This window comes from Hyla sarda, chromosome 2, assembly GCF_029499605.1.
Source record: "Hyla sarda isolate aHylSar1 chromosome 2, aHylSar1.hap1, whole genome shotgun sequence".
NCBI lineage: Eukaryota > Metazoa > Chordata > Amphibia > Anura > Hylidae > Hyla > Hyla sarda.
In genome coordinates, this window is record NC_079190.1 from 422,231,445 (window position 1) to 423,384,877 (window position 1,153,433).

The following is a 1,153,433-nucleotide window of genomic DNA, read 5'->3' on the forward strand; positions in this document are numbered from 1 at the left end:
TCCCTATGGGAGCTATAACACTGCAAAAAAAAGTGAAAAAAAAAGGGAATAAAGATCATTTAAGCCCTTCCCTATTAAAAGTTTGAATCACCCCCCTTTTCCCATTAAAAAAACACAGTGTAAATAAAAATAAAAATATATGGTATCGCCGCATGCGGAAATGTCCGAATTATAAAAATATATCGTTAATCAAACTGCACGGCCAATGGTGTACGCGCAAAAAAATTCTAAAGTCCAAAACAGTGCATTTTTGGTCACTTTTTATATCATAAAAAATGAATAAAAAGCGATCAATAAGTCCTATTGATGCAAAACTGGTACCGCTAAAAACTTCAGATCATGGCGCAAAAAATGAGTCCTCATACTGCCCCATATGCACAAAAATGAAAAAGTTATAAGGGTCAGTAGATGACAATTTTAAACGTATTAATTTTCCTGCATTTTTTCCAGAAGTACTACAAAATCAAACCTATATAAGTAGGGTATCATTTTAATCATATGGGCCTACAGAATAAAGATAAGTTGTCATTTTTACCGAAAAATGTACTACGTAGAAACGGAAGCCCCCAAAATTTACAAAACAGCGTTTTTTTTTTTCAATTTTGTCTCACAAGGATTTTTTTTTTTCATTTCGCTGTAGATTTTTGGGCAAAATGACTGATGTCATTACAAAGTAGAATTGGTGGCGCAAAAAATAAGCCATCATATGGATTTTTAAGTGCAAAATTGAAAGAGTTAAGATTTTTTAAAGGCAAGGAGGAAAAAATGAAAATGCAAAAACGGAAAAACCCTCGGTCCTTAAGGGGTTAATGATTTAAATGGGAAAAAACTAAATTGCAAGCCACGTGAAGCCACGGGTGCAATTTTTACCTGAAGCACCAAATGTGTTTTTATTTATGGTTCCAAAATAGTTTTCTATAACTCACACACAGTTCCATTGCAAAACATTTCAGACATACACAACAACATAATCACAATTGATGGTTCGTGTATAATAGTGTGATGTCCCACTACGGGATGTGCTCCTACAGTCCTGTCAGGTTGAGTCCCTGTAAGTCCTCAGGGCTCGGTTATGTACTAAGGGTAAAGGACCTTTGATATGGTCACATGGTTGTTAGTCACATGATAATTGTTGTCACATGTTAAAGTCATATGTTTTGTTACCCAGAGGGCACCAGGTGACCCGCAGCTAGCCTATGGGCTCCTTACTCAGCCCCCCTTTATAAGAGGGGGAGGTACTACAATCTTTCACTTTCACCACACTTTCAGCTGAGGTCAAGTCCAGTCCAGACGTCTGAGAGCCAGTGTCCAGCACATCTGGAGGCCTCAAGCCTAAATCGCAGCCACAAGTCAGTAAGTCAAGTCATTTTTATCTGCTGTCATCATCTTCAGTCAAGTCAAGTCAATTGTAGTCAGCGTGGCCATCACCTATTGTCTCTCAAATCACTGCAAGTCCCAGCAAGCTGCGAGGTCCCCTGTGTTACTGGTCACTTCTCTGGGATCCTGGCTGAACTGTAAAGACTGTAACACCTGTCTAACCTCAGTAAAAGTTACCGTAAACCTTAACCTGGCCTTGGACTATTATTTACCCCTGCCTAACATAGGACTATCGATATTACCTTCGGGTGGTTACATAGGCAAACCACGCCCTTGCATCACGAACATTAAGGGGTTAACACCATCTGCCCCTTACACCTCACATCACATGCCCGACACCACAATAGGGTCCTGTTTTTGAGAAATATATTGTTTATTACAGTAAATGGTTTACTAAAAAAGTCCTACAGGTTAGCACCCACTTTAACAAAAATATGCTTAGCTTATACCTGAAGGGATTTGAGCGCAACCACAGTTTTGGAGATGTTAAATAGAGACCACCCCGGTCACCTAACAGCTTAGTTTTAGAATGTCCACTCCTCTAATCTTTCTTCAATGTTAAATTTCACAGTACATCTTTGATGTATGAGATCTAAGACATCTTCTCAACTTCTCATGTAAATTAATTAATGTCTGGGCTTTGAGCTATATTGAATAACAAATGTCTCTGCAACAGTATGTGCTACACAGGTCTTGCAGTAAGTCTGTGACTGCAATAATTGTTCCTTGTACCAAGATGGCACTGCAGCTATATAATGATTGCTAAGAAGTACGTACCACAAAAATGTACCACAAAATGGGTTCTGCAAACTACACTCTCTTTTTGATATTTACTATAGCATGAACATTCTACAATATGGGGCTTCATTTTCCAATAGCAAATATGTAAATGGTTTTTCAGGATCAAAAAAACAGAGCTGATGTTGTAGGGAAAATGATCCAATTAACTGCCGGTATCATGTAGCACCTTAGCTCATGGGCACTGCTGCTTGTGAAGACCACTAGCACCAACCTTAATAGTGGAGGCAATGAGAACCCATGAACCATGAGTAGCAAGGTAACTTATAAGAACCATGACAGATGAGGAAAAAAATACATTTTTAAATCAATTGGTGCCAGAAAGTTATACAGATTTGTAAATTATTTCTATTTATACATCTTAAGCCTTCCAGTACTTATCAGTACAGAGGAAGTTGTTACGGAGCTGGATGTGCATCCTCTAACCTGTGTGGCCGATGACTTGGACCATATCGGGTCTTAAGGATGGGCTTGCTGCGGCTGGCGACACCCAGGTTGCTACCCGCAACACGGCTCAACCACACAGGTAGCTGGGCAAGGCGAGGTACCAAAGGATAAGGCAGTAGCATAGTCAAATGTAGACGAATGTCAAGGCAGGCAACAAAGGTGCGAAGTTAAATAACGTAGCGGGAAGGTCTGGATACACAGGTAAGGCAAACAGGCAATATGGAATGGTTAATCTCAGGCTAGGGGCACTGAAGATCTGGCAGGGAAGTGTGGGAGGTGCAGGTACTTGTATAATGTAGTGTCAGGTGCAACAATTAATTATTGGCGCACTGGCACTTTAAATTTCAGAACTCCTGCATGCGCGCCCTAGAAGACTGGGACGCACGCGCCAGAGCTGAGACACAGAGGAGGAGGCAGCAGTGGAGCGTGGTGAGTGAGGGGCTAGGATTCGAATGCGGGAGCGTCCTGCAATGCGAATCCCAACCCCGCCAGCAGATGGGGACACAGGGACACTGCGCTCACGGCTGGAGCTTGCGGCCGGAGTGCAGAGTGTAACAGTACCCTCCCCCCTTTGGTCTCCCCCTCCTCTTGTGGTTCAGAATTTTTTTGAGAAGGTCCTGGTCCAAGATATTGTCCTGTGGCTCCCAAGACATCTCTCCGGACCGAATCCTTCCCAATCCACAAGAAAGAAGTGTTTTCCTCTGACCACCTTGGAATCCAGGATTTCCTTAACAGCAAAAACATCAAAGGTACCAGAGATGGAGGAAAGTGAGATGTGGATGACAGGCTTCAAGAGGGAGACATGGAAGGAATTCGGGATCCGGAGAGAGGAGGGCAGATTTTTTTACTTTATTGGGACCCAAAAAGCGTGGACCCAGTTTATAAGTGGGTACTTTAAAGCGGATATATTTGGAGGATAACCACACTTTGTCCCCAGGAGAGAACTCAGGAGGAGGTCGTCTTTTCCTGTCCGCTTGCGACTTCATACGGGTCGTTGCATGAAGAAGGCAGTGACGAATCTTCTGTCAGATGGAGGCAAAATTCTGCACCAGTTCATCAGTCATAGGTACTCTGGAAGAAGAAGACAAGGGAAGAGGAGGACGAGGATGAAGCCCATAGACCTCAAAGAATGGGTGAAGTCCCAGTGCATTCAGAATCCCTATGGTTTTAAGAAAATTCGGTCCAGGGTAGTAAATCGGCCCAGTCGTGTTGGTGAGCAGAGACAAAATGGCGAAGATAGTCCCCAAGGATCTGGTTCACCCTTTTGACCTGACCATTGGATTGAGGGTGGTAAGCTGTTGAGAAGTCCAATTTAACATGGAGACGACAGCAGAAAGCGCTCCTGAACTTGGACACGAACTGGACTCCCCGGTCGGAGACAATATGAGTAGGCATTCCATGGAGATGGAAGAAATGACCAAGGAATAGCTTGGCAAGCTGCGGTGCAGATGGTAAACCTGGCAAGGGCTCAAAATGAGCCATTTTAGAAAATTGGTCCACAACAACTGAGATGATGATATTGCCGCCAGAAGAAGGAAGGTCAGTAATAAAGTCCATTGCTATGTCGGTCCAGGGCAGCTCAAGAACTGGCAAAGGACCAGCAGGCTTAGCACGAGAGGTTTTGTCCCGGGCACAGACTGCACAGGAACGAACAAAGTCAATGACATCTTTTTTTAGAGTTGGCCACCAATACTGTCGGGAGATGAGTTGCAAGGACTTACGAATACCGACATGACCGGTCAACAGAGAGGAATGACCCCATTTCAAGGCTCGAAGTCTTAGGCAGGGAGAAATGTAGGTCTTCCCTGGAGGAAGGTGCTGAAGACTTTCTGGTGCTGAAGACTTGCTGGTGCTGTGGAAATGAGACAATTAGGAGGTACAACATGTTGAGGGTGAGATTCCTGGTCTTGTACTTCAGAGGATCTAGATTCTTCTCTGCTGGACGGAAGTGAAAAAAAGAGTCAAATCTGGAGAAGAACAGAGACCAGCGAGCCTGTCGAGGGTTGTATAGCAAGTTCTTGTGGTCAGTATAAATAGTAAGCAGATGTACAGAGCCCTCCAAAATATGACACCATTCTTCCAAGGCCAATTTAATAGCCAAAAGCTTGTGATCTCCAATTGTATAATTTCTCTCCGCAGGAGAGAAAGTCTTAGAGAAGAAACCGCAGGTTACAGTTCTTCCTTTGGATGATTTTTGTGTCAAAACTGCACCTGCACCAACTGAAGAAGCATCCACTTCCAAAATAAATGGCTTGCCCGGATCTGGTCTTGACAACACAGGAGCAGAAGCGAAGGCGGATTTTAACTGTTTGAATGCTTGTTCAGCCTCAGGAGTCCAGACCTTCGGATTAGCAGTTTTCTTGGTAAGAGAGACGATGGGGGCAACCAAGGTGAAGTAGTGTGGAATAAATTGCCGATAATAATTGGCAAAGCTGAGGAAGCGCTGAATCGCTTTCAAGCCAGAAGGTCGAGGTCAATCCAGTACAGTGGGCAACTTGTTGGGATCCATTTGTAGACCTTGACTGGTAACAATATACTCCAGAAATGGAAGGCTGGTCTTTTCAAAAGTACACTTTTCAAGTTTTGCATAGAGATGATTGTCTCGGAGGCGCTGTAAAACTTGGCGGAGGTGAGAACGATGAGTGTGGAGATTGGGCGAGTAGATGAGGATGTCATCCAAATAGACAACAACACAGTTGTTGAGTATAGGAGGTCATGAAAAATGTCATTGAAAAACTCCTGGAAGACTGCCATAGCATTACAGAGTCCAAATGGCATACCCAGATACTCGAAATGTCTGTCATGAGTATTAAACGCAGTCTTCCACTCGTCCCCTTCTCTTATACAAATCAAATTATAGGCCCCACGAAGGTCTAGTTTAGAGAAGATCCTGGCACTCCGCAGGCAATCAAATAATTCAGAGATTAAAGAAAGTGGGTAGTGGTTCTGTATTGTAATTTTATTTAAGCCTCGGTAGTTGATGCAAGGTCACAAAGACCCATCTTTCTTTTCCATGAAGAAGAACCCGGCTCCAGTAGGGGAAGAGGACTTTCTGATAAATCCCTTGAAGATTCTCCTGGATGTAATTAGACATAGCTTGAGTTTCAGGGACCAACAAAGGGTAGATTCTGCCCGGGGAGGTGTGAAGTCCTGAAGGAAAGAAAGCAAACCGGGCGGAGGACAAGAAGATGATTACAACTTAGCCAAACATATTTGAATACAGTGGTTGTTGCAATGCGGTCCCCAATGAAGAACTTCTCCAGTTTTCCAATCCAACTGCGGGGCATGGAGTTGTAACCATGGTAGGCCAAGCAAGAGAGAAGTACAATGAGAGAGTACATAAAAAGTCAAGTTCTCCTTATGCAAGGCTCAGACCTGCATAGACAACCGTTCAGTGCAGTATAACACAGTACAGTCCAGTCTTTCCCCATTGACTGTAGAGATGTACAAGGGCTTTAACAGGCTAGATACAGGAAGATGATACCTATGTACAAGGGAGGCATCAATAACATTTCCTGCGGAACCAGAGTCCAAGAAAGCAAGAACAGAGACAATCTCTTTGGAGGGTAGAAAAAGCTAGACCGTCGAATATAAGCATGGAGAGGTGGTATTCACACCTAGGGAGGCTTATCCCTCAAACCCTAGGTGAAAGCGTTTCCCTGTGGATGTGGACATAGAGGAAAATCTTTTAGGAAATGATCTGCACTGGCGCAGTAAAGGCATAGATTCTCAGTTCGTCGGCGAGTTCTTTCCTGCAGGGTCAGACGAGACCGATCCGCCTGCATATCCTCCATTGCGGGAGGGTAGAAGATTGTGGTGGTTGCTGGAAGACAGGTGCCAGACAAGGAAAGCGCCGAGGTTGTGCAGATTCCCTTTCTTGGTGAAGTTCCTCACGTCGCTCAGGGAAACGAATATCAATCCGGGATGCAAAGTGTATAAGTTCATTCAAGTTAGATGGCAATTCCCGGGCAGCAAGGGCATCCTTGATATGACTAGATAATCCTCTCTTGAAAGTGGCGCAAAAAGCTTCATTGTTCCATGATAACTCCGATGCCAGGGTACGAAACTGAATGTCATACTCGCCCACAGAGGAGTTGCCCTGCGAAAGACTCATCAATGCCGTCTTAGCGGAGACACCCCAAAATTCCGTCAAGGAAGCCTGGAGATGGTTGTGAGAGCATCACTGCGATCCCAAAGCAGAGTTGCCCAGGCCAAAGCCCTTCCAGTTAAGAGACTGATGACGAAGGACACCTTTGCTCGTTCTGTAGGGAACTGTTCCGCCATGAGTTCAATGTGCATGGAGCACTGTGTCACAAAACCATGACAGGACTTGGGATCCCCCTCATATTTCTAAGGAAGAGACAAACGTAGTTTCGTTCCAGAGGAGACTACAGCAGCGGGAGGCAGCACTGGAACAGGAGGAGACTGTGGTTGTGGTGGTTGCTGCTGAGCAATTAGCAACTGCTGCATTATGGCGGATAACTGGCTCAACTGCTGTGCCTGCAGGGCCAACTGCTGTGACTGGAGCGCCACGATTGAAGTGAGATCCGGATTATCTGGCAGAGGAACCCCAGTGGGATCCATGGCCGGATCTTGCTGTTACGGAGCTGGATGTGGATCCTCTAACCTGTGTGGCTGATGACTCGGACCGTATCGGGGAGCGGTGCCGCTGGTCTTCACCAGAGTCTGCCGCAAGGCAGGATAGGCTTGCTGCAGCAGGTGACACCCAGGTCGCTACCCCCAACACGGCTCGACCACACAGGTAGCTGGACAAGGCGAGGTACCGAGGGAAGGCAGTAGCGTAGTCAAACGTAGCAGAAGGTCAAGGCAGGCGGCAAATGTGCGAAGTCAAATAATGTAATAGGAAGGTCTGGATACACGGGAAAGGCAAACAGGCAATATGGAATACTTAATCTCAGGCTAGTGGCACTGAAGATCCGGCAGGGAAGTGTGGGAGGTGCAGGAACTTTATAATGTAGTGTCAGGTGCAATAACTAATTATGGGTGCACTGGCCCTTTAAATTTGAGAGCTTCGAAGCGCGCACCCTAGGAGACGGGGACGCACGCGCCAGAGCTGAGACACAGAGGAGGAGGCGGAGGCAGAGCGTGATGAGTAATGGGCTGGGATTCGAATGCGGGAGCGTCCCGTGATGCCATTCCCACCCCCGCTGGCAGACAGGAAACAGGGACACTGCACTCACAGACGGAGCTCGTGGCCAGAGCGCAGAGTGTAGCAGAAGTTGTGTAGTTTTTTGATTGTCTGTCTACAGTGCTCTCTACTGCCACCTCTGTCCGTGTCAGGAACTGTCCAGAGAAGGAGCGGATCCCATAGCAAACCTCTTCTACTCTGGACAGTTCTTGACATGGACAGAGGAGTCATCAGAGAGCACTGTGGTCAGACTGACAAAAAAAACTTCTAAACTTTCTCTGTAATATACAGCAGCTAATAAGTGGGAAACTTAAGTTTTTAAATAGAAGTAATTTACAAAAGTGTATAAGTTTCTGACACCAGTTGATTTGAAAACATGTTTTTCCTCTGGAGTACACCTTTAAGCCAAATTCCATTATTAAAGAGAACCTGTCACACTGAACATGCAGTCCAGTCTGGGACCGCATGTTATAGAGCAGGACAAACTGAGCAGACTGATACATAGTTTAGTGGGTAAAGTCCAAGGATAACTTGCCATCTATTCATGTAAATCTGTGCTCCTTTTGGTACTACCATCCTCTTGACTACTTATCCAGAATGAGTAAAGTAGTCAAGTGGCTGGTCTTACTCAGTGATCGGCAGCTTTGTCTACATCCAGACTCATACACGCATGAATGACCCACAATAAGAAGACCTTTACCTGAATAAAAAGTTTTCCTAAAACCATTCCGACAAAACTATAGATCAATCTGTTTAACTCTTTCTGCACTATGACTTGCTGCCTGCAGGATGGACTGCATTTTAAGCTTGACAAGTTAACTTTAAAACAAATGAAAATCTTAAAAAATCTGTAAAAAAAAAACTGATTACCTTTTCTAGGGTTGTTATTGTAACTTCCTTTTCCTGCTGGTGTTTAAAGTGTTATTTCAGTTTCATTATGATGTCTTTTGTTAATGAAAATTGTACCATTGCTCCTCAGCGATAGATTGCAAGCTGTCAATTAGGAGTAGTGTACCCTGATGAAGTCATTGTTTAAAAGTCGCTTGTAAATGAGCTGCATTATTTGTGGCAAATATGTATGAAAATATAGAATTCGTTCAGCTGCTCCTTACAGATAAGACATCATATGTTTTTTCTTGGAAACCTAATAAAGAAGGGCATCAACATAGGGCAGCACGGGGGCTCAGTGGTTAGAACTGTTGCCTTACAGCGGTAATGTCCTATTTTCAAATGAGAATGTGGAGCAATTTATGTTTAGCTACACATGTTATCACATGTGGTGTGAGAAATGTGGCACATGTGTGGGATAGCTGCTTCTGTGAAGTTGTGGAAAGAAGGTTTTGTAGGTGAAAAGTTGACTGTTATTGATTTGGGAAATTTGGAGCGCTCTGCAACAAAATTTACAACATTTGGAGAAAAATAACATAACATAATAAATTCACACTCACTGCAAAGTCAAAGGCCCAGATTTATCAAACTGTGTGAGAGAAAAAATGGAGAGATTTTTCCACAGCAACCAATCACAGCTCAGCTAACGAGTCAGGTAAAGTGAAAGCTGAGCTGTGATTGGTTGCTGTGGGGAAATCACTCCACTTTTTCTCTCACACAGTTTGATAAATCTGGGCCAAAGTGCGAAATCATTCTAGTAAGCAAGTTTGGCAAAAATCACTTCAGGACAAAAAGGCTCACAAAAAGTTGCAAAACAATTGATGCAGCAAATTCACGTCTTATTTGGACACTGAAAAGTCTACAAAGCTTGATAAATTCCTCTAACATCTGCAAAGTTGTTTGTATGTTCTCCTCGTGTTTACATGGGTTTCCTCTGGATACTCTGGTTTCCTCCTAGATAACAAAACAGACTGATTTGGATTGTGAATTTAGATTGGGGGCTCCATAGGGGACAGGGACCAATTTCAGTGTACAACGCTGCGGAATTTGTGTGCATTATTTAAAAATAAGGAGTTATTAACCACCCAGATGTTTTAAATATACAGGATATTATCATCCCAGACAATTATATTTTATGTTATTTTTCAAATGGTTACATGCAGCGTTCACAATATATATCTCACATTAGAAGCCCGCAGTCTCATCGGTGGTTGTGACCTTGAACAAATGAATTTTTTTTCAAGGAGAAACCAGTACCAATGATTTCACAAACTGATTTCTATTTCCTATTGTAATTTCACATAATCAGATTGTGAATGAGAACATTCTGATGAGACAAAAAGGGAATGCGGATTGTGACATGGTTTAGAATTGCATTTCAACAACACATATGGAAAAAATTACATTTTAATGGAAGTGCAAGAGTAAATCCCTTTATCAACAGAACACAATAGCGTACTCAATCTACTAGCCATCCTTGAACCTGGCGGGTTGGACTGCACATCCTGGTTGTATCTACAAACAGAGGAAACATGTATTGGAATACTATTAATTATTCTGATGATACAATACAAGTGAATGAGAGAAAAGTTCCAGGAATTGTGAGAGCTGGGTCTGTAACCTAGTGCATCCAGCATCATCTTTTTGAATATCTTCTATGTGCATGTTAAAACATGAGCATTTTATAGATTCATTTATTTATTTATTTATTGGGATTTTAAGGATCATACCTTATTGAAAAAGAAACAAAACACTAAATATATATTGAAATAAAGTTGTTGTTTTTCAAATTGTTCACTAGTGGTACTTTTTGCTTTTTAAAGAAGAGGTTCTAGACAACATCTCTTGTTCAATTATGTTATGGAAATAGCAATATTACATGTGAGTGCCGCTAAGTTTAGTTTCAACAGGAATGCCCGAAAACCCCTTGTAACAAAACGTGACCAGCAGCACTATAGGTGGGCATGTACTGGCACAGTACCTTATACTATAATACATTTTACATAGTAATGTAATCAATTTATAGGTCCTAGACAGTTTGATGTCATGCAGAGGTCCACGGCCATTAAATAGAACACACTTTTAAAGTACATGACATAAACACAAACGCATACATGGTAGGGTGATCACCACAGAGGATGATATTCTAATATTACAAAGGGATCTGGGGAAGCTGGAAGCTTGGACACAGACATGGCAAATTAAGTTTAATGTAGAGAAATGTAAGGTTCTGCACTTGGGCCATAAAAACAAAATGTACAATTCTGTGCTAAATACTAAGACATTGGGTAAATCTTCTTACGAAAAAGATGCAGCAGAAATGAGGACATTTTGGGGCCTTGTGCTGCACATGGGCCTGGTCAAAAAGCCCAGTGTCAGACAGTACTGGAGCGGGGACATCCTATACCAGACCTTGATTTACAGTATGGTCATGACACGGAAGCGGTTCGAGGCCATTCAAAAATGCCTCCATTACTCTGATAATGCGGCATGTCCCCCCTGAGGTGATCCCACCTATGACCGGCTTTACAAAGTGAGGCCAGTCATAGATCACTTCGGGACCAATTTTTTGGAGGCCTACGTACTGCTCAGGGAGCTCTTGGTAGATGAGTCTTATCAGTTTTAAGGGGAGACTCATCTTCTGCCAGTACGTTCCCTCGAAGCGGGCGCGATATGATGTGAAGCTCTACAAACTTTGTGAGAGTACATCCAGGTAGACTTACAAGTTTAGAGTATATGAGGGACGAGATTCCCGTATTGAACCCCCAGAATGTTTCCCCACTCTGGGTGTTAGCGGGAAAATGGTTTGGGACCTTGTGCACGTGTACGTGGACAATTTTTATGCCACCATCCTTCTGTTCACATCCCTTGCCGCCAGATCCACGTCCGCTTGTGGGACCATGCGGAAAAACCAGAGAGGCCTCCCTCTAAATTTGATCCAGACACCTATGACCAAGGGTGAGTCCTGTGCCCTTACACATAAAAACAACTTGCTGGTCATGTATAAGGATAAGAGGGAAGTCCTCATGCTGACCACAATTCATGGTAACGGCAGCTCACCTGTCCCTGTGCGAGGAACCATAATACCGGTCCTCAAGCCCGATTGTATTCTCGACTACAATCGGTATATGGGGGGAGTTGAACTCTTTGATCAAGTCCTCAAGCCATACATGGCCATGCGCAAAACACAGGTATGGTACAAAAAAGTTGCGGTCTACTTGGTACAGGTTGCCATGTACAACTCTTTTGTACTGTCTCAGTATGCTGGCAACACAGGGACATACTTTCAGTTCCAAGAAGAAGTCCTAAAGGTCCTGATCTTTGGCGACCGGGAAAGAGCAGACCAGAGTTCCCAAGGAACTGAAGTTATAGGTGCCAGGATTATAGGTGCCAGGACAACACTTTCCAGGTGAAGCCCCCTAAAAACCCCTTCAGCAAAATTTGCTTTCCAAAAGCCAAATGTGACTCCTCTTCTGAGCATTGTAGTTTGCCCGCAGAGCACTTGACATCCACACATGGGGTAATTCCATACTCAGAAGAGATGGGGTTTCAAATGTTGGGGGGCATTTTCTCCTATTACCCCTTGTAAAAATGTAAAATTTGGGGGAAAACCAGCATTTTAGTGGAAAAAATAATAATTTACACATCCAACTTTAACGAAAAGTCATCAAACACCTGTGGGGTGTTAAGGCTCACTGTACCCCTTGTTACGTTCCTTGAGGGGTGTAGTTTCCAAAATAGTATGCCATGTGTGTGTTTTTTTTTTTTGTTTGTTTTTTTGCTGTCCTTGCACCATAGGGGCTTTCTAAATTGGACATGCCCCACAAAAAAAACATTTCAGCAAAATTTGCTTTCCAAAACCCAAATGTGACTCCTGTTCTGAGCATTGTAGTGCGCTAGCAGAGCACTTGACGTCCACACATGGGGTATTTCCATACTCAGAAGAGATGGGGTTACACATTTTGGGGGGCATTTTCTCCTATTACCCCTTGTAAAAATTTAAAATGTGGGGAAAAACTAGCATTTTAGTGAAAAAAAAATCATTTACACATCCAACTTTAACGAAAAGTCTTAAAAAATCTGCGGGATGTTAAGGCTCACTGTACGCCTTGTTACGTTCCTTGAGGGGTGTAGTTTCAAAAATAGTATGCCATGTGTGTTTTTTTTTTTTTTTTCTGTTCTTGCACCATAGGGGCTACTTAAATGTGACATGCCCCTAAAAAACCATTTCAGAAAAACTCACTCTCCAAAATCCCACTGGCGCTCCTTCCCTTCTGAGCCCTCTAGGGCACCCACAGAGCACTTGACATACACATATAAGGTATTTCCTTACTCAAGAGAAATTGGGTTACACATTTTAGGGTGATAACTCTCCTTTTACCCCTTATAAAAATTCAAAAACTGGGTCTACAAGAACATGCCAGTGTAAAAAATGAAGATTTTGAATGTTCTTCTTCAATTTGCTGCTATTCCTGTGAAACACCTAAAGGGTTAAAAAAAAACTTTGAATGTCATTTTGAATACTTTTAGGGGTGCAGTTTTTATAATGAGGTCATTTATGGGGTATTTCTAATAAGAAGGCCCTTCAAATCCACTTCAAAACTGAACTGATCCCTGACAAATTTCGATTTTGAAAATTTTGTGAAAAATTGGAAAACTGCTGCTATACTTTGAAGCCCTCTGATGTCTTCCAAAAGTAAAAACATGTCAACTTTATGATGCCAACATAAAGTAGTCATATTGTATATGTGAATCAATATATAATTTATTTGGAATATTCATTTTCCTTATAAGTAGAGAGCTTCAAAGTAAAAAAAAAAATCCAAAATTTTCTATTTTTTTAATCAAATTTTGGAATTTTTCACCAAGAAATGATGCAAGTATTGACAAAATGTTACCACTAAAATAAAATAGAATATGTCACGAAAAAAACAATCTCAGAATCAGAATGAAAAGTAAAGGGATCCCAAAAAGCATCCCAGTGGTCAGATGTGTCAGTAAAAGCATCCCAGTGGTCAGATGTGCAAAAAATGGCCGGGTCCTACAGTGAAAATTGGATGGGTCCCTAAGGGGTTAAAGAGGCACTGTCATTATGAAAAACGTTTTATAACTTGTAGTATTATTGATAAGATGACTTCTTTAAATATGCATTTATTTTAAAAAAATTAAAATTTGACAAAAAATGTTTTAAATGAAAATAGCCACCACTAGGGGTCATCTACTTTTTTTTGCAGACAGACTACTCTGTATTTTGCAGCATACTGAATACTGGCCATAAAGTGTGTTGGTATCCAGTATAGGAGATCAACATTGCACCACTACAGCCTTCAACTGTTCGTAAACTATAATTGTAGTTTTGCAACAGCTGGGGGTACAATCTTTGTAAAACTCTGTTTTAGAGCTGTGTATTTTCCAGCTGTGTGCCTCCAGCTCTTGAGAAACTACAGACAAAGGATGTGTAGGCATGCTGGGAGTTGTAGTTTTGCAACAGCTAAAGGCAGCAGCACTGCTCTAACACAGTGCTTTACAAACACTGCAGCTCCAGCTGTTGCAAAACTACAACTCCCAGCATGCTTGAACAGCCAAAGCTTTCTCTGACTCCTGAATGACAAAGAAGCTGATCAGACATTCATGAGTCTGTGGAAGCTGAATGACACACATAGTGTCAGCTATGTTAATTAGCATCCAGCTTTACTAGGAAAAGATCGAAAATGTATGCATAAAAACTACTGTGCAGTGGTTTGTAGACTGCCAAGCTGCTCCCAGACTCTCAGACTTCTTGCCTTGTGGAAATGCCCCCTCCACAAGGCAAGAAGATTAAGCAAGTGAGCAAGATATAAATGCTATTTGCTAGGGATATATAGGTAGTAGACACATAAAAATAACATGTATATGATCAGGATTAGGTACTGAGTAACATATCACTTTTTATTTAATTTTTTTGACACAATGACAAGTATGCTTTAAATGGGTATTCCAGCACCTAAAAACTTACATATAGATGATAGGGGATAAGCGTCTAATTGTGATATCCAGGATGGGGCCCCGACTCTCTCCGCTGCATAGAGGGGTAGGTCAATACCCACTCAATGCACATTCAATAGGAGCACTAGAGATATCCGAGTACATCCCACGGGGGTCTGAACTCTGAGACCGAGCAAAGAAATACTATTTGTCATGATAGGGGGGCAGGGAACAGGAAGTTATTGAGCCCTAACTGTCCCTATTACCACTGTCCCTTCCTATTGCCCATCCACGCTATATAACGGATCGACAACAACAAAAACTGACCCTATATTGTGCTAAAGTGCATGGGCGTCAGAGTCAAACAAAACCGTAAATGTCGGGGAACAAGTCAGGAACATAACGGAAATACTTCAAAGCAACAAACAGATCTACCAGGCAGGATACAGCATACTTACATACAGTACAAAAACCAGGATCAAGATAACGGCAGATATGATAATATGAACAAGACTAGATATGAGGATAAGTATACAGCAGACAAAAAACAGGAGATGCAGGAGATGAACAGGTTAGCTCAATGTCAGAACACTAAACAGGTCAGGATAACAAGAGCACTGTTCATACTGGACTCAGAACAAGGAACTCAATGGTCACCCCACTCCAAACACGGAGGGACAATAATACTAAAGCCAAATAGGCTTCTATCCAGCGGGCACTCTCCATCGAGTGATCAGGATACTGGCCTAGGAGAAAACAAAAATCCAAAATAGAAACAAACATGGGTACAGACACAAGACTAATTCACTCCTAGATAGATGGATTAGCACAAGGCTCAAAACAGGACTGACAAAACGCACAGTGTGAATATGGACTCAGGAAACACAAAGCACATGCAGAACGAACACTACAAGAATACTAAAACCAGACAAAGGTACTAAAACAAGGCAAGCTAAAATCTAGATATGAGACAGGACATATAACCATGGTTAAAATTCAGGATACATGTGCTCAGACATAGTGAACATAATGCGAACATGGTCAGAGTAACATGTGTACTTACCAGCCCAGGACAGCACCTGAAGAGGCCTTAAATACCCTTCAACTGCAGAAGGATGGAAGAATTAACTCTTCCCAAACCAGGGAGAATAAACACAGAAACTGTTCAGACAAACATAATGTCTGAACAGGACCCAAAGCAGAAAAATGCAAAATACAGATAAATGGACATAACACTTATCTCCTATCCTGTATGTATGGGATAAGATTTAGGGGGCTGGGCACTTTAGTTTAAATAAACCTGTGTTATGTTGTAGAGACATGTCAAATGTTATGATCAATCAGACCCTGACCAGTCGATCAGTAAAAGAGCCAGGAAAAGTGTGATCTTAGCATGTTTTCTCCCATCTCTGTGTCACATGACTGAGATGGTTTGTTAATGTAGTGCTGCAGGATGATCTCGGTCACACAGATACACAGAGTGATGATAGTGAAGAGTGCGGTTGTGCGCTTTTCTCCTTACTTGTTCTAGTTTTCAGTCCGGGTCTGAACACTCGGACCCCAACTGATCAAAACTTTTGACATGCCCCGAGTCAATTTTTTTTAAAGAGACAGGTACATGTAAAATCTGTTAGGGACTAGAGATTGTATAAGCCATCTTTATATAAAAAAAAAAAAAGTAGCAACAACCATAAAGCAATAGCCAGTCACTCACTCTAGATAAGGGAGGGTAATCATAAAAGAAGGATAGGAGAATGTCATAGGACTTCCAATAAAGATTTGTTTTTAGGGCATGTTTAAAATGGTGGATCTTGGAAAACTGAGAAAACTGACAGTGGTATCACCAGCACTAATATACATGCAGGTTAAAAGTGTGGAGGATGCTGTTTAAAATGCATTTTACCTGGAGAAATCTATTGTGCTATTCATGAGCAATCTGTATTTATCCAAATTTCATTTCTAAGCAATTTTCTAAGTTTAAGCTAATTTTGGCTTCCTGACCAACTCCAGCAGCTGCAAAGCAGGCTCAAAGGGGCCGGGGACCCTTAATTTGAAGATAGGTGTGGGTCCCAGAGGTGAGAGGGGGCATTATGGCATTATTGTATCAATAAAAGCACTTCATGTCTTCTGTCTCAACGCCACTCCTTGTAGTCTGTAAGCTCTCAAGAGCAGGGCCTTCAATCCTCCTGTTTGAATAGTTAGTGTGTAATATTGTTATGTCTGATACTTGTCTTTATTTGTACCCTAAAAATTGTAAAGTGCTGTGAAATTTGTTGGTGCTATCTAAATAAAATTATTATAATAATGATAAAAATAATAATAATCATAATTATTGTCTTGTATCAAAAGAGGCATGGACTCGCGGGACAGGGACATAATACTGCTTAGTCTTAAGAAAAGATGTACAGGGTGGGCCATTTATATGGATACACCTTAATAAAATGGGAATGGTTGGTGATATTAACTTACTGTTTGTGGCACATTAGTATATGTGAGGGGGAAACTTTTCAAGATGGGAGGTGACCATGGTGGCCGTTTTGAAGTCGGCCATTTTGAATCCAACTTTTGTTTTTTCAATAGGAAGAGGGTCATGTGACACATCAAACTTATTGGGAATTTCACAAGAAAAACAATTATGTGCTTGGTTTTAACGTAACTTTATTCTTTCATGAGTTATTTAAAAGTTTCTGACCACTTATAAAATGTGTTCAATGTGCTGCCCATTGTGTTGGATTGTCAATGCATCCCTCTTCTCCCACTCTTCACACACTGATAGCAACACCGCAGGAGAAATGCTAGCACAGGCTTCCAGTATCCGTAGTTTCAGGTGCTACACATCTCGTATCTTCACAGCATAGACAATTGCCTTCAGATGACCCCAAAGATAAAAGTCTAATGGGGTCAGATCGGGAGACCTTGGGGCCCATTCAACTGGCCCACAATGACCAATCCACTTTCCAGGAAACTGTTCATCTAGGAATGCTCGGACCTGACACCCATAATGTGGTGGTGCACCATCTTCCTAGAGCATTCCTAGATGAACAGTTTCCTGGAAAGTGGATTGGTCATCGTGGGCCAGTTGAATGGCCCCCAAGGTCTCCCGATCTGACCCCTTAGACTTTTATTTTTGGGGTCATCTGAAGGCAATTGTCTATGCTGTGAAGATACGAGATGTGCAGCACCTGAAACTACGGATACTGGAAGCCTGTGCTAGCATTTCTCCTGTGGTGTTGCTATCAGTGTGTGAAGGGTGGGAGAGGAGGGTTGCATTGACAATCCAACACAATAGGCAGCACATTGAACACATTTTATAAGTGGTCAAAACTTGTAAATAAATCATGAAAGAATAAAGTTACATTAAAACCAAGCACATCATTGTTTTTCTTGTGAAATTCCCAATAAGTTTGATGTGTCACATGACCCTCTTCCTATTGAAAAAACAAAAGTTGGATTCAAAATGGCCAACTTCAAAATGGCCGCCATGGTCACCACCTATCTTGAAAAGTCCCCCCCCCCCCCCTCCCCTCACATATACTAATGTGCCACAAACAGGAAGTTAATATCACCAACCATTTACATTTTATTAAGGTGAATCCACATAAATGGCACATCCTGTATAAAGAGGATATGATTAATTTATTTATGTACATCAGTAGGCCATACAAAAAATATAGGGAAAAACTATTTCAGGGGGGAAAAAAAAAACTCAAAAACAAGGAAGCATTCCGTCCATTTGGAAAAAACAAAAGTTTGGTCTCCAGGGGTGTCAAGCCTTGTGAACTGTTAATTTGTGGAACAGCTCTGAAACTGGTCTGAGCAAAAACAGTTGATGGCTGCAAGATACATTCTTAGAACAAAATAACATTAATACATATATAAGAATCAGATCCCCTCCCCTTTGCTCACTCATACCCCTTCCTTCATGCATCTTCTCACCTTGGTTAAACATGATGAAAATGTGTCTTTTTCCAACCATTCTATGAAAACCGTATAAGCGTCAGCTCAGATAGTTGCACCCGTTTGTTTCTGTTTGCCACTGCTAGGTTCTGCTCAGAGAGTAGAACAAACAGTGTATGGATTTGTTAAAAGACCATAGACTTTCTACGTCAGTGTACAGGTTTATAAAAAGAATATAGCCTCTTCTTCTTATTTCCCTACATCAGCAAGCAATATGACAATATATAAATTGAGAAAGAATTACGATCTTCACCAGGGATGCTTTTCTAGGCCTTAAACAATAGAAATTATAACTAAAACTTAGATCTAATATTCCTTAAGTAAGGAAGGAAATTAGGAGTATTAATTTTCTCTAGGTTGTTAGACATAAGAATTCTTAGGTGTTCAAAAGCCACCTGGTCATAGTAAATTGTTATTTTGGGGAAGTGGGAAGTGCGAATAAATGCAGTCTTGCAACAAAAGGGTTTTACCCCATTTTATGCTGATGTCCATAAATGAGCCATATTGAATTATGAGGATGTGTTTCTGAACTGGAAAGAACAGGACAGCATTCATACAGATAGATTTTATTTATCTCAACCTGAAAACCAAAATCATTAAATTTAATATCTTTCTAACTGGTGGTTCAAGGGCAAATATGACATAAAGGATACCCTTTCTTTAACATCTTCCCTCCCCAGGACTTATGGGTACATTCTGGGAAGGAGGGAGCAGTTACGGAGCAGGATTGTGATGTCATACCGCTTTGTACCGTGCGGTCCCCGGCTGGAATCAACAGCCAGGGGCCGCAGCTATTATCCTGTGATCGGGACCACCACAGGGCAATTGTGCAATCCTGATCACCCTAACTGATGGCCAGAGGATCCCTACCTTCTTCTGTGCCATCAGATCTTCTTTGTGTTGCTCTAGCCTGCTTTGGCAGGCTAGAGCAACAGACGGCAGAAAACACTGATCAATGCTGTGTAATAGCCCAGTATTATTCAGTGTTAAGAATTGATAGATTCCATGTAAAAGTCCCCTATGGTTACTGAAAAGAGATGTAAAAAAAATGTAAGTAATAAATGTGTATAACCCCTCCCCCTAATTATAATTTGAACTACCCCCTTTTCCCATTTTTATAAAAAAAAAAAATAAACATATGGTGTATCACCACATGTGTAAATGTTCGAATTGTTAAAATATAATGTTAATTAAACTACACGGTAAATGGCGAAAACGGGGAAAAAATATCAAATTCTATAATTGCAAATTTTTGCCCACTTTATATAGCAGAAAAAATCCATAAAAAGTGATCAAAAAGTCCATTAAAAACAAAAATAGTACCGTTAAAAACTACAGATCATATTGAAAAAAAATTAGCCCTCATGCAGTCTCATATGCAGAAAAATAAAGAAGTTATAGGGGTCAGAAAGGGACCGTTTTAAGCCTACTAATCTTCTTAGAAAAAGTTATGTATTTTTTTTCACTAGCAAAATAAAACAAAACCTATATAAATTGGGCATTGCTGTAATCGTATGGACCTACAGAATAAAGATAAGATGTCTTTTTTATCGAAAAGTGTAATATGTAGGAACGCAACCCTCTAAAATTTGCCTAATGCCATTTTTTTCCTATTTTGACCAACACATTTTTTTTATTAGGCTTCACAATAGACTTTGTGGTGAAATTAGTAATGTAATTACAAAGTACAATAAGTCCCGCAAACGACGAGCCATATAGATGAAAAATTTATGAAAAATTGGAAGAGCTATGGATTTTAAAAGATGTGGAGAAAAAAATGAAAACGCAGAAAAAAGGAAAAATTGCTGAGTCATTAAGGGGTTAAAATATAAGATTTGATATAGGTTGTTGGTCTCTCAACTGAATCCACCTAACAAAATTTTATCTCAGCCCTAACTTATCTAAGGTTTAACAGAAGAACTCTCCCTCCCCCCTGTCGTATGCCTTAGTGACATCAAGAGGCAGAATGGAGTGTAGTTTTATTCACCAATTTTTCTCTTTTTGTTCAGGTAGCAGCTTAATTTTCTCATCCTCATTTTGTTCCAAAGCTTTATTTAATAAATTCATTTCTGTATATCAAATGCTTCTTAAGAAGGCAATAGCACAGTCTTATATTGTCCATATAGAATATAGAGGCGGTTAACCACTGGTGCGGCGGTACTTCGGGCAACAGGACGTACATTTATGTCCTATACATGACCGCGAGCATTGGAGCATGCGCAGCAGGTCCCGGGTGCTGATAGCAGCCAGGGACCCGCCGGTAATGGCCGTCATAGGCGATTGCGTGGATGTCCGCCATTAACCCCTCAGATGCCATGATCAATATAGATCACGGCATCTGTGGCAGTGTGGCTACAGTTTCGGCTGATCTGATGGCCCGTGACACGGTCGCAGGGATCAGAACAGCTAACATGGCGGACGGAGGTTCCCCCACCTGCTCCGCCACCTTCCCGACATTTTCTGCACTGATCTGCCTTCCAACAGACCAGAGCAGAAGATCTCTGATAATATTGATCAGTGCTATGACCTAGGCATAGCATGGAACAGTATTAGCAATCAAGTGATTGCTATAAATAGTCCACTATGGGGACATAAAAAGTGTAAAAAATTTGAAAAATACCCTCCCCAATAAAAATTTAAATTGTCCCTTTTTCCCATTTTACCCCCAAAAAGTGTAAAAAAAAAAATTAACAAAGATATTTGGTATCGTCGCATGCATATATGTTCGAACTATTAAAATATAATGTTGGCCGTATCCTTGATTTAAGGAGCCGGTAAGTGCTAAGACTATATAACTGATGATAGTTCTTGTCAGATATACCAAAAATTAATTAAACCTAATTGTCCATGGATTTAATAACACCTAAAGCAGAAAACCGGATGATGACAAAGAAATTTGAAAAAATACTGAGTTATTTGCAATAGGATCTGACCCGGTTTCTGTGCCCTACAACAATAGTGACATCACTAAGTAGCGCCCAGGCAATACCGCAACACGATCCGTTGTTCAGCGCGCCACACTGGTGAGACGCTATCCGGCCGGAGCGACCCTCACGGTGTGTGTAATCGCTCCAAAAAAAACCCGTATTGAAGGGAGCTCTCTGCGGCTCCTCGGAACCATAGCGGACATCGATTCCAATCATCAACCACCATGGATATCTATTTCAGTTTACGTTCCTACCTGGATCATAAGTGGGAAACAACCTCCGGGCCACAGCTCTAACACGAGCGCTGTATGCTTACAGGTACTGGTTCATTTTTTATGAAATACTTGGCCCTTGCCACATTTGTGTCAGAGACTGTAGTCATTGTATTCACATCGGAAACATTATCGCAGCATTTGTAACGGGATGCTGTGATCGCAAGTCAGTTGCAAATAACTCAGTATTTTTTCAAATTTCTTTGTCATCATCCGGTTTTCTGCTTTAGGTGTTATTAAATCCATGGACAATTAGGTTTAATAAATTTTTGGTATATCTGACAATAACTATCATCAGTTATATAGTCTTAGTACTTACCGGCTCCTTATATCAATATATACCTTATACCAGCCAACCTTAGCTAATTTAAACATACCTTTTTATTGTTTCTGTGCGCCGATACGCTAATACTATATTAAGTTTTAAATTCATTATCCATGTGAGGAGTGGTCAGGACCCTCTCAGCGTTATCTTGGCAGCCGGTAACATACCATTCCAGCGCTAGTGATACCTATACAATTTTTATTAAAATATAATGTTAATCATCCCGTCCGGAAAAAAAAATTCCAAAGTTGCTGCTTTTTTTAATTTTTTTTTAATCACATTTTATTCCAAAATTAAATTTATAAAAAAAATATATTAAAAGTTTTGTATACACAAATGTGCCATCAATAAAAAGTACAGATCATGGCTCAGAAAATGAGCACTCAAACTTGCAGCCGGATACTTACTGTAATCCTCCGCCCATGTGAGTATACCCTGTACATTCACATTGGGGCAGGGGGGGGGGGGGGGGGGGGTGGGAGAAATATCCAGCTGTTGCAAAACTAAAACTTCCAGCATGTACGGTCTATCAGTGCATGCTGGGAGTTGTAGTTTTGCAACAGCTGGAGGCACACTGGCTGTGAAACACAGAGTTTGGTAACAAACTCAGTGTTTTGCAACCAGTGTGCCTTCAGCTGTTGCAAAAGCTTCAACCCCCAGCATGTACGAACAGCAGAAGGGCATGCTGGGACTTGTAGTTATGCAACAGCTGGAGGCATACTACTTTGGCTGGGGATTGTAGTTATGCAACAGCGGGAGACACACTGGTTTGCTACTTAACTCAGTGTTTCACAACCAGTGTGCCTTCAGCTGTTGCAAAACTACAACTTTCAGCAGTCACCAACAGCCAACGGGCATGCTGGGAGTTGTAGTTATGCAACCAGCAGATGCACCACTACAACTCCCAGCATGCACTTTAGCTGATTGTGCAAGCTGGGAGTTGTAGTTATACAACAGCTGAAGGTACACTTTTCCATAGAAAAAAATGTGCCTCCAGCTGTTACAAAACTATAAGTTCCAGCATGCCCATAAGGGAATGCTGAGAGTTGTGGTGGTCTGCCTCCTGCTGTTGCATAACTACAGCTCCCATCATGCCCTTTTTGCATGCTGGGAGCCGTTGCTAAGCAGCAGCAGGAGGCTGTCACTCAGCTCCAACTCCTGAACCACGCTGCAGGTCAGTCCCTCGCCGCCGCTGCCGCTCCTGGAGCCCCGATCCCAACATTGACGCCGGGGATCGGGGTCCCCAGCTCCCAGGGTCTTCTTCCCGCACCCGCTCACGTCCTCCGGAAGAGGGGCGGAGCGGGTTGCGGGAGTGACACCCGCAGCAGGTGCCATGACTGGTCGGCCGGTAAAACGGCTGACGAATCAGGGTGATCGTGAGGTGACACCAGTGCCACCACACCCCTGCTGGCTATGGCTGTTCGGGGCCTTCAGAGACGGCCCAGATCAGCCAGTAATTCCGGGTCACCGGGTCATTGGAGAACCGATTGACCCGGAATCCGCCCCCTGAATTGTTCAACGATCTGCGGCCATCGCCGACCTGGGCGATATGCCGCGATGCATGCTGAACAATTTCAGCAGGCATCGGGCACTGGCTCCCCTCCGGCTAGCGGCGGGGGGCCGGGAATGGACAGGACGCACTCCTACGTCCTCGGTCCGTAAGGACTCGGAAACGGGGGCACAGGAGTACGTCTATTGTCCTTAAGGGGTTAAATCAAAGATATCTATCTAAATCAGAAAAAAAAATTAACATTTTAGATAAGTAAGGGGAAAGGAATATAGAAAAAAGCTATAACAAACAACAGATGAGGAATTGTTGTTGAAATAAAATATTCTACCACACCAGCAATGGGGATACATTATTCAAATAAACTGGTGCCAGAAAGTCAAACAGATTTGTAAATTACTTCTATTAAAAAATCTTAATCCTTCGATGCCTTATTCTCCACAGGAAGTTCTTTTCTTTTTGAATTTATTTTCTGTCTGACCACAATGCTCTCTGCTGACACCTCTGTCCATGTCAGGAACTGTCAATAGCAAACATAGCATCCCCATAGCAAACCTATGCTGACACAGACAGTTCCTGACATGGACAAAGGCGTCAGCAGAGAGCACTGTGGTCAGACTGGAAAGAATCTTCCTCTGTAGCATACAGCAGCTGAAAAGTACTGGGAGGATTAAGATTTTTATTCAGAAGTACTTTCTGGCTCCAGTTGATTTAAAAAAAACATATTAATTAACCCCTTCCCGACCTATGACATACCTGTACGTCATGCGTGGGAAGGTGTTCCCAACCCATGACGTACCAGGTACGTCATGAACATTTTTGCCGCTACTCGCGGCATCCCGCAGCGCCCGGTAAGATGGTGGCTATCACTGATAGCCAGCCATCTTACCATGCGACCACGGGGGGTTTCATCCCCCACCCCCCCCAGCGATCGCTGCTATCAGCTAGTCAAATCTGACTACCTGATAGCAGCGTTTCGCTATCAGAATACTTAGCAGCGCGGTGTGTGAGTCCCGATCACGGGGATCGGGACACACACCGCTCTGCTAAGTGTCCCTGACCCGTCCCCCGGCGTCACTTACCCGGCCATGCGGTGTCCCGAGCGGTCCCGGCGCGAGCGACGTCCTCCAGGCGGTCCCGGCGGTCCCGGCGGTGAGTTTCCGGCAGCAGGGCGGCATCTTCATTGGCAGCAGTGAGATCGCCGTAAAGCGATCTCACTGCTGCCTCTGGGAGTTTCAAAACTGCAACTCCCAGCATGCCCAGACAGCCTTTGGCTTTCGGTGCATGCTGGGAGTAGCAGTTTTGCAACATCTGGAGGTTCACAGTTTGGAGATCACTGTATAATGGTCTCCAATCTGTGCTCTTCCAGATGTTGCAAAACTACAAATCTCAGCATGCTCAGTCTGTCCAGGCATGCTGGGAGTTGTAGTTCTGTAACATCTGGAAGAGCACAGATTGGAGACCATTATACAGTGGTCTCCAATCTGTGGACCTCCAGATGTTGCAAAACTACAACTCCCAGGATACCAGACTGCCCAAGCATGCTGGAAGTTGTAGTTCGGCAACATCTGATCCTTCAGATATTGACGAACTACAACTTCCAGCATGCCTGGGCAGTCTGGGCATGCTGGGAGTTGTAGTTTTGCAACAACTGGAGGCACACTAGTTGGGAAACATTGTCCGTTTCCTACCTCAGTGCCTCCAACTGTTGCAATTGTTGCAAAACTATAACTCCCAGCATGCACTGACAGACCATGCATGCTGGGAGTTGTAGTTTTGCAACAGCTGGAGGCACACTGGTTTGGAAACACTAAGTTTGGTTGCAAAACACTTGAAAGTTTATTACTTAACTTAGTGTTTCCAAACCAGTGTGCCTCCAGCTGTTGCAAAACTACAACTACCAGCATGCACGGACAGCCAAAGGGCATGCTTGGAGTTTGCAACAGCTGGATGTTTGCCCCCTCCCCCCAATGTGAATGTACAGGGTACACTCACATGGGCGGAGGTTTAAAGTGAGTGCTGCAAGTTTGAGATGGCGCAAATTTTGCGCTGCAGCTCAAACTCCCAGCGGCAAACTTGCTGTGAACCCCGCCCATGTGACTGTACCCTAAAAACACTACACTACACTTACACTAACCTAATATAAAAAGTAAAAAACACTACATATACACATACCCCTACACAGCCCCCCTCCCCCAAAAAAATGAAAAACGTCTGGTACGCTACTGTTTCCAAAACGGAGCCTCCTGCTGTTGCAAAACAACAACTCCCGGTATTGCCGGACAGCCATTGACTGTCCAGGCATGCTGGGAGTTTTGCAACAGCTGGAGGCACCCTGTTTGGGAATCATTGGCATAGAATACCCCTATGCAAATCCCAAATCCCTCAAATGCGCATGGCGCTCTCTCACTTTGGAGCCCTGTCGTATTTCAGGGCAACAGTTTTGGGACACATATGGGGTATCTCCGTACTCAGGAGAAATTGCCTTACAAATTTTGGGGGGCTTTTTCTTCTTTAACCCCTTATGAAAAGGTGAAGTTGGGGTCTACACCAACATGTTAGTGTATAAAAATTAAATTTTTTACACTGACATGCTGGTGTTGCCCTATACTTTTCATTTTCACAAGAGGTAAAAGGGGAAAAAGACCCTCAAAATTTGTAATGCAATTTCTCCCAACTATGGAGATACCCCATATGTGGGCGCAAAGTGCTCTGGGGGTACACAACAAGGCCCAGAAGGGAGAGTGCACCATGTACATTTGAGGTGATTTGCACAGGGGTGGCTGATTGTTACAGCGGTTCTGACATAAACGCAAAACAATAAATATCCATATGTGACCCCATTTTGGAAACTACACCCCTCATGTAATTTAATAAGGGGTGCAGTGAGCATTTACACCACACTGGTGTATGATAGATTTTTGGAACAGTGGTTTGTGAAAATGGAAAATACAATTTTTCATTTGCACAGTCCATTGTTTCAAATATCTGTCAAACGCCAGTGGGGTGTAAATGCTCACTGCACCCCTTATTAAATTACATGAAGGGTGTAGTTTCCAAAATGGGGTCACATGTGGGGGGGGGGGGTCCACTATTCTGGCACCATAGGGGCTTCCTAAATGGGACATGCCCCCCAAAAACCCTTTCAGAAAAACTCACTCTCCAAAATCCCATTGTCGCTCCTTCCCTTCTGAGCCCTCTACTGCGCCCGCCGAACACTTGACATATGAGGTATTTCCTTACTCGAGAGAAATTGGGTTACAAATTTTAGGGTGATTTCTCTCCTTTTACCCCTTGTAAAAATTCAAAAATTGGGTCTACAAGAACATGCGAGTGTAAAAAATGAAGATTTTGAATTTTGCTGCTATTCCTGTGAAACACCTAAAGGGTTAAAACACTTACTGAATGTCATTTTGAATACTTTGGGGGGTGCAGTTTTTATAATGGGGTAATTTATATGGTATTTCTAATATGAAGACCCTTAAAATCCACTTCCAACCTGAACTGGTCCCTGAAAAAGTACGATTTTGACAATCTTGAGAAAAATTGGAAAATTGCTGCGGAACTTTGAAGCCCTCTGGTGTCTTCCAAAAGTAAAAACTTGTCAATTTTTTGATGCAAACATAAAGTAGACATATTGTATATGTGAATCAATATGTAATTTATTTGGAATATCTATTTTCCTTACAAGCAGAGACTTTCAAAGTTAGAAAAATGCTAAATTTTCAAAATTTTCATGAAATTTTTAGATTTTTTTACCAAGAAAGGATGCAAATATCAGTGAAATTTTACCAATAATATAAAGTAGAATATGTCACGAAAAAACTATCTCGGAATCAGAATGATAAGTAAAAGGATCCCAGAGTTATTAATGTTTAAAATAACAGTGGTCAGATTTTCAAAAAATGCCCAGGTCCTGAAGGTGAAAATGGGCTGGGTCATGAAGGGGTTAAACATATAAAATGAATTTAAAAAATATATAAACATAAAAAAAAGTTCATGTTCATCCTTTTTTCAGGCTGAATCCTTAATATCTGTAGAATCAGTATTCAAGAGTAATCTTTGCTCTAAATTACTGATCAAGGCTTCCCTAATGCTTCACATGATTCTCTCTCCTCTTTTTTAAGACGGCTCTCCCAGCGTTTCACAAAAATAAAAATTCTAAAACTTATCATTTAAAAAATCTATTGAATTTGTGTTACTAAACGTACTTAATATTAGCTTATTAAATCTGCAAATACATAAAAAATTCAGATATTGTTAAACATTTCTTTCCCACTATTTTATTTCAATTTTCCTTCCAGGAAATTGTATAAATATTAGTTTTTTTGATGAATTTGATATGGGACATTATGATGAGACTACTTGAGGCAGTAAATATGTTAAAGCACAAAATAATATTAAAATGCATAGTTTATTAGGGGAGTGAAGAAATTATGCAAATAACACATACAGAGCCAGCTAAATTTTCTCACTTAAACATAAATGCTTTCTAGAACTATCACAGTTGATAAAATAAACAAAAAGTTTACACCAAAGGTATTCCCTGGCCATAACAATATCATCCCAGTGCAAGACGTGGAAAAATTGAAAAGCATAAATTCACACACCACATTTTAGCACAAACTGTGAAAAATAACACAACACCTTTTTAATGACTTCTGGTTAACAAATCATTGCAGGAATGCACAATCTCTTACCAGTAAAGTTTCCAATAAAGCAAAAAACATTAAAGAATTAAGATGACTCAAGGGAAAACTGGAGAATATATACACTATGAGTAAGTCATCTAAGCCCATTGTGGACATATTTGGTTCACTTCATATAAGCATTGTGAAAATTGACATACCGGTACTTTACGCATTCACTGCGTCTTGGTAAATTACCATATATACTCAAGTATAAGCCAAGTTTTTCAGCATGATTTTTCGTGCTGAATATGCCCCCCTCGGCTTATACTCGAGTGAACTCTCCGCCTGTCAATCCCTTCTCAGTGGTCTTCAACCTGCGGACCTCCAGATGTTGCAAAGCTACAACTCCTAGCATACCCAGACAGCCATCGGCTGTCCGGGCATGCTGGGAGTTGTAGTTTTGAAACATCTGGAGGTCCGCAGGTTGAAGACCACTCCAGTCTTCGTCATCATCCAGACCCCCCCTTTAGTTTTCTACTCACCTCCCCTTGGTGGGAAGGAAGGGTGAGCTGGTCCGGGCCATCTATGCTGCATGGACCGTCTGGTGAGGAGGGTTAGTCGTTCCGGGCTGTCCATCTTCACCAGGAGGCCCTCTTCTCCGCTCTGGACCGGCCCCGGACTAGTGATGTTGCCTTGACGACGATGCACAGGGACGTCCGTCCCTGTGCATGAACGTCCCTGTGTGTTGTCGTCAAGGCAACCTCACTAATCCGGGGCCGGCCCGGAGCGGAGAAGAGGGCCTCCCGGTGAAGATGGACAGCCCGGAACGACTAATCCTCCCCACCGGACGGTCCCTGCAGCATAGATGGCCCGGACCAGCTCACCCTTCCTTCCCACTGAGGGCAGGTGAGTAGAAAACTAATGGGGGGGGGGTCTGGATGATGACGCAGGCGGCAGTGGTCTTCAACCTGCGGACCTCCAGATGTTTCAAAACTACAACTCCCAGCATGCCCGGACAGCCATCAGCTGTCCGGGCATGCTGGGAGTTGTAGTTTTGCAACATCTGGAGGTCCGTCAGTTGAAGACCACTGTGACAGGCGGTGATGATGAAGGTGGGGGGATGGTGACAGGCGGTGATGATGACAGGCGGTGATGATGACAGGCGGTGATGATGACAAGCGGTGAGGATGATGACAGGGTGATGATGAAGGGGGGGATGATGACAGGGTGATGATGACAGGCGGTGATGATGAAGGGGGGGATGATGAAGGGGGGATGATGACAGGGTGATGATGACGGGGGTGTTAATGACGGGGGTCTGGATGATGACGGAGGGATGATGACATGGGGGGAATTATGTATTTCCCACCCTAGGCTTATAGTCGAGTCAAGGGTGGGAAATACATAATTCCCCCCATGTGAAATTAGGGGCCTCGGCTTATATTCGGGTCGGCTAATACTCGAGTATATACGGTAGCATAAAAACAATAAAACTTCCCTGTATTGCATCCTACCACCAAGGACACTTCATTCTGAGAGCTCTTGTTGTTGTCATTAACCTATTTATTACGGAAATTCATAGAAGCTTCATTTATTGATACTTTAATATTATAGGAGATGTCTCATACAAAAAATATTAGGCCATTATGCCTGCACACCCAGAATATAAAAAAACAATGGGGACTTACCTGCCGCTGCTTTCTCAATGCCCCTGTATCGCTCTCCAGTTCTCCGGTGGTGTCTTCTTTCACATTGCCCATGGTCAACACGTCACATTTACTGGTCAGCAAAACCCGGCAGCAGACAGCAGGTGACCAATTATGGTCCTCTATGCATCACACTGGCACTCAGACTATTGCCTGCAGGTGGCACTGAGGTAGCATGGAATAAAGCAGAAATCATGATTCTAATGTTCCTAATATAATGCTTGCAAAAAGAATTCCAAATCTGTTGTCTTAGATTTTTCCCAGGTTGCAATGCGGCCGAGACCTGACCTCACTAGTCAGCTGATGACAGTTAGCCTGTTTGCTTCAATGGGTGGAGTGATCGCTTGGTGGGAGAGAGATCAATCAGCAACTAATGCAACAGCTTTAGGCACCCTGATTGAAAACCACAGGTCTTTTGAATGGATGCAGCTTATTTATGTTTCAGTGGGTGGAGTGGCTGATGTGTGGGAGGGAGGAAAATGGAATTCTGGGATTTGTAGGCAAAAGAAGAAAACTCAAACAGGAAATACCAGTTCACAAAAAGCTAGCCACAGTGTTATGGTAATCTCATGATATAGCCATTTAGCCCCAAGACAAGCGCAAATCCTTCCTAAGCATGTCCATTACTGTCTGCCAGGTACGTACTAAAATCCGTTTATGGTGATTAACTCCTTTAAATGCCAAAATAATTGCTAAAATGTTTCATTAATAACTTCATTAATGCTTGTTGGCAGAGGAGCAGGAAGATGCTATTTAAGGTTCCACAGATTTTTGTCTTCTGTAAATTAAACACACAATACAAATGTTCTACTGTCATCTATGAATGTACAACACTCCTTTGATATATTTTTATGCCCATAATTAAACAATGATTTTCTTGACTTATGAGGTACAATCACAGAAACAAGATTTTTGGTTACAAGTTCCTTTCTTTAAAATTCCCAACAGCTGAGCAGTGTACAGCCTAAAACAAAATATATGAAACATATCTATTTATCCTCTTCTTGGTTTCCAGCCAGGTTCTTAGTGCATCCTACCTGGAGTAATATAATGTCTGTTCTGATTTACACATTAAATATGATACATTTACTCTTATATGCCAGTAGGCAACATTTTCCTTCACCGGAGACTGGTACCCACTGATATAAAAGTAGCAGCTATTTCAGACTAACTGCTAATGTCAAAGGGTTAACTTATCAGCTTTGCAAGCCAAGAAAATCCGTAACAAATAATAATACAGATTTCAAGCTCAGCTGGAACGGTAATTAACCCAGAGCAGAAAGGCTATTCTCCTAGAGACACAATTAGTCCAGATACAATTTTGGATTATGTGAAGGATAGCAAAAAGCCCATACCTCCATCCGCATTTCCCTATGCGTACGACAGTATAAGTTCCAGAGGATCAGAGCCCTGCAGAACTCATTAACGTTTTCTTTATTATATATTAACATAGTTGACTGCCATTGTACAACAGGTGTATAATGTAAGTGGGCAACCAAGACCCAGAATTGCTGAATTATATCCCATTTAATGATAGGTTATATCAATGACTTCAATGAATTAACAAAAAAATTAGGAATATTGATAAACATAGCAAGTAAGGTATGAGAGCAAGGGCAGGCCTTAGGGTGCTCATGGCTTCTGTTATATAGGTGACTCCAAAGGCTTGGAGCAATCTGTGTCTTCTATGCATGTCAGCGTTCCCTGAAAACCTGTGCTCCTATTGTATAAAATAATTATTACATACTGTAGAGTACCGTAAATTGATTTTTTTTTTAAATAAACGAATCTTGTATTCCACATGTACAAAATGTAGACATTCAACATGACAAATTCAACTTCTGAGCATGTATCATAGTCTCTGATCACACACATGACATATACATGTGCCATGTATTGTGAAGCGGTAAGAGATTTAACATAGATTAAACACACGTACATACACATAACTGTGCACATTACATAGGTATATACATATGCAGGTACATTACACACATACTGTACAAATGAGTGCACATTATACATACAGATTAAATACCCACAAATATGAACATTACATACATACATCAAATACAGCTATCAAAACAGTCGAAAGTATGCTACACCCAAGACAGAACAAAGCCGGCAGCTCACTGACCTGCCACTTAAGAGGCAGCCAGGACTTGCGGTGCAATGCTTCCTGCAGGGGAAATGATGGAAAAGGGGGGCAATTTTGTTTTCATTGGGCTTATTATATGAGATCAGTGTGAGGACCTAATACTACATGGGGCAGTATTGGGGTCTAATAGTATATGGTGTCAGTGTGAGAGCCAAACTACTATATGGGGGCCTTCTATTATAAGGGGGCACAAATGAGGCCTAACTAGTATACGTGAAAAAATGTAGTAAATCCCTATGAGAACATACCCTAAATGCTTTCAACTTTGAGAGAGAAAAAGAAAATCAACCCTCATTTCAGATATGAAAAACATATGCTTTTGGCCAGTCATGTACTGTGAGATGTCACCATGAGTCTGAAAGGTCTGCGTAAGACAGGAGTCCTCAAACTACGGCCCGCGGGCCACATGCCGCCCGCCGAGGAGATTTATCCAGCCCGCCGGGTGTTTTTGCCGCAGCTCCCTAAGGACATCCCTGTGTCCTGAAAGATGTTTTCGGGACACATGGATGCCCCTGTTAACTCTCTGCTGCCCTGCGTTTACTTTAAAAATGCAAGGACTGCAAGGAGGTAGCGCACGCAGGGACGTCACTGACATCCCGTGCGCTGGCCAGCTTGATAAGTGTTACCAGCGGCACGTCAGCTTCGGTGCTCCGACCCCCGCTCCTCCCGTCCCGGGACCTACTGCTATGGCCGGACCAGAGGAGTGGTGGTCGGAGCACTGAAGTGGGGCAGTACAAACAGGCATACAGCCTCCAGACATACACTGTATGGCTGGAGGCTGTATGTCTGTGGGGGAACTATACTGCACCTAATGTGGGGGAACTATACTGCACCTAGTGTTGGGGGAACTATACTGCACCTACTGTGGGGGGAACTATACTGCACCTAATGTGGGGGAACTATACTGCACCTAATGTGGGGGAACTATACTGCACCTAATGTGGGGGAACTATACTACACCTAATGTGGGGGAACTATACTGCACCTAATGTGGGGGAATTATACTGCACCTAATGTGGGGGAACTATACTGCCCCTAATGTGGGGGGAACTATACTGCACCTAATGTGGGGGAACTATACTGCACCTAATGTGGGTGAACTATACTGAACCTAATGTGGGGGAACTATACTGCACCTAATGTGGGGGAACTATACTGCACCTAATGTGGAGGAACTATACTGCACCTAATGTGGGGGAACTATACTGCTAGCCTAATGTAGGGGAACTATACTGCCAGCCTAATGTAGGGGAACTATACTGCCAGCCTAATGTGTGGGAAACTACACTGCCAACTAAATGTGGAGGGAACTATACTGCCAACTAAATGTGGGGGAACTATACTGCCAACCTAATGTGGGGGAACTACAACCTAATGTGGGGGGAACTATACTGCACCTAATGTGGGGGAACTATACTGAACCTAATGTGGGGGAACTATACTGCACCCAATGTGGGGGAACTATACTGCACCTAATGTGGGGGAACTATACTGCTAGCCTAATGTAGGGGAACTATACTGCCAGCCTAATGTAGGGGAACTATACTGCCAGCCTAATGTGGGGGAAACTACACTGCAAACTAAATGTGGAGGGAACTATACTGCCAACCTAATGTGGGGGGACTACAACCTAATGTGGGGGGAACTATACTGCCAACCTTAGGGGGAACTACAACCTAATGTGGGGGGAACTATACTGCCAACCTAATGTGGGGGAACTACAACCTAATGTAGGGGAACTATACTGCCAACCTAATGTGGGGGAACTACAACCTAATGTGGGGAAACTATACTTCCAACTTAATGTAGGGGGAACTATACTGCCAGCCTAATGAGGGGGAATGATACTGCCAACTAAATGTGGGGGAACTATACTGCCAACCTAATGTGGGGGAACTACAACCTATTGTGGGGGGAACTATACTGCCAACCTAATGTGGGGGAACTATACTGCCAACCTAATGTGGGGAAACTACGACCTAATGTGGGGGGAACTATACTGCCAACCTAATGTGGGGGAACTACAACCTAATGTGGGGGAACTATACTGTCAACCCTAATGAGGGGGAACACAACCTAAAGTGGGGGGAACTATACTGCCAACCTAATGTAGGGGAACTGTGCTGCGTACTTAAAGGGGTAGTCCACTAATAAGATATGTAAGTGTGCATAGGAATTTGTTCATAGTTTTTTTTTTTTAACTATAGTCTGGCCCTCCAGCAGTCTGAGGGACAGTGAACTGGCCCCCTGTTTAGAAAGTTTGAAAACCCCTGGTGTAAGGTCTGCATAGATACCACAACCAATGCCATTGCATTTCATGGACTTTCAACAGCTTGTCATATGATCAATGTTTTCATTATTTTACATAATTCTAAAATGAATTTCATGATGACTATACTAGTGCTCTCTGCTGCGGTAATATAAGCATGTTCAGCCTTGAAATATTTCTGACTACCTAGCTCACCCCAGCCCTCGTCTGCCTCCATCCATCTTCCTTCTAATATCCTGTGGCTAATGCCTTACTAATTGCAATGTTTCACGTCTGCCGGTAACAATTCATTGTTAAACAAAATTACACTTCACAGTTCTGCTTTTTTTTTTCTTTCCTCCTTGGGTCGGTTTACAAAGCTTATAAAGTCTTAATGTTCGATCGTTCTGTAGACTTTAGTATGCCAAGTAAAAAGATGTACGTGACAAGGTAAGTGAATGCTCGAACAGCTTGTAATCACTTACCATCTTTATATACTGTAGTTCTCATGTAGCAGCCACATTTTAATTAATTCTGTAGACATTTAAATGGGGCTACAATATTGAAAATACTAATAAATCAATAAAGATTATTGTCATATATATATATATATATATATATATATATATATATATATATATATATATATTTATTTTGAATGCCGTGCTGCGAAAACAGTACTGTCTCATAAAGACATGGAACCCACAAAACCACTGGAGGCAATTTGTATTCCAATTCTGATTAGTTGGAGTCTTAGTGGTGAGACCCATACCTATCTCTAGATATCAAAACCTACAAAACTAGCTACAGTGCCAAAATCAATCATGAACCTAAAAATACTGACACCAAGACAAATAAATAATCCAAAATGATTTATTATGTATCAAAAACATGAACAGCCCTCCCACTTAAAATCACCCACGCTTAAAAAACTTTTTTCAAATCAACTGGTGCTAGAAAGTTAAACAGATTTCTAAATTACTTCTATTAAAAAAATATTAATCCTTCCAGCACTTATCAGCTGCTGTATGCAACAGGGGAAGTTGAGTTGTTCTTTTTAATCTGACCACAGTGCTGTCTGCTGACACCTCTTTCCATGTCAGGAACTGCCCATGTCACTATGGGGATTTGACTTTGCTGACACCTTTGTCTATGTCAGGAACTTTCCAGAGCAGAGAGCACTGTGGTCAGAAAGAAGTGAACAACTCAACTTCCTTTGTACTATACAGCAGCTGATAAGTACCTGAAGAATTAAGATTTTTTAATAGAAGTAATTTACAAATCTGTTTAACTTTCTGGAGCCAGTTGATATAAAAAAAATTGGGCGGATCTGCCTGAATAGATGCCGCCACGGGTATTTCGTTTTTGACATTGCCAAGTCTGAGCGCCTGCATCCAAAATATTAACAGAGCTTGGGTGCAGTTTAGCCTTAATGATACAGCCAATTTTCATTTTCTTCCTCTCATTGTAAGTCTATGTTCACACAGTGGAATGTCCCAACAGAAAATTTCTTTGCAGACAATCCACTGACAGCAGATCGCCGGCAGAACATGCTGGGGCTAGGACAGCTCGAAAATGCGTCATCTTATAAATGGCAATGCAGTTTCATGCGGAATCCGCAGAAAGAATAGACATGTTTTATGCAGGACCAATTCTACTTTGTAATGACATCATTCATTTTACCCCAATATCTACAGTAAAACAAAAAAAATTATTTGTGGGTTGAAAATACAAAAATACACTTAAAATCTCCCTATTCATACCCTATAACTTGTTTATTTTTCTTTCTTTAACCTCTTAAGGACGCAGGGCGTATCCATACGCCCGTGGGAATTCCGGTCCCCACCGCTAGCCGGTTGGGGACCGGAGCCGGATGCCTGCTGAAATCGTTCAGCAGGCATCCCGGCATATCGCCCAGGGGGGTCATTATGCCCCCCCATGTCGGCGATCGCCGCAGATCGCTGGACAATTCAGTCCAGCGATCTGCGGCGATTCCGGGTCAATCGGGTCTCCAGTGACCCGGTGACCCGGAATAACTGGCTGTTCGGGGCCGTCTCTGACGGCCCCGAACAGCCAGAACCTGCAGGGGTGAGGTGGCACACTCAGGGTACACTGCAGGGTACAGGGTACACTCACATGGGCGGAGGATTACAGTAAGTATCGGGCTGCAAGTTTGAGCTGCAGCAAATTTTCTGCAACAGCTCAAACTGCCAGCGAGAAACTACTGTGAACCCCCGCCCGTGCGACTGTACCCTAAAAACACTACACTACCACAAAAAAATAAAATAAAAAGTAAAAAACACTACGTATACACATACCCCTACACAGCCCCCCTCCCCAATAAAAATGAAAAACGTCTGGTACGCCACGGTTTCCAAAACGGAGCCTCCAGCTGTTGCAAAACAACAACTCCCGGTATTGTCGGACAGCCGTTGACTGTCCAGGCATGCTGGGAGTTTTGCAACAGCTGGAGGCACCCTGTTTGGGAATCACTGGCGTAGAATACCCCTATGTCCACCCCTATGCAATCCCTAATTTAGGCCTCAAATGCGCATGGCGCTCTCACTTTGGAGCCCTGTCGTATTTCAAGGCAACAGTTAAGGGTCACATATGGGGTATCGCCGTACTCGGGAGAAATTGGGCTTCAAATTTTGGGGGGTATTTTCTGCTTTAACCCTTTGTATAAATGTAAATTTTTTGGGAAACCAAGCATTTTAGGTAAATTTTTTTATTTTTTTTTACATATGCAAAAGTCGTGAAACACCTGTAGGGTATTAAGGTTCACTTAACCCCTTGTTACATTCCCCGAGGGCTCTAGTTTCCAAAATGGTATGCCATGTGTTTTTTTTTTGCGGTCCTGGCACCATAGGGGCTTCCTAAATGCGGCATGCCCCCAGAGCAAAATTTGCTTTCAAAAAGCCAAATGTGACTCCTTCTCTTCTGAGACCTGTAGTGCGCCAACAGAGCGCTTTTCACCCCCATATGGGGTGTTTTCTGAATCGGGAGAAATTGGGCTTCAAATTTTGGGGGGTATTTTCTGCTTTAACCCTTTGTATAAATGTAAATTTTTTGGGAAACCAAGCATTTTAGGTAAATTTTTTTATTTTTTTTTACATATGCAAAAGTCGTGAAACACCTGTAGGGTATTAAGGTTCACTTAACCCCTTGTTACATTCCCCGAGGGCTCTAGTTTCCAAAATGGTATGCCATGTGGGTTTTTTTTTGCGGTCCTGGCACCATAGGGGCTTCCTAAATGCGGCATGCCCCCAGAGCAAAATTTGCTTTCAAAAAGCCAAATGTGACTCCTTCTCTTCTGAGACCTGTAGTGCGCCAACAGAGCGCTTTTCACCCCCATATGGGGTGTTTTCTGAATCGGGAGAAATTGGGCTTCAAATTTTGTGGGGTATTTTCTGCTATTACCCTTTTTAAAAATGTAAAACTTTAGGGAAACCAAGCATTTTAGGTAAAAAAAATATATATTTTTTTTACATATGCAAAAGTCGTGAATCACCTGTGGGGTATTAAGGTTCACATTACCCCTTGTTACGTTCCCCGAGGGGTCTAGTTTCCAAAATGGTATGCCATGTGTTTTTATTTTGCTGTTCTGGCACCATAGGGGCTTCCTAAAGGTGACATGCCCCCCAAAAACCATTTGACACTCCTTCCCTTCTGAGCCCTCTACTGCGCCCGCCGAACAATTAACATAGACATATGAGGTATGTGCTTACTCGAGAGAAATTGGGTTTCAAATACAAGTAAAAATTTTCTCCTTTTTACCCCTTGCAAAAATTCTAAAATTGGGTCTACAAGAACATGCGAGTGTAAAAAATGAAGATTGTGAATTTTCTCCTTCACTTTGCTGCTATTCCTGTGAAACCCGTAAAGGGTTAAAACGCTTACTGAATGTCATTTTGAATACTTTCGGGGGTGCAGTTTTTATAATGGGGTCATTTATGGGGTATTTCTAATATGAAGACCCTTCAAATCCACTTCAAACCTGAACTGGTCCCTGAAAAAAAGCGAGTTTCAAAATTTTGTGAAAAATTGGAAAATTGCTGCGGAACTTTGAAGCCCTCTGGTGTCTTCCAAAAGTAAAAACTCATACATTTTATGATGCAAATATAAAGTAGACATATTGTATATGTGAATTAAAAAAATTTTTTGGGAATATCCATTTTCCTTACAAGCAGAGAGCTTCAAAGTTAGAAAAATGCAAAATTTTCACATTTTTCATCAAATTTTGGGATTTTTCACCAAGAAAGGGTGCAAGTTACCAAAAAATTTTACCACTACGTTAAAGTAGAATATGTCACGAAAAAACAATCTCGGAATCAGAATGATAACTAAAAGCATTCCAGAGTTATTAATGTTTAAAGTGACAGTGGTCAGATTTGCAAAAAATGGCCGAGTCCTTAAGGTGAAAAAGGGCTCAGTCCTTAAGGGGTTAAAACTGTGCGAGGGCTCATTTGTTTTTATCAGATTAGACTTTTTGATCACCCAGGATTGCAGAAACCCGACATACATTATTATACTGCAGTTAAAGGGATACTCCACTGCCCCAATGTTCGGAAAATTTAGTTCCGAACTCTGGGTGTGGGCTGCAGGGGTAGTGACGTCCCGGCCACGCCCCTCGTGACATCACCCCACGCTCCTTCAATGCAAGTCTATGGGAGGGGGCTTGGCAGTGGAGTACCACTTTAATGGAACCATCTTGAGCTGTTGGTTCCTATCATGTGACCTCTCTGCCAGAGGAACTTGTCATAGTGAATACAATAGAAACTGTTCAAAAGGGGTCTGGATATCTTTCTTGAGTCTAAAAAGATTTCTAGTTATGGTAACTAGATTCTTAAGCAGGATTCTTGACCAAAGGATTTATTTTAATTGCCAGATTTGTAGTAGACTAATCATATTAACTTTTGCTTTCTTGTGTTTTAAACACTTATTCTCGTAAATGATCCTCATAAATGTTTTCAAGGGCCTGTACACCTGCCTGCATGTGGTGGATATGCACAGTATTGCAGTTTTCTCCCATTTTTCCTGAATGGGATAAGGTTGCAATATGTTCTCATCCATTAGGATTTGCACTGGTACAGATCCAAGTAAACAAAGATGAGAATGTAGTGCCCACCCAAGTGCGTGCAGGCCCTTAAAACAACTGATTAGCACAGTCACTGAGAGCTGCCCCCCACCAACGCCACCAATCTGATATTGATGATGTATCCTGAGGATATGCCATCAATATTGGGATTTTGGTAAACCCCTTTAAATATGGCAATTACATTTCAGAAAAGTAACGCTCTGTTTAGAAAAAAGTTGCTTAAATTAGCCTTTTGATCTCGAAATGGGGCACACCTGTTCCCTTGGTATATCTACAATATTTTTGTATGTGAACAAGCTGTTAGATTTGGGAAATTATAAGTTACTATAAACCACCATGGAAATCTGCAGCCCTTAAAGTATATACATGGGTGTCCTTGGTGTAATTCCAGCTGGGAGAGCAGGTCTGTGATAAAATAAAGTGTTTTCTATTGTTGTTCAGTATTGCCTCCAATTAAGAAGTGTTCATCAAAAACCAGCACTAGCAACTTATTTTTGCCTAGGATTCACACCAGGGACACCCACACACAGCAGGTTTGCAAACTATACCGTATCCCATGGGATATTGGCTATATGTAGATGAATAGGTTTGAAACCTTTACCAATATATTGGGAAACACTTTCATAAATCAACTGTTTTAGGTACATATGAGCTTACTATGTGTTATTTAAATAGTGCCATATGGGAAATGCTCAAATTATTAGTAGTGGAGCCTCTAAGTTTTATAATGCTGTGTGTTTATGTCATAGTGATGAACGTGATAGAATTTGTTATACCTGTATGTCTGTATTGTCTAGAGCCCTTTCCAGGATATTATGTGATTTTTTTTTTTTTAAACAATTTTTATTATTTTCTCAAATATAACAAGTTATGTAAGAAATACAGTGTACAAGAAATGACATTGTGACCTGAGAAGGCATACAACATCTTGACAGAGTGCCACGAACTACTACAATCATCGGTCCGTGTACCAGGCTAACATACCAGCTAGGCTCTACACAGGCTAAGGAACCGAATATTCCTGATAGTTAAACAATAGAATAAGACAAAGTAACAATACAAGCAAAGAAACAGACAAACAGACAGACAGACAGACACCGCACCAGTCTCCTAGTAACTTTGTAGACTCCCGGAGGCTCTGTTTTAAAAAATCATGGAAGGTTCAGGGAAATAAAAAAACAAAAACCTGCGCCTCTACACAACACCATTCAAGGGATTTTCAATGCCCCCAATGAACCTGCCACTGATTCCATTGCATACCATTGTGTACTGGCAAAGGGGCGCATTATGGAAACCCTCTCTGCTAGATCATAATGATGAGTAAGAAATAGCTTCTCTACAATGTGATTTTACAGTTACACTGAAACCTCTACAAAGACCACCTTTTTTAGAGGGCCACCCCCTTATCTAGCTTTCCTGTGACTGATATTCATTTCCACGGCCATTGTCTTCTTAAATGGGTATTCCAGGAATTTGTTTTATTTGACTATGCTACAGGGGCTGTGCGGTTAGTGTAGTTCATAATATAGTGTCTGTACCTGTGTCTGATGGTTGGTCTCGCATTCTTATGTGATCTTTGCTCTAGATGATTATTTTTAACAGCATACGAAATTACTCCTGTCTCAGGTATACCCAAGATGCAGTGTGGCCGAGACACTACCTCATTAGTCAGGTGATGACAGGGAGCCTGTTCTTCTTCAATGGGTGAAGCGACCACAGGGAATTTGCAACAGTTGAAGGCATCCTGGTTACAAAGCACTTGGATTTTGCATGGAATTCAGCTCATTTGTGGTTCAATGGGTGTTGGGTGCTAATACTACCAAAAGGTGACTACTAATACTACAACTACTACCAAAGATGACTACTAATACTACAACTACTACCTAAAGAGGGCTACTACTGCCACCTAAAGGGGGGCTTATACTTACTTACTTATCTGTCCACTCTACTGTGTGAAACACTACGGGGGTTATTATTACTGTATGGAGCGCTATAGGTGCTTGAAAAGTGCCGAGTCTTAAATGTTTGTTTGGCAAGTTCTGTAAAGGCAAGTTGTGGCTGGAAGAAATTGACGTGACGGTCTGGGTCAGAGGGAGAAGAAAAAGGAAAGTGATCAACTCCAATTAGAGATGACGTCACCTAATGTAATTGTATGTAATCACTTATATGGTCTGCAGAGCCTGTGTCAAGCCATGGTCATCACCGACTGTGTAGAGTGGTTTGTATTCAGCGTCATTATGTTGGTAATATCCCATCACTATGTGGGGGTAATGTGTAGTCATGATGTTGTACAATTATTTGTCCCTTGTATAGTGGTGTTGGTGATATTGATCTATGTAGAGTGGTTTTATTCAGTATCAGTATGATAGTATTATCCCATCACTATGTGGTAGTAATAGTAGAGGTCATCAAAAAAAAAAAATACAATATGCCCTCCCTGCACAACACCCCATGTCCCCTTTGCACAACAACCCCTGCCCCCCCCCCCTGCACAAGACCCCATGCCCACCTTACACAAGACCCCATGCCCCCCCTGTACAACACCTCATGCCCCCTGCGCAAGACCCCCTGCCCAAGATCCCATGCCCCACTGCACAACACCTCATGACCCCCTTCACAAGACCCCATGCCCCTCTTATTCCCACTTTACCTCACCAGCAATGGTGAAAATTGGCCACTATATACCCGGTGTCCCACCTGCGATGCCCAAACAACAGAAAAGCCAAGCAGCCGTCACAACTTTCTTTGCTAAACGCTCCGACCGGTCTCCTGCATGAGCACTCAAGATGGCGCCTGATCCCACCACACGCTGTAACTCTGAAGAAGAAGGAGGCCAGGATAGCGATTCGGAAGGCGGAGGAGTGGCCTTCTTCAAATCATTCATGAAGAAGGCACTAACACAAGCCCTGAAGCCAGTGAGAGCGGACCTGGCGGAAATCAAATCGGAGGTTCGGGCCATCGGCTTTCGCACGGAGGCCCTCGAGTCGGCATGCACGGAGCTCACTACACACTCTGTTGCACTTGCCTCCAGAACTGAAGCCATGGAGACACATGTCAATAATGCCCTTACCTTGATCGAAGACCAAGAAAACCGCAGCAGACGGAAAAATATTCGCTTTAAAGGACTTCCGGAATCCTAGGCGCCTGATGCACTACCCAAAATTGCCCGTGAAATTTTTGCTGGTCTGCTGGGGGACGAGCGCGCTGGCTCCATCGTCATAGAGCGCATTCACAGGGCCCTTCGGCCTAAACCGAAGCCAGCTGAACCCCCCAGGGATGTTATCTGTGGTCTCTTGTCGTTTGTGGATACTGCTGCCATCTTGAAAGCTGCGAGAGAAAAGAGACCCATCCACTACGGAGCAGATGAAATTTCCCTATACCAGGACATTGCTCCTACTACGCTGATGAAGAGACGCATCATGCGCCCTCTCCTAGAAAAACTCAGGGAGAAAAACCTGACGTACGCCTGGCTGTTTCCGTTCGGGCTTTCGATTCTAAAAGGAGGGAAGAGGATCACCATTAGGACCCCCGATGACCTGCGGAACGCCTGTCGGGTCCTGGACATCCCCCCTGTTGAGGTACCATCGTGGATGCCGCTATCAGATCATGTGCCACTCCCGCAGCTGCCGAACTTGGGAGAGGGGAGGATGGTCGCTCGCTCCAAGTCTCCGAAGCAGAAGAAGACCCCGGTGAAGACGCCTGCCCCGGAAGGCTGAGATAAGTAACCACTTCTGACTTTTTGCTGGCCCACTTTTCCTGCCTGTGTGGATGGCTGACCAGTGACCTTTCCCGATTGATGCGGTGGCTAGAACACTCCTGCCTTTTGTTTTGTCCTCCCTGCCTCTGCGTGGGGGATAGAGAGACCTTTAGTGCCCGGGACTGCAGCATGGATCCGAGGACTTAACCCTGTCTCCTCACCCCCCCCCCTGCCTCTCCTGCCCCCTCCCGCTTACCTAGACTGCATTGATCGAGAGGTACCGGGCAGGTCCCCGAGTGCAGCGCCGTGACTTTCCTTACATGCACTGGCATTCCGAAGAGCCTCCGGTGGAATCCCACGGATGGGCAACAGTACCATTGATATCTCCTTTATCTTGACCGAGACTTTCCTAGCCCTGAGATTTGGCATGGTGACCCAGTTACTGTTTGGCCCTTTCACTGTTGGAGGTCAACCGGGCTTACACTTGGTCTCCTTTATGAGTTATATCTGTACCTATTTTATTACCACTATCCCCTATTCATCTCGCTTTTCATCATCCATGTATGACTCGTCACCTTTCTTCTCTTCCACCCCTTGCCCACTTAATTCTACCTCTACTCCCCCCCCTTCTTCTTCTTACCCCTCTTCCCATCCTTTCTGATAGCTGCACCATTCCTTTTCCTCCTTATTCCATCACTCTTACATTCCCATTCTCCTTACTCAATTCCTCCTACCCCCCCCCTCCCTATCTCCTTCTCCTCTCACCTCCCCCCTCTTGCTCCCCCCCTTTTTTCTCTCTTTCCCCCCTCCTGTCCATACTCGCTGCCTGTCTCCCACCTCCATCATCTAGTTCTCGGTCCACTGCTCTTGCTTCTCTCCTACTTCTTCCTCCCCCTCTGGCTCCACCCGCTACTACTCACCTCCTCTGAAATGGCCTGGTGTGTGTTTCCCCCCTCCCCCTTTTGTACCTGGATCTTACACTTCTCTTCTCCTCATCCTCCCTGCCTACCTCAGCCCTACTCGCTTTCCCTCTCCTGGACGCCGCTAGCTACTAATATATATGGGTTATACTTCGCAGATTATTGGCTGACCACCAGGGTCCAGGACCCTAAATTGACTGCTGTATTTGTTATAGTTAATGCTTTATTGTCACTTGATTTCGTTTATGTTCATAGAATGTAAGGTACCTTACATCAAGGGCGTGTTGGAGGTGCCCACAGGCCAGACTGAACACCGCTCCCACCCCCTGACACAGTTTTCCTAGTTAGACTTCCCAAATCTGTTAATTAACAGCACTCCTAGCCTGCTTGGTCCCCAACGACTGGGCCTAGTAGCAGGTTCTACTCGCTCCCCAACCCCTACCCCAAGAGTACCCTATCTCCATCCCCACCGATCCCCCCCTACCCCTCCCTCCCCTCCCCCCCCTCTCTGGTTTCCCCGTCCCCTATACACATCCTCTCCCCCTAGCCACTCCCTGCCCCCCCTTGCAACCCCGCCTACTCCCCTCTCTCATACTCTTTTCAACCCCCCCCACCCACCCTTTCCTCTACCTCTTTGACTCTCCAACCCCCTCCCTTTCCCTCACACCCTCAGCTCTCTCTGCCACAGTTTCTCCCTTGATTCCACACGCGCTCCCTCCCCCTGAGCTCCTGATTCTACCCTACCCTACCCACCTACGCACTCTGCTGCCGCAACCATGTCCTCACTCTCTTGTGTCTCCTTTAATGTTAGAGGGATGCTTACCCCTAATAAGAGAAATCATATACTCGCTGTGACTAAACGCCTCAACCCTATGATCTTATTCCTGCAGGAAACTCATTTTAAACAAGACAAAATCCCTAAACTGCCCACAAGACCCTACTCCTCCTGGTTCCACTCCTGCCATCCTGCCTCTGCGTCCAAGGGTGTTTCAATAGCCCTGCATAGCAAATTACCAGTGAAAGTACTCCAGCAGCATTCTTTTTTTTTTAAACTTTATTTATAAATTTTCATATAACACAAACCAGTACAGTTATGCACCTAATAAAGGAGCACAAACAACAGAACAACAGTAAGGTCCTCAATATACAAAGTATAAAACAAGGAATGAGAGACCACCAATACAATCATAATCATAATACACATATCAGAGTGAGATACATCGTGCATACACAATTAGCTAATCTATGACCCTAACTGGGGTCGAACAACTGTCCGTCCACTGGGACAGAGTAGCTATACGGCTATTAGAAGCCCCACACCTCTTCGCTATCAATCCCTCCAACACGAGGTTACTATGAACCTCCGCCAGAATGGCAGGAAGACCCGGCACCTCAGTCGACTTCCACCTCCGAGCAATGTGAGCCCTCACAACTGTCAGAATATGATATAAAATGGTCATATAATGTGGGGGAACTTGTTCTAAGGACAGGAATAGTAGCGCACTCTCTGGGCCCCATGAGAAGGGGCAATCCACTAGGTTGTCCAATAACTTTTTAATTTTGGTCCAAAGAGGTGCAATTAACGGGCAAGTCCACCACACGTGTAGCAAGGTACCACTTTCCCGGTTACATCGCCAACACACCGGGGAGGCGGTAGGGTATATTTTAGCCAGACGAACCGGCGTGTAGTACCATCGGTATAGGAGCTTCCTGGAAGCTTCGAAATGGTTAACACATTTAGAATATTTTTTGTGCATGTTAAAGACAAAGCTCCACTGCTCAGCCGTGAATCTGCGTGCCAGGTCCTCCTCCCATCTGGACTTAAACGTACTGATCATTTCCCCCTCCGCCTCAGTCAAAGCTACATAAGCAAGGGAGATACCCCTAGTAAAGGAGTCCCTGCACAGGAAATGATGTTCATACGCAGTGCGAGGCCGAGAGCTATCCCAAGGGAGAGACCTCAGAAAATGTCTAAGCCTCAAATATTTGTAAAAGTCTTACTGTGATATAGAGAACATGCGTACAATATCAGCGAAAGGCATCAACCCATTAGCATCGCTAATCAATGCCACAGTGAGGATGCCCGCATCTATCCAGGGCTTAAAATCTATATCTAGAAGATAGTCTCCTATAGCAGCTAAAGGGATATCCTTCACTCTAGGTGGACAAAGATTTTTAATCCGCGCCACCCTACTCCACAACCTGATAGCAGCCGCAATAGTGGAGAAAGGAGAAGAGGGAGCAAAGGTAGGGTTAAAGCGCAATTCCCAGAGAAAGTTATTAAAATTAGAGACATTGAGGACAGCAGCTTTAATATCTACCCACAGGGGGGGAGCGTCCTGCCACCACCATTTTTTAAGCTGATCGAGTAGAACAGCGTGATAGTACAATTTAAGGTTGGGCACCCCCATATCCCCCTCATGCACAGGGCGATACAATATATTCGCACCAACCCTAGGGTGCTTGTCATCCCAAATAAATCGTAAGAGCATTCTCTGTAGTTGTGAGAGGAAGGAGGCGGGCATTATCATCGGCAGGCATCTAAAAAAATATAAAATTTTAGGGAGCAACATCATCTTAGCAGTGGCAACACGTCCCGCCCATGAGACAGGAAGCTTGGAGAAGTTATCAATTTCTTTGGTAAGCTGGGACCGCACAACAGCAAAATTAGAAGCAATTGTCTTATCAGGCAACGCAGTAAGGACTATGCCCAGGTAAGGAATCTGGTCAGTGACCCATTGAAAGGGATATTTAGCTTGTAGCACTCTCTGTTGCTCAGTGGGTATCTGCAATGGTAAGATACACGACTTTGTGGGATTAATCTTATAAAAGCTAACTCGGCTAAAGGCATCAATAATGTCCATAACTGGGCCTAAAGAGCTCAGGGGGTTGGAGAGACTAATGATAACATCGTCGGCAAACAAGCCAATCCTGTGGTCTACTTTTCCTATTTGAATGCCCGCAATGTCTGGGGAGTCCCTGATGGATTGAGCAAGCGGCTCCATAACTAAGGTAAATATAAGAGGGGATAGTGGGCACCCCTGTCTTGTCCCATTGCTAAGTGAGAAACTATTAGAAAGGGTACCCATCGTGTAAATTCTAGCAGATGGGAACGTATATAGTGCCATAATGGCGGATTCCAAAGAGTGGGGAAAACCAAACTTACGCAGCACACTTCGCAAATATCCCCAGTGCACTCGATCGAACGCCTTCTCCGCATCAAGGGATAGCAAGAGAGAAGGCGTCCGATCGGAATGCGCTTTTGTGATGATGTCGAGAAAGCGTCTCGTACCATCCACCGTTTGACGACCCTTGACGAAGCCAACCTGGTCTCTGTGAATTAGGTCCGGCAAAACCCTATTCAACCTAGCAGCTAGGGCCAGGGCATACAATTTAATATCACTATTTAGGAGAGATATTGGTCTGTAATTTAGGGTAGAGTCCAGTGGCTTACCAGGTTTAGGTATGGTAACGACCAGAGCATCCAACATCTCTTTAGGGGGCACACCGTTCTCCTTAATATGGTTAAAGGCTCTGGTCAAAAAGGGAGCTACGGAAGGGCCAAATCGCTTATAGAATTCATTTGTAATACCATCAGGGCCAGGTGACTTCGAGGGCTTGAGGGAACGCACACATTCAAGAATTTCTTCTGTGGAGAAGGGAGAGCAAAGATCAGATGCTTGGTCCGAGGACAGAGAGGGGAGGGACATAGAGGACAGAAAAGAAGAGATAACTGCTTCATCAGGCTGTGGAGTAGCAATGTCATGTTGAAGATTGTATAATTTGCTATAAAAATCTGCAAAACAATTAGCTATACTTTGAGGGTCAGTAACTATAGAACCATCAGATTTAGTAAGGAAGGGAATTCTCCCCTTATCCTGACGTTTTTTAAGTTGTTTAGCCAGTATAGAGCCAGATCTATTACCCTGCCAATACCATGTCATTTTGAGCCTTCTCAGTGCCAGCTCATAGCTGTGTAAAGAGAGGGAGTTTAGGGTAGCACTAACCTGTGAAATTTCTTCTACTAGTGATGGAGAGTACGAGGTCTTATTGCGCCTATGTAATTCTGCAAGGCGCTGTTGGAGTTCTAGTGTTTTGGTCTGGCGGAGCTTCCTGTCATAGGCTGTTTGGCTAATAAAGTGGCCCCTAGCTCCAGCAGCATTCTGACGCGAATGGGAGAGCGCTCTATTTGAGAGTGCTGATCCACAATTCCAAATACCAATTCCTGACGAACATTTATGCGCCTAATCATGCACAAGTTTCTTGGCTGCTGAGCACCCTGGAAAACCTGAGACTGTTTGCGGATGGTCTGATCATACTGGGAGGTGACCTTAATGTTACTCTAACCCCTTCTTTAGATACCTCGGCCACAAGACCCACCATCTCAAATCGTGCTATTGCTTGCTTGCATACTAAATTATCTGATTTGTCCCTTGTAGATGCCTGGCGGACTCTGAACCCCACGGTCAGAGACTACTCTCACTTTTCGGCTGCTCATGATTCCTTCCAACGGCTGCACTACATCTTCATCCATTCATCTCTTCTCCCCTCCCTCACGACCACAGGTATCGATGTTATTACTATCTCTGACCATGCTCCGGTCTACCTGTCTCTCTACCTCTCTGGCCCTACGCCCTCCAAGATACGCTGGCGCCTAAAGGAACACATACTGGAAAACAGCGCAGCTAGGGAGGACATTAGAAACCATCTAGTGTCCTACTTTGACCTTAATGGTCGGTCAGGACTGCCCACCCCTATAGTCTGGGAGGCCCATAAAGCCTACATCAGGGGGATCTTCATCGCCTGGGGCTCAAAATTGAAAAAGACATACCAGAAAGAGATAGACACTCTCCTACATAAAATAGCTAACTTGGAGAGAATACACAAGACCGCACGCACTGGCCCCATCCAGGATGACCTTCGCTCACTTAGGGAACAGTTATTGTCACACCTAAACTATAAATCCTCTAAGGCATATCTCAACTTTAGACACCGCTTGTACGCTCATGGTAACAAAGGGGGCAAGATCATGTTGTCCCTGCTTAAGAAAGCCAAGGCGAAACAGCATATCCACCAAGTTAGGGACGAAAAAGGCAACTCTTGCACTACAACTCAGGCTATCGCGGTGACCTTGCAGAAGTTTTACTCTAAATTGTACAACTTAGACGCCACGGTAGATTCCCCTACACCTTCAACGAAGACCTCACTCATCGAGGACTTCTTACAACACCTCTCCCTGCCTCGTGTGGAGGGGGGGATGGCCGAGGGTCTGTTAGCCCCCATCACTGATGATGAGGTTGGGCGTGTTCTGACCTCTTTCCCTCCAGGCAAGAGCCCGGGCCCTGACGGCCTTCCCCTCCTGTACTATACGAGGTACCGGGACGTATTGACCCCCCATTTGACTGAATGGTGCACCTCGCTGTTTGAGGGCTCCCAATTACGTAGGTAATCCATAGAGGCACACATCACCCTACTGGCCAAAGAGGGGAAGGATCCGAGTGATTGTGGCAGCTTTCACCCGATTTCACTGTTAAATATGGATCTTAAGCTGTGGGCAAAACTCCTTTCCCTCCGCATCAAAAAATTACTCCCCCACCTAATAGGCGAGGAGCAGGCCGGCTTCGTGCCAGGTAGAGAAGGCCGTACCAACACTGAAAGGCTCTTGCAGGCTATCTCTCAGCCTCTGGCCCTTCTTGGAGTAGACGCCGAGAAGGCCTTTGACAGAGTTGATTGGCAATTCATGGTGGCGACCCTAAGGAAGTTTCAGTTTCCAGACCAGTTTATATTTGCAATCATGTCCCTATACTCTTCCCCCTCCACTTCCCTACTGGTAAATGACTCCATCTCGCCCCCTTCCACATAAAAAATGGCACCAGGCAGGGCTGTCCCCTGTCCCCAACTTTGTTCATTCTCGTGATGGAGGCATTGTTACAGAGGGTACGCCAGTGGTCAAGTCTCAGGGGATTCCACACGCCGAGCGGCGAACTGAAAGTACTGGCATTTGCTGACGACCTCTTGTTCCTACTGGCGAGCCCTCTGGAAGACCTGTCCCCCCTGGTTCAACTATTTGACGACTTTGGTGCAGTTTCCAATTTCAAGGTGAATGTATCGAAGTCGGAGCTACTGAACATTACCTTGCCCCCTAGGACATCCCAGCTGCTCCACTCTCAATCTGATTTTAAATGGTCGGACACGCATATTAAATACCTGGGAGTACATATCACCACACAAACTACCTCTTTATACGACGCCAACTTTGCCCCATTGTTGACAGACATCAAAAATATTCTAGAGGAATATGACTTGCCCCTGATCTCTTGGTTAGGTAGATGTAATGTCATCCAATGTTATGTTCTCCCCAAAATCACATGCAAACTCACTATGGTACCCATTGCACTTCCTGATTGCTTTTTCATCGCAATTAGAAGGCTTTTTTCCGGATTCGTATGGAAACAAAAAATGCCCCGCATGTCACATACACTGCTCACCCGCCTGAGGTCGGAGGGGGGCATTGGACTGCCAGATGTCCGCAACCTTTACAGGGAAATTCAACTCCAGCGATGGGTATGGCACATGCGCCGTGTGGTTTGGCTCTCCCCCAGGCGCCTGCTGATGCTGACCCACTAGCGGATATCTGGTTGCCCCCTGCATCCCGCGCCAAATATAATGCAAAAAGCAAGCACTTATTAATTGAGGGCATTATCTCCTCCTGGTCCTGTCTCTCGCCTTTCCTCTCCCCTGGAATTTCTCCTCTTCTTCCTTCACATCTTATACCTGTGGTCGTGGGGATGGATTCATCCACCTTTACTCCTTTGTGGAGGAGGTTATCAAAGGTTCCAGTCTCACAGTTGTTCTCTGGCGGTGGGGTCCCGGCTGAAGCGGATATATGCCAACTGTTCCCTGAGGTAAATCTGACCTTCCTGCACCTAAACCATATCGTCTCATGCTGTACTGCTTTTGCCAAAAAACATTTGCCCCTCAGAGCGCTTACTGAATTTGAAAGCTCCTTGCTTTCCATTGGGGATAGACCATGGAGGCTTACTGACTCGAAATCAGCCTGGGGACGGGCGAGGCCTAGGGGGCAGGCCGGGTTACCTGGCCTCTTGGGAGACCAAGCTTAAACGCTCCCTGAGTGACATGGAGGTGGAACGTATTCTCTCCTTCACGCTGGGCCCATCCAGATGTGTCCGTCTGCAAGAAAATCACTTTAAGATCCTCTCCCGCTGGTACAAGGTGCCTGAGTTCCTACATGCCCACGGTCTCGCTCCCTCCAACTTACGCTGGAGATGCAGAGCCCCGGTAGGCACACGCTCACATATCTGGTGGCATTGCCCCAACATTACTTTGTTCTGGAGGGAGGTGGAAACTAAGTTGGCCGCCATTACAGGAACCACTATCCAACTCACACCGGAGTCGGTCCTACTGGGGTGTCCCTCCATCTCCTATGCCCCCGCATCCGACACTCTGACCTCCCAACTTCTGGCAGCTGCTAAATCACTGATCCCCTCACACTGGTTGCAAACTTCGCTCCCCTCAATGCAGGATTGGAACACCAAAATCTCCCAGATCTGCAGGTTTGAGGAAATGTCCAGTCGTGTAAATAGATCCCATGACTCATTCCTCAAGGTCTGGCAGCCTTGGCTAGACTCCCCCTATTCCTCATGAGACTCCATGGCTGCGGAGGCCCGCCCTCTCCCCTCCCCGCCCACCCCCCCTTCGACTCTTGGCCCTTATCCCCCCGCCCTACTCACGTCACCCTCATTTTCCTCTTTTTCCTTCTCTCCACCCTGACCCTCTACTCTTTCTCTCTCGCTTACCTTCTTCTCTTCATTCACCTACAGGCCCCCCTCTCCCCCCCCCTCATTCAGCCGCCGCTTACTACCCCATCCCCCCATTTACCCAACCCTTCTGCCCACTTATCCCCACCTGGAATTGATTGCCGCTCATAGTGGCACTATGCCAGCCTCTCCCCCCCCCCCCACTCCACTTAGCCTACTCACTCATCACATATATTCCCCTCCCCCTCCCTCCCCCCAAGCTATTGGGCTACCCCCCCCTCCCTCTCCCTTTCATGCCGCCCCTACCTCCCCCCCCTGTGTCAGGTCAACAAGTATCGTGTATACTATTTCTCATTCGTTGTTCTCTTATGTTTTGTATTGGAAAAACTGAGCATACTACAAATGCTCCACCTGCGAGTGGACTTCATTTCCTTCTGTCTTTATCGCTCAATAAAAATCATAGTTGAAAAAAAAAAATTTTTGTGATCAGATAGTTTAAGTTTTCAATTCGTTTTTTTTTTTTTTTGTATGACTGGTTAAGAAGATGTTTATATATTTTAAATCAGTGCTAAATTTTTACTGAACATTGCATGAAGTGTGGAAAATGTGGAACTTTTGCAGGACTTTCCAGCACAACTTATATGCACACTCACATGCCCCTAAACATTACAAGACAATGGCCTTCATTTACTAAAAGTGAAGGGCTTTTTCCTCATTTATTCAGTATTCTTTTTGTGTTTGTGTAGTTTTTTTTAGTGCACACTGGATCTTCTGTCTCACAAGGAACAGTAAAAATTCTAAATTGCATTCCAAAAAATTTAATTGTACATAAATTTTAACTATGGAACCTAGTACCAAACAAAATTCCCAAGGTTTAAACGTGAAAGGATTGGGTAATGTGGTTTTGTAGGGTTATTTTCTGACCATCTTTGTTTTTGGCAGAAATATTCTCCACAGAACTCTCTTGTTTTAGTCGGAAATCTTAATATATATTTAGGTTTCTTATGCTGGGTTTTCTTTGAGTTTAGTTGGCTTTGTGGATTTCCTGGTGCATTATGTCGCATGCTGGCGAACGATGGCACAGACATGTCACAAACAACATGCGCAAATAAAAAAAAAACATGCTTGGTAAATGAGGGACAATGTCAAGAATTTCAATGGTTTCACTTATATTGCCAGCAAACTATTGGGAGAGAAAATACTAAGGCTGCTTCACACTATATAATTCCTCCGTTTTAAAGACCCGTTATAATGTTCCATTAAGGAAACCCTTAGAACCGGCCGTTAAATGGCCGTTGCAAAATCCCATACGGCCATTACAAAATCCCAGTCAAGTCTATGGGATTTTGTGATTAGCCGTTATGACCCGTTAATGCCCGTTATGAATAACGGATGTTATTTTGTGACTGGAGAAAAAACGGTACATGCACTAATTTTCTCCCATCACAAAATAATGTCCGTTATTCAAAACGGGCATTAATGGGTCATAACGGCTTTAATCCCATGAACTTGACTGGGATTTTGTAATTGTAGTATGGGATTTTGTAATGGTCATTTAATGGCCGGTTTTAAGGGTTTCCTCAACGGAACATTATAACATGTCTTTAAAACGGAGAAATTATATAGTGTGAAAGCAGCCTTATTGCGTTCACACTCTGTAGTGTGAACATACCCTGAATGTCAACATGTACTGTGACATACTGAAACAAAGTGTTATCCCCTCCCTTCAGAGACTGTACAGGGCAGTATTCCAACATGATAACAACCCCCAAACACCTCCAAGATGACCACTGCATCGCTAAACAAGCTGAGGGTAAAGGTGATGGCATATGTGGGACATCTTCAAATGGAAGGTGGGGAAGAACAAAGTTTTTAATATCCACCAGCTCTGTGATGTCATCATTGAGGAGTGGAATAGGACTCCAGTGGCAACCTGTGAAGCTCTGGTGAACTTTATGCCCAAGAGGCTTAAAGGGGTACTCCACCACTGGACATGTTATAACAAGCCTGATCGCGGGGGTCTGGCTGCTGGGCACCCCAGTCATCTGGTGCACGGAGCGAACTCTGCACTGTTCCGGATGACTGGTGATCGCAGCTGCCACGTCCCCTCCATTTATCTCTATAAAGAGGAGGCAAGACGGCTAGTACACAGCTGTTGCGCCTCCTCCCATAGACATGAATGGAGAGAGCCTGGCGTGATGTCACGATCATGGAAGCCCAAGGCTTAACGTCCATCTGCGGCTATCGAGGTATGACGCGGGCTCAGCAGGTGAGCGCGCATAATACCCTATGGATCCCGGTTGCTATAAGCAACCAGGACCCACGGCTAATGCCGGACATCACCGATTGGGCTGATCGCGGCGATCAAACTTGATCGTCGCATCTAGAGTGAAAGTAAACATTGCCGGTTAGCTCAGTGGTGCTGTTTGGGACCGCCACCGTGAAACCGTGGTGTCCTGAACAGCACGTAGGACACAAGGAGGATCCCTACCTGCCTCCTTGCTGCTCGATTGCCGAATCACTGCTCCGTGCCTGAGATCCAAGCGGCAGAAACACTGGTTAATGCTATGCTATGGAATAGCATTGAACAGTATGAAAGATCAATGTAATGCATGTTATAGTCCCCTATGGGAGCTATAACATTGAAAAATAAAGTGAAAAAAAAGTTAATAAAGATCATTTAACCCCTCCCCTAATTAAAGTTTGAATCACCCCCCTTTTCCCATTTAAAAAAAACTGTATAAATAAAAATAAACATATGTGGTATCGCTGCGTAGGTTTCTTTGTAGGTTTTAATTCCCTACAATTTATTTTCCACGGTATTAAGGTTTCCCTACATTTTCTACATTCCCTACATTTTGCTTTTTTTTTACACATGCTCTGATCTGTAAGGTTTTCCTCAGCAGAAATCTAACACATTTTATGTGGAAACCTTAGTAAATATGTTGGGTTTTTGTGAAAATGTCGGGAACATGCCCCTTTTCGGTGACCACGCCCCCTTTTCCTGGCGGCCGTGCCCCCTTTTCAGGTCTTCTTAGCAAAATGGAGAGTTAGGCCCTCATTTACTAAGAGTGGAGTGTAGGTTTGTTTGTGGGTTTTAATTCCCTACAATTTTTTTTCCACAGTATTTACTAAGCTTTCTCTACATTTTCCACTTTCCCTACACTTTGCTTTTTTTACACATGCTCTGATCTGTAGGGTTTTCCTCAGCAGAAATCCACCACATTTTCTGTGGAAACCTTAGTAAATATGTTGGGTGTTTGTGAAAATGTCGGGAACACGCCCCTTTTCGGAGACCACATCCCCTTTTTCTTGTTTTCTTAGCAAAATGAAGAGTTAGTCTGTTTTTTTTCAATTCTGGCGAAAATTCTGCTGCAGACAGAATTTCTGGTGCGTTGGACAGAATCTGGCGCACAACCCAACAAAACATGTCAGGTTTGCAATAGTAAATGAGGGCCTTAGTCGGGTTTTTTCAATTCTGGCGCAAATTCTGGAGCAGACAGAATTTCTGGCGCAATGCGACAGAATCTGGCACACAACCCGACAAAACATGTTGGGTTTGTAATTGTAAATGAGGGCCAAGGTGTTATCTTTACTGAAAAATGGACTGCGTAGAAACAAAAGCCCCCAAAAGTTCAATTTTTTATTTTTTATTTTGTTGCACAATGATTTTTTTTGTTTTGGTTTCGCTGTAGATTTTTGGGTAAAATGACTGATGTCATTACAAAGTAGAATTGGTGGTGCAAAAAATAAGCCATCATATGGATTTTCAGGTGCAAAATTGAAAGGGTTATGATTTTTAAAAGGTAAGGAGGAAAAAATGAAAGTGCAAAAATGGAAAAACGCTCAGTCCTTAAGGGGTTAAACATGTTATATAGGCTGTGCACTCGATACTTTACATTGTGCCAGAGAGTTATTCCTTCAGTGGTGACACATGAAAATATAAAAAAACAAATTCACAAAAATGTTAGGGGTGGACTCACAATTAAAAACCAACTAATGACTTATATTTACATGAATATATACAAATATTATTATGGACCTATGCAAAAATACATAAATAGACATGTTTCTATATTTAACCCTCTAGAAAGCTATGTTAGAGTTTAATAAAATGTCGAGATGTGTTTTTTGATTTAAATATAATTTATTACATTTCCCCCAGACTTAAACAAGTTGAGAATTGTCCTGACACAAAATCTGATAAGTCATAAATCAAAGCCTTTGCTATAATAAATGAGGATTTTGGCCATTATAAGTTAATACAGTTATAAATAGCACCCATCTCGTATGGAATATAGAGGTGACGTGTGGAGGATATTTCAGGAAATAAGGGCAGTGATCAGTAAGTCCTGCCTTTTTGACTTCTAAGGACCTTGTTAGCCCTGTCTGTCATTTAAAAAGTTGCTATCAAGCACTGTACATGCAGAAAAATTGACAGGTTGTAACAAATAATACCTAGAATCACCAACTTCCCGTATTATAAATTTACGGGTGTTGGATCACCTCACATTTTATATTTAACCCCTATGCGTCACTCCATCACTGCCCAGGCTCATTTGGCTCATTCTTAATTGCTGTTTAGTTTATTATGATATTTTAGAATTTGTAGCATATTGGATTTGCAGTTTAAAGAAAAGGGTTTACCAAAATCTACCCCTATGTGGACTAAAACTTTCCTTGCTTAATTGCAAGCACATTTTCCAGGAATAGAACACCACTTTCAAAAGTAAACTTAGAGAATTTGTCAAATTTATTGTTAGATATGTTAAAATGCTCTGTATTATACCTTGTTGACCCTTTATATGTTCCATGGAATTTTTTTTAACCCTGGTGGGATTTTGATGTTAGTGTTCTTATTTCTTGTAATATCAGTAGTGGTCTAAAGCTTTTTAATGCCTTATGGACTCCGTGTGTGCTGGACAGGATTGACACTCCATCAAGGAGCATTGCTGTCTGCCCGCATTATGCACATACAGGGGGAGATTTATCAAAACCTGTCAAGAAGAAGTTGCCCATAGCAACCAGTCAACCCCCTCCCATAGACTTGCATTGAGGGGGCGGAGTAACGAGGGGGTATGATGTCACGATACTCCGGCCCCGTGGTCGTGAGGCTTCAGACACGGAGCAATCATCGCTTCTAGCAGCTGAGACAGGGGGGTGCTGCATGAGAGATTGCGGCAATTCCCAGTGGCAGGATCCTCGCGATCAGACATCTTATCCCCTATCCTTTGGATAGGGGATAAGATGTCTTAGGCCCAGAGTACCCCTTTAAGGCAAACATTATGAGATACAATACTTACAATACAATATATGTGTATTAAATTGATCTGTTCAATCAGCAATCTACTTGTAAAAAAAGACACCTCCTTTACCCAAACCTAAAACTGAAATAAAAGAGACAAAATAAAAATAAATGATAAAAAGAAGTGAGGCTTATTTTGGGGAGGTAAATGAGCCAGTAGGCTTTTGGGTTTAGGTTTGCCCACTGTTGGTGTAGGAAGTGGAGGATAATTAAACAAAACAAAAAAACAATAAAGCTGGGCACCAGCATTGGGCAGTGTAAGAGGACTCCCCCTACAGCAGTAAAATTAATGGGGTGGAGCTGGACATGACTCTAGGCTTAGGAAACATAGGAGGGTTATCAGTCAAAGGTTGTTGATTAGATCCCAGAGTTTGAGCATGTGGTTGGCAGTGGATTGGACTTAAAGACTGCTGCCGTGACATGCACAAATGCAGATCACATCAGCACTGTCCTTAGATGAAGGACATAGTTTCACTTTCCACCTCTAAATGCCTTTCTTTTGCTTAGAGGCTTCTTCAACTTTGCTCAAGGGTGGAAGCATTGACATGTAGGAGGGGAAGGACATTGGGCTGGGGTGACCATTGGAGTAGAAAAAGCAACAGTTGTTGTGGCAGCTACAGCAGCAGCTGTTAGGGCTCATTCACACTACAGAGTAGTGGACACTGGCACTAGGACCCATCGGAAATGTGCCGTCTACATAGATGGCAATGCTTTTCAGAGAGGATTCTGTCAAAAAATAATCATGTTCATTCTTTCCGTTAAGTCTGGGGTCCAGAATTTCTGCAGAGGAAATTCCATAGTGTGAATGGTGCAACAGATTTCCATTGAAAGCAATGGGAGGCAGCTACATTGTATTTTCTGCAGCAGAACTCTGGAGAAGAATTCTGCCTGGAAAATACATAGTGTGAATGGGCCTTATAGTAGCTGTTGTTGAACTTTCTGCTCATGTGATTGCAGCTTTTGCTTCCTCTGCCGGCAGTTATGACTTTGGCTCAAAAACTGCAACAGCAGTTTTGCAAAAAAAAAAAAACACCAGACAAAAGCCCTGTGTGGAAACCTAGCATTAGGGTGCGTTCACACTGTCTGCCGTTGAAATTCTACAGCATGAACGGGTCTCGCGGAAGACCCATTCACACGTCTTTTATAGTGGATTTCTCCAAAATGGCGCCCGGCAGGAAGGACACTATCGGTGCAGCCCCGACTTCCAGTCCCTCCAGAAATGACTCCTGTATCTCTGAGTTCCCTTTCGGCTGCGACACTGCAACTTGGTGGCCACGCCCAGCGGTGGGGCGTGGCACAGCGCAGGCTTTCTTTGCGCGCTTCTCCGGCAGCAGTTCGGCTCCGCCTGTGCCGACCAGACCAAAGGATCGCAGCATGAACTCATTGCGCAGTTTACACATCTTAGTTGTAACAGAATTTTCGCCTCCCCCCTTACTTTTCTCTTGGCCCCCTTGTATGGTGCACCACAAGCACCGTTCTTGAACACAGCAACACGATTTACAGCACATGAATAAAGTTCCTTTTCTGGGGGAAGCACACTTTCACTAATGGTGACTGTAGTAGGCACACACCCGTATCCTGTTCGTGCAACGCCAAAAAGGCTTTGTGGTAGCCCTTGGGGGGTGTTGGTAGTGGGGGTATTGCTTCGGTAAATGAGGGGCTAATGTTAACCCTATATTTTGTGACGCCAGGCTGAGGGCTAGTATGCTGAGGTAATTCTCTGGCCTATCACCGCACTTCCCAGTAACGATAGGTGCATGTAATAAAATGATTGAAGATCCACAAAGTAGTTGAACTTTAACTTGAAGAACTTTACTTAGATGTTTGCGGTACACCCAATGAACAATAATAGTCTCAGGCAAACAGTCTCTATATATCTCAATGACTGACAATTGTTGCGGACCTTGAATTAAATTAAAGTCTCTTAATTTAGGGTAATTATTGCAGATCCGTCCGGATTTAGGGGATAGATAAGGTCCGGTGATCCTGCAGAGTGCTTAGGGATTGATGCACTCGCGATCCTGAATATATCAGCCGTTGCCGCAAGGCTCAGGCCTAACTCACTGCGATAGACAGCTGCGCAGATCCTGCTCGTTTGACAGCCCGGGAACAAGAGAGTGAACAATGGCTGCCGCTACCTTATATGGGCAGGGGCGGGGTGAATCTGATTGGTCCGAACATCCGTCATTCACTGTTACACAGTGTGATGGGATTGACTACGTCACAGGGACCTCCAAAGGTCCTTAAGCAGAAATACCATAGAGTTCACCTGACCACGTGACCCGAAGGTCCTGCTACGCTATAGACAGGTAATTAACTATTTATAGACATTGATATCATATTTACATGCTTCCTAAATAAACTATTAGTGCAATAACTATCTGGATGAGAGGTGACCAGGGGTGAACTAGACAATGGGGACCCCGACATCCTAGGGACTCTGGGTAAGGGGACTCACACATGCAGGTACCAGATAGGATACGGTACTGGGACACCACACATATGATTGTGATCAGCCATACACTAAGACCTCTATTCAGTAGATGCCAGTAAAACATTAGACATAAACTGTATTAATCTACTTCTCTCTTATCTCCTGCTGTTTCAGACAAACAAGCAGCCACCCTGCTTAAATGCAGAAACCCATGGCTTACATTAATAATAGTGCAGATGTAAAGGCCGAGACCGCGTGCAGTTGATTTATAGCCTGTGGTCTTAACAGGTTAAAAAATAAATTTTCATGTTAGTTCAAATATATTTTGGACAGCAATAGGTCAGCATGTGGAACACCCAAAGTGTAATCACCTTAAGATAAAGTGGCGATAATGACTATCATCAACACGTGTAGATTCAGAAGGAAATGTTAATGAAACCGAAATGTGACAACCCAATAATTATACATAGAAGGGGTTACTTCTTCATACTATGAGAATCTTTTCAAATTATTTAGTATGACATACCAGCTTTCCATCACACATGCAGGGACTTGCTACCTAATTGTAATGCACCCCTGAGCCATTGTGAAAAAAAGCTCTATTGGCAAAAAGTTATCATTATGCATAGAAAATATCTGCCATTTCCTGTAAATTCCACTTTGAAATATAAAACAACTGCATGTTGTAATGTTATTTCTTACCTCCATGATTTAAATGAGGTGTATTTTTCAAAACTGGAGTGTATGCAGCTCTTCATCTAAATTGATCCCTTTGGCTATCATTGCATGCATATTTTTAAAAAAGCCTCCTTGTACTTTCCTTCAAATGACTTTTTCTGGGGAAGGAAATTAACTTGATACTTTTAACAAATCTGCAAGAAAAGTCACCAAAATTTACGATAATTGCATTTGTTTTTATCCAAATAAGGTTTTATCCGCTGGTAAAAGTGCATTACAGTACAGAATTGCAAGATCATGATCAAAGGGTGGGTAGTTATCCCTCTGATCATGATCTGGCTAATTCTGTAATGCTATCCTAGGCTAATTTATTACATTTAAGTTGTGAAAGTTTCATTTGGAACTTTGGGTAAAATAAACTACCGTATTTTTCGCCGTATAACTTTTCTTCCCCAAAACTGTGGGGGGGAAGTTGGTGCATCTTATAAGGCGAATACACACCTATCGCGGCGGTCCCAGCGGCCATCAACGGCCGGGGCCCACGGCTAATACAGGACATCACCGATCATGGTGATGCCCTGTATTAACCCTTCAGACACGGCGATCAAAGCTGACCGCCGCGTCTGAAGCAAAAATAACACTAACCCGGCTGTTCAGTTAGGCTGTTCGGGACCGCCATGGTGAAATTGCGGCGTCCCGAACAGCTTACAGGACACCAGGAGGGACCTTACCTGCCTCCTCGGTGTCTGCTCAGTGTCGGGATCCCCTGCATGGCTGGCGCTCTACTTCATCGTCATCACGTCCTTGCACACGCTGTCCCGTCATCCAATAGGAGCGGCATGGCGGCGACGGAGAGCGAGGATACCGTGCAGCAGAGACGTTCTGGAGCGACGGGGACATGGCGACAGCGATAGAGGGCGACATCCAGGGCAGCGGTGACGGGCGCTGATGGGTCCGGAGCGGCGGGGACATGTATTACCTCCTACACCAGTGGTCTTCAACCTGCAGACCTCCAGATGTTGCAAAACTACAACTCCCAGCATGCCCAGACAGCCAACGGCTGTCCGGGCATGCTGGGAGTTGTAGTTTTGCAACATCTGAAGGTCCGCAGGTTGAAGATCACTGTCCTATACTTTACATTGTATTTGGTTCAGAATCTTTATTTTCTAGATTTTTATCCTATAAAATTAGGTGCGTCTTATATGCCGGAGCTTCTTATATAACGAAAAATACGGTAAGTGCACACCTTTTTTTTTGCAGGCATATTATTTATTTGTAAAAATGCGTCTGCATGAATAAGACACATTTAACTTATTTATGCGGCTGCAAAAATGTGTCCACATTTTTTACATTGTGTACAGACAACCATTATCCTACAGAAGTTTCTGAGAAAGTTTGGATCGAAATCACCCTGAAAACATGTTTCTAACACTGTCTTAGTGTTTAGGCAAATTTCATTCATAAAAATGTGTCGGCTTTTTCCAAACATTCCATTCATTTGCCCTTATTGCAACAGGATTGGTGACATGTCTCAAAATAATAGAGAAGAAATAGCTTTTGTAAACACAGAATTTTTGAATAGTTGAAAAATCATGAAAAGTTTTCCCTTTAGGCTGGGTTCACACAATATACATTTTTTTGGCGCAACAATTCTCTCAGAAAATGCAGCCGCATTTTATGTTGCAACAGCGTTTTGAAAAAGTGCTTTGAATGTAAACCCAGCCTTATGAGAACAAACTTCTCATAATAGTGAAAAAGAAATAGCTTTTGGGAAAATTGAAAAATATCATCAAATCCCTTTTTGGGAGCTGCAAGTGTCTCATAAAGAAATAGCTTTTCTAAACATTGAATAGGTTGAAAAAAATGTTATTCCTTTTTTTTTTTTTGGATCATAGGGCGTTGTGTATTTGTAGGCCTGGCTGGTAGTTGAAATACCCAATGTAAAAACTTCATCATCATGTACTCCAGCGTGAAGATGCTGCTGACTCTTGCAGGAGTAGTGCAGTCAGAGGGAGTGAAGCCCCATTCGGCAGGTGTTTGCTATTGGAAAGCGATGGCAATGATTGGCTAACCTGGGGTCATGTGATCTTGCTGCAGTAGTAGTAGTAAACAACCCTGAAGTCATTTTCGTGTTACTTGTTCATGCTATCATGCGTTCAGACACCAAAATGCCATGTGTTCCTCATCCTTTCTATAATAGCTCCGTTGTCCTGGTAGAGTTCAAATATTCAACAAGCTTTTATTTCTCAAAAGAGTGAGACCTAATTCGCCTGGCTCGGCTCACTCCTCTCTAGTCTAGAAGTACCCCAGATTTTTAACAGTAGTTCAGGATGTTTGAAAATCTGGCACATCCATAAAACATCAGGCATGTTTTGCTAAGCCCTGCTCCTTGTCAAGTGTCGCTCAAAGCGCCACATTTCCTGCGCCGTCGCTGAGATCCAGCTCCCGGGGAACCGGACCCCTTCACGCTATAGTCTCCGCTGAGCGGTGAGTGCACCTACGTTTTGTCTTTTTGTACCAAATTTTTTTTAAATTTGTTTTAAAGATCTGTTTAATAACACATGCACCAGTTTTTTGACAGAAAATGCACACTTTATATTAATCTTTGTGTCTACCATTTTGTTTGAGGGAAAGGTATAACATTTATGTAATTTTTTATATGAAAAATGAGGACTAGCAGCGATAAAAAAAAAAAAAAAAACATTAGCTAGTAACTATGTTAAGCATTAAGGTACATCTGATAGGTAAGTGGTCAACCCAAACAATTTAAGGTCCGTGGCTATGAAAAGGTGGGAGCACCTCTCAGTGTATCTGATGACCAGTGAATCTGATCACCAAATCAATAATAACAGTCCCTTCACAGTTGTGCATTGTTTTGTGGTTTTTTTGCAGTTAGGATAGGCACAACTCCACGGAGTGCTAAAATTGTAAAATCCACTGCTGCACCCACAGGAACAATCCATAGCAAGGATGAAAAGAAAGGAATTTATTTTGGCAGTCAAGTCCTTTGACATTTTTTAGAATCTGCCAAAAGGAATCACGTGTCGATTCCAAAAAATGGGGCAAAAGCCCTTTTGGAATTTACTCTATACAGCGCATGTTCCATACATGTGAATGGACATTGATCTTTACAGTGAAAAAATCTTAAAAAAAATATTTCAGTAGCTTTCTATTCTCTTTGTTCCCACACATTGCGATTGCAAATTCCTTCTAAGCGTATTAATATTTTAACCTGCAAAGACAATCAAAATTCAACTTCCCTTAATAAAGATTCTGCCACATTTTCTAATGTGTGTCTGTTAATATGAAGTTATGTACTATGAAATGTTTTTTTTTTCCCCACCCTATGGTTCACTTTATATTGCTGGCAACTTGGAGCTTTGGGAGAGAAAAAAATTAATAAAAACACTTGTAAGAATAAATATCTAAATCAGATTGTGCTTTGTCATGTTTCGGACCCCTGACACCTTTCGTAATGGTGTGCATCAATCTTTGTTATTATTTAGATGTCATTTGCTTCATTAATTATTGGTCTTTGCTGCCACTTTTATTCTCCTTAGTGTTTCTTATCCAGTTTAATTACATTATTCAATATAATAAAGCTATTATTTCATTCAAGCCACTAATCTTTTTAAAGAGCATGTAACAGATTCATTTTCTTGTAAGCATCTCAGATGTATATCAATAATACTTTAATTTATCTGCCTACTTCTAGCCTAATTGTATGTGTGACTGTGGCTTATAAGCCCAGTTCTTTAGAGCTCAGTGGTTTTAGGAGGAGTTTATTACTTTTGTAAATTTACTGTACATATATTGATTTATAATCACGATAATTCTTTATCAATTTGATGCTAAACTGTAGCTATTTACATAAAAAGCCGAAGCCTTCAAAATCCTTCCTGCCACTTATTGCCTTTTATTAAAGCCAAAGGCTTAATCATGAGTTTCGGAGATAAATTATAGCTAATGTAAAACTGTCAGTCCCTTGCTTTCAATTTTGGCAGCTTAAAAATTCTTTGAAATAAGAACACAAATGTATTCCTTTAGCCAGGAGAGTACAGGGAGTGAGGGAACTCAATAGCAAAAAATTACATGGAGCTGGCTCTCAGTTCATGCCCCCGCTCCAGCAGTTTTCCCACACTCTCTTTCTCAGGAGTTATTGACAGTACGAAGTCGCTGGACTGGGGTCACATTGCTTTGGAGTTTACATCCCACTGGTTTCTATTTTAATGTTTTTTATTTTTGCCATATAGAATAGGAGAGTAGTGTGCACGAAAGTGACCAGCAAAAAAGTAATCATTGCAATGCATTCTATTTTTTTTAAAGTCAATGGGACATGGGTTCTGCTCTATACATCAGAGTCTGTTTTTAGCATTTGTTTAATATATACAATTTTTTCTATTTATAAAATATATATATATATATATATATATATATATATATATATATATATATATACACACACATTTATTTATTCTTCAAATTACCACATTTTATCCCCTATATCTTTTTTTCTTTTTCTGTCATGTTTCTATAGTTTTGATCTATATCACTTTTGGAGTAGATAAGGTCTTTTGGTTTCTATTTATTTTTTGTATAGATATATCATGTGACTAAAAATATGCAATTTTGGTGCTGGTAAATAACATTATACACTGCTCAAAAAAATAAAGGGAACACTAACATAACACATCCTAGATCTGAATGAATGAACTAATCTTATGAAATACATTCACACAAAAATTATCAACGGAAATCAAATTTATCAACCCATGGATGTCTGGATATGGAGTCACGCTCAAAGTAAAAGTGGAAAAACCACACTACAGGCTCATCCAACTCTGATGTAATGTCCTTAAAACAAGTCAAAATGAGGCTCAGTAGTGTGTATGGCCTCCACGTGCCGTATGACCTCCCTACAACTCCGGGGCATGCTCCGGATAAGGTGGCAGATGGTTTCCTGAGGGATGTCCTCCCAGACCTGGACTAAAGAATCTACCAACTCCTGGACAGTCTGTGGTGCAACGTGGCGTTGGTGGATGGAGTGAGACATGATGTCCCAGATGTGCTCAATTGGATACAGGTCTGGCGAACGGGCAGGCAAGTCCATAGCATCAATGCCTTCCTCTTTCTGGAACTGCTGACACACTCCAGCCACATGAGGTCTAGCATTGTTTTGCATTAGGAGGAACCTAGGGCCAACCGCACCAGCATATGGTCTCACAAGGGGTCTGAGGATCTCATCTCGATACCTAATGGCAGTCAGGCTACCTCTGGCAAGCACACGGAGGGCTGTGCGGCCCCTCCAAAGAAATGGCACACCCCACCATTACTGACCCACCGCCAAATCAGTCATGCTGGAGTATGTTGCAGGCAGCAGAATGTTCTCCATGGCGTCTCCAGACTCTGTCACATCTGTCACATGTGCTCAGTGTGAACCTGCTTTCATCTGTGAAGAGCACAGGATGCCAGAGACAAATTTGCCAATCTTGGTGTTCTCTGTCAAATGCTAAACGTCCTGCACGGTGTAGGGCTGTAAGCACAACCCCCACCCGTGGACGTCAGGCTCTCATACCACCCTCAAGGAGTCTGTTTCTGACCGTTTGAGTGGACACATGCACATTTGTGGCCTGCTGGAGGTCATTTTGCAGGGCTCTGGCAGTGCTTCTCCTGTTCCTCCTTGCACAAAGGCGGAGGTAGCAGTCCTGCTGCTGGGTTGTTGCCCTCCTACGGCTTCCTCCACATCTCCAGATGTACTGGTCTGTCTCTTGGTAGCGTTTCCATGCTCTGGACACTACACCGACATACACAGCAAACCTTCTTGCCACAGCTTGCATTGATGTGCCATCCTGCATGAGCTGCACTACCTGAGCCACTTGTCTCATGCTACCACTAGAGTGAAAGCACCACCAGCATTCAAAAGTGACTGAAACATCAGGCAGGAAGCATAGCAACTGAAAAGTGGTCTGTGGTCACCACCTGCAGAACCACTCCTTCATTGGGGGTGTCTTGCTAATTGCATATAATTTCCACCTGTTGTCTGTTCCATTTGAACAACAGCATGTGAAATTGATTGTCAATCAGTGTTTTTTCCTGAGTGGACAGTGTGATTTCACAGAAGTGTGATTGACTTGGAGTATTCCCTTTATTTTTTTTGAGCAGTGTATTTTAAAAGTACTGAAATTCCACATGCAGCAGTACCATCTATTTTAATATTTAAACTTTTTTTTGTGTACATAAAAAAATGGAAAAGGGGTGATTAGAATTGACAGGGCTTTTAATGTAAATATGTTTAATATTTATCTTTATTTTACACTTTTTCAGTCTCTCTAGGGGATTTCTACAAGTAATTGATACATTGCTTACACAATCGATAAAATGGTAGTATATTACATTGATTATTGCAAGCGGCGATCTGCTAGTCGGGCAGGCTTTATTAGCAGATGTAGTATGGCAGGTGACCAATCATCACCCTATGATTATCGCGCACCTGACTGGTGTGGAACCTGTCAAGTACCCTTTTAAATGCTGTGATGGCTATTAATTACAGCATTTAAAGGAGTACTCCGGCGCGCACTTTTTTCCTTTTATCCCGTCCGGGCTGCAAAATAAAAGGCTGAAAACACACTTTCTCTTACCTGCCAACGAGAGGTACACTCCGGTACAGGTGTTCGGTCCCGGGCTGTAGTCTTCTTACTTCCTGTTAGCCCGGCATGTCACACGGAGCTTCAGCCTATCACCGGCCGCAGCGATGTCCTGCCTCGGCCGGTGATAGGCTGAAGCTCCGTGTGACGTGCCGGGCTAACAGGAAGTAAGAAGAATACAGCCCGGGGACCGAACACCTGTACCGGAGTGTACCAGAGCTCCGGGGGCTCGTTGGCAGGTAAGAGAAAGTGTGTTTTCTTTTATTTCGCAGCCTGGAAGGGATAAAATGAAAAAAGTGCACGCCGGAGTACTCCTTTAAGCCAGCCATTTTTTGAAAATCTGACCTCTTTCAGTTTAAGCATTAATAACTTTGGGATGCTTTAACTTGATGAATTTGATTCTGAAATAGTTTTTTTCGTGGCATATTCTGCTTTATGTTAGTGGTAAATTTTCATCAATACTTGCATAATTTCTTGGTAAAAAAAATTCCACAATTTCATAAAAAATTTGAAAATTTTCGTTTTTCATTTTCACGAATCACTGTTCCAAAAATCTGTCAGACACCTGTGTTGAGTAAATGCTCACTGTACCCCTTGTTACATGAGGGGTTAGCTTCCGAAACGGGGTCACATGTGGGGAGGATCAACTGTCCTGGCAGCATGGGGACTTTGTAAACGAACATGGCCTTCAATTCCAGCCAAATCCTCTCTCCAAAAGCCCAAAGGCACTCATTCTCTTCTGGACCCTGTAGTGCGCCCGCAGAGCACTTTACATCCACATATTGAGAATTTTGGGGGACTTTTTTCCTATTACCCATTGTGAAAATGAAAACTTTGGAGTAACACCAGCATTTTAGTGAAAAAAAATTAAAATTTTCATTTTCATGTCCAACGAAAATTTATCAAACACCTGTGAGGTGTTAAGGATCACTTTACTCCTTGTTACATTCCATGAGTGGTGTAGTTTTCAAAATAGGGGTCACGTGTTTTTTTTTGTTGTTTGTTTTTTTCCGTTTATGTCAGAACCGCTGTAACCAACAGCCACCCCTGTGCAAATCACCAGCTTAGGTCTAAATTTACATGGTGTGCTCTCACTCCTGAGCCCTGTTGTGCGCCCACAGAGCACTTTACATCCACATATAGGGTATTTCCGAACTCAGGAGAAATTGCGTTACAAATTTTGGGGTTCCTTTCTTCCTTTTACCTCTTATGAAACCGAAAAGTATGGGGCAACACCAGCATGTTAGTGTAAAAATGTTTTACACTAACATGCTGTATGTGGCCCAAAACTCTTGCCTTGAAATACGACAGGGCTCCGGAGTGAGAGAGCTTTATGTGCATTTGAGGCCTTTAATTAGGGATTTTCATAGGGGTGGACACGGATGCAAGCATGGCGCTTGCCTCCTCCACCAAAAATACACAACGGCAGTGCTCTCCAAACAGGGTGCCTCTAGTTGTTGCAAACCTCCCAACATGCATGGACAGTCAATGGCTGTCCGGTAATACTGGGGGTTGTTATTTTGCAACAGCTGGAGGTTCCGTTTTGAAAACAGTGCCGTACGAGACATTTTTTATTTTTATTAGGAGTGGAGGGGACATGACAGTGTAAGGGTGTGTGGTGTTTTACTCTTTATTATGTGTTAGTGTTGTGTAGTGTAGTGTTTTTAGGGTACAGTCACATGGGCAGGGATTCACAGCGAGTTTCCCACTAGGAGTTTGAGCTGCAGCGGAAAATTTGCCACAGCTCAAACTTAAAGTGGGAAACTCGCTGTAAACCCCTGCCCCTGTGTGAATGTACCTTTCACATGGTACTTTCCCAACCAGTGTGCCTCCAATTGTTGCAAAACTACAACTTCCAGCATGCCCGGACAGCCAAAGGGCATGCTGGGAGTTGTAGTTATGAAACAACTGGAGAACAGTTTGGGCACCACTATGTAGTGGTCTTCAAACTGTGGAAGATGTTACAAAACTTCAACTGCAAGCATGCTCAGACTGCCCAGGCATGCTGGGAGTTGTAGTTCGGCAACATCTGAAGGGCCAGATGTTGCAGAACTACAACTCCCAGCATGCCTGGGCAGTCTGGGCATGCTTGCAGTTGAAAATTTTGCAACATCTGGAGGGTTACAATTTGGACACCACTGTATAGTGGTCTCCAAACTGTGCCCTTCCAGATGTTTCAAAACTACAACTTCCAGCATGGCAAGACTGTCCAGGCATGCTGGGAGTTTCTGGCATGCTGAGAGTTGTAGTTTTGCAACATCTGGAAGGGCACAGTTTGGAGACCACTGCACAGTGGTCTCCAAACTTTGGCCCTCCAGATGTTGCAAAACTACAAATCCTAGCTTGCCCAGATAGCCATAGGCTGTCTCGGCATGCTGGGAGTTGTAGTTTTGCAACCCCTAGCAGCATACTCACAGCGATTGCCACGGGACAGGAGCCGCCACCGCACAGGAGCCCTCTGCCGCCCGCCGCACAGTATCGCCACCCGGTAACCTCCGCCTACTGCCCGCCGATCGCTGCCCGGTAATCGCCGCCTGCTGCCCGCCGATCGCCGCCCGGTAACCACCGCCTGCTGCCCGCCGATCGCTGCCCGCCACCCGCAAATCCCCCCTGCTCTGCCCACCTTTGGTAGTCCGGGCAGAACGGGGGATTAACTGTTAACCCCCCGCCCCCCATCTGCCATTGGTCGGTAAGTCCTGATTGACCAATGGCAGGGGATAGGAGGAGGTGGCACCCCTGCCACCTCACTCCTATCCTTCAGGGTGATTGACTCTGTCTCGGACACTGCCAATCACTAGAGATGAGCAAATCAAAGCTGACAAACACAAATTCGTTACGAATTTCAGGAAATATTCGATTCACAACGAATGTGAATATCGCCGCTATTCTATCGCGCGAATCGCTTCATTATACTCAATTTTACAGTGTTCCAGGCTCCAGAGCATCTAAAATGTGGATCCACATGTCAGTACATGGGGCAAGGGACACTGGGAAGGCGGGAAGGCAAGGCGGGAAGTAGGTGGAATGACCCTGAATCACATACAGGATGCAGCCTATCAGCAGCCAACCACCCCTGTGATGTCACAGCCCTATATAATCGGCAGCCATATTGCGGCCAGCCACTTCATTCATTACACTGCAGAGATATAGGATGGACACCCTCTGTGTGTGTGTGTGTTACAGCAGAGTAAAGCGCATTTCAGCAGCATTTAACATCCTCCTAGACACATCAGCGTTCTTGTGGATGGAGAGCATTGTTTTTTTCACTGAAAAGGATTTTTACTGCAGCTGCAGGCATAAACCTCCCAGTCACTTTCTTCGGCATAGTATTACAGAGAGGGGCACATAGCTGGGTGTTGCCTCATACATTTCAACAAGCTGCATCAACTTCATAAACCTTAGCAGAGGAAGCAGGAATAATTTTTCAGCGCAATTCAGTGTCTTTGTTCCACAAAAAATCATCTACTGATTATACTAGTCTATAGATGGTCTAATAACCAGCAGATAACTTGAAAGAAGAGATCGCAGACGGCACTCACGGAAACAGCAAGAAGTTTTTATTCGGGATCGCTGGTCAGCACAACAAGAACGCCAGGTAAGTCGACTAGTTTCGCGCTACGCAGAGCGCTTACACGTGACCTCTGACATCAATTAACCCTTCCCCCCTTAAATACATACACCAGGTAATACAAAAATAGAAAAATAGACATTACAGGGTTAAAAGCACAAATATTGTGTATAATGTAGGGAGACTAGCATTAGTATTTACTAAATAGCTATAACAGCGCCTGATATCATGTAACACAAACAGGGATTATGCATTATACTAATAACGCTAGGTGTGAACATAGATCCTATGCTAACAACTTACACCTGCACTATGGAAATACATAACAACCAGCAGTCCATTCCTAATAGTCTGTGACAGAGTGCAATTTTGTGTTTAGTACACAGCTTTTTTTGGCTGCAGCACTGTTAAGGGTACTGTAGCGCATTTTTCTGCCCTCATCAGTGCATACTGCATACGTACATCTAAGTAGTGTACTATTTTGTACCTGCTAATCTGTCAAGGGCAACATACTGTGAAAAGACAGACAAAAGTAATCCCCTGCTGGTGTTTTACAAAAATACAGAGTTTTTAGGCACATTGTAAGGCATTTTTCTGCCCTCATCAGTACATACTGCATACGTACATCTAAGTAGTGTACTATTTTGTACCTGTTAATCTGTCAAGGGCCTAAATACTGTGAAAGGACAGACAAAATTAATCACCGGCTGGTGTTTTACAAAAATACAGAGTTTTTAGGTGCATTGTAGCGCATTTTTCTGCCCCCATAAGTGCATACCGCATATGTATATCTAAGCACTGTACTATTTTTTACTTGTTAATCTGTCAAGGGCCTACATACTGTGAAAGTCCAGGCAAAAGTACTCATCGGCTGGTGTTGTACTCAGATCATTTTTTAAGTGTACTGTAGAGTATTTTTCTGCCCTCATCAGTGCATTCCACATACCTACATCTAAGTAGTGTACTATTTTGTTCCTGTTAATCTGTCAAGGGCCTAGATACTGTGAAAGGACAGCCAAAAGTGCACACCTGCTGCTGTTCTAGACAAATACTGTTTTAAACGTAGTGAAGTGTATTGTACTCCCCTCATATACGCACTAAGTATGTCAGGCAAAGAAGTGCCAGGATGTGCACAGAGGAGTGGCAGAGGCCTAAATCCTTCAGTCAGAGGTCACAGCAGACTAGGGGAGAGTGGCAGCAGGAGTCGCAGCAAGAGGCCTGAGCTCCCGTTATCAGTTAGCGGTCGTGTCTCGACCAGCAACCCATCTGCCATCGTTGATTGGTTAACACAGTCTTCCACTTCATCACAAGTGACATCTGACACCCCCAGTCAACAGTTGGTGGGTTCCTCAGACACAACCCTCAGTTGGCATGGCCCGGGAGCAGTCCCTGTCCTCCCATTGCCTCTGTCCTATGCTGTTCCCTCTCCTACAGAAGTATCCTCAGCTGTGGGATGATCTAATAGAGGACAGTCAGCAGCTACTGCCCAGCCAAAAAGTGGAGGAGACATCCGCCGCTTCCTCCGCTAGGCGGGCAAGTAGTGATGAGGAGAGTGATGTGGGAGGTGGTGTTGCCAGAATTCAGGGTCCTGAAGAAGACACTGTTGAGGAACCTGAGGAGGACAACAGTGACATGCAGACACTTGTTGATGATGATGAAGCAGATCGCAATTGGGAGCCGGGTGCAAGAGGGGGTTTCATCATCATCAGGAGAAGAGAGTTGCAGGTTGCCCTTGAGGCAGCAGCTGTGCCAGCAAGGCGGTAGCATGGTTGGCAGTCAGCGTGCTGGCAGAAGTGGAAATTCTGGAGCCAAATGTGCCCGGGGGAGACCACCTGCTTCACAGCAGCCTACCTTCCTGGGAGGTAGTGTAACAGGGGTTCCTGGAGACGGCGGCAGTAGCAATCAATTAGTGCGGACAGTTGGTGGGAAAATCAGCTACTCGGTGGTGTGGAAGTTTTTCATCAAGCATCCGGAGGAGGTTCACATAGCCACATGCAAGATATGTCAGCAGAAGGTTAAGCTTGGCCAGGGTCCCAATGTTGGCACCACTGCCCGCGTCAACACATGCTTCGCCACCATAAAGCGGCCTTGGAGAACCGTGGCTGTGATGTAGTGGACCAGTCTGCTGCATCACCCAGTGGCACACCGCTCCCTCTTTCAGCCAGCCAAGGCTCCACCACCTCAGCCGAAGGGAGCTGTGTGTCATACCCTCCTTCTGTCGCTACAGATGCTCCTGCTTCTCCCACTTTTAGTCAGCCATTCCGCCAACGATCCATCCACAAAGCCATGTCCAAGAGACAACAGAATGCACCCACTCATCCAACGGCGCAGAAGGTGAATGTGCTCCTGTCTAAGTTGCTGGTGCAGCAGTCCCTCCCTATTCAAGTTGTGGACTCTGCACGTTTCAGAGAACTGATGGCTTGTGCCAAGACGAGGTGGAGAGTGCCAAGCTGTCATTTCTTTGCGAAGAAGGCTGTACCAGCCCTGCACAATTTTGTGCAAGAGAAGGTGGGCCAGTCCTTGAGCCTGCCGGTGTGTACCAAAGTGTACGGCAGCGCCAACGTCTGGAGCTGTAACTACCATCAGGGACAATACATGTCCTTTATGGCTCACTGGGTGAATGTGGTTCCTGCACAGCCACAACCCCAACTTGGACAGGTCACTCCGCTTCCTCCTCCACGCTGTCAGCCCTTTGGTCCTGTGACAGTGTGTTACTCTGCCTCCTCAGCCTCCACTGCCCGGACAAGTCTCAGTGGCCCTTCAGCATACCATGTGTGCAGGGCACGGTGGTGTCAGACTGTTCTTCACATGGGTTGCCTTGGCGAAAAGAGTCACACAGGGGAGGAACTGCTAAAAGTCATTTGTAAAGAAATCTGAGCATGGCTTACTCCATGAAAACTGGAAATAGGAACCATGGTGACTGACAACAGGAAAAACATCATGGCCGCGCTGCGACAAGGAAGGGTGAGCCATGCGCCCTGCATGGCACACGTGTTAAATCTGGTTGTCAAGCAGTTCCTGAAGTGTTCCCCCCATTTGCAAGACATCCTAACAAAGGGAAGGAAACTTTGTATGCACTTCAGCCACTTGTACACCGCAAAGTACACCCTCCTTCAGCTGCAGCGTCAGAATGGTATCCCCCAACATAGTCTGATTTGTGACGTTGCCACAGGTTGGAATTCCTCCCTCCATATGTTGGACCGACTGTACGAACACTCTCCTGTGTAACTTCAATGTGAACCAGTGGCAGCACATACGTGACACCTGCCGTTTGCTCAGGCCCTTTAAGGAAGCCACATTATATGTAAGTCGCCAGAATTACGGGATGAACGACGTCATTCCACTGCTTCATTTCCTACAACAAATGTTGGAAACAATGGCTGGTCAGGGCAATGGAGACGTTGTGCCTACATCTCACGGCCACATGAGCCCTGCTGGGGCTGAGCTGGAGGAGGAGGAGTATGAGGGGCACAGTGGAGCACAGTTTAGGTTTCATTAGATGGGTGGCTTTTCTAGTCATCTGACAGGAGAGGAGGAGCATGATAAACTAGAGGAGCTAGAGGGTTATGAGGAAGGCGAGACAAAGGACCCAGACACACCGTGGCAGTATGCAGTGGAGATGGAGGCAGGGAGTCACTTGCACAAATGGCACGATGCATGTGCATGCTCAGTTGTTTGCGTAGTGACCGCCGAATTGTTAACATTTGGCAGCGGGATGACTTCTGGCTCTCCACCTTATTGGACCCTCGCTACCGGCACAAAATGGGGGCCTTTTTTACACCCACTGAGAGGGAGGACAAACTGACCTACTACAGAGAGATCCTACGTAGTCAGTTGGCTGATGCCTATCGGCGCCATCGTCCATCCACTAGCAGGTCTTATTCGGGGGGCCCTCTGCGCTCTCACCTTCCACTGCTATGGCTGCTGGGGAGGGGTGGGGTGGCAGGAGCAGTACTGGCTCCATCAGCAGCAGCCTGAGTCTACAGTCACTGATGAGTAGCTTTCTTCAGCCACATAGTGAAGCAACTCATCAGCAGCAGGTAGACATGGAGCAGGACCTAAACCAGCAGGTGGTGGCATACCTTGACATGGTCATGCCAACAAACCTTGAAGATCCGCTGGACTTCTGGGCAGCCAAACTTAATTTATGGCCGCAACTAGCAGAGTTTGCCCTGGAAAAGCTGTCCTGCCCGGCCAGTAGTGTGCCATCAGAGTGGGTGTTTAGTGCGACGGGGGCCATAGTCACCCCAAGGAGAACTCGTCTGTCCATGAAAAATGTGGAGAGACTGACTTTTGTGAAGATGAATCAGGGAGGGATCAGCCAGGATTTCCACCCACCAATGCTAGATGCATCAGAGTAGATTGACCATGGTGCTACACCAACACTTCACAAATATTGATAGTGCCAAACAGATTTAAGGCACTGCTCCCCAGTTTCAAACATTACAGCCACCTTAATCACCGGGTACTGGTATTGCCACCACCGCACCATTCTGTCACCTGGTCACTTTCAGGACTCCTGATGCTTCTGCCACCTCCAGGCTGTTTCATTCAACCACTATTTTGTCTCCTTATGCTTCTGCCAACTCCAGGCTGTGCCATTCAGCCACTATATGGTCTCCTCATGCTTCGGTCACCTCCAGACTGTACCATTCAGACACTGTATGGGCTCCTTATGCTTTCCCCACCTCCAGGCTGTGTCAGTCAGCCAATATATTGTTTTCTGATGCTGCTGGGACTGTCTTGGATATTACCTAAAATTATTTTATGGTAGCACTAGCAAACATACATGCTCAATAGAGATTTCAACATTGATCTTTTAATGTTAGGGGTTGTGAAGCCCTCTTACGTACGCATCCTGCTGCCTGATCCAGGCTGTGTGTTTCAGGAACTACTTGGCTTACTGATGCTGCTGGGCCTGTGCCTAAACATTTTTCATGTTAGCACTAGCTAACATACATCTTCAATACATATTTCAACATTAACATTTTAATGTTAGGGGTTGTGAAGCCCTCTTGTAAACTCATGCTGATGCCTGCTCCAGGCTGTGTGTTTACGGAACTACTGTGCTTAGTGATGCTGCTGGGCTTGGGCCTTAAATTCTTTGATGATAACATGAGGTAACACACTTCTCCAATAGAGATTTCAACATTGATCTTTCAATCTCAGGGTTTATACAATCCTCTTGAGTACTGCTGCTGCCTTCTCCTGACGGTGTCTTTCAGGAACTACTTGGCTTACTGATGCTGCTGGGCTTGGGCCCAAAATTTTGGGATGTTAGCACTAGCTTACATACATGCTTAATTGAGATTTCAACATTGATCTTTCAATCAATAGGGGTTATGAAACCCTCTTGTGTACTCCTGCTGCTGACTGCTCCTGTCTGTGTCAATCAGCAACTACATGGTTTAGTGATACTGCTGGGCTTGGGCCTTAAATTTTTAGATGGTAGCACTAGCTAACATGCATCTTCAATAGATATTTCAACATTCACTTTTTAATGTTAGGGGTTGTGAACCCCTCTTGTGTACCCATGCTGCTGCCTTCTCCTGTCTGTGTCATTCAGCAACTACATGGTTTAGTGATGCTGTTGGGCCTAGGACATTACCTATATATGTTTATGGTAGCACTAGGTACCATACATCTTCAATGGAAATTTCAAAATTCATCTTTTATTCTAAGAGATTGTGAGGCCCTATTGTCACCTCCTCTGCTACCAACTCCAGGCTGTGCCATTCAGACACTACATGGTCTCCTCATGCTTCAGCCAACTCCAAGCTGTGCCATTCAGCCACTGGTCTACTCCTACTGATGCCACCTCCAGGCTCTGTCATTGTGCTGCCATGTGACTCCTTGTTAGATTTAATCCGTTAACTCAGGAGTTAAAAGTTCTATTTCAAAATCTTCAATTTCAATTTTAAAATCTTAAATTTCTGTTTAAAATTCATATATTTCAATGGTCTCCTCCTCCTTTTGCCAACTCCAGGCTGTCATTCAGGCAATATATGGCTTACTGATGCTGCTGGGCCTGGGAATAAAATGTTTTGGTATGGTAGCACTAGCTACCCAAAATCTTCGGTGTAAATTTAAAACTTCGTCTTTTTTTCTTAGGGATAGTGAAGCCCTGGTGTATACTCATGCTGCTGCCAACTCCTGGCTGCACCATTCAGACACTATATGATATCCTCATGCTTCAGCCAACTCCAGGCTGTGTCATACAGGCAATATATGGTTTACTGATTCTGCTGGGCCTGGGTCCAAAATAAAAATGTTGTTGTGGTAGCACTAGCTAACCAAAATCTTTGGTTTAAATTTCAGAATTCATTTTATGATCTTAGGGATTGTGAAGGCCTTGTGTCTACTCATGCTGCCAACTCCAGGCTGTGCCATTCAGACAATATATGGTCTCCTCATGCTTAAGCCAACTCCAGGCTGTGTCATTCAGGCAAAATATGGTTTACTGATGCTGCTGGGCCTGGATCTGGGAATAAAAAATTTTGCTATGGAAGCACTAGCTACCCAAAATCTTTGGTGTAAATTTAAAACTTCGTCTTTTTTTCTTAGGGATAGTACAGCCCTGGTGTATACTCATGCTGCTGCCAACTCCTGGCTGCGCCATTCAGACACTATATGATCTCCTCATGCTTCAGCCAACTCCAGGCTGTGTCATACAGGCAATATATGGTTTACTGATTCTGCCAGGCCTGGGTCCAAAATAAAAATGTTGTTGTGGTAGCACTAGCTAACCAAAATCTTTGGTTTAAATTTCAGAATTCATTTTATAATCTTAGGGATTGTGAAGGCCTAGTTTCTACTCATGCTGCTGCCAACTCCAGGCTGTGCCATTCAGACACTATATGGTCTCCTCACGCTTCAGCCAACTCCAGGCTGTGTCATTCAGGCAATATATGGTTTACTGATGGGCCTGGGTCTGGGAATACATTTTTTTTTTTATGGAAGCACTGGCTACCCAAAATCCTTGGTTAAAAATTCAAACTTCGTCTTTTTTTCTTAGCGATTGTGAAGGCCTGGGGTCTCCTCATGCTTCAGCCAACTCCAGGCTGTATCATTTAGGCAATATATGGTACTGATACTGCTGGGCCTGGGTCTGGGAAGAAAAATTTTGTTATGGTAGCACTAGCTACCCAAAATCTTCGGTTTAAATTTCAGAATTCATTTTATAATCGTAGGAATTGTGAAGGCCTAGTGTCTGCTGCCAACACCTCCACGCTGTGTCATTCAGCCACTATATGGTCTCCTCATGCTACCAACACCTCCACGCTGTGTCATTCAGCCACTATATGGTCTCCTCATGCTTCAGCCTCATCCAAGCTGTGTCATTCAGCCACTATATGGTCTCCTCATTCTGCCAACACCTCCACGCTGTGTCATTCAGCAACTATATGGTATCCTCATGCACCCAACACCTCCACGCTGTGTCATTCAGCCACTATATGGTCTCCTCATACGGCCAACACCTCCACACTGGGTCATTCAGCCACTAGATGGTTTTCTCATATTGATACCACCTCCAGGCTCTGTCATTCAGCCACTATATGGTCTCCTCATACTGATACCACCTCCAGGCTCTGTCATTCAGCCACTATATGGTCTCCTCATACTGATACCACCTCCAGGCTCTGTCATTGTGCCGCTCTGCGACAGTGATTCTAAAAGTGATGCCGGTAATCTACATATCATTCAGAATAACAGTATTATTTCACTACCCCAGCACACTCCATATCCGTGTTAGAACACAGCAAAGTGTTCTACACCCCTATAGAGGCTTTCTGTAGGCCAGAAATAGACATTTTTTATATAGATTCGTCACAAATAAATTTGGATCAAAGCTAATTTTTGCGAAAAATTTGGTGAATCGGCCGAATCGAATCTATACCAATCACCCTGATTTTCCGTGCCATTGGGTCACCCGGAAATGCTGTGATTCGCCGGTCTGATCTGACCCCCCTGGACGATATGCCAGGATGGTTGCTGTTAGATGTCAGCAGTCATCCCAACCTGTTCACCTCTTCTGGAGATGCGGAACGCAGCGCCGCAAATATACGGCGTTGTGCACCTATAACTTTCCTTAATTGGCCTCAACATATCCTCAACATATCCCCACACCTCTTGTTTGAATAGTTATTGTGTAATATTATGTCTGATACTTGTCTTTGTTTGTACCCCATAATTGTGAGCGCAGCGGAATCTGCAAGCGCTATATAAATAAATAAATAATAAGTGCAGCTTAGCAGTGCTGTATATTTACGGCGTTCGTCCTTAAGGGGTTAAAGGGGTACGCCGGTGGAAAACTTTTTGTTTTTTGTTTTAAATCAACTGGTGCCAGAAAGTTAAAGAGATTTGTAAATTACTTCTATTTAAAAATCTTAATCCTTCCAGTACCTATCAGCTGCTGTTTGCTCCAGAGGTAGTTGTATTTCTTTCTGGAGTTCTTTTCTGTCTGACCACAGTGCTTTCTGCTGATACCTCTGTGCAGGTCAGAAACTCTCCATAGAAGGAGAGGTTTGCTATAGGGATTTGCTCGTACCCTGGACAGTTCCTGACATGGACAGAGGTGTCAGCAGAGACCACTATGGTCAGACTGAAAAGAACTCCACAAAGAAATACAACTTCCTCTGGAGCATATAGCAGTTGATAAGTATTGGAAGAATTAAGATTTGTAAATAGAAGTAATTCATAAACCTTTCTAACTTTCTGGCACCAGTTGAATTTAAACAGCACTGCACTAATGTTGGTCATTAGTGGTGAGGTCTGGCTGCTGGTATTCATTGGGTATGAGGTTTGCTCTGCTCAAGAAGGCATTTTATACACCTCTGTGATGTGGATGTTAACAGGGTCCACATCTCACACAAGCACTGGGCAATGACGCAGGGGCATGTCAAACCTTTTGATTGGTTCAGAACTTCACATATCTCTAGATACAGGCAGGGAAAGTGCACCGTTAAGTGCTGTACTCCCTGGTTCTTTGCAGTCTCCATCTCTCTGCACAAGATGAGCCCCATAGACTTATAATGGACTTGGTCTTGTGCAGGGAGATCACTGGGAGCCAGGGAATGAAGTGCTCAGTTGTGTGCTTCCCCCAGGTATACATAAATATTGTTGGGGGGGGGGGGGTGTGGGTTGAACACTCAGACCCAAACAAATCAAAACTTTTAACATAATCCCACAACTTTTTTTTTTTTTTTTTTTTAAATAGAAGAGAAACTTGAAGCATGACAGTTGTGGATGAAAACCAAGCCATAAAGGAAGCAATTTGATAAAATTGACACTGAAGAGTAGGAAGCGCCTTGAAGGGTATTGTAAAGAATGCAAGTTACAGAAGAAAAATGCAAACATGTTTTTTCCTCAAAATAAATGGAAAAATTCATTCAAAGGTATCCATAGTCTTTAAAGGGGGACTCTGGTGCAAAACAATTTATTTCCAATCAACTGGTACTGGAAAGTTAAATAGATTTGTAAATTACTTCTATAAAAACAAATGTTATCCTTCCAGTACTTATCAGCTGCTGTATGCTACAGATGAAATTGTGTAGTTCTTTTATGTCTGACCATAGTACTCTCTGCTTACACCTCATTCTGTGTCAAGAACTGTCTAGAGCAGGAGAGGTTTGCTATGGGGATTTGCTACTACTCTGGACAGTTCCTGACACGGACAGAGGTGTCAGCAGAGAGCACTATGGTCAGATAAAAAAGAACTATACAACTTATTCTGGAGCATACAGCAGCTGATAAGTACTAGAAGGATTAAGATTTTTAAGTAGAAGTAGTTTACAAATCTGTTTAACTTTTTGGCACCAGTTGATTTAAAAATATATTTTGTTCCACCAGAGTACCCCTTCAAGGATGAATACCTTGGCTTTTTATACCCCAAGTGTATTCTGGACCAGCTCGATTACACCTCAGAGAATTCATTTATTGGTTCATTGCACAAGGCTTGTACTTTTGGATATGACCTCTGAATAAGTGTTAACCACACTAGCAAACTGTTAGATATATGCACAAATGGAGGTAGGAAGGGAATAAAACCCCTTTATGGATGTCCTTCAAGTGTGTTCCTATAAAAAAAAAAAAAACTCTTCATATTACAATACCTTTGGGAAAAGTCATGTCCTGCTTCTTGTCTTATCTGGTGACCGAACATTACTCACACCTGACTGAAGTTGAAGACTATATTTTATAGTAAGACAGTAGATTTAACATGATAGTACTTGTATCCCCATAAGGCTAAGTTTCCACTTGGTTTTGTGCACTGCGTTTTTTTGCGTGAAGTCATCAGAAAGCAGTTAGACAGAAAACAGCAACTCAACTTCAGAAGCTAATAACTATTGGAAGGATTAAGATTTTTTTAATAGAGGTAATTTACAAATCTGTTTATCTTTCCGGAGCCAGTTGATATATAAAAAAAAGTTTTTGCCTGGAATACCCCTTTAAACCCGCCCTGTCTGATTCATTTTTGGCTTTTTTGTGTTTTTTAAGGCATTCTTTATTCCGGATGTCTGCTCCCTAAGGAAGATTGGCCCCCAAGGATGCTGAAAATTGTTTGCTGTTGCTTTTGGCACGCAGGATCCAGTTGATGCGTTGGTTTTGTGTGTTTTATATGTTTTTTGCGGTGTGAAATGTAAATAAATGACTTGGTTTTATGTGCAGTTTTTTGTAGTCTATTTCTTGTAGGAGACACAGATATTGGGTCCATCCTTTACATTGGCAGTGTCTTATGAAGGCACTTTATCCGTTTGGTACTGGACTTTGAGAAGGTATATCCTTTTTTATTTTCATATATTATTTTTTTGTTTTACATTTTTTTGATATCAAGAAAAAGACATTAAACACTGGACACTATTTATAAATAAAATAAAGACCAAACTGGTCAATAATTTTGCAAAGAATGGCCTAAATTACCAAAAACTAAAACATACAAACACACAGAACATAAAGTGTGTAGCACCTCAAACTCTTAAATTTAGACACAACTAGTCCTGTGTGGACCCAAGGGAAGCAGTGAAGTCAGAGTAACCTTCACTGTGTTGCTGTTGAGGAGGTTGGGTTGATAGTATAGTTGTGGTGCTTGATGTATAGGAGGATATGGACCATACATCTGAGCTTCATTACAACTACCATAATGGGTAGCATCTGAAGAATAAAAACTAGGTGGTCTATTATGGGGGAACACAGTTTTCTCCACATGATGCCACTGGGTTGAGTATCAGAGTCCCTGTGTGTGGGTTCTTCTGCTCTCCTGTTACGGTCTGATGGAGTGCACTGGGACATCATCTAATGCAGTAAGGTTGGTGCTGAGGGGGATGGTATGGTGGAGAAAAATACTCTGTGCAGTCTAGTATGAAAGTCATGCAGCGTGCTCTGTTTGGTGGCTCAATTTCCCGTAATCTCTGGGCTAGTGCCCTACCGAACACATTACAATCATCCTCCGAACGCTGACAGTGGACCAGAGCTATTATTTCATTATTCAACTCCTGGTCAAGATGGAGTCTGCTATACACACTTTGACGTTGGTATGGCCTTCTGTTTGCAGGTAAACTAACACAACCAATAGGGGTTGTTGACCTGGGCCTTGTATTCCACTGGGCCCTGCAACCTCACCATCATCCCTAACATCTGTGGATTCCCCCACAGCTGGTTCTGGCCTGGGTTCACTTTGGACTAAATTGAGGGATTATTGGTCTTCCTCAGCACTTAACTATCCTTCATCGGTTGCTGTTTGTGTGCCAAGTTCATCCTGGCTTTTTTGTGTGGCAGCCAACCCCTCTTCCTCATACGCATTGTCCATGTTGCTCTCAGTTCTACAATTAAAAAAAAATAATTGTCAAATTAGTTTAAAAATTTTAGACACTGACAAATTTATTTTGTATTATTAATGTAAATTTTTTTATCTTTTTTTCTTTCAGGGATTATGAACCAAGGATTGACTGTTACTTATTCTCTGAGTTCTCTGCCCGGGGCCAGAAACAACAGCTGATGGAAATATTTGTATTGTTTCTGCGTTGTTGCTCCTCCCACTAACTCCATGCTTGTTAAATTCGTTCTGGAATCAGACACGCAGGGACCGCCATCTTTTAGACACAGCTTCCTCTACAAAGAGAACCAAAATATGGACATGTTTTGGGAATATTCAATAAATGCCAATTTTGAAATCAAGTGATAAAAAAATACACTATATGTCTCATCGATGAAAAAGGAATAACAAGGCATAATTGACATTTCTTGTCCCTGGTCTGTAATGGATTTTTCTAGAAAAAAAATCGGCATCATCATTGGCCCCATGCCTGGACCAGGAGTGTACATAATCCTCGGACAGTGTTGGTTAACTGTACTCACATGTATAACACTCTAGACACCACATATGTTATTCCAATTTAAATTTTGTGAATTTGGAACAATGTCAAGTGAAATGGATCTTTTTTTTGTAAATAATTTTGAAAATTTCTAAATTTGTAAAAATGTATTTAAAAAAAATTGTAATTAACTAAGTTTGGTTAAATTTTTCATTCCGAAAATAATTTCTCACATTCACTATTCAAACTAGTGTCATAACCATAAAAATTTTAATTTAAAAATATGTGTATGTATAGGACATAAATAATGTAATAAAGTCAGACACAATCAGATTAATTCATTATGGAGAGACAATATTACAAATAAATAAAATAAGCAAGGTAATTGGTTGTTAGGGGAAACTGGGATAACAATGTTTGACAATATACTGTTTGACTGAAAATGTAAAAAGGGGACAAATCTAACCTATTGCCCCTTGCTCCCGGGCATTTTTGCTGTCCCATGTGGGAAACAGCCCCCTGAAGACCTCCATCCACGCCTGCTCCTTCAACATCCTATCTTTATTTTCCTCCAGGGACCTGTCCCATAATATGGAATGTGCTTCCACCGATAATTTTTTTAAAGTAAGCATATTTCAAATTCACAAAACAACGCAATAATTCTGAGAAGCAAACAACACATTTGCAACATCGCTTTCTGTCATGACCCCCACAAAACAAACATAACTGTAATGTTCGTACAGTATAAAAATTACCCACACGCCCACAAAAGCCCAAAACACAAAACCCCACATAAAATCACCTAAACATACAATATTTGGCATAAAGAACACACACACACACACACACACATACAGCAAGAAGTATACTTACAAGCTGAATCAGCTTGTCTACATTAAATGAAATGCGGGGTGTCATGCTGCTCACAACTGTACACCTAGCAGCAAGGTCCAGCCTCTGAATAAACTTTTTGGCTGACTACAGAGAAAATGGCTGCTGTTCCTCTTCCTGGGAACAGGCCCTTTTTTTACAGGTGAAAAAACACCAAAGAAAAACGCCAAATGCAAAACCCACATGACGTTTTTAACCCCTTGCCCCAAATGGACGTTGATTAACGTCCATATGCGGCTCCCGAGGTATGACGTGCGCTCAGCTGGTGAGCGCGCATCATACCTGGTGGGGCCAGGTTGCTATAGGCAACCAGGACCCACGGCTAATGCCGGACATTGCCAATCGGGCTTATATACATTGCCGGTTAGTTCAGTGGTGCTGTTCGGGACTGTGGCGATGAAATCGCAGTGTCCTGAACAGCTTGCAGGATGCTAGGAGGATCCCTACCTGCCTCCTCGCCGCCCGATCACCGAATGACTGCTCCGTGCCTGAGATCCAGGCAGGAGCAGTCGAGCGGCGATAACGCTGATCAGTGCCATGCTATTGCATGGCAGTGATCAGTGTAGGAAATCAGTGTGTGCAGTGTTATAGTCCCCTATGGGGGCTATAACATTTCAAAAAAAAAAGTGAAAATAAAGTGTTAATAAATGTGATTTAACCCCTTCCCTAATAAAAGTTTGAATCACCCCCCTTTTCAAATAAAAAAAAACAGTGTAAATAAAAATAAACATATGTGGTATCGCCGCGTGCGTAAATGTCAAACTATAAAAATATATTGTTAATTAAACCGCACAGTCAAAGGCGTACACGAAAAATAATTCCAAAGTCCAAAATAGGGTATTTTTTGTCACTTTTTATACCATAAAAAATTTATAAAAAGTGATCAAAAAGTCAGATCATCACAAAAGTGGTACCGATAAAATCTTCAGATCACAGCACAAAATATAAAAAAAGTTATAGGGGTCAGAAGAGGACATTTTTCAACGTATAAATTGTGGTGCATGTAGTTATAATTTTTTTGTAGTAAAATAAAATCAAACCTATAGAAATTGGGTATCCTTCTAACCATATGGACCTACAGAATAAATATAAGGTGCAATTTGTGCCTAAAACTGCACTGCGTAGAAACGGAAGCCTCTAAAAATTACAAAATGGCTTTTTTTTTTATTCAATTTTGCCCCACAAATTTTTTTTTCTGGTTTTGCCATATATTTTGTAGTGAAATTATTAATGGTATTACAAAGTAAAATTGTTGGCACAAAGAAAAAGCCCTAATTTTTAGGTGGAAAATTGAAAGTGTCATGATTTTTAGAAGGTGAGGAGGAAAAAACAAAAGTGCAAAAATGAAAAATCGGCAGAGATGGAAGAGGTTAATGGTGTTTTTTCACTCCCATAGACTCTTATGGGAGAAAAACGCCATGCTTTTGACTACAAAAATGCCATAGGCTCAACATAAGCTGCGACTTTGCAAAACCGCCAAGGAGTTGAACAACACCAAAAAAAGAGTGAAAAAGGCCAAACGGATTTAAAATAATGCCAAACTGAAAAACACCAAGTGGAAAAAGAAATTTGTGATTTCTCATTGATTTACAGCTAACATCTGGCCAGTGTTTTTTTGCCTGAAAAAACACCATGCGGCAGAATTGGCATTTTAAATGGTGTTTCCCCCCCCCTAATAAAAAGTGGAAACTAAGCCTAAGTGATACTATACTTTGGTCACATTGAAAAGCACAATTCAATTGAACACTAAAATGTATATGCTTTCAAACATTGATTTGAGATTATTTGATTGAAGATTTATTTTTCTTTTTTTTGTTAATGCTACACTATAAAAAAGAAGACACACATGGAAAATACTATGATCTACAGGGCAAGGCAAAGGAAAGAACATAATTGAGGACATGTTCAAAGCCAAAAATGCATTGGGGTCATACAATATGTGAGTGTTCCTGTGTTTTCACTCAGAAAACAGAAATCACATTTATTCTCCTGTGAAGCTGGATTCTTTCTTTTGTTTTTACAGCCCGTTCCTCTGGCAACATCACAAATTGTTCATAAAGAAGATTTTTGGCTATATTGAATTTTAAAATTACAAAAAATTCCTGCTACCCAATAACATACAGACACCAAACCCTCATCAATGGAATAGTGCAGAATAAAAAACTTTTTATATGTTGTACATCTTGGCCAAGCATAAACCTTTCTAATATACTTCATAACAAAATGTTATCTCCTTTTTATGGAATAAATGGCTTATTTAAAAAAATAAAAGAAAAAGAAAAAAAAAGACCATTAGGGTCCCCATACTGTCCAGAGCATAATCCTGTCTGGCTGCAGATAGTGACTCTGGTCGGCTCATTTTTGCCCTGTATCCGGCTTTGTGACTGGACCTAAAACCGTGGTGTACTATGGTTTTAGGTCCGGTTACAAAACCGGACACGGGGCAAAAATAGGCCAACCGGAGTCACTGTATGACTCCGGTCAGCAAACTAAAGTGAATGCGTTTCTGCGCCAGTCCGGCTGGGATACGAGAGCTCCTGGTTTTGAAATTTGTGCACCTTTCCTTTTTTCCCGCCTCACCTTCTAAAAATCATGACTATTTCAATTTTCTACCTACAGACCCACATGAGGGCTTGTTTTTTGCTCCACCAATTTTACTTTAAAAAAGCAACTCAGGAAAATAGCCAGCACAACTACCTAATACACAGGTGCACACTGCTGTGGCAAATACCAAGTATAAAAATAGAAGTACAGTATAAGGTAAAAAAAAATGTGCTCAGCTCACCACCCACTAAGGAAACGTAGTGCAAGAACTTCGGCTGTGTAGAAGCAACTGGAGCTCGGACTGTGCAGGCCGTTTTCCGTATGTAGAGACCACAGGGAGAGAGGGGATCCAGCTCACAAAAATAAAAGTAAAATAAATAATAAGTAAAACGTAGCTTTTACTAAGTCATGTTAAAATATAGGTGAACAAAAAAAAGGTCACCCGGGTGATATTAAAAGCAGCACGCCGACGTGTTTCGTGCTACAGGAGAGCTCTTAATCATGGCGTGCTGCTTTTAACTCATCTGATTGACCGTTTTTTTGTTCAACTATGTTTTACCTAGTATCTCGTAAAAGCTACGTTTTACTTCTATTTTTGTGAGTTGGATCCCCTATATGTGAGTCCCTAGATGTAATTTTATGGCTACGTTCAAACGTGCGTATTTTCTTCTGCAGATTTGTTTTAGTAGATTTTGCTGCCCACTGCTGCAAAATCTGCTACAGCAAATCTCCAGTTGAAAATACACAGGTGTGAATGTACCCTTAATCACTTATGGAGTCCAACTCCAAGGTTTCGATGTTTAAATCAGGGCTGAAGATTTATTGCACCATATAACATAAAGTGCTTTGTTTTATGGTGCAATAAATCTTTAACCCTGATTTGAACACTGAAACCTTGGAGTTGTGCTGTGTACAGCTGGCATCTACTTCTATATGGTCCTGTATATAATCACTTATATGGTATACAGATCCTGTGTGCAGCTGGTATATACCACTTTAATGGTCCTGTATATAATCACTTACATGGTATACAGATCCTGTGTATAGCTAGTATATACTTCTATATGGTCCTGTACATAATCACTTACATAGTATACAGATCCTGTGTACAGCTGGTATCTACCTCTGTATGGTGAATGCATTTGGGAATATGATCTTTTATATAGTTTATTTAATTCAATAACAAATATAGTGTGATTAGTCAGTGATAATGGTGGTGATGGTCATGGTATGGCGGTATTATTTGTTTCTACTGGTAACACACAAAACTAGCAGTGTGCACCTGTGCATTTGTTTCATTTTGTTTGGAGATGCCAATCATTTTTGTTTTTTTGTACTGGTATTATTGGTAATATTGGTCTTAGTTTTGGTTAAATATGGTTACTAACAGTCTGACGCTAATATGTATGGTAATAATATTTCTCCTTGTATACTGGTATACTGTGCACGATTGGGTGTGAATGAGGGTGTTGTTAGGAGTGTGACTGGGGTGTGGTTAAGGCATAACTGTGTGTGGTTAGGGGCTTGTCTTGGGCTATGGGCTCTAGCCCCCCGGTCTTTTGCAGACCTAGCATTGCCCCTGGAGGGATGTAATAAAAATAAAAAGCTCCACCAAAAAAGGTTTTTAAAAAAATCTATATTCAAAGGTTAGGGAGCCCTTGAAAAGAAATGTAACAGAAAAGAGACAGTTTTTTTATTTTTTTTATTTACAGTATATTTGATGGTCACGTTAATCCCAGGACTTGGCAGCATCCTCCGTCCTGTATTTTGATCTTAGCAGCAGAGACGTGATCTAGTTACCCGGTGACCTATGTGATCTTCTCAGGAGCTCAAATCACACCATTTAATCACCAGCCTCTCTGAAGAAGAGCTTTATGACACTTGTTCTGATGTGACATCTGTCTCCCGCTTCAATGCTAAGATTGGGAACTGTCCAGAGTTTATTCTCTCTTGTGTTATTTACATTTGCGTCTGCTGGAAATTAATCTTTGCTTTCACCTTGTATTCTCCTCTTTCAGATGACTTGGCTTTGTTTAGTCTGCCATTGTAGCTATATGCAGTATGCTCTAAATTAAAGGGGTTAACCACCATAAGGTGATTTTAGTATTTACCTGCCAGACAGTACTGGACATGCATAGGAAGATTTGTGCTTGTCTTGGGGCTTAATGACTATGTTGTGAGAATACCATAAAGCTGTGGCTATCTTTTTGTGAAGTGGCTATTTCCTGTTGGAGTTTGTCCCCTTAAACTACAAATCCATTACTTCCTTGTTTGTAAGTGTGAGATCACTTTTCTCCCTCCCACACATCAGACACTCCTCCCCCCTCCCCAACTGAAACACACCTGTGATCTCTTCAATGCAATTGACCAGTGTTTTCTGACCAGGATACCTACAGCTTTTGCAAAAAACAGAATGATCTTCCTCCCACTCAACGGTCGCTCCACCCATTAAAGCAAAGACAGGCTCCCTCTAAACACATTGCTATTGATGTAATGCCTCAAGTCGCACTGCAACCTGGGAAAACCTTAGACAACCCTCATTTTGTATTCTGTTAAAAATAAACTTTAGTCCAAAAATCCCAGAAGAATTGCCAGACCACCATAAAACACAGCTACAGACACTATATTATGAACTACACTAACTTTACAGTCCCTGTAGCATAGTCAAATAAATAAAAATCCTGAGTGGTTGGACCCCCACGTTTAGACATCTTATCCCCTATACTGTGTCTAGTACCCCTTAAAAAAAATTCTACTTGTTTTCTCTTCCATGCACCAGTGTTTCCCTATCAGGGTGCCTCCAAATGTTGCAAAACTACAACTACCAGCATGCCTGGACAGCTGAAGGCTGTCTGGGCAAGCTGGAGGCTGTAGTTTTGCAACGGTGGGAGGCACCCTGGTTGGGAAACACTTCTATACACATTTAAAAAAAAATTTAATATGTTTTAAATAATACATAAAATAACTAATTGACTAAACGGAGATTCATCAAAGCCCCACTAGGTAACCAATGACTGTCTACTAAAGTTCCAGGTCAAAAGAAGTGGAAACTGGATCATTAAATCTTCAGGCTGTGAATACTGCACTAGTAAATCACCAAGGAGTGCAAACTGCTTCACTGGAAAAAGATGGACTTGAGACAATATCACTGGGACCCTTAAGTTTGGCTATAAGGTTAATAGAGAGATACTGCTACACTGCATGACAATAAAGGACTGGGCATTGTGCCAAGGAGCCAATGAAATGTGCATACTGATACTGGTAACCAGGGACTGGGATAAAGCAGGGCACTAGGTCATCAGGATTTAGGTTTTTATGTTAGTAGATACCGTGGATAGGGAAAAATGCAACTAGGTCAGTATACTATATAAACAATTTTTTTCATCCATTACATAGCCAAAGGCGCTGCAGCCTTCTCGCCAGTATGAAATGGCTCCTTACAAGTAACAACATATTTGCATTCAACTGCACGGCAAAGTGCTGCAATGGAGAATTATACAGGGTATTCTGGCATTTAGAAATGTATCCTTTTTCTACAGGATAGAGAATACATGTCTGATCACGATGGTTCTGACCACTGGGTACCGACCCCTCCAACCACCCCAAACCCCCCCCCCCCCTGTGATGTTTAGGATGGGGACAGCACATGCTTTATGAATTGTCAAGGGTAGTGAGCGAGTGCCGACCCTGTTCTTGATGCAACAGGGAGATTTGGGGCCCCATTCTGAAGACTTGTGGATAGGGAATGAGTTAAAGCTGGAATACTCCTTTGATGTCTCTTTGTATTGCCCCCTATGCCTCCAATTTAGTATGGAAACATACATATTCAGTGCAATTTGTAATATAAGAACATACAGACATAGATAACTAGACCCAAGAACAAGAAGTCCTATCAAGTCCTGGGCTGAGTTGAGCTTTAAGGGTAGGGTTACATGTGCCATATTTGCTGCTGCGTATTTTCCTACCCATTGAAGTTAAAGTATACCTGTTGTTAACTTTTTATATAGTGTAGATAATACTATTATATGTATATTTGTAATATGCATTGGTTAAAAAATGTGTATCTTTTTGTCCCTGCAGGTGTTGCCTGTGCATCTCTGTGAGGAGTCCAAATACAGGAAGTATGTATGGACAAGCAGGGCTCTAAGGACAAGTTTGTCCTGCTCGTCCTGCCCTCACTTCCTGTATTTGGACTCCCCCCCCCAAAAAAAATGTAATCAATGTATATTACAAATGTACATATAATGGTATTATCACAGACACACAGGCATTAGCAGCATTTCTTTTACCCCCCCCCCCCCCCCCCAAAAAAAAAAAAATGTAATCAATGTATATTACAAATGTACATATAATGGTATTATCTTCATTATATCAAAAGTCTTTGTTAACAACAGGTACACTTTAATGGGTAGGAAAATACACAGTATCAAAGGCTCAGCAAAATAATACATGTGTGATCCTACCCTTGAGGGTATAAAAGGACTTACTATAACTTTACAGGTAGATGAATAGTTGAAAACTGCAAAATATGTATAGGAAGCTTTTAGAAACAAGAAAACAGGACAGACATTTGTGTTACCATGGGAAATTATAAGGGACATCATTAAATATTTGGACACATATTATACTAATACATAACGGAACTCTGTGACAATTTGTACTACTACCGGGCATCATCATTATATAATTATATGGTTACCAGTGGTTATTAACCTTGAATATTGACATTGAACTAGAACTCTTTTGTGGTTGCTACTGGTTACGGCCATTTGAACTGGAAGTTGCTGTATTTGCATACATTTTTGGAGAGAAGAGAGATAATTGTGGATGAACTTGTACTCTCCTACAAAGATATTCCTCCTTGTACAATTAGAGACTTTATGATAATTATATGGTGGTCTTACATTTTATTTTGATATAATTTTATATATTTTATATATTATTTGTTGAAATATTTTAATTATTAATAGGTGGTGCTGCACCTTCACAAGGGCCCTGTGAGACGCAGAAGTCACTATTCTACTATATTATCTACATTTCAATTCAATAAATATATTTCTATATACCATACACCTTGTCCTATTTGTCCGAAACCCTGAGCCCCAATTTACATTTTATTTATTAGTTTACTTATATGACACCTTGGGTATAGGTGTCAAAATTGGGTAGCCCAGGTTATTTTGGTGGTTTGATTGACAAGAGCCTCTCCAACTCTTTTACTAATTTACAAATCTGTTTAACTTTCTGGCATCAGTTGAATGAATAAAAATTTTTTTTCCCACTGGAGTACCCCCTTTAAATCTGTGGCCAGGGAGAGTAATGGAAGCAGCACAGCATTCTCATAGCAGACAGAAGGGATGAGATGGATTTATGTTAGTTTGGGAACTATTGCTCACTGCCCTTTATTTCAGGGACAATATATATATATATATATATATATATATATATATATATATATACACTCAATCAATGGTGCAGCACACCAATTCAAGAAAAATGAGAGTTTATTCCGTCATAACAAGTCAAGCAACGTTTCTGCTCTCTATGGAGCCATTATCACAATATCATGCACTTTATGCACAATTAACACTATATATTCACATAATATATTGAATGTATTTAGGAACTGTATATTGTGAATTATGAATGTACACCGGATTGGCACTTTTATTCATTTGACTTGTTATGATGGATTCAATTCATGCTTTTCTTGTAATTGGAGTGCTGCACCATTGATCGATTTCTATCTGGATGAACTTTGATTGGGGTTCTGGGAGCTGGCACTACCCACATACGGATTGAGTACTGCTGCAAATGTTCAGAAACAGAATAAAGGCATAGAGGAAAGGCTTATATTAAAGTGGTAATTACATTTTGGCCTTTTTCAAAGATAGGCCCTTGATATTAGATATAAGGAAATCCTGGAACTGTTAGGTGTGTAACAGAGGAACCACGGCTGTTTTCAATACCCAACCTACAATACCGGCTTTAGAAAGGCAGTCATCTTTTCCTTGCAGGGGAATACCTTGTAAAGGGCCATAAAACATGACCAGGGATTATATGCCTAACCAGAATATCTACCAAAAGTAGGAGTACTCATTTGTAAACAGTTTTTTTTTTTTGTGTGTGTGTTCTAACCTTTCCTCAGTACAGAGCAAGCTGGCTAGCTGGAAGTGATACCTTGGACGTAGCTCTAAGGGGGTAATGTGTTAAGTTTGGTGGTATCTCCAAAGACACATATTACCTGCTCAGATCCACATTAAAAAGCTTTATTTCCAGCCAGCCAATACCCAACTTTTTACTGATGAGGGGGCAAAGCATTGAATCAGCTGTTTACATATAATATACACATAAGTTTGGTTGGCTATTGTGGTTTGGACGATAATTCCTAGTTATATTTAAAGGGGTACTCCGCCCCCTAGACATGTTATCCCCTATCCAATGGATAGGGGATAAGATGTCTGATCGCAGGGGTCCGACCGCTGGTACTCTCTGTGATCTCAGGGACGGCGCTGTGGCATTATAGACATGGAAGCCTGGGGCTTCTGTGATTGTGATGTCAAGCCACTCCCCCTTTATTCATGTCTCTGGGAGGGGGCGTGATGGCTAGTACACAGCCATCACGCCCACTCCCATAGACATAACATGTTTGAACAGACATGTTATCCCCTATCATTTAGATAGGGGATAACATGTCTAGGGGTGGAGCACCCCTTTAAAGAAGACCTGTGGTCACTCTAAAAAAAAATTATGTTCAGTCCCCTTTGCTGAGTTGTATGGCTTTGTACTTCGCTCTGACTGATTCAGTTAAGCAGTGAGGTGAGTGGGACTTTAATTTCATATGGACTGTGTTAGGCTAAGTTTTGCATGTTGACTGTACAGGGGTGGGCATATTTAATAAAGGGGGAGTGGCCTCATGCCAAAGAGCCTCCCCCAGCTATCCACTGGTTACTACCACTTATTTAAAGACCATAGGTCCTCTTTAAGGGGTCGAGCATGGACATACAAAAACACTTTCTTTAATAGGTGGCATTAGAGAGCAAGATAATTTCATTATGGAAAAGAGATACTTTGCATACTTTTTCCCAGAGAGCAATACATGGGCTATAGTACTCCCTACATCAGCTTGGCAGTCTCCCCAAGAAGACGCATTACCCCCTCAGACCCAAGTACCAAAGGAGATATTCTAGCCATACCACCTACAAAGTTAGATGCATTGGTTTTAAGAACTGTCTTAAAGGGTACTTCGGCCCTAAGACATCTTATCCCCTATCCAAAGGATGGGGCATAAGATGTCTGATCGCCGCTGGGGACCCCCGCAATCTCTCATGCAGCACCCACCTGTGTGAGCTGCACGCCAGCGCTGGAGGCTCCAAGTCTGAAGCCTCACGACAACGGTGCCAGAGTATCGTGACATCACAACTCAGCCCCCATGTGATGTCACGCCCCAACCCCTCAATGCAAGTCTGTGGGAGGGGGTGTGATAGCATGGGTGCTGCATGAGAGATTGTGGGGGTCCCCAGCTGCGGGACCCCTACGATCAGACATCTTATCCCCTATCCTTTGGATGGGGTTAAGATGTCTTAGGGCCGGAGTACCCCTTTCATTTCCTCAATGTTTTTGCTTCAAAGTGTGGAGGTCTATTCAAAGATTTGCTTGTCCCTGTGACATCTTACAAAACATATATAGACCTATTAATATAAAAGCTGAAGCATTTCATTTTATAGATTATTGTCTAAAGGGGAGTTAGAAAAGTTAAAGCTTCAACATGAAAAGAGGTGTTAGCACAGACAGAGCGCGTGGCATTGTTCCATGTGGAACCACTGGCATGATAATAATCAGCTTAGTACAGGTTGAAAAAGAGTTGTCCTTGTAGGACTAAAACAACAATAGAAGCCTTTGAGTTATAAAAAAAAAAAAACATAAACTAGGCAGAGACACTGGGGCTTCGTTTTGGTCCTTATAACTTTGTAAGTAATGAGCTACAGTTTGCCCCTGAAAACAGGACGTGTAAATTAGAAAATTAATGATGTGCAAAGATGCAGAACAGTATAGGAGCCGTGTTTATTTAACGCTGACATCTCGTGTTCAAAGACAAATTCCTATAAGAGAATAATTGACTGACAAAGATCTTGAAATGTGATAAAACGTATGGGAGCCAGGTGACACATTGAGTGCAGTTTCAGCATGTTCTCAATGAATCCCAGTGCAACTGAGATCATTTCTGTCTCTATTTTTTATTGTTGTTGCATGCACCATTGAAAGTGAACACTGCTTTTCTGCTTATAAAGTTAGATGAGCCTGTTAGTCTCTTTGGGACATTAGTTGCTTTCTTTGTGGAACTGATTTGTCATACATAGATAAATAGTGCATATGATGCATATGGGGGAGATTTATAAAATAACAAAACTGTGCAGAGGAAGAATGGTGCAGTTGCCCATGGCAACCAATCAGATAACTTCTGTCATTTTTAACCTCTTAAGGAAGCAGGGCGTACCTGTACTCCCTGCGCCTGGTCCCGGTATATCACGTGGGGTCACGCCGTCATACCGGGTCGGCCCCGGTGGCTAATGATAGCCGGGACCCTGGGCTAATAGCGTGCGGCACCGATCGCTGTGCCACGCACTATTAACCCTTTAGACACGGCAATCAAAGTTGATCGCCGCGTCTAAAATTAAAGCTTCCCGGCAGCTCAGTCGGGCTGATCCGGACCATCACGATAAAATCGCAATGTCCCGATCAGCTAGGACGCAATCGGAGGTCCCCTTACCTGCCTCTGTCGCATCCGATCTCCCTATAGGAGCTATAACACTGCAAAGAAAAAATGTTTAAAAAAAAAGTTAATAAAGGTCATTTAACCCCTTCCCTAATAAAAGTTTGAATCACCTTAAGGAATCAGCAAATTTTCGTTTTTGCATTTTCGCTTTTTCCTCCTTCCTTTCTAAAAATCATAACCCTGTAAATCTTGAACCTACAGACCCATGTAAGGGCTTGTTTTTTGCGTCACCAATTGTACTTTGCAATTACATCACTTATTTTAGAATATAACCTGCGGCGAAACCAAATAAAATTTATTTGTGGGGTGAAATAAAATAAAAAACACCATTTTGTAACTTTTGGGGGCTCCTGTTTCTACACAGTGCAATATTTGGTCAAAATGACCCCTTATCTTTATTCTGTAGATCTATAAGGTTACAAGGATACCCAATTTATGTATGTTTTATTTTATGTTAATACTTAAAAAAAATTATAAAGTACATGCACCAAAATTAGTATGTTTAAAATTGGCATCTTATGACCTCTATAACTTTTTTATTTTTCCATGTACAGGGCGGTATGAGGGCTCATTTGCGCTGTCATCATCATAGTTTTTATCAGTTTCATTTTTGTTTTGATGGGACTTTTTGATCGCTTTTTATTAATATTTTTATGGTACAATTTTTATGCACAATTTTAGACTTTGGTATTTTTTTACATGTATGCCATCGACCATGTGGTTTAGCTTACCTAATATTTTAATAGTTCGGACATTTACTCACGCGACGGTACCACATATGATTATTTTTATTCTTTATTACATTATTTTATTTAAAAAATTGGAAAAGGGGGGGTGGATTTAAACTTTTAATAAAAAAATTTTTGCACTTTTTTTTTTATCCCCCATAGGGGCTAAAACATGCAATCTTCTGATTGCATTTACTGATCAGTGCTCTGCCATTGCAAAGCACTGATCAGTGTAACCGACCCTCTGCTGCTCCTGCCTGCTGCGTAGGCATGGAGCAATAGATTGGCAATCAGACAAAAGAGAGGTAGGTGAGGACACTCCTGTCGTCCGGTAAGCTGATCGGAACATCGCGATTTTGTCGCGATAGTCCCAATCAGCTCCCCTGAGCTGCCGGGATTCTTTTGCTTTCGTTTTAGACGTGCCCGGCATTAGCCGTGGGTCCTGGCTCCCCATAGCAACCCACCGGGTTTAACCTGTTCTCTGCTGGTGAGAACGGTTTAAACCCGATAAAGGGGACCAGGTACGCCCTGAGTCCTTAAGGATCAGTGATGCAGGGCGTATACATACGCCCTGCGTCCCCAAGAGGTTAAAAAAAAAACTGTGTAAATAAAAATAAACATATGTGGTATCGCCGCGTGCAGAAATGTCCGAATTATAAAAATATATCATTAATTAAACCGCACAGTAAAAAAATTCAAAATTCTAAAATAGCGTATTTTTGTTCACTTTTTATATCATGGAAAAATGAATAAAAAGCGATCAAAAAGTCCGATCAATACAGAAATGATACCGCTAAAAACTTCAGATCCCAGCGCAAAAAATGAGCTCTCATACCACCCCATATGCAGAAAAATAATAAAGTTATAGGGGTCAGAACAATTTTAAACGTATACATTTTCCTGCATGTAGTTAGGATTTTCCTGCATGTAGTTAGGATTTCCAGAAGTACGACAAAATCAAACCTATATAAATAGGCCATAATTTTAATCGTATGGACCTACAGAAAAAAGATAAGGTGTTCTTTTTACCGAAATATGCACTGCGCAGAAACGGAAGCCCCCAAAAGTCACAAAATTGCTTTTTTTTTTCTTCAATTTTGTCACACAATGAATTTTTTTCCCTTTCGCCGTGGATATTTTGGTAAAATGAGTAACGTCACTGCAAAGTAGAATTGGTGGCGCAAAAAATAAGCCATCAAATGGAATTTTAGGTGCAAAATTGAAAGAGTTATTATTTTTAGAAGGGGATGAGGAAAAAAATGAAAATGCAAAAACGGAAAAACCCTGCATCCTTAAGGGGTTAAAGAGACCTATGAAAAATGAAAGAAGCTCTCTGATTGGTTGCCATGGGCAAATGCATCACTCTTCCTCTGCACAGTTTTTGATAAATCTCCCCCATGATGACCAACACATTCCATTATTTAGTAATTCCTCAGTCAATCCATTGCTCTGATCAGGGAATAAAGGACATAGCAGACGTATGAAGTGTGGTCAAAAGTGTTCAACTAGAGGAATAGAAGAAGTGGCTGGTTTGGAGTACCAAAAGAGACTCACAAATGTTGCATTATATACTTTATTTTGGAGACAAAATATCTTAGAGGTGGCATAAATGCTATATATACAGCCAATACAGTCAATTAAAAGATATACTTATCTCATGATATGCATGTCAGTAATCATAACAAGAAGGCATCCACAATGTTAAAGGGGTACTCTGGTGGAAAAGCTCTTTTTTTTTTTTTTTATCAACTGATGCCAGAAAGTAAAACAGATTTGTAAATTACTTCTTTTAAAAATTCTTAATCCTTCCAGTACTTATTAGCAGCTGTATACTACAGGGGAAGTTATTTTCTTTTTTTATTTCTTTTCTGTCACAACCACAGTGCTCTCTGCTGACACTTCTATCCATGTCAGGAACTGTCCAGAGCAGGAGAAAATCCCCATAGCAAACATATGCTGCTCTGGAAAGTTCCTAAAATGGACAGAGGTGTCAGCAGAGAGCACTGTTGTCGTGAGAGAAAAGAAATCCCAAAAGAAAATAATTCCCTCTGTAGTATACAGCCGCTAAAAAGTACTGGAAAGATTAAGAATTTTTTATAGAAGTAGTTTACAAATCTAACTTGCTGGAGTACCCCTTTAAGAAAGAAGAAAAAAGGTGTCATATCAATGATGGTGTTTTTTTTTTCACAGAACTTTACCACAGGGTACAAGTGAGGTCAATATACCTGGTTAATTCAGTAAAGGGGTACTCTCATTTTAAGATGTTATTCTGTATTCATGTAAGTTGGCCCCATAGAGAATATATAGGGAGACCTCAATATGGGAATGGCCCATTTAACTCAATTTAAAAATTGTTCCATTGCCTCAAAAATTTTAAATGGTCACAACTGTTTCATATTTGATAATCATTTACCAAAAATGACTCCTTGCCACAGAAAAAAGCCTAAACGTCTTGGCCACTGGGTGTCTCCCTTTTCTGCAAACTGCTGATTACTCTCTGTTGTTAGGGGAATATTGTTTCTAGCAGAAGAGACCAAGACAAAACACAGGGGGTGGGGACAGGGCTTAGCTTGTTTTGTGTGCATGAGATTGCCTGAACAGTGTGGAAGCAAGCTGAGTGAGTCTGCCTCCTCCACTTTTGCTGTACAATTGATTCCTTACTCTAAGCCCCTCCCTCTAGCTTGTCATCGTCGTCATCATCATTATCAGACATTCCCTATCTGAGCTGCTTTTGTGATGTAACTCTTTCCATGCTGTTGCTGTGATCCATTCTGCTTACTTAGCCCCTTGCAATGTAATGTATCAATTCTCCCACTACACATGTCATCTATAGTAATGTACTGAAAATCATCCCCCAGCACAGGGAGTCTGCTCATTCCAGTGCATTATTTTCCAGCTCTGTGACATGGCATGGCAGAGAGAAGTAGGTGCAGTCCTGTAATTAGCCAGACAGGTAAGGGAATGGAATCCCACCCCCTAAAATGGAGAGAATGAGAAAAATCTGCAACTCTCAGATATGTTAAAGGCATATTCCAGGATTTTTTTTTATTTGGCTATGCTACAAGGACTGTAAAGTTAGTGTAGTTTATAATATAGTGTCTGTACCTGTGTGATGATTTTCTCACTAATCTTCTGTGATTTTCACCCCAATATTTATTTTCAACAGTATACAAAATGACTCAGGTCTCGGGATTTCCCAGATTGCAGCATTATGGTAATCTCAAAAAATAGCAATTTAGCCCCAAGACAAGCGCAGATCCTTCCTAAGCATGAACATTACTGTCTGGCAGGTATCACCTTATGGTGGATAACCCCTCTAATAATAGCAGTGAGAGCACTAAAATCGCCTTGTCACTGTCAGATACTTACTTTTCCCAGCTTTTAAGCCTCCTCTTTGCGACAGCTTTCTTCGTTGTCAGGTGACATAGTCCATAGGCATATCAGGAGGTGAGGGCAGCCAGTAATTGTCTAAGCAGGCATTTCCTGCATGGTTGACATGTCAGAAAAAGTGAGGAGCATAAGTGAGCAGCAGGGATCAGGCACTGTCAGAACAGTAACTGTGAGGGACTGAGGATGGTGAGTATGCTATAACTGTTATAAATATTTGTAAAGCACCCTCCTAAAAAAAACAATAATAATTTTATATATATATATATATATTATCATCATAGGTATACACATTTAAGCTTACAGATCTGTTTTAAACTCCAAACTACAATCTGTTGTTTTTTCTAGTTATCTCTGGGACCAAGATAATTTCATACGCTGTATGCATTGATATAGTCTAACATTAAAACCAAATCACCTGCATAGTATTGTGTAGGTCTGCTTTGTGCTGCCAGCTCTGTCCAGGCAAGGTATGGATTCCAAAAGACCTCTGTGGTGACACAGGGGTGCAATATATACTTGTCAAATCATGACACCAGGGCACCGTTAACCTACATGGTCCGAGGTGGCAATAGCTTCTCCTGGGCCAGGCACAGGGCAATAAACACACCAATGCCAAGTTACGGATAATTGTCTTTTTACTGAGGCAGGAACAGATGGTACAATACTCATAGTACCAAGAGGAGTAGAAGGGATGCAGTGTAACCCGTGGGAGCCCTGCGGCCTTGCTAGGACTTATGGTGCTTGTCACCTACTTGAATTGACTTGCCATTAGATATGATAGACTTAAGACTTGAAGATATCCTATGCTTACTAGGGTTCTGCTAAGGTCTGATTTCACTGACACCTCAAGGGTATGAATTCACCAACTCCTGTGCAGGGAACACTTGCAGAATGGTTGATTTGATAAGATATTTTTGTTAGGCTTCCCTTGGAATCACCTCCCAATTCCTACGACTCCTTTCCACACTGCAGCTCACATGGAGCTCTACACACAGTCGCAGCACTCACTTAGAGCGAGCACTGACTGAAGACTGAATAGCTAACCCCCCCTACACTATATACAGAGCAATTTGGGGGGTTCCCATTGGGCAATCAGGATCACATGGGTACTCTGCATCATACCTCCTCATAGATATCCAGAACATTCCTTAAAGGTACAGTGCAACATAATATAAATTAACAGAACAAATATTACAATAAATATTACACGATCACCTGAGCAGCAGGGCCTAGGTCAGGTACCTGAAGCAATTTTAACCTGACAGGGAGCACTCCGGTACTGGGTCACCACACCTCTAAATATGTCCAGTGGTATCTGGCACCAGGACAGTACATTCTTAAAATGTGAGAGATCTGGAATTTTTAAAACCAGGTTGACATCTTGGACTCTTTATCATGTTTCTTAAATCATTCCTGAATAATTTTTCCAGAGTAACAGGGAACATACTGTATATCCTGCCAAATGAGGACTCTGCCATGATAGGTTCTCATAAAGGCATTATTCTTGGACAGCAGGTGGTACATGTCAAAGTAGAATCCATATGAAAGTCAGGACCCAAAGTCTACCAGTGGAACATTGGCTAGAGCATCACATTACCTACGCTAGCTTACCTTCTTCTTATAGTCCATCCTTGTCCAATCGTTTCCACAGGCACGCAATGCAACCAATGCAATTTACATGATAGAAATCATGGCAGGTACTTTCAGCAGTGGATAGGGGTCAGCAAGGGCACTCTGACAACAATGCAATGTGGGAGATCTTCCAAGATGTTTAAACTTTCATTTAAAAAAATGTGTTCTACAGTACATTTGTTCTGTGGGATAAAACCAGTGGAATAAGCCTCCACTCCCCACAGGTATAAATGAGTATTGGTAGCCCATGACCATGTCACCAGTTCACAAGTTGTGCTAGCTTTTGTAATACACAGGAACATTTGCAACACAGGTCAGCTGGGGGTAGTAGCACTTCAAGTGTTATGTCACATGGAAGTGTGATATAGTTTACTGTACTCCAATAAGCCCACCCATCTTCTGCACATGCATAAATCTTCACTCTCACATCCTAATGACATGAGAGCCCCTGACCATGTGATGGCTCTGCTATAGGCATCTGTATGATTGATGCCTGTGAAGGATACCATCACCCATAGGGCGCCACTCAAACATTTCCGTTTATTGGAAAAAATTTCCATTTAATACATATTGCTTTTACTTCATTCTGCACAAGACATATATTAATCTACTACACTATTTAATCTTTTTATTTTTTATACTGGTGTGTACTGTCCAGATGAAGGCCAAAGGAACAGGCAATTTAACCCTAGGGACACACTTACCTAGGAACTTTCATCATCAGGCTCAGCACCATACATTTTATACAAAGCATAAAACTGAATATTATCATTTCAGTTCTTAATAGACTACCAATTGTTAATAAAGGATTAATAAAATGATGCCCCTCACCATTACATTACACTGTTATGCATTCCACACTTTATAATTTATTCCTAAGATGTAATTTTCACAAAAAGCATTAACTGTTCTGTTTTACACATAACTTATCTCAGCCTTTGTTTCACATTTTAATTATAATCGTCCCCACATTAGTTTAAGATTTTGAAGACAATCTATTGTGGTTTTTAATTTAAAGGGGTTCTCCACCATAAGGTGATTTTAGTACGTGATTTTAGTACTGGCAGGCAGTAATGGACATGCTTAGGAAGGATCTGCGCTTGTCTTGGGGCTAAATGGCTATGTTGTAAGATTACCATAACACTGTGGCTAGCTTTTTGTGAACTTGTATTTCCTGTTTGACTTTTCTTTTTTTGACTACAAATCCCACAATTCCATTTTCCTCCCTCCCACACATCAGCCACCCCACCCATTGAAACATAAATGAGCTGCATCCATCAAAAGACCTGTGGTTTTCAATCAGGGTGCCTACAGCTGTTGCATTAGTTGCAGATTGATCTCTCTCCCACCAAGCGATCCCTCCACCCATTGAAGCAGACAGGCTCCCTGTCATCAGCTGACTAGTGAGTCAGGTCTCGGCCGCATTGCAAGCTGGGAAAAATCCGAGACCACAGTAATTTTGTATGCTGTTAAAAATAAATAGTGGGGTGAAAATCACATAAGAATTGTGAGAAAACCGTTACACACAGGTACAGACACTATATTATGAACTACATTAACTTTACATCCCCTGTAGCATAGTCAAATAAACAAAATTCCTCTGAGAGATCATCTGAGGAAGGGGAATTTACCCCGAAACGCGTCATGATCCTTTTGTTGTTTTGTGTTCAATAAAATTGCTTGATTAAGAACACTTACCTGCATCCTGTGTATACCTGGATAGAGCAGCGCCTGGATCCATTGGTCTTTTTTCTCACAAGTATTCCGGACAGTTCCTGACATGGACAGAGGTGTCAGCAGAGAGCACTGTGGTCAGACTGGAAAGAACTACACAACTTTCTCTGTAGCATACAGCTGCTGATAAGTACTGGAAGGAACAATATTTTTAAATAGAAGTAAATTACAATTCTGTTAAACTTTTTGGCACCAGTTGATTTAAAAAAAAAAAAAATTCCACTGGAATACCCTTTTAATATCCATGACACTGTCATTTTTAAAAGATTAAGAACACACAAGGTATCTATATATCATAATATTTACACAGGTAGATAAGTTTTATGCATGTAGTTCAGGTAGATAATTTGTATACATGTAGTTCAGTGCATAATAAGTCCCTACTCGTGGCTAGTGTTGCTCGCGAATATTCGCAATTCGAATATTATTATTATTATTATATTATTATTCGAATTTCGCGAATATAGCGCTATATATTCGTAATTACGAATATTCGTTTTTTTTTTTTGTTTTTTTTCTTCACAGTACACATCACAGTGATCATCCCTCTCTGCTTCCAGCTTGTGTGGTGTAAAGAAGGCTGTAATACTACTGTGTGAGACTGGCGTGCGAAAATTCGCATATGCGAAAATTAGCATATGCTAATTTTCGCATATGCGAATTTACGCACGCGTTAACTTTGTATATGCCAATATTCATTTATGTTAATTTTCGCATATGCGAAAATAAAACGAGAATATAACGAATATGCGAATATTCGCGAATATATGACGAATATTCGTCCATATATTCGCGAATATTCGCGAATTCGAATATGGCCTATGCCGCTCAACACTACTCGTGGCCAACAGATGCATTGTGAGCCCCTACTCGTAGCCAATTCCTACAGATAAAGGTAAGTATATCCAACATCTCCCAAAAGAACCCCATATGAATAATATACACCACATGCACTACTCCTCTTAAATTCATAGGGGCATAAAAAAAAAAGTTAAAAAAATACAACAGCTTAACATACATATATTAGATTGTTAGGGAAATTTAAACCTAAGGTAACCCTGGCATTCATTCTGAAGATCCAAAAGTCTTTCCTAGTGCACAATACATGATCCCAATCCCTTCTACCTCTAGGGGAATGATCTCTTTCTATGCCCTGTTGTACAGTAATCAAGTTGTGACTGCTTGCCTCTACCATAGAAATATGTTTGGTGAGTCCAGACATAGAACAATGTCAGAATTCAGTAGGACACCTAAAGTGTTCTATTATACAGCATTGGAGTTTTCGGATAGTGCATCCGATATAGTGTACATTGCATTCAATGCAAGTTGCACAATATGTGTAGTATTGCAATAAATAAAGGACTTTATAAGGTCACTATGCCCAGTGATCATGATACGGTTCATTTGATAACAGACGTGCTTATACAGATCGCAGTAATGAATATTACTCTGCCCTATTACTCTTAAACCCTGCCCTCTTATACCCAATAGTTCTTTTTTTTTTTTTTTGTGTGGCATAGGTACAGCGATACATTATTTCCAAATATGTTTTACATTTCAAATTAAATGACAGCATATATTATATTCAATGAAGGAAGTAACATAATAGAAAATCATATAATCACAGTCCACACAGTCACAAGATCTCATCCCACAAAACATTTCATTGGAGCAAGTGAATCAAGCTGTGAATATTCTACATTGAGCCATTTTGACATACTACCCCTTAAAGGGGTACTCCACTAGTAAACATTTTTTTTTTAAATCAGCTGTTGCCAGAAAGTTAAACAGATAAATTACTTCTATTTAAAAATCTTAATCCTTCCAGTACTTATCAGATGCCAAATGCTCCACAAGAAGTTATTTTCTTTTTGAATTTCCTTTCTATTTAAACACAGTGCTCTCTGCTGACACCTCTGTCCCTTTTAGGAACTGCGCAGAGCAGGATAGGTTTGCTATGGGGATTTGCTCCTACTCTGGACATTCCTAAAATGGACAGAGGCATCAGCAGAGAGCACTGTGGTCAGACTGAAAAGAAATTCAAATAGAAAATAACTTTCTGTGGCGCCTACAGCATCTGATAAGTACTAGAAGGATTGATACTTTTAAATAGGAGTAATTTACAAATATGTTTAACTTTCTGGCACCAGTTAATTTAAAAAAAAAAACAAATGTTTCCCCTTTTGTTCAACAAAATAGAGGATTTTTATAGAAATACAGACTGGCATTGTCGAAAAATCTAGTGTGTGCTTTGGGACACATTTTTTATGGCCATATATGACTTTTGTTATGTTTCATTTTTATAAGGCCCAGTGTGGTCATTCAATTTGCCCCTATAGGTAGCTCCAGATATTTAAAAACTTCTGCATATACTGTATGTTCTAGATAACTGTACTCAGGAGGGGTGTATTAAATTTTTAAAGTCCTCTTCAACTTTAAAATATCAAGTGAGGTTGCATCTCCCATTGAAAGGCTGAATTCTTGCAACACCAAGAATACAGTGGGTATTACTTTCCCCTGCACTAAAGTGAGTTGTGAAACAACAAAAAGACTCTAGCAACAATGCATCTAGTCGAGCCATAACAAAGCATTATAGCACATGGCAAACATTTGAAGCTTTAGTCCCTTTCAGCCATTTCAATAATTGTGTCCTCTCACATAAACCACTAAAACATTTTACAGACAGCTTGTGCAATTTATTTCTTTATCTATCCATATGTACACTATAGGGGAGATTGATCAAAACCTGTCCAGAGGAAAAGTTGCTAAGTTGCCCATAGCAACCAATCAGATTGCTTCTTTCCTTTTTTAACCCCTTAAGGACGCAGGACGTAAATGTACGTCCTGGTGAGGTGGTACTTAACGCACCAGGACGTACATTTACGTCCTATGCATAACCGCGGGCATCGGAGCGATGCCCGTGTCATGCGCGGCTGATCCCGGCTGCTGATCGCAGCCAGGGACCCGCCGGCAATGGCCGACGCCCGCGATCTCGCGGGCGTCCGCCATTAACCCCTCAGGTGCCGGGATCAATACAGATCCCGGCATCTGCGGCAGTTCGCGATTTAAATGAACGATCGGATCGCCCGCAGCGCTGCTTCGGGGATCCGATCATTCATAACGCCGGACGGAGGTCCCCTCACCTTCCTCCGTGCGGCTCCCGGCGTCTCCTGCTCTGGTCTGTGATCGAGCAGACCAGAGCAGAAGATCACCGATAACACTGATCTGTTCTATGTCCTATACATAGAACAGATCAGTATTAGCAATCATGGTATTGCTATGAATAGTCCCCTATGGGGACTATTCAAGTGTAAAAAAAAAAATGTAAAAAAATGTAAAAGTAAAAGTTAAAAAAAAGTGAAAAATCCCCTCCCCCAATAAAAAAGTAAAACGTCCGTTTTTTCCTATTTTACCCCCAAAAAGCGTAAAAAACATTTTTTATAGACATATTTGGTATCGCCGCGTGCGTAAATGTCCGAACTATTAAAATAAAATGTTAATGATCCCGTACGGTGAACGGCGTGAACGAAAAAAAATAAAAAAAGTCCAAAATTCCTACTTTTTTAATACATTTTATTAAAAAAAAAATTATAAAAAATGTATTAAAAGTTTTTTATATGCAAATGTGGTATAAAAAAAAGTACAGATCATGGCGCAAAAAATGAGCCCCCATACCGCCACTTATACGGAAAAATAAAAAAGTTAGAGGTCATCAAAATAAAGGGATTATAAACGTACTAATTTGGTTAAAAAGTTTGTGATTTTTTTTAAGCGCAACAATAATAGAAAAGTATATAATAATGGGTATCATTTTAATCGTATTGACCCTCAGAATAAAGAACAAACATCATTTTTACCATAAATTGTACGGCGTGAAAACAAAACCTTCCAAAATTAGCAAAATTGCGTTTTTCGTTTTAATTTCCCCACAAAAATAGTGTTTTTTGGTTGCGCCATACATTTTATGATATAATGAGTGATGTCATTACAAAGGACAACTGGTCGCGCAAAAAACAAGCCCTCATACTAGTCTGTGGATGAAAATATAAAAGAGATATGATTTTTAGAAGGCGAGGAGGAAAAAATGAAAACGTAAAAATTAAATTGTCTGAGTCCTTAAGGCCAAAATGGGCTGAGTCCTTAAGGGGTTAAAAGGCCTCTGAAAAAGGAAATAAGTGATCTGATTGGTTGCTATGGGCAACTCAGCAACTTATCCTCTGGACAGGGTTTGATAAATCTCCTCCTATGTCCCATAAGTGAGTCCACCCTTTACATTTTTGTAAATATTTTATTTTATTTTTTCATGTGATAACAAAAAAGAAATGACACTCTACTACAATATAAAGCAGTGAGTGCACAGCCTGGTGGGCAAGACCATACAGCAGTTTATCAGGATAGGTTCCACTAGGAACAGGCTTAACCATGGTTGACCAAAGAATTTGAGTGCACATGCTCAGCATCATATTTAGAGGTTTTCTTTGGAAAATAGATGGATGAGTGCTGTGCTGCTGGGGGGGGGGGGGGGGGGTGTCAGTCAGTCAGTGAGTCAGTTGCCACGCCATACAACGCACAATGCATCAAATTGGTCTGCAAGGTTGTCGTCCCGGAAGGAAGCCTCTGCTAAAGATAAAGCACAAGAAAGACTGAAAACTGTTTGCTAAAGACAAGTTGGCTAAGGACATAGATTACTGGAACCATGTCTTCAGGATCAATGTGACCAAAATATACTTATTTGGTAACAACCTGTGAAGATCTGGATGAACTCCATGCCCCAGACACTTAAGACCTTAATTGGAAATAATGCTGTCCACACAAGATATTGACACTTTGGGCCCAATTTGGACATTTCCACCAAGGGTTGTACTCACTTTTGTTGTCAAGGTTTAGACATTAACCCCTTAGGGACTCAGCCCATTTTCACCTTAAGGACACAGCTAATTTTTATTTTTGCATTTTTGTTTTTTCCTCCTTCCCTTCTAAAAATCTTAACACTTTCAATTTTGAACCTACAGACCCATATAAGGTCTTGTTTTTTGCATTACCAATTGTACTTTGTAATGACATCACTTATATATATATATATATATATATATATATATATATATATATATATATATATATATATATATAAAACTCAACGTGTGTGTGTATGTTCCACAAAAACTTTCAAACAGCTAAAGATATTAACATGAAACTTGGCACACATGTTACTTATATGTCAACAACAAACATAGGATAGGTAATTTAACCCTTACTCACCCCCATTTGCCAGGGGCAGGGCTTATGTTTAAAGTCCCATGCAAGTCAATGGGAAATGTATGTTACCGCATAACTTCCAAACGGCTTGAGATATTTCGATAATACTTGGTCACATGTTACTTATATGTCCACTTAAAATATAGGATAGTTAATTTAACCCTTAACTACCCCCATTTGTGAGGGTCGGGGTTTTTGTTTAAAGTCCCATGCAAATCAATAAGAAATGTATGTTCCCATAGAATTTCCATATGGCTGGAGCTATTTAAATACCTGGTACACATATTACGGGTCGGGATATGAGGACGGGATGGGAGGTCGGGATAGGAGGTCGAGATAGGAGGTCGGGATAGGAGGTCGGGTAGGAGGTTGGGATAGGAGGACGGGATAGGAGGACGGGATAGTAGGTCTGGATAGGAGGTTGGGATAGGAGGTCGAGATAGGAGGACGGGATAGGAGGTCGAGATATGAGGATGGGAAAGGAGGACGGGATAGGAGGTCTGGATAGGAGGTCGAGATAGGAGGATGGGATAGAAGGTCGGGATAGAAGGTCGGGATAGGAGGTCGGGATAGGAGGTCGGGATAGGAGGTCAGGATAGGAGGTCGAGATTGGAGGACGGGATAGGAGGTCGGGATAGGATTTAGAGATAGGAGGACGGGATAGGAGGAGGGATCGACCGATTATCGGTTTGGCCGATATTATCGGCCGATAATCACGATTTTGGGCATTATCGGTATCGGCAATTACCTTGCCGATATGCCGATAATGCCCCGCACCGCCCCCACTGCACAGCGACCGCCCTGCCACCGACCCGCCGCACCCCCCACCGCACCGCCCTGGCCCCATTACCTTCCCCATCCCCGTCCTGCGTTACGCTGTGTGCAATGAGAGTGACGTGACGTCACTGTCAGTGCGCACAGTGACAGCTCAGGAGGACGCCACCGGAGCCCGATGTAGAGTGAACCCAGGGAACAGGTAATTATAAAACCGGGGATGGGGGAGGCAATGGGGCCGGGGCCGGGGCGGTGCCGTGGGGGGGGCGATGCAGTGCGGTAGGGGCGCGGAGCGGTGCGGTGGTGGGGAGAGCAGTGTGGCAGTGTGGGGGAAGCAGTGCGGCGGTGGCGGTGATAGGACTCAGGACTCCCGGACAGGCAGGGGGAGAGAAGCGGGGTGGCGGCGGCGGTCTATGGCACCACAAAATCCGCTGCAATTCATTGATTTAAAGCGCCCGCTTTAAACAATGATCTGCAGCGGTGTGTGTGTGTTTGTGTGTGGGGGGGGTAAATAGCCGATAACTTATACCGGAATATCGGTATAAGTTATCGTCTATCGGCCCAAACCTCCACAGATTATCGGTATTGGCCCTAAAAAAAACGATATCAGTCGATCCCTAGATAGGAGGTCGAGATAGGGGGATGGATAGGAGGATGGGATAGGAGGACGGGATAGGATGACGGGATAGGATGACGGGATAGGAGATCGGCATAGGAGGACGGTATAGGAGGTCGGGATGTGGGGTTGGGATATGACAACAATATATGAGGACTGCATATGAAGTCAAAAGCTTCCTCCTTTGTTTATTTTCCTCCCCAACAAGGATTAGGAAGGAAAAACCGGGCAACGCCGGGTACTCAGCTAGTATTATAATATAATCTGCGGCAAAACAAAAAAAATTATTTGTGGTGTGAAATTTAAAAAAAATTCCTGTGATGACTGGTTCTGCCAGAACCCATAGGGTTAATTATTTCTAGCTCTGTTGTTTGTTTTAGTTGCTGGGATGATGCCTCTGTGCTCCTGGGTGTGGTTAAGCTTGCTGAGCCAATAAGAGTCCTCCTGGTTGCAGCTCAGGCATATATAAGGAGGCCCTTTTCAGTCATTCTCTACTTGTGATAGTTCTTAGTGACTTACCTAGCAATCTCTGTGCTCATTCTGTTTATTCTGGTTTTGGGACTTTTGGCTTGGCTTTTGACTTCCCTTTGATACTCTGGTACTGTACATCGTGCTCTCCAGGTTTAGACTTGGCCCTCTGACTACGTATTTTTGTGTGTGTGTGTTCAAAGAGTAGTCCAGTGGTGACCCAGTGGTGAACAACTTATCCCATTTCCTAAGGATAGGGAATAAGTTGCAGATCGCGGGGGGTAAGACCGCTTGGGCCCCCTGCGATCTCCTGTACAGAGCCCCGACAGCCCGCGGGAAGGGGGCGTGTTGACCTCTGCACGAAGCGGAGGTCGACACGCCCCCTCAACACAACTCTATGGCAGAGCCGAAGCGCTGCCTTCGGCAATCTCTGGCTCTGCCATTGAGATGTATTGAGGGGGCGTGTCGGCCGCCGCTTCGTGCGGGGGTCGACACCAGCTATCTGGCTGGAGATCCTTGCCCCCGTACAGAGAGATCGCAGGGGGCTCCAGCGGTCGGACCCCCCGCGATCTAAAACTTATCCCCTATTCTTAGGATAGGGGATAAGTTTTTCACCACTGGACTACCCCTTTCAGGTTTGCTTTCTGTTAGTCGTGTACCCCCAGCCTTTCCCGACCTTTTGTCAGTTTTGTAGTTTATTGTTTTGACTTTTTGACTGTCCCTCACTTATTTAGTAAGGGACTGTCACCGTGGTTACGAACCGCTCGTCTAGGGCAGGTACGTAAGTAGGCAGGGACAGGGGAGTGGGCGAGAATAGTGTGAACTCCTTCCCTGCCCAGACCTGATAATTCCATTTTGTAACTTTTGGGGGCTTCCGTTTCTACGCAGTGCACTTTTTGGTAAAAATTATTAGGTATGCCTTGTTTAACCAACAGGGAGACTAGAACTAAAGCCTGGACACGTTTCAGAGTCTTGCTCAACTCCTTTTTCATCAACGATGTGGTTGAAAAAGGAGTTGAGCAAGATTACAAAATGCATCCAGCCTTTAGCTCGTCTCCCTGTTGGTTAAACAAGGCATACCTAACAGAGGATCGTGACCACACATTGCCACTTTCTACACAGATATACTCTGCAATATTGAACCCTCCATCATCTCCCGATGCAGCAAGTGTCTGCAGGGGAATCACTTTGAAGTTAAGACTAACAAAGACCTGCAACTCAGCCGATCCAAGGATCTCCTTTTGAAGTACGCATGCACAGACTGCAAACGATTGAGACAGCCGCACTTCAATGTCAGAGAACACTAAGAGAGGGAGCGAGACGTCGCCCCTGGGCTCTGGAAGCAGCGGTGAGTACGATCTCGCTTGGAAGCGCAAACACATCAGAAGGTAACTGCCGCATTTTGCACTTTATGGATTATATGAAGCATTAGAGGAACATTTAGTTTATTGACCACAGATATTCTGGGACTGCTGGATTACTAGCAATTGCTGGATTACGATCAGCTGCCCACTGAATTGGATCTGATCAACAGGGCTTTAAACAGCCACTTTAGGAGGGGGCGTGGCCTGGACGCATGTTGAACTAGCTCCGCTCTGAACCGTGTTGTTTAGCATCCTGTTTTCATCCTGGACCTCAGAACTTTGCCTCAGAGACTTCGGAACCGCAGTGGATCGGTGGGGTCCATCATGCCAGCTAATAAGAGCGGTGTGGCGGCAGCTGCGAAGTTGCAGGGTTTCGCGCGCGGCCAAGACCAAGATGGCGCCGGGCCTTCCTCCTCCGCTCCTGCTGAGCCGGTCGCTGACTCCCGCCCGGAGATTCCCTCTACACTGGCCGCTGCCCCGGGAGAGATGACCCTAAGCGAGGTATCTGCGCAACTTCTGTCTGCCATTACTATGTGCAAAACTTCCCTGACGAGTATGCTGGAGGAGGTGAAGATTGATATAGGCCTAATCAGGCAGGACCTGCACAATCTCCGAGATAGGGTGAGACAGGCTGAAGCTCGTATCTCCTCAGTCGAGGACTCGGTGGCGCCCTTACCTGCAGCGATTTCAGACCTTGAGCGCACTGCGTCGCAATGGAAAGAGAAGGCAGACGATCTGGAGAACCGGTTGCGGAGGAACAACCTCCGAATTGTTGGCCTGCCGGAGCACTCTGAGGGACAGGACCCCGGCTCCTTTGTCGAAAAATGGCTGCGTGAGCTGTTGCCTGATGCCCCGTTCACTACCACCTTCGCGGTGGAGAGGGCACACCGGGTCCCGACTCGCCCCCTCCCGCCGGGGGCCCCGCCGAGGCCGCTTCTAGCCAGAATGCTGAACTGCAACGACCGGGACATCGCCTTACGACTGCTCCGTCGCCTGCCAGAACTCACCTTCAATGGGTCTCCTGTGTCGATATTCCCTGACTTCTCCCAGGACCTGCAGAAGAAGCGTGCCACCTTCCAAGCAGTGAAGCGGAAGCTGAGGGACATGGCGATACCCTATTCTATGGTGTACCCAGCCCGACTGAGGGTTGTGGACGGTGAGAGAGCCATCTTCTTCATTACCCCGCAGGAGGCTGACGAGTGGGCCTCAAGGAGGCGCAATGTGAGGCGCTGAGGTCCTGAACGCCATTTGGGCCTGGCTGGGCCTTGCTGTTTATCGCACTGTCTGGTGCTCCCGGACTGCCGGTGGACTGTGAGTACTGCTGTCTACAGTGACCTGCTTTTGGGCCCCCTGGTGTACCCCTGTACCCATCTCCCGGTCCCCTCATGGCCTACTCCCCCTTGAGCATATACACTCTGGGAAGCACCCAACTGCCACCTTCACCCGTGGACTTTTACTCTCCGTACCTGCATACCCCACCTGGATACCCCACCCGACCTTGCTGTCTTACCCCCCCCCCCCCTCCCCCCCCCCGTGGACTGCCCCTCAGTAACTGTATGCTCCCTCTCATGCCGGACCCATGCAGACCCCTTCCTCATGCTGCCCTGTACCCAACGGACCCTGCATCCTCCCTGTACCGTTTATCCCTTTTCCCTATGCTGGACTTCCCCGCAGGGGACCCGGTAATACACTGGTGAATGCTGCCATACACCCGAGACTGCAGCAGTTCTGATGACCCGCTACCACTCTGCTGGCGGGACTTGAAGCCCGGTTGCTACCTCGGGACTGCATGTTAATCTGACCTGCTCATACTCGATACACTGTGCGGCATATTGCCCGGATTATGGCCCACCCGTATTTCCCCTTGTTTATGTACCCTAGTTAATTGATGGTGCTGCTGTTTGTCCCTGGTGGCAGGTTGTGAGGTCTCGTTTCCCTGCGACCTCGATTTACACGGTTCCCCCCGTATTATACATCTTCTCTGGGCCCTAGGCCGTTGGCCTTTTGCTTGTTGCATCTGTTTATGACCCTCTTGTTTTGTCTTTGTCTGGTGTTTTGTGTCTGTTTCGTTTTATGTACGTCCCGGTCGGGCTGCCTGCCCTTTTTCCCTCTTCCCTGCGTTCCTTCTCTGTGGTTTCCCTGCTCCTCCACTCCCTTCTGTCGCCCCCCTACTTGCCCCCTCTTCTACTTTCACGTCATGTACTCGTTTTACCCCTGCTCTTCTTCCCTCACCATCCCTTTCATTTCAGCTTCACTCTCTCTACATGGCGAACGTTAGGTATCTTTCGTGGAATGTGAGGGGTCTTGGCTGTCCTCGTAAGCGATCTCTGGTGTATGCCACTATACGTAAGTACCAACCTACTGTGGTTTGTTTGCAGGAGACGCACTTAATTGCCCCTAACACTCGGTGGTTGTCTAGGCCCTGGGTGCAATGGACGATACACTCTTGCCACACCTCACATTCCAGGGGAGTCTCTTTTATGGTACACAAATCCCTGAGATGGGAGGCGAGGCACACTCGGGTTGACTCTGAGGGCAGGTTTGTTTTCATTTTTTCACTTATTGACAATTCCCCCTATGTCCTCTTGGGTATTTATGTCCCTCCTCCTGGTGCCCTGGAGGTTCTCCACCAAGCTGCAGTTTTCGCTGCCTCTTTTCCAGGGGCTAGAGTTCTCTGCATGGGTGACTTTAATAATGTGTTGGACCCGGCTCTGGATAGGAGAGGGGTTGGCATTGTTCCTTCTTCTTCCCCGACTCCGCTAAGCGCCCTGGTTCAGGAGCTAGGTTGGAGGGACACTTTTCGACATTTGCATCCCCATGCCCGCGTATATTCTTGTCAGGCCGCTAGCGGCAATTCCCTTTCGCGCATAGATATGATGTTGGGTAACCCACTTGTACTCCCTATGGTTCAGGCTGTGGCGTATGTTACTAGGGGGGTCTCCGATCACTCCCCTCTCCTACTGACCCTACAGACCCCTGGCCCTTCTAATATTCGAAGCTGGAAATTAAATCCTTATTGGCTGTCCTTATTTGGCCCTCATGATGGTATACCTGTACAACTATCCATGTTCTTCGTGGATCATAATGGGGTTGACGACCCCATTTTAGTATGGGAAACCGCTAAAGCATTCCTACGGGGGTGTTTACAATCGGCCATATCTTATATTAAGAGGGAGGCGATGAGGGAGGAGTCTGAGCTGGGGGACCGCTGTGCTGACCTGGAAAGGACCTACATCACTGACCCGACCGATGACAATAAAACTGTATGGCTGCACGCGGGGCGACAGTATCTACATTGTTTGCAGGAGAAAGCGGCTCGTAAGCTTTTTTTTACCCAACAGAAGGCCTTTGAGATGGGAAATCAGTCCAGTAGATTACTAGCCCACCTTATACACCAGAACGCCCAGTCTCCGACGGTACTACAGGTCCGTTCGGTGGATGGGACTGTATTGACCACTACTTCCCAGATATCTGACAGATTTGTCTCCTTCTACTCTGATTTATACACCTCTCAGGCCACATACTCCTCACGGGAACTGTCTGACTACCTAGATGACATCACATTCCCTCGACTGTCCGCTGTCAGTGCCTCCTCTCTGGAGTCGGAGCTGACTATAGAAGAACTGGAGAATGCCTTGGGTGCCCTGGCGAGAGGTAAGTCGCCGGGCCCCGATGGCATTCCAGTGGAAGTTTACCAGCAATACAAGGAGCAGCTGGCTCCGGTGTTGCTGGCCATGTATAACTGTGCGTTTGCCTCTGACGTACTGCCTGAGTCCTTTTATGATGCTACTATAGTGGTCATTTTGAAGCCGGATAAGGACCCTCTGGAATGTTCTTCGTATAGGCCCATTTCCCTCCTCAATTTAGATTATAAGTTGCTCGCTAAAATACTCTCCCTCCGGCTGAATCGGGTTATTTTGGAAATCATTCATGCAGATCAATCAGGCTTTATGCCTGGGAGGTCCACATCTGATAACATCAGGAGGGTCCAGACACTCACCCAATTAGGGGCTACTGGGGGGAGGGATTGGGCGCTGGCCTCTTTAGACACGGCTAAGGCTTTTGACTCCGTTGAGTGGTCCTTCCTGCTGGAAACTCTTCGGAGATTTGGATTCGGGCCTAACTTTATAAAATGGATTTCCCTTTTATATAGATCCCCAAGGGCGCGTATGTCCATCAACGGTGCTCTTTCTCCTTATTTTTCCCTGGGCAGGGGCACGCGACAGGGGTGCCCTATCTCTCCCCTATTATTTGCTATTGCTATTGAACCTTTGGCCCTCCGGATCCGTCAGCATCCGGGATACGCTGGTATAAGCATTGGCTCGAGGGAGGATAGGGTAGGCCTGTATGCTGACGACATGATCTTATTCATGTCTGATCCTGCGTGCACTCTGGCTTTGGGGATTGGCCTTATTGACAAATTTGGGGTTTACTCGGGTCTTAGGATCAACTGGAGCAAGTCGGTGTATATGCCCATCAGAGATTCTCCGGTTGGGAGTTGTTTACATGGCCTACGGGTTGTAGATCAGTTCAAATATTTAGGCATCATTATCAACAGGCGGTTTGGGGAGGATCACCAGACGAACATTCTACCTCTTCTATCCTATGTCCGTGCCAAATTCCGGACTTGGGCTGCCCTGCCCCTTTCTGTTGCGGGCCGCATTAATCTCATCAAAATGGTGGTTCTCCCCAAGTGTCTTTATCTGTTAGAACATGCGTCAGCCATAGTACCAGTCTCCTTTTTTAGACAGCTGCATTCTCTCTTTCCCCCGTTTATTTGGGGCTCTAATAGATCCAAGCTGAAACTGACCACATTGCAGCGACCTAGAACTCAGGGAGGTATGTCACTACCCGATCTACAGCTATACTACATGGCTGGCCAGCTCAGGTATCTTAGACACTGGGTTTCCTTGCAGCCCCTCCCCAATAGTGAGCATCACCTTGCCCACAGTCTACACCTCTCTCACCTGTGGCCCGTCTTAGAGGGTAGGGTTGGTCTGGGGGGCCCTTGGCTTCCTCTGCATAGACTGGCCCTGAAACTCTGGACCTATGCTAAACGTTTATTTGCCTTTACGGACAACCTGCTGGACAGACAACTGTGGCATGATCCTACGTTGCCGCACTTCTCTGACCAACTGGATCCGCACTTTTGGAGGTCCCATGGTGTGATCTCCGTTGGTGATGTCTATGATGGCAGTGCCTTTAGGGACTTCCAGTACTTTATTGACGTTAAATCTGTCCCCAGACGATCGTTTTACCGATACCTCCAGCTCAGACACGCCTTCCAAGTACAATTCCCTGGGTCTAGTGCTCCATTCTCTCACTTCCCGATTATTGGGGTGTTCACCACTCAGGGGCCCCGGGGACTTATATCGGCTCTATATACTGCCCTTTTGAATGCTAAGATGGGGGGGGAGCCGCTGTCGGTCGAGGCGCGCTGGAGGAGCTGTGTAGCTGACATGACTGATGAGGAGTGGGATGATGCCCTCTCCTCACATCTGCACGTCTCACCCTCTATCAACAACAGACTGATTCAGCTGTACATGTTCCACCAGTCGTACCTCACCCCGATACGCTTGGCTAAAATGGGTAGGCGCCCAGACTCATCTTGCCACCGTTGTGGACATCCTGACTCTGACTTTATGCATATGATGTGGTCCTGCCATTATATAGCATCATTCTGGTCCGAGGTGACACAGTTTCTTACTTCCTTAACTCGACGGCCGGTGCCGATGCTCCCGAGGCACTGCCTTTTGGGTCTTTTTGATGAGGAACTGTGGTCGCCAACTGAGATCATCTTCCTCAGGGAGGTCCTCTTCCTTGCACGCAAGGCCATAGCATTGCGTTGGATGGACTCTAGGACTCCCACGGTTGCTGGTTGGAAGGCCCTCGTGAACACCTCAGTGAACTATGAGTATCTGGTTTACAAACATCGTAAGAACCCTGCCAAGTTCTATAAAATATGGGCGTCCTGGTGTGCCTCCCCCCATGCTCAATACACGGTATCCAGGTTCTTGGCAGCAAGAGACATCATTCTATCACAGTCTTCTTCCCCGGCTACTTGATTTCTCTTTTCTCGTCTGACCTAGGCTGATATTTCCCCCCTTCTTTGTTTCTCTTCCTCCTTTTCCCCTTACTTTCTCTTCCCCCCCCCCCCCTCCCTCTTTCTCTCTCCTTCTCATCTCCCTCTTCCTCTTCCCTGACCTGGACGGATTTGTGTGATGTTTTTGCGTTTGTAGTGTCTCGTCTTTGTGTTTGTCTTTGTTTCCCTCTCCATAGTTCTTGAGTTCCCACCAAACGGTGGTTGGTTTTAATGTTTTCTGTGTTTTAGTTGATTCATTGCTGATGTAACTGCTCGTGTCATGCTGATGAATGATCATCCTTTTTCCGGCACGGTGTCGGATGATACCTGTATTTCTCACCGCCAGCTTTTGATACTTTTCGTATGTATTTATTGTGTTGAGCACTTACATTGCAATAAAAACAGTTTAAAAAAAAAACAGCCACTTTAGTTTTATTTTATTTTGACACTTATTTTAATTATTTTTATTTCCCTTTCTATATATCTGTCCCATCTCTCACTGTACTAGTGCACTTTAAACTTGTAAAACTTTTATGAAGCAATAAATAAATATATTTCTATTTGAAACCTGTACATGTGGAATACATATTTGGGCTACAGATAAGTTACAAACATCCATTTAAAAATGTATATCTCCTCATATTTTGAGCTATTCATTTAAATATACAATACTGACATGTTACTGCACGTAAAGTTTCGTGCACTCAATCACTACAGCTGTTTCCTAATTTCTAGAGTTAAATAGCTAACAAACCATGACAAGTCTGATTGTGCAGCCTTGTGGAGCTAACCCCTCTTTTTCTATATATATATTTCCATATCAGTATTGTTAGGTGGTACTACGAGCTCACACTCAGCAACAGTGTGAGTGAGCCGCTATTGTCTATTACCTGTATTTCTCTCTAGATATAATAAAATATTTACAAAAATGTAAAGGCTGTTCTCACTTATGTGAGATACTGTATCTATCCATATGCATCTTTCTATCCTTATTTATGTATCTATCTGCCTGTGCAAATCATATGTATATATTATCTGTCAGTCTATCTGACAGATGATACAATTTCTGCAACCCTGTTCAGGTACATAAAAAAATAGATGTGGATTTTGGCACTGGCGCAAAAAAAAGATCTCTGAAAATAGATAACAATACCTATTTCTAGGGATTCCACATAAAAAAGATCTATGGCAGAAAAGCACATTGGATTTTAAAGTGCAACTGTCATGAAATTTTAGTGTAATAACCTGCACACAGCCTTTGTACTGTGTGCAGGTGTTGTGTACAACAATTATTTTACCTCATATTTGCATGCTTTCGTGACGATTAAAAAGTGCTTTTAATCAAAGCCACTGACGGTCAGATAGGCGTGGTGCGAGGTACGCGATGCCCCCGCCACGCCCACCCACACGCCCACTTTGCATCCCAGTGCTGGGACCGCTGTGTGATTGACACACAGGTCCCAGCGCATGCGCCCTAATGTAACGCCCTAATGCGCAACTAATGTAACGTGCGCGCTGCTGTGTGTCATGCAGCAAGCGCTCGCTCCTCGTCCTCCTCAGTGCGCCTAGGGCTAGGTGCAGAGAGCACGGGAGCGAGCGCTCGCTGGAGGAGCAGCAGTGCGCACGTTACATTAGTTGAAGGGCGCATGCGCTGGGACCTGTGTGTCAATCACACAGAGGTCCCAGAGCTGAGATACAAAGTGGGCGTGTGGGTGGGCATGGCGGCGGCGGGGCATCGCGTACCTCGCACTACGCCTATCCAACCATCAGTGGCTTTGATTAAAGGGGTACTCCGGTGCTTAAACATCTTATCCCCTATCCAAAGGATAGGGGATAAGATGCCTGATCGCGGGAGTCCCGCCCCTGGGGACCCCCAGGATCATGCACGCAGCACCCCGTTTGTAATCAGTGCCCGGAGCATGTTCGCTCCGGGACTGATTACCGGCGACCGCTGGGCCGGCGGCGTGTGACGTCACGCCTCCGCCCCCGTGTGACGTCATGTCTCCGCCCCTCAATGCAAGCTTACGGGAGTGGGCGGGATAGCTCCAGGTCTGATTACAAACGGGGTGCCGCGTGCATGATCCCGGGGGTCCCCAGCTGCGGGACTCCCGCGATCAGGCATCTTATCCCCTATCCTTTGGATAGGGGATAAGATGTTTAAGCACCGGAGTACGCCTTTAAAAGCACTTTTTTTGCGTCACAAAAGCCTGCAAATATGAGGTAAAATAATTGTTGTACACAACACCCGCACACAGTACAAAGGCTGTGTGCAGGTTATTACACTAACATTTCATGAGAGTTGCGCTTTAATCCAGTGTGTGAACATAGTCTTATGGACAGTCAGACTATTCTGCAGTACATAGATGTGTACTTGTTTGGCTCCCTGCAGGAGCACCGTCTTGTAACAACATGTGGTGCCATCTAATCTGACATTAGGATCCTTGGCTTCTTCAGTTGTCCATGGAATAAGTATTAGAAAAAACAGAGCTTTGGCCACTATAAGGATATATTGATGTAAAAATCTTAGTAAAAACTACATTTTCCAAAAATTGTTACCTGAATACCACCAATCAAAAGATCCCTTACTGTCCTCTACTGGGTTGTACCTAAAATGTTTGATGACCACTGGCTGATGCCACCTGGAATGCTACATAGAGAATACTTCTTGTATATCCTATGCTATATACTGAGTGGCTTATGTCAGTACAGCTTAATGTAAAAATGGCCATAATCAGCAAAAGCAGGAGGTGCCGCCCAGTAGGTGACTGTTGGACATTGAAAATGACCGAATTCAAGAATTTTTTTTTATTTTTACCTGTGTTTTAGGCTGTATAACACTCATAAAGTAGCAGATTTACAGCTCAAAAAACGTGTGTCAGTGCAAACACATTCATTTTAGGCAAAATTACAAATTTACATTAAATTAAGCAACGTCATTTACTACAGTAAATTTTTATCCATTTTTTTTGTTTTTAACCCTTTTGGTATTTTCTATAACATTTTCATGTCTATATTTTAATAGGACCAACAAAGGTTTACTAGTTTAGAGCTAGTGCCCCAAGTCGGTTTATACCCTGAGGGGTTTGCGTGTTGTCATACAGTACTCTGCCCCTTATTTTTAGGTTCAAACACAGGTATTTCAGATGTTTTTTTTTTTTTTTTTTGCTTCTGGTCTTTTTCTTACACCTAAAAAAAAAAAAAAAATCAACTACCGGTATGTATGAAATACCAAATGCTGTGTATGAACATAGCCTAAGGCAAATTAGATAGCTAAAAAACCTTCCTTAATTTCTAATTAAAAGACATGACATTAATAAAGCCATTGTAAAGGTGCATTTTTGTCCATTTAAATATGATTTTTTCCACACACATATACATAACAATAAATGATAAAACAATAATAATCTTTGTTAACTTTCCTCTTCCAAGACCCCATGTATCCTATCTAAACTGCATGCTCCAATGCATATAAAAATTACATTCTGAATTCCGTTGTCCTTTAATAGTGAGTATATAATCAACATTGAGTCCATCAATAACTTGTTCAGCTGGAGACAAAATGATACAGAACTTAGGTCTATTAAAAAATGACCACTCGTGTGGTTTTTTGGCATACCTCTCATCTCCACAATTTTGAAATTGCTCTTCCAGCCTTTTGAAAGATTGATATGAATTAATAACAGGTTGCTATGAAAAGCAGTAGGGATTGCTTATTCTGAGAAATTCTGCTATTGTGCTCTTTTGGTTTATGCAGCCATTAGCAATTACAGGTTGTATGGCATTCTGAAGGGGAATCTATCATCAGAAGACTTATAATTTCATCTATCTTTAAACCTAGTCTGGAGTAGTACAGTAAACTTTGCTGTTCTATTCTTATAGTTGTTGCCATATAATTCCTAATCTGTGAATACAGTGCTATCATTATCGTTCCAAAGCTGCTGGTATAGTGGGAAAATTCCTGCTGGAAACAATCTCACTTGTGCTCCAAACTTTTAAAAACTGTGGACAGGTCTCAATTTATTGCATTGAGGCCAATGCCTTTCTGCATGATATTTTATAGTAGATCTTCTAAGTAAGCTGATGCCTCTTGAGCGGCTGTGGCGATGCCTGGGCCAATCGGGGGGCTTGGATGAGGAAATAACTACCTCTGGTTTTAGCATCCATGCCCCTTCTCAGGTGTCCACACCCTTCTCCTGTGTATTTTGACTCTTGGATAAGTGACCCGACCATTCTTCTGTTTTTGTCTGATTACTCTTTACTGTTTGCTTGTTTATTCTGTGTTTTGTTTCTTGTGCTATGCCTGTTAACCTATTGTGTTCTGACCTGCTTCGCTGCTTTTGTACAGTGTTTGTTTATTGTATTGGGGCCATCCTATTAAGAAGGTGGACACCCCCAAAAGGCAGGGACAGTGAGCGCAGGCCTGCACTTTTCCCTGCCTAATGTGACAGTTACACTAGCCTAAATATTGCATCTGCTGTGCTCCAATTAGCCTGCCTCCCCCATCCCCCCCTGTCATGTGATTAGTGATACAAGGTCTCAAGTGTAAATGAGGAGCTCGGCTGAAGCACAGTGGGCATGACCTTACAGCCATTTTACAGGACAGGTTTCACTCAGAATAGTTCTCACCATCGTGAACCAAAGAAGTTGAGTGAACTTGCTCAGCGTCATATCCAGAGGTTGTCTTAGGTAATCATAGACAAGTGCTGCCAGCGTTGTTGCTGAGGTTAAATGGGTGAGGGGTCTGCCTGTCAGTGCTCAGAACAAACGCCACACACTTTATTTACATGGTCTGTATAGCTGTCGACCCGGAAGGAAGCCTTTTATAAAGAGAATGCACCAGAAAGCCCACAAACAGTTTGCTGAAGACAGGCAGACTATGGAGCTGGATTACTGGAACTATGTCCTGTGGTCTGAGACCAAGATAAACTTATTTCATTCATATGGTGTCAAGTGTGTGTGGTGGCAGCTAGGTAAGGAGTACAAAGAAAAGTGTGTCTTGCGTACAGTCAAGCATGGTGGTGGGAGTATCATGGTCTGGGCCTGCATGAGTATGGATGGCACTGGGGAGTTACCGTTCATTGAAGGAACCATAAATGCCAACACGTACTGTGACAAAGCATAATCCTCTCCCTTTAGAGACTGGGCTGCATGGCAGTATTCCAACATGATAGCAACCCCAAACACATCTCCAAGATGACCACTGCCTTGGTAAAGAAGCTGAGCGTAAAGGTGATGGACTGGCCAGGTATTTCTCTAGAACTAAATACTATAGAGCATCTATGGGGCATCCTCAAATGGAAGGTGGGGGAGCGCAAGGCCTCTAATATCCACCAGCTCTGTGATGTTGTCATGGAATAGTGGAGGATGACTCCAGTGGCAACTTGTGAAGATCTGGTGAACTCTAAGCCCAAGTGGGTTAAGGCCTTGCTGAAAAAATAATGGTGGCCACATAAAATATTGACACTTTGGGCCCAATTTGTACATTTCCACTTAAGGGTGTAATCACTTTTTGCCAAGGTTTAGACATTAATGTCTGTGTGTTATTTTGAGGGGACACAACATTAACACTGTTATGCAGGCTGTGCACTCACTACTTTACATTGTAGAAGTCTAATTTCTTCAGTTTTATCACATGAAAATAGATAATAAAATGTTTACAAATATGTGAGAGGTGGACTCAAGTATGTGAGATACTGGACCGATCACTTTTCTGATGATCGGAAGGTGTTCATGGTCTTACATGAGAGTTGCAATTTGTGTTTTCAAATAAGGCCACAATCTGCCATTTTGGAGCCAATCCCTAAATGAAGCTCTCCTTCTTCAGTCAGTTCGTGGTATGGACAGAGGTGGCAGCAGAGAGCACTGAGGTCAGACTGGTGTATGGCACCAGTTGATTTAATTTTTTTCTTCCCTCTGGAGTATCCCTTCAAATCAATTTATTCCATTATCCATTACAGAAGTGTTTATTTCAAGATGTGGCTCTATTATGATGATGTGATAACAGTGTCTGCCTTTATTTCTAATCTAAATTCTATTGAGACAGTGTCACAATAGAGACTGCTTCTAATTCAAGGCATTATTGCAATGTGGTGATGTCATAGTAGTATTTTTGTCCTTTTGTTATGCAGAGTTTCATAGTGTAATCTCACAATAGTTTTGTACCTTCCTGTCCTAGAAAAAAAATCTACTGTGATGTCATAATTCTAATAGGAGTTGAAATATATTCCTCTTTTTGTAGGTAAGTAATATGATGATGTCAAAATACTAATACCGGTACCCTTTTGTTCTAGACAGAACTCCAAAATAATTTTGTTTTTGTTTTCCAAAGATAGGGTTCTATTGTGGTACTATCACAATAGTGATTTCCTTTTGTCCAGGGCATAATTTTAATGTGGTAATGTCGCAATAATGTCACAACACAGTTTGTATTTTGTCAAGAAAATTCTATTGATCATGATAATGTTACAAGTAGTGTGTTAATTTGATGATGTCACAATATTATTTGCAAAGACTTGAATTTGTTGTAAAAATGGCACAGTATACTTTTGGGGGGGAGGGGGGGGGGATTTACCAATACTTGCTTTTCATATGCCAGTCTTAAAGGGTTTATGAAAAACAAAAAAAGTGGACCTATCCAGCACTCATTTTCTGCTTTGATCCTCTTTCTGATTTTTGTGGTCGATGTGTCAGACTGCCGCTCAGCTAATCATTGGCCATAGTAGTGTCCTTCCTCAGCCAGTGATTGCCTGAGCACCAATGTGATGTATTGAGCACCAACCCTGGTCTCCTTCCAATACATCACACTGCTGTCTAGCCAATCACTGGCTGAGGTGGGACATTTTTGAGCAACACTTCGACCTAAAGAAGCAGTAAAAGGATTGCTGTGGGGGAACAGAGCTGGTACTGGAGGCAGCTGGGCAGGAAAAACAAAAAAAAAGTTTAATGCCACATAACATCTTCAAGTAAATTCCCACCATTGCACGATGCTCTGGATATAGTGAGGGATGCATGCTTATTAATAAATCTGGGCAAATCAGTGGCTGCACCTTGTGCCTTTCTGAAGTCTACACCAGCTATGAGAAGGCATACATTTTAGATGCAACTTATGTCAATTTTCTGGTTGCAATAAATCTGCCGGGTTTGGGAGGCCATGCCCCTTTTGTGCCAAGCCCTACTCTCTTTTTGCAGCCTCCGTGTTGGAGACGTCACACCACACCCCTTCCATTTATGTCTATCGGAGGGGGCATGACGTCTAGTACATAGCCATCATGCTTCCTCTTATAGAAGTGAATGGAGGGGGCATGGTGGCTTGAATTGCCAGTCATTGGACACGGAGCAGAGTTCGCTCCATGCATTAAATGACAAGGTTCCGCAGCAGAGATCGCAGGGATAAGATGTTTCCAATGGAGTAACCCTTTAACCTGTTAAGGACCAAGAGTGTACAGGTACGCCTTTGCTCACTGGTACTTAACCCCTTAAGGACCAGAGCGTTTTTTGCAAATCTGACCACTGTCAATTTAAACATTAATAACTCTGTAATGCTTTTACTTATCATTCTGATACCAAGATTGTTTTTTCGTGACATATTCTACTTTAACATAGTGGTACATTTTTGTGGTAACTTGCATCCTTTCTTGGTTAAAAATCCCCAAATTTGATGAAAAAAATGAAAATTTTGCATTTTTCTAACTTTAAAGCTCTCTGCTTGTAAGGGAAATGGATATTCCAATTTTTTTTCTGGTTCACATATACAATATGTCTACTTTATGTTATGCATCATAAAATTGACATGTTTTTACTTTTGGAAGACACCAGAGGGCTTCAAAGTTCAGCAGCAATTTTGAAATTTTTCACAAAATTTTCAAACTCACTATTTTTCAGTGACCAGTTCAGCTTTGAAGTGGATTTGAAGGGTCTTCATCTTAGAAATACCCCACAAATGACCCCATTATAAAAACTGCACCCCCCAAAGTATTCAAAATGACATTCAGTAAGTGTTTTAACCCTTTAGGTGTTTCACAGGAATAGCAGCAAAGTGAAGGATAAAATTCAAAATCTTCATTTTTTACACTCGCATGTTCTTGTAGACCCAATTTTTGAATTTTTGCAAGGGGTAAAAAGGAGAAAATGTTTACTTGTATTTGAAACCCAATTTCTCTTGAGTAAGCACATACCTCATATGTCTATGTAAAGTGTTCGGCGGGCGCAGTAGACGGCTCAGAAGGGAAGGAGCAACAAATGGTTTTTGGGGGCATGTCACCTTTAGGAAGCCCCTATGGTGCCAGGACAGCAAAAAAAAACACATGGCATACCATTTTGGAAACTAGACCCCTCGGGGAACATAACAAGGGGTAAAGTGAACCTTAATACCCCACAGGTGATTCACGACTTTTGCATATGTAAAAAAAAAAAAAAAAAAATTTTTACCTAAAATGCTTGGTTTCCCAAAAATGTTACATTTTTAAAAAGGGTAATAGCAGAAAATACCACCCAAAATTTGAAGCCCAATTTCTCCCGATTCAGAAAACACCCCATATGGGGGTGAAAAGTGCTCTGCTGCCGCACTACAGGTCTCAGAAGAGAAGGAGTCACATTTGGCTTTTTGAAAGCAAATTTTGCTCTGGGGGTATGCCGCATTTAGGAAGCCCCTATGGTGCCAGGACAGCAAAAAAAAAAACACATGGCATACCATTTTGGAAACTAGACCCCTCGAGGAACGTAACAAGGGGTAATGTGAACCTTTATACCCCACAAGTGTTTCACGACTTTTGCATATGTAAAAAATATATATTTTTTTTACCTAAAATGCTTGGTTTCCACAAAATTTTACATTTTTAAAAAGGGTAATAGCAAAAAATACCCTCCAAAATTTGTAACACAATTTCTCCCGAGTACGGCGATACCCCATATGTGACCCTAAACTGTTGCCTTGAAATAAGACAGGGCTCCAAAGCGAAAGAGCGCCATGCGCATTTGAGGCCTAAATTAGGGATTTGCATAGGGGTGGACATAGTGGTATTCTACACCAGTGATTCCCAAACAGGGTGCCTCCAGCTGTTGTAAAACTCCCAGCATGCCTGGACAGTCAGTGGCTATCTGGCAATACTGGGAGTAGTTGTTTTGCAACAGCTGGAGGCTCCGTTTTGGAAACAGTGGTGTACCAGACGTTTTTCATTTTTATTGGGGAGAGGAGGGGGGCTGTGTAGGGGTATGTGTATATGTAGTGTTTTTTACTTTTTATTTTGTGTTAGTGTAGTGTAGTGTAGTGTTTTTAGGGTACAGTCACACGGGCAGGGGTTCACAGTAGTTTCTCGCTGGCAGTTTGAGCTGCGGCAGAAAATTTGCCGCAGCTCAAACTTGCAGGCAGATACTTACTGTAAACTTCCGCCCATGTGAGTGTACCCTGTGCATTCACATTGGGGGGGGGGGGGGGGAGAAACATCCAGCTGTTGCAAAACTACAACTCCCAGCATGTACGGTCTATCAGTACATGCTGGGAGTTGTAGTTTTGCAACAGCTGGAGGCACACTGGTTGTAAAAAAACGAGTTTGGTAACAAACTCAGTGTTTTGCAACCAGTGTGCCTTCAGCTGTGGCAAAAGCTACAACCCCCAGCATGTACGGACAGCGGAAGGGCATGCTGGGACTTGTAGTTATGCAACAGCTGGAGGCATACTACTTTGGCTGGGGATTGTAGTTATGCAACAGCTGGAGACACACTGGTTTGCTACTTAACTCAGTGTTTCACAACCAGTGTGCCTTCAGCTGTTGCAAAACTACAACTCTCAGCAGTCACCGACAGCCAACGGGCATGCTGGGAGTTGTAATTATGCAACCAGCAGATGCCCCACTACAACTCCCAGCATGCACTTTAGCTGATTGTGCAAGCTGGGAGTTGTAGTTATACAACAGCTGAAGGTACACTTTTCCATAGAAAAAATGTGCCTCCAGCTGTTGCAAAACTATAAGTCCCAGCATGCCCATAAGGGAATGCTGGGAGTTGTGGTGGTCTGCCTCCTGCTGTTGCATAACTACAGCTCCCAGCATGCCCTTTTTGCATGCTGGGAGCTGTTGCTAAGCAACAGCAGGAGGCTGTCAATCACCTCCAACTGCTGCTCCGCTGCAGGTCAGTCCCTCGCCACCGCCGCCGCTCCTGGGGCCCCGATCCCAACATTGACGCCGGGGATCGGGGTTCCCAGCTCCCGGGGTCTTCTTCCCGGACCCGCTCACGTCCTCCGGAAGAGGGGCGGAGCGGGTTGCGGGAGTGACACCCGCAGCAGGTGCCCTTTACCGGTAAACCGGCCAACGAATCAGGGTGATCGTGAGGTGGCACCAGTGACACCTCACCCCTGCTGGCTATGGCTGTTCGGGGCCTTCAGAGACGGCCTCGATCAGCCAATAATTCAGGGTCACCGGGTTTACTGGAGACCCGATTGACCCGGAATCCGCCACAGATCGCTGGGCTGAATTGTCCAACGATCTGCGGCCATCGCCTACATGGGGGGGTCATCATGACCCCCCTGGGCGATATGCCGCGATGCCTGCTGAACGATTTCAGCAGGCTTCGGGCAAACGGCTCCCCTCCGGCTAGCGGCGGGGGGCCGGGAATGGACAGGTCGTACTCATACGTCCTCGGTCCTTAAGGACTCGGAAACGGGGGCGTAGGAGTACGTCCATTGTCCTTAAGGGGTTGACCTGTACGCCCGTGGGAATTTCGGTCCCCACCGCGCGCCGGGCGGGTACCGGACGGGGGTGACTGCTGATATCGATCAGCAGGCACCCCACGCAAATGCCCAGGGGGGTAATCAGACCCCCCATGTAGGCGACCGCAGAAAATCGCAAGTGAATTCACACTTGCGATTTTCGGCTATTCCGGTGATGCGGGTCATGTGACCCGCTGACCCGGAGATACATGGCGATTGGGGGTGTAAGATACACCCCCTATCACCCACTGTATCTATGGGGAGGTGAAAATTTCGTCAACCCCCCCCCCCCCCCCCCGGATCGCTGCTATTGGCCGTACGATTGTCCAACCAATAGTAGCCGGCAGGGGAGGGGTTAACGGCATCCTCCTGCAGCTCCCGCCGCTGGCTGGGTTCAGTCAGCGGTCAGAGATCCTGGAGAAAGCCAGGGGCCCCCCCCTCTGCAAGATCGGAGCCCCCTGAGGTCCGAAGATCCCCCTTAGAGCAGGGACAGATTAACCCCAGGGACAGGTAGGTGTTAAAAATTTATAAAAGTAAAAAATGAGTAAAAAAAATAAATCCCCCCCTAATAGGTCCCCAAGGGTCCTCTGCAGTTTTTCAGTGTGAGCCGGGCCCTATTAGGGGTTCAGGGTGCTGCATTTGGCCCCCCCATTTTTTTTGGCCCGCAGCGCTTTTTTTCACCATATAACGGTATAAAGCACACAACACTACATACTCTACCCCCTCCCCCCCCCCCCCCCCCTAGAAAAAAGGCAATGGCTTGCCAGGCATTTTCGGCAGCAGAGGCATACGCTTTTCTTGCCTCCGACTCTGAATCTGTCAGTGAGGACGATGAAGATCCTACGTGCCGCTCGTACTAGGAGTCCGACCCCCCAGACAAGTTTTTCCGGAGCCCCCTTCCGGTGAACCTGACTGGAGATCCCCAGAGGATTATCAGCCACGGATTCGGGAGTTTGTTGGCGACTCCAGAATCCGGATTGACAATTCTGGATTCACTGAAATTGACTATTTCAGTGATTTTTTTCAGTGACAGTTTTGTCAATCTGATGATGGAGCAGATGAATCTGTACGCCAGGCAGTTTATCGCCCACCACCCTGATTCCGTTTTGGCAAGGCCCAATGAATGGTACGCCATTGATGCAGCAGAAATGAGGACATTTTGGGGCCTCTTGCTGCATATGGGCCTGGTCAAAAACCCAGTGTCAGACAGTACTGGAGCGGGGGCGTCCTATCGAAGACCCCGCTTTACAGTAAGGTCATGACACGCAGGCGGTTCGAGGCCATTCGGAAATGCCTGCTGATAATGCGGCATGTAGCCACCCCCCCCCCCCCCCCCCCGAAGTTATCCCACCTATGACCAGCTTTACAAAGTGAGGCCGCTCATCGACCACTTTGGGGCCAAATTTTTGGAGGCCTACGTACCCCTCAGGGAGCTCTCGGTCGATGAGTCCCTTATCAGTTTTAAGGGGAGACTCATCTTCCGCCAGTATATTCCCTTGAAGCGGGTGCGGTATGGCGTGAAGCTCTATAAACTTTGTGAGAGTACCTCTGGGTACACTCTAAAGTTTAGGGTGTATGAGGGACAAGATTCCTGTATTGAACCCCCAGATTGTTCCCCCACTCTGGGTGTTAGCGGGAAAATCGTTTGGGAGCTTGTGCACCCATTGCTGGATAAGGGTTACCACGTGTACGTGGACAACTTTTATACCAGCATCCCTCTGTTCACATCCCTTGCCGCCAGATCCACGTCCGCTTGTGGGACCGTGCGGAAAAACCAGAGAGGCCTCCCTCTAAATTTGATCCAGACACCAATACCCAAGGGTGAGTCCAGTGCCCTTACCCATGAAAACCTGTTGCTGGTCAGGTATAAGGATAAGAGGGATGTCCTTATGCTGACCACTATTCATGGTAACGGCAGCTCACACCTGTCCCTGTGCAAGGTACCACAACACCGGTCCTCAAGCCCGATTGTATTCTGGACTACAATCGGTATATGGGGGGAGTTGATCTTTCTGATCAAGTCCTCAAGCCATACATGGCCATGCGCAAAACATGGGTATGGTACAAGAAAGTTGTGGTCTACATGGTGCAGGTTGCCATGTACAACTCTTTTGCACTGCCCCAGTACGCTGGCAACACAGGGACATTCCTCCAGTTCCAAGAAGAAGTCCTAAAGGTCCTGATCTTTGGTGACCAGGAAAGAGAAGGCCGGACTTCCCAAGGAACTGAAGTAATAGGTGCCAGGATCGTCCCAGCCCAACACTTTCCAGGTGAAGTCCCCCACACTGGAAAGAAGGGACGATCCCAGAAAAAATGCAGAGTGTGTAACAGGAGGGGGATTCGGAAGGACACAACCTATCAATGTGACACTTGCCCCGATCATCCGGGCCTCTGCATTAAAAACTGCTTCAGGGAGTATCACACTTCCATGCAGTACTAAATTTTCCCTTTTCATTTTAATTTTCCATAATTTGACCCCAATGTACCAAGTCCAGAGTACATTGCAAATGTTAACACAATAAAACCACTAAATTGCCCAAAAAACTCTTATACAAAAAAAACTGATAAGACCTCTGGGGGTATTTTTCTCCGTGGGTCATGGGTCACTGAGTCACTATCATCGGGGACTTTTTATGTTGCCTCAAATGCGCAGCGCTCTCTCTCCACCTGAGCGGGGTGCGCATTTGAGGCAACAGGTTAGGGACGGCCACACACATCACATTCCCAGAATGATGATTCAGAGCATAGGGTTTGGGGCGGGCATATTTTTTAGTTTTGGCTATGCTCTGGGTCATCATTCTGGGAACATAATCTGTTTTATAATGTTATGTCCCACTGTACCCCATTTTAGTTATTTAGTGTAGCCCAGTTATTTACCCCATGTAATGCCCCTTGAGGGGGGGGGGGGGGCACTGTTCTGGCTCCATAGGAGAAAGCCAAAGCTCAAGGACCCTGACTGATCTCCGGCACCTCTGAGACCGGTGTGCATGCTGTTTACGCCCAGACATGAGGTGTGTCCTTACTCCAAAGAAATGTATTTACACATTTACAATGACATTTTCTCATTTTACCACTTGTGAAAATGAAAAATTTGGAGTAACCCCAGCATTTTAGTGTAAAAAAATTAAATTTTTCATTTTCACATCCCACTTCATGAATACTCATGAAACACCTGTGGGGTGTTAACCCCTTAAGGACTCAGGGTTTTTCAGTTTTTGCACTTTCGTTTTTTCCTCCTTACCTTTTAAAAATCATAACCCTTTCAATTTCCCACCTAAAAATCCATATTATGGCTTATTTTTTGCGTCACCAATTCTAATTTGCAGTGACATTTTACCCAAAAATTCACGACGAAACGGAAGAAAAATCATTGTGCGACAAAACTGAAGAAAAAATGCAATTTTGTAACTTTTGGGGGCTTCCGTTTCTACGCAGTGCATATTTCGGTAAAAATGGAGCCTTATCTTTATTCTGTAGGTCCATACGGTTAAAATGGTACCCAACTTATATAGGTTTGAAAAAATTTCATTTACACATCCAACTTTAACAAAAAGTCGTCAAACACCTGTGGGGTGTTAAGGCTCAGCGGACCCCTTGTTACGTTCCTTGAGGTGTGTAGTTTCCAAAACAGTATGCCATGTGTGTGTGGGGGGGGGGGTTTGCTGTCCTGGCTCCATAGGGGCTTCCTAATTGGGACATGCCCTCCAAAAACCATTTCAGAAAGACTCACTCTCCAAAATCCCACTGTCGCTCCTTCCCTTCTGAGCCCTCTACTGCGCCCACCGAACACTTGACATACACATATGAGGTATTTCCTTACTTGAGAGAAATTGGGTTACAAATTTTAGGAAGATTTCTCTCCTTTTACCCCTTCTAATAATGCAAAAGTGTAAAAAGGGTTAACACACTTACTGAATGTCATTTTGAATACTTTGGGGGGTGCAGTTTTTATAATGGGGTCATTTGTGGGGTATTTCTAATAAGAAGGCCCTTCAAATCCGCTTCAAAACTGAACTGGTCCCTGAAAAATTCCGCTTTTGAAAAATTTGTAAAAAATTGGAAAATTGCTGCTATACTTTGAAGCCCTCTGATGTCTTCCAAAAGTAAAAACATATCAACTTTATGATGCAAATATAAAGTAGACATATTGTATATGTGAATCAATATATAATTTATTTGGAATATTCATTTTCCTTACAAGCAGAGAGCTTCAAAGTTAGAAAAATGCTAAATTTTAAATTTTTTCATCAAATTTTGGAATTTTTCACCATGAAATGATGCAAGTATCGACAAAAATTTACCACTAACATAAAGTAGAATATGTCAAGAAAAAACAATCTCAGAATCAGAATGAAAGGTAAAAGCATCCCAGAGTTATTAATGCTTAAAGTGAAAGTGGTCAGATGTGCAAAAAACGCTCTGGTCCTACAGTGGAAATTGGCCTGGTCCTTAAGGGGTTAATGATATCAAGACTTTTTTTTATGTTTGCATAAGGTAGTTATGTTTATGTTTTAACGTGGAAAATGGAATGGGATTTTTGTATGCACATTTTTTGCTGGGCAGATGTCTGTCTTGATTTAAAAAAATTTAGTTATTTGATACCTATTGGCCAAGTTCTATTTTGATTATGTCAAAATCATGTTTGTTTGTTTTTTTAAGAAAGATTTTATTTAATGTTGTCATAATAGTATTAGTGTTTATTTGTTTCTGCAAGAAAGAGTTCTATTGTGATGAAGTCACCATACTGTTTGTCTTTTCCAGAATTCTAATGTGAGGTCACTATAGTGCTTAGTCTTTCTGCCTAGATAGATTTACATTGTCGTGGTGTCAAAAACTTTTTTTGTCTCTATTATTCTATAGTAACTTGTGGCTATAGTGGTTGCCTCTTGCATTGTGATTATACAGTAATGTTCGTCTTCTTTCTGAGGCAGAATTCATTTGTAATAATTCAACAATAGCATTGATCTTTTCTAGACCAAGAACTATTGTTATACGGCAGTGCTTCTCAATTATTTTCTGTCATGCCCCCTAGGAAGAAGAAGACATTTCGCGCCCCCCGCGCGACTGTAAATAGTATCATTTGTCTATAAAATTGTTTTAAGTACACCTCTGCATAACACTGTATCCTTAACATATATAAGCCTCTGTACACTGACAACAAGCAGGGCTCTGTACACTGACAACAAGCAGGGCTCTGTACACTGACAACAAGCAGGGCTCTGTACACTGACAACAAGTGGGGCTCTGTACACTGACAACAAGCAGGGCTCTGTGCACTGACAACAAGCGGGGCTCTGTGCACTGACAACAAGCGGGCTCTGTACACTGACAACAAGCGGGGCTCTGTACACTGACAATAAGCAGGGCTCTGTACACTGACAACAAGCGGGGCTCTGTACACTGACAACAAGCAGGGCTCTGTACACTGACAACAAGCAGGGCTCTGTACACTGACAACAAGCGGGGCTCTGTACACTGACAACAAGCGGGGCTCTGTACACTGACAACAAGCGGGGCTCTGTACACTGACAACAAGCAGGGCTCTGTACACTGACAACAAGCAGGGATCTGTACACTGACAACAAGCTGGGCTCTGTACACTGACAACAAGCAGGGCTCTTTACATGGAGGACAAGCAGGGATCTGTACCTGAGGACAAGCAGGGCCTGTACGAGAGAAAGCAGGGCGGCGGGCGCACTGCTCGGTGGCACAGTGAACTCCGACATGGTGGGCTGCTGCGCTTAGACGTGAGGTCACGTCACCTCGGTGACGTGACCTCACGTCTGAACGTAGCAGCGCACCACGCCGGAGTTCAAAGCGCCTCTCCCAGGCAGCCACACTGACAACCCAGGGCCGTAAGTAAGAGCCAGCCTTAGAGTTGCTAGGCAACCGACGCCGTGTGGGACTCCGCTTGCGAGTGAGTTGGGCCCCCCTTTACGGAGCCTGGCACCTTACTATTTGAGAAGCACTGTTATAAGGTAACAATAGTGACTGCCTTTTGTCATAGACAGAATTCCATTTCAGTAATGTTACAATGGTGTCTTTCTTTTCCTGTAGGCAGAATGCCATTTTGAAGATATGTTTGTCTTTTTTGAAGTTATGCCAATATATTGGCCAATAGCCAGAACAGACTTTTCTGCACAATAACTTTATTCACTGTTTTACCCTATTAGCAAAAAAAATATTCATTTTAGCCAACTGGCAATATAAAACTTAAAGGGGTACTATGCCCCTAGACATCTTATCCCCTATCCAAAGGATAGGGGATAAGATGTCAGATTGCCGCGGTCCCGCTGCCAGGGACCCCGGGGATCGCCGCTGCGGCAGCCCGCTGTCATTACAGCACAGAGCGAGTTCGCTCTGCACATAATGACGGGCAATACAGGGGCTGGAACATCGTTACATCACAGCTCCGCCCCTCGTGATGTCACAGCCCGCCCCTTTCAATACAAGTCTATGGGAGGAGGCGTGGCGGTCATCACACCCCCGGCCATAGACTTGCATTAAGGGGACGGGCCGTGATGTCACGAGGGGCGGAGCCATGACGTCACGCTGTTCCATACCCTGTATCGCCCGTCATTACGCACAGAGCGAACTCGCTCTGTGCTGTAATGACAGCGGGCTGCCGCAGTGGAGATCCCCGGGGTCCCTGGCAGCGGGACCGTGGCGATCTGACATCTTATCCCCCTATCCTTTGGATGGGGAATAAGATGTCTAGGGGTGTAGTACCCCTTTAACTTTTATTGATCATACTAGCTGAGTACCCGGCGTTGCCCGGTTTTTCCTTCCTTATCCTTGTTGGGGAGGAAAATAAACAAAGGAGGAAGCTTTTGACTTCATATGCAGTCCTCATATATTGTTGTCATATCCCAACCCCACATCCCGACCTCCTATCCCGACCTCCTATCCCGTCCTCCTGTCCCGACCTCCTATACCATCCTCCTATCCTGACCTCCTAACCCGACCTCCTATCCCGACCTCCTATCCCGTCCTCCTTTCTCGACCTCCTATCCCGTCCTCCTATCCCGTCCTCCTATCCCATCCTCCTATCCCGACCTCCTATCCCGACCTCCTATCCCGACCTCCTATCCCGACCACCTATCCCGACCACCTATCCCTACCTCCTATCCCGACCTCCCATCCCGACTTCCCATCCCGTTCTCATATCCCTACCCGTAATATGTGTACCAGGTATTGAAATAGCCGTACGAAAATTATATGGGAACATACATTTCCCATTGATTTGCTCGGTTTTTCCTTCCTAATCCTTGTTGGGGAGGAAAATCAACAGAGGAGGAAGCTTTTGACTTCATATCCCATCCCCATATATTGTTATCATATCCCAACCAATATCCCATCCTCCTGTCCCGACCTCCTATCCCGACATCCTATCCCGTCCTCCTATCCCGACCTCTTATCCAGTCTTCCTATCTCCACCTCATATCCTGACCTCCTATCCCCTCCTCATATCTCGACCTCCTATCCCGTCCTCCTATCCCGACCTCCCATCCCGTCCTCATATCCCGACTCGTAATATGTGTACCACGTATTGAAATATCTCCAGCCGTATGGAAATTATATGGGAACATACATTTCCCATTGATTTGTATGGGACCTTAAACAAAAACCCTGACACTCACAAATGGGGGTAGTTAAGGGTTAAATTAACTATCCTATATTGTAAGTGGACATATAAGTAACATGTGACCAAGTATTATCGAAATATCTCCAGCCGTTTGGAAGTTATGCAGTAACATATATGACTTTAAACATAAACCCCGCCCCTGGCAAATGGGGGTGAGTAAGGGTTAAATTACCTATCCTATGTTTGTTGTTGACATATAAGTAACATGTGTGCCAAGTTTCATGTTAATATCTTTAGCCGTTTGGAAGTTTTTGTGGAACATACACACATACATATACACACACACACATACATACACACATACATATACACACATACATACACACATACATATACACACATACACGTTGAGTTTATACAGTATATATAGATTTATGTGAGCACTTCTGGCCTGATCCCAGAGAAGAGCTACCTGGGATAATCTTTAACATGCAAACAACAATTACCCCTACCTTTTCTTGTCTAGTATTATCTTCATCCCATTCACCTAATATATATTATCGAGACATAAATATGGATTACGGGTATTGACATCTCCCCTAAGATATACTTAAACAAATATAGTATGAAATGTCATACCATATTTTTGTATTCTTGATGATCAGGTGTCTAAGGGTGCATTCACATCACGATTTTGTCCTACTGTTCCCATATATGGTATCAAAAACGTTGGCTGCCGTAGTAGACTACGGTTTGCAGTCCAGGAAAAAACGTACAATCACAAAACCGTATACAACCAGATGCATTTTGTTGTGTACGATTTTGTATGGAAAGTAAATGTATATGGTTTCTGATACAGAATCCACACACTAAGATGCATCCAGTTGTATACGGTTTTGAGCTTGTACGTTTTTTACCGAACAGCAAACCGTAGTCTACTATGGCGTTGTATCATGTTTCAAAACTGCATATGCACTGTATCCGTTTTTTGTTAAAATTGAAGTCAATGGAAACCGTATGTGTCAGCAGTGGCATATGGTTTTTAGTATATGGTTTTGTCTTGCACATGCTTAGTAGAAGTGTTGACCCTTCTGAAAAGTACTAGAACTTGCTACTTCCCTTGGAATTTAAACAAAACGATGGAATCTTTGTTTGAATAAAAACATTTTTATAAAAAATGTATACTTTTTATTATAAAAACTGATGCAACTGGACTTTTGTTAGTTTTTGAAGAATACGTTTTCCTATAAAAAAAAACTGATTCAAAATAGTATGGCAAAATTGTGATATGACTCTGTTCTTCAAACTTCAACTTTCCAGTTCATTTGACAAAACTTACTTAATGGTTGCTGAGGAGAGGAGAACCCTTCATTAAATCCTTAACAACCATGGACACAAATGTACGTCCTGGTCCGGTGGTACTTAGCGCACCAGGATGTACATTTTCATCTTGTACATGACTGCGAGCATTGGAGCGGTGCTTGTGTCATGCACGGCAGGTCCCGTCCGGTAATGGCGGACATCAGCGATCGCGCTGATGTTCGCCATTAACCCCGTAGATGCTGTGATGAATACAGATCACCGCATCTGTGGCAGTGCGGGTATTGTAATAGCTGATCCCGTAACCTGCCTCCGCCACTCTCCCTGGGTCTTCTGCACTGATCTGCAGTTCAGAGTAGAAGATTGCCGATAATACTGATCAGTGATATGCCTATGCATAGCACTGAACAGTATTAGCAATCTAATGATTGCTATAGATAGCTCCCTATGGGGACATAGTAGGTTAAAAATAAAAGTAAAAAAAATAATAATTATTTAACATATTTGGTGTTGCCACGTGCGTAAATGTCCGATCTATCAAAATATAATGTTAATGACCCTGTACGTTGAACAGCATAAACGTTAAAAAAAAGTCCAAAATTGCTGCTTTTTGGTCACATTCCATTCACAATTTTTTTTTAAGAAAAAGTGATCAAATAGTCACATGTACACAAAAACTACAAAAAAAAACTACGCATCCCTCACACATCCCTGTATATGGTGAAATGAAAAAGTTATAGGTTGTCAAAATATGGCGATTTTAACTTCTTAAGGACTCAGGGCGTACCTGTACGCACTGCGCCCACGATATAACGAGGGGTCATGGGCTGACTCCATGTTATATCGGGTCAGTCCCGGCACCTAGTAACTGCTGGGACCCGGGGCTAATACCGGACATCACCGATCGTGGTGATGTCCGTTATTAACCCCTTAGATGTGGCGATGAAAGTTGATAGCCGTGTCTAAAATATAAAAAAATACAACCCGGCAGCTCAGTTGGGCTGATCGGGACCACAGTCGTGAAACCGCGGTGTCCCAATCAGCTGAGGACACACGAGGAGGGTGCTTACCTTCCTCCTCGGCATCCGATCGGCGATTGATTGCTCCAAGCCTGAGATCCAGGCAGGAGCAATCGAGCCCCTAAAACACTGATCAATTCAATACTATGGCATCGCATTGATCAGTGTATGCAATCAATGTACTGCATGTTATAGTCCCCTGCTGGGGCTATAACAGTGTAAAGAAAAAAAAAGGGTAAAAAAAAAGTTAATAAATGTAATTTAACTCTTTCCCTAATAAAAGTTTTAATCACCACCCTTTTCCCAAAACTCCAAAGTCCAAAATAGTGTATTTTTGGTCACTTTAATTCCATAAAAATGTAATAATAAGCTATCAAAAAGTCCAATCAAAACAAAAATGGTTCTGATAAAAAGGAAATTTTTAAACATATTAATTTTTGTGCATGTAGTTATGATTTTTTTCAAGAAGTAAAACAAAATCAAATGTATATAAGTAGGGTATCATTTTAATTGCATGGACCTACAGAATAAAGATAAGGTGTTATTTTTACCGAATATTGTTTGGTAAAATGACTGATATCATTACAAAGTACAATTGGTGGCACATAAAACAAGCCCTCATATGGTTCTGTAGGTGGATAATTGAAAGGGTTATGATTTTTGAAAGGTAAGGAGGAAAAAACTAATTTACAAAAATGGAAAAACGCTCCGTCCTTAAAGGGGTACTCCGGTCAAAAACATTTTTTTTTTTAAATCAACTGGTGCCAGAAAGTTAAACAGATTTGTAAGTTACTTCTATTTAAAAATCTTAACCCCTTAAGGACTGAGCGGTTTTCCGTTTTTGCACTTTCGTTTTTTCCTCCTTACCTTTAAAAAATCATAACCCTTTCAATTGTGCACCTAAAAATCCATATGATGACTTCTTTTCTGCACCACCAATTCTACTTTGTAATGACATCAGTCATTTTACCCAAAAATCTACGGCGAAATGGGAAAAAAAAATCCTTGTGCACCAAAATTGAAGAAAAAATGCCATTTTGTAAATTTTGGGGGCTTCTGTTTCTACGCAGTACATTTTTCAATAAAAATGACACCTTATCCTACTTATATACCGTATTTTTCGCCATATAGTACGCTCCGGAATATAAGACGCACCCAATTTTAAAGGAGGGAAATCTAGAATACAATGTAAAGTATAGGACAGTGATCTTCAACCAGCGGACCTCCAAATGTTGCAACCATTGGCTGTCCGGGCATGCCAGGAATTGTAGTTTTGCAACATCTGGAGGTCCGCAGGTTGAAGACAACTGGTATAGGAGGTAATACTCACGTGTCTCCGCCGCTCTGGACCCGTCACCGCTGCCCTGGATGTCGCCCTCCATCGCTGTCGCCACGTCCCGAGGGTGTCCCCGTCGCTCCAGAACGTCTCTGCTGCCTGGTATCGTCGCTAAACACGCCGCAACGCACGCCGCTCCTATTGGATGATGGGACGGTGTGCGCAACGATGTGATGACGACGAAGGAGAGCGCCGGCCTTGCAGGGGATCCTGGCACGGAGCAGACACCGAGGAGGCAGGTAAGGTCCCTCCCGGTGCAGCCGGGTTAGTGTCACTTTCGCTTCAGACGCGGCGGTCAGCTTTGATCGCCGCGTCTGAAGGGTTAATACAGGGCATCACCGCGATCGGTCATGTCCTTTATTAGCCGCGGGTCCCGGCCATTGATGGCCGCAGGGACCGCCGCGATAGGACAGGGTTTTAATGTGTATTCGACGCATAAGACGCACCAACTTTTCTTGGGGAAGAAAAAGTGCGTCTTATACGGTAGGTTTGATTTTGTCATACTTCTGGAAAAATTTACGCTGCTGTGAGTAAAATCTATTTGCTGCCAGAAGATGCTCTTCTCCCGCTCTCCGCGCCTAGCCAAACCTGAAAGGCTGAAATCTTCTGAGACCGTTGTGTGGAGTGCAGGAGAAGAGCGGGGCTGACAGGCGCTAGGAGCCTCATGTCACTTCCCAGAAACCACTGCTGTTTTAAAACAGTGGTGGCAATAGGAAAAAAAGCAGCCAGAGACCTGGGACTATGGACCTGAGTCCCAGGGCTACAGCCCCATTAGCCCCTTTCCTAGCAACGCCCCTAGTGTGGAGCCACAATTCTTGCCATCAGGCTTAGTAGAAGTGGGTCATAGTGTTCTATTGTGACTTGTAATAGTAATCGACTTATATGCCTGCCAGATTTACATCAATGATGTCCCAATAGTGTTTATCTGTTTTTAAAGACATACATCTATTGTAATGATCTCACAATAGTATTTATCCTTTTCCCTAGGCAGAGTTCTGTACTGATGATCTTATACAACATAAAATAGAGTTTGTCTTGTTTCTCCATAATCCCTCTGGCAAAAAATATATAATCACCACAATTACCTCACAGGAAATGCACGAATCATAGATCGGTATCACACAAACAATACTGAACTGCTGAACTTTCTGGCTTTTTTGAAATGTACCAAAAACAAAAAAAAAGTACAATTATTTTTATTAATGGCATATCTTTTACAAATTAGATATAGAAAAAATGGAATTACTCAGTGCTGAGAAAAAAGTATAGAATCAGTAACATAAAAAGTCCCATTTAGTCCATTTTTACTTGGCTTTTGATGGATTAAATTCGTTGGGGCATGGGTTTAAGATTTAGATGTTTGCTGGTTATGTCAACAACTTTGAAAGAAAAAGAAAGAAAAGCTTTAACCATCTTTTGCTCTGTAGTTAGATGCATTATAAACCCTTATAAAATTACTGCTTCATCATCAAAAATATTATCGTTATTATTGTGCCTGGGCACACCCTAATCAAGCCCAGGGGGGGATCCGCGGCCACCACTGAGCAGCCCACAGGGGTTCCCCATCACATTCGGGACATCCCTGTGTCCCAAAAGTTCTTTTCGGGACACAAGGATGTCCCCATTACCTTTCAGCAGTGGCCCCACGTTAACTTTAAAAACGCAGTGGCTGCCAGGAGGTAGCGCAGGCAGGGACGTCATTGACTTCCCGTGCATGCGCCCATAGGAACAGCGGAGCAGAGCATCGAGGAGGAGGACGACCGCCGGTATGGTACGTCACCAGCTGGCAGCACGTCATCTTCAGTGTTCCGACCACCGCTCCTCCGGTCCCGGGACTTACTGCTATGGCCCATAGGCCATAGCAGTAGATCGTGACCCCGGACCGAAGGAGAGGTGGTCGGAACACTGAAGTGGGGCAGTACACAGGCATACAGCCTCCAGCCATACACTGTATATGGCTGAAGGCTGTATGTCTGTGGGGGAACTATACTGCACCTAATGTGAGGGAACTGTACTGCACCTAATGTGGGAGAACTGTACTGCACCTAATGTGGGGGAACTGTACTGCACCTAATGTGGGAGAATACATAGTATAGTTCCCCCACTTTAGGTGCAGTATAGTTCCCCCACATTAGGTGCAGTACAGTTCCTCCAAATTAGGTGCAGTTTAGTTCCCCCACATTAGGTGGCACCTAATGTGGGGGAACTGTACTGCCAACCTAATGTGGGGGAACTGTGCTGCCAACCTAATGTGCGGGGACTTATACTGCACCTAATGTGGGGGAACTATACTGCACCTAATTTGGGGGAACTATACTGCACCTAATGTGGGGGAACTATGCTGCCAACCTAATGTGGGGAACTATACTGTCTACCTAATGTGGGGGGAACAATACTACCAACCTAATGTGGGAAACTATACTGTCAACCTAATGTGGGGAACTATACTGCCAACCTAATGTGGGGGGACTACAACCTAATGTGGAGGAACTACAACATAATGTGGGGGAACTATACTGCCAACCTAATGTGGGGAACTGTACTGCCAACTTAATGTGTGGGGAACTATACTGCCAACCTAATGTGGGTAACTATACTGTCAACCTAATGTGGGGGGGACTACAACCTAATGTGGGGAAACTACAACCTAATGTGGGAGAACTGTACTGCCAATCTAATGTGCAGGGAACTATACTGCCAACCTAATGTGCGGGGAACTTTACTGCCAACCTAATGTGGGGGATCTATACTGCCTACCTAATGTGGGGAACTATACTGCCAACCTAATGTGGGGAACTGTACTGCCAACCTAATGTGGGGAACTATACTGTCAACCTAATGTGGGGGAACTACACTGCCATCCTAATGTGGGGGACTTATACTGCCAACCTAATGTGGGGAACTATACTGCCAACCTAATGTGGGGGGAACTATACTGCCAACCTAATGTGCGGGAACTACAACCTAATGTGGGGAAACTACAACCTAATGCGGGGGAACTATACTGCCAACCTAATGTGGGGGAACTACAGCCTAATGTGGGGGAACTATACTGCTAATCTAATGCAGGGAAACTATACTGCAAACCTAATGTGCAGGGACTTATACTGCACCTAATGTGGGGAAACCATACTGCACCTAATGTGGGGGAACTATACTGCACCTAATGTGGGGAACTATACTGCCAACCTAATGTGGGGGGACTACAACCTAATTTGGGGGAACTATAACCTAATGCGGGGGAACTATACTGCCAGCCTAATGTGGGGAACTGTACTGCCAACCTAATGTGGGGAACTGTACTGCAACCTAATGTGGGTAACTATACTGTCAACCTAATGTGGGGAACTATACTGCCAATCTAATGTGTGGAATTGTACTGCCAACCTAATGTGGGGAACTATACTGCCAACCTAATGTGGGGAACTATACTGCCAACCTAATGTGGAGGAACTATACTGCCAACATAATGTGGGGAACTATACTGCCAACCTAATGTGGGGGAACTCTGCTGCCAACCTAATGTGGGGGAACTATACTGACAACCTAATGTGGGGGAACTACAATCTAATGCGGGGGAACTATACTGCCAACCTAATGTGCGGGAACTACAACCTAATGTGGGGGAATTACAACCTAATGCGGGGGAACTATACTGCCAATCTAATGCAGGGAAACTATACTGCCAACTTAATGTGGGGGAACTATACTGGCAACCATGAGCAAATTAGCAATGCGTTGTTAGTTACTTAGACAAGTGTCCTTTTAATGCAGTTTATCCTGCCTGACTACTATTAACTAATTTATGCACATAACTGTTACAGTTTTTCATTTTGTTTGTATTGATATTTATATGAGTGCAGGTCTGTTTATGTATGTGTGCATGCAAGCAAGAATGTATTTGTGTGTGTGTGGATATGTGTATATGTGTGTGTGCATGTATTTATATATAAATATATATGTATGTGTGTGTGTGTATATATATATATATATATATATACATGCATGCATGCGGCGTGAGTTTGTGCTCTAGGGTGCACACCCTAATGCAATAGGCTGTGCATGCCTATGTTTATTAGACAGATTGCAGGAAAAATTAACATAAAGCAGGGACAAAACAAAACCCTAGACTGTATGATCAATAACTAAACACATCAGCATGCCCTGACTAACAACTGGTGAGCTTTTCTCGGCCAGTTAAACTTATGCCTCCTGCAACCTTCCATTCACAGTTCACACCACTCTTTGGGGCCACTCACAGCTCAGGCTGTGTGATCCTAAGCAGGACCCCTGTCTCTCCCCTACAGCCAGCTTGCTGTTTCCTAGGGAGAGCCATGACTACACTGTTTATTTTCCTTATAAGCACACCTCCCGTCTCTGCTGCCTCATTAGCTAGGCAACATGTGGAGGTTTCTCAAGGGTAAGCCAGGGAAATAAACCCTTTCTTTCCCACAGTATCACATATAATCCCCCCCCCCCCCCTTTGCTCAGGCCACCGGGAAGGAGCACTTGAATTCAAAAGGTAAAGTCCATCTGCCTTTTCTTTTCCCTGGACAACTCCGTCCCACAGGTTCTGAAGTCCTTGGCTTCCTTCATCAGCAGAGTTCACCTGCACCACTCCAACAGCACACCCCTCTTTCATACGCACTCTCACCAGCCACCAAGCAAAAGTCTCTTGGTCACCTTTAACAAATTCCCTCCCAAAGGTTCCACTCAGGTCACACCTCTCCAATGCCAAGTTATTCACCTTGGTCTGTGCAGGGCTCTTGACACTAGGTGCGGACAAGGCAGGTGCTCCAGGCCTTTGTCTTCTGTCACTGGTATGACCATCGCCCAAACTTTGCTAATGGCCAACCAAGCCTGCATCACCAGTTTGCAGGACTTCTGCAGTTACGTTAGGTTTAGCTTCTGCCTCAGAGAACTTCTCTGCTTCAGAGGACCTCCCATCAGTCTCAGCTTCAGAGGACTTCCCACATGGTTTCACCTCATTCTCAGCTTCAGAGGACTTCTCACATGGCTTCTACTCATGGTATTCAGACTCTTATAGAGAAAGCATATTTGTCTCCAAAAGCTTTTGCCCCACAAGCAGCCTTTCTTCTTCTACACGGACGGCTGTGGCTTTGGCCTCAGTTTCCATCTGAGACACTTTTAGCTTCTCTTTAGCCAGTTCTGCTATAGCTTGGTCTCTGCTCTCTTCTAGGACCTTCATGTCTCCTTCCATCTTTACATATTGAGCTTAGCAGAGTTCATCTCACTTTCCAGCAACTCTGTCAAGTTTTTGACAGTATCCTCCAGGGACAGCAGTTGTTCTCTCAACTGCTCATTGGGGGAGATTTATCAAAGTTGTCTATGTCCCGCATCAATATAGACCAAACTACAGAGGGTTAGTCTGGTCTATTGTGCACCTAATTTATCAAATGGCGCACAGCTCTTGATAAATTCTGTGCACAGACTGCATGATCTATGCTTTAGTCTATATTTAAACCTGCTCCAACATGGTCTGACATTTCGGCGTACTTTCAGCCTATGCGACTTGTCGCTGAAAAGTCGCACTTGATAAATTCAGCACCAATGCATTTTTCAATGCATTTCAGTCTAAAATAGACTTGCATGCATCATGTTCTAAAAATCCTCTAGAGCAAAAGTCGCAGAAAAGTCGCACAGATTTAGACTGCGACTTTCTGTGCGACAAATTTAGACAAGAAAAACCAGTCTAAATCCTTTGATAAATCTCCCCCATTGTCTTTTAGCAGAGCCTCTTGTTCGGAGAGCTGTGTTCCCAGCAAATCCAAGGTAGCTGTGTTTCGTTCTGTGCCTCTAGGCTCTGCACCTTATGAGCCATTATCACTTTCTCTTTCTCCAGCTCTTCCATGGCTACCAACCTAGCCTTGTGATCACTCCGTAGAGCCGGATATGCCCCACACAGAACATTCTCTTCTTTGAATGAGATCTGCTTGGCCAGACTCTCCAATTCACTCTCCTTGCTGGTCACAAGACCTTGGGAGCGGGACAGTTCATCCTGCAGAGCCACAAACTCACTTTTGTGGTGCTCCATATTTTTTTCAGCTGAATCTTCGCTTCCTGCTCTTTCTTCAAGTATGCAAGCGTTTTTTCCTTCTCCTCTGTCAGGAGACGTACCTCTTCTTCTTATTGAGCCAAATTAGCAGAAAGCATCTGTAAGGATTCTTCCAGACTCAGGGTCTGCTCCCGTTTCTTACCAAGACCAGCTAGTTTTTTTTACAGCAGTCTCCTCACTCTCACTGTTGGACCTTGAGGCATTCTCTTGTCCTCTGACAGTCACCTGTCCTTGGCCTGTCTCTTCCTTCAAACCAACTCATTCTAACTCTTCTCCTTCTTTAGGAGAAGTCTCCCCTTTTAAGGGGTCTTGACCACTTGGGCCTTTGGGTAGCTCCCGAACAGTTTCTCTGGACTGTCTCTCTGCTCACTGGCAGACTTTTCTTTCACCTTAACACAGTCTCTCCCTGGCCCAGCAGACATGACTAGGGCTCCTGGGTCTGCAACAAAATCTGGTCCAGTGGTTCGACCTTCCTGGTCATGATCCCTCTCTGGTCCAGACGCCACATCTCCTTCACTCAGGACTCGTCTGTGACAGTAAGCGCAGCACCCAGCTCCACATGTACTCTCTTCAGTAGTTCTGTATTATCCACAGACATCTCTGTAGCTTCTTTTCCAGTCACATATTGGACTTGACTCACGGACTGTTCTTCAGCTCCCCTAGTGGTCTGGCAGACTCCTATCTGATCTATATCTATTGTCTGCTGACACTCCCCCGTCCTCAGCCTCTGCTGAGTAACTTTTAACTAGTGTGTGGTGCAAGTCAAGTGTTTTGAGCCTATCAAGTGTTCCTGCTCTAGTCACCTGACAGTTTTCCCATATTTGCTGGAAAAAAATGTAAAATCTGTCCCTAGTACTACATCATACTCCAAGGAGGCCTCTATTGCAACCTTGTGACTTACAGTACCATATGGAGTAGACATACAGACATTAACAGTTTTATAACCCCAAATACCAGCCTGCAGAGACACTATTTAAGGCTGGGTTCACACTACGTTTTGTCCCATACGGGAGCGCATATGGCAGGGGGGAGCTAAAAGCTCGCGCTCCCGTATGTGACCGTATGCGCTCCCGTATGTCATTCATTTCAATGAGCCGACCGGAGTGAAACGTTCGGTCCGGTCGGCTCATTTTTGCGCCGTATGCGCTTTTACAACCGGACCTAAAACCGTGGTTGACAACAGTTTTAGGTCCGGTTGTAAAAGCGCATACGGCACAAAAATGAGCCGACCGGACCGAACGTTTCACTCCGGTCGGCTCATTGAAATGAATGACATACGGGAGCGCATACGGTCACATACGGGAGCGCGAGCTTTTAGCTCCCCCCTGCCGTATGCGCTCCCGTATGGGACAAAACGTAGTGTGAACCCAGCCTAACAGGGTCTGGCTTTCTGCAACTGGCCTTTACCAGACTTATTATACACCTAGGATCTAACAAAGCAATCATCTTTTTACCTCCTACTACCAGCTCACACAGGTTTTATTTTGTCCTGTCAGAGTTGGCGGCAGTACACTTTACTTCTGAACACATAAGCATGAGTTTTTCCCAAAAAACATCAGCCTGCATAGGTTCACAATTTATAGCACAGCTCACACAGCCAAGTAGTGACACACCAGCCTTCATTAACTCAGGAACCTTTGTGTGCGGTTTCTCTGGTGCACTCATCCCACAACTGCCAAAAATATGGAAAGTCTGTGCCCAGTATAATTTCTACCTGAAGCTCGGCACACACCTCCATAACATGGCTCACTGTTCCAAAACAGGTTTCACAGTCAATTTGAACAGCCTTACCAGGCTCTGGTCGGGACTTCACGAACGGAATAATGTCTGGCATGATTCTGAAAACAGCCTGGCGACAGTCCAGTCCCACAAGCAGTGGGATTCCACCCACCAGTAACTTACAGTTAATTACCTCTGTCTTGGCGACCACCGGTTGTGGCCCATGTCGGTTGCTCCTAGCAACGGCCTTTTGACGTCGACCCATTTGCTTGACGCGATCCATTGCCCCTAGCAACGTTTTCACCACAGGCTCAGCCCTGCACTTTACGGCTTTACTGCAACTCAACCATTGGTTGCCCTTAGCAATGTGTTGCCCACATCCTCCACCAAATGTAAGGATTCCTCCCTGGGGATAGCTCTGGGATCGTCCTTGACACTGCCACGGGACATGTTTCCTCTCAATAAACCGGCAAACAACAGTTCTTGATGCAAGACTTGCACCTTGCCAGCTTTATTAGACAGGTTGCAGGAAAAATAAACATAAAGCAGGAACAAAACAAAACCCTAGACTGTCTGGTCACTAACTAAACACATAAGCATGCCCTGACTAACAACTGGTGAGCTTTTCTCGGCCAGTTAAACTTATGCCTCCTGCAACCTTCTACTCACAGTTCACACCACTCTTTGGGGCCACTCACAGCTCGGGCTGTGTGTTCCTCAGCAGGACCCCTGTCTCTCCCCTACAGCCAGTTTGCTGTCTCCTAGGGAGAGCCAAGACTGCACTGTTTATTTTCCTTATGAGCACACCTTCCTTCTCTGCTGCCTCATTAACTTGGCCACAGTTGGAGGTTTCTGTTACGCTGAGCGCTCCGGGTCCCTGCTCCTCCCCGGAGCGCTCACAGCATTCTCTTATTCGCAGCGCCCCGGTCAGACCTGCCGACCGGGTGTGCTGCAATAATGCTCCCAGCCGGGATGCGATTCGCGATGCAGGACGCGCCCGCTCGCGATGCGCATCCCGACTCGCTTACCAGACCCGTTCCCCGTCTGTGCTGACCCAGCGCATGCGGCCCCGCTCCTTAGTGCGCGCACGCGCCGGGTCCTTGCGATTTAAAGGGCCGGTGCGCCACTGATTGGCGCATGAGGTTTTAATCAGTACTTTCACCTGTGCACTTCCCTACTTATACCTCACTTCCCCTGCACTCCCTCGACGGATCTTGTTGCCATTGTGCCAGTGAAAGCGTTTCCTTGTGTGTTCCTAGCCTGTGTTCCAGACCTCCTGCCGTTGCCCCTGACTACGATCCTTGCTGCCTGCCCTGACCTTCTGCTATGTCCGACCTTGCTCTTGTCTACTCCCTTGTACCGCGCTTATCTCAGCAGTCAGAGATGTTGAGCCGTTGCCGGTGGATACGACCTGGTTGCTACCGCCGCTGCAAGACCGTCCCGCTTTGCGGCGGGCTCTGGTGAATACCAGTAGCAACTTAGAACCGGTCCACCGACATGGTCCACGCCAATCCCTCTCTGGCACAGAGGATCCACCTCCAGCCAGCCGAATCGTGACAGTTTCTCCAGGGTGAGCCAGGGAAATACACCCTTTCCTTGCCACAGTATCACAATATGTATATTGACTATTGAGGTAATGATTGTCATTTTACCTGGTTCATTAAATGACATTCAACCACATATTATAAATAATAAGGAATTATATTTTCAGGCAGTTAGCTTTATAGATTTCCTTAGAACACCAGATAAAGGTATGATAAAGGTATATATATTTTTTCACTTTAGGGGTTTGTGGTTCAACTCAAAGATGAGTGAGCCAAATATGAGAAACCCAGATTCGACCAGAACTTTAGGATTTTTCCGGCTCTGCGTACACTCAAGCTTTCACCGGTTCAGTTCGCATTAAAAAGCACAAAAATCATGAAAGCATGTTTTTTTTGGCAGACAGAAGAAACAGGGTGGGCAGGTGGCAGTGGGATGATGTAAGGAAAGCAGCAGCTCACATGATAACCCAGGTCTGTCATGTGATTTGCATTCTAAGCGTTGGGAACTTCTGCAGAGAGCCAGACATAGGGACAGTTAGTGGTAAGAAAGATAAATACTGAGATACAGATTACAAAGAGAGGAGAAATATGGACAGTTAGTGAATAGAAAGAGAGAGAGATAAAGATCTGAAAGAGAGACCTTGTGTGTGTGTGTGTGTGTACGGTGTCCATATTAGGACATCATCAGGCGTCAGCCAAATAGCCATCATTCCTCCTCCTCCCTCATTCTCAAAATCTGTCTTCCATCAGAGTAATCTCGCCTCCTCCTCAGCCAAATCTCTCTCCTCCTTCAGACATAAACAAAATCCTCCCACATTCTTACACCCTCAACTTAGCCTCCCTTCTTCCTCAGACAAACCTCGGTCATACCTCAGACAAACCTCCATCACACCTTAGAAAAACTTCCATCACACCTCAGACAAACCTCCCTCCGCCCTCTGTCATGCCTCAGACGTCAGCCGAACAGCCGTTGATGTAAAGTTTCCTCGATTTATAGAAAACTGAGAGCACATGTGCAGCACTCCGCCGACAGCGTAAGGCTAAAGTTGGCATGGTTAGGAGAGTAGCGTAGCCCTGCACATGCGCAGTTGTCTGTACTGCTCAGAGCGCATGCCCTGCTTTCCTCCACTACGCAGTTAGCGTGGGAAGGCTGGAAAACTTTAACGGCTGTTCGACAGACGTCTGAGGCATGAACAAGGTTTGGCTGAGAGCTGAGGGAGGTTTTTCTGAAGTGTGACGGAGGTTTGTCTGAGGTATGACCGATTTTTGTCTGAGGTTTGAGGGAGGTTAAGCTGAGGGTGTAAGAATGTGGGAGGATGTTGTTTATGTCTGAAGGACGAGAGAGATTTGGTTGAGGGATGACAGAGGTTAACATGATGCACAACGGAGGAGGCGAGATTACTCTGATGGAGGATGGATTTTGAGTATGAGGGAGGAGGAATGATGGCTATTTGGCTGATGCCTGATGATGTCCTGATGATGTCCTAATCATTCAATCCTCATACGAGAAGAATCCTATAGGGGCTCCTATACAACAAAACAGCATATAACGAGGTGACATCTTAATCACAGCCTCTGAAGGGCTCATCTTTTGCTACCACAAATCTGCAGCCTTTTTCAAGGCTCATACATGCATATATCTGAATTTAATAGTGTTCCTGACCTGGCTCTAGTGAGGCCCATTGATCTGTGCCACCCACCCACAAAGCATATTCAAGTGGCACCTATATACCAATAGAGCCTGTCAACACAGCAGTGAATATAACAGATTTCCACAAACACCTTCAGCATGCATTGTGCTGTCATCCCTGCCACCCAAAAAAGCATTTTTAAGTTACACGTATCTAGCCTGTAGTGTTATACGGTTCTGGTGCATTTAATATTGTTCTGCAAACACCTTCAGTACTCGTTGTGCTGTTTCCTCTGCCACCCAAAAAGCGTGTTGAAGTTACATGTATCTAGTCTGTAGTGTTAATACAGGTCTGTTGCATTTCATATTGTTCCGCAAAATACCTGCAGTACTCATTGTGCTGTCGTCCCAGCCAGTCAAAAAGCATGTTGAAGTTACAGTTACACGTATGTAGCCTGTAGTATTAATACAGATCTGTTGCATTTTGTATTGCTCCGCAAACACCGTCAGTACTTATTGTGCTGTCATCTCTGCCAGTCAAAAAGCATGTTGAAGTTACACGTATGTAGCCAGTACTGTTAATACAGGTCTGTTGCCTTTCATATTGTTCCGAAAAACACCTTCAGTACTTATTGTGCTGTCATCTCTGGCACGCAAAAGTGTGTTACTCTGACACATATCTTACTTGTTAACATAGTTCTGTTAAATTTCATATTTTCCGCAAACACACCTTAAATCTTTCTAGTTGTGTACACCTAAACATGCATTATACTAAAAAGCCTGTGCATTCCAAACACATTAGACTTCTAATCGATTGCACTTTTAAATTTTGGTTCTATTAAACTTGCCCTATACGCACCATATTTGAACAACAAGAAAAAAACATGGTTTCAAATGGCAGGAAATGCTTAACCCCAAATGCAGTTGTGCATTCATGCTGGAGGAGCAGATCCTGCGCTTGTGCTCCATTGCTAAGGGCAATCTCCAGCATAAAATGCATACAATGAGGAATGCCTGCAGCAGACTACAAGTGCCACAATGGCATCCTACACGCGATGAAAAGTGTGGATGTGTAACATATAGAATAATACATATATTTCGGTGCACTACTGTGGTATATGAAAACAGTAACATATGACTAACACTCAAAATTATGTTAAAATTGAGACATTAGCCAGTATATCCTTATGTGAAGGACATACCTGAGCCCGCCCACCAACACCAAGGTTTCTCAATTGGCACGGCACCTAACACTAAACCTACCTGTGCCGTATAGGCAATACCAGAAGCCAGTGGGCAATTACAGTGGCATTAGGTCCAGTGTGGCTAAGCACACATACAGTGGGAGGAAGGCTATGAGCCCCACCCAAGTAGGCTGATATGTTGCCAGCCTCACAGGTGCACCAAAATGCTCCCTATAATAGTGATTGAGGCACATTAAAATGTGGAGTTTATACACCCCCAAGTACAAGATTTGAACAATAAGAAAAAAACGGTATTGGTATTGCCCATACGGCACAGGTAGGTTTAGTGTTAGGTCCCGTGCCACTTTGAGAAACCTTGGCGTTGGTGTGCGGGCTCAGGTATGTCCTTCATATAAGGATATACTGGATAATGTTTCAATTTTAACATCATTTTGAGGGTTAGTTATTTGTTACTGTTTACATCCTCCACAGTAGTGCACCCATTGTGGCACTTGTAGTTTGCTGCAGGCATCCCCCATTGTATGCATTTTATGCTGGGGATTGCCCTTAGCAGTGGACCAAAAGCGCAGGATCTGCTCCCCTAGCATAAATGCACAACTGCATTTGGGGGATGAGCATTTCCTGCCATTTGAAACCACTTTTTTTTCTTGTTGTTCAAATCTTGTATTTGGAGGTGTATAAACTCCAAATTTAATGTGCCTTAATCACTATTATAGGCAGCATTTTGGTGCACATGTGAGGCCAGCAACATATCAGCCTACTTGGGTTGGGCTCATAGCCTTCCTCCCTCCTCCCACTGTATGTGTGCTTAGCCACACTGGAGTGAACTGGAAGCAGGCTGTGAGTTGGACCTCATGCAGCTGCAATTGCCCACTGGCCACTGGTATTGTCAATACGGCACAGGTACGGCACAGGTAGGTTTAGTGTTAGGTCCCGTGGCACTTGAGAAACCTTGGCATTGGTGTGCGGGCTCAGGTATGTCCTTCATATAAGGATATACTGGCTAATGTCTCAATTTTAATGTTATGATAGTCATACAGTATGTTACTGTCTACGTCTACCACAGTAATGCACCTAAATTTATGTATATCCTATACGTACCTTGTTGTAAGATAAACACAGTTCAATGCATTAAAATCTGAAGTTAACAAGTAGGTTGGTGAAAAATCACAGAAAAAAGATAAAACAATCCTGAAAAAAATATGTCTGAAAAGGAATTGTCCATCCTAGAGGGTCTGTTTCCTCATCTCTGTCTTTGCTTCCCCACCCCTTCTGCTAAGCAAAAGGATAGCACTAGCCACATGGAGGAGTTGGGTCACAGTCAGCCTTTGGAGTGTGTTGCTGAGGTGGGGGAAGGGGCTGCAGTGGACGAGCATAGCCATAGTGGGACTGGTGGTAGTCGTGGTGAGGATTCTGGAAGGCATAATGGTGGATGGATGTAGTGCAGGGGAACAAGGAGGTTACGATGACACATCAGAAGTCCCAACTGAGAGAAGTGATGGGGATGATGAAGAGGAGTTTAAAGGGAACCAATCATCAGATTTTACCCTATATAATGCTTGGCAAAGCGTTATATAGGGTAAAATTGTTGTCCTCACCATCCCCGGGGGACGCTCCTGCCCCCAGGGATGGTGAAAATATGAAGTTATAAACTAGTCACCGCCCCGCCGTAAGTAGTCACCTGGGCGGGGAGCTCTTCTCATCTACTCCCGTTCTTCGGCTGGGAGCGACGCCCCCTCCGCTTGATTGATGGGCCGCGTCATTGTTCCGCTCACTGAACAGACGGAGCAGAGTGATGACGCGGCCCATCAATCAAGCGGAGGGGTCGTCGCTCCCGGCCGAAGAACTGGAGTAGATGAGAAGAGCTCCCTGCCCAGGTGACTACTTACGGCGGCGGTGGTGACTAGTTTATAACTTCATATCTTCACCATCCCTGGGGGCAGGAGCATCCCCCGGGAATGGTGAAAATAAAGATTTTACCCTATATAACGCTTTGCCAAGCGTTATATAGGGTAAAATCTGATGATTGGTTCCCTTTAAAGAGGAGGATGTCAGCGAGCCTTCTTGTCCAAGCAGCTCAGGAACAAGTTATGGTGACACTGGTGCTGGATCTGAAGGCTTGAGAAAAAAACATTCTAGAACCTGGGCACAGTTGGGTTTTGATGTACCTAGCTATTTATGGTATCCTGCCGTGTGGAAATTCTTTACTATGTTACCAGATGCAGGAAAGCAGGCATGGTGCCGTCTCTACTGAGAGAAAGTGAGGCACAGGCAGGGTCCAAATTTAGGAATTAGGCCTCTACGTCAGCACCTCATGTATCACAAAGCCTGGGTAGAAGTATACCAAGTCCACCAATGCCTGCTGTCTGCTGGCTACAGATAACTCTATCTCACCACCATCTGCTGTACACTGGTTACTCCTCGTGACACCAGTGTACACCATTTCCTCTGTAGTATACAGCCGCTAATAAGTACTGGAAGGATTGGGACTGGTCTGAGTGGCATTGGGGACATATTTTTGTTGATTTACTTGGTCTGCACTCTACCCCTTCCCCTCAGCCCAGCCCTATATAAATTAGCAGGAAGCTGCACAGGGCCCCTTCATTTCTGGCAGCCTCCCAGTCTGACTGGGAGCATATGGTAAGTGAGCTTTTACACCTTGTTCACACTGGTGTGGTGCTGTGTGGCGTCTGTTGCTGCCGTGGCACCGTGCCTATGGGGAGGTGCAGCCCTGTGACCGGTCTGAGTGGCATTGGGGCTGCACTGCCAGTGGGTCGTTCCCCCTTGGGCACTGGTGTTGCGGTGGTGATGGTCGCCACCCAGTGCTATACCATTTTATGCTAGGGACATTAGGGACCCATTCTAAATAGGTGGCCTTGACATGGCGAGTGGGCTTTTACTTTTTGATCAAAATGTATACTAACAACCTGTTTGTTTTTAAATTTATGCTGAGAAGCAAGTAGATAAAAATACAAATTGTAGATGTGCGACCATGTCTGTTTTCTCTATTTGAATTCACATTGTAATTTACAAATCTACTTCACTTTCTGGCATCAGGTGATTTAAAAAAATAAAGTTTTCCACGGGAGTACCCCTTTAAGCCACAATATTCAGCTATATAAACAAACATTGTACCTGCAATATCTGTATTTTTTTTTTGCTTATAACAAAGTAAAAATGGAACACAGAGAGAACACCCTGTAAGTCTAGTGATTTTTGCCAGGGATTGTAGATAAAATTCCTTTTCATGATGTCAAAATAGTATTAGTTGTTTTTGCTAAAGCAGTAGTTGGGATGATGTAACAATAGAGTCTGATTATATTACAAGGCAGAACTGTACTGTTATATGTTTAAATATTGTTTTTCTTTCTACTTGGCACTATTCTTTAGTTATGATGTCACAAGAGTGAACCCTGTTTGGGGTTTTTTCTTGGTAGAATTTTATTATTTGGGTACATTATATGGAGGGTTTGCTTATGCGCCGAGTGGGAATATTTATGTATAGCAGTGTTATTTGTACACTATGGTTGCAGTATGCATGTAAACAGTTTAGTTACACTAGTTGTGTGTACAGTATTGCAGCATTGTCTATGTACACTGTATGGCGACATTATTAGGTTTTAAAAGGGTGTCTATCAAACACTTGTGCATTGGTTTGTGTTCTAAGTAAGTAACCTTACTAGCGAACCCCCTCGCTAAAGTCCTGTGTTGACGCCTGGATGGAGGACTTTAATTTCCTTATATTTAACTGCAGAACCTCACAGGAGAAATATAGTTCCATTTATGGCAGCCTGTATTCTGCAAGTATTCTGTTCCTGCAGAAAATGGCCAGAGAATATGATTTCCACCACATTGCCCTCTTCTGTTATCACCAGTACTCTCAGTTCTTGTAATTACTATTGTCATTCTGATAATAAAACTGGATTAGCAATTCCCACATACAGTGCAAAGTGGCTCCATAGTTGCAGGATTTAAAAATTCATGAGGCACTTCAGTTTACTTACCACAATCTATTCTAACACATACAATAAAATGATACCTGCCTCCAGTTTCATAGAAAATCCTTTTCAGATATGTTGCCGTCACTTCAGGCCATTTCCTACAACCGATTGATCCTCTAAGTAGCCCTTGCATTCAGTGTTCAGTGCTCCGTTTTTAGGATGTAAGTAGTAATAATCATGTGACCTGTGTAATTACCAGACAGATAGAGATGATGTATTTGCTTAGAATGTTCTGCATTTTGCCTCATCAGACTAGAGTTGCATCATTAATCCCCTCCGCGTGCTTAGTAATGATGAAGTTATATGAATCATTAAGCCACCACTCCGCACAGTGTCACCATGAGACGATATATCTCATTAGATGAATGTGCTTCAATCTCATGCAATTTGCATTACAACACTTACACGGACACCTTGCGATGATGCCTCATATTGTAATGTGTAGAAGTTCAGTCCTACATTCACATATGTGGGTGGTCAGTCATAAGAATTTACCATATCACAGACTATCAGAGATTATGCAATATACAGTATATCCCCAACCATAAAAAAGATGGTATTGTACAGTGAGATTACAGCAGCATTGGTGTGGCTTGTTGTGGGTGGGGTTTGGGAGGGTGTGGTTTGTCACAGGGTGTGTGTTTTTTTACAGAATTGTCCCTATATATTGTCCCTGTAAGGACCTTACAGTGTGAACAACCATTTTAACTCCGAACTGTATAATACAGACCCCAGAATCTGTCCCCACTACAATACAGACCCCAGAATAAGTCCCCACCACAAAACAGACCCCAGAATTAGTCCCCACCATTATACAGACCCCAGAATCACCACCCATTATAATACAGACCCCAGAATCAGACCCCACCATAATACAAACCCCAGAATCATTCCCCACCATAATACAGACCCCAGAATCATTCCCCACCATAATATAGACCCCAGAATCAAACCCCACCATAATACAGACCCCAGAATCATTCCCCACCATAATACAGACCCCAGAATCAGACCCTGCCATATACAGACCCCAGAATCAGTCCTCATCATATACAGACCCCTCCATAATACAGACCCCAGAATCAGTCCCCACCAAAATACAGACTCCAGAATCAGACCCTTACATAATACTGACCCTAGAATCAGACCCCTCCATAATACAGACCCCAGAATCAGACCCTGCCATATACAGACCCCAGAATCAGTCCTCATCATATACAGACCCCTCCATAATACTGACCCTAGAATCAGACCCCTCCATAATACAGACCCCAGAATCATTCCCCACCTTAATACAGAGCCCAGAATCAGACCCCACCACAATACAGACCTCAGACTCAGTCCTCATCATATTCAGACCCCTCCATAATACAGACCCCAGAATAAGTCCCCATCATAATACAGACCCCAGAATCACCACCCACTATTATACAGACCCCAGAATCCCCACGCACCATAATACAGAAACCAGAATCAGACCCCTCCATAAAACAGACCCCAGAATCACCACCCACCATAATACAGATGCCAGAATCAATCCCCACCATAATACATACCCCAGAATCAGTCTGCACCATAACACAGACTCCAGAATCAGACCCCTCCATAATACAGACCCTAGAATCAGACCCCTCCATAATACAGACCCCAGAATGAGTCCCCACCATAATACAGACCCCAGAATCACCACCCACCATAATACAGACCCCAGAATCAGACCCTGCCATATACAGACCACAGAATCAGTCCTCATCATTTAAACTTTTAAACACTTATAGTGCAGGCAGGGATCTCCTGGGCCGTTCTTCTCCCACTACAGTGCAGGTGCCGATGAGTGATGTAATCGGAGCCTACGCTGCGTGCAGCCAGAGGTCACAGGTCTCCTCTCTGTGAAGCCGCAGGTCCTGCAGCTCACATTGAGAGGAAGCTTTAACTGTGCATGCGTGTGCGGGCACAGCTTAAAGTGGCGCTCGCTCGCCTGGGGATCCAGATCCCCATTAGCAGAGCGAGCGCTTCTCCGACCGGAGCCAACCCTGTGTGCCACTCAAAAGCACCTGCGTGCCACTCATCCTATGTTCCCCTGCCCTATCCTACGTTCTATAAGTAGGCTGACCATATTTCCTTGAGACGAAAACAGGTCATTGGTATAGCAAAAAAAAGGGGATGGGGTTATATATAGTTGTAGGCCCCTATACTGTCCCCATATATAGTTGTAGGTTCCCATACTGCCCCATGTATAGTTGTAGGCCCCCATACTGCCCCCATACATTGTTATAGGCCCCCATACTGCTCTCATCTGTAGTTGTAGACCCTAATACTGCCCCCATAAATTGCTGTAGGCCTCAATATTGCTTCCATTTATAGTTGTAGGTTCCTATACTGTCCCCATATATAGGAATGTCTCCATACTGCCCCTATATATATTTATAGACCCCCTATACTGCCATCATATATAGTTGTAAGCCCATATACTACCCCCATAAATAGTTATAGGTCACATCTTTGCCCCCATATAGTTTAGGTCCCCTCTCCTCTATGCCCTCATATAAATAGTAGTGGGTAGATAACCCCAACAGGCATACTGCTGCTTCGAAGGAAAAAACAATACTGAGAAATACTGCCTTTGTGTAAACATAGCTTTAAAGCACAACTGTCATGAAGTTTGGGGCATATAAACTAACCACAATCTGTGTATTGTGTGTAGACTATTAATCCAGCATTACTTTTACCTTCTTTATTCCAGTTGTAATTACCACAAAAAACACTTTTCTTTGCAGTCACTGGCAGTCGGATAGGTGTGGCCACGGGTTCGCTATGCCCCAAGGCTGCCATGCCTATCCCCTATACCTCAGCGTTGAGGCTGCTCTGTGATTGACACACAGGTCCTAGCGCATGCGCCGACCCACAGGAATTTACACAGCAAGCGCTGGCTCCCCTGGCCATCACTCCCTCCTGCTGTCTGACATCACTGCCGGTACAATGCTAGAGGCAGGGAGCGAGTGAGCTCTCCGCCTCTAGTGGATGCAGGCACACAAAGAGGAGAACAGGCACTACTATCACTTCCCCACCAAGCGCTCGCTCCCGCTGTTTCACATCTCCATGCGCCTGTGCAATGCTAGAGAGCTCACTCGCTCCCTGCCTCTAGCATTGTACCGGCAGCGATGTCAGACAGCAGGAGCGAGTGCTGGCCGGGGGAGCCAGCGCTTGCTGTGTAAATTCCTGACGGTCAGCGCACACATAAAAATCAAAGGGGGCACATGAGCTGGGACCTATGTCAATCACACAGCAGTCCCAGCGCTGAGATATAGGGGATAGGCATGGTGGCTGTGGAGCATAGCGAACCCCTGGCCACGCCTATCCGACTGTCAGTGACTGCAAAGAAAAGTGTTTTTTGTGGTAAATACAACTGGAATAAAGAAGATAAAAGTAATGCTGGATTAATAGTCTACACACAATACACAGACTGTGGTTAGTTTATATGCCCCAGACTTCATGACTGTTGCACTTTAAGGTGAAAAAATTGTTTTTTTTATTACAATTAGTAAAAACCAACAGATTTACATCCATGAAGCTTACAAGCACAATGGGGGACATTTGCTAAAACTGGAGCTATGGCACGTGGGGTACCTTTATCTATTTTCTACAGTTTGCAGCATATTCATGATCTTGGGCTCCTCCAAGTATCTGGCCCTGGGTGCAGCCAAATCCCCTATAGCCAATGTAAGCAAGAGGGAAAACTCAATTCCCATACATTAAACCTATCCATATGCTATTATTAACCTGACGGAGGCCAATAGGGTATATAGCTAATATATAGAGTATTTAGAATATCGTATTTACTGTATTTGATTATAGAGTTAAGGTAATGTCCTGTAGTGTGCTACACCATGAGCAAGTAAAAAACTTGGTGGTAACTATTTGAATCCAACTCCTGTTTCATAGGTGACCATCCAAAATTCTATTGAAAAGTCAACACCAAAGGATATAATTGGTTATTTCCACGTTACATTGTTTGAAATTGAAATTATAGGTGGAATGTTACAGGTTTTTATTATAGCTAACCACAAGGGCCCTGTGATTTGGCTATTATTAGCTTATTGTGTGTTTTATTACATGTAAACTTTATGCTTATATTTTTTTCCTTAGCAATATATATATATATATATATATATATATATATTTTCAGATCTCTCACCTATAGATACATATTACATTGGTTATGCATAGTCGGCATAATTTATGACCTGATACCATTATGCATTAGATCTCATGATCTAATGATCTACTGAACATCCTTTCATATTTATCTATAGCAGTCCTCTGTGCAGCACACCATACCAAAATTTGTCATCCCTGAAGTTGCATCGGCATAGCAGTGAATAACCTGACTCACTCCATACTACGCCGCATCTGGCGACGTTGCGTAAAACACAATGCCCATATAGTGCTATGCGTTCCATGGCATACTTGTGGCTTTTCCTGATAAACACTCTGGCTACCACAGTGATACAAACTCATATAGATCAGCCAACATATAGCAATTGCTAATACATTATCAACCCCCAAACAAAGTACAATTATCATTATAGCAATATAGTCATTCAATGTAATTCATATTTTAACCCCTTAACGGCACAGGAAGTAAATGTACGTCCTGGTGAGGTGGTACTTAACGCTCCAGGACTTACATTTACATCCTGTACATGACCAGGAGCATCGGAGCGATGCTCGAGTCATGCGCGGCAGTTCCCGGCTGCTGATAGCAGCCAGGGACCCGCCAGTAATGGCCGGGTTCTGCGACTGCGCGGATGTCCGCTATTAACCCTTCGGATGCCGTGATCAATACAGATCACGGCATCTGCTGCAGTGCGGTCACTAAAATGGATGAACGGATCGCCCGCAGCGCTGCCGCAGGGATCTGATCCTCCAAAATGTTGGACAGAGGTCCCCTCACCCGCCTCCGTCTGTCTCCCGGCGTCTTCTGTTCTGTCTGAGATTGAGCAGACCAGAGCAGTAGATAGCAGGAAAATTTATACGTTTAAAAATGTCATCTTCTGACCCCTATAACTTTTTTATTTTTTCACGTACAGGGCGGTATGAGGACTCATTTTTTGCGCCGTGATCTGAAGTTTTTATCGGTATGATTTTTGTTTTGATCAGACTTTTTGATCACTTTTTATTCATTTTTTAATGGTATAAAAAGTGACCAAAATGCACTTTTTTTGACTTTGGAATTTTTTTGCGCGTACGCCATTGACAGTGCGGTTTAATTAATGATATATTTTTATAGTTCGGACATTTACGCACGCGGCGATACCACATATGTTTATTTTTATTTACACTGTTTTATTTTTTTTATGGGAAAAGGGGGGTGATTCAAACTTTTATTAGGGAAGGGGTTAAATGACCTTTATTAACACTTTTTTTTAACTTTTTTTTTGCAGTGTTATTGCAGTGTTATAGGTCCCACAGATACCCAGATCACAGGTGTGTATTAACACGCCTGTGATCAGCGTTATCGGCGCTTGACTGCTCCTGCCTTGATCTCAGGCACTGAGCAGTCATTCGCCGATCGGACACCGAGGAGGCAGGTAAGGGCCCTCCCGGTGTCCTGCAAGCTGTTTGGGACGCCGCGATTTCACCGTGGCGGTCCCGAACAGCCCGACTGAGTAGCCGGGTCACTTTCACTTTCACTTTAGAAGCGGCGGTCAGCTTTGACCGCCGCTTCTAAAGGGTTAATACCGCACATCGCCGCGATCGGCGATGTGTGGTATTAGCCGCGGGTCCCGGCCATTGACGAGCACCGGGACCAACGCGATATGATGCGGGATCGCGGCGCTAAGGGGTTAACCGTACTAATTTGGTTAAAAACATTATGAATTTTTTTTTTTTTTAAAGCGGTACAATAATAGAAAATAATGTACTCATGGGTATCATTTTAATCGTATTGACCCACAGAATAAAGAAACATGTCTATTTTTAGCATAAAGTGTACAGCGTGAAAACGAAACCTTCCAAAATTAGCAAAATTGCGGTTTTCTTATCAATTTCCCCACACAAATAGTATTTTTTTGGTTGCGCCATACATTTTATGGTAAAATTAGTGATGTTATTACAAAGAACAATTGGTCGTACAAAAAAACAAGCCCTGATACTAGTCTGTGGATTAAAATATTAAAGAGTTATGATTTTTAGAAGACGAAGAGGAAAAAACAAAAACGTAAAAATAAAATTTAAGGTCCTTAAAGGAGATATCCAATGGTGAAAAACGTACCCCCTATCCTAAGGAAGGGGGCATGTTGACCACCGCATGAAGCGGCGGTTGACACGCCCCCTGAATACAACTCTATGGCAGAGGCGGAGCTCTGCCTTCGGCAATCTCTGGCTCTGCCATAGAAATGTATTTAGGGGGCGTGTCAGCCGCCACTTCGTGCGGTGGTCAACACCCGCTATCTGACCAGCGAGCTGGGGCCTGTACAGGAGATCGCGGAGGGCCCCAGTGGTCGAACCTCCCGCGATCTGAAACTTATCCCCTATCCTTAGTATAGGGAATACGTTTTTCACCACTGGACTACCCCTTTAAGGGGTTAATATATATGTCATTAAAACAAATCATGGATAGCCAATGCCACAATATAACCCCATAAAAGCCAAACAGTAATATGAACAAGGAAGCAACATATTTTCATTAATAACTCTATATGAAGAAAGAAAAAGCTATACCAGTATATGAGTGTGCGGAGAGGGGGGGACCCCTCTACCTCCATTAAGATGTTCATTGGCAGACTTCAGACAGGCCTGTACATGTGCTTTCTTGAGCAGGGGGACCTTGCAACTTGTGCACACTGTTAGATTTCAGTTGTTCATGGTGTAGTGTGTTTCCAATAGTTTTCTTTGTGACTATGGGGGAGATTTATCAAAACCTGTAGAGGAAAAGTTGACTAGATGCTCATAGCAACCAATCAGATCGCTTCTTTTATTTTTCAGAGGCATTTACAAAAATGAAAGAAGTGATCTGATTGGTTGCTATGGGCAATAGGTCAACTTTTTCTCTCCACAGGTTTTGATAAATCTCCGCCTATGTTCTCAACTGTCTTGAGATTATTGACAAGATCCTCCTGAGTAGTTCTGGGCTGTGTACTCTCTATTCTCATAATCATTGAAACCTCATAAAGTGAGATATTGCTGCTTGGTGATGGTCTTGTATCTGCTTTCAGCCTTGTGTAGGTCTACAATCCTGTCCCTGACATCCTTGGCCAGCTCTTTGGGTCTTGGCCATGGTGGAGAGTTTGCAATCTGATTGTTTGATTGCCTCTATGGGCAGGTGTCTTTTATACAGGTAACAAGCTGAGATTGGTCACATTCCCTTTAAAGAGGTACTCTGCCCCTAGAAAAGATGTCTGATCGCAGGGGTCCGGCCTCTGGGACCCCCCCCATTCCCCCCCCCCCCCGTGATCTCCGTGCTGCACCACACCCCTTGTGACGTTACACCACGTCCCCTCCATTCATGTCTAGAGGAGGGGTTTTGGATAGGGGATAAGATATCTATGGAAGGATTAGCACTTTAAGAGAGTGCTCCTAATCTCATCTCATCTGTAAAAAAGAAACCTGGGTAAATTGTGAATTCAAAACATACACTGGGTTCCCTTTCCAATGTCATTCCTTCAAAGGGGAAGATATGGTGCCCCATGCCCACAGAACAGAGATTTGCACAGATTTCCAATGTAGTTCACATATGTTCTCTACCACCAACATGGATATATTTAAATAGTGGCTTGAGAAAGCGGGCTGAACCACGAAAGGAGCGCTGCCTCGCCTCGGCCGGTCAGTCAGCTTATGCTGACCATCATCTAATAAAGAGGACTTTTAACAGCTCCACTGGGTGAGTGCAATCTACTTTCTTCTCTGCACGTATTGTTTATACTATACCTGGACATTTTGATTAGCACCCCCGGGAGCATTTTGGATATCTCTGCGCCATTCCATTCCACACGTTGGTCTATTAGCCCCTACCAGCCCTGCAGTAGTGCCTGCCTGTCTTTCTCAGCCACAGTTCATGGATATATTTATGTACATCGCTACACAGACCACACATGAAATATTGTGTATAATTTTGGGCACCTGTGTATAACAAGGCCATGGCTGAACTGGAGAGGGTGCAGGGGAAGGCAATAAAGATAACTAATGTTATGGGAGGGGGGGGGGGGGGGGTATTACAGGACCAAGACAAGTTATCAAGATGGGGGTTATTTAGTTTGGAGAAAAAAAAAAGATATGAATAAACAGTTCAGAGATCTTTTTAGTGATCTTTTTTTTTTTTTTTTACAAGGGAGCATCCTCTACGTCTAGGGTAAATAGGTTTCACCATCATCACAGACAGAGATTCTTTACTGTAAGTGCAGTGAGACTATAGAACATGTTGTGATGTCTTACTCAATAAACAAGTTCAATTAGAGCCCAGGTTTATTTCTGGAAACATTTTATATTACAGGTTATGGATATGGGGGGGGGGGGGGGGGGGTTGCCTTCCTCTGGATCAACACAGTAGGATTATAGGTTGTACTTGATAGACTCTGGGCTTTTTTCAACCTTAACTATATAACTAGCGTAATATTGATACTATGTTATTAAAAAAAAAAAAAGACACAGTCAGCAGCAGTGAGTAAATAGTCACACTTAGGATTCATGCCCAGACCCGTTATTGGGCAGCTTCTGCAGCAATGCACATGCAAAACACTGGAGATCTGATGACTGCCAAGCCGAAACAGGTCCAAGAAGGAAGAAAAAATTAACAAGAATGAAGTAAAAATTTTCCCGAATTTCCCCGAATGGCACAACACTTACCCCTAACCCCCCACCCACACACACACCCACACTCCTCCCCATTAAACCATAAGAGCTGCCTCTGGGCACCTTACACCCTGTCCCAAATTTTGAAGCAAATTATATTTTCCAAAAATATTAAATATTTAGTTTTTCAGTTTAACTCATGGATGGCATTGTGTCTCAAGGCTCTTTTGATCACTGAAAACAATCTCGGACACCTGTGGTAATTAGATTGCCAGGTGAGCCCAATTTAAGGAAAAACTACTAAAGGTTGGTGTTCCACATTATTAACCACTTAAGGACCAAGGACATCCTGGAACGTCCCCGCACCCTGGGCTTTAAGGACCAAGGATGTTCCAGAACGTCCTGGTGTTTCTCCGGTCCCTGCCGCGCGCCGGGCGGAGATCGGAAGCGGATCCCTGCTTAAATCCTTCAGCAGGGATCCTGGGCAAACGCCGAGGGGGGCCATATCGGCCCCCCATGACGGCGATCGCCAGCGATTTGCGGCGATACCGGGCTGATCGGGTCTCTGGGACCCGACCGCCCGGTAATTTTGCATGATCCCGGTTGTCACAGACAGCCAGGACCATGCTGGGGTATAGGAGCAAGGTGGCAAGCCTGCCACCTCCTCCTATCCCCTGCGATCCATCGGTTAGCTAACTGACCAATCGCAGGGGGGGGGGGCGGTTACTTCCTCCCGCCCTGCCCAGCCCCTGGAAGTCCGGAGAGAAAGGGAGGAAGACCGGAGGACACGGCGGGGGACGGGGGAGTGCTGGGGCCCGGCCCCGGTACTTACCTCGTCTCTGAAGACCCGGATCCCGGCGATGAAGACGGCAGGGGCGACAGGTTAGTTCCTCTTTGCGATCGGGCCCTTTACAGCAATGCACGTCGCCATAAAGCGACATTCATTGCTGTAATGGGACCCTGTATACTACAACTCCCAGCATGTCCAGACAGCCCTTGGCGTCTGGGCATGCTGGGAGTTGTAGTTTTGCAACATCTGGAGGTCCACAGTTTGGAGACCACTGTGCCCTTCAGATGTTGCAGAACTACAACTCCCAGCATGCCTGGACAGTTTTGGCATACTGGTAGTTGTAGTTTTGCAACATCTGGAGGGCTACAGCTTGGACACCACTACACAGTGGTTCCCAAACTGTTCTCCTCCAGCTGTTGCGTAAACACTACTCCCAATATGCCCATCGGCTGTCTGGGCATGCTGGGAGTTGTGGTTTTGCAACAACTGGAGGCACACTGGTTGGGAAACATTGTCTGTTTCCTAACTCAGTGTTTCCCAACCCGTGTGCCTCCAGCTGTTGCAAAACTATAACTACCAGCATGCACTGATAGACTGTGCATGCTGGGAGTTGTAGTTGGCTGTCCAAGCATGCTGGGTGTTTTGCAACAGCTGGAGGCACCCTGTTTGGGAATCACTGGCGTAGAATACCCCTATGTCCACCCCTATGCAAATCCCTAATTCAGGCCTCAAATGCACATGGCGCTCTCAATTTGGAGCCCTGTCGTATTTCAAGGCAACAGTTTAGGGTCACATATGGGGTATCGCCATACTCGGGAGAAAATGCCTTACAAATTTTGTGGGGCTTTTTCTCCTTTCACCCCTTATGAAAAGGTGAAGTTGGGGTCTACACCAGCATGTTAGTGTAAAAAAAAAATTTTTTTACACTAACATGTAACATGCTGGTGTTGCCTTTTCATTTTGACAAGAGGTAAAAGGGAAAAAAGCCCCCCCAAAATTTGTAATGCAATTTCTCCTGAGTACGGAGATACCCCATATGTGGGCGCAAAGTGCTCTGGGGGCGCACAACAAGGCCCAGAAGGAAGAGTGCACCATGTACATTTGAGGTGATTTGCACAGGGGTGGCTGATTGTTACAGCGGTTTTGACAAACGCAAAAAAAACAAAACCCCACATGTGACCCCATTTCGGAAACTACACCCATCAAGGAATGTAATGAGGGGTGCAGTGAGAATTTACACCCCACTGGTGTCTGACAGATCTTTGGAACAGTGGGCTGTGCAAAAATGTTGTACAGCCCACTGTTCCAAAGATCTGACAGACACCAGTGGGGGGTAAATGCTCACTGTACCCCTTGTTACATTCCTCAAGGGGTCTAGTTTCCAAAATGGTATGCTATGTGGGGGTTATTTTGCTGTCCTGGCACCATAGGGGCTTCCTAAATGCGACATGTCCCCCCCATTTCAGCAAAGTTTGCAAATGTAACTTCTTCTCTTCTGAGCATTGTGGCGCCCCTGCAGTGCACTTGACGTCCACTTATGGGGTACCTCCATACTCAGAAGAGATGGGGTTACCAATTTTGGGGGGTCTTTTCTGCTATTAACCCTTGCAAAAATGTGAAATTTGAGGGGGGGGGACACACATTTTAGTGTTTTTTTTTTTTTTTTACATATGCCAAAGTCATGAAACACCTGTGGGGTATTAAGGCTCACTTAATTCCTTGTTACGTTCCCCAAGGGGTCTAGTTCCCAAACTGGTATGCCATGTGTTTTTTTTTTTCTGTTTTGCCACTCTAGGGGCTTCCTAAAGGTGACTTCTAGGGGCTTCCTAAAATGTTCTCTCCAAAATCCCCTTGTCGCTCCTTCTCTCTACTGCGCCCGCCGAACACTTTACATAGACATATGAGGTATGTGCTTACTCGAAAGAGATTGGGCTACAAATACAAGTAAACATGTTCTCTTTTACCCCTTGCAAAAATTCAAAAATTGGGTCTACAAGAACATGCGAGTGTAAAAAATGAAGATTTTGAATTTTCTCCTTCACTTTGCTGCTATTCCTGTGAAACACCTAAAGGGTTAAAACACTTACTGAATGTCATTTTGAATACTTTGGGGGTGCAGTTTTTATAACGGGGTCATTTATGGGGTATTTCTAATATGAAGACCCTTCAAATCCACTTCAAAACTGAACTGGTCACTGAAAAATAGTGAGTTTGAAAATTTTGTGAAAAATTTGAAAATTGAAGCTGAATTTTGAAGCCCTCTGGTGTCTTCCAAAAGTAAAAACACGTCAATTTTATGATGCAAACATAAAGTAGACATATTGTATATGTGATCCAAAAAATTTTTTATTTTGAATATCCATTTTCCTTACAAGCAGAGAGCTTCAAAGTTAGAAAAATGCAAAATGTTCATTTTTTTCATAAAATTTTGGGATTTTTCACCATGAAAGGATGCAAGCTACCACAAAATTTTACCACCATGTTAAAGTAGAATATGTCACGGAAAAACAGTCTCGGAATCAGAATGATAACTAAAAGCATTCCAGAGTTATTAATGTTTAAAGTGACAGTGGTCAGATGTGCAAAAAACGCTCTGGTCCTAATGTGTAAAATGGCCTGGTCCTTAAGGGGTTAAGCAGACACCATTTTCATGTAATATGGGGAAGAAAAAGGATCTCTCTGCTGCCCAAAAGAGTGAAATAGTTCAATGCCTTAAAAGAGGAATGAAAACATTAGATATTTGAAAAACTTAACTCCTTAAGGACCAAGTCAATTTTCACCTTAAAGGGGTACACCGGTGGTTAAGATTATTTGGAATATTGCATCTTCTTTTAATGTTCATGTTTTTTGCAACTGACATGTATTAAATGTTTGTGTAGCATGTGTCTTTTTTTCTTACCTGTTTGTGGGCCAGGAAGTTCTGTAGTTCTCAAAGCTGAGCCACGCGGCTAAAAGTGAAAGTGAAAGTTGCCGGTTAGCTCACGGAGCTGTTCAGGATCACCGCGGTATAATCGCGGCATCCCGAACAGCTGGACTACAGGAGGAAGGTCTCTTACCTTCCTTCCTGCAGTCCGATCGCTGATTGAATGCTTCAAGCCTGAGTTCCAGGCTTAAGCAATCAATCGCCGAAAACCCTGATCAATGTATCCCTATGGAGATACATTGAACACAGTTAAAGATCAGTAAATGTAATGTTATAGCCCCCTAAGGGGGCTATAATATTGCAAAAGAAAAGTGTTAAATCATTAACCCTTTGAATTATCCCTTCCTCTAATAAAAGTTTGAATCACCCGGCATTTCCAATAATAAAAAAAAAAAACTGTGTAAATAAAAACAAAAATAAATATATGTGGTATCGCCGCATGCGGAAATGTCCGATTTTAAAAAATATACCACTAATTAAACCGCACGGTCAATGGCGTACGCGCAAAAAAATTCTAAATTCCAAAATAGAGTATTTTTGGTCACTTTTTATATCATGAAAAGATGAATAAAAAGGGATCAAAAAGTCAGATCAATGCAAAAATGCTACCAACAAAAACTTCAGATCACGGCGCAAAAAAATGAACCCTCATAGTGCCCTGAACATGGAAAAATAAAAAAGTTATAGGGGTCAGAAGATGACAATTTTAAACATATACATTTTCCTGCATGTAGTTATGATTTTTTTCTGAAGCAATACAAAATCAAACCTATATAAGTAGGGTATCATTTTAACCGTATGGACCTACAGAATAAAGATAAGGTATCATTTTTACTGAAAAATTTACTACGTAGAAACGGAAGCCCCCAAAAGTTACAAAATGGCTGTATTTTTTCAATTTTGTCGCACAATGATTTTGTTTCCCATTTTGCCGTAGATTTTTGGGTAAAATGACTGATATCATTATAAAGTAGAATTAGTGGCGCAAAAAATAAGCCATAATACAGATTTTTAGGTGCAAAAGTTTAAGAGTTATGGTTTTTTAAAGGTAAGGAGGAAAAAACGAAAGAGCAAAAACCGAAAAACGCCCGGTCCTTAACCCCTTAACGACGCAGGACGTATATTTACGTCCTGCGCCGGCTCCCGCGATATGAAGCGGGATCGCGCCGCGATCCCGCATCATATCGCGTGGGTCCCGGCGCTAATCAACGGCCGGGACCCGCGGCTAATACCACACATCGCCGATCGCGGCGATGTGCGGTATTAACCCTTTAGAAGCGGCGGTCAAAGCTGACCGCCGCTTCTAAAGTGAAAGTGAAAGTGACCCGGCTGCTCAGTCGGGCTGTTCGGGACCGCCGCGGTGAAATCGCGGCGTCCCGAACAGCTGATCGGACACCGGGAGGGCTCTTACCTGCCTCCCCGGTGTCCGATCGACGAATGACTGCTCCGTGCCTGAGATCCAGGCAGGAGCAGTCAAGCACCGATAATGCTGATCACAGGCGTGTTAATGCACGCCAGTGATCAGCATTAGAGATCAGTGTGTGCAGTGTTATAGGTCCCTATGGGACCTATAACACTGCAAAAAAAATGTAAAAAAAAAGTGTTAATAAAGGTCATTTAACCCCTTCCCTAATAAAAGTTTAAATCACCCCCCTTTTCCCATAAAAAAAATAAAACAGTGTAAAAAAAATAAAAAATAAACATATGTGGTATCGCCGCGTGCGTAAATGTCCGAACTATAAAAATATATCATTAATTAAGCCGTACGGTCAATGGCGTACGCGCAAAAAAATTCCAAAGTCCAAAAAAGCGTATTTTGGTCACTTTTTATATCATTAAAAAATGAATAAAAAGTGATCAAAAAGTCCGATCAAAACAAAAATCATACCGATAAAAACTTCAGATCACGGCGCAAAAAATGAGTCCTCATACCACCCCATACATGGAAAAATAAAAAAGTTATAGGGGTCAGAAGATGACATTTTTAAACGTATAAATTTTCCTGCATGTAGTTATGATTTTTTCCAGAAGTGCGACAAAATCAAACCTATATAAGTAGGGTATCATTTTAACCGTATGGACCTACAGAATAATGATAAGGTGTAATTTTTACCGAAATATGCACTGCGTAGAAACAAAAGCCCCCAAAAGTTACAAAATGGCGTTTTTTTTTCGATTTTGTCGCACAATGATTTTTTTTTCCGTTTCGCCGTGCATTTTTGGGTAAAATGACTAATGTCACTGCAAAGTAGAATTGGCGACGCAAAAAATAAGCCATAATATGGATTTTTAGGTGGAAAATTGAAAGGGTTATGATTTTTAAAAGGTAAGGAGGAAAAAACGAAAGTGCAAAAACGGAAAAACCCTGAGTCCTTAAGGGGTTAAGGGGTTAAAGGGGTACTCCCGTGGAAAGTTAAACAGATTTGTAAATTACTTCTATTAAAAAATCTTAATTCTTCCAATACATTTTATGGGCTGTAAACTACAGAGGAAATGCTTTTCTTTTTGGATTTCTCTGTTGTCACGACCACAGTGCTCTCTGCTGACCTCTGCTGTCCATTTTTGGAACTGTCCAGAGCAGCATATATTTGCTATGGGGATTTTCTCCTGCTCTGAACCGTTCCAAAAATGGACAGCAGAGGTCAGCAGAGAGCACTGTGGTTGTGACATCAGAGAAATCCAAAAAGAAAAGTATTTCTTCTGTAGAATATAGCCCCTAAAAAGTACTGGAAGGATTAAGACTTTTTAATAGAAGTAATTTACAAATCTGTTTAACTTTCTGGCCCCAGTTGAAAAAGTTTTCCATGGGAGTACCCCTTTAATGAAGCGGTTCGCGCAATAGAATTGCGGCGATATTTGCATTCGTTGTGAATCGAATATTTCATGAAATACGTAATGAATTCGGGTTCGTCAGCTTCGGTTTGCTCATCTCTAAAGGTTACGGCTGATAGTGATCAAACTTTGTTTTCAGCTCTCTGTGACATCAGAGACAATTGAGGAGAACAGTGTTGAAATGCTTTTCTCCGGACCTGTGAGGTCCGAGGGCCAGTGTGTGAGGCCCCAGGGACCTGATATGTTTCCTTTAAGCAAACTATAGCAACATCTCCATGCTTACACAGGACAGAGATATTACAGATAAACTAAAAGCATTGTCCAGCAGTAGTGGTGATGGTTCCTGTCACATTGCCATCTTATTATATGCATACCTGCCGACACAAAATGTTGCTCTCATATTTTTACAACCAAGCTAGTGATAAAAAATACCAGTGAGGTGTATCACATAAAGTAATACAAGTACAATTAGAATACAGCATTATTCTGAAAATTTTATTACAACTCCATCTTACCTAATACTCTGTTTTAATCCCCCCACTGTCACTAATGTTACATTCCGTAGTAGCTGTGAATTGATTATAATAATTAGTTCCCGGAACAATTAAGCCTCGTAAAATTGCTACTTCCAGAATGGTTTCCCTTAAATAAGTTGTGGGCAGCTAGAAAATCAAAGATATCAAGAGTGAACAAGTCACCCACCCAAGGGAGGTATTTGTTTTAATGAAACTGGCACAGCTACTTTAAAGTAAGTGTAATTTACAATGGCTGTGCTTATTATCGAGACAGACAAGCGGCGTTAATGCCTCGGCAATTATAAAATCTCTCATTTGAACAAGCATGTAAGCCCATTTCCCATGTGGTTTGAGAAATAAAACAAGACACTATAGGTTACATCTTTTTTGCAAGAAAAATACTTTAAAACTTGGAGGTGAGTGGATATGGATATCATTTTTAGATGTAAGAGCCCGGTTATGCAATGATACTTTGATTAACATGCAGCCGGTGACTTTGCAGTTTGCACATTAGGTGTAACACATTGGTAACTATGTATTTATAGTTATCTATAATGTAAACATATGGCATGAGATTGAAATTTCCTTTGTGCAGTCAGGCGTGAATATGACTTCATTGATTGCCTTCAGCAGCTTGTGATTATTCAAGTGTCACTCGGACATTGATGATGCAAAGAAACAATTGTAAATCATTCACAAGGGGCATACAAACCGTAAATCTTAGGGGGGGGGGGGGAAGCTATGTAATAAGTGGGCTTGTGTTTTACAGGATTGGAGTTACATAAATTGGAGTTTACAATGTGATGCTGCTCTTGTTCCTACACTAACTCAAATTGGAAGACCTAATAAGTAAGCATGTTTTTCTTGTAAAACTGCTGCCTAAATCATGTATCCCTTAATCAATTTAAAAACATTAATGTGCTATAAAACTGCAGATCAACACATGTTTTGGTCGCTATGAGTGGACTTACCCCCAGGGTAGGTTTCTACATAGGTTAGACAGAGTGGTTAGATAATGTATTGCTATTTCCACAATGAGATCGCAGGGTGCCAATTGATTGCCATCTAGCAGCCAGAAGTTTAACAATAACTCCCAGATCTGCAATGTACAGAAGCCTATTAGGCCCCACCCAGTAGACTGTCAGTTTTTTGAGTAAATTCACATTGCTGTTTGCAGTGTACATCGAGGGGAATTTGCCCAAAGGAATGCTTTTGCTGGATTCCACTGGATACCATACAGTGGCATCTGTCACCCATAGGCAAACAAGTACTCTGCATACTACATTATATTATGTTGAGCTATAAAACATACATTTTATGGCCCAAAAAACAGGGCAAAAAAACATATGAATATAGTCTCTTAGGTAGAAATATAGCTACATAGAATCATTATTTTCTAACAATAATTTTTTTCATTAAAGGGGTTTTCCGGGGAACTAAAACCCTAGCCCATCCTTTCCCTCTCACCACCTATTTATTTGTCTAAATATTATTTATTAGCTATATAGAGCAGTTTCCCTCTTTCAACTGTCACTTACATGCAGAGAGTGAGAAAATGATGTCATCATCAGATCCACCTTGTCACTTAGCCCCCACTTAGACTAGCCCCCACCCTCCTGGAAGACAAACACCACGTGATATATGTCTTGTCTAGGGCTCTGGCTTCACAGCCACACCTCCCCTCCCCCTCCCTGTGTATGGATCTTGCCGGGAGAGAAACAGCCCAGTGTCTTCTGTGAAGATTCTCAGTCACAACCCAGCACATAACACTGCACTATGCCTGCTGTAGATCTAATCACTGACTTCTGCCATTCAGAGCATAGCATAATTTATTGCTGGGGTGAAGGATAGTTTGAAAGAAAAGACATGTACAGCATGCACTCATATAGTAAGAGAAATTGTCTGGCAGCCATTACACCAAGCCACACTAACTGCTGGGAGATGTAGTCTGGGCTGCAAGCAAAGAAAAAGAATATTCAGGAAACAACAGGGTTGACAATGACATACGTCCACCAAGTTCAACCAAGGAATTGAAGGGAAGGGGTATGGTGGGATGAAGGGTTAGGGATGTTCCAGCTGTTCCTGCTGTGACCAGTTCCTGAGGTAGACTGTTCAATAAATTCACAGTTCTTATGGTAAAGAAGAAGAGTCCCCCCTTGAGACCAAACCTTTTCTTCTCCAGATGGAATGAGAACAATTTTTCCCCATATTTTTGTATGGGCCAGTTATATACTTATATACGTTGATCATATCCGCCCTTAAACATCTCTTCTCAATACTAAACAAATGTAATTCTTTTAATCTTTCCTTGTAGTTAAGATGTTCCATGCCCCATATTGGTTTAGTCGCGTGTCTTTGCACCTTCCCCAGCTTAGATCTGCAAAAATCTATTGATAAATTTGCCCAGAACAGCATCAAACATACTCAATTCAAACCTTTAACCCCCTTATACATAGACATCACGCCTAGTCCACTGTGGTATAACAAGTATGAAAAAAACCTATACTAAGTGTCACGTAGGGCAGGGAAAAGGTGAAGCTCTGCACTCAACCTCTTTGCCTTCCTATTACGTATCTGCCCTAGATGACAGACCCACAACCGCAAAGACTGCCTATCTATGTGCTAGGCCTTCAGAGTCAAAACAACAAACTAGAGAGATATTCAGTTACAGGTCAGGGATTGTCAGGAGTACCATAAGGGGAGACACACATGAACAATACAGGGGAAGACAAACAAATAAACAGATAAACCAATGTCAGCAGGTTGAAGTCAGAACCTAGAGGACCAGATAGATACCAAATCAGAGAGCAAGGGAAGAATCCAGAAATACAGAGCCATCATTAAATACCAGCTCTTTCACTGGCAAGGTCTACAAGCACACTGCAGGTTTATATTGCAAGCAAAACGGGTGTATACTCAGAGAGAACACGGCATTGGCCAGCTGTCCACAGCTCCAGAATGGCCAGGCCACATCAACCAAGCCAAGCCAGAACCTCGGAAAGTTTAACCCCTCGTACCAGACTGGGAAGAGTCATTATACAAAGGAGGGATATATGTGTGGTGCTGTTAGGACAAAGAATAGGTAAAAATTAACAATTACCTTACATTTTAACAGCAGTGCAGATGGGGATTAAGCAAACAGAAGAAGACTCATAGGAGGGTACTCCTGCATAGCAGAACTAAGGATAGCTTGCCCAAAAAAAGAGAACTCAGAGGACCAAGTGTAGAGGAACCGATCTCCTCTCAGCATAGAAAGTGCCCACAGCCCTAATAGAATGGGTCTTGACAAAATCCGGAGACTTTAACACCTGAGGAAAAAAAGATCCTCTAATAGCCTCTGTGATCTATCTTCTGATGGTAGGCTTAGAAGCTTTATGGCCTTTGCGAGCAATGGCAAAAAGAATAGGCAGGTTCTCATCCAATTAGTAATCCTTGGATCCATCCACATAAATTTGAAGACTTTGTGACATCAAGAGAATGAAGTACCTTTGCTTGCAAGGAGAAGGGATGAGGAGCCAGAACCGGAAGAACAAAATCCCCTGGTTGATATTCTTGAACAAAGTAAATTTCAGAGAAAATGTTGATAGATATCTTAGAACATGATCCTAATGAAACTTGAGTTACAAATCCAAGGGAGCTCCCCCCCCCCCTTTATTAGGCAGAAGTTAAAGAGTACCTGTCACATCCTACAAAAAAAAAAATTTTATATGTTACTAAGTACCTAATCCTGATCATGTACATGTATTTATTTTTATGTGTCTAGCATCTATATTTCTCTCCCAAATACCTTCTTTCTCTTGATCACTTGGTATGTCATTCTGTGCTCTGTAGGGGCCGTGTACTCACTCTGCATGAGTCCTCTTCCTCCATGAGTGCTGAGTCTCTTCATCCAATAACTGCAGGCTTCTCTGTAACACTGTCTTCTCTGTTTTAATGCTGCAGTCTGATAGGACAGCCTTTAGTACAGAGGAGTGCTAGTCCCATCCTAACTTACTTGACTTTGTCTATGCCTGCTGAAAAAAAGGTGATGCTGCAGCAGGACAAGATTATGTCATGGAGGGTATGAGGACCCTAGTGGTGTTTTTCATAAGCCGTGATTTTATAAGCCATGATTTCTATAAAAACTAAATAAAAATTTCTTATAAAGTATATTAGAAAGGTGGTAAATGTTTTACCAAGATGTACAACATAAAAAAAAGTTTTTGAATCTGACCGTGCCTATGTAAAGGGGTAGTCTGCTGAAAACATCCAAAGAATAGGTGATAAGATGTCTAATCGCGGGGGTCCCCAGGGATCTCTGTTTTGGCACCCCTGTCATTCGGTGAATGCCGATCTATGCCCGATAACTGGCAATGCCAAAGGATAGGAGATAAGATGTTTTCACCGGAGTGCTCCTTTAATTTTCTAATAAGAAAGTTACCTTTCAGGATAAAAACTTTAACTCTGCCTCCTCCAGAGGCCCAAAAGAGGGGGATGCCAAACACCTGAGCATGATCGTCAAGTCCCATTCCAGAATGGGTTTCACATTAGTAGCCTTAAGTTTGGCCTTTTTTCGTAGAAAAGGTTTGATAGGTAAGTATTGCCAATTATACAAAAGTGTGCAATACGGTTGATGTTTCTTGAGGTGTCTGTTAGGTGGATTATTATTTTATTTTAACAGATAACATGTGAAAACAATGAAAACTTCAGTGTCTTCAAACATAAAATAATGCACTTGGGGAAAAGGGACTATTGGTCCTCATATTGGTAGTTATGTGTTAGTGAAGAATGAAGAAAAGAAGCATTTAGCGGCAGTGATTTCTGAAAGCCTCATAAAGGATCAGCAATAATTAGCCTAATCAATCAGAATTTTACTGTAGCTTAAATTATGCCATTTGCTACAATGTGAAATAATGTGTCTGTCATGCATGTTTAATACCATGCTAGGCAAAAGATGCCTCACATATTCCAACCAGTGAAATAAAGATCCACATGTATTAAAAGTATTTTTTCTTGATCTGACACCTTATTCCATAAAAAATTTGCCATGTTCTGGTAGCCATGTCCCGAATTTATCTAAATTCATTCAACCTCTTGTAAGTTTGCTGCAGACACCATAACAAGGAAACATTGTATCAAGCATTTCCTGAATAAAACCATTAATGAGAACAAAATGATTACAATAAAATGATGAATAATTGTAATGATAATGCATCTTTTAGAAGGCTTTTTGTAATTGACATATGTAGTAAAAACTATTTATGACTACAATTTGGCCAAAACTCTTTCTTCTTACAAAGCAAAGGAAGAACATTGAACAAAAAATACAGATTTTTGTTTTTAAACAATATATTGAGCCTATTATAAAAGATTCACATGAGCTGTCCCTGAAAGTAACACTTTCTTTGTAGATTATCTAGTGTGTTCGAGCATGCTGAATTTTTTCAATTTGGTCACTATTCCCAGCCATAATGTTCCTCAGGCACATCAGATTGTTCGGTTCAGTTATGAATTCCAGCAGAGAAGGTAGTGATGTGGACTGTGGACCAATGCTGGGAAATAACAGCCTAAGATGATATGATGAAATTGCTCACCAGCTTGCTCTTGGCAGCCATAGCAGAACTAGGAAAAGTTGAAAGAAATGCAAGTTGAACACTTTTCATCTGTCTGTGCAGTTAAGAAATAAAAAACAGAACATTTTGATAACTGGGAAGTCTCCTCAGATGTTGAGTATTATACCTTCCCCTGAGCTGCATCTTTAGAGGAAGTCTGACACTGAAGGGAACATACAATGAGCAGGGCACCTGTACTAGTATTAGAAAATGGCAGCAACATTTTATTTACAGAGCTACATATTTTTGTGGCTTCCTTCAGGCAAGTTCCAGCCTGACTGGGGCACTGATGATCCCCAAGCAGGCTGGAAATTGGTGAGGAGCTGTATCGGTGCCTGGTAGCTAGGTAAGTAGCCAGATGGCTATGTAGATAGCTATGTAGGTAGGTTGGTAGCCAAGTAGCTAGCTAAGTAGCTATGTAGGTAGCCAGTTAAGTAACTTTGTAGATAGGTAGGTAGCTTAGTACGTAATTGGTGGGTAAATAAAGTAGGTAGGTAGGTAGGTAAATAAGTAGGTAGCTATATAGGAAGATAGCCAGGTAGCTAGGTAAGTAGCTATGTAGATAGCTAGGCACACAATTAGGTAGGTAAATAGGTAGGTAGTTAGCAAAGTAGCTAGGTAGATAAGTAGGTAGGCAGCTATGTAGGTAGGTTGGTAGCCAGGTAGTGGGTTAGGTAGCCAGGTGGCTAGGTAGGTAGCTATTGTAGCTAGCTATGTAGGTAGGTTATAAGACATGTAGCTAAGTAGGTAGGAAGCCAGGTATGTAGCTATGTAGATAGGTAGGTAGCTTTGTAAGTGTTACGCCGAGCGCTCCGGGTTCCCGCTCCTCCCCGGAGCGCTCGCTTCACCTCCTCCGCTGCAGCGCCCCGGTCACGTCCTCTGACCCGGGGCGCTGCGATCCTGCTGCTAGCCGGGATGCGATTCGCGATGCGGGTAGCGCCCGCTCGCGATGCGCACCCCGGCTCTCCTACCTGACTCGCTCCCCGTCTGTTCTGTCCCGGCGCGCGCGGCCCCGCTCCCTAGGGCGCGCGCGCGCCGGGTCTCTGCGATTTAAAGGGCCACTGCGCCGCTGATTGGCGCAGTGGTTCCAATTAGAGTTATCACCTGTGCACTCCCTATATTACCTCACTTCCCTTGCACTCCCTTGCCGGATCTTGTTGCCTTAGTGCCAGTGAAAGCGTTCCTTGTGTTTCCCTTGCCAGTGTTTCCAGACCTTCTGCCGTTGCCCCTGACTACGATCCTTGCTGCCTGCCCCGACCTTCTGCTACGTCCGACCTTGCTTCTGCCTACTCCCTTGTACCGCGCCTATCTTCAGCAGCCAGAGAGGTGAGCCGTTGCTAGTGGATACGACCTGGTCACTACCGCCGCAGCAAGACCATCCCGCTTTGCGGCGGGCTCTGGTGAAAACCAGTAGTGGCTTAGAACCGGTCCACTAGCACGGTCCACGCCAATCCCTCTCTGGCACAGAGGGTCCACTACCTGCCAGCCGGCATCGTGACAGTAGATCCGGCCATGGATCCCGCTGAAGTTCCTCTGCCAGTTGTCGCTGACCTCACCACGGTGGTCGCCCAGCAGTCACAACAGATTGCGCAACAAGGCCAACAGCTGTCTCAACTGACCGTTATGCTACAACAGTTGCTACCACAGCTTCAGCAGTCATCTCCTCCGCCAGCTCCTGCACCTCCTCCGCAGCGAGTGGCCGCTCCTGGGATACGCTTATCCTTGCCGGATAAGTTTGATGGGGACTCTAAGTTTTGCCGTGGCTTCCTTTCCCAATGTTCCCTGCATCTGGAGATGATGTCGGACCTGTTTCCCACTGAAAGGTCTAAGGTGGCTTTCGTAGTCAGTCTTCTGTCCGGAAAAGCCCTGTCATGGGCCACACCGCTCTGGGACCGCAATGACCCCGTCACTGCCTCAGTACACTCCTTCTTCTCGGAAATCCGAAGTGTCTTTGAGGAACCTGCCCGAGCCTCTTCTGCTGAGACTGCCCTGTTGAACCTGGTCCAGGGTAATTCTTCCGTTGGCGAGTATGCCGTACAATTCCGTACACTTGCTTCAGAATTGTCCTGGAATAATGAGGCCCTCTGCGCGACCTTCAAAAAAGGCCTATCCAGCAACATTAAAGATGTTCTGGCCGCACGAGAAATTCCTGCTAATCTACATGAACTTATTCACCTAGCCACTCGCATTGACATGCGTTTTTCTGAAAGGCGTCAGGAACTCCGCCAAGATATGGACTCTGTTCGCACGAGGCGTTTCGTCTCCTCGGCTCCTCTCTCCTCTGGTCCCCTGCAATCTGTTCCTGTGCCTCCCGCCGTGGAGGCTATGCAGGTCGACCGGTCTCGCCTGACACCTCAAGAGAGGACACGACGCCGTATGGAGAACCTCTGCCTGTACTGTGCTAGTACCGAACACTTCCTGAGGGATTGTCCTATCCGTCCTCCCCGCCTGGAAAGACGTACGCTGACTCCGCACAAAGGTGAGACAGTCCTTGATGTCTACTCTGCTTCTCCACGTCTTACTGTGCCTGTGCGGATGTCTGCTTCTGCCTTCTCCTTCTCTACAGTGGCCTTCTTGGACTCTGGTTCTGCAGGAAATTTTATTTTGGCCTCTCTCGTCAACAGGTTCAACATCCCTGTGACCAGTCTCGCCAGACCCCTCTACATCAATTGTGTAAATAATGAAAGATTGGACTGTACCATACGTTTCCGCACGGAGCCCCTTCTTATGAGCATCGGATCTCATCATGAGAGGATTGAACTTTTGGTCCTCCCCAATTGCACCTCGGAGATTCTCCTTGGACTTCCCTGGCTTCAACTTCATTCCCCAACCCTGGATTGGTCCACTGGGGAGATCAAGAGTTGGGGGTCCTCTTGTTCCAAGAACTGTCTAAAACCGGTTCCCAGTAACCCTTGCCGTAACTCTGTGGTTCCTCCAGTAACCGGTCTCCCCAAGGCCTATATGGACTTCGCGGATGTTTTCTGCAAAAAACAAGCTGAGACTCTACCTCCTCACAGGCCTTATGATTGCCCTATCGACCTCCTCCCGGGTACTACTCCACCCCGGGGCAGAATTTATCCTCTCTCTGCCCCAGAGACTCTTGCCATGTCCGAATACGTCCAGGAGAATCTAAAAAGGGGCTTTATCCGTAAATCCTCCTCTCCTGCCGGAGCCGGATTTTTCTTTGTCTCCAAAAAAGATGGCTCCCTACGTCCTTGCATTGACTACCGCGGTCTTAATAAAATCACGGTTAAGAACCGCTACCCCTTACCCCTCATCTCTGAACTCTTTGATCGCCTCCAAGGTGCCCACATCTTCACTAAATTGGACTTAAGAGGCGCCTATAACCTCATCCGCATCAGAGAGGGGGACGAGTGGAAAACGGCATTTAACACCAGAGATGGACACTTTGAGTATCTGGTCATGCCCTTTGGACTGTGCAATGCCCCTGCCGTCTTCCAAGACTTTGTCAATGAAATTTTTCGTGATCTATTATACTCCTGTGTTGTGGTATATCTGGACGATATCCTAATTTTTTCTGCCAATCTAGAGGAACACCGCCGGCATGTCCGTATGGTTCTTCAGAGACTTCGTGACAACCAACTCTATGCCAAAATTGAGAAATGTCTGTTTGAATGCCAATCTCTTCCTTTTCTAGGATATTTGGTCTCTGGCCAGGGACTACAGATGGATCCAGACAAACTCTCTGCCGTCTTAAATTGGCCACGCCCCTCCGGACTCCGTGCTATCCAACGCTTTTTGGGGTTCGCCAATTATTACAGGCAATTTATTCCACATTTTTCTACCATTGTGGCTCCTATCGTGGCTTTAACCAAGAAAAATGCTGATCCCAAGTCCTGGCCTCCTCAAGCAGAAGACTCCTTTAAACAACTCAAGTCTGCCTTTTCTTCGGCTCCCGTGCTCTCCAGACCTGACCCTTCCAAACCCTTCCTATTGGAGGTTGATGCCTCCTCAGTAGGAGCTGGAGCTGTTCTTCTACAAAAAAATCCTTCCAGGCATGCTGTCACTTGTGGTTTTTTCTCTAGGACCTTCTCTCCAGCGGAGAGGAACTACTCCATCGGGGATCGAGAACTTCTAGCCATTAAATTAGCACTTGAGGAATGGAGGCATCTGCTGGAGGGATCAAGATTTCCTGTTATTATCTACACCGACCACAAGAACCTCTCCTACCTCCAGTCGGCCCAACGGCTGAATCCTCGCCAGGCCCGGTGGTCTCTGTTCTTTGCCCGATTTAATTTTGAGATTCACTTTCGTCCTGCCGATAAGAACATTAGAGCCGATGCTCTCTCTCGTTCCTCGGATGCCTCAGAAGTTGATCTCCCTCCGCAACACATCATTCCACCTGACTGCCTGATCTCCACTTCTCCTGCCTCCATCAGACAGACTCCTCCAGGAAAGACCTTTGTTTCTCCACGCCAACGCCTCGGAATCCTCAAATGGGGTCACTCCTCCCATCTCGCAGGTCATGCGGGCATCAAGAAATCTGTGCAACTCATCTCCCGCTTCTATTGGTGGCCAACTCTGGAGACGGATGTTGGGGACTTTGTGCGAGCCTGCACTATCTGTGCCCGGGATAAGACTCCTCGCCAGAAGCCCGCTGGTTTTCTTCATCCTCTGCCTGTCCCCGAACAGCCTTGGTCTCTGATTGGTATGGATTTTATTACTGATTTACCCCCTTCCCGTGGCAACACCGTTATTTGGGTGGTCGTTGATCGATTCTCCAAAATGGCACATTTCATTCCTCTTCCTGGTCTTCCTTCTGCGCCTCAGTTGGCTAAACAATTTTTTGTACACATTTTTCGTCTTCACGGGTTGCCTACGCAGATTGTCTCGGATAGAGGGGTCCAATTCGTGTCTAAATTCTGGAGAGCTCTCTGTAAACAACTCAAGATTAAATTAAATTTTTCCTCTGCATATCATCCCCAGTCCAATGGACAAGTAGAAAGAATTAACCAGATCCTGGGTGATTATTTGCGACATTTTGTTTCCTCCCGCCAGGATGACTGGGCAGATCTCCTTCCATGGGCCGAATTCTCGTATAACTTCAGGGTCTCTGAATCTTCCTCCAAATCCCCATTTTTCGTGGTGTACGGCCGTCACCCTCTTCCCCCCCTCCCTACCCCCTTGCCCTCTGGTCTGCCCGCTGTGGATGAAATTTCTCGTGACCTTTCCATTATATGGAGAGAGACCCAAAATTCTCTCTTACAGGCTTCTTCACGCATGAAGAGGTTCGCGGATAAGAAAAGAAGAGCTCCCCCCGTTTTTTCCCCTGGAGACAAGGTATGGCTCTCCGCTAAATATGTCCGCTTCCGTGTCCCTAGCTACAAGTTGGGACCACGCTATCTTGGTCCTTTCAAAATTCTGTGTCAAATTAATCCTGTCTCTTATAAACTTCTTCTTCCTCCTTCTCTTCGTATCCCTAATGCCTTTCACGTCTCTCTTCTCAAACCACTCATCCTCAACCGTTTTTCTCCCAAATCTGTTCCTCCCACTCCTGTTTCCGGCTCCTCGGACGTCTTCTCGGTCAAGGAGATTTTGGCTGCCAAAAAGGTCAGAGGAAAAAATTTTTTTTTAGTAGACTGGGAGGGTTGTGGTCCTGAAGAGAGATCCTGGGAACCTGAGGACAACATCCTTGACAAAAGTCTGCTCCTCAGGTTCTCAGGCTCCAAGAAGAGGGGGAGACCCAAGGGGGGGGGTACTGTTACGCCGAGCGCTCCGGGTTCCCGCTCCTCCCCGGAGCGCTCGCTTCACCTCCTCCGCTGCAGCGCCCCGGTCACGTCCTCTGACCCGGGGCGCTGCGATCCTGCTGCTAGCCGGGATGCGATTCGCGATGCGGGTAGCGCCCGCTCGCGATGCGCACCCCGGCTCTCCTACCTGACTCGCTCCCCGTCTGTTCTGTCCCGGCGCGCGCGGCCCCGCTCCCTAGGGCGCGCGCGCGCCGGGTCTCTGCGATTTAAAGGGCCACTGCGCCGCTGATTGGCGCAGTGGTTCCAATTAGAGTTATCACCTGTGCACTCCCTATATTACCTCACTTCCCTTGCACTCCCTTGCCGGATCTTGTTGCCTTAGTGCCAGTGAAAGCGTTCCTTGTGTTTCCCTTGCCAGTGTTTCCAGACCTTCTGCCGTTGCCCCTGACTACGATCCTTGCTGCCTGCCCCGACCTTCTGCTACGTCCGACCTTGCTTCTGCCTACTCCCTTGTACCGCGCCTATCTTCAGCAGCCAGAGAGGTGAGCCGTTGCTAGTGGATACGACCTGGTCACTACCGCCGCAGCAAGACCATCCCGCTTTGCGGCGGGCTCTGGTGAAAACCAGTAGTGGCTTAGAACCGGTCCACTAGCACGGTCCACGCCAATCCCTCTCTGGCACAGAGGGTCCACTACCTGCCAGCCGGCATCGTGACAGTAAGTAAGTAGATTGGTAGGTAAATAAGCAGGCAGGTAGCTAGGTATGTAAGGAGGTAGGTAGGTAAATATGTGGGTGGGTAGATAGCTAGGTGGGTAGCTATGTAGATAAGTAGGTAGCTCTGTCAGTAGATAGCAAGAGTTTGTGAAAGAGCAGCACATCAAAAAAGTAGAGAAATGCAGTGCAAGCAGCCTTATGGCCCAAGTCAGAAGCCAAAATCCAGATAAATAAGGTAAAGATTGCTGCAGCACTCCAAAATGAAGCAAACATAAGGCAGCTTTATTCCATATCCAAAACAAACAGGTGCAGTTTCAGCTGCCCATGCAGCCTTTTTCAAGCATCAATAGTGACCAACTTGGTAGTATATATATGATATCATCATCAATTCAGTGCATGTGAACACTAAATATCAATTGTTAAACATGCATTTAAAATACATAGGGTACATACATATTGGGTGCAAAAATTAGGAGGCAGATTACTCTGCCAAAACTTTTTTTGATGTGCTGCTCTTGCACAAACTCTTGCTATACTGACTTAGTCATTGAGCTTGCACTCATACAGATATGGATTCATCATCTTCTACTACACTTTCTCATATGCAGCGGGGGACATTGACCAGATTTTCAGTCACATTGATGGGGATGCCTCCTTACACACTCCATGGGTGGTGGACTTACAGCAACAGTATGAAAATGATACAAAACGCCTACTATCTTTGAACCTTCATTGAAATATTATCGGCCCAACGAAACCTATAGGTCTACGCTCTCAACCAAAAGATAATTCTTATTTGCAGGATCCAGACTATAGAACAAGGTTTGAATTGATCTCTAACAAATATGCTTTTGACCTGATCTTATGAAACATTGAATTCTTACAAAAAGATATTTCTACCATCCAATCCAAGATTTCTACAGTGGAGGATTCTTTACGCTTGGCCAGCCTAAAAGATGATTTTGATAAACTAATTAACAAACAATCCTTGTTTCTACAGAAATTTTAAATAGAACAGGAGTGGCATAGGGATTAACAGGACTAGGCGCTCAACTGTGTATACACGTGGGACAATTTATCATCCATTCAAAAACACACTCATAGATTTAACCTGTTAAGGACCCAGGGCGTACGGGTACATCCTGACACCCTGGTAACTTAAGGACCCAGGACGTACCTACACGCCTGTGGGAATTTCGGTCCCTGCCACGCGCCGGGCGGGGACCGGACCAGGGTGACTGCTGATATCGATCAGCAGGCACCCTGCCCAAATGCCCAGGGGGGTCATCAGACCCCCTTCATGTCGGCTTGCCGGGCATTTTCGGTGTTGGAGGCATACGCTTTACTTGCCTCCGACTCCGAATCTGTCAGTGAGGACAAGGAAGATCCTACATTCCTGTGTTCTTCCTCGTACTCCTCATCATCTAGCACTGATGATGAGTCCTCTGTACGGCGGCAGAGACGCCGTCAGGCGAGGCCACGCACCCCCATGAAAGTGACCCAGTGGCTGACAATAGTACGAGCGACCATGTCACTCGTAAAAGGAGTCCGACCCCCTAGACAAGTGTACCGGAGCCCCCTTCCGGTGAACCTGTCTGGAGACTCCCAGAGGATTATCAGCCACGGATTCCGGAGTTTGTTGGCGACTCAGGAATCCGGATTGACAATTCTGGATTCAGTGAAATTGACTATTTTAGTTATTTTTTCAGTGACAGCTTTGTCAATCTAAAGGTGGAGCAGACAAATCCGCATGCCCAGCAGTTCATTGCCCACCACCCAGATTCTATTTTGGCCAGGTCCAATGAATGGTACGCCATTGATGCAGAAACTTTGGGGCCTCTTGCTGCATATGGGCCTGATCAAAAAGCCCAGTGTCAGACAGTACTGGAGCGGGGACATCCTATACAAGACCTCGCTTTACAGTATGGTCATGACACAGAAGCGGTTCAAGGCCATTCGGAAATGCATGCATTATGCAGATAATGCGGCATGTCCACCCCGAAGTGATCCCGCCTATGACCGGCTTTACAAAGTGAGGCCAGTCATCGATCACTTTGGGGCCAAATTTTTGGAGGCCTACGTGCCGCTCAGGGAGCTCTCGTTAGATGAGTCTCTTATCAGTTTTAAGGGGAGACTCATCTTCCGCCAGTATACTCCCTCGAAGCGGGCGCGGTATGGCGTGAAGCTCTACAAACTTTGTTAGAGTACCTCCGGGTACACTTAAAAGTTTAGAGTATATGAGGGACAGGATTCCCGTATTGGACCACCAGAATGTTCCCCCACTCTGGGTGTTAGCTGGAAAATTGTTTGGGAGCTTGTGCACCCATTGCTGGATAAGGGTTACCACGTGCACTTGGACAACTTTTTAACCAGTATCCCTCCCTTGCCGCCAGATCCACATCCGCTTGTGGGACCGTGTGGAAGAACTAGAGAGGCCTCCCTCTAAATTTGATCCAGACAACTATGCCCAAGGATGAGTCCCGAGCCCTTACATATGAAAACCTGTTGCTGGTCAGGTATAAGGATATGAGGGATGTCCTTATGCTGACCACAATTCATGGTAACGGCAGCTCACCTGTCCCTGTGCGAGGTACCACAACACGGTCCTCAAGCCCGATTGTATTCTGGACTACAATCGGTATATGGGGGGAGCTGACCTCTCTGATCAAGTCCTCAAGCGATACATGGCCATGCGCAAAACACAGGTATGGTACAAAAAAGTTGCGGTCTACATGGTACAGGTTGCCATGTACAACTCTTTTGTACTGTCTCAGCACGCTGGCAACACAGGGACATACCTTCAGTTCCAAGAAGAAGTCCTAAAGGTTTTTTTGGCGACCAGGAAAGAGCAGGCCGGACTTCCCAAGGAACTGAAGTTATAGGTGCCAGGATCATCCCAGGCCAAAACTTTCCAGGTGAAGTCCCCCACAATGGAAAGAAGGGAGGATCCCAGAAAAAAAAAGCAGAGTGAATTACAAGAGGGGGATACGGAAGGACACCACCACTCAATGTGACACTTGCCCTGATCATCCAGGCCTCTGCATCAACCCCTAAAGGACCAGGGTTTTTTCCGTTTTTGCACTGTTATTTTTTACTCCTTACCTTTAAAAAATCATAACTTTAAATTTTGCACCTAAAAATCCATATGATGGCTTATTTTTTTGCGCCACCAATTCTACTTTGTAATGACATCAGTTATTTTATTTTACGGCGAAATGGAAAAAAAATCATTGTGAGACAAAATTGAAAAAAAATGTAACTTTTGGGGGCTTCTGTTTCTACACCGTACATTTTTCGGTAACATTGACACCTTTTCTTTATTCTGTACCTCCATCTGATTAAAATGATACCCTACTTTTATAGGTTTGATTCTGTGGTACTTCTGAAAAAAAATCATAACTACATGCAGGAAAATGTATACGTTTAAAATTGTCATCTTCTGACCACTATAAATTTAAAATTTTTCCGCATATGGGGTGGTATGAGGGCTAATTTTTTGCGCCCTCATACCAGTATTGATCAGACTTTTTGATCGCTTTTTATTAATTTTTTCATGATATAAAAAGTGACCAAAAATACGCTACTTTTTTGCGCGTATGCCATTGACCGTGCGGTTTAATTAACAATATATTTTTATAATTCAGACATTTCCGCATGTGGCGATACCACATATGTTTATTTTTATTTACACAGTTTTTTTTTTTTTTTATGGGAAAAGGGGGGTGATTCAAACTTTTATTAGAGAAGGGGTTAAATGATCTTTATTCACTTTTTTTGCAGTGTTATAGCTCCCATAGGGGATATAACACTGCACACTCTGACCTTTTACATTGATCAATGGTTTCTCATAGCAAACCATTGATCAATGATTCTGCCGCTTGACTGCTCATGCCTGGATCTCAGGCACTGAGCAGTCCTTTGGGGGTTCGGACACCAGGAGGAAGGTAAGGGACCCTCCTGCTGTGTCACAGCTGTTCGGGATGCCCCGATTTGGCACGCCGTGGCCCCACGTTATAGAACAGGACGGACTCAGGGCGTACAGGTACACCCTTGGTCCTTAACAGGTTAAGGATTGCTTCAGGGAGTATCACACTTCCATGCAGTACTAAATTTTCCCTCTTCATTTTAATTTTCCATAATTTGACCCCAATGTACCAGAGTACATTCCAAATGTTAACCCCCTAAAACCACTAAATTGCTCAAAAAACTCTTTTATAGAAAAAAACAAAACAAAAAAAAAACGATAAGACCTCTGAGGGTATTTTTTCCAAAAATGGGTCATGGGTTACTGAGTCACTATAAAAGGGGACTTTTTTATGTTGCCTCAAATGCGCAGCACTCTCTCCACCTGAGCAGGGTGCATATTTGAGGCAACAGGTTAGGGAAGGCCACACACATTACATTCCCAGAATTATGATTCAGAGGATAGGGTTTGGGGTGGGCATATTATTTTGTTTTGGCTATGCTCTGGGTCATCATTCTGGGAACATAACCTTTTTTATGATTTTACATCCCACTGTACCCCACCTTAGTTACTTAGTGTAACCCATTTTAGTAATTGTCCCATGTAACGTTTAGTAATTACCCCATGTAACACTCCTTGAGGGGGGGGTCTCGCTATTCTGGCTCCATAGGCAGCTATGTAAAAGCTCAAGGCCCCTGACTGCGCTCCTGCTCCTCCGAGACCGGTGTGCACCTGCAGAACTGCTAACGTCCAGATATGAGGTATGTCCTTACTCCAAAGAAATGTATTTACAAATTTACAGTGCCATTTTCTCCTGTTACCACTTGTGAAAATGAAAAATTTGGGGTAACCCCAGCATTTTCATGTAAATTAAAAAAAAATGTCCTTTTCACATCCTACTTAATGAACATTTATCAAACACCTGTGGGGTGTTAAGGCTCACTGTACCCCTTGTTACGTTCCTTGAGGGGTGTAGTTTCCAAAATAGTATGTCATGTGTTTTTTTTTTCTGTTCTGGCACATAGGGGCTTCCTAAATGCAATATGCCCCCCCCCCCCCCCATTTCAGCAAAATTTGCCAATGTGACTACTTCTCTTCTGAGCATTGTAATGCGCCCGCAGTGCACTTGAGGTCCACACATGGGGTATTTCCATACTCAGAAGAGATGGGGCTACACATTTTGGGGGCATTTTCTCCTATTACCCCTTGTAAAAAAATATAAAATTTGGGGGAAACCAGCATTTTAGTGGGAAAAAAAATGTACACATCCAACTTTAAAGGGGTATTCCAGGAAAAAAACTTTTTTTTATATATCAACTGGCTCTGGAAAGTTAAATAGATTTGTAAATTACTTCTATTAAAAAATCTTAATCCTTTCAGTACTTATGAGCTTCTGAAGTTAAGGTTGTTCTTTTCTGTCTAAATCCTCTCTGATGACACCTGTCTCGGGAAACGCCCCGTTTAGAAGCAAATCCCCATAGCAAACCTCTTCTAAACTGGGCGTTTCCCAAGACAGGTGTCATCAGAGAGGATTTAGACAGAAAAGAACAACCTTAACTTCAGAAGCTCATAAGTACTGAAAGGATTAAGATTTTTTAATAGAAGTAATTTACAAATCTGTTTAACTTTCTGGAGCCAGTTGATATACATAAAAAGTTTTTTTCCTGGAATACCCCTTTAACGAAAAGTCGTCAAACACCTTTGGGGTTTTAAGGCTCACTGTACCCCTTGTTACTTTACTTGAGGGGTGTAGTTTCCAAAATAGTATGCCATGTGTGTTTTTTTTGCTGTTCTGGCACCATAGGGGTGACATGCCCCCCAAAAACCATTTCAGCAAAATTTGCTTTCCAAAAGCCAAATGTGACTCCTTCTCTTCTGAGCATTGTAGTGCGCCCGCAGTGCACTTGAGGTCCACACATGGGGTATTTCCATCCTCAGAAGAGATGGGGTTACAATTTTTTTTTTTTTGGGGGGGGGGGGGGTATTTTCTCCTATAACCCCTTGTTAAAATGTAAAATTTGGGGGAAAACCAGCATTTTAGTGAAAAAAATAATTACATTTACACATCCAACTTTAACGAAAAGTCGTCAAACACGTGTGGGGTGTTAAGGCTCACTGGACCCCTTGTTACGTGCCTTGAGGGGTGTAGTTTCCAAAATAGTATGCCATGTGTTGTTTTTTTTTTGCTGTTCTGGCACTATAGGGGCTTCTTAAATGTGACATGCCCCCCAAAAACCATTTCAGAAAAACTCACTCTCCAAAATGCCACTGCCACTCCTTCCCTTCTGAGCCCTCTAGTGTATTTCCTTACTCGAGAGAAATTGGGTTAAACATTTTAGGAAGATTTCTCTCCTTTTACCCCTTGTAAAAATTCACTAACTGGGTCTACAAGAACATGCCAGTGTTAAAAATGAAGATTTTGAATTTTCTCCTTCAATTTGCTGCTCTTCCTGTGAAACACCTAAAGGGTTAACAAACCTTTTGAATGTCATTTTGAATACTTTGATGGGTGCAGTTTTCATAATGGGGTCATTTATGGGGTATTTCTAATAAGAAGGCCCTTCAAATCCACTTCAAAACGCAACTGAAAAGTTTTGTAAAAAATTGGAAAATTGCTGCTATACTTTGGAGCCCTCTGATGTCTTCCAAAAGTAAAAACATGTCAACTTTATGAAGCCAACATAAAGTAGACATATTGTATATGAGAATCGATATATAATTTATTTGGAATATCCATTTTCCTTATAAGCAGAGAGCTTCAAAGTTAAAAAAAAATGCAAACATTTTTAAAACACTGTACAAAAAACAAATTGATAAATCCAACATATTTAGTATTGCTGCATATGTACAACTTCTCCCACAAAAAAGCCCTAATACAACTTTGTCAGTGGAAAAAATCACAAAGAATGTGTAGCCAAGAAATTTTTTTTTTGCTGGGTCAAGAAGGGGTTAACAGGATCAAGCCGTACTATCTGAGAACTGACTGAATTCAACCTGTCCATTGTCAGATTTTATTTGCTACATATGATAAGTAGCATCAAATATATGTGGTAGCTGTTCATCTCAAACTGCACACGTTTCAACTAAGAATAAGTCAATGACACCTGAATCCATTGTCAAAAAGATATCATGGCTATGGCTAGTTTTTAAAATAACATTTAGGTTCTGTTCAAGTCTGTGTTTTTGTTTCATCATAGGATTCAAAACAAATTTGAAGTAATAAAACTTGATTTCCTTACATAGTATGGGGAACTTTTAGGTTAGTCCCTGCACATAAAACACTTCTCCAAATTAAGAAAATAGGTCTTGAAAGAGAAGTGTGAATTATTTTGAATCTTTAACAGCAAAGAAATCTTCCCTAGGCATATAAGGGCATTTCCAGGTAAATCCACATACAATGCAGCCAAGACTAGTAGTGGGAAAAACGCCATTTTAGATAGTGGAATTCCCTTAATATATCTACAGACGATCCTGCTGCAGCCTGTCATTTAACTCTTTAGATGTCATGATCAATGCCGATTAGGGCAACTAAAGTCAAAATTAAAGTAAAACTGTCATGAAATTTTGGTGCAATAACCTGCACACAGCCTTTGTACTGTGTGCAGGTGGTGGGTATAGCAATGTGTTTATCTGAAATTTGGCGGCTTTCATGACTGCAAAAAAGGCTTTTATTCAAAGCCACTGACGGTCAAATAGGCATGGCGCGAGGTACGCGATGCCCCGCCGCCGCCACGCCCACCCCCATGCCTACCCCGTGTGTCCGCGCTGGGACCTCTGTGTGATTGACACACAGGTCCCAGCGCATGCGCCCTTCGGCAGATCTAACCTGCGCGCTGCTGTGTGTCATCCAGCAAGCGTTCGCTCCCGCCGCTGTCTTCCTCCTCAGTGCGCCTGCGCGCTTCCTCTCTGCACCTAGTATCGAGAACTAACCTGATTGCGCGCTGCTCTGCACAGGCGCATTGAGGAGGAAAACAGCGGCGGGAGCAAGCGCTTGCTGGAGGACACACAGTGGCGCACAGGTTAGATTAGCTGAAGGGCGCATGCGCTGGGACCTGTGTGTCAATCACACAGAGGTCCCAGCGCGGACATACGGGGTAGGCGTGGGGGTGGGCATGGTGGTGGCGGGGCATCGCGTACCTCGCGCCACGCCTATCCGACCATCAGTGGCTTTGAATAAAAGCCTTTTTTGCAGTCATGAAAGCCGCCAAATTTCAGGTAAAATTTTGCTATACCCACCACCTGCACACAGTACAAAGGCTGTGTGCAGGCTATTGCACCAAAATTTCATGACAGTTGCGTTTTAAACTTGCTGGTAGCTCAGTGGAGCTTACAGAACCCCAACGACGTGATTGTGGGGGTTCCCTGAACTAAAATAGCGGGGAAGGGTCCCGCTTTCCTGCAATCCAATGATTGCATATAAAAGTCCCCTTTGGGTTCTTAAGAATCTTAAAAAAAATTTGTCTAAAATTATATAAGACCTCTTCCTCCAATAAAAAATAAAGTTACCCTTATTTTCCCATTTTACAAAAAAAAAAAGTACACATTTGGTATCGCCACATGAATAAAAGTGCAAACTAATAAAATATAATGTTTATGATCCCTCACGGTAAACGGCATTAGCATAAAAAAATACCAAACATACCGATTTATAATCGCATCATATATTTAAAAAAAATTCTAAAAAGCGATCAAAAAGTCCCATCAAAACAAAAATGGTACAGATAAAATCTACAGATGATGGCGCAAAAAATGATCCCTCATACTACCCCATATACGGAAAAGTATAAAAAAGTTACAGGGGTCAGAAAAGGATAATTTTAGGCTCCTTTCACACTGCTGTTGTGACACAGCAGCGTGACGTCCGTCAGGGAACCCAGGGAGAATAGCGGAAGGAAAAATAAATCATGCAACGTTTTTTACTCCCGCTACTTCCATCAGAAAACAATGGCACCCGCTGTTTCCTGCTGTGCCCCGTCATGATGGAATACCACAGCAGTGTGAAAGGGGCCTTATGCATACCAATTTTGTTAAGAAAATTTTAGCATTTTTTTTAAGTAGTACAATAATAGAAAAACTATATAAATTGGGTATTGTTTTAACCGCATTGATCTGTAGAATAAAGATAATGTTACATTTTTACCATAAAGTGCACTGTGTAAAAACCAAACCCCCCAAAAGTTGCAAAAATGCGTTTTTAAATAAATTTCCACCCACAAATAATAATTTTTGGGTTTTGTGGTATATTTTACTTTAAAATGCAAAGTGTCATTACAAAGTACAAATGGTCACGTAAAAAACAAGCCCTCATATATGGGTCTGTAGGTGGAAACATAAAAAAGTTATGGATTTTAAAAGGAAAGGAGGAAAAAGAAAATGCAACAATGAAAATTTCCTTAAAGGGGTATTCCGCGGCAAATATCTTATCCCCTATCCAAAGGATAAGGGATAAGATGTTAGATCGTGGGGATCCCACCACTGGGCACCCCCTCGATCTCCGATGCGGCACCCCGTCATTCGGTGCATGGAGCAAACTCCGCTCCGTGCCCGATGACTGGCGATGCAGCAGCCACATCCCCTCCATTCACGTCTATGGGAGGAGGTTACCCCGCTCTGCCCACCCACGATAGTCTTGGCAGAGTGGGGGAACTGTCCTGTGAGTGACGGGCAACGGCGGTGACTTACCGATCGGTGGCAGGCGACGATCCTCCTGAAGGTGCGATGAGCGGCGATCCGCCTGGTGACGCGATCCTGCTGGTGAGTAGTTGTCTAGCAACATCTGGATGGTCACAGTTTGGAGACCACTTTACAGTGGTCTCTAATCTGTAGCCCTCCAGATGTTGCAAAACTATAACTCCCAGCATGCCCAGACAACCGTTTGCTGTCTGGGCATGCTGGGATATGTAGTTTTGCAACATCTGAAGGGCCACAGTTTGGAGATCACTGTGCGGTGGTCTCTAAACCGTAGCCTTTCAAAACTTGCAAAACTACAACTCTCAGCATGCACGAACAGCAAATAGCTGTCTCGGCATGCTGGGAGTTGTAGTTGCTCTCTTTGGCAATCGGACATGCTGGGAGTTGTAGTTTTGCGACAGCTGGAGGCACACTGGTTGGAAAATATTGAGTTAGGTAACAGAACCTTACTCAATATTTTCCAACCAGTGTGCCTCCACCTGTTGCAATACTACAACTCCCAGCATGCAGGGTCTGTCAGTGCGTGCTGGGAGCTGAAATTTTGCAACAGCTGGAGGTTTGCCCCATGCAATTAGGCCTCAAATGAGCATGGCGCTCTCTCACCTCGGAGCCCTGTCGCATTTCAAGGAAACCGTATAGGGGCACATGTGGGGTATTTCCGTACTCAGGAGCAATGGCGTTACAAATTTTGGGGGCTTTTTCTACTTTTACCCCATATGAAAAGGAAAAATTGGGGTTTACACTAGTATGCTGGTGTTGCCCCATATTTTCATTTTCAAAAGAGGTAAAAGGAAAAAAAAAGCCCCCCAAAAGTACGGAAATACCCCATATGTGGACATAAAATACTCTGTGGGTGCACAACAGGGCTCAGGAGTGAGAGCACCATGTACATTTGAGGCCTAAATTAGTGATTTGCACAGGGGTGGCTGATTTTACAGCGATTCTGACATAAACACAAAAAAATAAATACTCACGTGACCCCATTTTGGAAACTAAACCCCTCACGAAACTTAACAAGGGCTTTAGTGAGCCTTAACACCCCACAGGTGTTTGAACATTTTTCGTTAAAGTTGGATGGGAAAATGTAAAAAAAAAATTTCACTAAAATTTGTTACCCTAAATTTTTCATTTTCACAAGGAAAAATAGGAAAAAAACAAAACAAAATTTGTAAGTACATACCCCATATGTGGATGTTAAGTGCTCTGCAGACTCACTACAATGCTCAGAAGAGAAGGAGCACCACTGGACTTTTGGAGAGAAAATTTGTCTGCAATTTAAGGCCACGTGTGTTTACAAAGCCCCCATGGTGCCAGAACAATGGAACCCCCCCCCCCCGCCCCACATGTGACCCCATTTTGGAAACTACACCCCTCACGTAATGTTATAAGGGTTACAGTGAGCATTTACGCCCCACAGGTGTCTGACAGATTTTTGGAAGAGTGGTCAGTGAAAATGAAAACCGTAATTTCTTATTTGCACAGCCCACTGTTCCAAAGATGTGGGGTGTAAACGCTCACTGCACCCCTTAATAAATTCTGTTAGGGGTGTAGTTTACAAAATGGGGGTCACATGTGGAGGGGGGGCAACTGTTCTGGCACCCTGTGGGCTTTGTAAATGCTTCTGGCACCATACGGGCTTCCTAAATGTGGCATGCCCCCCAAAAACCATTTCAGCAAAATTCACCTTTCAAAATCCCATTGTCGCTCTTTCCCTTCTGAGCCTCTACTGCGCCCACAGAACACTTTACATCCACATACGAGGTATTTCCTTAACCGAGAGAAATTGGGTTACAAATTTTGGGGGGATTTCTCTACTTTTACCTCTTGTAAATGTTTTAAAAAAAAAGCTCTACAAGAACATGAGTGTAAAAAATGAAGATTTTGAATTTTCTCCTTCACTTTTGTTGCTATTCCTGTGAAACACCTAAAGGGTTAACAAACTTTCTGAATGTCATTTTGAATACTTTGAGGGATGCAGTTTCTATAATGGGTCATTTATGGGGGATTTCTCACAGAAAGGCCCCTCAAATCCACTTCAAACTTAACTGGTCCCTGAAAAATTCAAATTTTGAATTTTTTTGTGAAAATTTTAAAAATTGCTGCTATACTTTGAAGCCCTTTAATGTCTTCAAAAAGTAAAAACATGTCAACTTTATGATGGAAACATAAAGTTAACATATTGTATATGTGAATCAATATATAATTTATTTGGAATGTCCATTTCCCTTACAAGCAGAAAGCTTCAAAGTTAGAAAAATGCTAAATTTACAAAATTTTCATGACATTTTGGGATTTTTCACCAATAAAGGATGCAAGTAACAACACACATTTACCACTATGTTAAAGTAGAATATGTCATGAAAAAACAGTCTCAGAATCAGAATAAAAGGTAAAAGCATCTCAGAGTTATTAATGCATAAAGTGACAGTGGTCAGAATTGCAAAAAAGGGCTGAGTCCTTAAGGTGGAAATAGGCTGAGTCCCTAAGGGGTTAAAGTGGTATTCAATCCCCAGAAAGAAAAAGAAAATAAAGCAAGACAGGGTGATGTAAAAAAAAAAAAAAAAATAAACAAACATACTCATACTGATTTTCACAGTTTTGATTGCTTACCTTTACTTCATGGTTGTTGTGATGCATCACTCCTGCAGGAACTGCACGTACAGCCAGTCACTGGTTGAGGTAGGTCACCACTGTAGCCAGTTATTGGTTGAGCAGGAAATTCCTACAGGAATGACGTTTCTTGGGAGCTAGGAAGTAAGGACTGGAAACCATCAAAATGACAGCTGTGGGGGACTGAAGAAGTGAATAAAAAACAAGCTATATAAATTTAGGATAGTTGCAATTGTGTTGACCAGCAGAATAAAGGTAATATGTTCTTTTTGCTGCATGGTGAACTCAGAAAAATGAATGCCTAATTTTATGTGTCTGATTTTGCCCCCCAGTACAAAAAGGTCTGTTGTTAATTTCCCTATTGCTTTCCATGACCCATTGGTCAATATCACCCTCCATAAATTTACTGACAACGCAGTTCCCAGGAGAGAGGCATTCTGCAGTTTCTTACCAATAGAAAAAGAAACGGGACCAACCAGGACAGGGCCCCATAGCAGCTGAACAGACAATCAATTTTTTGCTCAGTGCTGTACACATATTGTCATCATTCACATTATACCCTGTTCCCAATGGGGCTCACAATCCTTACTCCAAACTGATTTATCACAATGTTTTGGAGTGTGGGATAAAACCCACGCAAACACAGGGAGAACATACAAACCCCTTGTAGATGTTGACCTTGAAATTTGATCCCAGGACTCCAGAGTTGTAAGGCAATAGCACAAAGCACTGAGCCACCATGCCATCCATCAGGTAGTTATTAGCCCCTGGACACCTCCATAGCTGCCCTAACTGCTGCAGCTTCCACTGGGCTCTGATATTAGCGTCATCTTCACAGGCAGGGCTAAAATCCATGTGGAATTCCAGAAAGTCCATGGGAAGGATACCCGTCCCCGCCCACCTGATAACTTACCCTGTGACATCACATCTCCTGGAAGGAACAGAAGTCAGAGTGAATGTGGAAATCACAAGCAGAGCAGTCATGTGACCAAGCCTGGAAACGCAGGAAATAAAAAATGTAAGTGTATATAAGACACCCACTATAGTCAATGCAATGCTAATTTCCTGGCATTTACATAAACTTTTGACATGTCTTCTACACATGTCAAAAGTTTAGATCACACTGGGTCTTAGTGCTAAAGATCTAAAGTTCTGGTGTCATTCATATGGCCTGATCTGAAGTTCCTTGCATTGCAGATTGTATAGTATGAATTTTGGAGGAGGCTTTAAACTGATGATATCAAATAAAACAATCTGTACAATACACAATGTAAAATCTTCAGTGTAAAGCAGATATGCAAATGATCAGTCTTCCCCAAAAGCTTTATTGCTGATGATGTGGTTTGCCTATGAATAACTTCTTCAAACAATCTGTTTGTCTTTCAGAGACCTTGAGATGCAGCGCTTCTGTAGTTTGGCCAAGGATGATGTCACATGTCTTATCTTTAACAAAGAACAAATCACAACAATTTTTACACACAGGATGCCATTCCTATTTTATTTAATTGAAATGTTTTTGGAAAAATCTCCATATGAGGTATTCAACATACATATAGAGATTATATAAAGGTTACTGGATCTAGAATAATTATAATACAGATATGATATGTGAGGATAGAAGAACATGCTTGGTGTTTTATAATGTGGGTGCTAAACCAAATAAACTGTGTTTTCAGAAACAGTGGCCACTCGTGTTAAGAAAAATGGACTTGCTGGCCAATTCGAGTTCTTTCAATATAGTTTTTGCATTTCCTGTGAGTATTTACACTTTTTTTTTTACCAGTCAAATCCCTGAAGTCGATGGTAAAACATAGATGGCCACATAGCACACTAGCAGGACATGAAAATGCACCCATAACTAAACAAGACTGGAAACATGGATACTGGTAACCTCAGAAATGAGGGCACTTTTTACTCTTAGTCTACTTTACATCTTACACGTAGCCTACATTTGGGGAATACATAGCGTACCGGCAGAACAATATTCTAACGCATACAGCAGAGTTAAATGGACTAAGCATAGCCTATTGGTTACTATGTTACTATACTTTTTGGTGAGCCTCAAAATTGTATCCAGTTCTGCAAAAAAACTAAAGTATACTCTCAAAAATCGACTTAAAGGGGTACTCTGGTGGAAAACACTTTTTTGAATATCAACTGGCTCCACAAAGTTAAACAGATTTATAAATTACTTCTATTAAAAAAATCTTAATCCTTCCAGTGCTAATCAGCTGCTGTATGCTACAGAGGAAGTTGAGTTGTTCTTTTCTGTCTGACCACAGTGCTCTCTGCTGACACCTCTGTCTTTTGTCAGGAACTGTCCAGAGTACAAGCAAATCCCCATAGCAAACCTTTCATGCTCTGGACAGTTCCTGACATGAACAGAGGTGTCAGCCGAGAGCACTGTGATCAGACAGAAAAGAACAACTCAACTTCCTCTGTAGTATACAGCAACTGATAAGTGCTGGAAGGATTAAGATGGTTTAATAGAATTAATTTACAAATCTGTTTAACTTTCTGGCACCAGTTAATTTGAAAAAAAAAAAAAATAGTTTTTCACCGGAGTACCCCTTTAAAGGTGAACATAGCCTTAGAATTGTAAGAAATAGGCATTTACAAAAGGTAACAGTGGTAATGCCCATGGCAACCAAATTACTAATTCTCTGAAGAATTTGGTTGCCACAGGCAAAATCAGTATCCTCTGTGCAGCATTCTCTGTGTCTGCCCACTTCTATTAAGGTAACTGCAAAACAGTGGAAAGGAAAATACCTGAATATTAAAATCTAAACATGTAACAAGGCTTAGTGCTGTCAGATCAGCCCTGCCTATGTCATCTGAGCGAGCCCAACAAAGGGATTGTTTTGATACACACACACGCATTTGCCTGAACCGGGCATGTATCTCCCTGCATTATCAGGAGGCCGTTGTAAAGCCACCAAATTCCCTGTCTTGAGATTTGCAGCTGGTATGACCCCAGCATGTCTTGTGGCTGTGCTGCAGTCAGAAGCTCCGGTTATACAGCATTAAATATTAACTATGTAGCATTAATAATGAAGGATGACAGCTCCTTAATCAGGCAGTCCAAGGTTGTCATTGCCTTCCGCATTTTTTCCTCCAGACAGCGCATATTCGTTGCAGAATGGTGTGATCTTCTAGCTCCTTATGTAATGCAATACAAAAAATGTTTAGGGTCCTTTGTCCCTTAATGTCACGGATGGCATAGAAAATAATATTGTGGTATCATCACCAGAATCAGAATCCTCTTCATCTATCTGACTCATGTACCGCACGCTTGCAGGATGATACTCTGCGATCCTTGTGCCGTCACCGAGTCTAGATTGGAAGGCCACCTGGAAAAAAAATAATAATGATAAATCAGAGTTGCAGAACCAGCTAGCATACATGTGTTCTCCTGCTTTGGTTAGGTATTACATTGACACATAATGCAGCTGGAGACTAGGTGTTTTATAGGACATGCTAATATAATTATGGAGGTGGGAATAATAATATTTTGCTATGATTATGCCAGTGGAAAAAAAGCATAAAATGTTCTGCAGGTCAGTGAGTAAGAAATCTTTATAGTTGGGATACAATCCAACATCATTTACATTGCTGTACACAGCCCAACTCTGGATAGTTGATGTATAAGCTCAGGAAACCCTGAAGTGAGTGAAGAACAGTTGCAAAGAGTATCCTGGAGGACCTGTCCTATCCCGTTATTACACATAGAACGCATTGATGTATATATGAACTGTACAATACTTAAAGGGGTATACTACCTACATATATTCATTGCCCTATGCTCAGTATAGGCCATCAATATCTGATTGGCTTGCTGCTAATACCTGGCACCCCCAGCGATCAGTTGTTTGGTAGAGTCACAGAGGTTGAGCCTACACTGCAAATGTAATTGGAAGCAGGTCACTCTGTTCACGGTCTCGTAGCTGTGCTGGATTACAGCTACTTGAAGTGAATGGGAGCTGAGCTGCAGTTACCCGGTATGACCACTAAACAGTGAATGGAGCTGTCTGCTTCCAGCTCCATTCACAGTGTAGATCTGGCTGTGGTGCTCTGCCAAATAGCTGATCACAGGGGTGCCGGGTATTGGCAAGCCGCCATTCAAATAATGATGGCCTATTCTGAGGATAGGCCATCAATATGTGTAACTGGAAAACCCCTTTAATTTTCCCTGTGATGACATTAAACACTTACTGCCAGGTTTCCCCACAGATAAGAGGTCAATGCTAAAGAGACACTGATCAGATTGTCAAGAGACCTTGCTAACAAGTAGGGATTGTCCAAAGCATAAAACCCCTAAATTATTAAATGTTGGCAAAAAATTTCATTAAACGAGTCAACATATAAAGGCAACTCCATATATAATAAAAGCCACCCATTTTAGACTGCTGCAGGTGAAATGTAGTATTACATGGCACTCATATAAGTAAATGGCATAGTAGCAAGAACGGCGCTGGAGCAGCTTTTAAGCTGGCAAAGCATTTCAAATAGCTGTGGGCCGACAGCTCTTTCTCTACTAGTCCACACAGACACATGCTCACTCGTCTGAAATAGGAAAAGGGGAAAAATAGCTGGATTGGGCATGTTCAAATCCAACTTGCCTGACTTTTGTCTTCCCTAATGACCACTATAAATGTTAGATGGTTGGCGAATCCCACTGAAATTAATGGATTCTGCCAGTTTTAATACAATGTCAAATACCTTAGATTAAAATGAGCTGAACCCATTGATTTCAGTTGGATAGGTCAACCATCTTAGGCTACTTTCACACTGCCGTCATGATTCTGCCTGTTATTGACCCATTATTCATCAATAATGGATCATGAATTAACCGATCAAATAACTGATCACAACGAATCATAATGGATGGCCAGTGTCCATTATTTTAATGTATGAAGGAAAAAAGGAGGAGGAAAAAACAACGGGGCGCTCCCTAGTGTAGTATTTCTAGGATGGAAGAAAAAAATGGTGCAAATACCATCCACCAAACACCCAAGGTGACATACTGACCTTGAGTGGATGTATGAAGAGGTCAGTGGGGCCTCTGTTGTGTAGTTGAGGGTATGTAACGATGAGGTTGTCACAGTCTGCTGCTCTCACCCCTATTTTCCGTGTTCCTGAGGGAGACGGACAACAAGGTGATGTGGAGGGTTCAAAAAGATCGGGTTTTTTTGAGAGCGCTACTGTATTTCAACGGGAGTCAGAATGAAACAGAGATCGAGCCAGCACTTACGCAGGACTAACTTTTATTGGTAAAAGAAGTCAAAAGGTAAAACAGGACAACATGTTTTGGCACACACTCGCGCCTTCCTTAGATCCACAAATATAATTTTGTGTAGTCCTGGCCGGGGAATCCTGCGGGCGGGCAGCCCACCCGCAGGATCCCCCGGCCAGGACTACACAAAATTAGCAAAGTCTTAGCAAAGTCTTCAGTAGCTCCTGTGACTTAATTGGAGCCTTTCACAAGGTTTGATTGTGACGGATCCATCTGCTGGTTAACCTCTTGGCCCCAATTAGAACGTTGTGCTTAACCGCAGACACCTCTGCATTCCATTCGTACGGGTGGTCTTCGTTCGCCGACCACGAGGCGGCGGCAGTTTTTGGGACCCGAGGAAAAATCAGCAGTGTTCTGGGATGGTGATTGTCTCTGTCCTGGGAGATAATTTGATTTCTTCGTCCTGGGAGATAATTGGATTTCTTCGTCCTGGGAGATAATTGGATTTCATCCCAGTTGTCTGGGGGATAGAGAGGAGGGAGGTATGGGTAAAGTGGGAAGGGCTTATGTTGAAGCCACTGCGATTGGCTACTATCCACTATGTTTTACAGCCTTCCAACAGGTCCCCTAGGGGAGTGTCCACCTGGTGGAGACCTGCATAAATACCGGGCTGGTAGCCCCATTAAATGCATTCCTGTTTGACCGCCAAGACGGAGCTGGTCTCGTTTGTGGGGGGAATTACTATTGGGACAGCGTTTTTGTTATTTCTAGCTATGGAAGGAGTTTGACTGATTTGCTGATCGGGAGCGTCCGCGTTCGTATCGGGAGTTGGACGGTCGGCTGGAACCAACCTGCGTTCCTGGAGAAGGGGATCATTCCAAGCGACGGCTTCCTCTACCTGTCGGGGAGTGTAATAACATTGATGAACCTTGTGGGTCAAAGGCTGTGTCTGCAAAGCCCAGAGATGGAGTAATCATACTAATCATAAAGCCCAAAGAGGGTATAGAGTGATAAAGTTGTCTGGTAAATACCGGAGGGCACATCACAGATAAAATGTGCAGGTAAAGGAATAAATAGAAATCATCCAAGGTGAGAAGCCAGGACATCCAGTATAAGCAAATTCAGTAGACTAGGCATTAGACACACAGTGCTATGTTCAAAGTAAGGAGTCAGCAGATAAGTGGGTTACCAAATACACGGTCCATGGGTCAAAAGCCAGAAGAAGGGCACAGAACAATAACATCAAAATCGGTAGAATAGGGGATAAGTGTCACATTCCGGGGAGGGGGGGGGGGGGTTCTGACAGCTGGGACCCCCGCAATCTCCCACCCGGCTCACTGTATGAATGGAGTGTGTCGACCACTGCATGAAGCGGTGGCTGACATGTCCCCTCCATGCATCTCTATAGGACAGCCGGAGATACTTGAACACTGTATCTCCAGCTCTCCCATAGAGATACATCTAGGGGGAGTGTCGGCCACAGCTTTGTGTGGTGGTCGACACTCTCCCCCCCCCCCCCCCCATTCATGCAGAGAGCTGGGCACTGGGTGGGAGATTTCGGGGGTCCTGCGGATACAGGATAAGTTTTGTTATAATGCATAGCCTCTTTAACAGCCTGCTTAACAACAGCATTGGACGTCAGAATCCTGATTAGCTTGGCTTTCTAATGCACTAATTGGCCAACTAGATCCCCCATCCCCCTTCCCAGACAATCAGCACTAAGCAGAAGAGACTAGAATCGATGGAGTCTGGACAGGTAAGTATTTTACACTAGGTGTGCTGAATTCCTGGATTCTTTTATCTCACCCCACTGTCTCCTGGTACAGGCTGACTGTGTGAGTGTGTACACATTAAGGGTCGTACAGTTCAGTTACTACTGCATGCAATAATTGCACAGTGAGACCCTACCCTAAATCTGATAGCCTACATGAGATAAATTGTAACGGTACACAACTCACATCAATATAGCACCTACTGACTCTTACAAGCAGCTGTAATTAACATAATTATAAAATAATTAGCAGATTTCAGCATAACTGCTCCCCTAACTGTTTTGGAAGTGTAAAAAAGTTTAAAAATACACCCACATTACATTTGTGATGAGTAGAGTGTATTTTAGGAAATGATCAGGGGACATGTGTCATAAATTTGCAGATAGAAAAGTAGCATAAAATGTGACCACCATTAATTACTTTAAAATGCTTGAGAATCTCCATTGAAACGAAAAGAAATTGAAGAAGCGGCAATGATGAGAACTGCTGTATGCTGAACAGCCTAAAAAAGATCCCAACTCTACTTAACCCTATGTTATTCCACAATCTGCAGCATAAATGACTGGATTTTGCTTTAAAAGGAACAAGTGCCTGGCCAAGTCACAAGGTTTTCCCATTAATACACATAGGTCTAAACTGATGACTAATGTTAAAGGACAACTGCAGTGCAATATACACGTATCCCCTATCTACAAGATAGGGGATAAGTGTTTGATCGTGGGGGGTCCGACCACTGGGACCCCCCCCCCGCGATCTCCCTAACGGGGCGCCACCATTAGCGCTCAGAGTGAGCACTAAGGCACGTAGCGTAGACCTAGCCCTCGTCCCAATACAGTTCTATTGGGGGAGGCACAAACGCTGCCTCCCCGCCTCTCCCATAGAGATGTATGGAGGAGGCGTGCCGGCGGCCCCGTACAGGAGATCACAGGGGGTCCCAGTGGTCGGACCCCCCGCGATCAAACACTTATCCCCTATTCTGTGGATAGGGGATAAGTGTTAATCACGCTGCAGATGTCCTTTAAATTAAACATATCAAATTAACACACGTCGATAACTGTGCTGTTTCTATGTGCTTTCATTGTTTCAATAACTGGTGGCACTTGGCTATATCCAACCTATGGAATTCAAGCTGGTCTATTAATTTCTATCTCCTGCTTTCAGTCGCAGAAGTATTGCCACCTAGTCTCCCTGCACATGCAAGAGGGAGGATTGTGGGAAAATGTGTGAAACCAGAATTTGGAGAGAAAACAAGATTGATGGGTTAGAAGAACACTACAGTGATGTAACTTATTTTACCAAAATCTGCACAATATACTACTTCACAATATGTATGTGTCATACAACTGATTTTACCACCTTTGTTAATGGTGAAATCTCTTTAAGGGGGGGGGGGGGGGGTTCAAACCAACTAGTGCCAGAAAATTGAACAGATTTGTAAATGACTTCTATTTAAAAAATTTAAACGTTCCAGTAATTATGAGCTGCTGCTGTAAACTACAGAGTAAGTTGTGTAGTTATTTCCAGTATCAACACTGTGCTCTCTGCTGCCACCTATGTCCGTGTCAGGAATTGTCCAGAGTTGGAGCAAATCTCCATAGCAAACCTCTCCTGCTCTGGACAGTTCTTCACATGGACAGAGGTGTCTACAGAGAGCACTGTGGTCATGCTGGAAAGAACTAAACAACTTTCTCTGGAGCATAAATGGGCAGTGTCAGATTTAAAAAAAACTTTTTATATGTTGTACATCTTGGCAAACATTAACCTGTCTAATATACTTCATAAGAAAATGTTATTTCCTTTTTATATAAATCATGGCTTATAAAATCGCGGCTCTGTCCAAGCTGAAGCACAGGCATGGACAAAGTCCAGTAAGTGAGGGTGGGCTAGCACTCCTCTGTGCTCTCTCCAGTTTGATAGTACTCCTCTGTGATCTCTCCTGTCTGATAGTACTCCTCTGTGCTTTCTCCTGTCTGATAGTACTCCTCTGTGATCTCTCCTGTCTGATAGTACTCCTCTGTGATCTCTCCAGTCTGATAGGACTCCTCTGTGCTCTCTCCTGTCTGATAGGACTCCCCTGTGCTCTCTCCTGTCTGATACCACTCCTCTGTGCGCTCTCCTGTCGGATAGTACTCCTCTGTGATCTCTCCTGTCTGATAGTACTCCTCTGTGATCTTTCCTATCTGATAGTACTCCTCTGTGATCTCTCCAGTCTGATAGGACTCCTCTGTGCTCTCTCCTGTCTGATAGGACTCCTCTGTGCTCTCTCCTGTCTGATACCACTCCTCTGTGCTCTTAGTACTCCTCTGTGATCTCTCCTGTCTGATAGTACTCCTCTGTGATCTCTCCTGGCTGATAGTACTCCTCTGTGCTCTTAGTACTCCTCTGTGATCTCTCCTGGCTGATAGTACTCCTCTGTGAGCTCTCCTGGCTGATAGTACTCCTCTGTGCTCTCTTCTGTCTGATAGCACTCCTCTGTGCTCTCTCCTGTCTGATAGGACTCCTCTGTGATCTCTCCTGTCTGATAGCACTCCTCTGTGCTCTCTCCTGTATGAGAGTACTCCTCTGTGCACTCTCCTGTCTGACAGTACTCCTCTGTGCTCTCTCCTGTCTGATAGCACTCCTCTGTGCTCTCTCCTGTCTGATAGCACTCCTCTGTGCTCTCTCCTGTCTGATAGGGCTCCTCTGTGCTCTCTCCTGTCTAATAGTACTCCTCTGTGCGCTCTCCAGTCTGATAGGACTCCTCTGTGCTCTCTCCTGTCCTATATTACTCCTCTGTGCTCTCTCCTGTCCTATATTACTCCTCTGTGCTCTCTCCTGTCCCATCAGACAGAGGAGTGCTAGCCCACCCAAACTTACTGGACTTTGTCCATGCCTATGCTTAAGCTTGGACAAAGCCATTATTTCTATTAAAAGGAATTTTCGTATGAAGTATATTAGAAAGGTTAATGTTTTGCCAAGATGTACAACATATAAAAAGTGTTTGTATCGGACAGTGCCCATTTAAAATTTTTAAATGAAGGTAATTTACAAATCTGTATAATTTTTTGTCATCTGTTGATTTGAAAACATATTTTGTCTCCGGAGTACCTCTTTAAATCTTTGATTAAAGGGGTTTTTCAGGGATAGAAACACAAAACGTATTTCTTCCAAAACAGCAGCATCCTTGTCTTCAGGTTGGTAGTGGCATTACAACTTTGCTCCACTCACCTCAATGGAATTGAGCTGCAATACCAAATACAGCTTGAGGACAGAGGTGGTGCTGTTTTGGGATAAATTAGTAGTGAGGATGTTAAACAGTGGATAGGTAAGGGTGCCAGGTTTTGGCACCATGACGATCAGTGATTGATTACCCAGCCCAGAAAACCTCTTTATGGTGTATTCACACATACAGTATCCACAGATTTCAATGTAAACTAAATGAATGAACACATCATCAAATCTGTGCAGGATACTGTATGTGTGAATAGACCCTTAATGTGAGCAGTCTTAGCTTTATTAGTGAATTGTTATCTGTCAAATAAATGTTTCCTTTGAATGAAGCCTCTGTGGAGTGAAAAATAACTTAAATGAGTACTCCTTTGCTAGACATGTTATCCCCTATTCAGTCATCCCAGTCATCTGGTGCATAGAGCGAACTCCGCTCCACGCCGGATAACCAATGAACACAGCCACCACGTCCCCTTCATTCATGTCTGGGAGGAGGCGTGATGGCCAAGTACTAGCCGTCACGCCCCCTCCCATAGACATGAATGGAGGGGGCGTGGCGTCATGATCATGGAAGCCCAAGGCTTCTGTGACCGTAACGCCAGCCCGGAGATTGAAGGGAGTCTCTGCGGCCGGACCCCCCGCAATCAGACATGTTATCCCCTATCCTTTGGATAGGTGATAACATGTCTAGGGGCCATAATGAAAAGACCAGCATATGCTCAACCACTGCCCTATTAAAAAGGGGTAGCCCTGCTCCTGTGATTAGTGGAGGTCCCAGCAGTCGGACCACCACTGATCAGACACTTATCACCTACTCTGTAAATAAGTAATAGAATTGGATTATAAAACAACCCTTTAATTCCATCCTATCCTTCCGAAGAGGCTATCCTTCTCCTTGTACATAATTTAGCATGCATGTGTTTAAACCACACGTCTCATTAAACATATGCACCCTTCCCTGTTTACATAACAATGTGTAGACCTAAAAGAAAAAACCTTGTCTTATTTTTCCTCATATTTCACGGCTGACCTTTCACTTTCTGCCATAGACACTTTCCTAGGTCTTGTAACACTCAGGGTGTAACATCAAGCTCATTATTATATTTAGGCAGCTTTTGCAATCTTGAAATATTCCACGAGATGATTTGCTATTCACTTGGGCTACAAGTGTGCAATCTCAGTCATTATGGATTTCTATTTCACACATCGAGGCATCACTCTCTAGAGCCGCACACAGCGTTTAGGGGGCCGCTGTTGCTTTAAAAGGAGCATGGAAATGCCTTGGATGCGCTCCAAGACACACGGGCCCCAGCCGATGAGGAGGCTGTGATGCTTTGCACTTAGCACTTCAAGCTACAAGATTCTGCCACATGCTGATAGCCTGCTGCTTGAATTACCACTTGCCAGTCTGAAGCACACAAATATCTGCTGTAGTGTATGTGTTGTCATATGTTATTTCTTTACACTCTGAGTCACGGCCATCAGCGTCTGTCATAGGATAGCATTCATCTTCTGACAACATTCACCTTCCCTGCTAAACAAGAGTCCTGCCTTCCCCAAGCCTGTCTTTATCCGCTGACAAAATTAACTTGGGGTGCCGGCTCCGTGAATTGCTCTGTAATTATTTCAAGCACTCTTCTTCGCACGAGCTTCCGTCTGTAGCCAGCCAGAAACGGATGCTCTCTATGGAGATTCTCCCAAAGCCTTTTTAATACTGAATGGATCAGAATTTTTTCTTGCTACATAAAGATCGAGAGGCAATTGTTTCATGGGTACGAGGCCGAATCCTTGGTCATCAAATATATATATATATATATATATATATATATATAAATATATATTATTATTATTATTATTTTTAATTCTGCAGAGTCTTACATTTGAGAGTCCACAAGTAAATGCAATATCCTTCTCAGTGCTAGTGTTTTCAATGAAGCTAGAACAGCTTGCAGAATTTCAATAACGTATGCTACAGTAAAACCTTCCTGGAACTGAATCTATTTGCATAGCTCAAAAACATGGTTATGTATCTATACACTAGATCTGAGCTAAACTCCAGAATGCAGTGTTAAACTGGCTATGCACATTACATTAAAGGGGTTATCCAGGGTTAGAAAAATATAGCTGCTTTCTTCCAAAAACGGCTCCGCATCTGTACCCTGCTTGTATATAGTATTAGGACTTGACATTCCCTTCAAAGGACCTGAGATGCAGTACTATACAAAAACTGAGGACGTGAGTGGCACTGTTTCTGGAAGAAAGCAGCTATGTTTTTTCTAATGCTGGATAACATCTTTAACCCCTTCAGACTAGGACAAATGCATACGTCCTATCTGCCAACACGCTGCTGCAATAGGACATATGTATACGATCTATTGATCTCCTGCACTGCGTGATGCGCAGCAGGAGATCAGAGACAGGACCCCCCCCCCCCTGTCAATCACAGCCCAGATACTGCCACAACTGCCGAGACCAAGATCGCGCTGGTCTCAGCAGCATTAACCCCATAGATGTCATGTTCATGGCTTCTATGGGATTGACAGGGGCAGGAGGCTTCTCCTGTTCCTCATTGGCAACCCGCGATACAATAATTTTTTTATCCTAAAATAATGTAGTACTGCAGGAGATGGGTAGAGAGTGGGCAATATAAGGCATTAGGCATTAGTAAAGATAAAGGAGCAATGGTACAGGAGAAAGGTAGACAGAGAAGACAGTACTGCAGCAAAGGGGTCAATAGATGAAACATTACTACAGGACAGAGACTGAGGAGACTTTGCCAAAGGAAATGGGTAGAGAGAGACTGGCAGTACTAGAAGAGGGGTAATCCTACAGAATTGGGTATAAAGAGAGAAAGACATTACTATAAGAAAACAAAGGGGGCCACTATGCAGTGGATAACGGGACAAAGGGGGCTTAATAGTGTCCAATTATCATCCACAGACTTAAAGCGTACCCGTCAGATCCAACAACATTTTTTTTTTTTATAAATCACTCATATCACCTAATCCTGACCATGTACATCTAATTTTTATGTGTCTATCACCTTTATTTATTTTTTTATTACACTTTTAATTTAGCTCACTAGTCTGAATTCCTCTCAAAGGGAGGGGGCGTGGCTTCACTGTGCAGGTCTCCGCCCCTCCCTCAGTATGCTGTCTGCTCACATCTCCCCTAGCATTAGCAAAACTACAACTCCCAGCTTGTCCTCACTGACAGTAGCGGAACACAAGCTGACAGTGGGAGGATTTTTCTGCCAGCTGTGAGCCCTGTACTCACAGGTGTCAATCAAGGAAGTGTGTCCATGACATAGGTGATTCTGCATGGACACAGCAGGACTAATATGTGTCCAAGCAAGCAGGGGGGGCCAGTTGTTTGACTGGCTTTTTCAGTATGAAAGGGTGCAGGAAGCAGGTTCAGAGCAGTAGGGGTCAAGATGGAATAGATGGACATTGTGGAACACCATACTAGGAGGCAGTGATGTCAGACGGATATCACCCTCATGTGACAATCCCCAAGAAGGGCAGGTGCATCAATATTATTTACCCTGTGAATAAAGTGGCCCCTGGTGTCCTGTCCAGAAATCTTACTGGCCAATAACCAAAAGCTTACAGGACTCCTGAACAGAACTTCACTGCAGACATCAATACATGCATGAGGCTTTCCGGGACAGCTATTAAATTGGATGCAGTATGGTTGGGATGTCTGGATAAGTACACCTGCATTATGGCTTCAACACCAGAACACTCTAGTACAGCTGCACCAAAATCTGAAGTGTGAACAAGCTCTACGTACAAATTGATGTAGTGCAGGAATGACACAAATAAACATAGACCACCCAAAATTGTCAAAATTTGTTTTTGGAAAATGGCCTATATGCAAAATGTATGGTAAACTGAAAATTTTGGTCTGAATAAGTGGACAGTGTTTTTGAGAGGTTTTAAAATCTAAAGGGTCCCACACAATTTAGGGGACGTGGAATTATGTACAGCGTTCAGTTGTGGCTATGGGACAACTTTACTGGGTAGAAAAACCTCTTTAATGGTCTATTCACACATACAGTATTCTGCGCAGTTTTGATGCACAGATTTGATGCACAGGATTTTCTGCTGCAAATTTCAATGTAAACTGAATGACCGAATACAACTTGAAATACTGCGCATCAAATTTGCATGTAAAATCTGCGCTGAATACTGTACGTGTGAATAGACCCTAAGGCTAGGATTCCACTTGGGTTTTTTTCTGGCAGTTTTTGGAAAACTGCCGCCGCAGTTTTTGAGCCAAAGCCAGAAGTGTATTCAAAAGGAATGGGAAATATAAAGAAAGGACTTATACTTCTCCTCCCTTATGAATCCACTTCTGACTTTGGCTCAAAAACTGCAGTGGCAGTTTTCCAAAAACTGCCAGAAAAAAAAAACAAGTGGAATCCTAGCCTAAAGGAGTCACATAAGAATCTAGCTGTGCTGCCTATAAATTAAAAAACAGACAAAAAGTAAAACATAATGGCCTGTAAACCACGTTTTTGTCTAAAATAGCAGTTCTTAATTTTTCTAAAACAAATTGCTTTCGAAAGCCATATGTGAAGCACCACCTGTAAGCACTGCACATGTGAATTGTCCTGCATCAGCTAAACTTTTGTTTGCCCTGTTAGGCTGGAATTCCACTGAGATTTTTTTTCAAAAACGCCGTAAAAAAAGCCAAGTTTACCGCACAGCGTTTTTTTTTTTAGCGAAAAAACGCCACGTCCAGATGTTAGCTGCAAGTCAATAGTAAACTGCAAAATGCCAGATCCACTTGGTGTTGTTCAGTTTGCCATTTTTTTTTAATCCTTTTGGCGTTTTTCAGCAATTTTGGGCTCAGAGGCTGGTTCTTCAAAACATCCAACAAAACCTAGATTGGTGTTTTTTCAAGCGTTTTTTAATTCTTTTTTGGACTTTAGCGATCCAAAGTGTGATGGAGATACTTTTTTTAATTAAAATTTCGTAGGGTACCATTAAATAAAAATTATAAAAAAGATACAGCAGTGATGGAAAAATTTGTATTTAACAAAATGTAATTTTTTATTACAAAATTTTTATTAATTTTTAAACAGGGATCAATTTATGTGGGTGAGTAAAGCACTAAAAATGTAGCCGACAATGATAAAAATGTAGTGTGTGTGTGTGTGTGTGTGTGTGTGTGTTTTTCACTTGTTTTTTCAGAAATGTTTAGGTAGTACTACTACTCACAGCATGGAACACACTGTTCCATGATGGGAGTAGTAGTACCTGTACTAATAGACAGATCACCTGTTGCGATCCTTCTGTATAATTTATAGATGCGGCCGGCCGCTCTTCTATGGTCCCATGCACTGCCGTATATATACACATATTCATATTTCCCGCAGAGAGCTGTGATTGGCCAGATGGTTCCAGCCAAAGGTGATTGGCCAGATGGTTCCAGCTATGACTAGGTGTATACCGTATATACGGTAGTGCAGGGGACTATAGAAGAGCGCCGGCCGCATCTATACATTATACAGGAAGATCACAGCGGATATCAGTAGTGATACCCGCTGTGATGTGTTCTTAACTACAAGTACTACTACTCCCAACATACAGATGTCATCATGGCTGTGATCTGTCTATTAATGCAGGTACTACAGCTCCCAGCATGGAGCAGAGTGTGCTCCATGTTGGGAGTAGTAGTATCTGCAGGAAAGAACAGATCACAGCGGGTATCACTACTGACATCCCCTGTGATCGTCTTGTCTATAGCAGAGATGCAGAGCGGCAGTATACAGCGCTCGAATCTCTGCACTATACTCTGGCCGGCCACTCACTTATTCATATTTCCCTCAGAGCTGTGATTGGCTGCAACTATCCGGCCAGTCACCACTCTGGGCGGGAAATATGAATGAATGATGTGAATTTCTATTCACATTACTGGCCGGAGTACAGAGCAGAGATGTGAGTGCTGTATAGAGCTGCTCCACATCTCTGCTATATTATGGATGATCGCATTGGGTGTCAGACTGACACCTGGAGCGATATGTCTATTATAACAGGTACTACTACTCCCAGCATGGAACAGTGTGTTCCATGCTGGGAGTAGTAGTAGTACTACATAAAAAAAATTTGAAAAAAAGAGAAAAAGAAGTTACACACACACACATTTATTTTTTTTTGGTACCCAACCAATTTTGTACAAAAAACGCCAAAGGGGCCAAAAAAGGCAAATTCCACACAAAGGTAAAAATGTCAGAAAAACGTCAAAACGCAGGGAGAAACAGTGGCAGTTTTTCTGGCATTTTTTATGGCGTTTTTAAGCAAAAAAAAAAAAAAACGCAGGGCAAAAACCTCAGTGGAATTCTAGCCTTATACTTACTCCAGTGACATAAATAAATACTTATGCAAAAATCAAGTCATGTTCACATACTACGCATCTACTATTTAATTAAACAGTGCAATATAATTCCTTGGGTTATACTGTCACTCCTACTGATGGACCTAAATCTCTGCAGATCCCCAGAGCTGAGTTAGAACGGGAGAAAATTGCAAAATCTTTTTCTTATTTTCTTCAATCACGGCACGAAGATAACCATTAAACAAAATTCCATTCTGTGAGCATGCTAGAGAGTCTTTCATCTTGGCTCATCGCTTTTATTCCCTACATGTGCCTGGAAACAGACTGAGCAGGACCACACAGCTCGGCAGACTTTCTCTCTTTTGCCTCTGCTGCTATCAAAGCAAAGCGATTAACTCATTGATGTCTGAGTGGTTTCTATAAGACAGAGGTCAGAGCTGAACATTGTACAAGGTCACAGCCATTTAATTAGCCTTTTATACCTTTAAACAGCACCTAGTTTTCCATGCAGTGTAGAATATTTTGTAATTTTACTGTAGATACAGGAAATCCAATCAACGCTTGAATTCCTCCGACTTATATAAGAGTTCCCTTTACCTCTACTGGTGATAGGTCCACAGGGCAACTAAGCCAAGACAAAGCAATGTTTATGATCTAACTACACGAATGACAAGGAAATGAATTGGACTATTGTGCTTGAAAACCACATGCTGATGTATTCATTGGTAACATGCCAATGTTACCAATAAATACCAGTTTATATGCAGGAATATTATCACCATACGTAATACCATCATACTGTTACTGACCACATTCTGTATACTGAAACTAATGTTACCAATAATACTAGCATACAAGAAGAAAATACAACCCCCCCCCCCCCCCACACAAGTCTATGATTGGAGTCAGTGGGGGAGATTTATCAAAGGATTTAGACTGGTTTTTCCTGTCTAAATTTGTCGCACAGAAAGTCGCAGTCTAAATATGTGCGACTTTTCTGCGACTTTTGCTCTAGAGGAGTTTTAGAACATGATGCATGCAAGTCTATTTTAGACAAAAATGCATTGGAAAATGCATTGGTGCTGAATTTATCAAGTGTGACTTTTGTGCGACAAGTCGCATCTGCCCAAAATACGGTGTAATGTCAGACAATGTTGGAGCAGGTCTAAATGCAGTTTAAGCTGTAGACCCTGAAGTCTGAGCACAGAATTTATCAAGGGCTGTGAGACCTTTGATAAATTAGGAGCACAATAGAGAGGAGACTACCGCATACGCTGGTCTATAAGCATACCCAGAATAGACTAGATTAGTAAATGTCCCCCATTGACTTTGCTTTTTCTTCTCCATTTAGCCCAGGCCATCATAAAGACTTCTGCTAGTATGACTTGCCAGACAGACTTGCCTCTTCACACAGCCTACCAGACAAAAATTTTTAGGCTCCTCGTTTTACCAGCATTTATATTATGGTAAAATAAAGTAATATTGTCCCTCTTGGAGTTACACATAGTAGAATGGGTAGATATGTGGCCTGTAGATAGGTCCCCATGTAAATAGTTACCCCCTATAAGTAGTAGATAGTTGTCCCCTGTAGGTAGGTTCACCTGTGGATAGTTGGCCCCTGGAAGTAGTAGACAGTTGCCCCCTATAGATAGTAGCCCCCTGTAGGCAGTAGCAGCTCCTTATAAGTAGTAAATATTTGCCAGCTGTAGGTAGCAGCAGTTCCCTATAAGTAGTAGATTGCTGCCCACTGTAGGTAGTAGCAGCTTCTTATAAGTAGCAGATAGTTGCTTCCCTGTAGGTAGTAGCAGCCCCCTATGAGTAGTAGATGGTTGTCCTCTGTAGGTAGGTCCCCCTGTATATAGTGTAGTAGCAGCAACCTGTGTATAATAGCAGTCCCCTGCTATATAGTAGCATCCCCAGCCCCCTTTAGGTACTACCAGCTCCTCTGTAGGTAGTGGCAGCCCCCTTTAGATAGTTGCAACCCCCTGTAGGCAGTAGTATTCCCTCTTTAGGTAGTAGCTGCCCCCTTGTAGCTAGTGGCAGCCCCCCTCTGTTGGATATAACAGCCCACTTGTAGGTAGTGACAGTCTCCCTGTAAGTAATAGCAGCCTCCCTGTAGGTAGTGGCAGCCCCCTGTAGATAGTGACAGCCCCTGTAGGTAATAGCAGCCACCCTTGTAGGCAATGGCAGCTCTCTTGTAGGGAATAGCAGCCCCTTTGTAAGTAGTGGCAACCCTCCCCCCTGTAGTGACAGCCCTCCTGTAGGTAATAGCAGCCCCCCTGTAGGTAGTGAAAGCTCCCCTGTAGGCAGTAACAGCCACCCACTTAGGTAGTGGCAGCCCCCTTGTGGGCAATCACCACTTATCTTTCTCTACTCTTTTCTTCCATCGTATGAAGACATCACTCATCTGTGCCACATGGCAGAAGAAGGGATGTTTGGCCTGTCCACATAACACAGACGGGTGGCCACAAGAATGACTGACAGGGACATATTTTACAGCCAAGAGCCAACATTTAAATGTAAGCACATCATTATGGTTAAATATGTCCCACCCCTGAATCTTCAGTCGGACAGCCCAAAGTGCCAGATGGCCTGTTCGGGCATGGGCTTCATCAAGTTTTCATTGTAGAATAGTGTAGTCTGCACAGTTCTCTCAGGATCCACTAGGATCTGCTGCAACATGGATCATAACAGATCCATCATATTTATAATAGATTTTGTAAAAAAAAAAATCTCCTTAATGCCAGTGTGAATAGAATTTTAAAGAACAAAGTACAATGGGCTGTGTAAATTCATATCTAGATATATCTAAAGGCTTGAAAAGCAAAGATGTATGTGGCTTTCATTTTTAAGCAGAATGTATTTACTTTTCCCTAAAACAATCCCTTTAATATACATTTTTGGAATTATACCTATTTATGGGAAAATTGGGAGACAATCAATACAGAAACCATTAGAAGTTGCAACGAGTTTACCATCCAGGTTTAGCAGAACCCTGAAAAGAGAATGTTTATTTAGCAATAGGAAGTGTAACTAGACTTGCTTGTAAATAGACAGAACACTTTCTCAGAAATGGCTGAACGGAAAATTAAAAACATCTCAATAAAACATTTGTCCTACAGTTAAACATATTCCTACCTTCATCCATCACTTGTACAATTTCATCTATATGGTAGGGGTGAAGAGTCCATTGTAGAAACCACAACATCTAGGAAGGACATTTCTACCCAGAATACCCAGAAAATACAGGTAACTCTTAACACTATAAATGGGTATTTAGGTTAAACCCAGCTACAAATGCTATGTTTTTTATTAAATCCAAAAAATACAGGTAATTTGGCATTAAATGTCTATTCTACATTTACTTTTAAACCTAGCCAGGCTTAGCTCACATGAACTTGGCAATGGTGGTAATAGAAGCAGAAGAGATTAGGAACACATAGCGTTTTGGCATCTGAATAAATGGAAGAAACACTAAGAACACGAAGATAATGTCAGGGTGGACCAGGATACATAGTAGCTATCACATGACCCAGGTTATCAAAGCATTGCTTGCACTATATATATATATATATATATATATATATATATATATATATACATATATATATATATATATAAAGAATATATATATATATATATATATATATATATATATATAAAGAGAAAGCCTGACTCACTGACTCATCAACGCCCAGCCTAAATCCTTGGACCTAGAAAGATGATTTTTTTCACAGGTGTTGTTTTTAAGACGCAGACGAGGAATAAGAAAGGATTTTTTGAAATTCAACCCTTAAGGGGGTGAAAAAGGGGTTGAAAGTTTGTATGGAAGTCCGTCATTTTTGAAGCTAGAAGCTGTATGTGTGTATGTTCCAGCATCACGTCCAAACGGCTAAAGATATTAACATGAATCTTGGCACACAAGTTACTTATATGTCAACAACAAACATAGGATAGGTAATTTAACCCTTACTCACCCCCATTTGCCAGAAATGTATGTTCCCACATAACTTCCGTACGGCTAGAGATATTTCAATACCTGATACACATATTACGGGTTGGGATATGAGGTCGGGATAGGAGGTTGGGATAGGAGGACAGGATATCAGGACGGGATAGGAGGTCGGGATAGGTAGTCGGGATAAGAGGTCGGGATAGAAGGTCGACATAGGAGGTCGACATAGGAGAACGGGAAAGGAGGATGGGATAGGAGGTCGAGATATGAGGACGGGATAGGAGGTCGGGATAGGAGGATGGGATAGGAGGATGGGATAGGAGGTCAGGATAGGTCAGGATAGGAGGTTGGGATAGGAGGACGGGATAGGAGGATGGGATAGGTCAGGATAGGAGGTCGGGATAGGAGGTCGGGATAGAAGGTTTGAGATAGGAGGACAGGATAGAAGGACGGGATAGGAGGTCGAGATAGGAGGACGGGATAGGAGGTTGAAATAGGAGAACGGGAAAGGAGGATGGGATAGGAGGTCGGGATAGGAGGACAGGATAGAAGGTCGGGATAGGAGGTCGGGATATGTGGTTGGGATAGGAGGTCGAGAATGGAGGTCAAGATAGGAGGTCGAGACAGGACGGGATAGGAGTAGAGATGTCGCAAATTGTTCGCCGGCGAACAGTTCCCGGCAAATTTTGCATGTTCGCGTTCACATTGCCGGGCGAACATATGTGAAGTTCGATCCGCCCCCTATACTTTAACATTGCAGTAAACTTTGACCCTGTGAGTAAGAGTCAGCAGACACATTACAGCCAATCAGCATGGCACGGACGCCATTTTAGCCTTATTCAGCATGCTGCAGGCTTAGGAAGTGGAGGGTTAGAGAAGCTGCTCCTGCTGTATAGGGAAAGCGATAGCTAGGTTGCTGCTAGATGGTGTATTCAGGGTCCAGTTTACTCCTAAAGCACTAGTGTAATATCTGCTTTAAGGACAGCACCCAAAAAAGCCCTTTTTAGGGCTGAAAGATATCAGTCCTGGTTGGGAGGGAACCGCTGGTTAAAAGGGGTACTCCAGAATCAAACTTAAGTTCCTTCAAGCAACTAACTACTACAGTATTCAAAGGGCTGCAAGATATCAGTCCGTGTGTTTTGCAACAGCTGTAGGTACCCTGGTTGGGGACTACTGCTTAAAAGGGGAACTCCGCTGGCAAGCTTTTTTTCTTTAAAGCAACTAACTACTACAGTATTCAAAGGGCTGAAATATATCAGTCCGTGTGTTTCGCAACAGCTGGAGGCACCCTGGTTGGGGACCACTGCATAAAAGGGGAACACCGCTGGCAAGTTTTTTTGCTCATAGTTCACGTCACAGTTGCCATTTTTCCTGCCTGCAGGGCAAATTTTGTCAACCTAGTGCAAATCACATTAGGTGTGACAGTTGCACAAATTAAAAAAAATACCTTTTTTGGCTGTTAAATAAAATCAGCCGTCACTGTTGATCCATCAGATGAGTTATTTACACATCAGTTTGAAGACATGAGTGATGCACAACCATTATTGCCAGAGGATGTAGTTAACAGGGATATGTCTCAGTCAGGCAGCATTACACACATGGACGTACAGTGTGATGATGATGTTGTACCCGCTGCTGCTTGCTTTCTTGAGGTGTCAGATAGCGGTGAAGGTGTTGATGATGACGATGTGTCCGTGGATGCCACGTGGGTGCCCGCTAGAAGAGAAGAAGAGGGGGAAAGTTCAGATGGGGAGACAAAGAGGAGGAGGAGACGAGTTGGAAGCAGGGGGAGGTTGTCGCAAGGAGCTAGTGGCATAGTCAGACAGCATGCATCGGCACCCGAGGTCAACCAGATGGGACGCCAATCAACGCATGCTGTTGCCACCACCAGAATGCCGTCATCGCAGAGCTCAGCAGTGTGGAATTTTATTTGTGTGTCTGCCTCTGACAGCAGCGAGGCCATTTGCAACCTGTGCCAGAAGAAACTGAGTCATGGAAAGTCCAACACCCACCTAGGCACAACTGCTTTGCGAAGGCACATGATGTCACATCAAAAACGCCTATGGGATCAACACGTCAGTACAAGCAGCACACAAAGTCAAAGCCGCCATCCTCCTCCTGGTCCAGCATCTTCAGCCAGGTCAACCACTGCTGCCCTCCTTGCCCCCTCTCAACCATCTCTCAACCATCCGCCTCTCCGTCTCTCGCCTTGAGCAGTTCCTGCTCATCTGCCCACAGTCAGGTGTCTGTCAAGGAGATGTTTGAGTGCAAGAAGACAATGTATCAAAGTCACCCCCTAGCCCGGCGTCTGACAGCTGGCTTGTCGGAACTGCTAGCCCGCCAGCTTTTACCATACAAGCTGGTGGAGTCTGAGGCCTTTAAAAAATTTGCAGCCATTGGGACACCACAGTGGAAGGTACCCGGACGAAATTTTTTTGCACAAAAGGCAATCCCCAACCTTTACTCCATTGTGCAAAAGGAAATTATGGCATGTCTGGCACACAGTGTAGGGGCAAGGGTCCATCTGACCACTGATGCCTGGTCTGCAAAGCATGGTCAGGGCAGGTATATCACCTACACTGCTCATTGGGTAAACCTGGTGATGGCTGCCAAGCATGGAATGCGTGGCTCTGCAGAGGTGTTGGTGACACCGCCACGACTTGCAGGCAGGCCTGCTGCCACCTCCTCTACTCCTCCTACTCCATCCTCTTCCATAACATCCTCGGCCGAGTCCTCTTCCACTGCTGCGTCTTGCTCCACATCACCGGCACCCCCCCAGCTCCCCAGGTGCTATTCCACATCCCGGATACGGCAGTGTCACGCCATCTTGGGGTTGACTTGCCTCAAAGCGGAGAGTCACACCGCACCAGCGCTCCTGTCGGCCCTGAACACACAGGTGACCAGTGGCTGACTCCGCACCAACTGAAGATCGGCAAGGTGGTTTGTGACAACGGAACAAATTTGTTGGTGGCATTGTGCTTGGCACATGTGTGTAATCTGATTGTACAACGCTTTGTGCTCAAGTACCCAGGCTTACAGGATGTCCTGAAGCAGTCCAGGAAGGTGTGTGGCCATTTCAGGCGTTCCTACACGGCCATGGCACACTTGTCAGATATCCAGCGGCGAAACAACATGCCAGTGAGGCGCTTGATTTGCGACAGCCCGACACGTTGGAATTCAACACTCCTAATGTTCGACCGCCTGCTCCAACAAGAAAAAGCCGTCAACGAATATTTGTATGACCGGGGTGCTAGGACATCATCTGCGGAGCTGGGAATTTTTTTGCCACGTTACTGGAGGCTCATGCGCAATGCCTGTAGGCCCATGCATCCTTTTGAGGAGGTGACAAACCTGGTCAGTCGCACCGAAGGCACCATCAGCGACATCATACCGTTTGTTTTCTTCCTGGAGCGTGCCCTGCGAAGAGTGCTGGATCAGGCAGTAGATGAGCATGAAGAGGAAGAGTTGTGGATACCATCACCACCAGAAACAGCCTTTTCAGCATCACTTGCTGTACCTGCGGCAATGCTGGAAGAGGATTGTGAGGAAGAGGAGTCAGAGGAGGAATGTGGCTTTGAAGAGGAGGAGGAAGACCAACCACAGCAGGCATCCCAGGGTGCTCCTTGTCACCTATCTGGTTCCCGTGGTGTTGTACGTGGCTGGGGGGGAAGAAGATTATACCTTCCCTGACATCACTGAGGATGAGGAACGGGACATGAGTAGCTCGGCATCCGTCCTTGTGCAAATGGGGTCTTTCATGCTGTCGTGCCTGTTGATGGACCATCGTATAAAAAGGATGAAGGAGAACGACCTGTACTGGGTGTCCACGCTACTAGACCCCCGGTATAAACATAAAGTGCCTGACATGTTACCGCATTACAGCAAGGCGGAAAGAATTCAGCAGGTCCAAAATAAATTAAGAAGTATGCTGCACACAGCATATAAGGGTCATGTCACAGCACAACAGGGATCTAACAGGGGAAGAGGTGAAAGTAATCCTCCTCCTCCTCCCACGAACACGCCGGCACGGACAGGAAGCTGTACAGACATGTTGTTGATGGAGGACATGCGGAGCTTTTTAAGTCCTACGCATCGCCACAGCCCTTCGGGGTCCACCATCAGAAAACGACTTGACCGACAGGTAGCAGACTACCTGGCCTTAACCGCAGATATCGACACTCTGAGGAGTGATGAACCCCTTGACTACTGGGTGTGCCGGCTTGACCTGTGGCCTGAGCTATCCCAATTTGCGCTCGAACTTCTGGCCTGTCCCGCTTCAAGTGTCCTGTCAGAAAGGACCTTCAGTGCAGCAGGATGTATTGTCACTGAGAAGAGGAGTCGCCTTGGTCAAAAAAGTCTGGATTACCTCACCTTTCTTAAGATGAATGAGGGATGGATCCCGAAGGGACTGACACTGGGCGATACATTTGACTGAACAAGGCCTGATCAGATGACCTGCCTTGGCCTAAAAATGGTCCACACGCTGCTGTATTTGAACTCTGAATGCCGGATGACTTGCGTGACTTATCCGCCACCAACTAGGGTTCAAGCCGCAATGTTTTAGGGCACTTTCTGCCTGGCAAAACAAACAGAAATGTTTCAGGCCGCTGCTACAGCAGCGGCTGCGACAATACCAAATTTTCCAGCCAGGTGTACATGCCTAATTTTCTGGCCTCTGTTGCTGTACTTGTTATGGTGCTGCAATTTTTATGGCCACTGCTACAGCTGCGACAATACCAAATTTTCCTGCCAGGTGTACATGCCTAATTTTTCTGGCCTCTGCTGCTGCACTTGCTATGGTGCTGCAATTTTTCTGGCTGCTGCTACAGATGCTGCTGCGACAACACCCAATTTTTCATCCATGTGTACATGCCTAATTTTTCTGGCCTCTGCTGCTGCAATTGTTATGGTGCTGCAATTTTTATGGCCGCTGCTACAGAGCGGCTGCAGCAATACCATATTTTTCAGGCATGTGTACATGCCTAATTTTTCAGGTACTCTCTGCTGACATCTGTGTCCATTTTTGCAACCGTGGATATTAGATGTATGCTAAGGGTAGCATGGTGGCTCAGAGGTTAGCACTGCTGCCTTGCAGCGCTGGGGCCTTGTGTTCAAATCCCACTATGTGCTGCCTCAAGGGGGGCTCTAACTATGTGCTGCCTAATATGGGGGAAATCTTATGTGCTGCCTAAAGGGGAGCTCTAACTATGTGCGGCCTAACATGGGGGAATCTATGTGCTGCCTAAAGGGGGAATCTAACTATGTGATGCCTAAAGGGGGGATCTAACTATGTGCTGCCTAAAGGGAGGCTCTAACTATGTGCTGCCTAATATGGGGGAATCTATGTGCTGTCTAAAGGGGGGAATCTAACTATGTGATGCCTAAAGGGGGGCTCTATGTGCTGCCTAAAGGGGGCTAAAGCATGTTATTCCAAACCATTTAGGAATAATAGGTGATTTATGCCCTTTATGGATTAAAACCAGACTCTGCATCAACTATGTAATTTTCCATGGCAGTTTTGCCATGGATCCCACTCCGGCATGCCACAGTCCAGGTGTTAGTCCCCTTGAAACAACTTTTAAATCACTATTGTGGCCAGAAAGAGTCCCTGTGGGTTTTAAAATTCACCTTCCCATTGAAGTCAATGGCGGTTCGCCCAGTTCGCCGTTTCGTGAACTTTGGCGGACATCCGCGGATAGGAGGTCGGGATAGGAGGTCGATATAGGAGGTCGATATAGGAGGACGGGATAGGAGGATGGGATAGGAGGTCGGGATAGGAGGACGGCATAGGAGGTCGGGATAGGAGGACTAGATAGGAGGTAGGGATAGGAGGTCGTGATATGGGGTTGGGATATGACAACAAAATATGAGGATGGGATATGAAGTCAAAAGCTTCCTCCTTTATTGATTTTTCTCCCCAACAAGGATTAGGAAGGAAAAACTGGGCAACGTCGGGTACTCAGCTAGTGTGATATACAGCTTCCAGTCCAATCAGGAGACAGAACTGCATTGCCAATACCATTTTGGAGAGAGAAAGCTGAGAGAGGGCAAGAACTCATAATCCCAGAAAGCCTTCACAAATACAATAGAATTTGTGGCAAACTGTGCAAAGCATTGAGCAGTAGACTGACCTAAGACAGTGACCTCCTGTCACCTAAATTACCGTGACTAGATGTTGCACTAGAAATCTCAGCCAGCAGTGTCACTGCAGAATGAGCTCATAAAAGCTATCGCATTCCAAGCTGAGCACAGCATTGGGCAGTTGGCTTACTTCAGACAGTTGCCTTCTGTCACCTGCATTACTGTGTCCAATTGGTGTCCTGCCAATCCCAACAGTCTGACTGCAGAACAAGCCCATCAGATTACTATATCTAGCAAGCTGAGCAAAGCAGTGGTCTGACCAGTATTTAAACATACGCATTAAAAGCGTTGTAAACATGGAATAAGCATTTTAGGCCAAGTTACGTGTATTTTCTGTGTTAAATCAAAGATAGAGTAATTCTACCTGTGTAGAATTGAAAGTGTTGAGAACAAAGGTTGACTAGAAGATAAGTGACAAATCACCACAAAAACAGAAAAATAACCTCCAAATCTTTTTCACAAAACAAATTATGGAAAAGGAATTGTTGGACAGGGTAGAGGACAATGCACCCCTGTAAAGTCCTCTGTCAGTAAGAATGTTGGCGGAAGGATCAGCACCAGTACAGGTAGAAGCAGCAGCCAAGTGCATGGTGGTAGTAGTAGCAGCTATGTCAGCAAGCAAAAGTTCTCACTGTCTTTCAGGAGTTGTGTGGTTTCAGAAGATAGTATGGTCCTTTTTGACTTGATCGAGGTCTTCTTAGGAGGAGGAATAGTCTGAGACTATAATGTTGAATCAGGTGTCAGTGGATTTGTTATCATCAACAGTTACATGGATATGTCCTAAGGATAGTATTAGGAAGAGGAGGAGTTATGTAAGGACAGTCAGTCTTTGAAGTGTGTTGCAGAGGGGGTGGAGGTGGATGCAGTGGTTGAGCATAAAACTAGTGGGACTGGTGGTGGTAGGTGTTGTGGTGATACTGTAAGGAATCATAGTGGATATGGGGGAGCAAGGAGCCCATGATAATACATCAGAAGTTCATACTAAGAGAAGGGAGTGGTGAGGAGGAGTTTTACAATGATGACGTCAGCTGACCGGTTGGTATGATCAGTTCAGGGTACAGTCTTGTGGTGATGTAGTTATCTCTTTACAGTATCCTGCCATGTGGAAATTCTTTTCTATCTTACCAGATGAAAATCAGAGAAAACCAGCAAAAAAAAATCTCTGCCAAAAATTCAAAAGTAAGGTATAGCAAGAGTCCAAGTTTAGGAAATATGGCTCTACGTCAGCACACTGACCATCATAAGGCCTGGTTAGAAGTTTCACTAGTCTACCACTGCCTGCTATCTGTTGGTTACTACTAACACTAGTCCACTACTGCCTGCTGTCCCCTGTATACTACAACAACCACCAGTCCACAACCCTTGCCGCTGCTGCTACCGGCCAGACCTACACATACACAACCCTGGACTCCACAAAAAAAGGAAAAAAAATGTTTGGGCTATTTATACAAAAGCTATCTCTTTTTCACTATTGCAGGACACAAATCCTGTTGCAACTATAAAAAGGGAGAATTTTTGTAACGCTTGGAAACAGCCATTGTGTCTTCTTTATTTGGCAGCCACAAAATCTGTTGCAACTCCAAAAGAAGGAGATTTTTTTATAATTTTTTTAAACTTTTCAATGTTTACAAAAGTTATTTCTATAGTTATTTCTATTTACTATTTCTTCAGTATTTTGAGACACCGTCACCAATCCTCTTGTTCCAAAAAGGGTCCATTATTGGAACATTTGGATAAAACACTGTCTTCCGATACCTTCATGTGCATTTTAATACCAGCAGGCATCTGCCAACAAAAAGGGATACTTTATACACCTTTATTTTAGTGTTAAAAAAGCATACAAAATTCGCTAGTGCAGTGTGTTTTTAAACAGGTTGTTAGTAGCCATGTCGCTACTTGAAAGCTGGTAATTACTCACTGGTAATTCTGTTTCCACGAGCCATGAAAGCACCACCTGAGAGGGACTCCGCCCCAAGCGACAGGAAACCTTGGAAAATAAAAGGAAGTCCCTCCTCTTTGTTCTCAGTGGATTATAGAGACCTAGAAGAGCCTTCCTAATAATAATGATCATAACAAAAACAATAAAACTGAACAAAGGTATATATATATATATATATATATATATATATGTATATATAAAAAAAATGCTACACCCAAGTGATAATACGCCAGTGAAAAATTAATCGGAAAGAAAAGGGTGGGAATGCAGCGGTGCTGTCATGGCTCGTGGAAACAGAATTACCGGTGAATAATTACCGGCTTTCCCCATCGCCATGACAGCACCTCCTGAGAGAATACCAGAGACCAAGACTAAGGGTGGGATAACAGTTTGGAGAACCTTGCGACCAAAGTATAAATCAGAAAAGTTCCCAACATCCAACCTGTAGTGGCGACAAAAAGTGTGAGGAGACAACCAGGTGGCCGCCTTACAGATTCAGCCCAAGAGGATGCAACTGCACGGGTAGAGGGAGCCTTGACACCAACAGGAGGAGAAAGGCCACAGGAGACATAAGACAAACAAATAGCCTGCCTGATCCATCTAGCTATGGTGTCACCTCTAACACTGTTACCCCTATTCTGGCAGAGAATTGCACAAAGAGTCTTTTCAATTTCCTTAACTCCTTAGTTCTTTCTAAATAAGAAAGAACAAATCTTTTTACATCCAACATATGAGAAGAGACATATGAACGTTAGACAAAGATTACATTCATTGAGGTCTCAACGAGATGATCGAATGTAATCTTTTATCCTACCCCGATTACATTTTTTCCTTCCCATGGGTCCCTTCCAATCGTTCCATTGCACCAGCCCTGTTTCATTTAGGTGTATCTTTTCCTCCATCCCCAGGTCCTTTTTTCACATAGTCTCATCTCACTCTAACGTACCTGTCATACTTTTACCACACCCCGCCATGTCCTTTACCTTTTGCAATACTTTTATTTACATCTACACCTGCCATTCCTGTTTTTGCCTACTATGCACGTATACATCTATGCATGGATTCCCTGGATGCATATATATATATATATATATATATATATGTATGTATCCACCTATCTGTTATGCCTGTTATCGTTAAGTTATGCCCATTATGCTTACCGCTCAACATTATGCATATATATAGCTATGCATTTATTCCCCTATGTATATACATATGTATATACCGCTCTCTCTCTCTCTTTCTTTAATCAGCACACTTAAACTCCTGTTGCATATTACACCCATCTGTCTATATGTAGCACACTCCACCTATACTACATTTACTATACTTCATTTATTACTGATATCCTCCTATCCGGATTATCCTAGTGCATCACCCATTCGCCCCTTATACTTACTTAGACATCCCGTCCCCCATACTCTCATACAGCAGTCCATCCACATTTAATTCTCTCCACTTAGCCCCATCCACACTGCTCTGCTTCGCTACTTTTATTTATGCTCTATTATTTTTACTTTCCAGCAGCCTACAAGTGCGCATGACATCTGACAGCTCCAACAGAGCTTACCACCCCGCTCTATGAGTCTCCCCTATTTCCAGCGGTGCTATACGCAGCAGTGGACGCATCTCCATGACTGCGCGTCCTCACTGCGTGACGCGCGCCACTGCTGCTCTAGTGTCGCATTCCTGGTAACGGTCACTTCCGCCTTGCACTCTGGATACACAGTGGAGCTCTCCGGCCCGCTCAAAGATTTCAGATGTTCACTATTTTCCTTTTCCTTGCGAATTTCAGATATTCCTTCCACACAGAGCTATCTATTTAGGATTATATACTGTTTTATTCACATGTATGTTTATTTTTTGTTCTCTTTATTGCATTCTGCTATGTCCTGTACTTCCCTTTGGCCCCTCCCCATTAATTTGGGTGCCAAAGTCAAGCACATTTTAACCCTGGTTTGTCTCACTTTGTTTGTTACTGCTTTTTTTTTTCTCCAATCAATTGATCCAGCTTTGGTTGATACATCCTTCTCTGGCCTGGTCATTCCCATCTACACCAGACACCAGCAACGCCTTCTGCAAAGGGTATTTTGCTTCTATTGTTCCATGTACTTGATGGTAAGGTTGAGATGACAGAGTCAGACAAAACTTTGTTTTTGAGAATCAGCCTTTCAAATTCCATGCAGTTAGGTGCAGAGTGTGAGTATCTAAATGGAAGATTGGACACTGAAACAGAAGATCCAGTTGCTCTGGTTGGACCCAGGGGTCTGTCAGCGACATTTCTCGAAGGCAGGAAAACCATGCTCTGCGAGGCCAGAATGGAGCTATGAGAATAACCCTCACTCTGTCTTCTCGAATCTTTTAAAATACTCTCGGTATCAATGCTAGTGGAACGCATAGCTCAGACTCCACTTCCAATATTGGGACAGTGCATCCACTGCTGTAAGATTTTTGGATAGGGACAGGAACTGCTTTACTTGGCGATTCTCTCTGGTGGCAAAGAGATCTATCTGAGGATAGCCCCAAAGTGCACACATTTTCCTGAATATGTCCCGGTTTAGGCCCCATTCTCCCTGTGTAGACAATGCCTGCTCAGATAGTCTGCCCTGTTATTTAGGGAGCCCTTTAGATGGACTGCTGATATTGATTCTAGATGTTTTTCTACATAGGAAAGGACCTGGGAAGAAAGATACATTAGATGAGGGATCTAAGTTGTACCTTATCTATTTATAAGGGCCACAGCAGTTGAGTTATCTGAAAGAATTTTTACATTCTTCTGAATAATAGAGTGTTCGATTGTCTGTAAGGCACAAAGGACTGCAAACAATTCTTTATAATTAAAATATAATTTAAATAATTCTTTATAAATTATAATTAATCTTTATAATTGTAATTAAGTTTCCCAGGGCCCTTGAAAATTGTGGCTATTAACATGGGCTCCCAAACCCCATGGACAAGCATCAGTTGTAATAGTAGTGGGATGTATAATTCTCCAATCCAACCCTCTAGATACATTTTCCTTATTCTGCCACCAGAGAAGAGACATTAGGGTATCGGAAGACAGAATAAAACTCCTATCAAGATCTTCAGATGATCCATTCCAGACTTTTAAAAACTCAGCCTGAAGACAACGGGAATGAAACTGAACCCAGGGCATGGCAGGAATTGAGGCTGTAAATAAACCTAGTAGAGACATTCCTTTCCAGATGGTAATCTGAGGTGAACTTATAATATCCCCCACAAAACTTAAAAGTTTATCAATTTTACTCTGGGGAAGGAAGGATGTATTGTTACGCCGAGCGCTCCGGGTCCCCGCTCCTCCCCGGAGCGCTCGCTACACTCTCCTCACTGCAGCGCTCCGGTCAGATCCACTGACCCGGGGAGCTGCGATACCGCCTCCAGCCGGGATGCGATTCGCGATGCGGGTAGCGCCCGCTCGCGATGCGCACCCCGGCTCCCGTACCTGACTCGCTCTCCGTCTCTCCTGTCCCGGCGCGCGCGGCCCCGCTCCCTAGGGCGCGCGCGCGCCGGGTCTTTGCGATTTAAAGGGCCACTGCGCCGCTGATTGGCGCAGTGGTTCCAATTAGTGTGATCACCTGTGCACTTCCCTATATCACCTCACTTCCCCTGCACTTCCTTGCCGGATCTTGTTGCCATCGTGCCAGTGAAAGCGTTTCCTTGTGTGTTCCTAGCCTGTGTTCCAGACCTCCTGCCGTTGCCCCTGACTACGATCCTTGCTGCCTGCCCCGACCTTCTGCTACGTCCGACCTTGCTTCTGTCTACTCCCTTGTACCGCGCCTATCTTCAGCAGCCAGAGAGGTTGAGCCGTTGCTAGTGGATACGACCTGGTCACTACCGCCGCAGCAAGACCATCCCGCTTTGCGGCGGGCTCTGGTGAAAACCAGTAGTGACTTAGAACCGATCCACTAGCACGGTCCACGCCAATCCCTCTCTGGCACAGAGGATCCACTACCTGCCAGCCGGCATCGTGACAGTAGATCCGGCCATGGATCCCGCTGAAGTTCCTCTGCCAGTTGTCGCTGACCTCACCACGGTGGTCGCCCAGCAGTCACAACAGATAGCGCAACAAGGCCAACAGCTGTCTCAACTGACCGTTATGCTACAGCAGTTACTACCACAGCTTCAGCAATCATCTCCTCCGCCAGCTCCTGCACCTCCTCCGCAGCGAGTGGCCGCTTCTGGTCTACGACTATCCTTGCCGGATAAATTTGATGGGGACTCTAAGTTTTGCCGAGGCTTTCTTTCCCAATGTTCCCTGCACTTGGAGATGATGTCGGACCAGTTTCCCACTGAAAGGTCTAAGGTGGCTTTCGTAGTCAGCCTTCTGTCTGGAAAAGCCCTGTCTTGGGCCACACCGCTCTGGGACCGCAATGACCCCGTCACTGCCTCTGTACACTCCTTCTTCTCGGAAATTCGAAGTGTCTTTGAGGAACCTGCCCGAGCCTCTTCTGCTGAGACTGCCCTGTTGAACCTGGTCCAGGGTAATTCTTCCGTTGGCGAGTATGCCGTACAATTCCGTACTCTTGCTTCAGAATTATCCTGGAATAATGAGGCCCTCTGCGCGACCTTTAAAAAAGGCCTATCCAGCATTGACATGCGTTTTTCCGAAAGGCGTCAGGAGCTCCGCCAGGATATGGACTCTGTTCGCACGAGGCGTTTCTTCTCCCCGGCTCCTCTCTCCTCTGGTCCCCTGCAATCTGTTCCTGTGCCTCCCGCCGTGGAGGCTATGCAGGTCGACCGGTCTCGCCTGACACCTCAAGAGAGGACACGACGCCGCATGGAGAATCTCTGCCTGTACTGTGCTAGTACCGAACACTTCCTGAAGGATTGTCCTATCCGTCCTCCCCGCCTGGAAAGACGTACGCTGACTCCGCACAAAGGTGAGACAGTCCTTGATGTCTACTCTGCTTCTCCACGTCTTACTGTGCCTGTGCGGATATCTGCCTCTGCCTTCTCCTTCTCTACTATGGCCTTCCTGGACTCCGGATCTGCAGGAAATTTTATTTTGGCCTCTCTCGTCAACAGGTTCAACATCCCGGTGACCAGTCTCGCCAGACCCCTCTACATCAATTGTGTAAACAATGAAAGATTGGACTGTACCATACGTTTCCGCACGGAGCCCCTTCTAATGTGCATCGGATCTCATCACGAGAGGATTGAACTTTTGGTCCTCCCCAATTGCACTTCTGAAATTCTCCTTGGACTTCCCTGGCTTCAACTTCATTCCCCAACCCTGGATTGGTCCACTGGGGAGATCAAGAGTTGGGGGCCCTCTTGTTCCAAGGACTGCCTAAAACCGGTCCCCAGTAACCCTTGCCGTGACTCTGTGGTTCCTCCTGTAACCGGTCTCCCTAAGGCCTATATGGACTTTGCGGATGTTTTTTGCAAAAAACAAGCTGAGACTCTACCTCCTCACAGGCCTTATGATTGTCCTATCGACCTCCTCCCGGGCACTACTCCACCCCGGGGCAGAATTTATCCTCTGTCCGCCCCAGAGACTCTTGCCATGTCTGAATACGTCCAGGAAAATTTAAAAAAGGGCTTTATCCGTAAATCCTCCTCTCCTGCCGGAGCCGGATTTTTCTTTGTGTCCAAAAAAGATGGCTCTCTACGTCCTTGCATTGACTACCGCGGTCTTAATAAAATCACGGTTAAGAACCGCTACCCCCTACCCCTCATCTCTGAACTCTTTGATCGCCTCCAAGGTGCCCACATCTTTACCAAACTGGACTTAAGAGGTGCTTATAATCTCATCCGCATCAGAGAGGGGGATGAATGGAAAACGGCATTTAACACCAGAGATGGACACTTTGAGTATCTGGTCATGCCCTTTGGCCTGTGCAACGCCCCTGCCGTCTTCCAAGACTTTGTTAATGAAATTTTTCGTGATCTATTATACTCCTGTGTTGTTGTATATCTGGACGATATTCTGATTTTTTCTGCCAATCTAGAAGAACACCGCCAGCATGTCCGTATGGTTCTTCAGAGACTTCGTGACAATCAACTCTATGCCAAAATAGAGAAATGTCTGTTTGAATGCCAATCTCTTCCTTTCCTAGGATACTTGGTCTCTGGCCAGGGACTACAAATGGATCCAGACAAACTCTCTGCCGTCTTAGATTGGCCACGCCCCTCCGGACTCCGTGCTATCCAACGTTTTTTGGGGTTCGCCAATTATTACAGGCAATTTATTCCACATTTTTCTACCGTTGTGGCTCCTATCGTGGCTTTAACCAAAAAAAATGCCGATCCCAAGTCTTGTCTAAATTCTGGAGGGCTCTCTGTAAACAACTCAAGATTAAATTAAATTTTTCTTCTGCATATCATCCTCAATCCAATGGACAAGTAGAAAGAATTAACCAGGTCTTGGGTGATTATTTACGACATTTTGTTTCCTCCCGCCAGGATGACTGGGCAGATCTTCTACCATGGGCCGAATTCTCGTATAATTTCAGAGTCTCTGAATCTTCCTCCAAATCCCCATTTTTCGTGGTGTACGGCCGTCACCCTCTTCCCCCCCTCCCTACCCCCTTGCCCTCTGGTCTGCCCGCTGTGGATGAAATTTCTCGTGATCTTTCCATCATATGGAGAGAGACCCAAAATTCTCTCTTACAGGCTTCATCACGCATGAAGAAGTTCGCGGATAAAAAAGAAGAGCTCCTCCCATTTTTTCCCCTGGAGACAAGGTATGGCTCTCCGCTAAATATGTCCGCTTCCGTGTCCCTAGCTACAAGTTGGGACCACGCTATCTTGGTCCTTTCAAAATTTTGTGCCAGATTAATCCTGTCTCTTACAAACTTCTTCTTCCTCCTTCTCTTCGTATTCCTAATGCCTTTCACGTTTCTCTTCTTAAACCACTTATCATCAACCGTTTCTCTCCCAAATCTGTTCCTCCCACTCCTGTTTCCGGCTCCTCGGACATCTTCTCCGTCAAAGAGATTCTGGCATCCAAAAAGGTCAGAGGGAAAACCTTTTTTTTAGTGGATTGGGAGGGTTGTGGTCCAGAAGAGAGATCCTGGGAACCTGAGGACAATATCCTAGACAAAAGTTTGCTCCTCAGGTTCTCAGGCTCTAAGAAGAGGGGGAGACCCAAGGGGGGGGGGGTACTGTTACGCCGAGCGCTCCGGGTCCCCGCTCCTCCCCGGAGCGCTCGCTACACTCTCCTCACTGCAGCGCTCCGGTCAGATCCACTGACCCGGGGCGCTGCGATACCGCCTCCAGCCGGGATGCGATTCGCGATGCGGGTAGCGCCCGCTCGCGATGCGCACCCCGGCTCCCGTACCTGACTCGCTCTCCGTCTCTCCTGTCCCGGCGCGCGCGGCCCCGCTCCCTAGGGCGCGCGCGCGCCGGGTCTTTGCGATTTAAAGGGCCACTGCGCCGCTGATTGGCGCAGTGGTTCCAATTAGTGTGATCACCTGTGCACTTCCCTATATCACCTCACTTCCCCTGCACTTCCTTGCCGGATCTTGTTGCCATCGTGCCAGTGAAAGCGTTTCCTTGTGTGTTCCTAGCCTGTGTTCCAGACCTCCTGCCGTTGCCCCTGACTACGATCCTTGCTGCCTGCCCCGACCTTCTGCTACGTCCGACCTTGCTTCTGTCTACTCCCTTGTACCGCGCCTATCTTCAGCAGCCAGAGAGGTTGAGCCGTTGCTAGTGGATACGACCTGGTCACTACCGCCGCAGCAAGACCATCCCGCTTTGCGGCGGGCTCTGGTGAAAACCAGTAGTGACTTAGAACCGATCCACTAGCACGGTCCACGCCAATCCCTCTCTGGCACAGAGGATCCACTACCTGCCAGCCGGCATCGTGACATGTATCTTGTATAGAATCAAGAATAATACCTAAAAATACTTTTTGCTGTGTTGAAGATGGGGTTGACTTCTCCCAATAGAATATGTAAAGCGCGAGAAACAAAAGACTGTACCTTTGAGGCTGAGCCCGCCACCAGGAGAAACTCGTCCAGATATGGGATGAATATTTTTTCTTCTTCCCTTATGTGGGCTGCCATTTCCGACACGACTTTTGTGAAAATCCTTGGTGCTACTGAGATCCCAAAAGGAAGGGCACAAAACTGAACATGAATTAGGCGAGAGTTCAGGTGTACAGCAATTCTTAAAGGGTAGATCCCACCATCTTTTTTTTTTTTTCTGTCCCTGTCTATTGCCCATCTATCCCTAACCCCCTCCCTGCTTAAAATTTTTTTTTTTACTATATTAAAAATACCTTTTTGTCTGCCTGGTAGTGTGCTCACTACCAGGCAGACTTCCCCAGCAGGCACCACGTCACTGATGCCTGCTGGGGGGGACTTCCGCCCTTACTTAATCTATACAGGGTGCCTCCAGCTGTTTCACCACTACAACTCCCAGCTTGCCCTGACATCTATTGGCTGTCAGGGCATGCTGGGTGTTGCAGTGGTAAAACAGCTGGAGGCACCCCGTGTTGAAAACAATAAATGCTGCAGCGCATCCCCCCCCCCCCCCCGTGTTGAAAACAATAAATGCTGGCGAACTACCCCGTTCCCTGCCCCCCGTTGTTAAAACCCCGAGCCCCGCTCTCCCCCAACCCCCGTTTACAATCATGATCCCCGCTCTATTATTCCATACTTACATACTGCAGAGTCCGGCAGCGGCGTGCAGGGGCGGCAGCAGCAGCGGATTCATGTGCGGGAGGCGGGGCCAGCGTGTCAGGCCAGGGAGCCAATGTGCTCGCTCTCACCTGTCTGATAGGCAGGGAGTGAGCGCAGGCTGAATGAAAAAGGACCGATGCCAGGCCGCATCAGTCCTTTTTCAGGCGTGACGTCATGCCAGCCTGCAGTCGGCCACTAGGAGGGAGACCCCTAGTGGCCAGTTTTCAAACATAAATTAGAACATGTTAATAAAAATAAAAAAATAAAAAAATATATTAGAGATATGTTGTAGTACATATGTACTACAACATATCAAAAAATAATGTTGATGACAGTGCCCATTTAAGTATTTTTGGAAGTCCGGATGTATAGGTATGTGAAAATAGGCGTCCTTTAAGTCCGGTGAGGCCATGAAAAAATTTTTGTAAGTAAGTTCCCTGTTGACTTCAAAGTTTCCATTTTGAATCTTTGGTATTTTTTGGTATTTGTTTAGGGGTTTTAGATTTATTATTACCAGAAAGGTGTTGTTGTTTTTTTATTTATTTTTTTTACAAGGAATGGTGTGGAATAAAATCCCTGATTTTTCTGACCTGAGGGTACCTGTACTAGAACCCCTTATTTTGATTAACAGAAGAACTTCTTGTTGTAAATAAATTTGGCCTACTGACCCCAGAGGATTTCTGGTTATTACAAAGCAAGTGGGTGGAGGACCGCAGAACTCCCAACGCAAACCGTTCTGAATGATGTCCAGAAGCTGAGAACTGCCTGCTATTTTTTTCACCAGTGAGTCTACCACCCACTCGCAGGACCCCGTCATTGGGACCCTGGCTTTTTAGAGGAGGTTTGGGGCTAATTGAACATGAGGCCACAATTTTTCTTAGAGAATTTCATATGCCCAGATTGGCTTCTCCCTCTATTCTGGCCTCCACCCCTACCCCTAGACCAGGGGTCTGCAACCTTTAAGACAAAAAGAGCCACTTGGACCCGTTTCCGAAGAAAAAAAAAAACGTGAGCCGCAAAACCATTGCGACATTGAAAACAAATCTAACACTGCATATATTGTTTCTTACCTTAATGCTATATATACACAGGATCATGCAGTAAGCTGTCAATCTGAAGAAAAAAAGAAAAGGACTTTCACTTAACAATATGAAATTCAGAAATTTTTCTTTTCTTGCCTTTATCCATGACTGGCCTACAGGGGTCCAAAACAGTGGCGTAATTAGAAATTATAGCAAAATTTGCTTGCCCAATAATCAATGCCCCAAAATGCCATAGAAAATTCATCAGGGCCCCAGTGTACCATAAATCATAATCATAATTTTTTTGGGCCAAGGCCTGGGGTGTGCTTTTTTTGGGCCCAGGCCTGGGGTGGGTTTTTTTTGGGCCCAGGCCTCTGGTGGGCTTTTTTTGGGCCCAGGCCTGGGGTGGGCTGGGGAGAGGGGGGTTAATGCACTGGGGAGAGGGGGGTTAATGCTGCCGCAGGGTGAGGGGTTAATGCTACCACTGCCATGGGGTGAGGGGTAACTTAACCCCTCACCCCATGGCAGCGGCAGCGTTAACCTCTCACCCCGCGGCAGCGATAATGCTGCCATGGGGTGAGGGGTTAAGTTACCCCTCACCCCATGGCAGCGGTAGTGTTAACCCCTCACCCCGCGGCAGCATTAAAGCTGCCGCGGGGTGAGAGGTTAACGCCCCGCTGTCAAGTGAGTAATGTACTTTACATACTCACCAGCTCCTCTCGTGGCGTCTTCCTCTCCCGGCGGCGCTCCTCAACTGAGGTGCAGGCCGGCGACGTCACTGTCATGTGAAGTTACATTGTCACATGACAGTGAGGATCCGCGCGGCCCCAGAAGAAGAGACTCCGCTCCGATGGCACCAGGGCAGGTAAGTAAACCGACGACGCCGTGACGGCGGCTCACAGGCTCAGATCATTCCGAGACACTGCACTGTCCCGGAATGAGGGTGACCGGGACCCGGGACAGACTCGCAGAGCTGCGGCAAAGGAGTAAAAGAGCCGCATGTGGCACCGGAGCCTCGGGTTGCAGACCCCTGCCCTAGACCTAAAGGACTGGTTACGTCAGGACCCAAAGGCAAAGGGAAATCCCCTTCTTTTTATCATTTACTTTCTCAAGCAAATCAGATTGGACAGATTAAAATAAATGCTCCCCTTCACAGGGGATAGCGAATAATTTGTTTTTTGAGGAGACCTCACCTGGCCAATATTTTAACCACAACACCCTTCTAGTTGAATTTGATAGGGCCCCAGCAAGAGCAGATAATCTTAGGGTGTCTGAGGTGGAGTCTGCCAAGAAGGCTACCCCCTTACAGATAGTGGGAATGGAGTATAAGAGCTGTTCCCGTGGTACATTATTTTGAATGTTAGATGTTGACTGATCTAACCAAAGTAAAATAGATCTATCAACAGAAGTTCCTGCAACATTAGGCTTTAAAGCTGCCCCTGAGGCTTCCCGTGTTCTTTTAAGAAACAAATCAATTGTTTTATCCATTGGATCCTTAAAGGGGTACTCCGCCATTGGCAACTTATCCCCTATCCAAAGGATAGGGGATAAGATGTCAGATCGCCAGGGTCCCGCTGCTGGGGACCCCGGGGATCGCAGCTGCGGCACCCCGCCATCATTACTGCACAGAGCGAGTTCGCTCTGTGCGTAATGAAGGGCAATACAGGGGCCGGAGCAGCGTGACGTCATGGCTCCGCCCCTCATGACATCACAGCCCGTCCCCTTAATGCAAACCTATGGCAGGGGGCGTGACGACCGCCACGCCCCTCCCATAGACTTGTATTGACGGGGGCGGGCCGTGATGTCACAAGGGGCAGAGCCGTGACGTAACGATGCTCCGGCCCCTGTTTTGCCCGTCATTACGTGCAGAGCGATCTCGCTCTGTGCAGTAATGATAGTGGGGTGCTGCAGCAGTGATCCCCGGGGTCCCCAGCAGCCGGACCCCGGCGATCTGACATCTTATCCCCTATCCTTTGGATAGGGGATAAGATGTCTAGGGGCGGAGTACCCCTTTAAGGATCCCGAGGTCTTCAAATGGAAGAGATCCCTTTCTGGAGATTTTGGAAATAGACACATACATTTTTGGAGGATGATCCCAAGTCTTGGTTTCTGTGTCAGCAAAAGGATATTTTCTTTTAATAGCTTTAGGTATGAAAGTCTTTTTATCAGGGATCTCCAATTCCTTAAGAATAACTTTACAAATAATTTTGTGTATAGGAAATACTCTATGCTTTTTTGAGTCAAGACCCTCACACATAAGGGCCCTGATTTACTAATAGTTGAGTGTAGGCTTTGTTGTGTTTTTTGCTGTTCCGACCTTTTTTTTTCCCATGGTATTTACTAATTTACTCTGCTTTCGGAAACTTTATACATGCTTTAAAGTGTAGGTTTTCTTCCCAGAAAATTCACATTTTTGATGAAATGTGGGGAACACGCCTCTTTTCCCAAAAACCACACCCATTTTGAAGGGTTCATTTTTCACTCTGAGTGTTTCTGATTCTGTCGGGTTTTTTCTGTCGCACATTCAGAATTTAGGCGCACAACCTGTCAAAAAGAGTCGGAATGCTGTTGGTAAATGAGGGCCAATATCTTGAATTGACCTTGGTTCCCTGGGTATTTCTATAATCATAGCAGAACATACAGCTTTCACTAACTGGTCAGTATCCTCAAAGGAAAACAACGCTTTCCCTGAAGAGTCTTCCTCTGACTCCTCTCCTGAGTCCAACATATCTGGCACAATAATACCTCCTTCCTCAGAATAAAATTGAGTTAATGCTACTGGATTTGTAATAACATTTGAAACAGTGGGAAGAGGAGCAGTATAAACAGCTATAGGTTTTGCAGTCGCTGTTAAATTCTGAATAGATGACTGAATCTCTTCAGATCCTGTAAGATCCTGCATCTGTGCAAGAAGTGACGGGACTAAGGCTGGAACCTCAGAAGTAATCAACTTATTGATACATGATTGACATGAGGCCTTTTCGTATTCCGGAGGTAATTTTTCTTTACACATATTACATTCACGATTTTTTGTCTTTTTGGTAGGTTTCCTAGGTGCATCATCACCCTGCTGAAAATAACCAAAAAGACCACAATTAAGAGAAAAATTTGATTAATGGAAAAGATACACTCACTCAGAAACCACCGGGTACCATAGATGGCGTATTTGCAGATGAGTCAGATGGAGTACACCACAGGTTGTACAACTGGTACTCATGCTGGATCACAGAAAAAAAACAACACTCCAAAAGCTGGACAGGTGTAGAATGGCTGCCCAGCTAACAACAGGAGACAGAATGGCAGTCAGAGGTTTCCTTTTAAAACTGCCACCTCCTGAGTGCCGGAGGTCCGATGTGTGATGTCACATCTGCCTCCCTTTCACCTCCGGCTTCCTCCTGCACCGTCACTTCCTCTGAAGTGACAATGCCATACTCCGCCCCCACACAGGCCGCAGCCTTCCTACGGAGATCCGCGCAACCGCGCTCAGATGCGGGGACATAGCCCATAGCCGACAGCCCGGCCATAGCCCACTCACGTACAGCAGCGGCGGGATCATCTTCAGTGGTAAGAGCGCAAAGCTGCCGGTGGAGGGGAGAGGGGGAAGGGGTGTGAATTTAAAAAAATTCGGAAGATGTGAGCCCCCTGCTAGAGACCCCAAACAGGGTTCATATGAGGATACTGAAACACCTATACTGAGGGGCCCAGCATGGAAGGAATCCCCCAGCCATTAAGCAATATATTGGAGCCCACCTGAGACAGAGCTCCTCTCCAGGCTTCGCATAGGGACAGGAAACCACTGAGGACGGAGAGGAGGGGACTTCCTTTTATTCTCCAAGGTTTCCTGTCCCTAGGGGTTGAGTCTCTCTCAGGTGGTGCTGTCATGACGATGGGGAAAACATTCCTAGATGACCCTAGCAGTGGATATAGATACATCTTTCGCACTGTAGGAAGTCAACTCTATTATTGCACCTTGGTGGTATTTGTTAAAAAGTATAGTGGCACTTTGGGAGGGCATTTTGTGTGGGTATTTCTGTGGTAGGTACACTGATGTGGTACTGTATGGAAACACCTTTTAGGCAAATACTATGAGGACATGTGTGTCACAGTATGAGGGCATCTGTGTGGCAGCCCCTCTGGGGGCATCTCTCTGGTAAGTACTCTGGAGGGCACCAATGCAATGTATTGGGTAATTTCTGTGGACTGCATTGTATGGTACTTTATGGCACAACACTGTTAAGGGAACCTAAGTAACTTACTATCAAAGATGCTGCACAAGTAAGGTAAAATATGTATTGTACAAACATGGCAAATATATAACAAAAACCAAGAAATCTAATTAAAACGCAGATAAAATCAGTTATCAACCTGCACATCAAATGGGAGATCCTTCTTTGTTGTGAAAAATCATACAAGACAAATTCTTAAATTCTCGTCTTTACTGAAATATAAATCTATACATAATCTATGAGAAATGTTATCTATAAGAAAAAAGCTCAAATCTTGTGGATTGTTTTATGACAGAGCTGAACAATTATGCTACTTTACGTAAGAAATCCTATGTAGAAGTAATTGACTGTGTATTTATCACATATTTTGAACATAGATAGATACCCGATGATTCTTAATTGTTTAGAGCCTAACAAGAGGAGAAAATTTGCTATGAATATTCTGTTATTTTAGGTGGACAATATTTTCTTCTTTTTATGCACAATCTTCTGCTCATATAAATTGGACAAAGCCTTCTAATGAATCAGAAGTGCAGAAAATAATGATTTATGGATAGTCCAGTAGCATAGGGTTAACCGGCTTAATTCTCCAGATGGGAAAGACTGTGAAGTATAATTATTTATCAGTCAGCTCAGATGGAAGATGGATGAAAACTGACTGAGGAAAAGATTTAACTCATTCTACGGTGAGAACAATTTAAGATAGAACTACTAAATGGTAGTCATTAAAGAGCATTTCCCCTTTAAACAAACAAGAAAAAGCATAAAGGGGTTTCCAGGGTAAAATGTATTTATAACCCACAAGATAGGCCATCAATTGTTGGTCATTTCGGATGCTGATACCCCGCACCCCAGGCAGCTGTCTGGGCCAGTAAAGCAGCAGGGGCAAACCATGTACGGAAGCTGGAAGCCTTGGCTCTGGTACACTGTGTTGCCTATGGGTTAATGCAGCACAGTTCCTATTCACTTTAATGGGAGCTGCGCTAAATAATCTGGTAACATGACTACCAATATATACAAAGACAAGGCTTCCAACTATCATACCTTGTTTATTTCTGGCCCCATGGCTGCCCAGAACACCTAATCACTGGGGTTGCAAGATGCACTCTGACTTGCTATTGTTTAAAGGTACAAGTACAGGTTCTGCCTAGAATTACCAGGTTCAGAAGTGTTAGCCACAGCTAGTAGTGCTGCATGTTAGAGCACCCTTAGGACAATCTTGATGACAATCAAGAAGACTGCAATTGCAGCTCCCAAAGGGGCCGTTGCTCAGCTTTCCATTCATAGAGACAATGACAAGTAATATTAACAGGGTGCAGACAGATTGCAGTTTATCACTGTGATTACAGCAAAATTTTCACAGTTTTACAGTAATTGTGGAAATAAACCATGATTTGACAGCACCATATGAATATACCATTAAGCAGTATGGGGTTAAGGCGTTAGTTCACAGCACTGCTAGATACAATTGCCCTTGAAGGACCTTAACCACTTAGGAACCCAGGGCGTACAGGTACACCCTTGCTCCCTGGTACTTAAGGACCGGGATGCCTGCTGAAACCATTCAGCAGGAATCCCGTGACAATGCCCAGAGGGGTCCCCCCCCCCATGTCAGTGATCATGGCAAATCGTCGGTGAATTCACACCGACGATTTGCGGCATTTCCGGTCATATGGTCCATGTGATCCGATGACCCGGAGTAAGATGGTGATCGGCGGTGTATCCGCCAATCACCTCCTGTAGCTGGGGGAGGTGGCGAACCCGTCACCCCCCCTCCCCCCCAGGAGCGCTGCTATTGGTCGGACGACTAATAGCAGCCGGCAGAGGAGGGGTTTATGTCTCCCTCTCTCAGCTCTGCTCGCCCACAGAGTTCAGTCAGTGGCCAGAGCTGAGAGAAGGAGCCAGGGATCCCCCCATGAAGATCTGTGTCCTCAGGGCTGAAGAAGTGTCTGTAGTGCAGGGTAATAGGTCCTCAAGGGTCCGTCGCAGTTTTATCAGAGCGACCCAGGCCCTATTTTTTTTATAATCACACGCCATTATATATAGTATACACCAAACACACAACACACTTCCCCTCCCCCCGCCACTGTAGAAAAAAGGCGATGGCTCGCCAGGCATTTTCAGTGGAGGAGGCATACGCTTTACTTGCCTCCGACTCAGAATCTGCCAGTGAGGACGAGGACTTTTCTGTGTTCTTCCTCATACTCCTTATCATTTAGCACTGAGGATGAGTCCCCCAGAAGGTGGAGGAGACGCCGCCAGGCGAGACCACGCACCCCCCATGAAAGTGACCCAGTGGCCGACACTACTACGAGCGTCCATGCTGCTCGTAATATGCTGGAGCAAACAAACTTGTACGCCCAACAGTTCATTGCCCAACACCCTGATTTGTTTTAGCTAGGTCCAATGAATGGTACGCCATTGATGAAGCCAAAATGAGCACATTTTGGGGCCTCGTGCTGCATATGGGTCTGGTCAAAAAAACCAGTGTCAGGCAGTACTGGAGCAGGGACATCCTCTACCACACCCCGCTTTACAGTGTGATCATGACACGGAAGTGGTTCGAGGCCATTCGGAAATGCCTCCATTACACTGATAATGTGGAATGTGCAACCCCCCCCCCCCCCGAAGTGATCCCACCTATGACCGGCTTTACAAAGTGAGGCCGGTAATAGATCACTTTGGGGACAAATTTTTGGAGGCCTACGTACCGCTCAGGGAGTCCCTTATCAGCTTTAAGGGGAGACTCATCTTCCGCCAATATATTCCGGGCGCGGTATGGCGTGAAACTCTACAAACTTTGTTAGAGTACTTCCGGGTACACTTACAAGTTTAGAGTATATGAGGGACAAGTTTCCCGGATTGAACCTCCAGAATATCCCGCCACTCTGGGTGTTAGCGGGAAAATCATTTGGGACCTTGTGCACCCATTGCTGGATAAGGGTTACCACCTTTACATGGACAACTTTTATACCAGCATCCCTCTGTTCACATCCCTTGCTGCCAGATCCACGTTCACATGTGGGACCGTGTGGAAGAACCAGAGAGGCCTCCCACTAAATTTTGTTAAGACACCTATGCCCAAGGGTGAGTCCTGTGCCCTTATACATGAAAACCTGTTGCTGGTCAGGTATAAGGATAAGAGGGATGTCCTTATGCTGATCACAATTCATGGTAACGGCAGCTCACCTGTTCCTGTGTGAGGTACCACAACAACGGTCCTCAAGCCTGATTGTATTTTGGGCTACAATCGGTATATGGGGGGAGTTGATAGTTGATCTCTCTGATCAAATCCTCAAGCCATATAACGCCATGTGGAAAACATGGGTATGGTACAAAAAAGTTGCAGTCTACTTGGTACTGGTTGCCATGTACAACTCTTTTGTACTGTCACAGCACGTTGGCAACACAGGGACATACCTCCAGTTCCAAGAATAAGTCCTAAAGGCCCTGATCTTTGGTGACCGGGAAAGAGCAGGCCAGAGTTCCCAAGGAACTAAAGTTATAGGTGCCAGCATCGTCCCAGGCCAACATATTCCAGGTGAAGTCCTCCACACTGGAAAGAAGGGACAATCCCAGAAAAAAGGCAGAGTGTGTCACATGAGGGGGATACGGAAGGACACCACCACTCAATGTGACACTTGCCCCGATCATCCAGACCTCTGCACTAAAAATTGCTTCAGGGAGTATCAGACTTCCATGCAGCACTAAATTTTCACTTTTCATTTTAATTTCCCATAATTTGACCCCAATGTACCAAGTCCAGAGTACATTCCAAGTTTTAACCCCATAAACCACTAAATTGCCCCCCCAAAAAAAGAAACAAAAACTGTTAAGACCTCTGGGGTTATTTTTTTTTTTTTCAAAAATGGGTCATGGGTCACTAATTCACCATCATCGTGGACTTTTATATTTTGCCTTTGAGGCAACAGGTTAGGGACGGCCACATACATGACATTCCAAGAATGACTCAGAGCATAGGGTTTGGGGTGGGCATATTTTTTAGTTTTGGCTATGCTCCGGCATGTAAATGCTCAAAGCCCCTAACTGCGCTCCTGCTCTTCCGAGACCGGTGTGCAACCGCAGAGCTGTTTACGTCCAGATATGAGGTATGTCCTTACTCCAAAGAAATGTATTCACAAATTTACGGAGACATTTTCTCCTGTTACCACTTGTGAAAATGAAAAATTTGAGGTAACCACAGCATTTTAGTGTAAAAATAAAAAAAATTCCTTTTCACATCCCACTTTAATGAACATTTATCAAACACCTGCAGGGTGTTAAGGCTCACTGTAACCCTTGTTATGTGCCTTGAGGTGTGTAGTTTCCAAAATAGTATGCCTTGTGTTTTTTTTTTTGCTGTTCTGTTACCATAGGGCTTCCTAACTGCCCCCCAAAAACCTTTTCAGCAAAATTTGCTTTCCAAAAGCCAAATGTGACTCCTTCTCTTCTGAGCATTGTAGTGCGCCCACAGTGCACTTGACGTCCACACATGGGGTATTTCCATACTCAGAAAAGATGCGGTTACAATTTTTTGGGGGGCATATTCTCCTATTACCCCTTGTAAAAATTTTAAATTTGGGGGAAAACTAGCATTTTAGTGAAAAACAAATAATCATTTACACATCCAACTTTAACAAAAGTCGTCAAACACCTGTGGGGTCTTAAAGCTCACTGTACCTCTTGTTACGTGCCTTGAGGGGTGTAGTTTAATAAATAGTATGCCATGTGTTTTGTTTTATGCTGTTCTGGCACCATAGGGGCTTCCTAAATGCGACATGCCTCCCAAAAACCAATTCAGAAAAACTCACTCTCCAAAATCCCATTGTCGCTCCTTCCATTCTGAGCCTTGTAGTGCAACCACAGAGCACTTGACATAAACATATGGGGTATTTACTTACTCGAGAGAAATTGGGTTACAAATTTTACAAACATTTATCTCCTTTTACCCCTTGTAAAAATAAAAAAAACTGGGTCTACAAGAACATGCGAATGTAAAAAATAAAGATTTTGAATTTTCCTGTGTTAACAAACTTTTTGAATGTCATTTTGAATCCATTGAGGGGTGCAGTTTTTATAATGGGGTCATTTATGGGGTATTTCTAATATGAAGGCCCTTCAAATCCACTTCAAAACTGAACTGGTCCCTGAGAAATTTCGATTTTGAAAATCTTGGGAAAAATTGGAAAATTGCTGCTGAACTTTGAAGCCCTCTGATGTCTTCCAAAAGTAAAAAAAAAATCAACTTTATGATGCAAACATAAAGTAGACATCTTGTATATGTGAATCAATATATATGTTATTTGGAATATCCATTTCCCGTATAAGCAGAGAGCTTCAAAGTTTAAAAAAATTCAAATTTAAAATTTTTTCATAAAATTTTGGACAAAGTATCGACAAAAATTTACCACTAACATAAAGTAGAATATGTCACGAAAAACCAATCTCGGTATCAGAATGAAAAGTAAAAGCATCCCGAGTCCTTAAGGTAAAAATGGGCTGGGTCCTTAAGGGGTTAAAGGGGTACTCCGGTGGAAAACTGATGCCAGAAAGTTAAATAGATTTCTAAATTACTTCTATTAAAAAATCGTAATCCTTTAGGTACTTGTTAGTGGCTGCATACTACATTGGAAATTATTTTCTTTTTGGATTTCTTTTCTGTCCTGACCACAGTGCTCTCTGCTGACACCTCTGTCCATGTCAGGAACTGTCTAGAGCAGAAGAAAATACCCATAGCAAACATATGCTGTTAAGGACAGAGGTGACAGCAGAGAGCAATGTGGTCGTGACAGAAAATCCAAAAAGAAAAGAATTTACTCTGTAGTATACAGCCGCTAATAAGTACTGGAAGTATTAATAATTTTTTATAAAAGTAAATTTACAAATCTGTTTAACTTTCTGGCATCAGTTGATTAAAAAAAAAAAAAAAAAAAAAAGTTTTCCATCGGCGTACCCCCTTTAAGAATCTAGGTGAATTTTTTGTGGACAATAATAGTACACCACACTTTTTAGATTCAGCAGTCTTCACTTTATAGGGAACTTGTCATCAGATTGTACATTATGTAACTGGTGGCCACAAGGAATAGGATAAATTAACGTTCTTTACCATGTCCGGATGTCCTCCTCCCTATAATAAATTGTGTAGAAAAGTGGTTTTAAAACTGCCCTGCATCATATTGTAATGAGGCCTAAGTGGTTGTCGAAACATGTGGTATCCTGAAGCAGTCATAGCGCTCTGGGCTGTAATCACTCCTACTCCTGTGTGATTGACAGCCCGGCATGGTTGACTTCACCACTTTTCACTGGAATCTCGTGCAGACCCAGAAGCAGTGATATCACTGGCCATGAAGCGACCTCTGGGTTACCATGATTTTTCAGGGAGCCGAGGGTAAAAAGTGGTGCCAGCAGTTGTGCCCAGCTGTCAATCACGCATAAGTATGTGTGATTACAGCCTAGAGCGCTGTGTTGCCACCAGATATACAGAGTAAACTCTGGTAACAGGTTTTCTTAAAAATAGGTCATATACATGAATCAAACCCCTTTGAGTATGTTCATACATGGTGGATATGCTGCAGATTTTCTACAGTAGATTCACTTGTGGAGATCCACAGTGTATTACAGTAATAGCAAAGTGGATGGAATTTGTAAAATCTCACAATTTATGCATTGACCTGCGGAATAGATTTGGTGCAGATTGTCTTTAAGTGACAGAGTCAGAATTCACAATAAATGCAGAGTTGTTACAGATTTGAAGCATATCCGCGGTCAGCTCTGACAGGAATCTCAAATAGGGGAACCTATCTAATTTTGCAGATACAGTCATGGCCGTAAATGTTGGCACCCCTGAAATTTTTCAAGAAAATGAAGTATTTCTCACAGAAAAGGATTGCAGTAACACATGTTTTGCTATACGCATGTTTATTCCCTTTGTGTGTATAGGAACTAAACCAAAAAGGGAGGGATAAAAGCAAATTGGACATAATGTCACACGAAATTATTGGCACCCGTAACTAATATTTGGTTGCACACCCTTTGGAAAAAATAACTGAAATCAGTCGCTTCCTATAACCATCAATAAGCTTCTTACACCTCTCAGCCGGAATGTTGGACCACTCTTTCTTTGCAAACTGCTCCAGGTCTCTCTTATTGGAAGGCGCCTTTTCCCAACAGAAATTTTAAGATCTCTCCACAGGTGTTCAATGGAATTTAGATCTGGACTCATTGCTGGCCAATTCAGAACTCTCCAGCGCTTTGTTGCCATCCATTTCGGGGTGCTTTTTGACGTATGTTTGGGGTCATTGTCCTGCTGGAAGACGCAAGATCTCGGACGCAAACCAAGCTTTCTGACACTGGGCTTTACAGTGCGACCCAAAATCCATTGGAAATCCTCAGATTTCATGAAGCCTTGCACACATTCAAGGCACCCAGTGCCAGAGGCAGCAAAACAACCCCAAAACATAATTGAACCTCCACCATATTTCACTGTAGGTACTGTGTTCTTTTCTTTATAGGCCTCATTCCATTATCGGTAAACAGTAGAATGATGTGCTTTACCAAAAAGGTCTATCTTGGTCTCATCTGTCCACAAGACATTTTCCCAGTAGGATTTTGGCTTACTCAAGTTCATTTTGGCAAAATGTAGTCTTGCTTTTTTATGTCTCTGTGTCAGCAGTGGGGTCCTCCTGGGTCTCCTGCCATAGCATTTCATTTCATTTAAATGTTGATGGATAGTTCACGCTGACACTGATGGACACTGATGCTCACTGAGCTTGCAGGACAGCTTGAATATCTTTGGAACTTGTTTGGGGCTGCTTATCCACCATCCGGACTATCCTGCGTTGACACCTTTCATCAATTTTTCTCTTCCGCCCACATTCAGGGAGATTAGCTACAGTGCCATGTGTTGAAAACTTCTTGATAATGTAGCGCACTCTGGAAAAAGGCAAATCTAGATCTCTGGACTTGTAACCTTGAGATTGTTGATATTTTTCACAATGTTGGTTCTCAAGTCCTCAGACAGTTCTCTTCTACTCTTTCTGTTGTCCATACTTAGTGTGACACACACAGACACACAATGCAAAGACTAAGTGAATTTCTCTCCTTTTTATCTGCTTTCAGGTGTGATTTTTATATTGCCCACACCTGTTACTTGCCCCAGGTGAGTTAAAAAAAGCATTGCATCCTTGAAACAATCTAATTCTTCCACAATTTTGAAAGGGTGCCAATAATTTTGTCCAGACCATTTTTGGAGTTTGGTGTGACATTATGTCCAATTTGCTTTTTTTCCTCCCTTTTTTGGTTTAGTTCCAATACACACAAAGGGAATAAACATGTGAATAGCAAAACATGTGTTACTGCAATCCTCTTCTGTGAGAAATACTTAATTTTCTCGAAAAAAATTCAGGGGTGCCAACATTTACGGCCATGACTGTATAAGAAATGTTCAGTTACCCCATGCCCATTTTTTGCATCTTAAATGACAGTACTGCAGTACTATAGCATTTTAACATAAGGTTAATCTCTACATAGATAGATGCCATTTAAGTAAAGAGGACACCAACTCAATCCATAAGTAGCATACTAAATAAAAATTCTTTACACTATTTACTGAGTAGACAACAATAAATGAGTTTCAGTTCAGTGTGCTCACCTATTATCTTTTGAACAATTTTGTAATGCCTCATTGACCCTGGTGAAGAGCATTGATATTACGGTAATACTGGTTTCCACAAACACTGGCTTTAATGCACATTCACTGATATTAATTAACCTGATAGGGAGGAGGTCACAAATTGGAGCACCAGATCAGGGCTCGAGTCCTGCAGAAACGCACAAGAACGGCATTCCTTTGCTTCTTCCAGAGGAATGCCGTCCCTGTTACATTAGTCCTGCAGGACCGACATCTGAATTATTCTGAGGGTGCATTCACACCACGTTTTGTACATACAAGTGCCGGGGAGGGGCAAACCGGGCGCTCCCGTACCCCGGCCGGATCAGCTCGTGACTCCATTTACTTTAATGACCCGACCGGAGTCAAACGGTAACTCCGGTTGGCTCAGTTTTGACCCGTATGCGGTTTCCTGACCGGACCTAAAACCGGACCTAAAACCGGACCTAAAACCGGACCTAAAACCGGTCCAAAGCGGTCCCCTGCCCCAACCGGATCCGGCACCCGTATGTACAAAACGTGGTGTGAATGCACCCTTACCATCCCTCCATCTCCTCCCCTGGACCGGACTGCTAGATGCGTGAGATGTAGGACCTTTGATGATATCACCATCACATGTTGGGGGTGGAGCTTAGCTGTGGAGGAGAGGAGAGATCGCAGCTGACGGACCTGTGTGATGCTGTGGAGGAGGCGGGGCTGAGCTGGAGTGCCACCCCAGTAGTAAGGAGATTACATGAGGAAGAGCTTTGTTACAGTGTGTCACCCCAGTAGTAAGGAGATTACATAAGGAGGAGGTTTGTTACAGTGTTTCACCCCAGTAGTAAGATTACATGAGGAGGAGGTTTGTAATAGTGTTTTACCCCAGTAGTAAGGAGATTTCATGAGGAGGAGGTTTGTTACATGATGTCACCCCAGTAGTAAGGAGATTACATGAGGAGGAGGTTTGTTACAGTGTGTTATCATGATGTTAGGGACATAAGGAGGTTTTTGTTACAGTGTATTACCAGAATAATAACCCCTTAAGGACATTGGGGGAGATATATAAAGGCTGGTGCAGAGGAAAAGTGAAGCAGTTTCCCATAGCAACCAATCAGATCGCCTTTTTCATGTTTCTTAGGCTTTTTTTTTTTTAAATAAGGAGGCAATCTGATTGGTTGCTATGGGCAACTGGTCAACTTATCCTCTGCACAGATTTTATAAAATCTCCCCCATTGGACGTAAATATACGTCTTGGTTCCCTGGTACTTAATGCACCAGGAAGTACATTTACATCCTGAGCAGCAGACCAACTATGAAGCGAGTGCAGGAGCGGTCAGAAGCCGCGCACTTACAGTAAATGACAGAGAACGCCATTCTTGCTGTTCTGCTTCATTAACCCCTTAAGTGCTGTAATCACTGTCCCCCTAAACCAATTGGCTACCCTGCAACATGTATGCAGAAGTCCAATCAGTTTGCTCCCCTGTCAGAGGTCCTCTCACCTGCTCCGTGTGAGTCCCAGCTCCAATCTGCTGATAGAGCCTGCTGAGCCAGGCTCTACTAGCAGATCACCAATAGCATTGAGTAATGCTATGCAACAGCGCAGCATTACTCTGTGTAAGCAATCTGAAGGTTACATGTAAAAGTTCCCTATGGGGCACCTAAAAAAGTGAAAGTAAACTAAGAAACAATGTTGTTGTTTTTTTTAAGCTCCTACTCCTAATAAAGATTTAAATCATAACCCTTTTTTTATTTTTAAAATAAAAAGAAATAAAAAAAAAAACTGCATTTTTGGTATTGCTGCATGTGAAGATATCCAAACTATTAAAATATAATGTTTATGATCCCATATGGTGAACGCCGTAAATGTAAAATAATGGCAATGTCCACATCCCAACCCAGAATAAATTGAATATAAAAGTGATCAAAAAGTATTTTATGTGCAAAAGTGGTACTGTTGAACACTACAGATCATGGCGGGAAAAATGAGCCCTCATACAGCCCCGTATAGGGAAAATTAAAAAAGTTATAGGGGTCAGAATCCAATTTTAAAGCAGTATAGAAAAGCATGTGGGCATGGGTATCATTTCAATCATATTGACCCACAGAATAAAGATGGTATATCATTTTTACCATAAAGTGCACTCCAAATAAACAACCCCCCCCCCCCCCCCCTCAAAAGTTACAAAGTTGCGTTTTTCTTTTCAATTTCTCTCACAAATTATATTTTTTTGGTTCGGCCATAGATTTTATAGTAAAATCAGTGATGTCATTACAGTACAATTGGTCGTGCAAAAACAAGCCTCTTATGGGTCTGTGGATGGCGAAATTAGTTATAGCTCTTAGAAAGCGAGGAGGAAAAAAATCAAAATGCAAAAAAATGTAAACTTTTTGTGTCTTCAAGGCCAAAATGGGCTATGTCCTTAATTCTATGAAGGGTTTGTTACAGTTTGTTATCAGAAAGGTAACTTGTTACAGTGTGTACTATTGAGTGACAGTCACCCAGGGCCGCTACCATTACATTAGGAATAAAGTCACCCTCTACCACTTTAACTGGGCAATGGCTGCTGGGAGCAGACTTGCTGAGACAGTCACGTCTGCTATAATACACAAGGGCCCTCTGCTACCCGCCAATGAGGAGCAGAACAGCTACTACTATGGAGTCGGACTGTGATGGTAACTAACTTCGGTCAGGGCCTACTGGTTATCTCTACAGTGGGCATTATTACTGTTTGGGGCACTATGGGTGCTGGAAAAGTGCAGAGCCTAAAATGTTTGTCTTGCAGGTTCCGTGGAGACGAGTTGTGGCTGGAATTAATTGTCATGACATTCTGGGCCGGATGAATAAGAAAAAGGAAAGTAACCAAAGCTGATCAGAGAAGACGTGCGAGTCACCTGATGTAACTGTATGTAATCGCTTATGTGGTAACGGGGTGTGATGAGGGCAGATGTTGTTACCCTAGGGACAGATGGCATTAACCCTTCGTATTCGTGACACCAGTGAGTGGTTTATCCTCGATACCACCCGAAGGTATGTACCGCTAGATCCTGGGCTAGGCACCGGGGCAATAATGACTCAGACGCCAAGTTACAGACAACGGTAGCTGATGGTAGACAGATGGTAAAGTCTATACACTTCAGCCCGGGCCCACGGAGGTGACCAGTGAGAAAGAGACCTTAAGGGCTTGCTGGGACTTGTAGTAGGACTGGACAATGTAATGCAGGCCACGCTGACTTGACAGATGACAGAGACTGACTTAACTGAAGACTGACAAAGCTATGACTGTAGCTTACTTGCATTTGATGGTGGCTGCAGGACTTGACTTTGAGGCCTCCAACACTCTGGACACACACACTAGGTGCGACTGACCTCAGCAAAACTTATCTCCAAAGAGGGAAAAAACAAAAGAGAGAGAGCAAGCTCCACCCAGGGCTTATATGGGGGAGACTAGCAGGGAGCCCATAGGTCACTCTTGGGGTCACCTGGTCACTGATACCTCCTGGGTAACAATCACATGACATATTACATGGTACGACTCTTAAAAGCAACAAGACAGTTTATAATACATTACAATGCATAACATATGTACAGGGGGGAAACAAGTACAAGGGAGCACAGGGGACACTGAAGGTAGGCCGCCGGACAGGGCAGCAAGTGTACTGGGTAACCCCTCCCGTACTGGGCCATCACACTTATATGGTCTGCAGAGCCTGTGGACAGCTGATATCTACCATTATATGGTCACCGTATGTGGGAATATCTGTAGAAGGGGGGGGGGGGGCAGTAGTTACCTCTGTTCTCTCCTTCTCTAGCTACTATATATGGTTCTATATATTCACATCATGATTTAACCTTACACTTAGGGTATATATTCTGTCAACAGAGATGCCAACATATACTGCAATGTAGTGGAAATGGCCCCATTTACTTTAGTGGCCTAAACATATTCAAGGGCTAGTGTCTATGTTTTGTCTATTTTCTGCATATATATGTTTACTTAGTGTGACTAAAAAGTGTGGTCTGCTGTGCGCTTTACTGTGCTGCAAAGAAAACATACATGCAGGAAATCGACTAAAACGTAGTCACTAGTTGAGTACGTTTAGGCCATTAAAGTGAAATAGACCACTGCCAGTACACCACAGTATGTGTTGGCAACCCTTTTTGTATATTCTAAGCGTAAATTTAAATGGTGATATGAACAGCCCCCTAGTAGGATAACACAGAGGGTTAACCTGTTATAAAAAAAAAAATTACCATGCAGGATGTCAAGTTTTAGCTTGCACGTTTTTTTTTTTTTTTTTTGCTCCCACTCTTTTTTTCCCTGTACTTGACCCCTGCACCAGATACACATGAACAACCTGAAGCAGCAGGTTGAAGCGGCAGGTTACAACTCTACAGTCACTTCAGTGCTTGTCTTGTAATTTTTAAGCCCATCTAAAATTTTCTGCAGATGAATAAAGAAACATCAGTAAAACCGGGATTAAGCCATACAACACATAACCAACAGTACAGTTGTCTATAGCACTAAAGTTATAGATATAAGGGGTTTAGGGTTATTGTACGTGGCCATAATGTTAATAGTGAATGCTTTCCTGAATCAATCCCACTCTTGGCACTATAAATATTACTATACCACAGACCTACATTATGCTCATGTGTATTAGCCATTAGCCTTTAAAGGGGTACTCCCACCCTACGGACGCGGCGTGACGTCACAAGGGGCGGAGTCCTGACGTCACGGACTTCCGTTCCCGTGGTCGCGACCGAGACCCTCCCCTCCAGTGCTTCCGTACAAGAAACAGGTGGGTACATCATGTAACAATGCGGGAGTCCCCAGCGGCGGGACCCCTGCGGTCAGACATCTTATCCCCTATCCTTTGGATAGGGGATAAAATGTCTAGGGTGGGAATACCCCTTTAAAGGTGTTGTCTGGTATATGGCTGGGGGTAGCGTAAAAATAAAAGAGAAGTGATTTTCACCGTTTCAAATCCACCAAAGCTGTCACTCTTACACTTCTGGTCCCGGCTTTTTCCTGATACTTGTGATGCGTCGTCCCTGCAGGAGCTTCCCTACTCAGCCAATCATTGGTCGCAGAAGAGTCCTGCCTCAATCAGTGATTGGCTGATTGAGCACTTCCTTTGAGGACCAAGCAACACTAGAAAGGCCAGATACCTGTGATTAGACATCTTATCCCCTAACCTTTGGATAGGGGATAAGAAGTCTAGGGATAGAGTACCCCTTTAATGAGTGATGAAGGGTAAAGGATAAAGGGGTACTCAACCCCTAGACATCTTGTCCCCTATCCACTATATTATGAACTCCACTGAAAAACATTTTTTTTAAATCACCTGGCTCCAGAAAATTAAACAGTTTTGTAAATTACTTCTATTAAAAAATCTGAATACTTCCAGTGCTTATCAGCTGCTATTATGATCCACAGGAAGTTCTTTTCTTTTGGAATTTCCTTCCAGCCTGACCACAGTGCTCTCTGTTGACACCTCTGACCATTTTAGGAACTGTCCAAAGAAGGAGCAAATCCCTATAGAAACCTATCCTGTTCCATAGAACTTTTTAAACACCAAAAAAAACTCAATGGGGGAGATTCTCAAAAACTACTGTAATTTCTGTTCCAGCGACATTATTTACACCTTTTTTTTTTATCATCACATTTTCAAAGGTCTCTTGTGCTGCTTTGAAAATATGAAAAAATCATTTTCACGCCACTTTACCTTTTTTTCGTGCCCAATTATTTTTTTTTTGCAGCCATATTGTATTTTTTTGCACCAAAATCGTCAAATTTTACATCCCAGAAAATTGTAGTGGAAACATCTCACGAAATATTCCATGTTTACTAGTGCCCAGACAAGCGATAACTGTATAAATAAAACATTTCTGAGCTTAAATGTGAGTGCAGGTGCAGTGACCAAGAAAAAAAAAATATATATACATTTTTTTTATAACATTTTTCAATAATAATTTTTTTTTATTATTACTTAAATAACACCTTTTCCCCTAAAAAGCGAAGAGAAAAAATCTCTTTGAAAATGTGGTCGATACTTTTTCTTTGAGAATCTCCCCCAGTGTTTGTAGATGATGAAAGCAGTAATGTTCTGCCGAAATGTTGTGTTTTTTGGGTGTTTAATAAAAGTTCTTTGTAGCTTTTCATCATTTGCAAAGAATTGGTGCTGTGGTCTATTTTATCTTTTTGGGGTCATGAGGTCGCAGCCTCACTGTGTGTACCACGGAAGTAATGGAGATCCACTGTAAGGTCAGTGGTGGTGATATTTTACCATTGCCTTTGTTGTCTTAGACAGCCTGATAAATATTTAGGGATTGATGTAACTACAAGTAGAATACTTCATGTGGTATAATTTAAATGCCCCATATACTCACCCTCAGAGATGTCATTGTAAGCTGGCTCCAAGTTTCCTTGTCTAATACAAAAACAATGGTGTTGGCCAGCCCATGAAGTGGAGCACTCATCACATGCAGTAAGGTGAGTATGAACACAGGATGACTTGGGTAGAAGGCGTTATGGATTCTAGAACATAAATAAAAAAAAATATAAGACATGTTATTTACATTCAGACCTATAGGTCACACTGAAGACATAAGGTAACACATAATCAACGACCCCTGTACTAGTGAGTCTACAGTCAGTCTCAATGTGTTATTGGATGAAACAGCTAAAGGCATTCAGTATAAAAGAAGAACAATATTCATTTTGCTTATACCCAACTGATATGGGCAGAGTCTTTCCAACACCATAAATGTAAACTAGAACAAAAACACATATACCGTCGATTATTGTACCGTAAATTATACAGAATACTAGAACCAAATCACCAAATCGCTTAGTGACCATATAAATGCATGAGGCTGTAGTGTATTCTTACTGATCATGGAACTCAGTTTGATCATATACAGTATTATGCATACAGAGGTCCCCCCCCCCAGACACACACACAAAAATAGACCACTTTTAAAGGGGTACTCTGGTGCTTAAACATCTTATCCCCTATCCAAAGGATAGGGGATAAGGTGCCTGATCGCGGGAGTCCCGCAGCTGGGGACGCCCAGGATCATGCACACGGCACCCCATTTATAATCAGTGCCCGGAGCGTGTTCGCTCCGGGTCTGATTATAGTCGACCGCAGGGCGGGCGGCGTGTGACGTCACGCCTCCGCCCCCGTGTGACGTCACGCTCCGCCCCTCAATGCAAGCCTAACGGAGGGGGCGTGATAGTTATCACGCCCCCTCCTGTCGGCTTGCATTGACGGGCGGAGCGTGACGTCACACGGGGGCGGAGGCGTGACGTCACACGCCGCCGGCCCTGCGGTCGCCGGTAATCAGTCCCGGAGCGAACACGCTCCGGGCACTGATTACAAACGGGGTGCCGTGTGCATGATCCTGGGTGTCCCCAGCTGCGGGACTTCCGCGATCAGGCACCTTATCCCCTATCCTCTATGGTGCAACCATAAAAATACTATTTGTGTGGGGAAATCAAAAAGAAAACCGCAATTTAGCAAATTTTGAAGGGTTTCGTTTTCACGCCATACAATTTACTGTAAAATGTGTTCTTTATTCTTTGGGTCAATACGATTAAAATGATACCCATGATGACATACTGTCACGCTTAAAAAATTTTGCAAACTATTTAAACCAAAATTAGTACGTTTAAAATCCCTCTATTTTGAAGACCTATAACTTTTTCATTTTTCTGTATAAGCGGCGGTTTGAGGGCTCATTTTTTGCGCCATGATCTGTCCTTTTTATTGATACCATATTTGCATATATATAACTTTTAATAAATTTTTAATCATTTTTTGGGGAATAAAAAGTTATAAAAAAGCAGCAATACTTTTTTTTTGCTTTTTACCTTCACGCCGTTTACCGTATGGTATCATTAACATTATATTTTAACAGTTCGGATATTTACACACGCGTCGATACCAAATATGTTTATTACATTTTTATTTTTTTCACTTTTTGGGGGTGAAATGGGGAAAATGGGACAATTTACATTTTCATTGGAGGAGGGGATTTTTCTATTTTTTTTTTACTTTTAATTTTACACTTTAATAGTCCCCATAGAGGACTATTTATAGCAATCATTCGATTGCTAATACTGTTCATTGTTATGCAGAGGACATAGCAATGATCAGTATTATCGGTCATCTTCTGCTCTGGACTGCTCAATCTCAGACCAGAACAGAAGACCCGTGGAAGGCAGCGGAGGTGAAATGGGGAAAATGGGACAATTTACATTTTCATTGGGGGAGGGGATTTTTCTATTTTTTTTTTACTTTTAATTTTACACTTTAATAGTCCCCATAGGGGACTATTTATAGCAATCATTTGATTGCTAATACTGTTCATTGTTATGCAGAGGACATAGCAATGATCAGTATTATCGGTCATCTTCTGCTCTGGACTGCTCAATCTCAGACCAGAACAGAAGACCCGTGGAAGGCAGCGGAGGCCAATGAGGGGACCTCCGTCTGCTGTTCTAGATGATCGGATCTCCGCGGCAGCGCTGGGATAGGAGGTTGAGATAGGAGGAAGGGATAGGAGGAAGGGATAGGAGGTCGTGATAGAAGGTCGAGATAGGAGTACGGGATAGGAGGTCGAGATAGGAGGACGGGATAGGACTTCGAGATAGGAGGTCGAGATAGGAGGTCGGGATAGGAGGTCGTGATAGGAGGTCGAGATAGGAGGTCGGGATAGGAGGTCGGGATAGGAGGTCGGGATAGGAGGTCGGAATAGGAGGTCGGAATAGGAGGACGAGATGGGAGGTTGGGATAGGAGGTCGAGATAGGAGGACGGGATGGGAGGATGGGATAGGAGGTCGAGATAGGAGGATTGGATAGGAGGTTGAGATAGGAGGATGGGATAGGAGGTCGAGATAGGAGGACGGGATAGGAGGACGGGATAGGAGTACGGGATAGGAGGTCGGGATAGGAGGTCGGGATAGGAGGTCGGGATAGGAGGTCGGGATAGGAGGTTGGGATAGGAGGATGGGATAGGAGGACGGGATAGGAGGTCAGGATAGGAGATCGGGAAAGGAGGTCGGGATAGGAGGATGGGATAGGAGGACGGAATAGGAGGACGGGATAGGAGGTCGGGATAGAAGGTCGGCATATAAGGACGGGAAATGGGGTTGGGATATGACAACAATATATGAGGACGGGATATGAAGTCAAAAGCTTCCTCCTTTGTTTATTTTCCTTCCCAACAAGGATTAGGAAGGAAAAAACGGGCAACGCCGGGTACTCAGCTAGTATATATATAAAACTCAATGTGTGTATGTGTACATGTTCCAGCATCACGTCCAGACAGCTAAAGATATTAACATGAAACTTGGCACACATGTTACTTATATGTCAACAACAAACATAGGATAGGTAATTTAACCCTTACTCACCCCCAGGGTTGGGTTTTTTGTTTAAAGTCCCATACAAGTCTATGGGAAATATATGTTACTGCATAACTTCCAAACGGCTGGAGATATTTTGATAATACTTGGTCACATGTCACTTATATGTCCACTTAAAATAAAGGATAGTTAATTTAACCCTTAACTACCACCATATGTGAGGGTCAGGATTTTTGTTTAAAGTCCCATGCAAATCAATGGGAAATGTATGTTTCCACATAACTTCCGTACGGCTGGAGATATTTCAATAATACCTGGTACACATATTACTTATATGTCAAATAAAAAGATATGATAGTTAAATTAACCCTTACCTACACCCTTACATAAAAGATGGGTTTTTGGTTCAAGTCCCATGCAAGTATATGGGACTTCCAGTACCTTACTACACAAGCTCCGCTCTGCATCTCCCGGTGAATGTGTCAATCCGGCCTGCAAGCCACAACCCCATCTCACAAAGACATGCCCACATTTTAAGCTCCACCCCTTTTATTATCTACCCTTTTTGTGCATCAGTCTGGCTTGCAAATCACACCCAGTCCCACAAAGCCACATCCCCTTCTATTTTCAGCTTACAATATCTTCATCACAAATCACTCCCACCTGAGGACAGGATATGAGGATGGGACATAAGGACAGTATAGGAGGTCGGGATATGAGGATGGGATATAAGGATGGTATATGAAGAAGTCGGGATATGAGGTCGAGATAGGAGGTTGGGATATGAGGACGGAATACGAGGTTGGGATAGGAGATCGGGATAGGAGGTCGAGATATAAGGTCTGGATATGAGGTCGAGATAGGAGGACAGGATAGGAGGTCAGGATATGAGGACGGGATAGAAGGACGGGATAGGAGGTCGAGATATGAGGAGGGGATAGGAGGTCAGGATATGAGGTTGAGATATGATGACGGGATATGAGGTTGAAATATGAGGACGGGAATATGGGGGTTGGGATATGACAACAATATATGAGGACGGGATATGAGGACAGGATATGAGGTCGAGATAGGTGGACGTGATAGGAGGTCGGGATATGAGGTCGGGATATGAGGTCAAGATAGGAAGTCGGGATATGAGGACGGGAAAGGAGGACGGGATAGGAGGTTGAGATATGAGGACAGGATAGGAGGTCAGGATATGAGGTCGAGATATGATGACGGGATATGAGGAGGGGATATGAGGTTGAAATATGAGGACAAGATATGGGATTGGGATATCACAACAATATATGAGGATGGGATTTGAGGACAGGACATGAGGTCGAGATAGGAGGATGAGATATAAGGTCGAGATAGGAGGTCGGGATATGAGGATGGGATAGGAGGACGGGATAGGAGGTTGAGATAGGAGGTCAGGATATGAGGTTGAGATATGATGACGGGATATGAGGTCGGGATATGAGGACGGGATATGAGGATGGGATATGAGGTCGAGATAGGAGGTTGGAATATGAGGACGGGATATGAGGATGGGATATGAGGTTGAGATATGAGGACGGAATATTAGGATGGTATAGGAGGTCGAGATAGGAGGTCGAGATAGGAGGTCGGAATAGGAGGTCGGGATATGAGGATGGGATATGAGGTTGGTTTATGAGGATGGGATATGAGGTCGGGATAGGAGATTGGGATAGGAGATTGAGATATGAGGTCTGGATATGTGGACGGGATATGAGGTCGAGATAGGAGGACAGCATAGGAGGTCGGGTCGGGATATGAGGACGGGAAAGGAGGGCGGGATAGGAGGTCGAGATATGAGGACAGGATAGGAGGTCAGGATATGAGGTCGAGATATGATGACGGGATATGAGGACAGGATATGAGGACGGGATATGAGGTTGAGATATGAGGACGAGATATGGGGTTGGGATATGACAACAATATATGAGGACGAGATAGGAGGTCGGGATATGAGGATGGCATAGGAGGACGGGATAGGAGGTCGAGATAGGAGGACGAGATAGGAGGACGGGATATGAGGTTGAGATATGAAGACGGGATATGGGGTTGGGATATGACAACAATATATGAGGACGAGATATGAAGTCAAAAGCTTCCTCCTTTGTTGATTTTCCTCCCCAACAATGATTAGGAAAGAAAAACCGGGCAACGCTGGGTACTCAGCTAGTTTATTATAAAAATACCTCTTTTCATCAGCTCACAGTGCTAGAAATCCTCTCGGGGAAGAAGGCGTGTCCGACTTTGTGGTGGTGGGAGGTGATTGGCGCTCATGAAGCCTTGTCCATAAGTCATCACTTGCATATGACTCATGGACAAGTTGATACTGCTGAAGGACTAGTTAGCGTTTCAGTTTTTTGGATCTGACAGTGTCCATTTAAGTGCAATTTTGGCTGGATGTCTCAAAGAGGTTTCCCTTTATAAATATATTTGCACACATGTCGGTCAGTAAGTGATTTTTAAAGGTAAACCTGTTCCTGCAGGAAGTATTACCTATTTGTCATCCCTTATCTCTGTGTGATCGTAAGGTTACAACATCAGCATGTCATCTTTATAAGTATTATTCACACATGTGTCTTTTAGAAGTTTACATTGACATGTAATATAAGTTATGTCACAGTCTTTTACTGCCTCACTCTATTTCCCCAACGTGGAATTTCTCTCTCATGATGATCTGTCCTGCCATTGTCCTTCTGTTTGGGCATCCATAGTGTGCACACGTTAGCTTCTAGTCTTTTAAACACGCCAGTTCTGCTTCCCCCAATATCCTTTTATTAGAGGCTATTTCCCATTGCATATCACCTCAAGAATATGTTTCTTAAGTTGCTAAATCTTCTGATCCATGAAATCCATTATTGTATACTTTCCTGACCATGTCATCTGTCTACTGCCTACCCTAACTTACTGATTGTTTTATTTACTACAGGAACCTTGTTCGTTATGACCTTAGCGTATCTAACTTTACCTTTCCAGACCTCTGCCTGACTGGCTACTCCTATTGTCTACTTCAACAGTTCAACACTTGGATACATCATCCATTCCTATTGGAGACTGGTGATTCCTTGCAGCGAAGTCCAGATCTCTGTACACAGGTTAACGGGTTCTTAAAACTTAACTCCTTGGTTTAGCCCAGTCTTTCCCAACCAGTGTGCCTTCAAAGGCTGTCTGGGCATGCTGGGAGTTGTAGTTTTGCAACAGCTGGAGGCACAATGGTTGGTACACACTGGTTTAACCAAATCCAAAATCCCAAGAAACCAATGTGATTCAGATCTTCTTCTTGACAGAGGGTAAATTAACATATTAGCTACTATATACTTTTTTCACACAGCATAAAAACCCCACCTGTCAATGGAACATCCCATGCCTTCCCCTGTGAGTAAATATTCAGATAACCCAAAAGCAGCAAATTGTACACGGCAAACTGGAGTCACTGGGGGACATATTCAAAACTCTTCCCATCAAAAATTTACATTTCTATCAGATATTCAAAGTGTTTTGCATGAGAATGATCCAAGGTTTACACTAGTCTTGCAACAGTGGGTGTGGTGATGTAAATTTCATGTTATACACACCAAAATAAATTCACGCCATCTCTTTGATGATGGAGAAATCAGAAAAATTATTGTTGTTTTTTTAGGTATTGGGTTTTCTTGGGATGGGTTATTTAGTCAATTATTGAAATATAAATATTCATCATTGGCAAATGATTATTTTTTTTTTCATGGTCACTGCGTCTGCACTCCTATTAAACCCCTAGACCTGTTATATCCACACAGTCATCGCTTGTCTGGGCACTAGTAATCATGGACTATTACCTAAAATTCGATGCTTCCACTGGAACTTTCAGAGATTTACAATTTGGCGCTAAAAAAACAAGGCATGAAACATAACAAAAATGAACTATTGCCTATTTCCAAAGCAGCACAAGGGACCATTGAATATGTGAGGAGAAAAAAAAGTGATAGATATTGCTGTAACAGAAATTACAGTAGTTTTAAAATGTCCCCCATTATTTTTTCTAATAGCTAATACAGTACACTAAAGAATAACTTTAACCATACTTTATTTTAACAGCTCTATTTTTACAGGTAATTAAAAAAAGAGGAAAACTGAAGCATTAATGAATTAGTTGTCTTTTATTTGTTTTTAGTGTTTTATGAAATTACATACAATGCCTTTTTTGTTTAGTATTAAAGTTAATGGAACAGCTAATAAAATAGACAAAAATTAAGAAAAAAAATGATTTAGAGCTAGATAAAAGAGTATCCTAAACTGTCCTCACGATGCTCTGCCCCATGCTTTCAATGCTGGCTGTCCTTGACTTGCTCATTCTGCTTAATTTTGATTGATGGATACAACAAACTTATGAATAGCAGTGCTCCGGAAAGTGTTTTAGAGTGTTGTGTCTGTGTTTTTAATTATTGAATTGATGGAAGGCTTCACAGGGTTCAGGCTGTTGAAGGCTAATGACATTAAATAGTGTAGGCTGCGCCAAAGCCCGAGCAGTAAAAGCAAGCCAAATCTTTGCAATAACAAGAATATGTACTGGCTTCCCAGCAAACACTGACAAAACACCCACATTCTGGGACAAACCAAGAGAGCTGAATTAACCAACTCCATGGTGGACATCGGCTTCTTAATATATGAATATGAAAACATTTCTTGATCACTACAGCTTCTATAAAGGCCTGTATTTCCATGGTAACAGACAACAAACAACCCTTGTGTACTCTTATTCTGCAACCTCATTGCCTTCCATATGTTCCCTACTTCTTACAAACACATTTGTTAGGGGAGTTAATAACAAATGGGGAGATTTGTGAAAACCTGTGCAGAGGAAAAGTTGATCAGTTGCCCATAGTAGCCAATCAGATTGCTACTTTTATAGTTACCCATAGCAACCAATCAGATTGCTTCTTTTATTTTTCAGAGCCTGTTTAAAAATTAAAGAAGCAAACTGGTTGTCCCTATGGGCAACTGGTCAACTTTTCCTCTGCACAAGTTTTGATTGATCTCCCCAATAGTGAGGAGATCAGAAGTGTGCATTCAAGTACACAGGGTTTGTTTTCTGTTACCATGGAGATACAAAGACCTGCAAAAGACCTGTAGACTATTTGCAAAGTTGTTTTATTTTTCATTCAAATGCATTGCAGTAATAACAAAAGTGTTGTGAAGTGTGCCCAAATCCTAAAAAAATCTTTTAGAAAAACATAATAAAAATAATAATCTGACAAAAAAATAAAATAAAAAAAAAACACTGAATAATGAATGAACACAGGCAATCTACTGGCACTTCCACAGAACCTGGTTTCAGCCCTAGATTCTTTAACATATAATTACTTTAACATAAAAAATGTTAACATTATAATTGTTTCACTTTAAATTTAAATCTTACATGTTAACATTGCCACATATTGATTGATTGTAGCTGTCAGAGAGTCATTTAAAATAGAGGTGGTCACTAATTCTCTTGCTTCAGTCCACCAAATGCTATTTCTGGTTTCCCCTTCTCTGACCCAACTTCCTGCTCTGGAATAATTGGCTTTGTCTCACACTGTCCACACACACACACACATGCATGTGCTCACACTTAAAGGGGAACTCCGGTGGGAAACAATTTTTTTTAAATCAACTGTTGCCAGAAAGTTAAACTGATTGGTAAATGACTTCTATTAAAAAAAAATCTTTACCCTTCCAGTACTTTTTAGCAGCTGTATGCTATTTCCTTTTTGAATATCTTTTTTGTCTTGTCCACAGTGCTCTCTGCTGACACCTGTCTGTGTCAGGAACTGTCCGAAGCAGCATAGGTTTGCAATGGGGATTTTCTCCTGCTCTGGACAGTTCCTGATACGGGCCTCAGATGTCAGCAGAGAGCACTGTGGACAAGGCAAAAAAGAAATTCAAAAAGAAAATCATTTCCTCTGTAGCATACATCTGCTAAAAAGTACTGGAAGGGTAAATATTTTTTTATAGAAGTCATTTACACATCTGTTTAACTATCTGGCACCAGTTGATTTAAAAAAAAAATGTTTTCCGCTGGAGTACCCCTTTAATCATGAGCCCAAATCTAACCTTGTCTGTTAAAGGTAATCTTTATCCAGATTCTTGCTGCCATAACTGGGGGCAAGAAACCCATAAACCTAATGAAAAGGACCCCGAGCAGGATGCTATGTTAGTTTTCTTCATCGCTGCAGCAGAACTGCTACAATTACTGTTAATCAATATGGGTCACTGTCTGTGAACAGTATTGAAAGAATGCTGCCACTCCCTGGCAGGTGGGAGGGCGAGAGTAGCAGCTCATGAGCAGCACGGACTTGATCAGTAGTCTGTGGTAATTCACAGGGCTTTTAACAGTGGTAATGACGCAATGGAGAAAATTAAGCATCCTCCTTAGGTAAGGTAGCATAAATCTGATGGCAGATTTTCTTAAAATGTACATGTCGTTTGAAAACACATTTTTATATAATGTAGATAATAGCATTATATGTTTATTTGTAATATACATTGGTTAAAAATGTGTATATTTTTGGGTGAAAAAATGCTGTCCCTGCGGCGGTTGCCTGTGTGTCTCTGTGTGAGGACAAAATACAGGATAAGCAGGGCTCTGTGCAGGCTCCTGGCTTGTCAATCATCCTGATGTGTGAGTCGGGAGTGTGTAACAGAGTCTCACTGCAGAGTCCTGCTTGCCCTCAGTGCACAGAGCCATGCTTGTCCTCAGTCAGGGGCGTAGCTAGAAACCACAGGGCCCTGATGCAAAAAAATTGCCCTACCCCCCCCCCCCCAACTAACCCTAAAGCTCCTGCGCTCACTTCATAGCCGAGCCCTAAATGTACGGCTCTGTGCGCAAAGTTACATGCTGCACTTCCTTATATTTACAGCATGCCATGTCCTTAAGGGATAAACTGCCATACCGGCTGCGGCGGGCTGGCCAGGAGAGTGATTTGGACAAAGCGGCTTGTCAGTTGTCTTCTCAAGTGCAGGGCAGGGTATCTTAGACTATGCAGCCCATGTCTTTTGGGTGGGGGTCCCAGCAGTCGGACCCCCACCAAAATAAAATGGACTGCATAGTCTGAAAATCACCTTGGTTCAAGTGGCTCTCCAGCGGTTGCAAAGCTACAACTCCCATCATGCCTGGAGAGCTTCAGACATTATGGAAGTTGTCGTTTTGTAACAGCTAGAGAGCCGCAGATTGGGGTACAGTTTCACCAATTACTCCTGCTAATCTTACAAGTGACTACAGCAATGATGGGAAACAGACAGACCAAACAGTGATTTGACTCACAAGAGATGTCTTCTATTTTGTCTTTCCTTTTCTTCTTCATCTGTCCCAGAAGCCAGGTCTTCTTCCAGCTACATCTTCCTCTGCCGAGTCTGATGTCCGGAAATTAGTGGGTCCTCACTTTGTCAGCAAATCCACATCCTCTGTATGACAACAATAATCATTATAACCCTGCCACACACTGCACCCCCTAAATATAACTCTACCACACACTGCACCCCCTAAATATAACTCTGCCACACAATGTGCCCCTAAATGACCCTCTAGGTCCCTCCTTTAGACCCCTAAGGGCTTGTCCACACTGCAGACATTTAGTCAGCAGAATGTCCACTTGCAGCAGGCGCCGCTGAATGTCAACTGCAATGATTCCACAGTATACACAGAGCAGCAGAATCCCATTGAAAACAATAGGATTCTACTGCAAGCGGATTTCCAAGCTGAATTCTGCCAGCAGAATGTCCAGACCCCTTAGTCCTCCTCCAGACCCTTTCTTTTTCAGACCCCTAAGTCCCCCCAGACCCTCATTCCTTCTTCTCTAGACCCCTTTGCCCCCCCCCAGGTTCCCAAGTCTCCCCAAGACTATATTGTTGCTTTCTCTTCCACACTTTCCTGCCCCTCCCCCTGTAAATTGCAAAACTCCCCTGCCACCCTCAGTGATCCTTTATACTCCTCTGCCATCCCTCACCCCTCTGTCATCCTCTTCTTCTTTTCCAGCCCCCCTGTCCTCCTCCATGCTCCTTTTCCAATTCCCCCTGTCCTCCTCCATGCTCCTTTTTCCAACCCCCCCCCCGTCCTCCTCCATGGTCCATAACCCAACCCCCCCCTCTGTCCTCCTCCATGCTACTCGTCCTCCTGTGCAGCTGGGGCAGGGACCGTGACATCAGGTGCGTCCTTCCGATGTCTGCTGCTCTTAAAGCGGCAGTGTCCCTTCCCCCAGCCGACTTAACTTGGTGCTGGGGGACCGGACTGAATGAGGCCCCCCTTCAGCGCCACCAGAGAAGGGGGTCTCGCGGGGAGCAGAACTGCCAAGGAGTTTTTTTTTTAAAATATGACAAGGGGCGCAGAGGCCCAGTCGCCATGGTGACTGTTGCCACCTCTATAGCTATGCCACTGTCCTCAGTGCACAGAGCCCTACTTGTCCTCAATGTACAGAGCCCTGCTTGTCCTCAGTGCACAGAGCCCCGCTTGTCCTCAGTGCACAGAGCCCCGCTTGTCCTCAGTGCACAGAGCCCCGCTTGTCCTCAGTGTACAGAGCCCCGCTTGTCCTCAGTGTACAGAGCCCTGCTTGTCCTAGTGTACAGAGCCCTGCTTGTCCTCAGTGTACAGAACCATGCTTGTCCTCAGTGTACAGAGCCCTGCTTATCTACCCACACTTCCTGTATTTTGTCTGTGCACAGAGACACACAGGCGCAGGGGCCTGGTCGCCATGGTGACCGTTGCGACCTCTATAGCTACGCCACTGTCCTCAGTGTACGGAGTCCTGCTTGTCCTCAGTGTACAGAGCCCTGCTTGTCCTCAGTGTACAGAGCCCTGCTTGTCCTCAGTGTACAGAGCCCTGCTTGTCCTCAGTGTACAGAGCCCTGCTTGTCCTCAGTGCACAGAGCCCTGCTTGTTCTCAGTGCACAGAGTCCTGCTTATCCTCAGTACACAGAACCCTGCTTGCCATCAGTGTACAGAGCCCTGCTTGTCCTCAGTGTTCAGAGCCCTGCTTGTCCTCAGTGTTCAGAGCCCTGCTTGTCCTTAGTGTACAGAGCCCTGCTTATCTACCCACACTTCCTGTATTTTGTCTCTGCACAGAGACACACAGGCAATAGCTGCAGGGACAAGCCAGGATTTTTTCACCCAGAAATATATAAAAATTGTTATCCAATGTATATTAGAAATATGCATATGTCATTATCTGCATTATATCAAAAGTTTTGCAAATGAAAGGTTGGCTTTAACATATTCATTTTTTACTTACTGGGTACGTTATGTAATCACTTGCCAGTAATGGCAGTATGTTATGGTCACTATCTAATGATTTTGTGAGATCTAAAAGACAGCCTAGTGTTTTATCAGCATAATTTGACCAAAGGCAATGAGGGGTTGCACATTATATATGGCATCCCCTCAAACACTCACAACCATATACGCTATCCATATGTTTCTAAAAGGAGCTGAAGTCATGATTAAAGGTCCCATGCAATCATATAACAGTTGCATACTGCAGGACCCAAAAAAAGGTGTTTAGGGTTCTACTGTACATTTTCAGGTTTTTTTTGCTGGTAAATGGTGTTCACATGCAAAAAAATAAAAAATAAAAATACATAAAATGTAGGAAAACAAAAGATCACTTAGAGATAATTCCTAGGCAGGGCTGGTGCAACCTGCACTCTTCCAGAAACTCAACTCTTCTGGCTAAAACTCATGTGATGCTACAGATTGAAAAATTGTTATAGGTTTTTTAACTTAAGGCAGATATTCAACACAGATGCTCAATAGCAAATGTATTTTACTAACAAAGCCCCTAAAGATGCCTTAATGACTGGAGACTCGTGCCCAGAATCCCTGCTGTTTAGGAGGTGCTGCTTGGCTGCCAGCTGTCTAATTGCGGCTTCTTTTGCCACTAATGGACATTAACATTGGAAATTTTACACTTTTGACATATTGCATATTGTAGTAAGTCCAGAGCGGTCGCCGATCCAAGTTCTTGACATGTCATAAGCCAAATTGAAGGATTTGTGAAAATGGATGCAAGAAAAATGGAGGTGTCATTACAATAATGTTATTAACGCAGGCCAGAGCAGAAATATCCCCCCCCCCCCTCTGATTTATTTCTATTACTCTTCCAAACTTATGCTTTTAGCAATTTACACCTTTTTACTTTTTTCTTTCTATTTTCTGTTGTCTACTAATCTTTAGTGTGACCTTTTACTGTGTCTGCATCTCTCTCTATAGCTTGCTATTTTCCTATAACAATTGTATTAAAAGCATGAAATTGGGCTCCAAATGGGTTACTGAAATTGGCCTTCATTACCACTGTTGATTGTCTTTCCATATTTGTGCTTTACCATTTAATTATTTCTGTTTTATCTATGTCCACTGAAAATGCCTTCATATTAAATAGACACTAATAGTAAAGCAGTCAAATGTGTTTTTCTCAAGTGAAATACTGTCTACCATGTGGAAACAGTGAAGCAGCTGCGTACTCTAGTGGCCTTACAAAATTGGGCATCTGGGGGTGCTGCTTACAGGTAACAAGGAAATGCAGTATCATGGAACCTGCACCTTCACGTCCAGCAGAGAATCTTATTGTCATAAGGGATGCTGAATAAAATATTTTTGTGCACACAAAAGAAACAAACTTTGGCACAGCTAAATGAATATAGATCCAATAACGCTGCAGCGGCTGCAGTCAGGAGAACGTAGGTGCCAGTGAAGCAGCGTCCGTACTTGTGTGATAGCTAGTGTTGCTAGATGGTGCTACATGTAAATTTGACCAGTTCACAATATTCATCCACAACAAGATCCGGAAGAATCTTCTTTATTTACTCATTTAAAACCGGACACATAGGTGAGCAGACAGGTGGAAAAAAACAGCGGTGGGGGGTATTTCATCACGTATTTATTGGATATTGCATGTGGGCATGGTTTCGCCTGCACACAGTGATCAAGACAAGCACTGGTCTCCTCCCGTCTTGAAACAGTATACTTAAGAGATGACCAGGGAGCAAATGTAGAGCGTTGGGGTGCATAACAGGTAGGATTTTTTCTGCCCCCCGGATGACCCCTTTAATTTTCACACTATTTGCCACAAGATGATAGTGATGCAGGTCTTATTTTTTGCTGTGGATACATGTGCATCAAAAGAAATTGTTGGAAATGTTTCTACAAGTATTTTCTATTAAAGCGATGCATGTCATGTCGTGGAGCAACAACACTGGACAGTGAGCACCTACAAATGGGGGCTGCTGGCTACAGGGGGGTGCTGCTGGCTACAAAGGGGGGCACTGCTGTCTACAGGGGGATGCTGGTGGCTACAAAGGGGGGCACTGCTGTCTACAGGGGTGCTGCTGTCTACAGGGGGGTCCTGCTGGCTACAAAGGGGGGCACTGCTGTCTACAGGGGGTCCCGCTGGCTACAAAGGGGGGGCACTGCTGTCTACAGGGGGTCCCGCTGGCTACAAAGGGGGGCACTGGTGTCTACAGAAGGGTCCTGCTGGCTACAAAGGGGGGCACTGCTGTCTACAGGGGGGTCCTGCTGGCTACAAAGGGGGCAGTGCTGGCTACAAAGGGAGGCACTGCTGTCTACGGGGGGCACTGCTGGCTACAGGGGGGCACTGCTGGCTACACAGGGGGGCACTGCTGGCTACAAAGGGGTCCTGCTGGCTACAAAGGGGGGCTGCTGGCTACAAAGGGGGGCTGATGTCTACAGGTGGGGATCCTGTTGGCTACAATGGGGGGTCCTGTTGTCTGTCTGCAACTATCTATACTACCTACAAGGGGATACTACCTACTATTAAAGGTAATCTTACAGCAGAGTCACCTGCACTAACTTGAATTTATAGGTAGATAATGCAGGTGACCCAGTTTCTATCGCTGTTCACCATGTGAACATCAGCGAAATTGCTCTGGAGACATCGGTCTCGCCGCCAATGCAAATTCCCTGTTCTGCCCAATGGAGAAAAGATAAATCTTGGCTCTTACTACAGAAGCCACCTCCATTGTACACAACAAGGAACCCACACATCAGCACGGTAAGCAGCGCCAGAGACCGCGTCACCCTGCTGTCAGATTCCCTTTAAAATAAAAGAACTCGTACTTGGTATCGGCGAGTACTAGAATTAAAGTATTGGTACTCATACTCTGCCTTAAAAAAATGGTATCGGGACATCCCTACTCTGTAGTATACAGCAGCTGATAAGTACTGGAAGGGTTAAGATTTTTAAATAGAAGTAATTTACAAATCTGTTTAACTTTTTTTGCACCACTTGATTTAAGAATTTTTTTTTTTTCCAGCGGAGTACCCCTTCAAACACTGGATTCTGCAGAATAAAAATCTGCATGAACGGTGGTGTTTTCCAAACCCACTGGCTTGAATATAAGGACAAGAAAAATGATCCACTCTAATGCACAGCAGCCGAGCACATTGAAAAGGCAACACTGACCTCAGCTGAGGCTGAGTCTGTAGCCAAGTTCTTTGTTCGGCAACTGTTGGGTCATTGTCAGGTCAACGGGTCAATCTAGTTCAACCCAGGCATAAAGTTAATCGGTCAAACGAGACCACCAACGTTCTTGAATTAATCTTTCTTCTTTCTAGAAAGAGGTAATTTTGTTCAGAACTATTTTGTCGGCAAAAAGCTTTTCACTGTTAACAACGTACTTGTTCTCTTTCCTGGTACATGCACGGTTCATATTAGAGTCTCTTATAGGACACTGGATACTGGCTATTATTTCATACTGTTAATGAGTTTCTTGCAAGTACATGAGAAGCTAATGTTCCCGCTCTACAGTCTCACTACAGCCCGGGAACAAAAGCGATGGAAGCTGGATTTTAGGTTCAACACTCTATGTTATATAGAGATTCATGGGTATTATCACAGTCACCCACTCCCAGGTCACCCTTAGAGGAATGTATAGCTTTTTATCTTTACAGTGCATTGTCATGCCCTAAAGATATCTCTAAGTACAGTATTCATATAGTTTAGTTATGAGGAGAAATTACAACATTTAAGAATGAGACTAAACACTACATTACTATATTTATCATTTGTCAAGAATTGAAATTTCATTTGTTTACATAACATACTTTTATTAAATGCTCAAGGTACATTTACTGTATTAGGTTATTGGATTATCAGAGTAACAATTTCTAAACAGACTTAATTAAATCCACCATGCTCCATGCTTTTTTATAGATGATAACCAAATATGTTAACAAAAGAAAATGGTTTAAGCAGCAGTCACAGTCCAAAGAAAAAGTCTGAGTGGTGCGCCCTTCTGAAGGGTTGGGTAACTACAGCTGAACATAGAATCAGAACTCAAATAGATAAGAGAATGTCAAATCAGGACTACTTCAAAGTTTTAACACTGTAAGCTGTTGTGTACCATTAAGTGAAAATGTTGCATCACAAGGTGTGTAAACTTTTTAAAGTGCAATTAAAATTTTTACATTACAGTGGTAATTTTTACATTACACTATGGTTTGATCATGCAAATCGTTATGTCACTTGCTCAGTGGAAGTTACTTCGAAAATCACATTTTTTGTTATAACTTGAGCGGTTTGTAATCTACCTGCCCAAAGCTATTGTTCTCAGGCATAAAGTTGTCTAGCGTGGCTTTTACCCCCTGTTCACTCAAAAGCTGATGTAAGCATGCAGGTGTACGGGAGGACATGAAGGGTGCTGTCAAAAGCTTTCTTAAGCGTACAGCTAGCTTAAAGGGGTTTTTTTCAAATCAACTCGTGCCACAAAGTTAAACAGCTTAAAAAATCTTAACCCTTCCAGTACTTATCAGCTGCTGTATGCGCCACAGGAAGTTGAGTTGTTCTTTTCTGTTTGACCACAGTGCACTCTGCTGCCACCTCTGTCTGTGTTAGGAACTGTCTAGAGTAGGAGCAAATCCCCATAGCAAACCTTTCCTGCTCCGGACAGTTCCTGACATGGACAGAGGTGTCAGCAGAGAGCACTGTGGTCAGACTGGAAAGAACTACACAACTTCCTGTGGAGCACACAGCAGCTGATAAGTCCTGGAAGGGTTCAGATTTTTAAATAGAAGTAACAAATATGTTTAACTTTCCGGCACAAGTTGCTTTGAGAAAAAAAAAAAATTCCACCGAAGTACCCCTATTAGGCAACCTTTTTTAGATGGGTCTTATGTAGAGATGTGTGAGCCGAATCTGCCAAACCTGGATTTTTCAAGCTCAGCAATCAAGCTTTTACCAATGCGGCTCACGCAAGCAAGTAAATAGTGTGAAAAAACAGAAAGAATGTTTTCTCGGCAGGTGGAACAAGCTGGGCGGGCAGCAGCAGATCACATGATAACCCAGGTCTATCATGTGATTTCCTGCTTACTGTGTAAACCAAGCAGAAAGGCTAATAGGACACAGCCAGAGACACAGATTAAAAGGCCCTGACGTCACCCACAGCCTTCAGAGCGCTCGGGACTTCTGCTGAGAGGAGACAGAGAAAGGGAGAGAGTCAGACATAGGGACAATTAGTGGTTAGAAAGATAGAGATACAGATTAGAAAGAGAAAGAGCAATATTATAGATATAGATTAGTAAGAGAGACCTTTTGTGTGTGTCAACAGGAGTCAATATCCATACAAGAAACCTATAGGGGCTCCAATACAGCAGATAAGGGGACATGCTTCTCACCGCCTCTGAAGGACTCATCCTGAATTGAATAGTGTTCCTCAGCCAATTACAGTAGCCAGTTCCGCGATCTGTATCTATCCTGTAGTTCTGGTGCATTTCATATATTTCTGCAAACACCGTAAGTACGCATTGTGCAGTAATCTCTGCGAGTCAAAAAGTGTGTTGAAGTTATACATATCTAACCTGTAGTGTTCATACAGGTCTGTTGCATTTTATATAGTTCCGCAAACACCATCAGTACACATTGTGCAGTCATCTCTGCCAGTCAAAAAGCGTGTTGAAGTTATACATATCTAGCCTGTAGTCTTCATACAGGTCTGTTGCATTTCATATAGTTTTGCAAACACCACCAGTATGCATTGTGCAGTCATCTCTGTCAGTCAAAAAGTGTGTTGAAGTTATATGTATCTAGCTTTTAGTGTTAATACAGGTCTGTTGCATTTCATATAGTTCCACACCGTCAGTACTCATTGTGCGGTCAAGCATGTTCCTCTGACACACATCTGGCCTGTAAACACAGTTTTATAGAATTTCATATTTTTCAGCTAACTATCCTTAAATCTTTGTAGTTGTGTACACGCAAACACACGTTATACTAAAAACAAAGGAGGAGTGGTCACCGCCATGGATAAGAATGTGTATATTACACAAATCAAGGATCTGCTTTCTGATGTAAAAGTGTATACCAAACTTGCTTGTGATCCCACTAAAAAGTATTGCAATGAATTGGATTGTTTTCTAGGAGAAGGTGTGGCCTTGGGTATATTTAATGAGAGAAGCAGGGACTATTTATCGGTAGATGAGCCAGCTGTTCCAGTAATGTATGCCCTTCCCAAGATGTATATGTCCATTAGTCCTCTCCCATGTGTCCCATCGTTTCTAGTTCAGGTTCACTTTTGGAGAGATTGTCCATCTGGCTGGACCAATTACTCCAATTGTTAGTCCAGCAGGTTCCTGGATATTTACGGGACTCCAGAGATGTCCTCAGGGCATTGGAGCACATGGAATGGGGTCCAGGGTATTGCTGGTTGTCCTGCAATGTTACTTCATACTGTGACTATGGAAGCCCTTAACCATCACCTTTGTAACCATAGTGCTTACAGTGTGGACTTCATTCGTATGTGCATGAAGTTTTTGATGACCCATAATTATTTTACATTTAACCACACTTATTATGTCCAGTCAAGAGGAGTCTCTATGAACGCACACCATTAACCTAACGAATTTTACAATGTCTGGGAATCTATTTTTTTCTTCTTCTCATAATCATTTATTGTCTTCTATACAGTGGTACAGAAGATTTATTGATGATCTTCTGCTTATTTGGCAAGGTGAGGTATCTTCTTTACCACTGTATATGAGTTACATTAATACCAACAGTTATAATTTACTGTTTACCCACCATTGTGATCCAAGGTTGATTACTTTCCTACATTTACAACTAGAAGGTGTGGAGGGACATCTCATTTTGGTTTCTACTTTTCATAAACCTGTTTCTGGCAATACCATCCTCAGAGCAGACAACAATCACCCTCCCCATGCAGTTAGGGCCATACCAGTGGGGGAACTCACTTATCTGAAGACAAACTGTAGTGATCCCCTTACATTTGAGACACAGGCACAGGATTTTATGAGGAGGTTGAGGGAGCGTGGTTATAATCAACATACTCTGGATAGAGCTAAAACAATAGTGGCAAGCAAACAGCTCACTAATCTTATTTCTCCTCGTCAGAAACATAAGGAGTTCAATAACAAAACATATTAGCCATCACTTGTTTTCCTCAATTTAGTAGGATAAAGGCCATTATGAATAGGCCTATACATTTTTAAAAAGAGGATCATATTCTCAGTCAAATTTTACGTGATGGCTGCCACATTGTTCCCAAAAGGTCCTGAACTTTGGGTGATAGATTATCTCCCAGTGCTATTCAGTCCACAGCCATTTCTTCTGGTAGCCAGTGGCTACGACAAACAGGTTATTTCAAATGCTGGACTAGAGTTTGCTGCACTTGCAATTTTTCCAAACCATGTGGGTCCTTCATGGATGCCACGGATGATACAGAATTTCAAAGACTATATCAACTGTAACCATAGCAACCTTGTTTACATAATTGAGTGCACATTGAGCAATTTGAAACATGTCCCGCAATCTCAAAATCAGAGCACTTGGGCATCTCAATGATGTAACAAATGATGATGTTTGCAGTCGATCTGCAGCTTCGATCCATTTCAGGGATATCCATGCAGGTAATACACAGGGTTTTAAGATATGTGGAACTATTAAAGTAATTTCTTGTGTATACACAGATAATTCTAGTAGTATGTTTATTTGAACTCTGTCTGTGTATCATTGCATGTTGGGTTCTTTTATACAGTTTATTGTCTATTATTCTTTTGTGATTCTGTACTCTGCTTTTGTTTTTAGTTACATTACATGGTTTTTATCTAACTGTGTATGTATGTAACACCTTTTTCGTCCCTGTTGCCACCCATGTATGGGAGCGTTTTATCTTCTCGCGCTCTATCCATTGATATTTAACCCCTTAATGATCACGGACATAAATGTACGTCCTGGTGCGGTACTTAGGAAAAATTTTTTTAAACACTTGGAAAAATCCATGCCGTCTTATCACAATTGTCTAGCAGTCAGGCCTCTTCCATAGGCAGCACATTTTTTGGGATTTGCTTCATCTGTTTCATGCCCTCCATCTCCCCGATCCAGTAAGTTTTTAATTGAGGAGTCCGTGTCCTCTAGACAACAGTATTCTCCCAGTCACCCTGTTGTAGTGCACCTCAATTCCTACCTGGCCAAGTTGTTGGTAGCACAGGCCCTCCCATACCATCTTATGGACTCCACGGCCTTCAGGCAACTAATGGGGCCCAGCCAAGGTGGGGCATACCTAGTTGCCATTATTTTGCTGAGGCAGCCGTTTAATGCATGCCACAGTTAATACGTGGAGTAGTACCTATGGCCAGAGGCAATATGTAGCAGAAAAAAAGGTTTGCTCCATTTCTGTTGTCTCAGTGATTTTTTCCAGTCGGGCCTTGGCCGGCTGGCTGGGGCAAAATTCTAATTTAATGTAATTGCTTTTGCTAACACCCTGCAGCCAGCCAGGGCTGCTGGCCAAATTCAAATTTGTTGCGTTTGCTTTTTCAACGACCATGCGGCTAGCCAGGGCTGCTGACCGAAAAGAAATTAACTTTTTGGCAAACTTGCTACTTCCTGCAAGGCCTAGGCTACCTGGCTGGGGGAAAATTCTAATTGATTTCAAAGGCTTCTCAATATGCTGCTGTATGCAGGATACTACAACTTCCTCCAGTAAGCCACTATGACATTCTCTGCTGGTAGTTTATAGCCAGGTCTATACATACACAACCCATGCATGTCAGCATCACCAGTCCAGGAACCATATAATTAAATTTTTATTTCAAAATTAAATTCCTTTTGGAGCAGACGCTGACGACAATGATGGAAGGAGTAGGGATGGAGGAGACTTAAAGGGGTATTCCAGGCAAAACCTTTTTTTATATATATCAACTGGCTCCGGAAAGTTAAACAGAATTGTAAATTACTTCTATTAAAAATCGTAATCCTTCCAATAGTTATTAGCTTCTGAAGTTTTCTGTCTAACTGCTCAATGATGATGTCACGTCCCGGGAGCTGTGCATGATGGGAGAATATCCCCATAGGAACTGCACAGCTCCTGGGACGTGAGTCATCAGAAAGCAGTTAGACATAAAACAACAACTCAACTTCAGAAGCTAATAACTATTGGAAGAATTAAGATTTTTTAATAGAAGTAATTTACAAATCTGTTTAACTTTCCGGAGCCAGTTGATATATAAAAAAAAGTTTTGGCCTTGAATACCCCTTTAACATCTTGATGGAAACAGTATGGATGTTATCCATTTGGAAAAGGAGTTGGATGAGGAGGTAGGGTTCTGAGGAGGAGGATTTGGAGATGGACTATACTGAAGAGAGAGGGGATGAGGACGTTACTCAAGGCGACACTGATCAGGATGAAGAGGAGCATGACCAACCTTCGCAGTATGGGACAGAGGTGGAACAAGCTCAGCCCTCAGAAAGCTGGCAAGGATGGCTATGTGTATGCTTTACTGCATGCACAATAACAAGCATCTTGTGGGCTTGAAGGGAAGAGAAGAGTACTGGATAGCCACACTCGGTAAAACACCAAAATGTGGGAATTTTTTGCACTGAGAAGGAGGTTAAATTGGATTTGTATAAGGAGAAGCTACGCAGTCAGCTTGCCATGGCTTTCCAGCAACAAACACCTGCAGAGTCAACGCTCCACTACCTCTGCCAACATTACCCCAACAAGAGGCATCAGCAACAACAGTGGCGGCATCTTGGCATTTGAGCACATGATGGCAAAGTTTCTGCATCCTGTATGCTCACCTGACATGAGACATCAAAGGGATGTGAAACACTACCTTAACAACCAGGTAGGCAGTCTACCTCAGAAGTGCCCTTTCTCTGACAGACACCATAAGCTCAGACCCCATAGACTTCAGGCAACTAATGGGGTGTGCCCAGCCAAGGTGGTACCTATGGCCAGGGGCAATATGTGGCAGAAAAAAAGGTTTGCTCCATTTCTGTTGTCTCAGTGGGATTTTCCAGTCAGGCCTGGGCTGGCTGGGGCCAAATTCAAATTTGTTGCGTTTGCTTTTTCAACAACCATGCGGCTAGCCAGGGCTGCTGACCGAAAAGAAATGAACTTTTTGGCAAACCTGCTACTTCCTGCCAGGCCTGGGCCACCTGGCTGGGGGAAAACTCTAATTGATTTCAAAGGCTTCTCAACCAAGGCTGTATGCTGTATGCAGGATACTACAACTTCCACCAGTAAGCCACTATGACATGTTCTGCTGGTAGTTTATAGCCAGGTCTATACATACACAATCCATGCATGTCAGCATCACCAGTCCAGGAACCATATAATTGAATTTTTATTTCAAAATGAAATTCCTTTTGGAGCAGACGCTGACGGCAATGATGGAAGGAGGAGGGATGGAGGAGACTTAACATCTTGATGGAAACAGTACGGATGTTCTCCATTTGGAAAAGGAGTTGGATGAGCAGGTAGGGTCCTGAGGAGGAGGATTTGTAGATTATACTATACTATACTGAGGAGAGAGGGGACGAGGATGTTACTCAAGGCGACACTGATAAAGATGAAGAGGAGCATGACCAACCTTCGCAGTATGGGACAGAGGTGGAACAAGCTCGGCTAGGTATATGCTTTCCTGCATGCACAATAACAAGCATATTGTGGGCTTGAAGGGAAGAAAAGAGTACTGGATAGCCACACTAAGTAAAACACCAAAATGGGGGAATTTTTTTGCAGAGAAGGAGGTAAAATTGAATTTGTATAAGGAGAAGCTACGCAGCCAGCTTGCCATGGCTTTCCAGCAACAAACATCTGCTAACCGGGAGTCCAGTCTCCGCTCTCTGCAGAGTCAACGCTCCACTACCTCTGCCAACATAACCTCAACAAGAGGCATCAGCAGCAGCAGTGGCGGCATCTTGGCATTTGAGCACATGATGGCAAAGTTTCTGCATCCTGTATGCTCCCCTGACATGAGTCATCAAAGGGATGTGAAACACCACCTTAACTACCAGGTAGACGGCCTACCTCAGCAGTGCCCTTTCTCTGACAGACACCATAAGCTCAGACCCCATAGACTTCTGGCTTCCCAGATTAGACCATTGGCTAGAACTTGCCCAGTTTGCCATGAGTGTTCTGTCTTGTCCACCCTCTAGTGTGGCTTTGGAGAGAGTGTTCAGCGCAGAAGGTGGCGTGGTCACCCCGAAGCGAACAAGATTGTCAGCCAGCAGCATGGAAAAATGGACTTTTACTAAAATGAATCAGGCATGGATCAGTGAGGAATTTAAACTTCCTGTGCCAGATGCCACTGATTAGGCAGTACTACCACCACCACTGCTGGATGCTAGTGACATCTGCCGCCATCTCATGCTGTACAATAGTAAAATCAGTTAGCCACCAGCCGACCACCTTCCTGCCACTACCAGTACGCCATCTCATGCTGTACGCTATTGATATCAGTCTGCCATCTCTTGCTGTACGCTATAAACATCTGTCTTCCATCTCAAGTTGTACTCTATTAACATCAGTCAGCCACCACCTACTGTATGTGAGCTACTACTAGTAACACCAATCCACCATCACCCTCCTTCCACCAGGCCTACATATACACAACCCATCATCCCCAGAAAAGGGATAATTTTTTGGGGCTTTTCGTACAAGAGCTATTTCTTCTTCAGTCTTCACTATTGCAGAATGCGAATTATATTACTACTCCCAAAAAGGGATAATTTGTGGCATGCTAGGATAAAGCAGCGACATCTTCCTTGCCTCCGTGTGCATATTAAAACTGGCAGGCATGTACCGACAACCAGGGATACCTTCTGCCACTTTATTTTGGTGTGAATAAGCCTAAAAAATGGGTGAGCTGGAATAGTTACCATGGGTTACTGCATGTCACCAGAATTGATCTTTAAAAACACTTTAGAACTACTTGAATACACTCCTAATAGTGTTAGACAGGGGTTTAGAGTGGTTAGGCAGTATTTTAAACATGTTTAGTGGTTTTTTTTTCATTGCCGGTTCGAGTTGAACTGAGCCAAACCAAAATTGCGATTTTCGAAAAGTTTAGATGTTCCGGCAAACCAAACTTTTCAAAAGTTCGCTCAACTCGAGTCTTATGTCAACTGTCTTTTTTATGTGGGAACTACCTCACCTCACCAAAATCGTTGATGATCTATGATTGGGCACAATGCAACTGCATAATCAGAACTGTGCAAATAATTTAGTAAAGGTACACTTTCAAACATTGGGTAAACACACCAAATATCATAAGTGTATTGGGGGCCTCCCGACTCTCCCCTAACAGATGATGTCTGGGGAGAAAAGGATCAGGCATGTTGGATTTCCCATGCCTGACCCTTATGTTCTCAGAGAGATAAGATGCTGCCAGACAGCTCCTCTCCTGACTGAGAACACAAGAACATTTGGCCATGCTGAATATTCATGTGTATGAGAAGATTAGGAGAGATGGCTGTTAGACAAACCAAAGTTCGGCTAACTGCTAATGAAGCTGTATTGCCATCTTAAAGGAAACCTGTCATAAGATTTTACCATATATAACATGTGGTAAATTCTTTTTCCTCACCCTCTCCGGGAGACGTTTCTGCCTGCAGGGATGGTAAGGATATGACGTTAGAAAATCTCCACCATCAGCCATCTAAGTCTAAGTAGTCCCTGGGTGGGGTGCTATACTTACCTAGTCCTGTCTTTTCCAGCTATAATCACAACCCCTCGACAGGGTAGACTCTCTAACTTTATATCCTCACCATCCCTGCGGGCAGGAACATCTCTCGGGGCTGGTGAGGAAGAAGATTTTACCATATACAGTGGGGCAAAAAAGTATTTAGTCAACAACCAATTGTGCAAGTTCTCTCATTTAAAAAGGTGAGAGACCTGTAATTTTCATCATAGGTATACCTCAACTATGAGAGACATAATGAGAAAAAAATCCATGAAAATCCCATTGTCTGATTTTTAAAGAATTTATTTGCAAAATATGGTGGAAAATAAGTATTTGGTCACGTACAAATAAGCAAGATTTCTGGCTCTCACAGACCTGTAACTTCTTTTTCATTAAGAGTCTCCTCTGTCCTCCACTTGTTACCTGTATTAATAGCACCTGTTTGAACTTGTTATCAGTATAAAAGACACCTGCCCACAACCTCAAACAGTTACACTCCAAATTCCACTATGTCCAAGACCAAAGAGCTGTCAAAGGACACCAGAAACAAAATTGTAGACCTGCACCAGGCTGGTAAGACTGAATCTGCAATAGGCAAGCAGCTTGGTGTGAAGAAATCAACTGTGGGAGCAATTATTGGAAAATGGAAAACATACAAGACCACTGATAATCTCCCTCGATCTGGGGCTCCACACAAGATCTCACCCCGTGGTGTCAAAATGATCACAAGAACAGTGAGCAAAAATCCCAGAACCACACGGTGGAATGACCTGCAGAGAGCTGGGACCAAAGTAACAAAGGCTACCATCAGTAACACACTATGCCTCCAGGGATTCAAATCATGCAGTGCCAGACAGTCCCCCAGCTTAAGCCAGTACATGTCTGAGCCCGTCTGAAGTTTGCTAGAGAGCACATGATGATACAGAAGAGGATTGGGAGAATGTCATATGGTCAGATAAAACCAAAGTAGAACTTTTTGGTAAAAACTCAACTTATTGTGTTTGGAGGAGAAAGAAGGCTGAGTTGCTTCCAAAGAACACCATACCTACTGTGAAGCATGGTGGTGGAAACATCATGATTTGGGGGTGTTTGGGGGTGTTTTTCTGCAGAGACCGGGACGACTGATCCGTGTAAAGGAAAGAATGAATGGGGTCATGTATCGTGAGAGTTTAAGGTAAAACCTCCTTCCATCAGCAAGGGCATTGAAGATGAAACGTGGCTGGGTGTTTCAGCATAACAATGATCCCAAACACACCACCCGGGCAATGAAGAAGTGGCTTTGTAAGAAGCATTTCAAGGTTCTGGAGTGGCCTAGCCAGTCTCCGGATCTCAACCCCATAGAAAACCTTTGGAGGGAGTTGAAAGTCCATGTTACCCAGCGACAGCCCCAAAACATCACTGCTCTAGAGGAGATCTGCATGGAGGAATGTGCCAAAATACCAGCAACAGTGTGTGAAAACCTTGTGAAGACTTACAGTCTTACAAAGGATATATAACAAAGTATTGACATGAACTTTTGTTATTGACCCCAAATACTTATTTTCCACTATAATTTGCAAATAAATTCTTTAAAAATCAGACTATGTGATTTTATGGATTTTAATTTCACATTATGTCTCTCATAGTTGAGGTATACCTATGATGAAAATTACAGGCCTCTCTAATCTTTTTAAGTGGGAGAACTTGCACAATTGGTGGCCGACTAAATACTTTTTTGCCCCACTGTATAACACGGCGCCACACATTTTATATGGTAAAATCTAATGAGAGGTTCCCTTTAACTGGCACTGAATATACTACTAGACCAACATTGACAGGGTGAAGAGTTATAGTGAATGCAGAGGTTCAGGTGCCTGAGGAACATAAAGGTCTTAAAGGTCATTCTGCCATATTAGAACAAACCAATATTATAAAGAAACAGTAAATATAAGGCCCTAATTTGAAACTGACTATATATATATATATATATATATATATATATATATCTATATACATATACAATGGATCACTCGGGACTAGACTATTTGGCAGCTTTGCTTTGCATATAAATAGCCATTTTGTACCAGTAAAATGCATTTTGTACCATAAAATGTTACATTGTAGTCTTAATGCCCTACTTTACAAATTTAAATATCAAACTTATTTAGCCATTAATTTATATAGCTCAAACATATGCCAGAGCGATGCACAGAGATTGCCATTACTTACATAGGTCCTTGTCCTCACTAGGGAACAAATCTAAATTGTAACTTAGCCTAACAGCACTTTGCAAACACAGGGAAAATATCCAGACTCCGTTGACCACTGTATGGTAACAGACTTATCAGTTTGAGTTAACTAGCTTCTGGCTTATACACTGCTGAGATCCCCCCCCCCTTCCCCTAGGATGGGGGTGGGGGGTATTTTGTACCAATTTTCAACTCATGAATGTTGGAGAGTATGTCATAACGCTATAAAAAATATGTGTGCAAGGATAACCTGTCATAACCACACAAAGACAAATAATAATAATAATTATCATGGTAATAGTATATCATCTGACAGCATTTGCTTAGCTTTCCTTTGAAGATTCAGTCACATCTGAACACATATTCATTAAGCTTTAACCAGCATGGAGTCATCAGTGCTGCAGAAAATGAATCATATACCATCCGCTTTGTGAATAATTCAGTGGCAGGAAAATAACACACACAACTACCCCATGCATTATATTAATCTATATTTTCACATAATGAGCACCGTCAGAGACGGACTATTGCTGGAACACCTTACTGATCTTATCACTAGATTTAAATAAATAAAGTAAAAAGATCTCAAGGTTGCTTGTAAAACATAGAAGATTGCTTTATAGGAGCAGATTTACTAATGACCGGTCTTTAGCAAATCTGCCCACTTTTTTTTTAAAGTGACTAGGGTTGCCTATAAATAAATAAAAAAATTTGCATTTTTGGCACTAGTCGGGGGCTTGCGCAATAATCTGCATCTTTTTGACAATAATTAACTGGCATACACGATGATAAATTCCCCCGTAATTTGTGAATACAACTTTTATTATGCTACTACTATGTGTTTATTTTCATACTTCCAAATATAAGAATCCATAATTTCAGAGTAGAAGTATAGGGCGTCCAATGTCCAGTAGAGAAGGGAGGGGTATGCAATAATTTTAGTTGTCAGAGGTGAGTCTGTTCAGTGGAAACGTTCCATCTGATGAGGTCTGCTTGATATAGCGGATAGGCTCACCCCAATCAAGAGCCTCAATATTACATGTACAGTTAATATAGCAGTAATGCAATGTAAAATAATCCATATATTCAATGTTCACATCTGTCTTAGCATTTGCAGAGTACTGCTGTTTTTTTTTTTGTTTTTTTTTTGTGTGTGTGATTTTATAATTTTTGATGTGTGGAAGCACTGATAAGTTGAACCCTATGGTGTAACCCTACTGTACTACTTTTATAATTTTTGAGAGGTTAGTCAAAAGGGACAATCCAGCATTTTAGAGTCCTGAATACATCAAGAAACATGTCATAGAAACATGTCAGCGAAAATATCAATATTGCTAGAATAAAGGATCTGTAGAACTGCTCGGTGTTCTAACAGGTCTCAGTCCAGGACCCCTATCTCCTGACATCCTTCTCTGAAGTATTTGCATTTATTTTACCTGTATTACATTGGCACACTAATATTTCTTTTGTATTATTGACTTTGCAATTTTCTTGGCCAAATTTTATACAAAAGTCTTCTTTGTATCCTGTGTTTTATTTGTGAAATATGTACCAGCAAAAGTGTCTGGCAGCTTAATATCCATAGAACATTTTATTGATCATAATTGTTTTTATAAAATAAGGGAAAGACACTTTAAAGGGCTACTCTCTTGCTCAGCGTTTGGAACAAACTGTGCCGAACTCTGGAGCTGGTGCCGGTAACTCGTGACATCATAGCCCCACCCCCTCATGACATCACACCCCGCCCCCCTCAATGCAAGTCTATGGGAGGGGGTTTGACAGCTGCCATGCCCATGACATCATGAGGGGGCGGGGCTATGGCGTCACAAGCTCCTGGCGCCGGCTCCAGCGTTCGGAACAGTTTGTTCCAAACACTGAGCAGTGGAGTACCCCTTTAAGGAAATCTATTAAATTCTGTCACATTCTGTTATTAATCACTGTGCCAAGTAGAGATTACCAGCACCTTCACAGACATATCTATAGAGTTTTGAACTTCTGCTTGTGAGACATTTGCATTTCATACATACAAATTAACTTAAGTTGCCCACAGAGTGGAGCCAATTACTTCAATTGTCCAGCAATTCCTTCCCCTACAGCACATAACACAGAGGCTGTCAATTAGACATAAGGAGGGGCAAAGAACAACAGAAGGCACTTGAGGGAGTCAGCCCCCCCATGGGCATTTGCTGCTCATTTGCCTATATGAAAAAATGCAAATTGCTGGTCTGACAAGCAGAAGTTTACAAGTCTAGGCAAATAAAAGTATATCTATGAAGTGTCTTTAAAGGGGAACTCCATTGCCCCAGCGTTCTGAACATTTTGTTCCAAACGCTGGGTGCGGGCTGTGGGGGTGGTGGCATCACGACTACGCCCCTCGTGACATCACACCACGCCCCCTCAATGCAAATCTATGGGAGGGGGCATGACAGCTGTCATGCCCCCATCCCATACACTTGCATTGAGGGAACGTGGTGTGATGTCATGGGGGCGTGGCTGTAATGCCACGCCCCTGCAACCCGCACCCAGAGTTCGGAACAAAATGTTCAGAACACTGGGGCAGTGGAGTACCCCTTTAGCACCTACCTGGAGGATTAGACCTCTGACATTCTCTGCTGCAACTTTTTTTTTTTTTTTTGCAATAAAAGATGTTACTGGAATGAACAACACAATGCACTGTCAGTGTGCCCACTCCTCTCACTTAACATGCAAGGAGCTTTTTCATTTAGATTAAACCCATACCTTTCTTATTCTTTTTCATAATTTTCACCATGTCATATGTTTCTAAGGTAATATAATATAATGATTTGTTTAAACACCAATCAATACCATTCTAGAGAAAGCTTCCTTTTTCTATAAAAGTGCATTTTATGCAGTCTATATACCCTAAAGTACAGTTTTGCAAACAGAAATAGTTAACATTGGGCCTGCCTGCCACACATTAGACGTATGCAGGCACCCTAGGTGCATTGGCAAATTTGCTCTTTGAGCTCCCGTCTCAATCATTCAATGATAAATACACTTTTGTGTGGAATTGTCAAAACAGTCTGGACAATAATCGCTTGAGATGGGAAAGACGCTGAGTTCCAGTGAGTTAGTCAAGCGTTCAATGGTAGCCCGGCAACAACACCATTGCATTCTCAATGATAGGCAAACAAGTGTGTTCAGAGATTACTTTTCCATTCTGTTATCAAGACAGGCACACATTTTGGAGATAAGGCACTCTTCTACTGAGGCCTTTCCCTTGCAATAATGTCAGGCCTCACAGTCTTTTGAGGAGACAATAGCCTGTAACTTCTAGCAATTTCTTTCTTACTGGCCTTTGAGGAAGCTGGTTTAATTAAGTAGGCTGTTAATTTTAATTAAGTGCAAATATTTTAAAAATTATAAAGCTGTTTAAATATTATATGTCATTTCGTCTAAAAAGCTATATGTGTTTCAAGTAAGTGTCTTAAATCAGTGTCATGTCAGCGGCAGTTCTAGATGATAATTTGCCTTGTCATTTTGGGATGTTTGCAATACACTGTACCTATTTAATCTTGGGGACATTTGCAAGACTGGGGTAAGAAGTCACTGTCTCAAAGACGGTCTTAAATAGTGTATTCAAAACTATACATAGTACTGTATAAACATAAGACATAATACAAATCTTAACACAGATCTTGTGCATAAATACGGATACACAGGACCCATATATCAAAAATGCCTTGTGAGAAAAAATATGCAGATAGATTAGGTAACATTCTCATTAGGATTCTTTTTGATCCTTTTTCTTTGCACCTCCTTTTAGTAATGTATATCCCAGCTTATCAATTTTGTATTATATGTGCCTGAATTTCTATATTCTTTTATTGTATGGTACATGTATATTTTGCTTTTTCTGTACTGTTTGTATTTGGGTAGGTTGTTGTGTCTTCCTGTTGGGAAACCTAAAGTTTGTAAACTTTAAAATCCTGTAATAAGCTAATTTGTATCAAAATATAGCATTCTTGGCATTAACATTTTGGCATTATTGGGGTGGAAAAGGGGTTTTTACTATATTTATTTGGTTTTGAATGAAAACTTTATTATACTACTGTATTAAGTGGGACATATGATTTTACTACCTGTACTTTTCTATGGTGCTTGTACATATATACTCACTGGCACCTATTTTAGGCATATATTACTACTACAGGGTTGGACCCCCTTTAGCCTTTAGAGCTGCCTTCATTCTTCATAGCATACTGCCTACAAGGTGCTGGAAACATTCCTCAGATATTTGGTCCATATGGACATGATGGCCTCATGCAGTTACTGCAGATTTGTCAGTTACACATCTCACATTCCACCACATTCCAAATGTGCGTGTAATGTCTCCTCTGGTCAGTTTGTGCATGCTGGACTCTAGGCCAGTTTAGTGTTCATGATTGTAGCTAGTAAATGTACGTAAATGTACGTCCTGGTGAGGTGGTACTTAACGCACCAGGACGTACATTTACGTCCTGTGCATAACCGCGGGCATCGCAGCGATGCCCGTGTCATGCGCGGCTGATCCCGGCTGCTGATCGCAGCCAGGGACCCGCCGGCAATGGCCGACGCCCGCGATCTCGCGGGCGTCCGCCATTAACCCCTCGGGTGCCGGGATCAATACAGATCCCGGCATCTGCGGCAGTGCGCGATTTAAATGAATGATCGGATCGCCCGCAGCTCTGCTGCGGGGATCCGATCATTCAGAACGCCGCACGGAGGTCCCCTCTCCTTCCTCCGTCCGGCTCCCGGCGTCTCCTGCTCTGGTCTGTGATTGAGCAGACCAGAGCAGGAGATGACCGATAATACTGATCTGTTCTATGTTGTCACGATGCCGGCTGGCAGGTAGTGGATCCTCTGTGCCAGAGAGGGATTGGCGTGGACCGTGCTAGTGGACCGGTTCTAAGCCACTACTGGTTTTCACCAGAGCCCGCCGCAAAGCGGGATGGTCTTGCTGCGGCGGTAGTGACCAGGTCGTATCCACTAGCAACGGCTCACCTCTCTGGCTGCTGAAGATAGGCGCGGTACAAGGGAGTAGGCAAAAGCAAGGTCGGACGTAGCAGAAGGTCGGGGCAGGCAGCAAGGATCGTAGTCAGGGGCAACGGCAGAAGGTCTGGAAACACAGGCAAGGAACACACTAGGAACGCTTTCACTGGCACTAAGGCAACAAGATCCGGCAAGGGAGTGCAGGGGAAGTGAGGTGATATAGGGAAGTGCACAGGTGAACACTCTAACTGGAACCACTGCGCCAATCAGCGGCGCAGTGGCCCTTTAAATCGCAGAGACCCGGCGCGCGCGCGCCCTAGGGAGCGGGGCCGCGCGCGCCGGGACAGAACAGACGGAGAGCGAGTCAGGTAGGGGGGCCGGGGTGCGCATCGCGAGCGGGCGCTACCCGCATCGCGAATCGCATCCCGGCTGGCAGCGGAATCGCAGCGCCCCGGGTCAGAGGACGTGACCGGAGCGCTGCCGCGGGGAGAGTGAAGCGAGCGCTCCGGGGAGGAGCGGGGACCCGGAGCGCTCGGCGTAACAGTACCCCCCCCCTTGGGTCTCCCCCTCTTCTTAGAGCCTGAGAACCTGAGGAGCAGACTTTTGTCTAGGATGTTGTCCTCAGGTTCCCAGGATCTCTCTTCAGGACCACAACCCTCCCAGTCCACTAAAAAAAAATTTTTCCCTCTGACCTTTTTGGCAGCTAAAATTTCTTTGACCGAGAAGATGTCCGAGGAGCCGGAAACAGGAGTGGGAGGAACAGATTTGGGAGAAAAACGGTTGAGGATGAGTGGTTTGAGAAGAGAGACGTGAAAAGCATTGGGGATACGAAGAGAGGGAGGAAGAAGAAGTTTATAAGAGACAGGATTAATTTGACACAAAATTTTGAAAGGACCAAGATAGCGTGGTCCCAACTTGTAGCTAGGGACACGGAAGCGGACATATTTAGCGGAGAGCCATACCTTGTCTCCAGGGGAAAAAACGGGGGGAGCTCTTCTTTTCTTATCCGCGAACTTCTTCATGCGTGATGAAGCCTGTAAGAGAGAATTTTGGGTCTCTCTCCATATGATGGAAAGGTCACGAGAAATTTCATCCACAGCGGGCAGACCAGAGGGCAAGGGAGTAGGGAGGGGGGGAAGAGGGTGACGGCCGTACACCACGAAAAATGGGGATTTGGAGGAAGACTCAGAGACCCTGAAGTTATACGAGAATTCGGCCCATGGGAGGAGATCTGCCCAGTCATCCTGGCGGGAGGAAACAAAATGTCGCAAATAATCACCCAAGATCTGGTTAATCCTTTCTACTTGTCCATTGGACTGGGGATGATATGCAGAAGAAAAATTTAATTTAATCTTGAGTTGTTTACAGAGAGCCCTCCAGAATTTAGACACGAATTGGACGCCTCTATCCGAGACAATCTGCGTAGGCAACCCGTGAAGACGAAAAATGTGTACAAAAAATTGTTTAGCCAACTGAGGCGCAGAAGGAAGACCAGGAAGAGGGATGAAATGTGCCATTTTGGAGAATCGATCAACGACCACCCAAATAACAGTGTTGCCACGGGAAGGGGGTAAATCAGTAATAAAATCCATACCAATCAGAGACCAAGGCTGTTCGGGGACAGGCAGAGGATGAAGAAAACCAGCGGGCTTCTGGCGAGGAGTCTTATCCCGGGCACAGATAGTGCAGGCTCGCACAAAGTCCACAACATCCGTCTCCAGAGTCGGCCACCAATAGAAGCGGGAGATGAGTTGCACAGATTTCTTGATACCCGCATGACCTGCGAGATGGGAGGAGTGACCCCATTTGAGGATTCCGAGGCGTTGGCGAGGAGAAACAAAGGTCTTTCCTGGAGGAGTCTGCCTGATGGAGGCAGGAGAAGTGGAGATCAGGCAGTCAGGTGGAATGATGTGTTGCGGAGAGAGTTCAACTTCTGAGGCATCCGAGGAACGAGAGAGAGCATCGGCCCTAATGTTCTTATCGGCAGGACGAAAGTGAATCTCAAAATTAAATCGGGCAAAGAACAGAGACCACCGGGCCTGGCGAGGATTCAGCCGTTGGGCAGACTGGAGGTAGGAGAGGTTCTTGTGGTCGGTGTAGATAATAACAGGAGAACTTGATCCCTCCAGCAGATGCCTCCATTCCTCAAGTGCTAATTTAATGGCTAGAAGCTCTCGATCCCCGATGGAGTAGTTCCTCTCCGCTGGAGAGAAGGTCCTAGAGAAAAAACCACAAGTGACAGCATGCCCGGAAGAATTTTTTTGTAGAAGAACAGCTCCAGCTCCCACTGAGGAGGCATCAACCTCCAAAAGGAAGGGTTTGGAAGGGTCAGGTCTGGAGAGGACGGGAGCTGAAGAAAAGGCAGACTTGAGTCGTTTAAAGGCGTCTTCTGCTTGAGGAGGCCAGGACTTGGGATCAGCATTTTTTTTGGTTAAAGCCACGATAGGAGCCACAATGGTAGAAAAATGTGGAATAAATTGCCTGTAATAATTGGCGAACCCCAAAAAGCGTTGGATAGCACGGAGTCCGGAGGGGCGTGGCCAATCTAAGACGGCAGAGAGTTTGTCTGGATCCATCTGTAGTCCCTGGCCAGAGACCAAATATCCTAGAAAAGGAAGAGATTGGCATTCAAACAGACATTTCTCAATTTTGGCATAGAGTTGGTTGTCACGAAGTCTCTGAAGAACCATACGGACATGCTGGCGGTGTTCTTCTAGATTGGCAGAAAAAATTAGGATATCGTCCAGATATACAACAACACAGGAGTATAACAGATCACGAAAAATTTCATTGACAAAGTCTTGGAAGACGGCAGGGGCGTTGCACAGTCCAAAGGGCATGACCAGATACTCAAAGTGTCCATCTCTGGTGTTAAATGCCGTTTTCCACTCGTCCCCCTCTCTGATGCGGATGAGGTTATAGGCGCCTCTTAAGTCCAATTTAGTGAAGATGTGGGCACCTTGGAGGCGATCAAAGAGTTCAGAGATGAGGGGTAAGGGGTAGCGGTTCTTAACCGTGATTTTATTAAGACCGCGGTAGTCAATGCAAGGACGTAGGGAGCCATCTTTTTTGGACACAAAGAAAAATCCGGCTCCGGCAGGAGAGGAGGATTTACGGATAAAGCCCTTTTTTAGATTCTCCTGGACGTATTCGGACATGGCAAGAGTCTCTGGGGCAGAGAGAGGATAAATTCTGCCCCGGGGTGGAGTAGTGCCCGGGAGGAGGTCGATAGGACAATCATAAGGCCTGTGAGGAGGTAGAGTCTCAGCTTGTTTTTTGCAGAAAACATCCGCGAAGTCCATATAGGCCTTAGGGAGACCGGTTACTGGAGGAACCACAGAGTTACGGCAAGGGTTACTGGGAACCGGTTTTAGACAGTTCTTGGAACAAGAGGACCCCCAACTCTTGATCTCCCCAGTGGACCAATCCAGGGTAGGGGAATGAAGTTGAAGCCAGGGAAGTCCAAGGAGAATTTCCGAGGTGCAATTGGGGAGGACCAAAAGTTCAATCCTCTCATGATGAGATCCGATGCTCATAAGAAGGGGCTCCGTGCGGAAACGTATGGTACAGTCCAATCTTTCATTATTTACACAATTGATGTAGAGGGGTCTGGCGAGACTGGTCACCGGGATGTTGAACCTGTTGACGAGAGAGGCCAAAATAAAATTTCCTGCAGATCCAGAGTCCAAGAAGGCCACTGTAGAGAAGGAGAAGGCAGAGGCAGACATCCGCACAGGCACAGTAAGACGTGGAGAAGCAGAGTAGACATCAAGGACTGTCTCACCTTTGTGCGGAGTCAGCGTACGTCTTTCCAGGCGGGGAGGACGGATAGGACAATCTCTCAGGAAGTGTTCGGTACTAGCACAGTACAGGCAGAGGTTCTCCATACGGCGTCGTGTCCTCTCTTGAGGTGTCAGGCGAGACCGGTCGACCTGCATAGCCTCCACGGCGGGAGGCACAGGAACAGATTGCAGGGGACCAGAGGAGAGAGGAGCCGAGGAGAAGAAACGCCTCGTGCGAACAGAGTCCATATCTTGGCGGAGTTCCTGACGCCTTTCGGAAAAACGCATGTCAATGCGAGTGGCTAGGTGAATAAGTTCATGTAGATTAGCAGGAATTTCTCGTGCGGCCAGAACATCTTTAATGTTGCTGGATAGGCCTTTTTTGAAGGTCGCGCAGAGGGCCTCATTATTCCAGGACAATTCTGAAGCAAGAGTACGGAATTGTACGGCATACTCGCCAACGGAAGAATTACCCTGGACCAGGTTCAACAGGGCAGTCTCAGCAGAAGAGGCTCGGGCAGGTTCCTCAAAGACACTTCGGATTTCCGAGAAGAAGGAGTGTACAGAGGCAGTGACGGGGTCATTGCGGTCCCAGAGCGGTGTGGCCCATGACAGGGCTTTTCCGGACAGAAGGCTGACTACGAAAGCCACCTTAGACCTTTCAGTGGGAAACAGGTCCGACATCATCTCCAGATGCAGGGAACATTGGGAAAGAAAGCCACGGCAAAACTTAGAGTCCCCATCAAATTTATCCGGCAAGGATAAGCGTATCCCAGGAGCGGCCACTCGCTGCGGAGGAGATGCAGGAGCTGGCGGAGGAGATGACTGCTGAAGCTGTGGTAGTAACTGTTGTAGCATAACGGTCAGTTGAGACAGCTGTTGGCCTTGTTGCGCTATCTGTTGTGACTGCTGGGCGACCACCGTGGTGAGGTCAGCGACAACTGGCAGAGGAACTTCAGCGGGATCCATGGCCGGATCTACTGTCACGATGCCGGCTGGCAGGTAGTGGATCCTCTGTGCCAGAGAGGGATTGGCGTGGACCGTGCTAGTGGACCGGTTCTAAGCCACTACTGGTTTTCACCAGAGCCCGCCGCAAAGCGGGATGGTCTTGCTGCGGCGGTAGTGACCAGGTCGTATCCACTAGCAACGGCTCACCTCTCTGGCTGCTGAAGATAGGCGCGGTACAAGGGAGTAGGCAAAAGCAAGGTCGGACGTAGCAGAAGGTCGGGGCAGGCAGCAAGGATCGTAGTCAGGGGCAACGGCAGAAGGTCTGGAAACACAGGCAAGGAACACACTAGGAACGCTTTCACTGGCACTAAGGCAACAAGATCCGGCAAGGGAGTGCAGGGGAAGTGAGGTGATATAGGGAAGTGCACAGGTGAACACTCTAATTGGAACCACTGCGCCAATCAGCGGCGCAGTGGCCCTTTAAATCGCAGAGACCCGGCGCGCGCGCGCCCTAGGGAGCGGGGCCGCGCGCGCCGGGACAGAACAGACGGAGAGCGAGTCAGGTAGGGGGGCCGGGGTGCGCATCGCGAGCGGGCGCTACCCGCATCGCGAATCGCATTCCGGCTGGCAGCGGAATCGCAGCGCCCCGGGTCAGAGGACGTGACCGGAGCGCTGCCGCGGGGAGAGTGAAGCGAGCGCTCCGGGGAGGAGCGGGGACCCGGAGCGCTCGGCGTAACATATGTCCTATACATAGAACAGATCAGTATTAGCAATCATGGTATTGCTATGAATAGTCCCCTATGGGGACTATTCAAGTGTAAAAAAAAAATGTAAAAAATGTAAAAGTAAAAGTAAAAAAAAAGTGAAAAATCCCCTCCCCCAATAAAAAAGTAAAACGTCCGTTTTTTCCTATTTTACCCCCAAAAAGCGTAAAAAACATTTTTTATAGACATATTTGGTATCGCCGCGTGCGTAAATGTTCGAACTATTAAAATAAAATGTTAATGATCCCGTACGGTGAATGGCGTGAACGAAAAAAAAAAAAAAAAAGTCCCAAATTCCTACTTTTTTAATACATTTTATTTAAAAAAATTATAAAAAATGTATTAAAAGTTTTTTATATGCAAATGTGGTATCAAAAAAAAGTACAGATCATGGCGCAAAAATGAGCCCCCATACCGCCGCTTATACGGAAAAATAAAAAAGTTAGAGGTCATCAAAATAAAGGGATTATAAACGTACTAATTTGGTTAAAAAGTTTGTGATTTTTTTTTAAGCGCAACAATAATAGAAAAGTATATAATAATGGGTATCATTTTAATTGTATTGACCCTCAAAATAAAGAACACATGTCATTTTTACCATAAATTGTACGGCGTGAAAACAAAACCTTCCAAAATTAGCAAAATTGCTTTTTTCGTTTTAATTTCCCCACAAAAATAGTGTTTTTTGGTTGCGCCATACATTTTATGATATAATGAGTGATGTCACTACAAAGGACAACTGGTCGCGCAAAAAACAAGCCCTCATACTAGACTGTGGATGAAAATATAAAAGAGTTATGATTTTTAGAAGGCAAAGAGGAAAAAATGAAAACGTAAAAATTACTTAAGGCTAAAATGGGCTGAGTCCTTAACCTCTTAAGGACCCATGACGTATGCATACGTCATGGGTCCCGGTCCTGCGATATAACGCGGGGTCACACGGTGACCCCGCATCATATCGCGGCGGGCCCGGCGTCATAGTGAAGCCGGGACCCGCCTCTAATAGCGCGCGGCACTGATCGCTGTGCCGCGCGCTATTAACCCTTTAGCCGCGCGCTCAAAGCTGAGCCGCGCGGCTAAAAACGAAAGTAAAAGTGCCCGGCTAGCTCAGGGAGCTGTTCGGGATCGCCGCGGTATAATCGCGGCATCCCGAACAGCTGTAGCACAGGAGGAGGTCTTCTTACCTTCTCCTGTGCTGTCCGATCGCCGAATGAATGCTTCAAGCCTGAGATCCAGGCTTGAGCATTCAATCGCCTAAAACACTGATTGATCCATTCCTATGGAGATGGATCAATCAGTGTAAAAGATCAGTAAATGCAATGTTATAGCCCCTTATGGGAGCTATAATGTTGCATAAGAAAAGTGTAAAAAAATCATTAACCCTTTCAATTATCCCTTCCCCTAATAAAAGTTTAAATCACCCGGCATTTCCAAAAATAAAAAAAACATTATGTAAATAATAATAAAAATAAACATATGTGGTATCGTCGCGTGCGGAAATGTCCGATTTATAAAAATATACCGCTTTTTAAACCGCTCGTTCAATGGCGTACGCGCAAAAAAATTCCAAAGTCCAAAATAGCGCATTTTTGATCACTTTTTATACCACAAAAAAGTGAATAAAAAGTGATCAAAAAGTCTGATCAGAACAAAAATGGTACCGCTAAAAACTTCAGATGACGGCGCAAAAAATGAGTCCTCAAAGCGCCCTGAACACAGAAAAATAAAAAAGTTATAGGGGTCAAAAGATGACCATTTTAAACGTATAAATTTTCCTGCATGTATTCATGATTTTTTTCGGAAGTGATACAAATTCAAACCTATACAAGTAGGGTATCATTTTAACCGTATGGACCTACAGAATAAAGATAAGGTATCATTTTTGACAAAAAATGTACAGCGTAAAAATAGAAGCCCCCAAAACTTACAAAATAGTGTTTTTTCATCAATTTTGTCGCACATTGATTTTTTTTCCCGTTTTACCGTAGATTTTTGGGTAAAATGACTAATGTCATTACAAAGTAGAATTAGTGACGCAAAAATTAAGCCATTATATATAATTTTAGGTGAAAATTTTTAAGAGTTATGATTTTTTAAAGTTAAGGAGGAAAAATTGAAAATGAAAAAACGGAAAAAGCCCGGGTCCTTAAGGGGTTAAGGGGTTAAAGGGATTATCCAGGAAAAAACTTTTTTTTATATGTCAACTGGCTCCAGGGCTCCAGAAAGTTAAACAGATTTGTAAGTCCCTTCTATTAAAAAATCTTAATCCTTTCAGTACTTATGAGCTTCTGAAGTTAAGGTTGTTCTTTTCTGTCTAAGTGCTCTCTGATGACACATGTCTCGGGAACTGCCCAATTTAGAAGCAAATCCCCATAGCAAACCTCTTCTAAACTGGGCGGTTCCCGAGACAAGTGTCATCAGAGAGCACTTAGACAGAAAAGAACAACCTTAACTTCAGAAGTACTGAAAGGATCAAGATTTTTTAATAGAATTAATTTAAAAATCTGTTTAACTTTCTGGAGCCAATTGATATATAAAAAAAAAAAGTTTTTTCCTAGAAAACCCCTTTAAATGTATTTTGGATTTTGAGTTTTCTGCAAGGTTAGATCATGTTCACACAGAGGTGTGCCCCTAGCCTTGAGTCTTTTTGCATTTGGTATTGAGGTCCCTCCATGTTTGGAGTTTGTGTTTCTAGTGTTATTCAGTGTCCTCCTAGTGTTAATTCCTTTTCCTGAGCTAGGAGTCAGTTTGCTTTGTAACTAGTTTTGTATTAGTTCTATGTATCCTGTTCTTGGTCCGTGATCAGACCTATGGGTCTTTGTGCGTATGTGTTTGTTCTTGTTACCTAGTATTTGCATATTTTAAGCTATAGTGTTTGTCTTCAGCCTAGCCTTGTTCATCCCCTGCAACCCTGGATATACAGTATCTTGACGCTGTGATGACGTTAAATGTATTGTTTTTAGTCATGAACCCCATGACAGCTCTGGTTGGTCAGATGCAGAACCTAACTCAGTTGGTCCAGGATTTAGCTGAGAAGGTACAGCAGCAAGAGTCATCTCAATCTCAGTCTAGAATAAATCAGGACTTGATTGAGAGGCTGGAACATCAGGAGCAGGTAATTCAGAGATTGTTGTCCAGAATCCTTGAGCTTGAATCATCACACGCTACTATCATACTTCTCCTCTAGCAGCTCCTTTGGAACCTCAGGTTAATCTTCCTGAACATTTTTCGGGGAACTGGAAAGCATTTAAAAGTTTTTGTGAAGTTGTAAGCTATACTTTCACTTAAGACCCCATTCGTCTGGTACTGAGGCCCAAAGAATTGTTATTATTATGTCCCTTTTGCAAGGGGTTCCCCAAGAGTAGGTATTTTCTCTTAACCTTGATGCTAAGTTGTCCTCTGTGGACTCACTGTTTGCGGCATTGGTTCTGTAGTATGCAGAACCTGACTGAGCTGCGTATGCTGAGTCTCAGCTGTGTACATTAAAACAGGGACGTAGACCTGTCGAGGAATATTGCGCAGACTTTAGGAAATGGAACACCCCAGCTTTGATTTGCCAATTCAGACTGGGGTTATCTGACATCCTAAAGGATATGCTGGTGACCTACCCCTCTCCTGACAAAGCTATGACCTTAGCAGTACGTTTGGATAGACGTCTGCGTAAACGCAGACGAGAATGTTTTTCTTCCTCTCTCCATTTTTGCCTGTCTCCTCTTCTGTTTCCAATCATCAACCGGTGTCTGAGGAGGAACCCATGCAACTTGGCGTAAAAGTTTCTGATATCTCAACGGCCTGTGTTTCTATTGTGGAGAGGAAACCCATTTCATCAGGACCTGTGTCAAGCATCCGCATCCAAGTGGTCATCATGGCGGCCACTTAGGCACACAGGTATTTTCCGATTCCCATAAAATGTAAACCTGACGATTTGTCTCTGGGGGGAATTGATATGCCTGTTATTTCTACTAATGTTTCATCTTGGAGTTCTAAGAAGCTAGCTAAAAGTGTTTATGTTGAATCTGAGTCTGAGATATGTGATGAGGAAAATTGTGAGCTAGATGACACCAATGAATGGTGTGATATTGAGGATGAGGACCCTCTAAGATTTGTAAGGGTCCGGTGGACCCTCATAAAAGGGTGGGTACTGTGATGACTGGTTCTGCCAGAACCTGCCAGAATGCTTTCTAGCCCTGTTGTTTATTTTGGTTGCTGGTACTACGCCTCTGTTCTCTGTGTTGTGGTTCAGCTTGCTGAGCCAATTAGAATCCTCCTGCTTGCAGCACAGGGATATATAAGGAAGTCTTTCTCAGTCATGCTTTGTCTGTGAAAGTTCTTGTAACTGCCACTAGCAATCTCTGTACTTATACTGTCTAATCTGGTTCTGTGACTTTTTGCTTGGCTTTTGACCACTCTTTGTCTCCTTCGGATAGGGGATAACATGTATAGGGGAGGGGTACCCCTTTAAAATGCATTAGACTAGGTTTTCTCACCCATGGACTTGTGGACAATTTTTGAAGCACAGCTGTGTTGTGAAACTGTACTTCATAAATTTATTTCTCTCATTGCTCAATGAAAATACAAATAAATGGTACTAACCTGTTTAAAAGAGGAAAGAGAGATACCGCCAGATACACACAGGGATACCATTTCAAAGGTTTAATTTCTTCTGCCATTATAATCTGAAAAAACAGATATCGCATGAGACAATTTTATCCGCTCAGTGAGGCTCAGTCAGCGCTTCAAAGTGCAATGGTATAAAATGCTGCAAGCTAAATTCTTGTCCTTGAGAGACACGACGACAGCAGCAGCAATAATCTCTTGAGAACAGCTCATGCCAACCCATCTGATTTCTAGTCAACAAACCCTTTCATCCTAACTGAACCCCCCTTCCCATTCGAAAATGCATCTCCCCTCCATTTTCCCCTGCTACTATTATAGGCTAGATAGGGGAAGCAGACTGGGGAAAATAACTTGACCTTTGAAGGGCACATTTTTTTATTTTTTTTCCATGGTATTCTATGGACTGTTAAATCTGGCAAAAAGATTTTTGAATAGAAATATGACACAAATTAAAAAGTGGGGATACTTGGAGCAGTCAGCAGCTATGTATTAACTGACTAGTATGTGTGGCTTTATCAATGATATCATATTATTTAGTTGCTTCAAAGGAAATATATGTGCATTTCAAATAAACGCCAAGCAAAGACACTATAATTGACATTGAAGTTAGACATGTTTGATCAGATATGTAAAACTCTTCCTGGATATTGCCCCACAAGTAATATTTATATTTTAGATTTGATACTGGAGCGCCAGTAATGATTAACCCTCCCCCATCCATCTTAATCTTTAGTGCCATTATTCCTATCCCCCCCCTCCATCTTAATGCCTTGTGCTATTATTTCCCCCCCCCCCCCCCCCCCCGCCACTGGTCCGCCTGGGCTAATATATATCAATCATGCAAAAACCATCAATCCGTCCCATACACATATATTTAACTTTTTTTTTCACTTTACCATGCCTCCTGCGGTGACGTCCTCCCCATGTGACGTCCTCCTGCGCTGTGCGGCGCCCCCGCACAACGTCAGGGGAGGTCACACGTCTCCCCGACAACCACGCAGCTCCCTTACAGTAGCCAAGGCTGCAGTTCAGGGCGCGCTACTGTACAGAGAGCTGCCGCGGCTATGCGCTAACAAATACTGGCCAATGCATGGCCGGTATCTGTCAGAGCATTTGCGTACCCCCAAACAACCGGTGGCGTACCCATAGGGGTACATGTACCACCGGTTGAGAATCCAGGTCCTAGTGCCTAGCATGTCATGCTGTCGCCCGCAGTCTGCAGAATTTCCACCAGTAGATTATCCATGCAGACATTCTGACATGTGAATATAGCCTTAAGAACCATACTCTGAAAAGTTTGACGGCTGACACAGAGAAAAAACTGTCTGAATTTGCTAAGACCTATAAAAAATAGCAAGAGTCCTCACATAAGACCTTCTTCAATCTGAGTTCATATTCAATTGCAGCCATGCTTTTTCATTTTGTTAGATTTGAAAACAAGTAGGAAGGGAGAATTGTTCACTGCATTATGTCACGTCAGGTCTCGGTGTCTACATCCCCCGAAGATACTGGCCTTGTGTTTTGTTCTCTTCTGTGCTGTTCATTGATTTCCTGATGTGGCCCTGGCACTTATGTAGTGGCAGAATAAGTAAGGCCAAGGAACATAGGTAGAAAAGGGAAGCATTTATTACTTAGATCATGATCTGTACATGGCAGGGAGAGTAGTCATTCCCCACAAGCTGTCATTGAGCTGTCATTGAGCCAGTCAACAGGTTAGCAGGACATTTAGATTGTCATATAAGAACAAATGAAGATGATCCATGCAGATCAGTAAGCAAGTATTTTACTAAATTGTATTAAATATCTTTGAAATCAAGTTTATAAATCTATGAACACATTGTAAAAAGTGTATCTTCATGTAAGTTAATTACATTCAGTGAGTGGTGACACCAACTGTATATCATCCTGAAAGGGTTCTGTAATGGAATACATAAGTAGTGTAAGGGAAAGGAAACATATTTAAATCCTCTCATTTTAGTCTAACCTAAACTAAATAATCATAAAGAAATGATATACCACCTCATAGAAAGACAAAATGCATATTATATACAGAGCTTTTAATAAAGTTATATTATGTTATATATATTCTGGGCGTGGACTCTCTGTGTCACTTGCTGGTTTGGCTTTGGACCAAACTTGGGGGTGGAACCTAAGTGTTCCCCTGGTTTTCACCCTTTATCCTGCTCCAAGATGTGGAAGCTGGTCTTTGCTGCAGGGAAACACCAGGTCTCTACCACAATAGTGGTCCTGGTTAAGTGGCAGGTGGCCAAGCAGGCCACAACACCCTGGTGCCAAGCACCAGAAACACAGGCAGGTGGGGAGAGCTGACACTAGATGGAATAAGCGCAGCAGCAGAGTCAGTAGAGGCAATATTGACTATATGTTTTAGCAGAGCTGGTGCTGTGGAAAAGCAATGCTGTATACAGGGGCGGACTGACCAGCCAGTCCATTCGGCCGTCGTACGAAGGCCCGGCCGGGAAAAGGGCCCGCTGTCCACCGCCGGTCACATTATATCCAAAATTTTTTTAAATTGCCCACGATACCCGGGCCTGGCATACAAGGAAAGGCCCGGAGAACGGTGTCACTGGCTGCATTTTTCTATCTCACACACAGCCAAGGCAGCCCTGTAAGAGAACCGCAGTGGCTGCCTGGGAGAGGCGCTTTGATCACGTCCCACGGTGACGCGACCTCACGTCTAAGCGCAGCAGCGCCACACCAGAGTTCACTGTGCCACCGATCAGTGTGCCCGCCGCCCTGCTCTCTCTCTCTCTCATGCCCTGATCTCTCTGCAGTCACTGCCGGCATTCCTCAGTGTACAGAGCCCTGCTTGTCCTCAGGTACAGAACCCTGCTTGTCCTCAGTGTACAGAGCCCTGCTTGTCCTCAGTGTACAGGGCCCCGCTTGTCCTCAGTGTACAGAGTCCCGCTTCTTCTCAGTGTACAGAGCTCTGCTTGTCCTCAGTGTAGAGCCCTGCTTGTCCTTAGTGTAGAGCCCTGCTTGTCCTCAGTGTACAGAGCCCTGCCTGTCCTCAGTGTACAGAGCCCTGCCTGTCCTCAGTGTACAGAGCCCTGCCTGTCTTCAGTGTACAGAGCCCTGCCTGTCTTCAGTGTACAGAGCCCTGCCTGTCCTCAGTGCACAGAGCCCTGCTTGTCCTCAGTGCACAGAACCCTGCTTGTCCTCAGTGCACAGAGCCCTGCTTGTCCTCAGTGCACAGAGCCCTGCTTGTCCTCAATGTACAGAGCTCTGCTTGTCCTCAGTGTACAGAGCCCCGCTTGTCCTCAGTGCACAGAGCCTTCCCGAAGAAGTGCCCTGATCTCTCTGCCGGCCTTCTCAGTCAACAGCTGCAAAGACCAAAAACAAGCTAGCTTGGCCAGGTGGGTGGCTTATGAATTGTATAGTGAAATATAGCTTATATCTCTGACTGGACCATCATGTAGGGGGTGGTGAAAGGCAGGTAGAAGATGGAGTAGGCTTCCAAGCAGCACAGAGTATTTCTGGCAGGAACTGTAGAGAAGCAGACAGTCTGCCTCACTACAGTTCCCTCCAGAAATACTCTGTGCTGCTGTGCTATTTATTTAATAAATCTAAGAGGCCTCAGCCTAACCCAAGCAGGGGGCAAAAAAGGAAAAGTGTGTGGCTTATAAATGGACCAGTTGCTATTTTTTACCTGCCTTTCACTGCTCACTATATGATGGCACAGTCAGAGACATAAGTTATATATCTGAATGTACCATCATATAGTGAGCGGTGAAAGGCAGGTACTCCTGTGATAAACTTTTTTTTTCTTTTTTTTTTTTAATCAACTGATGCTAGAAAGTTACACAGATTTGTAAATGACTTCTATAAAAAAAAAAAAATCTTAATCCTTCCAGTTCTTATAAGCGGCTGTATACTACAGAGGAAAGTCTTTTCTTTTTGGATTTCTCTTCAGTCACGACCACGGTGCTCTCTGCTGACACTCTTTTTATTAGAAAAATACAAAACTTATCAAATACAAAACACAAAGCAAGCTTAACCCCTTAAGGACGCAGGACGTAAATGTACGTCCTGGTGAGGTGGTACTTAACGCACCAGGACGTACATTTACGTCCTGTGCATAACCGCGGGCATCGGAGCGATGCCCGTGTCATGCGCAGCTGATCCCGGCTGCTGATCGCAGCCAGGGACCCGCCGGCAATGGCCGACGCCAGCGATCTCGCGGGCGTCCTCCATTAACCCCTCAGGTGCCGGGATCAATACAGATCCTGGCATCTGCGGCAGTGCGCGATTTGAATGAATGATCGGATCGCCCGCAGCGCTGCTGCGGGGATCCGATCATTCATAATGCCGCACGGAGGTCCCCTCTCCTGCCTCCATCCGGCTCCCGGCGTCTCCTGCTCTGGTCTGTGATCGAGCAGACCAGAGCAGAAGATGACCGAAAACACTGATCTGTTCTATGTCCTATACATAGAACAGATCAGTATTAGCAATCATGGTATTGCTATGAATAGTCCCCTATGGGGACTATTCAAGTGTAAAAAAAAATGTAAAAAAATGTAAAAGTAACAGTAAAAAAAAGTGAAAAATCCCCTCCCCCAATAAAAAAGTAAAACGTCCGTTTTTTCCTATTTTACCCCCAAAAAGCGTAAAAATTTTTTTTATAGACATATTTGGTATCGCCGCGTGCGTAAATGTGCGAACTATTAAAATAAAATGTTAATGATCCCGTACGGTGAACCGCGTGAACGAAAAAAAAAAAAAAGTCCAAAATTCCTACTTTTTTAATACATTTTATTAAAAAAAAATTATAAAAAATTAATTTTAAGTTTTTTATATGCAAATGTGGTATAAAAAAAGTACAGATCATGGCGCAAAAAATGAGCCCCCATACCGCCGCTTATACGGAAAAAAAAAAAGTTAGAGGTCATCAAAATAAAGGGATTATAAACGTACTAATTTGGTTAAAAAGTTTGTAATTTTTTTTTAAGCGCAACAATAATATAAAAGTATATAATAATGGGTATCATTTTAATTGTATTGACCCTAAGAATAAAGAACACACGTCATTTTTACCATAAATTGTACGGCGTGAAAACGAAACCTTCCAAAATTAGCAAAATTGCGTTTTTCGTTTTAATTTCCCCACAAAAATAGTGTTTTTTGGTTGCGCCATACATTTTATGATATGATGAGTGATGTCATTACAAAGGACAACTGGTCGCGCAAAAAACAAGCCCTCATACTAGTCTGTGGATGAAAATATAAAAGAGTTATGATTTTTAGAAGGCAAGGAGGAAAAAATGAAAACGTAAAAATTAAATTGTCTGATTCCTTAAGGTCAAAATGGGCTGAGTCCTTAAGGGGTTAACCAGCTATAACATAAATAAGAAATACTCTAGAACCAAAAACAAAACCCATAAACAAAACCCTGCCTAACCGGCCAGCCCAGCTTTACTAGGATACTAAAATAATAAGATATTAAAATATGCCCAAAATATCTAATCAAACACTCACACGCTTACTGAAAATGAACATAATAAAAATAAATAAATAAATAAAATAGCACAACTTGGCTTATCAAAATATAAACATAAAAGTTATCATTACCCGACTATAACTCAAAACCATCCATACTAGGAACCACGCAACAAGAAAACTAAACAGAAATGTAGCAAGCACACCTCAAAAAAAAAAATAAAAAATAAAAAAAAAATATAAATGTATATATATATATATATATATATTTTTTTTATATATATATATATATATATATATATATATATATATATATATAATTTTATAAATAAAAATAATAATAGTAATAATAATTATCTAAATAATCATATCACACATACATTCACTTACAAAACGACCAAATTAACTGGATCCCCTATCTGGGACTAATGAAAATACAAAAGAAAACATAACAAAACAGACCAAATAACTGAAATAAATGAAATAAACCACATATAAACACAACAACTGGTCCGGCTACCATAACGCTATGACATGAAACAATATGAAACAATATAGATATAACACAATATAGGTACAAAATTACTAAATATACTATATAAATAAAACATAATAAAACATAAATTAGACCCGGATGCCTCTGAGTAGCGGTCCACTTCCGACATCACCACATCGACCTCCTCTCGCGAGGACACGAAAATGGTGACATAGTCAGCGTACGCCACCACTCTCTGGGCGACATCCAGCTCCGCCAGACTCATCCCGACTCCCGCCAACGGCCCACAATCTACCCTCCGGACGAAGGGATCGATCGCAAACACGTATAAAAGCGTGCTCAAAGGACAACCCTGACGGACTCCGGATCCCACCACAAAAGAGCTGCCAGACCAACCGTTCACCAGCGGGAAACTCTCTGCCCCTGCATACAAGATCATAAGCCAATTAACAAAAGTAGTCGGTAAGCCATATCTCAGGAGGACGGACCAGAGGTATTCGTGGTTCACCCGATCAAACGCTTTGGCCTGATCCAGGGACAGCAAGTACCCCTTCCATAAACCCGTACTACTCAGCTCCACTGCCTCCCTGACACTAAGGACCGCACTTAAGGTGCTTCGGCCTGGAACAGAGCAGTGCTGAGCCCCCGAAAGGAGCCGGGGTGCAAACTTCACCAGCCGATTAAACAGTATCTTAGCCAGAAGCTTCCTGTCCGTATTGAGAAGAGCTATGGGCCTCCAATTCTCAATACGGCTGGGATCTTTACCCTTTAACAGAAGAATCAGGGCTGACCTCCTCATTGAATTCGGCAGAGTGCCCGAGGAGAGACACTCATTGAAGACCTCCGTCAAGAGGGGAGCTAAAGACTCCTTAAAGGTCCTGTACCATTCGGATGTTAAGCCATCCGGACCTGGCGACTTCTTAGGGGCAAGCCCCTCGATCGCCAGTCTCACTTCCTCTTCCCTGATTTCTTCTGCCAAAATATCAAGAGAGGGGTCTACCCCTGGCTCAGGAATGGTTTCAGCCAGGAAAGCCGACATCTTGTCTCGATCTAGATCCTTCCTCCCCAAGAGGTGCGAGTAGAAGGATCTGACGACCTCCAAGATCCCTGATCTGGACCGATTCAGAGATCCTGTACTATCAATCAGTTCAGGCTGCTGGGCCCCCCACCTCCTGCTCCTCTGCCTTCAGCTCACACACCCTGGCAGCGAACCTTGCCCTCATGGCCTTGGCAGAGTTATCTGTTTGGTAGCGGGCAAACTTCAGGTCTCCCCTTATGATTTTCAGCTTTTTTCCCAGCTGCTCATATTCTACTAGATTTGCCTGCATGCGGGAACCGAAAGAAGCTAGCGACTCCCTGGACCCCCCATTGCTGGGGTTCCATAATATCAGACATAGTCCTCGAAGACATAACCATAAGCTTCTTACCGGATGCCTTGCGGTTTCCAGCGACGGACGGGGGAGTGGGCTCCACATTACTGCGGAGCCTGCTGGATCTTCTCACACCGTCCTGGGAATCGGCCGCAGCTCTCTCACTCCCACCCCTCGCCGACCTAGTTCGAGGGGTGGAAGTCTGGGGCTCCATAGCAGGAGGCTCTCCCAAGGAAGCTGCCACCCTCCTGGGGAAAAGGCTGTAGGAAACACTGCTTCAATCCTCTCTCTCTGGAAAACTCTGGAAGTCAGACACACCCAACAGCTGCTGTGTTCCACAGGAAGTGCTCTCTGCTGACACCTTTGTCTATTTCAGGAACTGTCCAAAGCAGGAGAAATTCTCCATAGCAAAAATATACTGCTCTGGACATTTCCTCAAATGGACAGAGGTGTCAGCAGAGAGCACTGTGGTCGTGACAGAAAAGGAATCCAAAAAGAAAATAATTTCCTCTGTAGTATGCAGCCGCTAATAAGTACTGTAAGGATTAAGATTTTTTAATAGAAGTAATTTACAAATCTGTTTAACTTTCTGGCACCAGTTGATTTAAAAAAAAAATGTTTTCCACCGGAGTACCTCTTTAAGATGAGTGAAGACTGGAGCCAAGTTGGACTGGGTATCACAGACAGAGATCCCAAGTTGGCACAAAAAAGAGGAGGATAGTTCAGTGTTTTTAAGCGCTTGGTGTAGTTAAGGTTATTGGCATTGCCATCAAAGCACACCATAGCCTCAAGCGCACTGCACCCCCTATTCTATGGCAAATATTCATGTACATACTGGGAAGGAATAGGGGCGGGGCAGAGGTGGGGCCAGGGGTGGAGTCTTGCTGGGGGCCCTTGCTTTATTTGGTCCGGGGGCCCTGAGTGGTGTCAGTCCGGCACTGGCTGTATAGCACAGGTACAGCTATGTGTTTAGAACTTGCTAGAAGGCAGAGGCGTGGTCAGGGATCAGAGTCTTTTCCAGGAGAGGCAAGCGGGAACAGATGGATAAGGCTAGAGATGGCGTTAGGAAACAGGCAATAGTCTGGAAAACGGGAATACAGCAGATACGAACAGCAGCAGAACCGTTGCTTATGGTAACAATCAATGTTGCTCAGGCAAGGAAAGGAGGGCAGAGCCCCCTTAAATAGGTGATTCCAGTCAAGGATTGGAGGGGGAGCAGAATTAGAGGCTTGCACAGACTCTTAAAGGGGTACTTTGGCCCTAAGACATCTTATCCCCTATCCAAAGATGTGTGACTGCAGGGGTCCTGCCGCTGGGGACCCCCACAATCTTGCATTCGGCACCCACCTCTTTGAGCTGCACGCCACGCTGCCAGCTTACAAACTACCGGGTGCCGACCACAGGGCCGGAGCATCGTGACATCACGACTCCGCCCCTGTGTGACATCACGCCCCGCTATTAAAGTCTATGGGAGGGGGCGTGGCAGCCAAGCACCAGGCAGGTGGTGAGAGCTTACACTAGATGGAATAAGCGCAGCAGCAGAGTCAGTAGAGGCAATATTGACTATATGTTTTAGCTGAGCTGGTGCTGTGGTTCCCAACTGCCTGTGTTTCTGGTGCTTGGCCGTCACTCCCCCTGCCATAGACTTGCATAGCGGGGGTGGGGCGTGACATCACACGGGGGTGGAATTATGCAAGATTGCCGAATGCAAGATTGCGGGGGTTCCCAGTTGCGGGACCCCGTGGTCAGACATTTTATCCCCTATCCTTTGGATAGGGGATAAGATGTCTTAGGGCCGGAGTACCGCTTTAACTCCTTAAGGAGCAAGGACGTACCTGAGTCCTTTCCCTTTCATAGCGGGTCGGGCCCGGCCTCTAACAACGGCCGGGACCCGCGGCTAATAGCGTGCGGCAGTGATGGCGGTGCCGCTCTCTATTAACCCTTTAGACGCGGCGTTCAAAGTTGAACGCTGCGTCTAAAGTGAAAGTTAAAGCATGCCGGTTAGCTCAGGGAGCTGTTCGGGATTGCGGCGTCCCGAAAAGCTGTTACACACGAGTAGGGTCTCCTACATTGCCTCCTGGTGTCCGATCACCGAATGACTGCTCAGTGCCTGAGATCCAGGCATGAGCAGTCAAGCGGCAGAATCATCGATCACTGGTTTCCTATGAGAAACCAGTGATCAATGTAAAAGATCAGTGTGTGCAGTGTTATAGGTCCCTATGGGAGCTATAACACTGCAAAAAAAAGTGGGGAAAAAAAGTGAATAAAGATCATTTAACACCTCCCCTATTAAGAGTTTGAATCACCCCCCTTTTCCCATTTAAAAAAAAACATATGTGGTATCTCCGCATGCGGAAATGTCCGAATTATAAAAATATATCATTGATTAAACCGCACGGTCAATGGCGTACGCGCAAAAAAAAATTCCAGACCAATTTTTGGTCACTTTTTATATCATGAAAAAATGAATAAAAAGTGATCAACAAGTCCGATCAATACAAAAAGGGTACCGCTAAAAACTTCAGATCACGGTAAAAAAAATAAGCCCCATACCGACCCATACGCGGTAAAATAAAAAAGTTATAGGGGTCAGAAGATGACAATTTTAAACGTATACATTTTCCTGCATGTAGTTATGATTTTTTTCAGAAGTACGACAAAATCAAACCGATATAAGTAGGGTATCATTTTAATTGTATGGATCTACAGAATAAAGAGAATGTGTAATTTTTACCAAATAATTTACTGCGTAGAAACAGAAGCCCCCAAAAGTTACAAAATGGCGTATTTTTTTCAATTTTGTCTCACAATGTTTTTCTTTTCCGTTTTGCCGTAAATTTTTGGGTAAAATGACTGACGTCACTGCAAAGTAGAATTGGTGGTGCAAAAAAGAAGCCATAATATGGATTTTTAGGTGCAAAATTGAAAGGGTTATGATTTTTTAAAGGTATGGAGGAAAAAACAAAAGTGCAAAAACGGAAAAACCCCTGGTCCTTAAGGGGTTAAAGAGACAGCCCTCATGTGGTCCCTACTGGATTCACCATACACTGTTGCAGCCGTAACAGTGCAGAGGGAACAGTCCAGAGCCTGCAGCAAGGAAAAGGAGCCATGTGTGCCAAGGTAGGCAGCAGTATGCAGTACACACTGATGGCGGCCAATAGCTACAACAAGTAATGAAAATAAGTGATAACACTTATCAATAATTTTTTCAGTCGCACTCTGTAATAAGCAATAGCTAACGGTAATATGCTCCAGACGCAATTTAGGAATAAAAGAATTGCTCTATGAGTAACAACTCTGGATCTCCAGGATTTTGAAGGGCTACAGCACATCTAGTCCACACTGCAAGGGAGACTAAGATGGTGACTGGTGTCAGCAATGGATGGTGTATTTCCTGATTTCTTTCCCATTCTGTAGTAAGGTTGGTACTGATAGAATACTTTTTATACCCTTGTAAATAGAGAGAATCAATGGACTCACTTTCCGCAAGGCATATGGTCTGCATACGGTCACTTTACATACATACATATATATATAATAAAATATAACAACGTTGTGCTTTTCCATGACGTTTAACAGTGACATAAGGGCTACAGTACATATACTCTAATGGTCTTGAGCTTTAGAAGAGCTATGGCCAAAGTATGACTGCATAATTTTGCAGGTAATCCGTATTTGTCCCCATAAGACTAATCACCTATTAAAAGCCAATCATGATTTGGCTACTACTTGAGAACTAAACCTACATTTATCAGATCTAGAATTCTGTTATGAGTTTATCTTAAAGGGGTTTATGGGCATAATGATCATTTATGCATAAGTCTTCTTGTGCATTAAAAAATAAAGCCTGTATACTTACCTCCCCTGCAGCAATCACAGTTCGGTATTTCAGTCTCACTGCAGTTATTTTCTTCCTCCTTTTAAAAGATTGACTGAGCAGGCACAGAACGTCATCGGAAGGTGAAAGAACAGGACTGCAGTGGGATTGAAAGACAGTAACAGCAGGAGCAGCAGAAAAGGTAAGTATGCAGGCTTTTATTTTCTTGATATGTAGAGAAACATATTCATAAGCATTGACTTTGCCTGGATATCCCCTTTAAGGCTCTCCTCACAACTATGATACTTTTTGCCACTTATCAATTTTGTGGGTTGTCTTTATACTTTCTCTAGCTCCAGGGCATTCTTTTTATGAACCAATGCCAGAACCAAACCGTATACTCCAGATGAGGACACACCATTGCTTTAATAATCACATTATTTCTCCATCAATGCCTCTTTTAAAGCTTACTTGTCAGATTCCACACAAAAAAACTAACAATAATTTGTTAACCAGTACCTAATCCTGACATCTATTTTTTATGCCTCTTTAATCTACAGGGTGGGCCATTTATATGGATACACCTTAATAAAATGGGAATGGTTGGTGATATTAACTTCCTGTTATTGCAAATTAGTATATGTGAGGGGGGAACTTTTCAAGATAGATGGTGACCATGGCGGCCATTTTGAAGTCGGCCATTTTGAATCCAACTTTTGTTTTTTCAATAGGAAGAGGGTCATGTGACACATGAAACATATTGGGAATTTCACAAGAAAAAAAAAGATGTGCTAGGTTTTAATGTAACTTTATTCTTTCATAAGTTATTTACAAGTTTCTGACCACTTATAAAATGTGTTCAATGTGCTGCCCATTTGGATTGTCAATGCAAGCCTCTTCTTCCACTCTTCACACACTGATAGCAACACCGCAGGAGAAATGCTAGCACAGGCTTCCAGTATCTGTAGTTTCAGGTGCTGCAGAATGGGCAAAACAAAAATTGGAACAGGACCCTCAGTTTACGCAGAAGATTTTGTTCAGTGATGAGGCAAACTTTTATGTGAATGGTGAAGTTAAGAAACATAACCACTGCTATTGGTCTGACACTAACCCACATTGGATCGATCCCTCCAAGACTGTTGGAACACAAAAATTGATGGTATGGTGTGGTATATGGGGTACAAAGATAGTGGGGCCATTCTTCATCAATGGAAACCTCAAAGCCACTAGATATGCGAAATTGCTGCATGATGATGCGTTTCCCCCTTTATGCACTGAAGCTGGCACGTTCCCTGCGTTTTTCCAGCAAGATGGTGCACCACCACATTATGGGTGTCAGGTCCGAGCATTCCTAGATGAACAGTTTCCTGGAAAGTGGATTGGTCGTCGTGGGTCAGTTGAATGGCCCCCAAGGTCTCCCGATCTGACCCACTTAGACTTTTATCTTTGGGTTCATCTGAAGGCAATTGTCTATGCTGTGAAGATACGAGATGGATAGCACCTGAAACTACGGATACTGGACGCCTGTGCTAGCATTTCTCCTGCGGTGTTGTTATCAGTGTGTGAAGAGTGGGAGAAGAGGGTTGCATTGACAATCCAAAACAATGGGCAGCACATTGAACACATTTTATAAGTGGTCAGAAACTTGTAAATAACTCATGAAAGAATACAGTTATGTTAAAACCAAGCACATCATTGTTTTTCTTGTGAAATTCCCAATAAGTTTGATGTGTCACACGACCCTTTTCCTATTGAAAAAACAAAAGTTGGATTCAAAATGGCCGACTTCAAAATGGCCGCCATGGTCACCAGCCATCTTGAAAAGTTTCCCCCCTCACATATACTAATGTGCCACAAACAGGAAGTTATCACCAACCATTCCCATTTTATTAAGGTGTATCAATATAAATGGCCCACCCTGTATATTTATTATAAAACATACCTCTTTTCATTCTCTCACAGTGTTAGAAATCTTCTCAGGGGAAGGGGGCATATCCCTCCCTTGTGGTGGTGGGAAATGATTGGTGTGTCTGCTCATGCAGCCTTGTCCACGAGTCATCTTTTGTTCTTGACTCATGGACAAGCCTGATGCTGGCTAGTGTCCCAGTAGGTATGAGGACCCCTAGTGGTGGGATTTTCAGAAGCTGTTTTCTTTATTACATATTCAAAACTTTTTAAACAACCATATTAAAAAAAGTCTAATTTTCACCAGTAACAACATATAAATGTTTTTGGATCTGACAGTACCCATTTAACACATGACAATAACCTTTCTGGAATAGCAGAAATGTGATGCAATTTGCACCAAAACACTGAATTTCATGACTTGCACCACATTTAATATGAGTTTTAGAAACATATTCATCTCGTGTGAAAAAGGGTTGTGGTGTATGGGAAGATATATGGCTTCCATGAAAACAGGTGTGACCTAAAAGCACCAGCATTTTGTCACACGGTTCAGGTTTAAAGTAAGCCAACAAATACTTGTCTAGACTAGACAGTCTACAGATATTCCAGATTTATTAAACAGCATAAACCACTTTGACAAATATCCATAGACTGCACTACACTACAAAGCTAGTTGTCATCTGCAAAAAATGTGTTGTTAATCCTATCCTCTAAGTTAAAGGAGATATGTCATGCATAAAAACGTATCCCCTATCCACAGGATAGGGAATACGTTTTAGATAGTAAGGGGTCAGACCACAGGGACCCCCAGTGATTTCCTGCACGGGCCCTCTGCTTCCCCCAGAAACAGGGCGTGCCGACCCCCTCACAAAGCGGCAGCCGACATGCCCTCTCCATATATCACTATGAGAGGGCCGTCTCCGGCTCTCCCATAGAGATATATGGAGGGGCATGTTGGCCTCCGCTTCGTGCGGGCATGATACTTCTCCTTTTAATAAAAGCAGGCCAGGTACAAAACCTAGGGATACAACACTTAAAATTGGGGTCCATTCTGAGTAGGAATCACTACAATGAGTCTATAAATCAGTTTTCAATCCAGTTAAATGGTATCCAGTTTTTAAAGGGTACCTCTTATTTGATTCAGCCAGCAGGATCCCAGCACAAAGCTGCTCAATTCGGGAATGGAATGCAAGTCTATGGGACTTCAAGTCAATTCCATACACTGTTTGATTTATCGGTAGAGGATGATGTTGATGGGATTTTGTGCTGAGATTTAACTTGGCTCAAAAGAGAGGTACCCTTTAAACCTTTTTTATTTATATTGCATCTATTCAGGTCAGGGTTAAACACCTTTGCAGGGTCCAAAAATAGTATGGGGGATATTTATCAAACCTTGTGCAAAGAAGCAGTGGAGCAGTTCCCCATAACAACCAAGCAGATTAAAATGTATATTTTTCAGAGGCCATTTTAAAATTGAGGCTAGTACTAATTGGTTGCTATGGGCAACTGCTCCACTGTTCTTTTGCACAAGGTTTGATAAATCTCCCCCATTTTCTACTTCTAAACTCTAAACAGATCAAGTTAATTTGACAACTTCTGCCTTTTGTAAAATTGTTGATTTGGCATTTTTTCCTTGATTTTGTGCCCTTTTTCTCCCATAGACCTCTATAGGTCAAATGCAAATGCAGGTGTACATGTATGTGGGGATTTTTCTAGCATTTTTCTCTCTGCATTCTCCAACAGAGATCTATGAATTACATGATCAAAGAATAACATGATTTATAATGAGGAAAAAGGAATCAGAAAAAATGGCACATGAAAAACACCTATACTGATACAAATTATTAAAATGAGAGTACCTCTCATCAAAAAAACTTTTTATATATTAAAGTTAAATCCCTGATGAATAACTTTCTAATTGCTCTTTATTAAAAATCTTGCCTCCTTTCATGTGTATTTTAACTGTAAAAACTTCACCACTAGGGGTCTCCCTAACAGTCCTGGCCGCAAGCATTTCTATTGATTTCGGACGAGTCCAAAGTCAAACTGCAGCCATGACACCTACGAGTTCAACGCAGCTCCCCGCCTGTCAATCAGACAGGCGGGAGCGAGCGCTGTGCTCGTACTTCAGCAGGGCGTACTCCGAGTCAGTGGAGCGCTGCTCTGCTAATAGTAAATAATGGGTCTGTCTTGACCAAGCTAGGTCTTGTACATATATAGATATATATAAATATACACCACGAGAGGGATCGCAGCAAGAGGGGCAGATGTGAGCCCGGGCCAGGCTGGAGATGACGTCGCGCCTGCAGAGCCACTCCTCATTCCTCCCTTGCACACAGCAGAAGAAACGAGCAGCCTTAGTGAGGGAGAAAAAGGTATTCATAATAATTTTTAAATAGAAATAAAGGCAGGGATAGTGTTAGTGAGTGCCAGGGACAGATGGGGGGCGGGGGATTAGGGACAGTTTAATTGATGATAGGTACTCTTTAAGAGAAAAAATGCCACACAAACAGCATCATGCAGCAGAAGAAGAAAATGAGGAGCAGATTTTTGCCTGTGGTTTTATTTTTTCAGGCAAAAAAGGCCCAACTAAATTTGTGTTTAGATATAGGGTATATGCTGTGGATAAACCATGAATGTCAGTGGTGGAAATCTCCCTTTATCCTTACCACAAACATGCCTAACTTCAAGGATTAGGAATTCCATGCTCTATTATATACTTTACTTAAAAAAAATGTATTTTTTTTTTATATGAAAAGTAAGGTATGGCATCACTTCCTGTACAGTGGTATCTCTGAGCTATGACAGATGCACTGGGTCAAATACCCATTCTATCAGTGTCCTGCTAAAAAACTAAGCTTCAAACTAGCATAAATCATGAAAAGCCAAAGAACCGATCCAGCTTGAAAACTGTATGATATTTACACCACATTCAGAACAAGCAGAAAGTTCACAAAACCTTTAGGAGATGATGAATTAAAGGGGTACTCGGGTGGAAAACACATTTTTTTAAAATCAGCTTGTGCCAGAATGTTTATTAATTTAATTTAAAAATGACTTCTATTTAAAAATCTTAATCCTTCCAGTATGTATCAGCTGCCGTATGCTCCAGAGGAAGTTGCATTTTTTTTGGAGTTCTTTTCAGTCTGACCACAGTGCTCTCTGCTGACACTTCTGTCCATGTCAGGAACTGTCCAGAGCAGGAGCAAATCCCTATAGCAAACCTCTCGTGCTCTGGACAGTTCCTGATATGGACAGAGGTGTCAGCAGAGAGCACTGTGGTCAGACTGAAAAGAACTCCAGAAAGAAATATAACTTCCTCTGGATCATACAGCAAGTATTGGAAGGATTAAGATTTTTAAATAGAAGTAATTTACAAATCTGGCACCAGTTCATTTAAAAAAAAAATATTCCACTGGAAAGGGGTATTCCAGGATATATATATATATATATATATATATATTTTTTTTTTTGACTATGCTACAGGGGCTGTAAAGTTAGCGTAGTTCATAATATAGTGCCTGTGCTTAATGGAGGTCTCACAATTCTTCTGTGATTTTTTATTTTTAACAGCATACAAAATGAGTGTTGTCTCAGGTTTTCCCAATTTGTAGTGCGGCCTGAAACATTACATTACTAGTCAGGTGTTCAAAGGAGTCAGATCATTCTGCAATGAACTGTAAGTTTGCAACAGCTGGAGGCAAAAAAAAACTGGTCTATTGCAATGAAAGAAGCACAGGTGTGTTTCAATTAGACATGTGCAATTCGGTTCGGCACGAATGTCTAAATTAACGAATTTTACCGTTTTCGTGCATTCGGACCGATCCGAATGCACGAAAACATATTTTGAACATTCCCGAATAGTCACGATAATACGAATAGCAAAGTAACGAATACATTCGACCATATGCTGTAAATAACGAATGCATTCGTTATCCGTAAACGAATGTGAAGAATTCGTTCTGATAACAAAGTTAATAAAAAGGATACAGATAGTTTGATTTTTCGGATACATTCGGTATTCGGGTACATTCGGTAAATCTTTTTATTCTTTTTTTGGACTTTAGCGATCCTAAAAAATTATGGAGATACCTTTTTTATTAAAATTTCGTAGGTTATCATAAAAAAATCATAATAAAAAAGATACAGTGGTGATGGAAAAAATTGTATCTAATGAAATGTATCATTTTTATTATGAAATGTTTATTCATTTTTAAACAGGGATCAATTTATGTGAGCGGGTAAAGCACTAAAAATGTAGCCGACAATAGTAAAAATGTAGTGTGTGCGTGTTTTTCACTTTTTTTTTTAAACATTTTTTAGGTAGTACTACTACTCCCAGCATGGAACACACTCTTCCATGATGGGAGTAGTAGTTACCTGTACTAATTGACAGATTGCCGGGGTCCCTTGCGATCCTCTTGTATAATGTATAGATGCAGCGGCAGCTCTTCTATGGTCCCCTGCACTCACGTATATATACACATATTCATATTTCCCGCAGAGCTGTGATTGGCCAGATGGTTCCAGCCAATCACAGCTCTCTGTGAGAAATAGGAATATGTGTACTGGAGGATCGCAGCGGCTGTCAGGAGTGATACCCGCAGTGATCTTCCCTTTACTACAAGTACTACTACTCCCAACATGGAGTACACTCTGCTCCATGCTGGGAGCTGTAGTACCTGTATTAATAGACAGATCGCAGTGGGTGTCAGAAGTTACACTCGCTGCCATATGTCTATTAATGCAGGTAATACAGCTCCCAGCATGGAGCAGAGTGTGCTCCATGTTGGGAGTATTAGTACCTGCAGTAAGGGACAGATCCCAGGGATGTCACTTCTCCTGACACCCGCTGCGATCGTCCTTATGTGAATGTCGGGATCAGCTGTTCTCAGGGCTACAGAGCCGGGAGAACAGCTGACGCTGAGCCGTAGGTATACAGCGTATATCTACTGCCCAGCAAGAACTTACAGTGAGCTTGCAATGTGTATACAGTATACACATTGCTGGCTCACTTAACCCCTTGCTGAGCTGTGCGCTATGCGCAAGCCCAGCAAGGGAAAAGTTAACTTACACTGCTGGACAGTGTAGGTTAACCCTTTGGGCGGTATACACTATATACAGCTATCTATAGATAGCTGTATACAGTGTATACACAAGACGAAGTCCAGCTTACTTCCCTCGAGTCCCGGGCCGGGTTCGTGTAGCTCCGCCCCCTAGTGATGACGTCATTAGGGGGGCGGAGCTACAGAAGGGAACAAGGCTAGTTAATCTGAAGCTCTGTTCACATTGTACGTTTTGTATAATGTGAACAGACCCTCCTGGCAGTGTCTACCCAGACAGGGAGACTCCAGCTGTTGCTAAACTACAACTCCCAGCATGCCCAGACAGCCAATGGCTGTCTGGGCATGCTGGGAGTTGTAGTTTTGCACCAATGGTGGCTCCCTGTTTCGGTAGACATTGCATCATGGGTGCTCTCCCCAGCGGACAGCGCCAAAAATGTCATAACCAATTTTTTGTGTTTTTTTCTTCTCGTTTCAGATCCGTGTATGCAGAGGATTACTGCGGATTCGATGGATTACGGCGGATTATTTATTTTTTCCTTTAATAAAATGGTTAACGAGGGCTGTGGGGGAGTGTTTTTTTAAATAAAATAATTTTTCCAATGTGTTGTGTTTTTTTAATTTTTTTTATTGAATTTTCAGGGTTAGTAGTGGAAGCTGTCTTATCGACGGAATCCATTACTAGGCCAGGGCTTAGTGCTAGCCCCAAAAACAGCTAGCGCTAACCCCCAATTATTACCCCGGTACCCACCGCCACAGGGGTGCCGGGAAGAGCCGGTACCAACAGGCCCGGAGCGTCAAAATGGCGCTCCTGGGCCTAGGCGGTAACAGGCTGGCGTTATTTAGGCTGGGGAGGGCCAGTAACAATGGTCCTCGCCCACCCTGGTAACGTCAGGCTGTTGCTGTTTGGTTGGTATTGTGCTGAGAATGAAAATACGGGGAACCCTATGCGTTTTTTTTTTTAAATTTAAATTTAAAAAAAAAAACGCATAGGGTTCCCCGTATTTTCATTCTCAGCACAATACCAACCAAACAGCAACAGCCTGACGTTACCAGGGTGGGCGAGGACCATTGTTACTGGCCCTCCCCAGCCTAAATAACGCCAGCCTGTTACCGCCTAGGTCCAGGAGCGCCATTTTTGACGCTCCGGGCCTGTTGGTACCGGCTCTTCCCGGCACCCCTGTGGCGGTGGGTACCGGGGTAATAATTGGGGGTTAGCGCTAGCTGTTTTTGGGGCTTGCACTAAGCCCTGGCCTAGTAATGGATTCCGTCAATAAGACAGCTTCCGCTACTAACCCTAAAAATTCAATAAAAATAAAAAAAAACACAACACATTGGAAAAATTATTTTATTTAAAAAAACACTCCCCCACAGCCCTCGTTAACCATTTTATTAAAGGAAAAAATAAATAATCCGTCGTAATCCATCGAATCCGCAGTAATCCTCTGCATACACGGATCTGAAAAGAGAAGAAAAAAAAACACAAAAAATTGGTTATGACATTTTTGGCGCTGTCCACTGGGGAGAGCACCCATGATGCAATGTCTACCCAAACAGGGAGCCACCAATTGGTGCAAAACTACAACTTCCAGCATGCCCAGACAGCCTTTGGCTGTCTGGGCATGCTGAGAGTTGTAGTTTAGCAACAGCTGGAGTCTCCCTGTCTGGGTAGACACTGCCAGAAGGGTCTGTTCACATTATACAAAACGTACAATGTGAACAGAGCTTCAGATTAACTAGCCTTGTTCCCTTCTGTAGCTCCGCCCCCTAATGACGTCATCACTAGGGGGCGGAGCTACACGAACCCGGCCCGGGACTCGAGGGAAGTAAGCTGGACTTCGTCTTGTGTATACACTGTATACAGCTATCTATAGATAGCTGTATATTGTGTATACCGCCCAAAGGGTTAACCTACACTGTCCAGCAGTGTAAGTTAACTCTTCCCTTGCTGGGCTTGCGCATAGCGCACAGCTCAGCAAGGGGTTAAGTGAGCCAGCAATGTGTATACTGTATACACATTGCAGGCTCACTGTAAGTTCTTGCTGGGCAGTAGATATACGATGTATACCTACAGCTCAGCGTCAGCTGTTCTCCTGGCTCTGTAGCCCTGAGAACAGCTGATCCCGACATTCACATAAGGACGATCGCAGCTGGTGTCAGGAGAAGTGACATCCCTGGGATCTGTCCCTTACTGCAGGTACTAATACTCCCAACATGGAGCACACTCTGCTCCATGCTGGGAGCTGTAGTACCTGCATTAATAGACATATGGCAGCGAGTGTAACTTCTGACACCCGCTGCGATCTGTCTATTAATGCAGGTACTACAGCTCCCAGCATGGAGCAGAGTGTACTTCATGTTGGGAGTGGTAGTACTTGTAGTAAAGGGAAGATCACTGCGGGTATCACTCCTGACAGCCGCTGCGATCCTCCAGTATAATATATGAATGCGGCGGCCGCTCTCCTATGGACCCCTGCACGGCCGTATATATACACATATTCCTATTTCTCACAGAGAGCTGTGATTGGCTGGAACCATCTGGCCAATCACAGCTCTGCGGGAAATATGAATATGTGTATATATACGTGAGTGCAGGGGACCATAGAAGAGCAGCCGCTGCATCTATACATTATACAAGAGGATCGCAAGGGACCCCTGCGATCTGTCAATTAGTACAGGTAACTACTACTCCCATCATGGAAGAGTGTGTTCCATGCTGGGAGTAGTAGTACTACCTGAAAAATGTTTTAAAAAAAAGTGAAAAACACGCACACACTACATTTTCATTATTGTCGGCTACATTTTTAGTGCTTTACCCGCTCACATAAATTGATCCCTGTTTAAAAATGAATAAACATTTCATAATAAAAAAGATACAGTTCGTTAGATATAATTTTTTCCAACACCACTGTATCTTTTTTATTATGATTTTTTTGTGATACCCTGCGAAATTTTAATAAAAAAGGTATCTCCATAATTTATTAGGATCGCTAAAGTCCAAAAAAAGACTAAAAAGATTTACCGAATGTACCCGAATACCGAATGTATCCGAAAAAAAAAACGACCCGAATACCCGAATACCGAATGTATCCGAAAAATCTAAACCGAAAATATTGCCGAACCGAAATTTTTTTCCAAAACGAAAAAACGAAACGAAATTAAACGAAAATTTTTCTAGTGCACAAGTCTGGTTTCAATGAGTGGGGTGGCTGATGTGTGGGAGGAAGAAAAATGACCTCACACTTACAAACAAGGAATCATGGGACATGTAATTCGAGTGAGGGAACTCCAACAGGAAATAGCCAGTTCATAAAAAGATGGCCATAGTGTTATGGTTGACTCAGAACAGTTAGCCATTTAGCTCCAAGACAAGCACGGATCATTCCCAAGCATGTCCATTACTGTCTGGCAGGTACGTACTAAAATCCCTTTATGGTGGATAACCCCTTTAACCCTTGTGCGCCTGGACAGTTGGTGCACATGTGTGGTTTGGGCTGTTTCACATGTATGCACTGCACCTAAGCAAAGATGTTGCTGATGCAGATGCCTTTCTGCGCAAAGAGCACCAGTGGGCGTGTTTTGGGCTTCGTTACACTGGTGTACTGATTTTCCCCTCACATATTTTTTTTTTGCAAAAGTCACAGTTTTGTGTGAAGGCCACTCTACGCCCAATCCCAAGCAGTTAGCAACGCAATGCTGACTTTAAAGTTCCCATTAGATCTATCATGCGCAAATTTAAGTGAATATATCACATTCAGCAAGCAAAATGTATTTTTCAAGCCTGCTGTGCAAATCTATATGCCAAGGACAACCTAGAGTCCCACCCTAAGGCTAGGATTCCACTTCACTGAAAAAAACGGCAGAAAAAAAAATTCTGGTGTTTTTCGGGCGTTTTTTCGGGCGTTATTGCATTTGAGTTGAAATTGCATTTTGGCCCCTTTGGCGTTTTTTTCTAAATGTGTTGGGTATCAGGAAAAAATGTATTTAAGGAAAATTTTTTTTAAAATAATGAACTTTTAATACATTTTTTATAAAGTGCGTATGTGTGTTTTCACATTTGTTTTCTCTATTTTTTGTAAACATTTTTTAGGTAGTACTACTACTCCCAGCATAGAACAGACTGTTCCATAAAGGGAGTAGTAGTACCTGTACTAATAGACATATCACCCTGTGTGTCAATCCTGACACCCGATGCGATCGTCCATAATATATCAGAGATGCGGAGCGACTCTATACAGCGCTTGCATTTCTGCACTATACTCCGGGCCAGCCAGTGATGTGAATAGAACATCACTCATTCATATTTTCCGCCCAGAATGGTGATTGGCCGGATGGTGGCAGCCAATCCCCACTCTCTTGCTGTGATCTGTCCTTAACTGCAGGTACTTCTACTCCCAACATGGAACACACTCTGCTCCATGTTGGGAGTTGTAGTTCCTGCAGTTAAGGAAAGATCACAGAAGATGTCACTCATGACACCCGCTGTGATCCTCCTGTATAATGTATAGATGTGGGCGGCCGGCCGCTCTTCTATGGTCCCCTGCACTGACATATATATACACCTATTCATATTTGTGATTGGCTGGTACCAGCTGTGCAATCACAGCTCTCTGCGGGAAATATGAACAGGTGTATATATACGGCAGTGCAGGGGACAATAGAAGAGCGGCCGGCTGCATCTATAAATTATACAGAAGGATCGCAACAGACCCGGGGAGATCTGTCAATTAGTACAGGTACTATGACTCCCATCATGGAACAGTGTGTTCCATGCAGGGAGTAGTAGTACCACCTAAAAAAAAAAGAAAAAAAAAGAGAAAAACACACACACACTACATTTTTATTATTGTTGGCTACATTTTTAGTGCCCTGCCCGCACACATAAACCGATCCCTTTTTAAATATTATAAAAAAAATTTATAAAGATAAATTTCGTTAAATACAATTTTTTCCATCACTACTGTATCTTTTTTATTATTATTTTTTTAAATGGTACCCAACGAAATTTTTATTAAAAAAGGTAAGTCCAAAAAAGAATAAAAATCGCCTGCAAAAACGCCAAAGTTAAAACCCACGATTTCAGGGGAAAAAACGCCATAGGTTCAACATGCTGCGATTTAGCAAAACCGCCAAGGAGCTAAAAAATGCCAAAAAAAGAGTGAAAAAATGCCAAAAAAGAGTAAAAAAAACCCTGCAAAAGTATAAAAAAAAACGCCAAACTTAAAAACGCCAAGTGGAAAAAGAATTTTGCGATTTCTCATTGATTTACAGCTAACATCTGGCCGCAGCATTTTTTGGCCGAAAAAACACCATGCGGCAGAATTCGCGTTTCTCTTGGCGTTTTCCCCCCAAAAAAACAAGTGGAATTCCAGCCTAACATTAGCTTGTATGTATTAAGGCGCACATCATCATACATGCCAACCAGATGTGAGATGCATAAAAACAGGCGCCTTGGCACACCAAAACCTCCCTAATGATACATGACCCCCTTTGTCTATGAAGATATGGCAAAATTGGTGGGGCAAAAAGTTTACGTTTAAGCTCAAGCAGCAAAAAAAAAGGTTTTATTTCAATACTAAATACAAAAATAAAACACAGGTTTGACCAAATTTGCTACATTTTATTCCTTAAACAGTCCGCTGCAATGATCTATGCATAATAATCTAAAGGAGAGCAACCAGATAGTATTTACCAGCTGGAAGTAGAATCCAATGTAGAAGTTCTCATTTACTGGGTTAGGAATTGCCATATCTAAGCAGATGCTTCCCTTCTTGGCTCTCTTCTAGTTTCCCGCAGCTGCATGCTGCACACAGTTAATAGCCAATATAGCAGGAGCGCATTGAAAATGCTGCCCTGGAACTCATATTCTCTCTAGCACATTTCAGCTCATTCTCTGCCTGAGATCCACTTTTGTTTAATTGTATTGGTAAGATACATGTACTAAATAATCCTAGAGAATATTAGGCTACGATATGGTTCTATGCAACAAATGCAACGTGTGGGATTGTATGAGAATAGCCAGAAATAATAAAATTCTGGAGTACAAAGGATAACATGCATAATGGTGGCTGGGTTATTCTAATTCTTTTTTGCGTCCAGCTTTATGTGCCATTACAGAACTACAAAACCACCATTGCATGCTGTGCTATTCTCTCCAGTCAAAAAAGACATTTCCCTTTATGATCATAACATTATGTTCCATGATGGGCAGATGGTAAAACTAATGCCAAAAATACAGATGAACATAGCTTCACTCTACAGCCGTTATTCCCAACCTTACTAAAATTGAGGCACCCTTAAAAATATATCCAATTTCATGGATTCCTGCTGCTTGGTGTTGTGTAATAAAATCTATACCTCTATATAAGGTGATCAATACATGCAGCAATATGCCATTCTATGCGGCCACTGCCATCGAACAGAAGACAAGCATATCTGGGTCCCACAGGTTCAGGAAGACGCAGCTGTCAAAAGAATAAAGTGCCATCATTTCATGGGGACAGTAATGATGGTATGGCCAGCACTAATGAAAGGTACTGTCTGACTGGCGCTTTTAGGCTAGAATTCCACTGAGGTTTCATGCAAAAACGCCCATTTTGCCGCATGATGTTTTTTCTGTGAAAAAACGCCGTGGCCAGATGTCAGCTGCAAGTCAATAGTGAACTGCAAAATACCAGACCCACTTGGTGTTTTTCATTTTCATGAGGATGGTTTTCAAAAATGTCCTCAAATTCAGAGTATGGCATTTCTTTCTGGAAAAATCTTGGTGATTTCCTCCCATAGAAGTCTATGGGAGTAAAACAACGCCCCAAAAAACGACATGTGGGTTTTAACTGGCATTTTTGCAGGCGGTTTTTATTCTTTTTTTTTTTTTTTTGTACTTTAGCGATCCAAAAAAGTGATGGAGATACCTTTTTTAATTAAATTTCATAGGGTATCATTAAAAAAATTAAAAAGATACAGTAGTGATGGAAAAAATTGTATTTCACTAAATTTAGTTTGTAAATTTTTAAACAGGGATCAATTTATGTGGGCAGGCAGAGAACTAAAAATCTAGCCGGCAAAATAAAAAATGTAGAAAGGGGCCGTTTAATTATAAAAATAATATATTTTTTATAAATAATTTTGTTAAACTTTTTATTAGTAATGTATTTTAATTATGTGTTTAACCCCTTAAGGACTCAGCCCATTTTGGCCTTAAGGACTCAGACAATTTAATTTTTACGTTTTCATTTTTTCCTCCTCGCCTTCTAAAAATCATAACTCTTTTATATTTTCATCCACAGACTAGTATGAGGGCTTGTTTTTTGCGCGACCAGTTGTCCTTTGTAATGACATCACTCATTATATCATAAAATGTATGGCGCAACCAAAAAACACTATTTTTGTGGGGAAATTAAAACGAAAAACGCAATTTTGCTAATTTTGGAAGGTTTTGTTTTCACGCCGTACAATTTCTGGTAAAAATGACATGTGTTCTTTATTCTGAGGGTCAATACGATTAAAATGATACCCATTATTATATATTTTTATATTATTGTTGCGCTTAAAAAAAATCACAAACTTTTTAACCAAATTAGTACGTTTATAATCCCTTTATTTTGATGACCTATAACTTTTTTATTTTTCCGTATAAGCGGCGGTATGGGGGCTCATTTTTTGCGCCATGATCTGTACTTTTTTTTGATACCACATTTGTATATAAAAAACTTTTAATACATTTTTTATAATTTTTTTTTAATAAAATGTATTAAAAAAGTAGGAATTTTGGACTTTTTAAATTTTTTTTCGTTCACGCCGTTCACCGTACGGGATCATTAACATTTTATTTTAATAGTTCGGACATTTACGCACGCGGGGATACCAAATATGTCTATAAAAAATGTTTTTTACGCTTTTTGGGGGTAAAATAGGAAAAAACGGACGTTTTACTTTTTTATTGGGGGAGGGGATTTTTCACTTTTTTTTTACTTTTACTTTTACATTTTTTTACATTTTTTTTTACACTTGAATAGTCCCCATAGGGGACTATTCATAGCAATACCATGATTGCTAATACTGATCTGTTCTATGTATAGGACATAGAACAGATCAGTGTTTTCGGTCATCTCCTGCTCTGGTCTGCTCGATCACAGACCAGAGCAGGAGACGCCGGGAGCCGCACGGAGGAAGGTGAGGGGACCTCCGTGCGGCGTTATGAATGATCGGATCCCCGCAGCAGCGCTGCGGGCGATCCGATCGTTCATTTTAATCGCGAACTCCCGCAGATGCCGGGATCTGTATTGATCCCGGCACCTGAGGGGTTAATGGCGGACGCCCGCGAGATCGCGGGCGTCGGCCATTGCCGGCGGGTCCCTGGCTGCGATCAGCAGCCGGGATCAGCCGCGCATGACACGGGCATCGCTCCGATGCCCGCGGTTATGCTTAGGACGTAAATGTACGTCCTGGTGCGTTAAGTACCACCTCACCAGGACGTACATTTACGTCCTGCGTCCTTAAGGGGTTAATAAAATGTGTGTTTTTTTTAAACTTTTTTTTTAGGTAGTACTACTCCCAGTATGGAACAGACTGTTCCATGATGGGAGTAGTACCTGTACTAATAGACAGATCGCAGCAGGTGTAACTTCTGAGACATGCTGCGATCCTCTAGTATAAGCTACAGAAGTCAGCTGCCGGCCACACTATCTGGTCCCCTGCCCGCACTATACTCCGCTGTGATGTGAAGTTCCCTTCACTTCACAGATTCATATTTCCCGCTGAGAGCTGTGATTGGCCAGATAGTGTTGGCCACTCACAGCTCTCAGCGGCATATACGAATCTGTGATGTGAAGATAACCTCACATCACAGCGGAGTATAGTGTCGGGCTTGGGACCAGACAAGTGCGGCTGCTACCCACTTCAATAGCTTTTACCAGAGTATCGCAGCGGGTGTCAGGAGTGACACTTGCTGTAATCTGACCTTAAAGGGGTATTCCAGGCAAAAACTTTTTTTTATATATCAGCTGGACAGCTCCCGGGATGTGAGTCATCAGAGAGAAGTTAGACAGAAAACAGCAACTCAACTTCAGAAGCTAATAACTATTGGAAGGATTAAGATTTTTTAATAGAAGCTATTTACAAATCTTTTTAACTTTCCAGAGCCAGTTGATATATAAAAAAAGTTTTTGCCTGGAATACCCCTTTAACTGCAAGTACTACTACTCCCAACATGGAGCACACTCTGCTCCATGCTGGGAGCTGTAGTACCTGCATTAATAGACAGATCACAATGGGCCATCTGTCTATTAGTACAGGTACTACAACTCCCAGCATGGAGCAGAGTGTGCTCCAAGTTGGGAGCATTGGTACCTGCTTTAAGGGACAAATTGCAGCAAGTGTCACTCCTGGCACCTGTTGCGATCGTCCTGATGTGAATTTCAGGACTCAGCTGCCCTCACTGCTACAAAGCCGGGAGAACAGCTGATGCTGAGCAATAGATATACGTTGTATATCTACTGCCCACCAAGAACTTACAGTGAGCCAGCAATGTGTATACAGTATACACATTGCTGGCTTATTCAACCCCTTGCAGAGCTGTGCGCTATGCGCCAGGCCGGCAAAGAAAGAGTTACCTTACACTGCTGAACAGTGTAGGTTAACCCGTTGGGCGGTATACACTATGTACAGCTCTCTATAGATAGCTGTATATCATTTATACAGAAGAGGAAGAAGTCCCCTTACCTCCCTCCAGTCCAGGCTGGGTCCGTGCAGCTCCGCCGCTAGTGATGACATCATTAGGGGCAAAGTTACAGAAGGGAGCCAGGCTGGTGAGGGTGTGAGGCTCTGTTCATATTGTCTATTTTGCATAATGTGAACAGACCCTTCTGCCAGTGTCCTCCCAGACAGGGAGACTCCAGCTGTTGCTAAACTACAGCCAAAGGATGTCTGGGCATGCTGGGAGTAGTAGTTTTGCAACAATTGGAAGCTCCCTGTTTTGGAAGACATTGCAATATTGGTGCTCTCACCAGCAGAGAGCACAAAAAAATGTCCTAACCAATTTTTTGTGTTTTTGTTTTCTTGTTTAAGATCCGTGCATGCAGAGGATTCGGAGGACTGCTGTGGATGAACTGGATTTTTTTTTCCTTTTAATAAAATGGCTAACGAGGGCTGTGGGGGAAGTGTTTTTAAAATTGAATTTTCAGGCTTAGTAGTGGAAGCCGTCTTATTGACGGAATCCATTACCATGCCGGGGCTTGGCGTTAGCCCCAAAAACCGTTAGTGCTAATCCCCAATAATTACCCCGGTACCCACCGCCACAGGGGTGCCGGGAAGAGCCGGTACCAACAGGCCCAGAGCGTCAAAAATGGCGCTCCTGGGCCTAGGCGGTAACAGGCTGCGTTATTTAGGCTGGGGAGGGCTAGTAACAATGGTCCTCACCCACCTTGGTAATGTAAGGCTGTTGCTGCTTGGTTGGTATCTGGCTGTGAATAAAAATACAGGGAACCCTATGCGTTTTTTTTCATAAATAAATAAAAGAAAACACATAGGGTTCCCCGTATTTTCATTCTCAGCCAGATACCAACCAAGCAGAAACAGCCTGATGTTACCAGGGTGGGCGAGGATCATTGTTACTGGCCTTACCCAGCCTAAATAACGCCAGCCTGTTACCGCCTAGGCCCAGGACCGCCATTTTTGACGCTCTGGGCCTGTTGGTACCGGCTCTTTCCAGTATCCCTGAGGCGGTGGGTACCGGGGTAATAAATGGGGATTAGCGCTAGCTTTTTTTGGAGCTAACGCTAAGCCCCGGCTTAGTAATGGATTCTGTCAATAAGACGCCTTCCACTAGTAAGCCTGAAAATGCAATTAAAGAAAAAACATGACACACTGAAAAAATTATTTTCATTTTAAAAAACACTCCCCCCACAGCCCTCAATAGCCATTTTATTAAAATAAAAAACAATCCAGTTCATCCACAGTAGTCCTCCGAATCCGCTGTAATCCTCTGCATTCACGGATCTGAAATGAGAAGAAAAAAGAAACACAAAAAATTGGTTAGGACATTTTTGGTGCTCTCTGCTGGGGAGAGCACCCATAATGCAATGTCTTCCCAAAGAGAGAGCCTCCAATTGTTGCAAAGCTACAACTCCCAGCATGCCCAGACTGGCTTTGGCTATCTGGGCATTCTGGGAGTTGTAGTTTAGCACATCCCGATATTCACATCAGGACAATCGCAACAGGTGTCAGTAGTGACATTTGCTGCGATCTGTCCCTTACTGCAGGTACAACTGCTCCCAACATGGAGCACACTCTGCTCCATGCTGGGAGTTGTAGTTCCTGTATTAATAGATAGATGGCCTGGGTATCACTTCTGACACCCGTTATGATCTGTCTATTAATGCAGGTACTACAGCTCCCAGCTGTAGGAGACATGTGCTCCATGTCGAGAGTAGTAGTACCTGCAGTTAAGGTCAGATAACAGCGTTGTCACTCCTGACACCCGCTGAAATCCTCTATACTTTACTCCACTGTGATGTCAATCAATCACAGTTCTCAGAGGGAAATATGAATCTGTGAAGTGAACTTCACATCACAGCGGAGTATAGTGTTGGGCAGGGGACCAGACAAGTGTGGCTGCCGGCTGCTTCTATAGCTTATACCAGAGGATCGCAGTGGGTGTCAGAAGTGACACTCGCTGCGATCTGTTTATTAGTACAGATACTACTACTCCCACCATAGAACAGTCTGCTCCATGCTGGGAGCGGTACTACTACCTAAAAAATCTAAATTAAAAAAATTAAAAAAATTGAAAAAAACACACATTTTATTAAACACATAATTAAAATACATTACTAATAAAAAGTTTTACAAAATTAATTATAAAAAAAATATATTATTTTTATAATTAAATGGCCTCTTTCTAAATTTTTTATGTTGCCGGCTACATTTTTAGTTCCCTGTCCACCCACATAAATTGATCCCTGTTTAAAAATTAATAAAAATTTTGTTACATACAATTTTTTCCATCACTACTACAAAAAAAGAATAAAAACCACCTGCAAAAACGCAAAAGTAAGAACCCAAATGGCGTTTTTCTTGGTGTTGTTTTTCTCTCCCATAGACTTCTATGGGAGGAAAATGCCAAGATTTTCCTGAAAAAAACGCCATACTCTGAATTTGAGGACATTTTTGAAAACCAGCCTCTGAGCCCAAAAGAATTGAAAACGCCCAAAGGATAAAAAAAATATCAAAATGAAAATCGCCAAGTGCCTCTGTCATTTTGCAGTTCACTATTGACTTGCAGCTAACATCTGGCTGCTGCATTTTTTCACCGAAAAATGCTGTGTGGCAAAATGGGCATTTTTATCTGCGTTTCTGCATTAAAAACCTCACTGGAATTCGAGCCTTATGGTGGCACAGTGTAGCTGGCAGTAATGAGGGTAATGCATGGCTGGCAGTAATAGGGGTATTCTCAAAGGGGTACTCCAGTGGAAAACAACTTTTTTTTTTTTTAAATACACTGGTGCCAGAAACTTAAACAGATTTGTAAATTACTTCTATTAAAAAATCTTAATCCTTCCAGTACTTATCAGATGCAGAGGAAGTTATTTTCTTTTTATATTTCTTTTCTGTCTGACCACAGTGCTCTCTGCTGACACCTTTTTAGGAACTGTCCAGAGTAGGAGAAAATCCCCATATCACAGTTTCTGACATTGACAGAGGTGTCAGCAGAGAGCACTTGTCAGATAGAAAAGAAATTCAAAAAGAAAAGAACTTCATGTGGCGCATACAGCAGCTGATAAGTACTGGAAGGATTAAGTTTTTTTAATAGAAGTCATTTACAAATTTGTTTAACTTTCTGGCACCAGTTGATTTAAAAAAAATAATAATAATGTTTTCCGCCTGAGTACCCTTTAATCCTCATAAATGAAAATGTAGAGAGTTACACACATGTACGACCACCTAATCTCCTCAATTCAAAAAAAGATAGCACAGTACCTCCACTTTCCTAATAGGTGGAAACCCCCCAAAAAAGAACCTTCAGTTATTAGAAATGTATGAAATATATTGTTGATTAACAGGAATGCTAATTACCTCTTTAAGCAGCTATTAGACCAAGGGTATCCAAAACAAGTCCTACAAAAAGCCTATAACAAAGCAAATAAAAAAAATAGAATTCGCATGTTAGTGGTAGTACCACCCTTCCCATGCATGTGCGGTTCAGGGAACATGTGTATTCCCTTAATACATGATGGAAACCCAACAGCCAGTTCTTTGGAATTCAGCGCATCCATTTCAGAGGAGGTATAGACAGGAAGAAAACCTTATTACGTACAGAAGCTAGGTGGATCCTGTGCATGGATGCGCAGGGAAACCTAGGCTTAAACGATAAAGTGGATCTAGAAGTATTCTTGTAAAAGGTTGTTTTTCCATGTATGTATACATTATTGTCTTGCATTGGTTTGTTTTTAACCGTTTTTAAGTCACTAGCACTTTATGTAACACACCTACCTGATGACATCAGAAATGACAGGTGTATAAATCGACACTGACGTCAGCAGGAGGTGTGGTCTGATGAAGTAGTCTTGCACTACGAAACAGCTGTCACACCGGTTCTATGAAACATCCTGGCATTGCAGACCGTTGCCGGTTCAGCTGCACCCTGCACTTTCTTTTGCATGCACCACAAGAAAGAATAAAGACATTTGCCTTGGAAGAGTGGTGAGTGCTATCCCTTTATACTCTCTATATATTCATAAGTGTAATCTGACAATGTGGCCTTTGCTTGCCCAGTGCCAAGGATGTTATGAGCAAGTTTCATCCAGAAAAGGAAATGCTGCTTAATTTTACAGCCATAAAAATTAATCCATGTGTCCACTGACTGCTATTTTACCTCTGAGTTTAATAGGCCAATACTTCTGTTTTATAGCTCAAAAGATTAGCACAAAATACTGTTGTGAACATACTCTTAAATGGGCACTGTCAAATTTAAAAACTTTTCATATGTTGTGCATCTTGGTAAAACAACAACCTTTCTAATATACTTCACAATCAAATTATTATTTTTTTTTTTTATAGAAATCATGGCATGGACAAAGGGGTAGATTTATGTAAACCAGTGTAGAGGAAGAGTGCTGCAGTTGCCCCTAGCAACAATCAGATTGCTTCTTTCTGTTTCAAACTTTTTATTGAATTTTTTTTCAATTAAAGATACATATAACTGACAAAGGTGATATATGCAATAACACACAATAATTAGAACTTGGAACCATATGAATTCCGAAACATCACCAGTTGCTACATGAGGTTATATGCATCACAAATTGTACTGTAGGTTATATATCGCAATAATCCTGAGAGCCTCTTAGAACGTAGAGGGATGGGTCATCACCCATAAACTAGCTATGTATTGGCAGTATAAAGAAATTCAATCAGGAAGGGAAAGAAAGACATCTGCTTGGTATCATATATAAGAATCAGACATTAGTTTTAGCATAACGAGAATCGACCCATTTCTGCCAGTTTGCTAGAGTATGAGAGTTACAGTTAGCGTTAATGGCCACTGCCCTTGCACTAAGGAAGGAATGTTGCAATAAAGATACATGTTCTGCAATATTAGGAGTGACATCCGATGTCTGGTAATAATTAATTTAGCTAACACTACAACTTTACACGTTATAGGCCTTAGGGATGGGGGTATGACCTGCAAGCCTGCAAACAGATGGAACCCGACCGCAGTCTACATAATGTAGAAGATTCAGAACCCTTCTGGTATTCTATGGGATAAGCATAAGGCTATCCTTCATATAAGATAGGGGACTATTGATAGGATTCAGATTATTGGGCAGACTAGATGGGCAAAATGGTTCTTATCTGCTGACACATTCCATGTTTCTATGTTTCTATTCTAAAAGTCCTGATGGCCTCACACAAAACCAACTTGATCATGTGAGACCAAGTAGGGCAGCAATCATGCAATGCGGTTGGCGATAAGTGTAGCATAGATTTTAATATCTACATTCAACAGCGAGAAAGGCCTAAAATTGTCAGGCCTATCTGCTGGTTTAACGGGCTAAGGGGGGGGGGGGGGGGGAGGGATGTATGACTATAAGTGTCTACTGATTCTCCCCAGGCATTAACCCTGTAGAAATCGCCTCTGTGTAAAAGGCCAAGGCATGTGGAGATAATAAGGAAGATAAGGTTTTATAGTAAAAGGCTGTAAGCCCATCAAGGACTGGGACTTGCCAGTTGGTAGGGATTTAATGACAGTAGCTGACTCTTTAGTAGATATAGGGGAGTTGAGAGTGTCTAGTTGGGAAAAGGAGATGTGAGGCAATGTTATACGGTTCTAAAAAGCAGTAATGTCGGACTGGGAGGCGTGGTGGTATCTCAGGATAGGTTATATAATTCCGAGTAATTCTCTTTAAAACTGTTAGCTATAGATTGAGGGTGAAAAATTTATGGGTAGAGGTGGAATCCCACAGATAAGGAATTTTAGACTTATGTTTAGCTTTTAATTGGGCCACTAAAAATGTGCCTCCTTTATTATGGGAATGGGACTTTAGTTTGCTCTTTTTCCTAGCATGATCATCAAAAAAGTGAGCATGTATCTTAGAAAGGATAGATCATAGCTGTTGAGCTAGAGATATAGTAGGAGAAAGTTTGTTCAGATCTTCCACTGCTTTCTATTCTGCCAGTAGGGCTTTTAGACGCATGGTTCTTTCTTTTTTCAAAACATGACCCAGCTTAATGAAGGAACATCTTACCGCCGCCTTATGGGCATTCCAGACAGTCGTTGCTGTAACATCTGGGGAAAAATTGTCTGAGAAGTAAGAGGAGAGATCTTTTGCCAGTTGAGATTTATAGGTGGGATGTCTTAGAAGGAAGTTGTTACAGTGCCACAGATCTCCAACATGATGGGGGCATGATCTGACCATTTTAGGGGAGCTATAGTGGAAGAACTGACCATATCCAACAGCGACCTGTTAACATTGAATAGATCAATTCTAGAATAGTTATTCGAGGCAGTTGAATAAAAAGTATAATCTCTTTCATTGGCATGTAAAATACGCCAGACATCATAAACATCTTTGTGTCTAAAAAATAGGATACAACGAAACTGGTCATCCGGTTGTTGAGAAAGAACTATCAAAATAGACATCTGGGACCACATTAAAGTCCCCAGCCAAAAGCAGGTGGCCATGCTGATGTTTACTCATGATCCAAAAATTAGGGGCATATACTGACATAACCGTATACACAACATTATTAAGCGAGCATATCAAAAGCATATATCGACCATGCAGGTCAATTACTGCATTAACTAATTAGAAAGCAACAGTATTTTTGATTGCTATGAAAACCCCACAAGACTTAGAGGTGTAATGTGAGCGGAATATGTGAGGGGAAACAAGTAGGTGCATTGAGGAGGTGCGCCTCCTGCACAGACAACACGTCACATGCAGCCATTTTAGCCTCAGACCAAACATACGACTGTTTTTGAGGGGCATTGAGGCCATTAGCATTAATCAACGGTATTTTATTTACAATTGTAAAGGCACAGACAGCTTATGCCGGCTGAGCAGGTACAGTTGAGCGAAGATCAGACAGAAGACAGGACATTCTTGATAAGCACTGATCTCTGAAAAAAGAGACAAGGAGAAGGGGGAAGGGGGAAGAGTCAAACAAAATAACAAAGCAACAGCACTTCAGATAGAATCTGGAATCAACAGTCCTGGAAAAGGTGATGAAATGTCATTATTAGGTATATTGGGGGAAGAGAACTGTCACTTGTCAGCCAAGCTAGCAGTGAAGAAGTACTGGAATGGTATCAGTGATAGCCTCTCCTATGCCCTCCAGCTACCTTCCAATCCAAGTGCGTCTAAGCAGGCGGAGAAGATAAATGGGAGTCTGGTACATCCACAGTGATGCCCCACAATTTACTCTAGAGAGAGTTCAAAGAAGAGCTACTAAACTAGTACATGGATTGCAGGATAAAATGTACCAGGAAAGGTTAAAGGACCTTAACATGTATAGCTTCGAAGAAAGAAGAGACAGAGGGGATATGATAGAGACTTTTAAATACATAAAGGGAATCAACATGGTAAAGGAGGAGAGCATATTTAAAAGAAGAAAAACTACCACAAGAGGACATAGTTTTAAATTAGAGGGGCAAAGGTTTAAAAGTAATATCAGGAAGTATTACTTTACTGAGAGAGTAGTGGATGCATGGAATAGCCTTCCTGCAGAAGTGGTCGCTGCAAATACAGTGAAGGAGTTTAAACATGCATGGGATAAGCATAAGGCTATCCTTCATATAAGATAGGGCCAGGGACTATTCATAGTATTCAGATTATTGGGCAGAATAGATGGGCCAAATGGTTCTTATCTGCCGACACATTCTATGTTTCTAATTTAAACACTTTAACTCTATCAGCCAAGGATCTGATGATGTAGGAGGTCTCGTCACATTGGATGAGAAGGCGTGTTGTGTAGCCCCATTTGTACATCACTTTCTTGTTGCACAGAGCTGCTGTGACAGGGGCCACTTGTCTACTAAGTTGCAATGTGGCGGCCGAGAGGTCAGTGAATAGAGAGATCATGCAAAAAATGATCAGGAAAGACCTCTCGGTCTCTTGACTTCGCCATTCTGACCTCTTTAATATGAAAAAAGTGTACCCTTGCAAGGACGTCATATGCCAGGTGTTTCAGCCGGGGCACTCTATGGGCTCTATCCAGGAGCAGATCTTTAGGAGAAACGTCAGATAATAAGGTCATAAGTTCTCCAAAGTAGGCTGAAAGATCTTTGGTGGCGATATTCTTAGGGATGCCCCAGAATTTTATGTTGTTGCGTCTCGAATGGTCTTTGAGGTCTGAAACCTCAGGACAAGGAAGTCTGCTTCTAGATTGTAATGGGCATCAATCAGGTTATTCTGAGATTATGAAAATTCTGCCATCTTATGCTCAGTATGGTCCACCCTGGTTTCAACTTCAGCTATGGCGGAGCGGAGTGGTTATAGATGCATTCAGTGTCGGCAACATGCATTTAAATGTGACTTCTGTCACTGGCACATAAGATGCAGGGATAAAGCCGAAAAGGTCTGCAGTAAGAACTAGAAGGTCATCAGTCCCTTTGTGGAGGCCCTCATCATCATCGGTGAGATCTAGCCTTGGGCACTGCTTCTGTGGTTTGCTGAAAGCTGAAGAGCTGGGAGCAGAAGCATAGGCACCATGTTTGTGCGGAGAGGAGTAGTGTGAAGATGGACTGTCTCCCCAGAGGATTTCTAAAGTGGTATCTAGATCCCTTGCAGTGTCAGAGGCCTGAGGCAGAGAGGAGCTGCGCCAGTGTGCAGACGCTTGCTTCCCGTGAGTAGAGCTGGCAGGCTCATGTGGAGATGCACACGCTTCGGAGGATGAAGGAGCGGTGCCATCTTGGTGGAAGCATCTGCCCGGGAAGCATAAAAGTTAGTAATTTTTTTCAGCTTACAAGCCATTCTACCTCTTCATTGGGTGGACATGTTGAGGAGGAAGGTTTTTGAGGGTAAACAGTGGTCATTATTTGCAAGTCCGCAGGCTCTGGTCACTTGAATGGTCGCTGTTAGTCAGGGCTCAGTCATTAAGCAGCCATCTCGCTCCACGGCCAAACCAGGACCCCCTCCCCCCAGATTGCTTCTTTCATTTTTCACAGGCCTTTTTAAAATTGTAAAAGCAATCTGATTGGTTGCTATAGGCACCTGAACCACTCTTCCTCTGCACAGTTTTTTTTATAAATATCCCCCAAAGTCCAGTAAGTGAGGGTGGGCTAGCATTCCTCTGTGCTCTCTCCTGTCTGATTGGACAAGAGAGAGCACAGAGGAGTACTATCAGACAGGAGAGAGCACAGAGGAGTACTATCAGACAGGAGAGAGCACAGAGGAGTTCTATCAGACAGGAGAGATCACAGAGGAATGCTATCAGACAGGAGAGAGCACAGAGGAGTACTATCAGACAGGAGAGAGCACAGAGGAGTACTATCAGAGAGGTGAGAACACAGAGGAATACTATCAGACAGGAGAGGGCACAGAGGAGTCATATTAGAAAGGAGAGAGCACAGAGGAGTACTATCAGACAGGAGAGAGCACAGAGGAGTACTATCAGACAGGAGAGAGCACAGAGGAGTACTACTATCAGACAGGAGGGAGCACAGAGGAGTACTATCAGACAGGAGAGCTCACAGAGGAGTGCTAGCCCACTCTAACTTACTGGACTTTGTCCATGCCCGTGCTTCACCTTGGACAAAGCCAATGTTTTATAAGCCATGATTTCTATAAAAAAGAAATAATATTTTCTTATAAAGTATATTAAAAAGGTTAATGATTTGCCATGATGTACAATATACATATCTGACAGTGCCCATTTAAGGAAGGTTGGGAAAAAAATTCATAAAATGGCACCAATGATACATATGAAAAAACTGTACTATAGAATCTGTGACTATTTATATTGTTGTAATTGCTAGTATTAGCTTCATGAATACTATTAAGATTCATGATTGATATGATGGATCAATGTTGTAACTAAAGTTTTATAATTTTCTTACTATCTAGCATATCTGACTTGGCTACTCTACCTATAAGGGACAACAATACCGGTCAGAGGGTACACCAATTGAAAAAAGTATAAATATATACATTTCATACCAATGTCTTTAAATAAAATCATGGAAACATTATTACACTTTTTCTGATAAAAATCCAGGCTTCAAAATAACAAAATCCCTGCATAATGCCTAAATTCACATCAAGCCAGGGTCTTGTCAGGACAGTTATTTTCTTTCTTCAGGAAGCTGAACATTATGGAGTTAATAGCTGTCATATCACTGTGCTGCAAGCTACAGAAATCTTGCAGTGATGAATTGTTTGCACTAGCTAATTCCAATACGATAAAAAGTAATTCCCTTATTTTTTGTAGAACTAGAAATGTCAGAGGTGGAGAAAAGAAGGATAATACTCTATTGTGTATCTCCTTTTTCTAGGCAAGAAACTGTTTCCAGGGTTTACAATTAACAAAGATAAAGGCTGCAGCTACATGACATAATTTGTCCTTCAGACCATTGCAAATAGTACAATAGGAAAACCTTTATGTTGTGTTGTGCATTGCATTTACCGGTACATTGAATTATTCCAGAAATGGATGGAAAAAATTCAGCAGCAATGTAAGGCGAGCCCATGGGGGACCCCTTATGAAATGTTTTTTGGGAACCCCTTCAAATGACACAGCTGCTAACAGTGAACGCAAAGTTGCAGAAAGTGATATTAGCCAATGGAAACAGCAGAAAAAATAAATAAAAATAGTTATCGCCCTATTGCACCCAGAGCTGACTCATCCTATCACTATATCTACAAAACTATTAGGCTGGGTCGCTTTGGTCAGTATTTTTAGCCAGAACCAGGAGCAGACAAAGAAAAAAAACTAAGCTGGAAAAATTTGCACCTTTTTCTGTTTTATCGACCTACTTATAGTTTTGGTAAGAAATTCTGACCAAAGTGTAGAGTCCCTTATTATGCTGGGTTCAAATCAGAGTTTTTCATTTCCCTCAGGCTAGGATTCCACTTGTTTTTTTTCCCAGCGTTTTTTTTCACTGAAAAAAAACACCAGAAAAACACAAGTGCAATTTTTTGCGTCTGACGTTTTTTCTGGCATTTTTGCATATGAGTTGAAATTGCATTTCTGGCCCCTTTGGCGTTTTTTCAAAATGTGTTTGGTACCAAAAAAAAAAAAAAAAAGGATACAGTAGGGATGGGAAGAAACATTTTTAAGGAAATTTTTCTTTTTTATTATGAACTTTTAATACATTTTTAATAAAGTATGTATGTGTGATTCACTCTTTTTTCCTCTATATATATTTTTTTCTTTACATATTTTTAGGTAGTACTACTACTCCCAGCATGGGAGTAGTAGTACCTGTACTAATAGACATATCGCCCCGGGTGTCAGTCATGACACCCGATTTCGATCGTCCATAATATAGCAGAAATGCAGAGCGGCTCTATACAGCGCTCACATCTCTGCTCTGTACTCCGGGCAGTGATGTGAATAGAACATCACTCTTTCATATTTTCTGCCCAGAGTGGTGATTGGACGGATGGTTGCAGCCAATCACCGCTCTCAGAGGGAAATATGAATGAGTGATGTTCTATTCATATCACTGGCTGGCCGGAGTATAGTGCAGAGATGCGAGCGCAGGAGAAAGCCGCTCCACATCTCTGCAATAGATAGAACGATCACAGTGGATGTCAGGAGTCATACCCTGTGTGATCTGACCTTAACTGCAGGTATTACTAATCCCATCATGAAGCACGCTTTGCTCCATGTTGGGAGCTGTAGTACCTGCAGCTAAGGAAAGATCACAGCGAATGTCACTCCTAACACCCGCTGTGATCCTCCTGTATAATGTATAGATGCAGGTGGCCGCACTTCTATGGTCCCCTGCACTGACGTATATATACACTTATTCATATTTCCCACAGTAAGTTGTGATTGGCTGGAACCATCTGGCCAATCACAGCTCTCTGAAATATGAACAGGTGTGTATATACGGCAGTGCAGGGGACCACAGAAGAGCGGCCGGCCGCATCTATAAATTATACTGGAGGATCGCAACAGACCGGGCAATCTGTCAATTAGTACAGGTACTACTACTCCCATCATGGAACAGTGTGTGTTTTAATACCACCTAAAAAAGAAAAAAAAGTGAAAAACACACACACACTACATTTTTATTATTGTCGGCTTTATGTTTAGTGCCCTGCTTACCTACATAAATTGATCCCTGTTTAAAAATTTCTAAAAATGTAGCTATAAAAAAGATAAATACCATTTTTCCATCACTACTGTATCTATTTTATTATTATTTTTTAATGGTGCCCTATGAAATTTTGATTAAAAAAGGTATCTCCATCACTTTTTTGGATCGCTAAAGTCCAAAAGAGAATAAAAACCGCCTGAAAAAAATGCCAAAGTTAAAACTCACATGGTGTTTTTCTTGGCGTTTTTTTACTCCTATAAAATAAATGGGATAAAAATGCCCCGTTTTCAGGGGAAAAAACACCATAGGCTCAACAAACTGCGATTTTACAAAACGATCAAGGAGATGAAAAACGCCCAAAAAGAGTGAAAAAATTCCAAAAGGATTTAAAAAAACCTCAAACTGAAAAACGCCAAGTGGAAAAAGAATTTTGTGATTTCTCATTGATTTACAGCTAACATCTGGCTGCAGCATTTTTTGGACGAAAAAACGCCATGCGGCATAATTGGCATTTTTCTTGGCTCCCCCCCACCCCCCCCAAAAAAAAAAACAAGTGGAATTCCAGCCTCACTCCCGTTATTTCCGTTAGTTCTGTTGAAGAATTTGAGAAACTGAAATTAACTGATCCCATTCATTTCAACAGGCGACTTATCAGCTATTCTCTGCTGTCATCAGTGCTGCTTAATTTCATATATTTTGACAGAAAAAAATATCGGACATGCACTATTGTTTTTCCGTCAGCAATAACAGACATTCTAACGTACGCTAGTAATTTAACATTGAAGTCTATTGTGACGGAAGTAATTTTTACATCCTTTTTGCTACTGAGCATGATTAAAAAATAAACTGACATTAACAGTTATAAATGGATGTTTTAATGTAATAATAAAGGATGTTTAGGGTAGGGTCACATGGAGCGCATCTGCAGGGTATTTCTAATTGCGGATAAGCTGAGGCAGTCACAAGAGCAAGTTTCCTGCCGCGGCTGGGTAGCTCTGTGTGTCCGCTCATAGCAGCAGATTTCCTTGCTGTAGACGCAGTGCCCGCTCGTTGAAGATGCACACATGGCTACCCGCCCGTAACAGGGAGCTCAATCTTGTGACTGCTGTTGGGGCAGAAGCATTATGAAATACGCTGCAGATGCACTCCATGTGACCCTACACTAGCAGTACATTATTTTATATGTCATTTTAACAAAATCTTGGAACTATTACAGATTGTTGACTTTCGTTAACATCAGATTCAGATCTGTTAAAGGGGTACTCCGGTGGAAAACTTTATTTTTTTAAATCAACTGGTGCCAGAAAGTTAAACAGATTTGTAAATTACTTCTATTAAAAAATCTTAATCCTTCCAGTACTTATTAGCTGCTGAATACTACAGAGGAAATTATTTTCTTTTTGGAACACAGAGCTCTCTGCTGACATCATGACCACAGTGCTCTCTGCTGACATCTCTGTCCATTTTAAGAACTGTCCAGAGTAGGAGAAAATCCCCCTTGCAAACATATGCTGCTCTGGACAGTTCCTAAAATGGACAGAGATGTCAGCAGAGAGCACTGTGCTCGTGATTCAGCAAAAGAAGTGTTCCAAAAAGAAAATAATTTCTTCTGTAGTATTCAGCAGCTAATAAGTGCTGGAAGGATTAAGATTTTTTTATAGATGTAATTTACAAATCTGTTTAACTTTCTGGCACCAGTTGATTTAAAAAAACAAAAGTTTTCCACCAGAGTACCCCTTTAAGAATGACTTCTATTATGTGACAATAGCCGCCATATCATAATGGTTTTGCCCAACGTTGATGTGAACACGCTGATGTATAAAACATATTAGATATGTTTTATTATACTGTTTTATAATATATTCAGAGTTTTAAACTGCAAATACATTTGACAAGGGCTAGCATGCACTCACACATGGACTTGAGGGAAAGGAGGAGCTTTCTCTGAGCTAGCCACTCTACTGAAAGGAACAGGAAGTTTGTGGTAGTCTGGCTTACAGTGTGAAGAATAGCACACGAGTCTCTCTCCCAGTAAAACCTTACCCAAAGTCAAGGATAGCCTGTGGCAATCCCAGCTCCTGCTAAAATACACTTTAACCTGGTACCACCTGAGAGCAGAGAAAGTGAAGGAAAAGAAAAAGGACAAGCCATTGGGGATAAGATGCTCAAGGGCCCCATAGTAAGACAATACTACCTAAGGGTGCTTCCGGCAAGGCAAAGTACTGACCACAGGTCTTCTATAATTGTTTGTAAATCTGTAAGGACATACTTTGCCGCCTAGTTGTATAGTCCTTGTCATAACAGGAAAAGTCGTCAACTGCTGAGCCGAGAAGTTCGTGACGAATCGAATTTACTGTAAGTTCGCTCATCTCTAGTCAGTACCCTGAGGCTACGTTCACACTACGGAAAGTCTGCACGGAAAAATCACTGTGCGGACATTCCAGAGTCCTTGCCGGATTCCAAAGCGGAATCCAGGAAGGAAATTCCAATGTGTGAACATGGCCTGAAAGTCTCCTATGTTTTTGTAGAAAAAGTGGTGACCTGTTCACTACACTACTGCAGCTTACAGGGTACAAACGTCAACATATGAATCCTAAATAAATGTTTTGAAATGTTTTCAAAGACATAAATGAAACTTCTCTGATAACAAGAATCCTTTAGCACGAAAAGCCCCAAAGTATTTCATACTGAATCTGGCTTAGATAGAAAATCGTGTTCCCTGCAAGCAGACAATGCAAGCTGTCAAACCCCGCAATGTTCAGTGCGAGCAGTGTTGTATTAATAATCCAGACACAGCCGTCAGGCTGTCCTATGTGGAATGCATTCAAAAAAACAGGCAAACTGTCATCGAATAATTACTATAGAAAAAAAAGTACCTTGCTTCGTTCTCTTCCAGGATCATATGTTCCAGACCAGGTGTTGACCTAAAAAACAGTGTAACATATTTAGAAAAAAAAAAAAAATGTATATATATATATATATATATATATAATTCAAATACTTTTTAGGATGTAAAAAAGCAGTTATTTTTTGCTATGCTGGGGGTGAACAACGGGATACTGGCAAAATGGTATGCTGACATATACCATGGTTTACTCAAAGAGGGCCTATTGAGTTTAAAAACTGAATTTAGTATACTAGTGACTACGTTTAGGCCATTTTGAATTTTTATTTTACAGGAATGAAAAAAATAAATAAATAGACAGTCACTTTGGCATACCAGACACATAATTTCATCGTACTGGTTAAAGCATACCCACCAGATCCAACAAAATACATTTTTTTTTTTATATATCACACATTTTTATGTGTGTAGCACCTTTATTTTTTTTTATTACACTTTAAATTTAGCTCACTTGTCTGAATTCCTCTCAATGGGAGGGGGCGTGGCCTCACTGTGCAGGTCTCCGCCCTCTCCCTCAGTATGCTGTCTGCTCACATCTCCCCTAGCATTAGCAAAACTACAACTCCCAGCTTGTCCTCACTGACAGTAGTGGGACACAAGCTGACAGTGGGAGGATTTTTCCTCCAGCTATGAGCCCTGCGCTCACAGCTGTCAATCAAGGAAGTGTGTCCATGACATAGGTGATGATGCACGGACACAGCAGGACTAGTATTTATCCAAGCAGGCAGGGGGGCAGTTGTTTGACTGGCTTTTTCAGTATGAAATACTGAATATTTTCTAATGAAAGCAAGTGCAAAACTTATTGGTTTTGCATGTTTTAAAACATATAAAAAGTTTTTGTATCTGACAGTGCCCATTTAAACAAAGCTCAAATTCACATGTATATTACATCTCTGCATAAGCTCTAAATTATATGGAGCTATAACACGGCACCCATGTAAGCTTATGTGGCTATACTGTCACCCAATACATCCCTGACTTTATATGTGTTTTATATCACTGCTTTTAGGAGAAAAGGTTCCATACAGAGGAATCATGCAGCGGGACACAGAGTGCTCTCCGGTCCATGGCATGGTGTCTACTAGATATCTTTACTTGTCTGATCTTTGTTTCAAGTATTGATTGCCCAGGAAAGGTCATTGTAAGTAAAAAAAGAAATGTAATTAGGGGGCAGAGGCGCTGCTATACTGGGCAGCTGTCACACAGGACCAAAGGGAACCCAAACACTACTCTGCCACATAAGAAGACACCAGTTTTATAAATGGCACATTGGAGCCCACACCATTAACATTACACTTCTGCCAGTAGGAATTCTAAAATATTGATGTCATTTATTTAAAAAAAAAAAGAAAAAAGAAAGGTTGACACATCTACTTATTCTTGTTCTGCTGAGAACACTCTGGCACACCCTTGTGTTTGTCTAAGACTGGGTCTAGATATGTCCGGCATCGGTTTAGTGTACCCAGCCAAAACTCGCCTCAACTGATGACAAAAGTGCATCAGTTGGCATTAGTTGTTTAGGATCCAGCAATCATTAAAGGGGCATTCCTGCCAAAGACTTCTTATCCCCTATCCAACGGATAGGGGATAAGAAGTCTGATCGCGGGGGGCCCAATGCTGGGAACCCCCGCAATGTCTGTGCAGCACCCACCTCTGTGTTTTCGGGACTGGAGATGTGATGTCATGCCACACCATGCCCCCCTCTATTCATGTCTATGAGAGGTACATGAATGGAGTGGTGCATATTGTGACATCACGAGGGGGCGTGACATGACATCACATCTCCAGTCCCGGAAACACAGAAGTTTACAAAACTGGTGAAGTAATCCAGCATAGAATGTGGGTGCTGCATGGAGATCGCGGGGGGGGGGGGGTTCCCAGCGGCGGGGCCCGCGATGAAACATCTTATCCCCTATGCCACGTGGTGTGTTTCGCTCTTCAACTTGAGATGCCAGATGAATGTGAATTCCCCCAATCAAATGAATGGGATCAGTTCTACAATCAGCTTAGTGCTTTTCTCCCATCACACTACTTGCTGTATGAGATGGATCGATAGACTTTCTGTAGAATCCATCTTCTGCATTGCAAAGAAAAGCAGAGAAGTGCTAAGCTCATTCTAAAGATTGGTGGGGATCTTAACACCCAGACCCTGACCAATCAAAACTTTTGACATGTCTCTATGACCTGTCAAAAAGATTTTTAAATGACAGTAAGTGTCACGATTCGGCTGGCAGGTGGTGGATCCTCTGTGCCAGAGAGGGATTGGCGTGGACCGTGCTGGTGGACCGGTTCTAAGTTGCTACTGGTATTCACCAGAGCCCGCCGCAAAGCGGGATGGTCTTGCAGCGGCGGTAGCAACCAGGTCGTATCCACCAGCAACGGCTCAACCTCTCTGACTGCTGAAGATAGGCGCGGTACAAGGGAGTAGACAAGAGCAAGGTCGGACGTAGCAGAAGGTCGGGGCAGGCAGCAAGGATCGTAGTCAGGGGCAACGGCAGGAGGTCTGGAACACAGGCTAGGAACACACAAGGAAACGCTTTCACTGGCACAATGGCAACAAGATCCGGCGAGGGAGTGCAGGGGAAGTGAGGTATAAATAGGGAGTGCACAGGTTAACACACTAATTAAACTAACTGCGCCAATCAGTGGCGCAGTGGCCCTTTAAATTGCAGAGACCCGGCGCGCACGCGCCCTAGGGAGCGGGGCCGCGCGCGCCGGGACAAGACCGACGGAGAGCGAGTCAGGTACGGGAGCCGGGAAGCGCATCGCGAGCGGGCGCCTGCCGCATCGCGAATCGCATCCCGGCTGGGAGAGGTATCGCAGCGCACCCGGTCAGCAGGTCTGACCGGGGCGCTGCAATTGCGAGGATGTTGCGAGCGCTCCGGGGAGGAGCGGGGACCCGGAGCGCTCGGCGTAACAGTACCCCCCCCCCTTGGGTCTCCCCCTCTTCTTGGAGCCTGAGAACCTGAGGACCAGACTTTTGTCTAGGATGTTGTCCTCAGGTTCCCAGGATCTCTCTTCTGGACCACAGCCTTCCCAATCCACCAAGAAGAATTTCTTTCCTCTGACCGTCTTGGAGGCCAGAATCTCCTTCACGGAGAAGATGTCAGAAGAGCCGGAAACAGGAGTGGGAGAAACAAGTTTGGGAGAGAAGCGGTTAATGATGAGTGGTTTAAGGAGAGAGACATGGAAGGCATTGGGAATACGGAGAGAAGGAGGAAGAAGGAGTTTATAAGAGACAGGATTAATCTGGCACAAGACTTTGAAAGGACCAAGATAGCGTGGTCCCAGTTTGTAACTGGGGACACGAAAGCGGACATATTTAGCGGAGAGCCATACCTTGTCTCCGGGTGCAAAAATGGGGGGAGTTCTTCTTTTCTTATCGGCAAACCTTTTCATGTGGGATGAAGCCTGTAAAAGAGAATTTTGGGTCTCTTTCCATATGGTGGAAAGATCACGAGTCACTTCATCCACAGCGGGCAAACCAGAGGGCAAGGGAGTAGGGAGGGGGGGAAGAGGGTGACGGCCGTACACCACGAAAAATGGGAAGAAAATAGCAGAAGATTCTGAGACTCTGAAGTTGTATGAGAATTCGGCCCATGGTAGAAGATCTGCCCAGTCATCCTGGCGGGAGGAAACAAAATGCCGTAAATAGTCACCCAGGACCTGGTTAATTCTTTCTACTTGCCCATTGGATTGGGGATGATAAGAAGAAGAGAAGTTTAATTTAATCTTGAGCTGTTTACAGAGGGCCCTCCAGAATTTAGACACGAATTGGACGCCTCTATCCGAGACGATCTGTGTGGGCAAACCGTGGAGACGAAAAATGTGTACAAAAAATTGTTTTGCCAACTGAGGCGCTGAAGGAAGACCAGGAAGAGGAATAAAATGTGCCATCTTGGAAAATCGATCAACGACCACCCAAACAACGGTGTTGCCACGGGATGGGGGTAAGTCTGTAATAAAGTCCATACCAATCAGTGACCAAGGCTGTTCGGGGACAGGCAGAGGATGAAGGAGACCAGCAGGTTTCTGGCGAGGAGTCTTATCCCGGGCACAGACAGTACAGGCCCGCACAAAATCAACAACATCCGTCTCCAGAGTCGGCCACCAATAGAAACGAGAGATGAGTTGCAAGGATTTTTTGATGCCCGCATGGCCTGCGAGGTGGGAGGAGTGTCCCCATTTGAGAATCCCGAGACGTTGGCGTGGAGAAACGAAGGTCTTCCCTGGAGGAGTTTGCCTGATGGAGGCTGGAGAAGTGTAGATCAGACAGTCAGGAGGAATGATGTGTTGCGGAGAGACCTCTACTTCCGAGGCATCCGAGGAACGAGAGAGGGCATCGGCCCTAATGTTCTTGTCGGCAGGACGAAAGTGAATTTCAAAGTTAAAACGGGCAAAGAACAACGACCACCTGGCCTGGCGAGGGTTCAGCCGTTGGGCAGACTGGAGATAGGAGAGATTCTTGTGATCGGTGTATATGATAACAGGAAATTTTGATCCCTCCAGCAGATGCCTCCATTCCTCAAGCGCCAATTTAATGGCCAGTAACTCTCGATCCCCGATGGAGTAGTTCCTCTCCGCCGGAGAGAAGGTCCTAGAAAAAAACCCACAAGTAACAGCATGCCCGGAAGAATTTTTTTGTAGAAGGACAGCTCCAGCTCCCACTGAGGAGGCATCTACCTCCAATAGGAAGGGTTTAGATGGGTCAGGTCTGGAGAGCACGGGAGCAGAAGAAAAGGCAGACTTGAGACGTTTAAATGCGTCTTCCGCTTGGGGAGACCAGGACTTGGGGTTGGCATTTTTCTTGGTTAAAGCCACGATAGGAGGCGCAATAGTGGAAAAGTGTGGAATAAATTGTCTGTAATAATTGGCGAACCCCAAAAAACGTTGGATAGCACGGAGTCCGGAGGGGCGTGGCCAATCTAAGACGGCAGAGAGTTTGTCTGGGTCCATTTGTAATCCCTGGCCAGAGACCAAGTATCCTAGGAAAGGAAGAGATTGGCATTCAAACAGACATTTCTCCATTTTGGCATAAAGTTGATTGTCTCGAAGTCTCTGAAGAACCATGCGGACATGTTGGCGGTGTTCTTCTAAGTTGGCAGAAAAAATCAGAATATCGTCCAGATAAACCACAACACAGGAATATAAGAGATCACGAAAAATTTCATTAACAAAGTCTTGGAAGACAGCAGGGGCGTTGCACAGGCCAAAGGGCATGACCAGATACTCAAAGTGTCCATCTCTGGTGTTAAATGCAGTCTTCCATTCGTCCCCCTCCCTGATGCGGATGAGATTATAAAAGCACCTCTTAAGTCCAGTTTGGTAAAGATGTGGGCACCTTGAAGGCGATCAAAGAGTTCTGAGATAAGAGGTAGGGGGTAGCGGTTCTTTACCGTGATTTTATTAAGTCCGCGGTAATCAATGCAAGGACGTAGGGAGCCATCTTTTTTGGACACAAAGAAAAATCCAGCTCCGGCAGGAGAGGAGGATTTGCGGATAAACCCCTTTTTAAAATTTTCCTGGATGTATTCAGACATAGCAAGAGTCTCTGGAGCAGACAGAGGATAAATTCTGCCCCGGGGTGGAGTAGTACCCGGGAGGAGGTCAATAGGACAGTCATAAGGCCTGTGAGGAGGTAAAGTCTCAGCTTGCTTTTTGCAAAACACATCAGCATAGTCCATATAAGCCTTAGGAAGACCGGTTACAGGGGGAACCACAGGGTCATGGCAGGGAGTACAGGGAACCGGTTTAAGACAGTCCTTGAAACAAGAGGTACCCCAGCTCTTGATCTCTCCTGTGGACCAATCAAGGGTTGGGGAATGGCGCTGAAGCCACGGTAATCCAAGAAGAATTTCGGAAGTGCAGTTGGAGAGGACCAAAAACTCAATTTTTTCGTGATGAGGTCCGATGCACATTAGGAGAGGTTCCGTGCGGTAACGCACGGTACAGTCCAATCTTTCATTGTTAACACAATTGATGTAGAGGGGTCTGGCGAGACTGGTCACTGGGATGTTGAACCTGTTGATGAGAGAGGCCAAAATAAAATTTCCTGCAGATCCGGAATCCAAGAAGGTCATAGCAGAGAAGGAGAAGGTAGAGGAAGATATTCGCACAGGCACAGTAAGGCGTGGAGAAGCAGAGTTGACATCAAGAACTGCCTCAGCTTTGTGCGGAGTCAGCGTACGTCTTTCCAGGCGGGGAGGACGGATAGGACAATCCTTCAGGAAGTGTTCGGTACCGGCACAGTACAGGCACAGATTCTCCATGCGGCGTCGTGTTCTCTCTTGAGGTGTCAAGCGAGACCGGTCAACTTGCATAGCCTCCACGGCGGGAGGCACAGGAACGGATTGCAGAGGACCAGAGGAGAGAGGAGCCGGGGAGAAAAAACGCCTTGAGCGAACAAAGTCCATATCCTGGCGGAGCTCCTGACGCCTTTCGGAAAAACGCATGTCAATGCGGGTGGCCAGATGAATAGTTCATGCAGGTTAGCAGGAATTTCTCGTGCGGCCAGAACATCTTTAATGTTGCTGGATAGGCCTTTTTTAAAGGTCGCGCAGAGGGCCTCATTATTCCAGGATAATTCGGAGGCAAGAGTACGGAATTGGATGGCGTACTCGCCAACAGAGGAATTACCCTGGACCAGGTTCAGCAGGGCAGTCTCAGCAGAAGAGGCTCGGGCAGGTTCCTCAAAGACACTTCGTATCTCCGTGAAGAAGGAGTGTACAGAGGCAGTGACGGGGTCATTGAGGTCCCAGAGCGGTGTGGCCCATGACAGAGCTTTCCCAGACAGAAGGCTGACTACGAAAGCCACCTTAGACCTTTCAGTAGGAAACTGGTCCGACATCATCTCCAAGTGCAGGGAACATTGCGAAAGAAAGCCACGGCAAAACTTAGAGTCCCCATCAAATTTATCCGGCAAGGATAATCGTAGGCCGGAAGCGGCCACTCGCTGCGGAGGAGGTGCAGGAGCTGGCGGAGATGATTGCTGAAGCTGTGGTAGTAGCTGCTGTAACATCACGGTCAGTTGAGACAGCTGGTGGCCTTGTTGCGCTATCTGTTGCGACTGCTGGGCGACCACCGTGGTGAGGTCGGCGAGAAATGGCAGTGGGACTTCAGCGGGATCCATGGCCGGATCTACTGTCACGATTCGGCTGGCAGGTGGTGGATCCTCTGTGCCAGAGAGGGATTGGCGTGGACCGTGCTGGTGGACCGGTTCTAAGTTGCTACTGGTATTCACCAGAGCCCGCCGCAAAGCGGGATGGTCTTGCAGCGGCGGTAGCAACCAGGTCGTATCCACCAGCAACGGCTCAACCTCTCTGACTGCTGAAGATAGGCGCGGTACAAGGGAGTAGACAAGAGCAAGGTCGGACGTAGCAGAAGGTCGGGGCAGGCAGCAAGGATCGTAGTCAGGGGCAACGGCAGGAGGTCTGGAACACAGGCTAGGAACACACAAGGAAACGCTTTCACTGGCACAATGGCAACAAGATCCGGCGAGGGAGTGCAGGGGAAGTGAGGTATAAATAGGGAGTGCACAGGTGAACACACTAATTAAACTAACTGCGCCAATCAGTGGCGCAGTGGCCCTTTAAATTGCAGAGACCCGGCGCGCGCGCGCCCTAGGGAGCGGGGCCGCGCGCGCCGGGACAAGACCGACGGAGAGCGAGTCAGGTACGGGAGCCGGGAAGCGCATCGCGAGCGGGCGCCTGCCGCATCGCGAATCGCATCCCGGCTGGGAGAGGTATCGCAGCGCACCCGGTCAGCAGGTCTGACCGGGGCACTGCAATTGCGAGGATTTTGCGAGCGCTCCGGGGAGGAGCGGGGACCCGGAGCGCTCGGCGTAACAGTAAGTCTATGTTCACATGTCGGAATGTCTGCACGGAATACGGAAAAATACGCTGGCGCTAGGACCGCACAGGAATGCGCCGTCTCATAGACGGCTATGCATTCTGGGCGGAGTCCAAAGAAAGAATGAACAGGTTCATTCTTTCTACGGACAAGGAAATCGGAATTTTCATGCAGGAAACCTCTGGCACAAAAATTCTGCCATGTGCACAGCGCTGCAGAATCCCACTGAATTCAATGGGACTCTGCTGCAGCGAAATTTATTTTGCGGAATTTCGCACAGAAATGTTGTCGTGTGAACATAGCCTTACACTTACATTTGAGGGGCTGCTATACTATAACCCCATAAAGTTCAGCAGATGCTCCTCTCTCGCTTGTTCCTTTATATTTTTTCTCTTACTCATTCTTTTCTGTTCCCCAATTTACAATATACTTTCTTTATTTGATTACTGTACTTCTCTGCTAAACCTTATCACTGTAACAAAGTAGCTCACAACATTCTTTATCTATGAAACCTATGAAACATTGGTTAAAACTATAGACAATTAGCATTACCAAGCAATCAAATATTTCCCAGTCAATGCATTATCTTTCATATTCAGCAACCACAATTATACCATGTAAATGATATCCTGCTTACTGTTCCTTTAAGAATGTACAATTGTCACAGAGAAAATATAAATTCACAAAGCGATCCAATCTCGATGGTGGCTCAGTTAGTTGGTAACCTCAGGTTTTTCTACAAGTATTGCTTTTATCTGTAATTGATATATACATCCCGGTAAAATGACTGATATCAGCAGAACTTACACAGAAGTGGGAGGCATAAAATCAATTATCACATTAAAGGGGCACTACGATGTAAACAGATTATAGCGCTAGCTGACACATGCTACAATAGATAACAAGAAGACTGGAAAGAGAGCACATAATTATAGTATCCAGCAGCAGATAATCAGAACATAGATGACAGGTATCAGCCAGGGAATAACATACACTATTTCCATAGACACACTGTGCCCCATATTAAGTGTATTAATGTTAGTAGAAAGACTGTGCGTACAAGGTACGGGGTAAAATAAAATCTACTGTTAACTGCTGTGCTTATTAGAAGTCTGATACAGTTTAGATATCCTGAAAACACATGCAGACCTGAATGTTGGCATTTATCATACAGACATGTATGCTACACTATAACCATGACAGTGGAAGAACCACTGTTACAGAAGCATTGCACATGTTTCCTAGGTTCAGACAAAGTCATCCGATGGACCTGATGAGGATCATTTTTCCTTATGTTGTCTATTTTGAAAATAATTAAAACCCTTAACTGAACATGGTAAATTTGTGCAGGGTTTCTGTAATGGTGGTTCTTCCAATTTGCTCACCAATTTGCTCACCATGGAAGCTGCAACCGAATCTAGGGGTTTCCCACTTCTTACAAACATTTTATTAGTGTTGTGCCTAGCCATTGCACAAGTAACAACTACAGAAGCTGCAAACTGTACCTTTCCTGGAGCTGATGATGGTTGCCAAACTTATAAAGCGCAGTGTTAAGGTAGCAGTGCTTAGTTGCTCAAGTGCCACAGCCTTGCACGCCTCCTCATTTGCCTTCAGAGGAAAATGTTTTTTTACTGATATCCTTGGGCCCAATACACGACATGTTTCAGGTTCCACTAGACATATATACATTAGGATACTGTCAAAAAGGTGTTCTGATGTATACTGTAATGTAAAAGGTGCGGTCATAGACTATTATAGACCAACTGTACTTTACTCCTGACTACGTTCGGCCTCCTGTTTTACTTGCAGGACACAGAGACATGGTCTACCATGCTTCTGTATTCTGAACATAAAAGCTATATATGAAGCTTAATAATATACAATCAATAATAAATATACCGGTTTAATAAGAATATCTTTGTGACATACTACCGATACCAGTGGGGATGAGGGGGCAAGTTCCTGCTAAAGCTAGTTGTTTTACAAGAAATACAGTATTGTGAGTAGGAGGATGAGGGGAGCATGGCTGAACATATACAGTATAGAAGATTTCCTCATACTGTATGTTCTCCAGTATTCATTGTAAATATTGAGAAAAAGATGAGTGATATACAGTAGATGAGGTTTTGCCATTAAAATTGGATATATTGAACATTTATTTGAACACAAAACAAGGCCATATAAAACCACAATAATTAATATTTAACTAAAGATATTGTAACAAATGTTTGTTCTACTGACAGTTCACTACAAGATCTATCCCACTCTTCTTCAGAGAGAGTGAATAATTTATCAGCCTTTCATATAAGAACCCATCAAAAATGGACTGACATACAATCAGTTGTACCTTGCTGCAGATTGTTTGTGGTTTACCCCACTTTCACCATATTTTTGAGCTCCGCTAACTGTTCACGCACCCTTTCACCGTTGTTAAAACAAACTTTTTAATAAATCTGATTATCGTACTTGTCTGTAGATTTTTATCTTGAACGGAAATTAATTTGTATGATAAATTCAGCAGTTTGTCTGACACGCAAAAGAGTTTTTAAAAGTAGCCATGTACTTCAAATTTCTTAAGCATGTAAAGAAAGTCTAATCTGTAGGTATCTCTAGTATGTGACTAGATAACTAGATATATGGATAACTAGATAACTAGGTAACCCCACCCCCAGAAATCTTATTCCCTCGGCCACAGCACCCCAGACATCCGGTGCACGGAGCGAACTTCCGCTGACTGGTGGTGCGGGGGTGGGTGGGATACTCGTGATGTCACGGTAACGCCCCACTCTATGGAAGAGACTTGCATTGTGGGGACGTGGCCGTGACATCATGAGCCTTCATCGCTGCACTTGACGCTCTAGACAAATGTCGGATGCAGCAGGGTGATCACGGGGGTCCCCAGTGGTGGGAACCCCGCAAACAGACATCTTATCCACTATCCTTTGGATAGGGGATAAGATGTGTAGGAGTGGAGTACCCCTTTAAGCAAACTTGCTTGATTCTATAAAAGGTCATATAACTGTCAGCAGAATGCTTATTCAAATTTAAATAGGAAGAGGTGGTAAACTGCTGCCAGACACCTCTGCCAAAAGGATCAGCCATTTTGAAATCAAACTGCCTGCTCCTTCTCACCCTTGTCATCATCTTTTGGGGGAGAGTCACTACACACCTAAGATGGTTAATAAGTCCTGCTGATTTCGGGGTATTCAGCGAATATAAAATTATTGCAAGCTAATGTCTCATTGTGGTCTCTACTTCAGCTTTAAATGGGCACTGTCATTAAAACACATTTTTGCTATTCCACTCCTTATGGTAAATAAAATATCTTTTTAATCTACTTTGTATAAAAAAATGAAGTTTTCTATGTTTTATTTGTGTGTCTCCCTACTTGTCCAGAGCACATTTTCCCCATCTCTTGCACAGACTTTGGACTCCTGCAAGCCTGACAGAAGTCCAAAATCAGGAAATGCAGTCTGGAGTGCTGAGAGGGGGTGTGCAGCCTTATCCAATCATAGCTCATCTCACAAACTGAACTGCTCTGGGCTGTGTGTAGCAGAGTGAGGGAGGAAGTTCTCCCCTGTATGGCTTCAGATGATGTCATGCCTGCTGGGGAACGCCCCTTCCCAGTCTGTGAATCTGACTGAGACTGAGCAGAAAATACAGAGCAATATCAAGGTAGAAAACTAAAAAATAATACAAATAAAGGCAGGGGGTGGTTTATCATGATAAGGGCAGAAAACTGGGAGGATTATAAAATTTAACAAGATCATGACAGGTACTCTTTAATTCACCACTGTCTGCAGTTTTGTTCTGTTTTCAGACTAACAACAGTGGGGCAAAAAAGTATTTAGTCAGCCACCAATTGTGCAAGTTCTCCCACTTAAAAAGATGAGAGAGGCCTGTAATTTTCATCATAGGTATACCTCAACTATGAAAGACACAATGAGAAAAAAAAATCCATAAGATCACATTGTCTGATTTTTAACCTCCTGAGCAGTATTCCCGAGCGTGACTCGGGGTTAATTTTCCCTGCCAGGATCGGTAACCCCGAGTCACGCTCGGGGTAGAATTGCAGAGTTCCCGGCCGGGCTGCACGATATATCGATATATCGCAAAAGCAATGCGATATAGCGATGCGGCCCCCGGGAAAACTTGCGATTATCTGCTCTGGTTGGCTCCCGTGGCGGGGGCCGGCCAGAGCAGGTAAAGAAAAATACTAAAAGTTAGTGTTTCCCTACCAGGGGGCCTCCAGCTGTTGCAAAACTACAACTCTCAGCATGCCCGAACAGCCAAAGGCTGTCCGGGCATGCTGGGAGTAGTAGTTTCACACTACTGAGCTAAATGTAAAAGGAAAAAGTTGTAAAATAAAAAAAACTTTTGCTCACCTAGTCCCGGTCCCTGCAGATGCCGTTCCCCTCCGTGCGGTCCGGGGGTGTCCTTTCTTCACTATTCATCTTCTAGGACCTTTCACTTTTCAGCCAATCACAGGCCGCAGTGGTGTAAAGCCTGTGATTGGCTGAAGGGGAAAGGGCTTGTTCTGCAGCAAATACACTAGGTTTGAAATCTGCCCGACAATCCTAGTGTATTCTGCTGCAGGACAAGGTGAGAAGGGGGGAATGTGACAGAGGGGGGAATGTGACATGAAGGGGGGGGGGGAATGTGACAGGGGGGGGGAATGTAACAAGAGGGGGGAATGTGACAGGGGAGGGGGAATGTGACATGAAGGGGGGGGATGTGACAAGGGGGGGGGATTTGACAGGGGGAGGGGAATGTAACATGAAGGGGGAGAATGTGACAAGGGGGGAATGTGACAAGGGGGGAATGTGACAGAGGGGGAATGTGACAAGAGGGGGAATGTGACAAGGGGGGGAATGTGACAAGGGGGGAATGTGACAAGGGGGGAAGAATGTGACAAGGGGGGAAGAATGTGACAAGGAGGGGGAAGAATGTGACAAGGAGGGGGGAGAATGTGACGGGGGGATGTGACAAGGGAGAGGGGGAATGTGACAAGGGAGGGGGAATGTGATGGGGGAGATGTGAAATGGGCGGGGGGGGGGGGAGATGTGAGATTCAGTGCAAAAAATTGTACCGCTTTTGGTACAAATTTCCAGAAAGAATCATACCGCCAGGGAGGTTAAAGAAGTAATTTGCAAATTATTGTGGAAAATAAGTATTTGGTCACCTACAAACAAGCAAGATTTCTGGCTCTCATAGACCTGTAACTTCTTCTTTAAGAGTCTCCTCTGTCCTCCACTTGTTACCTGCATTAATGGCACCTGTTTGAACTTGTTATCAGTATAAGGGTGCATTCACACTGAGGAATTCAAGAGGAATTCACGAGGAATTATTTCGGTCAGGAAATTGTTGCCTTCTGTCATTTTATCCATTAAGCGGAATTCAAGTGGAATTCAAGCGGAATTTCCATGCGGAAATTAAGAGGAATGAAGGAGGAGGCTATTTAATCTACTTTTCTGAACTCCGCTTGAATTCCGCTCGAATTCTGTTCGAATGTTGGGCAGAAATTTTTTTTACCCTCGACTTCTATTGGATTCTGCTCACGGATTCCGCTTGAAGAATGAACATGTTCTTTCTTCAAGCAGAAAGGAATTCAGCATCGGAATTTCCGCAGTGTGAACAGGACAGCAGAAAAAACATTAAAGTCAATGGGCAGATGAGATGTGCATTAATTTGGAGAGGAGAATTCAAGAGGAATTACTTGAGTAAATTCCTCTTGATTTACTCAGTGTTAATGCACCCTAAAATACACCTGTCCACAACCTCAAACAGTCATACTCAAAACTCCACTATGGCCAAGACCAAAGAGCTGTCAAAGGAAACCAGAAACAAAATTGTAGACCTGCTCCAGGCTTGGAAGACTGAATCTGCAATAGGCAAGCAGCTTGCTGTGAAGGAATCAATTGTAAGAAAATGGGAGACATACAAGACCACTGATAATCTCCCTCGATCTGGGGCTCCACACAAGATCTCACCTCGTGGTGTCAAAATGATCACAAGAACGGTGAGCAAAAATCCCAGAACCACACTGGGGGACCAAGTAAATGACATGCAGAGAGCTGGGACCAAAGTAAAAAAGGCTACCATAAGTAACACACTACGTCACCAGGGACTCAAATCATGCAGCCCCTGTTTAAGCCAGTACATGTACGGGCCCATATGAAGTTTGCTAGAGAGCATTTGGATGATCCAGAAGAGGATTGGGAGAATGTCATATGGTCATATGAAACCAAAGTAGAACTTTTTGGTAAAAACTCAACTTGTTGTGTTTGGAGGAGAAAGAATGCTGAGTTGCATACAAAGAACACCATACCTACTGTGCAGCATGGTGATGGAAATATCATGCTAAGGGACCAGAACGACTGATCCATGTAAAGAAAAAAATTAATGGGGCCATGTACCGTGAGATTTTTTAGTGAAAACCTCATTGCCAACAAAGGGTATATCACAAAGTATTGAGATGAACTTTTGTTATTGACCAAATACTTATTTTCCACCATAATTTGCTAATAAATTCTTAAAAAATCAGTGTGTCTCTCATAGTTGAGGTATACCTATAATGAAAATTACAGGCCTGGGAATGGGAGAACTTGCGCAATTGGTGGCTGGCTAAATTCTTTTTTGCTCCACTGTATGATCTTGCCAATTCCCTGATGATTCAGGCTCTGTCCAGTGGCTTAGGTGATTACAGCTAACAGTGACATGGCTATTCTCTGATAATGGCCTCTGGCCTATCCATCCTATATTCTACTGTTGAGTTATCAGACAAACCTTTGAAATGGTACACAACAAAGCCTACATCTTGTAGAGGGCTGTCTGAATTATATTAAAATCTGCCAACTGCTGCACATAATATAAAGATTCTTGGTGCTATATAATAAACCAGAAACATGCAAATATAGTTAATAAATCCGCATGGTACACAAGAGAAACAAAAGAAAAACAGTTAAAGGGGTATTCCATTATATAAAATGTCACTGTTACTTAGAATATGCAGTAAAGTAAAAACAATCCTCAACATACAGTAAATACATTTTTTTAGTTGTTCTCCTCATATTCACACCTCCCTGCTTTGAGGAAAAGTACATAGGGAGCATCAGTGTAGTAATAAATATTATTATAAAAGTATTTCCCCACCAAAAGCCAAAGGAAAAAATTGGCACTAAATTGTGAGGCCTTCGTTGTGGATTTGTTTGGCTGGGTTGAGATCACGGAATTTCCAAGCAGAATTCCATTTTGAAATTCTGCTATGAAATTTTGATGCAGCAGAGTCCCATTGCTGTCAATGAGATTCCATTGCACAGTGCACATGCCAGAATTTCAGCAGCGGAGTGATACAACACTTAAAGGGATATTCCAGGCCAAAACTTTTTTTTATATATCAACCTGCTCCGGAAAGTTAAACAGATTTGTAAATTACTTCTATTAAAAAATCTTAATCCTTCCAATAGTTATTAGCTTCTGAAGTTGAGTTGTTGTTTTCTGTCTAACTGTTCTCTGATGACTCACGTTCCGGTAGCTGTGCAGTTCCTATGGGGATATTCTCCCATCATGCACAGCTCCCGGGACCTGACATCATCATTGAGCAGTTAGACAGAAAACTTCAGAAGCTAATAACTATTGGAAGGATTAAGATTTTTTAATAGAAGTAATTTACAAATCTGTTTAACTTTCCGGAGCCAGATGATATATATATAAAAAAAGGTTTTGCCTGGAATAACCCTTTAAATTGAACCATTTAGAGGTCTATGGTGACAGGCAATGTCCGTGTGGTTCTAGGTCGCCCTCGGAATCTTTGTAATGTGAACCCAGCCTTCGAGATTTTCAAAGCAGATGATGCAAATGAAATAAATTAAAAATCAATGTGTTTCCACAGCAATATTCACAACTACTGCAAATGTATTGTGGACTTTAAGAATCTGCAATAATTCTGAAATCTTTCCAAAACCAGTACATTGGCTCAGTGGTTAGCATTGGGTTCATATCTCAGGAAGGACAATGTTTGCATGGAATTTGAATCTTCTGCTTGTGTTTGCTTGGGTTTCCCCCAGGCACTCCAAAAAATGGTTAATGTAGATTGGGACTGATGTAAGTGATGACAATTTCTGTATAGCACTGTGTAATATGTTAGTCCTCTATAAGTGGAATAATTAATATGATTACCAAAATTGGTATCTGTACTTGAAGTCAATTTGAGTAATGATAGTGCTAAAAAGACGCCTAAAATCCGCACCAAAAATGGCACAGCAAATTCCACACAAATTTTGATGGTTTTTCTCACAACAGTTTTTGCCTGCGTGAACATACCCCTAGGGTTGTTCAAGTGCCTTCTCCAAAAGTCAGAATACCCCTTTAAAAATGTATAATGTACTAATGCATTTTTTTAAATCCTAAAATGGCAGCTTAAAATACTCAAATATGTGTTAACCATAAAAATGATAAGAACTCTAAGACATTAAACGAGTATGTATAAGAAAACAGAGAAAGTACCACTCGCTGCAATTAGCACCACGGTATACAATGTGATACCAAGGGCAGGAATTAGACCTAGTATTGAAATTACTGTTCCAAAATAAAGCTTTTGAATTGATTTTCCACAAAGGGTAAAAAAAAAAAAAAATAAAATAGAAAATAAAAACAGCTGTTTGCAGTTCCTTTTACATGTCTTTAATGGCTTAACTTGAATTGTGGTTTCTTTCGGTGGTTTCAGCAATTTGTGGTCTGGTCTGTCCCAAGTCAAATTGCTTCCATGTGACTGAGTAATTGTATAAATATTTTCATACTGTGTGTAAATCACTAGAAGTGAGGGGTAAACAGATTAATACTACAATATAATACATTATTTTTGTGTGAAATAACAGTTAATAGAGGACACCTGCTTAGTATCTATAGATTAGTTATTCAGACACTCGCTGGCTTTGTTTTGCATTGTATGGTGCACAGAATGATGTATATGTTGTGCTCAACTGTAAGAAATATAACACAATAGGCTGTAGTATAGCTACATATAAACCATAAATGGCAATGCTTCAAAGCTTTCTTAAAGGGGTACTCCAGTGGAAAACATTTTTTTTGTAAATCAACTGGTGCCAGAAAGATAAACAGATTTGTAAATTACTTCCAAAACGTAGCTGCTGTATGCTCCCCGGGAAGTTATTTTCTCTTTGAATTTATTTTCTGTCTGACCACAATGCTTTCTACTGACACCTCTGTCCATGTCAGGAACTGTCCAGAGCAGGATAGGTTTGCTATGGGGATTTTCTCCTGCTCTAGACAGTTCCTGATATGGACAGAGGTGTCAGCAGAGAGCACTGTGGTCAGACAGAAATTAAACACAAAAACAAAAGAACTTCCTCTGGAGCATACAGCAGCTGACAAGTACTGGAAGGATTAAGATTTTTAAACAGAAGTAATTTACAAATCTGTTTAACTTTCTGGCACCAGTTGATTTAAAAACACTGTTTTCCACTGGAATACCCCTTTAAAGGGGTACTCCGATGCTTAGACATCTTATCCCCTATCCAAAGGATAGGGGATAAGATGCCTGATCGCGGGAGTCCCGCCACTGGGGACCCCCGTGATCTTGCACGCGGCACCCCATTTATAATCAGTCCCCGGAGCGTGATCGCTCCGGGTCTGATTACCGGCGACCACAGTAATTGCTGTCACGCCCCCTCACATAGGCTTGCATTGAGGGGCGGAGCGTGACGTCACACGGGGGCTGAGCGTGACATCACACGCTGTCGGCCCTATGGTCGCCGGTAATCAGACCCGGAGCGAACACGCTCCGGGGACTGATTATAAATGGGGTGCCGCGTGCAAGATCACGGGGGTCCCCAGCAGCGGGGGTCCCCAGCGGCAGGATTCCCGCGATCAGGCATCTTATCCCCTATCCTTTGGATAGGGGATAAGATGTCTAAGCACCAGAGTACCCCTTTAACCTCTTGGGGACTGAGCCCATTTTGACCCTAAGGACCAGAGCATTTTTTGCAATTCAGATCCACTATCATTATAAGCATTAATAACTCTGGGATGCTTGTACTTATGAATTTGATTCAGAGACAGTTTTTTCGTGACTTTATGTAAGTGATACAGTTTTGTCGATACTTGCATCATTTCTTGATGAAAAATAAAAAATGTAATGAAAAATTAGAAAATTTAGCATTTTTATAAATAACTTTATAACTTGGAAGCTCTCTACTTGTAAGGAAAATAGACATCCCAAATAAATTATATATTGATTCACATATACAATATGTCGACTTTATGTTTCCATCATAAAGTTGACATGTTTTCCCTTTTTGAAGACATCAGAGGGCTTCAAAGTTCAGCAGCAATTTTCCAATTTTTCAAGTAAATTTCAAAATCTGAATTTTTCAGGGACCAGTTCAGTTTTGAAGTGAATTTGAAGGTCCTTATGTTAGAATTACCCCATAATGGACCCCATTATAAAAACTGCACCCCTCAATGTATTCAAAATAACATTCAGAAAGTTTGTTAACCCTTTAGGTGTTTCACAGGAATAGCAGCAAAGTGGAGGCGAAAATTCAAAATCTTCATTTTTTACACTAACATGTTCTTGTAGACCCATATTTTTTTTTACAAGGGGTAAAAGGAGAAAAAGCCCCCCAAAATATGCAACCCAATTTCTCTCGAGTAAGGAAATATCTCATATGCGGATGTAAAGTGCTTTGTGGGTGCACTAGAGGGCTCAGAAGAGAAGGAGTGGCAATAAGATTTTGGAGAGTGAATTTTGCTGAAATGGTTTTTGGGGGGCATGTCGCATTTAGGAAGCCCCTACGGTGCCAGAACAGCGAAAAACACCCCACATGGCATACTATTTGGGAAACTACACCCTTCAAGGAACGTAACAATTGGTACAGTGAGACTTAAGACCCCACAGGTGTTTGACGAATCTTCAATAAAGTTGGACGTGAAAAAGAAATTTTTTATTTTTTTCACTAAAATGCTGATGTTACCCCAAATTTTTCATTTTCACAAGGAGTAATAGGTGAAAATGTCCCCCAAAATTTTAAACACCATTTCTATCAAGTAAGGAAATATATCACATGTAAATGTAAAGTCATCTGTGGGTGCACTAGAAAGCTCAAAAGGGAAGGAGCAACATTGGGCTTCTGGAAAGCAAATTTAGGTGAAATGGTTTTTGCGGGGCATGTCTCATTTAGGAAGCCCCCATGGTGCCAGATGGAAAAAACTGACGTACAAGATGTTGACTTTTTTTTTTTTTTTATTGGGGGGGGGGGGGGGGGCACACAGTATAAGGGTGTAGTGTATATGTAGTGTTTTACTCTTTTTTAGGGTTAGTGTAGTGTAGTGTTTTTAGGGTACATTCACACAGGTTTCTTTAAACCCCCGCCCCTGTGAATGTACCCTGTACATTAACGTGGGGTAGGGGGTCAAAACTACAACTCCCAGCATGCACTGACAGAGCAGGCATGCTGGGAGTTGTAGTTATGCAAAAGCTGGAGGCACACTGGTTGGGATTGGGAAACATTGAGTTAGGTAACAGACTACCGCAGTGTTTCCGCACCACTATCTGTTTCCTAACTCAGTGTTTCCCAACCCATGTGCCTCCAGCTGTTGCAAAACTACAACTCCCAGCATGCATGGTCTGTGCATGCTGGGAGTTATAGTTTTGCAACAGCAGGAGGCACACGGGTTGGGAAACACTGAGTTAGGAAACAGACAATGTTACCCAACCAGTGCGCCTCCAGTTGTTGCAATACTACAACTCCCAGCATGCCCAAACAGCCGAAGGGCATGTTGGAAGTTGTAGTTATGCAACAACTGGAGGAGAACAGTTTGAAGACCACTGTGTAGTGGTCTCCAAACTGTAACCCTCCAGATGTTGCAAGACTTCAACTCCAAACATGCCCAGACTGCCCAGGCATGCTGGGAGTTGTAGTTCGGCAACATCTGAAGGGACAGATGTTGCTGAACTACAACTCCCAGCATGCCTGGATAGTCTCGGCATGCTTTAAATTGACATCTGGAGTGCTACAGTTTGGAGACCACTGTATAGTGTGAGATCATTTTACTTTCCCAACACATTAGTGGAAAGTAAAATGATGTGGGGAAAGTAACTTACAAACTCTCGCACTTACAAACAAGGAATTATGAGACATGTGGTTTAAGGGAGTGAATTCCAACAGGAAATAGCCAGTTCACAAAAAGATAGCCACAGCATTATGGTTGACTCAGAAACACACCTGTTGAAACACACCTGTGCTCCATTCAATGAAATAGACCAGTGTTTTCTAACTGGGTGCCTCCAGCTGTTGCAAACCTACAATTTACTGTAGAATGATCTACGTTCCACCCAGTGGTCCCTTCCCCTATTGAAGCAAAGACAGGCTGCAACCTGCGAAAATCTGAGACAACAGTCATTTTTTTATGCTGTTAAAAATAAGCATTGGACCAATGATCACATAAGAATTGCAAGACCACCATGAAACACATGTACAGGCACTATATTATGAAGTACACTAACTTTACAGCCCCTGTAGCATAGTCAAATAAAAAAAGAAAATCCCGTAATACCCCTTAAAATATATTTGTCTCAAAACCTGCAATGCGCTACAGGGTGTCATTTTTCTTTTATTAGGAGATATATTTTTTATCTCTTGTCCTTATTTTACCTAATAAAGGGGAATGCATCCCACAAAACACGTTGGCCCTGATTTACTAAGAGTGAAGTGTAGTATTTTTGTAGTTCGTGGGTTTTGCTTCCCTACAAGTATCTTTTCCACGGTAGTTACTAATGTTTCCCTACGTTGCCCCCTTTTTGGCAGCCACACCCCGCGCTCCTTTTCGGGTTTTCTGTGTACAATGGAGAGTTGATCGGGTTTTTACAAATTTTTTTTGCCGCAAATTCTGGCACAGACACAATTTGTGGCCCAATGCGACACATTCTGGCACACCACCTGACAAAACAGTTCTGCTGTTTTGCTCCAAGACAAGCACGGATCCTTCCTAAGTATGTCCATTTTGTCTGGCAGGTAAGTAGTAAAATCCCCTTTGAAGACTTTATGAAGAACAGTGTCTTGCTTATTTAAGTCAATACAACAATATTTTGTACGTTCAGTTTGTATGTCCAATTGCTAAGGCACAAAAGTAGATTTTGGCCAAAATGGTCAATAGTACTTAAAGGGGTATTCCAGAATTGTTTTTTATTTGACTATGCTACAGGGGCTGTAAATTTAGTGTAGTTCATAATTTAGTGTCTGTACCTGTGTGTGACGGTTTTCTCACAATTCTTATGTGATTTTCGCCCCAATATTTATTTTTAACAGCAAACAAAATGACTGTTGTCTCAGATTTTTCCCAGGTTGAAATGCGGCCGAGACTTGACTCACTAGTCAGCTGATGACAGGGAGCCTGTCTGCTTCAACGGGTGGAGGGATCGCTGTTACGCCTAGCGCTCCGGGTCCCCGCTCCTCCCCGGAGCGCTCACGGCGCCTTTCTCCCTGCAGCGCCCCGGTCAGTCCCGCTGACCGGGAGCGCTGCACTGTCATGGCCGTCGGGGATGCGATTCGCACAGCGGGACGCGCCCGCTCGCGAATCGCATCCCAGGTCACTTACCCGTCCCGGTCCCCTGCTGTCTTGTGCTGGCGCGCGCGGCTCCGCTCTCTAGGGCGCGCGCGCGCCAGCTCTCTGAGACTTAAAGGGCCAGTGCACCAATGATTGGTGCCTGGCCCAATTAGCTTAATTGGCTTCCATCTGCTCCCTGGCTATATCTGATCTCCTCCCTTGCACTCCCTTGCCGGATCTTGTTGCCTTGTGCCAGTGAAAGCGTTTAGTGTGTCCAAAGCCTGTGTACCTGAACTTCTGCTATCCATCCTGACTACGAACCTTGCCGCCTGCCCCCGACCTTCTGCTACGTCTGACCTTGCCTCTGCCTAGTCCTTCTGTCCCACGCCTTCTCAGCAGTCAGCGAGGTTGAGCCGTTGCTAGTGGATACGACCTGGTTGCTACTGCCGCAGCAAGACCATCCCGCTTTGCGGCGGGCTCTGGTGAAAACCAGTAGCCTCTTAGAACCGGTCCACTAGCACGGTCCACGCCTATCCCTCGCTGACACAGCGGATCCACAACCCGTAGCCGAATCGTGACAGTATCTCTGCATTTTGCCTTATTTCATAAAGCAGATCCTGAGTTGCTACGGGTTACTCCTGTAGAGGAAATAACAGAAGGGCTCCGGCGATTTGCTACTTATTACTATATTTTTAAATTGAACACGTTATCCCCGAATGGTTTTAACGCCTTAAGGACCAAGGGCGTACAGGTAAGCCTTTGCTCCCTGGTACTTAAGGACCAAGGGCGTACCTGTACGCCCGTGGGAATTTCGGTCCCCGCTGCGCACCGCGCAGGGACCAGGCCGGATCTACTGTCACGATTCGGCTACGGGTTGTGGATCCGCTGTGTCAGCGAGGGATAGGCGTGGACCGTGCTAGTGGACCGGTTCTAAGAGGCTACTGGTTTTCACCAGAGCCCGCCGCAAAGCGGGATGGTCTTGCTGCGGCAGTAGCAACCAGGTCGTATCCACTAGCAACGGCTCAACCTCGCTGACTGCTGAGAAGGCGTGGGACAGAAGGACTAGGCAGAGGCAAGGTCAGACGTAGCAGAAGGTCGGGGGCAGGTGGCAAGGTTCGTAGTCAGGATGGATAGCAGAAGTTCAGGTACACAGGCTTTGGACACACTAAACGCTTTCACTGGCACAAGGCAACAAGATCCGGCAAGGGAGTGCAAGGGAGGAGATCAGATATAGCCAGGGAGCAGATGGAAGCCAATTAAGCTAATTGGGCCAGGCACCAATCATTGGTGCACTGGCCCTTTAAGTCTCAGAGAGCTGGCGCGCGCGCGCCCTAGAGAGCGGAGCCGCGCGCGCCAGCACAAGACAGCAGGGGACCGGGACGGGTAAGTGACCTGGGATGCGATTCGCGAGCCGGCGCGTCCCGCTGTGCGAATCGCATCCCCGACGGCCATGACAGTGCAGCGCTCCCGGTCAGCGGGACTGACCGGGGCGCTGCAGGGAGAAAGGCGCCGTGAGCGCTCCGGGGAGGAGCGGGGACCCGGAGCGCTAGGCGTAACAATCGCTTGGTGGGAGAGAGATCAATCTGCAACTAATGCAACAGCTGTAGGTACCCAGATTGAAAACCACAGGTCTTTTGAATGGATGCAGCTCATTTATGTTTCAATGGGTGGGGTGGCTGATGTGTGGGAGGGAGGGAAATGAAATTATGAAGTAAACAAAAAAAAAAAGAAAACTCACACAGGAAATACCAGTTCCTAAAAAGCTAGCTACAGTATTATGGTAATCTCACAACATAGCCATCTAACCCCAAGACAAGCGCAGATCCTTCCTAAGCATGTCCATTACTGTCTGCCAGGTACGTACTTAAATCACCTTATGGTGGATAACGTCTTTAATGTTCTGATTCCAAAAATCTCTGAAATACAAACATTTGACACATATTCAAATACAAACATTTGACACACTGAGTAGGAACACCAAACCATGGGTATTGTCCTTTTCTCCCCACACTTTAATTTTTTTTCCTTTGTTTTCTGTATTTTCCGCCTATATTTTCTTTCCTTTTCCTTTTGTATTAGGCTCTGTTTACACTACTCTCATGGCTTCTGGTAGGACTAGATAAAAAAAATAACTGTTACCAATAAAGCATGATGAATGGCATTTATATGCTCTTCTTTCCGTGAAATCTAGCAACTACAGACAGAATTTTTTTTTTTAGAAATTTCATAGTAAAAAACAAAAAACATACAAACACAGCAACTCAATTGTGTGCACAAAGTATGTGTAACATCTGTAGGTTTGGGAACCCTATGCTTAACTACTGGAAAGTGTGAGAAGATGCTCAGGCTCTAACTCTAGATATGTAAAGGATTTATCACAGTTTTCCACAACATATAGTACGTGTATAAAGCTATTTACTTCACAAGCCCCGTTTAGTTTGGATGCTGCTTATCTGTGTGTAATTACATGTGTCTACACACACTCTTCCACTTACTCATAAAAAAAACACAAACCACGTGTGCATCCACATAACTAGCTCGTAAAGGCCTTTAGAGATGGGCCCTCAAGTCCTGAGTTATTGGCTGACACTATCAAGAGAACTTAATACAGGTCTTAATGAGCCATACACTCAATCATTTCCCATATGGGACCAGCAGGAAACTGAACACATGACTGGAGATTACAGTGCAGGTGTTCTAGGTAATGTCTGCTTTGTGTCAGCGAGCTCCGCTACATGGTAACATATCCCAGGCATGGACGGGCAAATGACTGCATCTGTTTCAGAAATTCTAAGGGTTTAAAAGCAGAAAACAAGAATAGACTGTCTAGAAGGCATTCTCATTGGCGATGCTAAGGTTGAATTGTGTATTAGATGTATTTAACCCATCTGACCCTGGCCCAAAGGAGGAAATACGTTACATGTCAGCTAGCAAATCATGTCATGCATTTTAGCAGAAAAAGCTGAAATATATATTACTGCATATTACTGTAAAATTTCTGTTTCAGGGATATCATTTATAATTTCCAGATGCAGTGCTAAAATGAGTTAATATCATTAGTACTGGATATGCACCAAGCCAGAAAGAAAAAGCAATGAGGGGCAAGAGGAAATTGCATCCAAGTCTTGACGTAGAGATGAGGGTCAGCAATAGCATGTGTGCACAAATCCTGCAATATTACCATGAATGAAATCCTCCCCGCAGGGTCACAAAACTGTCAGAAACTTAAAGGGTGATTCCCAGTACAGACATTTATGACTTTCCGACGATATGCCATAAATGTAAGAGAGGATGAAGGTTCCACCAATGATGCATGGAACCTCTACATTTATACCCCACCGGGAGGTAGAAGCCTCATCGCCAGATGAAAGGTATGCATATCCCATATATACCCAAATTACCCTTTACCCACACACAGGTTTGAGAGTGTGACAATGCCAACAATTGGCTGAAGTAATGTAACACAAATTGTTATTAGATTCTGCAGTTCTATGAAGTGAAACTCCTATAAGGCTGGGATTCTATTTGGCATTTTTGTATATGTAAAAAAAAATAAAAAAAGAAAACTCACTTTATGGCTTTTTGGGCTAAAAACGCTGGGGGTTGATGTTAGTAAAATGTTAGAAAGAGGGAAAAAAATATAAAAAATGCAGATACTGTCTATTTTTGGAAAAAACGCCACCAAAACATGCATCTTGGTTGTGAAAAATGAGGGTGCAGTTTTTGTTGTTTTTTTTGGCCAAAAAAATGCAAATTAAAAGTTGTGTGCAATCCAAGCATAATGGGATTAGAAGAATAAAAATTTCAATTGTAAACATTTAAAGGGGTATTCCAGGGTTTTATTTGATTATGCTACAGGGGCTATACATTAAGTGTAGTTAATAATATAATGTCTGTACCTGTGTTTGATGGTGGTCTCACAATTCTAATGTTATCTTATCTGATGTTTATTTTTAACAGCATACAAAATGAGTATCGTCTCAGGTTTTCCCAGATTGAAGTTCAGCTCGAGACATTACATCACTAGTCAGGTGATAAAAAGGGAGCATGTCCTTGCTTCAATGGATGGAGCATCCACTGGGTGGGAGCACCCAACACAGCATGGTAGGGAGCTCAAGTGTGCTTTAATGGGTAGGATGGCTGATGTGTGGGAAGGAGAAAAGTGACCTCTTACTTACAAACAAGAGATCAGGGAACTCCAACAGGAAATATCTATTGCACAAAAATATAGCAACAGCGTTATGGTGGACTCAGAACACAGCCATATAGCTCCAAGACAAGCAGGTAAGTACAAAATCCCCTTAAGGTGGATAACCCCCTTAACCCCTTAAGGACTCAGGGTTTTTCAGTTTTTGCATTTTCATTTTTTCCTCCTTACCTTTTAAAAATTATAACCCTTTCAATTTTCCACCTAAAAATCCATATTATGGCTTATTTTTTGCACCACCAATTTTACTTTGCAGTGACAGTCCTTTTACCAGAAAAAATACACTGCGAAACAGAAAAAAATCATTGTGTGACAAAATTCAAGAAAAAACCCCATTTTGTAACTTTTGGGGTCTTCCGTTTCTATGCAGTGCATTTTTCGGTAAAAATGACACCTTATCTTAATTCTGTAGGTCCATACGGTTAAAATGATACCCTACTTATATAGGTTTGATTTTGTCATACCTCTGGAAAAAATCATAAACTACATGCAGGAAAATGTATACGTTTAAAATTGTCATCTTCTGACCCCTATAACTTTTTTATTTTTCCGTGTATGGGGCGGTTTGAGGGCTCATTTTTTGCACCGTGGTCTGAAGTTTTTATCGGTACCTTTTTTGTTTTGATCGCTTTTTATTCTTTTTTTATGGTATAAAAAGTGACAAAAAATCAGCTATTTTGGACATTGGAACTTTTTACGTGTAGGCTATTGATCGTGCGGTTTAATTAACTATACATCTTTATAGTACAGACATTTATGCACGCGGCGATACCACATGTTTATTTTTATTTTCATTTACACTTTTTTTTATGGGAAAAGGGGGGCGATTCAAACTTTTATTAGGGAAGGGGTTAAATCACATTTATTAACACTAGGAGGACTATAACACTGCACACACTGATCTTTTACACTGATCACTGGGGCATGTATTAACATGCCATTGATCAGTGTTATCGGCGCTTGACTGCTCCTGCCTGGATCTCCCGGTGTCCTGTAAGCTGTTCGGGACGCCGACATTACATCTCGGCGGTCCCGAACAGGCCGACTGAGCTACCGGGATACTTTCAGCTTCACTTCAGATGCAGCGTTCAACTTTGATTGCCGCGTCTAAAGGATTAATACAGGGCATCACCGCAATCGGTGATGTCCTGTACTAGCCACGGGTCCCGGCCGTTGATGGCCACCGGGACCAACCCGTAATTATGCGTGGTCACCGCGTGACCTCGTGTTATATCGCGGGAGTCGACGCAGGATGTAAATATACGTCCTGCGTCGTTAAGGAGTTAAAGGTGTACTCTGATGGAAAACAAATTTTTTTTAAATCAACTGGTGCCAGATTTGTAAACTACTTCTAATAACAAATCTTAATCGTCCAGTACTTATCGGTTGCTGTATACTACAGAGGAAGTTATTTTCTTTTTGAATTTCTTTTCTCTGACCAAAGTGCTCTCTGCTGAAACCTCTGTCCATGTCAGGAACTGTCCAGAGCAGGAGAGGTTTGCTATTGGGATTTGCTCCTGCTTACTTACAACAGCTGATAAGTACTGGAAGGATTAAGATTTTTTTTTTTTTTTATAGAAGTAATTTACAAATCTGTTTAACTTTCTGGAACCAGTTCATTAAAAAAAAAAAAAAAAAAAAGGTTTCCACCGGAGTACCCCTTTAAAGCATAACTACAGCATATCGTAAAAGTTCCATCTCTGACACCCTCAAGTCAAGAAAAAAAAAGGACTTGTGATACCGGTTTGCCGACTACCAGCTGTGAACAGCCAGTTCAGTGGGTCTAGAAAAGTTAAAATAGGAATCTTTCCTCCAGCACTACAAAAGAAGCCAATGCTGCTATACACAGTGCTGACTTTATTCCAACTGTTGACTGTCACCGAATTTCCCGAGCAGAAGTGGATTTTTTTCAGCGCACAATGTGACAAATTTTCCACAATCAGCCAGACTGCTGCTGCTTGATTTTATATCTGGCTGGTTATGGAAAATATGGGGGACCCTACAGCAGCAGCCTGGTGTTACCAGGGTGGTTAGGGTCATTTTTTGGCATTTGCCAGCCTAATAATACCAGCCTGCTACTGCCAAGTACTGGTACCGGGACTTTTTTCATCCTTTGGGGCAGATTTTACCCTGCCCTTTCCGGTAAACCTGTGCAGGGGAGAGTACAAGAGTATTTAGGGGGAATTTGTGTTAGCCGTTTTATGCACAAAAGCTAAGCCCCAGCTTAGTAATGGATGCCATCTATCTCCATGGCTCAAGTGGCTCTCCAGCTGTTGCAAAACTACAATTCCCATCATGTCTGGAGAGCCTCAGGCCTGACGAGAGTCCCTGCACTGATGTATGTTGCATAGCACTGTTTCCCAGCTGTTGCAAAATTACACATCATACCTGGAGATCCTTAAAGGAGTACTCCGGCCCTAAGACATCTTATCCCCGATCCAAAGGATAGGGGATAAGATGTCTCACCGCGGGGGTCCCGCCCCTGGGGACCCCCGCAATCTTGTATTCGCCACCCAACTGCTTGAGCTGCATGCCGCGGTGCCAGCTCACAAACAGCCGGGTGGCGACCACGGGGCCGGAGTATCGTGACATCCCCTCTATGCAAGTCTATGGGAGGGGGCGTGTTTTTTGTCTTATAGGAAAAAGAAAACAAAGATGAAGAAAGAAGATTTGTTTTGCCTAATAAAAGGGTCACGGGAGACAGTTTTTTTTCCTTTTCAATAAAAAATTTATTTAAACCCTTTGTCTTTTTTTACACACATTTTTGGCTTAGTAGTGGCTTAGCCTTTGCCCATAAAATTGCTAGCGATAGCCCCGCATACATAAAGCATCCCTAGCTTACTGTATGTAGGTTCAGCTGAAACAAACCACCTGAGGTTCAAGTTTGCAATGTTCGGACTGAATACAAATTTGTCAGGTTCAGTTTCCTCAACACTACAACAACCATTGGGACAAAGTTATTGTATCGCTAAGTAGACGCTAGTTAACCCCCCTACTTAGGTTCTCTCTCCAGAATAGCTTTCTCTTTCAAACTATGGATCTCCCTAGAAACTTATATCACTCAAATCCCACTCACGTCTCTTTGGTGGCTTACACCATCTGCCTTCTGCTTGTTTCGGGTGGATCTCCGCCCGATGCTATGTTTCATATGCCAGATTTATAAAGCGTCCCTTGTTTCCCCAGGTGGCCTTCTCCCTCCCCTAACAGGCAGCAGATCTTTCCTTCCAGGTTTATATACACCTCTTTTTCTGACTACATCCAACACTTCAACATTCACATGTTAACAAGTTCTCAGTGGTGCCACTTCCCTATCCCTAGAGGAGCTAATACCTCAACTACCTAGATCACAATTACATGTCCTCGAATATTCCTAACTCAAGCATTTCCTAGAAACTCATAAAGATAATTTGCAACTAACAAAGGACCTTATTACCTTTGAGTTACTGTGCATCACTGAAACCCCTCCACTTAAGATGGTGTCCCTAATATAGCATCTTCTATTAACCAGACAGTCAAATTCCCTACTAATATATATCTCTAGCTGAGAAAAAGGGTTAGACCAAACCTTTACTCCAGAGGACTAGACTAAATGGTTGACATTGTGCCAAAAGATGTCGCTCTCCACCAAGACTCAGAAGAGGAATTTTAAAATTCTCACTTGGTATTTATCGAATGCCAGCCCTTCTACACGGTATTTACTCACTGGTCTCTGAGTCTTGCTGGGGTTGTGGCTCCAAAGTAGGCACAATGCTATGCATTTGGTGGGGATGTACACGGATTCAATATTTCTGGTCTTAAGTGGTTGAGGTAATACACAAATAACAAATATGTAAAGTTACAGGTTTCCGCATTGTTAATGCCCCAGTCTCCTTCATAACTAAATCATTATACTGCTTTTTGCTGCTAGCTACTAGGCAAGTAATACCTCAGCTCTGGAAGAATATCTGTCCTTCCTCGATCACTGATTAGTTCTCTGAGATTACCTGCCGACTCACATACTGTAAGTGTTCTATGCAGCAAGGCCTCCTCTGTAAGCCTTGGATAGATATTATTTCCTCGACTGCTTTTAGGACAACGCCTTCTCCCTAAACTAACATATTGCTTTTATTGTTGGACTTCACCTCCCTCTTCTCTGCCTCATATTAAATCATCTTTGTCTACCATTTATTCTGTTCACCTGATTTTGCAGTGGGTGACACCAGATCTTCTCTCCCCTTTATTTCTATTATTACTGTAGGTACCTATTTCCCCTTTGTCAAGGACACACTTCCTTTTTATTACTTGTTGTGCCTCCTCTCCAGCTATACTTTATCCCTACGGGGTAGACTTTTGTATTAGGATATATCCTGTTCTGTTTTTTGTCGTTGTTCTAGAGAGAGGATTACTAGTTATATATTGTGTGGACTCCCAGTATTGTTTTTTTTAAATGCATGCCCTGTATTAAAATATTCATTGTATTCCTGCATTTTGGGTGTACATCCTGGTTATTCCCCATTTTTATTGTTTTCCCTTCCCCATCTCTTTTTTTTTAAAATCATTTTTGTATTCCCTTTTCCCATTGTTTTTAAAACTGTAATAAAACTTTGGATATGAAAAAAAAGTTATTAGGTGATTTAAGGCTAATGAAATAAAATAACATAAAAACAGAATGACTGAATTGTTTGTCTAGTTATTTTTATTATTAGTAATACGTATTAGTAATACATTGCAATAAATCTGTTGCATAGAACAATATTCTGGTTATCAAAAGGTTGAAAAATGAAGCATTCTTCCAATCTTTTAAAGCTAAAATTAGCTTTATGCTTCCGGAGTTTATAGCAAAACAAACGTTTTTCAGGCTGGGATGAAAAATAAAAAATGATACTTGTGAGATCTCCTGCTTTTGTTGTCCAGGAAAAGAACTGCTGAAGCCAGGAAAAGGACTGTGCAGCAGGAGAGATTATAATGCTTTAATTTCCATCATAGCTGCATGCCCAGCTGTGTCTCACTAACCACTGGGAGATGCCTCACTGTGCTGCGCTACGAAATAAACAACATTCCGGCTCACCTCCTTAAAGAGGTTTTCAGGGAAAAATAAATTCAAGCTATATACCTTCCTGCTGCTGCCTCTGTCAGGTACTTTGGTCCCCACTGTGGTCCCCTTCTCCCTCCTTCTGATGGTGTTATTTGCTGGCTGGAACTGTCCGCTCAACACCAAAAGTCATCAGAAGGTGATAAAAGAGGACCACAGAGGGGACTGGAAGATTTCACAGCACCAGCAGTAACCAGAGAGGTGAATACGTGGGCTCTTTATTTTGAGTCCACAACATATACTATAATCGTATTTTCACCTGAAAAATCCCTTTCGTGGCAGAAGTACATTGGTGCAAGAACCACTGGCAAAACTGAGGAACCAAAAAATTGGAATTTAGCACCTCAGTGTTAAAAACAGTATAACTTCTTTCTTAGGGCATCTTTATTAAAACACCTTTAATGAGTTATAACAGGTTCAAGCTGTTTGAGGCACATACAACATGTTCTTAATTGTACAGTCTGGATGGTCCATACTTACCTAGGACTTCCACCCTCCATCTAGCACAGGTCCAGAAGAGTAAACAATACAATCTAATTATACAGAATCACATTAAAAATAATAGAGAGTTAAAATGGATTTAGTTTACATAGTACGTGACACCCAGTAGACACAAATATATAGCTCAAAACAATCAGGAAAAATGCATCAAACATTCTGTTCCTATATGAACATTAAAAATGCTTATTGCATACTATAAACATCATGCTATAGATCAGGGGTCCTTTCACTGTCCCTCAGACCGTTGGAGGGCCGGACTATAGTTAAAAAAAATAAATAAATAACTATGAACAAATTCCTATGCACACCTATATATCTTATTAGTGAACTACCCCTTTGAGTACACAGCACAGTTCCCCCACATTAGGTTGGCAGTATAGATCCCCCCCACATTAGGTTGTAAGGTTGTAGTTCCCCCACATTTGGGTTGGCAGTATAGTTCCCCCACATTAGGTTGTAGTTCCCCCACATTAGGTTGGCAGTATAGTTCCCCCACATTAGGTTGGCAGTATAGTTCTCCCCACATTAGGTTGTAGTTCCCCCACATTAGGTTGGCAGTATAGTTCCCCCCACATTAGGTTGTAGTTCCCCCACATTAGGTTGGCAGTATAGTTCCCCCACATTAGGTTGGCAGTATAGTTCCCCCTACATTAAAGGGGTAGTCCAGTGGTGAAAAACGTATCCCCTATCCTAAGGATAAGGGATAAGTTTGAGATCGCGGGGGGGGGGGGGTCCGACCGATGGGGCCCCCCGCGATCTCTCTGTACGGGGCCCCGGCTCTCCGCCGAGATAGCGAGTGTCGACCCCCGCACGAGGCGGCGGCCGACACACCCCCTCAATACATCTCAATGGCAGAGCCGGAGATTGCCGAAGGCAGCGCTTCGGCTCTGCCATAGAGTTGTATTGAGGGGGCGTGTCGGCCGCCGCTACGTGCGGAGGTCGACACGCCCCCTTTCCGCGGACTGTCGGGGCTCCGTACAGGAGATCGCGGGGGGCCCCAGGGGTCGGACCCCCCGCGATCTGCAACTTATCCCCTATCCTTAAGATAAGGGATAAGTTGTAAACCACTGAGTCACCACTGGACTACTCCTTTAAGTTGGCAGTATAGTTCCCTCACATTAGGTTGGCAGTATAGTTCCCATCACATTAGGTTGTAGTATAGTTCCGCCCCACATTTAGTTGGCAGTATCGTTCCCCCACATTAGGTTGGCAGTAAAGTTCCCCCCACATTAGGTTGTAGTTCCCCCACATTAGGCTGGCAGTATAGTTCCCCCTTACATTAGGTTGGCAGTATACTTCCCCCTACATTAAGTTGGCAGTATAGTTCCCCCACATTAGGTTGTAGTTCCCCCACATTAGGTTGGCAGTATAGTTCCCCCCACATTAGGTTGTAGTTTCCCCACATTAGGTTGGCAGTATAGTTCCCCCCCACATTAGGTTGTTGTTCCTCCACATTAGGTTGGCAGTATAGTTCCACCCACATTAGGTTGTAGTTCCTCCACATTAGGTTGGCAGTATAGTTCCCCCCACATTAGGTTGTAGTTCCCCCACATTAGGTTGGCAGTATAGTTCCCCCCACATTTAGTTGGCAGTATAGTTCCCCCCACATTTAGTCGGCAGTATAGTTCCCCCCACATTAGGCTGGCAGTATAGTTCTCCTACATTAAGCTGGTAGTATACTTCCCCTACATTAGGCTAGCAGTATAGTTCCCCCACATTACGTGCAGTATAGTTCCCCCACATTACGTGGAGTATAGTTCCCCCACATTAGGTGTAGTATAGTTCCCCCCACATTAGGTGCAGTATAGTTCCCCCACATTAGGTGCAGTATATTTCCCACCACAATAGGTGCAGTATAGTTCCCCCTACATTAGGTTTTAGTTCCCCAAAATTAGGTGCGGTATAGTTCCCCCACAGACATCCAGCCTCCAGCCATACAGTATATGGCTGGAGGCTGTATGCCTGTGTACTGCCCCACTTCAGTGCTCCGACCACCACTCCTCCAGTCTGGCCATAGCAGTAGTTCCCGGGACTGGAGGAGCGGTGGTCGGAGCACCGAAGCAGACGTGCCGCTGGTAACACTTACCAAGCTTGCCAGTGCACGTCCTTCTCGCTCCTCCGCGCTCCGTTGCTATGGGCACACGCACAGGACGTCATTGACGTCCCTGTGTGCGCTACCTCTCGGCGGTCCTTGCATTTTTAAAGTTAACGTGGGGCTGCAGAGACCTTACCAGGGGCATCCCTGTGTCCCGAAAACATCTTTCGGGACACAGGGATGTCCTTAGGCAGCAGCGGCAAAAACATCCGGTGGGCCGGATCAACGTCCTCGGCGGGCCGTATGTGGCCCGCGGGCCGTAGTTTGAGGACCCCTGCTATAGATCCTCAAGAGTCACAGAGATGTCATCCAGCACAACTGTTCCACACAAAACCCATTTGATTCAATACATTAACAATAATATATAATATAATTGAGTGTATGTTTGAACCGATCTATACTTATCCACACATAAAAATAATATCTGAACATCAATCCGTCATCTGATTGGAATAATCACAATACGCTATAGCAGTACAGTTATATGTGACCACATAAGTCAACATTTGCACATCTGACCAACATGTTGTTGGTCAGATGTTACAGCAGAGGCAATCTTAGGCTGCATTCAGATCATATTTTCACCTCCACGTCAAGCTGTTTGTCATCATCCTGTCAAAAAGGGAGGATAGGGGTAGGATAGGGGATAAGATGTCTTAGGGCCGGAGTACCCCTTTAAGGACACTTTTGTCCTGCTGAAAATTAGGGAATATCCTTACCATTAGGAGTGTACTTTGCAATAGGGTTTAGGTAGGTGGTACATGTCAAAATAACACACACACATATGCCAGGACCCAAGGTTTCCCAGCATTCCCGAAATTCCCCAGAACATCACACAACCTCAACTGGTTTAACTTCTTCCTATAGGGCATCCCAGTCCTATATCTTTCCCAGTGAAGCATAGATGCATCCGCACATTCACATAACATAAATGAAACTGTGATTCACCAGGCTACCTTCTTCCAGTGCTCCATGAAGCAAACACTTGTTCATCGGCTGACTGGATCTTTTTGTGGCCAATAAAATCATTGTTATGATTATGATTGTTCTTGCTTCTAACTCATCAACTTCACGAAGGAGTGTTCACCTGCTGCCTCATATATCCCATCCCTTTATAGGTGCCATTGTAACAAGATATTCACTCGCTTACCAGACCCGTTCCCCCGTCTGTGCTGTCCCGGCGCGCGCGGCCCCGCTCCTTAGGGCGCGTTCGCGCCGGGTCCTTGCGATTTAAAGGGCCGGTGCGCCACTGATTGGCGCATGAGGTTTTAATCAGTACCTTCACCTGTGCACTTCCCTATTTATACCTCACTTCCCCTGCACTCCCTCGCCGGATCTTGTTGCCATTGTGCCAGTGAAAGCGTTTCCTTGTGTGTTCCTAGCCTGTGTTCCAGACCTCCTGCCGTTGCCCCTGACTACGATCCTTGCTGCCTGCCCTGACCTTCTGATACGTCCGACCTTGCTCTTGTCTACTCCCTTGTACCGCGCTTATCTCAGCAGTCAGAGAGGTTGAGCCGTTGCCGGTGGATACGACCTGGTTTCTACCGCCGCTGCAAGACCATCCCGCTTTGCGGCGGGCTCTGGTGAATAGCAGTAGCAACTTAGAACCGATCCACCGACACGGTCCACGCCAATCCCTCTCTGGCACAGAGGATCCACCTCCAGCCAGCCGAATCGTGGCAGTGGACAAGTCCAAGTTATATGCCAGAAATCAGCTGGGGCAAAAAGTCATTTGAAACATGTTGGGGCTAGAACACGTCCCATTCTATAGCGATGAACTGTAGTGAGGTAACATTGGTGAATAGTATATAACTGATTTAATTTGTTGTTTATGAAAAGAGACATACATGTGGGATTCCAATAGATCAGCACTGGAGTCATCATCAAGATAGCGCATAAGAGATTTCCATCTATTAATGGCAGGTAATGAGTCATGAGTGGCCTTAGCGCTAATAAGATGTGAGTAAAGCATGGATATCAAACCCCAGGGACCCTGGGATTTAATAACACCAATAATGGGAAATGTGGAAAAAGGACAATTTCATTTCTTTATTCACTCCATGCTGGGATTTCTGAGTGATTTTAAAGCGTAGTAGATTTTTACGCCACAGAATATAATGAAAATTGCTTAGAAATGTCTGGAAAATCACTTGTTAAGATTTTGATTATTCTATAGAAAAACCATCCTACAAAAAGGTGTAGAATGAATCTATGAAGGTCCATAACCTCAAAAAGTGTCTGGGAGAATATATCATTTAGACATAGCTTCACTGATTTACTGCCAAGCTTTGGTATACCAATCTCACTAGTCATGCCCTTACGAACAACTTGTCCCACTTCAATGGTGTCACTCAGTAACAAATGTAACCATAATACTTCCATGGGTATAAAACGAATAAGTCACAAAAGGTTTATTTCAGATTTGTGAAATTCATAGTCCATATATCTAAGCAGGATATCATCAGCCATTACAAAGGTGAGAAATGGACAGTCCAAATGCTACAGTAAGCAGCCATAAAAGGGTTTTTGCTAAAATCAATATAACATTCTACAAATAAAAAGGCAAGTGTGAATCCAGTCATAGTACATGGTCATTTTCATATAATAAGGATCCTATATGCTGATTCCATAGCCTGCTGTACATGGCCTCACTGACACAGTGGCACACAATCCAATATAGGTACAGTGTTTCCCAACCAGTGTACCTCCATATGTTGCAAAGCTACAACTCCCAGCCCTAGGGCTTTCTGGGAGTCACCCCGGTTGGGAAACACTGCCATAGGAGAATATTTTTTTAGATAATCTCTGCATTAACAGTTGCAGCTGTCTGTGACTATGCCAGGTGCCACAGAAATTCACCTGGGCAATGTGCTCGCACACAATGCCTTGTTTTAGCAGAGAAGCCTCAATGACCTATTCATTATGATTAGAAGGGATGATTACTAAGAGCGACCGTGCACTAGTAATCTTAGTATGCCACTTATCATTAGATCACCTTCCATCCGTCAAGGGATTCATGCATTCCTTTGATAATTTCAATCAAATTTTTGGTAATGATCATATGGATCCAATCTAATGGTGTAAAGGTGTAATACAGGCAGCCATATGAATAAAACATTGAAGAGAATACTAACAAATATTGCTTTTTGCAGTAACCTGACAAGCATTGTAGTGGACCAGATTTTTTTAGCCTCTGTGATTACGTATTTGCTGTTGTCTTGAAGCGTTTTCCCCCTTGTCTGCAACCGAGAAAAGGGCACCATCAACTACATGCAACCCAGCAGAGTGAAGGCATAAGCCTTTTCCAAAGGTCAACCTGAAAGTATATGTTTCCATTTTTGGAAGGATCAAGTATGCCAGTTGCACATGGATAAACAAGACATTAGATTATACATTAGACACTAAGATATAAGATGAAATAGTTACCCATTATATATTGTAATTTGCTACACAAAAACACTAGGGAACTTTTAATATATCTCTAGTGTTTCATATACATCAGTTCTCATCTGTTGTGTAATATATTATTATTATTATTATTTTTCAGTAACGAATGTGGACCGGTGGCAAAACTGGACGATCCCTGAACCTGGACACATGAATAAAAAAATAAAAAAATAATCTTTTTGGAGTACTACCTTTATCATTATTTATATTACAATTAGCAATTTTTGTACTGTGTATATTTTTCGTCCTTTATCCGTGGATATATGCTGAGCCAGTGAACATCTGGACATACCTTGTCTCCTATAGCCCGCAATTGCTCTATAAAAAAATTGTCTTTTACTTTTAAGGGCTGTATATTATAATAAATTGATTGACTATATTCATCATTAATCAGGTATCCTGTGGTGTACTTGAAATATGAGAGTGAAGTGGTATAAAATTTGTAATGCAAAACCCGTATATCCAGGGACCACCGGTTGAGTCCTTGGGGGATCGACATTCAACTGCTGGACCCCGGACCCTGCTACCACCTGTGCCCTCCCTTTTTGGTAAGACACACTGTGGTTGGGTCGCATTAATTGGGTTCATTTAATTTGCCTAGTGTGTCTGGATTCCATGATTGGTAGCAGGAACCCTATATATATAAAAAAAAAATTCCTTAAAAAGTATTTTTACGGTTGGTCCCCGCTGGATTCTTTGTTCTGTGTTTTCTTGTCTACTCCCTCTATAATTTCCTTTTTTCTGTGCTGTATATGTTTTTCCCACCCTCTCAACGTTTTCTCTATTTGTTTTATCATTTGCACTTACTTGTCTGTTATACCGTCTTTGTCTTGTATTGTATGGCTCTTTTTTCTGTCCCTGTCAGCCCACTTGCCTGGGCAGCCTGGCTTTCTACTTGCTTGCCCCCTCATCTTACTGTTTCTATGCCCCTGCCCAGGTCTTTGGACGGTTTTCTCCATTTCTTTGACTTTACTTTCTCTTCGTGTTTTCGCACACTTGTTCCAATGTTTTACTTTTTTAACGCTACCTGTATGTTTTGATCTGTTCTATTTCGGCCCACCAGGCCGTTATTACCGTACATTGCTTGATTTATTGAGTTTTTGTCATTACTGATTTGTTTAATGAACTTTTTTCTGAATTTGAAAAAAAAAAGTCTTTTAACTATAATCTTTTATTCTAAGTTTCCTTCTATTTACTATATATATATAATAAAAAAGAATATATTTTTCCTTCTTTGTGATACCCCTATTTCCCATATTTCATATTTTTCCCCTTATAAGCTACTGATATTATGGGGGGAGATTTATCATTGCTTTTAGAGCATTTTTTTTGTCCATGTTTTGGAGCAGTTCAGGCGCAAGCAGCATATTTAGCAACTTTTATGCGCCTTTTGATATAGACAGTTTCACTCTTTTTGCCTACCCGTAAAACTTTTTCTTTTTGACCATGCAGTGGTCACGTATTTATCATTTGCGACTTTTGTCAAAAGTCGCTATTTTGTGTGCAAAGGTACTTTTTAGGCGCAAAGCTACACCACCTACCAGTAGGCGTGAAAATCACTTCTACCTTCAGGCAATTCAACCTTTAACCTCTTGTGGACCACAGTGTCCCACTCCCCTTCTATGACATGCGATCAGGAGCTGAGCGCGGGTCATAGCTGGGTGGTCCTGGCGGCTATCTCCCTCCAGGACCCATCTCTAATGCCAGACATCACGGTGATGCCCAACTTTAACCTCTTAGACACCACAATCAAATTTGATTGTAGTATCTAAAATGCAAGTAAAAATGTCCCGGCAGCTCTGTGAAAGTAAGTAAAAACACCAAACCTTCCAAATTCAGGACCCGGGAAAGTGTCTACTTCCCTCCGTCACAAGCGTCTAGAAAAAGTGTATGTGGTAGAGCTTTTACCACCACAGCAGAGCTGTTCAAAATTCATCATCCTGCTGCACCTTCTTGATAAATAAGATGCATGCTAGTCAAACCCACCACCCAAATAAACGTGGGAAAATAGCTCTACGGTAGACATTCTTTGATAAATCTGGGCCTGTATCTCTATGGTGCTAGATCGCGCCCGGAATTCATCTGCTCGCATCTATGTAGCCATGCGCATTTGTTTGGCCACGTGACTTTAAGCATATTCTTGATACGCCCTTATACTGTGCCCGGATTTATTATGGCCGCACGGCGCACTCTCCCCTATTGCTCATGCTTGGGGAGACTCGCCGCATGACCTGTTACGCAGCTGGTACTCCGGTATATTCATTGGCTTAGCACTTATGATACGGAAGCACCGCTCTGGCGCGAATGGACTTGCCGCTCCACGCGGCATTCATTTGTCCTACACAGGGTAAGTGTCAGGTTTCGGCAGGCTGGATGTGGATCCTCTGTGTCAGAGAGGGATTGGCGTGGACCGTGCCGGCGGACCGGTTCTAAGTTGCTACTGGTATTCACCAGAGCCCGCCGCAAAGCGGGATGGTCTTGCAGCGGCGGTAGCAACCAGGTCGTATCCACCGGCAATGGCTCAACCTCTCTGACTGCTGAGATAGGCGCGGTACAAGGGATTAGGCAAGAGCAAGGTCGGACGTAGCAGAAGGTCAGGGCAGGCCGCAAGGATCGTAGTCAGGGGCAACGGCAAGAGGTCTGGAACACTGGCTTGGGATACACAAGGAACGCTTTCACTGGCACAATGGCAACAAGATCCGGCAAGGAAGTGAAGGGGAAGTGAGGTAATATAGGGAAGTGCACAGGTGAACACACTAATTAAAACCAGGCGCCAATCAGTGGCGCACTGGCCCTTTAAAACACAGAGAGCCGGCGCGCGCGCGCCCTAGGGAGCGGGGCCGCGCACACCGGGACAGCACAGACGGGGAACGAGTCTGGTAAGCGGGCCGGGATGCGCACCGCGAGCGAGCGCGTCCCGCATCGCGAATCGCATCCCGGCTAGGGACATTATCGCAACGCTCCCGGTCAGCGGGTCTGACCAGGGCACTGCGAACAGGAGAATGCTGCGAGCGCTCTGGGGAGGAGCGGGGACCCGGAGCGCTCAGCGTAACAGTACCCCCCCTTGGGTCTCCCCCTCTTTTTTGAACCTGAAAATTTGTGAATAAGGTCCTTGTCGAGAATGTTATCCTCGGGTTCCCATGACCTCTCCTCAGGACCGCAATTCTCCCAATCTACAAGAATTTTTTTTTAACCTCTGACCGTCTTAGACGCGAGAATTTCTTTAACCGAGAAGACATCTGAGGACCCGGAGACAGGAGTAGGAGCAACAACCTTGGGAGAGAAGCGGTTAAGGATAAGCGGTTTAAGGAGAGAGACATGAAAAGCATTGGGAATACGGAGAGAAGGGGGAAGAAGGAGTTTGTAGGAGACAGGATTGATTTGGCACTTGATTTTAAAGGGTCCAAGATAACGTGGTCCCAGTTTATAACTGGGGACACGGAAGCGGATAAACTTGGCGGAGAGCCACACTTTGTCTCCAGGAACAAAGACAGGAGGAGTTCTTCTTTTTTTGTCGGCATGCTTCTTCATCCGGGATGAGGCCTGTATGAGGGATTTTTGAGTCTCTTTCCAGATGGTGAAGAAGTCCCGGGTAACTTCATCAACAGCGGGCAAACCAGAAGGCGTGGGAGTGGGTAAGGGGGAGAGAAGAGGGTGACGGCCGTACACCACAAAGAACGGGGATTTAGCGGAGGACTCAGAGACTTTGAAATTGTACGAGAATTCGGCCCAGGGTAGAAGATCGGCCCAATCATCCTGGCGGGAGGAAACAAAATGTCACAAATAGTCACCAAGAACTTGGTTAACTCTCTCCACTTGTCCACTGGATTGGGGATGATAGGAAGATGAGAAATTTAATTTGATTTTAAGCTGATTACAGAGGGCCCTCCAGAATTTCGACACAAATTGAATGCCTCTATCCAAGACGATATGCGTGGGAAGCCCGTGAAGGCGAAAAATGTGCACAAAAAATTGTTTCGCCAACTGTGGCGCAGAAGGAAGACCTGGAAGTGGAATAAAATGTGCCATCTTGGAGAAACGATCAACGACCACCCAAATGACTGTGTTGCCATGGGATAAAGGCAGGTCTGTTATAAAGTCCATAGCAATCTGAGACCATGGTAGCTCAGGAACAGGCAGAGGATGAAGGAGGCCGGCAGGCTTCTGACGAGGAGTTTTGTCCCGGGCACAGACTGCACAAGCCAGAACAAAATCAGCAACATCTGCTTCCAGGGTAGGCCACCAATAAAAACGAGAGATGAGCTGGATGGACTTTTTGACACCAGCATGGCCGGCGAGGTCTGAGGAGTGTCCCCACCTGAGGATCCTGAGGCGCTGGCGTGGAGGGACGAAGGTCTTTCCAGGAGGAGTTTGTCTGATGGAAGCTGGGGAAGCGGAGATCAGACACTCAGAAGGAATAATGTGTTACAGGCAGGCTTCCATTTCAGAGGCATCCGAGGAACGAGAGAGGGCATCAGCCCTGATGTTCTTGTCAGCAGGGCGAAAATGAATCTCAAAGTTAAAACGGGCAAAAAACAACGACCACCTAGCCTGGCATGGGTTCAGCCGTTGGGCAGACTGAAGATAAGAGAGATTCTTGTGATCAGTGTATATAATAATTGGGTATTTGGACCCCTCCAGCAGGTACCTCCATTCCTCGAGGGCTAGTTTTATGGCCAGCAGTTCTCGATCACCAATGGAGTAAATTTTCTCCGCCGGAGAGAAGGTCCTAGAAAAGAAACCACAAGTAACGTTATGTCCAGAAGAGTTTTTTTGTAGGAGTACAGCTCCGGCTCCCACCGAGGAGGCGTCTACCTCCAGTGAGAAGGGTTTAGATGGATCAGGTCTGGAGAGTACAGGAGCAGAAGAAAAGGCAGTTTTGAGACGGTTGAACGCCTCGTTCGCTTGAGGAGGCCAGGACTTAGGGTTGGCGTTTTTTTTGGTTAGGGCCACAATTGGGGCCACAATGGTGGAAAAATGTGGAATAAATTGTCTGTAGTAATTGGCAAACCCCAAGAAACGTTGGATAGCTCGGAGTCCGGAGGGGCGTGGCCAATCTAACACGGCTGCAAGTTTGTCCGGGTCCATTTGAAGTCCCTGGCCAGAGACTAAATATCCTAGGAAGGGAAGAGATTGGCATTCAAAGAGACATTTCTCCATCTTGGCATATAATTGATTGTCCCGGAGTCTCTGAAGAACCAGGCGGACATGACGGTGGTGTTCTTCGAGGTTAGAAGAGAAAATCAAAATGTTGTCCAAGTAGACCACAACACAGGTATATAATAAATCACGAAAAATTTAATTTACAAAGTCCTGGAAGACAGCAGGGGCGTTGCAAAGCCCAAAGGGCATAACCAGATATTCAAAGTGTCCGTCTCTGGTGTTAAATGCGGTCTTCCACTCGTCCCCTTCCCTGATGCGGATGAGATTATATGCACCTCCTAAATCCAATTTGGTGAAGATGTTGGCGCCACGTAGGCGGTCAAAGAGTTCCGAGATAAGAGGCAGGGGATAGCGTTTTTTTATAGTGATTTTATTAAGACCGCGGTAATCAATGCATGGTCGTAAGGAACCGTCTTTTTTGGAGACAAAGAAGAACCCTGCTCCGGCAGGGGAGGAAGATTTGCGGATAAATCCCCTTTTTTAATTTTCTTGGATGTACTCCGTCATGGCTTGTGTTTCAGGAGCTGACAGGGGATAGATTCTGCCCCGGGGTGGAGTAGTACCAGGAAGGAGATCAATAGGACAGTCATAAGGCCTGTGAGGAGGCAAAGTCTCTGCTTGTTTTTTGCAAAAAACATCAGCATAGTCCAGATAGGCCTTGGGGAGACCTGGTATCGGAGGAGCCATAGGGTTTTGACTGGCAGGACTGGGAGCAGACGTAAGGCATTTTTTGTAGCAAGAAGTACCCCAGTTCTTGATTTCCCCGGTGGTCCAGTCAAGGGTAGGGGAATGGCGTTGAAGCCAAGGCAGTCCTAGAAGAATTTCAGAAGTGCAGTCAGAAAGGACCAGAAATTCAATCTTTTCGTGATGGGGTCCAATGCACATTAACAGGGGTTCTGTGCGGTAACGCACAGTACAGTCCAATCTTTCACCATTAACTGAGGCGATGTAGAGAGGTCTGGCGAGACTGGTCACTGGGATGTTGAACCTGTTAACGAAAGAGGCCAAAATAAAATTTCCTGCAGATCCAGAATCCAAGAAGGCCACAGCTGAGAAGGAGGAGTTAGAAGAAGAAATCCGCACAGGCACAGTAAGACGTGGAGAAGCAGAGTTCACACCTAGAGCTGTCTCACCTTTGTGCGGAATCGGAGTGCGTCTTTCCTGACGTGGAGGACGGATAGGACAATCCTTCAAGAAGTGTTCGGTACTGGCACAGTACAGGCATAGGTTCTCATTGCGGCGGCGTGTCCTCTCTTGTGGTGTCAGGCGAGACCGGTCTACTTGCATAGCCTCCACGGCAGAAGGCACAGGAACAGATTGCAGTGGACCAGAGAGGAGAGGAGCCGGGGAGAGAAACCGCCTAGTGCGAACAAAGTCCATATCCTGGCGGAGCTCCTGGCGTCTTTCGGAAAAACGCATGTCAATGCGGGTGGCCAAATGAATAAGTTCATGCAGGTTGGCAGGGATTTCTCGTGCGGCCAGCACATCTTTGATGTTACTGGATAGGCCTTTTTTGAAGGTCGTGCAGAGGGCCTCGTTATTCCAAGATAATTCGGAGGCGAGAGTATGAAATTGGATGGCGTACTCGCCTACTGAAGAATTACCCTGGACCAGGTTCAGCAGGGCAGTCTAGGCAGAAGAGGCTCGGGCTGGTTCCTCCAAGACACTTCGAATCTCCGCGAAGAAAGAGTGTACGGAGGCAGTGACAGGATCATTGCGGTCCCAGAGCGGCGTGGCCCATGACAGGGCTTTCCCAGACAGGAGACTAACCACGAAAGCCACCTTTGACCGTTCAGTTGGAAATTGGTCCAACATCATCTCCAAATGCAAGGAACATTGCGAGAGAAAACCACGGCAAAGTCTAGAGTCCCCATCAAACTTGTCCGGCAACGAAAAACGGAGGCTGGATGTGGCCACTCGCTGCGGAGGAGGTGCAGGAGCTGGCGGAGGAGATGGTTGCTGAAGCTGTGGTAGAAGCTGCTGTAGCATAACAGTCAGTTGAGACAGCTGATGGCCTTGTTGCGCTATCTGTTGCGACTGCTGGGCGACCACCGTGGTAAGGTGAGCGACAACTGGCAGCGGAACCTCAGCGGGATCCATGGCCGGATCTACTGTCAGGATTCGGCAGGCTGGATGTGGATCCTCTGTGTCAGAGAGGGATTGACGTGGACAGTGCCGGCGGACCGGTTCTAAGTTGCTACTGGTATTCACCAGAGCCCGCCGCAAAGCGGGATGGTCTTGCAGCGGCGGTAGCAACCAGGTCGTATCCACCGGCAACGGCTCAACCTCTCTGACTGCTGAGATAGGCAAGGGATTAGGCAAGAGCAAGGTCGGACGTAGCAGAAGGTCAGGGCAGGCAGCAAGGATCGTAGTCAGGGGCAACGGCAAGAGGTCTGGAACACTGGCTTGGGAAACACAAGGAACGCTTTCACTGGCACAATGGCAACAAGATCCGGCAAGGAAGTGAAGGGGAAGTGAGGTAATATAGGGAAGTGCACAGGTGAACACACTAATTAAAACCAGGCGCCAATCAGTCGCGCACTGGCCCTTTAAATCTCAGAGAGCCGGCGCGCGCGCGCCCTAGGGAGCATGGCTGCGCGCACCGGGACAGCACAGACTGGGAACGAGTCTGGTAAGAGGGCCGGGATGCGCACCGCGAGCGGGCGCGTCCCGCATCGCGAATCGCATCCCGGCTAGGGACATTATCGCAGAGCTCCCGGTCAGCGGGTCTGACCGGGGCGCTGCGAACAGGAGAATGCTGCGAGCGCTCCGGGGAGGAGCGGGGACCCGGAGCGCTCGGCGCAACAGTAAGTCCCAGATTGCCGCCGCCCCATTCCACCTAATACTGGATACTATTGGATACCTGTATAGACATGTATTTATGTGTGGTTACGGCCCGGTCTATGTATTATCTTGTTTTTAAGTATATTATATATGATGAACTATGTTATTTCACTGTATATGCACCTTACACTTTTGGACACATGTATTATGTCCCTTATATGTATTTTAACATGCACAATTGTACATTATATCATTTATTTATATCGGTGTTTTGATATTATTTATGTAAATGAGTGAAACACATGATTATGTGTATTTAAACCTCATTGGATCACTTGCACTTTGACTTGACAATGGGGGTGTGAGACCACAGAAACGTAGTCCTTGTATCTATTGGAATAAAGCTACAACTTTTTACCTGGATACGTTGGTATGCTGCAGTCAACTTCCTTATATATATATATATATATATATATATATATATATATAGTTTTTTTTTTTTTTTTCCTGACGTGGAGGACGGATAGGACAATCCTTCAAGAAGTGTTCGGTACTGGCACAGTACAGGCATAGGTTCTCATTGCGGCGGCGTGTCCTCTCTTGTGGTGTCAGGCGAGACCGGTCTACTTGCATAGCCTCCACGGCAGAAGGCACAGGAACAGATTGCAGTGGACCAGAGAGGAGAGGAGCCGGGGAGAGAAACCGCCTAGTGCGAACAAAGTCCATATCCTGGCGGAGCTCCTGGCGTCTTTCGGAAAAACGCATGTCAATGCGGGTGGCCAAATGAATAAGTTCATGCAGGTTGGCAGGGATTTCTCGTGCGGCCAGCACATCTTTGATGTTACTGGATAGGCCTTTTTTGAAGGTCGTGCAGAGGGCCTCGTTATTCCAAGATAATTCGGAGGCGAGAGTATGAAATTGGATGGCGTACTCGCCTACTGAAGAATTACCCTGGACCAGGTTCAGCAGGGCAGTCTAGGCAGAAGAGGCTCGGGCTGGTTCCTCCAAGACACTTCGAATCTCCGCGAAGAAAGAGTGTACGGAGGCAGTGACAGGATCATTGCGGTCCCAGAGCGGCGTGGCCCATGACAGGGCTTTCCCAGACAGGAGACTAACCACGAAAGCCACCTTTGACCGTTCAGTTGGAAATTGGTCCAACATCATCTCCAAATGCAAGGAACATTGCGAGAGAAAACCACGGCAAAGTCTAGAGTCCCCATCAAACTTGTCCGGCAACGAAAAACGGAGGCTGGATGTGGCCACTCGCTGCGGAGGAGGTGCAGGAGCTGGCGGAGGAGATGGTTGCTGAAGCTGTGGTAGAAGCTGCTGTAGCATAACAGTCAGTTGAGACAGCTGATGGCCTTGTTGCGCTATCTGTTGCGACTGCTGGGCGACCACCGTGGTAAGGTGAGCGACAACTGGCAGCGGAACCTCAGCGGGATCCATGGCCGGATCTACTGTCAGGATTCGGCAGGCTGGATGTGGATCCTCTGTGTCAGAGAGGGATTGACGTGGACAGTGCCGGCGGACCGGTTCTAAGTTGCTACTGGTATTCACCAGAGCCCGCCGCAAAGCGGGATGGTCTTGCAGCGGCGGTAGCAACCAGGTCGTATCCACCGGCAACGGCTCAACCTCTCTGACTGCTGAGATAGGCAAGGGATTAGGCAAGAGCAAGGTCGGACGTAGCAGAAGGTCAGGGCAGGCAGCAAGGATCGTAGTCAGGGGCAACGGCAAGAGGTCTGGAACACTGGCTTGGGAAACACAAGGAACGCTTTCACTGGCACAATGGCAACAAGATCCGGCAAGGAAGTGAAGGGGAAGTGAGGTAATATAGGGAAGTGCACAGGTGAACACACTAATTAAAACCAGGCGCCAATCAGTCGCGCACTGGCCCTTTAAATCTCAGAGAGCCGGCGCGCGCGCGCCCTAGGGAGCATGGCTGCGCGCACCGGGACAGCACAGACTGGGAACGAGTCTGGTAAGAGGGCCGGGATGCGCACCGCGAGCGGGCGCGTCCCGCATCGCGAATCGCATCCCGGCTAGGGACATTATCGCAGAGCTCCCGGTCAGCGGGTCTGACCGGGGCGCTGCGAACAGGAGAATGCTGCGAGCGCTCCGGGGAGGAGCGGGGACCCGGAGCGCTCGGCGCAACAGTAAGTCCCAGATTGCCGCCGCCCCATTCCACCTAATACTGGATACTATTGGATACCTGTATAGACATGTATTTATGTGTGGTTACGGCCCGGTCTATGTATTATCTTGTTTTTAAGTATATTATATATGATGAACTATGTTATTTCACTGTATATGCACCTTACACTTTTGGACACATGTATTATGTCCCTTATATGTATTTTAACATGCACAATTGTACATTATATCATTTATTTATATCGGTGTTTTGATATTATTTATGTAAATGAGTGAAACACATGATTATGTGTATTTAAACCTCATTGGATCACTTGCACTTTGACTTGACAATGGGGGTGTGAGACCACAGAAACGTAGTCCTTGTATCTATTGGAATAAAGCTACAACTTTTTACCTGGATACGTTGGTATGCTGCAGTCAACTTCCTTATATATATATATATATATATATATATATATATATATAGTTTTTTTTTTGTTTTTTTTTATTAAAAAAAAGGAATAAGCCTAGGTTTCCATACAGGTGTTTTCCCACATAAACTTACAAGGGGTTATACCTAGGCCTAAATGGATGCATTTTGTGAAATTAAACATATTTCCAATATATTTATCCACCCCATGCGTCATCTTTACTTTGCTGTGTTGCCCTTAAAGGGAAACTCCGGTGTAAAATTTTTTTCTTTTAAATCAACTGGTGGCAGAAAGTTAACATATTTGTAAATTACTTCTATTAAAAAATCTTAATCCTTCCTGTACTTATTCGCTGCTGAATACTACAGAGGAAATACTTTTCTTTTTTGAATGCTCTCTGATGACATCACGAGCACAGTTCTCTCTGCTGACGTTATTATAATAATAATAACGCTTTATTTATTGTTGTCCTTAGTGGCATTTGAACCCAAGTCTCCAGCACTGCAAGGCAGCAGTGCTAACCACTGAGCCACCATGCTGCCCTTAGCATACATCTGCTATGCATGGTTGCTAAAATGGACAGAGATGTCAGCAGAGAGCACTGTGCTTGTGATGTCATCAGTGTTCCAAAAAGAAAGAAATTTCCTCTGTAGCATTCAGCAGCTAATAAGTACTGGAGGGATTAAGATTTTTTAATAGAAGTAATTTACAAATATGTTTAACTTTCTGCCACTAGTTGAATTAAAAGAAAAAAGGTTTTTACCAGAGTACCCCTTTAAGATTGTCTAAGGGTCTTTACTAAGACAGTCAGTGAGGCATATTTGGTTCAAGTGCATATACAGTAGAATGTTAGTCTCTATTGTGTATGCAAGCAAGGGGGATTGTGAGAAAATGTGTGCTGTTGGGTGGGTCACAGTACAAAGGGAATACTAGATCAGATCCATTATGGGGGGGGGGGGGGGGGCAGTACAATGATGAAGTGATTTTACCTTAAAAAAAACAGCACATCTGTACAAATATGTATGTGATATAAATCTGAATTTACCAATTTAGCTTCAAAGGAAAACTGACCACTGGCTATTACCATTCCTCTTGCAAAAAAGGCTGTTACAGTGTCCAACCATTTCTGACAGTTTCCAGACATGTATGGAAAGGTAACAGCCCCTCTATGAACCATATACCTTCTCTGGTTGTAGATCTTGTCTATCCTTGTGCTCTGCATTAAAGGGGTTCTCCGGTGCTTACACATCTTATCCCCTATCCAGATGCCTGATCGCGGGAGTCCCACAGCTGGGGACCCCCGTGATTATGCATGCGGCACCCCGTTTGTAATCAGTCCCCGTAGCTCGTTCACGCTCCCTCCCATAGGCTTGCATTGAGGGGAGGAGCGTGACGTCACACGGGGGCGGAGGCGTGACATCACACGCCGCCGGCCCTGTAGTCGCCCGTAATCAGACCCGTAGCGAACACGCTCCAGGGACTGATTACAAACAGGGTGCCGCGTGCATGATCACGGGCGTCCGCAGCTGCGGGACTCCCACGATCAGGCATCTTATCCCCTATCCTTTGGATAGGGGATAAGATGTGTAAGCACCGGAGAACCCCTTTAAGCCAAGACTGTCATGATGACTTTTTCTGACTTCTACATGTCCAGGAGCCAGCGCACTACATTGTGTGTGCCAGCAAAAACTGTGGCAGAGCCTGGACCAGAAGAGAGTAGCGAGGCTTAACCCCTTAAGGACTCATTTTCACCTTAAGGAATGGGAACAATCTTTGTTTTTGCACTTTCGTTTTTTCCTCCTCATCTTCTAAAAATATAAAGCTTTCAATTTTGCACTTAAAGAGCCATATAAGGGCTTGTTTTTTGCGACACCAATTGTACTTTTTCATGACATTACTTATGTTATAACAATCTGCGGCAAAAAAAAAAATTTTGTAGCATGAAATGAAAAGAAAAAAGGCAATTTTTAAAATTTCTAGGGCTTCCGTTTCTACACAGTGCACTTTTCGGTAAAAATGACACCTTATCTTTATTCTGTAGGTCCGTACGGTTGCAGGGATATCCAATTTATGTTGGTTTTATTTATTTTACTACTGTAAAAAAATTATAACTACATGCACCAAAATTAGTATGTTTAACCCCTTAAGGACCGGGGGTTTTTCCGTTTTTGCATTTTCGTTTTTTTGCTCCTTGCCTTTAAAAAATCATAACTGTTTCAATTTTGCACCTAAAAATCCATATGATTGTTTCTTTTTTGCGCCACCAATTCTACTTTGTAATGACGTCAGTCATTTTGCCCAAAAATCTATGGTGAAGCGAAAAAAAAAATCATTGTGCGACAAAATAAAAAAAAAAACACCGTTTGGTAACTTTTGGGGGCTTCCGTTTCTATGTAGTACATTTTTCGGTAAAAATGACACCTTATCTTTATTCTGTAGGTCCATACGATTAAAATGATACCCTACTTATATAGGTTTGATTTTGTCGGACTTCTGGAAAAAATCATAACTACATGCAGGAAAATTAATACGTTTAAAATTGTCATCTTCTGACCCCTATAACTTTTTTATGTTTCCGTGTATGGGCCGGTATAGGGCTCATTTTTTGCGCCGTGATCTGAAGTATTTAACGGTACCATTTTTGCATTGATAGAACTTATTGATCGCTTTTTATTCATTTTTAAATGATATAAAAAGTGACCAAAAATGCACTATTTTGGACTTTGGAATTTTTTTGCGCGTACGCCATTGACCGAGCGGTTTAATTAACGATATATTTTTATAATTCGGACATTTCCGCACGCGGTGATACCATATGTTTATTTTTATTTACACTGGTTTTTTTTTTATGGGAAAAGGGGGGTGATTCAAACTTTTAATAGGGGAGGTGTTAAATGATCTTTATTCACTTTTTTTTCACTTTTTTTTTGCAGTGTTATAGGTCCCATAGGGACCTATAACACTGCACACACTGATCTTTATCATTGATTACTGGTTTCTCATAGGAAACCAGTGATCGATGATTCTGCCGCTTGACTGCTCATGCCTGGATCTCAGGCACTGAGCAGTCATTCGGCAATCGGACAGCGGGGAGGCAGGTAGGGACCCTCCCGCTGTCCTGTAAGCTGTTCGGGATGCCGCGATTTCGCCGCGGCTATCCCGAACAGCCCAATGAGTTAACCGGCAGCTTTTACTTTCACTTTTAGCCGCGCGGCTCAGCTCTGAGCGCGCCGCTAAAGGGTTAATAGTGCGCAACAATTTTTTTTTCATATTTAAAGGGTACCTCTCATCAAATAAACTTTTGATATATTTTAGATTAATGAATGTTGAATAACTTTCCAATAGCATGTTAATGAAAAATATGCTTCTTTCTATTGTATTTTTCCCGATCACTCCTGGCAGCAAGCATTTCAGACTCATACTGGAGTCCTAAACACTCAGAGCTGCCAGCCTGCTTTGTTCACAGCCAAACAGGCTGTGAACAAAGCAGGCTGGCAGCTCTGAGTGTTCTCCTTTGTGAACAAAGCAGACTGGCAGCTCGTAGTGTTTAGGACTCCAGCATGAGTCTGAAATGCTTGCTGCCAGGACTGGTAGGGAGACCCCTAGTGGTCATTTCTTCAAAGTGGAAAATTAAATAGAAAAAAGCATATTTTTTAATAACATGCAATTGTAAAGTTATTCTGCATACATTAATCTATAATATATCTACAGGTTTTTTTTTATGAGAGGCACCCTTTAATGGCTCCAGAAAGTTAAACAGATTTGTAAATTACTTCTATTAAAAGATCTTAATCCTTCTAGTACTTGTTAGCTGCTGTATATTACAGAGGAAGTTGAATTGTTCTTTTCTGTCTGACCACAGTGCTCTCTGCTGACACCTCTGTCCATGTCAGGAACTGTCCAGAGCAGGAGCAACCCCCCATAGCAAACCTCTCCTGCTCCGGACAGTTCCTGACATGGACAGAGGTTTCAGCAGAGAGCACTATGGTCAGACTGAAAAGAACTACTCAACTTCCTCTGTAGAATACAGCAGCTGATAAGTACTGGAAGGATTAGGATTTTTAAATAGTAGTGATTTACAAATCTGTTTAACTTTCTGGCACCAGTTGATTTGAAAAAAATTGTTTTCCACCGGAGAACCCCTGTAAGAGTAAGAAGGGTAAATACTACCAAACATTATCCATTTATTTAATCCAATAAATAATGGCCACAATTTATAATTTGAAATAAAAAAAATTAAGTATTTGCAGCTAGAAAGTGGAGTCAGTTTTGATTAGCAGGGGTAGTTAATAAGCTTACAGTCCCTGGGGTCTAGGACAGGACAGGGATTAATATCTGCAACTCTGGTAATCTAGGGCAGTGAAGGGGTTAATGTCTGTATCCCAGGGATTTTTATTAGCATCCTGGTCATCTAGGGCATAGAAGAGGGTAAACCATTCTTTGTGGTCAAAGGTAATTAAGGGGTTAATGTCTGTATCCCTGGTAACATATGGCAAATAAGGGATTCATAGTTGCAACCCTGGTGATCTAGGGCAGAAAAGTTAAAGGGGTTGTTCGGCTAAAACTTTTTTTTTTTAATCTGTGCAGAAAGGTTCCTGGTGGCATTGTGTCTCATGGCTCTTTTGATCACTGAAAACAATCTCAGACACCTGTGATAATTAGATTGCACAGGTGAGCCCAATTTAAGGAAAAACTACTAAAGGTTGGTGTTCCACATTATTAACCCCTTAAGGACGCAGAACGTAAATGTACGTCCTGGTGAGGTGGTACTTAACGCACCAGGACGTACATTTACGTCCTAAGCATAACCGCGGGCATCGGAGCGATGCCCGTGTCATGCGCGGCTGATCCCGGCTGCTGATCGCAGCCAGGGACCCGCCGGCAATGGCCGACGCCCGTGATCTCGCGGGCGTCCGCCATTAACCCCTCAGGTGCCGGGATCAATACAGATCCCGGCATCTGCGGCAGTGCGCGATTTGAATGAATGATCGGATCGCCCGCAGCGCTGCTGCGGGGATCCGATCATTCATAACGCCGCACGGAGGTCCCCTCTCCTTCCTCCGTGCGGCTCCCGGCGTCTCCTGCTCTGGTCTGTGATCGAGCAGACCAGAGCAGGAGATGACCGATAATACTGATCTGTTCTATGTCCTATACATAGAACAGATCAGTATTAGCAATCATGGTATTGCTATGAATAGTCCCCTATGGGGACTATTCAAGTGTAAAAAAAAAATGTAAAAAAATGTAAAAGTAAAAGTAAAAAAAAAGTGAAAAATCCCCACCCCCAATAAAAAAGTAAAACGTCCGTTTTTTCCTATTTTACCTCCAAAAAGCGTAAAAAACATTTTTTATAGACATATTTGGTATCGCCGCGTGCGTAAATGTCCAAACTATTAAAATAAAATGTTAATGATCCCGTACGGTGAACGGCGTGAACGAAAAAAAATTAAAAAAGTCCAAAATTCCTACTTTTTTAATACATTTTATTTAAAAAAAAAATTATAAAAAATGTATTAAAAGTTTTTTATTTGCAAATGTGGTATCAAAAAAAAGTACAGATCATGGCGCAAAAAATGAGCCCCCATACCGCTACTTATACGGAAAAATAAAAAAGTTAGAGGTCATCAAAATAAAGGGATTATAAACGTACTAATTTGGTTAAAAAGTTTGTGATTTTTTTTAAGCGCAACAATAATATAAAAGTATGTAATAATGGGTATCATTTTAATCGTATTGACCCTCAGAATAAAGAACACATGTCATTTTTACCATAAATTGTACGGCGTGAAAACAAAACCTTACAAAATTAGCAAAATTGCGTTTTTCGTTTTAATTTCCCCACAAAAATAGTGTTTTTTGGTTGCGCCATACATTTTATGATATAATGAGTGATGTCATTACAAAGGACAACTGGTCGCGCAAAAAACAAGCCCTCATACTAGTCTGTGGATGAAAATATAAAAGAGTTATGATTTTTAGAAGGCGAGGAGGAAAAAATGAAAACGTAAAAATTAAATTGTCTGAGTCCTTAAGGCCAAAATGGGCTGAGTCCTTAAGGGGTTAAGGAGAGCACCATTTCAAGCAATATAGCAGAAAGCAGAAATGGCTGCATTGGGCAGAAAAATACATAGACTTATTTTCAAACAGTCTTGTTCACTGATGAGTGCCATTCAACCCTGGATGGTCCAGTGGATGGTTGGTGGACAGCCACCCTGTTCCAACAAGGTTGCGACCTCAGCAAGGCGGTGATGGAGTCATGTTTTGGGCCAGAATCATGGGAATAGAACTGGTCGGCCCTTTAGGGTCTCCGAAGGTGTAAAGATGACCTCTGCAAAGTATGTGGAGTTTCTGACTGACCACTTTCTTCCCTGGTACAGAAGGAAGACTATGCTTTCCGTAATAAAATCATCTTCATGCATGACAATGCACCATCTCATGCTACAAAGAATACCTCTGCATCAATGGTTGCTATGGGGATAAAAGGAGAGAAAGTCATGGTGTGGCCTCCATGCTCCCCTGACCTCAATCCTATTGAGAACTTTTGGAGCATCCTCAAGCAAAAGATCTATGATAGAGGAGGAAGTTTACATCCAAACAGCAGCTCTGGGAGGCTATTCTGACATCTTGCAAACAAATTCAAGCAGAAACTGTCCAAAAACTCACAAGTTCAATGGATGCAAGACTTGTGAAGCTGCTATCAATTAAGGAGTCCTATGTTAAAGCGTACCCGTCAGATCCAACAAAAAAACATTTTTTTAACATATCACTCAGTACCTAATCCTGACCATGTACATCTAATTTTTATGTGTCTAGCACCTTCATTTTTTTTTATTGCACTTTTAATTTAGCACACTAGTCAGAATTCCTCTCAAAGGGAGGGGGTGTGGTCTCACTGTGCAGGTCTCCACCCCCTTCCTCAATATGCTGTCTGCTCACATCTCCCCTAGCATTAGCAAAACTACAACTCCCAGCTTGTCCTCACTGACAGTATCGGGACACAAGCTGACAGTGCACTCACAGCTGTCAATCAAGGGAGTGTGTCCATGACATAGGTGATGATGCATGGACACAGTAGGACTAGTATGTGTCCAAGCAGGCAGGGGGGGCAGTTGTTTGACTGGCTTTTTCAGTATGAAATACTGAACATTTTCTAATGACAGCAATTGCAAAACCTATTGGTTATACATGCCTTACAACATATCAAAGGTTTTGTATCTGACAGTGCCCATTTAAAATGTAACGTTACCTGTTGAAATATTTAAAAAGTTTAAATGTTGTTAAAAGTTTGATTGAAATAGCTTTTGATTTCAGTAAATATGCTGCAAACACAACAAATGACAATTTTCAGTTCTTTACAACCTATAAAGTGTTTTGAAACTTACTGTGCGTAATAATTTGGAACAGTGCATTGGAAGTTTTTTATGTTTAAAAAAATACTGTTATCATTAGGAGGTTTGTTAAATAAAATTTGAATTGTACTCTTAATAGTTGATAACATGAGCATTATGCTGATTGTTATTTACATCAATTATTTAGGTAAATGAGAAAAATATAATTTGCATAAAAATTTGGAAGAGGGTGTATGCATCTATCTCATCTATCTCTTCCTCTAAACACCTGACCCAAAAAAGAAAAAAAAAATCTACATTTTTTTTGTACGCGACAGACAAAATGCATTTTAAAGAATGGGTGAACAGGAAACCTCCCAGCAAAGAAGAGGTATGTAGAATGATGTTAACCACAGGTTGGGGGCAGCAGAACAGCAGCTAGGCAACAGTCACCGCAGGCAGCCCTCTAACAGCCGCTCTAGAAAGCTATAACGCCGCTGGAAAGAATGGCCCCTGACAGAGGGCTGACTCAGCAGGAGGTAGTGGTTTATGTAATCCACGGCAATCCATTATTACAAAGGAGCTTTCACAAACTCCTGAGCACTGGGCACAGCTAGGTTATTGATTAAAGAGACAGCGGAAGCACAGACAAAGAGAGGAGGGAGGCAGAACAAGGCCCTCATCCATTAAGGGATGCTGCTCTCCACCAATTAGAAAGAGAAAAATCATTACTCAGCAGCCATCAACGACCTATAGGCAGCGATGAAGCGCAAACACTTAATTTATCTCCCCCCTCCTCCCGATGACAGGCACCTCTTAGGAAATCCAATGACAGCTATTAGGGATGCTTCTACATACAGATTAGAGCGCACAATCTGCTAGGCAGCGGAATCTTCATCTCCGTCTCCGGAGTTTGCTCGAACCTCCAGGGATAAAAAGCTGCCATGCATACATTCAAGCGATACATTTTTACATTATACTACTGATGATTTCAAGGGAATAATCTTAAAACACACGTTATTTTTTCTGCTTACACGCCTTCATAGACAAGTTACCTCTAGGAAATATGTACATGAGGTGACTTGCGATGAAATTGCTTGCCTGTCACAACTGCTGGATAATCACGGCTTTGTCAAACACCCTATAGAAGCAGGAAACACAGCTGAACGGGAGAGGGGATTTACATCATAGGAGTGTGTTCACACATGCATATTTTCTGCTGCAGATTTGAGTCAGCAGATTTTTCCTCCCCACTGAAGTCAATGGGCAGATAAATCTGCAGTAGCAGATCTGCAGCAAAAATATGCATGTGTCAATGTACCCAAAAAAGCTAATGAAATTACCTTAGTCCCAAGCGATCTATCCCAATGACAGACCTATAGATGGAGAGTTAATTTCAACAATAATTTATGTACAATTGATCACAGGGAGTAAGCACTAAAACCCTATTTTCCCATCCATTATTAAGCAGTAAAACATAACTTTTATTAAAGAGGTACTCCGGCCCTAAGACATCTTATGCCCTATCCAAAGGATTGGGGATAAAATGTCTGATCGCAGGGGGCCCACCACTGGGGACCCCCGCAATCTCTCATGCAGCACGGCCATCATGCCCCTCCCATAGGCTTGCATTGAGGGGGCAGGGGTGGAGTCGTAACATCACGATACTCCGGCCCCGTGGTCGTGAGTCTTCAGACACGGAGCTATAGTCGCTCCGTGCAGCTGAGACAGCTGGGTGCTGCATGAGAGATTGTGGGTGTTCCCAGGGGCAGAATGGGGGATAAGATGTCCTAGGGCCGGAGTACCCCTTTAAGCATTAAAAAGTAAAAAAAAAAAAAAGTGCACCTGCTGGTCTCACTTTAGTATTAAGTGACTATTCAGGTATCATGGCTGCAGTCCATGATTGCCTAACACAGGAGACCAGATAGGTGATTTAAAAACTATAACACAGAAACATCTTCTAGAGACCATCCAAAGAGCCGCGCTCTGCTAGTCTACAAGTGTGTTTCACACTAGCATAGTAATTACACTAGAAGGATAGATTCTACCTGGTGACCCACACATACACAGTGTTATGCAAATGTCTACAATAGAGGTCAGTAACTATGATCCTCATTAGAACAAAAAACCTGTCTTATTCCTCAAAACAGGATAGGAACAATGCCGTTTATCTAAAAATTGTGCAGGTTTCCCTCTTGTAGACAAAATAACAGTGACCAATTGAAGCATTTGCTCTGATCTTGGAAGGTGTCCTATGGTATCTGGCGCCAAGACATTAGCAGTCCTTTCAAGGGGTACTCTGGTGAAATGGTGCCAGAAAGTTAATCAGATTCGTTAATTACTTCTATTCAAAAATCGTAATCCTTCCAGTTCTTATCAGCTGCTGTATGCTCCAGAGGAAATTGTGTAGTTCTTTCCAGCCTGACTACAGTGCTCTCTGCTGACACCTCTGTCTGTGTCAGGAACTGTCCAGAGCAGGAGAGGTTTGCTATGGGGATTTGCTGGACAGTTCCTGACAGGGACAGAGGTGTCAGCAGAGAACTACACAACTTCCTCTTTAGTATACAGCAGCTGATAAATACTAGAAGGATTAAGATCTTTAAATAGAAGGAATTTACAAATCTGGGGCATGAATGAGTGACTAGGTGGCTGGGCTGTGTGAAGAAAAGTGACATGTGTAAGAGTGAAGGCAGAAGAGAGAGGCAATTTGGCAGGAAGGTCTCTGCAGTCATAGGGTATATAAAAGTTGGGCAGGGCCTCGGTGGAGTAAAGGGGAAAACAGAAGGTGGACAGGTGTTTTGTGAGGGAGACAATAGTTGGCAGTTGCATTGTGGTCAGATTGTGAACAAGACAGTAGGTGAGCAAGAGATCCGTGGGGGGGCAAGAGGTAAGACAGTACGTGAACAGAACAGCAGTATGAGGGGGTACATATAAAACTTTCAATAAAACCGTTGTCTGTTCAGAACACAGGCAGGCAGCAGCTTCAAGGGTCTCCTTCCACTATCACTTACCACCAAGACTCACTATGCTGAGCCTGCATGAGTCCTGAAGTTGTATGGTACGACAGTTGAGCATGGGGAGTTGCATCCTAGTGTGCCCTTTACTGCCCTATACCATGGGTAAAAAATTTCTTTTTGGGAAAGCATAGTGGCTCAGTGGTTAGCGACGCTGTCTTGAAACGCTGGGGTCCTAAATTCAGATCCCATAAAAGATAAGCAGGCATTTGTATGTTCTTCCCTTCTTTGCATGTGGTTTCCTGAAAGAAGAAGAATGCCAAGAAATACAGAAAAACGTATCCCTTATCCGCAGGATAGAGGATACGTTTTAGATTGCGCTAAGGCTTCCTGTGATCTCCTGTACGGAGCCCCTGTTCTCCCACAGAGTGGTGCCTTACAACCCCCGCCCGAAGTGGGGGCCGCCACGTACCCTCCATATATCTCTATGAGCCGAAGATAGCCGAATGGCTCTCCCATAGAGATATATGGAGGGGTTGTGGCTTCGGGCGGGGGTTGTGACGCGCCACTCTGTGGGATAGCTGGGGCAGATAGAGGTTACGTTTTTCTGCACTTATGGGACTTCTCCTTTAAGGCACTCCAGTTTCCTCTAACACCTCAAAACATACTGATAGGTAGTTTAGATTGTGAGCTCCAATGTGGACATGGACCAAGGTGAGTTATAACAAGCTCTGTACAGCACTGTGGAGTATATTGGTGCTTATAAATAAAGGAATTATAATTATTAATACAGTGGTCCCTCAACATACGATGGTAATACGTTCCAAATGAACGATCGTTAGATGAAACCATCGTATGTTGCGGGATCCGTGCAATGTAAAGTATGGGACAGTGGTCTACAACCTACGGACCTCCAGATGTTGCAAAACTACAACTCAATACAGAAATGTAGGTGCACTACTGTGGTAGATGTATACAATGACATTGGCTAATCCCTCAACACTGATGTTAAAATTGAGACATTCGCCAGTGTATCCTTATATTAAGGACACACCAGAGCCCGCACACCAACGCCAAGGTTTCTCAGATGGCACGGGACCTAACGCTAACCTACCTGTGCGTAATAAGCAAAAACCAGGGGCCAGTGGGCAATTACAGCAGCACTAGGTCGACATGTAGCCTGCTCCCAGTTCCCTCCAGCGTGACTAAGCACACATACAATGGGAGGAGGGAGAAAGGCTACAAGCCCCACCCAAGTTGGCTGATATAGGTGCATGGCCTCACAGGTGCAACCTTATTGCTGCCTGGAAAATGTTCAAGGCGCATTAACATATGGAGTTTACACACCTCCACGTATAAATTTACAAACAACAACAAAAAACGTGGTCTCAAATGGCTGGAGGTGCTCAACCCCAAATGCAGTTGTGCATATATACTGGGGGAGCAGATCCTGCCCTTGTAGTCCGTTGCTAGGGGCGATCCCCAGCATAAAAATGCATACAATGGAGGATGCCTGCAGTGGACTACAAGTGCCACAATAGAATCCTACACCAGATAAACGGTGTGGATGTGTAACAATTAGAATACAATACAGAAATGTAGGTGCACTACTGTGGTAGATGTATACAATGACATTGGCTAATCCCTCAACACTGATGTTAAAATTGAGACATTCGCCAGTGTATCCTTATATTAAGGACACACCAGAGCCCGCACACCAACACCAAGGTTTCTCAGATGGCACGGGACCTAACGCTAACCTACCTGTGCGTAATAAGCAAAAACCAGGGGCCAGTGGGCAATTACAGCAGCACTAGGTCGACATGTAGCCTGCTCCCAACGGCTGTCCGGGCATGTTGGGAATTGTAGTTTTGCAACATCTGGAGGTCAGCAGGTTGAAGACCACTGGTATAGGAGGTTATACAGTACTCACCTGTCCCCGCCGCTCACCGCTGCCCTGGATGTCGCCCTCCATCGCTGTCGCCGCGTCCTCAGACCGTCTCTGCTGCCTCTCTTCATCGCCGTCATCACGTCGCTGCACACGCCGCTCCTATTGGATGACGGGACAGCGTGCGCGATGACGTGATGGCGACGATGGAGAGCGCCGGCGATGCACGGGATCCCAAAGAGGATGGTCCGGAGCGCCGGTACAGGTGAGTGACACCCAACGGACCACACGGGGCACCTTAAACGGCTATCCAGTGGCAGCTGAAGCAGTCTGCGCTGCCGGATAGTCATTTATGCGATGGCCCCGACATAAAAAAGCATCGTATGTTGATGCTGCCTTCAACATGCGATGGCCTCTGAGAGGCCATCGCATGTTGAAATTATCGTATGTCGGGGCCATCGTAGGTCGGGGGTCACTGTATTGCCAGTTACAATTAATAGCTACAATACTTACATCCCACACATTCAACAGAACCTATTCTAATCTCTTCTCTTATTTCATGTGAGCAGCTCATACCACTGGAATTAGACTTAGAGCGTATTTAAGGTCTTACGCAAGAAGGCCACACAGTATATAGCCAAGACTGTAATCACTGACTGTCAATTTAATGTAGGTGGCTTTGAAATAAAAGAACATTATCACGTAAATGCATGTCATTTCTATGTAAAGCAGTTTGTGCAGCCTGCGTAAATCATTTAGGTCCCTTAAGAATTTGGATCAAAATCTTTTTCTGAATCTGATGATATTTTGTGTTGTCTATTTCTAACAGGATACTTATCATATATACTGCTCAGAGACGTCCTTCTATTCTTTTTATCAGTAAGATTCAGGATTCTGTACACAGCCTTCAGCAGAGCCCCGTCATCTGGAGAAAAGCAATGTACTCTAATGCTCCCTCCGAGCATTTATTATATCCTTCCCCCACAGTCTGTTTTGTCTTCTCACATGCTGCAAAAGTCTCTCAGTGAACGTGTTTTTTAAAAAAAGGCATTTTGTCCATGTAGTCCCTGTGGCGGAAAACATTCACAGCTGAGGTTACCAGAAAGGTTGAAAAGGACATGAACTGACTGGGTTGAAAACTGCTAATGTGTTTCACAGTATGAAATGCACATTACTATAATAAATCCATCTTTTTGTAAGGCACACACAAATCTTATGTTGTATTTAAAGGATGTTTCTGACCACTGTAGACCACACACCTTTGATGCAGTGACCAAACTTACCTCTTACAATTACCTACACCGGAATTGTGCAAGCATTTACAGCTCCCATGGGGTGGTAGATTTGGACCTCAGTAGTTGGGCACTGCAAAAACATGTGGTTTTCTACCTGGAAAAGTGTTAGTGTGAAAAGCTAAGTTTTGTGCCACTTACAGAGAGTCTTAATGGTTGATGGGTCTTATTGCACTAGTATAGCAATAGCACTATATAGAGGTAATACTGGATAAAAAGTAACACTTAATCCAAAAGTAGTTGCAACTTAGGGTGTAGCTTGCCATTGTACACTGCTCAAAAAAATAAAGGGAACACTTAAACAACACAATGTAACTCCAAGTCAATGACACTTCTGTGAAATCACACTGTCCACTCAGGAAGCAACACTGATTGACAATCAATTTCACATGCTGTTCTGCAAATGGAACAGACAACAGGTGGAAATTATAGGCAATAAACAAGACACCCCCAATAAAGGAGTGGTTCTGCAGGTGGTAACCACAGACCACTTCTCAGTTCCTATGCTTCCCGGGTGATGTTTTGGTCACTTTTGAATGCTGGCGGTGCTTTCACTCTAGTGGTAGCAGGAAACTGAGTCTACGACCCACACAAGTGGCTCAGGTAATGCAGCTCATGATAGCACATCAATGTTAGCTGTGGCAAGAAAGTTTGCTGTGTCTGTCAGCGTAGTGTCCAGAGCAGAGCATGGCGGCGCTACCAGGAGACAGGCCAGTACATCAAGAGATGTGGAGAAGGCCGTAGGAGGGCAAAAAACCCGGCAGCAGGACCACTACCTCCGCCTTTGTGCAAGAAGGAGCAGGAGGAGCACTGCCAGAGCCCTGCAAAATGACCTCCAGCAGGCCACAAATGTGCATGTGTCCAATCAAGCGGTCAGAAACAGACTCCATAAGGGTGGTATGAGGGCCCTACGTCCACAGGTGGGGGTTGTGCTTACAGCCCAACACCGTGCAGGACGTTTGGCATTTGCCAGAGAACACCAAGATTGGCAAATTCGGCAATGACGCCCTGTGCTCTTCACAGATGAAAGCAAGTTCACACTGAGCACATGTGACAGAGTCTGGAGATGCCATGGAGAACGTTCTGCTGCCTGCAACATCCTCCAGCATGACCGGTTTGCGGTGGGTCAGTAATGGTGTGGGGTGGCATTTCTTTGGGGAGCCGCATAGCCCTTCATGTGCTTGTCAGAGGTAGCCTGACTGCCATTAGGTACCAAGACGAGATCCTCAGACCCCTTATGAGACCATATGCTGGTGCGGTTGGCCCTGGGTTCCTCCTAATGCAAGACAATGTTAGACCTCATGTGGCTGGAGTGTGTTAGCAGTTCCTGCAAGAGGAAGGCATTGATGCTATGGACTGGCCCGCCCGTTCCCGAGACCTGAATCCTATTGAGCACATCTGGGACATCATGTCTCACTCCATCAACCAACGCCACATTGTACCACAGACTGTCCTGGAGTTGGTGGATTCTTTAGTCAGGGTCTGGAAGGACATCCCTCAGGAGACCATCCGCCACCTCATCAGGAGCATGCCCAGGTGTTGTCATACGGGCACGCGGAGGTCACACACACTACTGAGCCTCATTTTGACTTGTTTTAAGGACATTACAGAAAAGTTGGATAAGCCTGTAGTATGGTTTTCCATTCTTTATTTTGAGTGTGACTCCATATCCAGACCTCCATGGGTTGATAAATTTGATTTCCATTGATAATTTTTGTCTGAGCAGTGTATATATCCATCAGATTCCCTTATGCATATTCTTTGACAATGCATTTTGCTAAGCATTACTTTACTGCATTAAAGTGTACCTGCCACCAAGTAAACAGGGGAACTTATCTTCTTTGTGTGTTCCCTTTGTTATCCTGAGTCCATAGCCCTTTTTTTTCATTCTGGGCCATTATTTCTCAAGTTATTACTTTGTAAAGTCTGCTCAATGTTCCTATTCTTTTGCTGCTGCAGGGGGGGGGGGGCATTATCCGGCAGGTGTGACGTCACCTGAAGCCTGCATGGTAACGCTTCCGCCCTTCCCTGTTCTATGCTATGCTCAGTCTTGGGAGCACGCATAGGGCAGGGAGCCAGTCACGGCAGGCAGCCTGTGAGTCCCCTCCTCTCTGTTATGCAGATTGCGAGGAATACCAAGAGAAGGGGCATCGGAGCATGCTGCCTGCCATGCACCCTGCGTTCGCATAGTAACGTGGTAACATCAGTAACATGGGAGCACTTTTGCCAGTGTACAAGTGTATGCGAGGGAAGGGGTGTACACCAGGCAGAGGGGCGGCGGGAGCTCTTCTGTCAGTGTAAAAGTGTATGTTAGGAGTGGGGGGACACCAGGCAGGGGGCGGTGGTTTTGTCTGTGTTCACAGAGCCTCATGCGCGCCGCACCCGCCTGCATGATTGACAGGCAGGGAGCGAAAGATGAGCCGAGTTGCACTTCCGGAAATTAGACCAGTGTCTATCCACACTGGTCCTGAGGCTATGCAGCGCCTGCAGAACACCATACAAGAGAGAGACCCCTAGTGGCAACTTTTTAAACAGATAAAAACTGCTGAAAATATTGTTGTTGTTTTTTTTTTATGAGGCTGTATTGCTATAAAGCTTCAATTTACATAAGGAAGGCAATATAAAAAGTTGTACTTGATGAAAGGTACTCTTTAAGTACCAGAGTGATCGGGGACACCATGGAATATGTCAAGACTGCCGTGTGTCTGTGGCTCTGGTCAGTCTTGATCAGGGAAAAGCATTTGATAGTGTTTCACATGTGTTCATGGGCAGGTTGCTGCAGAGGTTCACCTGCCCTTATGTTGACCTAAGCACTTGATTGTATTTTACACGTTGGACCCCCCAGTGATCTGCTACTTATCCCCTATCCTGTGGATTTAAGTTAATTTTCAATGGATATCTCCTTAAACTGTTCGTAGAGTCTATCTGGCAGATTCTAGAGGTCTAGAGGGATCACCATACCAGGACCAGACCATCAAGTGGCCGAGTGTGCACTGTACATGGATAACGTCTTTTGTGCTGAGCAGAGTTCGTTAATGGCCTTCGTCCAGATCTGTGAAAAATTTGGTGAGGCTTTGGGGGCAAAAGTTAGCTGTGAGAAGTCAAAGGCCATGGTCTCTGGAGAGTGGGCTCTGCCATCAGCAACCTGTTTTCCTTCTCCATCCAAAAGAACTTCAGAGTCTGGTTCAAATAGACAGGAGAAGTTCTAAATTCTTTGCAGGATTGTTTGGCCATAGTCAACTCAAAAATCAGATTGTAAAACCTCAGACAACTGACCATGGAGGGAAAGACTCTTGTGCTGTGTAATGAGATTTTGCCTGTGCTTCAATACATACTCCAAAAAATGATATACCCCGAGATGGGTCAGGGTCAAATTGACTGAAAACTTTGACCAAGGGATAAACCCTGGACCACTAATACCCTTATTAAATCCCACCCCTAAAACTTAGCTTTTATTAAGCACTGATTAAGATAATATAGAAATTATAATAGTGAAAAAGTATTAAAACCACAGTCTCCAGTAATGTTTTGTGAAAATTCACTTCATGTCACTAACAGTGATCAACTATATTATAGTGGTATAACCAGTGGTCTGCAGCACCACTGGAAAAGATTACACCACCAGAGACAGATTTTAAAATAGAGATTATGCCCCCTCTGTGACATGAAGTGAATTTTCACAATACAATACTGGAGACTGTGGCTTTAATACTTTCTCACTATTATAATTTCTATATTATCTTAATCAGTGCTTAATAAAAGCTAAGTTTTAGGGGTGGGATTTAAAGGAGTACTCCAGTGCTTACACATCTTATCCCCTAACACGCCCCCTCCCGTAAGCTTGCATTGAGGGGCGGAGCCTGACTTCACACGGGGGTGGAGGCGTGACGTCACACGCCGCCGGCCCTGCGGTCGACCGTAATCAGACCCTGAGCGAACACGCTCCGGGGACTGATTACAAACGGGGTGCCCCGTGCATGATCCCGGGCGTCCCCAGCTGCGGGACTCCCGCGATCAGGCATCTTATCCCCTATCCTTTGGATGTGTAAGCACCTGAGTACCCCTTTAATAAGGGTATTAGTGGTCCAGGGTTTATCCCTGGGTCATAGGTTTCTGTGCTTCAATACATGGCTCAAGCTATGCCTCCCCACTTCACCATAAGCTGGGCCATTACAAGGACCATCTTTCGCTTCATCTAGGGCTCCAAATTGGACAGAGTAAAATGAACGGTCATGTACAAGGAGCCAGGCAAGGGTGAGAAAGGAGTTTGCCACTCTTCTGCAGGCCTTCTTTGGTGTGAATCTGTTTGCAAGACTTTGATGACACCTGAAGGCTTGGCAGGACAATCCTGCCTCTCAAAAGGAGGCTAGGATGGGATAAGTGGGTCAACTCCTACCTTTGCAACTGGGACCCCCTGTGGTCCTACCAGGAAGATCTCAGGTTTGTGAGGAAATACTAGCTGGAGGGACTCATGCCTGACTTGTGGAAACCAAAGACTATTTGAAAGTGAAAAAAAAAAAACATGGAAAGAAAGAGTGTGCAACTCAGACAAATAGACCTACGGATAAGGGAGAAGCACAATATACCCAATGAGGGGAATTTAATAAGAAATTTAGACAGCATTTTTTGTCTAAATTTGTCACTTGAAAAGTCGCAGGCTGGTTCCATGCGACTTTTCCTGCGACATTTCAATAAGAACGTAAAATTTTTATTACTACAAAGTGATATGATTTAGATCACTTTGTGCAGTGGTAACTAATTTATCATGTGCAACTTTTCTGTGAAAAGTCGCAAAAAAGTTCTATGGACCATATTTAGAAGAAATCACAGGGCAATTCAACCCTGCCCTATGTGACTCCGTGCGACAATTGTATTAAGGTCTGTGTGACTTTTAATACAATTGTCGCATGGCCCGCCACTGCTCTGCGACATTTGAAAAGAGCAGTTCAGCGGTCATTCTTCAATGACCGTGCGCCATTTGATAAATTTGGTGCACGGACGCCACTTTGCCCACAACTTTTTTTTAAATCTAAAGTGAACAAAAACTAAGTTCACATATGATAAATGCCCCTCAATGTGCCAAATGATTAGTCTAAATATTGAAAACAAAAGGATCTGAGATCTTGCTTTCAGTATGGAAACCAAAAACTGTCTGCAAGCTCACCTGAGCAAAGGATTAATTGCAGTCTATTTCAGGGCTCTCACACAACTGAGAAAGCACAAAGACCTGGGATGGATGGCCTTTCATGAGGGCTTTGCTTCTTCTTCGGAAGTACTAGTTTGCCGAGGCTCTGTTGGATGCCTGTATTATGAACCCAAAGACTCTGTTCCCTGGAGTAGCCTATCACATTACTCAGTGCTTTATGAACTATTTCCTTACAATTCCATGATTGGGGCTATCATGGAGGTCTGATGCCTTATGAACTGTTATAAGGACAATTTATGGTTAGCCAGAAAATGCCTGACTGCTGCAGGTTGGGTCGCAGCCTGCTCAGGGACTATTCCTTTAGGGAAAGAGGCTTAAAGGGGTCCTTCGCCCCTAGACATATTTTCCCCTATCCAAAGGATAGGGGATAAGATGTCTGATTGTGGGGGTCCCGCCGCTGGGGTCCCCCGCAATCTGTCCTGCAGCACCCACTTGTCATAAGCTGCATGGAGCAAAGATCGCTGCGTGTCTGATGACTCACGATACAGGGATAAGATGACTAGGGGCGGAGTACCCCTTTAAGCTTCAGGACTGTGATCTCCCCTCTCTGTTTTTTTCCAACCTCTACCCTCTGTCACTGTCTGCAATGCTTTATTGTTTGACTTTGTATATCATGTATAGTATGTGGGCAATTTTACATAGGAGATGGATTGACCATAGAAATTTAGGGAATTCTGCACACATTCATTAAATATTGATACATTTTTGCCAGTAAAAAAGACATTTTTCCTGGATTACTAATTTTACAAGAGCCGCTGCTTAATACAAATATTTACAGTCTACAGTCTTATTTTTCTGACTCATATGTGTCTTCGCATTTTCTCATCAATGTACAGTTCATTATGGTTAGCACCTGACTGTAGTGGTATTAAACAATGGTGTAAATACATTTGTGCTAGCATTACTCATGTATGTTTCATTCAGAACTACAACTTAAAGCTATTTTAGCATTCAGAGACATAGATGTGTACTAGTTTGTATGTGATATAAATGTACAACACAGGCAGCCAGTATATCAGGGATCATCTAATAGTAATGGCAATGTGTTTATTAAGCTTGCAAGTTAATTAGGAATTAATGAATTGTTATACAAGGACAGTTAATATAGTATAGCATTCCTCAGCACAAAACTAAGTCAATGAGACAACTTCAACACTTATATGAATGAAAGCCATGACTACGGGAATGGTGAAAATGTTGTCCCAGCTGTGCTGCAAAGAAGAACATTTAATCCAAAAGTCTATAGATGGTTCTAGATTTATGGGATCAATTTCAAGGTCTAAAAACCTGTGCACAACAGAAGTCAGTGGAGTTTTCCAAAAATACCTTTGTCTCCTGCATTGGTCTTTAGAAATATGATCTATTGTGCTAAATCTAAATGAAAGGGTTTATCCAGAATTAGAAAAACATATTTTCTTTCTTCCAGAAACAGCGCCACTCTTGTGCTAAGTTTGTGTGTGGCATTGCAGCTCAGTTACACAAAATCTGAGGAAAGGGGTGGTGCAGCTATGTTTTCTAATCTAGGATAACCCCTTTAATCCCAATATGCTGACAATAAAACCAGAAACACATACAGAAACAACCACAACAATAATATAATACAGTGTTTGCCAACCAGTGTGCCTTCCACTGTTACAAAACTACTGTCCAGACATGCTGGGAGTTGTAGTTTTCAACAGCTGAAGGTTACACTGGTTGGGAAACACAGATATAGGGCCTCATTTACTAAGAGTATCGGGTTTTTACTAGTGGGAAAAGTTGTTTCAGACATGCAGGATTCCTCTCTATTTACTATTGGGAAAAGTCGGGAACATTTTCTGACCAGTTTTTTCTAGGTCGATATTTTCAGCCATTTACCCACAGGATTTTCTGTGAATTCAATAGTAAATAGGTCGGGTTGTGAAACCACATCCCTTTTCGGACCGGTCACGCCCCTTTGCAACAGACCACGCCCCCTTTCGGCTTTTCAAAGTGCAATGTCGGGTTTGTCGGATTTTCCAGGCGCATACTGTCACAGACAGAGCAGGTAGCACATAACCAATACAACAAGCTGCACTTGTCAAGGCCTAGTGGAGACCATAGTCAATCAGTCAAGAGTAAGAGAGCAGCCTCCACTGAAGTAAAAGAGAGAGCTGCAGGAGTTGATGATGACTGGCTACAACTAGGGTCACAAGTGGTCTATTAGCCACTGTGGTCAGAATGGTAAGAACTACACAACTTCCTCTGATACTGCAGCTGATAAGTATTAGATGGCCTAAGATTTTTTAAATAGAAGTAATTTACAAATTTGTTTAACTTTCTGGCACCAGTTGATTTGAAAACATTAGTTTTTGACTTTTTTACCACCGAGAATCCCTTAAATAATATAAACAATATTTTTTAGTTTTTAAGCAATGTGCCCTTACTTCTTTAACTCCTTCGTTGCCTCTAGTATTGGTGCTCTGGCCTCTGCTGACACCTCCCTCCCCAGAGCTGCAGATGTGATGCCAATCATTGTCTACAAGGATGTCCTACCTCTGTCAGTGATTGATGGAACAGTCAACGAAGACCAGGGTGCTGAAACCGGCGCCTACGAGGGAGTGAAGGAAGTAGGAGCTTTTTTTTTTATTATTATTGTATACAGCCAGTGCACATGCTTAAAAATTGTTTTTTGCTGAATAACCCCCATTAAGTAGTAATGTTCACAATAGCTAGGTGGCGGCACCCTATCCTCGCTCCTCTCTACCAGGTTTAGATCAGCATGCCACTGGGGCATGACATCAGTCTTCTTTCCTACGCAGCCAGTGCAGCGCTCTTAAAGGGACGCAGTGATTTTGCCTCATATATCTTAGGAGAATTAGAGGACCTGGAGGTGGGCAGTGAACCACGTGGCACCTACCAAAGATCTGCATGGGGCTTGTGAGCTGCGGTTCGGCCACCTCTGGTATAGACTGTCTTATTAGACTGTAAAAAGACTCTCCAGACATCCAGTAAAAGTTTCTAAGTTGCCCATGTCTTTTTTATTGCCACTGTACTCCCCCTAAACTACGTGTGACCATCACACCTCACTCAGCCAGGTACATGGCCTTGCCTCCACCCTGTGCTTTGTCTACATGTGCACCACTTTAATGAACTGTATTGAAAAATACACAAAACAAGGTTCCCAATCCTTTTCATATTCCCCCCCCCCCCCAATATGAATGAAATTGGCCTAAAGCCAATTTTACACACATAATACATTGGTAATTCCACCCAAGAGTTTCCAGTGCATGACCTTTAGATTTTATAATTAATAAACAATTAATTGTTTTTATATTTCACAATAAATCAAGTCTTTTTTTTATTGGCACTAAAGTCTATTGATTCTTTAATGAGGTGAAGCAGCCGCTACGATTGTCTGATCAGAGACCGTCATTAAACGTTCTTCTAAACTGAAAAGACAACAGTGCCATCTACAGGGTTTAAACTATACGAGGATCAATACCCTAACAAAGAGCTTTTCACCGGACTCACCATCTAGGTCAGAGAAAAAATAATTTGCGTTTCAGAAAATATGATGATTTGGAGCACAAATCATATCATTTTGCCTAAGGCCTATGACTCAACTCATTTAAATCACTAATGATTTTCAACCTCAGTGATGTTAAATGAACTTAAAATGTTTCATAAATTAGAAATAAACCGGAAAGAAGTTCAAATACACAGCAAGAGGCAGGTAGAACACAATTATAGATAGAGCAATGGGTTAAGTGTGCTTATGGCTTCCATAATGAAAATCAAGACACTGTTAAATCCAACACACAGATTCATTTTTATACTAGAAGGATAACACAGTAGTAGAGAAGGACACTTGACTACTAGAGCTTTATTTACTGTACAAGCTGCCATCACGCTGTGCTCAGGATGTCCAGTGTCCTGAAAGTCAATTTTCACCAAAACAGGAAGAGGTTCAGCAAAAGGGTGAAGGGATGTAATATGCACAGAAATATTTTCTTTGTTGTGTCCTAGGATCCCTTTCAATTTTTATGTAAAACAACATACAGGAGCGACCATTAAGATATATCCAAGGAAATCTGAATTGTGGCACCACATGTCAACAACTCTGCTTATTCTATGGTTTGGAGTCCAGGGGGCAGTATCACATATAACCTTCCCTGTATAAGCATGCATAAAATGATAGCTGTCAATCACTAATTAGGACTGCCCACTGGACTCTTAAACATACAGATCAGTGATTTTTCAATAGAATATAAACTTTAGTTACTCTTTTCCCACAAAACTGTATATCAATGTCTTATAATGCTCTTTCTCTACAGCATGATGTTCTTTTGTAAGATTGTATATTCAATGTGACCGATTCACTAACTCCACAGGCAACAACTACTGCTGTATAGCAGAAGAAAATTTTGCCCCCTCTCTGACCACTTCCCGCAATCACTTTGTACATAAGATTTAATAGTAAAAGCTCTGCGCTGCCTATCAGCTACTTCCTCCTGCTTTCTGGTCCAGATTACAGGCACACATAGACTGCTGTGTTTGGCCTTAAAGTATCCTACAAAGGCTTTCAAGAGATTTACATAATGTTCATTAAACACTTTAAAAAGGGAGGGGGCAAGAGTGTGTTGGAAGATGTAGAAAGATATGTGTAAAATATGCCTGTGTTAAAGGTTTTTTCCATGCAAACTTCACAGATGGCCTATCCTACAGATAGGCCACCGATACCTGATGGCACCCCAGCCAATCAGCTGCTCAGCTTGCCTGGATGTTTAATACAGTATATTGAGCTGGAAGCCTCAGCTACCTACAAAGGCCACTAGGGGTTATTGAGAAGTGTTAAACCTTGTGCTCCGGCCACTTCCCCTGACCGTGAGCGCACTATCCCCCTCTCCCCTGCTGCCGGTGGGGCTGGGATTTGCATTGTGGGACACACCCGCATGCGAATTCCAGCATGTCACTTACCACGCTCCTCTGCTGCTTCTTCCTCTGCCTCTCAGCTCCGGTGCGTGCGTCCCCATCTCCTAGGGCGCGCACGCGCCGAAGCTCTGAAATTTAAAGGGCCAGTACGCCCATAATTATGTGAAACACCTGACACTATTCTATAAGTCATTGCACACCCCACTCTTTCCTGCCAGATCTTCAGTGCCATTTGCCTGAGATTAAGCGTCCCATACTGTCTGTTTGCCTTGCCCGTGCTCTAACTCTTCCATTACGTTATTTGACTACGCACCTTTGCTGCCTGCCTTGACCTTCTGCTAAGTCCGACTACATCTCTGCATAATCCTACTGTACTTCGCCTCGCCCAGCTACCTGTGTGGTTGAGTTGTATTGGTGGTAGCGATCTGGGTGTCGCCTGCCGTAGCAAATCCATCCTGCCTTGTGGCAGGCTCTGGTGAAGACCAGCGGCACCTTAGACTCCGCTCCCCGAAACGGCCCGTGTCATCAGCCACTCAGGTCAGTGGATCCACATCCAGCATCGTTACAGCAAGATCCGGCCATGGATCCCGCTGGGGTACCTCTGCCCAAAAATCCGGATCTCGCCACCATAGTGGCTCTTCAGACCCAGCAGTGGCACCAGCAGGTGCAGCAGTTAAACCAGTGGTCCGCCATGGTGCAGCAGCTGCTTACTGCCCAGCAACAACCGCAACAGCCACAGCCTCCTCTTGCTCCGGTAATGCCTCCCGCTCCAGCAGTCACCACGGGATCCAAGCTCCATTTGTCTCTTCCCGAGGGGATCCCAAGTCCTGCCGTGGATTTGTGACTCAGTGCTCCATGCACATGGAGCAGAACAGTTCCCTATCGAACGAGCAAAGGTGGCCTTTGTTGTCAGTCTGTTAACTGGAATGGCTCTGGCCTGGGCAACTCCGTTATGGCATTGCAGTGACCCACTCACAGCCAGTCTTCAGGCTTTCCTGACGAAATTCCGAAATGTTTTCGAAGAACCTGCACAAGCTTCTTCGACTGAAATGGCCTTGCTGAGACTTTCTCAAGGTAACTCCTCTGTGGGCGACTATGCCATCCTATTCTGTACCCTGCTTCTGAGTTATTCTGGAATAATGAAGCTCTTTGCGCCAATTTCAAAAGAGGACTCTCTAGGCATATTAAAGATGCCCTTGCTGCCCGGGAATTGCCATCTATCTTAAATGATGTTATACAGCTGGCCTCCAGGATTGATATCTGTTTCTCTGAGCGACGTGACGAACAACATCAAGAAAGGGGATCTGCACAACCTCGGTGCTTTCCTCACCTGGCACCAATCTTCCAGCAACCACCGCAACCTTCTATGTTGCCTCCCGCAGTGGAGGCTATGCGAGTAGATTGGTCACGCCTGACTCTGCAGGAAAGAATTCGCCGACAAGCTGAGAATCTATGTCTCTACTGCGCCAGTGCAGATCATTTCCCCAAAGATTGTCCTGTACGTCCACAGTCACAGGGAAATGCTCGCACCTAGGGTTTGTGGGTGAGGCCTCCCTAGGTGTGAACACCACCTCTCCACGCTTGAATTTGTCGGTCCAGCTTTCTCTACCCTCCAAAGAGATTATTTCCGTTCTTGTCTTCCTGGATTCTGGTTCCACTGGAAATTTTATTGATGCCTCCATAGTACATAGGTATCACCTGCTGGTGTCTTGCCTTTTGAAGCCCTTGTACATCTCTACGGTTAACTGAGAAAACCTGGACTGTACCTTGCTATACTGCATATAACCGTTATGAATGCAGGTCGGAGTCTTGCATAAGGAGAACTTGTCCTTCTATGTACTTCCTCACTCTACCTCTCTTCTCCTGCTTGGCCTTCCTTGGTTGCAACTCCATGTCCCGCAGCTGGATTGGAAAACTGGAGAAGTTATCCGTAGGGGACCTTATTGCAACAGTCACTGCATTCATACTTGTCCGTCTAAGTGGGTGCCTCCTTCTACTCCTCTGCTCGGTTTGCCTTAGTTTCTTCAGGACTATGTTGACGTCTTCAGTGAGAAACAAGCAAGTATTGCCACCTCATTGTCCCTATGATTGTCCTATAGACTTATTGCCCGGGACCACTCCTACTCAGGGAAGAATTTACCCTATTCCTGAAACTCAGGCCATGTCTAAATATATTCAGGAAAATCTTCAAAAAGGCTTTATCAGGAAGTCATCTTCCCCTGCCGGAGCCGGATTCTTCTTTGTAGAGAAAAAAAAAGATGGTTCTCTGCGACCCTGCATTGACTATACCCTCTTCCCTTGATCTCTGAGTTATTTGACCGTCTCTCTAGGGCGAGGATCTTCTCCAAACTAGACCTTCGAGGTACCTATAACCTGATTCGCATAAGAGAAGGTGACGAATGGAAGACTGCATTTAATACTCGGGACGGACATTTTGAGTATCTGGTAATGCCGTTTGGACTATGTAATGCTCCAGCAGTTCGTTAATGATATCTTTCGTGACTTCTTATACACACGTGCCATGGTCTATTTGGACGATATACTCATCTACTCGCCCAATCTTCAGACTCATCGTTCCCACATCCGCCAGGTCTTACAACGTCTTTGTGACAACCATCTTTACGCTAAACTTGAGAAGTGTGTTTTCGAAAAGCCCAGTCTTCCTTTCTGGGTTACATTGCTACTAGTCAAGGTCTACAGATGGATCCTAACAAGTTGTCAGCTGTTCTGGACTGGCCCGGACCTACCGACTTAAAAGCTATTAAGCGTTTTCTTGGTCTTGCCAATTACTATCGGCAATTTATTCCGCATTACTCCATCTTAGTAAGGCCCATTGTCTCTCTCACCATGAAGACTTCTAATCCCAAGGTCTGGACTCCAGAGGCTGAAGATGCTTTTAAACATTTAAAGTCTGCCTTTGCTTTGGCTCCGGTCCTGTCTAGACCCGACTCTGGCAAGCCTTTTATTTTGGAGGTGGATGCATCTTCGGTTGGAGCAGGAGCTGTCTTAACACAAAAGTCCTCTGAGGGAAGAATTGTAACCTGTGGCTTTTTCTCTAAAACCTTGTCTCCAATGGAGAAAAACTATTCTATAGGAGACCGCGAACTCTTGGCTATAAAGCTGGCTTTGGAAGAATGGCATCATCTCTTGGAAGGTTCAGTACATACTGTTACTATATATTCTGACCACAAGAACTTGCTTTATCTTCAGACAGCCCATGGTCTCAACCCCCGGCAGGCTCGATGGTCTCTGTTCTTCTCTAGATTTGACTTTTACATCTACTTCTGTCCTGCAGAGAGGAATCTTCCAGCTGACGCTCTTTTCATGTCTTATGATGAGCCAGACTGAGAATCTCCTCCTCAGCATATTATTCCTCCTGAGCGTCTCATCTCTGCAGCGCCAGCAAATCTTCAGCACCTGCCTCCTGGAAGGACTTACGTGTCTCGCCATTTAAGACTCAGAGTCTTGAAATGCGGCCATTCCTCTCTTCTGGCTGGTCATTCTGAAACTCGTAAGTCCTTACAGCTTATCTCCAGACAATATTGGTGGCCTAGTTTAAGACAAGATGTCATTGATTTTGTTTGTTCCTGTTCGGTCTGTGCACGGGATAAGACCCCTCATTCTAAACCTGCAGGTCTTCTACAATCTTTGCCTGTTCCAGAGCTTCCCTGGACTGATATTGCTATGGACTTCATTACTGACCTTCCGTCTTCCGGAGGCAATACTGTCATTTGGGTGGTGGACCGATTTTCTAAAATGGCTCATTTTGTTCCGCTGCCTGGACTTCCATCTGCACCACATCTTGCTAAACTGTTCCTTTATTAAAACAACTTGCATAATCATGTAATAACCTGCAAGTGGTCCAATTCTCCCAGCTATGAAAGAAAACAATATGTACTAAATCATACAAAAAGTACAGAGGGCTAGCATCTCCTAGACTGCAGAGCCCATACACCTTGCACTTGTTTTTATTCTTCCCTGTTGCCCAGTTTTACTCTCATTGCTACAGGCCCGTGACTGTTGGGCCCATTACCTGTTGTCGACTGTGTTTTAGTAAGGGCTGTGTCCGTATCGAGATTACCCTTGACGTGTAGGCCTCAGCTGTTTTATTTAGTACATCTGTATGCTTAAATGAAACCTAATAAACAGTTAATGTTGAAAAAAAAAAAAAGTACAGAGGGGAGGTGCCTAATACTTAACTTTTAAGTAAGTAATATGTTACCAAAGATGCTGTTGCCCTTAGCAACCTATATCCAACAAGCACTAGGTAAGTATCAGACAATGTAGAAGTCCAACATATAACCTCTAGTTAAATTTCAAAGTTGTCAGAGTACTGTTGTCCCTAGCAACCAGCCCAGAACATAGCCTAATGTAAATACTCCAATTAGGTCTATCGGAGCCTTCACAGATGGCTACAAACTCTCTGCCAGGGCTCTCATCAGTTTGAAGATATAGACACTATTTATGCCGGGTTGCCGTCACCCATGGCAACCAACAAAAGTCGTGATAAAGTGTCAGTATTATACCCAAGTTTGGGTCTACCTCATTCACCCTTGCATAGTTTGTCCAGTAATAGGACTGCAGAGCAAATAAAGGGGCTTCTTATTGTAATAATATCGCTCTCAACGCGTTTCTGTCATCGTTATGTGACGTCCTCAGGAAAGACTCAATAATTGGCCACCATTATATATCTCATATGTGAACCATCATGCCGACAGAAGCGCAGACAGCCACTGCGGGAAGCACTCCATCCGTGGATCCTGAACAGGCAAGGAACCGTAAACAATATCTTGGGAACGGACTTGAGAAAAGGAAAACATGGTTCCTGCCGTTTTACCAGACTAAGTTTCATTTTGTGCTCAGTTTATTTATACATATATATATATATATATATATATAATTCTAAATAATCTATTACCTATATACTCTGCATGATGGTTCACATATGAGATATATAATGGTGGCCAATTATTGAGTCTCTCCTGAGGACGTCACATAACTATGACAGAAACGTGTTGAGAGTGATATTATTACAATAAAAGCCACTTTATTTGCTCTGCAGTCCTATTACCGGACAAACTATGCAAGGGTGAATGAGGTAGACCCCAACTTGGGTAAAATACTGACACTTTATCGTGACTTTTGTTGGTTGCCATGGGTGACGGCAACCCGGCATAAATAGTGTCTATATCTTCAAACTGATGAGAGCTCTGACAGATAATTTGTAGCCATCTGTGAAGGCTCCGATAGACCTAATTGGAGTATTTAGATTAGGCTATGCTCTGGGCTGGTTGCTAGGGACAACAGTACTCTGACAACTTTGAAATGTAACTATAGGTGATATGTTGGACATCTACATTGTCTGATACTTACCTAGTGCTTGTTGTATATAGGTTGCTAAGGGTAACAGCATCTTTGGTAACATATTACTTACTGACAGAAACCTGTTCAGTTTTTAATATATTATGGTTATTTTTTGTGTGGTATTAGAGCACGATGTGGTGTGTTTTAGGATTGACAATAAAAGTTAAGTTTTAGGCCCCTCTGTACTTTTTGTATGGTTTTGTACATATTGTAAACTGTTCCTTTGCCACATCTTCCGTTTGCATGGTTTGCCCTCACATTTTGTATCCGATCGTGGAGTCCAGTTCCTCTCTAAGTTCTGGTGGGCCCTCTGCTCACGTCTCCAAGTCAAGCTGGACTTCTCCTCAGCATACGACCCTCTATCCAATGGACAGGTTGAGAAGGTGAATCAGTTCTTAGGAGACTATCTTCGCCATTTCATTTCTGCTCATCAAGACGACTGGGTCGATTTACTTCCTTGGGCAGAGTTCTCATACAATCATAAGAACTCTGAATCTACTGGAACTTCGCCTTTCTTCGTAGTTTATGGACTTCATCCTCGTCCCCCTCTTCCTTTATCCTCTTCTTCCGGAGTTTCAACTGAACTTTTCCACCATCTGGGGGAAGACACGTTCTTCTCTTTTGCATGCTACGTGTCGAATGAAGTCTCAAGCGGACAAGAAAAGATGTTCCCCTCCCGAGTTCTCTCCTGGTGACAAAGTCCGGTTGTCTGCCAAGTATATCCGCTTCAGAATACCCAGTTATAAACTGGGCCCTCGCTTTCTTGGTCCCTATAAAATCAAGAAACCTTTAAATCCTGTGGCCTATTCTCTCCTTCTGCTGTCCTCTCTCCGGATTCCGAATTCCTTCCATGGCTCCCTCTTGAAACCTGTTATCCACAACCGCTTCTCTAAAAAAAAACATTTCACCTACTCCCATCTCTGGTACCTCTGATGCTTATTTTGTTAAACAGATGTTGGACTCCAAGTTTATCAAAGGAAAACGCTTTTATCTTGTGGATTGGGAAGGATTCGGTCCGAAGGAGACATCTTGGGAGCCTGAAGAAAATATCTGTCCGTGAGCACACTGTCCCCCTCTCCCCTGCTACCGGCGGGGCTGGGATTTGCATTGTGGGACACACCTGCATACAAATCCCAGCCCATCACTTACCCCGCTGCTTCTTCCTCTGCCTCACAGCACCAGCGCGCACGTCCCCGTCTCCTAGGGTGCGCGCGCACGCCGGACCTCTGAAATTGGGCCAGTACGCCCATAATTATGTGAAACACCTGACACTATTCTATAAGTCCCTGCACCTCCCACTCCTCCCTGTTGGCTCTTCAGTGCCATTTGCCTGAGATTAAGCATTCCATACTGTCTGTTTGCCTTGCCCGTGTTCTGACCCTTCCGCTACGTTATTTGACTACGCACATGTGCCGCCTGCCTTGACCTTCTGCTAAGTCCGACTATGCCTCTGCCTCATCCTACTGTACTTTGCCTCGCCCAGCTACCCGTGTGGTCGAGTCGTATGGGTAGCGACCTAGGTGTCGCCTGATGCAGAAAATCCATCCTGCTCTGCTCCCCGATACGGCCCGTTTCATCAGCCATTCAGGTCAGTGGATCCACATCCAGCATCGATACAAGGAGTTATTAAAGCTAAGCTCCCATTGAAGTGAATGGGAACTAAGTTGCAATAACACAGCAGAGCCACTACGCAATGTACAGCGCCAATGCTTCCGACTTACATTGTGTACATCCGGATTCCACAGCTCACCTGAACATCCAAGAAAACCCCCTTTTAAAGCAGGATATTGACTTTTGAAAGCAGAGCACAGTTATGAAGAGATAGAACGGGTATAAAGCTTGTGTCTGTCGTAGGACTTCCATATTGGTAATTATGAATGATCAAAATTTTTATAAATATATATCAAACAAATTAGAGATAGCCTACAATTAGAACCTACTCTGCTTAGTATTTAGTGTACATTAAGCCACTCAGAGAGATATTGGCAAGGGTACTCAGCCAATGACAGGTATGCTTTAAAAGGAATCAACAGGAGCACTATACTCATTTAAATACCAAACCTACAAACACTGATACTGCAGCAGAGCAAGGTATAACGATTACAAAATACAATCTTTATTAAATACAGAAAATTACATAAAAACAATATAAAAGCAGAGATAAGAGCAACTGAAAAATCCACCCCGGAAGAAGGATTCAGATCCGAAACAGACATAGGGGTGGATGTCTCTAGGTTATCTCTTGAATTACATATGTGGGTATCTCTGTGGTGTTCATTGTTGCTGCACTTTTGTAAAGGCACTAGCACTTCATTTTATGGTACTTAAAGGGGTATTCTAGGCCAAACATTTTTTTTTATATATCAACTTGCTCTGGAAAGTTAAACAGATTTGTAAATTACTTCTTTTAAAAAATCCTAATCCTTCCAATAGTTATTAGCTTCTGAAGTTGAGGTGTTGTTTCCTGTCTAACTGCTCTCTGATGACTCACGTCCCGGGAGCTGTGCAGTTCCTATGGGGATATTCTCCCATCATGCACGGCACCCGGGACGTGACATCATCATTGAGCTGTTAGACAGAAAACTTCAGAAGCTAATAACTATTGGAAGGATTAAGATTTTTTAATAGAAGTAATTTACAAATCTGTTTAACTTTCCGGAGCCAGTTGATATATATATAAAAAAAGGTTTTGCCTGGAATACCCCTTTAATTTGGCACCCTGTGAGTCCCTATTTTGTATGCATTGTATACCCGCCTTATTTTTACGTGGTCCATAACTTATGCTATAGGAGTATATTGGTAATTTGCACATACCCGAAATTACAGTTCTATTACACCCTTGTTCTTGGTTTTTGTTTTCCACTTGAATACCAGCATATTACTGCTGACAGTCCCTGGACCACCAGACTCATAAAGGGAAGGCAGCGACAATTCAAACAAAGCCCTCCACAAAGCCTTCAAATTCATGAGAGCATTGAATTTGAAACCAATGCCTAAAAAAGGGAGGGGGTCATCTTATAAACATATATAAATATAAACCAGTGTTTCCTAACCAGGGTGCATCCAGATGTTGCAAAACTACAACTCCCAGCATGCCTGGACAGCCTTTGACTGTCCAGGCATGCTGGGAGTTGTAGTTTTGCAACACCTTTAGGCACGTGGTTGGGAAACACTGACATACACTGTTTAGGTATTACATTGAAATTACTTCCCAAACATTGTGTAAGGCCCCCTCATGTTGCTGAATTAGTTCTGATCTCTGAAATTATCCTGTGATATCGGCCAATAAGGTGTAAAAAACAGATCCTTTCACTTCTGTAATTTGCTTGGTAGCACTTGTACTCCCTCACTGTAATAATCTATGACCTTTTTACAATATGGCAGCTATATAAAAAGTGTTTAAAAGCTAGGGAAGTAAAATAAATAACTAGCACATACTTACCTCTCCAGTACAGCACCGTCACTCAGGGCAGCCTCAGTACCACTGTTTTCTAACCCTTACAATGTGTTTTCCCTGTACTGCTGATGATGTTCCAAACCCACTCCAGCCTCAGTTACTGACAGTAGTGGGTTCAGAACGTCATCAGGACAGTTTGGAGAAACTGTCATAACGATAAAAAGAAGCACAAGGGTTAAACGGAACACTGGAAGAGGTGAGTATGCTTTATTTTCTGCTATGGTTTTTCAGCTTTTTTGTTGTTGTTTTTTTATTAAATCAGAGAACCCCTGCTACAAAGTTGACGAGGAATGTAAGAGTCCTACACTATATAAATGAATTCATGTTCTATTTATATTAATCACTAATCTATATTATATGACATCACCTTATCCAATGTGGTAAAATTGGCATGCTGCTTTGACTCTGCCACTACCGGTGGAATCAATTAATTAGCAAGTGACAAACACTGTCACTTTCTAATTAACTCTCAGCATCAAAATGCATTGCCCCAAAGCAGGGGACTGCAACATGGTGCTTAGGGAGAAGATGACACACATCATTTGATGAAGCATATGTACACGTAGATGTACAAGTAAAGATAAGAACACCCACATATTTCTCTATATTTCTTTCATTGTCATTACACTTTAAAGCAAAGAACAACAAAAAAAATGTAGTAACAATAGATTGTATTAGTATGCTTATCAAGCTGCATCCGAACATTTTTTTAGGGGGTGGGGGTGTTTGGGGTTGGGTCGATGTAGTTTTCATTTCATTTTTTTACACGAAAAAGACAGGTTTGGAGTTCAGCAAGCATGCATTTATAAGAAAACATACATACTCTTCAATAGTACAGTAATTGACACCATAACATCGGAGAAAATTCAAAATAGCTCAAAATGACATAAAGGCAAAAAAGTCAAAACAGAGCAATGATTTACATTGCTAATCACACAGAGAAAAGCTCACTTCAGCTGTGCCAGACATTCCTGTAACTAGAGCCTGGAAAATTGCTGTGACGGATGCAATAGCTGCATATTCACCATGCTTGCTGAATTTTGAAATACCCAAATCTAATAAATCTCTCCTGAGCCTCCACAGTTCTGGTAATAACGGCGACTACAAGGTAAATAGCAGAAAAAAACGCTTCTGACAGAAATATGTTTTGCAGGAAGCACTTGATCATCAGCATTTGCATATATTGAACCTTGGGTGACAAAAAGATAAGCACGCAGATTATACAGAATTGTGGAGTATAGACACTCTGTCCTATAAATGGTCACTAAAACTAAGATTTAGACATATAGGTGTTATGATAATTCAAATAACACAGTGGTCATAACAAGACTTTTTGCATCTTTGGTGTTAATACAATTGTTTCAGATAAAAATGACTAGGACTGGCATGAAAAAGTATTGGACGCGCTAAACCTATGAATTTTACCTGGTCAGCGATTGTTATCGCTACAGCTTGTGTTAAAAGGGGTTGTCTCGTTTAAACAATTCCTCTTCATATAAAGCCACCCACCCCTTCATCATTGTTCTGATCACATGGGGGGGCTCATGCCAGGAACCCTGTTGAACAGATGTTAAAGCCAGGTAAATCATCTCCTGGGCAGCGAAGCCGTTAATATGCCAAACTGTAGTACCCTATTACAAATGCAGTATCTCCATAGCTATGAAAGGCATATTGCCCCATAAAAATGCCTGATTTCACAGTACAAGAGATTCATCAAACCTGGTGTAAAGAAACAGTAGGTGCTGTCCATGGCAACCAACAAGAATCCTTCTTTCAACAGTGGGATACTGATACAGGATACAGTTATGGGAAACTGCTCCACTTTGCTTCAAATACGCCTTGATACTGTCTGCCTACTATGCCCCTACATAGTTTCTGCCAGAAACTGGATGCCTATACAGAAAGCCCCATCTAGAAAGAAGTGACCTGTAAATGGCTTGTTATTGTCAGTTCACACATCATTCTCTCCCACTAATACTGGCTCCAGGGTCTGCTAACACTTCTTACCCATCCCCAAACCTTATGCTTAGTTGCTCCTTATTTAGACCATCTAGGAGGCAGTGTTAATTTTGTTGACCAAATATTTTTGTAATATCAAACTTTGGACTAAGGCTAGGTTTCCACTATTTTTTTTTTTAACACCAAAACAAATGTCAGCAAAAACACCAGTCTGTGTAGCTCTGCCCCTAGTGATGACATCATTAGGGGGCGGGGCTACAGACGGGAGTCAGGCTAGTAAGGGTCTGAAGCTCTGTTCACATTGTCCATTTTGAATAATGTGAACAGACCCTTCTGACAGTGTCCTCCCAGACAGAGAGACTCCAGCTGTTGTTAAACTACAACACCCAGCATGCCCAGACAAACAAAGGCTGTCTGGGCATGCTGGGAGTTTTAATTTTGCACCAATTGGAGGCTCTCTGTTTGGGTAGACATTGCATTATGGGCACTCTCCCCAGCGGACAGCGCCAAAAAGGTTCTAACAAATTTTTTGTGTTTCTTTTTTCTTCTCGTTTCAGATCCGTGTATGCAGAGGATTACGGTGGATTCGATGGAGTGTTTTTTAAAATAAAATAATTTTTTAAATGTGTCTTTTTTTTTATTGAATTTTCAGGCTTACTAGTGGAAGCCGTCTTATTGACGGAATCCCTTACTTAGCCCCAAAAACAGCTAGCGCTAACCCCAAATTATTACCCCAGTACCCACCGCAACAGGGGTGCCAGGAAGAGCCGATGCAAACAGGCCCGGAGTATCAAAAATGGCGCTCCTGGGCCTAGGCGGTAACAGGCCGGCGTTATTTAGGCTGGGGAGGGCCAGTAATAATGGTCCTCGCCCACCCTGGTAATGTCAGGCTGTTGCTGCTTGGTTGGTATCTGGCTGAGAATAAAAATATGGGAAACCCTATGCATTTTTTTATTATTTATTTATTTAAAAAAAAAAACCTGCATAGGGTTACCCCTCTTTTTATTCTCAGACAGATAGCAACCAAGCAGCAAAAACCTGACATTGCCAGGGTGGGCAAGGACCATTGTTACTGGCCCTCCCCAGCCTAAATAACGCCAGCCTGTTACCCCCTAGGCCCAGGAGCGCTAATTTTTGATGCTCCGGGCCTGTTGGTACCAGCTTTTCCAGGCACCCCTGTGGCGGTGGGTACCGGGGTAATAATTGGGGGTTAGCGCTAGCTGTTTTTGGGGCTAACGCTAATCTCCGGCTTAGTAATGGATTCCGTCAATAAGACCGGCTTCCACTACTAAGCCTGAAAATTCTATAAAAAAATTAAAAAAATACAACACATTGGAAAAATTATTTTATTTTAAAAAACACTCCCCCACAGCCCTCATTAACCATTTTATTAATAGGAAAAAAATCCAGTTCATCTGCCATAATCCTCTGCATACACAGATTTGAAACAAGAAGAAAAAAAATAAATAATATTGGTTGGTACATTTTTGGCGCTGTCCGCTGGGGAGAGCGCCCATATTGCAATGTCTTCCCAAACAGTGAGCCTCTAATTGTTGCAAAACTACAACTCCCAGCATGCCCAGACAGCCTTTGGCTGCCTAGGCATGCTGGGAGTTGTAGTTCAGCAACAGCTGGAGTCTCCCTATCTTGGAAGACACTACCAGAAGGGTCTGTTCACATTATACAAAACGGACAATGTGAACAGAGACAATGTGAACAGAGCCACTTACAAGCCCGGTTCCAATCTGAAGCTACACTGACCCAGTCGGTACTGGAGGGAAGTAAGTGGACTTCGTCTTCTGTATACACTATATACAGCTATCTATAGATAGCTGTATAAATTGTATACTGGCCAAAGGGTTAACCTACACTGTCCAGCAGTGTAAGTTAACTCTTTCCTTGCTGGACTGGTGCATAGCGCTCAGCTCAGCAAGGGGTTAAGTGAGCCAGTAATGTGTATACTGTATAAACACTGCAGGTTCACTGTAAGTTCTTGCTAGGCAGTAGATATACGATGTATATCTACTGCTCAGCACCAGCTGTTCTCTGTAGCCATGAGCACAGCTGAGTCTCGATATTCACATCAGGAGGATCGCAGGGGGTGTCCGGAGGAGTGACATCCGCTGTGATCCGCTGTGGACATTCTGCTCCATGTTGAGAGCTGTAGTATCTGCATTAATAGACAGATCACAGCGAATGTCACTCCTGCGTTGCGATCCTCCTGTATAATGTATAGATGCGGGTGACCGCTCTTCTATGGTCCCCTGCATTGACATATATAGACACTTATTCATATTTCCCACAGAGTTGTGATTGGCTGGAACCATTTGGCCAATCACAGCTCTCTGCAGGAAATATGAATAGGTGTATATATACGGCAGTGCAGGGGACCATAGAAGAGCAGCCGCCCGCATTTATACATTATACAGGAGGATCGCAACGGACCCCAGTGATCTTTCAATTAGTATAGGTACTACTACTCCCATCATGGAACAGTGTGCTCCATGCTGGGAGTAGAAGTACCACCTAAAAGATGTCAAAAATAAAAAGTGGAAAACACACACACAACATTTTTATTATTGTCGGCTACATTTTTAGTGCCCTGCCCGCCCACATAAATTGATCCCTGTTTAAAAATGTATAAAAAAATGTTGTAAAAAAAATCAAAATTTTGTTAAATACAATTTTTTCCATCACTACTGTATCTTTTTTATTACTTTTTTAATGGTACTCTACGAAATTTTAGTAAAAAGGTATCTCCATCACTTTTTTGGATCGCTAAAGTCCAAGAGAGAATAAAAACCACCTGAAAAAACACCAGTTAAAACCAACATGGCGTTTTTCTTGGCGTTTTTTCACTCCCATAGAAAACGCCAAGATTTTCCCGAAAAAAGCCAAAGTCTCGATAATAGGACATTTTTTTTTAAAACTGCCAAGGAGCCCAATAACGCCAAAAGGATTTAAAAAAATGCCAAACTGAAAAACACCAAGTGGATTTGGCATTTTGCAGTTCCCTATTGACTTGCAGCTAACATCTGGCCGCATTGTTTTTTCACAAAAAAAAAGCCATGCGGCAGAATAGGCGTTTTTATTGGCCTTTTTGTAAAAAAAACAAGTGGAAACCTAGCCTAATTACTGTTGCAATGTTTGTCAGTGGGTCAAAAGTGCAATGAAAAAATCCTTTCCAAACAATTGGAAAACTCACTGATAATTCCTGGGCGAACTGACAGGCTGGCATTTCACCCTCTGAGTTGTGTATTTTTTTTCCTTCTTTTTTTCGGCTGCCACATAATGTGGGTGACCTAATTATTACTTAGGGGCATAACTGATACATAAGGACAGTGTGGGGTACATAGCAATCACATAGGGACAGTGTGAAGGACATAGCTATTACATAGGTACAGTGTGGGGACATGACTACAATATTCCCTAATATTGTCACATAATAGTGTGGGAGACCAAATTATCACATGGGGTAGTGTGGGGGACATAGCTATTACATAGGGACAGTGTGTGTGTGTGTGTGTGTGGGGGGGGGGTTACTGTTATACAGGGACAGTGTTATTAGTTAGGACCTCCACACTGTCCCTATATTGTAGTTATGTCCATAAGAGGGACAGTGTGAGTGTATTACCTATCACATGGGGGCACAGAGGGGGCCTAACTATGATATGGTGGGCACATAGGGGACCTACCATCTATATGGGTGCACAGAGTTGGGCTTTACTATATGGGGGCACAAAAAAGGGGCACTATTACTGTGTGGGACAATGCACATGGGGAATTTGTATAGAAGTTGGATAGTGCTGAAGTGGGAAGCCTAACATGTTTGTCTGAGAGATCCTGTAAGGACACGTTGTGGCCAGGAAGTCTTAAAGATGCCCAGGGCCAGATAGAGAAAAAAAAGAAAATTAAGCAACGCCAAACAAAGTAGTTGTTACCTATGATTCCCATAAAGAAGATATCACCTGTGAATCCCTGGATGTCACTTATGCTGTCTGCAGTGCCTGTGCACAGGTAATATCTACCTATATATGGTCACTGTATCAGGGGAATATTGGTCTTTGTACAGTGGTTTACATACAGTAACTGTGCGGTAGTAATAGATAGTCATGTGGTGGTAATATGTGGTTGTGGTGTGGCGGTGTCATTGTATACTGGTATTATTGGTAGTATTGGTCTCAGTATACAGGATTTGGTCAGTAACAGTATGATGGTAATATATTTGGTGATAATATTTTTTCCTTGTAAACTGGTATTATTGGTCTCAGTATACAGGATTTGGTTAGTAACAGTTACCCATGTGTTATGTTACCCATGTTTGTTTTTGTTTTTTTGGGGAGGGGTCGGGGAAGGTGGGTTCCCAGTTGCTTAACCTAGTGTAAATAGTTCCTAAATTCATAAAATTTCATAAAATTTTATCTGCTGAAGATTTTTTCAACTACAAATAAAAATAATCAGATAACTAAAAGAAGCCTGAAACTAAAACTGAATTTTAGTCAAAAGACTACAACTAAAACTAAAATTTAATTGGCTGACAAAATTAAAAGGGTATTCCAGGTTTAGACATTTTATCTGCTATCCAAAGCGGTGGACACCCAACAACCCCCCCCCCCCCCCGCCAAGATCTCCCTGCATCATGTGTGGAGCTGCATCTCCAGGCTCGGAAATCGGAAGTTATCGGGACATAACACCACGCCCCCCTCGTGACGTCCCGTGACACCCACCATTCATGTCTATGGGAGGGAGAGTAACGGCAGGCCGCCCACGATCAGACATCTTATCGCCTATCCTTTGCATAGAGGATGAAATGTCTAAAGCCAGAATACCCCTTTAACACCTAAGAGAAGATTATCTGTGACTGACCAATCAGTGGCAACTTACACATCACTCCATCCCACCTCCCGACTGTAGTGTGCAGCTGTGTGATCGGTGAGATCATAGGGGTACTCCCGTGGAAAACTTTTTTTTTTTTTTTAATCAACTGGTGCCAGAAAGTTAAACAGATTTGTAAATCACTTCTATTAAAAAAATCTTAATCCTTCCTGTACTTTTTAGGGGCTGTATACTAAAGAGAAATAAAAAAAAAAAAAAAAAAAGAAATGCATTTCCTGTGATGTCCTTACCACAGTGCTCTCTGCTGACCTCTGCTGTCCATTTTAGGAACTGTCCAGAACAGGAGAAAATCCTCATAGCGAACATATGCTGCTCTGGACAGTTCCTAAAATAGACAGCAGAGGTCAGCAGAGAGCACTGTGGTCAGGAAATCACAGGAAATGCATTTCTTTTTTGTACCGTATATATTCGAGTAAAAGCTGACCCGAATATAAGCCGAGGCCCCTAATTTCACCCCAAAATCCCAGGAAAAGTTATTGACTCGAGTATAAGCCTAAGGTGGGAAATACATCATCCCCCCCTGTCATCATCCAGACCCTCATCATCATCCCCCTGTCATCATCCCCCCTTCATCATCACCTCCTGTCATCATCCCACAACCCCCCTTCATCATCCCCTTGTCATCATCCCCTTGTCATCATCTCACACCCCCCCCCTTCATCATCCCCTTGTCATCATCCCCTTGTCATCATCCCCACCCCCCTTCATCATCCCCTTGTCATCATCCCCTTGTCATCATCCCCACCCCCCTTCATCACCCCCTTGTCATCATCCTCTTGTCTTCAACCTGCGGACCTCCAGAGGTTTCAAAACTACAACTCCCAGCAAGCCCGGGCAGCCATCGGCTGTCCGGGCTTGCTGGGAGTTCTAGTTTTGAAACCTCTGGAGGTCCACAGGTTGAAGATCACTGTGGTCTTCGACATCATCCAGCCCCCTCTCACCCCCTTTAGTTCTGTACTCACCTCCGCTCAGCGCTGGTCCGATGCTGCAGGACTGTCCGGTGGGGAGGTCGTCAGGTGGGATAGTGGTTCCGGGCTGCTATCTTCACCGGGGGCGCCTCTTCTTCGTGCTTCGGGCCCGGAATAGAGGCGTTGACTTGACGATGACGCAGAGGGACGTTGGTAATGAACGTACCTCTGTGTCGTCGTCGATGGCTGCCCGGGCTTGCTGGGAGTTATAGTTTTGAAACCTCTGGAGGTCCGCAGGTTGAAGACCACTGAGGGCGGAGAGTTCACTCGAGTATAAGCCGAGGGGGGTGTTTTCAGCACGAAAAATCGTGCTGAAAAACTCGGCTTATACTCGAGTATATACGGCATTTCTCTTTAGTATACAGCCCCTAAAAAGTACTGGAAGGATTAAGCTTTTTTAATAGAAGTGATTTACAAATCTGTTTAACTTTCTGGCACCAGTTGATTTAAAAAAAAAGTTTTCCACGGGAGTACCCCTTTAATGCAAGCAGTACTCCTTCATTTCTATCTGGGAAGCAGATTCCACTGAAAATTGTTGGTGGTGTTGGGTGCATAATTTGTCTACCTCTTTCTGAACTGTCACTTGGGAGGTGGGGCTTGAGCTAAGAAACAAGATCCAGCCATGTCTCCTGTGGCAGAAGATGTAATGAGTCTTCCTCTTGGGAAAGAAGAAGGAGCTGGGGAGCTGCTGAGACAATACCATACTGAAAATGAAGGTATATTGAAGCCGGTATAATGTGTCACATATTAGTAAACTACATATATTGGGTGATAGTTTTATTTAAATATAAGTTTCAAATAATGGAATACCCCTTTAAGGTAACTCATGCTATTTAAGCATTTAAACCCTAGTATGTCATTTTTAGCCATTATGTATGTTAAGCTGAGCTTCCCCACCACCTGATGCAGTCTTTTTTTTTTTTTTTTTTTGCAGGAATTTGAGTGTTTTTTTTATATTGAAGCACACTATGTTCTGCTACATGATCTTGTATAGATGGCCTACTGTTACACAATCCTGGTACACATCACATTTTTCCAGCTACATTTTTTTATGTCCGTCCTCATGATGCAGATGTGCAACTGCAGTGAAGAGTGAGTGAAATCACTATTAGAAACTGCTACAGAGAAGAGCAGCCTATTTATACTGCTCTAGCTGTGACATCAAATATAGGTCCCCCTCTGATGTCATATGCATTGTCTCTTCACACTACTTCACAGGATGCCCTGTCCAAACTAAATTATAAGCACACTCCAACTTCCCATCAGATGTTATAATAGGCATTTTAAACAGAAGATTAAAAAAAAATAATAATAATTGCACCCATATTTTTGCAACAACAAAAATGTAAATGACTCAAGAGATCCTATCTATTAAACAAATGCCAAAATTAAGTCTAAGGGTACGTTCTCACGGGCGGATTTTCGCTGCGTATTTAGCTGCGGATCCACTGGTGAAGGCCCCGCTCTATGCTGGCTTTATATGTGCTTGCTGGTAGCGGCAATACACCGCTACGAGCAGACACAGTGCAGCGATGTGCGTGGCGTGCTCGCACATCGTGGCCGCTCTCCTTGCTCGGAGCTAGGCAGAGAGCTCCCGCAATGTGCGAGTATACTGCAACTCGCACATCGCAGTGTGTCTGCTGGCAGCAGCGTATTGCCGCTACCAGCAGGCACATGTAAAGCCAGCATAGAGCGAGCCTTCACCAGCGTATTTGCAGCGTAAAATACGCTGTAAATCCGCGCGTGTAAACGTACCCTTAGGGTGTATTCTAGTGCTGGGTGGTATGACCAAAAATGGATATCACGGTATTTTTCCAAATGATGGTAGTTTCGCGGTATTTAACAGTATTTTTTCCCCCACTCACTCCCAATTATAGAAAGTGCCGTGTATGTACCAGCTCATACATAAAGATCCTGTAACTCACCCCTGCTGTATATGTAGGCATTGTCCTGAACCCCAAAAACTTTCACTCCTTCCTCAGGGGGCTACTATGTAGAGCCCTGCACGGGACTGGTTTTTCAATCCCGCTCCCAGTGACTTTTTTTTTTTTTTTTTGTTATTTTTAGTTAGTTAGTTATTTTTAGTTATTTTTAGTTAAAAAAGGGAAAGGGGGGGGGATTCAAGCTTTTATTAGGGAAGGGGTAAATGGAGGAGTTACTGTACATTTATTTTTTATTACACTTTTTTACTTTTTGTTACAGCTCCCATTGTTATTGCGCAGACTGAAGAGCATTGCACCCTAGGGTTTGTACAAGACCCTACGGCCCAATGTTCTGCAGTCTGCACATACCCCCATGTGTATAGCAGTGTGTGTGTGTATGTACTTTCCTATACAGGTGGGGGTATGTGCAGAGCATTGCACCCTTGTTTGAAGTACAGACTGGGTGCAATGCTCTGCACATACCCCCACCTGTATAGGAATTTACACACACACTGCTATACACATGGAAGGGTATGTGCAGACTGCAGAGCATTGCACCCTAAGGTCTGTAGAAGAAACTAGGGTGCAATACTCTGTCTGCAGTCTTCTCTGCACAGACCCATGTGTATAGCAGTGCAGAGCAGACTGCAGACACAGATTGGAGGATCGCCGACCGCCAGGGCCGCAGCATAGCTCACAGCGAGTGTGTGCACTAGAAGATTTTCTTTTTTACCTTGTGAAAGGGGCCGGCAGGCCTGACGAAGCGCAACCCGTGCGATACGGACAGTCGCCCTGTGTGACTGAGAACCCCCGACATTACAACTGTCTGCCTTCCCCTCTGATGTACATCCCGGAATAAGAAATACAAAATAAAGAAGTACCCACATGTTGCAAGAAGTTGGGGTGAGTGCTCCATTATTCATTTCCATCTGGAGTTTACTGTTCTTGTTTATATTTCTTTTTTATTTATATTCCTTTTTTTTATTACTAAGTTGATTGTTTAACAGGTAAAAAAATACACCTTAGATTTTTTGTGTGTACATATTGATACTATCAAGAACCCTTGTGTTTTTGCTGGACAAAAATAACCTAATTCTGCTCGTGCACATGGCACACCAGATACATTCCATGCACATGATGAACAGTGCAGATTATCGGCAAGCTGGCACCCCTCTGCATATATAATGTATGCACTACAATTTAGCAAAATTTTGAGATGTAATTGGTCAAATTAGGCATTAAATGGGTTGTGCGCTGCCCTGCAGTTCGGAGCTCCGCTCACAGTGTCCGGAAGTTCATTACTCCGAACGCTGTGTGCGGGCTTCCGTGTTCGCAGCTGCCGGGCGTGACGTCGCGCCCGGCCCCTTCGTGACATCTCGCCCGCCCCCTCAACGAAAGTCTATGGGAAGGGGGCGTGACCGCTGTCACGCCCCCTTCCCATAGACTTTGGTAGAGGGGGCGGGCATGACATCACAAGGGGGCGGGCGTGACGTCACAAGGGGGCGGGCGAGACATCACGAAGGGGCCGGGCGTGACGTCAAGCCCGGCGGCCACGAACACTGAAGCCCGCACAAAGCGTTCGGAGTAATGAACTTCCGGACGCTGTGAGCGGAGCTCCGAACTGCAGGGCAGCGCACAACCCCTTTAAGAGAACAAAATACTTTGGAGAAGTGAGCAGGATCGTAAAGAAAAATCATGTGAAAGGGGTTTACAGGTTTGAAAAAAATGTGTTCCACTTGATTCTAGGAAAAGTGGCTAGTTATCATTGTGGTTCCCGAAAGGCAGCTAGCATGTACACCTCATTTGCAGTGCAACTTTTAAAGGGTTACTCCGGCCCCAAGACATCTTATCCCCTATCCAAAGGATAGGCGATACGATGTCTGATCGCTGGGGTCCTGCCACTGGGGACTCCGGCAATCTGGCATGCAGCAGCCAGCCTTAGAGAAGCGGTAGCGCTGCAGCCTCAGAGTCTGCCGTGTCATGACTACGGGGCCGGTGTATCGCAACATCATAACTCCGCCCCCTTGATGTCACGCCCCCTCCCATAGACTTGCATTGCGGGGGCGGGGATGTGACGTCACAATATTCCGACCCTGTAGTCGTGACCCGGCAGACTCGGAGGCTGCAGCACTGCATGCAGCTTCCATGGGTGGGTGCTGCATGCCAGATTGCAGGGGTCCCCAGTGGTGGATACGATGTCATAGGGCAGGAGTACCCCCCTGTAAATTCAGCTCCTAATCTCTCAACTCGATCTTCAGATTAGGCATAAAAAGATGTATTCCATACTAGGAGGTACAACCTACTATGCCCAGTTGTACATAAAAGTGTGCAAACACTTAAAAAGTTGTTTTATTTTGTTTTTTGCAGAAAACCTGTTTCCAAGCCTGCAAACATCACTGCCGTAATGGTGCAACAATTTTTATTTATTCTCCCCATTTTGTATAATTTTTTATTACATGCTTGGATGTGTCAAGTTAGAGTAATGGGGCATGGATAATAAAGGGTTATACAGCAAGCAGTGGGAAGAGCAGCACATCAAGGTTAGAAGTAGGGTGGTGCATGCAGTCCAAATGGCCCTGGTCAGAGGCCCAAATATAGATCCGAAAAGAAAGGTGGCGGCAGCACTCAGATGAATTTAAAAGGAGGTGATTTTATTCCATTTTCAAATATAACATGCAACATTTCAGCTGCCCATGCAGCCTTTTTCAAGCTTGAAAAGCTGAATAAAAGCACTTGCTTTTCCATTCAACTGAGTGCTGCAGCGGCCTTTCTTTTTGGATCAAACAAAGGGTTATTATTTTTTTTCCATACTGAGTACAAGGGGCTCAAGGGAACCAAACTGATCAAATTATAAGCCTAGTTCATAGACACATGTAAACCAATACCAATGAGTTATGTAACAGAACTAAAACAGTGCAACATTACCCTTTGTTTTGCCACATAGATTATCCGTAGGTAACATAGCATCATCAGGAATATCAGGCTGAACAATGGAATGTACCATCTGAAATAAACAACATACATTTGATTTAATGTTGAGAGCCTCACAATCTACGACAAATAGCTGAACATACGGTAATACATAATAATAATACTACATTGTTACCATATCACCTCCATCCAAATACACGTTGGAGTAAAACAAATCCAATCCTTGCTTTAAAAGATCCTGCAGAATATTTATTTTGTGCACACAAAAATTAATATTTCATATAAGTATTCCATGTCAACCTCTGAATAGAGAAAGGAGAAGAGAATTATCTATGAATGCGTTTTGCTGCTATAGTCAGCACCATGGACAGGGACCACCAAATACAGTTACTCAACTATATGTATATTACTTTGTAATTGATAACATAACAATCATCTCATTACAAGGTACAGTAAAATAATAGCCTCACAGAACAATGAAACAGCCTCTAAGAGCCATGATAGTGAATTCAGGCCTACCTGGGCAGACATGGATCGTCTGGTGTGCAATGAATTTGGCAGAGAGCTCAACTGGAATGGAGTGTAAGAAATTCCCAGATTTTCAACCTTTAACCATTATACAGGGATATGGACTGTTAAAGGAAATCCACACACCCCTACCCTCATAGAAGGCTCCATTAACAACAATTGACAACTGTAGATTCTAAAGCACAGAACCAAAACGAGAGATTGGAATTGTAGTCAGGTAGGCATAGGTGAGAGCAGGCAAAATTTACTCATGACTGGTAGACAGACAGAAGACCAGTGGAGCTCTCTATTAACAATAACCAGTCAGGAGGTCTAAAGTGGTGGCAGAGACATAGCCAAGGCCAAGGAACTAATTGGGTCAGAACCTGGGTAGTCAGAACTGTAAAACACTTGAACACTTCGAGAGGCAAGGAGTCAGCTGCATGTATGCTCACCAGCACTGGAGATTCCAAGAGGAGAACAGTAATTTACTTGACTTTTGTGTCAACAATTTCAAAAATCCCTTTATCGCCTGCATAAACGGCATGTAACATCTTAGTCTCATTAATGGATGAATGCCTTTCTCTGTAGATTCTAAAATCTATTGTGCAAGGCTAATTTTAACCTACGTAAAGCAGTGTCCATCAGATATATGCATCAGGCCGAGTCCCCGATTTATATGTCCAATGTATACCTAGAATGGATGGAACTTAGTGGCATCTATTATACATAAGGTCCCAAGATTTAAAAAAAAAAAAAGAATACTGTGCAGTGTAAAATCCGTCCCAATGGAATTGTTCATAGAGGAAAAAAACAAAACTTCTCCAGCTCCCAGATGAAAAAAGAAAACCTAAATCCACAAATAAAAAAGGCTACGTGTTTTGATTCGTTAACAGATCTTAAAGGGGTACTCCGGCCCTAATACATCTTACAATCTGTCATTCAGCAGCCACCAATGTGAACTCTACGCAGCACTGGAGGCTCCGAGTGTGCAGCATGACGACCACCAGGCCGGAATATCATGATGTCACGACTCAGCCCCCGTTTGGTGTCACGCCCCGCCCCCTCAATGCAAGTCCATGGGAGGGGGCGTGACACACCTACCCTTCCTGTTGTCCTACTACTACCATTGTCTTGGTGTCAGTCCCTGCTGCAAGTACTTATTTGTGTAATCGTCGGCACATCAACCTTCCCACTCAGCAAATCAGTGGGCTAGGTGGTGTAAGCATTGCTTACACGTGAGAGGCACGTACTTTTATAATATATTTGGGATTGATCATTCTTTGGAGATGGCTCTCTGGATAACTCTTTTTTATCTCTCTGTCACTCCTCTTGTTCCAGCATAACTAATTTTACTACAAGACAATAACCATACTTATCTTATAATTGCAGTGAGGTACTGTCTAGCGCTGCTGATTTCTCTAAAAGGCTCTTGGCAAGTCCCCAGGTCTGGCTCTCCTGTGCTCTCTTGTCAGCTATAACTGATTATAATGTGATATACTATAATAGGATAGGATTACTGTATGGCATATTATAATCTGTTTATCATAGTGGACCACAATATAATTTGTTATAGCTATCATGCAGATAGCACATTATGAAGAATGTAACTTAGTGTCCCACTATGACATGGTAAAAAAAAAAAACTAACAGCCAAGATAAGAAAAAAGGCATTTTATGAATTATGGGGGAGATTTAACAAAACCTGTGTAGAGGAAGAGTGGAGCAGTTGCCCATAGCAACCAATAAGATTACTTATTTCATTTTTTTTAAAAGCCTCTGAAAAATGAAAAAAAAACAACAACCTGATTGGTTACTGTGAGCAACTGTAATAGTTTTACTCTACACAATGTGACAGTTTGGCAAGGGAAGGGTGTATTTCCCTTGCTAACCCTGAAGAAACCTCCACCTGTGGCCTCATTAATGCGGTAGCAGAAAGGGGAAGTGTGTTTAAAAGAAGTTAGACAATGTAGTCTGGGCTCTCCCCAGAAGACATCAAGGTGGCTTTGGGGGGAGGCAGGGGTCCTGTGGGGAAAACACAGCCCGAGCTGTGAGTGGCCCCAAGTGTGGACGAGACGCACAGCAAGATGTTGCAAAAGCTGTGTGTGAACAGTGAGGCATAAGTTTAACTGGCCGAGAAAAGAACACCATTTGGTAGTCAGGGAATGCTGGATTGTTTAGTTAGTGACTCGACGGTCTAGGGTTTTATTTGTTCCAGTCTTATGTTTTCATTTATCATGCAACCTGTCTAATAAAGGTGGCGAGGGGCCAGACTTGCATAAAGTACTGTTGTTTGCCTGCTGATTGAAGTGGAAATGTGTCCTGTGGCGTTGTCAAGGACGGTCCCAGAGCTATCCCCAGGGAGAAATCCTTACAATTGATGGAGGATGCGGGCAGAACGTTGCTGAGAGCAACCAACGGTCGAGTTGCAGTGAAGTTGTTGCCAGGAGCAACCAACCGTGCATGTTGCAAGTGGGACAAGCTCAGCTGTGGAGTACAAGAGCAGGACTGAGCCTATGGTGAAAGCGTTGCTAGGGGCAACGGATCGCAACAAGTGAGTGAGCGCTCTCTCAGCTAAGGAGACAGGTGGATGGGCCACGTGCGCAGCAGAACAGCAGTAAGCAAAGTTGTTTGTTTTGCAAAAATGGGTCGACGTCAAAATGCTGTTGCGAGGAGCTACAGACGTGGACAGCAACCGCTTGTTGCCAAGAAGGATGGTATGGTGAGCAACTTGATGCAGTTCAGCAAGAGGAAGTCTTCACACCTGATAATTCTCTGGTTAGGAGGCAAGAAAAGATGAATGTGAGGATCTGTGAGTTATTTGTGGGTGGTATCCCGCTGTACGTGGAACTGGACTGTCACCAGGCTGTATCCAGAGTCATGTCGGACATAATACCATTTGTGAAGATTCTTCCAGAATCTGGTAAGACTGTTCTAATTGACTTTGAAACATGTTATGGGACAGTAAGCCATAAGCTGGAGATGTGTGCAGAGCTTAATGTGGAGTTTATACTAGGCAGAGACTTCCCATATTTTTGGCAGTTGTGGAATGGGAAGAGTGTGCAAGAGAAACCGCACACAAAGGTTCCTGAGCTAATGATGAGTGGTGTGTCACTACTTGACTGTGTGAACTGTCCTGTAAATTTTGAACCTATGCAATGTGATAATGTTTTTTGTGAAAAACCCATGCCTATGTTAACTGAAGTAATGTGTACTGCTGCCAACTCTGACAGAACAAAAGAAAACCTGTGTAAGCTGATAGTAGGTGGTAAAAAGATGATTGCTTTGCTAGAGCCTAGGGGTATAATACGTCTGGTGAAGCTGGGCCCTGTCTTAGTGTCTATAAAAGCAGTTATTTGGGTTTGTATAACTGTTAATGTCTGTATTTCTACCCCCTTTGGCACTGTGAGTCACAAGGTTGCAATAGAGCCCTCCTTGGAGTATAATGTAATTTTTGGGATGGATTTTCCATTTTTTCAGCAGTTATGGAAGACTGTCAGGTGACTAGAGCAGAAACACCTGATAGGCTCACAACACTTGACTTGCATCACACACTAGTTAAGAGTTACTCAACAGAGGCTAGGGAGAGGATAGGGAGTGTCAGCAGTCACTAGATATATGTCAGATAGAGGTTTGCCAGATTGCTGGGAGAGCTGAAGAACAGACCATGAGTCAAGTCCAGGAGGATCTAGAGACTCAAGTGACAAGTGTGCCTCTGACTGAAACAGAATCTTCAGTAAAACCAGAAACGGATCAGGTACAGGAACATGGGTTCCATTCGCCAGCTGAAGATGAGCTCAAGGTGGGGCTAGAATTGCGTAGTCACCTGGAAGAGGTGACCGGAAAAGAAGCCACAGAGATGTCTGTGGATGATGCAGAAGTACTGAAGAGAGTACATGTGGAGCTGGGTGCTGTGCTTACTGTCATAGACAGAGTCCTGAGTAAAGGAGATGTGATGTCTGGATCAGAGATGGATTGTGACCTGGAAGGTCGAACCACTGGACCAGATGTAGTTGTTGCAGACCCAGGAGCTCTTGACTTTTTTGCGAGTAAGCGGAGAGACGGTGGTGAAGTGAAAGAGAGGTCTGCAGGAGAGCAGAGAAACAGTCCAGAAAGACTGTCCAGGGACTACCCATAGGCCCAAGGGGCCAAGATCCTTGCAAAGGGCATGATAACCCCCAAAGGAGGAGAAGAGTTGGAACAAGTTGGCTTGAAAGAGCAGGAAGCAAAGCTTTAGCTGCAGAAAAATAAGTTTGCGGCTCTGCAGGATGAACTGGCCCGCTCCCAAGATCTTGTGACCAGCAAGGAAAGAAAAGGAGAGTCTGGCAAAGCAGGTCTCATTCAAGGATAAAGAAGTGAATGTCCTGTGTGAGGCATATTTGGCTCTACAAACTGATCACAAAGCTAGGTTGGAAGCCATGGAAGAGCTGGAGAAGGAGAAAGTAGTAATGGCTCATAAGGTCCAGAACATGAAGGCGCAGAACAAAACGCATCTTAAGTCTCACGCAGCTACTTTGTATTCACTGGGAACGCAGCTCTCTGAACATGAGGCTCAGCTAAAAGTCTATGAGCAGAAAGTGTCCAAGATGGTGCAGCTGAATAAAGACAATGAGCAGATGAGAGAACCACTACTGTCCCTGGAGGATATTGTCAAAAACTTGACAGAATTGCTGGAAAGTGAGAAGGTGAACTCTGCTAAGCTCAAGAGTAAGCAACAGAAACATCTAAAGCTACTGGAGACTGAGATGCTTTCTCTAAAAGTGGCAGAGTCTGAACAATGGACTCAAGAAACAGAGTCTGAACACCATGAGAGGAAGCCATATGAGAAGTCCTCTGAAGCTGAGACTGAGGTGGAACCCTATGAAACGTCCTCTGAAGCTGCAGAGATATGGACATTAGATGGTGAAAATGCTGAGGCAGAAAAGTTCTCTGAGGCAGAAGCTAAACCAGAGATAACTGCAGAAGTCCTGCAAATTGGTTAGTGACTAGATGTCTAGGGTTTTGTTTGTTCCTGTCTTATGTTTTTATTTATCATGCAACCTGTCTAATAAAGCTGGCGAGGGGCCGGACTTGCATAAAGTACTGTTGTTTTCCTGCTGATTGAAGTGGAAACATGTCCTGTAGTGGTGTCAAGGACGATCCCAGAGCTATCCCCAGGGAGAAATCCTTACAACAGGTTTTTATAAATCTCCCCCCAATGTTCTCATATTTGTCCACTAGTATGTGTGCACAAATATTAGCACAATGTAGGCAAAGTCATTTTTACAGTATGTATGTTGCAAGGTTGAAAGTTTTAATTTTACAAAACAAACCAAGGTCTTTGTATCTTGCAGTGAAGTGTAACCATGCTTAGCTCACCATGCTATGCATAATACAGGAAGCAATCATTAAGCAACAGCTGAGCCAGGGCCTATACCATTTATTACGGACAAGGTACAGATATCTCCACTCCAACCCGACCAGCTCTACACTAAATAATTATAAAAAGACATCTAATAGGAAAATGGCAGGATTCGCATAGTCTGTTCTTACTTTCAAAAGACCTTTTTTATCTTTTGCTTTTTATGTCTACGACATTGATCAATATTTAATTACTGTCATTGGCCACCGAGCAAAACAAGTTTAACTTCCACTTGTATGTAATACATATTCCTCTATTCCATATTTGTGGTCATGGCTCGAAAGGCCGAACGAGCAAGTATACGAAGAAGGAGAACAAGAGTACTTACCGTCCTGAGCCTTGGAACCCCGGTAGACCTAGTACAGAATTAAGAAATACAAAACAGCGGATGAGGTGTGCCCAATAACCGCGACCGAGGGCACGCCTATAGAGGGCATGCCCTATGTATGGATTATGATAGAAAAAGGGAGGGTTGGGTGGGTGACGCCCACGAGTCATACGCCCCTACCTGAGGGAGAGGGGAGTTTATATACCCCACGCCACTCCCACAAATGCAGCCAATTAGGCTTTTTACTTGTGGTCATGGCTCGAAAGGCCGAACGAGCAAGTATACGAAGAAGGAGAACAAGAGTACTTACCGTCCTGAGCCTTGGAACCCCGGTAGACCTAGTACAGAATTAAGAAATACAAAACAGCGGATGAGGTGTGCCCAATAACCGCGACCGAGGGCACGCCTATAGAGGGCAAAGAGTCAAGAGTAGGGTGTAACTCTATTTTATTTGTATCACAACGCCAACACTTTAAACACATTAGCCATTTCGGTAGAGGGATCCGGAATGTACCGGTCAAAACAGCTGAAGTTCCAGCGGCCTAGCTTCTTAATGATGTGAGCTGGGACATCATGTTTGGAGGCTGCGGAGGCCGCTCCGATCCTGAACGAGTGTCCTGAGATGACAGCGGGATCATGACCTAGCATGGTGACTAGGGAGCGGACGTATCTGGTAAACTGGGAGGAAGACAGAGCATGCCCAGCCCCCGGGAGGAGCGGACTGTCCGCTGCTTGCCCGGACAGCATTGAGAGGAGGTCGGTGAGAGACGAGACTGGGCACCACTGATGTGAGGTGGGGAAATATCTGATGGATGCTCCCCATCTGCAGGTTTTGGTGGACGGAAGGGTGAAAGTGAAACCTAGCCTGTTAGATGATAGCTGGCTCAGGGTCGGCCCGGGTGCTCGGCAGCCAGTGCGCGTGAACTCCCCCGGTCTAAGGAAGCCGTAAAAAGCAAGGTGTATGGCAGCTTTGATGACCGTGCTGAGGTGAAAACCAAAAGGGTGCGTGTCCAGTAAGGAAGACATGGCCCGGAAAAGATCCCCCGTGACCGGTGCGCGAGAAAGAGATTTGGGGTGCGACAAGACTGAAATGCCCTTGAGTGCTGCTTTGATCGGATGAGCAGAGAGTAGAGAAGAGGCGTGAGGGTGCGAGAGTGACCTGTGGTGTTGAAGACCTGTTAGGTGAAGTTTGATGGTGTTCTGGGATAAGTGTAAAGAAGAATGGCAAAAACCAACAAAAGCTAGGGCAGAGTGTAAAGTGATTGTGGGGGAAAGCCCTAAGCCCTGCATGAAGGAGGAGAAAACCGCCAAAGCGGTATCATAAGCCCGGATCGTGCTGGGAGCTAAAGACTTCTTGATTAGAGTGTTGGCAATGGAGACGTATCTGGCTAGTCCGTTAGCAGTTGTTGGAACGGAGGCACCGGGACTCCGACCCGGTCTGCGTCTGGTTGTACCTGAAAAAACACACCGAATTTAGCCCGAGAGAGTGCATCAGCCGCCAAGTTCTTCCTACCTTCTATGTGCTCGATCAAAAAATGGAAATTGTGCTGGAGAGACAACAGAATGAACCTCCTGACAAAGCGCATTATGTGGGGGGACCTAGAGCGTCCTCTGTTGAGAATGTCGACTGTAGCGGAATTATCGCACAGAAATCGAACTGTGGAGTTAGCCCAGGAGTTTCCCCAGACAGCAGCGGCGGCTACGATGGGAAATGTTTCAAACAGGGCTGAAGTTACTGTGAAGTCGGGAATGTTGCGGATCTCAGCTGGCCAGGGGCCGGCTAACCATTTGTTCCCGAAAATGGCTGCGAAGCCAACCGATGAGGCATCGGACACTATAGTCGGGGACCCGTCTGATAAAGGGGGAACGAAGAAAGAGACACCGTTCCAGCTCTCCAAGAAGTGATCCCACATGAGTAGGTCAGCCATCGCCTCATTGTTGATGTGGATGACCTGCCTCTGACCCGATACTGAAGGGAGAAGGTCCAAAAGTCTGGATATGAAGGCTCTCCCCTGCGGGATGATCCTCATAGCGAAAGCCATCATGCCCAGGAGGCTCTGGAGTTCGACCCTGGTTACTGTGCGACTCCTGGATAGGTTGTGTATCATCTCCCGGGTTCTGACTAGTTTCTCCTGGGGAAGCCTAGCCTGCATGTTTACAGTGTCTAGGATGACGCCCAAGAACACCAGTTGCCTGACGGGGCCCTCCGTCTTGTGAGGTGCCACTGGGACCCCGATTTCCTTGAACAGAGACAGTAGTGAAGTGAGGTTGAGAGGAGTGAGACTAGGATGTTCGAGTAGTAAGAAATCATCCAGGTAATGTATGACGTGCTGGCAGTCAGCCACGTTCTGGAGTGCCCAATGCAGTGCTGTGGCTAGTTGGTCAAAGAGCCAGGGGCTGCTCTTTGCCCCGAATGTGAGCTTAACTGCGAAATAATACTTGTCCAGCCACCTGACACCGTGCCATTGCCAGAGGTCTTGTCTGATCGGGAGTAGTTTGAAAGCGTCCGTTATGTCCGCTTTGGACAACCAAGTGTTTCTCCCTAACTGTAGGATAATCTGTATGGCTCGGTCAATAGTAGCATATTTCATGGATAACTCGTCGGAGGGGATTAAAGCATTGATGCTGGGAATGATGGAGGAATAAGGCGCTGAGAGGTCATAGATTAATCTTCTTTTATTGGAAAATTTGCCTGTGGCAAGCCCCAGAGGGCTGACTCTCCAACATGGAAAAGGGGGAACATCAAAGGGACCTATCATGAAACCTTTTGCCAGTTCCTGCTGGATTAGCCCGGACACGATCTCTGGCTCGGAAAGGGCTGACGACAGGTTACCACATTCATGCGTGCTTTGCGGCAAAGCGACCAAACCTGTGTGGAACCCATCGCAGAAACCCGCCACCAGCCATCTCACCCAGTCGGGCTCAGGATGACCAGCTAGGACCTGTGCGAGGACCTGGACCTGTACCACGCCTAGTCATGCCTGAGGGCCCTTCTGGGAGCAGATAGAGCTGGGGTGAGCCCTGAAACAAATGAAACACACGTGTAGTAGTCTGCAATTGCTGTACACGCAGGAGGAAAGATTGAAGTTATTGCAGATCTGGGTCTTGCCCAGGTACCTCACTGGTCTACCGAGTCTATCTAGGGCGGCCACGTTCCTTGGAGCTGGAGGGGTGAAGGCGTTCAGGCTCCTACTGGTGCTGGGTTCCCCTGGGTTGCTGACCTGCGGGCACCAGCTGGGGAAATGCGTGGTCACCCCGCATGCGGTGCAGGAGGGGGCTTTCAGACCCGCGAAATGTTCGCAGTATAGCTCCGTGTCTATGGACCCCCAGTTGGTGACGTAGCCGAACTGCGCGTATGCGGCTGCTACTTTTGCTGAAAAAGACTTGTGGTACTCGTAGAACGTGGTGCCCCCGTACTTGTACGCCATCTGCACAACCCTGTGTAAGTACAGGTCCAACTCCTCCCTGCGGCCAGGGCTGACTGAACAGAGTACGTCCCTGAATAGTCCAAATGCCAGCACAAACTCAGTGACACTCAACTTCCTGCTGAGCCTAGCGTCCTTGCTTTTGAACGTGACCGCCAGCTCCCCGCAGGCAACGGTTTTGGTATCATGTACGTCCGTGGTGGCAATTAGCAGAGAGGCGAGGTTGACCTCTTTTCCCTCAAGGATGTCCTTTTTTATGGCTGCCGGGATGAAATGTGCGGGCGTGATGATCGGTGGAGGATGTGGCATACCTGAAGGCGTGGCCTGAGAGGTAGAAGCCGTGGGCGACGCTGCGGTCGGGACTGCTACGTCGCTCCTGGAGAGTTCCATTAGGTCTAGCCTAGCCTTGAAACCTGACACCGTCGTAAGCACCTCAGTCATCATCGTGTGAAGCTGAGACAAGGAGGCGCTTGAAACTTGATCCTGGGCCGCAGCCTGGCTACCCCGGGGGGCTTGGTCAGCATTCAGCAAGTTGAATAACTCGCCCTTCCTAGCTGAGGCCGGAAAGGGGACACCCCTCCTTCTCAACTCTTCCATTAGCCTGGGGATGGTCCAGGACCTGTACGAGGGCAAGCTGCCTCGGTCCGAGGCCCTGGCAGGAGTCTCAGGAACCGAGAGTGCCTCCTCGATATCCGCTGGCTGAGACATGCTGCTGGCAACCTGTCCGGGCCATAGAAGGGTGCCGGCAAGAATAAGAGGGAAAGAGAACAATAAAAATGACTAGTGAAAAAAAAATATATATATATATATATATACCCTCCCTATATATGTATGTATACTCTCTGTACACAGTTTTTTTTTTTTTTTTTTTTTCTTCGTTCTCCTGGCTACAGGAGGGAACTGACCTGCTGAATTTCCTGAAAAGCTTCCAACACCGGGAGTACTGACCGCACGGTAATGGCTTCCAGCTGTGGATATTTAAGGGAAAGATTAATTACACATGAATGTGACCGACCGAAAAGGCGTGATGGAGGAAAGTGTGATACTGAAACTGAGGCTAAATGTATGCTGTTGCGCTGAAGAAGAGTCAGAACAGCATACGCAGAGGACCCCACTGAAGATGAGTCAGACGCAGGTGATCCTCTGCCTATGAGTGATGTCGAGTCGTTCTGAAGAAGAGTCAGAAATAACCATGTCGTCAAGCCCCAACTGAAATTGAGTCAGGCTGGGGCCAATTGACGTGAGTGTGGTGACGCACGTGGCTCTGAAGACGTGTCAGTAGCAGCGTCCTAACCGGTGGCGGGAGTGCTCGTGACTGCGTAAATGTACGGGATGAATATGGAGTGATAGACGGGGGGAGAACATACGGTTCCCCTCTCTAATATTGATTCTGTAAGTACCTCAAACTGAAAGCTGTATGAGATGTATACGGGAATACGGACACAATCCGACCACCTGGTACCCTGTGGAGCAAGCAAAACGTGATGAGGCAGGAAGCACCCTGACTGACCGTGACTGCCAACGTTGACGAGCCACCGGCCGTCAAGCTACATATATGTATACAGTGACATCAAGCAAACAAGTTCCGTGCCGTAGTGGTGACAAGCAGCTCCCAACCCCGCTCCCTTGACACCCCTTCCCCCTGGCAACCAGGACCTGCTGGGCCTGGCGACTCCTGCCATGTGCCCACCTTGTATGTGAAAACGAGGAGGGGGGGAGGGGGGGGGCTGGAGCAGTGGTGGGAAAGAGTCGCTGCCCCCTGGAGAAATCCGGCGTGATTAGTAGGGCCTACGTGCCACTGGAGGGAAGCTGTGGCCTCCGTGCGTGGCTCTAACTGAAACCGAATCGACCCCCCCCCCCCCCTAGCCGAGCGGCGAAGGGGAGCGGGACTGTATTGCAGGTCCTGGGAAACCCCTCCCCTATGGCCGGGGCCGTTTGTGTGGAGGCCGTCAGCGGCAGCGTCCTACGGCTGAGCAGCGGCAGCGCCGCGGCGCCGGACGACGCCGTCACTGAAACCCCGCCCCCCCCCCCGGGCCAGAAGCCCCGCCCAGCCAGCGCACGGCAGGAGATGGCGTGGAAGCGGGGCACCAGGCCCGGACGGAGCGGCCGGGCCGACGAGCGGCGGCGGCGGCGCGGCTGAACCAGGGAGGTCCCCCACCCACACCCGGAAGCGCAACACCGGGGAGAACGCCGTAGTGCAGGGCCCAACAACCCGTTCCCCCCCGGCCAGCCGAGCGGGTGCTGACAGCCGGCAGGAGAGGACGGGCCGCGCGACCCGCAGGAGCAGTGCTCCCCCAGAGCGGCAGCGAGCAGGTGGCAGGCGGGTAAACGGTACAGGGGCCTGGGCCTGCGGCAGGAGTGAATACTTACCGACCTGAAACACGAAACACGAAATAACTGCAACCCACTGCAAACAACTGACACCTCCGAGACGTACGCCCTAACACGGTATCCTGCAAGAGAAATACCGCCCACGAGTCATACGCCCCTACCTGAGGGAGAGGGGAGTTTATATACCCCACGCCACTCCCACAAATGCAGCCAATTAGGCTTTTTACATATTTATTAGTAAACAATGTTATCCAGGTGCTCAGAACCAGATCCATTTACTTTTATTTGTGTATCATTGCTATGCTCAGAAGGCCTATGGAGTGTATTAATAAGATCAATAATTGTATTTTAAGCCTCTATTCACATTGGGGGAGATTCTCCAAAACTACTGTAATTTCTGTTCCAGAGATATTATACACCCCTTTTTTTTCTCCTCACATTTTCAAAGATCTTTTGTGCTGCTATGAAAATGTGAAAATTCATTTTCGCGCCACTTTGGGTTTTTTCACGCCAATTTTTTTTAAGTTGCAGCCATATTGAATTTTTTTGCGCCAAAATTGCCGAGTTTGGTGCCAAATTTTACATCCCAGAAAATACTGGCAGAAACATCTCACAAAATATTTCATGATTACTAGTGCCCAGACAAGCAATAACTGTATAAATAAAACATTTCTGAGTGTAAAGGTGAGTGGAGGTGCAGTGACCAAGAAAAAAATATATATATACACACACACATATATATATAAATATATATATATATATATATATATATATACACTCTCTCCAAAGGAAACAGCAGCAATCGCCAGGTCCAGTATAGTAGCAAACTGATATTTATTGCATCAATAACAGCAACGTTTCGGCTAAAAGTGAGCCTTTCTCAAGCATAGTGCAAATAGCAATGAATCAAACTTATATATGTAGTGAAGGAACAAGATTGGTGACAATACAGGTGCATTACATTAATCATTAGACATTGTGTCCACCCTCAACCCATGATTGGGTAGATGGGCGGTCATGTGATATCAAATCTGTCAAAATGTCAAATAACAGACTTAAACTCTATAAATATTAACGTTATTACTTCCCCACATGGAGCGACGGAGTCCGCAGGGATCAGCAATTCGTCCCCGACCCTCCGATTGTTGATAGTTGTAACCATTCCCGTGCATCTGAGTCACCGTCAGTTCGCTCCTCCGTTTGTAAACAAAGGAGCTGCGGCTACGCGGATCCCACATAGATCTCCGCCCAGCCTTCATTCCATAGTGTCGTCAGTGAACAATCTGCGCATGCGCGGGTGCTCCGTGCATCGATTCTGGCCGTCCTGCAGTGAGTGCACAGAGACCGCTGTCAATAAATGCAGCAGCTCTGTGAACTATATTCACCAGGATCTTGGCCAATAGGAATGTTTATAGGACAGACTGAAAATTGACGACAATATATAGTGAAAAAAGAGGGGGTTGTGTGTATTCTACGGTAGAATTGCATAAAGTTCCGTGCGTCTTCTCGCTCCATGTGGGTTAGGTGTGAACAAGGTGTCTAAAAATGATACAAAAATACAAAAAGTTACACAAAGTTAAAATGTAATAAAACCAACGCCTCCCATCGTTTATCATTATAAAGAAAGTATACACGTATTCCTGTACAGAGAAGAGTAGAAAAGAACAAGAGAAAAGGTGAAAAAAATTAATAAAAAGTGTAAATAAAAAGCAAAAAAGCAAAAAACAAAGACAAAAATAAATAAAAAATAAAAAATAAAAAGTAAATGAATAAAAAATAAAAAATAAAGAATAAAAAATAAATAATAAAAAATAAATAAAGAATAAAAAATAATAATAAGAACTAATAAATAAAAAATAAAAAATAAATGATAAATAAAAAAATAATAAATAAGGCTGGGCGGAGATCTATGTGGGATCCGCGCAGCCGAAGCTCCTTTGTTTACAAACGGAGGAGCGAACTGACGGTGACTCAGATGCACGGGAATGGTTACAACTATCAACAATCGGAGGGTCGGGGACGAATTGCTGATCCCTGCGGACTCCGTCGCTCCATGTGGGGAAGTAATAACGTTAATATTTATAGAGTTTAAGTCTGTTATTTGACATTTTGACAGATTTGATATCACATGACCGCCCATCTACCCAATCATGGGTTGAGGGTGGACACAATGTCTAATGATTAATGTAATGCACCTGTATTGTCACCAATCATGTTCCTTCACTACATATATAAGTTTGATTCATTGCTATTTGCACTATGCTTGAGAAAGGCTCACTTTTAGCCGAAACGTTGCTGTTATTGATGCAATAAATATCAGTTTGCTACTATACTGGACCTGGCGATTGCTGCTGTTTCCTTTGGAGAGAGTGTGAAGTGTACCCGTCTTTGGCGTTCGGGTGGATTACGGGCACATCCCCAGTGGTCATCCAGTGCTGGCTCCCTTTGTGTTTCTATATATATATATATATATATATATATATATATATATATATATAGACAAACAAATGGGTAGAGCAGCACAACCTCAGAAAAAAGCAGGTGGTGCAGGCGGTAAAAATGTCCCGGGTCAGGGGTCCCATAGACATCCACTCCAAGAAACAAAAGCCGCAGCACTCCAAGGTACAAGGTGAATAGGATTTATTGACCCAACATCAGGAACAATGTTACAACTGCCCAATTTCTCTTGAGAAAGACTGCAATTGGGCAGTTGAAACGTTGTTCCCGATGTTGGGTCAAAAAATCCTATTCACCTTGTACCTTGGAGTGCTGCGGCTTTTGTTTCTTGGAGTGTATATATATATATATATATATATATATATATATATATATATATATATATATATATAATTTTATTTAATTTTTTTAACATTTTTCAATTATAATTATTTCTTTTTATAATAATTACTTAAATAACACCTTTTCCCCCCAAAAAAACTAAGAAAAAAAACCCCAAAACAATAAAACTACAACCATTTCTGTGATTTCTACACTTTTAAAAAGCTGGTGTGAAATTTTTCATGTAAACTGGACAATATACGCGGGCACGCCCACTTTTACAAATCTGACGTGAACAGTGTAAACCGCAGCACAAAGCTCTTCGTAAATGTTGTCAACAACATTTTGGCGCAAAATTGATTTATTTTCTGGCGCAAAATTATTTGAGACTCTCCCCCATTATCTCTGTGGTGTGTGCTCAACATACAACTTTTACTGTCCTTACTGTGTACTATGGCCCCAATATGTACAACCAAGACATATTCCATGAAGTCAGGAGAAAGTATACTATGTTATGCCAAGAAATTTATATTGCACTAATATGTTTTGTACACTCACTACACAGGAAATAAAATAAGCCATTACCTTCTCCCAATCATCAGCCGTTAAATTTAGGAAATATCTTGTTAACTATCTACCCAAATTGTGGGGGAGTCATAAAGAAGCCTGAACCAAGACATAAGTAAGCTTCCAAAATGACTTCCCACAAGTATGGCCAATAAATCTAGTCAAAGTTTTGCAAATAAGGAAGCTACTAATCTAGGGAAGTCACCTCTATTGGCCATGGTAATATTAAGGAATAGCTGTGGGATATTGATATAAATAAATAAATAAATTGATATTGATATCAATCAATGAATTAAAGTAAGAATTAGGGAATGTAACCTACAGCCTATGGAGTAAGGAAGAGAGGGGTCCCTCCCTGGCTTTAATAAAACCACAATCAGTGCTTCCCGCATGGAAAGGGTCAGGAACCCTTCTCATGAGCACCAATAAAGGTGCCCTTCAAAAGAGGGAATTAGTTCCTCCACAAACTATTTGTGTTGATCACTTGCCATAGGGTAGATAGCTAATAGCCTCCATAAACTCCTTAACTGTAAACAGAGCACCTAGAACTGGAGCCTGCTGCTCAGTGGGTATCCAGAGGGACAGTAAGCTTCCAGGAGGTATATGAGCCATCCAAGACTATAGGCACGAGATCCCTAGAGGCCAGAAGTCGGTCAATTCATAACAATGTGTGAATAAGAATAGCACTTTGTGAGATGAGAGCTTTCCCAGTCGCACATCGCTATACTCATAAGTGTTACACTAGTGGAGTAAGAGAGTTATAAGGAGTAGAGGAGTTTACACAGGACAGGGTCCTAGAAAAAGTTTCCAAGAAGAAGGGTTGAAAGGGGGAGAAATATTGAGACAAACAAACAGAAAATTATACAAGGTAATTGTGCAATGCAAGATAACAGAAAATGCAAGACTAACAGGCTACCAGTGCACCTCCAGAATTATGGACTTGGCAACCAAAATGGGAAAAAAAAACTCTACAATAATTTGAATTGGTGGCACGAAACCCTTTAGCCAGCCAAGCTTGTTTCAGAGCAAGGACCTTCTGCATCTTTTGCAAACCGATCATGTGAGGAGAATATATATTCGCAAAATCAAACCTAATTGCTTGTTCACATTTGGAATTGAGACTGTAGTGATTCCAAGACATAACTTAATTAACCACCAGGATCAAGCCAAAAAGCAGAATCCACAGGAGAGGAGAGACCAAGGTATCCAAGGAACACTCAAGGAAGAAGGGATGGGTGGACAGAGGTACCACACACATCTACACACAAACCACTTCAGAAATATAATAAACAATGCAATGTGCAATAAAAGAACAAAAAAGAAAAAATGAGACCCCAATAATCACCCTGACACTAAGGTTATGTTAGTGTGAATGGGTAAGTAACATTTGTGTGAATGGGGGTAACATTAGTGTGAATGGGTCTTCTGCAGGTGTCACCAACTGTTTACATTTTTTTAATAAACACTCTATATTCTTATTAATGAAGGTGTCTTGTCATGTACTTTAGACCTTGAAAATGATACGCCTGCCTCCTCAAGTGTTCATGACTCGCTGAGTTGTCATTAAAGGTTTTTTTTTTACCAAGAAAATAATTCTGCTATCATCCACTTCAATTGTCTTATGTGGTTGTATAGGCATTTCTGTGTTGCTAAACTCATCAGTCTAATAAGTACACTCCTTATTAGGTAAATAAAAAATTATTAATTTGACCATTTCTTTCTACTCCCTTAGGTCCAGCCCTATGATGGCCTCTTACGGCTTAATTTCCACTTGGCAAGTTTTTTTTTAAAATTTTTTAACCTACCACTGTAGTTTTTAAGTCAAAGTCAGAAATGAATCCATGAGGAAGAAGTCCTTCCTATATTTCTCCCATTCCTCTTGAATCCACTTCTGGCTTTTGCACAAAAAACAAAAGAAAAAACAAAAGAAAAGAAAAAACTGCCAAGTGGAAACGCAACCTTAAGCTAGCACTAATAATTGAGTTTTACTATTGAGCTATGTAATCTTGCAAACAGCAAATGTCAATCAGTTGGTAAAATAAATCAGTATTGTTACAAAATGTTGCAGTGTAGTCAAGGACTTACTTGTATTACCTCTCTGAACTGGATATTGAAAATTCCCATGCATAGTTAACAAATGCAAATTCAACAGTACGAACCAACTCTAGACCTTTTATCTCCCTAATATGTCATGAAATAACAAGGGTACAGCCTCACTGGACCATGAAACTGCTTATCAGTCAATTGTCCAATTATTTTTTAGCTTGTGAAAATGAAGGGACTATGTAATAAATGGAGTTAATTTCAAATTTTTAAAAATATATTCTTTAAATTAAGGCTGAAAATCTCCACTTCAATCACACATTTATGGCTTTGTTCTAAATCTATTGTGGTAGTGTACTGAGGCCAAATTATAATAATGGTGTCATTATCCAAAGTCTGCAAATCAAGCCAAAACAATTGTGTCCTGTGCATATGTATTATACAAAGTGCCAGGCAAGATGACAATATATGAATTTTGCCAACAGGAATTTGATTTCTTCATAGTACATGTATTACACATAAATGGCAATGCCTTTAAGGGGGTTATCAAAAATCAAAAGGCGGGCTGAATGGCGGGCTGATCATACATGTGTGATGTCACTCTATTAATGTAAAGAAACCGGTTTAGCGGAGTACTGGGTCGCTGGTGGTGGATGTCCAGTCAGTATCTGTGCTGCTGTGGTAGACATAAAGAGATGACTCAAGCAGCACAGGACAAAATAATTTTTATTGGTAGAATTCGGGACACCGCGTTTTGGATACCCTAATGCCTTCCTCGGGTCCACTTATAGTTCCCTGGGAACTATAAGTGGACCTGAGGAAGGCATTAGGGTATCCGAAATGCGTTGTCCCAAATTCTACCAATAAAAGTTATTTTGTCCTGTGCTGCTCGAGTCATCTCTTCACGTCTACAGTTGTGCAGCACCTCTGCTAAACTGGTTTCTTTACCTTATTTTACCTATCACCATTCTCCACTGGTCACGATCACTGAGGTCCAATACAGGCAAGAGTGCAGCAGCCAACTACCCCTTCACCTATACTTACACCATTTGCTGCAAAGTTCGGTGCAGCTTCTAAAAAGGTCAGTATATCACCTGGGTGTGGTGAAGGGTACACACCAAGGGATACACCTTATCAGGGAGCACCCCCTGTGTATTTTTATCTCTTCTTTCAAGCTTTCACTCTATTAATGTAGCAAACAGTTGCCCTCCGTTCTCCTGATTGGTTGGAGTCCCAATCCAAACCACTTTAATGTGGGTGGAATCACCAACATTTTAGTCTTCTAGTAGCATAAATGACTTCCCAGGGCCTGGGAGGGGAACAAAGGTTCATCTGACACACAAAAAGAGAAACCGGATTTGGAAGTTTTTTGCATTAGGGCCCGGGAACTTGAAGCTACATTATCAGCCTGTTTAAAGCTGCCATGCCATTTGGATGACCGTGAAGAAGCATGATCTTAAGATGCCTTTTTCTATAATACAGGACACTGTGATGAGTTTAATAAGTAAAGTATAAGCAGCGAATCTTGGTATATTTTATGAGGCAATTTAAGTAAAGCACTATACACAACACATGCCACAAAACGGCTTGTTTTCCACCTCCTAGTCATAAGTCAGACTGAGCAATTTAATCAAATGTTACTGTGCCATGCGAGAGAAAATGAGAAAGGAGGAAAATGCGGGAGAACTAAATTTAGATCCAGCCGGCTTGAAAAGCAGAAGTCAATCAACGCGCTCAATATTGGTCTGCTAGACACTGTCATGTTGTCATTGGTGTTTTATGCAGCAGCTGGGAAAAATTGGGCCCTCCAATAATAACAACAATCCACACCCTGGGTGACCTTGCGTTCAAATAGATTTACTGGCCCGAGACCAGCAGATGCAAGACGTCTCAGGAAGAAGCCAGACAAAAGACTAATCTGGGAATCTTTGTTTCTGTCATCGTGGCCACAGTTTCCTCCGAATCAATAAAAGAAAGTGAAAGCACCTTTCAGTTGTGCTGATATCACAGACCTTGTAGGACCCGCAATTCTGCAGCCTTGATATGATAAATAAATCTCTTGACTGATAGCTAGGTTTGGATGAGAAGGCTGTTTGTTAAAGAAGAAAAGGGATCAACGCCAGCAGAGGGGAACTGGGACAAGGAATATATTACTAAACTGTACCTCTAGGAGAAAAAAGATTAATCTTTCTGTTCTCTGTAGATGCATTAGAGAGGAAGCTCACGCTAGATAATCATTTTTGTAGAGGTGATATGCCTGAGAAAAATATATGAATTGTGCCCTTAGCTACGGACAGGAAAATGTGCCGTAACCCAGAGCAACCAATGGGTCATTTACTTTAAAGGTCTTTTCCAGTAATCTGTGAATAAACTACATTTCAATATGTCATTTTCATTAGTTCCTGTAAGAAGGGCCAGAATTGGACCAAAAATAGGCCTAGGCATTTTAGACTAAGCAGCACATTTCTGTAATGGGTTTGGCTATGTGAAGGCGGAGCCACAACATGGAGGGGCCAAATGTTAATTATAGTTGGGTATAATAGGGTACATAATGGGAAAAAAATATAACATGCTATATACATATATATATATATATATATATCAAAAATGAAAAAAATAGGGAACCTTTAAAATGTTAATATTTATTGTATCCATTAAAATATGAAAAAAACTTTTTGGAAAAAATCACACCACGTGAAAAAACTAAGAATGTATTGCCACCGCCATATGTTGGTATCTTTCTTGGTGCTCACCTCTCCACATTAATTCATACAGATGAGAGCCCCAACATTGTATTCTTATATTCTTATATTAACGCCACAGTCTTTTGATCACTGTTCACACTTCTAGTAACGACACAGTCTTTTGATCACTATTCACACTTGGTTTTTAGAGCCAAGCGAAAATAATCATGCAAATTTCGCAATTGGAATCCATAAAACTGTTAGTAATTTACTGCATCCAGTGCCATATACTTTAGATCACTGTTCACACTTCTAGTAACGCCACAGTCTTTTGATCACTGTTCACACTTGGTTTGTAGAGCCAAGAGAAAATATTCATGCAAATTCCGCACTTTGAATCCAAAAAACTGTTAGTAATTTACTGCATCCAGTGCTATATATTTTAGATCACTGATCACACTTCTAGTAACGACACAGTCTTTTAGTAACAACACGGTCTTTTGATCACTATTCACACTTGGTTTTTAGAGCCAAAAGAAAATAATCATGCAAATTTTGCAATTGGAATCCATAAAACTGTTAGTAATTTACTGCATCCAGTGCCATATACTTTAGATCACTGTTCACACTTCTAGTAACGCCACAGTCTTTTGATCACTGTTCACACTTGGTTTGTAGAGCTAAGAAAAAATATTCATGCAAATTCCGCACTTTGAATCCAAAAAACTGTTAGTAATTTACTGCATCCAGTGCTATATATTTTAGATCACTGATCACACTTCTAGTAACGACACAGTCTTTTGATCACTGTTCACACTTGGTTTGTGGAGCCAAGAGAAAATATTCATGCAAATTCCGCACTTTGAATCCAAAAAACTGTTAGTAATTTACTGCATCCAGTGCTATATATTTTAGATCACTGATCACACTTCTAGTAACGCCACAGTCTTTTAGTAACGACACAGTCTTTTGATCACTATTCACACTTGGTTAGAGCCAAGAGAAAATAATCATGCAAATTCCGCAATTTGAATCCGTAAAGCTGTTAGTGATTTACTGCATCCAGTGCCATATGTTTGAAATGGATGATTTACTACATGCACTGTTCCTTTTGATGTTATGGGAACACGCTTCAGTGATTGTCCGTAATATTTATTATATATGAATGTCTGCGTTTTTTACAGATATTTAGCACCAAGCTCAATCATCCACACACAACAAATTGGTACAGACTGGAATGTCTAATATAGATGTTGCACCAGACTATTCATCCATAAAAATCGCATCAATGTGAACAAGGTGAAGGCGTTTTATATAACTTTTTGTGCAAAAAGCTTCCTTGTCCCATGGGTGTTTGTACAAAGTCCAATAGGTCCACTATCTGCATGTGTATCAGCGCCTTATTGGATATTGCACAGTTCCTCTTAAATGAACTTCACTTAATCCCAGATATATTTAAACCAGTATTTTTATATTTGCAAACGTGTTACTAGTTTAGTTATTTTTGTTAATAGACATGTTTAAGCTTCATATATTATTGCACTATCCCTTTAGAATACTAAGATGATTTCATTTCATATATTCACACACATGGTGGCAAATTGATAGGACGTGAGAAAAAAACCTGATGTCTTCTCCTTATATATATATACATACACACAGTACAGACCAAAAGTTTGGACACACCTTCTCATTCAGAGTTTTCTTTATTTTCATGACTATGAAAATTGCAGATTCACACTGAAGGCATCAAAACTATGAATTAACACATGTGGAATTATAGATATAACAAAAAAGTGTGAAAATATGTCATATTCTAGGTTCTAGCCACCTTTTGCTTTGATTACTCCTTTGCACATTCTTGGCATTCTCTTGATGAGCTTCAAAAGGTAGTCACCTGAAATGGTCTTCCAACAGTCTTGAAGGAGTTCCCAGAGATGCTTAGCACTTGTTGGCCCTTTTGCCTTCACTCTGCGGTCCAGCTCAACCCCAAACCATCTCGATTGGGTTCAGGTCCGGTGACAGTGGAGGCCAGGTCATCTGGCGCAGCACCCCATCACTCTCCTTCTTGGTCAAATAGCCCTTACACAGCCTGGAGATATGTTTGGGGTCACTGTCCAGTTGAAAAATAAATGATGGTCCAACTAAATGCAAACCGGATGGAATAGCATGCCGCTGCAAGATGCTGTGGTAGCCAGGCTGGTTCAGTATGCCTTCAATTTTGAATAAATCCCCAACAGTGTCACCAGCAAAGCACCCCCACACCATCACTCCTCCACACCAGCACACCTGTGACGTGAAAACCATTTCAGGTGACTACCTCTTGAAGCTCAACAAGAGAGTCAAGAGTGTGCAAAGCAGTAATCAAAGCAAAAGGTGGCTACTTTGAAGAACCTAGAATATGACATATTTTCAGTTGTTTCACACTTTTTTGTTATATCTATAATTCCACATGTGTTAATTCATAGTTTTGATGCCTTCAATGTGAATCTACAATTTTCATAGTCATGAAAATATAGAAATCTCTGAATGAGAAGGTGTGTCCAAACTTGTACTGCATATATATATATTTACACAGCTAAGACAATTTCCCTTGATAAACACATGTAACTAAATAAATTATAGAATTACCAAATAACACTGGTATATAAGGAGGAAATATTATCACCATACATATTATCATTATAATGTAACTGACCAAATCCTGTAGGCTGAGAAAAATATTACCAATAAAACCAGTATACAAGGAGGAATATTATCTCCACACATATTATCATCATAATGTAACTGACCAAATCCTGTATACTGAGACCAATATTACCAATAATACCAGTATACAAGGGGGAAAATGATCACCATACATATTACCATCATACTGTTGCTTCAGAGTACTAGGACAAATATTACAAATAATACAAATATATCCCCCATACTGTGACCATATAGTGGTAGACAGTAGCTCTACACAAGCTTTGCAGTGATTACATACAGTTACATCAGGTAACATCTTCTCTAATTGGAGTCATTTACTCTTATTTTTCTTCTCCATCCAGTCCAGACCATCATGACGATTTCTTCCAGCCATGAACCGTCTTTTCCAGGACCTATAGAGCGCTATACAGTAATAATAACCCACTTGGTGTCTCACAGAGTAGATTGGGTATATAAGTGGGTTGGGGAAGTGTAGTTATGTCCCCCCCCCCCCCCCATCAAGTAGACAGGTCCCTTTACCTAGTTCTCCCCATTAAATAGGTGCCCTGAATAGGTAGGTGGCACCTGTAGGTAGGCCCCCCTGTAGATAATTGCCCCCCATCGACAGTTACTCCCTGTAGGTGTACCCCCCGTTATAGAGTTGCAGCCCACCCGTATATAGCAATAGTAGTCCCCATTTAGATATTGGTAGCAGCTCCCTTTAGGTAGTTGTAGTGCAGGGAGGGAGTCAGAATCTGTGATGGAGCAGGGGTCATTAGGGTTATAGGTTGAACTTGATGGACTCTTTTTTTCAACCTTATGAACTATGTTGCTATGTTACCAGGAAACACGTCCCTGCTCCACCAATAGCACTCCACAGCACAGGAGATTGGGGGGGGGGGGGAGGAGAGGAGGAGGAGCGTCCCTCCTGACAGTCAGCACTGATGTTGAAAACAAATGATAATGGTGCCGGCAGTAACTCTCAGGCTGGAAGCTCCAACATCAGCCTGCCCATACTGTGAGGAGCAGGGATAAAGAGACGTGCCTGTGCGGCACATCTATATACAAGCACAGCACACTGCATAGCTACGTGCTTTTAAAGGGCACCGCCGGCCACCACTCTCAAATCGCCGGCCAGCGGCACACACCCAAACTGCCAGTGAGTTCTAAACTTTAACAATGCCGTACGCCAGTTTCACAGCAGCGGCTGCGGGCCGGCTGCTCCTGATGCAGAGTGTGTGTCACATTAGGGAAGGTGATCGGCCCGGCCCTGGTGTGCTCGATGGCCAGTCTGGCCCTGCCTTTAAGACTGGATTAAATAGATCCTGTCTGTCATAGTAAAGTATTTATAACCTAACCATGCCTTTGGCTGTCTGGACATGCTGGGAGTTGTAGTTTGGCAACCACTAGAAGGGCAGCAGTAAAGATCACTTTACTGCCCCCTTCCTACCCCCCCCCCCCCCCCCCCCGTCGCTTCCCTACCTGCACCATGATCTCCGCTGTCTCCACAGATGGTCGGCGGTCCCCACGCATCTTCTCCTCCAGGTACCGGCCTCCATCTTCTCCCCCCGTTCTGCCTGACATCCAGGGGTGGGCAGAGCGTGGGGTTTCCATGGCAACCCACTGTCATGCGCTGCCATTGGTCAGAATTCATTTCTGACCAATGGCAGGGGATAGGAGGAGATCGCAGCACTGTGACCTCGCTCCAATCCCTCAGGATGATCGGGGCTGTCACTGAAAGCTCCGATCCTCCCTATTTTCCGGGTGATCGGGTCACCAGAGACCCGATCAGCCAGGAATAGCAGGAAATCGCATGTCTGAATTGACATGCGATTTTCTGCAATCGCCGACATGGGGGGGGGGGGGCGATGTGCAGGGATGCCTGCTGAATGATTCCAGCAGGCATCCCGGTCCGGTCCCCAACCGACTAGCGGCGGGGAACGGAATTCCCACGGGCATATGCATACGCCCCACGTCCTTAAGGACTCGGGCTGCAGGGCATATACATACGCCCCACGTCCTGAAGAGGTTAAAGCCCAACACTGTGCAGTACATTTGGCATTTGCCAGAGAATGCCACAATTGTCAAATTCGCCACTGGCGCCCTGTGCTCTTCACAGATTAAAACAGGTTCACACTGAGCACATATGACAGACATGACAGTCTGTAGACGCCGTGGAGAATATAATGCTGGCTGCCACATCCTCCAGCATGACGGGTTGGCGGTGGGTCAGTAATGGTGTGGGGTGGCATATCTTTGGGGGGCCGCACAGCCCTTCATGTGCTTCCCAAAGGTAGCCTGACTGCCATTAGGTACTGAGATGAGATCCTCAGGCCCCTTGTGAGACCATATGCTGGTGCGGTTGGCCCTGGGTTCCTCCTAATGCAAGACAATGCTAGACCTCATGTGGCTGGAGTGTGTCATCAGTTCCTGCAAGAGGAAGGCATTGATGCTATGGACTGGCCCGCCCGTTCCCCAGACCTGAATCCGATTGAGCACATGTGGGACATCATGTCTCGCTCCATTCACCAACACCATGTTGCACCACAGACTGTCCAGGAGTTTGAGGATTCTTTAGTCCAGGTCTGGGAGGACATCCCTCAGGAGATCATCCGCCACCTCATCAGGAGCATGCCCAGGCATTGTAGGGAGGTCATACGGGCACGTGGAGGCCACGCACACTACTGAGCCTCATTATGACTTGTTTTAAAGGACATTACATCAAAGTTGGATCAGCCTGTAGTGTGGTTTTCCACTTTGATTTTGAGTGTGACTCCATATCCAAACCTCTATGGATTGATAAATTTGATTTCCATTGATCATTTTTGTGTGATTTTGTTGTCAGCACATTCAACTATTAAAGACGAAAGTTTTTCATACGATTAGTTCATTCATTCAGATCTTGGATGAGTTATCTTAGTGTTCCCCTTTTTTTTTTTTGAGAAGTGTATATATTATTTTTATTTATTATTAACAAGAATAATAATATTCACCCCTTGTTTTTTGCGCCACCAATTTTTCTTTGTAATACCATCAATCATTTCACCACAAAATCTACGGCATAACTAGAAAAAAATAATATTTGTGGGGCAAAATTGAAAAAAAACAAAAACAATTTGGGGGTTTCCGATTCTACGCAGTGGACTTTTTAGTCAAAATGACACCTTAGGCTCCTTTCACACTACCGTTTAGTCCCGGTAGTGTGGTGGCTGTTATGAAGATAGCGGGAGAAAAATTTGTGCTTGCGTTAGAGGAATCCCATTCAAGTAAATGGAATCCTCTTTGCCCGTTATAACTCCCGATATATTCCGTTACAACAATGGACGTTAATGGCTTGCAAAGTTTTTTTTTTTTTTTTTTAAAGAGCCAATAAAGGGGAACTCCGGTGGAAACAAGTATAAAACAAATGTTTTCAAATCAACTGGTGCCAGAAAGTTAAACAGATTTGTACATTACTTCTATTAAAAAATCTTAATCCTTCCAGTAGTTATTAGCTGCTGTATAAAACAGAGACATTTGTAAATTTATTTTCTGTCTGACAACAGTGCTCTCTGCTGACACCTCTGTCCATGTCAGGAATTGTCCAGATTAGAAGCAAATCCTCATAGAAAACCTCTCCTGCTCTAGACAGTTCCTGACTCAAACAAAGGTGTCAGCAGAGAGCACTGTTGTCAGGCTGAAAAGAACTTCACAAATTTTTCTTAGTATATCTGTAGTATACAGCAGCTGAAAAGTACTAGAAGTGTAGAGATTTTTAAATAATTTACAAATCTGTTTAACTTTCTGGTACCAGTTGATTTAAAAAAAATTTTTTTCACCAGAGTTCCTCTTTAACATCCGTTTGTTATGGAGCAATTGCACAGTGTGAAAGCAGCCTTATCTTTATTCCATAGGGCCATATGGTCACATACGGATACCTTATAATCTATATAGGTTTTATGTTATTTTACTACAAAAAAAAATTATAACTACGTGCACCAAAATTAGTATGTTTAAAATTGTCATGTTCTGACCTTTATAACTTTTGTACTTTTCCGCATACGGGGATGTATGAAGGCTAATTTTTTTGCGCCGTGATGTGAAGTTTTTATCGGTACCATTTTTGTTTCGATGGGACTTTTTGATCACTTTTTAATTGTTTTATTAGGGTATACAAAAATTACCAAAAATACGCAATTTTGGATTTTTTTTTACATATATGCCATTGACCGCGCGTTTTAAATGGGCACTGTCACCAAACTTTTTTTTTTATATGTTGTAGTATGTAGTACTTATGTGACGTTACGCTTGATTTCGGACTGATGCTGGACGGGCAATCGGTCCTAATTCATTCAGCCTGTGCTGGCTCCCTGCCTGTCAATCAGACAGGCCGGAGTGAGCGTTTTGAACAGAGAGGATGCGCGCAGGCTCCCTGGCCTCGCCCGCCCGCCCCGACTCCCGATGACAGGTAAAATTTCACGCTCCGCTGCTGCTAAGCAGTGCTGCGCTAGGACTGCCTTCACATTATTCTTTTCCGGGCATGCGGAGCGGGTTGCGTGGCACGGTTCAGGGGAGCAGGATGTTCGGCAGCTGCAGCCATCGCATATACTGTTTGCACCACAGTGTGCCTCCAGTTGTTTCCCCACTACAACTCCCAGCATGCCCTGACAGCCAATAGATGTTAGGGCAAGCTGGGGGTTGTAGTGGTGAAACAGCTGGAGGTAAACTGTATACAGGAACTAAGGGCGGAAGTCCCCTCCAGCAAGCATCAGTGACGTTGCCAGGGGAAGTCTGCCTGGTAAGTGAACACACTACCAGGCAGACAAAAAGGCATTTTTAATATGGAAAAAAGAAAATTAAAGGCAGTCAGTGGGTTAGGGATAGATGGGCAATAGGAAGGGACAGGAGAAGAAGAAGAAAAAAAAAAAAGGATGGTGGGAGCTACTCTTTAATTAACATTATATTTTTATAGTTCGGATATTTACACACACGGCCATACCACATATGTTTATTTTGATTATGCTTACATATTTTTTATATGCGATTTGGGAAAAGGGGGGTGATTTAAACTTTTAGTATAGAAGGGGTTAATTCCCATTTATTACCCTTTTTTTATAACTTTTTTTACACCATTTTCTTGTCCCCATAGGGGACTATTACATGCAATCTTCTGATTGAATAAGCTGTTCAATACTATGCCAGGCTGAAGCATTGCAGAAGGAATCGGACGGCGAGGAGGAAGGTAGGGACCCTCTAGTCATCCTGTAAGAGGATTGTGACACTGCGGTGATCCCGATCCGCCCGACTGAGCTGCCGGGAATGCTGTTTTTTTTATTTTAGTTGCGGATCAGCTTTGATTGCCACATCTAGGGGGTTAAAGGGCTACTCCACTGGAATTCTTTTTTTTTTTTTTAAATCAATTGCTGACAGAAAGTTAACAGATTTGTAAATTACTTCTATTAAAAAATCTTAATCCTTCTAGTACTTATAAGCTTCTGTATTCACCAAAGGAAATTCTTTTCTTTTTGAAGTTCCTTTCTGTCTGACCATAGTGCTCTCTGCTGACACCTCTGTCCATGTTAGGAACTGTCCAGAGCAGGATAGGTTTGCTATGGGGATTTGCTCCTACTCTGGAAAGTTCCTAAAATGGAGAGAGGTATCAGCAGAGAGCACTGTGGTCAGACAGAAAGGAAATTCAAAAAGAAAATAACTTCCTGTGGAGCATACAGAAGCTGATAAGTACTAGAAGGCTTAAGATTTTTTGATAGAAATAATATACAAATCTGTTTAACTTTCTGGCACCAGTTGATGAAAATTTATTTTTTTCCAGCGGAGTACCCCTTTAATGCCGGGCATCAATGCGATAGGTGATGTCCGGCATTAGACACGGGTCCCGGACGTTGATGGCCACCGGGACCACCCCGGTATGTCACGGGGTCAGCCAGTGACCCTGCATCATAGAAGGAGAGCGGGACCAAAGAGGTTAATGATTGTAAAAAAATAATTCTGCCCTCAGTAGTCATCTGCCAATTCAGAACATTTGAATGTCACTTTTGAATGTACACAAAGACCAGGTGAGGATGAAGGTCTGCTGAAGCAGTGGCACTGGAGCTGTAGGTGATTTATTAGGGGTGTGAGTACCATAAGGAATTGCATATACAACCATTTATAATAATACCTTTAACACCTCAATGCTCTGCACCATCAGTCGACAGGTGTGGTAAGTGACCAGTATTGAATTAGTTTGAATGCTTTATGCCGCTGTCAATGGCGACTAAGGCTGCATGATTTGGAGAAAATGTCATATTGAAATTATAGAGGTGAATATTGCGAAAAGTAAAATCCCCTCCATTCTATGTCCACCCCCCCCCTTTTTATGTCCAATCTCTCCTTTTCATGTTCAATCAACAAACTTCATGTCCAATCTCTGTATTGTATGTCCCATCCCCCTCATTTCATTACCAATCCTCCCATATTTATGTCCAAAAACCCCAATTTCAAGTCCAATCCCCTCCATTTTATGTAAACAACCCCCTATTTCATGTCCCATTCCCTGATTTTAAGACCAATCCCCCGATTTCATTACCAGTCCCCCCATTTAATGTCTAATCCCCTCTATTTCATGTCCAAACCCCTCCTGAAACAGAGAACACTGCTTAAGCCAATGATTGACTGAGCAAGAAGGTCCTGCAACCAGATATCTCGGAAGAAAGAAACACAGAAAAGACACCAGGAATGTTCAGATGAGAATCTATGATGATCTGTGGCAGACAAACGGGGTCCTGGGTTAGGTAAGCATATTTTTCCCCCCCATGCCCCAGCACCATATTAAGGAGGAAAAACATTAAATTGAGGGTGGGTGAACATAAAATGGGGGGGGGGGCCTTGAAATGTTAGGATGTCACATCCCCCATTTCACATCCTAACATTTCAAGGCCCCCCCCCCCCCCCCCAATTTAATGTTCACCCACCCTGAATTTAATGTTTTTCCTCCTTAATATGGTGCTGGGGCATGGGGGGAAAAATATGCTTACCTAACCCAGGACCCCGTTTGTCTGCCACAGATCATCATAGATTCTCATCTGAACATTCCTGGTGTCTTTTCTGTGTTTCTTTCTTCCGAGATATCTGGTTGCAGGACCTTCTTGCTCAGTCAATCATTGGCTTAAGCAGTGTCTCTGTTTCAGCTAGTGATTGCCTTAGCGGGAAAGTCATGCAGCCGGCTGCTTGTCTCTGGAGAAGGAAGCACAGAGAAGACATAGAGCACTCAGAGGAGAACAAGATCTGCGGCAGATGAACTGGTGACCTGGGCTAGGCAGGCATTTTTGTTTCCCCCGCACCCCAGCATGACATACACACATGGCAGGTGAGAGGTAGCAGATGCTGGACACACAGGAGAAGGGCACATAATCCTAGTAATTGTGAGTGACATATGGCAATTTGATTGTTTTTGCAATAAATCGTGCAGCCCTAGTGGTGACCTCAACATCTAGATGGTTATCTGCCACCAGTCACCAAGGTCCAATCAATGGGAGCCAATCAGTTGTCATGGAAGCCAGAGGGCTTCTGAAAGGGAACCTGTCAGCAGCTTCATGCTGTCCAAATGTAAAACAGCATAAAACTCAGACAGGTAACTTGATACCAACCCATTATGGTTTTCTGCTAAATGCTCGGGTGTTCCAGAGAAATCAAATTTTAAAAAGCTGCTGGGAATGAAGCAGGTAGTCAACGGCATAGTCCCTGGCGGCTGCCCTCTGCTCCGTCAGGTATACTGCTTACAGATGCTAAATAGGAGTCTGATAACAAAAGGTCAGGCTGTCTTTGCCATGAGTAACTTTACACTGGTTTTTATAATATTTTGATTGTATGGAATAGTTGTGTATGTTAATGTTAATTCAATATTGTTTAAAAATCGAAAAAAAATTAAAAACTATTGTAAAAGTAATTATGTACAACATAATTTGATATACTCACTCTTATATCTTATGTATTGCGCCTTACCTTACAATCTAAATCCAGTAAGAGTGTATGTGTATATATATATATATATATATATATATATATATATATATATATATATATACATACATACACATATATATATATATATGTGCGTGCACACACAAAAATGCCATATAAATTCCTGCAAAAACCAAAACAAGGCCACATATGGTTCTGTCGAGGAAAAAATAAAACCGTTATGTAAGCAGAACACCATAACACAGCCATGTCTGCTAAAGGCTAGAAGGAAATATTCAGGAATATAAGATGCCTCTAGCTTCCCTACTCTTTTATTGGATTGCTCTGGGTCATGAGTGGTGGGCACTTGGACTTCAATAAGGAGAAATGGAGCCCTGGCCTACACCTATTGTGATTAATCAGGAGGATAGAGCATAAAAATGTCATGATGCTAAAAGGTGGACTTTCACTTTAAGACTCTCTGTTCAAATTGCTTTTTTCTTTTTTTTTTACTGTTCCCTGTTATTTGGAATATCACAGTTTACAACACTATTCTATACCTTTTAATTTTTCAGTATACCAGCACATCAGCCAGACAAAGGCCACACTATTTTTCCCTTTATTAGGTAATGTAACCCTATTGACAGATTTATCATGTACCTAAGTATCCAATTTACATTGAATTTTTGTAGATGTTTAGTTCAATACTGTAATTAATACTTCTAATAAGAGATTGATCACTGGGGTGGTTAATATTTTAAAGGAGTACTCCGAAGCGCTGGTACTTAAAAAAAAAGTTTAGCTCATCTGATAGCTCTTTGAAAGACCTCATTTGTCCAAATCGGTCCAGCCGTTCTCCGGTAATAGCTGCCCGAAGCGGTAAGCAGCCATGTCATAGAGACTACATTTCCCATAACTCCCTGCACCCTGCTTCCTGTAAGCTACTGCCCTCCTCCCTAAGAAATTATAATAAAGTGACGCTCTCAGCTCCTTCCTTTTTGGTTCTCCCCTGTCCAATTATTGTAATACTACAACTCCCAGCATGCCCAGAAAGCTATGTGCTGTCAGGTCATGCTGGGAGTTGCAGCGGTGCCTCCAGCTGTTGCAAGATTACTACTCCAAGCATGCTCAGACAGCTGAAGGCTGTCTGGGCATGCTGGGTGTTGTAGTTTGGCAACAGCTGGAGGCACATTGGCTGGGAAACACTGCTCTAACTGCTCTGTATTTACTAAATGGCTTCAAGAATATCCCTGTTAGTTACGGCAGCGTTACTAGCAGGGATATAATTGGCCTGCTAAAGTCACATGTCCGGTCCCGGCTCTGTGGTGAGTGCGCAGGCGCGGACGGAAGACTGTGATTGGCCAGGGGTGTTTGCACATATTTACTCAGAAAAGGGGGAGAAGCCGACTTCGACCAGGGAGGCCGGCAGAGCCCGCGAAGACTCATGGGAGCGATGAGTCATCGGGCGAAGATGGCGCCGGATCGAGGAGAAGATGCGGTCGAGCGTCATCAGAAGAGGGAAAGGCTTACAGATTTCGGTCGGAGGAAAAAGTGCGGAGAACGACGGTAAAAGGACCATATGGAAAACGTTAGTATATTGCAATGTTATATAACTTTGTTTAATACTTATTTTGCCCCCTAAAGGGTTAGCTTTGGAGTACTCCTTTAACTTTAAACTAATCTACAGATTCTTAAAACAATTCAACAAATTCTACACCTGCTGCATTTCTTGTCTGAATACATTGTTGATTTTATAGGCCAGTATGTGAATGCTACAAAATGGAGAAAGAACCTACACAACTGGTGCGACCTAGGCGTACAATACATGCTTTGCGATAAATCAGCCATTTCCATTTCCCAAATGATTCCGCAGACGCCCAGCTCCTTCAATCCCTTTGATTTTATATTTTTCATGTGTCTTTCAGCGCTAGCTGAAAACTAATTTGCATCGTGGGAAATAATAATATTTTGCTCCCAAGTGAAACTGCCACGATGTGAATAGCTGATTTACTACAAGAATTTACTCAAGAAAATAGTTCATCAGCATCAAAGAGCCAATAAATAAACACAATTTGTTCTTAATGGCTCCAGATACAGAGATTAAATGCCTTTGCTTCTTTAAGAAGAATTAGTCAAGGCACTTCTGTTACCTTGCCTTGTTTATAAAGCAATCTATAGAGGGAATCCAACAATCCAAAATGCTGGCAGCAGCAACTTCTTCATTGCTTTGGGGATGCATCAATAGATCTTGATAATTTCACATGACTAGCTGTAATTTAACGTTGTGCGCTACGTGACTGCTTCTCTTTGCCTCCTGTCTGAGATTCCATATGCAAAACTATATGCTCAGTAAATTACGAAGACAGCAACAGCACAAGACTCAAAGCATGTGATCGTATTTTCATGTTAAAATCCATCACTTTATTAAACATACTCATTGTCATTGGGATATAATTTTTTTTGTTTTTTTGTTTTCAAACTCAACCTACATATTTAGTAGTTTAATCCCAAAGATTGTATAAAATAAAATTTTAATTGTCTCTTGATATTCTATTTATCTTTTGTTAATACAGTAAACTTTAGCCAAGACTGAGTACTCAGAGTGCGCGAGATAAACTCAGATATAAACATTTAACCCAAAGCACATTCAAATATACATAAAAGCAGACATTATTTATGGTGCAGAAGCATAATCACAGCCACCATCAGTGCTGCACACAAAGAATCTGAAGTTATGGAATATATGCTATACAAGATCCCTGATGAATCATAGAGGATGAAACACGTAGGATCTAATTTTTCATGTACGGATGATGGGGAAGATTTATCAAAACCTGTGCAGAAGCAAAGTTGCCCAGTTGCCCATAGCAACCAATCAGATCGCTTCTTTCATTTTTCAGAGGCCCTGTTAAGAATGTAAGAAATAAGCTGATTGGTTGCTATGGGCAACTGGGCAAATTTGCTTCTGCACAGGTTTTGATAAATCTCCCCCGATGTCCAGAGGCTGCAATAAATGGATGCCTTGTAGAGGAAACAGCTAAGTGAAAAAACGCACATGTCAATAACAGTTGCATGATAAACGCAATGTGAATAAGGGTGTACACAAACAAGAGGAAAAGGTGCAATATCTATGTGAACACTGTGCAATATAATGTGAACATTGAAACTAATAGTGAAATATAAGGGACTATGTGCAATTTGTGTATTCGCCATAACAAGATCATGCATAACTTAGTAGTGTACTACTAAATACGGATCAGTGGACATTGTGCAATTTACAGATTGATCGTGAACTGTGACATATGAACTTACATAAATGTGACAAACACGTGAATTTAGCTGAGAACTTAGTGCACATTGTGGGATCGATCAGCATAAGAAATGTGCACTAACAAATATTGAGGCACATACGGGCAGGGAACATTATTAAGACATTTTAATCAGCACGGAAATCAGTGCATAATAGCACTAGTACACTGAATAAACTGATAAGAGTACAGCACTGTCACTGGGCGGCCGATGCAGCTTCACGTAATCACCCATGTTGTAAGTGCAACAAATTTTTTATAACAAAAATAAAAGTTATGTTTTAAGGTCCCCAAAAACTCTTCTTCTCATTGGAGAAGCATAAGCAACCTGCAAAACGGCTTGGAAGTCTACTTTGTGGGCTGCTGATTATCAATGGACATAGTAGGAATTGTCCAAAAAGTGTCCTGCTACTGAGACCCCCTGTAATTTGCTGTAAAGCTATGAGGAAACCTGGCAGTATCTGGTAGTTAAATTTCAATGCAGTGCCACCACAGGATAAATGAAGTATTGCGCAATGGCCATTTGTATCAATGTTTTTTAGTTGTTTTTTTTTTTTGCTTAGCAGTGTGTCTTCAATCTCTTTGCAGTGCTATCACAGGGGAAATTAAGCATAACACAGTGTCCATTAACATTAATGGGTTGTTTGTGCAACACAGGATAGGATCGGTCCTCCAGTGCAAGATATGTGCTTTGTAGGTTTTTTTCACTCCCTGAGAGATGAGGATTCTGAAAAGAATAATTCCCTGTATTAACCCACTAATTCTCTAATAGAATATGTAATGACTTCAAAATGAAAGAGGCCAACAAGGGTCACATGGTCGCAGCCATATCACTTTAGTGCAAAAAACAGCAGTAGCCAAAAGGGCTCTTATAGGGGTACTCCGCCCCTAGACAAACCTGCCATATGACATTATTTAGCAAAAGTATAGGTAACCAAATGATAGGTTGAGAAAGCAATTAGAATACTACTGTGCAGATAAAGTTACTATAAATCTTGCCAAATTTTGGTGCGGAGGGAAGCAGTCAAGAAATGCATGGTCAACACTAGTACAGAAAGGGTGTACCTTTAAAATAAGTTATAACATAATTTGTTTTAGAGCAACTAATGTCTGTTTCAAATGCCATCACCTTGGATAAATGCAACGAACAGTCAATAAGTTCAGCAGTGACTGTGTGCCATAGATCTTACAGATCAGGCTTTACATCAACTAGTCAACTGGTGATAGCTCAGCTTACTCATTTATAATAAAGGTCATGCTTATCACATAATAAGAGTATTTATAAAAATCCTCTGACACTACATTATACCACCAGCATGTCTCTAAAATGTCACCTATTTTGTTTCTAAACCAAGTTCAACAGACTAGAATTGTATTCACAGCAATTTCATACATAAAAAAAGAAATCTCAAAGACAATAGGCAGACAATAGGCCAACACTGGGCATTACTTATGATCGCAGTCCATTTCTTCTAGATCTGGAAGGCCTTACAGTGTTGCAATCTGGTTGCTTCCACATTTTCCCAAAGTGATGGTACCACAGCACATTTTTGCAAAAATCACAAAAAATTGCATATTCTCAATGAAAACAATGGAAGGCATCACGTTTATGGAATTTGTATCAAGTCTGCGGAAGGATATACAGTGTGATTTATAAAATCTCATTATTTTACTGCAAAAATCCACCCGTAAAATCTGCTATGAATTTGGAGTGTGAACATAGCCTACATGTTAATTGTGCCTAAAAAGATCCCTGATTATTTAAATCTAAAGTAAAAAAGAAGACATGAAGGACTCTTCCTATTCATGAAGACAGTCAGCAAGTGGCTAAAATGTTGGGAGGGTGAACAGGTGCAGGGGAAAATCACAGGGACAACAGACTGTTTTGCGCCACTTGACGCTTCTTCCGGTCTCTTTGAGGCCAAAAGAAGTGTCAAGTGACGTGAAACAGCCTGTTGTCTCTCTAGTGCCATCGTCTCATAGCGCCATAGTTCAGACTGCATCTTCTTTATCCCATTTACTGATTAATGAAGATGTTTTTTTTCTGTTGACTTTAAAAGGGCTCTACAAGCCATGACCTCTGTTTTGCATGCCTGTTTATCTGTTGTTTCTAGTACTAAACCTTAGGGTGGGTATTCACTTACAGTAACCCATTAAATGCATTTACAAAGCAGTGAGTCCAGCGATATTACTCATGTAAATACCATCCTTTTAATGTTTTATATTTACAAAAGAGTTCTGAAGGTGAAAAATTGGCAATTTAACAAATCTTTAAACAGTGCACAGTAATTTTTAGAAAATTTTTAGAAAATTACATAACAACATTCCTTTTATAGTTGTTGACTACTTGGGTGCTATTTTTCTGTACCAAAGTAGTTTTGCTGAAAAGTCTTAAGTCTTTTTTGAAGCTTAAAACGTTGTCTTTGGCATTATGGTTAAAAGAACTGTCTTAGAGAAGTCATTATCATAATGGGACTGCCAAGACGATCTGCTGATTGCTATAAAAAAAATTAAAAGAAACACAGGAAATAACCGCTGAGTTGCTTTTACATAGGGAATGTCCTAGTGTGCTCAGGAGATTTGGGGGAGGGGGGGGAATGGGACTGTCAATGCCTATGCTTTCAAAATCAAGAGGTGTGTACCTGGCTTTTTATCACATGTAGCTATAGCCTGGACTCTTTGTTCTCTTGATGATCAGGTGGTTCCATTTTGGTTTAAGGAACTGTCTTAGAGAAGGCTAATCATTTTGGAACTGCCAAGGTGATCAACTGATCGCTATCCAAAAGCCAAAGGATGTAACTGACAGCTGGAGTCCAAACAAGTTGCTGTTACAGATTGACTATCATTGTTGGCTCATAAGCCAGAGATAAGGGTTATTTTTACGAGACATCCCTGTTAAAAATGAATATATGACATTGCTCCAGAAAATGAGTGTATTCTTTTTCTCCAAAGGTCAGTGTTTTTCCTTTCAGACCTTTCAATATATATGCTTGGAAAACCAAGGTGCTTATCAAGCATTTTATTACATGTACCTATATCTCCTTTGAACCCCAAATAGTCATCTGACTAAACAGGCCCAGGAATCCAGAGATGCAAGCAAGCAGACAACGTCTGAAGCATGGGGAATGTAGTATTACTCGATGAGCATTCAGATGAGGACTGCTCCAGTCCACCAGAATGGGAGCCACTCTCATAGAACAGCTCTCTAATTTGGTTTATAGAGGGGATATAGCTGGTTCCCCCCTGGTTTACAGGGGTTCCGCCTCTATGATGTCTAAATGGTTAAAAAGGGTTGCCTACTCTAAAAGGGCATATGTACAGGGATTGTCATCCTGAGACTACCTTTGTAATTTTGATCTTGACAACAACAAAAGATAAAAATGCTTGAACAATAAAAAGGATGTCTTTTAGTATTTCGGCTCCCAAAAGGTGATGTTAGGAGATGACTATGGCTAAAGCAAACAGATTACTTACATTCAACTCATCCATGGGTATGTCACAGAAAACCCCTTTAATATTTTTAATTAAAAAAGGGATAATTACAATATCTTCAATAAAGTATTTCAAAGTCTAAATTCTATGCATTACTGTGTATTGTAAGCACAGAAATCAACTGGAGAACAGTATAGCATTAACTCTCCTGATGATAAAACTGTCTAGACCAGAACAGTTATTTAAGTTTATTAGATGCACAGACGAATATTATCCTATACTTTAATGGGGGTGGCTTTCTTGAAGCCGCAGCAGTTTAATATAACTACAGCATAAGGATCTTGCAGTGTCAGATAACTTTTCTGCCTCCTTTTATGTCTGTTTGCAATTTCTCTACTCATGCATAAAAATCAGAAGCGTTACTCCATTTGTCTGTAAAATAAAAAAAAAATAAAAGCTCGGAAACGTAGGTTTAAAGGGAAAATTCTAAACGTTTTTAAGAAAGTTAAAGAGAGCAAAGCTGCCATCTTCAGGCTGTCTCGAACCGGCACATTTATTTCCTAGACACTGCAAGCTTGTTAACTGTGGAGCGATGCGGTAGCGTAATCTCAACTCTCAGAATATTATTTTAAAGAATTACTGGCATGCCACATTGAAAGGGTAATGTCCCACAAATGATTAAAACTCTGGCTTTAAAGCACAGCATTTAATGGCTAAAGCCCTGACCCATAGTAATGAATGAAGACTTGACACCAGCCATTGCAGACCGTACAAGCGCAAGATCCAAGCCTCGACTAATAACCATGATTCAGCGCTTTAATGATCAAACGATGTACATAAATGCCAGGACAGAAAATGCTTGTGGAATGTTACACAGTGACCGTTCGTTCTTTTCTTGTTACCTATTACTCTCCCTGCGTTTCCAATTATCTGATACTTTGTAGCAAGCACATGTCAGCTTCACTAAGACGATTTAGTACACAATGGTTCCATGGAGTCTGTAGGACATCTGCAAAGTTGGCAACACTCCAAAGAAATTCCACCACAATCTGACTGTTACGCCGAGCGCTCCGGGTCCCCGCTCCTCCCCGGAGCGCTCGCTTCACTCTCCCCGCGGCAGCGCTCCGGTCACGTCCTCTGACCCGGGGCGCTGCGATTCCGCTGCCAGCCGGGATGCGATTCGCGATGCGGGTAGCGCCCGCTCGCGATGCGCACCCCGGCTCCCCTACCTGACTCGCTCTCCGTCTGTTCTGTCCCGGCGCGCGCGGCCCCGCTCCCTAGGGCGCGCGCGCGCCGGGTCTCTGCGATTTAAAGGGCCACTGCGCCGCTGATTGGCGCAGTGGTTCCAATTAGTGTGTTCACCTGTGCACTTCCCTATATCACCTCACTTCCCCTGCACTCCCTTGCCGGATCTTGTTGCCTTAGTGCCAGTGAAAGCGTTCCTTGTGTGTTCCTTGCCTGTGTTTCCAGACCTTCTGCCGTTGCCCCTGACTACGATCCTTGCTGCCTGCCCCGACCTTCTGCTACGTCCGACCTTGCTTTTGCCTACTCCCTTGTACCGCGCCTATCTTCAGCAGCCAGAGAGGTGAGCCGTTGCTAGTGGATACGACCTGGTCACTACCGCCGCAGCAAGACCATCCCGCTTTGCGGCGGGCTCTGGTGAAAACCAGTAGTGGCTTAGAACCGGTCCACTAGCACGGTCCACGCCAATCCCTCTCTGGCACAGAGGATCCACTACCTGCCAGCCGGCATCGTGACAGTAGATCCGGCCATGGATCCCGCTGAAGTTCCTCTGCCAGTTGTCGCTGACCTCACCACGGTGGTCGTCCAGCAGTCACAACAGATAGCGCAACAAGGCCAACAGCTGTCTCAACTGACCATTATGCTACAACAGTTACTACCACAGCTTCAGCAGTCATCTCCTCCGCCAGCTCCTGCACCTCCTCCGCAGCGAGTGGCCGCTCCTGGGATACGCTTATCCTTGCCGGATAAATTTGATGGGGACTCTAAGTTTTGCCGTGGCTTTCTTTCCCAATGTTCCCTGCATCTGGAGATGATGTCGGACCTGTTTCCCACTGAAAGGTCTAAGGTGGCTTTCGTAGTCAGCCTTCTGTCCGGAAAAGCCCTGTCATGGGCCACACCGCTCTGGGACCGCAATGACCCCGTCACTGCCTCTGTACACTCCTTCTTCTCGGAAATCCGAAGTGTCTTTGAGGAACCTGCCCGAGCCTCTTCTGCTGAGACTGCCCTGTTGAACCTGGTCCAGGGTAATTCCTCCGTTGGCGAGTATGCCGTACAATTCCGTACTCTTGCTTCAGAATTGTCCTGGAATAATGAGGCCCTCTGCGCGACCTTCAAAAAAGGCCTATCCAGCAACATTAAAGATGTTCTGGCCGCACGAGAAATTCCTGCTAATCTACATGAACTTATTCACCTAGCCACTCGCATTGACATGCGTTTTTCCGAAAGGCGTCAGGAACTCCGCCAAGATATGGACTCTGTTCGCACGAGGCGTTTCTTCTCCTCGGCTCCTCTCTCCTCTGGTCCCCTGCAATCTGTTCCTGTGCCTTCCGCCGTGGAGGCTATGCAGGTCGACCGGTCTCGCCTGACACCTCAAGAGAGGACACGACGCCGTATGGAGAACCTCTGCCTGTACTGTGCTAGTACCGAACACTTCCTGAGAGATTGTCCTATCCGTCCTCCCCGCCTGGAAAGACGTACGCTGACTCCGCACAAAGGCGAGACAGTCCTTGATGTCTACTCTGCTTCTCCACGTCTTACTGTGCCTGTGCGGATGTCTGCCTCTGCCTTCTCCTTCTCTACAGTGGCCTTCTTGGACTCTGGATCTGCAGGAAATTTTATTTTGGCCTCTCTCGTCAACAGGTTCAACATCCCGGTGACCAGTCTCGCCAGACCCCTCTACATCAATTGTGTAAATAATGAAAGATTGGACTGTACCATACGTTTCCGCACGGAGCCCCTTCTTATGAGCATCGGATCTCATCATGAGAGGATTGAACTTTTGGTCCTCCCCAATTGCACCTCGGAAATTCTCCTTGGACTTCCCTGGCTTCAACTTCATTCCCCTACCCTGGATTGGTCCACTGGGGAGATCAAGAGTTGGGGGTCCTCTTGTTCCAAGAACTGTCTAAAACCGGTTCCCAGTAACCCTTGCCGTAACTCTGTGGTTCCTCCAGTAACCGGTCTCCCTAAGGCCTATATGGACTTCGCGGATGTTTTCTGCAAAAAACAAGCTGAGACTCTACCTCCTCACAGGCCTTATGATTGCCCTATCGACCTCCTCCCGGGCACTACTCCACCCCGGGGCAGAATTTATCCTCTCTCTGCCCCAGAGACTCTTGCCATGTCCGAATACGTCCAGGAGAATCTAAAAAAGGGCTTTATCCGTAAATCCTCCTCTCCTGCCGGAGCCGGATTTTTCTTTGTGTCCAAAAAAGATGGCTCCCTACGTCCTTGCATTGACTACCGCGGTCTTAATAAAATCACGGTTAAGAACCGCTACCCCTTACCCCTCATCTCTGAACTCTTTGATCGCCTCCAAGGTGCCCACATCTTCACTAAATTGGACTTAAGAGGCGCCTATAACCTCATCCGCATCAGAGAGGGGGACGAGTGGAAAACGGCATTTAACACCAGAGATGGACACTTTGAGTATCTGGTCATGCCCTTTGGACTGTGCAACGCCCCTGCCGTCTTCCAAGACTTTGTCAATGAAATTTTTCGTGATCTGTTATACTCCTGTGTTGTTGTATATCTGGACAATATCCTAATTTTTTCTGCCAATCTAGAAGAACACCGCCAGCATGTCCGTATGGTTCTTCAGAGACTTCGTGACAACCAACTCTATGCCAAATTTGAGAAATGTCTGTTTGAATGCCAATCTCTTCCTTTTCTAGGATATTTGGTCTCTGGCCAGGGACTACAGATGGATCCAGACAAACTCTCTGCCGTCTTAGATTGGCCACGCCCCTCCGGACTCCGTGCTATCCAACGCTTTTTGGGGTTTGCCAATTATTACAGGCAATTTATTCCACATTTTTCTACCATTGTGGCTCCTATCGTGGCTTTAACCAAAAAAAATGCTGATCCCAAGTCCTGGCCTCCTCAAGCAGAAGACGCCTTTAAACGACTCAAGTCTGCCTTTTCTTCGGCTCCCGTCCTCTCCAGACCTGACCCTTCCAAACCCTTCCTATTGGAGGTTGATGCCTCCTCAGTGGGAGCTGGAGCTGTTCTTCTACAAAAAAATTCTTCCGGGCATGCTGTCACTTGTGGTTTTTTCTCTAGGACCTTCTCTCCAGCGGAGAGGAACTACTCCATCGGGGATCGAGAGCTTCTAGCCATTAAATTAGCACTTGAGGAATGGAGGCATCTGCTGGAGGGATCAAGTTCTCCTGTTATTATCTACACCGACCACAAGAACCTCTCCTACCTCCAGTCTGCCCAACGGCTGAATCCTCGCCAGGCCCGGTGGTCTCTGTTCTTTGCCCGATTTAATTTTGAGATTCACTTTCGTCCTGCCGATAAGAACATTAGGGCCGATGCTCTCTCTCGTTCCTCGGATGCCTCAGAAGTTGAACTCTCTCCGCAACACATCATTCCACCTGACTGCCTGATCTCCACTTCTCCTGCCTCCATCAGGCAGACTCCTCCAGGAAAGACCTTTGTTTCTCCTCGCCAACGCCTCGGAATCCTCAAATGGGGTCACTCCTCCCATCTCGCAGGTCATGCGGGTATCAAGAAATCTGTGCAACTCATCTCTCGCTTCTATTGGTGGCCGACTCTGGAGACGGATGTTGTGGACTTTGTGCGAGCCTGCACTATCTGTGCCCGGGATAAGACTCCTCGCCAGAAGCCCGCTGGTTTTCTTCATCCTCTGCCTGTCCCCGAACAGCCTTGGTCTCTGATTGGTATGGATTTTATTACTGATTTACCCCCTTCCCGTGGCAACACTGTTATTTGGGTGGTCGTTGATCGATTCTCCAAAATGGCACATTTCATCCCTCTTCCTGGTCTTCCTTCTGCGCCTCAGTTGGCTAAACAATTTTTTGTACACATTTTTCGTCTTCACGGGTTGCCTACGCAGATTGTCTCGGATAGAGGCGTCCAATTCGTGTCTAAATTCTGGAGGGCTCTCTGTAAACAACTCAAGATTAAATTAAATTTTTCTTCTGCATATCATCCCCAGTCCAATGGACAAGTAGAAAGGATTAACCAGATCTTGGGTGATTATTTGCGACATTTTGTTTCCTCCCGCCAGGATGACTGGGCAGATCTCCTCCCATGGGCCGAATTCTCGTATAACTTCAGGGTCTCTGAGTCTTCCTCCAAATCCCCATTTTTCGTGGTGTACGGCCGTCACCCTCTTCCCCCCCTCCCTACTCCCTTGCCCTCTGGTCTGCCCGCTGTGGATGAAATTTCTCGTGACCTTTCCATCATATGGAGAGAGACCCAAAAATCTCTCTTACAGGCTTCATCACGCATGAAGAAGTTCGCGGATAAGAAAAGAAGAGCCCCCCCCGTTTTTTCCCCTGGAGACAAGGTATGGCTCTCCGCTAAATATGTCCGCTTCCGTGTCCCTAGCTACAAGTTGGGACCACGCTATCTTGGTCCTTTCAAAATTTTGTGTCAAATTAATCCTGTCTCTTATAAACTTCTTCTTCCTCCCTCTCTTCGTATCCCTAATGCCTTTCACGTCTCTCTTCTCAAACCACTCATCCTCAACCGTTTTTCTCCCAAATCTGTTCCTCCCACTCCTGTTTCCGGCTCCTCGGACATCTTCTCGGTCAAAGAAATTTTAGCTGCCAAAAAGGTCAGAGGGAAAAAATTTTTTTTAGTGGACTGGGAGGGTTGTGGTCCTGAAGAGAGATCCTGGGAACCTGAGGACAACATCCTAGACAAAAGTCTGCTCCTCAGGTTCTCAGGCTCTAAGAAGAGGGGGAGACCCAAGGGGGGGGGTACTGTTACGCCGAGCGCTCCGGGTCCCCGCTCCTCCCCGGAGCGCTCGCTTCACTCTCCCCGCGGCAGCGCTCCGGTCACATCCTCTGACGCGGGGCGCTGCGATTCCGCTGCCAGCCGGGATGCGATTCGCGATGCGGGTAGCGCCCGCTCGCGATGCGCACCCCGGCTCCCCTACCTGACTCGCTCTCCGTCTGTTCTGTCCCGGCGCGCGCGGCCCCGCTCCCTAGGGCGCGCGCGCGCCGGGTCTCTGCGATTTAAAGGGCCACTGCGCCGCTGATTGCCGCAGTGGTTCCAATTAGTGTGTTCACCTGTGCACTTCCCTATATCACCTCACTTCCCCTGCACTCCCTTGCCGGATCTTGTTGCCTTAGTGCCAGTGAAAGCGTTCCTTGTGTGTTCCTTGCCTGTGTTTCCAGACCTTCTGCCGTTGCCCCTGACTACGATCCTTGCTGCCTGCCCCGACCTTCTGCTACGTCCGACCTTGCTTTTGCCTACTCCCTTGTACCGCGCCTATCTTCAGCAGCCAGAGAGGTGAGCCGTTGCTAGTGGATACGACCTGGTCACTACCGCCGCAGCAAGACCATCCCGCTTTGCGGCGGGCTCTGGTGAAAACCAGTAGTGGCTTAGAACCGGTCCACTAGCACGGTCCACGCCAATCCCTCTCTGGCACAGAGGATCCACTACCTGCCAGCCGGCATCGTGACACTGACTTTCTAATGCAATGTGGCTCATTGTGGACTGCCTCACCATTAACATAATGGCATGGGATTTTTTTAGTCTTCTCTCAACCTTTAGGCTAGAGATGAAGGGAGAGTTACCGTATGTATTATCTTGTATGGCGAAAGAAGCAAATACTGTCTGAAACTGCAAAGAGAGGTCACATACAATTTTTTTGGTGGAGCTTGCATGCCCACATGTAATTTGCCCTGAAGTTAAAAAATAACTTAAGTAAAGTTACCATGGTAATGTGCTTTTTCCAAATGAAATAGAGAAATATTAAACCTGTAAATACAGTATTTATCGGTGTATAACACACATTTTTTTTTTAGGCTACAATATGAATTTAACTTTACAATATAATTTTCAATGTAGATTTACAGTACCTCACTGGTATATGTTTTTTCCAGTATCTTAATGTATACCAGTATCTCAATGTAATGTACTTAATAGATGGGAACACAGCCCTACTTTAATTAGGATAGGTTCACATCTGTATCGGAGGCTCAATTTAGGGCCTCCAATGCAGTTTCTGTAAAGCTATACAAATGTTTTTCGAAAAATCAAGTTACAATTGTAAACAATACTTAATCCTTTAAGGACCAAGCGTTTTTCTGTTTTTGCACTTTTGTTTTTTCCTCCTTACCTTTTGTCCTCTCCTGACCCTTATAACTTTTTTTATTTTTCCGCTTACGGGGTGGTATGAGGGCAAATTTTTTGCGCCGTGATCTGAAGTTTTAATCAATACCATTTTTGTTTTGATCAGACTTTTTGATAGCTTTTTATTCCTTTTTTTATGGTATGAAAAGTGAACAAAAATACGCTATTTTGGACTTTGCAATTTTTTTGCGTACCCATTGACCGTGAAGTTTAATTTACAATATATTTTTTATAGTTCAGACATTTACACACATGGCGATGCCATATATGTTTATTTTTATTATGGTTATATATTTTTTTATATGGAATTTGGGAAAAGGGGGTGATTTAAACTTTTAATAAGGAAGGGGTTAATGTGTGTTTTAAAACTTTTTTTTTTACATTTTTATTCCCCTTAGGGGACTTTTAGGAGGAATCATTTGATTCCTCATTCAGATCAATGGGATTACATACAATCCCAATTATTTGTGTGCTCTATGCTCGATTGATAAAGCCTGGCCCTGCCAGGCTTTATCATTCTGCGCACCGGAGCTGTCGCAGCAGGAGAGGTAAGCCTTCAGACTACCTCAGTAGTGGATCGCCACCCCGTGATCGCGCTGCGGGGGGGAGGGGGGGCGTTCCACCCCACTGGACCACCAGGGACTGGATACAGGCAGCTTTAGACGCCGCTGTCAACTTTGACAGAGGCGATCTAAAGGGCTAATAGCTGGCCGCGGCGATCGCCGCATGTCGGCTTTTAACGCTGGCCCCAGCGTCCAACGTCCATGGTCGTTATCGGGTTAAACACATGAATCAATACATCTTATTTCATATGTCTTGCAGTCCAAACATACGGTACAGTAGAATCTCCCAATATCGGACACTCATGGGGAATAAAAAAAAGTGTCCGGTATTTACAGATGAGAAGGCTCAAAAATATTTCGACATGACAGAATACTGTACTATACTCACTGTAGAGTGTAATTACCTATGAAATATGATAAAGAGGAATATTACAGTAGAATCTTCCAGTGCCATTTAATCATCCATTATCCATCCCCCATATAATTTCATCCCCCCTTTACAACCTGTGTCACCTTATTCCCCCGTGCCTTGTGAAAAATTATCCCCCCCATTACCCCCTGGGCCACATCATTTACCCTTGAATACCCTGTGCCATATCATTCCCCCTTCATTACCCTCTGTGTAAATTCATCACCCTACTCTTTATGAAGTGGCACAGAGGATAAAGGGGGAATGACATGGCACAGGGGAATAAAGGGGGGAATGAAATGGCACAGGGGGATAAAGGGGGAATAAAAAGGCACAGGGGGATAAAGGGGGATGAAATGGCACAGAGGTAATGAAATAAAGTGGCATGTTGGTTTTTGAAAGGAGGAGGGTGAATTATGTGGCTGGCAGATGTACAGAAGCAGGTGACCACTGTTTAAACAGCGGTCTTCTGCTTCTGTGCTGGGGCATCTGCAGGGAGGTGTATCAGGGACCTGGGCCCCCTAGGAGCCTTGGCCCCTTACTGAGGTATTGGCTGTACCCTCCTGATGGCGGCCCTGTGTACAAGGTAGGGCCAGCACATAAGACTGATTGTCCCCTATTGGGAGTGTTTTGTCTCCTAATAGGAGTGTTTTGTTCCCTACTTTCCGTTATTGGAATTGTTTTTTCCCCTAATAGGAGTGTTTTGTCCCCTTTCGGGTGTGTCCACGACCGCTATTGGGAATGTCCCCTATTCGGAGGGTGCAAATACATTAAAGAGGTACTCCGCCCCAGGACATCTTATCCCCTATCCAAAGGATAGGGGATAAGATGACAGATAGCGGGGGTCCCGCCGCTGGGGACCTCCAGGATCTCGGCTGCAGCACCCCGCTTTCATTACTACACATAGTAAACTCGCTCTGTGCGTAATTACAAGCTATACAGGGCCTGGAGCATTGTGACATCACGACTCCGCCCCTTGTGACGTCACAGTCCGCCCCCTCAATGCAAGTCTATTGGAGGGGGCGTGACGATGTCCTGGGGTGAAGTACCCCTTTAAGTCTTATGGGACTCTGCTGAGGAATTAAAAACTGTCAGCTATTGGGAGGTGTCCCCTATTTGGGAAGGTGTCCACTAAGGTGTTACTGTATAAGGTAACAAACAAACAGATATATAAATACAAACAAGGCAGGATATAGCATACTAACATACAGTTCAGGAACCGGAATCAAGATTAATAGCAGATATGATAATATGAACAAGACTAGATATGGAGATAGCAGACAAAACCAGGAGATGCAGGGGATGAACATGTTAACTGAATGTCAGAACACTAAATGGGTCAGGTAATCAAGAGCACTGTTCCCACTAGACTCAGAACAAAGAACACACTAGACACCCCACTCCAAGCATGGAGGGACATCAATAGGCTCCTAGTCACCGGGCACTCTCCACTGAGTTAACAGGATACTGGCCTACGAGGAAACAAAAATCCTAAATACAAGCAAACACAGGTACAGGTACAAAACTCACTCACTCCTAGATAGATGGATAGCACAAGGCTCAGAACAGAATTATATCCTCAGAGTTGCAGGATCAAACAAGGTCAAAACAGGACTGACAAAAAGCACAGTGAGACTCAGGAAACGCAAAGCAAATGAAGAACGAACAAACATGAATACTAAAACCCGACAAATGTACTAAAACAAAGCAGACTAACCATGGTTAAAACTCAGGATATGTGCATAGACATACATAGAACAACATGCCAACATGGCCAGAATAGAGGTCTAATAACCAGTAATGGGATCAGCTGAAGTGGGCTAATATTCACTCCCACTTCTGAAGTCAGGACGGTTAACTCTTTCCATTCCAGGGAGAATTAACACACAAACTGTTCAGACACAAACCTAATGTCTGAACAGGAAGCAGAAAATACAAAATACAGATAAACAAACATTACACAAGCAAGCACAGGGATGGGGAAAGCGAGGAAGCCATCCAGCCCTCATTGAACACCTCTTTGACTCATTGCACTAGGGAATAAAGGCACAGACAGCTATATAAAGGTACCACGTGTCTCCTTGCTCTAAAAGCTATCTAACTGTGTCAGCAGTTCAATTTGGAATGTGAACTGCAGCTGTGGGATTCCCCATAAAAACAACATGTCACCTTATGAAATAACCCTAGAGGAGCACGTAACCTCTCTAAATCACTGGTTCATCTTGTATCTAGAGGGTGTGTGCAGTGTCAAGTGACACTTATATCTTGACAGAAACAATCAGTTTCAACTGGGACTACCTCCTTGGCCAATTGGCACTTAAGGAGGACATTACTGTTAGTTGCCACTGACTAGAATGAGGTTACTTATTTAAGAATTGGCACTGTTTAAGTGGCAAAGGGATGACAATGTTCAGAGTACACTCTAGACTATACTGTATCAGAAAACACTGTAGCCGGTAATGTTTGTTTGGTATTCTAGACAGCGCTGTAATGAGGGATTGGGCTGTCTCTGTTATGGTAGCAGTGTGGTTAGCAATGGTGTGAGGATAGTTTAACTGACAATGTTATGAAGGTATTGTTCCTGACAATGTTTTTAGGGACACTGTGGCTGGTATTGTAATGAGTTTATTGTAACCTATAGCGTAAAGGCCTGATAAGGCTGAGGGCATAGTGTGGTAATATGGTTGTTTCTTGTAGAGGGGCACGGTACCTGTTAGTCATATCGCATAGTGTGCATGTCCATGTTTTGGGGTCAATATAAAAAGATAAGCGAGAACGCTCCATAGCGTAATACCGCAGGCATAGGTTTCAGGAATAGAATAGGAAATGCCCTTACCAAATGCGGTTGTGTAAGCTCACACACAACAGTGGTCAGCGTGAGTGAGAAATAGGGTCCAGCCTGCAGCCTTCCCATCCGAACATGGCAATGGCAAAAAAGGACTTCTGAGGATGATAGGATTCAGCGGCACTGGCCAGGAGCAGACACGTCAGGTAGGTAAGAAGGTAGCTTTATTAAAACAATGCAACGCGTTTCACCGCAGGTGCGGCTTCATCAGGCATGCCTGATGAAGCCGCACCTGCGGTGAAACACGTTGCAATCTTTTAATAAAGCTACCTTCTTACCTACCTGACATGTCTGCTCCTGGCCAGCGCCGCTGAATCCTATCATCCTCAGAAGTCCTTTTTTGCCATGGGGTCAATATGACAATCAATTTTAACCAGGACAGCAGCATAAAGTCACAAGTAGGTGCAGCACAATTAAAGATAGCTACTAGCTGAGCATTTACTTAAGTGATAAATCATAGCATCACTGAAATATCTTTAACAAAAGGGTACTTAGCTGGAGTATTGTGGAATACTGTTCAAAACAATGTAAGAATTATTTCAATATTTATAGAGGAGAACTGGAGCTGCAAAATCATTCCTGCTGCCAATGTAAAATTGTGATAGCAGGAGCAAAAGAGAATTTCCACTTTACTTTATGTGCAGTGTTCTATCTACTATACATAAAAAAAAAAAATGCATGGAAAATAAAGTGGAACTCCTGTAAGCTGTACTTATAGCTGCAGTAGACAGAAATGTTGAGGCTCTAATCTACTCCCACTGAGCAGAGGTAACTTTATAATTGTGTACATAGTAACATAGTTTGTAAGGTTGCCAGGAAGCTGATGCCAATTGCTCCATGACAGAGGGGGAAAAAAATCCTTCCAAACTCTAACATCAGAATAAATCCCTGGATCAAAGTTCTATCCAGAAATGTACACACCCTCTTAAAGAAAAGGGGAAAATAAAATAAGAATCTAGTATTTTAGTAAAAGGCGTATAATTGTGTCTTGGGCTCTGTTTTAATAATTGTTGACAAATCCACATGGAAAGCTAATTATTCCTCCCCTAAATTATGCCAGGGATAATTGTGTTACATGGTTAGAAAGGTTGGCCAGACTTGGAATGAGCTGCCAGCTATGTAAATGTTGTACAGAAGGATGGAAGACTGAGGAACACGACTTGACTGATGCTTTGCTTTTAACATGTCGGACGGCTTAGAACAGCTTGAACACATACAAGCATTTTAATCTTTCATCACAGTGTGAAAATCAGCACAGCCTGAAGCTGTTTATTTAACCTGAGGCCATGTGCGATACCTCCAAAGTAAGAATAATGAAAGAAGGCAAAGCAATAAAGTGTTCCACTGATGACATAATCTATAATAATCTGGTCAGAGAGCAGTTAACCATTTAATATTCTTAAATCCACAACAGCAAACATTGTTTTAGGCTGGGTTTACATGTGAATATCGCTTTTCTAATAAAAATGGACTAGCAGAAAATTAATTATCGGGAATCCGCTCTGATCTCTAAATTTAATACCAGCAATATATCCATCCTCGTACAATAAAGCCATGCTATTTCCCATAATCTAATTCCTTTCTTATAGGAACACTAAACATAAAAGTCAACAGCTTACAGAAAGAGCTGATACATCGTTGAAGCTTTACACTATATTTTATAAAGATGGAATGTTCAATGTTTTTTTTTTTTAAATACATTTAATCGATAATAGTTTAGCTTTAGTGGTTACACAAAGCAATCTATTGATCCTAAAAAATAAATCTGGGCATTGTTCTAAAAAAAAACTTCTACCATCATGCAACCATGTTTACACTTAACGCAGGCTAAGTTCACATTAAAGGGGTTCTTCTGAATTTGACAACTTCCTGTGGATAACAAATAAGTTCTTGATCCCTCCCCCCACTATCTCCATAATGGTGTCCAAATCTCTCTTGCGGTCGGACACCCCACATTCAGACACTTTCTCCCTATGCTGTGAAGGGGAAATAAGTTGTCAAATGCTGTATAAAGCCTTTAATTATTTGGGATATTATTTGATCCTCATTTTGCTCAGTAATTGTAGAAAAAACAAGGAGTGGAATCAACACAGAGAAAAGCTATAAGGCTATGTCCCACCTAAACTATGTTCACATGGCACACAAATAATAAGCAGATTCCAAGGTGGTGCTACCAAAATAACACAATGGGGAATGGCAGCAGGTACAGGGAATGACAAGGCAATGGTGTTTCTCAGCTATAAATTAAGTATCCCAGGCTCAGACAGTCCAAAATAAAGTGAAAAAAAATATATGAAATAGTCCCATAGGGGACTATTACATGCAATCTATTGATTGCGGACACTGTTTAATGCTATGCCATAGCGTAGCATTGATCAGTGTCATCTGTACTGCTGATGTTGCCTGTATATTCGAGGTGACAATATGATGGCACCTAGGCAGGTGGGGGCCCGTTCAATGGACAAAATATATAAATAATGAAACTCCAAAGAAAACGTGTCACCAAAAACAAAACAGGAGCTCTGAGGTGTTTTGTTAGTAATGTATGTATGTCAAGATGGATATCTGTCCCGTGGCATAGCTGGGGAAAATGATTTATAGTGTCCACCAATAGTCTTTGGCATAGATATGGTAAAGAAAAAGGGGATTAATGTGCCCTCTGTCCATGCCTTTTGATGGACCCACCTACTAAAAAGGGTAACCTCAACCACAGTGACAGGCACTTTCCTACCCTAAATGAGGGATAAAACAAGAAAGTAGGAAAGAGATAGTGATGTTGATGTAGTAAACACTTCAGAGCTCCAAACCTGGATGCCCTATAGCCCAATACAGCAAGCAAGTGGTCATAAAAATACCAATAAAAACACAATTCCCAATTCCGACGCGTTTCACCTGTCTAATTCTCACAGGATCATCAGGGAAGGCAGTAAACATTAATAAAATAAAACCGCTGATAAATGAACCATGATGTATGGGGTTGAAGTTAACACCCTCGCCACTGTCTATTTATGGCTAATATCAGTTGCTTGGATCGCTATATTATTGCAATTGGAGGGCAGTGTAACATATTATATATCATGGTTGTTCTGTTTTGCTTGTCCAGCCAAGTGCACTAAATGACGCATTGGTCATATCGAGACAGGTTAGGTTATAGTTGTGTAACATGATTGAGTGCACTAATACCTTATCTGAGTAGCCGATATGTGATTTACACGTCGGCACATGTATGGCCAGGGTGTTAACAACCCCATACATCATGGTTCATTTATCAGTACATTTATTTTATTAATGTTTACTGCATTCCCTGATGATCCTGTGAGTAAAAGCCAGGTGAAACGTGTCAGAATTGGCAATTGTGTTTTTTAATAGTATTTTTATGGCCACTTGCTTGTTGCTTTGGGCTATAGGGCATCTAGGTTTGGAGCTCTGAAGTGTTTACTACATCAACATTCCTATCTCCTATCTACTTTATTGTTTTGTCCCTCACTAAGGGTAGGAAAAGGCATGTCACCGTGGTTGAGACCACCCTGTTAAGGAGGTGGGTCCCTCAAAAGGCAGGGACAGAGGGACAGTACCCTTGTTGGTGATTTCTGTGTTGTAACTACCTCATGACCCCCTATTGTATGGAGTTGGACCTCCCACATTAGTATCGTCCATTTTTCTGTGACATTTTTTCTGAGGTGCCGAACAGCCACAACAACCAACTGGCAACATTATTTCAGCCACTTAAGATCCTGCAATGGACTTTGATTACAGGATCTTCTCTATAGTGTTAATCAGAGGCATCAGCATGCTGGCATTAGCGGTGAATCCTGGCTGCTAATAACAGCCATTACTCACGACTTTGAAGTAAGCTCAGCTCTTGAGCTCATTTCAAAGTCCTGTTGTGGATGCAAGGCATAATGGGCAATGTATGCCTGGCATTTGAGGTAAAGGCAACCTGTCACCAGGTTTCACACATACATAACCACCACCAACACATTATAGATGAGAAGATTAGGTTTCCTACTATGCCTGAATGTACTCCTGTCTGTTAGTGAAAGTGAAGAGTGCAGCTTTCTGAACTAATCCCCGCGCCTCAGGCTGTAATCATGCCTATTCAGTCTCTAATTACATATAATTAGGCGTGATAAAGATATGATGGAATGTGTGTCAATCATACAGCGGTCCCAGCGCTGATGTAAAGGGGATAGGCGTGGCGACATCTCGGTATTACGAACCCCTGGCCACGTCTATCCGATTGTTGCTGACTGCATAATAAAAGGTTTTTCAGACACATCAAGACTGCTATAAAGCAGCAACAGGTATACCTATATTGCAATTGTAATCAATTTTCTCATCCTGGGATTAGTTAATGGGGAAGAAATTCATGACAGTTGCACTTTAAGAACACTAAAATTAGTGCTCTGATATTAATGACAGTTGTCACCCAAAGGTTAAAATGGACATCATTTAGCCAATCAGAAGATGAACAAGAGTGAATGTTTGTGAAAAGGGGTTGCCTAGAAAAACTCTTCTTAAAATGAAGCTAGGGAGTTGCAGTAATTCCAACGTAACAAAGTGTTGAACTGCACAGTGCCCTTCTTAATAAATAGGGAACCATATAACATGTAATCGTATTGAGCCCACTGGAAAAAAATGCTCCTTGCAACAGTTATTTGCTCTGTTCATAAATCAAAAGAAACTTACTGAAACCAGATATTTTCTATTGTTAATACACATATGTTATTTCAGGGACTGATACAACAAATGAGGACATAAACGTGACTTTAGCCACTTTCATGCATCAGTATTTCAGTCAGTATTTTGGATCAGTATCTGTAAGCCAAAACTGTAAGTGGGACATAAACAGAGAAAAAATTGAATAAAAAAGTTGCACCCACTGGGCCTACAAAATATTGCAATGTAAAAGCAGCATAAGAATAATTAATTATAGTAAATAATATGTGTTTTGCCACATTATTTGGCTGTTGCAGTGTTATGTGGTTTAAGCAGGAGTAAAAGTTTGGATCATCAAAGGAGTTATCCGGTGATATGTAAACATTTTTCATTATGCATGGACTGCCGCGTTTAAAATAATAAACTTTGACTTACATCCCACCGATCCCGATGTCTTTTCCTTCAGTGCGGTCTTCTTCCTGCTTCTGAGAGCAAACACCTAACATTGCAGCTTAGCTAATCACCAGCCGCAGCGATGTCCCGCCTCAGTCAGTGATAGGCCGAATAACATTGTGATGTATTCAGCCCGGGCTAGGCCTTCTTCCTGGTGTCCAGACGCAATACATAACATTGCCGCTCAGCCTATCACCGTTGATTAGCTAATCATGTTACACGTCAAAGCAGGAAGAAGATGGTGATTTATATGATAACAATACATATGAGATGTATATAGTCACTATATTAGGGCTTGAGAGTATGGTATATGTACATGCTTTGAGGAATTTGTAAGAATTTTAAATCAAAATGATTTGGGACTTAGGTTCACAAGTACCATTAGTTCCACCATGCTAGAATTCCTTGATCTCAAAATTTGGATTGGTGAGGATAGGAATGTGCAGACAACAGTGCACCGAAAAGATACTGCCACTAATTCCCTGCTTCGGTGGGAGAGCTGCCACCCGCGCCCACTGAAGCAGGGAATTCCCACTGGCCAATACCTCCGAATACGGAGAAATTGCTCCTCCATGGAGGAATTTCAAATCAAGGCTGGAGAACTGAGGGCAAGATTGAGAAGCAGGGACTATCCAAACAAGGTATTGAAACAAGTATATCAGAGAGCCCTAACAACACCAAGATCCCGACTTCTTACCCCAAAAAACGAGGAACAGAAAAACAATGTATCTAGAATTATTGGCATGTATGACAATAAGGCAGTGGAGGTTCGCAATATCCTCGAAAAATATTGGAGCATTTTACATATGGATGCCACATTGAAAGACATTGTTCCTGTAACGCCACAAATTACATACAAACGTGGCGGAAATCTCCACGATAAATTGGTAAATAGTAATTTCTTACCACTCAAACAGGAGAGCTGGTTTACGGAAAAACCGAAAGGAATGTTTCCATGCAGTAAATGCACGATATATCGCTATATGAAGAAGGGGCATCACTTCACTAGTGAAACTACGAAAAAACAATATGGCATCCACCAATTTGCAAACTGCGAAACACGGGGAGCAGTATATCCACTAACTTGCTCATGTCCCTACAATTATGTTGGAAAGACCTATAGACCATTCAAAAAACGCTTACAAGAACATGTAGGTGATATTATAAATAGGAGGGACACACCAGTGGCTATTCACTTCTCCACACATCACAATAGTGACGTAAAAGATCTTAAAGACTAGATTGTTGAAGTTATATCTCCATCGAATAGAGGAGGAGACTGGGACAAACGTCTCCTCCAGAGAGAAGCCTTCTGGACTTACACACTGGAAACATAAAGCCTTTCGGCATAAATGACTTAATTTCCTATGCATGTTTCATAGAGTGACAAAATAATTCCAGTACTGCTGAGGTCCAAGCGCATACAACACAACAAACAAACAAGAAAACATTAATAATAATAATAAAAAAACAAAAGCATGACAATATTATTTAGAGACTGCACAAGATCCTTCTTCTGAATAAAAGAATCACCAAACCTTATGAAAAGAATAAATGTAACGTACTACCCTCCCAGGAGAACAGTCATCCAACCGGGATGGTGAGAGTTAAAAAGATTGTAGTAGTACGATAGACAGATGGAGCGCAAGCCGGACATAGGTCTACTTAGAAACGTCGCTCAGAAAGATGCTTGGATATCTCACCTGAGTGACGAAGGGAAGACATCCAACCTGCATCCACCTGAGAGTAATAGTCTAATCAAAGTAAGTTAATGCCTCGGAAGTGAAGAAGACATCTTGGCCACTGATTGGACTTATCAGGTAAAGTGAAAAAAGGGGAGGAGTCATTCATATAAAAACCCACCATAGGAAGCCACCATAGTTGGAGACGGAACGCGTGGGGTCAGCCTCTCCCCGTCCTTGGTCTGGGGAGTCCCGGTAGTAGTATAAGATAACTTGGTCATTTAGCAGCGGTCCTTATCTGCACCTACATCCCAGTACATCCTTTATTGCATAGCACTTTGTCATTTTGGCATGTTGTGACTCATTTCATTAGCTACATGTATAGGATGTTGTTTACATGACTATTGGTGCATGCAATTTTGCTGTAAAGGAGCTGGATGTGGATCCTGTAACCTGTGTGGCTGATGACTCGGACCGTATCGGGGAGTGGAGTCTAAGGTGCCGCTGGTCTTCACCAGAGCCCGCCGCAACTCAGATCGCTACCCTTGACACAGCTCGACCAGACAGGTAGCTGGGCAAGGCGTGGTACCGAAGGATAAAGCAGTAGCATAGTCAAACTTAGCAGAAGGTGAAGGTAGGCGACAAAGGTGCGGAGTCTCATAACGTAGCGGATGGTCTGGATACACGGGTAAGGCTAACAGGTTATAAGGGTCACTTAATCTCAGTTTAGGGGCACTAAAGATCTGGTAGGGAAGTGTGGGAGGTGCACGGACTTATAGAATGGTGTCAGGTGTACACAATAATTATGGGCGCTCTTGCCCTTTAAATTTTTTAGCTCCGGCACACGCGCCCTAAAGGATGGGGACACGCGCGCCAGAGCTGAGACACAGCGGCAGCAGGGGAGAGAGGTGAGTGACGGGCTGGGATTCGCATGCGGGCGCGTCTCGCGATGCGAATCCCAGCCCCGCCGGCAGCCGAGGATAAGGGAACAATGCGCTCGTGGCTGGTGCAGGCGGCTGGAGCGTGGAGCGTGACATTTGCACTATTGTGGTAGAGCTATAGCACTAATTGTATCGGATATATATACAGATTATTGTCTACATTTCGGTGTGCTTTGCTCCCTTGTTTTTGTGGTGCAGCTGTTTGGATATTATTATTCTGATTACTGTATTGCACCGGTACTGCTTTATATCCTTGGGGTTATTATACCCAGCATGGGGTGAGCGTAGTAGGATCATATTCCTCCGCTCTAGTCAACTGTATTTTAAATGATTTTAATTGTTTAATTGTCTACTCACTTTTTCTGTGTCAGGTTTAACTCCTTGGGGATGAAAGGCGTATGCATACGCCCTTGCGTCCCGTCACTTAAGGACGGAGGGCGTATCCATATGCCCTCAGCATTTACGATCACTGCCACTCGCCGGGCAGTGATCGGACCGGGATGACTGCTAATCTATCAGCAGGCATCCCCCCCCCCCCCCCCCATATCGGCGATCGCAGAAAATCGCAGGTCAATTCAGACCTGCGATTTGCCGCGATTTGGGCAAATCGCAGCAAATCGCAGGTCAATTCAGACCAGCCTAAAGGACAGGAGCGAGGTGGCAGTGTTGCCACCCCCTCCTATCCCCTGCCATTGGTCGGTCAGGCTGACCACCAATGGCAGGAGGGGGGCGGGGGGGGGGGGGGTTAGAGTTCATTTCCCCCGCTCTGGCCACCGACCGGAAGTCCGTACAGAGCGGGGGAACACTGGCGGAGAGGGGGGAGCATGGTCCGGCTTAACCAGACCTTCGGAGGCGGCATCCACGGAGCAGCGGTGCAAGCAGGAGGAGCGGCGGGCGGAAAGTGCGGCTGAGAAGGCTGCAGTGAAGATCGCGATAAGTGATCTTAACTGTGTCCTTCTAAAAGCTGCAAAACTACAACTCCCAGCATGCCCACACAGCCAAGGGGTGTCTGGGCATGCTGGGAGTTGTAGTTTTGCAACATCTGGAGGGTCACAGTTTGGAGCCCTCCAGATGTTGCAAAACTACAACTCCCAGCATGCCCAGACAGTCAGGGATAATGGGAGTTGTAGTTCTGCAACATCTGAAAGGCCAGATATTGCAGAACTACACGCCCAGCATCCCTGACTGTCTGGCCATGCTGGGAATTGTAGTTTTGCAACAGCTGTAGGCACACTGGTTGGGAAACACTGAGCTAGAGTCTGTTTCCTAACTCAGTGATTCCAACCCGTGTGCCTCCAGCTGTTGCAAAACTACAACTCCCAGAGTGCACTGACAGACCGTACATGCTGGGAGTTGTAGTCTTGCAACAGCTGGAGGCACATGGGTTGGAATCTCTGAGCTAGAGTCTGTTTTCTAACTCAGTGGTTCCCCATCAGTGTGCCTACAGCTGTTGTAAAACCAACTCCTAGCATGTACGGTCTGTCAGTGCATTCTGGGAGTTGTCATTTCACCACAGCTGAAGGTTTTGGGCGCCCCCCCCCCCCCCCATGTGAATGTACAAGGTACATTCACATGGGCGGGTTTACAGTGGGTTTCCTTCAAGGAAACTTACTGTGAACCCCTGCCTATGGGAATGTACCCTAAAAACACTTCACTACACTAAAAAATAATAAAAAGTAAAACACTACACATACACCCCCTTACACATCGCCCCCCCCCTCCCCCCAATAAAAATGAAAAACGTCTCATACGGCAGTGTTTCCTAAATGGCGCCTCCAGCTGTTGCAAAACCACAACTCCCAGTGTTTACGGACAGCCATAGACTGTCCTGGCTGGCTGGGAGTCTTGCAACAGCTGAAGGCACCCTGTTTGGGAAACACTGCTGTAGGGTTTTGGTGGAGACAAGCCCCATCCTGGTAACCGGGTCCACCACTATTGCAAATTCCTTAATCAGGCCTCAAATGTGCATGCTCTCTCACTTCAGAGCCCTGTCATATTTAAAGGCAACAGTTTAGGGCCACATATGGGGTATCTCCGTACTCGGGAGAAATTGCGTTACAAATTTTGGGGAGCTTTTTCTCCTATTACCCCTTGTAAAATTTCAAAAACTGGTTCTACAAGAACATGCGAGTGTAAAAAATGAAGATTTTGAATTCTCTCCTTAACTTTGCTGCTATTCCAGTGAAACACCTAAAGGGTTAACAAACTTACTGAATGTCATTTTGAATACTTTGAGGGGTGCAGTTTTTATAATGGGGTAATTTATGGGGTATTTCTAATATGAAGGCCCTTCAAAACTGAACTGGCCCCTGAAAAATTCAAATTTTGAAAATTTTGTGAAAAATTGGAAAATTGCTTCTGAACTTTTAAGCCCTCTGATGTTTTCCAAAAGTAAAAACATGTCAACTTTATGATGCAAACATAAAGTAGACATATTGTATTTGTAAATCAATATATAATTTATTTGGAATGTCTCTTTTCCTTACAAACAGAGAGCTTCAAAGTTAGAAAAAAGCAAAATTTTCTATTTTTTCATCAAATTTTGGAATTTTTCACCCAGAAATTATGCAAGTATCGAAAAAAATTTACCACTAACATAAAGTAAAATATGTCACGAAAAAACTATCTCGGAATCAGAATGAAAAGTAAAAGCATCCCAGAGTTATTAATGCTTAAAGTGACAGTGGTCAGAATTGCAAAAAATGCTCCCGTCCTTAGGGTTATAATGGGCTCCGTCCCCAAGGAGTTAATAAAGATTTTTTAAGAAACCTTTATATTATGGTGTGCATCTTTATATAGTTGCAAGCTTTTCTTCTTTTTTGTGTATATGTTATAGATTGCAACTAGTTTGCACCCAGTGGTGTATCATTGCAGGTGTTGCCCATCCGTTTGTATATCGCAGGCTGGAGTAAAGGTCTAGTGTGTCCCTTGTTCCAAAAAGTACAGGAGGACCTTAAATCCCCTATCTCTCTTCATTTATTTCTTCTTTTACATCTTGCCCCTGAGAAAATAAGCCCTCACATAAAAAATGTAAATACTATCTGCTTTAGAATAGGATATATGCAAAATATTTTTTTCTTTATGATGTTTTTTTTATTAAAACATAACAAAAACAATGTTAATTTGGTTTTACCAGAATCGTGCTGACTCAAAAATGTCCCTTTACTGCACAGGAAACTCAGTACAAACAAAACTTAATTGGGCACTGTCAATTTATTAAAACTTTGACATGTCCTAGAGACAAGTCAAAAGTTTTGATTAGTCGCGGGTTCAGTGCGGACACCCCTATTGATGATTATATACAGCTAGGTAAAGCACTTGACTAAGCGCTTCACTACCCAGCTTAATGACTCCTCTGTCTCGCTGCTGGAGATGGTATTCCATTGTAAGTGTATAGAGACCGCGTCATGCAGTAAGACAAAGATCACAGCAAGCCAAGTAGTGAAGCGCTTAGCCTGGCTTCTCCCAGCTGTATATAATGATCAGTGGGGGTTTCTGAACTGAGACCTTGCACGAACAAAAATTTTACATATATTTAGGGCATATCAAAAATTTTGTAAAATTACAAAAATATTCCAATGGTGCACTTGCATTTTTTCTTCTCATTTCACTGCACCAATTATTTTGTTATTTCTTATTATATTATACCATATAATAGATGTTACCAACAAAAATGTACCACCTCCTATAAAAAAAAATAAAAAATCTTCAAGGGCTACCAATTGAAAAATAATAATGTTACAGCTCTTGGAAGGTAGGAATGTAAAAAGGAGGGTTAAAAGCAGAATATATTTTAAATACAGCCTAGCTGCAAATTCATGCTTTTTTTTCTGGGAACTTACCATTATCAAAACTAATCACTAATGATCATGAAGTGAGCTGCTAATGAGTGTGTTCCTGCTACAGCTCATGTCGTCAGCCGATGAAATGTTAATATTAATTATTGCAAATAATTCACTTTACAATAATTCTTGGATTTTTTCTGTAAATCTAATTTCCCTTTTTTTAAATAATTTGAGCTTAGATTAAAAATAATACTGCTCACTGCTTCTAATGAGTCTTTTAAACCATTATAAAGGAGCAGGGCTTATAGCACTTCAAACACAACAGTGGACTTGGGAATGTTATTAAAAAGCAACATTTTCCAATTTGCCAACATGTTAAGTATGCATGATTGTTATAAAGAGTACACGACACAATGTGGCATAAATCTTACTGGGAATTCAATTTTTGTATTTCAATGCTGAGAAGCATTTATTAAAACAGCGGAGATTTAGTAACATCAAATTAAAAAAGAAAAAGAAAAAGCCCAGTCTCTTAGGATTTGCATTCTTCTTAATAGCTGTCGCTGAATTGTTTTAAATCTGATTTATGTAAAAGAAGGATCTAGGGCACTAAAAATCAAATACAGCCAGAGAACATGAGGCAAAGTTTCTCCCCCACTGTTACTTGGGGGATTTCTCCTTGAAGTTCAGCTGTGTCTGGCACTGCTGCCTTTACTATAGCAAATTACAAATGGCAGGTCAGGAGGGGTTCAAAGTTAAACTCCAAGGCTTCCAAACAAAAAACCATCTTATGTAAATATCAGTGGATCCCAGTGGAACACAACAAGTGCCCTCTTTATATTAGGTACACTTTTCACATATCTCCCCATGGGCTTCAACATTTGTTTTCTCTCACCGAGAAAGAATTATAAAGCTGCTAGGGAATACTTAAGTGTCTGATTTCCCCCACTGTCCCCTTCTGCACTCTTTGAAGTTATTCTTCCACATCTGAGTAAATTGTTATCCCACATATTTATATAATTCTGGAACGAATCCATCTAACAGATTCCATACAGAAGCAGGAAACTATATTTATATTGTTGAGTTCCAGTATAAAAAAAATTATAACAATAATTTAATCAAGAGGTTTTGTACAGTTGCAAAAGATATTTAAAGTGTAGGTACTTTTTACTGAGATTTACCATACGACAGAGATGATCCTCAGCATCTGACCCCAAACTGTCATTGTCAGGCTCTTTTCACATTACGTTTTTGTAGTGTCCGGCAGAGGTATACATCGGGGACTCTGTGACAGACACAGATGTAGCAGAGTTAACAGAGTCACGGCAGAGTTAACTGGATGAGTTAACTGGATGAGTTAACGCACCAAGTCTGACTGTTAACTCTGCTACATCTTTATTTTAATAGACTTGCATTAGAAGTACAGATGCAGTAGCGTTAAAGGGTATTCCAGGCAAAAACATCTTATACCCTATCCAAAAGATAGGGGATAAGATGTCTGATCGTGGGGAGCCCACTGCTAGGACCCCCCGTGATCTCCCTGCAGCACCCACATTCTATGCGGGGCTGCGTCTCCAGTTTCGGAAACCTCCAGGTTTCTGGGACTGGGGACTTGACGTCACGCCACGCCCCCTCCATTCATGTCTATGGGAGGGGGCGTGATGGCCATCAAAACTTTTGCAGATGTAAAGGTGACCAGTTTACCATAGCAACCAATCAGATTGCTTCTTTAAATGGGCACTCTCATTAAAACTAATTTTTGCTATTGCACTACTTATGGTAAAAATGAAAAAATCTTTCTAATGTACTTCGTTTAAAAAAAAAAAGATTATGTTTTCTATGTTTTATTTGTGTTTAAAAAAGTTGCCACTAGGTGTCTCCCTACTTGTCCAGAGCACATTTCTCCCCATCTTTTGCACAGAATTTGGACTCCTGCTGGCCTAGCAGCAGTACAAAAGCAGGAAATGCTGAGGGTGTGTGTGCTGCCTTATCCGATCAGAGCTCCTCTCACACTGAAACTCTTTTATTATAAAAGTACAAAACTTTACAAAACACAAAAACAAGTTCAATTCAATGTAACAAAATTAACAAAACTGAACCGGCCAGCCCAGATAATAATAATAATAAAAAAATATTACCTACAGTCCAACACACACACATACCTAATGAACATAAAGCTTTCCTTGCTGTGATCAAAACTAAATATATCCAAACTAGGAAACATAACCTCACACAAAACAAAACAACAATACGGCTAGCTGCCGTAACTAAAATAATCCAACTTGGAAAACAATTTTTTTTTCCCCTCCCCACCACACACATACCCACTAACAAAAACAAATCCAAACTAGGACACCAACATAAAAATACAAGAAAATCACAACATCACGTAACTAAGTGAATGAATACTCTGAACACTATACAATAATAACTGAAAACTGGTCCGACTGCCTTTCTCCCAAAATAACTATGACATCATACAAAAAATATATATACAGTGGTCCCTCAACATACGATGGTAATTCGTTCCAAACCACCCATCGTTTGTCGAATCCATCGTATGTTGGGGGATCCGTGCAATGTAAAGTATAGGAAGCTGTACTCACCTGTCCCCGTCGCTCCGGACCAGGTCCTCACCGCTCCCAATGCTGTCCCAGGGGCTCCCGATGCTGTTCCGCTGCTCCGGTGTCTTCTTCGCGATCCTCCGGTGTCTTGCGCATCTTCTGCAGGGTCCGGGCGTTGCTTTCTGGTGACGTTATTATGCTGCTGCGCCGGCGCGGTGTGCATAGTGATGTAATAACGACGCCGGAAAGCAAGGCTCGGACCCTGGAGAAGATGCGCAAGACACCGGAGGATCGCGAACTGGACCCGGAGCAGCGGGAATAGGTAAGCGAACCTGCCAGGGATGCTTAAACTGCTATCCGACAGCTGCTTAAGCATTTTGCGCTGTCGGATAGCAGTTAAGGCGATGGCCCCGACATATAAAAGCATCGTATGTCGATGCTGACATCGACATGCGATGGCCTCTGACAGGCCATCGTATGTCGATTTTATCATATGTCGGGGCCATCGTAGGTCGGGGGGGGTTACTGTATAATAATAATTTTTATACATAAAAACATACAGAATATACATAACAGAATAACACAATAGCACAGAAAAACTATCTATACTAAACTATCCCATCACCCACCACCCCCTCTGGACATGGGTCAGAGTCCATAGATCACAGTTTTGTCCACTTTTTGTTCATAACTGACCCATACCAGACCCCAAAAATAATACCCACTGCAAAGAGTCCAGTCCTGGGTGCACACCACCACCCCCCAAAACCCCTCACCCAACCTAAAATACACCCCTACCCACCTAATGTAAAAAGAACAATGTATACCAAACAATATATACATAGGGGGAGATTTATCAAAACCTGTGCAAAGGAAAAATTTCCCAGTTGCCCATAGCAACCAATCAGCTTGCTTCTTTCATTTTTAACAAGGCCTCTGCAAAATGAAAGACGCAAGCTGATTGGTTGCTATGGGCAACTGGGCAACTTTTCCTCTGGACAGGTTTTGATAAATCTCCCCCATACTGTACCACAAAATAATATTAACAATACAAGACACCAAAAACCCACAATGCCCAAGTTTGGTTGCCTGCAAGCCCTTTACAATCTATCCATAGAAAACAAAACAAAGGGCTAAGGTGACATGCATAGCCCCCCCCCCCCCCCCCACCAGGAAGAAGGATGGCAATCCTGATAAAAATTTAATTTAAATTCCTCTCCCTATCAACCTCTAACCCTAATTAAGGTACTTCACCTTAAGGGCCTAGTACCTAGGGCACATCAAAAGAAAAACCTCTCCATAGGAGAGAAGCCCTAATGGTACCAAGACTGCCATACTCCAAATACCTGATCTTCCTGAGGTCACCAGTGACATTCCTACAGACCTCCACCTCAGAGAGGATTTTCTGGTCAACACTAAACACCGTGCATTCAATGTGTAGTACCTAACCACTAAACTAACTAAGAATAAAGTGCCCCGGTCTCGGCCACCCAGGGTCCTGAATGCCCCATAAGCCCACTCCGGATAGGTAAGGCCGGCAAGTTGACTCCAGCCGATAGAAGCACCCACAACTGTTGTAAGCCCCTATATTAAAGGGACAATAAAGCAGGAAGTGGTCCATGCTTTCCAGCATGTCCCCGCACTCTTCTCGGGGACATCCCCGGTCATCAGAGTTCCTGTACTTCAGGTTGTCCCTTACATATAGCCTCCCCTGAAAGCAGCGCCAGGCCAAGTCGCAAAACCCTCAGATCCCGACATGGGCAGTCCCTGAGCACCAGAGGCTTCTGGAAGTGGGTCAACAGAATCCGTTTGTCAAGGAACTGCCTTGACTGGGTCCTGATCTCCCACGCTCTCAGACCCCACCGACGTATCGCCTTCAGAGTCAGGGTAGCGTAAGCCGTAAGATATCCATGGGGCGTATGGAGGTCCTTCACTCACCCTCCTCTCTCCAATTCCTGGAAGAGAGGCCGAAACCATTCCCTGCAGGAGAGTACCCACGGAGGAGCCCTCTCTTTCCAGAGGTTTGCAATGTTAGCTTTAAAGAAGGTGTTCGTAAAGAACACCACCGGGTTTACCAAAGATAATAAACCTCCTAGTCATCTCGTGTGGTACGTAACCTCCCTCTTGACTAGGTTCATCCGGTTTCCCCATAACAATTGGAAAAACAGTCTGTAGATCCTAGTATAGTAAGCCTCTGGCAAGATACATACACTGCCCAGATAGATAAACAAGGGGAGCAGGTACGATTTGATCATGTGTACCCTTTCCCTGAGGGTCAAAGACCAACCCTTCCACTGGTTCACCCTCTGAGTGGCATCCTGGAGCTTACCATCCCAGTTTTTGGTGGGATAATCATCCTGGCCGAATGTGATGCCTAAGACTTCTGTTGATTTTTGGGGCCTTGGAGCGAGATGAAAATAGTGACATCATCAGCGTACGACTCCACTCTCTAGGCTACACACGGCTCCGCCAGACTCAGCCGAATCCCGCCAATGGTCCACGACTCACCCTCATAAGGAATGGATCAATCGCGAATATATATAAAAGCGGGCTCAAAGGATAGCCCTGACGGACTTCGGACCCCACCTCAAAAGAGTGGCCAGACCACCTGTTCACCAGCAGGAAACTCTCTGCCCCTGCATTCAAGATCTTAAGCCAATTAACAAAAGTACTCGGTAAGCCATATTTCAGGAGGACGGACCAGAGGTACTCGTGGTTCACCCAATCAAATGCTTTGACCTGATCCAAGGACAGAAAGTACCCCTTACAGAGACCTGCACTACTCCACTCCACTCCACTGCCTCCCTGGCACTAAGGACAGCACTTAAGGTGCTTTGGCCCGGAACAGTGCAGTACTGGGCCTCCGAAAGGAGCTGGAGCGCAAACTTCACCAACCGATTAAACAGTATCTTGTCAGTATTGAGAAGAGCTATGGGCCTCCAATTCTCAATACGGCTGGAATCTTTACCTTTTGAGAGAAGAATCAGGGCTGACCTCCTCATTAACTTCGGCAGAGGGCCCGAGGAGAGACACTCTTTGAATACCTCAGTCAAGAGGGGAGCTAAAGACTCCTTAAAGGTCCTGTACCACTCGGATGTTAAAGGGGTATTCCAGGAAAAAACTTTTTTTTACATCAACTGGCTCCAGAAAGTTAAACGGATTTGTAAATTACTTCTATTAAAAAATCTTAATTCTTTCAATAATTATCAGCTGCTGAAGTTGGGTTGTTGTTTTCTGTCTGGCAACAGTACTCTCTGCTGACATCTCTGCTTGTCTCGGGAACTGCACAGAGTAGAATAGGTTTGCTATGGTGATTTTCTTCTAAACTGGGCGTTTCCCGAGACACGTGTCATCAGAGAGCACTAAGACAGAAAAGAACAACTCAACTTCAGAAGCTCATAAGTATTGAAAGGATGAAGATTTTTTAATAGAAGTAATTTACAAATCTGTTTAACTTTCTGGAGTCAGTTGATATATAAAAAAAAGATTTTTTCCTGGATAACCCCTTTCAGCCATCCGGACCTGGCGACTTCTTAAGGGCAAGCCCCTCGATCGCCAGTCTCACTTCCTCTTCCCTGATTTCTTCTACCAAAACATCAAGAGAGGGGTCTACCCCTGGCTCAGGAATGGTTTCAGCCAGGAAACCCGACATCACATCCCGATCCAGATCCTTCCTCCCCAAGAGGTGCGAGTAGAAGGATCTGACGACCTTCAGGATCCCTGATCTGGACCGATTCAGAGACCCTGTACTATCAATCAGTCCTGAAATGACTTTACTACTCGCTGACATCTTGCAGTTTCTGTAAGGGTCGGGCAAGCGGTACCTCCCGTAATCCCTCTCAAAAACCAAAGATGCATGCCTATCGTACTGACACCTCATCAGGAAGGACTTCACTCTGGAGATATCCAGTCAGCTACCTCCAGTCGAGACGAGAAGTTTGTGTTTCCTCCTCAGACCCTGATACTGGCTGTACCTGTTCAGGGACCAAAGGCTTGAGAGCTGGCAGAAGAACCCCGCAACCCGCTTCTTGAATATCTCCCACCACTCTGACTTACAACTACATAGGCTCAGTAAAGGTACCTGACTCTGAAGAAAATCCTCAAAGGACTGTCTTACCTCCGCATCCTCCAGGAGGGACGAATTCAGCTTCCAATAACCTTTACCCATCCAACAGGTTTTTGAAACATTCAAGGAAAACAAAATCATACAGTGATCAGAGAACACTGCGGAAGAGACGGCTTCCTCCTTCAAATAAAACCTGTCTAACCTAGACCCTCCAAAAATCACTTGCCGACTTGCAAAAAGAAAGGGCTTGATCTTCATAAAGAGATCCTTACGACCCCACCTGGTTTGTGGGGCATAGATGTTAATAAGCCGAAGCTCTTGTCCCTTCATGAAGACATCTAAGATCAGGCACCTCCCCATTTCTAATTCAATAACCCGTCGGCATTCAACAGAAGCGGTAAAAAGGACCGCCACCTCACTATACGGCTCAGCCACAAGAGACCAGTGGGAGGGACCGCGCCTCCACTCTCTTCTGGCTTGAACCAGATCGGACAACCTGGTCTCCTGTAAAAATAAATTGTCGGCATCAACGCGGCCGATAAACGCTGCAAATCTAGCTGTATCAGGCTTTATGCTGGCACAGTTAATAGATGCCAGCGTCAATGGGGTAAGTGCTGCCATACAGGGTGATTAAATTAGATGGCCACACCTTTTACCTTTGTTTCCCCTTCTTTTTGGCCCCCTCATCCCCCGAAGAAGACGAGAGGGCAGGACCACTCTTAGACCTCTTTTTAGACTCAGATTGATCCATTTGATCCCCGTCTTCGTCCGGCCCAGGTCTAGCCATGCCCTCTGAGGAAGGTGCCTTGACAGGACAGGGCCCAGTTCGCCCCAGAGGCACCTTCTCCCTAGGCACCTCGCCCTAACCTTCCCCCTCCAAGGAGGGGGAGGAGATGGTATCGAGGACGAGGTACCGTTTTGACAGGTCAATCTGCGGGGGGCAGTCAGGCTTCTGTTTTGAACCTGGCCCGTAGTACAAGGAACAGAGGGCTCAGACTTCTTCTTTCTCCCTTTTCTTTTGCCCTTGTCTTTCTTTTTGGGCCTCTCCTCACTCTCCTCATCCACACTTTCATAGTGGGAGAAATCGGAAGGGTCGGCCATATTGCCTTCTTCTCTGTGAAGCCTCCTGATCTCCAGCACGTTCTCCTCCAGGGCTTCAGCGATTACAGGGCCAGCTTCAAGAGCCAGGGCCGGAGCTACCCCCCCATCACCTGGGCACTCTCCAGCTCCCTACTCCTCGTCCGATTTTCCTCCTTCCTTAGTTTGGAGGAGCCCTTTTTTCTCCTCACTAGCCCTGTTGCGCCCCCATCCCTGCCCGTACCCTCCCCAGCTGAGGCAACTTCACAGTTCTTCTCAGCCGGAGCGGCCGCTGCATGGGCGAAGGCGCTAGGACAACGGCTGAAAGGGTGTCCGAGGACACCACACAGGTGGCACCGGATCTGCCTACAGGATGCGGCCAGATGACCCACCCCAACACACAAAGCACAGACCTGCACAGTACAGGTTGCGCTAAAATGGGTGGGGCTGCCACACCTGTGGCAGACCTTAGGCTGCCCCTGGTAGAAGACCTGGATCCTATCACGTCCAAAGAAGGCAACTGACGGAATGTGGGCAACTGTACTCCAGGCCCCGGACCAGATCCCGTGCTCATCCAAGTTTTTCTTGGGCATGTCCGTCCGAGCCAGCTCATGATGTCATAACAAGAAAGTGACTCATTACGGGTCAAAATGGTCACTTTCTTGACAGAGTTCTGATGGGAAATCGCCTTTATGGCGAAATCCCACCAGCCGGGCTTGTTCTTTGCCACTTCGTAGTTTGACCAGAAGAGTTCAAGACCCTCTAGCCGAACGAAACTGACGTCAAACTCAGACGAACCGTAGGGGTGAATCAGGGCAAAGATGTCACTTGAGTGCGAGGTGGGCATGCATCCTTGCCCCTCCAAATCAGACGGACCACATTCCTACGGTTATTGTCCCTGCCCGGATGTTGGGAGTGACCAGACCACCTCCCCATTCCGTTCTCGGAATGCCCCCAAACCGTGCCTCTTTATTCAGAAAGAGCGGTCGACCTCACCCCTCCCCTCTACCTGGATCGACCTGTCGCCCCTACGCAGAGCTTCCAGAAGGCGCTGTTGCACGTGGCCTCCAGAGCCGGACAGAGACGGGAACACCCCCCCCCCCCCGAACCCCCTAGGAGCACCTAGGAGCAGTCACTACCGGGGGGGCAGCCGGACCAGACCCAGAATCCCCACTACCACCATTCACACCACTACTCTCATCCTCTTTATTTCCATCCATACTAGACTTCCCATTCATGCCACTACCACCAACGTTCACTCCATTAACTCTCCCACATACACTCCTCTTATCCACAACACTACTACACCCATCAATCTCACATCCTGCACTCCTGACTACTCTATTCTGGGCTAGCTGGGACTTGTAGTACAGCTGGCTTTAGTATAGTCTTTTGTGCTTGCTTAGCTGTTGGGGTCGACGCCGATGGCTTCTCCTTCATGGCTGATGTTTCTTCCTTAGTCTGAGGCTGCCCCACTGGGCGCACCCCAGCTCCTCCAACAGTGCCAGCACCTGCTTTGCCCAACCGCACGGCCTCTGCAGATCATCCCAATGCCCAGACACTCCCCCCCCCCCCTAACAGTGAAGCGCCCTGCAGCGCCCACAGAACACTCTGTACTAGGAGGACTGAACACCCCCCCCCCCCCCGAGCACACAGATCTATCGCTCTCCGCCACCAGCGCCCAGACACTCCCCTCTCGCAGTGCCGGTAATGCCCACAGCACTCGGGGAACCGCCCCCCGAGCACACGGCGGCAAAACGGGGGCGGCCCTGGGGCAGTCCTGTAGTGCCAGAGCTGCCCACCATGAGCCCATCCTGCCCTTCCCTACCGACAGGATGGGTGGGCTTCACATCTATTGCGCTGGCAGCCATCTTTGACGCCATGCTATACCCCCCATGCTGGCCCTGTTCCACTATAGAAACAGGGTCTTGCAGTCTCGGGGACCTAGCAGCCTGGACCAGCTTTGCAGACTGTTGGAAAGGACGAAACACAAAGGACACGGTTTCTTGAACTTTGTTTCTTTTTCTTCCTTTTCTTCACCATATCATCTTTGCCCAGATCCTCACCGAAGGCGAAATCCTACAAGCGGGTAGGTGACTCCTGCTGTATGATGGCCCTCAGCAAACCCTAACTGGCCAGGTCCTCTTCGCCGCTATCCTCACCATCACTTAAAGGTAGCGCCACTTGATATGACTCAGGGTAGCTATCTTGGGGGGCTGGGGGTTACATGCACCAGGGGTGACATCCCCCTCACTTTCCACAGCGTCACCTTTACCTGACTCTGAGTCACCTTCCTCCCCTCCATCCTCCTCCTCACTGCTGTCTTCATGGCTTTCTGCACCTGCTTGCATCACTTTAAACCTGTCGTCATTTGATAGTTTTCTTTAACCCCTTAACGACGAAGGACGTATATTTACGTCCTCCGCCGGCTCCCGCGATATGCCAATCGCGGTGATGCCCTGTAATAACCCTTCAGACGCGGCGATCAAAGCTGACCGCCGCGTCTGAAGTGAAAGTATCCCGGCTGCTCAGTCGGGCTGTTCGGTGAAATCACGGCATCCCGAACAGCTTACAGGACACCGGGAGGGCCCTTACCTGCCTCCTCAGTGTCCGATCGGCGAATGACTGCTCCATGCCTGAGGTCCAGGCAGGAGCAGTCAAGCGCCGAAATCACTGATCACAGGCCAGTGATCTGTTTAAAAGATCAGTGTGTGCAGTGTTATAGGTCCCTATGGGAGATATAACATTGCAAAAAAAAGTTTTTAAAAAGTGTTAATAAAGATCATTTAACCCCTTCCCTAATAAAAGTTTGAATCACCCCCCTTTTCCCATAAAAAAAAATAAAACAGTGTAAATAAAAATAAACATATGTGGTTTCGCCGCGTGTGTAAATGTCCGAACTATAAAAATATATCATTAATTAAACCGCGCGGTCAAAGGCGTACACGTAAAAAAATTCCAAAGTCCAAAAGCGTATTTTTGGTCACTTTTTATACCATTAAAAAATTAATAAAAAGTTATCAAAAAGTCCGATCAAAACAAATATGACACCGCTAAAAACTTCAGATCACGGCGCAAAAAATTAGCCCTCATACTGCCCTGTACGTGGAAAAATAAAAAAGTTATAGGGGCCAGAAGAGGACATTTTTAAACGTATAAATTTTCCTGCATGTAGTTATGATTTTTTCCAGAAGTACGACAAAATGAAACCTAAATAAGTGGGTACCATTTTAACCGTATGGACCTACAGAATAATGATAAGCTGTCACTTTTACCGAAATATGCACTCCGTAGAAACGGAAGCCCCAAAATTTACAAAATGATGTTTTTTCTTCGATTTTGTCGCACAATGATTTATTTTACCTTTTGCCGTGGATTTTTGGGTAAAATGACTAATGTCAATGCAAAGTAGAATTGGTGATGCAAAAAATAAGCCATAATATGGATTTTTAGGTGGAAAATTTAAAGGGTTATGATTTTTAAAAGGTAAGGAGGAAAAAACAAAAATGCAAAAACTGAAAAACCCTGCGTCCTTAAGGGGTTAAAGATCCCTGCACCCCCTGCAATGTTCCTTCTGGCCTTCTCCACCTCAGCCACCTCTATCTTCAGAGCCTGTGGCTGAGTAGAAAACTTCTGCCTCTTACCTCCAGAGGCATGGTTAACCTGGTAACATGAGAACTTCAGATCTTCCCTCAGGCTCCGACGTCTTATGCCCAGCTCCTCATATTCCGCCATCTTGGCCTGGATCCATGACCCATAGGTCGCCAGAGACTCTTACGGACCCCGCACCCCCCATTGCTGGGGTTCTGGAGTAGCAGAAGGTCCACTGCTCTTGCCAGTAGCCTTTCATCCTTCCGATTTGGATGGGGGAGCGGGCTCTACATTTCTGCGGGCCCTGCTGGAATGTCTTACCCCGACCTTGGAATCGGCTGTAGACACTGTCTTCCCCCCTCTCGCCAGCCGGGAACGAGAGGTAGAAGCCCGGCACTCCATGCAGGAAAGCCCTTCCCAGGAGGCTGTCACTCTCCTGGGAAAGGCTGATGGAACACCTTCTCTGCTCTGTGTGGAAGGCTGGAGGAGCTAAAAAAATTGACACACTGGACACTATGCTCACATTGAACTGCTCAGGGCTGTGTGTAGCAGAGTGAGGGAGGAAGTTCTGCCCTGTATGGCTTCAGATTATGGCTGAATGGCTTCAGATGATGTCACACCTGCTGGGTAACGCCCCTTCCCAGTCTGTGAATCTGACTAAGCAGAAAATACAGAGCAATATCAAGGTAGAAAACTAACAAATAATAAAAATAAAGACGGGGTGGTTTATCATGATTGGGGCAGTGAACTGGGAGGATTATAAAATTTAATAAGATCATGACAGGTACTCTTTAAAAATGTAATAAAAATAAAAAAGCAATCTGATTAGTTGCTATGGGCAACAGGTCAATTTTACCTCTGCGCAAGTTTTGATCAATCTGTCCAATAATCCATTAACTATATGTGTTAACCCAAGTCTGACTGTTAACTCTGCTACATCTGTACCTCTGCTGCAAAGCTATGACAGGTGATGTTTAGTGGCATTTGTCAAGCATATTCTGCCATAAACATGTACATATATATTGTGACAGTTTGGCAAGGAAAGGGTGTATTTCCCTAGCTGATCCAGGAGAAACCTCCACCTTGGGCCTAATCAATGAGGCAGCAGAGAGGGGAAGTATGTTTAAAAGGAAGTCAGACAGTGTAGTCTGTGCTCTCCCCAGAAGACAGCAAGGTGGCTTTGGGGGGGGGGGGGGGGGAGACAGGGGTCCTTGCAAGGAGCACACAGCCAGCTGTGAGTGATATTCACAACCGTGAAGTGGACGTCTAGGATATTGGTTTGTTCCTGTCTTATGTTTTTATTTATCGTGCAAACTGTCTAATAAAGCTGGCAAGGGGCTGGACTTGCACAAAGGACTTGCTGTTTGCCGTCTTTTTGTAAAGAAAAGTGTCCTGTTGCTGTGTCAAGGACGATCCCAGAGCTAACCCAAGGGTGAAATATACAATAAATATATATATATATATATATATATATATATATATATCTATATATACACACACACAGTACAGACCAAAAGTATGGACACATCTTCTCATTCAAAGTTTTCTTTATTTTCATGACTATGAAAATTGTAGATTCACACTGAAGGCATTAAAACTATGAATTAACACTTGCGGAATTATATACATAACAAAAAAGTGTGAAAGAACTGAAAATAGGTCCTATTCTAGGTTCTTCAAAGTAGCCACCTTTTGCTTCGATTACTGCTTTGCACACTCTTGGCATTCTCTTGTTGAGCTTCAAGAGGTAGTCACCTGAAATGGTCTTCCAACAGTCTTGAAGGAGTTCCCAGAGATGCTTAGCACTTGTTGGCCCTTTTGCCTTAACTCTGCGTTCCAGCTCACCCCAAACCATCTCGATTGGGTTCAGGTCCGGTGACTGTGGAGGCCAGGTCATCTGGTGCAGCACCCCATCACTCTCCTTCTTGGTCAAATAGCCCTTACACAGCCTGGAGGGGTGTTTGGGGTCATTGTCCTGTTGAAAAATAAATGATGGTCCAACTAAACGCAAACCGGATGGAATAGCATGCCACTGCAAGATGCTGTGGTAGCCAGGCTGGTTCAGTATGCCTTAAATTTTGAATAAATCCCCAACAGAGTCACCAGCAAAGCACCCCCACACCATCACAGCTCCTCCCCCACACCAGCACACCTTTGAAGTGAAAACCATTTCAGGTGACTACCTCTTGAAGCTCAACAAGAGAATGCCAAGAGTGTGCAAAGCAGTAATCAAAGCAAAAGGTGGCTACTTTGAAGAACCTAGAATATGACATATTTTCAGTTGTTTCAAACTTTTTTGTATATGTATATAATTCCACATGTGTTAATTCATAGTTTTGATGCCTTCAATGTGAATCTACAATTTTCATGGTCATGAAAATAAAGAAAACTTTGAATGAGAAGGTGTGTCCAAACTTTTGGTCTGTACTCTATATATATATATATATATATATATATATATATATATATATTTATATGAATGCCACGCACTAAACTTTTTTTTCTTAAAATCTATTACTCTATTGAATTGTTGTCAGATGCTAAAGAGCAACTGTCAGAATGCTTACTTATAAAATATACAAATGTAAGAGTACACAAGCATACATGTCTACTGTAATGCTCCACGGGTGTTAACCCACTGTGCTACAAGTGGCAGCCAGCCAGGCATGCAGAATGGAGTAAACACACTACAGATAGCGTCAAACGCAGCAATGCTGATAAAGGTGTTTATTAACAGAGCAGGTACTGTGACAACTGCTAGCCAAGGTGGCTACTACATGTGCAGGCTGGGAGAAGCAGCACGCAGACAGGGATTGTAGTAGACAGTCCACGTTCATACACATTTTTGTGTAATTTTAAAAACTGGGTGGTTATTTTACAAAGCAAGAAGTGAACTGGCAACAGGCCTTGTTTAACCCAGGTATACTGCTAATGAAACTTTGTACACATCAATTGGCCATTGTTCTTGTCAACCTATGTAGCTATAAAGCAAGAACCTGTTTTCTACTACTTGGTGCCAAAACATTTCATTGTCCCACAGTTCTATGGTGTGAAGGCGGAGGTGGTGCCGGTTGGTCTGCTGCACAGGTGTATAGAGCTGGTTGGGGTGAGCATACAACTTATGCTGAGAGAGGGAGAAGAGGGGGTCTGAGAGCTTCCAGAAGGGATCTGATGGGTGATAATGTAATCCTGTAGTTCACAGAAATCAGACACACATTAGACACTGACATCCTGGGAATGGGGATCACATGACTCAATTGCAATAATAAAATCTACATATGTAGCTGAGTGGAATGAGACAGATATACTCGGAGTTCTTCTTAAATACTTAAAAAAAATGTTTAGAAAGGAAGAGTGAAGCACCATATTAACTATATAATGCAGTGTGAAAATCCTAATCCTTCAAGTACTTATCAGCTGCTGTATATTACAGAGGAAGATGCGTTGTTCCGGTCTGACCACAGTGCTCTCTGCTGTCACCTGTGTCCATATCAGGAACTGTCAAGAGCAGGAGAGGTTTGCTATGGGATTTGCTCCTACTCTGGATAGTTCCAGACACAGACAGAGTTGTCAGCAGAGAACACTGTGGTCAGGTAGAAAAGAACAACTCAACTTCCTCTGTGGTATCCATTAGCTAATAATAACTGGAAGGATCAATTATTAATACATGATTTAACTATTCATTTATTAATAGAAGTAATTTACAGGTTGATTAAAAAAAAAAAAAAATTCTCCACCGGAGTACCCCTTTAAACACACGAATGAGTAATATTACATTTTGATGATTCCATGTATAGAAAGAATGCATGCTGTTAAAGGAAAACAGTCATCCTGTTCACCCACACTAAACCCAATACACTGGGTTATAGTGTGGGTGAACAGAAGACCGATGTGGAGCCTCTGACTAATATACAGTACATAACTTCTGTCCGATCCTATCAATATTCATGGTCGCTGGTCACGTGAGCGCTTGTGCCTACTGAGCGCTCACGTGACCAGCGACCATGAATACTCAGCCAGCGAGCCCGCCTCCAGTGCACATGTCAGTGATAACAGAAGGTATGTATATTAGTATGGACAGAAGGTATGTATATTAGTCAGAGACCCTTCATCGGTCTCATGTTTACCTACACTGTATTGGGTATAGCGTGGGTGAACAAGATGACCGTTTTCCTTTAATGCATTTAAAAAAAAAAAAAAGGGTTTACTTTTTACCTTGACCTTCTATGAATTTACCAAATAATTGTATACTTAAAATATTAACAGGATCTAATATTTTTACACTACTTACATGACAAATCTCCAGGCTACGTGCTCATCTGTTATCCAGCTAGAAGAGAGAATAGCATTCATTTAGAAGAGCTGAAAGGGATACAAGTAAGGCCATAGGTCCTATTTAATATTCTCTCCTGAGCTGTGATCTCACCACTCTATGGGCCAGGTAGTAATTACGCTGGGACACATCATCTGATAACAGGGTACAAATCCCTGCAAACCACTGTAATATCAAACACACAGTTCACAGTTTATCGCAAACAATATTCACACAGTACCAGGGCCTTTTATAAGTGCAGTGGAAGAATCCATTACTATTATGAAACATTATGTTCATATTGGTTGCACTAAAACCTGTACATATAAAATATTGAAAAACAACCAGAGGAGATTAAAGAGTACCTGTCAACAAAGCATATTTTCTAATCTAACTCAGATTATATTCCCTAACTACTCCTAACACTCCTCCTGCCCTTAAAATAATGTTGCAAGCTTTAAAAAGCTGTGTATCATACCTTTCCCGTTGCTCGCATTGTGTGAGCTTCCGGCAGGAGAAAGTGGGCGTTCCCCAGCAGGCACTACGTCACAAAAGCCTGCAAGAGCTATGTGTTGCCATGACCTGCACGCATTTCCTGACTTTGGTCTCCTGCCAGGCCGGGAGGAGACCAAACTAACTGTTTGACTTGCGGCAGTGATCAGAACAGAGTAGGGCTGGGCGGTATACTGGTTCATACCGAATACTGAAATTTTTGTGCTCCACGATATTAATTTTAACCCATACCGCAATACCGGTTTGGCCCCTCCCCCTCGGCTTTCTGACGTTCCCGTCCCCAGCGTAAGGCTGACGTCGGAACATGCGTTAGTTTATTTTGTTTACCTTCTGCAGCCCAGGCATAGGGATACCGCACAGTATAGAGTGTCAGCGCCGGCGGCCGCAACAAACAGGAGGACAAGGAGGGCAGCGCTTGCGGGTGACATGTGAGTAGTACCCCGATGGGGACAGTGCAGTGCTGGGCTGATAATTAATTTGGGGGGGGGAGGGAGGGGAGGAGGAGGAAATACCTTTATATACCGTGGAACCACCAAAAGTTACAAAAATACCGTGATACACACATTTGGTCATACCGCCCAGCCCTAGAACAGAGCCACCTAGTGGCCATATGTTCAATCACATTAAAAACATATAAAGGTTGAGAATTTTAACAGCAAGTAAATAATACTTAATTACATAAGGTACAATATATTAAAGTTAAGTTTTGTGACAGTTACTCTTAAAAGGGGTTGCATAAGAAAATCTTAACATGCTTAGGATAACAGAGCAATAAAAACATGCATACTGACCTCCCACCACCTCCCTGCTAGAATATTTTCCAATAGTACTGGCCCTGCTACTTAGAGATAAAGTATCTCCCATAAGTGAGTACATTCCTCTCCTTTTTTGTTATACCTTTTCATGTGACAACATTGAAGAAATGACACTCTGCTACAATGTAAGATGAGAGTGCACATAGTGCTGGGCATATAGCGGTTCATACCGAATATCGAAATTTTTGTCCTGCACGAAAATAATTTTTCCCATACCGCAATACTGGTTGGGCCACTCCCCCTCAGGAATTAATTAATTATCAGCCCAGTACTGCGCTGTCCCCACATCGGGGAACTAATCATATGTGACCCGCGAGCGCTGTTCTGCTTCTACCCCCCCCCCCCCCCAATTAATTATCAGCCAAGAGGAAGTCACAAACGGTGACGGAACACGTGGGGCTTTGGGGTCCCGTCCCACCACATACTATTTTGGCTCGTCCGGTTCGTGGTCACTATGCACTGGTGATATGAATTCATTTACCCAGTTTGCACATTTGCCTACTTTCATATTATTATGTGGTGTTGTGTTTATATTGGTTGTAGGCTACAGAGGTTCATTACCAGCATGTCTATTTATGCATTATTGAGCACCACTAGGTAGTAGCCACATTATTAACCATCTGAGGGACGGAACTTAGGTGAGAAGGGGGTTCATGTCCCCTCTCCCATGTTGTAGAGGTATGCTCTGTTTTGAGCTTTTTAATTGATTTTAGCCCTCTTTGTCTTGTGTTTATTTATTGTGCTACCAATAAAAACATTTTTTGCTATTCATTCTATAATTTTGTGGTGTGCACTCTTTACAGTGATTCTGCTCTTTGATGTAGTTATGATTTTACTTTGTAACGACACCTTTTATTCTTCCATAACATATGCTCCGAAACAAACAAAAAAATATTGGTGAGATAAAATTGAATAAAAAAAATAAAAAAGATAATTTAGCTAATTTTTCTTTTTTACATCACTTTATGTTATTTTGATACTTTAGGTTGGCCTAATTACAGTCAGGAGGTAGGATTTCCACTTCCCTGGACATGCTTGGTCCATCACCTTTACTTTTAGCTTCTTTAGCAAGGCAGCGGTTTGAGGTCAATATCATGTAGGAAGGTGTGTTTGGGGTCAATATTATGTTTGCATATTGCTATGTGGCCCAAACTCTGATAAGACACACTTTCCTTTGTACTCCTCACCTGGTTGCCTCAGCACACACTTAACACCATGGTCTCATCGGACCATAGGACATAGTTCCCATAATCCATGACCTTAGTCTGTTTATCTTTTGAAATGTGATTGTAGGCTTTCTTTCACATCATTTTTAGAACAGGCTTCTTCCTGAGAAGACAGACCAACTGACAGGCTGAAACCCCTCCCTCCCCACACACCTCTGGAGCAATGCTGGCAGCACTTACACATATTTTTCCCAAAGACAATCTCAGGATATAATACTGAGCAATTGACTTCAACTTCTTTGGTCAACCATGGCAAGGCATGTTCTTAGTAGACCCTGTACTGTGAAACCACTGTATGGTCTTGTCTAACATGCTGCAGCTCAGTTTCAGTGACTGGGCAATCTTCTTTTAGACCATATTTACATAGTAACAATTTTTAGATTCTTAGAGAGTGCTTTGTCATAAGGTGCCATGTTGAACTTCCAGTGACCAGTATTAGAGAGTGTGAGAGCGATGTACACACTTATGTACGATACAGTATGTTAACACATACTAAGTGCAGCAGCCAATACTGAAGTATGGGACGATATAAATGTAGAATGGCATCAACATACAGTAAATGCCTATCATTACATGGACCTATATCCATATGTATTTGTGCTTACTTAAGATAGCAAAATCAATCTGCAAAAGGTACAAATCCCTGGAACCAAGATCCAAAAGTTCCCTCATTATATAACGTACAAATCAACAGCATTTTATCATTTTAAAAAGAGGATGTGGGAGATAACAGTGCAGAAGGAAATTGGTCTTTAACCCCTCAAGGACTCAGCCCGTTTTGACCTTTAGGACTCTTATTTTTCTACCTACAGACCCATAAAAGGGCTTGTTTTTTGCGCGATCATTTGTACTTGGTAATGACACCTTTCATTTAAACATAAAATGTACCGCAAAACAAACAAACAAAAACATTCTAAGACGAAATGTATAAGCAGACTGCAATTTAGCAGTTTTTGAGGGGTTTGGTTTTTACACAGAACACTTTATGGTAAAAATAATCCATTATCTTTATTCTGTGGGTCAATGCGATTTAAACGATACCTGATTTACAGTTTTTCTACTACTGTACTATTATTGCAAACTTAATTTAACAAAATTGGTATGCATAAAATTGTCCTTTTCTGACCCCTATAACATTTGAATTTTTTTGTATACATGGATGTGTGAGGGCTCATTTTTTTTGCGCCGTGATCTGTTGTTTTTATTACTATAGATTTTTTTGAGGGGACTTTTTGATCGCTTTTTAGAAAATTTTCTCTAATATATGATGCGATTAAAAATCAGTATTTTTGGTGTTTGGTACTTTTTTACGTTCACGCTGTTTACCATTCAGGATCATAAACATTATATTTAGTAGTTTGGACATTTATGCATACATTTGCCAAGTATGTATTTTTTTTCTCTTTTTTTGTAAAATAGGAAAATATCTGTAATTTTATTAGGGGAGGGGATTTTATATAATTTTACAGATTTTTTTTATTTTATTTTACACTTTTTAAGTCCCCATAAGGGACTTTTACATGCAACTATTAGATTGCATTCACTGTATAATGCTATTCCTACAGCATAGCATTACACAGTGATATCGGTGATCCATTGATATAGCCTGGCTCAGCTAGGATACATCAGTGAATTGGTGATTGGTGGCAGTAGGCAGGAAAGGGGACCCTCCTCGTCCATTTTAGTTTACCGATACCCTGCGATCAAGTTGTGGGGGTTCGGTAAGCTCCTCTGAGCTACTGCAGCGGGCACTGTCGGGATTGCCGCTGTCCACCATAAGCAGTGAGTGTCTGGCAACTGATGATAGACGAAACTCACTGCTCCTGCGATCGCTTCAAAGCCACTTAAAGCGTTGGGGCGTACAGGTACGCCCCGCATCCTTATGTATCAGGGGACGAGGGCATACCTGTATGCTTTGCATCCTGAAAGGGGTACTCTGGTGGAAATCAACTGGTGCCAGAAAGTTAAACAGATTTGTAAATGACTTCTATTAAAAAAAATCTTTACCCTTCCAGTACTTTTTAGCAGCTGTATGCTACAGATGAAATTCTTTTTTTTTTTTTTTTGTCTTGTCCACAGTGTCAGGAACTGTCCAGAGCAGCATAGGTTTGCAATGGGGATTTTCTTCTGCTCTGGACAGTTCCTAATACGGGCATCAGGTGTCAGCAGAGAGCATGTTTTCCACCAGAGTACCCCTTTAAGGAGTTAAACAGTGGAGTTTGCCTTTTTCTCCTGGAAAAGATAATTTCCCTTATGATTGCTTAACCTTATTATCATCAGAACCAGTAGAACAAAGCAGTCCTTTTAATGGAGTCAATGTTCCTTATTTAGTGACACTAAAGACCAAAGGGATTTGGGAGAGAGCAATCTGGACAACCAAGATGTTTGGGCTACAATAAAATGTACTAGCGACCAATTAGTAGATCAACTTATAAAATTTTTGAGGATTTGTACTATATTTTACATACGTTTGTGCATCCAATAGTATTACTAGCAAAAGTTCAGCGCATAATCTTAGCTCTCTGATAATTCTCCATACTACCTCCTTTTAAGATTTTTTGTAACCACTGCATCCTCATGGAGTTAATGCAGGACACTGCATAATTAAACCTAGTATGTGTGTGCACTCATGTGTACCCTGTAACACTGCGGATTAGCAGGATCACTGTCTTCTATGGCAGACAAGAAACAAGAAGACTACACTAAGCAAAGTCTATAAAAGCAGCTCAGGTTTATCTAGCTGAAGGTTGATATTTTTCATTAGCTGGATATTGAAAATCATAGCACAGAAACCAAGCCAAAATCCTAAACAATTTGTCTTTTCACTACACATCGGTCATCCGTAAATATCCAGGCAAGGATAAAGAAACAATTCCAAAACTTAGTCATTATCACAGCATTCCAGCTTTATGGCCTCAGCCAGACTTAACCTCTGAACAAGGACTGGCTACAGCAGAAAAGTTTACAATTAAATGGATATGAACATGATTTAAACAAATATTTATACAGAAGACCTTGGTTTGCAGGGGGTGCTCCATTGCCACACCACACCTGCTGTATAAGGGTTTTCTGAAAAGGCTTAGCCCTAAATTTTAGAAAATGGGCATATGGATTTGCTTACACTAAGCCACAAATGAATTGGTATGCCAAGTACTGCTGTGGGGCAGTAATACCTGGCTCCCAATTGTTATTCCAGTTAACCCCAAAAGTGTTTAATGATACTCAGTTAGGTAAGCAAGCTATTTATGAACTCCTATATTGATGGGGACCCCCTTTTCTGCATTCAGGTTTCCCCAGCCCAAACTTCATATTCAATGATGGACATTAGTTATGCTGCGGAAGTCTGCCATTAATATTTTAGATGCTTTGATCAATGACAGTTGCCGCGGGTTTTGGGTATCTCATCAGACCTACGCAGCATGATCGCAGGTGTTAGTATGGTGGCCAGAGAGCTTCTTCTTCTCTTCAAGCAGCCATCTTATTCTGATAAAGTCTGCCTAAAGCAGACTGTACAAGCAGAGTGCTAATATTGCTGTACAATATGGAAAATTATCCAAAATATTAAAATATGTTTACGATTCTGTTCAGTGAACAGTATAAATGTAAAAAAAAAAAAAACAAATGCCAAAATTGCCTATTATTTATCTCATCATATATGAAAAAAGAGTAATTTTTAAAGTCCCATCAAAACAAAAATGGTACCGATAAAAACAACATTTAAAGCTGAAAAAATGAGTCCTTGTACAGTTCCGTATAAGAAAAATTAAACAATTATAGGGATAAGAACAGGGAGATTTTAAGAAATCTTTTATAAAAAATAAAAGTAAAAAAATAAAAAAAAGGCTTGACCCACAGAATAAATTAAACATTTCAGTTTTACCATAAATTGCACTGTGTAATAACAAACCTCCAATTTAATTTAATTTTCCCACAACAATTACTATTATTTTTTTCTTGCCCCTTACATTTTCTTTTTAAACTGTAATATTTATTAAAGTTTTTTCAAAAACAGAAATCCAAAAACAAGGAAGCAGGAGTATGACAATACAAGGGCCACAGCCCGTTACAATCAGCAAAGGGTAATGAAATCACAGGGGCCGAAACCCAAGAACATACATCATAAGGGAGTCAACAGATATAAGGTTGGGCGAATGTAGGCCATTAAAGGCACGGAGGTCGCGGAAGGCCTCCGGTACTACAATATTGCACAACTAGGACTATCGCAGTAGTCACTAACTAGCCTAAACAAGCGTGTTACCACGCAACTTCATTAGCAAGCACAAAGTTGACAGAAACCACATACTAAGGGAGGGAGAAGGGGGAAAAACAAACAGTAGGTAGCCCCTTACATTTTATGGTAAAATGTAAGGTGTCATTACAAAGAACAACTGGTCATGTAAAAAAAAAAAAAAAAAAAAAAACCTCATATGGACTGTGCATGGAAAAACAAAAAGAGTGGAAAAATAGACAAAAATAGGCTGTTTTTTGGAATATTTTTTCACTTTACTACTTAAAATAATCCTAAAATCTGTCAGGTTTCATTCTGGCCACTAAGCTTAAAGGGGTACTCCGGTGGCCAATGTGTTTTTTCAGTTTCTACTTACCCTTGCAGGTGAGTTTTCTTGTTATCTCTGGTCTCATGCTTGCTCTTTGTTTGTCTTTCTTTTCCTTTCTTTGCACAAGTGTGTCCATCCATGTAGAGTAGCATCTATTTCCGTTTTGCCTTTGTTTAAGAAACTGCAGCTCCCAGCATGCCTTGTAGTCTGCCCAACTTGTTTTGCGTTGCCACCCAGCCCTGTTTGTGGGCGGCTTTTTTTTTCTTTCCCCTTTAGCACTCCCTTTCCCCGCCCTGCACATCAGTATACTCATCCCACCCACTGTCACCCCACAGTCCCCACATCAGGGAATGAATGGTCAGTGGAGGGAACTGATTTTATGGGACCCGTGGGAGCTACCCCCCCCCCCCAATGAATTGTCACCCGCAGTGCTGTCCCCACATTAGGGAACTAAGCATATGTGATCCGCGGGCGCTGATCCGATTCCTGCCCTTCCTCATTGTCTTCTGAAATAATGACCCCTAAATCCCTTTCCTCAGATACTGAGGTTGGGACTGTATCAAATATTCTATATTTTGCCATTTGGTTTTTACTCCCCAGGTGCATCATCCTGCACTTATCCACATAAAAGTTTAGTTGCCAGAGTTCTGACCATTCCTCTAGTTTACGCTAATCCTTTATCATTTGGCGTATCCTTCCAGGAAAATCAACCGTTACAAATCTTTGTGTCATCAGCAAAAATACCTTTATTCCTTGTTACGTTCCTCAAGGGGTCTAGTTTCCAAAATGGTATGCCATGTGTTTTTTTTTTTTTTTGCTGTTCTGGCACCATAGGGGCTTCCTAAATGCGACATGCCCCCCGAGCAAAAATTGCTCTCAAAAAGCCAAATATGATGACTCCTTTTCTTCTGAGCATTGTAGTTTGCCCGTAGTGCACTTCAGGCCAACTTATAGGGTACCTTCATACTCAAAAGAGATGGGGTTACAAATTTTGGGGGGGTATTTTCTGCTATTAACCCTTGCAAAAATTTGAAATTTGGGGGGAAACACATTTTAGTGAAAAAAAAATTTTTTTTTACATATGCAAAAGTCGGGAAACACCTGTGGGGTATTAAGGCTCACTTAATTGTTACGTTCCTCAAAGGATCTAGTTTCCAAAATGGTATGGCATGTGTTTTTTTTTTGCTGTTCTGGCACCATAGGGACTTCCTAAATGCAACATGCCCCACAAAAACCATTTCTGAAAAACGTACTCTCCAAAATCCCCTTGTCGCTCCTTTGCTTCAAAGCCCTCTACTGCGCCCGTCAAACAATTTACATAGACATATGAGGTATGTCCTTACTCGAGAGAAATTGGGCTACAAATATAAGTATACATTTTCTCCTTTTACCCCTTGTAAAAATACAAAAATGGAGTTTACAAGAACATGCGAGTGTAAAAAATGAAGATTGTGAATTTTCTCCTTCACTTTGCTGCTATTCCTGTGAAACACCTAAAAGGTAAAAATGCTGACTGAATGTCATTTTGAATACTTTGGGGGGGTGCAGTTTTTATAATGGGGTCATTTGTGGGGTATTTCTAATATGAAGACCCTTCAAATCCACTTCAAACCTGAACTGGTCCCTGAAAAATAGTGAGTTTGAAAATGTTGTGAAAAATTGAAAAATTGCTGCTGAACTTTGAAGCCCTCTGGTGTCTTCCAAAAGTAAAAACACGTCAATTTTATGATTCAAAACATAAAGTAGACATATTGGAAATGTGAATAAAAATTTTTTTATTTGGGAATATCCATTTTTTTTACAAGCAGAGAGCTTCAAAGTTAGAAAAATGCAACATTTTCAAATTTTTCATCAAATTGTGGGATTTTTCACCAAGAAAGGATGCAAGTTACCACAAAATTTTACCACTAAGTTAATGTAGAATATGTCACGAAAAAATTATCTCGGAATCAGAATGATAACTAAAAGCATTCCAGAGTTATTAAGGTTTAAAGTGACAGAGGTCAGATGTGCAAAAAACGCTCTGGTCCTAAAGTGTAAAATGGCCTTGTCCTTAAGGGCTTATCCACCATAAGGTGATTTTAGTGCATACCTGCTAGGCTATCGTTTTGTTAACCGGGTATTTCCTGTTGGATTTGGTTCTTAAACTACACATCCCATAGTTCCATCCTTGTAAGTGTAAAGTCCCTTTCCACACTTCCACACATCAGCCACCCCACCCATTGCAGCACAAATGACCTGCCTCCATTCAAAACACCCAGTGGTGTTGCAAAATAATCTCTCCCACCCAGCGGTCGCTCCACCCATTGAAGCAGGACTGTCTCCCTTTGCACAACTGACTAGTGATGTCAGGTCTTGACACACTGCAGCCTGGGAAATCCCGAGATATGAGTAATTTTGTATGCTGTTAATAAATATTGGGGAGAAAAAAAAAGAATTGTGAAATCCCCGTCACACACACAGGTACAGACACTATATTATGAACTACAAAAACTTTACAGCCACTGCAGCATAGTCAAATAAAAATCCTGGAATACCCCTTTAAACAAAATGGGTCCCAGTACAGATCCAGAGGTACCACACTGGTAACAAGACTTTGGTTTGAATATACTCCATTAACTAAAACCCTCTGTTTTCTGTCCCTCAGCCACTGCCTAATCCATTCAGCAATATGGGAGTCCAAGCTCAATGACTGCAGTTTATTGATAAGTCTTCCATGTGGGACAGTGTCAAAAGTCTTACTAAAATCTAGATAAGCGATGTCTACTGCACCTCCACCATTATTATTTTAGTCCCCCAATCAAAAAAAAAAGATTAGTTTGACACAATCTACCCGTAAACCCATATTGCTTTTTTATCTTGCAATCCATGTGATTTTAGATGTTTCACAATCCTATCCTTTAGTGGGGTTTCCATTAATTCTCCCTCAGGTTTACTGGCCTATATAGTTGCCTGATTCCTACCTACTACCTTTCTTACAAATGCGAACAACATTTGCTAAAAATAAATCTGATAACGGTTTAACTAGAACACCACTAAGATCTTTAACCCCTTAAGGACCAAGGACGTACCGGTACGTCCTTGGTCCTGCTCTTCTGATATAACGCGGGGTTACACAGTAACCCCGCGTCATATCACGGCGGGCCCGGCGTCATAGTGAAGCAGAGACCCGCCTCTAATAGCGTGCGGCTAAAAGTGAGAGTGAAAGTGGCCGGCTAGCTCAGTCGGGCTGTTCGGGATAGCCGCGGCTAATCGCGGCATCCCGAACAGCTGACAGGACAGCGGGAGGGCCCCTACCTGCCTCCTCGCTGTCCGATCGCCGAATGACTGCTCAGTGCCTGAGATCCAGGCCTGAGCAGTAATGCGGCAGAATCGTTGATCACTGGTTTCTTATGAGAAACCAGTGATCAATGATGAAGATCAGTGTGTGCAGTGTTATAGGTCCCTATGGGACCTATAACACTGCAAAAAAAAAGTGAAAAAAAAAGTGAATGAATATCATTTAACTCCTCCCCTATTAAAAGTTTGAATCACCCCCCTTTTCCAATAAAAAAAAAAGACAGTGTAAATAAAAATAAACATATATGGTATCACCGCGTGCGGAAATGTCCGAATTATAAAAATATATCATTAATTAAACCGCTCGGTCAATGGCGTGCGCGCAAAAAAATTCCAAAGTCCAAAATAGTGCATTTTTGGTCACTTTTTATATCATTTAAAAATGAATAAAAAGCGATCAATAAGTCCTATCAATGCAAAAATGGTACTGTTAAAAACTTCAGATCACGGCGCAAAAAATGAGCCCTCATACCGCCCCATACACGGAAAAATAAAAAAGTTATAGGTGTCAGAAGATGACAATTTTAAACGTATAAATTTTCCTGCATGTAGTTATGATTTTTTCCAGAAGTCCGACAAAATCAAACCTATATAAGTAGGGTATCATTTTAACCGTATGGACCTACAGAATAAAGATAAGGTGTAATTTTTACCGAAAAATGTACTACGTAGAAACGGAAGCCCCCAAAAGTTACAAAACAGCGGGTTTTTTTTCAATTTTGTCGCACAATGATTTTTTTTCCATTTCACCGTAGATTTTTGGGCAAAATGACTGACGTCATTACAAAGTAGAATTGGTGGCGTAAAAAATAAGCCATAATATGGATTTTTAGGTGCAAAATTGAAAGAGTTACGATTTTTTAAAGGCAAGGAGCAAAAAACGAAAATGCAAAAACGGAAAACCCCATGGTCCTTAAGGGGTTAAATTTGTTTGGGTGTATCCTATCAGGCCCATGTGACTTATTTGTCTTAACCTTCGACAGCTGACTTAGATCCTCTTCCTTTTTAAAGACATGCATAAAAGATTAGTCTGCTTCCCTAACTTTTCCTTCATTTTCTTCTGTAAAAACTGAACAGAAGTATTTACCGAGGAAGCCGGCTAGTCCTTTATCATCTTCTACATACCTTCCTTCCTCTGTTTTTAATTTATTTATTCCTTGTTTTAATTTCCTTTTTTCATTTATATATCTGAAGAATGTCTTAACTTTTTTTCACTGACTAAGCTATTTTCTCTTTTGCCTGTGCTTTAGAAGCTCTCATAAAGCTTGGCTTTTTTATGCCTAATCTTATAGATTTCCCTATCTTCATTGCTCTGGGTTTTTTGAAAATTACTAAATGCTTGCTTGCTTTTTGTTTTTTATTACTTTGACCACTTCTGCAGAGTACCACAGTGGTCACTTTTTTTTATTATCTGCTTCTTTCAATAATGAAATATTTAATAGTCCCAGTTCTCCTGGACTCCATTGAAACAGTCCCAGTCTGATTCATTTACAACTAATCTCATTCAGTTTTTCTAAAATCTAAAACTTTTGTTTTTGTGTGGTATGACTCAGTCTTCTTATATTGAACCACACTGACTGGTGATCACTAGATCCCAAGCTTTTACCTACAGTTATATCATATACCAAATCCTCACTTGTGAATACTAAAAGTTAAAGGGGTTATCCAGGAAAAAAACTTTTTTGATATATATTAACTGGCTCCAGAAAGTTAAACAGATTTGTAAATTACTTCTATTAAAAAAATCTTAATCCTTTCAGTAGTTATGAGCTTCTGAAGTTAAGGTTGTTCTCTCTGATGACACATGTCTCTGGAAACGCTCAGTTTAGAAGCAAATCCCCATAGCAAACCTCTTCTAAACTGGGCGTTTCCAGAGACAGGTGTCATCAGAGAGCACTTAGACAGAAAACAACAACCTTAACTTCAGAAGCTCATAAGTACTGAAAGGATTAAGATTTTTTAATAGAAGTAATTTACAAATCTGTTTAACTTTCTGGAGCCAGTTGATATATATAAAAAGTTTTTTCCTGGAATACCCCTTTAATGGGGAATTCCGGCTTTATACATCTTATCCCCATGCCCCCTCCATTCATGTCTATAGGAGGGGGCGTGATAACCGTCACGCCACCTCCCATTGACAGGAATGGCCGAATTCCCAAAGCTGGAATACCCTTTTAAATGGCCTCCTTCCTGGTTGGAAAAATAATCCCAGTAGGGAATTAAGGATATCTGTACTCCTGGCCGAACTGGCTAGTATGGTTTTCTAGTTAACAGTCTCCCATAATGATAACTTCCCCTTTCAATGTCATTTTAGCTTTTTCCTCAACTAGTATATCATCTAATTATTTATTTTGACAAGGTGGTCTATAAATCACACCTACACGAGTTACCCCATGATTACTAAACTGCAATGTAATCCTAACAGACTATGTTGGTCTCACTAACTTGCCTACTCTGTCTTTCTTATATATAACGAGTACTCTAGTATTGTTATGTCCCAGTCATTACTCTCATTGAACCATGTCTCAGTAACATCCACTAAATATACATTCTCAGATGCAATTATTGACCCAAGTTCATTGATATTATTTCCTAATCTGCAAGCATTTGAAGACAATACTCTGAGCTTGTCTTTTTTTGGTACTTGCATGTACCGGTGGGCAATTGGATTGATGGATTATCACTCTTTCCCCCCCGCCCCCCCCCCCCCTTCCTAGTTTAAATACTTTTGAGAAAATTATTTGAACAGTTAACTGAGGACATTTGTTCTTATGAGAGATAGATGCAAACCATCTCTCTTGTACAGATGCTTTCTATTCCAACTAGAGCTATCGTGAGATACACAGCCAAATCTTTGCTTCTGACCATTCACCAAGCCATAAGATGCATTTCCTAATGCTCATCTGCCTATCATACTGAGGGTAAGAAAAAGAAAGAACAGCAGAGAATGAAACAGTGGATGCAACCTTTACACATGTCCAAGTGTGTAAAAAGCTTGCTTTACCTGTAAAATCTCAGGGATGTGTCACTCTCCTCAAGTCTATTGTTTACTATGTCCATTGAGCTGCTTTAGAGCACCTCTCTAAATGCTGTTAACAGAAAAGAGCATAAGCCCAGGCAATATGGTTGGCATCATAATAATATACAAGAAATTTAATTTACATTTTTTTTTTAACATTTTAGTACCTGATTTAAAAAAAAAAGTCTAGATGACACATCCTCAACAAAATGATCAACAAAATGACCATTTTAAATGATGACATCACAAAAGTCACAATCAAAATCACTCAGCTTTTCAGTAGAGCTCATATTATTAATGATTGTGAATGCAAATTACAAAATCTAGAAATAAAATAGGGAGCTATGCAGTTTAACCAGTTCTCCCATTGGTATGGGGTATTTATTTTTTTTCATTTATTTATTTAATACAACCTGGAGTATCTCCAAGATAAAGAATGTAAATTACTTTTGTTGTGTTCAAATTATATTTCACTAAATTGATGTACTATCAGATGTTTTATCAGCTATGTACGGTACTTGCTATATCAGCTGCATGAAAGTTGGTCTGTCCCATGTACTGTTTTATGATGGAGATAGGTGACATAGAATAGCAAAAAAAAAAAAAAAACATAGCCACATGCTGCATTCATGGTAATAGACAATTGGTTGTTTGGAAAGATGTAGATGTACAAGGAAGTAGCTAATAAGAATCTCTCATCCATTGCCACTGTAAGTATTGCAGAATGGCATAGCTATTGAAAAAGAGACCGAAGCATGTCTCGAAACGCGTCTAGCCCACCTACCTTATACCAGCAGTCTGATACAAGCCAGGGATGCACCTTACGATTTGAAACCGCTGGAGACCCTAGGACTGGGGCCCACTGCACTACGTGCGCATCAGCACACGAGGACACCACCAGTATCCATTGCCAGCATCCACTGCTGATCCTCTAATTCACCAACGCTCCCGTTGACACCTGCTCAGCCCGGACAGTTTCCATCGGCCAGACGCCAGCCGTGCCAGTCCAGCATTACGGGAACCCACGTAGCTGCTTTGCGGCTCATCCTCCAGACAGGCATCTACTAACCTAGAGCCGGATGCAAGCCGCGCCAGCCTGACTGTGTGCCTAGGATTACCGCTAGGAGGATCGGTAAGTGGTGCTGTGCACCATCATATGGATATATAATTGCAATATATCACCTATGTCCATAGGAATATATCCCCACTGCATCACCAATGCTATAAAAACAATTTATTTAAGGATACCGGTATCCACGTTTTACCATCACCATTGTGACACTTACAATTGAACACTAAACTATCTTTACAAACCGGATACAAACTATAATACTGCAAGGTTATCCAACACTATTGCCTTACATCCTGGAAAGCGAACAACAGCTGGTTTCCATATATATACATCTGTATATATATGTGTATAAGTTTTATAAGCTTTATTATTATTATTTTTAATTATTTTTAATTAAAAGTTATACATTTTTAACTATTTTACTATCAATTGTACTATTCTACCCTATGCAAGGACCCTGCAGGGGTAGATAGTCATTATATTATAAATAAATATTGAAATATACTGACTTTCTCCTAAATCATTTATTTACCACCCATACACTATCCACTCACATCACCCAATCACTTATTGTAATATCTACATAATATTTATACACATTCTCTACTTACACATATACTCAGGTGATATATCTGGATATATATCACATCCTTTTCTTTCTTTCACCATATATCACCAACACATATAAATCAATTTATTTATAACTATTTAGTATTTAACTAACTATATAAGCAAACAGAGAAAATACGCAATCAGTATATATATCCATATATACACCTCTTTTATAGTATTGCAGAATGGTTGAGCTGAGGAAGCAACAGTACATTAAATGGGAACCTGTAAGTTAGAGTATGCTGCCCTCACTATCTGCATTCAGGTGTAGGTTCTATGAATCTACATTACAGTGCGGTGTGAGGGAGAAATCGATGAAAAGAGTGAGTCGGTCCCTAAGTTATGCTGCCTTCAGCAAGAGTAGCATATCCTAACAGGTTCCCTTTAATATTTCAAAACTGTTCATACTATATTTGTACAGGGTGGCACATTAGTATATGTGAGGGGGGAAACTTTTCAAGATGGGTGGTGACCATTGTGGCCATTTTGAAGTCGGCCATCTTGAATCCAACTTTTGTTTTTTCAATAGGAAGAGGGTCATGTGACACATCAAACTTATTGGGAATTGCACAAGAAAAACAATGATGTACTTGGTTTTGACGTTACTTTATTCTTTCATGAGTTATTTACAAGTTTCTGACCACTTTTAAAATGTGTTCAATGTGCTGCCCATTGTGTTGGATTGTCAATGCAACCCTCTTCTCCCACTCTTCACACACTGATAGCAACACCACAGGAGAAATGCTAGCACAGGCTTCCAGTATCCTTAGTTTCAGGTGCTGCAGAATGGGCAAAACAAAAATTGGAACAGGACCCTCAGTTTACGCAGAAGATTTTGTTCAGTGATGAGGCAAACTTTTATGTGAATGGTGAAGTTAACAAACAAAACCACCACTATTGGTCTGACACTAACCCACATTGGATAGATCCCTCCAAGACTGTTATAACACAAAAATTTATGGTATGATGTGGTATATGGGGTACAAAGATAGTGGGGCCATTCCTCATCAATAGAAAACTCAAGGCCACTGGATATGCGAAATTGCTACATGATGATGTGTTTCCCTCTTTATGCACTGAAGCTGGCACGTTCCTTGAGTTTTTCCAGCAAGATGGGTGTCAGGTCCGAGCATTCCTAGATGAACAGTTTCCTGGATTGGTCGTCGTGGGCCAGTTAAATGGCTCCCAAGGTCTCCCGATCAGACCCCCTTAGACTTTTATCTTTGGGGTCATCTGAAGGCAATTGTCTATGCTGTGAAGATACGAGATGTGCAGCACCTGAAACTACGGATACTGGAAGCCTGTGCTAGCATTTCTCCTGCGGTTGGAGAAGAGGGTTGCATTGACAATCCAACACAATGGGCAGCACATTGAACACATTTTATAAGTGGTCGGAAACTTGTAAATAAATCATGAAAGAATAAAGTTACATTAAAACCAAGCACATCATTGTTTTTCTTGTGAAATTCCCAATAAGTTTGATGTGTCACATGACCCTCTTCCTATTGAAAAATCAAAAGTTGGATTCAAAATGGCCGACTTCAAAATGGCCGCCCTGGTCACCACTCATCTTGAAAAGTTTCCCCCCTCACATATACTAATGTGCCACAAACAGGAAGTTAATATCCCAACCATTCCCATTTTATTAAGGTGTATCCATGTAAATGGCCCACCCTGTACTATAAAGTGTAAAAATGCAGTAAGCAAGAATAAAGGAGGAATGAAACACTTACCACCATGCACCAGCAGGGCCATAAAAATCTCCAAAGAGTGGGAGGCAAGAAAGAATAAATGGTACTCCCCAGGCAGCAACATGATATGCCCTGTAAAATATAATATGAAAGGTCATTGAAGATGTGAAATAGGGACAATATAGTATAATTTTATAGTTCGTATCTGCAAGAAAAACAATGAAAAAGTACAATTGCTATAGTTTTGGGGGATGATGAGGGGACGACTCAACAACCTCTGTAATATTGTTTTTTAAGTGTATAAAGATGGTTGTCTATCTAAAAAAAATCCTACCACACTTCTAAAAACTTTGCAAAGATACTATATCTTTTTAGAGAAGAGAGAAATGCCTCATTGTAAAAGTTTCATGTTCATTTCTTCCCCCTCCTAAAATCATTATTAACTCTGCTAAATGTCCATCCTCACAGACTAGAGTCTGTAGAGAAAAGAAAAGAAAGGATCGACGGACGGCGCCTCGTGTATTTACCCTCAATAGATCGGGTGGTGGGTGGGGGTCGGGGCAACCCCACGGGACTTATAGATGGCCGCTCACCTTGAGATCTATGCAAAAAAGCATATCACCCACGATATAATCTGGGTACTGTAGTGCGAGCCGCTGCTATGCCGATGGGTTGCAGGAGGAAACAAGTCGTCCTGGGAGTCAATATTAGAAGTAGAGCAGGAAAAAACCCTCAGGTATGGCGCTGCAGACTCTTGTAGACAGATGAGGCGGATGCCAAAGGTAATAGGAAAGTCCTCAGCAGGACATTTTATAAAAAAAAACTATAAAATGGACAAGATTACGCGTTTCGGGAGGATCCCTCCCTCCTGATCTGAGGAAGGGAGGGATCCTCCCGAAATGCGTAATCTTGTCCATTTTATTGTTTTTTTTTATAAAATGTTCTGCTGAGGACTTTCCTATTACCTTTGGCATCCGCCTCATCTGTCTACAAGAGTCTGCAGCGCCATACCTGAGGGTTTTTTCCTGCTCTACTTCTAATATCACAGAGTAGAGAGATTTACTGAGGGATCAGATTATGTTGTACTGATAAAAGTGTATAGAGTGGAAAAAATTAAACGGAGATAGCTGCAGAGTGAGACAAGGACTGATGACACAAAGATGTAACAGGGTTGATGTTGATGGAGGAATATGCCAAATGAAAAAGGATTTAGGCAAACTAGAAGAATGGTCAGAACTCTGGCTACTGAAATTTTATGTGGATAAGTGCAGAATAATGCACCTGGGGCGTAAAAACCCTCAGGCAGAATATAGAATATTTGATACAGTATCTGAGGAAAGGGATTTAGGAGTAATTATTTCAGAAGACATAAAGGTGGGAAGACAATGTAATAGAGCAGCAGGAAATGCTTTATTACTTTACTGAGAGAGTATTGGATGCATGGAATAGCCTTCCTGCAGAAGTGGTCGCTGCAAATACAGTGAAGGAGTTTAAACATGCATTGGCTAGGCATAAGGCTATCCTTCATATAAGATAGGGCCAGGGACTATTGATAGGATTCAGATTATTTGGCAGAATAGATGGGCCAAATGGTTCTTATCTGCCGACACATTCTATGCTTCCATGTACAACAAAAGTGATAACTAAGTGGCTGGGTGAACAAAACATTGACATTTTGTGTCAATGACCAGGGAACTTCCCTATTTTAAACTCCAAAAACTGATCAAACAACAATGGGTAGTTGTCAGTAAGGATTTGGCCCAGAAGCTGATATCCAGCATTCCAGGACATATTGCAGAAGTCTTGAAAAAGAAGGGTCTACACTGTAAATATTGAGTCTTTGCATAAACTTGATGCATTTGTCATTAAACTTTTAAAAACGTATGAACTGCTTATAACAGTACTTCAGTATACCACAGAAACATCTGACTTAAAAAATCTAAAAACAGCGAAGCAGCAATTTTTGTACAAGCTAAAATGTGTGTCAATCTCAAAACTTTTGGCAATTAATGCATATAACATAGTAACATAGTTTGTAAGGTTGAAAAAAAGACAAAAGTCAACCTAAAACCCTACTGTGTTGATGCAGAGGAAGGCAAAAAAACCCTCATGCCAATTGCTCCATGACAGGAAAAATTCCTTCCCGACTCAAATATGGTGATTAGAATAATCCCTGGATCAACGCTCTATCCACATAAATCTAGTATCTATAACCTGTAATATTATATTTTTCCAGAAAAGCATCCAGGCCCCCCTTGAACTTGTTTATTGAGTCAGACATCACAACATCATGTGTCAGAGAGTTCAATAGTCTCACTGCACTTACAGTAAAGAATCCCTGTCTGTTATGATGATGAAACCTTCTTTTCTCTAGACGTAGGGGATGCCCCTTGTCATGGTTACCGGCCTAGGTATAAAAAGATCTCTAGAAAGACCTCTGCACTGTCCATTCATATATTTGTACATTGTGATTTAATCGCCCCCTAATACATTATTTCTAGAAACTAAATAACCCCAAGCTTGATAACCTGTCTTGATAATCCTTGTTGTCCTCCTCTGCACCCACTCCAGTTCAGACATATCCTTCTTATAAACAGGTGCCAAAAATTGGACACAATACTCCATATGTGGTTGGACTAATGATTTATACTGAGACAAAACTATGTCCTTGTCACTATGTTCTTGTCTATGCCTCTCTTGATACATTCCATCACTTTATTAGCCTTCCCAGCATCTGTCGGGTACTGATCACTAAAGCTGAGCTTACTAACCAAAAGTATGTGTTGGTATATATATCCTTTATAAGAACAGGTATAAAATAAATAGAATGTACAGCCAGTACTGGTACTACGATACTTACTACACAATTCTTGACCGCATAAAAAACTTTAAAATCAACCAGATCTACCAATTAAATTTTAATATCATAGAGGGGGAGATCTGTATTCTCAAAAGTAAAAGCGTTTTCTAAAAATAATTTTCAAGAAACATTAGCAAAGTATACTAAATAATTTTCCACGAAAGCTGTGAATTTACAGGCAATGATTCATAGTGCTCATACAAGCTGGGTTGCTTTGGATCATCTTTTTTGACGTTTTGTAAGTTGGAAAAGACGTATGTTCACCCAGGCATACCATATTTTAATTATCAGAGTGATAGCTCTGCATACTAAAGCTTTTCATATTGAAAATAATCATCCTTAATAGAAAAAAAAAAAACAATGATGGAAATGTACCCATACTGTCCTGGAAGCTAAGCATCTACTCATGTAAGTTTCTTATTAACCCACTAGTACCAGAGTAAAGGTGAGCAGGGTGAGATTACAAACTGTTGTATTTTACTTATGTGATCCTTGACAACATATACACTGCTCAAAAAAATAAAGGGAACACTAAGATAACACATCCTAAATCTGAATGAATGAACTAATTGTATGAAATACTTTCGCCTTTACATAGTTGAATGTGATGACATGAAAATCACATTCACAATATCAATGGAAATCAAATTTATCAACCTATGGAGGTCTGGATATGGAGTCAGACTCAAAATCAAAGTGGGAAAACCACACTACAGGCTGATCCAACTCTGATGTAATATTCTTAAAACAAGTCAAATTGAGGCTCAGTAGTGTGTATGGCCTCCATGTGCCCGTATTACCTCCCTACAATGCCTGGGCATGCTCCTAATGAGGTGGCGGATGGTCTCCTGAGGGATGTCCTCCCAGACCTGGACTAAAGCATCTGCCAACTCCTGGATAGTCTGTGGTGCAACGTGGCGTTGGTGGATGGAGCGAGACATGATGTTCCAGATGTGCTCAATTGGATTCAGGTCTGGGGAATGGGCGGGCCAGTCCAAAGCATCAATGCCTTCCTCTTACAGGAACAGCTGACACACTCCAGCCACATGAGGTCTAGTATTGTCTTGCATTAGGGGGAACCCAGGGCCAACCGCACGAGCATATGGTCTTACAAGGGGCCTGAGAATCTCATCTCAGTACCTAATTGCAGTCAGGCCACCTCTGGCAAGCACACTGACCGTTACTGACCCACCACCAAACCGGTCATGCTGGAGGATGTTGCAGGCAGAAGGACGTTCTCCACGGCATCTCCAGACTCTGTCACTTCTGTCACATGTGCTCAGTGTGAACCTGCTTTCATCTGTGAAGACCACAGGGCGCCAGTGGCGAATTTGCCAATCTTGGTGTTCTCTGGAAAATGCCAAACATCCTGCACAGTGTTGGGCTGTAAGCACAACCCCCACCTGTGGACGTCGGGCCCTCATACCACCCTGGTGTCTGTTTCTGACCATTTCAGTGGACACATGCACATTTGTGGCCTGCTGGAGGTCATTTTGCAGGGCTCTGACAGTGTTCCTCCTGCTCCTCCTTGCACAAAGGCGGAGGTAGCAGTTCTGCTGCTGGGTTGTTGCCCTCCTATGGCCTCCTCCACATCTCCTGATGTACTGGCCTGTCTCCTGGTAGCGCTTCCATGCTCTGGACACTCTGCTGACAGACACAGCAAACCTTCTTGCCACAGCTCGCATTGATGTGCCATCCTGGATGAGCTGCACTAATTGAGCCACTTGTGTGGGTTGTAGACACCTGTGTGAAGTTGGCACCCCATGTTCGCAAAAGCTGAATATAAATACACCATTCGTTTGTGCTGCGTTTGTGCTGGTTTGTGCCGCAGAAATGAGCGTTTGTGCCAGTTCGGTTCCTGAGTTATTGTGCATTAGATTTTTATGAAGCCCCGCCCACTTTCCACCCCATGAAGTCAAAATTAAAAAACAAATACACCATTTGTTTGTGCTGCGTTTGTGCTGCAAAAATGAACGTTTGCGCCGCTTTGGTTTCCGAGATATTGTGCGCTTAATTTGCTGAAACCCCTTCCACTTTCCACCCCATGTTGTTAAATTTCAAAAACAAATACACCATTCGTTAGTGCTGCGTTTGTGCTGGTTTGTGCTGCAAAAATTAGCGTTTGCGCCGCTTTGGTTTCTGAGATCAGAGAAGTTAATTTAGCATTATGGGATTAACGTAGCAATATATGATTTATTATGATACACACACAGTTATTACTACATATTACTACAGAGGTGGAAATGTCTGTATGTGTGTCTGTAGGATATCATAGGAATGTGATAGAGATGTCATAGGGATGCCATAGGGACGTCATAGGGATGTCATAGAGACGTCATAGGGATGTCATAGTGTCAGAGATGTCAGAGATTTCATAGGGATGTCATAGCGTCAGATGTCATAGGGATGTCATAGGGACGTCATAGGGACGAGCATTCTGTAATTGCTAATGTCCACTCTGTGTACATTTTATTATACACAATGGAGGTTATTGGCTGAGCAGCATTAGTTGACACTCTCAGCTGTTGAATGGGGGTGAAAGACCGTAGAATCTGGAGTTTGTCTGGCGCAGAAAGGAACCGTCAGGGAACAGGATAAAATCAAGGTATTTATTAAATGCAACGCGTTTCGCTGCGCATGCGCAGCGTAACGTGTTGCATTTAATAAATCCCTTGATTTTATGACATCCCTACGACGTCCCTATGACATCCCTATGACATCTCTATGACATCCTTATGACGTCCCTATGACATCTCTGACACTATGACATCCCTATGACGTCCCTATGACATCTCTATGACATCCTTATGACGTCCCTATGACATCTCTGACACTATGACATCCCTATGACATCCCTATGACATCTCTATGACATCTCTGACACTATGACACTATGACATCCCTTTGACGTCTCTATGACATCCCTATGACGTCCCTATGACATTCCTATGACATTCCTATGACATCATACAGACGCACATACAGACATTTCCACCTCTGTAGTAATATGTAGTAATAACTGTGTGTATATCATAATAAATCATATTGCTACGTTAATCCCATAATGCTAAATTAACTTCTCTGATCTCAGAAACCAAAGCGGCGCAAACGTTCATTTTTGCAGCACAAACGCAGCACAAACGAATGGTGTATTTGTTTTGGAATTTTGACTTCATGGGGTGGAAAGTGGGCGGGGCTTCATAAAAATCTAACGTGCAATATCTCAGGAACCGAACCGACACAAACGCTCATTTCTGCGGCACAAACCAGCACAAACTCAGCAATAACAAATGGTGTATTTGTTTTTGAAATTTAACAACATGGGGTGGAAAGTGGGCGGGGTTTCATCAAATTAAGCTCACAATATCTTGGAATCCACTGCAAACGTTCATTTTTGCGGCACAAACCAGCACAAACGCAGCACAAACAAATAGTGTATTTGTTTATGAATTTTGACTTCATGGTGTGGAAAGTGGGCGGGGTTTCAGAAAATCAAGCGCAATAACTCAGGAACCGAACCGGCACAAACCAGCACAAACGCAGCACAAACAAATGGTGTATTTACATTCAGCTTTTGCGAACATGGGGTGCCAACTTCACACAGGTGTTGTAGACTCCGTCTCATGCTACCACTAGAGTGGAAGCACCGCCGGCATTCAAAAGTGACCAAAACATCAGCCAGGAAACATAGGAATTGAGAAGTGGTCTGTAGTCACTACCTGCAGAACCACTCCTTTATTGGGGGTGTCTTTCTAATTGCCTATAATTTCAACCTGTTGTCTGTTCCATTTGCACAACAGCATGTGAAATGTATTGTCAATCAGTGTTGCTTCCTGAGTGGACAGTGTGATTTCACAGAAGTATGATTGACTTGGAGTTACATTGTGTTGTTTAAGTGTTTCCTTTATTTTTTTTGAACAGTGTAATTAATAGTACATTAGGTAATCCCTGGAGAAATTACATTCATTGTAGTTTTCCTACAGGCTACAGAGAGGTGTTCTGCAGTATGTTGTGCAGGGAATCTTATACAGAAGCAGTGGCTGGTCTGATAAAGGCACAGGATAGTAACTACAAACCTAGTCATTCACAAAATAAACTAAAATATCCTGTAATATTGCTATAGAAACTGTGTTATAGACGGGAACTGTAACTTAAGATTGCTAGCATCAAATCATTTTCTCTAAATATTAACTTTGTATCTCTGCACCTCAGTATAATTTATTATAGGGTAATGGAACCAGTGGCAGCAGCATAAAAAATTAAAATGTATCTAGGGACAACTATTTACTACAAATAGCTCTTAAAGAAACATTATAGGAAGCATAAAACAAGGACAGATGCCCTCTTTACAACCAGTATTATTTACTCTAAATAAGTTTAGGGAAATCTTAACCCCTTAAGGACCACAGGGCTTTTCATTTTTGCACTTTCGTTTAAAATTGTCATCGTCTGACCACTATAACGTTTTTATTTTTTCATATACCGGACGGTATGAGGGCTAATTTTTAGCGTGACCTGGAATATTGGTATCATTTTTGCTTTGATGGGACTTTTTGATCGCCTTTTATACATTTTTTAGGGTATACAAAGTGACCAAAAATACGCAATTTTGGACTTAGGATTTTTTTTTTTTACATCTACACTAGAGATGAGCGAACTTACAGTAAATTCGATTCGTCACGAACTTCTCGGCTCGGCAGTTGATGTGTTTCCTGCATAAATTAGTTCAGCTTTCAGGTGCTCCGGTGGGCTGGAAAAGGTGGATACAGTCCTAGGAGACTCTTTCCTAGGAATGTATCCACCTTTTCCAGCCCACCGGAGCACCTGAAGGCTGAACTAATTTACGCAGGATAAGTCATCAACTGCGGAACCGAGAAGTTCGTGACTAATCGAATTTACTGTAAGTTCGTTCATCTCTAATCTACACCATTGACTGTGTGGTTTAACCCCTTAAGGCAGTGTTTCTCCATTCCAGTCCTCAGGGCCCCCTAACAGGTCATGTTTTCAGGATTTCCTTAGTCTTTCACAGGTGATATAATTGTGGTGATGCCTGATTCACTGACCATAATTATGTCACCTGTGAAAGACTTAGGAAATCCTGAAAACATGACCTGTTAGGGGGCCCTGAGGACTGGAATTGAGAAACACTGCCTTAAGGACTCAGCGTTTTTCCATTTTTGCATTTTCATTTTTTTCTCATCACCTTCACATCATAACGCTTTAAATTTTGCACATAAAATTCCATATGATGGCTTATTTTTTTGCGCCAGCAATTCTACTTTGCAGTGACAGTCATTTTACCAAAAAATCCACGGCGAAATGGAAAAAAATTAATTGTGCGACAAAATTTAAGAAAAAATGTAATTTTGTAACTTTTGGGGGCTTCCGTTTCTACGCAGTGCATTTTTTGGTAAAAATTACACCTTATCTTTATTCTGTAGGTCCATATGGTTAAAATGATACCCTAACTTTTATTAGGGAAGGGGTTAAATGACCTTTGTTAACTTTTTTTTGCAGTGTTATAGCTCTCATAGGGGGCTATTTCCCTGACTTGATTTTCCCTGTTTTCCCTGATCGGATGCGACGGAGCAAGGTAAGGGGACCTCCACTCACGCCCTAGCTGATCGGGACATCGCGATTTTATCGCGATTGTCCCGATCAGCCAACTGAGCTGCCGGGAAGAATTTACTTTCATTTTCAGCGCGGCGATGAACTTTGATCGCTGCATCTGAAGGGTTAATAGCGCACGGCACAACGATCGGTGCCGCACGCTATTAGCCCAGGGTCCCGGCTATGAATAGCAGCCGGGACCGACCAAGTGTGATGCTGGGTCACGGCTTGACCCCATTTTAAACACTGGGACCGGGCGCAGGGCTTACAGGTACGCCCTGCGTCCTTAAGAGGTTAATTAATATTATATTTTTATAGTTTGGACATTTACGTATGCGACAATACCACATATGTTTATTTTTATTTACATATATATATTTTTTTTAAATAGGAAAAGGGGGGGGGGTGATACAAACTTACAGTGGGGCAAAAAAGTATTTAGTCAGCCACCAATTGTGCAAGTTCTCCCACTTACAAAGATGAGAGAGGCCTGTAATTTTCATCATAGGTATACCTCAACTATGAGAGACATAATGAGGAAAAAAAATTCATAAAATCACATTGTCTGATTTTTTAAGAATTTATTTGCAAATTATGGTGGAAAATAAGTATTTGGTCACCTAGAAAAAAAGCAAGATTTCTGGCTCTCATAGACCTGTAACTCATTCTTTAAAAGTCTCCTCTGTCCTCCACTTGTTACCTGTATTATTGGCACCTTTTTCAACTTGTTATCAGTATAAAAGACACCTGTCCACAACCTCAAAAAGTCACACTCCAAACTCCATCTTTGATTGTGGCGTCAACCCCCAGACATCAGCCCGATCAGCATAGTCCGATATTAGCCAAGGGTCCTGGTTGCTGAAAAGCCCACCAGGTATGAAGCGCACTCAGCTCCTGAGCGAGCTTCACATAAGGAGAGCCGGCCACGGACGTAAATATACTTCCATGGTTGTTAGGGGTTCATTTGAAACTGACTTAGGAATTGGGTAAAAAGTTATCTCCACAGTCCATGCCAGATTTTCCCCATCCTGCTGGGCTATAGTGACAGATCTTATCCTATACACAAATAGGAGTCACACACGGGGGAGATTTATCAAGCTGTTTTTTGAAAATTAGATTCTGTTTTTTGCCCATAGCAACCAATCAAAGCTCAGCTTTCATTTACTGGAGAAATGAGGGGAAAAAAAGCTGAGCTCTGTCTGGTTGCAACTGGCAAAAAAAATAAAATAAAATTATTATTATTCTTACTATAAGAAAGCTCGATAAATCTCTCCCGGCGTAAATTAGTGCTAGTTTGAAAGAGAGTCTCATGCTGCCCGAGGTCCTTTTTGATTTGTTGTTAAGGCATAATGAAGCAATTGAAAGGTTCCCTGTACCTGACCTCTGATATCACCTGACCATATCCATTGGTCTTATCCCTTGGCTTGTTACATCCAGAATTAGGACCTTTTTACCAATACTAACCATAGTATTATGATTCTCAATACCGAAATGATACCTTGCCAAAAAAAGAACTCTTACTCTGGTGGGCAGTTATGAGGGGTGGTTCAGAGTGCAGGCTCTGAAATTCCAACCTGAAACTCTGTAATGAGCAAGAAATGCTGCTTAGCTGCACAACGGAGCTTCCTAACCCCCTAAAGTAAGGATTGGTCACTCAGGTTTTTTCCTCCACACATTTTAAGACGCATAACATGTTTATTTTTCCACTGACAGAGCCCTATGACGGCTAACTTTTTTTTTTTTTTTTTAGTCTGCCTGGGGGACTTTTGAAGCAGTTATTCAAGGCAATGCCTATGCATTGATCTACAATATTGATCTACAGTATTTAATCAGCACTCTACAGGTACAGCTGCCAGTAAATGTGTCATGGCAGCAACAATGGCCTAGAGAAGGCCTCAAAGCTGCCATAATAGCCAACTAGCACCACGATAATGCATTAGACCCCACAAGTGCTGATTGGACCACTGACATGATCGCTTCTGATCACAGCATCTATATAGCTAAGTTGCCAGTCAGACGCTGATGCCAGTCAACGGCAGGTATCAACTGCAGATAGCAGCCAGTACTCGCTGTGTCAGCAGTGAAGAATGAAGACAGAGAATATGGCAGGCTCCAGGCTATGTGCACACCATGTTATCTATAGTAGTGAGAAGAACCTGCTGCTGAGCTCTGTGACCGCGCAGAATAACATATAGTACTGAAATACAGGAAATCCTGGCATTAAACTGTTTATCCCCACACAGTATCAACATTGTGTAAAGATATCAAAGCATCATGCAACCCTACTCTGAGCTGTTGATGAACCCAACTTATACCTAGTACTAGTACTATAAATTTAGAACTATGCTGGGGAATGCAACCCGGTAATCTTCCCATCTCCTTTGTAAAGTTAGGTCTATTTCCACCGTGGAGTTTCCAAGCAGAATTTTGTTCCCAGGTGCCACAACCTCCCTTTGTTTTTTAATGAGAGTCTGCTGCACTGCACACACGGCAGAATTTCCACAGCGGTAAACTGCCACGAAATTCTAATTCCAGACTCTGCTAAAAGAATTACCATGTTCATTCTTTTAGCGGAATCAACTTATCCCCTATCCTATTCTTTGGATAGGGGATAAGATGTCTAGGGGCGGAGTACCCCTTTAAGAGTGTACCTCCCCTCTGGTCTATTCACATGCGCATAGTTGATGCGCAGGATTTGAAGCTGCAGATATTTTTTACTGCAGAAATCAATGTAAACTAAATGACTAAACAAAGTTTCAAATCTGCAGCTTTAAATCCTGTGCATCAAATATGAGCAGGGTACTTTAAATGAGAATAGATTCTTAATGTGTTTCTATTGTATGAAAGGAGTAAAACATTAAAAAAAACATACATATACACTTGGTATCACTGTTCTTGTACTACCCAAAGAGCTAGAATGTTGTATTTATCCATTTCCCTCACAAAAAAGTGTTACTAAAAGTTAATCAATAAATTATATGAACCCCAATATCATGCCACTAAAATAATTTGTTGACATAGAAAATTAAGTTACAGACAATGATGGAAAATTTCAGAAAACTGCTAGGGCATTAAGCCCCAGAATACATTACGGGCAGCATGAAACTAAGGACAGGTTCCCTTTAACAATAAAACCAACTGCTATATATAATAAAATAGTGAAAGTTACCATCGGTCATATCATCCATGTCTTAAATATTCAGCTACTGCTCTGTATGAAAAATATTTCACAGCCTTCCAGCTAACATTAATATCCTGCATCCAGGTTTTTTCTTGGCGCACAAGCTTTAAAAGCCATTCATTTCTAATATGCAAATTGGGAAATAAAGTGTCAGAAAATACATTTCCATATGTATTTCAGTTCCCCCTTATTGATCTAATTATTGCTCTGCTATCTCCTTCCTGAGACAGTAATTTCTACAGATGGCAATGACATCTGCTGGCACATTGCTAGTTGGCCACTGTATTTTTTTCAGACACTTGCACCAGCAAACATTTTACTGCAGAAAGGAGTACATAAATTATTCTCTCCTTAAGGAAAGTATGGCATGCATTTTATAGTAAGTTGTTATATTTCCACATCTATAATCTTGTTTAAGAAATCTTACCAAGCAAAAGAAAAATTCTAACTTATCAAGCAAACAGAAAATGATAGAATGCAAATGTTAATGTGGTCTGAGAAGGTCGTGACAGTTATTTAGACCAGTGACACTTCAAAACATAGTAACAAATTCCGGCACGTGGATGAATGCTTCAAAAACATTATTGGAAACAGAGAAGTAAAAGTTGCTAGAAAGGTAACCGATCAACACGTTTTAGGCTTTCAGCCCTTATTCATAATCTACATAACATTACATGCGGGTGGTTTATACGCTTAAAATCTCCACCCATAGCAGCTGTTGCATAATTAAGAAGTAAAGTGACAATATAAAACAACAAGCCTTACAGGATGTTGATAGCAAAAATGGGTGTATTGGAGGTATAAAAATACTCAATAAGAACCACCATTTTTATCCCCTTAAACCCCAGCTTATGGATACTTTCCAAGACCATATTTTACAGGATCTCAATGCCTTATATCATTTGGGTAGAGGGGGTGAATCTAATATCAATTTGCCTAAACCACTTGTCAATAAAACACTGAAGGATAATGATAATTTAACAATTAGAATGGCTGATAATGGGAGCTTGGTGGTCTTTCTTGATATTGATTTGTACATTTGTAAATCAAATTAAGAATTATTATATGATAATATTATGTATCGCAAGTTAACCAATGACCCCACCCCAATTTTTCGGTAGAGGAAAAGGTTAATGTGGGAGTCAGGTCAGGAGGTATTGCACATTATATCAAGGTTCAGCACACGGTTTGCTCTGTATTTCATTTCCTACCCAGGATACTTAAGGACTGATTCCCGCCACCTCACTGGCCCATTGTTCTGGAAAACAAGTCCTTATGTGAAAACCTAGGCGAATGGGGTGACGTACAGTTGCAGCCTTTGGTTTCCAACTGTCCAGGACATGTTATGGACATGAAACATGTCGTGGCTATGCTTGACAATTTGTTTGGGAAGAGGGTTTCTCATGGCTCACTTGCAACACTGAGTCACTTTATACCTCCATACCGCATGATTTAGTGCTCACTGCGATTGTGTGGGCCATTAATAAATTCTAATCATTTTTTACAAGAGTTCATTAGGGTGAAACAGAGCTCTTCCAAAACAGACAGTATATTTGTAACAATGGATATTATAAATAAGAGATCATGGTTACCCAAACTGGGTTCTAAATAGACCACAACACAGTTTCCAGTAATGTCAGACATACATTTCTCTTGTCCAAAAACATGAAAAAATATTTTTTTTAAATTATAATGTTGAATCTCAAAGGAAGTTGTATTTCATTAATAGTTACAGTAAGGAGTTTGCGGCAATACAAAACATGATTAAAAAATACTTACCATTACAATATGATTTTTGTATATGATTTCTGTGCTACTATTGTTTATACATTTTCTCTCTTTGTATTATTTATTTAAAAATAAGTCTTCTTGCATTCTTAAATCCATATTTTTTGTATCTTTGTAAGGCTTGTTTTTTTTATATAGTCACTATTGGTTTGGATGTTGAAGTTTTGTGTTTTACCAGATGAGCTAAGTAATCTACTTTGTCACTTGCAGTGCCAGAGAAGGCTCTGATAAGGTGTGAACCTTGATTAATAGCAGTGAAAAATTTACTGGGATGTTTTTGACTGAGGTCTAAAGACGTTCTCATTACCTAGTAAAACAAAAATATCCAGTATCTTGGAGTAAACCTTACTGGCTGTGAAAGCTTACAGAAATGTGTTTACTGTGGACAAACACAGAGGTATAACTTGCAGCTTCTGGGCCTAAGTGCAAAATTTTGCACAGCTCCACCATATATTATGTGCTATTTATAAAGCAGGCACTATCATAGGTGTGGCTGCTAACTTTGCACTCCCCATAGCTACTCCAGAGCGGACAATGAAATAAAGCACTACCTTTCATTGGATTAATAAATATTTACACTCCTTAACATTAAAATTGCAATACCTTCTGCAAATGATCATATTTCAAGCACTGACCTCCCTTTTGTGGCATGTGATTAAAAGCTAAATTTTCAGCCACATGAAACCTGTATCGTCATTCCTCAGACAACCATCAATAACCTTGTTAATAGCGTGCCAAGGTATGCAAGTGTGTCAATTTCTACACATGGCCCTTATACTCAATACTGAATGAAACAAGATGTTTATAGTCTATTCAGGAAGGATCGGAAAAATGGAAAGGGGGAGGAGTTTGTCTTTAGGTGAAATAGAGTCTGAAGGCCGCACTGTGGGAGGATAGATGGGAGGGAAACAATAATGTGGAGTCATTATGGGTAGAATTATATGGAGATAAAAATTAAAAAAAATTCTGGTAGGGGTTTGTTATAAGCCACCAAACATAATGGAAGAGGAAGAAGATCAATTACTGAGGCAAATGAACAAGGCAGCAAATCAGAATGAGGTGATAATAATGGGGGACTTTAACTATCCTGATATAAACTGGGAGACTGAGACCTGTGAATCTCATAAAGGAAACAGGTTTCTGACTATAGCTAAAGACTATTATCTGTCCCAAATGGTACAGGGCCCGACCAGAGGGGACGCCCTACTAGACTTAATATTAACCAACAGACCCAACAGAGTAACTAATGTGCAAGTAGAAGGACACCTAGGAAATAGTGATCATAATATAATATACATTATAACTTGTTCTTCAATAAGGGAATCTCTCGAGGGGCCACAAAAACAATGAACTTTAGGAAGGCAAAGTTCAATCAACTCAGAGAAGCCCCTAACAATATGAAATGGGATAATGTCCTCAAAAATATGAATACTGACACTAAATGGGAGACTTTTAGGAATATCTTACATTCTCACTGTAAGATGTATATACCCTATGTGAATAAAAGGGTCAGAAATAAAAGAAAACCAATATGGATGAATAAAAATGTTAAGGGGCAATAAATGACAAAAATAAAGCATTTAAACTACTAAAACATGATGGCAGTGAAAAAGCATTAAAAAGCTATAGAGAAAAAGTTTAAAGGGGTTGTGCCTTGTCCTAATTTTCGGAGCTCCACTCACAGCGTCCGGAAGTTCATTACTCCGAACGCTGTGTGCAGGCTTCCGTGTTCGCGGCTGCCAGGCGTGACGTCACGCCTGGCCCCTTGCCCGCCCCCTCGTGACATCACGGTCGCGCCCCCTTCCCATAGACTTTCGTTGAGGGGGCGGGCGAGACGTCACGAGGGGGCGGGCGAGACGTCGCGAGGGGCCGGCATGACGTCACGCCCGGCGGCTGCGGACACGGAAGCCCACACACAGCGTTCGGAGTAACGAACTTCCGGATGCTGTGAGCGGAGCTCCAAACTGCAGGGCAGCGCACAACCCCTTTAAATATGTAAAATACAGATAAAAGCCGCAAAAATAGAGACAGAAAGACTCATCAATGTTCTTTAACTATATAAATAGCAAAAAGGTCAAAAATGAAAGTGTAGGCTCTTTAAAAAATGATGAGGAAGAAATTATAGACGGGGATCAGGAAAAAGCAAATATACTAAACAAACTCTTCTCCACTGTATTCACCAAGAAAAATGAAATACCAGGTGAAATACAGCGATATAAGTTAAACTCCCCAGTATAGGTCAACTGTCTTACCCAAGTAGAAGTACAGTGCCGCCTACAAAAAATCAAAATAGACAAATCACCAGGTCCAGATGGCATTCACCCCCAAGTTCTAAAGTAAAGTATTGTAATAGACAGACCTCTATTTTTAATATTCAGGGTCTCTATAGTAACAGGGACTGTTCCCTAGGACTGGTGCATGGCAAATGTGGTGCCAATATTTAAAAAGGGGACAAAAGGTGACCCCGGGAATTACAGACCTGTTAGTTTAACCACCGTTGTATGTAAATTGTTGAGGGTTTTCTAAGGGATGCTATTTTGGAGTATATTGATAAAAATAAATGTATGGCTACATATCAGCATGGCTTTATGAGGGATTGGTCCTGTCAAACTAACCTGATCAGCCTTTATGAGGAGGTGAGTTCCAGAATGGACCAGGAGCAATCACTGGATGTGGTATATCTGGATTTTTATTTTATACGGTTCCACATAAAAGAAAGATTGGTGCATAGAATGAGAAGGATTGTGCTGGGGGAGAATGTGTGCAAGTGGGTAAGTAACTGGCTCAGTGATAGGAAACAGAGGGTGGTTATTAATGGCACTTATTCTGATTGGGTGACTGTTACTATTGGGGTACCACAGGGGTCAGTCTTGGGTCCTGTTCTATTTAATATATTCATTAATGACCTTGTAGAGGGGTAGAATAGTAAAGTAGCAATCTTTGCAGATGATACTAAACTCTGTAAAGTGTTTAACACAATAGAGAACAGTGCACTTTTACAAATGGATCTGGATAGATTGGAGGTTTGGGCTGGGAAGTGACAGATGAGGTTCAACACTGATACATGTTAGGTAATGCATATGGGGAGGAAAGATCCAGGATGGGGTTATATATTAAATGGGAGAACACTTGGGACGACTGACATGGAAAAGGACTTAGGGGTCTTAGATAATAGTAAACTTAGCTGTAGTGACCAGTGTCAGGCAGCTGCTGCCAAGGCAAATAAAATCATGGGGTGCATCAATAGGGGCATAGATGCCCACAACAAGGAAATAATTCTACCGCTGTAGAAATCACTAGTCAGACCACACACAGAATACTGTGTACAGTACTGGGCACCAGTGTACAAGAAATATATAGTGGAGCTGGAGAGGGTTCAAAGACGGGCAACCAGAGTAATACGGGGAATGGGAGGACTCCAGTACCCAGAAAGATTATCAGAATCAGGGTTATTTAGTTTAGAAAAAAGAAGGCTTAGGGGAGACCTAATAACTATGTATAAATATATCAGGGGGCTGTACAGAGATCTCTCCCATGATCTATTTATATCCAGGACTGTCTCTATAACAAGGGGGCATCCTCTTCGTCTAGAGGAAAGAAGGTTTCTACACCAGCACAGATGGGGGTTCTTTACTGTAAGAGCAGTGAGACTGTGGAATTCTCTCCCGGAGGAGATGGTCATGGTGAACTCTGTAAAAGAGTTCAAAAGGGGTATAGATGCATTTTTGGAGAATAATAACATTGATGGTTATGTATACTAGATATTTAGGGACAGAAGGTTGATCCAGAGATTTATTCTGACTGACATATTTGGAGTCTGGAAGGAATTTTTACCTTGAGTATGAGGGTTTTTTTTTGCCTTCCCCTGGATCCCCTGAGTAGGGACTCATAAGGGTTATAGGTTGAACAAGATGGACTCTGGTCTTTTTTCAACCTTATGAACTGTGTTACTATGTTTTAAATATTTGGTTTCCATTTTTCATAATTTGCATATAATTAACACGTCTATTGATTTCAATAATTAAAGACTTTTACTTCTTGGTTTATTTGTTTTGACATTTTAATGTTGAGGAGTGTTTTTCTTACAAGCGCCAACCTATTCAGCAGTGTAAACTCTAGTGATTTATTTCCAAACAGATTCATACTAAATTCTGGGTTCCAACATGGTACTGGCACAAAGAAATTTAGGTTCTGTACTTCTTTGTTGTGCAGTTTTTCTGGATGACAAGAATATATAAATCTAATGTAATTTTTGCACCATTTTGTGTTGCTGTTTGGGAACTGTATGCTTATACAGTATATCATACCCAATCACAAGTAGTAGTAGTTGCAAATGTTCTGGATGTGAAGATGAGATGAAATTTCTTGCAGCTAAATTTTATGTATGTTCAGTGTGGCATTGAACATGAAGAAAATGTGTCTATAGAGATACATGGGGAAATATGTAAAAGTTAATGTTTTTTTGTGTTAACTACACTAGATTGGTTAAAGAAGTGGCTCGACACACATTTTGAAAATATTTTTATCTTATATGTGGCAATTTTTTGTGTGTGGTGTGGTCTCAAAAGAGGGGTGTGCATGGAGCAGGCCTTATATTGTGCCACATTTTCAATAGTAATAGTAAAACCTTGCCTTAACCATACTACCTAAAAGGTCTAAAAGTAGATAGTGGAAAAAAGTTTTTTTTTATATCTCCCAAACACAGAGTCTACTTGAGAACCACTCCTAATGTACAGTATAATGTAGGAGTGATTTCAATTTAAGATATGTTGTGAGATTACAAAATTTAAACCATTAGAAAAAGTGAATAAGGCCAAAAGGTTGTAACGTCTACAGCAAAAGAAATTAAGAAGATTCTTCTCCTTTTGCTCTTCAAGGAAAACTCAGTATAATGTGAACCATTGTTGATGTCTGAAGAGCACAGGAAAATGAACATCTTTTGTGGGAGCCAAATAAGGGAGAAATAACACAGTATCTACATGAAAACAAATGATAAAAGAAGATTTTCTGCGAAGGTCAAAGATGGGAGGGAAGCTGCGGGGGCTGAATGAAAGGCTTGTGTTATGTTGTCTTTTGCAGAAGGATCACAAATTAAAGTTATTATGACAGGAACAAATCACGTATATTTCTGTGGGCCCCAACAGTAATTTTCTCTATCAATGAACATTTCAGCTATTCTTTCTGACTTGATTTCACAGATTTAATTAACTATTACATGACAAGGGCAGGATGGATCTTTTGAATGGAACTGATATTTAAGGATATGTGTACATTTGTATGCATGGGAGCATTGTTGCTAAGACCCCATCTTAAGAGTAGAATGAAAGGGCTACAGCCTAGGGGACACAATCAGGATGCCGACTATAATGACTTTACACTTATAATGGGTACTTTCATAATACTTTGCAAAGTCATCTAAAATCATATTTCCCTAAACTTATTTGTTGAAATATCTGGTCTTGTGAGGCCTCATTTGGTCCATGATCCAGATGACTTCTGCCTGTACGCTTCTAGGGTCTTTCTGTTAAAGGGGTATTCCAGGCCAAAACTTTTTTTTATATTTCAACTGGCTCCGGAAAGTTTAACAGATTTGTAAATTACTTCTATTAAAAAATCTTAATCCTTCCAATAGTTATTAGCTTCTGAAGTGGAGTTGTTGTTTTCTGTCTAACTGCTCTCTGATGACTCACGTCCCGGGAGCTGTGCAGTACCTATGGGGATATTCTCCCATCATGCACAGCTCCCGGGACGTGACATCATCATTGAGCAGTTAGACAGAAAACTTCAGAAGCTAATAACTATTGGAAGAATTAAGATTTTTTAATAGAAGTAATTTACAAATCTACACAAGAAGAAGAAGCGCTTCGGCGCGCAACGGCCCGTCACCTGGAGGTTACCCCCGCGTCTCACGTCTGCACTCCCCTGTCTGTGATTTTGCTAGCAAGAAAGGTCGCTGGTGAGTGCTCTGCTTTCTTCTTCTTGTGTGGATTTATAGAATGCTGTTTCTTTAAGCGTGGAAGCACCACCTATGTACCTCCAGCAGTTGCAAAGGGAATTACTAGGCCCTCACGGGTTACCTATCTAGTGGACATTATTCAGTGGTGCCGAGCTTTTCTTCATTGAGACTTTAATTTACAAATCTGTTTAACTTTCCGGAGCCAGTTGATATATATAAAAAAACGTTTTGCCTGGAATACCCCTTTAAGCTCCAGCACCTAATAGTCAGTTGCCGCCATAATCTTTTTGTCTAGTCCATATTTTTTGCAGCAGCTTCCATTCAAAATTATTCCCCCATTTAAAAATCATGATATTGTGCCATTTTGAGTTGGTTCACATTGAACAATATTTTAAATCCCGGAAACAAATAAACCATTATAACTGTCATAGTAAACAGTCCTTGACCTATTATGTCTGATAGATCCAAGAATTTCAGGGAGTTGCATTTTAACGTGAGTTCCCACAATTTTAAGAAGGGATTGGCCCAAAGCAGAGCTTGTTCAATGTTTTTTTATCTACTGTCAGCAGCCAGACTTTGTAGAAACAGAAGGAAAAATTAATGAATGCATTTGACATTGAAATGGGATATAAAAGACATTCATGTTAAAGGGGTATTTGGGGAAAAAACTTTTTTTTATATCAACTGGCTCCAGAAAGTTAAACAGATTTGTAAATTACTTCTATTAAAAATTTTTAATGCTTCCAATAATTATCTACTCTCGACAGTTCCCGAGACAGGTGTCATTAGAGAGCACTTAGACAGAAAAGAACAACTCAACTTCAGCAGCTCATAAGTACTTAAAAAGGATTAAGATTTTTTTAATTGAAGTAATTTACAAATCTGTTTAAATTTCTGGAGTCACCCAAAAAATATATTCTTCAATAAAATAAAAATTCCGCAAACATGGTTAACACAATTTGTCAAATTCTAAAATTATATCATTGTGTAAAATACCAATGTTAAACACTGAATAGAAACTCTAGCAGGGACATGAGATAATCATTGTAATCATCATCTACCAACCAAGCCCACATTACAGAGTTTACACACATGACTACATTACAGATGCACATACCCTCCTAATTGTATACAGCTGTAATACAGGACGCACAGAAGTATAAAGGGCCATACTGTACCTAAACTATTCATACCTCAGATTTCATACAGCAGTATACAGAGATTTTACACTCCAAATCTCAATTAAATGCCATGCTTTAGTGACAGTCCACCCTAAAAGTAATTTCTTTAAAAAAAAGTATCATGCAAAGGCCCCATATGGTAGCATTTCAGGTGCCTGGAGTGAATGAGATTTGTCTCTATAAAGGCATGGTATACACTAAGGAACATGATAACACAATTATCCCCAAGGGACGATCCCAGAATTTTAACTCAGAACAAGCTCTAAAATCCAGGGCTGTAGCCTAGGGCACAAAAACTCCCTACAATAAGGGTTCCCTATAACTTAACTTTTATTATACATATGTAAACATAAATAAGTGTGACCAAAAGTTTAAAAGAGATTGTAGTTGCAGTGTCTGTTATACACAGTCACTTGGTGGATAAAATCCACTGTACAAGCAGAATAATTATTAGGAGGCTGCAGTCCCAAACACTGTGCAAAACACACTCTTTTAAAATTGAGGGGGGCCAATTTCATGTAATTTTAAAACAGTGTGGTTTGCACAGTGTTGAGGACTGCAGCCTCTTAATAATTTCTCTACTTGTACAGAGGATTTTATCCACCAAGTGACAGTGTATAACAGGCACTGCAATTTGCGTATTAATTACCATAAAATGAACGGCACAACTTAAAAATCTTCTTTTCTTGGGAAATTGAAAAGATAACCGCAATTTTGCAACATTTAGTGGGTTTCGTTTTTACACAGTGGACTTAAAAGTAAAACTGACATGTTTATTGCCATCTTCATGGGTCTTCTTCTATGAGTTACTACGATTAAAACAATACCCATGGCATAGCACTGATTCTATCTGCCATCTACTTTTATATACAAGTAGAGCAGCAGGAGGCATGTAAAGAGACCTCTGACCGCCATCTTGGCTCATTGGGCCCCTAAGATTAGACCGCAGGTGGTCTGATGAGTCTCACTAAACCCCATTAGGCTTCAGAAGCCATGATCAGTATTGTTCATGACAACTGAAGGGTTAATGGTGGCCATTAGAACTCACTGATGTCCGCCATTACCGGAGGGTCCTCACCTGCTAATAGATGCCAGGACCCCGATGTGTATGAAGCAACCGCAGTTACTGTGTCACTTCATGTACAGGATGTAAATGTACGTTCTGTTGCATTAAGTACAAGGGCACCAGTACATCCATTGTCATTAAAGGGTTAAGTGAGTAATAATTAAAAAAAATTAAAATAGTATTCCAGTACTCTAGGTTATATATTTAAAATGTATTACAGATAAAATATAATATAACATAAGTAGCGTTTTAGCTTATGTGAAATCACAGGGCCCTTGTGTCCCACAACAGTTTGTGTATTACATAAAAGTATTCATCTAATATACTGTAATATAAAACATAGTATAAAATATAATGGTTTAGTATAACTATATCACTTTCAATGTATAGCCAGTAGATATACTTAATGCAACAATTTATATGCTTCTTGGGTCTGCTGTGACCTATAGTCCGCCAAACTTTGGTACCAAATAAAAAGTAATAGTCTCTGTCAACAGGATTTTGTGAATAAAGAGAGGTTAGGTGTAGGACACCTCTTACCCTTTTGTAGTCTGGGCTGTTTTAGCCAACGTTGTATAGTTCAGTGGATCCGCTCAGACCGAGCAGGTGAGACGGCCAATATTAGCAGTAATGAGCTGTATGCGCTCTGTGTATCCCGTGTGTGGAGCTCCGGTGTATGTCGGCAGTACAGGTCTCTTTATAACAGTGTTTCCCAAGCTTTTTTGTCCCGGGGAACCCCTTAAAAAAAATTTTGGGCGGGGAACCCCTACAAAAGTTGATGAGCAAAAAAAGGGAAACAGCCGCAATGCAATGCACAATATCAATTTATCTGTGGTGGGTATGTAGTATAGATTACAGTGCTGCTTTATACAGTTACTCACATTTGACGTCTTCTAAAATCAGCATGGTTTCCTTCTCTTCTACATCAGGTCCATCATGGGAATTTCTTCCAGCCACAATTCTTCACAGTTAAACCTGAAAAACAAACCTATTAGGCTCCGCACTTTTCCAGCATCAGCCTCTAGATTACCTTTTTTTTAGAAGTGAGGAGGAATAAAGGGGCATATAGGTGTAAAGGGGTAACACAGGGGTACAAAAAGGTGTACATTGGAAGAGTGTACATGGGTGACTATAACAGTGTTTCCCAACCTTTTTCGGCTCGGGGAACCCCTCGGGAAAAAAAATTGATGAGAAAAAAAAAAGGAAACAGTCGCAATGCAATGCACAATATCAATGTATCTGTGGTGGGTATGTAGTGTAGATTACAGTGATGCTTTATACAGCTACTCACATTTGACATCTTCTAAAATCAGCATGGTTTCCTTCTCTTCTCCATCTGGTCCATGACGTCATGGTGATTTCTTCCAGCCACAATTCTTCACCGTTAAACCTGAAAATGGGGTTAACAGAGGGGTGCGGAAACGTGTACATTGGAGGAGTGTACATGAGTGACAGAGGGGTGTACATGGGTGACAGAGGGGTATAGACGAGTGTACATGGGTAACAGAGGGGTGTAGAGGAGTGTATATAGGTGACAGAGGGGTGTAGAGGAGTGTACATGGGTGACAGAGGGGCGTCGAGGAGTGTATATGGGGGACAGAGGGGTGTAGAGGAGTGTACATGGGTGACAGAGGGGTGTACATGGGGTACACGGGAACTATCAGCGCACTACCTCCATTGTATTCACCCCCTTCCCGGCCGGCGTGCCTGTGGCTCACTCAAGGCACCGCAGGGGGGACGCTGTGTGTGCAGTGCGCAAGTACATGCAATGCGCATGCAAGCTTCCCTTCCCCCCTGCTGCGCCGTGATTCACAGGTGTGCAGGCCGGGGCGGGAGATTTTAATATAAAAAATTTTAAAAATTGCCTGCTGGAGCCTGCGGAACCCCCTGCAGTTCTCGGCGGAACCCGGTTGGGAATCACTGCTTTATAAATTCTGCCAATGCGGAGTGCAGGGGTGAATTCCTGCTTGCAATGTGAGCCTAGAAAATTATGTCTGTAGGGCTTGCAGTCTCCGGTATGGTACCAGGTCTGTGCAGTAGCAAGTGGTTTCCCCGTCCTATTCTTTGGTAGTCCCTGCTGTGCAGGTGTGGGAGGGTTACCTCCTAGTGGTTCTGCGGCGGGAATCCTGGTTTGTAATCACTGGCTGAGTGATATCAGTGGGATATTAACTCTTAGCTGTACGCGTTTCAGGATAAGAATTCTTTCCTCAGCAGCTTCAAATGGATTTAAAAGTAACTTACTTTTAAATCCATTTGCCTCTCTTTATTCACAAAAACCTGTTGACAGAGACTATTACTTTTTATTTGGTACCAAAGTTTGGCAGACTAGGTCCTAGCAGACCAAGAAGCATATAAATGGTTGCATTACTGTCACCAGTGTCACCTGCACTAACCTGTCAGTACCGAAAGGTAGTGCAGGTGACACTGGTAACAACGGTGCTTACCTTGTCCCGTTCCGTGGAGGGGATATCCTGTAATCTCTTCCGTTAGCTTCGCTCTGGGCACCCGGCTTGGTGCACGGGCGGAGCTTACTGACATTATGGCTGCTGTTCTCTCACAGCGGGAGAGGCCACTCCAGGACATTGAAATGCTTCTTATGAAGCCACTCTTTCATTGCCCGGGCGGTGTGTTTGGGATCATTGTTACGCTGAAAGACCCAGCCACATTTCATCTTCAATGCCCTTGCTGATGGAAGGAGGTTTTCACTCAAAATCTCACGATACATGGCCCCATTCAATCTTTCCTTTACAGAAAAACAGCAAAAAAAACAGCCCCAAAGCATGATGTTTCCGCCCCCATGCTTCACAGTAGGCATGGTGTTCTTTCAATGCAACTCAGCAATCTTTCTCCTCCAAACACGACAAGTTGAGTTTTTACCAAAAAGTTCTACTTTGGTTTCATCCGACCATATGACATTCTCCCAATACTCTTCTGAATCAACCAAATGCTCTCTAGCAAGCTTCAGATGGGCCCGGACATGTACTGGCTTAAGCAGGGGGACACATCTGCATAGTGTTTTACTGACAGTTGCTTTGGATACTTTGGTCCCAGCTCTCTGCAAGTCATTCACTAGGTCTCCCCATGTGGTTCTGGAATTTTTGCTTACAGTTCTTGAGATCATTTTGATACCACGGGGTGAGATCTTGCGTGGAGCCCCAGATCGAGGGAGATTATTAGTGGTCTTGTATGTCTTCCATTTTCTAATAATTGCTCCCACAGTTGATTTCTTTACACCAAGCTGCTTGCCTATTGCAGATTCCGTCTTCCAAGCCTGGTGCAGGTCTACAATTTTGTTTCTGGTGTCCTTCGACAGCTCTTTGGTCGTGGCCATAGTGGAGTTTGGAGTGACTGAGGTTGTGGACAGGTGTCTTTTATACTGATAACAAGTTCAAACAGGTACCATTAATACAGGTAACAAGTGGAGGACAGAGGAGACTCTTACAGAAGAAGATACAGGTCTATGAGAGCCAGAAATTTTGTTTGTAGGTGACCAAATGCTTATTTTCCACCATAATTTGCAAATAAATTATAAAAAAAATCAGACAATGTGATTTTATGGATTTTTTTTCTCAGTATGTCTCTCATAGTTGAGGTATACCAATGATGAAAATTGCAGGCCTCTCTCATCTTTTTAAGTGGGAGAACTTGCACCATTGGTGGCTGACTAAATACTTTTTTGCCCCACTGTATCTTAAGAGAGAAAAGTGCCTCATTCCTCACTCATCAGGCAGAGAGGGGCGTACAGAAATGATCTCACACCAGCACTTGGTTCACTGGTTACAATGCTCAGTACTACTCTATAAAGTTATTCTCCTAAACAAAACCTACAGCACTACAGATCCATAGTTCAATTCAGTAGAATTACAGGTAATTCGAATGTAGCATCCAGAACAGGGACACTTAAACTTGGGTACTATACACCTGACTAAATTAAGTTTCTCCTTTGCAGTACACACACATTCATATGTTTTTATAAAAAACAGGAACGGGGTGCACATTAGTTGGCCTTCCCATTCCATGAACCTCATAGCTGGTGCTTAACATCAATCTCAAAACTGTGGAACACAACTATGTATCAAAAACCCAAAACAGACTATGACTTATTTTTATCTATTATAAGCTATATGATGAGATATGTTTCTGAGAATGTGTCTTCTAGGACCTAGCAAATCATTTTATCAAACACAAATTACATACAACATATTGCATTAAAGATCAACAGTCTAATAAAATAACTGGTGTTGCTGCAAGATTTCAAAAAAATGATCCAAAAAGGTACAGAGTGTTCTAATCAGATTCCTACTTCAAGCAGAGCCTAAAATACTAAAATATATTTTGTTGAGCTGTAACTTGCCATGCTCTACTGCCAATTAAAGAGCTGAGGCTAGTAGTTTCGGAGTAAAGCCAGCAGAGCTGTTTATCTTTGTAGCTATCCATAACCTTATTCCACGAGGTTGGTAAGCTGCCAAAACTGGTATGACTATTGACAAGTCCTTGTCTCATACTTTTCTGGCTCACAGGATGTCACCCATGTATATTCTGGTAGATTGGTCTCTGAGAAGGATTCATTCCTCCACAATTTGAGATCTGCAGGACAGACAGTTATGTCAGATATTGACTGTTCTGTGTTTTTAGCAACAGCCCCTTTATACCTAGTTTTCTTGGCATCATCCCAAATGAGCATCAGTCTAATGGTATAAACAAATCAAAAGCCATAAAACACATTCTGCACACTTGTTTAAATTATCTTTTTGTAAGATAAAACTACAATAAAAAGACATACTACATATTAAGACGCACATTTATTGATACTTCTGAAAGTGACAAAAATATTCATGGCATCCATAGTTCATAAATGTGATAGGTAATGAGAAAAGTGAGCAGAACTATATCGGCTAGTGATGTCCTGATACTAATACTATTATAGGTATCAACGCCAATACCTGACATTTGTACGAGTACATTTGGTGAGGACGCATTCAGAAGGCAGAGAGAAGTAGTTTGACACAAAATGTACCCTTCATTTAAAAAAATAAAAAATAAAAATCTCTCTCAATTTCCGTCCATTCTTGCATTAGGACCTCTTCATCATTCGCTCCATTATCTAGAGTGGGGTAGGACCTGCTGAACAATGTTGTCACTTAATTGGGCAGCAGGTTCTGTACCATTCCAGCTTGCAGGAAAAGTCCCTTCACCATGCAGAGGCCTCAGTGCAACAATGCAGGGGAAGTAAGTGGGACTATTATTTTCTTTTGGAAGGGACTTATTGGGGGAGACAAATGGGGGCATCTACCAAAAAGGAGAATCCTTACCTACCTAACTACTGGAGGCTAAAGGGGAGGATTACCTACATACTGTAGGGATTTTACTCTGGGATTAACTCTAGGGATTGTCCTTGACACAGCCAAAGGACACGTTTCTCCACTCACACAAGCAAGACTACACAACTTCTTCATGCAATCTGATCCTCGGTCAGGTTTATTGGGAAAGGTTGCCGGACAAAATAAAACACAATTCACACTGGAACAAACAAAACCCTAGGCTGTCTAGCCCTTGACTACACATTAGTCACTTCCCTTTATATCCACTGGTAAGCTAGTCTCCACCAGCTCAAAACAGGTTTCCTGCAACCTTTACTCACTGTTCACACACAGCGTTTGCAGCCTCTTGCTATGTGAACTAAGACCTTGTCTGTCCACTTCACTGATGTGGGTCACTCACAGCTCCTGGATGTGTGCTCCTTGCAAGGACCCCTTGCCTCTCCCTCACAGCCACCCTGCTGTCTTCTGGGGAGAGTCCAGTCTATTCTGTTTCCTGAACTCTTAAATATCTGCCCTCCCTGCAGTTACGTATTGATTATGCACCTTATGAGCATCTCTGCTAGCTCAGCTAAGTAGGGCTTCTACCTAATATGGGGTGACTCCCTTCCTAACAACCTATTGAGGGATTTAACCTAAAAGGGTAGGATTTCCTTTCTACCTTATGTGGCTTTAACCTAATGGGGAGATTCCCTACATATCTATCTTATGGAGGCTTCTACATAAAAGGAGAGGATTCCTTACTGGCCTACTAGGGACTTCTATCTAATAGGGATGATTTCCCACCTACTAAAAAAATGAATGATCCAGCATACAGATAAAAGCTCAGCTTTAGGCTTTTTTTTTTTTTTTTTTTTACACAATGGAATTTCCATGCGTAGTTTTGCATCGAAATTTCGCACTGAGGTTCCGCAGCAGCAGAGATTCTGCAGCAGCAGACATTTCAATGGTGTTGTGCTGCTCTGTTGACATAGCAGAATTTCCATGCCGCAAACATTCAAATTCCTGCAGACTCCACACGCAAATGCACTGCCGTCTATGAGATGGTGCATTTCCAAGTGGTCCTAGCGCTGGCATGTTATGCTGTCAGGGATTTTCTGTCCGGACATTAGCCCATGTGAACATAGCCTTATTGTACTTCTTTAAAAGCAGATCTTCACACCACTGTGCACACTGATCATAGAATTTGCGCAGTGGGTTTTCACTCTTTATCACAGCCTGAGTTTCGAGTGGGTCCTTTTTATTTATCACAGCCTGAAGCCTAAATAACTTTTAGAATTGTTGCGCACAATATGCAAATTACCAGCAACTAGTCATTTAGGCGGGCACCAATGGCAAGTAGTCAGAGTCTCCAGACGCGATTTTCACACTGCTTAAGCTGTGGCTACTGTGCATGCACAAGGTTTTGGCAAAAGCGTGCTGATATTTAGGAAACGTGTGATAACAGCACTGTGACTACTTGCGAGAGGTGGCGGCCTAAATGACTAGTTGGAGATAAATTACATATTGCGCACATCAATTTTAAAAGTTTCTTTACATCTATGTATTAGACTGTGGACATCCAATAATGGAAGGAAATGTAATACTTTTATACGTTGCATCCTGCCACTGCCATAGATTGAACATTTGTGACAGGTTCCCTTTATTATGACCACATGGCTGGGCTCGAAGAAAGAATGTAAAGTGAAAACAAATAATTCAATTAATTAAAGAAGTTTAACTAATCTGTCTACAGGATATATAATAAATGTCTCATTGGTAGTAGTCCAGGGCCAAAATGATCATTAGAAAGGGAACATGTGATGAAATATACATCATTTAAAGCCTTGGGGTCTGCTGAAGATAGTCATTCGATACAACCGAGCAGACACAGAACCCTAGTTCTCCTGAATGTTAGATTCCTATTGGTCAGGCTCCATTCAATCAGACATTTGTAATCTATCCTATGGATAGGTGTATGCAAAATAGCTCTTCTCCAAAAGGAAAGTAGATTGCTCTCTACCTCTACATCCACCTATTGGAGGTAAACCAATACTCCGCCCCTTTTTATTATTGCGAAAACTACTGTAAAAAATTCATGTCTGTTATTGGCAACCATATGTAGGTTTATATTTGGCACACATATTTGATTTTATAAAGAATATCTAAAATTCAGGGTTTGTATAGTAATATTCCAATTTGCTTAAATGTGTTTAGAAATAGAAATGTCTTCAAGAATTTATTTTGCGTCTTTTTTGATAGAGCAAAAAGCAAGTAGTCTATTTTTTTGTGTATTGTGGAATGCATTTTGCAGTGGGTACTAATTTATCATGTGCGTTTTTTTGTTTCGACACATTTTTTTTTTGCGCAAATAATATTTTTTTTTTTACACCTTCAAAAAGGACACTTAGGAATGTGTTCTACTGAGACAGCCGGGGGATCCAGGAGCCGTCCCTCAACACTGCTAAACTACAACTACTCCCATCATGGGGCAGAGTCTGTCCCATGACTAGAGTAGTTGTAGTACCGCAGCGCTGAGAGACACACTTGCACATCCCTCCCGGCTGCGGAACTATTTTGGGACAGTTAAGACTACTACTCCAATCATGGACAGACTCTGCCCATGATGGGAGTTATAGTCCAGGGGCTGAGGGGCAGATCGCACCAGGTCATTCTCCAGAGACCCGATGCGATCCGCATATATTATGTTAACATGCCAGCGGCACATGCAGCTACACTGGGCTCCCTGCCGGGGAATTTCCTAATACTCTGTCACAATTCATAATCCCCACCGCCGGGAGACGGGAGCTCTGATTGATGAAAAGCTATTCACCAATGAGAGCTCTCGTCTCCCGGCGGCGGGGATTATAAAAAGTGACAGCAGTATACAGGAGCCACCGGGGAGCGCAGTGGAGTCGCATGTGCCACCGGCTTGTACAGTTAATAAATGCAGATCGCAGCGGGTCTCTGGAGAATGACCTGCTGCAATCTGCCCTTCAGTTCCAGGACTATTACTCCCATCATGGACAGAGTCTGTCCATGATGGGAGCAGTAGTCCTAATTGTCCCAATAGAGTCCCGCAATCAGGGGATGTGCAAGTGCCGTCCCTCAGCGCTGCAGTACTACAACTACTCTTGCAAATCCCCCAGCTGTGGGGCTCTTTTGGGACAATAAGAACTATGTCAGGAGACCCGCTGCAATCTGCATTTATTAACTGTACAAGCCAGCGGCACATGAGGCTCCGCAGCGCTCCCTGCCGGCTCCTGTATACTGCTGTCACATTTCATAATCCCTGCCACCAATCAGAGCTCCCGTCGGCAGGGATTATGAATTGTGACACCGTATACAGAGGAGCCGCATGAGCCACATGTGCCCCTGGACTAGAACTCCCATCATGGACAGAGTCTGTCCATGATGGAAATAGTAGTCCTAAAATTCCCAAAAGAGTCCCGCAGCCGGGGGATGTGCAAGTGCCATCCCTCAGCGCTGCAGTACTACAACTACTCCATCATGGGACAGACTCCTTCCCATGATGGAAGTAGTAGTCCATGGGCAGAGGGACAGATCGAAAGGGGGTCTTAATCTTGAGACCCCCTGCAACCTTTACTGCTCCGCCCCCTAGTGATGATGTAATTAGGGGGCAGAGCTTTACCGTCCAGGCCTGACTCTGCTCTCATTATGCGTTTTCGTGTTTTTCCATTTTTCGTGTTTTTCTTTTCTTCTCATTTCAGATACGTGAATGCGGAGGACTGCAACGATTACCAGCGTATTTAAATTTCAATAAAATGGTTAATGAGGGCTGTGGGGGAGTGTTTTCTTAAATAAAAAGATTTTTTCAATGTGTCGTGTTTTTTATAATTGAATTTACAGGCTTAGCAGTGAAAGTAGTCTAAACCGGGGCTTAGCTGTAGCCTCAAAACAGCTAGCACTATCCCCAATTATTACACCAGTACCCACTGCCACAGGGGTGCCGGGAAGAGCCGGTACCAACAGGCCCGGAGCGTCAAATATGGTGCTTCTGGGCATAGGCGATAACAGGCTGGCATTATTTAGGCTGGGGAGGGCCAGTAACAATGGTCCTCGCCCACCCTGGTAACGTCAGGCTGTTGTTTCTTGGTTGGTATCTGGCTGATACTGATAATATGGGGAACCATATGCGTTTTTTTTTGTTTTTCTATAAATAAATAAAAAACGTGTGTAGTTCACCCTATTTTCAGTATCAGCCAGATACCAACCAAGCAGCAACAGCCTGATGTTACCAGGGTGGGCGAGGACCATTGTTACTGGCCCTCCCCAGCCTAAATAACGCCAGCCTGTTACCGCCTAGGCCCAGAAGCACCATTTTTGACGCTCCGGGCCTGTTAGTATTTGCTCTTCCCGGCCCCCTAGCTGTTTTTGGGGCTAACGCTAAGCCTCGGCTTAGTAATGGATTCAGTCTACAAGACGGCTTCCACTAATTAGCCTGAAAATTCAATTATAAAAGACACAACACATTGAAAACATTTTTTATTTAAAAAGACACTCCCCACAGCCCTTGTTAACCCTTTTATTGACATAAAAAAAAACACTGGTCATCGTCACAATCCACCGAATCTGAAGTAGTCCTCTGCATTCACGTATCTGAAATGAGAAGAAAAGAAAAAACATTAAAAAAAAGTTAGTACATTTTTGGCGCTCTCCCCTGGGGTGTGTGCCTATACTGCAGTGTGTTCCTAAAATTGTTGACTTGTGCCTACTGTATCCAGTATGTACAGTCATCTATAGACAGCTGTGTATACAGGATAGAGCACAAAGACTTAACCAAGAACTGTTCAGCAGCAGCATGGGTTAACACTTTCCTTGTTGGGCTCCTGTATAAAATACATGGGTACACTATACACCCCAGTATACTATACAGCCGGCAGAGGTAAGTAGTGATGCTCTGCACCCTATATATGTATATGCTATACATCACTGCTTACCTCCTTACACTCTATGGGCCGGGCGCTCTGCATCCGACCCATGGAGTGGTACCCTATAGGCAGTGAAAAAATTGCCACAGGGTTCAAAAACCCTGTGTTTCCACACGTCAGCAAAAACGCAAGAAAAACTGACAAAACCCAGGAAAAAGCTGTGACAGTTTTTCTAGCATTTTTGCTGGTGGACAAAAAACCTCAATGGAATCTGAGCCTCAAAGCAATAGATCAAAATCCCTGTGTTTACTTTTCCTGCGAGGTTCAGCTCAGGTGTACAAATAGAACAGTGTGGAGGTTTAGAACTTTGCAAAAAATGTATCATATGCCTTGCACAAGTATGGTAAATTTGGTGCAATTGCACCAAATTTAGACCAACCAAAACGATCTGCAAAAATATTCTACCTACACCAACATTGATAAATTTCCCCCCATATTGTATGTTAAAAGTGTGTAACTGACATAATGCCACCATAAAATAAGTTTCAGGGCTTGAAATAGTGTTACCATGCTGCAGAGCTGCTATTCTCCAAACCGCAGGTGCACTCTATGCAAATGGTAAAGGTTTAATTCACTGGTGTACAACAAGCACTCTGTTCTAATCAGGCGTAATAGAAAACTGTAAGCCCTCCAGCCATGTGCTTGGAGAATGGTCCCTTCATGGTCCCTTCCTGCCCTGCTGTGTAAGAGGGTCTAACTTCAAGCATGTCAAGGTTAGCACAAGGCAGCTCAATCTGAAAGGAACGCAGTTTCAAAGAGCCCAGGATCCTGGCTTTTATCCATACAGCAAGATCAGCCAAAGGGCAGCACTTCTCACTCAGTACTGGATTTTCCAGCACAGACTGATTTTTTTTTCCCGTCGTTCTTGTAGACCTATGATTAAACTACTGAGGAACAACTCTCCCTTGTGTTTCTCCAACACATGTGAGAGATAAAAGTCCACACTACAAGGTAGAGAGCTGCAAACGAGCACAAGTAAATTGGCCAATTCCATATAATTCTATGGAAATAGTATTAAAATGTAAAGAAACGGAGTCCCTTCCTCAAAAAGCAGTGTTGACTTTTCAGTCAGTCTTTAAAATGTTATAGAGGAACCTAGCACGTCTGGTTTCTATTTAAAGTGCCCGGAGAGGAAGTGAGTTATCATTCATTTTTACGATTCCCTTTCCTACTTTTCATCATCCACTCGTTATTGGATATTAGCTATATGAGACAACAAAAAGACATTCCTTCTTACATAGAAAAATAGCCAGAAGTAAATATAAGCACTAGAGCTTCACCAATTCTATCTGGATATTAGATCTATTTTTAAGAAAACTGGGGAAAAGCCAATCTGGTTGCCAATAGGCTGCGTTTCCACTTGGCAGTTGTTGTTTTTTTTCCTTTGGAAAACCGCCACTGCAGACTTTGAGCCAAAACCAGAATTGTTTTAAAAGAAATAGGAAATATAAAGGAAGGATCTCTATTTCTCCTGGCTGCACTGGCATAGTTTAAAAAAAAACTGCCATGTGGAAACACAGCCTTAGGACTAGTTCACACTGCAGAATCTTTGGATAGAATTTTGTCCGGAGATCCCGAGGGCGGTGCTAGGACCAAGCGGATTGCGTTGCCGTCCCCCTAGAGGGCAATGCATTTCTGAGCAGATCTGCTTAGAAATGCATTGCTGTCCAGGGGGAAGGCAATGCAGTCTATGCAGTCACAGTGCTGCTCGTGGGCTTTCCAGACATTTTTAATTCTGCAATGTGAACCAGGCCTTAGAGTTGCCACAGCTGTTGTCACTCAGAGTTCCAAGGGCAGCAAACCTGCCTTGTCCTACAATAATGCTTGAATACGGTTTAAATATCTGCGCATATATGATCAATAAGACATTCAGGACTCAAAGCAAAGTACAAAATTTGGCACAAGTTTACTTTTTTATAATTTTGATTCCTATTCAATTAAAAAGGTTTCAATATTGCTTAGGCTCTGTTCACATTAGCATCAAGGTGTGTGTTCTTATCGGAGCAATAACAGCTGTAATAGAGCCCTTTTTAAACTGATTTCAGGAAATCTTGATGGATCACGTTGACATGCAATGGGGGAGATTTATCAAAGTTGACTATGTCCGGCATCAATATAGACCAAACTGCAGAGCTATCAAAAGTCGCAAGGCTCTTGATAAATTCTGCGCACGGACTTCGGGATCTATGCTTTAGACTGTATATAAACCTGCTCCAACATGGTCTGACATTTCAGCGTACTTTCAGCCGATAAGACTTGTCCCGGAAAAGTCGCTTTTGATAAATTCAGCACCAATGCATTTTTCATCTAAAATAGACTAGAATGCATCATGTTCTAAAAATCCTCTAAAACAAAAGTCGCAAAAAAGTCTCACATATATAGGGGGTCAAATAATCTATGGGGCAATGTAATTGGGCCAAATAATCTATGGGGACAATTTAAGGGGGCCTAATAATCTAGGGGGCAAATGTCAAATGGCCTAATGATGTATGGGGGCAAAGTATGAGGGTGTAATTAATATGGGTGCAATGTAGGAGGGCCTAATTAACTATGGGGGCAATGTAAGATGTCCCAATAAACTATAGGGGCAATGAAAGACAGCCGATTAGCCTAATATGCAATGTAAGAAAGCGCAGTAATCTATGGGGGCAAGTCAGATGGTCTAATGCTATATAGGGGCAATATAAGGGGGCCTAATGCTATATGGGGACAATGTTTGGGGCCTAATACTCTATGGGGGCAATGTTTGGGGCCTGCTACTTTATGGGGGCAACGTGAGGGGGCCTGCTACTCTGGGGCAATATGAGGGAGCCTTATGCTATATGGGAGCAATGTAAGGGGGCCTAATACTAAAAAGAGACAGAGGGGCCTAATGCTGTATGGGGGGCTATATGAAGGGGGCTAGTACTATGCAGGGACACAGGGGGATACATACTATATGGGGCAGTGTTATACATATAGGGGTTTTGTACAGAGGTGAGGATTTTGCTGTAGCAAGAAGCCTAAAATGTCTGTCTGGCAGATGCGGTGGAGATGAGTTGTGATCGGGAGACGTCTTCATGATGGTCCGGGACAGATGGAGAAGAAAAAGAAAAGTGAATGACTCTGATAAGAGAAGACACCCTCTGTGAGAATGTAATTATAATCACTTATACAGTCTGCAGTACCAATGTACAGTAGGTGATATTCTGTACAGTCACTCTATGAGAAGGGCCACTTAGAGCACATCCGCAGCATATTTGATGCTGCAGATGTGCTGCCAGCAGTCACAGAGCGAGCTCCATGTAGCCCTGTGTGTCAGTTTGTAGCAACAGATTTGTCGCTGGCAGTCACGAGCTGACACACAGAGCTACCCGGCCGTAGCAGGGAACTCGCTCTGCAGTTGCTCTGTGACTGCCGACAGAGCATCTGTAGCGTGTGACCCTACCCATAGAGGGGATATTGGTCTTTGTATAGAGATTTTTATTCAATAATTTATTTAATATTTATTCATGGTGTGGTGCAATTATTTGTCCCTTGTACAGTGGTATTATTTGTGATACTGGTCTGTGTATAGTGGTTTTATTTTCTTACAGTATGATGATATTATTTAGTCACTGCAGGAGTGATATGTTGTCCTGAAGTGGAGGTATTATTTTATGTTTCTGAGACGATACTATAATAAAATCCTTGAGCTGTGTAAGGGGCCCCAAAATTCCTGATGGCAGCCCTGTTTCCCCTACACAGGTTTTGATAAATCTCCCCTTATGTCCCCATGATATGATCACCAGGTGACACTTTGATGCAGATGGAGCCCAGGTGTGACTGTATTCAGTGAAGAATCAGTAAATAGCAGGTAAAAGTACACTTGTGACTAGAAAAAAAAAAAACTTAAAAACATAATAAAAAAATTCCACTTGCAAAATGTTTTTGTTTTTTTTTCTATATAAAACATAATTAAATGGAAATGGATAGCATTATCACTCACACTAACCTGAATATTCAGGTTAATGGTGCAGCTGATTTAATACATGGTTTACCATTTCTGAGCAATCTGTATTTATCCAAATATGAAAATGTCCCTTTCTGAGCAATGAAGGCAGTCTTCAGTCTTTTGAGCAAAAATGTTCCTGTTGCTGCAGTCCGATATCACCTCCCCCTTTATAAATTTGCATCTCAGTCAAACTCACGCCAGAAAAATAAAAAGGTTACAGCAATGATTAAAAAAAAAAATGTTTAGGTAATAAGGCCCAAATAGGCTTGGTCATTAAAGGGGTACTCCGGCGCTTAGACATCTTACCCCCTATCCAAAGGATAGGGGATAAGATGCCTGATCGTGGGGGGGGGGGGGCGCCGCTGGGGACCCCCGTGATCTTGCATGCCGCACCCCGTTAGAATCAGTCCCCGGAGCGGTTCGCTCCGGGTCTGATTACTGTCGATCACGGAGACGGAGCATTGTGACGTCACGGCTCTGCCCCCGTGTGACGTCACGCTCCACCCCCTCAATGCAAGCCTATAGGAGGGGGCGTGACAGCTGTCATGCCCCCTCCCATAGGCTGGCATTGAGGGGGTGGAGCGTGACGTCACACGGGGGGGTGGAGCCGTGACGTCACAATGCTCCGTCCCCGTGATCGACCGTAATCAGACCCGGAGCGAACACGCTCCGGGGACTGATTCTAATGGGGTGCAGCGTGCAAGATCACGTGGGTCAACAGCGGCTGGACCCCCGCGATCAGGCATCTTATCCCCTATCCTTTGGATAGGGGATAAGATATCTAAGCGCCGGAGTACCCCTTTAAGTGGTTCATCTAGAAGAAAAAACTGTTTAAATGATATTAACATTGAACACTACCTACAAAACTTATATTCTGTGGAAAAGTAGTAGAACAAAGAGACATAGACTTGTGAGTCCAAAGCTGACAGCATAGCCCATATACACTTTGGTTGGCCCAGTGTAATGGTTTATAATGAACAATGTTCATTATAAATTAAAAAAAAAAGTGTAGGGATATTTTTTTGAGACACATTAATGGGAATGCTTGACAGAAGTTTGCAAAGCAAGTAGTCGGAATTACATTACACATAATAGACAGCCCGTCAATCAAAAATCTATGAACATTTCTAACGGCAGAACTTTTTTTTCGTTGTTAACATGATGTACAGTAGATCTTTACAATGTCACACAAGTTGTTAGAAGATGTAAAATAAGATGTGGGGCCCTTCACATGCATGGATTTCTGAAGAGATCCCAGCAAGGCAGAAGGGAATTATTCTTCTGGAGACTGCTCTCTTCACATCTCATATGACAGGGAGCACCCCAATGAACTACCACCTGGCATCAGATGAAGAGTAGTGATGAGCAGCAGGGGCCATATTTGAATTTGCGATATTTTGTGAATATATTGATGATTATTCGTCCTATGTTCGCGAAATTCACATATTCACTATGTTCATTCACTTTTTCCCATAAAATTTGCATAAAAATGTGCATGAAAAAACCCATAAAAAAACAGACCCAAGTGATAGACCCATGTGATAGACCCCTATACGCATGAAAAATTTGCATAAAAATTTGAATGTGAAAAAAAACGAATATTCGTCGTTACGAATATATAGCAATATATCCTAAATATTCGTGAAATTGCGAAGTGACGATATTCGCGATAAAAATTCGCATTACGAATATTCATGCACAACACTAATGAAGAGAGCAACCACACCCATGTATCCTTCATAATTTACTCTGCTAAACCATGCTATAAACTCCTCGCTAAACACCAAAATCTTTTCCAATATATATCTTTCTTAAACCCTTAAGGACTCAGGGTTTTTCAGTTTTTGCACTTTCGTTTTTTCCTCCTTACATTTTAAAAATCATAACCCTTTCAATTTTCCACCTAAAAATCCATATTATGGCTTATTTTTTGCATCACCAATTCTACTTTGCAGTGACATTAGTCATTTTACCCAAAAAATCACGGCAAAACGGGAAAAAAAATCATTGTGCGTCAAAATCAAAGAAAAAACGCCATTTTGTACATTTTGTGGGCTTCCGTTTCTACGCAGTGCATATTTCTGTAAAAAGGACACCTTATATAGGTCCATACGGTTAAAATGATACCCTACTTATATAGATTGGATATTGTCGTACTTCGGAAAAAAATCATAACTACATGCAGGAAAATTTATACATTTAAAAATGTCCTCTTTTGACCCCTATAACTTTTTTATTTTTCCACGTACAGGGCGGTATGAGGACTCCTTTTTTGCGCTGTGATCGGAAGTTTTTATCGGTACCATTTTTGTTTTGATCAGACATTTTGATCACTTTTTATTCATTTTTTAATGGTATAAAAAGTGACCAAAAATACGCTTTTTTGGACTTTGGATTTTTTTTTACGTGTACGCCATTGACAGTGCGGTTTAATTAACAATATATTTTTATAGTTCGGACATTTACGCACGCGGCGATACCACATATGTTTATTTTTATTTACACTGTTTTATTTTTTTTATGGGAAAAGGGGGGTGATTCAAACTTTTATTAGGGAAGGGGTTAAATGACCTTTATTAACACTTTTTTTTTACTTTATTTTTTTGCAGTGTTATAGGTCCCATAGGGACCTATAGCACTGCACACACTGATCTCTCATGCTGATCACTGGCGTGTAGCCCCACTGAGCCCGAATGAGCAGCCGGGTTACTATCACTTTCATTTCAGACGCGGCGGTCAGCTTTGATCGCCGCATCTGAAGGGTTAATACAGGGCAACACCGCGATCGGTGATGTCCTGTATTAGCCGCGGGTCCCGGCCGTTGATAGCCGCCGGGACCGACCCGATATGACGCGGGGACACCACGTGACCCGCGTCATATCGTGGGAGCCGGCGGAGGACGTACATATACGTCCTTCGTCGTTAAGGGGTTAAAGGGGTACACAGATGGAAAAAAAACATTTCAAATCAACTGGTGCTAGAGAGTTTAACAGATTTGTAATTTACTTCTATTAAAAAATCTTTACCCTTGCAGTACTTATCAGCTGCTGCATGCTCCAGAAGAAGTTGTGAAGTTCTTTTCAGTCTGACCACAGTGCTCTCTGCAGCCATCTCTGTCCGTGTCAACTGTCCAGAGCAGGAGAGGTTTGCTATGGGGATTTGCTCCTACTCTGGACAGTTCCTAAACCAGACAGACATGTCAGCATAGAGCAGTGTGGTCAGACTGAAAAGAACTTCACAACTTCCTTGGGGGCGTACAGCAGCTGATAAGTACTGGAAGGCTTAAGATTTTTTCATAGTAGTAATTTATAAATCTGTTTAACTTTCTAGCACCAGTAGACTTGAAAAAAATTGTTTTCCACAGTGTTTGATAAAACCAAGGAGATACATGTTAAGTGTCTTTACAAGGCTAATACATGTTGGATGCACACGTTTTTAATTGTGCTGCTATGTCACAACTAGGTAGACATAATGTGTGTTTGATAAAACCAAGGAGATAAACATTATGTGGCTTTACAAGGCTAATGCGCGTTGACTGCACATGCTATTAATTGCACTGTTATGTTACTGTGTGCGCGATTAATACCCCAAAATGTAAGTGAAAATGCTATGCTGCGTTCATGGCGCTTTAAATATGTATTGCTATCATACAGGTCAGCCATAGCTTTGCTCAGATTAGTAGTTTTTTGTATGAACCTTGAAAAAAGCTTGCTGGGATTTGTAGTCCACAATGGGATTCTGTTGCAATGGGCAAAAGGTCACACTAAAATCAGCCCACAGATCAAGGCTGCGAATTATCACTTTGCTGTGTATTTTTTATAGCTCCTATGTAATTTGTGTTAAGCCTGCTGTGGGGGTTATTGATAGGATAAAGCTTTTGGGATTCTGTAAGATTTAGGCTCCTGTTCACGCACACTGTCTGTGTGGTGTCCCGGTACCGTATTGCATCCAGTACCTAGTGTAGAGGTCCCCAAAGTCAGAGTAACTACGTTCAGTTCGGGTAGCACCTAGTCACCTCTCCTTAAGTCTAACTTTAATGTTCATAAATGTATATATTAATAATTATAGCTATATTGTATAGAAATGTATAGTACTTACCTTGTTCGGCGTCGCAGGACCTTCGGTCATGTGACCATGCTGGTAACCTCTATGGTATGTTGCAGGACCTTAGGAGGTCCTTGGGTCACGTGTTACCCAGAAATCTCTGTAAAGGTGATTTACATCAGTTTGGACCAATTAGCGTTAGTCCAGCCCCTGCCCATATAAGGGAGCTGCGTCCAATTAACGCTCTCTTGGGTTGCTGCTCTCGTGGATGCCGGACTAACCGGACGGTGTGCTACGCAACTTTCAAAGACACGCTAGACCTCAAAACCTACGGCCTCAGCAGAACCAAAAATCAGGAGTTTTACTCTAATTCCTGCTAATGCTAGCGTGACTACTGGACCGCAACTAATTCCCCTAAATCCAGTGGAACAGCTCAATAGACTAAAGACTTTTAAAGCTAAAGTCCCAACCATTGTCAATCTCCAAAAGGAAGCTGTTGTATTGATAAGAGACTGTTACGTTAATGAAATGTACAGAAAATCTTCAGAAAAGTTAACGCCGTTTACAGAAGCTTTCCGGTTGTGGACAATCCATTATTACTCATTACCTCAAACCTATTATCATCTACCTCTCTATCGTTCCTGGGAAGGGCGGCGGTAGGAAAAGCTTTATTGAGGAGTCCGCACCCTGGCGTCACGAATAGCAAGGGTTAACAAGCACCCTTTTATACCCGCACAGCTACACTCCCCATACCCTACATTCCCCAAGCTACCACATCTGTATCTTTGTCTGTCTGTATTCCTGTCTGTCTCTTTTTCTCTTCTGTCTGTCTATCTCTCTGTGACTGTAGATACCACAATGCTGCAAGCCCTAAAGCTGTGTAAAACTCTCTACCCCCTTGCTGTCTCCTATTGGCCTTTGGAGTTGACTGACACATAAACCAGGAAATCAAATAATAACCTGGGTTACTAAGTGACATACTGGTCACCCTGATGTCATGTCACCGCCCCCTGCTCTTCCTGCTTTCTCTGGATGCCATAACTTCTTGTGTTCCATGTGATTTTTTTTTTGCTCATGCAAACTGGGAAAAGTTTGAAAGTTCATTGAGCTGCGCAAAACCCAAAATTCGGTCAAATTCAGGTCCACTGGGCTCGACTCATCTCTACTCTTACACACAAGGTTTCTCCTAATCCACTTGAAATCTGCCTGTTTGGACAGCAAGGCCACCTTGCAGAGAGTCAGTTGGGCAGACCCACCTAGCATCTGGTTATCAAGGAAACTGGATGCTGAGTGGCTACTGCCTCCACTGTGATGAGTATCTGAGTGACTCTCTACAATGGGCAAAGCCTTCCCTTTTGATTCTGCTACTTCCTATGTACCATGACAAAAATAGCAGGTACAGGGGGACACATAATGCTACAAACCCCTAGGAAGATGTTGGAGTTAGGCTAGGATTCCACTTGTTTTTTTTCTTCCTGTGTTCTTTTCACAGAAAACGCCAGTGCAATTTCGTGTCTGACATTTTTTCTGCCGCTTTTGCATTTGAGTGGAAATTGCTATTTTTTTTGCCCCTTCGGCGTTTTTTTTTTTTTTCAAAATGTGTTGGGTACCAAAAAAAAAAAAGGAAAAAAAAGGATGCAGTAGGGATGGGAAATAAAGTATTTAAAATTAATTCTTAATAAAGTGTGTGTGTGTTTCACTTTTTTTTCTCTATTTTTAAATTTTTTTAGGTAGTAGTACTACTACTCCGAGCATGGGACAGACTGTTCCATGATGGGAATAGTAGTACCTGTACTAATAGACATATCGCCCGAAACGATCGTCCATAATATAGCAGAGATGCGCAGCGGCTCTATACAGCGCTCGCATCTCTGCACTATCACTCATTCATATTTTCCGCCCAAAGTGGGGATTGGCCGGATGGTTGCAGTCAATCCTCGCTGTCAAAAGGGAAATATGAATGGTGATGTTCTATTCACATCACTGTCCGAAGTACAGAGCAGAGATACGGAGCACAGGAGAAAGTCGCTGTGCATCTCTGCAATAGATAGTACGATCGCATGGAGTGTCAGGAGTGACACCCACTGTATTCTGTCCTTAACTGCAGGTACTACTACTCCCAACATAGGGCACACTCTGCTCCATGCTGGGAGCTGTAGTACCTGCATTAAGTTACAGCGAGTGTAACTTCTGACACCTGTTGTGATCTGTCTATTAATACAGGTACTGCAGCTCCCAGAATAGAGCAGAGTGTGCTCCATGTTGGGAGAGTAGTACCTGCAGTTAAGGAAAGATCACAGCGCATGTCACTCCTTACACCCGCTGTGAACCTTCTGTATAATGTATAGATACGGCCGGACACTCTTCTATGGTCCCCTGCACTGCCGTATATATACACCTGCTCATATTTTCCACAGAGAGTTGTGATTGGCTGGAAACATCTGGCCAATCACAACTCTCGGCGGGAAATATGAATATGTGTATATATATATATATATATATATATATATATATATATATATAGCAGTGCAGGGGACCATAGAAGAGCGGCCGGCCGCATCTTTAAATTATACAGAAGGATCGCAACGTACCCGGGGCGATCTGTCAGTTAGTACAGGTACTACTACTCCCATCACTGATTGATCCCTGTTTAAAAATTAAATACAATTTTTTCCACCATTACTGTATCTTTTTTATTATTTTTTTTAATGGTACCCTACAAAATTTTATTAATAAAGGTATCTCCATCACTTTTTTGGATTGCTTAAGTCCATAAAAGAATAAAAACCACCTGCAAAAACGCCAAAGTTAAAACCCACATGGCGTTTTTTTACTCCCATAGACTTCTATGGGAGAAAAATGCCACAATTTCAGGGGGAAAAAAACTCCATAGGCTCAACATGCTGCGATTTTGCAAAACCACCAAGGAGCTGAAAAAGAGTGAAAAAACACTAAAAGGATTTTAAAAAAAAACCTCTAAATTAAAAAACGCAAAGTGGAAAAATAATTTTGGGTTTTTTCATTGATTTACAGCTAACATCTGGCTGCAACGTTTTTTGGCCGAAAAAACGACATGAGGCAGAACTGACGTTTTCCCCCAAAAAGTTAAGAATTATCCCTTACACAAGCTCCCTGCACTCCCTTTTTAACTGTATCTGAATCCAGAGGATGGAAACCCAGTTGAAAATGGAAGCATCACCAGGGGCCCCATGCAGGTGCATTGTTTGCCCTATTGTCTATGCTAGTATTCATATTGCAGTGAAAAGCTTGTTTGCTCCTAGAGTGGCAATGAAAAGACATACCCATACTATTCCTGTACCTCTTGTAGAAATCATTGCCCATATGCTGCAGTTTATAGCTGAGGAGCAATTAGAAGTTCATACTCTAATGACTATATTAAAGTAGAGGAAACACACAGCATGACACATTTATGGCAACATGGCAATATCTTTTAAATAACTTAGATATTCCAGTGCCTGTGTCTCTATCAAAATGTCAAACAAGCCTACCTTCGAAAGTATGCAAGTATTTCAAAAGGAAGAATTTATTCAGGCCCATACAATTATACACATACAGGAAAATTCCTCTAATCCAGCAGTAATATGACTTAATAGGTGAAAACATTTATAAAATTTACCTTCAAGACTGCAGTAACACATATAGGAGCCGATACAACAGGCATTGGATTTTCCTTTGTACTTCTTTTTGAATATATTATTGTGCTTAAGTCAAAAAGCTAATTAAAAACTGACAGAAAATCTGAACATGCGATTCCAGCGTAAGGGTATGTTTACACGTAATAAATCTGCTTGCGGATTTCACGCTGTGGATTTCAAGCTGCAGATTTTATGCAGAGATTTTAGCTATTTAAAGTGAAACTTCTTTTTATAAAAAATAAAAACGCCACTATGCATGGTTGTCTGAAAATCTGTCACACAAAATCTGGTCTGCATAAGGGGGCGGTCATCTCAAAAAGGCCGTGTTTTTACTGCATTTATATAGATTAAAGCCACAGCATGAAACCTCCAGCCAAATGAGTGTGTTACGCCGAGCGCTCCGGGTCCCCGCTCCTCCCCGGAGCGCTCGCTACATCCTCGCTACTGCAGCGCCCCGGTCAGATCCACTGACCGGGTGCGCTGCGATACCGCCTCCAGCCGGGATGCGATTCGCGATGCGGGTGGCGCCCGCTCGCGATGCGCACCCCGGCTCCCGTACCTGACTCGCTCTCCGTCGGTCCTGTCCCGGCGCGCGCGGCCCCGCTCCCTAGGGCGCGCGCGTGCCGGGTCTCTGCGATTTAAAGGGCCACTGCGCCACTGATTGGCGCAGTGGTTCTAATTAGTGTGTTCACCTGTGCACTCCCTATGTATACCTCACTTCCCCTGCACTCCCTCGCCGGATCTTGTTGCCATCGTGCCAGTGAAAGCGTTTCCTTGTGTGTTCCTAGCCTGTGTTCCAGACCTCCTGCCGTTGCCCCTGACTACGATCCTTGCTGCCTGCCCCGACCTTCTGCTACGTCCGACCTTGCTTTTGTCTACTCCCTTGTACCGCGCCTATCTTCAGCAGTCAGAGAGGTTGAGCCGTTGCTAGTGGATACGACCTGGTTACTACCGCCGCAGCAAGACCATCCCGCTTTGCGGCGGGCTCTGGTGAATACCAGTAGTGACTTAGAACCGGTCCACTAGCACGGTCCACGCCAATCCCTCTCTGGCACAGAGGATCCACCTCCTGCCAGCCGGCATCGTGACAGTAGATCCGGCCATGGATCCCGCTGAAGTTCCTCTGCCAGTTGTCGCCGACCTCACCACGGTGGTCGCCCAGCAGTCGCAACAGATAGCGCAACAAGGCCACCAGCTGTCTCAACTGACCGTGATGCTACAGCAGCTACTACCACAGCTTCAGCAATCATCTCCTCCGCCAGCTCCTGCACCTCCTCCGCAGCGAGTGGCCGCTTCCAGCCTACGACTATCCTTGCCGGATAAATTTGATGGGGACTCTAAGTTTTGCCGTGGCTTTCTTTCACAATGTTCCCTGCACTTGGAGATGATGTCGGACCAGTTTCCTACTGAAAGGTCTAAGGTGGCTTTCGTAGTCAGCCTTCTGTCTGGGAAAGCTCTGTCATGGGCCACACCGCTCTGGGACCGCAATGACCCCGTCACTGCCTCTGTACACTCCTTCTTCTCGGAAATTCGAAGTGTCTTTGAGGAACCTGCCCGAGCCTCTTCTGCTGAGACTGCCCTGCTGAACCTGGTCCAGGGTAATTCTTCCGTTGGCGAGTATGCCATACAATTCCGTACTCTTGCTTCCGAATTATCCTGGAATAATGAGGCCCTCTGCGCGACCTTTAAAAAAGGCCTATCCAGCAACATTAAAGATGTTCTGGCCGCACAAGAAATTCCTGCTAACCTGCATGATCTCATTCATCTAGCCACTCGCATTGACATGCGTTTTTCCGAAAGGCGTCAGGAGCTCCGCCAGGATATGGACTTTGTTCGCACTAGGCGTTTTTTCTCCCCGGCTCCTCTCTCCTCTGGTCCTCTGCAATCCGTTCCTGTGCCTCCCGCCATGGAGGCTATGCAAGTTGACCGGTCTCGCTTGACACCACAAGAGAGGACACGACGCCGCATGGAGAATCTTTGCCTGTACTGTGCCGGTACCGAACACTTCCTGAAGGATTGTCCTATCCGTCCTCCCCGTCTGGAAAGACGTACGCAGACTCCGCACAAAGGTGAGACAGTCCTTGATGTCAACTCTGCTTCTCCACGTCTTACTGTGCCTGTGCGGATATCTGCCTCTACCTTCTCCTTCTCTGCTATGGCCTTCTTGGATTCCGGATCTGCAGGAAATTTTATTTTGGCCGCTCTCATCAACAGGTTCAACATCCCGGTGACCAGTCTCGCCAGACCCCTCTACATCAATTGTGTTAACAATGAAAGATTGGACTGTACCATACGTTACCGCACGGAGCCCCTTCTAATGTGCATCGGACCTCATCACGAAAAAATTGAGTTTTTGGTCCTGCCCAATTGCACTTCCGAAATTCTCCTTGGACTACCATGGCTTCAACGCCATTCCCCAACCCTTGATTGGTCCACAGGGGAGATCAAGAGCTGGGGTACCTCTTGTTTCAAAGACTGCCTTAAACCGGCCCCCAGTACTCCCTGCCGTGACCCTGTGGTTCCCCCTGTAACCGGTCTCCCTAAGGCCTATATGGACTTTGCTGACGTATTTTGCAAAAAACAAGCTGAGACTTTACCTCCTCACAGGCCTTATGACTGTCCTATTGACCTCCTCCCGGGCACTACTCCACCCCGGGGCAGAATTTATCCCCTGTCCGCCCCAGAGACTCTTGCTATGTCCGAATACATCCAGGAAAATTTAAAAAAGGGGTTTATCCGCAAATCCTCCTCTCCTGCCGGAGCTGGATTTTTCTTTGTGTCCAAGAAAGATGGCTCCCTACGTCCTTGCATTGACTACCGCGGACTTAATAAAATCACGGTAAAGAACCGCTACCCCCTACCTCTTATCTCGGAACTCTTTGATCGCCTCCAAGGTGCCCACATCTTTACCAAACTGGACTTAAGAGGTGCTTATAATCTCATCCGCATCAGGGAGGGGGACGAATGGAAAACTGCATTTAACACTAGAGATGGACACTTTGAGTATCTGGTCATGCCCTTTGGCCTGTGCAACGCCCCTGCCGTCTTCCAAGACTTTGTTAATGAAATTTTTCGTGATCTCTTATATTCCTGTGTTGTTGTGTATCTGGACGATATTCTGATTTTTTCTGCCAACTTAGAAGAACACCGCCAGCATGTCCACATGGTTCTTCAGAGACTTCGAGACAATCAACTTTATGCCAAAATGGAGAAATGTCTGTTTGAATGTCAATCTCTTCCTTTCCTAGGATACTTGGTCTCTGGCCAGGGACTACAAATGGATCCAGATAAACTCTCTGCCGTCTTAGATTGGCCACGCCCCTCCGGACTCCGTGCTATCCAACGTTTTTTGGGGTTCGCCAATTATTACAGACAATTTATTCCACATTTTTCCACCATTGTGGCTCCTATCGTGGCTTTAACCAAGAAGAATGCCAATCCTAAGTCCTGGCCTCCTCAAGCGGAAGACGCTTTTAAACGGCTCAAGTCTGCCTTTTCTTCTGCTCCCGTGCTCTCCAGACCTGACCCATCTAAACCCTTCCTATTGGAGGTTGATGCCTCCTCAGTGGGAGCTGGAGCGGTTCTTCTACAAAAAAACTCTTCCGGGCATGCTGTTACTTGTGGTTTTTTTTCTAGGACCTTCTCTCCGGCGGAGAGGAACTACTCCATCGGGGATCGAGAGCTACTGGCCATTAAATTAGCACTTGAGGAATGGAGGCATCTGCTGGAGGGATCAAAATTTCCAGTTATCATTTACACCGATCACAAGAATCTCTCCTATCTCCAGTCTGCCCAACGGCTGAATCCTCGCCAGGCCAGGTGGTCTCTGTTCTTTGCCCGTTTTAATTTTGAAATTCACTTTCGCCCTGCCGACAAGAACATTAGGGCCGATGCTCTCTCTCGTTCCTCGGATGCCTCGGAAGTAGAGCTCTCTCCGCAACACATCATTCCTCCTGACTGCCTGATCTCCACTTCTCCAGCCTCCATCAGGCAAACTCCTCCAGGGAAGACCTTCGTTTCTCCACGCCAACACCTCAGAATCCTCAAATGGGGTCACTCCTCCCACCTCGCAGGCCATGCGGGCATCAAAAAATCCTTGCAACTCATCTCTCGTTTCTATTGGTGGCCGACTCTGGAGACGGATGTTGTGGATTTTGTGCGGGCCTGCACTGTCTGTGCCCGGGATAAGACTCCTCGCCAGAAGCCTGCTGGTCTCCTTCATCCTCTACCTGTCCCCGAACAGCCTTGGTCTCTGATTGGTATGGACTTTATTACAGACTTACCCCCATCCCGTGGCAACACTGTTGTTTGGGTGGTCGTTGATCGATTTTCCAAGATGGCACATTTTATTCCTCTTCCTGGTCTTCCTTCAGCGCCTCAGTTGGCAAAACAATTTTTTGTACACATTTTTCGTCTTCACGGTTTGCCCACGCAGATCGTCTCGGATAGAGGCGTCCAATTCGTGTCAAAATTTTGGAGGGCTCTCTGTAAACAACTCAAGATTAAATTAAACTTCTCTTCTGCTTATCATCCTCAATCCAATGGGCAAGTAGAAAGAATTAACCAGGTCCTGGGTGACTATTTACGGCATTTTGTTTCCTCCCGCCAGGATGACTGGGCAGATCTTCTACCATGGGCCGAATTCTCGTACAACTTCAGAGTCTCTGAATCCTCTTCCAAATCCCCATTTTTCGTGGTGTACGGCCGTCACCCTCTTCCCCCCCCTCCCTACTCCCTTGCCCTCTGGTTTGCCCGCTGTGGATGAAATAACTCGTGATCTTTCCACCATATGGAAAGAGACCCAAAATTCTCTCTTACAGGCTTCATCTCGCATGAAAAAGTTTGCCGATAAGAAAAGAAGAGCTCCCCCCATTTTTTCTCCCGGAGACAAGGTATGGCTCTCCGCTAAATATGTCCGCTTCCGTGTCCCCAGCTACAAATTGGGACCACGCTATCTTGGTCCTTTCAAAATTTTGTGCCAGATTAATCCTGTCTCTTACAAACTTCTTCTTCCTCCTTCTCTTCGTATTCCTAATGCCTTTCATGTCTCTCTTCTTAAACCACTCATCATCAACCGTTTCTCTCCCAAACTTGTTTCTCCCACTCCTGTTTCCGGCTCTTCGGACATCTTCTCCGTAAAGGAGATACTGGCCTCCAAGAAGGTCAGAGGGAAAACTTTTTTTTTGGTCGATTGGGAGGACTGTGGTCCTGAAGAGAGATCCTGGGAACCTGAGGACAATATCCTAGACAAAAGTCTGGTCCTCAGGTTCTCAGGCTCCAAGAAGAGGGGGAGACCCAAGGGGGGGGGGGGGGTACTGTTACGCCGAGCGCTCCGGGTCCCCGCTCCTCCCCGGAGCGCTCGCTACATCCTCGCTACTGCAGCGCCCCGGTCAGATCCACTGACCGGGTGCGCTGCGATACCGCCTCCAGCCGGGATGCGATTCGCGATGCGGGTGGCGCCCGCTCGCGATGCGCACCCCGGCTCCCGTACCTGACTCGCTCTCCGTCGGTCCTGTCCCGGCGCGCGCGGCCCCGCTCCCTAGGGCGCGCGCGCGCCGGGTCTCTGCGATTTAAAGGGCCACTACGCCACTGATTGGCGCAGTGGTTCTAATTAGTGTGTTCACCTGTGCACTCCCTATGTATACCTCACTTCCCCTGCACTCCCTCGCCGGATCTTGTTGCCATCGTGCCAGTGAAAGCGTTTCCTTGTGTGTTCCTAGCCTGTGTTCCAGACCTCCTGCCGTTGCCCCTGACTACGATCCTTGCTGCCTGCCCCGACCTTCTGCTACGTCCGACCTTGCTTTTGTCTACTCCCTTGTACCGCGCCTATCTTCAGCAGTCAGAGAGGTTGAGCCGTTGCTAGTGGATACGACCTGGTTACTACCGCCGCAGCAAGACCATCCCGCTTTGCGGCGGGCTCTGGTGAATACCAGTAGTGACTTAGAACCGGTCCACTAGCACGGTCCACGCCAATCCCTCTCTGGCACAGAGGATCCACCTCCTGCCAGCCGGCATCGTGACAGAGTGCATGTGAAAGGACCCTAAGGCTAGAATTCCACTGAGGATTTTTTTTTGCAAAAACAACGTAAAAACGCCAATTTTCCCACACAGCGCTTTTTCAGTGAAAAAACGCCACGTCCAGATGTTAGCTGCAAGTCAGTAGTAAACTGCAAAATGCCAGATCCACTTGTCGTTTTCAGTTTGGCGTGTTTTTGTTATCCTTTTGGCGTTTTCAGCAATTTTGGGCTCAGAGGCTGGTTTTTCAAAACGCCCAAAAAAAACTAGTTTGGCGCTTTTTGCACAGAAATTGTGACGTTTTTCCCCCATAGAAGTCTATCGGAGCGCAAAAACGACAAGAAAAACGCCATGTTGGTTTTAACTTTGGCGTTTTTGCCCGCGTTTTTTATTCTTTTTTTGAACGATCCAAAAAAGGGATGGAGATACCTTTTTTTATTAAAATTTCGTAGGGTGCCATTAAAAAATAGTAATAAAAAAGATACAGTAGTGATGGAAAAAATTGTATTTAACGAAATGTATCTTTTTTTTACAACGAAATGTTTATAAATTTTTCAATCAATCAATTTTCAATCGATCAATTTATGTGGGTGGGCAGGGAACTAAAAATGTAGCCGACAATAATAAAAATTTAGTGTGTGTGTTTTTGACTTTTTTTAATTTTTTTTTTAGGTAGTACTACTACTCCCAGCATGGAACACACGGTTCCATGATGGGACTAATAGTACCTGTACTAATTGACAGATCGCCCGTTGCGATCCTGCTGTATAATGTGTAGATGCAGCTGGGCGCTCTTCTATGGTCCCCTGCATTGCCGTATATATATATCTACAGCTATTCATATTTCCCGCAGAGAGCTGTGATTGGCCAGATGGTTCCAGCCAATCACAGCTCTCTGTGGGAAATATGAATAGGTGTATATATACACGTCAGTGCAGGGGACCATAGAAGAGCGGCCGGCCGCATCTATACATTATACAGGAGGATCACAGCAGGTGTCAGGAGTTACACTCGCTGCGATCTGTCTATTAATGCAGGTACTACAACTCCCAGCATGGAGCAGAGTGTGCCCGCTGTGATCATCCTATCTATTGCAGAGATGCGGAGCGGCTTTCTTGTGCACTCCGCATCTCTGCACTATACTCTGGCCAGTGTGAGATGGAAATTTGTGGCTCGTGCAGACTTGCCTCCGCTCCTCCCCTCAGTTCTCCGAAGTTAGAGCTGGGGGGAGGGCAGAGCGAAGGCAGAGCAGGGGCAATGCCCCCCTCATCTCCCCTCTCCCTGCTCTGCCTTTAAAGGACGCAGGTCTGCAGGGGAGAAAGAAGGCAGTGCAGGGGAGAGAGCATGTACACATCTCCTCATCTCCCCTCCCCCTGCTCTGCCTGTATTCACTGAACGGAACAGGAGGATGACAAAGTGCAGGGGCTGTGGATGTATAGACTGCAGGGGCTGGGGAATAAATCTCAGTGACATGACTAGAACATCACTCATCATATTTCCCTCTGAGAGCTGTGATTGGCTGCAACCATCCGGCCAATCTCCACTCTGGGTGGAAAATATGAATGAATGATGTGAATTTCTATTCACATCACTGGCCGGAGTACAGAGCAGAGATGCGAGTGCTGTATAGAGCCACTCTGCATCTCTGCTATATTATGGATGATCGCATCGGGTGTCAGGACTGACACCTGGGGCGATATGTCTATTAGTACAGGTACTACTCCTCCCATCATGGAACAGTCTGGTCCATGCTGGGAGTAGTACTACCTAAAAAAAATGTAAAAAATAGAGGGAAAAAAGTGAAACACACACACTTTATTAAAAATTAATAAAAATTTCATCATAAAAAATAAAATATTAGTAAATAAAAAAAATTCCATCCCTACTGCCACTTTTTTTGTTTGTTTTTTTGGTACCCAACAAACAAATTTTGAAAAAAAAAAACGCTAAAGGGGCCAAAAAAAAGGCAACTTCCACACAAAACGCCAAAACGCAGGGAAAAACAGTGGCAGTTTTTCTGGCGTGAAATTCTAGCCTATAGACATTTTTTTTATTTTTATTAGAGGAACTTTTAGGAGGGATGGGAATGAGATGGGGGGGGGGGGAGTAAATTAAACCCTGGGAGTAATGGGTGCATGCAACACATTCCTCTTTAAATATGTATGCCGCATGCAATACAGATTGCTTTGTCAAGGTTACTGACATTTTTTTTTTCTTTTTTTTTTTTTAAAGTCTAAAATTAGTTCCATGCACCTGAATAGGCAATTTTTTGTTGAATGTTCAGGAACTTGAGTCATTTAAAACCCCTTCCAGCAGAATGACATATAAAAGTCGCTGTGGCACGGCAGGGTTATGAAGCAAGCTCAGGAGCTGAGCTTGCATCATACCCGCAAGGTCCCGGCTGCTATCAGCAGCCAGGACCCGTGGATAATGCCGGACACCGCCGTTCAGGCAGATGTCTGGCATTAACTCTAAACGTGGCAATCAAAGTTGATCGCTGCATTGAGTTCCTGAAGGCTGTGTGCGGGCTTCCGTGTTGACGCCCGCCCCCTTGTGACATCACGGACTGCCCCCTTAATGAAAGCCTATGGGACTTGCATTGAGGGGGCTGGACGTGACGTCAAATGAATGGGCGTGACATCATGAGGGGGCGGGCGTGAACACGGAAGCCCGCACACAGCGTTCAGGAACGCAATGTTCCGGACACTGGGGAGCGGAGTAACCCTTTAACCCCTTCCCTAATAAAAGTCTGAATCCCCCTTTTCCCATAAAAAAAAAAAGCTGTGTACATAAAAATAAACATATGTGGTATTGCCGCGTGTGGAATTTTTTTGCGCCTTGATATATTTTTATAGTTCAGACATTTACAAAGTCCAAAATAGCGTATTTTTGGTCATTTTTTATACCATAAAAAAATTTATAAAAAACGATCAAAAAAGTCTGATGAAAACAAAAATGGTACAGATAAAAACTTCAGATCACGGCACAAAAAATTAGCTCTCATACCGGCCCATATGTGAAATCATAAAGTTGTAGGGGTCAGAATATTACATTTTTAAATGTATTAATTTTCGTGCATGTAGTTATGATTTTTTCCAGAAGAAAGACAAAATCAATCCTATATAAGTAAGGTATAATTTTAATCGTATGGACCTGCAGAATGAAGAAAGTGTAATTTTTACAGAAAAATTTTATGTGTAGAAACGGAAGCCGCCAAAATTTACAAAATGGCATTTTTTTCTTCAGTTTTGTCGTACAATGTTTTTTTCTGTTTTGCCTTAGATTGTTGGGTAAAATGACTGATGTCATTAAAAAGTAGAATTGGTGGCGCAAAAAATAAGCCATCATATGGATTTTTAGGTGCAAAATTGAAAAGGTTATGATTTTTAAAAGGTAAGGAGGAAAAAACTAAAGTGCAAAAACTGAAAACCACTCGGTCCTTATGGGGGTTAAATTAAGGGGCAGACACCAGTAATTTCTGCAACAATCTCTCACATGAATATAACCTTACAGAGTTGGGTCTTGTAACAAATCAAGCACAATACTGTGAACTTAAAATGAGCTAAGGATAATAGGAAGCATTACATTTTTGCTTTTAGAAGGTCATTAGAAATAGGAACTATAGAAATATCGAGTTTTGTTAATTTGCCAAAATATGCTAAGCTCCTGCTAGAAATTAAAGGTATTATCTGATTTGTTGTGAGCTGCCCTGCCTTTCGGAGCTCCGCACGCAGCGTCCGGAAGTTCATTACTCCGAACGCTGTGTGCGGGCTTCCGTGTTCGCTGGCGTCGGGCGTGACGTCACGCCCGGCCCCCTCGTGACGTCACACCCGCCCCCTCTACCAAAGTCTATAGGAAGGGGGCGTGAGAGCGGTCGCGCCCCCTTCCCATAGACTTTCGTTGAGGGGCCGGGCGTGACGTCACGCCCAGCGCCCGCGAACACGGAAGCCCGCACACAGCATTCGGAGTAATGAACTTCCGGACGCTGTGTGCGGAGTTCTGAAAGGCAGGGCAGCGCACAACCCCTTTAAAAAGAAAAAAAAAATTCTAGTAATGTCCCCAGTCAATAAAAACTTGTGTTGTCCCGATGGCGACCCTGGGATGAGTTTCATGTCTTCACTACACTACAGTAATTATAGTGGCTCCTGATGTGGTTTTCTTGTACTCCATTTCCTTTACCATGCACCAGCAGCCATTCCTGACTTATTTTCTTCTTCATCCTTTCTCCTTCTGATTCTTCTAGGCTTAATTTAAAATTTTCCCTTTCCATTGTTAAGTCTGATGAATAGAACAATTTAGGTTCTCCCATTCAGGTTATTTAGTCTTATCTCTGATATAGTCAGCCTTCTGTTCGATTCTTCATTATTGTAATAGTATTTTGTCCCTACTTGTCTTTGTTATTTCACTTGCTATGTTAGTTCACCGTTTCCATTTTGTAGACATTGTACGTTTGCTTTGCCTTACCCTTGTCAGATCCTTTCCTAGTTTTTATTTTTGTACCCCTTCCCATTTCAATTTTGTTTTAACCACTTAAGGTTAAGCTCACGGGCTTCAGTGGGGATTCTGGTCCCTGCTGCTCACCTGGAGGGGACTGGACAACTCCTGGGGGGGTCCTGAGACCCCCCCCCCCATGTCAGCAATCGCCGATCAATTCAGACCAACTACAACTACCAGCATGCACGGACAGCCAAAGGGCATGCTGGGAGTTGTAGTTTTGCAACAGCTGGAGGTTTGCCCCCTCCCCCATGTGAATGTACAGGATTATGTACCCCTGAATGTAACCCCAGTACTAAATAATCTTAAATCTAAATGCAAAGCATGGGGGAAACTCCTGCTAAGCCCTGTCGGTAGAATAAATTTAATAAAAATGATAGTCACGCCGCAAATTCTATACTTACTACAAAATTCCCCTGTTTGGATACCAATGACTCTGTTTAAGCGAATTGACTCCCAATTGAGGGAGTTGGTTTGGCGGGGCAGGAAACCCAAACTGAAATTATCGAATTTACAACGGTTAAAAAATGAGGGAGGTCTTGCTTTATCAAATCTATGGGCCTTTTTCTTGGCTGCACAATGTAAACATTTTGATCACTTTGATAGTTCAGATCTTTGTGGAGGCTCGGCTGGGATGATATTTTTTCTGTCTCAAATATTTTAATGTCCTTGGAGAATGGGTTCGAAAAGAAAATTAAAGATCTTTATCCCACATTTTTTCTAATGGATAAGATTTGGAGCACTGTTAAACGTATCTGTGGGATAACAGGCATACATCAATATACCCCATTATGGGGCAATAATCAACTTAAGGAGCTGAATAAACTGAAGGGGTTCGATAGTGGGAGGAAAGAGGGAGCAAGTTGGTTAACAGATTTGTATGAGAAAGGAGTTATTAAATCGTTTCAACAATGTATAATGGACTTTCACCTATCTCCAAAGCTTCATTATCAATATCTCCAACTACGGCATGCACTCTATGTCCAAAATAAACAAATTCCCTTGGTTATTAAGAAGGATCCCATTCTGGACATAATAGTGGGCAAAAATGGGTCAAAAGGGGTAACATCTAAAATATATCAGCGGCTGATGTCACATATAGTCGAGACTTATAGTGTACCGGCTTTTATTAAGTGGCAACTAATATCAGGTCTAGACCAGGTAGAGTGGAGATCTGTATTAAGATCAGTAGTTCAACAATCAGTAGGAGAAGGCCCCCGTCTATCTCAGCTATATATCCTATATAGAGCATATCAGTCCCCTTCTTTAATAGCTAAGTACGGCTCTGGATTAGACTCCAGCTGCCCACGCAATCATCATTTGGATGCGGATATTGAACATATGCTATGGGGCTGCCCAATTATACTGACATACTGGCGTATAATTCTGGAATTTATAGAGGAAAAGATTAAGATCAAGGTACCAACCGATCTTCGGACCTGTGTCCTTGGGTATGTTGAAGGCCTTGGTTTTGATCAAAGTACTCAAATAACTGTGAGTAGGCTACTTTTCAATGCTAGGCTGCTGATTGCAAAAAATTGGAAAGAGTCTAGCCCGCCGACCCTTGCAGAATATAAATCTAAAATGGAAAGAGTTATATTATGGGATAAGGCAATATACAATAAGAGAGGATGCAGTGATGTATTTTCTCAAATTTGGTCAGGATTGCTGGAAGAGTAGTACAGTATGAAGGGAAGGAGGGAGAGGAAAAGGGAAAATAATTATATATCCTTTTTTTTTTTCTTCTCCTGGCATCGGTAGGGGGGGATACCGAATACTGTGAGGATACTGGTGATGGATCCTCTGTGTCAGTGGGGTGATGACGTGGGCCGTACCAGGGGAACGGAGTCTAAGGGGTTACTGGTTTTCACCAGAGCCCGCCGCAAAGCGGGATGGACTTGCAGGGGCAGGTAACCCCCAGGTCGTTCCACCCGAAAGCGACTCAACCCCAACTGACTGCTGAGACAGGCGCGGTACAAGGGATTAGGCAAGAGCAAGGTCGGACGTAGCAGAAGGTCAGGGCAGGCAGCAAGGATCGTAGTCAGGGGCAATGGCAGAGGGTCTGGAACACTGGCTTGGGACACACAAGGAAACGCTTTCACTGGCACAAGGCAACAAGATCCGGCCATGCTGAGAAGGGGAAGTGAGGTTATATAGAGAGGGCACAGGTGGGAGCACTAATTGGGCCAGGCGCCAATCAGTGGCGCACTGGCTATTTAAATCGCAGAGAGCCGGCGCGCGCGTGCCCTAGGGAGCGGGGCCGCGCGCGCCGGGACAGAGCTGTCGGGGAACAGGACGGGTGAGGAGACCGGGATGCGAGCCGCGAGCGGGCGCGTCCCGCTACGTGGGTCGCATCCCCTCCGGTAACATTAATGCAGCGCTCCCAGTCAGCGGGTCTGACCGAGGCGCTGCAAGAAGGTGAACGCCGCGAGCGGTCCGGGGAGGAGCAGGGACCCGGAGCGCTCGGCGTAACAGGAATATATATTGACCACAATTTCGATTGTTGTATATCATGTATTTTTGCTGAATGAAAATAAATAATAAAAAAAAATAAATAAATAAAAAACAAGGGTGGGGGGTTTACAGTGAGTTTTCCGCTGCAAGTTTGAGCTGCGGCAAATTTTGTGCCGCAGTTCAAACTCCAAGCGGGCAACTCTCTGTAAACCCCCCGCCGTGTAAATGTATCCTAAAAACACTACACTACACAAAATAAAAAGTAGAACACTACATATACAACCCCCCCCCCCCCCCGAATAAAAAGGAAAAAACGGCTCTTACGACAGTGTTTAAAAAACGGAGCCTCCAGCTGTTGCAAAACAACAATTCTGTCCAGGCATGCTGGGATTTTTGCAAAACAGCTGTAGGCACCCTGTTTGGGAATCACTGGCTTAAAATATTTTTCATATCGGACGCTTGCATCTGGGTCCACCCCTATGCAAATCCCTAATTTAGGCCTCAAATGTGCATGGAGCTCCCTCACTTTGGAGCCCTGTTGTATTTCAAGGCAACAGTTTAGGGCCACATATGGGGTATTTTCATACAAATTTTGGGGGGCTTTTTTCTCTTTTTACCCCTTATAAAATGGAAAAGTTGGGGTCTACAACAGCATGTCAGTGTAACAAAAATACATTTTTTACACTAACATGCTGGTGTTGCCCCATACGTTTCATAAAAGGAAAAAAAAAGACCCCCAAAATTTGTAGAGCAATTTTTTCCTGAGTACGGAAATATCCTATATTTGGACCTAAAATACTCTGTGGGCGCACAACATGGCTCAGGAGTAAGAGCGCACTATATAAATTTGAGGTGATTTGCACAGGGGTGGCTGATGGTTACAGCGGTTCTGACATAAATGCAAAAAAAAAAAAAAAAAACAACAACATCACCCCATTTTGGAAACTACATCAATCACAAAACGTACCAAAGGGGTATAGTGAGCCCTAACACCCCACAGGTGTTTGACGAATTTTCGTTAAAGTTGGACGTGAAAATGAAAAATTGTATATTTTTTTTCACTAAAATGCTGGTGTTTAATTATTTTTTTATTTTCATAAGGGGTAATAGGAGAAAAAGCCCCTCAAAAGTTGTAACCCCATTTCTTCTGAGTAAGGAAATATCCCATATGTTTATATAAAGTAATCTGCGGGCGAACTACAGGGCTCAGAAGAGACGAAGCGCCATTAGGTTTTTGGAGAGAGAATTTGGTTGGAATTGAAGGCCGTGTGTGTTTCCAAAGCCCCCATGGTGCCAGAACAGTTTAGTTTTTTTGCTTTTACAGCACCATAGGGGCTTCCTAAATGCAACATGCCCCCCAAAAAACATTTCAGCAAAATACGCTCTCCAAAATCCCATTGTCGCTCCTTCCCTTCTGAGCCCTCTAGTTCACCCACAGACCACTTCAAAACTGGTCCCTGAAAAAGTCCGATTTAGAAACTTTTGTGAAAATTTTTAAAATTGCTGCTGAACTTTGAAGCCCTCTGATGTCTTCAAAAAGTAAAAACAACATAAAATAATGTGAATCAATATATAATTTATTTGGTAGAGAATAAAGAATAAAATAAAGAAGAGAGCTTCAAAGTCAGAAAAATGCTAAATTTTTTAATTTTTCATGAAATTTTTTATTTTTCACCAAGGAATGATGCAAGTATCGACGAAAAGTTACCACTGCGAACGTCACGCCCGGCCCCTTCGTGATGTCTCACCTGCTCCCTCGTGACGTCACGCCCCCTTCCCATAGACTTTGCTGTGTGCGGGCTTCCGTGTTCGCAGCCGCTGGGCGTGACGTCACGCTCGGCGGCTGCGAACATGGAAGCCCGCACACAGGATTCGGAGTAATGAACTTCCGGACACTGTGAGCAGAGCTCCGAACTGCAGGGCAGCGCACAACCCATTTAAGGCACCTTTCACACTACATAATTACTCTTTCGTTTTCGAAGTTCCTTCAGAAAATCGGCAGTTACAAAATCCTATACGGCCATTAGAAAATCCCATTATAGTCTATGGGATTTTTCTAATAGCCTTTTTAACCCGTTATAGCCCGTTACTAATAACGGACGTTATTTTGTGACGGAAGATAGTAACGGGAGAAATAGTTCAAGAACCATACTGGGGCATATTAATAGTGAAATATATACTCACAACACTGTTGTATGTGTTTTCTGTTTCAAGCGTATAGTGGCCTGTTAGTGCAAAAGCAGGGATCTATATATATATATATATATATATATATATATATATATATATATATATATACACACACATATACATACATTAGCCCTGATTTACTAAAGTCCAACCGACTTTTTTTCTCGGTTTATGCACCTAAATTTCTGTTGCACCATCCATGCGACTAATTCTGCGCTCAAATTTTACGCGACACAACCTACACTTTTGTAAACACTCGGAGTGTTTTTTTATTACAAGAGTACTTCCAAAATCACTCCTGAAAAAGTGTGAGTTCAGCCAAGAGGATGTGTAAAAACTACCAAAAGCAAGTGATTTTGGCAAAGACACAGCTTAACGTGTGTTTAAACTATTTTTTTTTTCATTGTTTTACAGTTCTACACAAGGATTTTTAGAATATGCAATGCATTTTAAACTTTAAAACATGCCTTTAATGGTGTAAATATATATTTATATATATATATATATATATATATATATATATATATATAAAAATATATATATATATATATATATATATATTTTTTTTTTGTGTGTGTGTGTGGGGGGGGGGGGAGTTTAAACTCCTATATTAATTCCCGTTAAATCTTGTGTTTTGCTTGTTTGGTTTGGCACATGCTATTGATGTTTTGTATTCTATACCAATGGTTTTTATTTTTTTTCTTTTAACTCAGAGTATGTACAATACATTTTTCCGTGCGACACAAAAAAAAAAAAAAAACATGCCACTGAAAATGAACCGACACTTGCGACACATTAGTAAATCAGCTCCCAGAAAGAGAGGAGTGAAATCTAAAACACTCTGTTGCAGCCGTATAGGGGCGTATTTCTCAATAAAAAAGTAAAATATAGAAGGTCTCCTCTGTTGCACGTTTTTTCAGTTTCAAGCATACAGTGGCCTGTTAGTGTAAAAGCAGGGATATATACACACATTGAGTGTTCCGCAAGTTTCTGTTGCAGCCGTATAGGGGTGTATTGCTCTATAAAAAGTAAAATATATACGCACACCACTGTTCTACAAGTATATCAGGCAGAGAAGTGCCAGGCCATGCACAGAGGAGTGGCAGAGGCCTAAATTTATCAGGCGCAGGCAGAGGTCGCAGCAGAGTAGGGGCGTGTGGCAGCAGGAGTCGCAGCGAGAGGTCTGAGCTCCCGGTGTCACCTAGCGGTCATGTCTCGACCAGCAACCCTGCAGCCATCATTGATTGGTTAACTCGGTCATCCACTTCGTCCCAAGTGACATCCAGTCAATAGTGGGTTCCTAAGACTCAACCCTCAGTTGGCATGGCCCGGGAGCAGTCCCTATACTCCAACTGCCTTTGTCCTATGCTGTTCCCTCACGCAGAGAAGTATAGTATGCTGTGGGCTCAGCTTCACTATACAGCGAGGACAATCAACAGTCAGCAGCTACTGCCCAGCCAAGATGTGGAGGAGACATATGCCACTTCCTCCGATAGGCGGGCAAGCAGTGATGAGAAGAGTGGCGTGGGAGGTGGTGTTGCGAGCGTTCGGGCTCTTGAAACAGACACCATTGAGGAACTTGAGGAGGACATCAGTGACGTGCAGACACAACTTGATGATGATGAATGATCACACTTGGGAGCCGGGTGCAGAAGGGGCTTCAGCATCATCAGGAGAAGAGAGTGGAAGGTTGCGCATGAGGCAGCAGCTGAGCTAGCAAGGTGGTAGCATGGCTGGGAGTCAGCAGGTTGGCAGCAGTGGGAAGGCTGGAGTTTAATATGCTGTTTACTAACACGTGTATGGCTTAATATTTAAGACAAGCATATGATACTGGCAGGATCTACCCAGTAGCCCTCCGGGGTCAGGTCTGCACCCCTGAGAGGGAAGACAAACTGACACTCTACTCTGTCATTGTGCTGCTCTGCAGCCTACATAGGTTGCCGCCACCTCCAGACTGTGTCATTGTGCCGACATATGATCTCATGCTGCTGGTGGCACATTAAACTCGTTAATCTCTTTAAACTCTTCAATTGACATCTCAAAAAATCTCTTTAATCTCTTCAATTGTGACGTCATATGGTCTCCTGACCCTGCTTCCACATCCAGACTTAGTCATTGTGGCATTGTGCTGCAGTGATTCTAATAGCAACACCTGTAATCTGCATGTCATACTGAATAATAGTAGTATTTCACTTTCCCCGGCTCACTCCCAATGCATGTTACGGCAAGGCAAAGGGTTCTACACCCCTGTTACGGAGCAGGATGTGGATCCTCTAACCTGTGTGGCTGATGGCTCAGACCGTATCGGGGAGCGGAGTCTAAGGTGCCACTGGTCTTCACCAGAGCCCTCCGCAAGGTAGAATGGGCTTGCTGTGGCAGGCGACACCAAGGTGCTCACCCCAGACACAGCTAGACACAGGAGTAGCATAGTCAAACGTAGCAGAAGGTCAAGGCAGGCAGCAAAGGTGCAAAGTCAAATAACGTAGCGGAAGGTCTGGATACACGGGTAAGGCAACAGGCAACATGGAATGCTTAATCTCAGGCTAGGGGCACTGAAGATCCGGCAGGGAAGTGTGGGAGGTGCAGGGACTTTATAATGTAGTGTCAGGTGTATCAACTAATTATGGGCGTACTGGCCCTTTAAATTTCAGAGCTCCGGCGTTTGCGCGGTGCTTGCGTCCGGAGCGCAGTGTGTGACAACCCCTATTGAGACCCTCTGTAGCCTGGAAATAGCCGTTTTTAATAGCAATTCAACGGAAATATATTCCAATCGAACCAAAACGCCCGAGACAAATTTTTGAAAAATTCGCCCATCTCTAGCTTCCGATATCAGAAGGCCACATCTCTGGCCAGTCTGACAATCTGCTTCCCAGAGCCAGCCAAGGCTGTAAATGCCCTGATACCAGAGCCTACAAAGGAGCAACAAAGGTGAGTTAAAACTTTTATTATTTTAGTAGACAGGCTTGGGACATTATTAATAAATAAGGTTTTTCACCAGATAACCTCTTTATCCTCTACAACTTGTATTAGGGTGGACTAGTATGTACAGGTTCCTTCAGTAGACTAAAGTTCATTTAAGCAAAACATCAATCAGGCTGGGTTCACACCAGGTTTTTGATAAAAAAAAAACGGATTCCTCAAAACCTATGCGTTTTTAACTTTTTATTCCATTATGAGTAAAGTTTCACTTGCTTGATTGAAATTCCAAGTAAAAACTGTGCAAAAATCATATGGTGAAAACCGGATTGAACCGTACGCACATACGGTTTTGTACGGTTCCCATTGACTCCCATGTTAAAAAAAATAAACATTTACGTTTCAATACAGTTTTTCACCTGGACCAAAAACCGTGGTAGGCTACGGCTTTGGGTACGGGAAAAAAACCTTACAAAACTGTACAGGACAGGTAGGCATGGCTAGACGTGCATGCTGGTGTCTGTGTGAGCTCCGTTAATACTACCGGCCCTCCTCGGCTCATCGTGGCACTTATGGATGGGAATGACACTATACTCCCATGCCCCAAGGCCTAGACTTGATATCTCTGTCCATTTTAGGAACTGTCCATAGCAGCATATGTTTGCTATTGGGATTTTTTCCTACTCTGGACAATTCTTAAAATGGACAGAGATGTCAGCAGAGAACACTGTGCTTGTGATGTCAGAAGAGAGGTCTGTGTTCCAAAAAGAAAATAATTTCCTCTGTAGTATTCAGCAGCTAATAAGTACTGGAAGGATTAAGATTTTTTAATAGAAGTAATTTACAAATCTGTTTAACTTTCTGGCACCAGTTGACCTACTACTAACCTACTACTCACCCCGAGAGGAGAAGAGAGTCAAGAGAGGAGATGTGACTGACGGTTGGGGACTCCAGAGTTCTCCGCTACGCTTCGGGTTTGGGGGTAAGCCAGCTGGGAGAGGTGGCGGAGGAACAGAAGTGCAGCAATCAGAGCAGAGCAAGCCCTCCCCTGGGAGACACGTGACTATGGATGACGGCGGCACACTGAGAGGAGGCGCGGGGACGCTGCCAGACGGGAGGGCCGAGTTCACAGAGATGCAGGAGGTCGGGGCTGCTCGGAGAGAGGAGGCGGCAGAAAACGGGGAACACAGAATGGAGAGAGGACTGTATGGGTCCCCCGCAGGGTCCTGGGCAGGAGGCAGAGACCAGCTGGCCATCCCTTCCAGCGCTGAAGGGGGAAAACGTTATACTGGTGGGCTCCCCGGCAAAGACAGCCAATGTGGACCAGGAAGCCAAAACATTGGTGAGCGTAAAGGGGCCAGTTAAGATGTTAATGTATGTGAATTCAGGACTAAAAATGGTTTTACATAATGGGGCCAATGGGGGGGGGGGGGGTCATGAGAGATAGAACTGAAACTATCCAGCCTCAGTTGAAAGGGGTTCCCTCACTGGCCAGCCTATCTGCCCCAACAGCCTTTGGCACTAAAGTGCGCCGCCTCTCCCTAGGGCTTAAGGAAGCCCTCATAACCCCAGTGCATCAGACAGAGAAGGTAGACATTGAGCAAGCTGCTAAGATGGGTATTGAAACAAGAGCAGATTTGTGGAACCCTGACCCTAGGGCACCAGTGTCTGAAGCCTCCATCAGAAATGTATTGGCAAGACACATTTACCACAGCCTTACAAAAAACGTTGGTGAGCATACAGGAAGAAATCCATTCACGGAATCCCGTACAACACATATGGAGAACAGGAGTGAGGAAATAAATTATGCTTATAATAAGATCTCAGATACGGTCCAGAATTTAGAAGAGGTGGGGTCTCGAAAACTAAAAGTGGCAGAGTTGGAGGATTGTACAAGGAGGAATAACCTCAAAGTAAGGGGTGTTCCTGAATTGGTTAAAACAGAGGAGCTGAAGGAATTCCTTAAAGAATGTTTTGCCACTTTAGTGCCCCAATTATCGGACCTGGACCTCACCATAGTTATGGCTCATAGGTTACTGAAGCTTCAAAGGTTACTCTCTTCTAAACCAAGAGATATAATACGCCGTCTTCATATTTTTCATACTAAGGAGAAAATGAAGTCAGCAATAAGGACCTCCCCTAATTTACATGAAAAATTTGCTAATCTCTCCATATACATTGACCTTTCTGCTGCCGCAATGGCAAGAAGAAGGGAGTTTGCTGAGTGAACCCGTTTACTAAGCGAAAGTGACATTAGGTATAAATGGGGTTTGCCAATAATGGTCTTGTTGACTTATAGAAGGGAGAATCTTGTTTTAAGCTCCCGCAGAAGTTGATAGAGATGTGTCAGAACTGGGAACTGTGTAATCTGCAACAAGAAGAACAATCTGGCACGCATCTAGAAAGAGAATGGACCGTGGTAAACTACAAGAATACAAAAAAGAAGAGCAATAAGGGGAAAAGTAATATGTAGTTTGTCGATAGCCATATTGGGCTAAATATTTAGAGAGTCCCACATTGATTATTATTGTTAAAGTCACTTAGATGTGTTATTAATATCATGGTGATTGACTTAAAGGGGTATTCCAGGCAAAAACGTTTTTATATATATCAACTGGCTCCAGAAAGTTAAACAGATTTGTAAATTACTTCTATTAAAAAATCTTAATCCTTCCAATAGTTATTAGCTTCTGAAGTTTTCTGTCTAACTGCTCAATGATTATGTCACGTCCCGGGAGCTGTGCATGATGGGAGAATATCCCCATAGGAGCTGGACAGCTCCCGGGACGTGAGTCATCAGAAAGCAGTTAGACAGAAAACAGCAACTCAACTTCAGAAGCTAATAACTATTGGAAGGATTAAGATTTTTAATAGAAGTACAAATATGTTTAACTTTCCGGAGCCAGTTGACATATATAAAAAAAGGTTTGGCCTGGAATACCCCCTTAAGAAGAAGGGGCTGCGCAAATTATTTTTGTGAAGAAATTTGTTTTCCCAAGGCCGGTATAGCTAACGTTAAGTATGTCTGAAAATAAAAGATGTGCGTACTACCAGGCGTTTCAAACAAAATGCCCACTTTGTGTTTGGTTTATGCAAGATGTCCAGAGATTAATAAATCTGTATTGGACAAGACGGGTGTATGTGTGTATTTGATTGCTCTGATTGCTTTCCCTTTTTTTTTTCTAATAGAAAGAAACAGAAGTTACCCACTTCTTCAAGAAAAATGGGAAAACTCAGTATAGTTGTTTATGACATTAACCCCTTAAGGACTTGGCATTTTTCAGTTTTTGCACTTTCGTTTTTTCCTCCTTACCTTTTAAAAATCAAAACCTTTTAAATTTTCCACCTATAAATCCATATTATGGCTTATTTTTTGCGCCACCAATTCTACTTTGCAGTGACATTAGTCATTTTACCCAACAATCAACGGTGAAACGGGAAAAAAATTATTGTGCACCAAAATTGAAGAAAAAAGCCATTTTGTAACTTTTGGGGGCTTCCGTTTCTACGCAGTGTATTTTTCGGTAAAAATGACACCTTATCTTTATTCTGTAGGTCCATACGGTTAAAATGATATCCTGCTTATATAGGTTTGATTTTGTCATACTTCTGGAAAAAATCATAACTACATGCAGGAAAATGTATATGTTTAAAAATGTCCTTTTCTGACCCCTATAACTTTTTTATTTTTCCACGTACGGGGCGGTTTGAGGGCTCATTTTTATGCGTATTTTTGGTCACTTTTTATATCATGAAAAAATGAATAAAAAGCTATCAAAAAGTCCAAACAATACAAAAATGGTACCGCTAAAAACTTCAGATCACGGCGCAAAAAATTAGCCCTATACGTAGAAAAATAAAAAGTTATAGGTGTCAGAAGATGAGAATTTTAAACGTATAAATTGTCCTGCATGTAGTTATGATTTTTCCAGAAGTACGACAAAATCAAACCTATATAAGTAGGGTATCATTTTAATCGTATGGACTTACAGAATAAAGGTAAGGTGTCATTTTTCCTGAAAAATTTACTGCGTATAAACGGAAGCCAACAAATTTACAAAATGGCATTTTTTCTTCAATTTTGTCGCACAATGATAATTTTTTCCCATTTTGCCATAGATTTTTGGGTAAAATGACTGATGTTATTACAAAGTAGAATTGGTGGCGCAAAAAATAAGCCATCATATGGATTTTTAGGTGCAAAATTTAAAGGGTTATGATTTTTTTAAAGGCAAGGAGGAAAAAACGAAAGTGCAAAAATAGAAAAACGCTGAGTCCTTAAGGGGTTAAGATGCCATTGATCAGTGTTATGGGAGCTTGACTGCTTCTGCCTGTATCTCAGGCACGGAGCAGTCATTCGCCGATCGGACACCAAGGAGGCAGGTAGGGATCCTCCAGGCAGTCCCAAACAGCCCGATTGAGCTGCCGGGTTACTTTCACTTTCAATTCAGACATGGCGGTCAACTTTGTTCGCCACGTCTGAAGGGTTAACTGAAGAATTAACGACGCAGGATGCAGGATGTATATTTACGTCCTGCGCCGGCTCCCGCCATATAACGCGGGGTCACGCGGTGACCCTACATCATATCGGGTCGGTCCCAGCGGCCATCAACGGCTGGGACCCGCGGCTAATACAGGACATCCCGAAACAGGACAACCCGATATGACGCAGGGTCACTGCGTGACCCCACGTTATATGGCGGGAGCCGGCGCAGGACGTAAATATACATCCTGCGTCGTTAATGTGTTAAAGGGGTACTCCTCCCTTAGACATCTTATCCCCTATCCAAGGATAGGGGATAAGATGTCTGATCACAGTGGTCCTGCTGCTGGGGACCCCCGCAATCTCTCCTGCAGCCCCCCGAGTCATCCGCTCTCCAGAGCTACATTTGCTCCGTGGCTGTTGAATCACGATACAGGGACCGGAGGTTCGTGATGTCATAGCTCCGCCCCCCTTCATGACTTCACGCCCCAACCCCACTGTTGCCATGACCCCTCTCATAGACTTGCATTAAGGGGGCAAGGCGTGACATCACGAGGGGCAGAGCCATGATGTCACGAACCGCCGGCCCCTGTCATCAGCCACGGAGCACACTTAGCTCCAGAGAGCTGATGACTCTGGGGGCTGCAGGAGAGATCATGGGGGTCTCAAGAAGCAGGACCCCTGCAATCCGACATCTTATCCCATATCCTTGGATAGGGGATAAGATGTCTAGGGGTGGAGTACCCCTTTAAGGTTAGTATCATTGAATTATAAGGGGTTAAATTCTCCTCTTAAAATAAGTAAGGTTTGGTTGGAGGCCTTAGATCTTAAAGCATACACATTATGCCTGCAAGAAACTCACCTTAGGGAAATAGATACCTTTAGACTATATAGCAAATTATTCCCTATAATTTATCATGCACCAGCACCAAAGAAAAATGGGGGAGTAGCACTAGCCATTAATAAATCAGTAACAATTACAGACCCTGTGGTTGTGACAGATAGGGAAGAAAGATTTGTGATTTTGAAGTGTTGTATCAGGAATGTAAAGTACGTAGTCATTGGGGTATATGCTCCGAATACTAAGCAAGATACATTTTTGCGGTCTGTGATACGTAAAGCAGCTTTCTCTACTAGAGACAGACTTATAATAATGGGTGATTTTAATCAGACAGTGTGGCCACCGGTAGACTCTACTTCAAAATTCCTTAAAAGAACCAACAGCAATATCACAAACAATTGCCCAATATGATTTGTATGATGTATAGAGAGTGCTTCACCCTACTGATGCTGATTTTACTTTTTTTTCCCATGGTCACAAAACATATAGTAGGATTGATTATTTTCTTTGTAGATCATTATTAGATCTAACACTAATGTCAGACATTAAAGGAAAAACATAATCAGACCACGCACCCATAGTTTTAGCATTAAAATAACCCAGAATAGATAGGTCACAAAAAATGTGGAGAGCCAATGTTAATGTAATCCAGGAAGTAAAATACATCACAGATACAGCATCTTTCACTGACTCATTTTTTAAGATAAATGAGGGATCTGTGTCTACAAAGTCTATGCTGTGGTGCGCCTATAAAGCATCAATGAGGGTCCAGATAATAAGCCAAACAGCTCACCAAAAAAAGGAGTATAATTTAAAAAAAACATCACTCTTAACAGAGCTGACATAATTGCATAGAAAGAATAAGGTGAACTACAGCATAGACAACTCTAAACGTATTTCTCATATCACACAATAATTACATAATATGGATCTCTTTAAATTTGAGTATACATTAAGAAAGAGAAATAGATAAATATTGGCTAGTGAATAAACCTGGACCTTATTTAGAGAGACAAATTAAAAGAACTGGTCAGAAAAAAAAAAAAACGTGTTTGGTACTTCCTTCAGGGTTGAGAGTTTATGACCCGAGAGGGATGGCAGACGTCTTTGCTAATTATTATGAAGGATTATGCAATTTAAAGGAAGACCTAAATATCACACAACCAACTGGAGAGCTTATAAATGAATTTCCTTCTAAAAAAGCTCTGCCAACTCTTACGGCAGCCGAAAAGTTAGGTTTGTGTATACCCTTTTTACCAGAAGAAGTAATGAAACAAGTTGGTCTTCTTAAATTGTCAAAGGCACCAGGACCAGATGGCTTAATAAATTAATTTTACAAGATCCATAAAGATAAGCTGTGTTAACATTGTGCTAACATCTCACAAACCTGTTTAATGAAATTATGGGATCTGGTTTAGTAAGAGAGGAAATGTTAGAGGCAGCAGTAATTACGCTCCCAAAAGAAGGGAAAGATCATTCACACCCAGAAAACTATTGACCTATCTCCCTGTTAAATGGAGATATTAAAATGTATGTTAAGACATTGGCAGCAAGACTATCTGGAATTCTCCCTAACCTGGTCCATATGGACCAGGTGGGATTTGTGAAAGGTTGTTAATCATCGGATGGGACTAGAAGACTGTTAAATATTATAGATGAAGCGGTATGCAGTTGAATGCCCTCCCTCCTCCTGGGTTTGGATGAGAAGAAGGCATTCGACCGCATCCATTGGGGGTACTTGAAAACAGTTTTGGAGAAATATGGTTAACCCCCCCCCCATACGGATATCAGTGATAGTGGGCCTCTACTTGGTACCATCTGCTAGAGTGTGTGCAGTGGGAGCGATATCAAGGAGATTTAGAATTTCTAATGGTACATGACAGGGGTACCCCATCCCCTCTGTTATTTGTTTTAGCAATAGAGCCACTGGCTCAGCATATTCGGGAGTCGGAGGGGATAGGTGGCATCTGGTTGGAAAAAGCGAGCACCGGATAAGCCTGTTGCAGATGACATCCTTATTTCATGCATAAATCTGGTGCAATCTTTGCAGGCTGTAACAGAAGCGCTGTTCCGCTTTAGTATAGTAAGTTATTATAAACTGAACACTACTAAATCAACTGTTCTACCCTTAAGAATAAGTGAGAAAAACAGAATCCAGTTAGAAGCAAAATACTCCTTTGCATGGGCCAGGTAATCCTTAACATATTTGGGTATTAAATTGACCCCCTCTCCAGTTAATCTAATACGAGTAAATGTAGAAACAGTAAAACACCAGCTGAACACTGATATTATTGGATACTCAAAGCTGTCCATATCTTGGTAAGGGAGGATAGCGACAGCAAAAAGGGTTTTATTATCTAAAATTTTGTATATCTTCTTTAACCTACCTATTAAATTCCCCAGATATGTGATTAAGAGTCTACAGGTAATTATTTTGAGATATATTTGGCAGCGTAAAAGACCGAGAATTGCATCTCAAATATTATGTCACCCTATCAGGGATGCCCGGACCTTCTGCTTTACCATCGAGAGACTTTACTCACCCAGGTACAGAAGCTATGGCTTAATGAATTAGATAAGCACTGGGTGTTAAAAGAAACACAACTAGGTAGAGCTAAAACACCGAGATTGATATGGGAAACCGCACTGGCAGACAAAATACCAGATTGTAATAGCTTAACATTAAGTGTGGCTGTACGCTTTTAAAGGGGTACTCTGGTGGAAAACATTTTTTTTTTAAATCAACTGGTGCCAGAAAGTTAACCAGATTTGTAAATGACTTCAATTAAAAAATCTTTACCCTTCCAGTACTATTTAGCAGCTGTATGCTACAGAGGAAATTTTTTTTTTTTCTTTTTTGCTTATCCACAGTGCTCTCTGCTGACACCTCTGTCAGTGTCAGGAACTGAACTGAGCAGCATAGGTTTGCTGTGGGGATTTTCTCCTGCTCTGGACAGTTCCTGATACAGGCATCAGGTGTCAGCAAAGAGCAATGTGGACAAGACAAAAAAGAAATTCAAAAAGAAAAGAATTTCCTCTGTAGCATACAGCTGCTAAAAAGTGCTTGAAGGGTAAAGATTTTTTAATAGAATTAATTTACAAATCGGTTTAACTTTCTGGCACCAGTTGATTTAAAAAAAATTTTTTTCCACCGGAGTACCCCTTTAAACATCAGGTTTTGTGCCCCCTGAAACTCAGCAATGTCCCTATGGATTTGATACATTTAAGTACACTCAGGTGCGGCATTGTATAAATTTCTGTAAATGGGGAGAGGAAAAAGGGGAAAAGATACTTTAAAGCGCAACTGTTATGGATATTATACCCCCCAGCCTAATGCCATGATAGTATAGATGATAACACTTGTAATGCAGCTATACTTTTGGCTGCTCTTTATCACACTTTATCAGCAGGAAAATAGTTTTATCGCGCGGTCAGCGAAAGTCGGATAGGCGTGGCTGGGGATCGTAATGCCCCGCCTCCGCCATGCCTATCCCCTGTAAGTGAGCGCTGGGACCACTGTGTGATTCATACACAGGTCCCCACCACCGATGTCCATGATGTGCGGGCCGGCGTGACTCCACTGAGCCTATACATATTATGTGCACCTTTATGATATATGAAATACAGTGCCCGTACTCCTCTTCTTTCTTCTCCTGGTGCCGGAGACGCGCTGCTTCTGCTTTCACTAGAGGAAGAGAGCTTGCTCCCTGCCTATAGCACTGCACAGGCGCACTGAGCTGGTGGCAGACAATGGGAGTGAGCGCTTTCTCTCTGCCTCTAGTGAAAGCAGAAGCAGCGCGTCTCCGGCACCAGGAGAAGAAAGCTGTCACGCCCCCTCCATAGGCTTGCATTGAGGGGCGGAGCGTGACGTCACACGGGGGGGCAGAGGCATGACGTCACACGCGGACGGCCCCGTGGTCGCCGGTAATCAGACCCGGAGCGAACATGCTACGGGGACTGATTTTAACTGGGGTGCTGCATGCAAGATCACGGGGGTCCCCAGCGGCAGGACCCCTGCAATCAGGCATGCTATCCCCTATCCTTTGGATAGGAGATAAGATGTCTAAGCGCCGGAGTACCCCTTTAACACCCCACAGGTGTTTGACGACTTTTGACAACTTTTCGTTAAAATTGGACGTGTAAATGAATTTTTTCCCCCCAAATTTTACATTTTTACAAGGAGTAGTAGGAGAAAATGTCCCCAAAATTTGTAACCCCATCTCTTCCGAGTATGGAAATACACCATGTGTGGACGTCAAGTGCACTGCGGGCGCACTACAATGCTCAGAAGAGAAGGAGTCACATTTGGCTTTTGGAAAGCAGATTTTTCTGAAATGGTTTTTGGGGGCATGTCACATTTAGTAAGCCCCTATGGTGCCAGAACAGAAAAAAACAAAAAAAAAACAAACACATGGCATACTATTTAGGAAACTACACCTCTCAAGGAACGTAACAAGGGGTACAGTGAGCCTTAACACCCCACAGGTGTTTGACGACTTTTAGTTAAATTTGGATGTGTAAATTATTTTTTTATCTTTCACTAAAATGCATTTTTTTCCCCAAATTTTACATTTCTATAAGGGGTAATAGGAGAAAATGCCCCCCAAAATTTGTAACCCCATTTATTCTGAGTATGGAAATACCCCATGTGTGGACGTCAAGTGCTCTGCTGGTGCACTACAATGCTCAGAAGAGAAGGAGCGCCATTGAGCATATGGAGAGAGAATTTGGTAGGAATAGAAGTTGGGGGCCTTGTGCATTTTCCAATCCCCCTGTGGTGCCAGAACAGTGAACCCCCCCACCATTTTGGAAACTACACCCCCCCACAGAATTTAATAAGGGGTGCAGTGAGCATTTACACCCCACTGGCGTTTGACAGATCTTTGGAACAGTGGGCTGTGCAAATGAAAAATTAAATTTTTCATTTCCAAAGACCACTGTTCAAAAAATCTGTCAGAAACCTGTGGGGCGTAAATGCTCACTGCACCCCTTATTACATTCCGTGAGGGGTGTAGTTTCCAAAATGGGGTCACATGTGGGGGGGGGGGGTCCATTGTTCTGGCACTATGGGGGCTTTGTAAACACACATGGCCTTCAATTCTGGACAAATTTTCTCTTCAAAATCCCAATGGCGCTACTTCTCTTCTGAGCATTGTAGTTCGCCCGCAGAGCACTTTAAATCCACTTATGGGGTATGTTCTTACTCAGAAGAAATGGAATTACAAATTTGGGGGGCTTTTTTCCTAGTTTCCCTTGTGAAAATGAAAATTTTTTAACACCAGCATTTTAGTATAAAATTTTTTTTTTCATTTCCCCATCTAACTTTAACGAAAATTTGTCAAACACCTGTGGGGTGTTAAGGCTCACTATACCCCTTGTTACTTTCCGTGAGGGGTGTAGTTTCCAAAATGGGGTCACATGTGGGTATTTATTTTTTTTTGCGTTTATGTCAGAACCGCTGTAAAATCAGGCACCCCTGTGCAAATCACCAATTTAGGCCTCAAATGTACATAGTGCTCTTTCACTCCTGAGCCATGTTGTGCGCCCGCAGAGCATTTTATGTCCACATATGGGGTATTTCCGTACTCAAGAGAAATTGCATTACAAATTTTGGGGGTCTTTTTTTCCTTTTACCTCTTGTAAAAGTTAAAAGTAGGGGGCAACACCAGCATGTTAGTGTAAAAAACATTTTTTTTTTTTTTTACACTAAGCGGCTAATGTAGACCCCAACTTTTCCTTTTCATAAGGGTTAAAAGGAGAAAAAGCCCCCCAAAGTTTGTTGCTCAATTTCTCCCGAGTACGGAAATACCCCATATGTGGCACTAACCTGTTGAAATACGACAGGGCTTTGAAGTGAGAGAGTGCGCATTTGAGGACTAAAATAGGGATTGCATAGGGGTGGACATAGGGATATTCCACGCCAGTGATTCCCAAACAGGGTGCCTCCAGCTGTTTCTAAACTCCCAGCATGCCTGGACAGTCAGTGGCTTCTCTGGAAATGCTGGGAGTTGTTGTTTTGCAACAGCTGAAGGCTCCATTTTGGAAACATTGCCATACGATATGTTTTTTATTTTTATTGGGGGGGGGGGGGGGACAGTGTAAGGGGGTGTATATGTTGTGTTTTACCCTTTATTATGTGTTAGTGTAGTGTTTTTAGGGTACATTCTCACTGACGGGTTTACGTTGAGTTTCCCGCTAGGAGTTTGCGCCGCGGCAGAAAATTTGCCGCAGCTCAAACTTGAAGCAGGAAACTTACTGTAAACCTGCCCGTGTGAATGTACCCTGTACATTCACATTGGGGCGGTGGGGTGCTAGGGGGGATGCAAACCTCCAGCTGTTGCAAAACTATTTTTGCAACAGCTGGAGGCACACTAGTTGGAAAACCTTCAGTTAGGTTCTGTTACCTAACTCAGTATTTTCCAACCAGGGTGTCTCCAGCTGTTGCAAAACTACAACTTCCAGCATGTACTGATTGCCGAAGGGCATGCTGGGAGATGTAGTTATGCAACAGCTGGAGGTATGCAACTACAACTCCAAGCATGCCAAGACAGCTGTTTGCTGTTTGCAACATCTGGAGGGCTACAGTTTAGAGACCACTACACAGTGATCTCCAAACTGTGGCCCTCCAGATGTTTCTAAACTACAAATCCCAGCATGCCCAGACAACAAACTTCTGTGTGTGCATGCTGGGAGGGCTCCAAACTGTAGCCCTCTAAATCATGCAAAACTACAAATCCCAGCATGCCCAGATGGCTGTCTGGGCATGCTGGGAGTTGTAGTTTTGCAACATCTGGAGGGCTACAGTTTAGAGATCAATGTATAGTGGTCTCCAAACTTTAGCCCCCCCCCCCCCAGATGTTGCTAGGCAACTACTCACTGGCTTCTGTAGTCTTCACCAGGGAGCTGCACGAGGGAGCCGCACGACATCGCCATGGATCAGGTAAGGGACCTCCACCACCACCGGTCACGCTACAGTTCCCCCGTTCTGGCCAGAACGGGGGAACCGAACTTTAACCTCCCCCCGCCCCCGATCTGCTATTGGTCGTCGCTTCTTGACGACCAATAGCAGGGATAGGAGGGGTGGCACCCCTGCCACCTAACTCCTATCCCTTCAGGGGGACCGATCCCCCTGATTTTCTGGGTCACCGGACACCGGTATGACCGCCGGTCTGATCGCCGACATGGGGGGGGGGGGGGTCTCAGGACCTTCTAGGCATATGCAAGGGATGCCTGCTGATAGATATCAGCAATTATCCCGGTCCGGTCTCCGACCGGCTAGCGGCGGGGAACGGAATTCCCACGGGCGTATCCATACGCCCTACGTCCTAAAGGACTCACGATGCAGGGCGTATGCATACGCCCTACATCCTGAAGAGGTTAAATCTAAAAAGGGGAAAGAGGAATATCCAGAGCATATAAAGCCCTACAGCTACCAATTTCTCATGAGAAGTTGACTTATCAAAAGAAATGGGAAAAGGACTTGGGACTGATGTATCATGGTATAAGATATTCTCAATTCCATCTAAAGTGTCACACCGTGTATCCCACCTAGAGTCATCTCGCAAAATACTATATCAATGGTACTTCACTCCGGTTAAGTTGGCTAAGTGTAATATCAATACTTCTCCTATATGTTGGAGATGTAAAATTGAGATTGGTTCATTAATACACATTTGGTGGGAATGCACAGGGATACAAGGGCTATGGAGAAAGACTTTCACATTATTGCCAAAGTTAATAGGGGAAGATGCCAATATTGATTGGGGCCCAGGATTGGCATTGTTATCACTGGGTTTAGAAGCAGCGTCATTCACTGAAACTACTATAATTTTTCATACACTTTCAGCAACAAGGAATGTCATTGCTGGAAAAAACAAGATTCACCAGATGTATCTCGAGCATTATGGAAAAATTAAGGCTAGGAAGACTGGAAAATACTAAAACTAAATTTAGAAATTGTGAAGTGTGGGAGCATTTCATAGAACAGCTAAACCAGGTGGAGGAAAAAAATATTTTGAGATAAAATGGAAAGGGAGAAGCGGTTAGAATGGAATGGTAAGAAATAATTTGGAATGGTATGAAAGAAGCGGGATGGATTTAGATGTATGTAAAAGGGTTGGATTTAGTTGTATGTAAGAGGGTTGGGTTCATTTGTGGTGTTTACTATGGTATGTTATTTCTGTATTATTGAAAATTAATAAAAATATTTGAAACTATAAAACCGTACAGGATGCAAATTGGACACAACTAGATGCATTGTTTGGCATACGGTTTTCAATGGAGAGTCAATGCATACTGTTTTCAACACGGTTTCATACGGTTTTGAAATTGAAAATGTATACGGGAACTGTATTGCAAAAATGTGGTGTGAACCAAGCCTCAGAGGCACGCTTAAGCCTAATGTCATGGACTACAAGGGTGAGGCAAGCATAGAAACTAAAATACACTGCTCAAAAAAATAAAGGGAACACTAAGATTACACATCCTAGATCTGAATGAATGAACTAATCGTATGAAATACTTTCATCTTTACATAGTTGAATGTGCTGACAACAAAATCACACAAAAATTGTCAATGGAAATCAAATTTATCAACCCATGGAGGTCTGGATATGGAGTCACACTCAAAATCAAAGTGGAAAACCACACTACAGGCTGATCTAACTTTGATGTAAATGTCCTTAACCCCTTCCCGGCTCATGACATACATGTACATCATGACCGGGAAGGTTTTCTCGACCTATGACTTACATGTACGTCATGCAGATACAGGCCGCTGCTTGCAGCATCCCGTCACGCCTGGTAAGATGGTGGCTATCACTAATAGCCAGCCATCTTGCCTCGGGACCTAAAGATGTTTCATTCATTTCCCCCCCCCCCCCCCCCCCCCCCATCGCGATCGCTACTATCAGCTAGTCAAATCTGACTAGCCGGTGGCTAAAAATCCTGAGCAGAGCAGTGTGTGTGTCCCGATCACAGGGATCGGGACATATACACGGCTCTGCTAAGTGTCCCCAGTGTCCTATCCCCCTTCCCCGATGTCTCGTCCCCCTTCCACGATGTCCCTTATCGGTCCCGAGCTCCCGAAGCTGTGCCCTCCTGCATGCTTCACTTCTGGGTGAAGCGAGTGCAATAATTATTTTCTTAGTATTTTTTTTTTTTTTTTTTTTTGTGTAAATGAGCTGTTTAGTTGTACAACAGCTCTCCCTAGTTTCCTAAACCTGCTACTGCATCTTGTGCTTGGCAGGGCAGACACTAAAGGGAGCTGTTGTACAGAAGTAAAAAAAAACAAATATTATATATTCATATACACCATATTTTCTGGCGTATAAGATGACTTTTAAACCCGGTAAAATGTGCCCAAAAGTCGGGGGTCGTCTTATACGCCGGGTGCTGCAGTGGATTATCCATACTCCCGGATGAGATTAATTTCCCCCGTCACATTCAGGATATGCCTGTGTCCCGAAAGATCTTTTCGGGACACAAGGATGTCCCAGCTACCTTTCTGCGGCTACCTCCCGGCCGCCGGGAGGTAGCGCACGCAGGGACATCACTGATGTCCCGTGCGTCCATAGAAATGGCAGAGCGAAGCAGCGAGAATGCACGCGCATGGTAAGTTACCAGCGGCACGTCATCTTTGGTGCTCCGACTAGGGATCGACCGATATCGATTTTTTAGGGTCGATACCAATAATCTGTGAAGGTTAAGGCCGATAGCCGATAACTTATACCGATATTCCGGTATAAACTATCAGTTATTTCTCTCCCCCGAAGCCGCTGCAGATCATTGATTTAAAGCGGGCGCTTTAAATCAATGAACTGCAGTGGCTTTTGCTTTGCCAGAGACTGCCACCGCCACCCACTTCTCTCCCCCTGCCTGTATAATGCCCCCCTGACTTTTATTACCCCCTGTCCTGTGCCCCTCATATATAATGCCCCATGTCCTATGCCCCTCACATATCATGCCCCCTGAGGGGGCAGAACAGGGGGCATTATATGTGAGAGGCACAGGACATGGGGCATTATATATGAGGGGCACATGTCAGGGGGCATTATATGTGGGGGCACATGACGGGGGCATTATATGTGAGGAACACAGGACATGGGGCATTATAAGTGGAGGTCACAGGACAGGCAGTGGGTATTATATATGAGGGGCACATGACAGGGGGGATATGTGGGGGCCTATGACAGCCACCCCCCCTGTCATGTGCCCATATAATGCCCCCCTGACTTATAATACCCCTGTCCTGTGCCCCTCACATATAATGCCTCCTGTCCTGACCCCTAAGGGGGCATTATATGTGAGGGGCACAGGACATGGGCCATTATATGTGAGGGGCACAGGACAGGGGTATTATAAGTCAGGGGGCATTATATAGGTACATGACGGGGGAGGGGGGGGGCTGACATGTGGCCCCACATATAATCCCCCCTGTCATGTGCCCTTCATATATAATACCCCCTGTCCTTTGACCCCCACATATAATGCCCCATGTCCTGTGTTCCACACATATAATACCCCCCTGACATGTGCCCCTCACTAATATTTGCCCCCCTCACTTATAATTTGCCCATCCATCCATACAGCGCCCGAGCAGTGGTCACCTTTCTCACACGCTGCTACGTTCTTGTACTGTGAGTGAGAGCTGCGGGGATGTGATCTCCGGGCACCGGCGTGATAATGTCATCACGCTGGCCTGCTGTGGATGGCGTCCCCGCGGTTCTCACTCCCATTGCAAGAATGAAGCAGCGTGAGAAAGGTGAGGGAGTGGAGGAGTGGGACAGCTGACAGCTCCCGCTCCACCATGCTGTCAGCTGTCAGGCAATTTTCCCATTGGGTGTCGTATTTGCAAAGGGTTAACCTAAACTAGATTGCTCCACATGGCAAAACAAGGGTGCGCACGAATCGCAGGACTTCAGTCCCCGCCTGAAGTTCAGGGCCGGGACTGAAGTCCCGCGATTTGTGCGCACGCCTTGTTTTGCGCATTATCGGCAGGTTAGAAGCTGATACCGATAACGGCGAAAAAATGAATATCGGCCGATAATATCGGCCGTGCCGATAATTGGTCGATCCCTAGCTCTGACCACCGCTCCTCTGGTCCCGGGACCTACTGCTATGGCCTATAGGACCCCGGACCGGAGGAGCAGTAGGAGGAGCACTGAGGTTTAGGCAGTACACAGGCATACAGCCTCACGCCATACACTGTATATGGTTGAAGGCTGTATGTCTGTGGGGGGCCACTGCCTACGTAATGTGGGGGAACTACAAAATAATGTGGGGGGAACTATACTGCCAACCTAATGTAGGGGGAACTACAAGTTCAAGTAGGGGAACTGCCGTATACTGCCAACCTAATGTGGGGGAACTATACTGCCAACCTAATGTGGGGGAACTATGCTGACAACCTAATGTAGGGGGAACTATGCGGCCTACCTAGTGTGGGGGAACCATGGTAAGGTACCGTACATCATGGTAGAAGGGTAGTCTTAGACGGCGAGTATATCGCAAACTCTATATTTTAACTGGAAAAGTTGGGGGGTCGTCAATATATATATACACACATACACACATATATTCAGGATTCAAGTGGTCCCTAAAAAAAAATTGATTTTAAACTTTCGTAGAAAGTTTGAAAAAATGCTCATATTATTAAAAGCCTTCTAATGTCGTAAAAAAGTAAAAAAAATGTTTATCAAATGATGCCAGCATAAAGTAGACATGTTGTGGATGTGAATTAATAACTACATTTATTTGGCATGACTATTTCTCCTACAAGCAGAGTTTCAAACATAGAGAAATGAAAATTTTTCACAAGATTTTAGAATTTTTCACAAAAATCGCTTCATGTATCAACAAAAATTTACCACTAATATAAAGTACAATATGTCTTGAAAAAAGGGTCTCTGTATCACTTTGCCAAGTAAAAGCACTTCAAAGTTATTACCACTTAAAGAGACACATGTCATATTTGAAAAAACTGACTGGGTCATAAAGACAAAACTAGCTGGGTCATGATGAGGGTCAGTAGTGTGAGTGGCCTTCAAGTGCCCATATGACCTCCCTACAACGCTTGGGCATGCTCCTGATGAGGTGATAACCTCCTGAACTCCTGGACAGTCTGTGGGGTAACGTGGCGTTGGTGGATGGAACAAGACATGATATCCCAGATGTGTACAATCGGATTCAGGTCTGGGGAACGGGCGGGCTAGTCCATAGCATCAATGCCTTCCTCTTGCAGGAACTGCTGACACACTCCAGCCACATGAGGTCTAGCATTGTCCTGCATTAGGAGGAACCCAGGGTCAACTGCACCAGCATATGGTCTCACAAGGTATCTGATGATCTCATCTCGGTATCTAATGGCAGTCAGGCTACCTCTGGCAAGCACATGGAGGGCTGTGCGGCCCCCTCAAAGAAATGCCACCCCATACCATTACTGACGCACAGCCAAACTGGTCATGCTGGAGGATGTTGAAGACAGCAGAATGTTCTCCACGGCTTCTCCAGCCTCTACATCTGTCACATGTGCTCAGTGTGAACCTGCTTTCATATGTGAAGAGCACAGGGCGCCACTAGCGAATTAGTCAAACTAAGTGTTCTCTGACAAATGCCAAATGACCTGCACGGTGTTGGGCTGTAAGCACAACCCCCACCTGTGGACGTCGGGCCTTCAGGGAGTCTGTTTCTGACCGTTTGAGTGGACACATGCACATTTGTGGCCTGCTGGAGGTCATTTTGCAGGGTTCTGACAGTGCTCCTCCTGCTCCTCCTTGCACAAAGGTCGAGGTAGCAGTCCTGCTGCTTGGTTGTTGCCCTCCTACGACCTCCTCCATGTCTCCTGATGTACTGAACTGTCTCCTGGTAGCACCCCATGCTCTGGACACTATGCTGACCTTCTTGCCACAGCTCGCATTGATGTGCCATCCTGGATGTGCGGCACTACCTGAGCCACTTGTGTGGGTTGTAGACTCCATCTCATGCTACCACTAGAGTGAAAGCACCGCCAGCATTCAAAAGTGACCAAAACATCAGCGGGGAAGCATAGGAACTGAGAAGTGGTCTGTGGTCACCACCTATCAGAACCACTCCTTTATTGGGGGTGTCTTACTAATTGCCTATAATTTCCACCTGTTGTCTCTTCCATTTGCACAACAGCATGTGAAATTGATTGTCAATCAGTGTTGCTTCCTGAGTGGACAGTGTGATTTCACAGAAGTGTGATTGACTTGGAGTTACATTGTGTTTTTTAAGTGTCCCCTTAAATTTTTTGAGCAGAGCAAATGTAGTGCTATAGTCCATAACATGTTATATGTTGGAAAAACAAGGCAAAATTTGCAATAAAGTTAAGCATATGAACAGTTATCAGAATGTTCTACCCACAAGTTGTACACTGTACACAAACAAGAAAACAGAAAATTGTTCGTGGTTAAGTCTGCATTTGATGTTTGTGGACTGATGTGTTGTACAATAAAGTGCATGTCCACCGATTTGCTGTCCGTAGGTTAGAGGAGGAAGGGGGTGGGTAATAATAAATGACTGCAAAAGGGGGTTGTTTGTAGTCTGTTACCATGGAGACACATAAGTGTATGAACACGTAGGAGCTATAAACACAAAACCATAGCATATCTTCAGCTTCCTTATATTTCATCAGCCTTGCATTTCAATCGCGGTTGACAATGCTGAGATCTTTTTTCTGCCACTTTAATAACAGTGATTTGCAGTGATTGAACATTTCTAGCTTATCACCTCAAGATATTAAAAATGTTGTTGTAGGAAAAAAACAGACAGCAGGCTTCCTGGTAGTACATTAGATAACCTGACATGAACTCCCTTGTGTGCGTGTGAAAGCTCAGTAAATGAGATGCTCTGCTGTCAGCGCCGCCACACTGAAATCTACAATTAGAACCGCTCATGATGCTGAGCAGTAGAGAACGATAATAAAATTATAGCAAGCTACCAAGATCATAGAAAAATACACTAAAATTTACTTTCAGATTGTACACTATCTAAAAGCTAAATGCTTGAATGATCTTCATATACAGCGGGTGAAATAACTATTAAACACGTCTCCATTTTTCTTACTAAATATATTTCCAAAGTTGCTATTGACATGAAATGTTCTTCAGATGTAACAGTTTCCAGTTTCCCAATGATGGTAACAATCCAAGTAATCCATACATAAAAAGAAACCAAAATAAAAAAGCTCAGAAATGAAGTTATGTATACTAATGTGAAATGACACAGGGAAAAGGTATTAAACACAAGAAAAAGAGGATTTAAAAAGTATGTAAAGCCAAGACAAAAGCTGAAATCTATCAGTAGTTAAAACGGAATCCAGCCTCTTGTCAGTGTACATTAAAGTGTACCTGTCGGTAACAAAAATGTTTTATATAATGCAGATAATATCATTATATGTATATTTGTAATATACATTGGTTACATTTTTTTTATATTTTTGGTCCTACAGCTATTGCCTGTCTGTATGTCTCTGTGAGGAGACCAAATACAGGAAGTGTTGGTGGACAAGCAGGGCTCTGTGCACTGAGGACAAGCAGGGCTCTGTGCAGTGAGGCTCTGTGACATGCTCCTGGCTCACACATCAGGATGATTGACAAGCCAGGAGCCTACACAGAGCCCTGCTTGTCCTACCCTCACTTCCTGTATTTGGACAGGCAATAGCTACAAGGACAGCATTTTTCAAATATACAATTTTTTAAATCAATGTATATTACAGATATATATATATATATATATATATATATATATATATATATATATATATAAAATGGTATTATCTACATTATATCAAAAGTTTGTGTTAAGGACAGGTACACTTAAATATCATATGCAAATAAAAGGTAAAGTTTATCTGGCACTGCACTGAATTAGCCTGGTCTGGCTTCCACTATACATAAAAACCGTGATTTGTCTGGCTGGAAACCCTAAGATAAGAGATGGGCGGTGCTCACTCCGATAATGCACAAATCGCTTCCACACGTATGACTATATGAAGAAAATGAATGGATAGCACTCACCACTCTTCAAAGGCAAATGTGTCTTTATTTTTTCTTGTTGTAGAACCAAAAAGAAGGTGCAGCTGAACAAGCAGCGGGCAGAAATGCCGAGATATTTCTTAGAACCGCTTTAATATCTGCTGGTTTAGTCCAAACTGATGGCCTACAAAAAGGTCTCACTGGCAAGGTGTCACACAAGACACATCTCATGATGGGCACAAGTAAAGAGCTGTCTCAAGACCTTCACAACCTAATTGTTGCAAAACAATAACAATAGCGTTGGTAACTAATGGTTCTAAGCTTATGAGCACTGTTGGGGCCATAATACGGAAGTGGGAAAACAATCATTTCACCATAAATTGGTCTGGACAGGTGTTCCTCACTAGCTTTCTGACAGGGAAGTGAAAAGAATAATTAGAAGTGTTGTTCAAGAGCCAAGCCACTTGTGGAGAGCTTCACAAAGATCTCCTTAGGTTGGTGGTATATTTTAAGCACATAATAGATGTACGATCGGATTTGGAGGGTAAATAAATTACGGACAATAAATTAAGCCACTTTCAGAATATATTGCAAATATGGTGGTATTGAGCAGGTACTTTATCCTTTTTTACTACCTATTGTTATTTTTTTTTTTCCATTATTATCTCTGGACAATGTCTTAGGGTCATGGGCAAGCTTCTAAGGATTAAACACCAGCATTTTTACTCCTAGAGAAGACATTGTAATCACTACTGAAAGAAATTGTCTTACCTACAACTAGACTTACTCTCTGTGTTTTTTGCTATACTATCAAAGCAATACTATGCTGTAAATAACAATGCATAATTCTCTCTCTCTATATATATAGCAAGTTAACCATAATATATTTAAATTCAAGGATTTCCTATGACATCATATAATTCAAGTCAAACTTCTTATAACAAAATATTAATATTTAATTAGTCCCCTAGACTTGCACTGCAGGTTAACTAGGCACTTCTCCAAGCTGGTTCTCGTGATTAGTCGGGGTCTGTGCACTCAGACATATCTTTAGTTTTCCAAAATGACAGGTACCATCTAAATCACCAATTTTATTACTTATTTTATTACTAAAAATCCCAACAGGCACTCAAAGTTGTATGCAACGCATTTACTGTATAATCACATTAAGTGACACCATTAAGATGTGAATAGGCAGTGCTGTGATAGTAAACAGTTAAACATTTGTGAGAAGATCCTACAGTTTAGCAGGATCCAAAAACAAGCCAATGTATATGGGTGCTGGCAGAAGCTTAGAAAAACAGATCATTAGAACTTTTCCAATTCAATTCTAATGTATTCACTGAGATAAGCAGCACCTGATCCATTTGGCAGGGGCTCATCTCCCCATCCTGCATAGAACGGCATGCATGTGCAATCAAGCAAAATGTGTATGTTGCTGCTATTAATTTTAAGTCAGAATAAAATTATTGAAACACAAATACTTAAAGGGGTACTATTGTGGAAAACTTTTTTTTTTTTTTAAATCAACTGGTGCCAGAAAGTTAAACAGATTTGTAAATTACATCTATTTAAAAATCGTAATCCTTCCAGTACTTTTTAGGGGATATATACTACAAAGGAAATGCTTAACTTTTTAGATTTCTCTGATGTAATGACCACAGTGTTCTCTGCTGACCTCTGCTGTCTATTTTAGGTACTGTCCGGAACAACATATGTTTGCTATGAGGATTTTCTCCTGTTCTGGACTGTTCTGAAAATGGACAACAGAGGTCAGTAGAGAGCACTGTGCCATGACATCAGAGAAATCTAAAAAGATAAGCATTTCCTCTGTAGTATATAGCCCATAAAAAGTACCGGAAGGATTAAGATTTTTAAAAAAAGAAGTAATTTACAAATCTGTTAAACTTTCTGGCACCAGTTGATTTAAAAAAAAAAAAAAAAAAGTTTTCCACGGTAGTACCCCTTTAATACGACTGCTTGAAAAAAAAAAATATATATATATATATATATACATATCTATATTGTTATTCCACTATTTCTGAGCCATCTTGAACTGATAATTTTTCTCTGATAAAATGGAATTTCCAATTAATTCTATTAATTTAGATTTTACAACAACTAAAACTAGACATATAAAAGGTTGGCTTGGTGGAATAATAAAGTAAGTCTAATTATCGGTTTTAATACTGCTAATAAAAAGAATAATTAGCTAAATGAAATAAACATAATAGACCTAGTTTACATATATAGAGCAATTCGATCATTAATCATTCATGGATTATAAAATGCTTACACAAACAAACTAATTCAATCCACTATATTTGAAAGAATAAAGGGGCCGCACTCATCGGAGCCATGTGCAAAAAGTACTTTTCTTTATTTTCTTCAGTGCAGGTTAAAAAGTGCAATACATAAGGACATAGGGGGAGATTTATCAAAGCCTGTGCAGAGGAAAAGTTGCCCAGTTGCCCATAACAACCAATCAGTGCTTCTATCATTTTTAAAAAGACCTCTACAAAATGAAAGAAGTGTGGTGAGCTGAGGTGTTTATATGGTGTAGCAGGGTCTGGTGGTATTAACCCTGGGGGGTAAGATGTTGTTAACCACTTAAAGTTCGTGATGCCAGGATGTGGTTATTCCAGTATGGTAACCGCAGCCAACCATCCCAAAACGGTTTTGAATAAAGGAATGTCCACAGCAGAAATTATGCAAGAACTGGAACTTATACTTGTAATTCTTAAGAAACAGTCTTTACAGTTATGCAGTTCCTCTAGAGGCAACAGGGACACAGGATACCTCACAGGCTTGCTGGGACTTGTAGTATTGAGAATAGCTATGCAGGCCACTGTGCTACTAATATTATTCTTGAGTTGAGTAGTAGTCACTAGAATTGTAGATAGAGCTTGATAACTCACGTCTTGAAGTGGCTGCAAGTTCTTTAGGCTTTGGCCTAGCTGAGATGAATTTAGATAGTACAGGTATTGTGCTGGGCTGAAATCCAGGAGATAAGAGAGGGAGTTTAGAGACTACAGCCTCTTATATACTAAGGAGGCTGAACTAAAGCCCATTGGTTGCAAAGCCTGTGTGTCCTGTACCCAAGGAACTCTGGGTATGTCACATGACTAACACTTCTGTACACATTTGTACAAACTATATACATATTGACAATGCATACACAATATACACAATGCATTTAAATGAGACAATAGAAGGTGAACAAAGGGGTAAACCCTGCAGGAGAGCCCTATGGACTGCAGGGACTATTCCTGAGTGGACTTAGGGAGGGTACAGGACCATGTCCTGTACCGGGACACCACAAAAGCAATCTGATTGGTTGCTATGGGTAACTGGGCAACTTTTACTCAGCACACATTTTGATAAATCTCCCCATAGAGAGTAGAAAGGATGCTGTAAGTTAGATCATCACTGGGTAAAAGCTGATGCACATACACGCTTCTGTTTAGTTAACTGTTCAGAATAGCTAGCTCAAGATAAGGGTTTTAGTGCCAAATGCTGTGCCTATGTGACTATAAACTAGTTCAATATCCATCATGGAAAAACTTGTCGATATAGTACTTAACCCCTTAAGGACATAAATGTATGTCCAGATGCGTTGGTACATAAAGGGAACCAATCAGCAGATTTAAGCATATATAATGCTTGGCAATTCGTTATATATGCTAAAATCATTATCCTCACCATCCCCGGGGGATGGTGAAGATATTAAGTTATAAAGTCCGACCCCCCCACCGGGGTCGCCCGGCAAGTCTACTTACCAGCACCCGTTGCTCTGCAGTGCTCCAGACGTGGCCCCGACCGCGAGAATGACTGTTCTCGTCATCGCTTTGCTCCGTCTGCTTAGGGAGCAGAGCGATGACATGAGCCGTTATTCAAGCCATTGGGGCGGGGCCACGGCCGCAGCCAACAGAGCTGGTAAGTGTAAGTCCCCACCCAGGGGACTAATTGCACGTACTTACTACGGCACGGGGGGACTTTATAACTTAATATCTTCACCATCCCTGGGGGCACAAACATCCCCCAGGGATGGTGAGGATAATTATTTTAGTATATATAACGCATTGCCAAGCGTTATATATGCTAAAATATGCTGATTGGTTCCCTTTAATGGACCAGGAGGTACATTTATGTCCTGTACATGATGCGAGCACCGGACCAGACATGATGCACGGCAGGTCCCAGCTGCCATCAGCAGCCAGGGACTCGCCAGTAATGGCAGACATCAGTGTTCACGCTGATGTCTGCCATTAAGGCTAGGTTCACACTACGGAATTTCCGCCAGCAATTCCACTTTGAAATTGCAGGTAGAAATTCCGCTTGCTAAAATGTACTGTATAGTGAATGGGTTTCCGTTCACAAATTCACATGGAATTTGTGAATGGAAAATCCACTTGAAAATTTCCGCCTGATGAATGGTGGTGCTCATTCTTCAGGCGGAAATACTGGAGGAACACATTGCAGTCTATTGGAGACTGCAGTGTCCGCACGGTCCTAGAGCAGACTGATTCAGTCGGCGCTGGCCGCACTCAGAATCTCTGGGCGGAAATTTTCTGCCTGGAGATTCCACAGTGTGAATTTAGCCTAACCCCTCAGATGTCACAATTAATACAGATCACAGCATCTGGCTATAGTGCTATGCCTATACATAGAACTGTTCAGTATATGCAATCTAATGATTGCTGTAAATAGTCCACTATGGAGACTATAAAAGTGTAAAAAAAAACTGTAAAAAAGTTAAAAAAAATGTTTTTAAAAAGTTTAAAAAAACAAGTGAAAAAGCCCTCCCGCCAATAAAAATTTAAATGGACCTTTTTTTTATTTAATCCCAAAAAAGCGTAAAAAAATGCATGAATGTCCGAACTATCAAAGTATAATGTAAAAGATCCCATACAGTGGACGGCGTAAACGTAAAAAAAAAGTAAAAAATTGCTGCTTTTTTGTCATATTTTAAAAGCGATTACAAAGTTATATATAAGCAAAAGTAGTAACTATAAAAACTACAGATAACGGTACAAAAAATGAGCCCTCATACCACCCAGTTTAAGGAAAAATGAGACCGTAATAGGTGGTCAAAATAGGGCAATTTTAACCACTTGGGGACAAAGGGCATACCTGTACACACTTGTCCTGCTCCCCTTCTATGACGCTCCTGAGCGCGAGTCATAATGGGGTGGTCCAATCGCGGTGATGCCCAGCATTAACACCGAGATTACACTATAAAGTAGTGTAAAAATTGTTAATAAAAGTAAGCACTTCCCTAATAAAAGTTTGAATCACCCCCCTTTTCCCATAAAATATATATATATATATATATATATATATATATGTAAACAAAATAAAAAATATGTGGTATGGTCGGGTGCGTAAAAGTCTGAACACTAAAAATATAATGTTACTTTAACCATACGGTCAATGGTTGGTCACTTTGTATATCCTATTTTTGGTCACTTTGTATATCCTAAAATTTTTTTATAAAAAGCGATCAAAAAGTCCCATCAAAACACAAATGGTACCGATAAAAACTAGAAATCACATCGCAAAAAATGAGCCCTCACACATCCCGTATGCAGATAAATAAAAAAGTTAAAGAGGTCAAAAAAAGACATTTTGAAACATGCTAATTTTCGAACAAAAAGTTATAATTTTTTAACCAATTAAGGACAATGAATGTATATTTACATCCATTGCCCACTCCCGTTATGTGAAGCTTGCTCAGGAGCTATCAGAAACCAGGATCCGCAGCTAATACCGGACATCGCCGATCAGGCTGATGTCCTGTATAAACCCTTTAGACCGCTGCGGTGAACATTGAGCATTGAACAGTGTATGCAATCCAAGGATTGCATGTTATAGTCCCCTATGGGGACAAAAAAATGGTGTACAAAAGTTTTTTTTAAAGTTATTAAATGTAATTTAACCCCTTCCCTAATAAAAGTTTGAATCACCCTCCTTTTCAAATAAAAAAAAAATGTAAACAAAATTAAACATAAACATATGTGGTACCGTCTCATACGTAAATGTCTGAACTATAAAAATATATAACGTTAACTGCACGGTTAATGGCGTACACATAAAAAAAAAAATTCCAAACTCTAAAATTGTGCATTTTTGGTCACTTTATATACCCTAAAATTTTTTATAAAAAGCAATCATTAAGTCCCATCAAAACAAAAATGGTACTGATAAAAACTACAGACAACAGCGCAAAAAATTAGCCCTCATACAGCCCCATATATAAAAAAAATTTAAAAAGTTATAGGGGTCAGAAAAGGACATTTTTAAACATGCAAATTCTTTTTTTTACAAATAGTTATAATTTTTTCAAAGAAGTGAAATAAAATAGTAAAACAAAATAAAACCTGTATGAGTTGTCTATCATTTTAATTGTATTGACCTACAGAATAAAGATATGGTGTCATTTTACCGAGAAGTGAAAAGTGTAGAATCGGAAGCCCACATAAGTTACAAAATGGCATTTTTTGTTCAATTTTGCCCCACAAAGATTTTTTTTTTTGTTTCACCGTAGATTTTGTGGTGAAATGATTAAAGGGGTTATCCAGGAAAACACTTATATATATATATTTATATATATATATAGATATATATATATATATATCTATATATATATACCGTATTTATCGGCGTATAACACGCACTTTTTAGGCTAAAATTTTTAGCCTAAAGTCTGTGTGCGTGTTATACGCCGATACACCCCCAGGAAAGGCAGGGGGAGAGAGGCCGTCGCTGCCCGCTTCTCTCCCCCTGCCTTTCCTGGGGTCTAGAGCGCTGCTGTCGGCCCTTCTCACCCCCTGGCTATCGGCGCCGCTGCCCGTTCTGTCCCCCTGACTATCGGTGCCGGCGCCCCATTGCCGGCGCCGATAGCCAGGGGGAGAGAAGCGGCGCCGACAGCCAGGGGGAGAGAAGGGGCTGTGGCACCCATTGCCGGCGCCGCTGCCCCATTTCCTCCCCCCATCCCCGGTGGCATAATTACCGGAGTCGGGTCCGCGCTGCTGCAGGCCTCCGGCGTGCATCCCCGGCGTCGTTGCTATGCGCTGAACGGCGCGTCGCATGACGTCAGTGCGCCGCGCCGTGCATAGCAACGACGCAGGGGACGCACGCCGGAGGCCTGCAGCAGCGCGGACCCGGGGATGGGGGGGGGGGGGGAAACGGGGCAGTGGCGCCGGCAATGGGTGCCACAGCCCCTTCTCTCCCCCTGGCTGTCGGCGCCGCCTCTCTCCCCCTGGCTATCGGCGCCGGCAATGGGGTGCCGGCACCGATAGTCAGGGGGACAGAACGGGCAGTGGCGCCGACAGCCAGGGGGTGAGAAGGGCCGACAGCAGCGCTCTAGACCCCAGGAAAGGCAGGGGGAGAGAAGCGGGCAGCTACGGCCTCTCTCCCCCTGCCTTTCCTGGGGGTATATCGAGGTATACACGCGCACACAAGCACCCTCATTTTACCATGGATATTTGGGTAAAAAACTTTTTTTTACCCAAATATCCTTGGTAAAATGAGGGTGCGTGTTATAGGCCGGTGGTATACCCCGATAAATACGGTATATATATATATATATATATATATATATATATATATATATATATATAAACTGGCTCCAGAAAGTTAAACAGATTTGTAAATTACTTCTATTAAAAAATCTCAATCCTTTCAGTACTTATGAGCTTCTGAAGTTAAGGTTGTTCTTTTCTGTCTGTTCTTTTCTGAAGTTAAGGTTGTGCTCTCTGTTGACACGTGTCTCAGGAACCGCCCAGTTTAGAAGAGGTTTGCTATGGGGATTTGCTTCTAAACTGGGCGGTTCCCGAGACACGTGTCAACAGAGCGAACTTAGACAGAAAAGAACAACCTTAACTTCAGAAGCTCATAAGTACTGAAAGGATTAAGATTTTTTAAATAGAAGTAATTTACAAATCTGTTTAACTTTCTGGAGCCAGCTGATATATAAAAAAAAGTTTTTCCTGGATAACCCCTTTAATGTCATTACAAAATACACTTGGTGGCACAAAAAACAAACCCTAATATGGGTCTGTAGGTGCAAAATTTAAAGTGTTCTGATTTTTAGAAGGTCAGGTGGAAAATAATAAAGTTGAAAAATGAAAAAAGCCTGTGGTCCTTAAAGGGGTAATCCGGTGCTTAGAAATCTTATCCCCTATTAAAAGGATAAGGGATAAGATGCCTGATCTCGGGAGTCCCGCTGCTGGGGACCCCCGGGATCATGCATGCGGCACCCAATTTGTAATCAGTCCCCAGAGCGTGTTTGCTCTGGGACTGATTACCGGCGACTACAGGGCGGGCGGCATGTGACGTCACGCCCCCGCCCCCGTGTGATGTCAAGCTCCGCCCCTCAATGCAAGCCTACGAGACGGGGCGTGACAGCTATAACGCCCCCTCCCGTAGGCTTGCATTGAGGTTTCGCCATAGATTTTGTGTTTAAATTACTCATTTTATTAGAAAGTAAAATTGGTAGCGCAAAAAACAAGCCCTCATATGGGTAAAATGAATAAAGAAAGTATTTTTCCATAAAGTGTACAGCAAGAAAATGAAACCTTCCAAAATTGCGGTTTTCTTTTCAATTTCCCTACATAAAAAATATTTTTTTTGGTTGTGCCATACATTTCATGGTAAAATGAGTGATGTCATTACAAAAAACAAGTGGTCGCGCAAAAAAGAAGCCCTCATATGGGCCTGTGGATGGAAATATAAAGGAGTTATTAAATTTAGAAGAAAAAAAATGCAAAAATAAAATTGGCCTGGTGCTTAAAGCGGTTATCCTGGAATAGAAAAACAGAGCAATTTTCTATCATAAACCGCTCCCTGTCTGTCTCAAGGTTGGGTGTGTTTCTGCAGCTCAGTTCCATTGAAGTGAATGGAGCCAAGTAGTAAAACCCCTCCCAACCTCAGATGTGGAGCTGTTTTTGAAAGAAATTGGCTGGATGACACTCTGTCCAGTCTTTGCTTAAGATGTTCCAAACCAACTGCAGTCAATGAGGGACTAAGGTGGATTGGAGCATCTGCATTGGAGTCATTTTTCCGCATAAGGGGCTGTTTGATGTTTGTTTTTGTTTTTTTGCACCATGATCTGAAGTCTTTATCAGTACCATTTTTGTTGAGATTTTGCTGACTAGCAGCCAGACTGCTTTCATTAGAACATTTTCAGTATTTCATACTGAAAAAGGCAGTCAAACAACTACCCCCCCCCCCCCCTGCCTGCTTGGACACATACTAGACCTGCTGTGTCCATGCATCATCACCTATGTCATTGACACACTTCCTTGATTGACAGCTGTGAGCCACTGTCAGCTTGTGTCCCACTACTGTCAGTGAGGACAAGCTGGGAGTTGTAGTTTTGCTAATGCTAGGGGAGATGTGAGCAGACAGCATACTGAGGGAGGGGGCAGAGACCTGCACAGTGAGGCCACGCCCCCTCCATTTGAGAGGAATTCAGACTAGTGAGCTAAATTAAAAGTGTAATAAAAAATAAATAAAGGTGCTAGACACCTAAAAATTTGATGTACATGGTCAGGATTAGGTACTGAGTGATATATAAAAAAAAAAATTAGTTGGATCTGATGGGTACGCTTTAAGGACCAAGCCCATTTTCACCTTAACCTGTTCAGGACCCATGTCGTACCAGTACGTCATGGGACCCTGGTAGTTAACCCCTTAAGGACCCAGCCCAAATATACCTTAAGGACCCGGCCATTTTTTGAACATTTGACCACTGTCACTTCAAGCATTAATAACTCTGGGATGCTTTTACCTTTCATTCTGATTTTGAGATTGTTTTTTCGTGACATATTCTACTTTATGTTAGTGGTAAAATTTTGCATAATTTCTTGGTGAAAAATTCCAAAATTTGATGAAAAAATTGAAAATTTTGCATTTTTTTTTACTTTGAAGCTCACTGCTTGTAAGGAAAATGGATATTTCAAATAAATTATACATTGATTCACATATACAATATGTCTACTTTATGTTTGCATCATAAAATTGACAAGTTTTTACTTTTGGAAGACATCAGAGGGCTTCAAAGTTCAGCAGCAATTTTCCAATTTTTCACAAAATTTTCTAAATCGGAATTTTTCAGGGACCAGTTCAGTTTTGAAGGGCCTTCTTTTTAGAAATACCCCACAAATGACCCCATTATAAAAACTGCACCCCTCAAAGTATTCAAAATGACATTCAGTAAGTGTGTTAACCCTTTAGGTGTTTCACAGGAATAGCAGCAAAGTGAAGGAGAAGATTCAAAATCTTCATTTTTTACACTCGCATGTTCTTGTAGACCCAGTTTTTGAATTTTTACAAGGGGTAATAGATGAAAAATCCCCCCAAAATTTGTAACCCAATTTCTCTCGAGTAAGGAAATACCTCATATGTGTATGTCAAGTGTTCGGCGGGTGCACTAGAGGGCTCAGAAGGTAAGGAGCGACAATGGGATTTTGGAGAGGGAATTTTGCTGAAATGGTTTTTGGGGGGCATGTCACATTTAGGAAGCCCCTATGGTGCCAGAAGAGCAGAAAACCCCAACATGGCATACCATTTTGGAAACTAGACCCCCCAAGGCACGTAACAAGGGGTCCAGTGAGCCTTAACACCCCACAGGTGTTTGACGAATTTTCGTTAAAGTCAGATGTGTAAATGAAAAAAAAAATGTTTTCACTAAAGTGCAGTTTTTCCCCCAAATTTACCATTTTTACAAAGGGTAATGGGAGAAAATGCCCCCCCAAATTTGTAACCCCATCTCTTCTGAGTATGGAAATACCCCATGTTAGGACGTAAAATACTTTGCGGGCGAACTACAATGCTCAGAAGAGAAGGAGTCACATTTGGCTTTTTGAAAGCAACTTTTGCTGAAATGTTTTTTTGGGGGCATGTCGCATTTAGGAAGCCCCTGTGGTGCCAGAACAGCAAAAAATACCCACATGGCATACTATTTTGGAAACTACACCCCTCAAGCAATGTAACAAGGGGTCCGCTGAGCCTTAACACCCCACAAGTGTTTGACAACTTTTCGTTAAAGTTGGATGTGTAAATGAAAATTTTTTTTTTTTTTTACTAAAATGCAGTTTTTCCCCTAAATTTTACATTTTTACACGGGGTAATAGGAGAAAATTACCCCCAAAATTTGTAACCCCATTTTTTCTGAGTATGGAAATACCCCATGTTAGGATGAAAATGGTCTGCTGGCGAACTACAATGCTCAGAAGAGGAGGAGCGCCATTGAGCGTTTGGAAAGAGACTTAGTTTGGAATGGTAGTCAGGGGCCATGTGCGATTACAAAGCCCCCGTGGTGCCAGAACAGTGGACCCCCCCACATGTGACCCCATTTTGGAAACTACACCCCTCACAGAATTTAATAAGGGGTGCAGTGAGTATTTACACCCCACAGATCTTTGGAACAGTGTGCTGTGCAAATGAAAAATTAAATTTTTCATTTTAACGGACCACTGTTCCAAAAATCTGCCAGACACCTGTGGGGCGTAAATTCTCAATGTACCCCTTATTACATTACGTGAGGGGTGTAGTTTCCAAAATGGGGTCACATGTGCCGGGGGTCCATTGTTCTGGCACTACGGGGGCTTTGTAAACACATGTGGCCTTCAATTCCGGACAAATTTTCTCTACAAAATCCCAATGGCGCTCCTTCTCTTCTGAGCATTATAGTTCACCCGCAGAGCACTTTAAATTCACATATGGGGTATGTTCTTACTCAGAAGAGATGGGGTTACAAATTTGGGGGGGGCTTTTTTCCTATTTTCCCTTGTGAAAATGAAAAATTTTGGGTAACACCAGCATTTTTGTAAAAAAATTTAATTTTTTTCATTTTCCCCTTCCAACTTTAATGAAAATTTGTCAAACACCTGTGGGGTGTTCAGGCTCACTATACCCCTTGTCACGTTCGGTGAGGGGTGTAGTTTCCAAAATGTGGTCACATGTGGGTATTTTTTTTTTTTTTTGCGTTTGTCAGAACTGCTGTAAAATCAGCCACCCCTGTGCAAATCACCAATTTAGGCCTCAAATGTACATGGTGCGCTCTCACTCCTGAGCCTTGTTGTGCGCCCGCAGAGCATTTTACGCCCACATCTGGGGTATTTCCGTACTCAGGAGAAATTGTGTTACAAATTTTGGGGGTCTTTTTTTCCTTTTACCGCTTGTGGAAATAAAAAGTATGGGGCAACACCAGCACTAATAGGCTGGTGTAGCCCCCAACTTTTCCTTTTCACAAGCGGTAAAAGGAAAAAAAGACCCCCAAAATTTGTAGTGCAATTTCTCCCGAGTACGGCGATACCCCCTATATGGCCCTAAACTGTTTCCTTGAAATACGACAGGGCTCCGAAGTAAGAGAGCACCATGCGCATTTGAGGACTAAATTAGGGATTGCATAGGGGTGGACATAGGGGTATTCTACGCCAGTATTTCCCAAACAGGGTGCCTCCAGCTGTTGCTAAACTCCCAGCATGCCTGGACAGTCAGTGGCTGACCAGAAATGCTGGGAGTTGTTGTTTTGCAACAGCTGGAGGCTCCGTTTTGGAAACCCTGCCGTACAAGACGTTTTAAATTGTTTATTGGGGGGGGGGGGGACAGTGTAAGGGGTGTATATGTAGTGTTTTACCCTTTATTATGTGTTAGTGTAGTGTAGTGTTTTTAGGGTACATTCACACTGGCGGGTTACGGTGAATTTCCCGCTAGGAGTTTGCGCTGTGGCGAAAAATATGCCGCAGTCCAAACTTGAAGCAGGAAATTTACTGTAAACCCGCCTATGTGAATGTACCCTGTACGTTCACATGGGGGGGGGGGGCAAACCTCCAGTTGTTTCAAAACTACAACTCTCAGCATATACTGACAGACCGTGCATGCTGGGAGTTGTACTTTTGCAACAGCTGGAGGCACACTGGTTCGAAAACCTTCAGTTAGGTTCTGTTACCTAACTCAATATTTTCCAACCAGTGTGCCTCCAGCTGTTGCAAAACTACAACTCCCAGCATGTACTAATTACCGAAGGGCATGCTGGGAGATGTAGTTATGCAACAGCTGGAGGTACCCAACTACAACTCCCAGCATGCCGAGACAGCTGTTTGCTTTCTGGGCATGCTGGGAATTGCAGTTTTGCAACATCTGGAGAGCTACAGTTTTTAGACCGCTGCACAGTGATCTCCAAACTGTGGACCTCCAGATGTTGCAAAACTACAACTCCCAGCATGCCCAGACAACAAACAGCTATGTGGGCATGCTAGGAGTTGTAGTTTTGCAACATCCGGAGGGATATAGTTTAGAGACCACTGTATAGTGGTCTCAAACTGCAGCCCTCCAGCTGTTGCAAAACTACATATTCCAGCATGCCCAAACAGCTGTCTGGGCATGCTGGGAGTTGTAGTTTTGCAACATCTGGAGGGCCACGGTCTCAGACTGTAGCCCTCCAGATCTACTTACCTGCTTCCGTAGGATCCCGGCACCCGTCCTCTTCAGACGCACGTGACGCCGCCCGCCGATCAACGTCGCCGCAGCCCCGGACGGGTAAGTGGACGTCGGCGTCTGGTCCCCTTCGGTTCCCCATTCTGCCCCGCCTATTGTGGGTGGGCAGGACGGGGAAAACGAAAGTTAACCCCCCCGCCCCCGGTCTGCTATTGGTCGTCGCCTCTGACGATCAATAGCAGACCAATAGCAGGGATAGGAGGGGTGGCAACCCTGCCACCTCACTCCTATGCCTACAGGGGGATCGTGGGTGTCTTAGACAACCGCGATCCCCCTTCTATTCCGGGTCACTGGGTCACAATAGACGCGTATGACCCGGAATCGGCGCAAATCGCAAGTGTGAATTCACTTGCGATTTGCGCCGATCGCCGACGGGGGGGCGTCTGATGACCCCCCTGGGCATTTGCACGGGGTGCCTGCTGATTGATATCAGCAGTCACCCCGGCCCGGTCCCCGCCCGGCGCGGACCGAAATTCCCACGGGCGTATGGATACGCCCTGGGTCCTTAAGTACCAGGACGTCAAGGCGTATCCATACGCCCTAGGTCCTTAAGTGGTTAAGGACTGGCGCCAAAGTCCACTTACCCATCAGCAGTGGCAGAGGCTACGATCGACGGTGGAGATAGGCAGTAGTAGAGTACGACGATGCGGCTCCCTACAGTGGTCTCTAAACTGTAGCCCTCCAGATGTTGCAAAACTATAACTCCCAGCATGCCCAGACAGCTCTTTGGGCATGCTGGAATTTGTAGTTTTGCAACAGCTGGAGGCCTACAGTTCGAGACCACTTTAACGAAAAGTCGTCAAAAACACCTATGGGGTGTTAAGGCCTTGAGGGGTGTAGTTTCCAAAATGGTATGCCATGTGGGGTTTTTTCTGCTGTTCTGGCACCATAGGGGCTTCCTAAATGTGACATGCCCCCCAAAAACCATTTCATCAAAATTCACTCTCCAAAATCCCATTGTTGCTCCTTCCCTTCTGAGCCCTCTACTGCACCCACCAAACACTTGGCATACACAAATGAGGTATTTCCTTACTCGAGAGAAATTGGGTCACAAATTTTTTTTCTCCTATTACTACTGGTAACAATTCAAAAACTGGGTCTACAAGAACATGCGAGTGTAAAAAATGAAGATTTTGAATTTTCTCCTTCACTTTGCTGCTATTTCTGTGAAACACCTAAAGGGTTAACACACTTACTGAATGTCATTTTGAATACTTTGAGGGGTGCAGTTTTTATAATGTGGTCATTTGTGGGGTATTTCTAAAATGAAGGCCCTTCAAAACCACTTCAAAACTGAACTGGTCCCTGAAAAATTCGGATTTTGAAAATTTTGTGAAAAATTGGAAAATTGCTGCTGAACTTTGAAGCCCTCTGATGTCTTCCAAAACTAAAAACATGTCGACTTTATGATGCCAACATAAAGTAGACATATTGTATATGTGAATCAATATATAATTTATTTTGAATGCATATTTTCATCAAATTTTGGAATTTTTCACCAAGAAATGATGCAAGTATCGACGAAAATTTACCACTAGCATAAAGTAGAATATTTCGCATTTTGGGGGGGGGTCTTTTTTTCCTTTTACCGCTTGTGAAAATAAAAAGTATGGGGCAACACCAGTATGTTAGTGTACATTTTTTTTTTTTTTTTACACTTGCAGGCTGGTGTGGCCCTCAACTTTTCCTCTTCATAAGGGGTAAAAGGAGAAAATCTCCCCAAAATTTGTAGTGCAATTTCTCCCGAGTACGGAGATACCCCATATGTGGCCCTAAACTGTTTCCTTGAAATATGACAGGGCTCCGAAGTGAGAGAGCGCCATGCGCATTTGAGGACTACATTAGGGATTGCATATGGGTGGACATAGGGGTATTCTATGCCACTGATTCCAAACAGGGTGCCTCCAGCTGTTGCTAAACTCCCAGCATGCCTGGACAGTCAGTGGCTGCCCGGAAATGCAGGGAGTTGTTGTTTTGCAACAGCTGGAGGCTCCATTTTGGAAACACTGCCATAGCATACGTTTTTCATTTATATTGGGGGGGACAGTGTAAGGTGGTGTACATGCAGTGTTTCACCCTTTATTATGTGTTAGTGTAATGTTTTTAGGGTACATTCACACAAGCGGGGGGTTACAGTGAGTTTCCCGCTAGGAGTTTGCGCTGCGACGAAAAATTTGCCGCAGCTCAAAATTGAAACAGGAAACCGACTATAAACCTGCCCATGTGAATGTACCCTGTATATTAACATGGGGGGGGGGGGGGGCAAACCTCCAGCTGTTTCAAAACAGAGGGCCACAGTTTAGAGACCATTGCACAGTGATCTCCAAACTGTAGCCCTCCAGCTGTTACAAAACTGCAAATTCCAGCATGCCCACACAGCAAACAGCTGTCTGGACATGCTGGGAGTTGTAGTTTTCCAATATCTGTAGGGCTACAGTTTAGAGACCTCTGTATAGGGGTCTCCAAATTTTAGCCCTCCAGATGTTGCTAGGCAACTCACCGTCTTCCGTAGATTCCAGGGAGCCGCATCGCCATCCTCTGCCACCGATCGCCGCCGATGGGTAAGTAGACCTTCAGCACCGGTCACCATCGGTTCCCCCGCTCTGTCCGGACTACAGTGGTTGGCAGAGCAGGGAACCGAACGTTAAACCACCCCCCCCCCCCCCGATCTGCTATTGGTCGTCACTTCTGAACGACCAATAGCAGGGATAGGAGGGGTGGCACCCCTGCCACCTCACTCCTATCCATTCAGGGGGATCGTGGGTGTCTTGGACAACCCTGTTCCCCCTTACTTTCCTGGTCACCGGAGACCCGGATTCGCCGGTGTGAATTCCGACATGGGAGGGGGCCTCAGGACCCCCCTGGGCATTTGCACGGGGTGCCTGCTGATAGATATCAGCAGCCACCCCGGCCCGGTCCCCGGCCGGTGCACGGCGGGGACCGAAATTCCCACAGGCGTACAGGTACGCCCTTGGCCCTTAAGTACCAGCGAGCAAGGGCGTACCCATACACCCATGGTCCTTAAGAGGTTAATTACTCATAGATTGCAGCTGTTGTCTTAACTTTCCTTGGCTTTTTGCAACTCCCTTTCTTCATGTGTTCAATACTTTTCCCTGTGTCATTTCACATAATTACACATAACTGAACTTGTGGGCATATTTGTTTTATTTTCTTTGTCTGTATGGAATAATAGAAGATTTGAAAATATATTTAGCGAGGAAAATTGTGACGTTTCACCTGGCGTAGAATGTGTCGGCAGATGACAACCAAACGGTCCACTAAGTCTGACCAATATTCGGAATAGTCCCTGACCCTTTGTTATATGAAAGATAGCCTTACGACTATCCCATTTATGCTCTTCGCCATAAGAGATAATATCTATTTTTTTATTTTAATTTTTTTATGGGAAAAGCAGATTGCATCGGGACAATCAGCAGATTGCACCAGGACCCACAGGGAGCATCTGAGCGGACCTCCGGAGGGTCTACAAACTGATCGGTCCCTTGCATATATGCTGTAGGGGTGCCGATCGGGCAAGGGCGTGTCATTTTGGCTCTTCAATGTAGTGATTATGGTACTTAAGAGGTTAATGACAGATATTGGCGGGTTTGGAAGTCTATGAAATGAGCACAGCTCCTAAGCTTTTTTCAAAGATTTAACAGGCACCAAGCTTGATTTAGAAGCAGAATTGACTGCCTTTCTGCTTATTTTAAAGTTATACTGAGTTCAAAAGTACAATAAATAATAAAATGAGATTTTTTTTTTGTTAAAAAAGCCCTGATTTAGGACAACAGATCTTAGCAGCACAAGAAAGTAGGAATACCTTTAAATTACATACAAAGGCTTCTTCCCTTTAACCCCAGGACTCAGCGTTTTTCCATATTCATTTTTCGTCATCACCTTCTAAAAATCATAACGCTTTCAATTTTGCAGCTAAAAAATCCATATTAGGCTTATTTTTTGCGCCACCAATTCTACTTTGCAGTTACATTAGTAATTTTACCTAAAAATCCACGGCAAAATGGGAAAAAAAAATAATTGTGCGACAAAATTGAAGAATAAATTTCATTTTGTAAATTTTGGGGGCTTCCGTTTCTACAAAGTGCATTTTTCGGTAAAAAATATCTTTATTCTGTAGGTCCATACGGTTAAAATGATACCCTACTTATACAGGTTTGATTTTGTGGTACTTCTGAAAAAAATCATAACTACATGCAGGAAAATTTATACGTTAAAAATTCTCATCTTCTGACCCCAATAACTTTTTTTTATTTTTCCGCGTACGGGCCGGTATAAGGGCTCATTTTTTGCGCCGTGTTCTGAAGTTGTTATCGGTACTATTTTTGTATTGATCAGCCATTTTGATCGCTTTTTATTGATTTTTTCATGATATAAAAAGTGACCAAAAATACACTATTTAGCAATTTTTTCGCGCGTACACCATTGACTGTGCGGTTTAATTAACAATATATTTTTATAGTTCGGACATTAACGCACGCGGCCATACCATATATGTTTATTTTTATTTACACAGTTTTTTTTAAGGGAAAAGGGGGGTGATTCAAACTTTTATTAGGGAAGGGGTTAAATGACCTTTATTAACTTTTTTTTTTCACTTTTTTTTTTGCAGTGTTATAGCTCCCATAGGGGGCTATAACACTGCACACACTGATCTTTTACCCTGATCCCTGCAAAGCCATAGGTGTGCATGGATCAGCGTTCTAGGGGCTTGATTGCTCAAGCCTGTAGCTCAGTCTTGGAGCAATCAAATGCCGATCAGGCGCTACGGAGCAAGGTAAGGGGGCCTCCGCTCGCATCCTAGCTGAGCGGGACATCGCAATTTTATTGTGATAGTCCCAATCAGCCCAACTGAGCTGCCGGGAAGCTTTTACTTTCGTTTTGGACGCGGCGATCAATTAGCTCAGGGTCCCGACTATCATTAGCAGCCAGGACCGACCCAGTATGATGCGGGGTCACAGCGTGCCCCGTTTTAAACACCGGGCGCAGGGCGTATAGGTACGCCCTGCATCCTTAACCCCTTAAGGATCAGGCCCATTTTGGCCTTAAGGACCAGAGCGTTTTTAGCACTGACCATTGTCACTTTAAGCATTAATAACTCTGGGATGCTTTTACCTTTCATTCTGATTCCAAGATTGTTTTTTGTGACATATTCTACTTTAGGTTAGTGGTAAAATTTCATCGATACTTGCATCATTTCTTGGTGAAAAATTCCAAAATTTTATGAAAAAATTGAAAATTTTGCATTTTTATAACTTTGAAGCTCTCTGCTTATCAGGAAAATAGACATCCCAAGTAAATTATATATTGATTCACATATACAATATGTCTACTTTATGATTACATCATAAAGTTGACATGTTTTTACTTTTGGAAGACATTAGAGGGCTTCAAAGTACAGCAGCAATTTTCCAATTTTTCACAAAATTTTCAAAATCAGAATTTTTCATGGACCAATTCAGTTTTGAAGGGGATTTGAAGGGCCTTCATATTAGAAATACAAAAATAAATGACCCCATTATAAAAACTGCACCCCTCAAAGTATTCAAAATGACATTCAGTAAGTGCGTTAACCATTTAGGTGTTTCACAGAAAATTCAAAATCTTCATTTTTTACACTCGCATGTTCTTGTAAACCCAGTTTTTTTATTTTTACAAAGGGTAAAAGGAGAGAAATCTTCCTAAAATTTGTAACCCAATTTCTCTCGAGTAAGAAAATACCTCATATGTGTAAAGTGTTCGGCGGGGCGCAGTAGAGGGCTCAGAAGGGAAGGAGCGACAGTGGGATTGTGGAGAGTGAGTTTTTCGGAAATGGTTTTTGGGGGGCATGTTACATTTAGGAAGCCCCTATGGTGCCAGGACAGCAAAAAAAAAAAAAAAAACACATGGCATACTATTTTGGAAACTACACACCTCAAGGAAGGTAACAAGGGGTACAGTGAGCCTTTACACCCCACAAGTGTTTGACGACTTTTCGTTAAAGTTGGATGTGTAAATGAATTTTTTTTTTTCATTGCTGCTTTTCCCCATAATTATAAATTTTTTACAAGGGGTAATAGGAGTATGAGTATATGACCCCCAAAATTTGTAACCCCATCTCTTCCGAGTATGGAAATACCCCATGTGTGGACGTCAAGTGCACTGCGGGCGCACTACAATGCTCAGAAGAGAAGGAGTCACATTTGGCTTTTGGAAAGCAAATTTTGCTGAAATGGTTTTTGGGGGGCATGTCCCATTTAGGAAGCCCCTATGGTGGCAGGACAGCAAAAAAAAAACTCACATGGCATACTATTTTGGAAACTACACCCCTCAAGGAACATAACAAGGGGTACAGTGAGCCTTAACACCCCACAGGTGTTTGACAACTTTTCGTTAAAGGGGTATTCCAGGCAAAACCTTTTTTTTATATATATCAACTGGCTCCGGAACGTTAAACAGATTTGTAAATTAGAAAAAATTATATAGGTATGTGCAGCTCACAACTAATACGCACAGAGGTCAAACTGGGCAAGCAACTATACCTTAATTGCTAAAAAGGGGAAAACCAAAAAATATACAATGTAGCCCGGACCTTCTAGGTGAGTGAATGAAAATGTGGATCGTGCTTCAATAATAATCAATATTTATTATAAAATATAAATAAGATTCGACACTTCTCACAGGGCCCTTGTGAGAAGAACATACATATTAAAAGGCAACCTAACAATGTATTTAGGCAATAGTAATTAAAACTATAATCCTGGCATAGGATAATAAAATAGCAGAGTAAGATCTGTACCAAACAAATATATTAAAGAGTTGCTCTTCTGGGTATATAGGGTAGATATGTCCCTTTTAGATACAGTAGCAAACAGTCTGTAATATTAGAAATTGTTACCGGTCTGTAAATGGTAACTCAGGCGATGGGTGTTGTTCCCACAATGGCTGAGTGTCCGTGGTGTGCACAGTCCTCTGTGCGGTGCTTCCAATTGTGAGCCTGGTCTAGTAGTATCTGAGCGCGGTGGCAGTCGCTGTCGGCTGAGGCGCTGGCAGGTGCCGAAGATCGCAATGATGTCCGGGGACTGCTGGCGCTGGTGTGCGCTGAAGTTGGTATTCCTCACCGCTTTGCTGGTTGGTAAACAGGACCATGTACTGGAGGGCTGGAAGTTCACCTCGTGTTGCCGGCGTCTGACGTCAGCTGTAGTCAGAGCCGGGATGGCTACACCAGGATGGTTACACCGGAATGGATCTGAACTGCTGAACCGGGTAGGTAGCAGAGTACGAGCGCTGATAATGGTACAGTTCATAAAAGATAACTGGCCATGAGGTTTGGGCACAGTTCTTCGAGGGTAATACTATGCCAGTAGATAACGACTAGACGCGTTTCAGGGTTGTATAATATAACCCTTTCCTCAGTAGTCAGACGCCGGCAGTGACTACTGAGGAAAGGGTTATATTATACAACCCTGAAATGCGTCTAGTCGTTATCTACTGGCATAGTTCCAGCCCTCCAGTACATGGTCCTGTTTACCAACCAGCAAAGCGGTGAGGAATACCAACTCCAGCGCACGCCAGCACCAGCAGTCCCCGGACATCATTGCGATCTTCGGCGCCTGCCAGTGCCTCAGCCGACAGCGACTGCCACCGCGCTCAGATACTACTGGACCAGGCTCACAATTGGAAGCGCCGCACAGAGGACTGTGCACACCACGGACACTCAGCCAATGCGGGAACAACACCCATCGCCTGAGTTACCATTTACAGACCGGTAACAATTTCTAATATTACAGACTGTTTGCTACTGTATCTAAAAGAGACATATCTACCCTAAATACCCAGAAGAGCAACTCTTTAACATATTTGTTTGGTACAGATCTTACTCTGCTATTTTATTATCCTATGCCAGGATTATAGTTTTAATTACTATTGCCTAAATACATTGTTAGGTTGCCTTTTAATACGTATGTTCTTCTCACAAGGGCCCTGTGAGAAGTGTCGAATCTTATTTATATTTTATAATAAATATTGATTATTATTGAAGCACGATCCACGTATATCCATTTTCATTTACTCACCTAGAAGGTCCGGGCTACATTGTATATTTTTTAGATTTGTAAATTACTTCTATTAAAAAATCTTAATCCTTCCAATAGTTATTAGCTTCTGAAGTTTTCTGTCTAACTGCTCAATGATGATGTCACGTCCCGGGAGCTGTGCATGATGGGAGAATATCCCCATAGGAACTGCACAGCTCCCGGGACGGGAGTCATCAGAGAGCAGTTAGACAGAAAACAACAACTCAACTTCAGAAGCTAATAATTATTTAAAGGATTAAGATTTTTTAATAGAAGTAATTTACAAATCTGTTTAACTTTCCTGAGCCAGTTGATATATAAAAAAAAGTTTTGGGCTGGAATACCCCTTTAAAGTTGCATGTGTAAATTAATTTATTAATTTTTTTCACAAAAATGCTGCTTTTCCCCCAAATGTTACATTTTTACAAGGGGTAATAGGAGTAAATGACCCCCAAAATTTGTAACCCCATTTCTCATGAGTATGGAAATACACCATGTGTGGACGACAAGTGCTCTGCTGGCGCACTACAATGCTCAGAAATAAAGGAGCGCCATTGATCTTTCGGAGAGTGAATTTGTTTGTAATGGGAGTCAGGGGCCATGTGTGTTTACAAAGCCCCCTGTAGTGCCAGAACACTGGATCTCCCCCCCCCCCCCCACGTGACCCCATTTTGGAAACTACACCCCTCACAGAATTTTATAAGGGGTGCAGTGAGTATTTACACCCCACTGGCATTTGACAGATCTTTGGAATAGTGGGTTGTGCAAATTAAAAAATAAAATGACTGTGGGGCGCAAATGCTCACTGTACCCCTTATTACATTACGTGAGGGGTGAAGTTTCCAAAATGGGGTCACATGTGGGGGGGGGTCCATTGTTCTGGCACTATGGGGGCTTTGTAAACACACATGGCTTTCATTTTCAGACACATTCTCTCTCCAAAATTCCAATGGCGCTCCCTCTCTTCTGAGCATTGTAGTGCACCCGCAGAGCACTTTAAATCCACATATGGGGTTACAAATTTCAGGGGGCTTTTTTCCTATTTTCCTAAGGCTCACTATACCCCTTGTTATATTCCATGAGGGGTGTAGTTTCCAAAATGGGGTCACATGTGAGTATTAATTTTTTTGTGTTTATGTCAGAACCGCTGTAAAATCAGCCACCCCTGTGCAAATCACCAATTTAGTCCTCAAATGTACATAGTGCGCTCTCACTCCTGAGCCTTGTTATGCGTCCTCAGAGCATTTTACATCTACGTATGGGGTATTTCCGTACTCAGGAGAAATTGCGTTACAAATTTTGGGGGTCTTTTTTTGCTTTTACCGCTTGTGAAAATATAAAGTATGGGGCAACATCAGCATGTTAGTGTAAAAATGTAAAAATTTTTTACACTAACAGGCTGGTGTAGACCTCAACTTTTCCTTTTCATAAGGGGTAAAAGGAGAAAAAGCCCCCGAAATGTGTAGTGCAATTTCTCCCGAGTACAGAAATACCCCATATGTGGCCCTAAACTGTTTCCTTGAAATACGACAGGGCTCTGAAGTGAGAGAGCACCATGCGCATTTGAGGACTAAATTAGGGATTGCATAGGGGTGGACATAGGGGTATTCTACATCAGTGATTCGTAAACAGGGTGCCTCTAGCTGTTGCTAAACTCCCAGCATGCCTGGACAGTCAGCGGCTGTCCGGAAATGCTGGGAGTTGTTGTTTTGCAACAGCTGGAGGCTCTGTTTTGGAAACACTGCCGTACAATACGTTTTTCATTTTTATTGGGGGGGACAGTGTAAGGGGTGTATGTGTTGTATTTTACCCTTTATTATGTGTTAGTGTAGTGTTTTTAGGGTACATTCGCACTGGCGGAGGTTTACAGTGAGTTTCCCGCTAGCAGTTTGCGCTGCGGCAAAAAATTTGCCGCAGCCAAACTTGAAGCAGGAAACTTACTGTAAACCTGCCCGTGTGAATGTACCCTGTACATTCACATGGGGGGGACAAACCTCCAGCTGTTTCAAAACTACAACTCCCAGCATGTACTGACAGACCGTGCAAGCTGGGAGTTGTACTTTTGCAACAGCTGGAGGCACACTGGTTGGAAAACCTTCAGTTAGGTTCTGTTACCTAACTAAGTATTTTCCAACCAGTGTGCCTCCAGCTGTTGCAAAACTACAACTCCCAGCATGTACTGATCGCCGAAGGGCATGCTGGGAGATGTAGTAATGCAACAGCTGGAAGTACGCAACTACAACTCCCAGCATGCTGAGACAGCTGTTTGCTGTTTGGGCATGCTGGGATTTGCAGTTTTGCAACATCTGGAGGGCTATAGTTTAGAGACCACTGCACAGTGATCTCCAAACTGTGGCACTCCAGATGTTGCAAAACTATAAATCCCAGCATGCCCAGACAGCTGTTTGGGCATGCTAGGAGTAGTAGTTTTGCAAGATCTAGAGGGCCATAGATTAGAGATCACTGAAAAGTGATCTCCAAACTGTAGCCCTCCAGCTGTTGCAAAACTACAACTCCCAGCATCCCCAAACAGCTGTCTGGGCATGCTGGGAGTTGTAGTTTTGCAACATCTGGAGGGCTACAGTATAGAGGCTACTGTAAATCGACATTGGGTCTGATGACCCCCCTGCAGGGCTGCCATCAGAATTTATGGGGCCTCTTACACGGCTCAAGGCCTGCCCCCCCCCCCCTTTCGAAATGATAGATTGATAGATAGATATGAGATAGATAGATATGAGATAGATAGATATGAGATAAAGATATGAGATAAATAGATATGAGATAGATAGATATGAGATAAATATGAGATAGATAGATATGAGATAGATAGAATGAGATAGATATGAGATAAATAGATATGAGATACATAGATAGATATAAGATAGATAAATAGATATTAGATAGATAGATATGAGATAGATAGATAAGAGATAGATAGATAAGAGATAGATAGATATGCGATAGATAGATATGCGATTGATAGATGAGTTAGATAGATATGAGATAGATAGATACGAGATAGATAGATAGATAGATATGCGATAGATAGGTAGATAGATAGATGAGTTAGATAGATATGAGATAGATAGATAGATATGCGATAGGTAGATAGATAGATTTGAGATACATAGATAGATAAATAAATAAATAGATAGATAAATAGATAGATAGATAGAAAGCTAGATGAATAAATAAATAGATAAATAGATAGATAGATAGATAGATAGATAGATAGATAGATAGATATGGCCCGCAACCAGTCCTGGCGTCTAGTGAGTAGGGGCCCTATTGGGGGAGAGAGAGATAGATAAATAGATATGAGAAAGACAGATGAAAGATAGATAGATAAATAAATAAATAGATATTAAAGTGCTTCCCAAATAGGGTGCCTCCAGCTGTTCCAAAACTACAACTCCCAGTATGCCCACACAGCCAAAGACATGCTATGAGTTGTAGTTTTGCATCAGCTGAGGGCACCCTGGTTGAGAAACAATGAGATGGAGGTAAATAGTCACTATCTCATTGTTTTTTAACCAAGGTGCCTCCAGCTGTTGCATGAGATATTGCCTATTTATCTCCTACTAATCCCCAAATTACAAACCCCCAAACCCCCCCCCCTCCCCTCTCCAGAAAGTAACTTACCATGATTGATGGATGCTTCCTTACTTCCTTAGGCATGGGAAGTCATCCAATTATCAGTGACCACCGAGTGTCAGGGTGTTGGAGAAGGAAAAACAAATCATGTGATCCTGCTCCACCAATAGTGTGAGGGGAGGGGCGTCCTCTCTGCTCTTGTAGCAGACAGTCAGCAGTGTCGGCCCCTGCACTGATATTACAGGTACAACATGCCACAGGTCTTAAGAAATAATGTCTCTGGTAGCAGCAGCCTCCTCTGTTTGCCCCTGGAAGCAGGAGACCGCTTTAAACAGCAGTCTCCTGCTTCTGTACTGGGGCTGTAGGATGCTGAAGGGGGGTGCAGCCGTGCCGGGCCTCTTGGGAGCTCGGGCCCCTTACTGGAGAGTACTGGCTGTACCCCCCTGATGGCGGCCCTACCCCCCTGGGCATTTGCGCGGGGTGCCTGCTGATCGATATCAGCAGTCACCCCAGTCCCCGCCCTGCGCGCGGCGGAGACCGAAATACTCCATTACATACGCGTACGTCCTTGGTCCTTAAGTACCAGGGAGCTAGGATGTACGCGTACGTCCTTGGTCCCTAACAGGTTAAAGGGGTACTCCCGTGGAAAACTTTTTTTTTTTTTACTCAACTGTTGCCAGAAAGTTAAACAGATTTGTAAATGACTTCTATTCAAAATTCTTAATCCTTCCAGTACTTTTTAGGGGCTGTATACTACAGAGGAAATGCTTTAATTTTTGGATTTCTCTTCTGTCACGACCTGCGTCCTTAAGAGGTTAACCCCTTAAAGCGGTACTCCGGTGGAAAACTATTTTTTTAAATCAACGGGTGCCAGAAAGTTAAATAGATTTGTAAATTACTTCTATTAACAAATCTTAATCCTTCTAGTACTTATTAGCTGCTGAATACTACAGAGGAAATTATTTTCTTTTCGGAACACAGAGCTCTCTGCTGACATCATGACCATATTGCTCTCTACTGACATCTTTGTCCATTTTAAGAACTGTCCAGAGTAGGAGAAAATCCCCATAGAAAACATATGCTGCTCTGGACAGTTCCTAAAATGGACAGAGATGTCAGCAGAGAGCATTGTGGCCATGATGTCAGCAAAGTGTTCCAAAAAGCAAAGAATTTCCTCTGTAGTATATAAGTACTGGAAGTAGTAAGATTTTTTACAAGGAGTAATTTACAAATCTGTTTAATTTTCTGGCACCAGTTGATTCAGCTGAAGTACCCCTTTAAGCACCTCAGCGCACAGCGCCATACATTTACGGCGCGGATGTGATACAAGCGCAGGAGCTGCGCTTGCTTCATTCCCGGCGGCTGTCAGCAGCGATCGCGCTGATGTCTGCCCTTAACCCCTCAGGTGCCATGATCACTACAGATCACAGCATCTGCGGCAGTGCGGCACTTATAATGGCTGATTTGATCGCCCACGGCACTGCCGGGGGGGGATCAGATCAGCCAAGATGGCGGACGGAGGTCCCCTCACCTGCCTCTGTCTGTCTCCCGAGGTCTTCTACACTGATCTGCCTTCCAGCAGACCAGAGCAGAAGATCACCGATAATACTGATCAGTGCTATGCCCTATGCAATCTATATCACCCTTTTTCCCCATATTAATACATAAAAGGGTAAAAAAAACTATAAATAATAAACATATTTGGTATCGTTGCGTGCGTAAATGTCTGAACTATAAAAATATAATGTTAATGATCCCCTACGGCGAACGGCGTAAACATAATTTTTTTTTTTTTTTAGGTCAAAAATTTCTGCTTTTGTTATAAAAAGCGATCAAAAAGTCACATATATGCAAGTCCTGTACCAAAATAAACTACAGATCATGGCGCAAAAAATGAGCCCTCACACATCCCTGAATACAGAAAAATAAGGTTAGATTTTGTAAAAAAAAGTTTGAGATCTTTTAACAGCAGTGCAATAATAGAAATGTATGTAACCATGGGTATCATTTCAATCGTATTGACCCAGAGAATAAAGAAAACATGTTTTACGGTAAAATGTACAGCGCGAAGACGAACCACCCCCCCCCCCCCAAATTTGCAAAATTATGATTTTCGTAAACATTTTCTTACACAAAAAAATGTATTTGGCTTTACCATACATTTTAGGGTAAAATGAGTGATGTCATTACAAAGTACAACTGGTCACGCAAAAAACAAGCCCACATATGGGTCTGGGAATGGAAATTTAAAAGAGTTATGAATTTTAGAAGGCGAAGAAGAAAAAACAAAAACGCAAAAATAAAATTGGTTGCGTCCTTAAAGGGGTACTTAGACGCTAAGATATCTTATCCCCTATCCAAATGATAGGGGATAAGATGCCTGATCACGGTGGTCCCGCCGCTGGGGACCCCCATGAATTTAACGCAGCACCCCATTACCATCAGCATGTTCGCTCTGGGTCTGATGACTGCCGATCACAGGGTCGGAGTATTGTGACGTCATGGCAGTCGTCAGACCTGGAGCGAACATGCTATGGGGGCTGATGGTAACTGGGTGCTGCATGAAAGATCACGGGGGTCCCCAGCGATCAGGCATCTTATCTCCTATCCTTTGGATAGGGGATAAGATGTCTTAGCGCCGGAGTACCCCTTTAAGGTAAAAATAAGTCCTTTAGGGGTTAATAGGATCCAATCTCGGATTTGAGGGAAAACATAAAACTCAGATATGACAGTATCTTAGTTTTGAATGAACTAACATTCTAGATATCACAAGTGCTGACCAAATTTTATATGTGGCACATTGTTTCGTCACACTTCAATTATAGAAGAGACAGTAAGAGACAGATGACCTGCAAATTGATTTTATTTGGAACTTTCACCTGTTTTTATTAAAGTGCCCCCTTGAATAATAAGCTGTCTTCTTCACAATCAATTTAGATCACAATAGGAATATTCATACATTCAAACTGTGAGGTGCCAGCTCTGCTGTTCCTTGTTCATTAAGCTGTGATACTGCCATTGATTTGAATCTTCAAAGAGATCAATAGTATGACGGCTCTATGAATAAGTCAGTTTCTTGTACTGTAATAATGCTGCCTCTTCAGAGGAAGAAAGTAAAGATTGTAAGTGTTTGTCGAAATATCACTGTTTTCTCTTAATGGTTAACAGGGCTCATTCTTTTGGCACAAATGTGGTCTGAGCAATTATTCATTTAATTCTTTGTTACATGATTAAATGTCAAACTCTATGTTCACCTTTTCAGCCTATTTTCACCATTCCATAAGGCAAATAACCTAGATGTATCTGTGGGAATAGAAATATTCTGCATCCAGCATATGAAGCTTCATAAATGGTCTGTTAAGTATTCCTACATTGTACTTGACTTGGCAATGAACCTCTAATTCAGAGCATGCTTTCTGATCAGTGAGAAAGTCATCTCCTTGTTGGCTCTTCAGATTACATTATTGCCAAATGTGTTGTGTTTTATGAGGGCCCATTTTCCTTACTAACAGTAGCTATAGTAGTTTATCTTAAGAAATAAAATTGATCCTATCTATTGCTTATGGCAAGCTAAATTCCCAGTATTATACTGCCTATGAAAGCTTTTATAAAGAAGTTATCTGCTGTAAGGAAGAATATAACTAGGGATTTATTCTGGGCTTATACCTAAGCTACGCATTATATAATAGCAAAAGGGATAAGTTGCTGTGATCAAAATACTGTCAATCGAGTTCTGGTAGAATTAAGGAATGTAATAGAATAGAGCCTTTAATCATGTATTACTTGAAGGATTTAACTTATTACAATACATAAACATACAAATTATAGTATAGAATTGTGATGGACTGGTGTAAAGAATGTACCTATCCAAGCAAGGTGTGTGGCTCCATTGTGTAATGAATGTACCTATACAGTGTATCTCCATTCTAACTTTGAAACTCTCTGCTTGTAAGGAAAAGGGACTTGTCAAATAAATTCTATATTGATTCACATATACAATATGTTAACTTTATGTTTGCATCATAAAGTTGACATGTTTTTACTTTTTGAAGACATCAGAGGGCTATAGCAGCAATATTCCAACTTTTCACAAAAATTTCAAAAACAGAATTTTTCAGGGACCACTTAAGTCTAGAAGTGAATTTGAGGGTCTTTATGTTGCAAATCCCCTATGATGGACCCCATTATGAAAACTGCACCCCTCAAAGTATTCAAAATGACATTCAAACTGTTTTTTTTTAACCCTTTAGGTGTTTCACAAGAATAGCAGCAAAATGGAGGAGAAAAATCTAAATCTCCATTTTTTACACTAACATGTTATTGTAGCCCCATTGTTTTCATTTTTACAAGGTGCAAAAGGTAAAAAGGACCCCAAAACTTGTAAATAATTTTCTCTCGAGTAAGGAAATACCTTGTATGTGGATTTAAAGTGCTCTATGGGTGCACTAGAGGGCTCAGAAGGGAAGGAGCGACAATGGGATTTTGGAGAGCAAATTTAGCTGAAATGGTTTTTGGGGGATATGTTGCATTTAGTAAGCCCCCATGATGTCAGAACAGTAAAAAGAAACCCACATGCTATACTATTTTGGAAACTAAACCCCTCAAGGAACATAAGGGGTAAATTGTCATTATACCCCACAAGTGATTGACGAACTTTCGTTAAAGTCGGACGTGAAAATGAAAAATTTGATTTTTAACACTAAAATGCTGGTGTTACCCCAAACTTTTCATTTTCACAAGGAGTAATAGGAGAAAATGCCCCCCAAATGTGTAACCCCATTTCTCTCGAGTAAGGAAATTCTTCTTATGTGGATGTAAAGTGCTCTGTGGGTGCACTAGAGGGAGAGTGAATTTTGCTGAAATTATGACAGAACAGTAAAAAAAAAAAAAAAAAAAAAAAAAAAACACATGGCATACTATTTTGGAAACTACACCCCTCAAGGAAGGTAACAAGGGCAAAGTGAGCCTTAACACCCCGCAGTTGATTGACAAACTTTCGTTAAAATGGGATGTAAAAATAAAAAATAAAAAAATTTCTATAAAATGCTGGTGTTACCCCCATTTTTTCATTTTCACAAGGGGGAATAGGAGAAAAAGCCCCAAAAAATATGTAACCCCGTTGGTATGGAAATACCCTATATGTGGATGTAAAGTGCTCTGCAGGCACACTACAATGCTCAGAAGAAAAGGAGCTTTTGAAGAGAGAATTTGGTTGGAATGGAAGTCGGGGGCCATGTGCGTTTACAAAGCCCCCATGGTGCCAGAACAGTGGACCCCCCACATGTACGCCATTTTGGAAACTACACCCCACATGGAATGTAATAAAGGGGTGCAGTGAGCATTTACACCCCACTGGCGTTTGACAGATCTTTGGAACAGCGGGCTGTGCAAATAAAAAATAAAATTTTTCATTTTCACGGACCACTGTTCAAAAAATCTGTCAGACACCTGTGGGGCGTAAATGCTCACTGCACCCCTTATTACATTGCATGAGGGGTGTAGTTTCCAAAATGGGGTCACATGTGGGGCGGTCCGCTGTTCTGGCAGCATGGGGGATTTGTAAACGCACATGGCCTTCAATTCCAGCATAATTCTCTCTCCAAAAGCCCAATGGCGCTCATTCTCTTCTGAGCATTGTAGTTCACCAGCAGAGCACTTTACATCCACATATGGGGTACTTCCATACTCAGAACAAATGGGGTTACAAATTTTGGGAGGCTTTTTTCCTATTGCCCTTTGTGAAAATGAAAAATTTGGCGTAACACCAGCATTTCAGGGGGAAAAAAACAAATTTTTTAACTTTTACGTCCAACTTTAACGGAAATTTGTCAAACACTTGTGGGGTGTTAAGGCTCACTATACCCCTTGTTACATTCAGTGAAGTGTGCAGTTTCCAAAATGGGGGTCACATGTGGGTATTTTTTCTTTTGTGTTTATGTCAGAACCGCTGTAACCAGCAGCCACCCCTGCTCAAATGTACATGGCGCCCTCTCACACTTGAGCCTTGTTGTGCGCCCGCAGAGCACTTTGCGTCCACATATGGGGTATTTCCGTACACAGGAGAAATTGGGTTACAAATTTTTGGGTTCTTTTTCTCCTTTTACCTCTGAAAATGAAAAGTATGGGGCAACAACAGCATGTTAGTGTATAATTTTTATTTTTTTACACTAACATGCTGGTGTAGCCCCTAACTTTTTCTTTTCATAAGGGGTAAAAGGAGAAAAATCCCCCCAAAATGATTAAAACAATTTCTCCTGAGTACGGAAATACTCCATATGTGGTCCTAAACTGTTGCCTTGAAATATGACAGGGCTCTGAAGTCAGAGAGTGCCATGCACATTTGTGGCCTAAATTAGGACTTTTGCAATAGGGGCGGACCGGATACAAGGATGGGGCTGGTCTGCACCAAAACCCTACGGCAGTGTTTCCCGAACAGGGTGCCTCCAGCTATTGCAAGTCTATGGCTGTCCGGGAATACTGGGAGTTGTTGTTTTGCAACAGCTGGAGGCTCCGTTTAGCAAACACTGCCGTATGAGATGTTTTTCATTTTTATTGGGGGGGACGGGGGGGGACAGTGTAAGGGGGTGTATATGTAGTGTTTTACTTTTTATTATTTGCTAGTGTAGTGTAGTGTTTTTAGGGTACATTCACACGGAGGGTACATTCACATGGGAGCCCCCCGCGCCTCAAACCTTCAGCTGTGGCAAAACGACAACTCCCAGAATGCACTGACAGACCGTACATGCTGGGAGTTGTAGTTTTCCAACAGCTGTAGGCACACTGGTGGGGTACCACTGAGTTAAGAAACAGACTCAACTCAGTGATTCCAACCCATGTACCTCCAGCTGTTGCAAAACTACAACTCCCAGCATGTACGGTCTGCCAGTCCATTCTGGGAGTTGTAGTTTTGCAACAGCTAGAGGCACACGGGTTGGAATCAGACTCTAGCCAGTGTTTCCCAACAAGAGTTCCTACAGCTGTTGCAAAACTACAACTCCCAGAATGCACTGACAGCCGAAAGGCATGCTAGGAGTTGTAGTTATGCAACAACTGGGGAAGAACAGTTTGGAGACCGCTAAGTAGTGGTCTCCAAACTGTAGCCCTCCAGATGTTGCAAAACTACAACTCCAAGCATGCCCAGACTGTCCAGGCATGCTGAGAGTTGTAGTTCTGCAACATATGAAGGGCCAGATATTGCAGAACTACACGCCCAGTATCAATGACTGTCTGGGCATGCTGGGAATTGTAGTTTTACAACATCTGGAGGGCTACAGTTTGGAGACCAACTCCCAGCATGCCCAGACAGTCAGTGCATGCTGAGAGTTGTAAAGCCTGCCTGAGCATGCTGGGAGTTGTAGTTTTGCAACTTTTAGAAGGCCACAGTGAAGATCACCTACTGGCGATTTTCACTGCAGCCTCCTCCACCGCCGCACTCCTCCTGCTGCCGCCGATGCTCCAGGATGCCGCCACCACAGGTCTGGGTAAGCCAGCCATGCTCCCCCCTCGCGTTCCCCCCCACTCTGCCTTGACTTCGATCGGTGGGCAGAGAGGGGGAAATGAACTCTAAGCCCTCCTGCCCTCTACTGCCATTGGTGTTCGTACTGACCAACCAATGGCAGGGGATAGGAGGAGGTGGCAACACTGCCACCTCGCTCCTATCCTTTAGGATGGTCGGAGCTGTCTTTGACAGCTCCGATCATTCTTGTTTTCCGGGCGATCGAGTCACCAAATGGATCGCTGACATGGGGGGTCTCAGGACCCCCCTAGGCATTGCCCCTAGGCATTGATTGGAAATGCGGAGGGCGTACAGGTATGCCCTCTGTCCTTAAAGGGGTACTCCAGTGAAAAACTTTTTTTTTTAAATCAACTGGTGCCAGAAAGTTAAACAGATTTGTAATTTACTTCTATTAACAAATGTTAATCCTTCCTGTACTTATTAGCTGCTGAATACTACAGCGGAAATTAAACACCGGGACCAGGCGTAGGGCGTACAGGTACGCCCCACATCCTTAAGAGGTTAAAAAGATGAGAGAGGCCTGTAATTTTTATCATAGGTATACCTCAACTATGAAAAACATAATGAGAAAAAAAAATCCATAAAATCACATTGTCTGAAATTGAAAGAATTTATTTGGAAATTATGGTAGAAAATAAGTATTTGGTCACCTACAAACAAGCAAGATTTCTGACTCTCACAGACCTGTAACTTCTTCTTTAAAAGTCTCCTCTGTCCACCACTTGATTAATGCCACCTGGTTGAACTTGTTATCAATATAAAAGACACCTGTCCACAACCTCAAACAGTCACACTCCAAACTCCACTATGGCGAAGACCAAAGAGCTGTCGAAGGACACCAGAAACAAAACTGTAGACCTGCACCAGGCTGGGAAGACTGAATCTTCAATAGGCAAGCAGCTTGGTGTGAAGAAATCAACTGTGGGAGCAATTATTAGAAAATGGGAGACATACAAGGCCTCTGATAATCTCCTTCGATCTTGAGCTCCACGCAAGATCTCACCCCGTGGTGTCAAAATGATCGCAAGAAAGGTGAGCAAAATTCCCAAAACCACAAGGGTGGCCTAGTGAATGACCTGCAGAGAGCTGGGACCAAAGTAACAAAGGCTACCTTCAGTAACACAGTACGCCGCAAGGGACTCAAATCATGCAGTGCCAGACATGTCCCCCGGCTTTAGCCAGTACATGTCCGGGCCCATCTGAAGTTTGCTAGAGAACATTTGGATGATCCAGAAGAGGATTGGGAGAATGTCATATGGTCAGATGAAACCAAAGTAGAACTTTTTGGTAAAAACTCAACTCGTCGTGCTTGAAGGAGAAAGAATGCTGAGTTGCATCCAAAGAACACCACACCTACTGTGAAGCATGGGGGGTGGGAACTTCATGCTTTGGGGCTGTTTTTCTGCTAAGGGACCAGGACAACTGATCCATGTAAAGAAAAGAATGAATGGGGCCATGTATCGTGAGATTTTGAGTGAAACCCTCATTCCATCAGCAAGGGCATTGAAGATGAAAAATGACTGGGTCTTTCAGCATGACAATGATCCCACACACACCGCCCAGGCAATAAAGGAGTGGCTTTGTAAGAAGCATTTCAGGGTCCTGGAGTGGCCTAGCCAGTCTCCAGATCTCAACCCCATAGAAAATCTTTGGAGGGAGTTGAAAGTCTGTGTTGCCCAGCGACAGCCCCAAAACCTCACTGCTCTAGAGGAGATCTGCCTGGAGGAATGGGCCAAAATACCAGCAACAGTGTGTGAAAACCTTGTGAAGACTTACAGAAAACGTTTGACCTCTGTCATTGCCAACAAAGGGTAAATAACAAAGTATTGAGATGAACTTTTGTTATTGACCAAATACTTATTTTCCACCATAATTTGCAAATACATTCTTTAAAAATCTGAAAATGGGATTTTATGGATTTTTTTTCTCATTATGTCTCTCATAGTTGAGGTATACCAATGATGAAAATCACAGGCCTATCTCATCTTTTTCACAATTGGTGGCTGACTAAATACTACTTTGCCCCACTGTATTTAGCCTACTTTACCATTAATGTAGAATTTCTTCAATTCTAATGCCAACATTGTCCCATAATAAATAAATGACATTATCGAATAACTGCACTGTTGGTGTTCATTTGTTTTTGTTTTTATCTATTCTACCTGTGCACTGTGTGAGCAGCTATATACGACATTTCAAAGTTGCAGGTTTAGTGTTGGTGAGATTTGTCACATCATTAAAATATGTTACTTCTGACAGTATCCGGCTGCATATGTAGCAGGCTTAGACCCAGATTCAGCTTTATATTGTTCCCACACACATCCGCTGTACATATAGGTTTACCACTGTGTCAGGATTCAATGTCATTTTAATACAGTGACAGAAACTGTTGCAATTTTTATAAACTACCTACTGGGCTCTCTGTGCAACATTGTAATTTTTTTCTAACATAGAGTAATATATAAATTGCTTGGACACTTGAGATTCAGAGAGAACATGACAGAGGTGTAAACCTGTTTGCACTAATGTGACTTTTTTGCACCTTACATAAATGGGAATTTTTGCACAGATGTACGGGTGAGTTCCATCTATTTTTCTTGTTATGCTGGACTAAAAGCTCCTTGATATCACTCTGAATGGTTAATCTAATAAAACTAAGTAGGTTTAAAAAAAATTGAAACGATAGGTATGCTTTAAGTGCAAAGTGTGTTACAATATGTAAGCTTTAGGACAACCCTTGTCCATACACCTTACTATCCTATATTTCTATGGTCAGGAAAAACGTGCTGCACTCCACAGCCTTCCCTGCTCATAACAGTTGTGCTATGGGGGTTTTCAGGTAATGAACTGTTTGTGATCACCCTATAGGTAGTAGGTCCTTATTCAGAGAAGAGTTTGTCCAGGACAATCTCTTTAAGGTGCTTACACAGTCTAACTTAATTTTACACATGTCAAATATGAAATCCACTCATATCTACCTGTTATATACAGTCATGGCACCCCTGACATTTTTCAAGAAATGTAAGTATTTCTAACAGAAAAGGATTGCAGTAAAACATGTTTTGCTATACACATGTTTATTCCCTTTGTGTGTATTGAAACTAAACCAAAAAAGGGAGGAAAAAAGCAAATTGGACATAATGTCACTCCAAACTCAAAAAATGGACTGGACAAAATTATTGGCACCCTTTCAAAATTGTTGAAAAATAAGAATGTTTCAAGCATGCGATGCTCCTTTAAACTCACCCGGGGCAAGTAACAGGTGTGGGCAATATAAAAATCACACCTGAAAGCAGATAAAAAGGGAGAGAAGTTCGCTTAGTCTTTGCATTGTGTGTCTGTGTGTGCCACACTAAGCATGGACAACAGAAGAGGACGTTCACAATACTGAATTCCCGCGGAATTCCGCGGTGTGAACTTAACAGTGTGAATGGGTCTCCGCGAGGCCTGTTCACACTGTGGATTTTCAGTGGCAGTACATGTTCATTCTTTGCGCGGATTCCGCGAGCACTGCGCTGAAGTATTTTCCGTAGTGTGAATACACCCGAAAGAGGAGAAGAAAACTGTCTGAGGATTTTAGAACCAAAATTGTGTAAAAATATCAACAATCTATAGGTTAGAAGTACAACTCCAGAGATCTGGATTTGCCTTTGTCCACAGTGCGCAATATTATCCACAGTGCGCTAATCTCCCTGGGCGTGGACAAAAGAGAAAAATTGATGAAAGGTGTCAACGCAGGATAGTCCGGATGGTGGATAAGCAGCCCCAAACAAGTTCCAAAGATATTCAAGCTGTCCTGCAGGCTCAGGGAGCATCAGTGCCAGCGTGAACTATCCGTTAACACTTAAATTAAATGAAATGCTATGGCAGGAGACCCAGGAGGACCCCACTGCTGACACAGAGACATAAAAAAGCAAGACTACATTTTGCCAAAATGAACTTGAGTAAGTCAAAATCCTTCTGGAAAAATGTCTTGTGGACAGATGAGACCAAGATAGAGCTTTTTGGTAAAGCACATCATTCTACTGTTTACCGAAAATGGAATGAGGCCTACAAAGAAAAGAACACAGTACCTACAGTGAAATATGGTGGAGATTCAATGATGTTTTGGGGTTGTTTTGCTAACTCTGGCACTAGGTGCCTTGAATGTGTGCAAGGCATCATGAAATCAGAGGATTACCAACGGATTTTGGGTCGCACTGTACAGCCCAGTGTCATAAAGCCTGGTTTCCATCCGAGATCTTGGGTCTTCCAGCAGGACAATGACCCCAAACATACGTCAAAAAGTACCCAGAAATGGATGGCAACAAAATGCTGGAGAGTTCTGAAGTGACCAGCAATGAGTCCAGATCTAAATCCCATTGAACACCTGTGGAGAGATCTTAAAATTGCAAGGTGGTTGCCGATACCGATAATGCCCAAAATCTTGATTATCGGCCGATAATATCGGCCAAACCGATAATCGGTCGATCCCTAGTTAAATGATATTAACTTTTTTTTTTGTACTTTTTTTTCCGCAATGTTATAGCTCCCATAGGGGGCTATAACACTGCACACACTAATCTTTTACATTGATCAATGGTTTCTCATAGTAAACCATTGATCGATGATTCTGCCGCTTGACTGCTCATGCTCAACTTTGAACGCTATGTCTAAAGGGTTAATCGCGATCAATGCAGTGCGCTATTAGCCACGGGTCCCGGCCGTTGTTAGGCCCGACCCGCTACACGCCGTGGCCCCACGTTATAGATGACGTACAGGTATGTCATGGGTCCTTAAGAGGTTAAGCACTAAGGTACTTTTACAACACTTTTACCTAATTCAATATATTATTAAACCTGTGATCAAGTTTATATTGCAGTCATAGAAAAAATTATTTTGTAGGTTTGCCCACTGACAAATGATCAGTCTATAACTTAATAGTCGGTTGATTTGAACGGTGACAGGACAACAAAAAAAAATAAAAAATCCAGACTATGGAAATAAGTATTTCATCCCCTATCAGTCAGAAAGATTTCTGGCTCCTACATGTCTTTTATGCAGGTAATGATCTGAGACTAGGAGCACTCTCTTAAAGCGAGTAATCACAGTCTGTTACTTGTATAAAATACCTGCCACAGAAGCAATCAATCAGATTCCAAACTCTCCAACATATTCAAGACCAAAAAGCTGTCCAAGGATGTCAGGAACAAGACTGTACTCACCACAAGGCTGGAATGGGATACAAAACCATTGCCAAGAAGCTTTATGAGATGTTTACAACAGTAATTATTCATAAATGGAATAAACACAAAATAACTTTTATTTATAACTACATGCAAGAGCTTACCTTGCAGATTTTTAATGATCACGAGAACAGTGAGGGAGGATTTCCTGTAGTACACAGAAAGATGGTGTCAATGATCTCAAGGCAGCTGTTGCCTATGGCCCCAAGAACACCACTCCAAATGTCAAAAACATGGAGGTGGAAACATTATGCTTTGAGGGTGTTTTTCTGCGACAGGACAACTTCGCTACAACAAAAGGACATGGGGACATGTACTGACAAGGCTTGGGTAAGAAACTTCTTCCTTAAGCCAGTGCATTGAAAATGGCTCAAGTATGGATTTTCCATTATGACAATGCCCCCAAACACATCCAAGGCAACAAAGAAGTAGCTTAAGAAGAAGCACATTAAGGTCTAGGAGTAGCCTAGCCAGTCACCAGACCTTAATCCCAGAGTTTGTGGAAGGAGCTGAAGGTTGGAGTTGCCAAACATGAGCCACGAAACATTGGAGAGGATCTGCAAAAAGCAGTCAAGCAAACTCCCGCCTGAGATGTGTGCAAACATGGTGGCCAACTGTCACATAAGGAAGGGATATGTGCTGCCCTGAGCTTACTCACAGCCACTTTATCTGCCTACTTGAGTATGTTCTCTAAGTAAAGGATCCTCAATTGGACAGTGGTTCCTGTTTTCAGTAAGTCAAGGGGCGTAACAAGGTCCAAAACAATAAACAACAAAGTATAGAGGTCAGGAAAACAGGTTAGGACACAAAGGGCAAACAGCCAAAGTAGAAGATACAAAACACATGGAAAAGATTGAAAAAACAGAGAACACGTAGTCAATAAGCCAGGTCCAAACCGAGATAGCTGCAAAGATACCAAATCACTAAGCAGAGAATAAATGTGTTACAAGCCAAGGTCAGAATACACAAAATAGAACAAGCTAGGAGCAGTATAAGAGCTAATGCATATCCAAACACCAGCTAGGACTGCACAGACTTGCTGGGTATTTATATGCACTTGGAAAGGGCGTGGAGGCTTAGACAAGATAAGATTGACCTGGTCATTGTCACAGCAATGCATGATGCTTTAGCCAAATACCAGAAAACATAACCCTTCTGTCAGAACTAGGTCAAGTCATGACATAAACTACAAGAAATGTCTGAACTCTGTGACTGCCAACAAGGGTTTTGCCACCGACTGTCTCAATTTGCGAAGGGGTCAAATCAATTTATAACATATTTTAAAGGCTTTTTTATGGACTTTTTGTTGTTAAACTGTCTCTAACTGTTCAAATTACCCTACCATTAACCCCGTTACTCCTTAGCCTGTTTTGACCTTAAAGGGGTACACCGGTGGAAAGCTTTTTTTTTTTTAAATCAACTGATGCCAGAAAGTTAAACAGATTTGTAAATTACTTCTATAAAAAATTCTTAATCCTTCCTGTAGGCGCTGTATAGTACAGAGGAAATTATTTTATCTTTGAATTTCTTTTCTGTCACGACCACAGTGTTCTCTGCTGACACCTTTATCCATTTTAGTAACTGTTCAGAGCAGCATATGTTTGCTATGGGGATTTTCTCCTGCTCTGGAAAGTTCCTGACATGGACAGAGATGTCAGCAGAGAGCACTGTGTTTGTGACAGAAAAGAAATCCAAAAAGAAAAGAATTTCCTCTGTAGTATACAGCGCCTACAGGAAGGATTAAGAATTTTTTATAGAAGTAATTTACAAATCTGTTTAACTTTCTGACATCAGTTGATTTAAAAAAAAAAAAAAAAGTTTTCCACCGGTGTACCCCTTTAACCCCTTAAGGACCAAGCCCATTTTGACCTTAACCCCTTAAGGACCCAGCCAATTTTCACTGTAGGACACGGCCATTTTTTGCACATCTGACCACTGTCACTTTAAACATTAATAACTCTGGGATGATTTTACCTTTCATTCTGATTCACAGACTGTTTTTTCGTGACATATTCTACTTTATGTTAGTGGAAACATTTTGTCGATACTTGCATCATTTCTTGGTGAAAAATTCCTAAATTTTATGAAAAAATTGAAAATGTAGCTTTTTTTTTTTTTTAATTTGAAGCTCTCTGCTTATAAGGAAAATGAATATTCCAAATAAATTATATATTGATTCACATATACCATATGTCTACTTTATGTTTCCATCATAAAGTTGAGATGTTTTTACTTTTGGAAGACATCAGAGGGCTTCAAAGTATAGCAGCAATTTTCACATTTTTCGCAAAATTTTCAAAATCAAAATTTTTCAGGGACCAGTTCTGTTTTGAAGTGGATTTGAAGGGCCTTCTTATAAGAAATAGCCCACAAATGACCCCATTATAAAAACTGCACCCCTCAAAGTATTCAAAATGACATTCAAAAGGTTTGTTAACTCTTTAGGTGTTTCACAGGAATAGCAGCAAATTGAAGGAGAAAATTCAAAATCTTCATTTTTTACACTGGCATGTTCTTGTAGACCCAGTTATTGAATTTTTACAAGGAGTAAAAGGAGAGAAATCTTCCTAAAATGTGTAACCCAATTTCTCTCCAGTAAGAAAATACCTCATATGTGTATGTGAAGTGTTCGGTGGGCGCAGTAAAGGGCTCAGAAGGGAAGGAGCGACAATGGGATTTTGGAGAGTGAGTTTTTCTGAAATGGTTTTTGGGGGGCATGTCACATTTAAGAAGCCCCTATGGTGCCAGAACAGCAAAGAAAACCCCACATGGCATACTATTTTGGAAACTACACCCCTCAAGGCACGTAACAAGGGGTCCAGAGAGCCTTAACACCCCACAAGTGTTTGACGGCTTTTCGTTAAAGTTGGATGTGAAAATGATTTTTTTTTCACTAAAATGCTAGTTTTCCCTCAAATTACATTTTTTTACAAGGGATAATAGGACAAAATGACCCCCACAATTTGTAACCCCATCCCTTCTGAGTATGGAAATACCCCCTGTTAGGACGTAAAATGCTTTGCGGGCAAACTACAATGCTCAGAAGACAAGGAGTCACATTTAGCTTTTGAAAAGCAAAATTTGCTGAAATGGATTTTGGGGGGCATGTCCCATTTAGGAAGCCACTATGGTTCCAGGACAGCAAAACAAAACAAAACACATGGCATACTATTTTGGAAACTACACCCCTCAAGGCACGTAACAAGGGGTCCAGTGAGCCTTAACACCCCACAGGTGTTGCAAAGTTGGATGTGTAAATGATTTTTTTTTTTCCACTAAAATGCTAGTTTTCCCTCAAATTTAAAATTTTTCCAAGGGGTAAAAGGACAAAATGCCCCCCAAAATGTAAATCCCCATCTCTTCTGAGTACGGAAATACCCCATGTGTGGACGTCAAGTGCTCTGCTGGCGCACTACAATGCTCAGAAGAGAAGGAGCGCCATTGAGCTTTTGGGAAAAAATTTTTTGGAATGGAAGTCAGGGGCCATGTGCGTTTACAAAGCCCCCCGTGGTGCCAGAACAGTGGACCTCCCCCCCCCCCACACACACACATGTGACCCTATTTTGGAAACTACACCCCTCACAGAATTTAATAAGGGGTGCAGTGAGTATTTACACACCACTGGCGTTTGACAGATCTTTGGAGCAGTGGGCTGTGCAAATGAAAAATTACATTTTTCATTTACACCGACCACTGTTCCAAAAATCTGTCAGACACCTGTGGGGCGTAAATGCTCACTGTACCCCTTATTACATTAAGTGAGGGGTGTAGTTTCCAAAATGGGATCACATGTGGGTATTTATTTTTTTGCGTTTATGTCAGAACCGCTGTAAAATCAGCCACCCATGTGCAAATCACCAATTTAGGCCTCAAATGTACATGGTGCACTCTCACTCCTGAGCCTTGTTATGTGCCCGCAGAGCATTTTACGCCCCCATATGGGGTATTTCTGTACTCAGGAGAAATTGCGTTACAAATTTTGGGGGTCTTTTTTTCCTTTTAACACTTGTGAAAATAAAAAGTATGGGGCAACACCAGCATGTTAGTGTAATTTTTTTTTTTTTTTTTTTTTACACTAACAAGCTGGTGTAGCCCCAACTTTTCCTTTTCATAAGGGGTAAAAGGAGAAAAAGCCCCCCAAAATTTGTAGTGCAATTTCTCCCGAGTACGGAAATACCCCATATGTGGCCCTAAACTGTTTCCTTGAAATACGACAGGGCTCTGAAGTGAGAGAGCGCCATGCGCATTTGAGGACTAAATTAGGGATTGCATAGGGGTGGACATAGGGGTATTCTACACCAGTGATTCCCAAACAGGGTGCCTCCAGCTGTTTCTAAATTCCCAGCATGCCTGGATAGTCAGTGGCTGTCCGGAAATGCTGGGAGTTGTTGTTTTGCAACAGCTGGAGGCTCCGTTTTGGAAACACTGCCATACAATACGTTTTTCATTTTTATTGGGTGGACAGTGTAAGGGGGTGTATATGTTGTGTTTTACTCTTTATTTTGTGTTAGTGTAGTGTAGTGTTTTTAGGGTACATTCGCACTGGCGTGTTACGGTAAGTTTCCCGCAAGAGGTTTGCGCTGTGGTGAAAAATTTGCCGCAGCCCAAACTTGAAGCAGGAAACGTACTGTAAACCTGGCCGTGTGAATGTACCCTGTACATTCACATGGGAGGGCAAACCTCCAGCTGTTTCAAAACTACAACTCCCAGCATGTACTAACAGACCGTGCATGCTGGGACTTGTACTCTTGCAACAGCTGGAGACACACTGGTTGGAAAACCTTCAGTTATGTTCTGTTACCTATATCAGTATTTTCCAACCAGTGTGCCTCCAGCTGTTGCAAAACTACAACTCCCAGCATGTACTGATCACCAAAGGGCATGCTGGGAGATGTAGTTATGCAATAGCTGGAGGTACGCAACTACAACTCCCAGCATGCCGAGACAGCTGTTTGCTATCTGGGCATGCTGGGATTTGCAGTTTTGCAACATCTGGAGGGCTACAGTTTTAGAGAACACTGCAAAGTGATCTCCAAACTGTGATCCTCCAGCTGTTGCAAAACTACAAATCCCAGCATGCCCAGACAGCAAACAGTTGTTTGGGCATGCTAGGAGTTGTAGTTTTGCAAGATCTGGAGGGCTACAGTTTAGGGACCACTATATAGTGGTCTCAAACTGGAGCCCTCCAGCTGATGCAAAACTACATATTCCAGCATGCCCAAACAGCGGTCTGGGCATGCTGGGAGTTATAGTTTTGCAACATCTGGAGGGCTAAAGTTAGAGACCACTGTATAATGGTCTCAAACTGTACCCTCCAGATGTTGCTAGGCAACTCACCGGCTTCCGTCGGATCCAGCCGCACGTCATCGCCGCCCGCCGATCTCCGTCGCCGGCTGCCTCCGACGGCCGCCCGAATCAGTAAGTGGATCTTCGGCGCCGGTCCCCGTCGTTTCCCCGTCCTGCCCCACCTATTGTGGGTGGGCAGGACGGGAAAAACGAAAGTTAACCCCTGTGCCCCCGATCTGCTATTGGTGGTCACATCTAGACCACCAATATCAGGGATAGGAGGGGTGGCACCCCTGCCACCTCACTCCCATCGCTTCAGGGGGATCGTGGGACAACCGCGATCCTCCTTATATTCCAGGTTACCGGGTCACCATAGACCCATAATAACCCGGAATCGCGCAAATCGCAAGTGTGAATTCACTTGCGATTTGCCGCGATCGCCGACATGGGGGGGTCTGATGACCCCCCTGGGCGTTTGCACGGGATGCCTGCTGATCGATATGAGCAGGCATCAAGGTCCAATCCCCACCCGGCGCGCGGCAGGGCCCGGAATTCTCCATGACGTACGCGTACGTCATGGGTCCTTAAGTACCAGGGTGTCATGACGTACACGTACGTCAAGGGTCCTTAAGGGGTTAAAGGAGATATCCAGTGGTGAACAACCTGTCCCCTATCCTAAGGATAGGGGATAAGTTGCAGATCTCGGGGGGTACGACCACTGGGGCCCCCCGCGATCTCCTGTACAGGGCCCTGGCAGCCCATGGGAAGGGGGCGTGTTGACCACCGCACGAAGCGGCGGATGACACGCCCCCTCAATACAACTCTATGGCAGAGCCGGAAAAATCATAACTACATGCACGAAAATTAATACATTTAAAATTGTCATCTTTTGACCCCTATAACTTTTTTATTTTTCCATGATGGGGGCGGAATGAGAGCTAATTTTTTTGTGCCGTAATCTGAAGTTTTTATCGATAATTATACCAAAAGAAACCAGAAAATGTCTAACAGCCACAGCTGGTCCACATTACATATGACCACCAACAAAATAGAACCAGACTGGGTTAAATATATAAATTTGATTTATTAACATATATGCAAAAAATATATGACATACATTTAAAAATGGAAAGAATAAAATACGGCACTAGGGTCACAACCGCAGAAGATTGGAGACGGCAGGATGGAGGTCAATACATGGAATACATAGTATGCAGGGAAAATGAGCACAGTATCTTAGTAATACAAAACATGTGGGACTGGTTACCAAAGGTAGTCAAAGAATAAATAATGTTACATTTCAAGAAGTGAAACCAATATACCACAAAAGTAATGATATAACCTGTTAAAAAAACATGGAAAAGCTAACAGATGTTAGACAAACCACATAAAAGGTCCTCCTGCCATGCAGACACACACCTGCAAGCTCCTACCCCAACGTACGTTTCGCCTGTGCTTCATCAGGTGGGTTTTTATCGATACCATTTTTGATCAGACTTTTTGATCACTTTTTATTCATTTTTTTTTTATGGTATAAAAAGTGACCAAAAATACGCTATTTTGGACTTTGGAATTTTTTTGCGGTCCGACATTGACTGTGCGGTTTAATTAACTATATATTTTTGTGGTTCGGACATTTACGCACGCGGCGATACTACATATGTTTGTTTTTATTTTCACACTTTTTTTTTATGAGAAAAGGGGGTGATTCAGATTTGTATTAGGAAAAGGGTAAAATCACATGTATTAACTTTTTTTTTTTAACTTTTTTTAGGCAGTGTTATAGCCCCCTCTCGGGGCTGTAACATTGCATATACTGATTGCAGGCCCTCTTCAATGCATTGCCATAGGAATGCATTGATCAGTGTTTTCTGCGCTTGATTGCTCAAGCTTGGATTTCAGGCTTGGAGCAATCAAACACCAATCGGACAGCCAGGAAGAAGGTAAGACACCTCCTGCTGTCCTCTCAGCTGTTCGGGATGCCGCGATTTCACCGTGATGGTCCCAAACAGCTCCGCTGAGCTAACCGGCAGTGTATTCTCCCGTTTTAGATGCCGCGATCAACTTTGATCACGGTGTCTAAAGGGTTAATACCGGACATCAACCCAACCGGCGATGTCTGGTATTAGTCACGGGTCCTGGTTTCTTATAGCAACCGGGACCCCGCAGATAACGAAGCGCGCTCAGATTTTGAGCGCGCTTCACACATCTGGAGCTGGCCACTGACATATATATATACGTCCGTGGTTGTTAAGGGGTTAGTGACCAAGGCAAATTTTCAAAATCTGACATGTGTCCACTGATTTGGCAATACCTTTAGAACGCTTTTACTTATGAAAGTGATTCTGAGATTGTCTTTTGGGGATATATTGTACTTTACATTAGTGGTAAATTTTGATTGATATATTCAGCGTTTTTTTTGTGAAAAACTTCCAAAATTTAGCAAAAAAAATAAAAAATATTTTTCTAGATTTTAGATTTTTCTAGATTTTCCGCTTGTCATGCCACACCAAATTAATTTACATCTACAATATGTCCACTATATGTTCCCATGACATAATAAACAATATTTAAAGTTTTTTTTAAGAATGTTAGAGGGTTTATAAGTTTAGCAGCAATTTTCCAGATTTTCAAGAAAATTTCTAAATCTGATTTTTCAGGGACCAGTTCAGTTCTGAAGTGTAATTCAGGGGCCTGTATCTTAGATACTGCCATAAATCACCCCATTTAAAAACCTGCACCCCTTATAGTAGCCAGAATGACATTAAAGAAGTTTATTAACCTTTAGGCGTTTCCCAGAAATGAAAGCAAAGTGGAGGCGGAATTTTAAAATTTAATTTATTTTGCAGATTTTCCATTTAAATCCATTTGTTTCTGTAACACAGTAGGTGTTGACAGATAAATGCAACTCAAGATTTCTCCCCGAATTCTGACGAAATTAGAAATATCCCATATGTGGCCTTTGTGCTCTATGTGTCTCACACACAGGCCTCAGACATGAAGGGGTGCTGTGTGGACTTTGGGGCCTACTTTTAATATAGGATATTTTCCTGGCATCATATAAAGTTGCAGAGGCCTTGAGATGCAAAAATATTTTTGGGAAACAAGTTGACGCTTTCATTGGTACCATTTTGGGGTATATGTGACACTGATCGTTTTTTATTTTATTTTTTATGAGGTGGTATAACAAAAAAAATCTGTTCTGCGGTTGATTTTTTAGTACATTTATAGCATAAAAACAATTTTGTTAAAAAAAATTGTCAAGGACTCTTTTTTTGTGGGACATGTTGACGTTTTGGGGGGGACTATTTTTGGGCATATTATATAAATATATAATTTTTTATATATATTTTTTGCATTTTTTTATTTTTACTTTTTTTAACACTTTAATTTATTTTTACTATCATAAATCTGTGGAGTACACATATATACTCCACTGAATTATGCCTTTGTCCGTCAGTTTTACACCGACAGTCATAGGATAGCAGATCAGACTCTACCTTAGGTAGAAGCTGATCAGCTTCTGTTGCCAGGACAATGGAGGCCATTGTCAGGCCTCCAGTTGCCATGGCAACCATCAGTGCTCCGCTTTCACTTTGCAGAGCGTCAATTGGGAACAGAGGGAGCTCCCTCCCTCTGTAACCCTAATAGGCACTACGGTCACAATCACTGCAGCATCTATAGGGTTATCTCAGGATCGGAACTGTGTGAGTGCTACGGCCGGGCGTCTCCGACTGGGCCCCCCTTTCCCCTGATCGCTTCATTGTGTGAAGCAACGGAGGAGAGGGGAAAGGAGGAGACCCCCCCGCAATATCACTGGTATTGGTTTGTCAGTACTGACTGACCTATAGCAGTAATCGCTGTCCGGGGATCACTGCGATTGGTCCCTGGCCGACATCAGGGATACTCGGCTGTGCAGCACAGCCGAGCTCAATAACCGGGCGCTGTGACAGTTTAAAGACATCAGGTACAGGTACCTGGTGATGCGGCAAGTCAGCCCTCACCACGTACATGTACCTGATTTTGCACGATCGGGTTAAAATAATTAAATCATTATTTCTTTGTCAATGGGCAAACGTACAAAATCAGCTTTAAATTGACTGGCATATTATATATTATTTTATTTTTTTGGCAGTTGCTTTGCTTTTTCTAAAGTAAAGAAGTTTGCAGGAGTCTGGAAAAATACACTGTGTTTTCCCAAAACAGAGCCATCATTTTCCATGGGCAGCATCTGGTTTTCAGAGAAAGGGGCTGAGATACAATACCAGAGACTATGGAAAAGTACCTCATCTGCTTGTACAAGAAGTAGCCATTTTTTTTTATTTTTTTATCTTATATAGCTTGTAATGTTCTAGGACACATGCGTTCCCAGCAATGAAATAAAGAAAAGCCAATTTAGACAATGATTAACCATCAACAAATACATGTACCATTAGTAAGAAGAAGGAAGATAACTTGAGATAACTGTGTTTGGCCGCTTCGCTTAAATATAGGTCTGATATTTCCTAGGCTCTATTTTAGGCTTCTGTCTCAGCTGTTTAGCTAGAAGACTCTTTCCTAACCTTATGTGACACATCAACCTGACTGACTCCAGCATGACAAGGCCTTTCCAGCCATTTTGATTGAGCTAAACAATATGCGTGTACACAACATGCCAAATATAATTTACCATTGAAACATTGATGTAGTATGTAACATTGTGACAACTTGTCCTATTTTGCAAATACATTCCTGGAGACCATGTCTTCAGCTACAAACTGAGGGTTACATCTGCTTTGCACCTGTGCTACACCTGTATTTATAGCATTTATAATATTAATATCTTATGGCAGTCACTACTGAAAACAACATTTTGTACTGGATCATAAGTATGTATTTTTAGTCTTAGATTTCCTATGAGTTAAAAGAAAAAATAAAGCTGTAGCAATCTATGCCATTCTATGCCATAATGCTACAAATCTGCTCATAGTACCAACTGATTAAGTAGGAAACCCAGTGGAGACTAAAAACATTTATATTATATCCCTATATGAAAGAACTTCTGTAAACTACTAGATCCAGAACTACTAGGATTATAGGGAAAATTTACTACAACTGTCTAATTCTTTGACAGTGTGAACTCAAACTATACAGGCTAAGAATGTACCAGATTTATCAACATGCTTCAGACTGTTTAAAAACTTTGGGGCTTTCCTTGCACGCCTGCTCATCCAGATCGCAAAAATCGCAGGACGGACTTGCTCCATGGCTTAGTGACTGTTACGCCGAGCGCTCCGGGTCCCCGCTCCTCCCCGGAGCGCTCGCTTCACTCTCCCCGCGGCAGCGCTCCGGTCACGTCCTCTGACCCGGGGCGCTGCGATTCCGCTGCCAGCCGGGATGCGATTCGCGATGCGGGTAGCGCCCGCTCGCGATGCGCACCCCGGCTCCCCTACCTGACTCGCTCTCCGTCTGTTCTGTCCCGGCGCGCGCGGCCCCGCTCCCTAGGGCGCGCGCGCGCCGGGTCTCTGCGATTTAAAGGGCCACTGCGCCGCTGATTGGCGCAGTGGTTCCAATTAGTGTGTTCATCTGTGCACTTCCCTATATCTCCTCACTTCCCCTGCACTCCCTTGCCGGATCTTGTTGCCTTAGTGCCAGTGAAAGCGTTCCTTGTGTGTTCCTTGCCTGTGTTTCCAGACCTTCTGCCGTTGCCCCTGACTACGATCCTTGCTGCCTGCCCCGACCTTCTGCTACGTCCGACCTTGCTTCTGTCTACTCCCTTGTACCGCGCCTATCTTCAGCAGCCAGAGAGGTGAGCCGTTGCTAGTGGATACGACCTGGTCACTACCGCCGCAGCAAGACCATCCCGCTTTGCGGCGGGCTCTGGTGAAAACCAGTAGTGGCTTAGAACCGGTCCACTAGCACGGTCCACGCCAATCCCTCTCTGGCACAGAGGATCCACTACCTGCCAGCCGGCATCGTGACAGTAGATCCGGCCATGGATCCCGCTGAAGTTCCTCTGCCAGTTGTCGCTGACCTCACCACGGTGGTCGCCCAGCAGTCACAACAGATAGCGCAACAAGGCCAACAGCTGTCTCAACTGACCGTTATGCTACAACAGTTACTACCACAGCTTCAGCAGTCATCTCCTCCGCCAGCTCCTGCACCTCCTCCGCAGCGAGTGGCCGCTCCTGGGATACGCTTATCCTTGCCGGATAAATTTGATGGGGACTCTAAGTTTTGCCGTGGCTTTCTTTCCCAATGTTCCCTGCATCTGGAGATGATGTCGGACCTGTTTCCCACTGAAAGGTCTAAGGTGGCTTTCGTAGTCAGCCTTCTGTCCGGAAAAGCCCTGTCATGGGCCACACCGCTCTGGGACCGCAATGACCCCGTCACTGCCTCTGTACACTCCTTCTTCTCGGAAATCCGAAGTGTCTTTGAGGAACCTGCCCGAGCCTCTTCTGCTGAGACTGCCCTGTTGAACCTGGTCCAGGGTAATTCTTCCGTTGGCGAGTATGCCGTACAATTCCGTACTCTTGCTTCAGAATTGTCCTGGAATAATGAGGCCCTCTGCGCGACCTTCAAAAAAGGCCTATCCAGCAACATTAAAGATGTTCTGGCCGCACGAGAAATTCCTGCTAATCTACATGAACTTATTCACCTAGCCACTCGCATTGACATGCGTTTTTCCGAAAGGCGTCAGGAACTCCGCCAAGATATGGACTCTGTTCGCACGAGGCGTTTCTTCTCCTCGGCTCCTCTCTCCTCTGGTCCCCTGCAATCTGTTCCTGTGCCTCCCGCCGTGGAGGCTATGCAGGTCGACCGGTCTCGCCTGACACCTCAAGAGAGGACACGACGCCGTATGGAGAACCTCTGCCTGTACTGTGCCAGTACCGAACACTTCCTGAGAGATTGTCCTATCCGTCCTCCCCGCCTGGAAAGACGTACGCTGACTCCGCACAAAGGTGAGACAGTCCTTGATGTCTACTCTGCTTCTCCACGTCTTACTGTGCCTGTGCGGATGTCTGCCTCTGCCTTCTCCTTCTCTACAGTGGCCTTCTTGGACTCTGGATCTGCAGGAAATTTTATTTTGGCCTCTCTCGTCAACAAATTCAACATCCCGGTGACCAGTCTCGCCAGACCCCTCTACATCAATTGTGTAAATAATGAAAGATTGGACTGTACCATACGTTTCCGCACGGAGCCCCTTCTTATGAGCATCGGATCTCATCATGAGAGGATTGAACTTTTGGTCCTCCCCAATTGCACCTCGGAAATTCTCCTTGGACTTCCCTGGCTTCAACTTCATTCCCCTACCCTGGATTGGTCCACTGGGGAGATCAAGTGTTGGGGGTCCTCTTGTTCCAAGAACTGTCTAAAACCGGTTCCCAGTAACCCTTGCCGTAACTCTGTGGTTCCTCCAGTAACCGGTCTCCCTAAGGCCTATATGGACTTCGCGGATGTTTTCTGCAAAAAACAAGCTGAGACTCTACCTCCTCACAGGCCTTATGATTGCCCTATCGACCTCCTCCCGGGCACTACTCCACCCCGGGGCAGAATTTATCCTCTCTCTGCCCCAGAGACTCTTGCCATGTCCGAATACGTCCAGGAGAATCTAAAAAAGGGCTTTATCCGTAAATCCTCCTCTCCTGCCGGAGCCGGATTTTTCTTTGTGTCCAAAAAAGATGGCTCCCTACGTCCGTGCATTGACTACCGCGGTCTTAATAAAATCACGGTTAAGAACCGCTACCCCTTACCCCTCATCTCTGAACTCTTTGATCGCCTCCAAGGTGCCCACATCTTCACTAAATTGGACTTAAGAGGCGCCTATAACCTCATCCGCATCAGAGAGGGGGACGAGTGGAAAACGGCATTTAACACCAGAGATGGACACTTTGAGTATCTGGTCATGCCCTTTGGACTGTGCAACGCCCCTGCCGTCTTCCAAGACTTTGTCAATGAAATTTTTCGTGATCTGTTATACTCCTGTGTTGTTGTATATCTGGACGATATCCTAATTTTTTCTGCCAATCTAGAAGAACACCGCCAGCATGTCCGTATGGTTCTTCAGAGACTTCGTGACAACCAACTCTATGCCAAAATTGAGAAATGTCTGTTTGAATGCCAATCTCTTCCTTTTCTAGGATATTTGGTCTCTGGCCAGGGACTACAGATGGATCCAGACAAACTCTCTGCCGTCTTAGATTGGCCACGCCCCTCCGGACTCCGTGCTATCCAACGCTTTTTGGGGTTCGCCAATTATTACAGGCAATTTATTCCACATTTTTCTACCATTGTGGCTCCTATCGTGGCTTTAACCAAAAAAAATGCTGATCCCAAGTCCTGGCCTCCTCAAGCAGAAGACGCCTTTAAACGACTCAAGTCTGCCTTTTCTTCGGCTCCCGTCCTCTCCAGACCTGACCCTTCCAAACCCTTCCTATTGGAGGTTGATGCCTCCTCAGTGGGAGCTGGAGCTGTTCTTCTACAAAAAAATTCTTCCGGGCATGCTGTCACTTGTGGTTTTTTCTCTAGGACCTTCTCTCCAGCGGAGAGGAACTACTCCATCGGGGATCGAGAGCTTCTAGCCATTAAATTAGCACTTGAGGAATGGAGGCATCTGCTGGAGGGATCAAGTTCTCCTGTTATTATCTACACCGACCACAAGAACCTCTCCTACCTCCAGTCTGCCCAACGGCTGAATCCTCGCCAGGCCCGGTGGTCTCTGTTCTTTGCCCGATTTAATTTTGAGATTCACTTTCGTCCTGCCGATAAGAACATTAGGGCCGATGCTCTCTCCCGTTCCTCGGATGCCTCAGAAGTTGAACTCTCTCCGCAACACATCATTCCACCTGACTGCCTGATCTCCACTTCTCCTGCCTCCATCAGGCAGACTCCTCCAGGAAAGACCTTTGTTTCTCCTCGCCAACGCCTCGGAATCCTCAAATGGGGTCACTCCTCCCATCTCGCAGGTCATGCGGGTATCAAGAAATCTGTGCAACTCATCTCCCGCTTCTATTGGTGGCCGACTCTGGAGACGGATGTTGTGGACTTTGTGCGAGCCTGCACTATCTGTGCCCGGGATAAGACTCCTCGCCAGAAGCCCGCTGGTTTTCTTCATCCTCTGCCTGTCCCCGAACAGCCTTGGTCTCTGATTGGTATGGATTTTATTACTGATTTACCCCCTTCCCGTGGCAACACTGTTATTTGGGTGGTCGTTGATCGATTCTCCAAAATGGCACATTTCATCCCTCTTCCTGGTCTTCCTTCTGCGCCTCAGTTGGCTAAACAATTTTTTGTACACATTTTTCGTCTTCACGGGTTGCCTACGCAGATTGTCTCGGATAGAGGCGTCCAATTCGTGTCTAAATTCTGGAGGGCTCTCTGTAAACAACTCAAGATTAAATTAAATTTTTCTTCTGCATATCATCCCCAGTCCAATGGACAAGTAGAAAGGATTAACCAGATCTTGGGTGATTATTTGCGACATTTTGTTTCCTCCCGCCAGGATGACTGGGCAGATCTCCTCCCATGGGCCGAATTCTCGTATAACTTCAGGGTCTCTGAGTCTTCCTCCAAATCCCCATTTTTCGTGGTGTACGGCCGTCACCCTCTTCCCCCCCTCCCTACTCCCTTGCCCTCTGGTCTGCCCGCTGTGGATGAAATTTCTCGTGACCTTTCCATCATATGGAGAGAGACCCAAAATTCTCTCTTACAGGCTTCATCACGCATGAAGAAGTTCGCGGATAAGAAAAGAAGAGCTCCCCCTGTTTTTTCCCCTGGAGACAAGGTATGGCTCTCCGCTAAATATGTCCGCTTCCGTGTCCCTAGCTACAAGTTGGGACCACGCTATCTTGGTCCTTTCAAAATTTTGTGTCAAATTAATCCTGTCTCTTATAAACTTCTTCTTCCTCCCTCTCTTCGTATCCCTAATGCCTTTCACGTCTCTCTTCTCAAACCACTCATCCTCAACCGTTTTTCTCCCAAATCTGTTCCTCCCACTCCTGTTTCCGGCTCCTCGGACATCTTCTCGGTCAAAGAAATTTTAGCTGCCAAAAAGGTCAGAGGGAAAAATTTTTTTTTAGTGGACTGGGAGGGTTGTGGTCCTGAAGAGAGATCCTGGGAACCTGAGGACAACATCCTAGACAAAAGTCTGCTCCTCAGGTTCTCAGGCTCTAAGAAGAGGGGGAGACCCAAGGGGGGGGGTACTGTTACGCCGAGCGCTCCGGGTCCCCGCTCCTCCCCGGAGCGCTCGCTTCACTCTCCCCGCGGCAGCGCTCCGGTCACGTCCTCTGACCCGGGGCGCTGCGATTCCGCTGCCAGCCGGGATGCGATTCGCGATGCGGGTAGCGCCCGCTCGCGATGCGCACCCCGGCTCCCCTACCTGACTCGCTCTCCGTCTGTTCTGTCCCGGCGCGCGCGGCCCCGCTCCCTAGGGCGCGCGCGCGCCGGGTCTCTGCGATTTAAAGGGCCACTGCGCCGCTGATTGGCGCAGTGGTTCCAATTAGTGTGTTCACCTGTGCACTTCCCTATATCTCCTCACTTCCCCTGCACTCCCTTGCCGGATCTTGTTGCCTTAGTGCCAGTGAAAGCGTTCCTTGTGTGTTCCTTGCCTGTGTTTCCAGACCTTCTGCCGTTGCCCCTGACTACGATCCTTGCTGCCTGCCCCGACCTTCTGCTACGTCCGACCTTGCTTCTGTCTACTCCCTTGTACCGCGCCTATCTTCAGCAGCCAGAGAGGTGAGCCGTTGCTAGTGGATACGACCTGGTCACTACCGCCGCAGCAAGACCATCCCGCTTTGCGGCGGGCTCTGGTGAAAACCAGTAGTGGCTTAGAACCGGTCCACTAGCACGGTCCACGCCAATCCCTCTCTGGCACAGAGGATCCACTACCTGCCAGCCGGCATCGTGACAGTGACTTGCCCCTTATGGAGCAGGTTTTGGTCCCGACATATCTCGCTGCCAGTAGATCTGCAACTTATTGTACTTCATATAGCTCCTGAGGGTGTTACAGTAACGCATCTGACCCATTTGATCCTTTCAGTGGCCAAATGGAGCTTATTAGCACATTGGTTGCTATCGGACATGCCAATGGTTTCAGAGGTATTGCTGCATGTAAAGAGGTACTTATTTATAGATGTGACGGATCTTAGTCGGACTAAGAAAAAAAAAACAGCTAAATCCTTCTTTTAAAAATGGAAGGTCTTTCTGGTGAGTTTCTTGACTGATGATGACATTTTCTTGTTTTGCTTACTGTAAGAACACATGTCTATTATCAGGGAATGTCCCGGTTCACATGCTTGTTATGTTATTTATTTGAAAACTGAATTTAAATTTGTTTAACACCTTGGGGACGCAGGGCGTATGCGTTCACCCCAGTCCCCAAATCCTTAACCCCTTAAGGACTGAGTCCTTTTTCACCTTAAGGACTCGGCCATTTTTTGCAATTCTGACCACTGTCACTTTAAACATTAATAACTCTGGAATGCTTTTAGTTATCATCCTGATTCCGAGATAGTTTTTTCGTGACATATTCTACTTTAACATAGTGGTAAAATTTTGTGGTAACTTGCATCCTTTCTTGGTGAAAAATCCCAAAATTTGATGAAAAATTAGAAAATTTAGCATTTTTTAACTTTGAGGTTCTCTGCTTGTAAGGGAAATGGAAATTCCCCCCCCCCCCCCCCCCAATTTTTTTTTATTCAATACAATATGTCTACTTTATGTTTTCATCATAAAATTGACGTGTTTTTACTTTTGGAAGACACCAGAGGGCTTCGAAGTTCAGCAGCAATTTTCCAATTTTTCACAAAATGTTGAAACTCTTTTTTTCAGGGACCAGTTCAGGTTTGAAGTGGATTTGAAGGGTCTTCATATTAGAAATACCCCACAAATTACCCCATTATAAAAACTGCACCCCCCCAAAGTATTCAAAATGACATTCAGTCAGCCTTTTAACCCTTTAGGTGTTTCACAGGAATAGCAGCAAAGTGAAGGAGAAAATTCAAAATCTTCATTTTTTACACTCGAATGTTCTTGTAGACCCAATTTTTGAAGGGGTAAAAAGGAGAACATTTTTACTTGTATTTGAAACCCAATTTTTCTCGAGTAAGCACATACCTCATATGTCTATGTAAAGCGTTCGGCGGACGCAGTAGAGGGCTCAGGAGGGAAGGAGCGACAAATGGTTTTTGGGGGGCATGTCACCTTTAGGAAGCCCCTATGGTGCCAGAACAGAAAAAAAAAACACAAGGCATACCATTTTGGAAACTAGACCCCTCAAGGAACATAAGGGGTAAAGTGAACCTCAATACCCCACAGGTGATTCACGACTTTTGCATATGTAAAACAAAAAAAAAATTTTTTTCCTAAAATGCTTGGTTTCCCAAAAGTTTTACATTTTTAAAAAGGGTAATAGCAGAAAATACCCCCCAAAATTTGAAGCCCAATTTCTCCCGATTCAGAAAACACCCCATATGGGGGTGAAAAGTGCTCTGCTGGCGCACTACAGGTCTCAGAAGAGAATGAGTCATATTTGGCTTTTTGAAAACAAATTTTGCTCCGGGGTCATGCCGCATTTAGGAAGCCCCTATGGTGCCAGGACCGCAAAAAAAAAAAAACCACATGGCATACTATTTTGGAAACTAGACCCTCGGGGAACGTAACAAGGGGTTAAGTGAACCTTTATACCCCACAGGTATTTCATGACTTTTGCATATGTAAAAAAAAAAAATTTTTTTTACCTAAAATACTTCTTTTCCCAAAAATGTTACATTTAAAAAAAGGGTAAAAGCAGAAAATACCCCCCAAAATTTGTAACACAATTTCTCCCGAGTACGGCAATACCCCCATATGTGACCCTAAACTGTTGCCTTGAAGTACGACAGGGCTCCAAAGTGAAAGCTCCATGCGCATTTGAGGCCTAAATTAGGGATTGCATAGGGGTGGACATAGGGGTATTCTATGCCAGTGATTCCCAAACAGGCTTCCTCCAGCTGTTGCAAAACTCCCAGCATGGCTGGACAGTCAGTGGCTGTCTGGTAATACTGGGAGTAGTTGTTTTGCAACAGCTGGAGGCTCCGTTATGGAAACAGTGGTGTACCAGACGTTTTTCATTTTTATTGGGAAGGGGAGGGGGGCTGTGTAGGGGTATGTGTATATGTAGTGTTTTTTACTTTATTGTGTGTTAGTGTAGTGTAGTGTTTTTAGGGTACAGTCGCACGGGCAGGGGTTCACAGTAGTTTCTCGCTGGCAGTTTGAGCTGCGGCAGAAAATTTGCCGCAGCTCAAACTTGCAGCCGGATACTTACTGTAAACCTCCGCCCATGTGAGTGTACCCTGTACATTCACATGGGGGGGGACATCCAGCTGTTGCAAAACTACAACTCCCAGCATGCGCTGACAAACTGTACATGCTGAGAGTTTTAGTTTTGCAACAGCTGTAGGCACACTGGTTGTGTATCATTGAGTTTTTGACCTAACTCAGTGTTTCACAAACAGTGTGCCTCCAGCTGTTGCAAAATTACAACTCCCAGTACGTCTGGTGCATGCTGGGAGTTGTAGTTTCCAACAGCTGGAGGCACACGGTCGTGAAACACTGAGTTAGGTAAAAAAAAAAACTCTGACTTTCACAACCAGTGTGCCTTCAGCTGTTGCAAAACTACAACTCTCAGCAGTCACAGACAGCCAACGGGCATGCTGGGAGTTGTAGTTATGCAACCAGCAGATGCACCACTACAACTCCCAGCATGCACATTAGCTGTTTGTGCAAGCTGGGAGTTGTAGTTATACAACAGCTGAAGGAACACTTTTCCATAGAAAAAATGTGCCTCCAGCTGTTGCAAAACTATAAGTCCCAGCATGCCCATAAGGGAATGCTGGGAGTTGTGGTGGTCTGCCTCCTGCTGTTGCATAACTAAAGCTCCCAGCATGCCCTTTTTGCATGCTGGGAGCTGTTGCTAAGCAACAGCAGGAGGCTGTCAATCACCTCCAACTGCTGCTCCCCAGATCAGTCCCTCGCCGCCGCCGCCGCTCCTGGGGCCCCGATTACAACAGGGACACCGGGGATCGGGGTCCCCAGCTCCCGGGATCAACCAGTGCCACCTCACCCCTGCTGGCTATGGCTGTTCGGGGCCGTCTCCGACAGCCCCGATCAGCCAGTAATTCCGGGTCACCGAGTCACTGGAGACCCGATTGACCCGGAATCTGCCGCAGATCGCTGGGCAGAATTGTCATGATGATTGTCATCATGACCCCCCTGGTCGATATGCCGCGATGCCTGCTGAACGATTTCAGCAGGCATCGGGCACCGGCTGGCGGCGGGGGGGGGGGCGGGATTTGACAGGACGTACTCAAACGTCCTGCATCCTTAAGGGGTTAAAGGGGTACTCCCGTGGAAAACTTTTTTTTTTTTATATATCAACTGGTGCCAGAAAGTTAAAACTGATTTGTAAATCACTTCTATTAAAAAATCTTAATCCTTCTAGTACTGCTGTCCATTTTAGGAACTGTCCAGAGAAGAAGAAAATCCCCATAGCAAACATATGCTTCTCTGGACAGTTCCTAAAATGGACAGCAGAGGTCAGCAGAGAGCACTGTGGTCAGGACATCACAGGAAATGCATTTCTTTTTGGATTTCTCTTTAGTATACAGCCCTTAAAAAGTACTGGAAGGATTAAGATTTTTTTTTATAGAAGTGGTTTAACTTTCTGGCACCAGTTGATTTAAAAAAAAAAAAAGTTTTCCACGGGAGTACCCCTTTAACGACGCAGGGCGTATATTTACGTCCTGCGCCGGCTCCCGCGATATGAAGCGGGATCGCGCCGTGATCCTGCATCATATCGCGTCGGTCCCGGCTCTCATCAACGGCCGGGACCCGCGGCTAATACCACACATCGCCGATCGCGGTATTAACCCTTTAGAAGCGGCGGTCAAAGCTGACCGCCGCTTCTAAAGTAAAACTGAAAGTGACCCGGCTGCTCAGTCGGGCTGTTCGGGACCGCCGTGGTGAAATCGCCCTTACCTGCCTCCTCGGTGTCTGATCGACGAATGACTGCTCCGTGCCTGAGATCCAGGCAGGAGCAGTCAAGCGCAGATAATGCTGATCACAGGCGTGTTAATACACGCCAGTGATCAGCATAGGAGATCAGTGTGTACAGTGTTATAGGTCCCTATGGGACCTATAACACTGCAAACAAATTTAAAAAAAAAAAGTGTTAATAAAGGTCATTTAACCCCTTCCCTAATAAAAGTTTGAATCACCCCCCTTTTCCCATAAAAAAAATAAAACAGTGTAAAAAAAAAAAATGTATAAACATATGTGGTATCGCGGCGTGCGTAAATGTTCGAACTATAAAAATATATCATTAATTAAATCGCACTGTGAATGGCGTACGCGCAAAAAAATTCCAAAGTCCAAAAAAGCGTATTTTGGTCACTTTTTATACCATTAAAAAAATGAATAAAAAGTGATCAAAAAGTCCGATCAAAACAAAAATCATACCAATAAAAACTTCAGATCACGGCACAAAAAATGAGTCCTCATACCGCCCTGTACGTGGAAAAATAAAAAAGTTATAGGGGTCAGAAGATGACATTTTTAAACGTATAAATTTTCCTGCATGTAGTTATGATTTTTTCCAGAAGTGCAACAAAATCAAACCTATATAAGTAGGGTATCATTTTAACCGTATGGACCTACAGAATAATGATAAGGTGTAATTTTGTACCGAAATATGCACTGCGTAGAAACGGAAGCCCCCAAAAGTTTTTCGATTTTGTCGCACAATGATTTTTTTTTCCGTTTCGCCGTGCATTTTTGGGTAAAATGACTAATGTCACTGCAAAGTAGAATTGGCGACGCAAAAAATAAGCCATAATATGGATTTTTAGGTGGAAAATTTAAAGGGTTATGATTTTTAAAAGGTAAGGAGGAAAAAACGAAAGTGCAAAAACGGAAAAACCCTGAGTCCTTAAGGGGTTAATATGTACGACAGGGGGTGTAGCACAGGGCCGAATGGGTGGGCAGAACAGTGCACCAAGGGGCAGGGGAATGTAGCATGTGCACCAAGAAGCTCATTTGCATATTAGGATTTCTGTCCATAACTCGGGAGCGGTGCAGCAGATCAGAAAATGGTAATCTGGTTAGTGAAGGTCACACTACTGTCAGTTTCCCTATAAAAAAAGGTGTATTAATCATCTAATCAATCCATGTCCTACCTGTTGTAATGCTAATGCAATTCTTTACCAAGATTGTTGACTTTGACTCGTTTGTGTTGGCTTGTTCTATTGATTTTGACTTTTACCAATTTTGGAAATATTCTTAACCCCTTCCCACCTATGACATACGTTACACCATGGGTCAGGTGAGGGGAACATGATGCAGGCCTGCGTCGTAACTGGCAGATCCTCGCTGCTATCAGAAGCTTACATATGACGGACATCAGAACTGGCTTTGATGTCCATCTTTGAATGGTTAAATGCCCTGATCAATAGTATACATATTTTTTAACCTTATATATATATATATTTTGTGGCTCTGTAATACATTGTATGATAAAATAAAATGAATAAAAACCACAACTTGCCCCACAAAAAAAAAGCCCTAATACAACTTTGTCAGTGGAAAAATAAAATAGTTATGGGTCTTAGAATGTGAGGAGCAAAAAAACTTGAGCCAAAAAAATAATCGCTGGGTCATGAAGGGGTTAATCCCTTTGTGCTGTTTCATTTGCCCAGATACATTATTATACAACCTATTTGAATAAAACAGAGCACTTCTGGAAATTACTATAACTTATCAGATGCCTAGAATTCGCAATATTTTCTAGTCTTCCAGTAAGATTTGCATGCTACTTGGTCCTCCAAGCGCAGAGTTGTCAGTGAACAATAGGGTGCCTGTGCAAAGACATGTTATGTCAGCATCACAGCTGAGAGTGCTGCAGACGTTTCTGCCTTTTCCGTGCTATTCCTGCACCAGCTTTAATTCTGGTAGGCATTGCTCGGTTTATCAATAATCTGAATAAAGTGAAAGCTATCAGAATGGCACAAGGTATTTGGAAGATATTGGAGATCTGCCAAGTCTTGCAAACATCAAGCTAAAACAAAAGGATAGGGTGAGATTTCTTTAACTTCATTTAAAATCGATTTTTAGTGTAAGATGGAATTAACCTTTAACCCATTCCTGACCACCAGCTACACATTTAATTTGACACTGGACATGTCAATGTAAAACATCTATGCTGTTACAATAAAAAGGGCTAGACATCACATTGGTCGGAGGCCACTTTCAGTCAGTATTTTGTATCAGCGCTTGTAAGCCAAAACCAAGAGTGGGTCCAAAACACAGAAGAGGTGCAAAGCTTTTCATTATACATTTTCTCTGTGTTTGTGCCATTCCTGGTTTTGGCATAAAAATTGTGATACAAATAAGAAAGTGCTACAAAAGCATGTAAAGCGGTACTGGCCAGTAACATGTGAATCCAGCACTTCCGGGGAGACAGTAAGCCTGTAGAGTTTGTTTGTTTATCCTCTGCACTTAGGCCCCACACCTTTCCGTAGACTTTTATGGCAAATCAGTTTTTATTAGGGTTTTCAATCCAACAAATTAAAACAAAACCAAAGCAGCAGGAAAGAACAGCGGTAGTGTAGAACAAACAGCCAGGCAATCATGAGCATATCAGTAATAAGCGGACACGCAGGTCCGGCAAAAATAATCTACACAATCCCCTATTCATGCTAATACGAAAGCATATGATACAAGAACGAAAGAATTTGAAAAATAATAATAAAGACAAGGGAAGAAAGAAACAAAATAATAAAAAGGACAAAAAAGAAAACAAAAAAGGATGGACCCAGCATGGGCACTTAAGAGAAAACAAGAAAAGAAAATTCTGAGACGGCATCAGACAAAAGAGAGACAGAAAGGGAGACCAGGACATACATTGGACAATGACAACAACAGACTGGGGAAGACATACAAAGACAGACAGTCTCAAGAAAGAGGGGGGGGGGGGGAGAACTAGGGGAAATACAAGCAGAGAGAGGAGGGGGGAGGGGGGGACGGGAAGGAAAAATCAGATGGGAAAGGAGCAAATTAAAAGAGTGGGGTTCAAGCCATCAGGACAATCCCGCAGAATCTCCAAAGGAGTCCCAGGGATACCATATACTGAAGAACGGAGCGTATCGGGTTCTATCGCTAGCCACCAGTTCCTCCATTCTACGAAACTTGTTGAGTGCTTCCACAAACTCCAGATTAGAGGGGGGGTAAAAGAATTCAAATGACGAGCGATCACGGTTTGAGCAGCACTCAGAAAGTGTCGCAGAAGCCCCCTTTTTGCACAAGGAATGGAGGAAGGGTACAGCGACAGAAGGGCCACGGTTGAGGAGGGGAGGATATTATCTGAGCAGATCTGATTGTACAGGTCAAAAACAGATGCCCAGAACGAATGTATGCCAAGTGTGCAAATAGGACCCAGTGGCACCGTTACAGCGCCAGCACGTGGCCGGTACAGCTGGGAACATCGCATGATGAATGCGGTCCGGGCATCTGTACCACCTGGTAAGAATCTTAAAATTACGTTCCTGCGAACGGGAAGAAAGAGAAGTCTTATGAGTGAGCACATACATCTTAGAAAGATTGGCTTCTGAAAAGGTGACCCCAAGATCCAGCTCCCATTTGGCGATGTAGGAGGGTCTGGACCCTGTCTCCATTTCTTTCTGCAGCGCTCCATAGATGAGAGATAGCATGAGAAGGGGGAGTAGAGGATACACACAACTGTTTTAAAAAAGTAAGCTGTATGAAGTTGGCATTTAGGATTAAGGCAGGAGTAGAACAGGCGTAATCTCCTGTACAGCAACCAGTCGCAGGACGGGGAAGAGGAATGAGGGGGAGCAGCAACGAGTCCGGTGCTCTAGAGTACCTGGCGCAGTCGCGGGTGCGAGTTCATCTGAAGCCCAAGAAGAGAGTGGACGTCTCGGGATTCAGCGAATTGAGCATTACTAAAGAGAGGGGTCAGCGGTTCCGGTCTGCTGGATAAGTTCCAGCGTGCCATGGCAGAGTTCCAAATGGGGAGCAGTATCCTGGAGAGGTAGGGAAGATCAGAGCCGGGTGGGCGGAGCTCCGGAGGAATCCAGGGCAGAGCTGCTGGGTGCAAGGGAGACAATTGGGACTCTAAAGCAACCCATTATTTTGTGGAAACATGATGGCAGAGATCAAGTACCCTGGTGCAGACCGTGGCCATGTAGCATAGGCGAAAGTCCGGGAGACCTGCACCACCCGCCTCGTAAGGACTCCATGAGCCAGTCTCGGGCCCCCAGGGGACCACAAAAACCTGGAGCAAATGGAGCGGAGATGGTTCAGGAACGCTACAGGTAGACGAATGGGTAGGGTCTGCATCAGGTACAGTAAGCTGGGGAGAACATCCATCTTCAAGGCAGCCATTTTCCCAAACCACGACAAGGTAAGGAGACGTCATTGGGTCAGGTCCCGCTCAATGATAGTCAGCAGAGGAAGAAAATTGAGGGGGAACAGATCGTTCAAGTCAGCCCCCAGGTGAATACCTAGGTAGCAGAGGGAACGGTGCTGTAATTTCAAAGGGAACAGAGATGTTAGCCAGGAAAGTGATTCAGGGGGAAGGGAAACATTGAGCAGTTCGGATTTATGAGTATTAACCTTAAAGTTGGAGAGGGCGCCAAAGGCCGAGAATTCGGAGAGCACAGCCGGAAGGGAAGAGGTGACATACAGGAGGAGATCATCGGCATAGAGAGACAATTTATAAGAGGACCCAAGTACCAATCCAGGGATAGAAGGATTCTGTCTCAGCGCCACCGCCAGATATTCCATAGTGAGAACATACAAAAGGGGGGAAAGAGGGCACCCCTGTCTGGGTCCATTATGTATGGAGAAGGGAGAATTGAGCATGCCATTGACATGGACCTGAGCCGTCGCCCCAGCGTAGAGCGCCATAATGGAACGAAGGAAGACAGGACCCATGCCAAGGGCTTCTAACGCCAAATGCAGGAAATCCCAGTTAACACGATCAAACGCTTTTTCAGCGTCAATAGAGAGTAAGTACATGCGAGCCTTATGGGATCTGGCGACCGCAATGAGAGAGATCATTTTAGGGGTATTATCCCTAGCCTCCCTACCAGCTATAAAACCCACCTGATCGGTATGGATTAAGGAGGGGAGCAGGGTGCCCCACCGTGTCGCCAATAGCTTGGCATGCAATTTTAGGTCAATGTTAAGTAATGAAATAGGGCGATAATTACCGCAGTGGTTAGTATCCTTATCGGGCTTAGGGAGAATGGTAATGTCCGCCATCAAGGACTGAGGAGGAAACTGGGCACCACCAGCAATGGCATGATACGAGGCCAACAGAGGATCCGCTAGTAAGTCTTTATATAATTTGTAAAAGCGGGCCGTAAGCCCATCAGGGCCCGGGCTCTTGCCGTTCTTCAAACCCGAAATAGCCAGTAGGAGCTCCTCACTCCGCAATGGCGCCTCCAAGGTCGACCAAGAATCAGGGGGTAAGTCGGGAAGTTTATGAGCAGAGAGGTAGGCCCTAATCTTTTCGTGGAGAAGGGCAGGGGGGAGGTTGGCATAACGACCCTTGATGTTGTAAAGGGATTTGTAATAAGAGCGAAACTCTTCGACTATTTGGGTAGTGGAATGTATTTTTATCTCTAGAGGGAGAATGTAAGGAAAGAACGTAAGGGGAGGCAAGTTTAGAATGGAGAGCCCTAGAAAGCCAGGAGCCACAGCGGTCGGCGTATTCATAGTAGCCCCTATGTGCTTTTTCCAGTAAGCAAAGTGACCGCTTATCTAGACATGACAATAATTTTTGGCGCGTAGTGGATATGCGGGCCTGGGTATTAACAGTGGAGCACCGTTTATTAAGGGACTCTAGAGAGGCAAGTTCAGCATAAAGAGATTCGCCAGAGTACTTGAGGCCGCTTTTTTAAGTCTTGCACCGTGAACGAGAAACACCCCACGGAGCATACACTTAAGGGCTTTCCATTTAACGGGTGTCGGGGTCGGGTCAGAGCAGTGGTTTTTCAACAAAGTCAGTAACCGCCCGGCGGACCTCTGTGCTACACAAGGCGTCATTGAGGAGGTGGTCATTGAGTCTCCAAGTAAAGGGAGATTATACGGGAAGAACCAGCCAAAGCATCTAGACGAGTTAAGGGGTCCAAAGCAAAGGCCATCTGTCCCTGGTTAGGGAAATATACAGAAACCACAGTAAACAGGGAGGCATGAGAGAATTTCAAAAATAAATAACGGCCCAAAGAGTCCTACAAGGACTTAGTAACAGTAGGTTGAAAGGATCTGTAAAAAGCTATGGACACCCCTTTAGATTTAGCAGAAGGATTCATGGAATGATACCAGACTGGATAATTACGGTTTTTAAAAGTCAGGGCAGAAGAGGAGTGAAAATGGGTTTCCTGTAAAAGAGCCACAGACACCCCCTTTCTATACAGGTGATGTAGGATCTGTCGCCTCTTCTCAGGAACATTAAACCCCCTCACATTGAGGGAACACACTGCTAGGAAATCCATGACAAAAAAGGAAAAGGGATACGGGGGGGGGGGGGAACAAAAGGAAGGGGGGGAAACACAAAGGGAAGGGCGGGGACACAAGAAAGGAAAAAGGGGAGACGTACACAAGAGGGAACCACAAAAAGAAAGGATTGACAGCTAAAAGGAAGAGAAGACAACAATGAAAGACACAAAACCTGACCAAATCTCATGAACTGAGAGCGGACCAGAGGGTAACCAGCCCGCTGAACAGCGTCCCTTCATGGGGAAGTGAAAGCCCAGAAGGAACAAATCCCCAACCACCCCCCACAACATCAGTAATAAACCAAAGTATTAATACACCCCACCCACATGAGAAAATGAGAATATACAGTAAGAACGGGTCACAATCAGCAATAGAACCCAAAAAAACATGTAGCCGAACATGGAAGGCAGCATGACCAGCAGTCCAGCAACAAAGCATTTGAGAGAATTAGTGCGCAGCAGCACCTCTGCCCAAGGCACACAGGAAAAAAGGGAGTCTCCCAACCGACCCGACCAGGATAGCATCTCAAGGGGGAAGATGGTACAGAGACCCCTTAGCTGTGGAGGAGGGTGATTTACAGGTCACAGGCTGCCACTTCTCAGAGCTAGGAGGCAGAATCGGGCATAGTGGGATCGGCCAATCTGGTAGGGCAACCATGGGGAGTTCCAGAGTAGCGACAAACTTAGGTAGGTCCCCCAGCTGGCGAAAGATCACAGTTTTGCCCCATGGCGGGCAATGAGCTGGAACGGGTAACCCCCAACGGGAAGCAATGTTCCTGAAACTAAGCAGGTCCAGTAGGGGCCTCAGACCCCTCCGTAGCTGCAAGGTGCGCCTGGCTTGGTCAGGGAATAGGGATACCTGAGTACCTTCAGAGTCCACAGGACCATGATCTCTGGCAGCCAGTATGATTCTGTCCTTCTTCTTGAAGAAATGAACCCAGCAAATCATGTCCCTTGGGGGAGCGTTATCCGGCGGTTTCTGACCAAGGGAGCGATGAATGCGATCCAATTCCACCGGGCCTGTGTAATCAGAGGGCAGCAAGGAGGAGAAAATCTTCTGGACTGCGGAGACTAGATCAGGAGGAGCAACAGTTTCAGGGATGCCACGTAGCCTAATGTTATTTCGGTGGTGTCGGTTTTCTAAATCCCCCTGTTGTGAGAAAAGTTCCGCTATCTGAAGGGAATGCTCCTGCAAGACCTTAGTGTGCAAATCTACACAGACTTGCATAGCATCATGTTGCTGGTCTAGATCAGTGAGGTGCTGCCCTAAGAGACGCAGCTCCCCCTTCACTGCCTCCATCTCGTGCTTGTAAGTGCTTTCCAGCCGGGAGATGCAGCGTTCAAAGTGCCGTTTAGTCGGGAGCGCTTTCAGGTAGCTCTTAATGTCCCAGTCCCTTCCCGCATCTTCCTCCTCTGATTCCCCGAACCCAGACATCTGGGAGAGCAGTGGGGAGGCAGGCCCCAACATCATGCATCACTGACCGTTGCCTGGGACCTCGTGGCGGCAGCCATCTTGGCGGTAGGAGCGGCAACTTCAGATGCGGCTTGACTGCCGAAAAAACGGGCGATGGTGCTGGAATCTGCGGGCAAAGGATCCACCGTGTGCCTGTGTCTCTTAGAGCAGGGCAGCAGCATGGGCAAAAGGGGTGTAGCGCAAATTATAGTGGGGTAGAAGCAGGTGAGAGAGCGGAGCAGAGCATGTCTTACTCCTCCATAGGCAAGCCATGCCCCCTCCATAGACTTTTATGGGCAGTGTAACTTGAACTCCATGCAGCTGAAAATCTCCCTGCTGAAAACAGATTTTTCTTAATGACGAGCAGGCACTAAGTGGTGGGAGCAGTCTTTTAAATTAGGAAGAAATAACATATATATATTTGCATGTAGAGCTGGGCAGTATGAGCAAAAATGTGTATCACTGTATTTTTGTAAGTGATGGCGGTTCCACGGTATTTAACGGTATTTCCCCCCCCCCCCATGTGTCATGGGCGTCGCTTCTCTTCCAACACCCCTCCCCCGAATGAATTATCAGCTGCGCTGTCCCCACATAATGTCACCGCAAGAGCTCCTCTGCTCATCCACCTATGAGTTGCGGGCAGCCGGCGCTAGAAATCTGTACTGTACTACAAATAACGCTTCCTGGGCTCTGGTACTGTCTTCACTGTCCTGCGCTGCGATCCTCTTGCTGTTTCCTTGGGACGGGAGCCGCAGTCACAGAGCCGCCAGCCTATCATCAGCCGGGGCGGGACATCGCTGCGGCCAGCGATAGGCTGAGCGCAATGTCATGTATGAAGCCGGCCAGCTCCTTACATGACAGTGGGTTCAGCCTATCAACGGCCGAGGCGGGAGATCGCTGCGGCCGGTGATAGGCTGATGGCTCTGTGACGTTCCCATGCCCAGGACCGCAGCGGAGGGACCGTGAGACCGTTTACGGGGAAAGTCAGAAGGTGAGTTAAAGTTTATTTTGTTTATTTTTGCAGCCCGGGCAACGTTTTTTGTAGTACAGCACAGATTTCTAGCGCTGGCGGCCCACAACTCATAGGAGGATGAGCAGAGGAGCCCTTGCGGGTGACATAATGTGGGGACTGCGCAATTCATTGAGGGGGGGGGAAGCAGAACAGCGCTCGCGGGTCACAAATGATTAGTTCCCTGATGTGGGGACAGCGCGCTGTGGTGGATAATTCACTCATTCGAGGGGGGTGGGGGAGGGGCCCGACCGGTATTGCGGTATGGGCAAAATTCATATCGTGCAGGAAAAAAAAAATTGGTATTCGGTATGAACCGGTATACCGCCCAGCACAATTTGCATGCACTATTGATTTATGTAAAGTTATTTGAAATGGCAGATACACTTTAGTGATATGCTTTACAGTGAGCCCCATACGGGGGAAGGTGGGTTGGTGTGGGCGTGTGGGGATGGATTTGTTTGGTTTGCTCCTATTGTTGGGTTTGCTCTATCTACTGATGTCCCCTATCAAAGTAATGCTGTACAGATCATTTTCCAGCAGCCTCCTCCTTATTATAGGCAGATCATTAAGTCTTAGCTTAGTTCTAGGCATTATTGTCAGAATGAAAACATCAAGATTTTACTATAGTTAGAAAACACTGGTCTATTGTTCCCAGCAAAGCATGGAAAGCAGCACACCTGGGCTTCAATGGGTGGGGTGGCTGATGTGTGGGAGGGAGTAAAGTGACCTCTATGGGACATGTAGTTAACGTGTTAGGGACCAAGGGTACACAGGTACGCCCTTGCGTCCCGGTACTTAAGGACCAAGGGCGCACCTGTATGCCCTTGGTATCTCAGCTCACCGCTGCTCGCCGGGCAGTGATCAGAACAGGATGCCTGCTAAAATCATTCAGCAGGTATCCTGTGGCAATGCCTATGGGAGTCCTGAGACCCCCACCCCATAACATGATTCGCCTGTCAAATCTGACCAGCAAATCACATTTTTTCCGGGCCAATCGAGTCTCTGGTGACCCAATGGCCCGGAAAATAAGGGTGATTGGTCCAAGACAGCACCGATCACCCAGAAGGATAGGAGTGAGGTGGCAGGGGTTCCAAAGTTGAGATCCCCTGCTCTGCCCGCCCATGGACAGGGCAGAGGGAGGGGAACAAGTGGGGCGGCTGCAGGGACAAGTGAGGGGGGGGGGGTGGACATGGGACTCTTACCAGCAGCAGGCTGAGGAGACAAGTGCGGGGACAAGTGCAGTAGTTGGGAGGCAGCGAGCAGCGGCAGCAGTGAAGATCGCTGGTAAGTGTTCTTCACAGTTGCCTTCTAGGAGTTGCAAAACTACAACTTCCAGCCTGCCCAGACAGCCTTTGGTTGTCTGGGCATGCTGGGAATTGTAGTTTTGCAACATCTGGAGGGTCACAGTTTGGAGACCACTGTGTAGTGGTCTACAAACTGTGGTCCTCCAGATGTTGCAAAACTACAACTGTCAACATGCCCAGACAGTCCAGGCATGCTGGAAGTTGTAGTTCTATAACATATGACCCTTCAGATGTAGCAGAACTACAACTTCCAGCATGCCTGGACAGTTTTGGCATGCTGGGAGTTGTAGTTTTGCAACATCTGGAAGGGCACAGTTTGGAGACCACTATACAGTAATATCCAAACTGTAGCCCTCCAGATGTTGCAAAACTACAATTCACAGCATGCCTAGACAGTCAGTCTAAAGGGTTAACAAACTTTCTGACAGTTATTGTAAATACTTTGAGGGGTGCATAATTGGGTCCATTATGGGGTATTTCTAACATAAAGACCCCTAAATTCACTTCAAAACTGAACTGGTCCCTGAGAAATTCAAATTTTGACATTTTCGTGAAAAATTGGAAAATTGCTACTACACTTTGAAGCCCTCTATGGTCTTCAAAAAGTAAAAAACAAACAATGCAAACATAAAGTAGATATATTGTATATGTAAATCAATATATAATTTATTTGGCATGTCCATTTTCCTTACAAGCAGAGAGTTTCAAAGTTAGAAAAATGCAAAATTTACAAATGTTTCATGAAATTTTTGAATTTTTCGCCAAGAAGTGATGCAGTATCAACGAAAATTTTCCACTGCCACATAAAGTAGAATATGTCACGAAAAAACAATCTCAGAATCAAATTCATAAGTAAAAGCATCCCAGAGTTATTAATGCTTAAAGTGACAGTGGTCAGAATTGCAAAAAAATGCTCTGGTCCTTAAAGGAATATTCCTGTGCTGAAAAACTTATCCCCTATCCTGAGGATAGAGGATAAGTTTCAGATCGCAGGGGGGGGGGGGGTCCGACCACTGAAGCCCCATCAGCCCGCGGGAAATGGGCATGTCGACCCCTGCACGAAGTGGTGGCAGACACGCCCCCTTAATACAACTCTATGGCAGAGCCTTCGGCAATCTCCGGCTCTATTATAGCGCTGTATTGAGGGGGCGTGTCAGATGCCGCTTCGTGTGGTGGTCGACATGCGCTCTCTGGCCAGCGAGCCGGGGCCCTGTAAGGTTGGACCCCCCCGCGATCTGAAATGTATCCCCTATCCTCAAGATAGGGGATACATTTTTAAGGACTGGACTAATCCTTTAAGGGCAAAATTGGCTTGGTTCTTAACCCCTTAAGGACCCAGCCCATTTTCACCTTAAGGACCCGGCCACTTTTTGCACATCTGACCACTGTCACTTTAAGCATTAAAGGGGTACTCCCGTGGAAAACCTTTTTTTTTTTTTTTAAATCAACTGGTGCCAGAAAGTTAAACAGATTTGTAAATCACTTCTATTAAACAATCTTAATTCTTCCAGTACTTTTTAGATGCTGTATACTAAAGAGAAATCCAAAAAAGAAATGCATTTCCCCTGATGTCCTGACCACAGTGCTCTCTGTTGTCCATTTTAGGAACTGTCCAGAGCAGCATATGTTTGCTATGGGGATTTTCTCCTGCTCTGGACAGTTCCCAAAATGGACAGCAGAGGTCAGCAGAGAGCACTATGGTCATGACATCAGAGGAAATGCATTTCATTTTTGGATTTCTCTATAGTATACAGCCCCTAAAAAGTACTGGAAGGATTAAGAATTTTTAATAGAAGTGATTTACAAATCTGTTTGACTTTCTGGCACCAGTTGATTAAAAAAAAAAGTTTTCCAAGGGAGTACCCCTTTAATAACTCTGGAATGCTTTTTCTTTTCATTCTTATTCAGAGATAGTTTTTTCGTGACATATTCTACTTCATGTAAGTGGTAAAGTTTTGTCGATACTTGCATCATTTCTTGGTGAATAATTCCAAAATTTTATGAAAAAATTTAAAAATTTTGCATCGATCGCCGACATGGGGGGGTCTGATGACCCCCCCCCCTTGGCATTTGCGTAGGGTGACTGCTGATAGATATCAGCAGTCACCCCGGTCCGGCGGGGACCGAAATTCCCACGGGCGTATGGATATGTCCTGGGTCCTTAAGTGCAGAGCGTATCCATACGCCCTAGGTTCTTAAGGGGTTAAGGGAAAGGACTCTAACAGGAAATAGCCATTTCACAAAAAGAAATCAGCAGCTTTATAGTGGAAGCACAGCATTTAGCCTCAAGACAAGCACAGATCCTTCATAAGCATGTCCATTACTATCTGGCAGGTTAGTACCAAAATCACCTTATGGTGAATAACCCCTTAAAGCTTCTAGAAAATAACATATGACTCTATATGACCACCTGTTTTGTGTGTAGGTAAATGTAATAACTTAAGTGGGCAGTGTCAGATACAAAAACTTTTTATATGTAGTGCATCAAGGCATAACATTAACCTTTCTAATATACTTCATAAGAAAAAGCTGCCGGCGGGGCTGGGACTCGCATCATGGGAAGTGCCCGTGTGCGAGCCCCAGTCCGTCACTCACCTGGTGCTTTCCCAGCCTCTGCCTCTTTGCTCCGGCGTGCGTATCCCGAACCCTAGGACGCGCATGCCGGAGCTTTAAGATTTAAAGGGCCAGTGCATTCATTAGTGTAATTCACCTGTGGCTCATTGATATATTCCTCCTCCCTCCTCACTTCCCTGCCGGATCTTTGTTGCCTTGTGCCTGAGAAAGCATTCCTGAGAGTTGCCTTACCGTGTATCTGATCATTTGCTCTGTGACTTGACCTTGCTCCTCTGCTGCCTGCCTACTGACCTCCTGCTACGTCCTGACTATGCTACTTTGCCGCCTGCCGCTGCCTTATCCCTCCTGTGCCTCGCATCTCCTCAGCCGCCTGTGTGGTTGAGCTGTGCCAGGGGTAGCAACCTGGGTGCCACCTGCCGCAGCAAGTCCATCCCGCTTTGCGGCAGGCTCTGGTGAAAACCAGCAGCACCTTAGACTCTGCTCCCTGGTACGGTCAGAGCCATCTGCCACACAGGTCCAGCGGAACCACATCCACCGGAGTTCCTGTCTTCTGAAACGTGAGTGTTACAGTAAGATCTGGCCATGGATCCCGCTGCGGTACCCCTGCCTGAAGTCGCAGATCTTCCCTCCATTGTGGTTCGTCAGTCACAGCAGTTGGCCACACAGGCGCAGCAACTTTCTCAACTTTCAGCTATGATGCAACAGCTTTTGGCCTTGCAACAGCAGCAAGTACCGCAACCTGGCCCACTCCCACCACCAGCTCCTGCAGTGTCTTTTGGCTCCCAGCCAAGTCTGGCTTTACCTTCCAAGTATGATGGGGATTCCAAGTCATGCAGAGGCTTCGTTACACAGTGCTCCATGCACTTGGAGCTCATGTCTGAACTTTTACCGATGGAATGTGCGAAGTTGGCCTTTGTCATTAGTCTACCGTTCAGAAAAGCCCTGGCGTGTGCTATACCCCTTTGGGACCGCTTTCTGACAGAATTTCGCTGTGTCTTTGAGGAACCCACACGTGCCTCTTCTGCTGAGACAGCTTTGCTGAACCTAAGTCAAGGGAATTCTTCCGTACGCGGTTCAATTCCGCACTCTAGCCTCAGATCTAGCATGGAATGATGAGGCCTTGTGTGCCACATTCAAAAAAGGACTGTCCAGCAGGATTAAAGATGCCCTTGCTGCACGTGATTCTCCATCTTCTTTGACTGAACTTATCCACTTGGCCACACGTATTGATGTGAGTTTTGCTGAAAGGCAGGAAGAACTGCGCTTAGAGAGGGAACCTGCCCAAACATGGAGATATTCTCGCCTGGTACCTGTATTTCAACATCCACCTCTACAGTTTCCTGCGCCTCTTGCCAAAGAGGCTATGCAAGTGGATTGTTCTCGTACAACGCAACAGGAAAGATCACGACGACGCAGTGAGAATTTGTGCTTGTAGTGTGCTAGCCCCAAACACTTCCTCAAAGACTATTCTGTTTGTCCACAGTATTCGGAAAAACGCTTGCACTTAGGGCATGTAGGAGAGGCATCCCTAGGTGTGAATACCACCTCTCCTCGCTTAAATATTTCTGTACAAGTCTTCGCTTCTACCAAGTCTTCCTTCACTGCTATAGAATTTTTGGATTCTGGATCAGCAGGTGACTTTATTAATGCTTCTTTGGTCCACAAGTATCATCTTCCTGTCACTCGGCTTGCCAAGCCCTTGTTCATCTCCTCTGTTAATGGACAAAATCTGGACTGTATGGTTCACTTCCGGGTGTATTGCATAAAGAAAAGATTGAATTCTATGTTCTGCCACACTGTACTTCAGAGATTCTTCTTGGCATTCCTTGGCTGCAACGCCATTCTCCGCACCTGGATTAGAGAACTGGAGAAATTATTCACTGGTGACAATCCGGTCAAAATCTTTACCTCCAATCAGTTCAGTCTACAATAGTTTTTTCGTCCTCCTCCTTTACCTGGTCTGCCACCACCTTACCAAGATTTCTCTGACGTTTTCTGCAACAAACAGGCTGAGTCTCTGCCTCCACATCGGCCTTACGATTGCCCTATTGATCTTCTGCCTGGTGCCACTGCTCCTAGTGGAAGGATATAACTTCTATTGGTATCCAGGAGAATCTCCAAAAGGGATTTATCCATAAGTCCTCTTCTCCTGCTGGAGCTGGTTTATTCTTTGTTGGAAAGAAGGATGGCTCACTCCATCCATGCATTGACTACAGGGGACTTAGATTGTGAACTCCTCGCTATCAAGCTAGCTTTGGAGGAATGGTAATCTTCTATACCTTCAGCCTGCTCAGCGTTTGAACCCCCGCCAGACAAGGTGGTCACTGTTCTTTTCCAGGTTCAACTTCTTCATTCACTTCCGTCCAGCAGACAAGAACATCAGGGCTGATGCTCTCTCCAGGTCCTCTGACTTCATTGGTTTGACTCCATGTCTAGGTATATTATTCCACCTGTCCGTTTGATTCCTGCAGCTCCTGCCGAGATTCAGCAAGTTCCTCCCGGAAAATCCTTTGTGCCTGCCAAATTGAGATGCAAGGTACTGAAATGGGGTAATTCTTTCTTGACAGCAGGACATCCTGGAATACGCAAGACTCTACTTCTTATCTCCCGGCACTACTGATGGCCCCATCTTGAATGGGATGTTTCTGATTTTGTTCGTTGCTGTGAAACTTGGGCACCTGACAAAACTCCTCGACAGAGACCTGCAGGACTCTTGCAGCCTTTACCCATTCCAGAGACTCCCTGGTCCCATATTGCCATGGATTTCATCACCGATTTGCCACCATCTCATAATAACACTGTCGTCTGGGTCGTTGTAGATCGGTTTTCCAAGATGGCTCATTTCATTCCTCTACAAGGTCTTCCTTCTGCCCCGCAGTTGGCGAAGTACTTCTTGTTGCATGTCTTTCGGTTACATGGTCTTCCTCAGCATATCGTTTCGGATCGAGGTGTGCAGTTTGTCTCTAAGTTCTGGCGAGCCCTTTGTAACCATCTGGACATCAATCTGGACTTCTCCTCGGCCTACTAACCTCAGTCCAACGGTCAATTGGAGAGGGTTAGTCAAATCCTAGAGACTTATCTTAGGCACTTTGTTTCAGCTCGCCAAGATGATTGGATCGACCCTCTTCCCTGGGCGGAATTCTCATATAATCATAAGGATTCCGAGTCCACAAGGTCGTCTCCCTTTTTGGTTGTCTAGGGACTCCATCTCCGTCCTCCTCTCCCAGTCTCCTCTGGTGTGCCTGCTGTTGATGAGCTGGCCCGTGACTTCTCTACCATCTGGCAACAGACCCGACAGTCGTTATCTCAGGCTTCTTTATGCATGAAGGCGCAAGCGGATAAAAGTAGAAGACCTCCTCCGTCCTTCTCTCCTGGTGAAATGGTGTGGCTTTCATCCAAGTACATCCGCTTCAAGATCCCCTGTTACAAGCTTGGTCCTCACTACCTTGGTCCCTTCCAGATTCTACAAAAAATCAACCCTGTCTCCTACAAACTCTGTCTACCTGCTACATTATGTATTCCCAATTCCTTCAAAGTCTCTCTCCTCAAGCCTCTTGTCATTAACGGGACGCGCCCCCAATGCATTCCCCAGTCAGTCACTCACCTGGTGCTTCTCCTGCTCCAGCCTCTCTGCTCTGGCGTGTGTCTCCCCGTCCCCCAGGGCGTGCACGTGCGCCGGAGCTTTAAGATTTAAAGGGCGAGTGCGCTCATTAGTGTAATTCACCTGTGGGTAATTGATATATTCCGCCACCCTCCTCACTTCCCTGCCGGATCTTTGTTGCATTGTGCCTGAGAGAAAGCATTCCTGAGGGTTGCCTTACCGTGTATCTGATCCTTTGCTCTGTGACTTGACCTTGCTCCTCTGCTGTCTGCCTACTGACCTCCTGCTACGTCCTGACCACGCTACTTTGCTGCCTGCCTTGACCTTCTGCTATCTTCATTAAATTATCCCTCCTGTGCCTCGCATCTCCTCAGCCGCCTGTGTGGTCGAGCCGTGCCAGGGGTAGCGACCTGGGTGCCGCCTGCCCCAGCAAGTCCTTCCCGCTTTGTGGCGGGCACTGGTGAAAACCAGCGGCACCTTAGACTCTGCTCCTTGGTACGGTCAGAGTCATCTGCCACACAGGTCCAGCGGATACCCATCCACCGGAGTTCCTGTCTTCTGAAACGTGAGTGTTACATGCACAAATGCACATACTCCATTGTCTATACAATACTAAGGTATCTTATGATATGAAGCTCCTGGGTCTATAACAGCTACAGACTGTGGTCCAGAAACATGGATCTCTAGAACTTGCATGATCTTGTAGGATGCATATGCACACTAGTATAAATGACTGGTAAAACAAATGACAAAGTTTAGTAATTTGCACTAAAGTAAAAGTATGGGTAAAGATACAAACTATGGCCTTTGCTCACACAGGAAGCAGGATGTCTACAGTCATATGTAATTTATTAATGTGGCTTTTTTGACTGTGATGTAGCCTCCTAAAGAGAAAAAAAGACAGATTTGGCAGAAGGAGGTGGAAAAGTGTATGGGCAGAATAAATGATCAAGGTAAATACAGGATTTGCCACCAGAAAATACTAAGCCATGTATCCAACTTGTGAAAAGATCCTTTAGATTGCAAATTCTGATACTTATACAGAGTCTACTCATTTGTAATATTCAATTTTTATATTTCTCAGCATATGTAAAATTACCCCATAAGCATGGTTGTCCTTTTTTTTTTTTTGTTCTGGAACAATAAAGCTTCCTACTCTGACAGGCTTTTTCTGCACTCCATATTTAGATGTGACGCACACTCATAACTGGAATCTCGCCTTTTCAGCAGAGCATTTAATTAGTTCCTGTGAGGTTTTGTTGCCATCTTGATAAGCTTCTTTCACAGAATCTACTCACTTCCTCTCACAGAGCTATAACATACTAAAACAAGAAAAGCTGCCTCATGTGACTTATCCATTATTAGTGGCCCATCTCCCAATGATTTTCTTATGTGAAAGGATAACTGTATATTTTTCTTGGTTATGCTCAATGGTAGGATTATAAATAAGTGAATACCCAGGGTGCCATTGATTGGGTGGCACAATTGCCAGCAATGTCTTGTCTTCACAATGTACAAATAAGGGATTGGTAGGGGAAGGTGTAGCTTGGGACAATCAGATACAAGACTGTGCATCCAGCAATTATGATAAACTCTAGAGACCGAAAGAATGTCACATCCCTGGCTACTGGTCCAAAATATTTTAAGTAGTTGAGAAGTATTCCTATAGTTGTATATTATTTATTCAGTTATTTTTTTAATGGCAAAACTAGGATGGTAAAGCAAAAAAAAACAATACACATTCTGATGGTACCCAATTTTACTACTTCCTGGTGACATCTCAACTAAAGGAAATGCCCACTCATTTAACCCCTTAAGGACTCAGGGTTTTTCCGTTTTTGCACTTTCGTTTTTTCCTCCTTACCTTCTAAAAATCATAACCCTTTCAATTTTCCACCTAAAAATCCATATTATGGCTTATTTTTTGCGTCACCAATTCTAGTTTCCAGTGACATTAGTCATTTTACCCAAAAATTCACGGCGAAATGGAAAAAAAAATCATTGTGGGACAAAATCGAAAAAAACCCGCCATTTTGTAACTTTTGGGGGCTTCCGTTTCTACGCAGTGCATATTTCGGTAAAAATGACACCTTATTATTCTGTAGGTCCATACGGTTAAAATGATACCCTACTTATATAGGTTTGATTTTGTAGAAAAAAATCATAACTACATGCAGGAAAATTTATACGTTTAAAAATGTCATCTTCTGACCCCTATAACTTTTTTATTTTTCCACGTACAGGGTGGTATGAGGGCTCATTTTTTGCGCCGTGATCTGATGTTTTTAACGGTATGATTTTTGTTTTGATCGGATTTTTTGATCACTTTTTATTAATTTTTTAATGGTATAAAAAGTGACCAAAGTACGCTTTTTTGGACTTTGGAATTTTTTGCAGGTACGCCATTGTCCGTGCGGTTTAATTAATTATATATTTTTATAGTTTGGACATTTACGCACGCGGCGATACCACATATGTTTATTTTTTTTTATTTACACTGTTTTATTTTTTTTTTATGGGAAAAGGGGGTGATTCAAACTTTTATTAGGGAAGGGGTTAAATGACCTTTATTAACACTTTTTTTCTACTTTTTTTTGCAGTGTTATAGGTCCCATAGGGACCTATAACACTGCACACACTGATCTCCTATGCTGATCACTGGCGTGTATTAACACGCCTGTGATCAGTGTTATCGGCGCTTGACTGCTCCTGCCTGGATCTCAGGCACGGAGCAGTCATTCATCGATCGGACACCGAGGAGGCAGGTAAGGGCCCTCCCGGTGTCCTGTAAGCTGTTCGGTCCCAAACAGCCCGACAGACTAGCCGGGATACTTTCGCTTTAGAAGCGGCGGTCAGCTTTGACCGCCGCTTCTAAAGGGTTAATAACACACATTGCCGCGATCGGCGATGTGTGGTATTAGCCACGGGTCCCGGCCGTTGATGAGCGCCGGGACCGACGCGATGTGATGCGGGGTCGCAGCGCCACCCCACTTCATATCGCGGGAGCCGGCGCAGGACGTAAATATACGTTCTGCGTTGTTAAGGGGTTAATCACTGAGGAGAAAGGAACTAGGAAGTGGCAAACAGAATAATCAGGCAATGCATCGCAGTACAACTGCTTTTTTAACAGATCATTCTGGGCATAGCAATTTTTTTTTTATGTAAAGGAAGGACTACTCAACTGTCCTGATTCTTACAGCTGCTGTTACAAAGGAAATGTTAGGCAAGAGATGCCCACACAGTCAATCACTGCCTGCAGTGTTGACACGCCTCAGCTGCTGACTGGCTGAGTGGCCACTTCCTACCCTAGAGAAAAGTCAATGAAAGCAAAAATCACAATCCTAAACAAATTAATGCAGGTCACACATTGAGTATCTCAGTTAACATTACAGCTTATGAAGCTCAATTTTTACAGAGAATGCTCCAGCTGTATCTCAAAATGACAACTTGATAATTGAACAAGACAGTTCTTCCTATCATCCAAGTATAAAGAAGGCATGATGTTAATCGCACAAAATAATCAAAATCATAAGCACACTCCAAAAAGACAAAGGGCCTTCAACATTTCCTAACCCTCTGAGCCAGAAGTCTCTGCAAGGGTCAGGTATTCATGTCCTCCTTTAACCCCTTGGGGACGGAGCCCATTATGACCCAAAGGACGGGAGCATATTTTGCAAATCTGACCGCTGTCACTTTAAGCAGTCATAACTCTGGGATGCTTTTACTTATAAATTTGATTCCGCGATGTTATATATATATATATATATATATATATATATATATATATATATATTGATTCACATATACAATATGTCTACTTCATATTTGCATCATAAAGTTGACATGTTTTTACTTTTGGAAGACACCAGAGGGCTTCAAAGTTCAGCAGCAATTTTCCAATTTTTCACAAAATTTTCAAAATCTGAATTTTTCAGGGACCAGTTCAGGTTTGAAGTGGATTTGAAGAGCCTTCAAATTAGAAATACCCCACAATTGACCCAATTATAAAAACTGCACCCCTCAAAGTATCCAAAATGACATTCAGTAAGTTTGTTAACCCTTTAGGTGTTTCACAGGAATAGCAGCAAAGTGAAGGAGAAAATTAAAAATCTTCATTTTTTATACTCGCATGTTCTTGTAGACCCAGTTTTTGAATTTTTACAAGTGGTAATAGGACAAAAAGCCTCACAAAATTTGTAACCCAATTTCTCTCGATTAAGGAAATACCTCATATGTGTATTTCAAGTGTTCGGCGGGCGCAGTAGAGGGCTCAGAAGGGAAGGAGCAACAATGGGATTTTGGAAAGTGAATTTTGCTGAAATGGTTTTTGGGGGGCATGTCACATTTAGAAAGCCCCTATGGTGCCAGAACAGCAGAAAACTCCACATGGCATACCATTTTGGAAACTACACCCCTAAAGGCACGTAACAAGGGGTACAGTGAGCCTTAACACCTCACAGGTGTTTGACGACTTTTCGTTAAAATCGGATGTGTAAATGAACATTTTTTTTAACTAAAGTACAGTTTTTTCCCCAAATTTACAATTTTTACAAAAGGTAACGGGAGAAAATGCCCCCCAAAATTTGTAACCCCATCTCTTCTGAGTATGGAAATACCCCATGTTAGGACGTAAAATGTTCTGCTGGCACACTACAATGCTCGGAAGAGAAGGAGCGCCATTGAGCTTTTGGAAAGAGAATTTGTTTGGAATGGAAGTCAGGGGCCATGTGCGTTTACAAAGCCCTCTGTGGTGCCAGAACAGTGGACCCCCCCACACACATGTGACCCCATTTTGGAAACTACACCCCTCACGGAATTTAATAAGGGGTGCAGTGAGTATTTACACCCCACTGGCGTTTGACATATCTTTGGAGCAGTGGGCTGTGCAAATGAAAATACAATTTTTCGTTTTCACGGACCACTGTTCCAAAAATTTGTCAGACACCTGTGGGGCGTAAATGCTCACTGTACCCCTTAATACATTACATGAGGGGTGCAGTTTCCAAAATGGGGTCACATGTGGGGAGGTCCATTGTTCTGGTACTATGGGGGCTTTGTAAACACACGTGGCCTTCAATTCCGGACAAATTTTCTCTTCAAAATCCCAATGGCGCTCCTTCTGTTCTGAGCATTGTAGTCCGCCTGCAGAGCACGTTACATCCACATATGGGGTATTTTCTTACTCAGAAGAAATGGGGTTACAAATTTTGGGGGGCTTTTTTCCTATTTTCCCTTGCGAAAATGAAAAATTTAGGGTAACACCAGCATTTTAGTGAAAAATTTTTTTTTTTTCATTCTCCGATCCAAATTTAACCTGTTCAGGACGCCGGGCGTATGCATACGCCCTGCATCCTGAGTCCTTAAGGACGTGGGGCGTATGAATATGCCCGTGGGAATTCCGGTCTCCGCCGCTAACCGGTTGGGGACCGGACCAGAATGCCTGCTAAAATCATTCAGCAGGCACCCCGGCACATCGCCCCCCCCCCATGTCGGCGATCACAGAAAATCGCATGTCAATTCAGACATGCGATTTTCTGCTATTCCGAGCTGATTGGGTCTCTGGCGACCCGATCACCCGGAAAATAGCGATGATCGGAGCTGTCAGGGACAGCTCCGATCATCTTGAGGGCTAGGAGTGAGGTTGCAGAGCTGCGATCTCCTCCTATCCCCTGCCATTGGTCAGAACTGATTCTGACCAATGGCAGAGCAGAACAGTGGGTTGCCATGGCAACCCCCCCATTCTGCCCACCCCTGGATGTCGAGGGGATCGTGGGAAGAAGATGGAGCCCGGTACCTGCAGGAGAAGATGCCTGGAGAGCCCTGATCGTCACTGGAGACTGCTGGATCCTGGGTCAGGTAGGGAAACTACAGTGGGGGGGGGGGGGGGAATTTAAAGTGAAAGTAAAGTGATCTTTACTGTGGCAACCACTAGGAAGGCCATGCTACAACTCCCAGCATGCCCAGACAGCCAAAGGCTGTCTGGGCATGCTGGGAGTTGTAGTTTTGCAACATCTGTAGGGTCACAGTTTGGAGACCAATGTTACAGTGGTGCCCAAACGGTAGCCCTCCAGATGTTGCCAAACTACAACTCTCAGCATGCCTGGACTGCCCAGACATGCTGGGACTTGTAGTTTGGCAACATCTGTCCCTTCAGATTTAGCAATTTTCATGAATTTTTTGAAAATTGCTGCTCTACTTTGAAGCCCTCTAATTTTTTCAAAAAGCAAAAAAATGTCCATTTTATGATGCCAACATAAAGTGGATATATTGTATTTGTGAATAAAAATAAAATGTATTATGAATATCCATTTCCCTTACAAGTAGAGAGCTTCAAAGTTAGAAAAATGCAACATTTTCAAAATTTTCATGAAATTTGGGGATTTTTCACCAAAAAAGGATGCAAGTAACGCTGAAAATTTACCACCAAAAGAAAGTAGAATATGTCACGAAAAAAACTCATAATCAGAATATTCTGTAAAAGCGTTTTCGCGTTATTAATTCGTAAAGTCACAGTGTTCAGAATTGCGAAAAAGGGCTCAGTCCTTAAGGTGAATGAAAATTCGTCAAACACCTGTGGGGTGTATACCCTTGTCAAGTTCCGTGAGGGGTGTAGTTTCCAAAATGGAATCACATGTGGGTATTTATTTTTTTGCGTTTATGTCAGAACCGCTGTAAAATCAGCCACCCCTGTGCAAATCACCAATTTAGGCCTCAAATGTACATAGTGCGCTCTCACTCCTGAGCCTTGTTGAGCCCGCAGAGCATTTTACGCCCACATACGGGGTATTTCCGTACTTAGGGGAAATTGCGTTACAAATTTTGGGGGTCTTTGTTGTGAAAATAAAAAGCATGGGGCAACACCAGCATGTTAGTGTAAAAATTAATATTTTTTTACATTAACAGGCTGGTGTAGCCCCCAACAAGGGGTAAAAGAAGAAAAATCCCCCAAAATTTGTAGTGAAATTTCTCCCGAGTACGGAAATACCCCATATGTGGCCCTAAACAGTTTGCTTGAAATACGACAGGGCTCTCAAGTGAGAGAGCTCCATGCGCATTTAAGGACTATATTAGGGATTGCATAGGGGTGGACATTGGGAATCACTGGCGTAGAATACCCCTAACAGGGTGCCTCCAGCTGTTGCTAAACTCCCAGCATGCCTGGACAGTCAGTGGCTGTCCAGAAATGCTGGGAGTTGTTGTTTTGCAACAGCTGGAGGCTCCGTTTTGGAAACACTGCCGTACAATACGTTTTTCATTTTTATTGGGGGGGGGGGACAATGTAAGGGGGTGTATATGTAGTGTTTTACCCTTTATTATGTGTTAGTGTAGTGTATTGTAGTGTTTGTAGGGTACATTCACACTGGCGTGTTACGGCGAGTTTCCTGATAGGAGTTTGCGCTGCGGAGAAAAATTAGCTGCAGACCAAACTTGAAGCAGGAAACTTACTGTAAATCTGCCTGTGTGAATGTACCCTGTACATTCACATGGGGGGGGGGGGGGGCAAACTTCCAGCTGTTTAAAAACTACAACTCCCAGCATGTACTGACAGACCGTGCATGCTGGGAGTTCTACTTTTGCAACAGCTGGAGGCACACTGGTTGGAAAACTTTCAGTTAGGTTCTGTTACATAACTCAGTATTTTCCAACCAGTGTGCCTCCAGCTGTTGCAAAACTACAACTCCCAGCATGTACTGGCAGACCGTGCATGCTGGGAGTTGTACTTTTGCAACAGCTGAAGGCACACTGGTTGGAAAACCTTCAGTTAGGTTCTGTTACCTAACTCAGTATTTTCCAACCAGTGTGCCTCCAGCTGTTGCAAAACTACAACTCCCAGCACGTACTGATCGCCGAAGGGCATGCTGGGAGATGTAGTTATGCAACAGCTGGAGGTACGCAACTACAACTCCCAGCATGCCGAGACAGCTGTTTGCAACATCAGGAGGGCTACAGTTTATAGATCACTGCACAGTAATCTCCAAACTGTGACCCTCCAGATGTTGCAAAACTACAAATCCCAGCATGCCCAGACAGCAAAGAGCTGTTTGGGCATGCTAGGAGTTGTAGTTTTGCAAGATCCTTAAGTACCAGGATGCAAGGGCGTATGCATACGCCCTTTGTCCCCAACAGGTTAACCAAAGATTAGGGAGGGCCATCTGCGCCTATGTGTCTACCTAGGATGACACCCAAACATGCCCAAAACACCACATACTATACTGGATTTAAGCAAAAAAAAAAAAAGTGGCGCTAACTTTATGTATTACCATTCAGTTTATTTGTATGCTGTGCACAAGTCTTTTACTCTCTTTTTAAAGTACCTGATGAACAGGATAATGACTACAGTATGAAGTTAATATTATTACCTTATGTTTTAAAACTTACAATATTATTCTGTAGCTAAAAAACAAGTACTTAATCTCAGCAAAAGCTCATTGAAATATCCTTGCATGCACTACATTCTGTCGACACCTCGTATAAATAAAGATTTAACGGGTTTGCAGTTTCCCAGATCAATGCTGAGCTGCAATACTTTCATCCTTACCTGAAATGACACATCACATACTGCCTGAGGGATGCGGAAGAGCCAGACGCACAATGCAGACAAATGAGAGTTAACATCAAGGTAGCTTCCCCTGTTCCCTCTTTTTAGTTTGCTGTAATAGAATAATAGTGCATTCTCAATGCACTCATCATGTCTGAATTTTTTTAATTTTTTTTTCAAAGCAGTTCTTTGGAAATGGAAATATTCAAAATCTACTGGACGCTAAATGAAATCCTCATTATACCTGTACAGGGCAACCATCAGGGCCGTGAAGCTGATACTGCTGTATTGGCCTCAGGCTTTCTAATAAAACATGGAAACTGGCTATTTGTAGCAGGGCACAGGGCCTTAGAAGTTAATAATCTAAAACCACCTAGTGGACTAGAATAAAGGAGGAAGGAGAAATGACTGGAGGAAAGCAGCAACCATAAGCTCGCAGTTACCCTTCCTTCCTGCTGCTGACCCAATGAAGACTCCTCCACGAACCACAGGAGTCTCCTTCTGTCTAATCAATGTGGAGGGTAGGGAGAAATGTAAATAATATAACTATAGAAAGGGGCTTTTTATTGATCAATGTATCAGTTGGGGGGGGGCTTCATTATAAAAACTATAGGGGGGGGGGGTTATCAAAACCTGCCTAGAGGAAAAGTTGCTGAGTTGCCCATAGAAACAATGAGATTGCATCTTTCATTTTTGAAAAGGCCTCTGAAAAATGAAAGAAGTGATCTGATTGTTTGCTATGGGCAACTCAGACATTTTTTCTCTAGACTGGTTTTAAAAAATCTCCCCTTATGTATTAAGGAAGGATTTCTTCATAGATAATTATTTGGTGGGGAGCACATTGCTTCGAATGCTATGTGTACAGAGGAATTTTTAATAGATCATTTTTAAAGATAGGACACACCCTGTGTAGGGGAGCTTGGCTTTAATTCTATTTGTGGGAGGTAGCTGTTATTTATATTTATATATATATATATATATATATATATATATATATATATATATATATACTGCTCAAAAAAAATAAAGGGAACACTAAGATAACACATCCTAGATCTGAATCAATTAACTAATCGTATGAAATACTTTACATAGTTGAATGTGCTGACAACAAAATGCCACAAAAATTATCAATGGAAATCAAATTTATCAACATTTATCAACCTATGGAGGTCTGGATATGGATTGACACTCAAAATCAAAGTGGAAAATCACACTACAGGCTGATCCAACCTTGATGTAATATCCTTAAAACAAGTCAAAATGAGGCTCAGTAGTGTGTGTGGCCTCCACGTGCCCGTATGACCTCCCTACAATGCCTGGGCATGCTCCTGATGAGGTGTAGGATGGTCTAAATGTAAGGTAATGCACATGGGGGAGGAAAAATCCGGGCTGGGATTATGTATTAAATGGAAGAACACTTGGGACGGGAAAAGGACTTGGGAGTCTTAGTTAATAGTAAATTTAGCTGTAGTGACCAGTGTCGGGCAGCTGCTGCCAAGGCAAATAAAATAATGGGGTGCATCAATAGGGGCATAGATGCCCACGACAAGGAAATAATTCTACCACTGTACAAATCACTAGTCAGACCACACCTAGAGTACTGTGTATAGTACTGGGCACCAGTGTACAAGAAAGATATAGTGGAGCTGGAGAGGGTTCAAAGACGGGCAGCCAGAGTAATTTGGGAAAATGAAGTACTACAGTATCCAGAAAGATTATCAGTATTAGAGTATGTTCACACTACAGATTATGAACTGAATCTCCGCTCGCAGAATTCCGTGTATGAATAAATCAGGGGACCTTACAGAGATCTCTCCCATGATCTATTTATACCCAGGACTGTATCTATAAAAAGGGGGCATCCTCTACATTTAGAGGAAAGAAGGTTTCTACACCAGCACAAATGGGGGTTCTTTACTGTAAGAATTCTCTCCCGAAGGAGTTGGTCGTGGTTCACTCTGTAAAAGAGTTCAAAAGGGGTCTGGATGCATTTTTGGAGAGTAACAACATTGATGGTTATGTATACTAGATTTATAGGGACAGAAGGTTGATGCAGGGATTTATTCTGACTGCGATATTTGGATTCGGGAAGGAATTTTTACCTCTAGTATGAGGGTATTTTGCCTTCCTCTGGATCAACTCAGTAGGGACTCATTAGGGATATAGGTTGATCTTGATGGACTCTGGTCTTTTCAATCTTATGAACTATGTAACTTCACACATCTTCCTGTTCTGAAACAGTTCCATGGTGTGGCCGTACCCTAAGGTGGTGTAGATAGCAGTAGGACAATACTGAATACACGTATATCTGACTACACTTTTGGCTGCACATTAAGTAAACAATTATGCACACTGTATATATCTACAACAATGTCTTGAACTATTATGATTAATTTTTTTGACTAACAAATACCTTAGTGGAATTAGTTTTTCTTGTTTATTTTTTATATAAAAAGATCAGTTTAAGCATCTACTGTTTAGGGACAGTTTATCTTTTAAAGCTTTCTTTAAAAAAAAAAAAGACATTTGTATAGATGAAAAAAAAAAAAACAGTATGTGTCAACAGGATACAAAAACATGATGTGAACATACCCTAAGAAAGATCAATTAACATACCAAAATTTGCCATTGCACCACCTTTTCCTGTCCAAGATAGAAGATCAGAACATGCAGATAGTTACTGTCCCCTTATGTGGATAAAGTAACAGCTATCATGAATACCTGTTAAACACATGCATACTGTGATATATTTTGTATGAATAACTGATAAACAAAACATTAAAAAATGACATAGTATATTATTATGTTTTTAATGATTGATTGATTTCACTGATATTTTAAAATGTACTTACTCTTTCAACGTGCTGTTTTATTACCTTTACACCCTTAGCTACCTATAGCTTCATTTCTGTAATAGTGCTGTATCAGCATATTTCCAGTTTGCCTTAGCTGTTCCTTGCAGCACATTGACTCAATCTTAGATTAGGAATTCGACAAAATAGCTTCAGTATTGCAATTTCCACTGCTTTATTGTCATTATTATCTCAGTCACACAAGTACCGGTAGTTCCTGAAAATGACCATATACATCTTTTGCCCATACATTTAAAAGAACGTAACAAGTAATTTACATGTATTATACATTTAATTTATCTGCTGCTGGATCTAGATCACCACCTAGTGATCATCCTTAAAATCCACTGTGACGGATATTGGGAACGTTCCTGAGAATAAATTAAAGCATCGTATTTAATTTATTTGGTAGAAGAGAGGGGCAACCTAAGAAAAATGTTATCAGCGCAATCACAGCGGTAAAGTATCGGAGGAAAAATTTCTGAATTACAAGCTTACATGGTAATCAGTGAGCAGCAATGAGCCAAAATCATTTTAAAAATAACCAATATTGTATGGCTGATTTCAGCTCCAAACAATCAAATGAACAATTGGGAGAAGAGAAAAAACAAAATATCACGGCTACAATACATTTTGTTTTACTCAACAAGCAACCAAAGTCAAGGATGTTAATGTAAATCCCTACTGCTGTCTGATTGGAGAACACTAATTGGTTGGATTATGTAACCATACTGTAAGAACCCGAAGGTTTTAACATCCCTGAGAGTGTTTGTTTATCTGGTTTCTGTGGCTATGCCTAGCTCTGGGCTGGCCAGCTGAAGTTGTTAGTTCACCTGTGTGTTGCCTATATAAACCTGCAGTCTGCTTCCAGGCCTTGCCTGTGAAAGAGCTTGCTTGGCACCTTTGACAACTCCTGGTATTGACTTGGCTAGTGGACATTGACTCATTGTGTGTGTTAGATATTATTTGTTAGTTTGTGCGCTCCCTTAGTGAGCTGTGTCTGTATTAGTTTATTTTGTTGACAGTGACTTCCATCACTTATTTAGGGAGGGACTGTCACTGTGGTTGTCGATCCGCTATTTATGGCAGATAGGCAAGTAGGCAGGGATAGAGGGAGTGGGTGAGATCAGTACTGCACTCCTTCGCTGCCCATACGTGACACATACATCCCAGTCCTATAGTTTATTCACATTTTACTTCATAATTTTTAGTACAGTGAAATGAGAAAAGTACAAAGATATAATAGGATTCTCAGTGTAGAATTGGATAGATAAATCTTCCTTTAATATAAATGTGGTGGGTATTTTGATCAGTAAAACACAATTGAAATGTATTTTAAAGACCCATCTTCATTAACCAGTGGGTTGAAAGACACATGGCTCAAAATATGCCCCCTAGGTATTTGGCATATAAAGATACCATCCTACACTGTCCCCACTAACAACTTATCTCCTTGCAGCTTTTACATAATACAGTATCAAAAACTGACAAAGGTGAACCAGGGATGTCACTTGGCAGGAGTACCATATCGCTAGTAATTGATGCCAGGCTTTAAAAAAAAAAAGAATCACTGTGGGACAGGATAAGTTTTTTTTATTTGTAGGTGGTGAATGGGAAAGTTAGGTACTTGGACTCTGTTTCCTTTATAATAGGCAATCATACTTATACTGCTAGTGAACTCTCCCTGGCCACTTTATTATGTACACAGCCATGCTAGTACTGGGTTGGACCCCTTTTCGCCTTCAGAACTGTCTTTTTTCTATAAGGAGCTGGAAACATTTCTCAGAGATTTTGGTCCATAAGGTAATAATGATATTGTGCAGTTGTTGCAGATTTGTTGGCTGCACATCCATGATGTACTGAATTAAGATCTGGTGACTGTGGAAGCCATTGGAGTACAAGGAACTCATTGTCATGTTCAAGAAACCACTTTGAGATTATGTGAGCTTTGTGACATGATGCATTATCCTGCTGGAAGCCATCAAAAGAGGAGCACACTGTGGTCATAGGGAGGGACATGATCAGCAACAATACTCTGGTAGGCTGTTGTGTTAAACAAGGCTCAATTGGTACTAGGGGGCCCAAAGTGACTCATTAGACCAGGTAACATTCTTCCAGTTTCCTTTGTCCAATTTTGGTGAGCCTGTGCGAATTGTAGATTCAGTTTCCTGTTCGTAGCTGACAGGAGTGGCACTTGGTGTGGTCTGTCATGGCTGTAGTCCATCTGCTTCAAAGGTTCGATGTGTTGTGCTTTCAGAGATGGTATTCTGTATGCCTTGGTTGTAATGAGGGGTTACTTGAGTAACTGTTGCCTTTCTGTCTGCCCATTATCCTCCAAGGCAACCTCCACACAACTGCAGCTCAGTTGGTATTATCTTTTATGGACCATTCTCTGTAAATACTAGATATGGTGTGCGAGAATCCCACTTGATCAGCAGTATTGGAAATACTCAGACCCGTCTGCCTGGCAGCAAGAACCATGCCATGTCCAAAGTCACTTAAAGCCCCTTTTTTCACCATTCTGATGCTCAGTTTGAACTTCAGTAAATTGTCTTGACCATGTCTGCATGCCTAAATACATTGAGTGGCTGCCATATGATTGGCTGATTAGCAAATTGTGTTAACAAGAAATTGAACAGTGGCCAGTGAGTGTATTACTCACATGTTTATCTATACAACATTGCCCAGGTACAGTTTATACAGTCATGGCCGTAAATGTTGGCACCCCTGCAATTTTTCAAAAAAAATGAAGTATTTCTCACAGAAAAGGATTGCAGTAACACATGTTTTGCTATACACGTTTATTCCCTTTGTGTGTATTGGAACTAAACCAAAAAAGCAAATTGGACATGATGTCACACCATACTCCAAAAATGAGCTGGCCAAAATTATTGGCACCCTTAACTTAATATTTGGTCGCACACCCTTTGGAAAAAATAACTGAACTCAGTCGCTTCCTATAACCATCAATAAGCTCCTTATACCTCTCAGCCGGAATGTTGGACCACTCTTTCTTTGCAAACTCTCTTATTGGAAGGGCACCTTTTCCCAACAGCAATTTTAAGATCTCTCCACAGGTGTTCAATGGAATTTAGATTTGGACTCATTTTTAGCCACTTCAGAACTCTCCAGCGCTTTCCTGCCATCCATTTCTGGGTGCTTTTTGACATATGTTTGGGTCATTGTCCTGCTGGTAGACCCAAGATCTCGGATGCAAACCCAGCTTTCTGACACTGGGCTGTACAGTGCGACCCAAAATCCATTGGTAATCCTCAGATTTCATGATGCCTTGTACACATTCAAGACAGCCAGTGCCAGAGGCCGCAAAACAACCCCAAAACCAGGGGTGTCACTAGGTCATTTCATCCGAGGCCGGGGCCCCGAATGTCAGCTGCCCTGGACTTTTTTTTTTTAATCTTAACATTTTTGAAATATACATATTTATTAAACAGTGGGGCCGATCTGTCCTCTGCAAGGTCCCCTTCGCAGGCGTGCAGAAGGGGACCTCGCTCAGGGCCGGTCCTCCGGTCCCAAGTTTATTAGGCCGGGGCAGGGAGTCAGGACACTGCTACTTTAAGAGTAGCAAAAGTCAGTGCGCAGGCGTGCTCCCTGCCCCGGCTGTTCGCTCCGAGCAGGACGGAAGCTCGGAGTTGTAATCACTACAGGAGCAGCCAGGGGTGACCAGCAGCCCGCCCCGACATGATATACAGCCTGCATTGTGTCACCTGCAGCCCGGAAAGGTAAACAGGGGGGGGGGGGGTGTTTAAAACAGAGGGGTCAGGGGTCAAAAGATTGTGAAGGAGGGGGTCTGTGGAGGGCCAGAACAGTGCAAAGGAGTGGTGGCAAAGGGGTCTAGGAAGGGGCAAAGGAATGTACAGGAGGAGGGGGCAGGGAGCAGAGGGGTCTGGGGGGAACTTAGGGGTCTAAAGTAGGGTTGCCACCTGGCCGGTATTTATCCAACCAATCCTATAACTCCCTGCATGTTGCACCATATACTATACCATTGTTTCCCAACCAGAGTACCTCCAGCTGTTGCAAAGCTACAATTCCCAGCATGCCCGGACAGCTGTTGGCTGTCTAGGCATGTTGGGAGTTGCAGTTTTGCAACAGCTGAAGGCACCCCTGGTTGGGAAACACTGACCCATACTATATACTACTTTATAGTCCAACATGCTGGGAGTTGAAGTTTTGCAACAGCTGGAGGCACGCCTGGTTGGGAAACACTGACCCATACTATATACTACTATATAGTCCAAAATGATGGGAGTTGTAGTTTTTGTTTGGCAGATATATCTGGGGGGATTTAAGTGTCTGAAAGAAGAGGGTAGATATGGGTCTGGGGGGGACTTAGGGCTCATCCACACTGTGGACATTCTGCCAGCGAAATTCCAGGATACTAATGCATTGTGCACATTGCGGAATTACTACAGGGCAATTCTGCCATTGGAATGGACGCCAACCATTAGAATGTTCACCCAGAATGCATTGCCAGCAGCGCCTGCAGAAGGCGGACATTCCACCGGTTGAATGTCCGCAGTGTGGACGAGCCCTTAGGGGTCTGAAGGAGGAGGGGAAAGATGGGTCTTGGGGGACTTTGGAGTCTGGGTTAGGAAAGTACAGGGGGGGGGGGGGATTCTGCCATACAGAAGAAACAGTGTATGGCCATATTATATTCAGGGGTACAGTGGTTGGCTGTATATTATTCAGGGGTACAGTGGTTGGCTGTATATTATTCAGAGGTACAGTGGTTGGCTGTATTATATTCAGAGGGTAAAGTGTGTGGCTGTATTATATTCACGGGTACAGTGGAAGGTTGTTTTATATTCGGGGGTACAGATGTCATTGTATTTGGTTATAATAATCATTGTCTTCATACAGAGGATGTAGATCTGCTGACATAGTGAGGAACCAATGATGTCCGGGCATCAGACTCTACAGAGAAGATGGAGCTGGAAGAAGACCTGATATCTGGACACACAGAGAAGACGTCACTCAGGTCAGTGATATCCTTGTGTATTCTCCTAACTGTCCCATCACTGCTGTAGTCCCTTTTAAGTCCTGCAGTGATGATGGGTGACACTGTACTCCAATCTGTGGTCTCCAGCTGATCCAAAACTACAACTCCCATAATGCCTGAGGCTCCAGACATGATGGGAGTTGTAGCTTTACAACAGCTGGAGATCAACCTGGGGGTTTTAGACTATGCAGCCCATTTTATTTTGGTGGGGGTCTGACTGCTGGGACCCCCACCAAAAAATAAATGGGCTGCATATTCTAGTATGCCCGGGCCTATTTTTGGTCCCAGTCCGGCCCTGGCTGCCCGTGACTGTGCACAGGGGAAAGATCTACAAAGAAGATGGTGACTGAACAGAGGATTTCTTTTTTTAAAGCAAGTGTCCCTACAGGTACATATGTGTAGATATATATGTATGTGTGTATATCTGTGTGTCTATGTCATGTGCTTGTGTATGAATATATAAAGTGCATGTGTGTGAGTGTGTATCTGTACAAAGTGTATGTAATACGGGGGGGGGGGGGGGGGTTGGGCTACTGTATAATAGGGGCACTGATCCAATATAAAGAGGGGGCAACCAGGGTGCCTCCAGCTGTTGCAAAAGTAGTAGTTTTTCAACAGCTGGAAGCACTTTAGTTAGGAAATACTGGTATACAGTATAGACACTAATAATGTAAACCCATGTACAGGGTAAGTAATGTAATTTCATACAGTGACCCCACTCACTATACTCACTATTCTGCTGGTGAGATCACTGTGTACATACATTACATTACTTATCCTGTACTGATCCTAAGTTATATCCTGTATTATACTCCAGAGCTGTACTCACTATTCTGCTGGTGAGGTCACTGTGTACATACATTACATTACTTATCCTGTACTGATCCTGAGTTATATCCTGTATTATACCCAAGATCTGTACTCACTATTCTGCTGGTGAGATCACTGTGTACATACATTACATTACTTATCCTGCACTGATCCTGAGTTATATCCTGTATTATACTCCAGAGTGGCCCCACCCACTGAGAGGCCCCGTTCCATTGCCCCTCCTTTTTTGGCTCCTCCCTCAGCCATGCCCATGGCCCGTGCCCCGGTTCTTTTGGAGGCCTAGCAACGCCCCTGCCCAAAACATCATTGAATCTCCACCATATTTCACTTTAGGTACTGTGATCTTCTCTTTGTAGGCCTCATTCTTTTTTCGGTAAACAGTAGAATGATGTGCTTTACCAAAAAGCTCTATCTTGGTCTCATCTGTCCACAAGACGTTTTCCCCAAAGGATTTTGGCTTACTCAACTTGGAATCAGATTATAAAAGCGGTATAAGCTTATTCTTCTCCGCTTTACCCTCACTTATCTTGCATGGTCAGCTGACTGTGTGTCCTAAAACTGTTTAGCATATTTAGAGTTAAAAAGCAGATAAATATACTTCTAGGTAAATATATTGGCATCTACAGAAAATGTACGGTAATTCTGTCAGCAAAAATGTCACAAAGTTTACTGCACATGTGCCCAATGCATGAAACCAGCGCACAGGTGAATGAATATAAGCTCTGTATATTGGAGCTTATCAAACCTGAAAGTCATACAATGGTCACAAAATAAACATCTGAGACAAGCTGCTCCTTCACAAAACACATTCTGCAAAGTATCTGGTGTGGGCGGACAGGCAGATTTTTAGAGGTGAAAGCTTGTCACATCATTTATATTTCTTGTGTCCATTTGTGACAAATTTGATCAGATACCCAAACTTTTTAAATGTATGTTACACTTACAGGATCTGCTGCATATTTTGACTTTAATTGGTAGCAAAATCAGCTGTAGAAAATATGCAGCATATCCTGTACATGTGAATGTACCCTAGGGGCACGTTCACACATACAGGATCTGCTGCATATTTTTGTGGCATATCTTGTGCAGCTGATTTTGCTAAGAAATTAACTTAAATGGGTAGCAAAATCAGCTGCAGAAAACATGCAGCAGATCCTTTACACGTGAACGTACCCTAAGGGCTCATTCACACGGGCAGATCCACAGTATATTTTACCCTGCGGATCCGCCGACGATGGACCTCTACAGTGTGCCTCAGATGTGCCTGCTCGGAGTGGCAATCTGCTGTTATGCACAGACACACTGCTGTGATGTGCGAGTCGCCGCACGCATGCGCAGTATACTTGCACACATCGTGGCTGCTCTCGGCCTAGCTCAGGGAGCAGGGGGAGTGGCCGTAATGTGTGCATGTAAACCACGTATGTGAGCGTCGACTCGCACATTGCAGCAGTGTGTCTGCTCATAGTGGCGGATTGCTGCTCTGAGCAGGCACATCTGGAGGCACAGTTTAGGGGTCCATAGTTAATGGATTCACAGCCTAAAATACACTGTGGATCTGCCCGTGTGAACTAGCGCTAAGAGTGCATTCACACGTACAGTACCCTGCACATATCTGATGAGCAGAATATGAAGCTGCTGATTTTATGCACCAGATTTCCATGCAAAGTAAATGATTGAACACAGCTTCAAATCTGCAGCATCAAATATGCGCAGGATACTGCATGTGTGAATGGACCCAAAGGGTAGGGTATGTGTCGTATTTTGCTGCATATTTGCTGCTGCATATTTTTCTACCTAGGGAAGTCAATGGGTAGCAAAATCAACTGCGTATTTTGTTACCAATTGACTTCAATGTGAAGGAAAATATGCAGCAGCAAATAGGTAGCAAAATACGGCACTTGTGACCCTAAAGGTGTATTCCATTTTTTTTTCTTTCTGCCTTTGAGCCCGTGACGCCAAGTTATAATACTGTGTAATATGCTGCTATTACCTAATAGTCTGCCTTGTCCCATTTTCATGCACAGGACCCCCACTTGAAAGTGCATATATTACTGTGGTCTTTGACCTCTCGCAGCATTCCATGTGACCAAAGACAATGAGGGGGATTTATCAAAACCTGTGCAGAGGACAAGTGGATCAGTGCCCTTAGCAACCAATCAGATCGCTTCTTTCATTTTTCAGAATTTTAAAAAATTAAAGAAGCATATTGGCTGGTTACTATGGGCAACTGCACCACTCTCTCTATACAGGTTTTGATAAATCTCCCTCAATAAGTCACATGGTCTCCAGAGGGCATGGCTATACTGTAGAGGATGGGTGGATAGCAGGGTGGAAGGGATTTTAGTAAGTAGCAGCATAGCCACACCCCCTGGAGACCATGTGACTTGTGACTTATTGTCTCTGGCCACATGGAATGCTGGTAAAGGTCAGAGACAACAGTGGAATTAAAAGACTTACGGGGACATTTATCATCGTTGCTTTGGTAAGCAAGTTCTGTAGGCATTTTTTTCTTGCTTTTGGCTTTGCTTATGTGTGATACATTTATTATACTATCATGGTGGGTTGATAAATTTGGCTTACATAAGAAAAAACCAATAAATCACTTTTGAATACCATTTTTTTTAGCACACATAAGCAAAAACCAATAAATTACTTCAGAACACAAATTTGTAGCTTTGAAAAAAATGTGTGATATATATATATATATATATATATATATATATATGGTTTTTTTTAACATTTTTTACCGCTTTTTCCCCCTAAATGTACTAACTAATTTTTTTTCTTCTCATTTCAGATCTGTGTATCTTGTGGATTACTTTAGATTCAGGGGAGTACAGTGATCAGCATTTTTTTTGGTTTAATGTTAATAAAATGGTTAATGAGGACTTTTGGGGGAGTGTTTTTTTGGAATAAATTTTTTTTTAAACGTGTTGTTTTTTTTTTAAATTTACTCGACAGGTTTAGTAGTGGAAGCTGTATTATAGACAGAGTCCATTACTAAGCTTGGGCTTAGCGTTATCCCCCTAGACAGCTAGCGCTAGCCCCCAATTATTACCCCGGTACCCACCGCCACGGGGGTGCTGGGAGAAGCCGGTACCAACAGGCCCGGAGCATCAAATATGGCGCTCCTGGGCCCAGGCGGTAACAGGCTGGCATTATTTAGGCCGGGGAAGGTCAGTAACAATGGTCCTCGCCCACCCTGGTAACATCAGGCTGTTGCTGCTTGGTTGGTATTTGGCTAAAAATAAAAATAGGGGGAATCTTATCTTTTTTTTGCATAAATAATTAATTAAAAAAAAAAAAACGCATAGGGTCCCCCCTATTTTTATTTTCAGCCAAATACCAACCAAGCAGCAACAGCCTGACTTTACCAGGGTGGGCGAGGACCATTGTTACTGGCCCTCCCCAGCCTAAATAACGCCAGCCTGTTACCGCCTAGGCCCAGGAGCGCCATATTTGACGCTCCGGGCCTGTTGGTACCGGCTCTTCCAGGCACCCCTGTGGTGGTGGGTACCGGGGTAATAATTGGGGGTTAGCGCTAGCTGTTTTTGTGGCTAACGCTAAGCCTCAGCTTACTAATGGACTCAGTCTATAAGACAGCTTCCACTACTAAGCCTGTAAAGTAAATTTTTTTAAAAACACAACACGTTTCAAAAAAATTTATTCCAAAAAACACTCCCCCACAAGCCCTCGTTAACCATTTTATTAACATTAAACTGATTTAAAAAAACACTGGTCATCGAAGCAGTCCACAGGATACACGGATCTGAAATGAGAAAAAAAAAAATAGGTTAATACATTTGTTGTCACCCGCCCGCGCATGACTACAACTCCCAGCATGCCCTTACAGTAAGGATATGCTGGGAGTTGTAGTGTGGGGGGTACAGGGGTAACAATCTCCCGCACCACATGACTACAACTCCCAGCATATCCCCACTGCAAGCCTGTCACCTGCCCCCTGCTGCACAACTACAACTCCCAGCATGTCCTTACAGTAAGGGCATGCTGGGAGTTGTAGTCATGTGGTGCGGGAGATTGTCACCCCCCCCCCCCCTACAACTCCCAGAATGTTCTTACTGTAAGGGCATGCTGGGAGTTGTAAAGGGGGGGTGACAAGCGTGTCACCTGCCCTCTGCCGCACAACTACAACTCCCAGCATGTCCTTACAGTAAGGACATGCTGGGAGTTGTAGGGGGGGGTGATAATCTCCCGCACCACATGACTACAACTCCCAGCATATCCCTACTGTAAGGCTGTAAGGGCATGCTGAGAGTTGTAGGGGGGCGGGTGACAACTACAACTCCCAGCATGCCCTTACAGTAAGGACATGCTGGGAGTTGTGGGGGGGGGGGGGTGTGACAATCTCCCGCACCACATGACTACAACTCCCAGCATATCCTTACTATACGGGCCGACGGGGAGCTGTAGTTGTGCGGCAGGGGGCAGATGACAAGCACCCGCCCCCACCTCCCCCCCCCTACAACTCTCCCAGCATGTCCTTACTGTAGTCGTGCCAGCCAGGGAAGCGGGTGGTAATGCACTCTGCTCCCTGGCTGCAGTGATCAGAGAGTCACTGTAATTTCCTATTTCCAGCCGGGTCACGTGACACGGGACCCAACGGGAAATATGAAATTACACCAAACTCTGCAGCGCTGTGGTAAGGAGCCCGGGCTGACATAATACTGCAGCCGCCCGGGACTCCTGCAGCCGGGCACAGAGATGTGCAAAAGCCGTCCCTGCCATCTCTCGGCGTGTACCGCAGTGCTGAGGGATGACAGGGACGGCACCTACACATCTCCCTGCCCGGCTGTGGGAGTCCCGGGCGGCTGCTGAGTTACGTGTGGCTAGCCCGGGGTCCTTTTAACATCTAGCGGAGCGCGGCTCCGAGGTATGTTAAAAGGAGCCCGGGCTCCTCTGATTCTATCCTCGCTACCCTAAGATAGTGATGGGGATAGGGACACTGCTGTACATACCCCCACCCCCCTTGTCTTCCACCCACCCGCACCGCACATTGTCCGCCCGCTACAATACTACAACTCCCAGCATGCCCTCACTGTATGGACATGCTGGGAGTTGTAATCTTGCAACAGGTAGAAGACAGATGGGAGATGTGCGGCGCACGAGACAAGGGGGGATGTCATTATGTTAGGGTAGCAGGGTCAGAATCAGACAGAGCCCGGGCGGTTGCAGAGTGATGTACAGTTGTAATATATTTCCCGCTGGTGCCGTGATGTCGGCTTTCAGCGGGAAATCTAGAATTTGCTCTCAAAAGCCGTTTTGTACGCCAGCTCTGAGCTGGCTTACATTTACGCAGTTTTTGAGGGCTTGCAACTTTTTTTTGCGCAGTTGCGACTGTCGCAGTTAATAAATACCAGACTACCCGTAGTCCATTTTAAAATTCTTACTACGTAGTTACGTTTTGGAAAACTTGCTTTTCTCGCTTTCCAGTCAAAATGTCGCACGAAAAATCGCGTAGTCGCAGTTCCGACATTTGTGCGTAATTTTTAGTAAAAAAAAATGTAACTAAATCGCTTGATAAAAGTCTGTCTTAGAGTCTGCACTACAGTACTTTCGTGTGTGGGTCCTGTGCATGAAAGCGGCACAATGCGGTGCATGGAGGTAATAGTATTATAACTTGGTATCATGGGCTAAAAGGTTAAAGAAAAAATCCAATTTGAGAAAATGGTAAGCCCTTTCGCTCATCATTTACATGCTACTTTTTAAAGGATCTGAGAAACTAAGCTAAGAAAAAAAAGTTATTTATTTCTTCTTATAAATTCTAGCACTCTTTTCCATGTGCCATGTAATGAGTGGAGCTAAACTGCATTACCAGACATGGCACATGGAACCTGAGTGGGGCTTTTACTGGAAAAGTCTAAACTAGGACAACCCCTCGAAGGGTATGTTCTCACAGATAAAGAAGGGAATTTATCGTTGGTCTTGTGTGTAGTTTTGCTCTGCATTTAATTCTTTTGTAGTGAATTTTGTAGAGTTGAAGAACATTTATTGAATAAATTGCACACAAATACACTAAAGAAGGCTCGTTAAGAACGTATAATAAATATTTTTTCTAGAGCTCAGCTCTGCTTGGGGTTGTGTAGATTTGGGAATTTTTGGTGGGTCTGTGCTGTGTTTTTAAGCAAATTTCGCACATGATAAATTTATTACCACTGCACGGACATCCGGTAGAAAAATACCTAGCTAGTCACCCTAGTTAAAGGGGTACTCCAGTGGAAAACTTTATTTTTTTTTTTAAACAACTGGTGCCAGAAAGTTAAACAGATTTGTAAATCACTTCTATTAAAAAATCTTAATCCTTCCAGTACTTTTTAGGGGCTGTATACTAAAGAGAAATACAAAAAAGAAATGCATTTCCTGTGATGTCCTGACCACAGTGCTCTCTGCTGACCTCTGCTGTCCATTTTAGGAACTGTCCAGAGAAGCATCTGTTTGCTATGGGGATTTTCTCCTGTTCTGGACAGTTCCTAAAATGGACAGCAGAGGTCAGCAGAGAGCACTGTGGTCAGGACATCACAGGAAATGCATTTCTTTTTTGGATTTCTCTTTAGTATACAGCCCCTAAAAAGTACTGGAAGGATTAAGATTTTTTAATAGAAGTGATTTACAAATCTGTTTAACTTTCTGGCACCAGTTGATTAAAAAAAATAAATAAATAAATAAATAAAAACGGGTTCCACGGGAGTACCCCTTTAACCTGTTAAGGACCCAGGGCGCCCTGAGTCCGCTCCCGATCTATAACGCGGGGCCACATCATAGCGGGTCGGGGCCGGTCTCTAGCAAAGGCCGGGACCCGTGGCTAATAGCGCGCGGCAGTGATCGCGGTGCCACGCGCTATTAACCCTTTAGACTTTGAACGCCGCGTCTAAAATGAAAGTGAAACCATGCAGGTTAGCTCAGGGAGCTGTTCGGGATAATCGCGGCATCCCGAACAGCTTACATGACAGCTGGATGATCCCTACCTGCCTCCTCGCTGTCCGATCGCCGAATGACTGATCAGTGCCTGAGATCCAGGCATGAGCAGTCAAGCGGCAGAATCATCGATCACTGGTTTCTTATGAGAAACCAGTGATCAATGTAAAAAAATCAGTGTTTGCAGTGTTATAGGTCCCTACAGGAGCTATAACACTGCAAAAAAAAGTGGAAAAAAGTGAATAAAGATCATTTAACCCCTTCCCTATTAAAAGTTTGAATCACCCCCCTTTTCCCATAAAAAAAAAAAAAACAGTGTAAATAAAAATTAAAATATACATATGTGGTATTGCTACGTGCGGAAATGTCCGAGTTATAAAAATATATCATTAATTAAACCGCACGGTCAATGGCGTACGCACAAAAAAATTCCAAAGTCCAAAATTAATAAGTCCTATCAATGCAAAAATGGTACAGCTAAAAACTTCAGATCACGGCGCAAAAAATGAGCCCTCATACCGCCCCATACACGGAAAAATAAAAAAGTTATAGGGGTGAAAGATAACAATTTTAAACATATAAATTTTCCTGCATGTAGTTTTGATTTTTTACAGAAGTAATACAGAATCAAACCTATATAAGTAGGGTATCATTTTAACCGTATGGACCTACAGAATAAAGAGAAGGTGTCATTTTTACCAAAAAATGTACTGTGTAGAAACGGAAGCCCGTTTTTCAATTTTGTCTCACATTGATTTTTTTTTCCGTTTCGCCGTAGATTTTTGGGTAAAATGACTGGCGTTATTACAAAGTAGAATTGGTGGAGCAAAAAATAAGCCATCATATGGATTTTTAGGTAAAAAATTTAAAGAGTTATGGTTTTTTAAAGGTAAGGAGGAAAAAACGAAAATGGAAAAACAGAAAAACCCCGGGTCCTTAAGGGGTTAAAAGCACAGTGCTAACAGATGATTGAGAAATGTGCAAAAACGGCAAAAAACTAAAAGATGTGAGAATGTTTTCAAACAAATTACATAAAAACGATTGATAAATCCCCCCAAATCCCTTACTGCTTTAGACTAGGAATTTGCACCAGTTTACACACAAACACTAAGCAAGGTTTCATTGACATCCGAATTCCACACCATACTGAATCATCTGCATAAATTCAAGAACCATTTTGCAGATCATTTCCACATGGAATTTCCTATTGAAATTAATGGAAATTATTAAACTCTGAGTAAAGTTTGCATGACAATTTGCACAAATTTCAAGTGTAGATTTGCCATGGATTTTGATGGTTGAATAGAGGCAATTGTATCCACATTTGCATTTCTTTTATCAAGTGACACGGTGGGATCCTACTATAGAAAAGGAGAACTGAGGAAACCTATAAAACCTTAGAATCAATTCAGATGCTCTGAAATGAACACAACGCTGCTTCATCAAAACTAACTTATTAGTTAGCTCTACAAGCGCCATTCTGCATAGGCACAAGTGAGCTCGTCAATGGTGCAATCGTCATTCATGGTACATTAAACCTCCAGTGGTCAGAACAATTAGTGACACTCAGATGAACCCAGCTAGAGGGCATCTTGCTCTATTCCTCCTTTAATTTATAGTCATACAGCCTTTGCCTTGGCACCTTAACCTTCTATTGGATTTTGCATTACATGTTAAAAGTACGTGTTGGCAACGGTAGTGAACATCTTGATATATTAATGCTTAGAGAGGCATATTCTGAATGCTTCCATAAACATCAATTAGACAGCTTACTCAATTACAGTCAGTGGGAATAACTCATACAGCCATGATCATGGCGCTCACCAATAAATATCCTGATAAATTATATTTTTAACATGGCTTTTATTTGCACACCTTTATTTTATCAACTTACATGTGATATAGTTATAATGTTGCATCTAGCCTCACAACATTTAGAACAGCTTTAAGCTTTCATTTCCTGATACTTATCAATAACAGTCTGGTTAAATTTAACCCCTTAAGGAAACAGCCCATTTTCATTTTTGAGTTTAGTTTTTTTTAGCTCCTCGCCTTTTAAGAGAGACATAACACTTTGTTTTTCCATCCACAAAAAAAAAAAAGTACCAAGTGGCAAAGTAGTACTTTTATGCCCTGCGTCCTCTAGGAGTTAAAATACCTGGGTGGTATAAATTTGTCTAAGAATGATATGTGTCTGATTGATTTAGGTAATGAGGGAAAGAGAGGGTCTGCATGACATGGCTATGGCTGTCGACAGATTAGGTATGTTGATTGATCTGAGCGGATGGAAGAAAGTATTTGACTTCAGCAGTTCTGGGGTCTACAATGTTTATGGCCTTAATGTCAGCAATCAACTTTATTAGTTGTTCCCTCTTTTAATGGACAGACCGTGCCGTAAGAGAAGGTTGAGAACATGTCAAGTTGTTTTGTTTATCAAATGGGGATTTTTTGGGAACTTTTTCATTGTTGGTGTAGTGGGGATTAGTGGGGTGACGATACCCACCAGCTCTGGTAATCAGCTCTGAACCGTGGTGCCTACATATACAGAGCCAGGAAGCAGACACCACTTCAAGAGCTGTGGTAACCCAGCATGGCCACTACACAATGAGCTGTCTGTTACCAGCTCTTTCTCCTGCCTATGCAGGTGTCAAAGCTCTGGCAAACAGCTGATCCCATAGCCAGGTGTCAGTACCCCAACAATCTAATATTGATGACCTATCTTGAGGATAAGCAATGAATAAGTTTAGCCAAAAGAAATAACATTAACCTTGCTTCAATATTTTGAATAAATTTAAAATTCTGGGATATTTTTTTAATATAGTGCAGCATAGGCTATTAGAGAAAAAAAAATCTTGTTGTGTATGCCATTTGCTTACCTCTTTTTGTTGATGTAACTATGCATGCAATAGGCTGCAGTTTAGTTTACAAATGCACAATGATGTGGTTTCTGTGATGCGGCCTACATTTTCCATAACACCTAATCATATATATATATATATATATATATATATATATATATATATATGCGCTATATTTTAGGGGCAAAAAAGATTAGGGGCAAAAAAGAATAGGGGTAAGTGACATCGGCTTTGGCCCGGGAGATTTTGTGCTTTATTTATATGGTCCCCTAACAAAATTTGCAAAACTGCAGTTTTCCTCAAAATTTTTCGCTACAAATAATATAATATTGTTTTGGTTGCGCCATATGTTTTGAGGTCATGCAATAAACAAGCCCTCATATGGGTCTGTGGATGAAAAAAATGAACAGTTAAAGGGATATTCCAGGGGTATTTTTTTTTTTTTATATCAACTGGCTCCAGAAAGTTAAAACAGATTTGTAAATTACTTCTATTAAAACATCTTAGTCCTTCCAGTAGTTATCAGCTACTGAAGTTGAGTTGTTCTTTTCTGTCTGACAACAGTGCTCTCTTCTGACACCTCTGCTTGTCTCAGGAACTGTCCAGAGTAGGAGCAAATCCCCATAGCAAACCTCAAATGCTTCGGACAACTCCTGAGACAAGCAGAGGTATCAGCAGAGAACACTCTTGTCAGACAGAAAAGAACAATTCAACATCAGCAGCTGATAACTACTGGAAGGATTAAGATTTTTTAATAGAAGTAATTTACAAAAAATATTGCCAGTGATAGTGGCAGCTGGTCCGGACAGCACCGGACCCGTTATTTTAGGCTGCCCGTCTGTATGCACAGGGTTATAGAAGCGCTTTAGGAGTAGAAGTTATGCACTCACCGGAATCTGATGTTTAGGCAGTCCACGTTAGTATCCGATCTGGGGCAAGGGCTGTTTGCTGGTTCTCTGATGCACTCCAGTAGTCGGCCTCGTGGAATTGGCGTGTGACGTCACTGGGAGCTCTGCTGGAAGAACGGCCTCACCGGAGGGGAGATGGAATAGCAGCCGTAGATGTTGACCGCATGGATCCTCTGCAAAGTATATTAGGTAAAACTGCAACTACCAGGTATAAAGTCGCACATATAGATGGCATCTGCTTCCTAGACGCGTTTCAGGGTACTGGGATGTCGACCCTTTCTTCAGTAGGAATAATGAAGAAAGGGTCCTACTTATTCATACTGAAGAAAGGGTCGACATCCCAGTACCCTGAAACGCGTCTAGGAAGCAGATGCCATCTATATGTGCGACTTTATACCTGGCAGTTGCAGTTTTACCTAATATACTTTGCAGAGGATCCATGCGGTCAACATCTACGGCTGCTATTCCATCTCCCCTCCGGTGAGGCCGTTCTTCCAGCAGAGCTCCCAGTGACGTCACACGCCAATTCCACGAGGCCGACTACTGGAGTGCATCAGAGAACCAGCAAACAGCCCTTGCCCCAGATCGGATACTAACGTGGACTGCCTAAACATCAGATACCGGTGAGCGCATAACTTCTACTCCTAAAGCGCTTCTATAACCCTGTGCATGCAGACGGGCAGCCTAAAATAACGGGTCCGATGCTGTCCGGACCAGCTGCCACTATCACTGGCAATATTTCTAGTCAGCGCCTGACAGCGCAGACAAATATCTGCATTTTAGTCCACAGACTTTTTACTACATCTAACTCTGCTGGAACTTTTAATATCTCTGCTTTCAGTGAATACTGCAATCCTGATATACTTTTATACCAGAAGGATAATATTGCAACATTGTCCAATAACAACTGCCATTCATACTAATTGTCTTTCATCTTCATTGAAAGTACAGTTTTGTGATTTACTACACTCACACCCTTATAAGGAATCATATATTGCTAAGATATTTTTATTTGTTATCTGCTATATGAACGCACATTAGAGGCATCAGGAATTATTTTAGTGTATTTTATTCTATTGTTCAATCCCCCCATAGGGCCATGTGAGGGGATCATCTTAATCTCATTTTTATAATTCATGTGATATTATAATAAATATTACTGTTAATTGAAGCACGGTCTGTTCCATTCATTATAATCATTAATATTATATACACTTTCCTTGAGGTTTTGGGTAAATATTTTTGCTATTGAAATTGTTTCCTTTTGCACCTAGGGTATAGGTGCCTACCCAATCTAACCTCGGATTAGTGTATTAATTGTGAGCTGCACTTATTCTTTTTCTCTAATTTACAAATCTGTTTAACTTTCTGGAGCCAGTTGAAGGGGTCCCAGCAGTCGGCTGGAAGGGGAGTTCTGACCCCGCACGGAGCGCCGGCCAACACGCCCCTCCATGTACTCCATAGAGACACATGGAGGGGGAGTGTCGGCCACGGCATCCTGCAGGGGTCAGACGTTAGCTTCCGGCAAACTGCCAGGGCCCCGTGCAGGAGATTGCGGGGGGTCGGAATGCTCGGACCGCCAGCAATCTATAACTTATCCCCTATCCTTGGATTTTTCAATAGACTACTCTTTTAATACTCTTAAAAGGCAAGGGGGAGAAAAAAACATGCAAAATTGATAATTGGCTATATATTCAAGGGAAAAATTAGCTATGTCCTTAAAGGGGTGCTCTGGTGGAAAACAATTGTTTTCAAATCAACTGGTGCCAGAAAGTTATACAGATTTGTAAATGACTTCTATTTAATAATCTTAACCCCTTAACGACGCAGGACGTATATTTACGTCCTGCGCCGGCTCCCGCGATATGCATCATATCGCGTCGGTCCCGGCGCTCATCAACGCCCGGGACCCGCGGCTAATACCACACATTGCCGATCGCGGCGATGTGTGGTATTAACCCTTTAGAAGCGGCGGTCAAAGCCGCCGCTTCTAAAGTGAAAGTGACCCGGCTGCTCAGTCGGGCTGTTCGGGACAGCCGCGGTGAAATTGCGGCGTCCCGAACAGCTTACAGGACACCGGGAGGGCCCGTACCTGCCTCCTCGGTGTCCGATCGGCGAATGACTGCTCCGTGCTTGAGATCCAGGCAGGAGCAGTCAAGCGCCGATAACACTGATCACAGGCGTGTTAATACATGCCTGTGATCTGTGTAAAAGATCAGTATGTGCAGTGTTATAGGTCCCTATGGGACCTATAACACTGCAAAAAAAAAAGTTAAAAAAAAAAGTGTTAATAAAGGTCATTTAACCCCTTCCCTAATAAAAGTTTGAATCACCCCCCTTTTCCCATAAAAAAAAATAAAACAGTGTAAAAAAATAAATAAATAAACATATGTGGTATCGCCGCGTGCGTAAATGTCCGTACTATAAAAATATATTGTTCATTAAACCGCACGGTCAATGGCGTACGCGCATTTTTGGACACTTTTTATACAATTAAAAAATGAATAAAAAGTGATCAAAAAGTCTGATCAAAACAAAAATCATACTGATAAAAACTTCAGATCACGGCGCAAAAAATGAGTCCTCATACTGCCGTGTACATGGAAAAATAAAAAAGTTATAGGGGTCAGAAGATGACATTTTTAAACGTATACATTTTCCTGCATGTAGTTATAATTTTTTCCAGAAGTGTGACAAATTCAAACCTATATAAGTAGGGTATAATTTTAACCGTATGGACCTACAGAACAATGATAAGGTGTAATTTTTACCGAAATATGCACTGCGTAGAAACGGAAGCCCCCAAAAGTTATAAAATGGCGTTTTTTCTTCGATTTTGTCGCACAATGATTTTTTTACCGTTTCGCCGTGCATTTTTGGGTTAAATGACTAATGTCACTGCAAAGTAGAATTGGCGACGCAAAACATAAGCCATAATATGGATTTTTAGGTGGAAAATTGAAAGGGTTATGATTTTTAAAATGTAAGGAGGAAAAAACGAAAGTGCAAAAACTGAAAAACCCTGAGTCCTTAAGGGGTTAATCCTTCTAGTATTTATAAACAGCTGTATTCTCCACAGGAAGTTGTGTTGTTCTTTCCATTCTGACCACAGTGCGAGGAGAGGTTTGCTATAAGGATTTGATTCTACTTTGGACAGTTCCTGACAGAGGTGGCAGCAGATATCGTTATGGTCAGACTGGAAAGAACTACACAACTTCCTGTGGAACATACAGAAGCTGATAAGTACTGGAAGGATTAAGACTTTTATATGGAAGTAATTTAAAAATCTGTTAAACTTTCTGGCACCAGTTGATTTGAAAACATTTGTTTTCCACCGGAGTACCCTGGAGGACAGCTATAGTTGGGAATTGTCTGGATTATTTTTTCCCAATGGTAGCAAACCCTAAACAGCATTGGGGATAGAACAAGGCCCTGTAAGACTCCATATTTAATAGTACTGGTGAAAAGTAGGATGACATATTCTTTGGTTCTGCCAGTCAGTAAAAAACTATACCGCTGAGGAACTGGGCCATCAATTCCACAAAACTCCAATAAGTCCAAGTACAGTATTAAAGGGGTACTCCGGTGAAAACCTTTTTTCTTTTAAATCAACTGGTGGCAGAAAGTTAAACATATTTGTAAATTACTTCTATTAAAAAATCTTAATCCTTCCAGTACTTATTAGCTGCTGAATGCTACAGAGGAAATTCCTTTCTTTTTTGGAACACTGATGACATCATGAGCACAGTGCTCTCTGCTGACATCTCTGTCCATTTTAGCAACCATGCATAGCAGATGTATGCTAAGGGCAGCATGGTGGCTCAGTGGTTAGCACTGCTGCCTTGCAGTGCTGGGGACTTGGGTTCAAATCCCACTAAGGACAACAATAAATAAAGCATTATTATTATTATAACGTCAGCAGAGAGAACTGTGCTCGTGATGTCATCAGAGAGCATTCCAAAAAGAAAATAATTTCCTCTGTAGTATTCAGCAGGTAATAAGTACAGGAAGGATTAAGATTTTTTTAATAGAAGTAATTTACAAATATGTTTAACTTTCTGCCACCAGTTCATTTAAAAGAAAAAAGGTTTTCACCGGAGTACCCCTTTAAGTCAACTTTATTAAACACAAATGGAAGAACTAAAGCTGGTCATACAATTAATATTGCGGACACTTGTATCTCCTAATCCCCACATACATGTACATGCTAATCCAAGTTGAGCATGTATGTATTCTGAATAAGGAGAGGTGAGAAAGCTTCTAGAACAAAAGGATTGGGAATGGTCAAATCCAACATGTCCAACCTTCTCTCCTCTGATGCAGGCACCATATACATTAGATGCACTTGCGGAAGTGGCGGTGTGGTATTTATTACAAATTTATTTCGATTGCTAGCAAGAATACAAATCTCTGCCATGTTAGAGCTGGTGAAGAATTCCTCCCATGCACCTTGATTCATAAAGGCAAATGTGCATCTTTTTTATGTCTCTATAGAGGAATTAACAAAGTTAATATACCAGACACAGAGGCCTTTATAACCATAATAACTGATCATTTCCCTGCAATCACATTGCAGAGGTGCTGGTCACCTGCGGCTGACATAATTTGGACCTTTGAATGCGGAGATTGCTATTCATTGGATCATCATGATCACGGATGTCAGTCAAACAATGAGTGTTGGCTGCTGATACCAGCCACCACCCACCATCTTTGAAGCAACCTCAGTTACTGTGCTCACTTCATAGTTCCTGTGCTCATTTCATAGTCCCCGGTGCCCACATTTCATAACGGTAAGCCATGCATTGCCAAGAAATTAATGTAAAAACTTGATTTAAACAATTTTCTTATGATACATTGCTTTTAAAGGAAAATTGTCATCAGTGATCAGTGTCACTGCAATAACCTGTTGGTACAGGCGTTTAGTGCGAGTGATACTGATGATAACCATACTTACTGTACCTGTCCCCGATCCTTGTTCCCGCTCTTTTGTTATCTTTCTCTGTTCCTTCCGTTCCGGTGGAGGGTTTGGGGTATGGGTGGAGCTTCCTGACGTCACCGCTGCAGTTTCCCCAAGCCTGCTCACAGTGAGGTCCAACAGAGAAGCAGCAGTGGTGACATCAGAAAGTTCCGCTCGTGATCCAAGCCCTCCGCCGGAACGGATGGAACAGAGGAAGATAGCGGAAGAACGGGACCACGGATCAGGGACAGGTAAGTATGGTTATCATCAGTGTCACCTGCACTACACACCTGTACCAACAGGTTAGTATGGTGACACTGATGACAGTTTTCCTTTAAACATTCAAGGAATGCCCACCTGTCACTGGTTTACATATGGATATGACACAATGTTCAAAACCCAAAGGATTGCACAAGAGACATTACATTTAAATTACATATTAAAGAAGTTAATTTTACTTCTTTACATAAAAACCATATACATTCTTTCCTCACTTCTCCCGGAGCCATCCCAGTTGGACAGTGTTTGCTGGGTATGATATTTGAGTGTGCACTACCCGCTCAGCTAATCAGTGGCTGCTGTGGTGTTCTGCCTTAGCTGCTAACTGGAAAGTGTATGTGCTGACCCCAAAATTGGCAAGCCCTGTGGAATGGGACCAGCTCTGGGAGAACAGCAGCATTAGCGAGAAAGGTAAGTATGTGGAATACCCCTTTAAAAAAAATGTACACAGTCAGCAAACATTTAAATATATATTTGCAGTCTGACACTGCTCTCTCCTGCATCCTCCTTAAACAGCTGACAAGAGAGTATCTTTTTACAAAGAGAAAGGTTGAAGATCCATGTTATAGGAATACACTGAGACGCTAAAGGGGAAAATTCTATGTCACTGATTACTTGCTGCACTTAGATAGGACTCAAAGCAAGTATATTCAAAAAAACACCACTTCACTCTGTCTCTGCAAAGTCATCATGGGACATGTAGGCTTTATTATTATTACAGACATATCAGACGGTAAGAATTAAGATGGCAGACAACACATACATGGCACAACAACTAAAATACTTCATGAAGATCTACATTATGTATGCAAAAGAAAATCATTAATTACAGACCTTACCCTGTAAAACTGTTGGCAACACATTATTTAGGGTAAAATCTGCTTTCTCACTATATCCAGATGTCTTCATGACCATCCTCCACAGTGAAGAAAATTAGTTTTGAAAACTTCCCAAATCATATTGTTATGCCTGGTAAGTAGTCCTAGGGTCGGTGGGCATCCTGTAGTAGTCAATGTTGCTCTGACTGTAACTACGCCTACTTGGGATTGATCGACAGCCTGGGCACTGTCAACTCCTGGGCTATGTATGTTAAATCTTATGTTATACAAGATGATACCATAATGATTTCAATAACACTTACTTGGATGCCATATCTTAAATAGTACTGTCCCTTGGAAAAATAATCTGGCATATAACATTTATTAATGCAGGCCCATAATGTGATGTGCTGGACAGCTCTTTACTGCACACTCTCACGAATGGTATATGAGGAGTAGTAGTTGAAGCCAACTTTTGCCATTTAAAAATGATACTGTATTTTCATGGAAACCAGGACTTTTATGTGCCATATCACCATGGCGGCTGTACATCTTCACAGCTACACCAAGTTTAATGCTTGATACAGTCTTTATACTGACAGTTGTCTTGCATTCTGCATCTGGTATGTATAGCTCAAGGCAACAACAGCCTCTGCAGCTTAACAGCAGGGCACATGTAGGCCTGCTGGTGTTATGGCACCTGTGGAAGTCCATTTGTCATGCTCCTTCTGCACACTTTCAAAAACCATGCCAAATAACTAGCTGTACTGCCAATAAATAGGAAAGCAAATTGAGATCACATGGTGGCAATGGCCCAGAAAGCCAGTCACTACAATAAACTTTGGCATTCAGGAAGTAAAGTCTTAAAATTGTGAATGTTGTATAATACAGCCAGTTTACTTGCAGTCCCTTGTAATTTTAAACACATACACATCTACATACATTGTGAAGTTTAATGAGACACTTTTCACATTTACATTGGCAGTTACTTTCAGCAATTCTTTAAAATCTAAGCTCAAAAACAGCTTAGAATGCATGCACCACCATTCTTGCTGTCAAAATGAAGAACACCACAATGGAGTCCCACATCACAATAGACAAGCCCCAGTGTAAGTCAATGAGGTACATCTGGTGCCTTTAGATATAAATGAAAAACCATGGAAATTTAACTCTGCTACATCTCTACAGGTTTATACAGTACATACAATTGCGATAAGTGGCTTTAAGGTCTTTTGTATCGATGCCATGGATAAAGTGACCACATCATGTAACCACAAAGCAACTGCATCCCTTCCACCAACCATAATTAGCAGCCAAAGATGAAGCAATAGACTAAACCATCTGAAATCTATAGACCATATGTGCAGTACGCAGTTGAGGCGTATGCTCTAGATGACAAACCAATCTTTGTTATGACTCTCTGTATCAGTCAAACCTGCCACTAGCTAATTTGTCTGACTCTATGGTGTATAGTGGCAGTCCAACTCTTCCCACTTTTCTGTTGGGGAAAGCGAACACCAGAATTGCCTGATGGCAACTTACCTATCCTCCAAACACAAGAAGTCCTGGCTCAACCTTCATGTGTAGAGTGAGATCAGGAAAGATAGCTGTTGGCTGACAGTCAATGATAATGTATGGCTACTTTAGAGTACATTCACACTATGAAATTTCTGATCTGAATTCCACTGAGAAACTCCAGTTTGCAATTTAGCTGCATGAAAAAAAATAAAAACCTTTGTGTAAATTGGGTTTTGTGTTAGTTAATTCACACTGTGGAATTTCCGCAGCGGAAAATTCCACAGTGGAAATTCCGGACCCCAAACCCCTTGAAATAATGTGCAGACTGCATTGTTGTCAATGGTGACAGTGCAGGTCTGTGCGGTCCTAGTGCCGATGAATCTCAGTGTCAGCTGCAAGCAGGCTCTCCATAGTGTGAATGTACTCTTTATATACTTGTACAGGGCATTTGCAGTGGACCCAATTCAATTATGTCAATTATGTGCTAATAGGTTGTTCTAATGAGAATAAAACCTTTTTTTTTTAAATTATTGTCTGTCCTTTTTAGACCAACATTAACCAGATTCAAATACAGAAGTATAGGAACTTTTACTCCACAGAAAATATTGTCAGTAGAACACATATATGTAAGGTTTTAAAATCCATCTCCTTCTCTTAAAATGTATGTAATAGAAAATGCAACAACAAATAGTCATTGTGTTAACTGTGTCAGAGAGCTCCATCTGCCAGGTCCCCCTGCAAAAAATGAAACCTCAGCCAGGCTGATAGGAAGCAGCCAAATGAAAAGTCTACAGATGAAATATACGGCCGTCTGTTGATGGTGCCAGTGCATGTATGTGGCCAAGAATTAAAGGTCATTTGAGCCCACAAGGCACCATGGAGTCTCTGAATATTTAATGTGACATAAATGCTGCCATATACCAGGCCGGAATTATCATCTTGTAGCTCTGTGCTTTCTGCTGCGCAGTCACCATTCATTTTTTTATTGTCCTCAGTACTGTATGTGTACAATGTACTCGTAAAGTTGAGATGTTGCCACTAATTAAGGAGCGTTACCGCATACATACAGATACATGCATCAATATTTGGCAGAAGAAAGCATTGGTGTTCTAAGATTTGGACTTGTCACTTATGTAAAAAAAAAAAAAAAAACTAGAAGGTGCATCATTAAATAATAGGTCCACAATGGGCAACTTTGCACTGCTTTGGAAGTTTCCTTGTAGTAATGTCAGAAATGAGTAATGGAGGTCACAAGAGAGTATTCCAAAAAGCGTAAAATGGCAAGATGGGCTTCACTGGAGCCATTTTCAATTCCTAACCAAAAAAAAATAAATTTGTAAACTTGATTTACTTAAAAATGTACGTTTAATAATAATAATCATAAATTAGGGCACCAAAAGATACAAACATGGTACCCCAATCAATACCTGGATATGTGCAGTGAAGGGGAGGGGGGTGTCCAACCAACTACTGTCACCCCAAGGAGGTGTAAAAGGTATATCAATGAGTATCACAAAAAACGGTTAGTATTCTCACGTGTAGAGTGTAACAATCTGACCATTGGCTGACAACAATAAACCCCCCACACCATCCAACACGTTTCTGTCGCCTAGTTAATGGCGACTTCCTCAGGGGAGAAACAGTTAGGATGATGTTAGCACAGTAAAAGGGTTTATGTGCTGTGGTAGTAGCCACTACCCAGTCACACAATGTGATAAACCGTAAACAGTAAATAACTCCTATAGATTGTGAATGAGGATGGTGGACTATTACAAATCACTTATCTCACACAGTCAATGGCAAAATTGAAAGTAACAGGGGACTGCCACTGCAGTGAGGAGGATGACGCCAACTCTCGGGAGTCGTGAGTAGCCGGAAACACGGCATGTCAGGCGGGTATCCACCTGCCTGCCCCATGACTCTTTTCTTCCAACAGGGAATCTAGCCATCACCATCTTGGCCTACCTTGCTGACCTATAGTATTGTCTGTGCATTTGCGCTCTACTCTGTTCACAGGTTGCGGCACACAGCGTCTACTATATATATATGTCAATATTATTAGTATCCACAGGTTGTTACCAATAGCATCCACGGCACAACTGGGGTCACTTTTATCCACAGGTCACCGGCATCTTAGGAATTTAGCACCCCTACAACAGGTGGGGTCCAACTGTTGCTTTCAAGTTTGCCATTGACTGTGTGAGATAAGTTCTTTGTAATAGTCCACCATCCACATGGACAATCTATAGGATGGTAGGGCCAGCGCACCATTAATTGGTGTTAACTGGTTTTGACCCTATTTAACCCTGCACTTCCTTAGATCTTTGCCGGATCATTGTGCCTTTACTGCCTTAGAGAAAGCATTCACTTGTGTCTTGCCTTACCATGTATTTTGACCCCATTGTGTGACTGGGTAGTGGCTACTACCACAGCACACCAACCCTTTTACTGTCCAGTCAAATGATGAACAACATAAGTGCACTCACCGCAATTGATGCTTCATCTGTATACTTTATTGAACATCCATAAAAACAAACAGTGCAGGGAGGCAGCGAAGGAGGGAGGTGAACAAGGGCTACGGACCCGTCTCGCGCTACAAGCGCTTCATGAGGCTGCATGCACTATTTCTCCCGTTACTATCTTCCGTCACAAAATAACGGCCGTTATTAATAACAGGCTATAACGGGTTAAAACGGCTATTAGAAAAATCCCATAGACTATAATGGGATTTTGTAACTGCCATTTTACAGCTGATTTTAAGACAGAACTTCGTACAGATCTTTGAAACGGAGTAATTTTGTAGTGTGAAAGGGGCCTAAGCAAATCAAGTTTACAAATTGATTACATATTGCCTTGATTATTGTTGGTCTATGGACAACCAGTTCCCTTGTCATAGGTAGTGCTGCGGGCAGACTTGCTGGCCGCAAGCACACTCGTTTCTGCTGCCGGCGCCGCTGCGGTTCACATCCCGCTATGTGAACGCATGCAACTGCCTGGTCATCCCTCGCCTCCTCGCTGCTCTGCCCACTCCGCTCTCCGGTTCTGCCGGTGCGCGCGGCCACACCTCCTAGGGCGCACGCTGGCTCTTTAAGATTTAAAGGGCCAGTGCACAATTAATTGGTGTTAACCTGTTTTGACCCTATTTAACCCTGCACTTCCTTAGATCTTTGCCAGATCATTGTGCCTTTACTGCCTTGGAGAAAGTGTTCACTTGTGTCTTGCCTTTCCGTGTATTCTGACCCCATTGCTAGGTATCCTGACCTTGCTCCTGTGCCGCCTGCCTTCTGACCTCTTGCTATGTGGCCTGACCTTGCTACAGTGCCGCCAGCCCTGACCTCCTGCCAGTCTTGACTTCGTGTTTGCCTCATCCTCTTGTGCTACATTACACCTCGGCTGCCTGTGGGGACAAGTCGTATCAGGGGTAGCGACCTGGGTGCCGCCTGCCGCAGCAAGTCCATCCCACTTTGCAGCGGGTTCTGGCGAAAACCAGCAGCACCTCTGACTCCGCTTCCTGGTAAGGCCCACGCCATCATCCTCACAGGTTCAGTGGATCCACTTCAGCACAGCCGTAACACCCCTATCTGTATGGATGATCCTTTAGCCAAATACAAATCTGATGGGTCAGCTATAACATTTAAACAGTACAAGGAGCTTAATAAAATCTGTAAAAATCTAATAAAAACAGCAAAAATTCAAAATGAGAGACAGGTGGCCAAAGAAAGCAAAACTAATCCTAAATATTTTTTTAGATATATAAATGCAAAAAAACCAAGGACAGAGCATGTAGGACCCCTTAATAATGATAATGGGGAGGTTGTCACAGGCGATCAAGAGAAGGCAGAGCTACTGAATGGGTTCTTTAGTTCTGTATACACTATGGAAGAAGGAGCTGACATTGGCCAGGTCAGTGCTGGTAACACATCATGTAATGTACTGAACTGGCTTAATGTAGAGATGGTACAAGGTAAGTTAAGTGATATAAATGTAAGCAAATCCCCAGGACCGGATGGACTACACCCAAGAGTTCTTAGAGAGGTAAGTTCAGTAATATCTGTACCCCTGTTCATGATATTTAGAGATTCTCTGGTGTCTGGTATTGTGCCAAGGGACTGGCGCAAGGCGAATGTGGTGCCAATCTTCAAAAAGGGCTCTAGGTCTTCCCCAGGAAACTATAGACCGGTAAGTTTAACGTGCATTGTGGGTAAATTGTTTGAAAGACTTATAAGGGATTACATACAGGAATACATAGGGGATAATTGTATTATAAGTGATAGCCAGCATGGGTTTACTAAGGATAGAAGTTGTCAAACCAATCTAATTTGCTTTTATGAAGAGGTGAGTAGAAGCCTTGACAGAGGAATGGCTGTGGATATAGTGTTTCTGGATTTTGCTAAAGCGTTTGATACTGTCCCTCATAGACGTCTGACAGGTAAATTAAGGTCTTTGGGTTTGGAAATTTTAGTTTGTAACTGGATTGAACACTGGCTCATGGATCGTACCCAGAGAGTGGTGGTCAATGATTCGTACTCTGATTGGTCCCCGGTTATTAGTGGTGTACCCCAAGGTTCAGTACTGGGACCGCTGTTGTTTAATTTATTTATCAATGATATAGAGGATGGTATTAACAGCTCTGTTTCTATCTTTGCAGATGACACCAAGCTTTGTAGCACGGTACAGTCTATAGAGGATGTGCATAAGTTACAAGATGACTTGGATAGACTAAGTGTCTGGGCATCCACTTGGCAAATGAGGTTCAATGTGGATAAATGTAAAGTTATGCATCTGGGTACTAATAACCTGCATGCATCGTATGTCTTAGGGGGGATTAAACTGGCAGAGTCACTGGTAGAGAAGGATCTGGGTGTACTTGTAGATCACAGACTACAGAATAGCATGCAATGTCAGGCTGCTGCTTCCAAAGCCGCCAGGATATTGTCATGTATCAAAAGAGGCATGGACTCAAGGGACAGGGACATAATACTCCCCCTTTATAAATCATTGGTACGGCCTCACCTGGAATATGCTGTTCAGTTTTGGGCACCTGTCCATAAAAGGGACACTGCGGAGTTGGAAAGGGTGCAGAGACGCGCGACTAAACTAATATGGGGCATGGAACATCTTAGCTATGAGGAGCGATTAAAGGAGTTACAATTGTTTAGTCTTGAGAAGAGACGTTTAAGGGGGGATATGATAAACGTATATAAGTATATTAATGGCCCATACAAAAAATATGGAGAAAAACTGTTCCAGGTTAAACCCCCCAAAGGACGAGGGGGCACTCCCTCCGTCTGGAGAAGAAAAAGTTTAGTCTCAAGGGGCGACACGCCTTCTTTACCGTGAGGACTGTGAATTTATGGTACGGTCTACCTCAGGAACTGGTCACAGCAGGAACAATTAACAGCTGTAAAACAGGATTAGATACATTCCTGGAACAAAATAAGATTAATGCTTATGAAGAAATATAAAATCTCATCCCTTCCCCAATATCGCGCCACACCCCTACCCCTTAATTCCCTGGTTGAACTTGATGGACATATGTCTTTTTTCGACCGTACTAACTATGTAACTATGTAACTATGTAGCAAAAGAAAAACTCTATCCACACGCCCCCCTAAATGCAGCTCTATGGGAGAGCTGGAGATTCTCAAGTACAGCACTCAGGCTCTCCCATAGAGCTGCATTGAGGGGGCATGTCGGCTGCTGCTTCCTGCAGTGGTCAAACGCACCCCATTCAGGAGGAGAGCCGGCACCCGTACGGGAGATTGTGGGGGGGGGGGGGGGGGGTTCAGCAGTCAGACCTGACATCTGACACTTATCCCCTATCCTTAGGTGAGGGGATAAGTTTTTGTGTCCCAGAGTAGTTCTATAAGGCTATGTTTACATGGGCAATGTCGGCATAGAAAATTGGTGGCGGACATTCCCTCTTCAGTGGAGCAGAGGCAGAATATGCCGGTGCTCCGACTGCTCAGAAATGCTCAGCCTCATAGATGACAATGCATTTCTGTGCAGACTCCACAGAAAGAATAGACACGCCTATTCTTTCTGCTGACTGCAGAATCGGGATTTCACCGTGTGCACTACGCAGCAGAATCCCATTGATATGCTGCTGCAGAATCTCCATATGGAATTCCGCACGGAAATTCTATCATGTGAACCTGTCCTTCAGCTAGGTAAAGACTGAGCAATCTCTGGTCAAAGAATATGATGGCGAGCAGTGCAGTCTAAACCAGTTGGCCATAGGACCGCACATACATTGCTGGTCCCCATAGGTCGCAATGTATTCCGCGAAGTATTCTTCCAAAATAATGAGCAAGATTATAATTTCTGCGACGGAAATTCCGGCGCTGAAATTATATAGTGTGCCATGTGCAGAAGAATGCCATTGACAGCAATGGGACTTTAAAGCATCAACATTTCAGAGTGTAATTTTCAAGTGTAATTACAATCGGAAATTCCATGGTCTGAACCTAGTCTTAGATCTCATGCACACTACAGAATCCCCAGAATCCCTCCCGGAAATATTCTGGGTGGAACTTTCATCTGTAGCAGGCGCTAGGATTGCTCGTAAATGTACCGTCTGCACGTTCATTCTTTCTGCAGCATCCGCTCAGAGATGCAAAGTTCCAAGTGGAATTCCAGTGCAGCAGCCTCCCATTGTTTTCAATTTTGTAGTGTGAATTGTGCAACAGAATTCTACTGAAAACAATGGGAGGCTGCTGCACTAATATGTTGTGTGAATAGCTTGTAGAGTAGCTGTTCAGCCATGTCCCAATATGCTTTGTAGCACCTAAACTGGGGCTTCACTTAAGATTCAATCAATCAACATTACTCCTGTGTCTTATAACATGGACACATTTTCTAGACATACATTTTAAGGGAGTGTACGGTATATGAATTTGTTTAACTACTTTAAACTAGAATATATAATTTTTTCTGATTATTTATGTTGTAAGAATAATAAACCCCTTAAGGACACAGGGTTTTTCAGTTTTTGCATTTTCGTTTTTTCCTCCTTACCTTTTAAAAATCATAACCCTTTCAATTTTCCACCTAAAAATCCATTTTATGGCTTATTTTTTGTGTCACCAATTCTACTTTGCAGTGACATTAGTCATTTTACCCAAAAATCCACAGCGAAACGGAAAAAAGAAAGTCATTGTGCAATAAAATCGAAGAAAAAACGCCATTTTGTAACTTTTGGGGGCTTCCGTTTCTACGCAGTGCATATTTTGGTAAAAATTACATGGTATCATTATTCTGTAGGTCCATATGGTTAAAATGATACCCTACTTATATAGGTTTAATTTTGTCTTACTTCTAGAAAAAATCATAACTACATGCAGGAAAATGTATACATTTAAAAATGTCCTATTCTGACCCCTATACATTTTTTATTTTTCTGCGTATGGGGCGGTATGAGGGCTCATTTTTTGCGACGTGATCTGAAGTTTTTATCGGTACCATTTTTGTTGTGACCAAAAATAAGCTTTTTTGGACTTTGGAATTTTTTTTACGTGTATGCCATTGACCGTGCGGTTTAATTAACGATATATTTTTATAGTTCGGACATTTACACACACGGCAATACCACATATGTTTATTTTTATTTACACTGTTTTATTTTTTTATGGGAAAAGGAGGGTGATTCAAACTTTTATTAGGGAAGGGGTTAAATGATCTATATTAACACTTTTTTTTAACTTTTTTCTTTGCAATGTTATAGCTCCCATAGGGACCTATAACACTGCACACACTGATCTTTTACACAGATCACTGGCGTGTATTAACACGCCTGTGATCAGTGTTTTCGGCGCTTGACTGCTCCTGCCTTGATCTCAGGCAAGGAGCAGTCATTCGCCGATCAGACACCGAGGAGGCAGGTAAGGGCCCTCCCGTTGTCCTGTAAGCTGTACGGGATGGCGCGATTTCACAGCGGCGGTCTCGAACAGCCCGAGTGAGAAGTCGGGATACTTTCACTTTCGCTTCAGACGTGATGGTCAGCTTTGATCGGCGCATCTGAAGGGTTAATACAGGGCATCACCGCGATCGGTGATGTCCTGTATTAGCCGTGGGTCCCAGCCGTTGATGGCCGCCGGGACCGACCCGATATGACGCGGGGTCACCATGTGACCCCAAGGCATATCGCGGAGGCCGGCGGAGGACGTAAATATACGTCCTTCATCGTTAAGGAGGAAGCCCTCTTGTCTGAGCTCTTGCTCCATTTTGTAAAAGGGGTATTTCCATAACATAAATTGAATAGAGCTGTGTGCAAGTGAGTGGCCAAAGGCACAGCTCACTTGGGCAGAGGAAGAGTGGTGTTGTTGCCCATGGCAACGAGATTGCTTCTTTCATTTTGCAGAGGCCTTTTTAAAAAGGAAAGAAGCAAGCTGGATGGCTGCTATGGGCAACTGGGCAACTTTTCCTCTAGACAGGTTTTGATAAATCTCCCCCTTATTATCAATGATTAGTCCTCTGAAAATGGGTGGCTAGGAGCCCAGCTCGTAAACAGTTGTTTTATAATCAACGTGGGTCCCAAGGTTGCTGATAACGATGCCTGGCATTAACCGTGGGTCCTGGTTACTGATAGCAGTCGGGACCACTGGGTTTGAAGCATGCTCAGCTCGAAGCACCGGTAACAAGTCCAGGGCATACAGGTATGCCCTTGGTCCTTAAGATGTTAAAGTGGTATTCTGGGATTTTTTTTAATTTGACTATGCTATAGGTGCTGTAAAATTAGTGTAGTTAATAATATAGCATTTGTACCTGTGTTTCATGGTGGGTTCACAATTCTTATGTGATTTTTGCCCCAATGTTTATTTTAAACAGCATACAAAATGAGTGTTGTTTCAGGTTTTCCCAGGTTTCAGTGCAGCCCAAAACATTACATCACTAGTCAAGTGTTCAGAGGGAGCCTGTCTTTGCTTCAATAAGTGAAATGACCACTGGGTGGAAAAGAGATCATTCTGCAAGAATTGTAATTTTGCAATAGCTGGAGGCACCCTGATCTGAAAACACTGGTCTATTGCATGGAATGGATCACAGGTGTGTTTCAATCAGTGGGATGGCTGATGTGTGGGAAGAAGAAAAATGATCTTAATTACAAACAAGAAATCATGGGACTTGTAGTTTGAGGGAACGAACTCCAACAGGAAATAGCCAGTTTACAAAAAGATAGCCTCAGCGTTATGGTAATCTCACAACATAGTCATTCAGCCCCAAGACAAGCATGGATCCTTTCTAAGCATGTCCATTACTATCTAGCTGGTACGTGGTAAAATCACCTTATGGGTCGATAAACCCTTTAAGGAACCTAATAAAAGCTAATTGTCAAAGCAATGTAATTCTGTGCTACAGTTATTGTGGTTGTTGCCATACAAGCAAATGGTTTACTGATATACGTGAATTTCTCATGGATTTACTGGGAACAAAACTGGTATAGTTATTATTGCAAACACTGAAGCCTTGTATACTGGGACTGGTGTGAACTGGGAGCAGTGAACATGGGAAGAATTTCAATGGTAAGTATTTTAAAATGTCCTATTTTATTCTCTAAATGTTGAATATTGAACAATATAAAAACTAAAAAATGCTTATACATATTTCTCATGGGAACCCACAAATAAGGCATTTATGCACTGTAAGTCAGCAAGCACAGAAAGCTTTGAAATGCTGAATTAACAGAATTAAAATAAAGCATGCATATTACAGATTACTATTAGGCAGGGGACTGAAATGACAGATCAGGAAAATAATAACAGGGACATCAGCAAGCTAGCAGTAAGCGTTAAGCCGGATTTCATGGCATAGTATTCATTGTTCACATACTGAATGGAGCTGGCAGTCAGATTATTCATTTGTTATTGTATTCGGACAATTTAGAGCTACATTGTGTACAGGGAGGATAATACCACAAGTCAGGACCTATATAATCTACTTTTCTAAGCCTAAAATAGTGCCATTTCACCCGCAATAACTGGCTAAAATTTACAGGGTCCTATGTCAAAGCTTAGAATAGTGCCCCAACCCAGCACTCTCTACTCTTACAAAAATAATGTTTATTTACCTACCAAGCAATAATGCATATACATAGGCTTCAATATATGTATCAGCAAAATCTACAAAACTTAATAAATTAATAACTCTGGGATGCTTTTACAAATGAATTTTATTCCAAGATTGTTTTTCGTGACATATTCTACTTTAACATAGTGGTAAATTTTGTTCGATACTTGCATCATTTGAAAAATTCTCAAATTTAATTTTTTTTAAAATGTAGCATTTTTTTTTACTTTGAAGCTCTCTTCTTGTAAGGAAAATAGACATAACAAATAGGGCTGGGCAGTATGACCAAATATGTGTATCACGGTATTTTTTTAACTCACGGCGGTTCCACAGTATATACCGTATATACTCGAGTATAGGCCGAGTTTTTCAGCACGATTTTTCGTGCTGAAAACACCCCCCCTCGGCTTATACTCGAGTGAACTCCCCCACCCGCAGTGGTCTTCAACCTGCGGACCTCCAGATGTTTCAAAACTACATCTCCCAGCAAGCCCGGGCAGCCATCGGCTGTCCGGGCTTGCTGGGAGTTGTAGTTTTGAAACCTCCGGAGGTCCGCAGGTTGAAGACCACTGCGGCCTTCAACATCATCCAGCCCCCTCTCACCCCCTTTAGTTCTGAGTACTCACCTCCGCTCGGCTCTGGTCCGGTCCTGCAGGACTGTCCGGTGAGGAGGTGGTCCGGTGGGATAGTGTTCCGGGCTGCTATCTTACCGGGGAGGCCTCTTCTAAGCGCTTCGGGCCCGGCCTCAGAATAGTCACGTTGCCGTGACAACGACGCAGAGGTGCGTTCATTGCCAACGTAATTCTGCGTCATTGTCAAGGCAACGCCTCTATTCCGGGCCGGAAGCGCGGAGAAGAGGCGCCCCCGGTGAAGATAGCAGCCCGGACCACCTCCTCACCGGACCACCTCCTCACCGGACAGCCCTGCAGGACCGGACCAGCGCCGAGCGGAGGCGAGTACTGTACAGAACTAAAGGGGGTGAGAGGGGGCTGGATGATGTTGAAGGCCGCAGTGGTCTTCAACCTGCGGACCTCCGGAGGTTTCAAAACTACAACTCCCAGCAAGCCCGGACAGCCGATGGCTGCCCGGGCTTGCTGGGAGTTGTAGTTTTGAAACCTCTGGAGGTCCGCAGGTTGAAGACCACTGAGGGCGAATGATGAGAAGAGGATGATGAAGGGGGGGGTGTGGGGATGATGAAGGGGGGGGTGTGGGATGATAAGGGGATGATGAAGGGGGGATGTGTGGGATGATGACAAGGGGATGATGAAGGGGGGATGTGTGGGATGATAAGGGGATGATGAAGGGGGGATGTGCGGGATGATAAGGGGATGATGAAGGGGGGATGTGTGGGATGATGACAAGGGGATGATGAAGGGGGGATGTGTGGGATGATAAGGGGATGATGAAGGGGGGATGTGTGGGATGATAAGAGGATGATGAAGGGGGGATGTGTGGGATGATGACAAGGGGATGATGATGAGGATGTTAATGACGGGTCTGGATGATGACAGGGGGGGATGAGGTATTTCCCACCCTAGGCTTATACTCGAGTCAATAACTTTTCCTGGGATTTTGGGTTGAAATTAGGGGTCTCGGCTTATACTCGGGTCGGCTTATACTCGAGTATATACGGTAATGGTATTTTCTCACCCCCAGAGGCTGTCCGGTCATGCTGGGAGGTGTAGTTTTGCAACGGCTGGAGGTCCGCAGGTTTGAGACCACTGCTGTACGCTGTATACCTACGCCCGGGCTGCAAAAGATACAGAATATAAACTTTTAACTCACCCACCTCGGCCGCACGCTGGGGACTGGGGGAGGACAGCCGTCAGCCTATCACCGGCCAGAGCGATGCCCCGCCCCGGACAGTGATAGGCTGAGCCCACTGTCATGTAAGAAGCCGGCTTCTTACATGACAGTGGGCTCAGCCTATCACTGGCAGGGGCGGGACATCGCTTCGGCCGGCGATAGGCTGACGGCTGTTCGGCGTTCCAGGGCCAACGTAGGTAAGTTAAAAGTTTATTTTCTTTATCTTTTGCAGCCGGCATAGGGATACAGCGTACAGCAGTGGTCTCAAACCTGCGAACCTCCAGCTGTTGCAAAACTACAACTCCCAGCATGCCTGGACAGCATTGGCTGTCCGGGCATGCTGGGAATTGTAGTTTTGCAACATCTGGAGGTCCGCAGGTTGGAGAACACTGGCATACAGTGAGTTCCATAACTGGCGGCCCCCAACAAAGAGGAGGAGGGCAGTGCTTGACATCTGTGAGTAGTACCCCGCTGGCTGGGCTGATCATTAATTGGGGGGGGGGGGGAGCAGAACAGCGCAGGCGGGTAACATAGTATTAGTTCCCCGATGTGGGGACAGTGCTGCACTGATAATACATTCCCAAGGGGGAGGGGCCCAACCGGTATTGCGGTATGTGCTAAAATCAGCCCAAAAATGTTGATATGCGCTATGAACCGGTATACCGTCCAGCCCTAATACCAAATACATTATATATAGATTCACATAAAGAATATGTCTACTTTATGTTTGCATCATAAAGTTGCCATGTTTTTACTTTTGGAAGACATCAGAGGGCTTCAAAGTTCAGCAGCAATTTACCAATTTTTCACATTTTCAAAATCAGAATTTTTCAGGGACCAGTTCAATATGAGGGGCCTTCATATTAGAAATACCTCATAAGTGACCCCATTATATAAACTGCCCCCCTCAAAGTATACAAAATGACATTCTGAAAGTTTGTTAACTCTTTAGGTGTTTCACAGGAATAGCAGCAATGTGAAGGAGAAAAGTCAAAATCTCAATTTTTTTACACTAACATGTTCTTGTATTGCCAGTTTTTGAATTTTGACAAGAAGTAAAAAGGAGAAAAAGCACCCAAAATGTGTAAGCCAATTTCTCTCGAGTAAGCAAATACATCATATGTGAACGTAAAGTGCTCTGTGGGTGCACTATAGGGCTCAGAAGCGAAGGAGCGACAATGGGATTTTGGAGAGTGAATTTTGCTGAAATGGTTTTTTGGGGGCATGTCGCATTTAGGAAGCCCCTATGGTGCCATAACAGCAAAAGAAAAAGAAAAAAACTACATGACATACTATTTTGGAAACTACATCCATAATGGCACATAACAAGGGATACAGTGAGTCTTAACACCCCACAGGTGTTTGACGACTTTTCAGTTAAGTCAGATGTGTAAATGAAAAAAAAAAATGTCACTACAATGCAGTTTTTTCCTCAAATTTACCATTTTTACAAGAGGTAATAGAAGAAATGGGGTTACAACTTTTGGGGGCATTTTCTCCGGTAATACTGGGAGTTGTTGTATTAACAGCTGGAGGCTCCGTTTTGGAAACAGTGCCATGCCAGACGTTTTTCATTTTTATTGGGGGGGGGGGGGGGGGGTACTGTGTAGGGTTATGTGTATATGTAGTGTTTTACTTTTTATTTTGTGTAGTGTATTGTATTGTATTGTATTGTTTTTAGGGTACATTCACACGGGCAGGGGTTCACAGCGAGTTTTAGCGCCCTTAGCGACTGAGCACAAGGCAGTGTGAAAAGGGCCTAACTATGATTTGATAGAGGAGAGCTGCAGCGTAAAGCAGTCGGGGAAAGCGGAACAATAGTTTGAGTTTTGGATGGGACAGCAAGGGGATTTCAGACTTCACCAGTGTTTCAAAACAGAGTGTCTCCAGCTGGAGTTGTAGTTTAGCCACTGCTGGAGACACAGTTTGGAAAACACTATGATGGAGATTTATCATTGTTGTCTTTGGAAAGTGAGTTTGGAAGTCTTTTTTTTTTTCTGGCTTTGCTTACGTGACAGATTTATCATACTATGCCAGGGGGTTGATAAATTTGGTAAACATAAGCAAAAAACAATAAATCACTTCAGAACGGCCCATTGTAACACCACCTCCTCTTGTCTACTCTAAAGTCACAGTGGAGAAAAAAATGTGCAAGATATATACAGTCATGGGCGTAAATGTTGACACCCCTGAAATTTTTCAAGAAAATGAAGTACCGAATTTTTGTCCTATAGGACGCACCGGCGTATAAGACGCACCCAATTTTTAGGGTCAAAATCTAAAAAAATTAAGATTTTGAACCCAATAGTGGTCTTCAACCTGCGGACCTCCAGATGTTGCAAAAGTACAACTCCCAGCATGCCCGGACAGCCGTTGGCTGTCCGGGCATGCTGGGAGTTGTAGTTTTGCAACATCTGGAGGTCCGCAGATTGAAGACCACTGCATAGGAGGTAATACTCACGTGTCCCCGCCGCTCCGGACCCGTCACCGTTGCCCTGGATGTCGCTCCATTGCTGTCGCCGTGTCCCCGCCGCTCCGGAACGTCTCTGCTGCCGGACGGGTATCCTCGCTCTCCGTCGCCGCCATCACATCGTTACGCACGCCGACGCACGTACGCGACGACGTGATGACGAGGAAGGAGAGCGCCGGCCATACAGGGGATCCCTGAACGGAGAAGACACCGAGGAGGCAGGTAAGGTCCCCCCCGGTGTCCTGTAAGCACTAACCCGGCTATTCAGTCAGGCTGTTCGGGACCGCCGCGGTGAAATCGCGGCGGTCCCGAACAGCCCGACTGAACAGCCGGGTTAGTGTCACTTTCCCTTCAGACGCGGTGGTCAGCTTTGATCGCCGCATCTGAAGGGTTAATACAGGGCATCACCACGATCGGTGATGTCCTGTATTAGCGACGGGTCCCGGCCGTTGATGGCCGCAGGGACCGCCGCGATAGGGGTGTATTCGCCGTATAAGACGCACCGACTTTTTCCCCCCAGTTTTGGGGAAGCAAAAGTGCGTCTTATACGGCGAAAAATACGGTATTTCTCACAGAAAAGGATTGAAGTAACACATGTTTTGCTATACAAATGTTTACTCCCTTTGTGTGTATTGGAACTAAACCAAAAAAGGGAGGAAAAAAAGAGCAACTTGGACATAATGTCCCACCAAACTCCAAAAATGGCCTGGACAAAATTATTGGCACCCTTAACTTAATATTTGGTTGCACACCACCCTTTGGGAAAAAATAACTGAATTTAGTTGCATCCTATAACCATCAATTAGCTTCTTACACCTCTCAGCTGGAACGTTGGACCACTCTTCCTTTGCAAACTGCTCCGGGTCTCTCTTATTGGAAGGGCTTCATTTTCCAACAGCAATTTTAAGATCTCTCCACCACAGGTGTTCAATGGGATTTAGATCTGGACTCATTGCTGCCACTTCAGAACTTTCCAGCGCTTTGTTGCCAACCATTGTCCTGCTGGAAGACCCAAGATCTCGGATGCGAACCCAGCTTTATGACACTGGGCTGTACAGTGCAACCCAAAATCCATTGGTAATCCTCAGATTTCATGATGCCTTGCACACATTCACGGCATCCAGTGCCAGAGGCAGCAAAACAACCCCAAAACATCATTGAACCTCCACCATATTTCACTGTAGGTACTGTGTTCTTATCTTTGTAGGCCTCATTCTGTTTTCGGTAAACAGTAGAATGATGTGCTTTACCAAAAAGCTCTGTCTTGGTCTCATCTGTCCACAAGACATTTTCCCAGAAGGATTTTGACTTACTCAAGTTCATTTTTGCAAAATGTAGTCTTGCTTTTTTATGTCTCTGTGTCAGCAGTGGGGTCCTTTTGCCATAAAGTTTCATTTCGCTTAAATGTTGATGGATCGTTCGCGCTGACACTGATGCTCCCTGAGCCTGCAGGACAGCTTAAATATCTTTGGAACTTGTTTGAGGCTGCTTATCCACCATCCGGACTACCCAGTGTTGACACCTTTCATTAATTTTTCTCTTCTGTCCATGCCCAGGGAGATTAGCTACAGTGGCACGGGTTGCAAACTTCTTGATAATGTTGCGCACTGTGGACAAAGAAAAATCTAGATCTCTGGAGATGGACTTGTAACCTTCAGATTGTTGATATTTTTCCACAATTTTGGTTCTCAAGTCCTCAGACAGTTCTCTTCTCCTCCTTCTGTTGTCCATGCTTAGTGTGGCACACACAGACACACATTGCAAAGACTAAGTGAACTTTTCTCCTTTTTATCTGCCTTCAGGTGTGATTTTTATATTGCTCACACCTGTTACTTGCCCCCAGGTGAGTTTAAAGGAGCATCTCATGCTTGAAACAATCATATTTTTCCACAATTTTGAAAGGGTGCCAATCATTTTGCCCAGACCATTTTTGGAGCTTGGTGTGACATTATGTCCAATTAGCTTTTTGTTCCTCCCTTTTTTGGTTTAGTTCCAATACACACAAAGGGAATAAATGTGTATAGCAAAACATGTGTTACTGCAATCCTTTTCTGTAAGAAATACTTCATTTTCTTGAAAAATGTCAGGGGTGCCAACATTTATAGCCATGACTGTATATATATATATATATATATATATATATATATATATATATATATATATATATGTGTGTGTGTGCGTAATGTGTTTGTTTGTTTTTTTCACATTTTTTGTTTAATTTATTTCACAGTTATAAATTTTTTTCTTTCCACACTTTTTTTTCCCCACCAGCCAAAGGCTGTCTGGGAATGATGAAGGTTGTAAATGTGCAACACCTGGAGGCTCCCTGTTTGGGTGAGTGCTCAAATTATAATATAACTATCTTAATACCCGGCGTTGCCTGGTTTTTCCTTCCTAATCCTTGTTGGGGAGGAAAATAAACAAAGGAGGAAGCTTTTGACTTCATATCCCGTCCTCATATTTTGTTGTCATATCCTAACCCCATATCCTGTCCTCATATCCTGACCTCCTATCCCGTCATCATATCTCGACCTCATATCCAGTCCGCCTATCCCGACCTCCTATCCTGTCCTCCTATCCCGATCTCCTATCTCGACTTCCTATACCGACCTCCTATCCCGACCTCCTATCCCATCCTATTATCCCGTCCTCCTATCCCGACCCATAATATGTGTATCAGGTATTGAAATATCTCCAGCCGTACAGAAGTTATGTGGGAAGATACATTTTCCATTGATTTGCATGGGACTTTAAACAAAAACCCTGACACTCATAAATGGGGGTAGTTAAGGGTTAAATTAACTATCCTATATTTTAAGTGGACATATAAGTAACATGTGACCAAGTATTATCAAAATATCTCCAGCCGTTTGGAAGTTATGCAGTAACATATATTTCCCATTGACTTGTATGGGACTTTAAACATAAACCCCGCCCCTGGCAAATGGGGGTGAGTAAGGGTTAAATCACCTATCCTATGTTTGTTGTTGACATATAAGTAACATGTGTGCCAAGTTTCATGTTAATATCTTTAGCCGTTTGGACATGATGCTGGAACATACACACATATACAGTGTCCATTTTAGGACAGCATCAGCCGTCAAGCTGTACCTCGCTCATCCTTCAGCCAAAACGGTGTCCCGCCTGCTCCCTCCTCTGTCAGGCATCAGGCAAAACCTTTGTCATCCTTAAGTCTGTCATACCTCAGATGAAAATGAAAGTGCTGAATCAGCAGAGCTTCGGCAGACCTGCTAGCACAGTTTGTGATTGGCTGCCAGCACAGATACTGTGATTGGTTGATGGGAGCATAGGTGTGTGCAGTCCCGCTCCTCTCATGCACCCAGCTTTTCCCGATTCCTGCAAAACAAACCTACGCTCTCCGCTTTTCCCCTATTCATGCAAAACCTACAGTTATGTACTCAGCTGTAGGTTTATCAGGAATTGTTAAAAGCTCAGTACATAACTGTAGGTTTTGCAGGAATCGGGAAAAGTAGAGTACATAGCTGTAGGGTTTTCAGGAATCGGGAAAAGCTATGTACTCAGCTTTTCCCAATTCCTGAAAAACCTACAGCTAGCATAACTAGCTGGCAATTATAGACCGGTAAGTTTAACGTGCATTGTGGGTAAATTGTTTGAAGGACTTATAAGGGATTACATACAGGAATACATAGCCAGCATGGGTTTACTAAGGATAGAAGTTGTCAAACCAATCTAATTTGCTTTTATGAAGAGGTGAGTAGAAGCCTTGACAGAGGAATGGCTGTGGATATAGTGTTTCTGGATTTTGCCAAAGCGTTTGATACTGTCCCTCACAGACATCTGACAGGTAAGTTAAGGTCTTTGGGCTTGGAAACTTTAGTTTGTAACTGGATTGAACACTGGCTCATGGATCGTACCCAGAGAGTGGTGGTCAATGATTCGTACTTTGATTGGTCCCCGGTTATTAGTGGTGTACCCCAAGGTTCAGTACTGGGCCCGCTGTTTTTTAATTTATTTATCAATGATATAGAGGATGGTATTAACAGCTCTGTTTCTATCTTTGCAGATGACACCAAGCTTTGTAGCACAGTACAGTCTATAGAGGAGGTGTATAGGTTACAAGATGACTTGGATAGACTAAGTGTCTGGGCATCCACTTGGCAAATGAGGTTCAATGTGGATAAATGTAAAGTTATGCATCTGGGTACTAATAACCTGCATGCGTCGTATGTCTTAGGGGGGATTAAACTGGCAGAGTCACTGGTAGAGAAGGATCTGGGTGTACTTGTAGATCACAGACTACAGAATAGCATGCAATGTCAGGCTGCTGCTTCCAAAGCCGGCAGGATATTGTCATGTATCAAAAGAGGCATGGACTCTAGGGACAAGGGCATAATACTCCCCCTTTATAAAGCATTGGTACGGCCTCACCTGGAATATGCTGTTCAGTTTTGGTCTCCTGTCCATAAAAGGGACACTGCGGAGTTGGAAAGGGTGCAGAGACGCGCGACTAAACTAATTTGGGGCATGGAACATTTTAGCTATGAGGAGCGATTAAAGGAGTTACAATTGTTTAGTCTTGAGAAGAGACGTTTAAGCGGGGGATATGATAAACGTATATAAGTATATAAATGGCCCATACAAAAAATATGGAGAAAAACTGTTCCAGGTTAAACCCCCCCCAAAGGACGAGGGGGCACTCCGTCCATCTGGAGAAGAAAAGGTTTAGTCTAAAGGGGCGACACGCCTTCTTTACCGTGAGGACTGTGAATTTATGGAACGGTCTACCTCAGGAACTGGTCACAGCAGGAACAATTAACAGCTTTAAAACAGGGTTAGATACATTCCTGGAACAAAATAATATTAATGCTTATGCAGAATTATAAAACTACATCCCTTTCCCCTATCCCCTTACACCCTTCCCTTCAATTCCCTGGTTGGACATATGTCTTTTTTCAACCATACTAACTATGTAACTAACTATGTAGGTTTTGCAGGAATCGGCAGAAGCTGAGAGCGTAGGTTTGTTTAGCAGGAATCGGGAAAAGCTGGGTAGATGAGAGGATGATAGGTCCAAGCCTATAATCAATACACTGAGAAAGAGAGGCCAGTTCTGCCTTCAGCTTACAGAGACAACACTTGTGTTTGTGTCGTGATTTTGAATGGCAGGTAGCATTGGAAGGAACGTTGGGTGACTGCAGCCCCATACAGGCTTTCTACGCACAAATTGGGCATCCGCCGGCAGAAGACGTCTCGGCCTTTGGGGTCGAACCTAACAGAGGATTAGGGTTTGTAAAGAAGTGTGTCTAAATAGTGGAGCGGGACTGCACACGCCTACACTCCCATCAACCAATCACAGTATCTGTGCTGGCAGCCAATCACACACTGTCGGTCTGCCAAAGCTCTGCTCTGCTGACTCAGCACTTTTGTTTTCGTCTGAGGCATGAGAGAGTTTAGGTTGACAAAGGTTTTGCCTGACGCCTGACGGCGGAGGGAGGAGGCGGGACGCAGTTTTCGCTGAAGGATGAGGGAGGTACGGCTGAGAACTGACAGCTATTTGCCTGAGGGAGGAGGCGGGACGCCGTTTTGGCTGAAGGATGACGGAGGAAGCAGGACGCAGTTTTCGCTAAAGGATGAGGGAGGTACGGCTGAGAACTGACAGCTATTTGCCTGAGGGAGGAGGTGGGACGCCGTTTTGGCTGAAGGATGAGCTAGCTACAGCTGACGGCTGATGCTGTCCTAAAATGGACACCATACACATACATACACACACGTTGAGTTTTATATATATAGATAACCCAATTTTCTTGTTTTTTTTTTCTTCTCGTTTCAGATACATGTATGCGGAGGACTACTACGGATTCGGGGACTACATCGATGACCAGCGTTTTTTTTTGTTTTTTTTTAACTTTTAATAAAATGGTTAACGAGGGCTTGTCGGGGAGTATGTTTTAAATAAAAAAAATTTAAAACACGTGTTGTGTTTTTTTAAAATTTATTTCACAGGCTTAGTAGTGGAAGCTGTCTTATAGACGGAATGCATTACTAAGACGGGGCTTAGCGTTAGCCCCAAAAAAAACAGCTAGTGCTAAGCCCCAGTTATCACCCTGGTACCCACCGCCACAGGGGTGCCGGGTAGAGCCAGTACCAACAGGCCCAGAGCATCAAATATGGCACCCCTGGGCCTAGGCGGTAACAGGCTGGCATTATTTAGGCTGGGGAGGGCAAGTTACAATGGTCCTCGCCCACCCTGGTAACATCAGGCTGTTGCTGCTTGGTTAGTATTTGGCTGATACTGAAAATACGGGGAACCTTAAGCGTTTTTTTTTTTAACAATGAATAAAAAAATAAAAATAAAAAACATGTGTGGTTTCCCGTGTTTTCAGTATCAGCCAAATACCAACCAAACAGCAACAGCCTGACGCTACCAGGGTGGGCGAGGAGTATTGTTACTGGCCCTCCCCAGCCAAAATAACGCCAGCCTGTTACCGCCTAAGCCCAGGAGCATCATATTTGATGCTCCGGGCCTGTTGGTACCGGCTCTTCCTGGCACCCCTGTGGCGGTGGGTCTATAAGACGGCTACCACTACTAAACCTGTAAAATAATAAATAAAATGTTAAAAAAAACATGCTTCCAAAAAATCCCAAAACACTCCCAGACAAGCCCTCATTAACCCTTTTATTAAAAATGTTTTTAAAAATGTTGTTCATCGACGTAGTCCCCCGAATCTAAAGTAGTCCTCCGCTTACACGTATCTGAAACGAGAAGAAAAGAAAAACACGAAAAAAGGGTTGGTACATTTTGGGCGCTCTCCCATGGGGAGAACGCCCATAAAAACAGTGATTACAAACAGTGAGCCTCCAGATGTTGCTCAACTACAACCCCCATCATTCCCAGACAGCCTTTGGCTGTCTGGAAATTATGGGAGTTGTAGTTTAGCAGCAGTTGGAGGCTCGCTGTTCTCCAACTACAACCTCCATCATTCCCTGATATCATTTGCCTGTCTGGAAATTATGGGAGTTGTAGTTTAGCAACAGCTGGAGGCTGCAGCGCTTGTACTACTACTCCCATCATGGAAGTAGTAGTACCAGCACAGAGGGACAGCCTCCAGCTGTTGTTAAACTACAACTCTCAAGGCAAATGATATCTGGGAATGATGAGAGTTGTCCCTCTGCATTGGTACTACAACTCCCATCATGGGAGTTGTAGTACAAGTGCTGCAACAGACTCCCGCAGCCGAGAGATGTGCAGGAGCCATTCCTGCCATCCCTCAGTGTTGTGGTGTTACTACAACCACCATCATGGACCAGATGGTGGTAGTAGTATCACCGCAGCACTGAGAGATGGCAGGAATGGCTCCTGTACATCCCTCAGCTGTGGGAGTCTGCTGCAGCGCTTGTACTACAACTGCCAGTAATGGGAGTTGTAGTACCAGCACAGAGGGACAGATCGCAGCTGATCTCACTCCCTAGATCTGCTGCGATCTTCACTTATCAGCCAGAGAAGTGGGCGCCATCAGCACTCACTCCCCGGCCAGCGGGGAATGAATCTCTGCCCAGGGTCGCCCCATGTGAGCAAATTAGGGCTCCCGGCAGAGGATTTGACGTCAGTCAGCAAAGAGTCAGCAAGCTGGCCGGGGAGCTAGCGCTGATGCTGCTCGCTTCCCTGGTTGATAAGTACAGAGGGGGCAATACTGTAATGAGCACTGCCCGATATGCGGCACTGGCAGGCTCATCCTTGGAAGCAGCCGATAACTACAGTGTTGTGTGTCCACAGCGGTGGCAAAACTACAACTCCCAGCTGGCCCGCACAGCCAAAGCCTGTCTAGGCATGCTGGGAGTTGTAGTTTTGCTACTGCTGGGGACACATAGTTTGGAGACCACTGTGCATGCTATAATAGCATAAAGAATGCTGTCAGGGATGGTGATCTGCAGGCAAATACCTTGGCTAATGCCAAGGGGGATTTCAGGAGCATTTGTGGTCCCTTAATATCTTCGGCGAAAAGGGACATTGAACCTGGAACCTTGCAGGTACCTTTTGGTCCGGAGGCGAAGGGTAAGATTTGTTGGGGGGCCTCCCTCCTATCGGAGAAATGTGATAAAAAAAATTTAGGACACCTACTAGTATCCTGGAACGTGTCTGCAACAGCGCGATCTCAGCCTCCGATCTTCTCCTTCTCTTATTGTCTCTTACACGCCGGTGGATCCAGCGTGGGAAGCTGCAGCAGTTGCTATATTAAGCGTACATCAGCGTTGTGCCTGGAATATGCACCAGCCGTTCCTCACTCACCTAAATAATCCGACCTGGTCTGGAAGATCCCACAGAAGTGCTCTGTTGTTTTTTGTCCTATTGGAGACGGGCTTGCGATAGACCACATCCTTTGTGCACTTTTTTTTGTGTAATATGTTTGCACTTTTTCTTGCACTTTGGGTGATTCGAGAGCACGTTCCTCGGCTCTTAGAAAAAGTATATAACTTTTGTTTCTACTGTATGGGAAAAGCAATTGTTGTGCGCTGCATATCTCCTTTAACATTTACTAAAATAAATTGTCCTCAAACACAAAAATTGTGTAAACAACAAAAGCGAAAACAAAGCAAGCGCATAAAACTACCAGGGCTACGGTGTCCAAATAAAAGTGGGGTAAAGAGGCTGAGCAAATAAGCCCCACAAACTAAACCCTCACCAGACTGCCCAGGTATATGTATATATTCCTGCAACAAAAGTCACCTTATGTTGGATAACCCATTTAAGACCCCAGCAACGTACTTGGAAGCACATAAGTTCAGCCATGCAGTTCTCTGCACACCGCCGTATGTACTGACTGAATGAAACTGAGCTGTTGGTGCCCCACTTTTATACAGGGTCACACTAACAAGCTCTGATGCCACAGTAGGTATATATCGGTTAGGAGAAAACCACAGTTCCTTGTAAACATAATGGCTGACATTTATCATTGTCTTTAGACAGTTTTTTGTGTCTAGAAAACACGCAAAAAAGGTGCAAGCAGGGTTTATTTGCACCTTTTGGTTTACACATTTCTGCTGATTTTGAGTTGCAATCTACAGATTTTTGTCAATACACATGAAATGGAAGGGTTTTATGAACTGCGCCTTTATGTGAAAAGGCACAAAAAAGCAGCAAAGCCACTGAAAAGTCTCTAAAGCTACACCATCCCACACTTAGCTTAGCTTTTTGGTAGGGATCGACCGATATCGATTATTTTGGGCCGATATCGATAATCTGTCACCTTTCAGGCCGATAACTTATAGCCGATAACTGATATTCCGGTATAAGTTATCGGCTATTTCAAACCCCCCCCCCCCCCCCATCGGGGCAGAAGCCGTTGCAGATCAATGATTTAAAGCGGGTGCTTGAAATCAATGAACTGCAGCGGCTTTTGCGGTGCCAGAGACTGCCGCCGCTGCCCGCTTCTCTCCCCCTGCCTGTCCTGAGTCTAACCAACACAGTTGCCCCTCGCCTCCCCCCCATCCTCTGCCCACATACCACTGCCCCATTGCCTCCCCCCATCCTCTGGCCACATGCTGCTGCCCCATCACCTACCCCCCATCCTCTGCCCACATACTGCCGCCGCCCCATCGCCTCCCCCCATCCCCGGTGTTATAATTGCCTGTTTCCGGGGGTTCGCGATCCTTCTGGCTCCGTCGGCAGGCTGCGCTGTCACTGTGTGCACTGACGGTGACGACGCCTTGGGGACATCACTCGTCATTACGCAGCACACACCAATAGCGCAGGAGCCAGAAGGATCGCGGACCCCTGGGAACAGGTAATTATAACACCGGGGATGGGGGGAGGCAATGGGGCAGCCGCGGCGGTATGTGGGCAGAGGATGGGGGGAGGCAATGGGGCAGCTGTGGCGATGGTCGTCTCTGGCCGGGGGGGGCGGAGCATTATCGGCATATCGGCAAGGTAATTGCCGATACCGATAATGTCCAAAATCGCGATTATCGGCCAAACCGATAATCGGTCGATCCCTACTTTTTGGTGTATGTGAAGAGAGAAATTTCAGAAAATTTTTACCTGCACAAAATTGATCAAATGCTCTGTGACCATTTCATAAATGTGGTGCTCCTACACATTACCAGCACACACAAAAAAGGTGTAGAAAAATGCTTCACTTACACCTACAATAATAAATGCCGGACAATGTCCCCTTTAGCATTATTAAGTAAGTTCATTTGCTTTCACAACCTGTTTGGATCATATTAATTGCAACATGCTGACATTCACTTGGAACTATTGGTCTAGACATTAGAACCAACATTGTTAATCTGTTTCAAAAGAATACACGGCTCTTTGTATTAAACATTACAGGATGATGCTAATAATTAATTCCTATCTGTTTAAAATAGTGCAGTGAATACTTCATCAGTCAAGGTGAATGGAATGAAAATAGGTGCTGAAAACATTTATTGTATGATAGACTTAAAGGCAACCTATTAGGTTTCCTTTGAAAAAGCAAGAGGTTCCCTCATTACAATAAATTATGATTTACTCAGAAATGTTATGGGGTAGCAAGTGATCTAGGTGGCACCAGATGGCTTTTCCCCACCCACAGGGCTCAATTGACAGGTCCCTGCCCAGTTATGTAGCGAGAGATCTATCAATCAAGCCCAGAGAGGCGAGCATAAGGTGACTGGATCCACTTAGAAGACTAGTTACCCTGTTCCAGGCTGGTTTTAAAGGGGTAGTCCGCCCCTAGACAGCTTATCCCCTATCCTCTGATGATTCCCACGATCGCCAGACCGGAACTTAGGGGCTTTCACATTCATGACATCACCACAGCCATCATGCCCCCTCCATTCATGTCTATGGGAGAGGGTGTGACTGTTGTGAAACAACAGTACACAGCCGTCACAAGCCCTCCCACCATAGACATGAATGGAGGGGGCCTGGCGGCTGTGGTCGCTCGTCATCTGGCATGGAGCGGAGTTTACTCTGTACATCGGATAACTGAGGTGTCGCACTGGAGATCATAGACCTTTGGATAAGAATGTAACATGTACATAGCTTTGCACTTTTTTTTGGCTGTCGGCTACTTCTTGTTGACATTCATTTGCTGGTGTAGTAAAAAGTGAGAAACAAATTAAATGAATTGTAGGTCCAAGCTACACATTGGAGCTGTAAAATAAATGACTGCAAACATGTAAGTATCCACTGAGATAAGAATGAATGGGCAGCACTCACGTGTTGCAAATAACAACATCAACGCTTTATTCTTTAAGGAGTAGCAGGATTAGGCAGTAACAAGTCAGGTAAGCGACAATTGTTTCACACTACATGTGCTTCTTCATGGCTTACTAAACATCCACTTGCTATACAGCTGTACATATTTGGACTGAGCACCACACACAAGGTACATTGGAAGCTTCACTAGCTGTGCTACACATTCAGGAACCTGGTGGCTAGAGCATTCAGAGGGGTCCAGACTATTGGAACACAGTGCCAGCTACACTCTTTTGTTTTAACATGTAAGTGTCATTTAGAGTAGGTCTTCTCAAAATAACCAAAGACTGTTGAAGAAAGGCGAAAGACAGCCTTATTAAAATAAGTACTTTGAGAGCTGCAAGCTTTGTATAGTTTTTACCGGCTTGGAGTCATGGAGGGGGAGCTGGTCAGCTAGTGAGTCAATGTGGATGGTTCTCAAATGATGTATATCAAGCAAAAATGGGCATGTTTACGAATCATCCAACATGACTCTTCAGATGATTGGGACCACCTACATGAATAATTAGCATGCTCCTGGAACACTGTCTGTGCACCAAGCCTGCTGCCCAAATAAGGTGAATAATGGGCAAATGGGGACACGGATCTGGGAAAGGTAAGTATCATATCATCAGTGCCACCTGCACTACCAGCCTGTACCAATAGGTTGGTGCGGGTGACACTTTAATTTCTATAACATATTCATAACATCTGGCTGCTAATGTCAAAGTATGAAGATAAATACATAGTTTGTCAAAATCTACAAACATGCTCTAGGTACCAAAAAAAAAAATCACCATTTCTTTAAAGAACCCCTTGGTACCTTCTGATTGATGCTCTCAAAATGATACCGCACCATTTTTCCCATGTCTTTTATTTATTATGTCAGTTTATTTTGTAGCAAATAACATCTCCCAGAAGGATCCTGTTGAATGCAACAAGTCTATCTGACAGTACCTATCCCTCCTAGATACAGAATAACAGCAATTTCCCAGCTACAAACTGCCGCCCCTCCTTCCCATAGCAGAGTGATAGCCCATATATCTGCAAATAAATAAATAATACTGTAATTAACACTGTTACAACTTGTTCTCCCTTAGAGATTAACTCTATTAGCTGCTTCAATTGTGCATGACATATAAATGACATTACTGAAAGGCTTCCTGTCTAGGAGGACACAATCCAAAGTGACACTTCTTGCCACTCCTCATTATGCTGCTCCTGGTCACAGGGCTGCAGAAGTGCTATTTCCCTGAGGTCTTTATATGTCTAATTGCTCTAGCAAGGATTAGTTGTTTGTCTATGCCGTAAAGAGACAGTGATACATTCTGTAATGCAGCCATGGCGCGGGGAACCTGGGATCAACAGGACGATAATTCATTTGATTAGATGGGCAGTGGTAAGCGGCGAATATCATGACATCTGTCAAATTACAAAAATCAGCTGTCCAGCAAGTTCCCTTCACAATTCACAGCCCCCACTGACACAATGCAGTAAACTAAGGTAATTTAAATAGGCCTTAAGAAATGTAACAGCGGAACAAGAACTGAATGTAATGTTTTATTTAAAAAAAATGGCTTTATGGGAATTTACATAATCTGTAATAAGGGTACATGATCATAACTAATAGAAATGCTGCTGATTTTGATGCAAAGTAAAAAAATAATAATAATAAAAAAATAAAAAAACTATGTATTTTAAAAACAAAAACAAAACAGTAGTTGCAGATGTTTCTGTGAATCCCTAGCACTTCCACAGCAAAATGTTTCCACAAAATAAATTGACACATGTTCACTCTACTGAATCTCAGCTCGCAGATTCTGCTGCACTAATGTAGCATGGTGTTAATGGGTGTTCTGTTGACCCATTCACACTATGAAAATTAAAGGGTTATTCCAGGAAAGAACATTTTTTTTATATAGATCAACTGGCTCCAGAAAGTTAAACAGATTTGTAAATTACTTCTATGAAAATTTTTTAATCCTTTCAATAATTATCAGCTGCTGAAGTTAAGTTGTTGCTTTCTGTCTGGCAACAGTGCTCTCTGCTGACATCTCTGCTTGTCTCGGGAACTGCACAGAGTAGAAGAGGTTTGCTATGGGGATTTGCTTCTAAACTGGGCGGTTCCCGAGACACGTGTCATCAGAGAGAACTTAGACAGAAAAGAACAACTCAACTTCAGAAGAATATAAGTACTGAAAGGATGAACAAATCTGTTTAACTTTCTGGAGCCAGTTGATATATAAAAAAAATAGTTTTTTCCTGGAATACCCCTTTAAGGAAAATTCGGCCATAGAAATTCACCTGCTGAAAGAATAAATATATCCATTCCTTTCGTGGAATCATGAGTAGACTGCATTGTTGTCACTGGTGGTGGCACAGATCTGCATGGTCTAAGCCAGTGTTTCGCAACTAGGGTGCCTCCAGCTGTTGCAAAACTACAACTCCCAGCACGCCCGGACAGCCAAAGGCTGTCCAGGCATGCTGGTAGTTGTAGTTTTGCAACAGCTGGAGGCACCCTAGTTGGGAAACACTGGTCTAAGCATAGAAGGACTTCAGCAGTGGTTGCCCACACTGAATCTCCGACCCAGAATATCTCTGAGGGAACATTTCCTTACACCAAAAGTAATACCTTGGAACTAACAGAGAGGATGTGCACAACATTCCTTACTCCAATCCAACCTGACATTAAATGCATCTGTATCATCTATCACTTCCACAAGAATATTATGACAGTAACAAGATAAATGTGGATTATAAAGACATTATTTAAACGAGGTTTCCCATTTTACAAGGACATGGCATATTAGAGGGAATTCAACCTCTAGGACATCCATATCAATCATAAAATGGGGCTGTAGCATTGGTTTAGCATTGCATATCCATTACAGTTTTCCCTGCACATGGAGCCATGCTACAGTTCTCTCCAAAAATAGGGAACTGAAACATGGCTGTGTAGGGTGGAATTAGTGTTGTGTGGCCCTGAGATTGCCCCCACATTCTAGTGACAGGAATACCATTTGAACAATTTGACAAGTGCTTGTCTAGAAGCTGGGAACGCAGCCATCTTAACACCCTTTTCCGCATAATGTCATGCTAAAAAAAAAACTTATTTTTTTTAAATATGCCATAGACTAACTATTAGAGATGAGTGAACTTACAGTAAATTCGATTCGTCACGAACTTCTCGGCTCGGCAGTTGATTACTTTTCCTGCGTAAATTAGTTCAGCCTTCAGGTGCTCCGGTGGGCTGGAAAAGGTGGATATATTCCTAGGAAATAGTCTCCTAGGACTGTATCCACCTTTTCCAGCCCACCGGAGCACCTGAAAGCTGAACTAATTTATGCAGGAAAAGACATCAACTGCCGAGCCGAGAAGTTCGTGACGAATCGAATTTACTGTAAGTTCGCTCATCTCTACATTTGACCACCAAATAAAATACAATAACATTACGGGATTGAATTTTTAAAGATTTTAATTATTCCATTTATACTGGCTTTAGTATGTAAAGATTTAGGTGCTTTAATATTGTGAATGGAATCTAAAGAAATGCTACACAATGCTTTTTACATTCCCTCCTGTGTAAAGAATGGTTGTTTACACTGTCTCTATATTGTGGGAGATTAGCTTTGTGGGAGATTAGCTATTAGCAGCAAAATAGCATTCAGAGACAGGGACACAGAAGTAATATTTAAACAGGCTTCGCCTGTCTTTAATTTTCAGTAACAGCCTTCACATTCACATAAAAAAACAAAATAAATATTGCTTGCCAGTCCTAACTATACAAATAAACTAAATTGTATAATATCCCATGCAAAAAGTAAAGATTTTAAATGAACTCTTATGAAATAGAGACAGGGTTTCCACAAGTACTAACAAGCACACACAAAATTGCATGAAAAACACTATAGGCAGGGCTAACAAAAACCTGGGTGCCACCATGAAATTCTTAGTGCCATGGATTTACCAAGCCTTACTATAGGAACAATTCAAAATAAAACCTTCAAAAATTGGTTACTTACAGTTGATATCTGTCTGTCCTTATCTCTTTTACTACATTCAGGTAAAGGTTCAATGTAATGGAGCAGACCCATGCTAGCGCACACCAATCTGTAAGGCAAAAAAGGGCAAAAGTGTTTGTAATGATGTAATTCTAATTTATTATTAGTATGTTTATAATTTTTTATATATGTCCTTGTATATGATTCTCTCTCCAAAAATAGAAGCAAATTCCGAAAGAATAAACAATCTATTTACTGGAAATCAGACATAGAAGATAAGGCACCAAGGTACACAACAGAAAATGGGGGTTCACGCCCTCATGACAAAGCAGTATCGAAAACGTATGTTCAGGGTATGGAGGTTAGGTTTAGGATGCATGGCAGGAATCTTTTATAATGTGGCCTATGTGAGGTTGTGTTCGTACTCAGTATTGCCTGTTTCTCTATCTCTGTATTATACTGTTATCGTATACCAGTGTGTGCAAGATACTATCTTCATTTTCACCTGTGAGTGCTGCTTCTATCAACATCTATTCACACTGTATGTCCATTGTATTGAGACTGTTATCCTGTACCCCATGATATTGACCCCTTAACGACCACGGACATAAATGTACGTCCTGGTTTGCCAGGACTTCCCGCACCAGGACGTACATTTACGTCCTGTGTATGACCGCGAACATCGGAAGGGTGCTTGCGTCATACACGGCAGGTTCCGGCTGCTAGCAGCAGCCGGGGACCCGCCCGTAATGGCCGACATCCGCAATCGCGTGGATGCCCACCATTAACCCCTCGGATGCCGTGATCAATACATATCACGGCATCTGCGGCATTGCGGTACTTTGATCGGATGATCGGATCGCTGCGGCAGCAAAAATGCTGCTTTTTTGTCACATTTTATTTTTTAAAAATTAATAAAAAATGATCAAAAAGTTTTATATATGCAAATGAGGTATCTAAAAAAAGTACAGATAATGGCGCAAAAAATGAGCCCTCATACCGCCCTATATACGGAAAATTGAAAAGCGGTACAAAAATCTAAAAGTATCTAGCCATGGGTATCATTTTAATCGCATTGACCCAAAGAATAAAGAACACGTCATTTTTACCGTAAATTGTACAGTGTGAAAACGAACCCCTCCAAAATATGCAACATTTTGGTTTTCATTTAATTAAATTTCCTCCCTAAAAAAAAAAAATTGGGGGGGGGGGGGGGGGGGTTCACCATACATTTTATGGTAAAATGAGGTAAAATGAGAGGTTTCATTACAAAGTACAATTGGTCAAGCAAAAAACAAGCCCTTATATGGGTGTGTAGATGGAAATATGAAGGAGTTATGGATTTTAGAAGGCGAGGAGGAAAAAACGAAAATGCAAAAATAAAATTGGCCTGGTCCTTAAGGTGAAAATGGGCTTGGTCATTAAGGGGTTAAAGATATCATCCTCAACCCCATTTTCTGTATGTGTACCTTGGAGCCTTATCTTCTATGTCTGATTTTAATTATATGTAAAAAAAAATTCCAATAAAGAGATTGTTTATTCTACTATTGTAAATGGCCTCTATTTATGGAGAGAGTAGTTTATGTGGCCCATTGCGGCATTTATGCATAACCGGTGTTTTGTGTATTAATATTTTCCTTGTATATGAAGTTAAATATTCAAAACTTTAGTACCATAACAGAAACTTGCAGCAAAGCAGGAAATCAAAGAACTGATGTTTACAAAACCTTGGGTTCCAAAATACTGTTTATGAACACAAAGTAAAAGAAGACATGTAACCAGGCTCGTATACTTCTGCTTTATCTTAGTGCTGAATCTATGGTTTTTACACATTTAATGGTCCACTCTTGTTGTGCTGTTTACTGTCACCTGTTGCTTAAGACAGCAGTAAGTTTTACATCTTTTGCATTAAAGTGGAATAAATGATTTCCTTTCCCTCCACTACTCTATTAGCACCACCTCTCCACAAGACGGAGTAAAGTGTAGGAGTTAAGCAGCAGCCTGAGGCCAGGACACAGAAGGAGACTATGCTCTTTGCTCCTGCATGACACACATATGAGGTTGACTCATCATTTCTCTAGTAAGAAAATGTTCATGTGAGAGATCATTTAGGCTGGGTTCACATCACGATTGTAGTCTCCCATGCACAGATATAATTTCGGAAGCTCAAATCTGATGAAATTGTATCTGTGCACGAACAGGTATGGACCCATTAACTTCCATGGGGCAACTGATTCGATCGTAGTCAGCTAATGACTATGATCTGGTCATTTTCTCAGCACGTCTGATTTTTGACACGGACTGAAAACCGTGGCAGACCTAGTTAAAAAATGGTGACCAACACCATTAACAAAGCATCATTGTCATTGGCAAAACAAACTGTGGGAGTTTAGCTTGGTAGAGATGATCAAACGGCATAAAACACCAGTCAGGGACAATGAAGCAGTTCAAATGCAGGGCTTCTCTTGCTGTTTATTGTCCAAAAACAATATTCCACCATATAAACATAAAAACAAAACTTGCTTGTCCAGTAATAACTAAATACTTTAGGTGGCAAAACACCAAACATAACTAGAGAGCAAATACTTTTGTCTGTAGAAAATCAGTTCCCACCAATCAATACCTAGAAACCAAAAATACTGGGATACACTTTAAGTGGCCCTCACTATGCAAGTAGTCTACTTCTGGCCACTCAACAAAACAACTTTCACAAAGTCTGCTTTTGAGGCTGTAGACTGCACCTTCTGGAGAACAAATCCATTATATTGAACCCGTTAGGCCTCTGAGCCTCATAACATGAGCCACAGCTATTGAATTGTCACCATATCACTGTAAATTTGTCAAGATCACTCAACTAAAGTCAAATGTTTATGGTAAGCTGTGACTTTAGTTTTGGCCGCAGAAGACCCACAATACCTGACCCACCTACTCGGGAATTGTTGGTTTTAAAGGTAGGAGATGTAACTTCAGAAAGGTCTAATCAGTTCAGACTGCCTGTTTGCTTGATGAGATGTTTGTTTACGTGTATTTTTAGCTCCCTGGTTTCAGTTACTACGATGGATTACTGTGCACAAATGTTCTCAGTGTGTCACCTTATTCCATCTGTTTTTTCATGCCATCTATCAGAGCAGAACAGTTAGCAGTCAATGAAAACATGCATTCCTCTATTATTTTACTAATTGTGCTCTTCAGAGGAAAACAAAGAGACTTGTCAGTGCAAGCTATCAAAGCGCCATTTACGCTTACTTGTCAACCTTTAGTTAAATTACAAAGTGCCGAATTAACCCAGCGAATATGGTCTGTATTTATTGGTTTCTTGCTTGCGAATAATAAAAATAAAGGAATTTTGTAAATTGAGTTTTTAAATTATTAACTGAATCAGATAATGGATTTCTATCTTTGAGCTGGCATGTAAATTGTGCTTATAAGTAAGTTAGCAAAGTAAAGTAAAGCACTTATATTTCATTGTAGGGGTCAGTAACGTGTGTAGCTCATGGGCCAAATACCCATTTCTAAGTGCTCAAAACTGGCAGGGTAAACAAAGTTAGGGGGAACTAGGACAAGGGTCAATAATATATAATATATATTTGCTAATGTGAACCTGGCCTAAGTTGTAATGTTATTTTCTACAAGCCATATTTCTTATTTCAGTTATTCTCCCTTAGTGCCTCCCCACAAAGAAATGCCGGTCCCTTAAAATTAAATAAAAATGTATTCCCAGAAAATTATATTGACAACACTGCATCATACCAGCTAAGGTTTATATTCTGTCAAAGCATCTTGCTGGCTACAGGCCATATTAGGCACACCGCTTACAAGACTCCTGATTGGGACTTCAGGTAGGCTGGCAAAATACAGTAACGTCATCATACCTTCTGAACTAAAATGTCATTGGCAGGGGTCACTACACCATGCAAACAACCATATATACATCCTGAGGAGTAGAGAATTGGGACTTGATGCCCTCCACTGGTCTGCTCTGGCATGGACCAGGAACAGTTAAACAAACACTATATTAAAGTGTGCCTCTTCTATAAAAACAATAAAATAAAAAAAAATAAAAAAAAAACATTTTGACATGTCCTAAAGACAGTTTTGAGAAGTCAGGGTCTGTGTGTTCAGAACTCGACCGATTGCAAAAACAAGCAGTGAGAAACGTATATGACGAGTGCTTCTTTCCCTGCCCTCTGTCTATATGACTTTTTATAAGCCACTATTATTTTTATAAAACAGGGGGGCCTAGTACTAGCCATTTAGACTGGTACCCTTTACAGCAGTGCTCCCCAACCTTTTTATCGCCGCGGACCAGTAAACGTTTGATAATTTTTCCGTGGCCCGCTTGTTTTATATAGACAGCAGCGGCCCCCCCCCCTTATATAGACAGCAGGCCCCCCTCTTATAGACAGCAGGCCCCCCCGCTTATAGACAGCAGGCCCCCCACGCTTATATAGACAGCACTCACTCTGCTGCTAGATCAGTGGTCTCCAAACTGTGGACCTCCAGCTGTTGCAAAACTACAACTCCCAGCATGCTGGGAGTTGTAGTTTTGCAGCATCTGGAGGTCCACAATTTATAGACAGCAGGCCCCCGCCCCCCTCCTCTTGTAAACAGCTTACCACCTGCGGTTGTCCTCGGGTGCTGCCGCTCCACTGCCCCGTTCTCCTGTCCTCATCATGGCGTCCTATGGAGGAGCGCATACACATACACCTCACTCTGCTTCCGCCGCAGCATTACGCTGGGCACAGGGGAGGAGGAGTGACGTGTGTGTCACATGCTCCTCCATAGGATGCAATGATGCGATCGGGAGAACAGGAGAGCAGGTATCTGACATGGTATCGATTGGCCAAGAGGAGGATCAGTGTAACAATAGCAAATTTTCATTCATTATTTAAAGTTCCTCGGGCGGCCCGGTACCGTTTGATCCACGGACCGCTACCAGTCCGCGGCCCGGGGGTTGGGGAACACTGCTTTACAGCACTCAATGCTGTTCTGTCCAGTTGGCATCACTTTAACCCCTTCCCGACCTATGACATACCTGTACGTCATGAGTGGCAAGGTGTTCCCAACCTATGACATACTGGTACGTCATGAACATTTTTGCCGCTACTCGCTGATAGCCAGCCATCTTACCATGCAACCACGGTGGGGTTTCTTCCCCCTCCACCCCCCCCCCCCCCCCCCAGCGATCGCTGCTATCAGCTAGTCAAATCTGACTAGCTGAAAGCAGCGCGGTGTGTGAGTCCCGATCACAGGGATCGGGACACACACCGCTCTGCTAAGTGTCCCTTACCCGTTCCCCGACGTCACTTACCCGGCCATGCGGTGTCCCGGGCGGTCCCAGTGCAAGCGGCGTCCTCCAGGCAGTCCCGGCGGTGAGTTTGCAGCAGCAGGGCGGCATCTTCATTGGCAGCAGTGAGGTCGCCGTAAAGAGATCTCACTGCTGCCTCTGGGAGTTTCAAAACTGCAACTCCCAGCATGCCCAGACAGCGTTTGGCTTTCTGTGCATGCTGGGAGTTGCAGTTTTGCAACATCTGGAGGTCCACAGTTTGGAGACCACTGTATTATGGTCTCCAATCTGTGCTCTTCCAGATGTTGCAAAACTACAAATCTCAGCATGCTCAGTCTGTCCAGGCATGCTGGGAGTTGTAGCTCTGTAACATCTGGAAGAGCACAGATTGGAGACCATTATACAGTGGTCTCCAAACTGTGGACCTCCAGATGTAGCAAAACTACAACTCCCAGCATACCAGACTGCCCAAGCATGCTGGAAGTTGTAGTTCGGCAAAATCTGATCCTTCAGATATTGCCGAACTACAACTTCCAGCATGCCTGGGCAGTCTGGGCATGCTGGGAGTTGTAGTTTTGCAACAACTGGAGGCACACTAGTTTGGAAACATTATCCGTTTCCTACCTCAGTGCCTTCAGCTGTTGCAATTGTTGCAAAACTATAACTCCCAGCATGCACTGACAGACCATGCATGCTGGGAGTTGTAGTTTTGCAACAGCTGGAGGCACACTGGTTTGAAAACACTAAGTTTGGTTGCAAAACACTTGAAAGTTTATTACTTAACTTAGTGTTTCCAAACCAGTGTGCCTCCAGCTGTTGCACAACTACAACTCCCAGCATGCACGGACAGCCAAAGGGCATGCTCGGAGTTTGCAACAGCTGGATGTTTGCCCCCCTCCCCCCCAATGTGAATGTACAGGGTACACTCACATGGGCGGAGGTTTACAGTGAGTGCTGCAAGTTTGAGATGGCGCAAATTTTGCGCTGCAGCTCAAACTCCCAGCAGCAAACTTGCTGTGAACCTCAGCCCATGTGACTGTACCCTAAAAACACTACACTAAACTACACTTACACTAACCTAAAATAAAAAGTAAAAAACACTACATATACACATACCCCTATACAGCCCCCCTCCCCCAAAAAAATGAAAAACGTCTGGTACGCTATTGTTTCCAAAACGGAGCCTCCAGCTGTTGCAAAACAACAACTACCAGTATTGCCGGACAGCCATTGACTGTCCAGGCATGCTGGGAGTTTTGCAACAGCTGGAGGCACCCTGTTGTGGAATCATTGGCATAGAATACCCCTATGCAAATCCCTAATTTAGGCCTCAAATGCGCATGGCGCTCTCACTTTGGAGCCCTGTCGTATTTCAGGGCAACAGTACTCCCGTACTCGGGAGAAATTGCCTTACAAATTTTGGGGGGCTTTTCCTTCTTTAACCCCCTATGAAAAGGTGAAGTTGGGGTCTACACCAGCATGTTATTGTATAAAAATAAAATGTTTCAAACTGACATGCTGGTGTTGCCCTATACTTTTCATTTTCACAAGAAGTAAAAGGGAAAAAAGACCCTCAAAATTTGTAATGCAATTTCTCCCGACTACGGAGATACCCCATATGTGGGCGTAAAGTGCTCTGGGGGTGCACAACAAGGCCCAGAAGGGAGAGTGCACCATGTACATTTGAGGTGATTTGCACAGGGGTGGCTGATTGTTACAGCGGTTCTGACATAAACGCAAAACAATAAATATCCATAGTGACCCCATTTTGGAAACTACACCCCTCATGGAATTTAATAAGGGGTGAAGTGAGCATTTACACCTCACTGGTGTATGATAGATTTTTGGAACAGTGGTCTGTGAAAATGAAAAATACAATTTTTAATTTGCACAGTCCACTGTTTCAAATATATGTCAAACGCCAGTGGGGTGTAAATGCTCACTGCACCCCTTATTAAATTCCATGAGGGGTGTAGTTTCCAAAATGGGGTCACATGTGGGGGGGTCCACTGTTCTGGCACCGTAGGGGCTTCCTAAATGGGACATGCCCCCTCAAAAACCCTTTCAGAAAAACTCACTCTCCAAAATCCCATTGTCGCTCCTTCCCTTCTGAGCCCTCTACTGCGCCCGCCGAACACTTGACATACACATGAGGTATTTACTTACTCTAGAGAAATTGGATTACAAATTTTAGGGTGATTTCTCTCCTTTTACCCCTTGTAAAAATTCAAAAATTGGGTCTACAAGAACATGCGAATGTAAAAAATGAAGATTTAGAATTTTCTCCTTCACTTTGCTGCTATTCCTGTGAAACACCTAAAGGGTTAAAACACTTACTGAATGTCATTTTGAATACTTTGGGGGGTGCAGTTTTTATAATGGGGTAATTTATATGGTATTTCTAATATGAAGACCCTTAAAATCCACTTCCAACCTGAACTGGTCCCTGAAAAAGTACGATTTTGAAAATCTTGAGAAAAATTAGAAAATTGCTGCGGAACTTTGAAGCCCTCTGGTGTCTTCCAAAAGTAAAAACTTGTCAATTTTTTGATGCAAACATAAAGTAGACATATTGTATATGTGAATCAATATGTAATTTATTTGGAATATCCATTTTCCTTACAAGCAGAGACTTTCAAAGTTAGAACAATGCAACATTTTCATGAAATTTTTAGATTTTTTACCAAGAAAGGATGCAAATATAAGTGAAATTTTACCAATAACATAAAGTAGAATATGTCACGAAAAAGCAATCTCGGAATCAGAATGATAAGTAAAAGCATCCCAGAGTTATTAATGTTTTAAGTAACAGTGGTCAGATTTTCAAAAAATGCCCAGGTCCTGAAGGTGAAAATGGGCTGGGTCATGAAGGGGTTAAAAGAGTTGGGGTTTTTTCCATTAAAGATGCTTATAGCCAAAACTGGTACACACTCAATAGTAGGAATTGAGGTCATTGGCAGCCTTATTGAAGATCATGGTGAACAGGTAGGTTGCCACTGAATGAACATGGCTCTCTGCATTTCAGTTCATGGAAGTTACATAAATAGTTGACACCTGTTCTACATAACTATGAGGTATTTGTAGGATACATTGTTAATATACTATGAATGTTTAAGATATGAAAACCCATTTAATGAAAACTGGTGGTAGAAAGAAAGAATGAGAACAGAGTCAAGTTGGGTAGATTTCTAGACTTGTTAATTATACTTGTGGTTAAATGTGTGTTTTATTTTATATTTGTTATAAAATCAATATTGCACTTAAATGGGCACTGTCAGATATTAAAAAAAAAAACGATATGTTGTACATGTTGGCAAAACAATAGTTTTTCTAGTATACTTTAAAAAAAAAATAAATATCACATTTTATTAAAGAAAACTGCCTTTGAAAATACTAGCACTAGGAGGTCCCACAGCAGCATGAGCTTGTCCAATGGTCATGGATACGAAATGGCTGATTGACAAGGCTGCAGGAGGAACACAGCTTGCAGCAATACTACTGTAACAGAGTTTTAACAAACATGTGCCTCCAGCTGTTGCAAAACCACAACTCCAAGCATGTCTGCACAGTCAAATAATGTCTGGGCATGCTGGGAGCTGTAGTTTTGCAAAAGCTGAAGGCAACGCTGCTGTAAAAAGAGTTATCCAAACACTGTACCTCCAACTATTGCAACTACAAGTCCCAGCATTACAGGACTGCCAAAGGATGATATACATGAATGATATAGGAAGATGTAAGTTATACACTCACCATATTGTCTTTGGGAGAGTACAGGCAATCTGCAATAATCATTGCGTGTGTGTGTGTGTGTGTGTGTGTACAGCATAAATCCAGAGAGTAAAGGGTTACAAAGCAGGGCTGCCAGGCTCCCGAGAGCAGTGAGTAAGCAGAGTGAGGGAGGGGGAGGAGTCATCACAGTGCAGGCATGAGAAGGACATGCCTCCTCCCTTTGACAAGATGAAAAAGACATTGAGCAGCTGTAATATTTTTTTTTTTTATACAAATATGGGTGATAGACACACAAATTACACATGATCAGGATGAGGTACTGAGTAACATAACAGTTTTTGTTATACTAACTGTCACTTCCCATCGGTTTGGCTGTAGTCACGCCTCTTCGACTTGATTGATGGTCCGCATCACTGCTCAGTTCCGTCTGCTTAGGGAGCAGAAAGATGATGCAGGTCGTCAATCAAGCCGAGGGGGCGTAAACCAAGGGACCCTGGTGAGTATAAGTCAACGCCCAGGGGACTACTTACAGGGCATCCAGGGTGGGACTTTACAACTTCATACCTTCACCATCCCTGGAGGCAGTAACGTCCTCTGGGGATGCTGAGGATAAGGAATTTATAATATATATCGCGTTGCCAAGCATTATATATGGTAAAATCTAGTGATTTGTTCCCTCTCAAATCTACCCACTGCGTTTTTGATTACTGCGAGATTAAACTGTTTGTACACCAACTTATTGCCAAAACAAATGCCCTGCCATTTGATTGAAGTGATGGTAATAGTTAAGAATGGGAACTATGGAGGTAGCCAAATACAATGCACAGCTATATTCATCAGTCCACAGCTATATATTAAGTCCCACAGAGACTAAATGGAACTTAACCCTTTAAGGACCGGGCCATGTTTCATTTTTGTTTTTTCCTCCTTACCTTCTAAAAATCATAACACTTTCAATTTTCCACCCACAGAACCATATGAGGGCTTGTTTTTTGCGCCACCAAATTTACTTTGTAACACCAATAATCACTTTACTACAAAATGTACGGCGAAACCAGAAAAAAAAAAATATTTGTGGGGCAAAACTGAATTGTAAATTTTGGTTACTTCCGATTGTATGCAGTGCAGTTTTTAGTACTAATGACACATTATCTTTATTCTGTAAGCCCTCATGGTTACAATGATACCTAATTTATATACACACACATAAACACTTTTTATATTTTCGTATATAGGGATGTATGAGGACTAATTTTTTGCACCATGATCTGAAGTTTTTATCAGGACCATTTTTATTTTGATGGAACCTTTGATCACTTTTTATTCATTTTCTTCTAGTATATGAAGTGACCAAAAATATGCATTTCTGGACTTAGGAATTTTTTTTACGCTTGTGCCTTTGACTGTGCGGTTTAATTAATATTATATTTTAATAGTTCTGACATTTATGCATGCGGCAATACCACACGTTTAGGTTTTATTTTATTTTTTTATTTGAAAAATGGGAAACGGGGGGGGGGGGGGTGATTTAAACTTTTACTTGGGAAGTGGTTAATGTATATTTATAACTTTTTTTATTTTATTTTTTAGATTGCATACACTGATCAATGCTTTTCCATATGAGAGCATTGATCAGTGTTATCGGCGCTCCATTGCTTTAGCCTGGCACACGGATCGGACAGCAGGGAGGTAGGTAAGAGACCTCTCGCCGTCCTCTCAGCTGATCGGGATGCTGCGGTTTCACCCCAGCAGTCCCGATCAGCCCACTGAGCTAGCCAGGAACGGAATTAACCGCTTTTAGTTAATCAAAGTTGATTGCGGCATCTAAAGGGTTAATATTGGACCTCAGCCCCATTGGCGATGTTCAGCATTACCCAACGGGTATGATGCATGCTCACCTGCTGAGTGTGCGTCATACAGCAGGAGCCCGCAGTGGACGTACATATACGTCCATTTGTGGGAAGGGGTTAAGCATGCTTGTTTGGCCACGCATCTAGATCTAAACCATCCAGTGAAAAGGTATCCAGTTTTAGGGTACATTCCCACACAGCGTATTTGCTGCGTATTTGCTGCTGCGTATTTTATTTTCTCTGTTGAAGTCAATGGGTAGGAAAATACGCAGCACCAAATACGCAGCACCAAATACGCAGCAAATACGCAACAAAATACGCCGTGTGGGAACGTACCCTTAGGTACAATATTGTTTGAAGTCCATGCCTCAAAGAAATAAGGCATGGAGCAAGCCATGGACAAGTCAGAGAAAGAATCAATAATCAATGGTTCCTCAACAATGTTTGATTCTTTAATATTACTTCATATACCAGTAAAAAAAAATTGCAACTGAGAAGAACCTTCAAAGAAATGAACAATTTTGATATACCGGTAGCTAGAAAAAGTAAGGCCATGCTCACACACCATCAAATGAGATGTATTTTTCAGACGTAAATGGCTTAAAAATTAAGATTTGTTTTTTTTACAGCGATAAACGCAACAAAAACATCTGTAAAGCATAAAACATATGTGAATATGGGCTAAATATGCTGGAATATAACAAATGCTGGGTAATGTTTTCTAAGGTCTGCATAATTCATAAATGTGCCTATTACATTTTACCTAGGTTCTTTTTTGCTATCCACAATGTTATCTCTATCGTGTATAGTGCATAATCTAAGCTGAAAAAGTAACAGAATGACAGGAAAGGGATAAATGCTGTAGACAATGAGGGTAGAATAATTTCTAATATGACCTTTTCAGAATTTTTACTTGCCAAAATCTGTTGAGAAATGAACAATGAACTCTATCATAAATCTGAATTAAGAAATGGCAGTGGTCAACGGGTCACAATGCCATTCATTCTACATTCTGAACCATGGTTACATATGTTATGCAAGAGCCTAGTTCTCCTGGTTACACAATGAAAAAACACAGACTATCTTATTTATTCCATTTAGTATTCATTATTTACTAACAATACATTTTCTAATAAATAATTATATAGTACTTCATACATAGATTAAACTAAACATTAAATGGGCACTGTCAGATCTAAAAACTTTTTATATGTAGTACATGTTGGCAAAACAATAGTTTTTTTTAATATACTTCTTTAAAAAATGTTCACATTTTATAAAAAAGAAAAAAAAATGCTTTTGAAAATCCCACCACTAGGGGTCCCCATACCTCCTGGGACATTGATGAGTCCCACAGCAGCAAGAGTGTGTCCAAGGGTTATGGACATGAGATGGCTGATTGACAAGGCTGCATACCCTCCCATGTGTATAGCAGTGTGTGTGTAAATTCCTATACAGGTGGGGATATGTGCAGAGCATTTCACCCAAGTCTTTACTACAGACAATGCTATGCAATGCTCTGCACATACCTCCACCTGTATAGGAATGTACATACACACACACTGATATACAAATTATGTGCAGACTGCAGAGCATTACACTGTAGGGTCTTCTACATACCCTAGGGTGCAATGAATTGCAGTCTGCACATACCCTATGGGAGCTATAATAAAAAGTGTAAAAAAAAAAAAAACACATTAACCCCTAATTCCCTAATAAAAGCTTGTCCCCCCCTTTCCCATTTTTTACTAAAATAACGTAAAAAAAACTAAAAAAGTATGTGATATCACCGCATGCGTAAATGTCTGAACTATTAAAAGATAATGTAAATTAAATTGCACGGTTGTTAGCGTACACATTAAAAAATACTAAAGTCCAAAATTGCGTATTTTTGGTCACTTCATATGAAATAAAAAAAAATTATGAAAAGAGATGAAAATCCCATTAAAACAAAAATGGTACCAATAAAAACTACAGACCACAGCGCAAAAATTGAGGCCTCATACATCCCCGTAGGCCAGAAATGTGCAGAACATTGAATCGGTCAGTGACCCAGGGCCGCTGAGTCAGCACAGTCACTGCTATTCACATCTGTTCATACACTAGAGTGCAATGCTCTGCACATACCCCTCAATGTATAGCAGTGTGTGTACTACGTGTATACTTGGGGAGTATGTGCAGAGCATTGTACCCTAGTGTCTGTACATTCCTATGTTAGCGGGATTGGACAAACATTTTAGTGGGAGAGGACAGGATTGCTAAAAAAAAAAAAAAAATCATCGGGAGCGGGCGGGATTGGTCAAAATTTTTTTTTATAAAAAAGTCCTGTGCAGGACTCTACTGACCGCCGCAAAAAGTAGTGCCAAGAAAGAATAGTTCGAATCAAATTAAACTTAAAGGAGAAATCCGGCAAAAATAAACATATCCCCTATCCACAGGAAAGGGTATAAGTAGTTGATTGCAGGGGTCCGTGTGTTGGGAACCCCCCATGATCACCGGGATGGGACCCTTTCCTCAGTGAGGAGTGTGTGCGACAGGCGGCACGCGCTCCATTAATTTCTATGGGAGTGCCAAAAAGACCCAAGTACAGTACACCGAAATCATCAATGAATGGAGCATGTTCTGTCTACCAGTAGACAACACACGTTCCTCTCTGAGAGAGCTGGGGTCCCGCCTCGGAGATAGGCCAGCCCAGTCCCAATCTAGTGATCTTCTCAGGAAAGTAATATCTTGAGCAGATACACAGTCAAAGACAATTACCAAGGATGGAATGTGTATGGAAGGATATTTGTATCTATACTTTGAATTGACTATGCTTTCTTTCCTTTATAATGATCTAATGTCTCCTATGCTACTACTCCTGTTTTGTTCAATCTAAATCTAGTGTCTGGTAAATCACATATTTATAAGATATCTGTTAATGGGAACCAAAAGGGGTTTGGGGTCTTTCTGGAAGTTTCAAGCATGGCTAATCAATAGAGATGCATAAGTCTACAAGGGATATTTAAACTGAACGCACCAAGCACAGGTGCAGCCCATCGCTATAGACAGATGTTTATGTTGAAGATGACTGCTCAAATGAGCATGGAACCTGCTGTGATTTTTACTTATAGCTATACACATCTTGTTGTTTCTTGTTAATTTGTTTGGATCTTGCCTCTTTGTATTTGATTTTCTTTGCCTCTTGTAAAATATTTTTGCATTTAGCTTCATCACTTAAAGGGGTACTCCGCCGTAGGGCGTGGAAGTGACATCACAAGCCTCCGCATCGCCAGTCATCCGGCACGGAGCGAACTTCGCTCCGTGCACTGGATGTCTGGGGTTCCACAGTCGAGATCGTGGCGGTCCCCAGCTGCAGGAACTGACACGATCAGACATCTTACCTGAAATGATGTCTAGGGGCAGAGTACCCCTTTAAAGAGGAATTTTCATCTCAGCTTGATATACCCTAATTATAGAACAGTGGAAAACAAGCTGATCGGTGAGAGTCCAACTGTTGGCACCCCCAATGTATTAATCAGTAATGGACATGCTTTGGAAGGATCCATGCTCCGGGCCGAAGCGCGTCACATTACTTGAGTCCATGTGATGTTTCTTATGGCAACTGAATAAAGAAGTTCTTTTCTACGAGTTGGAGATGGACATTCACCTTACTTTTATTTCAATTGGATGAGTCCAAGTCCAGTCCGGGCACCTGTGCAGGGGTAGGCTGGATTACACTGTGTTTTTTGGCTATTATGAACTACACTAACTTATGTTGGACATATATATGTTACAGTTGGGATATAATTACACCCGAAATTAAAAGAGCTCACCATGCCTGTAGGCAACCGCTCTTATCATCCTTTATATGAAACGCAGAACATTTTCAAGTTAGTGATAGAAGACAATAAGCAGCCCCATAGTTGCACTCAACTCATTATCGGGATCGGCAGGGGTCCTAACTGTCAGACACCCACCAATCAGCTTGTTATCCCCTGTCCTATGGATAAGGGATAACAAGTTAAGATGGGAATACCCCTTTAAGTAAACTATATTCACTTAGCTATTGTGTTGGGTCTATTTATTCTTCAATTATAGAATCCACTATAAAACAGACTCCTTTATCACTGACAACTAAGTTTAACTTTGAAACTCTGCAACATTCCCTAAAACAACTGACTGACAGGACTTTCCTCAAACAGACAAAGGAAGAGACCTATTAATGAAGCTATGCCAGGTAAGGAAAAGTCGGATAGACCACCTCCAAGACACTTTCTGCTCTTTTGTGATGAAATGTCTTTTGTGCACAAATGTGATGAGAACAGAATGTAATTTGCGCTCTCTTAGGGTCTTTAACATTCTTGTATTTAATGTCTAGTATGGGTTGCACATCCGTTTTATCTTTATTTTCCTGGCAGGGCCAGAACATTTTTAAGCCAGAAATACAATTGTTTAGAAGGTTCTTGACCTCAATCTCTATAGGGGACAGGTTTATGGAGCCCGACTAATGCACGCACAGACATACAAATCCAGTTATTTCTCAGTAGGTAAAATAGTGCTGAGAGATGTTAGCTCATACTAAGGGAACACTCTCCGGACTTCCAATGCAGTTATGTACACTCTTTGCCTGACATTTTCTTTGCAAGGGGATCAATGGCATTACCTTCTCAATGCGATAATGAGATAACTCTACAGAATAGTCTTCTAGTCTTCTGCTATAGGAAAGCTACTACGGCATTCAATGAAATAACATACAAGGAATAATGATTGAATGCTTACAAGATGCTACACTTTTATACCTCTGTGATGTTTTTCATGTTAGCTAGATGTACAGTAATTGTATGTACATTATCAATAGGGTACAGGGGTACAGTAGAAATATCAATGTCCTTTACAAATTACAGATACTGCATGATGATTTGCAGCATAGCGTAGACATATTTTGAGAAAACCACTGGTTGTTAAAATTAACTTGTATTTTAGCTAAGGGTCACATATGTAACCTAATATATATATAAATATACTGTAATTAGGGATGTCCCGATACCATTTTTTTAAGACGAGTACCGATACTTTAATTCTAGTACTCGCCGATACCAAGTACGAGTACTTTTATTTTAAAGGGAATCTGACCCCAGGTTGACCCGGTCTCTGGCGCTGCTTACTGTATGATATGCGGGTTCCTTGTTGTGCGCAATGGAGGCGGCTGCTGTAATATGAGCCAAGAGGTCTCTCTTCTCCATTGGGCAGAACAAAAAATTTGCATTGGCGGCGAAACAGATGACCACATGGTGAGCAGCGGTAGAAACCAGGTCACCTGAACTATCTACCTATAAATTCAAGTTAGTGCAGGTGACTCTGCTGTAAGATTGCCTTTAATATTAGGTAGTATCCCCTTGCAGATCCTAGCAGCAGCCCCCTTTAAACATTAGTAGCACGCAAGCCCCCCCTTGTGGACAGTACCCCCCCTTGTAGACAGCAGACACCCCCTTGTAGACATAAGTAGTAGCCCCCCTGTAAACCGTAGTCCCCCTTGTAGACAGCAAGCCCCCCTTTAGACAGCAGCCCCTCCGCAGATTTTAGTAGCAGCCCTCCTGTAGATCGCAGTCCCCCTTGTAAACAGCAGGGCCCCCCTATAGACATTAGTAGCAGGCCCCCTGTAAACCGCAGCCCCCACCCTTGTAAACAGCACACCTGCGGCTGTCCTCTGACAGGTTCTGCTGCCCCGTTCTACCATCCGCATAATGGCGTTCTATGGAGCAGCATGTGACATACATGTCACTCTGCTTCTTCCATAGCGTTACGCTGAGCGCAGTGGAGGAGGTGGAGTGACGTGTGTGTCACATGATCCTCCATGGAACGCCATGATGCGGACGGGAGGATGGGGGAACGGGGCAGTGCAGCGGCAGAAGGTATCGGATTTGGTATCGGGGACATTGAACGAGTCTCTCTTTGGAACTTCCTTGGGAAATCGGGTAGTTCAGCTCTGCAGGGAGCCTTTCTTTAGTCCTCTTAAGCTCCCTGCTAAATGTTTTTGTTTTTTTTAAACAATTTTTTATTTGTTTTTAATCGAGATTACAAAACTCAAAGACAGAAACAAAAAGTCCATCTACATCATTGCATTATTCACCATTACTCACCTCCCCCCCCCCCCCCCCCTTCCAACAATCCATAATCAACATAGGCGTCAGGGTGCCAGGAGGCCGAAGTCAGCAATATTTTATCATACATTTACCTAATAGCCCCCAAAGTTTAATCTTTTCATCGTTAATCTTTTAACCCTTTAATTATCCACTATCTCCGACCCCCTAAATCCCTGCCCCTACACATCAGTCCAAGTAGAAAAGAAATAAAAAAAATTACCTTTTAATCATAATTCTATACCTCTCTCTCCTCAACTCCCCCCATAATGTATCCTTCCATTCTCCGCATATATTATACCATTCAATATTACTAGGACAGATAGGAGAAATCCAATTTTTAACAATCAACAAACGGGCGTAGAATAGCATTCTCAAACATCTTGTTTTTATTTATTTTTTTATCCTCGAGTCGTCTCCCAGAATTGCCATCCTAGGGGACAATTCCATACATACACCAGTTATTTCTCTAATTTTACTAAATATTACTTTCAAATATTCAATAATCTCAGAACAACTCCAAAATATATGTAAATGTCCTGCTTTTTCTTTTATACACCTATTACATCTACTATCCTTCCTATTTTCTCTAATAAAAAAAAAATGCGTGTAATAAAGTCTATACACAATATTAAATAACATAATCTTATGTAACTTTGCCATAGCTGTATAGACATATGAGATGTTTTTTTGTTATATTGCCTCACAGTTTTATTCAGAATTTTCAGAAACACAACCTGTATGTTTCCCCCTTTACTAATAAACTCCAGGAAGGTTCTTTTTATACTGTATTATTCCAGCTATTTCGTTTAAACTCTTCTTTCAGTACTATCCATTCCTTAAATTTACCATTTTCCCAAACATCTTTTATTCTGACACCGCCTTTATTTTAAAACAATTTAATTTTCCCCAATTTACTCATCTCTGGTATATTTCTGTTGTCCAGCACAGATACCACATACAGTATTCCTTTTACATTCATCTCTCTCATAAACACATTCCATGTTTTAACCAGTTTTTAACCATTATAATTTCCCTCCATTTCTCCTCCAATTTCCCAGATTCCAGCAATTGGAATATATCCAAAAATTCCCCATCAGTGCTAGACAACAGAAACTCAAAAAAGGCAAATTTCTTCCATTCAGTCAAAAAATAAATCTGTCCCACCAAGAAGTACCTATATATATCCGGAAACGCTAGTCCACCCTGACATAGGTACTCCAAATTGATTCTTACTCTTTTTCTGCCACAAATTAGTGAATTAAATATTGAGATAATTTTCCTAAATAATTTAGTCTTCCACCAGGATGGGGCTGATCCAAATACATACAACATTTTTGGCATCAATACTGATTTGATCAAGGTTATTCTGTCTGCTTTGGATAGGTTTAAATCGCTCCATATATTTAATTTCTTTTGCAATGGTATTTATCTGATGATAATCCCTTAACTCATTTGACAGGTATACCCCAGATATTTAAACTTTTTTCCTTTTTTATCACTTTTAATCCAAATCTCTGTCCTATATTCTCTTCTCCTAGCAGCATAATAACAGACTTTGACCAGTTAATCATTAATCCCGAAAAAAACTACCATATCTACTTATTAGTTCCATTACTCTCAACAAAGATCTTTTGGGGTCCTCTAAGAACATCAGAATATCATCTGCATACATTGTAATCTTGCCCCCCCTCTCTTCCCCACTCCAAATCCCGTTATCATTGGGTCATCTCTAATAATACTAGTCAATGGCTCTATGACCATTGCAAATAGCAGAGGAGAGAGGGGACAACCTTGTCTTGTTCCTCTAAACAACTTAAAACCTCTCGATTTCCTACCGTCTATAACTATCCTTGCCCCTGAGTACATCAATTTAATAAAAATCCCTGCAAAATGTTGGTACTGTTATCAGACACACAACACATTTTCAGGGTCCGTTTGGTGCAAAAGAAAAAAAAAGAGCTCAACAGACCCTTAACAGGTCGGAGCTCAACAGCAGCATGCATGTAGCCAGACTATCAGCAATACCATTGCACAGAGGAGAGGAAGGAGTTCCCTGCATCTGTGCCTCAGGTAACTTCAATAATTTTGTCCATAAATGTATACTGGCATCACTAGAGTTTCCAAAGGTATGTGTTGACCAGATACCTGAGACAGATAGAATACTTTGGCATCCGTCACTCATAGGCTCATATGGCATCTGTTTAATGGATAGGTTTTTGTTTTTTTTAACAGGATCATGTTGGGTGGAATAACAACCTGTTATGCCATTCCATCCTCTTTAAAAAAAAATAAAAAATACTCTGGTGTCCAGAGAATGGGCAATAGAAAATTTTTTGGTCCCTCATCTGCCAATGGGCACATTGAGCATTTTCCAATGTACATGCTATACATACAGCATGAACACAGCCTATGGGTACGTTTACAAATGCATATTTTTGTTGCCCATTTGACTTCAATGGGTAGCAAAATCTGCTACAGCAAATCTGCAACAGAATCCGCCACAGACCCCATTGTCAACAGGGTCTGCTGCGGATTTTCAACAGCGGAGATTCTGCTACCGAAAATCTGCTGCTAATAGCCTGTGGAAACCCTGCATCTTTTCAAACTCGCAGAGAGAAATATGCTGTGAGGTGGAAAAGAAATAGAGCCCTTATGGACAATATACTGTATGTCTGATATATATATATATATATATATATATATATATATATATATATATATATATATTAGGGTACTTCAAAAAATCTAATTTGGAATAGCAAAGTAAGAGCCCGTAAAAAAAAAAAAAAAAAATGTAAACCATATTAGTCCATTGTTGCAAGCATTAAAAAGCTTACAATGTATCCGATATACGCATGTAGCCTACAATTAAAAGTTTTCACTGTTGGGGACTTGTCACTGCTAAAAGGGGTATTTAATTTTTTTTTTCCTTCTGCCATTGAGACAACAATGCCAAGTTATAATATGTTATAAGCCACATGGTCTTCAGGGCGATTGACTATGCTGCAGTGGGTGGGTGGATAGCATTACTTCAGTAAATCCCTTCCACCCTGCTATCCACCCACTCACTGCAAAAGAGCCACACTCCCCTGGACTGGCACATGGAGGTAGTAGCAGCACATTGCACAGTATTATAACTTGGCATCATGGGTTTAAGAAAAAAAAATTCTGGAATAGCCATTTAACCTATATATCAGAAGCTTTTCTTGCTGTATACATGAACTGTGAACCTAGTTTTTTGCATAATGGCCCTCGTTTACTATTGCAAACCCAACATGTTTTGTCGGGTTGTGCGCCAGATCCTGTCGCATTGCGCCAGACATTCTGTCTGCACCAGATTTTGCGCCAGAATTTGCGCCAGAATTGGAAAAAACCCAACTAACTCTCCATTTTGCTAAGGAAATCCGAAAAGGGGGCGTGGCCACTGGGAAAAGGGGGCATGGTCTCAGAAAAGGGGCGTGTTCCCGACATTTTCACAAAAAAACAACATATTTACTCAGGTTTCCACATAAAATGTGGTGGATTTCAGCTGAGGAAAACCAGACAGATCAGAGCATGTGTAAAAAAAAAAAGTGTAGGGAAAGTGGAAAATGTAGGGAAACCTTAGTAAATTACGTGGAAAATAAATTGTAGGGAAGTAAAACCCACAAAGAAACCTACACTCCACTCTTAGTAAATGAGGGCCAATATGACTACAGTTCTGGTACATTTTTCACCAGAAAAGTGTAGAAGCATGAGGTAAACAAGCTGACAGATTGCAATGCTTAGTGTCTCGAGCACACAATGAGTAATGATTATCATTTATTCTGGGTGTTTATTTTTATGAACAATTCTTCCTCGTCTTATCACTTAGAAAAGATCACAGTTATCACCTAAAGCACCTCTTTTTTTTAAGTAGACAACATCCTAAGCTTCTGGCACTGCAGTCCGCACACTTATTGCCTATATAACGGAGATTGATCACTGGGTAACAAGTCTGTGCAATCCCAGGCTGTCTGGATGAGGTGCCGCGTGCCTGGCCTTCCTCAACATACCCCCACAATAAGACAACAACGTGCTCTCATTGACTGCTTTGCTTTATCGTATGCTTTTTTTTCTTTTTTCAAATTTAAAGCCCTGAGAATGGTAAACTTACAAAGGGGTCTACCTTTTTAAAAGTATATTCTGTAAGTAAAGATGCCTCTGCTTCGGAGAAACTTAAAATATAATATTTAATATAAAACTGACCAATGCAATTTTGTTGCCAATATATTACAGTTTTTTTCTAGTAACTTTACTGGTTTGATATATGGCAATGATTTTTTAGATGAATGATATGCCATTAAAATACATAAAATATGTAAATTATGTACCCGTCAATTTACCCATACACAAACTCTTGGCTTGTCAGAGAATTAATGTATTCAGGATGGAGAGAGTAGGGCCATTACCAGACTCCTCTGGCAGCAGCTCATCTACCAGAAAGGAAAAGGCTGAACTAGTTTAAATTCAACATGCCTTAAGTAGTAGAAGAGAATCAACAAGTGAAGCGTCCTATTAAAAGGACATCTGCAGCATGATTAACACTTATCCCCTCTCCACAGGATAGGGGATAAGTGTTTGATCGCGGGGGGGTGCGACCGCTGGGACCCCCTGTGATCTCCTGTACGGGGCCGCGGCTGTCCCGTGCAGGGGGCGTGCCGGCCGCAGCATGACGTTGCATCCGGCACGCCTCCTCCATACATCTCTATGGGAGAGGCGGGGAGGCAGCGTTCGTGCCTCCCCGTCTCCCCCATAGAACTGTATGGGGACGGGGAGGAGACGGGGCGTCACCGTCGACCTCTAGGTCGACGCTACACGCCTTAATGCTCACCATGAACGCCAATGGCGGCGCACCGTTAGGGAGATCGCGGGGGTCCCAGATGTCGGACCCCCCGCAATCAAACACTTATCCCCTATCCTGTGGATAGGGGATAAGTGTCATACGGCTGCAGTTGTCCTTTAAATATATGTCTTAGTGGTGTGGTTTGGGCTCTAGTAATGCTTTGGCATCCATAGCAAAAAGTTTCCAGTGGATGCACAGTGAAGAAACCCCCTTGCTAGGGGAGAGGGTGCCAGTCTTGTAGCTTGACCAAGGCTGAAGTATTCACAGAAGAAAGGAAGACGGCACTCCAGTATTGGTGTCCAAGTATAATAGGTGGTTTATTGATCCCAATGCATCATTCCCTGTATGTATTGGGATCAATAAACCACCTGTTATACTTGGACACCAATACTGGAGTGCCGTCTTCCTTTCTTCTGTGAATACTTCAGCTTTGGCATCCCTGGTGCCACTGCCACTAGTGTCTAGTTGCCAAAAACTGGAAAGCTATGTGCCAGAGCCCCAGAGACATGTGTGGACCCAAGCTAGTGGTTGTTGAACATAGCTTTAAAGTGTACCTGTCATCAACAAAAACTTTTTATATAAAGTACATAATATCATTATACAAATTTTTTTAACCAATGTAAATATACATATATTTTTGTCCCTTTAGCTATTGCCTGTGTGTCTCTATGAGGAGGCCAAATACAGGAAGTGAGGGTGGACAAGCAGGGCTCTGTGCAGTGAGGCTCTGTGACATGCTCCTGGCTCACACATGAGGATGATTGACAAGCCAGGAGCCTGCACAGATCCCTGCTTGTCCTGTCCTCACTTCCTGTATTTGGACTCCTCACAGGCAATAGCTGCAGGGACAGCACTTTTTCACCCATAATTATACACATTTTTAACCAATGAATATTACAAATATACATATAATTTTATTATCTACAATGTTTTTGTTGATGACAGGTACACTTTAAATGGATAGCATGCAGAAGTTGACTTAAACAGATTGTCCAGGATCAGAAAAATGCTGCATCTTTTTTGCACACACAGCATCACTCCTGTCCACACGTATGTTTCTAGTATTGCAGTTCAGCTCCATTAACGACGCAGGACGTAAATGTACATCCTGGTGAGCTGGTACTTAACGCACCAGGAAGTGCATTTACGTCCTATGCATAATCGTCATGCGCAGCAGGTCCCGGCAGCTGATAGCAGCCAGGGACCCGCCCGTAATGGTGGACATCGGTGATCGCACGGATGTCCGCCATTAACCCCTCAGATGCCGTGATCAATACAGATCACGGCATCTGCAGCACTGTGGTCACTAAAATGGATGATTGGATGCCAATGACAGCGCTACCGCGGCGATCTGATCATCCAGCATGGCGGCCGGAGGTCCCCTCACCTTGCTCCGGCCGTCTCCCGGGGTCTTCTGCTCTGGTCTGCGATCGAGCAGACCAGAGCAGAAGATGCCCGATAATACTGATCTGTGCTATGTCCTATGCATAGCAATGAACAGTATTAGCAATCGAATGATTGCTATAAATAGTCCCCTATGGGGACTATTAAAGTGTAAAAAAAAACCTCCCTCAATAAAAACGTTAATTGTCCTATTTTCCCTATTTCACCCCCAAAAAGTGTAAAAAATATATTTTATATACATATTTGGTATTGCCGCATGTGTAAATATCCCAACTATTAAAATAAAATGTTAATGATACCGTACGGTGAACGGCGTGAACGTAAAAAAAAAAAGGTGCAAAATAGCTGCTTTTTTTATTATAACATTTTATTCCCAAAAAAATTCATTAAAAAAGTATTAAGTTTTATATAAGCAAATATGGTATCAATAAAAAGTAAAAATCACATCGCAAAAAATGAGCCCTCATACCACCGCTTATGCGGAAAAATGAAAAAGTTATAGGTCTTCAAAATAGGGGGATTTTAAACTTACTGATTTGGTTAAACAGTTTGTGATTTTTTTAAGTGCAACAGTAATAGTAAAAGTATGTTATTATGGGCATCATTTTAATCGAATTAAGCCAAAGAATAAAGAACACATGTCATTTTTACCATAAATTGTACGGCGTGAAAACAAAACCTTCCAAAATTAGCAAAATTGCGGTTTTCTTTTTAATTTCCCCACACAAATAGTAATTTTTTGGTTGCACCATACATTTTATGGTAAAGTGAGTGATGGCATTACAACGGACAACTGGTCGCGCAAAAAACAAGCCCTCATACTAGTCTGTGGATGAAAATATAAAAGAGTTATGATTTTTTGCAGGCGAGGAGGGAAAAACGAAGACGTAAAAATAAAATTGTCTGAGTCCTTAAGGCCCAAATGGGCTGAGTCCTTAAGGGGTTAAAGAAAATGGGACTGAGCTGCAGTACCACACACAACCTGTGGACCGAAGGGATGCTGTTTTTGCAAGAAAGATGCATCATTTTGCTAATCCTGGACAACTTCTTTAAGGCAAGTGAGCATATTCATACATTATAAGTAAAAGTGTCAGCATCCATATACCGTCTACATTGCCTCAAGATCACATAATTTCTTTGAAATCCTACAAGGCTATTATAGGAATCTCTACTATGTATAATAGCGTTAAAATGGTATTAGAGAATACTGTTTTATGCAATTAAAGTTCCCCAAACTGCAACTTAACGTTAAAAAATAGTGTACAAAAACATTTCACAAGTTCACCTAATGAAAAACAGGGCAACTATGCAGTATGTGTTCTAAATCATCAACATGGAATATTGGGGTTTATGGAGCGTTGAGAAATTTACAGATGGGAGTTTCTCCCTTGTAATATAGCAGAACATTTTACTGAATTTATTGGTAATAATGACTGGAGGCAGAGCACAGTGTAACCAGACGTTAATACAGCCCCAATTACTCTATCATTAGCTGCAAACTAAAATAAGTTATTAAATGAAGAAATCAGAAACATTATGAGACACCTCTAATGTTCTCATTACGCTTGGGGGAAAAATATCTACTAAATTAAGACATTTTCCTAAAAAACTGGAACTTTGATATTAAAGATATCCTTGTCTTCCCAGTAGAAAAATCTATTGGTTACTGCACAGACGTTCCACACACATTGCAGACACCTCTATGCTTTTTTTTTTTCTTTTATATAATATATATTTTTTTATTTTCATATTTGTTTTAATGCAGATTAACAAAACCAAAAATGTTACCTCCCACCTCTTTTATCAAGTCAGACATTTTCCTAATTCCCTTCTCTTCTATATGTTTTAATGATCCTAACTTTTAGAATTCCTCTATCTTTTTTATGCCATATTGTAGATATTTCCAAACTATGTTGGATCTTTTTAAGCCTTGCCCAGGTCTTGATCAAACAATCCACCCCTGGATTTTTCCTGTACTTCCCCACTTCTATTACACCAGATTCCAAAATTTTGAATCTCTTTTTAAACTTCCCGTGGAAACCTTCGAATACATATCTCAACAATCCATCATTCCACCAATCAATAAACCAAGCAAGTTGGGTGGCTAAAAAATAATTTTTAATATCTGGGAATGATAATCCACCTTTATCTTTTGGTACACAAAGGTATTACACCTTAATTCTTGTATGCTTCCTCCCCCAAATTAAGGAGTTTAAAATAGCAATAATTCTCTTAAATATTTGATCTCCAAACCATATGGGAGTCCCACAGAACAAATATAGCAGTTTCGGAATTATTATAGCTTTTATAAGCACTATTTTATCTGCTTTAGAGATTGGTAGCTTATTCCAGGCCATAGCCATCCTTTCCACTTCCCTTATCACAGGGAAGGTATTTAATTGATTGAACTCCTGTACACTCCTCGATATCTGTATCCCCAGGTATTTACATTTTTTATTCTCTTTTATAAATTTTTACTACAGGGTTGCCCAAATCTATATCTGGTCCTAAAGGCATTAAAAATTGATTTTCCCAATTTACAGTCAATCCTGGGAATTTTCCAAATATTTAGAGTTTTTCCATAACCAAGGGCAATGAGGTAGGAGGGTCTTTAATCCCTTAAGGACCACAGGTTTTTCAGTTTTTGCACTTTCGTCTTTTAAAAATCATAACCCTTTCAATTTTGCACCTAAAAATCGATATGATGGCTTATTTTTGGCACCACCAATTCTACTTTGCAGTGACATTAGTCATTTTACCAGAAAATCTATGGCGAAACGGAAAAAAAAAATCATTGTGCGAGGAAATTGAAGAAAAAACGCCATTTTGTTAATTCTGGGGGCTTCCCTTTCTACACAGTACAATTTTCGGTAAAAATGACACCTTATCTTTATTCTGTAGGTCCATATGATTAAAATGATACCCTACATATATAGGTTTGATTTTGTTGTACTTCTGTAAAAAATCATAACCACATGCAAAAAAATGTATACGTTTAAAATTGTCATCTTCTGACCCCTATAACTTTTTTATTTTTCCGCATATGGGGCGGTATGAGGGCTCATTTTTTTAGAGGTACCATTTTCGTATTGATCAGACCTTTTGATCGCTTTTTATTCATTTTTTCATGATATAAAAAGCGACCAAAAATACGTTATTTTGGACTTTGGATTTTTTTTGTGCATACGCCATTTACCGTGCAGTTTAATTAATGATATATTTTTATAATTCGGTCATTTACGCACAGGGCGATACCACATGTTTATATTTATTTTTATTTACATGGTGCTTTTTTTATGGGAAAAGGGGGGTGATAAGAACTTTTATTAAGGAAAGGGTTAAATCACATTTATTAACTTTTATTTTACACTTTTTTGCAGTGTTATGGCTCCCATAGGGACCTATAACACTGCACACACTGATTGCCAGCACTGTTCACCGCAAAGCTATAGCTTTGCAATGATCAGCGTTATCGGCGGTCGATTGCTCAAGCCTGTATCTCAGGCTTGGAGCAATCAATCGCCAAGAGGACACGCCGGAGGCAGGTAAGAGGACCTCCGCTCGTGTCCCAGCTGATCGGGACACTACATTTTCACTGCGGTAGTCCTGATCAGCCCCGCTCAGCAGCCAGGTAGCTTTCACTTTCGTTTTAGAGACGGCGTTCAACTTTGAACGCCGCGTCTAAAGGGTTAATAGCGCGCGGCACTGCGATCGCTGCCGCGCACTATTAGCCCCGGGTCCCGGCATCAGATACATGCCGGGACCGACCCGATATGACGTGGGTTCACCGCGTGACCCCGCGTTATATCGCGGGAGCCGGCCAAGGACGTAAATATACGTCCTTGGTCGTTAAGGGGTTAAGATAGAGCAGAAGGTCATCCGCATATAGGGATATTTTATCCCTTTCGCCCTGCGCTCCAAAATCTTCTGTCTTTGGGTCGTCTCTTATCTGGGTTGCTAGGGGTTCAATAAACAGGGCGAACAGAAGAGGGAACAATGGGCAACCCTGTCGGGTCCCCAGAGAGAGAGAAAACCATCTTGAGGAGTTTCCTTTCACCTCCACATTTGCTTCTGCATTCTTATATAGTATTTTCACCATTTTAATAAATTCCTCCCCTATGCCAAATGATCTCATTTCTGTCCATTCATTTGCATATTTGTGTATAATCTCCTTAAGATTACATTTGACCATACGATCTGGGATAAACCCATTCTGATCTTTATGAATCATTTTTCTAATTATTTCTTGAAGCCTATTTGCTATTAGTCTAGCACAGTGTTTCCCAACCCAGTCCTCAAGGCACACCAACAGTCCAGGATTTTAATTTTTCCATGTTCTATTCAAATGGAGTAACTGAAAAAACCTGGAATGTTGGTGTGCCTTGAGGACTGGGTTGGGAAACACTGGTCTAGCATATATTTTATTATCAGTGTTTAGAAATGAAATCGGTCTATAAGACTCAATTTCCAAAGGATTTTTGTCAGGTTTCAAGATAAGTATTATTTTAGCTTAGAGCATTGATCTTGGGAGAGTACCATTGTCCAATGCAGTACTCTAAAAAGACAGGGGATAAAATATTTCTTATATCTCCGGTATACTTCATATGGAAATCCATCCGTTCCAGGAGAAGAGTTCCCTCTAATTGATTCTAGAGCACCATTTAGCTCACTTAAAGTTAGTGGAGCATCAAGTTCTATTCTATCCTCTTCCGATATTGTCGGGAAGTATATCTGCTCTAAATATGACCGAACCTCGATCTCAGAGCAGGACACTTCAGAGGAATATATTCTCTCAAAATGCTCAGCAATACTAGAGAGGATAATCTGTGGATCATTAGTAATATATCCTTGTTTAGTTTTTAACGCAATTAAACCTTTCCTATCTTTCTCATTTTTGATCAAAGATATGAGACATTCATTCATGTTCCCCCCTCCCAAAACCTTTGCTTCCCTGCAAAAAAACATTTTATTCCTAACTTTTTCCTCAATAAACCTATCTATTTCCCCCTGACACCTTTTCCACTGCTCTTTATTTTTTTTTTATTGTCGACGAGTTAAAAAAATAGTTATTCCGCTTGTTTTACCCTACTAAACAACCTTTTCTCTTCTTCCTGATTTTTCTTCCTCATATTACAAATAATTCACCCATTAGATACCCTTTTATGGCCTGCCATACAATCCCATCTGGTGCTGACCCCCAGTTAACTTCAATCCTATTTTTTAACCTCCCTTCAACATCTCCAGTGCTTGCTAACAAATGAAACCAATGGGCATTTATTTTTATTTCTGTCCTTCTCTTGCTTTCCCTTTTAATTTTCACTAAAAGGGGGTTATGGTCGGATATACTCTGTTTCAGATATTTTTTGGTTAGGTCTCTGTACCCTAAATCAATCAACATTTTCATCCATCACCCCATTAAAGTCTCCTATTATGAAGGTAGGGAGATCCCCTTTTCCTTTACAGAAATTGACAAATTCTACAATAATTTTAGTGGAGACCGAAGGAGGATTATACAGAAATGCCATCAAGTATTCAACTCCATCCCATTTTACCTGAATAAAAATAAATCTACCCTCCTTATCAATTCTAACTTCCCTCTCTTCCCATTTAACCCCCCTATGTACAAGCAGTGATACCCCCTTTGAGCACGACGAATATGTTGCATTATATTGATACCCCCCCACCTATTATTATACGCCATCCTTATTGTGTTCTTTTTAAAATGTGTCTCTGTCAAACATATTATCCCTGGCATGTATTTCTTAATATAGCTCATTACCGCTACTCTTTTAGCCCTCTCCCCCAATCCACATACATTCTGTAACACTCACGTTTCTGAAGACAGGAACTCCGGAGGATGTGGATCCGCTGGACCTGTGTGGCAGAGGACTCGGACCGTACCAGGGAGCGGAGTCTAAGGTGCTGATGGTTTTCACCAGAGCCCGCCGCAAAGCGGGATGGACTTGCTGCTGCAGGCGACACCCAGGTCGATAACCCTGGCACGGCTCGACCACACAGGCGGCTGAGGAGATTCGAGGCACAGGAGGGATAAGGCAGCTCATAGTCTGGATAGCAGAAGGTCAGGGCAGGCGGCACAGTAGCGTAGTCTAGACGTAGAAGGAGGTCAGTAGGCAGGCGGCAGAGGAGCAAGGTCGAGTCACAAAGCAAGAGATCTGATACATGGCAAGGCAATACAGAGGAATGCTTTCTCTCAGGCTCAAGGCAACAAAGATTCGGCAGGAAACTGAGGAGGGTGGAGGAATTTATAAATGAGCCACAGGTGGATTACACTAATGAGCGTACTTGCCCTTTAAATCTTAAAGCTCCGGTGCACGCGCGCCCGAGGGGATGGGGACACACGCGCCGGAGCAGAGAAGCAGAGGCGGAGGCAGGAGAAACACCTGGAGAGTGACGGACTGGGGCTACAGCAGGTAAGGGTACCATGCAATCACGGCCAGCGTTTGCGTCCGGAGCGCATAACGTAACACATTCCATGCTATTATTCTGTTAACCATTCCCTTTTGTGTATTTTATTAGTGTCTTCTCACAACTTTATAGTATCACATATTTATAGTGCATCAGACCAATTCTCAGTGTCTCTAAATACTATGTTAAGTGCCCCAAAAGTAACTAATGTGTAAAAAAAAAAAAAAGAGAAAAAGAAATAAAACATCAAAAAGGAGGGAAGGGAGTGAAAGAAAAAGCATGAAGAGGAGAAAAATATAGGAAAATTCTGGGAGCAATGCACTTTGCCATTTACAATATGAAGATGATCCTCAGAAGAAAAAAAAATAATGTAGAATCCATTATAAGTCAGGGCAATATCCTAGAAAATCCCTTACAAAACAAACTAACCAGTTGTCATAGATCATTTAAAAGGAAACTTGTTACTAGCTTTATGCTACCTAAACCACAGGCTTAGCTAGTGTGGACTGTATACTTGCATCTCTCACCACCCATAAAGTTCAGGACTTGTGTATATACAAGTAAATTTACAGCAGTAAAACAGTTTGATGTTTATTGTAACCCATTCCTTGATGTGCAGTTGTTTCTTTACTTTTGGCTTGCTTCTGCTTAGCACCATGTTTACTCCCACATACCATCTATATTACTGTACTGTGTAAATCCTCCCCATCACAGTGTCAGCCTGCTCACTCCAGTGCACTTCCATCACCAGTTTTTTATGGTATATCAGGAAGGAGTCAATGCAGTCCTGTGATTGGCCATAGAAAGTATGGGAAAAAAAAGTTCCTGTGTGGGTACTGCTGGCAAACAAATTAGCTTTGGTCCCACCCCCTGAAATGGAGAGAATGAGAATTTTTTGTGCACCACAGAGGGGACACTCAAGGGCTGAAAAACAGCAGTGAGAGTACTAAAATCACATTGTTGCTGTTCTAAAGGGTTGTAACACACCCATGCAGGTTTTTAACCCCTTAAGGACCAAGTGCTTTTCTGTTTGTGCACTTTCGTTTTTCCTCCTTACCTTTTAAAAATCATAACCCTTTCAGATGATGTTTTACTTTGTAATGACACCAGTCATTTTACCCAAAAATCTACGGCGAAACAGGAGAAAAAAAAACTTATTGTACAACAAAATTTATGAAAAAACACCATTTTGTTATTTTTGGGGGCTTCCGTTTCTACGCATTACATTTTTCAGTAAAAATGACATTCTATCTTTATTCTCTAGATCCATACGACAAAAATAATACCCTACTTATATAGGTTTGATTTTGTCTTACTTCTGTAAAAAATCCCCTGCCATTTGAGAAGCCTTGGCGTTGGTGTTCGGGCTCTGGTGTGTCCTTGCAGGCATCCTCCATTGTATGCATTTTTATGCTGGGGATCGCCCCTAGCAACGGACTACAAGGGCAGGATCTGCTCCCCCAGTATAAATGCACAACTGCATTTGGGGTTGAGCACCTCCAGCCATTTGAGACCATGTTTTTTTGTTGTTGTTTAAAAATGTATACTTGGAGGTGTGTAAACTCCATATGTTAATGCGCCTTGAACATTTTCCAAGCAGCAATAAGGTTGCACCTGTGATGCCATGCACCTATATCAGCCAACTTAGGTGGGGCTTGTAGCCTGTCTCTCCCTCCTCCCATCTTATGTGTGCTCAGTCACACTGGAGGCAACTGGGAGAAGGCTGCATGTCGGCCTAATGCTGCTGTAATTGCCCACTGGCCCCTGTTTTTTGTTTATCACGCACAGGTAGGTTAGCATTAGGTCCCGTGCCATTTGAGAAGCCTTGGCGTTGGTGTGCGGGCTCTGGTGTGTCCTTCATATAAGGATACACTGGCGAATGTCTCAATTTTAACATCAGTGTTGAGGGATTAGCCATTGTCATTGTATACATCTACCACAGTAGTGCACCTAAATTTCTGTATTGTATTATTGTAATTGTTACACATCCACACCGTTTATCTGGTGTAGGAGTCTATTGTGGCACTTGTAGTCCACTGCAGGCATCCTCCATTGTATGCATTTTTATGCTGGGGATCGCCCCCTAGCAATGGACTACAAGGGCAGGATCTGCTCCCCCAGTATAAATGCACAACTGCATTTGGGGTTGAGCACCTCCAGCCCTTTGAGACCACGTTTTTTGTTGTTGTTCTGTAAAAAATCATAACTACATGAAATAAAATTTATACATTTAAAATTGTCCTCTTCTGACCCCTATAACTTTTTTCTTTTTTCATGTACGGGGCGGTATGAGGGCTCATATTTTGCGCTGTAATCTGAAGTTTTTATCGGTACCATTTTTGTTTTGCTCAGACTTTTTATCGCATTTTATACATTTTTTTATGGTATACAAAGTGACCAAAAATACGCTATTTTGGACTTTGCAATTTTTTTGCGCGTACGGCATTGAGCGTGTGGTTTAATTAACAATATATTTTTATAGTTCGGACATTTACGCACATGGCGATACCACATGTTTATTTTTATTATGTTTATATATTTTTTTATATGGAATTTGGGAAAAGGGGGGTGATTTAAACTTTTAATAAGGAAGGGGTTAATGTGTGTTTTTAAACTTTTTTTTTATTTTTTTTTTATACACCTTTAGTCCCCTTAGGGGACTCTTAGGAGGAATCATTTGATTCAACATACAGATCAATGGGGTTCCAAAGAACCCCATTGATCTGTGTGCTCTGCACTTGATTGATAAAGCCTGCTCCGGCTACCTCCACAGTGGATCGCCACCACCCACGATCGCACTGCAGGGGGGGGGGAGGAATTGGGGGGGCGATCCACCCCACTGGACCACCAGGGATGGGATAAAGGCACCTTTGGACGCTGCTGTCAGCTCTGACAGCGGCGATCTAAAGGGTTAATAGCCAGCCTCCAGGGTTGGCAAGTACTCTTACAGCATATTTCTTGCTGGAACAGGTCAGTTTATTCAGACAAAGACTCAGTCTGCGAATGGCTGGGATGCACATTAACTAACGATTGTTAGCCCACCCCTCATTTCGGTCTTTTTCAGATTTTGGCTTTGTGTAGGAGTCTGTCTCATTCTTTGTCTATAGAACACTACAATATTAAGTTTAAATCCCTGCAAACAATATGAGGGTTATCTGAGTTGATATGAAGATTTAAATATTGTTATCATTAAACAGAGTAAGGGAGACATACAATTTACAGCAATTAATTCTTCTAAAATATATTCCAGAAGTCTGATCCCTTCAGTATACTGTGCTTCCTGGGGGAAAGTACCACCAGATTAGCTTCCCTGTCGGTGTACTTATCCCAGCCTCTTCCTCTCACTTTCCCCATCTGCTGTGCTCCAGGCTGCCCATAGAGCGCATACATTTTTCTGGCTTCTTAAAGGGCTAGCACACACAATCTGCCCATTTATTGTTGCTAAACATTGCCTACTTAATGCTACTCCCCTACTCCTGGACCGAGACCTACCTATCGCCTGACCATTTTGTGCCTTGAACTAATGTAGCCCGGTCTGCAGTACCAGCTGATAACCACACCAGGGTCCCTCTTGAGGCAGCAATCTGGTATTAATTTGCAGTTATGTTCAGCTTTCACATCCTGAAGTGGGATAAGGGATAAAGCAAAGGGACTGCTTAAAGGGGTAGTCCAGGAAAAAAAACATTTATATCAATTTGTTCCAGAAAGTTAAACAGATTTGTAAATTACTTATTTTAAAAAAATGTTAATCCTTCCAATAATTATCAACTGCTGAAGTTGATTTGTTATTTTCTGCCTGGCAACAGTGCTCTCTGCTGACATCTCTGCTTGTCTCGGGAACTGCACAGAGTAGAAGAGGTTTGCTACGGGGATTTGCTTTTACTCTGGACAGTTCCCGAGACAGGTATCATCAGAGAGCACTTAGACAGAAAACAACAACTCAATTTCAGCAGCTCATAGGTACTAAAAGGATTGAGATTTTTTAATAGAAGTAATTTACAAATCTGTTTAACTTTCTGGAGCCAGTTGATATATTAAAAAAAAAAAGTTTTTTCCTGGATAACCCTTTTAAATTCAGTTCTCAAGTTTGGCTCAGACCAATTAGGTCAAAACAATTGGATCCACCCATTGCCCCTTACAGTAAGAACTTCTGTGTGAGTCTGTGTGTATATACACCCTGTTCCAAATTATTCAGCAAATTCTTTTTAAGTGTCACATGTATAAAATTGTTACATAATGCACTCCGGCCGAACAGGGGCTGGGAGTCGCATCGCGGGCGCGGCCGCATGCGAGCCCCAGTCCGTTACACTCTGGGTGTTTCTCCTGCCTCCGCCTCTACCTCTCTGCTCCGGCACGGGTGTTCCTGTCCCCTAGGGTGCGCACGCGCTAGAGCATTAAGATTTAAAGGGCCAGTACGCTCAGTGTAATTCACTTGTGGCTCATTTATAAATTCCTTCACCCTCCTCACTCTCCTGCCGGATCTTTGTTGCCTTGTGCCTTAGAGAAAGCATTTCTCAGTATTGCCTTGCCGTGTATCTCATCCCTAGCTTTGTGACTTTGACCTTGCTCCTCTGCCGCCTGCCTACTGAACTCCTGCTACGTCTTGACTACACTACTGTGCCGCCTGCCCTGACCTTCTGCTATCCAGACTACGAGCTGCCTAATCCCTCCTGTGCCTCTCATCTCCTCAGCCGCCTGTGTGGTCGAGCCGTGCCAGGGGTAACAACCTGGGTGCCGCCTGCCGCAGCTAGTTCCATCCTGCTTTGCGGCGGGCTCTGGTGAAAACCAGCGGCACCTTAGACTCTGCTCCCTGGTACGGTCTGAGTCATCTGCCACACAGGTCCAGCGGATCCACATCCGCCGATGCTCCCGTCTTCTGAAATGTGAGTGTTACATAAATATTTAGTTTTTCAGGTTAACACATGCATGGCATTGTGTCTCAGGGCTCTTTTGATCACTGAAAACAATCTCGGACACCTGTGATAATTAGATTGGCAGTTGAGCCCAATTTAAGGAAAATCTACTAAAGGTGGGTGTTACACATTATTAAAGGGGTATTCCAGGCCAAAACCTTTTTTTTATATATCAACTGGCTCTGGAAAGTTAAACAGATTTGTAAATCACAAAGTAGAGATGGTCAGCTCTCAGGACACCCAACACGGCTGAAGACTCCAGCATAGGCAATAGAACAGAAATAGGTAGCCAGTGGTGCGATGAAAAATTCTGTTTATTCAGATCCCATAAAACCGCATGCAAGCGGGACTCAGCCAGGTAACAAACAACCAATAGTCAGCGTGGACGCGTTTCGGGTATGCACCCTTTGTCTCAGCACATTGTAAATTCACTACAAAAACAGGTTATATACGGGCATCTATCCGAGGAAAGGAGGAGTCTGGACTAGGTCCATAATAATTAACCCACTCAGTTACCTCGACAGATTAACCCTAACAAACACTTAAAAGGTAAAACTTGTAAGTAGTAATAACATATTATTGCACATAAAATTCCACACAAAAAATGCAATTATGGAACAATGTAAATCCTATGTTAATAAAAAATAAAAAACATAAGACAAAAAAATAAAAATAAAAACAATTTGTATATTACTTCTATTAAAAAATCTTAATCCTTCCAATAGTTATTAGCTTCTGAAGTTGAGTTGCTGTTTTCTGTCTAACTGCTTTCTGATGACTCACGTCCCGGGAGCTGTCCAGCTCCTATGGGGATATTCTCCCATCATGCACAACTCCCGGGACGTGACATCATCATTGAGCAGTTAGACAGAAAACTTCAGAAGCTAATAACTATTGGAAGGATTAAGATTTTTTAATAGAAGTAATTTACACATCTGTTTAACTTTCCGGAGCCAGTTGATATATAAAAAAAAAAAAAGTTTTTGCCTGGAATACCCCTTTAACGACGCAGGACGTATATTTACGTCCTGCGCCGGCTCCCGCGATATGAAGCGGGATCGCGCCGCCATCCTGCATCATATCGCGTCGGTCCCGGCGCTCATCAACGGCCGGGACCCGCGGCTAATACCACACATCGCCGATCGCGGCGATGTGCGGTATTAACCCTTTAGAAGCGGCGGTCAAAGCCGCTTTGACCACCGCTTCTAAAGTGAAACTGAAAGTGACCCGGCTGCTCAGTCGGGCTGTTCGGGACCGCCGCGGTGAAATCGCGGCGTCCCGAACAGCTGACCGGACACCGGGAGGGCCCTTACCTGCCTCCTTGGTGTCCGATCGACGAATGACTGAGATCCAGGCAGGAGCAGTCAAGCGCCGATAATGCTGATCACAGGCGTGTTAATACACGCCAGTGATCAGCATAGGAGATCAGTGTGTGCAGTGTTATAGGTCCCTATGGGACCTATAACACTGCAAAAAAAATGTAAAAAAAAAAGTGTTAATAAAGGTCATTTAACCCCTTCCCTAATAAAAGTTTGAATCACCCCCCTTTTCCCATAAAAAAAATAAAACAGTGTAAAAAAAAATAATAAACATATGTGGTATCGCCGCGTGCGTAAATGTCCGAACTATAAAAATATATCATTAATTAAACTGCACGGTCAATGGCGTATGCGCAAATTCCAAAGTCCAAAAAAGCGTATTTTGGTCACTTTTTATACCATTAAAAAAATTAATAAAAAGTGATCAAAAAGTCCGATCAAAACAAAAATCATACCGATAAAAACTTCAGATCACGGCGCAAAAAAATGAGTCCTCATACCGCCCTGTACGTGGAAAAATAAAAAGTTATAGGGGTCAGAAGATGACATTTTTAAACGTCTACATTTTCCTGCATGTAGTTATGATTTTTTCCAGAAGTGCGACAAAATCAAACCTATATAAGTAGGGTATAAATTTAACCGTATGGACCTACAGAATAATGATAAGGTATAATTTTTACCGAAATATGCACTGCGTAGAAACGGAAGCCCCCAAAAGTTACAAAATGGCGTTTTTTTTTTCGATTTTGTCGCACAATGAATTTTTTTTCCGTTTCACCATGCATTTTTGGGTAAAATAACTAATGTCACTGCAAAGTAGAATTGGCGACGCAAAAAATAAGCCATAATATGGATTCTTAGGTGGAAAATTGAAAGGGTTATGATTTTTAAAAGGTAAGGAGGAAAAAACGAAAGTGCAAAAACGGAAAAACCCTGAGTCCTTAAGGGGTTAAGAAGATCACCATTTTCGACCAATATGGGGAAGAAAAAGGATCTCTCTGCTGCCTAGTGAAATAGTTCAATGCCTTGGATGAGGTATGAAAACATTAGATATTTCACGAAAACTTAACCGTGATCATTGCACTTAAGAGATTTGTGGCTGATTCAGATTTGTGGCCGATTGTGCAGATAAAGGCACATTGAGGAAGATTTCAGCCAGATCCATGCATTGGATCAAGTGAGCAGCTGCTAAATACAATTACATAGCAGCAAACAGATATTTGAAGCTGCTGATGCCTCTGGAGTCCCACGGACATCAAGGTGTAGAGTCCTCCAGAGTCTTTCAAATGTGCATAAACCTTTTATTCGGCCACCACTAACCTTCATAAGCAGAAACAGCTGCATTGGGCAGAAAAATACATGAAGACTAATTTTCAAACAGTCCTGTTCACTAATGAGTGCCGTGCAACCCTAGATGGTCCAGATGGCTTGAGTAGTGGATGGTTGGTGGATGGCCACCCTGTTCCAGGCTGCGACATCAGCAAGGCGGATGTGGAGTCATGTTTTGGGCCAGAATCATGGAAAGAGAGCTTGTCGGCCCTTTTAGGGTCCCTGAAGGTGTAAAGATGACCTCTGCAAAGTATGTGGAGTTTCTGACTGACCACTTTCTTCCCTGGTACAGAAGGAAGAATTATGCTTTCCATAATAAATTCATCAATGGCTGCTATGGGGTTAAAAGGAGAGAAAGTCATGGTGTGGCCTCCATCCTCCCCTGACCTCACACCTATTGAAAACCTTTAGAGCATCCTCAAGCAGAAGATCTAGGAGGGTGGGAGGCAGTTTACATCCATACAGCAGCTATTCTGACATCGTGCAAACAAATTCAAGCAGAAACTGTCCAAAGTTCAATGGATTGCGCAAATAAGGGATGCTATGTTAAAATCTAACATGACCTGTTAAAATGTTTAAAAAGTTAACATGTTGTTAAAAGTTTGATTGAAATAGCTTTTGATTTCAGTAAATATGCTGCAGTAAATATGACAATTTTCAATTCTTTACAACCTATAAAGTATTTTGAAACTTACTGTGCATAATAATTTGGAACAGTGCATTGGAATTTTTTATGTTTAAAAAAAATACTGTTATCATTAGGTTTGTTCAATAAAATTTAAATTGTACTCTTAATAGTTACATGAGAATTATGCTGACTGTTATTTACATCAATTAAGTAAATGAAAAAAATATAATGTGCATAATAATTTGGAACAGGGTGTAATATTGTTTATGCTTTATTACTCTTTTGCCAAAAAAAAAAAAAAAGCATGATTTATTGAAAAAATATATTTGGGTACATATTATTTATTGTTTTCCTTGAAATTATGGTGTTGATTTGATTTTGTAAACAATGAGTGATGGTGTTTAAATAATGTGTCAGTTTTTTTCTACAAATCATTACAACATAGCCACCAATGCACAGGAAACACATCAGGATGCTGCAGGATTAATTTCTTGTAGACCTGAGGAAGGCGCGTGCCAGCTCCGAAACCCGTTGTCCAGTATATTTTATTCTAATAAACCGTCCTATGCATCTGTGGCATTCCGAGTCCTTTTCTTGTAAGTAGTAGCGCTCTACCGATTCCTCATATTTGTCTCTTCATTCTGGTTCCACATTTTGTACCCTCGGGCATACGGATAGGGGTTATTGAGCTGCAAACTGCATATACTGGCTCCACCCTAAGCCTTTCGTAGTGCTGTGCCTGCTCTGTTGCACAACCCCAACAGGTTAGTATGACACGTGAGAGAGCGCCCCGTTTATTGTTCTTTTTACCTGTCCTGTCAATTTCTTCAGATGCTACTGACCATGACCTCTGAACAGACGGAATCAGAGATAGCGCTGATCCCAGCCGTTTCAGTGGAATGTTGGTTATATATTACTACTAGCCCGACTATTGATTGCACAGTTCCTATGCCAGTACCATCCACAGGATGTAATAAATTCTAGTTCTTTAAGATCACAACCCCCTCTCCATTTGATTTCCTCTCTATAAATGAATAAAAGCATATCCTTAATTCTGCTCAGGCTTTTTTCCTCACTTCCCCCTAAGCATCCTAAGCAGATAATCAGAGCATGCAGACATTCAACAGTAATCAATTAGCACCTACTTTGGTCTAAATTGAGAATATGCAAATTGGTCTTCTCATCAGTCAACATCGAAGAGAAAAACGTCCAATCATCAACACTGGCAGAGAACTTGTGTAGATTCAGTCAAAAACACATTGGACAGCTTCGGTGGCTTCAAGCATATTTTTTCTCACTCTGGTTTCACAGTTGCATAATAGATTAAGTGTTTTATTTTACAATGTATCATTTTATGAGGGCAGAGAAAGGAGAAATCCTATAAATTAACCTTAGAAGAGTATATAACTACTACTGCGCCCCATCAGTCTGTGAGTGTATAAAGACTAGTCATATAATAAGACATAGATTCCTGTACACTCAAACAGCACCATAAAATGCACACATGACTAACCTACCATCCATCTCTATTGTGGATAGTTTTCCAATAAATTAGAGTTTATCAAACAAACAATATAATTTATATCACCCGTTAAATCTTTCATTTTGGACTCTAACATCAAGTATGTACAACAACAAAACAAGAGAGAGACCATGCATCCTGCCCCTACAAGAGCTGATGCTTGGTTTCTTTGTTGAACAAAAAAAATTGTTCATTTTTAATGATTTTAGTTCTTTAATATAAAACACTTGATTATTACAGAGACCAGTGACAGACAAGTTACATATTTAGCCTTATTTGTGTATTATTTTGCTAATCTGTCCTAATCGATGGAGCCATACACATTAAGGGCCATCTACATGGGGCATTATTCAGCTGAACGGGACGACAATTACCACAATTAAGCAAATTTTCATTCTTTGGTTGTGCTCATGCAGCCCTATAAGTCATTGTTTGTCAGGAGCACTTACACATGCCTGTGTAAACAGGATGTGCTGCCAGTAATACTGTAAGCAAAAGGTGACATTAAAAATCCAGCCATCGCACATGCAGTCCTAAACTCACAATTGTTGGGCCAATTGACTCAATTGCCACCTGTATCAGGCAGTAGTCTGACCATAGGCGTGCACACGGGGTGTGCTGGGTGGGGGGGGCTGTCCGCCACTGAGCAGCCCGCAGGGCGCCCCTCGCATTCGGGACATCCCTGTGTCCCGAAAGATCTTTTCGGGACACAAGGATGTCCCGGTTACCTTTCAGCATCCCCGCATTAACTTTAAAAATGCTGGGGCCACCGGGAGGTAGCACATGCAGGAACGTCACTGACGTCCCATGCATGCGCCCATAGGAATGGAGGAGCGGAGCATCGGAATATCGAGGAGGAGAACGTGCGGGCATGGTAAGTTACCTGCACATCATCTTCAGTGCTCAAACCAATGCTCCTCTGGTCCCGGGACCTACTTCCCAGGACCTACTGCTATGGCCCATAGGCGATAGCAGAAGATTGTGACCCCGGACCGGAGGAGCGGTGGACGGAGCACTGAAGTGGGGCAGTACACAGGCATACAGCCTCCAGCCATACACTGTATATGGCTGAAGGCTGTATGTCTGTGGGGGAACTATACTGCCAACCTAAAGTGGGGGAGCTATACTGCCAATCTAATGTGGGGAAATTATACTGCCAACCTAATGTGGGGGAACTAAAATCTAACGTGGGGGGACTTCTACTGCCACCCTAATGTGGGGGAACTGTGCTGCCAATCTAATGTGGGGGAACTACAATCTAATGTGGGGGAACTATACTGCCTATCTAATGTGGGGGAACTATACTGCCAACCTAATGTGGGGGAACTACAACCTAATGTTAGGGAACTATGCTGCCAACCTAATGTTGGAGAACTATACAAAAATATAAAATGGTATTATTCTAATCCCTATAACTCTTATTTTTCTTATATGGGGATGTATGAGGGTAATTTTTTGCACTGTGATTTGTAGTTTTTATCGGTTCCATTTTTGTTTTGATGGGACTTTTCAATTGCTTTTTAGATAATTTTTTTATGGTATTTGAAGTGACCAAAAATTAGCAAATCTGGTTAGTGCACTATTACGACTTTTGGGGCCCCACTTTTGATTTTGCCCAGGGCCACGCTAAGCCTAAAACCGGCCTTGGTAGGACAGATATGCTCCTTCTCCAGACCTCCCCTGTAGCATGCGCGGCGCGTTCCGTGACATCACGCGGAGTCACAGCAACGCAAGGGTGGTACGGCCAGGTGGTTACTGCGCAATACCAGCGGCATTACTCTCTCTATCCCACTCTCCCAGAACGGCTTACGGCAGCCAATATCTGCTAGAGGTGATTTTTTCATTTTTAAATCATCAATTTGTAATAAACTGGGTAATTTATTGGTTATATAATTATTATTATTATGATAGTGTACGCTAGCACTACCATCTTTCTATGGATTCTCTAGTTAGTCACCCTAATGTTTTAGTTTAACAGCTTTAATGATAATAGCTATTGTTTATTTATTTTATTATTTTTCAGATTTTATTTTTCTTTCCTCAGCCATATACACTAAGGGGGACATGTATCATTATTTGTGCATGGAAGAAACAGTTTACCCCTTTTCCCGAATTCGAAATTATGCGCAGAAGCGCTAAATTTATCAATCAAGCGCAATGAGCTTCATAAATTGCGTGTAAATATAGTAATCTCCTAAATCCACTCTTTGGAAAATAGAATCGATGATTTAGAGCATCTTGCTACGTGAAGTCCAAGATGGCTTATATTTGCGCAAAAAAAACAGCTATTGCGGCAACATTTTTGGTGTAAAGGAAAAGTACGCAGTTAATAAATCCATGCGTACTATAGATGTCACTCCAAGGTACCCCGATTCGGCCACATCTGGAGGACATGCTCTACCAAAACATGCGCAAAAAAATTGCGCAAAAAATAAATACACACAAAACGGGGGTAAAATGTTTGATACATGTCCCCCTAAGAGTTTATTTCTTCTTCTTTCATGCTGCATTTTCTATTTCATTTACTCATTCGTTCAGCCTCAGTCAGACCCATGTGTCACATATTAAAGGGGCAAATGGTTACCTACTGATAGTTTAGATTCAAATACAGATTGTTCTGATTTAATGTTTTAAACTTGCATGATACTACATATTGTTCACACATGGCACCTGTCCTGGGCTGGTTTACTGAGTGCAATTCACATAGAGATCACGAGCAAATTGTGCAGGTCTATTTATGTATGTGTGCATGCAAGCAAGCAAGAGTGTATTTGTGTGTGTGTGTGTGTGTGTATATATGTGTTTGTGTGTATATATAAAATTAGAAGTTGACTGCAGCACACCAGCGTATCCAGTTAAAAAGATAGTAGCTTTATTCCATAGATACAATGACGTCATTGTATCTATGGAATAAAGCTACTATCTTTTTAACTGGATACGCTGGTGTGCTGCAGTCAACTTCTTCTTCTACTTACCTGGTTGGACCCAGGATCGGGGTCCCTGTGACTTGCCTGCACCCATCATCTGTGTCTTACTACTGGAGTGCTGCTCGCCCTCCTTCCTTATATGTATGACTGACTTATTCTTTGTCTGTATTGCACATACGGGGGAGTGGCTACCTCCATGTTGGCCTTGCACCCCACCCACCTCTATAAGGTGTGTATATAAGGTGTCTTGGATGTTCCAGATCCTGCCATGCTTACTGAACTGTTCACATAGAGGCATATACACAGTGTAGGGTCCATCCCAATGAGGCCATCTTATCGTGGTGGGACGGTCCAAGCTATTTGAGACAAATTTGCGAGCTAAGTGCCTCACTATCTCATAGTTTCACATTTGCATCTATTACACCATAGCTGTATAGCTCTCCATGTTTTATCTGCATGTTCATGTTTCACCTATATCCTTGTGCTGGCAGTGTGCTGCTGCATTCTTCTGTTGCTGGTGTGTGTGTGTATATATATATATATATATATATATATATATATATATACGCACGCGGCGTGAGTTTGTGCTTTAGGGTGCACACTCTAATGCAATAGGCTGCGCACGCCTATGAGTCTGACTGTGTAAGAGGAGTCTTAGAGGTGGTTTGACAAACAACCACTTTAACAAAATATAGTTGGTACAATGATGTAGACACAGCCACATCTGGAGTACCAGATTATTGCTTGTACTGCTGGTAGAACAAAAAACATATTAAATGATTCTCGACCTACCCCACATGAGGGATAATGGAACTATAAGATTCACAGGTCAGTATAGTATACCTATGTACACAAAGTTTGGTCGGGGTGACGAGGGGGGGGGGTGAGGGAGAGAAAAGGAGGGGATTAATTCTAGGGATCGACCGATATCGATTTTTTAGGGCCGATACCGATACTCTGTGGAGGTTAGGGCCGATAGCCGATAACTTATACCGATATTCCGGCTATATATCGGCTATTTATCCCCCCCGCTTTAAATCAATGAACTGCAGCGGTTTTTGCGGTGCCAGCTACCGCCACCTGCTTCTCTCCCCCTGCCTGTCCTGAGGTCCTTCTGAGTCCTATCACTGAGACCGCCCCCCCCACCCCCAGCCCCCCACCCACCCGGCCACAGACCACCGCCGCCGCTGCCCCATTGCCTCCCCCAACCACGGTTTTATAATTACCTGTTCCTGGGGTCCGCGCTACTTCTGGCTCCAGCGGCGTCCTCCTGAGCTGTCACTGTGCGCACTGACGGTGACGTTGAGGATGTCACTCGTCATTGCGTTGCACAGCGCGCAGGAGCCAGAAGTAGCCTGGGCCCCGGGAACAGGTAATTATAAAACCGGGGATGGGGGAGGCAATGGGGCAGCAGCGGCGGTGGTCTCTGGCCGGGCTGGGGCGGTGGGGGGTGCGGTGCGGAGGGCGGGGCATTATCGGCAAGGTAATTGCCGATACCAATAACGTCCAAAATTGTGAATATCGGCCGATAATATCGGCCAAACCGATAATCGGTCGATCCCTAATTAATTCACACTAAAAGGGTAAATCAGACCATAGTAATTGCTATTGGGCAGAGTGTGGTGAGACTACGCCTTCTTCCACAGGGACCGTCAGGACACTTACCCCTGCCCCGATCTACCCCTTGGTCTTACTCTAGAAATCCCTGTTAAATGCACACCCATTTAACGCATTTACCTCATGTGTAAAAGGTCCTTCAGCGGTTAACATGCAGTGTGCCAGATGAGCATAATTGAATAATATCCCACCAGGGATAAAGACGGATAACAATTGACATTAATTGCGTAATTGGGTGTGTAGCCTGTCGGGCGATAGATACCAATAAGTAGACAAAGTGAATCACTATTTAAAGACATGCAGCAGTGTGCTGCGATATAAACACGATTGTTAGTCACAATACTGATGACTACAGTGGCGGGAGGTGATGGGGCTGTTCTCAGCAGTGGCAGAGTTTGCACCTTACCGGCATAGCTGGCAGTGCTAATCTGGAAATGGTCGGCTTTGTGCAATGGAGGTGGGACTCAGCATACCCAGCCTCCATACTTTCTGTACAGATGTGCCCACCTACCTCATGAATATTCATAAGACCCCTTTGTCCATGTGAGCGGTAATGGGATGGAGGCAGGGAAACTGGGAATGTTGGCTCCAGCCTCCATTGTGCAAAGTCGGCCATTTCCGGACTTATTATGCCAGCTAGTACAACAGGTATCTCCATGACCGGACAAAATATTTGGATAAATGATACCTTATTGTAATCCGGTTAACCCACACTGTAACTCTTAGGGCTTGGTGCGGGTGAACCTGCTGTCAGTTTCCTTTTAATGTGTCTGGCTACCTTTAAAGGGGTACTCCGGTGGAAAAAAAAATTTTTTTTAAATCAACTGGTACCAGAAAGTTAAACAGATTTGTAAATTACTTCTACTAAAAAATAGAGGAATACAGAGGAAATTATTTTCTTTTTGGAACACAGTGCTCTCTGCTGACATCACGAGCACAGTGCTCTCTGCTGACATCTCTGTCCATGTTAGGAATGCATATGTTTGCTATGGGGATTTTCTCCTACTCTGAACAGAACTTAAAATGGACAAAGGTGTCAGCAGAGAGCACTGTGGTCATGATGTCAGCAGAGAGCTCTGTGTTCCAAAAAGAAAATAATTTCCTATGTAGTATTAAGGAGTTAATAAGTACTGGAAGGATTAAGATTTTTTAATAGAAGTCATTTACAAATCTGGTAATAATATATTAACCACACCTCAAGGACGATACACAGTGAACAAGAATTGTAGACAGTTTAATTGATAGAAATGCAAAACAATTTTTTATACAATGTTATTCACAATATAAGATCAGTTTAAAAATTAAATTAATAAAACATCACTGGACTGATAGAGCAATAGTATGTATAATATTTCCCATTGGGCCCTAATGGTATATATAGGTAAGAATAGCACTGCTGTTGTTAGGTTGTTGATTGGTTATCGGCCGGTTATCCGGCATAAACTGTTAGTCCGGCAATAATGTGAAAACAGTCTTTGGTTAACAGACTAAGCTATTCAAGAATGTTAAGGGATTGGTTGTCTCTCACCCTGTCCGTTGGTCTCCGTACTGCGATGGGCCAAAGATGGTAAAGATGATGTGGTAGACGTTGATTGAAATTCGTCTAGCGGCGGGGTTCTGGCATGTCTAAACCTAAACGCATTTCAGGGTACCCAGATCGACCCCTTCTTCAGTAGGCAAAAGATATCTTTTGCCTACTGAAGAAGGGGTCGATCTGGGTACCCTGAAACGAGTTAAGGTTTAGACACTGTCTGAACTAGAGCATTAGAAAACGCACTGCTCCTTCAGAAGCCGGCACACCTATTGAAACAAGCTACTTATCCATCGACTGCATCAGCTGGGAGTCTCACCTACCTGCCGCACAGACTTGCCTCACACGTTACTTTCTGAACAAGGATCCTGATCTGGCTGATCAAACAGAGGTCCGATACTAACACAGCCGCACGCCGCCGCTACGGACCTCCGTCGTGGGAGCTCCATGACAGAGCCCCATCGCTAGACAAATTTCAATCAACGTCTACCACATCATCTTTACCATCTTTGGCCTGTCGCAGTACGCAGACCAGCGGACAAGGTGAGAGACACCGATCCTTTAACATTCTTGAACAGCTTAGTCTGTTAACCAAAGACTGTTTTCACATAATTGCCGGACTAACAGTTTATGCCGGATAACCGGCCGATAACCAATCAACAACCTAACAACAGCAGTGCTATTCTTACCTATATATACAATTAGGTAAAATATTACATATATACTATTGCTCTATCAGTCTAGTGATGTTTTATTAATTACATTTTTAAACTGATCTTATATTGTGAATAACATTGTATAATAAATTGTTTTGCATTTCTATCAATTAAACTGTCTACAATTCTTGTTCATTGTGTATCGTCCTTGAGGTGTGGTTAATATATTATTACTATTTTATATTATTGTTGATCAGTGGGGACTGATCTTTTTAACCACATATACCTTGGACGTGGGTTGTGAGCTGAAACCATCAGTCTTCTTTTAATTTCATTTACAAATCTGTTTAACTTTCTGGCAACAGTTGATTTAAAAATAAAAAATAAAATGTTTTCCACCGGAGTACCCCTTTAAGCCTTCAGCAGTACAACAGAGCTGTTAGCTAAAATGAAATCCCACACTCTCTAGTTAAAATGAGACGACTCTGATCACTCATCCTCAGTCTAAACAGTAATGTTGACAAGTAAGTTATGGAGAACAGGAAATGCCAGCCAGTTACATGAGATCCAGTGATGCATTTCTCATTTTCTGCATATATGGAAACTGCTCATAGAGTAGATGACAAGAACAGCAAACTTGGCCCCTGTAACCACACATTTTTTTAAAGAAAGTCTAGCCTGTTTATAATTCTAATGTCATTTTGCCTTTAACTGTTCTTAGTATACAGAACCCTTTCATGTACTGAATGTAGCATCACCTTTCTAACATACAAAAGGTTACAGTCTGAATAGTTCATGCCCTTTTTCTGTAACATAAATATACTTGTATATATTTTCACATATTAATATGATCAACTATATGGCATCTTTTAGTTTAGTATAGTATCATAAAAAAAACATGTAACTATAGTAAAATAAAGACCATATAAGGTAATATATACAAATACTTAGTTGACTGAATAGGTGATAATACCACACTGCAAATAACTCAAAGGAACAACTCACTGTCAGTATACAAGACCGTTTGAGCAGAAAAGTACATTAATCATACTGCCTTCTGCACCTCAGCTTAACGGGTAAGGGTCAAAGACTAGGATACTACAAACATGATGCCTTAATGTAGAGCAGCAAGGAAGAACACAAGTTTCAATTAGATATAGGGTAATTGGTGATGTTAGGAATCAATCAAACATTTAACCTGTTTGCCAAGGCTGTCATTGTACTTAAAGTAATTAATTTAACTCTGCGTAACTTCAAGAATCAAGTGTACATTATAATCACTCAGGCAGGATATGCTGAGGATTTTCCGCAGATGTTGCCATACCAATATCAACAGCAGAAAATGGTGTATATTTTGGTGCTTACTATTTTAATGTTGTTGAAAAACTAGGGTTTGCAAATATGGGACCTAAGGGTCAGACCACAGTGCTCTCTGCTGACACCTCTGTCCATTTTAGGAACTGTCCAGAGCAGAATAGGTTTGCTATAGGGATTTGCTCCTTCTCTGGACAGTTCCTGACATGGACAGAGGTGTCAGCAGAGAGCACTCTGGTCAGACAGAAAGGAAATCAAAAAAAGAAAAGAACTTCCTCTGGAACATACAGCAGCTGATAAGTACTGGAAGGGTTAAGATTTTTGAATACAAGTAACCTATAAATCTGTTTAACTTTCTGGCACCAGTTAATTTTTTCCCCCAGTGGAGTGGAGTACCCCTTTAAGTGCTGGTAAAACTTTTCATCTATGTCAAGTTAATGATTCTTAGATCATTGTTGTGGCCGCAGTGTCCAAATTTAGAACAATGGAAAATTTGGTTGATTAAAGGGGTATTCCAGGATCTAAGCTTTTACCCCCTATCCAGAGGATAGGGGATAAAATGTCTTATTACGGACGGCCCCCCGCAATCTCTCTGCAGCACCCACATTGCATTCGGGGCTGTCTCCAGTGTCGGAATATTCCGGGTTTCCGAGACTGGAGACGTGACCTAACGTCACGCCCCCTCTGTAACATCATGCCACGCCCCCTCCATTCATGTCTATGGGAGGGGGTGTAATGGCCATCACGCCCCCTCCCATAGACATGAATGGAATGGGGGGGGCATGACATCCTAGATCCCAGAATACCCCTTTAAGTCAGGAACCATTAATGGATGATTGCTGAAAGGTCAACACAAGGCAAGAGGGCCTATCAGGTTACATGGGGGAGTAGTTATGGTGGGTGGGAAGGTAGGGGTGGGGTTTTGGTCTGAAGTTTCATATACATTTTTGTTATGTTGTGGTGTGATAAACCTGTAATACCTATGGTAAAAACAAAAAGCAAAAAATAAGTTCATATATATATATATATATATATATATATATATATATATACATACATACATATATATATATATATATATATATATATATATATATATACAGTCATGGCCGTAAATGTTGGCACCCCTGAAATTTTTCAAGTAAAGGAAGTATTTCTCACAGAAAAGGATTGCAGTAACACATGTTTTGCTATACACATGTTTATTCCCTTTGTGTGTATTGGAACTAGACCATAAAAGGGAGAAGGAAAAAAAAGCATATTGGACATAATGTCATACCAAACTCCAAAAATGGTCTGGACAAAATTATTGGCACCCTTAACTTAATATTTGGTTGCACACTCTTTGGAAAAAAATTACTGAAATCAGTCGCTTCCTATAACCATTCTGACACTGGGCTTTACAGTGCGACCCAAAATCAGTTGGTAATCCTCAGATTTCATAATGCCTTGCACACAATCAAGGCACCCAGTGCCAGAGGCAGCCAAGCAACCTCAAAACATCATTGAACCTCCATCATATTTCACTGTAGGTACTGTGTTCTTGTCTTTGTAGGACTCATTCTGTTTTTGGTAAACAGTAGAATGATGTGCTTTACGAAAAAGCTCTATCTTGGTCTCATCTGTCCACAAGACGTTTTCCCAGAAGGATTTTGGCTTACTCAAGGTCATTTTGGCAAAAATGAGTCTTGCTTTTTTAAGTCTTTGTGTCAGCAGTGGTGTCCTCCTGGGTCTTCCGCCATAGCGTTTTAGCTCATTTAAATGTCGACGGATAGTTCGCACTGACACTGACGCTCTCTGAGCCTGCAGAACAGCTTGAATATCTTTGGAACTTGTTTGGGGCTGCTTATCCACTATCCGGACTATCCTGCGTTGACACCTTTCATCAATTTTTCTCTTCTGTCCACGCCCAGGGAGATTAGCTACAGTGCCATGTGTTGCAAACTTCTTGATAATGTTGCGCACTATGGACAAAGGCAAATCTAGATCTCTGGAGATGGACTTGTAACCTTGAAATTGTTGATATGTTTCCACAACTTTGGTTCTCAAGTCCATGCTTAGTGTGGCACACACAGACACACAATAAAAAGACTAAGTGAACTTCTCTCCTTTTTATCTGCTTTCAGGTGTGATTTTTATATTGCCCACACCTGTTACTTGCCCCTGGTGAGTTTAAAGGAGCATCACATGCTTGAAACAATCTTGAACAACAATTTTGTTCAGACCATTTTTGGAGTTTGGTGTGACATTAAGTCCAATTTGCTTTTATTTCTCAATTTTTTGGTTTAGTTCCAATACACACAAAGGGAATAAACGTGTGTATAGCAAAACATGTGTTACTGCAATCCTTTTCTGTGAGAAATACTTCATTTTCTTGAAAAATTTCAGGGGTGCCAACATTTATGGCCATGACTGTATATGTGTATATATATAGATTATATATATATATAGTGACACTGTGGCAAGGGAAGGGTGTATTTTCCTAGCTAACTCTGGTGAATCCTCCACCTTTGGCTTAATTAATGAGGTAGCAGAAAGGGGAAGTGTGTTTAAAAGGAAGTCAGACAGAATAGTTGGAGCTCTCCCCAGAAGACAGCAAGGTGGCTTTGGGGGGAGGCAGGGGTCCTGGTTTGTTTGTTCCTGTCTTGTGTTTCTATTTATCCATCAACCTGTTTAATAAAGCTGGTGAGGGGCCGGACTTGCATAAAGTACTGTTTGCCTGCTGATTGAAGTGGAAACATGTCCTGTGGCGGTGTCAAGGTTGATCCCAGAGCTATCCCCAGGAGAAATCCTTACAATATTATATATAAATAAAATGGTTTTCAAGGACAGTAAAACAATGTATTTGAATACCGCAGTTGCAAACTGCACTGCAAACAAACAAGCCGGGTCCAGGCACAAGTGCAGGATGATTTTTGGGTGAGCTGTTACTGCACAAACTGTACTGCAGATCTGCAGCATTTCAACAGAAAAATCGCTGGATTTATTGTAGATTTTAATGTTCCCATTGAAGTCAGTTAAGCTGTTAAAGGGGTTGTGCTCTGGTGTGTGTGAAAGCAACTTGCTTCTGCTACCTAAGACCCTACCCTAAGGCCTGTTATATTACAACATTGTCTTGGACAGAATTGTAATAATGTTCACATCAAAATATCTAGTGCCTCTATCACCCCAGAGGGTGAGCAATGTCTGCCAAGTGGAACTTCCGTAGTGTGAACCCGGCCTTAGAGATAGGAGTGACAAGTTCTGATTATGCAGAATTTTTGTGTAAGATTGTCAACTGAATGTAAAGCATTATAGGAGCAGTAGACAGATTAGGAAGAACAGGTAGGGAGGTGCAACAAACACTGTGGAGAGCTTTGTGGGTGAGAGTGAAAAGTTTATATTGTATTTTTAGCTGAATAAGAAACTAGTGCAGTGACTGGCAAAAGGGAAGGCATCAATATGTTGGCTGGACAGAAATACGAGCCTGGCTGCATCATTCATTATAGATTGGTGAGGAAAAGGTTTAGAAAAAAAAAAAAAAAAAAAGATTGATAAGTAAAGAGTTTCAGTAGTCAAGAGGATAATTAATCAGAGCAACAGTGAGAGTTTTTGCTGGTTCAAAAGTAAAAAAAAAAAAAAAAAAAAAAAGGGTGGGTTCCAGAGAGGTTTTTGAGATGCAGGTGACAAGAGTATGTAAAGTGACTGAATATAGGGTGTAAAAGAAAGATCCGACCCCTAGACAGAGGGTTTGCTGTCTAGGAGTAATGTTAGTGCCACATACAGAGTCAGAATTGTCCAGTTTAGGTAGGTTACTAGAGGGAGGAAGAACAAGAAGTTCAGTTTTAGAAATATTTCATATATAGAGAGAACATTACGTCACAGTGGAAAGACAACCACTAGCGTATTGGGTGATGTCACGAGTAGGGGTGATGACTCAAGAAGAGTATAAAACTGAATATCATCAGCATAGTGATGGTACTGGAAACTAAATCTGTTCATAGCTTGTTCAGCAAGGGCTGTATATAAAAAGAGAGTACCTAGGACTAATCCCTGAGGAACCCCAATGGTAGGGGGAAAAGAAGGAGAAGTAGAGACGATGAGTGATACACTGAAGGAGAGGTCAGATGGGTAGAAAAAAAACTCAGAAGAAAGATGATAGAGCGGCGAATACTGAGGAGGAGTTTGTCACCTACAATATCAAATGCTGCAAAGAGATCCCATAAGGATAAACAGCGAGTAGCTTCCTTGAGATTTAGCCAGGAGGTCAGTTGACACTTTAGTTAAAGAGGTTTCTGTAGAATGTGAGATAAAGTGTGGAAATCAGACTGTCGGGGGTCAAAAAGAGAGTTATTAGATAGAAAGCATGTTAAACAATGGTATTCCAGTAGGTCCTGGAATAGGACTGAAGAAATTTTAATGCAGAATAAGATGGTATTATGGAAGTGCAGTCCTATTGGCAATGCAATGCGCCCACAGGCATATAACAATCTAGATTTATGTCATTTTTTTTTTTTTTTTTTTTGATGTACGAACAAATCATAACCAGTTTTTAGCATATGCATGATTTACTGTTCAGTGGTGTTATATATCTATGCTGTGGAGCACCCCAACTCCAATTAAAGGACTATGTGCTGGCAGGCACAAGGGAGTCCTTAGCTCTCTCCTCTGTCATCTGGTCATTTGTGGCTTTTTTCTGATGAAGGCATAATGACATGCCAAAATATTAGTGGAAACGACACAGAAAAAAACTATAATGGAAAGATTATCACTTTTTCTGTCATTTAGATCCAGTCTGGATAAATAGAAAAGAAAAACATAATTCCAACAAGACATTACCTGTGAGTTACTGATTATCATTGTGCAGTCTGCCTGTGAGTGAATCGCATTTCTGCTTGTAAGGTCTGTAGCATTCTGATTTGTAAAATGACAACTCCCTGCATACACTTATCCTTCAGGTAATACTTAGGCTGGAACTCCACTGAAGTTTCTTTTGCAAAAACGCCGTAAAAAACGCCAATTTTCCCACACAGCGTTTTTTCAGTGAAAAAATTCCGTGTCCAGATGTTAGCTGAAAGTCAATAGTAAACTGCACAATGCCAGATTCACATGGCGTTTTTCAGTTTGGCGTTTTTTTAAAAGGAGATCTCCAGACCATAAAAAGTGTCCCACATAGTGCCGGCAGTAAAAAAATAAAGATGTACATACCTTCCTCCGCTCCCCTGGGGCCTCCGGTAACCGTCTCCGGTCTCTGCTGCAATCCACTTCCTGGTTGCCGGTGGTCGGATGAATCAGCCAATCACCAGCCGCAGCGCAGTCCGACTCGGCTGGCAATAGGCTGAGCGGCAGTGTGACGTTTTCGGCCCCGGCCACAGGTGCCGGTGTAGTGAAGAATTTTGTGTCCTGAAGCGTTTTCACACTGCCGCCCATCCTATCCCCGGCCGAGTGGGACTGCGCTGCGTCTGGTGATTGGCTGATTCATCCGACCACCGGCAACCAGGAAGTGGATTGCGGCGGAGAGCGGAGCCGGTTACCGGAGGCCCCGGGGAAGCGGAGGAAGGTATGTACATCTTTATTTGTATGGGGGACAATTTTTATGGTCTGGAGTTCTCCTTTAATTCTTTTGCCGTTTTTCAGCTATTTCGGGCTCTGAGGCTGGATTTTCAAATCGCCCGACAAAACCTAGTTTGGTGTTTTTTGCCCTGAAATCGTGGTGTTTTCATCCCATAAAAGTCTATGGGAGAGCAAAAATGCCAAGAAAAACGCCATGTTGGTTTTAAATTTTGCGTCTTTGCAGGCGGTTTTTATTCTTTTTTGGACTTTAGCGCGATCCAAAAAAATGATGGAGCTACCTTTTTTATAAAAATTTCGTAAGGTACGATACAAAAAATTATAAAAAAAAGATACAGAAGTGATGGAAAAAATTGTATCTAACAAGATTTATCTTTTTTATTACGAAATGTTTATTACATTTTAAACAGGGATCAATTTATGTGTGCGGGTTAAGCACTAAAAATGTAGCCGACAATAATAAAAATGTAGTGCCTGTGTGTTTTTCACTTTAAAAAAAAAAATGTTTTAGGTAGTTCTACTATTCCCAGCATGGTACACACTGTTCCATGATGGGAGTAGTAGTACCTGTACTAATTGACAGATCGCCCGTTGCGATCCTCCTGTATAATGTATAGATATGCCGGCCACTCTTCTATGGTCCCCTGCACTGACGTATATATACACATATTCCTATTTCCCGCAGAGAGCTGTGATTGGCCAGATGGTTCCAGCCTATCACAGCACTAGGAATATGCGTATATATACGGCAGGGGACCATAGAAGAGCGGCCGCTGCATCCATACATTATACAGGAGGATCACAGCGGGTGTCAGTAGTGATACCCGCTGTGATCTTTCCTTAACGACAAGTACTACTACTCCCAACATGGAGTACACTCTGCTCCATGCTGGGAGCTGTAGTACCTGCATTAATAGACAGATTGCTGCGGGTGTCAGAAATTACACTCGCTGCGATCTGTCTATTAATGCAGGTACTACAGCTCCCAGCATGGAGTAGAGTGTGCTTCATGTTGGGAGTAGGAGTACCTGCAGGTAAGAACAGATCACAGCGGGTGTCACTTCTGACACCCGCTGCGATCCTCCTGTCTATAGCAGAGATGGAGCGGCTGTATACAGCGCTCGCATCCCTGCTCTGCACTATACTCCGGGCTGGCCACTCATTCATTCACATTTTCCTCAGAGCTGTGATTGGCTGCAACCATCCGGCCAATCACAGCTCTGTGCGGAAAATATGAACGGCCAGTGATGTGAATAGAACATCACTCAGAGTACAGAGCAGAGGTGTGAGCACTGTAAAGAGCTGCATCTCTGCTATATTATGGACGATCGCATCGGGTGTCAGACTGACAACCGAGGCGATATGTCTATAGTACATGTACTACTACTCCGATCATGGAACAGTGTGGTCCATGCTGGGAGTAGTAGTACTACATAAAAAATGTGGGGGAAAAAGAGAAAATAAAGTTAAACACACACACTATTTTTAGACATTTTTTTTATAAACATTTAGTTAAATACATTTTTACATCCCTACTGCTCCTTTTTTTTTTTTTTTTTTTTGTACCCATCTATTTTGTAAAAAAAAAAAAAAAAAAACGCCAAAGGGGCCAAAAAAGGCAAATTCCACACAAAGGTAAAAACGCAAGAAAATACGCCAAAATGCAGGGAAAAACTGTGGCAGTTTTTCTGGCATTTTTATTTTCTGGCATAAAAATCTCAGTGGAGTCCTAGCCTTAGACATAAAGTTTCCCAGCAATGCAAGAATTAACCTAACTAGACAATAGTTATAGAAAATAATTTACATGGCGCACCACACAGCAGGCTTCTGTCTTGCCAGGTAAGGAACCCATCAAAAATTTTAATCTCACTAATGGTTTAGAGCAGTGTTTCCCAGCCAGGGGGCCTCTAGCTGTTGCAAAACTGCAACTCACAGCATGCTGTGAGTTGTAGTTTTGCCACAGCAGGAAGCACCCTGGTTGGGAAACACTGGTTTAGAGGTACATCTATAGTATTAACCAGTGTACAGTGTACTTGGCTTAGAAATCAACTTATAAGAAGTACCGTATATTTTGCTTATTGCAGTGCAGGTTTACAGCACACAGAATTCAGGGGTATAAGATCCTGCCAGCTGATAAAACTGCAGTGCAGAAAACATGCTGTACATATTAAGCAATTGATCATTTTAAGCAGAAAGCTGCCATTCTTAACTAAAGGAAAGAAAAAAACACTTCGGCCTGGAAAAATGGCACCTCGGGGAGCCATTGATCAACAGCATTTGGAAATTGTGTGTCATAGGAGAAATTTGCCTGCTTCACAATGAATGCTGATAAGTGCTTTTATTAGGTACAAGTCAATCCACATCTGAATAATGCCAAAGCCAACTCATAACTATGTCTGCTGTTGTCTTATCTAAGTACTGACAGATTTTGACAGTTCAAAAAAGGTCATGAGTGGGCAAATGTTCCTGGCAGGCAGCAAGTTTTTTGTTACCTGGAAGCCAAGTGCTGTACCAACCAGCAATGAACTCCAGACTAGCAATCTCTTCCTAAAGACTGTATTTTTCTGTGGACACATTTCTAACCAACAAAAGAAGTTATCGGACATTATAAAATCTTGATAGGCCATCAATATCAGATCGGTGGGGGTCCTAGTGCTGGCACCCCCCCATAGATAGGCTGCTTGAAGAGGCTGCTACACTTGTGCAAGTGCTGCAGCCTCCTTGTTGTTTACTGCTGCTCACCGTGCAGTTGAAGAACTTCAATAGTGGCCATGCAGGAATTGCATTCAAGTGAATAGGACAATCCTGCATTACTAAAAGTATGGCAACCGCGAGATGGGCATCAGCAAATAATGAATAGGCTGCAGTGTCCACACAAGCACCATAACCTGTTAACAGCTGTTATCCATGCTGATCTTTTATCTATCTGTGTGTGTGTGTGTGTGTGTATAAATAAAAAAAAAAATATATATATATATATATATATATATATATATATATATATATGAGAAAAAACATAGCATTTTTAATTATATCTAATTACTGAAAATAAAACTAGTTAGATGATTCTCATTTCACTACATTCCTAGATAATCACTCTTATTTATAATAAGGAAATGTCATGCTTTATTTCAGGAGGCTATACTGCAGTATTTCCCAACCAGTGTGACTCCAGCTGTTGCATAACTACAACTCCCAACATGCTGGAAGTTGTAGTTCTGTTACAGCTGCATGCACACTGGTTGGGAAACACTGCTATCAAGTATTCACCTTTGGCATAAAGGGTTATAGCCATAAAATAATAATTCATGTTGGATTACCTGTAGATATATGGATCTCCCTTAAATATACTGCTTTCATTAGTAGCAAGTAACTGACAAGCTACTTGTTTATTGGAAAATGTGTGACCTTTGATCACAACGTACAAGATATTGATGAACATTAGTTTAGGTGCTGTAATCAAGGATATTTATCTCTGCTCTAGATCAATGGAAGAAATAAAAATATTCCCTAATTACCAGTGGAGGTTATTTTATGGCTGTACAGAATAAGATGATGTAACATAGTAACATAGTTACATACCGTATTTATCGGAGTATAACACGCACTTTTTAGGCAAAAATTTTTAGCCTAAAGTATACCTGCGTGTTATACGCCGATAAGCCGCTGCAGTTCAATGATTTAAAGCGGGCGCTTTAAATCAATGAACTGCAGCGACTTTGCAGGTGCAGAGACCTGCCGTCGCTGCCCGCTTCTCTGCCCCTGCCTGTCCTGGAGTCTAGAGCCCTGCTGTCGGCCCTTCTCTCCCCCTGGCTGTTGGTGCCGATAGCCAGGGGGAGAGAAGGGGCAGCGGCGCCGCTGCCCCATTGCCTCCCCCATCCCCGGTTGTATAATTACCTGTTGCCGGGTCCGCGCTGCTTCAGGCCTCCGGTGTGCGTCCCCTGCGTCGTTGCTATGCACTGCACGGCGCATGACGTCAGTGCGCCGCACCGTGCAGTGCAGTGCATAGCAACGACGCAGGGGACGCACACCGGAGGCCTGAAGCAGCGCGGACCCGACCCCGGCAACAGGTAATTATATAACCGGGGATGGGGGAGGCAACGGGGCAGCGGCGCCGGCAATTGATGCCGCTGCCCCTTCTCTCCCCCTGCCTATCGGCGCCGCTTCTCTCCCTCTGGCTATCGGCACCGGCAATGGGGCACCGATAGTCAGGGGGAGAGAACGGGCAGCGGCACCGATAGCCACCGGGAGAGAAGCGGCGGCAGCAGGGCTCTAGACCCCAGGAAAGGCAGGGGGAGAGAAGCGGGCAGAGACGGCCTCTCTCCCCCTGCCTTTCCTGGGCGTGTATCGGGGTATACACATGCACACACACGCACCCTCATTTTACCAAGGATATTTGGGTAAAAAACTTTTTTTACCCAAATATCCTTGGTAAAATGAGGGTGCGTGTTATAGGCCGGTGCGTGGTATACCCTGATAAATACGGTAGTTCATAAGGTTGAAAAAAGACCAGAATCCACCAAGATCAACCTATAACCCTAATGAGTCCCTACTGAGTTGATCCAGAGGAAGGCAAAAAACCCTCATACTAGAGGTAAAAATTCCTTCCCGAATCCAAATATGGCAATCAGAATAAATCCCTGGATCAACCTTCTGTCCCTGTAAATCTAGTATACATAACCAGTAATGTTATTATTCTCCAATAATGCATCCAACCCCTTTTTGAACTCTTTTACAGAGTTCACCATGGCCATCTCCTAAGGGAGAGAATTCCACAGTCTCACTGCTCTTACAGTAAAGAACCCCGTCTGTGCGCGTGTAGAAACCTTCTTTCCTCTAAACGTAGAGGATGCCCCCTTGTTATAGATACAGTCCTGGGTATTAATAGATCATGGGAGAGATTCCTGTACTGCCTCCTGATATATTTATACATAGTCATTAGATCTCCCCTAATTCTGATAATCTTTCTGGGTACTGGAGTCCTCCCATTCGCATATTACTCTGGTTGCCCGTCTTTGAGCCCTCTCCAGCTCCACTATATCTTTCTTGTACACTGATGCCCAGTAATGTACACAGTATGAGGGAGATTTATCATTATTTGTCTATTGTAGACACCGTTCTACCCCTTTACACTGCTTGTCTAATTTACACTCTTGCTCAGAATTTACTAAGGCTGTACACTCCTTTGATAGATCTTGTGCAAATATAGACCCCTCCCCCCCGCTCTAAAGTACACTCCTTCTCTACCTCACAGGAAAAGTGGACGTAGGGATTTTGTTCTATTGCTTTGAGGCGAGGATTCCATTGAGGTTTTATGTCTATCAGCAACAACGCCAGAAAAACTGTCCCAGGTTTTTCCTGCATTTTGTCAATTTTTCTTGCGTTTTTGCTGGTGTTTGGAAACAAAAAAATTTACTAAACTTTTTTTTCTTCGAAATTTAGATACGTGAATGTGGAAGACTATGTCAGATTTGGTGGATTGCGATGATGAACAGCTTTTTTTTATGTCAAAAGGGTTAACAAGGGCTGCGGAGGAGTGGTTTTTTTTATAAAAAAATTTTTCAACGTGTTGTGTTTTTTATAATTGAATTTTCAGGCTTAGTAGTGGAAGGTGTCTCGTAGACAGAATCGGTTACTAAGCTGGGGCTTAGCGTTAGCCACAAAAGCAGCTAGCACTAACCCCCCAATTATTACCCCAGTACCCAATGCCACAAGGGATCCGGGAAGACCCGGTACCAACAGGCCCGGAGCGTCAAAAATGGTGCTCCTGGGCCTAGGCTGTAACAGGCTGGCGTTATTTAGGCTGGGGAGGGTCAGTAACAATGGTCCTCGCCCACCCTGGTAACGTCAGGCTGTTGCTGCTTGGTTGGTATCTGGCTGATACTGAAAAAATGGGAACCACACACACACATTTTTTTAAATTAATTTATTTATTTAAAAAAAAATGCATAGGGTTCCCCCTATCTTCAATATCAGCCAGATACCAACCAAGCAGCAACAGCCTGACGTTACCACAGTGGGCGACCATTGTTATTGGCCCTCCCCAGCCTGTTACCGCCTAGGCCCAGGAGCGCCATTTTTGATGCTCTGGGCCTTTTGGTACCGGCACCTCTGTGGCGGTGGCTACAGGGGTAATAATTGGGGGTTAGCGCTAGCTGATTTTGGGGCTAACACTAAGCTCCGGCTTAGTGATGGATTCCGTCTATAAGACGGCTTCCACTACTAACCCTGAAAATTCAACAGACCTCGTTAACCATTTTATTGAAATTAAAAAAAAATGCAGGTCATCATCGCAGTCCACCGAATCTGACGTAGTCCTCTGCATTCATGTATCTGAAATGAGAAGAAAAGAAAAACAAGAAATATGGGTTAGTACATTTTTTGCGCTCTCCCCTGGGAAGAGCGCACATATTGCAGCGTGTTCCTAAACAGTGAGCCTCCAATTGTTGCTAAATTACAACTCCCATCATGGTGGGCTGTAGTCTCTGTTCCCATTACGCAAAACGCATAGTGTGAACAGAGATCTGTCCCTCTGCCCTTGGACTACTACTCCTATCATGGGAAAGAGTCTGTACTATGATGGGAGTAGTTGTATTACCACAGCGCTGCTGAGAGATGGCACTTGCACGTCCCCAGGCTGCGGGACTTTTAGGACTACTACTCCCATCATGGACAGACTCTGCCCATGATGGGAGTTGTAGTCCAGGGGCTGAGGTGCGGATCGCACAGGGTCATTCTGCAGAGACTCACTGCGATCCGCATTTAAGTTAACAAGCCGGCGGCACACTGCGCTCCCCGCTGGATTGTATATACACTTTCATAATTCATAATCCCCACCGCCGGGAGATGGGAGCTCTGATTGGTCAATAGCAATTCACCAATCAGAGCTCCCCTCTCCCGGCGGCGGGGATTATGACGGCATATACAGGAGCCGGCGGCAGCACAGTGTAGCCGCATGTACCGCCGGCTTTTTAACTTAAATGCGGATCTCTGCAGAATGACCCGGTGCGATCCCCGGGACTATAACTCCCATCATGGGCAGAGTCTGTCCAGGATGGGAGTAGTAGTCCTAAAAGTCCTGCAGCCGGGGGAAGTGCAAGTATCATCCCTCAGTGCTGCGGTACAACAACTGCTCCCATCATGGGACAGACCCTGTCCCATGATAGGAGTAGTAGTCCAAGGGCAGAGGTGCAGATCGCATCAGATCATTCTCTGGAGAGCCGCTGCGATCCGCATTTATTAACTATACAAGCCGGCGGTACATGCAGCTACACTGCGCTGCACGCCGGCTCCTATATACAGCTCTAATAATTCATAATCCCCACCGGGAGAGGGGAGCTCTGATTGGTGGATAGCTATTGACCAATCAGAGCTCCCCTCTCCCGGCGGCGGAGATTATGAATTATGACAGTGTATACAGAAGCAGCGTGCAGCACAGTGTAGCTGCATGTATTGCCGGCTTTTACAGTTAATAAATGCAGATCGCATCGGGTCTCTGCAGAATGACCTGGCGGGATCTGCACCTCAGCCCCTGGACTACAACTGCCATCATGGGCAGAGTCTGTCCATGATGGGAGTAGCAGTCCTTACTGTGCCAAAATAGACACTTTGGTACGTGTCCTCCGAGGTGGTGTATATTTGTGCAAGAAAATGCAATTTGCGCATTTTTTTGGCGGAAAAAAAAACGCAGTTAGTAAATTCGATTCTACAGTGGAAAATGTTCTATGGTAAACTTAACCATAGACAAGGCAATGAAGAATTCTATCAAAATTTGCGCAAAAAAAAAAAAGACGCAAAAAAAGACACAAAACTGCTCTATATACAATGATAAATTCCCCCCTATGTGTTTTGGTTTAATTCCAATAACACCTAGTAAAATGTTTATAAGGGGAAAAAAACACAAAATATATATTTGGTGCTTTCTTTCTATAATAAGAAAGGTATTACAAAGGATATATGACGTCATGTTTCCTAGTTTAACCCCTTCATGACCCGGGGTTTTTCCATTTTTGCACTTTCGTTTTTTCCTCCTTACCTTTAAAAACCATAACTCTTTCAATTTTGCACCAAAAAATCCATATGATGGCTTATTTTTTGCGCCACCAATTCTACTTTGCAATGACACCAGTCATGTTTCCCAAACATCTACGGCGAAACGGGAGAAAAAATCATTGTGCGACAAAATTGAAGAAAAACGCCAGTTTGTAATTTTGGGGGCTTCTGTTTCTACACAGTAAATTTTTCAGTAATAATGACACCTCTTTATTCTGTAGGTCCATACGATTAAAATGATACCCTACTTATATAGGTTTGATTTTGTCGTACTTCTAAAAAAACCTCATAACTCCATGCAGGAAAATTTATATGTTTAAAATTGTTATCTTCTAACTTTTACATTTTTCGGTGTATGGGGTGGTTTGAGGGCTAATTTTTTGCGCTGTGATCTGAAGTTTTTATTGGTACCATTTTTGTATTGATCGGACTTTTTGATCACTTTTTATTAGTATTTTCATGATATAAAAAGGGACAAAAAATACGCTATTTTGGACTTTTATTTTTTTTTACGTGTACGACATTGACCGTGCGGTTTAATTAACTATATATTTTTATAATTCGGACATTTCCACACCCGGCGATACCAGATATGTTTATTTTTATTTACACAGTTTTTTTTTAAATGGGAAAAGGTGGGTGATTCTTACTTTTATTAGGGGAGGGGTTAAATGATCTTTATTAACTTTTTTTATTACTTTTTTTTTTTTTTTTTTGCAATGTTATAGCCCCATAGGGGGATATAACACTGTACACACTGATCTTTTACATTGAGCAGTGTTATCCCATAGGATAACATTGGTCAATGATTCCGCCGCTTGACTGCTCATGCCTGGATCTCAGGCACTGAGCAGTCATTCGGTGATCGGACACCAGGAGGCATGTAAGGGGACTCTCCAAGTGACCTAGAGCTGTTCGGGATGCCGCGGCGGTCCCGAACAGCCCCCTGAGCTAACCGGCACTTATTAACTTTCACTTTAGACGCGGCAATCAACTTTAGATGGAGCACTATTAGCCACGGGTCCCGGCCGTTGCTAGGTGCCGGGCCCGACCCGCTACGACGAGGGGCCACGGCGTGTCCCTGCGTTATAGAATGGGAGCCGACCCATGACGTATATGTATGTCATGGTTCGGGAAGGGGTTAAAAGGGGTACTCTGGGGGAAAACATTTTTTTTTTAAATTGAACTGGTGCCAGAAGGCTAAACGGATTTGTAAATTACTTCTATTAAAAAATCTTTATCCTTCCAGTACTTTTTAGCAGCTGTATGCTACAGAAGAAATTATTTGCTTTTTGATTTTTTTTTGTCTTGTCCTCAGTGCTCTCTGCTGACACCTCTGTCCGTGTCAGGAACTGTCCAGAGTAGCATAGGTTTGCTATGAGGATTTTCTCCTGCTCTGGACAGTTCCTGATATGGGCATCAGGTGTCAGCAGAGAGCACCGTGGACATGACAAAAAAGAAATTAAAAAGAAAAGAATTTCCTCTGTAGCATACAGCTGCTTAAAAGTATTGGAAGGATAAAGATTGTTTTATAGAAGTAATTTACAAATCTGTTTAACTTTCTGGCACCAGTTGATTTAACCCCTTAAGAACCGAGGGTTTTTCCGTTTTTGCATTTTCGTTTTTCCTCCTTGCCTTTAAAAAATCATAACTCTTTCAATTTTGCACCTAAAAATCCATATGATGGCTTATTTTTTGCGACACCAATTCTACTTTGTAATGACGTCAGTCATTTTGCCCAAAAATCTACGGCGAAATGAGAAAAATAAATCATTGTGAGACAAAATTGAAAAAAACGCTGTTTTGTAACTTTTGGGGGCTTCCGTTTCCACGTAGTACATTTTTCGGTAGAAATGACACCTTATCTTTATTCTGTAGGTCCATACAATTAAAATGATACCCTACTTATATAGGTTAGATTTTTTCGTACTTCTGCAAAAAATCATAACTACATGCAGGAAAATTAATACGTTTAAAATTGTCATCTTCTGACCCCTATAACTTTTTTATTTTTGCGCGTATGGGGCGGTATGAGGGCTCATTTTTTGCGCCGTGATCTGAAGTTTTTAGCCGTACCATTTTTGCATTGATAGGACTTTTTATTCATTTTTTCATGATATAAAAAGTGACCAAAAATGCACTATTTTGGACTTTGGAATTTTTTGGCGCGTACGCTATTGACCGTGCGGTTTAATTAACAATATATTTTTATAATTCGGACACTTCCGCACAAGAGAATACCATATATGTTTATTTTTATTTACACTTTGTTTTTTTTTTATGGGAAAAAGGGGGTGATTCAAACTTTTAATAGGGAAGGGGTTAAATTATCTTTATTCACTTTTTTTTTTTTTGCAGTGTTCTAGCTCCCATAGGGACCTACAACACTGCACACACTGATGTATTACATTGATCATTGGTTTCTCATAGGAAACCAGTGATCGATGATTCTGCTGCTTGACTGCTCATGCCTGGATCTCGATCGGACAGCGAGGAGGAAGGTAGGGACCCTCCTGCTGTCCTGTAAGCTGTTCGGGATGCCGTGATTTCGCCGCGGCTATCCCGAACAGCCCACTGAGTCAACCGGCATACTTTCCCTTTAGATGCGGCGTTCAACTTTGAACGCCGCGTCTAAAGGGTTAATAGCGTGTGGCATTGATGGCGGGTCCCGGCCGTTGTTAGAGGCCGCCGTGGCCCCGCGTTACAGATCGGTAGCGGACACATGACGTTCCAGTACGTCATGTGTCCTTAAGGGGTTAAAAAAAACATTTTGAGCAAGGAGAATAGAGCAGCTGACTAAGACAATCTCATAGACTTACATTAAAAGTTTGTCTTGCAAAGTGCTCTCTTTTTGCTCAGCGGTCACAGTCTGAAGACTCAGGCCCCAACCAATTAAAACTTTTGTTTGTCTCTATGGAGAATGTGCCCACTAATATTGAGCGTGAATATTCGAAATGCAAATTTTTACCGCAAATATCGGCATTTCACGAATATTTGGAATACAGTGATATATATTCGTAATGACGAATATATATATATATATATATATATATATATATATATATATATATATATATTTTATGGAAATATTTATATGAATATCGGCACTTCCAGACTGGACACTGATCCCTCCCTTCTTTTAGGTGAAAGATATAATTGCACATGCGCACTATGTGAATTTCATTATGAATTTTCGCATTAAAAATAAAATTAACATAGCAAATATCACGAACATAGGACGAATATTCGCGAAATATCATAAATTCGAATATGGCCCCTGCCACTCATCACTAGTGGCCAAATCTGTGTTTGGCACTCCTAATGATAGCTTACTTCCTAATATGGACCCCACTCTGCTCTATGCCCATTATCACCAAACTGATATATAACAGTGTAAACAGTGTAAAGTTTTTCAAAAACATGAGGCAGTTTTGTAAATACTGCATTTTCCATTTATTTTGTTCTGATTCTAAATTACAGTATAACCACTTTGAGAGGAACACCCACAATTAAATGTAAAAGTGGTCTTTTATGGGGGTGGTCAAAGAAAATGGTTTCTATGCAAAATGTTTGGTGAACTCAAAGTCCATCACACAAAATCTGGTCTGGGTAAGGGGGTGGTTCTTTTGGAAAGGTTCTTTGTACATATTTTTTATTCTTGTTTGCACCAACATTTGGCAAATTTTCCATTCCAGAGAGCAGTGCATTGTGGGAGTACACAATAAACTCTGCTGTTTCCATTGCTGTCTTACATATCTGGTGACCCTTATTCTACCAGAAAGTAAATCATCTGGCATGTTAAAATTTAAGCGCCAAATTGTGATTAATCTGACAGCAGATGTGGAATGCCTGCCGGCCTGCCTGATATAATGTAGCAATATCAAGGAAATTAGTAGGCTCTGCCAACTACTATCTTATGTGAATGGCTAGTTTTTGATTTACTGGTAGTTTTTTTATTCGAAACGAAAATGCACATGTATTATTTAAATAGGATTTAGGATTCTGGTTCTTAAAGAAACATAAGACATTTTCATGAATAAATTCAAAGCTCAATATGTTTGTCCCTCTTAGAATACTTTTCATACATGACACAGTCTGTGCTTTATTCCCAAATGCAGGTGAGAAATTTGCATGGCAAAGGCATAATAATTTGCATTTATTAGAAATACGACTTTGATGAATAAGGTGGCACTGTAAATGACATTGAATGATTTCAGTGCAGCAGATAGAAAAAAATAAATTGCTTTGTAAGCTTTGCTCCAATTCTAATTCAGTTAAAGTGCGATATTAATACCTCAGACAGTGGATGTAATATATTGCTTACTATTAAAACCTGTAAAATAGCTTATTAGACAAAAATGTCTCACTCCCAACTTATCAGGCTCATTTTCTTCCCCAATCACCTCTACTACTCTAAACAGGTCTTTCATTCTAAAAAAAAAATTATAATAATAAAAAAAAATGGAAAAATCAACCTGGGCAAAAGATCAGCTCACTGAGGGATCAGGTGATATAATGCCCATAGATTTCTATGGAGATTAAACAATGGGAAAAGGTGGCTGGCTAGAAAAAGACAAAGGCAGACAAAGACACAAGCAGAGAGAGAGAGAGACAGAGCTGAAAGTGTTATATCTCACCCCACTTTACACTGCTCAGTACTGATTTATTATGTCCTACACACTGCTGAAGGCATGATATCCAGCTATAAGGTAGCAGGATTCCCTCTTCCTGTGCAGTGTATAGAATACATCATGACAGCTAGTCTCAACCCACAAGCTCAGGTTCTTCCTTTCTTAAATCCTGTAAAGCTTTTTTCAGTAAATATTACTGTTAAGTTAACAAGTCTAAGGCTATGTTCGCATATTTTCTGTTAAATGTCCAGCCAAAAAATTTCTGGTAGACATACTGCAGACAAAAGGCACCTGCAGAACATGCCGGCGCTAGGACCGCTCTGAAATGTGCTGTTTCTGTAGATAGCAATGCATTTCCGATGCTGCAGAAACAATTAATATGCCCTTCTTTCCCAACCTGTGGCTCTTCACATGTTGTAAACTACAACTCCCATTATGCAATGGCAAAACAACTGGACAACCACAGGATGAGGAACATGTCTACCTGAGAATATCCATCCTGGATCTTGCGCTGCTCGGCTGCATTGGCCTTTTTTTAGTCAGACCTGGCTAGAACAGAATTATGCAGACAGCTCTAATCACCACATCAGGGGAGTGTTCCCTTGCTCTGACCGGTACAATGGAAAGCAGGGAGAGTAGATGCCTCCTTTTGCCAGTTTCCAGAGAAGCCAAAGATGAAGGAGAATCTGATAGCCCTCCTTGTAATTGAGTCCTGCTTGCTGGTCTGGAAAATTGTCAAATGCGGTCCGACAGTTGAGCTAACCTGCTCTGGGGAGTTAGGGCTAACACTGCCACACTGTTTGCACTACTACCATTAAAGATAACTAAATATATGCTGCGTAAAAGAGCCAGCTTAGGTTGTTTGTAGCTTTCCACCCACCTGTGGAGGTCGCGAACAGCCCAGAGTGGGCTGGGGAGCCCTCGCCCTATAGACAAGTGTTGGTCCCAGAGATAGGACCAATGTTCTGTGGATATGCCATAAACATTCCAGATAAGAATTCCCGATTTAGGCAGAATTTATCCATTTGATCATGTAGCATATTACAGTTAAAAGTTAAAAATATCCTAGCGAAAGGTGCAGGTCCAGATGGGACCCAAATGTATGGGACATTTATGGTATATCCTTTTTTAACAATAATATCAAATTATTAAAAGGCATAACCAATATTAAGCCTACAACATTTGTAATATAAGGACATTTGATTTCCACTAGTGGATGATTCTGTTAAAGGGGCATTTTAGCCGCAGAACATTTTTTTTTTAAGTGAGGGTCAGGGTGCTATAAAAATACACAAGAAACCAAACATACCTGCCCAGATTCCCTGTAGCTGCCGTTTGGACGAATCCTGGTCACCGCCGCTCACAGGTTCTTGTGAAATGTTGTCCCAAAATGAACCCTGCAGGGGCAAGACATCACGGGAACTGGTAGTGAGTAGCAGGGACCAGAAACTGTAAGAACAGCAACTTTGAGGGATCAGAGTAGGCGAGTATGGTTTCTTTTGTATGATTATAGCAAGCCTGGCCCATTTAAAAAAAAAAAAATGTCCTGGGGCTGAAATACCCCTTAAACAGAACTTGCTACCAATGGAAATCATGTTTTCTTAAATTACAGACGTTGCAGATTTACATACTAGTTACATCCTTGACTACTTAGATATTACTGTTAAAAATTTTTGTTAAAAGAAAAGGTGGATAGATTTTAACTGGCTGGCATAGGGGTCAATAGCACAAGAAGGTTAAAAACCCTTGTTTTAGGACATACAACATAATGAACAAACGAAAAGTCACAAATTTAAGCCATAAAATTAATGATAGATGATTCATTCTGGTGGCTCAGCATTTCAAAGAGGTAGATTAATCACTAAATTGCTGTACAGTGCTTTAAACTACCAGCTGTTGTGTGGTTTACTACGACAGAATATCTCTCTTGAGACTACAGTGGAATTTTGCTCTTTTTTTTGTTTTTAAACATCTAAATAGGAATTTTTTGGTAGGTACATGACTAGGGAATATAAACACCACATGCATCTGTCTCTACTGCAGGTTTCCCAACACAGGACATTTTCTTGATTAAAGTTCTGCCCCCTGTTGTGCTCTGAAATTTAATTAACTAGGTATTCCCACAAATGCAAGAGAGGCTACGGAGCCAGGAGCTTTACCATAAAGCGCTGAAAATTCAAGTTGGCATACAAACACTCCAGCTTCACACATGCCCTAAAATAATTCCTCACATTTCTTGCATAATTCTTCACCTACACTTCATGTGGGTTATATTAATCCTCAAAAGACAGCAGACCTTAAAGGCATACAAAATGCTGTATACTGCAGTAAAACAAGAAGCTAGAATGTTACATGTATGGTAATGAGACATGTAGAACCTTCATTCAGAATATGAGAGTTTCACATTTCTGATACATGAAATACATGAAAGGGTATGTGCATCTTTCTGTGAGCTTTAAAGGGAATCTGTCAGCTCTGTTCACTGCTAAGAGCTGCAGACCCCACTGGATAGCTGGTAAAAGAAAATTGCACCTGTTTCCTGGTGCTGATGGTGGTTACAAAATGTATAACCTTGTCTTTTATTTCTCAGTGTCAAGGAGGCAGGGCTGAGATACTCAACAGCCACAGCCTGGAATACCTCCTCACTTGCTCTTACTTTCCAGCCCCTCCTTCACTGATCTACAGAGCTTAAAGGGGTACTCCGGCCCTAATACATCTTATTCCCTATCCAAAGGATAGGGGATAAGATGTCTGATCGCAGGGGTCCCCCGGCAATCTGTCATTCAGCACCCACCTTGGCGAGCTCTCCGCAGGGCTGCGGAGAGCTTGCTAAGGTGGGTGCTGAATGACAGACATCTTATCCCCTATCCTTTGGAGGCATTTACCTAGAGAAAGTAACTATGGGGACAATTGTCTACTACTTAACATAGACAAGTACTGGAAGGATTGATATGATTTAATAGAAGTAATTTACAAATCTGTATAACTTTCTGACACCAGTTGATTTGAAAATATTTTTTTCCCTCTGGAGTACCCCTTTAAATGTGAGGTTCTTTTTTGCTGCTTTGTCCAACGTAAAAAGCAAATTACCCTACAATAAATGTTGGCTATCCGTTTAGTAAATATGGGCCAATGTGTGTTGCATGTGGGGAATGTGTGTAAATAGCAAGTGTGCATTACTAATTCATCACATTAGTAAAACGTGCACAAATTGTTCAATGTGCGAGTGCCAAATATGTAGCAAATGTTTAGCATGTGAGTGACAAGAGTCCAGCATGTCACTCACTTGTTAACATGGTAGAATGCAGTGGATCGCAGGTGAGGAGATAAACTTTATCCCTGGTTGTGCCCAAATCCAGATTGAACACAGATATGCTAAGAAGCTGAAATAATCCACAGTGGGAAGAATTGAAAGACACAGGTATGAATTTGAAAGTTGAAAAATTAAACAGAAATTTACAGTGTCAAGTGATTCATCTACAAAAAATATGCCAAAAATATGGCCCCAGCATGATTATGCCCTCCTGTCTTCTTCAAATATACGGCAAACAAAAAAGTCTTCTGCACATCTCGCTTTTGCGACTGTTTGTGGAGACCTGTTATATGTATGTGTGTGGTGGGGAGGGAGGGAAAGGGTACTGGAGAGGGGAGACGTGCCATGTCTGTGTGTGGGGAGGGGGAGACCTGCTGTTGCTACTTTTGTGAGGGAGGGGGGCACTTTGGTTCTCTTTTTTTTATTTTCATTTTAAGTTGTTTATTCATTGTTTTTTTTTTTTTATTAAAGGGGTTATCCAGGAAAAAACTTTTTTTATATATATCAACTGGCTCCAGAAAGTTAAACAGATTTGTAAATTACTTCTATTAAAAAATCTTAATCCTTGCAGTACTTATGATCTTCTGAAGTTAAGGTTGTTCTTTTCTGTCTAAGTAATCTCTGATGACACGTGTCTCGGGAACCGCCCAGTTTAGAAGCAAATTCCCATAGCAAACCTCTTCTAAACTGGGCGGTTCCCGAGACACGTGTCATCAGAGATTACTTAGACAGAAAAGAACAACCTAAACTTCAGAAGCTCATAAGTACTGAAAGGATTAAGATTTTTTAATAGAAGCAATTTACAAATCTGTTTAACTTTCTCGAGCCAGTTGATATATAAAAAAAAAGTTTTTCCTGGAATACCCCTTTAACTATAGTTTAATATATTTAACTACTGTTAAGGGGAACCTGTGATCAGTTTTATGCTGTTGGGGCAGCATAAAACTGGTGCAGGCATCATGATCCGGGACACAATGAGTTACTCTGAGACACTCCGACATTCAGAGTAATCCTAGTTTAAAAACGCCCCTAACTAGTCCTCAGGGCGGGTCCTAGCGGGGAGGGTGACGCATCATCAGGACTGCTCTGTGTGTGATGCTACAGCTGAGGTCCTGATACTTTTGAGACTTCATTTCTTATATCAAACATGACAGCCTTTGGTTGTCCGGGGATGCTGGGAGTTGTAGTATTGCAACAGCTGAAGGTCCCCAGTTTGGAGACCTAGGCCCTATACACTCCCACAATAGAAGATGATGGGAAGCCCTCATCAATCTCTGTGCAAATAAAATCATCTTTTTATTTTAGTGTAGCATAGATACAGAGTATCGCGGGAGGTAAGGAAATGATGGCTGCACAACAGGTTACAGCTGCTGCGTGTGACCTCACTCTTCATCAGACCATACCCATGCTGTATACAGGATTTGGACAGTAACAGTATGCTGGTAATATGAATGGTGCTGGTAGTTCCTCCTTATATACTGGTGTTATTTGGTAACTGTATGACTTATTTAAAGGTATACAGTATTATCATATATGGAAAATTTACTTTCATATATAAAACATGTGCAGGCAATGTTTCTCCTTCCCTGTACACTTTGATGTAATAAAATACAGTGGTCCCTCAAGTTACAATATTAATTGGTTCCAGGATGACCATTGTATGTTGAAACCATAACTCTATGGAAACCTGGTAATTGCTTCTGAAGCCCCATGTAGTCATCCAAAAATAGGAAAAAGGGATGATTAACCCCTTAAGGACTCCGCCCATTTGGGCCTTAAAGACTCAGAGAATTTTATTTTTACGTTTTTGTTTTTTCCTCCTCGCCTTCAAAAAATCATAACCATTTTATATTTTCATCCACAGATTAATATGAGGGCTTGTTTTTTGGGGCGACCAGTTGTCTGTTGTACTGCCATGACTCACTTTACCATAAAATGTATGGTGCAATCAAAAAAAAATACTATTTGTGTGGGGAAATTAAAATTTAGCAAATTTTGGAAGGTTTCGTTTTCACGCTGTACAATTTAAAATGACATGTGTTCTTTATTCTTTGGGTCAATACGATTAAAATGATACCCATTAGAGATGAGCGAACTTACAGTAAATTCGATTCGTCACGAACTTCTCGGCTCGGAAGTTGATGACTTATCCTGCATAAATTCGTTCAGCTTTCAGGTGCTCCGGTGGGCTGGAAAAGGTATATACAGTCCTAGGAAAGAGTCTCCTAGGACTGTATCTACCTTTTCCAGCCCACCGGAGCCCCTGAAAGCTGAACTAATTTAGGCTGGATGAGTCATCAACTGCCGAGCTGAGAAGTTTGTGACGAATCGAATTTACTGTAAGTTCGCTCATCTCTAATACCCATGATAACTTAATTTTCTATAACTGTTGAGCTTAAAAAAAATCGCAAACTTTTTAACCAAATTAGTACGTTTAAAATCCCCATATTTTGAAGACCTATAACTTTTTTATTTTTCCGAATAAGCGGCGGTATGAGCTCATTTTTTGCACCGTGATCTGTACTTTTTATTGATACCATATTTGCTTAGATAAAACTTTTAATAAATTTTTTATCAATTTTTTTGAGAATAAAATGTTATAAAAAAAAAAAATAGGAATTTTGGACTTTTTTTTGTTTTTTTACGTTAACGCCATTAACCGTACGGTATCATTAACATTATATTTTAATAGTTGGGATATGTACGTACGTGGCGATACCAAATATGTATATTAAAATTTTATTTTATTTTTTTTACACTTTTTGAAATAGGGAAAATGGGACAATTTACGTTTTTATTAGAGGAGGGGGTTTTCAAATTTTTTTCTACTTTTATTTTTACACTTTAATAGGCGCCATAGGGGACTATTTATAGCAATAATTCGATTGCTAATACTGTTCAGTGCTATGCATAGGACACTGATAAGTGTTATCGGTCATCTTCTGCTCTGGTCTGCTCGATCGCAGACCAGAGCAGAAGACCCGTGGAAGGCAGCGGAGGCCAGTGAGGGGACCTCCGTCTGCCGTTCTGGATGATTGGATGGCTGCGGCAGCGCTGCGGGCGATCCGATCATCCATTTTAGTGACCGCAATGCTTCAGATGCCGTGATCTGTATTGATCACGGCATCTGAGGGGTTGATGGCTGACATCTGCGCGATCGCGGATGTCGGCCATTACCGGCGGGTCCCTGGCTGCTATCAGCAGCCGGGACCTGCCGTGCATGACCCAAGCATCACTCTGATGCTCGCGGTTATATGGGATGTAAAGTGGGGATGAAAAGTTTGGGCACCCCAGGTAAAAATTTGTATTAATGTGCATAAAGAAGCCAAGGAAAGATGGAAAAATAAGTCAATAAAAGTTAGATTTTATTTCCATCATTTACACTTTCAAAATAACAGAAAATAAAAAAATGGTGTCTGCAAAAGTTTGGGCACCCTGCAGAATTTATAGCATGCACTGCCCCTTTTGCAAAGCCGAGACCTGCCAGTGTCATGGATTGTTCTCAATCATCATCTGGGAAGACCAGGTGGTGTCGGTCTCAAAGGTTTAAATTCCCAGACTCATCTGACCTTGCCCCAACAATCAGCACGATGGGTTCCTCTAAGCAGTTGTCTAGAAATCTGAAACTGAAAATAGTTGACGCTAGGGCTTCGGCACTATTCTATAAAGGTACTGGGTAATGTATATAAGGGATTGGTTAGATCTTCCCTGGAAAAATCTCCTCCAAAAAGTAGGGATAAATGGAAGCAAGAGGTGAGTCAGATAGAGGGAGAAGAACAGAGGGAAGTGTTTTCCAATATCGCACACTCATCCCTTAATATGAATCATAAAATCTCAATGATAAAATTGATACATAGGATTCTGTATACACCGGGGTTCCTACTTAGGATAGGAAAAAGAGTGGATTCAAAATGCCCGAAAGGAGCAGACTTGTCACATATGGTGTGGGGCTGCCCAAAACTGCACTCGTTTGAATGAAGGTATATAAAATCGGGGGCGTGGCCTGGCTGCCGGACTGAATGGTCACGCACTAGCTGAGCTCCGTGAGATACAGCCCTAAAGAGCGACTAAAACAGCGTCTTTCCAAAGAAGAAACATACCCCCAGACGTGGGAATCGTTGGTCACCATGCCTGCCCGCAAAAAGAAGGTGACCAAGCACACGTCCCTAGCAAAATTCTATTTCTCCCAGCGGCGGCCTCCCCTCCAAGATGGCGCTGAGGAAGCACAGGCCCCGGATTCACCGCGACAGCCGCGCTCCTCAGCTACTGCCTGCAGGTGCTCTACTTCAGATCCATGGCTGCATGCCGCTCACCTCATATGCTCTGCAGAGCTGCCGACCTCCGCTCCTCCGTCCCCGGGGGCCTCATTGAGACACAGCTTACAGGTACCGCTCGCTGCCCCTGTCCTCTCTCCTGCTTCGTGGGAGGTAGAGACGTTTCCCTGCAGCTCTTCTGCATCGCAGCAGACTCACAGCATACGCTCCTGCACCAATCTGATAGGGGAGCTCCAGTGTCTCCCACACCAGAGGAGGATGAATTACAGAGGATTGCTGTGAATGATCAAGCAGTGACAGACACACAAATGAAACATATGCTGCTTACTTTGCAAAAGTCCTTCAGGAGGGACATAGGGACTATGATTAACCCCTTACAAGCAGCAGTGGATGACTTAGGCACTAGAGTTCACCACATTGAAACAAAATTTGGAGAAATTGCAGAATCGCATAATGAAGTCATAGACTCTCATAATGCCACAGTCGATGACATTGCTGCCCTAAAAGCGAAAGTCGCTGATTTGGAGGATCGCAGTAGGCGCAACAACATTAAGTTAAGGGGGGTACCGGAATCTGTAGCTGCTGCTGACATCCCCTCCTATGTACGCTCGCTCATCCAAGCCATTTTACCCTCATGCTCTCCTCAGGAGTTAGAAATCGACCGAGCCCACCGTGTACCGCGTCCCAAACATCTGGATGACTCAGTTCCCCGGGACGTTTTGGCAAGGGTACACTTTTTTTCTATAAAAGAAAAGATAATGAACTTTGCTCGACTTAATGACGGGTTGCCGGCACCATACCATCATGTTGCTATCTACTCTGACCTCTCAGCAGCTACCTTGCAACTAAGAAGAGCTTTACAACCAGTGACAACAGCACTGCGATCTGCTAAGATTCAATATCGTTGGGGATACCCGGTCCGCCTTTTAATCAGACATGAAGAGGTGACCCATGTTGTTCGCACTCCAGAAGAGGGGGTGGCGCTGCTCCGCAAGTGGAACCTGTCTACAGACTTGGACAAGGCCTTCTCTCAACCATCTTTGCGTAAGATACATGATGACTGGGCTACTGTTCGTTGACTTTGGAAGTTAAGATATTCATTTTCATGTTGGGCTGCTCGGCTCTGAACTTTGGTCCGGCCTCGGCATGGACATTACCCCCACTCAGGAAGATAGGCTTCGGCCTTCACCTGCTATATCCTTTTTTGGTTTACTAGTTTATTGGTTTGCGTTGTTAAATGTGTCTTTGTGTTTTTTGAGGTGGTGCATTACTTATTTGTCCCGCAAGACCTGTCCGCAGAATGTTGACCTGGGCGTGCTGGCTGGGAGGCGCCTAGGGTCACATCCCTATTTACCATTGCCAACTACTATTTTGCTTTTTTTACTGCTTTATGGTAATTAAATTGGTTAGTATTAATGTGAACGGTCTAAATAGCCCTCACAAACGTGCATATTTTTGGAGGGAGGCAGTCTCATTAGGAGCTGATGTAATTAGTGCTCAGGAAACACACCTCCTTGACAGAGATGCTTTCAGATTGAAACACCCAATGTTCCCTCATATATTCCATTCTCACCATAACACTAAATCTAGAGGAGTGACGTTGGCTGTTAAGAACTAGTGTTGAGCGGCATAGGCCATATTCGAATTCGCGAATATTCGCGAATATATGGACGAATATTCGTCATATATTCGCGAATATTCGCATATTCGTAGTATTCTCGCTTTATTTTCGCAATGCGGAAAATTCGCGTTTGCGAAATTTTACATATGCGAAAATTTACATATGCAAAAATATCGCATGCGAAAATTCGAATATGCGAATATTTGCATATGCAAATGTTCGCATATGCGTAAATTCGCACGCCAGTCTCACACAGTAGTATTAGAGTCTTCTTTACACCACACGAGCTGGAAGCAGAGAGGGATGATCACTGTGATGTGTACTGTGAAAAAATAAAAATAAAAAAAACGAATATTCGTAATTACGAATATATAACGCTATATTCGCGAAATTCGCGAATTCGCGAATATGCGATATTCGCGAATAATATTCGAATTGCGAATATTCGCGAGCAACACTATTAAGAACTCTGTGGCCTTTGCTCAAACCGAAATAGTTAGTGACCCTCAGGGAAGGTATCTCATTCTTTCATGCATGCTCAATAACCAGCCTTACACTTTGGTAGCTATTTATGCCCCCAACTTAGGACAACACCGTTTCCTCCGAAAGACATTAAAACTAGCTACCCGTCTTAAAAAGGGCCCGTTGGTTATATTTGGGGATTTTAACTTAGTGGTAGACCCTGCGGTGGATTCCACCTCCACTGCGCGTATTTCTCCTGCTTCCTTAGCTCATTTACTATGGTCTGAAGAATTATATGATACTTGGCGGATACAAAACCCAAATGTCAGAGATTTTACACATCATTCACTATCACATAACACATATTCTCGTTTGGACATGTTCCTAGTAGAGCGGTCTCTGTTATCTAAATTAGCAATATCTACCATTGAACTCATTTCATGGTCAGATCATGCGGCTGTCTCATTATCCCTACATGAAAATTCTACTACAACACCTACGTATTTATGGAGGGCAAGCCCTTTCTTGATGTCTCACCCGGAACATGTCAAACGACTACAGGATGATTTGTCATTGTACTTTGCCACTAATTGCGCCCCAGACATTGATGCTCTTACGCTGTGGAATTGCACAAGGCATATATCAGAGGTTCCTTTATCAAGTATGGCTCGCTTAGTAAAAGACAGAGGGAGGCCCACTTAAATGAAGTGCTGGATAAACTGCGAGAAGCGGAGGCTTTGAATAAAACTTCCCCTTCTCATGAGCACGCTACCCAAGTATCTAGTCTTCGCCTGGAATTAAGGGGTCTGCTTTTATTTCAATATGAAAAACGACTTAGAAAAACTAAAGCGACCTACTACTCGCAAAATGATAAGGCAGGAAAGCTGCTGGCCTCTCGCTTAAAAAATAGACATGAGAAGTCGCGGATTGCACACTTACAACATCCCCACTCAGGTGACACAGCATACACTCCAGAGGGTATAGCGAGTTGTTTCCAGGCCTTCTACTCCTCTCTATACAATTTACAAAACACGACCCCCACACCACCCCTTCTAGAGGAATCCGTGAATTCCTTCTTGGCTGGACTGCACCTGCCCAAATTAACAGAGGCACAACTAAATATGCTCAATAGCCCTATAACCCTATCTGAGGTAGTTAAAATAATTAAGTCCTTCCCATCTCAAAAAGCGCCTGGACCCGATGGGTTTATAAATTTATATTATAAAACTTTTTGTGACATAATATCCCCACACCTCACAGTAGCATTTCAATTGGCTATTAAGAAGGGTTCATTTCCTAGTGAGAACTTGCAGGCATTGATAGTAACACTCCCCAAACCAGGGAAGTCACAGGATCTCCCTCAAAATTATAGGCCGATTTCGCTGCTAAATCAGGACCTTAAAATTTTTGCTAAATTAATTGCCTCTAGACTAGCAGTAGTGCTGCCCTCTATAATAGACGCAGATCAGGCAGGTTTTGTGCCGAAGAGACAAGCTTCGGATAATACTAGGAGACTTTTAAATGTTTTTCATCATTTGGAGAAAACGAATACCCCGGCTTTGGTACTAGCATTAGACGCCGCGAAGGCGTTTGACCGGCTTCGCTGGTCGTACGCCTTCGCGGTATTGCGACATATGGGGTTTAACGGCTTGATTTTGTCTGCAATTACTTCTTTGTATAGTGGCCCGTCGGCTAGAGTCTTTACTAATGGGGCGTTATCCACTCCTTTGAATATTCTCAAAGGAACGAGACGGGTGTCCCCTGTCTCCCCTTATTTTCATTATATGCTTAGAACCCTTGGCACAGGCGCTCCGTACAGATCCACGAATCTCAGGGGTATATATAGGTGGTAGGCAACATCTCATCTCGCTATATGCGGATGATATTATCCTCACGCTCACACAACCCACATTTTCTACCCCCGCGGCGTTAGATGTTATTCATAACTTTGGTATCTTATCATACTATCACCTAAATGCCTCCAAGACCCAAGCGTTACCTATCTTCTTGGATACGCAGACAGTGATTAAATTTAAACATACTTACCCCTTTGATTGGCGGGCCTCAGATGTAACTTACCTAGGTATTAAGCTTACCTTCCCTCATAAAATGCTATTCCATACTAATTATGAACCGTTTTTGAAGACTATAGAGGAGGAGATAAGGAGACTGGCACAATTTGATATATGCTGGGTAGGTAGGATTTCCACCTTTAAAATGTTTCTTTTGCCACGTTTTCTATATTTATATAGAACCTTACCTATTACAATCCCCAACTCCTTTTTTGTGGCAGCCCAATCTATTCTAAATAAATTTGTATGGGCCGGGAAGAAGCCTAGAGTAGCATCTTCTATACTTACCAAAGCAAGGGGGGCGGGGGGCTTAGGAGTACCGAACCTTCACGGCTACTATGTGGCCACGCTGATTAGCTCCTTGCGCGGGTGGTGGAAGGGTAGGTTGGAAGTTCCTTGGGTACACATTGAACATACATACACGGCCCCCTACCACATTGCAGATGTTCTGAGCCATCCCTTATGGGAGTCAGTATCACCGGTACCCTTATTGAACCCAATCATTAGGGCCTCATATAAGGTTTGGGTACAGTTTCTGAAAGCTACTACCTCGACCGATAATGCTAAGATAACCTTTCTCCCCTTAACGTTTATTAGGGCCTCAATTCCACAACTGGATATTCAATCATGGACTCTCCGTGGTATTACACATGTTAGCCATTTATATGACTCTGGACGTCTGATGACGTTCCAAGAGCTACTAAATAAGTATCATGTCCATAAAAGAGATTTTTACATGTACTTACAGATAAGACATTTTCTGAACACTTTGACACCATCGGGTCTTAGACCTCACTTAGCGACATTGACATTCTTGAATAGTAATCTAAAAGGGTTAAAGATGTTTTACTCCACATTTTTACAGTCCACCATCTTTCAGAGATCGCACCCTTTCCGCACATGGGAGAAGTCTTTAGGCGTACCAATAAATGATCTAGACTGGAAACAGGCGTTCCAAGCAGTGCAGTCAGCGTTCCAATGCGTATCGCATGTTGAATCCATATCCAAAACTATGTTACATTGGTATTACACGCCGGATAAACTAGCGCGGATCTACCCTGATTCTTCCCCCCTGTGCTGGAGGAATTGTGGACATAAGGGCACCCTTATACATATATTGTGGGAATATCCGAGTGTTTTACCTTTCTGGTCAGCCTGTAAAACCCTATTGGAAAAAGTGTTACAACAGAATATCCCGTGGGCCCCTCAGTTGGCCTTGCTTTTCATTAACATACACTATATTCCACCTGCACTTAGAGACTTAACCTGCATCATCTGCGTAGTAGCAAAAATCACCCTTACCAGAGAATGGAAATCTCCGATAGTCCCTTACATAATGGAGGTAGTACACAAGGTAAATACAACTTGCACATATGAAAAAATTATTGCGCTGGGCAATGGCAGATACACCAAATTTCAAACACGTTGGGCTAGGTGGCTTGCATCTTCATATTCTACAGTTACATAGCAGACCTATGTCGATTTATGTCAACCTTAGACCGTTCATAACCATAAATGGAATACAGTAGTGGACAGTGTCTACCTTTTTTTTTATGTTTCTTTCAGATAGTGAGTGTATCTTATTTTCTTTGGACAATGGATGGACATTACATCGGTACAATTCTTTAGAGATATCACCTCAAGATATGTTACTGTTATGTATTGTTTTGTTTCTTTATTTTTGTTTGAAACTGTGTCAATGTGATTGTAAGATATCTTGGCGTATGCCGCCATGGATGATGCTAATGCTTTATCTGACCGACAGAATCACAATGTGAAGATAGCATTAATGTTTATTTGTTTATGTACGAAGAAAAAAAACAAAAAAACTTCTCAATAAAAACTATTGAAACAGAAGGTATATAAAATCGTAGAGATGAAACTGGAAATAAAGATAATGTTCAATATTAAAACTGCCATTTTAGGGATAGGATTAAGGGAGCAAGATAAGAATAGTGTTTTAATCAAGGTCTTTGGAATGGCTAGAATAATGATTCTGAGGAGATGGTTTGCACCTGAGGGTCCATGCTGCACTGAATGGCAGAAGGAAATAGAACAAATGAGAAGATTTACTATCGGGTGAAAAAGATGGGATGGAAAATTGAAATCGAGATGAAGAAGTGGGGGGAGGCATCCTAGCTGCTTTTCATCCCCAGTCCGGTCCTGGATCTGGTGCTGCCCACACTGACTGGTTATGCTCTGCATGTTCAATGATCTGCAGACCAGGTTTGCTGGTGTGAGGTAGCATACCTCCCAACCGTCCCTGATCCGGCGTAACATTCCCGCTTTTGCGGTGATGTCCCGCCATCCCGGAACGGCCCCCGCAATTAACTGTAAATGCCTCTTATGAGATATCTACAGTTAAATGTGCCGCTCGGTAAAGAGTTTTACAGGATGAAAAGCCATTGGCTCCTCACCCTGTCAATCACTCTTGTGTCCCTGGCTACAGTAAGCCAGCAAAAAACAAGAGGCTGGACTCTGCACTCCAGCGCACGTATGACGTCATCAGACACCGGAGCACAGAGAAAGAAAAGAAGAGGCCGTGCGGAGGGACAGTGGAAGAGGACCTGAACAGCGGCGCCGGTAGGTATGTATGGCAGGGTGGCAGCAGCAGGCGGGCATTTCTGGTGCGGTGGGTGGGTGTGTGGTGGTGGTCGGCGGCCTGTGTGGTGGGAATGGTGGGGGGCACCATTAGGTAGGCAGCAGTTCCCCCTAGTCAGTTAAAGTTCAAGGTATCAGGTATGTGGGGTGCAGTAGTAATATGGTGACAGTGCGGTTTATCATGTGTGATAGATGTCACCTAAATGGCTTCCCCAGGAAAAAAAGTTATATAGTCATACAGAGAATGGAATATGTGGTGGCTATAACCTTCTATAATCAATAGAATATGGGTCTTGAGCCCCTTGTTAATCTCCAATGCATTCCTTCATGGAGCTGTGGCCATGCAGGCACCCTGTATTTATTTATGTGGTGGAAGTTAGAGCTGTACCCAGCAGTTATTATATCAACCCTTTTAGACCAAGGGTGCCAAAGTTTTATCAAATATATAATAAGGTAAATATTAGGATCTAAATACTGTTTGTGCCTTATTGCCAAATTAACACGCATACAGAGGTGCTGCCTGCATAGGAAACCCATACTGAAGTGACAGGAGGGAACCTCTGTGTTGGGGGTGGGGGAACTCCTGCCCACCTAATGTGGGGGAACTGCTGCCTACCTTATGTGGGGGAACTGCCGCCTACCTGGGGGACTATCTACTATGTTCCCAGCTAATATGGGGACTAACTACCAAGCTAAAAGGGGGGCTTACCTACTATCTACATAGCTTATATAGGGGTTTTCATACAGTGAACGGATATCTGGCGGATTTACCTACAGGAGCAACTCTCTACAGAGGGGTCTTACCTACTCGGGTCACCAATTATTACGGTTTGGGGCATTATAGGTCATGGAAAAATGCAGAGTCTGAAATTGTTTTCGCTGCAGAGAGGAATCGTAGCCGGAAGAAATCATCATGACTGTCTGAACGGGATGGAGAAGAAAAAGTAAAATACTGATTCCAATCAGAGAAGAAGTCACCTGATGTAACTGTATGTAATCTCATTTATGGTCTATTGTGGTAATGATGGGGGTTGTTGTTAGTCACCTGAAGCAACTGTATTTAATCTTTTATATGGTCTATTGGGGTAATGATGGGGGTTGTTGTCAGTCTGTCACCTGTATAGAATGTCCTTCTAAACGTAGATGACAGACTGACAATGCTATTGCTGTTAAAGAGGTATTCCCATTCTGCATGCGGTGGAGTGATGGGGCGTGGCTAGGGGGTGTGGCCAAGGGCATGATTGGTGGGAGAGGCTTGTCCCTCTTTGCTCTCAGCAAGAGTTGGGAAGTATGCCTGAGGTAGTATTCTATGAGGGTGACACCATCTGCAGACCTGAAGGAGGGTTTGGTGCTACACATTTAGACTGGTTATGCCAGTGTTTCCCAACCAGGGTGCCTCCAGATGTTGCAAAACTACAATTCCCAGCATGCCCAGACAGCCTTTGGCTCTCCAGGCATGCTGGGAGTTGTAGTTTTTCCACAGCTGGAGGCATCCTGGTTGGGAAACACTGGGTAATGCACATCATGTTGCAACGATTTGTAGAACAGGTTTGCTAGGATGAGATAGTATGCTATGAAGGTGTAAGAAACCTGCTTATTAGAAAAGAGGATCTACAAGGGATCCCTAATACTCTCAGCATAGAGATACAAAAAAAAAATAAAAAAATAATATTATATATATATATATATATATATATATATATATATATATATGTGTGTGTATATATAAAATTTGGTGGGGGGAGGTGCCTAAAACGTAACTTTTGTATCACTAGATAAAAAATGAACCAAAAAATATATCCAGTGCGCAAATTGACCGTCACCAACTCAAAAGGAATAATTATTGTGAATAGCAAACTTATCTCAGCATACTGCATATAGGTTCAACCAATGTAGGTCATGAACTATGCTTTGCCACAATATCCATGAGTAACTTAATACAAAGGTTTAATGAATTAATGTCGTGAGCAACACCAAATAATACTACCCAACGTGTTTCAACCAGTTTTGATTGGCATCCTCAGGGGACATTTATAGTATGTTACTCAATTACTGACACAACATTTATCAGCATAAAGAATAGTCTTTTTTCTTTGTATAAAAAGAACTTCACTTATATATAAATTCTCAGAAGTCTAATTATTTCACAAAAACCAAATGACAAAAATGGTGGTCAACGGTGGGTGGGTACATATAGGGTACTTTTTTTTTAACTCCTCTAATTGGGTCCAGCACCGATCTCCGGTACCTAAAATATAAACAAAGAAAAGAGGGCTATAGCAGCTTTTTATCCAGGTTTATGTATTGACATCTGCACATGGCTATTTTCACTCACGGCCACTGGAGACCCTCAGGTTATCTGCAAAAAATAGAATACAAGCACCCTCTCACTGTTTGTTCCTGATGTACCTGTTAAAGAAAGAGACTGCTGCACACCATGCCGCTGAGCAGCTACTCACAGTTACTTTGCCGACTGTGATGTCCTCCATGATCGGAGCGCTTACCCGCAGTGGCGGGGAGCTGTGCAGTGTTTACAGCTGCACAGCGCTCTGCCTCGTGGTGTTGGCGTCCGACATCATATCCTGTTGCCGGAGCACCACGTCACTGGACCACGCCCCATTCTGACGCTACAGTGGGCGTAGTAACTATTAGGGATCGACCGATATAGTTTTTTTAGGGCCGATACCGATAATCGGTGGAGGTTAGGGCCAATAGCCAATAACTTATACCGATATTCCGGTATAAGTTATCGGCTTTTATCCCCCCGCGACACCGCTGCAGATCATTGATTTAAAGCGGGCGCTTTAAATCAATGCACTGCAGTGGCTTTTGCGGTGCCATAGGCCGCCGCCGCCACCACCACCCGCTTCTCTCCCCCTTCCTGTCAGGGTGGTCCGGGCCTTCCATCCTTCCTGTAGTGTCCGGCGGCATTCCAGGTGGATGGTGAACCGGTCCGGGCTGTCCTTCTCCGGGGGTCATCTTCTCCACTCCAGGCAGGCTCCGGCCTAGTAACGCAGCATAGACGCCGCTACGCAGTGACGCCTGTGCGCAGCGACGCACCTGACGTCACAGCGTAGCGGCGTCTATGCAGCGTACTAGGCCGGACCCTGCCCGGAGAGGAGAAGATGACCCCCGGAGAAGAAGGACAGCCCGGACCGGTTCACCCTCCACCCGGAATGCCGCCGGACACTACAGGAAGGATGGATGGCCCGGACCAACCCCATTACGGGTAAGTTAAATTTTTTTTATTGACTCGGAGGGTGAGGGAGGGGCCCGACCGGTATAGCGGTATGGGCAAAAATCCATACCGTGGGAGAAAAAAAAAACGGTATCCGGTTCATACAGGTATACCGCCCAGCACTACGGTGGGGGGGGCGCCGCGGTGCGGTGGGTTGGGGGGCGGTCACGGTGTGGCGGGTCGGGGGGGCGAGCGGCATTATCGGCAAGGTAATTGCCGATACCGATAATGCCCAAAATCGTGATTATCGGCCGATAATATCGGCCATACCGATAATCTGTCGATCCCTAGTAACTATCCACTTCGTGGTCTCTCAGTGCCGGCCGGAATGAAAATTTTTTTTTTTGCTTAGTGTTTATGGCCATATTTTCTAATGCCTTTTAATATGTTAGGAATGAGTAAAATTGTTACAGAGGGGATACCGTACATTAGCAAGTAATAATGATAATATGTTAAATAGAACATAGTGGGTGGATATATTTAGTTACTAATATAGATTGGAAGTAAAAAATTAAAAAAGGGGGGGGGGATTTTTTTAACTTAGGACAGAAGGGTGGATCTGGCACCCTAGGTGTCCTCAAAACGATTAGAGGGGACACTTAGTTTATATGCTTTTTTGGCTGCCAAAACCCCCCAAGACTCATCTCTTTAACCCCTTAAGATAATAAGGGGAAGAAAAACAATCTATTCCCCTGAGAAGCTGAATTAATTGGACACAGGCACATACGCAGAATTCACATCGATCTCCAGTAAGAACCTAGGAGTAGTATGATACAAATCAAAACCTGTCACTGACCACTGTGTAAATATAGCTAAAAGTTATGTGACTCCCCTGGGCAGACTATTTATTAATCGGTGGGGGAGGTATTATCATGGCTCTAGGGAACCTCTTCTTCCCCTACCTTAACTAGTATGCGGGGGTCCCCAGTCCTTAAAAGAACGGACCCGCTCTCAAATCTCCTACTTGACCTATTGTTGTCCTATGTTAGAACGGTGGATCTACTTTTAGACCTACTAAGGTCTCCACTCGCTGCCTCTATGCCACCGTGTACACCAGATACATTAGGAACAAATAGTGAGAGGGTGCTTGTATTCTATTTTTTGCAGGTAACCTGAGGGTCTCCAGTGGCCGTGAGTGAAAATAGCCATGTGCAGATGTCAATACATAAACCTGGATAAAAAGCTGCTATAGCCCTCTTTTCTTTGTTTATATTTTAGGTATCGGAGACCGCTGCTGGACCCAATTGGGGGTATTAGAGGGGTTAAAACAGTACCCTATATGTACCCACCCACCGTTTACCACCATTTTCAGTCATTTGTTTTTTGTGAAATAATTAGACTTCTGAGACTATATATTTAAGTGAAGTTCTTTTTATACAAATGAAAAAGACTATTCTTTATGCTGATAAATGTTGTGTCAGTAATTGAGTAACAGACTATAAATGTCCCCTGAGGATGCCAGTCAAAACTGGCTGAAATGTGTTGGGTAGTATTATTTGGTGTTGCTCACGACATTAATTCATTAAACCTTTGTATTAAGTTACTCATGGATATTGTGGCAAAGCATAGTTCATGACCTATATTGGTTGAACCTATATGCAGAGTCCATGCGGTACTTGAGTATGCTGAGATAAGTTTGCTATTCATAAGAATTATTCCTTTTGAGTTGGTGACAGTCAATTTGAGCACTGGATATATTTTTTGGTTCATTTTTTATCTAGTGATTAAAATTTAAGTTTTTGGCACCTCCCCCCATCAAATTTTATATTTAGGTTTTTTTTGTATGCTATGAAGGTGCAACCATCTGCAGACCAGAAGGAGGGTCTGGTGCTACCCATAGAGACTGGTTATGCTCTGCATGTTGCAAGGATCTGCAGCCCAGGTTTTCTAGGGTGGGGAAACATGCTATGAGGGGGCAACCATCTGCAGACCAGGAGGGGAATTTGGTGCTACCCACATTGACTGGTTATGCTCTGCATGTTGTAATGATCTGCAGACCACTAGTGTGTGTCTGTAAGTGTATGTCTGTTAGTGTGTGTCGGTCATAAAAAATTGCTTGCTCAGCTGATCAAAATTAAAGACGTCCCTGCCGTAAGTTCATTTTCAGTTACATGCAGCTAATGAATCCTCCGTCACTTTGTCATTGGAGTCTGCTTAGGAGTGAAAGAAATTTTAAGGTTTGTCTTCACGCACGTTTTAAGCAGTCCCGGGTGGTCAGCTCACAATACACAGATACACTTGGCACTCAACTTGTCCTGCTACAAGAGAAACTAGGAATCAAAATGGAAATTGAATATCGGGTGTAAATTAGCATTCTTAATTTTAGTTTCTCTACAAAAACAGATTAATGGCTTTGCAAGATAGATGGGCTAGTGTTTCAACTGCAAATAGGAATTCTTAAATTAATATGGAAATAAAGATCTGCCAATAGTGAAAAAGTGACAACCTTGAAACGGTAGAGAAACTGACGTGCACATACATAACTAAATTCAGTATGACTGTTTACAATTGAAGGATGAAAAATGAGACTCCGGCTAAGTAAATGTGACCTTGCACTTCAATAATAACACTTTCCCAATGGCTCCTAACACACAATGAATATGCCTCATCTAGTGGAGCAAACGGATGTGTTGTCATTTTATATAATCTGCAAGATAAATTTCTGTAACTTACTGGAGCTCATTTACAAAGAGCAAGTCAAAAAGTCATGTATTTCTCTACTTTTCTGGTCACCTCGGGTACTGTCTAAGCCCTAAATAGAATGTACACTTTTTAAGATCATGTCATTTTAGGTTTAAAGGAAATCTCAGTGTCACCTGCACTAACCTGTCGGTACAGTCAGGTAGTGCAGGTGACACTGATGACAACGGTACTTACCTGGTCCTGTTCCGTGCTGTGGTTCTCCGGCAGTCCTCTTCGGTAACTTCAGCTCTGGGCCTGACTTGGAGCATGGGTGGAGCTTCGTTACATCGCTGCAGCTGTTTGCTAGCAGCGGGACCCAGCAGAGAACAGAAGCGGTGATGTCTCTATGCTCCGCCCATGCTCCAAGTCGGGCCTGTAGCTGAAGATACCGTAGAGGTTTGCCAGAGAACCACAGTACGGAACGGGACCAGGTAAGTATTGACATCATCAGTGTCACCTGCGCTACCTGTGTGTAACAACTGGTTAGTGCAGGTAACACTAATGACAAATTTCTTTTAACATGCTGTGTAGAACTTATTCATTTTTTTTCTTCGATATTGAAGCCTCAAATCCGCTGCTAGGTGCAGAGTTATTTATTACACTTGTGGCTCATATATATGACATATAGCCTCTAGCCACAGATGGTGGAAACTTAAACGACATATCCGTCGAAAATTAACTTACCCCCTATGCACAGGATAGGGGATAAGTAACTAATCACGGGGCGTCCGACCGCTGGAACTCCGCGCAATCTCCTGAACGGGCTCCGGCATTCACAGCACGCGCTCCATTCATTTCTATGGGAGCAACAAAAAGACTCACTTACAGCACTCAGGCATCATCAGCGCTCCCATAGAAATGAATAGAGCGTGTGTCATCTACTGGGAACGCCCCGATCTATCTTTAGTGCTACGAGTGAATACGCCCAAGTAAAGAAGAAAAATGTCCAGCGTTCCAGGGATAAGCATACAACTTTGATTCTATTTAGATCTCAGTGAAAAGTATGGACATACAAAAAGTGGTCACCAAATAAGAAAGGCTTAACGTGTTTCAGGGGAGTTACCCCTTAATCATAAACACTGGTAAATTGGTAGCAAATGAATATGCTTTATATCACTACAATTGTGTAATACCCTATTTCGTAGCATTTTACTGTAAATTTGCTGCTCATTTTACCCATTGATCAAGTCTTTAACATTTATACATAAGCTACAGAAAAATACAAATATGTATTATGTAAGGTATCAAAAGTATAAATTGTTAAAGGGAAACTGAAAGATGGATCACCCCACTAATCTGAATATATAGTGGTTAGTGTGGGTGATCCTGAGAAAAAACTATGTAATTCTTACCCCAATCCGTTCAAAAAATATAGCACAATCTTGAAATATGCAAATTAACTCATATCTGCACCTCTGATGCTGTCCCTGGTTCCCATATGTTCTCACCAATTCATCTTCTTCACCATAAGCGGGGCGGTGTGAGCGGGACCCCAGGGGAAGGCATCAGAGGTGCAGATAGTCTTCAAACCTGTACTGGAGGTACAGTTATGAGTTCATTTGCATGTTGCAAGATAGTGCTATATCTTGGAATGGCTTGGGGTAAGGAATACATTGTTTTACTCAGAATCAACCACACTAACCATCTGTATATTTGGTTAGTGGGGTTGATCCACCTTTCAGTTTCTCTTTAACAATTTCAATATTTTATGCGCTGCATCTCCCTTTCATATACAGATGTAGAACACTGCACTACCGCTAATAGTTAATAGGGGCAGCTTATAGGGCATGACAGGTTCCATTAAAGAGGCAGGCCTGTCAATAAATTTGACACAATCTTTCACTGTTTATGTTCCACACATCTAAGCCAGCTATGAGTTGGAATAGATTTCTGGCATAGCTTCAAGTTCTGGCATAAATTACAGTAAATCCACACACCTCCTCCAGCTAACACCTGCCCATTTCCCCAAAAAGTGTCAGAGTTGCGTTAAAAGTTGAAAAGTCACAAACTTGTTTACAAAATGAGGTTTCCCAAAAATTCACCTGATGGTGTTTACTATGGTGTTTTTTCATTAGCCAGAGTTGTGATAACGCAATGTGGCATCACCTAATAACAAGCAATATCCCTTGCTAGTTGACACTGGAGCATTGCAATGAAGGACTCCAGAGATAACAAGGAGAGGCATGTAACTAAGCACTGCTTTCATTTCTGCAAGTGATAACAGTGGCTGGATGTACTAGGCTTTTGTAAGGTAGGAAGCCAGAACACAGTACCCATGACAATAATAATAGTTATAGTTAGTGGGGGGGTGGTCTGGCTGCCTAGATGCATGCACGTCTGAGCTGTGAGCTCCAGCTCCCGCTGTGATTTAAGCGACTTCCCACCGCTTCCAGCCTTCTAATTTCACACTATTCCATGTGCCGATTACCCCAAGCATGCCGGGGAAAAAGAAAGAAGCCTTTAGGCCATGCCAAACTGGCGAAATTCTACTTTTCCAGTGCCGCAGGAATCCTGCAAGATGGTGGCGGCAGTGAAGGAGGAGAGATCACCGGCTCAAGCGCAGCCTGCTTCTTCCCAGCGCATCACTCCCCAGTACCGCCTGAGATGCTCCATGTCTGACCCTGCACTACGGCCACAGGACACCCCAAGTGACCGGTCTCAGTCATCTCTGAGCCCTCACACCTTGCCGGGCACTCTGAACTCATGCCTCGCGGTGAGTGACCGACCCCATGCCCGTGGGACTGCCCCGGGAGGCTCCATCTCCACTTCTCCCTGCTGCAGCCCTCTCAAACAGCGTCCGAAGCTAGATGTGCTGGATGCTGAGGAGGGTCAGCGTTCCCAGTCTCCGAGCACTGCCTCTCATGAATGTGGGGGAGACGCTCTTATGGTTCTACAGGTGGCTAATGTGACATTGACCGTTACTGCTATGAAGGAGATGATGCTGGTGCAACGCAGGTCCCTTTTCTCTGACATTCAGTTTCTCTTACACCCCCTACGCTCGGAGACCTGGGGAAAAGAGTGGACCATCTTGAGCATAAATTTGGGGACTTTGCTAGCTCCCAAAACGACCTGATAGACGCCCACACCACTCTGGAAGACGACGTATCTATGATTAAGGCCAAATTAGCAGACCTGGAGGACAGAAAGAGGAGAAATAACGTTAAGCTGCGAAGCATCCCAGAGTCTGTGCCACCCCTGGGACATTTCTCAATTTGTTCGCTCCCTTCTCAAGGCCACTCTGCCCGACTTACCTGATACTGACCTGGAGATTGACAGGGCTGACCGGAATTCCCAGACCCAAACACCTGGCGGACACGGTACCAAGAGACTTATTGGCTCGCATACATTTCTTCTGGGTAAAGGAAGAGCTTATGTCCTTTTCCAGAAAGAACGGTGGCCTGCCAGCCCCGTTCCACAAGGTCCTTTTATTTGCGGACCTTTCCGCTGTCACACTGCAGCGACGGAGATGGCAAGAGGCTGCAGATGGGACTCTGACCCCACACTAATTGATGGACTTCCATCTCTCACTCTTGTGCTGTGTATGCTTTATACCACAATATGTTCTTTTGATTTTTTTGTTTAGTTCTATGTTACTCTCTCAGGTTTATGCTATCCGTCCTTACTTTGTGTCTCTTTACCTTGCCTGTGTGAGGTTTAGAGGGATGCCCTCGCTGGGAGGCAACCCCTCTTCTAGTTGTCATTGTCTGAACTTACCTTATATACTGCTTTTTCTGCTTGTATACAATGGTGCTAACATTTTTTGTATAAACGCAAATGGCCTTAACAGCCCAATGAGAAGAGCCCATTTATGGAGACAAGCCAAAACGCTGGGTGGGGATATCCTCTGTGTCCAAGAGACCCATCTATTGTCTATAGATGCACACAGGCTAACCCACAGAGCCTATCCCCATGTCTTTCACTCACATTTTCATAACAAGTAAAGAGGTGTCGCGATAGCAGTCAAGAACACGGTAGCTTTCTCCATCAATAAGCAAGTTAGTGACCCTATGTCATTTTAGTCTGCACACAATCTTTTCTATAGCTTAGTATCCCTTTACGCACCTAACAGCTCCCAGCCACGCTTCTTCCGCTCGCTGATACGTAAATTCCCCACCATTCGTGAAGGCAAACTAGTTCTGTGCGGGGACTGCGATATTACCGTAGACCCTCACATTGATACCTCATCTCCCCACATTAGACACCCCACATCGTTAGCAGACCTCCTATGGAAAGAGGAACTGTATGAGGTGTGGAGGGCACAACACACGCTTGATCGCGACTACACATTCCACTCTTGGGTCCACAATGTCTACTCTATGACTGATTTGTTTCTTGTGGAGAGGAATGTACTTCCCCTCACACTCGCCTCCTCCATTGAAACCATACTGTTACGCCGAGCGCTCCGGGTCCCCGCTCCTCCCCGGAGCGCTCGCTTCACTCACCCCGCGGCAGCGCTCCGGTCACGTCCTCTGACCCGGGGCGCTGCGATTCCGCTGCCAGCCGGGATGCGATTCGCGATGCGGGTAGCGCCCGCTCGCGATGCGCACCCCGGCTCCCCTACCTGACTCGCTCTCCGTCTGTTCTGTCCCGGCGCGCGCGGCCCCGCTCCCTAGGGCGCGCGCGCGCCGGGTCTCTGCGATTTAAAGGGCCACTGCGCCGCTGATTGGCGCAGTGGTTCCAATCAGTGTGTTCACCTGTGCACTTCCCTATATCACCTCACTTCCCCTGCACTCCCTTGCCGGATCTTGTTGCCTTAGTGCCAGTGAAAGCGTTCCTTGTGTGTTCCTTGCCTGTGTTTCCAGACCTTCTGCCGTTGCCCCTGACTACGATCCTTGCTGCCTGCCCCGACCTTCTGCTACGTCCGACCTTGCTTTTGCCTACTCCCTTGTACCGCGCCTATCTTCAGCAGCCAGAGAGGTGAGCCGTTGCTAGTGGATACGACCTGGTCACTACCGCCGCAGCAAGACCATCCCGCTTTGCGGCGGGCTCTGGTGAAAACCAGTAGTGGCTTAGAACCGGTCCACTAGCACGGTCCACGCCAATCCCTCTCTGGCACAGAGGATCCACTACCTGCCAGCCGGCATCGTGACAGTAGATCCGGCCATGGATCCCGCTGAAGTTCCTCTGCCAGTTGTCGCTGACCTCACCACGGTGGTCGCCCAGCAGTCACAACAGATAGCGCAACAAGGCCAACAGCTGTCTCAACTGACCGTTATGCTACAACAGTTACTACCACAGCTTCAGCAGTCATCTCCTCCGCCAGCTCCTGCACCTCCTCCGCAGCGAGTGGCCGCTCCTGGGATACGCTTATCCTTGCCGGATAAATTTGATGGGGACTCTAAGTTTTGCCGTGGCTTTCTTTCCCAATGTTCCCTGCATCTGGAGATGATGTCGGACCTGTTTCCCACTGAAAGGTCTAAGGTGGCTTTCGTAGTCAGCCTTCTGTCCGGAAAAGCCCTGTCATGGGCCACACCGCTCTGGGACCGCAATGACCCCGTCACTGCCTCTGTACACTCCTTCTTCTCGGAAATCCGAAGTGTCTTTGAGGAACCTGCCCGAGCCTCTTCTGCTGAGACTGCCCTGCTGAACCTGGTCCAGGGTAATTCTTCCGTTGGCGAGTATGCCGTACAATTCCGTACTCTTGCTTCAGAATTGTCCTGGAATAATGAGGCCCTCTGCGCGACCTTCAAAAAAGGCCTATCCAGCAACATTAAAGATGTTCTGGCCGCACGAGAAATTCCTGCTAATCTACATGAACTTATTCACCTAGCCACTCGCATTGACATGCGTTTTTCCGAAAGGCGTCAGGAACTCCGCCAAGATATGGACTCTGTTCGCACGAGGCGTTTCTTCTCCTCGGCTCCTCTCTCCTCTGGTCCCCTGCAATCTGTTCCTGTGCCTCCCGCCGTGGAGGCTATGCAGGTCGACCGGTCTCGCCTGACACCTCAAGAGAGGACACGACGCCGTATGGAGAACCTCTGCCTGTACTGTGCTAGTACCGAACACTTCCTGAGAGATTGTCCTATCCGTCCTCCCCGCCTGGAAAGACGTACGCTGACTCCGCACAAAGATGAGACAGTCCTTGATGTCTACTCTGCTTCTCCACGTCTTACTGTGCCTGTGCGGATGTCTGCCTCTGCCTTCTCCTTCTCTACAGTGGCCTTCTTGGACTCTGGATCTGCAGGAAATTTTATTTTGGCCTCTCTCGTCAACAGGTTCAACATTCCGGTGACCAGTCTCGCCAGACCCCTCTACATCAATTGTGTAAATAATGAAAGATTGGACTGTACCATACGTTTCCGCACGGAGCCCCTTCTTATGAGCATCGGATCTCATCATGAGAGGATTGAACTTTTGGTCCTCCCCAATTGCACCTCGGAAATTCTCCTTGGACTTCCCTGGCTTCAACTTCATTCCCCTACCCTGGATTGGTCCACTGGGGAGATCAAGAGTTGGGGGTCCTCTTGTTCCAAGAACTGTCTAAAACCGGTTCCCAGTAACCCTTGCCGTAACTCTGTGGTTCCTCCAGTAACCGGTCTCCCTAAGGCCTATATGGACTTCGCGGATGTTTTCTGCAAAAAACAAGCTGAGACTCTACCTCCTCACAGGCCTTATGATTGCCCTATCGACCTCCTCCCGGGCACTACTCCACCCCGGGGCAGAATTTATCCTCTCTCTGCCCCAGAGACTCTTGCCATGTCCGAATACGTCCAGGAGAATCTAAAAAAGGGCTTTATCCGTAAATCCTCCTCTCCTGCCGGAGCCGGATTTTTCTTTGTGTCCAAAAAAGATGGCTCCCTACGTCCATGCATTGACTACCGCGGTCTTAATAAAATCACGGTTAAGAACCGCTACCCCTTACCCCTCATCTCTGAACTCTTTGATCGCCTCCAAGGTGCCCACATCTTCACTAAATTGGACTTAAGAGGCGCCTATAACCTCATCCGCATCAGAGAGGGGGACGAGTGGAAAACGGCATTTAACACCAGAGATGGACACTTTGAGTATCTGGTCATGCCCTTTGGACTGTGCAACGCCCCTGCCGTCTTCCAAGACTTTGTCAATGAAATTTTTCGTGATCTGTTATACTCCTGTGTTGTTGTATATCTGGACGATATCCTAATTTTTTCTGCCAATCTAGAAGAACACCGCCAGCATGTCCGTATGGTTCTTCAGAGGCTTCGTGACAACCAACTCTATGCCAAAATTGAGAAATGTCTGTTTGAATGCCAATCTCTTCCTTTTCTAGGATATTTGGTCTCTGGCCAGGGACTACAGATGGATCCAGACAAACTCTCTGCCGTCTTAGATTGGCCACGCCCCTCCGGACTCCGTGCTATCCAACGCTTTTTGGGGTTCGCCAATTATTACAGGCAATTTATTCCACATTTTTCTACCATTGTGGCTCCTATCGTGGCTTTAACCAAAAAAAATGCTGATCCCAAGTCCTGGCCCCCTCAAGCAGAAGACGCCTTTAAACGACTCAAGTCTGCCTTTTCTTCGGCTCCCGTCCTCTCCAGACCTGACCCTTCCAAACCCTTCCTATTGGAGGTTGATGCCTCCTCAGTGGGAGCTGGAGCTGTTCTTCTACAAAAAAATTCTTCCGGGCATGCTGTCACTTGTGGTTTTTTCTCTAGGACCTTCTCTCCAGCGGAGAGGAACTACTCCATCGGGGATCGAGAGCTTCTAGCCATTAAATTAGCACTAGAGGAATGGAGGCATCTGCTGGAGGGATCAAGTTCTCCTGTTATTATCTACACCGACCACAAGAACCTCTCCTACCTCCAGTCTGCCCAACGGCTGAATCCTCGCCAGGCCCGGTGGTCTCTGTTCTTTGCCCGATTTAATTTTGAGATTCACTTTCGTCCTGCCGATAAGAACATTAGGGCCGATGCTCTCTCTCGTTCCTCGGATGCCTCAGAAATTGAACTCTCTCCGCAACACATCATTCCACCTGACTGCCTGATCTCCACTTCTCCTGCCTCCATCAGGCAGACTCCTCCAGGAAAGACCTTTGTTTCTCCTCGCCAACGCCTCGGAATCCTCAAATGGGGTCACTCCTCCCATCTCGCAGGTCATGCGGGTATCAAGAAATCTGTGCAACTCATCTCCCGCTTCTATTGGTGGCCGACTCTGGAGACGGATGTTGTGGACTTTGTACGAGCCTGCACTATCTGTGCCCGGGATAAGACTCCTCGCCAGAAGCCCGCTGGTTTTCTTCATCCCCTGCCTGTCCCCGAACAGCCTTGGTCTCTGATTGGTATGGATTTTATTACTGATTTACCCCCTTCCCGTGGCAACACTGTTATTTGGGTGGTCGTTGATCGATTCTCCAAAATGGCACATTTCATCCCTCTTCCGGGTCTTCCTTCTGCGCCTCAGTTGGCTAAACAATTTTTTGTACACATTTTTCGTCTTCACGGGTTGCCTACGCAGATTGTCTCGGATAGAGGCGTCCAATTCGTGTCTAAATTCTGGAGGGCTCTCTGTAAACAACTCAAGATTAAATTAAATTTTTCTTCTGCATATCATCCCCAGTCCAATGGAAAAGTAGAAAGGATTAACCAGATCTTGGGTGATTATTTGCGACATTTTGTTTCCTCCCGCCAGGATGACTGGGCAGATCTCCTCCCATGGGCCGAATTCTCGTATAACTTCAGGGTCTCTGAGTCTTCCTCCATTTTTCGTGGTGTACGGCCGTCACCCTCTTCCCCCCCTCCCTACTCCCTTGCCCTCTGGTCTGCCCGCTGTGGATGAAATTTCTCGTGACCTTTCCATCATATGGAGAGAGACCCAAAATTCTCTCTTACAGGCTTCATCACGCATGAAGAAGTTCGCGGATAAGAAAAGAAGAGCTCCCCCCGTTTTTTCCCCTGGAGACAAGGTATGGCTCTCCGCTAAATATGTCCGCTTCCGTGTCCCGAGCTACAAGTTGGGACCACGCTATCTTGGTCCTTTCAAAATTTTGTGTCAAATTAATCCTGTCTCTTATAAACTTCTTCTTCCTCCCTCTCTTCGTATCCCTAATGCCTTTCACGTCTCTCTTCTCAAACCACTCATCCTCAACCGTTTTTCTCCCAAATCTGTTCCTCCCACTCCTGTTTGCGGCTCCTCGGACATCTTCTCGGTCAAAGAAATTTTAGCTGCCAAAAAGGTCAGAGGAAAAAACTTTTTTTTAATGGACTGGGAGGGTTGTGGTCCTGAAGAGAGATCCTGGGAACCTGAGGACAACATCCTAGACAAAAGTCTGCTCCTCAGGTTCTCAGGCTCTAAGAAGAGGGGGAGACCCAAGGGGGGGGGTACTGTTACGCCGAGCGCTCCGGGTCCCCGCTCCTCCCCGGAGCGCTCGCTTCACTCTCCCCGCGGCAGCGCTCCGGTCACGTCCTCTGACCCGGGGCGCTGCGATTCCGCTGCCAGCCGGGATGCGATTCGCGATGCGGGTAGCGCCCGCTCGCGATGCGCACCCCGGCTCCCCTACCTGACTCGCTCTCCGTCTGTTCTGTCCCGGCGCGCGCGGCCCCGCTCCCTAGGGCGCGCGCGCGCCGGGTCTCTGCGATTTAAAGGGCCACTGCGCCGCTGATTGGCGCAGTGGTTCCAATCAGTGTGTTCACCTGTGCACTTCCCTATATCACCTCACTTCCCCTGCACTCCCTTGCCGGATCTTGTTGCCTTAGTGCCAGTGAAAGCGTTCCTTGTGTGTTCCTTGCCTGTGTTTCCAGACCTTCTGCCGTTGCCCCTGACTACGATCCTTGCTGCCTGCCCCGACCTTCTGCTACGTCCGACCTTGCTTTTGCCTACTCCCTTGTACCGCGCCTATCTTCAGCAGCCAGAGAGGTGAGCCGTTGCTAGTGGATACGACCTGGTCACTACCGCCGCAGCAAGACCATCCCGCTTTGCGGCGGGCTCTGGTGAAAACCAGTAGTGGCTTAGAACCGGTCCACTAGCACGGTCCACGCCAATCCCTCTCTGGCACAGAGGATCCACTACCTGCCAGCCGGCATCGTGACACATACAATGGTCCGACCACGCAGCCATCACTCTTACGCTAGATGAACACCTGAACTCCCCTCCTACTTACCTACGGCGTAGCAACCCTTTTCTCATACTACCTCCTGGTCCCACATAGAAAATGACCTGACTGAATTTTTCACTCTGAACAAATCTTCCCCTGTACAACCGAGTATGCTGTAGAATGCCCATAAGGCATGTATTCTGGATTCATTTATTAAGCAAGGGGCCATAATGAAAAAGCAAAAGGGATGGACAACTGACAGTGACGCTTACAGATTTAAGACGTGTAGAGATGGAAAATAAATCTAATCCCTCTGCTCCGCTAGCTGACAGCCTGAAAGACCTCAGACAAGACCTCAGAGCCCTCCTTCTGACTTCCTACGGAAAGTCATTGCGTTAAACTAGGGCAACCTATTATTCTCAGAGCAATAAGGCGGGCAAGCTGTTGGCCGCACGCCTAAAAGCCCAAAATACTAGATCCAGGATCCCATACCTATTCCACCCCCACACTAAGGCCAAACTTTACACACCCTCTGAGATAGCGCTCGGATTCAGTGACTACTATGAACGCCTATATAACCTAAGAGACTCTATCCCATCCCCTCCCTGTTTAGCAGAGATGACTGACCAATTCTTGACATCTATCAACCTCCCTTCCCTTGCCCAACACCACCTTCTCGAACGCAATACTCTGATGACACCTCAGGAAGTTGCTTTAGTTATTAAACAACTTCCCAGAGATAAGGCTCCGGGACCAGATGGTTTCGCTAATCATTATTATAAACAGTTTGGATCTCTCCTGGCTCCTTATGTATGTAGCTTTTTCCATCAGGTCCTAGAATCCGGCACTTTCCCAAAAGAGAACATGCAAGCATTAACCCCTTAAGCATGCAGGGTTTTTCAGTTTTTGCACTTTCGTTTTTTCCTCCTTACCTTTTAAAAATTATAACCCTTTCAATTTTCCACCTAAAAATCCATATTATGGCCTATTTGTGCGTCACCATTTCTATTTTGCAGTGACATTAGTCATTTTACCCAAAAATTCACAGCAAAATGGGAAAAAAAAATGTGCGACAAAATCGAAGAAAAAACGCCATTTTGTAACTTTTGGGGGCTTCCGTTTCTACGCAGTGCATATTTCTGTAAAAATGACATCTTATCATTATTCTGTAGGTCCATACGGATAAAATGGTACCCTACTTATATAGGTTGGATATTGTCGTACTTCGGGAAAAAAAATCATAACTACATGCAGGAAAATTTATAAGTTTAAAAATGTCCTCTTTTGACCCCTATAACTTTTCTATTTTTTCCACGTACAGGGTGGTATGAGGGCTCATTTTTTGCGCGGTGATCTGAAGTTTTTATCGGTCCCATTTTTGTTTTGATCTGACTTTTTGATCACTTTTTATTCATTTTTTAATGGTATAAAAAGTGACCAAAAATACGCTTTTTTGGACTTTGGAATTTTTTTTTACGTGTACGCCATTGACCGTGCAGTTTAATTAACAATATATTTTTATAGTTCGGACATTTACGGCGACACCACATGTTTATTTTTATTTACACGGTTTTATTTTTTTTATGGGAAAAGGGGGGTGATTCAAACTTTTATTAGGGAAGTTGACCTTTATTAAAACATTTTTTACTTTTTTTTTTTTTGCAGTGTTATAGCTCCCATAGGGACCTATAACACTGCACACACTGATCTCTCATGCTGATCACTGGCGTTAAACAGATTTGTAAATTACTTCTATTAAAAAATCTTAATCCTTTCAGTACTTATGAGCTGATGAAGTTGAGTTGTTCTTTTCTGTCTAAGTGCTCTCTGATGACACGTGTCTCAGGAACCGCCCAGTTTAGAAGCAAATCCCCATAGCAAACCTCTTCTACTCTGTGCAGTTCCCGAGACAAGCAGAGATGTCAGCAGAGAGCACTGTTGTCAGACAGAAAACAACAACTCAACTTCAGCAGCTGATAATTATTGAAAAGATTAAGATTTTTTAATATAAGTAATTTACAAATCGGTTTAACTTTCTGGAGCCAGTTGATATAAAAAAAAAAGTTTTTCTTGAATACCATTTTAATAGTCACCATCCCTAAGCCTGGCAAATCCCCCAACAGCCCCCAATATTTTCGCACCATTTCCCTCTTAAATTGAGATGTTAAGATATTTGCCAAAATCATTGCCAACTGACAAGCAACTCTCCTGCCCTCCCTCATTGACGTGGACCAGGCAGGGTTTTTCCCCACCCGACAGGCATACTACAACATGAGGAGGGTGCTGGGAATCCTTCATTATGCGGACATGCACAAAATGCCAGTCCTGGCCCTTGACGCTGAGAAAGCGTTTGACAGTCTTCGGTGCTCATTCGCCTTCTCTGTTCTAGAGAGGATGGGGTTTAGTGGCCCTATTCTCTCCGCCATTGCTGCCCTATAAAGTAACCCCTCAGCTAGAACGTATGTTAATGGTGCCCTCTCCCCAAACGTTGCCCTCACCAACGGCACGAGACAGGGGTGTCCCCTGTCCCCTTTGATATTCATTCTGGCCATGGAGCCTTTGGCCCAAGCAATTCGAGAAGACAGCTACATCACTGGAGTAGAGATAGGAGGGAAATCTCACACCATATCTCTCTATGCTGATGATGTGTTCTTAACCCTCACCAACCCCGACCGCTCCCTGCGTGCGGTAATGGCCCTGATTGAGAAATTTGGAACATTATCCTATTTCCATTCCTCTAAGACCCAAGCCCTTCCTGTAAACATCACAACACCACTGCTCTCTAAGCTGCAAACTGAATACACTTTTGATTGGCAAAACCAAGGCATCAAGTACCTGGGTATCACCCTGGCCTTGTCCCATACTGACCTTTATAAGATAAACTACCTCTCCCTCCTCTCCGCCATAAAGCTAGAAGTGACTCACCTCGCCAAACATGATATCTCATGGATGGGACAGATAGCGACTTTCAAAATGTTATTACTGCTTAGGTTTCTGTATTTGTTTCGCTCCCTACCAATTCTGATACCAAACGCCTACTTCCGCCAAGCCCAAACCATGCTCACGGAGTTCATATGGGCCCATAGCAAACCTAGGGTGGCGCGCTCCATTATGACTAGAGATAGACATGTGGGTGGTCTGGCTTTGCCAGATATGAAATCCTATTACCTATCCACTATTGTATCCACCTTGAAAGGTTGGTTCATGTTAGATGACTCCACCCCTTGAATCCACCTAGAGGGAAGCAGGACACACCCATTTTCCTTGACAGACCTATTATTGACACAGTTATGGCACATACCTACGCCTGCAAATATGGGTCCTATAGTAACGGCCTCCCTGATGGCTTGGTCAAAATTCCACCAAATAGCGTACACGAATGTATCTCACCTGAAGCAAGCTTTACCACTGACTCTACTACAGGCCATGCTCCCCAAAACTGAATTACGATCTTGGGTGAACCGTGGGTCTCCACAGTGGGTGACCTCATGGACTCTAGTGGCTTTCTCTCATTTTCTCAGCTACAGGACAGCTATGCCCTCCCGACTTCTGATTTATTTTATTTTTTTAATATCTCCAACTCAGACACCTGATAGGAACTCTAACCCAATCACCTACATACATGTGTCTAGGGGCAAGAAAGGGCTAAAAATCCTATATAATGTCTTCCAACACACTGCACACTTCCATAAATTCCACTCCCTGAGTTGCTGGGAGAGTGATCTCAGACGTACCTTTACTGGGGACAAATGGATGTCCGCTTTTCATATGTCCCAGAAATATCTCAAGTGCACTGCCCATATCGAAGAAATCACAAAAACTATGCTAGGATGGTATTACACGCCAGACAGACTCACCCTTACATATCCCTTACATAGTCTCTAATAGGTGTTGGAGGGGATGCGGATGTAGGGGTACCCTATTCCATACACTCTGGAACTGCCCTTTGGTACAGGACTACTGGGCAGGTTGTATGGCGCTCTTTAAAGAAGTCTTACCCGACTACTGTGACTGGTCTCCGCAACAGATACTCCTTTTGATAGGTATTGATCAGTTCTCGCAGAAGATCAGAGGGCTCCTGTGTATTATGTGTGCAATAGCGAAACCAGTACTTGTGAGACATTGGAAATCACCTAGGGTTCCTGACGTACTAGATGTAGTTGCAGCTATTAACCTCACTTGTTCATATGAAAAAGTTATTTCCCTCGGAAATTCCACCCTCCAAAGCTTTACGAACAAATGCCTTGAAGCACTAAAGAGTGCCTTGATCTCCCCCCAACATTAATTACACTCAAAACCCCCCGTACCCCACCCCCCCTTCTTCCCCCTTCCCTCTCCAATATCCCCTCCTCCCTCAAGGCAGCTACTCAGCTCTTCCCACACTCGATCAATTTGGGCCTGAAAGCACCATTCCTGCGTATTCTTTTCTCCATGTATTCACAGGCTGAGGACTTTTAACATCTACGATATGTTTTGAGATGGACTATTAGCAGTTGGTTTTATAGTTGTTTACCTATATGTTTATTTCCACTGGTTTGATTCGTCTGTATCTGGAATGCCCGGCTTATTCTGTATTGCAAAATCTAATAAAAACCATTCTTGGAAAAAAAAAAAATAGCTATAGTTAGTAAAGTCCAGTCAAAGTCAAGACTAGGTGAATACATAAGCTACCAAGCTACCAGGTATATTACAGGCATGTGTATCAGAGCTATAACATACTGACAGGATCAATGTACTGGGAGACAGTCTGAGCAACATATTCTTACTTACATGAAAATTAGAAGCCAAAACCCTTTCTAAATTATCTTTATTCACCAGTTAAACCTTCATCATTAAAAGGAAAGAGTGTATGTGCAAGCATCACAATAAAGGTAAAATTTGCTAAAACATAAAAAAAATTTAAATACAAAATACAAAGACTATATATAAAATCATGTCCCAGCAATTCATTCCTTACTGTATTTAACTCCTTTGATTCTATTCTGTTTTATATTGTCATTGAAATGCTTTAATATTTGCCTATGAGATCAACTACGGTTGAAACTCAAAAATTAGAATATCGTGCTAAGTTCATTTCTTTCAGTAATGCAACTTAAAAGGTGAAACTAATACATGAGAGAGACTCATTACATGCAAAGCAAGATCGTTCAAGCTGTGATTTGTCATAATTGTGATGATTATGGATTACAGCTCATGAAAACCCCAAAGCCTCCCCCCCCAAATAACTATGATTTGGGAAGCCATGTCATCTGCCGGTGTTGGTCCACTGTGCTTCATTAAGTTCAGGGTCAATGCATCTGTCTACCAGAAGATTTTGGAGCACTTCATGCTTCCTTTCCTTTTAAGTTGCATTAATGAAATACAATGGACTTTTGCACAGTATTCAAATTTTTCGAGTTTCACCTGTATATGCCTGTCTCACAATTTATGAATCAGATTTACCTTTATTTGCAATGTAACTGACTGGAGCACAAGAACTACAAACATAAAGGGGTATTCCGGCCAAATACATCTTAACCCCTATGCAAAGCATAAGGGATAAGAACTCTGATCAAGGGGGGCCTGCCGCTGGTTAACACTGAGATGCATTGACAACTTGGAGAGGAGTCTCCTGCTAACTAAGCAAGTATTCTTAGGGGTAGAGGTGGGGGAGGATATTGGGACAGAGGTGCAGGACAGTCAGTCAGCTAGCTGGGTTACAGTTAGAAAACGGGGTAGAGGGAAAAGTGTCTGGGAGGCTAGTCCTGATCTGGCACACCCCAACAAGTTTGCCCGGTTGGCAGATAAGGGGGATGCCATTTCAGAGCTAGCAGTACAGCAGCAGGACTCTGCCTCTGACCGCCAGGGGGGTTTCTGCTCCAGTAAGGAGGAGTGCAGGGCCGGCCAGACAGGTACTAGTAGTGGGGGACTCCATTATTAGGGGGACAGACAAGGCGATCTGTCACAAAGTTCGGGATCGCCGAACATTGTGTTGTCTTCCTGGCGCTCAAGTTTGGCACATCGCGGATCGTGTTGACAGGTTGCTGGGTGGGGCTGGAGAGGACCCAGCAGTCATTGTACATATTGCCACCAATGACAAAGTAAGAGGAAGGTGGAGTGTCCTTAAAAATTATTTCAGGGACTTAGGCCACAAGCTTAAGGCAAGGACCTCCAAGGTAATATTTTCTGAAATATTACCTGTACCATGAGCACCACCAGAGAGGCAGCAGGAGATTGGAAAGGTAAACAAGTAGCTCAAAAGCTGGAGTAGGAAGGAGGGGTTTGGGTTAATGGAAAACTGGGCCGACTTCTCTGTCGGATACCGGCTCTACCGTAGGGACGGTATGCACCTCAATGGGGAGGGTGCAGCTGTGCTTGGGGAGAAGATGGCTAGGAGGGTGAAGGAGTGTTTAAACTAGGGACTGGGGGAGGGAACCTACAACATAGAGGAGGAAGATAGTGTAGATAGAGAGGGGGGACTTATTAATGTACTTGGGGGTGGAGTGAGGGGTTAGAATAGTTAATAGGGATAGGCTTCATAGGAAGAAAAAAACATACACTATTGAATTGCATGTTGACTAATGCCAGTAGTCTGACCAATAAAACAGAGGAACTGGAGGGGTTGATGTCTGAGGAAAATTATGACATAGTGGGTATAACAGAGACTTTGTTGGACGATAGCTGTCAATATACAGGGTTATAGTCTATTCAGGAAGGATCGGAAAAAACATAAAAGGGGAGGAGTTTGTCTTTATGTGAAATCGAGCCTGAAGGCCGCACTGCTGGAGGATATAATGGGAGGGAAACGATAATTTGGAGTCATTATGGCTATAAATATATGGAGATAAAAAAAAATAATAATTCTGATAGGGGTTTGCTATAAGCCACCAAACATAATGGAAGAGGCAGAAGATCAATTACTGAGGCAAATAAATAAGGCAGCAAATCAAAATGAGGTGATAATAATGGGGGACTTTAACTATCCTGATATAAACTGAGAGACTGAGACCTGTGAATCTCATAAAGGAAAAAGGTTTCTGACTATAGCCAAAGACAATTGTCTGTCCCAAATGCTGCAAGGCCTGACCAGAGGGGGTGCTCTACTGAACTTAACCCCTTAACGACACAGGACGTAAATGGACGTCCTGGTGACGTGGTACTTAACGCACCAGGACATACATTTACGTCCTGAGCATAACCGCGGGCATCGGAGCGATGCCGGCATCATGCGCGGCAGGTCCCGGCTGTGGATCGCAGCCAGGGACCCGCCGGTAATGGCGGACACCCGCGATCCCGCAGGTGTCCGCCATTAACCCCTCAGATGCTGTGATCAATACCGATCACGGCATCTGCAGCATCGCGGTCACTTAACAGGATGATCGGATCGCCCGCAGCGCTGCCGCGGCGATCCGTTCATCCTGCACGGCAGACGGAGGTCCCCTCACCTGGCTCCACTGCCTTCCGGGAGTCTTCTGCTCTGATCTGCCTTCCCGCAGACCAGAGCAGAAGATCACCGATAACCCTGATCAGAGCTATGTCCTATACATAGCACTGAACAGGATGAGCAATCGAGTGATTGCTTTAATTAGTCCCCTATGGGGACTATTAAAGTGTAAAAATAAAAGTAAAAGTAAAAAAAATGTCAAAAACCCCCTCCCCCAATAAAAACGTAAATTGTCCCATTTTCCCTATTTTACCCCCAAAAAGTGTAAAAAAATTATTTTATATACATATTTGGTATCGCCACGTGCATAAATGTAAATGATCCCGTACGGTGAACGGCGTGAACGTAAAAAAAAAGTCCAAAATAGCTGCTTTTTTTATAACATTTTATTCCCAAATAAATTTATAAAAAATTTAATAAAAGTTTTGTATAAGCAAATATGCTATTAATAAAAAGTACAGATCACGGCGCAAAAAATTAGCCCTCATACCACCGCTTATAGGGAAAACTGAAAAAGTTATAGGTCTTCAAAATAGGGGGATTTTAAACGTACTAATTTGGTTAAAAAGTTTGCGATTTATTTTAAGCGCAACAGTAATAGAAAAGTGGATAATCATGGGTATCATTTTAATAGTATTGACCCAGAGAATAAAAAACACATAATTTTTGCCATAAATTGTACGGCGTGAAAACAAAACCTTCCAAAATTTGCTAAATTGCGGTTTTCTTTTTAATTTCCCCACACAAATTGTATCTTTTTGGTTGCGCCATACGTTTTATGATAAAGTGAGTGATGGCATTACAACTGGACAACTGGTCGCGCAAAAAACAAGCCCTCATACTAGTCTGTGGATGAAAATATAAAAGAGTTATGATTTTTTGAAGAGGAGGAAAAAACAAAAACGTAAAAATAAAATTGTCTGAGTCCTTAAGGTCCAAATGGGCTGAGTCCTTAAGGGGTTAAAGGGGTACTCCAGCCCTAGTACATCTTATTCCCTATGCAAAGAAGGGGGCAGAATGACAGATTGCAGGGGTCCCAAGCGGCGGGACCCCCGCGATCATCCATCTTATCCCCTATCCTTTGGACGTCCTTTAATATCAACCAACAGAACTGACAGAGTAACTAATGTGCAGGTAGAAGGACACCTAGGAAATAGTGATCATAATATAATACATTATAACTTGTTCTTCAAAAAGGGAATCTCTCGAGGGGCCACAAAAACAATGAACTTTGGAAAGGCAAAGTTTTATCAACTCAGAGAAGCCCTTAACAATACAAATTGGGAAAATGTCCTCAAAAGCAAGAATACGGACACTAAATGGGAGACTTAAAAATATCTTAAATTCTCACTGTAAGATGTATATACCTTATGGGAATAAAATGGTCAGAAATAAAAAAAAAAAACAATATGGATGTAAAAAAAAATGTTAATGGGACAATAAACAACAAAAAATAAAGCATTTAAACTACTAATACAGGACTGCAGCGAAGAAGCATTAAAAAGCTATAGAGAAAAATTTTAAATATGTAAAAAACAGATAAAGCCACAAAAATAGAGACAGAAAGACTCTTTGCCAAAAAGAGTAAAACTAACCCCAAAATGTTCTTTAACTATAAACAGCAAAAAGGTTAAAAATGAAAGTGTTGGCCCTTTAAAAAACAATAAAGAAGAAATTATTAACGGGAATCAGGAAAAAGCAAGTATATTAAACACATTCTTCTCCACTGTATTCATGGAGGAAAATGAAATGCAAGGTGAAATACCGCAAGATAAGGTAAACTCCCCAGTACAGGTCACCTGTCTAACCCAGGAAGAAGTACAGTGCCTCCAACAAAAAATCTAAATAGACAAATCACCAGGCCCAGATAGCATTCACCCCCTGTGTTCGAAAGGAATTAAGTATTGTAATAGATAGACCCCTATTTTTAATATTCAAGGACTCTATAGTAACAGGGACTGTTCCCCAGGACTGGCGCATGGCAAATGTGGTGCCAATATTTAAAAATGGGTCAAAAGGTGACCCCGAGAATTATAGGCCTGTTAGTTTAACCTCATTGTATGTAAATTGTTTAAGGGTTTTCTAAGGGATGCTATTTTGGAGTATCTTGATAAAAATAAATGTATGACTCCATATCTGCATAGCTTTATGAGGGATCGGTCCTGTCAAACTAACCTGATCAGCTTTTATGAGGAGGTGAGCTCCAGACTGGACCAGGGGCAATAGCTGGAGGTCGTATATATGGATTTTTCCAAAGCATTTGATACAGTGCCACATAAAAGGTTGGTGCATAAAATGAGAAGGATGGGGCTGGGGGAGAATGTGTGTAAGTGGGTAAGTAACTGGCTCAGTGATAGGAAACAGAGGGTGGCTATTAATGTTACTTATTTTGATTGGGTGACTGTTACTAGTGGGGTACCACAGGGGTCAGTCTTGGGTCCTGTTTATTTAATATATTCATTAATGACCTTGTAGAGGGGTTGAATAGTAAAGTTGCAATCTTTGTAGATGATATTATACTCTGTAAAGCTGTAAACACAATAGAGGACAGTGCACTATTACAAATCGATCTGGATAGGTTGGAGGTTTGGGCTGGGAAGTAGCACACGAGGTTCAACACTGATAAATGTAAAGTAATGCACATGGGGAGCAAAAATCCGGGCTGGAATTATGTATTTAATGGGAGCACACTTGGGACGACTGACATGGAAAAGGACTTGGGAGTCTTAGTTAATAGTAAATTTAGCGGGGGGCGTGGCCTGGCTGCCGAGGTGGATGGACGTGCACTAGCGGAGCTCCGCTCTAAAGCCTGCACCAGCGACTAAAACTAGCATTCCCCGCCGGACTCTAACATCACCTGTCACCCGAGACTTACCCGCAGCACCCGCGGAGATGAGAGGCAGGAAAAGAAGGCAGGGGACAGCTGCCCGGCTGGAAAAATTCAGCTTCACTCCCCGGGAATCCCGCTCCCAAGATGGCGCCGCAGACGGGAACAACACTCGGAGCTCGCACGCATTGTCGCGCTCTGCAGAGACCGCAACATCCAGCCTCGGCGCCTCACGTCGGCGCTCCGCTTCAGACACGGAGTTGAACCGGCCTAATGACTTCCAGGAATCCCCGGCCCTCCGGTGCACGGACTCTCCAGCAGATGGGCGCTCCCTGGAGACCTCTCCCAACAGACACAGCTGCTGCTCCCTGCCAGGAGCGCTGAACAAGACGCTGGGGCAGCCGCCATCCTGCTCTCCCTCACAGAGCCCGGATAAGCAGAGACTGCGACTTTCTCATGGATCACTTGCACCTGAGGTAGGACAAATGACCAACACCATGCCTCCTCTCAGAAAAGAAGACACTCTATTAGATAACATAGCAGTCACAGGGCAAAATCTGACAGACACTGCAATGAAAGACATGCTAATGATACTCAGAAAGACATTCCTGCAGGACATGCATTGTCTTGTACACCCCATGCAAGCTGCTATAGATGGTTTGGGAGATAGGGTAGACCATCTGGAGCACAAATTTGGTGAGTTTGCAGACTCACATAATTCCTTGATTGATGCTAACAATGCAATGGAGGATGAAGTGGCAGCTATGAAAGAAAAAATTGCAGATTTAGAAGATAGGAGCCGTCGCAATAACGTAAAACTGCGTGGCATACCTGAATCGGTGGCACCTGCAGACATACCAGCTTACGTCAGAGCCCTCATACACGCGGCTTTACCATCTTGTACCCCGCTGGAACTAGAAGTGGACCGGGCTCACAGGGTGCCCAAACCCAAACACCTAGAGGACAATGTCCCAAGAGATGTTCTAGCCAGGATACACTTCTATGGTGTGAAGGAGCGCCTCATGGAGTTTACCAGGAGAAATGGAGGACTTCCTGCACCCTATCACAAGATTGCAGTATATGCTGACCTGTCGGCGGCCACCCTACAAACCCGCAAAGCCCTGATGCCCATTACCACGGCTCTCAGAGGAGCTAAACAACCATACAGATGGGGCTTTCCCACTCGCCTGCTAATCCGCCATAATGAAAAGCTACATGTTGTGCGCTCTCTGGACGAATGGACTGCCCTGCTGAAATCCTGGAACATAACCCCGGTGCTTCAGACAAAACCCACCAGACTAGATAGAGAATGGTCTGGTACCTGATTGATCCATAATATCTTCCTCCGGCGGAGGAATAATTGTTCTTTAAACATGCGGGCCCTGTTGGTGGACACTGTCTACTCGGCCTCAGTGTGGACTCTAACCCCCACTCAGTTATGTTTGATATTCCCAAGGGGATGTCGGTTCCATCTTTGGTTATTCAATTGATACTGTTATGTATGTTGCATTTTCTAGTTTATTTTCTGTATAGTGGCTGGATTTCCATATTATACCATGTGAGTACTCTCTATTTCCCTTTGTCGGGCGCACACTGGCTGGGAGGTGCGACCCGTCGGTCTCCTACACTTCTTATACAACAGAATGTTAGCATACTACTTCTAACTAGACATGGTGATTAACATGGTTAGTATAAATGTTAATGGCTTTAACGCACCACATAGAAGGTCCTTTTTCTGGAAAGAAGCACAATCTCTTAAGGAAGACGTGATCTGTGCTCAAGAGACACACCTATTGCTGAAAGATTCTAACCGTTTGCGCCACCCTGCATACCCTCATATTTTCCACTCTCATTACAGCCGGAAGTCCAGAGGGGTTGCGATAGCAATCAAAGACACAGTGGCCTTCACCTTAAAAGACGTCACATCTGATCCCCTGGGAAGGTATGTAATCCTGCGCTGCACCATTAATGCCACAGACTTAACAATCGTGTCTATTTATGCTCCCAACATGGGTCAGGTACGATTCCTAAAAAGATTGCTGAGGATGGTTCGCAGAACTGCATGGGGGGCTATAGTAATATGCGGGGACTTTAATACCATAACAGATAGTTCATTAGATTCCACATTGTCACGTCTACACAATACGACGCTCTCCACCCTTTTGTGGGAACACGACATTTATGACATCTGGAGAATTTAACACAATACAGAAAGGGACTATAATTTTCTATCAGGAGTCCATAACTCCTACTCACGCATCGACATGTTCCTAATAGACCGTTCCTTGCTTACACATGCTCCTAATTCCACAATAGAAACCATTAAATGGTCTGACCATTCGGCCATTAAACTCACCATACAAGATACTTCCTCTTCCCCGCCTAAATACAATTGGCGGAGCAACCCTTTTTTATGGTCACTACCAACATATAACGAACTTATCACTAAAGACATGGTTGAATATTTTTCACATTCGCATCAAGTATGGCTGCTTAAAAAACAACGCAATTGTCAGATTACTGAATTGCTACAGAAACTACAGATAGCAGAAACAACAAACAAAAACTTTCCTTCAGAGGAAAGTGCAAAGCAGGTCTCGGCCCATAGGAGAGACCTCCGTTGCTTACTACTAACAGCTTATGAAAAATCATATCACAAACTTCAAGCATCATACTATTCTCAGGATAATAAAGCGGGCAAACTTCTTGCTCAGCGCCTAAAACAAAGACACTTAAAATCAACGCATTCCATACTTGGTGCACCCGGTTACTCAACAAAAACTATTTACACCTACAGACGTTGCCAATGGATTCCGATCCTTTTACTCGAATTTATATAATCTTAAAGATACGGTGGCCGACCCCCCGGACCTGACATCCTTAACACAGGCATACCTCTCCCAACTACACCTCCCTGCCTTGACACCTGAACAGATAGCATCTCTGAACACAGAATTTACTATAATGGAATTAACTAAAGTAATAGACTCCCTCCCCCCTGATAGAGCCCCTGGTCCTGACGGCTATGTCAATTCTTATTACAAACATTTTAAGGTCACCTTGCTCCCTCACTTATTAAAATTTTGCCAACATGCGGCCAGTACTGGAGCACTCCCCACGGAAAATCTACAAGCCACCATAGCGACTTTACCTAAACCTGGAAAAACACAAGATTACCCCCAAAATTTTAGACCCATTTCCCTATTGAATCAGGACCTGAAAATATTTGCCAAACTTTTAGCCACTAGAATTTCCAAAGTCCTCCCCACACTAATCCACCCAGATCAATCTGGGTTTGTAGCTGGCCGACAAGCGTCAGATAACACCAGATGCCTACTAAACATTCTCTCACATTTGGAGAGCACAGGAACCGAGCGGTGGTTTTGGCGTTGGACGCCGAGAAGGCGTTCGATCGCCTACGGTGGTCGTTCGCATTCTCGGTCCTGGCGCACATGGGTTTCTCGGGCATGATTCTTTCCGCCCTCCAGTCTCTTTACTCATGCCCATCAGCCCGAGTATTAGCAAACGGGGCACTCTCAGACCCCTTTTTAATTACAAATGGATCGTGTCAGGGCTGCCCATTATCCCCACTCCTATACATATTGTCCATAGAACCGCTGGCACAAAAAATACGTACTGACCCTAAAATACAGGGTATATCCATGGGACGAAGTAACCATGTCGTCTCGTTATACGCAGATGATGTGGTCCTTTGCCTATCCCATCCTGAGACTTTGCTGCCGGCGGTCATGGACGATATAGAAGTCTATGGTTTATTGACATACTACCATCTAAACACGGCCAAAACTCAAGCACTACCTGTTAATCTCCCTTGCCCAACCATAACTACACTTAAATCTGCTTTCCCTTTCGAATGGAAATCGCATAGTCTACAATATCTAGGTATTCAGGTGACTTACCCCCACAAACTTCTGCTCCAAAATAACTATGACCCCCTACTGCTGACAATATCAAAAGAAATGGAACGTATAACTAAACATGAGCTTTCTTGGGTGGGTAGGATTGCAACGTTCAAAATGTTCCTCCTCCCGAGGTTTTTGTACCTCTTTCGCACTCTACCGATCAACGTTCCCAACTCCTTCTTTCACAAAGCACAATCACTGCTCACATCATTCATATGGGCCGGGGGCAGACCCAGGCTGTCTGCAGCTATCCTCAGCAAATCAAAATTGGCCGGGGGTCTAGGATCTCCTGATTTAAAACAATACTACGTGGCTACTATGGTATCCGCGCTGAGGCATTGGTGGCGCGCGCGGGTAGATCTCCCTTGGGTGAACATGGAGAATCAGTCCATTACCCCTTATACAGTTAAAGATCTCCTTTTCCTACCATTTTGGGACCTACACACCCCCGAGTTCAAAAACCCCCTAGTAGAAGCTTCCTTCAAAGCGTGGAAAATTTTTATTACAACGTCTTCTAACCCAACTACTCCTACGAAGGGGGATATACCTCTATCTCTAATCCAGGCACATATTCCCGACCTTGACCTGAGGGGTTGGGTGAGTAAAAATATCACGCATGCACGCTTCTTATATGAAGCTCCCACATCACAACACCTGAAACTATTCCGTATGTTGCAGGACACATACATATTACCCCAGGCAGATTTTTACAAATACTTACAAGTCCGCCATTTTTTAGACAACCTAAACCCCACACAATCGTCTGTTGACGATACTACACTACGCTTTTTGGCCCTCCCCTTGAAGAGTCTAAAACTTTTATATCGTAACCTTACCCATCCTGACTTGTTTGTAAAGTCTCACCCATTTAGATACTGGGAGAGGGATCTGGGCCGCACCTACACCACAGCGGAGTGGCAACATGCATTCAAATAACTTCACGCAGCATTTCAATGTTCCACACATGTAGAATCGGCATTTAAAACCATTCTAAGGTGGTACTATACTCCGGACCGACTAGCACGTATTTATCCTGATTCCTCCCCATTATGCTGGAGAGGATGCGGAGGGAATGGCTCCCTATACCACATACTATGGCAATGTCCACTAATCAAACCCTTCTGGGCTTCCTGCAGATCGCTACTACTACATACCCTCGGTAACCAGATACCTTGGTCCCCTCAATCCGCTTTATTATTTCTAGAACTCCAATCTCTTAACCGCTCAGATAGAGACCTTTATTGCATCATATGCATACTAGCTAAGATCTTAATAGTAAGTAACTGGAAATCTACATTGACCCCCACCTTACCACAACTTCACAACAAATTGAACACTACTTTATCATTCGAAAAAGTCATAGCTCTAGGAGCTAACAGATATGAAAAATTCTCCAGTAGATGGAGGAAATAGTTGTCCTCTCCTCATTGCATAAATATATGATTATTGAAGACAACGATATCCCTTACACTGAACGAATCTGATAAACGTGAAACACACAATAAGGACCAGATGTTGATCTGTATACATGTAATACGATGGCCTACTACACCCATTCACCTTACACAATCAAAAGTTTTTAGCACATAGATAGTACCTATGTAATAACTTAAACTTCATCCTTAAAAGAAATGGAAAATGATCCATATATTGGAAAACTTATTCCCATGTTGCCACTCTGTTTTGAGTTCGTAGTCATGTTTATTGTTGCACAGATACTACAAACTGTAAATCTACCTGCGGAACGCAGGCACAAATACGCATAGCTGTATCTGAACTTTTATTTTGGTTTTATTTGTTAACTTGAAAAACTTTAATAAAAACTATTCTTGAAAAAAAAAAAAAATAGTAAATTTAGCTGTAGTGTCCAGTGTCGGGCAGCTGCTGCCAAGGCAAATAAAATAATGGGGTGCATCAACAGGGGCATAGATGCCCACGACAAGGAAATAATTCTACCGCTGTACAAATCACTAGTCAGACCACACACAGAATACTGTGTACAGTACTGGGCACCAGTGTACAAGAAAGACATAGTGGAGCTGAAGAGGGTTCAAAGACAGGCAACAAGGGTAACACGGGGAATGGAAGGACTACAGTACCCAGAAAGATAATCTGAATTAGGGTTATTTAGTTTAGAAAAGAGAAGGTTTAGGGGAGACATAATAACTATCTATAAATATATCAGGAGGCAGTACAGAGATCTCTCCCATGATCTATTTATACCCAGCACTGTATCTATAACAAGGGGGCCACCTCTACGTTTAGAGGAAAGAAAGTTTCTACACCAGCACAGATGGAGATTCTTTATTGTAAGAGCAGTGAGACTGTGGAATTCTGTGCCTGAGGAGGTGGTTATGGTTAACTCGGTAAAATAATTTAAAAGGGGTCTGGATCCATTTTTGGAGAATAATAACATTACAGGTTATTAATTATAGGTCTATAGGGACAGAAGATTGATCCAGGGATCTAATCTGACTCCCATATTTGGAGTCGGGAAGGAATTTTTACTTCGAGTATAAGGGTTTTTTGCCTTCCTCTTGATCAACTCAGTAGGGACTCATTAGTGTTATAGGTTGAACTTGATGGACTCTGGTCTTTTTTCAACTTTATGAACTGTTGCTATAGGCGAAACGTTATCTATGAGATAGGTAATAACTAGCTCAATAGTGGGGCTCCCATAACAGTGATAAAAACAAGGTCCCTTGGCCTCCGCTCTATTAACTCACTATGAGACTTATGAAGATGTACAGTGCTTGGCTATCTTCAATCTTTTCTCAAGATAGACATAGTAGCATAATTTGTAAGGTTGAAAAAAAAAAGACAAGAGTTCAACCTAAAACCTCACTAGGTTGATCCAAAAGGAAGGCAAAGCAGCCCATGAGGCTGATGTCAATTGCCCCATGACAGGAAAAATTCCTTCCTGACCCCAATATGGCAATCAGAATATATCTCTGGATCAACGTTCTATCCACATAAATGTAGTACCCATAACCTGTAATATTATATATTTTTTTAAAAACATCCAGGCCCCCTTGTTTATAGAGTCAGACATCACAACATAATGTGGCAGATAGTTCCATAGTCTCACTGCTCTTACAGTAAAGAATATCTGTCTGGGATGATGGGGAAACCTTCCTTCCTTTAGACGTAGCAGATGCCCCCTTGTCATTGTTACTGGCCTAGGTATATAAAGATCACTAGAAAGATCTCTGCACTGTCTATTCATATATTTGTGTAGAAGTTGTGTTTTTTTTTTATAGAGTAAATGATGAATTTAGGAGAAAGAAGAAGAAAAAGAACCAGATAAGCAGATAAACAGTTTCTGTAATAACAAATATTACAAAGTCTTTTAAATTCACTTGTACAAGTGACTTATGAAAAATCTGTAAGGGCGCATGCACACTACACGTTTCTTAAGATACGGGACCGTATACGGCTGGGGAGAGGGGGGCGGAGAGTCGGGGGCGGGGCAACCACACGCTGCCATATGCGGTCCCGTATCTAATGTATTTCAATGAGCAACCGGAGTGAAACGCTGCCTCCGGTCGGCTCCGTTTTGGCCCGTATACGGTTTCCCGACCGGACCTAAAAACGTAGTAAACCGCGTTTTTAGGTCCGGTCGGGAAACCGTATTCGAGGCAAAACGGAGCCAACCGGAGGCAGCGTTTCACTCCGGTCACTCGTTGAAATACATTAGATACGGGACCGCATACGGCAGCGTGCGGTTGCCCCGCCCCCCTCTCCCCAGCCGTATACAGTCCCATATCTTAAGAAACGTAGTGTGCATGCACCCTTAAAAGGCTAGTAACCATTGTATTAACCTTTTGTACTAAAGACAACTAATTTGATTTACTATCTGTACTTTTCAGGGTATAGTCAGATGGGTGGGAACTTTATTGGCAAATAAGATGTGAATGATAGGCCAATGGGTAAGATTATGAAGCTGAGGGGCGTGGATCATTTTATTATAAAGCTCCCTATCAGACAGCCTTGAGCCTAGAATAAACAGCCCACTTTAAAAAAAAGTTTCCACCCATCTAGCGAAAAGTATAGATAGGAAAAAAGTATTGAACACCTCTATTTCAGGAAATGGGTTTGTAGCAAGAAATCATATAAACAAAACATTTTAAAAATTTTTTTTTACTAACATTTAATCTCCTACTAAAGAAAAATAATCCTATTATACTTTATTTCTAATATTTTAAGCTTTGAAATCAAGTACTAAAGTCCACTTACCAAAATATGTTAGCCACCAGGCCTGGAAATTGCAAAGGATACCATCTGGTAAGACTTCACTCTGGGAAAAAGAATAAAAAAAATAAAAAAAATTCTTCAAATTACTTCTTACAGACATATAATGAAAGTGATTTTTTTTTTCTATTTTCTGATTGTCATTTTTATTTAATGTTTGTACATTATTACTGGGCAGCCATCTTGTCTGTGAGGTTTTAAACAGCATTTACAGAGATGCTTTACAGTAAGGACATAGACATGGACACACTGTCCCATTGATATGAACAAATAGCAAAGGTTTTTGAGCATAGTCAGTGACCCTTAAGGAGACAGCCCATTTTGTCCTTAAGGACACAGAATTTTCTTTTTGCATTTCCATTTTTTCCTTCTCGAGTTCTAAGAGGCATAACTATTTTCTCACCTACAGAGCCATATGAGGGTTTGTTTTTTGCTCAACAAATTGTACTTTGTAATAACATGTTAATATTATAATTTTTTTTTTTTTCTGACCAAAAATCTGCAACTCTGGCGCTTGTTTTTTTAAAATGTTTATGCCATTCACTGCGCAGGATAATAATTGTATTTTTATAACTTTTTTTTTTTAAATGGGGAAAGGTGGTGATTTCAATTTCCATTTCAACTTCGATGGGGTTAGATATTTTTAGAAACATTTTTAATATTTATTTTACATTTTTAAGACCCCATAGAGAACTATTTATAGCAATCATTGGTGTTCAGTGCTATGTTATAACATAGTACTGAATAGTATGAATAGTACTATTGGCTGCCATTTGAGCTTGCATAAATTGCACAGCAGGGGTAAGATAAGCCAAATAGAGAAACATAGCTGTTCATCCACCATATGTATTTTGAGCTACTTGCTTCTCAGCATAATTTAAAAAACTAACAGGTTGTTAGTATACATTTTGATCAAAAAGTACAAGCCCACTCGCCACGTCAAGGCCCCGTAGTCAAAGTGGGTCCCTAACACTGGCGTAGCGCCGGGCAACGACCACCGCCTACAAGACACCATGCCCACAGGGAGAATGACCCAGTGGGAAGGCAGCCCCACTGCTGCCCGACCAAGCCCCTGGCTCTGGGCTGCACCATCCCACAGACAAAGCATCACAGAAACAATGGCCGCCACAGTGAACCACACCAGTGTGAAACCTACCATGTGCACCCTGCCAGATGGCTGGGAGAATGTAAGGAGGAAGGCCTTATGCAGTCTCCTGCTAATTAAAAATGCCTGGGCCGAATGGTTGGAGTGGAGCACTGGCCATGGAAGAAAGGAGAGACTACAAATGTACAACACAAATAGAGAAACATAGCCGCACATCCACCATTTGTATTTTGATCTACTTGTTTCTCAGCATAATTTAAAAAACTAACAAGTTGTTAGTATACATTTTGATCAAAAAATACAAGCCCACTCGCCACGTCAAGGCCCCCTAGGGGTAACACAAGCCCACCAGAACCTCCGGTTTCACTATAGATGTTGTGATTGGTGTTGAACATGGCATCTATAGGGTTAATAGTAGACATCAGTGTGTGCAAAGTTACTCGCTGTAGCGCCGTACATTTACGGCAAATGTTCTTTATGGATTAAAAGAGGTAATTCTATAGGGAGGGTCTGGCAGAGTCTGACATGTCACTGTAATGCTGTACAGATCACTTTCCAGCAGTCTCCTTTTATACAGTCGTATGCAAATGTTTAACCCCTTTACTCCTTTGCCTGTTTTGACCTTAATGACCAAGGCAAATTTTCTAAATCTGAAACGTGTCAGTTGTCGCTTTCATTGGTACCATTCCGGGGTACATGTGGCACTCTGATAATTTTTAATCTTATTTTTTATGAGGTGGTATAAATAAATAAAAATCTATTCTGTGGTTGTTTTTATTCTTTTAAGGTCGTTCGTCATGAGGTACAAATGACATGTTAACTTTACTCTAGAGAAGAAGAGGAGGCAAAAAAGCCAGGGCCTCCAGCTGCTGCACATATTTAGATGAAAGAGTAGATAAAACTTGACTTTTATTCCACCAGATTAAAAACAGCGGATATACATATTCATAAAACACAAAAGAAAAGGAAACTGACGCTTTTCGTGCCGGATCTGGCTCTTAGTCGTGCCACGACTAAGAGCCAGATCCGGCTCGAAAAGCATTGGTTGCCTTTTCTTTTTGTATTTTATGAATATGGATATCCGCTGTTTTTAATCTGATGGAATAAAAGTCAAGTTTTATCTACTCTTTCATCTAAATATGTGCAGCAGCTGGAGGCCCTGGCTTTTTTGCCTCCCCTTCTTCTCTATTGGATTCCGGGACCCAGCCCGCTGTTTGCCTACCCTGCTCTCCGCACCCTATGAAGCCTCTATTTATCCAGTACTGCACAGTGATGAGCTGAAATCGTTTTTTTTCTTATTTTTTTTTTTACTTTACTCTGCAGGTTGATCCGATTATGGCGATACCAAATCTATGAACTTTTTATTTATGGCATAAAAACTGTTTTTGTAAGTCGCTGTATTCTGTGAGCAAGAACTTTTTTATTTCTTCACCGACGCAATTGTGTGACTCTTTTTGCGAGACATGTGTTTTTCGGGGGACTATTTTTGGGTGTGTTTTTGGGTGTATGATTTTAAATTTACCACTTTTACTTAACTTTTTTTTACTATCATATCCATAATTCAGTGAAGTACACATCTATATTCCACTAAAATATGCCTATGTCTCAGTTTTTACACTGACAGTAATAGGATAGTAGATCAGACTATACATTAGGTCTCCATGGCAACCATTGGCGCTCTCTGTTTTCAGAGCTTTGCAGACCGCCGATCGGGAACAGAGGGAGCTCCCTCCTTCTGTAACCCCAGTGACCGCAGCATTTACAGGGTTAACTCATGATCAGAGCACAGTTTTGATTCTGAGTGCTGCGGGTGGCCTCCTCCAATGCAGCCCCCCTCTCCTCCGATCACTTCACTGTGGAAAGCAGCAGAGAAGAGGGGGAAGGAGGAGACCCCCGCAATATCCCTGCTATTGGTCCGTCTGTACTGTTGGATTAATAGCAGCGATTGTCGACCGGGGACCGCTGCAATTGGTCCCTGGCCAGTCCCATAGTTCGGATCCCCTGTGATCACACACTTATCCCCTATCCTAGGGGATAAGTGTCTAGGGCTGCAGATCTCCCTTAACTCAACTAAATATGAAATATTGGTGTGATATTTCTGGTGGGGATGCCCAAAATTATGCACCTGTCTACTTTTGTTTTAATGCAGATTGACCATTGTCTGTTCACTCAATAAATCTCATTTCACAACTGAAATACTACTGTGTCTTTCAAATACCTGATAGCTCTAAATTAAATTGATGATCCAAACACCCAAAAAGAAAATCCTGAAAATTGTCAGGGGTGCCTAAACTTTTGCATACGATTGTATTATCAAGACAAGACAAAACAGTAAGTCTCAACATAGTTGTGAGATTGAACACTGCAGGATTTGTTTTTTCTATTCCTTGATAACCCCTTTAACATAAAACTTGATTTAAACAATAGGTCATTTTCTTATGACACATTTCATTTAAAAGACATTTGCACTATCCTTGGCCCTCTACCATAAGACTGTACAGAGACAATAAAACTGTACTTATTGATGAATTGCAAGTGTTGCTGAGATGCTGAGAGAAGATGACTACTGCTGTAAGATGTCTATTTTGTCACTTAAAATTGATTTGTTATAGAGAGCTAATGGCACTGATTGACTAACGAATCCACTATATAAACCCTCATGTAAAGCAGAAATAAGAGAGTGTAATCTTACCATAACATAAGCGATGCTGTCAAAAAAAGCTGCAATAGCCAAACTCAGAATCATTTTCTGTCAAAGAAAAAATGGTGTTACCATTTGTTATGAATACAAAGATTTGCATTTCATTCATATCTTGCAGTATATACATTCTTTAATGTAGACATTTTGAAATCTAAGGAGAGGAATTTAGTCAGAATTTTTTTTATTCACTTAATTCCAGATCGATTTAGAGTCAACATATAAGAAATAAGAAATTAGGTAAAATGTTTGCAGTGAAAACTCACTAGAGCAATAAAGGCGATTGATAGGGAACAGAGAACAGAGACACCTCATTTAATAAATCCAGTATATTCAAATTCATGGCATGATATGAGCACATACATGCAATTTCTCCCTGTAAGTAGACAGATTTCATATGAAATCAGAATTCTTGTCTTTAAATAAAGGTTTGCAAAATCTCAGTTCTAATATTAAAGAAGAGAAGTTTCTGTTACACTTTAAAGAAAACTGACAGCTTGTTCATCCGCACTTAACCCAATATACTGAGTTATAGTGCAGATGAAGCTCTTTAAAAAGAGGGGTTACTCACATCGATTTATCGTTTATCGATGCAGTACTTGCTGTGTTAAGCTAGTTTATATCTTAGGATTTTCGCTCATCTCTGCGCAATGGCACTCGCCAAGCTCCCCTGCCTCTGCAATATTGCTCCTCCGGCCTGCATCCTTGCTGAATATGCAAACGTCTATACTCTTACGTCACTGGGACATAAGAGCCTGCCGGGGGTGAGCACTCATCCCCGCCAGACATTAGCATACACATTACGGGGAAGGAGGGAGGGGAGGGGGGTGGGGGACGGGTCCGGACAAGGAATATTGAGCAGGCAGGGGAGCTCGGCAAGCCGGCTCCCCTGCCTTCATTGCACAGAGCTCTGCAATAGAAACTAGGGATGTCCCGATACCGATACCGGGACCGATACTGGACATTTGCACGAGTACTTGTACTCGTGCAAATGTCCCCGATACCTAATCCCATACTCGCCAGTGGGACCCCCACCAGCAGGTATCACGGAGGTGCCGATCTATGCAGTGCGCCCAGCAGCTGAGTGCGCATCATAGCTGGGACCAGTGGCTAATGCCAAACATCACTGATCACGGTGATGTCCGACATTTACCTTTTAGACGCCGCAATCAAAGTTGATCGCGGCATCTAGAAGTCCTTAAAGGGGTACTCCACTGCTCAGCTTTTGGAACAAAGTGTTATGAACGCTGGAGCCGGGAGCTCGTGATGTCATAGCCCCGACCCTCAATGCAAGTCCATGGAAGGGGGTGTGACGACTGTCATACCCTCCCATAGACTTGCATTGAGGGGGTAGAGCGTGGCGTCATGAGGGGGTGTGGCTATGATGTCACGAGCTCCCGGCACCAGCTCCAGCGTTCCGAACAGTTTGTTCCAAATGCTGAGCAGCGGAGCATCCCTTTAAGTTAACTGCCGGTTAGCTCAGGGATGCTGATCGAGATCACTACGGTGAAATTGCGGTGTCCTGATCAGCAGTGAGGACGGCCGGAGGTCCCTTACCACAATCCGTGCTGTCCAATCGTCGCTCCTTTACTGCTGTTAGCCATGGCAGGCAGTAGTAATGGAGCGCTAATAACACTGATTAATGCTATGCTATGGCATACCATTGATCAGTGTATGCAATCTACAGATTGCATGTAATAGTGCCCTATGGGGACTAAAAAAACAAGTGAAAAAAAGTGTAAAAAAAATTAATAAATAAATGAATGAATGTCAATTAACCCCTTCCCTAATAAAAGTTTGAATCCCCCCTCCCCTTTAAATAAAATAAAATCTTTTTTTTTAAAACATAAAAAGCCATTCCTGTAATAAAAACAAAAACAAAACAAAAAAAAAAAAAAAACTGTCACATGACATAGAAAAAATGATCTGTAATTTGTATCGGTGAGTACTTAGGGACCAAGGGCATAGAGGTACGCCCTGATACCCTGGTACTTAAGGACCAAGGGTGTACCTGTACGCCTGTGAGAATCTCAGTCCCCGCCGCACACAGGGCAGGGAACGGATCAGGATGCCTGCTGAAATCATTCAGCAGGTATCCCTTGACAATGGGTAGGGGGGTCCTGAGATCCGATGACCTGGAGTTAGAGGGTGATCGGCGGTGTTCTATACACTGCCAATCACCTCCTGTAGATGGGGGAAGGTGGCGATCCTGTCACCCCCCCCAGGAGCGCTGCTATTGGTCGTCCGACCAATAGCAGGTGGTAGGGGAGGGGTTGATGTCCCCTTCTCTCAGCTTTGCTAGCCCACCAAGTTCAGTCAGCGGGCAGAGCTGAGGGAAAGAGCCAGAGTAAAAATAAATACTGCTCCAGTTCCAAGAAGAAGTCCTAAGGGCCCTGATCTTTGGAGACACTTGCCCCAATCATCCGGGCCTCTGCATTAAAAACTGCTTCAGGGAGTATCACACTTCAATGGATTACTAAATTATCCCTTTTCATTTTAATTTCCCATAATTTGACCCCAATATAAGTCCAGAGTACATTCCATATTTTAACCCCATGAAACCACAAAATTGCCCCAAAAAACTCTTTTATAAAAAAAGAAAAATAAACCTGATAAGACCTCTGGGGGTGTTTTTTTCCAAAAATGGGTCATGGCTCACTGAGTCACTATCATTGGGGACTTTTTTATAATGCCTCAAATGCGCAGCACTCGCTCTCCACCTAAGCGGTGTGTGCATTTGAGGCAAAATTAGTCGCGCATCTCTGCACCCTCTCCAGCTCCACAGTGTCCTTTTTATGGACTGGTGCCCAAAACTGAACAGCATATTCCAGGTGAGGTCGTACCAATGCTTTATAAAGAGGTAGTATTATGTCCCTGTCCCTTGAGTCCATGCCTCTTTTGATACATGACAATATCCTGCTGGCTTTGGAAGCAGCAGCCTGACATTGCATGCTATTTTGTAGTCTGTGATCTACAAGTACACCCAGATCCTTCTCTACCAGTGACTCTGCCAGTTTAATCCCCCCTAAGACATACGACGCATGCAGGTTATTAGTACCCAGATGCATAACTTTACATTTATCCACATTGAACCTCATTTGCCAAGTGGATGCCCAGACACTTAGTCTATCCAAGTCATCTTGTAACCTATACACATCCTCTATAGACTGTACCGTGCTACAAAGCTTGGTACATCATATTATCACAGCAGCAAGCTGCAATTAGCTGAGTTGCACTGCTGCATGTTAGGCACCAGAACCAGGAAAAGGATTGCAGAAGATGCTGGGACAGGGATACCGTGTGTAAATCCTATAGTGCAGATTTAAAATACAGAACACATCAATTTATGTTGCATAACTGCTAAATATTTAACGGTATGTGGTTTCTCCATACAGAGTTTAATGGAAAAGTCAAAATATGACATAAATCCAGGGCAATCCTCCATAAAATAGTCCCATGGAGCACAGCCTGCAAAACCACAACATGGCCAATCAAAGTCCCGTGGGATCATCAATATGAACGAGTACAAATGATCAAGACAAAAACATGGCAGAATTAACTTAGATTACTGTTTTTTTTTTTGTTTGTTTTTTATAACATTGTACGTGCACACAGTGGCAGAAGATCAGCCATATTTTGCTGATCATGCCAAATACTGTTTCTTTTTCAGCCATGAAAAATCCAGCATGGTGCATAACATTTTCGTCAAACATTAGTCTGCCATTGCAAATTATTATTCAAACATAATTCAAAACAATGGTTAGTCGAAATGCCTACAATTAACCATTTTGGCCAACCATTAACTCTTAAACTTGACATCCAATAACAGGTGCACAGAGGACTGCAGATCATTGGACATGGATCCATATTCATGTCTGAGATGATAGGAAGGAGGCTGCTGGAAAGTGATCTGTACAACATTACAGTGAAAGCTGGAGATAGAGAAGACAATAAATGATGTTTAGAGCTCAGACCCCCCCCCCCCCCCCCCCCTCCACACACTGTGAAATGACAACTTCAAAAGGTATATGCCCAGTAACCTATCCCATCTATGTCAAGGCACAGTCCCTGTAAAGAATCTCTCTAAATGCTGTTAGAAACAGCTCAGACACAATGGCTGCCTCCATAATAATGTGAAGAACATGTTTTAGAATCTGGTTGTATTCGGTAAAAAAAATCCAGGTAAAAAGATCCCTATAAATGTTGTTGCAAAAAAAATGATTGTGCCATTTAACAAGGGGTTGGATTTTTCAATTGGTTATGAACTGTAAGACTCCCAGAACTCCTTATACACACAGGGGGGTATTTATCAAAGGATTTGTGTGTTTTTTTTCACGTAACTTTGGCGCAACTTCTCCACTGTCATTGTTACAACTTCCTCAAAATCACACGGTCCTGTGTGTGATTTTAACTTTAGTCAGTAATTCATCATTTGCGCCAATCGATCTTTGGCGCAATTTTGGCGCAAATCCCCGCCAAGAAATTTTGCACATGGAAAACACACTTAGCAATGTCAGAAAATGTGAAGGTGTCAAAATACATGAAAAAAATTTTTTTTTTGCGAAAGCAGCAACGCCTCCGGGGCTGCTCAATACTATCCTGCGACATAGTTGTCTCTGAGGAACCTTCACCCTCCGTTGAGCCAGCATTGGACATGGCCACACAGGTTCAGGAAAGCTAAGCACTAAAGCAGTGGTCTCCAACCTGCGGACCTCCAGATGTTGCAAAACTACAACTCCCAGCATGCCCGGACAGCCAACGGCTGTCCGGGCATGCTGGGAGTTGTAGTTTTGCAACATCTGGAGGTTCGCAGGTTGAAGACCACTGCACTAAAGTAACCAACAAAAAAAAAACTACCCAAGTTGAAAATAAAATCCATTTCACCTGGTGGCTATAAACCCCACAAAAGAAAATAACTCTCGTCGCTTGCTGATATCCTGCAGGAGGGACTCCGAAATGGCTGCTCCACAGGGTAAAATACGCGTCCTCTGTGGGGGTAAGTTCTGTGTAAAAGGCGCTGTGAACGGCTGATTTCAACATTTGAGCCAAAATTACTAACAACTTGCACCAAATGATAAATTTGGTGCATGTCCACGAAAACCAAAGTGAAAAAAAAGGGTAAAAAAAACTGTCAACAGGCAAAATTGATAAATACCCCCCATAATGTTGCTCCTTTTCTCTATTCTGTGTATATTACATTTAAGGGCGGTGGTAAAAACTCACAGATTCCTATAGGAGTTGCCAAAGACAACTTCCATAGAAAGTAGTTGTTCTTCACATATTAGGTGAAACATCTTGGCTCGGCAGACAGACACATGCAGTTGTCTGACTGTAGAATACACAAAAGGTACACAATTTAATTTTGCAAATATTTATCAAAACTCTGTGATTAAAGAGCAAATTCAGTGTAACCGAATGTAGAACGAACGACAACCAGTAAAGTTATATCAGTCATTCCTGAATGTGTCTTCTCCAGAAAGGTATAAAGGATAAATCCTATAACTGCTTATCTTATTTCTTCAGGATGTGCTAAAACATCATTTTCATGTTGGCTTCACAACATATCAGCTCATGCGGCGTTACAATGGATGCCTACCTTACAACCTGCACCGCAAAAGAGAGAATATTGTCTCAAAAAGCAGCGACATCATTTCTTATCTTGGTAAGAACACCAGTCATGGAAAACAACAATATATTCATTAAAGGGGTACTCCGGTGGAAACCTTTTCTTTTTTTTATTTTCTTTTTTTTTTATAAATCAACTGGTGCCAGAAAGTTAAATAGATTTGTACATTACTTCTATTAAAAAAAATCTTAATCCTTTCAGTACTTACTAGCTGCTGAATACTACAGAGGAAATGATTTTCTTTTTGGAACACAGTGCACTCTGCTGACATCAGGAGCACAGTGCTCTCTGCTGACATCTCTGTCCATTTTAGGAACTGTCCAGAGCAGCATATGTTTTCCATGGGGATTTTCTCCTACTCTGGACAGTTCTTAAAATGGACAGAGATGTCAGCAGAGAGCACTGTGCTCCTGATGTCAGCAGAGAGCATTGTGTTCCAAAAAGAAAATAATTTCCTCTGTAGTATTCAGCAGCTAATAAGTACAGGAAGGATTAAGATTTTTTAATAGTTAATAGAAGTAATTTACAAATCTGTTTAACTTTCTGGCACCAGTTGATTAAAAAAAAAAAAAAAAAAAAAAAAAAAAAAAGGTGCTTCATGTAGGTTCACAGTCATCAGTTCCTACTTCATACTTCAGTATTTATTCTTATTCTGCTGTTTAAATTTGCAGCCACAAAGTCAAATGCTCACATTCTGTAACTTCAGAGCCAACAGAGGTTGCTCAAGTAGGAAGCTGCATTTATTAAAGGGGTATTCCAGGAATTTTATTTGACTATGCTGCAGGGGCTGTAAAGGCATGGCATAAATGAAATAGGCATTCAAAAAGATATGTATATTAGGCTCTGGACCCCACTGGGCGTTCCCTTTGGCAACTAGAGCCCGACACAGTTCAGACCCTTCAACATTTTATCACTCCCCTCCATCCACTGGTCACCTCCTCTAGCCCCAGTTGACAAGCAATGGGCCAGGGCTTGACAATTTTGTTATAACTCTAGAAGCCAGCAAAAAAAAGTTAGGAGCCTGGATGCTGGAGGTCACATAATGTAACATCATGCAACATGACAACATGAAATGTGATGTGATGTCATGTGTGTTAGGCATTAGGGTTACCTTACTTCCCCGTATCACAGCCAATAGTGTTCACTCATTCCTTATGTGTCACAGTCAAAATATGAATCGGAGGTTCCAGAGCAGGACCGTCCTTTTTAGGGCAGCCAGCCCGCCTAGGCAATAGGGTCACCTAATAGGGTATATCTCTAATGCTGGATGGTTCCCATCTAGTGGGGTCATATGAGGCCAAAACAAAATTCAGTCACTCTTGACTTGCAGCACGGAACAGAACAGAGCCACATAGTGGCTGTTTTTTTCAATCACATTAAAAACATATCAATGTTAAGAATTTTAACAGCAAGTAAATAGCAAAGTGTGTTGTCATTACATAAGGAACAATTTATTAAAAGTTTAGTTTGGTGACAGGTACTCTTTAAAAAAAAATAAAAAATTTACCTACCGCAGTTTCAGCCTCAGCAGCGATCCTCTTCCTGGTTGTTGGTGGTAAATCTGTCACACCGCGGCTCAGCAAATCGCCAGCCACAGTGATGTCCTTCATCGGCTGGTGATTGACCGAGCAGCAGTAAGATGTATTCGGCCCTGACACCAGGAAGAAGACCAGGGCCGAATACGTCACACTACAGTTCAGCCTATTGACAGCTGAGGCAGGACTTTGTTGGCTATAGGCTGAGCTGCAGTGTGATGGATCGACTACTGGAAACCAGGAAGAGGATTGCTGCAGAGACTAGAGCAGGATACCGAAGGCATGCTGGGAGTAGTAGTTTTGCAACAGCTGGAGGCAAACTGGTTGGGAAACAATGGTAGGAACACACCATATTTTTTGTGCAGGCATCCAGTTGTAAATTTCTTCCTTATTTTCCAGTAGGAGTAAAAGAGTAACAGCATATTGCAGATTAGAATTTTTCACAGGTGCTACAATTAGTTTCAAAACAGACACTTCAGGAGAACTGTCAGGCCCTCTATAAAAATAAAAACAGATGGTATTTTGATGCTGGTATGATCTGGAACTTTGCGTATAGGTATAGATTTTCCTTTACAGTGAGGAGCCCCTTCCCTGAATGTCAACCTACTTCACAAGGCTCCCGAACATCATCTGGTTCCCTGAGGCTCCTACAAGTAGGGCTGCGACTAATGGTCATTTTCATAATCGATTAGTTAGTTGATTATTGTTTCAAATAATTGCCTAATTTGATCAAAATAACCATAGTGGAGAAGAAGATTATTTGTGAATTAGATTAGGGGAGGGGATCGGACTGAAGGTCTTTTGTCTGTTTTAGGTAAGGGATGTGTTAAGAGAGAGTTTGTGGGGTTGGACAAATGCTGAGCTTTTGTATAATAAATCTTTTAAAGCTTACCTGTCATAGTGCGCAAAAAAAAAAAAAAAAATTATATATATTACCCAGTACCTAATCCTGACCATGTATATCTAATTTTTTATGTGTCTAGCACCTTTATTTTTTTATTACACTATTATTGTTGCTCACATACATGAATTCCTCACTGTGCAGGCCTCAGCATGACATGACTCAGTCAGCCTGGCAGTCATCCAGTCACTCCAGGCTGCTATATAACCCCTTCCTTTATGTTTTCATGCTGAACATGTGCCTCCAGCTGTTGCAAAACTATAACTCCCAGCATAACGAGACAGGCAACAGCTTTCCAAGCATGCTGGGAGTTGTAGTTTTGCAACAGCTGCAGGCACCCTGTTGGGAAACACTGTTCTATAGAGCCCAAGCTTTCTCCCTCCCCTGCTGCAGGTTTCCCTGCTAATGTGGCTCCCATGCTTAGTGGCGTTGTACCCCCCCCAACCCCGGCACTCCAACAGACACCTGTCACACCAGCCGACCTTCTGCTCAGCGCAAGCGCTGCTCTACAGACCCAGGCGGCAGCACTGCTCCCCTGCACTCCATGGGAACAGGACGTGCCAAAAATGTAGCTGTTGCCGCTGATTACTCTGCCGCCTCCCCTCTATGATGCCCGCTTCTCTAGATGCCTGCTCCTGTGGGTGCATGCTGCCCTTAGGATCAATCCAGCCTGATGGTGATTGAGTCTGTGGGCAGGGCCTTATTTAGAGATAGCAGCTGCGCTGACTGTGTCTGCGCGCTCCCTGCGCTTGTTCACAGCCAGTGCGTGCCCATGCATAAGCTGTATCTCATACAGCGGAGATCGCCTATACTGGATACCGGCACGCTTTACGGACGGTATCTGGTATGCTGCAAAATACAGACCAGTCTGTCTGGCTAAAGACAGATGACCCCTAGTGGCGGTTATTTTTTTATTTAATTTCTAGGGAAATTTTTATTTATTTTTTAATAAATTTATATTGTAAAAAGCCATCATATGACTACTGCTATAATATATAAAAAGTTTTTAACAATGACAGTGCCTCTTTAAATATAATTTTATATATTTTTTTCATTGTAAGGGATATACCCCATTCCTGTTTTCCACCTGTGGCCATATAGGAGGGGCAGCATATTTCCTGCCTCCATTTAGTGAAGAGGGGGGGGGGGGGTCAGCACACAATCTTCCACTTCCTGCATCTTTTCTCTGCAACTATTGCGAGTCTGGCATTTAGCACAGAGCCTGACACCCGGGGACTCACGAAAGCTGCAGAAGGGAGCTGCAGGAAGCAGAAGATCGTGTGTGCTGGGCCCCTCTTCACTAAACAGGCTGCCGAGGACCACAGCTGCATTTATACAAGTGATAATCGCTAGGTGTGTGTGAACTTTAGAATTAGCTGACCAACTAATTGACCAACCGATAAGTGGATTATGAATATAGTTGACAACTATTTTCATAATCGATTAGTTGCAATCAATTGGTTGTTTCAGCCTTACCTACAAGGATCTCCTACTTTGACTGCAATTACCGCTTCAAGTTCTCCTCAGCTGTGGTGGATCCTGACATCCTGAATTTTGCGCACCAGTGCTGGTTTAAGGTGTATTATGGTATTGTGCATAGAGCACAACACAACACGGTAAGCGTGCCTACTCGTCTTAAACCATATTTTTCTTCACCTGGATAACGACACTAAGAACACCATCCTTTTTTTAAATACTGTATGTGAGTCACGTTTGGAACCAATAAATGAGACCTGCCTCTAAAGTTTAACCCCTTAACCCCTTAAGGACTCAGGGCGTTTCCGTTTTTGCACTTTCGTTTTTTCCTCCTTACCTTTTAAAAATCATTACCCTTTCAATTTTCCACCTAAAAATCCATATTATGGCTTATTTTTTGCGTCGCCAATTCTACTTTGCAGTGACAGTCATTTTACCCAAAAATGCACGGCGAAACGGAAAAAAAAATCACTGTGCGACAAAATCGAAAAAAAAACGCCATTTTGTAACTTTTGGGGGCTTCCGTTTCTACGCAGTTCATATTTCGGTAAAAATTACACCTTATCATTATTCTGTAGGTCCATACGGTTAAAATGATACCCTACTTATATAGGTTTGATTTTGTCGCACTTCTGGAAAAAATCATAACTACATGCAAGAAAATTTATACGTTTAAAAATGTCATCTTCTGACCCCTATAACTTTTTATCTTTCCACGTACAGGGCAGTATGAGGGCTCATTTTTTGCGCTGTGATCTGAAGTTTTTATCGGTATGATTTTTGTTCTGATCGGACTTTTTGATCACTTTTTATTCATTTTTTAATGGTATAAAAAGTGACCAAAATATGCTTTTTTGGACTTTGGAATTTTTTTGGGCGTACGCCATTGACCGTGCGGTTTAATTAATGATATATTTTTATAGTTCGGACATTTACGCACGCAGCGATACCACATATGTTTATTTATTTATTTTTTCACACCGTTTTATTTTTTTATGGGAAAAGGGGGTGATTCAAACTTTTATTAGGGAAGGGGTTAAATGACCTTTATTAACACTTTTTTTTTTTTTTTACATTTTTTTGCAGTGTTATAGGTCCCATAGGGACCTATAACACTGCACACACTGATCTCTCATCCTGATCACAGGCGTGTATTAACACGCCTGTGATCAGTGTTATCGGCGCATGACTGCTTCTGCCTGGATCTCAGGCACGGAGCAGTCATTCGTCGATCGGACATCGAGGAGGCAGGTAAGGGCCCTCCCGGTGTCCGGTCAGCTGTTCGGGACGCCGCGATTTCACCGCGGCGGTCCCGAACAGCCCGACTGAGCAGCCAGGTCACTTTCACTTTAGAAGCGGCGATCAGCTTTGACCGCCGCTTCTAAGGGGTTAATACCGCACATCGCCGCGATCGGTGATGTGTGGTATTAGCCGCGGGTCCCGGCCGTTGATGAGCGCCGGGACCGACGCGATATGATGCGGGATCGCGGCGCTGGGAGCCGGCGCAGGACGTAAATATATGTCCTGCGTCGTTAAGGGGTTAAGGACTGAGCCCTTTTTCGCAATTCTGACCACCGTCACTTTAAGCGTTAATAACTCACAAAGCTTTTACCGAATATTCTGATTCTGAGATTGTTTTTTCGTGACATATTCTACTTTATTTTGGTGGTAAATTTTCGGCATTACTTGCATCCTTTTTTGGTGAAAAATCCCAAAATTTCATGAAAATTTAGTAAATTTTGCATTTTTCTAACTTTGAAGCTCTCTGCTTGTAAGGAAAATGGATATTCCAAATAAATTTTATTTTTATTCACAAATACAATATGTCCACTTTATGTTGGCATTATGTTGACATATTTTTACTTTTAGAGGGCTTCAAAGTAGAGCAGCAATTTTCAAAAATGTCATGAAAATTGCAAAATCTGAATGGACAGATGTTACAACACTACAACTCCCAGCATGCCTGGGTGGTCTAGGCATGCTGAGAGTTGTAGTTTGGCAACATCTGGAGGGCTACCGTTTGGCCAAACTGTGACCCTCCAGATGTTGCAAAACTACAACTCCCAGCATGCCCAGACAGCCTTTGGCTGTCTGGGCATGCTGGGAGTTGCAGTCCGGCCTTCCTAGTGGTTGCCACAGTAAAGATCACATTACTTTCACTTTCATTTCTCTCCAAAAATGCATCCAGACCCCTTTTAACCCCTTGGGGAGGGCGGGTTTTTCCAGTTTTTGTACTTTCGTTTTTCCTCCTTACCTTTTAAAAATCATAACCCTTTCAATTTTGCAGCTAAAAATCCATATGATGGCTTATTTTTTGCGCCACCAATTCTACTTTGTAATGACATCAGTCATTTTACCCAAAAATCTACGGCGAAAGGGAAAAAAAAAAATCACTGTGTGAGAAAATTTAAGAAAAAATCCATTTTGTAAATATTGGGGGCTTCCGTTTTTACGCAGTACATTTTTGGGTAAAAATTACACCTTATCTTTATTCTGTAGGTTCATACGATTAAAATGATACCCTACTTATATAGGTTTGATTTTGTCGTACTTCTGGAAAAAAATTATAAAAATCACTTTTCTTTTCACGATATAAAAAGTGACCAAAAATACGCAATTTTGGACTTTGAATTTTTTTGGGCGAGTACGCCATTGACCGTGCGGTTTAATTAATTACATATTTTTTTATCATTTGGACAGTTCCCCACAAGGCAATATCACATATGTCTATTTTTATTTACACAGTTGTTGTTTTTTTTAAATTGGGAAAAGGGGGGTGATTCAAACTTTTATTAGGGAAAGGGTTAAATGATCTTTATTCCCTTTTTTTTCACTTTTTTTTTAGTGTTATAGCTCCCATAGGGGGCTATAACACTGCACACACTGATCTTTTACATTGATCAATGGTTTCTCATAGGAAACCATTGATCAATGATTCTGCCGCTTGACTGCTCATGCCTGGATCTCAGGCACTGAGTAGTCATTCGGCGATCGGACAGCATGGAGGAAGGTAGGGACCCTCCTGCTGTCTTTACAGCTGTTCAGGATGCCGCGATTTCATCGTGGCGATCCCGAACAGCCCCCAGAGCTAACCGGCAATGCTTTATTTTCACTTTAGACGCAGCGTTCAACTTTGAACACCGCGTCTAAAGGGTAAATAGCGCGCGGCACCGCGATCAGTGCTGCGCGTTATTAGCCACGGGTCGGGCCCGGGCCCGACCCGCTAGCAAGTGAGTGGGCTGAGGGCGTATAGGTATACCCTCCGTCCCCAAGGAGTTAAATTCTTTTACAGAGTTCACCATGACCACCACCTCTGGCAGACAGTTCAATAGTCTCACTGCTCTTACAGTAAAGAACCCCCGTCTGTGCTGGTGTAGAGGATGCTCCCTTGTTATAGATACAGTCCAGGGTAAAAATACATCATGGGAGAGATCTCTGTATGGTCCCCTGATATATTTATACATAGCTATTAGGTCACCCCTAAGCCTTCTGTTTTCTAAACTAAATAACCCTAATTCTGATAATCTTTTTGGGTTCTGTAGTCCTCCCATTCCCCATATTACCCTGGTTGCCCATCTTTGAACCCTCTCCAGCTCCACTATATCTTTCTTGTACATTGGTGCCCAGTACTGTACACATCATTCCATGTGTGATTTGTACAGCGGTAGAATTATTTCCTTTTCGTGGGCATCTATGCCCCTATTGATGCACCACATGATTTTATTTGCCTTGGCAGCAACTGCCCGACACTGGTCACTACAGCTAAATTTACTGTTAAAGGAGAACTCCATACTGTCCTTCATACTGTCCTCCATATTGTCCTCCATACTGTCCTCCATATTGTCCTCCATACTGTCGGCAGTAAAAAAAAAAAAAAAGATGTGCATACCTTCCTTCGCTCCCCCAGGGCCTCCGGTAATCGCTCCGGTTTCAGCCGCGATCCTCTTCCTGGTTGCCGGTGGTCGGCAAGTCATACTGCACTCAGCCAATCACCGGCCGCAGCGAAGTCCCGACTCGACCGGCGATAGGCTGAGCGGCAGTGTGAAGTGATTTGTTGTATAGTTCAAAAAAATAAATAAATAAAGAGACACAAACCCAAAGGGAGATACAAAACAAACAACCGTGATTAAATCAATAAAAGGGCATTATTGTTCTGGTGACTGATGGGATCTTTGGACTGTAAATGTGTTTGGTTTTTGCAAAAAAAAAAAAAAAGGATAAAATTAATGAAAGCTGCATAGCTAATTCAAATGTAACCTTTACTGCATAGTCAGAACAGAATGCTTTGTGGGCTAATCTACTATGTCATGCATTGAATTTTGTTCCTATTCTCTATAAAGATGCTACATTAGTGAAGTTGTACAAGTATGATTTCAGAAATACTATATTCTTCAATTTACTGGCCCTGATTTACTAAGAGTGTTGGTTTTTTATTAGTGTGGAATGTTATTTCAGATTGCATGATTCCTTTATATTTACTTTTGGGACACACAGGTCAGGAAAGTTCTAGTCAGCTTTTTTTGGTAGGAATTTAGTAGCCACATATTCACATGATTTTGTATCACACTATAAGAACACGCCCCTTTTTCCAGTGACCACGACCCTTTTTTATTTATTTATTTTTTTAACAGTCATAGCCCTTTTGCAAAAATAAATAAACTGTACTCCCTTGCCCAACACAACAAAGTACCCACTCAGCCAATCATTGCCTGAGGCCGGTCACGGCTGAGGCCAGTGGTTGACTGAGCAGGCACTTCTTTATGTTGTGACAGGGACATAAAAGTAGTAAGTAAAAGGGTCCAGACACCATATCAACAGAAGAGGTAGGAGATTGTGGCAGAGATGTGCAGGTATTTAAAAACATTTCAGCCCAGCAACTATTAAAAAGGGGAAAAAAATAAACGTCCAAACTCTTGATATAAATTTTTTTTTAAATAATGTAGATAATACAATTATATGTATATTTGTAATATACATTGGTAAAAAAAATGGGAATTTTGATTTACCGATAATTCTGTTTTCTTGAATCATCACCACAATGAGATTGCCCCCAATGATCCTAAAGGAACAGGAAGCACAAAGAGGTTAAAAGGCCCCTCCCCAGACAACCCTCAGTGTAACTAAACATATGTAGTTACATTTTTCCCATTTTTCATCTCATCACCACATCAGCACCACAATGAGACACACCAGATAAATTTTGTCTAAGGAGGGACTACAGCTCGCAGCACATTCCGTCCAAAGGCCAAATCCTGAGACGAGGCTCTATCCAATTTGTAGTGTTTAAAGAAGGTATGAGTGGTACACCAAGTCGCTGCCCTGCAAATCTGCTCTAATGAGGCAGAAGATTTTTCAGCCCAGGAGCCATTGCTCTGGTTGAATGAGATTTTAGATGTTCAGGAACTTGATTTCCAGATCTTCTGTAAGCCTCAGAAATAGATGACTTCACCCATTTGGCAATAGAAGCTTTAGAGGCTTTCTTCCCTTTGTTAGGGCCCTGGAACTGAACAAAAAGATTTACCGTAGATCTTTCCTCCAATCCTTGGTTTGTTGTAAATAAAGAAGGATAGTTTTTCTCACGTCCAAGGAATGGAACATTATTTCTTTCTTGTTTTTTGGAGAATTACAAAAAAGGTGGGTAGGATGAGGTCTTGAGACCTAAGGAAATTCGTGACCACTTTTTGGAGGAAAGCTGGATTTAGTTTCAGAATAATTCTGTCTTCAAGCACAGTTAGGTAGGGTTCTTCAATTGAGAATGCTTGAATCTCATTCATCCTTCTTGCTGTTGTTATGGCTGTCAAGAAGACTGCTTTCCAAGTTAGAAATTTTATTTAAGAATCCGAAAGTGGTTCAAAAAGGTTCTCTAGTAAGACTAGCGAGTATTAAATTTAGATCCCACGGTGGCGAAAGGTTAGATATTTTTTGTTTTAGTATTGACACAGCACTAAAATATCTTTTAATCTACTTATGTTCTGCAATACTTGCGTCAAAAAAGCAACCCAAGGCTGCTGTTTGTACTTTTAAAGTACTGATGGATAATCCCTTGTCAAGTCCGTCTTGAAGAAAATTTAGAATTTGAGGGATATCAGGGTTCAAGGGATTGGGAGGACAGGAGCCACACCAGTAGACACATTTTTTTCCATTGTTTCCCGTAGATAGCAGAAGTTGTAGGTTTCTTGTTTTCCAATAGATTATCAATAACTCTGTGAGATAGCCCCTTCTGATTCAAAATTGACCGCTCAAAAGCCAGGCTGTCAACTGCAGGTTTGATAGATCCTTGAAGAATAGAGGGCCTTGCAACAGGAGATCTTCTCTTACTGGAAGAGGGTAAGGGTGATCTATGGACAGTTGCTGAAGCAGGGCGTACCACCCTCTTTTGGGCCATCTTGGAGCTATAAATATAACTTTGGACCTCTCCATCCATATCTTCTGTAGAGACCTGCTGATCAGAGGGAAAGGAGGGAACACATAGGTCATGTTGAAGTTCCAACTTTGTTGAAGGGCATCGACTCCATTCGGGAGATCAGCTGGAAACAGGGAAAAACATTTGTTTACCTTCCGATTTTTTCTGGTGATGAATAGATCCATTTCTGGTATACCCCACTTCAAGACCAGATCCTGAAAAACTTGTGGATTGAGCTCCTATTCCCCTGGATAGATCTGGTGCCGGCTTACGTAATGTGCCTGAATATTCTAGCTTCCTTTGAGATGTACAGCAGACATTGACAATATCTTGTCCTCCGCCCAAGAATTTTTTTTTCCTGTCAGTGCTTGTAGAAGGCTGTGTCTTGTTTCCCCTTGAGGATTTAGAAAAGCTACTGTAGTATCATTGTCGGTGTAAATCTTCACATGATGATTCAGGATTAGATGTTGCAAAGCCTTCAAAGCCTTGTACACCGCTTTTAATTCCCGGAAATTGGAAGAGCGCAGACGAGTTTCCTCTGACCAGGTGCCCTGTAGACAAATATCTTGAACATGTGCCCCCCCCCCCCCCCCCCCCAACAATTTTGGCTGGCGTCAGTTGTGACTTACCGAGGGAAGGGGAACCCAGGACACCCCCTTTTTTTTTAGTTTTTTTTCTCTTTATCCACCATTTGAGGGAATTCTTGACAGAGAGTGAGAGAGAGAGAGAGGAATCCTCATCTTCTTTTCCAGGGAACTCCAGACTTTGAGGACTTGTTTCTGAAGGCTTCTGGAGTGACTTTGGCTCCATGGGACTGCTGGAATGCAAGAGGTCATGGAACTCAACAGGGACATTGAATTCTTGATGGTAGAATAGTTTGCTTGGTAGAAGACTTTGATTTTCTGGATTAGCGCAGATATCTTTTCCTCCGGAAGGAAAGTCATTTGCTTGTCTGAGTCCAATATCATCCCTAAAAACATTTTCTGTTTTGCAGGCAAGAGACTTGACTTCTGGAAGTTTATGATCCAGCCTAAATTCAATAAAGAGATAACTGTTAAATTGACATGCTGGGACAGGAGTTCTTTGGACCCGGCAATAACCAGGAGATCGTCCAGATATGGAATAAGTAGAATTCCTTTTTGTCTCAAGGATGCCACTACTATCATTACTTTGGTAAATATTCTCGGGGCCGAGGATATCTCGAACAGTAGAGCCTTGAATTGATAGTGGAAGGTCAGATTGTTTTTGGTTACAGCAAATCTCAGAAATTTTTGATGCTTCGGAAAAATGGGTACATGAAAATAAGCGTCCCTTAGATCAATAGTTGCCATTCAGGCATTCTGAGGTATGTGTTTCCATCTTGAAGTGTTTGTAAGTTATATAACAGTTCAGATGTTTTAAATGTATTATTGTTCTGAAAGATCCAGAAACAGGCATGAATAGTGGCCCTGTTCTTGTTCTTCTAGGGGAACAGGAATGATCGCTCCCAGAGCTAGCAAATCCTGAACCCCCTGAAATAACTGAACTTGTTTAGACACTCAGAACTGAGATTTGTTGTGCGAAAGGTTTGATGTGGAGGGGAGACAAACTATCCTGAACCCATTCTTGATGGAATTTAGAATGAACTGTTTTTTTGTCATATCCTTCCACTGATGGTAGAATAGAGTTAGTCTCTCTCCCCCCGATCCCCACCCCCGACCCAAAACGGAGGCAAGTCACTGTTTTTTTGTCTGAATTGTTAGGGTTGAGCAAGAAATCTTGCCCCTTACCTCCTTTAGGGTAAATCCACCTTCCGGTCTTTCCTGTCTCTTTATACTCTCTCTGTCTATTCTTGAATGGGCGAAAATAATTTTTCGGTTTTGCACTCTTCAGGAAATTTCTTTTTGTTATCTGCCGCCTGCTGCAAAATGTTATCTAATACAGATCCAAACACCAGTTTACCTTCAAAGGGAATAGAACAGAGTTTAGTTTTAGATACAGAATCTCCCTGCCAGTTCTTCAGCCACAAGACTCTTAGGGCAGAGTTGGATAATGCTGCAGATTTTGCTGCCATCATTACAGATTCAGCCGACACATCAGCTAAAAAAGCAGTGGCTAGTTTTAGCATAGGGATAGAGAAAAGAAGTTGATCTCTGGGCTGGGTGTTTTGTTTTCAATGTAGTTTTCCAATTGACCCAGCCATAGAAACAGAGATCTTGCAACACTTGCTGCAATATTAGGATTTAATAAAGCGGATGAAGCATCCCAATTTTTCTTAAGAATCCCATCCATTTTTCTATCCAAATGGTCTTTTAATTGTGAGGAATCCTCAAATGGGAGAGATGTTTTTTTTGACTACCTTAGCCACCTGTAAATCTATTTTAGGGGCTTCACTCCATAAATCAGTATCTTCACTATTAACCTTGCTCTGAATTCTTTAACCACCATGAGCTTTCTATCTGGATCTTTCCATTCATCCAAGATTAGGCTTTTCAGGTTCTCATGAATAGTAAACATATTTGGTTTTCTAGGTTTTAACCCTGCAAACATTTCATCCTGAACAGAAAGGGTAACCTTAGGATCTTCTATATTCATAGTACTTTTTACGGCATTTAGGAGAGTATCTGTATTTTCGGTCAAAAAATAGTATCTTTTGTCTTCTAATTTTTTGGAAGTAGAAGGAATATCTTCCTCTAAATCCACATTAGAAGAAAAAGCATTCATCTCAGAATCGGAGTCAGAATCCACAATAAAACTTGGCTTAGATTTTTTAGCAGGAGAAGGATCACAAGAAAATGGCGTAGGCAGAGCAGCTGCCACAGAGGCCTGGACCTGTTGAATACTCATGGATCTTAATTCGTCCATAAAGGACGAAGTCTCCTGCTGAACAATCCTGGCTGTGCAAGAATTACATAAGGATTTCAGGTGTCCCCTGTAATTTCTCAAAGCATATAGCAAATTTCTTAGGCTTGGTCTTAGAAGGTTTTTTCGGGGTCTCCTTGTCTCCCTAAAAAAAAGGAGAGAAGGAATACCCATGAATAGGGGGAAAAAAGACCAAGATCAAGTAAATGAAACCCCAAGGGGCCAGATACTCACTGGGCTGATAGACTTCCCTAGCTCCACAGATTCAGAGCGGATTGAGGAAGCAGCATCCATTCTGACAAGAGACAGGAAAAGGAGGTCTTGCAATGATTTTCGAGATCCCCACCGCATAACGAAGTGGAACTTCCGGTCCCCGCTTCCTGCACGTAATGTGACGTCACACGCAAGCACCGGAACCGCCGGAGACCAGAAAAGACCAGGGGGGACATGCGCGTGTGCCCGAGTTACTGCACGCACATCTCCCTGCCGCATAAACTCACTGAGCGCCACGGCGGGGAATCAGAGGGTCCAAGAGGCCTGCTACGGAGAGCGCACGACCCGGAGCGGCATTTGAGAGGGGGGAAATCCTGGAGAAAACCCGACCTCCACCGCCTGGCTTGGCCCGCACCGATCCTGACACCAGCGCCAGGACCAGGAAGTAAAACCTCAATGTTTCCCAAAGAAACAGAAAAACACTAAGGGGTTGTCTGGGAAGGGGCCTTTTAACCTCTTTGTGCTTCCTGTTCCTTTGGGGGCAATCTCATTGTGGTGCTGATGTGATGATGAGATGAAAAATGTTTATATTTATGGGTGAAAAAGTGCTGTCCCTGCAACTATTGTCTGTGAGGAGTCCAAATACAGGAAGTGAGGACAGGACAAGCAGGGCTCTGTGCAGGCTCCTGGCTTGTCAATCATCCTCATGTGTGATCCCGTAGCATGGCATAGAGCCTCGCTGCATAAAGCCCTGCATGTCCTCACTGCACAGAGCCCCGCTTACCCACCCTCACTTCCTGTATTTGGACTCCTCATAGAGACACACAGGCAATAGCTGCAGGGACAAAAATATACATATATTTTTTAAACAATGTATATTACAAATATACATATAATGGTATTATCTATGTTATATAAAAAGTTTTGGTTGATGACAAGTACACTTTAACCCCTTAACGACGGACCCATTTTATACCTTAACCCCTTAAGGACGCCGGACGTAAATGTACGTCCTGGTGCGATGGTACTTAACGCACCAGGACATACATTTACGTCCTGTGCATAACCGCGGGCATCGGAGCGATGCCCGTGTCATGCGCGGCTGATCCCGGCTGCTGATCGCAGCCAGGGACCCGCCGGCAATGGCCGACGCCCACGATCTCGCGGGCGTCCGCCATTAACCCCTCAGGTGCCGGGATCATATATTATATATATATATATATATATATATATATATAATGAGTTATGTCATCACAACTGGTCGCGCAAAAAACAAGCCCTCATACTAGTATGTGGATGAAAATATAAAAGAGTTATGATTTTTAGAAGGCGAGGAGGAAGAGTCCTTAAGGCCAAAATGGGCTGAGTCCTTAAGGGGTTAAAGGGGTACTCCACTGGAAAACATTTTTTTTTAAATCAATCTGTTTTTAAGTTAAACAGATTTGTAAAATTACTTCTATTAAAAAATCTTAATCCTTCCAGTACTTAGCTGCTGTTATGATCCACAGGAAGTTATTTTCTTTTTGAATTTCCTTTCTGCCTGACCACAGTGCTCTCTGCTGCCACCTCTGTCCATTTTAGGAACTGTCCAGGGCAGGATAGGTGTTCTATGAGGATTTTCTCCTACTCTTGACAGTTCCTAAACCTATATGAGGACTTGTTTTTGTGTGACCAATTGCACTTTGTAATGACACCTTTTATCTAACATATACACACACACATACTATATATATATCTCAATGGGGGAGATTTAACACGCAAAGTGACACAGTGACAAAAAAGAACAAAAAAAAGTGGATGACTGCAGATATACTGCCCGGACATTCGGCCGGATCTATAAAAATTTATCCGAACCAAGCCAGAAGGCATGGAATCAGGAGGTGAAGTGCCAAAAGGTGAAATGGTTAGTGCCTGTGCTTCCACTCAGTGAGGAGACCAACAATGAGTTTAGGCCCCTCAGGGTCACCACTCCCCAAGGCACAAATGTACCCCAGCTCTAGACCCCCCAGCCCAATGACCAGACCCTGAGGGAACAGGTCTCATCAGGACAGTGGTTGAACTGGTGTTGTGGCACCAGCCCCGGAACGCCCTGGTACACATGTTCCCTCTATCCTACATCAGTGGGAGAGACTAGACCACTGATAAGAACAGATACTACACTTGATCTTAGCCAAAAGGCCGGAAATTTCTCCAAGTGAACATACCCTACGGGCAAGTAATGCCATTTTTGCCATTAAATTAGTATATTATTCTGCACCTGAATCCTTAATAAAACTTTTAAAGCAGAACTCCCCATAAGGTTTATTTGTGTGAATGCATAGGCTATAAAACTAAAACATTGCTTATCTGAAGCTAAAACGCACCTGTTTTTATAAGAATTATTCCCATTCATAACCTCAGAAAGTGCTATATCATAGGGGTGCAGAAATGTTCACAATTTGGGTAGGATGGGGTATGCTATGCCAACAGCACATTAGACACACATGTGCTTAAAGTTTTGGTCTTATGTGGAAAATGAGATTTCATTTTCCAGAACAGGATTATTTAAATCAACTGTCAGGGATGAAACTGGCATACTTATAGAAGCAGTTCTGAACAGTATGACTGGCCTTGAAATCCTGTGAATGAGCAAGCATTGAATGCTCAGTTCTGGCACACAGTCTGATGAAATGATAAAACCATGCAAGCACCATTTAATGCTCTTATATCTGTATGATAGGTAGGCTTTACACCCAAGGTTTGCCCCTCCAACTGTGTTACTGTTGTGCAATTAAAAACTAAGGGAAATACAGTTTGCTAACTTCTTTCTTTTTACTTTCAAGGATGTCCTTGTGTGTTGAAAATATTTGTGTAAATAGCCTATATAAAGCTTATTAGGAGGGTATGTTTTAGAAGAGCTTTGCTAAATAGTTAGACTTTCTGCCTAAACAAATATTTTGAATATTGAATTTGGTTTAAAAAAAAAAAAAAAAAAAAAAAGAGACCTAAGAAGAAATATATACTGCTATGATTTCATGCAACTGCATTGTAAGGGAGATGCATAGTTTGATGCCAATAAACGGATAAGATCCCATGCAAAAAAAAAAGAAGAGGCAGGGAAACCTTTTCTCCAGGTTTTGTTTGGGATACTACCGATAAAACACCATAATACAACCATTTCAATGTGGTCTTAAAGGGATCCTGTCACACTGAAAATGCAGTCCAATGTGAAGGCATCACATCATAGAACAAGGAGTAAAGCTGATTTATACATAGCTTTTTTTTTTTTTTTTTTTAGCAAAGTTTCAGGATAACCTAGAATTTATTCACAGAAGGCATGGAATCAGGAGGTGAAGTGCCAAAAGGTGAAGAGGTTAGTGCCTGGGCTTCTGTGAGTAGGACCACTTAAATCACTAATAAAAATAAAAAAAAATGACAAGTTATCCTATAACTTTTTCCACAAAACTAAATATCAATCTGCTCTGGTACTCCTAAAAATGCTCGCATGATACAACTTACACTGCATTTTCAAGGTAACAGGTCCCCTGTAAATTGACCATAAATTAGATATGTGATGTGACATTACATCAATTTTATTAACATCTGAAAACATTCTAACTTCGGGGATACCGTTTTCACTTGTATAATCTTCTGAAGCTGATAACAAAGCTGGACGAGGTCACAATAGTTGCAAACAGGTTCCATTGACTTTGAGTGGGGTCTGTTGTCCGTTATTTAATGTTATCCAAGTTTTAGGACTTTGCTGTTTCCTCGATCAAGACAATACATCAGGGGGGTAACCTTGATTATATTAACTGCATTTGTTGCGGTAGAAGGTTAATAACAGGGGTTTGACAGCACTCAAGAGATCCTGCTGTTTCAGAGCCACCCCCACAGTCCCGCCCCTCTGACGGATTGCCTTGATAGTAAAAGAAGACGACAAAGCCCTATAAGGCTGCATTCACACCACGTTTTTGCAATAAAGTTCCTGTATCAGGTTTTTGATGAAAAAAACGGATTCCTCAAAACCGGACTAAACGGTTTCAAAACGTGTGTACAAATTTTAATCTGTATACGGTTAAAAACAGTGTACAGTTTAAAAAATTATGTCCGGTTGCATCCGTTTAAGAAAAAAAACGTATCCTTTAACTTTTCACTCCATTATGAATAAAGTTTCACTTGTTTGATTGAAATTCCAAGAAAAAAAAACTATGCAAAGTCAAAAACCGGATGGAACCGTATGCACATACGTTTCTGTACAGTTCCCATTGGCTCCCATGTTAAAAAAATGTATGCGGTTTAATACGTTTTTTCACCCAGCCGAAAAACCGTGGAAGGCTACGGTTTTGGGTACGGAAAAAGAACTGACAAAACCGCACAGGGTGCAAAACGGACAGATATCTGATGAGTCATTTGGTATACGGTTTTCAATTGAGAGTCAATGCATACGGTTTTCAATACATTCCACACGGTTTTCACACTGAAAATGTATACGGGAACTGTATTGCAAAAATGTGGTGTGATTGCAGCCTAACTCAGGAACTGGAATAAACATACATCTATCCTAAGATAATAAAATTGAAATATTATAAGAGAAGACTAGATGGAGTAAAGTCTAGACAAAATGTTTCTAAAGTTTGTGTCCATCTTTAGTTACTACTAGACTATACATTACATGACAAACTACTATTTATCAAATCCAATAGTTAAAATGAAATCACTGGAACATTGAAGTCCAAGGTCATACAATATGGCTGCCAAGCACAATCTCCTACACTTCGTGCTTGATCACTGTATGTACAAGTGACCACAGGAATAAGCTTTTTACATCTGCATTGAACGTTCATGTTTGTGCTGGCTCAGCAGCCTAGGACATGTGCAAAACACTGCTGAGTTTGCAGGGTCATCTCTTTCCTATTTATTATTGTAATTTTAACTTTTATTGTACAAATAAATAATAGAGAGTCCTATATTGAAAGAGGTGGACAATGACATACAGTATTTAACTTATATTGCAATAGGACTGTTTATGTTACATCACTAGTCACAGTGGGGATCATTTAAGCCTATTTAATACCCCAATTCGGCCAAAGACATGAGAAAAATAGCTGCAAAAATTGAGTCTTTACAGTTTTTCCCCTTGTTTTTGCGGTTTTTTTTTTAAATCAGTACATGGTGCCTTTACTGTACCTTTATATGCCTCTCATATCTTACAGAACCTTGATGGATTACCTACAAATTAGACAGACAAAGTGTTGCTCTTTTAGATCCTACAAGTACAGTGGTCCCTCAAGTTACAATATTAATTGGTTCTGGGATGACCATTGTATCTTGAGACCATATCTCTATGGAAAACTGGTAATTGGTTCTGAAGTCCCTAAAATGTCATCCAAAAATAGGAAAAAGTGAGAATTAAAGAAAAATAAGTAGATAACTAAGCAAATCCTTACATATAAAAGTAAGAAAGAGCTGCTGGGAGCTGTAATCACTGCCTGTCAGTGTTTCCCAAGCAGGGAGCCTCCAGCTGTTGCAAAACTACAACTCCCAGCATGCCCGGACAGCCTTTGGCTGTCCGGGCATGCTGGGAGTTGTAGTTTTGCAACAGCTGGGGGCACCCTGCTTGGGAAACACTGGTCTATGTAGAGGACAGGAGCTTCTTCGGGGTCCTGTACAGTACAGGCAATGTCCTAAAAAAGTTACATGGAGTCGCCCTCACCTGGTGTCCAAAGAAGCTAACCCTGGTACAGGTAAAGAGTACAGAACATGTAATACCTCCCTATACTGTAGGGGGCGCTACCAGACATCAGTCAGTGCATATGCAGTAATACAGGGGTTTTATCAGTGAAATGTCCATTCTGATTGGTCGGTTCTTCCGGCCATTGACACGTTTTGCAGATCTGGACTGTCTGTAGCATTGTATGTTGAGTCTGGTTTCAAGTTACAATGGTCCAGAAAAGACCATTGTATGTTGAAACTATTGTATGTTGAGGCCATTGTAAGTTGAGGGATCACTGTACTGAGAACTGTATCTCGGTCAGAATAGATCCGTAAATAGTGTAAGTAACATTGTACAGTGGCACACAGAATCTTGTACCGCTCATCCAGAATTCCGATCTAACATTATAAAAGGGGTGGGGTATTTTATTCTTCCTTTTTATGCCTCCTTCATCTGATGCTATACATCAAAAGTGCAAATGATCAGTTTAGCAGAGCACATGTTTATTGATAAATCTCTTTGTGATATCACGACACACCCTCTATTCATGTCTATGGGAAGGGGCGTGGTGGCCGTCACGACCCCAGCAATCAGATATCTTATCTCCTATGCTTTGGATAGGGGACAAGATATCTTGGGGTGGGGTACCCCTTTAAGCTAGCTGACCAGTAAAGAAGGTCCCACGGCAATAGACTGATCAAGGCTCTGGTACATCCCTGCAATTGGCTGTTATCATTGTGCCAAAAGATCTTTACCTGAGAAATGAAGTATAGGAATATCTGTGATCTAATTAATTTTTTTTGTTATTGGGATCCTTCCCTGGAAAAGAGAATACATAAAAATGTATTTCACACAACAGAAATAATGTTCCCTAAGGAATTTTGCTGAAATAATATGGAATAAAGCTTGTATTGACCCTGCATGAATTATTCTTTGGTTCATGTAAATGTTCATGTAAATGTTCAAGGTTGTTGGTGCCTTCAATTGTTACAAGAATTTTTGCAGTCAATTGCTAACTATAATCATTACAAGTGTGTCAATCCTTAAACGGGTACTCCGCCCCTAGACATCTTATCCTCTATCCAAAAGGGGGACCCCCTGCAAACTCCGCTGCAGCACCCCAGACATCCGATGCACGGAGCGAACTTCGCTCCATACCGGATGACTGGCGATGCGGGCGGAGGCTCGTGATGTCAGGGTCAGGCCCCCTCAATGCAAGTCTATGGGAGGGGGCGTGACGCCCAGTTCACGATCGCTACCAGCTCTGAAGACAATGGGTCATACCTGACCCCATATAAGTGTATAGCCTATCTGTACATTCTGTCATCAAGAGTTGAACCTGTCTTTGCTATCTGCAGTCTGTGCTAAGATCACGTAACAGCAGGGGACGCATTCAACGCTGGCATGGCGGGGTGTACAGATAGGATGCTCATGTCATTAGTGGACTAGTTTGCTGACTTGCTACGGGTTAACTTCAGTCACAAAGAAAGCTGAAAAAGCAAAGAAAGCCGATCCACTGTGGAGGTATCCGGAGGGCTTACCTCTGCTTCCCAAGGGACAATGGCTCTGTCATAGATAGAGCCTAGCTGGACCAGGCTTTATTAATGAAGTGCAGAGCACACAGATCATTGGAGTTCAATAGAACTGCTTTGATCTGTATGAGGAATCTAGTGATTCCTCCTAAAAGTCCCTAAAGGGAAAACCACCAAATTTGCTAAATTATCTTTTTTTTTTTTTTTTTACCCCATATATATGGAAAAATAAAAGATGTCATTACAAAGTACAATGGGTCCCGCAAAAAAAGAAAAATAAATAAAAAGCCCTCATATGGGTCCGTAGATGGAAAAAAATATGACTATGATAGGGAGAGGAGGAAAAAATTAGAAAAAACTAAAAATTGGCCCGGACAAGTGGATTGTCATGAGGGACAAGTAGATTGTGCTCCCGTTTTAATCCCTTGGACAAGTAGTTTTTTTGTTTGTTTTGTTTTTCTTCTATTTCCACACCCCTGCATATTGATTAATTCTACATTCAGAAACTGGCTTAAATGTCAGCGCAACTCTGCACCTACTCATAGCAAGTGTGTATTTCATTTTCTGATTTAAGGATGCACCAAAATGCACCTCTGAATAAATGCGGTGCAATATACACCAGCAAACTTTTGTTTAACACTGGCGTATAAAATGCCACTCTTAATCAATGTGGGCCAAGGTGTCTTGTTGTGACTTTCCATTAGAATGCAGAAAAAGGAGCCATTTCAGGCTCTGGCTATTTTCAAGATCAAGGTCCGTGAAATTTTGAAAGTCAAACTATTTGTGCTAGATTCATTTAACATGTTGATAAATTGCTCTGTATTGCCAGTGTGTAAATTAGGTATCCATAATCTGTTCTGTCCTCAAGGAAAAACCAAGGTGGTAAAGTTTCATTTAAATGCAATAAGATTACAGAGAAAGTGACAGAACTAAAGGCTGTTTCTAACCATTTAACATCGGACAGATGGCTCAATGGGGCACATACCACACTTTTGTCCTGGCAAAAGCAATCTGTCACACATCACTTTTGTCAGACAAGTTTACTCTCATATGCTGATCTATCAGAAAAGTGGTGACTGACTGGGTTCCCATAAGTAATATCCTTATAGTAGTACTGGGCGGTATGAGGGCTAACTTTTTGAATTTTAAACTTTTTTTATCTGTACCATTTTTGTTTTGATGGGACTTTTTGATCGCTTTTTATACATGTTTTAGGGTATACAAAATGACCAAAAATACGCAATTTTTTTTACATGTATGCCATTGATCGTGCAGTTTATTTAACATTATATTTTTATAGTTCAGACATTTACGCATGCGGCTATACCAGATACGTTTATTTTTATTTACAAAGATATTTTATTTTTTTTTTTATGGGAAAAGGGGGGTGATTCAAACTTTTATCACCGAAGGGGTTAGATTTATAAACTTTTTATGAATTAATTTTTTTTTTTTTTTACTTCTTTACACTTTTTTTTTTTTGTCCCAATAGGGGACTATTACATGCAATACTGTGATTGCATACACTGGTTTAACCATTGAGGTTATGCATATCACCCCTGTATGCGGGGTATCCAAAGGATTGCAGGCTGTAGGAGCTTGACCGGTATCCATGGCACCGGATCCAGTAATATAGCACGAGAGGATATAGGATGTGCACATCTGCAATTGAGAAAGCGTAGGATATTACTCGAAACGCATCTTGCTATGGATGTACATGTAAACTGTGTTTTTAAATAAATTACGGTTAGCTCATTAAGGAAGCATATGCCATTCATTTTATTTTTTATGGGATAGTGCCATTTTTGGGGAATTAGATCCTCTCCTGATTTTGTTAATGGCAGAGTTCCCACCTCTGTGATACTACTGATATGCCATCACAGAAATGTAAAAAAATAAAAATAAATAAGTACAGTACTGCTGGCGCCTAGTTTTTTTTTTTTTTTTTTTTTAAATCAATTGGTGCCAGAAAGTTAAACAGATTTGAAAATGTCTTCTATTTAAAACATCTTAATCCTTCCAGTACTTATCTGCTGTATGGTCCAGAGGAAGTTCTTTTCCTATTGAATTTCCTTTCTGACCACAGTGCTCTCTGCTGACACCTCTGTCCATTTTAGGAACAAACCCTATAGCAAACCTCTCCTCTTCTAGACAGTTCCTAAAATGGACAGAGGTGTCAGCAGAGAGCCCTGTGGTCAGACAGAAAGGAAATTCAAAAAGAAAAGAACTTCCCGTGGACCATATATTAGCTGAAAAGTACTGGAAGGATTAATATTTTTGAATAGAAGTAATTTACAAACCTGTTTAACTTTCTGGCACCAGTTGATTTAAAATAAGATATTTTCCAGTGGAGTACCCCTTTAAGATCTATGAAAGCTCTTGCACCACACCTGTCCGCAGGCTGTATGTGGTATTACAACCTGGATCCATTCCCTTTAATGGAACTGAGATGCAAAACCACACACAACCTGCAGACAAATGTGTCTAGTTTTTGAAGAATTCAGCTGTTTTTCTAGTGCAGGACAACCCCATGTAATGGGGATGTTTACAACTGTGTTTTCAATTCCATGTTCTGTTCCATAGGAGCAGGAAAACGGAATCCAAACTGTCCAAACCTAGCCCTTGAATAAGCTTCCATTTCATAAGGTTCCTGCTGTCCTCTGAGCAGCATAAACCTGGTGTATGATTCCCTTTACAATAATAGCTATTACCCACAATATAACAAAAGCAGGACTTACACACCTATACTGCGTAAGAATCAGCTGCTTGCTTGACCTAAAGGGGAACTACGGTGCAAAACTATTTTTTTTATATCAACTGGCTCCAGAAAGTTAAAAAGATTTGTAAATGACTTCTATAAAAAAATCTTAATCCTTCCAGTATTTATCAGCTGCTGTATGCTCCTGAGGAAGTTGAGTAGTTCTTTTCAGTCTGACCACAGTGCTCTCTACTGCCACCTCTGTCCATGTCAGGAACTTTCCAGAGCAGGAGAGGTTTTCTATGGGGATTTGCTCCTACTCTGGAGTTGTCAGCAGAGAGCACTGTGGTCAGACTAGAAAGAACAACTCAACTTCATCTGTGGCATACAGCAGCTGATAAGTACTGAAAGGATTAAGATTTTTATATAGAAGGCATTTACAAAATCTGTTTAACTTTCTGGAGCCAGTTGATATGAAAAAAATTGTGTTCCACCAAAGTAAGCAAACCATGCATCATTACATATACTAATCATTTGTTCATATTATGAAGTTAAAATTGCAGTAACATAGTAAAGAGGCATAAGGAACAGACATGGTGCAAGCTGATAGATGGTTTGGCGTGGGAACGCTCTTTACAAATGCAAGACCACTGATTGACTGCATTTCCATGCAGCAATTCGTTGATCCTATGATGACAATTTTTAGCACTCTTGAAGATTGCAATCACCATCTAAAATAGTCTTCTCTCCGCCTTTACATGATAAGATAATCACAATTGAGTATGCAAATAAACTTAACGTAAAACTGCAATGTTCCCTGAAACATCCAGCTTGCAGAACACTGATTAAACTGCCCATTTCTCTTCCTTGGCCCCCCACTCATAGCTATCAGTGAGGTTACAGAGCCGTCTATGCTAATAAGGGATGCAGCCCTTTTTTCTCCTTAAGGACTGAGCCCTTTTTCGCAATTCTGACCACCATCGCTTTAGGAATTAATAACACGAAAACGCTTTTACCGAATATTCTGATTCTGAGAATGTTTTTTCGTGACATATTCTACTTTATTTTGGTGGTAAATTTTCGGCGTTACTTGCATCCTTTTTTGGTGAAAAATCCCAACATTTCAAGAAAATTTAGAAAATTTAGCATTTTTCTAACTTTGAAGCTCTCTAATTGTAAGGAAAATGGATATTCCCAATAAATTTTATTTTTCTTCACAAATACAATATGTCCACTTCATGTTGGCATCATAAAATGGACATATTTTTACTTTTTGAAAAAATTAGAGGGCTTCAAAGTAGAGCAGCAATTTTCAAAAATGTCATGAAAATTGCTAAATCTGAAGGGACAGATGTTACAGAACTAAAACTCCCAGCATGCCTGGGCAGTGCAGGCATGCTGAGAGTTGTAGTTTGGCAACATCTGGAGGGCTACCGTTTGGGCACCACTGTAACAGTGGTCTCCAAACTGTGACCCTCCAGATGTTGCAAAACTACAACTCCCAGCATGCCCAGACAGCCTTCGGCTGTCTGGACATGCTGGGAGTTGCAGTTTGGCCTTCCTAGTGGTTGCCACAGTAAAGATCACTTTACTTTCACTTTCAATCCCCCCCCCCCCCCACACCGTCGATTCCCTACCTGAGCCAGGATCCAGCAGTCTCCAGCGAAGATCCGTGGTCCCCAGGCATCTTCTTCTCAGGTACCGGCCTCCATTTTCTGTCCATGTTCCCCTCGACATCCAGGGGTGGGCAGAACGGAGGGTTGCCATGGCAACCCACTGTTCTGCTCTGCCATTGGTCAGAATCAGTTCTGACCAATGGCAGGGGATAGGAGTAGATCGCAGCACTGTGACCTCACTCCTAGCCCTCAGGATGATCGGGGCTGTCTCTGACAGCTCCGATCATCCCTATTTTCCGGGTGATCGGATCACCAGAGACCCGATCAGCCCGGAATAGCAGAAAATCGCATGTCTGAATTGACATGCGATTTTCTGCGATCGCCGACATGGGGGCGGTCTCAAGACCCCCCTGGGCGATGTGCCGGGGTGCCTGCTGAATGATTTCAGCAGGCATTCCGGTCCGGTCCCCAACCGGCTAGCGGCGGGGACCGGAATTCCCATGGGCATATGCATACGCCCCACATCCTTAAGGACTTGGGATGCAGGGCGTATGCATACGCCTGGCGTCCTGAACAGGTTAAAGGAAAACTGACAATCCTTTCACCTGAACTAAACCCAATATACAGAGTTATAGTGCAGGTGAACAATATTACAAAGAGGAATCATCTACTTAGATCCGCAGTCCAGTTCTAGAGATAACCATTATATTAGCCTCCACTGCTAATATATAAATAGCTGGCTTTGCGCAATGAAGGAGGTACCCAGCATGCAGGGTCCCACTTTCATTGCGCAAAGCCAGTCATTTTCAGTTTAGCAATTGAGGCTAATACAATAGTGACTCAGGAACTGGGCCACGGATCTAAGTAGAAGATTCCTCTTTGTAATCCTGTTCACCTGCACTATAACCCTGTATATTGAGTATAGTGCAGGAAAACCCACTGTTAGTTTCCCTTTAAACTGTCAATTGGGTATTTTCTAGTGCTTAGTACTTAATGAGAAAAGTGCTCATATTAATGACCTGTTGAAAACTGAGTAATGGTGACTACCCATTTAAATCAATCATACAAAAAGTACTGCAATCTCTGTTGATCAGTTCTCAGAGGGGTATAAACTGCTTTTCCTGTTGAGAACTGAGTAGAAGAGACCGCCAAGTTGATGGTCTAGGACAGTGGTCTTCAACCTGTGGACCTCCAGATGTTGCAAAACTACAACTCCAAGAATGCCCGGACAGCCAACGGCTGCTGGGAGTTGTAGTTTTGCAACATCTGGAGGTCAGCAGGTTGAAGACCACAGGTCTAGGGCCTCATTGCTCAATTGGTCACCAAAATTAATGTCACCCATAGCAGAAAAGGATGGCCCAGAAAAAAAAAGACAGACTCAAGATAGATTGCTGTCAGTGGACGTCACAGCCCCTCCATTAGGGTGGGTTTGTAAAGGTCATGGTTCTCTTTAAGAGAACTTCAGTCCTGGGTAATAAATGACTGTACTGTGACAGTCTTTGCTTATATATATATCACAGTCAGTGCAGTCACTCATCTTCTAGGAATATGAATCTCCGACATGAGACTCTCCATGGGAATCCTGTTCTTGTTCATTATGCAAAAAACATAAATTGCTGTGCAGCCTTATGCAAAACACCAATCTCATAATATGTTTAAGCAAACAGATGATCTGACGGAAGAGAGAGGGGAAAAAAAAAAATAACTAAAACCCTTTGGAATACGTTGCCTGAACTAGGCAGCTTAATTATGTTCCATTTTGAGGCTGCTGAACCGCTGTACGTTTAAAGATGTAAAGTGCGGTACCATTTAGAGAGATTATTTTCTGCTACTAAACCATGCAAATCATATGAAAAAAAAAAAATCTGCTGATGGATCTCCCTACGTCTGCCATGCTCATTAACCACCGCAGCATCGCCGGGAAGAGGAGAGCGGCAGGATAATGGCATTCACTGAAACTGATTATTAGCCCTGATTACTTTGCCAGTCTAAACTTATCAGAGAAGAAAACTACAGAAGCTCACACAATTTTCCACCAGGTTTCTGTTTATTGTGAGAAGCTTTTCCCTTTCTCCATTTGTTATTGTTTCAGAACCCCCCCCCCCCCCCCCCAAGAGTAGGATATTTCCTTACAAACATACAAATTCCTATACAGCATAAATAATAAAGAAGCCAAACCACATCAAGCATCCTGCCAACCTGATCCCTGAATGGATTTATTTTATTATGCTCTCTGTGTCCGCTTTATATCACTGCAACTACACAGTAGCCGAAAAAAATAAAGAGTATACATTGTAATATGAGAGTACGTGTGCTGAACTATCAGTGCTTCACTGTAAGAGTTCACTTGTAGTTACAGAAGTTGTAAATGGAGTAGCTCAAGTGGTCCATTTTCCCATCCTCGCCTTGGTGGTGGCGCTGTTGCCTTTTGCTGTCTATAGGTATAAATGTATAGCTTATTCTAAAGCTATTCTTACAGGGGGAGATTTATCAAAACCTGTGCAGAGGAAGAGTGGTGCAGTTGCCCATAGCAACCAATCAGATTGCTTCTTTCATTTTCCACAGGCCTCTTTAGAGGCCTGTGGAAAATGAAAGAAGCGATCTGATTGGTTGCTATGGGCAACTGCACCACTCTTCCTCTGCACAAGTTTTGATATATCTCCCCCATAATCCTTTACAGTACGCACAAAATTTGTTTAAATAAAGCACTGATCCCTAGGTAGCTTCAAGGACTAAAATAAAACTTAACAGGCTTTGTTATAAGGGCATTTATTGGATGAAGTCAATATTGTCCTGTGTAATAGGCCCAGTGATCAGCTCGTTCATCGGCAGATCACATATTTCCAATGTATTTAAAATTCCTTGCTTGCCAGCTGCACATCTTACCGTGTCATAGGAAATTTGCGACCAACAAATGATGGAAGAAAGGATGGTGATCGTTCATACAGCTTTGCACTTGCAGTTGTGGAGCCCTGATCTACTTGATCAGCATTCACATTGGGCAGCAGTTTGTCCATGTAATACAGCCCTAAGGTGGAACTGCAGTCAGAATGAATGAAACATTTAGACTGGGTTCACACTGTGGAATTTCTGGGCAGAATTTCTGCCGGAGATCAAGATGGCGGCACTAGGACCGTGCGGACTGCATTGCCGTCCCCATAGATGTCCATGCATTTCTGAGTAGATCTCCCAAAAGATCCACTCAGAAATGCAGTGCCGTCTATGGGGACGGCAATGCAGCCCATGAGGTCTTCATGCCGCCGGATAAATCTCCAGCAGAAATTCTGCCCAGAGATTCCGTAGTGTGAACCTAGCCTTAATGTCCAGAAAGAAGGACCAAAGTTCTCCTGACCCCGACTGTGAAGTTTAGCCATTATGGAGTCAAGAACCACATTTAAAAGGGGTATTCCAAGAAAAATGTATATTATATTATATATATATCAACTGGCTCCAGAAAGTTAAACAGATTTGCAAATTACTTTTATAAAAAAAATCTTAATCCTTCTTATAATCTGCTGAAGTTGAGTTGTTCTTTTCTGTCTGTCTCAGGAACTATCCAAAGTAGGAGCAAATCCCCATAGGAAACCACTTCTGCTCTGGACAGTTCAAGAGACAGACAGACAGGTGTCAGAAGAGAGCACTGTTGTCAGACAGAAAAGAACAACTCAACTTCAGCAGCTGATAATTACTTAATAGAAGTGATTTACAAATCTGTTAAACTTTCTGGAGCCAGATGATATAAAAAAAATTAAAAAAAACATTTTCCCCATGGAACCCTCAGGAACTGGTCACAGCAGGAACAATTAACAGCTTTAAAGCAGGGTTAGATACATTCCTGGAACAAAATAACATTAATGCTTATGCAGAATTATAAAACTACATCCCTTTCCCTTATCCCCTTACACCCTTCCGTTCAATCCCCTGGATGGACTTGATGGACGTATGTCTTTTTTCAACCATACTAACTATGTAACTATGTAACTATGAATACCCCTTTAAGGTTCCTATAACCTGGTTTACAGAATTGTGTTTTCTGTAAATGGAAATGCCAAAGAATAAGTTTATATTTTAGGGGTCACTAAAATAAGATCACTAAAATAAGCTATGGTACTAGCTGAAAGGTATGGTACATGGGTAGAAAAGTCACTATACACAGCAGTATAGTATATCCTAAAAAGTTCTCTGGGTCAGATGCTAATAATGTCACAGGCAACAGACAGAATATTACAAAATGCTGGCAAAAGCTAAAACTTGTCTGCCGAGACACTGCTAAAGAATATTCTCCCTTGAAAATCCTCTGGACCATGGACAAATTGAAAGTTCAGTTAAATATTTCACTGTAAGATCATCTCTGAAACAGGCAGAATGATGTAACTTATGTAACACAGGACTGAGAGATATGCAGTAGTTAGACAGACATATCAGATCTGGGCTATCATTAGATAAAGAGGACAGAGGTTAATAATGATGGTGCAAAAACTCTGTATTATGTATTTTAAAATAAATACATATTTTAGAGTGATTTGCTTCACTGGACCAGCTAGTAGGATTAGACTTTTTGGAACTTTTAAAAGGGGTTGCCTGGATGACTATTTTAGATTTAAAAGTGATCATGGTGGGAGGTAAAATAAAAACACAGGTACACCCCCGCTCCTGATCCCCCTCCAAGATTACCGGTCTTCACTGCTGAACACTTCTCGCTTACAATATGGCACAGAGAAAATGTCTGGTAGTGCAATGGAAAGTCCCATGTTGCTTTTAAAGGGGTACTCCCGTGGAAAACTTTTTTTTTTTAATCAACTGGTGCCAGAAAGTTAAACAGATTTGTAAATCACTTTGATAAAAAAAAATCTTAATCCTTCCAGTACTTTTTAGGGGCTGTATACTAAAGAGAAATCCAAAAAGAAATGCATTTCCTGTGATGTCCTAACCACAGTGCTCTCTGCTGACCTCTGCTGTCCATTTTAGGAACTGTCCAGAGAAGAAGAAAATCCCCATAGCAAACATATGCTTCTCTGGACAGTTCCTAAAATGGACAGCAGAGGTCAGCAGAGAGCACTGTGGTCAGGAAATGCATTTCTTTTTGGATTTCTCTTTAGTATATAGCCCCTAAAAAGTACTGGAAGAATTAAGATTTTTTTTTAATAGAAGTGATTTACAAATCTGTCACCAGTTGATTTAAAAAAAAAAAAAAGTTTTCCACGGGAGTACCCCTTTAAGTGCTTCACCTGCATTTGCCACAAAACAGAACTAATTTGTTGTAAGCCACAAGTATTTTTGCCACACAGTTATAATCGTGGCTCAGCCAAGGCCTTCTGTTTAAGTTCAGTTGCCTATTGAGGAACATGATCAGGCAGGAGTACCACTGTGGTAGAGTTACAGGAGTTATGGAAACAGAGTAGCTCACTGCTGCATCGCAGTTTATGCAACTCATGAAAGTCAATTAGAGTTATACAAATTCTTAAAAAGTACTGGTCGTGATCTTGATATTTTTTTTAATCCTCCCAGTTTCTTTCCCCCTATCATGATAAACCATCCCCAGCTCCACAGACTGGGAAGGGGCATTCCTCAGCAGTTGTGACATCATATGAAGCCCATGCTGCTCTGAACACACAGCCTAGAGCAGTTTAGTGTGTGATGGACTGTGATTGGTTGAGGCCACCTTCTCCCCCAGCTCTGTGCACTGAACTTTACAGCCTTTGAGCTTTGCCTATCAGCTGAAAAAGGGAACACAAATATTTAGCACAATGTTTAGCACAATATTCTGTACTTGCACTGAAGGCATCACTGACTCTACAGCAGTGTTTCCCAACTCTATACACTGTACTGAGCTGAGGTCCCACCTGCATTTCCTGACTTTTGTCTCTGTCAGGCTGCTGCAGGAGACAATCTGCTAGCAGGACGGAAGGCATGGGTTAATTTTAGGGGTTAATTAAACACATTAATTTACAACAATATTTTTTAAGAAGTATATTAGAAAAGTAATTCAAACAGGCTAATCTATCATTTATTAAATTTCATTGATGATGACCCGTAACCATTTAAAACAGCCAGCTGTTTTGGCTTTCTGACCATCTCTGGCAGCTGCAAACAGGTGAGAGAGGGCCAGGAAGCCATCTCAAGGAGAAGGGAACACTCCTTTAAATAGCACCACAATGACAACACAGTAGATAACAGTAAATCTAGCTGTCATTAAGCCCATCTCCAGTATGGTGGCACCTTTATTTTTTGCTTTGCCTTCTAGTGTATAGTTATGCACAGCCTGTGGAACAGAGAGAACCATGTTCCTTTTAAATATCTACTCTAATAAAATAATCATAGTAATAAAAAAAACATTATTCTGCAAGCCCTGAACTACAGAGATTTTTTTGTACACTGCTCAAAAATAAAGGGAACACTAAGATAACACATCCTAGATCTGAATTAACTAATCGTATGAAATACTTTCATCTTTACATAGTTGAATGTGCTGACAACAAAATCACACACAAATTATCAATGGAAATCAAATTTATCAACCCATGGAGGTCTGGATATGGAGTCACACTCAAAATCAAAGTGGAAAACCACACTACAGGCTGATCCAACTTTGATGTAATGTCCTTAAAACAAGTCAAAAAGTGTGTGTGGCCTCAACGTGCCAGTATGACCTCCCTACAATGCCTGGGCATGCTCCTGATAAGGTGGCGGATGGTCTTCTGAGGGATGTCCTCCCAAACCTGGACTAAAGCATCCACCAACTCCTGGACTGTCTGTGGTGCAACGTGTCGTTGGTGGATGGAGCGAGACATGATGTCCCAGATGTGCTCAATAGGATTCAGGTCTGAGGAACGGGCGGCCAGTCCACAGCATCAATGCCTTCCTCCTGCAGGAACTGCTGACACACTGAAGCCACATGAGGTCTAGCATTGTCTTTCATTAGGAGGAACCCAGGGCCAACCGCACCAGCATATGATCTCACAAGGGGTTTGAGGATCTCATCTCCGTACCTAATGGCAGTCAGGCTACTTCTGGCAAGCACATGGAGGGCTTTGCGGCCCCCCAAAGAAATGCCACCCCTCACCATTACTGACCCACCACCAGACCGGTCATGCTGGAGGATGTTGCAGGCAGCATTACGTTCTCCACTGCATCTGCAGACTCTGTCATGTCTGTCACGTGCTCAGTGTGAACCTGCTTTCATCTGTGGCGAATTTGCAAATCTTGGTGTTCTCCGGAAAATGCCAAATATTCTGCACGGTGTTGGGCTGTAAGCACAACCCCCACCTGCCGGCCCCCATACCACCCTCAAGGAGTGTGTTTCTGACCATTTGAGTGGACATTTTGTAGGGCTCTGGCAGAGCTCCTCCTTGCACAAAGGCGGAGGTAGGGGGGGTTGTGCTGCTTGGTTGTTGCCCTCTTACGGCCTCCTTCACGTCTCCTGATGTACAGGCCTGTCTCCTGGTAACGCCTCCATGCTCTGGACACTACGCTGACAGACACAGCAAATCTTCTTGCCACAGCTCGCATTGATGTGCCATCCTGGATGAGCTGAACTAACTGAGTCACTTGTGTGGGTTGTAGACTCCGTCTCATGCTACCACTAGTGTGAAAGCACTGCCAGCATTCAAAAGTGACCAAAACATCAGCCAGGAAGCATAGGAACTGAGAAGTGGTCTGTGGTCACCACCTGCAGAACCACTCCTTTATTGGGGGTGTCTTGCTGATTGCCTATAATTTCACCTGTTGTCTGTTCCATTTGCACAACAGCATGTGAAATTGATTGTCAATCAGTGTTGCTTCCTGAGTGGACAGTGTGATTTCACATAAGTGTCATTGACTTGGAGTTACAGTGTGTTGTTTAAGTGTTCCCTTTATTTTTTTTTGAGCAGTGTATAACTTTAACTAAATGACCAAGCAATGAACAACAATTCTCAGTACAAGATGTGTGAGCCTAAAGGTTTAAAATAATATATAAAATAATGGCCCTCCTTAAGTACACTGAATAAATATACAAGACTCCAGGAGTCAAATACATCACATATGTTAAAAGGGGTACTCTGCTGGAAAACATTTTTTTTTTTTGTCAGAATTGTAAATTACTTCTATTTAAAAATCTTAATACTTCCAGTACTTATCAGCTGCTGTATGCTCCAGAGGAAGTTGAATTTATTTTCTGCCTGACCACAGTGCTCTCTGCTAACACCTCTGTCCATGTCAGGAACTGTCCAGAGCAGGATAGGTTTGCTATGGGGAATTGTTCCTGCTCTGAACAGTTAAAGACATGGACAGAGGTGTCAGCAGAGAGGACTGTGGTTAGACAAAAGGAAATTCAAAAGAAAAAAAAAGACTTTCCTGTCGAGCATACAGCAGCTGATAAGTTTTACAAATCTGTTTAACTTTCTGTCAGCAGTTGATTTAAAAAAAATAAAGTTTTCCAACAGAGTACCCCTTTAAGCGAATGTATCATCTGTAATATTACATGAAATGTCAATCAGCTTATTACTATATAAATATTTTCTAATGGTGGTGTGTCTTTTTTTACTATCCACATAAAAAAAAATCTTCCAATGTTTTAGCTTCGCACTTGCCAACTGGGTCTATTATACAGGGAAGTATCATCCCATGTGGCTGATGAACACTTCGAGTGATATGCCCTTAAAGGGGTACTCCGGTGCTTAGACATCTTATCCCCTATCCAAAGGATAGGGGATAAGATGCCTGATCGCGGGGGTCCCGCTGCTGGGGACCCCCGTGATCTTGCACGCGGCACCCAGTTTGCAATCAGTCCCTGGAGCGTGTTCGCTCCGGGACTGATTATCAGCGACCATAGGGGGGGGGGGCGGCGTGTGACGTCACGTCCCCGTGCAATGTCACGCTCCGTCCCTCAATGCAAGCCTACGGGAGGGGGCGTGACAGCTATAACGCCCCCTCCCATAGGCTTGCATTGAGGGGCGGAGTGTGACGTCACACGCCGCCCGTCCTGTGGTCGCCGGTAATCAGTCCTGGAGCGAACACGCTCCGGGGACTGATTACAAACGGGGTGCCCCGTGCAAGATCACAGGGGGTCCCCAGTGGCGGGACTCCTGCAGTCAGGCATCTTATCCCCCTTATCCTTTGGATAGGGGATAAGATGTCTAAGCACCGGAGTACCCCTTTAAAGGGATATTCCAGCACTATTAAAATGCATCCTCTAGTCACAGAATTGGATGCCAGGGTGTCTGATCCCCAAGACAGGGCATCCAGAGCTAAATTTCAAGTGTCATAGCAAAGGATCTGAATATTTATGTCCATGTAAAACTTTAGTTTTTCCTTTTTAATAAATTTGCACAAATTTCTAACATTCTGTTTTCACTTTGTCATTATGGGGTATTGAGCGAAGAATGATGGGGGGGGGGATAGTTTTTTTGTTTTTTTATGTTAGCACATTTTAGCAGCATAACAAAATGTCAAAAATAGTTAAAGAATTGGAAATGCATTGTATAAAGCTGGCATTTTATGACACAAAGTATGAGGTTAATTTTCTTCAACATGAACATTAAAAATTATGAAAATACTTTTCTGAATTTATCCCAGAATATGAGACACATTTTGTTATCTTACCCTAACATATCACGTCTCCAAGAAGTGACAAAGATATAGTTTTACATGAAATGCAAACCAACTAAGATAATGTTTAATGAACAAGGAAATGTTTCTTTTGCGGACGTGCACTCATTTATACCTAGTGCTTTGTGTAAATAGTTATATTTCACTGCACTTTGTTTGCCTCAAGTGATAATACAGATTACATGACCTTCTATTACAGCATTTATGTGCAAACAACAGTATGACAGACAGGTCAGGACTGGGATGTCTAGCTCATGCCTAAAAAACCTTTGTACAGTAGATATGAATACAGTCTATCATTACTTGGCACATTCTTCTTATTGCCAAATGTATGCTCTACTGCCTTTCCTCACTAGACACATGCTCTTTGTATCAAGCTGGCAGCCCTTTGGTTACATAACAAATGTATTAACATAACTGTTGCACTGTATATGATCTTTGACAAAAATTAAGTAAGCCACGGCTTGGATTTTGAAACAATTCAGGTACCGTAGGTCATTTTGATTTTGTCTCAATTTAATTTCAAACTTGCAGCAAAATACAGAAATAATGCATGCAAATCTGTCTGCAAATGCACAAAAGGACTTTATTCCTATATATATATATCGAAATGACATGCTGTGGAATTTAGAATCTGCACCACATGTCAATTTCTGTGCGGGAAAAAGCTACGGTTTTGTTCGTCCACAGCTCTTACAGTAGAGAAAGTGAATAGTTACCCTCAAGAACTTTTAAAGGACCCTATATGATCTAATTTTTTTCATTAGCCCCTTCCCCCCTTAAAGTACATTCTCCAGGCCTGCATCCATTCCTCTTCTGCATAAATAGGGCAGCATATGTGGGCTAAATGTCTGCTTTAATGTACTACTGACAGAATTAGCTTGTATTTTAACTTAAAACATAGAAGGAGATTTATCAAATAAATGCTGGAATCTAAATAGCAGAAAAAGAGGCCATACTTACTGGTTACTGGTACAATGGCAGGTTAGATACCTACTTCCACCATGATGCAGGTCAGCTACAATGCTATATGGAGTAGGTCACACATGTAACTGGCACCCTGTATATTCCTTAGGCTAGGTTCACATGGCCGTTGTCTTCCGTCCCGCTTTTCTCCCGTCACTGCCTCCTAAAAACGGACTATACTACTAACGGGTGCAAACTGATGCAAAAGGATGCTATTCAGTTTTTCATCCATTAGTATGAAAAGTCAGCAAACTACAGACTCCCGCAGCCAGGACTACTACTACTCCCATTATCGAACAGACTTGTTTCCATGATGGAAGTAGTAGTTTTCCCAGCTGCGGGAGTCTGGGAACAGCTAGGGAGGCTACATTAGTACTTGTACGTACCTGACGGAGATGAGCAGTGGGAAATAGACTGACATGTCCCTGTGACCTGTGACTGTGATAGCAATAGAAGATGACCAGACAGCAGGAGAATCATTTATGAAATACATACATGGGGGGGATAAAATTATTACACAAAAGTCAGGGGGAATATGATTATATGGTAATTATGCAAACTATAAGTTTAAAAAACCCCACTGGGAGCCCTGAACGGCTCCTCGGTACTGGCCATTCAGGGCTCCCGGCGGGGAATTTAAAAATGAATGTAAAAATACACAGTATATGCCGCCCGCTCCCCTGTTTAATAACTTCTGATCGCATCAGGTCTCAGAAGTGAGACCCAGTGCTATCAATCCCTCAGCCCCTGTACTACTACCCCCAACATGGAACAGAATCTGTTCCATGATGGGGGTAGTAGTACAATTACTAATGTAGCCTCCCCAGCAACCAGCAGACTCCCGCAGCCGGGGGAACTACTACTCCTATCATGGAAACAAATCTGTTCCATGATGTGAGTAGTGGTAGTATCGCAGCACTGCAGGAGTCTGCTGATGTCACCTCTTCTGAGCATGCTCAGAAGTAATAATGGTTCAAAAATGGATATTATAAACCAGTGCAAACGGATTACATTAAAGACTCATCCATTTGCCATAGACTTCAATGTTAAATTAATAATACCCGTTTCTATTCAGTCTTTTCCCCCCGCCAAAAAAAAACTGAACAGGAAGCAAACAGGTGCAAATGGGTGATAAAGGATCGTAAAAAAAAAATCCCATTGACATTAATGCAATTATTTCACAGCCGTTTGCAACCTGTTTGAAAAATTATCAAACGGATTGATAACGGGCATTTATTAACGGAGCAGACGGCCGTGTGAACTAGCCCTTATCTGTTTGCAACTATAATACTAAGCAGATACCCCCTCAAATAGTAGGTGTGTGAGTGGTTGTTTATGAGTATTGTGCACCTGTGCGACCCCCCCCACAATATACAATATTGTGGCTGACCTGCATCAATGTGGTAACAGGTTTCGGAACGTGCCCTTGTACCAGTAACCAGCAAGTATGGCCTCTTTTCTGTAATTTTTTCAATACATTTTTGTCCAATTTTCTTTCAATCTTTACGGATGTTGCAAAATGGCATTAGTCACTTGTCACAATACACTACAATATGGTATTTCTAGTTTTACATAGGGGCTGCAGATAAGTAATGAGAAGTCTACAGAAAATATAGTCTTTAAAAACATTCTTACCTGCGCCAAACAATTGTATTTTCTGAACAGCCAGATTATGACAAGCATGCAAAAGCTGTAACACAGTACAGACATAGTAGGGGTTACCATGTGAAGCATTTGTAATGATTCCCTCAACATACAAAAGCACATTTTATATTCACAAGCAAGTAATACACTGCATAATCTTGAAATTCTGTGATTGTATCTTTATAGCTCAGTTTGCTGAAATATTTATATTCTACTCCTGACAAAGGGGGTGGACCCCAAAATGAAGTCATGCATCGAAGTACACTAGGTCCTTCCTCGTGGGGCTTTTTTTTCTGAGCAGCTTGCAGATGTTATTTTGATGCACTCACATTGTACTCAATGTGGATGTGCACAAGTGTATCACAACGTGTATCACAATACCAGGTACAGGTGATATTGAATGTATGGAGGTTTGCCAGGAAGTGAAGTAGCTGCAACCCCTTCAGTCAGCTGAAATGTGGGAATGCCAGTGTTCTGACATTAATGGCCTATCCTAAGGCTTGGGAAGCAATATAAAAGTTCTGTAAGACTCCTTTAACCCCTTAAGGACTCAGCCCATTTTGGCCTTAAGGACTCAGACAATTTAATTTTTACGTTTTCATTTTTTCCTCCTCGCCTTCTAAAAATCATAACTCTTTTATATTTTCATCCACAGACTAGTATGAGGGCTTGTTTTTTGCGCGACCAGTTGTCCTTTGTAATGATATCACTCATTATATCATAAAATGTATGGCGCAACCAAAAAACACTATTTTTGTGGGGAAATTAAAACGAAAAACGCAATTTTGCTAATTTTGGAAGGTTTTGTTTTCACGTCGTACAATTTCTGGTAAAAATGACATGTGTTCTTTATTCTGAGGGTCAATACGATTAAAATGATACCCATTATTATATACTTTTATATTATTGTTGCGCTTAAAAAAAATCACAAACTTTTTAACCAAATTAGTACGTTTATAATCCCTTTATTTTGATGACCTATAACTTTTTTATTTTTCCGTATAAGCGGCGGTATGGGGGCTCATTTTTTGCGCCATGATCTGTACTTTTTTTTGATACCACATTTGTATATAAAAAACTTTTAATACATTTTTTATAATTTTTTTTTTAATAAAATGTATTAAAAAAGTAGGAATTTGGGACTTTTTTAATTTTTTTTCGTTCACGCCGTTCACCGTACGGGATCATTAACATTTTATTTTAATAGTTCGGACATTTACGCACGCGGCGATACCAAATATGTCTATAAAAAATGTTTTTTACGCTTTTTGGGGGTAAAATAGGAAAAAACGGACGTTTTACTTTTTTATTGGGGGAGGGGATTTTTCACTTTTTTTTTACTTTTACTTTTACATTTTTTTACATTTTTTTTTACACTTGAATAGTCCCCATAGGGGACTATTCATAGCAATACCATGATTGCTAATACTGATCTGTTCTATGTATAGGACATAGAACAGATCAGTATTATCGGTCATCTCCTGCTCTGGTCTGCTCGATCACAGACCAGAGCAGGAGACGCCGGGAGCCGCACGGAGGAAGGTGAGGGGACCTCCATGCGGCGTTATGAATGATCGGATCCCCGCAGCAGCGCTGCGGGCGATCCGATCGTTCATTTTAATCGCGAACTCCCGCAGATGCCCGGATCTGTATTGATCCCGGCACCTGAGGGGTTAATGGCGGACGCCCGCGAGATCGCGGGCGTCGGCCATTGCCGGCGGGTCCCTGGCTGCGATCAGCAGCCGGGATCTGCCGCGCATGACACGGGCATCGCTCCGATGCCCGCGGTTATGCATAGGACGTAAATGTACGTCCTGGTGCGTTAAGTACCACCTCACCAGGACGTACATTTACGTCCTGCGTCCTTAAGGGGTTAAAGGTCAAAATAGCTATATTAGCAAAAACAACAAATCTTACCATCCAATTAATGAGAATGTAGCTGTGATCCTCTTCACTATTGTAATTGTCACCTGCAAAAGAGTAAAGAAGAAAAACAGTAAATTTTATATGATATTTTGCAGAAAAACTATTTGATGCCCTGTGTTTGATAAAACCTGGGGACACAGACTTTTGTGAAACTTCTGGGCAATTTTACTAAGAAAATATATCTAACAGCAGAACTGTCATTACTCTTTAAAGGGGTACTCCACCCCTAGACATCTTATCCCCTATCCAAAGGATAGGGGATAAGATGTCAGATCGCCGGGATCTCCGCTGCGGCACCCCACTATCATTACTGCACAGAGCACACTCGCTCTGTGCGTAATGACGGGCGATACAGGGGCCGGATCATCGTGACGTCACGGCCCGCCCCCTTAATGCAAGTCTATGGGAGGAGGCGTGATGGCCGCCACGCTTCCTTCCATAGACTTGTATTGAGGGGGCGGGCCCTGACGTCACGAGAGGCGGAGCCGTGACGTAATGATGCTCCGGCCCCTATCATTACGCACAGAGCGAGTGTGCTCTGTGCAGTAATGATAGCGGGGTGCCGCAGCGGAGATCCCGGGGTCCCCAGCAGCGGGACCCCGGTGATCTGACATCTTATCCCCTATCCTTGGAAAGGGGATAAGATGCTAGGGGTGGAGTACTTCTTTAGCCACTTAAGGACTAAGCGTTTTTCAGTTTTTGCATATTCGTTTTTTCCTCCTTACCTTTAAATCCTCGCCCTTTCAATTTTTAACCTAAAAATTCATATTATGGCTTATTTTTTGCGCCACCAATTCTACTTAGCAATGACAGTCATTTTACCCAAAAATCCATGGTAAAAAAAAAAAAATGGAGAAAAAAAACATTGTGCGAAAAAATTGAAGAAAAAAAACGCCATTTTGTAAATTTTTCGTTTTTCTACACAGTGCATTTTTCGGTAAAAATGACAAGTTATCTTTATTCTGTAGGTCCATACGGTTAAAATGATACCCGACTTATATAGGTTTGATTTTGTCGTACTTCTGGAAAAAAAACATAACTACATGCAGGAAAATGTATACGTTTAAAAACGACCTCTTCTAACCCCTATAACTTTTTTTTTATTTTTCTGCGTACGCGGCGATATGAAGGGCTAATTTTCTGCGCCGTGATCTGAAGTTTTTAATCGGTACCATTTTTGTTTTGATCGGATTTCATGATCGCTTTTTATTAATTTTTTAATGGTATAAAAAGTGACCAAAAATACGCTATTTTGGAGTTTTGGATTTTTTTTACGTGTACGCCATAGAGCGTACGGTTTAATTGACAGTATATTTTTATAGTTCAGATTTTTACGCACGCGGCGATACCACATGTTTATTTTTATTTATTTATTTTTATGGGAAAAGGGGTGGGTGGGTGATAACATGCGCAAGGTCCCTGTGCGTCGTGGTCAAGGCAACGTCACTACTCCGGGGCCGGGGCCGAATCGCGGAGAAGAGGCCCCCCCCCCCCGGTGAAAATGGACAGCCCGCAACAACTAACCATCCCCACCGGACGGTCCCTGCAGCATAGATGGCCCGGACCAGCTCACTCTAACATCCCGCCGAGGGGAGGTGAGTACAAAACAAAGGGGGGGGGGGGGCTTCAACCTACCGACCTCCAGAGGTTTCAAAATCACAACTCCCAGCATGCCTGGACATCCAATGGCTGTCCGCAGGTTGAAGACCACTGATTAAGGGATTGACAGGGGGTGATGATGAAGGAGGGTGATGATGAAGGAGGGGGATGATGACGGGGGTCTGGATGATTACATGGGGGATGGTGTATTTCCCACCCTAGGCTTGTAGTCGAGTCAATAACTTTCCTTGGTTTTTGGGGTAAAATTAGGGGCCTCAGCTTATACTCGGGTTGGCTTATACTCGAGTATATACGGTAGCTCAATGATTCTGCCGCTTGACTGTTCATGCCTGGATATCAGGCATTGAGCAGTCATTCGGCAATCGGACACCAGGAGGCAGGTAAGGGGACCCTCCCTGTGTCCTACAGCTCTTCGGGATGCCGCGATTTTGCGGCAGCGATGCCGAACAGCCCCCTGAGCTAACCGGCAGCAGTTTAGTTTCATTTTAGACGCGCCGATCAACTTTGAACACCGCGTCTAAACGGTTAAATAGCGCGCGGCCATTGCCAAGTGCAGGGCCCGACACACTATGATGCGGGGCCATGCCGTGGCCCCTGCGTTATAGTAAGGGAGAGGACTCAGGACGTACAGGTACTTCCTTGGTCCTTAAGGGGTTAAAAGAAGAAGTTACAGGTCTGTGAGAGCCACAAATCTTGTTTGTTTAGAGGTGACCAAATACTTATTTCCCACCATAATTTGCAAATAAATTCTTTAATAATCAGACAGACAATGTGATTTTATGGATTTTTTTTTCTCATGTCTCTCATAGTTGAGGTATACCTATGATGAAAATTACAGGCCTCATCTTTTTAAGTGGGAGAACTTGCACAATTGGTGGCTGACTAAATACTTTTTTGCCCCACTGTATTAGCGCATGTCTGTACCGTATGTTGTCCTTCATTCTTTTTAGTTATCCTAGTGTCATGAAGCTCCCCCTATTCTTAATCTGACTCTTCAGCACCTATGGCATGCAATTCTTTAAGGGGTATTCCGAGTTAGTGTTTATTTTGAATTATGCGTAGGTAGGTTTTGCAATTGCTTTCATTAGAAAATTTTCAGTATTTCATACTGAAAAAAACAAACAGTCAAACAACTTCCCCCCTGCCTGCTTATACACATACTAGTCCTGCTGTGTCAATGCATCATCACCTATGTCATGGACACACTTCCTTGATTGACAGCTGTGAGTGCAGGGCTCACAGCTGGAGGAAAAATCCTCCCACTGTCAGCTTGTGTCAGTGAGGACAAGCTGGGAGTTGTAGTTTTTCTAATGCTAGGGGAGATGTGAGCAGACAGCATACTGAGGGAGGGGGCGGAGACCTGCACAGTGAGGCCATGCCCCCTCCCTTTGAGAGGAATTAAGACTAGTGAGCTAAATTAAAAGTGTAATAAAAAAAAAAAAATAAAGGTGATAGACACATAAAAATTAGATGTACATGGTCAGGATTAGGTACTGAGTGATATAAAAAAAAAAGTTTTTTGTTGGATCTGATGGGTATGCTTTAAGCTATCACACAAATGTAGGAAATCTAGCAGCCCTAGTGACCGGTCACATTTGAGTCGGTGTTGTCTGTCAACTAACTGTGAGTGTAAAGAAATTGAGTTGAATTAGGTGCACTGGAGAGGTTACTTTACCCCTAGGTGCACTGATCAGGCCGCCAGCTCTTGTAACAATGTCTCCTGATCAATATTCATCTGCCCCTCTGCAGTGATGTCACTCAAGGCCACAAGCACAAAACTTTAGAGAGGGCTACATAATACCACTGTAGAGGGATGGATAAATATTCAAAAGAAGGGATTGTTACAGCAGAAGATGGACAAGTGGATCGTTCCTTAGGGATACAGTAACACCCCCAGTAAACCAAATGCCCTATTTTGTATACTATTGAAAATGTATTTGACTGAAAAATGGTGCAGCACAGGTTATATGTTAATCACTGTACCATGCCCTATTAACCATATCAGCAGGTTAGCATGGTCTAACCTGCTGACAGATTCCCTTTAAGATGTCACGTTTCATTTGTTGATCTGAAGATTTTAACCACTTGAGCTTCTTGAAGTTCCAGTTGTGGTCCTCAAAGTTCTGTCAGAATTTCTGGATTAAAACTGACAGTGGTGAACAATTTTATATACTGCCATCAATACTTATGGACCACCGGTTGCCAGAAAAAATAAAAAATAAGATTGTAACAGTAATAGGTTTAGTCAAAGAAACTTCTTAGTTTCCCAGAAATATTTCTACAAGAAATGAATACATTTCTTAATGATCAACTAATAGGTTACTGCACTAGCAAAAGTTAGATCTCACCATCTTCTTCTGGAGAAAGGCAAAAAACAAACAAACCCAAAGCATCAGCTATAGCCTTGGGTTACAAAGAGACCTTTTGAAGATTAAGAGAGTGATTTTAATTATTGAGGCACACAACTGAAGGAATACACCGAGTTGTATGCAGTCTTGTAGTTTGCAGTTGTTCACTTGATTGGTTAATATAAATAAGTAGAACTACAAAAAGTCTCAGCGTAGCCAAGGTCTAAGACTCCTCCAGAACTTTGGGCATGATTACCTGATGGGTACAATTAACTAATAAAGAGCCAGTGGAAGCAGAATTTGTATTCAGACAATCAGCGAGGTAATTAGAGAAATGCTCACAGCCGTTTTCTTGGCTGGCTGCCGAAACATGTTTCCATGGCAGTGGATTGTTAATAAGACATAATGACTCACTCAAGAGCATCCCTTCAAGGGAAAAGTTGCTTCAAGAAAACAAGATTTATATACCACAACCTGGGATTTTTCCAGGGCAAATCTAGGAAATTGTCTTAGCACAGAAGGTTGTACCTGATGGCATGTGTGATCACTGGGGTACTCAGCCTTTTCAAGGCAAGGGGAGTCTGCATTGCCTATGGCATCAGACCCAAGAGGCAGCATCCACAGCAATAATGCCAAACATGGAAGAGCTAGAATACGTGCAGAGCTGAGACGCGCAACACAGATGTCCATAAACCATTAGGATACCATTGTGATTTATGACTATCTATATCTCCAGAGCAATGTGTGACATTTTATTGGCAATTTCACGAATCGCTGCAGGGCAGAAATATGATTCCTTTATGATTAGCACATGTTCATTATGGTGGGATCATGATTACGACTTCGTACAATAATAATCCATTCAGGATTTTACGTGACATCCCATCTCAGGTATGATAAAACACACAGATATAGAACAATAAATTAAAAAAGGTGGGACAGATGTACTTTGTATCCTAAAGCAGGGAATATAGAGAGAATGCTGCATTATGGGAACGGGAAGTTGAAAATGTTATCACATAGGAAATATTATTTCAAGTTCAAATTCAAATACATACAAATACTACTGGTTCTTTTTGTACTTGTACTCACGTACCCAGCCATATTGCTAGTACAAGTTTGAATACTTCCCTAGTGTAACATTAGCAAATGAGAAATCTTGCCAAAATTGTGTTCAAAAGGTTTCTGTTACAAGCAAACCCCACAATGCCGTTCTAGATCTGCCACATGACTGTTATAAGTAGAACTCACAACACCGTTCTGGATCTGTGGCACGACAAACACCAATGTCATCTGACAGATCCCACTGACTACCAATTGGGTCCATCAGGTTTCACTGAGGTGTTTGTCATTTTTGATGATGCAGTGTTATTTTTTCCCCATCAAAAATGACAGAAGTTGACAGAGAATCCAATATAGATGTTCATGTAGCCTTATTTAGCTGTCCTCAACAGGAAATCAAGGTATTTTAGACTGTCCACAAAAAAATCAACAGCGGCTAGAGAAATGAACTTGCCTTTGAAATAGGCTTTGTGTGCTAACCACGGCCACATCGTGTCACTGTCAGAGCCGATGTTGTTATTAAAGTAAGGGGTTAGAGCCCTATTAACCTGCTCACACAACCCAGGATTAGTAAGAAGGGCTTCATTTTGTCTCCAAGTGAGGGGTGCTGCAATTCAGAGGGAGAGCGAGAATTCAGCTAAAACCATGTCAAGGTCAGACCAAGCACACACTGTCTGTCTGTCAAGTGTCTTGCATAAAGAAGAGGGGAGAGGGTAGGTGTAGATGTCAATATCCTTGCCTATGCAAGTGAAATGGTCATGTGCCGTAATTAGTATGCAAAACCCCTTTGGTTTCATTGTTCTCCCCTCACACGTCAGTCAGGGAAAATTTCTCAAAACTTTAGGTAATAATTTTGTTGAATACAGGAACGGCATTAAGGGACGGAAGACGAATGTTCCAACCCACCATTCTTCACAATATTAAAGTCCCCACACCAATAAGATGATCATTAGAGAGCGTATTAAGCAGCTGAGTGAGACAACAATATTGGGTCATCAGTTGGTGTATAAGAATTAAACATAAAACCTTTCTATTGAAAGACCCCAGGGGGATCAAACACCTACACTCATCATCAGCTAGTGTCTGTGTAACCTCTATAGAGAAGTTATTGTGAACAAAGGTAACTACCCCTTTGTTCTTGGTGACAGAGGAGGCCATTAACATTCTATTATAACAGCCGTCCATAAATTTAGGGTATTAGGTAGGCTTAAAGGCCCTGATTTATCAACGTTGCTGAGGAGAAGAAGCTGGAGTGGACTCAAATGGAATTTCTTCTTTCAAAAGGACCTGGAGTTATATTAGGTTAAAAGGAAATCCCCAGCAATAACATACTTGTGCCTTTTGTAATGCGATAGTAATGGGTCGCACATTCTGGCGCCTTTTAAGGTGCCAGATCTGCAAACAGGTGTACTGATGGCGGCATGTTCCACAATACAGAGGGGATGCACCCAATATTTGGCCCCTAACTTCTTGCAATGTCTCTAGGGACACCTGGGGCTTTTAGTTTGGCCAATGCTTTATGTATGCAGTCAAATCTTAGAAGATCCATAGGAGCAGTGGACAGTAGAGTATGGAAAAGTTCAGTAACTATTTCTGCAAGTTCCTTTGTTCACTCTCCTGGATCTATTCTCCAAGCTTAAAGAGTTCCTTATGTAATTATAAGACACTCTGCTATTTACTTGCTGTGAAAATTCTCAACCTTTATATGTTTTTAATGTGATCTGTTCTGGTCCCTGTGCAAGTCAAACAATTTGGTCTCCTCCTGGCCTTGTAGGAGACCAAACTCAGGAAGTGCATGCAGGGCACGGCGAAGCACAGCTCTCGCAGGCTTCAGTGGCGTTGCGGCTGCTGGGGAAGCCCACTTTCTCCTGCCAGGAGCTCACACAATGTGAGCAAGGGGAACGGCATGATACAGAGCTTTTTAAAAATTTGAAAAAAAAATGTAAGGGCAGGAGGGGTGTTAGGAGTAGTTAGGGAATATAATCTGTGTTAGCTTAGAAAATATGGTTTGAGGACAGTTACTCTTTAAGTTCTAAAGCATTTATCATCAGGTCATGTCGATAACAAGAGATCACATCCACCATTTCATCCACACGAGTTTCCACTTAAAAACGTGTGTCCCCAGGACTCAGAACTTTTTAGAGATATCTAAGACAGCTTTAGCTAACTCAGTGTGGAACATGGTGTGTATCGAGGTCAGCCGGTCAGGTGTTTCATCCACCTGTGAATCTGGGATGGAAGCGCGCAATTCCATTGCCGCTATGTTAGGGGTCTGTCCTGCTCCAATGATCTCAGGTATAGTTTAAGAGAAAGACGGTATCTTGGATTTTGTGTGCTTCCTGGTATGTCACCCAGAAAATGGAAGAAGTTTGAAGTTTATGAAGCTGTAAAGACAGAGTGGCCAAAACTTAGGCTATGCCAAAGAGCTCACATCCTCACTAGTGAGTTGCATGCATGTACCCATTACTACATAGAGTTTACTAAAGACTGATTACAAAGTTTAACATAAGCTGGATAAATCTGAATTTGAATCAGAAGTTTTCCAAAGTGGTGGGAGCAGAAAGTCAACATTTTATGATTTAAAGTGATATTCTTATTAACAACCGTAAAAGGGGTTGTCCAGAGAAACAACCTGTGTATGGTGTCAAAAGTACAATAAAGCAACAAACTAAAAAAAAAAAGTTATTAGCCATACTGCAGAGACGTCTCAATTTCAGCTCCACTCTTTCCCTTGAAGCTGTGACATCATGTCACACTCTCTGAAAGCAGAGAGTTCCTATCCATGGCCCCCCTTCTGTCTACTAAGACAAGAACATTAATGTGAAGAGGGGGAGCTCATATTACTGCTTATTTAAGGCAACCGGAAACCTCTTGTATAAGATAGCAGTGAGCCTGTTTTAAGGGAAACTATGGTGACTGAGAAAGGCTTCCTTAAGCCTCAAAATCTAATGACCAGTAATATGAGCTCCTCTTCTTCACATTACTGGTCTCTCCCGTAGCACTCAGGAGGGGAGGGGGAGCAGGGACAGGAGCCACCCGCATTCACAGCATGTAAGCTGACATCACAGCTATAGCCAGAAAGCTCAGCTGACAATGACAGATCTCTGCACTATGGCTAATAAAATATTAGTAAGCTGCTTCACTATACTTTTTGACGCCATACACAGGTTGTTTCCTTTGCTGAACAACCACTTTAACATTTCTCACCAAAGTTTACAATTGGCAGCAGAGGAAGCAGTGTCAGACATGGCAGTCCTCTTACAAAGCTCCCCTTAAAACAGTCAAAGCTAATTATTTAGATTTCAACATGGGCTGTGTGAACCTGTGTCATAGGGAAAAATAAAATGCAAGTTAAACATAAGTCAATGGGTTAAATTATGACAACCAAAAACAGCTAAACCATTTCACTGACTAATGTTTTTTATCGATTTTTTTACAGTTCTCCAACACAGCTTTACTAAAATATTTGTGCAAGGTGAATGCTGCTACAAACAAATTCCCCAGAGGAACTAGGAGGGAGATTGTTAAGTCCAGTATTTTACAGCATAAGCAGATTGCAGAGACCATGTGCTCACAGTAATTACAGATGATAAAGATGATCCTAAAAGAACCATTGTAGTAGGAACTAGGAAGCTATAAAGATGTATTTATGTTGCTATGAGAGAGCTGGTTCCTGTCTGTACCAGGCACATCACTGTAGGCACAGAATGAGTCTTACCCGAGGACAAGACACTACTCAAAGCTAATTGACATTTGTAAAATGACTACTCTGATGTATAAAGTGTCTGGTCTGGGCTATGTGGAGCATTTTAACTAAAAGGTCAATTGCCTCTGGTTCATATTATATATTAAGATGAAGCCTTAGAGTCACAATAGCTGCATTATGATAGTATTTTTCTAGTTACCTCTGTACCATGAGTGTGAACTTTTACCATAATTTAGAATTATAATATATGTTAGTACTGTATAATAAAAATGTATTTATCTGAACATATAAAAAAAAAAGTATAACTTTTCATGAATTAGATGAAGGGCGCCTAATTATGTTAATGACCTTTTAGTAAAATGAAGTCACATCCTGGCCTACACCATAGAGGTCATATGAAAATATTAAGTATTTTATGTATGAAAAAAACGTTAAGGGTAGGGTTACACGTAGCGCATCTACAGCATATTTTACGCTGTGGAAAATCCAACGGAATCAATAAGACGGATGTTTCTTTAAGATAGTTTTATTATAAGACCAATGACTCGTTTCGGGTTGGCTTAACATAATCAGTACATGAACAGGCATATATACATATAAAACCCACCAAACATTTGGTGGGTGGGATTAAGAAAGGGGAGGGATAGAAGCTCAGGTGAGTCACATGACAAAGGACGGGAAAAGATCCGGGAATTTACAATAAAAATATCCCTTCTGTTACCGTACAGTAACCAGTATTTGGGTGATGACAATCTACATTAGTTCTATTCAAAATAAGTCTGTTTAAGAAGATTGACAGGTATTGACAACAACAATGCGTCCAAACTCTACCCCTTCATAGTGTGAAGGAGCATCCCAATGTGTCTCTACATCATTTTTGTTTGCGGCGCAAGCCTCATCACCGCTCACCTCGATCTGTTCCAACTCATCATAGTGCAGTGCAAGCCTCAGTATCACGATCACCACTATCAAATGTATACCTGTCAATCTTCTTAAACAGACTTATTTTGAATAGAACTAATGTAGATTGTCATCACCCAAATACTGGTTACCGTTACGTTAACAGAATGGATATTTTTATTTTATTTTAAATTCCTGAGCTTCTATCCCTCCCCTTTCTTAATCCTACCCACCAAATGTTTGGCGGTTTTTTTATGTATATATATACCTGCTCATGTACTGATTATGTTATGCCAATCTGAGGAAGGGTTTTCAACCCAAAACGAGTCATTGGTCTTATAATAAAACCATATTAAAGAAACATCCGTCTTATCGATTCCGTTGGGAGAAGCAGCGCCTAAAAGAGGGACATTTCTATCCAATCCTCTGCATAACCAGGAAAGGGGGATTAAAGGCCATGTTAAGGCAAGGTGAATTTACTGCAGATTGCCAAATTTCTCTTTTTATACTATGTGCACTGTCAAGAACAACAGACTAAAGGTTACGTTGATGCAATCATGTTCTTTCATGAGAAGTAACACAAGTCTTAACAGAATGTTATATGATCCTTCTAATACCATTTGTATCTGTGAACATCGTTTCTGTGTGAGCCAAAGGACAAGAGCCATGAAGCATATATAGTATATTAGGGTAGGGTCACACTTGCCATATTGTGTTGCTGCATATTTTCCTACTCATTGAAAACAATGGGTAGCAAAATAAGCTGCAGAAAATATGCAGCTAAATACGGCATGTGTGACCCTACCTTTAAAGTCTACCAGTTTAGAAGAACTTTGCAGTGGGGAAAAACCTGAGCAAATTCCTACCAACCTACGTTGGTAACATATACAGAAAATTATGCGACCGAGGCAAAAAGTGTGTAAGCTTTGCCTCTGTTTAGATTATTTTATGATTGTGTTTAATTAGATTAATATTCCATAGAGCTGGATCCAGTAAATAAAAAAAATAAAAAAAACACCCGACAGATCCCATTTAAAGTCAATGGGATCCGTCGGAACCAGGTGGTGCCCATTGTGCTCCGATCCATTCAAAGATTGTAAGGTGCAAAAAAAAAAAAAAGAGCTTTACAGACCCATAACAGGGCAGAGCACAGCTGTGATGCAAGATTAGCCTAAGGTGTATGGCCAGCTTTGGACACAATCGGATAATATGCTGTGGTGCAAACCCTTGATGGTGTCAGCAGGGAGCACTGTGCTTAAACTGGGAAGAACTACACAACTTCCTCTGCAGCATACAGCCCTGATAAGTCCTTGAAGGATAACGATTTCTAAATAGAAGTAAATTGCTAACCTGTTGAACTTTCTGGCAACAGTTGAAGGGAAACCATTTTTTTTTTCTCTAGAGGACCCCCTTTAACTCAACTGATGCTTTCTTCATATACAGTTGTGGTTCTTAAAGAGAACCTTTCATGATCTTAAATGTTATAATTCTCCCAGTTCACTGCCCCCATTATTATAAACCCTTGCCTTTATTTTTATTATTTTTTTTGTTTTCTACGTTGATATTACTCTGTATTTTCTGCTCAGTCTCAGTCAGATAGACTGGGAAGAGGTGTTCCCCAGCAGACGCGACATCATCTGAAGCCATACAGGGGAGAACTTCCTCCCTCACCCTGCTACACACAGCCCAGAGCAGTTCAGTGTGAGATGAGCTATGATTGGATAAGGCTGCACACACACTTTTAATAGGGGAGGGGTTAAATTATCTTTATTCACTTTTTTTGCAGTGTTATAGCTCCCATAGGGACCTATAACACTGCACACACTGATCTTTTACATTGATCACTGGTTTCTCATAGGAAACCAGTGATCAATGATTCTGCCATGTATCTCAGGCACTGAGCAGTCATTCGGCGATCAGACAGCGAGGAGGCAGGTAGGGACCCTCCGGCTGTCCTGTAAGCTGTTCGGGATGCCGCGATTTCACCGCGGCTATCCCGAACAGCCCACTGAGCTAACCGGCACTTTTTACTTTCACTTTTAGCCGCGTGGCTCAGCTTTGGGTTGGCTAAAGGGTTAATAGCGCGCGGCACCGCGATCAGTGCCGCGCACTATTAGCGGTGAGTCCCGGCTTCACTATGACGCCGGGCCTGCCGTGATATGATGTGGGGTCACCGTGGGACCCCACGTTATATCACGGGAGCGGGACAAAGGACGTACTCATACTCATACGTCCTTGATCCTTAAGATTAAAGGTTCTATGACTAAACTGGAGCAAGCTGTAATCCCTATATCCCACAATACACTCATCAGTGTATATTTTTTATATTATTACTATAGTATTTTCTTTTAAATCATTAGACTACCTGTACTGTTTGATTCCTATATGTTATCATCATCACACCACACACAAACAGTGTGTTCTGCAAAATGTTAATTACTCTGCTATAAAAATGTGTCAGTGCACTGGCCAGTGATAAAGCCTTCTTATCAAAGTGAGCCAAGGCAAGTGAACTCACCCTGGAAATAACAGATAAAACAGTGCTACAGAGAAATATGTAGAAGTCAACTGAGCAGAAGAAGGCAAAGATAATAAATGCACCTTCTATAGCTGAGACTTTTAAGAGGTGCACCAACAAATTCTGTAATAGCTTCCATCTTGTTGCTGGGGCCTTTTTCATATCATAACATATGTTGATTCATTTAAAGTGTTTTTACTTTTATATAATGTAGAAAAATGACATTATATGTATATTTGCAATATACATTGGTTAATAAAATGTGTCCCTGCAATTATTGCCTGTGTGTCTCAAGGGTGTGGAAATAAATAAAATAAATAAACAAAAACAACACTAAAACAAGCACAATATACTTGTCCCTCATGACAATCCACTTGTCCTGGTACACAGAAAAATGTCAACCAAAATAGTATGTAAATAAAGTCTATATTAATAAAAAAAATGAATAGGCAGACCTAAAAACACTTTAACCACTTAAAGGGGTACTCCGCCCCTAGCATCTTATCCCATATCTAAAGGATAGGGGATAAGATGTCAGATGGCAGGGGGTCCCGCCGCTGAGGTCCCCCAAGATCTCCGCTGCAGAACCCCGCTTTCATTACTGCACAGAGCAAACTCACTCTGTGCGTAATGACCGGCGGCGATACAGGGGCCGGAGCATCCGCCCCTCATGACGTCACAGCCCACCCCCTCAATAAAAGTCTATGGGACGCCATGCCCCCTCCTATAGACTTGCATTTAGGGGGCAGGCCGTGATGTTACGAGGGGGTAGAGCCATGACGTCACGATGCTCCGGCCCCTGTATCGCCGGCATTACGCACAGAGCGAGTTTGCTCTGTGCAGTAATGAAAGTGAGGTGCTGCAGCAGAGATCCTGGGACCCCTGCGATCTGACATCTTATCCCCTATGCTTTGGATAGGGGATAAGATGCTGGGGGCGGAGTACCCCTTTAAGGACTCAGCCCATTTTCACCTTAAGGACCAGAGCATTTTTTGCACATCTGACCACTGTCAATTTAAGCATTAATAACTCTGGGATGCTTTTACTTATGAATTTGATTCCGGGAATGTTTATTTGTGACATATTCTACGTTAACATAGTGGTAGATTTCCGTTGATACTTGCATCATTTCTAGGTGAAAAATTCCCAAATTTCATGAAAATTTAGCAATTTTCAAATTTTAAATCTCTCTGCTTTTAAGGAAAATAGACATACCAAATAAATGATATATTGATTCACATATACAATATGTCTACTTTATATTTGCATCATAAAGTTGACATGTTGTTACTTTTGGAAGACATCAGAGGGCTTCAAAATTCAGCAGCAATTTTCCAATTTCTCACAAAATTTTCAAAATCGAAATTTCAATGACCAGTTCAGCTTTGAAGTGGATTTGAGGGGCCTTCATATAAGAAATACCCCATAAATGACCCCATTATAATAATTTGCACCCCTCAAAGTATTCAAAATGACATTCAGAAAGTTTGTTAACCCTTTAGGTGTTTCACAGGAATAGCAGCAAAGTGAAGGAGAAGATTCAAAATCTTCATTTTTTAAACTCACATGTTCTTGTAGACCCAGTTTTTGAATTTTTACAAGGGGTAAAATAAGAAAAAGCCCCACAAAATGTGTAACCCAATTTATCTCAAGTAAGGAAATGCCTCATATGTGGATGTTAACGGCTCTGTGGGTGCAGTAGAGGGCTCAAAAGGGAAGGAACGACAATGGGATTTTGGAGAGATAATTTTGCTGAAATGGTTTTTGGGGGGCATGCAGCATTTAGGAAGCCCCCATGGTGCGCTAAAGTTGGACGTGAAAACGAAAAATGTTATTTTTTTCACTAAAATGCTGGTGTTACCCCAAATTTTTCATTTTCACAAGGGGTAATAAGAGAAAAAAAAAAAAAAAAAAACAACGTAGTCTCAAGGTGATAACAGGTGCTCAACCAAGTGCAATTGTGCACACATACAATGGGGCAGAGGACCTGCACCTATGGACAAGAGTGGGGTTTCAATCCTGTGGTAACTATACAATGACATTAGCTAATCCTCAAAACTGATGTAAAAATGAGACATTAGCCAGTATATCCTTATATGAAGGACATACCTGAGCCCGCATACCACGCCAAGGTTTCTCATGTCATGCGGGACCTAACCACTAACCTTTTTCCTGGCCAGATACATATAACCAGGAACCAGATATACAGCAGCCTAAGGTCCAACTTGCAGACTGCTTCCCAGTCGCCTCCAGTGTGTACTAGGCACACATACAATGGGAGGGGGAGACAGGTTACAAGCCCCACCCTTGCTGGTCTATATATAGCAGGCCTCACAGGTGAAACCCCCAACGCTACCCAATAAGATAAAAGGGCGCATTGGTATAAGCCTTAAAAGACGCTTGCCGGCTTATATTTGCATGAACATGGCTATAGCAGGAAACTCAACCCCAAGTGCAATTGTGCACCTTCGCTGGGGTGGAGGCCCTGCACTTGTCAACCGTTGCTAAGGGCGATATCCCCAGCAAAAAATGCGTACAATGGAGGATGCCTGCAGACGGTCACAAGTACCACACAGAGAAAAAGCCTCCCAAATTAAGTAAATCCATTTCTTCTGAGTATGGAGATACACCATATGTGGATCTAAAGTGGTCTGCAGGCGAACGACAATGCTCAGAAGAGAAGGAGCACCATTGAGCTTTTGGAGAAGGAATTAGTTTGGAATGGAAATCCCCATGATGCCAGAACAGTGGGCTGTGCAAATGAACATTTTTATATAATAAAATTTTCATGGACATAAAATTTTTTATTTCATTTTCATGGACCACTGTTTCAAAAATTTGTCAGACACCTGTGGGGTGTAAATGCTCACTGCACCCCTTATTACATTCCGTGAGGGGTGTAGTTTCCAAAATGGGGTCACATGTAGGGGGGTACACTGTTCTGGCACCATGGGGGCTTTGTAAACACACATGGTCTTCAATTCTGGACACATCCTCTCTCCAAAAGCCCAATAGCGCTCCTTCTCTTCTGAGCATTGTAGTGCGCTCGCAGAGCACTTTACATCCACATATGGGGTATTTCCATACTCAGAAGAAATAGGGTTATAAAGTATATTTTTTTTCTCCCAATTTTCCCTTGTGAAAATGAAAAATGTAGGGTAACACCAGCATTTTGGTGATTTTTTTTTCTTCTTCATTTTCACATCCAACTTTAACGAAAATTCGTCATACACCTGTGGGGTGTTAAGGCTCTCTATACCCCTTGTTACGTTCCGTGAGGGGTATAGTTTCCAAAATGGGGACACATGTGGGTATTTTTTTATGTTTATGTTAGAACCCATGTAAAATCTGCCACCCCTGTGCAAATTACCAATTTAGGCCTCAAATGTACATAGTGCGCTCTCATTCCTGAGCCCTGTTGTGCGCCTGCAGAGCCTTTTAAGCCCACATAATTTTCGTACTCAGGAGAAATTGGGTTACAAATTTTTGGGGTCTTTTTTCCCCCCTTTTACCTCTTGTGAAAATGAAAACTATGGGGCAACACCAGCATGTTATTGTAAAAAATAATAAAACATTTTTTACACTAACATGCTGGTGTAGAACCCAACTTTACCTTTTCATAAGGGGTAAAAGGAGGAAAAAGCCCCCCAAATTTGTTAGGCAATTTCTCCTGAGTACGAAAATACCCCATATATGGCACTAAACTGTTTCCTTGAAATACGACAGGGCTCCAAAGAGAGATAGCGCCATGCGCATTTTAGGCCTAAATTAGGTAAATTGGCATAGGGATGGACCCGGATGCAAGAATTACACTTCCATTGGATACCAAAATTATCCTACAGCAGTTTCCCAAACAGGGTGCCTCCAGCTGCTAGCTGTTGCAAAACTCCCAGGGGTGCGGCAATACTGGGAGATGTTGTTTTGCAACAACTGGAGGCTCCGTTTTGGAAACAGTTCTGTACCAGATGTTTTTCATTTTTACTGGAAGGGGTAACTGTGTAGGGGTATGTGTATATGTAGCGTAGTTTTAAGGGTACATTCACACGGGCGGGGGTTTACAGCGAGTTTCCTGCTGGGAGTTTGAGCTGCAGCGGAAAATTTGCTGCATCTCAAACTTGCAGCGAGAAACTCACTGTAAACCCCCACCCGTGTGAATGTACCCTGTATACCCCAAGCTGTTGCAAAGCTACAACTCCCAGCATGCCCTTTGGCTGTCCGTGCATTCTGGGGGTTGTTGTTAAGCAACAGCTAAAGGCACACTGGTTGCAAAACATAGAGTTTGTTACTTAACTCAGTGTTTCGCAACCAGTGTGCCTCCAGCTGTTGCAAAACTACAACCCCCAGTACTTACGGCCTGTCAGTGCATGCTGAAAGTTGTAGTTTGCAACAGCTGGAGGCGCACTGGTTGCAAACCACTGAGTTAGTGTTTTGTAACCAGTGTGCCTTCAGCTGATGCAAAAGCTACAACTCTCAACATGCAGTGACAGCCGAAGGGCATGCTGGGACTTGTAGTTATGCAACAGCTGGAGGCAACCTACTAAAACTCCAAGCATGCCCTTTGGCTGCCCCTGCATGCTGGAGGTTGTAGTTATACAACAGCTGGAGGCATACTGGGAGTTTGTTACTTAACTCACTGTTTTGCAACCAGTGTGCCTCCAGCTGTTGCATAGCTACAACTCCCAGCATTAAGGTCTGTCATTGCATGCTGGGAGTTGTAGTTTGTAACAGCTGGAGGCACACTGGTTGCGAAACACTGAGTTAGGTAACAAACTCTGTTTTGTAACCAGTGTCCCTTTAGCTGAAACTACAACTCTCAGCCGAAGGGCATACTGGGACTTTAAGTTATGCAACAGCTGTAGACACACTACTGAAACTCCCAGCAAGCCCTTTGGCTGTCAGTGCATGCTGGGGGTTGTAGTTATGCAACAGCTAGAGGCACACTTTTTCATAGAAAAAAAATGTGCCTCCAGCTGTTGCATAACTACAACCCCCAGCATGCACAAACTACAAAAGGCATGCTGGGAGTTGTAGTTGTGCCTTCTGCTGTTGCATAACAACTCCCAGCATGCCCTTTTGTGCATGCTGGGAGTTGTTGCTAAGCAACAGTAGGAGCCCTGCCTTACCTCCTGCTGCTACTCCAGGATCCTTATGCCTGCCACCGCCGCCTCCGCTCCTGGGGCCCCGATCTCGCCGCCGATGCCGGGGATCGAGGGCCCCCGCTGAAGGTACATACCGGAATAGGGGCGAAGCGGGTGCCGTTAAGGACACACATACACACACAGCAGGAGTCCTGATTCATTGGCTTGTAACGGTCAACGAATCAGGACGATCGTGACATGGCACCTGTTCCACCTCACTCCTGCTGCTAAAGAGTGATAGGTGCCGTCTCAGACGGCACCTATCACCTTTTTTTTTCCGGGTCACAGGGGACCTGATTGACCTGGAATCGCTGCAAATCGCCAAACTGAAATGAAAGTCTCCGGACCACCCCAGGCGTTGTCACAGGATGCCTGTTGAATAATTCCAGCAGCCATCCCGGTCCGGTCCCTGCCCGACGAGTGTCGGGGACCGGAATTCCTCTGTGTCCTTAAGTACCAGGACGTCAGGGAGTGCCCTAAAGGGGTACTCCGCTGCTCAGCGTTTGGAACAAACTGTTCCGGCGCCTGAAGCTTGTGATGTCATAGCCCTGCTCCCTTGTTATGTCACGCACCGCCCCCTCAATGCAAGTCTATGGGAGGGGGCATGACATGTTTGTGACGTGAAACTGAAAAAGAAAAAATGCATTTAGAGGTAAGAGGATGTAGAGCTAAGCCCTCCGGCTACCTCCACAGTGGAACGACCACCTGCAGGGGGAGGGATCCACCCCCCTAGACCACCAGGGATGGTTATAAGATCCCTTTAGATCACTGCGGTCAAAGCTGAAAGCAGCGATCTAAAGGGTTAATAGTCAGCCATGGTAATCGCCGCTTCCCAGCTATTAGCGTCGGCCCCAAGCTACACCAATCAGCTGGGGGCCGCCGGGTATGGAGCGGGCTTGAGTCAGGAGCCTGGTCCATACATCGTGACCACTGTCATATTAGAATCAGAGGCAGGGCTCTGTGCACTGAGGACAAGCAGGGCTCTGTGAGGTGAGGCTATGTGACATACTCCCTGCTCACACACAAGGCTGATTGACATGGCAGGAGCCTGCATAGAGCCCTGCTTGTCTTGCCTTCACTTCCTGTATTTGGACTCCTCCCTGAGAAACACAGGCAAATAGCTGTAGGGACAGCATTTTGTTCACTCAAAATATGCAAATTTTTTTACCAATGTATATCACAAATTTATGTATGTTATCTACATTATGTAAAAAGTTTTTGCTAATAACATACACTTTAAAGAAGCATTTGGAAAAATAATTATTTGCTTTAATAGTGTGGTATAGGCTATTATTAGAGAGTTGAGGCGATAGTCACAAACCTACAATGGAGCTCGTCTCATGCAGCGAGCCAGGGAGTGAATCTCATACTAAAGCACTTCTCCTGGATCGTTTCAGAGATCACAGGGTGAAACACCCAATCTATCACAACATGTGATAGACATGGGAGACGTGTCAAAAGTTTTATTCTAATCACAGGGAAAGGAATCAGTTCATGATAAGAGCTGCAGACATGGGTGGATAGATAATGAGGCAATAAAACCAATCATACCTTTGCTGCAGCTGATGGCCTATTCTTAATGATAAAATTATTCTTGTCACCAAATGTCCAGAAGATAGGACTAAGCTGCTAAAGTGCCACAGCATCTATGTCAAGCCCTATCACCAGATTGTATGCCTACACCATCTTGCTAGTAGCAGTACACAAAAGTTGACATGTTAGTAAACCCTGTAATACCTAAAGGACACAGCCCATTTTGGCATTCAAAGGGGTTATCCACCAGAAGGTGATTTTAGTACGTCCCTGCCAGACAGTAATAGCCATGCTTAGGGCTTGTCTTGGGGCTAAATGACTATGTTGTGAGATTACCATAAAGCTGAGGTTAAGTTTTTGTGATCTGGCTATTTCCTGTTGGAGTTTGTCCCCTTACACTACAAATCCCATGATTCCTTGCTTGTAAGTGTGAGGTCACTTTTCTCCCTCCCACAAATCAGCCACCCCACCCATTGGAACACACCTGTGATCCCTTCAATGCAATAATGTTTTCTGATCAGGGTGACTCCAGCTGTTGCAAAACCAGATTGATCTTCCTCCCACCCAGCTGTTGCTTCACCCACTGAAGCAAAGACAAGTGATGTAATGTCTCGATCTGCATTGCAACCTGGAAAAACCTGAGACAACGTCATTTTGTGTGCTGTTAAAAATAAACCTTGGGTCAAAAATCACAAAATAATTGCGAGATTACCATGAAACATATACACTATATTATGAATTACGCTAACTTTACAGCCCCTGTAGCACAGTCAAATAAAGAAAAAATCCCGGAATACCGCTTTAAGTACACAGTCAATTTTATTTTTGTATTTGTATTTTCTCTTTGCCTATAAGAGCCATAACTCTTACACTGCTCAATAAAATAAAGGGAACACTAAGATAACACATCCTAGATCTGAATGAATGAACTAATCGTATGAAATACTTTCATCTTTACATAGTTGAATGTGCTGACAATGAAATCACACAAAAATTATCAATAGAAATCAAATTTATCAACCCATGGAGGTCTGGATATGGAGTCACACTCAAAATCAAAGTGGAAAACCACACTACAGGCTGATCCAACTTTGATGTAATGTCCTTAAAACAAGTCAAAATGAGGCTCAGTAGTGTGTATGGCCTCCACGTGCCCGTATGACCTCCCTACAACACCTGGGCATGATCCTGATGAGGTTGTGGATGGTCTCCTGAGGGATGTCCTCCCAGACTTGGACTAAAGCATCCGCCAACTCCTGGACAGTCTGTGGTGCAACGTGGCGTTGGTAGATGGAGTGAGACATGATGTCCCCGATGTGCTCAATCGGATTCAGGTCTGGGGAACGGGCAGGCCAGTCCATAGCATAAATGCCTTCCTCTTGTAGGAACTGCTGACACACTCCAGCCACATGAGGTTTAGTATTGTCTTGCATTAGAAGGAACCCAGGGCCAACCGCACCAGCATATAGTTGCAGGCAGCAGAACGATTTCCATGGCTTCTCCAGATTCTGTCACATCTGTCACATGTGCTCAGTGTAAACTGCTTTCATCTGTGAAGAGCACAGGGCGCCAGTGGCGAATTTGCCAATCTTGGTGTTCTCTGACAAATGCCAAACGTCCTGCACAAGTTTGGGCTATAAGAACAACCCCCACCTGTGGACGTCGGGCCCTCATCCCACCCTCATGGAGTCTGTTTCTGACCACTTGAGTGAACACATGCACATTTGTGGCCTGCTGGAGGTCATTTTGCAGGGCTCTGGCAGTGCTCCTCCTTGCACAAGTAGAGGTCCTGCTGCTGGGTTGTTGCCCTACTACGGCCTCCTCCATGTCTCCTGATGTACTGGCTTGTCTCCTGGTAGCACCTCCATGCTCTGGACACTATGCCGACACAGCAAACCTTCTTGCCACAGCTCGCATTGATGTGCCATCCTGGATGAGCTGCACTACCCGAGTCACTTGTGTGGGTTGTAGACTCAGTCTCATGCTATCGCTAGAGTGACAGCACGGACAGCATTCAAAAGTGACCAAAACATCAGCCACGAAGCATAGGAACTGAGAAGTGGTCTGTGATACCACCTGCACTCCTTTATTGGGGGTGTCTTGCTAATTGCCTATAATTTCCACGTGTTGTCTGTTCCATTTGCACAACAGCATGTGAAATTGATTGTCAATCAGTGTTGCTTCCTGAGTGGACAATGTGATTTCACAGAAGTGTTATTGACTTTGTATGTAAAATGTATGTCAAAACTAAAAATATATTTGTGTGGGGAAATGGAAAAGAAAACCACAATTTAGCAAATTTTGAAAGTTTTCGTCTTCACACTGTACACTTTTTACATGTTTTCTTTATTCGGTCAATGCGATTAAAATGATAACCATGTTTATATTGCGTATATACAATTTAACCCCTTAAAGGGGTACACGGGATCTCGGCTGCCGTACCCCATTGTCATTACTGCACAGAGCAAACTCGCTCTGTGTGTAATGATGGGCGATATAGGTAACGGAGCATCGTGACGTCACAGCTCCACCCCTCGGGGGAAAGTGTGGCAACCCCAGCGGCGGGACCCCCGTGATCAGACATCTTATCCCCTATCCAAAGATGTCTAGGGGCAGAGTACCCCTTTAAGGACCACAGTTGTTTTCATTTTTGAACTTTAGTTTTTTTCCTCCTCACCTTCTAAAAATCATAACACTTTCAATTTTCAACCTACAGATGCTTATGATGGCTTGTTTTTTGAGCCACCAATTTTACTTTGTAATGACATCAGTCATTTCACCACAAAATCTACGGTGAAACCAGAAAAATAAATTGAAAAAAAAAACAAACAACATTTTGGAACTTTTGGGGGCTTCCGTTTCTACTCTGTGCATAAAAAAATGCACCTTATCTTTATTCTGTAGGTCCATACGATTAAAATGATACCCAACCTATATAGGTTTGATTTTGTTTTACTTCTGTTAAAAAAAATTATAACAATGGAAAATTAGTAGGTTTAAAAATGTCATATTCTGACTCCTATAACTTTTATTTTTCCATATACAGGGATGTATGAGGGCTCATTTATTGCACCATGATCTGTAGTTTTTATCGGTACCATTGTTGCTTTCATGGGACCTTTTGATCGTTTTTTATAAATTTTTTGAGGGTATACAAAAGTGACCAAAAATACGCAATTTTGGACACCATTGACCGTGCGGTTTAATAAACATATTTTTATAGTTTGGACATTTACCCACGCAGCCATACCACATATGTTTATTTTTTAAATATTTACATATTTTTTATATGGAATTAGGGAAAAGGGGGTGATTTAAACTTTTAATATGGAAGGGGTGGGTTAATTTTTTTTTTCTTTTTTTACACTTTATTAGTCCCTTAAGGGACTTTTAGGAGGAATCATTAGATTCTTCATACAGAACAATGTAGTTCCATAGAACTACATTGATCTGTGTGCTCTCCACACAGATACACATAAGTAACCCCTCTTTTTAACCCTTGCTGTCTGGGCATGCTGGGATTTGTAGTAGGGATGTCCCGATACCATTTTTTTTAAAGACCGAGTACAGATACTTTAATTCTAGTACTCGCCAATACCAAGTACGAGTACTTTCATTTTAAAGGGAGACAGACCCCAGGGTGACCCGGTCTTTGGCGCTGCTTACCGTGCTGATATGTGGGTTCTTGTTGTGTGCAATGGAGGCGGCTGCTGTAGCATGAGCCAAGATTTCTCTCTTCTCTATGGTGAGACCGATGTCTCCGGAGCGATTGCGCTGATGTTCAGATGGTGAGCAGCGGTAGAAACCTGGTCACCTGCACTATCTATCTATAAATTCAAGGTAGTGCAGGTGACTCTGCTGTAAGCTTGCCTTTAATAGTAGGTAGTATACCCTTGTAGGTAGTATAGATAGTTGCAGACCTTAGTAGCAGCCCCCCTGTAGACCGCAGCCCACTCTTGTAGACAGCGCCCCCCTTGTAGACAACAGCCCCCCTCCTTGTAGACAGTGCTCCCTCTTGTCCCCCTTACAGACAGCAGGCCCCTCCTTGTAGACAGTGGGCCCCCTCCTTATAGACATTGGGCCCCCACTTTGTAGACAGTGGGCCCCCTCTTGGAAGACAGGGCCCCATCCTTGTAGACAGGGACCCACCCTTGTAGACAGGGACCCACCCTTGTAGACAGGGACCCACCCTTGTAGACAGGGACCCACCCTTGTAGACAGGGACCCACCCTTGTAGACAGGGACCCACCCTTGTAGACAGGGACCCACCCTTGTAGACAGGGACCCACCCTTGTAGACAGGGACCCCCCCCCCCCTTTGTAGACAGCACTCCCTCTTGTCCCCCTTGTAGACAGCAGCCGCCCCCCCCCCCCCTTGTAGACAGCATTCCCTCTTGTCCCCCTTGTAGACAGCAGGGTCCTCCCTTGTAGGGAGCAGGGGTCCCCCCCCCTTGTAGGGAGCAGGGCCCCATCCCCTTGTAGGGAGCAGGCCCCATCCCCTTGTAGGGAGCAGGCCCCCCCCCCTCTTGTAGACAGTGCTCACCTGCGGCTGTCCTCGGGTGTTGCCGCTCCGCTGTCCCATTCTCCCGATCACATCATGGCGTCCTATGGAGGAGCATGTGACATACATGTCACTCTGCTTCCTCCGTAGTGTTACGCTGGGCGCAGGGAAGGAGGAGTGACGTGTGTGTCACATGCTCCTCCATAGGATGCCATGATGCGATCGGGAGAACAGGACAGCGGAGCGGGGCTGCACAGCAGCAGGTATCGGACATGGTATCGGGGACATTAAACGAGTCCCCGATACCATGCAAATGCCGAGCATCGGCCCCCATACCGATACTTGTATCGGGACATCCCTAATTTGTAGTTTTGCAACATCTGGAGGGCCACAGTTTGGAGATCACTGTGCGGTGGTTTCTAAACCTTGTCCCTCTAAATCTTGCAAAACTAGTTGCATACCTCCAGCTGTTGCGTAACTACATCTCCCAGCATGCCCTTCGGCGATCAGTACATGCTGGGTTAGGTAACAGAACATAACTGAAGGTTTTCCAACCAGTGTGCCTCAGGTTCTTGCAAAAGTACAACTCTCAGCCTGCACGGTCTGTCAGCGCATGCTGGGAGTTGTAGTTTTGCAACAGCTGGAGGTTTCCTGCTTCAAGTTTGAGCTGCGGCAAAATTTCCGCCGCAGCTCAAACTCCTAGCAGAAAACTCACCGTAACCCCCGCCAGTGCGAATGTACCCTAAAAACACTACACTAGCACAAAATAAAGGGTAAAACACTACATATACACCCCCTTCACTACCCCTCCCCCCCCCCAATATAAATGAAAAACGTTTCATATGGCAGTGCTTCCAAAATGGAGCCTCCAGCTGGAGCCTTACAACTCCCAGCATTTCCGGACAGCCACTGACTGTCCAGGCATGCTGGGAGTTTAGCAACAGCTGGAGGCACCCTGTTTGGAAATCACTGGCATAGATTACTCCTATGTCCCCCCCATCCAATCCCTAATATACACCTCAAATGCGCATGGCGCTCTCACTTCGGAGCCCTGTCGTATTTCAAGGAAACAGTTTAGGGCCACATATGGGGTATTTCCGTACTCGGGAGCAATTGAGTTACAAATTTTGCGGGGCTTTCTCTCCTTTTACCCCTTATGAAAAAGAAAAGTTGGGGTCTACACCAGCCTGTTAGTGTAACATGCTGGTGTTGCCCCATACTTTTTATTTTCACAAGAGGTAAAAGGAAAAAAAATACCCCAAAATTTGTAACACAATTTCTCCTGAGTACGGAAATACCCCATATGTGGGCGTAAAATGCTCTGCGGACGCACAACAAGGCTCAGGAGTGAGAGAGCACTATGTACATTTGAGGCCTAAATTGGTGATTTGCGCAGGGGTGGCTGTTTTTACAGCGGTTCTGACATAAACGCAAAAAAACAAATACCCACATGTGACCCCATTTTGGAAACTACACTCCTCACGGAACGTGACAAGGGGTATAGTGAGCCTTAACACCCCACGAATTTTCATTAAAGTTGGATGGGAAAATGAAAAAAATTCTTACTAAAATGCTGGGGTTACCCTACATTTTTTTTTCACAGGGGAAAATAGGAAAACAGCCCCCGAAAATGTGTAACCCCATTTCTCAGAAGAGAAGGAGCGCTATTGGGCTTTTGAAGAGAAAATTTGTCCGGAATTGAAGGCCATGTGTGTTTTCAAAGCCCTCATGGTGCCAAAACAATGGACCCCATGTGACCGCATTTTGGAAACTACACCCCTCACAGAATGTCATAAGGGGTGCAGTGAGCATTTACGCCCCACAGGTGTCTGACAGATTTTTGGAACAGTGGTCCGTGAAAATGAAAAATTTTACGCCCACATATGTTTTGGCACCACTGGGGGCTTTGTAAGCGCACATGGCCCCTGACTTCCATTCCAAACAAATTCTCTCTCCAAAAGCTCAATGGCACTCCTCTTCTGAGCATTGTAGTTCGCCAGCAGAGCACTTGACGTCCACACATGGGATATTTCCATACTTAGAAAAAATGGGGTTACAAATTTTGGGGGTCATTTTCTCCTATTACCCCTTGTTAAAATGTAAAATTTGGGGGAAAACCAGCATTTCAGTGAAAACATTTTTTCTTCATTTACACATCCAACTTTAACAAAAAGTCGTCAAACCCCTGTGAGGTGTTAAAGGCTCAGCGGACCCTTTGTTACGTTCCTTGAGGGGTGTAGTTTCTGAAATGGTATGACATGTGGGTTTTTTTCTGTTCTGGCACCATAGGGACTTTCTAAATGCGACATGCCCCCCAAAAACCATTTCAGCAAAATTTCCTTTCCAAAAGCCAAATGTGACTCCTCTTCTGAGCATTGTAGTTTGCCCGCAGAGCATTTTACGTCCTAAAAAGAGGTATTTCCATACTCAGAAGAGATGGGGTTACAAATTTTGGGGGGCATTTTCTCCCATTACCCTTTGTAAAAATGGTAAATTTGGGGGAAAAACTGCACTTTAGTGAGAAAAAAAATGTTTTTCATTTACACAACCGACTTTAACGAAAAGTCGTCAAACACCTGTGGGGTGTTAAGACTCACTGGACCCCTTGTTGAGGGGTGTAGTTTCCAAAATGGTATGCGGGGGGGGGGGGGGGTTCTGCTGTTCTGGCACCATAGGGGCTTCCTAAATGCGACATGCCCCCCAAAAATCATTTCAGCAAAATTCACTCTCCAAAATCCCATTGTTGCTCCTTCCCTTCTGAGCCCTCTACTTACTCAAGAGAAATTGGGTTACAAATTTTGGGGGGGGCTTGTAACATGCGAGTGTAAAAAATGAAGATTTTGAATTTTCTCCTTCACTTTGCTGCTATTCCTGTGAAACACCTAAAGGGTTAAGACACTTACTGAATGTAATTTTGAATACTTTGAGGGGTGCAGTTTTTATAATTGGGTCATTTGGGGTTATTTCTAATATGAAGGCCCTTCAAATCCACTTCAAAACTGAACTGGTCCCTGAAAAATTCAGATTTTGAACATTTTGTGAAAAATTGCTGCTATACTTTGAAGCCCTCTGATGTCTTCCAAAATAAAAACATGTCAACTTTATGATGTAAACATAAATCAGAATGAAAAGTAAAAGCATCCCAAAGTTATTAATGCTTAAAGTGACAGTGGTCAGATGTGCAAAAAACGCCCTGGTCCTTTAGGTGAAAATGGGCTTGGTCCTTAAGGGGTTAAAGGAGAACTCCGGAATATAAAAATTGTCCCCCATACTGCCGGCAGTAAAAAACATAAAGATGTACATACCTTCCTCCACACCCCCGGTCTCCGCCACGATCCTCTTCCTGGTTGCCGGTGGTCGGAGAGTCTTACTGCGCTCAGCCAATCACCGGCCGCACTGAAGTCCCGGCTCGGCCAGCGATAGGCTGAGCGGCAGTGTGACGTTTTCGGCCCCGGCAGCAGTTGCCAGTGTAGTGAAGAATTTTCTGTCTTGAAGCGTTCTCACACTGCTGCTCAGCCTATCACCGGCCGAGTCGGACTTCGCTGCGGAAGGTGATTGGCTGAGTGCAGTATGATTCTCCGACCACCGGCAACCAGGAAGAGGATCACGGCGGAGACCGGAGACGGTTACCGGAGGCCCCGGGGGAGCGGAGGAAGGTATGTACATCTTTATTTTTTTACTGCTGGCAGTATGGGGGACAATTTTTATATTCCGGAGTTCTCCTTTAACTCCTTAACGACGCAGGACGTATATTTACATCCTCCGCCGGCTCCCGCGATATGCCGCTGTGTCCCCGCGTCATATCGGGTCGGTCCCGGCGGCTATCAACGGCCGGGACCCGCAGCTAATACAGGACATCACCGATCACGGTGATGCCCTGTATTAACCCTTCAGACACGGCGATCAAAGCTGACCGCCACGTCTGAAGTGAAAGTGAAAATATCCCGGCGGTGAAATCGCGGCGTCCCGAACAGCTTACAGGAAACCGGGAGGGACCTTACCTGCCTCCTCGGTGTCCGATCGACGAATGACTGCTCCGTGCCTGAGATCCAGGCAGGAGCAGTCAAGCGCCGATAACACTGATCACAGGCGTGTTAATACACGCCAGTGATCAGCATGAGAGATCAGTGTGTGAAGTGTTATAGGTCCCTATGGGAAATATAACACTACAAAGAAAAGTTTTAAAAAAGTGTTAATAAAGGTCATTTAACCCCTTCTTTAATAAAAGTTTGAATCACCCCCCTTTTCCCATAAAAAAATAAAACAATGTAAATAAAAAAAAATAAACATATGTGGTATCGCCGCGTGCGTAAATGTCCGAAATATAAAAATATATCATTATTTAAACCGCACGGTCAATGGTGTACGCGGAAAAAAATGCCAAATCCAAAAAAGCGTATTTTTGGTCACTTTTTATACCATTAAAAAATTTATAAAAAGTGATCAAAAAGTCAGATCAAAACAAAAATCATACCGATAAAAACTTCAGATCACGGCGCAAAAAATGAGCCCTCATACCGCCCTGTACGTGGAAAAATAAAAAAAGTTATAGGGGTCAGAAGATGACATTTTTAAATGTATAAATTTTCCTGCATGTAGTTATGATTTTTTTCCAGAAGTGCGACAAAATCAAACCTATATAAGTAGGGTATCATTTTAACCGTATGGACCTACAGAATAATGATAAGGTGTCATTTTTACCGGAATATGCACTGCGTAGAAACGGAAGCCCCCAAAAATTACAAAATGGCATTTTTTCTTCGATTTTGTCGCACAATGATTTTTTTTTTCCGTTTCGTCGTGAATTTTTGGGTAAAATGACTAATGTAACTGGAAGGTAGAATTGGTGATGCAAAAAATAATCCATAATATGGATTTTTAGGTGGAAAATTGAAAGGGTTATGATTTTTAAAAGGTAAGGAGAAAAAAACGAAAGTGCAAAAACTGAAAAACCCTGAGTCCTTAAGGGGTTAAAGCTAAATTCACATCACTGCTGTACTCAGTCCTGTTCTGGGACCGTCCGGCTCATTTTATATATTTTATAACAAACGTTGAACAGGTTGCAGCACATTGGGCACGGATAATACCATTGACTTGTAGTACTTTTTCCTCTGTCCCATTCCTGTCTTTTTGCAAGGGAGCTCCCTTAAGCGGAGCACAGCAGTGATGTGAATGAGGCCTAAGTAGACTATTGCCTCATTACTATTAATGATTAGAACTCAGGGCGGGTTTACCTGTCACACCAATCCAGTGTGTCTCAAACTGTTGTTCAACTACAAGCCCCAGCATATCCGGATAACAAGAACAGCTGGAGGCACCCTGTTGGGAAACACTACCCTAATCTATGATATTCAGATGGTCTAAACCCCGTTCCCCTATACAGTGAAGGAGTGTCAGAAATCATGTTATACCCCTCAGTGAGCGCGGACATGTTACCCACACACTGCAGTGACAGCACAAGACTGTAGGCCCGGATCGCGCGGGAAGCGGAGGCCATGGCAGTGCGCACAGGGTTAACGTCGTGCCCGGTGGAGAAGCTCGGGAGCGCGCACGTTGTACTCACGCATTGGGAGCTACTGCCAGGATGGGCGCCGAACCAAGTACAATTGTCTGCCATGCTGCACTCTCCGCTGTGTAACAGGCACCTCCGGAGAAGTTCACCGGCACGGGTTATTTTCACGGTGCTATAATCATCTTCGTCGGGTCAGCGGAGGAACTGTGTGTGCGCATGCGCGTATGGTGTGCCCTCAGCTCATGTGGCCGGATCTGTGACGAGCGCCCGGGCTGAGCGCATCATAACGTGTCCTGGTGTATCATGTATCATAGTTATAGCGTGTGCTGGTCCGTCATACATTTATAGGGAGTGTGACCTGCTATATATATTTTATGTGTGCTGGTTCATTAAATAGATTAGAAATATATATGTGTGTGTTTGTAGTGGTGCGTCATACATACATATATACACATACACAGCAGGTGGAAAAAGTATTGAATACATCGACATTTTTCTCACTTAGGGTATGTAAACACTACAGAGCTGAATTCTGCGAGCGGAGATTCAGACTGGCAGGTGGCGATAGGACCATGCGGCACTGTGCCGTCACCATTGACGGCTATGCAGTGTTCGTGCACTTCCGCGCAAAGAATGAACATGTTCTTTCTTTGCGCGGAAATTACGCAGTGTGAACGGGTCTCGCGGAAACACATTCACACTGATGGTAAGGTTCACTGTGCGGACTTTTACTTGTGGAATTACGCGGGGATTCCGCAGTGTGAACATACCCTTAAAGGACATGTCCGGTGCTCACTTTTCTTATTGTATCCGTTCCGGGCTGCAATAAAAAAAAGAAAATAAGCTTTCTCTTGCCTGCCTAGGCTCCCCCGGTGCTCCGGTACAGGCGTTCAGTCCCCGGGCTGTATTCTTCTTACTTCCTGTTAGCCTGGCACGTCACACGGAGCTTCAGCCTATCACTGGCCGAGGCGGGACATTGCTGCTGCCGGTGATAGGTTGAAGCTCCGTGTGACGTCCCGGGCTAACAGGAAGTAAGAAGAATACAGCCCGGGGACCGAACGTCTGTACCAGAGCTCCGGGGGAGCCTAGGCAGGTAAGAGAAAATTAGTTTTCTTTTATTTTTCAGCCCGGAACGGATAAAATAAGAAAAGTGAGCACCGGACATCTCCTTTAATGTTCACCAGATGTTGTTAACACCCAAGGGCGTAGCTATAGAGGTAGCAGTCGCATCGGAGCCGTGGTGCTTAAGGGGGCCACAAAGTACAGTGACCCCTCGACCTACGATGGCCCCGACATACGATAATTTCAACATGCGATGGCCTCTCAGAGGCCATCGCATGTTGAAGGCAGCATCAACATACGATGCTTTTTTATGTCAGGGCCATCGCATAAACGGCTATGCGGCAGCGCTGACTGCTTCAGCTGCCGCTGGATAGCCGTTTACGGTGCCCCGTGAGCTCCGGTGATGGTCACTTACCTGTCCTCGGGGCTCCGGCGCGTCCTCTTCGGGATCCTCTGCATTGTCGACGCTCTCCATCGACGTCATCATGTCGCTGCGCACGCCGTCCCGTCATCCAGTAGGAGCGACGTGCGTAGCGACGTGATGACGGCGACGTGAGAGCGCGGTTGCGGGGGAAGCAGAGGTCTTGCCGTAGCGTCGGGGACACGGCGACAGCGATGGACGGCGACATCCTGGGCAGCGGTGACGGCCCGGAGCGGCGGGGGCAGGTGAGTACAACTTTCTCTAACAGTGGTCTACAACCTGCGGACCTCCAGATGTTGCAAAATTACAACACCCAGCTGTCCGGGCATGCTGGGTGTTGTAGTTTTACAACATCTGGAGGTCCGCAGGTTGTAGACCACTGTCCTATACTTTAAATTGCACGGATCCCTCAACATACGATGGTTTCAACAAATGATGGTCCGTTTGGAACGGATTACCATCGTATGTTGAGGGACCACTGTACAATATTTGGGGTGTTAAGTGTCACTCTACCCCTTCTAACATTCCTTGATGGGTGTAGTTTCCCAAATAGTGTGCCATGTGTAGGTTTTTTTGTTGTTCTGGCACCATGGGGGGCTTTCTAAATGTCATATGCCCCCCAAAACCATTTCAGCAAAATTCACTCTCCATAAGCCCATTGCCGCTTTTTCCCTTCTGAGCCTTGCAGTGCGCCCACAGAGCACTTTACATCCACATATGAGGTATTTCCTTATTCAAGAGAAATTGGGTTACAAATTTTGGGAGACATTTTCTCCTTTTACCCCTTGTAAAAATGGGGCTAGAAGAACATGTTAATGTAAAAAATGGAGATTTTGAGTTTTATCCTCCACTTTGCTGCTATTCCTGTAAAAGGGGTTAACAAACTTTCTGAATGTAATTTTGAATGGGGTAATTTATGGGGGATTTCTTACATAAAGATCCTCAAATCCTCTTCAAACTGAACTAGTCCCTGAACAATTAAGATTTAGAATGATTTTGTGAAAATTAGGAAAATTGCTGCTAAACTTTGAAGCCCTCTAATGTCTTCAAAAAGTAAAAACATGTAAACTTTATGATACCAACATAAGACACCTGATGAAGCAAGGGACCCCTTGCGAAACGCGTTGTCACTATCACCTAATTTATATTCTTCCTGCACCTTCATTCTGATATCCCGGACCGGGACCCAGAAAGAACCAAACCCTCTGAGTCGCCCACTGAGCATCACCTTTTTCACTTGCTGGACAAGCACTTTGCAGAGTTACTCCAGAATCAGCATAATCTCTGACCATACCTTCTCCACGGATGTTAGGGACCGATGCATGGCTGCCATGAGGAATACCTAGAGTGAGCCTTACACTCTGTATGTGATCATCAGTGTTGTGCCTGCTATAGTGTGATAGCATCCCCAAGGGCTTTTTAAACCTTTTCTTTTTTGCAATTTATTTTATCATAGCCAAACTATAGCATATTACCCCAGTTATGGCACTCAGCCCCTTAAGGATGAAGCCCATTTGGGCCTTAAGGACGCAGACAATTTTATTTTAACCCCTTAAGGGGGAGCCCATTTTCACCTCTAGGACGAAGCCCTTTTTTTGCAAATCTGACCACTGTCACTTTAAACATTAATAACTCTGGAATGCTTTTACTTATCATTGTGATTCTGAGATTGTTTTTTCGTGACATATTGTACTTTAATATAGTGGTAAATTTTTGTGGTAACTTGCATCCTTTCTTGGTGAAAAATCCCCAAATTTGATGAAAAAATTTAAAATTTTGCATTTTTCTAACTTTGAAGCTCTCTGCTTGTAAGGAAAATGGATATTCCAAATAATTTTTTGGATTCACATATACAATATGTCTACTTTATGTTTGCATCATAAAATTGATGAGTTTTTACTTTTGGAAGACACCAGAGGGCTTCAAAGTTCAGCAGCCATTTTCCAATTTTTCACAAAATTTTCAAACTCACAATTTTTCAGGGACCAGTTCAGGTTTGAAGTGGATTTGAAGGGTCTTCATATTAGAAATACCCCATAAATGACCCCATTATAAAAACTGCACCCCCAAAGTATTCAAAATGACATTCAGTAAATGTTTTAACCCTTTAGGTGTTTCACAGGAAAAGCAGCAAAGTGAAGGAGAAAATTCAAAATCTTCATTTTTTACACTCGCATGTTCTTGTAGACCCAATTTTTTTATTTTTACAAGGGGTAAAAGGAGAAAATGTATACTCATATTTGTAGCCCAATTTCTCTCGAGTTAGCACATACCTCATATGTCTATGTAAAGTGTTCGGCGGGCGCAGTAGAGGGCTCATAAGCGAAGGAGCGACAAGGGGATTTTAGAGAGTACGTTTTTCTGAAATGGTTTTTGGGGGGCATGTCGCATTTAGGAAGCCCCTTTGGGGCCAGAACAGCAAAAAAAAAAAAACACATGGCATACCATTTTGGAAACTAGACCCCTTGAGGAACATAACAAGGAATAAAGTGAGCCTTAATACCCCACAGGTGTTTCACGACTTTTGCATATGTAAAAAAAAAAATTTTTTGGAAACTAGACCCCTCACAGAATGTAATGAGGGGTACAGTGAGCATTTACCCCCCCACTGGTGTCTGACAGATCTTTGGAACAGTGGGCTGTGCAAAATTTTTCATTTTCACGGACCACTGTTCCAAAGATCCGTCAGACACCTGTGGGGTGTAAATTCTCACTGCACCCCTTATTACATTCTGTGAGGGGTGTAGTTTCCAAAATGGGGTCAATGTGGGTGTGTTTTTTTTTTTTTGCGTTTGTCAGAACCGCTGTAACAATCAGCCACCCCTGTGCAAATCACCTCAAATGTAAATGCCGCACTCTCCCTTCTGGGCCTTGTTGTGCACCCCCAGAGCACTTTGCGCCCACATATGGGGTATCTCCGTACTCAGGAGAAATTGTGTTACAAATTTTGGGGAGTCGTTTTTCCCTTTTACCTCTTGTGAAAATGAAAAGTATAGGGCAACACCAGCATGTTAGTGTAAAAATGTTTATTTTTTTACACTAACATGCTGGTGTAGACCCCAACTGTTCCTTTTCATAAGGGGTAAAAGGAGAAAAAGCCCCCCAAAATTTGTTAGACAATTTCTCCCGAGTACGGCGATACCCCATATGTGACCCTATTCTGTTGCCTTGAAATACGACAGGGCTCCAAAGTGAGAGCGCCATGCACATTTGAGGCCTGAATTAAGGACTTGCATAGGGGTGGACATAGGGTATTCTATGCCAGTGATTCCCAAACAGGGTGCCTCCAGCTGTTGCTAAACTCCCAGCATGCTTGGACAGTCAGTTGCTGTCCAGAAATGCTGGGAGTTTTTGTTTTGCAACAGCGAGGCTCCGTCTTAGAAACACTGCCGTACAATACGTTTTTCATTTTTATTGGGGAGGAGGGGGGGTGGGGGGGCAGTGTACGTGTGTATATGTAGTGTTTTACTCTTTATTTTATGTTAGTGTAGTGTAGTGTTTTTAGGTTACATTCACACTGGAGGCAGATTACACTAAGTCTCCCGCTAGGGGTTTGAGCTGCGGCGGAAAATTTGCCGCAGCTCAAATTTGTAGCGGGGAACTCCCTGTAATCTGCCGCCAGTGTGAATGTAGCCTGTACATTCACATGGCAGGGGGGTCAAAACTACAACTCCCAGCATGCACTGACAGACCATGCATGCTGGGAGTTGTAGTTTTGCAACAGCTGGAGGCACACTGGCTGGAAAACCTTGCGTTAGGTTCTATGACCTAACTCAGTATTTCCCAACCAGTGTGCCTCCAGCTGTTGCAAAACTACAACTCCCAGCATGTACTGATTGTGGAAGGGCATGCTGGGAGATGTAGTTATGCAATGGCTGGAGGCAACCAAGTACAACTCCCAGCATGCCAAGACAGCCTGATGTTGTTCCTGAATGCTGGGAGTTGTAGTTTTGCAAGATTTAGAGGGGTTCAGGTTGTAAATCACTGTCCAGTGGTCTCAAAACTGTGGCCCTCCAGATATTGCAAAACTACAACTCGCAGCATGCCCAGACAGCAAACTGCTGTCTGGGCATGCTGAGAGTTGTAGTTTTGCAACATCTGGAGGGCTACAGTTTGAGACCACTTAGTGATCTACAACCTGAACCCCTCTAAATATTGCAAAACTACAAGTCCCAGCATGCCCACACAGCAAACAGCTGTCTGGGCATGCTGGGAGTTGTAGTTTTGCAACATCTGGAGGGCCACGGTTTAGAGACCACTGTAAACTGTGGCCCTCCGGATGTTGCTAGGCAACAACTCACCTAGCAGGACCCGGAAGTATTGCTGCCGCACGTGGGGGAGGATCGCAAACGGGGATCCGGGATCCAGGTAAGGGACCTTCGGCGCCCACCCTCCCTGGACGGTTCCCCCGTTTTGCCCGGACACCGATAGGTGGGCAAAGCGGGGGAACCGAACTTTAAACCCCCCTCCCCCGGTCTGCTATCGGTCGGTCGCTCGGCCGACCAATAGCAGGGATAGGAGGGGTGGCACCCCTGCCACCAAACTCCTATCCCTTCAGGGGGATCGAGGGTGTCTCGGACACCCCCGATCCCTCTTATTTTCCGGGTCCCAGTGACCCGTATGACCCGGCATCGCGCAGATCGCAGGTCTGAATTGGCCTGCGATTTGCGCGCATCGCGGTCATGGGGGGGTCTCAGGACCCCCCTCGGCGATGTGCCGGGATGCCTACTGTTAGACAACAGCAGTCATCCCGGCCCGGGGTTAATGTTTTTGTTTTTTCCTCCTCGCCTTCAAAAAATCATAGCTCTTTAAAATTTTCATCCACAGACTAGTATGAGGGCTTGTTTTTTGCGCGGCCAGTTGTCCATTGTAATGCCATCACTAACTTTACCATAAAATGTATGGCGCAATCAAAAAAATACTATTTGGAGAAATTAAAAAGAAAACCGCAATTTAGCAAATTTTGGAAGGTTTCGTTTTCACGCCGCACAATTTACGGTAAACATGACGTGTTCTTTAATCTTAGGGTCAATACGATTAAAATGATACCCATGAAAATATACTTTTCTATTACTGTTGCGCTTAAAAAAAAAATGGAAAATGGTTTAACCAAATTAGTACCTATAACTTTTTCATTTTTCCATATAAGCGGCGGTATGAGAGCAAATTTTTTGCGCCGTGATCTGTACATTTTATTGATACCATATTTGCTTATATAAAACTTTTAATACTTTATTTATTTATTTTTTTTTGGAATAAAATGTTATAAAAAAGCAGCATTTTGGACTTTTTATTTTTTTTACTTTCACGCCGTTCACCGTACAGGATCATTAACATTTTATTTTAATAGTTGGGATATTTACGCACGTGGCGATACCAAATGTGTATATAAAATATTTTTTTTACACTTTTTGGGGGTGAAATAGGGAAAATTGGACAATTTACGTTTTTATTAGGGGAGGGGGTTTTTCAAATTTTTTTACTTACATTTTTTACTATGGGGGACTATTTATCGCAATCATTAGATTACTAATACTGTTTAGTGCTATGTATAGGACATAGCACTGATCAGTGTTATCGGTCATCTTCTGTTCTGGTCTACTCGATCGTAGAAAAAGGATGTATAACAACAAGTGTATACTCGATCGCAGACCAGAACAGAAGACCCCGGGAGACGGCCGAAGCAAGGTGAGGGGACCACTGGCCGCCATGCTGGATGATCGCAACGCTGCGGGCGATCTGATCATCCATTCAAAGTACCGCGATGCTGCAAATGCTGTGATCTGTATCGATAACGGCATCTGAGGGGTTAATGGCGGACATCCGCGCGATCATGGATGTCCACCATTACGGGCTGGTCCCTGGCTGCTATCAACAGCAGGTTATGCATAGGACGTAAATGTACGTCCTGGTGCGTTAAGTACCACCTCACTAGGACGTACATTTACGTCCTTCGTCGTTAAGGGATTAGATAGCGCCCCTTTGTTCCTTTTTTTATATTTCCTACTGCTGATACCTACATAAAGTAGACATATTATATCTATATATCATTTATTTTCCTTACAAGCAGAGTTTCAAAGTTAGAGAAAAAAATTTTCATGACATTTATGGAATCAAATTTATAAGTAAAAGCAACTCAGCGTTATTATTGCATTAAGTGACCTGGTCCTTCAAGGGGTACTTTGGTGAAAAACATTTTTTTTTTTAAATCAACTGGTGGCAAAAAGTTAAACAGATTTGTAAATGACTTCTATATAAAAATCTTAATCCTTCAAGTACTTATCAGCTGCTGTATGGAGGAAGTTGTATTTCTGTCTGGAACTTATCAGTATAGGAACGTCGAAAAAAGACCACAGTCCATCAAGTTCAACCTATAACCCTAATGAGTCCCTAGTGAGTTGATCCAGAGGAATGCAAAAAAATTGATCCCTGGGTCAAAGTTCTGTACATATAGATCTAGAATCCATAACCTGTAATGTTGTTATTCTCCAAAAATGCACCAAGACCCCTTTTAAATTCTTTTACAGAGTTCACCATGACCATCTCCTCTGGCAGAGAGTTCCATAGTCTCACTGCTCTTACAGTAAAGAACCCCCGTCTGTGCTGGTGTAGAAACCTTTCCTCAAGACGTAGAGGATGCCCCCTTGTTATAGATACAGTCCTGGGTATAAATAGATCATAGGAGAGCTCTCTGTACTGTCCCCCGATATATTTATACATAGTTATTAAGTCTTCCCTTAGCCTTCTTTTTCTAAACTAAACTGATTCTGATAATCTTTCTGGGTACTGTAGTCCTCCCATTCCCCGTATTACTCTGGTTGCCCGTCTTTGAACACTCTCCAGCTCCACTATATATTTCTTGTACACTGGTGCCCAGTACTGTACACAGTATTCTATGTGTGGTCTGACTAGTGATTTGTACAGTGGTAGAATTATTTCCTTGTCGTGGGCATCTATGCCCCTATTGATGCACCCCATGAGTTTATTTGCCTTGGCAGCAGCTGCCTGACACTGGTCACTATAGCTAAATTTACTATTAACTAAGACTTCCAAGTCCTTTTCCACATCAGTCGTCCCAAGTGTTCTCACATTTAATACATAATCCCAGCCTGGGTTTTTCCTCCCCATGTGCATTACCTTACATTTATCAGTGTTGAACCTCATCTGCCACTTCCCAGCCCAAACCTCCAATTTATCCAGATCATTTTGTAACAGTGCACTGTCCTATACAGTGTTTACCGCTTTACAGAGTTTAGTATCATCTGCAAAGATTGCTACTTTACTATTCAACCCCTCTACAAGGTCATGAATGAATATATTAAATAGAATAGGACCCAAGACTGACACCTGTGGTACCCCACTAGTAACATTCACCCAATCAGAATCAGTACCAATAATAACCACCTTCTGTTTCCTATCACTGAGCCAGTTACTTACCCACTTACACACATTCTCCCCCAGTCCAATCCCTCTCATTTTATGCACCAACCTTTTATGTGGCAATGTATCAAATGCTTTGGAAAAATCCAGATATACGACATCCAGCCCCTGGTCCAGTCTGGAGCTCACCTCCTCATAAAAGCTGATCAGGTTAGTTTGACAGGACCGATCCCTCAAAGCCATGCTGATATGTAGTCATACATTTATTTTTATGAAGATACTGCAAAATAGAATCAATTAGAAAACCCTCAAACCATTTACATACAATGGAGGTTAAACTAACAGGTCTATAATTACCGGGGTCACCTTTTGACCCCTTTTTAAATATTGGCATCACATGTGCCAGTCCTGGGGAACAGTCCCTGTTACTATAGAGTCCCTGAATATTAAAAATAGGGGTCTGTCTTTTACATTACTTAATTCCTTTAGAACACAGGGGGGGGGGGGGGAATGCCATCTGGACTTGTCGATTTGTCAATTTTCATTTTTTGTAAACGCCACTGTACTTCTTCCTGGGTTAGACAGGTGACCTGTACTGGGGAGTTTGACTTATCTCGCTGTATTTCACCTGGCATTTCATTTTCCTCGGTGGATAAGAATTTGTTTAATATATTTGCTTTTTCCTGATTCCCGTTTATAATTTCCTCCTCCTCATTTTTTTAAAGGACCAACACTTTCATTTTTAACCTTTTTGCTATTTATATAGTTAAAAAAACATTTTGGGGTTAATTTTACTCTCTCTGGCAACGAGTCTATCTGTCTCCATTTTTGTGTCTTTTATCAGTTTTTTTTTTCTTTTTACATATTTTACATTTCGCTATAGCTTTTTAATGCTTCTTCACTGCCGTCTTGTTTTAGTAGATTAAATGCTTTATTTTTTGTCATTTATGGCTCCCTTAACATTTTTATTCATCTATATTGGTTTTCTTTTATTTCTAACCCTTTTATTCCCATAAGGTATATATACCTCTTTCAGTGAGAATTTAAGATATTTTTAAAAGTCTCCCATTTAGTGTCAGTATTCTTGTTTTTGAGGACATTATCCCAATTTATATTGTTAAAGGAGTGCTCTGGTGCAGAGTATTCCTGCTCCGTCCTGCCCGGGCTGCAAAAAAAATGAAAATGAACCATCTCTCACCTTCCTGGGTTCCCGCGGAGCGCCACTACAGCTGATCGGTCCTCCGGTCCATCCGGTTCATACTTCCGTGTGAACGAAGCGTCACATGGCGCTCAGCCTATCGCCGGCAGCCGCGATGTTCTGCCTCAGCAGATAGGCTGAGCGCCATGTGACGTTTCGTTCACACGGAAGTATGAGGAGGATGGACCCGAGGACCGATCAGCTGTAGTGGCGCTCCGCGGGAACCCAGGAAGGTGAGAGATGGTTCATTTTCATTTTTTTTGCAGTCCTCTGCACGAGAGTACTCCTTTAAAGGGAACCAATCATCAGATTTTACCCTATATAATGCTTGGTAAAGCGTTATATAGGGTAAACTTGTTTTCCTCACCATCCCCGGGGGACGCTCCTGTCTCCAGGGATGGTGAAGGTATGAAGTTATAAACTAGTCACCGCCGCCCCCATAAGTAGTCCCCTGGGCGGGGAGCTCCTCTCACCTACTCCCATTCTTCGGCCGGCAGCGACGCCCCCTCCGCTTGATTGATGGGCCGCGTCATTGTTCCGCTCACTGAACAGACAAAGCAGAGCGATGACGCAGCCCGTCAATCAAGCGGAGGGGGCGTCGCTGTCGGCCGAAGAACGGGAGTAGGTGAGAGGAGCTCCCTGCCCAGGGGACTACTTACGGCGGTGGCGGTGACTAGTTTATAACTTCATATCTTCACCATCCCTGGGGGCAGGAGCATCCCCCGGGAATGGTGAAAATAAAGATTTTACCCTATATAACGCTTTGCCAAGCATTATATAGGGTAAAATCTGATGATTGGTTCCCTTTAAGGGGTACTCCGCCCCTAGACATCTTATCCCCTATCCAAAGGATAGGGGATAAGATGTCAGATCGCCGGGGTCTCGCTGCTGGGGACCCCCGGGATCGCCGCTGCGGCACCACGCTATCATTACTGCACAGAGCGTAATGACGGGTGATACAGGGGACGGAGCAGCGTGATGTCATGGTTCCGCCCCTCGTAACATCATGGCCCGCCCCCTTAAGGCAAGTCTATGGCAGGGGGCGTGGGGACCACCACGCCCCCTCCCGTAGACTTGTATTGAGGGGGCGGGCCGTGACATCACGAGGGGCGGAGCCGTGACGTAACTATTGTCACGATGCCGGCTGGCAGGTAGTGGACCCTCTGTGCCAGAGAGGGATTGGCGTGGACCGTGCTAGTGGACCGGTTCTAAGCCACTACTGGTTTTCACCAGAGCCCGCCGCAAAGCGGGATGGTCTTGCTGCGGCGGTAGTGACCAGGTCGTATCCACTAGCAACGGCTCACCTCTCTGGCTGCTGAAGATAGGCGCGGTACAAGGGAGTAGGCAGAAGCAAGGTCGGACGTAGCAGAAGGTCGGGGCAGGCAGCAAGGATCGTAGTCAAGGGCAACGGCAGAAGGTCTGGAAACACTGGCAAGGGACACACAAGGAACGCTTTCACTGGCACTAAGGCAACAAGATCCGGCAAGGGAGTGCAAGGGAAGTGAGGTAATATAGGGAGTGCACAGGTGATAACTCTAATTGGAACCACTGCGCCAATCAGCGGCGCAGTGGCCCTTTAAATCGCAGAGACCCGGCGCGCGCGCGCCCTAGGGAGCGGGGCCGCGCGCGCCGGGACAGAACAGACGGGGAGCGAGTCAGGTAGGAGAGCCGGGGTGCGCATCGCGAGCGGGCGCTACCCGCATCGCGAATCGCATCCCGGCTAGCAGCAGGATCGCAGCGCCCCGGGTCAGAGGACGTGACCGGAGCGCTGCAGCGGAGGAGGTGAAGCGAGCGCTCCGGGGAGGAGCGGGAACCCGGAGCGCTCGGCGTAACAGTACCCCCCCCCTTGGGTCTCCCCCTCTTCTTGGAGCCTGAGAACCTGAGGAGCAGACTTTTGTCAAGGATGTTGTCCTCAGGTTCCCAGGATCTCTCTTCAGGACCACAACCCTCCCAGTCTACTAAAAAAAAATTTTTTCCTCTGACCTTTTTGGCAGCCAAAATCTCCTTGACCGAGAAGACGTCCGAGGAGCCGGAAACAGGAGTGGGAGGAACAGATTTGGGAGAAAAACGGTTGAGGATGAGTGGTTTGAGAAGAGAGACGTGAAAGGCATTAGGGATACGAAGAGAAGGAGGAAGAAGAAGTTTATAAGAGACAGGATTAATTTGACACAGAATTTTGAAAGGACCAAGATAGCGTGGTCCCAACTTGTAGCTAGGGACACGGAAGCGGACATATTTAGCGGAGAGCCATACCTTGTCTCCAGGGGAAAAAACGGGGGGAGCTCTTCTTTTCTTATCCGCGAACCTCTTCATGCGTGAAGAAGCCTGTAAGAGAGAATTTTGGGTCTCTCTCCATATAATGGAAAGGTCACGAGAAATTTCATCCACAGCGGGCAGACCAGAGGGCAAGGGGGTAGGGAGGGGGGGAAGAGGGTGACGGCCGTACACCACGAAAAATGGGGATTTGGAGGAAGATTCAGAGACCCTGAAGTTATACGAGAATTCGGCCCATGGAAGGAGATCTGCCCAGTCATCCTGGCGGGAGGAAACAAAATGTCGCAAATAATCACCCAGGATCTGGTTAATTCTTTCTACTTGTCCATTGGACTGGGGATGATATGCAGAGGAAAAATTTAATTTAATCTTGAGTTGTTTACAGAGAGCTCTCCAGAATTTAGACACGAATTGGACCCCTCTATCCGAGACAATCTGCGTAGGCAACCCGTGAAGACGAAAAATGTGTACAAAAAATTGTTTAGCCAACTGAGGCGCAGAAGGAAGACCAGGAAGAGGAATGAAATGAGCCATTTTGGAGAATCGATCAACGACCACCCAAATAACGGTGTTGCCACGGGAAGGGGGTAAATCAGTAATAAAATCCATACCAATCAGAGACCAAGGCTGTTCGGGGACAGGCAGAGGATGAAGAAAACCAGCGGGCTTCTGGCGAGGAGTCTTATCCCGGGCACAGATAGTGCAGGCTCGCACAAAGTCCCCAACATCCGTCTCCAGAGTCGGCCACCAATAGAAGCGGGAGATGAGTTGCACAGATTTCTTGATGCCCGCATGACCTGCGAGATGGGAGGAGTGACCCCATTTGAGGATTCCGAGGCGTTGGCGTGGAGAAACAAAGGTCTTTCCTGGAGGGGTCTGTCTGATGGAGGCAGGAGAAGTGGAGATCAGGCAGTCAGGTGGAATGATGTGTTGCGGAGGGAGATCAACTTCTGAGGCATCCGAGGAACGAGAGAGAGCATCGGCTCTAATGTTCTTATCGGCAGGACGAAAGTGAATCTCAAAATTAAATCGGGCAAAGAAGAGAGACCACCGGGCCTGGCGAGGATTCAGCCGTTGGGCAGACTGGAGGTAGGAGAGGTTCTTGTGGTCGGTGTAGATAATAACAGGAAATCTTGATCCCTCCAGCAGATGCCTCCATTCCTCAAGTGCTAATTTAATGGCTAGAAGCTCTCGATCCCCGATGGAGTAGTTCCTCTCCGCTGGAGAGAAGGTCCTAGAGAAAAAACCACAAGTGACAGCATGCCCGGAAGGATTTTTTTGTAGAAGAACAGCTCCAGCTCCTACTGAGGAGGCATCAACCTCCAATAGGAAGGGTTTGGAAGGGTCAGGTCTGGAGAGCACGGGAGCCGAAGAAAAGGCAGACTTGAGTTGTTTAAAGGAGTCTTCTGCTTGAGGAGGCCAGGACTTGGGATCAGCATTTTTCTTGGTTAAAGCCACGATAGGAGCCACAATGGTAGAAAAATGTGGAATAAATTGCCTGTAATAATTGGCGAACCCCAAAAAGCGTTGGATAGCACGGAGTCCGGAGGGGCGTGGCCAATTTAAGACGGCAGAGAGTTTGTCTGGATCCATCTGTAGTCCCTGGCCAGAGACCAAATATCCTAGAAAAGGAAGAGATTGGCATTCAAACAGACATTTCTCAATTTTGGCATAGAGTTGGTTGTCACGAAGTCTCTGAAGAACCATACGGACATGCCGGCGGTGTTCCTCTAGATTGGCAGAAAAAATTAGGATATCGTCCAGATATACCACAACACAGGAGTATAATAAATCACGAAAAATTTCATTGACAAAGTCTTGGAAGACGGCAGGGGCATTGCACAGTCCAAAGGGCATGACCAGATACTCAAAGTGTCCATCTCTGGTGTTAAATGCCGTTTTCCACTCGTCCCCCTCTCTGATGCGGATGAGGTTATAGGCGCCTCTTAAGTCCAATTTAGTGAAGATGTGGGCACCTTGGAGGCGATCAAAGAGTTCAGAGATGAGGGGTAAGGGGTAGCGGTTCTTAACCGTGATTTTATTAAGACCGCGGTAGTCAATGCAAGGACGTAGGGAGCCATCTTTTTTGGAGACAAAGAAAAATCCGGCTCCGGCAGGAGAGGAGGATTTACGGATAAAGCCCCTTTTTAGATTCTCCTGGACGTATTCGGACATGGCAAGAGTCTCTGGGGCAGAGAGAGGATAAATTCTGCCCCGGGGTGGAGTAGTACCCGGGAGGAGGTCGATAGGGCAATCATAAGGCCTGTGAGGAGGTAGAGTCTCAGCTTGTTTTTTGCAGAAAACATCCGCGAAGTCCATATAGGCCTTAGGGAGACCGGTTACTGGAGGAACCACAGAGTTACGGCAAGGGTTACTGGGAACCGGTTTTAGACAGTTCTTGGAACAAGAGGACCCCCAACTCTTGATCTCCCCAGTGGACCAATCCAGGGTTGGGGAATGAAGTTGAAGCCAGGGAAGTCCAAGGAGAATCTCCGAGGTGCAATTGGGGAGGACCAAAAGTTCAATCCTCTCATGATGAGATCCGATGCTCATAAGAAGGGGCTCCGTGCGGAAACGTATGGTACAGTCCAATCTTTCATTATTTACACAATTGATGTAGAGGGGTCTGGCGAGACTGGTCACTGGGATGTTGAACCTGTTGACGAGAGAGGCCAAAATAAAATTTCCTGCAGAACCAGAGTCCAAGAAGGCCACTGTAGAGAAGGAGAAGGCAGAAGCAGACATCCGCACAGGCACAGTAAGACGTGGAGAAGCAGAGTAGACATCAAGGACTGTCTCACCTTTGTGCGGAGTCAGCGTACGTCTTTCCAGGCGGGGAGGACGGATAGGACAATCCCTCAGGAAGTGTTCGGTACTAGCACAGTACAGGCAGAGGTTCTCCATACGGCGTCGTGTCCTCTCTTGAGGTGTCAGGCGAGACCGGTCGACCTGCATAGCCTCCACGGCGGGAGGCACAGGAACAGATTGCAGGGGACCAGAGGAGAGAGGAGCCGAGGAGACGAAACGCCTCGTGCGAACAGAGTCCATATCTTGGCGGAGTTCCTGACGCCTTTCAGAAAAACGCATGTCAATGCGAGTGGCTAGGTGAATAAGTTCATGTAGATTAGCAGGAATTTCTCGTGCGGCCAGAACATCTTTAATGTTGCTGGATAGGCCTTTTTTGAAGGTCGCGCAGAGGGCCTCATTATTCCAGGACAATTCAGAAGCAAGTGTACGGAATTGTACGGCATACTCGCCAACGGAAGAATTACCCTGGACCAGGTTCAACAGGGCAGTCTCAGCAGAAGAGGCTCGGGCAGGTTCCTCAAAGACACTTCGGATTTCCGAGAAGAAGGAGTGTACAGAGGCAGTGACGGGGTCATTGCGGTCCCAGAGCGGTGTGGCCCATGACAGGGCTTTTCCGGACAGAAGACTGACTACGAAAGCCACCTTAGACCTTTCAGTGGGAAACAGGTCCGACATCATCTCCAGATGCAGGGAACATTGGGAAAGGAAGCCACGGCAAAACTTAGAGTCCCCATCAAACTTATCCGGCAAGGATAAGCGTATCCCAGGAGCGGCCACTCGCTGCGGAGGAGGTGCAGGAGCTGGCGGAGGAGATGACTGCTGAAGCTGTGGTAGCAACTGTTGTAGCAAAACGGTCAGTTGAGACAGCTGTTGGCCTTGTTGCGCAATCTGTTGTGACTGCTGGGCGACCACCGTGGTGAGGTCAGCGACAACTGGCAGAGGAACTTCAGCGGGATCCATGGCCGGATCTACTGTCACGATGCCGGCTGGCAGGTAGTGGACCCTCTGTGCCAGAGAGGGATTGGCGTGGACCGTGCTAGTGGACCGGTTCTAAGCCACTACTGGTTTTCACCAGAGCCCGCCGCAAAGCGGGATGGTCTTGCTGCGGCGGTAGTGACCAGGTCGTATCCACTAGCAACGGCTCACCTCTCTGGCTGCTGAAGATAGGCGCGGTACAAGGGAGTAGGCAGAAGCAAGGTCGGACGTAGCAGAAGGTCGGGGCAGGCAGCAAGGATCGTAGTCAAGGGCAACGGCAGAAGGTCTGGAAACACTGGCAAGGGACACACAAGGAACGCTTTCACTGGCACTAAGGCAACAAGATCCGGCAAGGGAGTGCAAGGGAAGTGAGGTAATATAGGGAGTGCACAGGTGATAACTCTAATTGGAACCACTGCGCCAATCAGCGGCGCAGTGGCCCTTTAAATCGCAGAGACCCGGCGCGCGCGCGCCCTAGGGAGCGGGGCCGCGCGCGCCGGGACAGAACAGACGGGGAGCGAGTCAGGTAGGAGAGCCGGGGTGCGCATCGCGAGCGGGCGCTACCCGCATCGCGAATCGCATCCCGGCTAGCAGCAGGATCGCAGCGCCCCGGGTCAGAGGACGTGACCGGAGCGCTGCAGCGGAGGAGGTGAAGCGAGCGCTCCGGGGAGGAGCGGGAACCCGGAGCGCTCGGCGTAACAACTATGCTCCGGCCCCTGTATTGTCCATCATTATATGCAGAGTGAACTCACTCTGTGCAGTAATGATAGCGGGATGCCGCAGCGGCGATCTCGGGGGTCCCCAGCAGCGGGACCCCGGCGATCTGACATCTTATCCCCTATCCTTTGGATAGGGGATAAGATGTCTAGGGGCGGAATACCCCTTTAAGTTAATTGTTTTTTTTTTTTTGGCCCCTTGAGAGATCCCCTATTGCAGAACAAGTTATAATGTATTATGTTATGATCACTATTCCCTAGGTATCCTTCTACGTGCACATTAGTTACTCTGTTTGTTAATATTAAGTCTAGCAGGGCACCCCCTCTGGTCTGGCCCTGCACCATTTGGGACAGCTAATTGTCTTTAGCTATAGTCAGAAACCTGTTTCCTTTATGAGATTCACAGGTCTCAGTCTCCCAGTTTATATCGGGATAGTTAAAGTCCCCCATTATTATCACCTCATTCTGATTTGCTGCCTTGTTTATTTGCCTCAGTAAATTGATCTTCTGCCTCTTCCATTATGTTTGGTGGCTTATAGCAAACCCCTAATAAAAATTTTTTATTTTCATCTCCATATATTTCTACCCATAATGACTCCACATGATCGTTTCCCTCCCATATATCCTCCCACAGAGTGGCCTTCAGACTCGATTTCACATAAAGGCAAATTTCTCCCTGTTTCCATTTTGTCCGATACTTCCTGAATAGACTATAACCCTGTATGTTGACCGCCCAGTCACAGCTATCATCCAACGAAGTCTCTGTTATACCCACTGTCATAATTTTCCTCAGACATCAACCACCCCAGTTCCTCTGTTTTATCGGACAGACTTCTGGCATTAGTCAACATGCAATTCAAAGGTGTATGTTTTTTCTTCCTATGAAGCCTATCCCTATTAACTATTCTAAGCCCTCCACCCCCAAGTATGTTAATAAGTGCCCCCTCTCTATCTACACTATCTTCCCCCTCTACGTTTAGGTTCCCCCCCCCCCATTCCCTAGTTTTAACACTCCTCCACCCTTCTAGCCATCTTCTCCCGAAGCACAGCTGGACCCTCCCCATTGAGGTGCAGTCAGTCCCTACAATAGAGCCGGTATCTGACAGTGAAGTCAGACCAGTTCTCCATGAACCCAAACCCCTGCTTTCTACACCAGCTTCTGAGCCACTTATTTACCTCCCTAATCTCCCGCTGCCTCTCTGGTGTGGCTCGTGGTACAGGTAATATTTCAGAAAATATTACCTTGGAGGTCCTTGCCTTAAGCTTGCGGCTTAAGTCCCTGAAATCATTTTTAAGGACACTCTACCTTCCTCTTACTTTGTCATTGGTGCCAATATGTACCATGACTGCTGGGTCCTCTCCAGCCCAGCAACCTGTCAACCCGATCCGCAACGTGCCGAACTTGAGCGTCAGGAAGAAAACGCACTGTTCGGTGATCCCGGTCTTTGTGACAAATCGCCCTATAAAAGACATCTGTCCACAACCTCAAACTCCACTATATACAAGACCAAAGAGCTGTCGAAGGACACCAGAAATAAAATTGTAGACCTGCACCAGGCTGGGAAGACTGAATCTGCAATAGGCAAGCAGCTTGGTGTGAAGAAATCAACTGTGGGAGCAATTAGAAAATGGGAGACATACAAGACTACTGATAATCTCCCTCGATCTGGGGCTCCATTCAAGATCTCACCCTGTGGTGTCAAAATGATCACAAGAACGATGAGAAAAAATCCCAGAACCACACAGGGGGACCTAGTGAATGACCTGCAGAGAGCTGGGACCAAAGTAAAAAAGGCTACCATCAGTAACACACTACGCCACCAGGGACTCAAATCATGCAGTTCCAGACGTGTCCCCCTGCTTAAGCCAGTACATGTCCGGGCCCATCTGAAGTTTGCTAGAGAACATTTCGATGATTCAGAAGAGGATTGGGAGAATGTCATATGGTCAGATGAAACCAAGGTAGATCTTTTTGGTAAAAACTCAACTCATTGTGTTTGTAGGAGAAAGAATGCTGAGTTGCATCCAAAGAACACCATACCTACTGTAAAGCATCGGGTGAAAACATCATGCTTTGGGGCTGTTTGTCTGCTAAGGGACCAGGACGACTGATCCATGTAAAGGAAAGAATGAATGGGGCAATGTATCGTGAGATTTTGAATGAAAACCTCCTTCCATCAGCAAGGGCATTGAAGAGGAAATGCGGCTGGGTCTTTCAGCATGACAATGTTCCCAAACACACCGTGTTCGTAAGAAGCATTTCAAGGTCCTGGAGTGGCCTAGCCAATCTCCAGATCTCAACCCCATATAAAACCACTGGTGGGAGTTGAAAGTCCGTGTTGCCCAGCGACAGCCCAAAACATCACTGCATGGAGGAGATAAGCATGGAGGAATGGGCCAAAATACCAGCAACAGTGTGTGAAAACCTTGTGAAGACTTACAGAAAACGTTTGACCTCTGTCATTGCCAACAAAGGGTATATAAAAAAGTATTTCCACCATAATTTGCAAATAAATTCTTTAAAAATCAGACAATGTGATTTTATGGATTTTTTTTACTCATTATGTCTCTTATAGTTGAGGTATACCTATGATGAAAATTACAGGCCTCTCTCATCTTTGTAAGAACTTGCACAATTGGCGGCTGACTAAATACTTTTTTGCCCCACTGTATATATTTATAATTAAAGTAATGTGAGGCACCATATACTGCCTAGAAGAATTGCTTCAAGGAGTAAATAGCTCTCTCATATAATCTCAAAGAAGCTGTAAAAAAACAATATAGGCTGACAGTAAAATACTGGCACCTTACCCACACAACATAGATATAAAATACAGCCATATGCTTGGATCCTAACATTGAGGTCCTTTACAGCATGTCTCCAAACAGAGAACAATGAGAAAATCAAATTTGATGATCCTGGCAGAAACCATAAATTGGCATCATAACTGGTAGGTCTGCTTCAGATGTGGATGGCTTACTGGCATTTCATCTGGAAAGATCCAGTTTATCCATGGTGTGATTCCAAGAGACACAGACGCATTTTTGGCAAACAGTGAAGTAAATGGAAATTGGTAAACACCATAGAGTTGAGGGAAGTGTTGAGGGATAGCCAATGTCATTGTATACATCTACCACAGTAGTGCACCCATATTCCTGTATTGTATTATTCTAATTGTTACACATCCACACCGTTTATCTGGTGTAGGATTCTATTGTGGCACTTGTAGTCCGCTGCAGGCATCCTCCATTGTATGCATTTTTATGCTGGGGATCGCCCTAAGCAACGGACTACAAGGGCAGGATCTGCTCCCCCAGTATAAATGCACAACCGCATTTGGGGTTGAGCACCTCCAGCCATTTGAGACCACGTTTTTTGTTGTTTGTTTAGGTTATAGTTCCCCCACATTAGTTTGGCGGTATAGTTCCCTCACATTAGACTGGCAGTATAGTTCCCCCCACATTAGGTTTTAGCTCCCCCACATTAGGTTGGCAGTATAGTTCCCCCCACATTAGGTTGTAGTTTCCCCACAATAGGTTGGCAGTATAGTTCCCCCCCACATTAGGTTGTAGTTCCCCCACATTAGGTTGGCAGTATAGTTCCCCCCAAATTAGGTTGTAGTTCCCCCACATTAATTTGGCAGTATAGTTCCCCCCACATTAGGTTGGCAGTATAGTTCCCCCCACATTTAGTTGGCAGTATAGTTCCCCCACATTAGGCTGGCAGTATAGTTCCCCCATATTAGGTTGTAGTTCCCCCACATTAATTTGGCAGTATAGTTCCCCCCACATTAGGTTGGCAATATAGTTCCCCCCACATTAGGCTGTCAGTATGTTCCCCCACAGACATACAGCCTCCAGCCATACAGTGTATGGCTGGAGGCTGTATGCCTGTGTACTGTCCCACTTCAGTGCTCCCACCATAGCAGTAGGTCCCAGGACCGGAGGAGCGGCGGTCGGAGTACCGAAGCTGACGTGTCACTGGTAACACTTACCAAGCTGGTCAGCGCACGTCCTGCTCGCTGGACACAGGGACACGGGACACAGGGAAGTCCTTAGGCAGCAGCGGCAAAAACACCCAGGGGGCCGGATAAATGTCCTCCGCAGGCCGCATGTGGCCCGCGGAACGTCGTTTGAGGACCCCTGGTATAAGGAATACCATATTACAGATAAATTGGAGCAACAGTCTGGTCACACATCATCTCAAAAAGGGGTTATCTAGAGAAAATAAATAATTCAACATCAGCCCCAAACTAAAAGTAATATCACTAAGTAATATGCTCTTATCACCTTGAAGCTGTATCCAGTTATCTCTCGTTGTGCTGGCTGAAAGTCCATTAGTTAATTTTTTTGATGATTCTTGAGCCCACTTTTCAGTTGCTTCGGTGGCCATTCTTGGCCCAATACTTTAATGCTGTTATTGGTGAACACTACTCATTCTATCAGCAGAGCCTATAAGATCTTGTCCATGGCTTGCCAAAAGGCAGTGGAAGAGCAAAATGCTTCATGGGAGTTGAAGTCATTGGACCACGCTCAGCCAGGAAATTGCCCTGACCAGAGGGTTTGGAATTGGATAAGTTTATTTTATTTTTATTTATTTTTTTACATGTAATATGCTGGATAACCCCTTTTTAGTGCTACTATCATTAAAAAAGCAACAACTTCTGATATGTCAGAAACATGTTAAGAATTTTGATCATTTTGGGTCTGGGTGCTGAGCCCCCCTCGATCGCTAGAAAAAACTAAGTGATTTTCTTTCCATCTCTCTCCTCGCTGTTGGAGATCAGCTTTCTATGCTGAGTACTTTTCATGATTCTTCTATCTGTTGGTTTATCAGTACCCAGACCCTGACTGATTAAAATTGTAAACATGTCTCTGACAGTAATAGTTATAACAATACATAGAACGGTTGAAAAAAAAGTACATGTCCATGAAGTTCAACCAATACAAATTCCGCAGTATTGACAGGACATTATTATCTATCAAATTTTCTACACTCTGATTGTAAGATATTCAAGCATGTCTAGGAGCAGGGAGGAATTAAAGGGCTACAGTAATTTGAGCCTCCACCTACTCTGTCCTTTATTATAATAAGTATGCAGCTTGCAAGTAAATATGCATGGGTTCATATTCTAAGCAATTTGAAGTGAATCACTATGAAGTGTTTTTTTTTTTTTTATCTTATTATGAATAAATCTTTTAAAAAATTTGTGCTTTGTTAGGCTACGTTAACATTGCCGTTGTGCTCCGTCCCCTTTAGGGCCTGGTTGGCTCTATATTTGCGCTGAATGGCCCCAAACACGAGTCGGAGGACAACAGACTCCACCGTGTCCCGACAGATTGACTTCAATGGGTTCGGTCAGGGATTCGGTAATTTACTAGAGTTCAGCGGAGAAAAAAAATTGTGCATGCACTATTTTTTTTTCTCCGCTCAACTCCCGTCATTCCAACTGACTTGCCGACAGAGCTCCGTATAACGGAGCCCGACGGCAATGTGAAGGAGCCCTTATAGTAATATGCATCTTAAATTCAATTCTAATATAAATTGATACTGGACACATATGGGTGTTCTGTTTTGGCGTGTAGAAAAGAATGAATCGGAGCACTCACCCAGTAGAAGTATGCAAAATCTTCAGGCTTTATTCAATATTGGAGCAGGTAACAAACACAGTGCAGGAGAGAGGATTTGCGTGGGGGGTTGGGCTCAGCCTGGTACACAGGTTTCTGATGCCAGCCTATGTCAGGAGCTTTAACAAGGCAGTGCTCAGAAGTGAAGATGGGTGGTAAGCATTTTGGGTGTAGTCTGGAGTCTGATTTCTTTTCTTTACTTGGTCTAGTTTGGGGTCTGATGAATTTGTGCTCTGGTCTGATAGAATATTTGAACAATGAAAAAAGTTATGATATCAGTTCTTAAAGGGGTACTCCGGCACTTAGACATCTTATCCCCAATCCAAAGGATAGGGGATAAGATGCCTGATCGCGGGGGTCCCGCCGCTGGGGACCCCCATGATCTTGCACGCAGCACCCCAGTTAAAATCAGTCCCCGGAGCATGTTTCCTCCCATAGGCTTGCATTGAGGGGCGGAGGCACACAGGGGCAGAGGCATGACGTCACACGCCGCCTGCCCCGTGGTTGCCGGTAATCAGACCCGGAGCGAACATGCTCCGGGGACTGATTTTAACTGGGGTGCTGCGTGCAAGATCACGGGGGTCCCGCCGCTGGGGATAGGGGATATGATGTCTAAGCACCGGAGTACCCCTTTAACAGTTTATTTTACGCCCAAATCTGTAAGGGCATTGCACACTAGAAAAAAATAAATAAATAAGGCTGCAGATGATGCAGGCTAGTTTCAGTCATGAACATTTCCATTGTGTGCAGAAGAGATTTTAAAATCACATTTATCTTGCTGGAACTTTAACCCTTTAACAACGCAGGACGTAAATGTACATCCTGGTGCGGTGGTACTTAACGCACCAGGACGTACATTTATGTCCTGTACATGACCGAGAGCATCGGAGTGGTGCTCGTGTCATGATTGGCAGGTCCCAGCTGCAATCAGCAGCCAGGGACCTGCCGTTAATGACGGACATGAGCGATTGTGCTTATGTCCACCATTAATCCCTCAGATGCTGTGATCAATACAGATCACGGCAGTGCGGTCAGAAAAATCGATGATCCGATCACCTGCAGCGCTGCTGCGAGTATCCGATCATCCATAATGGCGGACGAGGTCCCCTCACCTGCCTCCGTTCATCTCCATGGGTCTTCTGCTCTGGTCTGAGAGTGAGCAGACCAGAGCAGAAGATGGCCGATAATACTGTGCTATACAGTGCTATGGCCTATGCATCCTATCCGAACTATTAAAATATAATGTTGATGATCCCGTATGATGAGCAGCGTAAACTTAAAAAAAAATAAAAAATTGCTGCTTTTTTGTCACATCACATTCCAAAATTTTTTTATAAAACATTTATTAAAAGTTTTATATACACAAATGTCGTATCAATAAAAAGTACAGTTCCCGGTGCAAAAAATGAGCCCTCATACCACCGCTTCAACAAAGAGATTTTAAACGCACTAATTTGGATAAAAAGTTTGAGATTTTTTTAAAGCAGTACAATTATAGAAAACTAGAGTATGTAAACATGTAATTTTTACCGTAAATTGTACAGCATGAAAACAAAACCTTCCAAAATTTGCTAAATTGCGTTTTTTTTTTTTCAATTTCCCCACAGTTACGCCATACATTTAATGGTAAAATGAGTGATGTTATTACAAAGGACAACTGGTCTGCAAAAAAAAAAAGAGGAAAAAACGAAAATGCTAAAATAAAAGGGGTTAATCTGTTGTGGATTTGCCATGCAACTTTCCATGTGGAAAATCCTCAGCAAATCTGTTTAAAGGTAAGAACACACTTGGTGGTCTAGATGTAGTTATGCAAATTGGCAGACATTTTTCTCACACCTTAACTTCCCTATGAAGCTGGAAAATGTTAATTCTCTTGGAGGCATTCAAAAGTTTACCTTAGGGACCAGGCTTTTCAAATGTTCTACTTAAATGTAGCTTTAGTAGCTCACGTAACATCTGAAATGAATCACCCTTGGTCCATCCCAGTAGTTTTCAGCAGTAAACTTGTTACTGCAAGATGCCTAGTCAGGGCCGCCGTCAGGGGTCCAGCCAGTATCCCTGTAAGGGACCGAGGCTCCCCTGCAGCAGCCCCAGCACAGAAGCAGAAAACTGCTGTTTAAACAGCGGTCTCCTGCTTCAGTACATATATTCCACTAATAGTGTACGAACATCATGCAAAAAGCTATTATAATGAACGTACAGAAGCGTAGATTGGGCTGCAGGTCCCGTAATGACGTAATTTGATCACACGGCCTGCCAGAGAGGTCCCATGCCACTCCAGGGCTGCAGAGAGCCCGACCTTAGCGCAGGAATGGCAAAAAGTTGAGTGGTATTTTTTTAAGAGGCTCTACCTGTGGGCACAACCTACCTGGGGACACTACCTACTGGGGCCTCTACCTACATGAGGGCACAACCTACCTGGGGGGCCCTGCTTCCTGGGGGCATGACCTACTACCTATCTACTAGGGCAATACTTACTGAGGGCACTATATACTGGGGACATTACCTACAATCTACCTACTGGGGGGGGGCACTACTTACTACCTAGCTACTGGGGACATTACCTACCTTGGAGCATTACCGATGGAGAGGATAGCAGGTGGCCTTGGGGCAAAATCAGGTTTGGTGGCCCAGGCCTTGAGCTTGAGCTTATAGGGGCAGAAGAAGACAATTTGAAACATACTAATTTTTATGCAAAATTTAAAATTTTTTAACAGAAGTAAAACAAAATAAAAGCTGTATAAGTTGGGTTGTACATTTTAATTGTATGGAAAAGTGCGCTACGTAGAAACGGAAGCTGACAAAAATTACAAAATGGCATATTTTTTTTCAATTTTGTCCCATACATAATTTGTCTTTGGTTTCGCTGTAGATTTTGCAGTGAATTGATTGATGCCATTACAAAGTAAAGTTGGTAGCACAAAAAACAAGCCCTCATATAGGTCTGTAGGTGGAAAACTGAAAGAGTTTTGATTTTTAGAAGGTGAGGAGGAAATAACGAAAGTGCAAAAATAAAAAAAAAACACATAGGGACCCAGGGCGTACAGGTACGCCTTCGCTCCCGGGTACTTAAGGACCCAGGGCGTATCTCTACGCCCGTGGGAATTTCGGTCCCCACCACTGCTGATGTCTTTCAGCAGGCACCCCGCGCAAATGCCCAGGGGGGTCATCTGATACTCCCATCTCGGCAATCGCTGCAAATCGCCGGTGAATTCACACCGGCGATTTGCGCCGATTCCGGGTCATACGGGTCTATGGTGACCTGGTTACCCGGAATATAAGGGGGATCGCGGTTGTCCAAGACACCCACGATCCCCCTGAAGGGATAGGAATGAGGTGGCAGGGGTGCCACCCCTCCTATCCCTGCTATTGGTCGTCAAGAAGCAACGATGAATAGCAGATCGGGGGCGGGGGGGGGGGGTTTAACTTTTGGTTTCCCCGTTCTGCTCACCCACAATAGGCGGGGCAGAACGGGGAAACCGACAGGGACCGTGGCCAAAGTCCACTTACCCATCAGCAGGCGGCAATCGTCGGCGGGGATCGACGGAAGAAGAGGATGGCGTTGCGGCTCCCTGGATCCTCCGGAAACCAGTGAGTTGCCTAGCAACATCTGGATGGCTACAGTCTGAGACCACTGTATAATATGTCTCTAAACTGTAGCCCTCCAGATGTTGCAAAACGACAACTCTCAGCATTTTCAGACAGCTGTTTGCAGTGATCTCTAAACTGTGGCCCTCTAGATCTTGCAAAACTACAACTCCTAGCATGCCTGCACAGCAGTTTGCTGTGTGGAAATGCTGGGATTTGTAGTTTTGCAATATCTGGAGGGCCACAGTTTGGAGCTCAATGTGCAGTGGTCTCTAAACTGTAGCCCTCCAGATGTTGCAAATCCCAGCATGCCCAAACAGCAAACAGCTGCCTCGGCATGCTGGGAGTTGTAGTTGCATACCTCCAGCTGTTGCATAACTACATCTCCCAGCATGCCCTTCGGCGATCAGTACACGCTGGGAGTTGAAGTTTTGCAACAGCTGGAGGCACACTGATTGGAAAATACTAAGTTCGGTAACAGAACCTAACTGAAGGTTTTCCAACCAGTGTGCCTCCAGCTGTTGCAAAACAACAACTCCCAGCATTTCCGGACAGCCACTAACTGTCCAGGCATGCTATTGGTCGTCAAGAAGCGACGATGAATAGCAGATGGGGGGTGGGGGGGGGGGTTAACTTTTGGTTTCCCCGTTCTGCCCACCCACAATAGGCGGGGCAGAAGGGGGAAACCGACAGGGATCATAGCCAAAGTCCACTTACCCATCAACAGGCGGCGATCGGCGGCGGGGATCGACGGAAGAAGCGGACGGCAATGCGGCTCCCTGGATTCTCCGGAAACCGGTCAGTTGCCTAGCAACATCTGGATGGCTACAGTCTGAGACCACTATACAGTGGTCTCTAAACTGTATCCCTCCAGATGTTGCAAAACTACAACTCCCAGCATTTTCAGACAGCTGTTTGCTGTGTGGGCATGCTGGGATTTGAAGTTTTGCAACAGCTGGAGGGCTGCAGTTTGGAGATCACTTTGCAGTGATCTCTAAACTGTGGCCCTCTAGAGCTTGCAAAACTACAACTCCTAGCATGCCCACACAGCAGTTTGCTGTGTGGGCATGCTGGTATTTGTAGTTTTGCAACATCTGGAGGGCCACAGTTTGGAGATCACTGTGCAGTGGTCTCTAAACTGTAGCCCTCCAGAAGTTGCAAAACCGCAAATCCCAGCATACCCAAACAGCAAACAGCTGTCTCGGCATGCTGGGAGGTTTAGTTGCATACCTCCAGCTGTTGCATAACTACATCTTCCAGCATTCCCTTCGGCGATCAGTACATGCTGGGAGTTGAAGTTTTGCAACAGCTCGAGGCACACTGATTGGAAAATACTAAGTTAGGTAACAGAACCTAACTGAAGGTTTTCCAACCAGTGTGCCTCCAGCTGTTGCAAAACAACAACTCCCAGCATTTCCGGACAGCCACTAACTGTCCAGGCATGCAGGGAGTTTAGCAACAGCTGGAGGCACCCTGTTTGGGAATCACTGGCGTAGAATACCCCTATGTCCACCCCTATGCAATCCCTAATGTAGTCCTCAAATGCACATGGCGCTCTCTCACTTCGGAGCCCTGTCGTATTTCAAGGAAACAGTTTAGGGCCACATATGGGGTATTTCCGTACTCGGCAGAAATTGCACTACAAATTTTGGGTGTCTTTTTCTCCTTTTACCCCTTATGAAAAGCTGGGGGCTACACTAGCCTGTTAGTGTAATAAAATTAAAATTTTTACACTAACATGCTGGTGTTGCCCCATACTTTTTATTTTCACAATCGGTAAAAGCAAAAAAAAAAAACACCAAAATTTGTAACGCAATTTCTCCTGAGTATGGAAATTCCCCATATGTGGGCGTAAAATGCTCTGCGGACGCTCAACAAGGCTCAGGAGTGAGAGCGCACCATGTACATTTGAGGCCTAAATTGGTGATTTGCAAAGGGGTGGCTGATTTTACTGCGGTTATGACATAAACGCAAAAAATAAATACCCACATGTGACCCCATTTTAGAAACTACACCCCTCACAGAACGTGACATGGGGTATAGTGAGCCTTATCACCCCACAGGTGTTTGAAGGATTTTCATTAAAGTTGGATGGGGAAAATGGAAAAAAAAAATTTCACTAAAATGCTGGTGTTACCCTAAATTTTTCATTTTCACAAGGGAAAATAGGAAAAAAATAAACCAAAATTTGAAACCCCATTTCTTCTGAGTAAGAAAATACCCCATATGTGGATGTAAAGTGCTCTGCGGAAGAGAAACTTTGTCCGGAATTGAAGGCCACGTGTGTTTACAAAGCCCCCATAGTGCCAGAACAATGGACGCCATTTTGGAAACTACACCCCTCATGTAATGTAATAAGGGGTACAGTGAGCATTTACGCCCGACAGGTGTCTGACAGATTTTTGGAACAGTGGTCCGTGAAAATCAAAAATGTAATTTTTCATTTGCACAGCCCACTGTTCCAAAGATCTGTCAAACGCCAGTGGGTTGTAAATACTGCACCCCTTATTAAATTCTGTGGGGGGTGTAGTTTCCAAAATGGGGTCACATGTGGGGGGGTCCACTGTTCTGGCACTATGGGGGGCTTTGTAAACGCACATGGCCCCTGACTTCCATTCCAAACAAATTCTCTTTCCAAAAGCACAATGGCGCTCCTCCTCTTCTGAGCATTGTAGTGCTCCAGCAGAGAACTTGACGTCCACACATGGGGTATTTCCATACTCAGGAGAAAATGACCCCCAAAATTTGTAACCCCATCTCTTCTATTACCCCTTGTAAAAATCTAAAATTTGGGGGGAAAAATGCATTTTTGTGAAAAAAAAATTTTTTTTTCATTTACACATACAAATTTAATAAAAAGTCGTCAAACACTTGTGAGATTTTAAGGCTCAGTGTACCCCTTGTTACATTCCTCAAGGGGTGTAGTTTCTGAAATAGTATGCCATGTGTTTTTTTTTCTGTTCTGGCACCACAGGGGCTTCCTAAATGCGATATGCCCCCCAAAAACCATTTCAGCTAAATTTGCTTTCCAGAAGCCAAATGTGACTCCTTCTCTTCTGAGCACTGTAGTTCGCCCGCAGAGCATTTTATGTCCTTACATGGAGTATTTCCATACTCAGAAGAGATGGGGTTACAAATTTTGGGGGGATTTTCTCCCATTACCCTTTGTAAAAATGGTAAATTTGGGGAAAAAACTGCACTTTAGTGAAAACATTTTTTAATTTTATTTACACATCCGACTTTAACGAAAAGTTCTCAAACACCTGTGGGGTATTAAGGCTCACTGGACCCCTTGTTACGTGCCTTGAGGGGTGTAGTTTCCAAAATGGTACGCCATGTAGGGAAGTTTCTGCTGTTCTGGCACCATAGGTGCTTCCTAAATGCGACATGCACCCCCCCCCCCCCCCAAAAAAAAATTCAGCAAAATTCACTCTCCAAAATCCCATTGTTGCTCCTTCCCTTCTGAGCCCTCTACTGCTCCTGCCAAACACTTGACATACACATATGAGGTATTTCCTTACTTGAATGAAATTGGGTTACAAATTTTGGGGGGCTTTTTCTCCTATCACTCCTTGTAAAAAATCAAAAACTGGGTCTACAAGAACATGCGAGTGTAAAAAATTAAGATTTAGAATTTTCTCCTTCACTTTGCTGCTATTCCTGTGAAACACCTAAAGGGTTAACACACTTACTAAATGTCATTTTGAATACTTTGAGTGGTGCAGTTTTTATAATGGGGTCATTTGGGAGGTATTTTTAATAAGAAGGCCCTTCAAATCCACTTCAAAACTGAACTGGTCCCTGAAAAATTTTGATTTTTCACATTTTGTGGAAAATTGCTGCTGAACTTTGAAGCCCTCTGATGTCTTCCAAAAGTAAAAACATGTCAATTTAATGATGCAAACATAAAGTAGACATATTGTATTTGTGAATCAATATATAATTTATTTGTAATGTCTATTTCCCTTACAAGCAGAGAGCTTCAAAGTTAGAAAAATGCAAAATTTTCAATTTTTTCATCAAATTTTGGAATTTTCTACCAAGAAATGATGCAAGTATCGACAAAAATTTACCACTAATATAAAGTAGAATATGTCATGAAAAAACTATCTCGGAATCAGAATAAAAAGTAAAAGCATCCCAGAGTTCTTGATGCTTAAAATGACAGTGGTCAGATGTGCAAAAAACGCTCTGGTCCTTAAAGGGGTATTCCAGTAAAAAACTTTTTTTTATACATCAACTGGCTCCAGAAAGTTAAACAGATTTGTAAATTTCTTCTATTAAAAAAATCTTACTCCTTCCAATAATTATGAGCTGCTGAAGTTGAGTTGTTCTTTTCTGTCTGGCAACAGTGCTCTCTGCTGACATCTCTGCTTGTCTCGAGAAGTGAACAGAGTAGAAGAGGCTTGCTATGGGGATTTGCTTCTACTCTGGACAGCTCCCGAGACACGTGTCATCAGAGAGCACTTAGACAGAAAAGAGCAACTCAACTTCAGCAGATCATAAGTACTGAAAGGATTAAGTAATTTACAAATCTGTTTAACTCTCTGGAGCCAGTTGATATATATATATATATATATATATATATATATATATATATAAAAGTTTTTTCCTGGATAACCCCTTTTAAGGTGAAAATGGGCTTTGTCCTTAAGGGGTCTGCCCCCCCCCCCCCCCCCCCCCCCCAAGAAAGAGTTTAAAAGATGGACAAGGTGAGGAAGGAGAATAAAGGAATATGTTTTATAGTACAGGTAGGGGACCTGGAGAGCGCCCCACAGGGAGGGTCTTGAGAACTTCTGAGAGCTCTTCAAGAGTTATGGGAGCATTCAAGGCCTCACGGTCAGTTGCTGAGAGAGATGGCAAACTACACTGGGAGAGAAAAGCATTAAGCGCTGCATTACGTTCTCCAGGGTCCGAGGGAAGCTGAGATGGAAGAGAGTAAAGCTTAGAATAGTAGTTGTCGAAATAGTTTCAGGGTGATAATGGAGAGTGCCAGAGGGATTCTTCAAAGCAGAGGGAGCCTGAGCCGCAGCACGGTCCCGCAGGCGTCTCGCTAACATAGTGTGAGCCTTGTTACCCTTTTCATGGAAACGTTGCTTAGGATACAACAATTGATATTCCATCTAGCTGGGACCGGGTAGCTACCAGGTGCCTCAGCACCCAAAGAGAAGGGGAGGACAACAGAAGGGCTTCTAAGTGTGCAATCTGAGAGAGGAGTTCCTGGAAGTGAGCCAGAGCGTCACGTTTCAATCGTGAACCCAAAGCGATGCAATGAACTCGGACTACCGATTTATGGACTTTCCACAAAACCACATGAGAGGTCACAGATCCTTCATTATTGGTGAAGTACACTCGCTAGGATCGAGTCCCGGGAAGGGGGAGATTTAAGCAAAGAATCATTCAGACACCAGTGACAGCGGCGAGGAGAGGTGATGAAAGGAAAAAAAGAAAGAAGGATAGGGCTATGATCAGACCAAGAAATGGGTTCCATAGAGGCACAGGAGAGCATATGGAGCATAGGGAGGTAACCAAAAAAAATAGTAAATACCAGTGTGTAGTTTATGAGGGTGAGAATAGAAGGTAAAAGAGCGATCAGTGAGGTGGTTAATGCATCAGAGGTCGTATAACGAGGCCGAACCAACCAAGCGCCGAAAAAGCGTAGATAAGCGCAACTGGGAAGGGGAGGAGCAACAACCTACCCCCCATAAAGCCCTCAACTATAATAAACCGACCCAGGGGATCCGCATAGGAAGAGGAGACCTGTAAGGGACAAGACCTAGAAATTAAAATAGCCACCTTAATATCTGTGGAGGCTAAAAAGACCTGAGGGTAGATGTGAAGAAATTGGAAAGTGCCCATCTTGTCAAAGTGCGTCTGCTGAAGATAGACAATATCCGCCTTCAAGGAAACCAACTCCCTCTGCAACAGTCGTCGCTTAGGTGGAGAATTAAGGCCCTTTACATTCAGGGAGATGCACTTAGCCACCAGAGGACAGAAGTGGGGAGAAAGCAAATGCAGAATAGGACTCACTCAGACCATGAAGAAAACCTCACAGATTTTCAAGGCAACACAAGTGAGTAATGAAAATGTGGAGATAAAAAAGCTGAGTGATTTAAATTACATAAGTTACACAGATCTTTGAATATGTCCCCCACAGTGTTTATGTGGTAGTTGCAGTTATCATTAGATGCAGTTAATATTAATGAAAAACAAGATCTTGTATAACCCCATTACATAGGGCACAGGAATCTCCTTGAATACTATCTATATTTGTCTTCTCTGAAGCTGCATCTGAAGCTTTTCCTCTTAGCTGCAGAGCTGCATTATCAGGTTCCACCAGTCTACGTGCTCTCAGTTGTCTGCTTTGCAGACAATACAATCATCAGTTGTCCTAAATGCTTTAACTACTGCCCCAAGGGAGAATCTCACAGAAGTCCAATACTGGCTTTTGAATATTGTAATCACAGCAAAGAGAAACCCCAAGGGCAATAACAGAATAGTTAATTGAAAGGTAAAGTGGTAAAAACAAACAACCAGTACAGTGGTCCCTCAAGTTACAATATTAATTGGTTCCAGGATGACCATTGTATGTTGAAACTATTGTATGTTGAGACCATAACTCTATGGAAACCTGGAAACTGGTTCTGAAGCCCCCAAAATTAGGAAAAAGTGAGGAATAAAGAAAAATAAATAGATACCCAATACAGATAAACCAAGTCCTTACATATAAGTGTAAGCCTGTTAGGCTGTATTTGTGGGAGGTGCATGGGGTATATAACGCCCCCTGCATACAGGTCAGGGCGTGTCGGGCATTCGGCAACGCCAGCTGGTTTGTGCAGCTGCGATTTGGGCAGGCGTTTGAATTTCCCACCAGTGGCAAGCTCTGGGGCCCGCTCTCTCTATTAGAGCCTCGCTGTCCGGAGTATTGTACGAGAAGTATGGTCATTTATCTGGGGCAGCCCGCTGGATACCTCTGGGCGGAAGCTTGGCCTCACTCTGGGTCAAGGGGTGTGCCACTCGCTGACTGTTGGCTCCTTTCGCGGGCCGGTAGTCAGAGGGTGACAGCGGTGCTAGCAGAGGAAGGTGACTTTTCATGGTAGTGAGTAAGTGAGACAGGGGCTGCAGCAATATCTTTGTCGAACTGTCTGGTTCTGTCGGTTGTTTCTGGCAGCTTCCGGGGGTTGGGGGTTGCCGCTCCGGCACTCGGTGTGTTGGTGTCCCGCAAGTAGGTGAAGGGAGCATGGGTCGGGCTGCGGCGATGGCTGTTGTGGGTGTCCGCTGGGTTTACATGATCCGGCCGGGTGCGCTCCGAGTCGTGGGACCACCAGTTCGGCATGCACGCTCATAACATTTATTCGGCATGCACGCTCATAGCAGTTAATCTGCTCACACGCTCATAGCATTTATACTGCACGCACACTCATAGCATTTGTATTGCATGCACGCTCATAGTATTTATACCGCACGTATGCTCATAGTATTTATACCGCACGCACCTATTATTTATACTGCACACACGTTCATAGTATTTATACTGCACGCACGCTCACAGTATTTATACTGCATGCAGTTTTACACGCATAGTATTTAGGTCAGGTTTACATTCAGAGCTTCCATACGGTACATATGCCCATAGCAGTCATTTTATTCATAACCTCATAACATTTTATTGGTCATACGCTAGTAGCATAGGGTACAAACGGTCGTAGCATTAAGACTGTACACACACTTGCAAGGTTCATACAGTTCATACGCTCATAGCATCTATTCTGTTCATACACTCGTAGCATGCATACTATACATACGTTTTGTTAGCATTTATACTGCACATGAATTCATAGCATTCATATATAACTTTATGAAAAAACAACAACAAAAAAACTTCATACATAGCATTTCTAATGTTCATGGTTATAGCAGTACATGTAGTATTCAATGCCATTAGAATGTGTACATGTTTCATAGTCTTGTTAGTGTGAAAAAAAATTAATCAAAGCCTTACATAATTTTAATACACTGCTCAAAAAAATAAAGGGAACACTAAAATAACACATCCTAGATCTGAATAAATGAACTAATCGTATGAAATACTTTCGTCTTTACATAGTTGAATGTGCTGACGACAAAATCACACAAAAAATTATTAATGGAAATTAAATTTATCAACCCATGGAGGTCTGGATATGGAGTCACACTCAATATCAAAGTGGAAAACTACACTACAGGCTGATACAACTTTGATGTAATGTCCTTAAACAAGTCAAAATGAGGCTCAGTAGTGTGTGTTGCCTCCACGTGCCCGTATGACCTCCCTACAATGCCTGGGCATGCTCCTGATGAGGTGGCTTCTGAACAGTCTGTGGTGCAACGTGGTGTTGGTGGATGGAGCGAGACATGATGTCCCAGATGTGCTCAATCGGATTCAGGTCTGGGGAACGGGTGGGCCAGTCCATAGCATCAATGCCTTCCTCTTGCAGGAATTGATGACACACTCTAGCCACATGAGGTCTAACACTGTCTTGCATTAGGAGGAACCCAGGGCCAACCGCACCAGCATGTGGTCTCACAAGGGGTCTGAGGATCTCATCTCCGTACCTAATGGCAGTCAGGCTGCCTCTGGCAAGCACATGGAGGGCTGTGCGGCCCCCCCAAAGAAATGCCACCCCACACCATTATTGACCCACCGCCAAACCTGTCATGCTGGAGGATGTTGCAGGGAGCAGAACGTTATCCACGGCGTCTCCAGACTCTGTCACGTCTGTCACATGTGCTCAGTGTGAACCTGCTTTCATCTGTGAAGAGCACAGGACGTCAGTGGCGAATTTGCCAATCTTGGTGTTCTCTGGCAAATTCCAAACGTTCTGCATGGTGTTGGGCTGTAGGCACAACCCCAACATGGAGTCTGTTTCGGACTGTTTCTGACTGTTTGAGTGGACACATGCACATTTGTTGCCTACTGGAGGTCATTTTGCTGGACACTACGCTGACAGACACAGCAGACCAGCTTGCACTGATGTGCCATCCTCGATGAGCTGCACTACCTGAGCCAGTTGTGTGGGTTGTAGACTCCGTCTCATGCTACCACTAGAGTGAAAGCACCGCCAGCATTCAAAAGTGACCAAAACATCAGCCAGGAAGCATAGGAACTGAGAAGTGGTCTGTGGTCACCACCTGCAGAACCACTCCTTTATTGGGGGTGTCTTGCTAATTGCCTTTAATTTCCACCTGTTGTATGTACCATTTGTACAACAGCATGTGAAATTGATTGAATATGACATATTTTCAGTTGTTTCACACTTTTTTGTTATGTATATAAATCCACATGTGTTAATTCATAGTTTTGATGCCTTCAGTGTGAATCTACAATTTTCATAGTCATGAAAATAAAGAAAAGATGAGAAGGTGTGTCCAAACTTTTGTTCTGTACTATATATATATATATATATATATATATACATATATATATACACACATACACACACACACACACACACACACACACACAGTGTCTCTTCTCTGGATGCATTTTAACTAATGGCTTCCTGAAAAAAAAAAATGCCAGAAAATCTGTGTACACAACAGAAGAAAAAGCAACAATAAATAAATAAATAAATTACAGTATATACTGTATATGAAATATGTTTCACAGTGTGAAGCTTCATATCGTTTTGCAATTCACTGAGATGTAACTAATACCTGATTTGCTTTTCCCAGAATACAGGCATCAGTGTGTGATGGTTGGGCATCAGATATACGGTACCCCAATTGATCTGAAGAACCTGACACACTGCCACTTTCATGTAAAATAAAAAAAATAAAAATAAAAAACAAACAAACTCGGTAATTGAATGTATTTTTTATAGCATTTATACAGATTACATTATTCTGCAAAAAATGACATTATTATTTACTACTGAAATCAATAAACACAACTATTTCCATGGACAGACAAAAATCTGTATTGCAGCAACACTTTATGGTTATAACAGTGAAATCATCTTCTCGTCCATTAATGCATTGAATTCTTGCACTGTACCTTTGCTGTGAGAGGTGACAAGCTTCACTGAGTTCACAACACACACCACTCAAGTGTCCTATCTTTTGGAGGGACAGTCCTTACTTTTTACCCTTCTGTCCTATTTTTTGCATTATTGTATTTATTCTATTGTACCAGAATGTGTCACTCTGGATCCTTACAGTATATTAGAACACACCTTGTACATTATCTCATGATTATATTTTATAGCTTTATGGTGCTTATTATTTTGTATACACATAGTTCTGTGGCCTTTTGAGAATCAAAATGCTGATACATAAAAACTGGATCTTTCCATAATAAACCGAAGCGTCTAACTGCTTAACAACACACCCAAAGGCAATGCCTGTATGGTGAATAATCTTTGAAAAAGATATGCCCTGCAGACCTGTAAACAGTAACTGGGGCATGGTGTTACCGTCACCAAGGTCACCTTCACCTAAGCAGCAAACACTAGTCACCAGTATAGCACAGAGGAACATCATGGATAATGTCACTGGAATGTCTACCCATTCTCTCTTATGAATTGTGAATGAATGTAAGCAGGAATACACACTTTGGAAAAAATAAAATAAAAAAAAACACTTTATTCCCCCATGTGACATTTCAGCTCTTATAAGAATCTGGTATCATATATTTATAGTTACATTTAGTAAAACTAAAATTTGTTAGGTAGCAACTGCACCACAACTTTATATAGTTGAACATGAACTTGTTTTACTTTATATGAAGTGTTATGAAATTTGAGGACAGGGCAGTTTGAAGGAATTTGGGGGCCCCAAGCAAAATAGACATGGAGTCTTTGTTGCCCATAGCAAACATGCACAGCGCAGTTTTAATTAACCCCCTCCCCCCCAGTAGGCAGGTAGTACCCCCAGATTAATCCACTCCCCCCAGTAGGCAGGTGGTATCCCCAGATTAACCTCCTCCCCCCAGTAGACAGGTAGTACCCCTAGATTACACCCCCCCCCCCCCCCGGCTGGTACCTCTGCAGTTGCTGGGAGTTCAGGGCAGAACCTTCCTCAGATAAGGGCTTGCACAGCTACATGTGGTAATGATGTTCGCTCATGTCACGCTCTCAGATTACCTAGGGCCGGCGTCAGGATGTAGTAATGCCGGCCCTTGAATTCTGGGAGCATGACATGAGTGAACGTCAATATGAGGCCGACACGCATAGTTGTATGGCACTTAACAGGGGGCGGGGACGTCCTGAGTGAGGCAACTACAGGTGAGCCGGGCACAAAAGTAGGAGCCGAGCAGCTTTAGTCTCTGCCTCCCGCTCCAGGCTCTCGCACTGCTGGCCTGACAGGGCGAGCTGCCGAACCGGGATAGGGGCAGGAGGACAGCCCGGTGGCCAGTCTGACCCTACTCCTCTTCCTGTATCACGCGGTACCCGGCCAGACTGACAACCAGGAGGAAGAGGAGCTTGGCCATGCTACAGGAAGGGGAGGAACTCGGGAGGTGGCCAGGAGTGCTGCAGCTGCCTGAGGCTCTCTATAGAGCGCTCAGGCGGCTGCAGCCTTATAGGAAGCACAACAAGCACCGGCTCTGCTTGTGGCCCCGGGCCAGCTCGGGACCCCAAGCAATTGCTTGGTTTGCCTGTCCTTTAGTGAGGGGCCTGTTTGAGGATATATATCTACAGAAGTCTGAGTATACTGTTCTTATATTATTAGGTGGGCTTAACACAACCCTATAATTGATACAAGATAGGGGCACATTTATGAAAACTGTCTAAAAGAAAAACCGTCTTTGTTGCCCATAGCAAACTTGCACAGCACAGTTTTAATTTTTCAAGAGCACTTTAAGAAATGAAAGTTTTATTGTGATCAGTTCATATATTTTTCTTTTAGAGCCATATGCAGCATATCTGATGCTGCGAAAAATATGACGGGCAATGGAAATTACGCTGTGTATGCGCTATGAGTAGACACACAGGGTTTCCCTGTAAGAGCAGTGAGGTTCTGGGGCGGGCCGATCGCTCCGGCGTGGCTGTGACGCACGGCCCACCTCCAAACCTTGTTGCACACACAGGGCTGCATGTCTGCTTGTAGCTACCTGGCAAATTTCTCACAGCATCAAATACGCTGCGCATTTGCTGTGCGTGACCCTAACCTTAGACAGTTTTAGAAATCTCCCCAGAGACATTTATAGGCAGATTTCTGAAGCTGTCTGAAAGAAAGACTGTCTCTGTTGCCAATAACAACCAATCACAGCGCAGCTTTCATATTTCTAAAGAAGAAAATTTATTGAAAGCTGTACTGCGATTGGTTATTATGGGCAACAGAGACGGTCTTTGTTTTAGACAGCTTCATAATTCTACCCCATAAAGTATAAAAAGGGGGGGGAAACAGTTTTTGCTATGATCCCAGAGAAACCCATATTAACAATCACTGTGGATTAAATCGTTTCATTGAATCATTACTATTTTCATGACTGCAGAATAAAAAGTGATTAAGGGTTCATACACGCCTACAGGAACTGCTGCAGATTTGATGCTGATGATATCAATGTAACTAAATGATTGAACGCAGCTTTGGAGTGAAACTGTCATCTAGAATAGGCTTGTTAAGCTGCACACAGTGCAGTAGGGCTTCATAAGACTACTCTAGTCATACCTGTGCTGATAAAGCAGGCTGCTATATGGTCACAACAAATGGCTTAGTAACCCCTCCAGAAGTCGGGCGAACAATCAGTGTGGATGGGCTCGGGGTCCACTATGATTCGTGGCCGCGCCACATTTCTCCAGCTAGGTCACACTGTAATTGACATACAGGGCTCGCCTGCCCGCAGTGGCACTGTGCACTCCTCCCGCGCTGTCTGTCAATCAACTGTGCCGTATCCAGAGAGAGGCGGTGAGGCCTCAGCATTGCAGCCCCTGGGCCCAGCCACTCCGACTGTTCGTCCGACACATGGAGGGATTACAAAGGTTTTCTATACAGCGGCCTGCTTTATCAGCAATAGTTAAACGTGTGTGCCACAACTTTCTATGAAATATTGAACAAAAATATTCAGACTCCGAGTTACAAGTCCACTGTATACATGAGCTGAGCAATCCTCCCGCCTTTCCTGTCCTGCTCACAAAGTTGTGATGTATCTCCGTAGGCTTTTAATAGGATTTTATGTTATAGTGAGATCCAGGCATGAGCAGTCAAGGGGCAGAATCATCGATCAGTGGTTTCTTATGAAAAACCACTGATCAATGTAAAAGATCAGTGTGTGCAGTGTTATAGCTCTCTATAGGAGCTATAACATTGCAAAAAAAAGTGAATAAAGATCATTTAACCCCTCCCCTAATAAAAATTTGAATCACCCCCCTTTTCCCATAAAAAAACAAACAGTGTAAATAAAAATAAACATATGTGGTATCGCCGCATGTGGAAATGTCCAAATTATAAAAATATATCGTTAATTAAACCGCACGGTCAAAAATCTAAAATAGTGCATTTTTGGTCACTTTTTATTTCATAAAAAAATGAATAAAAAGCAATCAATAAGTCCTATCAATGCTAAAATATGGTACCGCTAAAAACTTCAGATCACGGCACAAAAAATTAGCCCTCATATCGCCCCATACACGGAAAAATAAAAAAGTTATAGGGGTCAGAAGATGACAATTTTAAGCGTATCAATTTTCCTGCATGTAGTTACAATTTTTTTTCCAGAAGTCCGACAAAATCAAACCTATGTAAGTAGGGTATCATTTTAATTGTATGGACCTACAGAATAAAGAGAAGGTGTAATTTTTACCGAAAAATTTACTGTGTAGAAACGAAAGTCCCCAAAAGTTACAAAATGGCTTTTTTTTTTCAATTTTGTCTCACAATGATTTTTTTTCCATTTCGCTGTAGCTTTTTGGGTAAAATGACTGATGTTGTTACAAAGTAGAATTGGTGGCGCAAAAAATAAGCCATCATATGGATTTTTAGGTGCAAAATTGAAAGAGTTATGATTTTTTAAAGGTAAGGAGGAAAAACGAAAATGCAAAAACTGAAAAAAACCCGGGTCCTTAAGGGGTTAATAAACAGGCCACAGGAATCTCACAGGAAGCCCCAGTAATCTGTATTGTAAAAGGGCTAAGTTTAATATGGAGCCCTGTAAATGTCAGACTACATTAGAAATGACAGATGTTTCCAAATATATGTGAAATTCCCCCATAATAAAGAAGCATGGTATTGCATTGCTGTATGTTCAGTCCCTTCTGTTAGTTTCAGTGGATGGACCTTGTATGATGGAGTAATGATCAATAATCACTTGCTTACATGAATTGTTACATAATGTCACATGTGTGATAACTTACAGTTTAATGATCAGTGTTCTGTCACCGTCTATCCCATACTATGTAGTTACTCAACCGAGAAAATTATGGCTTCCAGCATGCTACGCATCAAATAAAATATTCAAAACACATGTCAGGAGCAGAGGTACACTGTAATTTTGGAAGAAAAAGTCCTGTATACCTCTTTAAGATATCCTGTGTCCCTGGCATAACCCATTATACTGCATTGTTCAGTCATAAATTCATTATTAAAGTGACATTTCAAAGCCTAGCTGGATGAAATTGCAATCAGCAGTTGGCGACGCCGCGTCATTCACAGCAGTCCAGTTATTGAGGCAATCATAGGGCTCTGTCGGAGAAGCTTTTAGAGTTGTATGGTTCCCCCAGGAACTTGACCACCCTGTCTGACTCCAGCGATTGCAAATTTTAATAATAATGACAGTGCCTCTTAAAATACTTGAAAAAAATGTTCTAAGAGTGACATTTTGGGCTTTAAAGCATTTTGGGCTTTTTGTTATTAATTTTTTTTTTATTTAAACTCATTTTTGTCAGGCCTGCCAGTGTTCCTCTTGCTATTTGTAAGGTAAACTTGCACCCCATTGCCCCTATTATATGCACTTTCTGCTTCATACTCAGTTTGGACATGAGATCAACCAGCAGAATTTATACAAATTTGGTTGAGATCAACCAAATTTAGAATTTATAGGGTCGAACATGAACATATTGGTACAGATGTTATTATTAGAGATGAGCGAACTTACAGTAAATTCGATTTGTCACGAACTTCTCGGCTCAGCAGTTGATGACTTATCCTGCATAAATTAGTTCAGCTTTCAGGTGCTCCGGTGGGCTGGAAAAGGTGGATACATTCCTAGGAAAGAGTCTCCAGCCCATCGGAGCACCTGAAAGCTGAACTCATTTATGCAGGATAAGTCATCAACTGCCGAGCCGAGAAGTTCGTGACCAATCGAATTTACTGTAAGTTCGCTCATCTCTAGTTATTATCCATAACACCCTATATGGACATTATAGTGAAGGCTCCTTTTTTTTAAACTACACACTTGTATTTGTATTGCACAAAAATATGCACCGATGATGAATTCCCCTTAATGTGTTTGTATTAGACAGATAACCTATTTATAATGTTGTCGAGTTTTTGTTCTTTCTTCGACTATATAGTCAACAAATTTTTTGTCGGATAAGAATGTATTCTCATCACCCTTGAAATATGTGGGGACTGTGGAGTACTTAGGACCAGGGTTGAAAGGGGAGCTATTATCGGGACTGTGGAGTGCTGGATTAGGCTCCTTTCAGTTCATCAGACCTACTTCCAGTGGAAGGCTCCAGAATATGCCATAAAGTGGTATCGGTCCTGTGGCAGAAGTTTTATGCAGAACTTTATGGAGTATTCTCATCTGGCCGATTATCTCTCTCTCTGCTTCTGCAGCTTCACTATGCCTGTCTATGACTGTCAGACATGGTCATGATGAATATGCTGAGATAAGCCGCAAAGGATCTCTAGCCAGGGAATGACGTCACCACTGATTCTAAAGCAGAGCTGGTGGGCAGAAACCATGTCTGGTCAACAAGAGGGGAGATAAGAAGAGATATCTACAGATCCAGACAAGTTTGCTAAATGAAGCCAATTGCAAATTTGTTTATGCTGCCATGCTCTACACATAGAGATATGGTTAAAGAAATGGAAATACCCCTTTAGGTGCGTAAAAAATTATAAATACTTTTTTGTAGCTGCTACTATGCTGTGGCCTTGATAAAAAAAAAATGAAAATGTGTCCCCTTTGGTTGAACCAACATTGGTCAGGACTGCCGTAAATTAACCTTCAGACATGCTTATTATGTTGTGAATCTATAAATGAGTTTACCACATAATGTGAGATCTACAGTAAATCTACAACAAAATCCACATGTAGCGCATGCAGTTTGTGCTGCATATTTGTGACAGATGTGCAAGAAAAAAGTCTCATGTGGAATCAGCCTAATATGGTGCAATAGGTCTGTCTGCCTAGGAAACCAGGAACCGTACATACAGCTCTGCTGAGATGTGGGGGAAATAACATTAAATAGTTTGACAATGTTACCGTCAGTAGCAAGCTGGTAATATAGAGCGCAATGTTCTGCTGGGAACCTTCAGTGCTGCCATTCATGTGGATATTACTTAGACTTAAACCAACAACTCAAACAGTGTTGCAGGTCAAGTACAACCCATTCACTGCAGTGAAGCCTACAATTTTACTGTATGTGGTGGATAGACTAGGGTGGAATATAAGGGATCCCCCCCCCCCCCTTGCTAGCAGGAAGCAACAGTGATGACAACACAGGGACAGGGCCAGATATGGAGCGTAGAACAGAATTAGGAATGCTAAATGTGGATCTTGGAACAGGACCAGGAAAGACAGGAATCAGCAATCCACACTAGGAGCATAAACATCAGAAACAGACAAGGAGCTGGAACCAGAATATTGATACTAGGTACAGTCCAGACAGTCCTAAAGCAGGGAACTTGGATTTCAAGAATAGACCTGGACATGAAATCGGGAACATGGTCAAAGCAGAGGAATGTGTCCGGGAAATAAATCAAGGACCGTCACCAGGAAAGCTTCTGAGGAAACAGACATAGTATTCAGTCTTGGTGAGCATCTGTAGGATACGCTGGGAAAACACGTCTGATTCATGTATGCTTAACATTGCGACTTACTAGATTTAAGGATCTGCATCTATCATCGTGGGGCTAAATAAAAATAGGACACTTTTAGAGGTTTTGCGAAGTTTGTGCCTCTGAGCTGTTTTGGTGGCACAAGGGGGAGATTTGTAATATGGTGATATCTTCCAAGGAAACCATCTCTTTGAGAAGCACAGCCTTCCATTTAAACTTTTTTTTCTGTGACGTGTTGTCTCAAGCCGCACAGAAAGCCGGGAAAAACTTGAGACAACAGTAATCCCTTGTGCACAAGAATGCAGAATCTTCGAGGGCAGGACATTACAAAAAAAGGCACAATCCACCCAGACAGGTAATGCAAGTTATTTGACACCATCAGGGACACATAGCCTAAAAGTTCAAAAATCCTGGAATACCCCTTGAAGGGACCTAGGGAAGATAGTGTTGACCTATCAATGACCCAACAGCTATTTTATGTGCATGGACAGACATAAGTCTTTCTATATACACAGGAGATTTTATTGGTCTTTTGAATGAACGGAGAAATGGGACAAAGATATAGACCAAAGGTTCTTATAAAATTCAATAAATAAATAAACCAAATACATATATACCCTGAAGTACTGTATTAATTAGTGATCTTCAACCCATGGTTGTCCAGTTGTTGCAGTTTAAAAAAAGCTGGGGAGCCACAGGTTGGATACTAATACTAGTCAAGACAAGAAAATGAGCACTTGGCCTTAACAACCAGTCTAGGCATTATTGAGTCTCTAATCTGCATGAATAAAATAGGAAGTTTAATCTGTCTGACTGCTTTAGATGTCTGGTCTATATTGTGTATATATACTGTTTTTTTTAATTATACACAAGGTCTTGTGTGCGGGAGGTGGATTATTCTCATTTAAAGGGGTACTCCGCCCCTAGACAGCTTATGCCCTATCATAAAGATAGGGGATAAGATGTCTGATCATGGGGGTCCCGCTGCTAGTACCCCCTGAGATCTCTGTGCAGCACTTGGCATCCTGCCTGTGAACATGGCCTAATAATATACACTCTCTCTACTGATACAAAAATGTAAATTACTCCCCCCAGTATCTGTTAATGTTTTGACAATGTTCAACAACCAAAGAGAAACATTATATTGTACAGTTCATACACCCTCAGCATGCCCAGAATCACGTACTGGTTGTATAACTTAAGTACAATTCCTTGTTGTAAATGGGATAATAATGGAAGAGCGAGATAACAGTTATCTTAACTGTACATTGCATTGGAACCTTAAATGGCCTGGTTATAAACTGCACTGTTTAGTTTTTTTTGCTGAGTATTGTATTGTTTATGCCTGTGTGTCCATGTGAAAGGTGTCAGACAATAGGGGCAAGCGCCAGTATTTCCAGTGCTCCAATGACAGTAGTCATGGTGCATGAGGTTTCCAACTGGACTTTGATCTTAAAAACCAGGTTGTCCCACTGTCAAATCATAGCCTTACTGATTTCCCATCTTTCAGGGTAGCCTGCATAATGGGGGTCTCGACAATTGCCCAGTTCCCTCTCTTTCCATCCCTTTACAGTAAGCCAAAGCAAAGCTCTACAGCTCAAAAGTTAGATTTTTGAAAAAGCAGCATGCACATGAGACACAATTTAATATAATTACAAGAAAGTACATCATTTACATGCTATGTCAATTTTCTATCTTGTGGCCTTTTAACCCCTTAAGGACTCAGCCCATTTTGGCCTTAAGGACTCAGACAATTTAATTTTTACGTTTTCGTTTTTTCCTCCTCACCTTCTAAAAATCATAACTCTTTTATATTTTCATCCACAGACTAGTATGAGGGCTTATATTTTGCGTGACCAGTTGTCCTTTGTAATGACATAACTCATTATATCATAAAATGTATGGCGCAACCAAAAAACACTATTTTTGTGGGGAAATTAAAACGAAAAACGCAATTTTGCTAATTTTGGAAGGTTTTGTTTTCACGCCGTACAATTTATGGTAAAAATGACGTGTGTTCTTTATTCTTAGGGTCAATACGATTAAAATGATACCCATTATTATATACTTTTATATTATTGTTGCGCTTAAAAAAAATCACAAACTTTTTAACCAAATTAGTACGTTTATAATCCCTTTATTTTGATGACCTCTAACTTTTTTATTTTTCCGTATAAGTGGCGGTATGGGGGCTCATTTTTTGCGCCATGATCTGTACTTTTTTTTGATACCACATTTGCATATAAAAAAATTTTAATACACTTTTTATAATTTTTTTTTTAATAAAATGTATTAAAAAAGTAGGAATTTTTTACTTTTTTTTATTTTTTTTCGTTCACGCCGTTCACCGTACGGGATCATTAACATTTTATTTTTATAGTTCGGACATTTACGCACGCGGCGATACCAAATATGTCTATAAAAAATGTTTTTTACACTTTTTGGGGGTAAAATAGGAAAAAACGGACGTTTTACTTTTTTATTGGGGGAGGGGATTTTTCACTTTTTTTTTACTTTTACTTTTACATTTTTTTACATTTTTTTTTACACTTGAATAGTCCCCATAGGGGACTATTCATAGCAATACCATGATTGCTAATACTGATCTGTTCTATGTATAGGACATAGAACAGATCAGTATTATCGGTCATCTCCTGCTCTGGTCTGCTCGATCTCAGACCAGAGCAGGAGACGCTGGGAGCCGCACGGAGGAAGGAGAGGGGACCTCCGTGCGGCGTTATGAATGATCGGATCCCCGCAGCAGCGCTGCGGGCGATCCGATCGTTCATTTAAATCGCGAACTCCCGCAGATGCCGGGATCTGTATTGATCCCGGCACCTGAGGGGTTAATGGCGGACGCCCGCGAGATCGCGGGCGTCGGCCATTGCCGGCGGGTCCCAGGCTGCGATCAGCAGCCGGGATCAGCCGCGCATGACACGGGCATCGCTCCGATGCCCGCGGTTATGCTTAGGACGTAAATGTACGTCCTGGTGCGTTAAGTACCACCTCACCAGGACGTAAATTTACGTCCTGCGTCCTTAAGGGGTTAAAGGGGTACTCCGGTGGCCAATGTGTTTTTTCAGTTTCTACTTACCCTTACAGGTGAGTTTTCTTGTTATCTCTGGTCTCATGCGTGCTCTTTGTTTGTTTGTCTTTCTTTTCCTTTCTTTGCACAAGTGTATCTATGTAGTGTAGCATTTATTTCCGTTTTGCCTTTGTTTTAGAAACTACAGCTCCCAGCATGCCTCGTAGCCTGTCTCGTCCATCCCTGTTTGTGGCCGGCTTAAAATTTATTTTTTCCCTTTAGCACGCCCTTTCCCTGCCCTACTCATAAGTACAGTGGGGATCAAAAGTTTGGACACCCCAGGTAAAAATTTGTATTAATGTGCATAAAGAAGCCAAGGAAAGATGGAAAAATCTCCAAAAGGCATCAAATTACAGTTTAGACATTCTTATAATATGTCAACAAAAGTTAGATTTTATTTCCATCATTTACACTTTCAAAATAACAGAAAATAAATAATGGCGATAAAAAAATGGCGTCTGCAAAAGTTTGGGCACCCTGCAGAATTTATAACATGTACTGCCCCCTTTGCACAACTGAGACCTGCCAGTGTCATGGATTGTTCTCAATCATCATCTGGGAAGACCAGGTGATGTCAATCTCAAAGGTTTTAAATGCCCAGACTCATCTGACCTTGCCCCAACAATCAGCACCATGGGTTCTTCTAAGCAGTTGTCTAGAAATCTGAAACTGGAAATAGTTGACGCTCACAAAGCTGGAGAAGGCTATAAGAAGATAGCAAAACGTTTTCAGATGTCAATATCCTCTGTTCAGAATGTAATTAAGAAATGGCAGTCATCAGGAACAGTGGAAGTTAAAGCAAGATCTGGAAGACCAAGAAAAATATCAGACAGAACAGCTCGCAGGATTGTGAGAAAAACAATTCAAAACCCACGTTTGACTGCACAATCCCTCCAGAAAGATCTGGCAGACACTGGAGTTGTGGTACACTATTCCACTATAAAGAAATACTTGTACAAATATGATCTTCATGGAAGAGTCATCAGAAGAAAATCTCTTCTACGTCCTCACCACAAAAATCAGCGTTTGAACTTTGCAAATGAACATATAGAAAAGCCTGATGCATTTTAGAAACAAGTTCTGTGGACCGATGAGGTTAAAATTTAACTTTTTGGCCGGAATGAGCAAGAGGAGGGGGAACAGAATTTAATGAAAAGAACCTCTGTCCAACTGTTAAAGGGGTTCTCCAGTGCTTAGACATCTTATCCCCTATCCAAAGGATAGGGGATAAGATGCCTGATCGCGGGAGTCCCGCCGCTGGGGCCCCCAGTGATCTGGCACGCGACACCACGTTTGTAATCACTCCCCGTAGCGTGTTCGCTCCGGGTCTGATTACCGGCAACCACAGGGCCGGCGGTGTGTGACGTCACTCCTCCACCCCCGTGTGATGTCACGCTCCGCCCCTCAATGCAAGCCTACGGGAGAGGGCTGTCACGCCCCCTCCCATAGGCTTGCATTGAGGTGCGGAGCGTGACGTCACACGGGGGCAGAGGCGTGACGTCACACGCCGCCGGCCCTGTGGTCGTCGGTAATCAGACCCGGAGTAAACATGCTCCTGGGACTGATTACAAATGGGGTGCCGCGTGCAAGATCTCGGGGGTCCCCAGCGGCGAGACTCCCGCAATCAGGCATCTTATCCCCTATCCTTTGGATAGGGGATAAGATGTCTAAGCACCGGAGAACCCCTTTAAGCATGGGGGTGGATAAATCATGCTTTGGGGTTGTATTGCAGCCAGTGGCACAGGGAACATCTCATGAGTAGAAGGAAAAATGGTTTCAATAAAATTTCAGCAAATTTTGGATGCTAACTTTATGCCATCTGTGAAAAAGCTGAAGTTAAAGAGAGGATGGCTTCTACAAATGGATAATGATCCTAAACACACCTCGAAATCCACTGGGGATTACATCAAGAGGTGTAAACTGAAGGTTTTGCCATGGCCTTCATAATCTCCTGACCTCAGCATAATTAAAAATCTATGGATAGACCTTAAAAGAGCAATGCGTGACAGACAGCCCAGAAATCTCAAAGAACTGGAAGACTTTTGTAAAGAAGAATGGGCAAAGATACCTCAAACAAGATTTGAAAGACTGTGATACTTGCCAAAAGGGGCAGTACAAGATATTAACTCTGCAGGGGGCCCAAACTTTTGCAGACGCCATTTTTTTGTTTGATAGAAATAAAATCTAACTTTTGTTGACATATTATAAGAATGTCTAATCTGTAATTTGATGCCTTTTGAAGATTTTTCCATCTTTCCTTGGCTTCTTTATGCACATTAATAGAAATTTTTACCTGGGGTACCCAAACTTTTGATCCTTACTGTATACTTTGCCTCTTTTTTTTTCTATCTGGTCTGGATGTGTGCTTATCATTGGTTGTGAGGTAAGCACCAATCATCTGTTACCATTCTTGGTTGTGACCTGTCAGATTTGTCCTTGCGGTCTCTCTGTGTTTACACAAGATGACAGCGGGAGGATGGAAGTCTCCTCCCGCTGTCAGGCAGCCCTGCGCCCGCGGCTCAAAGTGTACTTACTGAATACCCTGTATCAGCGCTGCGGCTGACATGTAACCCCTTCCCCGCGATGGAGACAGTGCGCCTGTGGGGGGAATCAGGAGAATCATGATTCCCCCTGCGGGTGCACGGTCCCTATGGTGGGGGAATTATTAATATGTCAGCCACAGCGCTATCATGATTCCCCCCATGGGGTCAGCTTCTCACCCCCCGCAGTCCCCACACCAGGGAATAAATGAACTGTCAGCCGCAGTGTGCCACTTCGGGGAACTAATCATATGCGACTTGCGGGCGCTGCTCTGCTTCTCCCCCCCCCCCCCAAAAGCAATGTCACCTGTCATCGGGGAAAGGGTTAACTGTGAGCTGCAGCACTGCACATTCTCCCCATGTTGCGGAATGAATGATTTGTGAGCAGCGGGCGCAGGGCTTCTGTTCCCCGATCCCCGTTCGGGAATTGGAGAACAGAAGCTGTCTCCCCCCCCCCCCTGCAAGCGCTGAAAGTCAGTGAGCCATGGGGGCTGCAGAGCGGAAAGCGAGTGTGAGCTGCAGGGGGAGGTGACTGTTTCTGTTCGGGGAACAGAAGCCCCTGCGCCCGCGGCTCACAAATCATTCATTCCCTGACGTGGGGAGAATGTGTAGCGATGCAGCTCACAGTTAACCCTTTACCCGATGTGGGGACATCGCTTTTGGGAGGGGAGCAAAGCAGCGCCCCCGGGTCACATATGATTAGCTCCCCGATATGGGGACAGTGCACTGCGGCTGACAATTCATTCATTCCCTGATGTGGGGACTGCGGGGTGAGAAGCTGACAATGCGCCCGTGGGGAAATCATGATAGCCGATTCCCCTGATTCCCCCCGTGGGCGCACGGTCCTCATGGCGGGAAGGGGTTACATGTCATCCGCAGCACTGATACAGGGTATGCAGTACACTGTGAGCCACGGGCGCAGGGCAGGCTTACAGTGGTAGGAGACATCCATCCTCCCGCTGTCCTCTTGTACTGTGGGAAAAACGAAGGGAGAGAACGGAACTCTCAACCAATTACAGAACAATACCAATTTAATAAATATTCATTATGGGGGGGGGGGGGGTGTAAAAGGGGCTAAACCATTTCAGGAGAAGAAAAACAACAGCAATGCCTCTAGCACAGACGTATTGTCCACGACAGTGAACAAACATGGCCACGAGTGTGGACAACAATTAAAGGCAACCAGAAAAACTACTGAACTTCAGTCACAGAAAAGAGGTCAGTAAAAAACAGACATGCTGTAGACTGCATACAAAAGTGCTCAACTCGTTACAAACAAGCTAGATAACCATAAAGCTGTGGTACTGGAGTACCCCTTTAACAACTCACGTTATTTAAGATTTAAAGGGCCAATGCGCCCATTAGTGCAGTAACACCTGTGGCTCATTGATGAATTCCTCCACCTCCCACACTTCTCTGCCAGATCTTTGTTGCCCTAATTCAGCATGTATTCCCCAACAATGCCTAGGCTAATAACAGCTGCTGAAAAGGGACATTGTGCATACACAAAAGACAAACATATACATTATCTATACTTCTGAACTCACAGAAGTGACAAGGTAATGATGACTGCATTAAGAACTAAATAGGAAATTGCGTAATATGCAACCTTTCTAATACAGAATGTTGTATTGATTCTTTGATGTCTTTGCAAGTCATTTAGCAATTTGCCTGTCTCCATTAGATAATTAGCCATGGTTATGATGCATTACAAAGCACTTTATTGTTCACTCATTTTTAACTCTTAAAAGGGTTTTCCAGGATTTTTTGTATTGATGGCTTATCCTTAGGATAGGCCATCAATATCGGATTGGTGGGGTCCAACACCCATCCTTTCCAGTTATCAGCTGTTTGCCAGAACTACACCGCCTGCATATGCAGCGAACAGAGCATTGATATCCTGAGGATAAGCCATTCATTAAAAAAAGAGTCCTGAAAACCCATAAATGTTAGATGCAGGAGGGTGTGATCCCGCACTACTCCCAGTCAACTTGAACATTGATAGCAGTGTAGAGGCTGTATCCACAAGAACCCGTGCTCAGTGGAAAGACAAGTCAGAGACTATACAATAAGGGAGACTTGGACACTTATTAACCATGTCCTCCCTTGTCTACATTAAAATGAAGATCATGACAAAAGCTCTTCATCTTTCAGAGTATTTTACACTATAGTTATGCATTGGTCATAGCTTTTTCCCATAATACATACAGATTAATGTATATGGGAAAATAGCTGTCAGGAATATCATTCCCTATAAGCATTATAATTATCTGTGTTAACTATGCGTCCCCTCCCAGACATCATGTCACCTACGTCTGTTATTGAATTCAATTATTTGACACTATATCTTTAAATACAGTACATCATTTAGGGATGTTATGCCATGTCCAGGGTCTGTCACTAAATTATTGCAACATTGCACCTTTACAACATTGCAACATTGCACCTTTATTTTAGTTCACCATTTGGGGATACTATATCATTACTGCATTCAGGGTTTGTCTCCAAATCATGTGACATTGTACCTTTAAATATAGTTAGCCACTCAGGAAAATCATATTATTTCCTGGGGTTAAACCTGGATGACTCAAATCTCATACACATCATTAACTTCAGTCCCGAATAGTAGACGCATGCGCACGGTACGCTGATAAGCTGTATAATCTTCTAAGTCCTGAATGACTTACTGTGCGCATGCGCATCAATCATCGGGACTCTGTTTACAAACATTGTGATGACGCGTATCGGTAATCATGTGATCAGCTAGCATGATTTGAACACATGACCATCGCGTCATCACGCAGTACTCCGTTTTTTGAGATGTATGAAGGTATATCCCAAGAGGCTAATCTGTCTCTGAAACTTTAATTTACTCATTCTAGCAAATCAATAATACATACAGGGATACCACCTTTGCCCTACATCTGGGCTTGTTGTCAGAAGGATATTGGTATAATTGTAGAATATCTTCCCTTCTCCCAACCAACCTAGATTAGACAGATATATCCAGTGAGATAGAGAGCCTCCTCATTGTGATATAGATAGGGCTTTAACAGGCCATCACAGGGGTAGGTTCCTGTGCGGGACCGTCCTTATAAGGACGCCCACCCCGCCTAGGTTTAGGGGTAGTATCAGGGATTTTACTACCAGGGCAAGGAGGTAGAGGCCGTTCATCCATAAGGCCAATGACCCCCCTAGGCCCTCCCCCCCCTACCAACTACCTTACTCCCCATCCTATCCTTTAGTACATTATTTGTGCTCCAACTATGGTAAGTCTCCAGATTGGTGGAGCATAATAAAATTATAAATTTATCTTGATAAGCCAAAGTCGCTGTCATATTTATGATATATCTGGGAATTATCGATCCCAAGATTATTTTAATTCACATTGGTTTTTGGGTAATCACATTTTTTGTGGATATTATCAATATTTAGATTTTCACCTTGGCTCTTAGTGTAAAAACGAATAAAAGTTATGTTTTAGTGTCCTTTTAGTGATTAGAAGAAATAGACCCACGGCACTGGGTAGATTTGCAATTAAAACCCGTCTTTCTTGCAGCATAGCAGGTTAATGGTATGTTCACATTGAGGAATTGGAGAGGAATTTCCACAAGTAAGGCTGGGTTCACACTACGTTTTTCAACTAAGGTTCCCGCATACGTTTTCTATCAAAAACCGTATGGGGAAAAAACGGATGGAACAGTATGGGAAAAAGTAAACCGTATGGGTTTTTAAACAGTATACTGTTTTTAAAAGTGCATACTGTTCCGTCCGTTTTTGTAGAAAAAAAACCCATACGTTTTTGAAAATGTTGTCCATTTTTAATGGGAGGGGTCTTGGGTGGGGACTTTAGGATTCAAATGCGCATGTGCAAAGTAAAAACGTGTACGTGTTTCCCGTATGGAACCGTATACATGTGCGTTTCCCATTGACGTCCATGTTAAAAAAAAACGTATGCGGTTGCAGTACGGTTTTTAAACCGGAGACAAAATCGTGGTCAACCACGGTTTTGACTCCGGTTTAAAAACCGTACTGCAACTGCATACGTTTTTTTTAACATGGACGTCAATGGGAAACGCACATGTATACGGTTCCATACGGGAAAAACGTATACGTTTTTACTTTGCACATGCGCATTTGAATCCTAAAGTCCCCACCCAAGACCCCTCCCATTAAAAATGGACAAAATTTTCAAAAACTTATGGGTTTTTTTTCTACAAAAACGGACGGAACAGTATGCACTTTTAAAAACAGTATACTGTTTAAAAACCCATACGGTTTACTTTTTCCCATACTGTTCCATCCGTTTTTTTCCCCATTCGGTTTTTGATAGAAAACGTATGCGGGAACCTTAGTTGAAAAACGTAGTGTGAACCCAGCCTAATTCTGCTCGCTTTTTCCTCTCCAAATCATTCAGCAGTGAAATCCCCATAGAGCTGTGCAGAATTTCTGCCCCTCAGTTCACACTGAGGAATTTCTCCCATAGAGATCAATGTTATTTTATTTATTTTTTTTGAGTCAGAAGCATTTCCACACGGAATTGGCGCGGAATTCGCACGGAATTTCCACATTAAAAAAAAATATTTTATGAATAGAAATACTTGATACTCCTCCTCCGCATGAAACCTGCATTTCTGCGTGATTTCTGCGCCAATTCCGCGCGAAATTCCGCGTGAAATCTCTGTGAGTTCTTGTGGAAAAGTAACAATATTTTGAGGCAGAAAATTTCTGCTTGATTTCCACCCCAATTCCTCAGTGTGAACATACCCTAAAGAAGAGCTGGACCAAGACGCTGACGAGCACTGGATTTGCGTGCAATTACACTTTGTCAAGGCATATAGGGAGTGGACGGAGCCCCGTCTTTATCCTCCCACTAACCAATCAGAGTAACCCAGCATAAAATTACATTCATTGTTAAAAATACAATTAAGAAACAGTACATTTCATTATTAACAGTAGAAAAGAAAAAGAAAGTTAACATAAAGAGATTAAACAAAAAGAAATTGTTAGTCAGAGAAATGAAGATAGATCGTTCCGATCATTCAGACCCAGAGCACCCGTTGCTCTGGTCCGATTGATCCATTTAGCTTCGGCCTGTAATAGCCTCGTATGGCGATCAAGACCCCTTCTGTGTGCATAATTCTTTGGAGACCCATAAACCTTAGCAGTCTACTGTTACCATCATGTATTTCATTAATATGGGAGATGAGACGGGGACATTCTTATCACGTCCTAATTGAAGCAACATGTCCACGAAACCTATGAAAGAGAGTCTGCTAAGGTTTATGGGTCTCCAAAGAATTATGCACACAGAAGGGGTCTTGATCGCCATACGAGGCTATTACAGGCTCATTGATGGATCATTCGGACCAGAGCAACGGGTGCTCTGGGTCTGAATGATCGGAACGATCTTCCTTTCATTTCTCTAACAATTTCTTCTTGTTTAATCTCCTTATGTTAACTTTCTTTTTCTTTTCTACTGTTAATAATGATATGTACTGTTTCTTAATTGTATTTGCAACAATGAATTTAATTTTATGCTGTGTTACTCTGATTGGTTAGTGGGAGGATATAGACGAGGCTCCGTCCACTCCCTATATGCCTTGACAAAGCCTAATTGCACGCAAAACCAGCGCTCGTCGGCGTCTTGGTTCAGCTCCTCTTTAACCTGCTATGTTGTAATAAAGAAGGCTTTTAATTGCAAATCTACCCAGTGTCGTTGCTCTATTTCTTCTAAGAAAAAAACCCATATATGTACTGTGTATTATTTTTCTAACAAATAAGACTTAGTGTAAAAATGCATGATATGACAGGGAACTGTTTTGTCCTACTTTATTAATGTTTCTTTGGAAACTAGGTAGGGTCTAAATGAACCGATCCCCGGTCATAAAGTAGATAACCAGCACAGTGTAGTAGTAATCCAGGCTGCCTGTACAATGATTCATCAGGGTCCCAATGATAGTAGTCATGGTAACAGAGCATCCTTTGATTGTCATGATTTAATCTGAGGTTTCTGACAGTGGAGAAGAAACTGATTTGCCAATCTGTCAAATTATAGCCAGATGGATTCCTGGGACCATTTTAAATATATATGCAGATTCACATACACTGCTAAGAAAAATAAAGGGAAAACTAAGAAAACACATCCTAGATCTGAATTAGTTAACTAATCATATGAAATACTTTCGTCTTTCCATAGATGAATGTGCTGACAACAAAATCACACACAAATTATCAATGGAAATCAAATTTATCAACCCATGGAGGTGTGTATATGGAGTCACACTCAAAATCAAAGTGGAAAAACCACACTACAGGCGGATCCAACTTTGATGTAATGTCCTTAAAACAAGTCAAAATGAGGCTCATTAGTGTGTGTGGCCTCCACGTGCCCGTATGACCTCCATACAATGCCTGGGCTTGCTCCTGATGAGGTGGCGGATGGTCTAGTTGAGGGATGTCCTTGCAGACCTGACTAAAGCATCCGCCAACTCCTGGACAGTCTGTGGTGCCATGTGGCGTTGGTGGATGGAGCGAGACATGATGTCCCAGATCGGGCGGGCCAGTCCATAGCATCAATGCCTTCCACTTGCAGGAACTGGTGACACACTCCAGCCACATGAGGTCTAGCATTGTTTTGCATTAGGAAGAACCCAGGGCCAACTGGTACCTAATGGCAGTCAGGCTACTTCTGGCAAGCACATGCAGGGCTGTGCTGCCCCCCAAAGAAATTCCACCCCACACCATTACTGACCCACCGCCAAACCGGTCATGCTGGGGGATGTTGCAGGCAGCAAAACGTTCTCAACGGCATATCCAGACTCTGTCATGTCTGTCACATGTGCTCAGTGTGAACCTACTTTAATCTGTGAAGAGCACAGGGTGCCAGTGGCGAATTTGCCAATCTTGATGTTCTCTGGTAAATGCCAAACATCCTGCACGGTGTTGGGCTGTAAGCACAACCCCCACCTGTGGACGTCAGGCCCTCATGCCACCCTCATGGAGTTTGTTTCTGACCGTTTGAGTGGACACATGCACATTTGTGGCCTGCTAGAGATCATTTTGCAGGGCTCTGGCAGTGCTCCTCCTGCTCCTCCTTGCACAAAGGCAAGTGCTGCTGCTGGGATGTTGCCCTCCTATGGCCTCCTCCACGTCTCCTGATGTACCGGCCTGTCTCTTGGTAGCACCTCCATGCTCTGGACACTACGCTGACAGACACAGCAAACCTTCTTGCCATAGCTCGTATTGACGTACCATCCTGGATGAGCTGCACTACCTAAGCCACTTGTGTGGGTTGTAGACTCCGTCTCATGCTACCACTAGAGTGAAAGCACTGCCAGCATTCAAAAGTGACCAAAATATCAGCCAGGAAGCATAGGAACTGAGAAGTGGTCTGTGGTAACCACCTGCTGAACCACTCCTTTATTGGGGGTGTCTTGCTAATTGCCTATAATTTCCCCCTGTTGTCTGTTCCATTTGCACACCAGCATGTGAAATTGATTGTCAATCAGTGTTGCTTCCTGAGTGGACAGTGTGATTTCACAGAAGTGTCATTGACTTGGAGTTAAAGTGTGTTGTTTAAGTGTTCCCTTTATTTTTTGAGCAGTGTATTTAAAGGGGTATTCCTATCTCAAACATTATGGCATATCAACAGGGTACGTAAACTACGTAAAACTGCCCACTCAGCTGTTTTCGGCATCCTGACTGCTTCATGTAGGACGGAAGGGGCCAGGGAGCCTTTGTTCTTGAGATAGGTAGAGGTCCTAGAGGTGGCACCCACATCTATCAAACAATTATGGCACATCCTACAGCATAAATGTTGGAGATGTGAACATCTCTCTAAGATCAAACTCAAAGAGATATATACATTTGTTATTAAATGGTGACAACATTATGCCAACTAGAGATTGTTGCCTAGCCATCCACAGGCTGTTAATGGCATACAAATTTGCATTGCTATGAAGAAATATATTTTCTGTGCCCCAAGTTTTTAGCAGAAACTCTTAGGGTGCCTACACACAGGATGGACACATTGGCCCTGATTTACTAAGAATGTTGTGTAGGTTTCTTTGTGGGTGTTAATTCCCTACAAGTAAATTTCCACGGTATTTACTAAGGTTTCCCCACATTTTCCACTTTCCCTACATTTTTTTTTACACATGCTCTGATGTGTCGGGTTTTCCTCAAGTTCAAATCCACCACATTTTCTGTGGAAACCTTAGTAAATATATAGTTTTTTTTGTGAAAATGACGGGAACACGCCCCTTTTCGGTGACCAGGCGCCCGTTCCCCAATGGCCATGCCCCTTTTTCATTTTTAAAATGGAGAGTTAGTCTGTTTTTTTTTACAATTCTGGCACAAATTATGGTGCAGACAAAACATGTCCACAGTGCATTGCTACAAATGGATCTGGATAGATTGGAGGTTTGGCATGGGAAGTGGCAGATGAGGTTCAACACTGCTAAATGTAAGGTAATGTACATGGGGAAGAAAAATCCGGGCTGGGATTATGTATTAAATGGGAGCACACTGGGGACAACTGACATGGAAAAGGATTTGGGAGTCTTAGTTAATAGTAAATTTAGCTGTAGTGACCAGTGTCAGGCAGCTGCTGCCAAGGCTAATAAAATCATGGGGTGCATCAATGGGGGCATAGATGCCCACGACAAGGAAATAATTCTACCGCTGTACAAATCACTAGTCAGACCACACATGGAATACTGTGTATAGTACTGGGCACCAGTGTACAAGAAAGATATAGTGGAGCTGGCGAGGGTTCAAAGATGGCAACCAGAGTAATACAGGGAATGGAAGGACTACAGTACCCAGAAAGATTATCAGAATTAGGGTTATTTAGTTTAGAAAAAAGAAGGCTTAGGGGAGACCTAATAACTATGTATAAATATATCAGGGGACCTTACAGAGATCTCTCCCATGATCTATTTATACCCAGGACTGGATCTATAACAAGGGGACATCCTCTACGTTTAGAGGAAATAAGGTTTCTACACCAGCACAGACAGGGGTTCTTTACTGTAAGAGCAGTGAGACTGTGGAATTCTCTGCCAGAGGAGGTGGTCATGGGGAACTCTGTAAAAGAGTTCAAAAGGGGTCTGGATGCATTTTTGGAGAATAATAACATTACAGGTTATGGATTCTAGATTTATAGGGACCGAAGGTTGATCCAGGGATTTATTCTGATGCCATATTTGGAGTCGGGAAGGAATTTTTACCTCTAGTATTAGGGTTTTTTGCCTTCCTCTGGATCAACTCAGTAGGGACTCATTAGGGTTATAGGTTGATCTTGATGAACTCCGGTCTTTTTTAAACATTATTAACTATGTTACTATGTTACTATGTTGGGTTTGCAATAGTAAATGAAGGCCATTATCTATTTTCTGCATGCAAATCCGGTACAGAGAATGTGCAGTGTAGCCATCTAAGAGTCTTTGCTAACAACTTGGGAAATGCAGTAGCAGCAAAATGGATATTTGAGGAATTAGTGCAGGGTCATATGTGCAGAATTTTGCTGTATATTTGCTTGCTTTCAATGAGTAGCAAAATATGGCACGTGTGACCCTACTCTTAAACTGTGGTGCAGATTTTAAATCTGCACCACAAAAATCTGCAATAAATCTGCTTTGTTGTGGGTTTTATTATTTACTTACTATTTTTAACATTATTATTATTTAACCTTTTCTTTATTATATTCTGCAACTGCAACAAGTCTACACAATTTGGTGCAGATTTGCCCCAGACCAATGTGCACAATTTCCATATAATTGACGTAAAGTAGGTATTCAAAGGGGCTCTATATCTATACAGTAACCCCCCGACATGCGATGGCCGCGACATATGATCAAATCGACATACGATGGCCTCTCAGAGGCCATCGCATGTCGATGTCAGCATTCACATACGATGCTTTTATATGTTGGGGCCATCGCATTAACTGCTATCCGACAGCGCAAAATGCTTAAGCTGCTGTTGGATAGCAGTTTAAGCATCCCGGACAGGTTCACTTACCTATCCCCGATGCTCCGGGTCCACTTCGCCATCCTCCGGCGTTTTCCGCATCTTCTCCGGGGTCCGGGCCTTGCTTTCCGGCGTTGTTATTACGTCGCTACGCATGCCGTGCCGGCGCAGCAACGTAATAACATCACCAGAAAGCGAGGCCCGGACACTGGAGAAGATGTGGAAGAAGCCGGAGGATCCCGAAGAAGACGCCGGAGCAGCGGGACAGCATCGGGAGCCCCTGGGACAGCATCGGGAGCGGTGAGGACGCGGTCCGGAGCGGTGGGGACACGTAAGTATTAAATGCACTTTTTACATTGCACTAATCCCTCAACATACGATGGATTCGACAAACGATGTGTCATTTGGAACGAATTACCATCGTATGTTGAGGGACCACTGTATTTGCTGGTAAGAGCAGACACCTTGAATAGCTCTTAGGCCAGGTTCAGATTGAGGAATCTGTAGCCGGAAATGGGTAGACTCTGCTGAAAGAATGAGCAAGATCTTACCCGTTAGTGAAGGAATACATTTGTTATGTACTGCTTAGTCTACTGGTGACTATATTCAGTCTTTTTCCAAATGTATACTTTTTTTTTTCAGGTCTGAAAAGCATAGCCCTCCAGTTCCAAGTATACATCCAGGTAAAAGACTAAATCAGGGCTTTCCAAACTGAGTGCTTCAACACATGTGTGTCATGGGACCGCCCAGCAGCAGCTGCTGCTGCTGACCATTGTTCCATAGTGGCCACTGCTCATGCTGCTGATCTTGAACAGGCAGGTGCCGCTGCACACACTTTAAGGGTGCATTCACACCACGTTTTTGCAATACAGTTCCCATATCAGGTTTTTGATAAAAAATGGATTCCTTAAAACTGTACTAAACTGTATCAAGATGTGTGTACAAATTTTAACCGGTATATGGTTTGAAAAATGATTTCCGGTTGCATCCGTTTTTTAAGAAAAAAATTTATAAGTTTTTAACTTTTCACTTCATTATGTATAAAGTTTTATTTGTTTGATTAAAATTGCAAGAAAAAAACTGTGCAAAGTCAAAAACCGTATGGTGCAAACCGGATGGAACCGTATGCAAATACGGTTCTCTACGGTTCTCATTGATTCCCATGTTAAAAAAAAACATATGCAGTTTCAATACAGTTTTTCACCAAGACCAAAAAACGTGGTAGGCTACGGTTTGGGGTAAGGGAAAAAAAACGGACAAAACCATACAAGACACAAAACGGATGCAACCGGATGCTTTGTTTGGCATACAGTTTTCAATGGGGAGTCAATGCATATGGTTTACAATACGGTTCCATATGGTTTTCAAATTGAAAACGTACACAGGAACTGTGTTGCAAAAACGTGGCAGCCTAAATCAGTAAGCAGTAAGCCGGGACAGACAAGTGATGCCCCTGAAGTTGCACCGAGGAGAAGAGCTGGAGGAAATCACCCGTCAGTGCATCCACAGGAGGATCTTGCTTGTCAGACCTGCCAAGACACAGAGCCTAAACCTGGGCCTGCCTCATGGGACTAAGGCCAGATGACAACGAAAGGGATGAAGTGGCACAGCGTGGGATCAAGGGAGAGAAGGAAGTGACACGGAGGGGGAGAATGAAGTGACATAGAATGGAACAAGAAGGGGAATCAAGTGGCATGGGGAGGGGGGGTGATGGTTTTTTAAGGGTGGGATGGAGTGGCACAGCTGGGGATTAAGAAGGAGAATGAAGTGACACAGGGAGTAGATGGGGGGATAAAATGGCACAGGAGGGATTAAGGGGATAATTAAAATAATAGAGTGTAATGAAGGGGCAATAAATTAGCACATTGGGGTTCAAGGGGGTGGTGATGAAATGGTACAAGGGGGATCAAGGGTTGGGGGACTGAAATGGCACAGGGGGGTAGCAGCCATATTTGTTAAGCTAGATACAGGTATCACACCGTGGTTCGTAGGACACGTGACACCATACTTGTAATTGGCAGCAGGGAGAGGAGTGTGTCACAAAACTATACATGTCTAAATAGGGTGTCACCAAGGTGAAAAGTTTGGTAAGCTCTGAACTAAATGTACTGTAGTTACTAGTATACCAAGCTGTGCATCCATCCCGTGTATCCATCATATGAACAAGACAGATTTGTACCCACTGGCTGGAAACAATGAAAGTTCACATTGTCTAAGTCAAGTAAAGATCTTGAAAACTGTGGGAAACTGAGAAAATATAATGGGAAACTGTGTAAGTTCATTATGCAAAAAAAATTACACTTGTTTCCTAAAACCATAATATTGTAATGCACATTATTTGATGTAGTATTGTTAGCAAAACTCCTTTCCCTATAATTCCATGTGAGATAACGTCATTGCCTTTGACTCATCTCCAGTTCTCACAGCTTTTTCTGTAGAAACTACAGATTAGTGATCTCAGACACAAGGGCAGGGCCAGAATTGCCACTGCGCACATAATATAAGGAGTGCATTGAAAAAAGGAAACACCTGCTGTCATAATTTGCCCAGATTTTCCAACCCACCCACTTTAAGAATTTCATTTTTTAGATCACTGAGATTTCTCTTTATCTTCTGCCACTCCTCAATGTGTTTCACGCCCTAGTATCTGTTACATTACAGACACATTGGCTTTGTACATGATTATACTTTATGTTAGTGATAGTCTACAACATATCTCAAAAAGAAAAACATTGTATAAGAATACACTGCAAATCTATGCACCTCCAATATACTGCTAACTACAGAAGATCAATCACTGTACATTATCTAAAAATCGAACATAATATCAACTAAGAATAGTCTCATGTCTGAATAAATCAGAAGTTGCAGATCTCTATAATTCTCCAGAAGATGATACTAGGAAGTCCAGGAAGCCTATTCTTACAAAGTGTCAACCTACCTTAGGTAACAGCTGCATCTTGGTGGTTGGACAGAGGCAGGGGGGCTCCCTTCTGTACCCCATTAGGCTACAGAAACATTTATCTTGGGGTGCAAAATGAAGCCTAATGAAAGCTCCCAGGTCTGACATCTTAGTATAGTGACCCCTCGACCTACGATGGCCCCGACATACGATCATTTCAACATGCGATGGCCTCTCAGAGGCCATTGCATGTTGAAGGCAGCATCAACATACGATGCTTTTGTATGTCGGGTCCAGCTGCTTCAGCTGCCACCAGATAGCCGTTTATGGTGCCCCGTGTGCTCCGCTGACGATCACTTACCTGTCCTCGGGGCTCCGGCGCGTCCTCTTCGGGATCCCCTGCATCGTCGGCGATCTCCATCATCATCACGTCGCTGCGCACGGCGTCCCGTCATCCAATAGGAGAGGCGTGCGTAGCGACGTGATGGCGGCGACGGAGAGCGAGGATGCTGGGGAAGCAGAGGCCTTGCCGGGGCGTCGGGGACACCCTGGGGACGCAGCGACAGTGATGGAAGGCGACATCCAGCACAGCGGTGACGGTCCAGAGCGGCGGGGACACGTGAGTATAACCTCCAATACCAGTGGTCTTCAACCTGCGGACCTCCAGATGTTGCAAAACTACAACTCCCAGCATTCCCGGACAGCCGTTGGCTGTCCGGGCATGCTTGGGTGTTGTAGTTTTGCAACATCTGGAGGTCCGCAGGTTGTAGACCACTGTCCTATACTTTACATTGCACGGATCCCTCAACATACGATGGTTTCAACAAACGATGGTCCATTTGGAACGGATTACCATCGTATGTTGAGGGACCACTGTATTGAAATACAGGACAATTGCAGTGTATGATATGAGCATTCAAGCAATGGTATCAAGCCAATTAGTAGGAGTAAAGAATAATTGAAAAAAAAAATTATAGTTAAATCCTTTGGGGAGGGGGGGGAGTTATACAGTATACAGATAGCTGTATAGACAGATAGTTGACAGATAGCTGTATACTATAAACTGTGGCCAGGTTTCCACTTACCCTCCCAACTTCTGCCCCAGCCTGGTGAAGGGTGGTGAGGCTCTATTCACATGATGCCTTTTTAGTATGTGTTTTTGTTTGAAAAAGGCATGTTGAAAATGTATAATGTGAACAGACCCTTTCTGAGAGCCTCCAGCTGTTTTTAAACTAGAACTCCAATCAATCCTAGTTAGCCCTAGGCTGTCCAGGATTGCTGGAGTTGTAGTTTAGCAACAGCTGGATGCTCCCTGTTTGGGAACACACTGCTTTATGCACTTTATGGGCACTCTCCCCTGGATAGGGCGCCTTAAATGTGCTTACCCATTTTTTGTGTTTTTCTTTTCTTCTCATTTCAGATACGTTTATCCTGAGGATTAGAGATGAGCGAATCGAAGCTAACGAACCTGAATTCGTTACGAATTTCATGGTAAATTTAATTCGCAACGAATGCGAATATCGCGGCGATTCTATCGCACAAATCCCCTCATTAAACTCCATTTACTGTGGTGCAGGCTCCAGGGCATTTAAAATGGCAGATCCACATGTCAGTACATGGGGCAAGGAACGCTGGGAAGGGAAGAAGGCGGAATGACCCTGAATCACATGCAGGATGCAGCCTATCTGCAGCCAGTAACCCCTGTGTCACAGCCCTATATATTCATCAGCCATTTTGCGGCTCGTCATTTCATTCATTACACGGGATAGAGATAGGACGGACATCGTTGTGTGTTACACAGAAAAGCTTGTAGCAGCAGCGTTTCACCTCCTAGTCACCTCAGCCTTCTGTAGGACACAGAGCACAGCATTTTTGCACAGAAATTAATTCTTACTGCAGCAGTTAACCCCTCAGTCACTGTGAACAGCATTGTATTACAGAGAGGGGCAGAGAGCTGTGTGTTGCCTCTGCTGCAGAAACGTTTTCACAGGAGGGAGAAATAATTTTATAGGGCAAATCTGTGTCTTTGCTCCAGAACAACTGGTCTGCTGGTTATACTAGTCTGTAGACGGTATAATCCATACCCAGCAGTCCATTCCTAATAGTATTTGAGAGAGAGTCTTTTTGCAATTTTGGGTTTAGTACACAGTGACTGTGTGCTCCAGCATTGTTGTGTACTGTTGGTGCTGTGGGCAAATTTTTTAAAAATTATAGCCTTATAGTAGAGCATTTTTCTGCTCTCATAAGTGCATACCACATACCTACATCTAAGTGGTGTACTATTTTGTACCTGTTAATCTGTCAAGGGCCTTGATACTGTGAAAGTCCAGGCAAAAGTACTCATCGGCTGGTGTTTTTACTCAGACACTTTTTTAAGTGTGCTGTAGTGCATTTTTCTGCCCTCATAAGTGCATACCACATATGTACATCTAAGTACTGTACCATTTTGTACCTGTTAATCTGTCAAGGGCCTAGATACTGTGAAAGTCCAGGCAAAAGTACTCACCGGCTGGTGTTTTTAGTTGGCATCATAAAGTTAACATGTTTTTACTTTTTGAAGACATCAGAGGGCTTCAAAGTATAGCAGCAATTTTCCAATTTTTCACGAAAATGTCAAAATCTGAATTTTTCAGGGACCAGTTAGGTTTTGAAGTGAATTTGAGGGTCTTTATGTTGGAAATCCCTTATAATGGACCCCATTATCAAAACTGCACCTGTCAAAGTATTCAAAATGACATTCAAAAAGTTTGTTAACTCTTTAGGTGTTTCACAGGGATAGCAGCAAAATGGAAGAGGAAAATCAAAATCTCAATTTTTTACACTAACATGGTATTGTAGCCCCATTTTTTTTTCATTTTTGCAGAGGGTAATAGGAGAAAATGCCCCCCAAAATTTGTAACCCCATTTCTCTTGAGTAAGGAAATACCTCATATGTGGATGTAAAGTGCTCTGTGGGTGCACTAGAAGGCTCAGAAGGGAAGGAGTGACATTGGGCTTTTGGAGAGCGAATTTTGCTGAAATAGTTTTTGGGGGGCATGTCGCATTTAGGAAGCCCCCATGATGCCAGAACAGTACAAAAAAAAAACACATGGCACTCTATTTTGGAAACTACATCCCTCAAGGAATGTAACAAGGGGTAAAGTGAGCCTTAACACCCCACAGGTGATTGACAAACTTTCGTTAAAGTGGGACTTAAAAAAAAATAAAAATAAATTTTAATAAAATGCTGGTGTTACCCCAAATTTTTCATTTTCACAAGGGGTAATAGGAGAAAAAGCCCCCAAACATGTGTAACTCCATCTCTTCTGAGTATGGAAATACCCCATATGTGGATATAAAGTGCTCTGCAAGCGAACTACAATGCTCAGAAGAGAAGGAGCGTAATTTGGCTTTTGGTGAGAGAATTTGGTTGGAATAGAAGTCGGGGCCCATATGCTTTTACAAAGCCCTCGTGGTGCCAGAACAGTGGACCCCCCCCCTCCACATGTGACCCCATTTTGGAAACGACACCCCTCACGGAATGTAATAAGGGGTGCAGTGAGCATTTACACCCCACTGGCATTTGACAGATCTTAGGTGGGCTGTGCAAATGCAAATGTTTTAAATTTTTATTGGGGGGGACGTGTAAGGGTATGTGTATATGTACATACTGGGAGTTGTAGTTTTGCAACAGCTGTAGGCACACTGGTGGGGAAACAGATTCTAGTTCAGTGATTCCAACCCGTGTGCCTCCAGCTGTTGCAAAACTACAACTCACAGCATGTATGGTCTGTCAGTGCATTCTGGAAGTTGTAGTTTTGCAACAGCTGGAGGCACACGGGTTGGAATCACTGAGTTAGGAAACAGACTCTAGCTCAGTGTTTCCCAACCAGTGTGCCTACAGCTGTTGCAAAACTACAACTCCCAGTATGCACTGACAGCCAAAAGGCATGCTAGGAGTTGTAGTTATGCAACAACTGGGGAAGAACAGTTTGGAGACCGCTAAGTAGTGGTCTCCAAACTGTGCCCCTCCAGATGTGGCAAAACTACAACTCCCAGCATGCCAAGACTGTCCATGCATGCTGGAAGTTGTAGCTCTTCAACATCTGAAGGGCCAGATGTTACAGAACTATAACTCCCAGCATGCCTGGACTGTCTGGGAATGCTGAGAGTTGTAGTTTTGCAACATCTGGAAACCACAGTTTGCCCTCCAGATGTTGTTTTGTATCTTCTAGCAGGCCACAGTGAAGATCACTCAGCAAAGAAGAGGATCCCCACTGTCGCCTGCAGTCTCCTCCTCCGCCGCCGCTCTTCATGTGCCTGCCGCCGCTGCTCCTGAGCTGCCTGCCGCCGCTGCCTCTGCCGGGTATGACCAGTACCCCCCCGCTCTGCCTGGGCAGAGCGGGGGAATCTAAACTTTAACACCCCCGCCCCCCTCCTGCCATTGGTCAGTCAGTCCTGACTGACCAATGGCAGGGGATAGGAGGAGGTGGCATTCCTGTCACCTCGCTCCTATCCTTTAGGATGATCGGGGCTGTCTCTGACAGCTCCGATCATCCCTATTTTTTTATATATATCAACTGGCTCCGGAAAGTTAAACAGATTTGTAAATTACTTCTATTGAAAAATCTTAATCCTTTCATTACTTATGAGCTTCTGAAGTTATGGTTATTTTCTGTCTAAGTGCTCTCTGATGACACCTGTCTCGGGAAACGCCCAGTTTAGAAGAGGTTTGCTATGGGGATTTGCTTCTAAACTGGGCGTTTCCCGAGACAGGTGTCATCAGAGAGGACTTAGACAGAAAAGAACAACCTTAACTTCAGAAGCTCATAAGTACTGAAAGGATTAAGATTTTTTAATAGAAGTGATTTACAAATCTGTTTAACTTTCTGGAGCCAGTTGATATATATATATATATATATATTTAAAAAAAAGTTTTTTTCCTGGATAACCCCTTTAATTTTAAATACATTTTTACTCATTATTACTGAGTTAATTATTATTGTTTTTTTCTGTCATTTTTGAAAGGCTACCAACAATTTTCTCCACATCTGTACATGTGGCTGTCTGATCAGTTTCAATGCCAGCTGTTCCCCTGATTACCTCTGTGCTGGCTCTGGGCAATCTTCTAATAGAGTCTGTATCTGTTGAGCAGAGCACACTTTTCTTTGAGCAATGCTATGCCAGTATAATATAGTAGCCCTTCCCCTGAAAAAAAAAAAAATAAATACATATTTAGTATTGTCGCATGCGAAAATATATTGTTAAAGGCTGATGGTATTTACATAAAAAAAAATAAAAGGAAATGTCAGAATTGCTGTTTTTTGGTCACATCATATATAAGAAAAAATGTATAAAAGTGATCAAAAAGTCCCATCAATACAAAGAAAAAAAAAGGTTATAGGGGTCAGAATAGGGTAATAATAGAAAAGCAATGTAAATATGGGTGATATTTTGATAGTACGTATCGACCCTCAGAAGATACTTTGTCAGTTTTGTCATAAAGTGCACTGAGTAAAAGCAAATTATTTGCATTATCATATTGGCCCACAGCATAAAGTTATTCTCAGGGGAGATAGCAGCTGACCCCGCTCAAAACGCATGCATGGAAGATGTTGGGAGGGATAGCTGTTTGCCAGATGTATTTGAACAAAGAAAGTTTATGAGGAGGTAAGATTTTCAGAGTCCAGACAATCTACACTGCTTCCATATTCTAACACAACAGTATAAACTATATGGTGTGGCTCCAGTTGGGATCATTTAGGGGTACCTGCGTGGTTCTATTACATTAGCCCTTCAGAGTTGTGACAAGCTGATTTTTACACTCTCATTGCTGTTTTTTGAGCCTTTGAGAGCTCCCTCCATATGGTGCACAGCTATTTCTCATTCTCTTCATTTCAGGGGGCAAGTCCAGACCTGGCCTTTTTGCCAGCAGTACTCACACGAGACTTCCTTTCTCTTACTTGTCTTGCAAATTACAAGAGATCGTCTACAACTGTCTGCTATGCCATGACCTAGTACTAATGAATGTGCACTGAACTACATTGGCTAGCACTGTGCTGGGGATGATTTACAGTATGCTACTAAAGATGGTGGCAAGTGGGGGGGAGAAGAAAGTTGTTAAAGGGGTATGTTACGCCGAGCGCTCCGGGTCCCCGCTCCTCCCCGGAGCGCTCGCTTCACTCCCTCCGCTGCAGCGCTCCGGTCACGTCCTCTGACCCGGGGCGCTGCGATCCTGCTGCCAGCCGGGATGCTGTTACGCCTAGCGCTCCGGGTCCCCGCTCCTCCCCGGAGCGCTCACGGCGTCCTTCTCCCTGCAGCTCCCCGGTCAGCGCTGACCGGGAGCGCTGCTCTGCCATGGCCGTTGGGGATGCGATTCGCACAGCGGGACGCGCCCGCTTGCGAGTCGCATCCCAGGTCACTTACCCGTTCCCGTCTCCTGCGGTCATGTGCTGGCGCGCGCGGCTCCGCTCTCTAGGGCGCGCGCGCGCCAGCTCCCTGAGACTTAAAGGGCCAGTGCACCAATGATTGGTGCCTGGCCCAATTAGCTTAATTGGTTCCCACCTGTTCCCTGCTTATATCTAGTCTCCTCCCTTGCACTCCCTTGCCGGATCTTGTTGCCTTAGTGCCAGTGAAAGTGTTCTTTGTGTGTTTATACCCTGTGTACCAGAACTATTGCTATCTCCCCTGACTACGAACCTTGCCGCCTGCCCCCGACCTTCTGCTACGTCCGACTCTGCTTCTGCCTACTCCCTTGTACCTCGCCTATCTTCAGCAGCCAGAGAGGTGCCGTTGCTAGTGGATACGACCTGGTCACTACCGCCGCAGCAAGACCATCCCGCTTTGCGGCGGGCTCTGGTGAAAACCAGTAGTGTCTTAGAACCGGTCCACTAGCACGGTCCTCGCCATCCCTCTCTGGCACAGAGGATCCACCTCCTGCCAGCCGGCATCGTGACAGTAGATCCGGCCATGGATCCCGCTGAAGTTCCTCTGCCTGTTGTCGCCGACCTCCCCACACTGGTCGCCCAGCAAGCCCGACAAATTGCCCAACAAGATCACCAGCTGTCGTACTTGACCACCATGACTCAGCAACTCCAGTCGCAGCTACAGCAGATTCAGTCTCAGCTTCAGCAGCAGCAACCATCTCCTCCGCCAGCTCCTGCACCTCTTCCGCAGCGAGTGGCCACTCCTAGCCTCCGCCTGTCTTTGCCGGACAAATTTAATGGGGACTCTAAGTTTTGCCGTGGCTTCCTTTCCCAATGTTCCCTGCATCTGGAGATGATGTCGGATCAGTTTCCTACTGAAAGGTCTAAGGTGGCTTTCGTAGTCAGCCTTCTGTCTGGAAAAGCCCTGTCATGGGCCACACCGCTCTGGGACCGCGATGACCCTGTCACTGCCTCTGTACACTCCTTCTTCTCGGAAATTCGAAATGTCTTTGAGGAACCTGCCCGAGCCTCTTCTGCTGAGACTGCCCTGCTGAACCTGGTCCAGGGTAATTCCTCCGTTGGCGAGTACGCCATACAATTCCGTACTCTTGCTTCTGAACTATCCTGGAATAATGAGGCTCTCTGCGCGACCTTTAAAAAAGGCCTATCCAGCAACATTAAGGATGTTCTGGCCGCACGAGAGACTCCTGCTAACCTGCATGAACTCATTCATCTAGCCACTCGCATTGACATGCGTTTTTCTGAGAGGCATCAAGAGCTCCGCCAGGAAAAGGACTTAGATCTCTGGACACCTCTCCCACAGTCTCCACTGCAATCTGCGCCTAGGCCTCCCGCCGAGGAGGCCATGCAAGTGGATCGGTCTCGCCTGACCCTGGAAGAGAGGAATCGCCGTAAGGAAGAGAATCTTTGTTTGTACTGTGCCAGTACTGAACATTTTCTGGTGGATTGCCCAATCCGTCCTCCACGTCTGGGAAACGCACGCTCGCACTCAGCTCTCGTGGGTGTGGCGTCTCTTGATGCCAAGTCGGCTTCTCCACGTCTCACGGTACCTGTTCGGATTTCCACTTCAGCCAGCTCTCCCCTCTCAGCCGTGGCCTGCCTGGACTCTGGAGCTTCTGGGAATTTTATTCGGGACTCCTTTGTGAATAAATTCCGGATTCCGGTGACCCGTCTTGTCAAGCCACTCCACATTTCCGCGGTCAACGGAGCCAGGGTGGACTGTACCATACGTTTCCGCACGGAGCCCCTTCTTATGAGCATCGGATCTCACCACGAGAGGATTGAACTTTTGGTCCTCCCCAATTGCACCTCGGAAATTCTCCTTGGACTTCCCTGGCTTCAACTTCATTCCCCAACCCTGGATTGGTCCACTGGGGAGATCAAGAGTTGGGGGTCCTCTTGTTCCAAGAACTGTCTAAAACCGGTTCCCAGTAACCCTTGCCGTAACTCTGTGGTTCCTCCTGTATCTGGTCCCCCTAAGGTCATTAAGGACTCTGCCTGCCACAGGAAATGCCCCTCCCCCCCTCCCAGTTCCATCAGGCAAGCTTCTGTGTCCCCTCATGGCCCTCGTCCTGGTGTCACACTGCCCCGTGCCAGGTCCCGCCCTCTGCCCTCTCTCCCCATTCCTACTCCTGCGGTTCTGCCTGCCGTTGAGGAATCCCTCCATCCTTTCCCGGTGTCCTCATCCCAGGGGAGGCAGTTACCCGATAAAGAGAAGGGGAGACCTAAGGGGGGGGGTACTGTTACGCCTAGCGCTCCGGGTCCCCGCTCCTCCCCGGAGCGCTCACGGCGTCCTTCTCCCTGCAGCTCCCCGGTCAGCGCTGACCGGGAGCGCTGCTCTGCCATGGCCGTTGGGGATGCGATTCGCACAGCGGGACGCGCCCGCTTGCGAGTCGCATCCCAGGTCACTTACCCGTTCCCGTCTCCTGCGGTCATGTGCTGGCGCGCGCGGCTCCGCTCTCTAGGGCGCGCGCGCGCCAGCTCCCTGAGACTTAAAGGGCCAGTGCACCAATGATTGGTGCCTGGCCCAATTAGCTTAATTGGTTCCCACCTGTTCCCTGCTTATATCTAGTCTCCTCCCTTGCACTCCCTTGCCGGATCTTGTTGCCTTAGTGCCAGTGAAAGCGTTCTTTGTGTGTTTATACCCTGTGTACCAGAACTATTGCTATCTCCCCTGACTACGAACCTTGCCGCCTGCCCCCGACCTTCTGCTACGTCCGACTCTGCTTCTGCCTACTCCCTTGTACCTCGCCTATCTTCAGCAGCCAGAGAGGTGCCGTTGCTAGTGGATACGACCTGGTCACTACCGCCGCAGCAAGACCATCCCGCTTTGCGGCGGGCTCTGGTGAAAACCAGTAGTGTCTTAGAACCGGTCCACTAGCACGGTCCTCGCCATCCCTCTCTGGCACAGAGGATCCACCTCCTGCCAGCCGGCATCGTGACAGATGCGATTCGCGATGCGGGTAGCGCCCGCTCGCGATGCGCACCCCGGCTCCCCTACCTGACTCGCTCCCCGTCTGTTCTGTCCCGGCGCGCGCGGCCCCGCTCCCTAGGGCGCGCGCGCGCCGGGTCTCTGCGATTTAAAGGGCCACTGCGCCGCTGATTGGCGCAGTGGTTCCAATTAGGGTTTTCACCTGTGCACTTCCCTATATTACCTCACTTCCCTTGCACTCCCTTGCCGGATCTTGTTGCCTTAGTGCCAGTGAAAGCGTTCCTTGTGTGTTCCTTGCCTGTGTTTCCAGACCTTCTGCCGTTGCCCCTGACTACGATCCTTGCTGCCTGCCCCGACCTTCTGCTACGTCCGACCTTGCTTCTGCCTACTCCCTTGTACCGCGCCTATCTTCAGCAGCCAGAGAGGTGAGCCGTTGCTAGTGGATACGACCTGGTCACTACCGCCGCAGCAAGACCATCCCGCTTTGCGGCGGGCTCTGGTGAAAACCAGTAGTGGCTTAGAACCGGTCCACTAGCACGGTCCACGCCAATCCCTCTCTGGCACAGAGGGTCCACTACCTGCCAGCCGGCATCGTGACAGTAGATCCGGCCATGGATCCCGCTGAAGTTCCTCTGCCAGTTGTCGCTGACCTCACCACGGTGGTCGCCCAGCAGTCACAACAGATAGCGCAACAAGGCCAACAGCTGTCTCAACTGACCGTTATGCTACAACAGTTGCTACCACAGCTTCAGCAGTCATCTCCTCCGCCAGCTCCTGCACCTCCTCCGCAGCGAGTGGCCGCTCCTGGGATACGCTTATCCTTGCCGGATAAATTTGATGGGGACTCTAAGTTTTGCCGTGGCTTTCTTTCCCAATGTTCCCTGCATCTGGAGATGATGTCGGACCTGTTTCCCACTGAAAGGTCTAAGGTGGCTTTCGTAGTCAGTCTTCTGTCCGGAAAAGCCCTGTCATGGGCCACACCGCTCTGGGACCGCAATGACCCCGTCACTGCCTCTGTACACTCCTTCTTCTCGGAAATCCGAAGTGTCTTTGAGGAACCTGCCCGAGCCTCTTCTGCTGAGACTGCCCTGTTGAACCTGGTCCAGGGTAATTCTTCCGTTGGCGAGTACGCCGTACAATTCCGTACACTTGCTTCAGAATTGTCCTGGAATAATGAGGCCCTCTGCGCGACCTTCAAAAAAGGCCTATCCAGCAACATTAAAGATGTTCTGGCCGCACGAGAAATTCCTGCTAATCTACATGAACTTATTCACCTAGCCACTCGCATTGACATGCGTTTTTCTGAAAGGCGTCAGGAACTCCGCCAAGATATGGACTCTGTTCGCACGAGGCGTTTCGTCTCCTCGGCTCCTCTCTCCTCTGGTCCCCTGCAATCTGTTCCTGTGCCTCCCGCCGTGGAGGCTATGCAGGTCGACCGGTCTCGCCTGACACCTCAAGAGAGGACACGACGCCGTATGGAGAACCTCTGCCTGTACTGTGCTAGTACCGAACACTTCCTGAGGGATTGTCCTATCCGTCCTCCCCGCCTGGAAAGACGTACGCTGACTCCGCACAAAGGTGAGACAGTCCTTGATGTCTACTCTGCTTCTCCACGTCTTACTGTGCCTGTGCGGATGTCTGCCTCTGCCTTCTCCTTCTCTACAGTGGCCTTCTTGGACTCTGGATCTGCAGGAAATTTTATTTTGGCCTCTCTCGTCAACAGGTTCAACATCCCAGTGACCAGTCTCGCCAGACCCCTCTACATCAATTGTGTAAATAATGAAAGATTGGACTGTACCATACGTTTCCGCACGGAGCCCCTTCTTATGAGCATCGGATCTCATCATGAGAGGATTGAACTTTTGGTCCTCCCCAATTGCACCTCGGAGATTCTCCTTGGACTTCCCTGGCTTCAACTTCATTCCCCAACCCTGGATTGGTCCACTGGGGAGATCAAGAGTTGGGGGTCCTCTTGTTCCAAGAACTGTCTAAAACCGGTTCCCAGTAACCCTTGCCGTAACTCTGTGGTTCCTCCAGTAACCGGTCTCCCTAAGGCCTATATGGACTTCGCGGATGTTTTCTGCAAAAAACAAGCTGAGACTCTACCTCCTCACAGGCCTTATGATTGCCCTATCGACCTCCTCCCGGGTACTACTCCACCCCGGGGCAGAATTTATCCTCTCTCTGCCCCAGAGACTCTTGCCATGTCCGAATACGTCCAGGAGAATCTAAAAAAGGGCTTTATCCGTAAATCCTCCTCTCCTGCCGGAGCCGGATTTTTCTTTGTGTCCAAAAAAGATGGCTCCCTACGTCCTTGCATTGACTACCGCGGTCTTAATAAAATCACGGTTAAGAACCGCTACCCCTTACCCCTCATCTCTGAACTCTTTGATCGCCTCCAAGGTGCCCACATCTTCACTAAATTGGACTTAAGAGGCGCCTATAACCTCATCCGCATCAGAGAGGGGGACGAGTGGAAAACGGCATTTAACACCAGAGATGGACACTTTGAGTATCTGGTCATGCCCTTTGGACTGTGCAATGCCCCTGCCGTCTTCCAAGACTTTGTCAATGAAATTTTTCGTGATCTGTTATACTCCTGTGTTGTGGTATATCTGGACGATATCCTAATTTTTTCTGCCAATCTAGAAGAACACCGCCAGCATGTCCGTATGGTTCTTCAGAGACTTCGTGACAACCAACTCTATGCCAAAATTGAGAAATGTCTGTTTGAATGCCAATCTCTTCCTTTTCTAGGATATTTGGTCTCTGGCCAGGGACTACAGATGGATCCAGACAAACTCTCTGCCGTCTTAAATTGGCCACGCCCCTCCGGACTCCGTGCTATCCAACGCTTTTTGGGGTTCGCCAATTATTACAGGCAATTTATTCCACATTTTTCTACCATTGTGGCTCCTATCGTGGCTTTAACCAAGAAAAATGCTGATCCCAAGTCCTGGCCTCCTCAAGCAGAAGACTCCTTTAAACGACTCAAGTCTGCCTTTTCTTCGGCTCCCGTGCTCTCCAGACCTGACCCTTCCAAACCCTTCCTATTGGAGGTTGATGCCTCCTCAGTAGGAGCTGGAGCTGTTCTTCTACAAAAAAATCCTTCCGGGCATGCTGTCACTTGTGGTTTTTTCTCTAGGACCTTCTCTCCAGCGGAGAGGAACTACTCCATCGGGGATCGAGAGCTTCTAGCCATTAAATTAGCACTTGAGGAATGGAGGCATCTGCTGGAGGGATCAAGATTTCCTGTTATTATCTACACCGACCACAAGAACCTCTCCTACCTCCAGTCGGCCCAACGGCTGAATCCTCGCCAGGCCCGGTGGTCTCTGTTCTTTGCCCGATTTAATTTTGAGATTCACTTTCGTCCTGCCGATAAGAACATTAGGGCCGATGCTCTCTCTCGTTCCTCGGATGCCTCAGAAGTTGATCTCCCTCCGCAACACATCATTCCACCTGACTGCCTGATCTCCACTTCTCCTGCCTCCATCAGGCAGACTCCTCCAGGAAAGACCTTTGTTTCTCCACGCCAACGCCTCGGAATCCTCAAATGGGGTCACTCCTCCCATCTCGCAGGTCATGCGGGCATCAAGAAATCTGTGCAACTCATCTCCCGCTTCTATTGGTGGCCGACTCTGGAGACGGATGTTGGGGACTTTGTGCGAGCCTGCACTATCTGTGCCCGGGATAAGACTCCTCGCCAGAAGCCCGCTGGTTTTCTTCATCCTCTGCCTGTCCCCGAACAGCCTTGGTCTCTGATTGGTATGGATTTTATTACTGATTTACCCCCTTCCCGTGGCAACACCGTTATTTGGGTGGTCGTTGATCGATTCTCCAAAATGGCACATTTCATCCCTCTTCCTGGTCTTCCTTCTGCGCCTCAGTTGGCTAAACAATTTTTTGTACACATTTTTCGTCTTCACGGGTTGCCTACGCAGATTGTCTCGGATAGAGGGGTCCAATTCGTGTCTAAATTCTGGAGGGCTCTCTGTAAACAACTCAAGATTAAATTAAATTTTTCCTCTGCATATCATCCCCAGTCCAATGGACAAGTAGAAAGAATTAACCAGATCCTGGGTGATTATTTGCGACATTTTGTTTCCTCCCGCCAGGATGACTGGGCAGATCTCCTTCCATGGGCCGAATTTTCGTATAACTTCAGGGTCTCTGAATCTTCCTCCAAATCCCCATTTTTCGTGGTGTACGGCCGTCACCCTCTTCCCCCCCTCCCTACCCCCTTGCCCTCTGGTCTGCCCGCTGTGGATGAAATTTCTCGTGACCTTTCCATTATATGGAGAGAGACCCAAAATTCTCTCTTACAGGCTTCTTCACGCATGAAGAGGTTCGCGGATAAGAAAAGAAGAGCTCCCCCCGTTTTTTCCCCTGGAGACAAGGTATGGCTCTCCGCTAAATATGTCCGCTTCCGTGTCCCTAGCTACAAGTTGGGACCACGCTATCTTGGTCCTTTCAAAATTTTGTGTCAAATTAATCCTGTCTCTTATAAACTTCTTCTTCCTCCTTCTCTTCGTATCCCTAATGCCTTTCACGTCTCTCTTCTCAAACCACTCATCCTCAACCGTTTTTCTCCCAAATCTGTTCCTCCCACTCCTGTTTCCGGCTCCTCGGACGTCTTCTCGGTCAAGGAAATTTTGGCTGCCAAAAAGGTCAGAGGGAAAAATTTTTTTTTAGTAGACTGGGAGGGTTGTGGTCCTGAAGAGAGATCCTGGGAACCTGAGGACAACATCCTTGACAAAAGTCTGCTCCTCAGGTTCTCAGGCTCCAAGAAGAGGGGGAGACCCAAGGGGGGGGGTACTGTTACGCCGAGCGCTCCGGGTCCCCGCTCCTCCCCGGAGCGCTCGCTTCACTCCCTCCGCTGCAGCGCTCCGGTCACGTCCTCTGACCCGGGGCGCTGCGATCCTGCTGCCAGCCGGGATGCGATTCGCGATGCGGGTAGCGCCCGCTCGCGATGCGCACCCCGGCTCCCCTACCTGACTCGCTCCCCGTCTGTTCTGTCCCGGCGCGCGCGGCCCCGCTCCCTAGGGCGCGTGCGCGCCGGGTCTCTGCGATTTAAAGGGCCACTGCGCCGCTGATTGGCGCAGTGGTTCCAATTAGGGTTTTCACCTGTGCACTTCCCTATATTACCTCACTTCCCTTGCACTCCCTTGCCGGATCTTGTTGCCTTAGTGCCAGTGAAAGCGTTCCTTGTGTGTTCCTTGCCTGTGTTTCCAGACCTTCTGCCGTTGCCCCTGACTACGATCCTTGCTGCCTGCCCCGACCTTCTGCTACGTCCGACCTTGCTTCTGCCTACTCCCTTGTACCGCGCCTATCTTCAGCAGCCAGAGAGGTGAGCCGTTGCTAGTGGATACGACCTGGTCACTACCGCCGCAGCAAGACCATCCCGCTTTGCGGCGGGCTCTGGTGAAAACCAGTAGTGGCTTAGAACCGGTCCACTAGCACGGTCCACGCCAATCCCTCTCTGGCACAGAGGGTCCACTACCTGCCAGCCGGCATCGTGACAGGGTACTCCCCTGGAAAAAGAAAAATTTAAATCAACTGGTGCCAGAAAGTTAAACAGATTTGTAAATTACTTATGTTGCTATTCAAAACATCTTACCCCTTCCAGTACTTATCAGCTGTTGAATGTTCCAGAGGAAGTTCTTTTCTTTCTGAATTTCCTTTCTGTCTGACCACAGTGCTCTCTACTGACATCTCTGTCCATTTTAGGAACTGTCTGGAGCAGGATGGGTGTTACGCCTAGCGCTCCGGGTCCCCGCTCCTCCCCGGAGGGCTCACGGCGTCTTTCTCCCTGCAGCTCCCCGGTCAGTCCCGCTGACCGGGAGCGCTGCTCTGTCATGGCCGTTGGGGATGCGATTCGCACAGCGGGACGCGCCCGCTCGCGAATCGCATCCCAGGTCACTTACCCGTTCCCGTCCCCTACTGTCATGTGCTGGTGCGCGCGGCTCCGCTCTCTAGGGCGCGCGCGCGCCAGCTCCCTGAGACTTAAAGGGCCAGTGCACCAATGATTGGTGCCTGGCCCAATTAGCTTAATTGGCTTCCACCTGGTCCCTGACTATATCTATCCTCCTCCCATGCACTTCCTTGCCGGATCTTGTTGCCCTTGTGCCTAGTGAAAGCGTTTTGTGTGTTTAAAGCCTGTGTACCAGAACTTCTGCTATCTCCCCTGACTACGAACCTTGCCGCCTGCCCCCGACCTTCTGCTACGTCCGACTTTGCTTCTGCCTACTCCCTTGTACCTCGCCTATCTTCAGCAGCCAGAGAGGTGAGCCGTTGCTAGTGGATACGACCTGGTCACTACCGCCGCAGCAAGACCATCCCGCTTTGCGGCGGGCTCTGGTGAAAACCAGTAGTGTCTTAGAACCGGTCCACTAGCACGGTCCTCGCTATCCCTCTCTGGCACAGAGGATCCACCTCCTGCCAGCCGGCATCGTGACAGTAGATCCGGCCATGGATCCCGCTGGTCGCCCAGCAAGCTCGTCAGATCGCCCAACAAGATCACCAGCTGTCGTACTTGACCACCATGACACAGCAACTCCAGTCACAACTACAGCAAGTACAGTCACAGCTACAGCAGCAACAACCATCTCCTCCGCCAGCTCCTGCACCCCTTCCGCAGCGAGTGGCCACTCCTAGCCTCCGCCTGTCCTTGCCGGACAAATTTAATGGGGACTCTAAGTTTTGCCGTGGCTTTCTTTCGCAATGTTCCCTGCACATGGAGATGATGTCGGACCAGTTTCCTACTGAAAGGTCTAAGGTGGCTTTCGTAGTCAGCCTTCTGTCTGGAAAAGCTCTGTCATGGGCCACACCGCTCTGGGACCGCAATGACCCCGTCACTGCCTCTGTACACTCCTTCTTCTCGGAAATTCGAAGTGTCTTTGAGGAACCTGCCCGAGCCTCTTCTGCTGAGACTGCCCTGCTGAACCTGGTCCAGGGTAATTCCTCCGTTGGCGAGTACGCCATACAATTCCGTACTCTTGCCTCTGAACTATCCTGGAATAATGAGGCTCTCTGCGCGACCTTTAAAAAAGGCCTATCCAGCAACATTAAAGATGTTCTGGCCGCACGAGAGACTCCTGCTAACCTGCATGAACTCATTCATCTAGCCACTCGCATTGACATGCGTTTTTCTGAGAGGCATCAAGAGCTCCGCCAGGAAAAAGACTTAGATCTCTGGACACCTCTCCCACAGTCTCCACTGCAATCTGCGCCTAGGCCTCCCGCCGAGGAGGCCATGCAAGTGGATCGGTCTCGCCTGACCCTGGAAGAGAGGAATCGCCGTAAGGAAGAGAATCTTTGTCTGTACTGTGCCAGTACTGAACATTTTTTGGTGGATTGCCCAATCCGTCCTCCACGTCTGGGAAACGCACGCTCGCACCCAGCTCTCGTGGGTGTGGCGTCTCTTGATGCTAAGTCGGCTTCTCCACGTCTCACGGTGCCTGTTCGGATTTCTACTTCAGCCAGCTCTTCCCTCTCAGCCGTGGCCTGCCTGGACTCTGGAGCTTCTGGGAATTTTATTCGGGAGTCCTTAGTGAATAAATTCCGCATTCCGGTGACCCGTCTTGTCAAGCCACTCCACGTTTCCGCGGTCAACGGAGCCAGGTTGGATTGCACCGTGCGTTTCCGCACGGAGCCCCTCCTAATGTGCATCGGACCTCATCACGAGGAAATTGTATTTTTGGTCCTTCCTAATTGCACTTCTGAAGTGCTCCTTGGACTACCCTGGCTTCAACACCATTCCCCAACCCTGGATTGGTCCACTGGGGAGATCAAGAGTTGGGGCCCCTCTTGTTCCAAGGACTGCCTTCAACCGGTTCCCAGTACTCCCTGCCGTGACCCTGTGGTTCCTCCTGTATCCGGTCCCCCTAAGGTCATTAAGGACTCTGCCTGCCACAGGAAATGCCTCTCCCCCCCTCCCAGTCCCATTAGGCAAGCCCCTGTGTCCCCGCATGGCCCTCGTCCTGGTGTCACACTGCCCCGTGCCAGGTCTCGCCCTCTGCCCTCTCTCCCCATTCCTACTCCTGCTGTTCTGCCTGCCGTTGAGGAATCCCTCCATCCTTTCCCGGTGTCCTCATCCCAGGGGAGGCAGTTACCGGATAAAGAGAAGGGGAGACCTAAGGGGGGGGGTACTGTTACGCCTAGCGCTCCGGGTCCCCGCTCCTCCCCGGAGCGCTCACGGCGTCTTTCTCCCTGCAGCTCCCCGGTCAGTCCCGCTGACCGGGAGCGCTGCTCTGTCATGGCCGTTGGGGATGCGATTCGCACAGCGGGACGCGCCCGCTCGCGAATCGCATCCCAGGTCACTTACCCGTTCCCGTCCCCTACTGTCATGTGCTGGTACTGGTGCACTGGCCCTTTAAGTCTCAGGGAGCTGGCGCGCGCGCGCCCTAGAGAGCGGAGCCGCGCGCGCGCCAGCTCCCTGAGACTTAAAGGGCCAGTGCACCAATGATTGGTGCCTGGCCCAATTAGCTTAATTGGCTTCCACCTGGTCCCTGACTATATCTATCCTCCTCCCATGCACTTCCTTGCCGGATCTTGTTGCCCTTGTGCCTAGTGAAAGCGTTTTGTGTGTTTAAAGCCTGTGTACCAGAACTTCTGCTATCTCCCCTGACTACGAACCTTGCCGCCTGCCCCCGACCTTCTGCTACGTCCGACTTTGCTTCTGCCTACTCCCTTGTACCTCGCCTATCTTCAGCAGCCAGAGAGGTGAGCCGTTGCTAGTGGATACGACCTGGTCACTACCGCCGCAGCAAGACCATCCCGCTTTGCGGCGGGCTCTGGTGAAAACCAGTAGTGTCTTAGAACCGGTCCACTAGCACGGTCCTCGCTATCCCTCTCTGGCACAGAGGATCCACCTCCTGCCAGCCGGCATCGTGACAATGGGTTTGCTATGGGGATTTGCTCCTACTCTGAACAGTTCCTAATATAGACAGAGATGTCAGCAGAGAGCACTGTGGTCAGACAGAAAGGAAATTCAAAAATAAAAGAACTTCCTGTGGAGCATACAGCAGCTGATAAGTACTGGATTTTTAAATAGAAGTAATTTACAAATCTGTTTAACTTTCTGGCACCAGCTGATTTAAAATAAAAATACTTTCCAGTGGAGTACCCCTTTAACACATTTGTTTTGCGAGGTGATCTCTGTAGTATAGGAAAGAAACAGCAGTACCACAGCAAGTAATAGGTTACACTAAGCACTAACCTGATACAGATGATAATGAAAAACCACATCAAAATCAGGATATCTGTTTAAATCTCCTAAAACTTCATAGGCCAAGACTTGGCCGAGACTATAATGACCAGGATACGGATTTGCTTGAAGTCCAGGTAAATCTGTATCCTCAGTCTCGGGCTATGAAGTTGCAGGAGATGTAAATAGATATCCTGCCGCCAAAGCGTGAATGCAGTTCAAGATTTAAAACTAAATTAGTCAAGTGATCGCTGACCACGCCTATAGCAAAACCCTGAGAAGAGTTAAAGGGGTATTCCATGAAAAAACTTTTTTTTATATATCAACTGGCTCCAGAAAGTTAAACAGATTTGTAAATTACTTATATTAAAAAATCTTAATCCTTTCAATAATTAAAAGGATTAAGTTGAGTTGTTGTTTTCTGTCTGGCAACAGTGTGCAGTTCCCGAGACAAGCAGAGATGTCAGCAGAGAGCAGAGTAGAAGAGGTTTGCTATGGGGATTTGCTTCTAAACTGGGCGGTTCCTGAGACACGTGTCATCAGAGAGCACTTAGACAGAAAAGAACAACTCAACTTCAGCAGCTCATAAGTACTGAAAGGATTAAGATTTTTTAATAGAAGTAATTTACAAATCTGTTTAACTTTCTGGAGCCAGTTGATATATATAAAAAAAAAAAGTTTTTTCCTAGATAACCCCTTTAAGTGTCAGAAATTGTTGTGCAAATATGGCATGTACCATAATACAGAAACAAATGATTTGTTATACATATAATATGTATATATTTTATTATATATTTTTTCCCTAAAGCATCCCTACACATGGGTGCCTATTTTCTGCAGTGTGAAAGTCAAGGTAGTGAAAATTTTCCTTTAAAAAGAGGTTTAATGTTAAAAGGCTATACAAACTACCCATCTGTCAGCGCACCAGATATAATAAAACACTCAATTCGCACCTGCCAGCCATCTTTATAACACACCGCAGTCCTGAATATATCAAGGTCTTACAGACAGAGATAGATAGACAAATGCTGGCAATAATTCACATGGAGAGCTTGTCAACCTGCAAACCATTTGTATCTTTGGTTACATATTTCCTTTCCATAAGGAGTTTGCCTTCCTTCATTCTCTATTAAAAAAAACCAGGCCGTACAGCCAGATACAGGACATGATTCATAGACACAAATCAAATGCAGATGCTCAGATAAACAAGATATTTTGGGCTTGGTTGTGTGTGTGATACTCATTTATATACATGAAAATATAAATCTGTTTGATTCATATGCATTTTACCTAAATATTTCAGCGTATTACACGCATATATGTGTGACATTTGGTTAGCTAGTAATCTCAATCTCCAAATTCTTTTACCTGAAGTTAGTTCAGTTTCCTTTCCCTATGCGCTACAAAGTTTGTTTTATAGGACCCTTACCTAAATAAAATTGGGTGGAGGAGCACACAAATGCCTGCTTCTCATGTGCAGGGACAGAGAGGGGGTCACCCTCCCACTTAATAGGGCCCCTTTGCACTATTGTCCCCCATATCAGATAGGTAGATCCCCCTCCCTCTAATATTGCCCCCCTTTCTACCAAATATCACCCCCTTCCCCATAGGCAAACCTCCCTTCCTTCATTACGTGGATAGGCACATACCCTTATTAGTTATGTAGCCCCTTCACAATATAGGTTGCCATTCTTATGGATAGATAACCCCTTCTTTAGGTAGATAGGCCCTCCATTAGTTAGATAGCACATCCTTAAGGTAGATATTCCTTCCTTTAGCTAGCCTGTCCTTTAGGTAGGATGCCCTCCATTAGGTAGATAGCCTCTCATTTAGGCAGGCAGACGATCCTTTAGATAAATATCCCATCATTTATGTAGATAGCACCTCCATAAGTTTATAGTCTGACCCCCCCCCTCCACCCACCCATACACACATCATTTAAAGTGTGCACCAAAATAAAAAATAAAATAAACCTCACTTCTGCCAGAGCTCCTGGATCCTTAAACAACCACTGTATAGTTCAAAGAAACACCAAATCAATCATAATAACCAAAACAATAACTAAATCAGTAGGACCAGTACAATCATCCAACCATTGAATGCAATACTTGCCCAATACAATGTCCAATACCTTTTTATCACCGCATTTCCAGTGCTGTACTTTCATTGTTTTCTATGGATGGTGGAATTTACTTGTTCTCATGATTGAGTTAATGTTCTGAGTTAAATGAATGGTTAGGTGTTTCTGTGAACTATATAAATAACTGGGTAACTGGAATACAAATAGTTTGAGACCAGTAGATTCACCAGAAGCAAGTGTGCAAAACATGTGTTGGGGCCTGTCCTGACCTGTATTGATTTATGATGCCACAATGTGTGATTATAGTGCAGACTGAGTGTTAGCATTTAGGGGTATATATAACATAACATTCCTATTTCTATGTATTTTTTTTTATATATGTATAACTAGCTGAGTACCCGGCGTTGCCCGGTTTTTCCTTCCTCATCCTTGTTGGGGAGGAAAATCAACAAAGGAGGAAGCTTTTGACTTCAAATTACATCCCCATATATTGTTGTCATATCCCAAACCCATATCCCGTCCTCATACCCCGACCTCCTATCCCGTCCTCCTATCTCGACCTCCTATCACGTCCTCCTATGGCGTCCTCCTATCCCGGCCTCCTATCTCGACCTCCTATCTCGACCTCCTATCCCGTCCTCCTATCTCAATCTCCTATCCCGACCTCCTATCCCGACCTCCTATCCCGCCCTCCTATCTCGACCTTCTATCCCGTCCTCCTATCTTGACCTCCTATCTCGACCTCCTATCCCGTCCTCCTATCTCAACCCCCTATCCTGTCCTCCTATCTCCACCTCCTATCTCAACCTCCGATCCTGTCCTCCTTTCTCGACCTCCTATCCCAGCCTCCTATCCCGACCTCCTATCCCGTCCTCCTATCCTGTCCTCCTATCCCTGTCCTCCTATCCCGTCCTTCTATCCCGTCCTCATATCCCGTCCTCATATCCCATCCTCATATCCCATCCTCCTATCCCGTCCTCCTATCCCGACCATCCTGTCCTCCTATCATGACCTCCTATCCCGACCTGTAATATGTGTACCAGGTATTGAAATATCTCCAGCCGTACAGAAGTTATGTGAGAACATACATTTCCCATTGATTTGCATGGGACTTTAAACAAAAACCCTGACACTCACAAATGGGGGTAGTTAAGGGTTAAATTAACTATCCTATATTTTAAGTGGACATATAAGTAACATGTAACCAAGTATTATCAAAATATCTCAAGCCGTTTGGAAGTTATGCAGTAACATATATTTTCCAGACTTGTACGGGACTTTAAACATAAACCCCGCCCCTGGCAAATGGGGGTGAGTAAGGGTTAAATCACCTATCCTATGTTTGTTGTTGACATATAAGTAACATGTGTGCCAAGTTTCATGTTAATATCTTTAGCCGTTTGGAAGTTTTTGTGGAACATACACACATACATACATACATACATACACACACGTTGAGTTTTATATATATAGATTTTACTTAATAAAGATTTGTGAGCTATTATCTTTGTTACTATTTCTTGGGTGCCTTATATAGGATGTTAATAAGTGATTATTAGGCACCCAGGGGGGCATTTATCATTGTAGGTGTAAGTGAAGCATTTTTCTACACCTTTTTTTGTGCGCTGGTAATGTGTAGGAGCACCAAATTTATTAAAGGGATTTTGCGCTGCCCTGACTTTCGGAGCTCCCCTCACAGTGTCCGGAAGTTCATTACTTCGAACCCTGTGTGCGGACTTCCGTGTTCGCAGCCGCCGGGCGTGACGTCACACCCGCCCCCTCAACGAAAGTCTATGGGAAGGGGGCGCGACCGCTGTCATGCCCCCTTCCCATAGACTTTGGTAGAGGGGGCGGGCGTGACGTCACGAGGGGGCGGGCGAGATGTCACAAAGGGAACGCGGAAGCCCGCACACAGCGTTCGGAGTAATTAGGGCAGCGCACAACCCCTTTAAATGGTCGCAGAGCATTTCATAACTTTTGTGCAGGTCACATTTTCTGAAATTTTACTCTTCACATACACCATAAAGCTAAGCTAAGTCTGGGCTGGTGTACTTTAGATACTGTTAAGTGGCTTTGTACCTTTTTTGCACCTTTTCACAAAAAGGCACAGTTCATAAAACCCTTCCATATCATGTGTATTGCCAAAATCAGTGGATTGCAACTCAAAATCAGCAGAAATGTGTAAACAAAAACGCACAAATAAACCCTGCTCGTGCCTTTTTTGCGGGACGTGCCCGCTCGCGGATCGCACCACATCCCACTCACCTGTCCCGATCTCCTGCTGGGTCCCGGTGCGCGCGGCCCCGCTCTCTAGGGCGCGCGCGCGCCGGGGCTCTCAGATTTAAAGGGCCAGTGCACCGCTAATTGGTGCCAGGCCCAATCTTCCTAATTAGCTCCCACCTGCTCCATGTGAATAAAAACCCACTTCCCCTTCCTGTCCTTGCTGGATCTTGTTGCCTTAGTGCCCTGAGAAAGAGTTTATTGTGTTCCCAAGCCTGTGTACCCAGACCTTCTGCTGTTGCCCCTGACTACGACTCTTGCTGCCTGCCCTGACCTTCTGCTACGTCCAACCTTGCTCTTGCCTTGTCCCTGTGTACCGCGCCTGACTCAGCTGTCAGTTGGGGTTGAGTCGCTATCGGGTGGAACGACCTGGGGGTTACCTGCCGCTGCAAGTCCATCCCGCTTTGCGGCGGGCTTTGGTGAAAACCAGTAACCCCTTAGATTCCGTTCCCCTGGTACGTCCCACGTCATCACCCCACTGACACAGAGGATCCACCTCCAGTGTCCTCGCTGCATACCAGTCCGGATCCTGACAGAAGTGGTGAAAAAAACTAATAATATACTTAGTCAGTCACAGACCAGAAACAGAATGTGAAAACTACCAGACAACCAGATACAGTCATGGTCGTAAATGTTGGCACCCCTATTTCTCACAGAAAAGGATTACAGTAACACATATTTTGTTATACACATGTTTATTCCCTTTGTGTGGATTGGAACTAAACAAATAAGGAAAGAAAAAAGTTAATTGGACATAATGTCACACCAAACTTCAAAAATGGGCTGGAGAAAATTATTGGCACCCATAACTTAATATTTGGTTGCACACCCTTTGGAAAAAATAACTGACATCAGTGGCTTCCTATAACCATCAATAAGCTTCTTACACCTCTCAGCCGGAATGTTGGACCACTCTTCCTTTGAAAACTGCTCCAGGTCTCTCTTATTGGAAGGGTGACTTTTCCCAACAGCAATTTAAAGATCTCTTCACAGGTTTTCAATGGGATTTAGATCTGGACTCATTGTTGGCCACTTCAGAACTCTCCAGCGCTTTGTTGCCATCCATTTCTGGTGCTTTTTGACGTATGTTTGGGGTAATTGTCCTGCTGGAAGACCCAAGATCTCGGACGCAAACCCAGCTTTCTGACATTGGGCTGTACAGTGCAACCCAAAATCTGTTGGTAATCCTCCGATTTTATGAAGCCTTGCACACATTCAAGGCACCCAGTGCCAGACGCAGCAAAACAACCCCAAATCATCATTGATCCTCCACCATATTTCACTGTAGGTTCTGTGTTCTTTTCTTTGTAGGCCTCATTCCATTTTCGGTAAACAGTAGAATGATGTGCTTTACCAAAAAGCTCTATCTTGATCTCATCTGTCCACAAGACATTTTCCCAGAAGGATTTTGGCTTATTCAAGTTAATTTTTGCTAAATGTAGTCTTGCTTTTTTAAGTCTCTGTGTCAGCAGTGGGGTCCTCCTAAGTCTCCTGCCATAGCGTTTCATTTCAATTAAATGCCGACATATAGCTCACGTTGACACTGATGCTCCCTGAGCCTGCAGGACAGCTTGAATATCTTTGGAAGATGTTTAGGGCTGCTTATCCACCATCTGGACTATCCTGCGTTGACACCTTTCATCAATTTTTCTTTTCTGTCCACGCCCAGGGAGATTAGCTACAGTGCCATGGGTTGCAAACTTCTTGATAATGTTGCGCACTGTGGACAAAGGCAAATCTAAATCTCTGGAGATGGACTTGTAACCTTGAGATGATATTTTTCCACAATTTTGGTTCTCAAGTCCTCAGACAGTTCTCTTCATTTCTTTCTGTTGTCCATGCTTAGTGTGGCACACACAGACAAACAAAGCAAAGACTAAGTGAACTTCTCTCCTTTTTATCTGCTTTCAGATTTGATTTTTATTGTGCCCACACCTGTTACTTTCCCCAGGTGAGTTTAAAGGAGCATCACATGCTTGAAACAATCTTATTTTTCCACAATTTTGAAAGGGTGACAATAATTTTGTCCAGCCCATTTTTGGAGTTTGGTGTGACATTATGTCAAATTTGCTTTTTCCCCTCCCTTTTTTTTGTTTAGTTCCAATACACACAAAGGGAATAAACATGTGTATAGCAAAACATGTGTTACTGCAATCCTTTTTTGTGATAAATACCGTATTTATCGGCGCACTTTTTAGGCTAAAACACGCACTTTTTAGGCTAAAATTTTTAGCCTAAAGTCTATCTGCGTGTTATACGCCGATAAGCCGCTGCAGTTCAATTATTTAAAGCGGGCACTTTAAATCAATGAACTGCAGCAGCTTTGCAGGTGCAGAGACCTGCCGTCGCTGCCGGCTTCTCTGCCCCTGCCTGTCCTGGGGTCTAGAGCCCTGCTGCCGGCCCTTCTCTCCCCCTGGCTATCGGTGCCGCTGCCCGTTTACTCCCCCTGGCTATCGGTGCCGCTGCCCCATTGCCGGCGCCAATAGCCGGGGGAGAGAAGCGGCGCCGGCAATGGGGCAGTGGCGCCTACAGACAGGGGGAGAGAAGGGGCAGCGGCACCAATTGCCGGCACCGCTGCCCCGTTGCCTCCCCCATCCCCTGTTGTATAGTTACCTGTTGCCGGGGTCGGGTCCGCGCTGCTTCAGGCCTCCGGTGTGCGTCCCCTGCGTCGTTGCTATGCGCTGCAAGACGCAATTACGTCACTCGTCATTGCGCCGCGCCGTGCATAGCAACGACGCAGGGGACGCACACCGGAGGCCTGAAGCAGCGCGGACCCGACCCCGGCAACAGGTAATTATACAACCGGGGATGGGGGAGGCAACGGGGCAGCGGCGCCAGTAATGGGTGCCGCTGCCCCTTCTCTCCCCCTGGCTATCAGCGCCGCTGCCCCATTGCCGGCACTGCTTCTCTCCCCCTGGATATCGGCGCCGGCACCGATAGTCAGGGGGAGAGAACGGGCAGTGGCACAGATAGCCAGCGGGAGAGAAGCGGCAGCAGCAGGGCTCTAGACCCCAGGAAAGGCAGGGGGAGAGAAGCGGGCAGCGACGGCCTCTCTCCCCCTGCCTTTCCTGGGGGCTTCTGCGGGGTCAGAAACAGTGTATCGGGGTTTACGCATGCACACACACGCACCCTCAATTTACCAAGGATATTTGGGTAAAAAACTTTTTTTACCCAAATATCCTTGGTAAAATGAGGGCGCATGGTATACCCCAATAAATACGGTACTTCATTTTTTAGAAAAATTTCAGAGGTGCCAACATTTACAGCCATGACTGTTTAATATAAACTCACGAACAGGGAAGAATATAGTGTACTGACAAACAGTTCATAAACCGGAATCCAGATAAACGGCAAACATGATTAAATGAACAGGACGAAGTATGGACAGGACTAAGAGTATACAGCAGGATCCAGGAAATGAAGGGGATATACAGAAGAACTGAAATCTAAAACACTACACAGATCAGGTAACATAGGACACTATTCACACAGGGACACAGAACAGAAACAAACTGGACACCCACTCCACAAAAGGAGTAGACAGCATAATAAAGCCAAATAGACTACTAGCCAGCGGGCACACTCCCCCGCTTGATCAGGATGCTGACCTAGTAAGAAACAGAGATAATACATAAAAAAAATAAACTAGAACCGGATGAGTCTGAATAGACTCCAGGATACCAAACAGGAATTATAACATACAGAGCACAGGTAAAAGCAGACTCACAGTGTGAACACAGACTAAGCAGAACGGACATACATATCCTAAAAACCGACAGCTGTAACACAGACTAAAATCTACAATAAACAAGACTATTTAACCATCGCTAAAATAGGTGCATGCTCAAGCAGCCATGAAATGTATTGCACAAATAACCAGCACCAGAATGCAGGAGAACTCTGGTTAAAATAAAGAGTTATCATTGGTTCTGAGCATTAACTATTCCCTATCCAGGGAGAATAGCAAACTGATCAGAACAATCTTGTGTGTGAATATACACCTAAACAGAAAAATACAAAAACAAATAAACGGACATTCCAACAGCACTTTCAAGTGTGGGTCCCATGCATGGAAACAGGAAAAAATGGGACACAAAAATAACAGAAGCATATTACACAATATTATAACTAAAGCATCATGGGCTCAAAGGCTAAATATAAAATCCTGGAATACCCCTTTAAAGGGAACCAATCATCAGATTTTACCCTATATAACGCTTGGCAAAGCATTATATAGGGTAAAATCTTTATCCTCACCATCCCGGGGGACGCTCCTGCCTGCGGGGATGGTGAGGATATGAACTTATAAAAGCTCTTCTCACCTAGTCCCGTGTCTTCGGCCGACAGCGACACCCCCTCCGCTTGATTGACGGGCCGCATCATCGCTCTGCTGTCTGTTCAGTGAGCAGAGCGCTGATGCCACCCGTCAATCAAGCCGAGGGGGCGTCGCTGTGGCCGAAGACACTGGACTAGGTGAAAGGAGCTCCCTGCCTAGAGGACTACTTAAGAGCATGGCGGGAAGCAGGATATAAGTTCATATCCTCATCATGCCCGCAGGCAGGAACGTCCCCTGGGGATGGTGAAGATAAAGATTTTACCCTATGTAACGATTTGCAAATCGTTATATAGGGTAAAATTTGATGATTGGTTCCCTTTAAAGAAATTAAATATTGATGGCCTATCCAGTAGATGTCTGGCCTTCTAGAAACACTACTGATCATCAAAATACAAGTGGTTTAGTCCCATAAATGAATTTAAACTGCAGTACTAGCTAGAGCTCAAAAGATGTAGAACTTTAGTTTTATCATAAATTGTACAGGTTTCAGGAAGGTGTGTAGTTCTTTTATTTTCAGTGTGGTGTTGTCTCAGTAACTCCTCAATTTTTCCCTCTGTCCCAAGACAGCCCATAATCCTCTGCTGTCTCAGGAGGTGTGGCTAGATCTTGTCTCTGAGTTTAAGCACCACCCGGATTATGTCATCTCTGACCAGTTGACTGGCAGGAATGCGGTGGGAGCGTAACAGACAGGGTAGGAGGACTGTGATGAAGAGCTGAGGGAAAACAATGCATTCTGGGAATTGTTGTGCTGAGCAACTGCTCAACTAGGAAGTATAACAAAAAAAAAAAACATGCCTCAGACCCCAAAACAAATGGACAGGCAGACAGGTAAGAAAAGCTATATGCTTCCTGAGATTACAAATAATCCCCTATCCATGGGATAAAATATAACTAGCTGATAGGTTGAGGTCCCAGTGTTCAGACTCAACTATTATCTGTGGATAGGGGATCATTTTTAATGTCAGGATAACCCCTTTAATTCAGCTTGGTCCCCTCACCCTTTGTCATGTGCAGTATAAACCTACACACCACTAACACGACAAGAGAGGTGAAATGTCCTCCGAGTGAATGGAGAGGCAGTGCACATGACTGGCCACTACACCATGCACTGTCTATGGAGCTTCCAGACATAATACAGTTCATATCTTGGCAATGCTTGTAAGTCCCATAGAGAATGAAAAAAGCAGTGGTCCAGCATGTGCACTGCTTCTACATCAATTTACTCTAAGGCATTTGACTTCTGTTCTTGTGAATGGTGTGGGGGGGGGGGTTCATTTGTCAGACTTCTGCCAATCAATGACTTAGCCCCTATCCTGTGGACATGGGATTATTTTTAATCTTGGGGTGAGCTATTTTGTGCACCATTGAGATAACAACCATGTTAAAGGGGAACTCCAATACATGAGTACTTATCTCACTTCTGCTAACCACAGAATCTGTGGACAGATTCTGTGGATTGGGGATAAATGTCTGATTGCGGGGGTCTAACTGCTTGGACCCCCTGCAATCTCCTGCCCAGCACCCCGCCTCTCTCCTCTCTACTGTTGACCACAGCATGAAGCAGTGGCCGAGACCCTCCTCCATGTATCCCTATGAGAGAGGAGATACAGTGTTTGTGTATCTCGGGCTGTCCTATAGAGATACATGGAGGGGCGTGTCAGCCCCCTCTTCGTCACGTGGTTGACAGTAATCCGTGCATGGAGTGGAGGTTGCCCCATGCATGGAAAGAGCCGGGATCCCCCATCATCAAACATGTATCCCCTATCCACAGGATTCTGTGGATAGGGGATGAGTGCTCATGTATAATTCCCTTTAAATGGTTAAAATGGGTTTTACCAACAGTAACATGTATAGTATATTGTCAGGATATGTTATTAATCTTTTATGAATCTATGATTCTTGAAGTTAGACCAGAACTAGAGGAAGATCCTTTAAAATCTCATGCCCTTCATGTCTAGAGGAAAAGTGATGGCAAACGTTAGCACTCTCTATAATGTTCAATTAGAGCATGTACTTGTTTCTGCCCATGCACAGATCCCCTTCTGCAGATTGGGGAAAAGGGGCCTCTGTTCTGTGGTAATTACACGTGGAATACAAGAATAGTAAAAGTGACCTGTTATGTAACAAACTTAATGCTCTCCTCCTTTTTGTAACTACTAAGCTTCTCAGCATCACCGATGTTAATCCAGTTCTTAGTGAGGATTGATGAGTCATAGGAAACTTTCATTCAGCCTAGCGCATCGCAACCGGTGTATCAATTGAGATCAGCAATGCAGTACGACAGGTATTTCCAGCAAGAAAATACTCCAAGGATTGGTATCTGATACTTATTTCCTAGAATGTCCTTAAGCCTAATAGACTTCACAGGCACTAAAAGTAGTCCAGATTAGAAAATGTTATCCCTTATTCAAAGGATAGGGAATAAATGTCAGATCCCGAGGGTTCTGACTGTTGCCCCCCCCCCCAACACCCCCCACCCCTTAAGATCTCCTGCCTGGAGCCCTTGCTCTCCTCTAGCACGGAGCTGTGCGACCACCACATGAAGAGGTGTTCAACACGCCCCCTCCATATATCCCTATGAGGCTAAGTTTCCATTTGTTTTTTTTTCTGGCAGTTCTTGGAATACTGCCACTGCAGTTTTTGAGCCAAAGCCAGAAGTGTACTCAAAAGGAATAGGACATATATAGGAAGGACTTACACTTCTCCTCCCTTATGGATCCACTTCTGACTTTGGCTCAAAAACTGTAGTGGCAGATATTCAAAAACTGCCAGAAAAAAAACAAGTGGAAACTTAGCCTAAGAAAGACAGAGATACCGGAGACATCGCTTTGGCTCTCCCATAGAGATGAATGGAGGACGAGTGCCGAAAGCCAGGGCGCCAGCAGATCGTGGGGGTCCCAGTGGTTGAACTCCCAACTTGCGATCTGGCACTCATCCCTTATCCTTTTAAGAGGGGATACATTTCTCTAAGCTGGATAACCCCTTTATGAATACTGCTTCAGGGACTAAAATGAAGATTCACTCAAGTCATCCTCATTTTACTTTTTAGTTACATTTATGACCATATATAAAAAAAATGGATTAAAATGTAAAAAGCACCACATTCTGGTATGTTTAGTTCACACACAAAGGATAAAGACATGTTTGTATCTCTTAATGTTACCCTGTGTGAATACATCCCTATAAAGATGTTTAGCTGTGACCAGGTTGCAAACATGAGGAGTGCCATTTGGAACCAACGAGTGCCGGATCTGGCTGGGGTACGGGAGAGCCCGGTTTGCCCCTCCCCCAGCTGGAACAGCGCTGAACTCCATTTACTTTAATGAGCCGACCGAAGTCAAACGGTGACTCCGGTCAGCTAATTTTTGACCCATATGCGGTTTCCTGACCGACCTATACTACGGTTTTAGGTCCGGTCACAAAACCGGATACGGGTCAATAATGAGCCGACCGGAGTCCCCGCTTGACTCCGGTCGGTTGATTAAAGTAAATGGGGTTCAGCACTAGTCCGGCTGGGGTTTGCCCCTCCCCCAGCCGGATCCGGCACCCGTAATGTAAAAATAAAGTGTGAATGCAGCCTAAAAAATCTTTACCCTTCCAGTACTTTTTTAACAGCTGTATGCTACAGAGGAAATTATTTTCTTTTTGAATTTCTTTTTTTTCTGCTCCACAGTGCTCTCTGCTGACACCTGATGCCCATATCAGGAACCGTCCACAGCAGGAGAAAATCCCCATTGCAAACCTGTGCTGCTCTGGACAGTACCTGACACGGGCATCAGGTGTCAGCAGAGAACACTGTGGACAAGACAAAAAAGAAATTCAAAAAGAAAATAATTTCCTCTGTAGCATACAGCTGCTAAAAAGTACTGGAAGGATAAAGATTTTTTTAATAGAAATCATTGAAAAAGAAAAAAAATGTTTGCCACCGGAGTACCTCTTTAAGCTGATCGGTGGAGGCGGGGAGCGCTGTCACGCTGCTATAGTGATGGAACTGCAACGTAATTGCTTGTTTCCCTGCAGCACTGGGAAAATGAAGCATTGCGGCTTAATAGTTAGTAATCAATGGGCATCACTAGATACTTATGGGGCATCCTCTAAAAGCTTAATATAATACTGTAAAGCCTAGTTCTCTAAACTGTGGACCGCCAGCTGTTGCAAAACTACAACCCCCAGCATGCACGGACAGCCAACGGCTGTCCGGGCATGCTGGGAGTTGTAGTTTTGCAACAGCTGGAGGACGGCAAATTACAGACCATGGCAATATAGCATTTTAAGAGATTTGTGATTGCAGAATACATAGTAAAGTGGATGATTTAAGAATTGTAATATGAAGACAGACAAGTAGATTTATGGATAGATTGGCAGATACATAGATAGACAGAGAGAGATACTGTATCACTTGCGTGTGAATAAATAAATATATATATATATATATAAAATCATATTCTATACGTCAATGCTCTGTGTGCATTTCACGGCAACTTGGCTCGCTGGTTTTCTGTAGGAACTTTTAATGGAATGTTCTGGCAGGTCTCATGTTCCATCCGGAGGGAGGATCGCCCAGCAATCCCTGTTCTCCTACAATAAGACAAAGCTGCATAGCAACAGTACCACGCTATGTCCCTAAGTTAGTCCCTTATCCTTTGGATCTGCTGTGATTGGTGCAGTTACTTCCGTTCTAAATCAAAGCAGATATTGCCATCTACCATCTGTATTTACATAACGTCATTAAAAAAATAAACACATACATGGAAGGTAAGTAACACCTTGTGTTATTTATTAAAATAGAATATTTAAACAAAATAAAAAAAAAGGCATCATTCGACTTTTTTCGTTTTTTTTTTCTTCTCGTTATTCTGCATATAACAAGGAACCATTCCACATTCTAGCTGACCATGTCACCCGTGTATCATTAGTTCCAACTCGTTAAGAAGTAATTGAAGAGTCCAGTCCGTATGTCATTGGCTTAACAACAGCCTCAGTTGCCTGCTTGTATGTCGCCGACGTGCGGAACAATAAAGGGCGGACCACACGGAGAAGTGTGTATCCATTGGGGGCTCGTGTATCAATCGGGCATAACGGATCGGTCAATAGTAAGAGCTTTAAAATTGTGTATTGGGTGGTCAGTCTGGGTTTTTAATATATTTATCGGGGAACGTCTGGCACGCCACTACGGTATAGATTCTGTGGTCTATTGTCTTCCACTGTTACGTTTCATACATGGCGGATCACACACGTCAAATGAATGCTTACTGATGCATGAGCCCCATTGTAGTTACAGTGGTGTTGCCTTTGCCGCGCACCTCTCATCCTCCGCTCCTGCATGATATACAGTGCAAAATAAGCGATTCATATTTACATAGTACTTTGTTTACAAAAAAATTAAAATAAAGTAGTGCAAAATCATGAAAGGCTGATGCAATCCGCACTAGAATTTCTACCACTGCACCCCACCCTTCTGCCCATACCGTTCCCAGGCTCCTAATAACCATGGGGAAGGAACAGAATACACTTGGGTCTTTTCTCCTAATAACCAGAGATGTCGAATCATCGGTATATTAACTCCCGGTGACCCTAATAAGCTAACTGCAACATTGATGCACCATGAAACAAAAGGAGGGTCCATGCATCATGATGCCAGGAGACGTCGCAACCGTAGCGATTAATTAAGGGATCTAGAAAATGACATTTTTCTTGCTAGTCCGTGGCAAGGCGAGGGTTAAGCGGGGCTGTGCTAGATGGACTCTTAGTCACTGCATCTCTGTGCCACCCAGAGAGGTGGATGACAGGACGCCTTACTCATACCACCATTACTACCGAAACCTCCTAAAGGAATAAATTAGACGGATGTCACTAAATATGATCCCCAAGCTCCCACAATCCTCCACAGTCGTCTAACTCTTCAGCAAATAATATTATAAAAAAACATTATTACAAAGAAACCAGAACCCATCATAAAATAATAAAAATATGATACTAAGAATTAGGAGAGTAAAAGGCTCCTATAGTCAATGGCCCCAGCTGCCAAATCCGATCTCCTCCTTGTATCTGTTGGTGAGCATGTTGGCTTTCCTGGTGAGCTTGCTCAGCACTGTGTGCAGTCCAGTGAGATGGTAGTGGAAGAGCTTCTCCAGGTCCTCCTCCCCATCAGAGTCCTCCAGCCTCACCATGTCCATGTGGGTGACTTTGTCCTTTTTCCTGTCGTCCCCCTGCAGGATGCCCCACTCGATGTCATTCCTGATAGACTTCAGCAGGATGTAGTAGCTGTGCATGTCTCTCCGGCTGTAATAGTTGGCGGCCCCATTAGTCACCTCTTCCTTCATCTCCTCCATGTCCAGAGGGACGTCCCTCAGCAGGCTGGGCACCATGACAGTCTGGTCCATGTTATTCACAGCCCCGATAAACCTGTTCATGGCATTGAACAATGAACGCTTCTGGTTGTGGGAATCCGAGATCTGCATCATGGCTGCGCTGGATGGGTAGAGATGGCGGCTCCTGAGGACAGTACAATCCGCTCTGCTGCCGGTGCTGATGGCTGTCACTAGCAATGTGCATCCAGCTGGAGGAGAACACTAATGCTCAGCACAGGAGGCGGCCGTGAGGAGAGCTGAGTCAGTGCGCTGTGAGCCACTCCTTATCTCCTCTCCATGTACCAGCTATGGTGCCCGCCACAATATATACCCGCACAGAAAGGTGCAGCTCCAAGTGCCAGCCCCTTGCAGTACAGCAGGATGCAGCCGGTTCACGGATCCGAATGACCGAGGGTAACACCGACTATAAGAGGCGACGCCCCGCCCCCTCCTTCTCACCTCACACGCCGCCTGCCAGTAAGGAGATCGGGCTGCTGCTTGGTAAATCCCCTCACTCCTTGCATCATGCTCGGCCCCTCACAGAGCACAGACTGGGGCATCCATGACACAACTACACGGGGATGGGGCACTGCTGTCTGTGCCTCTGCTATATGTCCGTATAATGTCTGTCTGTCTGTCTCATATTTATCTATCTCATATCTATCTACTGTATCTATCTTAGATTTATCTCATATCTATCTAATATCTGTCTATCTCATATCTATCTCTCATATCTATCTATCTCATATCTATCTCATATCTATCTATCTCATATCTATCTATCTACTGTATCTATCTTAGATTTATCTCATATCTATCTAATATCTGTCTATGTCATATCTATCTATCTCATATCTATCTATCTACTGGATCTATCTTATATTTATCTCATATCTATCTACTGTATCTATCTATCTCATATCTATCTATCTATCTATCTCATATCTATCTACTGTATCTATCTATCTCATATCTATCTATCTCTATGTATCTATCTATCTCATATCTATCTATCTATCTATCTATCTCATATCTATCTATCTCACATCTATCTATCTACTGTATCTATCTCTCTCATATCTATCTATCTACTGTATCTATCTATCTCATATCTATCTATCTACTGTATCTATCTTATATTTATCTCATATCTATCTATCTCATTCTGTCTATCTCATATATATCTATCTACTGTATCTATCTACTGAATCTATCTGTCATATCTATCTATCTACTGTATCTATCTATCTCATATCTATCTCTCTCATATCTATCTACTGTATCTATCTATGTCATATCTATCTATATCTCATATCTATCTCTCTCATATCTATCTACTGTATCTATCTATCTCATATCTATCTACTGTATCTATCTCATATCTATCTATCTCATATCTATCTCTCTCATATCTATCTATCTCATATCTATCTATCTCATATCTATCTATCTATCTATCATATCTATCTTCTATCTATCTCATATCTATCTATCTTCTATCTATCTCATATCTATCTATCTCATATCTATCTATCTTCTATCTATCTCATATCTATCTATCTATCTCATATCTATCTATCTCATATCTATCTATCTATCTATCTCATATCTATCTATCTCATATCTATCTATCTCATATCTATCTATCTCATATCTATTTATCTCATATCTATCTATCTCATATCTATCTATCTATCATATCTATCTTCTATCTATCTCATATCTATCTATCTCATATCTATCTATCTTCTATCTATCTCATATCTATCTATCTATCTCATATCTATCTATCTATCTATCTATCTCATATCTATCTATCTCATATCTATCTATCTCATATCTATCTATCTCATATCTATCTCATATCTATCTATCTCATATCTATCTATCTCATATCTATTTATCTCATATCTATCTATCTCATATCTATCTCATATCTATCTATCTCATATCTATCTCTCTCATATCTATCTATCTCATATCTATCTATCTCATATCTATCTATCTCATATCTATTTATCTCATATCTATCTATCTCATATCTATCTCATATCTATCTATCTCATATCTATTGATCTATCTATCTATCTTCTGGCAGTGAGGTGCAGATAGTAGACATTGATCATTGACTGTCTTCTTGGAAGGGAAGTAAGAATTAAACATTAATCTACATTGCAGCTGCTTCCAGGATACAAGAAGGAGGGGGAGGAGGGTGACGCCATGGGAAAGGAGGTCAGGCTCTAGCTATGTATTTTATGTACAGTCAGCAGCAGATCCTTTTCTAACATATGATTCTCCCAATGACTCCTGTGTTCTGCTCAGATCATTATGAGGAGTGGACAGGGACATCCCAGCCTCTAATGCAGTGTTTCCCAACCAGGGTGCCTCCAGCTGTTGCAAAACTACAACTCCCAGCATGCCCGGACAGCCAAAGGCTGTCCGGGCATGCTGGGCGTTGTAGTTTTGCAACAGCTGGAGGCACCCTGGTTGGGAAACACTGCTCTAACATAAAAACACGAGAGCCTGAAGGTATATCCACATAGACGCAAGGTGTGTTCGGTTCTGTTCACACAGTTTAGTGTTGTCTGCTCAGTGCATGTACTCGGATGATATCACCTTCGTTTATGCCAATCTACACCATCTTTTTGCATACATTACCTGCAGGCTCCTGAAAAAGTCATCCTATGTGGTGAACATTGTTACTGTCCACCTTAGAATTGAAATGGTTAATAATAAAGAATGTCAGCACATGTGGATCAGATATGTATGCCAGGTGTAATCCACATATACGGTGCCCATTTCAGGACATTGTCAGTCCTCAGTCGTAACTCCGTCCTCTGTCAGGTGAAACAGCGTCCCGCCTCCTCCCTCGGACCAATTGCCGTCAGTCGCAACGCCGTCCTCCGTCAGGTGAAACAGCGTCCCGCCTCCTCCCTCGGACCAATTGCCGTCAGTCGTAAGCCGCAACTCCGTCCTCCGTCAGGTGAAACGGCGTGCCGCCTCCTCCCTCGGACCAATTGCCGTCAGTCGTCAGCCGCAACTCCGTCCTCCGTCAGGTGAAACGGCATCCCGCCTCCTCCTTCACACCAATCACCGTCAGTCATCAGCTGCAACTCCGTCCTCCGTCAGGTGAAACGGCATCCCGCCTCCTCCCTCGGACCAATCTCCGTCAGTCGTAACTCCGCCCTCCGTCAGGTGAAACGTTGTCCCGCCTCCTCCCTCACACCAATCGCTGTCATCCTTCAGCCACAACTCCCTCCTACGAAACTCCCTCATCCAAAACGCCGTCATGCCTCAGACGATTCTCCCTCAGACGCAACTCCCTGCCGCATAGCAGAGCCGAAGCTGCACAGCATTGTCATTGTATAGCAGAGTTGAAACTGTGAAACTTGCACGTGTACTACAGACACTACATGTGCTACAGAGTCTGTATAGCAGAACCGACATTAAATAGCGTGTACAGCAGAACCCATATAGCAGAGAGCCGACACTGACTCAGCTCTGCTTCACGGCAGGAAAGTTTTTCGTCTGAGGGATGACGGAGTTTAGGATGAGAGACTTTAGGATGACGCTTGACGGAGATTGAGGGAGGAGGCGGGACGCCGTTTTACCTGACGGAGGACAGAGTTGTGACTGACGATGTCCTAAATAGTGTTGCTCATGAATATTCGCAATGCAAATTTTATTTGCGAATATCGCATATTCGCGAATATAGCAGTATATATTCGTAATTACGAATATTCTTTTATTTATTTATTTTTCTTCACAGTACACATCACAGTGATCATCCCTCTCTGCTTCCAGCTTGTGTAGTGTAAAGAAGGCTCTAATACTACTGTGTAGACTGGTGTGCGAATTTTCGCTTATGTTAATTTTTGCATATGCTAATTTTCGCATATGTTAATTTTCGCATACGCAAATGTTTGCATATGCGAAAATAAAATTAGAATATTTCGAATATGCGAATATTCGCGAATATATGACGAATATTCATCCATATATTCGCGAATATTCGCGAATTCAAATATGGCCTATGCCGCTCAACACTAGTCCTAAAATGTACACCGTACACATATTATCACTGTATGTATCAGGTGCAGGTGAACATAGCCCGCAGTGTGTGAGCCCAGTGATAACCACACCTATGTTCTTCTAGTCTGTATCTGTCCATACATGTGATTAACTATTGTGAGGTTGGACACTATAGAAAAAGTCTAAATAGACAACAAACTGTAAGAGTGCGTTCACACTGAGGAATAGGAGAGGAATCCTCATGTAAAAATTCTGCCGCAGAATTTACATGTTTTTTTTCCTGTAAAAATTTGCTCAAAATTTGCGTGAAAATCGTGCAGAATTAACACGGAATTCTGTGCAGATTTTCCACGTGGAATATACTTTTTTTTTTTTTTTTGCTGGACTACAACCACCAATTGGAATTTCCCTTTTTATCTATTTATTTATTTTTTTGTGCAGAATTTCCGTGCGAATTCACGCATATTCTGTGCGGAAACAATTTGAAGCGGAGAAATTTTTACCATTGACTTCAATGGACCTCTGCTCATGTATTCCGCAAGAAGAATGAACATGTTCTTTCTTCTAGTGGAACAGAATTCTGAGTGTACAGTGCAGAGTAAAATACATTGAAGTCAATGGCAAAGCAGATGTTAATTATTTCTAAGCAGAGAATTCAAGAGGAATTACTCGAGTAAATTCCTCTTGAATTACTCAGTGTGAACGCGCCCTTACAGGGGTTTTCCAAGAGCATAATACTGTATATGAAGGTGCCTGCAAAAAATGCTATGAAATAACAAACCATCTATTACTGACCTATTAAATCCCCCATGTGGTTGTACATGATATCATCACTACAGGACAAATATCATATCATTCACCACATGTGCATTCACCTTCTGTACATGCGCAAGCACTGGAGTCATTAAAGGGGTACTCTGCCCCTAGACATCTCATCCCCTATCCAAAGGAAAGGGGATAAGATATCTGATCGTCACGCCACACCCCTTACCATAGACTTGCATTTAGGGGGCATGGCCATGATGTCACATTCCCCACCGCCTGCTCCATGCATTCGGAACAAAATGTTCCGAACACTGGGGCAGTGAAGTACCCCTTTAACCCCTTAAGGACCTATGGCGCATGGATACGCCCTGGCTTCCTGGTACTTAAGGACCCAGGGTGTATCCATACGCCCGTTGGAATTTCGGTCTCCGACGCGTGCCGGGCGGGAATCGGACCGGGGTGACTGCTGATATCTATCAGCAGGCACCCCACGCAAATGCCCAGGGGGGGTCATCACACCCCCCCCATGTCGGCGATCGGCGCAAATCTCAAGTGAATTCACACCTGCGATTTGCGCCGATTCCGGGTCATACGGGCCTATGGTGACCCAGAATATAAGGGGGATCGCGGTTGTCTAAGACACCCACGATCCCCCTGAAGGGATAGGAGTGAGGTGGCAGAGGTGCCACCCCTCCTATCCCTGCTATTGGTTGCCAGAAGCGACGACCAATAGCAGATCAGGGGGCGGGGGGGTTAACTTTCGGTTTCCCGTCCTGTCCACCCACAATAGGCGGAGCAGAACAGGGAAACCGACGGGGATCGGCGGCAGAAGATCTGCGGGCGACGGTGATTGGCGGGCAGCGATGTCGTGCGGCTGGCTCCCTGGATCCTACGGAAGTCGGTGAGTTGCCTAGCAACATCTGGAGGGCTACAGTCTGAGACCACTATATAGTGGTCGCTAAACTGTAGCCCTCCAGATGTTGCAAAACTACAACTCCCAGCATGCCCAGATAGCTGTTTGCTGTGTGAGCATGCTGGGATTTGTAGTTTTGCAACAGCTGGAGGGCTGCAGTTTGGAGATCACTTTGCCGTGATCTCTAAATTGTGGCCCTCTAGATCTTGCAAAACTACAACTCCTAGCATGCCCACACAGCTGTTTGCTCTCAGGGCATGCTGGGATTTGTAGTTTTGCAACATCTGGACAGCCACATTTTGGAGATCACTCTGCAGTGGTCTCTAAACTGTAGCCCTCCAGATGTTGAAAAAATGCAAATCCCAGCATGCCCAAACAACAAACAGCTGTCTCGGCATGCTGGGAGTTGTAGTTGCTTACCTCCAGCTGTTGCATAACTACATCTCCCAGCATGCCCTTCGGCGATCAGTACATGCTGGGAGTTGTAGTTTTGCAACAGCTGGAGGCACACTGGTTGGAAAATACTGAGTTAAGTAACAGAACCTAACTGAACGATTTCCAATCAATGTGCCTCCAGCTGTTGCAAAAGTACAACTCCCAGCATGCATGGTCTGTCAGTGCATGCTGGGAGTTGTAGTTTCGAAACAGTTGGAGGTTTGCCCACCCCATGTGAATGTACAGGGTACATTCACATGGGCAGGTTTACAGTAAGTTTCCTGCTTCAAGTTTGGGCTGCAGCAAATGTTTTGCCGCAGCGCAAATTCATAGCGGGGAACTCAACATAACCCGCCAGTGCAAATGTACCCTAAAAACACTACACTACGCTACTACACTAACACATAATAAAGGGTAAAACACTACATATACACCCCTTACACTGCCCCCCTCCCCAATAAAAATGAAAAATGTATTGTACAGCAGTGTTTCCAAAACGGAGCCTCCAGCTGTTGCATAACAACAACTCCCAGCAATTCCGGACAGCCACTGACTGTCCAGGCATGCTGGGAGTTTAGCAACAGCTGGAGACACCCTGATTGGGAATCACTGGCGTAGAATACCCCTATGTCATCCCTAATGTAGTCCTCAAATGTGCATGGCGCTCTCTCACTTCGGAGCCCTGTCATATTTCAAGGAAACAGTTTAGGGCCACATATGGGGTATTTACATACTCGGGAGAAATTACACTACAAATTTGGGGGGGCTTTTTCTCCTTTTATACCTTATGAAAAGAAAAAGTTGGAGGCTACACCAGCCTGTTAGTGTAAAAAATTAACATTTTTAAACTAACATGCTGGTGTTGCCCCATACTTTTTATTTTCACAAGTGGTAAAAGCATAAAAAGACCCCCAAAATTTGTAACGCAATTTCTCCTGAGTACGGAAATACCCATATGTAAGCGTAAAATGCTCTGCGGACGCACAAGGCTCAGGAGTGAGAGCGCACCATGTACATTTGAGGCCTAAATTGGTGATTTGCACAGGGGTGGCTGATTTTACAGCGGTTCTGATATAAACGCAAAAAAATAAATACCCACATGTGACCCTAATTTGGAAACTACACCCCTCATGGAACGTAACAAGGGTTATAGTGAGCCTTAACACCCCACAGGTGTTTGACGAATTTTCATTAAAGTTGGATGGGAAAATTAAAAAAAAAAATTTTTTTTTTCATTAAAATGCTGGTGTTACCCTAAATTTTTCATTTTCACAAGGGAAAATAGGGAAAAAAAGCCCCCCAAAATTTGTTACCCCATTTCTTCTGAGTAAGAAAATACCTCATATGTGGATGTAAAGTGCTCTGCGGGTGCACTAAAATCCTCAGAAGAGAAGGAGCGCCATTGGGCTTTTGAAGAGAAAATTTGTCCGGATTTGAAGGCCATGTGTGTTTACAAAGCCCCCATAGTGCCAGAACAATGGACTCCCCCCACATGTGACCCCATTTTGGAAACTACACCCCTCACATAATGTGCTCTTCTGAGCATTGTAGTTCACCCGCAGAGCATTTTTCTACTCAGAAGAGATGGGGTTACACATTTTGGGGGGTATTTTCTCCCATGACCCTTTGTAAAAATTGTAAATTTGGGGAAAAAACTGCACTTTACTGAAAATTTTTTTTTTTCATTTACACATCCGACTTTAACAAAAAGTCATCAAACACCTGTGGGGTGTTAAGGCTCACTGGACCCCTTGTTACGTGCCTTGAGGGTGTAGTTTCCAAAATGGTGTGCCGTGTGGTGTTTTCTGCTGTTCTGGCACCATAGGGGCTTCCTAAATGTGACCTGCCCCCCAAAAACCATTTCAGAAAAATTCCCATTGTCGCTCCTTCCCTTCTGAGCCTTCTACTGCGCCCGCCAAACACTTTACATACACATATGAGGTTTTTCCTTACTCGAGAGAAATTGGGTTACAAATTTTGGGGGGCTTTTTCTCCTATTACCACTTGTAAAATTTCAAAAACTGGGTCTACAAGAACATGTGAGTGTAAAAAAAATGAAGATTTTGAATTTTCTCCTTCACTTTTATGCTATTCTTGTGAAACACCTAAAGGGTTAACACACTTACTAAATGTCATTTTGGATACTTTGAGGGGTGCAGTTTTTTATAATGGGGTCATTTGTGGGGTATTTCTAATATGAAGGCCCTTCAAATCCACTTCAAAACTGAACTGGTCCCTGAAAAATTCCGATTTAGAAAATTTTGTGGAAAATTGCTCCTGAACTTTGAAGCCCTCTGGTGTCTTCCAAAAGTAAAAACATGTCAATTTATGATGCAAACATAAAGTAGACATATTGTATATGTGAATCAATATATAATTTATTTGGAATATCCATTTTCCTTATAAGCAGAGAGCTTCAAAGTTAAAAAAATGCAAAATTTTCAATTTTGGAATTTTTCACCAAGAAATTATGCAAGTATCGACAAAATTTTACCACTAACATAAAGTAGAATATGTCATGAAAATGAATGAAAAGTAAAAGCATTCCAGAGTTATTAATGTTTAAAATGACAGTGGTCAGAATAATGTCCGGGTCCCTAAGGTATAAATGGGCTGGGTCCTTAAGGGGTTAAAGACCAAGCCCATTTTCACCTTAAGGATGAGAGCATTTTTTGCACATCTGACCACTGTCACTTTAAGCATTAATAACTCTGGGATGTATTTTACTTATAAATTTGACTCCGAGAATGTTTTTTCGTGACATATTCTTCTTTAACATAGTGGTAAATTTTCGTCGATACTTGCATCATTTCTTGGTGAAAAATTTGAAAATGTCATGAAAAATTTAAATGTTTTGCATTTTTCTAGTTTTGAAGCTCTCTGCTTATAAGGAAAATAGTCATTCCAAATACATTATATATTGATTCACATATACAATATGTCTACTTTATGTTTGCATCATAAAGTTGACATGTTTGTAGAAGACATCAGAGGGCTTCAAAGTTCACAAAATTTTCAAAATCTGAATTTTTCAGGGACCAGTTCAGGTTTGAAGTGGATTTGAGGGGCCTTCATATTAGAAATACCCCATAAATGACCTCATTATAAAAACAGCACCCCTCAAAGTATTCAAAATGACATTCAGAAAGTTTGTTTACCCTTTAGGTGTTTCACAGGAATAGCAGCAACGGAGAAAATTCAAAATATAATTTTTTTTTAACAAACGTGTTCTCCTAGACCCAGTTTTTGAATTTTTACAAGAGGTGAAAGGAGAAAAAGCCCCCCAAAATGTGTAACCCAATTTTTCTCAAGTAAAGAAATACCTCATATGTGAACATAAAGTGCTCTGTGGGTGCACCAGAGGGCTCAGAAGGGAAGGAGCGACAATGGGATTTTGGAGAGTGAATTTTGCTGAAATGGTTTTTGGGGGGCATGTCACATTTAGGAAGCCCCTATGGTGCCATAACAGCAAAAAAAAAATAAATAAATAAACACACATGGCATACTATTTTGGAAACTACACCCCTATGACACGTAACACCCCACAGGTGTTTGACGGCTTTTCACTAAAGTCGGATGTGTAAATGGAATATTTTTTTCACCAAAATGCAGTTTTTCCCCCCAAATTTACCATTTTTACAAGGGGTTATAGGAGAAAATCCCCCCAAAATTTGTAACCCCAGTTCTTCTGAGTATGGAAATACCCCATATGTGGATGTAAAGTGCTCTGCGGGCGAACTACAATGCTCAGAAGAGGCGTCACATTTGGCTTTTGGAGAGAGAATTTGTTTGGAATGGAAGTCGGGGGGCCATGTGCGTTTACAAAGCCCCCCGTGTTCCCAGAACAATGGACCCCCAACATGTGACCCTATTTCGGAAACTACACCCCTCACGGAATGTAATAAGGGGTGCGGTGAGCATTTACACCCCCCCCCCTGGCGTTTGACAGATCTTTGGAACAGTGGGCTGTGCAAATGAAAAAAAAAATGTTTCATTTTCATGGACCACTGTTCAAAAAATCTGTCAGACACCTGTGGGGTGTAAATGCTCACTGCACCCCTTATTGGGTGTTGTTGATTTGCAACAGCTCAAAGCTCCATTTTGGAAACAGTGCCGCACCAGACGTTTTTAATTTTTATTGGTGGGGAGAGGTAACTGTGTAGGGGTATGTGTATATGTAGTGTTTTACTTTTTATTTTATGTTAGTGTAGTGTTTTCAGGGTACATTCACACAGGCGGGGGTTCACAGCGAGTTTCCCGCTGGGAGTTTGAGCTGCGGTGGAAAATTTGCTGCATCTCAAACATGCAGCGAGAAACTCACTGTAAACCCCGGCCCGTGTGAATGTACCCTGAACAACCTCCAGATGTTGCAAAACTACAACTCCCAGCATGCCTTTTGGCTGTCTGTGCATACTGGGGGTTGTAGTTATGCAACAGCTGGAGGCACACCGGTTGCAGAACACTGAGTGTTTGTTACTAAACTCAGTGTTTCGCAACCAGTGTGCCTCCAGCTGTTGCAAAACTGCAACTCCCAGCATGTACGGTCTATCAGTGCATGCTGGAAGGAAGTTGTAGTTTGCAACAGCTGGTTGTGAAACACTGAAATAGGTAACAAACTCAGTGTTTCCGCAACCAGTGTGCCTTCAGCTGTTGCAAAACTACAACTCTCAGCAAGCAAAGGGCATGCTGGGACTTGTAGTTATGCAACAGCTGGAGGCACACTACTGCAACTCCCAGCATGCCCTTTGGTAGTTTGTGCATAATGGGGGTTGTAGTTATGCAATTGTTGGAGGCACACTTTTTTATAGAAAAAATGTGCCTCCAGCTGTTGCATAACTACAACCCCCAGAATGCACAAACTACCAAAAGGCATGCTGGAAGTTGTAGTAGTGCCTTCTGCTGTTGCATAACAACTACTCCCAGCATGCCCTTTTGTGCATGCTGGGAGTTGTTGCTAAGCAACAGCAGGAGGCCAGCCTTACCTCCCGCTGCTGCTCTGCCGGATCCTGCCTGCCGCCGCTGTCTCCGTTCCGGAGCCCCGATCCCGCCGGCGATGCCTAGAATCTGAGGGCCCCCACTCCAGGTACATACTCCCGTCACCCACTCTTGCCCTCCGGAGTAGGGACGGAGCGGGTGCCATTAGGGACACCCCCACAGTGGGAATCCTTATTCGTCGGCCAGTGCCACCTCACTCCTGCTGCTATAGGGTGATAGGCACCCATCACCCTTTTTTTCCGGATCACCGGGGACCCGGAAGTGCCGCAAATCGCTGATCCGAATTAATATGGGGGGGGGGGGGGGGTCAGGACCCCCCCAAGGGTTTGCACAGGATGCCTGCTGAATGATCTCAGCAGGCATCCCAGTCCCCGCTCGGCGAGCGGCGGGGACTAGAATTCCCACTGGCGTACAGGCGAGGGTCCTTAAGTGCCAGGACGTCAGGGCCCTTGGTCCTTAAGGGGTTAAGTTCACTGCCTGCACAGAAGTGAAGGCAGAGTAAAATGGGCAAGAAGTATGGATAAATCGCTTCCACTATCTTACATCCCATAGACAAAAAGACCAGTTCTTTTTATTTTTCACATGGGCAGTTTGGGGGGGACCATATGAAGTCAGCGGCACGTTTATCATCACAACTTATATGTCTATTGCCTTCATGGAATCTTTTTCTATGAACTGGCCAACCCCTTTAAAGCTATGGTAGAAAATAATTGCAAAAATGTAGAAATGCATGTAATACCGCTATAATACAGATCTGTGTACTGAGGTGAATTGTAGCAATACCACATAGTTCCTAGAACTTTCTTGGCCTTCCTTCTGTGAACCCTGTTTAACCTGTTCTTTATTCTCCCCCGCCGCACATCGGTATTTCTAGGCCTACATTCTTCCACATCTTTCTGCCTTTAGGCAATACTATCTGGGCAGTTTAAGAGATGGAACATGATACTAAGGGTCCACAGTTGACCACAGTTTTAGGTCCGGTTGTAAAAGCGCATACGGCGCAAATATGAGCCGACCGGACCGAACGTTTCACTCCGGTCGGCTCATTGAAGTGAATGGCATACGGGAGTGCATACGGTGACATATGGGAGCGCGAGGTTTTAGCTCCCTCCTGCCGTATGCGCTCCCTTATGGGACAAAACGTAGTGTGGACCCAGCCTAACATGGGCGCAGTTCTGTATTTGTATTATAGCCATAAGTCCCAGTCGTGCCCCTGGTCTGATGACCCCAAATGACAGTGCGGTCATCAAAAATGTGGTCAGGCCAGGACTTGTGGCGATAATACAAATGCAAAAATATGGCCTTATTTCACCTGTGTGAAACCAACCTAATGGTGGCGTCACATGGGTCTGTTAAATACGCTGCAGATGCCCCTCAGTGTGACCCTGCCCTATATGTGTATTCTGAGAATGCAACCCCTTTCTGTATGCTCTATCTGGGTATTTGGATGTCATGTGGGGTTCTATTGTACCCCGAAGGATCCAGTGGAAATTTGGCACGATTTCTCCAAACACAGCAGTGAAAACTGCAACATGTGATAACAAGTAGGTTCAGACCTATCTGAGATCAGATTCTGTAGTATATAATATACAAATATGCTGAATGTATCCAAGGTAAGCCTATGGTCTCCACATTTAAACTTAAGGACTCAACATTTTTCGTTTTTGCACTTTCGTTTTTTCCTCCTTACATTTTAAAAATCATAACCCTTTCAATTTTGCACCAACAGACTCATATGATGGCTTGTTTTTTTTGCACCACCAGTTCTACTTTGTAATGACATCAATCATTTTACCCAAAAATCCACGTTAAAACTGTACAGAGCAAACTTCGCTCTGTGCCTGATGACGGGCGATACAGGGGCCGGAGTATCGTGACGTCACAGCGTGTATGACACAGGGTACTGCAGGAGAGATCGCAGGGGTTCCCAGCGGTGGGACCCCCGCCATCAGACATCCAAAGGGGATAAGATGTCTAGGTGCGGAGTACCCCTTTAAGGCCTGTTCACACGTCAGAATAGTGGCTCGGAGAAATTCTAGACCGTTTGAAGATAACAAGCGCTGCTACGACCCCTCGAAAAAAGTGCCGTCTCCGTTGACAGCAATGCATTTCCGAGTGCATTCCGCTGAATTAAAGCCCAACTGTCATGAACTTTGGGGCATATAACCTAATAATAGAAATAACTTATTTAAGTTATTTGTGTGTTCACCATTAATTACCTTTTATTACACAAAAAACGCTTTACTGTGCAATCACCAACAGTCGCATAGGCATGGCCAGAGGTTTGCTATGCCTCGCGGCCACCACCCTAGCCTCCTGGGAGCGCTGTATGACTGACACACCGAACCCAGCGCATACTCCCCTTATCATCCTTAGGTGCGCGTCAACGTAAATTCTGTCTCACTCTCCCGACACCTCCGTGTGCCCGTGCACTGCCAGAGGCGCCAACATGAATTTTCAGAGCAAGCGCTCGCTTCCCATGTCTGCACCCTCCGTGCACGAAGGTTCCAGGAGAGCGAGGGAGAATTCATGTTGGCGCGCACCTAAAGATGATAAAAGGGAGTATGCGCTGGAACCAATCACACAGCGGTCCCGATACTGACATACAGGGGATAGGCGTGGCGGCTGCAGGGCATAGCAAACCTCGGGCCACTCTTATCCAACTGTTGGTAACTGCACAGTAAAACGGTTTTTTTTCGGGTAATAAAAGGTAAAAGTAATGGTAGATACATAGTAAAAACACAATACACACACTGTTAGGTTATATGCGCCAAAGTTCATGAGAGTTGCGCTTTAATTAAAATGTTCCTTCTGGCAGCAAATTTTGCATTGCGCATGGTGCAGTAGAAACCCATTGAATTTCCAAACAGTGTGTCTCCAGCTGTTACAAAACTACAACTCCCAGCATGCCCGGACAGCCAAAGGCTGTCCGGGCATGCTGCGAGTTGTAGTTTTGCAACAGCTGGAGACACAACTGTTTAATTAAAAAACACTGCCATAGCGTAAGTGGACCCTAAGGGTCACCACACACACACACACATGGCTGTCTGGGCATGCTGGGAGTTGTATTTGTGCAACAGCTGGAGGCACACTGTTTGGAAACCACTGTCCTAGCGTGAATGAGCCCTAAAGGTCTCCACACACAGCTGTCTGGGCATGCTGGCAGTTGTTGTTCTCTCCAAAGCGCACACCCTAGAATGGCTTATGTAGACGCCATCTGATATGGGGAATGATATGGTGAGGGAAGGTCTGGTACACATTAGCAGTGAACCGGGAATACAGAACAATGATGACAGCCGGTGAACTCGCTGAACCCGCTCCGCCGGAGTACGGATGAGCCCAGGCAGCCCACACGCTCTCCCAGCTCTCCGTCACGCTGTTCTCACGCTGAGCTGCCTACACAATCTATTAATAGGCACGCCGGCATCACCCCACAGCCGCTCCTCCAGCGCCAGCCAATAGCATCCGAGCTATCACCGCTTCTCAGCCGCGCGCCAACCTATAGCAGCGAGCGCCATTACTCCGCCCAGCCAAGTCTCCTCGCCCAATCAGATGCCTCCCTTTCTCCCGGCGGCTTCGGCGTCCCTCGCAACAGGAGAGGCGGCGGAGGAGGGGTCACGTGGGTAACGCAGCTTTCTGTCTGGAACGCTGAGGTGATAATTGATTCTCGAATCTCCGGAGTCGCGTTCCCGCCTTCTCACTCCCTCTGTCTGCGGCCCCATGGCAACTGACGTGTGATATACGGCGTGCCTGGGAGCCGCGGAGACCGGGTGTGTTGTGTGGAAAATAAACGCAAGCGGGTAGACGGCACCTGTGCGAAACACGTGTCATTGACAGGGAGGTCAGGGGTCATCTCTGTGAGGTACCGGACAGACCTCCTAGGTGACGGGACCCGGGGCTGGTTTTATTATATTGTCTGGTGTTACAGTGCGGTTCGTGAGTAAAGGGCGCCCCACACAGGTCTTTATTATACTGCTAGCTGGTGAACAGTAGATCTCGCTGTTCTATGTAATGTATGAAGTCAGAGCTCCGTTATTATCGGTCTAATAGATGAGATAACCGATTGGGCGTCATTTTATAATTTGTTGGAGTCTACGCGCCCTCGCTGCTTCGGATCCTTCAGCGTCTTGCTGCACGATTATTTACTTGTTTTATGGGACTGCTTTTTCAGGGGGGGGGGGGGATGAGGAAGGCATTGTATTGGGGGGGGGGGGGGGAGAGGAGGCATTGTATTGGGGGGGGGAGGAGGCATTGTATTGGGGGGGATGAGGAGGCATTGGGGGGGAGATGAGGAGGCATTGTATTGGGGGAGGGGGGGATGAGGAGGCATTGTATTGGGGGGGATGAGGAGGCATTGTATTGGGGGGGATGAGGAGGCATTGTATTGGGGGGGGGGGATGAGGAGGCATTGTATTGGGGAGGGGGGGGATGAGGAGGCATTATATTGGGGGAGGGGGATGAGGAGGCATTGTATTGGGGGGGATGAGGAGGCATTGTATTGGGGGGGATGAGGAGGCATTGTATTGTATGGGGGGGGGATGAGGAGGCATTGTATGGGGGGGGATGAGGAGGCATTGTATTGGGGGGGGGGGGGATGAGGAGGCATTGGGGGGGATGAGGAGGCATTGTATTGGGGGAGGGGGGGGGATGAGGAGGCATTGTATTGGGGGGGGGGGGGGGGGGGTGAGGAGGGCATGAGGGGGAGGAATGGGGGGGGAATGAGAGGCATTGGGGGGGGGGGGGGGGTAGATGAGGAGGCATTGTATTGGGGGAGGGGGAGATGAGGAGGCATTGGGGGGGGATGAGGAGGCATTGTATTGGGGGAGGGGGGGGGATGAGGAGGCATTGTATTGGGGGGAGGGGGGGGGGGGGATGAGGAGGGCATTGTATTGGGGGAGGGGGGGATGAGGAGGCATTGTATTGGGGGGGGGATGAGGAGGCATTGTATTGGGGGGGGGATGAGGGAGGCATTGTATTGGGGGGGGGATGAGGAGGCATTGTATTGGGGGGGGGATGAGGAGGGCATTTGTATTGGGGGGACGGGGGGGATGAGGAGGCATTGTATTGGGGTGGGGATGAAGAGGCATTGTATTGGGGGGGGTATGAGGAGGCATTGTATTGGGGGGGATGAGGAGGGCATTGTATTGGGGGAGGGGGGGGGGATGAGGAGGCATTGTATTGGGGGAGGGGGGGATGAGGAGGCATTGTATTGGGGAGGGGGGGGATGAGGAGGCATTGTATTGGGGGAGGGGGGGGGATGAGGAGGCATTGTATTGGGGGGAGGGGGGGGTATGAGGAGGCATTGTATTGGGGGAGGGGAGGGGGGGGGGGGAGTGAGGAGGCATTGGTATTGGGGGAGGGGGGGGGTGAGGAGGCATTGTGGGTGGGGGGGAGGATGAGGAGGCATTGGGTGGGGGTGGGGAGGATGAGGAGGCATTGGGTGGGGGGGAGGGAGGATGAGGAGGCATTGTATGGGGGGGAGGGAGGATGAGGAGGCATTGTATGGGGGGGGAGAGAGGATGAGGAGGCATTGTATGGGGGGGGATGAGGAGGCATTGTATGGGGCGGGGGGGAGAGGATGAGGAGGCATTGTATGGGGCGGGGGGGAGAGGATGAGGAGGCATTTTATGGGTGGGGGGGAGAGGATGAGGAGGCATTTTATGGGTGGGGGGAGAGGATGAGGAGGCATTGTATGGGTGATGGGGGAGAGGATGAGGAGGCATTTTATGGGTGGGGGAGGATGAGGAGGCATTGTATGGGTGATGGGGGGAGGATGAGGAGGCATTGTATGGGTTGGGGGGGAGGAAGAGGCTGGAGGCATTGTATGGGTTGGGGGGAGGAAGAGGCTGGAGGCATTGTATGGGTTGTGGGGGAGGAAAAGTCTGGAGGCATTTTATGGGTTGGGGGAGGAAGATTCTGGAGGCATTGTATGGGGGGAGGAAGAGGCTGGAGGCATTGTATCGGGGAGGAGGAGGCTGGAGGTATTGTATGGGTGGGGGGAGGAGGAGGCTGGAGGCATTGTATGGGTTGGGGGGGGGAATAGGCTGGAGGCATTTTATGGGTTGGGGGGGAGTAAGAGGCTGGAGGCATTGTATGGGGGAGGAGGAGGCCAGAGGCATTGTATGGGTAGGGGGAGAGGAGGAGGAATAGGAGGCCGGAGGTATTGTATGGGGGGAGGAGGAGGCTGGAGGCATTGTATTGTTGGTGGAGGAGGAGGCTTGAGGCATTGTATGAGTGGGGGGAGGAGGAGGCTGGAGGCATTGTATGGGTGGGTGGAGGAGGCTGGAGGCATTGTATGATTGGGGAGGAGGAGGAGGCTGGAGGCATTGTATGATTGGGGGAGGAGGAGGCTGGAGGCATTGAATGGGTGGAGGAGGAGGCTGCAGGCATTGTATGGGTAGAGGAGGAGGCATTTATGGGGGGAGGCTGCTGGAGGTGTTGTATAGGGGGGAGGAGGAGGAGGCATGAGGCATTGTATAGGGGGAGGAGGCATGAGGCATTGTATGAGTGGGGGGAGGAGGCTGGAGACATTGTATGAGTGGGGGGAGGAGGCTGGAGGCATTGTATGTGTGGGGGGGGGAGGAGGCTGGAGGCATTGTGTGGGGGGGGGAGGAGGCTGGAGGCATTGTGTGGGGGGGGAGGAGGCTGGAGGCATTGTATGGGTGGGGGGGAGGAGGCTGGAGGCATTGTATAGGTGGGGGGGGGAGGAGGCTGGAGGCATTGTATGGGGGGGGAGGATGCTGGAGGCATTGTATGGGGGGGGGGAGGAGGAGGAGGCTGGAGGCATTGTATGGGTAGGGGGGGGGAGGAGGCTGGAGGCATTGTATGGGTGGGGGGGGAGGAGGCTGGAGGCATTGTATGGGTGGGGGGGGAGGAGGCTGGAGGCATTGTATGGGTGGGGGGGGGGGAGGCTGGAGGCATTGTATGGGTGGGGGGGGAGGAGGAGGCTGGAGGCATTGTATGGGTGGGGGGGGGAGGAGGAGGCTGGAGGCATTGTATGGGTGGGGGGGGGAGGAGGAGGCTGGAGGCATTGTATGGGTGGGGAGGAGGAGGAGGCTGGAGGCATTGTATGGGTGGGGAGGAGGAGGAGGCTGGAGGCATTGTATGGGTGGGGGGGAGGAGGAGGCTGGAGGCATTGTATGGGTGGGGGGAAGGAGGAGGCTGGAGGCATTGTATGGGTGGGGGGGAGGAGAAGGCTGTACAGTGACCCCCCCCGACCTACGATGGCCCCGACATATGATCAAATCGACATACGATGGCCTCTCGGAGGCCATTGCATGTCGATGTCAGCATCGACATACAATGCTTTTTTATGTCGGGGCCATCGCATTAAGTGCTATCCGGCAGCGCAAAATGCTTAAGCTGCTGCCGGATAGCAGCTTAATGTTCCCCATGTAGTGCAGTAAGTATTACTTACCCCTCCACGATGCTCCGGGGTGCCCTCCGGGTCCAGCGCTGGTCTTCCGGTGTCTTCTCGGCCCTCTCCGATGATGTCAATACGCTGCTGCGCACGTCATCCAATAGGAATGGCGTACGCAGCGGCGTAATGACGTCGCTATGCAGGCCCAGTAAGGCCTTGCGGAAGACAGCGGAGGACCGGAGAAGACCAGGAGAGGACCGGAGAAGACAGCAGAAGACCAGGAGAGCCCAGCGGAGGCCCGGGGTCACCATCTCGAGCGGCGGGGACAGGTGAGTACAGCTTCCTATACTTTACATTGCACGAATCCCTCAACATACGATGGATTCGACAAACGATGGCTCGTTTGGAACGAATTACCATCGTATGTTGAGGGACCACTGTATTTGTTTCTGCAAAGTTTTCTGCATAGATACCTTTGGCCCCCTGCTTCTCCAGCACCCTCTCCATTATTAGCTTCTATTATCCACTCCCTACACAGACTTCTTTCTGCTGCTCCTTTAACGGGGTACTCCGGCCCGAAGACATCTTATCCCCTATCCAAAGGATAGGGGATAAGATGTCTGACCGCGGGGGTTCCGCCGCTGGGGGACCCCCGCAATCTTGCATTCGGCACCCACCTCTTTAGCTGCACGTCGCGCTGCCAGCTCACAAACTGCTGGGTGCCGACCACGGGGCTGGAGTATCGTGACTTCACGACTCCGCCCCTGTGTGATGTCACGCCCCGCCCCGCTATGCAAGTCTATGGGAGGGGGCGTGGAGAATTTCACTGGGGCGATACATCTGTCAAACCGTAACGCAGGTGTCCTAAGGCGAGCTCAGGGAGGACAGAAACCTCCCGTGGAGCAGAAAGGTTACTCCTATCTACCCCTTATAAAACAGTCTCTCAGATGGTAATAGTATCCACAAAATTATAGTGTCTGCCTCGTGCCTTAGACAGTAATAGTGCTGTGTAGTTAGTGCCTCCATAGAGCAATAGTTCCAACTTAGTGCTTCTACACCGTAACTGCTTCCTTAGTGCCTTCATACACGATAAGATCCACCTTACTGCACCCTCACACACAGTAAGCACCCCCTTAGTGCCCTTACACACACAAAGTGCCCTTTTAATGACCCCTCACTGTAAGTGTCTCCACACACAGTAAATGCCCCACACAAACATTAAGTGCCACCACACAGTAAGTTCCTCCTGAGTGCCTTCTTAGTGTCCCCACACAGTGTATTGGGCTCCCTTACTGCCTCCCAACATAGTAAGCATCCCTTAGTGCATTTATAACTATTAGTTGAGTTGAAAGAGGGAGATTGGTGTGAAAGAAGAGTGAGTTCCAGCTAGTAAGCAGTGGCCCACCCTGTACACTGAATGTAAAGGGTTAAAGTGCGGACTCCGGTGAGACGGCTGGTGTGTTGCCTGCACCTGCCGCCTATCCTTGTGGGTCACGAGATTTTTCCCTATAAGAATACTGGCATTTGTGGTTTTATTCATGTACGACTAAGGGTGCTAACGCACCTGAAACGCGTTAAGTGTACCCCGCTGTTCTGGCTCCATAGGCAGTTATGTAAATGTTTAAGGCCCCTGACTGCGCTCCTGCTCTTCTGAGACCTGGTGTGCACCCGCAGAGCAGTTTATGTCCAGATATGAGGTATGTCCTTACTCCAAAGAAATGTATTTACAAATTTACGGTGACATTTTCTCCTATTACCAATTGTGAAAATTAAAAACTTGAGATAACCCCAGCATTTTAGTGTAAGAAATCTAATTTTTCCTCACTGTACTGCTTGTTACTTTCCTTGAGGGGTGTAGTTTCCAAAAAAGTATGCCATGTTTTTTTTTTTTTTTGCTGTTCTGGCACCATAGGGGCTTCCTAAATGCGACATAGGGGGCTATAACACTACACACACTGATCTTTTACCCTGATCCCTGCAAAGTCATAGCTTTTCATTGATCAGTGTTATAGGCGGTCGATTGCTCAAGCCTGTATCTCAGGCTTGGAGCAATCAATCGCCAATCGGACGTGAAGGAGACAGGTGAGGTGACCTCCGCTTGCGTGCTAGCTGATCGGTACATCACGCTTTTATCGCGATGGTCCCGATCAGCCCGACTGAGCTGCCGGGAAGCTTTCACTTGAGACACTGCGATCAACTTTGATCACCACGTCTAAAGGGTTAATAGTGCGCGGCACAACGATCGGTGCTGCACACTATTAGCCCAGGGTCCTGGCTATCATTAGCTGCCAGGACCAACCCGTGACCCTGCGTTATTTACCGTGACCGGCTCTTCATATGTCCAAAGAAAATGCCTATGGGAAGTGCATATCAGTATAGGTGAAGCAATTTGGTATGGGTGGGTTATATTGGTGTGGCAAACCTTGTGGGAGAGGAGCTTAGGGGCCTCCTCAGTAGGTCTCACAGGGGGGCCCCCAAATTTATTGTTACCCCACTGCTAGTAAGCTGAAGTACCATGAGCAGAAGCCTAGAGAGAAGAAGTCTACTAAATTCCACAGCCACACCAAATCTCAGGAAAAGACCCCTGCGCTCAGGTGAATTGTCAAAGCCTGGTAAGCATAGCTCTTGGGGAGAATCTCTACCTCAGCCAGTCAGTCAGTGAAGTTGAGTCTTTCAAATCAGCGTGTTCTGGTAATAATCTTAAACGGCATTCAACAACAACTACAACTCCAAGCAAGGCGACAGGCTCCCCGGGTTCCACTCTGCCCATCCTTCTGTACAAGAGACTGTATTGTTTAAAGCTGCTACTTTCAGCCACAGTAAAGAGTTATTCGTAACCTTGCATCATTGTATTCATTACCCCGTGCCTTGCCCAGGAGAAGCTATCTAAACCTTGGATCGTGTAGGTTAACAGTGCCCTGGCATCACAAACTGACAATTACACCTTACACCCTGTGATTACCACACACTCATCTTTTTTTTGTAATTAATGTGTATCATGATTGAAAAACATGTTCTCATGACTGGCACAATTGTATTGTAAATCATTTTCTAAATCCATTGTTGTTCTGTCCTACTTGAGATCTGTGGTTTGCATTTTATTACATCACTGAGGTGAAAATGCCTTGGATAATGAACTTAAGTAATGAGCTTTATGTCGATTTATAATTAAAGGTATCTACACAGCGGAAAAAATCGCTGTGAATAACACTGACTCTGTTGAGACTGAAATTGCGTTTATTGCATCATGTTTACAAGGTACATTAAACAATGTTTCAGCTCCTTTAGCATAAAATGATCATTAAAGGCCATATCCGAAGTCTTTCAATCGCCGATCACACTGACTGTGAAGGGAAAGTGCATTTTAGAGCGAATACACTTCTAAGTGTATCTTATGGGCATCTCTATAGCTCATCAATAGGCATGGATAATAGTTCATGAGCTAATATTTATAGAAGATTTTGTATGCAGTATTAAGAGTAAATTCTTTTTATCCTTTTATTTTCAATTAATTATAAATGCAACTGTATCTGAGAGAAATTTTGTTACATATTGTACTTTATTTAGGTTGTAAAGGTAGACCAATATGATTTGAGCATATTTATTAAGGGTAGGGTCACACAGAGTGCATCCACAGTACATTTCATGCTGCGGATGCACCGATGGCAGTTAGAAGAGTGAGCTCCCTGCTACAGCTGGATAGCTCTGTGTGTCCGCTCGTAGCAGTGGATTTCCCACTGTAGACTCGTAGCAGATACGCAGTGGGAAATCCGCCGCTATTTACAGACACACATAGCTACCTGGCTGCTGCAGGAAATTCGCTCTTGCGACTGCGATCCGCCTCACCTTCTAAGAGCCATAACTCTTTTATTTTTCTATCCACCGACCCATATGAGGGCTTGATTTTTTACGTGAGGAATTGTATTTTGTAATGACACCTTTCATTTTTCCATAAAAATTAAAGCACAACCAAAATACCGTATTTATCGGGGTATAACACAAACCACCCTATAACGCGCACTCTCATTTTTCCAAGGAAATTTGGGTAAAGTTTTTTTACCCAAATATCCTTGTTAAAATGAGGGTGTGTGTAAATAAATGCATGTATAACCCAAAAAACTCTTACTGGCCCTGCAAAAGCCACTGCAGTTCCGAGATTTAAAGCAGCTGCTTTAAATCATGGAACTGCAGCGGCTTCTGCTGGGCAGGAGTCCCTTTGTCGCCCGATTCCCATGTCCCTCCCCATCCCTGGCTTTTTTGTATTTACCTCTCCTGTGGGCGTGCTCCTGCATGCTGACGAGTGACATCGCGTTGAAGATGTCACTCGTCAGTGTGCAGTGCACAGCGACAGCACAGGACGCTGCCGGAGCCTGCAGGAGCGTGCCCACAGGACAAGTAAATATGAAAGCCAGGGATGGGGAGGGACATGGGAATCGGGCGGCGGCGGGACTCTGGCCCTGCAGAAGCCGCTGCAGTTACATGATTTAAAACGAGCGCTTTAAATCATTGAATCGCAGCGGCTTCTGCGGGGCCAGAAAGAGTTTATCAGCGTATAACATTTTGATAGACTTTAAAGCGTACCTGTCAGATCACAAAAAAAAGCATCTCACCCTGATCATGTACATATAATCTTTGTGTGCCCATGCCCAATATTTTAGTTTGAAAAATGTGTGCTATACACCGATAAAGATGGAAATATTTATGGTGGACATTAAAAAGAAAACCACAATTTAGCAACCTCTAGGAGATTTAGTTTTTATGCAGATCTCTTTACAGTAAAACTGATATGTTCTCTATATTCTGTGGCTCAATACGACTAAACTGATCTTTACACTCTTTTCTATTTTTGTACTACTTTTTAACAAAAGAAGAATGTTTAAAATTGCCCTATTCTGACCTCCTATAGTCCTATAGCTTTCTTATTTTTCTGTATACAAAGCTATATGAGGGTTCATTTTTTTGTGCAGTGAATTGTAATTTTTTTGGTACCACTTTGCTATACAGTGGTCCCTCAACATACTATGGTAATCCATTCCAAATAGACCATCGCTTGTTGAAACCATCGTATGTTGAGGGATCCGTGCAATGTAAAGTATAGGACAGTGGTCTACAACCTGCGGACCTCCAGATGTTGCAAAACTACAACGCCCAGCATGCCCAGACAGCCGCCGCTCCGGACCGTCACCGCTGCCCTGGATGTCGCTTTCCATTGCTATCGCCGCGTCTCCGGGGTGTCCCCGATGCTCCGGCAAGGCCTCTGCTTCCCCGGCATCCTCACTCTCCGTTGCCGCCATCACGTCGCTACGCACGCCTCTCTTATTAGATGACGGGCCGTCGTGCGCAGTGACGGGATGACAACGATGGAGAGCGCCGACGATGCAGGGGATCCCAAAGGACCGAGGACAGGTAAGTGATCAGCGGACCACACGGGGCACCATAAACGGCTATCCGGTGGCAGCTGAAGCAGTCTGCGCTGCCGGATAGCCGTTTATGCGATGACCCCGACATACAAAAGCATTGTATGTTGATGCTGCCTCCGAGAGGCCATTGTATGTTGAAATGATCGTATGTCGGGTTCATCGTAGGTCGTGGGGTCACTGTATATGACTTTTTGATAATTTTTTATCTTTTTTTTTTTTCTGGGATGTAATGTGACCGAAACTCAGTAATTTTGGAAAAAAAATATGCTTACGCTGTGCAACATATGGGATCATTATCATTAGCATAATATTGTAATAGATCAGACATTTCCAGATGCGGCAATACCAAAATATAATATTTTTTTTAATAGTAAAAAGGGAATTTTATTATTTATGAGGGGGGCTTATTCACTTTTATTAAAACCTTTTTTTTTTTTATCCACACTTCATTGGTAGCAATCTTTAAATTGCTAATATTGATCACTGCTATGTATTTTAAAGCAGTACAATAATATAAAAGCATCTAAACATGGGCATCATTTTAACCATATTGACCCACAGAATAAAAAAACATTTAACCATAAAGTGAACAGCATGAAAACAAAACCCTCCAATTTTTGCTAAATTGCAGGGTTTTTTTTCCACACACTTTTTTTGTTTTGTTTTGCCATACATTTTATGGTAACATGAGTGATGAAATAACAAAGTACAATTGGCCGTGCAAACAAACATATGGGTCTGTGGATGGAAATATAAAAGTGTTATGGCTCTTAGAAGGCGGGGAGGAAAATACGAAAATGTAAAAGTAAAATTGGTTTCCTCAAGGCCAAAATGGGTTGTGTCCTTATCATTGTGTTATTGACCCAATTTATTACCCGTTTTTTTTCTATGTTCAGAAATATTCTCATTGTCTTCCTTATTGTTGTAACACTCACGGTTTAGTAGACAGGAACACAGGAGGTAGTACATCCGCTGGACCTGTGTGGCAGATGACGCAGGCCGTACCAGGGAGCGGAGTCTAAGGTTCTGCTGGTTTTCACCGGAGCCCGCCGCAAAGCGGGATGGACATGCTGCGGCAGGCGGCACCCAGGTCACTACCCCTAGCACAACTCGACCACATGGGCGGCTGAGGAGATTCGAGGTACAGATGGGAAACAGCAACTTGTAGGATAGCAGAAAGTCGGGGCTGGCAGCACAGGTGCGTAGTCAGGAACGTAGCAGGAGGGCAGTAGGCAGGAGGCACAGAAGCAATGTCAGGAACGTAGCAGGAGGTCAGTAACAAGGCAAGGCAAAACACAGTAATGCTTTCTCAATAGCACAAAGCAACAAAGATCTGGCAGGGATGTGGGGGAGGAGCAGGAATTTATAGAGGAGACACAGGTGTTGTACATGATTAAATCTTAAAGCTCCGGTACGCGCACGCCCTAGGAGTCGGGGACATGCGCGCTGGAGCTGAGAGACAGGAGAGGAGGCGGCAGAGGACCAAGGTGAGTGACGGGCTGGGATTTGCATGCGGACACGTCCCTTGATGCGCACCCCAGCCCTTCCGGCAGCAGGAGAGGGATGAACGCCAGCTCCACGTGGCGCAGGATAAACTCAGAAGAAACAAGGTAAAATCAAAGGTAGTTTAATCCCAAGATGCAACGCGTTTCAGTGCAAATTTGCAGCTTCATCAGGCATAGCAAGAAACATGGGTTACAGCTTTATAGGAACAACAATTAACCCCGTCAATATAGTGAAGGGGTAAAAGAAATATATAAATATATTACATATATCACAAAATACATTATTAAATGCATCACACATAGAAAAATGGACCATTGGAGGATAAAAAAAAATTAAATGCATACATACATACATGCAATCAACATTAGCACACATACATTATATATTTAGCACATAAACATATATGCAATACATATATTTACAAATATCCAATGAATAAACAGATATAAATCAAAATAAATGAAAAAAATATATATATATTATATATAATAACCCAGAAAAAAGAAACAATGGAACAGGGTAGAAAAATATATGTTTATTAATAAATAGCGCAACGATTCGAAAGACTGGCCGTAGATCCAGCATGTACCTAAGAATAGTAGGAGCTGGATCTAAAGGCATTGTACCGCAACGGGAGCCACACTAACTTACGAACATTTTCAATGGTCTCATTCAGACCATGCGGCACTAAAGTGGACAATTTAAATATCCAGAAAGACTTGCGATTAATTAGATGTTAAAAACTGTTAGGAGTACTGTCTGGTATAGTTTCAAGAATAATTAAACGCAAAGAGGACATGTCATTTTTATGAATTAGTGTGAAGTGTTGAGAAATGCTGTGTAATGTGAAGCTAATTTTAATGTTGGACCTATGTTTGCACATTCGGGAGCGTACAGTTTGAATAGTATTCCCAATATATTGAAAACTGCAACTACATGACAATAAATATATTGCATATTGTGTACCACAATTTAAAATTGTGTAATGGGGAAATTTATTTTCATTTGATATGATTAAAATTTTTCAATAGAACCACCATCATGTCGCAACATTGGCAGCGTTTTTTATTGCAAGGGAAACAGCCTTTTGTTAACGGAACAGTAGATGAACTAGTAATATTAGTAATTTTCAGTCTATTGGGTGCTAACATATTTAGTACATTTTTTGACCTAATATATGTTATTCCTGGAGTGTTTGGTACTAAATCTTTTAAAATCGGATCGCTCCGAGTGATGTGCCAATTGCGCTTGAGGATCATTTTGATCTCTTTTGCTCCGCTATTATACTTAGTAATTAAGTTATATTTCAACCGATTATCAATCTTTTTTTTGTTTTTATATTTAATCAGGTCTTTACTGGTATCAGATTTTGATGTATGCGTCCCTTCACTCTTGAGTTGTTCTACTCCATTCATTTCCACCAGATTAACCATATTTATTAGTTTTTTTATTTTTAACTTTGTGATATGCTTGAGTTAAAGGGGTATTCTGGGCAAAAACATTTTATCCCCTAGCATAGGGGATAAGATGTCTGATCATGGGGGGCTTGCCGCTGGGACCCCTCGCGATCTCCCTGCAGCACCCGCATTCTATGCGGGAGCTGCGTCTCCAGCTTCAGAAACCTCCGGGTTTCTGGGACTGGGGATGTGACGTCACGCCACACCCCCTCCATTCATGTCTATTGGAGGGGGGGCGTGATACCCCTTTAATAATGATGTTGGCAGCAGGAAAGAGCAGGGAAATGCACTCACAGGCGGCCGGAGCGCAAACCGTAACAGTATCCCCCCCCCCCCCCCTTTGGTCTACCCCCTCCTTTTGCGGTTCAGAAATTTCTTGAGAATGTCACTGTCCAGGATATTCTCCGGTTTCCATGATCTCTCCTCAGGACCATTACCTTCCCAGTCAACCAAGAAGAATTGTTTACCTCTCACGGTCTTAATGGCAAGAACCTCTTTGACCTTAAAGACATCAGAAGAACCGGAGACTGGGGTGGGAACTAGATGCTTTTGTGAAAACCGGATTATAACAAGAGGCTTTAGGAGAGAAACATGGAAAGAAAGTAGCAGGTAAACAGAGTTTGTAAGAGACAGGATTTATTTTTTGCAACACTTGGAAGGGACCGAGATAGCGAGGACCAAGCTTGTAGTAGGGTTTCTTGAACCGAATATATTTGGAGGAAAGCCACACCTTGTCACCAGGAGAGAAGGATGGAGGAGATCTTCTACTCCTATCAGCTTGAGCCTTCATGCGTGAAGAAGCTTGAGAGAGATACTGTGGATTTTGTTGCCAAATGGAAAAGAATTCCCGAACAAGCTCATCCACAGCTGGCAACGTGGAATAGACCGGAAGAGGAGGACGGAGATGGAGACCATAAACAACAAAAAAGTGAGAAGACCTTGTAGACTCAGAATCCTTATGATTATATGAGAATTCTGCCCAAGGAAGAAGGTCGACCCAATCGTCCTGGCAAGCTGAAACAAAATGACAAAGATAAGTCTCCAGAATTTGATTAACCCTCTCCACCAGACCATTGGACTGAGGGTGGTAGGCAGAGGAGAAGTCCAGATTGATGTTGAGACGGGTACGAAAAGTTCGCCAGAATTTAGAAATAAACTGAACTCCGTGATCCGAAGCGATATGCTGTGGAAGACCATGTAGACGAAAGATATGAAGCAAGAAGTACTTTTCCAGCTGTGGAGCAGATGGGACGCCAGGAAAAGGGATGAAATGTGCCATGTTGGAAAACCGATCGACCACAACCCAAATGACCGTGTTATTATGGGAAGGGGACAAATCGGTGATAAAATCCATAGCGATGTGGGGCCAGGCTGCTGGTTTCTGCTGAGTTTTGTCATGGGCACAAGTATCACAGGAACGGACAAAATCAGAAACATCACGTTCAAGATGTGGCCACCAGTAATGCCGAGAAATTAGGAGTAAAATCTTACATACACCAGGATGACCTGCCAACAGAGAAGAATTACCCCACTTCAGTACCCTGCGTCTCAATCTGGCGGGCACAAAGGATTTTCCAGGAGGAACTTGCTGAATTTTGTCAGGAGTGACAGAAATCAAGCGATCAGGAGGAATAATATGCCTTGCCGCAAAGCGGGATGGACTTGCTGCGGCAGGCGGCAGCCAGGTCGCTACCTCTGGCACGACTCCACCACACAGGCAGCTGAGGAGATTCGAGGTACAGATGGGAAACAGCAACTCGTAGTCTGGATAGCAGAAGGTTAGGGCTGTTAGCACAGGTGCGTAGTCAGGAACATAGCAGGAGGTCAGTAGGCAGGCTGCACAGGAGCAAGGTCAGGAACATAGCAGGAGGTCAGTAACAAGGCAAGGCAAAACACAGTAACACTTTCTCAATGACACAAGGCAACAAAGATCTGGTAGGGATGTGGGGGAGGAGTAGGAACTTATAGAGGAGACACAGGTGTTGTACATGATGAAGGGCATGAGTACTGGCCCTTTAAATCTTAAAGCGCCGACGCGCGCCCTAGGAGTCGTGGACATGCACACCGGAGCTGAGAGACAGGAGAGGAGGCGGCAGAGGATCGAGGTGAGTGACGGGCTGGGATTCGCATGCGGGCGTGTCCCGCAATGTGAACCCCAATCCCGCCGGCAGCAGGAGAGAGCAGGGAAATGCACTCACGGCCAGCACAGACGGGCGGCCGGAGCACAGACCTTAACAATTTTAAGCCTGTACACACGGCCGGACCCAAAAATAAGGGAGAATCCAGGGGCTTAAATCAGTACTCAGGAAGGGGGGAAAAAAAAGGTTTTCTAGTGAACTGGTGCCAGAAAGTTATAAAGATTTGTAAATGACTTGTGTTTAACCCCTTTAGGACACAGTTTTTTTTTTCATTATTTCACTTTCATTTTTTCCACCTCCCCTTGTAAAAATCATAACGCTTTTAATTTTCCACCTACAGTCCTATATGAGGGCTTGCTTTTGTACTTTTTAGTGACATCAATCATTTCAACAAAAAATCTATGGCGAAACCGAAAATAAATATTTGTGGGGCAAAATTGAAGAATAAAAAACTTTTGGGGGCTTCTGATTCTACGCAGTGCATTTTTCGGTAAAATGACACCTTATCTTTATTCTGTAGGGCCACAGGATTAAAATGATACCAAACTTATATGATATTTTTTTTACTTCTTTAAAAAAAATTATAACTTTTTGTATGAAAATGATCATGTTTAAAAATGCCCTCTTCTAACCCCTCTAACTTTTTTATTTTTCCACATACGGGGCTATATGAGGGCTAATTTTTTGTGCCATGGTCTGTAGTTTATATCGGTACCATTTTTGTTTTGATGGGACTTTTTGATCACCTTTAATACATTATTTTAGGGTATACAAAACAAACAAAAATACGCAATTCTGGGCTTAAGCATTTTTTTACACATATGCCATTGACCGTGCGGTTTAATTAACATTATATTTTATAGTTTACCCACGTGGCAATACCACATATGTTTATGTTTGTTTACATATTTAATGGGAAAAGTGGGGGATTCAAACTTTTATTAGGGAAGGGGTTAAATCACATTCATTAACTATTTTTCTTTTTTTTTTTTAACACTATTTTTTTGTCCCCATAGAGGACTATTATATGCAATCATTAGGCAGGCAGAGAAATGGCACAATCACTAACCCTCACTCTTGATCAAACGGGCATCCATATATTTGCAACTGCTGCTGGTCCCTCGTGGTGCTCAGCCAAACAAACAGCGATCCATTTAAGTAAATGCAGGAGAGGAGAAACAGCGGCAACTCACCGGTATGATGCAAAATAGTCTTTTATTTTCAAACTTGCAGATATGGTATCCAACGGGAGGTGACGACGCAAGACTTCTTACAGCAGTGATTCCCAACCTACCTGGGGTGCCGGGGGATTTTGCCATGAATATTTCATATTTTTTTTACATTTCCCATCCAAGCGTCACAGGGGGAAGGGAAGCTTGCGTGTGCACTGTGCACACAGCGTCTCTTGGTATCCCCCAGCGTCCTCCTCCCCCCTGTGGCGCAGTGAGCCAAAAGTTGTGCCCTGCTACACTGAAGAGAGGAAGATGCCGTGGAACTGCAAGCTGTGCCGCATTATCGTGCCGGCTTGCTTAAGGTACTGTACACCCCTCTGTTACCCCTTTTAAACCCTGTCCAACCCTCCCCCGTCACCCATGTCCAAACCCCCTTCATCCATGTCCACCCCCCGTCACCCATGTCCACCCCTCGTGACTCATGTCCCCCCCCATCACCCATGTCCACCTCCCCCATCACCCATGTCCAACACCCATGTCCACCCTCCTGTCATCCATGTCCGCCTTGTCCACCCCCCGTCCATCCCTGTCACCTATCTTCACCTCCCATGTCCACCACCCCAGTCTACCCTGTTACCCATGTCCAACCCCCTATTCACCCCCTCTGTCTTTTTGTCACCCCTCTTTTACCCCCCCCCCCCCCCTTGTCATCCAATTACAAGAACTGCACTTGTGATTACCGCTCAATGTGGATTTAGACAACAAATTCCCAGAACAAGAACTTTTAAAGCGACTGCTGGTGAGCTCATCGCATAAGCATTTACTTTTTCTGAAAGTTACAATGGGTCTCTCTAATCTGGCAGCTCCAACTGTAGGGTCTTTTTGGATTAAAGGCCAATTTTTTATATGCGCTTTAATCCAAAAAGACCGTACAGTTGGAGCTGCCAGATTAGAGAGACCAATTGTAGCTTTCAGAAAAACGAAATGCTTACACGATGAGCTCACTAGCAGTGACTTTAAAGGGGTACTCTACTGGCCAGCCTTCTGGCTGCGTTTGGAACATTTAGTTGCGAATGCTGTGCGGGTCGGCCACGCCCCTTCCATAGACTTCCAGCACGAGGGGGCAGGACCAACTCCCGCTGCGCTCGCACAGCGTTCGGAACATTAGTTTTGAACGCAGCCAGAAGGCTGGCCAGTGGAGTACCCCTTTTAAAAGTTCTTGTTCTGGGAATTGGTTGTCTAAAACATTGAGCGGTAATCACAAGTGTGATTCTTGTAATTAGTGCTCCCACTTTTGCCCATATAAGCAGGTGACGCGAGGAGGTGTAGACTTCAAGATTAATAACTTAATTTGTTGTAAGCCTAAATTTATTATTTAAAGTTTATGTCATTCTTTGTAATTGTAGCCTGTTTTATATAGGCAGCACAATTAGACCCCTACATACAAGATTCAGGGAACATGTCTGGTCAGTGAAGTCAGGAAAAGGATCACCATGGCTTATCCATCATGTTAGAACATACCATAACAGCAAGACCTCTGTCCTGCAGTTTTTTGGCTTAGAGTGTATTGTTAGTTATAATGGTGAAGATCGAAACAGAGAACTTTTACAACGTGAATCATACTTGATCCTGAAAACCAGAGCTCAAGAAGCATCTGGATTGAACGATTTGGTAGATTTTAGTATATTTTTATAACTTTCTTATGATCTTTTTCTACTTTTTTTTTAATTCCCTATTGTTACCCACCTGTCCTGCACATGTCACTGGGGGCGAGTACTTCAGTGCCGAGATGCAGGAAGTGGGCAGGTCTGTAGAAGCACACGTGTTGTGCAAAACAGCGTTGTTACCTTTTTGTTCGTTGCTGTAAGAATTCTTGCATCTTCCCCTCCTGTTGGATACTTTATCCACAAGTTTGAAAATAAAAGACTGTATTTTGCATCATAGCGGTGAGTTGCCGCTGTTTCTCCTATCCTGCATTTACTTTCAATGCTATGCCATAGCCCTGACTAGATTAGAGCTTTGGAGAATCGATCGGATGGCGAGGAGGCAGGTAAGGGCCCTCCAGCCCTCCTCTCAGCTGATCGGGACTTTTCCCCGCGATGATCCCGTTCAGAGCTGCTGGCAGTGTATTCTCGGCATTTTAGACACCGCAATCAACTTTGATTGCAGTGTCTAAAGGATTAATGCCGGGCATTGGCCCGATCGCTAGTGTCCGGAAGGATATGAAGCAAGCTCAGCTCCTGAGCTCGCTTCATAGACCTGCCGCATTGCCATGCCGTATATGTACGGTGCAAGTCGTTAAGGGGTTAAAAATCTTAATCCTTCCCTTACTTATCAGCTGCTGTATGCTCTAGAGAAAGTTGTGTAGCTCTTCCTAGCCTGACCACAGTGCTCTCTGCTGACACCTCTGTCCATGTAAGGAACTGTCCAGAGCAGGAGAGGTTTTCTATGGGGATTTGCCTCTGCTCCTGCTACAATTCCCGGCAGAGGTGGCAGCAGAGAGCACTGTGGTCAGACTGGAAAGAACTACACAACTTTCTCTGAAGCATACAGCAGCTGATAAATACTGGAAGGATTAAGATCATTTAATATAAGTAATTTATAAATCTGTAAAACTTTCTGGCACCAGGTCATTTGTAAACCTTTTTTTCCCCCCCTCCTGAGTACCGATTTAAGCCCCTGGGTTCTCCCTTATTTTTTAATACGGCTGTGTGTACAGACTTACAATAAGAAAAACAATGAGAATATTTCTGAACATAGAAAAAACAGGGCAATACATTTTGAAAATAACACAATGGTAAGGACACAACCCATTTTGGCCTTGAGGACACCAATTTTTCTTAAAAATTTTCTTTTTTCCCTCCTTGCCTTCTAAGAGCCATAAATCTTTTATGTATTTTCATCCACAGATAAATTTTTTTTTTTTTTTGCACGACTGCAGTACCCTTTCAAAAACTTATCTGGCCACATTAGGCATACCTCCCAACCGTCCCGGATCTGGCGGGACATTCACGATTTTGGGGTCATGTCCTGCCGTCCCGGAACCTGCTCCCTCATGTCCAACTTCTGAATTAAAGGGGTACTCTACTGAAAAACTTTTTTTTTTTTTTTTTTTTTTTTTTTTTATCAACTGGTGCCACAAAGTTAAACAGATTTGTAAATTACTTCTATTAAAAAAATCTTAATCCTTCCAGTACTTATCAGCTGCTGCATGATTCACAGGAAGTTATTTTCTTTTTGAATTTCTTTGCTGTCTGACCACAGTGCTCTCTGCTGACATCTCTGTCCATATCAAGAACTGTCCAGAGTAGGAGAGGTTTGCTATGGGGATTTGCTTCTACTCTGGACAGTTCCTAAAATGGGCAGAGGTGTCAGTAGAGAGCACTGTGGTCAGACAGAAAGGAAATTCAAATAGAAAAGAACTTCCTGTGGAGCATATAACAGGTGATAAGTACTGGAAGGATTAAGATTTTTAAATAGAAGTAATTTACAAATCTGTTTAACTTTCTGGCACCAATTGATTCAGAAAATAAAATGTTTTCCAGGGGAGTACCCCTTTAAACTTTCTGGTTCTACAAGCGAACAGTGCAGGGCCGGGAAGTTTAATTCAGAAGCTACAAAATAACAAGAGAAACGGAGCACTCACCCGGACAGCAGCAACTACGGACCCATGCGATTGTCCACTTCGGACCCATGCGGGGAGGCGGTAGAACCGGGGGAGTTCAGACGTCGGCCACGTACCATATCACACCACTTGGCGCTTTGTCAGAAGTTCTGCAGCGCCCGCGGCCCACTGGCTTTCTGCGCTTACAGGGGGAGGTGGCAGCTTCCGTTCTCCGAACAGAAGTCCTGCGCCCGCGGCTCACAACTCATTCATTTCCAGCGTTTGCGGCTCACAACTCATTCATTTCCGGCGCCGAGGCTCAGAGGAAGAGAAGGAGAGCAGCGCCTGCGGGTAACATGATTAGTCCCCCAATGTGGGGACAGCACTACAGCTGATAGTTCATTCATTCAAGGGGGGGGGGGGGGGGGGAGGGACCTGACCGTTATAGGGAAAAATTTATATCATACAGAAAAAACACACCGGTATTCAGTATGAACTGGTATACCGTCCAGCACTAATGGTGGGACCACGGGATGTAGGTGGAGGGGGCAAGATGGTATTAACCCCAGGGGCAAGGTGTTGTTAACCCCTAATGTTCGTGATGCCAGAGAGGTTTTTGGGTTCCCGAGCCACACGAACAGTATCTCCGCTATCCCAATGGCTAGGCAGTGAAAGGAGAGTCCACAACTAAGTTACATAGTTAGTATGGTTGAAAAAAGACATACGTCCATCAAGTCCAACCAGGGAATTGAAGTGAAGGGTGTAAGGGGATAAGGGAAAGGGATGTAGTTTTATAATTCTGCATAAGCATTAATGTTATTTTGTTCCAGGAATGTATCTAACCCTGTTTTAAAGCTGTTAATTGTTCCTGCTGTGACCAGTTCCTGAGGTAGACCGTTCCATAAATTCACAGTCCTCACGGTAAAGAAGGCGTGTCGCCCCTTTAGACTAAACCTTTTCTTCTCCAGACGGAGGGAGTGCCCCCTCGTCCTTTGGGGGGGGGGGGGGGGTTTAACCTGGAACAGTTTTTCTCCATATTTTTTGTATGGGCCATTTATATACTTATATACGTTTATCATATCCCCCCCTTAAACGTCTCTTCTCAAGACTAAACAATTGTAACTCCTTTAATCGCTCCTCATAGCTAAGATGTTCCATGCCCCATATTAGTTTAGTCGCGCGTCTCTGCACCCTTTCCAACTCCGTAGTGTCCCTTTTATGAACAGGCGACCAAAACTGAACAGCATATTCCAGGTGAGGCCGTACCAATGCTTTATAAAGGGGGAGTATTATGTCCCTGTCCCTCGAGTCCATGCCTCTTTTTATACATGACAATATCCTGCCGGCTTTGGAAGCAGCAGCCTGACATTTCATGCTATTCTGTAGTCTGTGATCTACAAGGACACCCAGATCCTTCTCTACCAGTGACTCTGCCAGTTTAATCCCCCCTAAGACATACGATGCATGCATGTTATTAGTACCCAGATGCATAACTTTACATTTATCCACATTGAACCTCATTTGCCAAGTGGATGCCCAGGCACTTAGTCTATCCAAGTCATCTTGTAACTTATGCACATCCTCAATAGACTGTACCGTGCTACAAAGCTTGGTGTCATCTGCAAAGATAGAAACAGAGCTGTTAATACCATCCTCTATATCATTGATAAATAAATTAAACAACAGCATTCCCAGTACTAAACCTTGGGGTACACCACTAATAACCGGGGACCAATCAGAGTACGAATCATTGACCACCACTCTCTGGGTACGATCCATGAGCCAGTGTTCAATCCAGTTACAAACTAAAGTTTCCAAGCCCAAGGACCTTAACTTACCTGTCAGACGTCTGTGAGGGACAGTATCAAACGCTTTGGCAAAATCCAGAAACACTATATCCACAGCCATTCCTCTGTCAAGGCTTCTACTCACCTCTTCATAAAAGCAAATTAGATTGGTTTGACAACTTCTATCCTTAGTAAACCCATGCTGGCTATCACTTATAATACAATTATCCCCTATGTATTCCTGTATGTAATCCCTTATAAGTCCTTCAAACAATTTACCCACAATGCATGTTAGACTTACCGGTCTATAATTGCCTGGCGAAGACCTAGAGCCCTTCTTGAAGATTGGTACCACATTAGCCTTGCGCCATTCCCTTGGCACAATACCAGACACCAGAGAATGTCTAAATATCATGAACAAGGGTACAGATATTACTGAACTTACCTCTCTAAGAACTCTTGGGTGTAGTCCATCCGGCCCTGGAGATTTGCTTACATTTACTTTACTTAACTTACCTTGTACCATCTCTACATTAAGCCAGTTCAGTACATTACATGATGTGTTACCAGCACTGATCTGGCCAATGTCAGCTCCTTTTTCCATAGTGTATACAGAACTAAAGAACCCATTCAGTAGCCCCGCCTTCTCTTGATCGCCCGTGACAACCTCCCCATTATCATTATTAAGGGGTCCTACATGCTCTGTCCTTTGTTTTTTTTTGTATTTATATATCTAAAAAAATATTTAGGATTAGTTTTGCTTTCTTTGGCTACCTGTCTCTCATTTTGAATTTTTGCTGTTTTTATTACATTTTTACAGATTTTATTAAGCTCCTTGTACTGTTTAAATGTTATAGCTGACCCATCAGATTTGAATTTTTTGAAGGCTATTTTTTTTGTTGTTTATTGCTCTTTTAACCTCATTTGTCAGCCATGTAGGATTTAGTTTTAATTGTTTATATTTGTTCCCCTTTGGTATATATTTAGCTGGATAGTTATTTAGAGTTGATTTAAAGATGTCCCATTTACCTTCTGTATCAGTATTTGAGAACACCTCCCCCAGTCTATGTCCTGTAGTGCAGCTCTCAGCCCAGGGAAATTTGCCTTTTTAAAGTTATATGTATTTGCCTTCCCCATCTGTCTTTGTTTTCTACATTTTAAGTCAAAAGTAACTATATTGTGGTCGCTATTACCAAGGTTTTCCTGCACAGTTACATTACCAACCAGCTCTCCGTTGTTGCAATTGATCAGATCCAACAAGCATCACTTCTTGTTGGGTCCTCCACAAACTGGCCCATAAAATTATCCTGCAATAAATTTAGGAATTTTCTCCCCTTTGTAGTTTTAGCCAGCCCCCGGCCCCAATCTATATCTGGATAGTTAAAATCTCCCATTATTACCACTGTACCTGCCCGGGCGGCCCTCTCTATTTGTTTATACAGCCGACCTTCTATCTCTTCAGTGATATTAGGGGGTCTGTAGATTACACCAAATACTATTTTTTCAGTATTTTCCTCCTTTTGTAATTCTACCCACAGTGATTCCACATCCTCAGAATCATCACACACTATGGCATCGTTCACACTGGCTTTCATACCACTTCTTACATACAGACAGACTCCACCACCTTTTCTGTTCATTCTATCCTTGCGAAACAATGTAAACCCCTGCAGATTAACGGCCCAGTCATGCGAGGAGTCCAGCCATGTCTCAGTGACCCCAACTATATCAATATGTTCTTCCAGTATCAAGGCCTCAAGCTCCCCCATTTTATTTGCTAGGCTTCTGGCATTTGTGAACATACACTTTACATTTCCATTAAGTTTTATATATAGTCTCACTAATGGGATTTTCAGAGTTATTGGGGTTAATGTTATTATTTGAGTTATAAGGGCTAATTGTACTATTTAAGTTACATAGTTACATAGTTAGTACGGTCGAAAAAAGACATATGTCCATCAAGTTCAACCAGGGAATTAAGGGGTAGGGGTGTGGCGCGATATTGGGAAGGGATGAGATTTTATATTTCTTCATAAGCATTAATGTTATTTTGTTCCAGGAATGTATCTAATCCTGTTTTAAAGCTGTAAATTGTTCCAGCTGTGACCAGTTCCTGAGGTAGACCGTTCCATAAATTCACAGTCCTCACGGTAAAGAAGGCGTGTCGCCCCTTGAGACTAAACTTTTTCTTCTCCAGACGGAGGGAGTGCCCCCTCGTCCTTTGGGGGGGTTTAACCTGGAACAGTTTTTCTCCATATTTTTTGTATGGGCCATTAATATACTTATATACGTTTATCATATCCCCCCTTAAACGTTTCTTCTCAAGACTAAACAATTGTAACTCCTTTAATTGCTCCTCATAGCTAAGATGTTCCATGCCCCATATTAGTTTAGTCGCGCGTCTCTGCACCCTTTCCAACTCCGCAGTGTCCCTTTTATGGACAGGTGCCCAAAACTGAACAGCATATTCCAGGTGAGGCCGTACCAATGATTTATAAAGGGGGAGTATTGGGGCTAATGGGATTTTTTGAGTTATTGGGTCTAACATTGTTATTTAAGTTATTGGGGCTAACAGTATTTTTTGAGTTAATGGGGCTTATTGTAGTTATTGGGGCTAATGGAATTTTTTGAATTATTGAGATTACAATTTTTCGGGCTACATTTATTTTTACGGCTGGTTTGTAACCCATGGATCTCCTTATCCACTGCTCTTAACCTCCCCCCACAGGACTCCTCTCCACCCACCACTATGTCCTTAACCCTGCTTGGCAGCTGTCACCAGGTTTACCCAGTGCGCAGTGTAGGTGATATACCTGCCCTGACCATGCTTTGCAGACCAAGTATCAGTGGTCAGATGGACCCTTGCCCCTACACTGTGTGCCAGACATGCCATAATTTCCTTTTGCACAATGGAGTAAAGGTTGGGGATTGCCTTTTGTGCAAAAAAATTTCGGCCAAGTACCTTCCACTGCGGTGTCCCAATGGCTACTCCACCAGCTTGTATGGTAAAAGCTAGCGGACTAGCAGTTCCAACAAGCCAGCTGTCAGACGCCGGGCTAGGGGGTGACTTTGAGACATTGTCTTCTTGCGCTCAAACATCTCCTTGACAGACAGCTGACTGTGGGCAGATGAGCAGGAACTGCGCAAGGTGAGAGACTGAGAGGTTGAGAGGGGGCAAGGAGGGCAGCAGTGGTTGACCTGGCTGAAAATGCTGGACAAGGAGGAGGATGGCAGCTTTGACTTTGTGTGCTGCTTGTACTGACGTGTTGATCCCATATGCGTTTGTGTTGTAACATCATGTGCCTTCGCAAAGCAGTTGTGCCTAGGTGGGTGTTGGACTTCCCACGACTCAGTTTCTTCTGACACAGGTTGCAAATGGCCTCGCTGTTGTCACAGGCAGACACACACAAAAAATGCCACACTGCTGAGCTCTGCGATGACGGCATTCTGGTGGTGGCAACAGCATGCGTTGATTGACGTCCCGTCTGGCTGACCCCAGGAGCCGATGCATGCTGTCTGACTGTGCCACTAGCTCCTTGAGACGACCTCCCCCTGCTTCCCCTCTTCTTCTCTTTTAGTGGGCACCCACGTGGCATCCACGGACACATCCTCATCATCAACACCTTCACCGCTATCTGACACCTCAAGAAAGGAAGCAGCAGCGGGTACAACATCATCATCACACCGTACGTCCATGTGTGTAATGCTGCCTGACTGAGACATATCCCTGTTTAACTACATCCTCTGGCAATAATGGTTGCGCATCACTCATGTCTTCAAACTGATGTGTAAATAACTCCTCTGACGGATCAAGTAAAGCTGCTGCGGTGCTAGTGTTGGTGGTGGTGGCAGGCGGGCAAGTGGTAGCATGAGAGGTGCCCGAAGGTAAGCTAGAGAAGGAGAAGGACGGTGCGTCAAGGTTCCGAGCGGAAGCTGTAGTAGATTGGGTGTCTGGTGAAAGCCAGTCAACTAAGTCCTCAGAACTTTGAGGGTTCAGGGTACGTGGCATCTGAACACTGGCCATTCTAGGGCCAAAGGGAATCCCAGCACCACGACGGCCCCTGCGGGGTGGCCTTCCTCTGCCTGTCATTTTTTTTGTTAAATTTGAACAACTGTCACACCTAATGTGATTTGCACTAGGGTGACACAATTTGCCCTGCAGGCAAAAAAAATGGCAACTGTGACGTGAACTGACAGTGACGACTGATTTTATTTAACAGCCAAAAAAGGTATTTATTTTTTTTAATTTGCACAACTGTCACACCTAATGTGATTTGCACTAGGGTGACACAATTTTCCCTGCAGGCAAAAACAAATGGCAACTGTGATGTGAACTGACAGTGATGACTGGTTTTATTTAACAGCCAAAAAAGGTTTTTTTTTTTATTTGCACAACTGTCACACCTAATGTGATTTGCACTAGGGTGACACAATTTGCCCTGCAGGCAAAAAAAAATGGCAACTGTGACGTGAACTGACAGTGACAACTGATTTTATTTAACAGCCAAAAAAGGTATTTTTTTTTTATTTGCACAACTATCACACCTAATGTGATTTGCACTAGGGTGACACAATTTGCCCTGCAGGCAAAAAAAATGGCAACTGTGACGTGAACTGACAGTGACGACTGATTTTAACAGCCAAAAAAGGTATTTTTTTTTATTTGCACAACTGTCACACCTAATGTGATTTGCACTAGTGTGACAATGAGCAAAAAAGCTTTCCAGCGGAGTTCCCCTTTTAAGCAGTGGTCCCCAACCAGGGTGCCTCCAGCTGTTGCAAAACACATGGACTGATATATTTCAGCCCTTTGAATACTGTAGTAGTTAGTTGCTTTAAAGAAAAAAAGCTTGCCAGCGAAGTTCCCCTTTTATGCAGTGGCCCCAACCAGGGTGCCTCCAGTTGTTGCAAAACACACGGACTGATATATTTCAGCCTTTTGAATACTGTAGTAGTTGGTTGCTTGAAGGAACTTACGTTTTATACTGGGGTACCCCCTTTAACCAGCGGTTCCCTCCCAACCAGGGAGCCTCCAGCTGTTGCAACTTGCAAAACACGGACTGATATCTTTCAGCCCTTTGAATACTGTAGTAGTTAGTTGCTTGAAGAAACTTAAGTTTGATTCTGGAGTACCCCTTTTAACCAGCGGTTCCCTCCCAACCAGGGTGGCTCCAGCTGTTGCAAGACACACGGACTGATATCTTTCAGCCCTTTGAATACTGTAGTAGTTAGTTGCTTGAAGGAACTTAAGTTTGATTCTGGAGTACCCCTTTTAACCTGCGGTTCCCTCCCAACCAGGACTGATATCTTTCAGCCCTAAAAAGGGCTTTTTTGGGTGCTGTCCTTAAAGCAGATGTTACACTAGTGCTTTAGAAGTAAACTGGACCCTGAATACACCACCTAGCAGCAACCTAGCTATCGCTTTACCTATACAGCAGGAGCAGCTTCTCTGACCCTCCACTTCCTAAGCCTGCAGCATGCCGAATGAGGCTAAAATGGCGTCCGTGCAAGAGGCAGGAGGGTCTGGAAGGGAGGGACTGCTGCTGATTGGCTGTAATGTGTCTGCTGACTCTGACTCACAGGGTCAAAATTTACTGCAATGTTAAAGTATAGGGGGCGGATCGAACTTCACATATGTTCGTCTGGCGATGCGAACATGCGAAATTCGCCGGGAACTGTTCGCCGGCGAACAATTCGCGACATCTCTACCTCTAAATAAAGTAATTCACATGGAGTCACAATGTGACACATTGCCACTCGCTCATATGGTTGTTTTCCTATCATTTTAACTAAGGTCTTTTGAGGTCTATGTGTATTTAAGGATAGGGTCATGAGAGAAGTAGCCAATAGTTAACTTCCATGTCCTGTTAGATAAGCTAGAATTATTGAAAGCTTAAGAAGAAGAAATTTGAGATGTAAATACTTGATAAGCCATGTTCCAATGCCAGTTGGATCATGCCCTGTATCATACAAACTCGGTCTAGTTTCATACCGTCTTTATTAAGGCCTCGCTTATGGTGCATTCACACCACGTTTTTGCAATACAGTTCCTGTGTACGTTTTCAATGTGAAAACCGTATGGAACCGTATTGAAAACAGTATGCATTGACTCTCCATTGAAAACCGTATGCCAAAAGATGCATCAGGTTGTGTCCGTTTTGCATCCTGTACGGTTTTGTCAGTTTTTTTCCCCGTAGCCTACCACGGTTTTTGGTCTGGGTGAAAAACCGTATACGTTTTTTAAAAAAACATGTGAGTCAATGGGAACCGTACAGAAGCGTATGTGCGTACGGTTCCATTCGGTTTTCACCATACGGTTTTTGACTTTGCACATATTTTTTTTCTTGGAATTTCAATCAGACAAGTAAAACCTTATTCATAATGGAGTGAAAAGTTAAAAACGTATACTGTTTAAAAAAAAAAAAAAAAAAGCGGATGCAACTGGACATCATTTTTTAAACCCTATAGAGGTTAAAATTTGTACACACAGTTTGATACAGTTTAGACCGGTTTGAGGAATCAGTTTTTCATCAAAAACTTATACGGAAACTGTATTGCTAAAAGGGGGTGTGAATGGTGTATAATGTAGTGGAATTTCTGAGGGGAATCTGTTGCATTGGGCACACGGTAGAAATTTTGCACAGGAAACATCTGCCGCAGTCTGGCTTGTTTTGCTGGCACCTGCTGTTTGAGGAATGTATATTGGAAATACATCACATCTGTAGTGTGAACATACCCTAAGTGAAACTACCAACATACTGTTGGCAAACATTAAAGTAGCAATTTAGGTTGTATAATCTACTATGTCACTTTTGCTCAAAACAAAGCTATTAAAAGAGGGTCTCCCAAAATGATAAAAACAAATATATAATATACCATATAAAGTAGGTAGTGAGATCAGTAATCCTATTATAGAATATGTCTTAAATGGTATGTACAGGGGCTTTAGTTATATATTTGTGAACCTTAAGAGGTTTAAGATGCATTATGCTGTTTTCTACTTTCTGTATTGTTTTTTTAAATTGTGGAGACCTGCTTTCCCTGACATACCTGCTTGTGGCCCAGCGATCACTGGGATGGGACTGTCATTGAGGAGCGCATGTCATCTACCGGTAGACGGCACACGCTCCATTCATTTCTATAGAAGCGCTGATGATACCCGAGTGCTGTACTCGGGTCTTTTTTGCGCTCTCATAGAAATGAATGGAGCACATGCCGTCTGAAGTACGCACTCCTCACTGAGCAACGGGTCCCGTCCCAGAGATTGCAGGGGCCCCAGCGGTCGGACCTCCAGCGATCAGCTACTTATCCCCTATCCTGCAGATAGGGGATAAGTTAAATTATACCATAGTTCTCCTTTAATAATTATTATTATTATTGATTATTATAAAAGTACCAAACGGATAAATAAGTTAGTCACAGCTGCCCTTTACAAATTGCTAAACAACTTTTAGATTGTTTCATGTTAAATGGCCCATAGGGGAGAATCTGCCATGTAGTTGCTGTTGAATACTGAAAGGTTACAAAAAGTAGTTTTGCTAGCAATTTTCCTATGAAAGTAATACTGTCTGGCAAATTCAATTTTTGAAAGAGATATATGGCTTGCTTCTTGAAAATGGCAGGAAATGTATCATTCATTACCATGCAAAATCAATTGAGAAGGAAAGACTGATTTCTTTAACTCAGAGTAGGAATAGGTGGAGGCCCTGGAACACATTGCAAGGCATTTTACCAGCACTTGGAACATTAATCCATTAATCAAGACATTTTTTTTCAGGTAATTTTCAATATATTTCTGGTGAGCGCATTTTTTCCCCGCCAAGAATGGAGGTGGATTTTTATGGAAAGGAATGTTTATTGGTGAGTTAGAAGTGTTCAGTGCTTCACCTTGTGTTCACTGTATAAACAGCGCATCTCTGGGGAGGTATTACCTTGACGAATTTACCTTTATGGCTTTAGCAGCTGCTGCTCGGGATAAAGAGAGGCGGTGAGTTTGCAGGGAAACTACAGTATTATGATTTTTCTTTCTAGTCATAGATCGAGAAAAGTGTTGAAGTTCAGTTAATGACATACAGCAAGTGTCAGGGGCAAAGAATTGGGGGAGATTTACCAGGATATTTAGGATATTTCACAATGCAAAAGCTCTCTAACTGGCAGTCAAGAGGATAAACGGAGCTCAACAGGAAGTACCCTGAAATATGTGAATATAGAGTTTTCTAATAGTTTTATACATCTGTCTTCTAGAAACATTTTAATACTCATTGCCCTTTAGTAAGGAGGTCTGTCTTTTTTTGTTATTTACATTCTACTTTTTGTGACTAGTAGTATGCTAATAGGACCGACATAGTTAATACCAAGCATCTACTACTTTTTCAGTACATTTTTATTTTGACATTCCTGCTGATCGACCTAAGAATGTGCCCCTTGTGCATGTATTTACTTTATTCCCCCTTTTCCCTCTTTCATCCAGGCTATATAAACTTTGTTTATGTCTTTCTAGATCATTTTGTATGCTTGGGGCCTTCCACCACTCCATTTCATCAATGCCTTTTGGTAGGTCTCCGGAACTAAACACATGGGGGACATATTACAGAGTTTCATGCCAAAATTTTGTTTTTGGTGCGTTTTGTGTTTTGGTGCGTTTATAACATTAAGAACACAGATTTTTGAATATGTACCCCAGGATTATAGATGTGAACTCACTAGAGCTCTATGGTATGGGGCCACAATCAATGTTTCCTGTAAGCTCTGACAGATGCTGAGTAGAGTTGTTAAAGCAGTGTTTCCCAAATAGAGAGCCACCGGCTGGTGCTAAATTACAACTCCTAATATTCCCAGACAAGGCAGCAGCTGGGGCCATTCTATCTGGGCATTGATCAATTAAAGTGGGTATATCACACATGTTTTTTCTGCGGTTTGCAGTGCATTTTTTTACAGGTGAAATGTGTAACATAAGTGTGTAAAAAAAACATGTGGCCAGTTTGTGTGCACCAATCGCATGCAGGATAAATTTTATGTCCGGCACATAGGTAAATGAAAAATTCCATGTGCCTCAAATTTATAATATATAACTCCATAAAGTACTCTACATGAGCCCCATGCCAAGCCATACTCCCTTTCAGCCCTCTTTCTACCTCCATCCCTCCCCCTGTATTAATGCCCTCATCGGTGTTCCGCATATTATTAGTGGGTAGGTTGATAGGTAGCTAGGTTATTAACTAGCTAGGAAGGTCGGTAGGTATGTTGCTAGCATAGAAGGTAGGTAGCTTTCTAGGTAGGTTGTTAGATAGGCAGGTGGGTAGGTTAGGTTAATATGTAGCTAGCTAGGTAGTAAGGTTGATAGATAGCAAAGTCGACAGACAGATAACTAGACAGGTAGGTAGCTAGCTAAGTAGGTAAACATAAGCAACAAAAAATAAAAAGCAGTTGGCACTACTACCCCTAGTATAACTAGGACCTTGATTTTGCAGGAGCCTAGACACAGCAACTAGAAAAACCTCTTCTGGTGGAGCTCAACTTCACAGTAATACAGTCCCAGATAATCCGTAGAAAATAAATAAAAAAGTATAGCAGTGACTCACCATTGTAGAAAATACTTGCTTTATTCTTTAAAATGTAGGCGGTGAAACAATGCAAACTTTCTGTTCACTCGTCCATGGGTGAGATGCCTCAGTGCCCTGTGCAGTGTGTAGAGGAGACAGCCGTTTCACACTTGATTGTGCTTCTACAGGCCTGCCTACTACCTGCACGTCAGGCCTGAAGTATACATCCAGAGTGACATATATAGACAGATGAGCTACTTATATATAGAACAACTAAAAAGATACAAATAATGTGAACAATCGTGCATTAAAAACAATATACAATTTACAAAAAGATGCTAAAGTCAATCTTATCATTCAATCATAGCCTATCTGAAAGGAGAAATGCGGTGCAAAACTTTAACTTCTCCTGTGCCCGGGCTTCAAAAAAAAAAAACTTTAGTTCACTTTCCTACGTTCCCCCATTGCGCCGATATCAGTGTCCCGTTCCTTGGGCGCTGCTCGGCTCTTTGCTTCTTAGGCTCGGAACGTCACACCTCGGTCAGCATATCGCCAGCCGCAGCGATGTCCCGCCTGTTATGTAAGGAGCCCGGGCAGCAGGGAGAAGGCGCGGCCTGAGCTCCTTACTTGACAGTGCGCTCAGCCTATCACCGGCCGAGGCGGGACATTGCTGCGGCCGACGATACGCTGTTCAAGTGTGACGTTCCGAGCCTAAGAAGCAGGGAGCTGAGCAGCGCCAAAGGAAAGGAACGCTGATATCGTCACAACGGGAGAACGTAGGAAGGTGAGTTAACGTTTGTTTTTCTTGTTTTTGCACCACGGGCACATTAGGAGTTTAGGAGTTAAAAGTTTTGCGCCTCATTTCTCCTTTGAGCTCTTAATATCAGGAAAGCCTCATGGTGTAGAAGTTTTCGGTGTCTATCCTCACCATTAACTGATGATACTCTCTCAATACCTATGAATTTCATATCACCTTGATGTTCTATAATGTGTAATCAATCTAGGGGAACCTTTCCCCAACCGTACTGACCAATGTGTTGTATAGTGTTAGTGTGGTACTGCCAAAATAAACCAGCAGTCTCACTCAGTGGCGGATCCACTGAGATTGCAGTATGCAGCACCCGCACCACCACCTTGCATGGTGGAGCCGAAGCTGTAAGCTCCAGCTCCACCATTCACTAAACTTTCACACGCTGTGATTACAGTGTGTGAGCTGCAGGGACGCAATCCACTAGAGGCCGGCGCGATGACGTCACATCATCGCGCCGGCGCCCGGAGTTCCTGTCCCCGCAGCCCGCATACTGTAAGTAGTGAAGAGTATGCTCAGGGCCCAGGGGATTTGGGGAACTATATTGTACAGGAGGAGGGGAGGGGGATTTAAAAACTTGGAAAAAGGGAATATTTAATGTGAGGGGCTACAGGGCAAAGAACAGGGGGCATTATATGGGATGAGCACATGGCAGGGGGCCCCCTGTGCTGTGCCTCTCACATATAATGCCCCCTGTGCTGTGTCCCACACATATAAATTATATGTGTGGGGCACAGCACAGGGGGCATTATATGTGAGGGGCATAGCACAGGGGGCATTATATGTGTGGAGCACAGCACAGGGGGCATTACATGAAATAATGCCTCCTGTGCTGTGCCCCTCACATATAATGCCCCCTGTGCTGTGCCCCACACATATAATGCCCCCTGTGCTGTGCCCCTCACATATAATGCCCCCTGTGCTGTGCCATTATATGTGAGGGGCACAGCACAGGGAGCATTATATGTGAGGGGCACAGCACAGGAGGCATTATTTCATATAATGCCCCCTGTGCTGTGCTCCACACATATAATGCCCCCTGTGCTGTGTCCCTCACTTATAATGTCCCCTGTGCTGCGCCCCACACATATAAATTATATGTGTAGGGCACAGCACAGGGGGCATTATATGTGAGGGGCACAGCACAGGGGCCATTATATGTGAGGGACACAGCACAGGAGGCATTATTTCATATAATGCCCCCTGTGCTGTGCTCCACACATATAATGCCACCTGTGCTGTGCCCCACACATATAATGCCCCGTGCTTTGCCCCACACATATAATGCCCCCTGTGCTGTGCCCATCACATATAATGCCCCATAATGCACCCCTCATATATAATGCCCCCATCATGCACCCCTCACAGATAATGCCCCCATCATGCACCCCTCATATATAATGCCCCCATCATGCGCCCTTCACATATAATGCCCCCGTCATGCGCCCCTCATATATAATGCCCCCATCATGCGCCCTTCACATATAATGCCCCCGTCATGCGCCCCTCACATATAATGCCCCCGTCATGCGCCCCTCACATATAATGCCCCCTGTGCTGTGCCCCTCACAAATAATGCTCCTGTCATGTGCCCCAAACATAAAATGCCCCCTGTGCTGTCCCCTTCACACATAATGCCCCCTGAGGGGACAGGATGAGGGCATTATATGTGAGGGGCACAGCACAGGGGGCATTATATGTGAGGGGCACAACACAGGGGGCATTATATGTGAGGGGCAAAAAACGGGGGCATTATATGTGAAGGGCACAGCACGGGGCATTATATGTGAGGGGCGCATGATGGGGGCATTATATATGAGGGGCAAAGAACAGGGGCATTAAATGTGAAGGGCACAGCACGGGGCATTATATGTGAGGGGCGCATGATAGGGGCATTATATGTGAGGGGCAAAGAACGGGGGCATTATATGTGAAGGGCACACCACAGGGGGCAATATATGTTTGGGGCACAGGACAGAGGGCATTATTATTATGTGGGGGGAACAGGACGGGTCATAATTATTATATGTAGGGGCACAAGATGGGGCATTATTACTATATGTGAAGGCACAGAGTGTTCTGCATTTCAGAAGTATAGTGTATATGATGAGGAATTTCTGGGGTGGTACGTTTTTTATGGGCCACAAAACATTTGGGTATTTTATTCAGAGGGTGCACTGCACAGCAAGTTATATTCACAGAGTGCAGTGTGTGGTAATATTAAATTTAGAGAACACAGTGTGTGGTAGTATTATATTCAGAGGGTGCAGTGTGTGATAGTATTATATACAGAGGGTACGGTGTGTGGCGGTATTATATTCAGAGGGTACAGTGTGTTGTATATTCAGGAGGTACAGTGTGTCAGAATTATATTTAGTGGGTGTGTGGCGGTATTGTATTAGAAGAATACAGTGTTTGGCAGTATTATAATAATTATTGTTTTCATATAGAGGATCAGAATCCGCTGACATAGAAACCATCTGGGCGTCAAGTTCTGCTGAGAGAAAATATAGCTGGAACAATTCCTGGCGGTATGTACATCTGAATTAGATAAGGAAAGACTATAGAAAAGACATCACCTGTAGTCACTGATATCATTCTGTATTCTCCTTACTGTGTCCCATCAGAGCTGGAGTCACTTGTAAGTTCTGCAGTAATGATGGGTGAAACAACAACTCCCAGCATCCCCTTACCACTGCTTAGGTCATACTGGCAGCTGTAGTTTTAAATGGTAAAAACCTCTTTAGCACTTTCCCATTCTGCGGCAATTGGTATATTTGATAATTATTCTGACATGTGAACATGGCCTAAGAGTCTTAAACAAGGTTAGGACTGTATGATACATTTAATAATATTGTAAGTTCCGTGAGCAAGATCTTGTTTTCTGTCCGCTAACACAAAATACTCTAATAGTGCCCCTCCCGAGACTCGACTCTGGATCCGCCCCTGGTCTCACTGTGTGACTTTCAAACTGCCAGGTATGTAGGTACCTGGCAGTCTGTTATTTGTGCTTTTGGTGGTGGAAATAGTGGATTGGCACTCACTCATCCTGCAGTTCCAGGCGACAGGCAGGTGAATTTTTCCGGACCTTAGCCTGGCTTCAGGCAAGCAGGACAAGCGCGGCAGCGCTCAGCAGTTTGTATGGAGCGGCATCCCGACTCTTGCCCGCTCCGTACTCCTGCCTGCTCCTGCCTGCTCCTGCCCGCCCCTGGCTGATTTCAGTAGCCGAGGGCCACTGCTAATAACCAGCATGCGGTGATCGCTGCGCCTGGCTGTTAACCCTTTAGATCGCCACTGACAAAGCTGAAAGCGGCGTCTGAAGGGACATTTGAATGCTCCCTGGTGGGTTAGTGGGGTGGATCACCCCCCCCCCCGCAGCGTCTGTTCCCTGCTGTGCCGTGGCTCTGTCATTGATAGAGCCTGGCTGGACTAGGCTCTATCAATGGAGCACAGAGCACACAGATCAATGGAGTTCAATAGAACTCTATTGATCTGTATGAGGAATCTAATGATTCCTCCTAAAAGTCTAATAAAGTGTAAAAAAAAAAGATTTTAATAAAAGTTTAAAAGACACATTAACCCCTTCCATGTTAAAAGAACAAATCACCACCTTTTCCTATATAAAAACATGTAAACATAATAATAAACATATAGTTGCGTGCGTAATTGTACAAACTATTAAAATATAACATCTGTTGAAGTTCCTGAAAGGAAAGAAACAGCTGTCATCGGTTAACGCACTAGTGTTCGGCATCCCGGTGTGGCGTGGAGCCGCTTTACCTGCATGTCCCAGTAATAAACACGAAGTTACTACAACGTGGTGAGTTGCCTGTACTTTCTTCTTGATTATTTGGATTAAAATATAACAGTATGCATCCCATACGGTAAATGACGTAAATATAAAAAAAAAAAAAAAAAAAAACACAGAATTGCGATTTTTGTAATATCCCAGAAAAAAAAGTTAAAAAGCGAATAAAAAGTCAGATCAATACCAAAATGGTACCGATACAAAAAACTGATTATGGCGCAAAAAATGAGCCCTCATACAGCCTGGTATGCGGAAAAAAAAAGCTACAGGGGTCAAAAAATGGCAATTTCAAAAAATTCGAAAAAGTTCTGAATTTTTTTAAAATTAGTATAACATGACGGAAACTATACAAATCTGGTATTGCTGTAATCAGGCGACCTACAAGTATCAAAACTACGTGTTATCTCAACCACATGGTAAATTGCGTAGAAAAGAAAACCACCAAATTTGCGAAATTATCTTTTACTATTTCAATTTCACTTTATCGATTAAACACACATATATATATATATATATATATATATATATATATATTTATTTTATTTTTTTTGTTTTTTTTTTTGTTTCGGAGAATGTTATTGAAAAATTAAAAGGTGTCATTATAGTAGGTGTTTATGGCTATTATAGGGCAAGGAGGAAAAAAACAAGAGTGTAAAAGCAAAAATTGTCCTGGACAAGTGGATCATCATGAGGGACAAGTAGATTTTGCTCCGTTGTAGTCCCGTGGACAAGTAGTTTTTTATTAAATTTCCACACCCCTGTAAGGGCTTGTTTTTTTGCGTCACCAATTGTACTTTGTATTGACATTACTTATTTTAAAACATAATCTGCGGCAAAAATGCACATTTTTAGGATTGCCATTTCTACGCAGTGTACTTTTCGTTAAATTGACACCTTATCTTTATTCTGTAAGTCCATATGATTACAGGGATACCCAATTTATGTAGGTTTTATTTATTATACTACTTTAAAAAAATTATAACTACATACACCAAAATTAGTATGTTTAAAATTGTCAAATTCGGACCCCTATAACGTTTTTATTTTCCCCCGTACGGGGCTATATGAGAACTCATTTTTTGCGCTGTGGTGTGTAGTTTTTATCGGTACCATTTTTGTTTTGATGGGACTTTTTGATCGCTTTTTATTAATATTTTTTTGGTATATGAAGTGACCAAAAATGAACAATTTTGGATTTTGTTATTTTTTTTTTACATGTACACCATCGACCATGTGCTTTAGCTAACCTTATATTTTAATAGTTCGGACATTTACACACGCGGTGGTACAACATATGATTATCATTTTTTTAATTACATTATTTTATTAAAAAGATAGGAAAAGGGGGGTGATTCAAACTTTTATTGGGGGGGGGGTCATATTCACATTTATTCTCTTTTTTTAACCACTTTTTACTATATCATGCAATCTTTTGATTGCATACACTGATCAATGCTATGCCATAGCATAGATCAGTGTTATCGGCGTTCTGCTGCTCCAGCCAGCCAGGCATGGAGCAGTAGATCCCCGATCGGACTACGAGGAGGAAGGTGAGGACCCTCCCGTCGTCCAGTAAGCTGATCGGGACATCGCAATTCTGTTACGATAGTCCCGATCAGCTCCGCTGCTGGGATAGTCTTACTTTCACTTTAGACGCCACAATCAACCTTTATCGCGGCGTCTAAAGAGTTAATGCTGGGCATCAGCCTGATCGGCAGTGCCCATCATTAGCCGTGGGTCCTGGCTGCCCGTAGCAACTGGGACCCATGGGGTTTAACCCGTTCTCTGCTTGTGAGAACAGTTTAAACCCCGTTAGCGGGACTCAGGATGACCTTAAGGACTCGGGAACGGAGACATACCTGTACGCCCTGCAACCTTAACTGGTTAAGGGTCGGGTTACACGTGCTGTATTTTGCTGCACCCTATTTTCCTACCCATTAGTCAATGGGTAGCAAAATCAGCAGCTTATTTTGCTAAAATAAGGAAAATATGCAGCAGCAAATATGCAACAAAATACAGAACGTGTGACCCTACCCTAAATAGGAATGTCAAAATCCATTTTTTTGCATCAGAAACACTGGATCTGCAGGGAAATCCGCAACAGTGCATTTCAAATATATTAGTTATTTTCTTTCTACAATAATAACATAATTTGGAACATCAAACAAGTAGAAAAATTTTGAAATTACAACATGTAAGGCTCTTGCGGCACGGAGGGAGGCTCTGAATTTAGGCAGATAACCAGGTGAATGCAGATACAGTATTTTGGCATGGGTGTTGCTCAATGAATAGATACATTCTTGAATCAGTTCAATGGAGTAAAATACAGTTCATGGCACTCTCCCACGGTGTCTTTGTTAAAACAAGTTTTCTTTATTCAGCTTGTTTAACCTTTTAAGGACGCCGGGCGTATGCATACGCCCTGCATCCCGAGTCCTTAAGGACGTGGAGCGTATGCATATGCCCGTGGGAATTCAGGTCCCCGCCGCTAGCTGGTTGGGGACCGGGATGCCTGCTGAAATCATTCAGCAGGCATCCCGAAACATCGCCGAGGGGGGTCCTGAGACCCCCCCCATGTCGGTGATCGCAGAAATTTGCATGTCAATTCAGACATGCGATTTTTTGCTATTCTGGGCTGATCGGGTCTCTGTTGACCTTATCACCCGGAAAATAGGGATGATCGGAGCTGTTAGTGACAGCCCTGATCATCCCAAGTGGTAGAAGCGAGGTTGCAGTGCTGCGATCTCCTCCTATCCCCTGCCATTAGTCAGAACTGATTCTGACCAATGGCAGGGGAGGACAGTGGGTTGCCATGGCAACCCCCCGTTCTGCCCACCCCTGGATGTCGAGGGGAACATGGGGAGAAGATGGAGGCAGGTACCTGGAGGAGAAGATGACTGGGGACCAACAATCGTCGCTGGAGACTGCTGGATCCTGGCTCAGGTAGGGAAACTACGGTGGGGGGGGGGGGGGGGGGGAATGAAAGTGAAAGTAAAGTGATCTTTACTGTGGCAACCACTAGGAAGGCCAAACTGCAACTCCCAGCATGCCCAGACAGCCAAAGCTTATCTGGGCATGCTGGGAGTTGTAGTTTTGCAACATCTGGAAGGTCACTGTTTGGAGACCACTGTTACATTGGTGCCCAGACGGTAGCCCTCCAGCACTCTCAGTATGCCTAGACTGCCCAGGCATGCTGGGAGTTGTAGTTCTGTAACATCTGTCCCTTCAGATTTTGCAATTTTCATGACATTTTTGAAAATTGCTGCTCTACTTTGAAGCCCTCTAATTTTTTCAAAAAACAAAAATATGTCCATTTTATGATGCCAACATAAAGTGGACATATTGTATTTATTTGTGAATAAAATGTATTTGGAATATCCATTTTCCTTACAAGTAGAGAGCTTCAAAGTTAGAAAAATGCTAAATTTTTAAAATTTTCATGAAATTTTGGGATTTTTCACCAAAAAAAGGATGCAAGTAACGCCGAAAATTTACCACCAAAATAAAGTAGAATATGTCACGAAAAAACTATCTCAGAATCAGAATATTCGGTAAAAGCGTTTTCGAGTTATTAATTCGTAAAGCGACGGTGGTCAGAATTGCGAAAAAGGGCTCAGTCCTTAAGGTGAAAAAGGGCTGCGTCCTTAAGGGGTTAAAATTCATCAAAGTGCAGTACAGGATATTGGCAGTGCAGACAGTTCAAGAAGTTACATGGAGTGACGATCGTTTCACGTGGATGCACTTCATTATTTCAATGGAGTAAAATACAGTTCATGGCACAGGGAGTGCCATGAACTGTATTTTACTCCATTGAAATAATGTGCAACATATTTGCACAAAAATCCATGTCACATCTGCTTTGTGTGAACATACCCTAAAGATTGCTACACAACATAGTTACATAGATACTGCCGCTTTTCTAATTTGTTGACACAATATACATTTTTGAATAATCTGCATAAAAAATTGTACATATACAATTATTTTGTCATATTCAATGAATAACAAAGTGATAGTTGCACCATGTAACAGGTTACCTACCACCTGCTTACCATACCCAACATCCTGCTCTGCTTCAGCTGCCCTGTCAATTTAGTGATGCTGTTTACTTGATTCTGCCCTGGCATTTTCCTGACTACGTTATCTGATCGCTGTCTGACATGACCCATACCGGTTTACTCAGCACTACTGAAAGCACTCTGCCAGCCCAGACTTCAGTTTTTTTGCAACATTGCTGCTGTTATTATTTCTAGTAATGTGCTTCAAGATTCAGGTGTTGCTGACAAAGACTGTGAAGTGACCTAGTGATTGGGTTGCAAGGTGAATAACAGATAATCCCTATGCCTCTGCTTTACAGTTTAGCCCCAGACCAAATGTGTTAGAAACTGACATCTTTCTGATGTTTCCTTTCTTACAGAAAGTCCCCTCAAATCCACTTCAAACTGAATTGGTACCTGAAAAATTCAAATTTAGAATTTTATTGTGAAAATTTGGAAAATTGCTGCTATACTTCTTCTATACTTCTAATGTCTTCAAAAAGTAAGAACATGTCAACTTTATGATACCAACATAAGGTAGACATATTGTATATATGACTCAATATATAATTTATTAGGAATGTCCATTTTCCTTAATGAAAATTTACCACTATCTTAAAATAGAATATGGCACGTGTAACGGCTACCCAGGTAGAGAGAGGGTATCAGCCGTTGATGACGTCCTTTTCCCTGCAAGCTGCTGTGTCAAAGTAAAGCTGGTATAATCCTATTCACGATATCCAGAGGGAGAGTCAGGTTTAGCTGTAAAAAGAGCAGAGTAATGTTCCCAAATAATCCCCTTTCAAGAAAGAGACGAGGCTATGTTTGAAGGGTCAAGAAGAACTCTTTATTGTGGAACAAGTGTCTTCTTTTATAGGAAGGACATCACAGGGGAAAGGGTCAGTAAAGACAATACAGGTGGAAGGTAGTCTGGGAGATAACCCAATAAAGGCAATACAGGTGACAGGATGTCTGGGAGATAATCCAACAAAGGTAATCCAGGTGACAGGTAGTCTGTGAGATAATCCAATAAAGGCAATACAGGTGACAGGTAGTCTGGGAGATAATCCAACAAAGGTAATCCAGGTGACAGGTAGTCTGTGAGATAATCCAATAAAGGCAATACAGGTGACAGATAGACAGATAGATCCGTCACAAGTATAACTACCGAACGGCCGGTTGCATTCTCTGGTAATGGCATTTCTCATACAATATCCATGCGAATAACTCCAGCTATTTTAACAGTCCAGGCATGTAGTATAGTCTCGTTACACTGCTCCTCTTTGTGGAACACCCCGGCAGACCCGGATTGATCCTTTTCGGGTCAACTTGGGGCTGTCCGGTCCGCTGTTAGGGTAAAAGTTCAGTTTGCCTGGACAGTCTGTCTGCATTACCATTGAATCTGCCAGGGCGGTTTTGGATGGAAAAATTGTAGGGTTGCAGGGCCAAGCTCCATCTTAGCAGGCGCCCATTATCCCCAGCTACTTGGTTCAGCCATACGAGTGGGTTATGGTCCGTGAACAGGGTGAATTCCTGACCATACAAGTAGGGTGTGAGCTTCTTTAAAGCCCAAACCAGGGCTATACATTCCTTTTCCACTGCCACGTAGCTTACTTCCCTGGGCAATAGCTTTCTACTCAGGTACGCGACAGGGTGTTCCCCTCCATCCTCCCCGATCTGGCTCAGAACTGCCCCCAGTCCGTACATGGACGCATCTGTGTGAACGACAAATCTTTTGATAGGGACGGGGGCAGATAGAACAGGTGCGTTGATCAAGGCTTGTTTCAAATTTTGGAATGCTGTTTCACAGGTGGGAGACCAAAGGACTACTCTAGGCAAGTTCTTTTTGGTCAAATCTGTCAAAGGTTTAGCAATGGTACTAGAGTCAGGAACAAATTTTCTGTAATATCCTGCTGTCCCTAGGAATGCCAGGACCTGGGTCTTAGTGTGGGGCCAATTGGCTACAGCCTCAACCTTAGCAGGTTCTGGTCGTTGTTTCCCACACTCCACTCTGTGTCCCAAGTACTGGACTTCTGCCATCCCGAAATTACATTTTTCTGGTTTCAGGGTTAGGCCTGCGGCCCTAATTTGATCCAGTATGGCCTCGACATGCCTCAGGTGTTCCCCCCAAGTCTCACTATAGATCGCAATGTCATCCAGGTACGCGCAAGCGAAATCCTGGAAGCCATCAAGGAGGCGGTCCACTAAGCGCTGAAATGTAGCTGGGGCGTTTTTCATCCCAAATGGCATGACCTTGAACTGGTATAAGCCAAATGGGGTGGGCAGATAACGTCCTTTGGCAATACAATCTAATAACTCGTCTACTCGGGGCATAGGGTATGCATCTGTCATGGTTCTGTCATTGAGGCACCGATAATCGACACCGAATCGGGTTGTTCCGTCCTTTTTGGGAACTAGGACCACTGGTGAGGCCCAGGGACTGTCAGATTGTTCTATCACCCCCAGTCTTAACATCTCTTGTATTTCCTTCCTCATCTCCTCTTTTACTGCCTTAGGGATTCTGTAGGGAGTTTGTCTGAGAGGGTTTTGTCCCGGGGTCTCTACGTAATGAGTGGCTAAGGGAGTGTACCCTGGCTCCTGGGAAAACGTCAACCCTTTCTCAGCTAGTAATTGTCGGATCTGTCCCTTTTCTGCTGGCGTTAACCGCTCCCCTAGCTGTATGGTATTGAGCAGGGTTTTAGGTTCTGAGTTGGCTAATAGGTCGGGGATGGGTAAGCTGTCAGGGTCTTCAGTGGCTGGGATACAGATGGCGGCTATATCCTCTGGTCTTTCCTGATACTCTTTTAATAGGTTTACATGAAAGGATTTCTGGATCCTTTCATCTTTGCTGCTGGCAATTACATATGTAGTATCACAGACTTGTGCTACTCCTTTGTAAAGGCCTTGCCAGGAGGTCTGGAGCTTATTCCCTTTGACAGGCCTAAGCACCAGCACCTTCTGGCCCACTTGGAACGTTCTCTGACGGGCACCCTGATCGTACCAATGTTTCTGTCGACCCTGGGCTGCATGGAGATGGTCTTGTGCCAACCGAGCTAAATGCTCCATGCGGTCCCGCATTTCCAGTACATATGGCACGATGGGAACACCTTCATGTTCTGTCTCTCCCTCCCAGTGCTCTCGTATGAGGTCGAGGGGGTCTCGCACTCTCCGTCCATAGAGCAGCTCGAATGGGGAGAACCCTGTGGATTCCTGCAGCACCTCCCGATAAGCAAACAAGAGGTGCGGCAGGAATCGCTCCCAGTCTCTGTATTCCGTCGTAAAGAGACCGTTAGTCTGAGGGTGGTATGGTGAACTAAGCAGGGTCTTAATACCGCAGACCTTCCACAACTGTTGTGTTAGGTCTGCGGTAAACTGGGTCCCTCTGTCGGATAAGATTTCCTGAGGAAACCCCACTCTGGTGAATATCCCAACGAGAGCACTGGCAACAGTGTCCGACTGGATATTCGTCAGAGCGACGGCCTCCGGGTAGCGAGTAGCATAGTCCACTACGGTAAGAATATATTTCTTACCCGAGGGACTGGGGTTAGGCAGGGGACCCACTAGGTCGACTGCCACCCTGCTAAACAGTTCCTCGATCACGGGCATAGGTGACAGTCGGGCTTTAGGGTGATCCCCTCTTTTCCCTACCCGTTGGCATACGTCACAAGTGCTGCAGTAACGTCGCACATCCCTCGAGATCCCCGGCCAAAAGAAGGTCTGGGTGATCATGTAGGTGGTGCGGTTCCCCCCTAGATGCCCTGCCAACGGAATGTCGTGGCCAATTCGAAGAAATTCCAACTGGTACTTTCTTGGTTCCACTAGTTGGCGCTTCTGTGAAGGGACACAGCCTCTCTTTCTCCCTTCAGTCAATCTATATAACCTGTGACCATCCCATATAAACCGTTCCCGCTCGTCCCCTCTACTGTCTGCTAATTCCCGATACCTTTGGAGGTTGGGGTCCTCCCTAGTTTCCCTCCCAAACTCCTCTGGGGTGTCCCAAGCTATGGGTCTTTTTATCGTTGTGGGGTTAAATGTGGGTGCTGGGCTTACCTGGGTCTCCCGGCCTGTGGTATAATCATCTGTGATACGGGTCTGTGAGTGGGTGGTCACGGGACAAGCAGCAGCAGGCGTAGGTAAATAATCCGAAGTTAGAGGGCCAATGTCGTTGCCCAACACAACCTCGGCAGGCAGGTTGTCCATAATGCCAACTGTGGTCTTTCCCGACCCGACTCCCCAGTCCAAATGCACTCGGGTGGTGGGCAAGCGAAATACAGTACCCCCTGCGACCCGAACAGCAACGGTGCGAGTAGACACATTTTCTGGCTTTACCAGATGCTTTTGAATCAAAGTGATAGTAGCCCCGGTATCTCTTAGGCCTTGTGCTACTTGTCCATTCACCCGTACCTCCTGACGGTGATGCTGACTGTTATCTGGAGAAGCAGCTTGTATTGGGTCTGCCTCATACAAAATTCCCAGACAGTCCTCAGGGCCCACCTCGGTTTCTAGGCAGTGAGCCGCAGAGGGGCGTGATGGGGTGGCCTCTGTGTTGGGTGTTGTGCGTCTCCAGTTATTATTGGTAGATCTCAATAGGCAATAACGAGCAATATGTCTCGTGTTGCTGCAGTGATGGCACGTCACGACAAATCTCGGGGGTAGTTGGTGGACCCCTGAGGGTGCGGTGGTCCTGGTGGGACTGGAGCCAGAAACTCTGGGTGTGAGGTGACGGCTGGAGTGTGTGGTTCTACCTTATGAGCCAGCCGTGTAGTACCCTGGCTTACTTTTCTTGTTTCCGCATACTCATCTGCTAGCCAAGCCGCCTCGTTTAAGTTAGCGGGGTGGCGGCCTCGTACCCAGTCTTGTATGTCCGCGGCCAGGTCTTGGAAGAAATGTTCCATTAGGAATAACTGCAATACCTCCTCCCCGGTGTTGGCCTTGCACCCTTGGACCCAATGTGATGCCACCCTTTGTAATCGGTTGGGCCATTCCATGTGGGAGTCCACAGCCTTCTTCTTGGACTCCCGGAAGCTGCGGTGGTATGCTTCTGGGGTTACAGCATACCTGGTGAGCAGTGCCTCTTTCACCCTTTGATACTGCGATATCTCTTCTGCAGTAAGTGCTCGGAAAGCCTCATTTGCTAGTTTCCCAGCCAGGATAGACGTTGCTGGATACAAGGCTAATCTCGGCTGTACAATAGCAGTAAGTACATCGTCCTCGCTGATAGGTGTAATAGGTTCAGTTACCTCCATGGACCTATCCCTTTCGTCCAGCTCCAGCAGGTCAGCTATCAGCTCTCTCCGTGGTCTGTTACTGGCGCTCCTACCACGACTCTCCAATAAATCTTTTAGTGTGGGTCTTTTCAGCCTGGCATACCGAGACTCCATTCAGCACTTGCTCTTTGGATAAAAGGACAATCCCACCGCTGCCACCAATGTAACGGCTACCCAGGTAGAGAGAGGGTATCAGCCGTTGATGACTTCCTTTTCCCTGCAAGATGCTGTGTCAAAGTAAAGCTGGTATAATCCTATTCACGATATCCAGAGGGAGAGTCAGGTTTAGCTGTAAAAAGAGCAGAGTAATGTTCCCAAATAATCCCCTTTCAAGAACGAGACAAGGCTACGTTTGAAGGGTCAAGAAGAACTCTTTATTGTGGAACAAGTGTCTTCTTTTATAGGAAGGATATCACAGGGGGAAGGGTCAGTAAAGACAGAAAAGGTGGAAGGTAGTCTGGGAGATAATCCAATAAAGGCAATACAGGTGACAGGTAATCTGGGAGATAATCCAACAAAGGTAATCCAGGTGACAAGTAGTCTGTGAGATAATCCAATAAAGGCAATACAGGTGACAGATAGTCTGGGAGATATTCCAACAAAGGTAATTAGCTCTCCCTATACAGTGCCTTGAGTGCAAAAGGTGTATTGTGCACAGAAAGTGTATGAAAACAGTAAATAAAAGTATTTGAACTCTGAGCTTTATGTCACTGGACAACTTAAACTGAGGGGTACAAATACTGATGTCCTTAAGTCCATCCAAGTAGGTAGGGTGACTCTAGGATCCGTCACAAGTATAACTACCGAACGGCCGGTTGCATTCTCTGGTAATGGCATTTCTCATACAATATCCATGCGAATAACTCCAGCTATTTTAACAGTCCAGGCATGTAGTATAGTCTCATTACAGCACGAAAAAACTATCTCGGAATCAGAATTATAAGTAAAAGCATTCCAGAGTTATTAATGTGTAAAATGACAGAGGTCAAATTTGCAAAAACGGCTTTGTCCTTAAGATCAAAATGGTCTCCGTCCTTAAGGGGTTAACCCCTTAAGGACCATGGACGTGTATACAGGTCAAGGCAGGATACACGTTCTGCCATTAGGACGTGTATACACGTCCATGGTTCTTGTGGGTGCTGCCCAGTGCACCCACGAGATCGCGGCAGAGACTTGGCTGTAACACACAGCCGGGACCCTGCCGCACTGCCGGGAATGAAGTAAACTTCCGTCCCGGCAGTCTAACCCTTACAGCCGTGGTCGGAAGTGACCGCTGGCTGTAAGGAGTTTTGACAGAGGAGTTTTGACAGTTTTGAGTTGCTCCATCTGTCTCTCTCCTGTTGCATCCCACAACAATCGCGGGGTGCTGCTGGTTACCTGGGGTCTTTACAAGGACCCCCAGGTCTGCCCTCGTTATTGCCTGATATGCTGCCTGCTAGCCAGAGGCACTTCCTGATATGATGCCTGCTAGTGTAAAACTAGCAGGCAGCATATATCTGCAATGCTTTGGAATATTAAGTATTCCAAAGCATAAAAAAAAAAGTGAAAAGAAACCATAAAATAAATAAAAGTGTATAAAAACAATAAGTATAAAAAAGTGTAATAAAAAGTGTAAAACATTTAAAAAAATACATTTATCAAATAAATATAAAGAAAAATAAAAATGTATAATGTGTAGGATCACACAGCGCACATCCACAGCATATTACATACTGTGGATGCCTACCAACAGTCACAATAATGAGCTCCCTGCTGCAGCTTGGTAGCTTTGTGTGTCCACTCATAGCGGCGGATTTCCCACAGGCAGTTATGAGCGGACACACTGAGCTACACAGCCACAGCAGTGATCTCGCCCCTTGTGACTGCTGGGGGGCATCCTCCGTGTGAAATATGCTGCGGATGCGCTCTATGTGACCCTACACTGCATCCCGTTCATACTGCATTTCCGCAGTGTTAGAGGTATCCGTCAGCATCACGTCAAAAAGAGTGATGTTGACATATACTGTAGCAGCTCCATTCATTTCTGAATGAGACTGCTACAGAATATGTTGGCATCTCTTTTTTGACATGACAACGGACACCTGTACTGCAGAAACGCAGTATGAATGGGGGCTATTCATATAATGATGCCCTGAAAGCCAAAGGGGTTCCTCTCCTTCTCGGTCCTACCAGGCAGTCAGGCAACCAGATATGACCTAAGTAGGGGTACTGCTCAGCCCGGGACAAACAGGGTGATAAAATATGGGGCGTATTTCCTCCCTTTCAAAAGCGACTTACCAAAATGATGTCCCACAAATAAAGAATTTGTGGGGAAAAAAGCTGATTGCTATTTTTTCCACTGACTTTGAAATAATTCTAGCCACACAATAAGGGCTCAACATACTCACTTTTGCCCTAGGTGAATACTTTAAGGGGCGTAGTTTCGAAAGTGAGGTCACATCTGGGGGTGCGGTATTGCTCTGACAGCTAGAATGCTTTGCAAGATATAAGTGCGGCATATAATTTGTATAATGATATCCTGAAAGCCTAATGGTGCTCCTCTCCTTTTGGGTCCCACCATGTGGCCATGCAACCAATTATGGTCTAAGCGGGGGTATTACCGAACATGGGACGAACACTGTAATAAAATATGGGGCGCATTTTCTACTTTTCAGATGCAATGTGCAAAAAATATGTCCCACAAATAATGCATTTGTGAAAAAAAAAGAAAATTTAAATTTTTCCACTGACTTTGAGTAATTTTTGTGTGGCTGGAATGGATACAAAGTACTCATTTTTTGGTCTAGATGAATACTGTAGGGGGCGTAGTTTCCAAAATGGGGTGACTTGTGGGGGTTCTGTATGGTTCTGACTGCTAAAACCCTTTGCAGGCATGAAGTGCGGTCTGTAATCCATTCGGCCTAAAATGATGCCCTGAAAGCTAAATGGCGCTCCTCACCTTCTGGGTCCTACCACGCGGCCAAGGAACCGAATATGGACTAAGCGGGGGGTATTTCCAAACACAGGCCGAGCAGCTTAATAAAACATAGGGTGCATTTCTTGCAATATCAGAAGTGATGTACAAAAAATATGCCCCACAAATGATGCATTTGTGAAAAAATGCTAATTTCGAATTTTTAACACTGACTTTGTAATAATTCCTGCCAAAAAACTATGGTGTTAAAATACTCACTGTACCCCCTAGCGAATACATTGAGGGGTCTAGCTTATAAAATGGGGTCATTTGGGGGGGGGGGGGGGGCGTTCCTATGTTCTACCACATCCATATTTCTGCAACACAATGAAACACAATGAAAATGTGGTGAAAGCCAGGTAAGTTTTCTGTTGTAGATTGCACCAGATTTTTTGTGCAAGCAGTTATGACCTTATCATACACATTGTCATGTGGGTTACTGCTACTTACAAACACTTTTTCTAAAAACAAATGCTGGCCATTACCCATTTATATTGCATGATATAAAATACTACTATAAAAACACTAGTACATTTGTTGGGATATTTTGAAACTGTCGGAGACATACCCCTTTTTCAGGTTTTCTGAGTAAAATGGAGAGTTGGTCGGGTTTTTTGTAAATGACCCCCCACCCAATATGTTATGTATATTTTAAAAAATTTACATTTTTTTTTTGCATGAAAACTAAACTGAAAGCAATTAAAACTCTAGTACAAATAATTACAGTGCCTTGCATGAGTATTGGACTTTTTGCCCATTTTGCTACAGTTATTAACTAAAATTCAAATAAACTTTTACTATTTGATCTACACAGCATGCATAGTAATTTGAAAGAGAACAATAACTTGCTCACTGGACATATGGCGCTTTTGGCATAGAGATCTTCTATCTCTGCCTGGACCAAATCTTTGTCTGCCTGAGAGAATTGGATGTCCCCCGGATATCGCTTCTGAACAGGAGGGGACATGAACTCTATTGCATAACCCAACACCACATGAAGAATCCATGGATCCACCATAATCAGGGACCAGGCGTGGGTAAAAAACTGTAGCCTGCCCCCACAGGTATGTCCTGCCATGGCTGCGTTATCTGACCCACCTGAACTTCTGCATCTTGAAAAGCCTTGTGAGCCTCTAGCCCTCCAGGGCCGACCTCTGGATGGGAAGAATGGTGTAGAGGTAAGCGGTGCAGCGACCACTGGAGGCTGCTGTCTCTCCTGAGGATATTGCATTTGTCTCCTATGGTAGGGCCTGTTGAAAACCTTATTGGCCACATTCTTCTTCAGCAAAGTTTGAGCCTTGTCAAGACTGGAGAAAAGGCCTACAAATTTGTTATTGATTTTGATCAGGGACTCTCCGAACAAAACACCCTCCGCAGACGGGACTGGCTCTTCCGTGGCCAAATGAGAGAATTGCGGGTCCAATCGCATAAGTATGGATCAGCGTTGTTCCGCCGACATGGCTGTATTGGCATTTCCCAATATACAGGTGGCTCGAAGGGCCCAACCCCTGAGCACCTCAGTGTCTATGGGACCGCCCGAGGCGACAGCCTGTTCCGCCATATTCAATATTTTCATTAATGGCCCCAATAGGTCTAATAATTTGTCTTGGATCGATTTAAAGGATCGATCAATCCCCTTTTTCTGTTTTTTTCCCGATTTGACCATATACTTTATTAATATCGGATCCAACTCTGGCATCACAGCCACCTTATTGGCTATGACCGGGCGTGGGCATTATGCCCTAAGTTTGCTCCTATTGCCCCTGTCCAACAGTTTCCGGATCCAGGCCTCAATAAAATTGGCAACTTGTGGATTAGGAGTCCACTCGCCCGACCGCGGATGTTTAATTGCCTCCGGGTCGAAATATGGGATTCCTTGAGAATCCAAAATGGCAGTCGGTGAGACCTCAGCCGTACTGGACATACCAGGGCGAGGAACATCATCCCCTTCACATTCCTCCTCCTCCTCGCTGCTGAAAGCTTGAGGGTCAGAAAGCTCTGAATCCGCATCAGAGTCTAACTCCGATTCAACAATGAAAGAGTCTGGTTTATTCTGCTTAGCGGATCGAGAAACCCAGCCCTTGTTCTCTTCCTCCTGGGTGGAGGGTCGTTTACCCAATTTCGGGTTGACGCTCTCAGGCACAGAGCCAGTATTCGTGTTTAAACTATCTCCTGCCGTATTATTAGTGGCCGGAGAGGTCAATATGTCCGTACAATTATTCCTCTTCCGGTCGGACTTACCGGGTCGCCTTGAGCCAGTGGCTCTATCCAATGCCAACGGAGCATCTGGCAAGGCAGTCGGGGCCACCGCCACCTCCTGGCAGGAGTTATGCACAGCCATGGAAACCGATTTCGATATGGTCTAGTACATGGAGGCCATTACAGATGATAATGCCGATTGAACTGACCTATTCACGAGTTGCCGTATCTGACCAGCAGATAACAACTCCGCATCATGCAGCGGGCTGGAGCCATCCCTCATGGTCATTTCACATTTATGTTCAGACATAACTGCTATGAACTAGTGTGAATCGCACTTTAGAGCAGGCAGTAACTGTAAAAACACAGGGCTGTAAAGAAAAGCAAAAAAGGCAAATAAGTGTCTATGATTAGTGTAAAACAGTAAAAGTAGTACAGTAATACATGCCTAGCACAACCCCAGAGGATAAATATCCTGTCCAGGGGAGTGTATGGCTATCAATAGCAGGGCACCGTGATATATGGGCACTATGAATGGAAGGTGTATATATACTCTAATTCCACAGTATAATGGTCATTCTGGACCCGTTACCCCACTCGCTGGAATGACCAGGATGTCCCCGGTGCCAGCAGCGAGCGCAGCAAGCGCGCAGCGAAGTAAAGAAGATGCGAACTGCGGGAGGCATGGTTAATTCCCGCCCGTAGTCTCGTGATCAGTGCCACGCTCGGTGCCGCGAACGCGCTGCGTCATCAGTGCGCAGGCGCGCGCGGCCAGGATGAAGAAGACAGGCCCAAAAACAAAAAGGGAGTGACGTCACCGCTAATGGCGACGCACCCGTTGAAAGAGCAATGCAGGTAAGTGGGAATGAAGGGGAAAAAAGCGCCAGAAATACACCGGCCGCCCAGCAATACTATAAAGGTCAAAAACCAAGGTAGAAAGTGCAATAAAAAGAGGGGGGAGTCGGCGTATGCAGTACTTACGCCGGCACCCACAGAAAACAATAGATCACGGGTCCCACCATTGCTCTTTCATTAGAAAAAAAAAAGGCCTTTGGGAAAAAAAAAAGAAAATAAATCTGATTGGTTGCTATGGGCAAATGGTCAACCCTTCTTCTGCACAGGTTTTGATTAATCCCACAATGTCTTGCTCAAAGATGAACCTCAGTCTCTGCCTCAAGTATTTTGCAGACTGCAGGAGATTTTCTTTAAGGATTGCCCTATATTTGGCTCCATCCATCTTTCAGCAAATTGAACCAGTTTCCCTGTACCTGTTAAAGAAATGGAATGCTGAGGGTGACTGGCAGTGTTGGGTTCCCACCACACAAAGCATTTTGCACTGAGAGCAAAAAGTTCAGTTTTGGTCTCATCTGACCAGAGCACCTTCGCCCACATGTTTGCTTTGTCTCCCACATGGCTTGTGGTAAACTTCAACCAGAATTTTTTCTCACTTTCAACAAAGGTTTTCTTCATAACCACTATTTCATAAATGCCAGATTTGTGGAGTACATGGCCTGTGGACGGATTCTTCAACCTCAGCTGTTGAGCTTTGCAGCTTTCCCAGAATTACCAGTGGCCCTTTTGGTTGCGTTTCTGATAATTTTTTTCTTTCTCTGGCTTGTCAGTTTGGGTGGGTGGCTTTGCCTTGTAGGTTTCCGGTAGTTCCACCTTCTTTCCATTTTCTGGTGATGGATTGTAGTGCTCCCTGAGATGTTCAAAGCTTGAGATATAATTTTTATAACCTAATCCTTCTTTGTTCTTTTCACCCCTGACCAGTTTGGTGAGCTCCTAGGTATTCATTCTGCTGTTTGTTTAGTAATGCTCTCTAACAAACTCTGAGACCTTCACAGAACAGGTGTACTGAGATTAAACTGCAGACAGTTGGACCCTAGTTACAAATTTTGTAACTTGCAAATATGACCTTTTAAAGGTGGTGGAAAACTTTTTTTTTTTTTTAAATCAACTGGTGCCAGAAAGTTAAACAGATTTGTAAATTAATTCTATTTAAAAATCTTAATCCTTTCAGTACCTATTAGCAGCTGTATGCTACAGAGGAAATTCTTTTCTTTCTTAATATCTTTTTTTGTCTTGTCCACAGTGCTCTCTGCTGACACCTCTGTCCATGTCAGGAACTGTCCAGAGCAGCATAGGTTTGCTATCGGGAATTTTGTCCTGCTCTGGACAGTTCCTAACATGGACAGAGGTGTCAGCAGAGAGCACTGTGGTCCTGACAGAAAAGAAATCCAAAGAGAAAAGAATTTCCTCTGTAGTATATATAGCAGCTGATAAGTACTGGAATAATTAAGATTTTTTAATAGAAGTAATTTACAAATCTGTTTAACTTTCTGGAGCCAGTTGATATTTAAAAAAAAAAAAAAAAAAAAGTTTTGTGCCGGAGTACCCCTTTAAGGCAACTGATTGCACCAGATCTTTGTTAGGAGATTCACAGAAAATGAGGTGAATACATTTATACTCAACATTTTTTACATTTTTATTTGTAAATCTTTTGAAATCAATGTAATATGATTACAAAGTGTTTTTGCATTGGCTCATAAAATCACAATGAAATGTATTTAAAGGAGAACTCTGGAATATAAAAATTGTCACCCATAGTGCCGGCAGTAAAAAAATAAAGATGTACATACCTTCCGCCGCTCCCCCGGGGCCTTCGGTAACCGGCTCCAGCCTCCGCCGTGATCCTCTTTCTGGTTGCGGTGGTCGGAGAGTCTTACTGCGCTCAGCCAATCACTGGCCGCAGTGAAGTCCTGACTCGGCCGGCGATAGGCTGAGCGGCAGTGTGACGTTTTCGGCCCCGGCAGCAGGTGTCGGTGTAGTGAAGAATTTTGTGTCCTGAAGTGTTTTCACACTGCCGCTCAGCCTATCGCCCACCGAGTCTGACTTCGCTGCGGCTGGTGATTGGCTGAGCACAGTATGATTCACAGTATGATTCCGGCAACCAGGAAGTGGATCACGGCGGAGACCGGAGCCGGCTACCAGAGGCCCCGGGGAAGTGGAGGAAGTTATGTACATCTTTATTTTTTTACTGCCGGCACTATGGGCGACAATTTTTATATTCCGGAGTTCTCCTTTAAATCTGTGGTTATCCCATGACAAAATGTAGAAAAGTCCAAGGCGATGAATACTTATGCAAGGCACTGTATACTGCACATTCTCGATCAACCAGTACCTTATTTAAAATATGTCTAATCTATGCCAGTCATATCAATAAGTATTATGATAAGCTTTATCCTCATTAATATATAATAAAACTGTTGATATATGACTAATGTAATTAGGAAAGAATGTATTGTAAGTAGTGTGTATCTTATTATTATAGTAATTTAAACATGAAAAGGGTGTTGTGTGATGACACACATAATAGGTAATGAAGCATAACTAAGATTACAAATGACATTCCTATAATGATTTAATTCAGGCCAGCATCGGAATGGATTACATAAGATCAGGTTAATCTAGGTTAGTGTCTCATGTTAGTGGCAACTCACAAGTTCTCTATTACAGTGGGATACCGTTTAATACTTGTGATGCTTCTTTATAAGAAGGCATAAATCTGTATTAATGTATAAGAAGGCATCAAATCTGTATTAATGTATCAGTCCATCCTTTAGTACTCTTCCAATGCTAAAGTTCTTTTGGGAGTATAATAGAAAAGAAGCTAAGCCAGAGCCTGGGAGAAACACCTTGGGCAATTTGCTTACACGAGCCATTATAAGTGATCATTGAGTCCCATTGATGTCTTCAGTGGAGCCTAGCCACATCTGAAATTATTTTTGCGAGACCTGAGGACTGATAAATGTGCGATCTTGTCAGAAGTCTTACATGGGCACTGTTGTTTCAATCACTTTTCCTCCATGTTATGGCCTATGTGATCTGTAATATATTTGTCAAATCACTTAATTTACCAAAAATCACTCCTTACCCCCAGAAAAAAAGCTTTAAAGTCTTGGCCACTAAGGCCCTGATTTATCTAACGGTGTAAGGAAAACTGTAGACATCTGCCTGTTGTTAGTGGAAGGCACAGTGCAGGCTGATACTGTAAATGTACTTTTAAGAGCACGTTGCCATGGCATATCAGAGAGGAGTATGTGCTATACTCTTATTGGCCAAAGAAGCATTAGTTAAAGGGGTTATCCACCATAAGGTGATTTTGGAAAGTACCTGCCAGACAGTAATGGACATGCTTAGGAAGGATATGTGCGTGTCTGGCTATGCTGTGAGATTACCATAACACTGAGGCTATCTTTTTGTGAACTTGCTATTTCCCGTTGTAGCTTGTTTCCCTAAACTACAAATTCCATCATTCCTTGTTTGTAAGTATGAGGTCACTTTTCTCCCTCCCACACATCAGCCACCCCACCCATTGAAACACACCTGTGATCCCTGCAATGCAATAGACCGGTGTTTTCTGACCAGGGTCCCTCCAGCTGTTGCAAAAACAGAATGATCTTCCTCCGACCCAGCAGTCGCTCCACCCATTGAAGCAAAGACAGGCTCCCTCTGATCACCTGATTAGTGATGTAATGTCTCAAGCCTCACTGCAACCGGGAAAAACCTGAGACGACACTCATTTTGTATGCTTGTAAAAATAAACCTTGGGTTTATTGGGAGAATTGAGAGACCACCATGAAACACTGGTACACACACACTATATTATGAACTACACTAACTTTACAGACCCTGTACCATAGTTAAATAAATAAAAAATCTGGGAATACCCCTTTAAGGGTTTCAGCCTTTTTATTTATTTATTTATTTATTTTAAACTGTGCTGCTGCATCACAGTCATTCATTAAAGGTACATTCTAGGAGCTTCAGAATGAAAAATGCAGTGGGAGCACCCAGTGGCATAGCAGGGGTTGCAAGAACCCAGGGAATAGAAAATATGGCATTCCCTAAGCCAAGCAGTGCACTAGTACAGAAGATGGAAGTAATTCCAGAGGAAGGTTGTAGTCTATTGCAGACCACAAGGGAACACTTTGTCTAAATATTGCACTGATCATGGCCCTTGCTGGGTGTTAATATTAAACTTCAAATAACCTATTGATATATTAACGTCTGCAGTACGTTTTATATAGCCTAGGTCCCTCTATAAAACGTACTGCAGACGTTAATATATCAATAGTTACTCCATACAGGAGAACTAAAATTTATGATCACAGAGATTGTGATGGCGGTTTTTAGGGTGCATTCCCACGTGGCGTATTTTGCTGCGTATTTGGTGCTGCGTATTTTCCTACCCATTGACTTCAACAGAGAAAATAAAATACGCAGCAGCAAATACGCAGCAAATACGCCGTGTGGGAATGTACCCTTAATACACCTTCTTGGACCTTTTTAATTATAAATAATAAAAGTAAAGTTTTAATATTTGCACTAATCCTAGTAGAGGGGGAATTTGTTTGGGGTTTTATACCCCGTCACCTTCTGGTGATTGGGGTTTGGTTATTTGTTGTTTATCAACTCCTCCGCACTCTGGGGACTTTTTGGTAATTACTATGAAACTTGTCACAGAGTAGTGACACAACCTACTCGGTCTAAATGCACACCGTATAAGTGACCTTGCATGTTTGTCCAGTCTTATTCATTACCATAGGAGGTATCCATGGAGGATTGTGCATTGGTATTGGGTGACAGAACAAGTAGCAGGAAAATGATTCAGATTCCTGGTATGACATAAAGATAAAAACAAGCCTAGTAACGTTTTAAAATCTGATTATTTTGCATCATTACTAAAGAGGAGTGAGCACAGGGAACATGAAATTCAGATTGTATCTAATAGATTGAACTAGGCTAATCCATGTTCAGAGCTTAAACCTCAGACTTCACAGTGATCCTGATAAAATCACGTTTGCAGGATATAATCTGCTAATGGGCATAATATGAACCTCATGGTAAAAATCTTAGTATGTTGTCAAGATAACAATCCTTGAGCATACTGTCTTCATATCTAATCATTCTTGTACAGTGACCCCCGACCTACGATGGCCCCGACATACCATCATTTCAAGATACGATGGCCTCTCAGGGCCATCGCATGTTGAAGGCAGCATCAACATACAATGCTTTTGTATGTCGGGGCCATCGCATAAACGGCTATCCGGCGGCGCAGACTGCTTCAGCTGCCACCGGATAGCCGTTTACGGTGCCCCGTGTGGTCCGCTGATCACTCACCTGTCCTCGGGGCTCAGGCGCATCCTCTTCGGGATCCCCTGCATCGTCGGCGCTCTCCTCCAACATCATCACATCGCTGCGCACGCCGTCCCGTCATCCAATAGGAGCGGCGTGCATAGCGACGTGATGGCGTCGACGGAGAGCAAAGATGCCGGGGAAATAGAGGCCTTGCCGGAGCATCGGAGACACCCCGGGGACGCAGCAACAGCGATGGACGGCGACATCCAGGGCAGCGGTGACGAGCGGTGACGGTCCGGAGCGGCGGGGACAGGTGAGTACAACCTTTAATACCAGTGGTCTTCAACCTGCGGACCTCCAGATGTTGCAAAATTACAACTCCCAGCATGCCCGGACAGCCGTTGGCTGTCCGGGCATGCTGGGTGTTGTAGTTTTGCAACATCTGGAGGTCCGCAGGTTGTAGACCACTGTCCTATACTTTACATTGCACGGATCCCTCAACATGCGATGGTTTCAACAAACGATGGTCTATTTGGAACGGATTACTATCGTATGTTGAGAGACCACTGTATTTTAAAGGGGAATTCGAGAAAATATTGCATGTTGTTGATCCCCCACACCTCCCAACTCTGTTCGGTCCCCAATCTCCTGATTTCTTCCTGGTGCAGGACCTGCCCATTCAGCCAGTCACTGGCTGCAGCCATATCCCATTTTAGACAGCGATTGGCTGAGCAGTCAGGTCCTGCAACAATCGCTCCTCTCGGAAGCAGGAAGAAGACAGGAGATCTGGAAGACTGGCTAAACTAAACGGCAGCGGTGGGAGACCATTATTTACTAGAATATGAAGTGACCCAAAATCTCCCTCTTTCTTAGCCTCAATAAGGTTATAGGATGATAGCTTGGATATTTCCACCCACAGCAATACAAATTTTTTATTTTTTTTATTTTAGATTTTTTTATTTAAAGGAGTAGTCCAGTGGTGAACCCAGTGGTGAACAACTTATCTCCTATCCTAAGGATAGGGGATAAGATTGAGATTGTGGGGGGTCCGACCGCTGGGGCCCCCTGCGATCTCCTGTACGGAGCCCCGACAGCCCGCGGGAAGGCGGCGTGTCGACCTCCGCACGAAGCGCCGTTGACACGTCCCCTCAATACAACTCTATGGCAGAGCCGAAGCGCTGCCTTCGGCAATCTCTGGCTCCGGCAAGATGTATTGAGGGGGTATGTCGGCCGCCGCTTCGTGCGGAGGTCGACACCAGCTATCTGGCCGGAGAGAGCCCCATCGGTCAGACCCCCCGCGATCTCAAACTTATCCCCTATCCTTACGATAGGGGATACGTTTTTCACCACTGGACTACCCCTTTAAAAAAAAAATGTTTTTTTTTTTACTTTCTTGCATTCTAGGGTTTTGTATAACTAATCATTCAATTGCTTATACAGTACACTGCAGTAGTCAATTTGATAATTTGATAACGTACTAGTACAGCCTACCTGTGGCAAGCTGTAAAAGCTGATTTTGTTTGGCAACCACTGAGGCCTTTAGAGGAACTCTGGCTGCCATGGAAATTGATCGGTATCCTATTGCATTGCAGGTGTGTATGGAGCTGGCTTAGCTCATGAACCAGTTCCATACATTGTTATCCTACCCATGAAATGCATGCAGTACATGTACCACAAGGGTATCAGCATCCTTCACTCAATTTTACAGCACATGCCCCTCACCTAGGACATAGCTTGATTCCTCAGCATAACAGTCTTTACAGCATAGTCCGCGCCTGCTTCCTAGTACTGGATCACTATCTGCAGAAATCGACTAACATTATCTTGCAGGTGAGATTTTGGGTGTATTGACTTATGTTACAATAAGTCAATCTACTCGGACATTGCTGGGATGTCCTGAAAGGTTCACATTTAAAGATCCTAGAAGATTCCTTTGTTTCATACTTGCTTTTATATTCCTTGCTTCTCTGTAAATGATTACTGTAAATCATACATTTGATCATGTGTTTAAGTTGCGTGCAGTACTGTGCCTATGTCTGTCTCATAATGCATAGAAATGTACTTCGGAGAGAGATGGTAAGAACGGCACCCCATTCAGGGATTAATGCAACAAATTTGAAATATATGTCAAGTGCTGCACAATAGTCATTTGTCTAAAAAGCATTAGAGGTACTCTTTAAAGTTTTTGTATACCTCATGTTAATAGGTTTTGGGTTACTCTTCTTGGCAAGCTGACTTGCTTACTCCATTCGGGACCAGATCAAAAGTTTGGGCACCCCAGGTAAAAATTGTATTAATGTGCATAAAGAAGCCAAGGAAAGATGGAAAAATCTCCAAAAGGCATCAAATTACAGATTAGACATTCTTATAATATGTCAACAAAAGTTAGATTTTATTACCATCATTTACACTTTCAAAATAACAGTAAGCCAAAAAATGGCGTCTGCAAAAGTTTGGGTACCCTGCAGAGTTAATATCTTGTATTGCCCCCTTTGGCAAGTATCACAGCTTGTAAACGCTTTTTGTAGCCAGCCAATAGTCTTTCAATTCTTGTTTGAGGTATCTTTGCCCATTTTTCCTTACAAAAGTCTTCCAGTTCTTTGAGATTTCTGGGCTGGCTGTCACGCACCGCTCTTTTAAGGTCTATCCATAGATTTTGAATTATGTTGAGGTCAGGAGATTGTGAAGGCCATGGCAAAACCTTCAGTTTCAGTTTATGGATTTAGAGGTGTGTTTAGGATCATTATCCATTTGTAGAAGCCATCCTCTCTTTAACTTCAGCTTTTTCACAGATGGCATCAAGTTAGCATCCAAAATTTGCTGAAATTTTATTGAATCCATTTTTCCTTCTACTCGTGAGATGTTCCCTGTGCCACTGGCAGCAATACAACCCCAAAGCATGATTGATCCACCCCCATGCTTAACAGTTGGACAGAGGTTCTTTTCATTAAATTCTGTTCCCCTTCTTCTCCAAATGTACCTTTGCTCATTCCGGCCAAAAAGTTCAATTTTAACCTCATCGGTCCACAGAACTTGTTTCCAAAATGCATCAGGCTTGTCTATATGTTCATTTGCAAATTCAAACGCTGATTTTTTTCGTGAGGACGTGGAAGAGGTTTTCTTCCGATGACTCTTCCATGAAGACCATATTTGTACAAGTATCTCTTTATTGTGGAATAGTGTACCACAACTCCAGTGTCTGCCAGATCTTTCTGGAGGGATTGTGCAGTCAAACGTGGGTTTTGAATTGTTTTTCTCACAATCCTGCAAGCTGTTCTGTCTGATATTTTTCTTGGTCTTCCAGACCACTCCACTGTTCCTGATGACTGCCATTTCTTAATTACATTCCGAACAGAGGATATTGACATCTGAAAATGTTTTGCTATCTTCTTATAGCCTTCTCCAGCTTTGTGAGCGTCAACTATTTTCAGATTCAGATTTCTAGACAACTGCTTAGAAGAACCCATGGTGCTGATTGTTGGGGCAAGGTCAGATGAGTCTGGGCATTTAAAACCATTAAGATTGACATCACCTGGTCTTCCCAGATGATTATTGAGAACAATCCATGACGCTGGCAGGTCTCCGCTCTGCAAAGGGGGCAGTGCATGCTATAAATTCTGCAGGGTGCCCAAACTTTTGCAAACACCATTTTCTTGTTTTCTGTTATTTTGAAAGTGGAAATGATGGAAATAAAATCTAACTTTTTTTTTTTAAACTGCTCTGTTAAAGTAAAAGTTGAGCTTTAATTAGTTTTTTTTTAATCCCCCCCCCCCCCAAATTGTCTTTTATTTTTACACTTACATATTCCGCAAAACTGCAACAAACTCGGCAAATGTATTGATAAACTGTGAAAACATTGCAGATTTTCTATATAATCTTCCCCGAATATGTTCCATGTGGCTTTTACCCTCCGGGTTACATTGTTACATATGTAGTTGATAGGGTTCCTGTGATAAGCATCTAAGCCTCTTTCGATGCTTCCCATGGTTTTACTTACCTTGGCGGAAGCTGCCTGACTCTAGTTGCTAAAGTTTAGTTTTCTGTCTACCAATGTCCCCAAATCTTTTTTTGTGATAGTTTTGCTAGTTAGTAAAGTTTTACACTTTATTATATTGGCATAAATGTATAACCTTACATTTATACACATTAAAGGAGTACTCCAGTGCAAAATAACTTATCCACTATCCAAAGGATAGGGGATAAGTTATAGATCGCGGGGGGTCCGAGCGCTGGGGCCCCCGGGATCTCCTGGACGGGGCCACGGCAGTCTGCCGTAAGTGAAGTTTCGTCACCAGCAGAAATCCGCGGCAGACACTCCCCCTCCATGTATCTCTATGGGATTCATGGAGGGGGCATGTCGGCCGCCGCGTCATGCGGGGACGGAACGCCCCCTTTCCTGTATATTGCCGCTCCGGAAAGTTAAACAGATTTGTAAATTACTTCAATTAAAAAATCTTAATCCTTCCAATAGTTATTAGCTTCTGAAGTTTTCTGTCTAACTGCTCAATGATGATGTCACGTCCCGGGAGCTGTGCATGATGGGAGAATATCCCCATAGGAACTGCACAGCTCCAGGGACATGAGTCATCAGAGAGCAGTTAGACAGAAAACAACAACTCAACTTCAGAAGCTAATAACTATTGGAAGGATTAAGAAGAAATACGGAAGAAGCGGCACTCCAGGGATTGTAATCCAAATAAGATAGTTTTATTCACCCATCAGTGAGATGCAACGTTTCGATCCACAATCCGGATCTTTATCAAGCATAGTAATCAAGTGCAACAACACAATATTTATATGGTATCCTAAATGACATCATATCCTTCAGGGGGTGTGGCCACCCATGTAAACACAAACTAATAAATGGTATAGTGCATAATCAACATGACATAATACATAAACCATCAGATCTAGTGTTAATACAATCATGTACCTAATGAATGTAACTTAAATCCACCCATATAAGTGTATATCATAAGAGTTCTGACCTCCGATATCCGACTGTCCGGTCACCTTCACTTACCACCATATCCGGAACGTCATTACCGGAAGCATGCGGCCTGTGTTTGTACACAAACACTCTGCGCATAAGCGGATGGCCGCTAGCGTTCACGCCGTGCCACCGCTATGCGCCCGCAAACACAGCAGACAAGTCACATGATCGCAATCACATGACCGCACAACAGGTAAGTCACATGATCGCAACCTCATGACCACTTGCTTCAGCGGTCACATGATATGTCAAACATAGACACAACATGACTAAAACAGTCACAAAATGTGTCAAATGAAAAAGATATAAATTGAGAATATAAACCTGATAACGGGACCAAGTGTATAAGGTGATTATATATTCCAAAAGGGGAAAGATACTCAAAACATTACCAATAAAGAGACTTCTGCTCTAACCCAACTAGGGAATTATAAACAGGTTAATAGAGTTCAGGAGGGAACCATAGACTCAATGAATATAAGGGGACCTCTATCAAAGGTGTTAACCATAGATATATGTCACCCAATTAAATGGAGAAGTTCATGTGTACATGGGGGATACATAATCCTCCATGTCCCACATCATCATCCCACGGCATTATCCCTAACATAGGAGTGTGTTGGATATGTTCACGGAGGTGTCACCCTTACGTGATTCACATCCTCACAACTCAAATTGCTGAGATTATGTGTACCCCCTGACTCATTCCAAACCATCTCTTAAAAAAAATTGGTAACTATATAATTAAAGCAAAAAAGGCTCTTTATTAGTCATGAGAAACAACAATATAGGGTCCGTAGAAGGAAAAATGACATTGATCATGTAGACTTGAAAGCTGAAACCAACATTCCTTGTGACGTCGGATAGGGGCAGTTGGAAGGAACTTCCAGAGGATATCTAAGGGGAGAGAACAGAAGAAAGTGTCAAAAACAGATTAAAATCATATAAATAGTACAAATAGTACACAAAAGACATATATCGCTATACATGTGGAGTATAGCCACCAACATACACAATTTTACTTCGGGGGCTCAAAAGAATGGTTTTAGTGAGAAGTCAATATTCATACCACTTGGTCTCAATGTATTCAATTTAAATATCCATCTTAACTCTTTCTGTTTCAATATTTTTGCCCTATCACCCCCTCTCTTCAGAACTGGTACATGATCGATAATAGTGAATTTTAATTGGTCGACCCTATGATTACATTCTAGGAAATGGCGTGGTACAGGGAGATCTATCTTCCATGTCCTAATGGTGGATTTGTGGTTGTTTAACCTGATCCTGCGTTGTGTTGTCGTTTCCCCTACATATAATTTTGCACAGGGACATCTATCTTTCTAGGGGGTGATAGGGCAAAAATATTGAAACAGAAAGAGTTAAGATGGATATTTAAATTGAATACATTGAGACCAAGTGGTATGAATATTGACTTCTCACTAAAACCATTCTTTTGAGCCCCCGAAGTAAAATTGTGTATGTTGGTGGCTATACTCCACATGTATAGCGATATATGTCTTTTGTGTACTATTTGTACTATTTATATGATTTTAATCTGTTTTTGACACTTTCTTCTGTTCTCTCCCCTTAGATATCCTCTGGAAGTTCCTTCCAACTGCCCCTATCCGACGTCACAAGGAATGTTGGTTTCAGCTTTCAAGTCTACATGATCAATGTCATTTTTCCTTCTACGGACCCTATATTGTTGTTTCTCATGACTAATAAAGAGCCTTTTTTGCTTTAATTATATAGTTACCAATTTTTTTTAAGAGATGGTTTGGAATGAGTCAGGGGGTACACATAATCTCAGCAATTTGAGTTGTGAGGATGTGAATCACATAAGGGTGACACCTCCGTGAACATATCCAACACACTCCTATGTTAGGGATAATGCCGTGGGATGATGATGTGGGACATGGAGGATTATGTATCCCCCATGTACACATGAACTTCTCCATTTAATTGGGTGACATATATCTATGGTTAACACCTTTGATAGAGGTCCCCTTATATTCATTGAGTCTATGGTTCCCTCCTGAACTCTATTAACCTGTTTATAATTCCCTAGTTGGGTTAGAGCAGAAGTCTCTTTATTGGTAATGTTTTGAGTATCTTTCCCCTTTTGGGATATATAATCACCTTATACACTTGGTCCCGTTATCAGGTTTATATTCTCAATTTATATCTTTTTCATTTGACACATTTTGTGACTGTTTTAGTCATGTTGTGTCTATGTTTGACATATCATGTGACCGCTGAAGCAAGTGGTCATGAGGTTGCGATCATGTGACTTACCTGTTGTGCGGTCATGTGATTGCGATCATGTGACTTGTCTGCTGTGTTTGCGGGCGCATAGCGGTGGCACGGCGTGAACGCTAGCGGCCATCCGCTTATGCGCAGAGTGTTTGTGTACAAACACAGGCCGCATGCTTCCGGTAATGACGTTCCGGATATGGTGGTAAGTGAAGGTGACCGGACAGTCGGATATCGGAGGTCAGAACTCTTATGATATACACTTATATGGGTGGATTTAAGTTACATTCATTAGGTACATGATTGTATTAACACTAGATCTGATGGTTTATGTATTATGTCATGTTGATTATGCACTATACCATTTATTAGTTTGTGTTTACATGGGTGGCCACACCCCCTGAAGGATATGATGTCATTTAGGATACCATATAAATATTGTGTTGTTGCACTTGATTACTATGCTTGATAAAGATCCGGATTGTGGATCGAAACGTTGCATCTCACTGATGGGTGAATAAAACTATCTTATTTGGATTACAATCCCTGGAGTGCCGCTTCTTCCGTATTTCTTCAATATCTGGGATCTTGAGTCGGACCCCTGGAGCTTGTGCACCCACTCTGGACTATAAGTCCTCCACTGTGCCTTACCTCACTTCCCTCTGCTTTATTGGAAGGATTAAGATTTTTTTATAGAAGTAATTTACAAATCTGTTTAACTTTCCGGAGCCAGTTGATATATAAAAAAAAGTTTTGGCCTGGAATACCCCTTTAAGCTTAATTTGCCTTTTTTCCTCCTAAGGTGCTCACTATTCCCTATAGTAAACATAGACTACTCATCCCCCATACTATACATTCACAATCCCTGTATAACATTCTATAGTTGTCTGTTAATCTCCAAGAGACACTGTTATTTAACCTAAACAAGATCCTGTTTTCGGTCATAAGTAAATTTTTTCTACACATGCATATAAAATAAATATAGTTTATTTCCTATTTTGCTACTTAAAGCTAAAATCTCTACACTAGATGACTAAATCTGAGTTATTCACATCTCCCTCCTCTCTATCTAGTGCTGGCATTTTTATAATGCCACGGAAGCTCTTGAGAAATGAAGAAAAGCAGTTGTCAGCTGGGTAAGCAGTCAGGTCTGCACTACACAGAGATTCCAATCTGCATCACTAAATTAGCCCTATTAATAAAATATCCTTAGCATTTTTCTAAATAATTGCTTGTATTTTGCTATCTACAAGAAGATTACCTTGATATTCTGAACAAAATGCTGTATTGCTATATATCTTGTCCCCATGTTTTCACATTTTCCTGGAACAATCAACTTAAAAGTGGTACTCCAGTGGAAATTGTTTTTCCCTAAAAATCAACTGGTGCCAAAAAGTTAAACAGATTTGTAAATTATTTCTATTTAAAAATGTTAATCCTTCCAGTACTTATCAGCTGCTGTACACTACAGACGAGGTTGTAAAGTTCATTTCTGTCTGACCACAGTGCTCTCTGCTGACGCCTCTGTCCCTGTCAGGAACTATCCAGAGTAGGAGCAAATCCCCATATCAAACCTCTTCTGCTCTGGACAGTTCCTGACACGTACAGAGGTGTCAGCAGAGAGCACTGTGGTCAGACAGAAAAGAACTATGCAACTTCCTCTGTAACATGCAGCTGATAAGTACTGGAAAGATTCATATTTTTAAATAGAAGTAATTTAAAAATCTGTATAACTTTTTGGCACCAGTCAATTAGAAAAAAATAGTTTTCCACCGAAGTACCCCTTTAAAAGAGTAATCCAGGATCTCAAAATGTATCCCATATCCTAAGGATAGGGGATAAGTGTCAGATCGTTGAGGGTCCACGATCTTCTGTACGGGCCCCGGCAGTCAGCACAAAGAGCGCTGCATTCGGCAATCTCTGGCTCTGCCATAACGCTGCATTGAGGGGGAATGTTCGTGGTGGGTCCCAGCAGTCTGACCAACCGCGATCTGACACTTATGCCCTATCCTTTGGATATGGGATACTTTTTCAGATCCTGGAATACTCCTTTAGGGTCTATTCACACGTACAGTATTCTGTGCCGCTTTGATGCCCAGGATTGTAAGCTGTGCTCAGTCATTCAGTTTACATTGAAATCTGCAGCAGAAAATCCTGCGCATCAAATCTGCTTAGAATACTGTAGACCCTTAAAAGGAAACTAAACCTATAGCTCGGTATTCAAAAATCTGCTGCTTTTTAAATGTTACTAATATTTAACAGCTATTGTAAAAGTTTTCTGGACTTACAGTATGTCAGTGATTCCACTGTATTAAATGAGTAATGTTTCTCCTTAGGCTAAGTTTCTACTTATTTTTTTGTCCTGCATTTTTTGGTTTGAAAAAAGCGCAAGAAAAAACACCTGAAACAACGCCAGTGCAATTTCCTGCGTCTGGTGTTTTTTTGGGCGCTTTTTCATTTGTGTGGAAATTGCACCTTGGCAGTTTTTTTGGTACCCAAACTTTGTTGGGTACCAAAACTTTTTCTCTATTTTTTTTTATTTTTCAGGTAGTACTACTACTCCTAGCATGGAACAGAGTGTTCCATGATGGGAGTAGTAGTACCTGTACTAATAGACATATCGTCCCAGGTGTCATGACACCCGATGTGATCGTCCATAATATAGCAGAGATGAGGAGCACTCACATCTCTGCTCTGTACTCCGGCCGATGATGTGAATAGAACATCACTCATTCATATTTTCCGCCCAGAGTGGGGATTGGCCGGATGGTTGCAGCCAATCACCGCTCTCTGAGGGAAATATGAATGAGTGAGTGGCCGGCCGGAGTATAGTGCCGAGATGCGAGCGCAGGAGAAAGCTGCTTCATCTCTGCAATAGATAGGACGATCGCATCGGGTGTCAGTAGTGACACCCGCTGTGATCTGTTCTTACCTGCAGGTACTACTACTCCCAACATGGAGGACACTCTGCAGATCGCAGCGAGTGTAATTTCTGACACCTGTTGTCAGGCCCGTCGCTACAGGACAGGCAAACCATGCAATTGCTTGGGGCCCCGAGCAGAGACGGTGCTTGCCCGTCCTGTAGCGACGGGGCAATTCCCCCCATCATTATTAAGGACATCCCTGTGTCCCGAAAGATGTTTTCGGGTAAGTGACCAGCAGCACGTCATCTTCGGTGTTCCGACCACCGCTTCTCCGGTCCCGGAACTAATGCTATGGCCGGACGGGAGGAGCGGTGGTCAGAGCACTGAAGTGGGGCAGTACACATGCATACAGCCTCCAGCCATACACTGTATATGGCTGGAGGCTGTATGTTTGTGGGGAACACTGCCAGCCTAATGTGGGGAGAACTATGCTGCACCTAATGTGGGGGGAACACTGCCTACCTAATGTGGGGAGAACTATGCTGCACCTAATGTGGGGGAACACTGCCTACCTAATGTGGGGGGAACTCTGCTGCACCTAATGTGGGGGGAACTCTGCTGCACCTAATGTGGGGGGTTACTACGTCCTGACGCCGGCCCTAGAGCGTGACATGCGTAAACATCAAGGGTGGGGGGGGGGGGGTCCTCCATGTCCATTTTGCTTGGGGCCCCCAAATTCCTTCAAATGGCCCTGCCTGTTGTGATCTGTTTATTAATGCCCCTGGCCCGATAAGCCCACCCATACCACCAGTGCATCATAATTTACCAGCCCATCTGTCAGCTTCAGGAATCTGTAAATAGGAATAAAACACAGGATAACTCTGAAACGCGGATCAACAAATTGTCGGAAATGTTTTCGATCAGTCCCCCCAAGATATGAGCACAGGTCCTCTTTAAAACACAACTATCACCAATATATTCCCCCCAGACTACTACCATATTATTGTTCAAAACAGTTAGCTGTGCAATTCCATACTTTATCAGCCCGTGTGTGTTTTTTTTGCTTCCCACTCCCAAACCCCTTTAATGGGGTTTAATATCCAAGCAGCTCTGAACTAGGAATCAGCTGCCACAAGGATGGTAGATGCCCTGAGCATTGTTTTGCTAGGAAAACGTTGTTCCTGTCATTTATGCGGCTCTTTCTTTGACATGTACCATTTACTTGCAACATTGCTGTAGACCAAATTCCTCTGTTCATGTTAATGGTATTGTATACTCCAGCCACATAGCATAAATTGATCAGAAATGAGGGTAAAGATTTAAAAAAAGATATCTTAAAAGATCTGCTGCTAATGTGTGATAACCAGGTACAGAATAATGTGTTCTTCTGTACTCCTGCCCATCCTGTGTGGCAGATGCTGCTTCAATGTCCGTCTTTGGCCCACTCTCTGACTCTATAATAATGCAATGTATTGCAATGGTTAAGGTATTGGTATTTTCTATGTACTTGTCTCTTTAAACCTTAATTCTGTTGTCATGGACCTTTTTGTTAGGGGAGTATGCAAAGATAAACCAGGTTATTTATCCGGCCAATGGGACCTCTCTAAATTGCTCCCATATACAGTCATGGTCGTAAATGTTGGCACCCCTGAAATTTTTCAAGAAAATGAAGTATTTCTCACAGAAAAGGATTGCAGTAACACATGTTTTGCTATACACATGTTTATTCCCTTTGTGTGTATTGGAACGAAATCATAAAAGGGAAGGAAAAAGCAAATTGGACATGATGTCACACCAAACTCCAAAAATGGACTCGACAAAATTATTGCCACCCTTAACTTAATATTTGGTTGTACACCCTTTGGAAAAAAATCACTGAAATCAGTCGCTTCCTATAACCATCAATAAGCTTCTTACACCTCTCAGCCGGAATGTTGGACCACTCTTCCATTGCAAACTGCTCCAGGTCTCTCTTATTGGTAGGGCGCCTTTTCCCAACAGCAATTTTAAGATCTCTCCACAGGTGTTCAATGGGATTTAGATCTGGACTCATTGCTGGCCACTTCAGGACTTTCTAGTGCTTCGTTACCATCCATTTCTGGGTGCTTTTTGATGAACAGTTGCAAGAAAAAGTATGTGAACCCTTTGAAATTATATGAATTTCTGCACAAATTGGTCATAAAATGTGATCTGATCTTCATCTAAGTCCCAACAATAGACAATCACAGTCTGCTTAATCTAATAACACACAAATAATTAAATGTTACCATCTTTTTATTGAACACACCATGTAAACATTCACAGTGCAGGTGGAAAAAGTATGTGAACCCTTGGATTTAATAGCTGGTTGAACCTCCTTTGGCAGCAATAACTTCAACCAAACTTTTCCTGTAGTTGCAGATCAGACGTGCACAATGGTCAGGAGTCATTATTGACCCTTCCTCTTTACAGAACAGTTTCAGTTCAGCAAAATTCTTGGGATGTCTGGTGTGAATCGCTTTCTTGAGGTCATGCCACAGCATCTCAATCAGGTTGAGGTCAGGACTCTGATTGGGCCAATCCAGAAGGTGTATTTTCTTCTGTTTAAGCCATTCTGTTGTAGATTTACTTTTATGCTTTGGGTCGTTGTCCTGTTGCAACACCAATCTTCTGTTGAGCTTCAGCTGGTGGACAGATGGCCTTAAGTTCTCCTGCAAAATGTCTTGATAAACTTGAGAATTAATTTTTCTTTTGATTATAGCAATCTGTCCAGGCCCTGATGCCGCAAAGCAGCACCAAACCATGATGCACCCACCATTATACTTCACAGCTGGGATGAGGTTTTGATGTTGGTGTTCTGTGCCTCTTTTTCTCCACACATAGTGTTGTGTGTTTTTTCCAAGCAACTCAACTTTGGTTTCATCTGTCCACAGAATATTTTGCCAGTACTGCTGTGGAACATCCAGGTGCTCTTGTGCAAACTGTAAACATGCAGAAATGTTTTTTTGGACAGCAGTGGCTTCCTCTGTGGTATCTTCCAATGAAATCCATTCTTGTTTAGTGTTTTAAGTATCGTAGATTCGCTAACAGGGATGTTAGCACATGCCAGAGATTTTTGTAAGTCTTTAGCAGACACTCTAGGATTCTTCTTCACCTCATTGAGCAGTCTGCTCTGTGCTCTTGCAGTCATCTTTAAAGGACAGCGACTCTTAGGGAGAGTAGCAGCAGTGCTGAACTTTCTCCATCCATACACAATCTGTCTTACCATGTTCTGATGAACAGCAAGGCTTTTGGAGATACTTTTATAACCCTTTCCAGCTTTATGCAAGTCAACAATTCTTAATCGTAGGTCTTCTGAGGGCTCTTTTGTGCGAGGCATCACTCAAATCAGGCAATGCTTCTTGTGGAAAGCAAACCCAGAACTGGTGGGTGTTTTTATAGGGCAGGGCAGCTGTAACCAACACCTCCAATCTCATCTCATTGATTGGACTCCAGTTGGATGACACCTCACTCCAATTAGCTCTTGGAGATGTCATTAGTCTAGGGGTTCACATACTTTTTCCACCTGCACTGTGAATGTTTACATGGTGTGTTCAATAAAAACATAAAAATTTGTGTGTTATTAGTTTAAGCAGACTGTGATTGTCTATTGTTGTGAATTAGATGAAGATCAGATCACATTTTATGACCAATTTGTGCAGAAATCCATATAATTCCAAAGGGTTCACATACTTTTTCTTGCAACTGTATGTTCGGGGTCCATTGTCTCGGATGCAAACCCAGCTTTCTGACACTGGGCTGTACAGTGCGACCCAAAATCTGTTGGTAATCCTCAAATTTCATGATGCCTTGCACATATTCAAGGCACCCAGAGGCAGCAAAACAACCCCAAAACATCATTGAACCTCCACCATATTTCACTGTAGGTACTGTGCTCTTTTCTTTGTAGGCCTCATTCTGTTTTCGGTAGACAGTAGAATCATATACAAAGGAAAACTTCTCCCTGAGGGAAAAACGGCACTCCAGACCACTTCCATATGAAATAACTTTAAAGCTTTAGTGATAAACATTAAAAGCATGTGCAAAAATTGGGGGGGAGTTTTAAATATATAGCAAAAAAAAAAAAAACAACACGTTTCGGCCTAGGAACCCTTTTTCAAGGCACGATGTGAACAGTATGAAAACCCGATCTTATACTAAATTTCAGGACGATCTGCCCCAATCACATTTCCGGGAGCTCACACAGCTGAGAGTTAACCCTCGATGTACCTCATAATGCACTAGTAAAAACCATTAGAAGAAACATACATATGCAGATAAATAAGCGCAATACAAAAAAAGCAAGAAAGTGCAGAAAAAAAAAAAGAAGGAATATAGCAAAATCGGGGACACATTAATAAAAATATATAATATCTGTGCGGTTATTCATACCAGTAGGTGAGCATGTCCCCATTTGACAATCCAAAAAGCTTTTCTAACTAATAATTTCCTCTTCCAATCCCCTGCTCGAGGTGGACGGATTACCTCTCAATCGGGATAACCTCCAGGGAAGAAACGCTCCCTGTATGACATTGCATGAAATGTCTTGATGCACCAGAAAACACAAAGGTCTGAACTGTGTCCATGGCCCGTGCGCCAGCCAGGTGCTCAGAAATTCGCCTCTTCAATTTCCTCGTGTTAGTGCCCACATACTGGACCTGACAATCTGTGCATTTAATTCTGTAGACCACATGGACCTTTTCACAAGACAGGTATGTGTGCAAAGGATATCTCTCTTTAGTATGGTACGATATATCTCCTGAGTTTTGGCCATATGTTTGCAGGATGTGAATCTATTTTTACCACACTGGATACTACCCTTTTAGCCAACCATGTAGATTCTCTGTTAAATACCGGATTCCGGACAAAAAAGCTTGGTGATATTAGATTCCTTACAGCCGGATGTTAGAATGTCATTTAAAAAAAGATGTTGCTTATGAATGGGGTTATTGTTTTTGATAATATTTTTAATCTGGTTGTATTGTTTAGAAAAGGTAGTGGAGAAATAAACCTTAGGTTGTGAGGCAATGATAGGGTCACTACCTTGGGAGTTGTCTTCTGCCGGAGTAGAGAAAACAACTTCTATCTTTCTCAGACACTATTCTCTCCGCTCTGTCTATAAAATTGTAAGGGATAACTTCTGGCCAGAAGACGGGAAGGAATAACTTGACATTCCCATTTAAAAGCATGATCGGAAGAGCAGAGCCTTCTTGCTCTGATAAACTCTTCCGCCAGTAAATTTGATTGTGTGCTCCTCATGTCCACTCTTGACATGTAATAAAGAATTTCCAGAGCATGATTTCCTGTATAGACTGGTGGGAATTTCACTAGAAGAGGGATCTGATTTGAAGCACACTTCCAAGAAAACCATCTCAAGGGGGTGAAAATTGCATGAAAAGATTAAATTATCAGGATTATTATTGAGGTACTGAACAAAAGAATCAATAATGTATTAATCACAGAGCCCCCGCCACACTGCCAAGATATCGTCGCTATATCGGCCATACCAGGCGATGTGGCAGAGAAAAGGGTTTTCACTGCTGTGTATGGATCCCTCCTCCCACAGACCCATATAGAGGTTGGCCAATGCGAATTTGACCCGCATTGGACAACCCATGATCTGAAAGAGGAAGCTTCCATCAAAACAAAAATAGTTGTTGGTGAGGAGAAAAAACGTCACATCCAGGATATATTGCTGTAATACTGAATCGTAATTACTGTAAGTTTTCAAATGATATTCCAGAGCTCTTAAAGCCCTATCGTGGGGGATAACACTATACGAGGTGACTTCAAAAGTCATCCACACCGCATCAGGGTCCCATTTCAGGTTCTGCAAGGACACCAAAAGTTCTTTGGTGTCCTGTATGTACCCTGGGATTCTAGTAACCAGGGGTTGCAAGAGGCTGTCTAACCACAGTTTTTCATTTACTGAACCTATCCCTGACACGATTAGTCGGAGAGGGGCTGGAAAAAGATTTTTGTGTGTCTTAGGCAGAAAGAAGAAGGTGGGGCACACTGGTTGGGAAACAAAAAAAAATTTTTTCCATTTGGGTGGAAAAAATTCCTTATGTGCAACCATCCTTTAGAATATTTTTTTGTTTAGACTGTATTTCAGTGGTAGGATCCCTGGACAGTTTTTTATATGTTACATTGTCATTGAGCATTTCCCAAACTTGTTTGCAGTAAAGTTTGCAATCCAACACGACCACTTACCCTCCTTTATCCTAGGACCTAACTATTATATCAGAAAAATCCTGAAGCTCCCGTATCGCTATTTGGTCAGATGGGGTCATGTTTGATTGCGAAAAACGTGCAGTACAAATTTTACTGTCGAGCTCAAACAATTCCTTCTTCACAACCTGTTAAAGGAACTCCATGCATGACAGAATAAAAAAATTAATTTCTGATATTAATTCTTTTAGAGGTACATAGGATATCCTGGTCTCCCACATTATAATGTTGGCGTTCATTCAGTTCAAGTAGGTTGACCTGATCCTGTAATGACATGTGGAGAGGGACATTGGTAAGTCCTCTGGCATTTAGATCTGAAGAAAAAATGCTTATTGAAGAGTCCGTCATAGTAATGTCAGAACAGAAATGTCTCTTGACAGTTAAGGATTGTATAAATCTATTCATGTCCCATAAAGTTCTGTAAACGTCAAATCATTTTTCTGGTACAAAATTTAAACCCTTTAATAGTAGGGTATTCTGTGGTTGTGACAATATTTTAGGCGACATGTTAAGCACCGTATACACATTATGATCTACCTGTGGCGTCGTGGGTATCTGGAAATGTTTTTCCCCCAAATGGAACAAAAATCTTTTTCCACCCCCTCTCCGACCAATCGTGTTGGGGATAGGTTCGGTAAATGAAAAACTATCTATGTGGTTAGACAGCCTCTTGCAACCCCTGGTTACTAGAATCGCAGGGTACATACATGACACCAAAGAACTTTTGGTGTCCTTGCAGAACCTGAAATGGGACCCTGACGCGATGTGGATTACCGTACTTTTGATGTCTCCTCGCTGTATAGTGTTATCCCACATGATAGGGCTTTAAGGGCTCTGGAATATCATTTGAAAACTTACAGTAATTACGATTCAGTATTACAGCAATATACCCTGGATGTGATGTTTTTTCTCCTCACCAACAATTATTTTTGTTTTGATGGATCCTTCCTCCTTTAGACCACAGGTTGTCCGATGGGGGTCAAATTCTCGCCCTCATTGTCCAACCTCTATATGGGTCTGTGGGAGGATCTATACACAGCAGTGAAAACCCTTTTCTCCGCCACATGGCCTGGTATGGCCGATATAGCGACGATATCTTGGCGGTGTGGCGGGGGCCTTGCGATTCACACATCATTGATTCTTTTGTTCAGTACCTCAATAATAATCCTGATAAATTAATCTTTTCATGCAATTTTCACCCCCTTGAAATGGTTTTCTTGGAAGTGTGCTTCAAATCAGATCCCTCTTCTGGTGAAATTCCCACCAGTCTATACAGGAAATCATGCTCTGGAAATTCGTTATTACATGCCAAGAGTGAACATGAGAAGCACACAATCAAATTTACTGGTGGGAGAGTTTATCAGAGCAAGAAGGAACTGCTCTTATTCTTTCCCGTCTTCTGGCAAGAAGTTATCCCTTACAATTTATAGACAGAGCGGAGAGAATAGTGTCTGAGAAAGATAGGAGTTGTTTTCTCTACTCCGGCAGAAGACAACTCCCATTGGAAGGTAGTGACCCTAACATTGCCTCACAACCTAGGGTTTATTTCTCCACTACCTTTTCTAAACAATACAACCAGATTAAAAATATTATCAAAAACAATATACCCATTCTTAAGCAACATGATTTTTTAAATGATGTTCTAACATCTGGCTGTAAATTTGTGGCAAAAAAGAACACCACCATAGGGAATCTAATATCACCAAGCTTTTGTCAGGAATCCGGTATTTAACAGAGAATCTACATGGTTGGCATACAAGGGTATTATCCAGTGTGGTAAAAATAGGTGCCCATCCTGCAAACAAATGGCCAAAACTCAGGAGATAATATTGTACCATACTAAAGAGAGATATCCTTTGCATACATACCTGTCTTGCGAAATGGACCATGTGGTCTACAGTATTAATTGCACAGATTGTCAGGTCTAGTATGTGGGCTCTACCACGAGGAAATTGAAGAGGCTGGTGCACGGGCCGTGGACACAGTTCAGACCTGTGCGCTTTCAGGTGCGTCAAGATATTTCATGCAATGTCATGCAGGGAGCGTTTCTTCCCTGGAGGTTATCCCGATTGAGAGGGTAATCCGTCCACCTCGAGGTGGGGGTTGGAAGAGGAAATTATTAGTCAAATTGGGGACACACGTACCTACTGGTATGAATAACCGCACAGATATTATTTATTTTTATTAATGTGTCCCCGATTTTGCTATATTCCTTTTTTTTCTCTACATTTTCTTGCTTTTTTGCTGCTATGTATCATGACATTTTGTATTGCACTTATTTATCTGCATATGTATGTTTTTTCTAAGGGTTAACTACCAGCTGTGTGAGCTCCCGGAAATAAGATCAGGTTTTCATACTATTCACATCATGCCTTGAAAAAGGGTTTCTATCCCCCCCCCCCCCCCCCCCAAAAAAAATGTTTGCTATATATTTTAATCTTCCCCAAATTTTTGCACATGTTTTTAATATGGATCAATAAAGCTCTCAAGTTTTATCATACGGAAGTGGACTGGAGTGCCAGTTTTTCCCTCAGGGAGAAGTTTTCCTTTGTATCTCATCGAGCTACGGCAGCTACGCCCAGAGTACCTGCCCATCCGATATAGACTCGCTGTGTGGAGGGGTGAGCGGACAATTTTTCTTTTTTCTATGAACAGTAGAATGATGTGCTTTACCAAAAAGCTCTATCTTGGTCTCATCTGTCCACAAGACATTTTCCCAGAAGGATTTTGGCTTCCTCAAGTTCATATTGGCAAAATCTAGTCTTGCTTTTTTATGTCTCTTTGTCAGCAGTGGGGTCCTCCTGGGTCTCCTGCCATAGCATTTCATTTCATTTAAATGTGGATGGATAGTTCGCACTGACACTGATGCTCCCTTAGCCTGCAGAACATCTTGAATATCGTTGGAACTTGTTTGGGGCTGCTTATCCACGATCCGGACTATCCTGCATTGACACCCTTCATCAATTTTTATCTTCCGTCCATGCCCAGGGAGATTATCTACAGTGCCATGGGTTGCAAATTTCTTTATAATGTTGCGCACTGTGGACAAAGGCAAATCTAGATCTCTGGAGTTGTACTTGTAACCTTGAGATTGTTGATATTTTTCCACAATTTTGGTTCTCAAGTCTACAGACAGTTCTCTTCTCCTCTTTCTGTTGTCCATGCTTAGTGTGGCACACACAGACACAAAATGCAAAGACTAAGTGAACTTCTCTCCTTTTTATCTGATTTCAGGTGTGATTTTTATATTGCCCACACCTGTTACTTGCCCCAGGTGAGTTTAAAGCAGCATCACATGCTTGAAACAGTCTTATTTTTCCACAATTTTTAAAGGGTGCCAATAATATTGTTCAGCCCATTTTTGGAGTTTAGTGTGACATTATGTCCAATTTGCTTTTTTTCCTCCCTTTTTTGGTTTAGTTCCAATACACACAAAGGGAATAAACATGTGTATAGCAAAACATGTGTTACTGCAATCCTTTTCAGTGAGAAATAATTCATTTTCTAGAAAAAATTCAGGGGCGCCAACATTTACGGCCATGACTGTATAGTGTAACCAGATTTCCAAGTTTAGTTCTACAGTAGAGTCTTATGCTGAGGTACAGTTGAGAAAAGTGTGGAATCTGTCAGTGAGGTGATTCTGAAGGTGGCCTGAGGCCTAGTCCAGTAACCACGCATCTTCTACCAGTTAACCCCTGCGCCTAGGTGAAAGTCAAAGCCTTGAAGTAAGCACTACGTCCGGGGATCAATTCAAGTCAAGTCAGTCAAGCTGAAGTCACTAAAGTCTAGCGTGGGCCGCATACCAGTCAAGTCAGTCATATACAGCACAATCAACTATACGTCCCAGAAAGCCGATAAGCTTCTCAAAATTCACCCTGCATCTCCTTCATGCTAATCTGAGCTGTAACAGATTATATCATCTTTCCGACCTCAGTAAAGCCAGTTATCCGTAACCTTGCATTGGAGTGATTATTTGCCCCGTACCTGGCACAGGCGAAGCTGGTCTACCTTGGGTGGTATATAAGTCAACCATGCCCTGGCATCACGAAAAGGTTAACTCACATATTACCCTCACCCGACACCACAAATATCTCTGTACCGGACCCCACAGGACACGTTCAGAAGTTGCCTCCAATGGGTTTTAGCTGTCTTGGTGCCACAAGAAGGGCCCACACAATTTTAGGCATGTAGTTTTAATATTATAGCTGATCAGTGGATGCTGAGGTTTTTTTTTTATTTGTCTAAATGTAATGACCCTCACACATACACTGCAAAAGTTAATTGTATTAGACAACAAAAAAAAAAAACTGTTGTACAGCTAGCATTTGTCTGGTACTGTGGCCTGGCCTCAGTTATTGTCTGCAGAACCTGTTTTTTGTGATAAGCTGCAATTTCTGTGTTCTGTTTCTGCAGATAGTCTACTGCAGCACTATGCTGTATTCAGGGATTATTGGATATAGTATGCTTATTATAATTATCATTAATCATGTATTAGTCATATTCCGCAGCACCGTATGCATTTACTTACTCCATCCTTGTGCCCTTTGGGGTTCTGAGTCTACTTTTCACATCTCCAGCATGAACATATCATTGTAGAGGCACATTTACACTCATATTTTCATGATGGAAAAGCTTTTGCAAAAAATATTTTGATCTAGAATGGACTCCAAATACTGTTCATGTCTATATTTAACCCTTTAGTATATATTTTTATAATTTACGCAATGTTTTGTTGTTTCTTATGCTTGTCTCACCCAAGTGCACTTCTTTATTTTCTGCTAAGCAGATGGGTACTTCTGAGTCGACTGACCATTCACCTGTCAAACAAACAAATAAAATACTTTTGTCAGCTGGAAACATTTAGAGAAAACATGAAATGGCAATTGTTTCGTGTGGTGCAGTCCATGCTTTCTATGTTATTTTAAGTGTGTGTTTGTGATATGACCTGTAATGAAACAGTTATACCACACAAATCTTTATGAAGAGATACCTGGAGGCCACAATAAAATTCCTTCAGAAACAGCTGTCACCCAGTCTGTGCAAGAGTCCTGGTCCCTTTATAGAGGCTGGAAATGATAAATAGCTTCTTTATGTATATGCATATACAACAGAAAGGTTTTCTGCCTTGACGATTTCTTATACGGCCTATCAGATCATATCCTTGACTTGCTCTAGGTCATCCTTGGTCTTCAGTTCACCCCACATGCAAAGACCCACAACCGTTATGGACAGTATACATGTGACTATTAAATCCATAGCTAAATCTGCCTACGGATTGCTAAAAATTTTACCTGTGCAAACCTGCCGAAAAAATCTGCAGGAGATCCACAAGGTATGACTTCAGCCTTATGGTGTCTGACAGTTTTCCCCTGACAGTGCCGGCTAATATACCCCCTTACAGTGACCGGCTTCTAGTGTCATTCACAGTACTACTCTTAGGCCATATTCACAGGGCTGAATTTCTCATAGACAAAATTTATTTTAGAAAATCCATGGCAGACGTTAGAAGCTGATACTTTTACGGATTTCTTTTGTGGATTGATCACCAGATCCGTATGTACATGGGCGCTTGTTATTTAATGGAGTTATTTTGTGACCTTTCATAGTGGAATCTGGGGCAATAAGCTCTATGGATTTTAAAATCTGTAGCAAGTTCATTGTTCCGTGTAATGGGGTAGACAATATTTAATTCACATACATTGCCAGCTCATTGTTGGCAGATTTCGACCTTAAATTAAGTGTGAACATGGCTTAAAGTGCCAGGCACTGCAATGTTTTCATTCCCAGTAGTGTCTCCTGTATACCCTGTCATATCAGCTAGGACTGTGGATATCACCATGCCAAACCTGAAACAGCTTATTTTAAAGGGGTACGCTGGTGGGAAAAAAAATTCTACCAAAAATCTTAATCCTTCCAGAACTTATCAGCTGTAGTATGTTCCACAGGAAGTTGTATAGTTCTTTTATGTCTGACCACAGTGCTCTCTGCTGACACCTGTGTCAGTGTCAGGAACTGTCCAGAGCCGGAGCAAATCCCCATATCAAACCTATCCTGCTCTGGACAGTTCCTGACACAGACAGAGTTATCAGCTTAGAGTACTTTGGTCAGACAGAAAAGAACTACACAACTTCATCTGGATCATAAAGCATCTGATAAGTACTGGAAGGATTACTTTTTCTTTTCTCTTTTTTAATTTACAAATCTGTTTATCTTTTTGGCACCAGTTGATTTAAAAAAAAAAAAAAAAAGAAATTTAACGTTAAAATATAATGTTGTGCCATTTGCCATATTAACCCTTCAGACCTGCTGGTACAAAACATATGCATTAACCTTTAATGGCATTCCTTGCTGTCAACCAAAGCTAAGAGCCAAATCTTGTGTTGCTCTCAGCTATTAAAGGAACTGTCCATTTTAGGAACTGGAGAAAATCCCCATAGCAAACATATGCTTCTCTGGACAGTTCCTAAAATGGACAGCAGAGCTCAGCAGAGAGCACTGTGGTCAGGACATCACAGGAAATGCATTTCTTTTTTGGATTTCTCTTTAGTATACAGCCCCTAAAAAGTACTGGAAGGATTAAGATTTTTTAATAGAAGTGATTTACAAATCTGTTTCTGGCACCATTTGATTAAAAAAAAAATAAAAAAATAAAGTTTTCCACGAGAGCACCCCTTTAAGGATTTCTTAGCCCTCGATGGACGACCATTGATTTCAGTGGTTAATTTTCCCTGAAAATCGCAATAAATGTTTCAGGGAACCCATATTATTACCTGTAGTTGTCCAAAGGTAAATTCCTTCCCCATGGCCTGTGGATGCACCTTGGAAAGACGTGTCATTCTCCAAGTAATAATATAAATTCTCAGTAATCCCAAGTAACTTCAGCTCTTTCCCCTACAGTGATGAATGGTCACTGCTCTGCGCTGCGCCATACAGCTTATTCAACGCTGTGTACTGTGTGAAGGATTAAACATGAGACAAGATCCTGCCTCTACAAGACTGTCCTGGGAGATGCAGACTGCCTGGAGCAGGCTATGAACATACCGTATTTTTCGCCATATAAGATGCACTTTTTCTTCAACAAAACTGGGGGGGGGGGGAAGTTGGTGCGTCTTATAAGGCGAATACACACCTATCGCGGCGGTCCCTGCGGCCATCAACGGCCGGGACCCGCGGCTAATACAGGACATCACCGATCGCGGTGATGCCCTGCATTAACCCTTCAGATGCGGCGATCAAAGCTGACTGCCACATCTGAAGTGAAAATAACACTAACCCGGCTGTTCAGTCGGGCTGTTCGGGATCGCGCGGTAAAATCGCGGCGTCCTGAACAGCTTACAGGACACCGGGAGGGACCTTACCTGCCTCCTCGGTGTCTGCTCCGTGCCGGGATCCCCTGCATGGCCAGCACTCTCCTTCATCGTCATCACGTCGTCGCACACACCATCCCATCATCCAATAGAAGCGGCGTGCGTAGCGACGTCATGGCGGCGACGGAGAGCGAGGGCGTTCCAGAGCGACGGGGACACGGCAACAGTGATGGAGGGCGACATCCAGGGCAGCGGTGACGAGCGGTGACGGGTCCGGAGTGGCGGGGACACGTGAGTACTACCTCCTATACCAGTGGTCTTCAACCTGCGGACCTCCAGATGTTGCAAAACTATAACTCCCAGCATGCCCGGACAGCCAACGGCTGTCCGGGCATGCTGGGAGTTGTAGTTTTGCAACATCTGAAGGTCCACAGGTTGAAGATCACTGTCCTATTCTTTACATTGTATTTGGTTCAGAATCCTTATTTTCTAGATTTTTATCCTATAAAATTAGGTGCGCCTTATATGCCGGAGCATCTTATATGACGAAAAATACGGTAAGTACAGGATGGATGGCACCACACAGGTTGCAGTTTTAGACAGTGTCACTAATGCTGTCTATAATGTGACTGTTATTGTTGCTTGCTATGGTTTAGTGCATCTAACAGGGCCCTAATGTAGCCTAAAAATTGTTTTACTGTATACGACAATTGCCCTCTAGAAAGGCAATTTTCACAATAATATCTAGGTTGCTAAAACATCCTGAAACCCCATTGCAAGCATGAATAGTACATTAGAAGTACATTTTAATGAAGAAAAGTGATGCTAACATTAGTTACCTATTTGTCTATTGATAACAAGAGTTCCTAATGCAGAGAGATAAATGACCGCCTTGTCTGCTTGGTGTCAGTTTCTTTGCCAAGAAAGGTGGATGTAATCACAATGCAATGTACTCACTCATTGCACCTATGGAACTAGTAATGTGTATTCTCATTTTTCCTTAACATTTTCAATACAAACAAAGATAAGAAAAAAAACTAAAAAAAACAGCATGTACATTTAGCACAGTTCACTGAGCCCTGTGTTCAGATCCTCATTTGGCTCCCTATCTGGTACAACCTAGAGCCCTGCGCTGGACGGGTTTTCTTAAAGGGGTTCTCCACTGCCCTGCCTTCCGGAGCTTCGCTCGCAGCGTCCGGAAGTTCATTACTCCGAACGCTGTGTGCGGGCTTCCGTGTTCGAGGCCTCCTCCTCGTGACATCATGCCTGCCCCCTCAACGAAAGTTTATGGGAAGGGGGTGCGACCGCTGTGGAGAACCCCTTTAATCCCATCCTGTCAACTTCCAGTGAATTTCTGACCATTACCGCCCAATCCCGCAACGTGTGTCTAATCCCGCCCACAACATGTATGTCCAAATCAGCCGGCTCCTACAAACATTCTGTCATAGCTTCCTAAAAGATGCCTGCTGCCCTGTTATAAAGTGATAGAGGTGCAGGGAGCTTAAAACTGTCCCCCAGCTTTTCCAGGCTACTAAATGGCACATGTGCTTAGTATGCAACCAACATGGCCACTAGTAACCTGAAGGAACTATTATAAGAGTTGTGAAGTGTGCCTGTTCATAAATTGATACAGCTTTAAGTAGACATGCCATTCAGGAGTATAGAAAAGCTAGATGAGAAAGTCTCCTAGCTTTTTTCATGTTCCTAAATGGCATATCTGCTTATAAATGTATCACTTTATGCACAGGCACACTTCACAACTCATTAAATAGTTCCTATAATGGTGCTGGGGCTAGCAATGTTGGCCATCCTGGCATGTGGTTGCTATACTAAGCAGATATGCTACTATGTGTGTATAGGACTCGGAGTGCAGTCAGACAGTTTATAATGGCATTCTAGCATTATACAGTACAGTAGAGGATGGCTGTGTACCTAGTGGTCCTTGAGTTTACTATTGACAGAAGCCCTCCTAACCCCTAGGGGGAACCTGAGTGGCACAGCATCATGCCAAGAGCAAAGGGGTCCTGTCCACACATACTGCCCACAATGAGTACTGTGGCAGGATCCCAATCCCAATGCAGTACTCAGGTACAACCCCTGAATGCCATCATTTCAATGCAGACATTTTGTTATGGCGCATATTTTCCTTCCTTTACAACCTTTGACGGTGGCTGCAAAGAGTAAAGTGATCAACATAGTATAGTCTAATTAGCTTAGAAATGATCTAATCTTCACCTTCAAGTGTACCTGTTGTTTCAGGTGGCTTGTCAGGAAAAGCTGTCCTGTGTGTACATGAGAAGCAGCACTATTTCTGGTCATTATATAACTTATAGGATTTTTCGGCAGATTTATGCTCTGCATTTTTCATCTCTAATTTTCAGTTCTCCCAGGTCTGGTGGACGGAGCCTAATGTCTACGATGTCTGCCGTACACTACACACAGTGAAGGAATTTATGCACTTTAATCACCTATACGCAGCCTAAACTGCAACATTAGCCTGAAAGGCATAATAAGGCAGCAGTAAAAAGTCTAAACTGTGTATAAAACCCCGGGTTGAGATCTCTTGTTTACATGACAGTGTCTATTTAAGGTATCATACACATGCGACAACTGTCAGATGAATAGTAGTAAGACATAGATGGGATGGGCACTGCAACACCTAATAATTGCAGCTGAGAGAATATAACAATACAATGAATACGACCCGGTGTGAATATGGTTCTATGGGGTGCCAGACAGATAAAAGAAGGGGAGTAAATTCCACAATTCCAATAACAAAGAGAAGATGTCTGCACTCACCACGGAAATCCTTTTAAAATCCGGACTTTATTCAGGCAAAAAGCAATGTCCATAACAAAAGTAATCACACCCGGGTGAACAGGGAGGGAGAGCAGCTAGCGGCTATGCAGCCGGAGTCTACTGGAACAACAGCACCGTTTCTCATTCTATGACGCTTCTTCCGGTTCCTAGGTAGCCTACCTAGGAACCAGAAGAACAACAGCACCGTTTCTCGTCTATGATGCTTCCAGTATACTTCGGCTGCATAGCCGCTAGCTGCTCTCCCTCCCTGTTCACCCGGGTGTGATTACTTTTGTTATGGACATTGCTTTTTGCCTGAATAAAGTCCGGATTTTAAAAGGATTTCCGTGGTGAGTGCAGACATCTTCTCTTTGTTATTGGAACTGTCAGATGAACATTTATTCGGCTAACAGCTATTTCTCCTGATTCTCCCCATATACATAAGAACTTGGTTCAGCTGACCATTGCTGAGTTCCCAACAGATAGAAGAGTGTTTTCATTATGGTAAAAAGAGATACAGAAATAGCAGAGCGGGCTCATTATCCTATGGGAAAAAAGAACTAATGTCCATCCACTTCTCTGCTGCAAAAACATGACATGGGATTGGATGAAAGCTGGCCATATATATAAGATAGCTGTCGTCTGAACATTTGTTTGACCGACAGTTATCTATCCCGATTCCTCCATACTCGTGTACGTGTGGCTTGGTGAAGCATGTGCTCTCAGTGAGGAATGGAAATAAACTGCTGCTTCTCCCCCCAAGTATCATCTGTTGGGGGAAAGGAAGGAGGCCCCTATACACACTAGACAGTTTTTCTGCCCTACCAAAATAAGTGTTTTTTTCCCTAATGTGAATGTACACCTTAACTTTCTGCCTATAAATAATGTGCATCTAGAGAATAGGTGTTACTTAGCTAGAGCTAGACTGACTAGATTAGAGATACAGTGGGAAGACCATGCAAAATAACATAGAAATGTAGTCTTCTATGGGAATAGCCTACCAGACAAATGTATAGACCTCTAGCTTCACTTTGAGTGGGATAGCAGCCTTTCAACCTCCCGGATCCCACATGCATGAAGCAGTTAAACTGGAATAACCAGCAAGGAAATATTGGCTGGGCAGACAGTTGGATGGACGAGCTGGGTTCACCCAGACACAAATGGCCCTATACAGTGTACGGGAGGCTTGCATTGCGGGTGTGGAGCCATGATGTCATGATACTCCGGCTCCTGTATCGTGAATCATCAGACATGGAGCGATCTTCGCTCCCTGAGGCTGATGACAAGAGGGTGCAGCAGGGAGATTGCGGGGGTCCCCAGTGCAGGACCCCCGCGATCGGACATCTTATCCTCTATCCTTTCATACAAAGTAATTTACACTGACATGTTTATATACATTTCCAGTACATGTTTGCAATACTCTTAAGGGGGTACTCCGGCACTAGAAATCTTATCCCCTATCCCTTTAAGAGTATTGCAAACATGTTCTGGAAATGTATATAAACATGTCGGTGTAAATTGTTTTGAATGACAAGATGCCTTTAAGATGTAAGATTACCAGAGAACAGGACAGCACTTGATTTATCCTTTATTCACCATTGCAATGTTTCAGCTCACTCAAGTTTTTTATTTTCATTTTTTTCATTTTTTTCTTTTTTTTATGTATGTTTACTATTTTTATATGAATTAAACCAGGGGTCTCAAACTGGTGGCCCTCCAGATGTTGCAAAACTTCAACTCCAAGCACATGCCTGGGCATACCCAGACAGCCATTGGCTGCAGTTAAAGGGGTTATCCAGGCAAAACCTTTTTTTATATATATCAACTGGCTCTGGAAAGTGAAACAGATTTGTAAATTAAGATTTTTTAATAGAAGTCATTTACAAATCTGTTTAACTTTCCGGAGCCAGTTGATATATAAAAAAAAGTTTTGGCCTGGAATACCCCTTTAACAGCTGTCGGGCATGCAGAGAGTTGAACTTTTGCAACATCTGGAGGGCCACCAGTTTGAGACCCCTGAATTAAACGAATAACAGTGAAAGCAAGATTAGCATCATAGAAATCTATGTGATGATCATTTTTATTTTCTGTAAATCCCTCAGTTCTGTATATTACATTGGACGTTATTTTTTTGTGTCTCCTCTTCTTCTCATGATTCAGAATTCGCAGTCCCGTAATGTTTTACCCTTGAAGCTTCTGCTATGAGGACACCCGAAGTCAGCTTCCCATCAGTATGTGGTTTCCGTCTGCTGTCTGTTCATTCTGTATTCGTGATCCTCCTTTCATTTCCTCTCTCCTTCACGTCTGTTCGGGTTGGGAGCCCCGCCTTGTGTGCCATCTGTAATCTCTCAATATGCCCTTAGCTTGGGTTACACAGTCAATTCATCACCAGCTCCTCAATGACCCGCCTCATCACCAGCATTCACTACGATTCACATGCAAATGAAAGCGTTCCCTAATTTCTACATCCTTTCATCTTGATCTTAATTGTCGCACAATTTTTTGTCTACAAATCCTTCACCCGTATCTAGGGTTGCCACCTGGCTGGTATTTTACCATGATAGCTGGTATTTTGGTCACCCTGCTGGTATTTTTATATAAAAAATACCCGCAATGCAATGGCCGGTATTTATCCAACCAATCCTCCAATGTTGGATCATAACCTATACCAATGTTTCCCAACCAGGGGTGCCTCCAGCTGTTGCAAAACTACAACTCCCAGCATGCCCGGACAGCCGTTGGCTGTCCGGGCATGCTGGGAGTTGTAGTTTTGCAACAGCTGGAGGCACCTCTGGTTGGGAAACACTAACCTATACTCAGGGGTCAAGTCCTGGGGGAAAAAGTGTGGGAACTCACCCAAGATTTCCACTTAAAGGGGTACTCCACCCCTAGACATCTTATTCCCTATCCAAGGGATAGGGGATAAGATTTCTGATTGCAGGGGTCCCGCCGCTGGGGACCCCCACAATCTCCCTGCTGCACCCGGCATTTGTTTAGAGCGTTGGGTGCAGCGCTGGAGGCTCGTGACATCACGGCGACAGCCCCTCAATGCAAGTCTATGGGAAAGGGCATGACAACCGTCACGCCCCCTCCCATAGACTTGCATTGAGGGGGCAAGGCCTTGATGTCACAAGCCTCTGCCCCTCTTCGCCAGTCATTCGTCACGGAGCAAAGTTCACTCCATGCACCGGATGTCTGGGGTGCCACAGACATCTTATCCTCCATCCTTTGGATAGTGGATACGATGTTTAGGGTCGGAGTATCCCTTTAAGGGCTGGTCCTGCAGGACTCCTGCGAATGGGAACTGAGTTCCTGCTGTGGAAAAAGTGCAGGAACTCCATTCCCATGAGGTCCTGCAGGACTTGAGCCCTGTCTATACTACTATATAGTCTAGCATGCTGGGTGTTGTAGTTTTGCTACAGCTGGAGGCACTCCTGGTTGGGAAACACTTGCCTATACTATATACTGCTATATAGTCCAGCATGCTGGGAGTTGTAGTTTTTTTTTTTTTTTTTGGGGGGGGGGGGGGGGGGGCAGCTGTTGAGCCACAGGCTGTATCCCGGCATGCTGGGAGTTGTAGTTAGTAACTAACTGCAAGTCCCAAATTTGCTAAAAAATAAAATTAAAAAGCGATTAAAAACTCACATCAAAACAAAAATTATACTGTTAAAAACTACAGATCGAGGTGCAAAAAATGAGCCCTCATACAGAAGAAATAAAAAAGATTTAGGGTGTCAGAATTTCCCCAGCATATGTGTATCCTGTGATGTCATGCATATATAATTTATTATGCAAATTAGCATGGCCGGTATTTTTTTTTCCAAGAAAGTTGGCAACCCTACCCGTATCATGTAAATGAACCAGTCTAAATTAAGCAATCTGGAACTGATAGTGTTAAAAACCCAAAATACTACAGAATGTGGAAACAGTAATTCCGTGGGGAATATCCATCATTCACATAAATGCGTATTCCTTATCTTAGAGCGAACACTGATATGAACCCTCGATTTCTCTTTTGCGTTGCGATTTTATCATAGGATTAACTGTTGCTCTCAGACTTGCAAAATTTCAGTATGCTCTGAAGCTGGGTATGCTGATGTGGTGTCCCGGTACCGCATTATATACGGTACCTATTTATGTTTGGGTCCCCATAGCCAGAGTCCCTAGGACATAGGGATACCTGTCACTTATTTAACCCCTAGTCGCCTCTATTCTAGTGTATAAATCACTAAGTTATTCAAAGGTTAATGTAAATAGAATAACATATGTAAATAAATGGTTAATTACTTGTTTCCATAGCGTTGCAGGACCTGCGGGTCATGTGACTAGGTGAACTCTATGGTATTAAGCTTAAGGACCTTTGGAGGCCCTGTGACGTAAGCAATCCCATTACACCCTGTAATGGTGAATGGCAGATGTTCGGACCAATCAGATTCGCCCCGTCCCCCTGTCCATATAAGGGAGCGGTGGCCATGTTTCTCTCTCTTACCTCGTGGGCTGTCATGAGAGAAGGATATGCGCAGCAATTATCGCAGTGAGTTAGGCCTGAGCCTTGCGGCGACGGCTGAACAATCTAATTATAGAGTGTATCAATTACCAGACACTCTGCAGCATCACCGGACCTAATAATTCCCCTAAATCCGGATGGATCTGCAAATCTCTCCCTAAATTCAGAGACTGTATATCTAGCTCAAGGTCCGCTACAACTGCCAGTAACTAAGCAACCTAAGGACTGTTTGTATGAGACTGTTACTGTGCCGTGGATATTGCAAGCACTTCAGTAAAGAGTTATTCAAGTTAAATCTTCTTGTGGACCTTAAGTTATTTTATGCACCTATCGTTACTGGGAAGGGCGGCGATAGACCGGAACACTGATTCAGCATACCAGCCCTCAGCCTGGCGTCATGAACTCTAGGGTTAACATTAACCCCTTCTATACCTCTACCATACAACCACTACCATACACCCCCCAAGGGCTACCACACTGAGACCTGTAGTTCCGTTTCAACGCGAAATACCTAGATTGCCTAAAATCTGGAATAAATAACATTTAAGAAAGCTATCTATTTTTCCCCCTAGCGTTCTTCACTCTATTTTGTTATTATCTTGGAGTCTTTGAAATATATGTATGAAAAATGTATTGTAAGAGTTCCTAAATTTGAAAGCATTGTTTATACGCCAGTGCTTCAGAGGAACACAAATACGCATTCCTTTATCTAAAGTAAAATTTCTCATTATCATGTAATGTTTCTTGGTTTAGCGAGAGAAGTAATACTTACAATATAATGTATGAATGGTTTTGTTTGGCTTCAAATGTCCATGAACCTCAAGCCGATTCTCTTGAATGTCACCGCTCATAGAGTTTCATGAGCATCTATAAATAGCGCAATCTAATTTGGATTTCAGACTTCCTAATAAAAATACACAACAAATGCACAGAAATGGCTCGCTTTTGCCATCTACTGGCATTGTGAAAAATGGCAATACGAATTCTTTTACGTCGCTTACCATTAGCAACATCGTTCGCTAAAATCTGATATGGCGCACAGCCAGATAATTGGCAACATCTTTTGCCACTCTAGTGTTCAATAGAAAACATAGAAGAAATTTACTTGGCAGTGAGCAAAGCAATATGTCCTACATGACCAGTGTTCAGGGTGCTGCTCTGAAAAATAACCTAAAAGAGGTTGTAAAGCTAAATCAGCCCCCCTAAATTTTGGGCTTCCACTGATCATTAAAAGGAACCGGTCAGCTGTTTTTGCTGCTAGAAGCTACAGACATCATTGGATAGTTATTAGGGTATAAAAGCAAACTGCACCTTTCCTGGAGCCGATGATGGTGGTTGCCTAACCAATACAGTGGTCCCTCAACATACGATGGTAATCTGTTCCAAATGGACCATCGTTTGTTGAAACCGTTGTATGTTGAGGGATCCGTGCAATGTAAAGTATAGGACAGTGGTCTCCAACCTGCAGACCTCTAGATGTTGCAAAACTATAACTTCCAGCATGCCCGGACAGCCAGCGGCTGTCTGGGCATGCTGGGAGTTGTAGTTCTGCAACATCTGGAGGTCCCCAGATCACTGGTATTGGAGGTTATACCCACATGTCCCCGCCGCTCCGGACCATCACCGCTGCCCTGGATGTCGCCCTCCATCGCTGTTGCTTCGTCCCCGGGGTGTCCCTGACGCTCCTGGAAGGTCTCTGCTGCCCGGGATCCTCGCTCTCCGTGATGACGATGATGGAGAGCGCCGACAATGCAGGGGATCCCGAAGAGGACCATTCCGGAGCCCCGAGGACAGGTAAGTGATCGTCAGCGGACAACACGGGGCACCTTTAACGGCTATCCGGCGGCAGCTGAAGCAGTCTGCGCTGCCGGATAGCCGTTTATGCGATAGCCACGACATACAAAAGCATCGTATGTTGATGCTGCCTTCAACATGCGATGGCCTCTGAGAGAGCTGGAGCCCAGCTGCTTAACCCCTTAACGACAATGGATGTAAATGTATGTCATGGTGCCGTGGTACTTAGCGCACCATGACGTACATTTACGCACCGGACCGATGCTCGCATCATGCATGGTAATGGCGGACATCAGCGATCGCGCGGATGTCCACCATTACCCCTCATATGCCATGATCAATGCAGATCATGGCATCTGCGGCAGTGCGCCACTTAAATGGATGATGGGATCACCCGTGGCGCTGCTGCGGGGATCCGATCATCCATAATGGCGGACGGATTTCCCCTCACCTGCCTCTGGCTGTCTCCTTGGGTCTTCTGCTCTGGTCTGATATCGAGCAGACCAGATCAGAAGATCGCCGATAATACTGATCAGTGCTATGCCCAATGCATAGCACTGTTCAGTATCTGCAATCAAGTGATTGCAATAAATAGTCCTCTACATAAAAAGTGTAAAAATAGAAAGAAAAAGAAAAAAGGGGAAAAAAATTGAAAAATCCCCTCCCCCAATTGGGGGAAAGTGGGCTTGTGAAGTCCTACTGCACTGGGTGTGCAGATTTACAAGCCTGTTTTAGGGGACAAATGCACATTAAGTGCCACAGCCGGGCACACCTTCTCTCTCTCCCTCACCTACCAGTCCCTCCTTGACGTAAAGAGGTCTGTAGATGAATTAGTGCCAGACTGTAACAGCTGGACTATGACTCCTTGACCCTTGGCTGAGGAATAAAAAGGATATTTTATAACTTTGGCAACCACCATCAGCTTCAGGAAAGGCACAATTTGCTTTCATGCCTCAACAGCTATCCAATGATGTCTTCAGTTCTTAGTTTATTTTTATTTTATTGCACTAATTCACTTTCATGGGTGTTGTGTAAAAAGATGTTTTTTCTTTATAGGTAAAAAGGTTATCTGGAATTACATAAAAATGTCTGCTAGTTTTTAGTACATAAACATTTCCACTATTACAGGGGTTGCCCAGTAAAAAAATATATTTAACCTACGTGTCCAGACTGCATAATAAAACTAAACTAAAAAAAACTCCTACTCACCGCCCTCTGAGGAAGGTGCCCGGCCTCAGCCGCCACTGCATTTCATGGAGCTGCAGGTGCCATGTCACCTCATTGCTCAGCAAATCACTGACTGGGGCATCGCTGTGGTCAGTTTTTGGTGTTGTGACGTGGTGTCTGCAGCTCTATGAACTGCTTCAGCGAGCTAAGATCTTGCGTCGCTGCCAGATAGAGATGGGTAGAAGTTTTTATGCTATATTATGCAGCTTGGGCACATGTGCTAAATATAATTTTGTCACTGGAAAATCCCTTTAAGGATGGGCAGTTTCTGATATTGCTGGTTAGCAACTTTTACTTCAATGGGGCATGCTTATATTACCAGACATAGCCCATGAAGAAGAGTAACACCGTTTTTAGAAAACAAGCAGACTCTTTGACTCTTATTCCTAATCTTAAATAACCCCTTTAATAATTGGTCCTGACAGCCACCCACCCACACACCCAAAATGACAATTTTTTCGCCTGGGTAGCCTTATTGTGATTATGAGTCAGCTGAGGAGTAGCCTCAGATTTGTCAAAACCAGTGCAGAGGAAAAGTTGCCCAGTAGCCTATAGCAACCAATCAGATCTCTTCTTTCATTGTTCAGAGGCCTTGTTAAAAATGAAAGAGGCAATCTGATTGGTTGCTATGGGCAACAGGACTGGTTTTGATAAATCTCCCTTAATGTGGCTAAACATACAATTCAAGTCAACCTGATCTTCAAATTGACTGCAGCTACAATCAGTTTAAAGGAGATGTCCGGCGCAGACTTTTTCTATTCCGTCCTGCCCGGGCTGCAAAAAAGACAAAACAAACTTTTCACTTACCGCCAAATGTTGCCCCGGAGCTCCGCAACAGCTGATCGGTCGGCCGGGCTGTCTGCTTCCTACTTCTATTGGCCCGGTTCGTCACACGGCGCTTCAGCTTATCACCGGCCGCAGCAATGTCCCGCCTTGGCCGGTGATAGGCTGAATCGCCGTGTGACGTACCGGGCTAAAGGAAGTAGGAAGTAAACAGCCCGGCCGACCGATCAGCTGTTGCGGAGCTCCGGGAGAACATATGGAGGTAAGTGAAAGTTTGTTTTGGCCGGATGGAATAGAAAAAGTCTGCGCCGGACATCTCCTTTAAGTTATTACTGGCTTTGTGGTCCTGCAACTAAGAGCATCTTAACCCACAATAAACACTGCACAATCTTATATGTTAATAGGCTTTTACTTGCACCGCGGTCCCACCTTGGCCATGTCAGAGCGAGGGGTCAGAATCAGTACACTTTTTACTGTGCAAGCGTGCATCCAACACCTAAAAATAATGTGAGCTTCTAAAACATTTAATGAAAACAGGTTGGGACATATCTTTAGAAGCAATAAGAGATGTGGAACCATAAAGTATAAGAGCTCAGATCCCTTTACTAACACTGAATGATCTTCCTCTGCTGTAAAATACATAGTATATTGCGTGCTGTTGACAGCTATCCTGACCGTACCATTGTTTACTTTGGCAATGGTTTTATTGAATCAGTGTATCATTAACCACACTTTATTGTGTTTCCTGTTTTGTCACTTTGCCATTACAGATGCCAGTGTTTATGGCAAGGGCTGGGCAATCTTTGTTTTCTGATTCATGCCAAGCTGCCTAAGGTTATATCCACATTCGTGTGTTTATCCCTCACATGGCCACCTTAGCTGATTTAGCAAACAGTTACAGAGGACATTGTAGGACAGGAGCACTCTAGTACCAGGGAATACATAATAAAACCTGTCTTATTCAGAATGTATTTACTGTTCATTGTCATTATTTTCTCAGGTAACACTCCATATAAAATAAAATTATTATTTTTTAATGCCAAAGATTGTAAAATTATACATTTATAATCTACCTGCACACAAGAAACCTGTAAGGACCTTCATTCTTACGAATCCAACTTCATAACTAAGTTGGCAGTAGGGACATTACTGAGGGTTATCTCCATTGCCAGTTAAAGGGGTATTCCAATGTTTACAAAGTTTTTTCCTATTTAGAGAATTTAGGCACATGTAGGACACCTAACCAATACGTGTAGGACTAGCCAAGTAAAGGAGTTAACCGGCCGGAGGGGGATTTAGAGGAATGCCCATTCTACAGGATATTAAAAAAATAAACCTCTACTCGCCTCCAGCACTCCCACAGTGCCTCTTGTGTCCTGTTTCGGTCCCCAGCTGTGATCCTCTTTCTGAGCTGCTGCCTGGGACCAGTTTGACGCCATGGCCCAGTGTGTCATACTGCCGCTCAGCCATTCACTGGCCACAGCAATGTCCCACCTCCCATCTAAATACAAGGCTAAAAAGTCCTCCCGCCTGTGATTATTTTCACAAATTCAAGGTGCGTAACACCTTTGCAGGCAGTAAAACCCAAAAGTTACCAATAAAGTGTGGTTGAAGACTAATATCACCTTGTCTGGCCCACATATCCGCTTCTATTAAATTCCATGTGCAAAACTCCTATGCAAAGGGATATCTTAACTGTATCGCCTTTCATATTACATTCCCTTCAGCTCTGCAGTCAGCAGGATATTTTATTTCTATTTTTGCATGCAAGCGCATAACCACAACAATTTCGCAACGCAGTTGAGGGAGGAAGAAATAGACCATTGTAAATTTGTTCCCGTACACTCAACCGTGTGGCAATGAAGCGGAGGAAGAGGCTTTTCACTTGTAATGTCAGCATGTGCGATCTACAGAGGAAAATTAGACAAGCTCCGACATAGACTGCAAGGGCACTGCTAGGCATTGTGGGTAATGATTAAAAGCATCTCAGCTGGACTGAGCTAACAGCTGCTCCTTTTTCCGCCTCCAATTCCCAGCTGGGAGACCAATCACCTGAGGGGCTGCATGTTTTTTTTTTTTCCCTCCCTACAGCTAATTCCTCCTCATTAATTAAATTATTAAATGACTTTAGTATCTTTGTTTAATGTCTTTGCTTGCAGGTGCATATATAAATTGTCATTCAGCTTTGTGCCAGTAGCGGAACATAATACTGTCTGTGAAATTAACTGGGAGTTAGGGTTTGCGTTACTCCTGCCCAGAGCACTCAAGCAATTTAATAATTAAAACTGAACCTCGAATTGCCGGCCCGGCAGTTAAGACAATATTGCTCTCACTGTGAGAGTCTTCTTGCTCCTCCAGATTTTGTTACAACCCTTTATATATACTGAATTGTTAGGCACTAACTGCCAGATATGTCAGGGACTATAATAGCAGTGATTATATATATAAAACTTTGGTTGGGATAAAAGTTAATGTTATTCTACTGGTATAAAAGTTGGGTCTCGTTAATCAAAACTGTGACCAAACCATGACACCTCAGGAACTACAAAACTCATCATCCAGCCATCCCACTGAGGCTCTGTTGCCACACACTTCCGCTTGGGCTGCTGCAGTATTATATCTATTTGAAAAAATGTAGCAAGACGGAAAGAAGTCGCACTCACCCAGACTGTAGTTGCAATGTGAAGAAGTTTATTCTTACGAAATAGCGGCAAGGATGTGGAGGATAACAGATCCAATGCGGGGAGTGAGAGCCGGCACAGCTACCAGATGCGGGACACACCACTGAAGGCTACTAGTTGCGCGTCCTTTGGACGCGCAACTAGTAGCCTTCAGTGGTGTGCCCCGCGTCTGAGAGCTGTGCCGGCTCTCACTCCCCGCATTGGATCTATTATCCTCCACTAGTAGCCACTCGTAGCCTTCAGTGGTGTGCCCCGCGTCTGGGAGCTGTGCCGGCTCTCACTCCCCACAGTGGATCTGTTATCCTCCGCATCCTTGCAGCTATTTCGTAAGAATAAACTTCTTCACATTGCAACTACAGTCCTGGTGAGTGCGACTTCTTTCCGTCTTGCTACATTTTTACATTTTAAGTAATGTCTATTCATGAATGTTCGCACCCAAAGACGTAGCCAGCTGCTTACCTGCACCCATAAGCCACATAGAGCTTTTTACGGGACTATCAGTAGTACACAGAGCAGTGCCTGGTATATCTGTATTATAAGTGTGTTATAGCTATTTGACCTCGCGCTCCATGCAGGATCAGTAGGGAAGCATGGTGGGACCTATAGTTCAGAGATAATGAGGTAGAGATGAGCGAACAGTACAAATATCTGAATCGAAATCTCAAGTCGCAGCAGTCGATTTTTTTGTCTAAAAAAAACTACTTCCATTTTGCAAGTGTTTCAAATACCTGGAAAAGTCATACCAGCCTTTTTCATGGAAATGAAGACCTATGTTTTCTAGACCAAACAATTTGACTGCCGCTGCATGAGATTTGGATTCAGTGATTCGCTTGTAAAGGGTTAAAATGGTAAGTAGACATGCTTTACAAATTATACTATATAAGTGCTGTAGTATTCCCTTTTCTAGATTTCCATAATATACGTGAATACATTACATGTTTATGAAGTGGGCTCTAGGTATAAAGTCCAGCTCACCTGGGAAAGGATAAGCACTTCCCTGCACGGACTGGGCGTGGGAACATAAAAGACAATAGAAGCAAAGGAAGTCCAGTAAAAACGGATATGCTGCTTCAAAGATTTATTAGAGTCTATGTAACTACATACTGGAGAAAAAGCTTGACACATTTCGAGCTAATTATAGCTTTTATCATACTTATGACTACAAGCTTTACTGAGCTAAAAATGCGCCAAGTTTTTCCTCCTATATGTGGTTTTATGGACTATAATAAATCTTTCATACAGAAAGAGGACTGGGGTTGTTATCATTTTTATATTTGGGTATACAGAGTAAATCTAATGTCTACCCAAATAGACACCACAGTCTTCCTGGTCCTTTTGAGGAAAGAAAAAAATTATAATTACTGACTTTTATCACTTTCGATCACTTTCACTGATTTCTAATGACAGGCATCTGTATGGTGTTAAAAGGGGTACTCCCCCCCTAGCCATCTTATCCTCTATCCAAGGCATAGGGGATACGATGTCTGATTGCGGGGGTCCTGCCGCTGGGGAATGCCGCAATCTCGGCTGTGGCACCCCAGATAAAACAAACTTTGCTCCGTGCCGGATTACTGGTGATGCAGGGCAAAGGCTCGTGATGTCACGGCCATGCCCCCTCAATGCAAATCTATAGGTGACTCCCCCACCCATAGACTTGCATTGAGTGGGCATGACCGTGATGTCATTAGCCTCCGGCGCTGTACCTAATGCTCTAAACCAGTGTTTCCCAAACGCGGTCCTCAAGCACCCCCAACCGGTCATGTTTTCTGAATATCCTTAGTCTTTCACAGGTGATATAATTATGGTCAGTCAATCAGGAATCACCACAGTTATATCACCTGTGAAAGACCAAGGAAATCCAGAAAACATGACCTGTTAGGGGACTTGAGGACCGCGTTTGGGAAAGACTGCTCTAAACGAACGCCGGTTGCAGCAGGGAGATCGATGGGCCCCCAGCAGTGGGACCCCCGCAATTAGACATCTTATCCCCTTTACTTTGGATAGGGGATAAGATGTCTTGGGGCGGAGTACCCCTTTAAAGTGTACCTTTTCAGCATAAACTGCCCTGTGTGTATCTAAATAAAAAGCAGCACTATCACTTTTATATGGTATTTTTCGCAAATTTCTGCTCTGCATGCTTTATCTGTAATTTACAGTTTTCCCAGAAATGGTGGGCAGAATTTCTTCCTCCCCACTCTATAGACTTGTATTACTTGTCATATAGACACAGAGAACAAAGACAAACTGATTTTCGTTGAAGAAGATATGAGCAGCAGGAGGGGGAGAAGGCAAGAGTTTGATAACAGAAGGAAGAAGCATTTTTATCTAAAAAGATGTATTACAAAGTTTCTTCTATTTGCTTGAACTATTGATTTATGCAAAGTTTGTTGAAATGACAGTCTAGTTATGAATACTGCCCCCCTAGTGGAACTGTAGGTATCAGCAGTATGAAGTCACAACAACATCAATTTCCATGACTTTTACCGTTCAGACACTATTCAGGCTTGACATTGTCTGAAAATGTAGTGTAAAACAGTTACGTTTGGATATATATATTCTTTCTCTCTAATATGTCCCATATTAGATGCAGTTATGTAGTTATGGCTCAGTGGTTAATTGTGTGAGATGGTTAATGAGATGGTATAATAGCTATTCAGCTTGGTGGGACTGGCATGGTATTTTTGTAAGGCTAGTGAATTACACATCTGGTGCCACTTATCTTTGTCAAACAATAGACCAACAGGTAGAAATCCAACCTATTCAATCCTTTATTCCCCTAGTAAGAGACATCTGATACCATCAGGCTGAACCATAAGTAAAGAAAAACAAGATTCGCCAACAATTATCCGATGTTTATAGCGAACATTCCGCTCAGCTTATTACACACAATCCCCGCATGTCCGCATGCAGCTCTGTTTGTTTTACAATATTAGGGAATATTGATGGTTTCCAACGAATCTCTTTTATATCTCCGCTCAAGCTACTTTCTTAAGTTGGTGATCACGGCAACAAAAAGCCAGAGACCACAGGCAGTTATGTAAATGCTGTTGTGTATGAGGCTTTAATCGCTTTCATGTCTTTCTCATCGCTATGTGACCGGCCTGCATAGATTCCACTGCGAGGATATGTTAGATGAAACCCCGCACAACGGGAAATGATATTAACACCTGCAGCAGACGTTAGGATCCAAGTCACACACAGCACAAAGCAATTTCCAGTCCTATGGCATGCCTCCGCTGTCTCACATTTGCCTTGCTTAATATCTGCAGACATTTTAAAATAATGTCCATAGACACTTCGCTGCTGGGCAGGCGGATCTGAGCTGGTTACTGTTAATAATGCCTGGATGAGCTTTTGGTGCACTGCTGTGCTAGATTTGATGTTTCATGACGTCTACAAAGACTATACTTGGTTGTGGTGTCATTTTTTTGATTCTCAGTTTTTCCAGCAATATTGGGCCTGATGTGTAGGGGGCTAAGCCTAAAGGGGTTTTCCACCCCTAGACATCTTAGCCCTTATCCCAGTGGTGGGCAACCTTTTTTTCAACTGAGCCAAATCTCGCCAAAACCACGATTGAAATGTATTTTGAGAGCCACATTTTTAAAACCGAAAATACATGGGATGGTACACTGTTTTTAGTTTCAATAAGTTTTTATTATATGTGGGGGCACATGACAGGGGGGTCCTGTCATTTGCCCCCACATGTAATGCCCCCCTGCCATGTGCCCCTCTTATATAATGCCCCCCTGACATGTGCCCCTTATATATAATACCCCATGTCCTGTGCCCCTCACAATATAATGCCCCCCTGACATGTGCCCCTCACTTATAATGCCCCCTGTCATGTGCCCCCACATATAATGCCCCCTGACATGTGCCCCTTACATATACCGTATGTGCTGGCGTATAAGACGACTGGGCGTATAAGACGACCCCCAACTTTCACAGTTTAAACATAGAGTTTGGGATATACTCGCAGTATAAGACTGCCCCTCCTACCGTGATGTACGGTACCTTGTAGTCCGTCCCCCCCCCCCATTAGGTAGGCAGTATAGTTCCCCCCACATTAGGTAGGCAGCATGTTCCCCCACAATAGTTGGCAGTATAGTTCCCCCACAATAGTTGGCAGTATAGTTCCCCCACAATAGTTGGCAGTATAGTTCCCCCCCACAATGGTAGGCAGCTCCCCCCCCCCCCCACAGACTTACAGCTTCAAGCCATATACAGTGTACGGCTGGAGGCTGTATGTCTGTATATTGCCCCCCACAGTGTTCCGGACACCGCTCCTCCGGCCCGGGGTCACCATCTACTGCTATGGCCTATGGATCATAGCAGTAGGTGCCGGGACCGGAGTAGCGGTGACCGGAACACTGAAGATTACGTGCCGCCGGTCACTTACCAGGCTCCGGCCGGCGCGCGTCTTCCTCCGGTCCTCCTGCGCCTCTATGGTTGTACTCACGGGACATCACTGAGGTCCCATGTGTACAACCATAGAGAGGCGGAGGATCGCTGGAAGACCGCAGGAGGATCGGAGGAGGATCGGAGGAGGACGCGCGGCGGGCGGGGAATGGTTAGTGACCCGCGGACATCCTTATGTCCCGAAAAGATTTTTCGGGACACAGGGATGTCCGGCATAGGAAAACCTATGATTATCTGCCCGGGCCGGCTCCCGTGTGCGGCTGCAGGCGGGGGCCGTCCAGAGCAGGTAAAAACTAATACTGTATACTAAAAACCAGGGGGCCTCCAGCTGTTGTGAAACTACAACTACCAGCATGCCCGGACAGCCATTGCCGGTCCGAGCATGCTGGGAGTTGTAGTTTCACAACAGCTGGAGGCACCCTGGTTTTTAGTATACAGTATTAGTTTTTACCTGCTCTGGATGGCCCCCGCCTGCAGCCGTGTGCCTTTAGAGTGTCGGGTGCAGTGCCAAAGCACCAGTGGCTCGTGATGTCACAGCCGCACCGCGCTAGTGACATCATGGCCACGCCCCCTCAATGCAAGTCTATGGTAGGGGGCGTGATGGCTGTCATGCCCCCTCCCATTGACTTGCATTGAGGGGCATGGCCATGACGTCTCGAGTGGGGTGTGACCATGATGTCACAAGCCTCCGCCCCGCACCGCCAGTCATCCTGCATGGAGCGAAGTTTGCTCCATCCACCAGATGTCTGGGGTACCATAGCAGAGATCAGGGGGGGTCCCCTGCGGCGGGACCCCTGCAATCAGACATCTTATCCCTATCCTTTGGATAGGGGATAATATGTCTAGGGGTGGAGTACTCCTTTAACTGTGAATTATTGTATAATAACAAAAACCTAATTCCTAAGACTACAGAGCGGCTCACCAGTCAGATTCCAAATGACCAGAAATGGCAAATAACTGGAAGGAATTTTGGGTTTTCTAATGAAAATAATGAAGTCAGGCTACAAGCCCATGTGGAGAAATGTAAAATGACTTTCCATCTTTGCAAAATTCATTTCTCACATACACTTTCTCAGAAAAATCTCAAATTGTAAAAGGATTTTCTTAAGAGGGAAATAATAGTTGGCATTTTAAGATTTTATGACTTTTTTAGTAATGAGTTTAAAAAAGTGCTCTAACACATGAGCATCTGCTACATTTTTCCAGGGGGAAGGGGAGGCATATTTTAAAGCCATCCATGCTCCATCTCTTCTTGACAATGCCATGAAATAGAGGAAAATAGTCAATATATCATTTTTTACGGTCAAAATTCACTTAATATGCTCTACTCTGTCCATTATGTTCTGCTGTACAACTTTACATTTTTGAAGTCTATAAAAAGTAAATAAAAAAAAAATAAAAAAACCTGTTAATTAAACCTTATTTTATTTCTTAAATGAGCACTGTCATTAACTTTTTTATATATGTTGTAGTACCTATGTACTACAACATATTTCTAATATTCTTTAATTATTTTATTTTTTTAAATTAAAACACTTTATCTTTATTTAGAAATCCGGCCACTAGGGGTCTCCCTCCTAGTGGCCGGCTGCAGCCTGGCGTGACGTCACGTCTGAATTCGGACCAATGCCGGCCGGGCAATTGGACCGAATTCATTCAGCCTGCGCTCGCTCCCTGCCTGTCAATCAGACAGGCTGGAGTGAGCGCCGAGAGCACATTGGCTCCCTAGCCTCACACGCCGGCCCCGCCTCCTGCTGCTGCCTCAGGAAGGACTCAGGACTCACTTTGGTATGTCTTTATCGGGTGGGGGTGAGGGGCGTTTTGGGGGTAGCGCCGCACCCATGAAATGTATTGCTTTCAGAGGGGGGGGGGGGGCGTTCCGGGGGTAGCTCCACGGGCATGAAATGAATTGCTTTCAGAGGGTGGGGGGGTTGCGACGGGTAGTTCCGCGGCCATGAAATGTATTGCTTTCAGGGGGGGTGGGGGGGTTGCGGGGGTAGCGCCGCGGCCATACCAAAGTTATTGTTTTCACCACAGGGTGCCTCCAGCTGTTTCACCACTACAACTCCCAGCATGCCCTGACAGCCAATAGAAGTCAGGGCAAGCTGGGAGTTGTAATGGTGAAATAGCTGGAGGCACCCTGTATAGGTGAACTACGGGAGGAAGTGTCGGCCCCAGCAGGCATCAGTGACGTCGTGCCTGCTGGGGAAGTCTGCCTGGTAAGTGAGCATACTACCAGGCAGACAAAAAGGCATTTCTAGGATAGTAAAAAAAATTAAAGGCAGGGAGGGGGTTAGGGATAGATGGGCAATAGGCAGGGGCAGAAAAAAAAAAGGATGGTGGGAGCTACTCTTTAAAGAGTACCTGTCATATCCCACAAAAAGAAAACAAAAAAAAAGTTTTATGTTTTATATGTATAATTTTTATGTGTCTAGCGCCTATATTTCTCACCTTTATTTCTTGCTAGTCCTGCCCTCACCTGGACTTTGTCCTAGTCTGTGCTTTAGCTTGGACAAAGATGATGCTGAAGCTGGATAGGATTATGTTCTGTGGGGTATGGGGACCCCTAGTGGTCTTTTTTTTATAAGTCTATATTTCCATAAAAAGAAAATATATGTTTTGCCAAGATGTACAACATTAAAAAGTTTTACAATCTGACAGTGCCAATTTCAATTATCCAGGCCTTTTTCTTAATCAAAATGCTATTCCAATCATTATTATTACATCTAATTAATCAGAGTTTATTCAGACATGGCAAGGTGGCTCAGTTGGCCAAGATGTCCTTGGTGAGGGACCCAGGAAAAGGCTGGGGGGCCAATCTCACTGACATACACATGAGACATGGCGAGGATATGTAGTTCTTAAGCTGATCTGCAACTGGAAGGAGTGAACAAACCCTCAAGGACGCACACAATGATGTGAGTGACCAGAGCAAGCGAGAAAAAAAATTATAATAACAACTCTTTCATGACCCAACCAAGTTTTTATTTTATGGTTTCATTGTTTCCTCTTCACCATTAAAAAGCTGTAATTCTTTTATTTTTTCCATCTATAGGGCCATATAAGGGCTTGTTTTGTTCAGGACCGATTGTATGTTGTGATGACACTCTTTTACCGCAAACTTTGTTTGTGGGGTGAAATAAAAAAAATAAAAAAAAGCTACTTTTGTGAGGTTTAGTTTTGCATCATAAAGAAATAGTAATGACCACGGGAACAATTATGGAGAGGAGGTCAATATTGGTACCAGTTTTATTAAGATGGGACATTTTAATCATTTATATATATATTTTTTTTACTGATATACATGACCAAAAATAAGCAATTCTGAGTCTTCTTTTCGTTTATGCCTTTTTACTGTGATGGATGATAAACATAATATTTTAAATAGTTCTGCCCATTCCACACCTGATGATACCAAAAGTGTTTTGTTTTGTTATTTCTTTCATTTCCCTATTTCAAATAGCGGGGGTACTGTGGAATGCAGGGATTTTTATTTTTATTAGGGGATAGGCTTTTTTATTTTTATTAAAGACTTTTTAAAATTTTATTATAAACAATTATTGGATTACTAATATTGATCAACCCTATGATATTGCAGGGGTACTAATCAGTCACGTGAATTCCCGGCAACTGTAATTCTTGCATTTAAATGGTGCAATTGCCATTGATGGAATGAAAGAGGGGGCCAGACGCCACAAATCTGCAGCCCAGAGCGGCCTGATACAAGCTGTTCTCCAGCCAGTATGCACTCTCTGTCTGCTGGGCCCCAGGCAGTGGGAGCATGGCTTGTCTAGGTGAAGTAGTGAATTCCTAATTCAAGAGCTGTCAGTGTATTAACTCCCTCTTCCCCATTTGTCAGGTTAATAACATCATCAAATATTGTATCTCTGCCTCTGCTGCTGAACCTCCTTCAGGTCCTAGTAGATATCTGTTCCCGTCCAAATCAATTATTATTTGATGCATGCATGGAAGTAAGTGAATAACACATCGACACGTTGCTTTTTCCCTTATTCTTTCATTGAAGTCCTCGAACCACATGATCAAAGGATCACATGACTTGTAGTGTAAAAATATACTTTTTTCTCTTTATTACAGCATTTCACAGGGGTTTATAAAGACTTCAGAATTAACATAAATTACCACCCACATTATTGATTATTAGTTATAATATATACACTATACAATATCAATATTATAATTATTAGTGACGTGTGTTTAAGATATGTGTACATAGTTTTTTGTCATGCGCAAGTTTGACTTGTTTAGCTTCTAAGCAATTATTAACCTTGTTCTTCTCCTCAAATATCCAAATGTCATTTTAACATTACTTTATCTCTCTGCAAACAGATCAATCTTGAGTGTCATGCTGCACTGGTGGGGGAGAGGCTGATTTCTGTCTGGTCAGCTAATATTGAGCAAAGAACTAAGCAAGTGTAAAATAAGTCATGTTATCAATTAATATATTTATAATTATATATATTAAATCCATTACACTGCAACCCTCACCTGTGTTCCTGCCCCTACTGAACGTATGTGTGTCTGTCCCTGCCTGTACTGAACATACATGTGTCCATCCTTGTCTGTATTGAGTATACATGTGTCTGTCCCTACCTCTACATGAGTGTGTACATCTTTGGCTATATATTTAGTGTACATGAGTGTGTGCGTCCCTACCTGCATTGAGCGAACAAGTGTCCTCCCCTGTCTGTACTGAGCCTTTATGACTTTATATGAATCTGCACCTCTTGCACCTCTCTACAAGCAGAGCCAAGCTGTGATGAGCAAAGATGAACAGGCACAAAGCTCAGCACAGTGTTTCCCATTTATTTTAGTGGTTAGTCAGCACCCAAACCCCACTGATCAAAAGTACTGCTATGACATTGTGCTTTATAGATACAACAACCTTAGATGCAACAAAAATATTGCAAGTTTTCCATCATTTGGTGGCAATTTTGCGATGTTTCCACAGGACAGTCTGCAGTTATTTAAATCTGCGCCACAGATCAATCACCATGTGATCTTTTTTCTGTAGAATGTGGATTTGTAAAGATGAATTCACACAATTCATTTTACTATATAAATACAGGAAGAAAATGCCTTAGGTGAAGCATGGTGTATTTTTTGCAGCTTTTTCGCTTATTCTTTAATTGAAGTCCTCGAACCACATGATGAAAGGTTCACATGACTTGTAGTGTAAAAAAAAAAATCACAAAAAATGGATATATTTGTGGTAAGCTGTAGGGTAAACAGGGGTGTTGCAGAGTAGTGATGCAGGGTGTAGCATTAACCCTTGATTGTCGTGATGCCAGGGTGCGGGCTTCCTCTATGTCCTACCGCCACCCGTCCCTGGAACAATAGGGAGGAATAAAGGATTGTCCACAGCAGAGGTTGTAGTAAACCAAGAACAAACTTTACTGCAGATTTCATGCAAGTGCAGATAATACACAGTCTTTTGATGAGAAGACCGTAATACAGGCTCCTCACAGGTTTGCCGGGACTTTGTAGTGAAATGAAGTTTGACTTTGCTGTCTGAATTTAGGGGAAGTTTTTAGGTTCAGTAGTCATAGGTTTTTGAGCTGGATTAACTCACGCTTTAGATGGCTGCTGAAGTGGACGGCTTCAGGCCTAGCTTGTCTTGAAGCTGTAATAACAGATCTGCTTAGCTTGATAGTCCGAAACTGAGAGAGCGAATTAAGTGGCAGCAGCCCCTAATATATGAAGGGGCAGGATCAAAGCTCATTGGTTTGGCAAACCTGTCAGTCCTGACCTAAAGCATTATGGGCATATCACATGACCCATCACATGACCCAAAGGTCCATGAACCTTAGCATAACACAATTATTAACAGTCACATGACCTAAGGTCCAGTACATTATTACACTATGACAAATTATATTAAATATATACATTCTTAAATAGAATCATGAGGCAACCAGGGGTAAACCCATCAGGAGAGCCCCGAAAGCATGGAGGCACTCTCACTATGGGGACCTACGACAAAGGTATGGGACCAAGTCCAGTACTGGGACAACACATATTTATGCACATTATTTTGGAAAAACACCTCCACAAAAACTGCATGCCGTTTCTTGTGGCTTTTTTCTCCAGGGCCAAAAAACACATGATAAAAAAATATATCTGTAGAAAGCTTTAAAATGTCATCATATACTGTACTGCAGATTTTCTACCTGCAAAATCCAGATGGAAAAAGTACAGCAGTTTTGACTGGTTTTATTAGATCCTTATAACTCCAGCCATATGATAGGGGATAAGTAGCTGATTGCGGGGGGTCCAACCACTGGGACCCCCCCCCCCCCCCGTGATTTCCGGAACGGGACTCGGCTCTCAGTGAGCAGTGCGTGCGGTAGAGAGAATGCCCTCCATTAATTTCTATGGGAGTGCCGAAAGACCCCAGTACAGCACTCAGGCATCATCGGCACTCCCATAGAAATGAATAGAGCGTGTGCCATCTACCAGTAGACTACACGTGCTCCTCACTGAGATCGCAGGGGGTCCCAGCAGTTTGACCCTCCTCAATCAGCTGCTTATTCCCTATCTTGTGGACAGGGGATAAATACATTTTGGCTGTTGTTCTCATTTAAGGGTCAGATCACACTTTACAGTGGTCCCTCAACATACGATGGTAATCCGTTCCAAACGGACCATCGTTTGTTGAAACCATCGAATGTGGAGGGATCCGTGCAATGTAAAGTATAGGACAGTGGTCTACAACCTGCGGACCTCCAGATGTTGCAAAACTACAACACCCAGCATGCCAACGGCTGTCCGGGCATGCTGGGTGTTGTAGTTTTGCAACATCTGGAGGTCCGCAGGTTGTACACCACTATTAGAGGAAGTTGTACTCACCTGTCCCCGCCGCTCCGGACCATCACCACTCGTCACCGCTGCCCGGGATGTCGCCGTCAATCGCTGTCGCCGCGTCCCCGAGGTGCACCCGACGCTCCGGCAAGGCCTCTGCTTCCCCGGCATCCTCGCTCTCCGTCACCGCCATCACGTCGCTAAGCACGCCGCTCCTATTGGATGACGGGACGGCGTGCGCAGCGACGTGATGACGACGATGGAGAGCGCCGACGATGCAGAGGATCCCGAAGAGGAGGCGCCGGAGCCCCGAGGACAGGTAAGAGACATCACCGGACCCCATGGGACACCGTAAAAGGCTATCCGGTGGCAGCTGAAGCAGTCAGCGCTGCCGGATAGCCGTTTATGCGATAGCCCCGACATAAAAAAGCATCGTATGTTGATGCTGCCTTCAACATGCGATGGCCTCTGAGAGGCCATCGCATGTTGAAATTATCGTATGTCGGGGCCATCGTAGGTCGGGGGGTCACTGCATTTTATTACTGCTGATTTGCTCCAGCAGATTTTTGCTACCCATTCAAGTCAAGGGACACAAAATCTGCTGCAGCAAATCTGCAGCAAAAATATGAACAGTGGAGATAACAATATGGACTAAATATTGCCACTGTGTCATAGTTGCTTGATATTTTTAGAGATATGAAGATGTATTGAGGGTTTTAAATCTTCTAAATTCTTCTGTAAAACCCCTTTAGCTTACTCAAAAAATATTTATTTGATCTGATTGACATTTTGGTTAGAATCTAGAATATAAATAGACATTTTTTGCAGTGTTTTCATAACTTAGCTTTAATGTGCAATATTATTTTACAGACAAATCATGATTCCTTTGTTCACATTTGTGACTTGCTTTCACATAAAAGTAGACACTAGATTGCCTAAACTTAATTGATTATAAATTTGCATTGAATTAAATGTAAACCAATTCAGAGCCACGATCTTAATTAAAATAAAATATATTTGGTTTTCTGCTTATCCATCAAAGCTGCGGGCATGAAAAGAAATACACTACAAGAAATGTTCAATTTTAGAATTCAAATAAAAAGGCATTTATTTTACTCTGCAGCCATCCTTAGGAAACTGTTTTCTTTCAAGGAAGCTCAATGTACCATGAATATTAGCTGAATGATTAGTAATGATAATTTTATATTCGCACATTTGTAAAAATACCTAAGATCTATGTAAATGGGGTATTTTATTATTAATGCAGCAATGTTCATATTACAATATTTACATAATACTAATTCTCAGCATGGACACATAAAAAAACAACCTAAAGGCTAAATCCTCATAATAATATAATGGGAGCACATTAGATCACCATTCACCAACATGCCAAATATTTAGCGAAAGGTGACCAGATTTTTAAAACGAAATCTGGGGACATTAATTTTACAAAAAGGGAGGGGCCATAAATGGGCGGGGCCAAAGGAGGCAGAACCACTCAATGTTCCATGATGCTACCAAATTTTGTTTTGCGCGTGGCTTAGAGGGAGGGGTTAGCCTTAATGTGCGGTGACCTGTGTTCTCAGACAGCGATTGGCTGGGAATATAGTGCACCAGCCAATAGAAAGCACTACCGTGTTTCCCCGAAAATACACCCTACCCCGAAAAAAAGCCCTAGCTGGATTATCGGGGTGTGCAATATAAGCCCTACCCTGAAAATAAAACCTAGGCCAGTGGTCTTTAATCGGCAGACCTCCAGATGTTGCAAAACTACAACTCCCAGCATGCCCGGACAGCCGTTGGCTGTCCGGGCATGCTGGGAGTTGTAGTTTTGCAACATCTGGGGGTCCGCAGGTTGAAGACCACTGATCTAGGCAATGCCTGGGCTGCAAATATTTTAAAAAAAACTTTATCTTACCTTAGTCCTCCGTTCACCCGTTGCTAAGGAACCGGCCTCACTGTTCACTTTCAATTGCAGTGTATTGTCATTTCTCTAGTCTATTATTACATTCTGCCTACCCTACGGCGGGCTGTAACGGTAGATCTGATAATGCAGCCGGAGAAGCCTTCAGAAGGCCCTTGGCTGCCCTGGCAAGTGAATAGCGCTCCATAACTGTGTCACAAGGAACCCGCAGGCTAAGAAGTGGACCAAGCTCCTGAGCCAGCTCCATATTTCCCTACTGAACAAACTCCCAAAAAATGGGTGCAACCACATGGTTACAAAAAAATCGACCTCACAGTTTTAGTCACTGCTCGGTTCATTTATTGGTGCAGTCAATCTACTGGACACTTCAGGTAATGCAGGATAATGAACAATAATAATAGGGCTTACATATGTAAGACCAGCTTTAGGCTAGGTTTCCACTTGGGTTTTTTTCTGGCAGTTTTTGGATATCGGCCACTGCAGTTTTTGAGCCCAAGCCAGAAGTGTATTCAAAAGGAATAGGACAAATATAGGAAGGACTTACACTTCTCCTCCCTTATGGATCCACTTCTGACTTTGGCTCAAAAACTGCAGTGGCAGTATTCCAAAAACTGCCAGAAAAAAAAACAAGTGGAAACTTAGCCTTATTGTTGCAGGTCACCTATTTGGGCAGGTAGAAATTTCCTGAAATTGCTCTTCAGTACACAATTTTGTATGGTTTTAAAATGTGTGACTTTTCTACACACACCAACAAGCTTTCTCTAGGCTGGTGTATATTTATGACTTTTTAAAGTTGCTTGCGCAAAAATCTGCTACAATTTTAAAAAGTCACAGTTGATGAATCCCTGCCCACTGCAAAAAGCTTACCAGGCCACACTACATTCATGTTGTTATCTTGAATGAATGGAAAGCATTATGCAAGAATGTGTGGCTTTTTGATCCATTGCCGAAAAATTGGCAAACATTTTTACCACCAAAGAAACAGTGTGAAACCAATTATTAATTCCCTACAGAAAGTATGCCCACTCTGCACACATTAAATTTATACATAGATCCTCAGTACCTATTTTGACCATGTGTCATTTTGACCATATGATATACTTTTTTTTCCCATAGGGCCCCATGTTTGATGAATGCATCTAAGTGGCATCCATACATATGGATATGTTGGATGTACTGAGAAGTCCTTTGAT

The 1,153,433-nt window shown here is 43.5% G+C and overlaps 2 protein-coding genes, 2 long non-coding RNA genes and 1 pseudogene across 9 annotated transcripts; all 5 read right to left on the reverse strand.

Annotated features, from left to right (window-relative positions):
* Positions 1-197,581: 197,581 nt before the first annotated feature.
* On the reverse strand, positions 197,582-936,513 carry LOC130356858 (cyclic AMP receptor-like protein A). Of its 6 annotated transcripts, XM_056558911.1 has the most exons (15): positions 936,176-936,191; positions 907,279-907,331; positions 905,353-905,407; positions 877,172-877,224; positions 862,622-862,678; positions 858,810-858,870; positions 744,473-744,560; positions 522,810-522,899; positions 505,904-505,942; positions 430,183-430,261; positions 337,856-337,903; positions 295,085-295,167; positions 252,831-252,978; positions 198,555-198,657; positions 197,582-198,466 (listed from the first exon to the last, which is right to left on the reverse strand). In XM_056558911.1, exons 5-15 carry the CDS (start codon positions 862,673-862,675, stop codon positions 198,342-198,344), a joined length of 918 nt encoding a protein of 305 aa, XP_056414886.1. In that variant the 5' UTR covers positions 862,676-862,678; positions 877,172-877,224; positions 905,353-905,407; positions 907,279-907,331; positions 936,176-936,191; the 3' UTR covers positions 197,582-198,341. The 6 variants fall into 6 exon arrangements, with proteins under 6 accessions (XP_056414886.1, XP_056414883.1, XP_056414884.1 ...); XM_056558908.1 differs by lacking the exon at positions 877,172-877,224 and having other exon boundaries at positions 936,176-936,513; XM_056558909.1 differs by lacking the exons at positions 877,172-877,224; positions 936,176-936,191 and adding an exon at positions 936,024-936,103.
* LOC130360016 (U2 spliceosomal RNA) lies at positions 883,654-883,808 on the reverse strand (annotated as a pseudogene).
* Positions 936,514-956,995: 20,482 nt separating the features above from the next.
* On the reverse strand, positions 956,996-961,216 carry LOC130356861 (uncharacterized). The gene is made up of 3 exons (XR_008889016.1): positions 961,155-961,216; positions 958,569-958,824; positions 956,996-957,101 (listed from the first exon to the last, which is right to left on the reverse strand). It is a non-coding gene; the product is annotated as an uncharacterized LOC130356861 (long non-coding RNA).
* Positions 961,217-1,002,685: 41,469 nt separating this feature from the next.
* Positions 1,002,686-1,129,378, reverse strand: LOC130356860 (uncharacterized). The gene is made up of 4 exons (XR_008889015.1): positions 1,129,085-1,129,378; positions 1,122,732-1,122,794; positions 1,076,439-1,076,672; positions 1,002,686-1,002,849 (listed from the first exon to the last, which is right to left on the reverse strand). It is a non-coding gene; the product is annotated as an uncharacterized LOC130356860 (long non-coding RNA).
* Positions 1,030,661-1,031,757, reverse strand: MID1IP1 (MID1 interacting protein 1). Its single transcript, XM_056558915.1, has one exon. The coding sequence runs from the start codon at positions 1,031,385-1,031,387 to the stop codon at positions 1,030,932-1,030,934; it is 456 nt and encodes a 151-aa protein (XP_056414890.1). The 5' UTR covers positions 1,031,388-1,031,757; the 3' UTR covers positions 1,030,661-1,030,931.
* Positions 1,129,379-1,153,433: the final 24,055 nt, after the last annotated feature.

What these genes read in the sequence shown, in the direction of transcription:
- LOC130356858 (XM_056558908.1), bottom strand. Translation starts at nt 936,229, where the DNA reads ATGGCAGACAATTGTACTTGGTTCGGCGCCCATCCTGGCAGTAGCTCC. An exon ending in GGCCCTGCTGGTGCATGGTG is followed by an intron (nt 505,943 to 522,809) that starts GTAAGTGTTTCA and finishes TCTCTCTTCTAG; the next exon opens with CTGGATAACAGATGAGCACG. An exon ending in TTACAATGACATCTCTGAGG is followed by an intron (nt 198,658 to 252,830) that starts GTGAGTATATGG and finishes TTTTTTTTCCAG; the next exon opens with GTGGCCTTCCAATCTAGACT.
- MID1IP1 (XM_056558915.1), bottom strand. Translation starts at nt 1,031,387, where the DNA reads ATGATGCAGATCTCGGATTCCCACAACCAGAAGCGTTCATTGTTCAAT.